Source organism: Pituophis catenifer, unplaced genomic scaffold (assembly GCF_029215685.1).
Source record: "Pituophis catenifer annectens isolate HBS135680 unplaced genomic scaffold, rPitCat1.0.hap2 SCAF_3, whole genome shotgun sequence".
NCBI lineage: Eukaryota > Metazoa > Chordata > Lepidosauria > Squamata > Colubridae > Pituophis > Pituophis catenifer.
The window spans coordinates 143,863,339-145,016,771 of NW_027256883.1; the positions used below are offsets into that span (position 1 = coordinate 143,863,339).

Consider the following 1,153,433-nt stretch of genomic DNA (forward strand, 5'->3'; position numbering starts at 1 on the left):
ATGTCAATGCCACAATATCCATATCTGAGGAACTCCTACAAAGACAAGAGGGTCAAACTATTTTCCAAAGCAAAACGAGAAACCAAAAGGCAAGATGAGAAAACTAAAAGGCAAGATGAGAAACAATGGATGGAAACTAACCAAGGAGAGAAGCAATCAAGAACTAAGGAGAAATTTTCTAACAGTGAGAGCAATCAAACAATGGAACAACTTGTCTTCAGAAGTTGTGGGTGCTCCATCAATGGAGGATTTCAAAAAGAGACTGGACAATCATTTGTCTAAAATGGTATAAGGTCTCCTGCTCAGGCACGGGGTTGGGCTAGAAGACCTCCAAGGTCCCTTCTATTATTCAATGTTCTATGTTCTATGTCAATTTCTTGCATTGGTTTCAGTATGTACCTTGTGCTTCATCTTGCTTCCTTCAGCTTTTTCTAAATAATACATGCTAGCTGTCAACTTTGAAATGGATCAGGCCTGTCACAGCCAGGCCAGGCCTGATCCATTTCTCCGTTTCTTAGCTTAATACACTTTGGGGGGAGGAGGGAACTCGGAATGTCAGACCAGACATCAACAACTTACTATCTTGTGGAAACCAAGGTCATCCCAACAGGTGCTGTCCAGAGACTGGAATAGGTTACCAAGGATATGCCAGAACACCTAAATGGACAATGTGACCTGTGACCAGGAGGGAGGGAGCTGCCTAATTTTTAATTATACTGAAAACGCAAGAAATAGCCAGAGCTGGTTTTTTATTTCAACTGTGCTGAAATGATGTACTCAATAAAGCAGTTCTTTGAGAAAGCTAAGGGACTCAGAGTTGCTGGATTGGTTGGGTTCATTACTCGGAACCTTGACACTAGTTTTTTCTAACAAAATGTATACATGTTTTTTGTTAAAGGAACAGAGTCACGGTCCAAAAAGACAACACACTTATAGTGACTTGTGTTTCAACGGACTAATATAACTACAGTCCATCACATGAGACGCTTGAGAATACAAAATAAAAAGGGTTAGTTGTTCAATAAGACACAGCTGTCTTTATAACACTTAAAGGGTTATTTCGGCAAGAAGTGTGGGAAGGTGTAAACCACACTTTCCTGCAAGCCTTCCTGAGCTCGGTGGAGGAATAGGAGGGAATAGAGACAATATAAACACGGGGGCCGCTCAAGGCATCTTCTGGCAGAAGCCTAGCATTTAATATGCTGGTGAAGTTTATCCTGAACTGTAACATCATTATAACACAATTATGATACTTTTTTACATGACTTTGATGTAAAGGGCAAACACCTGCATTACTTAAAAAAACATGAAAAAAAATCACAGAGAAGTTCTTTCTTGATAGATGAATAAGCATACTGTAGAGAAAAATCCATCATAAATCAGGTATCTCAGAATACACAAACACACAATTCCTGCTTTTGCTTTTTTTTCTTTCATAACCAATAACACAGTGATACAGGAAGGACACAGAAGCTCATGTCAAAAGGATATGTAATGCACCAGGAAAATTGCATGAACCAAGGGAAATAACACATACATTTGTAGTACTTTTACCCCCATAAGCAGCTGATAATGGATCCAAATTGCCCACTTTACAGTGAAAATGTGGCCTTAAAAACAGGACAGTTAACAAGAATATATTGTTGCTGGGAAATCAAATTCCTCCTAAACTAATGTGAGGATTACAGCTAATCTGAGAAGGGAGTTTGAGAAAGGTGATGCCCTCATTCAAGAAGAAAAAATGAAATATTAAACAGGCCCAGTATTTACTTCTGGATGTTCCCAACTCCACATTAGCACAGGGCCCAATAAATTCTTTCTTTCCTGAAATATTGCTGAAGGAAGCAATATGATTCTCCCATATTCACCTATTTGAAAAAGTGTGAGAAAAATAGCACAGCTACTGTACATTCAGAGAAGCATACTTTCTATTTTACGCATTGTTTTCAAATGGTGAAATCTGCTTTTATCCTGCTTCCCATTCATTTTGGGAAAATAATATATTCCACTGGTTTCTTTCAAAGGGAAGGATAATTTTGATGAAATTCTCCCTGTTGGATGTAGCATATTTGAATGAAGAAATGACCAAACAGTATGTGGGGATGTCTTGTTTTGCAATGTGCAAAAAGTATAATCAGTGACCTGCAGATTCCTTGCCGTCCTCTGTTTTAATTGAATCGGAAGGAAAAATGCCCTAAAATAATTCCTCTTGCTATGGTTTTTTTTTAAGATTGGAAAATTAGGCAACCAAGGAGGCTCAAAACAATGGAGAGGTCTGTAACTGTAGAACTTTCTTCTATTTCCAAGAGTGAAGCCATGAGAGAGAGAGAGAAATACAACTTTAAAAACCCCTTTACAGTAGCTTTTCTCACAGGGAAAAATGCTTTCAGAACTTGCAAGATTTTAGCCTAGAAATTGGGCAAGATTTATGAACCCCAAAAATGTCTTCATTTCCATCTATGGACATATTTCAGATTTATGTTGTCTTGAAGAAACATAGAATAAATAGAAGATGCCTAGTCTAGGCTGCTGACCTCTGGTGGACCCTATTGGCACATCTGGTCCTTCTACTTGTTATGTCCCCTTCTCCTTACACACAGAGGTTTTTAAAAATTAGCATGCAAATTCACATATACCAAGGTTCTATCTGGAATTCAGCTGGCTAAGAGCAGAGTTTGGATGCAGTAGAAGGCTTTGGTGCTGTCCTATGACTGATAGCTAGCATGATTCAAAGGATCATCAAAGTTTTTTTTTTCTATTCCCATCTCCCCCTTACCCAGTTATTAAGAGTAAGAAACATGATTTGTTTAGGATTGGTGAATGGTACAAATCTTCACACTGAGTGCTCAGGAGAAGATATCTAATTTAGCTGTATACTTTTAAAACATTTGTGTCTGTAACCTTTAACCAGATGAAATGGTATGTCATAGGGCATTTTTTTTTCTATCATGATACCTCAAATCAGTGGTGCAACAATTTTTTTTACTACCGTTTCTGTGGGCGTGGCTTGGTTGGCATGGTGTGGCTTGGTGGGTGTGGCTTGGTGGGCATGGCAGGGGAAGGATACTGCAAAATCTCCATTCCCACCCCACTCCAGGAGAAGGATACTGCAAAATCCCAATTCCCTCCCCACTCTGGGGCCAGCCAGAGGTGGTATTTGCCGGTTCTCTGAACTACTCAAAATTTCCGCTACTGGTTCTCCAGAACCTGTCAGAACCTGCTGGATTTCACCCCTGCCACAAATGGGCTAACTTAAAGATCCAAAATCTGGGGCCACAACTCTCATAGAATTTAAATTTGGACAATTTTATAAAATTATATAAAATTATAAAACATTTTACGATTTTAAAAAATGATATAAAAATTATCATAAATCATAAAACATAGCCCGAAATATCATCACACATTTCCTGTGGTGGACTCATGAGGTATGACTATGCTATACAGTTCAGCATGGGCTACTTTCAAGGCAGAGGAGGACAATGCCTTTTTGGATTATAGATGACTCTCTTGAAAAATTAGCACCCGTAGCCTCTACAAAATACGATAAGAGATTCAATGTATTATATAGTACTTGGAGGTCAAATGAATAATCAACACAGCCCATCCCTCAATTTAAGGCAAGCTTTGCCATCTGAAAAATTCAGATGCACATGCGACTCAGGAGTGTAGATCTATTGCCGAGTTGTCACATCTCAGTGGATACATATCTCCCTGTATCTTAAATCCAAGGGTTCATTAGTCAGGATTCTGTGACTGTATGTCTTGGTCAGTAGTGGGTTTCAAATTTGTTTACTATTGGTTCTGTGGGCGTGGCTTGGTGAGCATGGTGTGGCTTGGTGGGTGTGGCTTGGTGAGCATGGCAGGGGAAGGATACTGTAAAATCTCCATTCCCACCCCACTCCAGGAGAAGGTTATTGCAAAAACCCCATTTCCTCCTAATCATCTGGAACTTGGGAAGCAGAGAATAGATGGGGGTGGGACCAGTCAGAATTTTTACTACCAGTTCTAACCGAACTACTCAAAATTTCCGCTACCAGTTCTCCAGAACTGGTCAGAACCTGCTGTAACCCACCTCTGGTCTTGATCTTTGAGACTTAACTAAGACATTAAATACCTATAACACCATGTGTTCAACTGCTTGTAAAAAATCTGCATGCATTTAGCCATTTCCATATTCACTTGGAATAACTCCTAATATGCCCTGGGTCAAACTTCCTGAAGGAGATGTGAAACTCAGAATTCAATATTTATATGCTAAGATATAGTGCCCTTTAATCACCAGGAGACATGCCTTAATAAAAATGCAACTGCCAGTGTGTCCTGAAATAATAATAATAATAAAAAATTATTTCAGCTTCAAGACTGTTATTATAAGCTGCCTCTGTATATAGCATTTGGTGAATGGTGGAGATTCAATTTTTTTTTTAACAAAGATTCCTCGGATTATTAAGGTAGATGTTTATAGACTATCTACCGCCTGAATCAAATTAAAGCAATATTCAGCGCAATAAACCTGGGTCAGCAGGGGCTAATATTGGCCATGCAAGGATACTGAAAGAGTAAAATATGACAAATTGGTCTGTTCTGAGCAGTCCTTATTCCGCTTTCCCATTTTTCTCATTGCCTGCAGCAAAGTGTCACTTCCCCCTTCCCCCCCGCCATACAAATGATTAAGACAGATAACAGGACTCCACAACACTGGCTGTCTGACAACTTGTCCCATTGACACATGCTGCTGAACAACAGACAAGCTGTCTTTATTGACATCTGCTCTCGTTTCGGCACATGAATTACCCTCTTGGGTTGCCCCAATTGCTGCTGTTATAAGAGCCGACACCATCTCTTCCTTCACTTATTCCTTATTTTATTTAGTGCAATCTGCAAGACGAAAACCGTTCAGCAACAATAATGGATAAGCCAGTACAAGTGCTTTTATTTAATGACATCCATATTGAATTCTATCCCCTGGATGTATTTCATTGTTCACAAGTTGGACATTATAATACAGAAGCCAATCGATGGAGGTATTTATTTTTGTAGCAGAATTTTCCCAAGTTGCAGAGAATGGCTTGTAATGCTCACAATCTTTGCATTTATTCCTTTTTTTTTCTTTTCTTTTTGCTAAAAAAGTAAACACCTCCTTCCTGAAGAAACCCCAAGCACTAAACAGATACAAACTGAATTTCTACAGGGTTCAGATTGTGTTATCAGTTTTTTAAGTATTCTTCTTCTTCTTCTTCTTTTTTTTTTTTTTTTTTTTTTTTGCATTTCTTCCTCAGAACATCCTCTGTAGATACAGGTTGTCCTTGACTTACAACAATTTGTTTAGTGACCATTCAAAGTTACAACGGCACTGAAAAAAGTGACTTATGACCATTTTTCACAGTTACAATCTTTCTGTTATCCCCATAATAATATGATCAAAATTCAGATGCTTGGCAAGTAATTCATATTTATAACAGTTGCAGTATTCCATGGTCATGTGATGCAATTTTGATCCCAAGTAATTTTTTTTGTAAATTTTAATCCCATCCACTGGAGGTAAAGGTGTTTTGTTTGTGAATAGTCTGGCCCAGTCTTTCTTAATGGGCACCAATCAGTGGTGGGTTTCAAACATTTTTACTACCAGTTCTGTGGGCATGGTTTGATGGGCGTGGCATGGCTTGGTGGGCATGGCTTGGTGGGTGTGGCAGGGGAAAGATACTGTAAAATCTCCATTTCCACCCCACTCCAGGGGAAAGATACTGTAAAATCTCCATTCTCTTCCCAGCTGGGACTCAGGAGGCAGAGAATAGATGTGGGCTGGGCCAGTCAGAATTTTTACTACTGGTTCTCCGAACTACTCAACATTTCTACTACCGGTTCTCCAGAACTGGTCAGAACCTGCTGAAATCCACTTCTGGCACAAATATCTATCTCTAAGCAGTGGTGAAATCTAAAATTTGTTACTACCAGTTCTGTGGGCGTGGCTTAGTGAGGGATGTGGGATGGAACGGAAATGATCTCAAAAAGCTAATCCTTGAGGTAGAAAATGCAAAGACTTTTGCTACTGTGACAAAGCTGCAATAATTAAACAACTACCAGTTGGCTACAATTAATGGTATTCTCAATCTACTATTTGAAAAGTTCTACCACATCCTCTCTGTTGCTAAGATAGCTATGTGCTCAAAAAGAGTTGACACTTTCTCTAGCAATGGACTACCTGTTTCCTCAGAATAGCTGATCGTAACTGTTGTTCTTAAATTTTATTTCATCTTTGGACTTTATAGAGACAAGAGGAAAACTATCTTTCAGCATTATTCTTGGTTTTTATTTATTTTTTAATGTAAGTTGTTCCTCATTATTGAATTTCCTGTTTTCATGGTCACCAAAATGCTTTCTAAACATCCATAAAATATAATTTAAAAAATGTAATAACCTTTGTCACTGCCTCTTCAGCTTGCCTTCAGCCAGTGCGCTACTCATGAAGGCAGAATTTGAAATTGAATTTCCTAATCACAAAGAAAGTGGCCACTTAAAAGAAATATTGCCTTTGCATTTTATACTGCAGTAATTTAACTGATCCCCCTTCATCTATCAAGTTAACAAAATGGTGCAATTAAAATATTTTACCTGTGTTATTGTTGAGTCAACAACCAGAGGAAATGAAAGATCAAGTACATTAACCTGGGTATTTATGCAGCAAAAATAAATAAGAACATGTTTGAACTAGGAGAGTTTTCAAAAGCTATAACGTGATGTTCTTTGGTAGTTAATAAATGAAAAGGTGGAAAGCTGCATTCAGATGCAAGTCTACTTAGGCAAAACCCGTCTAATTTAAATCTACCATTTTACTTTCGGGCAAGGTAAATAGCATTGCAGCCTGAGGCAGACTAAACCTTCAGCAGAGTCATAGGATTTAATGTGGGATTTATTTTTCAGAGGAAATAGAGTCCATAATATTAACAGGCCACAGTTTTTAGTCCTGGTGGGGAAGGGAAAGAGAAAAACTCAGAAGCAACATGCAGTGTTGCATGACTGACAGTTTGTCACCCAAAGCTAGATTCCAGGACAATATGCATTAATTTGGTTAGAATATGAAGCTTTTCAGGTTATTTCCATCCCATGCTCAGATTTTCCTTCTGGGATTCTTCATCTCTCATTATTTTCTCTTCTGTGTTTTCACTGGATTTCCCTTAAAAGTCCTGTATACAAATAAATAAGGCAATTAGATTTTTAAGGATCTAAGGATCTCTGCAAACTCTACGCCTGGCTTTAATGAGATGGGGACTCATCTATGCAACGGCTGGGCAAATTTGTTACAGCAAAGATGGACAACAGCTCTTTTTCCAAAATAACACCTTGTTCACCTCATTCAAGTATTTCTTCTTAAATTAAGGTAGTTCTGTACTAAAATATTAAGACAATTACAAAAATAGAGAGTATCCACAGAGAAGGTATATATTGCCAAATATTCTTCATGTCCTTATTCTTTTCCCCCCTGGCAGTTCACTGACTGAGGCCAAGTGGCCTCAAGCAATGATTGACCTGCCAATCAAAGCAGTGGATCTTAGCTCATAATGATAGTCTTGCTAGGCTTCAATTTTTAATTTTGAAGGCAACAAGAACAAATTTCCCTTATGGCATTCATAAACTTTCATGAACCAACCATAGTTGAAAAATCAGACCCTCAAAATAAATGCATAGCATAGCATAGCATAGCATAGCATAGCATAGCATAGCATAGCATAGCATAGCATAGCATAGCATAGCACAGCACAGCATAGCATAGCATAGCACAGCAATTATGCTGTTTGAGGGGTTTAATCTGTTTTTCTCAAGACCACAAAATCTTCTCACAATGCTTACATCACCCAAGAGTGTGAATCAAGAAAATCCAGGAGCGTGGGGCTATTTAATGTAACTATCATCTTCTCAACTTTAATTATAAATGACAACTGGCCTTGTAATATGGCTTGTTCTGACAAAGGTGTGACTTATAAAATAAACTGATCCAACCTGGTTGGCAATATTATCCAGAAAGATGGAGGAGAAGGGATCCAAGAAGGTTGTGGTGTTTTTTTTTTTCATACAGCTGCTGTCTTAACACCTGGGGACAAAGTCTTATTTGATGGAGGAGGTTAACAAGCAAAAGAAAAAGGAGATCAAATATTGCAAAGACCAGAAGAACAACAAAGTTGATTTAAAGATGGATCGTTGCTTTTTAGGGACAGATGGAACTGCCAAAACAATTCTACCTGGTTATAGGCAGCACAGTAGTTTTTAAGAGGAGAAGAAGAGGTTATATAAAGTGTAGTGGGAATTTATATTTATATGGACAAGGTGAATGCTTCCATCTATATTACAAGAAGGGAAGGTCAGACATACTGTGTTTTTTTTTAAGAAAAATCCATCAGCACAAATCAAGCTTACTACACATACACCGAAAAATATTTTATGAGACTTTCTGCATCCAGACCTGCTAAAATTCTTCAATATTGGCTCAACATAGTTTTGATAACTTCAATCTTAACTATTATATACTGTATCTAACACATCACTGCCATATGTTAGGATATGGTGTAAGCCTAACAAGTTGCCAGGCAATATATGTGTTCTATAACTTTAAATGTATTCTGTAACTTTAAGATGTAATGCTGAGTAATTGTACTGCTGAGTCATTGTAATGACTAATGACTGCTGACTAACTGCTGACTGCAATTATCATAATTGTACTGTTGAGTCATTGCACTGCTGACTTCACTTATCTTAAGTGAATAAGATATCCTTAGATATTCTTAGATATTCCTTATCTAAGAAGGAAGCCGAGCTATAGTCATTGTTGGACCTGCTCTCATCATTGCTTGACTTGCTGCTTGACTTGTTGGTTAGAACTGTTACTGTCGTGTGTGAAGACGTGGATGGATCTGCTACCATCGTGATTTGTTACCAGCGTTGAATTGCTGTTTATTACCTACTGCTGTTTGTCTGGTAAGAAGATATCTGTAACTCCAGACTGATTTGAATGGCTAAAGACTTGGATTGATTAAAAGACTATGCAATTGTTTTTCACTACAAAGTAAAAGCTTTGTTAAACCAGTTTGTATGTATTGTATTCATTGCTCTCAGTACCGTTTCTCTGTGGACTTACTCTGCTGGTTGGTAACACAACAATATCCTTAACACCATATAACACTTTTTTAAAAAGAGTTCTACTAGCGATCAATTTCTTAGCTCAAAATGATACTCTTGTTAGGCTTCAATTTTTAATTTTGAGGGCAACAGGAATAAATTATCCTTGCAGCATTTGTAAACTTTTACAAATCAACCATTGTAGAAAAATCTGACTCTTAAAATAAACATGTAGCATTGTTATTGTAACATAGATTTTAGAGGAGAGCTACATAAAATTTAACATTTACTTACAATAAATGCTAACATTTTATATAAACTTTAATCAGTTTTATTAAAAATTAAAATTGCAACAATAAAAAATATTGTTCTGAAATATCTTTCATATTGCCCAATGTTAAAATATTTCATTCTGTATTTGTAAATTGAATCTAAGTGTTCTTCTCCTTTAATTGTAATCTTTAGCTCTTTCTAGTTTCCTCTAGCAACTTTCAAATCCCCATTCTATCATGTTTTTTTTTAAAAAAGAATTTAAAACAACAGCCTTTTCCCATGGAAATGATTCTTATATTTAATTCAAAACTTATTTTCATTTATCAGCTCCACTTTTAGCAGAGGCATTTTCAGTTCATCATTTCTTCACTGAAAGTCAAGAATAATATTTAAAAATATTGAGCAAATTTCTCTCTTGCTATTTAACCCTGACAAATGAGTTATATTTGTCCAAGGATTTAGATATTGATTTTTGTAGATTTCTTTTCTACCCCATCAAGCGATCCAAAATATAGAAATTCAAATATAGAAATTCCTACTCTATTTCTGATCCAAGTCTCTCTGTATTCAAAGCCAACCAGCAAAGTCATATTGTGTTATTGTTTGTATGATGTGGTTGAGTCAAGTAAAGAACCAACAGGTCTACTTTTCCTCATTGATCTTAGCTCTGTCCTTTTTTATCGACACCTGCTTCATAATACTAAGTACAACTTTCATACCTGGGTGATCACCTAAAAATATAACTATTGAATTGTTGCTACAAATGTAGAATGCCAACTGACTAAATGTTCTATTAGTACACAATTTCTGATAGGATAATCCTGGGCACAATAAGTCAAGAGGAAATTAAACTGAGTATGATAGAATCTATTGTCAGATAAGTATGAAGAGAAATTCAGCCTTATTGTTAACATTTTAACAGCTTATAATTAACAAAGCCTAGGCTACATTAGGAGCTACACTGAATCCTAGAACTTCTTATTAAGACTATAGTTAACATTTATGTAATATTTATGTATAATCTGAAAAGCAAACATCTCATTTTGGGGCCTGAGACTCTAAAGTTAACTTTGAACCTTAGATTTCAAATGTAAATTTGAAATGTTGTGAAAGGAATGCACTTTCTAGACAATTTAAGAAAACATGATATTGGGCATAAGCTTTGCTACCAGTTACAATACACACATACACACACACACACACACACACACACACACACACACACACCCCACATACATACACTTTTGTCACAAAATACTCTTTGATATTTAAATGTTTTAAAATGTGAAATTCAACTTGCTTCAAATTTGAAAGGCCATATTCAGGTTTTCATTTGCTTTATCAGGAATGATACCTCCATGTGTTCATAAGAACAGGAAAAAAAAGCAAAGGATTTGGAGGGTTTTTTTTTTGTTTTGTTTTGTTTTTTTGTAAGGATGAACATCTATTAAATATTTATCATTTCAACTAAATCACGCCCTTAGGGTTTTCTAAGGGATATTTGCTTGCTTGAAAACCCAATAATTTATATTATTCATCCAGCTTTGTGCCCCTCATGCTGAAGTTGGAATTCTGGAAGTCACAATCCCCAAGACATCTGGAGACCATCAGGTTGAGGAGGGCTGGCATAATCAGATTTTTAAAAGGAAATATGAATTGGTTGAGGTAAAAGATAGGATTGCTTAATTACCCACAATCACAACTATTCACTTGCCATGGTTTGCAGGGGAAAAAAAAACACATGGAGCTTTCAGCTTTTCTGAAAAGGGGTGAATTCATCAGGGCCCACTCACTTTTCATGAACTGAGAAATTATGTCAGTTGCTGTCAGGTTCAAGTGGTTTTCTCTATAAATCTCCTCTTTACTAGCAAAAAGGAATCATTGTTCCCTAACACTGCACAAGCTTTTGTTAGGGTTTCTGTGTATAAAATTTAATGAGAACAGGCTTAGAACACATGAAGAGTCTCCTATGTGTCAGTTAGAAAATCTGTGTGTTTGAAAACCTTTCCCTATAATTATCTGCATTTCCAGTTATATACTTGAGGGGAAGGAGAAGTGCAAAGGAGGTGAGGTGCCCTTGCTCAAAACAAAAGCTTCCTGTCATGCTAGAATGGAAATTAACTAAATGCAAGATTAATATGGAGCTAAAGGGAAGGTGAGGACAGTCCCAAAGTTATTTGCAAAGGAGAATGCAGGTATTTTAGACTGGTTATTTCTTTTTATTCATGAATAAAGGAATATCTGACTAAATATTAGTTATTCCTTCTTTATTTTGTTATAATTATGCTGAGAATATTTTTTATTGTTAAGCTAGACATACCTTCTCTGTGCCGCAACACTTTGAACAACCACTGAATGGCAGCAAAGAGTTCATTTTCTAGGTACTGTGCCATCTAGTGGTCACTCAGATGTCTACAGCTTAGATATACCGTTAGTATGCTAAGGATGACATTCCAATGTACATATGGCCACCTCTTCTCAAATATTCTTCGATCAACACTTTTTTTTTCTGACAGCCTCTAAGTGGTTAAAATGCTCTTTAGGATCCTGAAATTGCTTTCTGGCAAAGGTAGGCTATAAATATTTAAAGCATTTTTAAAACACTTATAGTGTAAGCCCAAGTACATATGCAGAAATAAACCTGGAAAGTTTTAGAAATCAAAATGAATGCATAGTATAGGTCATTTATCATGCTGAGCCATGATTTGTAACTATGATTTGTTCAATAAGCTACCATTCCCTGAGTTCATATACTGAGCTAAGTCTTTTCTCATGATTCACAAACCATAATGTTCTGATTAACACAAAAATCTAAGTCAAAAAGTATTTATTTATTGACCCTAGAAGGGGCAACTTCAATGTTCTTCTACAAACAAAAATCTTAAATACAAAAGAATAAGCATTGAAATATATTGGATTAATCAATGGCTATTTCCTGTATCTGTACCCTAAATCACATTATTATGTTAAATCCATATAACAGTGAACATAAAAAGCTGGGAAAGAAATATAATCATTCTACCTTATGTTCCAGGATATTATTATATATATTTCAAGGCAACCTTCTTGGGTCACAGCCAAGGAACAGCTTGAAGAGGTAATTTTGAGTGCAAAGAAGCATCATTATTCAGCAGTACTCAGAACCATTAGCAGCTGAGTTAGGTGCCTCCATCTTTTAGAATTGTTGCAAGTATGTACTAGGTGACAGCAGTATGCAAAAATATATTGCTGTAGGTGATGAGTGGATAACTTGGACTGTTGTAAATCTCCACTGCAAATCAAATTCATGTTGGATTTAGAGACTTTTGTAACCCTATTTCTTTGTATATTCTATTTGTTCTTCCATCTGAGATAACCTGGCAGTTTTTTGTTTTCTTTTGTTTACATGCTATTAGTTGAGAAATTAATCCAATAGCCAACTCCTTTGGCAACAATTGATGACAGAATTATCCTTCTAAATTTCTAGTGCTGGACCATCTAATTTGACAATGACATTTTTCATTTCAGCACTAAGTGGAGATAACATGAATGGAACCTATGCCTATTTGTGTGCAAAATATTTTACCTGATTCGGGAGACCCTGCGCTCAGTCTCTCAAGTCCTAGTCATGTCATACATGGGCTATTGCAACACTTAATGAGTATCCAGCTATAATTGGTGCAGAATGTAATCAAGTGGACAGTTCTAGGGACTCCTAAACTGGCCCATGTTACACCACTGTTCCGTGAGCTGCATTGGTTGCCAGTTTGACTCTGGGTCCAATTCAAAATGTTGGCTCAAAGCTTTTAAGGCATGGATCCAGGTTATTTGAGGTACCATTTCATCCTGTTGTGGTTGGCTGACAGAATGGGCATGCTGCGGATTCCATTGGTCAAGGGATTCAAGGTGATGGGTACAGCAGAAGAGCCTTTTCTACTGTGGTTCTGCCCTCTGAAATGAGATCCACATCCACCTTTTTGGCCTTGCAAAAGGACCTGAAGAACTGGGTCTGCCAAGTGGCCTGGGGGCATGTGATTCTGGAGGTGATTAATGGATTAAGATTAAGACTCCTCCTCCTCATATGCATATTGTGCCCTTCTTCCCCATCTTTGTTAATTTTAACAAAATTTAATGTTATTGTGTGTAGTGACATATGTTTTAATGCCAATACTGGTATTTTATCAACTGTAAGCCATCTAGTTTAATAAATAAAGTGAATGTTCTACTGTTGAACTGATAACCTAATATAGTTTATGCTATCCAAACCAGAATTCACACCTTACATTCTACTGGAGTTATCTTAGAAGAGCATTTGACTTGTTTCTCCAGTAAATGAGGAAGGATCAAATATGTACTGACCAAGTGAGACCTTCTCATATGGTGGAAACCGCTGCAGGAAAAGTTTTCCTAGGCATTTCTATGCAACTGGGAGCCTTGGTTTCGGAGATGTAGATCTCTCTCTCTGTGTTTTATTTATTTTAACAACAAGTATGCATCATCTTTCCTATATGAATGGTATAGCACATTACTGTAATAAACAAACAAACAAACACATATAGGTCCAGTGGTTGGCTATAGATTGTGTGTAAAGAAAACTGGGAGGGCACAGTAGCCAGAGAACTGGTTAGTGGGAAGTCATGGTAGCCTGCAGTCCAGAGTAAATGCCATGCCAGCAGTTGTTAGAGCACATCAGTCTGGATAGGTGTTTCTAAAACAGCTTAGAGGCAAGACAAAAAGAGCTTAACCAACATTTGTGGATATGCCCTTATATAGGAATAGCAATTTGGAATAAATAAGTGCATTGCACTTGAAGGATTAAGAATTAAGAACCAAGAAGCACCCTGCTAACATAACTGGTTCATAAAGTTCAAGGCTTAGCAATGAATTACTACACAAAGAAAGAAAATGTGACCGTGCTTTGTATTTTACATTAAAAAGAAATGTTTGGCACCAGCATTGTAATTTTTCCATCCCATTTCTAACAAGACTAATTACATTTAAGTCTGAGTGTTAGGTTGTTGATGGTAACTATCAGTACACCATTAATTGTCAGGCTGAACTGACACAGACCATCAGTCAGCCTAAATAAAAAGTTGCTTTTTTTTTAGAAACATCTGTATCTCCCAAGCAACTTGTCTCTCAACAGCCAGTTAACTAAGTAACTGTATTAATACACAACAATTAAAAGATAAAGTAAGTAATAATTGCTATGTTGACTTTGAACAGATTAGAATGCAGAAATCAGTACTCATTGGTCGATTGTGCAGAAACCAATGCTATTTCCCTACCTTGCCTGACTGCACTTGAGTTACAAAAGTGCTTTCATCAAAAGTGAAGTAATTTCTTGATAGGACAAGGTGTAAAATGTTTACCATGTACGCTGACAAGCTGTATAATGAGGTCCCTTTCCTTCCTGGTACATTCTTTTATTGACCATAATTCTTTGCTTCTGTCAATGTAATAAAGCCCTAAAATCTGCTGCAAATACATCTAGAAAATAGTTTCCAGGAATAAGGCATGGGGCATGCTAATGGCACAACCTTTCAATTCTAGAGGGGGAAAAATGGGGATGGGGATGTTATTCCTCCTTACTAAGATGATTGTGGCAGGGGAACTAAATGGAAAAGTAAAGTAAATTGGCAGGATTACAAAATGAGAACAAACTCGGAGAAGGTTTGAAAATTGGAGATGGCATTGAAGAAAAGAGCAAAGAGAAAGAATACAACTAATACAAGAGTAACTAATTTTTTAGTTATTAAACCTTCAGCCTACATCTTACAGCCTATTAAGAAATTTGCTGTGCTAGAGAAAATGTAAATTAGCATGTCACTACTTTTCTTAGGGAGTGTTATACCTGTACAAGGACACTGTATATGACAATAATTTCAGAATAACAATGATATTGTGATTGTATTATTAGAAAGGCTGGAAGTCTTTTTTGTCAGAAGTCTAGAAAAAGCATCGAAAAGAATAGAAAATGTGGTGCCTGAAGCCCAAATCATCATTCCTCTTTAAATATTCAAATGCCGGCTTATGCATACAAAGATAAGGTTTAGACGTTATTTCTATTGAATTTTTCATCTTGCTCCATTGAAATCAGATGTTTCCCCAGTTCTGGGAAGAGGCAAAATGCTCATCAGCATGTCCATGTGAGTGGTTATTCAAATGAAGCTCAAATCAATAGATAGATAATAGGTATGTAGAACATGTATAAACAGGAACACTGCAAAATCGGTATGCGTCACTTTGTTCAATGTCCCATCCCATGCAAGTTCCTTCAAAGGGGCAAGGAAATCCTCATTAGAACTTCTTTAAAAATCTACTTGAACTATAAATCATCACTGCCGACCATGTCCTGTTGACAAAATGTTGGAATATTGCAATATAATCTAAAGTGGACCATTATATCAATTTCTTCTCAGGGTGTGTGTCAATTCTCTTGACGTCTATGGAGATTCTCAATCAGCCAGCTCATTGTTTTTCCCAAAGGTGTTTTTTCCAAAAGGCAACAGGACTTTCTTCTTCTTGTTGTTGTTTTTGAAAGCATTTCACTTCTCCACCCCAGAAGCTTCTTCAATTCTAAATGACAGATGAGAAATGTAATTAGAACTGTAGAAGCTTCTGGGAGGAGAAGGAAAATGTTTTCGAAGGGGGAAAAAAAACCAAGAAGGTCCACTTGCCTTTTGGAAAAATCACCTTTGGGACAATTCTCTTGAGAGTTTACATCATATTAATTTTATATTAACTTTTATTTCCAGTCCACATCCAAGCTATCCTCATACACCTGGCGGTAGGAGGAAGGGGGCATTTGAATTTCTAAAGTTCTCCAACATGCCGGTCTTGTGTGATGATTGCAGGTTGAAATCATCCAATGGCACCCAGAGAACATTCCTGTAACTAAGTATTATTGGTCCATTGTGGATTGAGAATGAACTGTCAAATTTTTTTGCCCTAAGTGCTTCCCAAAAAGCTTATATCTTGAACACGTTAGAAACTGAGTTAAGAGGTTCGTGGGTGTCTTTGCAATTAAGAATGATATAAACATGAACAAAAAACTCTTGAACATGTTGCCAAGAATTATTTTCACATTAAAAGCAGTCTCCCTTTTTGAAATGAAGTGAAATGAAGTGCCTATATTTGTTGTCACTAAAGTCTACCCTATTTCATGCTCTCAATAAACTAAACTAGTTTTCACATGTGCTGCTCATAGTCATGAGAACCAGAGAACCAGTGAAAATACTAATCACCTTGTCAGAACACTTCTGAGTTAACTGAAGAAGTGGACAAATTATATATTTCATGGATGCATAATCCACAAAAAGTTTGTAATTATTTTTACAGAGATTCCAGAACCACTTAAAGAATCTCTATGAGGCCAAAACGTAGTTTGAAGAGAAACCAGAATATGGTAAAAGGAGGCTTTGGACTACCAAATTTCTCCCTTTGTGCCTCATTTTAACATCAAAATTGTTTCGATAAGGATTAAAATTTAGAGAAGAATTTAGATTAGACTATTAGAACTTTTTGGAATATTGCTTTCTTTGGGTTTCTTTGGAGAGCAAGCATGCGACCCTTTTGAAATCTTGGCAACTTTTATTATATTCATATATTAAACAAGGATCTACTTTTCCAGCTTTTAATATTGATAGACATTGTTTGGTTCTTGATAGGCTAACAGTAAAATATTTGGTCCAAAATCACATGACAACTTAAGGTAGTGGAATAACTCAAATCTGAAGATTGGGAAGGAAGGGAAGATGTTTTCTAGGTTCTCATAAAATCGTGGTCCAGGTTTTAGAGTATATAAGAGTAGATCAAAATTTATATGATCTCATAAAATTGTGGTCCAGGTTTTAGAGTATATAAAACATAGTTCTTATGACTTAGGACAATACAATTATTTCATATCTATTGGACCATCTCAAAGAACATTTAAAAAGGTTTGGACAACAGATGTGTGTGTGTGTGTGTGTGTGTGTGTGTGTGTGTGTGACAAAATAAGAATTTTGACTTTTCTTTAATTCATATAATTTGAATTTACCAAGTTATGGATAAAATATTTTTGTTTCAGATAATAGTATATATACATATATTTTTGAAAATAAGTATATTTATTTATTTATTTATTTATTTATTTGTTTAAATTTCTATACCGCCCTTCTCCAATATAGGACTCAGGGCGGTGAACAGCCAAAGTAAAAACAAGACATACATACAAAACATACAAAATCTAAAAAACTGATTAAAATAATTAAATATCTTGGCCATAATTAAAACTGTTCCAATTTAAAATCAATTTAAAATTTGACTCAAGCCAGCCCAGCTAGTTGAAATAAATGGGTTTTCAGGGCCCGACGAAAAAAGTATAGTAGTTTAACCGTAATGTGATGTTGAACTAGATTCTTAAAATATGTAGCAGTGGTATCTTTATTATGGCCCAAGATCATAATACAATAACATAAAACAACACAAGTATAATAGCATTTAATCCATTGTGTGGCTCTGTTAACAAATTGGGATATGATGTAATCTTATAGCTAAGGCATAAAAGTTAGCAATTAAAAAGGTAATTTCAGGATACTTATCATATAAAAAATACTTTTAGAGAACATAAGGAATTTTTGTTCTATGAAGAGCTTTGATCTGGGATTTGGCAAATAAGATAATCTTATGTAACTGAAAGAAACTTATCCTCCTGATACCAAATAAAGGATTCAGGATATGAATCTGTTATTTATGTGCTAAAAAAAAAAGCATGTTGTTTAAGAATGGGCTAGAGTTAACAATAAGGTTAATTAATTCTTGATTGATATTATATGATATTTCTTTCTTTTTCATGTTTGTTATTTCAATCACCACTAAGTAAGTCCAGTAACTTTATTGTTTATTAGCCAGTAGGCCATATCAAAATACAGAATATAAAACACAGAACATTAATCAGATCATATATAAAAATGGAAAAAAAATTAAACAAAAAGACCAGAATAAATAATTCAAATGATATTTCTGTATCACCTCTACAATTTACCTAGTCAGATCCACACATGCAGATCTCAGCTAAGCTTTTATTGAAGTAATGTGATTTTTGAATTCTGACCAAACCTGAAATATATTGTTTTAATATAAGGATCCCAATAAGTCTAAAGTGTGGTCCAACATACTGATCTCTCTCTCTTTCTAACACAATTAATATTCATGTGCATTATGTCTTTTATCTCTGGAGCTCTGGAAATATAAGCATGTTTGTTATAAAGGATTTGGTTAAATCTTCTATGTTTAAATCTTGTGTCCAATTACTTGACTCTTGTTCAGATAAACAATGCCCTGTGATGTTTAGGCATTTCTGTATTTAAATGTTTGGCAATTTGAAAAGTAAGTCTGTAGTGCTTCCTCCATTTCAGTGTGTCAAATTTACTGAGAATGGCTGTATCTTTCTGTATCCAAGATTCTTTGTATAGCAATCATTTTAGCTTGTTTTCCATTTGTACACGAGAGAGAAAGACAGAGAGACAGAGAGAGAGGGAAACAGAGAGACAGACCCCAGATCCTAATGTAATTTGACAGTTCTACAAATCCAAAAGGTATTTAATTGAGGTTTTGTCTGTTCTAGCAGACACAATTTTGGGAGTCTGTCAGTTTCCATAGTATTAATTTTGCACCATAGTTATATACCCTGATTTTAGACAAAAAACAAATTGTAGAAATTCCCAATTCAGCTCTAACTGTGGCAGCTACAATCCTTTTATCCACATGTCATCAAGTATGCAGATTTTTTTCATTGCTAATTTGTGTGTCTGATTGTGTGTGTTGGTACTGTAGTTTTTATGTCTGTCTGTATCTATCTATTATCTATCTATCTATCATCTATCTATCATCTATCATCTATCATCTATCATCTATCTATCTGTCTATCTATCTATCTATCTATCTATCTATCTATCTATCTATCTATCATCTATCTATCTATTTATCTGTCATGGCCACGTTCAGAGGAGGAGTTGGAACTGGGATCATCTGATGGGGATGTTACATCTCACTTGGAATGTTTGGAGAGCCAGGAGTTGAGGACAATGCTGTCCCAGGCCTTGGGGGAAGTGGTCAACTGGACATAAACCTGCCTGCTTTCACAAACATAGGGGAGGATCAGCTGCAGACAAGCGGTAGTGCTGAGAGGCACCAGATCCCCTCTGATGAGAAACAGCTTCCTCTCCCACTCAATCCAAGGCATAGAGAGTACAGCAGAGGCAAGCTCAAAGAAAGGCTGAAAGGCTCTCAGGAGAAGGTCACCTCGCCCCTTCTCACAAGGAACAGCTGGTGTGGGTTGACTTAAGGAGAACCCAGGTTAGTTTGTCTTTGTTACAAACAATTGTTTGCCTTAGCTTTCCCCCCACTTTGGAAAAAATCAGCCTTGACTCTTTTTTCTTCCCATGCCTTGCCTTTGCCTTGTGGGCATGCCTTCAGCCTTGTGGACTTCTGACCTGGTGGAATTGCCTTGCCCTTTGGATCTTGATTCTGGACATTGCCCCCTGAGCTTGAACCTTCTCTTTGGACTTCTTTTATGAATTGGTTTTGTTTGTTGACCAGCTTTTCTTTGTGGGAATGAAAGTGGCTGCCTTCAGGAAAGTGTGGGGTGGAGCCTTACCAGCTGTTGTAGGACCATTTGTTGTGGCAGCAACAGGGCAATAAAGGACTCTATTGATGCCTGCCTCTGTCTAGGTAACCTGGGTCATAACAGTATCTGTCTGTCTGTCTGTCTGTCTGTTCGTCCGTCCATCATCTATCTATCTATCTATCTATCTATCTATCTATCTATCTATCTATCTATCTATCTATCTATCTATCATCTATCTATCTGTATCTAATAACTGAAGGAATATGTTTTAATGATCCACAACTATATCTTGCAATCAGTTTAAGTTATGACTTTGTATTCACTGCCCTAGAGAATGAAATATTTTAATTTAGAATGGAAATTTGGTTCATTTCACTAAACTATTTGTTTAAAACTATTTCATATAACTAATTTCTTAACAATTTTTTCAGAGATCCTTCTACATTTTTCCTTCTAATTGTTATTACTCCATACACACACACACACACACAAAAACACACACTGTTAAATCCATAAAGTTTTCTTAGAGATTTGAGAATCAATGTGATTGTCAATGCGATTCTACTTATAGTATTAGTCTAGGACTAGAGGCATGGCTCAGATCTATATCAGCATGGATGTTTATTGGGTAATGGTAATTCTTCTTCTTCTTCTTCTTCTTCTTCTTCTTCTTCTTCTTCTTCTTCTTCTTCTTCTTCTTCTTCTTCTTCATCGTCTCTTTTGTGCAAAGTGCACAGGACAGCAAACTTCTTCCAATGAATCCTATCTGCAGCAGCATATTCAGCAATTTCCTATTTGATATCCACTATCCGTAAGACATCTTTTAACATCTGATGCCAAGTTTTATGTAGTCTACCCAGCCTCTGCTTTCTTTCTGGTGGTTCCCATTGTACAACATTTTTCAGGTATTGATGTTCTGACAAGTGAAAATATGGACAGCTAGGTGAATTCAACGTTCTGTCACAATGGCCTGCAACTTCCTATATCCACTCCACCACAAAATTTCCTTATTAGTTACACAATTGTGCCAAGTGACACCCAAAATTCTTTGTAGGCAACATTGATAGAACACATTAACACAGCTTTTGTGCTGTGTATTCTGTTATTGCTCATGTTTTACCGCCATAGATTGCTATTGGTACAATTGTCTTATAAAACCTATGTATTGTTAAAGCTGACCAAATAGGACATAAGCACTGGAATACTGCTGAAGCTTTACCAATTCTATATTTGACATCTGCATCTATGCTGCCATCTTGTGATAGGGTGCTCCAAGGTATGTAAAGTGTTGAACACATTCTATCAGTTGTTGGCCAGTTGTGATTAATGTTTTAGGAGGGTGACTCCCAATTAACATGACTTTGATCTTTTCCACACTAATACGTAGTCCTGCATTTCTAGCCTTAGTATCTGAGTTCTTAGTCATGGCCTTGAATGAAACATAGGTTTCTGATAACAATGCAACATTCATATTGGTAATTCACTACTTCCTAAACCTAACCATGGAGTAAGAAAAGCTATATATTACCTTGTGCTTATAAAAAAAAGTAAGATAGAAAGCACTCATATATTATTGGGCTTAATATTATTGAGATCAAATTTAATGAAGAAATATTGTACACATTGTCTTGGTTTTCTAGAAAAGAGTGGGAAACAAATCTAATACATAAATCCCAAATATGCTCCTTTTAAATATATACTGGTCTGTATGGTGTTTCTAAAAATATATTCATGAACTTCTAGCCCAGAATTATGGAAGGCCATCGGCTCCAATTACTGATATCCTCTACACCATGGCAACCTCCACTCTTGTAGATCACAATATTTTGAAGTAAAATACATTTGAAGTTTATTTTTTTTATCCCTGTGTTAGATTTCATGGAGCTTAATGTCTGTACAAGTTGGAGTCCATCTCTTTATGTACAGAATGTTTCACTGAGTTTATGGTTTCAAAAACAGAATAGTAATTGCCTATACTTAACGTTGGTTTGTTTTTGCTCTTTTATTATCACACTACAACACTAATCTTCAGTTACAACTCTTGTGACACAAAGGAAGCATCCATGTTCTTATGTCTAATAAATTGTGTGAAATGGATTATTTTCTGCCTCTGCGCAACGTTGACCTTTTCAACATTCTTTGTTTCAACTAGTTGGCCAGTCCCGTCTTTGGCAACAGGTTAGCTTTTCTCTTTTCTTTCTGTTTCTTCTTTGCTAATGGAAAGAAGAGGAGTGGAATGGTCAGCTATTCAAAGCACTGAATATTAAAAAGGTCAGGCACGCGCAGCACAGCAATGTGGAAATGAGACAATGTGATTCTAGGTAGTTCATTTTGGTGACAAAGATTGTAGCAAGACGAGAAAATGTCACAACACGAATCCATTTCCAGAAGGAATGGGAGTATGGTGGAAAAGGAATCGATGCATGCTAATGTCATCAAGTGGTAATATCACATTTTGAAATGAATCTCACAAATGTTGACCCCATCATGATCCGAAGGCATTTTACTTTTCTGGATAACGAATTTTAACAAGTTAAACCATGTCCTTTTGAGGAGGCAAGTAAATGTCAGAAAACCACATCGCCAGAGAGAGATACAGACACAGACACAGACAGACACACGCACACAGGCAGATAGAAGCATAGAAAGCTGATATCAAAAAAACCCAACAAAACCCTAGTGATCCATCAAGTTAGGCCTTTAAGTTTATTTTTTTTCTTTTTAATTAATTATTATTTCTAATTACTTTTATGTTTTATTTATTTTTTTATTTTTGTCAGATGAGGGACGTGTTCATCCCAAGCATGTTTAAACTCACTTACTTACAGTGGGATGATTGGCCCGCTACCTCCACTGGAAGTTGATTCCAAGCTTCCACTACTGTTTCTGTGAAATAATACTTTTGAACTTCCCTCATGTCAGTTTGAGGTTATATCCTTCTGTTCTTGAGTTTTACTTACTCTTGGAAATACTGCCTTCAAGAACCTTTTTCACACCCTATATTTAAAGACCAAATTTCTAATATGTCTATTGCCACCTTATGCTTGCTTCAGGGGTGGGTTCTACTAACCTTTACTACTGGTTCACATCGTGCCCGCACATGCTCTTCTGCACATGTGCAGATCACCTATGATGACATCCGGGTCAGTGGGCGGAGCCTCCTGCCAGTTTTACTACCGGTTCTTGCAGACCGGTCCAAACCGGGGGCAATCTACCACTAGCTTGCTTGTACTTCATGACTATGTGGTGACAGTCTGCCATGAATTCTGGGGAAGGCAGATGGAGGAAAAACAAAAGGAACTGCTGCATCTTCCCGAGATACAGCTTCAAGGTGAATCAGCTGGGAGAAGAAAGCAGCTGTATTACCAACCTATGCTTGAAGTAACTATTCTGAAAACATCTTGCTTGAATCTGATTGGTCATGAGGAGGGTCAGCGATGGGAGGCAGTTAAGGGAGAGAAAAGTTGAATTTAGGGAACTCAGAACTTAGTTCTGGCTATACTTGATCACAATACACTTGACTTCTAATAAAACTATTTCTTTCTCAATGAATGGAGCCAAGGATTGCTTTTACTTAGAGGGTCGTTTTTACTTAGAGGTTTTACTTAGAGGCATGACATAATACTTGCTTACTGGAGATGGTTAGAATTAGAAGGTGATGCGGGAATAGTTAGTGTAGGGCAGACCTTATCTTCTGCAGTCAGCTCCACTCAGTGCATAGAAAACCCACAAAAAGAACTAACAAAACCATCTTCTCAGATAGTTGAGGACAGAAGGTTCTGGAATATGGCATTTTGGAGGAGTGGGACAGACCAGAGACTAGATTCCTGGTTGGATTGTTCTATCATTAGACTCTTCAGTTACTTTCAAAACAAAGCAGCTTAGTGGATAATTTTGATTCAAATATGCATTTTTATATAAAGTTAGTTATATAAATGTTTTTACCATTTATCTTCAGATTTTGAGCCTTCTGTTTAACCAACACATGATTACAAAACTAGCTTATCACCTCTGTCCTAAATAAAGGAAAGAAAATTGAGAAGAAATAGCAGGCAAGCACACACACAACCACAAACTCAAAATTAGTTTTTTTCCCAAAAAATTCTGAAACGCAAGATGGAAAGAGAACTAAAATTGCCCTATTTCATTTTACTCATTCTGCTATGGTAGGACACAATGCCTATTTCCATGGTAGGATATAATGCCTATAATGCTTTGCTGGCTGAAGAATTCTGGGAGTTAACGTCCACAAGTCTTAAAGTTACCAACTTTGGAGACCCATGGCCTAATCTAACAGCTAATTAAATTTAGTCAAAATGAAAGTTGTTTCTATGCATTGTATTTTTCTTACAGAGGCATCCACATTTCAGAGGGTTCTATGGTTTTGGTCTTGTCCTGTCTTTTCTGAAGAGACTTTTTTTGTGAGACAGCCTTGATTTCCCTTGACAAAGCATTTTGTACCAGGGAGGCCAAGTTATCTTACTGAGAAATGCCCACTGAGTTGTTCTGCAAGTGGTTTCCATCCATATGCTACCCATGCACAAAATTTCTTCTAGTATGGGATTTATAAGAGGAAACCTTAAAAATGAAGCACTGTGAAGCAATATGGAAGTGCGATATTAAAGGGTGGATGTTGTTCTGTGAAGCAGCTGAACGAAATATGCTCTGTGTGAACCTTTACAGAGGAAAAGCACTACCTAAAGCATCACTTCGGAGTATTATCTTGCAAATTTTGCATTGCATAATCCCTAGCCTGACATACCGTGCTAATTGCTAATCTCAGCTATTGTTATTATTTTATTAAATCACAGGCTTACATGAAGCTAAGTTTCCCTTCCTTTCCATTTATTTTTATGTATACAAGAATCTTTCTGTACTGTGTTGTAAATACTGTAAAATCCATTTAACTCTAGCATAACCCATCCATGTTGTTTTGCTTTGGTTCTAACTTTTCTAATAAACACCACCAAATTAATGAAGCTTTTGAACCAACAGCATAAAACTAAAGAATCCTTTCTTAATTTGAAATTATCTCCGGAATAAGCTGTTCCTATTTTTAATATAATATTCAGTAGAGGTATTGCCTCAGGTTAGTCTTGCTTGGGGACATTTTTCATCATGACTGCAAAGTCATACTCTCTTTATTGTGGTTATGATGTGGCCTGGTTTAGATTAAATTTCATTTAAATTTCATTAAATTTATATACTCACCCATCTCCCTTTTACCTGATTCTAGGTGGCTTACAATTAAATGCACAAAATACACAATATAACAAGCAAATAAAAATAAATTTCATAGTAACATAAATTGCAGAATACATGCAGGTATTTTCCAAATTTTAATGAAAATTTATTTTTAAGGATCAATTCTGCAGCTAATTAATTGGAATGTAACACTCAGTATAAGTATATAACTAAGCCATGCCTGTATCACTGACTTTGATCATTCTATTCTTTAATTTTGTGGATTAAAAACAGGAAAGGAATTTTGCATTTGTTGTAATCTAAAGCTTTTTATAATACACCTAGTCCAAAATACATTTTCCCTAAAGTGCTTTTTGTTAACCACAACATTCTAACATCAGCCATAATTGGAGATACCGTTGACTTATATTGTGCAAAAAGTTTTTTGTCACACTTCCTCTTAATAATTTTAATAGCACTTTTTTTATAATATCCCACTGAGTAAAAATGCAACACTTTTTTTTTTTTGCTATACTCAAAACCTTGCATTTTTTATTTAATAACTTGGAATAAAAACATCATCATTGATTAAAAGCATACATTAAAAATAACCCAGTTTAATGATCATTTCCTCTAAGAAACTGCAGATACTGTAGTAATGGTATGGTGTGTGCAGTAGTATAATTAAAAAGAAGCAAAATCTTCTATTTTAAGATTAAGAAAGACAGATCTAAAATATTTTGCCTTTTCCCTTCTGCTTCTTAATTTTCTGGCAAATGCCATGCCAGCAATGTTTAGCATCTTAAGATATCACCCAGCCATTCCTGTGCCATTCCTGCCTTTTTACCGATATATCACCACAGTAATAACTGGATGATACGATGATGCTATAAATCACTAGTATGGAAATAGCCACTGTAACATTTTTGCATATGTGTGTGTGTGAAAGAGAGACAGAGACAGATAGGTGCACTTCACCTTAATGCTTCACTTCATCTGCTTCATGACCCATTGAGGTGACATTAATTTGCTTTAATCAAGTGACCTCACTTTGAAAGAAATGGCTTCTTCCCACTTTCTTCATGTGTAGCAAAGCTCTTTTCTCCAAATCAAGCAAAGCAATTTTCCTACTCAGTGTCTTAGAAGTCTGGTTGCCCATTCACTTTGACATTTTGCCAGGGGTGTGAAAACTGGCAGAATGGTTAAAAAGAGAAAGAGACAGAGACACAGAGAGAGAAGTATAGGAAACAAAATATACTGAAAGCAACCAGTAGAAGACAGGTTTAAATGACCGTTGGAGATCATCATTCTGAGAAGAATGAAGAAAAAGAGAACAACATGTGTAAAAAATAGATAAAACAAACCCACAAAACAAGAAATGATTGCCTTCACACTGGCTACAAAGCAGGGCCTGAAAAGCATATTAGAATTGCATATACAGTCCACCTTCTCTTAAGCTGTCAGGACAGAGGGATACAGATGTTACATTATGTCATGTCGCCACCTACAAGTTTGTACATGATTTGCACTCCTCTCGTTGGGAGAGGGCAAGACATTTCTCTATTTTTACACAGTGTATATTCTCAACGATGCCACGGACCATAAGTTCAATTCAGGGGTGGGTTCTACTTACCTTTACTACTGGTTCGCAGCGGGTTTGCAACGGGGCCGTTCTACATGCACAGAAGCATTTTGATGACGTCGGGGTCAGTGGGCGGAGCCTCCCGCCGGTTTTACGAACCGGGGGCAACCCACCACTGGTTCAATTCCTAGCAAACAACTTGAACCCCATAGAAAGATATATTTGTGTACCTCTGATAGGATAAGTCATGTGGTGCTTCCTGGTTGTCACTATATTGGAATCATTGGTCCACCTCAGACATTACCTCTTTCGTTTCTTGTAGTTTTGGACATCTATGTATTCAGTTCTAAGGTGTAGTAGGCTCGATGATTTTATGCTACGTTGGATTTATGTTTATGTTCAAAGCAAACGTTGAATCACTCCCATGTAGAAAAAAATCAAATGAACCCAGGAGTGACAGACAGTCAGACTCCACTTATCTCATTTATGTGAATAGGAAATGTCTGCTAGGTTTAATAAAATGATTTTATCCAGACAGCACAATCAGAGTGAGCCTCCAAGAAGTAGGGAAGAACTACTGATTATTGAAATCCTAGGGTGTTTGAAGATAAAACATGCAGAAAACAGATATGTGTAAGCTGAGGCTCTTCTCCGCTGAAATTGGGGACTGATGCCCTTGTCAAAAGCAATTCAATATTAAAAGCACAATTCCATTATACCATTGAATGAAAGCTGCATCCCTCTAAATGAATTAAAGCAGACTCTTCCTGTGGTTGTTGTTCAGTTGCAACCTAATGAAATTGCACTGTCAGACAATGACAGATTCAACATTTCTTGGAGATCATGTTAAGCTTTTCCTATGTTCTTTCCTGGGCAATTACAGCTCACAATCATTCTTAATAGAGGCCAATATCCCGTGTCATTATTTGCATGAGCAATGTCTATTATAGTTATTGAAGTTGTAACTAAACATAAATGCCAGATAAAACCCATTGGCACAAAATATAGCTTGGTTAAATGTCCAGAAACATTTTTTTTTAAAAAAAAAGATTAAAAAGTACCCCAAACAAACAAACAAAAAAACCCTAATAACAATAATAAACAAAAATCATTCTGAATGCAAAATCTCTTTGAGTAATTCTACAATTGAAACCTCATTTGCCTAACATGCAGTTTAGAGTTACAGTAATCCTTGCAACTGCAGGAAATGAGACAGAGAATGGTTCCTAAAAAGCATCTTAAGATTTGAAAGCCATGGATATCTAAAAAAGTAACATATAACAGCACCAGTCATGTGACAATCAACCTTAGCTAACAGAACTATAGAAAGTGAAAATGTTTTATTTATTCTTCAAGCAAAGGAAGAAGGCTAAACTGAAAAATAAGAGTGGGTAATTTTAAGGAGTTGGGAATATTGAATGTTTCAGAACCAATGTAGTCCAAAGTTAAACCCATGTATCTTATCATCTGCTTCTATTTAAACAAGGGTCTTCTGAGAGTTAATTTTAACTTTCAGAGATGCACAGTTGGAAACCCCATTCCCTCCTGATCAGCTGGGACACGGGAGGCAGAGAATAGATGGGGGTGGGGCCAGTCAGAATTTTTACTACCAATTCTCTGAACAACTCAAAATTTCTGCTACAGGTTCTCCAGAACTGGTCAGAACCTGCTGAAACCCACTTCTGAAGAACACCATTAGTGTGTCAAAACAAACGAACAAACATGTTCTCTGTCTTGTGAAAGAACAAGATAGAGAACATGGTTGTTATTTCTGCTTTATATTTGGCATTTCTCTAGTTGAAGTGGGAATTCAGTCCCTCCCACACTTTTTTTTTTTTTGAAAGGACACTACTATGGTTTTATTCTGAATTCTGCAGGGATCTGCATTTAATTTAATTAGGATGTTGTGGAATGCAATCCACCTGTTCTGAAAGGAAAATTCTTGTGGTTTAAGCTGTGCCAGGCAATTTAGAGGAGCTATTTCATGTGTGATTAGAGATGGAAAGTTAGAAACGTTATGGCAAATGGGAATGTGAAGAGAAAATTGCAGTTTTTCTACACTCAATCCCTACTTCCCCTCACATAGTGCCGGAGCTGAACCGATGACGTTAGGAGCAATGAAGAACTTCCTTGCCAATACAGAGGAGTGAATGTCAATACATTCTTGCTTTATCCCCTTACTGTGGCAATTTAGGTCACTTAGCACTCGTCTATCATGCTAAACTTTTATATCCAGAATCAGCTGTGAAATGACCCACCGGTGGAAGCAAGAGACACTTTGCCAGTAAATTACACACTTACTCCAAGCCTGAGAATCAGGGAGTCAGAAGTTTAAAAGAAGGCCTTATAGTATTAAAAGGAACTCAGTCATCTGACACCAGGAGACAACCTCTGACTTTTTGCTATTTAACTGCAATGACATACATCTTTCACCACTATTAGACTCAATCCCAATGGCGAATTCCACTGATATTACATAGCAGTTTACCTACTCAATATGAAATCCATAGAGAGAAGACTGTATGTTCTGGTCCCAATATTGAATATATTCTCCCTTACTCAGGGGTGGGCTTCAGAACCTTTAGCAACAGGTTTGCTGCCCCGTTGCTGGGTGGGCGTGGCCTAGCTGGTGAGCATTGCCTAGTTGGCCGCCTGCACCACAGCGGAGGTGGGTGCATTTTTCATCCTCCCCAGGATCCGGAGGCACCTTTGGGACAGCTAAGTCAACTAGAATGCTGAAATCTATTCTGTCACAACAGTCCTTCGGGAAACATATTTTTTTTATTATTATTATTACTAAATTTTATTAGTAATAGGATTTAAATATTATTTTGGTTTGGCCAGTTTGGTATCTTTTTACCAAGCTGACTCACTTTGTTTCTTTCACACCACAGGCTGCCCGACTCTTATTGATCACGTCTTCTAGCACTGAGAGATGGTTATTCATGTTGTTTCAGGTTGTGGTGTTCAATTTGTATTATATTTTGAAAAAGATTTATATCAGTTACTTGAGATTCAGATTCATTTATTCCTCTCCAATCATCCTGGGACAGAGAAAACTAATGCAACTCTAGAGCAATACTTGAGATGCTATGTTAATTACCAGCAGAACAATTGGCCTGTTCAGCTACACCTGGTGTACAGCTACACCTCTAGCTGTATTTGGGTATACCCATTCTGGGCTTGTTTCTACTGGCATGTCCTCTTTCCAAACTATGTACTGATCTCACCCCTGCTGCTTGCCTTCTGTAATTGCTTCTTTCTGTTCTCTTGAGTTTCTACTGTCCTACAAACGCTGCAGGCAGCACAATTCCTCCTCAAGTAACAGCTGCATCTTGCCAAAACTGCTTTAAGCATGCTGCATATTTCTGTCAGCAAGCAGGACCTCCTATTGCTATGGGTTTCACCTCTTAGTTTCCACTAAGGTTTTATCCTCTTTGAAATATATTGGTCCTTTCCCCAAAAGCAGTTATTCTTGCAGCTGCTTGTCATAAGGAAGATCCACAAATACTTTAACATTCTCTGTTGGTCTATCAATGCCTGTTCCTATATGAGGTGGACCAGTGGTGAAATCCATTTTTTTTTGCTACCGGTTCTGTGGGCGTGGCTTGGTGGGCATGGTGTAGCTTGGTGGGCATGGTTTGATGGGCATGGCAGGGGAAGGATACTGCAAAATCTCCACTCCCACCCAACTCCAAGGGAAGGATACTGCAAAATCCCCATTTCCTCCCCACTCCTGGGGGAAGGATATTGCAAAATCTCCATTCCCTCCCCACTCTGGGGCCAGCTAGAGGTGGTATTTGCTGGTTCTCTGAACTGCTCAAAATTTCTGCTACTGGGTCTCCAGATGTCAGAACCTGCTGGATTTCACCCCTGAGGTGGATTATATTTTAGATTGGAAAGGTTATTCTGACTGTTCCTGGGAAGTTGTTGCTTAAATTCAAGCATTCTAAATTTCCATCAGTTTTCATCTACAGCTTCCTCTTAAACCTAAACTTTCAAATCTGCTGGATGGACACACAGACTCATATGACTTGGGACAAGGGCTATTCTTGCTTCTTCTCCTCTTCTACACCAGTCTGCATCCTCTCATTTAAACATTGTGGGCAGGAGGCAACTGATACATTGTTCCTGCTCCAGCTTCTGGACAATGCAGTCATGATTTGGATGACCTACCTTAAGAGACTTTTTTTTTTAATTAAATTTACAGGTTGCCCATTTCACTGCTGCAGTGACTCTGGTTGGTAATTTTGGTAAGAAATCACCAATTTTCAGGACCGTATTTTTTTCACGTTTTTGAACAGTTCAATGAGTTGTGAATGAATAAATTGCATTTTTGCTTGGCGGTGTGTGAAATAATACCTCAAAATAAACTTGTCAAAACTTTGGAAGGCTCACTGTACCTTTTAAAATAGAATTACTTGACACCTTCCACTCCTATTGAAAAGATTCACAAATTTTGGACCAGCTCCCATGAGCAGCATTATTGTTACTCTGGCCTTGGATAAGAGAGAGAAAGAGAGAGAGAGAGAGAGAGAGAGAGAGAGAGAGAAAGGTGATACATATAACTAATCTTCCCCACCCCTGCCTCAGAAAATAATTATCCAGAGCTGCACAACTCAAAAGCTTAAAACCAAATCACAAATCAAAGGATAGAAGCTCCTTTATTTTCCCTTTGGACTTATAATATACCCAAGAAATATGAGACTTTGATTACAAAGTTCTGTTTTATTCCCAGTAATACATTTGGGCTAAGGAATTTGATATCTGTAAGAAAGGATACTAATTGCTTGATGAGTGTGGTATTTTTAAAAAATCTGCATTTATATCATGAAGACAGTAATAGAATAATTCAAATCATTTTGCCAATTGCAACATTCATAGTCTAAGTATCCTATTATTAATGGATCTTAAGTAAAATATCTAATCAACATCTATCTATCTATCTATCTATCTATCTATCTATCTATCTATCTATCTATCTATAAAGATTTAAATCTTTAATTGGTTTACTCAGCTGTGAGATAGAAATGTATATTGACTTTGGCTGGAGTACACCTGGCTATCCCTTGAAAGGATAGGGATATTTAATGCAGTCTTTCAGTCTTGATTTTTTTTAAAAAAAAAATAGTATGCTAGAGCATTATGTATCAGCCTGATGATATATGAAGGCTTATCTATTTTAAGAGGAAAGCAAGCTGTTCCTCTCCAAACAACAGAGCTGTGCCATGCTTGGTATTTACTTCCAAAAAAAGAGCTTTAGAGCATGCAAGGACACTGATATAGCCCATTACATTGCTGCTTCTTTCCTTAAAATTAGCAACAGCTGCAGAAGGATTTCACATAAAAAAAAATCTGGGTGAAAGAGTTGCCAATTGGTCAGATCCCTGCATGATCCAATGCTTTTCTCCTTCTTCTCTTCTCTAAGAAAAATTGATTTGTCGAGAGTAGCAAGCATGTATACTAACTTCAATAGTGGCATATCTGTTTAATCAGTGATGTCATTGAAGTAAACAAACTCCACCTGATGCATACTGTCTCCCTTTTCTTTGATAGGATTAGGTTTACATCTATCATGTGTGGTGTTGTGACTTTGTGACTTCAGCATCCTGTGGGGTGGAAATATGCACGTCAAATCCATTTAGGGTCATGATCACACAGGTTTGTTTACTTTGATGATGTCATTGATTAAGCCAGGGGTCTGCAACCTTAAACACTCAAAGAGCCATTTGGACTTGTTTCCCACAGAAAAGAAAACACTGGGAGCCACAAAACTCTTCCCGTACCTGACTATTTCTTGAACGGCCACAAAACTAGCATATGTAGTTGAACTAAATGTTCTGTTTTCTTCTGAAACTTTTCTTTTCTTGGATTTATCCATGGTTGGCCTACCGGGAGTTGAAACCCTCAATAAATCGTGTGCCAGCGGATGTCGCACATTGGTGGTTGTGACGCATATTTTGAGTGACAGGGAGCTGCAGCAGAGAGGTGAAAGAGCCGCATGCGGCTCCAGAGCTGCAGGTTGCTGACCCCTGAATTAAGCAAACAGATCCGCCACTGTTGAAAGTAGTATACACAATTACTACTCTCAACACATAGAGTTTCTTAGAGACAAAAGGAAGGAAAGTAGTACTGGATGATGCAAACTCTAGGAAAAGGTGTAGCAATTTTTAGGGCTATATCAATGTTCTTGCATGAGCTGAAGCTCATTTTTGGAATCAAATACCAAGCATGGCACAGCTCTATTGTTTGGCGAGGAATAGCTTGGCTTCCTCATAAAATAAATAAACCTTCATATGTCATTAGGCTAATGCATAATGCTCCATCATACTATTTAAAAAGCCCAACAATCAAGAGTGAAAGACAAGCTTTTTTAGGAAAAGCTCTGAGAGTTCAACCAAACATAATATGCATTTTTGTCTGGTAAACAAAATGTAATTTTAAATCTTTAAACTTTGTGTGCATGTGTGTGTGTTGTTAAAATTACTATACACTGTTACCGCTGTTGAGTCCAATATATAAAAGATTAGCCATATTCAATGGAAATGCGAACATGTCTATGTAAAAAAATGCAGCAAGGGCAATCAAAATGTCTTCAAAGTTAGAGAATGTCAATTCAATTACACAAAGACTAGAAGAAATAAAGGAATCTTACTCACCAATATTTTGAACCATAGAAATATGAAGAAACTGAATGAAATTAATATTGACCATACAAATTTCTACAAATAATAAATAAATGAAGGGGACGGGAAGCAAAACAGAGATAGAAATATGCAATTTATATGGAAGAAACTTGAAGAAAAAAAGAAACAACGAAGAAGAAGAAGAAAATATAGAGAAAGCAGAGATGAAAGATAAACAGGATGGAAGAACACAGAAGAGAAAAAGATCATCAGTAAAGTGTATTAGTAATAGATAATTTATTTGTAGCTATAAATGCGAGCCAGACTCATTGTCTTATGTAATAATTATTTACCTGGACATTGGTAGTAGAAACTATTTTTTTAAAAAAGAGAAATGTTTCATTTATTCAAACTCTTTCTCATTGATAATCCAAATATTCAGCCTTTCACTTCTTTCAGAAAATTCCACTTTGCTTCAATCATGAGCAACCAACTGCTCAGGAGCCACATGAAGTTATTTCAGGTCTAGTTTGTGGATCCTGAGGATTATACCACCAAAATTTGGTGATATTACTGATTTTTGACAATGAACACTTTTCTAGAAAAGAAATCAAGGGAATGGCTACATTACCTCTCCAGCTGATTTAACACTTCTAATTTGAATGTGAACATATCAACGCACACATAATAACTCTCAAACAACTGTAGCAGTATCAATATCACTCCATTACATCTAGGGAAACCATAACATCTCTAAAAATGCCCTCTGACGAAAAGGCACCATTGATGACTGAGAAACTAATAAATTCCCAATAGTTAAGTATTTATAATTTGGGGAGAGAGGACCACTGGTTTGAAAGAGCGGTCAAAGAGACCATCTATGTTACACTTGAACATTCTTCTCTCAACAGAGGGGGAGGGACATGACATCATCTATCTCCAGTCTACAACACAGTCCTTTCAACAGTTCCAAGAAGGATCCACACCCATTTGCACTACTGTGATGGCCCTGATGACAGAGATAAACCTCTAGGTGGCCTCAATCACTCACTAAAAGAATGCAAATGTGCAGCTATCTTCAAGGAGTATAAATCCTTCTACTTCCCACCATCGAGTCAGAGCTGGAGAAGCTTCTTGGCTGAGAAGCGAAACAACTTAAAAGAAAAACCAGAAAGTCCAGTTGCCTCTTGAAAAAGCACCTTTGGGACAACCATGCCCTGGATGACTGAGAATCTCCATAGATATTTATAATATAGCAATCATACTTTGTACAATTTACACAATAACTTACATTGATTGTTTGATTAGTTATGTGCCATCAAGTCAGTGTTGACTCTTACGACCACATAAATAGATTTTCTCTGAAATGATTTGTCCCTAACTTGGTCCTTTAGGGATTCTGACAGGGTACCCATTGCTTTTATAATTTGAGTCTACCTACTTTGTGGCTGGTTGCTTTTGTCTTCTTTTGCCTTCCATTTTTCCCCCTCCAGCATTAAGGACTTCTCAGCTAAGCTATGTTTTTGCAAAAATGTGTCCAAAATTAATTAATTTGAGCTTGGTCATTTGTGTCTCACAGTAATAATTCTGAGTAGATGTCTTCAATGATTCAATTGTTGGTTTACTTGGCTGGCCATGGTATTTTCAGGGGTTTTCTCCAACACCAAAGTTCAAAGTGTCAATACTTTTCCTATTTGCTTCGAAGTCCAACCTTCACTTCCATAGAGTTCCACAGGGAATACTATAAACTTGTCCTATTTATATCTTTGTAGTTATAGAGGCATCACAGCATCTGAATATCTTTTCCAAATCTGTTCCATAGATATCTACAAGTTAGAGGTATATACTTCTTAACTACTTGTTTCTTTACTGTTGATGGCTGGCCCTAAAAGGCAGACCTTATTTAGATATCTTCATTATCAATTCTAAGGCTGGTTGTTACACCTGTTGTCATTAGTTTGTCTTCTTTATATTTAATTTTAGTTCCATTTTTCCCCACTGTGCTCCTTGACATTTATTATTAGAGCTTGCAGATCCTTTGCATTTTCAGCTATTAGGAAGGGTGGCATAATCAACTCATACAGAGATGATGCTTGCCTTCAGACATTCTGCTAGTAAAAGTCATTTTACTTTTATCTAAATTCCTCTATCTTTTTCTCTTCTTCAATTAAAATTCCCTCCATAGTTAGCTTTAGGAGAAATTCAGAGGCAATTTAGCGATATGTGGATGTCATTAAATTCTCACTTTACATTTGCTTCAGATAGTGCATTAAGGGTCACTGCACGAAAATGTATTGCTGGGAGATTTCACCCTATTGACCAAGATCTTTTTCTATTGATGAAATGGATTAGTTTAAATCTGGAAAGTTGATCTCCCATGATCATTAATATGCTAAGTGTGTTCAGTCTACTGGGACATCTAGCCCATTTTCATAAGAAGATTTATATTTGTCTCCATAGATCACTAATTCTTAGTTTCATTTTGGTTCGACCACAAGAATATTCTCTTTGGTTCTCAGTGTGCAGGTTTTTTTTTTCTTTCCTTCTTACCGTTTTGATTGTTTCTTTTGAACATATGTGTGTAAATGTTTGAGATCTTCGTAACAGCTTTGAAATCAAGTGTGCATAGCTCATAGCAGTGGTGGGTTCCTCCCGGTTCGGCCAGGTTTGGCCGAGCCGGTAGCGGTGACAATATGATGTCACTGAACCGGTTCTCTTTGTTCGGAAGTTGGGTCTTCCCACCCACCCCCCACCCCCCGTGTTATTCTTACCTTTTATTTGGCCCAGCCCCCAATCTATTTGCTGCCTCCCAAGTCCCAGCTGATCGGCTAGAAGGAAAAAAAAACTGTTTAAACTCTTGCCGCGGGGCTTCAAAGGGCCACCCTACAGCTGATCAGTGTTAAAAGGCAGTGTGGTGGTAGACCAGAGCGCTCGAAAAAAAATGGGTAGACCGGTGCCTCCAAAAATAAATGAGTAGACCAGTGCCTCTAAAAACAAATGAGTAGACCGGTGCCTGCAAAAACAAATGGGTAGACCGGAACACTCTAAGAACAAATGGGTAGACCGGTATAACTCTGCAAGCAGTTAAAAGCCTGGTAGACCAGTACCTCTGCTAAATCCTAAAGAATTGTCACAAGACCATCAAACCACGCCCATAAAATAAGCCACACCCACAGAATCAGTAGTAAAAAAATTTAGAACCCACCCCTGGCTCATAGCATTGTTCTCTGTGAGAGACTGAGGTAGAAACAAAGAGAAATTCAGCTAAATATGGAAAGTTAGTTCGTTTCCGATGATAAAGTTTTGCTAACTCTTTTAAATTTTGAAAGGCTTGAAGCCAAAGCATTTGTTTTCAGTTTGGAACAAAATTGTTTCAACTTTCCTCAAAGTTACAGTATTGTTCCAAACATACCAAAAATGTGTTAAGCTTGAAACAGCTGCTCTAAAATCATATTAGTGTATATTGAATTCCAAACATAACATTACAATCATTTCAAGCTTAAAATCAAGTTTTGAACATTTAAAGTTTCAAACCAAGATCTATGCCTAAAGCACCTTTGCTCACTCCAGCTATTTAACCAGTTGTGACCTTATCTAGCACAAGAGTCCATGCTGTAATAACTCATGTCATCAATTAGCCTATTGCAGTACACTTTACATGGGGCTTCTTTTAAATATTGCTTGAAGCTGTAGTTTGTTTATTCATTAGTTTGTTCACTGCATCTGTACCTTACTATAATCAGTTTACTCCTAATGAGCAACATAATATTTTTTTAAAAAAAAACAGGTAGTAACATGCAGGGGTCTATGAATTAACTCATGCCATCCTTTGGAACATATTTGTCAGCCTTGTGAGGTTGTCTAGACAAGAAACATATCCCAAAGTGCTAGCTTTATGGGAAGGACTAAACCTAGGATGGCATCGATTGGAGTGGGCACTCGCTTAACAACCAGTATTCTCAGTTAACAATGCCAACTGGGACTGCCAAGATGCCCATTGCTAAGTGATGCAGTCACATGATGGTCTTACTTTATAACTGCATTACTTAGTGACCAAAATTCAGGTCTCAGTTATGATAGTAAACCAAGGACTACTTATACCTCATTTTCAATTATGACGAGAAAATTACAAACCGTTTGGCTTTTGTCCATTTAAATATTTCTTTATTTCTAAGCGAGGTGTGACTCTAAACACAATTCTAATCAAATTTAAGCTCAAAAGGTGCATCTGAAAATGTAATTTTTCACACAATTTTCATTATAAAGCCTCTGGGACATTTCAAAGATACCCATTTTTTTAAAAAAAACTGTAATGTCATCTCGGATGTTTGGATTAGCTCTGTTTAAATTTACAAGGAATAAATTATCAGGTAGCCCTCATTTCAGTAAGCTTGGAATTATTTTTTTAAAAAAACTACAAGTATAGTATTAAGAGGCAATTTTATTCAACTATGTATCTATTGTCGGAGATGTAATTCCAGAATAATTGACTTGCTCTCCATGTACATACCTGTACACTTACAGGCAATTGCTACGAAAACATCCAGAAACTTCAGCTATTTTTTTTCAGCAGTAAAAAATTGAAAACCTGTTTCCTTATCGGAAATATTTATACATAAAATATCCTTATAGAAATCATAGTTGTCAATTTTTAAAATACAAGATTTTTTTCTGTTACAAAAAAAAGAAAGAAAGAAAGAAAGAAAGAAAGAAAGAAAGAAAGAAAGAAAGAAAGAAAGAAAGAAATCATAGGTGTCAATTTATCCCTATTTATAAAACCCAAGCAGAGTTTTTCCTATTTCTATAAATGGATTCAAAACAACCAATACATCAGGGGTGGGTTCTAAAAATTTTTACTGCTGGTTCTGTGGGAGTGGCTTATTTTGTGGGCGTGACTTGATGATCATGTGACAATTATTTAGGATTTAGCAGAGGTACTAGTCTACCAGGCTTTTAACTGCTTGCAGAGCTGTACCGATCTATCCATTTATTTTTGCAGGCGCTGATCTTGTCATGTATTTTTGCAGGCACTGGTCTACTGATGTATTTTTGCAGGCACTGATCTACTCATGTATTTTTTGCAGGCACTGATCTACTCATGTATTTTTGCAGGCACCGGTCTACTCATTTGTTTTCTTTTAACACTGATCAGCTGTAGGGCAGCCCTTTGAAGCCCCATGGCAAGAGTTTAAACAGTTTTTTTCTCTCTAGCCATCAGCTGGAACTCAGGAGGCAGCCATAGATTGGGGATGGGGCCAAATAAAAGATAAGAATAACAGGGGGGTTGGTGGGGGGTTGGGGGGCGAATGGGGCCGGGGGGCAGAACAGGTTTGGTGATGTCATATCGTCACCGCTACCTGCTCGGCGGAACTGGGCCGAACCGGGAGGAACCCACCACTGCAATACATGATTGAGCATGTGGCATGCATTTACATGATAGATCAGAGTTTCTTTCTTGCCAAGAGTCATCTACAATTTCTCTCTCGGTCGCTCTCTCTCTCTCTTAACATGCTTTCTGCTTATTTGTCATATAGTAATCCATAATCAGCCTGCCAAACTTTTTTTTACAAGTAATCTATAAAGGTCTACTAAAACTATCTATTTAAATAGCAATAGCTACTTAGTTACTTAGATTTATATATTGCTTCACAATACTTTACAGCCCTTTCGACGTGGTTTACAGAGTCAGCATATTGGCCCCAACAATCTGAGTCCTCATTTTACCTACCAATGGAATGCTTGGAAGGCTATGTCAACCTTGAGCCAGTCAGAATCGAACTGCCGGCAGAGTTAGTCTGCAATTCAGCATTCTAACCACTGCGCCACCATGGCTCTTATCAATGAAAGAATGCATAACCCATGATGCACTGAAGCAGAATTTGAAAAATGCATATGCAAAAATATCCAGAAGCAGTAATGAATGTCTGATTTAAATTTCAAAAGGAAAATGGATTTTCCATGGCAATCTACTTCTTACGTCTACCAAAGAATCTGAATATTAACTTAACCCCTTTAAAGAGTAACTATAGCAGTTATTATTAGTTCTGTCTTTATTTCCAACACAGATATATTGAACCACTAAAAAGATGAAATCCTTTATTAATGATAAGAAAATTTGTTCCCTGAAGTGTATCCCAAAGACAGTCTAAAGTTATTAAGAATGGGTCATTACTATCCAATGTATCAGATGAGCCAAGAAAGTGGATATTATTATTTTTAATTGAATTTCCCATAAAGGTCATCTGTCCCTTATAAAAGGGAGGAAAACCATTCTTTCATAGACTCTTGATGACTGAATCAGCATAAAAGCATCTGTAATAATAATAAGAAATAAAAATATTTCAGATTGCTTATAGATGTTCTCCATGGCTGAGTCAATGGTAGCTCAATAGAATATAGAACAGAACAGAACAGAACAGAACAGAACAGAACAGAACAGAACAGAATAGAATAGAACAGAATTGAATTCTTTATTGGCCAAGTGTGAATGGACACACAAGGAATTGATCTTTCATGCATATGCTCTCAGAGTACATAAAAGGGGTGGGGAGAGAGAGGAAAAATACTTTCATCAAGAATCATAAGATACAACACTAAGTGATAGTCATAGGTTACTAATAAGCAATAATAAAGGACAATGGTGCATCTTGCTTCTGGGTTTCACAGGGTATCTTGTGACTTCTAGATTTTGGCAGCAAGTGTTATACCAGGATGCCTATTTTTTTTTCCAGCCACTTCACAACTGCCTCTCATTTTCTTGGAGGGATGGCTAAATGAAGCTTGGATACAGTCCTTCTATTCACTGGCTTTATGAGTTTGTGCACCTCGGTTGAGTAACTGAACTTAGAATTACCCCAGTACAGTTTGAGGTTAAAGCTACCCTTTGACCCAGATGTAGTCTATGTACCTGGGCTATATGAATGCTTCACAGGAAGAGCAATGATTCATTTTGCATGTGGGCATTGAAAATAGTTAAGAATGGTAACTTCTAGCAGTAGCCTTATTTAAAGCTGAAGCTATGTTTGTTTAAAAAAAACTCTAGAAGGTGACACAAGTACAAAAGTACAAGTACAAAATGCAGCAATAGGTGTGCTACCTAATGCTAAGGTAGAGACATGACTTCATACCGATGCAGAAAAATTCACCTTGGAAATAATATTAAAAGTAGTAAATGGTTTAATTAGCCAACTGTGGCTTCCTTATTATGAATCTGTTCAGAAATTAAGATTTGCAAGAGAGCCATTAAAATATTTCTTGCAGTAGCATTTATTTATTTTTTTTGTAGACATCGTACCTAGGCATGGTACGATGCAATAAAAATCTAGCATGGTAACCATCAGTTTTATTACAAAACCATTATAATTATTTCTTTCCTTTTACTGCACAGGTATTCCTCAAGTTACAACCATGTATTTAGTGACCATTTGAAGTTACAATGGCCCTGAAGAAAGTGACTTGCAACTGGTCCTCACACAGCATCCCCATTGTCACATGATCACAAGTCGGGTGCTTGACAATTGACATGTATTTACAATGGCCGAAGCACCCTGGAGTCATGTGATCACTATCTGTGATCTTCCCAGTCAGCTTCCAACTGGCAAAGTCCATGGGGGAAGCCAGATTTGCTTAATGACTATATCAGTGATGGTGAATTGTTTTGGCGAAAAGGGAGCGCGTGCGCATCTGGGCTGCAACCCAGAAGAAGAGCTGCCCAGGTCGCATGCGAGCACCCAAAAATGAATTTCTGGTTTCAGCTACTGAACTTGCGGTTTCAGCCAGCTATTCTTCCTGGTTTCTGGCACGCATGTGCACACGACAATCAGCTGGCTGATGCACATGCTCACACAGGAAAACAGAAAACCAGCTTTTCTAGTTTCTGGCACTGCTGCATGCAAAAAGGCTAGCTGATTGTCGGGCGCACATGCGTGCCAGAAACCCAGAAGAGGAATGGGTGATGCCATGAGTGCCAGGCGACATGGCTCCACATGCCACTTTGGGCACGTGTGCCATAGGTTCGTCATCACGGGACTATATGGTTCAATTACAGTGATTCATTTCAAAATGGTAGCAAATAAAGTAAAAAAATAATCAGATGCAACTTAATTAACCTTCTTGCTTAGCAACAGACATTTTAATTCTAATTATGACTGTATGTCGAGGATACCTGTATTATGTATGTACAAGTTGCAATGTATTATATATATATAAAAAAAAAGGATGAGTCAAAATGATTAGAAAGAAAAAGAGAAACAACTAAGTCACAATACCAAAGGAGTACTAGGAGAGATTGGGACATCTTTTTTTTTTTTTAATTTGATTTATATTCCACCCTTCTCTGGAGACTCAGGGCAGCTTACAATGCGTTAAGCAATAGCCTTCATACTTTTGTATATTTATACAAAGTCAGCTTATTGCCCCCACAAACTGGGTCCTCAATTTACCTACCTTAGAAAGGATGGAAGGCTGAGTCAACCTTGAGCCTGGTGAGGTTCGAACTTACAGTAATTGCAGACAGCTGGTGTTAATCACAATGCTATCAGTCTGCTGAGCCACCAGGCATACTTTTTGAGAAAGTATGCAGGACTTCTCTCTAAAGAAAAGACCATGACTTCAACAAAAGTTTTGAGAAAATACCAGAAAGGACCAAGATTTTCCCTAATTGGATGTGCAGGCTAATTCGCAAATACAGGTAGCTTTTACAACCATTGTAATACAACTTTACAATTTACAACCATTCTTCAATGACCCTTTTGAAGTTACAACGGCACTGAAAAGTGACTTATGATCATTTTTCACACTTACGACCATTGCAGCATCCCCATGATCACATGAACAAAATTTGGATACTTGGAAACTGGTTCACATTTATGACGGTTGAAGTGTCTCAGGGTCATGTAATCACTTTTTGCGACCTTCTGATCAGCAAAGTCAATGTGGCAACCAGATTCACTTAAAACCGTGTCACTAACTGAACAATCGCAGGGATTCACTTAAGAACTGCGACAAGAAAAGTCGTAACACGGACCAAACTCACTTAACTCAATGTCTCACTTAGCAATAGAAATGTTGGGCTCAATTGTGGTCCTAAGTCAAGGACGACCTGTACAACGATTCGAAAGACAGATTTGCTGGATCCACTGATAACTCTGTGGATCAGTCTGGATGAACTGAGTCTGTGTTATGTGCAAAATTCATCAAGGATGTACATAGACCACATTGGCCTGAGAAGACTAAAAGGAAATAAAACAACTGTTAGAGATGATTCCACCAAGAAACTTGGGTGCCTTGATTGACAATAGTTTCTCTTGCCTATCAGTCATTGCATTTACATCCTTTCCCTGTTGTTATTTGGAGACTACAATAATAATTAGATGCATGATGCTTTTACCAAATGGAACCTCCAAGAACAGCATTCTTATGTCTAGCATTCTACCAATTATCTAATACTTGAATGTGACAATCACTGTTCATCTCCTGAACTATTTCAATTAGCATGGGAAATCATCCCTCTTTACATAATTCAATCATATACAGTCAACACTTCTGAATCCAAATTTGGGATTTTAGACCTTGCGGTGTTCTTGCTAGAAGACGATCTCTTTTATTTTTGCAATTTTTAAATGCTAACTGTCCTCTCTTTTCTATTGCCTTCCTTTACAAATAAAAATTGATTTTGCATGTGAAGGTGTAAAAATAAAAATAATAATAGTAAATAAATAAAACAAAGCACTTAAATGATTTGCATGCCAGAGCAACGCTGACTTCTACAACCTTTTTATTTTGATGAGATTCCCCTGTTTTTTTGCACACACACAAAAATGCTCAACTTAACAAATCAGATGCTTTCACATGCAGGACCCAGCCATTGATTTTTAAAAGGAGTATTCCTGCTGAAATGAGAAGAGATAATTATTTTGAAAAGTGACTGAGATTCATGAACTTGCAGGCGCAGTGTGTAATAGAACTGATATTTTCAAGGAGTAGAAGTGAGTCTCCAGGTCAGTCTATATTTATCTTCACATTAAAGTGCAGAAGATTTCAATTTTTGTTTTATTTAAACAATGTCCTACACAGTCAAGAGAGCCCGGGGATTGATGTTGACCTAGGAGCCACTGAGTTTCACTGCAAATCTCACTTCCATGTTTAAATCTAGTTGTAACTCACCTTGCTGTTCTTATCTCTGTCTTTCTTCTACCACCCCCAAATATTTATATCCAAAATCAGTAATATACATATTTATTTACAGCATGCTGTGCAGAATTAAAAGTGTAGATGTTATACTATATAAACATACTTAAAATATAATATGAAGCATAGTAAATAGGACCTCCTGTGTGTTCTATCAGCCTATGAGCTACCTACCTATCTATTTACTATGCTTCATGTTATATTTTAAGTATGTTTATATAGTATATCATCTAAAACACATTTCATTCATTCAGTGACTGTTCAAAATTATGATGACACTGAATAAAGGGGCTTATGTTCCTTGCCCAAAATTATGACTCCTGCAGTGCCTCCACAGACATACAAACAATTTTTTTGGCAAACTGTCTGAAGTTACAATCCATCACAGGGACACTGCAGTGCCCCCCTTCATCTTTCCTCCATCCTGCCCTACTATATTCCTGCAGGTCTTGGGCTTACCTCCCACCCCACTGGGTCCCACACCCTTCCTCCCCATCAACCATAATGGCTTGGTCACTTACCTTTCCAATAAATTTCCTTTAGGTAACAGCTACTCTGCAGTGCAGCCATTCTACACAGTGGAAGCCACATGGTGCCTTAGGAAAGCTGTGCGACTGAGTGGCCACTTTGCAAAGGAGATCTATCAAAAAGGTTAATGACTGAGACATCAGAGTAGGTGGGGAGGAGGAGGTCAGACCCAGCAGGGTGGGAAGCAGGCTCAAGACAAGGACAAGACAAGAGCTGTGATGGTACAGTGGTTAGAATGCAGTACTGCAGGCTACTTTTCCTGACTGCCGGCTGCCAGCAGTTTGTCAGTTCGATTTTCACTGGCTCAAGTTTGACTCATTCTTCCATCCTTCCAAGGTCAGTAAAATGAGGACCCAGATTGTTGGGAACAATATGCTGACTCTGTAAACCACTTAGAGACGGCTGTAAAGCACTGTGAAGTGGTATATAAGTCTAAGTGCTATTGCTAGTGGGGCAGGAAGCAGAGCACGGGATAACTCAGGGAGTGGTGGAAGCCCTGGGAGATTCAGGAGGCCACATATAAGCTGTTGAAATGATGCAGTGTAGACCTCGGCCTGCTCTAGACCATCATCCCCAAGGCATTTTGTGCTCTGCTTAATGACTGCAATTGGGAGACCTGAGTTTGGTCTCATTAAGCAACGTGAACACATTTCAACCTGAAATTGAAATCCACATTCTGCATGCTATGACTAAAGGTTTTTTTTTTTTAATATTAAGGAGTTAAAGATTATGCAGGATACTGATCTGGAAGGTTGAATCGCCTTCCTTCTTCTTCTTTTTTTTTTTTATTGAAAAAGTTTTCAAAAACAAATTTTTCCCCCTTTTTTTTCCCCTCTCCCTCCCCCTCCCTAACCCCCCCTCCCCGCCCATCCCCCCCTGTGACTTCTTCGTAACAAAAAGAAAAAAAAAACCCTAATTCATAACAGATTACTTACTCCCTCCTCTAAATATTGACCTTTACTTACTAAAAATATTATTAATATTATAACATCCCCCTTTATCCATACATTTCAAGAAAGGAAAAAAAAAAGGAAAAAAAAAAGACATTATACTATAACATTATAGAATAACTTCTAATTTAGCATAATAGTATTCTAACTCCCAATTTGGCAATAATCTGCCCTTTTTCTCCTATCTATATATTATTACAACAATTCAAGACCACCTTCCACTTTAAAACTATACGATAAGTCCTACTTTAACATTTAATCTTCTATATATATTACTATAACATTTCAAAGCGGCCTTCCCCATAAAATCTAGTTTAACATTTGTTCCACTCTATCCATTTCCACCACTCCCCTAAATATATCACTTAGAAATCCCTTTTCTTAGACTAATCAATCTACTAACCAGCTTATTCACCCACTATCATGCAAAATTATCATACACAACAATTCTCAATATCTTTGATATCTTTGATTCACTGCCCACACTACTTAAAAATATATGTCTATATATTCCATTATATCTAAATAAAAAAAAGAAAAGACAATGACTTTAAATTTATAGTCCATATAATATCTTCTTTGAGGTCTTTCCACTAGATTGGTAGAACCAACATCCATAATAGGGTAACATAGCTTGCTGGTGCAACAGTTTATTCAGGATCTTCAATCATATCTGCCCCCATCAGTAGTAAATATCTTCTTATATGTATAAAAGTAAAAACAACCACCCGAGTGACATTATAATTATATTCCATATAGTAATAATTGTGGGTTTCATTAGGATTATTGATTCCCATCATCGTAGTGGGTAACAACCCGATCTTCTGCATGCCCCAGCATAATTCTCTTGCCTTGTGATTCAAGATAATTATAATATGTTTATCAACACAAAAAGAAATTCCAAAGTGGATAATTCAAATCCATCAGTTTAAGGCTCTTTTCACATCCCCAGATTACGGCCATGCAGAGATCTGCCACAATCCTCAGGATGATATTAACCAATACGTCACCTCTTCTATATTTACACATAATCATTCATATTTTAAAGTCACTGGCTTCACTGTTGCTTGATTTAGAAATTTCTATTTTTATGCCACCTATTTCTTTTTTTCTTTTCTTTTTGTGGGTTTGGTTTCCATCCTGGTTTCCTTTCAACAAATTGTGTATCATCTGGTCGGTTTTCCTTCTGCTTTGTAAATTGGTCTTGTTGGTTTTGTTTTTGTGTCTCATGTTTCTTTTTTATCCCTTGTATATCCCCTAATTGGTTTCCATGCTTGTCCTTGCCTTGATAAGTCATCACATTAAGGTTAGATGCCACTTCTCTCAAATTTGTAGATAGTCCAGCTGGGATGTCCGATAAATCCAAAGGCAATTTATCTGGTACAGTCTCTATAATTCGATATTTTACCTTTATTTCCAGCTCCTTCTGCTTATCCTGTATTATACCTGAAGATGTTAAATTCATTTTCAACCTATTTTGATAAAATTCTTCCGCTCTTTCAACAGTATTTAGCTGGTACGTTTCTCCTTGATATCTAAATATAATACCAACTGGAGCGTCCCACCTAAATGGGATATTTCTCTTTTTTAACTCATTCACCAGAAAACCAAATTTCTTCCTTTCCATTAATATCTTAGGTGGGAGTTCCTTGTAAATCCAAATCTTTCTTCCATACAATTGCAAATTAGAATTAAAGGAATTTTGCACGATATTATTCCTAATTTCTTTATCTGTAAAATAAATCACCACATCTCTAGGCAATTGCCTTTGCTTGGCACTCCAAGAGTTTATTCGATAAACTCTGTCAATCCTACAAAACACTTCCTCAGGTTGAACCTTTAGAATCCCAGCTAGAATTTCAGAAGATATTTTCCTTAAATCATCTCTGTTATTTTCCTGCAAACCCCTCAATCTTATCGCATATTCTGTGAAATTATATTGTACCATTAGAATCTCCTTTTCAATCCTCTGTTGCAAATTTTCTACATTACCAGACTTTTGATCAGCATCCATTTTAGGTTTTTCTTCTGAGCTATTATCCTGGGTGTTTGTCAGATCATTTTCAATTTTTTGAGTTCTATTATCCAATTTATCTTGAATTTCTTCCATTTTAGACTCTAATAAATTAGTATTTGTGCCCAACTGTATCATAAATTTAGCCACTTTTAAGAATTTTTTCTCCAAAAAATCAAACTTAGATTTCACCAATTCTTTAATTTCCTGCTTAAATTTTTCAAGTTGCTGATTCACAATCTCCTCCCTTCTTTCAATCTCCTCTAAGAGAAATTCTATTATATTAAAATCAGGTTGCTGAGACTGAAGAGTTAAAACTTGTTCCTTTAAATTGTTGGTGGGGGAATCCCCCCCCCTACTTGTTTATCTGACTTTGTAAGTCTCAGTGCCATGCTTCCGCCCAGGCAGGCTTTGTTAAAGAAAAAAAAACAAGAAAAAAGACTTCTTTCCAATCAACAACAATATCAAGTCTCCAGGGGAAAAAGAGAGAAAAAGACACAGGAGCGAAATTTTGTCTACAAATGTAGCCAGTGGTATTTATTCCGCTACATTGTAATAATAGAAAATGGAAGGACTTTCCCTTTCAGCCTCTCCTCCAGCCACGGCAGACGCCATTTTAAAAGGCTTTTTTTCCTCTTTCTTTTCCTCCCTTCTCTTAAGTAATTTTTAAAAGATAAGTAAAATACTTGCAGTTCAGTATTACAGGTCCAGCTCACATTTTCTTTGAGTAATCTGTTAAATTTGCAGGCTTGCTTTTGACGTCTGGCTCTGCATTAGCAGAGGTCTCCCAAAGCCCGGAGCAGCGGCTGGGGATATGGGGCATCTCATCCGCTCCGTCCCAAAAGTAAAAAAAAAAACTTTTGGGACTCCGCAGAGAGTTCTACCCACCCCTGCCGGCTCTATCTCCGTTTCCTCATGGAAACGGAGTTTTTTCGAGCCGCCATTCCGTTATGAAGGCGGCTCTGACAGGCAGTGGAAGCTGACGATCCCAAAGGAACATCTGGCAGCGACGAACAGCAAACCGGAAGCCCCGAATCGCCTTCCTTCTTGAAACTAATATCAATCCCTCTAGAAAACTTTTAGGGATAAAATTACTTTGTTTCCTTGTGGTTGGTGAAAAGTAAAGAAATTCTTCATGTATGCAGAGAAACTCAGAGCTCACCAAAGGGTGCAAAAGAAGTTCCAGAACCTACTTGGATCATAGAAAAGTTCCTTATCTACATTCAGGATAAATGAAGTCAAAAGTTGGTGGAAAATGGTGAAGATAAAATAATCAAAGTAATGTTTAGGTGTTGCTTGTGGGTAGCAAATAATTCCTGTTTAAACTTTATTTTCCTTTGGTAAAATTATTATAAATAGTAATTTTATTTAGGACAATTAATGCACAATTCCATGTACCATATTAAAGTCAGGATATTGACATTATTAACAATGAAGGAAATCTGCAGAACCCAATCTGGCTCAGTTATTGGGACCAGAGGTTTTGTCTTCCAAGCTTTCAGACTTGTGCTGGAGCCCATCATCATGGAACTTCTCTCTAGCAAAGTGTGTGTTGTTCTATGTGTAGTATTCATAGTGCCTGTTATATCTGGCTTTTTAGATGTTGATTGGGGTGTGTTGATGGCTGGCTTTTAAGTCTGGGCTGTTGTTTGCTTGTGCTGCCCAACCCTTGCCTTCTAACTACTTGATAGGCTGGTGGTAAATCAGCATTCCCGTTGATTGATGAGGGGCCTGTTTCCCAGGCTTCAATCACTTCCCTGGCTGTTTTTGTGTCGACTCGTCCAACAATCTTAGTAGTTGCAAAATTGAATGGGTGTCTTTGTTCATTGCAGTGTGAGGCTACAAAGATTTCGGGTCTCCTTGTCTGACTGCTCACTTGTGTTCTTCCAATCTGGTGGTTAGCTTTCTCCCTGTCTGTCTTACATATTGCATATTGCATTTTTTTCAGGGGATTTGATAAATTGCATTGGAAGTATCTCCTACCTCCAAGTGATCTCCCCAAAGCATCTAACAATTTTTTTCTCTCTCTTCACATATTAGAGGTTTTTTTTCAATGATATTTTTTAATTCCACTTTCTCAAATCCCTTCATCTTTATTTAGATGTGATTCTTAGAAATATATTATTTAGTTTAGACTTTGCTTCTTTTATAATTACATTTAAGTCTATTTTTTCTTTAAAAAACCCTGAATAAAATGGTTTGCTCTTTAACCTCACTCTCCCCAAATTCATCAAAGTCTTACAATTTAAGATTACAATATATTCCCAATTGCTGTTTTTTTTTAAAAAAAAAAATAATGTGTTAATTCAAAATGTTAATTTGAAAGCTGATTCTTAAAACTAGGCACATTTAAATTGCATTTATTTCAGTGGAACAAATAAGCCTCTATTTGACTTTCCCCAAATGAAAGTCAAGTTTGCTTAATTATGAACCTTGCTACTTTTCTAATATAGAAGTAATTTTGTCTCAGTTGATTCCTTAGTGAAGGTAGAAATTGAATTTGGGAGGGGCTGCTCAGAGAAATGAGTCTCCTATTACATCCTTTGGTTTAAGGCAGGAAGACAATTTTCACAACAATTTCCTTATGCATCACCAATCTGCTTTTAAATTCTAGAGGTTTTCCAGCCAAGTTTGGGGAGTGACATAGACTGTACAGTAGAAACAATTTGTAGAAAGTACTCCTTCCTCTCTTTCCATCACAGTAAAAGTGTTGAATGTATAACATAATACCAAGGAAAACACTGGTAAGATTGCCAGGTCTTTGATGTTTGGGATTTTATTTTGGATATTGAATATTTTATTCTGTTGTTTTACCAGACCAAAGAGTTTTCCAGTGATTAGAGAAGAACGATAAATAAGACAACCTTTCACAATGAATATTATACACTCCAATCTGTCCAAAAATTCTTTCAGGTTCTTAATTCCCATTTGACCAGAGCTATCTTGTCATTGTATGGATGCTTCACAATGTATTAAGTGTAAATTGTCATGCTCCCAAGTGAGATAAAAGAGGAAGAACGGGGATTTCTTTTCACATTCTGCATTGCCAGCATAGATACTCTCTGCCATTTCCATTTGTTTGATATTTTCCTCTTGGTTGCTACAGCCAGATGAAGAAAGCCTCTTGAAGAAAGATTGCAAAGAAATGCCCAAGGTTAGCCTCTCTTCACCATAAGAGAACAAACCCATCAGGACAAGATTCAGCAGTCTATCTGCATTTAAAAGATAAAGGCCACTCTTTCGAAGACAGCAAAGTCCACATTTTGGACAGAGAGGACCACTGGTTTGAAAGAAGGGTCAAAGAGGCCATCTATGTCAAAATTGAACATCCCTCTCTCAACAGAGGGGGACGGATGTGACATCATCATCTATCTCCAGCAGTGGTGAAATGTAAAATTTGTTACTACTGGTTCTGTGGGCGTGGCTTGGTGGGGGGGGGGTTAATATGACTGAGTGGCCAACTTTTTTTTTTTTACTTTTAAAACCATTTTTTCTTGTAAAAAATATGCTTTTAAAGCCTCTGACGATCCCAGCTGATTTGCCTGATCGGCAGAGGCTTTTTTTCCTTTTAAAAACATTTGTTCTACAACCTCTTCGGCCGAAGAGGTTGTAGAAAAAATGCTTTTAAAAGCCTCTGATGATCCCAGCTGAGCCGCGCGATCATCAGAGGCTTTTTAAAAAACTTTTAAAAGCATTTTTTCGGCCAAAGAGGTTGTAGAAAAAATGCTTTTAAAAATAAAAAAAAAGCCTCTGATGATTATGCGGCTCAGCTGGGCAATGGGGGTGGGGCAGAGATTTTTGCTACTGGTTCTCCAAACCACCCGCTTCCATCACATCCATCGCTACAGATCGGATGATCCGGTCTGAACCGGGAGCATTTCACCCCTGATCTCCAGTCTATAACACAGTCCTTTCAGCAGTTCCATGAAAACTTCACACCCATTTGCACTACTCAGCGACCCTGATGACACAGATGAACCTCTAGGTGGCTTCAATGACTTGCTAAAAGAATGCAAGTAACCAGCTGTCTGCAAGGAGTATAAATCCTTCCATTTCGCACCATCCAGTCAGAGCTGAAGAAGCTTCCTGGATAAGAAGTGAAATGTCTTCAAAGCAAAACAAGAAAGTCCAGTTGCATCTTGAAAAAGCATCTTTGGGACCTCTTCAATGTTTTCTATTAATCTGTCAGGCTGGGTTATGCTGAACTCCCCATCTGATATTTTTTTGGAGGATGAATTATGTAACAGAAGTGCAATGGATCCTTCCTTCCTTCCTTCCTTCCTTCCTTCCTTCCTTCCTTCCTTCCTTCCTTCCTTCCTTCATTCCTTCCTTCCTTCCTTCCTTCCTACCTACTACTGAATATAGGAAGACCTTAGAACAGTATTTCTCAGTCTTGGCAGTTTTAAGGTATATGGACTTCAACTCCCAGATTGGCCATGCTGGTTGTGGAATACTGGGAGTTGAAGTTCTCATATTTTAAAGCTGCTAAGGTTGAGAAACAGTGCCTTACAATATTAGCATATAGGACTATACTATCAAAAATCTTCAGAAGTCCTGGGAAAATAAAAGATGCCCATCACCCTGAATTTTACGAATCTCTTGTGTGAAGTGAACATAATGTTCATTTTCATAAATTAATGGAAAGGAGAGGGAAGAAGTGTGATTAAAATGGAACTCTCTAGTGGAGCAGAGAGTTCATTTCTAATATACATATTAAATTATTCCTGGGGAGGGAGAATACTGAATATTAGAAACATGCTTGAACTGTTTTATAACTACTTTGCTTCTGAAAACAAATCTGTTTCATATTATTGTGAGTGGATGAATTATTTTGTACACTTCAAAATACCTGCATTATTTGCTCTCACCCACTTTTACAAATACTAAATTAATGTTCATTTATTTCTCCACTTGTATAGTCTCCACCACATTATGACTTTATCAAATGCTCTTTTTTAATAGAGAATGCTATTTCCATCCAATTTTGAATGTCATGTTACAGATAAATGAAACCAAACACACACACTCACACACACCCGTATTGTATGTGAAATCTCTAATATCATGGCTCTAGTGTAATGCCTTAGACAATCAAGCTAAATATGTCAAGGGACTTTTTAATATGCTGCATTGATGAAACAAGGGTATTAGATTTATTCAACCATGAAGAAGACTTTGATTATTGCTCAGCTGTATACTGGTATGGTGACCATGAAAGGAAAAAAAAAAAAACCCTGAAAATGAAATGTGATTAGTTTCTGATGGGTTTAAATTCTTTTTCTACACTTGGCATGAAGTGAATTCATATTACCAGCTTCTACTGAGATTTTTCCACCCAAACCACCAATCTCATTTGCAACTCAGCACATTGGTTTGATATCATCTTTATCAATACCTGATTGCAAACTTATGGAATGGCGCAGTGATTCTTATCTTATTATTTGCTTATTTAATCAGGAGAGCCATTGTGTTCCCCCAACGTCCAATAAATAGCCGTAACATGTATAACTTCGCAAACATGCTTTGTTTACACTCACTCTCTTTAGTAGATGTACTTCATACTACAAAATCAGAACACTGATGCATTGATAAGCTTTTAAAAATATTATTTTGCAGTTAAGGTTTAAGAAAAGATTATTTTTAAAAGCTTAGGAAAGGGTTGTATTGAGTGATTGTGTACATGTAGATATGTGTAAGTGCATGTGCATGTAGATATGGGTGCACCCATTGGGGAATCTCAATACATTTGACCAAGAAATGATTTTAGAAAACTGTCAAGAACAGAAAAATAGATGTTTATCATCAGTGATGTTATTAGTAAAATCTCTCAAACTATCAGAATGTTACATGTTACCTTGATTCCTTGAAATTTGATTGTAGAATGCAAACAATGAGAGTTGATGGAATTCCTACAAAATATGAAATAACTGCAAAAGTGTTTTAATTGCTATCACAATCATATTTTAGTATCCTACGGTATAACAAGCATACACTGATTAATCATTAAATTGAGATATTGGAATAAACCAGTACATATTATAATAGGAAAGAGTTCAGCCTCTTCCCAAACTCATCTGCACAATTTCCCAATCCAGTATGGCCACAAAAAATTACAGAACTTTTGTTTTCTGATTTGGGGGAACCACATATGAAGATTATGTGCCAAGTTTAAAATATGGTTAAATTTAAATAATGTTAGCTGAACCAGTGCAGTTTAAAATTGGCATATACTTAAAAAAGCATAATATTATAGGACTGGAATATTCCAAATCCCTCCTTATGTTGATTGAAAGGACAGGTGTGAAAAGATGTCAAACCTTCTGGGAATTATTGAATAGATAATATAAATTGATATTAAACCTTGATGTTCTCCAAATTATATTCTTCTTCATAATTGTATGCAGCCCCCTTTATACTTCAAATTCAGATACAGACAGAAGGAGAGAAGGTGCCCTGAATATGATGGTCTCATTTCAAGCAGCAGTTGTCACTTTGAAGGTGACTTATACTACAAATTTCATCCTTTCCTAGTACATGTTTAGTACATATTTTGCAAATAAAATGGCTATTTTTATTTCTGTGGTCTGGTTATCATTTGGGGGTTTAACTACATTTACCAGTAGGATTTAACATGACAATGTATTTTGTATTTCAGTAGCCTCAAAAAGTTTGAATCCTACTCTTACAGAGAAGTTGACTTATTATTCAGAATTTAAAGCAAAATCAAGTAAAAGAACAGATTTCTACTTTGGGTAAAACATTCAGTCTTTTTTATCCTTTTGTGGCATAACAGCCCACACCATATAAATGATTCATGACATAGTTGGCAGATCACCAACTTTTAATGAACCCACCCATGTATTGCCCAGGACTGAAAGAACTAAGATACATACAGATATTTTTCACATTGCTGAAGAACCTTCCAAGAAAACTAGGATTAAAGAATAAAAAAAGAAACCCTGCTGAATTCTAACCAATCAGCCTGAAGGGCATTAATGCATGACTTTCGTGTCTTAAATTGAAGAGAACATGAACTATATCAATTTTTCTAGGTAGACCACATCAGAAATAAAATATTTTCATTCTGTTAAGTTAATAGCCATAAAACTTACAGTAAAATAATTTGGCTATCTTATTCATGCAGAAATTGGACATGCTTTGAATGTCTATTGGTTTTTGTAAATGAACAAAAAGTTAGTTACATTTATTTACAACTGTGTGAGACAATAGTATAGGTAAGCGTTGTTAACCCTCCTGCCACATAAATCCCACAGCAGCTGTCCCTGGAGGTGTTAAACTGAAGTCTGAAAAGTAAGTAGGAGTGAAATGCATAAGATCTTCATATAGAGAAGAGTTTATTAAAAGGAAGAAGAGAAAGACAGTGAAAACCAGCTGATCAGGTAGTAGCACATAACAAATTATAGAAAGAAGTAAGAAGTGTTAAACTATTCAACACCACCAACAATGCAACTACCCTTCAAAAAGACCTTGACTATGTGTCAGATTGGTGTAACAAGTGGCAACTTCAAATCTCAACCAACAAATGCTCTATCTTGCACATTGGCAAAAAAAATCAAAGCATAAAATACAAATTAGATGGACATGACCTTGTAGATGACCCTCACTTTGTCAAGGACCTTGGAGTACTCATTTCTAAAAAACTAAGTGCCAGAGCTCACTGTAACAACATTGCCAAAAAGGCATTAAGAGTTGTTAACCTAATCTTGCATAGCTTCTTCTTTGTTAAAATTGTTCTACTAACTAGAGTATACAAAACATTTGCTAGAACCCGCACTGCATATTGGACATAAATACAATCAAGAGAATCCAGAGATATTTTACGAGAAGAGTCCTCCATTCCTCTACCCGCAATAAAATACCTTATGCCACCAGACTCCAAATTTTGGGCTTAGACAACTTAGAACTACGCCAACTTCAGTCTGACCTAAGCATAGTACATAAAATTATCTGCCACAATGTCCTACCTGTCAATGACTACTTCAGCTTCAACCACAACAATACACGAGCAAATAATAGATACAAACTCAAGGTAAACCGTTCCAAACTCGATTGCAGAAAATAGGACTTCAGTAACAGAGTGGTAAATGCCTAGAATGCACCTGACTCTGTAGTTTCTTCCCCAAACCCCCAAAACTTTAACCTTAAACTGTCTACTATTGAACTCACTCCATCCCTAAGAGGTCTGTAAGGGGCGTGCATAAGCACACCAGCGTGCCTACCATCCCTGTTCTAATATTCTTTTTTACTTACTCTTTTCATGTATTCAAATTATGTTTATACTTTTACCTGTTATCTTATATATGCTTGACAAAATAAATAAATAAATAAAATAAATAAATAAGTGAGAAGTGAGAGGGGAGAAGGAGGAGGAGGAGAAGGAGGAGGAACAAACATGTAAACTACAATATATTTAGACAGCATTTTTTCTTGAAGATTTACTGATTCCAGAGGGGAAACTGCTAAAGAATTGTAAGATGATCGGAAGATTACTAGTGTCAGATGTAACTCAAGAACAACGTAGCATAATCCAACCAAAGCACTGTTCTTTATTTGCTTATAGCATTTAGACAGAATCTTGCTAAATTAAATGTATATTACTCTGATCTAACAGATATGCTCTGGGAGTTTATTGAGAGTGTCCATCCTAAATCTCTTCCTCTCCATTCAATCCAGCTCTGGACTGTGCTCTCTCTGGCTTTGGAGTCTCCTTGGAATGTTCTTCTTCCTTTCTGGGAAACTGCTGCATTAATGTAGTCCACCACATCATCTCCCCATTCATAGACCCATTCATCTCAGATGGGTCAGAATGAATCATACCTACATGACCAGAGGGGAAAGTGTCAGAGGAAAGATAATAAGCATACCATTATCCATGGGAGGTTGCTAGGTCAGTGTACTTAAAGTCCTTTTTTAAAAAATATATATTTTTTATTTTAAATACAAATAATACAAACATAATACATATAAATATAAATACAAAAAAAGAAAAAAGAAAAAGAAAAAACAAAAAGAAAAAAATATAAATATTACAGTGCACACACACACCCAGTGATCATTTTTATTACTTATATTTCTTCTTCTATATCAATTAAAAGATACACGATATATTCCAATTGTGCCCTTATCCCCTCCAAAACAACATATATTCTTGAGTAGGTTTATTCCCTTTGCCTTCCACCAACACTGTTTTGATAAAATCCCACCATATTTCATTATAATGGTTTACTTTAATTATCCCTTTTTAAAATTTAACTTATGTTGTTAATTTATCATTTGTTGCCATACTCCATATTTCATTATACCATTCATTTCTTTGATTATCCTAATTTCGTCCCCAATATTTAACCATCACTAATCTAGCTGCCATTATCAAATTTAAAATCAATGCCTTTTTTGTTTCATTTATAGCCCATTTTTTCACCAGCAACAGTAATGCAATCCTCGGTGACGTATTTAAATTTATATTCAAAAGTGTTCTAATTTCCCTAAACACCATGTCCCATCTTTTTTGTGCGCTATCACAATCCCACCACATATGTTTATCTGTTCCAACTCTTTCTCATACTTCCAACAAATACTGGTATATTTAACATTTATTTGATTTAATTTACATATCACTTTATATTCATTTTCCTTAACTCTAACTGACATATTGTTATATACTCTTCTATTCCAATTATTTTTCCAATCATTATAATTTATTTCTCCTAAATCTGATTGCCAAATCAATTTTTGTCTGCTCTTCTAATTCCGTTAATATTCTATATATTTTCCTAATTCTTTCTTTACCTATATATCTTCATTCACCTTACATTCTTTTATAATCATTTCAAATTTTGTTAGCTGTCTATCTTTCTCCTCAAATCTTTCTTCCACTTATATCCATTTCTCTAATTGTATTAAATTCAACCAATTTCATTTAATATCTGATAAAATTCTTTAGTTGTGTTATATTCTTTATCTTCCAGTCTTCCCATTTATATAACTGATTTTCTTTTAATTTACTAATCCATTCTTTCAATTCAATCTTAGGGAATTTCTCCATTTCCACTACCAGTGTTAAAGGAGAAATCCCTGGCATTAACTGGTATCTCCATTTATTCCATAAATTTACTGAGAATGTCTATCCTAAATCTCTTCCTCTCCAGTCAATCCAGCTCTGGATTATGCTCTCTCTGGCTTTAACGTCTCCTTGGAATGTTCTCCCTCCTTCCTCGGAAACTGCTGAATTAATGTAGTCCACCACATCATCTCCCCATTCATCTCCCCATTCCATCACAGATAGGTGAGACTGAACCATACCTAAATGACCAGAGGGTCATCACCAGAGGGAAAAGAATCAGGAGAAAGATAATAAACATACCACTACCCATGGGAGATTGCTAGCTCAGTATACTTAAAGTCCTTGATTAACTCTAAGTATATTCAACCGTGGTTCCCCGAAAATAAGATCCTGTCTTATATTTTTTGAACCCTGAAATAAGCACTTGGCCTTATTTTCAGGACGGTCCTACTATTTTGGGGCACGTGGAGCAAGACGGGGATCCTCTTGCCATTTTACCTGATTTCCAGTTCTGTCTCCCTAACCCTAACCAGAGGAAATGGCTGGGACCAGCTGCACATGCATTTAAATATTTTCAGGGAGGGCTTATTTTGGGGAGAGGAGTTATTTTCAGGGGAGGGCTTATTTTCAGGGGAAGGCTTATTTTCAGGGGAGATCTTATTTTTGGGGAAACACGGTTGTATTGCTACAACATGGTGAGTTTAAACTAAATGCCACTTAGATGATTAGCCTTGAACATCAGAAAAAGAAACCAATTTTCAGTTGGTTTCAATTGCAATTTTTACAAATAAAAAGAAAACAAAAAGGTCAGAAACCAATGTGGCATTCCAGAGTTCATTTGGTTGATCTTGACAATGTGTAAAGTCACATAATACATTGTTTTAACTGGAACAGTTTAATACCTAACTCTTCCTATTTAAGAAATTGCACCTACTTATAAATATGATATAATTTAAATAATTATTTTAATGACAAATATAGTCTGAAATTCATAATTGATTGGAATTCCAGATTATTATTATTTTTCTTCCTTGCATGTTTTTCTGCAAAGGTACAGTATGTGAGAACAAAAGAGAAGCTAAAGCATTATGGCATTCTTTGCACACAAAAAAAACCATCTGAAACGGGAGTCTGGAGAAAAGCAGAATGCAGAATATCTCTTTTTTGATCAAACAGAAAACAAACTCTGAGAGATAGTCAGGAATGGTGCTTTTTCATAAAGATAAGCAGCTCTAAAGGGCAGAAGACAACTGCAAAGGTCAAATGTTCTTAAAAATATGTGATGCATTTTCACTAGTTCAAGGAAGAAAAATGAATGGAGTTTGGGCCTATATATGGATCGGAAGAATGGATGGAGACATGATCTCTCTCTCTCTCTCTCTCTCTCCCTCCCTCCCTCCCTCCCTCCCTCCCTCCCTCCCTCTCTCTCTCTCTCTCTCCCTCTCCCTCTCCCTCTCCCTCTCCCTCTCTCTTTCTCTCTTTCTTTCATACACATGCGCAAAGACACATGCACACACACAAAGAACATCCAACACTTCTGAAAAGCACAAACAAGATGTTGCCAAATTGCTTCTATTTGTATTTGCTTCTTGTGCTCAAGACAAATGATAATGGCTGTTTAAAAGGCCTCCAAGAAATTTCTAGGGAAGACAAACGCTCTCAGATTTTTGACCAGCGCAAAGTAGTGAATGTACTGTTAAGCAGGACCCATGGATCTTGTCATTGAGGAAATGTTTTCAGAATCTAGCATTTGTCACTGAATGCTAACAATAGAAAAAGCAAGGTCAGCCATTAGAATTCACCCTGTGTGAAAGAATGGGTGCTGCTGCAAAACATGAGGAAAACCTCTGGCTCTCCAACCTGCAATCAAGATATCTTTGCTTTGGCTTTGCTGTCTTCCCTTTTTAACAATGCCAAATAAGATTGTAGAATTATTTCCTTAATGCCATTAGAAACTGCATTTACATGGAATTGATCATGGTTTTTCTTCTGTCTGGTTTCTTGCTTCTGATGGCCATCAAATATGTGCTTTTAAAAAATATTCTAATATTCTCTTTTTAGACTAAGGACAAAAAAAATCTAAACATGAAAAAATCTTGCTGGAGAAGAGTTCCAAAGGCACTAATCCAGTTAAAAAATAGGAAGTACTGTTAAATGTGAGACTTATATCTCATCTCTTCTTAAGAAGGTCAACCCAGCGCTTACCAACTTTCCTTTGAGGAATTATAAGTTTGTTCACATATTTGGATATCACCCAGGTTGGGGAAGACAATTATAAATAATACATTTTTCCACCAATGTTTTCCTCACAACAAACATATTAGTTGGGTAGACTATGGAGATAGCAACAGGACCAAAGTAACCCAGTGAAAGTTCATGGCTGACTGCCTGGGTTTGCCTAAAAGAGCCTTGATAGTACAGGGGTTTAGTGCACCCTGTTATTAACACAGCTGCCTGCAATTTCTGCTGGTTCGAATCTCTCCAAGGCTCAAGGTTGACTCAGCCTTCCATCCTTTCTAAGGTAGGTGAAATGAGGACCCAGTTTGTGGGGGCAATAAGCTGACTTTGTATAAAATATACAAAAGAATGAAGGCTATTGCTTAAAGCATTGTAAGCCGCCCTGAGTCTCCGGAGAAGGGCGGCATATAAATTAAAAAAATAATAATAATATTTAACTTGGTTAACCAAGCCATGGTTTATTAAACCCAATTAAAATCAATGTTTCTATAAAACATAGAATATATTAACTATATGAAGCGGATTCGCACAACACTATAGATTAAAATGGCTTTTGTCTATACCTGCTTTGGAAATCTATTTACTTCAGCTCATGTCCAAATTACTTCAGCTCTTGTCCAACTACAACATATGCCTATTTCTTACTGTAGAATGATTATTTCAGGCCTGTGTGAGCCTAAATTCCAGCAACTCTAATGAAGAGACCCCTTAAAAATAATTTCTGAAAACGATTGTTAGATGCAAAGATACAGTCATCAGGATGTCATTTTCCTTACGAAATGATAAAGACTCCTTTGAATCAAATTTGACTCTTGAAGATTCTATGGAAACATGCATGTAGTTTTCACAGGAACAATATATAGTAGTGGCCAAAATTGTGGAAACTTTTTGGGAAAAGTATATTTTCTAAAACTAGCTAAAAACACCACTTTTTTTTTTTTTAGGAGTAGTAAAACTGTAAATCAACGGAAAGATAATTTAATCAAAAATGTAATGCAATAACTTTTATGAAGTATTTGCTATTAGAATAGCAGTTACAGTATAAAGAAGAAAAGTGAAACATGTAGAAAAAATAAGATATACAAAAATTATCACCATAGAAAAAAATGAAATATACAAAAATTATCACGTCACTTAATACTTAGTTGGGTAACCTTTAGCATGAATTACGGTCTTACAACATCTTCCCATGGAATGAAACAAGTCTTTTAGTTCTGTAGCTGTTATAATGTGAAACCAAGATTGAATGATTGCTTCTATTAACTGGGTTTTATTGCTGGGTCACTTCTGACTAACAAGTTTCTTTAGTCGACTCCATAAATTTTCTTTTTTTTTTTTATTGAAAAAGTTTTTCAAATACAAATTTTTCCCCCTTTCCCCCCCTAACCCCCCCTCGCCCTCCCCTCCCCCTGTGACTTCTTCAGAGTACAACCCAAATTCATAACAGATTATATAATACTTTACCATCCCCTTGCTCCATCCCCCATATGCTGACTCTTTCTTTCTAATAATATTATTATATCCCCCTTATACTATACATTTTGAAATAACATTCTACTATAACATTATATAATAACTCCTAATTTAGCATAGTAATATTATTATATCCCCCAATTTAACAATTTTTACTCATGATCTACTCTTTTACTCCTCCCCCATACATGTATCTCTTAAATCATCTTTTTTGTATATTAATATGACATTTCAAAGCAACCTTCCACTATAAAACTATATAATAAATCCTAATTTAACATTTATTCAACTCATAGTCTGCCCATTTCCTCCACCCCCATAGATATATCTCTTAACTCAAATCTTTTACATATATTCATATCTAAACATAATAGATATATTAATATAACATAATATCCCTTTTCTTCAGCTAAACCATCAATAAGCTAACCTATCTCCACCCACATTCCTACAGAACTACCATACATAATAGTTTTTGATCTCTTTATTCTTCTGCGCACACCACTAAGAAGTATTCCCTTATATAAATAAAATCATCATATGACTTTAAACTTGTAATCCATATAATATCTTCTGTAGTGTCTTTCAGCTGGATTGTTAACTCCATCACCCATATTAGGGTAACATCACATCCTAATTCCAACAGTATGTTCGGTATCTTCAATTACCATCTGCCCCCATCAACAATAGATGTCTTGATATATAAAAAACAACCACCCGAGTGACTTTATATTTGTATTCCATATAGTGTCTATAGTAGTGTCTTTCATCTAAATTATTAATTCCAACCACCATAATAGGGTAACAACCAGATCTTCTGCGTGCCCCAATCCCATAACTCTCTTGCCTTGTAACTCAACATAAACGTAATACATTTATCAAAGAATCCAAAATAGATAATTCCAATCCATTCAGTTTAAGGCCCTTTTCACATCCCAAAAGTACAGCACTGCAGAGGTCTGTCACTGTCCTCAGGATAATATAAATCAATACTTTGCCTCAGCTATCTTTTCATATATTCAATCATCTCTTAGATAACTGGCATTGCACTGTTGTTTAGTTTAAAAAAAATTTGTTTTTGTAAGACCTGCTTCTTCTTTTCTTGACTTTTTGTGGGTTAGATCTCCATCCTGATTTCTTTTCTATAAATTGTATATCAACTATTTGGTTTTCATGCTGATCTATAACTTGATCTTGTTGGTTTTGCTTTTGTGGCTTAAGTCTCCATTCTGGCTTCTTTTCTTTAAGTTGTATATCAACTGATTGATTTCTATGCTGGTCTGTAACTTGATAGATCATCACATTAGAATCCAAAGCCGCCTCTCTTGTATTTATAAATAGTCCAGCTGTAACCTCTGAAGGAGAATCCAGAAGCTGCTCATCTACAAAGTCCTCTGTAACCTGTTGTTTTTCCATTACTTCCATCTCTTTCTGCTTATCCTGAATTTCTATCTCTTGTTGATTTTGCTTTTCTTTATTCCACTCATATATTATACATGAAGAAGTTGAACCCATTTTAAGAACCTTATAGTAAAATTCTTCCGCTTTTTCAACAGAGTTTAGTTGATATCTTTCTCCTTGATATCTCAATATTATGCCAACTGGGACATCCCACCTGAATGAGATGTTTTGTTTGTTTATCTCAGTCACCAAAAATCCGAATTTCTTTCTATCTTTTAATATCTTGGGCGGCAACTCATTATATATCCAGATCTTTCTTCCATACAATTGTAGAGTAGAATTAAAAGATTTTTGCACAATATCATTTCTTATTTCTTTATCTGTAAAATAAATCACCACATCTCTAGACAATTGCCTTTGCTTTGCAATCCAAGAATTTACTCTCTAGGCCTTGTCGATCTTACAAGATACCTCCTCTGGATGAATCTTTAAAATCCCAGCCAAAACTTCAGCAGATATTTTTCTTAAATCATCTCTATTGTTTTCCTGTAACCCTCTCATTCTAACCGCAAATTCTGTGAGCCTGTATTGCATCATTGTAACTTCTCTTTCAATCCCTTGTTTTATATTTTCGGTATTATAAGTCTCGTGATCAGCTTCCTTTTTAGACTTTACTTCAGAGCTATTGTCTTGAATATTTATCAATTCATTTTTTGTATTTTGTTGTTCAAATTATAAATCTTATCATCAACTTCCTCCATTTTAGACTCTAATAACTTGATATTTGTATCCATCTTTATAACTATTTCTGAAAAAGCATTAGTCATTGTTACAATCTTTCTTTGTAGGTTATCATACTTTAATTGTATGAATTCTTTAATTTCCTGCTTGAATTTTTCAAAATACTGGTTCACAATCTCATCATGTCTTGCCATTTCCTTCAAAACAAATTCTTTTAAATTAAAACCATCCTTCTGAGTCTGTAAACTCGAAACTTGCTCACATATTTGTAAATGGGGGAAACCCCCCCCCCCGCTGCTTGTTTGTCTGGCTTTGTTAATTTTAACGCCATCCTGCCACACAGACAAACTCTTTTTGAAGAAAGAGGACTTCTCTCCAACAAGATCAATATCAGATCTTCAAGAAAAAAAAAGAAACTTAGAATAGAATTTTTTTCTTTTCTCTATTCTAGCCAGCACTGTTTGCTCCGCTACTTTGTAACTTGTTATGGAAGGACTTTCACTTTTGGCTACTTCTCAAGCCTCAGCGGTCGCCATTTTAAGCTTTTTTTTCCTCCGCTTAGAAACGCTTATAAAATCATTAAAAATACTTGCAATTTAGGGTCCCAAGTCCAGATCTCATCCTCTTTAATTAAGCAATCTGTTGTTTTCATTGAAAGGCTTGATCTCGTCGCCTGGCTCTGCAAGAGGCAGAGGTCTCCCGAAGCCCAGAGCAGCGGTGAGGGAAATAGGGAGCCTCATCCTGCTTCGTCCCCAAGAGTAAAGGAAAACTCTGGGGACTTCGCAGAGGGTTCTACCTACCCTCGCCTGCTCTATCTCACATTTCCTTATGGAAATGGAGTTTTTCGAGCCGCCTTTCAGATGTAAAGGCGTCTCTTTAGGAGCGACGGGGCTGGCGGTCTCAAAGGACTGTCTGCTGGCGACGGAAATCAGACTGGAAGCCGGGTCAATAGATTTTCAATTGGGCTAAGGTCTGGGCTATTCCCAGGCCATTCCAGCAATGGAATATGATTATCTTGAAACTCCAAAAAAAAGTGGTGTTATTAGCCATCAAACCTCAAAAATACACTTTTTCCAAAAGGTTTCCACAATTTTGGCCACTACTGTACAAGTAGGCTTGTATATTTTGGAATCATACTTTTGGCTCTTCAGATTAGTGCCTCTGCTGCAGAGTTTTCCCAAAGGTCTCCAGTCAAACTCAGTCTGACCCTACTTAGTTTTGAGGGAAATTGGCTAAGTTTGACCAAGTGATGCCCTCATCTGTGGCCAAATGGCTTCAGTCTTAAAGCAGCTGCAGGACTTTGGGGTTTTTCTGTGACCAGTTCAAGTTGTTCATTTGTAGAGCTTATGACTCAGTTTTATGGAAAAATAACTGCTTCTCATCAGGTAGGAAAATGGTTTTTATCATCTTAGATTCTGGTGTGTGTGAGTCACCCCCTTGAGAGTTGAGGTTGGTGAATACTTGAGCAGAAACAGAAGCATTTAAGTAGTGCCATGAGAGTAAAATTTCCTTCCTCCGCTTTGTTGTCTATAGATGATTAGAGAAGGCATCATAATTTCATGAAGTTTTGAATACTTGAAAATTATATTCACTGGCAACATTATTTCTCCCTCGGTCTATTCAAAAGAAGATGCTTAGCTTCTTTAGTTATTGCATTTTGCTTTGACTTGGGAATGACTCCTACTGCTAACTCAGTGGAGAAACAATATGAATCTTCTAAAGTAAGAACTTAAACCATGGGGATGGATAACATTTTTATGGCTGAAAACTATGTTTCAATTTTTTAAAACACAGTTTGGCCTCTGAAGGCTCCAGAGGACATAACCAGTAATATGATTACATCACCAGAATGGGACGAGCTAAAATTGTGGGACTGTTTTCATTGTGGTTGAGGTCTATGAAAGCTTATTTTTTTTGTACAAAAGGGGGTGGGGGGAGGATTCTTGCCTGCCAAAACTGGTGCATTTGCTCCTGAATTGGCATAATCTGAAAATAGGGAAATACTGAGGGGGATGAAAATTGTTAGTGGCTTATCCACCTCTGATTTAATGAAGAACTACCGAAACATATTTTTAAGCACATGAAAATGCAACCAACTCATTTTTTTAATTCAGGGGTGTCAAACTTGATTTCAATGAGGACTGCATCAAGGTTGTGTTTGACCTCTGGGGGCCAGGATGGCCATGGCCAGCTTGACATCACTCGTGTCAGGGGCACCTGTGATGGCCAAGAGCTAAGGCAGGACTTCCCTCAGATCCTTCCTCACTCTCATTATAATCTCCTTCCTTCCTTCCTTCCTTCCTTCCTTCCTTCCTTCCTTCCTTCCTTCCTTCTTTCCTTTTCTTCTTTTTCCTTCCCTCTTCAATCTCCTTCTTCCTTTCCCTCTTTCCTTATTTTTCCTCCCTTGCTCTCTTCCCATCTTTTTCTTTGTCATTCCTCTTTCCCTTTCTCCTTTTCTGTCCCTTCTTGCATGCTCAAATACAAAAGGGGGGGGGCTTCCAGCTGACATTGCGGCAATATAAGACACAAAGAACAGGTCTCTGCAGTCTGTGCTGAGTTCTCCCTGTTTGTGGACTCCAAGAGGAGCCAAGATGGCTTGTAGGGGTGGCGAAGCTAAGGAGGGATGCCCTGAGAGGTTGCAGGAGAGATCACAACTCTCCTGCAGAACCCCAGGCTTTTTTCCGTCTATGAAACTGCGAGGACAAGAGGCAGCCTAAAGATGGCTGCCATGAAGCTGGGACAGCCAAGAAGTATCTAAGAACTCTAATGGAGTGGAGTTGGTGAACAGTGTCTGGAACTGGGTGAGAAGAATCCTTTTTATTTAAAACTCAACCTCAAAAGAATATCCAGGAAAGAAAGGCTCACTGCTATTGTTAAAAGCAGCGATTTAACATTTTGAGAAGAATTTAAAAATTTAAGGAAAAAGAATCAAAGGGAGAAAAGCAAAAACCTTTAAAAATACAGAAAATTGGATCTTTAAATTGGACAGGCGTGTTTTGGATAGGCATTTTAAAATGCTGGAACTATTTACTTAAAAAACTAATATCATCTTTATTTTTTGGATTGTTACCATTAAAATTGGATAAAACTGGTTAATATTGAAATTTGACATAAGACTGCCACCTGCTGACAAAAGGAAGGCATAACACATTCCCAAAATCTTGAAAATATTTGGCTGTTGGAGATTTAAACATGAGAATAAGAAAGACACTATTATTAAAGTGACCCCTGAAGGCTACAACACAAGACTGAATTTATTGAGGGACCTATGAAGGTTCTGGAAAAATTCTTGGGACTATCAAGAGGAACAGGTCAATCTGCTTTGGGATATAAAGATTCATGAATATTAAACTTTTTGAGAAGTGACATTAGGTTTGAATATATGGTTTTTGGATTATTGGACAAAAGAGGGACAAAATAAAACTAAACGAGATGATCCATCAGCAAGAAAAGAGTGGAATTTGGGAAGAAACGGTGTCATTAATTCAAAACATTAAAGATACTTTGACAAGAAGCTACAAGGAGATTATGAATAAAATGCAGAGCATAGATGGAAAGCTGGAAAACATGATACAAAGGACAAAGAGTGATCAAGACACCCAGGAAGAGGAGGAGCCAATTGAAAGAGTAGATGAAAATCCAGAACAGAAAAACCAACAAATAAAATGAGATGACAAAAAAGTGATAACTACAAAAACAACAATGACTGATGAAATAAGATGAGGGCAGAGTATTTTAAGGGAATTAAAAAAAGAACTGGAGTTGAAGGAAGATTTTTTTTGGAAGGGGCAAGAGTTTGAAAATTAGACAATGGAATAGGGCAGAAAAGGGAGAAATGTTTAAAATGATTGGTCAAGATAGAGACAAAAATCCTAGAGAGGAATATGGGAGGCAAGTTAAGAAAAGAACAATTAAAGCTTTCAAGAGGGCAAGAGATGATGGATAGAAAGGGAATATTTTTAAATATAATAGTGGCATAATTAGAAATTAGAATAGGGACGCAAACTAGAGAGAGGGGGATTATTATTACTTATTTATTTATTTATTTATTTATTTATTTATTTATTTATTTATTTTGTATACCACCCTTCTCCCGAAGGACCCGGGGCGGTGAACAGCCAGCAGATAAAATACAGAAAATACAAAAATTAAAACAATATTAAAAACCAATTAAATTAATTTGGCCCACAGTTAAAACACTATAAATGGAATATGTACATTTTTAATATAATAAGGTGAAGTAATAACAAGATGGGCATAAAATGATTGGCATAAAAATAACATATTGAAATATTGAATAATTAAATGATGGAAGATTATAATTTAACATAAATATGTGTACTATTACCAGAATTATATAAGCTTGTAAAACATAGTAAATATGATAAATATTATTTTATTTGTACTAAAATGTAAGACACTCAGGTGCCACACTGTTCACACATTGATATGTTTGTAAAAGAATAAAAAATAAATTTAAAACTTGAAAAAATGTAAAAGGGGAAACATTTCTCCCTTTTTTCCCCTTTTTAGTTTGTTTTGCCCTCCCGAGCTCCATTTTCACTGACAGAGGAATGTTGGACTGGTCCTTTGCTGTTTCCAAGGCAGTCCCATGGACCAGATCTAAAAACCCCATGGGCCAGATCCATCCCGTGGCCTTGAGTTTGACACCCCTGTTCTAGTTTGTTTAACTGAATAAAAAAACCAGTAGAAGATGGTGCTTACAGTAGCCAAAATGTCTTAATTCATATACTACCCATATCATGTAGCTCTATGATAGTTCTTGCACATGGACTGGCATCTCGATTGTGAAGCACTTTGGTCACTATATAAATCCATGATGGACTTACAATCTCACTCTTTTTTCGGTCATTAAATAAATCACTGCAGTCATGAAGTGAGTGATCTGTCCCCGTACCCACACACACACAAACACAGCCAGCCGAGGGTTAAGGAAACACTTTGGAACGCACCCAGTTTCTTATCTCCCACTTGGCAGCAATAGACACACCGTCTGCCAAGTGCCTTTATTTTCACAGTAAAACAGAAAGATAAATACTCAAGAGTCCAAATGTCCGACAACAAGAAATCTTTCTCTCAGCAATTCCAGACGAGGCTTTAGTGACTATTCAAGGTTTGCTTTGTTCGTCACAAGGATCCCTGACCACCACCCTCTATTATATAGTCTCTGGGGTGTGGTCCAGTGACTCAGTTCTAATCCCTAGCACGCCTCCTAAACTGCTGCAATTGTTTATCACGCCTTCGGAGGCGTGCATCCAGGAATGATGTTTCTTCGTCACTCTGATCCGAGCCACCTGTCTCCCTACTGATCTCCTCTCCCTCGGCCGGCACCTGAGACAATGCCAGAGGCCTGGAGAGGGAGGCCTGGCTGACTCCTCTTCCTCATGCTCGGAGCTTTCTTCCTCCGATGGGACAGGCTCAGAGGGCGGGGCCACAACAGTGAGATGTTACATGGCCACAACTTGCAAATTCCCTTCTGTGTTGTTCATTAATTCTGTTTGTTGGGAGCCAGTTGGTGAAGCATGGAACCGGTTGCAATAGTCATAAATGGATGCCAGTTGCAAAGCCTCCAAATGGAAATCACATGGCTGTGACAGTCATAAATGCAAGAACTGATTGCAAGTTTGTTTTTTTTAACACTGTTGTAACTTTGAATGATCACTAAATGATGCAATTAAGTGAGTGCTACGGTGTTTCCCCAAAAACAAGATCCTGTCATATATTTTTTTGAACTCCGAAATAAGCATTTGACCTTAATTATTTTGGGGTGCATGGAGCAAGACAGGGCTTCTCTTGCCATCTTACCTGATTTCCAGCTCTGTCTCCCTAACCAGAGGAAATGGCAGGGACCGGCTGCACATGTGTTTTAATATTTTTGGGGAGGGCTTATTTTTAGGGGGGGCTTATTGTAGTGCATGCGCTCAAAAGCCTGATTGGGCTTATTATCCAGGGAGGTCTTATTTTCGGGAAAACAGGATATATGTAGATAGAAAATGCATGATAGATAGAACAATCATTTACACGATCATTACAATTATCTAGACAGTAGAGAGCAGGAAATAGTTAATTTTGTTTTTCTTTGCTACCTTCTAGTGATCATGTGGATCCTTGCAGCTCAAGACATATTTATCCAAATGTTAATCATATCCCTTTAATCCTCTTTGGTGACAATAAAATGAATACACTGTGGCAGTTTTTAGAAAAATCTTTTAGAAACTCCAAACTTTACAAAATGGAGCACATGAGTGAGATTGAGGTTGTGCACATCAATATTTCAGGGATATGAATCCAAAATCACCTCAAAGAAAAAGATTTCATTATTGACACCTAAAAGTCTTAAGGTATGGTTGGAAGTAGCAAGATTCATTGGAGGCTTAATAGTTTAAGTAGCACATTGGCCATTATAGCAAGGATTTTTTTTTCTTATGGCTTGACACTAACATGCAAAGTTTAGCTGTATAGGTTATACTATGAATGCAAATCATGTCATATCATGCTGACTGCACTCTGAATCTTGAGTGTGATAGATGAGAGGGACATCTTGAGAAGTCTTGTATTTTAATAGCATTTAGGCTGAAGATGATAAATACAGTCTACAGCTAAGAACTTTAGTATTCACGATTTATTACAAAAGCAGGAAAGAGAGCAGGAGAAGGAGCTAAAAATATCATTACAAATATCTTGCAGGAAGATTATTCAACATGCATTATATGTATATGCAGCATAAGTTTCACCAGGGGATCATATGAATACAGACCTCCGCATTACATTTATGCTTCTAAAATGAGGACAGAAGAACTGAAACACGGGTGCTTATTTTTGTTCCAGGGCTGAATGCATATCTTAAAACCTGAGTTATTCTGCTCACACTGTGCTGATGATGGGCAAGACAACGTATAGCCTCGTGTCAGGGCACAACCAGTTTCAAATAATAGAACTGTGACACAGAAGGCAAGTGTTTCAGTTTTTTTCCCCCTTGGCAGCCTGTCAGCGCAATGCAAAGCTGAAAAGTCTGAGGTAATGAATGCTTTTCTGAATTATAAATGCTTTTTGGAATTGGCTTTCCAACTGACTACCAGCTATCTTCATGGAGCTATACGAGATAGCTGGAGGATATGAAATATTGCAAGTTTGGCAGAAATTTATTTCAAATGATTCCTGCTGAAATGAAGGTAGGCAGTCTTTGTGGCACTTCTGAATGCTGGATGATTTCGAAAATAAGATGCCCCAGAGTGCCTTTCTACCTACAAGGTGAACTTTGAGTTTTGCAAATCAGTTGCTCTTAGTCCTCCCACATGTACCAACTTCTGATGTAGTAACTAAAGAGAGCAATGTATATTTGCTCAGAGTCCTTCATGCCAAAAGCTACTGTATTGTATCACCTAATCTTTTATTGTGTGCTCAGCAACCATCTATTGCACTTACAGAGTCACAGAAATCTACCACAAAAGATGTGTGTGAGAGAAAAATGGGGGGGGGGGTGAGAGAGAAAGTGCAGATGTCCTCTTTGGATCACCCCTGAATTTCTAAAAGAATTTTGACATTACTACACAATATTGTCCATGTCTTCTCTGAAGTGATACTCTCCAGGTTCAAGATACATGTGGATAAGATTGAAATTAAGTGTAGGAATCCTATTTGTTCTGGCAATTTTCTGTCATCTAAGCATTTGAGTTTCTAAAACCTCAAGAGAGGCAAAACCTAGGATATTAAAATTATTTTCCCCTATTACTCTCATACATACATACATGCATACATACATACATACATTACATACATACATACTGTACATACTTTCCCTTAAATCTCTGGGACCAGAATTGGTCTACGATAGAATACCATTACCCAGAATGGCATATATGCTAATTTGAGAATGAGGGAATGGAAATTAGGAGCAAGTGATCCCATGCTCTCATCCAACATGACAGCTGACTAAGTTCTCATTTTTCCATATTGGACTTCTTTATATTGTAAATTACTGGCCTTGAATGCCGATGAATGAAGCATGAGATACATACTGACGAATTACTATCTCTGAGATAGGAGATACATTCTCTCTCTGGTGTTGAAGGAACCCTAAATAAAAGCATAATATCTAGAGCAGTCTCTGTGCATTAAAGGATGGCCTTCTTAAAAATTAAGTCTTCAGTATACTAAAAAAAAAAAACACTACTTGTTTAAAAGAGCAATGTATTTAGAGTAGTGTGGAAGAAGCTGAAGCAACAAAATGCACGACAGGCAATTCTTGAAAAATAACTGCCCATACTGGAATTACTTTTTTGTCTTTTAAAACCACAGAATCTAAAAAGATGTCAAAGGTCATTTAAGTGTGATTCCTGAGGCATAAATGACATCTAAACTGAGGTGAAGCATGACAAAAATATGCTTCCTTATGTCTATGTCTGCGGCATTTTTAAAAAAACAGTTATGTGTATGCTTATACTGCACTTTATCCAAACTACATAGTTTTTGACTTGTAATACAATATGAGGGCAAGCATTATGGCATGGATATTTCTTCTTCGGTACAGATTTTAATCCAAACTGAAAAAGGTATCCAGTCATCTTTTGTTTGCAAGTGACCCTGTTCAGCTACCTCATAAGAACCATCAAATTAATCAAGGAGAAGCAATCCCAAAAATGATTTCACCCTTCTCCTGCCCACTTCTTCAAGCATAGCCATCAAGCATAAATGTGAGTCTGAATGCCAATAAAGCATGGCTGGTTAATATTAATGTAATCAATGAAAAACCTACTTTGAGTTGAGATAGGCATAAGTAGCATGGATTGGGTGATACAGTAAATGTTGCTTACCTTTCTGAAATACTACCTGGATATAACTAGGATATGTGCATTGGAGCCTTGATTCCCATTTCTTCATTTCACAGCTTGAAATACTGCCCCAAATTGGCTATTGTGGTCCCCTGCCATTCCAGAATCTACTTTGCAATTGATATGGTTTCTGTACAATACCCCATTTCAAGAGAAATGACATAAAACTTGAAGTCCAGGATGAAGACCCTTCAAGGATTCACTGCGACCAATTTGTATTGGTTTGACAAATTATTTTGTTTTGACAAATAAAATTCCCTTTGTCACTGCCAACTCAAATGTCCTATTTTTTTTTAACAGAGGATATCTTTTGAACTATTGTAATGGATATACTTTAGTTTGTTCTGCCTATATAATAACAATACTGGTTTGTTTAGGCATGATTGTTGAAGACAAGTGCTTTTCTGAAGAAGCTGTCTGTCATGTCTTCTAATGATGCTACCAGAGCCAAGGGCATGAATTGGCTTGACATAGTGGACTGAGCCACTGAAAGGATGGCTTCTAAATATGCTTAAACACCAGCACAGTACCTCCCATTTACCATGACCATGATTGGGACCAGCAATTTTAGTAAAATCAGAATTTAAGTAAAATCATGACTATGCTTATGAGCTTATTTCAGCTTTCCTATGTTTTATAGCAATAGCATTTAGACTTATATACTGCTTCACAGTGCTTTACAGTCTTCTCTAAGCAGTTTACAGAGTCAGCATATTGTCCCCAACAATCTGGGTCCTCATTTTATAGCCCTGCAAAGGCTATAAAAATGAGGGCTGGTAATAGAATGTACTTTTTCATCACTGTCATAACCACAAACAGTTGCTAAAAGTAGCAGTCATTAAATGAGGCCTACTTTCTTTGGTGTTCTGAGAATAATTGTTATGACCTAGGCCCAAATAGTTATTACCAAACACAATCAGTCCTAAACAAACATATTTTATTAGAACAGATGAGAATTACTTCATTCTCAGCTTAGTCTAAATTAAGCCCAAAACAAATTCTTCATAAACAGTCCTTCAGCCTTAACACCAACCTTTGTCTTCTTTGGCACCCTGCCAAAAGCTTTTCTTGGCAAAAGTTCAGAAGCAAGATACACTGACAAGAAACAAATGTAGCAATGTTGCTTTCCTACAAGGATCCCAAGAGCTGTTGCTGCTCTTTTAAGCCTTTTGGGAAGGGCCAATCATCTCCTGGCCTTACTCCCGAGTCATCCTTTTTGTTTTAGCTACTCTTGCCTTCTGGCAGCTCTTCACATGCATGCACTAGGAACAGGCTCCTCCTGTTCCTCTGCCTCTCTGCTATCCGCCTCTGGAGGCTCCGGAGTCTGCGCATGGCTCCCAGATGGCCCTGGCCCCATCTCTGCCTCTGACGCAGAGCCCTCATTTGGGCCTTCCCCTAACTCCATGACTGGCCCATTGTCCTCCCCAGCCTCCTCACTGTGGGACTCCACTGCCAGCTCTGCAGGCTGCTGGTGGACCACAACAATAATATGGTAGAAAATTGGTAGCTTGGTAACTACAACATAAAATATAGCAAGTACAAACAAGAGAGGTCACAAATACATCTTAAAACTACAGTTCAGCAGTATCTACAAGAAACAAGTATTAAACCCTAACTTTCTTGTTTTAATAACTACTTATAGAATTAATTTAAGATGTCCTTGCCTTTTTCTGTTTATGCAGGTAGTTACTACTTTTTTGTAGACTTCCCATAATATTCAGAAATCCAGCAAAATAGGGATTGGAAGCAATTTCTGGTCTCCAAGAACACAAAACCAATTGGCTTGGCCCTTTTTGAGAACTAAGAATCAAGTTGTCTTGCAGAACTTCTCATTGGATCTATTCCTTTATTGTCAGTGAATTTTACATAAGTGATCCTGTGTTTACACACTTTATGGACACACTGAAATTCAAGAAATAGGACTGATATGATTTTAGAGTCAAGAAGAGCTGAACATTCTGTATTTCTGCTATTACACAGAAGTTAACAACACAGGAGGTCTTGCTGAAAAAAAAATTAGCAGTTATCATTCCATATTTGTTAGAATTCCTTCGTGTCTTCGTGAATAAGAGTCCTGCTCTGCCATTTTAATTTTTATGTACCCTTATTATTCCTGCTTTATGAATCATATGCTTCAGGAATGAAGCTCTTCCAAGAAACTAATAAAATTAAAATGATGGCAGGAGTCACAACTTGCCAAAATAGATACCAGATGGATTCGCCACTTGTATTTAAGAGCAGTGGGCCAGCATCATTTTTCTGACAATAATACCAAAAACTGTATTTTTACTACTCCTTCTGAGTCGGTCTTTCAGACATTTCCAGGTATTTAATATTTGCCAATTGGAACATCGGGGAGAGAGATGATGACTCTATCTATTGGATCAGACTTTGCCTATCTGACAGCCTGAAAATTTATCCTGATGCACAATTGTATTTTGATTGTTGTGCCACGGAATGGAATGGAATGGAAAAGAAAAGAAAAGAAAAGAAAAGAAAAGAAAAGAAAAGAAAAGAAAAGAAAAGAAAAGAAAAGAAAAGAAAAGAAAAGAAAAGAAAATATTTGGCCAAGTGTGATTAGATACACAAGGAATTTGTCTATGCTACAGAAGCTTTAGGTGGTACATACCAGTGATGAAATTCAGCCAGTTCTATCTGGATCACGTGATCTGATAGGGCTGTCAGCAGGAGGCTCCGCCCACCCACCTGGACGTCATCACATCCCGTTTTTGACCCTCTGAGCATGCACAGAGCCTCTGCGGATGCGTGGACGAGGTGCACTCGCTCACATTTGCAAACCGGTAATGAAAGTAAGTGAATACCACCCCTGGTACATTCAAGAGAGTAATAATAATCATAATAATGATACCAATAAAAGGGGGTAATAGAAAGAGAGGCTGCCGTCAGTGGGGCCATCTGATGATGCCATCAATATATTATAAGACTATGGTGGCCCTGAGTCCTTCGGGAGTAGGGCGGTATATAAATCAACTAAAACTAAAACTAAACTAAACTGAGTGCTGTCCATAGTTTTTATATGAATATGGTATCATAAAACAGATTCAAAACTGGAACCACAATATTTTAATGTTGGACCTATTCATAGATTGGCATTCAAAACAATCTAAAGGAAAATCTCATACTGTCTTGTTTATGAGATGCTATCTTTGAACAATGTTTGATTTCCGCAAAGAAAAAGCAAGGCAAGAGATGAAATGAAATGTGTTCAGCTCTATGTTCAATTGCAGTGCTGATACCAAAGAAACAAAGTCGGAAAGGAAAAAAAAACATGAACTGCAAGGGCTGAAAAGTTGTAGTCAGCTACAAGGGAGAGAGCTTGGTATAAAAGTATAGCTGTCCCATTTAGAATACTGCTTCAAAACAAAATGGAAGATGGGAATTTGGTAGGCAGCTGAAGCTTATTTCTAATCTGAGAAAGTCCTTCTAAGTCAGACAAGATGAGAAGAAATACAAATTTAAAAAAAATATATATTTTTGGTATTTCTAGGATAGAGAAGGGCAAGTGACGTGAGGTTGAAAGTTTGTGTTGATACATTAATAGTCATGCACAATTCATTGATCTGCTATGTGTACACTAAGTTTTGAAACTGATTCTCACTCATTAGGGACCCTTTGGTTTGATTGTTAACTTTTAGGAGTTATTTGATTCACATGCTGCTTTCAACACAAGGCTTCCACCCATTTTTTAAAACTTGTTAGAACAAGCTACGTGTTTTGTTTTGTTTTTTAATTTTGATTTATATGCCGCCCTTCTCCGAAGACTCAGGGCGGCTTACAATGTGCTCAGCAATAGCCTTCATCCTTTTTTGTATATTTATACAAAGTCAGCTTATTGCCCCCACAACTGGGTCCTCAATTTACCTACCTTAGAAAGGATGGAAGGCTGAGTCAACCTTGAGCCTTGGTGAGATTCGAACCCTGCAGTAATTGCAGGCAGCTGGTCTTAATAACCAGCTTAATAACAGGGTGCCTTAAACCCCTGTACTACCAAGGCTCTTTTAAAAAGTTATGTATATATAATATAAATATAACTCTTATATTTAATTCTAACTGTTGACTATGACACATGGAAGATTGCTTTTTAAATTATACAACCATTTAAAAACAAACATCAAGTTATTTTCAACACTGAAAAAATATCTTCACAGTGACTGCCAAAATGGCAAATATACACTTTTTTGAACATCTGTTCTTAGGAAGACATTACATATCACATATTATATAGGCATAAAACAGATACATCACCTCCCAATATTCTTGTGTTATAGACATTTAAAAGGGCAGAAGAACTAACATCGACATACATACATAATATCATCTATCTGACAGTACTAAACTTCCATGTCATCAATACCACCGAGGCGGGCCCTTTTATATTTTACCAGTTAAAACAAAGAATATTTTTTTAAAAATGATTTATATGCCGCTCTTCTCCGGAGACAGGGAGGCTTACAATACATTAGCAATAGCCATCATATTTTTGTATATTTATACAAAGTCAGCTTATTGCCCCCATAAACTGGGTCCTCATTTTACCTACCTTAGAAAGGATGGAAGGCTGCATCAACCTGGAGCCTGGTGAGATTTGAACTTGCAGTAATTGCAGGCAGCAGATCTAAATGGATGTTAATTAGTCTGCTGAGCCACCAGAGCTCCTTAGCTCTGGTGGCTCAGCAGATATTACCTTCTCTAAATGTAGAAAATGGGCAGAACAGATCCCCCCCTCATTCTCATCATACTGAGAACAGGCTACCTTAGGAGATCACCAGAAGAGATGACATTTTGCTCTACTGTGAAATATTTGATGGCATGTTTTGTTCCTCAACTGTTACCACATTCTGCCGAATGATAGGAATGATCATGAATCAGGGGATGGAGCAAATGTTGCTTCTGTGTTATTCAGTCCAAAACAGGGTTTTAAAATGACTTGCCAGCACTGATTTTTATAGAAGAGATAAATGAAGAGGTGATTTGCATTTTGGAGGGCCTGTGGCAACACACGGCAATAGCAAATGGGCAGTCAGCATTTTTATATTGCCAACTTAAAATTTCAGTACAGTGAAAATGAGAAGCAGATAAAATAAAGGGAGTAGGCAGGAGGGTGGGGGAGAGAGAGTGTAACTACAGCAACAACACTCTTCCTAGATGGTTTATGTCCTTAATTATTATTCCTAGATAGGGTAATACTATCTGATTGGAAAGGAAACAGCTTGTTTTCTGAGGAATAGATCTTTTTTTTTTTTTTGCACCACACGGTTTGCAAAGAAAGCAGTCTTGTGACAGATTTGAAATTTCTGAGACAGCTTTTAGACCTTTATCTAACAGAAGTATCAAATACGATACTATTTGTCCTTTGAGCTGGAAAATAAGAAATAATCAATGGAAATAATAACAAAACAGATCCGGATAATCACCTTTGGATCAAAAAGGTACATCATTTGTGAGAGCTGATGTATTTTTCTCTTAACAACCTGATCTCAATGGCACAGCAAGAGAAAACTTTTTCTAATGTCACTATGGAAATGCAACTGAAAGTATGTTTGGGGAACCTCTCAAATGCTTGGTCTCAAATATGCCTTAATGTTAAAGCACTATGAAATTCATATAGGACTACATATAGGTAATTGGAGTCATACAGTACCTCAAAGATGAAATATTATGTGAACAACCTACTGTACCTGGGGAAATGATTTTAATATTGATATTTTTCAATCCTCAATGGCAAATCCAACACAAGAGTGGACAGAAACCTGAAAAGGTATGGAAGTAAAAGAAATTTAAAATTATGTTTCACAGCTCTGTTACATTTTCCATTCTGTTTGCATTCAATCTTTACAAAATTCACAATATACTCTTCAAAATGGAAGCCATTGAATGGAAGCCAGGTGTAACAGATCCATGCTAAGAAATTCAGTCATGTCTTGGTCAGAAAATGAATTTCTCCAGGGTGTATCATTTAGCTATATGCTACAGCTCTCTACATCCAAATGTCACTTCTAGCTTGGATCATAAATGGGATTAGATTCTTGCTGGAATACCACAGAGGCAAGATCTGACAAATATCAGGTAGGAGTGCTTCTGAATATAAGCATTCATAGAAAGTCTGCCTCATTAAAGTACTATAAATATTAGCTAGTGAGAGAATAATTTCTTTCAATTTATGATTAGGTCAATTTTTTAGATGTATATGAAATGGCTTTGCTCTGACTTGAGGCATCATTTCTATCTAGAGGTGCTACAATAATTCAATTCAATATAAAACCTTGACCTGAAATATAGGGTTGCTATCCCTCAACACTTCAAGTCAAAGCATAAAAATGTGCAAACTCAATTCAACCACATTGGTCTTTAGAAAAGGACCTCAATGCCACGCAAGAGCTGCAGGTGTGAACATCAGCCACAACACTGCCCCCATGACATCAGCAGGATGGATTGCCTTCATTTCTCCTCCTGAATCCCATCAATCTGCCCCATCATGAGGCTTCTGGTTTGGTGACCTGAAAGTGCCACCTAAGAGATGTCTCCCCTGAGGTGTGACTTAGAAGTCTTACCTATAAACTCTGTGCTATGAGATGTGACATAGAAGTCTTACCTATGAATTGGGTGCTTTGAGATGAAAAAGGTTAAAAATCTCTGTCCTATAAAACAGAGAAAGGAAGCCAATTTCATTTTTTTAAGTCCTTAATTCCTCACACCAATTTTCTCATTTTAAAAACAGAATTTAAGCCCGGTTTATTGTTTAAAAGGACATAAATTCAGCAATTTGTCAGGGTTCCAAGTAACACCGCCAATGGCTAGAAGTCCCTCAAAGTTCCATTTTATTAGAGATACCATATTGGCACATCTGGGAAAACCCGAATCTGAAAGCTTCCAGGTTTTCCACACCCAAAAGAAAGTGCAAGTCCCTGCCCAGCACCCACATGTCCATCACATGGTCCAATCGATGCACCATCCCAACTGGAAATGCCTCCCAGTCACACCACTCCAGGTGCAGAGCAGAATGTCCTTGACTCTCAAAGAATATTGTTATGGCTAGATATCTCTCCAAATCCATACAATCCCCCCTCCCAGTTTCCCACAGCACTAAATGTGGCAAGCCTGAAGATCCAAAGTAAAAGATGGTTTCCAGGACTGACACAATTATTATTTCAAGTAATATTTGAAATAAATCAAGAATATGGAAGCAAAAGAATATAGAAAGTGGACATAAGGAAGGAACAAGATCTTATGGGGTTGAGGATATTCAATTACATTATAGTCTCATTTTGATTATGTTTGAATCCAAATTTTATCTATATTGTTAATATATACGACTTGATTTATGTGTATGTATTTGTGGGAGCACAATATATTCTAAATGAAATGTTGGCAAGTTCATATCTTATTGCTGATGTTCTGAATAAAATGTTCTGGAAACTTATTTTATCCCAAAGAGAAAAGATGAATCTTTGTAGAAAGCCTATGTACCTAATAATAGTGTATGATCATATTTCACCATGTAGCATCATGATGTTTCTGCATGGGCATGGCAAGGTTGACAAAATTCCTGCCAGTGGGTCTGACCTGGTCTACCAATTGTCCTGCTATCCTTTGATGGAAACTTCTCCCAATTCCAAAGCCTTAGGTCTAATATTACTTGTATGCATCCTTTTCCTCCACTTCCTATGCACACCTTTTCCAACTCCAACAGCAATTTGATGCTTTGCTTCACACCTCCTACCCATACACATGTAGCACCGCTTTGGATTGCTTTTCTCCCTGTTCTCATTACTCTTGTTGTGACTTAATTCAAGCTGGCTGTCTGCATACTCCATAAGCAAGCTGTCATTAGACATATCAAATGATTTTGCCCTTCTAATCTTATATTGCTTATTCTGATTGTATGGTCTTCTCCAAACACATCTAGCAGTTATGATATATAACCTTATCAGGCACAAAATGAAATTGGACAGTTCAAATACATCTTACATAGGGCACTGGTTCCAGAGCCAAGACAGCAGAAGGCGACTTTCAGTTCTGCTAAGCACAGCATCAATAGACCTCAGATTTCATCTGATTCAATTTTCCTCTGATTATGCATGCCTCCTGTTACCCTTTCTACTACACATTTACTACATTCTTCCAAATGGTTCGAGGCGCTTCATGTGATTTTGCATCGTTTATCTTTTGTGTTATTCCCAGTTCAAGGAAGAGAATGACTGGCAAGACGTCTATTGAGTTTAGTAGTAGTACATAGTTGTAGGACAAGAGTTTACAACCTGAAACTGCCAGAGCTTTTATGTAAAGGAAGCATTTAAATAAATCATGTGATTAAGGGACTAGGCTAGAAGCCAGGAGATTATGAGTTCTAATTCCACTTTAGGCATGAAAGCCAGCTAGGGAACTTTAGGGCAGTCACTCTCTGTCTCTCTTAGCCCAGCCGACCTGGTTGTTGTTGTTGTTGTTTGGAGAAAAATAGGAGGAGTATTTGTGTGTATTCGCCACCTTGAGTTATTTATAAAAATAGAAAGGGTGGGAAAATGGAATAAATAAATAGACAAATAAATAAATAGCTCTAGGAAGGCTGCACATGTTTTGAAAATGATTTAGAAGATGTACTTCAGACCTCTGCAATTGCGACACTGCTTTGTTCATCATTAAAGCAGCCCAAATTTTGCAGTCTTCTTAAAACAAATAATGATAGAGAGACAGAGGGAGAGGGAGACAGACAGAGACAGAGAGAAAGACAGACAGACAGACAGACAGACTATTGCCTTAAGCATCCTCTTCTTAAAGTTTATGTGACTCTTTAAAGCAATAAACTTTTTGGGAGGAGATTTTTGCAGAAGCCTGTAGAATTCAGATTACTTTTATGAAAGCAGAGATGTAGTTGTAGTTTTACCTGTAGGAGGTCTGAAGTACTTTTTTTTTTAACAATTTTCAAAGAATGTACAGGTTTAACCTTCAGTTAGAATTATATCCCTGTGATATCGGCAATAACTTGATGCAATCTGCCAAATTTTACAGGGTGGATAAATACAATATAGCATACAAAACATTTGGAAGGATATTTCCTTAGGTTTCAGCAGATTTTTTTATTCAGTTAAGAAAGAGTTAAAATAAATGATTTTATCCTTACTAGTCAACAAGTCTAGTAGCATGAATGATGACCTGTGACTCTATTTCTTATGTGTGGCTTTATGCGTATTTATGTATATTTTTACACAGATCATAGCAACTGTCAAAAGTTTTTTTACTAAGGAAAAATAAGGTTAGAATAAAAATGAAAATATGAATAAATATGTAACCAATACAACAGTGGTCTTTCTTTCAAGCAGTGGTCTTTTTTTTAAATCAGGAAAACAATGGAGAAGTTTAGTACTAATAAAAAAGACAACTTTCTTTTCTTATGATACACATTTTCCCATTTTATTAGGTCTGAGATTGAAAATGGGCGATTGTTAAGGAATACTGACTTAGTGCACTGGTGTATAAGATGAGATAAAGGTGAAATACTAGGCATACACACACAAAGAATGTGTGAAAAATCGAAGTGATAAGTTTTTTTGAAGATGGTTGCTTTTAGAGTGATTGAGGTACTGAATCATGTCTGTTGGGAAAGATGAGCAAAATGGGGAAAGCAATCAATTAAAAGCGAAATCGGAATCCATGTGCCCAGGAAGAACTATTTGAATACACATACACACATGAGAAATATCATGTCAACGTGTTGTGACTTTTCATTAATCCTAAGTGGTCTATAAATACAATTTAGTGCTCAAGCAATCTCTAAGTGGGCTCATCTTTAATAGAGAATGAGAAAGATCTGGCAGGTTCTTATTTGTTTTCCCAATGAAAAATGTTCTGTAAAATAGGCACAACATCTTCCACGTGACAAAGATGCCTTTGACCAAATGTCAGCAGTATAAAAATCTTTTCTCACTTTCACTGCAATCTCATGAAATCTCAGTCATCTTTTCTGGGTCCGTGTACATTTTTCATTTCCCCTTCAAGGACAGAAGCTGGATTGCATTCTGGCAACCCCTTATAGATTTACTACTAATACCAGGACTGAAAAGATTATGTTTTATGAATCTCTTTATAGATACGAGATGAGAGATGGATGAAGTTCGTAACATTAGGGAGGGCTAAATTTGTTTTATTTATTTATTTCACTTATTTATTAAATTTGTATGCTGCTCATCTCTCCTATAAGGTGACTGTTTTAAAATTTTGGGTTTTTTTCAATTTGGGAAAAGGAAAGACAACACATCACATAAACAAAATAAAAAGGAGAGCACAATAAACTCTTGTAACCAGTCAGATATTTAACATACTTTTTGGAGTATAAGACACACTTTCTCCCCCCTAAAAGTGGGTGAAAATTGTGGTGCGTCTTATACACTGAATGTTGCCAAAGCCCCACCTACCCACCGTCTCCCACTCTTTCACTGCTTTTGGCCTCCACGTGACGCGGTTTCAGCCTCCACACACACCATTTTAGACCCATTCAAGGCTGTGGAGATTGCCACAGCACATTGTCGCCATCGCCGCCTCCACATATAATGTTTTCTGCCTCCGCGCGTTGCATTTTTGGCCTCCGCACACCCTGTTTTTGGCCTCTGAACATCACATTTTGGGTTGGTTCCAGGCAGCGGGGATAGGTGGTGGTGGCAGTGGCAGCAATCCCCACTGCCTGGAACTGGCCAAAAATGCAACGCTCGTAGGCCAAAAACATGACGCATGGAGGCCAAAAATGCAATGTGTGGAGGTGGCGATTGGCGGCAATGTGCTATGGCAATCCTGGCAGTCTGGAATGGGTTTAAAATGGAGTGTGCGGAGACCAAAAATGCTATGCACGGAGGCCAAAAACACAATGCACAGAGGCCGAAAACATGATGCTTGGAGGCGGTGATGGGCTGTGGCAAACCCTGCAGCCTGGAGCAGCTAATTGGCGGTATTCTGGGAGGCCGATCCAACCGCCAATCAGTTGTTAGTGCTATCAGGCTGCGATGATGTGTTGAAGCTAACCAGGCTGTTTGCTGTTTGCTGCAAGGACACTAGCCAGATGAATACCGATGGATGCTGGTAGGAAGAATTTTTTTTTCTTGTTTTCTAATGTGCATCTTATACTCTGAAAAATATGGTAATTAAGCATGAAAAGATTTTGTTAAATAAGTTTTTAAAGAGAAGTATAGTCCATACTGTCTGTTTATAACACTCTTTCTATTTCATAAATTACAACTGTTCAAATTGTTTATTTTTCCTTTGTGTACATGGGAGACACAATACCTGCCCCCCCACTAACTAAAGGTGTCTGACTCTAGGGTGCAGAAACTCATCTCCGTTTCTTAGCTGAGAGAGTCAGTATTGTCTGAAGACATTTTTCGTGGTCATGTGGCCAGCATGACTGTATGACAACAATGCATGGAACACTGTTACCTTCCCACCTATGTAGTACCTATTTATCTACTCTGCTCACCTTTGCATGGTTTTAAACTGGTAGGTGGGTAGGAGCTGGGGAGGAATGGGAGCTCACCTGTTTGTGTGGTGCTCAGTTCTCGAACCCTGACTGTCAGTTTTCCAGTTGACAAGTTCAGCATCTTTAGCTGCTGAGCCATCATGTCCCCCCACTAACTACACAGTTCTAAAAAACTATGCTTCCAAAAGAGAAAGAGAGAGAGAGAAAGAGAAAGAGAAAGAGAGGGGGAGGGAGGGAGAGAGAGAGATAAAAAGACAACAACATCAATATAACATAAAATTCAATATATGAACTCCACAGTTCTAAAATCTGGGATTCTAGCAAAAGTCAGATATGCAGTCCTCAAAATGAACTTGGAACAAATTGTGACATTTGTTCATGGACACAAACCAAAGCTGTCCATTATTTTTGTTCCTTCTCTAATATTCACTCTGTAATGTCTGTTTTCCACAAATCTGGTTTTGACATAAAAGTGTCACCATAGGGTACTTGAAATCTCATACATCAACAAAACTGGAAGCTGCATGCTGATATATTCTAAGTGACGATTTCTAGCTTTCTGGCAAGGCACAGTCATCACCTACCAAGGTTCAGAGTAGAGAGGAGCCAGTCTAAGCCCTTTTAAATACTGCATAACCTTTTACATTTTCTACTCTGTGGGATGCTCAGACTGCAAATCCGCAGCCACTTGAGCTGGAATAATCCCAGCAATATTCCATTGACCTCTAAGAAACCTTTTTTTTTTTTTTTTTTTTGTGAAGAGAGTAACTCCTGATAGGAGATGCAGCCTGCAATCTAAACCCCATTTAGACTATCTGTTAATGAGCATTCAATCCCATTGAAGCCAATGGGGCTTAGCCAGTTGAAACGTAATTGTCCCAGCTTCAGTTGTTTGCACAATGCATTCTTGATCTGCACTTCTGAAATTCAGCAATTTCAGTTCTGTGAAGTAGGTAGGATTTGTTCTGAAAGTATACGGGCTTGAAGAAAGAAGTCAAACATGCATTTCATAGTAAGAATGGGATTTGCTCTAAGCTCTGATATAATAAGGGATTCCGTCTAAAAACAACCATGTTCATTTTCCATTATTTCAAATGAGACCACCTGGAAACAGTACCTATGTACAGTATTGTTGCAAGGAAGACAATGTATCCACCAGTAGCATTGAAATAATCGTCTCGACAGCTGTTCAGTCGACAAATAACAAGATATGGCATTCTGAGACAATATTACAATTTCTCAAAGCCACCCACAAACTTCTTAGCCCTGTAATCACAATAATGCACCCATCTATGGGCCTTAACGTAAATAAACACAATGAGATTGTTTGCTTCACAGGCTTAAGGAAGATTTTTTATTATTATTATTTTCTTAATGCGATTCCCAAGACTGCATGGACTTTCATGAAGGAGGCCCACATCTCTTGGGATACAATACCGGAAGCACATGCTATTTTACCAGTCTCCTCAAATCGCTCCTGAAATATCTCAAAACAGAAGGGAATTCTGCCAGGCTTCTCTCTTTCATTTTCCTGAGGTGCTTATATTGAAGAGCATTTTCTGTCTGTGGCAGCACCCACAGACCAGATGAGTTATGACAAAGTTCTGCTCATTGGATCTAACATTTCATGCAAAAGTATAGAGGTGAGTGGGTGTGAATAGTTTGTTTCCAGTCTGTTTAGTTCTTCTGCTACTTGTCTTGCTTGGTTGGCTTTTTTTTTTTTTATCTTAAGTCTCCTGAGGTCTAAACTGCTGTCTCTTCTTTTTTTTTTTTTCCTGCCTCCCAGCTCTGTATTTATCCAGCTTCTGCTTAAGATACTATTTTGTATTCTCTTTCTTTTCTCCTGCCAGTCTTCTTGCAATCTCTCCTTCCAGCTTCAGTTCTTCTAAATCTGCTTTAATTCCCCTCCTCTTTTCACTACTTTAAACTCCCTTTTACATTGTTGCTCCAATATCTCTTCTCTTTCTACTCCTTGCCTTGCCCCATCCTCTCCCAATTCCAGGAAGAGAGATAATGCTCCCCTAGGGGAGTAATCAATGTCTCAGAACTCCTCACTTTGCTTTGGAAAGTCAACTTTTGTTACCAAGACTCACATTCCCTTTTCCACAAAATGACACAGTTGTTCCAAAGAACAATTTGAGAATGGAATGGAATGGAAAGGAAAGGAATAGAATAGAATAGAATAGAATAGAATAGAATAGAATAGAATAGAATAGAATAGAATAGAATAGAATAGAATAGAATAATCAATATATTATATCTACTGTATTTTTTGGAGTATAAGACGCACCTTAGTTTTTGGGGAGGAAAATAAAAAAAACCCTGATTGGCAGGTGGATCGGCCTCCCAGAATACCCCCAATCAGCTGTTGCCAGAGGTGAATTTTAGCGACAGGTTCCTTGCTTGTGAGCTTTGTGCCTTGCTTTTTTAAACTTTTTTTTCTGCTCTGAAACTTCTGAAACTCCGTTTCAGAAAAAAACTTTTTTTTCTGCCTCTGAAAGCCTCCGAAACAGCTTTAGAAAAAAAAGCTTCTGAAGCTCTGTTTGGGGGCTTCTTTTCTGAAGCTCTGTTTGGAGGCTTTTTTCTGAAGCTTCTTTCCTGAGGCTTTTTTCAACCTCTGAAACCTCCGTTTGAGAAGCTGGGTGGGGCTACATTTGGAGTATAAGATGCACCCAGATTTTCAACCTCTTTTTTGGAAAAAAGGTGCATCTTATATGCCAAAAAATATGGTATCTTATTTCTCATTCCCTAGAAATACACCAAGCCTTTGGGCATACCTGGGCATTTGAAGGCCCCCAGGCCACACCTAGTCCTTTGGCTGTCCCTGTCTGGCCCATGTGAAATTAGGAACAGGAAATTAGGAATAAGAAATTAGAGATCAGTATTCTAGGAGTACCCTTATAAAGCCTTATTAAGGCCATACCTGGAATACTGCATCCAGTTTTGGTCACCACACTATAAAAAAGATGTTGAGACTCTAGAAAGAGTGCAGAGAAGAACAACAAAGATGATTATGGGCCTGGAGGCTAAAACATCTGTAGAACAGTTGCAAGAACTGGGCATGGCTAGTCTAGTGAAGAGAAGCACCAGAAGTGACATGATAGCAGTTTTCCAATATTTGAGGGGCTGTCACAAAAAGGAAGGGGACAATCTATTTTCCAAAGCACCCAAAGGTCAGACAAGGAACAATGGATGGAAACTGATCCAGGAGAGATTCAACCTAGAAATAAGGAGAAATTTTCTGACAGTGAGAACAATCAAATAATATAACAGCTTGCCCTTCAGAAGTTGTGGGAGCATCACTGAAGGCTTTCAAGAAGAGACTGGACAGCCATTTGCCAGAAATGATATAGAGTCTCCTACTGTTATTCTGTATTCTGTAAATATAAATAAGTGCACACCATACACACAGTACAACTACATTGCTTTTATTTTGAAGGTGACTTTTTCCCATTTGCATATGTGTGTGCATGCCTTCACAGTAATGTGTTGGTCATATTGGTTCAGCCCTCCCCAACAGTCCCAGTTTCTCATGTGGTCCATTGGGAAAATTAGTTTCCCACCCCCGCCTTTGGGTTTACTTCTACATAGCAATTTTCATTTTCCCTACTATCCTTTCAGTTTTCTTTTCCATTGATTTCTGCTAAGCAAATCTGTTTTGTACTTTAGGCACTGCACTGACTAATTATCTTGAACTCTCCACTGTATAATTTTTCTTAACCAACCTTTCATTATACCTGTCATGCCAGTGAACATTAAACAATTAACATACAATAAAGATACACACACACACACACACACATACACTTACTTAAGATTCCTTTAACAATCAAATTGTCTGTTGTCAAAAACAGTTGGGCAGGCAAGTAAATTGAAATGCAGGTAGACCAAATGAAAATACTCCCACACAGAAGTTACTGGTATGGTAACTGTATAAACAGTTGTGTTATTCTGTTATTCACTATTGTGTTTTGGATAATTGCAGGTTATACACGGATTCTTAAATTTTATTGCCATTTCAGGTATAACACTGCAATTCACAATAAAAAAGGTGCTTCAGGTAGAATGATCCATTTGTGTTAGAAATGTCATGCTTTCAATCTGGCAAGTAGTATGTGAATTTTCTATATTGGAATCCAAGACAGATAATGTGAATTCATAACTGTCTGTACCCCTAACCGAGCTAGAAAATCAATTTTCCAGTACAAATCCTAAAGTGTGTAAATCAAGAAGAGCTATCATAACATTTTCCTTATAGAATTCTATGCTGGGTCCAAATTTGGCTGCCATAAATGTACAATTAAAAGATGCTGTTTATGAGATATTGAATCCAGCAGGCACAGCAAGTATAATCTTGAATTTACAATATGCCTTATAAACATGTATATCTCAACTACTATGGACACTGTTACTGTGGACTCAACTTGAACACTGCTGAAAAACCTTCATTTAGTAGAATAAGTTGCTAAAATCAACATTTATCATTGTTGCTAAAAACATTTAAGTCCCTAAGGACCACAATGTGCAAAGGTTAAATCAACCAGTTAATATCACAATACATGTTTAAAAATGAGTGAGAAACATTCATTATTTTGAATTTGGAAAAAAAGAGAGGATAGGACAAGATTTTGAAGTTGGACAAAAGAGGGAACCAGAAAGAACTAATGATTACCATTAAGGGAGAAGTACACTTAAATTCACTTTGCTAATGTAGAATAGAGAAAAATACTTTAAAACTGGATGAATTGAAGAATATTTGTGAACAATGGACTCAAATGTTACTTTCAAGTAACTGTATCATAATAGCAATAGCACTTAGACTTATATACCACTTTATAGTGTTTTACAGTCCACTATAAGTGGTTTACAGAGTCAGCATATTGACCCCAACAATCTGGGTCTTCATTTTACTGACCTCGGAAGGATGGAAGGCTGAGTCAACCTTAGGCCATTCAGAATTGAACTCCTGGAGTGAGCAGTGAGTTGGCCTGCAGTACTGCATTCTAACCACTGTGCCACCATGGCTCTTCTAATTGATAGACTGTGTAAACAATCCTATGGAAGAGGTATAAATTCTACCAGGCACGAATAAAATTGATTTGAACATGAATTAAAAAATGAAAGGGTCTAAGAATGATCTAGAAAAAGATGGTATATTGGATATAATGTGAAATCAGCTGATATCTTAATTTTTTTAAAAAAAAGAACCATACAAATAAAGTAAAAATAATGAGTTGGATAACTTGGATAACTTTTCTATTCTGGATGTACAAAAGAGACTCATTAAAGTTTTGAAGAATTTTGTGAAACAAGACAAAAAGAAAAAGAAAAGAAATCAAGTTTGAGGACATTATTTAAAGGAATTAAAGACCAAGATTGTTAAAATAAAAGGAAAGAATATAAAGTTGGTTTATTCAATCAATGATAATATAGAAATGTTGTTATTTCTGCTTGCTATCTCTGAATGGAATTTTGCTGACCAGAAATGAATGATGAGGCTTTAAAGTTTTGTTTATAAATAAAATATTACATATGGCAAGAAGAATACATTTTAAGAAAAGGTGGTATGCTGTTAAAATTGTTTACATTTATTGTGATAAAGAGAAAAGTTCCATATATAGAAAAATAGAAATATATTTGTATATGTGTGTGTATTTTCTTTACTATATTTCTCATTCCTATTTTTATTTTTTTTCTATTATTCATTCTTTTCAGCACTTTCTATATCTTCTTTTTACTCTTATTTTTTATTTATATTAGCTTTTTCTTTTTAATTTAATAACATTTAATAAAATTATTTTAAAAAAATAAATAAAAGGATGATAATACAAAATTTCCGGAAGGAACTAGGATGAATACAGGTATGAAAACTACACAGAAGCAAATAAGACATGAGACTTGCTTATTTTCAAAGCATTTACTTATTCTTATTAAAGAAAACTACTTGCCCATTTTGAGAACCAGTTTGGTGCAATAATTAAGGCTAGTTCCATCTTGGCATAGTCACTTTTTGTCAGCCCTTGGCAGGAGGCAATGGCAAACCACTTCTGGAAGGAAAAAATCCTTGACAAGAAAATTGGAGGGATTTGGCCAGGTAGCCTCCAAAAATCAGAGATGATTGAACGAAAGAAAGAAAAAAAAATACAAATTTTAACCTGATAGTCTAAAAATGTATGCAGTTGGTTCTAAAGAAAATACTTGTTCAAAGGTTGATTATTTGTATGATAAAATTAGATTCTGCTTGGATTTTGTAAATAAAGGTTTCCAGGCAGATTAGAAAGGAAACTATAGAAAACCTTTAATGGGCATGTTCCCCAAAGAGAGTATTTGAATCAATGATTAATGGCAAGTATCCAGTGTAATTGTAACAATAATTCTATTTAATTGAGCCTTTTTTAGGTTATCAACTGATCTTCAGGGTATTTTCCTCCTGAATCTCAGTTTTCTCAAGTTCATGGGAGTTGACTTTCAAAAGATGTGCATGAAAGTAAATGATACTAGACAATCTGTGCCCCATTGAGTCATCATTTCAGCAATATTTCTTTATCAAAACATGATCATGGGTGGGAAAAAAAAGCAGTGAGAATGGGAGTGACATCTGGCTTCTTGCGTATCCCATTGAGTATCATTGTGGGAAGTTGGCAGGGAGTCTCAGAAATCCTTCCTTCCTTCCTTCCTTCCTTCCTTCCTTCCTTCCTTCCTTCCTTCCTTCCTTCCTTCCTTCCTTCCCTTCACAATTTATCATTTTGCCCAATCAAAAGTTATATAGAATCAAACAGATACAGACAGTTTTCGGTGTATATGGATTTCAACCACAACTGCAGAACCTATTGCTTCTCATGGTGCTGAACTGGTGTTGCCAATATCATAAAATGATCGGGATTGTAATTCATCAAAATTGACATGCCAAAGATTCTCTTTCCCTGTTTAAAGTTTGTACAGAAGTTGTTCCAAGAGCTAACAGTCCATGCTTTTTTATTCAGTAAAATGATATTAACAGAATCAGGACTGGAATCTATTTAGTAACCCACACTAAAAAGGGATGCATGTGCCAGTTCCATTTTTCCTTCGAACCAAAGTTCATGTTAGTGCTATTTCAATATCAGTTTGTGAATCCAAAAGCTATTTGCGTGAAAATTCAAACACACTTCTGAGTGGTGTATCTCCAATAAGCAACCCTTTTGAAAATGGCTTTCTTCTCCTGCCCTTTCTTCTCTTTTCGCAAGATAACTAGCTGAAGTTTTCCAATGTAAGCAGCAAAAGATCAAGCATCAGAAAGCTGTAAAATATATTTAATCAGAACCAAGTCTTCTGGGGTTACTGCCCTGCCCGAAGACCCTCAGTGGTTGAGCCACCAATGTCTATAAAGCCTTAATAGCTGCATTTTAACTTCACTTGCCATTGAAAACAGCATGGGAAAGCTACTAAGGCTAGCACCAATGGCAACGTTACTTTGACAGGCCAAAGCACTAGAGGACTACAACTAAAACAGTTGCTTCATTGTTCAGTCACAGACAAAGGGATAGAAGCATAGGAGGTGAAAAAAAATAGATACAGTGAAAGCGATGTTTGTATCTTTGGCAAGTCAGCAATGACAGAACCGCCAATGACTCTTCTCTCCAAGTTGTACCAGAACAGCGAGCCAGCATGACTGTCCCCAAGGAGCCATGACTAATGACGCTGAAAAGAAAAGATCACTCTCTCTCATTCAGTACTTTTAACCTGTTTCAGAGATACTAGTCAGACGGTAAAAGAGATGCTTTTATTTTCTGAAGAAAGGAAGAGGAAAAAAAGAGAACTGTGAGTATTATGTTCCACTGGTGTAGAAATAAATACAGATAATGGCATTTGCATGGAAATCACATTTTGTGGCCTAGAGCAGGCAAGATTTATGGTATCTACACGACTTCATTCTGGAAGATTTTTCATCTCTGGGTTTAAAGAAATCTGTCCTGGAATTTTGGCTAGATATTTCTTTATTGGTTTGTTTGTTATTATTTCTCACCTTTATTATTTTTACAAACAACTCAAGGCAGCTATCATAGCTCCTTCAGAGGTGGATTTCAGCAGGTTCTGACCAGTTCTGGAGAACCGGTAGCAGAAATTTTGAGTAGTTCAGAGAACCAGTAAATATCATCTCTGACTGGTCCCGCCCCCATCTATTCTCTGCCTCCTGAGTCCCAGCTGATCAGGAGGAAATGGGGATTTTGCAGTAACCTTCCCCTGCCATGCCCACCAAGCCACACCCACCAAGCCATGCCATGCCACACCCACCAAGCCACACCCACAGAACTGGTAGTAAAAAAATTTGAAACCCACCACTGAGCTCCTTCCTTATTTTCCCCACAACAGCCAGCCTATGAGGTGGATAGGCAGAGAGACTGGTCCAAAGTCACCCAGTTGGCTTTCTTGCCTAAGGCAGGACTAGTACTCAGTCACCTGATTTCTAGCTTGGTGTCTTAATCACTAGAACAAACTTTGTCTGGCTCAAGAAATCAGGAATCAAAGTTGTACAAATGAGAACAAATTTATTTCCTCCTATCTTTCTACAAGATTCTGAATTACTAATGGTGAAGGCAAATTGGTGCTAGATAAGAATCAATGGAATTCAAGGAGGGCTGGATTTAGATCTCTTGTGGGTGTGAAGGAACGCTAAACTGATGACATGCTTTACCCCTTCCTCAGGCTCAGCTTGGTCATCTCCTACATTGACTCTTATTTGAATAATAGATGAACACTTATTATCCAAATACAGATTAGCTTTGATGCAATTGTTTCCCAATCCATGATTGGAAAAAAAATCTATGAATATACTATTTCCATAGATATATCCCTAGCATTTTCAGAGAGTGCTGTAAAGGACTATGGAGAGGTATATAAGGCTAAGTGCTATTGCTATTATCTCCTATGTAGTTGTGATAGGTAATTCAAATGTCATTACCTATGAACACAGTCTAGGCCCGTGATGGCAAACCTATGGCACATGTGCCAGAGATGGCACGCAGCGCCCTCTCTGTGGGCAAGTGACCTGTCACCCCAGTTCAGCTCTGCTGCGCATGTGCATGTACCTCCCGCTGGCCAGCTGGTCTTTGAGTTTCTGCTGCGCACGCAGTGGGGTGGGGTGGGGTGCATGCAGGGGGCCCACACACACATGCACAGGAAGGTGGGGCACGTGTGGTAGGGCCGCGCATGCATGCATGGGGAGGCGGGATGCATGTGGGAGGGCCACACATGCATGTGCAGAGGAGGGGCACGTGTGGGGGGTATGCACATGCGCTGGGGTGGGGCGGGTGCAGGTGGGCACTCATGCAGGCATGAGGAGGTGGGGCGCATGCATGGGGCCACATGCACATTGCATTTGGGGGGTTCAGGCGCACACATGCATGTACACATGCACGTGCTTTGGGCACTCGGTCGGGAAAAGGTTAGCCATCACTGGCCTAGGCTGTCTGGATCAGCCTTCTTATTAACTTTACTTTTATCCAGTGGTTGGTTGATTTATTGCATTTCTATTCCACTGCAATCACAAAAATTCTCTGCAGGTTAGATAAAATATAAAAGGAGAATTTAAAACATCAATGGCAACATCCATGGGACTATCTAAAGCTATACCAAAACATCATAAATATCATTTATAAAAGCAACACCAAGCCAAAAGCAACAAAAAAAGGCAATACAACTGAAGTTAAAGATGGCATCATAAAATCAGGAGAAGGTTCTCTTGAACAACTTTGTCTTCAACAGTTATTCAGCTATCAACAATAACAAAAAAAAAAAATGTTAGCCTGATTTCTAGCAGGAGGCTGTTCCCAGCATTGGCACTGCAAGAAATGGAGCAGTACCTTGTCATTTCATCCAAGTCCCCTGAAAATGTGAGATTTGTACCAATTTTTTCCTTTTTGTCTGATCAGTTAGGTGGGAATGGCTGCAATAAGAGCCAGAGGTTCCGGAGTCCAAGAGAGTCAAGAGCTTTCTAGGTCAAATCCAGCATCTTAATTTGTACCTGGAAACCAACTACCAAGCAGGCCAGAGTCTTAAAATCAACTGTGCTTCCAACACTGGGAGCCAGTAAGTCTGTAGGCTATTGTATTTTGGATCAAATGTAGTTTCTGAGTAGTCTTTAAGGACAACTCCCCTTGTACCATGTTACAATAGTCTATTTGGATAACTATCAGTGCATGAGTTGCTCCAGCCAGATTCTTCTGCCCAGTAACATTTGAGTTGAAACTGAGCAGAGAACTCTGTGTGTCTACCCATTTCATCTGCTGTGCCAGCAGGAATTATGAGTCTAAAACAGGAGTGTCAAACTCATATTGTCACGGTGGCATCACATGACGTATCAGGATTTTCCCCCCCTTCGCTAAACCTGGCATGGGCGTGGCCAGTGCATGACCCATCCAGTCCATGGACCGGGAGTTTGACAGCCCTGGTCTAGAAGGACTCCCAAGTTTCAAAACTGTTTTCCTGATATTTACTTATTATTCCACCTTTGTTATTTTTATAATAACTTAAAAAACTCATTCCTCCTCCTATTTCCTTCTGTGTGGTGGGTTAAACTGAGAGAGAGTTATGGGCCAAAGTTCTCCAGCTGTCTTTCATGCCTAAGGTAGGACTAGAACTTTTATGCCTAAAATGAGACTAGAACTAAAAATAATGCATGGTGTTTGTCCATCAAGGAACAACTCTGATGGTGAGTTGTTGGCTCTCTTGTATATCAACATCAATTCCAACTTACCAAAGTTCAACTTCAATCTGTTCTCTCCCATCCAGACCATGACAGTCTCTGGCCCAGTGTTTCCCAACCTTGGCTATTTTAAGATGCATGGACTTCAATTACCAGAATTCCCCAACCAGTATGCCTGGTTGAGGAATTCTGGGAGATGAAGTCCATACATCTTCAAAGGGTCAAGTTTGGGAAACACTGCTCTAGCCACTAGAAATAATGTTGACAAACAGCCCATGGTAGCATTGTACAATTGGGAAGCATCAGAATATTGATATTATCAAATTGTTGAGTGTCTTTTCCCAGCAGTATAATATAGATGTTAAAGAGGGAAAGAGAACCACTCCCTTAATGTCAAGGCCATTATGGACCATAGTTCAGATTTTAACAAAGCTGCTCTAGCTGAATCAGTGACATGTCAGGCTGAGGTGATACCAAGTCAGGAATCACTTGAGGCTGATCAAACACAAAACCATCAGAACAGCTGGAGCAACAGCTGGAGATGATGATGATGCATGGGTCTCCAAGCCCTTAGACTAAGAGAGCAGAGCAAAGATGTTCAGTAAGGCTTCTTGCCAAGCAAGGAAGAATCATGATTACAAGAGGTAACCCTGAAAAGTGTTACTCTTTTAAAACCAGCTATCTAATGAACTAAAGGGCCACCATCAGTGAGCTGTTGGACAGTATTACTTGGTCTGTTGTGCGGATGTTTGGGTGGTTTAGGGGCGGGGAATTGTGGTGGGTGGGAGTGTGTTTGGGGATTATGTGTGTTGGACCTGGTCTTTGGGTGTTAAGTGAATTTCATTGTATGTGTATACTGCCTATACATATACAATGACAATAAAGTTTATTTAATTTCCTGCTGCAGTGTGTTATTCTTGTGACTCTTTTTTTTTTATTGAAAAAGTTTTCAAATACAAATTTTTCCCCCTTTTTCCCCCCCCCTCCCCCCCCCTCCCTAACCCCCCCTCCCCACCCTTCCCCCCCTGTGACTTCTTCGTAACAAAAAAAAAAACCCTAATTCATAACAGATTACTTACTCCCTCCTCAAAATACTGACCTTTACTTACTAAAAGTATTATAAATCCCCCTTTATCCATACATCTCAAAAAAGAAGAAGAGAAAAAAACAAAACAAAAAACAAACACATTATACTATAACTATTATAAAATAACTTCTAATTTAGCATAATAGTGTTTTATATCTATACATTATTGCAACAATTCAAAACCACCTTCCACTTTAAAACTATACGATAAGTCCTACTTTAATAACATTTCAAAGCGGGCTCCCCATAAAATCTAATTTAACATTTATTCCACTCTATCCATTTCCTCCACTCCCCTAAATGTATCACTTAAAAATCCCTTTTCTTAAACTAATCAATCTGTAGCTAGCTTATTCACCCACTGTCTTACAAATTTACCATACACAACAATTCTTGATATCTTTAATTCACTGCCCACACTACTTAAAAATATATATATATATATATTCCATTATATCTAGATAAAAAAAGAAAAGACAATAACTTTAAATTTATAGTCCATATAATATCTTCTTGAAGTCTTTCCACTGGATTGTTAGAACCAACATCCATAATAGGGTAACATAGCTTGCTGATGCAACAGTTTATTCAAGGTCTCCAATCATATCTGCCCCCATCAGTAGTAAACATCTTCTTATATATATAAAAGTAAAAACAACCACCCGAGTGACATTATAATTATATTCCATATAATAATAATTGTGGGTTTCATCAGGATTATTAATTTCCATCATCGTATTGGGTAACAACCCGATCTTCTGCATGTCCCAATGTGATTCTCTTGCCTTATAATTCAAAATAATTATAATATATTTATCAACACAAAAAGAAGTTTCAAAGTAGATAATTCAAAACCATCAATTTGAGGCTCTTTCCATGTCCCAAAATTACGGCAATGCAGAGATCTGCCACTATCCTCAGGATGATATTGACCAATGTGTCGCCTCCTCTATGTTTTCACATAATCATTCATATTTTAAAATCACTGGCTTCACTGTTGCTTGGGTTAGAAATTTCTATTTTTGCACAACCTATTTCTTTTTTGTTTTCTTTTTGTGGGTTTGACTTCCATCCTAATTTTTTGTGTCTCGCGTTTCTTTTTTATCCCTTGTATATCCTCTAATTGGTTTCCATGCTTGTCCTTGCCTTGATAAGTCATCACATTAAAATCAGATGGCACTTCTCTCGAATTTGTAGATAATCCAGCTGGGGTATCCGATAAATCCAAAGGCAATTTATCTGGTACAGTCTCTGTCTTTAGTTCCAGCTCCTTCTGCTTATCCTGTATTATATCTGAAGACGTTAAATTCATTTTCAACCTATTTTGATAAAATTCTTCCGCTCTTTCAACAGTATTTAACTGGTATCTTTCTCCTTGATATCTCAATATAATACCAACTGGGACGTCCCACCGGAATTGAATATTTCTCCTTTTTAACTCAGACACCAGAAAGCCAAATTTCTTCCTTTCCATTAATATCTTAGGTGGGAGCTCCTTGTAAATCCAAATCTTTCTTCCATACAATTGCAAATTAGAATTGAAGGAATTTTGCACAATTTTATTCCTAATTTCTTTATCTGAAAAATAGATTACCACATCTCTAGGCAATTGCCTTTGCTTGGCAGTCCAGGAGTTTATTCGATAAGCTCTGTCAATCCTACAAAACACTTCCTCAGGTTGAATCTTTAAAATCCCAGCTAGAAATTCAGAAGATATTTTCCTTAAGTCATCTCTGTTATTTTCCTGCAAACCTCTAAGTCTTATTGCATATTCTGTAAAATTATATTGTATCTTTAGAACCTCTTTTTCAATCCTCTGTTGCAGAGTTTCTACATTACCAGACTTTTGATCAGCATCCATTTTAAATTTTTCTTCTGAACTATAATCCTGAATATTTAACAAATCATTTTCAATTTTTTGAATTCTATTGTCCAATTTGTCTTGAATTTCATCCATTTTTGACTCTAGTAAATTAGCATTTGTTTCCAACCGAATCATGAATTCTGACATTTTTAAAATTTTTTGCTGCAAAAAGTCAAACTTGGATTTCACCAATTCCTTAGTTTCCTGCTTAAATTTTTCAAGTTGCTGATTCACAATCTCATCCCTTCTTTCAATCTCCTCTAAGAGAAATTCTATTATATTAAAATCAGGTTTCTGGGACTGAAGAGTTAAAACTTGTTCCTTTAAATTCTTAGTGGGGGAATCCCCCCCACCTATTTTTTTGTCTGACTTCACAAGCCTCAGTGCCATGTTTCCGCCTAAGCAGGCTTTGTTAGAAGAAAAAAAAAAAAACAAGACAAAAGACTTCCAGCCAGCAACAATCAGGCCTCCAGGGGAAAAAGAGAAAAACAAAAACAGGAGCGGAGTTTTGTCTACAAATGTAGCCAGTGGTATTTATTCCGCTACATTGTAATAATAAAAAACGGAAGAACTTTCCCTCTCAAACTCTTCTCCAGCCGCGGCAGACGCCATTTTAAAAAAAACCTTTTTTCCTCTTTCTCTTCCTCTATTCTCTTAAGTAATTTTTAAAAGATAAGTAAAATACTTGCGCTTCAGTATTACAGGTCCAGCTCACATTTTCTTTGAGTAATCTGTCAAATTCGCAGGCTTGCTTTTGACGCCTAGCTCTGCATAAGCAGAGGTCTCCCAAAGCCCGGAGCAGCGGCTGGGGATATGGGGCATCTCATCCGCTCCATCCCAAAAGTAAAAGAAAAACTTTTGGGACTCTGCAGAGAGTTCTACCCACCCCTGCCGGCTCTATCTCCGTTTCCTCATGGGAACGGAGTTTTTTCGAGCCGCCGTTCCGTTGTGAAGGCGGCTCTGACAGGCTATGGAAGCTGACGATCCCAAAGGAACGTCTGGCGGCGGCCAGCAGCAAACAGGAAGTCTTGTGACTCTTGATTATAAAACTCTGGCCTTGGACTGGTTGACTCTGAATTTTGGATTGGATTTTCACTATTTTTCTGTGTGGTCCCACAGATTAAACCACTCAGGCAAGCTTTCTTTTCCAGAGACTCTTTACATTTCATTTCTTTCCTTGACTCCTATTGTCTGTTCAGACTTGAGTAACTTGCTATTATCACCTAGCAACTGAATGTGTGTAAATTTGAAATCTGAAACAGGATAAGGACCACGAGGCCAACCTCTCTTCCCTCACCACAATTTGTAACTACCCTCTGATAGAGTGAAACTATTGTAAAATAATGCTCCTACCCCCGTCCCCAATTTCTGCAGATAGTGCAATAAGATACTGTGGTTGATGCTATGAAAAACTGCAGAGAGGTTCAGTAGGACCAGAATGGTGCATTATTGCCATGCAGTTCTTGACTTGGATCATTCAAGACAATGGCCAATATCATTTTCATCCCAAACCCAGGCCTGAACTTAGATTGAAAAGGCTCCCAATAATCCACTTCAGTGGTGGGTTGCTCCTGGTTTGCCCCGGTTCCGGCGAACTCATAGTGGCAGCAGGAGGCTTTGCCCACCTGCCCAGATATCATCAAAAATGCTTTGCGCATGCGCAGAAGCTTCTGTGCATGTGCAGAAGTGCCGCACACTCCCGATAGTGAACCGGTAGTGTCAGGATTTGAAACCCACTACTGATTCATTTCCTTTAAAGTGCTGCAAAGTTGATCTGAGAACATTAGCTCTATAAGAGGCTCTACAAAGGGAAGGTCGAAGACCGGCCAATAGTTATCCAGGAATGGCATCTTTCAACACTGTCAGTAATTCCCACTTCCTACGTCAATGTCACTAATGAGGCATTGACAATTTCCTGGATTCAAATGGAAAAAGGTGGGGGGAAAGAATGCATTTCACCACTTTTGGAGCAGTTTTACAAACGGATAGGCATGCAGTCACTTGAATTCAGCGAGAGAAGGAGTAATGTCTTCTATCTGAGCTACTATCTGTGCTATTTGAACCAGAGGGAGCTCATTTACCATCTGCTACAATTTCAGATAGAGATAAGATAGCCTTCCTTTTTAACATGCTAGAGTCCTGGGGAGTTATTGTATTTCTAAATGCTTGCTGTCAAAGACCAGTTCATAAAGTAGCATTGCTAGGGAGAGGCACAGAAAGCAATCATAACCTCAGTTGCTAGATGGAAAGAAGGAACAGAAAAAGAAACTAGTACTGCCTCTTCCTGAAACGATCTGACAAGAAATGCAGACTCTCATGAATGAATAATCCCAACCATTATAAAGTAACAGCAATGGGAACCTGAACATACCAGGGGAAAAGCTTTGTGATGTCCTTGATCATTACTTCCTATTTTCTTATTGAATGGAGGAATAATTTAAACCTGGGAGTCTGCTTCACTTGTCTTCTGAAGTGACACTGCTTGCTGTATTTCACACATTCGAGAAGAGGTGAAAAACTTCTTCATCTGATGCTCCCCTAGCCTCTGCATATTGATGTCTTGCGTACCCGAGAGGAATGTCACAACAGGGTACATATTCAGAGTTCCTGGGTAATATAAAATATCTGCCAACTGGGAAGAGATGGTGGAAAGTGAACATCTCTAGTTCCTGGTCTCAAAATAAAGGTAAAGGTAAATGTTCCCCTTGCACATATGTGCTAGTTGTTCCCGACTCTAGGGGGTGGAGCTCATCTCCGTTTCAAAGCCGAAGAGCCGGCACTGTCCGAGGACATCTCCATGGTCATGTGGCCGGCATGACTAAACACCAAAGGTGCATGGAACGCTGTTACCTTCCCACCAAAGGTGGTCCCTATTTTTTTACTTGCATTTTTTATGTGCTTTCAAACTGCTAAGTTAGCATAAGATGGGACAAGTAATGGTAGCTCACCTCGTTATGCAGCACTAGGGGTTTGAACCGCTGAACTGCGGACTTTTCAATCGGCAAGGTCAGCGCCTTAGCTACTGAGCCACCGTGTCCCCCAAAATAGCCTCAAAATAGCCTTTCCTAAAATATATCTGGTCCCCCTGTCCTTTCTCTTCTTTGCTTACTATCCAATCCACTGATAAGTGCTCTTGCCTGGTTACAATAAAAAAAATAAAACCCAAATCAGAGCCAGGGATGCTGGAAATAAACCAACAATTAAATGGCTTTTTGAAAAGTGTATGTTTTAAAGCTTTGGGGAAAGTTAACAAAAGAGGGATGCTCCTTAACTAAAGCAAGCACTTCGTTCCAAAGAATTAGAGCAGGACCTGTGCATAAGCCTCTATTATCTCAATAAGAGGCAGGTAGAGTAGAAAAAGAGGCTTTGTCTCAAATAGCTTATATCACAGCCGCATAAGGCTTTCAGGGTAATAACAAGCTCTTTGCATTTTACCCATATGGCATGTGTGGCTACAAAATGCCTTGCCAGTATGAAAGGTCATTCCTAGTTCCTTTGGCTTGCAAAGAAGAATCAGGTTTACGATGCAAAAATAAAATTGGCGCTGTGATTTTATTAATTTTATTCTACTGTGTTGGAAAATGATGGAAGTTAATGCTTCCCCCCCCTCTTTTCTTCTTCTTCCTCCCCCCCCACACCAGTGGAGGGTTGCCCCCGGTTCAGAACGGTTCTATAGAACTGCTATTAAAACTGGCGGGAGCTCCGCCCACTGACCCCAAAGTCATCAGGAAGCTTCTGAGCATGCACACAGCACCGTTGCAAACTGGTAGTAAATGTAAGTAGAACCCACCCCTGCCCCACAGCCCATTTTTCTATCTTTATTTTCACTGGTATTTTATATTTTGGTAATTTTATTAACATTGTGATTAAAAAATCAGATCTAAATAGTGCCACCCCTCCTCTACTCACACACATTCTTTCAAAATCCTCCATTTTCTTTTGGTTTTGGCTGGCTTCCATAGGCCAGTCCAAATCCATGATGTGTTTTTTATATGGAAATAGAAAAGAACACGATGAAATCTAATCTTTTTGAATTGCAATCACAAGGAACAACTGTTTCCAAGAAATGTACAAGAAAGGTCATTTTTCCGACCCAAGACATGGCTGTGGAACCATTCAACATCAATTACATGTTATTTGGGACTTTATAGCCCTAATTCACTAAACATTTGGCCAGCGTATAGAAGTCATGGGCAGGTGGTCCCAGTTTGCCCAGTGGCTTTTTACTTCCCACTGCGTTGAAAGGAAGAATAAGCACAGTGCTTTTTGAGTAAGCCAAATAATCAGCCCACATGAGAAGAACACGTTTGGCAGAAATATCATACTAAATGAACTCCTTTGTGGTGACAAGGCATTCATTTAAATCATCCACTTCTTCTAGTTCAACGCACAGTGGTGAGCATTTTCATGCAACTATTAAAACCCATCTGTTGAATCTGCAAGCCGACAGTCATACAAGACTTCAGGGAAAGACCGAGGTGAGAGCCTCATTAGAAAGAGTTGTATGGGGGTGGGGAAAGGGGGACTGGAAAATACAACTCACTCACTCAATCATCTGGGTAGCCACAGGATGTCTTCACGAATGGGATGAAGTCATTAGAAAGAGCTGAATTGTGCAGCCTATTTTGCTCAGGGTGGGAATTGGTGCAAACGATTTCTACTTCTGTGCTCAACCCTTCCAAGATCTCCAGAACTGGATCATATTTATGCAACAAATAAATTTTGGCAACCTGATTTGGAATTATTTGGATGGACTGAGGAAGCTTAATAGAAAAAAAGGAAAATGTTTCTTCTAGAACAGTTGTTCCCAATGTGGGGGCCACGCCCCACAGGGGGCAATTTTTAATGGGGGCAATTTGAACCTTGTTTAAACCAAGTTAATGGCTTTTTAGGCTTCCTCCACGTGAGTAGAGTTCACTTTTTGAGTACAGTAAGAATTATATGTCGTGGGGGGGGGGGCATCAGGATTTTAGAGGTGTTTAGATGGGGCATGGCCAAAAAAAGGTTGGGAACCACTGTTCTAGAAGTCTTCTGCTCCATTCCTATCCTTTTTGGGGTTGAGAGGAGGAAAAACATACCACTGAAATTGACTGTTTTCCCACCAATTGTTAGTTGTGTAGTCTCAGGGTACTGAGCACCTCAATGTGACATACAATGGGACATTGTATGGAGAGAAGAAGGCTGCTTGCCCAGCCTAATTCTATAAAGAGCCAGCCAATGGTTTCCTTGATAAACTTGGATTCAAATCATCCATAATCATCTCCTTGGATGACCAGATTATAGATGGAAGGAATCATTGTTATTTCAATCCATTAAGGATTTGTAGAATTGGGAATGAACAACAGAACATTGAAAATAAAAGATACCTCCAAGAAGAATTTTGTAAAAGTCCTTGGCAGTGTTTAGTTGATATATCTGTAAAATTATATCTTGCAACCTATATCTCTGATAAATCTATGTGAACACTAAAATTTGACCATGATTTGATGGTACATAATATCTTCTATATATAATCTATATATCTCCTATATCATATGATATATCTCTATATCTTCACACATATATATTCACACTATTAGATACAAAAAGCCAATTTGGTGTAGTGGTTAAGGTATCAGGCTAGAAACCAGAGACCATGAGTTCTAATCCTGTTTTAGGAACAAAGCCAGCTGGGTAAGCTTGGGCCAGTCACTTTCTCTCAGCCTTAGAAAAGAGGCAATGGCAAACCATTTCCAAAACCAAGAAAACTTAAGGGATTTGTCCAGACAGTCACTAGGAGTCAATACTGGTTTGAAGGTGTGTATGTGTGTATATGTGAATGATAGAGCTTTAATACTAAGGGCTAAATAATTTAGGGCCTTTAAAAAATTAATTTCTGACTATTTTCATTTGTTGGGATAAAGGTCTCTCATTATCAAATACAGATAGTCCTTGACTTAAAACAAACTTTGTTTAATGACCGTTTGAAGTTACAATGGCAGTGAAAAGAGTGACTTATGGCTTATGACTGTTTTTCACACTTATGACCATTGCAGCATCCCCATGGTCATGTGAACAAAATTCAGACTTTGGGTAACTGATGCATATTTATGACAGTTGCAGTATCCTGGGGGCAAGCAATCACTTTTTCTGACCTTCTAACAAACAAAGTCAATGGGGAAGCCAAATTCACTTAACAACCATGTTACTTACTTAACAATGGCAGTAATTCACTTAACAACAGTGGCAAAAAAAGGTCATCAAATGGGTCAAATCTCACTTAACACTTGTCTCGGTTAGCAACGTAAATTTTGGGCTCAATTGTGGTCGTAAGTCGAGGACTACTTGTACTAAAAGCAATCATGCTAGCAGGAATTAAAATCCATTAAATTCAATAGAAATTCCATGTAGTGCCATGTAGGAACTGTTCACATTTTTGCGGAATGGAAACAGTTGAAATTCTTCTCAGGGTGATGAGAAATTATGCCAATAGGCCCTGTCTAAAATGTAAAAACAATACAACGATGTTATTATACTCTAATACCTTGTTGTAGGTCTCCAAATCTGTTCGGAACTTAAGGTAAAGTAAATTGACTCCTTGCATATTTTGGGACACTGCTCCAGCCACTTTCCCTGAATTTATGTAAATTTAGAAATTAATTAATGCAGTGCAACATTTTAACACAATGTAGATGCATGCAGTCAGTGTTAAAATTCTCAGCCCCTAATAGTATTTTTTTTTTTTTTTTTGCGAGGTGGATTCTAATAGTTCTAGGCATAAAGAAGTTAATACAAGTTATGTGAAGGCACACTCATCTAACAGCGTATTCCCTAATGAGCTGTCAGTTCTCTCAAACTAAACAATTAAAAGGAAATATATGCTACATCATCTTCTTTGGAAGACTCCTTGCATTCTTATGTGTGAAAAGCAATCAGGCTTTAATCCATTAAAAAAGAACCTTTAAGCTAGATTTGTTCTCCCCAACTAGCAGGCATTAACATTAATTAATTAATTTTAATTGTTTTACAATAATTCAACAGTACGTATGCTAAAAATTGTCACCAAAAAAAAAAAAAAATACATTCCTGAACTCTATTAAAACTATAAATATATATACCAGCCTAGAAACAGCAGAGAACTGGAGGCTGTAATCTATGACTACTTATTTGGGAAATGAATGAATACTGAATTTATTAGGACAGATGTAGGATTAAAATGCTCATAAAAGAATTCTTGATGATTTGGGGAACAGGCATTGATCATGCATAATGAGAAAGGCACAACATGTGGCCTAGGGATCTATGGGTACAGCCCTCAGAATTCTTCAAAAGTTGTCACCGTTGTATTTTTTAATGTGACAGAGGAAATAAATGATTAAACACACGACTGGAGAGCGGCAGTATTAAACATTTAATAAAGTGTAAATGAAATTAAAGCAAATATTGTTTAAGCACATTCCACTAACTAACATGAGATGCATCCCTTGGCGCAAAAAGAATTATGCATCTTGATTTAGCTGCTGAAACTATTGGTGAATCTTGTCATTTTCTGCTCAACAGTGCAGGAACTGGTCTTAGTCCTGAAATATTTCCCATTTCACCACTTCTTGTAGCCTTCGCAGACAAGATGCAGGGCTCCTCAAGGAGTCCCACTTAAAAAACTGCCTGAGTGAAGATTCTTCAGTGTCACAGTATAAGTGCTAGAGGGTACCAAGTGGATTTCTAAACAATGCAAGTCTAATGTAGGATAAAAAAAACCAGGAGATTTTATTTCAAGACCCGTTTACTATGAAAAGCTGCTTAGTAGTTTTGGGCCAGTGACTTCTCAGCCCAACTCATGATACAGGGTTGTTGTTGTGGGGAAAGGATTATGATTATAAGCCACCCAAGGTCATCCTGAGGCATGATGGACAGCAGAGGTGGGTTTCAGCAGGTTCTGACTAGTTCTGGAGAACTGGTAGCAGAAATGTTGAGTAGTTCAGAGAACCGGTAATAAAAATTCTGACTGGCCCCACTCCCATCTATTCTCTGCCTTCCAAGTCCCAGCTGATTGGGAGGAAATGGGGATTTTGCAGTAACCTTCTCCTGAATTGGGGAGGGAATGGAGATTTTACAGTATCCTTCCACTGCCATGCCCACCAAGCCATGCCACGCCCACCAACCCACACCCAAGAAATTTTTTGAAACCCACCACTGATGGACGGCCAATAAATTAGACAGACAGACAGACAGACAGACAGACAGACAGACAGACAGATACTGTAGATAGATAACATTTACTGCCTGGAGTTATTTGTAAATATAATAAAGTTGGGATATCAATCAGTAAATAAGTTTATATTACCAAGATTAAACACCTGACTTTGTTGGGCTTCTATAAGAAGAGGAGCTACCCTGCTTTTTGCTGTGTTGTATTTGGAGATGTGTGAAAGTGTGCTGTAAGTAACATGCTTTGTTTGATAAGTATGTAGGCATGATTAAAGAGTCCTGTGGATGCATTGCACCAATAAAGTACAGCTCACATGCACTTTGGTATGGAATACATTTATCATCCCTAAAATTCCCAGTAAAAAACTCAACAAAGCCTATCTCTGGAATTTCTTTATTCACCAACTCTGAGACACCCAAAGATTACACCCAAAGTGTAAACAAAATTGTTCAATCAATAAAAATACCCTAAATTGCTTGGAAACTGAATTAGATATCCAGAGCTGGGGGTGTAAACTTAAGAGTTTAATCAGTGGCCCAGTGGATGATTCGATTGATGTCTTAAGCAGAGGTGGGTTTCAGCAGGTTCTGACCAGTTCTGGAGAACCGGTAGCGGAAATTTTGAGTAGTTGGGAGAACTGGTAAATACTACCTTTGACTGGCCCTGCCCCCATCTATTCTCTGCCCCCGGATCCCAGCTGATTGGGAGGAAATGGGGATTTTGCAGTAACCTTTCTCTGGAGTGGGGCGGGAATGGAGATTTTACAGTCACACTCACTAAGCCATGCCCACCAAGCCACGCCCACCAAGCCATGCCACGCCCACCAAGCCACGCCCAAGGAACCAGGCAGTAAAAAAATTTGAATCCCACCACTGGTCCTAAGGTGACTGAACCAGGTGCAATTCAGAAAGCTCACAGAATGGCATGAGGGTAATCGTTGTACCCTAGTCACTGGTCTTTGACACTATCTGGTGACAAGTGACCAACGTTTTAATGCAGACATTATATGATAAGCAATTTCCCTGCTTTCAGCTTAAGGCTTCTAAAGATAGATTCATGATCTTTCCATTCTTTTAACTAAACTGTTCCAGAAACAAGGATATTAATGCCACTTGACACCTTAAATAACTATGCAATAAACTACAGAATTTTAGTACTGCTCAAGTCTTTCTACATACTTCATTGAAAGCCAAGGAAGCTGCATGCATTAGTGGAATTCTAATGGCTTTTAGGATAACATAGAAGGCGATTAAATGTGTTTTGTTGGTTAAATGTTTTTATAGACTAGACTTTAGTTCATTAGACTGCATACATTCTTCTGCTCGTGAATGGCCTAAAGTAAGCATCTGCCTAGCCTTCCAGCTGACCCAATGAAGTCAGAAAGGAACACCCCCCACAGAGACTGTCATGACCTTCCTGGAATAATGAGAGGGTAGAATCCTATCAGCTGATACACAGTCGCTGCTCTTCAATTATAATATTTAATTTCTTTCACACAATTAGCTTCATCAATTTCTCAAACACAATTAGAGTCACATGAAAGCAAGCATGCAAGCTCTGCTTCCCCCTCTGGGCCTAACAGCAGACTTTTGAGGAAAATGGCTATGGGAGAAAGCCTATTCTATTCTTGCTAGTGTTTTGCATAATTGTAATCTCTTGATTATTATGAGTTATTGATTGCACCAGGGATCATTTAGGCCTTGCTCTGTTTTGTTGGGGGGGGGGAATGATTTGGTTCCCTGAGGCCCCCCACTTCTATACTTAGCCTCAAATTCAAAAAAAAAAAACACCCTACCATTAGTAAATAAATCTCTTTCTCTCTCCAACACATTCAGTGACACTCTACACCACCAGACAGCTTCTTTCAGCCTTTTCACTGAGACTGAGTTACAACTCCAGAATTGTTATAGATTGGCTACCATGCTTTGTCTATCCAATCACTCTGGCCAACCAGGATAAAATCCTCTCTAAGGTGGCTGATAATTGGGTGAATTGCAACAGGGCCCTTGCAAATTCATTTTCCCCTCCCTTATCGCAAAGGTGTGATTAGATTAGAAAAATCCAGTTAGCATTAAAATGTTAGATACGGATCTACAAGAAGGACTGCACAGTTTTTGTATTCAAAGTTAAGATTTTCCTAAAGTTTTGCTTCTCTATTTTTGGTAATGGTGTGACTCTTTCATGTCTCAAAGGTGCTGATTCAAGAGGCAATTGGACTTTCTGGTTTCTTTCTGTGAAGATGTTTCACTTCTCATCAAGAAGCTTGGATGAGAAGTGAAACGTCTTCACAGAAGAAAAACCAGAAATCCAGTTGCCTCTTGAAAAAGCACCTTTGGGACAACCATGACCTGGATGACTGAGAATCTCCATAGACATGTGACTCTTTCAACATCTATTTCACAAATGCTAATGTTTAAAGGATCATTGGATTGGAAGGTATATTGGACATCATCTAATTCACCCTCCTTGAGTCCTGCCCAATGCAGGAGTCCTTACACCATCCCAGATGAATGGCTCTACTTTCCCCCACCCCTGAAAACATCCACTGATGAAGCATCTAGAAGGCAGGTTGTTTTTAATGGTATATGGGAATGACCCTGAGAGACAGGAAGAAGAGCTGCAGCCTAGAGAAGTATTTCAGATGAGGTTTCCCTCCCTATTTTTCTGAAAAGTAAAGGTAAAGGAAGAGAAAAATGCTTTCAGACTTGCAAGATTCTGTTACTGTAATCTTAGAGTAAAGGTAGGATTAATACTCATGGTTTGTATGTCTTATCTGGACTGCGCTGAAGGGTACACTGCTTAATATCTCTTACCATCAAGATTTTTTTTCTTATTTCAACTTTGGGAGGGGACTCAAAGCCCAGCATTTTCTTCAGGGGCTCCCTTCTACAGAATTGCCTATCTTTGTATAAAAGATTTGGCACCCTTACACCTCACACCTAGGAAATAATTTAAAATTAGGTGTCAGCCCTGGGGAGGGGAGCATCTTTTTCTTTGGATCTTCAGGGCTGCCACACTTAGCGGATAGGCATGCTGTGGGAACTGGGAGGGGGGTTGGATGGCAACTGAGTGAGATGTATAGCCATAACAACATTCTTTCACTGGAAGTCAAGGATGTTCAATCTGCACCTGTAAAGACGTGACTGGGAAGCTACTCTGGTTAGGATGGTGGCCTGATTGGACCATGTGATGGACATGTGGGTGCAGGGGAAGGGACTTGGATTTCCTTTGGGGTGGGGAAAACCCAGGAGACATCAGATTTGGGTTTTTCCGGATGTACCAATATGACATCTCTAATAAAATGGAACTTTGAGGAAATACCTGCCTTGGAGTCTTAGTTGGTTGGGGATGTTACTCGGAATCCTGACATTAGGCTCTTTTCAATGAGGATGCATGTGCTTGAGGTGTGCCTGAGGTGAATGGTGACACAATGAAAATGTAATGCTATTAAAGGATATTCGAGATAAATCATTAGAATGTGATCTATTATAGTATTATTGGATAGATTCAGTTTTAGTATTAATGAATCCAGCATTGGAAGAGCTGAAGGACCAGGTTAGGGATAGCTTTTCATTGGAGAAAATTTGTGTTATTGCTAAGAGTTGACAATGACCTAATGGCATGTAATCATCATCATCATCATCATTTATTTATACTGATTGTTATTATATTGCTTTATTGTATACTGCTTGGATTTGCATTGATTGAAGCAGCATGAAAGCCTTGATATGAATACAGGTAGTCCTTGACTTACAATCACAACTGAGCCCAAAATTTCCATTGCTAAGCAAGACAATGGTTGTGAATTTGCCCAATTTTACAATGTTTCCTGTCAAGTTGTTCAGTGAATCACTGCAGTTTTTAAGTTAGTAACATGCTCGTTAGGTGAATTTGGCTTCCTTGTTGACTCTGCTTGTCAGAAGGTCACAAAAGGTGATCACTTAACTCCAGGATACTACAATTATCATAAACACACATCAGTTGCCAAACATCTAAATTTTGATCAGATGACCATGGGGATGGTGTAATGGTGTGAAAAACAGTCCTAAGTCACTTTTTTTCAGTGCTGTTGTAACTTTGAATGGTCACTAAATGAATGGTTCTCAATCAATGACTACCTGTAACTAGCCAAGTACATAAATAAATGTTGGAAATATTTTTTTTCTGACACTGTCAAGTCCTATGTCTGAGAACAGATTATATGTATTATTTCTTGTAAGATTTATAATGCATCCTTATAAGTCAATGCAATGTGAGGTGGATTGGGTTGAGAGAAAGGGCAACTGGCCCAAAGTCACCAAACTGGTTTTCACGCTTAAGGGAGGACTAGAACTGCTAGTCCCCTAAGTTTCCAGTCCAGTAGTTTAGCCACTACATCAAACAGGTTCTTTTGTACATCGTCATCTATCACTTTTGTACTTCTTAATATATCTCCTTCTGAATTAGTACGGCATGGCTAAGATGCTGTCTCCTGACCAAGAAAGATACCTTCTCAATGAACATTTCCAAACAGAGGTACTAGCTCACATCTAGTTCACATCTGGGCAATAATTCTTGCATGAATGTCTTTTTGGGATTACAATTCTGAGCCCCTCCAAACTTGTTTATGAAGCAATCCTTGTTTTCAAGAGTGAAGTGGAATTGCTGTACTGCTTTGCTTCTACTTGTGAGGCCTCTTCAGCAATTGCAATAACCGAAAGAAGCTTCCAAGCTTGTAAAAAGCCTCTTCCAGCAACTGCAACTGTTCAAGGCTTTGTGAAAATGCAAATTGTCTCGTTGGGCCAGATCATGTTGTCTCTGCCTCAGTGCAGAGAAATTACATTGCCTTTGTAGAATGTAACTCTAAATCAGGAGCAGTCCAAATCACCAAGCAGAGAGTTAATGTAATCTATTTTTGACGATTTTTAGAGCAAGGGAGAATTTTATCCAATTTCTTCTTTTTATAAACATTTTTTTAAAAAACTGAGTAAAATTATCTTTAAAATTGATAGAAGAGGCTTTTTTTTTTCATTTTAATGACATGAGAGAAAGTTGATAGATGTGTCCATCCCATGAATTTCTAATGGCTTATTAAAAAAAACAAACTCTATTTTCTGATAAAATGCTTCATTTTTGTGTGTGTGTGAATTGGTATCAGTTGTTAGTTACAATTTTTTTTAAGTAAAGATGAAACCTCTGTAATACACACTGAGAGATTTGCTATAATTCTTCTTGCTTTATAAATTATGTGCTATTTAGATCTTTCAAATTATGACAGTAGTAGTTTTCTGAGAATAGTTCATTGTTGAGAGAGAAAGCACATTATTATAGCAGAACAATCAGTTTGATCACATGTATAATCCTTTGACTATTTTGTACCTTATAGATTTTGTTTATATATTTCTCAGCAATTTGTGACATTAGAAGCAGGATAAGCAGGACATGAGCTGAGACAAACTGGAAACTCACTTAATCGTAAATGCACTAATCAATTACCATGTCCTGTAAATATTTTTTTAAAGTTAGGAAAGACAATTTCAATTCTCACTTCTATTCTGCAAAACTGTCATCACCTGAACAGTAATTCCTTGAAATCTCCAAGAAAAAGTGTTTCAGAGAGGACATAATGCCACCTAAATACCATCTTGCACTCAAATACTATATACATTTGGACCTGCTTTTATTAGCTTATAGCTGAAGCAGTGAAGATAAATATAATTTATTTCATCATTTCCTTAACTATTGAATTTGATAAATCACAACTAGGATTTTTTTAAAAAAATTACAAGATCATGTAAAATGCCTATAAATTAAAATGATTGGTCCAAGTCTTGTGAAATGACATATGTCTGGTTTGGTTATGACATCTCAGACCATCTGAAATGATCATGCTTAATCATCGTAAAGAGATTTGAAATGACTGAATGAAGCCACCTCAAACATTTTTTCATTCATCTGCAAACTGCATCATTATTTGTGGCAACTACCACCTTTTAATTTATTACCCATGGAAGATGCCAGGAAACCATAGCATCCTGGATGCTTGACTCAATGCCTAGTTGTTGCATTATTAAGATTTCCTATAGCTTTGTGCTCCCTTATTATTCAGCTCTATGAAAGAGGTTCACCTACCTCATCTCTCCCTTCAAATGCAACCCAAAGGACTTCAAGTAATACTCCAACGAACTGGATTTCTATACAGTTGGCAATTTAATTCCAGAGCTTCCCTTCATACAATCAATCCTTCCCTAGCTCGTTTGTAACAGCTCATTGTAGACATATCTTACATATGCATTTTTTAAAATAGTACTGACAGTAGGTAATTTACATTTTATAAAACATTTGCCTTTTTTAGATACTAGAAGCTTGCCATCAGTGCTACGTCTCTTTTTTTAGGTCCAGAGATAATAAATGTAGGTCACAAAAGTTTAGATCTACCATAGGTGTAAAGTATATTGTTAAAGGACCAAATGACAAATTATACAGCAAGAAACCTCTAAGGGCTTATCAAAGATTTACAGGGAAGGACAATATCATAATGTCTGCCATTTTTGTAGCATGTTTTCTGCTTTCAGCAATTTGTGGCAAATATGATTTTCATTTAGGTTGCAGCTAAAATATTTACAAAACCTTCACAGGCATGCTCCCCCCACCCCCAAAATTCACCAAATCACAATTCTGTAATAACCTTTTTTAAAGACTAATCAAAATCCACATTTGGTCTACAAAGTATTTAGTCTATTTTCTTCATTTTCAGACTAACTTTAAGCTTTAATGTTAAAGCCCTGAGCTAGATTGGGATGGTTTTTTTTTTTTAACTATGGAGGAAGCTGTTTTAATATTTTAAATGTTGCGTAAACATCTAGCTTATGTAATGAAAAGATATATTTTATATACTTCAAAGAAAAGTCATTTCCTGGCGCGTAGCTGGAACAGCCTTTCAAACTTCATTTTAATAGCTGCACAAAAATTATGCTGGTGGGAGATGTCAGCCAACTGCTTAACAATACAGGCATATTTTCATAAATTTGGCAAGAAGTAAGTAAAAACAATGTGCAAGCTGTTGGGTACATTTTTAAACAGATACTCACATGCATACTCAGGCACAATAATAGCAATAGCAATAGTATTTAGGCTTATATACTGTCCCATAGTGCTTTACAGCACTCTCTTGGAGGTTTACAATGTAAGCATTATTTGTATATTTCCCCCAGCAATCTGGGTCCTCATTTTACTGACCTTGGAAGGATGGAAGGCTGAGTCAACCTTGAGCTCTGTCAGGATAGAACTCCAGGCTATGGGCAGAGTTTGCCTGAAATACTATACTTTAACCGCTGTGTCACTAGGGCTCCTAATCCTATCCTATTTGGATAATCCTATCCAAATCATTATCCGCTGAGAAAGTCTGACTCAACCATTGACTTGAGAACTTAGCGTCACTTTTTTGCTCACTTGTCAACCAAAATGTACCCAAAATGTTGCAGGCCAGTGTCAGCTCTGTTACTTGTGAATGATTGTCCCAAATTCAGTAAAAATTATTTCTGATTAGTTGTGTTGTTCGTCTGCTCCTCTGCTCTTTTAGATCTGTACTTGAAAAGAAAAAATATGCATTATTTATGCATAATAGATAATGTGCACTTCCCAGAGTTCTTCCTTAAGAGACATGGGTGGTCTAGAAACATGAAATATGTATAAACAAACGATGATGATCAAGATGATGAAGCAGGAGCAGAAGAAGAAGAAGAAGGAGAAGGAGAAGGAGAAGAAGAAGAAGAAGAAGAAGAAGAAGAAGAAGAAGAAGGAGAAGGAGAAGGAGAAGGAGAAGGAGAAGGAGAAGGAGAAGGAGAAGGAGAAGGAGAAGGAGAAGGAGAAGGAGAAGGAGAAGGAGAAGGAGAAGGAGAAATAATTATAAGACTGCACATGACACATTATGAAAACTATTTCTGCCAACCTCTACAGTGTTTTACTGGTTGGTCTGTGGGCTGCATACTGAATTAATCTCATATTTTTCCATTGTTAATCCTAAAGCTAGGTTATAACTAGCTTTTGATCATTAATATGCTGTATTCATATCTATTTCTAGATATTGCAGATGACACCTGGAATACTAAACTGTGTCTAATAAGGTCGAATTGTCCTGCCGCTGATGCCTATGGGACAAAAGCTGCTCACTCTTCCAAAGCTTCCAAAAGTCTAAAAAATCAAGTCTTGGCAGATTTAAAACTCAAGTGCCAGAATTAAGTAGGGAGCCATAAGAGATATCATGCTAATGCCACAAAAGAGACAGCATCGTGAAGGCTGTAGTCATTTGTAATTTAATATTAGCAGTGATAGGAGTCAATTACATGAGAGGGTTTTTTTTTCCTCCCCTGGAACACGGTATCTTTTATGCTTGTCCACCTTCAGCTTTAGAATCTCAGACTAATGAAGGCAGATGGATAGGAGATGAATTTTGCCTTAAACAAAGTATTCTTCACTGTCAATAGTGGAGATGTCTGGCTAAAAATCTGAATAAAGCAGATTTTTTATGACATGAATTTAAGTGGCAAGCAACATATAGAGCCAATTTTGTTCTGTCTAGAACACTCAAAGCACAAACATTCTGTACTAGCAGAACTACATATGATGATTAAGGACAGCGTTAGCCAATTTTCCACTTTGCTGGGAGTTGCTAAACAATACATTCTGGTGTAGAAGGAACAGAATTTCTCTCTCTCTCTCTCTCTCTCTCTCTCTCTCTCTCTCTCTCTCTCTCTCTCTCTCTCTCTTTGTGTGTGTGTGTGTGTGTGTGTTCCATTAATATAGTACAAATATAGAATGACTCCCCACACCATCATTAATATAGTACAAATATAGAATGACTCCCTCTTTTTAATCATTATCAAGGGCACCAAGTATAAAATACCTTATTCTGTTTAAATGACTGGTCATTAAAAAGTTCATCTAGAGTTTAAGTGACTGGTCATTAGAAAGGTCCACATCTTTGAAAGGATTCATAGTTTCATGGGGGCAGTAGATATAATTCCTGTTAGGCAGACTTACTTACTAATTGGCTGATAACGGGATTTTCTACAAAATATTTATCTTTGCTCCATTAAGATCCCACCATGACTGCTGTGCCCTATTAAGGCAACCACTTTGACAATGAAACTGAATGGCATCCAAACACATTCTTGTAAATAGATCTTATGCTGGTGGTTCTGCTTTGTTTTGTCAACTCCCTATTTTTAGAATTAAATATCTTTTAAAAATGAAAATCATATGAGGGAAGATAAATCTATGGGGTCCTAAAGATTTTTCCATGGCTACCCTGGTACTGTTCTACAGTATTTGTCTGACCTTGTCTAAGTAAAAGACCAAGGATTGTGGTAATTTCATGGAATGTCAACCTAGCAACAGATATTGGTTTGGTATAAATGTTTTGAAAACTTAACTCAAAGGTTTCTCCACAAACCTCTGCAGGCTTCAATCTAATACATTTAGTATTCAGCTTAGAGAAGTTTGTGTTAATCAGATATTTGTATTAATCTAGAAGGAGAATGAAAAAGAGGCATACAGTATTGGTCCTAGACTTCTAATTCAGAAGGGTATATGTTAAAGAAAACACCACACACACACACACACACACACACACACACAAAAGATTGAATCAATGGGTTTCTCCACTTTCCTCACACTAAAAGGGTGGGAAAAACTCCAGTAATGGTATTGAAAGGGCTTGAGAAGCTGATATCACCTAGAGGTAGCCTGCAGTTGTGCTTTCCTGCTATTTCAAAAATTCAAAGAAGTTTTCCAACTTTTACTGGCCTGAAACTAGGGCAGTATTTCTAGGGCATTTATTCAATCAAGTTAATATCTGCACACCCATTGGTTGCTAAACAATCTGCTTTCTGGTGCTTGTTGCTGCCCTCCTTGACCATTTTTGGGGCAACTGCATCCAAAAAGAGAAATATGCCGACCTAAATGCCAGAATCCATTTCACAAGTCTACAGGTATTGCATGTATCCCTATGGTCTCCACAGTTGACTGGTACCAATGAAACACTTGACTTTTTCCCAAGTGGACCGTGAGAGTGACAAGAACAATAAAATAGTGGGGTGTTTTGTTGTTTTGGTTTTTTTTCTCCTTCTACAGTGGACAATTTCAAGGTGCAACTATGAGGAGTCAATAGAGGGGGCTCATAGAGAATGTCTATCTAGAGAAACTATATGTCCTTAATCCACAGGGGGAAAAAAGTCACTGGTGGCAGTATTAAAGAGTGTCAATCCTCCAAGGTAAATCAGACACGAAACACAACCAGATGAGCTAATTCTACTTTATTGTAAGGCTTCCCACCATTATTTTTAACCCGTTTGATCCATTATAGTGGGTCCTCCCTAAATTTCTTCATCTGACCCTTAAACCCCTGGGGGCTCTTGCTTCTCTTGTCTGATAGTTTTCTAGGCAATATTTATCTCCTTGACCCCCAAGATCATTCTCACATACCATTGCAAAAAAGCAGACAATCTATCAATCAAGGATGGTGCTAAACTATGTTCAAACAAAGCATCTCCCAGAATCCCTTGGGAGTTGGGTGGCATAGAAATGCGACAAAATAAATAAAATAAATAAATCTAGAGCACATTATTGTCAAAAATGGGGGGGAAAGGTTGCAATGCTGACAGCAATTTCTTAAACTGACTTCCTTTCTTGCTAACTTCAGCATGGGAATCCAGCAATTTAAGGCTATTGTGCAAAAGAATCCAAGGTTAGAAATGTCAGTGGACATTATAGTCAGTAAAGAAAAAAAGAGACTAAAAGCTATGAAAATGACTCGTATTAACATCTGAAAAGGGTCATGGTATGTAGTTATTTCTATGCCAATATGAGAAGTCCCCAAGTTACAATGGGAATATTGCAATATTCTGTTGCAAATAGAAACACAGATATAGTTGCTATAACAAAAACTTGCCGGAATGGCTAGAATCAATAAGAAATGGCAATTCCTGGTTACAGGTTTTATTGAAAGGACAAGGGGGAAATGCTGCTCTTTATATAAAATCTAATATAACAATATCAGAAGATATCATTTCCCCAGATTCACTATGAGTGAGTAACAGCTAAGCCCAAATGTAATTCAAATTTAGGTATAAGCTATTGCCCACCTAATCAAAATACTCAGAATGACCTTGAGATTGTAAAATACTCAGAATGTTCTTGGGATTGTAAAAATAAAACAAAACTAGGATTAATGGAAAGGATACGTTTCAATTATGGGGTACCTCGATGTCCTTAGATAGACTGGGGATATTCAAATCAAATGCCTAGATACGGAAAAAAACCCCTACATTTTAGGATGGTTTGTCTTGGAACAAACTACAAGAGAGGCAATCCTAGATTTCACGCCAACCGGGAATCCTGCTTTGGTATTAGTTGGAAATCCTGAATCAACAGGACACTGTAAATATGAAGACATCATATTTCTTACATGGTATTAGCATAAATGTGAATGGCAAATCGCCAGCAGAGTGTGAAAGGGTCACATATGACAACAAAAATAAACAAAATTCATTTAAGAAATGAAAGGACCAAAGAAAGAGAAAATGAAAGAGAAAGTCAAGAGAGACAAATCTCTTCCTAATGTTTAGAGGTTATTAAAAATGACAATAATTGAGTTCAAGTTGAATATATTCCACTATGGAAGAAAGACTCATTCAAATCCAGGATGAGACTAGCGTGGTTTTGTAGTCCTATCCCTGAAACTGTAATAGTTAAGAGAGCTTCCTACAGGAGATTGAAAAAGAAGCAGAAACTTCATTGTTAGGTTTGAGATGCTTCCAAAGTATGTATCCATTGCATGGGATAAGCACATATCAAAACTAAAGTGTGCTTTGGACTGACCCAGAAGATTAGTCTTCAGTGTGTAGTGTCATTCTCATCATGAGCTTATGTGGCTGACAAAAAGAAAAATCCTTTGAAAACTCAAAGGACAGATACTCAAGAAGGTCTGGATGGAGGACCACAACAAAAGAAAGAAGAGAAAGAAAGAAGGAAGGAAGGAAGGAAAGAGAAAGGAAGGAAGGAAAGAAGGAAGGAAGGAAGGAAGGAAGGAAGGAAGGAAGGAAGGAAGAAAGAAAGAAAGAAAGAAAGAAAGAAAGAAAGAAAGAAAGAAAGAAAGAAAGAAAGAAAGAAAGCCAGCCTTTGGCTCTTTAAAGCTTCCATTTCTACTTTGACTGTTTGGGTGATTCATTCCACTATAATTTTGTAACTGTTTATATGTCCTGCTGTTTAGACCAGATCTCATTCTAATTTGAAATCTATTTGAAGCAGAGAGATGAGAAAACAACACTTACAACTTCTCTACAATGGCACATAAGCCAGCATTTTAATTAAGGTTCTTCCTGGAGAGACAATTACGTTCAGATCTAGCTTCCTGATCAGAAATTCTCTAAATTCTTCTCTTTTCTAAATAATTATAATACTTCTTCTTACCAATAGTTTCTTCTTTCCATTGTACAGTAAATGTCATGGCCACATGTTATTTAGGTTTCTGGGTGTTTTTTTAAGAAATCCAACACGATGCAGGCAATGCGTATAATAATCTTCACAGCCAGGAAGGCAAACTAGTTGATTGGAACAGCCATAATATTAGGAGTGCCTTGGAGAATTCATGAGCTTTAGAGAGCATGATGAGATTAAACAAACATAGCCAAAGAATACAAGTTAAGAGGTCAATTTAAATTCAGATCATTGTGTCCAGTATTCTATGCATTTATAGGGATTTTTCCTTTACATTGCCTGCTCTATATCCCAAAAATTCAAATAACCTTCTAAGTGAACAGACTCCACTTAATATACAATAACTAGGTGTTTTCATAAAGCTATAGGTTCCCAAAATACTCTAGACAGTTACATTATACTGTATATATTATACTGGCATTTTATGATGATGATTGATTCACAGTCAGCCAGATGTTTAGGTTGAATTTAGCATTTTATCCACCCATTGACTCCTTCCCAAGGACCCAGGATAATCAGATGCTGTTTGATGGTGTTAAAGATATTGTCACAGGGTGCAAGCTGTTCCAAGTAAAGCTGCCTTTTGCAATTGACCGAAGGTGATTTTATGAGTGTCAATAGTTTTCAAGCGGTGCTCCAGATGTTGCAGAATTGCACCCCAGGGACCTATTAGTACCATCGTTGCTTTCTTTTGCCACAATTGTTTTACTTCTATTTGCAGATCTTTGCATTTTATGATTTTATCCAGTACTTTTTCTTCTATTCTGCCTTCTCCAGGTACTGCCATGTTCACTATCTAATCCATACTTTATTGTCTTTCTTATCCACAATTGTTAAGTCTGGGGTATTATGTGGTAGGTGCTTGTCTGTTTGAATTTTGACATCCCAAAGCATTTCAGCTTCTTCATTTTCTATTACTTGTCTATTTTGTGCTCCCACCAGTTCTTGCTTGCGGGAATCTGGTATTTCTTACAAGTATTCCAATGCTCTAGTATTGCTATTTTTGTCATGCCATAGTTTGTAATCAGTTTATATGATCTTCTTGCAGCAGCTAACCACTATTTCTATAGCTGCTTTGCAGAGGTGGCATTTGCTGACTGTTGCTGTCTTCTAAAGTTGGTTTTGTATGCATTTGTTCTTAAGGCTTAATCTTGTGAAGCCAGAAAATTAGTAGTAGTAATTTGACTATGGAGAGACAGTCCAATCCATTTTTCCAAGCTATGTCCAGGGTTCTCAGTGGTAGCCTTGAGGATATTTTGCCTTGATTATTTGTTTCTTCTGAAGCATAATTTAAGAACTGCAGGAGAAGGCCTGGCAGAACCTGGGGATGGAGTTAAAAGAGGGATCAGCCTACAATCCCTACATAGCCACAAGCGAACTAACTCCATATATATAATACCACGATAGCAGCAAATTGACCAATGATATTCTTTCAAAGACAGTCTTGAAGTGGGATAGCGAAGAGATAGAGCTATCGCCTGAAATGTCGCAAGCAAGTACAGGTTTCAGCACAATGGAATACAAAAAAATTATTGTTGCTGTTCTTCTTGTTTTTGACGTTATAAAGAAATTAACTGATGTTTTGTCTCTGGCATAAATTGCACATCTGATTTTATTTCTGAGGTTCATGGGATGGGGCAAGAACTTCATGGAAGAATAGTCCTGATATATCCTCCTAAGGATCCATCTTAGCCCACATTTTATTTCTCTCAGATAACTACCTGCCCAGTTTCAAAAGACAGAGAAGCCTCATCTCTACCAGTTGTTAGCTTGCAGCAGATATTTGGAACCAATGTTATAGATAACACGGACTCTACGAATTTATCTAATCCTCTTTTAAAGCTATCCTCATTATTGATTACCATCACACCTTCTCTTCAAACAGTGATATGCTGGTTAATCTATAACAACCAACTGTGCCAACTCCACAGTTGCTACCACTACCTGATTGGCTTGCACGACAGCAGGGTTCAGCTTTGCTCTCAACCAGCTCAAAAAAATTCAAGAAAATGTTAACAATCTCTTGCAAGCTGGTATGAGCCCGCTTCAACCACACCACTGATTTCAACTCTCCATTTCTTAAAAAAACAAAAAATAAAGCAGCTTTTTTGCTTCACTTCAGACCATTACTGGAACATCCTGTAGCTCTTGCAGTATTCAGAAGAGGGTTCTGTGTGCGCATGCCACATACAGGAATCTACTTCCAGCATTTCGGGTGAGAAACTTGGTATGCTTATGCAGGCCCAAGAAATATTGTAAAGCCCTCAGGAAACCGCTGCTTTAGATTCCTATGACTCAAGCAGGCTAACTGCAACAGGCTAGAAACTGAGAGACTGTGAGTTCTAGTCTCAGCCAATTGAAGGACCTTGGCCTAGTCACTTGCCTTCAGTTCCCAGGAAGCAAGCAAGGCAACTTCTGAAAATCTTGCCAAGAAAACGGCAGGGATTGGTCCAGGCAGTAGAACCTTGACTTGAAAGCACAAAACGTAGTAAAAGCACCTGCACCAAGCAAAATCTCAACAATATCACACAGGACAAACATGCATTAGCAAATCAGGCCAGTTGTGCGGAAACATGCCTTGTACATTTTACATTTCTTTTTAATATCTTTTTATGTTAAAAATAAGGTGACCAGATTTTAACATTGGTAAAGAGGGACATTGTGGGCGTGGCTTATTTTGTGGGCGTGGCTAGCTGGTCATGTGACTGGGTGGGCGTGGCTAGCTGGTCATGTGACCGGGTGGCCATGGCTATGTGTATAGGGTAAGGTGAACAGATTTTAACATTGGTAAGAGGGACACCATTGTGGACGTGGCTTATTGTGTGGGCATGGCTTGGAGGCCATGTGACTGGGTGGGCGTGGCTAGCTGGTCATGTGACCGGGTGGCCATGGCTATGTGTATAGGGACTACTCAGAGGGCTGGAAAGTCATTTCTGACAGGTCCTCACACTTTTGACTGGTCCTAACACTTATGACCATGCTCACATTTATGCCCGTGCAGCATTCTTAACAACCATGTCACTCATTTCACAACTGCTTCTCTTCACCATGATGACAAGATAGGGCAAAAATGTAAAATGTGAGGACAGTCGTAAGTTCGAGGACTGGTCAAAAGTGCGAGGACCAGTCAAAAATAACTTTTACAGCCCTCTGAGTAGTCCATATGCACAAAAGGATTAACCAGAGGGCTGAAAAAAGTCATTTCTGACAGGTCCTCGCACTTTTGACTGGTCCTCACACTTATGACCATCCTCACATTTATGCCCATGCAGCATTCTTAACAACCATGTCACTCATTTCACAACTGCTTCTCTTCACCATGGTGATAAGATAGGGAAAAAAACGTAAAATGTGAGGACAGTCGTAAGTTCGAGGACTGGTCAAAAGTGCGAGGACCAGTCAAAAATAACTTTTTCAGCCCTCTGAGTAGTCCATATGCACAAAAGGACTAACCAGAGGGCTGAAAAAAGTCATTTCTGACAGGTCCTCGCACTTTTGACTGGTCCTCACACTTATGACCATCCTCACATTTATGCCCGTGCAGCATTCTTAACAACCATGTCACTCATTTCACAACTGCTTCTCTTCAACATGGTGACAAGATAGGGCAAAAATGTAAAATGTGAGGACAGTCGTAAGTTCGAGGACTGGTCAAAAGTGTGAGGACCAGTCAAAAATAACTTTTTCAGCCCTCTGAGTAGTCCATATGCACAAAAGGACTAACCAGAGAGCTGAAAAAAGTCATTTCTGACAGGTCCTCGCACTTTTGACTGGTCCTCACACTTATGACCATCCTCACATTTATGCCCATGCAGCATTCTTAACAACCATGTCACTCATTTCACAACTGCTTCTCTTCACCATGATGACAAGATAGGGCAAAAATGTAAAATGTGAGGACAGTCATAAGTTCGAGGACTGGTCAAAAGTGTGAGGACCAGTCAAAAATAACTTTTTCAGCCCTCTGAGTAGTCCATATGCATTAAAGGATTACAGCAATAGAGAGGGATGAAGGAATGGAAATTAGAGTAGGAGTGAGGGTAAGAGAGGGAGGAAGAGAGGAGGAGAAGGAGAAAGAAAGAGGAAGTAGGGAGGAGAAAAAGAGGGTGGGGGGAAGAGAAAGTAAGAAGGAAAGAAAAGAGAGAGGTGGTAGGTTTGAGGAGAAAGATTGCTGTACAATAAAAAAGATGAAAGGGAAGAAAGCCAACCCCAAGCAAATATAAAGATATTAAGATAAAGAATGAATTGTTAAACTTTAAAGAATAAAAGAGAACAAATATGAATAAATAGCAATAATTAGAAACACACATACAAACATACAATGTATTTTCTTTGAACAGAATATTTGGCTGGTTCACAAATTTAAACAGCGTTTAGTCATTTCAATTAAATTTACAATTTCTATATTTCCTTTTTGCCATATTTATTCCTCATCTATTTTTTAAAAAAACCAATATTACCCTTCATCCTCATCTCTAATCTTAATCAAATTCAATTTTTCCCTTCTATTCTATATTATACCCCTTCCCATTGTCATCTATTTTTATATCCATCCTCACAGTTGTTTAATACAAATTCAACATTTTAATATAAATCAATTAGTTATAAAGCTATCTTTTTTGTATATTAATCAATATGAACATGAATATTCCAATTATTTCCATGCAATCCAATTTCTTACAAATCAATTAATTATATTTACCAATAATAATAAACCAAATAATTTCTCCCATATATTCCTCCGAACCACAACTTAACCATTTCTGCTTTCAACACAATATACAATTAATAGTATCTCAATTATTACAATTCCCTAGTTAAATACAGCTTTTTTTCCTTTGTGTTTTAAAATCTTGAACTCTCCTCCTAAATTTCCCATTGTTTACAGTTTTTCACCTACCTTTTTTGGGGAGGAAAAATAAAAATAAAAATAAATCTCTCTCTGCCTCATTTTGTCACGCTGCACCAAAGACCCTGGTTTCGTTTTCGTTTTCGTTTCTGAAGCTTAGCTAGGGGAAAAAAAAACTGCTTTACACTGATTGCCTGTAGGGCGGCCCTTTGAAGCCCCGGGCAAGAGTTTAAACAGTTTTTTTTTCTTCTAGCCATCAGCTGGGGCTCAAGAAAAATCGGGACTTTTTTGAAACGCCGCGGGACGCGGGACAAATTGCTTAAAAGCGGGACTGTCCCGCCAAAAGCGGGACGTCTGGTCACCTTAGTTAAAAAGCAATCGTGATCATTAACACTGCACCAAATGAGAGTGCTTGGATATGTGAAAACTAGTGTGCGGGTTATGACTAGGTGGAAAGAATACATTATTGCTGCTTTTGTTGCAGAAGTATTTGAGTCTGAAGTATCCCTTTGCTGATTTAATTTTAGGGGGTTTGAGTGGGAGATAACTGTGTGTACACTTGCTGGATTTATATTGTTTTGCTCTGCCCAAGCCAGCTTTGCTCTTTCTCAATGCTGTGTTTCAGTATTTATCTACTTTATTTATTTATTTATTTATTTATTTATTCCACTGAACATTGAGCAACAGCATTACAAAAGACAGGGGCTTGTGTATTTTATATACAATTGATTTATTCTTTCTTAGACTTGGGGATAAGCCAAGTTATAAATGGACATACATGCAGATCATGACTGGGTTTGCATGCAGTTTTACACCATTGCTATGCTGCCATTAAGCTAGAATAAATATTGTTATATTTCAAAAAATCTATGTGAACATAATAAATAATGGATATTTTTTGTTATAAATTCAAGCTTGGATGACTGAGGTGGAATGTAGTCTGGATTCCCAGGAGGAAGGGGCTGCATTCCAGAGAGTAAAGAGGCAGTGAAGTATGGAAAGTTTGGTCAAGAAGAAGAGAGTTAAAATGGCTCCTCCCTAGCTATTCCCAAAGTATAACTATAGTGGTGAAAATAGTTGCTTTATATTGGCAACATTTCTGTATATAGGTGAAGAACAATAAGGGAAACGGCTCAGAAGGAACTCCATGTGTCTTTCTTAGTTCTTGGGGCCTGACAGTCATCACACCATCTTTCCTACTTCCTAGAATTTGTATGTAATAGCCATGAGACTTGGGAGTTGTGATCCTTCCCCTTCCCTTCTTTAAATCCTACTTTTCCTCCAGGAACTTGAAGTAATATCAAGAATATTCCCTTCTCTTAGTTCTTCCTCATCATAAGAACCCTGTGATATTAAGTTAACCTGAAAGAATGACTAAACCAGGGGTGAAATCTAAAAATTTTCGCTACCGGTTCTGTGGGAGTGGCTTAATTAGTGGGCTTGGTGGTCAGGTGACTGGGTGGGCGTGGCTTGTTGGTCAGGTAGGCGTGGCCAAGTCGTCATCACTTCTTTGCCCTTTTTTAACCTACAAAACACAACACAACACAACTGGCTCACCCACAATGTAAAAGCAGCTGCGCTAGACCCAAAATGGCCCCTGCAACAAGCAGGAACCTCACACAGTCACAAAAAGTCCAAAAAACCAACTTTCACACTTTACATACACACACACAACACAACACAACACAACTGGCTCACCCACAATGTAAAAGCAGCTGTGCTAGACCCAAAATGGCCCCTGCAACAAGCAGGAACCTCGCACAGTCACAAAAAGTCCAAAAAACCAACTTTCACACTTTACATACACACACACAACACAACACAACACAACACAACACAACTGGCTCACCCACAATGTAAAAGCAGCTGTGCTAGACCCAAAATGGCCCCTGCAACAAGCAGGAACCTCACACAGCCACAAAAAGTCCAAAAAACCAATTTTCACACTTTACACACACACACACACACACACACACACACACACACACACCACAACACAACAGGCTCACCCACACTGTAAAAGCAGCTATGCTAGACCCAAAATGGCCCCTGCAACAAGCAGGAACCTCACACAGGCACAAAAAAACAACTTTCACACTTTACACACACAAAATTCCACATACAGCTTTGTGAGATTTTATGTGTTTGTGTAGTTAGAGTGAAACACTACAGAAACACACAAAATCTCAGAAAGCTGCACAAATATTATTTTATTTTATTTTTATTTTTATATAAAAGCAGCTAATTTTAAAACTTCATAAACTTTAAATGGCTAGGTCTAAAAAAAGAACAACTAAAAAAACCCCAATTAACTATTTTTTAAAGCTCCCAAAGGGGGGAAGGGGGAAAGGCAGGCAGGCAGATAGAGCTGCTCACCGATGGGCATGATTGCAGGCAGGGAGATTAAGTTGCTTGCTGATACAATGGATTGCAGGGATTACAGCAAGCGAAGCAAGGCAGGCGTTGCAACCAGCAGCTCAGGATTCGGTCCAAAGAATGAAGGTAAGCAAGCTGGAGGCTCGGGGAGGGGGGGGGATTTTTGCTACCGGTTCTCCGAGCTGCCCGCCGCCATCGCTATCTACTCGCCTGAGCTGGTCTGAACCGGGAGCATTTCACCCCTGGACTAAACCCAAGTTTCCATAGCTGAAGGTAGTTGTTCAGTTCAGAAGATTTACTGCTCAAGTCTAAACACAAGAATCTAGTCAACTAATGCTCAGCACTAAATTGGCACTAAATAAGAGTTAACGGAACTCAAGGGGGTTTGGACTTAGGTCATTTGTGGGAACATAACAATTCTAGACTGAGTCCTCTTTTGACTCTGCCTCTAGGCTCTGCCTCTTTTTCTCCCACATACTAGCTCTGTTCAAGTTAGGGAAAGATTATTAGTGAAGCAAATGAATGGATCATATTAATTTACTCAGGACCAATTCAATAACTGAATGCGTTTTTGAAATTACTCGTTGCCTAGCATTAATGCTATGTTTAAAATATAAAACAAACATAAAAGAAGGCAGTATAATACAAAAAGTACCAGGTGTTGCCTCCCCAGGGAACAATTTCTTAACATGTGCTTTTTGTGAATGGGGCCTAATATGATGAAAGATTTACTTACAATTTTCTAAATATTATATTAAACATTTCTCTGGCACTTTTTAAAAATATGCTGCACTGCAGCAGTATGTCCATTTTGCTTTCTACCTAAGCATCCTAACAGAAATGAAATTTTATAAGCCATTATAGAATTCTGCACTTCTAAGCGTGAGTTTATTCATTTTTTATTTTCTGATAGCCACGCTTAATTTTCAGAGTACTGAAAGCCAAATTTCAGTGCATGGTCTCATCAGCCTACTAAAGAAGTTATAGCATAATCATTTTTATAGACTACTATTCCCTGTCTTCCTTTGCATGTATTTGAAATGGTCACTCATCGTGCTCAAATCGCGAGGGGAAACAGTTCCAGCTGACTGTTGGAAAGGGGAAAAAAGTGCATTCTTTCAGATTGAAAAGAAGAAAAAAAGGTACTTCAGAGTGCCAGAGTCACTCTGTAGGACCTCTTCTTGCCAACTCCTTCAAGCAGGTATGTCTTTTTTAAGGAGTATCCCAAACCACTGCTTATTCTTGTAATCTAACTGCTTCCATGTAATAAAGAGACTTTATTTTTATATTTTGGCTTTATTGCTTTGGATAAAGTTTAAGATGAAATAAATAGACTTTGATTATGAAATTTCGCATGACTATAGAGTTGAAAACCATTCTGAACTAGAGCGTCAAGGAAGGAGCATCCAATCAAAGTCAGTATGGTAGCTTTGATCATGTGCTTGCAGCAGCCATTTTTATTCTATTCCATTCCTTTTCCCCTTATGGACATCCCTACTCTTGAATATGATAAGAGGGGTATATAATGGAAATAAATAATGGGTAAAAATTGTTTGATACTGAGCAAGAAGTAAGACAAAAATGTGTCCCCCCCTTCATTGTGTAATGATTTTTTTGGCTAAACATATCAAAGAATGCTTGTGATAATATAACAGAAATGTTGTTGGAGACATGAATGTCTATGTATCTTTGCAGGTAGAAAATGCCTGATAATTCAGCAGGAGTTTAAACGTATGATACAAGGAGAATTCAGGACAGTTTATGTAAAATCACTGCCAACCAGTTAATTAGTATACCAAAAACGTAGGTATTCGTTTTGGAGAGAAAATGTTAAAATATCCAAATGCTGATGGGAATGTAGTGGGAGGCATGTATGAATCAGTGGCGGGTTTCAAATTTTTTTACTACTGGTTCTGTGGGTGTGGCTTGGTGGGCGTGGCATGGCTTGGTAGACATGGCTTGGCTTGGTGGGCGTGGCAGGGGAAGGATACTGTAAAATCTCCATTTCCACCCCACTCCAGGGAAAGGATACTGTAAAATCTCCATTCTGTCCCCAATCCAGGGGAAGGTTACTGCAAAATCCCCATTTTCTCCCGATCAGCTGGGACTTGGGAGGCAGAGAATAGATGTGGGCAGGGCCAGTCAGTATTTTTACTACCGGTTCTCCAAACTACTCAAAATTTCAGCTACCAGTTCTCCAGAACTGGTCATAATCTGCTGAAACCCACCTCTGGTATGAATAATATGTTGAAAGATGTGATAATTTATCTCTTTTGGTTTTTTTTTTTTTTCAACTCATTGTTGACTCTCTGAACTAGTCCTTGCAGTTTTCTTGGCAAGATTTTAGAAGTAGTTTGCCATTGCCTTATTCATAGGGCTGAGAAACAGTGACTGGCCCAAGGTCATCCAGCTGGCTTTGTGCTGTCCTGGTTTCTAGCCTGATGACTTAACCGCTACATTAAACTGCTTCTGGATGATGAACTTGTATGAGTGTTTTCCTCAAATTTATGGTATGAAAACAAGAGGCATGCAAGCTGAAACATTGAAGTTGAATGCACTGGCGATGATTTATTTGAGCAGCATCTGATAGAATGAGTGGGGAAAGGATAAAGATAAATATATATCCATGAGCAATGGGTATGAAAGGAGTTTGTTGAAGTAATTTGGTCAAATAAAATTAATCATAAAAATATTCGAAGGAAAAGTGAACAGTGTGGCAGGAAAGGGAAAAACTAGGAAAGACATAGTTGGATAGCAAAATAGCAATAGCACTCAGATTCATATACTGCTTTACAGTGCTTTACAGGCCCATCTAAGAGGTTTACAGAGAGAGCATATTGCCCTCAACACTCTGGGTTCTCATTTTTCCAACCTCGGAAGGATGGAAGGCTGAGTCAACCTTGAGCTGGTAAGAATAAAACTGCTGGCAGTCAGCAGAATTAGCCTGCAATATTGCATTCTAACCACCACACCACTATGGCCAGGGGTGGGTTCTACTTACCTTTACTACCGGTTCGCAGTGGGCCCGCACATGCACACTTGCTTTGTGCGCACACGCGCTCTTCTGCACATGCGCAGAAGTGTTTTTGTGACATCAGGGTCGGTGGGTGGAGCCTCCCGCTGGTTTTACTACCGGATCTATAGAACCGGTGCGAACTGGGGGCAACCCACCACTGACTATGGCTCTCTGTTCCATGGATGGAACTGAGAAGAGCCTCAAAAAGAAAGAAGTGAATATTTTGAAAGCAAAAGGCAATATAGGGATGGTGGAAGAAAAGTGTGAAATGTTTGGTATCCATGTTTGGTATTGGTGTAAGCTAGATTTAGTTATATTTCGTCTTTCTCATCTTTTGGCTTCAGTTTATTAGCTTCACTTTATATACTTTGCATAATGTTGCTTAACCAGAAAGGGAGCAGCATGATGGGTGTGCATGCACGCCTGTATTCAGATCTCTACAAGGAGGATAGGCACATGGTTAACCATGCTGGAAATGGCTGTATAATGTTAAATGGGGCTCTTGTGGCTAGCAGAGAATTTCCTTTCATGATAAGAACTTTCTAAAATTCACACATATCTTTACAAATTATATGTTTGGCTCTGTTTTGTTTAATGAACATGGAGAAATAAAAAAAATACTGAAAGCAAAACTGTGAAATCATTCTCTTCTGCATCTGATGTTTAAACTGTAAGTACTAATTCACATGTGCAAGTGATTGATTCTGCAAGCATCCCATATGTACATCCTTACCCAAAACATTGTTATTGACAACAGCAGCACTCGTTAGATTTATAACAGAATTTCTACTTTCATTGGAACATATGATGATAAATAATATACTTCATATCCGTAGCTTAAGCAGATTTATTTTCCCTTATGCATCTTTACATTTGTCTTCATTCCAGATAAGCTGAATATATTTCACTGAACTCAAATGTCATCTCATAAGTTAACTTACAGAAGAAAATACACAATATCAAAAGCAAAGTGTAATGTTTTCTACCTGTATTACTGTTCATCCTGATTTTATGGTCAAATTTTCTTTTTCCTTTGTACCGTTACTCTGAAACTAAGACCTACCATATTTTTGTGTGCACCTAATATAAGCCCTATCCTCAAAATAAGCCCTATTTAAGAGCCTGCACAGCCGCCTGGCCACCCATTCCATCTGGTTGCTTGTGGTGCCATGGTCACAAGGGGAGGCAGGGTGGTGGTGCAGCTGCCCTATACACCCTGCACCAGGTTACCTCAGGGCTCTGCAGCCAGGCCATCCATGTCCCAACATCTGCCTCACGACAGCCACACTACCAGCCATGTGCAGTAGGAACCTATGTGACTGCCAGCCCACTTCTGCTTGCCGCAACAAAGCAGGAGGCTTAGTGGTGTTGTGGTGATGCAAAGCAGGTGTCGGAGCATGGATAGCCTGACTATGGCCCTGAGGTAAGCAGTTGCAGGATGCATGGGACAGCTGCACCCCGCCTCATCTTGTGGCTACAGCACCGGCACATCGCTTGGCCTCCTGCTATGTTGTGGCCACGAGCAAGCAGAAGAAGTGGGCTGGGAATCCCCTTGGGGCCTGCTGGATGCTGCTGTTGGAGCCACCACTGTAAGACGAGGCAGGTGTCAGGGCATCAGTGGCCTAGCTGCAGGAGCCCTGAGGTAAGCTAGTGTGGGGGGTGTGGGGCAGCACTGCCACACTGCAAAGTCTCCTTCCCTTCAGTGAGCAAGCAGAAGAATCCTCTCGTACAAAAAACAAACAAAAAACAAACATAATTTAGCTAAAGTTAGTTTCTATGTACTATTCCCTATACTTTTCTGTAGAGAGTAAGGAAGATGACTTTGACAAGAGTTACACAGACTCTGCTGCCCTCTTCCCCCCGCCCATCCTTAGTAAACATTCTGCAAGATACAGGTAGTCCTTATCTTAACTACTGTTTAATGATACTTCAAAGATATAATGGCCTTGGAAAAAGTGCCTTACAACCCATCGTCAATGTTACAACTGTCGCGCCACTCACACTGGGCACTTGTTAACCAGCTCACATTTACAAGGGTGCAGTGTCTTGTAATCATATGATTATGATTTACAACCCTCCCAACCAGCTTCCAACAAGCAAAAACAATCAGGGCAGGTAGATTCATTTAATGACCATGAGATTCACTTAACAAGTGGTGGTTCACCTAATGACCTTTACTAAAAAGGCCATAAAATCATGTCCAGTCACGTGATGACTAGTTTAAGGATTGCATCACTTCTTGAGCAAAATTCCTGTCCCAGTTGTGATCATAAGTAGAGGACATATATTGATTTAGTTTCTTCATTTATGTATAGAATTATCATTCTTTTCTGTCAAACATAATATACATATACCAGAAGTGAAATCCAGCAGCTTCTGACAGGTTCTGGAGAACCGGTAGCGGAAATTTTGAGCAGTTCGGAGAACCGGCAAACTCCACCTCTGGCTGGCCCCAGAGTGGGGTGGGAATGGAGATTTTGCCGTATCCTTCCCCTGCCACACTCATCAAGTCACACCATGCCCACCAAGCCACGTCCACAGAACCGGTATTTTAAAAAATGGATTTCACAACTAACATATACTGTGCATATTATATATATATATAATATACATAAGATATATGAAAAGGAGATAACAGATTTTTTTTTCTTTACAAAAGAAGAGATTGTGGGAAACTAATAAAAATGACATATTTTGGGAAATTAATACTGCAACATTGGATGAGTCCATTCTACCTTATCTGCAGAGAAGAATATAAGAGACAAGTAGTTTACAAAAGAGCAGGATTAGTCCATCACTCAACTAAACAGGAATAAATATTCTGAAATATTCTTAGATAACTATGGGGATACAGTCACAGCAGAAACAAGCCTGGAGAACATCTTTCCATTCCTCATTTTCCCTTTTTCTGATACCTTGCAGTTAAGGTAATATGAGCAGAGAAGTGTCAAAAGAAGAATAAAAAGAAGGCAAAGGAGGGAATGATGGCTGGCAGCACCAAAAGCCATCTGGGAAATTTGCCAGATGTTTTTACAATATGAAGCAAAAGAACATTGAGAGGATTTTCAGGGCTCTGAGGACTATTGTTTCCTCAGGCATTTGGGTCAGGTGGTAGATGAGCTCTGTTATTATTGATGGCGAGTGAGGTCGTTGTTTATCCTTGGGCACCGGGGAATTATATGTGATGGATTTGTGTGTTTCAATCTTGTAAGATGCCCAGAGTCACCAGTGGGAGATGGGCAGCTAAATAAATAAATAAATACAAGTTGTGATTAGATGTTGTTAAGAAGCAACAAGAAGCAAAGTTCAATAATCATGACCTGGTGAGCACAGCTAGGGAAATTCAAGGGAAATATAAGAATTCAAATTCCTTGCTACAGAGGTTGACACTGTTGTAGCGGGAATGTATTATTAAATTATTGCATATGTTAAATATAAGTATGAACTCATGAGTGCTTTCGATCATCCATAAATTTATGTTCAAGCCTGGTCAAAATTATGAATTCCAAGTAATGCTGCCTTCTATAAATTGCTTAGACTTATGTACTGTATACAGTGAGGAATATATAAGGAGTAACGCTAGAAGCGACAACTACCTTAGGCACTGCTGCTTTCAAGGTTTAATCCTGGATTATTGTAGACCAGGGATAGATAATCCATGAACCATGCATGGCTGCATGCAGTCCTCATCAGTCCATATGGCACCTCAGCAGCCTACATGCCTGAAATTCAGCAACAGAATGAATTTCAGCAACCCAAGTTTGCTTCTTAGAGAAGAAGTGGGTAAAAGGCCTTCAGGTCCAAACCTCTTCCTTGAATTTTTCCTTTCCCCCAATGGGGTGAGAACAATATGCAAAATGTCTGATGCATCCTTTTGGGTGATGTCAAAGCATAACATGATATATTCCCATAGCTTTTCAGAAGATAGGGAGTCTGAATTGTAATTCCCCTCTTCCACCAATATTATATACCTGGCTCTTAGACTTAGGACAGAACCAGGTTAAATTTAAAAATAAGATTCTCTAGATTTGTCCCAAAGGTGGTTTTTCAAGAGGCAACTGGACTTTCAGGTTTTTCTTTGTTTTCTTTGTTTCGCTTCTCATCCAATAAGTTTTTTCAGCCCTGAAGAAGCTTCTTGGATAAAAAAAGAAACATTTTCAAATAAAAAACAGAAAGTCCAATTGCCTCTTGAAAAACCACCTTTGGGACAACCATGACCGGGATGACTGAGCATCTCCATAGACATTCTCTAGATTTGTTAAAAGAAACTGTAAGAGTGACATCATCAGTCATAATATCCAGTTTTTCTTTTTTCCCCCGAAGCATTTTCCTGTGGCTTTTTCCCCATGGTTTTTCAGTATGTAGCTTGTATTTAGATGACTGAGATTAACAAATTGTTCTAATTAAACATCTATTTCTTCTTTAGCTGCCTTTTATTAAGTGAAAATATTTACATCCCTCTGGCATTTCCCCCCCTTAATTCATAATTTAGGGTTAAACAATGTCACAGCCTTGAATGTTTCGTTTTATCTTCTTTTTTTCCCCCAGGAAAAGAAAGTATCCCTAGTAAATATAATCTAACCATTCTTGCTGCAATATTTCTTATTTATTTAATAGATTTATGTACCAATCCAGTGGTAATAAATCAAGGAGGCTCACAAAGAGGCTAAAATGCATAATCAGAAAGATATAAAGAGAAATAAGAAATATCAATAAAATACAGCAAAATAATAACTACTTGAAACATTATTCATCTGAATAGGCTACATGCAATATTGACTGTGTTGTATAAAGGGACTTTTTTCCCTAGTTTCCAACTTCTTTTCCCTTTAACACATAGCCTTTAAAAGGGAGAAGAGAAGACTAAGAGCCTCTGTAGAAGGTCAAAAAAGTCAGGATGTTGATGTATTTCTCCCAAAAATAAGACTGGGTCTTATTTTCATTTGGGCCCCCAAATAAGCACTAGGTTTATTTTTGGGGTGGGTCTTATTTTTTTTCCCATGTACAGGAGGCCCACATCTTCTGCTTGTTCGTGGCAGGCTGGGGGCTATGCACTGTGCCAGTGCCGCTGCTGTGAGGTGGGAGAATGGAGCTGCCCCATGTGCCTCACACCGGCTTATCTCAGGGCCTCCATAGCCAGGCCAACCATGCCCCGACACCCGCCTCAAAGCGGCAGCACTGGCAGCCATGTGCAGCAGGAGCCCATGTGGCTGCTGGCCCACTTCTTCTGCTTGCTCATGACTGCAATGGAGCAGGAGGCACAGCATCATGAGCAATCAGATGGAATGGGCAGGCGGGCAGCTGCACAGGCTAAGTAAAGCTTATTTTGGGGGTAGGGCCTATATTAGGCGCACACCTAAAAACATGGTAGGACTTATTTTTGAGAAAACAGGGTACTTATATGTAATATATACCTAAGATAGTTCTGTTTAAGTTTATATTAATACAATGGCATAAATGGTTTATAGTAGTTAAGAAATTGACTTGTTATAATTAATGGTAGTCATAAAGTAGCAACAATACTGACAAAGAGTTGGCCTGCTTTAATTCATCCTAGAGATAATCTGTTAAAATAAAGTCATTTATTCCTAATCATTTTAGAAGCATGCTAGTTAACACCTAATAATTGCCACATTCTACTCCACTAAAGTTGGCATGCTGTTAGTCTTTCAGGGCAGTTTGAGAACAGCTATTCTCAAACTACTGCGGGCATCTCCATAAACAACAGATTGAAAAGGTGAATCACATTATATGCGATTAAACTGTGCACAAATAACAACTAAATTGTTTTGCTAAATTAGTCTGACATTATTTGTCTCCAGAGATTTCTAGAAAACTTTGTAGGAAAATATAAGTATGTGGGGGTGAATCATTTTGTGGAATAAAATGAATAGTTCATTTTTTGAGTCAGCTGTTGAATAGTCTATTCAAATGTAATTGAGATGCTAATCTACAAATTTAAATATCATATAGAAACAGTAACTAAATCATTAGTTTAGGAGAAAGATCATTTATTTTGTTGTAACCTTCATAATGAAAATTATTTTCTTATTTAAGGAAATCAAAGTCCTGTGACTATTTCTGTACTGTAAAAAAAGAAGAAGTAATGAGCAGTAAGCTCAGCAATTACATACATTAGTAAACATCATTTGCTAAACAACAAGCTTCCACTGACAGAGAAATATATGTTGAAGAATGAAACTTTAGGGTGATTTCATACTTCATGAATCTCATTCTTCACTCAGATGCTTGGAGACCTAAAGGTAACACTCAGCTGGTGTTTGCTTAGCTACACACTTAACTGGAGAGTTTATGGAACAATTTTCCAATTCAACAACATTTTGAAAAAATTAGTCTTCATTTGTTCTAAAAATAGAAACAGGAAGTGGTATTCTGCAATGTTTAAAACATAGAAGCATTTTCTTTAAGGAGTTTACAATCTGAAGGCACTTGGGAAAGCATAGTCCAACAATTTTGGTCAAATAGAGCTGGCCACCTACCTAGTAAGTATGAATGTTTCCAGCAGAGATATTATCTAAACAAGCTCCTTCCCCCTCAAAAAGTTCTAACAATAACTCATCATATATTATGGTATTTCTGACTGGGGATGATGGATGTAATCAGACATATCTGGAGGTGCCAAGCCAGTGAAAGTTGAGATATTCTGAAAACTGCAAAGGTTTTACAGAAGTTCTTGGCTGATGTTTCCTTAGACTCAATGGATGCATTTTGAGGCTGACCTGCTGAGAAGTATTTCTCCTCCTCCCTAAAAATCCAAAAAATCCAAGTAGTAGAAGCACCATATTTTGCTACAAGGCAGAATACACACATTGGGTTTCACCAGTCACTGCCATGAATGACGATTCCCCCCTCATCCAGCCAGAAAGCCAGAGGCTTCCCTTCTCCAATCAGTGATAAGATTAGGTGATCTTTATGGTAGTCACTGATGTTTTGCTTTTATAACAAAATAACCTTGATTGTTTCTAAGTTGTCCACTGCAATTGCAAACAGGCTTCCCACATCTCTGCACTTCCTTGTTCAACCAAATGGAGTCTCACCATTACATATTACCAATGTTATTGAGAAGTCCTAGGTGTTGCCCTTGCTGGAAGGAACTATGCATATCACATCATCTCCATTCCTGGACATAGGAATGAGATGGTTGAATACCCTAGTTTTCAAGGAAGGAGTCCACTCAGGAGAGAAGGCAGTTTTTGCTTATCGTGTCCTGGTCACCTGGATTGTCCCTACATTTCTTTTTATAGGAGCCCCAGACCAGAAGAAAGGCTATCCCTGTTTATACTATCTTTTACAAGAGGCAATAGAACTATTTAACAACCTAATGTCAGAAATCAAAGTCAAACAGCTAGATAGTGCCCCATGAAACAAGAAAACATATATCTGCTGTATCATAAAAGCCTTTCAGATATTTTAAAAAAAGTGTTGTCATATTACCCTTCAAACTAAAGAGAAAAAGAAAAGATGACTAACAATAGTAAAGTAGATAAATTCTGTTATAGCAGCAATGAGTATGATGTTTGAAGACCTGAAGGACCAATTTTGCCATGGAGGAAATCCATCTATGTGGTCATTAAAAGTCAACACCAATTTGATAGCACATAATTGATAACAATCAATAATTCAACTTGAATTTCTGATGTGAAGGATTTTACAGGATATTAATCCAGCTGAATTTCGGTGGGACACCTTCATAGGTTACAATGCAATAGGTTTATGAAATGTTCCAGTTGCACCCTTTTTAAGACAAGGAGAAGAACAGCACCAAAGTCTCCAGATTGCCCCAGAAAAGAATTTAAGATATTTCAACATTGAGTTGATGGCACATAATTAGTATATATCTCTAACCTGATCAGGCAGGGAAGGGATTTGCAGTCAAACATATCTGGCTTATCCTTATAGTGACATGTTCCTGAATCCTTAAAATCATTGGCTCAGTTAGGAATTTTACCCAGGGATCCAGAAAAGGAACTATCTTCTCACATTTTTCTTTCGTTTTAGGATAATCATAACACATATAACTTGTAATAAGCAAAATCAACATCAGAAGATTCTTGATTTGGCTGTGTTTCACCAGCTTATAAATCTATACTATCTATGTTATGTTCAACACTGTAGGCTTGTTTGAAAGTTCTTTGGAAGTAATATAGGAACACCTTCCCTTCTTATAAGAAAAGTAGTCAGGTAAATTCTAGCCTCTTCATGTACATTATTATTTTATATGTAACTGAAATCTCTTATTAAAGAACTGTCCTTCTTTAATAGTCATTTGGTAATTTCCACTATAAACTCTTCATTCAGATTTTAATCCAATAGATATTTGAATTAAAGAGAAGATTTTCTTTATAAATATGCTACCTAGTGCAACGTTGCCATCAGGGCAGTGAAGTGAACCTGATGTGACAAAATGATTTGGTGTATGCATGGGGACACACTGTGTACCTCTCAGAGACTCCTTAATGATTGGTGGTTGCACGAGTCCAGAGAAAAGAAACATTTGGAAGTGTGCAAAATGTACCTTGTTTAAATAGCCTATAGATCTGATTTTCAGTAACACTGACTTTGTGGATACTCCCATTAAGCATATCAGCATTGGTTAAATTGAGAGCATGTGTTCCCTTTTTTTTCAGCACATCGTTTGGATAATATAATATCTTCTTTCCTGTAAAAATCTCCATGAAATTTTGTGCATTTTTCCAGGCATATGGTGTTTGCATAAAGATCTGTCTGTATTTCAAATGCATATTTTCTTAATATATAGATTTATTGGACATGTTTTTGTTTTGTTTTGTTTTTTTAAAAAAAACAGACAACTATAGTGTTGTTAAATTTGAAGATGTGTGAAAACTGAATGATAATTGCATGCCGGTTTGCTTATTAATCCTGGAAGTGCTAATTGGGTCAGTTTATATTAAAATGCAAACCAAACAAATTACTTATCCCTCCTTAATTCTAAACTAGAATTACTAATGTTTTTCAAGCCTGAAGGGAAAAGCAAAACAAAACATACCGTGAAGTCAGTTTTGAAGCCAATTGGATTATTGTACAGGTGACAACATTCTCAGCTATGCCTTTGGGCAGTAGAAGGAATTAGAATAGGTTTCTCAATGTGGGTGACCCAGCAGACACCTTTCGAATTCTGAGAACGTATTACGGGCTTTGTCAAAAAAGAAAGCTGCCGTGATGGGACATGGCATGACATAAAGCATTTATCAGAAGTCCTACAAGGATGGTTCGGCATCCTTTATCATTTCCCACAGATTTCTTTGTCAGATGGTGACAATTCCAAACAAAGCATAATTTGTATTTTCTACAAAATATCTCTGGAACTGATCTGGGGCCCCAAGACATTCTTTTAAAAGAAGGATTATGCTTCGGGCTGGTGGTTAAGCAGTTCCCCATTACCAAAAGCCATGTCTTTGTAGAGATAGTCCATAACTTACAACCATTTGTTGAGTGATCGTTCAAAGTTACAATGGCACTGAAAAAAGTGACTTACGGCTGTTTTTCACACAACCATTGCATCATCCCCATGGCCACATGATCAAAATTTGGATGCTTGGCAACTGTTCATATTTATGATGGTTGCAGTGTCCCAGGCTCATGTGATCTCCTTTTGTCACCTTCTGACAAGCAAAGGCCATGGGGAAATCCAAATTCACTTAACAATCCAGGGGTGCTATTCAGCAGGTTCTGACAGATTCTGGAAAACTGGTAGTGGTAATTTTGAGGATTTCGGAGTAACGGCAAATACCACCTCTTGCTGGCCCCAGAATGGGGTGGGAATGGAGATTTTGCAGTATCTTTTCCATGGAGATTTTGCAATATCCTTCCACCCGGACTAGGGAGGGAATGTTGATTTTGCAGTATCCTTCCCATGGAGTAGGGTGGAAATGGAGATCTTGCAGTATCCTTCCCCTGCCACGCCCACTAAGCCACGCCCACAGAACCGATACTAAAAAAATTTGAATTCCACCACTTTAACAACCATGTTACTAACTTAACAACTGCAGTTAATCACTTAACAACTATGGCAAGAAAGGACATCAAATGGGGCAAACTCCCTTAATAACAGAAATTTTGAGCTCAATTTGGATTGTAGGTCAAGAACTACCTATATGTCTTATTCGGTGCCAGCTCAGACATTATGGGCTTAAATAGTATTACTTGGTACAGCTGCATTCTTATAGGGCTGATTAAACACCCAAAGGCAGTTTACACTTTCCTTGATCTGGTACATATTTATTTCTTGCATTTATTGGTCTCCATCCCCATCCTCTTGTGCACAATGTATGTGACATACTATGGTCTCCTTGCCCTTGTGTCATCAACACATGACTCACTCTATTTCAGACCAGCAGATTAATTTACAATGATTTTTGAACTCTTCATCTGATGATTTACAGAGCTTCTCTTTATGGGGAATTATCCCTCCCTCCCCGGCCAATAAACAATTCCAAGGTTCAACAATTTGGGACCTCCTTTTACCATAGCAACAGCAGTAAATTTGCCACTGGAGAAGTATACGTTAGAAGGTCATAGGCCTGCCTTGCTTGGCAATTTAGAAATGAAGGGCCTTTGAGTGGCGATTTATTATTTGAGTGGAAAGGAAAGGAAAAGAAAGAGAGGAAGAAAGCCAAGCCAAGTTTAAGGAAAACCTAAAGGTACAGATGGTAAGCTTGCTGAGAATTATGAATTAATCATTCAGTTCCACAAATTACAGAGGCCTACCTGACAATTTGCTGGTCACTACAAGATGACTCACTTTGTGAGAATAAAGCTGCTTCGTGGAAGCATGGCACATTCACAATAACCCATTAAAACCTTTGATGGTTCCCCACTATTAGCTGTTTTCAATGCTTTTTAACTTACTCACTTTATACACTGCATTAGGTGGGCACAGGTCATAAGCACACGTGGGTGTGAGAGAAAGAGAGACACACATACACACACGCAGAGAGAAAACAACACATTCTTCTCTCTCTTCTGACCATAAATCATACCTGTACTGGACTAGGATCTGTAAGTACTGTAATTTACATTAATATTATACTGCTTCCCAATAGCAAGGTTCAGTATATACAATACGAACCTGGAGTCTTGAGCTGAATTTTGCAGTTTATTGACTGTTAATGAGTTTTGGAGTTATTTGTGAGAGTATTTCCCTTCAACAGAAGCCTCTCTATTCAACTTCAGGGATCTGGTTGTCTAAAATCTATAACATTCGGTTAAATTTAAGGCCTAGTTTCTTAATAATGCAATTAATTTTGGTTTCATTGTATTTTCTGAAAAGCAACAGACACTTCCCAAACTTGTCTTTCTTTCTTTCTCTTTCTTTTTCTTTCTTTCTTTCTTTCTTTCTTTCTTTCTTTCTTTCTTTCTTTCTTTCTTTCTTTCTTTCTTTCATAAAGAAATATATTCAGCTGGTTGATTTGACTTTTCTGTGTAGTTTGTGGAAGGATTTTTCAGTCTTTCCTAGTCTTGGCAACTTTAGATTGTGTGGACTTCAATTCCCAGAATTCTTGCTGACAGGGGAATTCTGGGAGTTAAAGTTGACACATCTTAAAGTTGCCAAGGTTGAGAAATACTATTCTAGATCACTTGGTAAATTATGTTATTATTTTATATCCTTTTCTTACCAATAAATATCAACTTGATCCTGGATTAATCACATATTTAGGTTAAAAGTTCTTAGCTTTGCCTCTGTGGAGGCATCGTTAGTTTTACCAACAAAAACCAACAGAGGTTGTGTTCCATAGGCAATCTAGATGTAGCTGCAATGATGAAAAATAATGAAATGTGCCTCATAGCATCACAGCACAAGTCTCAGGCTTTTGTATTTCGGTCCAAAAGTTGGATTTATGTACTGAAGTCATATGATATGCTTTGCAATGTTCTGACACATGTTTAATCACTTGCCCTCCTTCTTGTCCTTGCTATGAATTTCTATGATGTCTAGCTTCTCATGCAGATGTGAAAGGAAAAGTAGGATGAAAGTGAATTCCCTTACACATCAAATTAGAGTAAATGTAGGCATTTTGCTGCCATCAGATTTCATAACACCACAAGTGTTAGCAACAGTCTTTTGATTTCCTCTTTCCATGATCAGAAAGATGCCAAAAAAAAAAAAAATCTGGCAAAAAGTATGAGCAACTGAAATTTTGCACAAACAGCTGCATATAAATTTAAGTTTAAAATAACTTCAAGTTTGCTTCAAGTCAACACTTAGGGCTTCATGAGCTTGTCCATCTAGTTTTATTCATACAAGATACAGAAGCATTTTGCCTTTATTTGGGATATCTTTTTTTCCTCCTCTGTCTAGATCAGGGATGTCAAACTTGCGTTGTCACATCATCATGTGATGTATCATAATTTTTCCCCCTTCGCTAAACCGGGAGTGGATGTAGCCAGCACATGATGCAACCAGCCCATGGGCACCCCTGTTCCATATTGTAATCATGTTATTTTCTGGGTTGAAGCCCACTTAAACATTAACCTTGTGTCTGTTCTGATGAGCTTCCAAACCAAGAGAAGATCAACTAGCTGCTGTTATTATTGGACAGTGTCTAAATAAATAACATAAAAAACTATAGAAATTAAGTTGTAACTCCTCCCTCCTTCATTTCCTTCTTCAGTGACAGGCAAAATAGGATGGAAGAACGCTCATTGATATGTCTTGATATGCCCACCAAGCCACACCCACAGAACCAGTAGTAAAAAAAATTGGATTTCACCACTGCATTGCAGTATCACATGTGGGATTAATGTGCAATCTTAGGAATTTCATAGACTTGCAGGTCCTGCTTGAGAATCAAGTGAACTTTGTGGGCAGGAAGACCTTTGCACAAACTGAACTTGTGTACTATTTGTACACAACAAAGGATGTGGTGGGTCACTAACTAAGACGCTGAGCTTGTCAATTGAAAGGTTGCCAGTTTAGTGGTTTGAATCTCTAGTGCCGCATAACGGGTGAGCTCCTGTTACTTGTCCCAGCTTCTGCCACCTAGCAGTTCAAAAGCACATAAGCACCTAGCAGTTCGAAAGCACATAAAAAATGCAAGTAGAAAAAATAGGGACCACCTTTGGTGGGAAGGTAACAGCATTCCGTGTGCCTTTGACATTTAGTCATGCCAGCCACATGACCATGGAGACGTCTTCTCACAGTGCTGGCTCTTCGGCTTTGAAACGGAGATGAGCACTGCCCCCTAGAGTTGGGAATGACTAGCACATATATGTGAGGGAAACCTTTACCTTTACTTACCATCTGTATCCCATTCCTGGGCATCCCAAATTCTCATTCTGTACTCATCTCCCATGTGACTATTGTAATGTGTTCCACAAGAAGCTGTCCTTGAAGATCATTCATAAGCTGTAGCTGATCCAGAATACAGTGGTACGAGCAGCAAAGCAGAGCAGCACATATGCCCATGTGACCTCTCTGCTTCATAAGCTTCACTGGTTGTCAAGCTTCCAGTACAATTCAAGGTCCTGCTTATTATCCATGAAACTTTTCATGGCATAGGGCTTGGTTATGCAAGGGATTTGGACTCCTATGGCATCTACATGTCCTATACAGTTGGGTAGAGTTGGCATACTTTTGTTGATTACATTGTCATTGAGTACATAGTGACAATTTATGGGACCTGGAAATAGGGTTTCTCAGTCACAGCACCTCATTTCTTGATCTCTCCTGACACTCAAAACAGCTTAATCTAACTTTGCTTATGAGTCTTGAAGTTCTTTCCCTTCCCGAGGCCCCGTGTGTTTGTATTATTCTTTCAGGATGTCTTATATTTTTTTGCTGATTATAGTTCTCCCCCTATTCCCCTTCCCAAGTCTTGTTATGCTACCTTATCATGGCAGAACAAGATGTTCCTCTGAGAAATGAGCAAGAAGGCCAGGAGTATACGGCAAGGGGATATATTTCCAGCAGAGTCACCAAGACACAAAGCTGTCCATTTTAAAAAAGCAGACACCTATATCAGACAGCAGCAATACAGAAAGATGCTGGAGGCAGATGATCACTTTACTGAGAACAGCAAAACTGTCATTTCATATTGTGTGGGAAAAGGCAGTGGTACACCACCCCACTATTTCCCATGAAAACTACATGGCTGGAAAATATAAAGTAAACAATGATACGGAGGTGGATGACTGACCCTCAGATTGGATGGCACTCAGCTTGAGCTGAAGAATTGCTGGGGATATTTTGGAGTACTAATGGTGTTTATAATGAGAATGGATTTAAGCCCTTGGGACATCTGGTTGGTGCTGTCATCCAGGAAAAGAAAATCCAAATCTGCTAGGATAGAAATGCAGTGGAAACATGGAATATAATTAGCATGAACATGGGAAAGCACAACAAAATTTTAAAAAAATGAATTGACTTCATGTTGACATTTTAGGCAACAGCAGATTAAAATGGATTGGAACTGGACACTTTTAATTAAGACATTCATACTGTTTACTACTCATGATATGAAAACACAAAAAGAATGACATTGCTTTTGTAGTTATAAAAATATAGCAAAGACAATAGTTGGAATACAGCTCAACCATTGATCAAATAACATCATTTAGATTTCACAGATAACTCTTTATTATGATGGTTATCCACATTTATGCTACAACCACTAATGCAGGAAAAGGGGAGGTTGACAACTTCAAGAGTCAAGAGTATGAAAGCAAGATGTACAGCTTGTGAAACTGGAATGGCAGGTTGGAACAGTAAGTAGGATATTCTCAGTCATCCAGATCATGGTTACCTAAAAGATGCTTTTTCAAGAAGCAAGTAGACCTTCTGGTTTTTCTCTGAAGATGTTTCACTTCTCATCCAAGAAGCTTCTTCAGTCAGCCATGTGCAGATCTGTACATTGGGGAAACAAAACAACCACTTCATAAGCTCATGGCACAATATAGAAGAACAAACCCATCAGGAAAAGATTCAGCAGTCCACCTGCATTTAAAAGATAAAGACAGCAAAGTCCACATATTGGATAGAGTGGACCACTGGTTTGAAAGAGGAATAAAAGAGGCCATCTATGCAAAATTGAACAGCCCTCTCTCACAGAGGGGGAGGGATAAGACATCATCTATCTCTAGTCTACAACACAGTCTTTTCAACAGTTCCAAGAAGGCTCCATACCCATTTGCACTACTCAGGTGCCCCTGACAATACAGATGAACTTCTAGGTGGACTCAATGACTCTCTAAAACAGAGCTGTCAAACTCCCAACCTGTGGGCCTGATGCATCATGTGCTGGCCATGCCTACGCATGATTTAGCGAAGGGGGGGAAAGTCCTGATACGTCATGTGATGCCACCATGATGTGAGTTTGACACCCCTGCCCTAAAAGAATGCAATTGACCAGCTGTTTGCAAGGAGCATAAATCCTTCCACTCCCCACCATCCAGTCAGAGCTGAAGAAGCTTCTTGGATGAGAAGCGAAATGCCTTCAACATCTCTGGAGCTTAGTTCTTTGCTTGAAAAAGCTCAGAGAGCAGTAATGATTCCATACTCACTAATGATTTGGGGAAAGAGTGGGACTTCAGTAGGATAAGATCCATTTGAATCTCGGGGAGAACATCATTCCAGAGAACAGGTATTGCTATCAAGAAAGTGCTTTGAAGTGCTGGATTTCATCGATAGGAACTACAGTAACTATGTCAAATATTTGCTCAGAATGATAATTTACTGCATTCTGGGTAACTGAGAAAGGCAAAGAATAACAAAAGGAAGTATGAAGGTGTATATGTGTATATTTATGTACTGTATGTATGTATGTGTATCAATTGATTCTAGAACGAACTTCAGTTGTGTTGGGTATACAAGCTGTGGAATGTACTTAAGAAAATAGAAATCCTGGAACATCTTACTGTACTCTACTCATGAGTAACTTGTACATAGGACAAGAAGCCACTTTCTGGATGGAACATGGAGAAACAGATTGGCTCCAGGTTAGCAAAGTAGTGAGGCAAAGCTGTGCACTTTGGTTATTATTTATCCTTATTTATTCAACCTACAGACTGAATATATATATATTGAGAGAGTAGACACTGGAAGTAGATGAGTATGGTTTTAATACTGGAAATACTAATAGCCTGCATTATGTTGATGAGATCACTCTGATAGCTGAAAATACAGATGATCTGCAAGCTCTAATAATGACAGTCATGGAATGCAAGGGGAAAAAATAAACTATGATTAAATATAAGAAAGATCAAACTAATGACAGTTTTCTGTCTTTCTATTCCTTAGAGAGGGGCAAATGGCAAAACATATGTCTTTATGTCAACGTATAAACATGGTGACTTACATTCTTGCATTGTTTTTCAGGACACAAATATGTTAGAGTGGCATTTGTGCTATATTGTCAACTGCATCCATATTTTTCCAACATCATTGCTTGCTGCAGATTCTTAAGCTTCTCTTGATTGTTCTTGATTCTAATCCAGATCACTGGCACACAGGTTTTAACTTCCTTGCTTCTCCTGGCAAACTCCTAGCAGTTTGCAACCATTACTTCCCTGTTGCACAATTAACACAGCACAACCTGCAGTTCATTCAGGACTGCCTGATTCTTGTACTACTGCAGAGATTGATTTTATACTTTACATTGAATCAATATGCCTAACTGAATTATGAGAAGGGATTGGTGAGAATTTAATTCATTTTTTTTTAATTGAGTGGTTAACAGAATCTACACATTTCTTTACAAGTGAGACCAAAATCACTTTTTCATAGAGCAAAAAAAATCTATGAATTGGAGAGATTTGCTCCTTCCAGCACTGGAAATTTACAAACTGGAATTGATTCTGTCTGTATTCAGACATATTTCTGTCAATGAATTAGTGCTCCCACTTTTTTTTTCCTTGCATTTTTTCACTTTTGCCAACTATATGGCAGACAAGCACTCTGGCCAGAAATCAACATGCCTTCAGAGCTTGGTTCATACAAAGAGACAGTTTACTCTATTTTTTTCTGTTTTTAATTTGTAATGTATATTATAATGGATAGTTGTTAATCTTTCCAAATTGCAGATACTTTGTTGTTTCCTACCACAGTGAATCTCCACTGGGGTTGAGGGTTGGAAGTGTAGTATGGTGTGGAAAATGCTACTTTTTGCCAAACAGATTAAGTTTCCTTAGTGTTCTTTTCTTTTCTGCATTACATCTAATAGGTTTTGAATTATAGCTCCAATAGTTTTTACTTGATGATTTGAACATGAAAAGCTTTAATTTCTGTAGCAGGAAGGGAAAAAAAATCAACCAATTGTTCATAGATGAGAAAACAAATGTAACATGGCATTAAAAGAAATACAACCACATGACAGTAGTTGTCATGCCTGAAATCAAAGGGTGTGCTTTGATTGTTCCTTCAGCAGGTGTGTTGCGGGTTTCCTGACAACAAAAAGTCATGAACTGTATCAAATCTGCCAAGTAATCTAGGAAACTATGCTTTGGATAAACAGATTTCTCTCATACTGTTTTCAATGGTATTGCTTTCGCTGAACAGTCACAACATGTTCTAACAATTCTTCTAAGCTTTAGTAATGAATATCCACATATGTTTTGAAAGAATACAGGGCTATCTGCCAATAGGGGTGCTTCAAATATCCTCTCTTCTCAAGTCATTCCAGAGCTACTGTTTGTTTCTGAATTAGACATACATTTCCAACTCTGCATTGGTCTGTTTTGTAATTGCATGCAGTGTGTGTACTGTGCATACTGCTAGTCTTCATTTAATGATTGCCTCAGACCATGCCACTCGCAGTTATGATGATGAAGAAAGAATAACACAGCGACCAATGTCCACATTTATGACCTATCCAGCATTTTTTTCCTCAGACACATAAATTAGGGTTGCCAGGTGTCCACTATTTGAGCGGACAGTCCGCTTTTTTCACATAATGTTCACTATTTTTTTTCACAAAATAGTGGACATTTTTTTTAATTCAAAAGCTTTATGATGAAATGATATGTAATCTAAAGCTGAAAATTCTTGCATGTGAACTTCACATTATCATGTGTAAGCTGCGTGATTCTTTGCAAAAATAAAATACCTAGAAAAGTGGTATAATTTCACCAATTCAGTATATGAGACACTAAGTTGTTTCAATCTAATTGATCGCAATAATCCTCCAACTTTAGAAGAAATGACGAACATCTGGTTATTATCACCATGGTGAGAAGAACTTCCACCCAACACTCCCTTCAATGAAATTTCTGCCTTAGAAGAAGTTTATGTTCATCTGCAGGGTGATTCATCCCTTGATAAGTGGACGTACTTTTTCAAGAAAGAGCCAGCTCCGAGTTTACTGAAACTGTTCCAGTATTGTGCATCAATTCCAGTATCAAATGAACGAATTTTCAGTGTCATGGGAAATTTGTGGACTGACTAATGTAACCGACTGCTTGTATCAGTTCGAAGTGAACTTTGTATATTTTTTAATATTTCTCAATGTTGTACTGAAATTAAAGAATTATTCCTTAAACACAAAGAATTGATCAAAGCTGCTCAGTCAAATAAAAAATACACACGACAGCAAAGTAAAATGTAATTTAATATTTTACATATTATTATAATATATTTGATGTTTTGAATTTTAAGTAAAGTTTTGAAGTGATTATTTTAATACGTGTTAAAATGTTTGTAAGAAAATATATAATTTAATTGTAATTTTCTTTTTTTACTACTTAACCCCCTCCCCCCCACTTGTCCGCTATTTTTTGGAACCAGACCTGGCAACCCTAGCCACATTTCCACCTTTAGTTCAGTTAATATACATTCTTTTTTGCCTGACATGACTCTTTGTTTCTTTTTATCCTCCTTGCAAAGTGGAGAGATTGCTTAAACAAGCGTTATCTTCCTTTTTTTCCTCTGCAGTGCAGAAAATGCTAATTGTAAGTTAACAAGCTCAATTTTATGATCTTAATTAGTTGATTAGAACTCTCAAAACAGGAGCTGGTGAATGGATCAGTTCCTTAGAACTCATATCTGAGTCAGAGAGAGGACTAGGATCACCCACAAACTTTGGTCCCTACAGAGCCTCCCCACAAAAAGATCATAAAATGCCAGTCTCCAAATACAAACATTGATTCTTTTCTTGCTAATTATCCCAGCACTAGGATAAGCATTCCAGGTAGCTGGGAGTGGGAGGGGGGAGAACTATAATTTCCCCCTTTGACCAAGATTCCTCATGAGTTGACTTCAAAAAACTTTCCTTGTCATTTGGCTTATTTTACTGTTTGACTCATATCCCTCTTCTGCTGTAAAGAAAGGAAAGCTGAAGTAAAATCGTAAAAACTGTTGCAGTCAAATAATTTTCACAAAGCAACTTTGCTTAACAACAAATTTGTCAGTCCCCATTACAGTTGCTAAATGGGGACTACCAGTAAAGTTTGGCATTGTTTCAGGTAGTGCATGCGTGTTTCATATTTTTTCACTTACCTCTCTAAAAATTGCATTCCTTGATACTGTCTTCAATTTGTTTCAACCTTCCTTCTTCTAGATTACTGATTACAATGGTAAATTAGAGAGATTCCACTATCAAATCTGCAAGATAAATCAGTACGTAATCAAATATGCAGGCTTTTACAATTTTTCCAAATATGTAGGATGGGTAATATACAGCTCTTGGCTGCACCATATTTCTATGCAAATAAGAGTTAATTAACTGTGAATTTCTGAAAAACTGTGTCATTGAACTATAAATCAATAATGTTGTTATAAATTACAAAGATAGTACATTGAACCTCTCTCTTTACCCTGCCTAACATCATCTATATTGACATTTTCTGTCAATAAATAATAATGTCACATCTAATAGGTCATGCAGTTGATTTAATTCTGGCTTGGTGTAAAACTATGTTGTTCTACCAAATATAACAGAGAAGGAAAGATGTATATTAATTATAGATATGTACTTTTGTGTTGATAAAATAATTAGTCATCACAAGTTTTGAAATGGTGCTTACAATAGGAAGTAGAAGCATAGCTCCAGGCTTGTTTCAAAATGTTGGGTTCAAATACACATAACATGAAAATGTAGCTTTTTCATAGAGTCCATATATTTTATATTTTATTTTACAATAAAATATATGTTCCTTTATCATTTATCACAGTCATTCTCTTTCTAGCTAACCGTCTTCACAGGTTTGTTGTATGGAAAATAGGAAGAGAGAGGAGTGCTGGTTATGTTCTCTGCCTTGAGTTATTTATAAAAATGACAGACAGACTGACAGACAGACAGATACAGATAGACAGATAGATAGAATATTTTAAGTGAAAATACACTCATATTTTCCAGAGTTTTATAAAAAAAAAAGTCAATCAAAGTTCTGGGTAACTTTTTAGCTGTTGCCTTTCCCAAAACATTGTTCATCAGTGACCATTAGTCCTACATTAAAGAGAATCCTCTGTTTCATGAGGATAAGGTATCATGAGGCTAACATGTCAGGCCATTCCTTAAGTTCATAGTTGACCAAGGATTTGAAAAGTATGAGCTGCTTCCTTCAACAAGCCAACCTGTGGGATCTCATGGCTTGTTCATCAGACCCTAATCTTTTATCTTTGTGAAATATACACAGTATTTTCAGATATTTCCATCCTTTCTTTGGATGCAAAGCTATGAAAGAAACATCAGCACATGCCTTTTTGAAAGAATAATGAAGAGCTGTTCAGAATTTACCAAAGCATTTATCATTTTCTGAAGTGTAGAGACTCTTGGGGAAAGCCACAATATTAGTGTGCCTGAGTGCTGTCACGGGCAAGCTCCAGAAAAATACCTATTATACAATAATGAGATCTGCACTTACTTTTACCAGCTGCAGGATAATAAGATATCTCTTTTATCTTTCAATAAATGTCATTTCCTACTTAACAAGTCATGGTGGAATGGCAAAAAATGAGGCTTCATTTGGGGGAAATTAAGATCCGACAATAACTTTACCATGGAAACTTTTAGAAAATATCAATTGCTGGTTTACAGTATACATTAGGCCATATTTTTTTTTTGGATTCTGTAGTTACTTTACACTCAACAAGGAGCCTTATTCCAAATGAAAGATTTTTTTGCGTGTCTTTTTCATGTTCCAGAGAAAAAAGATGCAAAAAATGAAAGTAATGTGGGGGGAAAAAGGCCTGAGCTAAAATCAGAACTGTGCCTTTATTACACCACTTTCCATGTTCTTTGCTAAATTTGATTAAGCATAGTCAAGAAGAAAGGAAAATGAGCATTGGGAGATTGAAAAATGACTTTCATGAAAGGGGATCTTGGTGAAACAGAAATGAGCAGTTATTTAGGAAAACAATGTCTGACAATGAAAACAAGGAATGTCAGGTAAAGAGATACAGTAACTGAACTGAACAACAGAATTTGTGAAACAGAATTCAAAAAGGCTGTTCTCAAAGCTGAAAACTTTATTGATAGAGACTGCAAAGTTAAGGGGGAAGAATTATCTACAATTAACTACAGTTACAATAGTTGATTTGTAACTGCTCCACTTTTGAAGGGTCCTGAGTATCGACATCCTGTTTTGTTTCTATTTTTGACATCCTAAGACTCTCTTTGTCTTTTTGATGTCTTGGGTGTTCTTTTATATCCAGAAAGACAAATGCAAATTTACAACTTTTATTAAAATAAAAACTAAGAGCTCCACTCAGGCATTCACACACATATGAATGCCAAGCAGAATTCTTTCTAACCATTCTAAAGATGTAAAAAAGATGTGGAGACTCTAGAAAGAGTGCAGAGAAGAGCAACAAAGATGATTAGGGGACTGGAGGCTAAAACACATGAAGAATGGTTGCAGGAACTGGGTATGTCTAGTTTAATGAAGAGAAGGACTAGGGGAGACATGATAGCAGTGTTCCAATATATCAGGGGCTGCCACAAAGAAGAGGGAGTCAACCTATTCTCCAAAGCACCTGAGGGCAGGACAAGAAGCAAAGATTGGAAAATAATCAAGGAGAGAAGCAACTTAGAACTAAGGAGAAATTTCCTGACAATTAGAACAATTAATCAGTGGAACAACTTGCCTCCAAAAGTTGTGAATGCTCCAACACTGGAAGTTTTTAAGATGATGTTGGATCAGGGGTGGGTTCTACTTACCTTTACTACTGGTTCACATCGCGCCCCCCACATGTGCTCTTCTGCGCATGTGCAGATCAACTTTGATGACGTCCGGGTCAGTGGGCAGAGCTTCCCACCGGTTTTACTATCGGTTCTTATGAACCAGTCCGAACCAGGGGCAACCCACCACTGTGTTGCATAACCATTTGTCTAAAGTGGTGTAGAGTTTCCTGCCTAAGCAGGGAGTTGGACTAGAAACCTCCAAGGCAGGGGTGAAATCCACCAGGTTCTGACAGGTTCTGGAGAGCCAGTAGCAGAAATTTCTAGTAGTTCAGAGAACCAGCAAATACCACCTCTGGCTGGCCCCAGAGTGGGGTGGGAATGGAGATTTTGCAATATCCTTCCCCCAGGAGTGGGGTAGGAATGGAGATTTTGCAGTATCCTTCTCCTGCCACGCCCAACAAGCCATGCTCACCAAGCCACACCACACCATGCCTACCAAGCCACGCCCACAGAACCGGTAGTAAAAAAAATTGGATTTCACCACTGCTCCAAGGTCCCTTCCAACTCTGTTATTCTATTCTATTTTATTATTGTTCATTTCTGATATTTCTCTTTCCAATGTGAGTAGAGACTTTTCTTTGAGAATTGTATAGAATGTGGGGATTGGATATTTTGCCTCTGAGCTTAGAATTCTCTCTGTGTGTCTCTGATTTAGAAGACAGAAGCCAAAAATGTGGCTGGAACATTCAAACATCATAGGATTATAACCTTAATATCTGATGTAGTTTAAGAATAATTTATTTAAATATTCAGAAATTCATTTGGTATTGTTTACAGAATACATAAATATATAGCTTAGATTTGCATCCATTTTTATACAGAATATTGTTTTACGGTTTATTTAATGTGCCTTTTCATAACCCAGAGTCTTTAGGTCTTAAAGAATTTTTAAAATTCTCACCCTGCTGTCAGTTATACTTTTAATTTACATTTACTTTAATGCATTCTAAAGTTGACATTTTCTTTTGCTGTATTTATAAAATACATATTCATATTTTATGAGTTTAGCTTATATTTATGAAAAACTCAAAGGATTCCGACTAGTAGACATCCTAAAATGCAAGAAATAAGTATGATTTTTTTCAGAAACATAAAAGAATGTCTAAAATAATACTAAATATAAAAACAAAAAAGCCATAATGATTGCATTTTACATCATTAAAATTTGTAGCATTCCAATAAAAGCTGCCATCAGTGTCATACGCATTGTTTTAAACAATTTTGTGCTAGTCGTATCATTTGAAAGCAATTTCACTAACCATCTCATTTATTTAATCTGTATCAGCTACATTCAAAAAGCAGAGAATGCTTATTAATTTAATGGTCATTGACCTACAGCAATCAAAATATTTATTCCACTATTAAAAGTAACTTCTTGTTTAATAGGATTGAATTACTGCCCCTTCGGTCAATTGTCTGAAAAAAAAAAAAAGAGGATCCAAGGTCAAATTTTAAAAACTGAGAAAAAGTTTCTGTCTTAAAAATCAACAATGCAAACATTCTGCTTTATGTGGACAACATGGCATTGATTGAGGTAGTAATGGGAGGACTTCTATGCAGGTTTAGCTCATACTGTGCATTCAACTATCTAAACATCAATAAATCCACACCCAAGATTGTTTTTTTTTTTGTTGTTGTTTTTTTTGGTGGGAAGAGGCAGACCAGGTGTAACTGGAGCATGGATAGGGAACAAACAGATCAGGTTAAGTTATATCTATGTTTAGGAACTGTTTTTACAGAAACAAGTTCTAGGGTCCCACATGTTAAGAGTTGTTCTTTAAAGGCTACAGCCTGTGCCAAGGCCATAAGGATGGCTCCTTTAAGAGCTGCCAAGAAGAATCACAACCAAACCAAGTAACTTTTTCCTGCTTTGTAGCTGCATATTCTATACTTCTAATTCTGTGGCTATCGAGTCTTACTTAGACTCTTTTTTAAATAGCATTTTCACCCTTATGGCTCTTCATATAGGCAGCTAGATATTCAGACTGGATTTGGCATTTTTATCCACCTATCGAATCCTTCCCAAGGACTTGGGATAGGCAGATGTGGATCAGGGGTGGGTTCTAAAATTTTTTACTACTGGTTCTGTGAGTATGGCTTGGTGTGGGGGTAATGTGACTGGGTGGGCATGGCCAACTTTTTTTTTTTTTTACTTTTAAAAGCATTAGTAAAAAAAAATAGTAAAAAAAATGCTTTTAGAAGCCTCTGATGATCAGGCAACTCAGCTGGGATTGCCAGAGGCTTTTAAAGGCATTTTTTTCCCTACAGCCTCTTCAGCCAAAGGGGTTGTAGAAACAATGCTTTTAAAAGTAAAAAAAAAAAAAAAAAAGCCTCTGATGAGGTGGGCGGGGTAAGCGAGTGGCGACCGGGCCGGGGACTGGTTTGGGGGCGTGGCCAGCCAATGTTATTACCAGTTCTCCGAACTACTAGAAATTTTTACTACCGGTTCTTGTGAACCGGTGCGAACTGGGAGCAACCTACCACTGATATGGATGCTTGATGGTGTTTGAGGTATTACTGCAGGATGTAAGCTGCTGTGAGTAATGCTGCATTTTGCAATTGACTGATGGTGAATTTGTTTATGCCAATGGTGTTCCAGTGGTGTGCCTGTTGGTTTGAGATTGCACCAATAGGCACTCATTACTATAACTACTACCTTTGCTTTCTTTTGATATAGTCATTCTGTTTCTATTTGCAGGTTTTTGTATTAAAATTAATTATTATGCTTTTATTATTGTACTTTTCCCCAAGATAGAGATCACTTTCATATTTCATTTCATAAAAATATAAAATATAAGGCTTGGGATACATTTTGGAAATCCTCCAATTTACGTATTGCTTAGTGAAGGAATCTAGTACTACAGCATACCTAATAGATAGTTATCCAAGCTTAGTCCAGGAAAGGAAAATTCACTACGTCTCAAGATACTCTGCTTCATTACTTTTGAATGATTATATAATTTCACAATACATTTTAATTATTAATTTTAATAATATAATTCAAAAATGGTTTTGAAAAATTATTATAAATTCTTTATGTTAGGATTATTATTCCCAATGTCCAACCAAGGTCTATTTTCTCATAGTTTAAAACCTGTGTTTCCTGTTCTGCCTTCTGTACCAACTCTTCTTCTTCTTCTTTTTTTTTTTTTTTTTGGTTTGATTTATATGCCGCCCTTCCCTGGAGACTCAGGGTGGCTTACATTGCGTTAAGCAATAGCCTTCATACTTTTATATATTTATACAAAGTCAGCTTATTGCCCCCACAGTCTGGGTCCTCATTTCACCTACCTTTGAAAGGATGGAAGGCTGAGTCAACCTTGAGCCTGGTGAGATTTGACTTGCAGTAATTGCAGGCAGCTGATGTTAATAACAGTGCTTTAGTCTGCTGTGCTACCAGAACTCTGAACAATTCTGTCCTTCTTATGTATAACATTCTTCAATTATTTGAATATAGCTGCCATGTTTTCTTGGAATTGTGTCTACTTTAGGCTAAATATACTCAATGCTACCATTATTACTACTATTTTTTTCTTTCACAGCTTATTTCTTGGCTGTATCCATGATTGCTAAGCTCTAGACATAATGACTTTTGATCTTGATATTATAATTGACACAGCCCTGGATTGCATTGCGTTGCATTGCATTGTGTTGCATTCCTTTTGTTTTGCTTTCCTTTTCACAGCTACATCAAACTGTTGGTTGAGTTCTCATTTAACTTTGGATTCACCAAGACAGGTATTATTTTTTTTTTATATTCCTAGAATGGTACCCTTCAAAACATACTCATATCTCCCAGCCATAAAAGCACTGCCCTCCTAAAAAATATACTAAACAGATGAATTACAGATAGAGGAGAATCAATAGACAATCATTTGATCTGAGTGAAAAAAATCATATTTTAATAATTGTCTTTTCTTGGAATAATGTCGGCCTTATTTTTCAATTGTACTATATTTCTTTATTTAACACTAAAGAAAAAGATTTCATATGTTTGAAGCTGTAAAGGTAAACACTAGATACTGAAATCAAATGTGTCTAATCCTAAATATCCATGCCTACTCAGGAGTATGTGCTCTTTTGTTCAGGAAGAGCCACTATCATGCATGTAAGCAGAAGATTAAGGTCCAAGTTGTCATTTTTTCCAAAAGCTTTCCTAATTAAACTAACTGAAAGAAAATGTGAATTTGAAAATTTGAAAAATGCACGTGTTACATCATTGACCATAAATCAAAGAATATCAATAGTTGGTGAAGTCTGAATAAAATAAACCTTGTATTAAAGACAAGATTTATAATTATTTTGCAATGTCAGTTTAAGAAGATTTGCTTAGAAGTCAGCTTCATTCTGTTCAATGGGGCATTCACCAAGATAAAATGTGCATGAAACTGTAACCTTGATTCCATGAGACAAACAGCCTTAATCCACCGTTGCAATTCTTTAGCCATGCTTCAAGAAACGATACTCCATATTAGAGTTAAAATGGCAAGCTCCAATTGCTTTGGTACAGCTAAAATGTTCTCCTCATTTACTACTCTTGCTCTAAAGAGATTGGATTTTAAAATTAATTTCCATGAAATGGGCAGCGGGAGGGAGGGAGTAGCTGCTAAAGACAACTTTTGTGATAGGTGTAACTCTTTATCAGTGTAAGTGCCTATGGTTGTAAGATCGTTATGCAGTAACTCAGCATTGATAGTAAGGCTTGCAATATGTTTACAGAATTATATTCGGTGTGACTATTCAATTGATCAAATCCAGCCTTCACAAAAGTAAAAGATATATTTTTATGTTATAAAACAATAAAACAACAATTCACTTCCCAGATCTTCTTTTTTGGTTGTTACTTCTGTACAATTTTTTTTTCATTTCCATCAATGAGAGACATGACTTTTTCTGATTGCTGTGGCCCATGTGATTTACTCTGAAGTATTTTCTGATCTTTACATGACAGCCAAGCAGTTGGCAAAATTTAAAATAAAGCATCTACAAAAGCTGAACATGAAGGGAAGAACAATGCTTGGGTTATGGATGAAATTAAATTTCCATTTCTGTGACAAATATCTGGACATATGGACTCTCGTAAACTTTAAGCAGCAGCTTCAGCTGTATCTCTGGGTGCAGCTGAAAAGCCTGACAAATGAAAAATAGCACTGCATCTCACAATTGCAAGGTCACCAGTAATTGATAGTTTGAATACATTTACATATATTATTTCCCAGCTTCTGAGTGAGAAGGAAAAGAAGGTGATCGTATGTAGAGTAAAGAGGTAAAACAACAAAAATGGATGAGGTGATGATATGCTCAACTTATTGTAGCAAGATGTAGTATGTAAGAATGATTCCCTGATGCCCAGGATAGAATAGAATATAGAATAGAATAGAATAGAATAGAATAGAATAGAATAGAATAGAATAGAATAGAATTCTTTATTGGCCAAGTGTGATTGACACACAAGGAAGTTGTCTTCGGTGCATAAGCTCTCATTGTACATAAAAGCTGTAAGTGATAAATCATGATCATAGTCATCATAAAAATACATTCATCATAAATAGTAAGATACAACACTTAGTGATAGAATCAACATTAATCGTATTAGGAAACTAAATAAAACAATACAAAATGTAAAGATATAAGTAACAAAGTTATAGTCATAAGTAGAAAAGGAGATAGGTAATAGGAAAGATGAGAAGAATAATTAGGACCAGGGGTGAAATGCTCCCGGTTCGGACCAGCTCGGGCAAGTAGGTAGCGATGGCAGCGGGCAGTTCGGAGAACCGGTAGCAAAAATCCCTGCCCCCCGCCCCCCCATGCCCATCTGAGCCGCGATCATCAGAGCCTTTTTTTTCTTTTAAATGGCTCTGACAAGCCAAGCTTTGATGATCCCAGCTGAGTTGCCTGCTAACCGGTAGCAAAAATCCCACCGTCACCCCCAGCTTCCAGCTTGCTGTAATCCCTGCAATCCATTGCATCAGCAAGCAACTGAAACTCCCTGCCTGCAATCAAGCTCATCGGTGAGCAGCTCTATCTGCCTGCCTGCCTTCCTTGTACCTTCTATTGCAGGGGTCTCCAACCTTGGCAACTTTAAGACTTGTGGACTTCAACTCACAGAATTCCTGGCTGAGGAATTCTGGGAGTTGAAGTCCACAAGTCTTAAAGTTGCTAAGGTTGGAGACCCCTGTTCTATTGGGTAAGTTTTTTCCCCCTTTGGGAGCTTTAAAAAAAATAGTTAATTGGGGTTTTTTTTAGTTGTTCTTTTTTTAGACCTAGCCATTTAAAGTTTAGAAAGTTTTAAATTTAGCTGCTTTTATATAAAAATAAATTAAAATAAAATAATATTTGTGCAGCTTTCTGAGATTTAGTGTGTTTCTGTAGTGTTTCACTCTAACTACACAAACTTCACAAAGCTGTATGTGGAATTTTGTGTGTGTAAAGTGTGAAAGTTGGTTTTTTTGGGCTTTTTGTGGCTGTGTGAGGTTCCTGCTTGTTACAGGGGCCATTTTGGGTCTAGCACAGCTGCTTTTACATTGTGGGTGAGCCAGTTGTGTTGTGTTGTGTTTTGTAGGTTAAAAAAGGGCAAAGAAGTGACATTGACTTGGCCACGCCCACCTGACCAACAATCCATGCCCATCCAGTCACCTTACCACCAAGCTCCGCCCACTAATTAACCCACGCCCACAGAACCGGTAACAAAAAATTTTAGATTTCACCCCTGATTAGGACCCAGATTGTTGGCGGCAATATGCTGATTCTGTAAATCGCTTAGAGAGGGCTGTAAAAGCACTGTGAAGCGGTATATAAGTCTAAGTGCTATTGCTATCAATAGTCTTACTCAGAGGTCTTCAAACTTGGCAGCTTTAAGACTTGTGGACTTCAACTCCCAGAATTCTTAAAGCTGCCAAGTTTGAGGACCCCTGGTCTTACTAAATAGTTTGACAGTGAAAGGAAAAGATACCGAGCTTGTATCTTCTTCACTTTGCAAATAATTTCCCCCTTTTTTGGCATTTTTCCCAAGCGCGCGGTGTAGCCATTCAGCCAATTTCTAAGAGACTAGCTATAAACTTTCTTACAGTTTAGTTTCAAGTTGTGCAATATAATTCCCAGTGTCAACAGCCTCTCTAATCAAACCATTTGCATCAAAGCCAAGGGATGTTGAATAAGGCAGAGCTGGGTAACTATGGGCCCTGTATGACGTGTGGATTTCAACTCGAAGCATTCCTGAGGCGGCATGCAGGTTCAGGAATTCTGGAAGTTAGTCCACAGGTCGTAAAGGAGCCATAGCTGCCCACTCTTGGAATAAGGCAACCAAAATATTTTTACGCTCTTTCTTTGTCCTTTCAGAGTAAGCAATTAGTATTTCTTCCATACTTATTTACAATGATAAGGAACCTGACAGAGCTCTGTTTCAACCATATAATGGGTAAATGCTCACCATCAGGATAGGTATAGCAGTGAATGGGAAGGGGGAGGGAAAAAATATAGCTTTATGTATTAATACACTCCAACTTGGTCCATACTTTCCAAAAGACAAAGTAAAACCCAATGTGCAATTTTCCTTTCAGGCTCTGCGGTTCTCTGAATTTTGCAAGGCAGTTCTCCGATTGAGTAATGAGTGCACACATTAGGGGAAATTGTCTACAAAAATGTATGCACTGGGAAAATTGTTTTCACAAAAAACGTGCATCAGGATTAATAGATGCCAAAATAGGTTAATGGTCTGCTGCTGAATGCCCAATCAGTAAATGGCACAGCAACAGCCAGCTTAGTCTGGGCCTTAGAAATGTAGGTTAGAAATGTCTCTGGGTGAGACAAGTAAATCGCTCCTCCCTAGCACCTGCCTACATTTGTAAGAATTTATCAGCTTCAGAAAAAGTCTTCTTTTTTTACTCCATGGTATGACTGTAAGAGATGATCTTTCCACTGGTAAGCAAACTGTTTTACTCATGTCCCAGTCTTGCTGCTAACCAGATAGATTGTTCATTTATTTTATTTTTAATTGTATCTTCCATTTGCCCTTTTTAATTTTCCCCTTTGATGTTGTTCATTTATTAAATAAATGTGTAGAAAAAAACATATATTTGGACATGTTACTCAAAGCTTCACAAACAGATGAAAAAAGAAATACATATGTTCTTCAGAAAAAAGAAAAAAACAAACATTGAGAGCCAGATTGATCTAGTCTAGTGGTTAACGCACCAGGCTAGAAACTTGGAGGTAGTAAATTCTAGTTCCACCTTAAGCATGAAAGCCTAAGGGTTGATTTTGTGGGGAAAACAGCAAGAAGGAATATTAGATATGTTCACTGCCTTCTGTTCTTTATAAAATAATGGCAGTCTCAGTAGTTCCGTGCAAGACGCAATCAAAACACAGCAAACACAGTTCAGCTCTTTGCAAAATGCTGGTTTATTCACGTCGGCTTCCAGACACATGCTGTGTTTCGCAAAAATGAACGAAATCAGCACTATGGATCCCTGATGGTGAGCGTTTAAATAGCCCACCCATTCATTACCTCCATTTCCTCCTTAATACCACACCCTTGTTATTAGTACCACACCCTCCCTCATCAGCATATCGGGCATCAGTGTGCTCTGGAGCGTTCTTCCGCAGCAACGTTCATGAACCGCTCTACACCTGTCGCACACGACACCTCCACCCCACACCCCGCACACGACCGCCTGCACCCAGTGCCACCATCACCCATGTGTATGTATATCTTATGTATGTTCCTTGCTGCTGTCATCGCGCAGTAGCGTTGTCGAGCGTGCTGCAAGGCTCGACTGGCAGGGTTAAAAAAAAAATCTTTAGGAACCCCTTACTAGATAATTTATCCATCCCAACTAAAATTGCTTGATTGCTTCTGAGAGATAGCCCAAATGCATATACAGGTCTTTAGACCAGAAAGCCGGCTAGGTAGGTACAGGGAGCCAATTTTAGGATCAGGGAAAGCCAAATCTTTAATTTCTGTACACAAGCAGAAGAGGACACCTCTAGATTTCACAGCTAAGGAGCGCACCAGAAATCAGGATCAGTTATTTTTATACAATTTACTCCAAGAAACAAAAGAAAATTGCTGATTGGTTACAAAGTTATACAATAGTTACACATGGGCACAAAGCAAAGCCACCCCCATTATACTCTATTAATTAGTTAATCGTTAATCATATTTATTACCATAAAAATTGACTACCCTACCCTTTTTGTTTTTACTATGCTAGTGATAAACTTTCCTCATCTCTGGATCCTTGTCTGGATGCCATTGCTAACCATTGCTTAAGATAAATTTCACATCACCTTCCTTGATTCCAGTAACAGGTGTGCTTGCAATTAGCTGAGTGTCAAAGCTGCAACCTGTTAATTAATCTATATAGACGATATTTGTGATCAAGCCTATGGAGTGTTTGTGGTCGACCCCCTCTAAATCTCGCTGGCAGGTGTTAAATAAATCCTATTATGGCAAGCAAAGGCACAACTAATAATTTTGGCTAAAGTTAATCCATAGCTTACAAAAGTCTCTAATTACTTATTAATAAGTTAATAAAAATTAGGCAAATTTCCACTTTTTCTATAAATGAACAGTGATGTTTGCTTACAAACTGTTGCTATGGCCCCAGGAATAAAACTGAGGAAAGTTCATTCAAAGATGACTCTACAACCATGCCCCAAGAGCAATCTAAAGTTGCTCTTGAGGCATATACATGTCATATTCAAAGTGCCCACAAAGAGCATTAAAAAGTGTAAAAATTTGATTGTACTTACTTTAAAGAGATGAGGCTGCAACTCCATCCTTTTCCTCACCTGGAGAACTGCCAATGACTTTCCAATGAGATACCCAAATCATAGAAATGGACAGGTTTGGGACATTATGGTCATTTAAGGGAAGTTTCAAGAGCTTTAAGGATAAAAATGAGAATACCTGACATCTGAGAGGCAGACTGCTCTTCAGCCCAACTTATAACACTCTGAAGCAGCCCAAAATATGACTGAATCTCAACAGCAAATTCAGAGCTTTTGGGAGAGAAGGTGAAAGAAGTGCAATTTGCTTTCCATAAATCTACATCTTATTTATGCTTTTAAAAAAAAGAAGAAAAAAAGAAAGAAAATGAACTGCTGAAATTTAGATGCAATATTTTAGGGTGCTTTACTACTACCTTTACTACCTTTTCGCAACAGGATCATCCACTTGCTTCACTTGCACGTGTGCCATGCTTCTGCGCATATGCAAATCGTCTATGATGACATCTGGATGGGTGGGTGGAGCCTCCCGCCAATTTTACTACCAGTTCGCAAGATCCGAACCGAACTGGGGGCAACCCACCACTGGTGCTGGAGGCATGTAAACAGAGGTGGTATTCAGCTGGTTCGTACCAGCTCAAGCGAACCAGTAGCGGAGATCGCGGATCGCGCACCCACCTGCTCCGGCTCTAAGCCGTCCTATTTAGGCACATTTTCAAGGACGGCGCATGCACGGAAGACACATGAGTGAGCAAAGCATATGCACAAAAGGCCGGGTGCATGCACGGAAGGTGCACATGGGGGGGGCGAACCTTTGGTAAGAATATTGGAAACCCACCGCTACATGTAAATGGGTGTTCATCCCTGATTTCAATGATCAGTTGTTTGAAAGCTGTTGGATACAAGAATCTCCACTTAGACAGTTTTTAGTTTAGCAGAAAGGATCTGGAGATTAACTCTGGACACTGATGGATGTCAGCCTGTCTTTTTCAGGCAAACAAAATATTTAAATTTCAGCTTCTCCAATAATTTCTCAGTTCTTTTAAAATAAAATTTTAAAAAAGTCAGCCAAGCTGAATTTCTAATAAAGTATATCAGCAAAAGGCAATTTTGCTGTCACTCCAATTATGGGGTCTCAATGTTGCTTCATGGTGCTAGATAAGGGAGGGAATAAAAAATCATACTAAATCTTATTTAAATTAGGATTAAGCCAAAATGGAGAAGAACATACAGGTAGTCCTTACTTACAACAGTTCATTTAGTGATTGGTCAAAGTTACAACAGCACTGAAAAGTTATTAATGACCATTTTTCATGCTTACGACCTTTGTAGCATCCCCATAATCAAATGCTGTTAAGGAATTCACAGAGCAACTCTTGAGTAGCAAGGGTGTGCACATGAAAGCGATTGAGAGTAGTTACGAAATAATACAGCCAATACAGAGATACACTGAATTGTGTTTACTTTCAGGAAATAGTAATAAGGCACAGTCCAATAAATAGTCCAGGTCATACACAGATAAAGCAGTAGACAGTTAAACAATAGTCCAGGGATAATCCAATACAAAGTCTTCTTACCAGTCGTTGTAGTCATACATATTAACAGTTGCAAACAGTAGCAAACACAGCAAAAAGCAGTAAATAGCACACAGCAAACAGCAAAGAGGATCAAAGAGCAGTAAAGAGAAACAAATCATGTTTCTAGCTCCCTCTTAAGGACATTGGCTACAGAGCTAACCAATCAGGACACAGTATGATGCAATACAGCAATACAGCAGTCTTAAAGCTATATTGATGGTTTATATATTACCAACCCAACAAGATAGGTAATAATCATTTCCTAACATATGCTTAAAATTCAGATGCTTAGCAACTGGTTCACTTAACAAATGTGGCAAGAAAAGTCATACAATGGACAAAATTTCACTTAATAAATATTTCATTTAACAACAGAAATTTGGGGCTCAGTTGTGTTTCTTGGTTAAGGACTACCTGCATAAACCAGGTTTACCTTACCATTCATGACAGTATTTCCATTAATTCAGATACTGCAGTGTATTATTTGTTCCCACTCTGCCTCTTTCTATGGGAAAAGCACCCAGGCTCCTGACTAGATGTGAAGCAGAATTAAAAACAAAGACAGTCTTAATATGAGCAAAGGCTCATGTTTCTGAGCCCATCTTAAACAACTATTTTAATGCTAAAAGCCTTAGTCAGACTGCCTTCACTAATATCAACCTGCCCTTCAGTTCAGTCGAATTCTTCTCCTTGCAAACAAGCTGTGGAGAATAATGTTGATCTAAGGTTAGATCTATTTGAGTAGTGTCTTTTGATGATGGCTAGAATCTAGATCTTTTCATGTGGCAGCACTTGGGGGAGGGGGGGCAGAAACTTAACATTTCTCTTAATGATTTATCTTTTTTTTTAGAATAGAATTCTTTGTTTATTGAAAAAGTTTTACAAATACAAATTTTTCCCCCTCCCCCCTTTCCCCCCTAGCCCTCCCTTACCCTCCCCTCCCCCCATGGCTTCCCCAGGGTGAAATCCAAATCCAAACCATATTATATAATACTTTACCGCCCATCTAGTTTACCCCCTGTGTGGTAAACATTTCTTCCTGACATTCTAGTATACTATCCCCTATACTTCCTAGTTTAGTATTTATTCTGCACATAATCTATCCATGTCCTCCACCCCCTTACATAAATCTCTTGTGTCCGGTCTTTTATATATGCTGATAACTTCACCATTTCTGCAAAATTGGCCACCTTCAGAGTTCATTCTTCAATAATAAACATAAGATCCCTTTTCCAGTATTGAACAATCAGTAACCTAGCCTATCACCATATACCATATCAATTTTGTTTCTCCCACTTTCCCGCAGGTCCGCCATATATAATAATTTATAAAATCTAAACAATCACATCAAGTCCTTCTTCCAACAGTGTATTTAGTGTCTTTAGTTGTCATTTGCCCCCATCATTGAAGAGTACTTTTATATATAACCCCCCCCCGCAAAGTGACTTTATATTTATATTCCATATGATATCTTCTGTAAAGTCTTTCATCTAGATTATTAGTTCCATCGAGCATGTTAGGGTAACAACCAGATCACCTGCAAATGCCCTTGTTCCGTAGTCCTCTTGCCTCATGATTATTCCCTTCAACGTACACATAATCCATCTTTCTTAAAATCTATAATAGAAAGTTCCAATTCACTCAATTATAGGCCTTCTCCACATCCTAGAACACCAGCACTGCAGGGATCTGTTTATTCTTCTCAAGATAGTCCTATAAATCTATAATTTGCCTCACATTGTCTTTCATATATCTACCTTCTATAAATCCTGCTTAAACATAAATCAAATCTTGGATAACTGGCATTGTTCTGTTGGCTAATAACTTTACAAAAAATTTTAATCCATATTCAAAAGAAATATTGGTCTAAAATTTTCTAGTTTTATAGAACCTGCTTCTTTTCTTGCCTTGTGCTGGTTTAAACCTCTGCTGTTGTTGTTTTTCTGGAATTTGTTTGCATGCTGTTCGAGTTATATGCTGATCTTTAACTTTGTAGGACATCAGATCAAGATCCAAAGCCACTTCTCTTGTATTTTTAGGTGGTCCACCTATAACCTTTAAAGGATGATCCGAGAACGGGTCATCCAAAAAGCCCCCTGTAGTTCCTTGTATTTCCATTGGCTCCATCTCCATCAGCTTCCACTGGGCTTCCATCTCTTGTTCAATTTGCTTTTCTTTATCTCCCTCCTGTATTCCTGACGCTGAAAATATACATGGAGATGTTGGGCCAATTTGAAAAACATTGCGATAAAATTCTTCCGCTTTCTCAGCAGTATTTAATCGGTATCTTTCTCCTTGATACGTCAATCTTATGCCAACTGGAATATCCCATCTGTATGGAATTTGTTGTTTCTTTAGTTCAGTCACAAAAATCCAAAATCTTTTCTGTCTTTTAGCATCTTAGGCGGCAGCTCTTTATAAATCCCAATCTGCTTTCCCTCCACTTGTAGGTAGAAACAAAAGACTTTTGCAAGATGTCACTTCTTATTCTTTTATCTGTAAAGTATATCACTACATCTTTGTCTTGCTACCCAAGAATTCATTCTGTAAATCTTGTCAATTTTGGACAAAACCTCTTCAGGGCTAACCTTTAACATCACAGCCAAAGCATCAGCACAAATCCTTCTCAAATCTCTGTTGTTTTCCTTTATCCCCCTCAGTCTTACAGCAAATTCCATAAATTTGAATTGCATCATTGTCACTTCATTTTCAATCTTTTGCATTTTATTATCCACATTATAGATCTTATAATCAGCTTCCTTCATTTTAGACTCTACTTCTAAATTGATTTCTTCCATTTTTTTATCAATCTGGACAATTACTTCTGAGAAGCCAGTCAGGACTGTCAAAAAAATCTCACTTCATCTTATCATACCTTTCTTGAACCACCTCCTTAATTTCCTGTTGAAATTTCTCAAACTTCTGGTCCATAAGCACATCTTGTCTCATCAGAGCCACAATAATAAATTCCTTCAAGTCTTTAAAATCAATCTCCTGACTCTGGTTCTGAGTCTGCAAGCTTAAAAACTACTCTTGTAACTTGTGAACAGGGGAACCCCCCCATACAGCTTTGTTATCTGGCTTTGAAGCCATTCTGCCACTCAGACAAACTCTTTTTAAAAAGGAAGTCTTCTCTCCCTTCTCACCAGCACAAAATCCTCTCAGAATTAATCAAGTCTCTAAGGGAGATAGAACATAAAAACAGTTTGGAAAAAAAAAAACTTTTTCCTTCTCTTCTAACCAGCGCTGTTATTTTAGATACTTTGTAGCATACTGAGACAATCAGGCAAGTCCACTTTCACTTTCAGCTTTTTTTTCTTTTCAAAGCCGGACGCCATTTTAAACTTTCACTCTTTCCTCACTCTTTCTTCATTCTTAAATTCAATCACAGGGCTATTATATATACTTGCAGTTTCAAATTCCAGATCCAGATTTCACCGTGTTTATTTTAGTAAATCCTTTGACTTTCGCTGGTTACGTTGGTCACGTTGTCTGGCTCTGCTACATGCAGAGTTCCACCGGAGCCCGGAGCCATGGCAAGCTGGATAGGGAACCTCATCCTGTTTCCTCCCCAGAAACAAAAAATAATAATCTGGGGACTTCACAGGGAGCTCTACCTGCTCTTGCCGGCTCTTCTCACATTTCCTTAAAGAAACAGAGTTTTTTGAGCTGCCTCTCAGCTGTGGAGGCAGCTCTTTACGGGCGGCGGGGCTGGCGGTCTTAAAAGACCATCTGGCGATGACGGGGGCACCAACAGGAAGCCCTCAATGATTTATCTTGATGAATGGAGAAGGGCTGGTCCACTATTCAGCTCCATGTTTTTAGTTTTTACTTAAACTGTTTTACCTTGCTATCCTGATGTCTATTGCCAGGGGGACTTTTTGTCAGGTTCGCCTGATCCGCCAGTTGTGGCTCTTTCTTGATCGGGATGCCCTGTGCACAGTCACTCATGCCCTCGTCACCTCTCGCCTGGACTACTGCAATGCTCTCTACATGGGGTTCCCCTTGAAGGGCACCTGGAGGCTGCAACTGGTCCAGAATGTGGCTGCTCGGGTAGTCACGGGAGCTACCTGGCGCTCCCATATAACACCTCTCCTGGGTGAGCTGCACTGGCTCCCAGTGGTCTTCTGGGTGTGCTTCAAGGTGTTGGTTATCACCTTTAAAGCGCTCCATGGAATAGGACCTAGTTATCTTCGAGACCGCCTGCTGCTACCGACGGCCTCCCATCGATCTGTGCACTCCCATAGAGAGGGCCTCCTTGGGGTGCCATCAGCCAAACAATGTAGGCTGGTGACTCCCAGGACTCTCTGTGGGGGCACCTACCCTTTGGAATCAGCTGCCCCCAGAGATAAGGAGAATCCAAGACCTCGGTGCCTTCTGCCATGCCCTTAAAACTTTCTTTTTCCAGCAAGCCGGGCTGGCCTAACACTTTTTAAATGTTTTAATTGGTTTGTTACTGTTTTTAATTATGGGGCCAAATTTATATATATCTTTTAATGGTATTTTAATATTTGTACTCTATGTTTTTATGTGACTGTACACCGCCCTGAGTCCTTAGGGAGAAGGGTGGTATACAAATTCAAAAATAAATAAAATAAATAAATAAATAAATTTTGAGTCACTGGTCCTCTTTATTCATTTGTTTTAACAGTTTTTAGCTGTGTTTTAGTTATATACTAAAAGTAGTTGGCAATTATATATCTAAAGAAAATACTAAAATGCTTAAACACTAAAACTGTTGCATATACCAAAGCTGTGACAACCCCCTTTTCTGGTGAAGAAAATGGAGAAATAGAATAAATAACTCAAGAACTTGTGTTATAATAAAAGTGGATAATTAAACAAAATATGACCTAATTTCCACATCACTAGGTTTTTAAAATGCACAACACTGTGTATTGTACTTGTAAAAAGTTTGTATAAATAATATATTCTTAATTTCTGCAGTCATTTCTGGAACTTTGACCTTCCCAGCTACAACAAACAATCTAGAAACTTTAATTCCTGAAGGAAAAAAAATTGTATCAGCCATTTGCAAGAACAATTTCCCATCAATATTAAAGAGGTTTTTTATTTTCTTGAATAAGATGTGCTTGATCCAAAGCTAGTGACTCTGAGAAATAAGATATGAACATTAACACCTAGAGATAGGGATATATCTGCAATATCTATGGATATTTTACTGCAAGGACTTTTAAACCTGAACTCATTATGATAGCCATGCATATGAAATAATTTTTCTGAGTAAACTAAAGAATTTACTTAGATCAGAGGCCTAATTAGACAAATGACACCTTGATTTACCAGACCTCAGTACAATGGCCTATGCATGGATAGACAAGATTTTAGGAGCAACTGATGACATTCACATGGTGATATCATCAAATGATCTAAATTACAATGAATTACATTGGTGTTCAATGGACATTCATAAGTAACAAACACCAATTTTCCACACTTAGTCCATTAAAATGAGGTTTTATTCTATTCAGTTGTCATGCTAAGTGTGATAGCTGAGTCTGCTGTGTAACCAATTAATCCTTTTAAGACCTTGGCAACTTCATATTACCAGCAATGAAACTTCAAGCTTTACAAGTATGGATAAATTGTTGCTTCACTTGGAATATATTAGTTCCTAGATATATTCCTATCTAGCTTTATTTGATTAAGTGCTATTGAGTTGGTGTTGATTCTTAGCAACCACATAGATATTCCTCAGGACTAGCTCTATTTAGACACTGCATTTAAAAAGTGGAAAATATAGATGTAAGACCACCAACATGCAGAGATTAATGCTTTAGGCACAGATGTGGTGGTATTGAGACAAGATGCTAGTCTAAGCTAAAAGAGGATTAGGTAGATTATAGTTGTCTTAGTATGTTTCCCTGGTTGCTTTGATGATTCTAAGCTATAATATGGTTTATTTGTTTGCAGTTGTGAATAGCAACTTTATTTTGTGAACACTGATTTGGGGTTTAACCTGCTCTGTAAAACCAGTTTGAATATACCCTTGTGGTAGGATTTTTTTAACCTATCTCCATTCCCCACTGCACTGTTTTGTGCACTAGGACACAAAACAGATTGAGTTATATGGAAAACCGGAACTCAAAAGCTTATTTACATTTAGAGCAGCCTTCTAAAATGGTCACTGAAGGTAACAAGAACTCTCAAAAGTGCTTTTTGTCATAATACATTTGAAGCATTGCTTTCCTCAAAGCAATGATACTCATAATGTCTGGTCCCTTCTACCTGAATAGGTGGATTTAATGTGGGAAAAATCAGATGATTTGTTGAAGTCAAGCACTTCTTTTTAAAAAAGAAAAAGAAACACTTTTCCTCCTCTCAGTTCATGTACAGGTAGTCCTTGATTTATGACCACAACTGAGCCCAAAATTTCTGTTACTAACCATGGCAGTTAAGTGAGCTTTGCTGCATTTTATGACCTTTCTTGCCACAATTGTGAAGTGAATCTGGCTTCCTCATTACATTGACTTTGCTTATCAGAATTTCGCAAAAGGCAACCACATGACCCCAGCTGCCAAATATCTTGTCATGGAGTTGCACAGCTACTGTTCAGATGAAGTCAGAGACATTAACATAAACTTGCAAATCTTTTATATAAATATATTTAACATTTAAATTTGCAGCAGTCTTTGTCATCGTCCAGAAAAGGAAGGACACAAGATAGTCAGGAACACAAGAATATCATGAGGTAAATCTAAACAGTATATAAAACACACAAAAAGAGGAGGGGGGAAAGAGAAATTCCCCCTTTATACTTACAGCAACGAATCATAGCATAGTTTGCATCATGCATGGGTCAGCATTTTCTAACTAATCAACTACAACTATGTGCTCTGGCCTATTGTACACTTTTACTGTTCCAGCTACTAAATTCAATATCCTAACATATATGAATTTTGATCACAGAGATGCTGCAACAGTCATAATTGTGAAAAATGGTCATGGGTCACTTTTTTCAGTGCCATTGTAACTTTGAATGGTTGTAAATCAAGGACTAAATGAATGGTTGTAAATCAAGGAGTACTTATTTCTAGTTTGCTGTGGATTTAAAGGTACAGAAGTCAGTCCTCCTTTCCCTGTATTTGTGCCAGGGACAGACAATATATGCCAGGGACAGACAATATGCCAGGGACAGACAATATATGCCAGGGACAGACAATATATGCCAGGGACAGACAATATGGTACAAATCGGCCTAGCCTAAATGGTTTTTAATGGGATTTTAAAATTTTATAGATTTGGGGTTTTAAATTGGGAGGCCGATTGATTTAATCTCTTTTAATTATCTTAACTTTTGTATTGTATGTATTTTAATTTTGGCTGTTCACCGCCCTGAGTCCCTTCTGGGAGAAGGGCGGTATACAAATTAAATTAAAATAAATAAATAAAATATTGAAAGATAAGTGATCCTTCCAGCATTTCTCTTGCAGGATTTTTTTTTTATCACAGCTGTATGTAGTTGTATGTATATTGAATGATCATTAATCATAGGCAGTTGAATTCACAATGAAATATTGCAGGGATGTATTTCTTTTTAGGATTCCAAGCAGAAAGTCAGTCACATTCCTTTCAGAAAATTATATTATTCATCACCCTGCATACACACAAACATATATTCACACTACTCAATATTTGCCCAATATTATGTGGCTATTAAGCAGGTTCCCTCTGCTCTGTGTAGGTTGGGGAAAGTAATGATCTTTATTTTCATTTCTGTAAAGTTTCAATATTAATAATTCTCTCTTGTGTGGATTATTTAGCTCTTTTAGAGGGGAAAAAATCTGTGACTTGTATATAAGGTATTGCTACTCCTACTTGGTTTCTGATTGCTGTGATAATGAGCCCATGTAAATGATCACATCATCATATAATGTGCCACATTTTTATTTCTTGCATTAATGTAAATTTCTTAGAGACCCAGGCAGATAGCAAATAGAAAATGTTAATGGCAGGTGGGTGGTTAAAATTAGGCTCATGCAAATCAGCCCTGATTGAATTCGAATTGGAAATTTGATATTTGAAGAGGGCAAGATTCAATTGGGAAGAAAAGAACAAGGGGATGACCAGCAGCCAGCTGGATGGACTCTGTTACAGCAATGCTGGCACATAATCAAAATCAATAATTCAATTTGAGTTTGCGATGTGAAATTCAATTTCTCGAGAGGGTGTTATGCCCAGCCCGATTTCAAAAGAACACCTTCATAGGTTTCACTGCAATATGTTTTTGAAATTTTACAGCTGCACCCTTTTTAAGACTGGGATAAGGAAAGGATTGTACAGAAATGTCCAGATTGCCCAATAAAGAATTTAAGAAAAAAGTGCCATATGCCAATGTAAAAGTTGCCACCAGCTCCTGCAAATGTGTACAAGACCTATATGTCTATGGAGATTCTCAGTCATCCAGGTCATGTTTGTCCCAAAGGTGCTTTTTCAAGAGGCAACTGGACTTTTTGGTTTTTCTTTGAAGATGTTTCACTCCTCATCCAAGAAGTATAATGCAGTGAGCCATGTGCAGATCTGTATATTGGGGAAAGAAAACAACCACTTCCTAAATGCATGGCTCAGCATAGGAGAACAAACCCATCAGAAGTCCATCTGCATTTAAAAGACAAAGGCCACTCTTTTCAAGACAGCAAAGTCCACATATTGGACAGAGAGGACTGCTGGTTTGACAAAGAGGCCATCTATGTCAAAACTGAACAGCCGTCTCTCAACAGATGGGGAGGAATACAACATCATCTATCTCCAGTCTATAACACAGTCCTTCAACAGTTCCAAGAAGGCTCCACACCCATTTGTACCACTCAGGTGACCATGAGGTCACAGATAAACCTCCAGGTGGCCTTAATGACTTGCTAAAATAATGCAAATGATCAGCTGTCTGCAAGGAGTATAAATCTTTCTATTCCCCACCATCCAGTCAGAGCTGAAGAAGCTTCTTGGATGAGAAGCGAAATGTCTTCAAAGAAAAACCAGATAGTCCAGTTGCCTCTTGAAAAAGCACCCGTGGTACAAAACCTATAAGAGTTGGAGAGTCCTCTTGTTGAATTCCCATTTCTTCTGAAGCTAGATTAGTGTTTGCGTATTCCTATAATTCACATATTTACTCAAGTGAGTGCTTCTCTTTTGCTAAAGTCCTTATCAAGTTCTGAAGCTTTGCTATCTCCAATATTCAATTCCCAGACAGAGGAAGAAAACATACAGAGTGATCCACAAAACACTGAACATTAAAGACAACCTTAAGAACAAAATCATAAAAAAAACCAAAACAGAAAATAATGTCCTTTTCAAAAACTATGGTTTGAACACTGCTTGTCTTTTAAATACCATTTTAAGTATCATGCTTGCTTTTCGATGATTTTAAAATAGGAAATCAGGAAAAAATATTCTAATTAATAAAGAAAGGAATAAAGTAAGTCTGAGTTTGTAGGCTAGAAAGCATGGGCTAGAAAAAGATTTTGTAAAGGAGAAGTAATTGATTGGGAACTCTTCAGAAATGATAGAAACGCCATTAATCTCTCATCTCTATTTCTACAATAAGGTCTTTCCGAATTGTTGGTCAAGCTATGGATTGGCCCAGCCAACTGCTGATTCATTTTCTTTTCTCCTGGTGCGAAGTAGCCAATTACCACACAAGGCAGGAAATTGCAAACCCTGTTTATTCTGTAAAGCAAGCAAGAAGGATGCTCTTGGGACTTAAATCACAGACCTAGAGCCCCTAATACACAAATTAGCATAGCTTTTATACACTTTTGGAAAACAAAGGGGCATGATTATTAGCAAGCAATAGGCAAGAAGCAATAAAGTATTCATACCTTGGTAGAGGATGGTTCTTCTAGAAGGTAGATTCATTGCTAAAATATTACCGCCCTAGCTCTTCTGTCTCTAACTGATAAAGCTGGTAATTAAGTATGCAAAACTTTCTAGCCAATTTATTTACAACAAGAAAGGGGAGTTACTAAATCAGTTTACTGGTACTGGGCTAGTATAAGTTCCTTGGTAATGACTATCAGAGGCAGAGTGTGGAGCCCAAAAAAGGGAAACGAAGACAAAAGAAAAAAAGCAGAGTTAACAAAAATGGAGTTTCTGTGGCTCAGGACAGCCATGCCACTCCTACAATTTCCCCCTCCCCCCATTTGACACTCTGGACCACAATAAACTGGAGGTGCTGAAGTGTCACTTTAATATAAACACAGGCAATTATTGGGATCATGTAGGGGAGTGAATTAAAGACCATATGCCTAGCATTTATTTTCTTAGGCAAGAGCCCCTTAAATATTGATCTACATGAATATTTGCATTGCAAGCAGCAACATATCATTATCTGTACAACAATTAAAAGCAAAAGGAAAATAAACAAGGATTTTAACCATCCAAAAATAGGCAGCTATGAAGTAAGAGAATCCCAAAAAAGAGTCATCAGCTGTTCTGTCCCCGTCTCACACACGCACACAAACAGATAGCCAGGGGTTAAATAAAACTGGCAGACAACAAATTCTTTCGATAAGAGGCTTGGCAGCAACCCAGTAGCTGCTTGCCAAGAACTTTACTCAGAGGGAGGGGGTGTTCCTCCGACAGATAAACCCAAACAAGATACACACAGTTCAAGAATTGTCAAGTCCAGTCCGTATTAAATCCAAGGCAGATAATGTTGTTTCAAAGATACAATGTGACTCGCTAGTAGTTTGTTTTGTCCATCACAGAGTCTGAATGGCCACCTCACCCCCTTTTATTCCCTGTGGGGTGTGGTCCAGTGACTCAGCCTAATCTCTGGCATGCCTCCTCTTCTGCTGCGCGCGCCTGTCTCTCGGACGCTGGCGTGGATCCAGCCAAGACTTATCTCCGTCACTGTCCGACTGCGAGGAGATACCTGGCTCCTGGCCAATCTCTTCTCCTTCAGGAGACACCTGAGGCATTGCCAGAGAGGAGGATCCTGGAGAGGGAGGCCTGGCCAACTCCTCTCCTTCATGTTCGGAGCCTTCTTCCTCCGATAACACAGGCTCAGGTAACGGAGCCACAACATCAGCATGTGCTGCATTATGAAAGGTGGCAGAGTTTTGGAGGAGAACGTGGACATCAGTAACAACTTTGCTTTGTTGATCAACTTAGGTACAAAAGCTGGTTTACTAGTAGCCCTATAAAACCTGGTTGGAGACTATGAACAATTGTTACTGTAAGGAGTTATATCAGAATAACTGAGTTAGAAGGGATCTTGGAAGTCTTCTAACCCACCCCCCTGCTCAAGTAGGAAACCCTATACCATTCCAGACAAGTGGCTGTCCAGTCTCTTCTTAAAAGCCTCCAGTGATGGAGCATCCACAACTTCTGAAGGCAAGCCGTTCCACTGTTTAATTGTTCTCACAATTGCTTCTTTCCTTGATTTGTTTCCATCCATTGTTTCTTGTCTTGCCTTCTGGTGCTTTGGAAAATAGATTGACCCCCTCTTCTTTGTGGCAGCCCCTCAAATATTGGAACACTGCTATCAGTCCTAGTCCTTTTCACTAGACTAGACATACCCAATTTCTCAGAGATTATTTGCTTATTCTAAATGGATAGAAACCCTGTATTCTGAATTTTTTTCTAATTGGCCTTCTTTATTTTTATCTTTAGAATATTAAAGGGAATCGGAATTTGTTGAAATGCTGGTAGAATTTTAGTTTCTCTTTAACCCACCCCCAATTTCCCCCGATTCAAACATACCTAATTCAAGCACACTTTTCCTAGTGCCTTTTTTCCAAGAACCAAGTTTTTGGAGCTGCAATAGGAAGAAGCAGGGAATATGTCACTTTAATTTTTCTTTATTTGTTACCTTGAATTATTGATTGATGCTTCACCAGCCTTATGCAGAGACTGAAAAAAAAAGTTAAAGTAACAAGGAATAACTAAGAACTAAGAATATTGAAATAAAGACTTAAAAGCTGGAGGAGTGATATCGTAAGAAAGTACAAGAAAAAACAGACCAATAACTTAGAAGTGGTCACATAGAATTACATCAGAAGAGCAATAGCATCCAACTGCCTGAGGCCAAATGTATCCAAAATAGGATATTCTAAATGTTGCCTCCAATGTCCAGAATCATTATAGGAAAAAAAAAATTGTACCCTTCACACTATTGCCACAGGAGACCTCTAAGATCTTCTGCAGAGATTTTATTGAGTAGGTGACAATTAATCTTTAGCAACACAGAAAAGTTCTAAAACAGCGGTGTCAAACTTGCATTGTCATGGCGTCATCACGTCACGTATTGGGACTTCCCCTTCACTAAACCGGGGCAGCACGTGACAGCACGTGACACATCTGGCCCACGGGTTGCGAGTTTGACACCCCTGTTCTAAAAAATAATAAGCATCAATATTGTTCTAAGATTTCTGATCTCACAAGAAGTCCTCTACTTGTTGGAGAGAGGTCCACTCATGATCTTTCACCCTTCCATTAATCAGCTAAGGCCTTGAGCTGGTCCTTCAAAACATTCTTTCAGAAATCCATCACCTTAGATCAGCAGTCCCAACCTTTCCACCTCGTGGACCAGCAACAACAGCAGGGGTGAAGGGGATGGTTTTGCAGGGGTGCCTGCAAGTTGCACAAATGGAGCTTTGCACGCTCACACGCTCACACGCTAACCTGCCACTTGCACGACCTGGTTTCCAATGGGCCATGGACCAGGACTGGGTCACAGACCAGAGGTTGGAGACCCCTGCTTTAGATAATCAGCAATCAACTGAAATACACACACACACACACACACACTTAACTAAATGCACTGACTCAAAATCAAAATCTAAAGAGGTTGGCTGTTCAGAAAATATCTCCCAGAAGATACTTACTCTGTCTCTCTGCCTGCCAATCTGCTTTAAGTGTAGTCAGTGGAAGGATGACACAAAGTCACCCAAAAACATTCCAGCATAATGGGTTTGGCTTCTGACAGTCCTGACTCTTCCAAGTATAAGTTATTCAGTGTCTATCTCTAGGACATGCCACTTATAAAAAAAGAACATTAGTCCAATAGGAACTAGCTTGTGGATGCAAAACTGCTCATTATTTTTGCCTGCATTTGGATTTTCTGCTTAAGCAGCAAGAAAAAAAAACTGTTTTAACCAGAAAACATGTTACCGTAGTGCTTTACCATTATGATTAATCTTTCCCTAGCCAATTTTTATTAATGACATTTGGTTCCTTAGTACAAGTAATACACAACCTACAGTATATTTAGTTAAAATGCGGGAAACTTGCTAAAGTAAAATGCAATTTTCCTTCTGCTGTCAGTTCTTGGTGCGCTAAGGAAAGACCATTGTCAATCAACAGTGTGCCACATACATTATTCTCAAAGGTAAATATATTTCATAAGACTGTCTGCCAAAGACATTTAGAACAAATGGTCTTGGTAGAAACGGGGTATGTGTGCATGTGGGCATGTACATTTTATCTGTAATAGCTTTCTGAAATAATGAAAAGTCTGATGACAAACTATATCATCGTCATGTTGATTTATCTCATAATAAATGGTATGACAATCCAAAAATACTGTAGAATACACATTGCAAGTTTTAGAGCTGTGGTTTGGGGTTTTTTTGGGGGGGGGTTGTGCCAATCCAAAACTAAGCTAAAATGGTGGTTTAGTTTAAATTAAAATATTTAACACATTTTTCCTATCAAGGGAACAGAATGGCTTTCCAGTAAGGCAGTTTATAGGAGTTGATAGCTGAAGTTACACATTCAAAATGCCAAATGAATCTTCCTTCATCTGGGCTATTGTGAATCTGCAAGAGAAAAACATTGTTTCCAGACTACTGTGATATATTTCAGAGCAATATAACAGGAGGAAACAGAGATTCAGTTCCTGGAATTTTTGCAGGAATTAATCTGGGGTAGGGATACACAAACTTATGATGTTCCCCAATGGACGTGGAAAACCAATATAAAACTAAAACAAAAGTTTAGGAAGCTAAGAAATGGAAGTCTGTTTGTTTCTAACTTTCCTTCATCCCAAAGACACGTAAAGTAAAAATCAAGTGCAGATCATTGAGAAAATTTGAGATTCTCCTAGCACTGTATCTTAAAATATAAGATATTATTTTATTTATTTATTTTTATTTTATTTTATTTTATTTTTATACCGCCCTTCTCCAACAGGACTCAGGGCAGTAAACAGCCGAGATAAAACATAACATATAAAATTTAAAAAACAGTTTAAAAGACATTAAATAATTTCGGCCCACAGTTTAAAACAACCCAGTTAAAACCAATTTCAAATTAAAACCGAAAGGATGGGATCAAACCAGCCCGGCTAGATGAAATAAATGAGTTGAAATAAATTTTAGATCTATCAATGGGCCGAGAAACATATACCACCACATTATCTCTGTATATGAATCATTGAATGCAAGGTTCCATGTCTGAAAAATGCCCATGCTATATATCCAGGAAGATTTATTTTCAAGTGGTGATAAGGATATTGAACAGAACACCTGTTTTTTGAAATGTATCAACACCTTAAGTTACCGCAAAGCTTTCAATTTACTACTGTGAAAAATAGTACCTCCTAGCAGAGGTGTCTTTGGGAGCCATCACTTTTGTCAAAATGACAAAAGCAACATCACACCATTGTGACACAAGCTCTAACCCTTTCATGCATGCACACAACATTGTGAAGCATGTACAAAAGAGACAATCTTTGTGTGGCACCAGAGCAAGACTGCCTTGCCATTTATGGCTCTACTGAAAATACCCCTGCCTACTAGGCCTACATTATCAAGTGACATAGATTCATTTTAATTACGTCATTAAGGCCCAGTCCTTTGATTTGCTTCACCAAAGTGACAAGGCCATATACAATTCCCCTTTAAAATGTGATTGGTCTCAAAATACTTCATGCTGTTGTTGTAGAAGAAACCTTCTTCAACTTTCTCTACCAGACTGACCTATGTGTTTCCAGAAGAGTAGATTGCAATGTTTGCCAAATCTAGAAGACCTTCCATATGTTTCCAGAGTACTCCACAAACTGTAGATATCCATAGTACAGTAATTGACAGACACACGCACACACATACACAGGCATACCTTGATCAGCATTGCAAAAGAAGAATCCTCTCAATAATCTACAATAATCCTTGAGTAAAATATTTTAGAGTAAAAGGAGCTCTCCTCATATTCTTCTGATCCAAAGGTTCCTAAATATTTTGAAATTATACTTTTCTTTAGTGTAATCTAGTGTAATGAACATACCTTCCCTAAAAATCCAAACTCCTATACAGAATCCATTGAACAAGAAAAACAAAGGTTTTTAAGAAGAGACTGGATAGTCACCTATCTGAAATAGTATAGGGCCGTGATGGCAAACCTATGGCACATGTGCCACAGGTGGCATGCATAGCCATATCGGTGGGCACATGAGCTCAGCTCCAGTGCACATGTGCGCACCGGCCATCTTATTTTTGGGCCTTCTGGGTCCACTGGAAGTAGGGAAACAGGCTGTTTCCTGCCTCCAGAGGGCCTCGGGGTGGGGGGTGGGGAAGGTCGATTTTTCTCTCTCCCCAGCCTACAGAGCCTTTCTAGGAGTCTGGAGAGGGCAAAAACGGCCTTGCCCACCCCCCCGGAGGCCATCCAGAGGCCAGAACGGCCTATTTGCCAACTTCCGGTGGGACCCGAAGGCCCGTTTTTTGCCCTCCGCAGCCTCCAGAGCCTTTCTAGGAGTTTGGGGAGGGCGAAAATGGCCCCCTCCGGAGGTCCACCAGAAAACACCCTTTCCTGGCACGTGATGGCAAAAAGGTTAGCCATCACTGGTATAGGGTCTCCTGCTTGAGCAGGGGGTTGGACTAGAAGACCTCCAAGGTCCCTTCCAACTCTATACTGATTGGTTAAATTAAGAACAGAAAACAGCCTATAAATTAAATAAATTCATTTTTGTTTTTTAATAAGTATTCAGTATTTATTTTTTCAGTCTACGCCAGCTATTACAAGTTGATTGCTTGATCTCATTAAGTAATCAACTTGTTAATAGCTGAAAACTAGATTCACTTTTTAGAAATCAGTCCACATGGACTAGAATCTGCAAGACTGTAAAACATACCACTGAATTGTAGATAATGACAAGGAAAAAATGCTAGATTTTCCAGAAGTGGTTTAAAAAATATTATGATAGTGTAGTGTCTTAATCAGAGCTTAATCATCTTATTAATTAAGAGCAATAGTATAATACATATTGGGCCCTTGAATTATTATTATTATTATTATTATTTTGCTTTAATTTATATGCCGCCCTTCTCCAGAGACTCAGGGAGGCTTACAATGCGTTAAGCAATAGCCTTCATACTTTTGTATATTTATACAAAGTCAGCTTATTGCCCCCACAATCTGGGTCCTCATTTTACCTACCTTTGAAAGGATGGAAGGCTGAGTCAACCTTGAGCCTGGTGGGATTTGAACTTGCAGTAATTGCAAGCAGCGGATGTTAATAACAGTACATTAGTCCACTGTGCTACCAAGGCTCTAATTATTGTATTATTATTATTCAAATATCCACTACACTGGGCAAATTTTGTTCTGGTTTTCAGGCAAAGCATTTGGCAGAGGTTAAAAAGTTCAATTGCAGCTTTAAAGCACGCTTGAACTTTAGGCATGAATAATCATTGATATGCTCTTCAGCTAAGTTTCAGTTCCTCTCACCTTTCCACACCCATCATTCTAATTATCTCCAACCTATTCTGGAATAAAAGCTCTTGGATTTTTTTTTCAATGGGCAACTTCATTTTCATCATAATATTCCAAATAATTTTGTAATTTATCCTGTACATAGTTTGTTGCTGCTGGTGTTTCTGTTGCAGAATAAAACAGAGACCAGCAGAACATTCACACTAAATATTACACATTTTACTTTTCCTGCATCAGCTTAGGGCTACACGAAAAACTCACAATAGCTATCAACAGGAGCATGTTGATAGAATTTACAATTGGAATCTGCTGTGTTTTGCAGAAATCAAACCTGTTACCATCTGTCATTCTCCATTCAAAACTACAGTAAAGTGTATGTATTTGGGGGTGGTCCAATAAAAAGTTGTTTACGAAGAAATACAATTCTGGCTTTTAAGTCGATTGTAAGCCACAATAAATCCAGATTTCCCATTTTTAACAAAATAGAATGAAAAGTATATTTGTTTTTTTTATCCTGCCTTTATTATTTTATAAATAACTCAAGGTGACAAACACACATAATAATACTTCTCTCTCCTATTTCCCCCACAACAACAACCCTGTGAGGTGGGTTGGACTGATAGAGAGTGACTGACCCAAAGGTTACCCAGCACATTAAAAGTCTTATGTCCATTTGATACCTGATAACTTTCCCATGGGCAAAATACTGCATCATAGGACAATAGTTGAAATGTTACCTTGGGGTTGCTTATTTAATTATTTGTTCCATTAAATTTATTATATTTTATTTCATTCAATTTATAATAGTCACCTGCCCTAAGTATAATACTGATATAATATTATATATATATATTCGTAGACTTTCACTGGTACAGGTATGCAAGTCTTGGTATATTCTCCCGTGAAAGATTGAGAGCACTTAGGCAAAATTTTGGCAGAATCTCATCTGCCATCATCAGGCTTATGCAAGGGGTCTTCTGCAGCAACTGCAGAATATAATATATAAATGTTATTTTGTCAAAGCACCTGGTCTACCCCAATATGAGAGGGAGCATACTGGTTCCCTTTCGCCTTTCAGCTCCAATCCAGGAGTCCTCAAGCAGTTGCATTCACGACGAACCATTTTATACCAAATTTATATTTGCTGATTTTTATTTCTTTATCAGCAAATATATATATATATATATAATCATAATACTATAAAAAAGTTGTCTCAAGTTGCCTTGCAGCAAGATGGCGGCAAACTAGCAAACAAACAAGCAAATAAATACTAATTTACAGAATTCCAGGACTCCTAAGAAAGTGAAATTTGGTGATATTTTTTTTTTGCCACTTAAGCATTGTTGCCTCTAGCTGCAGTCCCATAATCCTAATTTTCAATGCTCCCTGACAGCTTCCACAAATTGATAAGGAACCCAGAAGAGACTGAAAGAGATGCTTTAAACGTGTAGCAATGCAGCTTTGCAACTATTTGTCACTCCTTCAAATAGTAGCATCTAATTCCCGGGACATGTTAGTTTCCATTCAAAGACACAGAGAGATTTAAACAAGCCTTGGAAAGCTTAGCTAGAGGCAACCGTATTTCTTCTTCCAGATGTTGTATAATTGCATTCCTTATCACTCCCAATCATTGATCCTGCTGGCTGATTGGAACCCTACTATTGAATATGTACATGAAGCAGAGAAATAAACCCTTACATATTTTTCAATTTGATCAGAATCTTTCTGTAAGTGTAGATATGCACTTTGAAAAGATGGCTCCCAAATTTGTTGAGTGATTAGATCAAGATTCAACATTATTGAGCAATTTTCAACATTAGCCCTGATGTTGAATCATTCTTCATGTGTCTCTATTAGATGTGTTTTTAAATTAAATTATAATGACTTTGGTAGCACTATTAATAACTCAGCAAGTCGTGGGAGAATATGCTTTTATCTTCTTCAAAAATGTGCCCCTACATAGCAGTAGCTTCTTCTTCCTCCTCCTCCTCCTCCTCCTGCTTCTTCTGATTTATTGAAAGGAAGGAACTGTCCAAGTTTCTCATCTTTTAATTATGAAAGATAAATATTAGGCATTTGGGACCCAGAAATAGAATATACAGTGGTTTATATTCACGTTTCAGTAGAATAGCTAAAATGAATTATTTCAAAATGGCATCTTTAGCCTTAAATACTAATTGAGTTCTTTCCCTATCTCTAGAGATTATTTTGTTTAAACAGTGTAATTCCTTGCCTTAATAAATTCAGCTGCTAAGAATTGGTCTCTCTTAAATTATTCAGTCTCTCTTCACTTTTGAGTCACTGGCGAAAGATTAAAGTGATTGATTAAACAAGGGCAGTGGCACACAGCATATCTGCCTTGTGTCAGCTCTGAGTGGGACTTATGAGTTAGTTAAGTATATCTTGTAAAAGGAGAGTATGCCAGGCTTAGCATAATAAGTATATTTGCTTCACTTCAATTAAAGGAAGACTTATTTTTTCTTTTGTTTTCGAGTGCCAGTGGCACATAATCTCAATATAGGCACTGAGCATTTGTAACATTTGCCATAAAATGCATCTTCTCTTGGAAAGTTATAAACTGGATAAAGCAATTTCTTCTTTTTTATTATTATCACAAAGTCTGTCATTGGAAAAGCTTGGCAGAAGAGCTATAAACTTAGAGTGGCATGGAAGAAGAGCTTTGGAACATGCTTGCTTGTACAAACAAGCATGTTTTCTTCCATGGGTTTAATCATTTGAATCATTAAAGCAGCATATTTTGATGGCAAGTCTTAAAGCTACAGTTTTATTCCTAATTGTACTTAATAAATTTACACTGTATGTAGTGTGTCATAGTTGACTTGGGTCTGTGGGCCATTTATATTATTAGATTGATATGGTTTAAATGATTCATGTGCATAGAAGCCAGCCATGCATGGATTTGCCAGATGGTATGAGAAATAAATAATCAGCCCATAAAAGGGAGATTGTGCATACTTCCTGCTAAATATATATAACAGAGCCAGTTTGGTCTAGTGGTTAAGGCATCAGGCTAGGAAGCAGAAGACTATGAGTTCAAGTCTCACCTTAGCCATGAAAGCCAGCCTGGTGACTTTGGGCCAGTGATTCTCTCTCAACCCAACCCACATCACAGGGTTGTTCTTGTGGGGAAAATAGGAGGAGAGAAGTGTATTGGATATATTCACCACCTTGAGTTATCTGTAAACATATTAAGGGCGGAATACATAAAAATAAATTAATGCAAAACCTGTTGAGTCCTAAGAATTTTGAGATTTTAAAATCTGTTCCTATATATATATATATATATATATTTATTTCACATTTTAGAAAGCAGTTTTTTTAAAGAAAGAAAGGAAAGGAAAGGAAAGGAAAGGAAAGGAAAGGAAAGGAAAGGAAAGGAAAGGAAAGGAAAGGAAAGGAAAGGAAAGGAAAGGAAAGGAAGGAAGGAAAGAAAGAAAGAAAGAAAGAAAGAAAGAAAGAAAGAAAGAAAGAGAAAGAAAGAAAGAAAGAAATGCACAAATGTAAGCAAACAAAATGGGAGTAAAATGAATGGACACAAACTATGGGGCTTATTGATCTCCATTCAAATGATTGTCATTATTATCCATAGCCATGGAGAATGTTGGAAACTTGTCCAGATATGCAGGAGGGTGTTCACAGAAAATCAGGTTTTAAAAAAAGTGAGGATGACTGCCTGTACACCTTCATCTAATAACTCTCAGGATTGATGAGAACAGTTTGTTTGTTTGTTTGTTTGTTTGTTTGTTTGTTTGTTTGTTTGTTTTTACTCAATCTCCCCAAAAGAGAGAAACATTCTACCCATAATTTTAATCAACAAGGGGATGACTGTTTCCCTTCCAGATCAGAATTCTGGACTGAAAGTTATTCAAGACAAGCCTGACGTCAATTATGTTTTTGAAATTATCTCTTAATAAACCTCTCTCTCTTTTCCCTCCCTCCAACCTGACATACTTTTTTTAATGAGAATAAGCCAGGGTTATTTCAGATTTTCAGCCTCCGTGCTTTTCAAGGTGAAAAGTGAGCTTTCAGATAGTGTGAAAAGAATCTTTGAAAAGGTTTCTTTTTTCATACATTTTTACACTTAGGTATGCTGCTATAATCTGCAGGCTCCTCTGTCTTCTTCATTAACTATCATGCATCCAGCATTCACCCAGGGTGAAATCTACTTACCTTCCCAACCAGTTCGGAAGTGCACGGGCTGCATGCATACGTCACGTGTGTGCATGGAACCCTCTGCACATGCACAGAGGGTAAAAAACAGGTTACTTCTTGGTTAAAACCAGGAAGTAACGACGACTAGGCGGGTGGGTGGAGCTTTGCGCTGCCGCCACTACCAGTTCGTCAAACCACACGCTGCCACCGCTACCGGTTTGCCCGAACCAGTAGCATTTCACCCCTGATCTCAGCTGTGTTGGCAGAAGGGGTCTGCTACTGACTCCAATCAAGGAATTTTGGAGTCCAGAAGAAAAACTTTTTCTACCACAGGTTCTACTCTCTGAAAGGCCTTGAAGATATGACTATGCCAACTAGCCTGAGGTACCTAATAAAGGTATGGAATGTTAGAGGTGGCTAATGGGCCACTTCTCTCTAAGCACACTTTGTTCCCTCTCTTTCCATTCTGCTTAGTTTTATTTTAATTGAATTTTTAAATTTAAGATATTTATTGTTTTAGTATTTTACTCTGTATTTTATTCGTTCTCTGTAAGCCACCAAGAGTCCCTTTTTGTGAGATGGCCAGCATATAAATTTGATAAAAAAACAAAGGAAGAGTGGGCAGTTTGTGTACCTTCTTCTTCTCTTTTCCAGAATCATAAGTGGTTAGGCAAGGAGAGATGGGACAATAGAAAAAAACAGTGATGTATACTGTAAGGTGACATGTCAGAGCTTTCAGAAAGCTTATTTCTCAATGACCTCTCAATTTTACCTAGTCACTTTCCTCCAATTCTCAAAAATAAAATTTCTTACTCAATTCCCAAAAGATCAGAAGGATCACCATCTCTGCCTGATTTCAACATTGGCTCTGTTACTACAGGTACTGTTAGTATCCCTGATATTAGTAAATGGGACCTTACGAGTTCATTGGAATGAAGTGAAGGAGCCGCATGCTTGAAACTGGGTTTAGAGATCACCAAAGGCTTTCCTGGGTTTTAGTGATGATAGTGTTGAAAATAAAAAGTTAATTTATTAAGAACAGTTCCCCATTTGGATTGGGGTTGAATTTCCATTGCTCATCTGCTGCATGTCACAGTGCATGCTACAGTATGAACCAAAATATAGAACAAATATAGAGTTGGAAGGGACCTTGGAGGTCTTCTAGTCCAACCTCCTGCTTAGGCAGGAAACCCTACACCACTTCAGACAAATGGTTTTCCAATCTCTTCTTTAAATCTGTCAGTGTTGGAGCATTTACAACTTCTGGAGATAAGTTGTTCCACTGATTAATTGTTCTAACTGTCAGAATTTCTCCTTAGTTCTAAGTTGCTTCTTTCCTTAATTAGTTTCCACCCATTTCTTCTTGTTCTGCCCTCAGGTGCTTTGGAGAATAGCTTGATTCCCTCTTCTTTGTGGCAGCCCCTGAGATATTGAACACTGCTATCATGTTTCTCCTAGCCCTTCTTTTCATTAAACTAAACATACCCAGTTCCTGCAACCATTCTTCATATGTTTTAGCGTCCAGTCCCCTAATCATCTTTGTTGCTCTTTGCTCTCTTTCAATTGCAATTGCAATTGCAATTGCAATTTTTCAATTTCAAAAATGCAATTGGTTAGTGGTAAAGGACAGGTTTTGCATCCAAAAAGTCCTTTGTTCAATCCTTGCTAAGTCTTTGTAGAATTGGAAGAGGTTCGGGAGATTGTGTCAGTCAATGTCATCAAATTTAGGGAAGAAAGACCAATTGTAAATGCCAGTTTTTTCCATTCTTATCAAAGCTGCATGGCAGTATAGATATATACCTGAATTCTGAATCCAAACTGCACAAAATTGGAACAGGAAAATTATACTGGCCTAAACATGTTTCCATCTCTATTCCCAAACCACATATCTGTACTAAAGCTGAAACAAGTGTTGAATTTGTTCCTGGGATTTAATTCCAGACAAGGGGTATATAAATGGCTGAATAAATAATGATGGTAGCTATGGCTTTTTTTTTTTTTTTTTTTGTAGGGACACGGTGGCTCAGTGGCTAAAATGCTGAGCTTGTCGATCGAAAGATTGACAGTTCAGCGGTTCGAATCCCTAGTGCCACGTAACAGGGTGAGCTTCCGTTACTTGTCCCAGCTTCTGCCAACCTACCAGTTTGAAAGCATGTAAAAAATGCAAGTAGAAAAATAGGGACCACCTTTGGTGGAAGGTAACAGCATTCCATGCACCTTTGGTGTTTAGTCATGCCGGCCACATGACGACGGAGACATCTTCGGACAGTGCTGGCTCTTCAGCTTTGAAACGGAGATGAGCACCACCCCTAGAGTTGGGAACAACTAGCACATATGTGCAAGGGGAACCTTTATCTTTACCTTAGCCATGGCTTTTGGGACAACCTATAGGATTAGTGTAATGAATAAATAAATTCATTTAGTTCAGTCAATTTATATGGCTTGCCCACCTAACAACAGGACTCCTGGGTAGCTAACATAAAATTAAAACATCCAATGAAATCAAACAACAGCAAAATGATGATGATGATGAGGAAGAGGAGGAGGAGGATTCGGATGACGACAACAATGACAATGACACCTGAGACAACTACCAACACTATAAATAAATATCTAACTTGTGGGCCTAATGAACTTCCCAACTCCCATGTACAGGCAAACATCCACATTTTTAAAGGTTTATCAAAAGCCAGAAGAGTTAGAGTAAGGAGGATATTTCAGGCTATGGTGTTCCAGAAGGTAGGCGCTACCACAGAAAAGTGATGTTTCCTAAATATTACCAGATGCCATTCCCTGATGGATGGGACCGGTTCTCCAGAACCTGTCAGAACCTGCTGGATTTCACCCCGATTAAGCAATAATATAGAATCGCATTTTCATGCATAGAGTGTTTTCTTGTATCTTTGTTGTAATGACAATAACTAATAAAAATAACGCATAAGGAAAAACCAATGACAGTGATATACTCTGTTCTAAAGAAAGGTAATTGACCTCATTGTTAGACACATGGAAGCAAAACTCCTCAGCAAATGCAATTTAGCAGCCCAGAGAGTTTAAGACAAAGCACAGCCAAGCAACTCTTTCCTAGGAGTATTTGTTTTAACTTCACTAAAAATGTTCCCTAAAGACACCATTGGGGGCCTCCTATCAGAGTGATTTATTAAATAGTCAAGCCTTTGAAAGCCAACCTTCCAAGTGCTCAGGGATACAAGTCCCTGTAACAAATTTAACCATCAAAATATTTAAAATGTAGTCCTTTTTAAAACTCCAGGAAGCTGTCATATTTTCCTAGTATAGAGGAACAAGACTTTTTCTTAAACACAGTGTGTATTTTTATATTTCGCAGTCCTGACTATTAATAACACAGTTTATGTAGGAGTTCAGTATGATTATACATAGACGTTCAGTGGCAGCAGAGTTCCACCTGATCTGTGGGATTTTCTACACAGTGAAATGAAGGCTGGACTTTTCCTGGTTTTAAAAAAAATTGCAAAACATTCCATTTATTGAAATAACTAGCTTGAACTTTCACCCCATATGCAAAAGGCGTCCAGTTTTGCACAAAGGTGTGCTAAGGCAGCAATTTCCATAACATGTACAACTCTCATCAAGCAATGTATCGAGGTAAATTATATATATCTTGAATTCAACGAGCAAACAGAAACCAATAAATAGTAATCATGTGGCATAATTTCTGAGATATCAAACAAATATAGACAATATTTTTGAATTTGGAATAAAATGAACTGAGAAGGTTTTGCCAGTTACTAATCCTGGTCTTCGATGTGACAGAAAACAAAACTCTTTTCAAATAATAACTACTTGTGGTCCTACCTCCTTATTATTCAATGGTGCTGTTATATTTGTGGCAAAGTGATACTTCCAGCTCTCTCTTATCTTTCTTTTTATTTTGGCAGTGGGGGGGGTATCCATTTTACTTTTCTAAACTACACATTAAATCAAATTTTAAAATATACATCCCTTAAAACTGCAATCCTAGGCAGACTATGATCCCAGTGGAATTTATTTCCAGCTAGACATGCTGAAGATTTCTCTGGAAGCTAACAAAAATAAGCTAATTAAAGAAGGGGGATCACAAGGCATCTAAAGAATTCATTGGGAGGGGTTTTTTTTTATTTATTTTGGTAAATATTATTACCTTAGTGAGAACCAGAGCTAAGAGGTAAGATTTGAGTGAAGTTTGTATAGTTTGGGTTATGGTGAGATGCCCATTGGGATTAGTTTATTTTAGTGACTTAAAACTTGTTCAACAGTAGAGTCATAACCTCTTGTCTTGGAAATCTCTATTCAATGTGATTTTGTAGGCAATAACTGTGGCTCAGAACAAAGGTCAGTTGCCTTATGCCTCTCCTATTTGCAGAAGAAGAAGAGTTCCTTTTTGGAAAAATTGTATTCTAACTCTGTTAGGATTGAGTGATTTTCTTTTTGTGCACTGACGATCTCAACTCTTAAATAATATCTCAAATGCTGCTTGGGGATTATGGTAGTTTTGGCATGCATTTGTTTGCAGATTACTAACATAGTCTAGAGTTGGGTTAAAAACTATGGAATAAAAAGGATTCATCAAGGAATGGTACAGAAGTGTTTGCTATCCATCCTGGCTGTGAGTGATCAGTTTCAAATTTTGTTTCGTTTGTTTATTTTAACCTATGCAAAAAGCAAAACAGATCAACCTGATAGATGATAAATAGGAGCACCATGCTGGAGATCAAACAAAATCTTCTCAAATTACAGATTATATCCTACACTTACATGTCTTACCCGTCCTCAAATCTGTTTTGCTAAAATATATTCTTTGTTAACTTCAGAAAATTTCTGCTAGATTTTCATGAAAGCAAGAGTTTAAGTAGAAAGTTCTAAACTCTAATCCATTTCCAAACTTAAATTGCTTGTTTGAAGGATAAGAAAAGTGGAACAATGGGGGGAAAATGTGTATGAGAAAGTGGAGTGGAAAAAAAATTCCTAATTTAAGTCTGCCAGGGGGGTGGTATCTAATTTCCACTTTGAATAGAATATTGCTCCAGTAATTATCCTACTATTTAAGAACAAGAATAATTAGTGTAGTAACCTCACAATCTAATAGTACTCCCAGCCTACTGAAGGCATGAACCCTACAATTAGAGTTGGAAAAGAATATGAAACTTTTTTACACTAAAGATTTCAAGATATTACTATATAAGCAGCATATTAATTGGGTTTGGAAAAATGGGGAACTAATTTTGCAAAAAAAAAAAAATTCTTTCCCCATGAATGTACTCCTTTGCTATCAATGTTTATAAGGGAAACATTGCTAATTATTCAGTATAGAATAATTGCTGACCCTCATATCTGATCAGGAAGAAAGTTAATATTTCACCCTTCACCCAATTACCAGATTTCATCTTTTAAGAAGTGCCTGGATGCAAATATTATAAAGTGGATCAAAGCAAGTGCATCCTTCTTTAACAATAGACCAAGTAACACTTTTAGTTTGATTCCTTGGAGGTTGGCTCACCCCACTCATTCTGGAAGAATGGACTTGCTGCAGATCCCATCAATCAAGAATTTCAATTAGCAGAGTCCAGGAGAAGGGGCTTTTCTGCTGTGGCTCCTACCCTCTGGACTATCATTGCCCCTTGAGATAAGATCCACCCCCACCCTCTTGGTCTTTGAAAAGAGGCTCAAAACTTGATTCTGCCAATCAGCCTGGGGCCCCAATGAGGGCATTCCATGTTGCAGGTGGTTAGTGGACTGGGAAGATCCCATCTCATCCTGTTGTATTCTGGTTTGTAACCTATTTAATTGTTTTTCAATTTAATATTTAAAACTGTAATATTTTGTATTTGCTTTTATGATGTTGTAAACCACCCAGAGTCACTTAACAATGAGATGGGTGGCATATGCATTTAATGACTAAATAAACACTAGCAAAGTAGTGCATTCTAAATCTGTGCAGAGTATCTAATTTGACAATGAGTGCTGCTGGAAGAGAGCTGTTTTGCTTTCCAAAATGAAGAAACCAAACAATCTGCATCAATGGGTTTGATGATCTTAGGCTTTCTCCTCATGCTTCATTTGCCATTCATCCACCTCCTTTCAGTATGTGCTAGTCAAGGCCCTGGCCAGCACATCCCAGAGAAGATGAACTGGTGTCAAGACTTTACCAGCTGTTTCCCTATTTTGATATTCCTGGTCTCCAGAGTCTTTAACCATCCTGGGGCCACTTCAACACATATCAGACATCTTCCAAGATGGGGAACTTTGTGAACAGTAGTGAGGACAATCCTAAAGCTTTCTATCCCGCACTCACTTGGGCAATGCTGCAAGCTCTGAATTTTCTCCTCCAATCCAATTTGGTTTATCAAGGGGAATCATATAGCAACTGCCAGTCCTGTGGCTTCTTAGGAGGCTTTTGAGAGGTTTTGTAGCCCTGTATGGACTGGATGACCAAAGCTTCCTGAGGAGTTTAAAGAAGCACCATGAGCACCTCTTCCAAAGCCTTCTCAGTATTAATCAAGGGAAATTTGGGCTAACCAGTTTCAGATGGATGTGATAGTGCTGCTCAACAAGATTAGCATATGAGAGGGCTTATAGTGTATCTATGGCGCAGTGGTTAGAGTGCAGTACTGCAGGCTACTTCTGCTGACTGCTAGCTGCCTGCAATTTGGCAATCCAAATCTCACCAGGCTCAAGGTCAACTCAGTCATCTATCTTTCTGAGGTGGGCAAATTGAGGACCCAAAATTGTTGGGGGCAATATTTTGACTCTGAAAACCACTTAGAGAGTGTTGTAAAACATTGTAAAGTGGTATATAAGTCTAAGCTATCTGTAGGGATGCATTCAGGTTTATTAAATGAATCCATTTGAGAAGGTGCTTAATTTGAAGCTTCATTAAAATGCAGCATTTCTACACATTTTCATACAACCTTACTTTATCAATTTACAAACTGTGGGGTCCTTGGTGCTCTGTGAGATGGGCTGTTTTTCCTGAAGGTGTTTCATTACCCAAACTAGGTAACATCATTAATGTTAGTCCTATACTAGCACTGAAGATGTTACATAGTTTGGGTAATGAAAGGTCTTCAAGAAAACAACCAAACTCAGAGAGCACTAAGGACCCTTCATTTCAACCCTGAGCTACAAATATTCTCCTTTATTGGTAATTTACAAACTGCATCCCTATTATTTCACGTCATCCCCACTTTTTTTTTTTCAAAAGCTATTAGATCTTTCTCAGCTGTCATTGTAAATTCAATTGGTGCACGCTTAACACTAGAAAGACTTCTCAAATCCCATAACTTCATCATAGCACTTATGTTATTTGCCGAATTACTTCTGAAGTAAGAAGTTATTAATTGAGTCTGAATCTTTTTTGCTGCTATTTAAATCCATTTGTCCTTCATTTGCCACTCACTCTTCGATAGAAAAATATGGTATCACTCTGCAGGAAATCAAACTAACATGCGTAGCAAAAATAGATAGGCAGCCTCACCAAATCATATCTATTGATTCCATTATTTTATTGTCCGTGTAAACATGAGAGAAAATGCTATGAACAAGACACTCGATTACAGATAACTCCTCAAAAGTGGTAAATTATAGGATTTAGCTCATAAATGGCTGCCAAGCAACTAAAAAAAGTTAAGTCGTAACATTTTCAGTCAATTGCAACAATCCAACATACTAATAAAGCAGCTATACCTAGCCCCATGTAGAAGATCAAGTAAGACTGTGTATCACCTTGACATAAAGTCTGAAACTAGAGAAGAAACGGAGGGAATTTTTAAAATTCATTTGAAGCAAAATCTGTAACCCTACTTGTTGTCATTTTGTTCATGGTATAGAAAAGAAGGATCTTCTGAGGCTGCCAGGTCAAAACAACCAGAACCACTTGTGAACAGTCTCAAGCAGAAGCTTTATTATTAGTCACCTATGTTACAAGAAGGAATGTGGTGGCTCAGTGGCTAAGACGCTGACCTTGTTGATCGAAAGGTCAGCAGTTCAGTGGTTCAAATCCCTAGTGCCATGTAACAGGTGAGCTCCCGTTACTTGTCCCAACTTCTGCCAACCTAGCACGTAAAAATGCAAGTAGAAAAATAGGGACCACCTTTGATGGAAATTAACAGCATTCTGTGCATCTTTGGCATTTAGTCATGCCGGCCACATGACCACGGAGACGTCTTCGGACAGTGCTGGCTCTTCGACTTTGAAACGGAGATGAGCACCGCAGCCTAGAGTCAGGAACGACTAGCACGTATGTGCGAAGGGAATCTTTACCTATGTTAAAAGAATCTCACCAGACTGGCTGCATTCCCTTGGTGATGATCCAGTAAGACTTCAAAGATTCTGGGGGAGGTCAGACCTGTGCCATTTTCTCAGTGCAAAAAAATCTGAACTTGCCTCCCTCTTAATATCTCTGTCCAGTCTAGATGGAGATTCCACCACAGATAAACACACTTGATCAGTACTCTTCTAAATATAAGGAGAACAACTTAGAGCCGTGATGGCGAACCTATGGCATGGGTGCCACAGGTGGCATGTGGAGCCATATTGGTGGGCACGCGAGCTCAGCTTCAGCACGCCTGTTGATTTTTCGGGCCTTCTGGGCCCACCAGAAGTCAGGAAACACGTTGTTTCCAACCCTTGGAGGGCCTCTAGGAAGGGTGGGGAAGGCTGTTGTTGCCCTCCCCAGGCTCCTAGAAAGGCTCTGGAGCCTGAGGAGAGCGAAAAATGGACCTATTGGGCCTACCGTGTGCCAAAAGCAGGGGGAGAATGAGGGGGGCAGGGCGCATAGAATTATGGATGTGGGCACATGGGTGTGTGTCCCCTCTGCTCCCCCTCCCCCCCCACTTTTGGCACGCGATGGCAAAAAGGTTAGCCATCCCTGACTTAGAGTTATAACTAAGTGTTCTTTGCAATTTCACATGGCGGAAGTCTAAATATTTGTTGTTGTTTATGCATATTAAAGTCTCACTAACATAAAGGGCTCACATCTTAATCTTTGTCTCACACTAGTTCTTCATTTGTCATTAGAACTAGGTTTTCTGAAGCAAAATAAACACCTTACATAAGGTTTAATTAGTTATATCTTTATGGATTGTATAGATAGTCATCTTTTTTTTTCATTAAAAAAAATTGTAAGGGAGAACAGTGTAGACAAGACAGAATTGATTTAAGTGACACTGATCTTCTAGTTTTTTTCCCCTGAAAATCAGTACTGAACTTCATCTGCATTTGATTAACTGTCACTGTGGGCCTTCTATTGGACAGTTATTATTTGTTCTGATAAATTCTACAGTTCAACAAATGCACTAATATTAATCAAAGCACTTTTACGTGTCGTGAATTCTAGGAGTCTACCTATCTTGTTCTACTATAACAGAATAACAGGATATCTTCTGCTACTTTAAAGCCTTGCCAATGTATAGGAAGCTGCAACCTTATACTGCATACCTATGAATAACTCAATGGCACTCAATGGAATTCAATGTATGCATTCATGATATGACTATAGCCACTGCTATTTTACACAATAAAAAAATCAACGTTGGGCTTGTCAGTTAGAATATTCGTTGACATAATGGCAGAAATATTTTTGCATTTAGGATTGTTTTGCTTGGGATTTCCAAACTTTGTTCAGATTTCTAAACAGGATATCAGTGCATCTTCCCTCATCTTCTCTTCCTGATTTAATAAATGCCCATTTGAGCTGCATAACCTCTAAAGTGAATAAAAAGTGCATATGAGAACAATATTGTGGCACATACACTACTTCCAAATTAATTTCAGAAAATCAAACTTAATTGAGGAGGCAAGCAGATTTTATCATGGGGTATTGCATAGAACTACCACAGAGCTGGACATCTGTTTATAGCTATTTATAACGATATGAGTTATATTTCTTTAATTCTTGCCATTTAAAATTGTTGCCATTTGAAATATTATTTAAAATAGAGAGGTTTTAAAGCCCAGTATTCTCCTACTTTATCCTACAATAAAAGCACCCGAACAAAGCCCATATGCATTGTTGCTAGTAAATCGCATAACCTGCATATTGATAACTCTGACTAGTGTATTTACACAGTTCCAGCTGATGATACTATTGGGATACTTTTCCAATCATATGAAAGATGTGTGAATGTGATATTGTTTATTTAATATATAGAGATTTCTGGAACTTTGTGTTAATTTGAGCTCTTCTGGGTAACATTCTTCTCAAGTTCAACACATCACACTCTAATTTATCCCTGAATGAGAGACGGAAAAAAACAGTGTTTTTGATTCTGTTCCCTTCCACTCTCTTTCCTGTCTTGTAACAGTGAATATTAATCATAGGAATCAAGGATTCTTTTTTTTTTATTGAAAAAGTTTTTCAAATACAAATTTTTCCCCCTTTTTTCTTCCCCCCTCCTCCCTAACCCCCCTCACCACCCCTCCCCCTGTGACTTCTTCAAAATAAAATCCAAATTCATAACAGATTATATAATACTTTAGCATCCCCTTACTCCATCCCCCAAATACTGACCCTTTCTTTCTAATAATATTATTATATCCCCCTTTTACTATACATTTCAAAATAACATTCTACTATAACATTGTGTAATAACTTCTAATTTAGCATAGTAATATTATTATAACACCCAATTTAGCAATAATCTGCCCTTTTTCTCCTCCCCCATACATATATCTCTTAAATCAAACCTTTTATGTATATTAATATAACATTTCAAAACAACCTTCCACTTTAAAACTATATAATAAATCCTAATTTAATATTTAATCTTTTGTGTATATTAATATAACATTTCAAAGCAGCCTTCCACTATAAAACTGTATAATAGATCCTAATTTAACATTTATTCAACTCATAGTCTATCCATTTCCTTCACTCCCATAAATAAACAAACAATAAACTAGCCTGTCTCCACCCACTTTCCTACAAAATAACAATTCTTAATATCTTTATTCTTCTGCCCATCCTGCTAAAAAAAATATTCCCTTATATAGATAAAATCAATGACTTTAAACTTGTAATCCATATAATGTCTTCTATAATGTCTTTCAACTGGATTATTAATTCCATCACCCATATTAGGGTAACATCACATCCTAATTCCAACAGAATGTTCGGAATCCTCAGTTATCATCTGCCCCCATCAGTAATAAATATCTTCATGTATGTATATAAAAAAAAGAAAACAACCACCCGAGTGACATTATAATTGTATTCCATATAGTATCTGTAGTAGTGGCTTTCTTCAAGATTATTAATTCCAACCATCATAATGGGGTAACAACCAGATCTTCTGTGTGCCCCAACGTAGCTCTCTTGCCATATAACTCAACATAAACGTAATACATTTATCAAAGAATCCAAAATAGATAATTCCAATCCAAGTTTGAGGCCCTCTTTACATCCCAAAAATACGGCATTGCAGAGGTCTGTCACTCTCCTCAGGATAATATTAACCAATACTTCGCCTCAACTGTCTTTTCATATATTCAATCATCCTTTAGATAACTGGCTTTGCTGTTGCCTAGTTTAAAAATTTTTGTTTTTGTGAGACCTATTTCTTTTTTTCTTGACTTTTTGTGGGTTTGATCTCCTTCCTGATTTCCTTTCTATGAGTTGTATATCAACTGTTCGATTTTCGTTCTGATCTATAACTTGATCTTGTTGGTTTTGCTTTTGTAGCTTAGATTGCCATTCAGGTTTCTTTTCTATAAATTGTATATCAACTGATTGATTTCCATGCTTGTCTGTGACTTGATGAGTCATCACATTAGAATCCAACGCCGCTTCTCTCGTATTTATAAGTAGTCCAACTGAGACATCTAAAGGATCCAAAAGCGATTCATCTACAAAGACCTCTGTAGCTCGATGTTTTTCCATTATTTCCAACTCCTTCTGCTTATCCTGTGTTATGCATGAAGATGTTGAACTCATTTTCAAAATCTTATAATAAAATTCTTCCGCTTTTTCAACAGTATTTAATTGGTATCTTTCTCCTTGATATCTCAATATTATACCCACTGGAACATCCCACCTAAATAAAATATTTTGTTTTTTTAACTCAGTCACCAAAAATGCAAATTTCTTTCTATCTTTTAACATCTTAGACAGCAATTCTTTATATATCCAGATTTTTCTCCCATACAGTTGTGGAGTAGAATTAAAGGATTTTTGCACAATATCATTTCTTATTTCTTTGTCTGTAAAATAAATCACCACATCTCTAGGCAGTTGCCTTTGCTTTGCAATCCAAGAATTTACTCTGTAGACTCTATCAATCCTGCAAAATACTTCCTCAGGATGAACCTTTAAAATCCCAGGCAGAATTTCAGCAGATATTTTCCTTAAATTATCTCTATTATTTTCCTGTAATCCTCTCATTCTGATCGCAAATTCTGTGAACTTGTGTTGCATCATTAAAACTTCTTTTTCAATCCGTTGTTTTATATTTTCTACATTGCAAGTCTTATGATCAGCTTCCATTTTAAATTTTTCTTCTGAGCTATTGTCTTGAGTATTTATCAAATCATTTTCAATTCTTTGTATTTTATTATCCAAATTATAAGTCTTGTCATCAACTTCCTCCATTTTAGACTCTAATAACTTAATATTATTATCCATCTTTATAAATAATTCTGTAAAGGCATCAGCCACTGTTATAATCTTTTGTTTCAAATTGTCATACTTTAATTGTATCAATTCTTTAATTTCCTGCTTGAATTTTTCAAGATTCTGGTTCACAATCTCATCCCTTCTTACCATCTCCTCCAAGAGAAATTCAATTAAGTTAAAATCATTTTTCTGAGTCTGTAAGTTTAAAACTTGTTCATGTAGTTTATAAATGGGGGAATCCCCCCCCCGCTGCTTGTTTGTCTGGCTTTGTTAATTTAAACGCCATCCTTCCACACAGAAAAACTCTTTTTTAAGAAAAGAAAGCTTCTTTCCAAACAAGATCAGTATCAGATCTCCAGGAAAAAAGAAACATAAGAGTAGAACTTTTTCTTCTCAATTGTAACCAGCAGTATTTATTCCGCTACTTTGTAGCTTGTTAAACTATTGAAACGGAAGGACTTTCTCTTTCAACTTTCCCTTCTCAAGCCTGAGCAGTCGCCATTTTAAATTTCTTTTTTCCTTTCTTCAATATCATTTATAAAGTCAATGAGAATACTTGCAATTTAGGGTCCCAGGTCCAGATCTCATCCTCTTTCAATAAACGATCTGTTAATTTTCTTTAAAAGGCTTGTTCTCATCGCCTGGCTCTGCAAAAAGGCAGAGGTCTCCCGAAGCCTGGAGCGGCGGCGAGGGAAATAGGGAGCCTCATCTGCTTTGTCCCCCGAGAGTAAAAAAAAAAAACTCTGGGGGCTTCGCAGAGAGCTCTACCTGCCCTCACCTGCTCTGTCTCACATTTCCTTATGGAAATGGAGTTTTTCAAGCCGCCTTTCAGCTGTAAAGGCGGCTCTTTACAGGCGACAGGGCTGGCGGTCCTGAGGGACCGTCTGGCAGCAACAGAGAGCAAACCGGAATCAAGGATTCTTGAAAGAGTCAAATGTCTTTCTATAGAGGGCTGATAATGGTACACTATTTGGAAAGTACATTTATGCAGAATTCATCAAGTCATTCTAAGTAAATCTTTTGTGTAGCTTCTTTCAGGAAACAACAATCTGCTTTTGTCCTACTTTCTCTCCATCCTCTCAACTCCACAACACCATTTTTATGGTACCTTTAATACTGAATGTTAATATAATGCCACTATTACCTTTCACATGTCTTTGTGATAGTACTGTCACTTTGAGTAAATTCGTACAAAGCACATACATAGTTGTTAATATTAATTATCTTGATTGACATTTAGAAATGTAAAATTGTGCCCCTCCTGCTTATTAATCTATAGTATTATGTGCTTCATCGTTGTTATGGTATGTGGAAATGACCTTGGGTGAAGAGATGCTGCTTAAGGATTGGTCAGATAAGAGGAACCATAGCCTATGGCTGCATAGTTGTCAGAGTAAGAGACTCTGAATAGACTCTCCCTAAGTTATCAGACTGTAAAAGTGACAGCAGGAGAATTGTACTTCCAATTTGCAAGATTCTGCTAATGTAGCTTTACAATAAGATAGGATTAGCCTTGGACCATGAACAAGCTAGACAGGAGGAAAATTGACTTCTTCAGGCTGTGATGTTGGAGAAGGCTCTTGCGTATTCCTTGGATAGCAAAAGCGACAAACAAGCAAGTACTGGAACATATAAAGCCAGACATATCACTGAAAAGCAAAATCACAAAATTCCACTTTATATCCTATCATGTGATCAGACTCATTGGAAAAGACTGTTACACTTGGAATGGTAAGTGGTAAAAGGACACAAGGCTGATCAAAAAATAGATAACCTTAAAGCTAATATAAGCCAGACCATAAAACAACTGAAACAAGCCATACAAGATCAGAAAAAGTGGAGAGAGCTGGCCCATAGAATATAGATGAGAATTGGACATGGTGGAACAGATGGTTCACTATCAGAATTAGCTTATCTGAGTCTGTTTCCTGTCTAGTCTACTTGGCAAGGCTAATGTCAATCTTGCAAATCAGAAACTACAATTCTCCTGCCACCACATTTACAGTCTGATAACTTAGGGAGGGTTATCACAACATAATGATTTCTAACAGCTGTTAGTTCTCATAAATTTAGGGTGCCTTAGCTATGATGGAATGTAGTGAGGAGATAGAACCCTGGGACAAAGGGACACATTCCAGAGGAGTAACTCAACTCAGATATTTTGTTTAAGTTTAAGTTTAAGTTTATTAGATTTCTATACCGCCCTTCTCCCGAAGGACTCAGGGCGGTGTACAGCCATATTAAAACGCATAGATTTATAAAATTTAAAACCAATTAAAAACAAATATAAAAATTTGGCCCGTGAATTAAAACACACATACACCCATTTTAAAAATTCATACTAGGCCAGTCTGGCTTGCTGGAACAGAAGGGTCTTAAGGGTGCGGCGAAAAGTACACAGGTCGGAGCTAAGACGAAGCTCTAGGGGCAGCTCATTCCAGAGGGCTGGTGCTCTCACAGAGAAGGCTGTCTCCCTGGGTGTCACCAGTTGGCATTGTTTGGCTGACAGCACCCTGAGGAGTCCCTCTCTGTGGGAGCGTATTGGCCGGTGGGAGGTTGTTGATGGCAGAAGGTGGTCTCATATATACCCCAGTCCTAAGCTATGGAGCGCTTTAAAGGTGGTAACCAACACCTTGAATTGCACCCGGAAGACCACCGGGAGCCAGTGCAGTTCGTGCAGGAGAGGTGTTACGTGGGTGCGCCGAGTCGCACCCATAACCACCCGCGCGGCCGCACTCTGGACCAGTTGGAGCCTCCGAGTGCTCTTCAAGGGGAGCCCCATGTATGAGAGAAAGAGGGTGAAGTCAGTCCCTCCCTAATAGTTCACAGAGTATATGCAGATAGTAGAGTTTGCAGCCTGGCAAGATTTTGTCTATAGGTGTGAAACAATAAAGAAAGCAGTTTGGAAGAATTAGCATGTGTTATTCCTGGTTTGGGGCCTAACGTTAGCTGAGTATTTGCTATACATAGGAACAAGTTCCAAAGTTGTTTTTAAATCACATCTCTGTGCTTTATTAAATAATCCTTGTGACATCACCCTTGTAAAACATTAATTCTTTGTTAAGAATTCCTGGTTTCTTTCACACTCTGAGGAAGGAAACTATTATTCTATCAAATAGAATAATGTTTTCCAAAGCATTGAAACAAAAGAGCACAACAGCCCATCTAAACTGCAACCAAGTAGGCCATAAATGAACCCAGTTTTAATTGCAAAGCTCTAAGACTGAAATGAAACCAGTTTAGCCTTACTAAATCTAATAAACAAAATTCTGTCTTTAACAGTTTCTGCAGACCCTAGCTTTTTGTCAGAAATTACCAAATAATCAAATCAATTAAATAATGAAACCCAATTATTTTAAAAGACAAAAATAGTCAGAGTTCAATATGTGTTTAGAGCAGGATGGGAGAGATAGTCCATGTCAAGATTTATAGTAATATTCTATAGACTGTTCTTGAAACTATTCAGGATGAAACTGCAAAAACACTGCATGCTTTTAAAATGCTTTTCCCCATTTTTCTCTTTTATGCCATTTTACAATCTCACAAATACAGGTCTAGGTCAGAGGTGAACAATTTGTAGTCAAGAGCCACAAGCATCTCTTTACTGAACATTCCAGAATTACTATAAAACCAAAATGGGGATGTTCTCTTTTAAAATATAACCTTTACCCCAGTTCCCTTTCAAGTCCCAGGTCCCTATCGCTTTGGGTCATTGGCCTTTCCACTGTTACCTTCTCTTTATCAAAATGCAGACCATGATCCCTCAGAAGTTATACATTGATGGCTTTTGTTCTGATAATTTTAGTGAACACCTTTTCTTTTACAAGCTTATCTGCAGAAAAATACATTCTTAAGATGCTAATTGGTGCCCTGTATGATAGAAAGATGGGATATAAAACTGAACAATAGGAATAAATTATCATTCCTGCAACAAATTTATTTGGTAATGCAGAGTTTGGGCTGCCTTGTACAACCACTACTAAAAGTTATTGAATACACAGTCAATCAATTAAAGAATCAAGTACATCTAAAGAATAATCTACTATGATCTGTGGTAACCTGCTCTAATTCAAACTGTGCCTGACTTAAAATGTGATGCCACAGGGTTGTTTTAGAAGGATGACAAAAAATTATATATATTCAGAGGTAGGCACCAATATATAGACATTTCCGGATTATGGTAAAATGGAGTAAGAAAAATCTGATAAGTGAAAATTCTTCCTTTATCCAACATAAACAGAATCAGTCTGAAGAAATTTTGGCTTTCCAGGATCTGCAATGACACAACTTTTAATAAATGTTATCATTTTATTCATAAACAGGGTAGAACACTATATCCAGCAAAAATTCTCCAACAACTTAAGCATGTATAAATTCAAGCATTCTGATTTTGTTGTTGTTGTAGTTGTTGTTGTTGTTGTTGTTTTGATGAAGACAGCTCTGTGAGACTGGAGGTGGTTATTGGACTAAAGAAATGATCTCACCTCTACTCCATTGTATGTCCCCCATTATCTTAGCTGTTTCTTTAATTTTAAATTAATGTTGTATTTCATCTTTTATTGTTTTAATCTGTTATAATGTTGTTTTATTGGATTGTAAGCCACCCAGAGTCACATGACAGTGAGATGGGAGGCATATAAATTTAATAAATAAATATATATCTCCTAATCCAAGGTTTTTTCATTGTCTACAAGCATTGAATCACATAGAGAAAGCATATAACTGATGAACAAGTCAGATATCTCTTCTCCCATTTCCTATTTCAGTGTGTAAATGTAACCTAACCTTTCATCTTACTAGATCATTTCTATGGTATAAATTTCACAGATGACTGGAAAAGCGAGAGAAAATGAAACAAGTATTGCTATGGTGGCACAGTGGTTAGAATGCAGTATTTCAGACTAGCTCTGCCCACTGCCAGGAGTTCAATCCTGACCAGCTCAAGGTTGACTCAGTCTTCTATCCTTCTGAGGTTATTAAATGAGAACCTAGATTGTTGGGGGCAACAGGTTGACTCTTTAAACTACTTAGAGAGGGATGTAAAGTGCTATTGCTGTTAAACATTTTGCAATTAAAAGGAGATACCAGTTTTACCATCAGATAGAACTGGAGAAGATACTCTAGATGCCTGATTTAAGGACAAGTCTTCTGCTGTCTGAAGTCAATGATATTAGTATAAAACCAAAAAGAGTTGGCAGGATTAGTGGGCCTAAGATCCAGATATATAAGATATTTCTTTCCATCCGTTAACAAGATGCTTCTGCACCGGCTTTCAATTTAAGAGTTTTGTGAAAATCAATTGACTGAATCCAAAGAGGTGCTAAGCACCTCTGGTTTCTATCAGCTGAGGAAAGGAAGTTGCAGGTGCTCATCATTATCTCTAAGAAACTGGCCCGGTGACTGGAATGTAGAATGTGACATTACTATTATCTCAAGCACCAAATGCTCCGAACAATTAGCTTCATTTAAGCAGGCAGTCCATTCGCCCAGCGATGTGTCACATTTACACTCGTAACTCCTGTTAGCAGTAATAGGAGTTAACAGCATAAATTCCCCATGAAAGAAGAGATGAATGGACTCTGAGGAGTGAAACATTATGAAATCCTTTGCAATTTTAGCCTGCTCTGAAACCTTCTGATTCAGTGGAAATGCTCTCTTGCTTTGCTAGCAGACATCTAGTCTTTTATAAAGCCTGTGAGCCAGTGCATCTCTGAAAAATAAATTTTGCAATTATCATGTTAAATGGTGGCTTATTATTGATTCATAAGTCCAATTCATAATACAGACCAGGCTTCAGAAATCTTTCGGCTATCATATGTGTTTTGAAGTACAGATAGACATCTTATGATTTGTAATCTTACAAATTCTGCTACATCTACTTTAAAAAAAAATGTAAAAAGTTGCATGAGTGTTCATCACCATCTCCTATGTACTATTTACAAATATTAACCTGGTCCATTCAGTTTGGAGCCAGCTAACCTGCAATTTTGAGCTTATAAACAGAGTTGGTCAAGGTATAGTGGAAAATGCAGCCTGAATTCAAAGGGTTCATACTGAAACCCAAGGTTTAAAAGATAAAGAAAGATTCATGGACAATTTTTTAAAAAATCAACTTTCGAAGAAAGCATAGATATGGCAAGGTTCAAAATTAAGTGGAACCAGCATACAAAGTTAAGTTAGAATTGAAACACAGCACTGAAATGAGGCCTTAAAATATAGGGTGATCTCAGTCTCTGTCTAACCACCCTTGGCAACAATAATTTCAGTTTTGCAGTTTAGGCTGTTACTATGTAGACTGTTTTACACCAAGTGTTTCTCTGTACAACCATGTCAGAGTTGTACTTCATGTCCCTGTTCTCTATCTTTGTCCATGTATCTGTTCTTCATCTTTCACAAAGAGAGAATGACGTTCTTATGGACTGGATGGTTAGCAGTCAGTTTCAAAGTCTGAATCACAAGAATGAGGATCATCCCACTGTTGTTTGAAGGACCTGAGATTCTGTGAACGTCTTGACTCAGTCCCCTTCCTCAGCTGAAGATGGCTCTGTATTCACAAGCAATGTGGAACATTATGTCCGTTGCAGCATTCTTAACAACTGTGTCACTCATTTCACAACTGCAGTGCTTCATGTGACTGGGTGGTTGTGGCCAGGTGGTCATGTGACTGGGTGGGCATGGCCAACTCAACATTGCTTCTTTGCCCTAATGACAGTTTGCTGCAACAGTTGTAAGTGTGAAAAACGGTCATAAGTCACTTTTTTTAGTGCCATTGTAACTGAATGGTCACTAAATGAACTGTTGTAAGTCAAGGATTACCAGAACAAAAATACAAAAAGTTTCTTTGCTTGCAAAAAACTGCCCTAAATACCAATCATTAGATTAGAAATACCTGCAAGCTACAGTTATAAATCAGGCAGGGTGCCAGAGCACCTTGAGGAATTAAAATAGTTAAAATGCAATGATAACTATCAGCAGCCAATTCTTGCTCATAAAGTGAAACCCTATAGCAGAGAGGTCTCTCCAGAATGAAGCAAAGGAGCAAACACAGTAGCTGTTGCTTGTTAAACCAATTACCAGAGCAAATAGACACAGGAACTAGCCAGATTTCTGAAGCTGCTTCTTCACAGGAACAGAGGTTAACATTTTTCCTTCCAAACAAAGCTGAATAGGGAAAATTATCCCATCAATAAACACAGGATTAAACATCACGAAGCACAGAATTAAACTTCACCAAAAACCAGTTTTAGACCAAAAGTCAGAAAGGGCATGTAAACTCCCATTTGAATGTCAATCTTTCTAGCTAGCCAAGAAGCCTTGCTGAATGTCACTCATCTTAGTTCCTTGTCATTAAAAGCTTCTGCTTCATTATTCAATTATTTCTTCAAAGTGCTGATCATTGCATCCTGGCTGGAAGAACTCCAACAGGGGAGTATTTCCTCCCAACAGCAGTATAAAAAGCTTAAAACAACCCTTCCCCTTTAAGAAAGTCAAACAAACAAACAAAAAAAATCTCCAGAGATGTACTGCCAAGAATGTAATAAGGGTTAATAGAGAGGCAGTTTCTGTAAGCAGGGCAATAAAGATTAGGCTAGAAACACCAGAATGTTGTAATTCCTTACAGGATTAATCCTGTAAGGTGGAAAAAAACAAAAGGAGATTTCTTCTAACAACCGGTTCTCCAAACTGCTTAGAAAGTTAACAACCGGTTCTAGAGAACCGGTGCAAACTGGTAGAATCCCACCCCTGCTTTTGGTCTTCCAAAAGAGCCTGAAGATCTGGTTCTACCAACTGGTCTGGGTCCCCAATAGGAAGGTGTCATTTTGGAGATGGTTAAAGGACTAAAATAAGACACATACACCCTTTTCCCCTCTCTGTGCATTTTGCTCCCTTCCTTACCACCTTCATTTTTAGATCAATGTTAAATATTTATTATTTTAATGTCTTAATGTTTCATCTTGTTGCCTTTATTGCTTGTCAGCCACCTAGTGTTGCCTGTAGGTGGCATATATGTTTAATAAGTAAAATAATAATAAAATAATGTATTTATAATAACATGGAATTTTCTAAATATTTTCCCCATGTGTGCTCTTTACAATACATATTTTAGTCATATTTTAAGATCATATATATTGAAGATATTCAGATTTCTTTTTGCATCTGCATTCTGTGTTTTTATTTATATATTTAGCAACTTCAGGGGTGTCAAACTCACATCGTCACGTGATGTATCAGGACTTTTCCCCCCTTTGCTAAACTGGGGGTGGGCGTGGCCAGCATGTGACATCCAGCCTGCAGGCTGTGACTTTGACACCCCTGTTCTAATGGATTCTTCTTCAGAGGACATGTAGCCAGTGGTGGAATTCAATATTTTTTTTACTACTGGTTCTGTGGGCATGGCTTGATGGGCATGGCAGGGGAAGGATACTGCAAAATCTCCATTCCAACCCCACTGGGGCCAGCCAGAGGTGGTATTTGCTGGTTTTCCGAGCTACTCAAAATTTCCCCTACCGGTTCTCCAGAACCTGCTGAATAGCACCCTTGCATGTAGCCAACATTTTAACTCCTTTCAATTTACATGGATTACACCTTTTACCAAAAATATGGAATTCCGACGCAGCATAATATATCGTGTAATACGTTAGACTTAAAATTCATGTGACCCAATTGGGTGACTATGTATAAGTTATTTTCTTCAGACCACCTAATCAAGGTCTACTGTTGCAGGGAAAAAAAAACTGGAGAAGGACTGCTTTGTATTATGCCTTTAAACATTGGTGAAAAATTGGGTTAAAAATCTAATAAATCAACTATATAATGTATATATTGTATATTTAAAAATATGACATTCAAAGAAATAGAAATGCCAGATTATATCTAATGCATCCTGGAGAGAATATTTAAACATATTTTCACTAAATAATGTGAACTTTCCACTAATATATGCCTTTGTATGATTTTTTTTAAAATGGAGAAGTAGTATAAACATTGAAGTATAACTTCATTTCAAGGTATGTATTTGTTCAAAAAGTCTTAAATAGGTAAGTTTAGAAAAATGTTGAACTCAACCAATATTTGCTTGTTGTTAGAGATGTCTTTTAGCACATGAATTTCAAAACCAGTTCAATTTTCCAAGACTAAAAACAAGGAAGTATTGTCCATGCACTTTCAGGCCAATCACATGTGGAAGTGTTCTTGAACCTTTCTAGTTGAAAAAGCAGGGCTGTATCCAAAAGGAGGACTGTCTCTGTCTTCTTTGTTTCCAACCTTACAATTAATTACAGGCAGTTCTCGATTTACAATCATTCATTTAGTGATGATTTGACGTTATAACCGCACTGGGAAAAAAAGTGACTTATGACCATTTTTCATACTTACAACCATTTCAGCATCCTCTCGGTGATGTGATCAAAATTTGGACACTTGGCAGCTAGCATGTGTGACAGTTACAGTGCCCCAGGGTCATTTTTTTTAATTTTTAAAAAGTTTTTTTATTAATAATACAAAATTAAAAAAAAACATTGGACATACATATGATGTCACTGGTTCCAAACATCTTCCGTCACTTTACAATAATATTAGTACTCATATAAATATATAGTTCTTAAGCTTTGTTCACTATTTAAGCATAATATATGATATTAATACTTTTTCCCTTATTTCTGTATATTTATTTATCTCTTAAACATACATTTATCTATAACATCTATATTTTTGTTCTAACACTATAAGAGGGTATCTTGGCAACCCTCTTGTTATCTATCCAATCATAAAATTGTTTCCAATTTTGTAGTACTTAGTTTCACTTTTATCCTTGAGTTCCAAAGTGAGTCTGTCCATTTCTGCACAGTTAAAGATTTTCAGTAATATTTCCTCTTCAGTTGGAATATCTTTCTCTTTCCATTTTTGAGTGAAGGCTATTCGTGCCACTGTGAGTATATGCAGTAATAAATAATTTGTATCTTTCTTATATTTTCTTTCTATAATTCCCAATAAGAAAAATTCCTGTTTGACCTCTATATCCGTTAGCAAAATTTCTTCCAACCGGTTCTTTAGTAAATTCCAAAAATTTTGTGCCTTTGGGCATTCCCACCACATGTGAGCCCCAGGGTCATTTGGTCACATTTTGAGACCTTCTGACAAGCAAAGTCAATGGGGAAGTCAAAGTCATTTAACAACCATGTGACTAACTTAACCGCTGAAGTAATTCCCTTAACAACCATGGCAATAAAAGTCATAAAATGGGGCAAAACTCAGTAACAACTGTCTTGCTTAGCAACAGAAATTTTGAGTTCAATTGTGGTTGTAACTGGAGGACTAACTATAACTGGGTCCATCCACCTTACTGCTGGTTATCCTACTCTTCTCTTTCTTTTTACTTTTCCCAACATTAGAGCTTCTGTACAGAGTGTGTAACTTGCTTTAAAGTTAAGTAACATTTACTTTATTTTAAACAACTGTTCAGAGAAAACTAAACTCTTGGTTTATATTATTAGATTGACTTATTATATTCTGTAAAATTGACTCGATAATTTATGTTAAGAAATGTGATAGAATCAGGAAGCAGGAATTTAAATTTAAATTGCCTGAAGACTACATATACACCTTATACATCCAATTTTCTCAATAATTAGTGAGCATTTCCTTATGCTACTTTACACTAATTGTTCCACAAGCCTATTCCAGGATATACCAAGGACTATAATCAGTGAGTTTCCTTTCTCCCTTAATTAATGATCTTGTACAGCTATATGTACTCTGGTCCTTTGTTTCAAAGTAAAGTTCCACATTGATGGAAGTGAACAAATGTTAACTGAAATACAACAGACTTAGGTAGTTATGTTCAAACAGATCAAATTAGGGAGATTTTAGGGAAATATTTTAATTTACCAAAGAAAACACTACCGAACAGAACAAGTTTTGAATCTCTGGTTACATCCTAAGAATGCTACAAATTTTGAGGATTGTCATTTCCTGAAATAGAAACCACATATTTTTCCATTTTGAATAAAACAATAGATTGCAAAATTGGTTTTGATGGATGAGCAAAAAAACAAAAAACCAGCACTATAACACAAAAGCAACAACCTCGTATCAAATCATTGTACCAAATGTTGCACATTAAGCCAATTTCAAATAATAGTATGGATAAAATATTGCAAAACATAAAATTAAATAATAGCTTATGTTATGTTATGTGCTACTGGCACCAATTTCCTGCGTGGTATTTTATTGTTTTGCAGATGGAGTTTTGAGCATTCATAAAGCATGTGGCAGAGGAATGTTATCCCAAAAAGATGTCCTTTTGTGCAATTAGTTAAATTGGATGCAAGGAACATCAGACTAGACATATAATGAGAATATAGGAAACTTCTCATCCTTAGCAACAACAATCTGCTGATTGTTATGGTGGTGGTTGTTTTTTTGTTTCAAGTCTAGTATCAACTATGGAAGTGTAGCAGATCCAGAGAGCATTAGGTTAAGAAAAGCTAGTTTAGAAAATTGACTTGCAGAATTTGCCATTCATATCAACCAAACAACAGTTCAAATCTTCACATGGAGATGTTTTCCCTGGTGGCTTGCAAATATGAATATTTTTTTTCATTGATAACAACTCCAGTTCAGATGTCTTTCTAAAGTAAAGGATTTCTTGAAAGTTTAGTCTAAAGAACTTGTTGATTTTCTTCCATTTCACATATAAGCAAAATGCAGACAAAAACCCAATGCATGAATGTTTCACTAATATATGGCTGCTTGGCAGTTATGTAATAAAGATTCTTAGATGGAAAAAAAATGGCAACCTGACTAATTACTGAGAGACTTACACTGCACATGTTAGGGGTCCAGAAAAATATAGATGGAAGAAACAAAATGGTGGCAATCCACCTCTTCTAAGTATTAATGATTCATGAGGGTGAAGGTTTGTTCTCCAAGCTTGTGGGTTGGTTTCTGAACATTTCGTTACCAGGCTAGGTCACACCCACACCTGAAGCCCATATAAATGGAAGAACACTGCCATCCCCTAAACTCAGCTGAAAATGTTACTTACCCTGGTAACGAAATGTTCGGAAACCAACCCACAAGCTTGGAGAACAAACCTTTACCCTCATCTTACACCCGAGCTATAGAAATTTGTCACTATTACAAAGTAATTCAGCAAAAGTGTAGAGGGTTGCATTTTTTTCTTTGTTCATTTCTCCCCTCAGTTTGCCTCATGTGCTTTCTATGGTCATAACTACAAAGTCTAAACAGGTAGGTTTGCTCTTTTGCCTAAAGTGCAATCCCATTGAAATAAGTGGAACATGTTGAATAAGATTAAATGCCTCATTAGACTGAGGTTAAATACAAAGAGCTGGATTGAGAGGAAAGTTGAATCCAGCAGGATTTGTTAACTGTAATGACTTCTACTACCAGCATTTGAGTCCACCCAGAACCTATAATTTTAGCCCATTTTAGCAGCAACAAAAGCAAAATGAAAATGTAGAAAATTAGAATAATCGTGTTTTGATAAGAAACAAGTTATACAATTTAGTGGTGTTCAGTTCTGCAGTGTGTACATGATTGAACATTGTAAGACAGCTGATAAAAGATTCATATGACAATGCCTTATTAAAATAAACAAGTTATTCTTTTCACAATAATTTGTTTAGTGGAGTTTCACAGAGCTCCGAACTAGACAAAACAAAACATCTTTGTGAGCTAATTACTTCTAAAATTCTATTAACATAACAATCCAGTACAGCTGTTTACATGGTATTCCTAGTTAGGGCTTTAGTTGCCATGACAACAGAACAATTTTTAAATGAAGCAACTAATGTGGGATTGTTCGTTGAAAACAAAGACACATGATGTAGCTCCCCCCCCGTTTTTTTTTTAAAAAAACAAGAATAATAGTGTATAAAAATTATTTTACACTTGGCTAAAGTTGCTCAAAGGGTCTTACTCCTCTTAAGACCTGCTGTACAGAGAATAATTGCTTTGGATTAATCAAAAGACTGGCTGCCAAAATCCATCATAAAACTGTGATATTACAACAGGTTTGCTGGAATTGTATGCCAGGATTGTACAGATCCGAAAGTAAATGTTTACATTTAACAGGCCAAGCTCTCAGAGGAATTTGTGGAATAACATTGACTGGGATTTTCCCAGTGGATAAAACCAGTTTACTACCCCATTGCATGTTTGTGTACCTAACTCATTCAGTCAACTGAAATTCAACCCTGGGAAGATACTGTTCTGTAAAATAGGTTCATCTGAATTTAGAGATAGCCTGGGTTAAATGGATTGAACTCCCCTTTGAAAATCAGGAAAGTTATTTCCTTCAACAACAACAATCAAAATCATCTTCAGAGAAAATGCACACACAAAAAAATAGTCATCCATTTAGAATATAGCTGTAAGGGGCTTAGATTCTCTAATTTGCTATCAGGCACAGAATGGTTTAATTACATGAATGATTGATAGTTGTAGTTAAACAGAACATTAGGCTAATGACGTATAAAACTATAGCACAGTTGTTAACTTATGTTGAAGCTGATTTCTTACAGAGATGATGTCACCTTTTATGGAGTTTGAAGTGATTCAGAAGTCTCACTATGTCTCTGTTCTCTATCCTTAATCTTTTCATGACAGACACATGTCAAGCACTGTCTGAAGTGTCTGCTTATTGATGCCAACTACAGCAATAACTTATCTTTGTATATGATTCTTAAACCAACAAAAATAGAAATTGAAATAAATGGAGCCAGCCACACACATTAGGATCAATAACAAAGGATCTTTTGAGAAGATTCCCTTGTTGTTGTTTTTTACAAAAAAAACTACTGTGGTTACCCATTTTGAATGTATTATTTTCAGTTGAATGACTAATTCAAAAAACTATTGTAAGTAATATAGTCCTGCCCAGTGGTGGAATTCAACTTTTTTTACTACCAGTTCTGTGGGTATGGCTTGGTGGGCATGGCAGGGGAAGGATATTGCAAAATCTCCATTCCCAGCCCACTCTGGGGGCAGCCAGAGGTGGTATTTGCTGGTTCTCTGAACTTCTCAAAATTTCCACTACTGGTTCTCCAAAACCTGTCAGAACCTGCTGAATAGCATCCCTGGTCCTGCCTGCCTACATAGATAAAACAATTTGAGACCATTGTAAAAGGATAGAATAGAATAGAATAGAATAGAATAGAATAGAATAGAATAGAATAGAATAGAATAGAATAGAATAGCCAAGTGTGATTGAACACACAAGGAATTTGTCTTTGGTTATATGCTCTCAGTGTATATAAGGAGAATAAAATACATCCATCAAGAATAAAAAGATACAACACTTAGTTATAGTCAGGGTTACTAATAAACTTCTGCCAAGATGAGACACACAAACTACCTCTTTGTCCCCAGTTATACCCAATTGATAGAAGGTGGGTTTATTGTTTTATTTGCTTTTTCTTTTATTAGTTCCTTAATTGTTTCAACAATAAGGCAGCAGCTAAATTGTAGTCACTGCCATTATGCCTCCTTTTGCGGTGAAACATAGTCATGCCCAAAAGGGATGAGGTGGCTTAGCGGTTAAGACTCTGGGTTTGTTGACCAGAAGGTCGGCAGTTCAAGACCCAAGTATCACGTGATAGTGTGAGCTCCCATTCTTGCTCCATCTCCTGCCAACCTAGCAGTTCGAAAGCATGCAAATGCAAGTAGATCAATAGGTGTCACTTCAGGGGGAAAATAACAGTATATTGTGGGCCTTGGCAGATAGTCATGCTGGCCATAAAGCAATAGCCCTTAGACTTATATTATGCTTCATAGTGCTTGACAGCCCTCTCTAAGTGGCTTACAGAGTCAGCATCTGGGTCCTCATTTTACCGACCTCGGAAGGATAGAAGGACGAGTCAACACTGAGCTGCTCAGAATCAAATGCCTGGAGTAAGCAGTGAGTTAGCCTGCAGTACTGCAATACTGCATTCTAATCACTGTGCCACCACGAAAGTGTCCTCAGACAACATCAGTTCCCTCAGCTGAGAAATGGAGATGAGCACCCCTCCTCAAAGTCAGATATGATAGATCAGGGAGACCATTACCTCATTTTTTCCCGTCATGACCAATTATGACATTTGCCAGCAGAAAGCATTTTCTTCTTTTTCCAAGAACAAAAACATTCTAGAACCATAAACCTGTTTTCTATTTGCACCAAATATCTTGACTGATAATCCTAATTGTTTTATTTGTTTTTCCTTCATTTTGCTAATGTGTTATTACCATTTTTTTTTAAAATGTGTATTTTACCAAACTATATAGTTTATATGAAGGGACACAGTGGCTCAATGGCTAAGACTCTGAGCTTGTCGATTGAAAGAATGGCACTTCAGCAGTTCAAATCCCTACTGCCGAGTAATGGGGTGAGCTCCCGTTACTTGCCCCAGCTTCTGCCAACCTAGCAGTTCGAAAGCACGTAAAAAATGCAAGTAGAAAAATAGGGGCCACCTTTGGTGGGAAGGTAACAGCCTTCCATTCACCTTTGGTGTTTAGTCATGCCAGTCACATGACCATTGAGATGTCTTCGGACAGCGCTGGCTCTTCGGCTTTCAAATGGAGATGAGCACCACCCCCTAGAGTCAGGAACAACTAGCACATATGTGTGAGGTGAACCTTTACCTTTACCTATAGTTTATATAGTTTGAAAAATGTTATTTTTTTTTCTTGCACAGAAGAGTAAAACAGCTCAAGACACGTGTTGATTGCCAGATTACTGGATATGAAATTTAGCAACCGTAGAAGGCATCAGATTAGAGAAGGCTATTTTATCATTTTTGGCTGATTGTGGAGAGAGAGAAAAAGATCAGTCATTGTTTCTGAGTCTAGTAGTGCAAAGTGCTATTTCTTTGAGACATTGTAGAAGAACCACAGAAGAAAGAGCCAAACAGAAGGCAGGAGTAAAACAAACACTACATATGCCCTCGAGCAAACATTCCCAGTTTGTTCTTCAAAGGAGTTGGCAAGAGGTTTTAAAATTCTGAGTTTTTTTTTTGTCCCAATACATCTGGAGAACACCAGACTGAGTACAGCTGTCCCAGAGAAAGCCTGTTCATGTTTGGCAGGCAAAAAACAGGAAAGCAAAGAAGGGAGGGAGTATAATAAACCCTCTTGGAGAGATTCAATTGCTTTTCTTCCTTTCGTTTTTTTCACCAATGATAGCTTCATTGCAACATTGTTTCCTTGCAAAGCTTAAGGAGCAAAGAGGCCAAGTAGCAGTGGGTGAATGGGACTAAATTGCTCAAATGTATTTAAGCTGAGAAGCCATTATTTGGATGGAAGCTTTCAGTCTTAATTGTTTTCTATAGAAAATGTTCCAGAAAGTACATAAACAAGGAGAAGGCTGTGGCCAAGAAAACAATAAGGTCAGGTCAAAACCATGTATGAATTTCAGCTTCGGCTGCAGTTATGGTAGAAGCTACCACAGACAGAATCATTCTAGAAGGTTGAAGATTTATGTGTGTAACCAATGAAAGTTCTGCCTTATAGATTTCTTTCTTGGGCTAATAATGTCCTTCTAGAGTGTGCTGCCCCTCCTAAAAATATTTTTGCCTCACTTTCCAGTTTCAAATACTCTACTTGCATTTTCCTTGAGACTTCCTATAAAAATGCCTCATGGTCTTTGCTGTTCTTGTTGAATTTCTTTCATTTGAGCTCTGTCTCAAAATGTCAGATATTTTGGGACATTTTTCCAAGTCTTTGGTTGATTCTATATAACTTTAATCCCAAACAAATGAATGATATTCCTTTTGGTCATAAAACCTGGACTACCAATTGGACCACCGCATTAATCATTTTTAGCAATCAATTTACCGTTTGGGTCATCAAATTAAAATATAGATGCATTTGATTCCGCCTGTTTTTGCAATTTTCAAACAAATCAGGAATCAGCCATTCTACACTACAATTCCCAGAATTCTTCACTGCTGGGCAGGCTTCCTAAATCTGATGGGTGTTGTCATTCAGAAACATCTGTGCAGGCCAGAGATTCCCCACTCTTATGATAAATTGCTACATTGGAAGAGAAGTAATTTTGATCATGTTTTAAAATGTAAGTCAAAAATTCAACATTTCCACACAAATAATTGATTTCCTTTAGACAGTTCAGTTCATTACCACTGCAATTTTAAACACACCACCACTAGAAGCCATTTGTTAGGGTTATTTTTTTCTTTTTGACATCTACTTTTTAAAGCCTCCCGCATTACAGAAAGCAAAGTACTCCTTGAATGAGTAATTTTGAAGGCCAAGCCTATGATCAGGAATATTTTACAGCTATGGCTGCTGCACTCAGTGAGAATACTGGGACACAACCCAAAAACTCCTCATAAATTCAGACACTCCACGCTTCAGTTCACCAAACTTCACTCCCAGCGACATTTGTTCTCTCTCGACAATATGCAGTCTCATCAGCTAAAATTGAAAATCCTACTGATGCATTTGCTGCCTCCACAATATAATTTTCTCAGCATTTGACCACAGATTTCAGCCAATTTATTCCGAGCTTGAAATGACATGTAAGATGTCCCAACTTACCACAGATTTCAATTCTCTTCTTTAAGCTTTCTCTCCATTTACAGGACAATAGACAAAGACTCCTGCATATCTCTTAGGCTGTGAGGTGTTAGGAATTTCTTCTGATCAACCAATTAAGGTACAGCTCTGCATTGAGGTGTTAGCAGAATGTTTCATTAAGCAGTAATACTGATTTCTTTGCACACATGCGTTAGTGGTATGTTGCAATATTATTCCTGCTTTCTTGTAACAAAGCTCTGTTGAATTCAAAGTTCATTTTCTTGTGTAAAGACTTTAGACACAGGAGAAAATAAACTTCCCTTTTTACCAATTCCTTTTACCTCAGTGATAGATCTCTAAAGCTGAAAGGGGAAATTTTCAAGTATTTTCAAACAAATGTATTTTAAGCGTTACTGCTTTGATTATAATTTTTTCTTCACCCCGTATTTCAAAGCGTTGATAGCTATTGAATCTTTTAAATGTCAAAACCCAAATGCCATTGCAAGACAGTCATCCGCATTGTCTACAGAACAATCCTAAAAAGAAAACTTAATTGCAGTCTTATTCCATTGATTTCCGTCTTATTATGATTTACTAAATTCCATTATTATCAGCTGGCAAAGGTGGATTTGCATGCTTTTCTCTTCCAGTAAGCTGTAATTATTTTAATTTGGTAAAATATTTTTGCATTGCTTGATTCTTAGCCATTTGGCTAGGTTATTCATTCCCTTCTTCCCACACTCTTCCCCTTCATTACTGTATACCTTATGGATTGTCGGCTCCAGAGTTCATAGAAAGGCAGTGACAATGCTCCCGACCTGGCTGTATTTCCATCTGAATAAGCCCAAAGGCCTGGCAGTTGCCTGCCTCACAGACCCCAGATCTGTCTCTTGAAACAGCTGCTTCTCTTGCTTAATAGCCATAATTCAAACATGAGAAATGAAATGCTTATTCTTAGGACTGCTAAGATTGAGATTGTTTAAAAGGTAGTTTCAGCAAATCACAAGACCATGTAACTTATCAAATTGCAATCAGGGCAACAGTTGAAGGAACTATAAGAAAAAGAACTTCATTGAAGAAGCAGACCAGCGGTGAAATCTGGCTGGATCTATCCGGCTTGCGTGAACTGGTAGGGCCAGCAGTGGGAGGCTCCGCTTACCCGCCAGGACATCATTACATTCCATTTTTGACCCTCTGCACATGCGCAGAAGACTCTGTGCATGAATATTAGTGTAACAAATATCCACTGGATTCTTAGTTTGCTTATTCTGCCCTTCCTTGGTCATTGTAATGAATATGTGTTGTAACTCTTCTAATACATATATATTAAAAAAATTATCCAAGTTAAACTTCTAAATCTTTTTAATTTTTTCTTTCCCTTCTTTCTTCTTTTTTTAAAGTACCTATTTAAAAAAGTTGCGGTGGACGTGCCCCAAGGTTGGAATATTGGAATAAAATTAGAATATATTTAGAAGGATAACCAGACAACATATAGAGATGAAGCCTGAAATATTTTTGTTAGGAATACTTCCAGGGATATATGACAAAAAAGTACAATATTTAATTATACATATTACAACAGCAGCAAGAATAATATATGCATAAAATTGGAAAAATAATAATAATACACCAACAGAAGAAATTTGATTAGAAAAGTTTTGGAGTGCGCAGAGATGGACAAGCTCACAAAAGAAATACAAGAAAAGGAGGAAACAGAATACTATATGGTATGGGAGGAATGGTATGAATGGTTAGAGGAGAGGTATAAAGGGGAAGGAAAGAGTAAATGAGGAAGATATAGGAGCGGAAAAGTAATAACAAACAAGTGGAAATGGAACGGACATAGAATGTATTATTGAAATTGAGGACATTGTTATCTTTATGTATATAAATCAATATTAGAATCATGTATAAATGGTAAATTGAAGTAAGGGGGGAAAATGGATATGTAAGAAATGTTTACTGATGTGAAAATGTTGAAAAGAAGGAAATTGTAAAAAAAAATTGTTTTATAAAAACTGTTTAATAAAAATTTTTTTTTTTTAAAAAAAAAGTTCGCTACGGTTTAGCACAGGGCTGGATGCCTTTAAGGGACATGCAAGCAAGATTATCTGCCTTCTCTTTGCATCCTACCTAAAGTCTCAAAAATATTATCAAGGGGTTTCCCCCCCCCTCTGAATCCACTCCACAAAATAATTCATTTCAATAGGACTCGTACTGGACCTGAGCTCAGTGGATTGTGTACTTAATCTTCTTTTCTCTGAGTCAAACATACCCACTTCCTTCAGCCCCACTTATGTGTTTTGCATTGTAAACCCTTGCTAAATCTTTTATCAACTATGTTATTGTGCACAGAATCTTCTTCACTGAATCTTCTCCATAATCCTAAAATCCTTCTCAGCAATATAACTGCCTTGTCATTTAGGCTTTTTCTTTCTTTGTGTTTGTGTAGTTGGATTTCCTGAATGATGTATATAAACACCTTCCAAGTGTATAGAAGTCTGCAAAGTTCCTCATCTTCTGTCATTTTGAAACTGACAGCCTGGAGATAGCCGGCGTTTATATGATGTTAGCCCTTGAAATGACAGCATTCTTTTAATACATAACTTCAGTTGCTTTTTGTAATTGTGTGGTACGTGTATCATTCTAACATATGGGTGCACAACTTTAAGGGGGTAAATATGCCTTTGACCATCAAATGGCATGCTAAGGAACAGGGAAATATGATCCAAAGGTGATCAAAGCCCAGACAAACCAGTGGATAGAGTCGAGACAAAAACCTAAACTTGATTTAATTCCACGGAAATATCAATTTAGGTGTAGTTAATACAAAACAGTTAACTGTGATTAATTGTTCCTTGGTTTTTAAAAATAATTTATCTTCCACATTAGTTATCTATACTCAGTGGCATCCAGCTCAGGAGTTACACTTGGGAGTTTGTTGGCCCCAAATTGTGCCTTGTTCTTATTATTTTGCATGCTAGGAGTGTTGCACAAATGCTCATGACATCTTTGAACAAACGGATCCTATCAGTAATTCCTTAGGCTATCTGACTTTCCTGTAATTAAAGTTCATTGATTTATGTATTCTTTACTGTAAGCTAATCAAAGGTGTTACCTTCCTACAGTCTATGAAACTTGGAGAGTCTAAATGCATACAAATACGTTCGCAGCTAGAAAGTACCATCCCTGGTCACATAATAAGGATACCTTTAAATTGTCCAAATGCATAACCATGGTAGAAAAATCAGGTCTAATCAAAAGTGATGCCATCTCACAGTAGAATAACAGTTTAAATCAGGGGTGTCCAACCTTGGTAATTTTAAGACTTGTGAACAGCATGGCTAGCTGAGGAATTCTGGAAGGTGAGGTCCACAAGTCTTAAATTCGCCAAGGATGGATACTCCGGGTTTAGTGGTGGGATATATTTTACTACTAGAAGTTATTTTTAGTTGACATTACATTTTAAATATTTTCCTGTGATTTAATTTGTTTTGCATTTAATCAGACTCAGGTAGTGAGTTACTCTAAGAGATGAAACATTCCACTTGATGGATGAAAGGCTTTCAACACACCTGAAGTTTATCTGAAAAGTTTATATCAGAGGCAAAAGACTGAATCTTGCTATAGAGATCAAAGATGAGTAAGGTAAATTAATGGATCCACGTACAAATTGCTGCAGAATGTATTTAACCTATGTTGATAATTATCACTTAATTTTACATTCTTCTGGTGCTTTGCTCATATTTTTGCTTGTATATTAGAGAAAAATTCATTTTCAAGAAATTTAAGTGATTTTTATGAATCTCGGGTTTCAAGTCTGCTTTCAAGCTTTCTAATAGCATATTGTAAAGAAACATTAAGAAGTCCTTTGTTTACAAACTGAAATCCTCATCTTGGTTTTCTTTTTTAATTTCTGATATTAACTGGAATGTGTGGGAATGCCTATCCAGGCCTACAGGATCATATGAGACTTAGTCTTTTAGCAAAATATAATTGTTTTCTTATATAATCTGATCAGTGTGTGAAGTAGAAGGCTTTCCATCTGCCTTCACTTTGCAAATTTCCACCTTCAAATCTTGAGTCCAATCTCACAAACTCTCTTTGAACATCAAAAACTCCAGCACTAGCTACAGACACGATCATAATCACGAACATTGTCTTTATTGTAAACCACTTGGAATATCAGGATGCTGTAACATGGGAAAGAAAAAGGAATTGCTAACTTCAAACTGCTTTTTATTAGGGATAGGCAAAGCTGTGAAGGGATGCTTCAGTTCAACAAAGCTTTGATTGATTCAGCCCATCAAAGTAGATTCACAAACCTAAAAGAGGGCATTGAACATTTTTGTGTTCCATTAAATAGCATTAAAAAAACCAAATGATACATAAGTTAAATATTTTAAGCAAACAAGATTAAAATTTCAGTATAAGAAGCAGTGGTGAAATCCAATTTTTTTCCCCCCCGGTTTTGTGGGCGTGGCTTGGTGGGCATGGTGTGGCTTGGTGGGCATGGCAGGGGAAGGATACTGCAAAATCCCCATTCCCTCCCCACTCCTGGGGGAAAGATACTGCAAAATCCCCATTCCCTCCCCACTCCTGGGGGAAGAATATTGCAAAATCTCCATTCCCACTTCACTCTGGGGCCAGCAAGAGGTGGTATTTGCCAGTTCTCCGAACTGCTCAAAATTTCTGCTACCGGTTCTCCAGAACATGTCAGAACCTGCTGGATTTTACCCCTGATAAGAAACCCTCCGGATGGAAAATAAAGCTCTTTGAATTCTGGTCAATTTGTATATGTACCATTTTTTTGGGGGGGAGGGGGGTGTTAGACAAAATTAAATCTGCAGGCAAAAATACTTAATATCCCTATCCTAAAACATTGATCAGATTATTACTAGAGGACAGATTTTTCAATCTGTCAATCTAACTCCACTCTTTCAGCCCTTGTCCCGTATTAAGAAGTTGGGGGTAGGGGAGTGAAACATTTGGTTAATTTTCAGACATGCTGATTTGCCCCTTAATGATCCCAATTCAGTTTAAATTGCTTATAGAGATCTTATATCACCTCATGGAACAGCAAAAGCAATACAAAATAGACTGATTTGACTTGAGATTTGGGAGTGTACTAAAACCGTAAACCCATAGCAATTAATTATAACTCAACCCTATATTATCCTGTAGGGAGAAATGATAATTTCTTATCAAGTGTTTATCTCTGAACCATGAACCAAAATTATATTACAAGAAACATCAGAATATATCGGTTTTATGTCTTATAAAATTATTTCCTTAGCATTAGAGGGATGGATGATAGAGAGATGGAGGGATAAATAGATATTCTAAAAGCATCAGTGTTTATATTTTCTTATTTGCTTTTCTCATTTCTGGGCCATGTATCGCTGCTGGTTTCAGGAGTTAAAAACTTCCTATTCTTCCCACCCCACCCCAAAAAACCACATGTTTGATCATTTTTTTTAAAAAAAGGAAATAAAATGGATTGCCTTTGTTCTTTGATTTAATCAGATATAGAATACTCAAATTATCAGATACAAAAGTGAATGAATCATATCAAGAGCTTATTATAGTAGCTAAAGCATAGTCTCTTTACAATTCATTTTGTTTACATTAGAATAAAACATAAACTTCAAAATTAAAGATAACATTTTTCCAAAGAATCAATTACATAGGAATAAAAGCTGAGTTTTTGAATATACTGATGAACTAAATTATCCTTACAGGATAATGTTGAATGCTATCAGTATTCACTTTTCACTTTGCCTGGAGTATCTTGAAAACTCAACAACTATTCAATCAATACTCTTCTTGAAATATCTTCCTCTTTCAACTTCAACATATAGAAAACTAGAGCCAGAGCCCATATCTGTAGGCTGTGATTTAGCTATGAACAAACTCACATTTTAACTTTCCTACCCTGTCAATTTTCTTTTAAAATTACCATGTAATTTAAATACAATATAATGACCTCTGTTTTGGAAAATAGCTACAGAAAGAACCTGTGACTTGTTTTAACTTTCCTTCTCTGTCAATTTTGGATGACACAATATTATTATGGTTTACTCTGTATAGTATGTGTTTAGAAAAAAAATCCTAGGTGCATTTATTGCAAACTACTAGTTGTCAAGGGTTAAGTTATCCAAACAACTATATAAAAAGTCCTGTATGATTATATAATATACAAATAACCCCTATCCCAGGAGAGAAACAACTTTCAAAAGTAACAAATGATAGAGACCTTACTTACTTGACAAGAGTCTGGCATCACAATTTTTTAACATTCATGCATATACTTGGTTTTTCAGAATGTCTCACCTACATATCAGTTCAAAACAAACCAACAAACATAGTTAATATGTGGCAGGAGATCATGATGCAAATTATCAATTGTTGAAAAACAATTTCGCTGAATATTTTTAATCGATATTACATCAATTTTAATTAAAGAAAATGCAGCTGAACTTTGTCATGTCTCTTCTCATTTCTTTTGGGGAATCTCATCCCAGTATGTCATTCAAAGGTATTCAAAGGCAAAGTGGATCCCCATTTTTGTCTTTTTTAATTGTTTGCTAAATAGAGATTGTTTCATGTTGTGTTGAATTTTTTTCAGGAATAAGGAAGTTTTATCTCAGCAGTTGCATTGTGAAATTGTTGTTTATACTGTTTGCTTAATAACTGATAATGTGGCTGCATTGTATTGATGTTTATGGCCTTTTCAATTCACCCAATATTGTCACTCTCTTTTCTTTTCCCACCGTTAGCTTTTGGGAAATTCCCAGAGACCTCTTTTAATTCCAAAATCAATTTGAACTGTCAGTTACAAATTGCCTTGAACCAAATAAGTCATTATAGATATTAATAAAATATTCACTGAATCGATCCATGTTTACATGTGACTTTCAATTCTTATTCTCTTTAGAATCCATCCTAACACACAAAGTCCAGGGGCTGCTTTCATACAACATTTATGTTTCTTTTTCTTTTGTATTCCAAAGCTATTAATGCTATTTCAAAATACAGCAAATACTGTATGTTGGCAAATGGTTAATCTTGAATTCATAAATATTATAGCAGCGATAGATAGATAGATAGATAGATAGATAGATAGATAGATAGATAGATAGATAGTAATTTCTTCCTGGAACTATGCAAAATTCCCAACAGAAGCTCTTGGAACAGGAATCTATACCAACAGGCCTGCAAAAATTAAAAAGGGGTAAAAGTTAATTTCTGCTTTGGATTTTCCAGTAAACCAGCTTGCTGAAGGGAAATCAACAATGTACAATATACACAGCATCTCACCTGAACTTGTTTAATCAATTGTTCCCCAGTTAGGATCTAGCCAATCATCTTTTTTTGGTTGGTAGAGATGGGCTGGAACCACTCAGTTGTTACATAGTCTCTGCAATAAAGTCTACATGCCTTGCGGCTGTTTATGTGAATATCCTGTCTTTCTTTTGGGAGTTTAAGGTGAATTACATAAAGGTATATTCTACAATTGTCTACATTTGCATCCCTTTGTTTTAAGGGAAACTACTTGTTTCCTTGAAAAAGTGTTCTCCTCGGTTAGAAAGAAGAGAAATAAGACCTTAGTCTTGTTCACGAATTCATCCAAAGCCTCCATCAATTTAGCAAAACATGTAATATGTTCTGTTAGGCTTTTTATTATCTGTGGTGCAATTCATTCTGGGAACATCTACATTGCATTACCACATCCTTTTGTCTCTATATGTGTATGTTTCTGTGTGGGTGTGTTTTTACTCTTTCCTATCCTTTAGATTTGACTAATTGAATATGGTCTGGAGTATGTGTGGGTATCTGCATGTACTGTATTATTACTTTCACACCTACACTAGTTGCATTAAATACATTAATTGTATTATTTCCCTCCAGTTTAGTAGCACATCAACCCATATGCATATGGATCAGATGAAAAAACATAACAAAATCAGAAAAGACAAACAAAATTACTTTGAAGCCCCTTTTTAATTAAACAACTTTTTCTGCCTATCAAAAGACTTGGAAAGAGCCAGTAGTTAAGGATCTGGGCTAAAACTATGGAGAGCTGGGTGTAAGTTCTTCTCATCCCTAAAAGTTCATTGGAAATTTATTTAAGTTATTTGGGCTATTCTGAGGATAGGTTAGAGGAAAAAGTACTACAGGTAGTACTCGACTTTGAACAGTTCATTTAGTGACCATTCAAAGTTACAACAACATTGAAAAAGTGACTTATGACCATTTTTCACACTTACGACCATTGTAGTGTTCTTAAGCTTATCAAAAATTCGGACACTTGGCAACTGGTTCATATTTATGATGTTTGCAGTGTCCTGGGGTCATGTGATCACCTTTTGTAGCCTTCTGACAAACAAAATCAATGGGGAAGCTAGATTCACTTAACAACTGTGCCACTAACTTAACAACTGCAGTGATTCACAACTTGGCCAAGAAAGGTTGTAAAATGGGACAAAATTCACTTAACAAATGTCTCACTTAACAACAGAAATGTTGGGCTCAATTGTAGTCATCACTTGAGGACTAACTGTATGCAAGAAAAATAGGCTATGCAGCTAACAAATTTGAAAAACAGAATCCAAGTCGCAGAACATGTGCTTCAAATCTTGTTCAGTGGGGGTAAGTGATATAGCAAAAACAGTTTTCTTCATTTGCATCTGCTTAGTGCTATTTTGGAGAGCTACTATATCATACATCACATACACACACACGCACATACACAAACACAAACAGACATTAACCTACTGTATGTAGCTCAACAGCCTGCTGCGATCAGTTTGCAAAACCCTTTGCTGATAAAATTGATGGTGTTTAAGCTGACTTGGACATGACTTGTTGCAATATTTTCAGGATCAGACTCAATAATGATAATAAGAGTTAGAGGTTTAAATATATTTCTCTTTAATTATAACAGGCATTCTATATTCACTGAATATTAACAGATAGAAGCAAGGAAAATGGTGAAGGTGGCTCCTTATATATACAAGGGGTGGAGCCAAGAATGGGAGTGGTGAATTATGAATACATTAGGAACCAAAGAATAAGTTAACCCCCGATGTCCCATATATACATTATTTACACATTAGGGAATAAGGCATTTACATCTCACAAATCCCCCTCTAAATGCCGGTTCGCTATACAACACCAATTACATTCAGATTCAGGACAATATAAGACATATAATTTTGATGTTAAATATTTGTGCTGTTTAGAAGGTAAAGGCTTCGTCAATATGTCAGCTAATTGTTCAGAGGTATCACAATGCACTGCTTTGATAAATCCATCTTGAGACAATTGTCTCACATGCTTAAATTTTATATCTATATGCCTGGACCTTTGTCCAATGGCATCGGATCTGGATATTTCAATGGCTGCTTTATTATCTTCATGCATAACAAAAGGCAAAGCAGGTTTTTTCCAAACATCTGAAATCAAATCATTAAACCATACAAGGTTATTTGCAGCTTTGGACAAACAAACATATTCCGCTTCTGTGGTCGAAGTGGCTACCAGTTCTTGTTTACCAGTGTACCAGTAAACTGGACAGTCATTTAATAGAAAAATATAACCAGAAGTGCTCTTTCTGCATGATATATCTCCAGCCCAATCCGCATCTGCGTAACATGTAAGTTTTGGTTCTTTACCATTACTAGGTTCTAATACTAAGCAAAAGTCTAATGTACTTTTCAGATATCTTAGAATTCTTTTGACTGCCTCCCAATGATACATTGTTGGTTTGCTAACATATCTTGACAATAAGTTGAGTGGTAATGCAATATCTGGCCTGGTCCAATTAGATATATAAAGAAGTGAACCTATGACTGATCTATAAAATGTATTATCCTTGAATTCAGGGGAAGATTCATCAGTGTTTCTAAGGAAATCAGTTTGCATAGGAGTGTCACAGGGTTTGGCATTGTTTAAATTGCATTTGTTCAGAAGTTCAATGATTTTATCTTTCTGAGTAAGTTTGAATCCCCTTCTAGTTTTGTTAATTTGTACACCAAGGTATTTGTTTACTTTACCTAGAGATTTCAACGAGAAATGTTCGTTTAGCTTATTTACAAAGGTTTCTCTTCTCTCCTTGTGTTTTCCTATATATAAAATATCATCTACATAAATTAATACAAATTCAATATTATCATCACTCTTTTTTACAAAGAAACAGTTATCAGCAGTGGTAGCGTTGAAATCCATGGTCTTAAGTACTTTTACCAAGCAATCGTACCATCTTTTGCCAGATTGCTTTAATCCGTATAGACTCTTGTTCAATAGCCAAATTTCATTCTTATTAGTGTATTGACTGTGTGGTGCTCTTACATATATTTCCTTATCTAGTTTTGCGTGTAAATACGCAGTCTGTATGTCATATTGAAATACATCAAGATTGAGTGCAGATGCCACTACTAGAGCTGTTTTAACACTCTCTGTTCTCACTGTGGGGGAGTATGTGTCAGTGTAGTCCTCCGGATATTTTTGTGCATAACCTTGTGCAACCAATCTAGCTTTGTATAGAGTATTGCCTCCTTCTAGATTCTTAATTTTATAAATCCACCTGGTACCTATAATCGTTTTATCTTTAGGTGCAATCGCAGGTGTAAACACATTCAATCCTTGCAAACTTTCCATCTCTTTTTTCATAGCTAGTTCCCATTTTTCCTTTTCTTTACGAGGGAGTTTTAATACTTCCTCATATGTATTAGGTGTCATTTGTTCACCATCCATATGCATTATGTAATCTCTGTATTTATTTGGTACTTGATTTCTATTGTTTCTAATAGCTCTTTCGGGTTTGCTATGGTTATCATGCAAATATCTTGCTTCCTTTTTTGTTAATGTGTCTGTCTTTATTTTGTGCTGACTATTTGTCCAAGTTTTGGTTTTGTTTTTATTTTTGTTGATATTTTGATTTTCTATTGTCCCTTCCTCACAAGATTTTGTATCTTTGCATTTATTTGGAAATATTTCATTAAGATGTAATTTAGACCAATTGGCCTGTTCATGGAACACAGCTGTTCTGGAGACTATAAATTTGTTATTATTATCAATGAATCTGTACCCTTTGGTGCCAGTTTCATATCCCATAAATCTTAATCTTCTGGATACGTTTTCTCCCTTTCTTCTCAACTGCTTAGGTATGTGTACGTCTGCAGTGACTCCAAATATGTGCATGTGTGCTAATTTGGGTTTCCTATTATACATCACCTCATATGGTGTTTTATTCACAATACTGGACCAGGTTCTATTTTGAGTGTAATTTGAATAATGTAAGGCCTCTGACCAAAATTGTTTGCCTAAACCAGCATCCTCTAATGTGCACCTAATCATGGTTTGTAGTGTGGAATTCTTTCTCTCTGCAATCCCGTTTTGGAACGCAGAAAATGGACTAGACGTGAAATGTAGCATTCCTCTATCCTTTAACCATTGGGAGAATTCTTTAGACATGAATTCACATCCCCTATCTGTCATAATTTGTTTTATTCTGATATTATGTTGTGTTTCTATGCGTTTGTAGAATTCCTTAAATTTCTGAAAGGTTTCATCCTTGTGTTTTAATGTGTAAACAAAACCATAGCGACTGTAATCGTCTACTATTGTTAGGAAGTAACGTTTTCTATAAGTGATTGATGGAGTTAATGGACCAACTAGGTCCATATGTACTAAGTCAAAAATTTTGTTAGTTGATCTGTTGGATTTTTTTGGTCTGGGACTAGTTTTTAGTTTAGTGGATTTACATACTGAGCATTCCAAATAATTTTCACAATTTTTTATTTTGACACCTTCTGCGTGTTCAGTCATTTTTTGTACTACAGGAAAACTTGCATGTCCTAACTTCCTATGCAAGATGTGAGCACACTCATCATGAATTGGTTTACCTATTCTTGGTTTCTTCTCATTGTGTGTATTTGCGTGATCATGAGATATTTTACATTCATCATTGTCACTGTTACTAACATTTTCATCATCTGCCTCAATACAATCTTCCATATTTGAATCAATGTTATGTGACCATCTTTCTTTTGTTATTAGATAGGGTAGGCCTCCTTTAATCATCACAGTGCCTACATTTGTTTTGTCCTTCTCTAAAGTTGCTTTCCCCTTTGAGAAAACTATGTTGATGTCAGAATCTCTGCTTAGTTTTATGGCACTTAGTATGTTATGAGGTATTTCTGGAATTAACAATACCCCCTCTATTTTTCCTAGGCCAGGCAAGGTCACATTTCCTCTGCCTAATACTTGAACCTTTTCTTGATTAGCTACCTTTATTACAAATTTATCTTCTGTAAATGAAGACAATATATTTTTGCTATTAGTGGTGTGGTTGGTTGCCCCAGAATCAATAAGCCAATTATTGTTCTCATTTTGTTGTGTTTTAGTGCTGTCTTGTTTATTTAGTCCATTCAGTGAACCAGATTTTCTCTCTTTTGAATTTTCTCTACCCCCTCTACTATCTCTGTAATTTGGTGGGCTTCTATATTTATGTCTATCTGTGGAAGACTGTCTATAATTGTATTTGCTCCTATACTCTGACCTATGTCTCTCCTTTGAGATTTTGGGACAGTCTCTTCTATTGTGTTCCCTGGACCCACAATTATGGCATTTAAAAGCTTCATTGTATTTTTCCTGGAAAGCTACCTTCCTAAAAGATTTGTGTTCTGTGTGATTGCTGGAACGATTTTTTCTTGAATTGTCTTCTGCTATCAATTTGTTAGATAGACTTTCTATGGATAAATATCCTAGATTGATGGTGTCTAAGTGTGACATAAAACTATCCCATGATGAATCAAGTGAATTGATAATAACACTTTTCATTGTTTGATCTGAAATCACTTCCCCCCTCAAATGCAGCTCAGCTCTTATTTTGTTTAGAGATATCAAATGCTCACTTATGGAAACCCCTGGTTTTACTCTGGAAGAAAAGAAATCCTTAGACATTCTTGTAGTGGTAGCTACACTATCGCTGTGAAACAGATTAAACATGCATTGAATTATTTCTGAAACAGTTAGGTTTGGTTTGATGCTATGATACATTGCAGGAGACACGCTAGATATTATTAAGAAAAATGCTCTATGATGTAAACAATCTATTTTTAAAGTCCAAGGTCTTCTTGGAGGACTAGTGATAAAGAATAGTAAATTTTCTTTCATAAAGACAACCTGGAGCTGTTGATACCATTCTTGCAAATTAATGCCATCAACTCTAAGTTTTGGGAAGTCACTGGGTAAGTTTCCCACATTATTTTGTCCATTACTTACAGCCTGAGGTAGTCCGTGGTCTCGCAAGTGCAGGAAATTGCAAAACGGCATGGGGATGCTCGCAACGAGTCTGCGCGGTTCTCTGGCCAGTTCAAGTCTTTCCGGACCGTCTACGTAGTTTCGCACATGCGCGTTGCTCATTTCTTCTTTGGCGTCGTCGTGGAAGGTTCTCTCCATTGCAGCTCGCTCGCTCCGCTCCTCTTCAGACGAGTCGGTTTCTGGCTCGGTTTTAGGAGTTTTGATGGCGGCGACTGCTTTTTTCTTTCTTTTGTGTGCGTTGGTACTTGATCCGGTCTGCGGTGTAGGGCGGAATCGACATGGCTCTCTGGGCTCGGGCGTCGTCGCTCTCGAAGTCAGGATGGGAGCGTGCAGGTCTTGAGGTATCGGCTTGTTCTCTAGCTTCTTCGTTGTCGCTTTGGAAATTTTTAATTTTGGCCCAAATGCAGCAAAAAGCGTCTTCATTGCTGACTTTACTTGGGATTTCGTTAAGTCGTCTTCGCTTTCTGATTCTGGTTCTTCTGAAGAGTTTGAATCTTCCTTTTCGCTTTCGTTGTCTGATAACGTTTTTCGCGCCAGAAATTTTGAACTGAGCATTTTGATTGGCTCTGCTTCGCTCACTTTGGAGGCTTGCTGGAACCAAGATGGCTGCCATTCAAAATTTCGCGCGGGATCACATCTTTTCTTTTTCATAACGACTTTCTCTGTAGTCATATCACTCACAGTTTTTTGGTCTTTGGGTTTCTCTTTAGCAATGTTTTTCTCTCTCGCTGCTCCGCTGTTTTTCAGCATTTCTTGGAGATTCGCGATGAGGCTTTCATCATTCTTCTGGCTTTTTAATAGTTTTAATATCTCTGACCTGAGTTCGTTATTTTCTATTTCGATTTCCTCCTGGTCATTATTTTCATTTATTAGTTCTTCTTCTTCAGTGGTGTATTCTTCGGATTCTCTCGAAATCGCGTTTGTGGATTCGTTGATTATTTCTTGTTCAGTTTCTATTTCTTTGCTGTAGGCCCTGGTGTTGGGCCTATCTTTCTTAGACATCTTTAAGTATTTATTGAGTCAATTAACCATCCTCTGCTACCAGCTTGTTGCAATATTTTCAGGATCAGACTCAATAATGATAATAAGAGTTAGAGGTTTAAATATATTTCTCTTTAATTATAACAGGCATTCTATATTCACTGAATATTCACAGATAGAAGCAAGGAAAATGGTGAAGGTGGCTCCTTATATATACAAGGGGTGGAGCCAAGAATGGGAGTGGTGAATTATGAATACATTAGGAACCAAAGAATAAGTTAACCCCCGATGTCCCATATATACATTATTTACACATTAGGGAATAAGGCATTTACATCTCACATGACTGTTGTGACATTCTTGTGCAAAGATCTGAATGTGCAACTTCTCCAGCAAGATTGGATCAGTTTCAACTACTTCCTGCAAAGGAAACATAAGAAGTGCTTTTCATACCATGCCAGCCAACCTCACAGATTATGTGTGTGTTTTTATGTGTGCATGTTTGTATATGTGTCACACTGTGAGTACAGAACACCATTTCATATTCAACATATTTAGGCTGTTTGTATTTATAGCATATTATGACATTGACTGATCAATGTGAAAATTCTCCCTTTCGATTGTATGAATTAAACTCACTTGATTAATTTCATTGAAAATCCCAGCTATTGCCTTTTAAAGTCCAACATGGCTTAGATTCTGGCTATTTGAAGAAGCTCTTTTCATATGATGCACATCTAATCATCTGAAAAAAGTTTCTCTACAAAGCTCATCATTCAGGATCATGTCTTGTCTGTTTTTGCCCCAGTTATTCAGAATTCAGTCACCAGGAAACTGAAAGGTCTAATCCTTTTATTACTATTTTTATTATCGGTTCATTCCACAGTCAGCCAAATGTACTGACTGGATTTTATATTTTTATCCACCCATCAAGTCCTCGTCAAGGACTGTGATAGGCAAACGTGGATGTTTAGTGGTGATATTATTTGCTATTATTATTGCCATAGAAAAATAACTTTTAGGTAGGATTCAACAACTGATTGGCTTATTTAGTTTTTATTTATTATTTTAACAGATTTTAACTTTGCTTTTACCAGAAACTGCCAAGAAACTTCAGTATTTGACTAAAAGCAACAAGAATAAATCAGTAAACAAATGTAGCTTTCGGGAACTTGATCTTTTGTAAGTGAAAAGGATTACTATCCTTTTTCTAGATTAAATATATGCAGACGGTTTGATTTTATGTACAAAGAAGGAGTAGAATAGAACAAGGAACAGATGGGCTTTTTGTATTTGAAATGTGGAAAGGTAATCGTATATAAACTTAGAAATAAACAAACATAACATTTTGTTTTCATTAAATGTAGAGGAATAAATGTTTACATTTTCCCAGTAAAACTTCTCATTTGTTGTCTTATAATAAGGTGTTTGGTGTACAAGTTGATGACCAGGATAGGTGCAAATGCTTACTCTGTCTGTGTTATAGCTTGGCCAAATAATGAGTAGTGCAAGATAGATTGGTCTTAAATGATGATAATGATGTTATCCATTCAGTGGTGTTCAACTCTTGGTGATTCTATGGGCCAGGTCTCTACACATCTTCCAATCTTGAACTACTTCTTACTTACTTTATTGTCATTGCACATGGTACAACAAAATTAAATGCCGTATTCAGTGTACATTATAACTATAAAAATAAAAACACAAACATACATCCTTTACATTTGATGTAACTGAAATTGAAAACCCAATATTGCACTATACTGTAGAATTCAATATGGTTATTGCCCTGGATAGAAGCTATTTTTCAGCCTATTTGTCCTTGTTTTTATTAATCTTTAGTACCATCTCACAGATGGTAATAGTTCAAAAAAAGGTTGCCCGGGATGAGATGGATCTTGAAGAATGTTTTGAACTTTCTTAAGACAGTGGGAGCTATAAAGCTCTTCCAAGGAGGGGAGAGGGCAACCAATGATCTTCTGGGCAATGATGTTGACCTTCTGAAGTGCTGTCCTATCTGCCACTGTGCAATTGGCAAACCATACACAGATCCAGTAAGTTAAAATGCTCTCTATGGTGCAGCGATAGAAGGCCACCAGCAGTTTTTCATTCAGTTGTTGTTTCCTGAGAAGTCTCAGGTAGTATAATCTCTGCTGGGCCCTTTTGACTAGTGCTGCAATCTGAGTGCCCCAGGTCAGGTCTTCTTTTATTATAACACCTAGAAATTTAAAACTGGCCACTTGCTCCACTCGGTCTCCATTGATAAGCAAGGGCTGGATGACTGATCTATTCCTTCTATAGTCCACTATAAACTCCTTGGTCTTATTTATGTTATTGTCTCCACACCACGAAAACAACCAGTCTACCTCATCTCGATAGGCAGACTCATCCCCCCTTGAGATCAGTCCCACCACTGTTGTATCATCTGCAAATTTAGTAATAGTATTACTAGCGTGAGTGGAAATGCAGTCATGCACATAACGATTATAGAGTAAGGGACTCAACACACAATCCTGTGATGTACCAGTGTTAAAAATAAGGGCTGAAGAGATATGATTACCTAATCTGACCCTCTGAGAGTGGCCAGACAGGAAATCCATAATCCAAAGGCAGATTGAATAAGAAAGCTCAAGATCCATAAGTTTAGACATTACTCTATGTGGAATTATTGTGTTAAATGCAGAATTAAAATCTACAAAAAGAATCCTCACATAGCCCCCGCCCCTCTGTTCCAAATGAGTCAGAGCAGTGTGAAGAGTGATAGCCATAGCATCCTCTGTAGATCTATTTCTTCTGTATGCAAACTGGTGTTTATCAAATGTATGCAGAAGACCAGAAATGATGTGCTGGCAGATCAATTTCTTAAATCACTTCATGATGATAGGAGTGAGGGCCATTGGTCTGAAATCGTTGAGGTTGTTGATAGGAAACTTCTTTGGCAGTGGAACAATGGTGGAAGCCTTCAAACAAGATGGAATAGTGGACTGGGATAAAAACTGATTGAAGATTCTGGTAAAGACTCCAGCCAACTGCACAGTCTTTAAGCATTTGACCAGAGATAATGTCAGGACCGGCAGTCTTTCTAGGGTCCACAGTTCTCAGAATGCTCTTCACCTTCTTTGAGTTGTTCTATGTTCTGGCAGGTGTCAGCTTTGATGGTGTCCAGCCACTGGGTTTTTTTGTGGCCTGGTTTCCTTTTACTGCTAACTCTTCCATGCTTAAAGTCTGTAGAGATTCTCAGTCATCCAGGTCATGGTTGTCCCAAGGGTCAGGAGGCAACTGGACTTTCTTGTTTTTCTTTTTGAAGACATTTTGTTTCTCATCCAAGAAGCCTTTTCAGCTCTGACAGGATAGTGGGGAATGGACATTTGCATCCTTTTAGATAGTCATTGAAACACTTGGAGATTTATCTGTGTCCTCAGGTTCACCTGAGCAGTGCTCCTGGTTCCTGTAGTCTGCCATTTTTCTCTGGAAATCCATTCCTACTCCCACACCATTCAAAGGGTGTTTGTCCATTCCCCACTATCCTGTCAGACCCGAAGAAGCTTCTTGGATGAGAAGCAAAACATCTTCAAAAAGCAAAACAAGAAAATCCAGTTGCCTCCTGAAAAAGCATCTTTAGGTCTTCCAAGCATACTTGCATTCTCCAGTGAATTTCACCACATGATATGATAAAATAAATGAGACACAGTTTTGTGATTTTGTTATGCACTCCAGTACTTGCTTGTTAGTAATATTTTGCTCTTCGTAGAAAGAGACTATTGTTCCCACAATGGGTAGATTCCGCCCTTTGAGGTGCAGTGATACTACTGCATTGAACTTCAAAGGATTGGAAGAAAGCTATTGTGGTTTCCAATAATGTGGTAGCACAAAGAAGGCTGCGCAAAACTATTTATCTCACTGTTTCTGAGAAATAACGAAATCTTTAGCTAACATGCCATGTGGGGGTAACACTGATTCCAAACTTCCTCAGTTCTGAGGAGTCACAGCATGGGGTAATGGCTGTTCCCAAAATATCTGTGACTGAAATGTCAGCATTATATTCAGCCATTACCAAACATTTAACTTACAGGATATTTATTTTATTTTGAGGAAGGGAATCGCTTACTTCTCTGGTGTGAAAAATTGAACAGTACAAAACCTGAAGGACAGTGCTGCCTGAAAAATCTTATTTTGGCAACACGTATTTGTTTAAAAGGTACTGTTAGGGAACATATACCTAGGAAATATATAAAATAAATTGAAAGCATTAAATATCCAGCAAAGTAGAGTTTTAAAAGCTGTGATGTGTGCTAGCCTGCTATTCCCATCACCAAAAAAATCAAAGGAGAAAAAAGTATTTCACAGAACCCTTTGAAAAACAGATGCAGTCATTTTGAAAATCTTTTCTTAAATGCAGCATTTCTTAAACTGCAGTGTAAATAAATAAGAGAGGGGTTTTTTTTTCAGAAGAAAACTCAACGAGGAGTATTAGTGCAAGTCATATCTTCCTTTCTCATATTTACATTCAGAATTTTAATGCCACTTGACTCTGAACTCATTCCAGTAAAGCGGAAAATTAATATTTTAATATGTCTACCTCTCCAGCAACTAGAAAGAAGCAAAGTGGAAAAAAGTCAAGATGAAAATATTTTGCTATTTAATACATATATATTAAATATGAATATGGATAGCTCCCTACCATCTGAAGTCTGCCTGAGGATTCCTGTTTCTTATATAGTTAAATCATGGCAGGAGACACAGCAGCAATTATTTTCCAAGTATCCACCAAAGGGAGGAACAACTCATGATTTGATTTCCTTGCAAATATTTTTACTGTGTCAGTCTGAAGGCTTCTAATGTGCCTGAAAAGTCCTTGCCCAAAGAAAGAAAATGCTGATGAGATGGCACTGGTTTTCTTGAACTGAGGAGAAGGTTTGCTAGTCACAAACAATAAATCCAGCCTGGAAACTTAGCCAAATGCTTGTCTGGCTGAGGCTGAAATCAGGGCACATTGTAGATCCATGTGTCCTTAGCATTGTTTCTATTTCTCCCCAAAATAAAAGTATGAATAATGCAAGCAGTTTTACTGCTGTCAGAATAGGAAAGTGGCTTGATTGTAATATATGGGTTTTTTTTTTTTTTTTTTTACAGACATGTTGCCAGTATTAAGGAATATCCCTAGCCTTCAGAAAGGCTAATTATAAAGCCAAGAACTGCAATTGTGGTATCCTTTTATTTTTCAATTTAGTTTGAATTGACAGGGGTTTCAAGAACTGTGAAGAGACAATGACAACGTTGGCTAATGTTAGGGATGTGGTTGCCAGGAATTGTGTGAACTTTGCCCCCTACCTCTAGCTCTGCCAACATACCTCAGAGTTAATTTGAAGCAACCTTGCTATTTCAGCAGTGAACATCTCTTTAAAAATAAAGTAGGAAAAAATTAGTCCCATTAATTCAGCAGGAAGTGTTTGAAGTGCTAATGGAAATCCAAACTGCCATGTGTGAGCCTAACCTATGATCCTTCTAACTGGGAAAAAAAAAGTAGATATGAGCTCCATAGCTCGCTGCATCAGACAGTGTTTATGATTCTTGGAAGAAAATAAAATCTGTCTTTCTTAAAATATAGGCATTAACCGTTTCTTCCTACTTTGTCCAGCAATGCTAATTATCCTTCACAAACTGTCAACTTATTTCAATATCCTCAACAAGTCTTGCTTCCAAAATGATATTCACTGAAAACATTCAACTGATACTAAGAAATAATTTTAAGTTAACCCACGGAGTTTTCCCTGTCATTCTTGAGGGATTAAAAAGAATTCCACATTGAATCTCCTGGGTTAAACTTGCAAATGTTGCTGCCAGTAGATATAAGGCATAGAAGAACTGCACGAGAGTAAATTAAGATTTCATTTAGTACTTAAGTTGAGTAAAGGATGGGGAGCAAAGGGATCTATCTTATTATTTATATTGAATTACTTAAATTTTAAACAGCAAATTGTGCTTATAACAGAGTTGGACACTTTGAGGACTGGCGGCTTCAAGCAACATGGAAAAGACCTCCCCTCTTTTTCAGCGCTTTCATGGACAGGAAGAAAAATAAAAATGCTGCAAGAGAAAATCATGGCTGTGATTGAGGTGAGGTGAGGAAACAGAGAATGCAAATTCTAAGTGCTGGCAATTTTTTTGCATATTTTAAATGGTAGCCAAAAAAATAAGGCTATGATAACTGTCAACCAAATAGAAACATTAGTATGATCAGTGTTGCTCATCTTACTATATTTCGATAGCATCATGTTCTGCTGGCTGAATGTTTTTTTGTTTTTTTTTAAATTTTGATTTATATGCCGCCCTTCTCTGGAGACTCAGGGCAGCTTACAAGGCATTAAGTAATAGCCTTCATACTTTTGTATATTTTATACAAAGTCAGTTTATTGCCCCCACAAACCGGGTCCTCATTTTACCTACCTTAGAAAGGATGGAAGGCTGAGTCAACCTTGAACCTGGTGAGAATTGAACTTGCAGTAATTGCAGGCAGCTGGAAGCTAAATACTACCTTTAAGAGTAGCATTAGTCTGCTGCGCTACTCAGGCTCATGAACGTTCTCATGCTATGCTATGCTATGCTATGCTATGCTATGCTATGCTATGCTATGCTATGCTATGCTATGCTATGCTATGCTATGCCATGCCATGCCATCTCATCCCATGCCATTCTATTCCATGCCATCCTATCCCATCCCATCCTTTCTCCCTCTTTTCTTCTATCTTCAGAAAGTATTTGCCAAGAATCAGACTGAAATATATTCACTACTAGTGATATTTCTACCCCATATGCCTTTAAACTGATGATGTTTCCTTAGATGAGTCAATTTTTTGGTCCATTGATGCTGGAATTATCATTCTTTCTTTATTGTCTTTCTGCTGTCAGGCAAATGCTTCTTTATTTAGTTAGATTAGTTAGACAAAAAAAAGGGGGGAAATAACCGAGAACACTATCTATGTCAGGTTCTTAAGATAAGCAATGACCAGTCATGTCGTTGTTTATCTAAAACAAAATTGCTAAGGAAGAGAGGGAAACAAAATGTTATTTTTTTAAAGTGATGTTGCCGACATGAGTAATTATTAGTTGTACACATGATATAAACCCGTGAGCATGTGATCAAGATGGTGCCGCCTCCCTGAGCCCCGATGCCGATGGGGGTGATTTTGGGCCGTTCGGAGGTCTTTGGGGGCTGGGCAGATGGTCCTCACCCCCGACCCGGCTGTCTGAGCTTCCCGCTGGCCAGCTGAGAGCTTTTCCGCTCTCCATAGTGTCATGGCTGGGACGGGGCCGGCATTTTTCTATGCCAGTGTTTTTTTTCTATGCCGCGAGGATGAGGCGGCGAGATTGGAGACAACAGCGACGGCTGGATTGTGGCGGCCTGCTGTCTCTTTTGCTGTGAGTGATGGCTGGGTTGCTGACAGTACTGCAGCGATGGCAGCGGCCACATCAGTGGCGAGGTGGTCCTTGTCGAAGCACTGGGAGTCTCCGGACACTTTTGAAGCCTCCATGATGAGACTACAGCACTTAGGCCAGCGGCAGCAGTGGAGGTGGTGAAAGAGTGCTGCACTGGCCATTGGGCAACATTTTGAAAGCCAGTAGCAGCCTTGGCAGCCCTTGATAGATGCTGCAGGGATGTCTTTTTATAATTCACCTTCACAGAACCCCCTGGACTGTCACGGGATACTTAATTTTACTTGAAGGGGCGGTTCTCATAACGACCTGTGATCCATATAAAGACCAGTTGAAGTTGGGGATAAAAAAAAACAAATGACCTTGAGGGCTTGAAAGGGCGAGTGGACAATTGTGGAATGGTAATTCCGGCTGCCTCATGTTACACCCCCCACCCCTGGTCTGGTCTCAGAAGATACATCGATCACTGACCATCTAACTGATTATCCCACAGCAAATAACATCTTCCTTGTATTCCATTGCTAATCCATCTCATCTTCTCATAACATCACCAACAGCAGGATTCTATAGACCGGCCCTATCAACTCTTTCAGTCGGACGGAGAGTTAACAGCCAGGATGCGGATATTGCAGGAGTCGGTACATTGGTCTATTCACCACCAGAAGGTTTGGCACATCAGATTCCATGGCCAGTTATACTCTAGCCAGCCACCATGTGAGGGTGGCCTTGGACATTATTTTCTTGGTGTTTGTAAATAACATAAGACTCCTCCTACTGTTATGAGAGGACAATAGAGCTTACTCTACCAACATCTAGATCTACATCTTCCTCCTCTCCAGGACTTTCAGAACTTATGTCATCTTCTTGGCCATTCTAACATCACCCTTGGCCACTGGATGTACTCAGCGGCTGAGCTTCTTGCTCTGCAAGACTCCCCCCTCTCGCAGACCTGGCCCTCCACACTATTGAAGGCCTACCTTGATGACGGACTTTGGAATCCCGAGAGGTGGCATGTTGCAAAGAGAGGGTTGAGGGTCTTTTTATCTAATTTCTTATCCAAAATTTTAAAGATTTCTAAAAGGGGAGTAGGTGGGAGAGGGGTGGGTCATGTGGATTTAGGGGGCAATCCACAGAGGGAGGGATTAGAGGATGACTTTTTAAAGAGGAAGCCAGATCCGGCGCAGAGTTATATCATAGGAGGTGCAGAGCTGGGAATGGAGGGGCTTAATACTTGTATGGAAGGGGGTTGTTCCATCAAGGTCATGTTGGGAGGGGCAGATATGGTGGGAGCAGGGGTCACATCATGTTAGGGGGGTACGCACCTGCTGTCTTCAAGCAGTGGCACGCTCCGACTCCCAAGGCTCTTCTCATTCCACAGGTTGCTCAGAATCTCAGAGCCCGAGCCTTAGGCTGATGTTTTGCAACGTCAGGTCCGCGGTTAACAAAGCCCCCTCATTTGTGAACTAATTCAGGAGGGGAAAGCGGACCTGGCGGGTATTACAGAAACCTGGTTGGGCCATGAAGGGGGGGTCCCCCTCATAGAGATGTGCCCACCAGGTTTCCATGCATTCCATCAGCCAAAGGCACAGGGTAGGGATGGAGGGGTGGCGGTTATTATAAAGGAGGGTCTTGATCCTAGGGAAGCCACTGTTCCTCAGACAACTGATGTGAATCCCTCCTCGTGAAGTGGGGTCATGGGTTACAGATGGGCCTGCTGATTATGAACCTGGCTCCCTGCCACATGGCAGCAGCCCTGCCTCAGCTCCTCAACGTAATAGCTGGGGTGGCGGTTGAGACTCCTAGGCTTCTGGTCATGGGAGATTTCAACCTGCCATCCATCGGTGAAATGTCTGAGGTAGCTCAGGAGTTCATGGCTTCCATGACGGCCATGGACCTGACCCAGTTAGTTCATGGCCCTACTCACACGGGGGGACCACTCTGGACTTGGTCTTTGTATCTGACCAGTGGTTGAATGGTCTAGATATAGGGAATATAGTCATTGAACCTTTGTCATGGTCACACCATTCTCTCCTTAGGCTTGACTTTCTGTCCGCTACACCCCACTGCAGGGAGGCGGAACCGATTAAGTGGTTCTGCCCCAGGCGCCTGATGGATCCTGATAGATTCCAGATGGAGCTTGGGCCATTTCCTGAGACTCTAGCTCACAACTCGATTGAAGACCTGGTGGCAGCCTGGGATAGGATGGCCACTGGTGCTTTGGATCGGGTTGTGCCTTTGCAGTCTCTGACCCGGCGTCGAAGTCACCCGGCTCCTTGGTTTTCCGAGGATCTGAGGGAAATGAAGTGCCGGAAAAGACGCCTGGAGAGTAGTTGGAGAGCCAGTCGTTCCGAATCTGACCGAACACTGGTGAGGTCCCATATTAAGACCTACTTAGTGGTGATAGCAGTGGCAAAATATAACTATTTTTCCGCTCTTATTGCATCAGCAGAAAATCGCCCAGCCTCCTTGTTTAGGGTGACCCACTCCCTCTTCCACCTGGTAGCATGGGAAGACCCCTTGCAAGGTTGAGCTGAGGATTTTGCACAATATCTGCATGATAAAATTGCTCAAATTTGGGAAGGCTTGGACTCTGACTGGGCGGGTTTGGACGGAGTGATGGAGGCAGGTCCTGAGGATGTTATTTGGGATGGGTTTGACCCTGTGACCCCTGAAGATATGGACAGGTTACTGGGGAAGTTGAACATGACCACATGTTTATTGGACCCGTGTCCCTCCTGGTTGGTACTGGGTTCCCGAGAGGTTACATGAGGCTGGCTCCAGAGGATTATAAATGCTTCTCTGAGTGAGGGTTTCTTGCCTTCCGCCTTGAAAGAGGCGGTGGTGAGGCCCCTCCTCAAGAAGCCCTCTCTGGACCTGGCTGTTTTAGCAAACTACCATCCTGTCTCCAACCTTTGCTTTGTGGCAAAGGTTGTTGAGAGTGTGGTGGCACAGCAGCTCCCACAGTACTTGGATGAAACTGTCTACCTAGATCCGTTCCAGTCCGGCTTCAGGCCTGGTTACAGCACTGAAATGGCATTGGTCGCATTAGTTGATGATCTCTGGAGAGCTCGGGATAGATGCTGACCCTCTATCCTGGTCCTATTAGATCTCTCAGCGGCTTTTGACACCATCGACCATGGTATCTTGCTGCACCGTCTGGAGGGGCTGGGAGTGGGAGGCACTGTTCTACAGTGGTTCTCCTCCTATCTCTCTGACCAGTCGCAGTCTGTGCTGGCAGGAGGGCAGAGGTCGACTTCAAGACACTTTATTTGTGGGGTGCCGCAAGGGTTGGTTCTTTCACCTCTTCTGTTCAACATTTATGTGAAGCCGCTGGGTGAACTCATCCGTGGTTTTGGGGTGCAGTGCCATCTTTACGCTGATGATACTCAGCTGTATATCTCCACCCCAGACCATCCCAATGATGCCCTGCAGTGATATCCCGGTGCCTCGAGGCTGTGAGGATCTGGATGGGGAGAAACAGGCTCCGACTCAACCATTCCAAGACCGAGTGGCTGTGGCTGCCGGCATCCTGATAGAGCCAGCTGATACCATCGTTGACTATTGGGGGTGAGTCATTGGCCCCCACGGAGAGGGCTCGCAACTTAGGTGTCCTCCTGGACATACATCTGTCTTTAGAAGAGCATATGATGGCCATGGCCAGGGGAGCTTTCTATCAGGTTCTCCTGATTCACCAGTTGCGTCCCTTTCTGGATCGGGACTCCTTATGCACAGTCACTCATGCCCTTGTCACTTCCCGACTGGACTACTATAATGCTCTTTATATGGGGCTCCCCTTGAGGTGCACTTGGAGGCTCCAACTGGTCCAGAATGAGGCCGCACAGGTGATTATGGGAGCGACATGGCGGTCACATGTAACACCTCTCCTACGTGAGCTGCACTGACTCCCAGTGGTCTTCCAAGTGCGCTTCAAGGTGTTGGTTCTTACCTTTAAAGTGCTCCATGGCTTAGGACCTGGGTACCTACGAGACCACCTTCTGCAACCGATAACCTCCCACCAACCAGTACGCTCCCACAGAGTGGGCCTCCTCAGGGTGCCGTCATTAAAACAATGTTGACTGGTGGTTCCCAGGGGGAGAGCCTTCTCTGTGGGGGAACCTACCGTTTGGAACAGGATACCTCCAGGGATATGAATGATCCCATATCTCCGTACTTTCCGTCGATCACTTAAGACCTTTCTGTTTCATCAAGCAGGGCTGACATAAATTTTCAAATTGTCTAACTTCTATGCTGAGGATCTTAACTGATGAGCCAAATTGGTTTAATTATTTTAAATTGTTTTTATTTCAATTTTTTATATGTATGTTATTTTGATTGTTCACCGCCCTGAGTGATATATACTGGTTTAACTCATCATGTTTGGTTGCATAAATATTTTCACAGAAAGGTATTTTTGTTTGGGAACATTAAAACATCCTGTATATGAATAAAAAGGTAAAGGTAAAGGTTCCCCTCGCACATATGTGCTAGTCGTTCCCGACTCTAGGGGGCGGTGCTCATCTCCATTTCAAAGCCAAAGAGCCAGCGCTGTCTGAAGATGTCTCCTTGGTCATGTGGCTGGCATGACTAAATGCCAAAGGCGCACGGACTGCTGTTATCTTCCCACCAAAGGTGGTCCCTATTTTTCTACTTGCACTTTTTACATGCTTTCAAACTGCTAAATTGGCAGAAGCTGGCACAAGTAACGGGAGTTCACCTCGTTACGCGGCACTAGGGATTTGAACCGCTGAACTGCCGACCTTTTAATTGACAAGCTCAGCGGCTTAGCCACTGAGTCACTGTGTCCCCTTGTATATGAATAGTTAGTGTTAAGTAGGAAAGGTGCCCCAAAATATACACTGCTCAAAAAAATAAAGGGAACACAAGCAGAAAACATCCGAGATCTGAATGAATGAAATAGTCTTATTAAATACTTTGTTCGTTACATACAGTAGTTTTGTGTTCCCTTTAGTTGTTTGAGCAGTGTATAAACTACTGTATGTAAAGAACAAAGTATTTAATACGACTATTTCATTCATTCAGATCTTGGATGTTCTCTGCTTGTGTTCCCTTTATTTTTTTGAGCAGTATATTACTTTGGCATATAGTGAGTCTTTATTTCAGGCAATTATGACCAACATGAAAAATACCAAAATATCATACATATGATCATTCGTCAATGTGACTTAATTTATCTTCATGAAAAGTCAATTATTCCTGTGCAATAGACATATCTGGATATTAGAAATCCAGAAATCACCAGCTAGAGGAGAGGAGAAGGTAAAGAAGGGGTCTAGTTTGGAGTCACTCTGTGCAAAGAAGCAGCAGAGGGCAGACTCAATGCTTTTATCTGCCTGTTCCCAAGAGAATGCAGTTAGTTAGTCAGTGAGATTCTTGTTAATAGGTGATTAACAATAAAGAAACTATTCTGGCCTACTCATGGAGTTATTCTGGTTTCTTGCACCTGATACCAGAGCTCTCCAGAAGAAGAGCACTGATACTACTTTAAACATACGTAAACATATGTACATTGTTCAGTATAAATGTCTACTGGAGAAAAGTTGCATTGACTTTCATATTGATTAAGACTCTGACAATGCAGTTTGATTTGCGTGGAAGTCAACAAAGAAGCCATAAACAAGTTGGATTTTTTTTGTTGTTCTGATTGTCTCAAGCACTATGCAAATACTGTACCTGCAGGAAGCCAATCATTTGAATTTATATTAATAAGATACAAGCTTTATCAAGAATATTCATTTGCGAACACTTCAGATTGTAATCCCTGAAGGGGGTTTATGTCCAAAACTTAATAAAGGTTAAACCTATGGAATGTTCATTAATAGTTGTTAATAAATCTAATTGGATTATATTTCATATATAATCTAGTTGAGTAATGGTGGTGATAATTATGGTGGTAAATCATTTAAAAATATTTGCATCTCTTCAAATCTAAACTTTTCTTATTGTTAGGAATGCATGTGCCTTAATGTCACAGCAGTTCTCTATTATAACTTTAATACGGGTTCAAGAGCAACTAAAAAATATTTCAACGAAGCCTATTTTGATCAAATGTTAGCAAAATATCAGGTTTTCAATTAGAAGAAAAATGTCTGAAGGATTTACCTCATTCAGTTTGCAAGTCAAATGTAAATGTCCTGTCCTCATTCATTTGTGGGTTGCTAAAATAGTCAAGTGACATCATGATGCTCTGTCAAAAGTTAGACTACATAAATATATAATTGGAAGGGAAATTATTTTATATAATTCAGAGGACCTGCCATATGGAATATTCCTAATTTATTTATAATAATAACCTTATAATGAAGATCATGACAATATATTACTATTAGAACTGATTATGTATGGATATCAAAGAAAATTCAGAAATCCAACTGAGTGAAAATTATATTTTCTGAATAAGTAAACTCTTACAAAAAGTGGGTGCTTAAAAAAAAAAAAAAGCTTTCCCTTTTTACCTCTTATGTTTCAAGACAGAAATGAACTTTATGAACTTTCCTCCAAATGGAACAGAATACACATTGTAGGATGTTGCTATTATTATTATTATTATTATTATTATTATTATTATTATTATTATTATTATTATTATATACACAAAAATGATAGTATTCACAGCAAACAAGATAACCATACTGGATTTTGTATCCCAAATCACTAGTCAAACAGTTCCCAAGTGTTTAGGACTGTGTTATGTATTGGCGGATTATGAGAGCAGATCCCAGTAAGGTGGCTTTCTTCAGCTGACCAATGGTGATCTTGTCAGCGCCAATTGTTTTTAAGTGCTTGCCTAGGTCTTTAGGCACAGCACCCAGTGTGCTGAGTACCACTGGGACCACCTGCACTGGTTTATGCCAGAGTCTCTGCAGTTCAATTCTCAAGTCCTGATATTTGGTGACTTTTTCAAGTTGTTTCTTGTCGATTCTGCTGTCACCAGGTATGGCAATGTTGATGATCCACATTTTTTTCTTCTCCACAGTCATGATATCCAGGGTATTGTGTTCCAAAACTTTTATTATTATTATTATTATTATTATTATTATTATTATTATTATTATTATTATTTAATCTTTAGTGAGATTCACAGCCTTTGAGGCTGGTTAATAGCTCAGCAGCTCGAGTCCTAACCAAGGACCTAGGAACTGTTAAGGTATCGTCGGAGGATGTAAGCTGTTCCAAGTAAGGTGGTTTATTATTATTATTATTATTATTATTATTATTATTATTATTATTATTATTATCATCATCATCATCATCATCATCATCATCATCATCATCTTTTCAGTATTTTAGGTACTGTTTTGCCAAATGGCTTGTAAAATAACCATCAAAAATGCCTAAAAACCTCATCAAATATAGTTTTTTTAAAAAATGACAATCCCATGGTTCAAATGCTAATCTTTAAACATGAACTTTTAAACACAGACATTATTTTTTTTTATTTTATTATGTTTGATTTTTGTTTGTTTTTCTTTTACCAGAGTCATATCCCATCTTTCTTTCAGGAGCACAAAAAAGAGTTGTGATCAGTTTTAACCCTACAGTAGCAACCAAGTCAACCTGAACAAAAATTGGGAAAGGATATGATAACTGAGGTACCAACAGAAATTTCATTCTGAGTGTTCAGAATAAGCTTCTCCAAGCAGCTGAATATTTTAAGAATTTCTCCTGGCTCTGAAAGAAACAGTTTTCTTCTGAATCCAATCTGGGTCAGTCACTGGGACCAGACCCAGATTAGATATTGATATTATCCTGGGACATGTATATTTACCTTCATTCACGAATTTTCTTCTGCTCAGTTTCTCAACTTTATCTAATACAAAAAACAGTGAGTTGAACATTTCGGTTCAGCACTAATTTGGTAAATCTGTCTCTCACTGATTGATCTCTACTCTCATTAGTATTATTTGATGTTACTTCCTGAAAATCTGTTTGCTCACTTAGGTGCTTGCCAGAATTGGAAGCAGCAACCAATGGGACCCGTATTTATCACATCATAAATTGCATAAACTTTATTAATTCTATAAATCAAGTAAGACAAAATTAATCAAGGAGAATTCTCCAGTGCATCTAATGTGACTTTTACTAGCCAGTGATATAGAACCTAGTGGCCTATATGTTCGAGAAAGGTGGGAAATTAAATAAACATGGTGATTTCTTTGAAATATTATATGGATAGTTCTTTTTAAAGCTCCCTCTATATAACAAACACAGGGAAATAAAATAATAAATGAATAAATAGAAATCAATGGACAATATTCTTGCTATATAAAAGAGTAGACATTAATACATAGTAAGCTTTTTCAATGTAGAATTTAATTTTTCATGGTTTGGTTTTTCACATCTCTATATTAATATTTCATCGTGGATTCTATATGATTCCAAATTGTTTATAAACTGTATACATATTTAACATAGAACAACAATTATTGTTTTGTTCTACTACATGAACTGTATAAATGTGCTTCCAAAGCTAAGTGTCTTTCAACAATATTATAGAGTCATTGGAAGGGAAGGGAAGGGAAGGGAAGGGAAGGGAAGGGAAGGGAATAGAAACCACCCAGAGTCTCTTAGGTGAGAAGGGTGATGTAGACATTTAAATAGATACTGTAGATAGATAGATAGATAGATAGATAGATAGATAGATAGATAGATAGATAGATAGATGATAGATAGATAGATAGATAGATAGATAGATAGATAGATAGATAGACGGATGATGGATGGACGGATGATGGATGGACGGATGGATGGATGGACGGATGAACAAATGAACAAACAAACAAACAAATAAATAAATAAATAAATAAATAAATCCAGCTAAGGATATAAGTCATTTATGAAGATATTGAAGAGTACTAGGCCTAAGACGGAACCTTGTGGTACTCTGCTACTTACTTCCCTCCATGTAGCTGTAGTACCATCAAAGACTACTCATTGAGTACAGTTTGTCATCCATTTACTAATCCATGCTGTCTATCCTACATTTTTCTAAGTGCTATTGCTATTGTCCACCTCCTGACTTCCATTCTCCTTATGTATTTGGCAAGCAAATGAAACAACTCAACTTGCAAATTTATTTTCATGACATGCTGAAATGCCATATTGGACAACCTTACTTTCCATCCACCCTTTTTGGCAACTGCTAAAGTTCCCAGAGATTGTACCATCAAAATGTGGTAGTAAACCTCCAATTGGCAAGATATCAAGATAGAATTTCAGATCAAAAATGGATAAATTTCTGGCCGACAATTGAAATGTCCTCATTCAGCCATTTATAAATGCAGAGGTTCAACCACACAATTGGGCTCGTTTGTAGGTGCTCTCTGCTGCTCGGTTCCAGACATTTATGTCCCAGAATTACAACCCAGAATTATGGCAAAGTACACCATTAGGCAATGAGAGACTCTCAGGTTCAACATAAGACGTTATTAGCATGTCATTTACAGACAATATATCTTCATATGCCAAGACATCTAATTATTGTAGTATCCTGTCTTTAGGTCAATTTTGACCAAATCATTGCCTTCCATTGACATGGCTAATGAATAGCCAAAGACTTTTTTAGAAATCAATTTTAGAGACAAATATGCAAATATTAATGATTCGTAATATGAAACCCATTTCAAAAAGTTATATTTTGGATATATAAATTATAAGACATTTTGTGTGTTTTAAATGGTCTCTAGAATCCTTCTGGCTACTCTTTGTAAAAATATACTGGCCAAAGAGGATTGCTAGCCTAAGCTCAAACAATTTATATTCTCATTATGAATGCTGTGCTGAATTCAGACAACAGCTCACCTGAATTCCAACCATAGCAAAATATAAATTGCTTGTTCATGAATCTAAATTGCAGACAAAATCATAGCATTACAAGCCATTCTTTTCTTAAAATTGAATGATGATGCTAGATATCTGCTATTTGAAGTATTAAAATCACTCAGATGTAAAATTGCAGGCACGGTGTCAAGTACCCTATGTTATTTCTATTCTTTATTCAGATGAAAAATATGAAATTTTTTAGACATCTATGGAGTGACATCAATGATTCTTCAGCAGTGACATACAAGTAGCATTTTCTTTAAGGGTATAACATAAATATCTTGGCCGGGACCACAGACACTCTTGCTAATTAGGGTTCTTCTGATACTGAACCTGCTTATTTACATTTAGTAGATGCTGCACCATATGTATTTAAAAATTCCTCTGCAGTATGGGTTTTGTACAAATGCTGCTAGCATATACTTTCCGAAGTGGAGTTCAGTTGAGGAAAGATATAATTTTACTTGTAAGTGAGATACATTTATAGCCAACAGCTTTTATTCATGTGTTTATGTATTTAGAACCCAGACTTCTAGAAGAGATTATAGTGAGAACCAAGAAATAAAAGATATTCCTGAATAGATAGGCATCAAATATATTTCAGGCTATCTTTGTATTATGCTTTCTTAATGTCCAAGTTTCAAAATACTACCACCATTTTCATAATAGTATCAACTGCAGCAAAAAGGAAATTAGAATAAAATAAATTTTTTTTTCAGTAGATTCTAAGACAGCCGGTAGTACTCAATAGTAAGTGATGCTGGAATTTTTCAGAATAGCTAGGGTGTTGCACTGTCATTATAAGTATGTAACGGTGTAAATTTTGGGAAACGAATGTGTAACCTATCTGTTTCTGTAGTTAATGAGAGCTGTATCTCAATGAGACAATGTCTTATTGGTTTACTAAGATTTATAGAGAGGAATAACGTCACTCAAGCAATCTGGATTGGTACTCATTAATCCACCAGGAGTTTCAAAGTTGAGATATTTCATTTTGAGCAAATTGCAATGCAGATTGAAAAGTGGACTTGGCAATACATCCAGTACCCGAATCAATAAACTGCCTCTTCAGGGGAAGAAACAAACACACTTGTAACATGTTTTGAAAATATGGAATATCAATGTTAAGGACACTTTCTAGGGTTTGGAACATTCTAAAGAATGTCAAAGAGAATTTTGGCAACCTTAGCTTCAAGCTGCTGCTACTGAATGCAAGGTCAGTGTGTGATAAGATTTGCCTTTTCTACGATTTAATTATTGAATCATGGACGAGGAACTCTTATCAGACTGGATGTAGGAAGAGCCTTTATTACAAATATTTTTGATGATAAGATCAGTGACATATATTTATATCTCCACTTTTATTTCATATATATGATGGGCCAACAGCCCTGTTTCAGGTCACCCAGTCCCCTCCTAGGTCAGGAGAGACCAGTACACTCTCTGTGTGGTCATTGTGAGGATTATTCTCCACATATGTTGGATAAATCCACTTGGAATCATTCCGAGTAAGTTTCTGGTGATCCAAATTCCCATGGAATTGGCTGAGGCATGGTCTTGCTCAACAATCTGGGCAGTGTTGACCCTGTTGGCCTTGAGGAAATGGACACTGCTGAATGAAGTTATCTTTTACCATATAATTAAGTATCAGTATCCTGATTGTATGTATGTATGTATGTATGTATGTATGTATGTATGTATGTATATATATGTGATTGGGCTGCATAGTTCTTTCTATGTTTTGGTCTGGGTAAGGGGGGAATAGACTATATTTTAGTGAAACAGAGTGACTGTGGATTTTATTCCCTGGATCTGACAGGGTACACTTCCCCAAACAGGATTGATACACAATCTGGAGGGGAGGGAGGGGAGATTCATGGCTTCAGATAGAGCAGCCTTGGGCAAGTATTCATTTGCACACATACATCTGGTACACCTATTGTGTGCTGGTTCCTAGATTAGGAGGCTTTGCTTACAACCATTCATAGTTTGATCACTTCACAATACATTTAACGTGAATTTGCCTTAAAAAGCATTCAGAAGCTGCGGCTCCTCCAGAATGTGGTGTTATGGGAAATTTGAGGTATAAAACAATACACCTATGTAACATCACTGTTATGTGAGAGACATTGGTTTCCAAGTGTGATTCAAGGTTATGTTATCTTTAAAGCCCTACATGGCAAGGACCAGGACATTTAGGGACCACATCTCCCTATTAGCGTCTATCCATCCTCACCCAGACATGGAAAGATGGGGAGGCTCAAGTCCAGTGGTGGGATTCAAATAATTTAACAACCGGTTCTCTGCCCTAATGATTTCTTCCAACAAGAAGTTCACCAAACTGCTCAGAAAGTTAACAACCGGTTCTCCCAAAGTGGTGCGAACTGGCTGAATCCCACCACTGCTCAAATCCCTTCAGTGAAACAAAGTCATCTTATCTCTAGGAGGCATGTCTTCTCTGTGATAGACTTATCTTGTGGAACAGCCCTTTCCCTGAGGTTCAGATGGCTCCAAACTTTCAGATAGCCTAAAGAACTTTGTTCTTTCCTAAAATTTTAGAACTTGGTTTCTGTGGTTTCTCCTGCACTGATTGAAGCATTGAGAATTTTTACCCGTATATTTAATTGTTCTTTTTATTGTTATAATTTTTATTATCCTTTATTAGTCACTCAAAGTTATTTGATTAGGAGAAGTGGAGATATAAATTTCCAGAATGGTGTTTTATGGATTTGCTGATTAAAAAGGATGGGGGGGGTAATAACTTTCTTTGTAACTGTTACAAAGAAGGTTCTTTATATATCTTTTCTTTTCTTCTTTTTCTAGTTGTACTGTCCTTCACCCTTTTTCTTATCTTTTCTCTTCCCCCCCTTACTTTTACTTTGTATTACTTCATGTCGCCTTTCTACTTCTGTGAGAATCTTTTTTTAAAAAAATGCAAAAAAACAAAAAACAAAACCCAAATACCTGCAATCTTATATGTGACCATAAATAAACTTCATTGAATTGAATGAGAGCAAGTGGAAATAAAATTGCCTATTAAAAGGAATGCTTCAGAAAGAATTTAAAACAATAATTATCTGATTGCAAACTTCTTTGCGAACAATAATTAATCAGGACATCTTAGAATTCTCCTTTCCAGAGTCTTGGAAAGAAAAAAAAGAAACCAATTCTGAATCAGTACTACCTTTCAATAGCCCAGAAGATAAGAATAATAATTTGCCAGTATTTATTTCTGTTTTATTAGTGAGGCCTGGGAATAATCAAATCATTGTGAACATCTCCAAGGATTCTTTTCAGTGCTTCGATTAATATATTCTATCTTTTTCAAGCCCTTCCCAAACATAGGGAAGGGTTCAAACTTTTGTCTCTAATGCTCTAAATGTCTTGTAACCCAGATGCATATTCTTAGATTATTATTTCACTGGCTGCACACTAGTTTGATACAAGGTGGATCTGGCATACATGTGATCTCAAAACATGTTCTAAGCTTAAACAAATGGAACCCTAATTTAATCCTGTGACTCATCCCTTTAAATATGACCCAGCACATTGTATTTATCTGTGACTCACCTTTTTAATTCTAGTTCTGGACATGATTATCTTTCTATGAAGAATCTCAGTTAAACAAAAAGCAAGTATTTTCAGAACTGGAGAGGAATCCAATCCAAGAATTGCAGATATACTGTATGAAAAAAAAGCTAAATATACCATTTCAGGCAAAAGTAATTCCTAAAAAAATATATTGTAAGTCTGCCAGCATTAGATAATCAACAATTGGTTTTTAACCCAGTATTAGAAATATTAGGCTTCTTCTCATTTCTAAGGTGATGTGGTGGCTCAGCAGTTAAGATACTGGTCTTGTTGGCTGAGTGTCATGCAACAGGTGAGCTCTTATCCTTGCCCCTGTTCCTGCCAAACTAGCAGTTCGAAAGCATGCATATATGAGTAGATAAATAGGTACCACTTTGGTGGGAAGGTAACAGCACTCCATGTTGGCCACGACCACAGAAATGTCTTTGGACAGCACTGATTCAGTGGCCTTGAAATGAAGCTGACCACTGCCCCCTATTGTCAATAATGACTAGCAGAGAAAAATTTACACAGAAACTTCTCATTAGTGGCAAATATATGTAGCTCAGGTGTAGGATGGGGATGAAGGTTCCTTCTCTGAGTTTGTGAGTTGGTTTCCAAACATTTCATTACCAGGCTAGGTAACACCTTCAGCAGAGTTTAGAGATATCAGTATCTGTGTTCTTCTGTTTATAAGGGCTTCATGTGTGGGTGTGTCAAGTGAGGGTCTTGTGATGGGTCAGTTGTGAGTCATCAGTGAAAAGAAATAGCCAGTGAAGTCACAACCCTTGCTGGAGATATTTCAAAAGGTAAAATGGAGGACAAAAACTTATGTTTTCTCATGTGTTCTTCTTGAGTGAAGAAAAATTATGATAGGAATAATTTCTCAAGTTTGCTTATAACTGCTCTTAACAACTTTCCTGTAAGTTAAGATAAATACCAATCAATGGCTATCAGTAAGTGGAAGTAACAATTGAAAGGCAAAGAGTTGTTTCATAAAACACATTCAGGGCCAAGAAAGGAAAGGGAGAATTTAGGAAACATATAATTTAAAGTTTTAAATTCCCACCACTGGTTGGCCCCGCCCCTCTCCCTCCCCTCCCAGTCACTCCTCGCCTGGCCTGAGAAAGTAAGGACAATGGCGGGGATGGAGAAGCAGCCAAGGCAGAGACAGCGAGATAAGAAAGAGTGGGAGAGAGAGAGGGAGATGGGGGGAGGGAGGGAGGGAGAGAGAGAGGGAGAGAGAGAGAGATGTCAAGAGGTTTTTTTTATTCCCGATGTTTTTTAACTCTGTCCTCTGTTCTCTGTCGTAATGACTGGCTGGGTAGGTGTGGCTAGGGGGGGGTCATGTGACTGGTAGAAGTGAGTGATGTCGAGTTGGCCACACCTACCCAGGTTTTGTGGCTCCCAGTGTTTCCTTTTCTGTGGGAAATGGGTGTTTAAGTGTTTTAGGTTGCAGACCCCTGGTCTAGGTTCTGTTTTCTACTTTTAATGTAGTTTTATATAGAGATGGCATTTATTTGCATTCTGGAGAAAGTATGAGAATCTTGAATATGTCAATGACATCTCCAATCTGTACAATTTAACACTTGTTGTCAGGCAACGATGCATCAATTTTAGAAAATTAAGAATATTGACTACAAAGCTAATATATTTTTATTTGCACACCTTTCAGCAGATTCTTATGAAATTTCCTTAGGTAAATAAGTACAGAACAGCTACATAAATAAGCTGGTACTTATTTATAATTAAACCCCGGAGAATGGGATATGAAAAAGCTACAAATGTGTTAAAGTAGAGGATGATCAATATTGATACATTGTCAGATCATAGTAAAATGCTCATACCTTGAATTTGCATCCCTGGGTGGAAAGATACTTGGAATATACTTTTACAGTGAAATATTGTAGAATAGTCATTGCTCAGCAGTTCTAGTAAATAAGCATTAAAATGCCTTATTAGGAAGATATTGCCCTTGTAAGAGAATTTAATTGAATCTCTAGTTCATGGGGCTCATGGGACCAAAATCTTAAAATTATATGGCAAGATGCAAAATTCTATCCAGCAGTAAGTTGGGTTCAGTGTTGAGGGAAGAAAAGAGTATAATTAATAGCATAATAACTTTTATAATTTAAAGCTTATGTTACCTGATTTATTTCAATTTTATATTGTTTATATTGTGTTCTGTATATATGCAGGTGAGCACTGGTCAGTGATTGCAGTAAAATCAATTAAACTAAATTGATTCAGTTGAATGGATAGTTTGATATACCTATAGAATGAAGAAATGATATACCTGTAGGACAATGAAGAAACAATCATATAAAGGATGAAAGTAGTATTGGTTCATTGAACAATGAAAAAGTATTCCTTGGAGTTCTGGTTACTAAACAAAGAAAGGGAAGAAATTTATTTTTTACAGGTTTTAATATTAATTTATCCAATTACATTAAAAAAGAATGTTTTGTTTTGTTTTTAAAAAGGATCAGGAAAAAAAGTAGGGAAACATAAATTAAAAGATAAATTAAACATAAATGAAAAATAAATTCATATAATTAGGAAACAAATAAATGAATAAATAATACATTTATCATCTTAAAGTGATACCAAAAAGATAAACAGTCAGATGCAGTATTTCGCATCATTAAAAGTCTGTTAGTTGAAATACTTAAAATCCTGGCTAAAATCCCAGCTTAAAATCCTCCAAAATCCCAACAAAGCACTTTGTAAGGTCTTTTGAAACTCTGGCTAAAATCCTAACCAACACTTTAAAAGTTTTCTTTTTGGCAACGTTTCGACAAGCCCCCTAACTTATCATCATCGGGCCCCTACTTTCAGTTTAGAAGCTGTGGGTATGCTGCGAGATCGGAGTTGTCACTTTTCTATGTTCGATGCTGCTGACATATGCTGGTTGGCCTGCAACCCTGTGTCCTGATTGGAGGGCAGCAGTTTTTTCTCCTGCTTCATTATCCTAGCTGCAGCCTGACAACCCAGCTTTCTCTGGTTCCCTATTACTAATTGTCAATTGCAAAGAAGGAAGGATTCTGGTAGGCATCACAACATTGCCGATTGCCTGTTGAGATCTCAGCCTATCTTCTAGCTTGGTTCTCTCTCTTTCCCTATTGCTAGCTATCATCTGCAAAGGACTCTGGCAGGCATTACAACACTACTGGTTGCCTGTTGGAATCTCTGCCTATCTTCTGATGTTAAAACTCGAGTTTCCCTCAATGCAGGTTTCCAAATACTTGATAACCTAACCATCTCGTCTATTCATATTCTGCAGCCTCTTTTCAATTTCGATGGCCTCCCTAATTATTCTTATTAAGATGTTCCTCTTTCACCACTGTTCTAGTATTGTTGAAGTCGATATTATATCCCGTGGCCTTCATGTGTTGTACCAAGGAAGAGTTCGCTCTTCTTTTTTCAGTGCGTTTTTGTGTTCTTCTAAATGCACACCTATTCATCTATTCGTCTGTCCAATGTAAGATGACTGACAGGAGGCACATGGCACTTTGTATACCCCTTGATTTTCCAGCTCAATTTTATCCTTGGGGTTTCTTAACATCATTGATATTTTTCTATCTGTGCGGAACACTGTTTTTATTTTGTGTTTCTGTAATATCTTACTAATTTTATCGGTGGTCCCTTCTATATAGGGCAGGATGGCTTTTCCCATATTCTGTTCTTCTTCTTGGGTTTCTCTCTGTCCTAATGTCCCTTGCAGGATTATACTTCTAATTTTACTTCATGGAACCCATTTGCCATTAATACCTCTGTGAGAGTCTGAAGCTCTGTTTGTACATGGCCTCATCTGCTAGACGTTTAGTTCTAGTAATTAAAGTTTTTGCCACTGAAGTTATTTGCGAAGGATGATGGTGTGATTGTGTGTTTAGGTATCGATTTGTGTGTGTGTTCTTTTGGTAGACACTATGTCCTAGGGTGCCATCAGTTTCCTTATATATTAATACATTTAAGAATGGGAGTTGATTTTCAATCTCCATTTCCATAGTGAACTGTATCTTCAGGTGCATATTATTTAAGTGTACTAGAAAATTGTCTAGCTTGTCTTTTCCATATATATATTTGTTTTATATATATATAAAACAAATAAGAACAAAATAATTATTCATTCAAGTATTCTCCAGAATAATTCTGCATTACTCAGCTAATGTCATTTCTCAGCTAATGTCATTTTCCAAACCTTTAAACACTATTAACCCAAGAAATATGTCCTTTAAATTGCATTAAGTACAGTAAATCTTACAGCTGACAACAAAAAAAGGGATTGTACATTTTGTATTGTATGTCTTGAGAAAAATAAATATTAATCCTATACCATATTAGAATGATTAAAACTGTTGAGTAATTGTTTTCAATTTCTTCAAAAACCTTTAATGAAACTGAACAACTATATGGACATTGCTATGAGATGTGGCAGTATGCATTGATTTAATAATATTACTGTCCATAACATCGCATAACACAATTTTGCAGTCAATCATTGAGGATTTCTTGGAATAGTGTTAAATAATTTAAAGGTGAGTCATCAACATATCAAGATTCTTTTTTTCATACTTCTTTAAGTTTTCCAAAATAACCGATTATATTTGATATTTGATATATTAATTATCATATTCCTTTGATGTTTAATTATGTAGATTGTATAAATTTTTAATCTTTGTTTATTTTAGTGTTTGATAAGATCTCATGAGTTTATGATTTGGAATAGTAGATATTCATTTCATAATATTCAGAATAGTTTTGCCCTAACAGAGTAAGAATTAATGCTAACATTTTGTATTCTTTGGTATGTTGAATAGTAACTCTTACAGTTGAAAAACATAAAAGTAGTATTTCAAGTCTGATATACCTAATTCTCTATACTTTATGATAAAATTAAAGTATGGAAAATTAGTTATATCAGACCTGAAATATTACTTTTGTAGTTTCCCCAATCTAGAAGGAAGGAAGGAAGGAAGGAAGGAAGGAAGGAAGGAAGGAAGGAAGGAAGGAAGGAAGGAAGGAAGGAAGGAAGGTTGGTTTATTGTTGTTGTTTCTCGCCATATGCTAAAATAAAAAATACCTAAAATGATTGCAAATGTTCAAGCAGGATCAACGTTTTAGAAATAACAGACATTTTAATTTCAGCTTTTCTGCCAAGAAATTAAAAAGTTTCCTTTATAACTTTAAGTTCTGTTTAAACTATTCATTTAAGAAGGTCATAACTGATGTATCTTTAATTAGCACCAATCTGTTATAATAATTACTTAAATAACTAAATCAACCTGGCTAATATGAAATCCAGCTGATGCTTGAAGATATATTTTGCAACTTTTTAATTCATTGTGTTAGTTTAATAAATGTAGATCAAAAATTACCTCTACTTCTTCTAGTGTATAAAATGTATTCAGCTGAAGTTCTAAGGGGGTGATATGTCTATTCTTTGTTTATTATATTTCTACTGTTTTCATTCAGGAGCAGGGGATCCCAACCCCTGGTCCGTGAACATCTACTGGTCTTCAACCCATTGGGAAACCGTCCACACAAGTGGTGGATGAGCGTGCAAAGCTCCATTTGTGCATGCACAGGATTAGGTTGCATGCACAAAACCATTCACTCCTCAAACCATCCACTCCTCTCTCCCGCCTCTGCTGCCAACTGCCACAACCACCCACCCCTACTGCTGCTGTTACTCTGCAGAGCCAGAAAAATTAAGAGACTGCTGATCTAGAGCTCAATGAAGGATAAGGAATATTCCTTCCTCCTAATTTTCTTCATAGCAACAAGACTGGGCTGAATGGAGGTCCCAAGTCCCCTTAAGTTTCCTAGGTCTTCCCAGCCCAAGTTAAACACTTCAACCATTTCGTTGCACTGGCTATATTAGCATTTTGAATGAAAATATATACAAATATGTGGCAGAAAAGGGAAATTACTATTTAGATGAATGAGTAGTAATTACATTACTTCTAATTTGAATTAAATATATGTAAATATATGTAAACCAAAGCCCAAAGCCCCACTTAGTAAGGGTGCACACCTACTGCTATCTTGCTTGTCTCTACATCACATACAGGTTTTCACTGAAAAATATAGACATATTATTTACCCCTCCTTGAACTTGAAACAGCCTCCATTTACTATTTCCAGAGACTGAAGTTTAGGGACATAACCTGAGAGTTTGGAGTGTAGTTTGTAGACATCCCAAAGATAGATATTTCCACTTCAGGTAATACTAGAAGCCTTCAAGAGCAACATACAGGTGAGGTGGGCAGGGCAGAGGCATGGTTATTAAGCAGTCATCTTGGTTTGGCACAGAGACACAATATTTTAAGGGGCTATAATGTGGTAGATACATTTACAAAATGATTACAGTTGGAGACTTGCCTATCTGCAAAAAGGCTTCTTGGTAGCTTCATCAGACATCAGAATTTCCCAACAATGCCTTCAACTATCAGAATGAGACTTTCTAGGTTCTGCAGGCAAGTAAATATGATGCAAGAGATTAATAAACACTGAAGTAGGAACCTAGGCACCCTGTGTCTGTGGATACTTTATTGTTTATTCCTGGTTTGATTTGTGAGAAGCCAAAAAGAAAAGAGGTTTAATTTGTACTCCACCTTAGTTGCTGCTTTTTAAGTGTGACTCCAGCATGACACTGACAGATCAAGTGTAAACCACTGCTTGAAAAGAGAAATTATGCACCTCTGGTTGATGTAATAAACCATTCTATGCAATATAATGCTGCCTTCTGTTTGATCAAGTACGTATGAGATTAACCAGAAAGACCATCTCCCTTATAACTTCAACTGTCTATAATCTAGGAGAGATCATTGAACACATCCAACATAAAGCTGCAATGTCACTGATAAGTAGACAACTTACTCTGACAGAAGGTTTAAAAGATTGTGTTAAGTCAATTAATATTCAGATTTCCCCCAACAACCTCCTTCTGAACTTCAGGTAATTAGAACATAGAATCATAGGGATGGAAGGGACCTCAGAGGTCCAACCTCTGCTCAAGGCAGGAGACCTTATACCATCCCTATCAAATAGCTGTCCAGTTTATTTTTGAAAACCTCCAGTGATGGAACATCCACAACTCCAGGAGGCAAGCTACTCCATTGATTAACTGTTCCCAATTTCGGAATTTTTTTCTTTACTTCTAGGTTGGATCCAGGGGTGAAATCTACTTACTTTCCTTACCAGTTTGGAAGTGCATGTGTCACGTGTGCACGTAACATGTACACGCAGACTCTCTGCGCATGCACAAAAACTTCTGCGCATGCGCAGAGGGTAAAAAACACATTACTTCCTGGTTAAAACCAGGAAGTAATGACACCTGGGTGGGTGGGTGGAGCCTTGCACCGCCATCGCTATCGGTTCTCCGAACCACTTGCCACAATCAGTACTGGATCGCCTGATCCGATCCAAACTGGGAGCATTTCACCCCTGGTTGGATCTCTCTTTAACAAGTTTCCACCCATTATTCTTTTCCTTCTCTCTTGTGTTTTGGAAAAGTCAATCTCCCCAGCAGACAGCCCCTCAGTTATCAAGCCCCTCATAATCCTTGTCTTTGATAGGCTAGACATATCTGTCTCCCTCAACCATTCATCATAGATTTAGCCTTCAGATCCTTTATTATCTGTGTTGCTCTATGTTTATTTAAACATTTTTAAGTACATAAATTTTTAAATAAACATTTAGAGTTTTTCTTTAAACTTTACATTTTTTCTATGTAAATATTCATCATCATGTTCTTTTCCAAAATAAACGTGCTTGCCAGTTTACAGAAGAATATGGCTAACAGAATTCCATGCTTTGATCAGTATTTTCTCCATATTTCTTAATAAGGATTTACATATTTTATTTCTTCTTAGACACACAGGACTTCTGCATGCAGTTGGCCTTAGAAGCTCAGAATAGGAAAGGTTGACCTGTCTTTTTCAGTCTGTGAAGAAATACTATATTTGTATTTATTTACACATTGCGATATTTGTGTCTGCCAATGACCTTTGGGTGGGGTTACAATATAACTGCACAGGCCAGTGGCCCTGTTTTACTACTCTGCATTGGGCATGACAACCACAATGTGGTTACCTTGGTTACAGTTGCTATGGAAGGGAAGTTTCAAGTGATGCTTTAAAATGACTCTGAGATGGTAAAATATGATTTGTAATGGACAAAAGAGCAACAAATTTGCAATGGTAGTTAGCCTTTAAGGAATATGATTAGTCAAAATTTCTGTTCAGAATGGATACTGCCAGGGAAGAAATGGATAACTAAAGACTACTTAAAGGGGAACTGATAACTGCGTCAAAATGAAGAACCAGCGAGTGGACCAGCTCTTCACAATTTCTCTCTGGACAAGGAGAGTACTTGAGATCACCCATAAGTGCTCTATATAGTTGCTCCTCATAAGCAGACTGCAAGACAGCAGTCACTGATGGGTTTAAAACTCTGGGAGACAAGGAAATAATTTTTGCTCGAATCACAGCACCTTCAAAAGGTTTGCATACTTTCTTTTCTAGTCATTTTTAGAAAGAAATCCATGCAACACAGTCACTTTAAATAAGTTTAAAATGCTATCTGTTCAGATATCAAATAAAGAAGAAGGCTGAGGGGAAATATTATTGTGCCATGCACATTTCTCAATAAGGTTATCACAATGTGTAATGTTATACAAAAGAAGTAGGGACTCAAGTTGATAGAAGCTATCTAATATTTTAGAATGTAAATCAGAAACATTTATCAACAGAGGAGTTTTATACTACTCTTAGAAAAGTCATAGAGAAATATTATATTCTGACATCTTTATTCTATAAATTGTGAGTAATTGAACAAATGGCAGGACAAGAGGCAAGGGAAAGGAACCCAAAAAAGGTGAAAAAGGAAACATATTTTTAAAGAAACATTTATGTGCTTCTTTTGTTAATCTCTCTGATATACTTTATATATTAACAGAACCCTTCGCCAATTCAGAATAAACTTATCTGATGTACTGCTTGATAGTTTGTGAGGATGGATGTGTGTTAACATGAGGGCATGTATACATGCATATGTATATATTCTTGTGTTTGTGCACAGATGTGCATGTGTATGTTTGATGACATGGATAAATATTGCCCCTAGAACATTGATCTGTCTAAGTATTTTCCTTAGCAAATTTTTACAGATTAATTGATTTATATTAATGCGTACTAGATTCTGTCCTGTTTTTCAACATTTCACCAAATTGTAGCATAACCATGAAGCAAAATAATGTTCCACATTATTCTGTGGGATACTTGGCTTCAACACAGCTGTGTCTGCTGTTTATTTGAAACAGAGAAGCCTTTAGAGGTGGGATAAGGAGAACTAAATAATGAAGGCAGCACCTCACTATTACAATCCAAGCTCCCTCTTTTCTACATATGCCTTGACAATGAATCAAAGGGCTAGGCATCCATTATGATGGTAGTGTTGCTCCTATCATTTGTCTCCTCTGCAGACAACTCTGTTTGAAAAACCAGGAACATCAAAGCTACTGGGTGGCTATAGTTAATTCTGAAGAATGGTCCATACTCCATCACAAAATAAGCTAAAAAAACCTCTCATGGGTTTCAAGTAAAATAATATAACTTACCAAAATGGATTCTATCATAGCACAGGCAAAATCTGTTACCATTTTCATCAGTTCCAAGGCTGTGTGTAAAATAATGTCTTTTTTAAGTTAGTAGCATAAATACACAAATATTGGCATAAGATGCATAAAAAGAAACCACGAGCAACACTGCATATGAAAATAAATGTGAATGTACGTGTTAATTTTTTTTTCATGGAGCAGTGTGAAAATTCACAGAATGAAAACTGAATATATGTGACGCCATCAAGATCCAAAAAACTTCTCTAACAAACCTTTTTTTCTTTAAATTTTAAAACATGCAGATTATGGCTAAATTTATAAGATAAATTTGGTACAGAGACATTTTGTTGTTCCACCACCATCAATATTTGCTCTTTCACTGGAGGCAGTGAAAATAGGAGTTGTGAGAAATATTCATTCAAGAGAATAGAAGATGACTATGTCATTGCCCCTTTTGCTCACCCCACTCATAACTCATTCATTGACTGTCTAATAGTAGAAATAGCTTTAATTTATTTGATTCACTGATTATTCTTTTTCTTGTCTTCTCATCTCCCAATCTTACTTTTTCCATCACCATTCTTCTCTACTGGCAACTTCAGGGATGGATTAGATGGCAGGGTCCACCAGATTTTAGTTGCTGAACACCCTGGGTGACCTGGTAAACTTGAGTCTACAGCTACTAAAAGACCCAATGCATCAATAAAAGGTACTCTATGGTACACAGATCAGACCACACTTGAATACTGTTCTGGTTGCTGCAATAAAAGAAGGATACTGAAGAGCTAGAAACAGTGCAGAGAAGACCATCAAAGAAGGTGAGGAGCCTGAAGGCTACATCCAAAGAAAACTTGTTAAAGGAAGTGGGTATGGTTAGCCTAAAGAAAAGAAGACTAAAGGAAGACACTAATGCAGTTTTCCAATACTTGAAGGATTGTCACTGGGAAAAGGGTGTGGATTTATTCTCTATAATCCTTCAAGGTAAGACAAAATCAATTGGTGAAAGATACAGAGGGAGATCCAAACTCAAAATATGGAGAAATTTCCTGACCATGAAGCTATTAGGCAATAAAACAGCCTATCCCATGGAGTCACAGATGAAAAAGTATGTGAAAGAAGAAGACAGGACATATTGGTATGATCAGTTGCATAGGGCTTTCTCTCTGGACCAGATGAATAATGATAACTAGAAAGGGGGAAATACAATAGTTCCAATAGGTTGTCTTCTGCCTTCCCAAATTTCTTTTTTTAATGTATTATGATGTTTTAAGAAATAAATTACAGTACTTTCCAAAATAAATATGTTACCTAAGATTAAATTCCTTAATTACTGTGCTCTAACCTTTGCTGTTTCTTTCCTGGGCACCTTTGTTTATATTATTATGTGTACTAAAGGAACCAAAAACTTAATGTAACAATCAGGTAGCACACCCAATAAAACAGATAAAATAGCATATTTTAGTACCTAGTAGTTTTCTTTCTGTTCATTTACTTGGTAATAAATTTTCTTTCATATTATTTTCAGCGAGGTAATTAAAATATTCACAGATTGCTCACAGTTTTATCTTTGACAGCTTTTCTAATAAATTCCTTCTGACCATTGCTGGAAACAGGATGATATTGTTTACTGTTTGATTTTTTGAGTTGGTGGTTCATTGTACTAATATTGGATTCCCCAATCAAGGAACTACCAACCCAGATAAACAATTAAACAGTAAAAACCCTAACCCTAATCAAGGTCTCAGCTCCTTCTCCTGGGCGACTCGCAGGTAGCAAGAAAACACAACGGGACACATGCAGGGTCTTCAGTGAAGTTGGTTTAATGCTTAGCAGGAGCTCCGGAACAACGCTGAGCGCTATAGTAGTTTAAAGTTGGCGCTACGAACAGCGGCTACTTAGCGCCCTTTATACATTTGCTCCACCCCTCCCTAATTTACTGGCTGGAGAGCATTCAGCTGTGACAGGCAATCACGCATGCCCCTCTTCCGGGCGCTTCGTTCCTGGGAGTGCCCTGGTCACTGCCCCTCCTCTGCCGTTCCCTAGCCCACCGCCCCGGCCGCAAAACCCTGGTGCCACCACCACCACTTGTGAGTTTCTGTGTTCAGCATCTGGAAGCAGTCCTGCGTCCTCCTTTGCTTAGTTTGCTGGGCACAGTCTTGCAGTATCAGGTACGTGTGCCCATTCTCTTTCTCCTCCTCCCCATCCCATTATTGTTGGGCGGAGGCTTGGGCTCGACACAAGGAATCATCAAGACCATTCCCACCAATACTGACAGAACAAGCTACTTCTATATAAACAGGGAAAAAATCCCACACTCTTCTAGCACTGATGATGTGGCGCAGTGGTTAGGGTGCAGTACTGCAGCTACTTCAGCTGACTGCTAGTTCAGCAGATCAGCGGATCAAATCTCACCGGCTCAAGGTTGACTCAGCCTTCCATTCTTCCAAGGTGGGTAAAATGAGGATCCAGATTGTTGGGGGCAATATGCTATTTAGTATACTGTCTTTGGTGTAAGCCACCCCGAGTCCTTGTAGAATGGGCAGCATAAAAATATGAATAATAAATAAATACTTAGTTGTATAATAAAATGTCTGCAAGAAAACACCAAGCTCAGAGAGCACCAAGGATCTCACAGTCCAACTCTGAGCTACAAATATTCTCTTCTATTGGTACAGGATAATATGTTACGATAGGTTGGCATTGATTTTGGATTCCTTCCAGCTACATATGGTTATTAGAGCAACAATATAGTTGCTGCCCTTTTGACAATCTATTGATGATGTAAACTAGAAAGAAGTTGGCATGGTGCCTAACATTCCATCAATGACACCACCATTGTGGCTAATGATAAAATTGGCAATTTATAGCATCAGTCTCTGCCTGACCACAACTTTAGAGAAGGCACTGCAAGCCTTAGGCAATGTCCTTTAGCCCAGTGAAACATTATGTGAAAATGAAGACAAAGTTAAAGGTTCCCCTCACACATATGTGCTAGTTGTTCCTGACTCTACGAGGCGGTGCTCATCTCCATTTCAAAGCCGAAGAGCCAGCACTGTCCGAAGACATTTCCGTGGTCATGTGGCTGGCATGACTAAATGCCAAGGCGCATGGAATGCTGTTATCTTCCCACCAAAGGTGGACCCTATTTTTCTACTTGCATTTTTTACGTGCTTTCAAACTGCTAGGTTGGCAGAAGCTGGGACAAGTAATGGGAGCTCACCCCATTAAGCAGCACTATGGATTCAAACCACTGAACTGCCGACCTTACAATTGACAAGCTCAGTGTCTTAGCTGCTGAGACACCACGTCTCTTTTAAGACAAAGTTAACCAGATGCAAATTATATATATATATATATATATATATAATTTGAAACTATGGTGAAGATTAGCCCTTATTCAGACTTACCGGTGTTACAGAAATGAGATAGCCATTGTAAAATATGAACCAGTTTTTCAAATTTGACAGAGTGAACATTATTATGCAGACATGCTCACCTGCACATTTGAGAATCACACTCTTTGCGTTGTCATCTGTGTTTAATATGAGAGATCATAAAGTTCTTCCAGATCAATTGAAACATGGCTAGTTCAATGTTTACCTAGTTTTTGGCTGATTTACTTAACTGATCTCAATTTGTATCTTATGCATTGAAGTATTTGGCTGAAGTTAATGTAGTTCCCTGGAGCTTTGTTCTTAGCTCTGTGTTTTGCTATTTATACAACCTCAATGGCTCTTGTTTTTCTAACAGTTTGTGCTCAATATTCATTGTTTTCCTGATAAAACTCAGCCTTGTCTCTCCCTGTTCCTCCCTTCTCTCTCTCTGTTTTAAAATTTTGTTTATCCAGTCTGACAAGAGCTTGAACATAAAATGTCCCAACATTTATTTTTAACAGAATGCCTCACAGAAGGAATTCTTATTAACTAGAGCACCTGGCTAGGTATGGGAGCTTTGCTTATTTTTCTAAAATACAGATTGATGGTGATCACACAGCTTTTGCAGATGTTGCGAAATGTTAATCCTGCTTATGTCTTTTGTCCAATTGGTGTCAGCTGTGGTCCGAAAAACTGCATTACTGTTTAATAAATGTTCCATAATGTTTTTGAATGAAAAGATTTATGGTTTGTTTACTTCTTACCTGTGAATTTACTTCCTCGCCTGTAAATTATGTTTTATCTTCCAACTGTCTTGGCAGAATTGTGCATGTGCTGCAAGCTGGAAAATATTCTGTGCTGAATATTAGAGTTTTTGTAATCATCATTTTAGCACAACCTAGGTATATTCCATTCACTGTAGATGTATACAGTATTAGACCACCCACGACCCATTGGGTTATTGTTTCAGTTGTGTCATCCTACCTAAACAAATCAAGAGAATGACTATAGGTGAGCAAAAAGAAGAACAACAACAACTCTGGGAGCAGGAAAAATTTCTGATTTTCTGCCAGTGTCCCCTTGACTTTGCTTGTGGGAAGCTTGCAGGGAAGAAGTTAATGGGGAAGCTATTAGGGAAGGTCCAAATTGTTGGGATAAATCTCCCTCATCTGTGCACCCTTTTCCAGTTCCTCTGTGCTCAGGCTGACAATTTGTGCATCCTATGCACCTTCCCCAACCCACACAAAACCCTTGTGCACCTTCCCTATCCTGTGCTGCATCCTCCTTCACCTTCACTACAGCTCTCAGGCACCTCCTTTCACACTTGCACTGCTCCTTATCCTCCCTGACTCTTCCTGCATCTTTCACATCACTTCCTTCCCCAAGTACCACTTACCTGCCTGCTGACCTTAAATTTGCAACTTCTTGCCAGCTTCCCCACTGACTTTGCTTATGGGAAGCTGACAGGGAGATTCAGCAATCATAATCAAGTTTAGACACAATCAAGTTTAGACTTCCTACTGGCTTTCCCACTGACTTAAAGAAAGTTGTCATGGAGCACTAGAAATGACAATGATATACTGTAGTTGAAGTGACTTCAAATTTGCTAAATTTCAGTCCACAGGAGTAATGGATTTTGGATGCATTCTGTAAATTACCCTATTTCAGGATAACCTTGTTCAAAAGTTTTGCCCTATGATATTTATTTATTTGTAAAATTTATTGGCCACCCATCTTACCGCAGGGTAATTCTGGGTAGTTTACAGTCTTAAAAAGATAAAGATAAAAGATCTTTATAGAAGATAAAAACTATACAAAAGTTAAAAGACATAAAATACTATGAAGAACCAAATACTGCAGCCTAATTAAAAGATGGGAGGGCGGGAGCAGATTCGGGGGAGGTAGATTCTGTAGTTAATCTATCAACCACCTCCATTATGACCCCCATTGGACACCCAAGATAAGTGGCAGAGTCAAATCTTTAGGCTTTTATGGAAGGTCAGGAGGGTTGGAGCTGACCTCATTGGGGGGGTGGGGTGTAGAATGATTGAAAGGGCAGGGGAAACAGCAGAGAAAGGTCTTCTCCTAGACCCCCAATATATCATTTCCCCAACTGAAGGTCCATGGGACATTTCGCAACATCTGCAAAAGCTGTGTGATCACCATCAATCTGTATTTTAGAAAAATAAGCAAAGCTCCCATACCTAGCCAGGTGCTCTAGTTAATAATGCGCTCCATGGCATAGGGCCTAGCTATCTTCGAGACCGCCTGCTGCTACCAACGACCTCCCATCGACCCGTGCGCTCCCACAGAGAGGGCCTCCTCGGGGTGCCATCAGCCAGACAATGTAGGCTGGTGACCCCCAGGGGGAGAGCCTTCTCTGTGGGGGCACCTACCCTCTGGAATCAGCTCCCCCCAGAGATAAGGAGAATCCAAGACCTCAGTGCCTTCCGTCGCGCCCTTAAAACCCATTTATTTAAACAAGCCGGGCTGGCTTAAGATGAAATTTTTAACTGTTTTTTAAATGTTTTAAACGTTTTTAATTGGTAAATGAGTTTTAATTGGGCCAAATTTATATATCTTTTAATTGTTTTTAATATTTGTTCTGCATGTTTTTTAATCTGGCTGTACACCGCCCTGAGTCCTCAGGGAGAAGGGCGGTATAGAAATCCAATATAAAATGAATAAAACAATATAAAATAAAATAAACAGATAAAAAGACACAGGAGTTTCAGTAGTACATAAAGTAAGTAAAATACTCATAAGAAGATATTTATGAACTGTATATAAGTAAAGAGAACAAGCTGGAAATCAACTACCCTAAAACTAAAATAATGGCATTTGCAAATTGACCCTCAAAGTGTTCCTGGACTATTAACAATCATGCCATTGAACAAATACAATGTTTTCATTACCTGGGAGTAATCTTTCAGGCTAATGGAAATAAAAGGGCCCTTGCTAACTATGCTTCGCAAAGTACCCTTAAGAGGGAAGCAGCTATTTTAAGATTTCATTGTTCCACAGGAGATCAATGTATCCACAGCTCTTGGAGGCCAAGCCCTTAACCCAATTACTGTATGGCACACAGCTTGCCGTCCCCCCCCATCCTGAACCATTGGAACTTGCTCAATCTAAAATTTTAAGAGTAATTTTTAAAGTTCTTAACTGTGTTTCCAGTGCTACTCTATGCATGGAGGCTGGAATGGTAACAATGGAGAGTAGAACATGGCATTACTGGACTGGTTGAAGCTGACACTCTTCCTTATAGGCTTAGCTCCACTGACATTAGAAGATGGATTTCAAAGTGGAAACAAGCAATTTACAACAAGCTCTCTTTCCTAGGATTTTCCCCCCCCCACTTACTTACTATCTTTGAGCTTTGAGCAAGCAAGGGTCACATGTAAGCAATGTCTGTTTGACATTGATTGTCAAACAGTTGCTAGTAATACCACTCAGTTTCCCAACATAGACAGAAGGAGATACACTCTGACACCAGCTATGTATCTTACACTGCTTAACATCCCAAATCAGAAAGGACTTTTACCATAGCCCAAAGCAATGCTCACCCTTTAGCATTTTTACTGAAATGCTGATCGTGTATCCATTGTCCTTGCAACTCAGGACAGTAGAGAACCAATTTGATCTAGTGGTTAAGGAGTCAGGCTAAAAAGCCAGAGACTGGAAGCTCAAATCCCACCTAAGTCATGAAAGTCACTTAGGTGACCTAGAGCTAAATACTCTCTCTCTCTGCCCAACCACCTCACAGGGTTGTTGTTGTTGTGGGGAAAATAGGAGGAAGGTGTGTTGGATATATTGGCCACCTTTAGCTGTTTATAAAAATAATAAAAGTGAGATATAAATTAAAGAAAAAAATAAAAACCATCTTCCATGTTCTTCTGTATTGCCAGTTTTATACAGACTCTCAAAATGCTCTAATTAACCCACTTCTTCTTTTTTAAAAAAATTTTATTGAAAATTATTTAAAAAATACAGAGAAAAAAGTATAACAATATGGATAGAATTGCAGAGAGTAATATAATACATATAGAGTTTTAAAGGATCAATTTTCGCCTAGAGAAAGTACAAAGCTCCATTAAGCCAGCTCATCAAAAGAAAGAAAAGTTTATCCAGGAGAAAGAATTCTCAACTGTCATTCAATGCTCCTATAAATATTTACCCACATTCACATTAAGGTTAATATTTTCATTCTTCTTAAGATTTCTTTTTTTGCAGCCAAGCATACCATCTGTCCCAGCTCCTATATAACCCCGATTCTTGTCTATCTCGCAAAAGTCCAGTAAGCTTGTCTGCTTCTGCACAGTCCATGATCTTTGCAATTAACATAGCCTCCGTGGGATATTTTTGGATTTCCATTCTTGCGCGAACGAGATCCTGGCTGCAATGATGATGTAGAGAGCGAGATACCAATTAGATTTGTTTAAGTTCTCTGGTTTCATGCCTAGTAAAAACGTTTCCGGGTTCAAATCTATTCTACATCCTATGATTTCTAAAATCAATTTTTGAATTCTAGCCCAATATTCTTTTGCTCGGGGACAGGTCCACCAACTATGAAAGTAAGTTCCCATAGCGGCATTGCATTTCCAACAAACCGGAGAGGTTCCCGGGAACATCTTTGATAATCTAGCTGGGGGCAGGTGCCATCTATACAGCATTTTGTATATATTTTCCTTATAGGAAACCGACATTGTTAATTTTAAGGTTTTTCCCCCAAATTTCTTCCCATTTTTCAAGTTCAATCGAGTATCCCAAATTTCTCCCCCAGGCAATCATTGAGTCCTTGATGACCTCCTCTCCAATCCAATCCATTAAGAGGAATTGATACAGTTTGGATAATACCTTCTCATTAACACACTTCTGACTAGCAGAAGGGGATACAATCATCAGCCACAAGGTTGCCAGGTTTGGCAAGGCAGTGTGCAAAATCAGGAGAGAAGACTTAAGAGTAATTGAACTTGTCTGAGAATGGATAACTAGAAATGGCTCAGGATTCACCATTGACTTTGGGGTGTAGATGGCAGTTCAGCTATTGTACTAAATTATATTTAGTACAATAAACCAATTGCCTCCCACCAGCCAGTTCACTCCCACAGAGAGGGCCTCCTCAGGGTGCCGTCGGCCAGACAATGTCGGCTGGCGACCCCCAAGGGGAGAGCCTTCTCTGTAGTGGCACCTACCCTCTGGAACAATCTACCCCCAGAGATACGAGTGATCCCAGACCTCCGGACTTTTCGTCAGGCCCTTAAAACCTACTTCTTTCAGTTAGCCGGGCTGTCCTGATTTTATGGTGGGTTTTTAAAATTTGAAATTGGTTTTACATTGAAATGTTTTAAATTATGGGCCAAACTTATTTAATTATTTTAAATATATTTTAACTTTTGTGTACAAGTGTTTTACTTTGGCTGTTCACCGCCCTGAGTCTGAAAGGAGAAGGGGGTATAGAAATCTGATTAAATAAATAAATAAATAAATAAATAAATAAATAAATAAATAAATATTTATCTCAGGTTTGACAGGGATCTGTAATAGAGGTTTATCATTCTTAAATTCCTTTTGGATGCTTTTCTTTTTTTACTTACAAATACACATTTAAATATACATTTGCGTGTCTGTGTCTGTGTATATGTATTTGTATAGTATTTGCATTTTATGCTGCTATTTCAAGTTTATATTATCCAGATTTCCAAGATCACCACAGATGGGGACTGCAGCCAAGAAATTAAAAGACACTTGCTCCTGGGGAGGAAAGCTGTGGCAAATCTAGACAGCATACTAAAAACCAGAGACATCACCCTGCCAACAAAAGTGCATATAGTCAAAGCTATGGTTTTCCCAGTTGCAATGTATGGCTGTGAAAGTTGGACCATAAGAAAGGCTGAGCGCCAAAGAATTGAGGCCTTGAACTATGATGCTGAAGAAGACTCCCACGAGTCCCTTGGACTGCAAGGCGATCAAGCCGGTCAGTCCTAGAGATCAACCCTGACTGCTTTTTAGAAGGCCAGATCCTGAAGATGAAACTCAAATACTTTGGCCACCTAATGAGATGGAAGGACTCATTGGAGAAGAACCTAATGCTGGGAAAGATTGAAGGCAAAAGAAGAATGGGACGTCAGAGAATGAGGTGGGTGGATGGAGTCACTGAAGCAGTAGACATAAGATTAAATGGACTCCAGAAGATGGTAGAGGACAAGAAGGCCTGAAGGAATGTTCTCCATGGGGTTGTGATAGGTCAGACATGACTTTGCAACTAATAACATTATCTTGTTTTCTTGTAATCTTTATCTATATCATCATGCGCGAGCTGCACTGGCTACCGGTGGTCCTCCGGATCTGCTTCAAGGTGCTGGTATTGACCTATAAAGCCCTATATGGCTTAGGTCCGGGGTATTTGAGGACCATCTCCTGCCTGCTTCCCACCATCCTGTCCTCTCCCATAGGGTTGCTCTCCTCAGGGTACCATCGACCATGCAATGCCGTCTGGCGATGCCCAGGGGTAGGGCGTTCTCTGTGGGTGCCCCTACCCTCTGGAGCGAACTACCCACTGAGCTCCGGACAGCCCCAGGCCTGAAGACTTGGTTATTCCAATAAATGGGCTGATTCTGATCCTTGGGTTTTTATCATTTATTATTTTAATCTGGTTTTAGTGGGGTTTTATTATTGTATGTTTTTAATCTGTGTTCGCCACCCTGAATCCTTCAGGAGAAGGGCGGCATATAAATTCTGTAAAATAATATCTCCCCCCCCTCTCTCTCTCTAACTCTCTCTCTCATTTATCTTCTTGTCTATCCTAAGCATACTTTGATGCTCAGGATAGACAAGGATAGACTTTTAGCTGATTATTTTGTTGTCTGTATATACTTTTCTTAACTATGGTATCTAGGCATTGCAATTTAGTTTTGGATATTTGAATACTAGTTCCCTTGTGTTGGTTAATGGTCACAATAAAGTAAGTAAAATACTTACATTTATTTTATTTTTATCTTTTACATTACTGATTACTGAAATAGGTTTTTTTATTTTACTAAATCAAATTATTGGCCCATCTAATTACATCTATGTCTATCATATTTGGCACTAGAATTTCAGAACTTCAACAAAGGCAAGGGTCTTTCCAAATTGAGCTGTGAACTCATGCATTCCATATGTTATTTGTATACATGCTTGTTCTTGCAAATGGGCAGTTTAATATCTTAGCCAATTTATAATCAAAATTTAAGGTCATTTTCTCAATAACATAATTAATATGAACATGAAAAGAGTTTTTTAATTGGCAAAGCAATTCTTGACCTGGTTTATTGCCACATATATGCAATTAAAGCTTGACATCCAGAAACAGGGCTCTCCAATTATGAACAAAACTTAGGGGAAAACAAAACCATCCAAATCACTCTGCTTGCTCAGAAATTTCCATCTGCTATAGGAATAGCCTCACGCCTCTATACTCAGGACAGCTGGGCAGTGGTGAAGATAGAAACTGCCAAATGTTTATTCAGTATATTGAATGGCTGAATGAATAATCAAAGACTTGATGCCATATGCATAGGGAGTTATTGTTTGGCCACTTTAATTATTATATATATAATTATATATGTGTGTGTGTATGTGTATATATATATGTGCAAGTTTTGGTGTATTCGGGTCTTTTCCCGTGTAAAATTGAGAGTATCTTGGCGACGTTTTGACGAGGTCTCACTCGTCATCTTCAGGCCGAAGACACCAGCCTGTAGATGACGAGTGAGACCTCATCGAAACATCACCAAGATATTCTCAATCTTACACGGGAAAAGACCCGAATGATCTTTGTAAATGGACAATATGGTTTATAATTGCTAATATTGGAACAAAACTGGCTGCAACTATCTCAGTGACTGTTAAGATAAGTTGTGGATAGGCAGCACCAAGAAGTAACATGGAGCTCAAGATTTTTATAGGAACAGAGACCCTGTCTGGGGAAGATGGGCAGTTAAGAAGTGTAAAAAGTAAGAAGTGTGTGAAATAAAAAATAACACACAAAAAAAGCATGGGTAAGAAAGCGGCAATAGAAGAAAGATAACTGGCTAGCTCCTAAGGCGGGGTCCCTAACTCTTGGGACGTGGTCCACTACTAGGCTTTGAGCCATTTGGAACCGGGTTGCAGAAGTGGGGGGCAAGCACGTGCACATGCATGCGTATCCCCACTTGCAGAAGCAGCAGAAAAGTTCATGCATGCACATCATTTGTGCAAGTGGTGTGCGTACGTGCCTGCTGCTCATACAAATGGAGCTGCATGTGTGTGCACACTTACCCGCTGCTCACACGGAACCATCCCCTCCCCCCCGATCCACAAAGCTGGAAAGGTTGGGATATCTGTTCTAAGGTGATGCCCAGAAGACATGGCAATCTAAGGTCCAGTTTGAAGAAACAAAAAAGTGAAGAAATAGACAACAAAATGGACAATACAAAAATATATATCCAGTTCAGTTTAATATATTTTTAGAATGTTTAGTTTTTAGAATGACATCCCCCAGTTGCTTTCCCTATTGTTCAATAACATCTCTACTTTTTCCATGATTTAGGTATACTGTCGCTTAACTTTCCTTTCCTTTCCTTCTTTCTTTATGGTGGCATGTGTGGCTAAAATAGAGGGCAGTTGGAATTCATTACAATCTGGGTTTAATAAAATTAAGGGTGTGTGCCTGCAATTTGCATACACTAGTCATTGTGATCCAAGAAAATAAAAATAGGCTGTTTTGATTTGCATGAATGGCAGTAAACTAGGCTAGTCAATTGAAGGTTGAAAAGCTGAGACTTGGGGTGGGGGTGGGAGGAGAAAGTAGAAAAATCATAAAACTTATTTTTATCATTTAAAAAGAAAACGAATCTGCTAACAAAAGCAATTCGCTTTAAATGAAGTGAAGTCGCATATGATTAACATTCACAGCTTTAACAATAGCAGCAGTGTTACTTTGTTGTACTTGAGGATACAGCATAATTTAAGAAAACACTTTCTCTTCTATAACGCCTTCTCTTCTATAGAATGAAGAATCAAGCTCCATAGGACTACATGTACCAGTAAAGAGATAAACATATGTGTGTGTACATGTTTATATGTATATATGAATATATGTATACATATGTATATACTCTATGTGTATATATAAAATCCATCAGCAATCAATTACAAAAGGCAGCTTTACTTGGAAGAGTTTGCATCATGTGATGATATCTGTAACATGATCAAACATCCACCTCTGTCTATCCAAGGTCCTTCGGAAGGACATGATACGTTGGCAAAAATACGAAATCCAGTCTGAACATCTGGATTGTGCAACAATTGCCCTCTATCTTTCTAATCTGTCTATCATATCTATCTGTCATCTCTCCCTCCTTCCCTCCCCCCCCTCTCTCTCTCCATTCATACATTCATATATACATTCATACCAGTGGTGAAATCCAAATTTTTTTACTATCGGTTCTGTGGCTTGGTGGGCGTGGCAGGGGAAGGGTACTGCAAAATCCCCATTCCCTCCCCACTCCAGGGGAAAGATATTGCAAAATCTCCATTCCTACCCCATTCTGGGGCCAGCCAGAGGTGGTATTTGCCAGTTCTCCGAACTATTCAAAATTTCCACTACCAGTTCTCCAAACTGCTCAAAATTTCCACTACCGGTTCTCCAGAACCTGTCAGAACCTGCTGGATTTCACCCCTGATTCATACATACATACATACATACATACATACATACATACATACATATATACATACATACACACACACACACACACACACACACACACATATAAAATCACCTTTCACTGGTACTTGGTGGAATGCTTCCCTAACGCAATGATAAATACTATTTTACCATAATGTCCACATTTTATATTTGATAAAGAAATACTACTGGTTGTCAAAATTTTCAACTGAGGTACATTGCATGAATCCTGAATCTGGTATTTTGAGAACCAAAATAAACTTTTTTCTTGATAGGAAAAGGGACAGACAGAAAGTTCTTCTCAACCAATCAAAGGTTACATGGTAAGTCATGTAGTTTGTTTGGAACTCATCCTTTTTAGTACCTGCCGTACCTCCCAGAACCAATGAACAGTGAGTACCAAGGTCTAATAGAAACACCTCCATCCACATGTCTGCTGGCTGTTTCACAAAGCTCCAGGAGGCTGATTTATATGTTTCCATGTACTTTTTGCAAAATCCATGCTTGTTCTTCTATGGGTTGAGTTTTTGTTTTCTTTGATTACTATTTCCCACATTAGTCTGGTGGAAATTAAGCTGAGTATCTTCTAATTTCCAAAATCTTTCCTGAATCCCTTTTGTAAGCTTGATGCCATATTATCTATTTTTCAAATCTCAAACACTGATTTCAATATGACAGATGCATAATTTTGTAAGGATATCCCAATTTCACATTTGATTTTTTTAAAAAAAAAATCTAGCAAGTGGTTACTGTCAGCACCTGATATTTTGTTATATGTGGTTTCTCAAGATATCTTTGAATATCTTCTCTTGTTATCTGTAATTTGCTTAGTTATTCCAATTCCCTCCCTAAAAATGTCAGTAATGTCTTAGATATCTGTCCTTCAAGTTCTGCAATAAAGAGAGAGGGGAAAAAAGATCATTCACTCATTTGTATTCTCTGCAATATTCATATATTGCTGTCAGGAGTGGGTATGAACATAACCACTCTATGTGAGTTTATCTGCAGTCTTCTGTTATTACAAGGAAGTGTCTCTGATTTCTTTTACCATCCCAAATTCATGTACATCAGTTTAATTATGTGACCGATAGCATACCTGCAGATGTAATTTATGTTTGCTGACAGATATTGCTATCCATAGGGATTCCTGAAGGAATCGAGATATCCAGTGTTTTTAAATATGTTAGATTTCATATTCTCTTCGATATAATCAACACCAACTCCTTCATACATTTTGTAGCAAAAAAGGAATGTATCCCACTAATTCTACAAATTTCTGATTTACCAATAAATCTGTATTTTTGTTTAGCCCTCCTATCTGGCTCATGCCTTGGTTAACATGCCATTCAACCCATTTACAATGCAAGCAATTCTTTCACTAATTGTCCTAAGAACTCTCTCTCAGTTTAAATCTTAAGGTAGTCACTTTTTCATTGGAATCAGATTTATCTTTGAAATCCCATTTTATTAGACATTGCTGGACTAAAAGGTAAGTTGCCCACTATATTTATATACTATAAAAGCAAAAACCACTCACACATTAATCACGAAATCTCCAGAACTGTAAAGCCTACAAATTTGAAATTTGCCACCTATGTTCCTCTTGGCTTCTAGGTACTCACTAAGAAAGGATTTTTCAAAATGACCATCAGAGCATTAGTACTTCCTATATTATTATTAACAGGCTCTGATGCTAAGGAGTTCTACTCCCCTGCCCCACCTCAAAAGACATCTGTTCCAAATGCAAAACAGAAGCAGAGGAGTTTCACTTTCAGTTTTACTTTCACAGCAGCAAGGAGCTTTACTATAGAATAGTTGAGCTAAGACATGCCAGCCTCCTTCCTGTCTCCTCCTTGTTCACACAGCAAATACTGTTTGAGTTTCTAAACACCTCTCAAGTCTCTCACACACTGACAGGATGCTAGCCAGATGAATACCATGGATGCTGCGGGCTGGGACATTCTACTCCCTCTCCCCCTCTGTTCCAACTGCCAGTTGCATTATATTAACATACTCTGATGCTACGGAGTTACACATTCTACATTAAGTTTCAGGCTGAAAGTGTCAATTTATCAAGCCTGAGCACATAGTTTCGTAGCGAAACACGGGCGTCCAGCTAGTTCTAGTATATATGATAACCCAATGTTATTCTTAACAAGAAAAGGAATTATAACTCTTCCCACATCCCTGAACTTAACAAGTGTAAGTGATTGAGAGCTTATATGGTAACATGCTGTACAGGTAGTCTTCAACTTACAACCATTCATTTAATGACTGTTTGAAGTTACATTGGCACTGAAAAAAGTGACTGATGGTTGATTTTCACACTTATGACTGTTTGCAACATTCTGATGGTCACATGATCAAAATTCGAGGACTTGGCAACTGGCATGTATTTATGATAGTTGCATTGTTCTGGATCATGTAATGATGATTTGTAACCTTCCCAGCCATCTTCCAACAAGCAATGTCAATAGAGGAAGCCAGCTTCGCTTAATGACTGCATAATTCACTCAAAATGACTGTGGAGGTTCTCAGACATCCAGGTCATGGTTGTCCCAAAGGTGCTTTTTCAAGAGGCAACTGGACTTTCTGGTTTTTCTTTCAAAATGTTTCGCTTCTCATCCAAGAAGCTTCTTCAGCTCCCCACCATCCAGTCAGAGCTGAAGAAGCTTCTTGAATGAGAAGCAAAATGTCTTCAAAGAAAAACCAGAAAATCCAGTTGCTTCTTGAAAAAGCATTTTTGGGGCAATTCGCTTAAAAATTTGCAGTGATTTGCTTAAGAACTCTGGCAAAAAAAAAAGTTCATAAAATAGGGCAAAACTCACTTAACAACTGCCTTATTCAGCAATGGCAATTTTGGGCTCAGTTGCAGTCATAAGTCAAGGACTACCTGTCATCATTGTTTCTGCTTATATCAGATCTTTGTTGATACACAATTAAAAGCAACAATAATCACAGGTATGAAAACAGGAACAATGATAACATGATATGCAAGTGTAGAAACAACGAAGCATGCATTGTGGTTCCTAAGGCATACTTCAGTAATATATACAAAGTGAACAAATATTTTATCATCATGTCAGAATTGTAGATCATTTTCATTTTGTTTACAGGAATAGATTTGCAACACAGGAAGTGAATAAGATTTCTCATGTTAATTATTATTCTTGACCATCTATCTTCTACAGCGGAACTATTATTCTATAGCCCCAAAGGAAATGTTGTTCTAAATTGTGAAAATTTACAAATCCACCATACAGTTAATCCGAGTGGTTGTGTAGTCTACCGTGAGGAACAAACCAAGGTTTATTAATAATTGCAAGTTAATGCAACATAAAATCAATCTGATTGCCAGATTGTTTAAAGCTCTAACAGTGGCACATTAAGGAAGGAGAGGTTTAAACCCAAGAATGAATTCACTTATTTTCTATTTATTCTTTCTTTTTTTGCCTTTAGCAGATAAATGACATTTAAATTAAAATGATAGTGTGAAGTGCATAGTGATTTTGAATGTAACGATTAAAACCAAAATTGTACCTGACAACTAACAATGGGTAAAAGTGATGGATTTTAGTTTGCATATATTTGACACCAAGGGAAAAAAAAAAAAGAGAGAGAGAGAGAGAGAAAGAGAGATTTGTTGATTACTGCAGCATGAAAAGGTGACATTTCAGCTTGGGGGGGGGGGAAGCAAGTCTATTAACTGCAGCTTCCTGTTTTTAATTTAAAATAACTTAGATTTACCAGATACAATAAATTGATTGACTTTTCTGTCAAAGGCCTGAAAGGCAACCAGTGGTGGTTGTTTTCCTGAAGCCCAGTTTTCTAGAATTCATTTTGGGTGAATAGTATATGTTAAGCCATGAACCACTTTTGCCAGCTTAAACAAAGCCAATTCAGTTTGCCTGTCCAATCTTTTGGGAATTTCACAACCTTCTTCTCAAATTAGCTACATAATAATAAGAGAAAGGAACCTCTTTAAATGGTATCTGTAAATCAATATTTTCGCTAGAAAACAATGAGGCAGTTGACTTATTAGCCTTAAGACAAGTTGTCTTATTTACTTAGGAGTGGATTCTACTATCTAAGAATCAAGTGGTATTTTCCATGTATAGAATATTTTTACCCTCCACACTTATTACTCAAGAGAGGAAGGAATGAAAATTGTGTTGAAACATAGATCTGAACAATTGTTTTCACTTTTGCTGATTCACCAAGGCTTTTCTAACTTTTACAGAAACATGAGTTTGATACCGTTTCACTGTTTTATTTCAGTCTCTGTCATCTTGCAAATTTTGGCTTATCATCACAAAGGACACAATGATCTAGGCACAAAACAATACCGAATGATATTATTAGGCTTCATCACAGAATCAGCCAGATGTTCAGAATGGATTTGGCATTTTTATCCACATATTAAGTCTTACCCAAGACCTGAGATAGGGATATATTTTTAATTGGATGGTGTTAAAGGTATTGTTGCAGGAAGTAAGTTGTTCCAAGTAAAACTATCCCTTTGCAATTGACTGATGATGATCTTGTCAATGCCCATGGAGTTCAAATGGTGCTCCAGATGTTTTGAGTGCCTATTACTATTGGTACTATATACTTTCTTTTGCCACAGTCATTCTACTTCTGTTTGTAAGACATTGGATTTTGTAATTTCCTCCAGTAATTTCCTCTCTTCTATTATGTTGCCTTTAGGTAATGCCATGTCCACTATCCAGACTTTTTAGTCTTTCTTATCAACAATTGTTAAGTGTGGGGTGTTATGTGGCAGGGGCTTGTGTGTTTGAATTCTAAGCACTTTAGCTTCTTCATAGTTTATTACTTTGTCTATTCTGTAGTTGCATCAGTTCTTGCTTGCAGGCAAGTGGCATTTCCTGCAGGTATTCCAATGTACTACTATCACGACTTTGTCATGCCATTGTTTGTAGCCAGTCTGGGCAATCTTCTTGCAGCAGCTTACTAGATGGCCCACTGTTTCTTCAGCTCCTTTGCATAGATGGAGTTTGCTCTATTATTATTTCTATTATTGTACTCTATTCATTCCATTGTTTATTGAGTTTTTTGGTTCAGTTATAGCCTTCCACAGGACCCTATAACATAAAAGATTTCCTTGAAATGGTTTCCAGGATGGACACATTGTAAGACCATGTAGTGTCAAGTCTGTACGAAAGCAGATCCTTTTGGCTTGTAGACACTAACTTTTCATCAGAAGCAACATCACATTTTAAGTGGGGTAAATGAAGGGGAAGGGTGATGTGCATGCTACAATAATTTACTTGGAAGCCAAAATGCCAGTATGTCATAACCCCACCCACAAGTGAGTTGCGATTGATTCTCCTTAAAAACTGTATTAAAAGAACTAACTAAATATTAAGCTTTCCTTTCCTTTTTGTTTTTGCTGTTAGTAAAAGCTATCCTTCTGAAGATAACCTAAAGGACCCTTATTCTTTTTAGTACTGTTTTGCTGAAGGAAATGAATTCACACATTACTCGACAGAATGTCCCATTTGGTAAAGCACTTGCTGGGAAAAGGTTATTTGTAATGACCAAATTCGTCACTGTTTGGAATCTCATAAAGGTCACAAGAAAAGGCATGGGAGTGTTGCACTTACTTTAAATAAAATTCTGTATTTTAGAAATAAGTGTGCTTTACTTTCATTTCATAGAAATATCAAAGCTGTTTGCAGTATAATTTACTTTTTGAGCTCCTGACATTTACTCAGCTGACTGTCTTTGGAGAACAATCTCTTGATTTAGCAAAGAAGCTCAAAAGGTACAAAACCTATCAGATGCAAATTGCAAGCCAAGAGACTCAAAAGTCTACCAATCCCATATATAAAAGGTTGATTTTGTTAAAAAATAATTCTGGTTCATCTACTTTGTCCAATACCTACTGTACTTTTCGGAGTATAAGACACACTTTTTCCCCCCTAAAAGAGAGTGGAAATGTTGGTGCATTTTATACACTCAATACAGCCATTTGTGGCTTCCTGAAACCCTGCCCCGCGCGTCCCGTTTTTGTCAAATTACAGGCTCATTTTTCTCAAAGAAAGTTTGGGAGGCCTGCAGAGTGCTCTTGGGGGCTTGGAAGGGCAAAAACGTGACATGTGGAGGATTTGGGAGGCCAAAAATGGGCCCGTTTTTGGTGAAAACGGGTCCATTTTTATTTTATTTTATTATTTTTTATTTTAATTTGATTTATATGCCACCCTTCTCCGGAGACTCAGGGCGGCTTACAATGCATTAAGCAATTTTTCACAAAAACAGGATGCGCAGAGAGTTTGGAAGGCCTGCAGATTGCTCCTAGAGGCTGGGAAAGACAAAAGCGACATGTGGGGGGTTTGGGAGGCCAAAAATGGGCCTCTTTTTGGTTAAAAGGGGCCCGTTTTTCACAAAAACAGGATGCACAGAGTTTGGGAGCCTTGCAGAGTGCTCCTGGGGGCTGATGACATGTGAGGGGTTTGGGAGGCCAAAAATGGGCCTCTTTTTATTTATTTATTTTATTTATTTATTGTTTCGATTTATATGCCGCCCTTCTCCGGAGACTCAATGCTTACAATGCATTAAGCAATAGCCTTCATAGTTTTGTATATACCTGCTTAGTAGGGCTTTCGGCCCCCCCAAGAGGTGTTCTTTTTATACAAAGTCAGCTTATTGCCCCCACAATCCGGGTCCTCATTTTACCTACCTCAGAAGGATGGAAGGCTGAGTCAACCTTGAGCCTGGTGAGATTTGAACTTGCAGTAATTGCAGGCAGCTGGAAGCTAAGTGCTACTTAACACCACTTTAGTCGGCTGCACCAGACTGTTTGGTTAAAACAGGCCCATTTTTCACAAAAACAGGATGCACAGAGAGTTTGGGAAGCCTTCAGAGTGCTCCTGGGGGCTGGGGAGGGCAAAAACTGGATGCACGGAGGCCAAAAACTATTTTTTCTTGTTTTCCTCTTCGAAATCTTGGTGCGTCTTATACTACTTATAGTCCGAAAAATACGGTAAATAAAATGTATCCAGAAATGTATGGGATTTCATTTAAAAAGATAATCACACACAGGAAATTAAATGGTTTTGCTGAATGGAATCTATTGAGAATCTATTCTCTCTTCTTCATCTTTATTGTCAAGTATTCTGGATTTTTTTTTTATCACTTAGATTTAATTAGTCATCCACTCCTGCTGCTACCATCATAACCAAGGAAAATCTGTTTAGGAAAAAAAAATAGCAACAATCAATCAACAATAATATAACAAACGCAAGCTGGAAGAATGACTATTTTTCTTATTCTATTTTACTAATCTATAGAGTGAGCATTAATTGGGCACCTTGGCAAAAAGCCAACATTCCCAATCAAGCAATAGAGGAGACCATTTGACACTTATCTACCAGTGAACATTTTGATTGGGCCATAAGGCAAAGTGCCAATTTTCTACCTATCTTCCCAATTAGTGAAATACAGGAGTCTTGAACTTCTCTGTTTTGCATATCAGCCTGGCAGAGGAACACCATTAAGATGATCTATTTTTACAGAAGATGTTTGTTTGTTTATTTTCTCCATAATGGTGGGATTTTAAAATCTTTATTCCTTTTCTTTTCAGTTCCAATTTATCTCACTATAGAAACAAACATTTTTTTAAAAAAATAAAAGATGAAAACAGCATCGCCATTAAAAGTGTTAATTTTCCATAGTAGCAGAACAACATATTTTATTAGAAAGTTAGTCATAAAAATAACTTAACTTGTTTATTTGTTCCTTACCCTCTCTTGTTCTACATTTGTTTACATTCTTTATTCATACTGTCCAAGTTCACATTTATAATTTGATATATTTATTACTTCAGCTTATAGGCTGCTCCTTTCCAATACTCTGAGTTGCTTACATTAATTACATTAGAAAATCCTAAGCACAAGAAGGCTCTGATATGTTGCAATTCAGGCAGAAAAGTTTTCTACCTTCTCAAAATGCCTCTCTGAAGACCCAAAGCTCGTTGAAAACCTAATTTATTTATTTGTTCAACTTGTATGCCGCCTTTCTCCGAAGACTCAAGGTGGTTTACAATGCATTTAAAAACCATATATAAAACATTAGAAGTTAAACCATTAAAAACAATTAAAACCCAGTCACACCATTCATGGCTGGATCTTGCCAAATCGCAACAGCGAGATCAACAGCCCCAGGCCTGCCAGAAGAATCTTAGCCTCACTAATGTTGAGTAGTGCCTAATCTGAGGGGTCCTTGATGCTTTCTGAGCACTGATGATGTTACCCAGTTTGGCTAATGAAACATCTCCAAGAAAACAACCACGTTCAGAGGACCAAGGTCCAGTCAGGTCAACACAGAGCTACAAATATTCTCCTTTGTCAGTGACTAATCTATTTTTGGATTGGCTGTTCCAGAGGCAGGAAAAAGGGGTCATCAAACAGAAAGATAAAGCATTGAATCCATTCTTTCCCTCAGACCTTCAGATCTTCAGCAAATCCTCTTTACTGGATATTACCAGACAAGCAAATTCAACTCTGAGAAGAAGATATTTCATAGATATTTGGTCTCTAAGCCATGCAAGACATTAATAAAAATGAGCAGCACCTTAATGGCATGTACAAACTGACTAGCAGATAGAGTATATCTATAGCCTGGTGTTGGCTTGCTGAATGTTCTCCTACATCTCCTATGTAGTAATACCTCATGGTGGTCAATGTATCTAAAAATAGAGATATATACTAGAGTTACAGGATAAAAATAGAAAAAGGTCAATCAAGGGAGAGAGGGTGGGTGGATGTAAGTCAGTGGTGAAATCCTCTGCGGATTGCCACCAGTTCGCTGCCCGCACATGCGGACTGTGCGCCAAATGCACAATGCATGCCAAATGTGTGGTGCATGCCATATGTGTGGTGTGCGCCAAATGCACACTGCGCGCACACACACACACAGTGCGTGCCAAAAGCACATTGTGTGCGCCTGCAGAGTGCATGCCAAATGCATGCTGCGCACACACACATACACAGTGCATGCTAAACACGTGCTTTTCATGGAAAAAGAAGGCTTAACAAGGTAAGCAGAACAGTGAGGGGGAAACAGCTGTGCAGTGTGATTTAGATTCTCTAGAAAGTAGGATTTCCTGCTTTCTAGTGAATATAAATCGCGCAGCACAGCTGATTGTCAAAAATACCAGTTCAGACGAACCGGTAGCTTTTTTTTTACTACCGGTTCACCCGAACTGGTAGCTTTTATCACTACAAGTTTGCCCAAACCAGTGTGAACCGGTAGCATTTCACCCCTGATGTAAGTGGTATAAACCCTATACCCGGAACATGGTATAATATAAAATCTGCATCTCTCTGTTTTAATAGAATAAGGGAAGCTAACCTGTATATACTATTTTGACAAATTCTATGGAATAGTTAAAATATATTTTAATTTAAAAATTGCCTACTAGAAAAAGAGTAGAAATGCCTTCTGTTAAATTACCAGACAAAATGTGTATATTTGTACTTCCTGAATGTGAAAATAATCCATAATGCATTATACATTGTACATTGTACATATGGTGACTAAATTTGCTTGGAAAAAATAAAGGACAAATCCAAAAGAAGGACATATCTGAAAGAGATTCCTACAGTTGAAAAAAATAATGGTATTATATTTATAATTTTGTTTCATAAAGGAAAATTATAGAAATATAGAAAAAAATATTTACAAAAATCTGCTCGTGATATGGAGAAAAAAATGTAGGATAAAAGGAATGCTTCGCTGTGATATGGTTCAGATCACCAAAATTTTCCTTGACCCTGTGATTTCTGTGCATGATATTGGGGGCTGCATGCCTTTCTCCTTTCTTTTGCTTATGATACCAAAGCTTCTTGAAATTTCAGTTATTGTGCAGGGGTGGGTTGTACTTACCTTTACTACTGGTTCGCAATGGGACCGCATGCGCAGAAACTTCCTGATAACGTCCAGGTCAGTGGGTGGAGCCTCCCGCCAGTTTTACTATCGGTTCTTGTGAACCGGTCCAAACCGGGGGCAACCCACCACTGTTATTGTGGCTCCCAGCTCCCCTCTCCTTGGTTCTATTGTTTCCTCTAACTTGCTTGCAATTATCTTTTCTGCATCTGCTCCACCCCTTTTATCAATTTTACACATCTTTACAGAATTAGAGATAGAAAATTGAATTTCCTTGTTCCACAACTAGGTGAAGAGATGCTGTTACAAACTGTTGTTGAACAATTTTTAATGAACTGCTTTGCTTACTGTCTTACGTAGCAGTTTTATGCATATTAATTTAGAAGTAAATCTTTGTGAGCTAAGGGGGATTACACCTGTATAAGTGTGCATAGAATTTCAACCTTTACTGATACCTATTTTGACACTCTCTCAGATTATACAGTTAAAAATAACATTTGCTTCTTTCTAGAGCAAATTAATCTATGCACAGTTTGAAACCGTTTAAAGATGAAAGCAATGCAATCTTTATTGTGTGGATAAAAAAAATTCATTGTAAGAACTAGAGATGTAGAAACTGAGAATACTGCTTAGTTGCAGCTTAGAATTATTTTTTATCAGAAAGATAGAGTGGTCAAAGATGCAACAAAATGTATCTGATACGTAGTAACCATCATGAGACTCTAATAATTTATTTTCTCTCATGACTTCTATCATTTGTTCTAAATTCTCATTTTCTAGCCTGAAATGTGTTTTATTCATAGCCAGTAAGTCAAACCATTTTAACTATAATCATACTATTACCTGTATAGTTCTTATAGGCCGCTAAGTGACAGAATAGAATTGATTTATTACTAACGCCACACACACTGGAAGATATTTACCTGTGAGTCACTTAGGAGAAATGGGCCATTTAGAAATGTGATTAATAAATAAATAAATAAATAACCTGATATGCAACATGTAAAAAAGGGAAAAATGTGATGAAATTGATAAAGAGTAAAAATATGTGACAGTTGAATCCAATAACTTGGTCAAAAATATAAAATTTTACCTCACTTATCAAGTTATACTTATCAAAGTAAAATAAAGATTAAATTAAAATTCATCTTGTCTGTCTATTATCTATCTATCTATCTATCTATCTATCTATCTATCTATCTATCTATCTATCTATCTCTAGCTATCTAGCTATGTATCAGCCTGCAATCTGTCTGTCTGTTTAAAACCACTAGCAAAAAAGCAAAACTTCTGTTGTCTGCTGTTTTCCAAGTCAAGAAAAAGAGAAAAATTAGAAAAATGGAAATTTCAAAGAAATTTAGATCATTGTATTGGGTGCAAATTACCCCAAGTGTTATTTTATTGTCCTGCTGTCAATAAAAACAATCTCAGTTTAATGTAAAAGAAAAGGAATAAAAAGAAAATAATCCCATGGTGTTTCTGCTTCTAATAGTAACCTCTATCTCCAAAAAAATTATTGAAGACATGTTCCTGCCTTGGAAAAAGGTTTTCTGAAATAATTACCACATCCTATGGATAGGATAAAGAATTTCATTAGGCCATTTTCACACTTTTGTTTGTTTGTTTAAAACAGAGACTTATTTATTTCTCAAATGGATATGCCATCCCATCTCTCAAGAAGTGACTCTGGCCAGCATACAATATAAAACAACAAATATATAAATCGATCACAATAAAAATATAAAGCAACCAATCTTAAAAGTTAAAATGCTATGGTTTAAAATATACAAACCACCAGGCCGGGAGAGAATAAATATATTAACCACAATAGTGGGGTCATCTTAGAATGTTACCAATTTCTTTGGGGATTCTGAAGTCTGATATATACCTGGCCTTTGGGGAGTTCTAGAATTTTAGTCTACTGAAAAATTCTTCTGTGGTAGCAGTTTGATCAGATCTATAAATTAATAGGAAAGAATGACTGTTTCCTGATGGCATCTTCCACAGTCACAAATGGTCAGAGATAACCATTTTATACATTAGAAGCTATTATTTCCCATCCCTGCTTCTCTGGGAATAAGATTCCCAGAGTAAAAGAATAAAAATCAGTTTTGGTTGCCATGATGTAAAAAAGATGTTGAGACTCTAGAAAGAAGAGATGAGCAACAAAGATGATTAGGGGACTGGAGGCTAAAACATATGAAGAACGGTAGCAGGAACTGGGTATGTCTAGTTTAATGAAAAGAAGGACTAAGGGAGACATGATAGCAGTGTTCCAATATCTCAGGGGCTGCCACAAAGAAGAGAGAGTCAAGCACCTGAGGGTAGAACAAGAAGCAATGGGTGGAAACTAATAAAGGAGAGAAGTAACTTAGAACTAAGGAGAAATTTCCTGACAGTTAGAACAATTAATAAATGAAACAACTTGCCTGCAGAAGTTGTGAATGTTTCAACACTGGAAATTTTTAAGATGTTGGATAACTATTTGTCTGAAGCGGTGTAGGATTTCTTGCCTGGGCAGGGGATTGGACTAGAAGACCTCCAAGGTCCTTTCCAACTCGGTTATTCTATTCTAAGAATTAAATTAATCCCAGAAAGAATGTTTAGACTTATCAGTCCTAGTTTTCTAACAGAATGCAAAAACACCAACAAGAATCAAAGTGAACCTATGATGATCCCCCATAGACGTATTGTTCTACAGTAATTTTTCTTAGTTTTAGCAGCTTCCAGGTTTATGGTCTTCAAGTACTAAGAATCTCAAAAATAGTCATATTAGCCAATAAATTTTAACTGATATCAACATGTCTGGAAACTGCCATGTTGGAAACTTTGATCTAGAAAACACAGATCAAACAAGTGGCAACATTAAGCTATCCTTGAGTGCATCTAATTAAGTGAAATGTACAGCATAGTACAGTATTGCCTAATGCTTTGTAAACATGTGTTAGAGAAAGTTTCTTTTTATTTCTTCTTTGCATGCTTAAGTGCTAACATTAATGTAAAGTAAATCTGTTTAGTAAATTCACACTAATGAGATATCACTATGCAACTGAAAACTCTAAATTCAGCTTCCCACTTCATGGTGACTGAGATTACATTTCAAGCTGAGGAATGAACTGCTCTTTATAGCCTGCTTGGGATGACCTATTCACTCATCAGATAAAGAGTAGTTTCAGATTTGCTGGATTTTCATCATTCACTATAAATATGGGCTGGAAGGAGAGGCCAACCAAAGATGATAAGTATGAAATAATTTAAAACCAAATGTTATATTGTATGGACCGTGGTATATATGTAGTAGAAGAGTTGGATTCAGTTGTATCCTAAATTGAACTGAACTGATTCAGAAGATAAATAGGCTGAAGGAAGGCATCCCAGAAGGAGAAAGAAACCCCACCATTTGGATAAATCCTCATTTTCAAGGCAAGACTGATGATAATCTAACCAAGGAAACTTTGCCTGTGTGCTTTTACAAGTAAACAGGACAACTCATATCCACTCTCCTAAAAACCATTAGAGATTCAAAACTGGGGGAAAAAACCACAGAGAATTCTCTGGCAATTTTGTTTAAAATAATTCAATATTTTCTGTTTAATATGGGAAACTCCAAACTGGATAGAAAAAAGACAAAGGCATAAAGGTGTGACATTATGAGCTTCAATTCACTATATACATTGTATTATAAGATATATCCTGGTACTCACCTATTAACTTAATTCCCATAATTCATAGCTGGTATGGCTGAAGGAATTCTGGAAGAAGCAATCTTAAAATATGTAAAGGAGACTACATTAGGGAATGTTGCCTTACAGGATGAATTAGAAGAACCTCAAATAGAGTAGAATGCCATGTAATAAATTACAGAGAGAGTGTATTAGTTTTAAAGAAAACACTGTGGGAAACCTAAAGCTGCTTTGAAGACCTGTTAACCTTTATTTTAAGTTTAGGGAAAGTAATTAAGTGCCACATGGATGATGTTTTGTTGGGTTTTTTTCCTTTAAGGTTTTGCCCTAATTTAAATTTATAAAATGCAGACACTCTTCCAAATATTTTAACACAATTCACTTGGATGGTAAGCAATGTACTTTCTTTATACTTCTTCTTTCTTGATAATTAATACAAGTTTCACGCTAAATGATGTACAGCATTAGCAGCAGGTCAGTGGTGAAACAGGTGTGCCTGTCTGTTGCTAAGAAACAATAATGTTGAATATTTTCACTCCTAGTCGAAACAGCTACATTTTTATTTTAAAAAAAATGTGAAATTGCATTATTCTAAATGTCCCACTGAGGAAACCATTTGTCATTCAACTTGACTTTGTTGGAGAGGTGAACTCCGAATAAAATATTCTTGTTGAAAACCAGATATAATTTTTCATAATTTTAATGACTGACAAAGAAATGACATTTGATTCTATTAGTGTGACAATGAAATTGATTCATCAAAATATTCTGTGCATTGATTGCTTAGCTATTGTCAAAACTAATACATGGATGGAATTAAAATATTAAATTTACACCTGGCAAAAGGGATTTTAAAAAAGCTACCTCAAATTTCAGTGGGGATCAGATTTCATCAAAATAGGTTCTGCTCCATAGTTTTACAAGTATAGTTTTTGCTATGTTTCTTTGTTCTGGGATACCATTATGAGAAATATATATTGTTTATTTATTTATTAAATTTATATGCCTCTCACCGATAAGAAAAGTCTGGTTGCCTTGAACAGAAAGTTTGTGATGTTTTTTTTAGCAATATTCTCACATCAACAAAGCTGTGGTGGAAATTGATGGGTTTAGCATACAGAACAACACAGGATTATGAATCTACACTAAATGAGAGAAGTGGAGTCAGCTAAGTTCTGGTATTGCTCTGGTCCAATAAATGCACATATAGATTCAATATGTCTATTAAAGATACAAAAAGAACACAGAAATTTGAACAGAAGATGAATTATGGAAAAAGAAGATATTTACATTTTGGTGATCTTCATCAGATGAACGATGAAAATATTTTAACAATTATTGTTTTGGAAATTTATAATTATATACTTTTGAGAGTGCTGTGAGTGAAATGGATGCATATATTTTAATGGTTCTCTTCTTTAAAATCAGGAAACTAAGCACATGGATAGAACTTTGCTTTATTAATGCAGAGGGTAAAATGAATTAGATTCATATTGATCGGCACATGTGTCAGTGTGATATTAGAAGGAAGGTGGGGGCTTATAGCTGGCAATGAGTCATAATAGAAGTGGTCAAATTGATACATGGGATTTTAGAGAAATCTAGAAGTGATCATCTGATCTCTGCAGAAACATGCTATGCTGGGAAAAACACTTATAAATACTTCTCAATATGACACGATAGCTGAAGTATAGAAGCTGGGGACAAAATACCATGATGGCTTCTTGCTTTTTTTACACGTGTTTTCTTTCTACTCCTCCAGCCACTTCTCAAATCTCCACCTCTGCCATTGCTCAGGATGTAGTTGGTATGGAATTCATTTTATCATACTTCTTATATTACAGGGCACACAAGGTCTTAATTAACTTTCTATGGTGAACAAAAGGGGGCTCAAGGAATGAACCTTTACAATAAAACCATACTTTGCTTGTTGCAGTCCTATATTTCGCATTCTTAGAGCCAATAACCAAGAAGTGATCCTCAGAGATAAACGCAATACTGTTTTATGAAAAGTGCTTCATACAGCAAGAATACAGAATTCTGTTCTATTTCCCCCAGCATAGCTTTTCCATTTCCAGAAAATGTTTTTAACATTTAGTGAGTACTCAGTGAGAATGATCCTCAATCAACTGAAGGGATATTCCTTGGCATTTTACGATGTTTTTGTATCATGCTACATTTATTGACATTCCTATCTAGGTTATCTTTGCTATTAAAGGCATAGAAATCAGGCTTTTTGATCATCATCACCACCTGTGGGTGTATATTTCTTGAGGCTGCAGACATTTCCAGATGTTGCTCCTTGGATATAAAAGAAATGTGCACATTTTTCTCATATTTAAAAGCATGCTTATCAATAGACAAATCCAAAAAGCACAAGTCATCCACAATTAAATGAGCACTTGGCTTAGCCTGTGATGACCTTTGTGGAATGAACTTATGTAGCATCATCTTGGTCTGAAAGTAATGACAACTGCAGAGTTTTATGCCATGTTCTTATTGTAAGTGAGAATACAATTGACTCACATATCTGAACTGCAGAAATCCAAATATCTAGTCAATCAGCGGTCCCTGACCTTTTGGGCTCCACGGGCCAGTGATAGCTGTGGTGGGAGGGGGAGGGGATGGTTTCAAGTGCACAACCTAATCTCATATACTCACTTGTCGCTTGCGTGACCCAATTCTCAATGGTCCATGGACCGGTACCTGGGGGGGGGGGTTGAGGTCCCCTGAAGTAGAAGATAGAAAAGAATAGTAGAAAATTCTATGTCTTTGTTGTCATCTTGGTATCATGCGCGATTCTGCAATTTGTTCATCATAACATATAGGCAAGGGTTTTTTTCTTACTTTTAGCTTTAGTGAAACCATCAAACCTTTAGCCTAACCATCAAACTTTGGCCACAGTCATAGTTTATAGAGTAAACTACCACAGTCTGATTTATAGCATACAACAGGAACTACACTGTGAGGCTGAACGTCAAGCATTTCTCACCAAATCAGAGCTTGGGCTACTATTGGTGAGCAGATATGCACATTACTATCCAATACTTGTTATATTACAATTCCTTTCCCATGCATATATTTTTTTTCCAGTTATACAGTGAAACATTAGCTGGGAATCAAAACCCGAGCAAATCAAAAAATGGTATTTCTGCTCTGAGTGATAGTTTTATATATGCAGGCAGGCAAATATTTTTAGCTATTAGATTATATTCCTGTCAATTTCCACACAATATTAGTCTTTTTAAATTCAATCTTCAGCATTGTCTGCCACTAAATTATTCTGGAATGGGAATACCCCTATTTCCTTCCTATTTTTGTACAAAATTACAACCACCCCAAAGTTACCATGAGCTAGAAGTTCAGAGGAATGAGACTGAGAATCGTACTAACTTTAGGTTTTACTTCCAACAATGGCCAAATGGCTAATACTTTCTAATACCAGACAAATAAGACAAACAATTCAATTCCAAACAATAGGAATTTTAACATAGATTTTACAATGTATAGCAAATCTTTATTGCAAGCATTCAGAAAAATAATAATGCTGTTTCTATAAATTGTAAACAACATGATCTATCTGCATTAGACAGATCTTTAAAAAATCACAGTCACTCATAAGGAGATAATGGTCCCCAGATTCAGCCCCCCTCCCTCCCTCCCTCCCTCTTCCTCTCTGTGTTTGTGTGTGCTGTATCACTTCTATTTGGCTAAGCAAGTGCTCAGACTTCCACTTTTTCAGAAAATCTAGGCAACTGCCATAAATGCCCTAAGCATTTTGTCTTTATTAACACACCAAGCTAGAAAAGCAAATACACCATTCTATATGTAAATACAGTTCTGTACATTGATGAATTTTTACAATAATGAAGGAAAGATTGCAGAATCCAATTCTTGCTCATTGGGAAAATCTATCTTCTAACAAGGTAAAAATATTCAACTAGGGTAGGGAACATAGTGGACTCTCTCCTTATAAATTATTGGTGTTTGTTATCTTTGTGGTTATTTTTTTCCCCCCAGCTGAAACTAATCCTGCCAGTTGACTTTTTGAAATGCCACAGATGGTAGTGATTGAAGACATGGGAGCTAAAGGTGGAGAAAGTGTTTCTAACTGCACTTTATCAACTAATGAGAGATTGTTACCTAGGCGTACGTTCGTGAATGCAAGCTATGTGCTATTCTGCAGCATAAAGGGTGCGCCAATTTGCTGCACTCCTTGGTGAGTGGCTGCATTTTGTAATCATGGCCATTGTGAGCCAGTTCAGTAATAAATCTCCAGCAAAACGATTCCAACTCTTCTTTTAAGAAAAAAGGAGGGTCAATGCCGGTTGCAGACTGTTTGATAGGGAGTCAACAGGTACATCCACAACTTTGTCAAAATGAAAGAACATTTTATTCTGACTACATTTTGGACAACATCCAGCATAAATTTCAACACTGCATATATAGTGTATGAGTGGCTATAATAAATTATCCCCACTCTGCCACTTGATCTGTGTGGATATAATGCCCCCACAAAGAGAACTGGGAGCAGATTGATTTCAGGCTTATACTTCCTTTCTTATCCATCTTCTTCACCCTCCCCACATTTAAATGGAACTTTTGTTTGGCTTTCCTCAATTTAAAAACAAATACATATTTGTAAGCCTGAAATCTACACATATCAGTACTACTCTTTGTATTAGCAGATTCCACTACTATCAAGAGATATTTCTCTGCCAGCACAAAAACCAGTTTGGTAAATTCTGTCTACAAATATACAGAATTTGTACTTTCAGAGGAAACCATCAAAAAGCATGGATACATGTATAATCAGTGGTGGGATTCAAGTTTTTTTACTACCGGTTCTGTGGGCGTGGCTTGGTGGGCGTGGCATGGCTTGGTGGGTGTGGCTTGGTGGGCGTGGCAGGGAAAGGATACTGTAAAAATCCATTCCCGCCCCACTCCAGGGGAAGGTTACTGCAAAATCCCCATATCCTCCCAATCAGCTGGGACTCAGGAGGCAGAGAATCGGGGCCAGTCAGAGGTGGTATTTACCGGTTCTCCGAACTACTCAAAATTTCTGCTTACAGTTCTCCAGAACTGGTCAGAACGTGTTGAATACCACCTCTGATGTATATTGATTTCAAGGTGCATATAGACTATCAATAAACCACAGCTGTCTTGTTATAGTATCATTTTTTGGCTTTTTGGCTAGATCAAGTGTAATATCTGTTTTTTGTTTTTATCATTTTAATCACAATCAAGTGACTTTGAGTTACGAACTTTGCCTGATCATCATGATCTCTGACAGTAATTGAAAAGAGTTGGGTTGGGAGTGACACATGGATTCCCCATTCCAATCTAAAAAAGAATTAGAGTTATGGTGACTGGCAAAATAAAAGTTGTACATTTGAAAAACAATGTTAATTAGAGCTGTTTTAAATTTACTTATTAGGGTTTTACGGATCCTGTTCAAATCAACAGAGGGTCTGATTTTAATTTATATATCTGTACTGACATGTCAGATTAGATGAGTTTCGACTTCCAAATCAAGTCAGCAAGCATTTAAATATGTACTAAAACCACCTGAAATATCCAAATCATCTGAAATATCAAAAGTTTGAATTGAAGATTAGTGCTTCTATTTGGAAAGTCAATTTGTGTGAAGAAAGTAATCTCCATATTACTCTTGACATACTCTATATCACCCTTGCCATGCACATCACCCATAGCTATGTTGACCCCAGTAAACTTCAAAGCAAAGAACTGCTTAAGTATTTCAATCAAGTTTGACATCTTGGCTGAAACTGATACGGAACTGGCAAATATCAATAACTCAGTCAAAACCATTAGAAATTCCCTCAGAATATGGAAATCCTTTACTCAAACCTATCAGCGAAGCTCAACACCAGGGCACACAAAGAGGATAAAATTGACCAAAGATGGCCGTCCATTCAGGTAAACATTCCTTCAGGATATCTTTTAATAAACAAAAGAATCCTTCCTCTGTGTGATTATTAAGCAGGAAGACAATTGATGTGGAAAATAAGTGGAAAATCCCACACAAGCTCAGCAGGGTAATCTGACCACCAAGTGCCCCCTTTTGGATATCCAGCTAATTGCAGTTTCCAATAATTCCTGATGAGCGAGCTCTGTCCCTGGGAAGAACAAAAGAAAGGTATAAAGTTAAACACTTGAGAAATGTAACTTCATTGCAACTTTCAATTGCTATACTTTATAGAATAGAATAGAATTCCTTATTGACCAAGTGTGATTGGACACACAAGGAATTTGTCTTTGGTGCATAAGCTCTCAGTGTACATAAAGAAAAATAAAACACATTCATCAAGAATCATAACACTTAGTGATAATCATAGGTTACCAATAAGCAATTAAATCATACTAGAAAACAAATAAAACAATATAAATTGTAAAGATACAAGCAACATGGTTATAGTAATAAGTGGGAAGAGATAGGTAATAGGAAGGATGAGAAGAGTAATAGTAATACAGTCTTAGTAAATAATTTGACAGTATTGTGGGAATTAGTTGTTTTGCAGAGTGGTGGCATTCTGGGAAAAAACTGTCCTTGTGTCTAGTTGTTCTGATGTGCAGTGCCCTATAGCGTAGTTTTGAGGGTAGAAGTTGAAACAATTTATGTCCAGGATGTGAGGGGTCTGTAGATATTTTCACAGCCCTCTTTTTGACTCGTGCAGTATACAGTATATATATTATAGCATCAAATAAATTTTTGCCTCTGCTCCAAGCAACCTGCCCTGTGTGTTCTATGGAGGACCCAGAATTTTCTTCTCACAACTTCTATTAAAGTTTCATTTAAAACTAAGTGGTTTCTTTTTCCTCCGGTGGGACCAGTCTATCAGGGCAACCTGGTCTACCCAAGTATGGGATGGAGCATACTGCTTCTGTTGGGCCTTTTAGCCCCAACCCAGGGGCCCTCGCTACAAACTATTTTTGTGTTAAACTTATGTTTTACCAACAAAGAAACAAAGAAATTCATTTAAAGCAGATTTCCAAATCTAAACATCACTTTAATCCTTTATTTATTACTGGAGTCCTAAAGTTTCCCTGCAATAGAAGTTAGAGTCTTAACTGTGTAGGCACCCTTTATAAATCTGAAATATAGTTATCTACTGTATGTTGCTTTAAATAGATACAACAAAAATGCAATATATTTTTAAAATCTTGTAAAACAGGCATACAAATCATTGACCCAATTATTTAAATGGACATTGGAAAGCTTCACCAAAAGATTGCAAAACATTATTCTTGTTAGAATCTGACCATTCATATTTGTTGACTGATCATTTTCCCTATGCTTTTAAGAAAATACTACATATTTATAATATTTAATCCTGCAAATGCTTGTGTCTTGTACTAAATGAAAGTGAATTCTTTCTAATAATAAATTTAAGCATTCATGCAAGCAGTTTAGAGCCAGCAGTTTAATCATAATTATTGTGGACATGCTATGCACCCATAAATTTAGTTAAGTAGATATATTTGCTTCTATGAATTAGAGACATATTGTATCCCCAAAAGTATATGGCACATGAATTCATTATAACAAATACTGAGCTCAAATCATATTAGCAAATATATGTAGCTTAAAAACATGTGACTGCTTTACCTAAGTATCAGCTTTACCCAAAATTCATCTGCAACTCTATGAAATATTTAGAGAAAATTACAAAATATGAAATCCAACTATAACTACAAGCTATTATTAAGATATTAATCATTTGCAGAGTTAGTTGACTGGTCAGTTGGAAGAGGTGGTCTGAACTGATGAATAGACATTTTAATTAGTTGAGCTGTCACAAAGTGCAGAGTTGTTTATTTGGGAAGGGGTTGTTTTGAGTTTAATGTATTATTTAGCAAGAGGAAACATCAAAGGCAGATTTTCTTCCTAACAAAGAATGACCAAAGCACAATGCATGAAAGCTGGCAACATTTGGGCAATGAATCACAGCAATACATTCAGAAGATAAGTTTAAATCTTCCCGTATTGATTTAAAAAGCATACCCAGGGGTATGCTTTCAGATCATATCAGAACAAGGGATCCCTGGTGCTCTATGAATTTGGTTGTTTTCTTGCAGAGATTCCATTAACCCAACTAGGTAATAATCATCAGTGCCAGTGATCAATCACTAGCACTGTTGATGTTATCTAGTTTTGGTAATGAAATATCTGCAAGAAAACAACCAAGCTCAGAGACCACCAAGGACCCCTCATTTCAACCCTGAGCTACAAATATTCTTGTTTATTGGTATCATGTCAGAATAACTAGATATGTTGACATCCTATAGGTAGCACACCTAGCCAGTTGGTTGTTATCAGGATCGTACCAAGAACCTCAGGCTTTTAGTAACCCTTGCAGGAAGTAAATATATATTTACATAATCCTATATATTTCAGAAAAAGACAGTGTTGAATCCGGGCAAGAAAACGACATGAATAAACACATGCAAAAATCAAGAGTCCTGCTTCAGTGAATATTTATTTTTACAGCTATTTTACTTGTAAACAGGCCTTATCCAAATAAGTCAGATATACTTCAGAAGTTTCTTACCCATGTCAGAAAGCTAGAGGTTTATTTATTTATTTTTTGCATTGGGGAGTGGGATCAATGTCAAAAATAGTCCACCTACAAAGATACGTTTGGTGACATCCTTCCTTCATTGCCCCAGAGAAATAGACATGCAGATGTATTGTTTGGACATGAATATTTTCAGTTCATAAAATTTAATTACTTGTTTTAATTGTATAAAGCAGTTGCACGCAATCGACCTTAAATATCAGCATCATAATGATCAGCCTTGTAGCTCTGCCAAAATTATCCTATGCTAACTCAGGAGATAAACGACCAGCTCTAGAGCTCTTAAAATATTAGTTAGATAGTTACAAGTTGTAAAGTTTATCACTGAATGATTTGTTTTGATAGACAATGGACCTCAGCATATATTATTTCCAGCAGGATTTACAGGGATCTCGCAGCTCACAGTCCTAGAATGTCTGCAGAATCTGCCTGGGATGTTATCCTCTTAAGAAGTCACTTTTTTTTTTTTTTTTGCAGATATGTCAGATTATTTTTATCTGCAGTCGGCACTGATATTATTCTCTGACAGCAATGCTTAATGAACAAGGGCATTATAATTCTCCTCTTGAATGGAGAAGTTTGTCCTTATTCAAGCTAAGATCTCTCCTCTTTATGCTGGACCTCTTTGCTGAAAAGTGCCAAGGTCTCATTGATTGATACAAACCGCTACTTCATTCCAGTTGAACGATGGCTAGGCACTGTTTAATTCAATACTCAAAACAAGGCCTTTTTCTGCTGGTCATCCTTCTTCTATTCTTCTCAAATATGTAGACTTTCTCGATCCCCAAGTGTCTGCCTGTGTTTCTTAAGCCTCTGCTTCACCTTGGCTGGTTACAGATTCATCTGTTTTTACATGCTCATTTTTCCTTTGTTGTTTCTTAGGTCCTTTGTTTTCAGTGTCTCTGTTATGCATGATGGATACAACCAATCACAATGAGAGAATTAAGAAGATAAAAACTTCAAACCATTCTGTGAATCCAGCACTGTCCCGGGGTCATGGACCACCATTTGTAACCTTCCCAGACAGCTTCTGACAAGCAAAGTCAACGGGGGAAGCCAGATTTCCTTAACAACCACATGATTCACTTCACAACTGCAGTGATTTGCTTAACAACTGTGACAAAAAAGGGGCAAGTTTCACTTCACAATTGCCTTGCTTAGTAATGGAAATTCTGGGCTCAAGGCAGGAGTAAAATTCAGCCAGTTCTATCCGGCTCAGGCAAACTGGTAGCGGCGGCTGCAGGAGGCTCCACCCACCCACGCATATGTCATGATGTCGCTTTTTTGTGATGATTTTAAGCCTCTGTGCATGCGCAGAAGGTGTGGCGCACACACATTTGCGAACGGGTATGGAAGGTAAGTGAATTTCACCCCTGGCTCAAGGATGGTAAATCGAGGATTATCAAATTTACATAATTAAGGGGGTTTTTTTTAAGTTTGAACAAAATTTATTCTGAAAAAGGGGGAAATGTTATTGATACAGCTATCGAATGTATATCCGATGTGAATATAATTATTCTTTGCTGTAAGATTTATCAGAATTTTTTGTTGTTGTATGAATGTTTCACTGATCCTATTTTCATTTTCTAATGTTTCACAATAATGAACCCAGCAGTCAATAAGAAGAAATGAATATGTTACTTATTTATTACATTAATATTAGGAAAATGAACAATAAACATTAATTACCATGTAAGATTGTTGAGTGGCTTTTCTAATTTCTTCAACAGGTTTCCAGCAGAAATACCGAATTATAGTTAGCTAGTCATTATATATCATCTCAAGATAATAAAAGTATCTATGCATACACCTAAAGTGATCTTTTAGCTTTTAGCTTTTGCGCTTTTTCCTCTTGTCCTCTTTATATCCTCTTTTCCTCCTCCTTTTTTGATTTTTTTTTTTTGAATTTTTTAAATGCAGCATGGAAAATCATTTTTATAAGAGTCATCCAAACACCTCAAGTGAAAGTAATTTATTTATTTACAAAATTTATATATTTCTAAAGTTAGAAAGTAATAGGACCACTTTAACTTTCCTCTATAGTTTAACTAGTTTAAATGCAGAAATGCCTTTATAAATGGTTTGTTTGTGACTAAAACCTAAATAATTCATATTCTGAACAGTTAATATTGTCACATGGTTGAATTGGTAATAACTTGCAAAATATGTCAAAGCAGCTGAGATACAATTAAGTAAGAAGATTATCTCAGTAGAGAAAAATATAACTTCAAAAATGTGTTCAATGAGTCGAAAAATGTTTATTATTATTAAAGCATTAAAAAAAGAACTGTATAGTTTCCAAGCCAAAATCTTTTACAGAATAAAGAAACATAATAGATAGCTTTTAATTGAGGGATTCATAGTATCAGTGTTCATGGGAGAATATGTAGCAAATTAATATAATTTATAGACTTGTCAGAATATTAGATCTTTTCCCTTTTTTCTTCGTTGTCTCTTCTAATTATGTTTCAGTTATTTGTTATGGATAGAAAACAACTCATACTTTTATGGCCTAAGTCAAACATTTTTATTGATTTTCTTCTTTCCACCAACTCAGCCATATTTGCATTTCTGTTCTTAAAAGAAATAAAAAATAAATCTAATAACAATAGTCATGATGTCAAAACAGTTCATCTCCTTCTTCATTGCAGAACAAGCAGCCAAACACAAGAATAAATGTGGTATTTTAATGAATATTTTAATGAATAATAACTAACTTGATTTCCATTGATTTCAGTGGTTTACATTAAGTACGATCAACCATTGTAGGAGAAAGTGTACTGCAAAAACAATGAAAAATATACAGATAATGGGAAACTGGCATGGGAAAGAACATAATGCATTGATAATTATTACTTTAAGAAACAAAACAATCATCCTAAACACTGAAAAATCATGAATACTTTTCTTTAGCACAAAGAATAATACAAAATGTGGATTAATTGATTAATTAGATATGAATTTTTTAAAAAGTGCATGGCTATCATAGATATGAATGAAGGAGATCCAATATTGAGGAATGGGTAGGAAGAATAAATTCAGGAAAGTTTAATTTATAATTTAATTAATTGGGTTTTGTGGATGTATGTAAAAGTAAGAATTCATAGGATGGTTATGGTCCCATGTGCCATTCCAATGTATGGTGATAGGGCTTTTAGGAAAACATTCTGAATGAACGTTACTGTTAAGTAACATGAATGATGAGAGTAAGTTGAGAGAGTATAAAAAAGTTTAAGGAATATTGGCTTAGAAAACAGAATATTTGGTTTAAGTGTACATGTACTTGTTTGCAACACAATTGATTTGCTTTATTGTGAAATAAATTATTGAACGTTAGAAGTTTGATGAGAGATTTTAACAGAATAACAGAGCTGCAAGGGATCTTGGAGTTCTTCTAGTCCAACTCCCTGCTTAAGCAAAAGAGCTTATGCCATTTCAGAAACATGATTGTCCAATCCCTTCTTACAAACCTCCAATGATGGAGCACCCACAACTACTGAAGGCAAGTCATTCCACTGGTTTATGGTTCTCACCATCAAGAAATTTTTCCTTAGTTCTAGGTTGCTTCTCTCCTTGATCAGTTTCCATCCGTTGCTTCTTGTTCTGCCTTCAGGTGCTCTGGAGAATAGGTTAACCCACTCTTCTTTGTGACCCTTAGATATTGGAACACAGCTATCATGTCATCCCTATTTCTTCTTTTCATTAAACTAGACATACCCAATTCCTGCAACCATTCGTCATATGTTTTAGCTCCTAATATAACTTTGTTGCTCTTCTCTGTACTCTTTCTAGAGTCTCAATATATTTTTTTATATCATGGCGATCAATTTTAAGTATAGAACATGTGATGTCTTAGTAGTGTATAGAGTTGTGCAGTTGGTTCAACATATCTGTAAGGGCTGTAACTGTGCCTTACAATTAGAAGAATGTTATTAGTGTTCCCTTATGCATATGAAAAGGTAGAAGAGTAAATGCAAAAACTGCTAATTTGCTACTAAAGTAATCAGCTCAACACTTTACTCAACGGTCATTAAAAAGTATATGAATGTGAGACAGAGTTTATTGGATGTTTGCTGACTTAGAGAATGTACACGATAAAATTAAAAAATCTTGAATTATGGAATGGTGCACAATTTATGAAGGAGTAAAATATGCATGAAAACAATGTTCAGCAAATGATAGAACAGTAAACAATTAAAACAGAATATATGAACTATCTAAATAAATGCTTGTGGTGATGCTAGATATGTATTGATTGAAGAGGGGAACATATATATATATATATATATATATATATATATATATATATATATATATATATGTGTGTGTGTGTGTGTGTGTGTGTGTGTGTGTGTGTGTGTGTGTGTGTGTGTTTTCTGAGGTTTTCGCGGGTGTTTGTATGTAGGTCTTTGGTTATTCGGGTTTGTACAACACCTCAAAGCCACAGGACATGATATTGACTTTAAAAAGACCAGAACTATCACCAAAACCGAACACTTTAACAACAGAATAATCAGAGAAGCCATCGAGATAGAAAAACGTCCACACAGCATGAATAAACGAGATGATACCTCCCGCCTACCAGCCATTTGGAAACTCGCCCTTATTGACAAACGAGTCCCTAACACAAAGAATGACACCAGACCCACACTCGCGAGAGCCACTCAGGATGTAACCACCACACATCCACGCAGAAAGCAGACTCAAACCCACACGGATGATGAGGCACGACCACGGACCAGAAGCCAGACCACAGCTGCATCATTAGTCACTTTAAACCCCTCCAATCCATACATGAAGCAGACTGACACCCACCATGAAGAGGTGGCACCGCCACGAACACGAAGCCAAACAACAGCAACACAGCTCACCAGCTCAAATCCCCCTGCTACTCAGACTAACCCGAGCACAACCCAGCCCCCACCTAAACAGAACACACACCCAGCCAATCAGAGCACAGCCAATCCCCCAACTAATCAGAACACACCTCCACCCAATCAGAACACAGCCAAGCTCCCACGCAATCAGTTCACACCCCCACTGGAAGTTAAAAGGAAGAAACAGCTGCGATCACACACATTGCTCCTAGAAGCACGAAGCCGGAAACACCAGCCTGAAGATGACAAATGAGACTTCATCGAAACGTTGCCAAGACACTTCCAATTTTACGCGGGAGAAAACCCGAATGACCAAAGACCTACATATATATATATATATATATATATATATATATATATATATATATGTGTGTGTGTGTGTGTGTGTGTGTGTGTGTGTGTGTGTGTGTGTGTGTAGAATTTGCAGCAAATTCAGGCTGCAGGATGCAACCAGTATTTGAAAATTAAGATATCAAAGGCCAAGTGATTGTGTTTTGCAGGGAATAAATAATTTTGAGTTATATGTACAAAAGAAAAGAAAAAGAAGAAAATCAAGTAGACAAATTTAAATACTTTACAAAAAAAGGGTGGGGAAGTTTTAAGTCATGCTATTTTTGTAGGAAGCAGTAGATAGATTTGCTGCATAGCATGAAACAGCCATTTTTCAATAGAAGCAAAAAATTGTTGTTTTTAACAACACGCTTCTGCTTACTTCATTATATGAAACTTAGAGTTTCTTGGGTCAAGAGAAACATAAATGAAAAGTTCATGTAGTGGAAATGGAATAATTAAGAATAGTGTGTAATAAAACAAGAAGTGATAGGGTCAGTTGTGAATGGGTGCTTAATGAATGTAGATTAAATACAAAGGTGAATAACCGGTACAAGGGAAGTGTTTTAAAACAGTTTGGTTATATAAAAATAACTAAGGATTGATTTATGTGTGTTGATATAAACTAGGTTAACTACATTTCCTTCCTCATACCTTTAGTATCTTTGGTTTAATATTTTTGCTTACTTTTGCAGTAAGCATCGGTTGGTTTTTCTGGAAAGCAGTATCATGAATGCTAAGTTTGTATGTCTCTAAAGACTACTAAAACTCTTGTGTTTGAAATCTTTAACTGGGCGAGAGAGCACATCACAGGGCAACAATTTTTGAACCAAGGTTCCTCAAATGGGCTAATTTACTGGAATGCATCCAAAATTTGGGACCCATGGCTCCCATCGATTGAAACCTGGCAAATTGGTGGTCGCTTCAATGCTGCTGTGTTGCCATACTCTCATCAAAAGTTCAGTAGATTGGTCCCACCCAGGGGTGGGTTCTACTTACCTTTACTACCGGTTCGCAACGAGAACATGCACATTGTAAATGCACATTCGCAGATTGTCAATTATGACATCTGGGTGGGTGGGCGGAACCTCCCACAACTTTTACTACCTGTTTGCAAGAACTGGACAGAACCAGGAGCAACCCACCACTGGTCCCACCCTAGCTCTCCAGAGGCTCGGGTAGATCAGACCCATCATGAATTAGTTGAGGGCGGTCATCTGCAGTGAAGCTGGCAGGAAATCAGAAGTTCCTTCTGCTTCCACTGCTTTTTTCCCTTGGTCATTCTATTTCTCTGTTTAGGCAAGAAAATATATCTGAAACAGTAACCCAACAAATCACAGATTGTGTAGTCCTTCCTAATCACCAAAGCAAGTCTATAAATCTGTGTGATCTGATGTCTAGCAAATATCCAGATGAGAACTGTAGAGCTTTGTCTGGCCTAATAAAGGCTTTGATTTGATAGATCACACAATTTAATAGTAAAATCACAGGGAGAGGAAAAAAATGATTCCCACTGATTTCAATAAAGCTTAAATGAATGAAGTTAATAAGATAAAAATGATTCATATTTCATACAAGCTGACAAAAATAACATTGCGGTATACGTGATTCAAGTAGGCATTTTCTGGCACAGCATAATTTAATTAAGCACCATATTCTTAAAACAGACTCTGTTATCTGACTTTAGGGGGTATAAAACTGAGAAAGTCTTTTTTAATATAATTGGTATAGTGTTTTACTCTTATTGTATTCATATTGTTGCATTATTTTATTCTTTTTAATGTTGTAAGCTGCCCAGAGTCGCCTTGTGGCCACTATGGATGGCAAATACATACAAACATACATACATACATGAACACATGAAAGCCACAGGACATAATATAGATTTCAACAAGGATAGAACAGTGGTAAAAGAGGAACATCTTAATAAGAGATTAATTAGGGAGGCTATCGAAATAGAAAAGAGGCCACACAATATGAATAGACGAGATGACGCCTCTAGGTTATCAAGTATTTGGAAACCTGCACTGAGGGAAACTCAAATTTTAACATCAGAGGATAGGCAAAGATCCCAACAGGCAACCAGTGGTGGTGTAATGCATACAAGAACCCTTTTCTCTTTGCAGTTGATAGCTAGCAATAGGGAGAGAGAGAGAACCAAGCCAGAAGATATGCTAAGATCTCAACAGGCAACCAGTGGTGCTGTGATGCCTACTAGAATTCTTACCTCTTTGCAGTTGACAGTTGGTAATAGGGAGCCAGAGAAAACTGGACCGTTAACACACATTCAGGCTGCAGCTAGTATAATGAAGCATGACCCACAGCTTCTAAACTGATAATAAAGGCCTGAAGATGACAAGGTAGAGAGCTTGTCGAAACGTTGCCTAACCTTTAAAGTGTTGGTTAGGATTTCAGCCAGAGTTTTTGAAAGACCTTAAAAGGGTTTTTGTTTGGAAATTTAGATGATTCTGAGCTGGGATCTTAGCCAGGATTTTAAACATTTTAACTAACAAACTTATAATGACACGGGAAAACACCCGAGATTTTAACTTTTTACAAACATATATACATACATACATACATACTGTACATATACATACATACATGCATGCATACATACCTCCTATAAACTTTTTTAAAAATTAGCAAATGTTTCACTTAAATCTATCCCCTGACCAGAAGGTTTATTTTAGCTCATAAATGATCAACAAGCTTGACCGGATGGGTTAATTGAAATAAGTAATGCCAAAATAGACTTGTTTTTAGAATAGATAATTAAAAAATGGTTCCTTATTTAATTTCTAATATCCATTAAAACAATAGATTTTATAGTTCAAGGAGATTCATAATATGTGTCATGTGTATGATTCCTAGCAGCACATCAGAGAATAAATTCTATACTGTTTAAATTCTTCTTTTACCCAAAGAAGTATTATATTTTATGCTATATTAAATAAGGCAAAATATTTCAAATAACCGGCTATTACCCTGTATCATCTTTATTGATTACTTACAGTATCTATCTCTTTAGTCCATGTTTTTCTTGAACAAAAATCACCTCTTTTTTATTTGTTTATAATATAAAATATAAAAAGTACAAAAATGAATAGTAGGGGAAAAATAGAGGAGAGAAAGAGGAAGGGAAGAGTGCAGAAAAGAAGGGAAAAAGAAAGAAAAGTATGGACTTCCGATTCCCTTTGGTGCAGTAAAATAAGACAGGAACATCAAACGTCAACTTTTTATTTTTACCTAGTATTATAACCTAGTCATTTTTATATCAACAAATCTATCTAATTGATAAAACCCAAAATCAAAGTTTCATTTTTTTTCCACCTCAAGCACAAAGTCCAGAAGTGGTGTCCAAGTAGAAACAAAAGTACTTATGGGTTTGTTTTTTTAAAAATAAATATCAAAGCAGTCAATTTAGCCATCTCTGCTAATTCCATCAACTTTTGCAGCCAGATCTAAAATCACTTCTTGATTCAATAAATACAGAACAATTCTAAGAGTGACTGGAAAGACATAGCATTTTTCTAGCTAGTATTATTTCTGTAGGAATAAAAAAAAACATTTCTGGACTTCTAGAAAACATCTGCAGAAAAGCATCATTTAGGACATATAAGGTGTGCAAATGAAGTGTTGTATTTATGTTGCTGATTTACATGAGCAATGTTTTAATCCCATTTACTGATTTTTACAAAAGTTCATACATACAATGAAATGAAAATAATTACAGAGAACAAAAATAGGAAATTGCATTGAGTTCAGCCATAGTCTGAATCATGAAATAAAGCAGGTTAATTTGTAAAATACACTCACTTACCAGGGGAGAGGGAAAATATTTGAACCTAATCTTTTGGGTTTCCACATAACCCCAGACTCACTTTTTTTCCCCAAAGTTCTAAAACATTATTTATTTTATATGTTATTTTATGTTATTTATTAAATTTATATGCTGCCCACCTGACTATCAAATGACTGGGCAGCTTGCAAACAAGTTAAAACAACACTATAAAATATTTAAACATTGGAAGAATAGATGCAGTAAATATTAACATTCAAATTAATAAAATATGCTCAAAGAGTGGTAACACAACAGCCACTTCTTCCTTTCAAAAAAAGAAAAAGAAAAAAAAAGCTTTGGCTAGTGTGAGGAATGCAAAGGAGAAAAATGTGACACTTGCATCTACCCACCAAATCAGATTGAAATTTGTAATAAAGAAATTGAGGGTTGAAATAGTTACTTATTTTTACCATTTCTACACTGTCACTCAATCTCTTGAGAAGCTGGAAATTTTGTGCCAATTATCTGATAGATAACTCGGTCTTGCAATTTATTTCATTTTTGGAGAAAACTCTCTTATTTCCATTTCGATAGCTGACAAACACATTCTCACCCATGTTACAGAAGAAGCACCATCATATCTTAAATACATTGCTACCTTTGTACAACCCTCATAATTTATTTATCTAACAAACTTGGAATTGGTGTTCCCTGCCATAGGAGCCGCTACTGATGTAAATGCCTTCACATTCTGTCCCCCCACCCCCCAAAGAATGAAGTTATAGGCACTTAAAAACAAATTTTATTTTTTTTTCATTCTAATTTTTATAATTCATAATCTTTAAAAACAAATGTTAAAAGATCATAGCTCAAAGACCTCTCATGAAATTTCTACAAAGTATGGTATAGTACAGTGATGGCTAACCTTTTTGCCATTGCACACCAAAAGTGGGGGGAGTGTGGGCGGTCACGTGCATCTGTGCCCACACCCATAATTCAATGTGCCCTGACCCCCCCATGCATGCATGCATGACATCCCCCTGTGCTCCCCCCATTTTTGGCATGCAATGCCATGGTAGGCAAGGTAGCCTGTTTTTCACTCTCCCCAAGCCCCAGAGACTTTCTTGGAGCCTGGGGAGGGCAAAATGGCCCACGGAGATGCTCCGGAGGCTGGAAACAGCCTGTTTCCCAACTTCCAATGGGCCCGGAAGGCTCAAAAATCAGCTGGCTGGTGCGTGCATGCGCGCTGGAGCTTAGCTAGGACAATGCTTGTGTGCCCACCAATATGGCTCCATGTGCCACCCGTGGTACGTGTGCCATAGGTTCGCCATCACGGGTATAGTACATATTCTCCTACAGCATTAGCATTTCTGCAATTTTCATCCCTATCTGCTTATAATACAGAATAACAGAGTTAGAAGGGACCTTGGAGTTCTTCTAGTTCAACCCCTGCTCAGGCAAGAACCCTATATAATTTCAGACAGATGGTTGTCCAATCTCTTCTTAAAAACTTCCAGAGTTGGCAAATTCAAAAACTTCTGGAAAATCCCCTCCTTTAATGTTTCATACAAATATGCTAAATTAGGAAGCAGCTGGATTCTGCTTTTCTTAATCTTGCTTTGGATTTAGACATTAAATTACTTTGCAGTGGTCTGGGAGCTTACTCTCTGAACTGTTGCCTCTTTTCCTCGGTTACTGAATGAATTTGGGGGGAAAAAACGGTTGGATTTAAGGAGTAGCAGACAGGAATTACAGATACGTTTCAATTTACAATCATAATTGAGCCTGGCAATTAAGGTCATAAGTCATGATGGTTTTATTTTTTTTTAAAAAAATATTTTTTATTGAGTTTTTAAATTTTAAAAGCAAAGTAGAGAAAAATACAACAAAAAACAAAAATACATTAAAAACACGTAACAAACATAATATTACATCATATATTATTTTACAGCTTACTGTATCGACATATATATATATGTCTTTTTCTTTTTCGTAGGCTTTTATGTGCATATTCTTTCTAGCCAGGTTTTACCTACGTAAACTAAGTTGTTTTGCAGCTCTGGTTGTGTGAAATCTCATTCACAAGCTTCAGGGCTTTTTTTCTGTTGACAAACTGCAACTCTGTGTTGCTCTCTGGGAGACTCAGATAGCTATTTCTGCCTTATAAGGCTTCGTCGGTGAGCCACACCCACTTCTCAGATATTCCCCCTGTAAAGGTATAATGTGTCTTTTTCTTTTTCGTAGGCTTTTATGTGCATATTCTTTCTAGCCAGGTTTTACCTACGTAAACTAAGTTGTTTTGCAGCTCTGGTTGTGTGAAATCTCATTCACAAGCTTCAGGGCTTTTTTTCTGTTGACAAACTGCAACTCTGTGTTGCTCTCTGGGAGACTCAGATAGCTATTTCTGCCTTATAAGGCTTCGTCGGTGAGCCACACCCACTTCTCAGATATTTCCCCCTGTAAAGGTATAATGTGTCTTTTTCTTTTTCGTAGGCTTTTATGTGCATATTCTTTCTAGCCAGGTTTTACCTACGTAAACTAAGTTGTTTTGCAGCTCTGGTTGTGTGAAATCTCATTCACAAGCTTCAGGGCTTTTTTTCTGTTGACAAACTGCAACTCTGTGTTGCTCTCTGGGAGACTCAGATAGCTATTTCTGCCTTATAAGGCTTCGTCGGTGAGCCACACCCACTTCTCAGATATTCCCCCTGTAAAGGTATAATGTGTCTTTTTCTTTTTCGTAGGCTTTTATGTGCATATTCTTTCTAGCCAGGTTTTACCTACGTAAACTAAGTTGTTTTGCAGCTCTGGTTGTGTGAAATCTCATTCACAAGCTTCAGGGCTTTTTTTCTGTTGACAAACTGCAACTCTGTGTTGCTCTCTGGGAGACTCAGATAGCTATTTCTGCCTTATAAGGCTTCGTCGGTGAGCCACACCCACTTCTCAGATATTCCCCCTGTAAAGGTATAATGTGTCTTTTTCTTTTTCGTAGGCTTTTATGTGCATATTCTTTCTAGCCAGGTTTTACCTACGTAAACTAAGTTGTTTTGCAGCTCTGGTTGTGTGAAATCTCATTCACAAGCTTCAGGGCTTTTTTTCTGTTGACAAACTGCAACTCTGTGTTGCTCTCTGGGAGACTCAGATAGCTATTTCTGCCTTATAAGGCTTCGTCGGTGAGCCACACCCACTTCTCAGATATTCCCCCTGTAAAGGTATTCTTTTTCGTACGAAAAAGAAAAAGACACATTATACCTTTACAGGGGGAATATCTGAGAAACCTGGCTAGAAAGAATATGCATATATATATATATATATATATATATATATATATATATATATATATATATACTCTATTCTTATTCAATCATTCATCTACGTACTTATATTTACATTAATATCTATTTACAAAACCATCTTTATCCGGTTGACACAATTCAGCAATTTACACTTCCGACTTTTAACCCGGTTAAATTAACATTCCGAATTATTATTTTGATTTCTTTTTTCTAACCAATCATATAATTTATTCCACGATCTATAATATTCCGTCTCTTCCCTCTCCTTAATTTCCAGCGTCATCTTATCCATTTCTGCACATTGTAGAATTTTTCGAATTACTGTTTCATGATGGTTTTAAATCAGGTGATCTCATGACCGATCTGATTTTTTTTTTTTCATTTTGCAGTGGTCATTCAATGAACCCCTTATTTGCTGCGGGATGGTTTATGCTAGAAACCAGGAGAGAATGTTGGTTTCTAGTAGACATTTTGCAAATTGCTAATCACGTGACCACAGGATGCTGCAAATGACCCTTAAATGAGAGCCGGTGTCCAAGTGCAGTCATGTGACCACGTGGGAGGGCAGCAGTTGGAACTTCAAAACTTCATACATAGCTTTTTTGGGGGGGTCATAATTTTGAATAATCACTAAGCAACTAGTTGTATGTTGAGGACTATCTGTAGAAAATAATCTTCCATGTTCCAAGGTACATTTTTGCCTTAGAATCTGAGTGTTCACTCTCTTTGGTGTCTTTGAATAGACCAGGCAGACGTTCTCTGTTGCCATGAACAAAATCTCTGAAAAGAAACCGGGTGGATTTTATTCATCCTTGGAAAAGAACAGCCCCATGGTAATTGGTTGGGGAAAACATGTTAATGGAGTAACAACTACTTGTTAAACTCTGCTGGCTTAGTATTTAGCTTCAACAGAAGAGTTAAACACAAGTGCTTAAAAATTCTTCACTTGAAACAATATATCTCTAAAAAATTTTCCTTTTGTTTACTCAGAAACAACGTTACTAAGCTGGAACTTGCCTTTAACATGGAAAATATGAATATAGAAAACATAATAGTTCTTAAGGCATCACCAGGCTAGAAATTGAGAGGCCATGAATTCTAGTTCCACCATGGCACAAAGGCAGTTGGGTGGCCATTGGCCTGTCACTTTCTCTCAGCCCTAGGAAGGAGGCAATGGCAAACCACTTTTGAAAAACCTTGCCAAAGAAAACTGTAGGAACATGTCCAGGAGAATTGAACACAATTGAATAGAAGAAAAAATGTAGAAAATAGAATGATGGATTCATTTATACAGATTGCTATTGTAAAGTTTATATAATATTTAAGTTCTATTAAGTACAATTTTAGATACTCCATTTGTTATGTCAGTAATACATAAATCAGATTTAGTTTCCATTAAATTAATGTTATTTTGCCTATATTTATACTCGCAAAAACATAATCATAGCAGAACTAATTTGAACTTTTTTCCCTCTAAAACAATCACTTTCAATTTGGTTTATTCATCTCATAAATATAAAACTCGGAATATATATACAAGGCATCATGACAAAGATTACCTTTAAATGACAATCTTAGTTTAATAATTGGAAGAACAAAACCAATAAAAAGAACATGTTATTGCTTCAAACACCCCATAAATTTAATATATTGAAAATTAAAGTTGGAGCTTAATGAAGAAAGCAATTTTGTTTCGAACAACCAGCTTGAGCAAAAGGGAAGCCTTGGGAATTTCAGCATTCCATCATGCAGCCATAACAGTTCTAAAACAAAAATAAATGCATCTTCCTTGCCAGATTTGAACCGGAATAGCTTTAATGTTGGGTTGTATTGATCTATATTCAATCTGCCTTGGGCAATGGAAGCAGGATTTTTATGCTGTGGACATGAATGGCTCCCTTGCCTGGAAAAGCCCTTCATTTTTCTTAATGAGAAAGACCAACCTGCATTAATATTATTTTGCACACATTAAATATTTCTCACTTGGAATGAATGGAAAACTGATTGCACAAATGCTACAAATGTGGGGTCCTTAGTGCTGTCTGAGTAGGTCATTTCCTTACAGAGAATTCAATATGCATTTACTATATCCATTATTATACATTATTATACAACTAGGTAACATCATCAGTGTTACTGATGGTTCCACCATGAGCTACAAATATTCCCTTTTATTGGACCTGGAAATGTCCTTATTCATATTATTTATTTGTTTCCATTTATATACCGCCCTTCTCCACTAGGACTCAGGGCGGTGAACAGCCGAAATAAAAACAGAACATACAAAATTTAAAAACAGTTTAAAATGATTAAATATTTTTTGGCCGTAATTTAAAACAACCCAATTTAAAATCAATTAAAATTTAACACAAAACTGTGGGATCAAGCCAGCCCGGCTAGTTGAAATAAATAAGTTTTCAGGGCCCGACGAAAAATCCGGAGGTCTGTTATTGTACGTATCTCTGGGGGGAGGTTGTTCCAGAGGGTGGGCGCCGCCACAGAGAAGGCTCTCCCCCTGGGGGTCGCCAGCCGACACTGTCTGGCGGACGGCACCCTGTGGAGGCCCACTCTGTGTGAGCGTACTGGCCGGTGGGAGGCTATTGGTGGCAGAAGGCGGTCTCGTAAATACCCTGGCCCTAAGCCATATATCTGGCTAATATATTGTTTAGAAGAAAATGCTGAAATGTGCTACATAATGTAAACTGATTCTATGCCCAATCATCCTATCACCCAATCAGAGAACTCTACCAACTCAGACAAACAAGTTAACAGTAAGCAAGACAATCATAGAACCACCAATACCTCATCCACTAACACTGACAGGGCAAGCTACTGGTATACAAAATGATAGCAAAACCCCACTCTCTGCTAGCACTGATGATGTTCCCTAGTTTGGTAATGAAATGTCTGCAAGAAAACAACCGAGTGAGCACCTAGGGCCCTGCAAAATGTAAACTTTTTCCCTATCCTTTGGGTACCTTTAAGTGTGAATCAGTTCCCCAGAGAATGCATTTGATTGTGCAGTATTCTCTGATTTTTACCATTAAAATGATGAAAAATCATATAAAAGCATAATAGATAGAGCCGGGTAAGAAATTCTCTGACTGACTCTCAATTGGTTGTTATCTTTCAGTCTAACTTCTTTGAAATGAAGATAAAATGGAAAGGGATGGGATATTATGGAGTCTTGAGTTTCAGATGGATAACAAAGTGAAAAATAAATAGGAACTTGAGTCAAATTTCTCTCACACTTTGTTCAGCATTGGCTTCCTCATTACAAGTTTTGAGTTTTATGTCACATAATCCTTGTTGCTGATTATTGTTAACACAAACTCTTGTACCAGTTTAGAAAACAGTGAGCAGTATTCATATAATGAGGACTATAACTACATTTTGGGGAAAATGATGAATCACAGTTCAGGTTTTATTTTGTTTTGTTTTTAAGGGAGAAAGCAAACATATAACTGATAAAACTATGACAGATGGAATATCTAGATTTAAGTTCTACACTGATCCTATTTCACCTGAGGGATGAAGTATTTTGAAAGCAAAGCCAACTAGACTTCTTCATGCTATTCTCACAAAGCACACACAGTCACACTTACACTCTCATATATATGAGAGCTAGTGTGCCGTGGTGATTAAGGTGCTGGACTAGGAGCACAAACCCAAGTTCCTAAAATACAGAAGACAGCTGGATGACTTTGGACCAGTCACTAGACTGGAAAGCCAAAAAGTCTCTATTTAGGAACCCTGGTGGCACAGTGGTTAGAATGCAATATTGCAGGTAAACTCTGCCCACAGTCTGGAGTTGAATCTTGAAGGCTTAAGGTTGACTCAGCCTTCTATCTTTTCGAGGTCAGTAAAATGAGGATCCAGATTGTTAGGGGCAATAGGCTGACAGTGTAAACTGCCCAGAAAATGCTGTAAAGCACTGTGGGGCAGTATATAAGTCTAAGTGCTATTGCTATTTACCAATCCAACATGGTAGAGTATGGTTCATAACCTTCAATGAAGCGGCCTTCATCCTACAGTGGATTGATTTGGGCTGGTAATAATATTGCAAATTGCTAAATATTTCAGTTTTCTGACCAAAGATGGTAACAATGCTTAAGGGACTTTCAAATTGCTTTGCAGATGAATTTTACTTACTGTTCTCGGGCAACTCAATGATGAAATTAATGCAGAATCTACTGTTCTCCTTGGACTTTCAATCTACTTTCCATACTCTGAATTAGGAAACAGCCAGGCCCATTTATATATGTCAAGAGGTATATTAATCAGAAACTCAGCAGCCATCTCTCTGCAGAAAAAGGCCAATCTGAAATCAAAAATGGTACACAAGCTATTTCTGTTCTGATAGCTAGGACTTTGGATATGTTTGAAGGAGTGAGGGAGTTTATTCCTCCCCTATTCTGTGTTTAAGGTAATATGTAGGGCCGTGATGGCGAACATATGGAACGTGTGCCAGAAGTGGCATATAGAGCTCTCTCTCTGGGCATGCTGCTCTTCTGGTTTCTGGCATGGTAGCCAGCTGGTTTTCGCGGGTGCTGGCCCTCTGGAAAACAGCCTGAAAACAGCCTGAAAAATCGCCAAAAAACAGGTCATTTTCCAGGTCATTTTTGAGTCATTTTTAGGCCATTTTGGGGGCCCAAAACGCTCCAAAAACAGTCATGTGTGCACTGGCCAGTTGGTCTTCGGGTTTCCGGCACTCCAGTGAGCATGCATGCACACATGTTCCGGTTTGGGCACTCTGTACCAAAAAGGTTCGCCATCACTGATGTAGGGTATGTTTCCCAGGATCATATCTGACAGAGGTGGGTTTCACATATTTTTACCACCGGTTCGCCGCATGAGTGCACGCTTGCTTTGCGCACACATGTACCTTCCACACATGCGCCCGGCCTTTCATGCATGTGCTTTGCTCATGCGTGTGCCTTCCGTGTATGCGCCCGGCCTTCCATGCATGCACTTTGTTAGTGCGCGTGCCTTTCGTGCATGCGCCTGGCCTCATAAACATGGCTAAATAGGACAGCATAACACCCTGATCTCCGCTACCAATTTGCCCGAACCAGTCCGAACCGGCTGAATACCACCAGTGATATCTTACCACATTCATTAGACATATATCAGGCTGAAAGATGGTCATGTTCAATATATGAAATTTGTTGACTGGTTCTATCCATTAATATCTTGGAGACTGTATGCATCCACATTTAGAAAAATTAATCAGCAGAATGGCTTGCCTTCAGAAGTTGTGGGTGTTCTATCACTATAGGCTTTTAAGAAGAGATTGGACAAGCATTTTGTCCAGGGGTGAAATGTAAAATTTGTTACTACTGGTTCTGTGGGTGTGGCTTGGTGGTTGTGGGGTAATGTGACCAGGTGGGCATGGCCAACTTTTTTTTTAATTTTTTTTTTTAATAAAAAAGTTTTTATTTTCTGATCAAACAAGTATACAATATAAACAATCATTCATACTATCATCAGAAAAAAAGAAAAAAAAATCAATTTGGTAAACTCAATCTTCAACCCCTCCTCACCACCCCCCACCCCCGACTTCCCAGAACAAAAACAGGGCATAGATTTCACCAAACATTCGCTAAAATAAACTAGCTAACTGCAAGATTTAATAACTCCCAAGACCCCTTAACTCCCCTTTTACAATTTCATCAGCCTCCCTTTATATAAACACAAAGTAACATGTAATCCAATAACTCTAAGAATTTTAAAACCATTAACAAATCTTAAACATTCAAACCTAAAAACATTTTTCCCCCTCCTACTTTTCTCAAAGTTCAGATATTTTGAAATCTCATAACAAAAAATAAACCTTAGATATTCACTAATTAAATTTCTACATTTTTATAATTAACCATTAGTACATTAACTAGAAAACCAAAAAAGATTAATCAACCATTAATACATCATATTTAAAAATCAATATTCAACTTTATACTTTTTCCCCCTCAGTAGTTATAACACCTAAAACATAATCAATTTAAACCATGAATAGAACAACTGCAAAGCCAAAAAAAAAAAAAATTAATCTTCCATTCTTGGTTTCTTATTTTAAAATCTCATAACAAAAAATAAACCTTAGATATTCACTAATTAAATTTCTACATTTTTTAAGTTTCTAAATTTCCCCCCTTCATTATTCCTCCCTCCAATTTTTAAAATTTAAAAGATAATCAACAACATAATTAACCATTAATACATAAACTAAAAAACCAAAAAGGATTAATCAACCATTAGTACATCATATTTAAAAATCAATATTTAACTTTATACTTTTTCCCCCCTCAGTAGTTATAATACCTACAACATAATCATTTTTAACCATGAGTAGAACAACTACAAAGCCAAAAGAAAAGATTAATCTTCCATTCTTGCTTTCTTTTTATATTTTTTCCAATCTTTCTGCATCCCTCCTACTTCTATTTTGAGGAGGTTTTTCATTTTAATTTGTGGTTGATATAACTGCAAAAATTGTCCCCTTTTTAAAAAAGTTTCCTCTGATTTAGAGCCCCCAAATCGCCTCTTCATGCTTATATAAATCAGTTCATTCCTTCGTCTGTAAAACCAAAGTTTGTCAAGAGTTTGTGAAGAAAAGTTCAATTGTTTCTTTTCTATTAAATGTATAGATGCCACTGACAAGTCTCCTTCATCTTCTGAAACTTCGAAAGTCTGGTCATTTACTACTTTTTTCCAAACCAAGTCATAATTTTGAAGGATTCTATCAATTTTTCCGAAAAGAGCAGAGAGTAAGCTCAAAAATTCTTGAGAAAATTCTTCCACCCTCTCTGCTGCAATATCTCCTGAGTTGTCATCATGCTCCGTAGTTGTTTTTGTCTCCTCAGTCATTTCTGTTGTTATCCCTTTAAGAATTGCTATTTGGTTACTTATAGCTGCAGTATGATTATTCATGGCTTCTTTTATAAATTCTGTAAGTTCTGCATCAAAATCCTTACAACTCTGTAAATCAGACAACTGTTTCGTTTCTGACACCTCCAAATAGCATCCAGAACTTTCAAGATCTCCTTTCTTAGAAGCCATTTTATTTTAAAGAAATTTTCTTTCTTCCCACAACCATAAAATCATAAAGTCAGAGCCATCCTTTTGAGCAGCATTCAGCAATTTCTTTATAAACAATCTTTTCCCAAACAGCTCTTCAAAATCTATTCCAGCAACTTAAAGCCAGTCTCTGAGCACGAGTCTATTAGCAAAAACTTTTTCTAACTTTCCCTTTTAAAATCGCAACAAAGAAACGCCATCTTAACTTCCAGCTCAGAAAATCCAATTAGAAACATTGTATCCCCGGAGTTAAGTGTTATACTTGCAAAAAGCTTGTCCTCCTGCTTCTGTTCCGCCTGCTTTTTTGAAATCATTTAATCTTCTGTTTGACAGCAGAAATTGGACGCAACACCTAGCTCTGTAAAAAAAAACAGAGTCCCCCCGGATCCGGAGCTTCAGTGGGCTGAACGGGGAGCTCTCACCCTCCTAACCCCTGGAATTAATCCAGGGGTTTTCAGGGAGCTCTACCCTCACCCACCTGCTCTCCTCCCCTTCTTTTCCCGAAGGGGAGATTTTCAAGCCGTTTGACAGCTGATTAACGCTGTCAGAACGGCTCAACGGAATCACGGGGGCGGCGGTCTAAAAAGACCGTCAATGGTGCTGCGGAGCCAACCCGGAAGTCCGGGTTTTTTTTTAATTTTTTAAAAGCATTTTTTCTATAACCTCTTCAGCCGAAGACGTTGTAGAAAATAATGCTTTTAAAAGCCTCTGATGATCAGGCAACTCAGCTGGGATTGTCAGAGGCTTTTAAAAGCATTTTTTTCTACAATCTTCTCGCCTGAAGAGGTTGTAGAAAAAAATGCTTTTAAAAGCCTCTGATGATCCCAGCTGAACTGCGTGATCATCAGAGGCTTTTTTGGTCACTTTTAAAAGCATTTTTTTGGCCGAAGAGGTTGTAGAAAAAATGCTTTTAAAAGTTAAAGAAAAAAAGCCTCTGATGATCACGCTGCTCAGCTAGGCATGGGGGGAGGGGCGCAGGGATTTTTGCTACCGGTTCTCTGAACCACCCACCGCCATCGCTACTGGATCGGGCGATCCAGTCCAAACCGGGAGCATTTCACCTCTAATTTTGTCTGAAATGGCATAAGGAAATGAAATGAAATGGCTTCTGCTTAAACAGACGGTTGTATTAGAAGACCTCCAAAGTCCCTTCCAACTCTGTTATTCTGTTATTTACATTTATAACCTAATTGTTCTTTGATTTTGCTCCTGGTTCAAAACAGTTATTCGTTATGCACATTTCCCCCCCTGCATCTTGCGATGTAGCAAACTTTTTCCACCTTGCCTTGCTTTTGCTGTCCCTAATTAGGTGCGTCCCATTTCGACTTTCATAACTTTAAGCATAGATACATCTGCACAGATCCTTTCTTGTATTCCCTCGGCTTTTGATTCTTTTTCTTTTCTTCCTGTTTCTTTCCATCGCCTACAATCTTCAGAAGTGTAACCAATTTCTGAGAAATATAATCATTAAAAATACTGCAAAAAAAGAAAAATGGAACTGCTCTACCCTCTGCCTCTGCCCCTACAGTCTGTGCTCCAGGATTTTTCAGTGTTCCCAGTTAGCATGGCTAGTGCTATGAGTCATAATCCCAATGGAAGACATTTGAAGGCATTTGGTTAGCATGCTATAGAAAAATAACACTTTTATGACCACAATGAGAATTCCAGTTTAATACAACATTTCATTTTAGACATCACATAAAGCTAACTATATGCTGGTAGCGCTATCAAAGACTGTGATCAGCCAAGTAAAACACGAAGCTAACTACTAGGAAAAAAGAAGTGAATGAATTTTGCTACCGGGTCAGTTACTAACTTGTCTCTTTTAACTACAAAACAGACGCTTTTGCTCTTGTTTTATCATCTTTAAGAACATCATTTTAGCTGTGCTGCTGCTGGGTTTATGTATGTTTTCACCCAATCATACCAAGCTGTAACAATACAGGTAGTCCTCAACATACAACAGTTCATTTAGTGACCATTCAAAGTTACAACGGCAGTGAAAAAAGTGACTTATCACCATTTTTCACACATATGACTATTGCAGCATCCCCATGGTCACGTGATTTACATTCGGATGCTTGACAACTGACTCACATTTATTTTTATTTTTTTAACAGTTTAGTTATATATTTTTCCTTATCATACATAAATGCTTTATGAAAAGTGTAGAGCTTGTGCCGGAAACCAGGAGAGCAGGTAATATCCAGTTTCTGGCATGCGCATGAGAACGGGCCACCTGGTTTTATGGTTTCTGGCACACATGCGCGAGTGAAGACCAGCTGCCTGGCCTTTTGGGGGTCCTCGCGCCTCCCTGCCCACCCCCTTGCCTGGCCCCCTTGTCCCCATCAGGGTAGCGGGACATCCCCACTAACAACCTGGTTCTACAGCCCTGGACAGGGAGAGAAAGTTGGGCGGGGAATGCCACCTAACTCTGCTGGAAAGCTGGAGCCCCTTCCCAGCCTTGGAGGTAAGGGGCGTTGATGTTCCTGGGTCTCAGGTTGGGAGGCCAGCAGGTAGGAGAGCTTTACCCCAACTCTGACTGGGATGAAGTGCACCCTCCCCAGCCCACCACCGTGAACAAGCCAGCATAGTCCCCCGTTCCCGGCCAGCATCTTTCCCCTCGGTGGCATCTCCATGCATGAGGAGCTGTATTCTCCTTCAGCCTCCCCGACAGCAGCTCTTCTTCCTTTTCCTCCTGGCTGCTCCAGCATCTTGGCCAGAAGCAGCAGCCCGAGAACTGCCACCATCCCTTCGCCCCTCATGGCGGCAGGAGCGGCAGGCAATGCCACCAGCTGCCCAGCCAAAAAATGCTGCCACATTGCCCCATGTGCCCGAGCTGGCCAGGTGCTGCAGACCACGGACACGCATTGGTGCAGCGGGCTGGAGGGCTGAGGACATGCAAGAAGCCCACTCGGGCATGGAGGGAGGTAAGCCCTGGCTTGCCCAGCCTGGCTGGCAGCTCTACTCTCCTTGCTCTTCTGGGGTTCGGCGCACTGGCCATCTGGTTTTCATGCATGCAGGAGCATTGGAATAGTGCTCCTGCCACCCGGTGCATATGCGCATGCTGGGAAGATGATCTTCCAGTTTCTGGTGCGCATACATGCACTGCCCAGCTGTTCTTCACATGTGCATGTGTACCAGACACCAGAAGACCAGGTGGATGGTGCGCATGTGCACATCAGAAACCAGAAGATCATCTTCCCGGTGCATTCATGCACACCGGGTGGCTGCTCTTTTGGTTTCTGGTGCTTCCATGCACGTGAAGACCAGCTGGTTGGCACACCAGAACCCAGAAAATCAACAGGTGATGGCTCGTGTGTCTGGAGAGATGGCTCTGCATGCCACTTGAGGCACACGTGTCATAGGTTTGCCATCACGGGTGTAGATTGTGCAGAAATGGATAGGTTGACATTAAAAATAAAATATAAAGAAAATACAGAATATTTTCAAACATTGGACATTTTATCAATGGTTGGTCAATAGAAGTAGAAATTACAAATTGGAAAAATATTACTATGTATGTCTTATGTTTAATATATTATTATATTATATGCTATTATGTAAGCAAATTGACCCAGACAATACACTGTTCATAAAGCACTTATGTGTGATAAGGAAACTGACTCACATTTATGATGGTTGTAGTATCCCGGACTCATATGATCCCCTTTTGCAACCTTCTGACAAGCAAAGTCAATGGGGAAACCAGATTCACTTAACAACTGTGTTACTAATTTAACAACTGCATTGATTCACTTAATCAATGTGGTGAGAAAAGTCATAAAATGGAGCAAACTCACTTAACAAATTTCTAAGTTAACGTAAATTATGGGCTTAGTTGTGGTTGTAAGTTGAGGACTACCTGTACTTGATTCAGGAGTCAATTTATGGACAAAACAAAAGCTTGCTATATGATTCCAGTCTGTTTGTTTGTTTGTTTTTGTATACATATGTGTGTGTAGGTTTCAATGTAAGGAGAAATACAATCGCTGCAAAAATTGGCTATTTCATAACTAAAAAGCAAGTGCTCTTGACTTAAGACATCCAAACTAAAGAAATTTATTTCACTTAAGTTTGGTTATTTCAGAAGTTGTTTATGTTTGACAGAAAGCTATAAGTGGATCGATTGTGTTTTCCTACATTGATTATCCTGGAATCATTTACAAAGAAAATGATAATATCTCTTGAAAAATATATATATACAATCATCTATTGTATAAATAAATACTTTAACTTAGAAAATTGTGATCGGAAGAGACATGCCTTTCCTACCGTAATAATATAAATCAGAATATCATTTCAGTAATCGGGTTTTTTCTCTCTTCACGGTTACACCTTCATATACAAAAACTAATATAGTAAATTGGTGTATTTGTGTGTGTGTGTGTGTTTGTGTGTGGTTTTTTTTTCCTGCACTCCTTAACCGTACTTACAATTATTAGGAAGTGACTGCTATTTTACATAATGTAAATAATTGTCCTTGTTATGCGTACAATTTAGAGACCATTCACACTGACATAATCTGATACAAACATAGAAGCAACCAATGATGGACTAGTTCCAATATGCATGGTATCTTAGACACAGATAGTTGATGGTGGACATAAGTTGTACATAATGATGAAAAATCTAGGACTTCGATAAAGCAGGATTGTCCAGGGAAGTATACTGGTAGTCCTTGATCTATAACCATTTATTTGGTGACCATTTGAAGTTACAAAAACCACTCAAAAAAGTGACTTCTGGCTGTTTTTCACACTTATAACAGTTGCAGCATCTTCATAGTCACGTGATCAAAATTCAGAGGCTTGGCAAATGGCTCATATTTATGACAGTTGCAGTGTCCCGGGGTCATGTGATCACCTTTTGCGACCTTCTGACAAGCAAAGTTAATGGGGAAGCCAGATTCACTTAACAACCATGTTACTATGAGCCGCAGTGGCGCAGTGGTTAGAGTGCAGTACTGCAGGCTATTTCTGCTGGCTGCCTGCAATTTAGCAGTTCAAATCTCATCAGGCTCAAGGTTGACTCAGCCTTCCATCTTTCCAAGATGGGTAAAATGAGGACCCAAATTGTAAACCACTTAGAGAGAGTTGTAAAGAACTGTAAAGGAGTATATAAGTCTAAGTGTTATTGCTATTGCTACTAACTTAACATCTGCAGTGATTTGGTTGTGGCAAAAAAGGTTGTAAAATGGGTCAAAATTCACCTCACAACTGTCTTGCTTAGCAATGGAAATTTAGAGCTCAATTCTGATTGTATGTTGAGGACTATCTGTATCAACATCCGGTTAAATATAAGCATAGTATTCAGATGTCCCAGCTGACCATGGGGCTCTTAACACCTTAGGTGTTCATGAGAATGTGTGAAGGGGATTAAATACCATACCAACCTTCTACTTATTTTCAGAAACTCTACAACTCTGAAACTGGAATGATTTATCAGAAAACATGGTGAGGATTGAGAACACTTTCTCCAATGAAAAACCATGATAGGACTATTTGTCCCTCAATTGTTCAGCAAGAATAATCCATCTATTTACAGTATCTTTACAAGCCCCTCACCCCTGATTTTTAAAGACATCTGGCTCAGAGATCGGTTTCAGCAGGTTCTGACAAGTTCTGGAGAACAGGTAACAGACATTTTGAGTAGTTCGGAGAACCAGTAGTAAAAATTCTGACTGGCCCTGCCCCCATCTATTCTCTGCCTCCCGAGGCCCAGCTGATCGGGAGGAAATGGGGATTTTGCAGTAACCTTCCCCTGGATTGGGGAGGAAATGGAGATTTTACAGTATCCTTTCCCTGCCATGCCCACCAAGCCATGCCATGCCTACCAAGCCATGCCACACCCACAAAGCCATGCCCACAGAACCGGTAGTAAAAAAAATTGAAACCTATCACTGATCTGGCTCTTAAAAGCCAAACAAAATAGGCATAAACAGCATCTTTTGAATAAAACATCCGTTCTATTGGCGCACAAAGTCCATTTTTTATATAAATTGTATTTTCATTTAAATGAGCAGATAGAATTTTACATAGTCCTTTGTCCTCCCAGATCCTGGTTTTGTTATTTTTGGGGGTTTTGTTTAACTGCTTGAATTAGATAGAGGTGAAGAGAAAGGTACTTTTGCTAAAGGAAAAAGAGGGGTTAATGCACTGGAAAAATGCTGGTGTAATGTAGATTGGAAAATGTGTGTTTCCCAAGTGAGCTCTTCGATAAGCTGGCTGCATGCACAGTGAGTGGTGGCAAAAGGCTTTTATGACTCTATCTCTAACTCAGCAATCTCAACGTGCACTTAAATATTAGTTTACAAGCTGCAGGTATTAAGTAAATGCCAGAGGGAAAACAAACAGAGGCAGCATTAAACATGTGGAGCACAAGGCAGAAGATGAAACGTCTTCTGACAAACCAGGAGACAAATACTCTGTTTAAAAATCTTTTAAGTTTCCCCAAGATTAGAAGGGACTGGAGGAATCCTCACATTCCACATCAATGTGATTAATTAGGATCTGCTAAAATGACATTTTAGCCTATAATTCCAAAATAGAATAAAAATCATGTAAGATATGACAGCACTCCTGATACGAACTTTTATCTTCCGTTAGGGAAGAGAATAAACAATTTACAATGATATTTCTTGCTTTCTTGAGCTAGGGTTTTTCTATAGAACAAAGGTTTGTCTCTAAATTTGTGAGGAAAAGCATTTAGTTTTATTTCAGAATAACTGCTAATTAGTCAAAAAGGCTTCTAAAATCAGTAGGTTTTATTTATAATGAATAAGTCAAGTGATAGATATAAACTGCAACCGGAAAAAGCAGTGAGGTATATGGAAATGCTATCAGTTTTAATATGTGTGTTCCCTCAGCATAAAGAGCTTGCAGAAAGGAAAACGCAGCCCTGAACTGTGGATGGTGGCAGAGCAAACTCTGGTTGGTTCAGGTTCAGGGTAACTTGAAAAGAAAATTTTAAGAAGGAAAGAAGTTATAAGCTTGCGCTATAGAAAAAAAGTAAGTGTGGTTGGAGAAAAGAAACTATCAGTGACTGATGCAGATTGGATGCCGCAAGGTTTAGCTAGTACATATTTACTCATATTCTTGATTACAATAAATCAGGGTGTCAAATTTGCGGCCAGCGGGCCAGATGCCTCACAAGCTGGTCATGGCTACCCCCAGTTTAGCAAAGGGGGAAAAACCATGATACATCATGTGACAACAATGTGATGTCACGAGTTTGACACCCCTGCAGTAGATTAGATTAGATTAGATTAGATTAGATTAGATTAGATTAGATTAGATTAGATTAGATTAGATTAGATAAATAGATAGAGAGGTGATAAGCTCAATTTCATTGAGGGCCACATCAGGGTTAGGTTTGATCTTGTGGGGGGAGGGTGGGCATGGCTAGCTTGCTGTCACTCATGTTGGGAGCGCCCGAGCACACTGCCAGAGAAAACGAGCTCCTAAGCTCTATTTTCAACTGTAACGGCCTCCTGCATACCTCTGCCAATGAAAACAGAGCTCGGGACCACTGCCTGTAGCCTTCCCAAGCTCCATTTTCACTGACATAGGCCCTACAGGCTGGTTCCAGGGTGGTCCCATGGGCTACATCTAAGCACGCCGCGGGACGAATCTGGATATGTATGTGTATGTATATATATATATGTTTTCTCAGGTTTTCGCGGGTGTTTGTATGTAGGTCTTTGGTTATTCGGGTCTTCTCCCACGTAAAATTGGAAGTGTCTTGGCGACGTTTCGACGAAGTCTCATTCGTCATCTTCAGGCTGGTGTTCTCGGCTTCGTGCTTCCAGGAGCAATGTGAGATCGCAGCTGTCTCTTCCTTTTAACTGCTAGTGGGGGTGTGAGCTGATTGGGTGGGAACTTGGCCAGGGACCTTTACCCTTGGCCAGGGTAAAGAAAATCTGGAAGTTCTCAGATTTGGGTTTTCCCAGATATGCCAATATGACATCACTAATAAATGGAACTTTGAGGAACATCTAGCCTCGGAGTCTTCTTTCGTTGGGGGTGTTATTTGGAACCCTGACAAATAGACAGACAGACAGACAGACAGATAGATAGATTGATCTGCACTGGCAAGTTGGAGATTTTTTGTATGATTAAATTAGGTGAGGAATTAATTTAATGGTCTCCATAAGATTAAGTAATTTTTTAACAAAGCAAGGTTTTAGAATTTTTAGAATGAAACAGGATGTCTGTGAAGTCCCAACTCAGGAGTGTGTGACCTGGGCAGAGAACTTTCTAAAACACTATTGATGTGCCAGAAGAATAGAAGCAGAACATATATTGGCAAAGGCATGTTTGCTTGGAAGACAATTCAGCTGTTGACAGATTTCTGGCATCATTCCACAAATCAATTCTTAGAGACTTGATATATTGCAAAAATGGAATATATAATTCTCAACATGAAGATTTGCCTAAAATGCCCTATCTCCTAACTTTACTTACCTACTGTTGGAACTATTATATAATTGTGTAAATGTAAATTATAATAAATCCCATAGTCCCTATCTTTGATGATTTGCCTAGATACTATGAATGCTATAAAACATTTAAAATTTGTAATTTTAATACATAGGAAGTATCTTTCTAGACACAAAGTGGAATAATTATATTAGGTAATATAATTATTAGGTAATTATATTAGGTAAAAAGGTGGACATATAGATACAGTAGTTTGAGTGAGATACAAAATTGTGTAAAAATTTACGCCATTGAAATTCATTAAAAAATTTCCCAATCCATTCAAATTTTATCATCAGAATTTCTTATATGGATTTCTGTAGAGGAGAAAAGTTCAAGCATTTATTTTTGATCAGCAAAGATTTTTGTTAGTTTTAACGTCAGGTCTCTCTCTTCAACTGCTACTTTATGTTCACTATATACAGAATATAATTTTGAATTATGACCAATATTTCCATATTCGTAGTTTTTCTTGATAAAGATCAAGGCAAATTCAAAATATTGCCACTTCTTAGATTCCATTACCACTGTTATGGTAAAATGAACACACATTACTAATAAGATCTAAGACTATTGGGCACTTGAAGTTCTATCAAGCTGCAACAAAAACATATCTACAGCACTCACTCAAAAATATTGTTTTACATCTGATCCTTTTGGACTTACTCTATAGTAATAACAAAATAACAGAGTTCGAAGGAATCTTGGAGGTCTTTTAGTCCAACCTCCTGCTCAGGCAGGAAGCCCTATACCATTTCAGACAAATGGTTGTCCAATCTCTTCTTATATTTTTAAATAAATCCAATATGTTTTTATTCAAGTAAACCATTTTGATTTTAAATATTCTCATATTCTCAGATAGGTATTATTGGAATGCACCTTAAGGACATTGTGATTAAATAAGATTCATCTCATCACAGACTAGGTCATCTGTTAAAACTGTTTTTGAGTTGGTATTTTATTATATCTCCTCAGGTTCAGTTGACAAGTTTTGAACAAAACGTGTCAGGTTTTCTGGTACCTTGCCTTTCATCATGAATATTTATACTTTTCTCACTTTCCTCCCCTAAGTCTCTGTTCTTCACATATTTATACATCAGTTTTGAGAAAAATCATCCATGTTCTTTCTAAAGAAGCATTACAGAGTTTCAACAACAACAATAAAAAACAAACAAACAAGTACAATACCTTGACATAATTTTGATGTTGGTAAGGTACATTGCCCACCTGGATTACCAGAGGTGGATGTCCATGAAACCAATGCAAAATAATATAATAATAAACAAAGAAAGAAACTAAATAAATAAATTCTAAATAGAAATGTTTAGAAATTTTTGTAATAGAAATAATTTGGGCCTCAGTTTTGACTCGGTTTTTAGATGAAAAGGGTAGTATTTATTCCATTATCCCCCGATAATAAACAAAAGCCATTGGTTGGAGACATTCTTAAACTTGAGTTCTACCTCTAATGTACACACACACACACACACACACACACACACACACACACACACACACACACACACAGGCAAACACATACAAAAGCTATTAAACACACAGCCGATAGTTGTGAAATGGACACCAGTTATTAAACACCAGTCAATTTTTCAAAGTTGTTTACTAAAATCCACATGATTTGTACACAGATGGTTTTTATCTAGGTATACAGATTTTTATAAAGCAATATAAGACACCCCCCCCCAAAAAAATAGCATTTTGATGGTATGATGTATCTGGCAAACACAAACCGTACAGAGCCCCCAATTAAAAAAATGACAAGCTTTTGAAACCCTTAATCCCACAGATGTAATGTGACAGTCCCAAAGAGTATAGCATAAATGATACGTTGCCATCATCTGTTGCTATTTAAGGTTAGTCTAAGTTTGCTTTTGTTCTTTAAAGATTAGAAAGCAAAGAATGTTCATTAGTTGACTAGCATGGAAAGTGTGGAAATTAAAACTAAAACCATTCGGGAACTTAAATATGTATTCTTGAATTCTACTGCCTTTCCTATTTTCTTACTCAGTACAATCTATATTTGGTAGTGACCTAAATGAACCTCCAATTATTCCCCCCTCCCAAAAAAAATTGTCTATTTAAAGAAAGAATGAGCAAAAAAGATTAGTTTTTGATCTAGGTGTGGACAACAGTTACTCTCTTTTAAATGATCCTTAATTTAGACTCAAGTGTTTAATTTCAACTTTCTGAGAACAGAAGCTCTGCATTCTCGGCAGGTATTCGAGATGTTCAGCCTGATTAATTGAGCAGGCTGGATTTCTTGCAGTTTGAGCCCACTTGAAAGGGGAAGTGAGAAATGAATTGTACCGAATGCTTTTGCTCTATTTTTATTAATCGAATAGATTAGAGAGATCATGCAAACAATATTCTAATTTATAAGAGTCAATCTCCTATCTTGTCAAACGAGAATTGTTATTATTGAACCTAAATTGCTGAAGTGTGATAGACCCAAGGCCACCTTTGGCACAGCAGAATGGCACTTGGAAGGGTTGCATCTTAACCACATGTTAATCGGTTCTCAGCAGGCTGATAAGTTATTGATTATTTCAGCCTGTGTAATACATATGAAGGCAAGTCAGCTTAGTTAACTGAATAGAAGGGCTTCCTTCTTGCTACCTGAATGAAAAGCACATGTTTATTATTCCGTTAGGGATGTGGTGGATCAGTGGCTAAGACGCTGAGCTTATTGATCGAAAGGTCAGCAGTTCAGCAGTTCGAATCCCTAGTGCTGCGTAATGGGTGAGCTCCATTACTTGTCCCAGCTTCTGCCAACCTAGCAGTTCCAAAGGATGTAAAAAATACAAGTAGAAAAATAGGGACTGCCTTTGGTGGGATGATAACAGTGTTCCGTGTGCCTTTGGCATTTAGTCATGCCGGCCACATAACCACGGAGACATCTTTGGACAGTGCTGGCTCTTTGGCTTTGAAACAGAGATGAGCACCGCCCCCTAGTGTCAGGAACGATTAGCACATATGAGCAAGGGGAACCTTTATCTTATCATTCTGTTTATTATGGACCAGGTTATGCACAAAGAGCTTTGTCTTTGGATGGATGGATCATATATATTTATAAAGATGAAACTCAGCACCATTACATCCTACCCTAGGAGGAAGAAAAAGAATCCATTTCCTATTGTATCTACCAGGTTTACTCTAAAGAGTCATTGGAGTGCTAGATTGAAGGAAAAAAACCTTTCAAAACACTTATTTTTATACTCTCACTAATGTGTTTGTTGAATCATCTTCTATTTTATATGTTGCTCATCTTTAGCTAGACAGGAGTGAAATGGAAGAGGAGACAAAAAATATACCTGATCACTAAGGCCAAGTGAAAACGTATTCATAATACAGCTTTCTAATATACCAAGAATGCTTTATTTTGTATTGTGAGCAGAATTTATACATACTTATCAAAAAAAATTGAAGCGTTTCTTTTGTCTGACTTCCTCTTCAAAGAATTCTATGGGGAAAAACAGACCCATGAAACTAGCATTTTTTATATACAGAATTCAGAGCTCAAGTAATAAGAAGTGTAATGAACTCTTTCATGCATTATATGGAATTTGTCCATGTAGAGAAAAGCAAGGCAGTGTTTAGTCCTCAAAGTCTAAATTGAGGTCTTTTCAATTAATTCTCCTTGTTGATGACCAATATTAGACAAGCATTCTTTTTTCTGCCATGAACAGCAGAGCAAAAAGGGATGCGTTTTGGCACATTGTTTCATTTGTTTTCTGAGAAGGACCTCATGTTGAAACAGTTGACACGATCTGGATGAACGGAAAATTGAAACACCTAGAAGAATCTATTTCTCAATAGCTTCCTTCCAAGCTAGGGGGTATTTCTATCAGGCTAATTTCAATACACAGAAATTCTCCTTGAAATATTGGGCAATACTTATATGGACTGTTTATAAGCATTGATCTTGTCAGTTGTGCTTTTGTTCAGTAGCTCTGCCCATTTTCATTCAGACTAGTAAATTGCCAAGAATAAAACAGTTTCAACTGAAATGAAAGCATATTCTGAGGATTTATGCAGTTTTCCAAGGCATTTTCTGTAACAAGCTGTTTGGAGTTCATGTTTCCCTAACGTATAAATTGTTGTGCACTGATTTCCTTTAGGTACATACTTTGTGCACACTGTTTTGAATTACAGACTGCATCGTGAAGTCTGGAAAAATATGGATTTGTGGAAATGTGGATTGAGTAAACACACATTGAAATGCAAACATCCTCCTTTGTCTCTAGATATCATGCAGCTTTGGAGCCCAGTTTTAAAAAGATAGTACTTTTATGTATTCAGTAAGAAATGCATAAGAACAAAATGGTACCCTCATTTTCTCCTATTCAAAAATAAACCCACAATATCCAACTGCTATTGTGTGTAATATTGGCACAAGGCCAGCAGATGCTACATTTTGTACCAGACAAAATAAATATAACCTTTCCTTTCTACAGGGGCAAAGTCATTGTACAATTTGTAATAATTTTAGTTATCATTAAAACCAGCATTAAAATTCCAGAGAAAAGCACATGGAAAATACAGGTAGTCCTCGACATACAACAGTTCATTTAGTGACTGCTCAAAATAACAACAGCATATGGAAATTTCTCCATGAATCATCACAATAGAGAATACAGGCAGTCCTCAACATACAACAGTTCAATTAGTGTGTCAGGCCTGGAAGCCATCTTTTGCATTGGATGTTCAGGAAAATGGGAGGGGGGATTGTATGGAGCAAGGGTGATATATAGTCATAATAACATTCCTTTCTCAGAGAGTCAAGGACAGCTTGCCCTGCACCTGGAGGGGTGTGGCTGGGAGGCATCTCCAGTTGGGACGGTGCTTTAATTGGACCATGTGATTAATTTGTGGGTGCTGGGTAGGAACTTGGACTTTCCTTTGGGTGGGGAAAACCTGGAAATTTTCAGATTTGGGTTTTCCCAGATATGCCAATATGACATCTCTAATAAAATGGAACTTTGAGGAACTTCAAGCCTCAGAGTCTTCTTTCGTTGTGGTTGGTTACTTGGAACCCTGACATTGTGACTGTTCAAAGTTGCAACGGCATTGAAAAAAGTGACCTATGACCGTTTTTCACTCTTATGACCGTTGCAGCATCCCCATGGTCACGTGATCAAAATTCAGATGTTTGGCAACTGGTTCATATTTATGACAGTTGCAGTTTCCTGGAGTCATGTGATTCCCCCTTTGGGACCTTCTGACAAGCAAAGTCAATGAGGAAGCCTGCTTCACTTAACAACCACGTGGTTGCTATCTTAACAGTCACAGTGATTCACTTAACAACTGTGGCAAGAAAGGTTGTAAAATGAGGCAAGTTTCAATTAACAAATGTCTCACTTAACAGAAATTTTGGGCTCAATTGTGGTCGTAAGTCGGGGACGACTTGTAAAGCAAAAGGAAGTTGAAGCTGAAAAATTCAATCAAAATCTCCACTACTTTTCCAGACCCAAATCTATTCCTAAAATGAGTATCCCAAACACATGCTAACCTCTCTGAGTGTGAGATCGTGAGCAGGAATTTCAAGGGGTGTGATATCCCTCTATTTAGATCCCTATTCATGCAATTACAAAGGCTCAAATAATAAGAGCATAGATCTTCTCCCAAAGTGTAGGCATATTTATGCAAACATAATCATGATTGTTTTCAAAATGCTCAGATCAAACATAGGAATAGGAGCCAATATATATATATAGGCTTCTATATAAAAGAGCATATATATAGGATTTAAAATTTTGAATATCAGTGCTGCCAAATGCTTACAGGGTCCTTCCAGTTGTAACCTTCCTATGCCATTCTAAAGTCCCTTATTACTTCAGGCTTTTGGGATGTGCAAGTTAAACCTCTTGGGAGAAAAAGCTAAGAAAGTCACATAGCACAAAAGAGTCTTTGCTCTCAATAGAATCACATATATGTTCAAAGGAACAGCTTCTGTCAAGCTCTTTATCATAGCAGTAATATACAGGGGTGGGTTCTAAATTTTTTTACTACCGGTTCTGTGGGCGTGGCTTATTTTGTGGGCATGGCTTATTTTGTGGGCATGGCTTGATGGTCATGTGACAATTATTTAGGATTTAGCAGAGGTACTGGTCTACCAGGCTGTACTGATCTACCCATTTATTTTTGCAGGCACTGGTCTACTCATGTATTTTTGCAGGCATTGATCTACTCATTTATTTTTGCAGGCACCAGTCTACTCATTTGTTTTCTTTTAACACTGATCAGCTGTAGGGCGGTCCTTTGAAGCCCTGCGGCAAGAGTTTAAACAGTTTTTTTTCCCTCTAGCCATCAGCTGGGACTCAGGAGGCAGCAATAGATTGGGGGTGGGGCCAAATAAAAGGTAAGAATAATGCGGGGGTGGGGGGGGCGCGGGGCAGGGGGGGCAGAACCGGTTCGGTGACATCATATCATCAGCGCTACTGGCTCAGCGGAACCAGGCAGAATCGGGAGGAACCCACCACTGGTAATATACCTATAGCAGTTATACAACTGCTGTACCTTTTCCTTCATTCCAGCACCATGACCAAACAGTAAGAAGGCCTGTTCCTCAAATTAGCATGCTTTTTAAGAATAGATAACTTTTTCTCAAGAAAAAATTATTGATCTACAGAATCTTGAAAAGGCTTGACCTTTAGCTATAAGTGAAGACCAGTGATGGCTAACCTTTTTGCCATCGCGTGCCAAAAGCGTGGGGAGCGTGGAGGAGTTGCGCATGCATGTGCCCACACCCATAATTCAATGACCTTGTCCCCCACCCACCCTGCGCATGCATGCGCAACCCCCCCACACACACACACCTGCTTTTGGCACACGACAACAAAAAGGTTACCAGTGGGCCCAGTAGGCCTGTTTTTCACCCTCCCCAGGCTCCAGAGGCTTTCTTGGAGCCCGGGGAGGGTGAAAATGGCCTTTCTCCCTTCCAGAGGCCCTCTGGAGGCCCCTCCGCTGGGTCCGGAAGGCCCGAAAATCAGCTGGCCGGTGCACACATGTGCGCTGCAGCTGAGCTACGGCAACACTCACGTGTCCACAGATATGGCTCCGCGTGCCACCTGTGGCACGCGTACCATAGGTTCGCCATCATGGCCCTAGACCTTTCTAACAAAGACTCAATTTAATAGAAGAAAGTTTGATTGCCTAAAAATGCCACTAACTTGATTCCACTGTATCCAGTTTTGTTCCCAAAGTAAGAGCATTCCATACATGTTTTGGCACTTCAGACTATTATTTCGTTTTCTATGAAGTGGGAGGTAATCTTGTTTATATCTGGTTAATATCAACTTTATGAACTGACCTATCCGGTGGTTCTATCCGGTTCGGACGAACCAGTAGTGGTGACTTTGGGAGGCTCCACCCACCCGTCTGGACATAATGTAGTAGCAATGCGCATGCATGGAATGCCATGCGCATGAATAGAGGAGGTGCATGTGAGCGAAGCGCGCTCACATTTGCGAAGGTAAGTGAATCCCACTCTGGACCTATCTTAACTGGGGCAAACCCACAACCTTCATTAGAAACCAAAAGAATTTTAGAAGTCTATGGTATGATTGTCAGGGATGGAGAAATTACATTCACCCTTGACACTTGTAGCAATTTGTGGGATATTCCACGTTCTACTTAATATTCAGGTTTTAAAAAAAAATCTCCTGTAAAAGAAGTTTCTGTTTTTCTACCTCATTTTCAGGTTACTTCAGAATGTTAGATATATTTGAGGTTATTTTGTTGTTCCAAGTCAGCAGAGTAGGAGGGGTGCTTTTACACTTCACTGTATAATTCAGAACCTTCCTGAGTGCCCTCGCTTTCTACTTTGAAGAAGCCTCATGGGAGAATTTTTCTTATAAATGATTTCCTTGGGATTTAATTGAAGTGAGGGTAGCTAGAGAGGTTCCAGGCCATTAGAGAATAGGATTATATAATGAAAGAAAGGACACTCAGCTGCTCACAGTTGCTTTAGTCATCACAAATCTTAGATAAATACAAGGTACCAATAGCCATTGATAAAATGTTAGTGCTTTTTTTTTTGTTTTATTGAAAAAAATAAATAAAAACAAAGGGAATATATTTTCAATCATTTTGAAGACTAAGAAAGCAAAGCAAAAGAAAATTCAACAAATAAAGTTGATTAACCTGGCAGCACAGAGAATAGCAAAGCAAAGACCTTATTCCCACCTTGTCTCCAATGGTAAAGTTAGTTGTAAATACCCCCTTTTATTTGTTCATCCTGATTTAGACAGGTAGTCCTCAACTTACAACAGTTCATTTAGTGACCATTCAAAGTTACAAGGGGATTGAAAAAAGTGACTTATGACCATTTTTCACTCTTATAACGGTTATAGCATCCCCATAGTCACATGATCAAAATTCAAATGCTTGGCAATTGGTTTATGATGGTGGCACTGTGCCAGGGTCATGTGATCCCATTTTGCGACCTTCTGACAAGCAAATTTAATGGGAAAGCCAGATTCATTTACTAACAGTTACTAACTTAATGACTGCAATAATTCACTTAACAAAGGTCTCACTTGGCAACATAAATTTTGGGTTCAATTGTGGTTATAAGTCAAGGACTACCTGTAATTCTATCTTGAGGCAAAAGTCCTAAACACTACTGTCTGTATATACTGCATAGCCCAAATGCAAATTATTTTTATGTTGTTTTCAGCACCGGTTTAAATAGACACATGTGGAGGAGGAAGCTGGGACATTTTTCTGTATTTTTTTTAAAAAAATACTGTTATTTTTAGCTTTGTTTTTCATTAGTCCTAAATAGAAAAAATAATACATCTACACCGGTTTCATAACATTGTATGTACCTCTTCATTTATTCCAAAGCCATGGCCAAAAAATAAAAAGGCTTATTTCTCAAAATGAAAACATTTACCTAATAGAAGGAACCTTAGATCTTTTAAGAATGGGATTTTAGGAATCCCTCCTAAAATCTGAAAAAGGATATTCTAAAGAAAAAAATCAGAAAACTCAAGGTGAAGGCCTTAAATGAGATGATGAGGATAGTTGGAATAATTTACTATTCTGTAGGTTAGCATGAAGCTGGGCTCTAGTGTTAAGTGGAATAGGGCAGCAGTTCAAAGAGGGTGCAAGTGAAAGGACATAGAACAGGGGTGTCAAACTGGCAACCCACAGGCTGGATGCATTGTGTGCAGGCCATGCCCACCCCAGTTCCTCGAAGAAGAAAAACGTCATGATATGTCACGTGATAGCAACATGACACCGCAAGTTTGTCACCCGTGACATAGAAAAAGGGTAAAATGTTTGAGAGAAATGTTATGCATCAAATATTGACTGGCTACAACTCTTAATTAACCTGCTGCCTTCAAATGAGATAGAAAGCAGTGACCCATCACCAGAATTGTATTAGGCTTGAGTTGCCAAGCTGGCGAACATCTGTACTTCAGATGGGGAAGGGCTCCATCATATCCATCACTACAATTTTTCAGGCCCTCTCTGCATTGTTGTTGTTAGTTGCAAAGTCATGTCCGACCCATCACGACCCCATGGACAACTTTCATCCAGGCCTTCCTGTCCTCTACCATCCCCCAGAGATCATTTAAGCTCACCCAGACTGCTTCAGTTACTCCATCCAGCCACTGCCATCCCTTTCTTCTTTTGCCCTCGATCGTTCCCAGCATTAGGCTCTTCTATAGTGAGTCCTTCCTTCTCATTAAGTGGCCAGTTTCATCTTCAGGATCTGGCCTTCTAAAGAGCAGTCAGGGTGATCTCCTCTAGGACTGACTGGTTTGATTGCCTTGCAGTCCAAGGGACTCATGGGAGTCTTCTCCAGCACCATAGTTCAAAGGCTTCAATTCAATCCTCTCTGCCTAGTGCCACTTTTATTGTTTCATTTTTTTGCTAACCTCTTCTCTTGCAATTCTAGCCTTAAAGAGATGAGAAATCTGCATCAAGATAGCTTGTGTTTCTCCATGAAAACTCTGCCATCGGAAACCCCATAGATAGCATCCTGCCTTGTGTAGACAGACTCTCACTTGAAAAAAAGAAATGAATTTTGTAGCTTGACCTTCATGGTAGACTAACATGGCCCTCTGATTGCTGCACCTTATTCTATACTTCCGTAATGGCGAACCTATAGCACACGTGCCACAGGTGGTAAGCATAGCCATATCAGTGGGCACATGCATGCGCCAGCCAGCTGATTTTCGGGTCTTCTGGGCCCACCAGAAGTAGTGAAACAGGCTGTTTCCTGCCTCCGGAGGGCCTGGGGAGGTGGGGAAGGCCCGTTTCTCTCTTTCACCTGGCTCCAGGACCTCTCTAGGACTCTAGGGAGGGTGAAAGTGGCCTTCTCCACCCCTTGGAGGTCCTCCAGAGGCTGAAAACAGCCCATTTGACAACTTCCGGTGGGACCAGAAGGCCCGTTTTTTGCGGTCCCCAGCCTCCAGGGCCTCTCTAGGAGTCTGGGGAGGGTGAAAACGGTCTTCCCCACCCTCCCAGAGGTCCTCTGGAGGCCGAAAATGGCTCATTTGACAACTTCCGGTCCCACCAGAAGCTGGCATTTGGGGGGTGGGGAATGCTGTTTTCGCCCTCCCCAGACTCCTAGAGAGGCCCTGGAGCCAGGTGAGAAAGAAAAACGGGCCTACCGGGCCATTGCGTGCCAGGAGTTGGGGGAGGGGGGGTCACATCCATGCATGCATGGGTGGGGGTGGGGAAAATAGAATTATGGGTGTGGGCACATGCGTACACAACCCCCCATTCCCCCTCTTGGCACACAATGGCAAAAAGTTAGCCATCACTTCTATACTTGTTCTTCATATAAACCTGATGATTGGGAAGGAGAGTGAAGAAGAGAGTTCACTGACAAGGCTAACAATAGGATAAAAACAGCACTATATACAATACATAGAAAGACCCAACAGAAGCTTATGAAATTTACTGTATGTTGACACAGTGAGTTAAGTGAATATAAGAGTGTAATGCTTGCTAGCCAGGTGAGAGAAGAAGTGACCCTGAGGAGTAACCTGTACATGTTTTAGAGGAATTTATATCTTGGGTCAACTGCTTTACCAAAGCAATGACTGTTCTCCGCTGGAGTTTCAGACAGACTAATGACAGGGTAAAATCTTTTCTTTGTATTTTGAGGAGTAGTAGAGTTCAAAAAGAAAAAGAAAAAGAAATTTCCTACAAATTAGGTGCGATGAAGTTTTACTAATGTACTCTAACACCGTTTCTTTTTAAATGGATTATAGCAATCAGTTGGGATAATGAGTGTATATTAAATAATGGTTCGCAATATGCATTTTGGTCCTCCTTTGTTCAGGATAGTGCTCTGAAGCTGATTATTTTGCCTGCCTCAATTGGCAGAAGAAAGAAATGGAGGTCACTTCAAATTGCCAAAGTGCAAAAGGTAAGCACTGCTTTAGATCTGCTCGTTGGGAAAAAAAACAAAAAACTATTCTTGAAAGTATCTCTCTCTTTAAACTCTCAGCAAAGAGTTTCTGAAGCATCAGTGTGACACATCAGATGGGTCAAAACATAAACAAGTACCACATGTAAAGGTAAATCACATTGCAGAAGAAAAATTAAATATCGGGCAAGTTTCTAACATATGCCTCAGGCCATCTCACTACTTTTATAATACATCTCTGTTACATTATATTTCAATAATTAAAGTGAGCTGGGTTAAATTTGCCCTGCAGGAAAAGAGCATAAAGTTAATCTGTTTGATAGTGTGATATTCTGTAAATCTGTAGACACATAGACACAGCACTTTTTCAAGGTTGATTTCAGACGGTTTGAGTTTCTTAGCCTTATAGAGAAAAATCTATATTCTGATTGATTCTTTGGCAAGCAAAATTACTTGTAATAATCTTTGAGGATGCTTTTTGAACCTTTATTTTTATTTATCTATGGAATCATTCATAGCCCTGTCATTTAATCTTAACAAGGGCTTCCAAGGTGTCTAAAAAACTAATGTGTTACAACGTAAGAACATTATTTCAGTTCTTCAAATCCCTCTTCTGTTTGACTCATTGTGCTTCTTATACAAATGTACTGACATAGCAGTAACTTCCTTTCCTTCATTACCTTCCTGTTAGGATTTTTCTTTTTTATTTCAAGAGGTAGAGATTATGATTCCTTAATTAAATAGCAGCTCATTCAGTGGTGGGTTTCAAAAATGTTTACTACCGGTTCTGTGGCTTGGTGGGCATGGCATGGTGGATGTGGCAGGCGAAGAACACTGTAAAATCTCCATTCCCACTCCACTCCAGGGGAAGGATACTGTAAAATCTCCATTTCCTCCTGATCAGCTGGGACTTGGGGGCGGGGCCAGTCAGAATTTTTACTACCGGTTCTCCGAACTACTCAAAATTTCCACTACCGGTTCTTCAGAATTGGTCAGAACCTGTTGAAACCCACCTCTGAGCTCATTGGTGGGGGGTGGGGGGGAACCTGCACTTTTCCTCACAGAATTTTTATTTTAGTGCTTTCATGAGACATCAGAAAATGTACAGTTCTCATTTAAGTTTTTGAGCTCAATGCAGATCTTTACATGTACACTTCAGCAATGATCTCTGTCATCTCTACATTATTTTAACACCTCCCCAGTCCTATAGCTGATACTATGGATGTCTACAGAAGATCATAGCACTAGTAAAAACCATTTTTAAAGGAACTGATAACCAGATATGTCAATGCTACATACTAGGGACTGAATACCAGGGACTATTTGGGAGCAATTCTCTTGGTTGCTTCCACGTTTATGGATATACTCATTCACTGAACCTGTAATAGGGTCAATCATGGCACCCAATTCATTTTGTATTGAAAGCCCTGGGAGCTTAAACCCACTTCACCCTTCTCCTTCTTAGATTTCACAAGATTCCCAAGCTCAGCATGAAGTGGTTCCTGAGGTAAAAGGTGAAACAAAAGGAAGGGTACCAAGTCAGATTTACCTCTTGAGGGTCCATACTATCTGGAACTGATAACCAGACATGTCAATGCTATATACTAGGGTAATACTGAAGACAAAAGGTAAGTATTGCTTACCTTTTGTCTTCAGTATTAGAGGGGAAAGTCTAAGTAACACCATAAAATTGTATCTAAAAGTGTTGTGGAAAAATATTGAATCAGCTTATGCACTTAAGCAAATTAACTTTACTTATTTCTCCATTTTCATCATCAAGATTGAGTCCTTTGTCCACTCTAACTGAATGCCATAAACAAAAACAAGGCCTATGCTACACCTGACTAGCAGCAGGTTAGTTTAGGGATATGCAGCATGGCTTTGAAAATTGAGAGATGGCGGAACCCATGGGATTAGTGGATCCCACAACAGAGTGCCATCCATACGACTCAGGATGAGGCCTTTTTTCCCCCATGTCACTCTCCCTTTGGAACATCCTCCCCTGAGATCAGACTGGTCCCAACCTTGTAGATCTGTCCCAAGGCATTAAAAACTTGACATCAAGCTTGTGGCTCTTTGGGTGAGCCTGCTTTAGCTGATTTCTTTCAGAACTACTCACAATCATTAATACCTTTGTTATTTAATATCTAATGTCTAACACATTTCTAAAATGGAACACACTTAGACATACATAGCTATTTGAGATTCTTACGTTTAGATGTATACAAAAAGAAGTGTGTCTCTAAAAGCTAATTCATTGTGTATTAAATCAAGGGTAATTATGCAAATGTCTTAAAAAGATATATAAATAAAGATATGTATATTTATTTAGTCCTTCTAATTCTCTCCTTGAAAGCAAAGTGAAATTTTCTATTTATCTAAGATACAAATAAGTCAATAATTCAGCACTTATTCAGTACAATAAAGCATCATTTGAAACTTTGATATATACCCGTGATGGCGAATCTATGGCATGTGTGCCAGAGGTGGCACACAGTGCCCTCTCTGATGGCACGCGAGCCGTCACCCCAGTTCAGCTCTACTGTGCATGTGCATGTGCCTCCCACCGGCCAGCTGATCTTTGGGTGTCTGCTGCGCATGCATGGGGTGTGTGGGACATGCAGGGATTGCACACGCATGCATGGGGGGTGGGGGGCAGGCACGCACGCACATACAGGGGGTGGGGTGCATGCATGTGGGCCATGTGCGTATTGCATTTTGGGGGTTCGGGCACGCACGCTTTGGGTACTCGGTCTGGAAAAGGTTAGCCATCACTGATATATACCATTTAAGTATTGCTACTTTTATTTTCATAATATTTTAATTAACATTTTAGAATGTATGTGATCTGGATTCGTTTACATAGTTTTCTACACCTTCTCTCTCCAAAAAGTAACGGTAACGTGATGCTATCTCAACCATCACCATCAGTTGTAGAGTTATCATCCCAAAGAATCATAGGTGGAGCTAGGGAGAGTTATGCTACTATGACTATATATGTGGCCTGTGTATTTGTGTGTGTGTAAACCCATTGTGTCCTGTAGAAGATTTAATGTACAGGTAGTCCTCGGTTTACAATAGTTCATTTAGTGACCGTTCAAAGTTACAACAGCACTGAAAAATGTGACGTAGGACCATTTTTTTACACTTATGACTATTGCAGCATCCCCATGGTCATGTGATTTACATTTAGATGCATGACAAGTGGTTCATAATTATGACGGTTGCATTGTCCTGGGGTCCTGTGATAATCTTTTGGGACCTTTGGACAAGCAAAATCAGTGGGGAAGCCAGATTCACTTAACAACCATGTTACTGGTTTAACAACTGCAGTGATTTACTTGGCAAGAAAAGTTGTAAATTGGGGCAAAACTCACTTAATACATTTCTCACTTAGTAACATTAATTCTGGGCTCAGTTGTGGTCATAAGCCAAGGACTACTTGTGGTGGTTTTGAGGTTTTATGGATGGTTGCTGCATGTTCAAACAACACTTTTACTGGGTCAGCTGGCAATCAGGGTGGCATGTATGCAAAAGCAACTTGAAAAGGCTCTTGTAATAGCATCAAGCTTTCCAAAATGCCCCTTCAAATGCTTTGTAAATATTTTGCGCAACAACACCTATAAGAGGAGTTAATCACTTTGTAAATAAATTACAAATATCATGTATATATAATGTACATGTCTATGATATGCATCAGGACTACAACTCCCAGAACTCCAAACCTACGGAAAGTAAGGAATCCCGTTACAAAATCCATCACCTTCTTCTGCACAAGGGAGAACCTTCAACAAGTTTTCAAGGATTGACCTTGAAACCCCGTCAAATTAGGTTAATCTTTTTTTCCAAAAGTGTGATAATAAGAACGGCTAGGTAGCTCTGAGGCATCTGAATATCTAAAAAAAGATTAAGTCAAAATTATGTGCTACATTAGGAGCCCAATGTGGCAAGAGACAATTTATATAAGAAACCCAAATCTGTCAATGCATCACTATAAGAGTGCACACCAGTGATAGATGATTTCAGGGAGGGTGGGGAGTGTATCCAGACATTTAGTTTTCAAGCATCTGTGCTGTTAAACCACAACAAAAAGAGGATTATCCTAGCATTGTCAGTTCTGATAAGTTTTGATTACTCGTTGGGAAGAGTAGGAGGAATTCCATCCCAATAAGACATCAGCAGAGTCAGAGCTGACAAACTGAACCATCTGTTTGTTCAAAAGTCCTTGCCATGTAGCAGCAGGTATGCAGGCTGTGCAGTGCTTATGTATAAGAATCTCTGGCTAAGGGACACATACTATTACTTTGTTAGAATAGTTGCGAAATTGCGGCAAGCGTGGGAGAAAAACTCCCTGTGACTGCATGAATAAAAGAAAGACATTTTTGAACAAAACAACTCTAAATTACCCAGTTTGATGGTCAGATCAATAACACATAGAATATTGCACCATGTTGTTGTACTAATACAGCCTTGTATCTTTTTAACTCATTATTTCCCAAACTTGGGGATTTTAAGACGTGAGGGCTTCAATTCCCAGAATTCTCCAGCCAGCCAGGTGGCTGGGGAATTCTGGGAGTTGAAGTCCACACGTCCTAAAGTTCCCAAGCTTGAGAACCACTTTAATTGAATATCAGATTTCTGTTGCTGATGTACCATCTTATCAACTGGCCCAGATACATTACTGTATGTGGCCATGTCCCTGTTCTTTAAGATTCTTAATGAAAATAAATAGTGTTCATATCCTCCAGTTCAGAATGCAGGCTAACACATATTTTATGACACACACAACTGTATATATGTACTTCTTTGACAGTAAATACTTGTCAGCACAATGGGATTGGAGCAGATATTCATGTGATTGCAGTAAAACAATTGCAATCATTTACTTTTTGTAAAGCTGAAAATGTAAAATAATTGTTCTCAGGCCACTATAAGAGTATTAATGTATAAGAAGAAAACCCAACATACTACATCTAAAATATTTCCATCCACTTTACCAAGGGTAGGTGAAGCAGAAAGAGATGCATGACAGAATCTCAGTATTAGAGTTTGAGTCTATCTTTAATTATTTTTCTCTTAATTTCAAAGGGAAGGAAAATAGATGCAAACTCTGATCACAACTATTCCAGAAAGTAAGAGTGCTTTGGATGTATGAGATCCAGGAGTGGGCTTCAAAAATTTTAGCAAGGGGATCTCTGCCCGGTTGTTGGGTGGGCATGGCCTAGTCGGCTTCCTGCACCATGGTGGCAGGAGGGCAGGGTGTTTTTGCTTTCCCCGGGCTCTGGAAGCTTTTCTCGAGCCTCCGGGAGGGCAAAAACAGCCTAGTTGCTGGCCTTCCCGAACTTCTGGTAGGCCTGTTTTTCACCCTCCCCAAGCCTCTGCATGCACCCTGGACTTACCTGCATCCAAAATGGGCCATGTGGGGACTCCTGGGAGGGGTGGGGTGGGAGGGACGGAGTGGGGTGAGAGGAGCCATCCAGGAGTGGAATTTGGGAGTTCTCTGAGCTGCACAGAATCTTAGCTAGAGGTTCTCTTGAACCCCTGTGAATCCCCAGCAGACCACCCTGATGAGATCCAAGGCTACCTCTAACTATGGATGGGGGAAAAATAAAGATTTTTGTGGCATCAGTTTTGTCCAAGTGTACTTAATAGCATTGGAAAGGAAGACTTCCTGTCTTGTCTCTCTGGCCTGAAATTGATGGTAGAGAAAAGAGAAAATTGCAATAAATCAAAGCTGTAACATTAGGGAACTGTAAAGTTTAAGGAGCTTTATCCAGTAAGTTTATAAAACAAAGAATAATACTATTAGTCACTCAAATTAGGCCAGGTCAGGAAATGAAATCCAGAAGATTGACTAAAGCTATACTTTAATGTAGGCTACAGGAACAGAACCTTGGGAAACCTTGTTTTCTCCTCCCTTCCCAGTGAATTTGGATGGAGCCAATCTAAGCTTGTTCTAATGATTTGTCAGGCTTAAAGCATGCTTTTGTTTTTGTAGCTGTTTCTGCATAGTTTCTCCAAGGTCATTTCCATGGCTCCCTTACATATGGGAAATTATGTTTGCTTGCATGTGGTAGTCTTTTGTTTTTGTTTTTAAAGTTTCCTGTAAAACTCTAATCTATTTACTGAGTAAATAGATTAGAAAAAGCTGTTGGGAAAACGCCACCTATGTTAAGAAAAGCTGAGAATGAAAATGAATTTCTTAAAACATTAAACTATCTTCAAAAATGCATTAAACTCAAAATAACTGGAATATTATACTGTACTACTAACACAACAAAACAGGCCATTCATTTTTCTCTAGGCCATACACAGCTATCCAAATTACCATTGGCATAAAACTATTGCCCACAGGGGCATTTTCAGGAGTGCTACGGCCCTTCCAGTAAGTGCCCAAATTGTTATTTAGATATTTCTTTTAATTTGGTACATTTATATAACTCCCATCTCACATGTGTGACTTTGGGCAGGGAAGAAAGTTTTAAAAAGACAGTACAATAATTAAACAACAAAGCAACAAAAAGCATTACAAACAGTTGAAGCTGTTTAACTATGTTGGCAAACTGGCATTGGAAGGCGTCTTTTCCCCAAATCAGAAGCATCCACTTATACAACAAAAGAGTGGATAAGATCTGGAGGACAGGAGATAGAAATTAGAGGATAACATTTATGATTTCCAATGGTTACAAAGTTCAGGAGTTGGTAATCTAGGAGTACATGTAGGAAATTGTCTCTCTTCTTGACAGAAAAAGATAGGAGCATTGGCAAGAGATAATGTGTTTCCCCTGCCTTCGCCTCTCCTCTCCTCTCCTCTCCTCTCCTCTCCTCTCCTCCTTTCCCCTCTCCTCTCCTCTTCCTTCCCTCTCCCTCCCCTTCTCTAGATAATGTTATCATCAATAAGGTATTTCTGGCAGGTTAGCTCTCTATTAGGTGTTTCATGACTCCTAAACAATTTAACTATTAGGAATCATGTCCCTTTCCTCTCATTTTTGGAGGAAAGGGACATGACCACCCTGTTTTCATCTTACCAAAAATGGGGTTCCATTCTAGTTGGATTCTAATACTCAACAGTTTTCTTCAACTCAAATAGGCATACACATCTCTCAGCCCATACCCTACCCTACCCTACCAATCAAGGGAGGAAAGAAGAGCTCTATCAGTTATTAAGTGGAAAGAAAAGGGTAGCACAGAAGCACCATACTGTTCTCTTTTATGGAGTTCCCATCAGTAGCCCTGGAGCTCCAGGAAAAAAAAAATTACAAAAGTGTCTTTTGATCAGTTAAGGTCAATGGATTTTTGAAGTTAATAAACTAAGCTTGTTAAGCTAAAAAGAAGCTCTCTAACACTATGGGGACCCAGAAGTGCAGCACAAAGTTTAGAATGACATAGCACAGGGATATGGAGAAAGCATTAGCTTCTTTCCTGCGAGCCCAAAATTGATCAGATCTTCACTACATTACTACCCTGGAGCTTTAGTCCACCAATACACAGACACACAACACAGATACAGAATAATAGAGTTGGAAGGGATCTTGGAGGTCTTCTAGTTCAAAAAGCAGCTGTTCAATCTCTTCTTAAAAGCTTCCAGTGATGAAGCACCCACAACCTCTGAAGGCAAGCCATTCCACTGGTTGATTGTTCTCACTGTTAGGAAATTTCTCCTTAGTTTTGGGTTGCTTCTCTCCTTGTGTCCATGCATTTTACTCCCTAATTACTCCTAATTGTGTATGTGCTTTTTAGAGGATGCAATTATTATTATTTTTATTTTATTTTCTTACACTTGTCTGGCAGATAAGATTGAAAAACATCCATCTGAAATGTGAGGTCCAGCTTGATTCTTTTATTCCACAACCTCCTTTTGTACATTTATGGTCCATAGGTGGATTAGAGTACTTGAGTATACTCTCAAATGTTTATATTGCAAAAGCTGTTTTGTTTTGGATAGCTTTGAGGCAGTCTGTGTAGTACATTAATCAATATCTTTGTCTTCTATTCTTATAACAACACCAATAAAGTGATAAAACTGATAGTTCTTCCTTGAGGTTGTATTACTTAGACAATGAGCCTCCTAAAATTTTGAAACTTAGAAGAGCAATACAAAATATATAGCATTCAAAGAAAAGGGATTGACAGGTATTTTTTAAATTTCTGTTGACGTCACTTGAATTTTCACTAAGGAAAACAAAATACTTGCAAGTGCACATTGCTTAATCAGGAGTGAAATATATATTTTACAGTCTAACACTGTGTTTCAAAGTCTTATTGCATGAATGCTGTCATAATAATTAGTCATTTTATTTTCCTGGCACTTCCATCAGGATTTTTATAATGGTTCTTGATGCTATGTTGGCCTTAGAAAATAGTGGAAGCAAATTGAAATTTAAAGAGTTTTTTTTAAAAAAATCCTCAACACTTCATTTATTATTATTATTATTATTATTATTATTATTATTATTATTATTATTATTTGAATTGAATCTAAATAAGTTCCATTAACTTAAGTTGTTGAGCCCTGAGTAAATTGCTTGTGAGTACTAAAATAAAGAAGTGAAGCCCACAGACTTCTCAGCTGGTATATATAATTGCTATCAGCACACAATGCATTATTTAAAAACTAGACTTCCAACCCAATCTTATAATATGGAAAGTTGTTCAATTATAACATTTCGCCTACTCTCACTTTTTAGTTTTCCAGGTGGATAGACAGGATGGTAGACACATACCATTTTATTAATTATATTTTCAATAAATCCAGAGTTATCAAGGCAATTTAAAAATACTGAACAGAAACTAAATATAATAACAATAAATAAGCTTAGAGGGGGAAAAAAGTCAGTTCAAAATATCTACAAGCCATCACCCCAGTGTATCACAAGAACATAATAATTGTCAGAATGAAAACATAGAGTCTAAAATACCGCTATTTTAGAAGAAGGAAAGTATCATCAAAATAACAGCATGGGGAGCAGTAAGCAGAAAGTCACAACTGAGGAGATACCATTTTTTGTATCCAACTGTTGAATTAATTTTGGATCAGTGTCTCCTGCACCTTAGGAAATAATGGTATTAACCATCTACTTCCTGCATTTGGTTTCCAGATATGTGTTTTCTTTTCTTTTCTTTTCTTTTCTTTTCTTTTCTTTTCTTTTCTTTTCTTTTCTTTTCTTTTTTCTTTCTTTCTTCCTTCCTTTCTTTTTTGCTACACACTCCATCATTATATGGTTGTCTAGAGAAGCTCTCTAAAAAAGTCTGTAAAGCTAGAAAATAATAACTCATGACCAACAACAAAGTGAATGAAATTAATTATGGTGATGATGAGCACAACCAGAAGGAGAAAAGAATTGGAAAACCAAGTAGGGATAGATTACCATGGGAAAAATCCGTAAGTGTAATCAATAAGAGTCAACATCAAGTTTTAAACATTTATTTTTATAGTTTTTAAAATAATAATAAACAAGGGAAAAACCAAAAGCAAAAACTGCATGCATTGTCAAAGATAAGGAAAATACACATAGTGTTTTTCATATTAAAAAAATGGAAAAGTGCAAGAAAAAAAGAAAAAAGTATATCATTTTAGCTCTAAATAGCTACAGTGCTATATGTAGTGATGTAATGCAATTATTATTCAAGTACATATATATTTCTAATGCATTTCTGTAACTGATATATTTATGCAATGTTTGTACATTTTATACAAACAATTAATATTGTCCATATAATCCAGATACAAAAACTATTATTGTCTATATAATATAGATGGACAGATATACAAAAACTATTTGTATATTTGTCCATATAAAGTCTACATCTATAGGCAATCCACTCCTAGGTGGCAAGTGCAATCAGGTTTTCAATTCATTCAGTGAAAGAGGCCATGCATTTATCTTTCCAAAGCTGCAGTATCAGTCTTTTGGCCATAGTAAAAGGACGGAGAATTTATTTATGTTGTCTGGTTGTCAAATACTGGTACTAGGTTCAAAGAAATATTGTTGTCTGAAAATTTTAGCTTTTGCCACACAGTTATATTTATATAATCCAATACTTTTTCCCAAAACTTGATAAATATAAGACATTGTAAAAACACTTTTTCTAAAGAACTATTATCTTTATTGTATCTCCCGCAAAGTGCTGTTTTTGACAGTCCTTTTCTATATAAACATTACAAAATAAATCCTATTAATTTTGTTGTGTAAATCGTAATTTGAGGCCCATTTACACTTTTGCTGTGAAAGCTAGGACAAATTGATATGGAGATGTTAAGAAATGAATAAAATAAAGAATTAGAGATATCTATAATTGCCTAGACAAAGAGAGCTGAAATCAACATAACATTATACAATCAATATATTATCTCAGTTATACAAAGCTAATGAAACGTAATGAAACCCAACAGTCTCAACCACAAGTCCATAGGTGGCTTCCTATTGAAAGATTCTTCTTCCCATCAAATACTCATATCCCTTTTCTCTCTTGTACTCATTCTACTGTTATTCTGATAGGGAAAGAAATTCTCTTTTTCTTTCCTTCTTTGGTATTGTTCTACTAGCAAGACAGTGCATTAGAAATTGAAACAAAGGAGCGCCCAAAGCTATATTTTCTAAGCATTTCTGTCATCTGAGCCTTCATTGAATCTCAGTATTTTTTTTTTCTGCCTGGTGCCCTTTCAACTGTGTTGTGATTACAACTGCAAAATAAGTCAGTGTGGGAATTTCTATCTTGATATATTTGGAGGACACAAAGTTGAAGAAGGTTGACTGTTAAGAGGTGAGAGAAAGAGCTCCCTCCTTCAGCGTTAACAGCCATGACTTCAGAGCTAGGTTTAGCAGAAAGAAAGGTGATGCATTGGAATGTTAAAGTAAGAACCAGAGAACATATATTTGAGGTGGGAAATGTGGACTCATGAGGTTTGAGAAAGTTCAGGTGATACCATTGTAATTTAGGGAAAGTGTTGTGGCTCCGATCCCTGAGCCCATCTTATCGGAGGAAGAAGGCTCCGAACATGAAGGAGAGGAGCCGGCCAGGCCTCCCTCTCCAGGCCCCTCCTCTCTGGCTATGCCTCAGGTGTCTGCCGAGGGAGAGGAGATTGACCAGGAGCCAGGTGTCTCCGATGACAGCAATGGTGATACGTCGTTCCTGGATCCATGCCAACGAAGGTGAGATAAACGTTTGCAGCAGATGAGGAGGCATGCCAGGGATTAAGCTGAGTCACTGGACCACACCCCACAGGTTATATAAGAGAGTGTGGTGGCCATTGAGACTCTGTGACGGACAAAGCTAACTTCTGGCTAGTCACTTTGTACAACTCCTGAATCTGCTGAAGGCTTCTGTTTGAACTGGACTGTTTTGGAAACTGTGTGTATTTGTTTGTGATTACCCGGTGGAGGAAAACTCCCTTTCTTGAAGTAAAGCACTTGGCAGACGGTTATCGTATTGCTGCCAAGTTCCTGATAACGAACCCTGTGTGTGCCAAGTAATTCTTTAACCCCCGGCTGGCTGTTTGTGTGTGTGTGGGGACGGGGACAGAACAGAAAGCATGCAGACATGGCTTTTGGAATTCTTTCAAAACAGTTAATAATAGCTCTGTTTTGGGGCATATGGCTAGGAAGAAGACATGGAGGACCAGTAGAAAAGAATAATTGTAGCTATACTTGTATATTTGTACAAATATTTGTAAAAGAATATTTGAATTGTGTGGTCATTGGGGCTCTCTGATCATGGTTATTCTCTTGCAGATGCTTCATTACCAACTAACTAGTGTATTAATGCACTAATGATGTTACCTACTTGATCAATGAAACATCTGGAAGAAAACAACCAAGTTCAGAGAGCACCAAGAATCCTGCAAAGGAGGAGTTGTAAACTTTCCATTCCATGTTCATATTACCATCCTAAAAGAATTTTTTTTCAGGATACGGGTTTTTTTTCTCTATGGCTCTCAGCCAGATCTGGCCCATTTTCAACTCAAACATTTTTTTTCTGGTTTCTACCCCCACACCAAATTTGGTTTTATTCTTTGCATGTTTTGGAAAGGTATCCTGCTAAGAAGCAGAGTCTGGATTCCCTGTACATAATTTCTTCCCAATATCACATTAACTGGGAACGAATGAAAAAGTCTGATTATTTTAATACTTTCCTATTTCAACATGGTGAATATAATTCTATTTTTGTAATTGGAACATTGCCATTCCTCACACAAAATTTGCAGTGATTATTTTCAAATGCTTGAAATAATAATAATAAGCTAGAATTTGGTAACTTGGCTCAAAAAAACAAGAAAACTAATGACAATGCACCCTGCTCTGCCCCCAAAAAGTGATATTGATCAATTGTACTTGCCAAGATCTCAGGGGAGCAGAGGACTCTCACAGGTGAAACAAACTGTAGAAGAGGAAAAACACAGCTTAAAAGACTACATAAAGAAAGCAAAAGGGTCTCTGCTGAAGAAGTTGAACCAGAGGTGGTATTCAGAAGGTTCTGACCACTTCTGGAGAACCGGTAGCGGAAATTTTGAGTAGTTCAGAGAACCAGTAAATACCACCTCTGACTGGCCCTACCCTCATCTATTCTCTGCCTCCTGAGTCCCAGCTGATCAGGAGGAAACGGAGATTTTGCAGTAACCTTCCCCTGGAATGGGGAGGGAATGGAGATTTTACAGTATCCTTCCCCTGCCACGTCCACCAAGCCATGCCATGCCACGCCCACCAAGCCACGCCCACAGAACTGATAGTAAAAAATGTTGAATCCCACCACTGAGTTGAACAAGGGAAAACTCTTGAAAACAATGAGCTTGAAAGCAGAATATCGAAACGAAACAACTGAGCATCAAGTTTCTAACTGGAAAAAGAAGCTTATGCACTGTCAATACTTGAAGGAAAGGCAACCACAAAGCTAACGTGGAACTGGTTCACATCAGGGGAGCTGAAGAAAGAAACTCAAGGCTTCATTTTGGCTGCTCAAGAACAAGCCTTGCAGATTAATTCCATGAAAACAAAAATCCAACATGTCAGTAACAGCAACAAATGTCCCTTATGTAATGAAAAAGATGAAATAGTGGAAACCTTATCAGTGGCTGCAGCAACATGTCACAGACTGATAATTTACAGTATCATGATCAAGTTGCTCAAATCCTACGTTGGAAGCTTCGCCAGAAGTTTTGGTTCGAAAGCAGCAAAAATCACTGGAAACATCAAGTTGACAAAGTTCTTGAAAATGAACTAATCAAAATCCCGAGGAACTTTCAGATTCAAACAGAAAGACACCTGACCCACAACACGGCTGACATCATTATTGTGGAAAAGAAAAAAAAAATCTGCTTCATTGATATTGTAATACCATGTGATGCACAGATTGAAGAGAAATGGCTAGAAAAAATAATGAAATATCATGATATACAAATTGAAGTTGAGCAATTATGGAGGAAGAAATCAATGGTTGCATCAATAGTAATAGGAGACCTTGAAGCAATACCCAAAGGGTTGTGAAGATATATGGAAATTTTCAACTTATTAACCTGAATATTCTGACTGCAAAAACGCACTCTACTTGGAACTGCCTATATATTCAGATGGTATCTTTAACAGCTCTTAGCTCCTTGGTAAGGATTTGAACTGTTAAGTTTTTACCAGTCCTAGACTGTGAATCGAATCGAAGATTTAAATACTAATACTAATAACAATAACAATAATAATAATACATCCAGTGTTTCTGATGTAGCCTTTTCTATTTGGGTAATACATGCACACATCAGGAATCCCTATTTCATCAATTACAATTTGGAATTAGACCTGATAATTGGAATGTACTCAGTCTGATGTGTTATCCTGGATAAAACATTATGAATTCAGTGACCCACTGAAATCAGTAGGATTTTGAAATAAAAATGCATAGGGTTTGTGGATTAACTGAATAATATCAAGTTTAGGGGGAAAAAATAGGCTATATTTACTTGAAATGATAAAACCCTTTCTAAATTTTAATGGTAATACTAAATTCTAATATAGCTTCCAGGGCTGAAAACTAGAACAAAATTTAATGAAACTTTGAATAAAACCCTTCATATGATTTGCATCACACATTTCTATTTTTAATACGATACGACTGCTACATTTTGTCATTTGAATCAGAATCTTGGAGCATTTGGGGAGAAAATTATCAGCTGTATTTGCACTTTCATGATAGTAAGACAAAAAAAGAATACTTTAATCAAGAACCTTGATAAAGAAAGGGGGGGGGCATCAAAGACCTTTCTGTTTTTATAATTGCATAATAATTCTCCATTTCCCCTATCAGTCTTATGTTCCTCATAGTGGGTATTCTAAGAATGGAAATTTTTTAAACAGACCACTTAGTGGCTTCAATAAATGGATGGATAAATAACATCAATCTGTGGCCCAGGAACAAAGTGCTACTACATGAATCTGGAAGTTCAAGTCTTGCCCTTTGATTATGTCAACTTGATAGGGAGCAATTTGTCCACAATGGGCGATAATAGTATTGAAAGTGGTATGTCAGCAGTAAAATGCACACTCCTCACTGGAGAAGATATACAATAGAACTGATATTGTAAAGTACACGTTCTCAGTAATGAAAAATCATTATCAAGTCAGACAACTATGAAGAATGGCCGAGTCACTTCAGCTCATATATTGAAATATGTGGCATCCTTTTTAAGGAAGCAGCACCCTTCCCCTTTTCTGTTTAGCTTTCATAACGGTGGGTTACTTAGTTTTTATTGACATTTTCTGGAGTCTTTTACTATCAATAATTTGTCTTTCTTAAGTTGCTTGACATTTAGAATGGCAGCAAGCAAACTATGAGGATGAGGGGATCATGAAATGAGCCTCTAAAGTCAGTTCAAAGTCCATGGCAATTTCCCCAAAATGATTTCATCCAAATATGTCTGACTTCCAACATTTACAACCAGCATGTCATTAATTCCAACAGTTACAATCCAACAGATTTTATAGGAAACAGAATAACAGAGTTGGAAGGAACCTTGGAGGTCTTCTAGTCCAACCCCCTGCCCAAGCAGAAAACTCTATACCAGTGCTGGCTAACCTTTTTCTTGTCGTGTACCAAAAGCACACATAATGCAATGTGGCCCCCCTGTACATGTGTTCATGACCCCCCACTTCCCCTCTCCCCATGCATGCGCCCATGACCCCCCCGCCTCATATTTTTGGCCTAGCAGGCTTCCCTGCAGCCTCCTGGGCCCAAAAATGGGCTGTGGAGGGCATGCCCTCCCTGCGCTCCACTCCCGCCCCACCCCTGCACATGCACACACAACCCCCCACATGCGCATGACTCCCCCTGCGCATGCCCACATCTCCTGCATGCATCCCATCCCCCATGCATCCCAAAAATCAGCTGGCTAACGGGAGGCGCACACGCTCATGCATGGTGGAGCTGAGCTGGGCAACAGCTCGTGTGCCCGCAGAGAGGGCTCTGCGGCATGTGTGCCATAGATTCGCCATCATGGCTTTATACCATTTCAGACAAATGGTTGTCCAATCTCTTCTTAAAAACCTCCAGTTTTGGAGAACCCACAACTTTTGGAGGCAAGTCATTCAACTGATTAATTGTTCTGATTGTCAGGAACTTTCTCCTTAGTTCTAGAAACTATAACTTATTTCTTAGAAACAAATTTGAGGAGGCTAAACATAATGTTTTCTGGCATCCTCCCCAAAATTTGGCAGCAAATTCTGAGGGATCGTCAAAAGAAAAGGAGATATGCTTTTTGATGAACAAACCAGAGGTCATGCTTCCTTCTTATGAAAATTGTCCATAATCTTCAAGTTGCTATCAGATTTTTATTTTTTTAAAAATGAACAATTATTTATTAGGTTTAGTAGGATCCACTTTAAAATCAAAGAGTATAACTTACATTACCATATTGCCACAGTCTTTAATTATTCCCATTTGATTTTTTAAAATACATTCATACATTTAAAATGAGTATCATTTATTAAATTTCTGCCTAATTTAACTATTACATTAATTCCCATCTCGTGAACAATCAATTACTTGAGTTGAACAAATAATTACATATAGATTTAATATTTCCAGATGTGCTCTTAATACATTCAGATGGGAAAACATACCTAGTATTCCTTTACCTGAGAATATACAGTGTTCTCATCATACTGTTTTTGTTTTAATTTCTCTTTGCTTGTGATTCATTCAGCCATGAGCTTGTCACTTCCCAGGATAAATGGGAATTTACACTGGATGAAAGTTCTGGAGGAGACATCAAGCAGAAAATTATTGTTGGCTTGACCCATCTGACAATCTGAAAGGAAGCAAGCTGGATTGAGACTTTAATAGGCAATCATAAGAAATGCTTCTTAGCCACTTACAAATTGGAAGGACCGGAAGTCCAGATACAAGATACCCACAAGCTAAGAATGTGTTGTGTTTCACATGAAGCTATACTTCATTAAAATATTTTGATTTGTAGGTCATATCTACTTTCTGTGCCAGCCATGTCTTTGCTTATAGCAATCAATTGGACAAATGTCAGCAAAATCAATCACTGACAAGCCTAAACCATTTTTTGTAGCGTCTGCTGCTAACTTTCCAAATAAATTAAAAAATGCATATAGGGAGCCATAAGGCAGTTTGTCCTCTGTTGTTCCATGCACAAGTAACCTTTTCTCTGCTTTTATTAATGATGTCATAAAATCCATCTTCACATATTGATAAAATTTATTTTATACCATAACCATATAGATTTTTGGGAGTAGCTATAGAAAAGAATGGAAAGTATTAAAAAATGAATAGCCATTTCAAATTAAAAAGGCCAAATGGGTGGATGTCCTTACTGTTACACTGATATTCTACAAGTTTAACAATGGATTAAGCAAGATATCTTAACAACTTCCTCCTTCTTGCATTTATTTCAGTCTGTAAACTAAATTAATATGTGAGGTAAAACATTCATAAAAAGTTCATACTTTGGACACAGATTTTAGTATAGGTGGAATATAATACATTACAAAGTCACCCGTCTCCTTCTCCTTTTTCCAAATATTTTTGATATAATAAAATATGTGAGGAGGTCTTCAATGAAATCTTATTCAGTAAAAATCCATAATTTTGGTTTTGATCAGTTGAAGGTTGATTGCGTTGGCAAATAAACATTTGGAGCTAATCCAGCTACCAGGTGAAAAGGGATGTTAGAACAGCACTTCTTGTACCATCTGCCTGACACAACTTATGTTTCTGTACCAAATATGGCTAAGCAGCATCTCTCAAATTATGATCCAAGCTCCTTGGCTAGCATCCAAAGCCTCTGTGAGCAAAGGCTTACATGAAATAATGGAATTGAAAAATAGAACCTTAAGACTTCTTCATTAAAAATGTAGCCAACTTCATTTATTAAACAATGAATATTTTATATACATTTTTTAAAAAGAAAAGATAATCAAAGCTGTACTGTGTGTCAACCATCTTGATCAAATTCATCAGAACATTCCCTCCATTTTTTTTTCTTTTTGAAATGGCAAGTATAATAGTTACATCAAGGGACTTGAATCAATTTGCTAGATAAATGACTGTGCTGACTAAGGATGTTAAAGAATGACTGTTTTCACATTCCTGAATTAATATATGAATCACTGGATGCTTGTCCCATGAAATGCCAAAGATTTATGACATGGATGGACAATTTGCATCCCAGGAACCACAAACAGCTCTTGGCCAGAAAATGTGCAGCACACAGAGACATAACCCTGGTTATTTTTCTTCCTGGTCAGTTGGGCATTATAATTGAGTGTCCAACAGTAAATGGATGATTAGTTTAATCCTCCCATTGATGGAAGGAAACCATTCAGCCTGACCTCTGCTAGCCAACTGATGAACTGTTCAGCTTGTCTGATCTACAGATCACCGGTTTTCCATTGCTGGGGGCAAAGAGAAACCAATAATCTTCAGTGACTCACTTCCTGTATAGATGACAAAGGATATGTAATACCTATATTTGTACCTGAGATTGGGTGATCTGAATAATAATCGCAATCATAAACTGATTTTATCCAATTCTTTTTCCTGGAGACAGCAAAACAGAAGAGAAATAATTGGAGAAAAGCACAAAATACAAACGTCTGCCAATAGAACAACTGTGGCAAAAGAAAGCAAAGATACTACCAATAGTAAGACGGACCTACAAAAATAGTTGTAGCACCACTTTAACACTTTTTCAGCATTGACAATATCACCATCAATCGATTGCAAAAGGCAGATTTTGGAACAGCTGACCTCTTGCGATGATACCTTTAACACTATCAAACCACAACATCTGCTTATCCCAGTCCTTGGGTGGATAAAAATGCCAAATCCAGTCTATTCAATCCTGACTCACCCTGGTGATGATGTTACTGGTTAGGGTAATAACAGAGTTGGAAGGGACCTTGGAGGTCATCTAATGCAAAAAAACAAGCAAGCTCAGAGAGCACCAAGGACTCCTAATTTCAACCCTGAGCTACAAATATTCTCCTGTATTGGAACCAGTCTAAATAACTGGTGAACTATGCAACCCACTATAAGAATAAGGATAATAAAGTATGTCCATTTTAGAATAATAATCCACTTTAGGAAGAGATTCATCAATAATCCATGTTAGCCTATGTTATATTGCTTCTGTAACTATATGACATAAAGGTATAAGGAATGGACTATGAGAGATACAGTCCAGTAACACCTGTCATGGCATAGGTTTTAGTTGGGGGGATCTTGAGGTTTCAATATGCACTCACTTTATCATATGTTGTAGTCTAAGAATTGCTCTCATCCAGGGGCCTCCAACCTTGGCAACTTTAAGACTTGTGAACTTCAACTCCCAGAATTCCTCAGCCAGCAAAGCTGGGAGTTGAAGTCCACAAGTCTTAAAGTTGCCAAGGTTAGAGACCCCTGCTCTAGTCCAACAAAAAACCACTTTTATATTTCTAACCAAATTTTGAGGAGTCTTTTATGTGATTCAGGGCTACTCTAGAATATCATCAAGTCTCATTTTATGTCTACCATTCCATTTGCAAAAAGAGATCGGGGGGAAGGAGAGGCAAGTAGTTATTCAAGACTTTTCATGGCAAGAAGAAATTAATGGGAATTTATTTGTTTCATTGGAATGAATTATAAATCCAGTTAGTTTTTAAATTCAAGCTTCCTATGAAAAGCTGAACTTTGCATTTTCAATCACAATCTGCAATGTTAGATATCCCTTTCTTTAAGGAATGAATAAGATGTTTGAATCCCCTTTGGAAATTTGCTATTTTAGATAGTGGGAAGTGGGAGGTAACTTTATTTTATTAAACCCAACTCATTCTATGAAGTAAGATAATTTCAAAGATTCCTTTCAGCTCTCTGTACATTAACTTTCACTCTTTTTGGTGACTAGCCTTTAGGAAACCAGCTAAGTTTGACATCTGGAGAATAAATACAGCCTTGCTAGGTCCTGGAGACTTTCATATAATCTTCATTATGATATTTTTGGCATTGCACACCACATAAATATTCATGCTTTTGAAAAGACTTCCTATTTCTATAGATTTCTTTGTCGTATGCAGGTGCAATTATAGATTCATGAATACAGCTAATCACTTCTAATACTTAACAGGAATGCAGCCATTGCAGTAAAACCCATCCTGATTTTTTTTTTTTTTTTTTTTTGATGATGTTGCAGGCTTCGTGAATGACTTCAAGAATGAGGATGCTGTCAAAAGGACTGTGGAAGAATATCTTGTTAAAGCAGATAGTTGAGCTCATTTCATGAAAGGACTCATTGGTCACATTCTAAAGTGGTGCTATTCTTCTACATGGCCCAGGCTACGTTTATATATGCACCTATTTTACCATTCATAGCGCTCATCCCAAAATAGAGGATTCTGGCCTTCTATTCAAACAGGAATATATTGGCTAAGGAGAAAGAGATAACCTTCTTCGGTGAGTGCCATCGTATTTTCATTTCTGAAACAAAGCTACATTCTGATGTGTATCCTTACTTAGGCATCGGAGGAGAAAGACATGTTTTGTCACAACCATCAGCTGCAAAACCACTTCTTTCAAGAACACACACACTTTTTTATAAACTCCCCACCTCCTGCTCAGTGTTTTAATTGATTTTGATTTCTTTTTAAGCGAATCGTCCTGTTTGCAAAATCATCAGTTAATTCTTGATGGGGAGAAGCCCAGAGTTTGGTATAAGATGGGTGGCTTTATACATATTTTAAATAAATAAGCAGAACTGAGGAAGGGAGGGAGGGGGAAGGAAAACTTGTTATTTGGCTCTTCTTAGGCCTGAAAGATTATCAGCAGACTGCCTTCACCTGAAATCTGGAAATTACATTATTCTTAGCTTGCATGAATGATTCCTAACAGGAAAAGAAGAAAGCAACTGAATTTAAGAGTAACAATAGTTGAAAACTGACAAGAAAATATTTAAAATAATCTTTAAAAAATTAGCTTTTAAGTCTTTTTTTAACTGAGAGATGTTCATTTATATATGCTATGAAGAATGAGGAGTTAGACTTTAAATTTAAGCGACAATATATGATATAAAACAATTTATACAGGTAGTCCTTGGCTTATGACTACATTTGAGCCCAGGATTTCTGTTGCTAAGTGAGACATTTGTTAAGTGAGTTTTGCTCCAATTTACAACTTATCTTGCCACAGTTGTTAAGTGAAGCACTGCAGTTGTTAAGTGAATTTGGCTTCCAGTTGTTAAATGAATCTGGCTTCCCCATTGTTTTTGGTTGTCAGAAGATTGCAATAGGTGATCATATGACCCTGACACATTGCAGCATTCATAAATATGAGTCAGCTGCCAGGTGTCTGAATTTCGATCACATGACCCTGGGGATACTGCGATGGTCATAAGTGTGAAAATGGTCATAAGTCACTTTTTGTAGTGCGTTGTAACTTCGAATGGTCAAGAAATGAACTGTTGTAAATTGAAGATTATCTGTATTGTATATTCTCTGTATTGTATATTATCTGTATTGTATGTTGTATATTCATGTTAAGTTCAAAGTACCGTGTTTCCCCGAAAATAAGTCCCTTTCTTATATTTTTTTTGAACCCTGAAATAAGCACTTGGCCTTATTTTCGGGGAGGTCTTATTATTTTGGGGCGTGTGAAGCAAGCAGGGGCTCCTCTTGCCGCCTTACCTGATTTCTAGCTCTGCATTTAAATATTTTTTGGGGGAGGCTTATTTTAGTGCATGCGCTCAAAAGCCTGATTGGGCTTATTATTCAGGGGATGTCTTATTTTGGGGAAAACAGGGTATCAGGGAGGTTATTTTGTTTTGGAAATAAGCTATTGCTTTTATTCAGCTTGTTTGGCCATAATATCCTCAGATGAGCTTTGATTAAATGGGTTTGGGGGGAACTGTTTGCAGTTCTTACTGTCTAGAAACTCCTAAAAATAATATAATTCATCATCTTGGTCATTAGCCTATGGATTCCTTGAAGATACATTTGATCACTGCTAGAAGAATTTATATAGGGTTTTATGGCTAGTGCCTATTACAATACTAACAATAGCTACCTCAGGCTCTACAACATTTTTGTCAATTGTTGTCGAGGAAGCTGAACCATTGCAATGATGGGTGTTGATGTGCAATCACATCTCGGTCCAGTTAAAGCAATTCTTATAGTTAACATAATCCTGGATTGGCAGCATAGTCTTTTATACATATGGTTGAACCTCCTTTGAAATGTCAGTTTGCAATTGATGGGATGTTTCTGAATCCAGCATTGCTCCTAAATGCCTGCTGTGGCCAGAAGTAGTTTTGCCAGCCTTAGCCAGTACATCAGTCACTCTTGGTCACAGTCTTAATCACAACTCATTGATATATTTGCAGTGAACACAGTAGGCACTGCCTTTTATTTTGCAACCTCAAGCATACTTTTATTAAAACAGGACTAGTAAAATGCAAGGGATTTTATTTATGATTGTAAGTCACTTCTGGAATAACATGAGGTGGGACAGATGTAGTTTAAATACATTAATAAGGATAAAAGTAAAGATATGACACCCTTCCAGAGATCGCTCACTGAAGTGTTGGCCATTTCCAGGAACAAAACAAAACAAAACAAAACAAAACAAAACAAAACAAAACAATCAGGAATTGCATGCCTACCTTTCATATTTTTATGCATTTGTATTCAGAACTTAGAGATCACCCATTTATAATATAAAATACTCCTAATACTTCAGTGGTTTACTACAGGGAAGTGTTGATAGGATAGGAGCTTTGAACTTTATTTTACATTCAGAATCTTCATTGTTTAACTTAATACTCTGGTTTCTCTTCAGATCGTATAAATCTTTCGCCTTTAACTTAATGGCTATTTTATTCATGAAATAAAAAAGGGTCTTAAACCATTAAATTCTTTTCAGCATAACTAACACACAGTTACTATGCTTGTCCATTCTGTAATGATGGCCAGATACTGGTGTTTCTTCTTGTCAATATTCATAAATGAAAGAAGATTCATTTTTTATTTCATGATGCCATCAGGATTTTGCAGCTTTTTTCTAACTGCATGTTATAGTCCTTTGTAACGTCTGTAATAGGGCTCTTGAGTAGTAACTGGCCTTTCCTTTTTTACACAATGTCCAGAATTTAAATCTCTCTCTCTTTAGCAATAGGGGTTTGGGGTTTTTTTGTTTGTTTGTTTTGGAAAGATAAATGTTCTCCTTATCACCAAAAAGAAAGCCATAATTAACATGCTGAATTTCTATTAAGCAGAAAGACAGATTGCCTTTACTTGGTGTGATTTTTCTGCCTTAAAATAAACTAATTTTGGTCATTATTTTAGTTGAAATCAAGTTGTATATTAATCTGTTCTATCAATGATTCCATTCCATAGTCAGAGAGGCACAATCAAATAAAACATTTGAAGTTCTTCATAGCAATTATTATGACATTTATTTAAAAGTAATCAAAGCAAATTATTTTAACATATATGTCATCTTTTACAATTAACTCTTGCATTTATTTACTGAGAATGTTAATTATTCTACCTCTGAATTACAAAATAATATCTTTCTGGTTACAGAATGTCTGTCTCCTGTTAATTAGCCGAAGCCATTAATGTACATTTCCCAGTAAATTTTCAACATCTAGATTGTCCAGTTTACTCTTGCTTGGATTTTTCATTTTGCTTTATTTTTTTAAGGAAATATCATTTGATCCTAAATTTACATTTCATAAAAGTTAGATAGCAGCAGGAGTCTTGCATAGATCTTATATAGCAATCACCCTCTTATCTTAAATATTCATATGAGTTAGTACAATCCTTATACTGCCTAAGCAACTAAAAAGCTGTTTGTTTCACTGTACATTACATTACATATTACATTACATTACATTACATTACATTGTCTTTCAACCATTTGGCTTCATGGAACATTTTCTACAATTTATAGTTATCTAGTTACCTGTTTTTTTAAAAAAGGTAGAAAGATAACTTCCTGTAGCCCATTTGTTATTCAGCTGTGTTAAAACCACACTGATAATCCAAGTGTATGAGACTCTATGTGGGGTGCATTCAAGTTCTGTCACCAAAATTTTCAAATGAGTGTGTTGCTAGCAGTATAAGAAGACCCTTGTGGGCCATATGCATAGCTTGTTTTTAGCTGTAGGATCATAACATATTATGTCATTTTAAATACATTGGCCAAAAATAACACAATTTAAAGCAATTTGCTTCCAGCATGACTCTTTAGTATCTAATTATAATCATCAAATGTCATTTAATTAAAACACTTATCCTAAGTGGGCCTTTGCTGCATCACATTAGTTGGCTCATTTGAATTACCATATATTGTTTCCGTATATGATATGATTCATAATAAGAATAAATATATTTGCTATTGGTTGGTCACATGTAAGAAGGTAAGCATGCTACAGTTAAAGAATAACCTCCATATGAACATTCCTGAGCAACATAATCACTGAATATGCCTTGCTGACACTGAGCACCTTAAGAAATAGTTGTTCTAAACTGTTGTTAAACCCAGACATTAATGAAAGCAATATTCAATGGTGACCAGATGTTGGCTGAGATATTTTTACTCTTATTGGTCAGGAAGGATATTAACTTTCTTTCTGGAAGCTTCCATAAGTAAATGGGGAAGGTGAGAGGACTTTAAGGAAGGGAGGGGATAAGGCAGGCAGGCAGGTTTAGTGAGGAAAACATTAATATTTCTGTGCTTATATGCATACTTGTTCTCCTCACAATCTTATAAAAACATTTATACTTCCTTCTCCCAATAAATGTCTAATTTCTTCAATTCAGAAACAAGATTTTTAATCTATGTTTGAAGGTAGAAACTGGGCTAGAGCAATGGATGAATTTCAAAGTCTCTTTCTATAGAGATTTGCCACAACAGCCATAGAACGTAAACTTATCTGCAACTTAATAATGTTTTTGAATTACGTTTATAAATAGCAATGGTTTGAATATGAAGAATTTTAATATAAATTATGACGTATCACTGTTATAAGCCTTCATTGATTAAAAGGTAAACTGGATGAAGACATGAAATCCAATAAAGAAGCTGAAATATTACATCCGTTTCTGGACTAGTAACGGATATATACATATACATATACATATACATATACATATACATATACATATACATATACATATACATATACATATACATATACATATACATATACATACACATACACATACACATACAAATATACATACACATACATACATACATACATACATACATATATACATACATACTGGACATAAACTGTTTCAACTCCTATCCTCAAAATGACGCTATAGAGCACTGCACACCAGAAAAACTAGACACAAGAACAGTTTTTTCCTGAACGCCATCACTCTGCTAAACAAATAATTTCCTCAACACTGTCAAACTAGTTACTAAGTCTGCATTACTATTAATCTTCTCATCGTTCCTATCACCCATCTCCTCCCACTTATGACTGTATGACTGTATGACTGTAACCTTGTTGCTGGTATCCTTAAGATTTATATTGACTGTTTCCTAATGTGATTTGATTGCTTATTTGTTCCCTATGACTATCATTAAATGTTGGAAGTGTTGTACCTTATGATTCTTGATGAATGCATCTTTTCTTTTATGTACAATCACACTTGGCCAATAAAGAATTCTATTCTATCTATTCTATTTCTATAATTGTATACAGGCTGTGCAATCCTGCAGTGCAGGCTACATTAGCAGAGGAATCAAGATCATGTGAAGTATTAGTCCCACTTTATAATGCCTTGGTAAGACCAACTTAGAACATTGTATTCAGTTTTGGTCACCACAATACAAAAAGATGTTGAGATTCTAGAAAGATGGCAAAACATGATTAGGGGACTGGCAGCTAAAACATATGAAGAATGGTTGCAGGGATTGGGTATGTCTAGTTTAACGTCCAAAGATGGACATGGCACAAGAAGAAGAAGAAGTTTAACGAAAAGAAGGAAAGGGCTGGCATGATAGCAATATTCCAATATCTGAGGAGCTGCCATAAAGAAGAGGGAGTCAACCTATTCTCCAAAGCACCTGAAGGCAGAAAAAGAAGCAATGGATGGAATCTAATTAAGGAGAGGACCAACATAGAAATAAGGAGAAATTTACTGATAGTTAGAACAACTGATCAGGCTTGCCTTCAGAAGTTGTGGATGCTCCATCAATGAAGTTTTTTAAGAAGAGATTGGACAACAATTTGTCTGAAATTGTTATAGGGTCTCCTGCTTGAAGAGGGGATTGGATTAGAAGATCTCCAAAGTCCTTTCCAACTCTGTTATTCTGTCCCATTCCCACGATCTCCAATTTGATCTGCAGTTTGTTTAAATATAGGCATCTTTTTCATGTTTACATGTTGCCAATCACAAAATGTAATGAAGTGCCACTTACAATATGTATGTGTGTTTAGTTTGCTGACAAGTTCAGGAAATGCAAGATTGATCAATTGTTATAAAAACTGGCATGCAACAAATATCTCACTCATCCTTATGGACTCTCAGTTGGTTGCTTATAAAAGTGTTGGCAAATAATATTGTCTTCACATGATGTACATTTGAGAAGGGAAGCAGCAGGCCAAAGTTTTTCTGGGAGAATTCAAAGTTAGTTTAATTTCATGAGAGTTTGATTTCTTTGTTTTACAACAGTATCTTGTTCAGATCATACAGCTATTAAAAATAGAAACGCACAAAGCAAAGTTAGCTGATGCCTTAAAAACTGCAATTGTTAGGTTTAAAATGATTAAACTAGCTTATTGGACAAATGTGCTGTCAAATTTTGACATGGTGTTGTACCAATTAATTCAAAACATTTCCCCTGTCAATCCTGAGCCAAACAAATATATTGCACACCACTGTATTTTGGCAATTTGAACAAGATCATCAAATTTGCTCAGAGTATGATTTATTAGCAGAATATAAGAGATACAAAAATCATGAAGTTTGGAATCTAATACTTTATTACTTCCTATTTCTGAAAAAAAAAATGTCACTTCTTAAAGCTATCTATATTTAGTCCTTCTTATTACCATAGGCAGCATGGGATCAGTACATGCCAAATTGCCTCTAGCTAAGAAATATCTTTCAGGGATACATAATTTTTTAAACAGGGGATATGGGAAGATGTCTACAACCCATTCCATCTATAATTAATAAAGCTGTACTTGTAGCATGATCCCGTTATAAGAAGGTTTTTTAAAATAAAATAAAAAAAAAAAACAAACTTCTCTCTCTAACATATTATCAGGCTGTATGTATGTACTTTGAGTTTGTCTTATTTTTTTCCCCATGTATGAGGGAATTTTCCGAGGATCTATTCAGGTCGTTATCTGGCATACTATAAAATATAACGCCAGATAGGACTTGTGATATAACCCTGGGCCTGTTAATCCAAGCCATATAAAGTCAGCTCTAGTTTTTGACCACTTGCTTTGACCTTCTGGGACTGCCTCATGTGTAACTATGAACTCCACATGAGAGGGGAAAAAAATAACAGGAAAATAATGTAAAGCAAGAAAAAGCATGCTTTACCCCTTTTTTAAAAACAAAACAAAACGTTGATTCCTTTTTACAGGATTATACTGCATCAGGTCACTGCTTTTGTATTTAATATATGTAACACACTCTTCATTATCAATGTTTTAATTACTGCACTATATATTTTATCTCATGTCTGTTTCATAGGATGTACTGTATATATTTAATGTGCCCAGGGTTCTAAATGGATTTATACAATGGATTCTACTACTTTTTAAGCAATTTTATACAGAGTATATTACAAGACATAGAATTTTATTTGTTGGTGGTTTTCCATTTTTATGGCTCACCACTTGCCAAGTGACTCTGAATGGCTAACCAACATTTAAAAATATCAGGTAAAAAGAAAAATAATAATATAAACCATATTGTTCTGGAGTGCACAACCACTTATTTTCTATATTGGCCTCCAAAACATTTCTATAAGTTTATATACAAGTGCTTTATGATTTGACAGAATACAGGTAAATTGAAAAACAGCCTAATTTATGACTCTAATCACACTTCAGTTAGCCCAGTTCCACTATAGTGAATATATCTACTTAACCTCCATCCTTTTGCAAATTGGAGTGACTCTACTGATGTATTCTAGAAAATGGATATTCTATACATATAATACTCAGAACTCCTCTTTTGGATCATTATTAATTACGTCTTTTGCCAAGTTTGTGATGGTGACCTCTCTTCAATTTGTTTCACACTGTTTTAATGCAAAAATAAAACACTGGTTAAAGATATTTCATTTAGTGCTTCTTATCAGGGGTATTTCTACCTTAATCTTTCCTTTTATCTCTCACTGGTTTTTCCACTCAAATAATCTTCTTTCACCTGTCTTCTGCATAGAAAAGACTTATCAACTGCCCACATAGAGAGTTTGATAGAATATTCAGTATTTATTAAAATCAACCTACTTTTGCAAGGTTTGGCTTCTTTGAAGAAACTAGCAGACCAGCATTAGCTACCACTTGATATTATATTATTATCTCTTTTATTCATTAAACATGAAACTCAGTCAACCGAACATTTAAAAATGTATAACATATATCATTGGCTGGTGCTGATGGTTGATAGGTGTTGCTGCCAGCATCTAGGTATCAACCAAGTATCTTCTTAAAATGTAAGATGTTCTGAGTAGTGCAGTTTTCTGCAGTTCTGCTGGTATTATTGCAGGAAGTTGCAATTTCTTGATGTATTTTCTAAAATTCTTGGACATGGCACCAAGTGCCCTGATGACAATGGGTATCACAGTTACATGTTTCATCCATAATTGCATAGTTTTGATGGCCAGGTCGTGATATTTCATGATTTTTTCCAGTTCTTTTTCTTCAACTTTGGCGTTTCCTGGTACAGCAATATCAATAAATTGTATACTTCGATTTTCAACAACTGTCATATCTGGCGTGCTGTGTTCCAAAGGACGATCTGTCTGTATTCAAAAGTCCCAGAAGATCTTCACCTTCTCATTTTCAACAACTTTTTCCACTTTATGTTTCCATGACTTTTCGGATACAGGTAAGTCATATTTTTTACATAATGACCAGTGCATTATGTAAAAAATATGACTTACCCAGTGGTGGGATTCAGCCAATTCGCACCACTTCGGGAGAACCGGTTGTTAACTTTCTGAGCAGTTTGGTGAATTGGTTGTTGGAAGAAATCATTAGGGCAGAGAACCGGTTGTTAAATTATTTGAATCCCACCACTGGACTTACCTGTATCCGAAAAGTCATCGGAACATAAAGTGGAAAAAATTGTTATATTATGATGAGGGTGAGGATGATGTTTGCCACCCATTTCACTACAAGGTATAACATGTATGTATGTATATATGCACAAGTGGATTGCTGCTTTCCTGTCTAATAGACTGCAGAAAGGCAAAATAGGGATCTTACTGTCTAATCCTGCATCAATTAAAAGTGGTGTTCTGCAAGGCAGCATCTTAGGTCCCTCCCTTTTCTTGCTCTATATCAACGACTTATGTGATCAACTTAAAAGCAATTGCGTCCTTTTTGACGATGATGTAAAATTATTCAATACTGCAGATAATTCTGTTGTTTTGCAAAGTGATCTCGACTATGTGTCTGAATGGTCGCCTACTTGGCAACTTCAAATTTCGATCAATAAATGCTCAGTCTTACATATTGGTAAACATAATCAGAATGTCAAGTACAAGCTAGGTGGCATTGAACTAGCTGATGACCCTCACTTTGTCAAGGACCTAGGTGTACTTATCTCTGACGATCTATGCTCTAAAGTTCACTGTAAATAGCATTGCTAAAAAAGCATTAAGAGTTGTAAATTTAATTTTGTGCAGGATTTTTTCTGGAAACATTGTATTGCTAATTAGAGTTTATAAAACATACACTCGACCAATCTTAGAGTATTGTTCAACTGTTTGGAATCCCCACCATATATCTGACATCGGTACAATCGAGCGGGTTCAGAAGTATTTCACGAAAAAAGTTTTGCACTCTTCTGTACACAGTAGAATTCCTTACGCTACTAGGCTCAAAATTCTCAGTTTGAATAACTTAGAACTGCATCGCTTGCGGTCAGACCTAGGTATTACATACAAAAGTATACGTAGTAATGTTTTACCTGTAAATGACCTTTTTTTGTTTTAATCGCAATAATATGCACGCTAAAAACCGCTTTAAACTCAATGTAAATCGTTCTAAACTTGACTGTAAAAAATATGATTTCTGTAATAGAGTTGTCAAAGTCTGGAATTCTCTACCTGATTCAGTTGTTTCAGCTACAAATTTTCACAATTTCAGTCACAAATTGACTTCTGTGGACCTTACATCATACTTAAGTGGTCAGTGTTCTTAGTGCATAAGTGCACTAACGTGCCTATGGTCCCTGTCATTGTATTTTTATTCTTTTATTCTTTCTCTCATTTTTGTTTGACAAATTCTAATAAATAAATAAATATGTATGTATGTATGTATGACAAAAATGCAGAGTAACATATTTCAGGATAAAGCAATTAGGTTAAAGATATAGCTGTTCTTTCTACCTTCAAAAAATCTTTTCACCAGAGTCAAACTTCCAACATTGTTGCAATATTTTCAGGATCAGACTCAATAAATGAATTAAGATTTAGATATTCAAATAAAGCACTGTTTATTTACAGAAGGCATTCTATATTCACTGAATAATCACAAATAGAAGCACAGAGAGAATGCATACAGTTCCTTATATATACATAGGGTGGAGCTAGATATGGGAGTGGTTAAATATGAATATATTAAGTAGTGAAGAATAAGTTAACCCCTGATACCCTGGTCATGTACTATTTACATAATGAAGAATAAGGCATTTACTTGTGACAAATCCCCCTCTAAATGCCGATTCGATATACAACAACAATTACATTCAGATTCAGAACAATATAAAACTTGTAACTTAGAAGTCAAGTATTTGTGCTGTTTAGAAGGCAAAGGCTTTGTCAATATGTCGGCTATTTGCTCTGATGTTTTGCAATGAACTGCTTTAATAAATCCATCCTGAGATAACTGTCTCACATGTTTGAATTTTATATCTATATGTCTGGACCTTTGTCCAATAGCATCAGATCTAGATATTTCAATAGCAGCCTTGTTATCTTCGTGCATGATAAATGGTAATGAAGGTTTCTTCCAAGTGGTTGACAATAAGTCATTAAACCATACGAGATTATTTGAGGCTTTAGACAGACAAACATATTCTGCCTCAGTCGTTGAGGTGGCTACTAAATCTTGTTTACCAGTGTACCAGTAAACTGGACAATCGTTAAGGAAAAATATATAGCCAGATGTATTTTTTCTACATGTGGTATCGCCAGCCCAATCCGCATCGGCATAACACGTGAGGATGGGCTCTTTGACATTATTAGGTTCCAATAATAAACAGAAGTCTAAACTATTCTTTAAATATCTTAATATTCTCTTGACAGCTTCCCAATGATATAATAATGGTTTGCTGACGTGCCTAGACAACAAGTTGAGAGGCAAAGCAATATCAGGTCTAGTCCAATTGGAAATATATAGAAGGGAACCGATGACTGATCTGTAAAGTGTATTATCTTTAAATTCGGGGGATGACTCATCTGTGTTCCTTAAAAAATCAGTTTGCATGGGAGTGTCACAGGGCTTAGCATTATTTAAGTTACATTTGTTCAGAAGTTCTATAATCTTATCTCTTTGAGAAAGTTTGAACCCCCTTTTTGTTTTACTGATTTGAACTCCAAGATACTTATTTACCTTCCCTAATGATTTCAAAGAAAAATGTTCATTTAGTTTTGTTACAAATGTCTCTCTCCTCTCTTTATGTTTACCTATATACAAAATATCATCCACATAAATTAACACAAATTCTAAAGAATCACCCTCTTTTTTGACAAAGAAACAGTTATCAGCAGTAGTAGCATTGAAATTCATAGTTTTGAGTACTTTGACTAAACATTCATACCATCGTTTGCCAGATTGTTTCAATCCGTATAAATTTTTGTTTAGCAACCACGTTTCATTTTTGTTTGTGTATTGACTATGAGGTGCTCTTACATATATCTCTTTATCTAATTTTGCATGTAAATATGCAGTCTGTATGTCGTATTGGAATACATCAAGGTTAAGTGCTGATGCTATAACCAGAGCTGTTTTAACACTCTCTGTTCTTACTGTGGGAGAGTATGTGTCTGTGTAATCCTCGGGATATTTTTGAGCATAACCTTGTGCAACTAGTCTAGCTTTGTATAAGGTGTTGCCTCCCTCTAAGTTTTTGATTTTATATATCCACCTGGTGCCAATAATAGTTTTATCTTTAGGTGCAGGTGTAGGTGTGAATACATTTAATTCTCGTAAACTATCCATCTCCTTAGTCATGGCTGATTCCCACTTTTTCTTTTCTTCAGGGGGAAGTTTTAATACTTCCTCGTATGTGTTTGGTGTTGATGTTTCTCCATCCATATACATTACATAATCTTTGTATTTGTTTGGCACCTGATTTCTGTTACTTCTGATCGTTCTTTCTGGTTTACTATCATTGTCATATAAATACCTTGCTTCCTTTTTTGTTAATGAATCTGTCTTTATTTTGTGTTGACTGTTTGTCCATGTTTTGATTTTGTTTTTATGTGAGTTGTGATTGTATTCTTCTCTAGTCATTTTATCTTGATGTTTAGTGTCTGAATTAGTGTTTGGGAATATTTCATTAAGATGTATTTTAGACCAGTTGGCCTGTTCATGGAATACTGCCGTTCTAGAAACTATAAATTTGTTATTATTATCGATAAATCTGTACCCTTTTGTGCCTGTTTCGTATCCCATGAACCTAAGTCTTCTGGATACGCCTCAATTGCTTAGGTATGTGTACGTCTGCAGTGACTCCAAATATGTGCATGTGTGCTATTTTGGGTTTCCTACTATACATTACTTCATATGGTGTCTTGTTTACAATGCTGGACCAAGTTCTATTTTGTGTATAATTGGAATATTGTAAAACTTCTGACCAGAATTGTTTACCTAAGCCAGCATCTTCTAGTGTGCATCTAATCATGGTTTGTAATGTTGAATTCTTTCTCTCTACCACTCCATTTTGGAATGCAGAGAAAGGGCTAGATGTGTAATGTAACATCCCTTTGTCTTTTAGCCATTGGGAGAATTCCTTTGACATGAATTCACATCCTCTATCTGTCATAATTTGTTTTATTCTAATATTATGTTGCGTTTCTACATGTTTGTAAAATTCTTTAAATTTCTGAAAAGTTTCATCTTTGTGCTTTAATGTATAGACAAACCCATAACGACTATAGTTATCCACAATGGTTAGAAAATAACGTTTTCTATATGTGATTGATGGTGTTAATGGACCAACTAGATCCATGTGTACCAAGTCAAAAATTTGGTTAGTTGATCTTGTTGATTTTCTGGGTTTGGGACTAGTTTTGAGTTTTGTGGATTTACATACTGAGCATTCCAAATAGTTTTTACAATTTTTTATTTTAACACCTTCAGCATGTTCAGTCATCTTTTGTACTACAGGAAAACTGGCATGTCCTAATTTCCTATGTAAGACATGAGCACACTCATCATGAATTGGTTTACCAATTTTAGGTTTTTTGTCATTGGATGTGTCTTTGTGATTATGAATTATCTCATGTTCCTCATTATCACTATTACTATTGTCTCCATTATCTATGTCATTGTTATCTTCCATGTTGGAATCAATGTTGTGTAACCATCTCTCTTTTGTCATTAAATAAGGTAGACCTCCTTTGATAACCACAGTACCTATGTTTATTCTGTTTTTCTCTAATGTTGCTCTTCCTTTTGAGAACACAATATTTATGTCAGAATCTCTGCTTAGTTTTATTGCACTAAGTATGTTATGAGGTATTTCAGGTATTAAGAATACCCCCTCTATTTTTCCTAGACCAGGTAAGATTATATTCCCTCTACCTATGACTTGGACCTTTTCTTGATTAGCTACTTTAATTACAAATTTATCTTCTACAAATGAAGATAATATATTTTTATTATTTGTAGTGTGATTAGTTGCCCCAGAATCGATAAGCCAATCGTTGTCCTCTGGCTGTTGTATGTTAGTGTTGTTATGTTTGTTTAACCCATTCAGTGAACCAGATCTTCTATCCTTTGAATTATCCCTGCCCCCTCTATGTTCTCTATAGTTGGGTGGACTTCTATATCTATGTCTATCAATGGATGACTGTCTGTTGTGGTATCTATTTCTATGGTCTGATTTTTGTCTTTCCCTAAGGAATTTAGGACAATCTCTCCTATTATGTTCCTTGGATCCACAGTTGTGGCATCCAATTGGTTCATGATATCTTTCTTGAAATGCTACCTTCTTATATTGTTTATGTTCCATGTGGTTATTACAACGACTCCTCCTTGAATTATCTTCAGCTATTAGCTTATTAGATAGATTTTCTATGGATAAATATCCTAAATTGATTGTGTCTAAATGTGATATATAGTTATCCCATGATGGGTCTAGTGAGTTAATGATAACACTCTTCATTGTTTGATCTGAAATTATCTCCCCCCTTAAATGCAGTTCTGCTCTGATTTTGTTTAAAGATATTAAATGTTCACTTATGGTAACCCCTGGCTTTATCCTAGCTGAGAAGAAATCTTTAGACATTCTTGTTGTAGTGGCTACACTTTCACTGTGAAACAATTTAAACATGCATTGAATAATTTCTGAGACAGTCAGATTTTGCTTAATACTGTGGTACATGGCAGGAGATATACTGGAAATTAATAAGAAAAATGCTCTATGGTGTAGGCAGTCCAATTTTAGAGTCCAAGGTCTTTTTGGGGGGTTAGTAATAAAAAATAATAAGTTTTTTTTTAGAAAGACAACCTGGAGCTGCTGACACCACTCTTGCAAATTAATACCATCTATTCTCAGTTTTGGGAAGTCATTGGGTAAATTCCCAATATTGTTGGATCCATTACTTACAACTGGGGGTAGTCCGTGATCTTGTAAATGTTGATAGTTGCAGAATGGCGTGGGTATGCTTGCAACGAGTCTGAATGGCTCTCTCCGTTCCTCATGTCCTCCGAAGCTGTCTGCGTAGTCTTGCACATGCGCGTTGTTCATTTCGCTCCTGAAGTTGTCGTGAGAGGTTCTCGCTGCTGCAGCTCCCCCGCATTGCTCTTCCTCCGAGGAATCGGTCTCCGGCTCGATCTTGGGAGTCCTGGTGGTAGCAGGCGCTCGCTTTCTTTTGTTGAGAACGCTGGTCCCTGGGATCGTCTGTGGTGTGGGGTGGTATCTGCAGGGCTCTCTGGGTTCAGGCGTCGGTGCTCTCGTCGTTTGGAGAGAAGCGGGTAGATTCTGAGATGTTTGCTTGCTTGCTTGTCTTTTCTTTATTTTTTGACTGCTGTCTTTCGTTGATTCTTTTGTGATTTTCAATTTTGGTCCAAATGCTGCAAAAAGCGTTTTCATTGCTGATTTTACTCGCATTTCTGTTGAAGCTTCTTCGATTTCTGTGTCTGATTCTTCTGAGGTGTAAATTTTCTCCCTTTCATTTCTTGCATCGAGTAAGGCTTTTCGCGCCAGATATTTTGAATCCTGCTTTCTGATTGGCTCTGCTTCGCTCATCTTAGGGGTCTGTTGAAACCAAGATGGCTGCCATTCGAAATTTTGCGCGGGACTGTTAGTTTTCTTTTTCGCTGTATTTTTATCTGCAGGCAGATCGCTCACCGTTTTTGAATCTTTAGGTTCATCTGTAACGATGTGTTTCTCTCTCGCTGCTCCGTTGTTTTTTAATATGTCTTGGAGGTTCACGATGAGATTTTCATCGTTCTTTTGGCTTTTTAAGAGTTTTAGTATCTCTGACCTGAGTTCGTTGTTTTCTATTTCGTTTTCTTCTTGGTCATCAGTTTCATCCATTATTTCTTCGTTGTCTGTAGTGCAGTCTTCAGATTCTCTCGATATTGCAGTCGTGGATTCATCGATCATTTCTTGATCTGCTTCCATTTCTTTACTGTATGCCCTGGTGTTGGGCCTTTCTCTTTTGTTTCTGGAGTTTTCTCTCTCAGACATATTTAAAGTTTTATTGAGTCAATTCAACCATCCTCTGCTACCAGATTGTTGCGATATTTTCAGGATCAGACTCAATAAATGAATTAAGAGTTAGATATTCAAATACAGCACTGTTTATTTACAGAAGGCATTCTATATTCACTGAATAATCACAAATAGAAGCACAGAGAGAATGCATACAGTTCCTTATATATACATAGGGTGGAGCTAGATATGGGAGTGGTTAAATATGAATATATTAAGTAGTGAAGAATAAGTTAACCCCTGATACCCTGGTCATGTACTATTTACATAATGAAGAATAAGGCATTTACTTGTGACAAACATAATCATGATACAACTTATATAGCTTTCTCCCTCCTTAAGTTCCTAAAAACTGTTCTGAAGATATGAGAATCTTCCAAAAGATATGATTCAGAGCATGTAGAAGGGGATGAAAATGAGAATCAGAGGAGTCTGAACAGAGTGTAAATGTGGCAAAGTTTTTTTTTTTAATTTATGCCTTTATTTCCATTACTTAAACACCATCCTGTAGTAAAGAAAAATTAAAATATTCAAGCATAGCAAGTTAAAAGAAACAATTACAGGAGCAATACAATCAAACATAAAGCAGTTGATTTGCAAGGCTATATCTGCAGGCTGACCTGTATGCCGTTATGGAAAAACAGCTTTCAATTGAAACTGTTCCCTGAATGCCATTTGGCATAGGTAATTGAACAAGAACTCAAAGAAAGTTCTCAGTATAGGAACATATGGAAGGAACTAACCCTTTGGGCCTTCTGGCTTTTAGCCATGAAAAGAATGATAAATTATATTACACGTGCCTTATATAAAAAAGAACTATGAACCAAAGCAACACAGCTTCTTAATACTGTTCCACTTGTTTGTGAGATTATATAAGCACTTATATGTTTATATTTCACTTTGTTCCTGAAGAAATGTTCATATCTAAATTGGCTTCAATCCATGACTCTGGATCCAAAGATAGGAAATAACAATTTGAACTAAATTTTCATTCCCATGGTTTTGGGGGTGATGAGTTTTGACCTGCACTTCCATGTCTTATATTAATTAACCTTCTACAAAGGAAAGAAAAGTTTTTGTCATTTGCATAAAAATCACAACAAGGAAAAATATGAGGGCTAAGGCATTGATTCCCAAGCCAGATGAGCCATTGATTGTCAAGCCAGATAGGATAGTTAGGTAAACACTGAACATGGTCTGATGTCAAGGCCACAAAGCACCAGAACCAAATGACAACTGAAATGGAACATTTAGCCCAGTTGAGGAACCAACTTGCCCAGAGAGATGGTGCCAACTACCGCCTAGTGAGGGAAGGCCAAGCTAGCTGTTATTACTACAGTTACCTATTCCTTCTGACACTATATACATACTTCCCTGTCAGACAAATACAATGGGAAACTAAGCAAACATGCTGTCTCTGTTACTCAAGATGAACAACTTGAGACCCAATTACTTCCCCATCAACTGAACCTACATAGAATGTATAATTATCCTAAGAGAATCTATAAAATTAGTAAATTCCCTTCCCCCACCTTCTGATGCAAAGGTAGTCTGGATTTGACAACTGCATGAGTTTTATGGCAGTTGAGAGCTAACTTTGAAAATCTAGTCAAGCAAATGACTGCCAATGCAAAATCCATCACCTATGACAAGGTAAGTATTCAGTACAGGTCTATGCCGCTGAGTTTCAGCTGTTAGCTCAGGATGTGGGATGTAATGAGAGAAGCTTAATTGACCAGTTCAAAGAAGGACTTTCTGATGAAATTAGAGATGAGATTATTCATCAAGTCACTCCAGGAAGTATTCATTAATCAGGTCTCCTTGGGCATTAGTGAAAGACTTGGGAAACTTAAGAGAGCCTGGATAAGAAGGGTAAATGCTAGTACCTGCTTTTATGTTCTCCTCCATCTGTGCATTTAAATTCGGAACCCATGCATCTGGGATTTTGCTATCTGATCAAGAAAACTCATGTCATCACAACAAGGCCCATGTCTATTTGTGGATAACCTGGAAATTTAATACGTGACTACCCCCTTATCTAAAACATCAATAAAATTCCATATTTGTGGAGAATTTGAGGGAATTTTGCAAAGATATGTCCTACATCTAGTTTCTTAAGAAATAAGAAGGTCCTAAAGCCAAGGTTTCAGAGGCTGTGATGACCAGGAATTAAATGGAGCTGAGAAACATGTATCTATATTTCATCATTTAATCAGTCCTTTATTGTATAGATATGAAAACATGTTTTCAGATCTTAGTAGATTCTGGTATCATGGGCTATTTTACTATATTAAAACAAATATACTTTACTTACTCAGGCTATCTGGCTATATCTAGATAGATAGATAGATAGATAGATAGATAGATAGATAGATAGATAGATAGATAGCAGGACGTTAGTACCCACCCCTCTCATATAAAAATGAAATATTCTAGGAAATATTAAAAAGGCAGAATATTTCCCCTAAAGGAGAAATAGAAATCTTAAGACAGAAACTCAGCCCCAGCTCCCTGCCCCCAGCAGATACTTTGGTTATTTACAAAACAAAAGGCTGGGCAAGTTTATCTACAACACAAAACACCTTCACCCTCAGGACATAATAGGATTAGCCTTCTACCCATCTCACCACATGGCACCTGGGAAGATTACATCACCCAGCAAGATTCAACCAAGCATGGGAGTCTGACAACCAATCAGGATACATTTCTTGCTACAGGAACAGGAAGCAAGTTCAAAGCCCAACAGAGGGTATAAATCTCTCTCCCTCTCTCACCCATGTGCTCCTTTTGCCCAGGACCTCAAATGTGGTCCTGTCCACCATTAAACCATCTTTCCAAGCAGTGTCCATATTTCCAGGGTCTTTCTTCCCACTTGGAACTGAACCCAGATGGACATTTCTTCCAACACTATCATCTTCTTTATAACCATCTCTTAGAACCAATCAAGGCAAATTACGATCATGGCAAATTATGAGGCATTGCCGCATTTATTCAGGCTCCACATTTTATTTAACAAGAATCCACATGTTAATTTACACCAGCATTATATCTTCCTTGACTTCCCAGAGTGCAAAAATCACAACCTTCAGAATCTCAAGCCTCACCACTCATCACTTCTCAGCAAGTAGACTTCCTAATTTATCTACCAAATTTATCGGCTAGTGTGTTTGTAATAGGATAAACTTGCCCCCCTTATCCAGTTCCTATAATCCTCACTATCCAATGTCAGATGCAGAAATAATTTGCCTAAAGGTTTTATTTTTATGAAAAAGTTTAGACACCCCTCTTTACCAATGCTTCTATCTTTTTTGTCACAAGGAAGAATGACTCTGTATAGTCTATAATCACTGAGAGGGAGGATTTTGAAATGGCGGAAGTACTGATGAAGTAGAACAAAGAAATGTCTTGAATGAGGAGAAAAAAGGAATTGATTAGATTAAAAGCCGGGAATAGGAAAACAGAGAGAGAAGGATGACATGTGTTGGTTGATTCTGTTCTCAGGTCAAAGTTAACAGTTACATAAATACACAGCAATCTTTCAAAGCACCAGTCCCGCACCAAAGGTTTGGGAACATTCTATGGGAAACAAGACACTAAACTCTATCCCATCACATCCTATCCTAACCTATCTTTCTCTCTTCTCCTCCTCTCCTCTTCCCTCCTCACCCTGCTCCGTCCCTCCTCTCCTCTCCTCTCCTCTCCTCTCCTCTCCCCTCTCCTTTTTTTATTTGATTTTTATAGTTGTCCATCTCAACAAGTGACTCTGAACAGTGTACATCATAAAAGGTGACTATTTATTATTAATCACCTCGTGTTTTCTTTACACACTCAAAATAACATTACCAATCTTATCTGTGCATGATTAGATGTGCTTCCTTCTTTTTTAAGTAGGATTCTTAGAACCTATATTTAGTTTCTGGCTGTCTTGTTTTTATTATTGCTTTCATAACAAACCGTTAAAATATCTACAAAAATGCACAACTTCTATAGAGAGTCACAGGGCACATTGTCCAATCTCTCCTGTGGTTATGGTGAAAAATTGTTGACAGTGTCAGCAATTCAGCTGTGGTAATGCAAATGAAAGAAACGTTGACATGCCAATCCATTTTAATAAATGTGCATTAAAATGCTGAGGAGAAATAGAGCAGCTAAGATGATTCTGTATGATGTCGCTTCAATAGAAGTCCTTCCTATGACTTCCCCTCCTCCCCCAGTTAACATGGATTTCATCTGGACTTGGAGGGCAGCTTCGATATTTATATTTTTGGTAAACAAAAGGCCACATGCCTTTGGCCTTGCCTGCCCCTTTATTCACAGGCAATCTGTTTCTTAATGTTCTGCCTACTTCATCTGTTAAAGCTTGGTTAAATGCTGACACTGTGAAAGCCAGTAATGAACTCAGTTTGTGAGAGATCATATTGTTTATCTTATTGACAAAATGTATAGTCTTATTAATAGGTTTCGTATGAGCAAATAACAAAGACATCTTGCAGAAGGTCTTCCTCGAAATTTTACATCCAGCAGCCAAAGAAAATAGTAGTTATATTCATTGGAGTGACAGGCTCATGAATCTTTGCTAAAATATATAAAGAAACATAAAGTAGGAAAGTGGAAACATGTTCAATCAATTTCAAATTAATATATATATATTGAAAGATATCACTGGCATACACCTTCCCAGGGAAAGTAAACTGACAATAGCAAAAGCTGGTAAAATATTGATCCTTCTCATTTGTGCAATATGCTAGTTTCTTCCCTGGACTATACTGCATATTCTATTGAAATCTTTAGAGGAAAAATGAATTAACTTGTGTTTCTTCCTCATCCTACCTCCATGATCAATAATGAGCAGGCCTTCCTGACTCTGCTTTACATTCTTTGATTTAGTTACCGAATAATGCAGTCTGTGTGGTCCTGGACACCTCTCAATTTCCTTTAATTTCTTCCTTTCCCCCCAAACCAATGCTTTTCACTTAGGATAGATTGCTCAAAGGTTCCCGATCGCCTGACTTTATATGCAAGGAATATATGTGATCTAATTGACTTCTGCAAGACTGAAATTTTCCAAATCGTGTTGGGCCAAATAAAAACATTTTACTGACATGTGAGATTTCTCCTTCTCTTATTTACTGACTATCTCCTCTTTAACTGATCTTAACTAGAGACACATCTGCTTAACTTAATCAAGGTGAGATTCATAATGCAAAATTGAAAATCTCTAATTTCTCAAATTAAAATTCTCACTCCAGTAAAGTGAACATATTGACAAAAATAGACTATCATTCAATAATTAAGTGGTATGCTCAGAAGGCAAAAAGACAGATCTAAATGCCCAGCTAAAGCTACATAAGAAGATAATCAATATCTTCTTGTGTATCAGACTATATCTCACCATAAACAATTTATCCAGTGGTGGCTTTCAATTTTTTTTACTACCGGTTCTGTCGGCATGGCTTGGTGGGTGTGGCATGGCTTGGTGGGCGTGGCTTGGTGGGTGTGGCAGGGGAAGGATACTGTAAAATCTCCATTCCCTCCCCACTCCAGGGGAAGGTTACTGCAAAATTCCCATTTCCTCCCGATTTCCTGCTGAAACCCACCTCTGAGTTTATCTTTCCCAGACCTTAAAATAGAGGAAGCCCTGCACTTCTTTTCAGACCAGCAGTATCTATAGGACAGAGTCAAACAAGCTAATTTGAAAAGCAGCATCCTTCCTGCCATTGTGATACAAGTGCCGCCCCTTCTTTACATGTGTCATGACATCACACTTAGTCCTAAAGGGGTATAACTTGCATTACAATACTTCTTTTGTCGTTTTGAGAGCTGATGAGAGCTAAACAGCAGGACCCTGCAGGTATTTTGATTACAGACATTCTCCAATATAAACAGAAACGTATTAACACCTCTGTGACAAAGACATCAATACAGAAGAGAAAATTGTACAACATATACAACTATCTTTTATTCGTTTTCCAATACTGTTACATCATTCAATAATGTCATCTCTAATCCCAGAAGTTTATATTCTCGTTAATTTTTCATCTTCTATCAAACACGCCTTTCTGTATTTATAAAACAATTTAGACCAGCCTGTACAGTATATAAAAATAAAACATACAATATTCAGTAAAACAGTGGGGGAGTATTTCAACCATCAAAGACACATTGTAATTTAAAGCAGACATTTTTGATCAAAGAAATATCACAGAAAAGCTGTGAAACGATGAAATCATATTATTTTGAAATAGATAGATAATAGACAGACAGACACACAGACAGACAGACAAGGTTTTATTATTTTATTTCGTTTTGTAAAGAATGCTAACATTTGTACTGGAAATTCACTAAGGAGGTACAGCAGTTTATCTGGAGACCAGAAGCCCCTGAAATATAGACAAGTATTTTTTGAATTTCCTGGAGCTGATTGAAGGAAATTACTTGAAGAAGTAATAGCCAGTTACCAATTTAGGGAATAGGTTTCTACTTGTTCCTTAGATTCAATTTCAGCATAATTTCAGCTTGTACAGTTTGATGTTAAATGCTACATCCCTGCATATCCTTAAATGCATCATACCACTGATAAGACAAGAAATTAGAGTCCTGGGCCCATTGATATCCAAATCTTGGTAAGTACAACTGACTACAGGAGTTAAAAGAGCATAAGTATAAATCCTGTACATTTTTTAAAAAAACAATCTCTCAAGTGATAGAGTAGTTTTTCATTATTTGTGCCAGGATCTTTTTCACCAGCAAATATCACCAGTCTCTGAATAATATCAGTTATTTTCACTTACTAAGCTAAATAATGAAATATATTTAGTTTAGTAAAGACATCTGTGTTATTCTAATTTGTTCATCAGTACATAGTTAAGGTAGATCACAGGTGTCAAACTTGGAGCATCACCTTGCTGTCACTTGATGTTTTGTGACGTTTTCCTCATTCGCAGAGTTGGGGTGGGCGTGGACTGTGCGTGACACATCCGCCCCGTGGGCCACCAGTTTGACACCCCTGATGTAGGTTGTCCAAAGCCCCTTATATCCTATATGCCGATCTTTATGCATTTCAGTTAAACCACCTGTTTAACTGTGAACCAATGGTTAGTGACTTGATGCATATTTTATTTTTACCCACATTAGAATCTAGACAAGGACTGCATAAATTCAATAGACTTTCTATTTAACATACTTTCCAACCTGTGCAATTCACTGAGCCATATATAGCCTACTGTTGGGGATTATTGTACTTCTGTCTAACCAATAAAATCGGGTTAAAGAAATTATAAAAATTAGAACCTGAGAAAGTAGAACAGAGAAACAAAGATTATGAAAACAAAATTTGGCCAAAAATCACCCATTCTTTGTTAAAGAAGCAACCATGTTTCTTTAACATGCTTCCATGAACAAGATGGCAATAAATATTCTGTAAATGGATTACAGGATGTCTTTTCCTATACTCTCTCCTGCACACATTAATAGATAGATAGATAGATAGATAGATAGATAGATAGATAGATAGATAGATAGATAGATAGAGTGGACTTTCTATAAATGATATTTAGTGAGTAGAAATACAACAGAAAATTGAATGTAGCACATTCTACTGCAATTAACATAAATTCTATAAAATATTATCTTTGATATTTTGATGTAATTTGAATCATTTTCATGATGCAAGTGTTGCAAATTACATAATTTCCATTATATAGTTTGGATAATGACATCATCATCTAATAATAATTTGCTCTCCATTTCAATGAGAATTTGTCAGTAACAGGCAGCCTCTTATTACAATTAGCCTGGTAAAATGAGGTTCCATTTTATTTTCAAGACAAAATTATTAACATGCAATATAAATGTTTATAATGTAAATTTTCTTCATGATTATAATTTAAAACAATTGCCTACTTTTATCACAATGTCTATCTGTCTATCTATCTGTCTATTTATCTATCATCTATATCTGCCTCATTATTTGTGGAGATTTTCTGCCTCTGTAATATAAGACACATAATTCAATGGGTATTTTACCAGACATTCATTGGAGTAATTATGAGGGATTCCTAAACTAATCCAGAGATCCAGTTGAAATGCTCCTCCACCAAGATCTTGAAAGAGCTGTGTGAAGTTGAGAAGCCAGCCAATGAAACATTGTGCAAGTAGATCAACTTTCTCTTGACAGCCAAGTTAGTCATCTCAAAGAAGGTCAAGAAGGTCAAGGAAGCCCCACACAACTTTGAGACCATGCTGATCCAGCAAAATCTGATGCAACTGAGTGAGAAGGAGGAGAAAATATATTTCAGATGATCTAATCATAATTGTTTAAGAATATAGTTTCAGCATAAGGCTTTTCATCATTTTGGGCATGTATAAACTAACCTCCGAAAACACTGAAAAACAAAATAAGCAATAATTCAACCCATTTTTATAGATAAATTACAATCTGATCTCTATTAATCACAAATACATGAAACTGTAGATAATGAGACTCCAGATGACAATGGGCACCTGTACCTACTTATAAGAACACATCTTTTTAAAAAAGAAATATCCAATATTAACATTTATTGTTACAAATCTCAGCTCTTCAGCTTTATCCCATAGTTATACTGCAAACCCAAGAAATGTATTCTTTTCATTTATTTATTTTTTAACTTGAACTAGCAAAATAACACATGCAATCAGAAGCAAACATCAGATAAACAAACCATTAAACAGCAAATGGGCATGAATTATGGAGTGGAAGTTCACATCACTAGTATGGTAACATCCTTGGACTCTTCCACACTTGTAGTTGGTCAAGGTAAATACATTTCCTCAACCATTTGTGCTTGGATTTTATTTCCAGCCAGTAAATGAGAATGCAGATCACTGCTGCTATAGCAATTTGAAGTGAAAACAAAATGCCAGGCTGAAGTACCGATGCTAAATTCAGTGCTTTACTGCTCACTGGTCCAGCAAACATACCAACCCAGAACCTCGCTAGGAAAAAAAGTAACTAGAATGAAGGCAGGGGAGCATACATGAAATGAAAGAAAATTGGTTTCTTGGAGTCTTTTTCCATCCTAATAACTTGGTATTGGGTTGCTACCAGATGTCTATCTTATACTTTCTTCTTTTGGAAAATTGGACATTTAATGTAAGAAACACTAATGTGATATTAATTGTTTCCACCATCCTTATCCTAGATCGCGCATTAAAAATTGCATCCATCATCAGTCTGTCACTGAAGTGCTGTTGAAATGCATTCAGAGTCATGTTTGTGAGATGGGCAGCTATATAAATGTGAGGAATAAGTAAACAAACAAACAGTAATAAAGGAAAATATTTGTAGCTTGGGATTGAAATGAGGGGTCTTTGGTGTTTTCTGAGCTTGCTTGTTTTCTCGCAGACATTTCATTACCCTAACTCAGGGGTGGGCAATTGTGGCTCTTTTACAACCTGTGGACTTCAACTCCCAGAAGCTGTCTCAGGAATTCTGTGGAGTTGAAGTCCACAGGTTGTAAAAGAGCCACAATTGCCCACCCCTGCCCTAACTAGATAACATCCTTAGTGCTAGTGAAGAACACTGATGTTGTCACCTAGTGAGGGTAATGACACATCTGCAAGAAAACAAGCAAGCTCAGAGAGCACCAAGGACCACTCACAAACAAACATTTTTATTTTGTCTTCCTTTCCCAGCAAATCAAATACTATGCAGAAGTATTAAGACTAAATGAGCCCAGCATTCTAGTACTTATGCTAGTTGATCATGATCATAATAATGGTGTGTTTTGATTTGATTTTCAGTAAACAATACTAATACTTTGTTGTGCAGTTCTCTGGAAGCCTATATATGCTGTATGATAATATCTGGAGATAATATCACCAATAGATTTACAAAGAGTTTTTCAGAATTATAGAGGTGTAGGTAATGGTTACAAAAGTATCCCACTAAAATAAATGCCAGGTGCTTGATTCCCATAGTGACCATTGTGGCCACTATAATTTGAAGCCCAGTGAACACACCTTTAAAGCTATTGGCAAAGGGCTCCTAAGAGAACCATCATATTGAACAATCATTATACATAAGCACACATTGGCTCATTGTGGCATTATAAACCATTTTCCCAGCAGCAATCCCCAATTAATGGGAATTGGTGGATAATTACTATGGTGGATAATTGCCATTTACACATGCTTAGTCTGTTTAGACAGGTACAAGGGGGACTATTCAAGAGGTGTTAAAACAGGTTTACTAGATAGTGAAATCTCTGTTTATAAAGTACACCTTTTGCAAGCAATGCAGATGGGGTAATTATTACATCATGAACTTGCACATTATTTTTAAAACGATATTTGTTAATTTCAGCCTTATTATCAGAGTGAGTTGTCCCTCATTTTCCAGGAGAACCAAACAGATGCTACTGAAAAAAGACCAAAACATCAGTTCTCCAAAACATTTCTGTTTAAATGTTGATGTACTATTTTAAGAAAATGGTATAGAATCTAACTTCTCCAATGTAGTTATTTTAGTTATTTAGGATAAAGACTTTTCAAGAAGAGCTTAAATTCTGGTGAAATAATAAAATGTTGGAAATGAAAAATGTGGGCTTGTCAACCTCAGAAGAGGTGTCTTCCAGGGTGACTCATTATCACTTTAATTATTTGTTATTGCTTTGATCCCACTTTCAGTGATTTTGAGGGCAACAAATCTTGGCTACCAAACAGCAGAAAAACCCCTCACATGAATTCAGATGGATGCTCTGAAGCTTTATGGAAAATTAGAAATCAAAATCCAGTCACTGACAAATACTGTTAGAATTTTTAACATGGATATAGCAGTGGAGTTTGGCCTACAGAAATGTTTTACAATAACAATGAATAGGGATAGAATCACAAATAATAGTGGAATTGAAATGCCAAGTGATCAAGTCATCAGGAATCATCTGGATGAAGGCTACAAGTATCTGGATATTGTACAGTTTGATAACATCAAGTGTGGACTGGTTCAAAAATTGATTAATAAAGAAATTCCAAAGAATGAGAAAATAAACTAATAGCAATAGCTATTAGTTAGAACCTAATTAGAATTATTAGAACCTATATACTGCTTCATAGTGCTCTACAGCACTCTCTAAGCAGTTTACAGACTCAGCATATTGCCCCCAACAATCTGAGTCCTAACTAAAGACAAGATTGAATGGTGGAAAAACCATGAAAGCCATCAATACCTTGGTTACACCTGTGATGCAAAGAAATGTTAGGATTATTAAATGGATACAAGCTGAATTGGACAGTTTTGACTAAAAAAGAAGAAAACTTTATAATACCAGTCCATAATGGGGAAATGTTCAAATATAATATATTTTTGTCTTGTTTGTGGTTATTGTTCTTTCAGTAATCCTACAAGGGTGCACTCTAATTGCCCAACCGTGGCAGGATGTAAGTAAGTAAGTAAGTAAGTAAGTAAGTAAGTAAGTAAGTAAGTAAGTAAGTAAGTAAGTAAGTAAGTAAAGCTGCTTTTACTTGGAACAGTAATTGACCAGTGGTGATTTTGTCAATACCAATGGTGTTCAAGTGACGTTCAATTGTTTGTGGGTTGCAACAAAGAGGCCTATCACTACTGGTTTGCTTTCTTTTGCCACAATTGTTCTATTTGCAGGTCTTTGTATTTTGTTTTCATTTCTAGTTCTTTCTCTTCTCCTCTCTTCTGCTGTCTGCAGGTACTGTCACATCCTCTATTCAGACTTTTTTGTCTTTCTTATCAACAATTGTTAAGTCTGGGGTGTTATGTGGCAGGTGCTTGTCTGTTTGAATTTTAAAGTCCCAGGACACATTGGCTTCTCCATTTTCTTGCAAATATGCCTATGCACCATGGTTTGCTAGTTCATCATGCTGTTGTTTGCATGTGATCAATCAGTCATCTTCTTGCAGCAGCTAACCAGATGGTCTACTGATTCTTCAGCTTCTTTGCAGAGATGGTGTTTGCTGTCTGTTGCTCTCTTCCCAATTCTGGTTTTGTTCTTAAGATTTGGTCTTGTGCAACCAGAATGCGCCCCTCTGCCTCTTTCATCAACTTTCCTGTTCTTATCCATTGTCAAGTCTTGTCTGGTTGCCTGCTATCTTTTTTATGTAATGGCCATGTAATATTTGGCCACTGTCTCTTTTTTATTCTTCATTTAGCCAGAGGGCAAGCATGATGAGGTGAGGGTAAGAAAGTGGTTTGCCATTGCTTTCTTCTGACACGCTATTTAACTTCCCAGTCTCACCAATGGATCTGGGATTTCCTGGGAGTTCCCCACCCATGATCTTCCCATGCCTCTTGTTTTGTTTTGTTTGAGACCAACCAAGAGCAGCTAGATGCTGCCATCTGCTGTGATGTGTGCTTATTTACTGATTTCTCATAGTTATCATTAAAGACCATTAAAGAAGTATTTTAAAGCACGTTTTGGTAGTTTTGAATGGCATTAAGTACAAGGTTTTATAAATTGGATTTCCGCCCAGGTTTTAAAATATCATAGTCAGTTGTGGAGATTAACAACACGTTTTATTCAGTCTCTTTTCTCTGTATTTAGCTTTTCAGAGCAAAAAAAAGTGTACCGTTCAAGAAGAAAGAGGAGGTAGTGGAAAATATGGACAAACTCCAGAGTTTGCAGAAGTATTATTCAAAGAGGAGTAATAGCAGTAGTAGCACCAGCAGCAATGGGAAGAGACAAGGCTGAATGCTGTTATAAAACAAATGTCTTCTACAGTTTTGGGGGAAGGGGTCACACAATAGAAAGACAAGCACACCTCTGCATGAGGAGTCTTTTAAATCTTAATTATTAGACATGCAACATTCATAGTGAATTCAAAATTCACGGGAGAAAATCTCAGAAGTTGGTCAACTAGGACTGAGCATGATCATTGGTGGATCTATGCAGATATTTTAAGGGAGGGTTTTTTTTTTGTTAAGGTTTTGATTGAATCCTTCCCAAATTAAAGTGACAGAATGAAATGATATCCTGCTTGTCTTCGTTGAACCTAATTTCTGCTTATATAGAAGCCATTATTAGTGAAGCCAATATTGATAGTCCTCAACTTTATAACTGTAATTGAGACCAGAATAACAATTGTAAGTCATTGCAGTTGAAAGTTGAGGCATCATGTGACTGAAAGTGATTTTTTAAAACTTTTTTTTGCTGTCGTTTGGGGAATCCATTTTCCCCAATGGATGTTTTTTTTTTGCCAGAAACTGAAAGTAAATACCAGGGGGAAAAAGGTCACAAATTGTGGTCTTGTGGCTGCAGGGCACTGCAAAGTTCCATAAAGGTGAAGTGCTTGCCAAGCACATATGATCATGTGATTGTAAGGGAATGATCTGTCGAATTTCGAAAATGTGTCACAAATTATTCTGGAAAAGTCGGTCATGACTTTGAACAGTCATTAAGCGACTGGTCTTAAGTTGGGGACTACCTGCATCATCCTGCCTTTTCTCTTTGTTGAGATGGAGCAACCTATCTCCACAAGGTAAATCACTTAATTAAGTATTTTATAGATTATTTGAATACTTAAAGTAGTTATATATTGCTGACCACTGAAGATTGTTGTTAGCCTTGCAAGGCAGTCCAGACAAGAAACACAACCAGGAATACAGCTCATCTTTATTGTAAGGTTACAATAACAGAACTTTGCAAGATTGAAAGTACTCTCCCTTCACTTTTGCACTCTCCAAAACTAGACAGAGTCCCCTCTGAGATGCCTTTGGTCCCTGCTCCTCCTTCAGGCTCAGAGCATTGTCTAAGCTGTGGTTCTTCCTTCTATCCCATCTACTATTACAAGGAGACAGTAAACCGATGTGATCTCAAGAGTGGGTCCAATTGTATGGGCTAGATATGGTCCATACCATCTCTAGTCCATACAATTGGATGATTGTACGTCATGGAACTCCTTCATATGTTACATATAATGGAAGATATCCCAATTATATTTTTAAGATATAAAATCCAGGATCCTCCATCCTGACAAGTTTACTACCAAGTGTATGTGTTTAGTATGTGCCTGTCTATCTGTCTGCACCTGCCTGTCTAACTATCTACTACTATCTATATGAACAATCACATTGTAAAGAAAAAAATAGTCTAGTTCCAATTTGCAAAAAGTTTACATTTGGAATCAACTAAGTACTAAACAGATGCTGTGGTTATACATTATGTACCTTTGACATTCTTGTCATGTTCTTGTTTTACAGCTTGCATTTTAGCAGTTTTCTGTAGTTTTCATTTTGAATGTTATAGGAGTTTATTGATTTATATTATTGCATCTCATATCAGATGTATTTATATGGAAAGTAAATTAATTTTTGTTGTAAAGAAAGGAAAGACTGAATTATGACAGCTGTTAATTTGGGCTGTCTGTTGTCTTGAACCTGGAGAAACTGGTTTTATTTTTTCTTTAGAAATAAAGAAGGTATATAATCAAACTTGATGTCAGAAAGGTAGCATCCCATACCTCACGGGTGCCAAACTCGCCGTGTCACGTTGACATCACCTGAAGTTTTACAACATTTTTCCCATTCAGGGAGCTGGGATGGACTTGGCTTGCATGTGACACATCCGGCCCATGGGGCGCAAAGTTTAACACCCCTGTCATACTACTACTACTTCTCCGCTGCTTCCTGACTCTAAATTTGAGGGAAATACAAAGCAAAGAAAATTGTTATTAGTGACATGAAAAGTTGCTAGTAATGTGGAAGGATATCTGAGATATGGAATAATAATTGGTTCTTCTTTGCAGCCATGAATGATACTCATAGACAATAAGGAAAATGATCTTGTTGGAGGTACACAAGAGGCAAGGGGGAAAAGTAACAGCAACAACAATTTATGTGTTGCCTAATTCCCAGCGACTTTTAAGTGCACAACAGACAGAAAATATATGGAAAAGGTTCAGACATAGGAGTATGTCTGAACCTTTTCATAGAAGTATAAGAAGGGAGAAGAAGTACAGTACAATCGGATTTGCAATACTATAATATTATAATCATTTTCAATGAAATTAGTTTAACCTTCGTGGTTGGGCCTATTTATCTATCTAATTATGGAATAATGATATCTAGGAGAAAAATGCATATGAAAAGCCAGTTGAACAGTGTATCATATTTATATGGTGATTAGAAAACTTCATGGATAGTTTTTACATCTCTACTGTCACATTTGTCTGTATGTCAGCACATCAAGATGCATTTATCCTAGTGCTGACATAAGAAGGAGAACACAGGCTTCTGTAACCGGACGGTTGCCTTTCACCTACTTATTTCCTCTGGAGATAATGTCCCCTAGAAGATGGATGGGAAGGGGGAAATTCTTTGAATTGGAGCAGTAGATTAAGGGTGAATGATTGGGAAGATGGCCAATAAATGCAGAGGAGTGGGGGAAGGAAGAGGAGGGATTTTGGGTCAGCATGTCAGTGCTGGCTGCAACGAGTCGGTGTAAAAAGTGCTGTGCTTAATAAAATGGAAGTTTGTTTTATAAAAGACTTTGTTTGCAATGCAATTTATTTGAAGACAGCCTGAAAACCTGACACTGTAATTGTTTAAACTGTTGAGCAATTAAATTTCCAAGGGCTAAAAAATCTTAGGGGAAGGGGGGAGGAATTTAGGCTTAAGGAATGAAGATAATATGCTGTAGTTTTCTATGACCCACTAAATGGACGATAAACATACTTTGTCTTCTGCAAGTTACATTATTCTAATATGTATTTTTGCTTTTATACATGGTTGGTACCATTCTTCCTAAATGAGAAACTGACAACTTAATTATGTTTGATTGATATGGTTATTTAGGGTGAGCTTCTACAAAATGAACACTATTGTATAAATATTTTTCTCAAGATTTCATCAGTTCTTAAGAAGAGAATACAAAGGAAGTGCAATGCAAAGAAAAAACTGAGCTGCATCTACTGTATGGTTTCTTCCATACATTTCAATGGACTTTTGTGAGAATATGAATGGATGAATCTCCATCTTGTAATGTAAAACATAGGTATTTTCTAAAACATGAGAAAATCTAAAATACAGAAGGAGATGCTGGTGGGCATGAAAATTTCACCATCTGTCTGGTTGCTGATGGAAATCTTTATCTTCAATAATCTGAAATGGGACCAACAGCACATATAACAAAAGTATAACGACATTCAAAATAAGAACATTATTAAGGTATGTCAACAGAGATTCTCAGTCTCCCAGGTCATGATTGTTCCAAAGATGCTTTTTCAAGAGGTAAAAAAGAGAGTCCAGTTACCTCTTGAAAAAGCACCTTTGGGACTATCAAGGTATGTTTTAAAATTATACTTTATTTTTTTTAAAGCACACTGAAAACAAAATGTTTGAAATCCTCTTCCAGATCTTGATGCTAAATGTGAAAACAAGTTGAGAGTAGAATTTGATTGTGCATCCACATACCATGTGTGGGAATAAAACATCTACACAGCAATGTTGTTCCAATACATACGATAAAGATACTTCTGCTTTATGGAAGACTTAGGTAGAACTTCACAGATGAGGTAAACCACTGATGTTTCATACAGTATTTCCCATTTCTTTATTGTTTTTTATTAACATCTTGTGAGGTCTTATTTCTGTTCAGACCTTTAAGGAAATGTAGGTATGCTGGGAAAAATCCAGAAGCAGGTACAAATCTTCATTAAGTCATCTCAGAATACAAATTGTTGACTCAGGACATCATGATTCAAAAGAATTAAATTCAGATTGCTTTTTATCTGATATGGATAGAGAGATACAACTTATTTAATAGATAGATTTATGTAGCTACCTGATTTATCTAGCCCCATAGGACGTATGTGACTCTCAGTGGCTAACAAGAAACACAAGAACATAACAATTATTAAAAGGCATTACAACCTATGCACACGGAGCAAACATAACAATATAATTCCGGCAACAAAATGAACCCACTCAATATCCAGGCCCACTGCTCAAGGGAAGAGCCATATCTTTAGTGCCTTGTAAAAGAATAGAATAGAATTCTTTATTGGCCAAGTGTGATTGGACACACAAGGAATTTGTCTTTGGTGCATATGCTCTCAGTGTACATAAAGAAAAAATAAAATATATTCATCAAGAATCATAAGATACAACACTTAGTGATAGTCATAGGATACTAATAAGCAATCAAATCATACTAGGAAACAATAAAAACAATATAAACTGTAAAGATGCAAGCAACATGAATGTAGCCATAAGTGAGAAGAGATAAGTACTAGTAAGGATAAGAAGATGAATAGTAATACAGTCTTAGTAGTTAATTTGACAGTTTTGTGAGAATTAATTGTTTAGCAGATTGATGGCATTCAGGGAAAAACTGTCCTTGTGTCTTGTTGTACTGGTGTGCAGAGCCTTATAGCATTGTTTTGAGGGTAGAAGTTGAAAATTATGTCCAGGATGTGAGGGGTCTGTAGATATTTTCACAGTCCTCTTTTTGAGTCATGCAGTATACAGGTCCTCAATGGAAGGCAGGTTGGTAGCAATTGTTTTTTCTGCAATTCTAACTATCCATTGAAGTCTGTGTCTGTCTTGTTTGGTTGCAGAACCAAACCAGACAGTTATAGAGGTGCAGATGACAGACTCAGTAATTCCTCTGTAGAATTGAATCAGCAGCTCTTTGGGAAGTTTGAGCTTTCTGAGTTGGCGCAGAAAGAACATTCTTTGTTGTACTTTTTTGATGATGTTTTTGATGTTAGGTGTCCATTTTAAGTCTTGAGATATGATAGAACCTAGAAACTTGAGGGACTCTATTGTTGATACTGTATTGTTTAGTATTGTAAAAGGTGGTAGTGTAGGAGGATTTCTCCTAAAACCTACCACCATTTCTACAGTTTTGAGTGTATTTAGCCTCAAGATTGTTCTGTTTTTTTTTTTTTTAATTTGATTTATATGCCGCCCTTCTCCGAAGACTCAGGGCGGCTTACAATGTGCTCAGCAATAGCCTTCATCCTTTTGTATATTTATACAAAGTCAGCTTATTGCCCCCACAACTGGGTCCTCAATTTACCTACCTTAGAAAGGATGGAAGGCTGAGTCAACCTTGAGCCTTGGCGAGATTCGAACCCTGCAGTAATTGCAGGCAGCTGGTTTTAATAACCAGCTTAATAACAGGGTGCCTTAAACCCCTGTACTACCAAGGCTCAGATTGTTCTGGTTGCACCACAAGGCTAGTTGTTCAACCTCCCATTTGTATGCAGATTCATCGTTGTCTCAAATGAGACCAATTACTGGTTAGTGATTGATTTTGAGATCAATCACAGGTCTCAAAAAGCTAGGAAAGGTGGAACTATCTGAATTGTATGTATGTGTGTGTGCGCGCTTGCATCAGTACTTCTGCACACTATATTGGACACAAGGCTGCACATAATTCTGTCCTCAATATTAATGCGTGTTGAATATTGAAGGTTTTGCAAGATTTTGGGGCAGCTTGAGCACAAATTGTAAAACAAATTCAGCAGAATCATACTAAACTTTTCCTGATATCAAGAACATGGTTCATCCTCCCTAGTTATTTTAATATATCATGGAAAAAAATCTGGAGACTCGTCGCATTTGGAGGAGACAGGAGAGGTTCTAATGAAAAGGTGGAAATGTTTGAAATGTTTTTGAGTTTGTGTTTTTGCTTTAAGGGAGTTGTTTTGCTTTTTTTTTTTTCCTGTCCAATTTACACAATTCAAGCGGTCCCTCGACAAACCAAGCAGTTTTCCAGAAAAGAAAAATATGGCATGGTTTGACCTTAACATGTAACTAAATACTGTTCGCTGACATTATGCCACAACTATTATGCCTCCTATGTATTCTTTTGCCTTTAATCCCAGTGAGTAATAAGGGAACAGAATGCTAACCAAACAATGCATTCTAAGTAGCACATATAATTTACACCAGCTTCTTTGTTTTTGTTTGGTTAGGATGCTTCAGAATAATTTAGGCAATAGAAATGTAATCAGTATTGACTACAGTTTAAAAGGGAAAGGCAACTTGTGTGTCTGAGCAGCGATAAATAAGTATTAGTTAAACTAACTGCTTAAATTTTAAGTTGTTTTCAAATGAAGGCTTTTTATCACAGCAATCGTATAGAAAGCAAAATTGGATTCTTGTTCACTTTCTAACGTTAACACTACCTTAATTCCTCCCAAAGCCAAACAAAAAAGAGATTAATATGCAATTGAAATCAGAGATGTTCATTTTGGGATTAACGGGAAAACAGTTGCAAAAATTCTCATGGAATTTTGTTTGAATATACGATGACATTGAGACATTTATGTGCAGAATGATACAAAGATTTGACACAACCCACAATGGAAGAACGGACAGTGAAGTTGATGAGTTGATGGAGATGGCAAAAATGTAAATTTATACCTGTATTTACTGTAAAAGATGCTGTCGGAAGTCTTTCTTTTACCTGCACTTTTGGCTTTGTTTTCCTTTTCATTGTTTTCTTTCCCTTTCCCTTTAATTATTTGTGTTTGTGTTAGTTTACCTCTTTGAAAATCTAATAAAACTTATTTAAAAACAAAACAAAAAGAAATAGGGATAGCAATATCAGTTGAACATATAAGAAAATAAACAAATTGTGAATTTTCACTAAACACATTTTTTCTATTAATATTCATTTATAGCTTAGCAAGCAGATGAGACAAAAAAATCATATAAAAGCAAGACTGAGATGAGAATTGACATTTCTGATAAGTACTTGTTATTGTAACCCTCTTCCCCCAACCCCAAAATCTTCTATTGAACATTTTGTAACTTTTAGAAAGTCAATTGTTTTCAAATATAAAGGTAGTTGTAGCGCCGTAAATGTTGTATTGAACAATATTGATATGCTGCATTAAAAATCCTATTAATAGGATGAATTTTGATGTTCTAAACACCCCCTGGGTTTGACTTGAAGCAAGCATAGGAAGGACTGAAATCTTGTCCAATATAGAGAAGACTTTTTCAGGAAATAGAAGAAACATTTCTATTCTGGAATGCACCAGTTTTAGTTGTAGCCATGCCCCAAAGTAAAAGGGAGTAGTAGAAAAAGAAAGGAGATAGATTTGAGAATCTAAGTATGGAATGGAAGCTGTTTTACATTCCTAGATCAGGAAGCTAGTTTCTGTGGGTAATACAACCTCAGATCTACTCCCTTGCCCAGAGCAGATACCAATCACTCTCTATTTATCACAATGTCATTCTTTAATAATCCCCAGCCTTCTGAGAAGTTAATCTCTCTCTATCTTTTCCTGCCATGTATCAGAAGTTGCCTCTTTTCACTTACGTAGACTCAAATAATACTGTCCAGTCTTCCCTTTGCATTTAATTTGATTATAGGCAAACATCTCCACTCCAATTGGCTGCAGTAGACCAGGAGAAGGATATCCTCTGCTCTCAGATCCTTAGTCAATTGTCTTTGCTTATAGTACCATTCCTTTTTTCTTTCTTTTCTTACAAATTCTCCCAGGAAATAATGAAAGGCTGGCCTTTAAAAAAAGAAAAAAAACAAATTCAGGTATGGAACACTAAACTTATTTCCTCTCTTTTTTAAAGTCAGGCAAATTTGATGCCTGAGTTCCGCCATTTTCCTGTCCTGGCCCAAATTCCAAATTTAAAACCATCCTCTCAGTGGTGAAATCCAAATTTTTTTACTACTGGTTCTGTGGGCGTGACTTGGTGGGCTGGTGTGGTTTGGTGGGTGTGGCTTGGTGGGCATGGCAGGGGAAGGATACTGTGAAATCTCCATTCCCACCCCACTCTGGGGCCAGCCAGAGGTGGTATTTGCCAGTTCTCTGAACTGCTTAAAATTCCTGCTACTGGTTCTCCAGAACCTGTCAGAACCTGCTGGATTTCACCCCTGCATGCTCTTTAGTTTTCCTAGCTCCAGCTTGCATTTCACTGTCATTTTCAGCTATCAGAGCAGCTCATTAGCATAGCAGAGTCCTTGATATATCTTCCTCCAATTTGAAAGCTATGCTTGTTTTCCAGTCAAGCTGCCCTATATTTTCATGTATATAGGTAATATAAATAAGGGGAGAGTATACCATTTTCTACCACACCTTCACCAACCTGGATTCAACCCATTTTGCCATGCTCTATTTTTACTGTAGCTTCCTGACTTGTGTATAGATTTTGTATTAGAACGATGATCTATTCTGGGACATAAACATATCCCACAACTTTGACAAAATCATTTTTCTAATTAGTGAAACACATATTGGGAATATTTTGGGGTTATTTTTTTTACCTTCTCAATTAGCCAGCATGCAATATCTCTTATTCCTTGGCCTATGCTAAAGCCACATTGAACCATTGATATCTGCTTTTCCATGAAGCGTTTTAATCTTCAATGAATGATCCTAAGCTTATTTGCTAGCATGAGATATTTAATTATTATATACTCTATTAAATATCCTTTCTTTGGTACCGGTGTGTAGATTGACCTTTTCTGGTCTGTTGGTCACTGTATCATTCTCCAGTTTTGCTGAGATAACTTGGCTAGGATGTTTACTGATTCATTTTCTGTTGCTTGCCATATTTCTGCAGACATTTCATTCATTTTGTAGAATTGCATTCAGGACTTCAAAAGAATTCCTGATGTTCTCCTTGAAAATGGTAGGTATACTCTAGGTCATATCATGGGAACTGATTGGCTTTCTTTTTCTGCTTCAGCTTAACTTGGAATTTACATATGAATAGTTAATGGTCTGTTGGCCACAACTTGCCTCTTATAATGAGTTTGTCCAAATCCTTCCACCAATAATGCCATCTATTTTATTTCTGTCTATTCCATCTAGTGATAGTCATGTAGATGGGTGTCATTTCAACTGTTTGAAGGCCACGTTAGCAATAAAGAAATCCTGGCAGGAACTGTTAAGTCATTCACTTGTTTGAATTTGATTTCCTTGTCATAGACCTCAACTCTCTGTTCAGTATGGTTATAGAATGCAATTTCATTAAATTTCAGTCCCCATGAACAAAAAAGACTTGCATGCAAATACATTTTTTTTTCATCTGAAATGATCCAACATGCCAAAACAAAAACTGTTCTCTGATGAGCAAGTCTGAAATTCATTATCAGTTGCAAAACATACTATTGTTCAAAAAACTGGATACAAAAATCAGATGTTTGGAGAAATTGCACGTAAAAATCTGTGTTTAGGAAAAGAGTGCATTAAAATGTTATACAGTACAGTATTGTTACTGGATAGAAAAAGTGCATATTAGGTATTAGAAATAGAAATATAAAAATGCATATATATTATATGTGTATATTAATATATTAAGTTTATGTTTATTGAGATATATATATATATATATATATATATATATATATATATATATATATATTACATTATAATTAGTACATTCATGTTACAGTAACTAATACATTAGTACAATATAGAAATACATTAATATATTAAATATGGAAATGTATGTATATTAATTCAATACAAGAATTGAAGGACTTGCATTTTTAGAAAAGAATTTATAGCAAAATTGGATTACTACTTTAATGCAAGAATTTGAGGCTGGCACTATTTTATGTGTTTCAGACAAGCAGCAAAGTCTGTTTTGTCCCATAAAGCTTTGACATGCAGAAGATTGATCTAATTTTAAGGTCATTCCTTTTTATCTTAATACAATGCACTGAGTTTTTACCAGAGTTGAGCTTTATCATTGTTTAATGAGATTTACATATTACTCAAATGAAGGAAGAATTGAGAAATGCATTTCATAATTAAATAATAAATGTGTCATACAGTCTTTCAGTATAATTTTTTGAATCCGCTCAAAAAAGAAATACTATTCGGTTCAATGAAATGTAGGAACATACAGTATATAGGATTACAACCATAAAATATGCATTTTTATAGTGTGATGTCATCAACATTAAAAGATACTTTCAACATACAATATTTTAGTTGATGAACTCTCAGTTCATTGACATTAAAGAACACCACTCTAGTTTCTCCAAAATAATAAAATAGAAAGATTGAAAGGTCTTGAAATGTATCGAATTGAAATATATTATCTAATTCTAATGAATTCACATACAAATTTCATATTTAAATAATTGTCTGTCTAGCACTGCTTTGAATAACTGTTTTTCCTTTTAAAATAAGGCTTGTGCTTCTCATGATGGACGTCATTTTTGGTTTCTCTGAAAAGGCTGGGGTACCTTAAGGATTGTGTACATTAAAACTGCTATATATTATATTGTTTATCTGCATATGGCAGAGCCATCTGGAAGGAAAGGACCATCTTTCTAAGATAAGTCAAGAAACTTACTCCAAATATTTTCTCCATCTGATTGTGATATGGACATTTTTCTACAAGTGTTGTAATGTAACATTGCACTAATGATTTACTCCATGAGATATTTCTCACAAAAAACTATACACAATGCTCCCTATACTGAGTCTAGCCAGAAATTAACAGTTGATGTTTATGCATATTATATTGTCTCAGTAAGAAGCTGAAACATAAAAGACAGTAATTGGCAGCTTCACCTCTTAAATATTGGTTGTGGAATGCTGTTATTCTATGTGCTATATAAAAAAAGGCATTGGTGCTAATTGAAACAATGCCTAGAAATTAGCCTCTGTTTACCTGGAAACTAAATTATGGACTTAGGGAAACTTCTCATTGCAGCTTGTCTTCCAGCTGTTTCTTCAACTACCTTTATTAAATTTCAAGAGTATGAAGGGTGGGCAACAGGACCCTGCTGATGTTCAGAATGGACTACTATTCTTTGCCCTTTGCATCCATGCAGAGAAGGCCCATTTTGTGGACTTTGTGTGCCACAGACTATCAATGTGCCCTGGACTGCCAATTCCTGCCTTTTCCTTTTAGGGACAGTTCCTACCTTGCGGTTTCCTTTGCTTGCAACATGGATTCTTTTGACCCTCCTTGCCATATTATCTCTCTTTACTCTGAGACAGACCCTTTCTTTTGTTCCTCCCTGTTGTTGTACTATTGTAGCTCTGATGCTAAAGTAATCAAATCAATAGGGAAGAGGTTCCTCTTTCATTTCTATGTTCATCTGTAAGTGGACCCACAAATACTTTGTAGGAAGGAAGAACTGATAGCAATGTTCCTATGGTACAACTCAAAATGTGTAAACAAAGTGAAGGGGAGGGGAGGGAAAGGAAAGGAAAGGAAGAAAGGAAAGGAAAGAGGGAAGGGAAGGGAAGGGAAGGGAAGGGAAGGGAAGGGAAGGAAAGGAAAGGAAAGGAAAGGAAAGGAAAGGAAAGGAAAGGAAAGGAAAGGAAAGGAAAGGAAAGGAAAGGAAAGGAAAGGAAAGGAAATTAAGCTTGGCTGTTCTATTGGCAGAAGATAGGAAAGCAAGAGGAGTTTGATTCACCAAGCTTAGTTTAGTTTAGTTCACCTGGATGTGAACTAAAAGCATGTCCCCTAGAAACTACAAGGATTGAATGGAGCCTGAGCTTTTCTGGTTGAAGGTAGTTCATTGACTTAATGGCTATTATTGTATCAACCATAATATCTGTTGTGGCCCGCTGGCAGTCAGACCGTGAGGAGGTTGGAGAGGATGTTGGGGGCTGAGGAAAGTTTGGACAAGGGTTCTACGTTGGAGGCAGAGAGGCAGAGGAACAGATGGAGCCCATTCCCAGTATACGCATGTGCAGAGCTGCCAGAAGACAAGAACAATTAAGAAAGCAGGGTAGACTTGGGAGTAAGGCCACACCTTGGAGATGATTGGCTCCTCCCATAGGACATAAAAGAGGAGCAAACAGGATGTGGGCTTTTGCAGGAAGCAATTAGTTCATCTCGTTTCAAGATTGGAAAGTTCTGTTTGTGACTCTAATAGACTTGGTGCCAAGTTTGGCCTTGCTCTGCATTTAGAAATTGGTTCTCTGACAGCGTTCCAAGTGAGATAAGGTGGGGATTGATCAACGTTTGTCTGAAAGACTGTTTGCCAAAGCCTTGTTGACTGTGAATGAACAGAATTCACAGTCGTGTTAATAAAAGAGGTTTTACCGGGATTAAGACTTTGCTTCATGCTTTCTAAGGAAGCCTAGGTCAGAACAATATCATAGAAAGCAACTCTGATCATCCGAGAACATAAGTAAGCAAGAATGAAATGGCTGCCCAAGGCAATGACCAGTCATCGAGAAGAAGGGACAGACCAAACCTAACAATTTTTTGACGCTGGAGTTTCTACTAGAATAGAATAAAGTGCTGAGACCACCCACTGCACAGAGCCTAAGATGATATTAGGAAAGAGCATGTTTTGAATCAAAGCTGGAAGACCTAGGTATAGCATACATTTGCAGTGGGCTGAGAATGGAAAGACAATAGCTATGTCTGCACTTCAGAACGGGTGAGTGGTCCTTGCTGACAGTGGACCAAGTAGATAGGGTGCCTTTGATCTCCCATGGAGATATTTCTTTGAAATATAAAGCACATATTACCATTTGCAATTGCAAATGGTAATATGTGCTTTATATTTCAAAGAAATACCATGGCTCTTTTATTGTAGCAAGCAAGGTCTACATATTTGACTTCAGCTACCTGAGATAGAGAGGTTAGTCTGAGACTTTACATGTCCCCTAGGAATTTTAGAAAGAAGTAAAGTAAGTTAATAAAATAAATAGCTACTTAAGTTCTGAGTTACTAATTCCTTCTAACCAGGGGTGGGATTCAGCCAGTTTGCACAACTTCGGGAGAACCGATTGTTAACTTTCTGAGCAGTTTGGTGAACTGGTTGTTGGGAAAAATTATTAGGGCAGAGAACCGGTTGTTAAATTATTTGAATCCCACCACTGCTTCTAACATATTCCAGAATTGTGCAGAACAATGTGATCTCTACTGAATGTTCTTGATTATCGTGGCTCTTATGTCCACTTTTCTTAACGTGAATATTTTTGCAGAGTATCTCAGAAATACACACACATGCGCGCGCACACACACAAACACAAATGTAGTATAATTTTATATTGCCTTACATATAGTGTAATATGTACTTTCCCTGATAAGCACATTTGCTATGTGTACTTTATTACACACATTCTGCAGTTTTGCAAACTGCACCACAAATTTCTTAAAAGTGTAAACCTGCCATTCATATCCAACATTGAGATAAATGGGCTTGTGTGCAAATGGAACATTTTTTTTTGCAAGACATTAAATCATGAAAGTCTTCTCCATCCTATTTGGACGCAGGGAGTAGTTGAGAGCCGCAGTAATATTATGTTGTTCTGTGTAAACATCTGTGGGCCAGATGTTCACCAAAACTAACAAAACAACAAGCATAAATGCCTATTTCCTTTGTCATACTCCTAACTTACGTTATATATGGAAAGGCATGTCTATCACTTAGAGAAAAAGTGTGTATGTGAAGATCACATTTAGATACATATATTTTTGGAATATCTGCAGCATATTAATGTTAAAAAATAAGTAGATTATACAGGACGTTTTGTTGTTAAAAAGCCAGGAATGTCCTTGGCACACTATATTTTTTAAAAACCAAAAATGCTAAGAATTATTTTGTATTCTCAAAGAAATCTTAAACTAATTTTCAGGTTGATAATTTTGTAAGTAGGAAAAATTCTGCCCCAGAGAGAATCAGATCTAAAAGCTTGGCTTCTAGCATGGTTTATGAGTACTTCCAGAAAAATTCTAGTCTCGTTCTGTTTTATTTATTAGAGTTGTCCTGTTTACAAAGAATCTAGAATCTCGTTATTTTAGTGCATCAGAAATCTCAATAGATCTCAATAGAAGTGTGCAATCTTTTTATGCCTAGAGCAGCAATTGGCATTTGTTGGTATGGCTGAGACAACTTTCAAAAATGTGATTGGCACTGGAACAAAAAATAAATAAAAAATGGGAGAAACTGGAACAAAGACTAAAGCTGAATTTAATGAAATGGAAAATAAATCAGTTCAACTAAATGAAGCCATTATGATTATTTGCACATAAATAGTATTTCTTACCTTCTGACCCATAAAAAAAAAAAATACTTTGCAACACGTTCTAGAGGGACATTTTGGATTGCCTTCAAGGTTTCAAGGAGCTTTTTATTTCCCAGCTCTCATCTCAAATCGAAGAGTGGGTTCCCTATGTTATTTACAACTAGCCATTGTTTCTAAGCCACACAAATGTCTATCCGAAGGCTGGGGAAGGGCAGGGTATGAAAGTCATTAATGCAAGTGTTTGTTTTGTAACTTTAAATGATGAAACTTATAGAAACCTATTTTGCCAACAATCACAAACAAACAGTAAGTGCATTTGAGACCTAATAGAATTTAAGGTGTATAATTTTAAGATGCAAGAGCTGTGTTGGTGCAGTGGTTAGAAGGCTACTTCTGCTGCCTGCTGGCTGCCTGCAATTTGGCAGTTCAAATCTCACCAGGCTCAAGGTTGACTCAGCCTTCCACCCTTCTGAGGTCAGTAAAATGAGGACCCAGATTGTTGGGGGCAATATGCTGACTCTGTAAACAACTTAGAGGGAGCTGTAAAAGCACTGTGAAGCGGTATATAAGTAAGTGTTATTGCTATAATTCCCCAAATTTCTCTAGTTGAAGATACATCAAGTTGTACTAGGATGCTTTTGAGCACTCTAACAGCCGTTCAAGACTTAAGAAAGAGAGTCTCTTTATCATGAGCCAACACAGTGGTGGGGTTCAAATAATTTAACAACCGGTTCTCTGCCCTAATGATTTCTTCCAACAACCAGTTCACCAAACTGCTTATAAAGTTAACAACCGTTCTCCCAAAGTGGTGCGAACTGGCTGAATCCCACCACTGAGCCAACATCATCTCTAATCAAAATTTGAGATATATTTACATTCTGTACTTCTGGTTAATATTCAGAAAGAATATACAGTGTGTTTGAAAGAAACCCACTTTTGAGAGTCCTCAATGCATAAATTGTTGACTCAAAGTGAATTTTGCAGGTTTGAGCAAAAACCAAAACCAAAACAAAACAACCTAGGACTATGGCCAATGTTAGAATAGAAACACTAGCATTATTTATAAATTGTAATGTTCAATGAGAATCATATAGTCACCTGTTAAAATGTCAGACCTCCCCAGATCTTATGCAAAATTAAAGTTTATGAAAGAGGATTAATTCTCTGAGCAAGGACCAATTTTCAGATTCACAGAGGAATTTATTTTCAAACCATATTGACTTTTTTTGGGGGGAGGGGGAAGTCCTGTGATAATGAAATGCACTTATGATATCATTGGGCATTCTACCTCATGTACCAGGTTCACAATTTACAGTTCAGCATTGTATTAGAAACTACAAGAACAGCAGGAATCCACAATCAAATGTTGGGTAAATTACTTGCTTTCAGTGATATTTCAGTATAGTTAGTTTTCCTTGGACTATATTCAAATATACTTGTAAAGTTTCTGCCACTTCTATAATTCTAGAATGCAGATGTTCAAAACAAGCATATTCAAAGGTATTTCCAGAAAACAAAGAAAGAACCACTACTGTCCTTAGAAAGAGGGAAAAAAAGGGGGGGGAAGATGATTACCTTCTTCAAATCCATTATTTTTATTTTATTGATTGATTTAACAAATTTATACAATAGCCATCTCACTATCTAAGTGACTCTGGGTGGTTTACAGATTGGAAGGTGGAAAATGTGGGTGTATTTACGTGTGCGTATATGAGAGAGAGTGTGTTCTCCATATTGCATTTTATACATAAAATGGAGAATTGGTTAGAATTTGCTGTTTATTGAGAAAAACCATTCTCCTTTTAGGCCAGTATATTTGATAGTGAGAGTTAGTAACTCTACAGGTTCCAGATATATTTTTTTTGCAGGTCTACACACAAAACCTACATGCATGTACTCAATCTTTAAATGCCAAACAATCACAGAATTCAGATCCCTACTCAGTCCATGGCTAAGAATTTCACCTTAATGTGCTTTAAAGAGTTGTTATGGGGATAACATCTCTATACAGAAAAATGGACCATAGAACCAATGCTCTAAATATAAATTTTTGAACTGCAAATGTTCTTGGAGATCCCTACCAGTTAGGAAAGTTAACATTTTCAAATAAACAAAATAGTTCACCTTGCCATTTTTTCCCCATTATATAAACTTCACAATTCTTCCCTCTCTTAATTCTCCAATAATCTTAAAAACAATTCATTGTAAATGCTTGTTTAGAGGTGCTTCAGACTCTGATATCACTGAAACCTCAACTGGAAATTTTAAATTTAAATGATGAGATTCTGTAAGCAATTAAGGGCAACCTTCTTTAAAACCTAAAACCTCAAAAAAGTTCAAGTTCAACTCAGCCCACTTTTCATCAAAAGGTTCTTAATCTGGAGTTCAAGGATTATTTTTTTAAAACTAAAAGATCTACAGTCTGATCATCGTTGAAAACTTTGGACTTATCTCTGCAACAGAAAGTACAATTAAGAAATGTAATAAACTATTTAAATTGCCTCTTTTTAATCCTGCATCAAATAACTTAGGAAGCTCACCATTAGTTATGATGATCAATGAACTAACTATCATGGATTCTTCATAGCTGCAGTGGAAGTATAAATAGCTCGTCTCTTCATGATTTACAATCAAATGTAGTTTAATTTGTTTTTTTAATTCAAAATGTTAAATTTGTCAAGCATATTTGAATAACTATTATATTGGAGAAAATGCAATTTGCTTCTGTTTACTAGTCAAGCTAAAATATTCAAATAAATTATTTATTGGCAAAGAGTTCACTTCCGATTTACATTCAGTGAATTTAGTATGTAAATCAGTCATGATTCCATCCATACATCCAAGAGGAGGATGGTTATTTTCTCATGAAAGGGAAAAAAACCTCTGGGTTGCCTTTTTCATGGCAAGAAGTCCCTTGCTCAGGGGTGAAATGTTCCCAGATCGGACTGGATCGCCCAATCTGGTAGCGATCTTGGCCGGTGGTTTGGCAATCAGGTAGCGATGGCAGAGCAAGGTTCCACCCACCTGTCATTACTTCCTGGTTTTAACCAGGAAGTAATGTGTTTTTTACCTTCTGTGCATGTGCAGAAGGTATTGCACATGTGCAGAAGGTCTGTGTGCGCTTCTGAACCACTGAAGAAGGTAAGTAGATTTCACCCCTGCCTTTGCTAATACTAAAAAACAAGTCTTCTTCAGACTTTCTTCTTCAAAAGAGGAAGTCGCCCAGAGTCCCCAGGGAGTTGGGCGGCATAGAAATACGACAAATAAATAAATAAATAAATAAATAAATAAATAAATAAATAAATAAATAAAGTCTGGAGGGAATGATAGGAAGTGGTGTTGATGTGCACTCCAATATCACCGTATCTTTCACTCGGTAGAGCAAAATGGCTCTATCATGAAAGGGAAACATATGACTTCCATATGGATTAAAAAAAGAGGTTGTGACTATTTCTGTTCCTGGGCATTATTGTGTGATGACCAGAACACCTTTCAAAAGATTGCCCCAAGTTTGCCAAATCTCATTAAGTTTTGGAATTTTAGTCTGAGTTTTCACTAACCTCACAATCAAGACAAAAATTATGAGTGGCGCAAAGAGCCATGGAAAGAGATATGCTCAGCATCACAAACAAGATAAAAAGACCTGCACATGAATTAGAGAACAAATGAAAGAATACGGTATCGTCAAGACACGTAAAATAATTGAAATGGAAATGGGTTGGTCACATAGTAAGAAGAACTGATGGCAGAGGGACTAAGGCAGTCATAGAATGGATCCCACTTGATAAAAATCATCCACGGAAGAGACCTAAAACAAGATGGATTGATGAGCAAGTATTGCAGGCCCAATTGGCAAAGGAAAGCAGCAGACCATATTGGTTGGAAACAAGCAGAAGAGGCCTTCGTCCTGTAGTGGATAGACAATGGGTAAAATGATGATAATGGTGATGATGATGATGATGATGATGATGATAATGGAGTCTGAGTTTTTGTAATTTCTTTTTAAAGTCAACTGGGGGTTATAGAAAGTCAACTGGGGGCTATCAAAGCCATAGATTGTATTAGGTTTCCGGTGTCTGTTTTAAGTAAAAAGTCAGGACACTTAATGATCTGTGTAGGGAAGTATTTTGTAATGTAACTTTTTATTAAACAGTACCAGACAGGCACATCAGTGGTGGGTTGCTACTGGCTTGCCCCGGTTCGTTTGAACCAGTAGCAATGGCGGCAGGAGACTCTGCCCACCCGCCCGGACATCATCAAATATGATCTGCGCATGTGCAGAAGTTTCTGTGCATGCGCAAAAGTGATGCACAGTTGAGCGAACTAATAGCAAAGGTAAGTGAAACCCATCCCTGAGGCACATACAAATATATATTAGTAGAAAACTCTCTACAATATTATTCATGCTCTTCAAAAATGCAGTGCAGATTATTTGAATTTGATGGGAACAATGAAAGTGGCAGAAAAGAAAACTAACCATTCTTACCAGAAGTAATGCTTTGGGGCTAAGTTTATATGCCATAAAATCTTGGCAGAAGAAATCGCCTATTTTTGCAATATAAAGAAAATGTTCAGTTGACCCAAACATTCCTAGGGAGCCTTTCAGGTTATTCCTGTGGCAGATACACTCTCCTTTTCTCATAACTTGTTAATGAAGTTGTGGCTTCAAATGATTGTGCTACAGGAAATGCAGAACTGATCACCGGTTAACTAAATCCTTCTGTGGGGCAGAATGGATGTGACAATTTTTATACCTGCTATTATCCATTTCATGGCTCTTGCACATTGCAAAGGCTGTTCACATGTTGCTTGGACTAGACTACAACCAATGTTCTCAGTGATTTAGATACAGTATAAGAATCTCCAGCAACAATATGGCTAATTGTGACGGTGCAGGGCAGGATGTCACTATCAACTGGTATTATCACCCCAAGCCTTCCAGCTGACTTGGATCAAAAATGTGAATGTAAAGACTAGCAGAATCATCATTCAGCATCTCTCTAATTTAAAAGAAAGTCTAATTTTAAAAGATCATTTTTGCTCCAGAGGAAGAATTTTCCCATTGTGAAAACAACTTACTTTTGCAACCCTGCTTTTCATTCTACACATTTATAATACTCCATATGTATGTATGTATGTATGTATGTATGTATGTATGCATGTATGTATATGTATATCTATATGTAGAAGAAGCGATAGACATCACGATCTCCAGAACGTTTAAAAGTTTAAAAAAAATTTATTTTAAAACTTTTAAAATTTTTTAAACTTTTAAACGTTCCAGAGATCATGATATCTATCGCTTCTTCTACAACTATACCTGGAACTCGCATCTTTAGGACAATTCTTAATATCTATATGTATATGTATGTTTTTGTAGATTTTCACAGGTAGAGGTATGGGACTCTTCTGTTGACTAGGGCTAGTTTCCAGATGTCTGGTAGGCGGGAGGTATCATGGCATTTATTCATGTTATGGGGGTGTTTCTCTATTTTGATGGCTTCCATGATTATTCTCTTGTTGAAGTGTTCAGTTTTGGAGATTAATTTGGCCCTGGTCAACAGAAGAGTCTCAGCCACGAAGATTAACACCAGACCCAAAATAACACATGACACCACCACCAATCATCCTCACCAGATTCAAACCCAAACTCATCCCATAGATGAAATACAACCGCCATCCAGAAGCCAGACCACAGCGGCATCACCAGCTGCTGCACCCCACTCCGATCCCCACACAAAGCAAACTGACATACGTCATGAACACATGGCAAGACCTCAAACTTGAAGCCAAACCAAAGCCCGGGATGTGGCATCACAGCCATCTGCTCAGGACATTACATCAAAAAACTCAGGATATCACAACACTAGAACTCAGGATGTTAACACACAGCCCATTATCCAGGTCGTTAAAACACAAAAGACTAATGGGCACACATCAAGGACCTCACCCACACAGGATGTTACGAAGCAGCTGACTAATCTGCAAACATCAACTCATCAAGATATAAAAACACAGGCAACCAACCCGCTCACAGCAACAAAGCCAACACCCCACACCTCCCCACCAGTATTTATAGAGAGACGGCAGCTCCGATCACGCTTTCCTCGCACAAGCATGAAGCCGAAGACACCAGCCTGAAGATGACGAGTGGGACCTCGTCGAAATGTCGCCAAGATACTCTAGATTTTACACGGGAAAAGACCCGAATACACCAAAACTTGCATGTATATGTATATGTGTGTGTGTGTGTGTATACACATTATATACAGTAATATATTATATGCTGTTATGGAATGTTCATTGTTATTTGTTCTCTGTCTCATGCTATATTATGCCCACACTTATATAAAAGCACATTGATGGATACTAAATGCCCCCTCTTCTTTTTTTTGAAATTCAGAGATTGTAACCTTAAATGATTGGACTGTGGCCACTTATTATTATTATTTTTTTAATTGCATTTCCTTGGACAAGGCAGCTTTTAGCTAAAATTCTTTGTCACTTTTTTCAAAGAGGGTCCTGCACAATGTACTAAAATTTATTCCTAAACCTTGGATTATTAAAGAGCTACAGATTTAGCAGAGTCCAGTTCTCAGGGCTGAATCCTCTGTCCTTGACATATTTGTATTTTCAGGGTTGTTTTTTTCCCTCTCCTTCTGATACATATGCAAGCATTTTTCACAAAAGTTCTGGCTGCCTTTACTAAAAATTACAGTTTTGAACCATAAAATGCAACAGATTTTTCTATTTGCAGATACAAATAATGGACATTTTATGAAGCCTTATAACACTTGGTTCTTGCATTTGTGCTGACACCAGGAAATATTTCCTTTTCATAAAAATACATTTTACAGATTTTTGTCTACATGGCTAGAAACAGACTTCTTTGTTATACTTTTGTTTGATTTAATCATAAATTTTGATAATGATTACTCAGAGCTCGATATACTTATATGTCAAACAAGAAATGTATTTGGCAGTCTTTCTTGTAACTGAAGCTAGATTTTTTGTGTGTTTCATCAGGGGTGAAATTCACTTACTTTCCCTACCAGTTCACAAATGTGCACACATGCACAGAGGCTTAAAACATCGCAAAAAAGTGAGGTCATGACATCCATGTGGGTGGGCGGAGCCTCCCGCAGCTGCCGCTACTGGTTTGCCCGAGCCAGATAGAACCGGCTGAATTTCAGCCCTGGAATATACCCAAGAATTCAACCAAAAGTAGAATTGAGCTGAATATGATCTGCTTTTGGCTGCCAAGAATAAACTATTTCACCTAACATTTGGTCTTCTCCATTTATGAGCAGCAATTGTTAGATTTCAAATTCAGAGCTCCACAAATCAGAGGATCCAAAGAACCAATTTCAGAAAGATACAAGGAGGAGCAAGAAGCAGAATTGATATCAGTACTTAGAATCAAACACAAGTGGTATTTCTAATGCTCATATTTATTATTTTTCCTTAAAATGGAAATTATTCTTAAATAACCTGATACTAATTCCCAAATTAATATGTTGAGTACCAGAATTGCAGAAGCAAACTCCTTGATTTTGCTTTGGTTGTGATTGCTATTTGAAATATGAAACTGCATATCACAAAGTAGCGTGTTTTCTAATTAATTCCAATAAATATTTTTCTGTTTTATTTCTTGCTCTAATCTACCAGGAGTCTAGGTATGTAAAGTATGGTGGAAAGGGAAGGAAGGAAGGAAGGAAGAAAGGAAGGGAGGAAGGGAAAGGAAAGGGAAAAAGGGGAAAAAAGAAAAAGAAAAGAAAAGAAAAGAAAAAAGAAAAGAAAAGAAAAGAAAAGAAAAGAAAAGAAAAGATAAGATAAGATAAGATAAGATAAGATAAGATAAGATAAGATAAGATAAGATAAGATAAGATAAGATGATGGTAGTGGTTTTTGCAATCAGACCTACAAGCAAATTATAGCCTCATAACCATGATGATGACACCATAAACCCATTCATTTCAGTATCTAAAATTATCTACTTCCATGACTGCTGATGAAAATGTTCATCAGTTTGCTATTAAAGAAAGTATGTTTTCTAACAATACCAATAAGCAAATGCATAGCAGTGCTGAATTTTGATCTTTTAAAAATACTCCCTACTCTGGGTTTAAATTTAATATTTTTCTCAAAGCAGGTGAAAATGTTACAATTATTTCATCCACTAAGAATAATGGTCACTTTTACCCAATGTCAACTGACACTAAAGATGTCTAAGGATTTGTGTTTGTTCAGTGTGCACAAAATCTGACTACTTAGTTTTGCAGCTCTTCTGATATTTTATTTTCCTCAAAGTTTTTGCTGCTGTATAATTTTTTTAAAAAAATGTTTTATCTGGCAAAATTCAGGCTCTTGGGCTTCCAATAGATTTTACTGTAGCAAGGTGGATTAACAGCAGCTATTGTGTTGAAAATGCATTAATTTAACTTTTGCAGGCCATGTGACATTTATAATCATTGGGCAGAAAGTTTTTGTCATTTTAGTCATGATGGCAAAAAAAAGCAATCTTATATTGTCATCCGCTTGCTTTCAAAAAAATAAATGAACAACTGGAATCCTTTTAAAATATATATATATATATATAAAGTCTTCCCCACTCAAATTTTCAGGTACAGTTTTTCTTTTACAGTATGTTCGCTTAGATTAATATTTTGTCTTCTTAGTCTGCATGACTGAGTCCATTCTAATTGTTTTCAAACTGTCTTCATTTGTGTCTCATAAAAATAGGAAGATGTAGGCTGATAACAAGTTGACAATATTATCGCCATATTTGGCATTGATATTAGTACACTTCTGTTGTGTGACAAGTATTTTCCTTAGCATACCATATGGTAAAGAAAATGTTTTCATTCACCCACACATGATGAATGTTTTCTTGCAAGACGCATACAGCTTTTAGAAGTCAAAAGCTGAGCATTTCCCAACCTAGCAAGCATCAAAGTCCTCTTTTAAACTTTATGTAGGTAAGATCTAGCATTCCCATTCCTTCTGCCATGACAAGAGTAGCTGAAAAGACAGATGGGCAGCTGTGTTTTACTGGCAGAATTCCTAGAACCTTATTCCTGCTGTTTCAGTTTATTAACATCTTTCTAAGGTTGCTTTCATAATGCTACCAGTAATACATTTACAAGTCTCTCATCAATACTCTATTTTTGAAGCCATCTCTCAGGTCATTCCACTCCATCACTGTGAAGGCCAGTAACTCAATAACGATAATGCTAATGGCATAAAGAAATTCTTTATCACTATTGCATGTCATTATTATGGCATTATCATTACCTGGATTTGTTGTGCTGCCTCTCCCTGGGATTATATGTATCTGTCTAAATTCAGACATGGAGCAGCTTCTGACTTTGATTGGCTTGGAATATTTTTGGGGGAATTATTCTGGATTCCATTACACAATGAATACTTTCCAAACACTACATGAAAATTGATGCCTCAGAGCTGTTCACTGTCAAAAGCAAGTACTTTTTGGACATGGCCAGAAATCACTTTTGTCTTTTGATCACTCCTGTTGCCAAAGCACTTGAAGCATGGTCTAGTGGTTAAAGCATCAGGGTAGAAACCAGGAGACTGGGAGTTCTAGTCCTGCCTTAGGCATGAAAAACCAGCTGGGTAACTTTGGGCTAGTCACTCTCTCTCAACCCAATCCACCTCAAAGGTTTATTGTTCAGCAACTGTTTCATACTTATGCCCATTGTGGTGTCCTGGAGTCATGCAATCCCCTTTTGTGACCTTCCGACAAGCAATGTTAATGGGGAAGCCAGATTCACTTAACAACCGTGTTATTAATTTAACAACCACAGTGATTCACTTAACAATGGTGGCAAGAAAAGTCGTAAAAATGGGGCAAAACGCACTTAACAAATTTCTCACTTAGTAACACAAATTTTGGTCTCAATTCTGGTTGTAAGTCAAGGACTACCTGTATTTACCCTGCACATGATAGCTGGATGGTGGTGTGTTGTGAAATTGTCACCAAAACACCCCTGAAATCAATGTATGGGGCTTGCCCGTCTTCTTATTGTACAGATGCACTATCCCAAATAGTGAAATCCTTGGTGTTCTCTGAGCTTGGTTGTTTTCTTGCAGACATTTCATTACCACATTGATGATGTTACCCAGTTTGGTAACTCAAAAAATGTTTTGAATTTGCCTAATAATAAACCTTCCTGGCTTATGTCAATGATAGAGACTCCAGGATGCACTCCGCAGATACACATATTGTTGTAATGGGTGTTTCCTGGCATGAAAGAGGAGATAAAAGTAGAGCCTAGATAGGGAAGTCAAATACAACGACATGATTTAACCATATTCATATTAATAACGAAGCTATCCTCTGACTTCATATGAGCCTCAAAACTAGCAAGGATAGAAGCTCTTTGGGGTTATTTTAAACTCACTTGAAATCTCTCTGGTTAAAATTAATCCAAAGAACTCTGATTCGTTGTTTGGGAACTCACCATGTTAGCAAGGACTGCCGTATGGTACATCAGAAAATCTGATACAAGGTATGGTTTTGCAGTTGCTCATAAAATATCTTGGTAGCGGGAGAAGGATTTATATATCAATGGGTTGATGCTCAAAATGCCTGATCATCTCCATGTTGGGGATGTATGAATGGCAATATCACAGGTTAGGAAAAGAATAGTTTCTGGTTTTGCAAATGTCTCAGAGTGTGGTGGTACTCTCCCCCCCTCATACTTATTTATCCCTTTCTTCCCTCTCTTCATTTTACAATATGTCATATTCCTATCTTTCCTCCATTATTATATAAAGACAGTTCATCTATAACTAGTTTTTAACTTAGTTCTCTCTCTATCATACACACAGAGAGAATAACAGAGTAACAGAAATGGAAGGGATCTTGGAGGTCTTATAGTGACTAATCTAGTCCAACCCCCTGCTCAGGCAGGAAACATTATACCATTTCAGACAAATGGCTGCCCAATCTCCTTAAAAAAAACTTCCAGTGTTGGAGCATTCACAACTTCTGGAGGCAAATTGTTCCACTGTTTAATTGTTCTGTCAGGAAATTTCTTCTTTGTTCTACAGTAGGTTGCTTCTCTCCTTGATTAGTTTCCATCCATTGCTTCTTGTCCTGCCTTCAGATGCTTTGGAGAATAGATTGACTCCCTCTTCTTTGTGACAATCCCTTAGACATTGAATACTGCTATCATGTCACCACTGGACAAATCTTTTATTATGAGAAGCCTTCTCTTCTTTGCACTACACAGTATATATGTGGGTGACTTTTGTGCCCAGTAGTGCTCCTCTTCCAGTCCCAACTGGACCAGAGTGTGAATGTGTTTTTAGCACAGACATTACCATCAAAGTGATCAAGAATGGGGACAGGTGAGATGACGCTGAACCAGACTGTGCTAATGGAAGGTTGGTACTTTGGAAATTCTTCAGAAGTGGTCTGAGTTAGAGGCCGCTATGCTCAAAGGACAAATAATGTAAACCCAAAGATATGATTTTTCCACAAACTTCATTTCATTCTGGTAAAAAGAAAACAAAAGGTTAAAACACTATTGCTATTATCAAGTAAAGAAATCTAGAAGGAGAAAGAATAAATGCCATGGTAAAGAATGAACAAGCTGAGAAAATAGTATAGTTTCTCTGGAACAATATTTTCTCCAAATCTCCTTCAACCAAGGCAGTATCATTTTATGATAAAGTCCCAGATTAAATTTCTGGTATTCTCAGGCAAGACTCCAAAATGCAGATCCTGTCACTCAGTGTAAACATTATTGAGGCAGGACTGAAATTCTGGCTTATTGTAATGTACAATTGTATAACTAAACAATATTTTTCTTTGTTCCTGTGTCCATGTGTTTGTATGAAATTATTGGCTTTTTAAAAAACATTTGTTGCTGCATTCACTTTACAGTAGAATACAGCTTTAGTTTTACTTGTTAAAAACAATAAGCTGAAAAAGGACCAGCTTGCATTTTCGAGAGCTACATGAAAAGCTTGCCAGTGTTTTCTCTTGTTTTTGTCAGTGATTTGAAAAGGTCCACTATAAATGGTGCATATAGCCAATATCTGATTATGGTAAAGAGGGAAGGCATAAACTACCATTAGAGCAAATAAAATTAGCAAATGGTTTTAGGAAATGTCTTGGTCCTTCTATTTAATAACGATTCAGTTTTTGAAAAGGAAGATGTCTACTATTCTCTGCAGTAATTATTTTTTGAAGGATTCTTGAGATGTCAACTTGTTTAATGCCAAGGGTTGGTGGGGAAAAGGAAGCAACTGCCTTATGAGATTTCTCTTCTTCCCCTTGTGGAAATCACGAGGATTGGTGTCAGTATGCATACGCATACACAGGCACAAACACACACACACACACACACACACACACACACACACATACACACAAAGATTCTTAGTAACCCTTAGTTTCTGAAAAATGAGATGCAGATGAAAGAATGTTGTCTGCAGAATGTCATTGACATTGACTGCCATTTACTCTTGAACTCCTCATTTCATTGATCTAAAAACCATCTCAGAGTGAGGGTGGAGGGTGGGGTATTTTGAACCTGAAGAAAAATGAAATAAAATAGTTCATCTTTTATTGTTGCTCAAGTTCAACTAAGTCAGCCTTCCTCAATTTGCTGGTTTTCAGAATGGTTGGATCTCAGCTTTCCATATTATCTAGCCATAATGTGTCTATAACTATAAACAAGGATCAAAATCATACAAGCCATGGTATTTCCTGTGTTGCTCTATGGAAGTGAAAGTTGGATTTTATAGAAGAAGGATAGCAAAAGTATTGATACTTTTGAACTTAGATGTTGAAAATGATTCCTAAGAATAGTGAGAACTCTGGGTTGATTTTTTTTCAATGATCCATCAGTTTGTTTTCTTGACTCTCCACTAAGAATATAGTGGAGAGTCAAGAAAACAAACTGATGGATCATTGAAAAAAAATCAACCCAGAGTTCTCACTTGAGGGACAAATGACCAGGCTCAAATAATCCTACTTTGGACACATTATGTAAAGACCCAGATTGCTGAATATGCTCTAATGCTGAGAAAACTAAAAGGAAAGAGAAGAATAGGATGATCAGCAGCAAGGTAGATGAACTCAGTTACAGAGTCAATGAGCGCACCATTAGGAGACATTAAAGAACAGGTTAGGGATAGCCTTGGAGGAAATCTACCAATGTGGTTGTTAGCAGTTGAAAACAACTTGATAGCTATTAATCAATCAATATTACCTACTCAATATCAATGGTCATGGTAGCTAAGGATTTATAGCAACTGGTTATATCGTTGAGCTCCAGGTTGAGAAAATCTGAAATAAAGTTTGAGTAATAAAGGTATACTATTAAGAAGGATACATTTCTCTGTGCTTGTGTGCATGTATGAGTGTATGAGTGTATATGTACATGTTATATACATATGCATACATGCAGTGGTACCTTGGTACACATCATTAAACTTTTCCCATAAAAAACAAACAAACTTTTCCCATAAAGAATAATGTAGTGAGTCACAAGGCAGCCAACACTGACAAATTCTAACTTGTGTGTTGAATACCAAACACAAGATGAGTACTGGGACAAAATTTTCACATCAAAATGCGTTGTCAAATCTGATGAGTTTCGAAACAGTTGAGTACCAAGATACCATTGAATGTATATATGTATAAACATATGTATGTACATGCATGCATGCATACATACATACACTATAATTATAATTCAACGCTATACATTTTTCCCTGGAATATAGTCACTAAAATATTGCAATAAACTTTGTTTCCAGGTGTTTAATAATCAAGGCTAAATAAGAGAGAAAAGAAAGGCTGGGCAAAGGTATTAATTTTGTTCTTCATTTTTATATTTGTTTTCTGTACAAGTAAAGTCCATGCTTTATTTTATTCATTGTATACTAATTATCATCCAGTACCACTTCTCTGAAACCTCAACAAAAAGGCTGCTTGAAATTAATGGCTGAAATTCAGCATTGAAGCCATGTGACATGAGCTCTGTATTCTATATTCAGTTGGCACTTGCCCAAAATAACATATGGATTTAGTTTACCATATATATTCCATATGAGTTAGCATATTTAATTATGGTTCTCCTGATATGAATTATTGATTGTCCATAATATCACCTGAAATTGCTTACAGAATTCATTATTACCTACAGAGCTTTGGCATCCACTGTGCAAGCTTAAAGGCTATAACCAAGCAAGGAATATAAGAAATATATTAGGAAATGCTGCTGCTCATTTTAAAAATGCACACATTGTTTAGAGAGCACTCTTGTGATAACCTGAGGCACTGCAAGGCTGATGAAGAATCTAGAGGTAAGTACTTTAGAAACCGAAGTGTAAAAAAATAAACTTCTAGGCATTTAAGCCAAAAGGAATTTATTTATTTTTTTAAAAAAAATACTGAATGTTTAATAAGGTTATAGGCCTTTTGTTGTGGGGGTTCGACCTCTTTAAATAGTTCATACTGAAATGGAGCACCAGGAAAATCTGACATTCCATATAAACACAAAAAGATTCTAACTATAATTCTACAAAATGTCCGTGTAAATCATCACTGATTGCAGTAAAATGTTATTCTATTCTACATCATCATATCCTCCCTGCCAGTAGATTCAGCTGTTAAAATTATTTTAGATACTTCACTACCTAATATTAAATATTTCATACTAAAGTCTTAAAGTATTTAGGCTTTTTATTATCTTAGACTACCTTTTGATTTATTGCAATTAAAAGCTTGATTCCCATCTGTTCCCTGGTCTTCAGTATGGCAACAGTATGTACCAGCAAGAAGTTTGCAGGATATTTTATTTCTCTTTCATAAACTTTCAGAGAGCTTTCGACAGTAGGAAAGTCATATCGGAAAGGAGATAAAAAATACGTTGGTTTTCCTTAGTAGCTTTCTGTGTAAATGCACTGATAAATTGCATTTTTGTCCTTAGAATCTTGTGACAGAAACCAGACGTCCAAAATATGGCCAATGCTCTGTGTAGCTTTGGATGGATTTCTTCATATTTACTGAAGCTGAGTGAAGGTCTCCCGTATTTCCATCTAGCTGTAAGGGGCAAAAATCCGAGGCTCAAACTCCATTTTGCAAAATCATTTTTAAAACTTTTTTTCTGTATCTTTTTTTTTTTAACCATGGCTGTGGAAGCAATCTCTGACTAAGCAAAAAATAAATAGACACAATGGTTTAATTCTTTCTTAATTTATACCATTCTTTAATTCCATAGTTGGATAAAAATGTGGTTTATTTATATAGAGGTAGTCCTTGTCTTATGACTAGTCACTGACCGTCTCAAGTTATGACAGTCCCCCTAAAAGGGACTTATGACCCGGATTTGAAGTTCTTCCCCTGGTCACATGATTGTATTTTGGGTGTTCGGCAACCAGCGTGCATTTAAAGCCATTTGCAATGCTCCCACAGTCACATTATTGCAATTTATGACGTTTTCCATAGTGAACAATGGGTTTGCCTATTGACTATGGCGTTCGGTTTACGGCTGCTGCAAAAAAGTAACAAAATTGGATGTGGTCATAAGTGGTCACTTAACACCTATAACAACTAGTAAGTACTTGGATATGGTACTATCAAGAAACACCTGAGCTGTAATCTGAAAATGCCATGAAAGTAAACAGAAATTAAAAATTTTCAAGAAAACTACATGAACATTTCAACTAAGAGTTGAAATGAATGTGAAGGAAAGTTGACTTTGCATCCTTCTTACATATAGAAAAGCAGCTCAAGGATGCAATTCGGTATTGGAAAACTGCAGAAAGGTATAACATTAAAGAAGTTGGTTCTTCCTCTTCTTATACATAGCCTACTCCAGACTGCATTGGATTTAAACAAATTAAGGAAAAATACTATAATACAGGAAGAATATACTAACCTTTATTTTGTTTATTTTCAAACTTGGCCCTTGAATTTTATTTTTTAGCAACAAAGACAAGCTTTACAAGACTGTAGATGATTTTTTTAAAAAACTGAAAGACATAAATTAGAATACTTATCTCTGATAGGTTCTAGTATTCTTGAGATATTCCAGAAATGCAAATGTTGCAGTCTGTCTAGCTCTCATATGCCTTAATCCACCATGTGTTGAAAGGTAAGGGAGTTACACCTGTTTAGTAGAAAATGCCATCTTCTTTGGTAGGGGTTCATACATTTAACAATAAAATCCTTAATGAGACAGTGATCATAAGTCCATCTTACCCTATAGAAGAGAGCCTTATGTACATCTAGCTGCCAAATAAAGCTGGGGAATCTTATATTATCTATTTCTTGCATTATCAATAAAATTGAGTAGGCTTCATTAGTTGAAGTGTTGACGCTCATGTTTTTCCATGAGTTGGAAGAATAAGAATGAACATTTTTCAAATATGGCCATGCCAGTCTGGGTGCATCTCAATTTTGCATAACTTAACAAGAAGCTATAGTGGTACTTTGGTACTCAACAGCTTTGAAACTCATCAAAATTGGTACTCAACACATTTTGACATGGAAATTTTATCCCAGTACTCATTGTTTGTTTGGTACTCAATGCACAAGCTAGAGCTTGTCAGTGTTGGCTGTCTTGTGACTATATTATTTCTTAGGGGAAATATTTGTTTGGTACTCATTGTTTTTGGTACTCATCACACCTCCCAGAACCAATTAACAAGGAGTATTGAGGTACCACTGTAATTTCTTACTGCCATGTAAGAGTGGAGGGTTTATTCCAGGGGTGAAATCCAGCAGGTTCTGACAGGTTCTGGAGAATCGTTAGTGGAAATTTTGAGTAGTTCGAAGAACCAGCAAATACCACCTTTGGCTGGCCCCAGAGTGGGGTGGGAATAGAAATTTTGCAATATCCTTCCCCCAGGAGTGGGGAGGGAATGGGGATTTTGCAGTATCCTTCCCCTGGAGTGGGGAGGGAATGGGGATTTTGCAGTATCCTTCCCCTGGAGTGGGGATGGAATGGAGATTTTGCAGTATTCTTCCCCTGCCATGCCCACCAAGCCACACCACGCCCACCAAGCCACACATTTTTTTACTGGTAGTAAAAAAATTTGGATTTCACCACTAGTTTATTTCCATCATAGACCAGCATGAGGTTCCACATGTAAAACAAAGGAGCTTCTTACAAAGGTCTTCCTTGCAAAATCAGGAACTATTTCTAAAACTGATCATACCTCATTCTGACATGCATCCCGTTATATCTTTCCCCAAACACAAGGGACAGAAAAAAATTATCCAGGACTTGCATTGCCAATATGTTCTTCCCTTTGTGCTAGTAGGTGCTTGGGTGAGTTTAGGTGTACACCATGTGTATATAAAAATGCAAGTTTAAAAGACAGCCCCACTCTCTCCTGATCCCTTGGGAAGAGCCTTGGTGGCGCAGCAGACTAAAGTGCTATTAAATAGCACCAGCTGCCTGCAATTACTGCAAGTTCAAATCTCACCAGGCTCAAGGTTGACTCAGCCTTCCATCCTTCGAAGTAGGTAAAATGAGGACCCGGTTTGTGGGGGCAATAAACTGACTTTGTATAAAAAAAAGAACACCGCTTGGGGGTGGGGGGCCGAAAGCCCTACTAAGCAGGTATATACAAAAGTATGAAGGCTATTGCTTAACACATTGTAAGCCGCCCTGAGTCTCCGGAGAAGGGCGGCATATAAATCGAACCAATGAATAAATAAATAAATAAATCCCCTGTTGTTCCTTCACGGGAAGGCATGAAAGCAGAACAAAACAGGAGTCGTGGCCCCATTGGAGTCAGCTAAGTTTTAAAGTGGTCATGTACATGTGTGTGTGTGCGTGTGTGTGGTGTGTGTGTGTGTGTGTGTGTGTTAACAGAGGAAGTTTTGTTTTTGAATGAATAAAAAGAAACAAAAAGGAGAGAGTAACTGTAGTTCTTTTTTTATTTTTTTAAAAAATCACAGATTGTACAGGCATGCCCTTCCTTTGCAGGGTGGTGTCTGAATCTGGCTACAATCAATGCCTTTAAATTGGCTGTTTCTTATTACCTTGGAAGTTCATTCTCTTTTGCTTCCCTTACTATATACTATTTAATATATATATCTCCACAGACATAAAGCCACTCTGTCTCTCTGTGTGTATATATACAGACACACAACACATATACACAGATGAGTAGTAATGTAAAGAAGTGTATGCATCTTTGTGTCTCTCTCTGTCTTTCTCTCTGTCTCTGACTCTCTCTCTCACACACACACAGACCCACAGACACATTCTTCCCCCCCTCCCATTCGCCGTCTCTCCCCCCCCCCCCCGGTTTTCCTCTGCTCCAGCACCACCAGCACCAGCCACCAGGACAAGTTGCTACGGAAACGGCTGCATGGCAACCGGCTCTGAGCCTGGGGTCCGTCTGCTGCTACTGCTGCTGCTGCTGCTACTGCCGCCGCCGCCGCCGCCGCCGCTTCTCTGGCTGGCTCATTCTCCCGCGCGCTTCCTTCCTCGCTAGATGGTGTGCGAGACACCCGAGACTAGACACGCTCCGGACGCGGCCAGCGAGAAGCTGAGCGAGCGAGAGAAAGCCGAGAGGCGGCAGCGGGAGCAAGAGAGCCGGAGAGGCGACGAGAAGACGCGCGGGCTTGTGCCAGGACAGAGGAAGGCGGCTGCTTTCTGCCTTCGCGCCCGCCCGCCTGCCTGTTTCGGCCGGGGGTCGACGCGGAACTAGAGCCGCGAGCCGGAGCGCAGCCTTCGAGAGGGCATGGACGTGATGCTCCTGGTCCAGGGCGCTTGTTGCTCCAACCAGTGGCTGGCCGCGGTGCTGCTCAGCCTCTGCTGCTTGTTGCCCTCCTGTCTCCCCGCCGGCCAAAGTGTAGACTTCCCCGGGACGGCTGTGGAGAACCTGGTGGTCCGGAAAGGGGACACGGCGGTGCTGAGGTAGGACTCGACTCAGCCTTCCCAATCCGAGGGTTAGGGAAGCTTGGCCGGGTTGTGTGTTTGGCGCCCTCCCTCCCTCTGCTTGCCGCCCCCCCCCTCCACCTCCCCGTGTCGGTGTTGGCGTTGCGTTGAAGCTCCACATGCACTGGCGCAGCTCATTCTACAACACTCCCCACCGCCGGGGAAGCGGAGACTCTTTCTCTGCCTCCCAAATCTGCGACGCTCAAATGGGCCAAGCCGTTTGGAGCTTTTGGCCGGCGACAGTTAAGAGGAGAGGAAGGGGCTTCCTTCTACTTTCAAACTAGACCGTCGAAAGGGGGGGTGGACAGTAGCTCTCCCTGCCGCCCCATCCGTGAAGCCTCCTTCCTGCCTTGTTCTCCATTCGCGCCCCCCACCCTCGCTTATCCCGAGGGGTGGAAAAGCGTTTCTCTGCCCCCCCCCCAAGTCTTCTCTTTTGATGTCGCCCTCCTCTTTCGGTGGTACTTTCAACTCAACTTTGGAAGCATCTCCTTGTTGTGCTCGGTGGACTCCCCTTGCTCTCCCCCCACCCTCCTCCGAGCAGACAGAGAGGGAGAGATGCTACGCAGTCAGCTCTTTCCCTGGAATGAGTTTGCAGCTTCTTCCTAAGGCATGTTTCTCACACCAGTAAGGGCTCTTGGGGGAAGAGCAGTTTACCCCCCCCTTTTTTTTTTCACCCCCCCTCCATTTGTAGCATGGCAAGCAAAGCGGCTGCAGTGCAGTGCCAGCCTTTTGTGCAACCTTTCTTCTCTGGGGAGGGAAATGCTAGGCTGGTACCCAGAGTTCTGATCTGTGTGATGCTAAAGACCACCCCGTCCTCCAGAACTGTCTTCCTCCCCCACTCCTCTCGGCTGAATGTCCCAACCGGATCTTTGCTGCATTAACACACAGCTAGTGCAGCAGGATCATGCATTCAGGCATGACGGTTTGGGAAGTGTATATTTGGAGAGATTTGATTTTGGGATGGATCCGTAATAAGGGTTAACCGGTGCAGAACACACTGGATTAGCTACTGCTGTTTTTCTGGGAGCAGCTGTATGTGCTACATAATTGTGTAACTGGGCTGTTCCAACAAGCCCTGAACTGAGCTGCAGAATAGAGGAAACCCTGTTTTAGATCTTTCCCTGGGAAGATGATTTAAGAACTTGGATTGCCAAGTTGGATTTGTCTTAACAAATGCAGAATCCCTGCAATTAACACTTGTCTTAACAAATGCAGAATCCCTACTCAATTATTGGATGTTTTGAAACTATAGAAAATAATAGATACTTGTTGCGGCAGAATCTGAAGGGTTCATTTTTATTTTATTTTTTTAAAGCAGCCGATGATTGGAAAGGTTCTGATTTCCTTCTTAGAATGCTAAGTTTGTTGATGGAAGTTGGAATAGAAATGACTGATGTTCAAATTACTTTCTGTGGGAGACCGCCTGATGCTTGTATGTAACAGGATCTGCAGTGCAACCTTCCTGTGCCTGTGTAGAGTATTGCTCAGCAGTAACAGTTCCTTGAGTGTACAGAGAAGCATGCATGTGGCTTAACATCCCTGGCGTATAGCCAAACACTTTTTACAGAGAGAGAGAAAAAAAATCAGGCTAGACTTATTATGTGAATTTGTTTTTTGTTTAAATGCCTTTGGAAGTCTGCCTCTATTGAAAAATTTATTTCTTTTGAAGGAGCCTTTGAATTCTACATGGTAACAGAACATTATTTACCAATGGAAGATCTATTTCCTATATAATTCTTTAAAAAAAAAACCTGTTTTGAGTTCGTGAAATCTTCGGGCTAATACCCAACCAGCTACCCACCCACCCAATCCTTTCAGTTTAAGTTTTAGTTGACATATTTTGCATGTTTCTAAACTAGTCCTCCATATGGGAAAAACAGGTTTTCTTATTATTTATGATATTAATAATATCGAGTGGAAAGAAATGCTGTTTGTATCTTAAACATTCAGAGGTTGCCCTCTGCAGTAGTTTGAGCAGAAACAGCATGTTTTAAAGATGTTGCTTGCATTGGGTGAAGCAGGTACATAAGTAACTTGATCAGACACATCACTTTCGACATAGATTGCCAATCCTTTCTTACTCCCCATCCCCAACAAAAGGTAGATGAACATAGAAGGTATTTTTTCATTGTTTCAAATTCTGAAATTCTCAGCCCATCCCTGTTTATTTCCAGACTGTTCTCATCTGGCTGAGGCTGAGAACACATTCAGTGTCTATGCACTGCTGGCTGACACATTTTTCATCTGTGGTAATATGCTATAGTTACACTCCATGGTTTTGGAATACATTGGAATGTACTACTGTTCTTGGGTTCCTCTGCTACAGACAGAAAGTAAATGCAATCTTCATCTTTTTATTTACAGTACCTCCAATGTAAAGACAGCCACGGATCAGAGTTGATGAGCTGAGTTTTCTATTGAGGTTAGAACTCCAAAAAGTGCTAAGTGAAAAGCCTTAAAAAAAATCCACTTCCATCCTCAAGAAATTTACATTTAAACTAAACCACCCATCATGCCTTTGGATTGCTAGATTATGCTTCTACCACTAAAACATATGTATTCCTTTAGGCCTGGTTATGAAGTTAAATACATTATATAAATGTAGTTGGCATTTTAGGGTCAAGCAATCATTTTCATCTCATACTTTGGAGAGCATGAGTAACAGCTTTTGAAAAAAAAGATACCAGTGAGAATAGGATCCACTACACAATTTTCATTAAAAAAAAACAACAAACCACCCCAAGCAGCTGACTATAAATAGAAAAGGCAATATTTTTTTTTTTTTAAATTTGATTTATATGCCGCCCTTCTCTGAAGACTCAGGGCGGCTTACAATGCGTTAAGCAATAGCCTTCATACTTTTTGTATATTTTTACAAAGTCAGCTTATTGCCCCCACAATCCGGGTCCTCATTTTACCTACCTTAGAAAGGATGGAAGGCTGAGTCAACCTTGAGCCTGGTGAGATTCGAACTTAGAGTAATTGCAGACAGCTGGATATTAATAACAGGCTATTAGTCTGTTGAGCTATCCAGGCTCCCTATTAATATTAATATTAATTTAATATTAATATTAAAGCTATTAGAAAGATTAAATGTTTCTTAAGAAATTGAATGTGTTGGACACTTATATTTTCTTTTGCATTTCTTGTGAAAACAGCGTTGGTTTATGTGAGATCAATGTTTGTGACAAAACTGGTTAAATTAACTATCAGATACAGACTTACCAATGGTTTCCTGTAATTATGACAGATTGGGATAGTTTAAATTAAAAAAAAAACCCTTCAAACCTTCAAATTTACATTAATAACAACCTAAACAATCACTTGCAAATATGAAAAGGGAAGAAGGAATGGATACTACAAGTGTTTCTTTAGATTCGTTAATTTATTCAGACTTATAGAACGTATTTTATTTCAGTTGTTCCATACTGGAACATTATTTTTCATATTAAATATATTTGGTTTGCAAAAAGAAAAATAAGCATGAGGGTATATGATGTCAATATTGAGATTCTATGTATTAAAGATAACTTAACTTAATATATAGCATGCATTTATATAGAGTTTGTTTGTTCTCTATTCAGGGTCAAATTGTAGTAAATGGAAAGAGATGTTATGCACACTCAACCAATTGGGATACCTTTAATTACAAAGCTGCATGTTTGCTGGTGGCAAGTGCTTAGGATCTTTTTGAAAATGCTGACTCTCTGAGTCATTCTTCTGCTGTTTTGAGTCAGCAGTTTGGTTGTTTAAATAAAAAGATAGTTATGTTAAAGAGATATATTATACTGGTGTTTTTAATTGTTTTATTACCCAATAGCAGAACTCTTACAGAATTTTTAGGAATGTCGTATTGACATTTTCATAAATGTCTTTGTACAATGGTGACAACAGAATTATGAGATACGTATACAAGCGAAGAAGCTAGCCAGACAAACTTTGCAGATATGCACAGGCAGTCATTTGTTTTCTAGAAAGTAGTGTTTAAAATAGGTAACTATTAGTGGAATTTTGTGCCAAGCTTGAATTCACTATATTACCTTGACTGTATGATTTCTCAAATGCCCCAGGAAGAGTAAAATTTGGTGACATGGCATTTTATGTTAGGAGTGTAGATTGGAGTCTTATTTTAGAGGGTTAAGCTGCTTCCTAGCTTCTCATTAAGGTCACAACCCAGTGAATAGGAAGGCCTACTGAACAGAGTGCAATGTGTTTCTGAGTAAACATGTCAAGAATCACATAGATTTGTTTTCGTAGGGCTGAATAGCAATCCAACGCTTAGTAGAACTGAATAGAATTGAAATAAGTTCTAATTTACAAAGAAAGGAGTTGAGGAACCATAGATTTTCAGCACAGTTTACCATTTTTAGGCAGCACTCCTCATTTTGATGAAGTTTAGCTATAGGCCTCCATGCTGAGGATTTGAAAAATTATAATAGCAACAAATCCAGAGGCACCAGGGGGAGAAAGGTTATAATTCTATAAGTGAGGCAACATGTGGTCTAGAAAATTTGTTCATAAACCTTCTTATTGGATGAGGGTTTCACTGGAGACCTGAATTGAATAACATTCAAGAAAGTAAGAAGAGCCGTGGTAGCGCAGTGGTTAGAATGTAGTACTGCAGGTTAACTCACTGCTCACTTCAGGAGTTCAATTCTGACCGGCTCTAGGTTGACTCAGCCTTCCATCCTTCTGAGGTCGGTAAAATGAGGACCCAGATTGTTGGGGGCAATATGCTGACTCTGTAAAAGCCACTTAGAGGACTGTAAACCACTGTGAAGACGTATATAAGTCTATGTCAGTGTTCCAAGTAAGTGCTATTGCTATTTTGTTACAGGCTGCTGAAATGTCAAAATCCTTTTTTTTAAAACAAAAATAAAAACTGGTATAATAGTAAAAATGTAATCAGGCATGTGATGCACACATTACTACTTATATACTCTGGGTCATCCTAATTAAATTTATAGTGGGTATGTGTGTTCAACATTTTGATCCAGCTTTTCTTTTCAAAGAAGCAATTAAAAGAGAGTCAGTTGGGTGTAGTGGTTAAGGTGCTGGCCTGAAAACCAGAAGCCTGTGAGTTCTAGTCCCACTTTAGCCATATAACCATTTGGATACTTTGGGCCAGACAATATTTCTCAGCTCAACCCACCTCACAGAGTTGTTGTTTTTGGAAAATGAGGAGGAGGAGTAATCTGCATGTTTGCCATCTTGAATTACTTATAAAGTAATAAAGCCAGGATAAAAATCAATTAAATGGATAAAAGTAGATTGTAATGTGTTTGTTAATATGTAATAATAAAGGTCTACATAAAAGAAGTAGGTCACAAGTTCCACTACTGTTTTTTATTAAACAGTAACTTGGAGGACAGTCACAGCATAAGGAGAAGAAGAGTTCTATGTTCCTGATGTTTCCATCACAATAACATACAAGAAAGAGTGGAGTAGTTTGAAGGGTGGAGCTTGTTCTGTCCTAGGTTTTCCCTGTGGATTGTAAATCAAACTCTCCCACTGCCAACATCAAGGTGGCATATGCACAGACAAACAAGGATATGAATGCTAGGCTCTTTCTAGTTTCCTGATCTTCATTTTGTATAATTATCATTGAATGTGACTCAATAGCTAGACTCAACCTTGAACCTAGGAAGTTGACAAAACAAGTTCAGTTTACAATTTTCCTTTGTGAATTTGATTAAATGAAGTGAAGAACAAAAACAAAATCTGAAAATTACTGTCTCCAAGAAAACCTCATTATAAAAAGTAAGAAAACGATTTATTCCTATATCAGCAGTGTTTCCATGTATATGTCTTTCTTTACTCCTAAACCAGTCAATAGCTGCAATTTGTTGCTATAAAGAAATAAACTTGTTTCTCCCTACATCACTTTCTTCTAGCCACCAGTTTACTCTATAATGGGATTAGAATCCACCAAATGGAACTCAATAATGGGATACATTACTGAACACAAGAAAATGCATTGCGCTTTGAGGATCTTCAATATATAGACTTATTCACTCTCTTCCATCATTATTGCAAATATTTTTCTTGTACGCCTAAATCCACAGACAAAAAAATTTCATCGAGCAGCAATGTAACTTTGTTCCCAAATCATTTAATTGCAATATCAATAAGTTAAAGTAAACTATCTTTGGAGTCCTTTCTAAAAGAAATCTTTACGTTACATCTTTTCTGATACTCCTCCTGCAAGTTATAGTTTCAATTAAATATTGTCCAATTTTCTGAGAATTTTAGAAATGGAAGTTTAACCCATTTGGAGGCAATTGGCTTAGGGACATTGTTCTAATTTTCTATTTTGTGTTAAATTACTTTTTGAAATACTTTTCCAAACTATTGACTTTTCCTTACTGTCACTAATTAAAAGTCTAGAACAAGTCTAGGAACATAATGGGGGCTGATTTTTAAATCTTACTTTCATTTAAAGGAAGATATTTCACATTTCCATTGCCATAAGAGTTGTAAGCTTCTGATGCAGACATATATTGCATATATCCTTAAAAATGAAATTTGCAAAAAATGTTCAAATGAACCCATAAAATCATGTATATATGAGTATGATTTAATATTTGGAAGTGTCCCCAATTTAACATAATAGGTTATTTAAGATAACTTAATAAGGTTTTCTTCTGAGCAAGGCTCGGAAATAATGTTGACTAAACATTAATCATGGCTGTACCATATAGAGATTTTGCACATCGGATTTTTACTTCAGAGACACTGTATGTCACAGTATTTTTTTTCAAACAGATAAATTACAAACCTGACCATAGCTTTTCAACCAATGGTTTTCAAGTTGACTTTCTTCAAGAAAATGAATGTAGAATGAATTATTTAAATACAATGACACTGTTCATAATGTATGTCTTAAAATGAATTCACAATCTTTGCTAATTGATATTGTTTAATGAATTGTAGTCAGTTATCATTCAAGGATTAAGCAAAGCCTAATGGACTCTATTTTAAAACTAGGAGAAAGTAAACTTCCGTTTTCTGAGTCTATGTTATTCTGGATATCACATTTGAAATAATGCTAAAAACCTGTAGTATATGTTTCCTTAGAATATTGTGCAGGGTTTATTCTTCTTTTTTCTAATGCCAATTTCCTTTGGTTAAAGATTAACCATAAATTAAGTATAACTATACTTCCTAGCTTTGCCTGCTTCTCATTGCATATTTTTGTATATACTATATATGTATAAAAATATTTTAGATTACTTGGTATCTATTTTCATTAGCATGATTTTGTACTTTATATATAGCTATCAAATATAGTTTGAAAATTCTGAAACCCATTTTATTTTGGGGGGAGATTTCTTTCTAACAATTTAAATTGTAAGTGGTACTGTAGATAGAAATAAGGGGTTAATATTTCATCCTAAATATATTATAAAGAGAATCGTACATGAATATACAAATATTTGGCACTCAACATCAAGACTTCTTTTGTATGACATACTACCTGAAGGTGACATGGTGGCTCTGGTTAAGATGCTGGGATTGCAGCTAGAAAGCCAGCATACCAGGTTCGAGACCTGAGTACCACAGGATGAGATAAGCTCCTGTCCTCGCTCTAGCTCCTGCCAACCTACCAGTTTGAAAGCATGCAAATGTGAGTAGAATAATAGGTAGGAAGATAGCAAAGCTCTGTGACATTATATTGGACACATGACTGCAGGAATGTCTTCGAATAGCCCTGGCTCATTGGCCTTGAAATGGAGATTACCATCACCCCAATGGTGGGTTTCAAATTTTTTTACTACCAGTTCTGTGGGTGTGGCTTGGTGGGCGTGGCATGGCTTGGTGGGCATGGCTTGGTGGGCGTGGCAAAGGAAGACTACTGTAAAATCCCCATTCCCACCCCACTTCAGGGGAAGGATACTCTAAAATGTCCATTCCCTCCGGAATCCAGGGGAAGGTTACTGCAGAATCCCCATTTCCTCCTGATCAGCTGGGACTTGGGAGGCAGAGAATAGATGGGGGCGGGGCCAGTCAGAATTTTTATTACCGGTTCTCTGAACTACTCAAAATTTCCGCTACCGGTTCTCCAGAACTGGTCAGAACCTGCTGAAACCCATCTCTGCCTCACACCCTATAGTCAGGAATGAGTAGTGGAGTAAAATCCACAGGAACTCCTTTACTACTTAAAGAGGCTGCAATGGAAGTTACTCAATTTGATTCATGTATGTGGAATTATGGAAGTATTTGCTCCTTACTTATCTTTTACTAATTTACTGTGAAACATATATATCTATATATATCTATATATATATATATTTGCCATATGTAGGAATTTAAAGTTAAGAAGCTATTTAGGGAAGTTATCTTCCTGTCAAATATTTGCTAAATTAACAAATACACACCTGGAAGTTGAACCTGAGGTTCTCTAATATACACTTCTGTTCATTGAACAAAACTCCCAGGTTTTTAACATTATAATAAGTTTCCTAACTATAAAATTATTAAATGAAGAAACGTGTTCTTTGGGATTACTGTAAAGTATTTAAAATAAATAAAAACAAATTAAATCATTTATAGCTAGAAGATCCTACTGAACTGTAAGCAATGCTGCCTTTAGAGAAGAGATATAGCTCAATCAGAGTGGCTAGTGTATGTATTGTAAATGCACAAAATCCCTCTTTCAATGCATTTATACCTCTTGAGAGGGTTGAGGAAGAGTTTGCAGTCCTGCAGACCTGCCACTCATTAATGCTGACAGTATTAAGCTAGGAAGATTAGTGGTCTTGTTCTCTTGAAACTTACTGAAGAAATACTTTCCAAAGATACTAGTGATAGACTATACCAGCGGTGGGTTCTAATTACCTTTACTACCGGTTCGCAACAGGAGCATGTGCGTTAATAAAACACTTTTTATTAATGCAGTATAAATCAAACTCTAGGCCATCCTGCTTTTGAGAAAGAAATAGTAATATAATTGTAGCTTAGCTACATTACTGGGGCATTTGGGAATTTAACCAAGGATTATCATGAAAAGGGGGTATTTTTGAAATTTTCAAAATAAACATTTCTCTCTCTCTCTCTCTCCTTACTCTCTAGTCCAGGGGTTAGCAACCTGTGGCTCTGGAGCCACATGTGGCTCTTTCAGCCCTCTGTTGTGGCTCCCTGTCATTCAAAATATGCGTCACAACTGAGTATGTGTGATACTCACCGGCATGCGATTTATTGAGCTTTTCAGCCCCTGGTAGGCCAACCATGGATAAATCCAAGAAAAGAAAATGTTCAGAAGAAAACAGAACATTTAATTCAACTACATATGCTAGTTTTGTGGCCGCTCAAGAAATAGTCAGGCACGGGAAGGGTTTTGTGGCTCCTGGTGTTTTCTTTTCTGTGGGAAACGGGTCCAAATGGCTCTTTGAGTGTTTAAGGTTGCAGACCCCTGCTCTAGTCTTTCTATGTTCCATTGAAAGAAAAGAGTAGGTTTGAGAAATAGCACGTCATTTGACTATTTCACTTTGGTTGTGAAAAATATCATACTTTTCTGTCACAATGTGTGTTAATGTTTGTGTCAAGGAAACTACATCAAGTCCTAGTTGACAGGAGACAAATACATACTGGATCTAGATGGAGGTAGCCCTTATGAATAAGGGCTGATAGGGTATTTAAGATTTTTTAAATGTTTTGCATGAAGCCTTCCCCCCCCCTTATACCCCTGTTTTTTGTGGGTCTAGTACATCATAAGCTAGTCTCCTTGCCAATACATTTAACCATCAGATTCTGAATTCTATGCCTTTCTTTCTCTGATAACAAAAATTTCTAGATGGATAGATGGAAGTGTGTGCGTGTGTGTGTGTTTTGCACAAACATAAGCACATAGATACAGAGACAACTTGCTCCTTTTAAAGAAAAACTGGAGAAGCTTTTTGATTTGTTACCATAGAACAGCCGTTGCACCAGCTGTTATCTAAACCATCATGCAAGCTGTTGAATGAATCTGTTTGTCACAAGTGTGATTTTCCCCCCCCTGATGTGTGAGCCTTATGAAAAACAAGTTCTGGGTGTCCATTAGCAAAATTCTAATTCACTTGTTGATAAATATGAAATGCTACATACATTGGTTTTACCTCCTCTTCATTTGTAACTGTTAATCAATGAGTCTACAAGCTGGACAGATCCGCTGCTGAGTTTTCACCTGAAATCTCAGTCAAAAAGAAAAGACTGGACAGCCACCTGTCTGAAATGGTATAGGATCTCCTGCCTGAGCAGGGGGTTGGACTAGAAGACCTCCAAAGTCCCTTCCCGCTTTATTCTGATTCTCAAAAGTATTTGTGATGATAAATATTTTATATAAAAGCAATGGACAACCAACAATATGTATTTATTTAAAAAAAAACACAATATTTTTAATTTTCGCGCAATTATCATTTAGACTTATTGCAATACTGAAAACAATATAGCTTTTATACCAGTTCTGCAATTAAGGCTATTATGCTTCAATTTGTTTTATTAAAGGAACCAACCTGTTAGAAATTGAACTGCTTGTTTGGATTGATTGCCATTGTTTGACCCCCTCCCCCATTGACTGGGATTGCAAACTACCTGCTTCTTCCAACTTTATTTATTCTGTCTTCTTTTTCCATAATATTTGGCAGGTACAGACTATGTTTTCCCCAGCTTTGTATCCAAAGCCATTGATACATTACATTTCAAGGAGAAACCACTGTTACTTTTTTCCCTGGCAATAAGAACCTCAAGTGATCCACAATTAATAGTATTCACTTGAAATCAATATATCTTTAAGTATGGCTGTTCTCCAGATCTAATAAAAAAACTTAATTTGTTCATTTTTAAGAGGTTTTGTTCAGGTAAGTTACAGTAATATGGAACATTGAATAATCCATACTCTGATCTCCCCTCTCCTCCCCAAAAATGTTTACTTCTGATTAATATTTTGTGTTCGATTTATCACAAAAGAAACTATAGGTAGTCTTCAGTTTATGACCACAACTGAGCCCAAAATTTCTGCTGCTAAGCGAGACATTTGTTAAATGAATTTTGCCCAGGGGTGAAATCTACTTACCTTCCTTACCGGTTCGGAAGCGCGTGTGCACGTCACGTGCACGCGCACACCTTCTGCGCATGCGCAAAACCTGCACATGCACAGAAGGTAAAAAAACATTACTTCCTGGTTAAAACCAGGAAGTAATGACAACGGGGCGGCAATCGCTACTGGATCGCCGAACCACAGGGAAAAATCACTACCGGATCGGGCGATTGGGTCCGATCTGGGAGCATTTCACCCTTAGTTTTGCCCCATTTTACCACCTTTCTTGCCACCATTGTTAAGTGACTCACCACAATTGTCAAATTAGTAACATGGTTGTTAAGTAAATCTGGCTTCCTCATTGACTTTGCTTATCAGAAGGTCTCAAAAGATGATCACATGACCTAGAACATTGCAATCATCATAAATATGAGTCAATCAAGCATCTGGATTTTGATCATGTGACCATGCGGACGCTCCAATGGCCGTAGGTATGAAAAACAGTCATACGTTACTATTTTCAATGCCATTGTAACTTTAAATAGTCACTAAATGAACTGTTGTAAGTCGAGGACTACCTGTATGTCCTTCAACAGGATGGTTTGGAGAAAACATAACTATGTTCTGTAGCGTAAGACTGGAAAAATATTTGTCAAATCGTTAATTCAAATCATTGTTTTAAAAATACAGGTTATTTCAGATTCACAATCCATATTATATATTACAAACTATTTGTGATGCTTTATAGGTAATTATAATCACATCATACATAAATACTATATTTAATTTCAGTTAACCAGCTTTATTCTTTCTGTCAATGATCTAAGATTTTTTTTATTTTTTACTTCCTTGGGTCATTAATTTTCTAAAATAATCTCTCTCTGCTGGGGATTATTGCTTTAATACAATATTTACAATCTCAATACCAATAATTATAGTGAAATGAAGTCCTTTACCTACAATAAATTTAACCTCTTTAAGAAGTATCAATTGAGCTACATATTGAGCTATTCTACACTTTCTGCCAACACAAGTGATTGAGTTACTTAAACATTGCAAAATATTTGGTTTCCTACTGCTTAGTATGTAATTATGATTTTACTGTTTTGAATAATGAAGAATGAAATAATATTAGGGAAATGAAAATCTAATAACGAAATGTTTGCTTTTTTGACTGAATGTGCCTGTTCATTTAAAGTACCCTTTCTCAACCTTTATTCTTTCAATATATCGGTACCCAATTCTCACAATTTCCCAACCTCTGTGACCAGTATTCATGCTCTCTAGGAATTTAAAAAAAACAAAACAAAATATTCATTATGTGAAAGGTAACAGTTTGGAGAAGCTAACAACATGTGATGGAATCTTAGTTTTGATATTTGGTTATAACTGAATGCCAGTCCTTTCTTATAACTTTGTACAGATGATTATTACTGATAATACTGATTTACAAGTAAGCCCCTTTATTTTAATACATGCTGATGTTGGTTGCTTAGTTACCGAAAGAGCACTATTCCATCATTCTTAAATAAATTTATTTATATTAAAGTAATTGACAGAATAAAAATTATGCATACAGTACATACAACAGCTATGAAAAAAACTTTTATTTTTTTGTGTTCTACTATTAGAATTACCTCTTTCAAAAGCTCACATTGCTTTCCTTTTACATTTATAGAATTATTGACTATATTCTAGAGATGTCAGAAAAGGTTCCCTAGAAATTCAGGAATTTTGGTAATTATTGTTTCAGAGACATAGTGGACATCTGAGGACTTTAAATTCTTCTCTGGCTTAAATAAAAATTAACCAAAGATGGGAGTCTCTTGTATAGGTTACTAAACTACTTTTGAAGAAACCGAGAATGGCAACAAAATACAAGGAATTGCTGGGACAACAGATCCCCTAAGACGCATGTTTTTTATCCTCCCAGCCAAAGCAACATAGATTCAAAAAGCTAAGAGGGGGACTATTTTCAGAAGAGATTATTCAAGCCCTTTAGTGTTTTCTGAGTTATTCCTAGTTGTAATTTCAAGTTAACACATCACAATGATTGGACTTGAACTCAAATCTCCATTAGCTGATTCCAACACAAAACTAAGACTGGTGAAAGGGCACCAGATTTACAGAAGAAAATTTATGTTTGTGTTTCCATTGACTTTAAGATAAAGAACAGACCTTAATGTAAAGAAATATCCATTGTTTCATACAATAATGAGCTTCTTTTCAGGTTTTTTTAATTCTGGATTTCTAACAAATGATCTACAAAATAGTACAATTGATTTTGGTTCTTGTATTTTTTATTTTATTTTATTACTTCATTTTATTATTTTATTTTTTTTCAATAATAACATAGAAGTCCAAGGGAAGTAGCAGACTCAATTGCTATTGCCATGTAAATCTCTTTTAAAAATGAACATATCATATCAGAGCTGTTTATTATTTAATAAACATTTAAACAATATTCAGAAATCAATACTTATATAATGGACAACTGCTATATAAAACATGAAAGTAATGTTGATACTGAGCCACATCAGAATGCTTATTTAGAATACAGATCATAGCAATGTTACAGTTATATTAATTACATTAAGTTTAGTTTATGAAGGTTTTTTTACAACAGGATGTTTTACTGAATGTGATTAGATCTATCATATAATAACAAAACTACAAGGAGGCATGTTTTAGAATAGAATTCTTTATTGACTGGACAGACAAGGAATTTGTCTTTTGTGCATAAACTCTCAGTGTACATAAAAGATATGAGTGATAAATCATGATCATAATCATCATAAATACATTAATCAGGAATCATAAGATACAACACTTAGTGATAGACATAGGATACTAAATAAGCAATAAAAACATACTAGGAAACTAAATAAAACAATATAAATTGTAAAGATACAAGCAACAAGGTTATGGGCATAAGTAGAAAAGGAGATAGGTAATAGGAAGGATGAAAAGAATAATAGTAATACAGTCTTAGTAAATAGTTTGACCATGTTGTGGGAATTAGTTGTTTAGCAGAGTGATGTGATGGCATGTGGGGAAAAAACTGTCCTTGTGTCTAGTTGTTTTGATGTGCAATGCTCTATAACAGAGGTCTTCAAACTTGGCAGCTTTAAGACTTGTGGACTTCAACTCCCAGAATTCTCCAGCCAGCATAGCTGGAGAATTCTGGAAGTTGAAGTCCACAAGTCTTAAAGCTGCCAAGTTTGGGGACCCCTGCTCTATAATGTTGTTCTGAGGGTAGAAGTTGAAACAATATATGTCTAGAATGTGAGGGGTCTGTAGATATCTTCACAGCCCTCTTTTTGACTCATGCAGTATGCAGGTCCTCAGTGGAAGGCAGGTTGGTAGCAATTGTTTTTTCTGCAGTTTAATTATCCTTTGAAGTCTGTGTCTGTCTTGTTTGGTTGCAGAGCCAAACCAGACAATTATAGAGGTATAGATGACAAGACTCAATAATTCCTTTTAAAACTGTATCAACAGCTCCTTGGGCAGTCTGAACTTTTTGATCAGTTTTACTGATATTTGTGAGATTTACTTTAATACATCATGCTTATTTAGCCCAAGACCTAGAAATATATAGTCATGCAATATATTTAAATAGGGAATTACTTTTCTTCAGTAGACAAATTTGGATTATGCGTACACTTCTACCATCCACTTTGGAAATTGGTCTTTGTAAATCTTTTCACTCAAATGAAGTGTTATAAAATTATACTCTATAGAAATGGTCACATTTTAAAGTCCTATATGCTCCAATACATCTGAAACATGCTTTCATATTTGGAATGTATTAAAATAGCAAACAAAATGGATGACTTCATCCACTGATTAATAGAATATAATTAGATAAGATTGAACAGGAGTAAGAGAAATCTTTTGCCTCATGGAAGAAGTGTGACAAATCTTCTATCATATATATATATACATACATACATACATACATACATATCTGTGTGTGTGTGTGTGTGTGTGTGTGTGTGTGTGTGTTTATGTAAGTTTTCACGGGTATATATGTGTGTACAGTTAATATCTCGGGTTTCTTCCCGTGTAATTGTAAACATATCCTTAAAAGGATAGTAGCGACATTTTGACGAAATCGCATTCGTCATCTTCTGGCTGAAGTTCTCGGGTTGGTGCTTATGGGCAAACTGTGTGATCGTAACTGACGTTTTTCTATGAAAAGAGGCAAAGGTGTATTCTGATTGGTCGACAATGTTGTATTCTGATTGGCTGATGACGTAGCTGTATTTTGATTGGATGGAAGCGCTGTTGCTTGGTTGTGGGTTAATGGATAAATTATGCTGGAAATGGTGGCAACACAGGCATTATGATAAATCTTTGATCTATGGTTTATATTTTGTGTTAAGATTCGTCTGTCTATGAGAGCAGGTTTCCAAATAGTAGGCAGACGGGAAGTGTCATCACGTTTATTCATACAATATGGTCTTTTCTCTATTTCAATGGCCTCTCTGATTATTCTGCCATTGAGATGTTCTATTTTTGCAACTGTTTTTGTGTTATTAAAATTAATATTATGTCCTGTGGCATTTATGTGTTGTACTAATGATGATGTGTGTTCTTTCTTTTGTACTGAATTTTTATGTTTCCTGATACACACACTCATTCTTCTGTTGGTCTGTCCAATATATGTTGAGGGGCAGGAAGCACACGGCATTTCGTATATGCCTTGATCTTCTAATTCTATTTTGTCTTTAGGGTTTCTCAGAATAGACGCTATCTTTCTATCTGTGCAAAATATGGTTTTGATGTTGTGTCTATGTAGTATTTTGCTAATTTTATCCGTTGTTCCTTTTATATAGGGCAAGATGGCTTTCCCATTGTTTTGTTTGTATGTGTGTATGTATAGTGTGTGTGTGTGTGTGTGTGTGTGTATAGGTTTTCGTGGGTGTTTGTATGTAGGTCTTTGGTTATTCGGGTCTTCTCCCACGTAAAATTGGAAGTGTCTTGACACTTCCAATTTTACGTGGGAGAAGACCCGAATAACCAAAGACCTACACACACACACATATATATATATATATATATATATATATATATATATATATATATATATATATATATATATATATATTTCAACCAAACCTTGGGGGTGGGTGTGTTCCAGAATAACTCTGGAACGCCTCAAACAATTTCAACCAAACTTGGTACACAGATGACTTAATCTCTGGAAAAAAATACTGTGGGGGTAAGACACCCTAACTTGGGGTGTGTGTGTGTGTGTGCGTGCGTGCATGCATGCGTGTCTGTCTGTGTCTGTCTGTGTGTGTATGTATGTTCCAGCATAACATTGGAATGCCTCGAGCAATTTTAATAAAATTTATTAATGTGGGCGTAAGACACCCTGGTGTGTGTCTGTGTGTCTGTGTGTTCCAGCATAACTCTGGAATGGCTTGAGCAATTTCAACATGACTTACTCTCTGGAAAAAAGTAATGTGGGAGTAAGACACCCCTAACATCCCTCGAGGTGTTTGTGTGTCTGTATGTGTGTCTGTGTGTTCCACCATAACTCTGGAACACCTCCAGCAATTTTAACCATATTAGGCAGTTGTATTAACCTCTGAAAAGTTCTCCCTTTATCAGCTGAGCCAGGGGAGAGATTAAGTGTTTTTCTGTCAAAGCTCCTGGTCTATGCCAATATGGGAGGGAGCATGCTGCTTCCCTTTCGTCTTTCAGCTCCAATCCAGGAGCCCTCAGGCAGTCGCTTTCACGACAAACTATTTTGTATCAAATTTATATTTGCTGATAAAGAAATAAGGGGAGCAAATATAAATTTGATACAAAATAGTTTGTCATGAAGTACTTAAGAAATAAGAATGTATATGTACACAATAAGCCGAAGGATAAATTGAATTTAAGAAAAAATTCTGATAACGAAAAGCTGTGAAAATGTAACTGTGATTTTAAAAGTGAAAAATGTTGAATAAAAAAATATTTTTTAAAAAACAAATAATATAATAAATAATACAAAATACGTCTCCATAAATTGTTGTTAATTATGCTTTTAATGAAAGATTTCATTAAATTTTAATGTTTATTAATAGTTTTGTACTCTTGCCACCTTTTGACTTAACTCCATAAAATAGAACCAATTACTTTTTCTTTTATTTGTATTTTTATGTGCTAATAAAATCTTTCTTCTTCTTCAATAATGTGGCATTATCAGTCAACATAGTATTTACGTGTCACAACTTATGCTGCAATTTTATAACACAAGTTTTTGGACCCCATCATAAGTAAGAATTAAAACCAAAAGTGAAATCTCCAGGATGAAAAAAGCAAATAACTGGAGAATTGGTTGCTTGAGAATATAGCTACTGTATTCAAGATTAAGAGGTGGAAGGTAGCGAACCATTCATTTATTAAATAGTTAACTTCTGTCTTTGAAGACAGTGAATTATTATTATAAGCATAAGAGCTAATAAGAACTAATTCCACCTAGCACTGCAAGATGAAGGTTGAACCTATTAGCTTTGTCTCTTTTTGCCAAGGTACAATGTCTGACCTCGAAACATGTGTTTCTAAGTATATCCTCCAGGTGAGAATTTCTTTTAGAATTATTTCCAAATTGCTTTTTATATATTTTTTCCTATTTTGATAACCTCATGGTTTTGCTTACTGTGGGTGACTAAAAAAAGCATCTTATTCAAAGACAATAATTTAATTATTTTGCAGATTAAAAAAAGAAAGAAAGGAAAAAGTAATGGGCCTGAAAAAGGGAAATGGTGATTGAAGAGGTAGTGGGAAGAACAGTGCTAATATTTTTATTTTTAGCTTCAAGTTGCCTATCTAATCAGTCTTCATGAGTTTCATGATGAATTATGAATTACTTATAGGAATTAAATTCATGTACATTTAATAAATATATGTAAAACAAATAAACATTTAGCAAAGGAAAGATAAAGGAACAAAACTGAGATTTAGTGAGAGAATATGTTAGGGCTAGTTCCAATAAAAGAAAGAAAGAAAGAAAGAAAGAAAGAAAGAAAGAAAGAAAGAAAGAAAGAAAGAAAGAAAGAAAGAAAGCATTCATTCATTCGTTCAATTTATTTGCTCCCTTATCTCTCTAGGGAGCTAGTCTAGGTAGCTTTCAATAGTAAAATGTAAAATTATAAAGAAATGTAAATATAACAATAGTAAAAACAATAAAAACAATGAAAGTTCAGCAATATGAATTAAAAGATGATGGGGAGGGAGCAGGCTATTCAATGGGGAGATAGGGTTTGCTGTTAGTCTAATACCACATCCAATATGGTATTCCTCCATTGAGTCCCCAGGCTAAGGCTTCTGTGCATGAAAAGCCCCATACAGAGAAAAGGTAGCTGCAATCCGAAAGAGATTTTGGATTTTGGTCGTTCTCCTTATGGCCTTTTGTACCATGTCATCTCCAGTTCCAGTGTTCACTTTGGAATGTTAATAAATGGAAAGGGCAAATGAACACTCCAAATCACTTCATCCAACTTTGTACGGACTTGTCATCAGAGACAATGGCCAATTTAGACAATATCTGAATACAATGTAATGTTCAATGTAATGAATATACTAATAATCATTTTACTGAAAAATATTAAATATGTTAATATTTAATGTGCAAATGACTTGATCTCTTGCTCTAATGGTCTGCTCTTATAGTAACTGTGGAACATTTAGACTGATAAACCAAAGTTAAGATCTTGCGAATAAAGCAAACAATAGAAGGCATTCTTATTAGTTTGTGAATTTTCTGCATTTAATTTTCATTTTATAGGAAAATATATAACTATGCTCCATATGAGTCCAATTAGGCTTGATCCTTGAAGTTTGCCTGCCATGGGGCTCCTTGTGAAAATATACAGAGCTGCTGTGATTTTGGGAGATGAATGGGAGAAAAAAAACCCTGTAGAACATTGCTTTAATTTTCATGCAAAAGTTAATTATTTCCAAAAAATTACCGCGTCTTTATAACAATTAGTATTTGGGTTTTTTTTTTCTTTTCCCATTTTTCTCAAATTAATGATGTAAAAAATTCATCTTGTTTTATTTGTTTTTGGATTTTTTTTAAAAAATGGAAACTTAAGCAACATTTTTAATTATAAACACATTTACCAGAACTTATCGAGCGAAGTCGTTTTTTAAATACTTTAAAGGAAACATACTAATGGCACATACTAATAAGTTTTCAGTAACAATGTAAATAATTAATATTTTGGATAAATTATATTTTATACTAAAGATAAAAAGTGACCTTTCCATTCAGTGGCTCTAAAAGTAGGGGTGATTATTCTTAAGGGAGTAACTTGGACATATCCTGGCGGATAATGAAGCAATTTGCAATTGCAGGTTTTTTGAGTTGAAAATCTAGATTGGGAATGCAGCTGCCAAGAAACTGGATTAAAAATAGGGTTTGTTTCTTTTTGTGGGAGTAATGACATTATCTGTGACTAAGAAAAGAGTAATTGGGTCAACCGGTTTAGTTGCTAGTTCAGTATTATAGGTTAAGGGTTCCTCTCTGCATTTTTAGTTCATTGTTAATTACCACTATGGCCAACTTTGTTAAGTTGTAGAACAATGCACTTCTGGTTCTGAAAATGATCTGTCTATTAGTCCTTTTATGTGAATATAGATGTGAAAAAATGTGAGATATTAACAACATTTAGTCTTTATGTAGTTATTACAGCATATGAAGAAACTGCAAATACCTATCCAATCATAAGATGTCTTATTAAATACGTAATATATAATTAAAATTACAAATGATGGATGGCATTAATTGTTGTTTGGTTTCGCAAGCAGCATTTGTAATATGGTGATCATATTCGTACGTGCTGGTAGATGATGTTGGAAATCACTCATACTAATAAAGGCTCTTCAATAAGACAGTTAAAAAAGAATACAAATATCCCTGGTTGACAGCATGACGCACTGTGATGCATTCCTTACGTGTATAACAACATAATATTGTCTTTTCGATCCCACCCACAGTTCATTAAAAACAATGATGAATGCAAAATGGAACTTATCAAATACATGCTCTCAATTCAGTGCATTAGAATTTTCTGCTGTGTATTGGGTTCTTGGATAGACACATTAATGTGCACAATATTTTCTCAGGATAAAAATGTTTAAAAACTCAATTTCCCTAATTCATCTGCTGACCCCATCAAATATATGTATCAGTATGCATGCGTGTTTGTGTGTATATATGCAAAAAAAAAAAAAAGTCCAGCTGGGTAACCTTGGGCCAATCATTCTCTCTCAACCCAACTCAACATACAATGTTGTTGTTGTGGGGAGAATAGGAAGAAGAAAAAGTAATGGTTATGTTTGCTGCCTTGAGATGCATATGGGAAAAAAAGTGGGATAAAATAAATTTTAAAAATGTGTGAGTAAACAGATGATACTGCTTTAGATGTCAATCCAAATGTAATAATTGAACAACTGATTTGTTTTTCACAAATAATCAGCATAGTGAGACGAGCTTTATGAGGTAGTTGAGCCAATTTTGAGTGGATCCTTCTGTCAGAAAAAGATGTTGTGATAAAACATAGAGTTGAAGTTAGCTAAAGAGTAATAGTGTCATTGTACCAGAGGAATAAATAGAGCCTATGGATGCTGCAATCTCTGTTCCCTCAACCTAACAAACTTTGGGATACCATCCCTCTGCCTTTGTTCCTTTAGTGCAGGAACCAGACCAAATTAGGAGACTGAGAAGAGAATAAGTTAGAGACAATGTGAGATGTGCAGTTGTCTAGCCCTGGCAATGTTACAGAGTTGGTTATGAGATATCAGAATGGAGTGATCTCAATCGGGATGAGTGATTGTAGAAGAGGAAGGATAAATTGGATTGTATTTTATTTTCAGAAGCTACTGATTGCACAGAACAGAACAGGGCTTTTGTAATATTTAACAGATATACTTTTTCCAAGTATATGGAGTTTTATGACACAGTACATAGATTTTACTAGTTTTGTTTTGTTTAAATGTTGTATTATGCCCCAGCAAAAAGCCAAAAAAAAATATATATATTCTGAGAGTAAATTAAGTTTCTTATATTCTGGAGGGAGGGAGGGAGGGAGGGAGGGAGGATGAGAAAGAGAGAGAGAGAGAGAGAGAGAGAGAGAGAGAGAGAGAGAGAGAGAGAGAGATTTATGAAGCCTGCAAAAAAGACCCATAGTTTTGCTGTTTCAGGGCAATGTTCATATACATGTAGACATATACTCCTGGTAGAATCAACTGGAATGTAGAGGACTGTTTCAGTGCAAATAACTAATTCATAATGTATTACTCTGTTGACACTATCTCTTCAGATCCTGAGACACCTAATACATGATTGTGGTGAGGAGAAAAAAAATAAACAAAAGATGTTTTAAACTGAACATTCACTAAACAATGTTCACATTTCTGATTCTGACATACCTGTAGGAATGACTATATGTTTTCTACCAGAAGATAAAAGAACTGCTTGGATCTGCAGTTTGCATACATTTCAAAGCTCTTCTTGACTCCAGTGAAGGGTGTCCATAATAGTGATGAAATTCAAATTTTTTTACTACCGGTTCTGTGTGTATGGCTTGGTGGGCGTGGCTTGGTGGGTGTGGCAGGGGAAGGATACTGCAAAATCTCCATTTCTACCCCATTTCAGGGGAAGGATACTGCAAAATCTCCATTCCTACCCCACTCCAGGGGAAGGATAATACAAAATCTCCATTCCCTCCCCACTCCTGGGGGAAGAATATTGCAAAATCTCCATTCCCACCCCACTCTGGGACCAGCCAGAGGTGGTACTGTATTTGCTGGTTCTCTGAACTACTCAAAATTTCCGCTACTGGTTCTCCAGAACCTGCCCAGATTTCACCCCTGGTCCATAATGATTTGGACATGTGTGCATATGTGAGAGTTTGCACACACACAAATGCACACATTCCCAACAAAGTAGTGTTTATCATATATTAATTGATTCAGAAGATCTACTACCTGGGAAAATTGCTGTTAGACTGGACATTTTTGGATAACTGAATGAAATATGTCCTTGCAAATTCTTTAAGTAGTGTATAATGACTGCAGAGGGCATAACAGATTAGGTGGCAGCACATGCAAGCACCGCTAAGTAAAATGTAGGCATTCTGAATACCCACTCTTAAGCTTTATAGCTTATGTGAATGAATTTAACCTATTTGTATTTCTTCTGCTTCTTCTTTTATATTATCACAGAGTTCCCACTGTGTTAATAAGTTTTTGTATTGAAGGAACTTGCTGCGAAATACAGAAAAGAATGAACAAAAAGGGCAATAAAGGAAAGGAGAAAGGAAATGGGATTCCTGAAGTATGTAATGCCATCAGTAAGATCTCAGTTGCAACCTTTGAGTGTTTTGAGAAGCATATCACTGTTTTCTTTGGGGAAGGGAGGGAGAGGTTAGATTAAATTTATATTGATTTTGCATGCCTCTTGGAATCCGGATATGCTGTATAACAGTTATACAGGATTTCTGTTTAACAGCTGACTGTAAATTTTACACATAGTTGAAAACATCTTTAGCAATTTGTCAGTTGGATATCTGTTTATTGTCTGGACATTTGGTCTAATTCACACATTATTTGACTATTATCAAATTCAGTACAGAAATTTGTTTTTCTATAATGTTATCTATAACATTAAGGAATTTATCATACATAGGAATGATAACTGAAATGTGTGGTTCACAAAGTAGGATATATCCATACTGCTAGTTTGTCCTGTCTCAAGTACAGGCTATCAAGTGTTTCTGATACCAATAGTGTAGTAAAAACATGTGGCTTTTATGTAGAAGTAGCTTCATTTGAAACCAAACAATATATTTTTTATATTACTATTTTTTTTTCTTCAGCTACCTCCTCCCTCCCTCCCTCTCTTTCTCTAATAAATTTATGGGTATTCAGCTGAAATACTTCAAGTGTCAGAGAGAATAGGAAAAGATTACAGCAGTGAAGCTTGTTATTAAAACAGCAGAAATCTAGGTACCTGTAATGTGTTTGTGACAGTCTGTTAAAATTAAAGTTTGAATAATTATCCCAACAAAAATTCCTTATATTGTACAGGCATTTCAAATTCTTCCTCACAGATTATTATTGTTATAAATAAATGTTTTACAATTCCAGTGAGTTAATGGGAAGAAATAAATGTTGTAAAAATAAATATTATTTAAGATTGAAGTATATATTTAGGGGGATTCCCATTTTCATACCAGTGTTTTATCCAGATTGATAAATATGTACATTTGATGTGGAAATTTTCAAAGTTAAATTTTAAAACCCATTTTAGAAACCTTCCAAAAGGCTAGCATAGGTGAGACTAACCTCACCTCAGGAAGGATGATGTTCTGGGAGGCAGGAGCCATAGCAGCGAAGACATATCCTTTAGGCCCATCAGATGGAACTCTTTAACAAATGGAACCCACAACTTTAAGGGGTGGATAGATGTGATCAGGAAGAGGAAATCCCTCAAATAGTCAGGTCCCATGCCATACAGGGGCAAATTAAATTGAATTTAATTAAATAATTTTTTTAAAAAAAATCATTAAATATTTGAAGAACTATGAATCTCTTGTGCACGGATAATAGCAAAACCCCCTCTATGTTATCACAAATGCATAGTAGAGTGAAATTACTGATAATTATTATTTAATATACTTAATACTGGAGGTCGTGTTGGCCTAGCAGTTAAGACACTGGGCTTGTCAATTGAAAGGTTCGGAATTTGAGGCCCAAGTAGTGCATGACGGGGTGAGCTTCTGTTCTTGCCCCAGCTCCTGCCAACCTAGGAGTCCGAAAGAATGCAAATGTGAGTAGATAAATAGGTACCACTTTGGTGGGAAGATAATGGCATTCTGTGCTTGTCAGCATATAGTCATGCTGGTCACATGCTCACAGAAATGTCTTTGCACAATGCTGGCTCCCTCAGCTAGGAAACGGAGATGGACCCGACTAGGCAGGGGAAACTTTTACCTTTTTTCCAATATATTTAATATATATATACTTTTTTTAAATATACATTTTTCAATATACATTTTGAAATGTATGCAATATACATTTTTCAATATACATTAATACAAACTTAATACTGTATTTAAAAAACAAACTTCTTTTTTCACTTTGTCTGAATCATTATTATGAAGAAATCTTTGCTTCCATTTATTAAACACAACAAAGAAATAATTTAAAAAGAATAGCAATTCAATGCAATTTAAATATTTGCTCTACATTTCCCATTTCCCAGCATGAAAAGCAACAGATAGGCATCATATGAAATGGGCTAGGTTGGTGTCTGAGTGAATGAGAGCGGGAAGAAAAAGATGCTATAAAACACATTTGGAGCCACTCTTTTAAGGCTATGGCTGAAAGAATGACTGCATTGAAGAAAAATTGTGACAAAAATTGTACTTGTCAGATGGTTTCCTTGCTTCAGAGCTCTTTCCAAGATAAAACCCCAGTCAGATTCAAAAACTGAATGCCCTCAAGTTGTCTGATCTGGTCTTTCACTGCTGAAGAATGTTCGAAGCATAACTCAACAATCTTTCAGAATGACTTGGTTTGAGAAAAGGGCAAATTCCTTTCTGGTTGATAAAAAGCTGGATATGGTTTTTTATTTTTTTGCTGAAGGGAAAAAATTTTTTTGATTCCCTTTTCTTTCATTCAGATGCCAAGGTTTTATTGGGCCCATTTTGTATTAAGAAGATATTTGCCTAACTACGAATTGAGTGAGTGCAGAAAGCTGTTGTTGTTATGGCTTATAGCTCAATTCTTTTTTTTAAAAAAAATATCTTTATTAAAGTCTTTATTAAAAGACTTGATAGTACAGGGGTTTAGTGCACCCTGTTATTAACACAGCTGCCTGCAATTTCTGCTGGTTCTCCAAGGCTCAAGGTTGACTCAGCCTTCCATCCTTTCTAAGGTAGGTGAAATGAGGACCCAGTTGTGGGGGCAATAAGCTGACTTTGTATAAAAAATATACAAAAGAATGAAGGCTATTGCTTAACGCATTGTAAGCCGCCCTGAGTCTCCGGAGAAGGGCGGCATATAAATCAAATTAAAAAAAAAATGTTTTTAGAGGAGTATGCTTTTATAATTACGTCTCTATGCAAACTGCTTATCCAGAATATTGAGCCACAAACACTATCTCTTTAGATAAATCAATCCATGTGATTGATTCTTTATTGATTCCAATTCTTTATTGGTGTTTACAGCAGATGGTTGTTGTTTTGGTGGCAGTAATTTTTTTTACTTAGATTAATTAGACAGTCAGTTTGGTCTAGTAGTTAAGGCAGCAGGATAGTAACCAGGAAACTGAATTATCGTCCTGGTTTAGGCATAAAAAACTGGCTGGACAGCTTTGGGTCAGTCACTCTCCTCAGTCCAGTCCACCTCACCAGGTTGTTGTTGTGGGAAAAATAGGGACAGGAAGTAGTACTTAGGTATGTTTGCGCTCTTGAGTTATTTATAAAAATAATAAATGTATGCAGAACAAAAAAAAGAAAGAAATCTAATATCCTCTTTTATCAGCGTATATTAAATAGATCTACTTTCAGTATACTTCACATTGTCAATGTCTTACTATTATTTAATTTCTGCCTATCTTTTTAAGAAAATCATTATTACTGCTCAGTTATAATATTGGACGAATGCTTCTTGATAAAAATGGTAACTTTAAAGAGCCCATATAAACAAAAATCTGTGAAACAACTCTTGTCAGTCTGATTTTTATTATCCTTGTTTAGATTGGACATACAGCAGATTTAGGGTATAAGAAACACAACCAAATACTTGCAAATATTGTTGGTAATTTATAAAGACACAAAATCTGAAATTGACCTTCTTAGATTTTTCACATATTGAAATTTTTTATTAGGTTCTCCTAAAATTCAGAAAAGACCTGGTTTGATGTTGCCATGAGCACAAAAGAGCAGCTTGCATGAGATATATATATATATATATTAGGTGGACCAATCAGAACACAGCCAAGCTCCCACCCAATCAGTTCACACCCCCACTGGCAGTTAAAAGGAAGAAACAGCTGCGATCACACACATTGTTCCTAGAAGCACGAAGCCGAGAACACCAGCCTGAAGATGACGAATGAGACTTCGTCGAAACGTTGCCAAGACACCTCCAATTTTACGCGGGAGAAAACCCGAATAACCAAAAGACCTACATACAAACACCCGTGAAAACCTCAGAAAACAAACATATATATATATATATATATGACCTAAGTTTACACTCATTCTGGATTTTAACTGTGAAATACTTTTGGAGGTGAAGTTCTTAGCCACTGGACTATTTTATCACACGCAATAAAGATTTTTTTTTTTAATTTTAAAGGTGGTAGCTATGCTTGTGTGTATATATGAATTTTGGGACACACGTGAATCTTATTTGTTTTAGTGTTTGTCTGTCTATCTGTCATATATATACACATATAACATGCATGTCCAGGAAGACCTGATAGGAGGAAGGAAAATAATTGGACATTGTTTTCCTGGAACAGAAAGGTGGGAGGGCAAAGGTAATTTTTCAAAGGAAGGATGTGGTAGCCTATACGTCAGACTGAATAATTTGCAAAGTACTGCCACAGTGTCTCAGCCCAGACATGTTTTCTTGAAGTTTAGCCTTAGCGTGCCATGAGCACAAAAGAGCAGTTTGAATGATAAATGTGTATATGACCTAAGTTTATAAGGGCTTTTGAATTGCCACACTGATGTAATTTTTTTCTTTTTCAAAATGAACCAATCAGTGCTATTTCTGTGCCTTGTTGATTTTCAACAGACTTTTAAGCATTAATTAGTTCTTATACTCTCCTAAAGTATTTCACAGTTAAAATCCAGAATGAGTGTGTATGTTAGCATGGAAAGGGAAAGCTTTCTTGTAATTTCATCTTTACGAGCAATCACAAGTGTAATTATGAAATGCAGAATATCTACACTACTCCAGCAGTGAACAATGAGACTGATAGATGTACTGTCAAGTTCAATTCCTTATTGGCAGGTGAAAATATTTGTTTTGAGCAAAAAAATAAAGCAGGCTACCCTGCTTAGATTTCTTTTAAATAGTTTGATGTACCCATGCTTTTCTAATGCATAATTCAGTACAAAATGTGCAATTCTAAGCCACATTTGTACAACTGCAGTGGGAGTTTTGTGTAGTTCCGCATTGGCAGTCAAATAGGAAATATCTCTAATACTTGTATCTCTGCCTAGTGATATCCTTTGGATTAGAATTATCCTAGGCCTCCCAAAAGGAAGAAAGGATAAACTAAATCAAATGTGAATAAAATGCTCCATATGCAGTATTTTTTTCTACTCTGAAATAATGCTATCACATTAAATACTTGTGGGGTTTTTTTTTACATCCACTCTGTATAGACTTCAAAATGTTTAGATGTTTAAATCTAAGAAAATAAAGTGTTCACGCACAAATACAAATACTGGTGACTTGAAACTGCATATAAATAAAAAGTTCATTATGTAGTTCACTTGCATTTTCTATTTTAGAAACTGCTGTGGTTTACAAGTTCTATTATGTCCAGTCAGAAAGGTCAATAACCAGATATTTTAAGAAATCTAGGGCAAATCTAGGAAAGATTCAGGATTAAGAAGGGATAGGCTAGGACTTTCCATATGGAAGATATTAAAATAATATTCATATTATTCCATGTTAGAATAATATCTAAAAGACAGTAGATTTGAAACTGCCATTAAAAAAGCCCAATATATTAATGATTGTGATTATAGTCATCAGCCAAATCTAAGCACAATACCCTCATAAATATTACAGAAGTAAAAAAGAAAATGGATTAAAATGCGGCATTTCACTGAGTAAAAGAAAATGACTTATAAAACTAGAATGAGTGATACCATTTGTAATGTTGATGCATATTGAAAAAGGAAGAATTTTTATTATGTTGTTGCATAATCACTTCACTTTTTTGACACCTCTGCCCCATGCAGCCATTGACTGATTTTGCTATCTTTTGTTCCTTGTTGTTACTATTACATTGTTTTATTGTTTTCTGTATTTTTTTTACTTCTGAACTTCCCAGTCACAGGGAGCTGAGCAATGTATCAGTTAATAATAATAATAGTAATAATAGTAATAGTAGTAGTAGTAGTAACAACAACAACACATGGCAATGGCTAAGAGCAGGAAAGTTTTAAAAAAGAGACTGAGGGATTAATTCTGGCTGCATAAGACCAAGCCTTAAGGACTAATATATACAAAGCCAAAATTGAGAAGACAGCAACAAGACAGTAAGTGCTGCTTATGCAAAGAAGCTGAAGAAACAGTGGTAAGCGCTGCAAAAATATTGCACAAACTGACTACAAGCAGCGGCATGACATAGTAGCAACAATGGTGCATTGTAAGAAATATCATTTGCCTGTAAGCAGGAACTGGTGGGACCATAAAATAGAAAAAGTCAAAAGAAAATGAAGGAGTTAAGTTGCTCTGGGACTTTAGAATCCAGACAGACAGGCAGCTGCCACATAACACCCCGGACTTAACAGTTGTCAATAAGAAAGACAAAAAAGTCTGGATAGTGGATGTGGCAGTGCCTGGAGACAGCAGAATAGAAGAGAAAGAACTGGAGAAGATAACAAAATATAAAGACCTACAAATAGAAATAGAATGATTATGACAAAGGCAAGCAAGGGTAGTACCAATAGTAATAGGTGCCTTGGCTGTAGTCCCAAAACAACTGGAGCACCACTTGAACACCATAAGTATTGACAAATTTGCCATCAGTCAATTGCAGAAGGCGGCTTTACTTGGAACTGCTTCCATCCTGTGAAGATATCTATAACACCGCCAAACATCCAGATTTGCCTATCCCAGGTCCTTGGTAAGGACACAATATGTAGACAAAAATGCAAAAACCAGTCTGAACATCTGGCTGACTGTGCAATGAATAATAATAATAATAAAATCAGGTAGTTTAAGAAAAAGAAATGGGCATTGGAAGAATATCTGAAGAACAGTGAAGAAGATACATTGAAGCTAGTATATTAGGAAGTTGACTAGAGACCAGACTGGCTTACAAGAAAGACCAAATGAAAAACAGAAAAGAGACATGGGAAGACAAAGTCTTACATGGCCAGTACATTAAACAAAATAGCAGGCAAAGCAAATGATAACAAGCCCTGGCAATAGCTAAGAAAAGGAAAGTTGAAGGAAGACACAGAGGGCTGTATAATTCTGGCTGTATAAGGCCAGGCCTAAAGAACAAATGCATACAAAGCCAGAATTGAGAAAACAGCAACAGAAAACAAGTGCCACTCCTCAAAGAAGCTGATGAAACACAAAATCACCTGGTTATCTGCTGCAAGCACAGACTGACTACAAACAACGGCATGACAAAGTAGCAAAAATGGTGCATTGGAAGATCTGCAAGAAATACCATTTGCCTGCAAACAAGAATAAAATACAGAAAGTCATATAAAATGAACTAAAGTGCTCTGTGACTTTAAAATTCAAACAGACAGGCACCTGGCACATAACACCACAGATTTAACAATTTTTGACAAGAAAGACAAAAAAAGTCTACATAGTAGATGTGGCAATACTTGGGGAGAGCAAAATGAAAGAGAAAGAACTAAAGAAGGTAACAGAAAACAGAGACCTGCAAATAGAAATAGAGCAACTAAGGCAAAAGGAAGCAAAGGTTGTCCCAATAGTCATAAGCTCTTTGGGTGCAATCTTCAAGCAACTGGAGGACCCACTTGAATACCATCGGCATTGACAAAATCACAATCAATCAATTGCAAAAGGCAACTGTACTCAGAAGAGCTTACATCCTGCGACAATGCCTTTAACACCATCAAACATCTACATCTGTCTAACTCAGGTCTTTGGAAAGGATTTGATAGGTTGATAAAAATGCCAAATCTAGTCTAAACATCTGACTGACTGCAATAAACCAATAATAGAAAATTACCATCAGTCAATTACAAAAGGGAGCTTTCCTTGGAACATTTAACACCCTGTAACTACCATCAAAGAACATCTGCCCATCCCAGATCCTTGGGAATCAATCAATAAATGAATAAAAATACTAGGTCTAGTCTAAACATCTGGTGCAACCAATCATAGTAATTAACTTTTAAATTGTTACTCTATATTGTTATATAGTAGGCTGCTAAGAGAATTAAAATGCTGATTTCCTAATTGCTGAAATATTAATATTGTTGAAGTATAAAGCTATACAGTATAGATATAGCAGAATATGAGTGTGCCCATAAAATAGTTATGCCAGTGTCTTTCAAGTTTGGAAAGTTGTGCTCTACAGTTGTTACATGAATTTTGAGTGTAGTATAATAGCAGCTGTGCCAAATTTTGTAATATTCCTAGATATTGTTAGGTTGACTCAATTAAATCTAAACTACTATCATGCATACTGTATACTTTTATCTCTATTAACTATTAATAATTGTATACAAAAGCATTTTAAAAAATATAATGCTAGATCCAGTAGAATATTTTTGTTTGTGTTTCATATGTATGAGTAAAACTGACCCTTCCTTTGCATTTTCCTTCTTGCTTGTTAGGTTGGCAGGTATGGCAGTAACCAATTTGCTTTGTGATTTGTACTAGGCATTTTCTCAGAATAGAGAAAATGCCTAATGTTTTTTGGGGAGAGGGTGTTTGTGGCTATGACAACTACTTTCAAAATTGTTACTGGATGTTTCCTGTTATATGAAACTGCTAAAAGGCTTTTGCAGTCATCTAATGCAACAAAACATGTTTTTTTTAATGGTAAGAGTAAACTGATATATGAAGCTACTTCTAAATAACTATGTAAGGGAGGAATAAATCTTTATCTGAAAATTACTGGCGCAAATACACAAAATTAGAGCTGTAATGTGTGGTAATATTATTTATAATAGAATTTTGGTAGAAGAAATAAGAGTAGCAAGGAGATTGACACATTGAGAACTACATGAAAGGAACAAGAATGTGATAAAAGTGTATGAGTTGGGTGGCTATATAAATTTGTTTAATAAATACAATGGGAAAGGTCTTTGGGGATTCCAGAATTCTACATGGTACTAATTGGATTTTTGTTTAATTTATTTTGAGACATAATGGACTAGTTTTACGCTGTAGCTAAATTACACAAGAGATTGTAGTATATATACCAAAAATAATTCAATAACAATTTAATTTGATACATTGGGTTAAGTGATGTAGGGCTTGATCTAATTTCAGGCAAGTTCAATCCTCTGTTAAGAGATACCTGAGTTCTGAATGTCTCTAATATAAACCAATTATGCACATGATTTGGTTAAGATCAATATTGAGGATATGTAGTTGGAAATGCAAGAAGAAATTATCCTCCAGATCTGATTAGTACATTCCAAAAGTGGAGGTAAGATGGGCTGTCTTCACTAGGAAAAAGTATTTAAATTTCCATATATATATATATACAGTGGGGCAAAAAAGTATTTAGTCAGCCACCAATTGTGCAAGTTCTCCCACTTAAAAAGATGAGAGAGGCCTGTAATTGTCATCATAGGTAGACCTCAACTATGAGAGATAAAATGAGAAAACAAATCCAGACAATCACATTGTCTGATTTGGAAAGAATTTATTTGCAAATTATGATGGAAAATAAGTATTGGTCAATATCAAAAGTTCATCTCAATACTTTGTTATATATCCTTTGTTGGCAATGACAGAGGTCAAATGTTTTCTGTAAGTCTTCACAAGGTTGGCACACACTGTTGCTGGTATGTTGGCCCATTCCTCCATGCAGATTTCCTCTAGAGTAGTGATGTTTTGGGGCTGTCGCTGGGCAACATAGACTTTCAACTCCCTCCAAAGGAGGGAGATCTGGAGACTGGCTAGGCCACTCCAAGACCTTGAAATGCTTCTTACGAAGCCACTCCTTCGTTGCCCAGGCAGTGTGTTTGGGATCATTGTCATGCTGAAAGACCCAGCCACGTTTCATCTTTAATGCCCTTGCTGATGGAAGGAGGTTTGCACTCAAAATCTCACGATACATGGCCCCATTCATTCTTTCCTGTACACCGATCAGTCGTCCTGGTCCCTTTGCAGAGAAACAACCCCAAAGCATGATGTTGCCACCTCCATGCTTCACAGTAGGTATGGTGTTCTTTGGATGCAACTCAGTATTCTCGCTCCTCCAAACATGACGAGTTGTGTTTCTACCAAACAGTTCTACTTTGGTTTCATCTGACCATATAACATTCTCCTAATTCTCTTCTGGATTATCCAAATGCTCTCTAACAAACTTCAGACGGGCCCAGACATGTACTGGCTTAAGCAGGGGGACACATCTGGCACTGCAGGATCTGAGTCCCTGGCGGCGTAGTATGTTACTGATGGTAGCCTTTGTTACATTGGTCCCAGCTCTCTGCAAGTCATTCACTAGGTCCCCCCATGTGGTTCTGGGATTTTTGCTCACTGTTCTTGTGATCATTTTGAACCCACGGGGTGAGATCTTGCGTGGAGCCCCAGATCGAGGGAGATTATCAGTGGTCTTGTATGTCTTCCATTTTCTAATTATTGCTCCCACAGTTGATTTCTTCACACCAAGCTGCTTGCCTATTGCAGATTCAGTCTTCCCAGCCTGGTGCAGGTCTACAATTTTGTTTCTGGCGTCCTTCGACATCTCTTTGTCTTTACCATAGTGGAGTTTGGAGTGTGACTGTTTGAGGTTGTGGACAGGTTTTATACTGATAACAAGTTCAAACAGGTGCCATTAATACAAGTAATGAGTGGAGGACAGAGGAGCCTCTTAAAGAAGAAGTTACAGGTCTGTGAGAGCCAGAAATCTTGCTTGTTTGTAGGTGACCAAATACTTATTTTCCACCATAATCTGCAAATAAATTCTTTCCAAATCAGACAATGTGATTGTCTGGATTTGTTTTCTCATTTTGTCTCTCATAGTTGAGGTCTACCTATGATGACAATTACAGGCCTCTCTCATCTTTTTAAGTGGGAGAACTTGCACAATTGGTGGCTGACTAAATACTTTTTTGCCCCACTGTGTGTGTATGTATGTATGTATGTATGTATGTATGTATGTATGTATGTGTATATGTGTGTGTGTGTGTGTGTGTGTGTGTACAGTTAATATTTCGGGTTTCTTCCCGTGTAATTGTGAACATATCCCTAAAAGGGTAGAAGCGACGTTTCGACAGAATCTCATCTGCCATCATCAGGCTTATGTGAGGGGTCTTTTGCAGTAACTGCCGTTACTATTTCAAATCTGGTGCTGGTAGTCTGGGATGGCTCCACCTTTTCATTCTGATTGGTTGGGAGTCCCAGTTTGTGTTTATTGGCTTGGCTTCGGGTGTATGGTCTGTTTTTCTCCACCAGGTGGCAGGGCTTCATCTTTGTGGCTGGTTTGAACAAGTCCCAGCCAAATCATATTCAAACCAGCCACAAAGATGAAGCCCTGCCACCTGGTGGAGAAAAACCGACCATATGTTGGGTTAGACCAGGTGTCTCGATAGAAAAACATCCCCTGATAATAAACCCAATTGGGCTTTTGAGCACAAGGCAATAAGGCCAAGCGCTTATTTCAGGGTTCAAAAAAAATATAAGACAGGGTCTTATTTTTGGGAAAACACGGTGCATGTATGTATATGATGTATGTATGTATGTATGTATGTATGCATATGATAATACCAATTTGAATCTCAGCCTAATGTATCATAAGGATACATTAGATATAGATATACAGTAGATAGATGTATAGATACTGTATATATAGGGTAAGCAGCTTCTAACTAAGAGCCTTTTCTGACAATGTAAGAAGATAAACTATAGCAAGCAATTATGGTAGCAAGTCCTTTCTATCATGGACACAACATGTCCTTCCAGTGGAAAAGATGGTTCAATAATAATCCAGCATAAATATATTAAAATGGGCAGATTGTTTTTAATGTACATTCAGAAGCATTCTCCATGGCCAGTTCCACTGCACAGCAGAGTGGCTGTCATGAAAGAGCAGCATATTGCTAGTTATTCCATGTGTTATTGCATTTTAGTAGTGGTAAATGATATTTTGTTGTATTATCTACTGGCTTCCTTTGTCTTGAATGGGCAGATGCTATTTGATGCTATGCCTTGGCATTAAAACCTTCTGAGCTTGCCTTCGTTATGCAAATATATGGTTTTTCATGGACATTATCATGGGCTAAACTTCAGCAAATGCAAAAGATAGAGTATGCTTATGGGAATCTTTTTCAATTCCATTTTATCAAGATAACAATTTTGAATAATTCCAGCAATTGAATTCCAGGGACTGGTATAAATGACAGACATTGACATTTCATCAAGATATTAAAAACAAAAATACCACAGCTGTGTTGAAGAAAATACTTTGGAAGTGTCCATAAATATTCACATCCGTACATAAGTGGAAAGTGAAGCTCAACCTCTGCAAGACCAAATCAGTTTTATATTATCATTTAGGAATGCTGAATAAATGCATGAATGGCTATATGTAGACCCTTCCTCAAGCTTCAGGATCTGAAGGTCATGCCATTTTTCATTATGAACCAGTTTTCCTCTTCTAAGATGAGTCATGGTGCCATTATTAGAATTTGCATGCTCCATGACAGTGATTATAAAAGGATATTGGAATTTGAATATCATTTTACTTATTTTTAAGAAAGTAAGCATACAACTAATAAGATAAGGATTGTGTAATCATGGCAATGTTTTCTAAAAGTGCTGACTTTTTTCAGATCAGTCTGTCAAATAAGATTTAACACCTATGCCCACTGCTGCTCAAGTATCTTGCATAGTTGTCATCATTATTCAAATTTAATATAACTATCAGAACCATTTGAATGTATATGCTTATTACAGCAATACTTAAGTGTGAAAGTGCTTAAAGGTATTTTAGAATAGTATTTTAGTCATCCCAGAAAAAGCAGTTGAATATAATACTAGGAACATAGTCATTTCCCTTATTCCCTTTACATTACTGAGCCCTATATTCACTGTCTGTATTTTTTTTTCTTAACTTTAACTAGAAATATACTTTAGTTGTATCTGGGACCTTAGTTGTGCAAAGCATGGACTTAAAATTAGTTCATTATTATTTATTTTTGTAGTTTCTGTTAGTGACCTAAGCACTATGTAAGCTCTTGTAGAGAACAATCGCTTATTTGGGTTATCTGAAATGTATTACTTGATAAGATTAAAAGGAACTTCTCATATCATTCCTGGTTAAATATTCTTTATAGTTTGCCCTGTTTATTGTAGACTTCTTAATTTGCTTTGATTAGTAGCTGGATTTAGCCTAGATTAAAAATCGCTTTAACAGTCTAGATCAGGGGTGTCAAACTTGTGGCCCACAGGCTGGATTTGTCACGCTGTGGCCACACCCACTCTCAGTTTAGCGAAGGGGGAAAAAGTTGTGATACATCATGTGACGACAACATGTCGCGAATATGACATCCCTGGTCTAGATTAAAACAACTAGTACTGTATTGGTAAACCTTTGAAGTTCTGTAGATTAAATGTAGTAATTATTACCAGATATATATGGCTCAGTGGCTAAGACTTGTCGATCAAAAGGTCAAAAGGTCAGCAGTTCAGCGGTTTGAATCCCTAGTGCCACGTAACAAGGTGAGCTCCCGTTACTTGTCCCAGCTTCTGCCAACATAGCAGTTTGAAAGCACATAAAAAATGCAAGTAAAAAAATAGGGACCACGTTTGGTGGAAAGGTAACAGCATTCCATGTGCCTTTGGTGTTGAGTCATGCTGGCCACATGACCATGGAGACGTCTTCGGACAGCGCTGGCTCTTCAGCTTTGAAACGGAGATGAGCACTGCCCCCCAGAGTCAGGAACGACTAGCACGTATGTTCAAGGGAAACCTTTACCTTTACCTTTATATGCATTCTAGGCCTTGATAACTAGGAATACTTCAAATTTCAGGGCTACGTTATCCTGATCAGTTTTATTCTTGCCAAATCAGGAATAGATTTTTCATAGTAAGATTTTTTTAACTATTAATTGCAATTAAACATTTTGGACATAAATAATAATTTGTGCCTTTATAATGGCACAATAGATTTGTGCTAACTATAGTTTTGACAATGGTCCCATGAAAAACTAGTATAAGATTATTGCAAAAAGAGCATTTGGATTTATATATTTTTTAAAAAATGTAACAAATATAACATCAGATACCCTTTTCTGATTCTGATAGATTTTTTTTTAATTTGGTTAATTTTAAAGAGCAGGGATTCATGACTTATGATGTGTTTGACCCAGGGGTGAAATGCTCCCGGTTCGGACCGGATCGCCCTATCCGGTAGCGATGGAGGTGGGTGGTTCAAAGAACCGGTAGCAAAAATCCCCCCCCCATGCCCAGCTGAGCCGCACAATCATCAGAGGCTTTTTTTTTTAACTTTTAAAAGCATTTTTCTACAACCTCTTTGGCTGAAAAAATGCTTTTAAAAGTAAAAAAAAAAGCCTCTGATGATCACGCGGCTCAGCTGGGATGGTTAAAGGCATGTAAAAGAAGAAAAGGATTTTTTTGACGATCCAAGCTGAGTTTTTTAAAAAGCCTCTGCCAATCAGGCAACTCAGCTGTGATCGTCAGAGCCTTTTGAAAGCAGTTTTTTACAACCTCTTCGCTGAAGAGGTTGTAGAAAAAATGCTTTTAAAAGTAAAAAAAAAAAATTGGCCCCGCCCACCCAGTCACATTACCCCCCACACCAAGCCACGCCCACAGAACTGGTAGTAACTAATTTCAGATTTCACCACTGGTTTGACCTCTCCCTCGGGCTCAGCCTGGTCATCTCCTACAACTGAATGCTATGACTTTAAATATTTCAGTTTTATTTGTGAACAGAGGGTGGGGAAATAGCAGTCCAGGAGCAGTAGTATTTCTAGCCCTGCATGGAAAGAAAGGCTGCCAACTTTCTTTGTTATATCAGAAATGTATATGCTGCCAGTACCCCCGTGATTCATAATAGTTTACCTCAGCCTCCATGCAGAAGCATCCAAGTTTGAAGGTTATACTCTAGAGAAGGAGAAACCTTTTGTACAGAACATTCCTAGAAAGTAAGCAGGCACAGTCCACAGTCTGGAACATGAGTGAGATTGATGTGGGAAGCCCACCACTCAATTCAGGAGACAAGACCACAAAGAGTTGGAGAACACAGGTTTATTTGCGCAAAAGTTCAGAGCATTAGCATGGCAAATTCTGAACAAAGGGCTATTCCCTTCGGGCTACTTTTATACCTTCAACATCTCTAAGTACAAGTGAGACATCGCCCTTTGATACACTTATCTAGCTGAGACAAAGTTTTTAATAAAGTACATAAAAAGGAGAAGTTTATAGGCTTCGCCCCCTACGCCTCCCATATAGGGTTTTATCTTACACCATCTGTTTCCTTACACATCCCTTCCTTTACCATATCTTGCATAACACCAGGGTATAGTACCAGTCACATATAATTAGCCAGTTTACTGTAATTTTCCTAAGCATTACAACATAACAAAAGGTCATGATTACACAGGATAGACAAGTATTGGGGTTTACATTAATATTAGGGTTATCCCTGATTTCAGTACCTTCATCAAGATCATTCCACCAACTAGACTAAAAGCCAGTCCTCCCTCTCCCTTCCCTCTAACTAAAAAACAAGTGAATCAAATCTAATTTCCAATTTAGTAGGGTTTATTTAGGTCTTCCACAGAATGAAAGTAGCAAATTTTATGGTGGCTAAGTTTAAAATGCAAAAAATGAAACATTACTAAGAACTAATTGATGATATTCATAGGACAATTCTGTGGAGTAGTTTTAAATGATCAGATGAAGCATCTTCTAAGAGAATCAGTCTTACTGTTTGACATAAGACTCGATCATAGGAAAGTCAACTGTGCTGTGAGTTTTGTAAATTTTATTATAGGACTGCTTGTATATGTCAAAATGAACTTTAGATTAGAGAAGTCCCCTAGTAAATAAGAAATGGAGAGCCTGGATTCATCACAAAACATGATTTCACCATATTTCTCCATAAAAAGGGGAATTTCTTTGAGGTTTCTCTTTTGTTCCCAAAATATTTGTTTTGCCTTTCATTGCAAAACTTAGTGTCAAGATACTGAGGGGAAAGCGGCAACTATAAAAAAAAAATAGTGGACTACATCTGGAGAAAAATCTTATACTTTGCAGAAGTCACAACAAAAAGAAAAACTTGCAAATTTTTACAGAAAATGTGTCTTCTAAGACAGGGGCCTCCAACCTTGGCAACTTTTAAGACTTGTGGACTTCAGCTCCCAAACTCCCTTTGCAAAGCTGGTTGAGGATTTCTGGGAGTTGAAGTCCACAAGTCCACAAGTCTTAAAGTTGCCAAGGTTGGAGACCCCTGTTCTAAGACACTTCAGCTCAGTGTTTTGTTTTGTTTTTCCTGAAATTGAATATCAGTTAGTAAATAATCAGTGTAATGTATCACATGGATATTATTATCCATAAGAACTTTAATTGCCTGTCATCTTTTCATTGTTACGCATTGTCTGCATATGGTCGATGAGGACATTCTAAAATCTTACCGTTTCAAGGCAGTAACTTTGAATATGCAGCTTTACATCTGGAGAGGAGAATTAAATACTTATGATTTCTTGTATGTCATTCTCATTTTTTATAGGCGATTGAAAACTAAGGTTGAAAATAAAGCATATTTTGAATTGGCCAAAAATAAAATACAATTATTAGTGTATAATTGTATAATTAAAATAAAAAAAATAAGTCATTAAAGCAACAAAAACATCCATCACCCCCTAATTCTAAAGCCCCAATCCAACACGAAGAACTACTTAAACAATGTTTAAATTGAAAGGATATCAGAATGAAAATACATTGATCACTCATGGCAAAGAGTTCCAAAGTTTGAGATCTGTCACAGAAAACATGTTCTTTTATATTACCCTTTTATATATTTCCAATAGTGTTGGGACCAAGTGGAACATCTCTGCTAAAGATTATACTTTATTGAATTGTAAATATACTATAAATCCATTTCGGGGGGTTTGATTGTTAGATAAGAAATACAAATATAAGATGTGTATTTTTTTTTTTAAATGTAAGAAGCACGAGCTCTTGAGTCTGGAGAAGCTACTTTCTTTTCCTTTTTTTCTTAACCATGTTGAGATGTACATGGTACATGCACACTATTTATTTACTGACTTTTTACTTTCATAATAATTACATGTTTGCTAATAAACTGTAGATTGGTTTTAGATAGTTAGACAACTCTCCCAGACTCTTTAATTTATTGGAATAATTCATTAGTGAACAATTTTCACCCAAGACAGTCACAGGTAAATCCCATAGTGAAACTGCTAATTAAAGCAGCAATACGTAGGAAGCCTGCTAATGAAATGCTAGCAATCTAATGCAATCTTTAATTTTAAGTGCCATTATTTATCTTCACAAAGCTATCAGTAAATTCTGAAAACTTTGCAATAAAGGTATCTATGAAGGTTAAATTTACTATATAGTATACAATAATTCTATTACTGCTATTGAAAAAATCTATCTGACACTAAAAATACAAAATTAACAAAATCTGATGGTTTAGATTGGATCATATGCAAAACATAGGCCATCATGCAATGGCAATTTTATAATGCCCCCACAATGTGTACAAATATGGTTTTAATACATCTTACTTCAGTGGTGGTTTGCCCCCCGGTTTGGACCAGTTTGCAAGAACCGGTAGTAAAACTGGCGGGAGGCTCCGTCCACTGACCCCAACGTCATCAGGAAGCCTATGCTCGTGCGCAGAAGCTTCTGCACATGTGCAAAAGCGCACATGCATGCATGAACAAAGAGAAGTGCATACACGCGGCCCTGTTGCAAACCGGTACTAAAGGTAAGTAGAACCCACCTTGGCTTATTTATTAATTAGAAGTACCCACCATCATAATACTGCCACAACCCTCTGTTCCTGGCAAACTCACACAAATAATGTTAGCACCATCAACATAATTACAAAGGAATTTGCAGGTGAAGAGTGACTCATGAGAAAGTCATGGGATGTCACAAAGTCATGTGAAACTTTTTCACTGTAGATACCCACATATATGCTTGAAGAAATATATCATTTTAGCAACCTGAACAGCAGCCCAAAATATTATTTTGAGACATAGAAAACAGCACTAGTAGAAATGGTCAAAAACTAAAACACCATGAAGAAGCAGGAAAAAAAAATTACATGCAACTTATATATGGCTGACAGATTCATATTCATATTTACACTAATTCTATATATGTGGCCACAACTCATTCTATGCAAGAGCAGTGTGACAATTGCAATCCTGGTATTATGCTGTAGAATTATGATAGCTTCTGCTTTGAATTCCTTCCTCTGCCTAGTTTATTCAGATGGAGGAGCATTGCAGAGGAAAATAATTCCTAAAGTGATTCTAATTGTATTAATAATCATTTGTAACTAACAAGCCAGTGACAAAATTCTAGTTTAATTGGTCTTTAAAACAAACCAATAGATTTGGTCTGTTTTATATCATCTTTGCAGATCACTTTGCAGATGCAAAAGAGGAAGCCAATATAGCAATAGCACTTAGACTTATATATTATTCCATAGTACTTTATAGTATTGCCTGAGCAGTTTACCTTTTACCTTCAGAAGGATGGAAGGTTGAGTCAGCCCTGAGCCAGTCAGGATCAAACTCCTAGCAGTGGGCAGAATTAGCCTGCACTACTGCAGTCTAACCACTGAGTCACCATGCAGTGTCCTATGTTCATAAGTGTCCTATGTTTTAAGAACAGGAAAAGCTAAATGATCCCAATGCTCAAATTCATTATTAAAGGTTATAAATCCATGCACGTTTTTACACTGGAAAAGTGCATTTTAATGTTTTTAGAATATTACAAATAGTTTTAAACCTTTTGTATCTGGCACCATATTGGAGGTACCCAAATGCAATTAACTGGGATTTTAATGGGCCATATTTATTGTAGGCTTGTTTGCGACACCTTCCAAATATTTATTTCTAAAGCCTTTCTTATTTAAAAACTATTGGCAAGGATACAGTATCATTAAGAGAAAATGTGATTACTGCAATGCACACTGAAAATGATATAATGTCATTTTTTTGATATAAAGTGTGGTTGATTTTTTAATTCAATGATATTCATTGGAAATAAAGTTTGCCATTTTCTCTAACTTTCTATATTCAGTTGTGTCAGCTATAAAATTTGTCTGAAGAATTCAGGGTCGCTAAATAATTTTGGATGGGGCACAAAGAAATTATTTAATGTTGGTTACAAGAAGGATGATGATTTGTATGCTTTGGCTTTTTCTTTTAAAGAATCTGTTTCTCAGAGCAATCACAGAATGATTTTAGTATTTGACACATAATAGAAAATATACACATCCACCAACTCCTGAGTTCTTAAACTCAGCCTGGATGGTTATTATAAGACAGCCATCAATAGCTAGATTTCTTTTCCATGACATTATTCAACCTATTGAATAAACTATTCAATAGTTTAAACTATTAAACTATTAATAGGTTAACTTAATAGGTTAAACTATTTGTTTATTGCACTGTCTGTCAAGCAACCAGCAGTCTCTGAATTCAACAGGATCCTTTCTTAACATCTAGAAGCCATTGCATAGATGTTTTGGCTAGGATTTATTATGTCAACATTCTTTTTGTGGCATGCCATATTTAATTGATTCAAAGGATCACTTTGCAAGCACGAGAACTATGGAGAGACAGTAATGAACAGCAAATTAGCAGTAAATTAGCAATAAAAATAGATAATTACCCAAGGATGATTCAAGTACGGTATGTCTATTAACTATTTCTATTTAAGTATGTGTTAGTCAGTTGCTCAAAACTTACCCAGGCACTACCTAAATTCTATTATTGTCAATCCTAACCTAAATACTTGGTAGTCAATTTGATTCTGATAGTGGAAATATCCCAGGTCAATCAATTTACAGATTGGAGACAAAATAACAAGGTGCACCTTTATTTACTAAGAAAGAATAATTATTATCAGGCACCTCTTGATGAAGGAAAAGGGGCATTTGGATAAGGCAGGAGCAGAATATGTATGATTTTGTATGCATAATATTGAATATTCATATAATTAATTATGTATAAGCAAGCAAGGTCCTGCACAGATTGCTCTTCTAGAAAATTCATAGCACCTATATTCTGTGCAGACATTATCTCATTGTCTGTAGATAAAGACCAGTTCTGACCAGTTTAGGGATAAGTGGCCATGCCAAATTATTAGGTTAATATAATTTACTTCAGGAAATTTTGTCAAGGCTGTTCAGTTCCTGCTACTTGGTGCATAATCTACTTGCTTCATAGTATTGCCTTTATTCACTAAGCTCTCTTCATTGTCTATTTAGTCTCTGCTGGGCATCCAGAGGAAAAGCATGGAAAGGGGGCAAGAGAGATCATACACATCTTAATGTCATTGTGTAGATGATATAAATTTTATGCTTATGTAATCCATACCTTACACGACTGACACAACATCCTGAATTTGTTACATTTGAGCAGTGATGTCATGATGCATGTTGTATCACCAGGGTTTCGACCAGATGCCTATGTCTGCCAGCAGTAACTGATTGGAAAGGATTTTCCAAGTTGTGCTGTAAATCATTTGAAGACATCACATTTCTCACTTCATGTACTTCAGCTTGGCCTCCCTGTTTCTGTTCTCCGGAATTGTATTTACAGCTTTTTCTGCAGCACCTATAATCATGATCTGTCTACCTCTGATTCTAAGCCTTATGTTGCTGCCCATATTTACAGACTGTACTTACAGGTATTCCCTCAGCTAGCTAATCTTTTTGTAGTTTTCTGTTTCCTGACCTGTTTCTTCAAGCTTGTATACTGTTCCATCCTCTTTTCCAAGGCCCCTTGTACTAAGCATTCCAAAAAATGCCATATTGTTTTATTGAGACTTCTCCCAATATGTGTGTGTGTTTAGATGGGTGGGGGTGCAGTTGGAAAAGGTAGCCTTCTCCCAGAAGATTTGACTGCCTGCTCCTGTTTTTATGTGTTTCACTGAGACCCTGTCAAGCCTGTTAACCCTGTTTCAAAAGGATACCGAGTGGGAAATATTGCATACTGCTGATAAAATAATGAAAAAGGGAGATATAGACTGCGCCAACCAGGAAACTTTGAGAGACGAGGCAAGGAAAAGTGCCAGCAGCACAAAACCAGAATGCAGCCAGCAGATCAAACAAATGGAAGCATTTTAGTATGAGGAAGGTAGCTTTTCCCCTGTCACAGGGGAAAGAATGAGACTGAAAGAACAGTTCTTAGAGGCAACGTAGTAAGGCAAGTCATCAAGGAGCATTAACAGTCTGAGTTACTCATGTCCTGGTATAGCCTCCCTGCTCATTGTAGGCTGCCAAGGAATACCGGGTGAGAGAATGAACACACAAGGGAGCTTCTGTGAAAAGGTGCCATAGAAAGAGACGCTAATTAGAGACTTGCAGAAACAAAGAACCGGTATGATACATTGGGTGCAGAAAATTTGTTCTTAAGCTGTAAGTGGACAGTAAAGCTTCCTGTTGTGAAGTAGAATGAAATCTGTTGACAAAAGTTTCTTCTTCTTCTTTTGCTTTATTTATTTAGTTTACTATATATAATTTTTTTTAAAAAAAAATCATTGTTTTGGACATGAGCAGTGAAAGGAGGAATTCCTACTGACATTTTCATGGATGAGATGCAGGATTCTTGCACTTACCCAGCAGCTAAGGGATGTAAGGATGCTCTCACTTGGCCTTTTTCAGACAAATGTTCAAAAGATTAAAGAATGATAAAGAGAACTGTGACAAAAGAGAGAGGGAGAACCCTCCATAATAGATACCATGGTTGTTTGTACCAAGCAAACAAATCACTTTCTCACTCTTCCCACAGTCATTGAGTAAAACTTTTTTCTTTTTTTTTACCCAACGTCAGCTACTTAAATTGGAGCCTTTGAGCAACTTTTCTTAAAAGATCAGACACAGGAAAGGAACTTTGTAAGGAAAGAAAACATTAAGCAATTTGAAAACAGTTTCTTCAATTAGATAGGCCTGAATTTGGATTGGATGATTCAATTAAGAAAATAGAAATTTCTTAAGAAATGATAAAGAGGAAAAAAGAGAACAAAGGTAAGGAGAGGATAAAACATGTTTTCAAATGGATAATGTTAATAATTTCATTTTTATTTCAATTCAAATGTCTTTGCCTTTTTTTATTTCCTAATGGTAACATGTAACAATATATGGGAATGATCTTGAGAGAAAGGTTGAAGGGTAGACTAGACAATGATCAAAGAAATGATAATAGAGTGCAGAAGAAATGAGGGAGTGGCAAATGTCTCAGAAAGGACCCTCCCTATTTTCTAGGAGTGTAAAGGTATGTGGGGGTGAGGAAGAGATGTACTTTCAGACTTAAAGCTTTTGTTAATGTAACCTTAAAAATAATACACTAGTACCTCTAGGCTTGCTTCTTGTCTGGAATATTTTGCAAGGCTGCTATAATATCCTGTCTTGGTCATCATTTTTGGAAATGATACAGTCCTGAGAAATAAGTAACACAGGACTGTTATTTACTTCTCATGACTGTATCATTTCCAAAAACACTTGTTATTACTTTCCCATCTATTAAAGCTTTCGTACTATGTTTTGCTTTCTCATTTGGATCATCCCAATATCTTTACACCTCTTTTTCCAAAATTTGTCTTTCTCTAGAAAGATGTATTTTTACTTTCTCTTTCAAGACAAGACAAGACAGCAAATAGAAACCACTGTAAATCCCAATCACAATATAACTGGTGTGGTCAAAATGTGATGTATTTTACAAAACCAATTCATGTTAAGACAATAAAATCACATTGATTGGACAACAGCAACTGTATCACTTTTTCTCTCTCCAAATCGTTGAAGCATTATTATAAAATTGGGCTACTAATATTACGCTCGAGAAATAAAGGCTGAATGTAACTGATATAAATGGGGATCAGATTCCGGCTACTGTGGGCATGGCTTATTTTGTGGGTGTGGCTTGATGGTCATGTGACAATTATTTAGGATTTAGCAGAGGTACTTGTCTACCAGGCTTTTAACTGCTTGCAGAGCTGTACCGATCTACTATTTATTTTTTTAGGCACTGGTCTACCCATTTATTTTTGCAGGCACTGATCTACTCATGTATTTTTGCAGGCACTGGTCTACCCATGTATTTTTGCAGGCACCGGTCTACTCATGTATTTTTGCAGGCACCGGTCTACTCATTTGTTTTCTTTTAACACTGATCAGCTGTAGGGCGGCCCTTTGAAGCCTCCTGGCAAGAATTTAAACAGTTTTTTTTCCCTCTAGCCATCAGCTGGGACTCAGGATCAGCAATAGATTGGGGGTGGGGCCAAATAAAAGGTAAAATAACGCGGGGGGAGGGTGGACGGGCAGGGGGGCAGAACTGGTTCGGTGATGTCATATCATCACCGCTACCAGCTCGGCAGAACCGGGCCAAACCGGAAGGAACCCACCACTGGTGTTGTGGTAAAAAATGTGCCCAAAGAACTTACCTAGAGAGAAGAGAGGATCCAAAAGATTGTTTACTGAATATGGTGAGTCATTGGACCTTAAGCTTGGGGCAATTAGTATGACTAATATGCATACATGCATATGCATACATGCATATTAGTATGATTAATATGAGTATATATAAGTTGCATACAGTATACATGTATTGAGCAAAGAACAATCATTAGGCAATGACATAGGTCAAATGAAATGAGATAACAAGTTCTCACTGAGCTCCTGAATCTTGGGTGCAAAGACATATAACAAAAAAGGTGCTTTAATATGCATTGTTGTACCTCATTAGGAAGTATAAGTTTATAGAGATCATTTCATCAGATTTTTTGGAATCTGGTCCAGGAGTCTAGCACATGAACTTTACTCACAGAGCAATGAAAAAGGTTCAGACCTCTTTCTCACTCCCAGTTATATGATTACAAGAGTAGTTAGGCCTTACTATTTAACTAAACTATTATTTACCCCTTAACTATTGCTCTTCAACCAATGCTAAATCTAAATAGCCTATATGCTAAGTAGCCTATGTGCTCATTTTTATTTAAACAAACTATGGTCCCTGGTTGAGCATTTGATGTCGTAGATCAGGGGTGTCAAACTCAAGGCCCAGGGGCTGGATCTGGCTCTCAGGGTGCTTAGATCTGGCCCACGGGGCTGCCCTGGAAACAGCAAAGTACCGGCCTACCGTGCCTCTGCCAGTGAAAATGGAGCTCATGAGGGCCACAGGAGGACCTCCCGAGCTCTGTTTTCGCTGGCAGAGGGTTGCAGGAGGCTGTCGTAGCTGAAAATGGAGCTTGCAAGCCCGTTTTCACTGGCAGAGTGTTCGGGCCACCACAGGTGTTCCAGACACGAGGTTATGAAGGATGACCAGGACAAAAAAGGCTGTATGAGTGCTAACCACGGCAGGAAAGTATTAGGCTTGGATACTGCTAAAGCGTGATGGAGAAGTGGCTTATTTATGCATGATATGATCATAAATCTGCAAGAAGGATTTACAGTTTTGCATTTCCTTCCTTGGAGAGTGAAGAAGTAGTCAAGGCTGTCAAGACTCATATGGCCTATATTTTCAATTTCCTTTTACATGGAAAACATGCATGGAATCAGTAAAGGCTTTAAAAGCAAACTCTAATTCAGCGGAAGCATAAACTTTCAAGGGAACCTATTTCATCCATTGGGGAAAAAATACTCTCAGACATGAAAAGAAGCATGTATTTCCAGCTGTTTTGGGTTGTGGAAAATAATTTCAAATGTTTAGAAAAATGAGAAAAAAAGGATTCTCATAAAATGGTTTGGTAGTGTTTTAAAAGCATGGCATTCACACATTCAATAGTACCAGGGGTGGGTTCTACTTACCTTTACTACTGGTTCGCAACAGGAGTGCATGCGCACATGCACAGAAGCTTCTGCGCATGCGCAGATCACCAAATATGACATCAGGGTGGGAGCCTTCCACCACTTTTACTACCAGTTCTCAAGAATCGGACAGAACCAGGAGCAACCCACCACTGAATAGTACCCTTTACCTGTAAGGTAGATGAGGTAGACGGAGTATGGTTGTACAGCTTTAACGGATTTGGGACTTGGATACTTTAATTTCTATAGGAATTATAGACTATTTTCAGATCCCACAACAACTCAAAACCTGTCTTTTTCTTTGGGGTAAATTGTTAGGTTTCTGAACATGCAGGGGTAATTCAGCTTAATTATCATCCACATCAGGCAGTAACTATTCCTTTACCTTAAGTTGGTGGTGATGAAGAAAAACAAAAACCATCTTTTTTTTTTCATGATGCACTATTGTAGTATCTAAGTTTATATGTCAGCTATATGAAACACACTAGATGCCATGGAGAAATTACATTTCCCATTGTACTTGGAATACTACTATTGACCTGTTTTACAAATTTCCTTAATTAATTAATTAAATGTGGAGGGTGCCCACCAACTCCAAGCAACTTAGGTGGTTTATATTTTAAAAAGTAAGAACAATAAAATAGATGAGACCAGGCATGTTTGGCAGGAAAAACATGTACAACATACATAAAATTAAGTGATAGAAACTCAATAGTCCATGTTATCAAAGGCTTGAGAAAATAGCCAAGTTTTCAAGGACATTCAGAATATCATCATGATTGGGCACATACAGCTCTTTAGAAGCTACTGATTCATAAGGCAGCCATCACAACAGAGAACGTATGTTTCCTTCCCAGGTCTCAGTAGATGAAAATGTTTAATCAAAGGAGCCTGAAGCTCATCCACTCTGTTTGATTTTTCTGGGTGGGCAGAGATAGATGGCAATTGAAACAACCAAATTCTATGAAGATAACAAATGTGAGAAATTTATTTCTATATTAAAGTTCACATGGGCCAACCTGTGGAGTCTTAATTAGTTATAGGGCTTCAAGCTGCTTGCTTTTGCCACTTTTAATAGCTGGATATTTATATTAAAGAAGTCAAGAATTGCATTGCAAAAATTGGAGAAAGCAGTTGAATAGAAACCTGGAGGAATTAATTAATTAATTAATTAATTAATTAATTAATTAATTCATTCATTCATTCATTCATTCATTCTCAGATTCTAATTTATTCTGGGTGACTCAAAGCATAAAAACAAAATAATGAGTACCCTATTAAAATAGAACATAAAATAGTAAACAATATGACAATCTGATCAGCAAGCACAACATACACCCAACAAGGGGATCCAAAGTGATGGATCAAATCCCAAATTAAGATGTGGATCATCACATCTTAATTTGGGATTTGGATCCAACCTGTAACTGTACTTCAGTGGTGAAGCATGCATATTTCCTGCAATAATCCTGAAATTCAATGCCTAATTATTCAACTACCTGAGAACGGATAGCTAGAGGACTTAGCATTTGCCATAGTATATATTTTAAACTTCTAAACCCAGATTTCAAATAATTTAATTGAAGATTCTTTTGAAATTGTGTGCACAATATCTGTTTTCATACCTTCAAATTTCAATATGACTATGTTGGTTTCACTGCCAAATGACAGCTACTTTTTTTTAGCCGATCTTTGTCAAATTGTTTTGGTTTTTTTTTTCTGGTCTGCTACTGAATTAAATAAAATCTAGGTACTTTGGCTTTGGTTTTCTTTGGCTTTTGCAATGTGTGGATTAACTTCCTTCTAATGCAGTGTGATGTTGGGTGGTATTAAAATGTTTTGTACATCTAAAACATGCAAAACACAGGACAGTTATTAGAAACTTGCTGAAACAACAGCCAAACAAAAAGCTGCATGTTTTCCTCTTGTGTACAAGCTGTCAATCCTGAAACTGGTCTCACCGAGGCCATTTTTTAAGGCTTCAGTGTTGCCACACTGGAGCTAAGCGATAGGGAGCAGAAAATAGAGATAGCTGGACTTTTGTAGCCAAAGCAAAATAGTTTCTCCTGTGAATCAAGGACATTCCAACAGGAGAGAGGAGGAGGAGAGAAGTAACAAGCCCAAAGGTTAGCACCTAGATTGAACAATGTGACTTATTGTTTGGGAGAAAGGGACTTTTTAACTTTCACTTTTTAATTAGGTGAAAGCCACAGGAACTCTCAGAGTTAGTTTTCACCAGTCTATGCCAATATAATATCTCCAAATAAAACTGTTCTTTGAGGAATCTACCTGCCTTGGTATTCTGTTTGCTATGGGTGTATTACTTGGAACGCTGACATTGTCACTGGGTGTTGTACCCTGTGATTCTTGATGAGTGTATCTTGTCTTTTTATGTACACTGAGAGCATATGCACAAAAAACAAATTCCTTGTGTGTCCAATCACACTTGGCCAATAAAGAATTCTATTCTATTCTATTCTATTCTATTCTATTCTATTCTATTCTATTCTATTCTATTCTATTCTATTCTATTCTATTCTATTCTATTCTATTCTATTAAACCAACTCCGAGGCAGGTAGAGGCAGGCCATTTTTTAGGCTTCAGTGTTGCCAATTGCATTACTTCTTGTTGAGTCAGAGAAAGCTGACTAGGGGTAGCTCTTTCACAATATGTTGTTCAGAAGCTTCTGTCATTAGAAGATTATAATCTCTTTTCTTTTTTAGTCCACTCAACTCCTGCTTCCGGTTCTGCAAAATACTATATGCTCAGTGTATTGCTCAGTGCCTATTAATAAAATACATTTTTATGTATTGGAATGTTTGAAATGTATTAAATCAATTGTAATGATGCTGTTTCCTCTTTTTTTAAAGCCAAAGAATTGTTGAGAGTTGGGCCACATATAAGTTTAATAATTATTATAAAAAGAAAACAAAAAAAATATTTTCTTTTATCCAAGAAACCTATACCCATCTTTAAAAGTTTAATCCCTTTTCCCATCTGAACACTTTGAGGAATTTAGAACTATTTTGATATAATATTATGGTGAGCCAAGCTATCACTGCTTAGTCTGCTCTTTTTAGCAATAATAGTATTCATGCACCAGCACCTGCTTCAGCATTGATGGTAGCAGCTGTTTGGGATTGGCAAAAAGGAATGAAACCTTGATAGTTTCTTAGTGTTTGCTATTGTATATTTGCTTCAAACAGCTGCTGCAACTTGGAAAGAAAACTGCAAATTCTATAGGCCTTTCTAGTGATTGGTTTTCCATTGTCATAGGGATTGGTTCATATATTACACTGTTGACTTCAAGAATATATTTGTAGGTAAATACCCATTGCCTTCTATATAGCCCTGCATTACTATATTAGGTTCAGAATCCAAGGGGATATAATTGTTCATGGTAAAAAGGTAAAAGGTAAAGGTTTCCCTTGCACATATGTGCTAGTCATTCCCAACTCTAGGGGGCGGTGCTCATCTCCATTTCAAAGCCGTTCAGCGCTGTCTGAAGACGTCTCCGTGGTCATGTGGCCAACATGACTAAATGCCAAAGGCACAGAGAAGGCTGTTGCCTTCCCACCAAAGGTGGTCCCTGTTTTTCTACTTGCATATTTTACGTGCTTTCAAACTGCTAGGTTGGCAGAAGCTGGGACAAGTAACGGGAGCTCATCCTGTAACACGGCACTAGGGATTCGAACCACTGAACTGCCAACCTTTCGATCAACAAGCTCAGTGTCTTAGCCACTGATCCACCGCATCCCTTAATTGCTCATGGTACGTATGTGAAAATATTTTCCATTGCTCCTAGTATAAGGAATCTTACTTTAATATGTATCAAGATTTGGCACCATTTGTGAGAAATCACTCCTCCATATGATATCTATCAACTCTTGTAATAATTGCAATTTGCACAATAGCATCTACTTGGAAAAGTCCACTAAATTGTTCATATCTCAGTAGTTGAATATATAGCCTAATAGTGATATGTAGCCTATATAGAGATAATTAAAAGTTAACAAGTGGAGTAGCATGGTGGCCTAGAAATGAAGATGCTTGCCTCCCATTCAGAAGGTTGAGAGTTCAATGCTAGGCAGCAACAGATATTTTATACTTTTCAAAGTATAGAATAACATACTGGCAATTACCAATATGATCTAAATTCGAATTATTATGAATTTAAGTCGGTGTTATTTACCTATATAATAAGTATTAATTGATTTCAATATTCTATGTTTAAAATATCATCATCCTTACCATACTGATGTAACTATCACAATAATTCTTACATTCACTAACTGCATGAAACATGTTAGGCACATACACAGATTCAGAAATAAAATATGTTTTTCTTCAAACTTGAAATTATTAACAAGAGCAAAATTAAAGAAAAACTGCCTTCATTGCAATTTAGTTGTGATATCAATTGTTACTTTACAACAAGGTGAGTAATTGTCCACTGTATACAGTGGAAAATCATGTAGTAGTGAACATTAATCCCCGCATAAGATGAATTATGCTCACAAATCCCTTAGCAACTGCAGTTCGGAAATCATTATGCCTTGCATTTTACCCAATAAGCTCTGTTTAACAGATTGAAAGAGCAATTAAAGTCCACTTCAAACAATTTTAAATGCTGGGGTTTTTTTTTCCTTCTGAAACATTTCAATCATCTATTTCTAATTTAGGGATGGCATGGAATGTCACTTTGTGTGTATATTTTAATGAGCCAAACCTATTTACTCATCCCCAGTTAATAAATATATTGGACAGTGATTTCTTTCCTTGGACTGAACATTTCTCTAAATTTGTGCTTTAAAAACTGCTTACAAAATACAGTTGTGAGATGTTGGATACAAAAATGCACATATTTGGAAGGGCTGATTATAAAAATGCCTAGGTGTGCATAAAAAAATCTTGTGCAATATATATTGAGGGAAATAAATGAATAAATTCATTTATTTATTTTTTGCTTTCTTCCACTTGTAAACATATTTTCATTTTAAAACCAATAGGTTCAGATTGTACAATTAGTGGATCTGCTGCTCTGAAATGACACCAAAACTTGATATAATCTATATATAAAATTCCATGGAACCATTTACAGTATTTTGCTGTGAATACACATTTACAATGAGGAATTTAAAAAGCTATACATTATTTGCAACTGGTTTTAATATTCAAGGGGATTTATTATGTAGACTGGAATGTATGACATTTTCTAGATGAACCATTTCCATCCATAAATTAACTGATTTCTTTCTTTTCTTGCAAACCAATTATTTTTAGAAAAATTGTCTTAGGAAGTGACTATTTTATACTATATTTTCATCCTACTTTGCATTTGGGAGAAGACTGTGATTCTAAAAATCTCTCTGGGAATGTTAGTCATGAAAGTGGAATAGGAATCTGGAGAATATATGTGGAGAACATTTCAAATAATATTATTTCAAATAATAATATAGGTTCAGAACATTGCAACCCTCCTTAAACATGTGATGTGTATGTAATTGAAATAATTATTGTCATTAGAAATAATATGGGATACAGTCTTCTATACAAGCCTGCCGGATGGAGGTAATATGAAAATGATATATGATGAATTTTTCAAAAGTGGATCTGAAAAAAATTGTTGTAGTAGAATATGAGATTTTAGTAATCAGATGAATGGCTTAGAATGAAAAATAAACCCATCACAGATATTTCAAGAACACATAGCATATTCACTGAAACAGAATCCATGGATGGATGGATGGATGATTCATGGAAGAAAGAAAACTTGAACAGACTGACCTGAACTTATGAGATGCTAACATCCAGTGGTTTAACAGTGATCCACATATTTATTGTCTGCCACACGCAAATCGGGTTAAAATGAATGTTTGCTTTGTTTAATGACTGTGGTATGTCTTTCTTGGAACAATGTGAAGAGAAATTAAATAAATTGCTAAACATGTTGTTCTCTCCCTTCCTGGAATACTTTTTGAGAGGACCTTTCATAGGCCAGAAAATACAATAAGGTATTCATAGGTATGCAATTACATCTTTAATGTAAAATAATAGCAAAACTGAAAGTTTTTCAATTTGTGATGTGACCACATTAAAAGTAGCATATCTAGTTGTGGACTTCCTAACTCAATAAAGTATATCAAGGATGCATTGCACATTGCTCTATTTTTAGATGTTGCCTTTAGTTCTTTCTCTCTCTCCCTCCCCATCCCTCCCCCCCCTCTCTTCCTCCCTCCATCCCTCCCTCCAGTGGGTTTCAAAAATTTTTACTACCGGTTCTGTGGGTGTGGCTTGGTGGGGGTGGCATGGCTTGGTGGGAGTGGCAGAGGAAAGATACTGTAAAATCTCCATTCCCACCCCACTCCAGGGGAAGGTTAATGCAAAATCCTCATTTGGGAGGCAGAGAATAGATGGGGGCAGGGCCAATCAGAATTTTTACTACCCGTTCTCCAACCTACTCAAAATTTCCGCTACTGGTTCTCCAGAACTGGTCAGAACCTGCTAAAACCCACCTTTGCCTCTCTCCCTCTCTCCTCCTCCCTCCCCCCTCTCTCCCACATACACAAAGGGACTCATTCTAACTCACTTTCAAATAAACATTTTCATATTTAAATTTGAAATATTCAGATATTTTGCATTAAAATTCTTCCTGTCCTAGGATACTGATTGTATTGGTTATGGCAAACTGAATATCTATTAAACCTGCTGCAGATCAGTAAAATGCCTTTTCTGTCTTGTTAAATGGACAAAGGGTTGAATTGGTTGGTTCCTCCCAATTTTCCCAGGCTGTTCTTACCTTCCACACTGTAATTATTGGAGAGTCAAATTTTCTACTACTACTACTTTTAACAGTGTTGAGAGAAAATCAATAAAAATATAGGAATAAATATATATTTTACTCTGTCTCTCTGTGCATATATATTCTGTGTGTGGAGGATATATGTATCATTTCTACTGAATAATCTATACTTAGGAACATTCAGAGTTATAACACTGGATAGGATATGCTCTAAAAATTCAGCGTTTTTCTTAGACTTCTCAAGACCAATTGGCCACTATAACAGCAAAGTTATTTCATGCCAACTTCCAGTTTGTCAAAGGTTTATAATCTTTCGTGCACACAGTTCTGTTTTAGAAATACTATGTTTACAGTATATGTCCTGAAATTATTCATCATTAAGGGTTCTTCATTGTTTGAACATAACATAAAATCTTCAAAGGAATACCTACTTCCTGTTACATTTGTTCCTTACTTGTAGAGAATCGAAATAATAGGTAGAAGCTATAGCGGTTTTGGGCACACATGTCATACTATACAAGGTTAAATAACTCTTAACTGACAGATTTTATGGGATGGCAAGATTGTAGTAATTTGCTACTGCGGTATTCTGTAATTTTAAGCAATTGTCTTGGAACCTTTAAGGCTTCCTTGTCCAATTCTAGAATTGTTTGTAGCAATCCATAATCTTTGTGGTCAGCCAGTGGTATTTTGCAAATTCAATGGTGAAGCAGAAACAGCAATGTGTCACTTTGTCAGTTCTGTTCAGCACTGAAAACTGTGCCTGTTTTCTGCCAGCCATTCTAGTTCTCCATCCTCCTCCTAATCCAAAAAGAATAGAATAGAATAGAATAGAATAGAATAGAATAGAATAGAATAGAATAGAATAGAATAGAATAGAATAGAATAAGAAAAGAGCCTTGGTAGTACAGTGATCTAAGGCATTAAGACCAGCTGCCTGCAATTACTGCAGGTTCGAATCTCGCCAAGGCTCAAGGTTGACTCAGCCTTCCATCCTTTCTAAGGTAGGTAAATTGAGGACCCAGTTGTGGGGCCAATAAGCTGACTTTGTATAAATATACAAAAGAATGAAGGCTATTGCTTAGCGCATTGTAAGCCGCCCTGAGTCTCCGGAGAAAGGCAGCATATAAATCAAATAAAAAAAAATAGAATAACAGAGTTGGAAGGGACCTTGGAGGTCTTCTAGTCCAACCCCCTGCTCATGCAGAAAACCCTATACCATTTCAGAGAAATGGTTGTCCAATCTCTTCTTACAAACTTCCAGTGTTGGAGAATTCACAACGCCTGGAGGCAAGTTGTTCCACTGGTTAATTGTTCTAACACTCAGAAAATTTCTCCTTAGTTCTACGTTGCTTCTCTCCTTGATTAGTTTCCATCCTGCCCTCAGGTCCTTTGGAGAATAGCTTGACTGCCTCTTTTTTGTGGCAACCCCTGAGATACTGTATCGTAACACTGTTATCATGTCACCCCGAGTCCTTCTTTTTATTAAACTAGACATACCCAATTCCAGCAATTGTTCTTTATATGTTTTAACCTCCAGTCCCCTAATCATCTTTGTTGCTCTTCTCTGCCCTGTTTCTAGATAGGATGCAGTTGTTTGCCATAATCAGCATCAGAGTTCTGGAATTGTTCTCCAAGAGTGTTCTGGGCACACTTCTAATTTTCTTTTCTAACTAGAGTTAGTACCCTAATTTCTGTCACAAATGCATGTCATTCATATTTTACAATTAAAATGTATATCTATAATCAGAGAAGAGCCCAGTCAGCCTTTTTTATGTGTTAGCATTGCACATTTTCTTTTCTTTTCTTTTCTTTTCTTTTCTTTTCTTTTCTTTTCTTTTCTTTTCTTTTCTTTTCTTTTCTTTTCTTTTCTTTTCTTTCTTTCTTTTCTTTTCTTTCTTTCTTTCCTTTTTTTTAAAAAATGTGATAAATTGCTTTTTCTTCTCTAGTCAGCATTTATCAGTTACAAATTCACAATATCTTTCTAGGTTCAGAGGCTTGTTCCCCATGACAGGTGTCGGGATTGTGGGTGATTTAAATTAATATTAGAGGACAATACACGAATGGCAGGGGGAAAAAATCTGCATAATCTTTTCAGCTTTGGCCTCTAATGCCTGTAAAATATGAATTGCTCCTAGGCAAATCGTTAAAGGATTTAGGGCAGTCATATGTGAAGAGCACAACAAGATACAGTTGACAGGCTCTCAGAAGGCAGATCCAAATATTTTAGATACCATCTGGACACATAAGTAGTTTCATACTAGAATTGCACTGGGGAATTCAGTAGAGATTTCGGTGCGTTTATTGGAAAATTTTATTATGAAGGATACCATGCATAGGCAGAACTTGTTTATTATTTTCAGCCAGCAGCAGAAGTATGTTTACCAGCAGTATTTCTAAATATGTGTTTATAGGAGCTATCCACTGAGCACGACTGCTGTGCAACTCATTTATTTCAATAAAGCTCATGCAGCGTTCCTGTGCAAAACCCACTGTAATGAATCAGTTCTGGGGATCTTGGTTGGATTGCACTTGTACAAAATAGCTTGTGTGTCAGCGGAACAACTACCTATGGCTATTGGTATTGTGAACAAATAAGAGAACATGTGTGCTTCCTGGAAAGCATCTCGTAGGAGTCATTCTAAAAGCAGGAAGAAACAACGTTAAGAAATAACATTCCTGTGACAAAAAGGGCAATGTGACTGTTCCTGTCCCGAGTTCTAGCCATGACATCTTTCAGGATTTCATTTTCTTCAGTTTTCCACTCCATTCGCCACATGTGTTAGTGTTTGTTTGCTTGTGAAGCTTGGTCAGTTAGATATAGTAGTGGCCAAAATTGTGGAAACCTTTTGGGAAAAGTGTATTTTTGAGGTTTGATGGCTAATAACACTATTATTATTATTATTATTATTATTATTATTATTATTATTATTATTATTATTGTTTCAAGATAATCATATTCCACTGCTGGAATGGCCTGGGAATAGCCCAGACCTTAACCCAATTGAAAATCTATGGCGCCGACTAAAGAAACTTTTTAGTCAGAAGCGACCCAGCAATAAAACCCAGTTAATAGAAGCAATCATTCAATCTTGGTTTCACATTATAATAGCTGCAGAACTAAAAGACTTGGTTCGCTCCATGGGAAGACGTTGTAAAGCCATAATTCATGCTAAAGGTTACCCAACTAAGTATTAACTGACATGATAATTTTTGTATATCTTGTTTTTTCTACGTGTTTCATTTTTCTTCTTTATACTGTAACTGCTATTCTAATAGCAAATCCTTCATAAATGTTATTGCATTACATTCTTGATTAAATTATATTTCCATTGATATATAATTTTATGGTACTACTCCCCCAAAAAGTGGTGGTATTAGAAAATACACTTTTTCCAAAAGGTATCCACAATTTTGGCCACTACTGTAGTTTCCTAAGGCTTTTGCTATCGAGTCCAATCACTTTCTGGGTGCTGGCATCTAAGCTAGGGAAGTCTACTGCATGCTAGATAATTAGCTCTACCTTTGAACAACTCATATTAAAAATTATTTCCTAGCACTCAGTTGTTTTGGACTTCATAAATGTCATATGTCAACACAGGTTTTCTATTTGTACACAAGATGATGACCATAAAAATCAACACCATCACAAATCGGTCTCAACAGATAAAGTTTCCATTTGTTCTTTACTGTTGTCTTTTGCATGAAGTAATTGCATTTCGTTCAGAAAACCTGCAGATGTCTGCACACAATTTCTAGAAATGTAGTGTGGTTCTTTACGTAATAACTAGCAGTCAGCACGGGTTCATTAAAAACAGGTCATGCCAAACCAATCCTATTACATTCTTCAACATAGTGACTAAATTAGTAGACCACCGAAATACTGTGGACATAATATACTTAGACTTCAGCAAGGCATTCGACAAAGTAGACCACAACCTATTTCTTAGTAAATTAGAAAAAATGGGATAGATAGCATCACCATCAGATGGATTCACAACTGGTTGACAAACCGTACTCAACAAGTAGTCCTTAATGAGTCTAAGTCTACAAGAAGGGAAGTAAGCAGTGGGGTACCACAAGGTTCCATCTTAGGCCCAGTACTCTTCAATATTTTCATAAACAACTTAGATGAGGGAATAGAAGGGAAATGTACCAAATTTGCAGATGATACTAAACTGGAAGGAATAGCCAACACCCTAGAAGATAGGCTCAAGATCCAGATGGATCTTGACAGACTTGAACACTGGGCCCTATCTAACAAAATGAAATTCAATGCAGAGAAAAGTAAAGTCCTACACTTAGAAAAGAAAAACCAAAAGTACACATATAGACTGGGTGAAACTAGGCTTAATAGCAGTAACTGTGAGAGCCCTCTCACAATCTTAGAGGGAGTCTTGGAGTCTTAGTGAACAACCAACTAAATATAAGCTAGCAGTGTGCAATGGCAGCCAAAAAAAAAAGCTAATGCAATTCTAAATTGCATTAACAGAGGGATACAATCAGGATCAAGTGAGGTACCAATACCACTCTATAAAGCCTTAGTAAGACCACGCCTAGAGTACTGCATCCAGTTTTGGTCACCACACTATAAAAAAGATGTTGAGACTCTAGAAAAAGTGCAGACCAGGATGATTAGTGCACTGGAGACTAAAACATATGAAGAACAGTTACAGGAACTGGGCATGGCTAGTCTAGTGAAAAGAAGGACCAGGGGAGACATGATAGCAGTGTTCCAATATTTGAGGGGCTGCCACAGAGAGGAAGGGGTCAAGCTATTTTCCAAAGCACCTATAAGACAGACAAGGAATAATGGATGGAAACTGAACAAGGAGAGATTTAACCTGGAAATAAGGAGAAATTTTCTGACAGTGAGATCAACCAATGGAACAGCTTGCCTTTGGAAGTTGTGGGAGCTTCGTCACTTGAGACTTTCAAGAAGAGATTGGACTGCCATTTGTCAGAAATGATATATGGTCTCCTGCTTTGACTAGATAACCTACAAGGTCCCTTCCAACTATGTTAATCTGTATCTAATCTGTATCTGTATAGACCACTGTTGCAGACCGTCAAGCTGAGAATACCTTGATATAAATAAACATTCACTTTTATATGATATAAACATTCACTTTTATATGATATAGGATGTGCTTTAAGAATTTCTCACTTAAAACAACTTTTTCAAAACAAGGTACAGTTCATTTTGAACATATTGAGAAGATCAAGTAAGCTAAATTAAAAGAGGAAAACGATTATAACTACAAGGACAACCATAAGAATCTCCTTGTCTTGGGGCTCAAAAAGCTTAGGAGACTTTATTTTTCTAAATTGGCAACATGTGGGCCAGGTGGCTAAATGTTATTGTATAAGTGTTTTGCAATGAAATTCTAGGTTAAATTGATGATGGTAATTTAGGATTCTGGTAACCAGCTAAGTCCAGAACTTTTGGAAAATTATATTAAATTGCTGAAACTTAATCCAACAACTCAGTAAATGAGGTTTTTTTTAGAAATTGATTAGAAAATAAATAAAATAATATCAAACATTACAATTCAGAATTCCAAGAAGAATCTGCTTCTTTCAGAAAGCTGAGATAAAGGAGTCTAGGAAAGAGTCAGTGTTGGTAGAAGAGATTAACTAAAAATTGGCTCCAGCAAATGAAGACATTTCTAAAAAAAAAAATTATTGAACCAACTGAAATATAAGAACAATCCATCACTTCTAGCAAAAGGAGGCTTGAGGATAGTTTGTTTCACATTGAAGTAACATTATTAAAAGACTTTAATTTTCCATTTTTTTGGAAACCAAGTCTGCTTTTATTCTGGCTGTGCATCACAAAATTCTGTAGATCATGCAATTTCTACCTTTCCAATATAATTTCTATCTTCCAAATAAAAGACGATAAGTGCATTATCCTGAAGACAATTATGAGATTGCTTTTAAACAGCAAGTAATTATGAGAGAGGGAAAATGAAAATAAGATCAAACCTATCTCACTTGCTAGGGAGCTGAACTCTACTAGTTTCCTCCTGAATAGACTAATGCCGTGATGGTGAACCTATGGCATGTGTGCCCGAAGTGGCATATGGAGCCATGTCACCTGGCACGCATGGCGTTGCCCGTTCCTCTTCTGGGTTTCTGGCACTCATGTGCACATGCTGATCAGCTGGCCTTTGTGCAGTGGCGGAAACCGGAAGACTCAGTGGCTGGCGCGCACATGTGTGCCGCAAACCAGAAGTACCTTATCTGCTCCCTGGGCAGCTCCTCTTCCTGGTCTCAGCCCTGACAAGTGTGCGTGAAGTACTCCCTTTTCTGCACTTGGTGCCGTGCGCACACACTCCCTTTTCAGCACTTGGTGCCAAAAAGATTCACCATCACTGGATTACTGTAATGCACTGTACAATTAAGCTGCCATTGAAGAATATCTGGAAACATCATCCGATGTAAAATGCAGCATCATGGACAATTATGTATGCTTCAGGATCTGCTCCCACTACACTCTGCTATTCAAGCTACATTGGTTACCATCTTGTTTCTGGATCCAATTCAAGTCACTGATAATGACACTTAAAGCTCTTCATGGCATGGGATTAGGCTACTTGGTTGACTGCTTTGCCCCTATTACATCCATGTGTCACGTGGTCTCGCAGGAGGGGTATATTGCAGATCCCATTCAGCCAAAGAGAGATATGGCTCAGGGAGGGTCTTTTCTGCTGTGATACCTGCTCTTTGAAACATCATTGTCTCCAAGGTGAAATTGGCCTGAACTCTGTTGGCCTTTTGAAATGTCTTCAACAGTTGATTTTGCCATTGGGCGTGGGGAACCATGGAAGCATGGAATCAATTACCATACTTTTCGGAGTAGAAGACACATTTTTCCCTCCTAAAAGAGGGTGGAAATATTGGTGCGTCTGATACACTGAATACAGCCATTTTTGGCCTCCCAAAACCCCGTACCACGTGTCCCGTTTTTGCCAAAAACAGGTCTGATTTTTGCAAAAACAGGGCCTGCAGAGGGGTTGGGAGGCCTGCAGAGTGCTCTTGGGAGCTGGAGAGGGCAAAAATGCGATGCGTGGGGTGTTTGGGAGGCCAAAAATGGCAGGCCCCGTTTTTGCAAAAAAGGGGCCATTTTCGGCCTTCCAAACCTCCCACGCATCACATTTTTGCCCTCCCCAGTCCCCAGGAGCACTCTACAGGCTTCCCCAATCCTCTGGAGGGACTCCCAGAGGTTTTGGGACGCCTGCAGAGTGCTCCTGGGGACCGGGGAGGGCAAAATCTTTTTTTCTTGTTTACCTCTTCGAAATCTTGGTGCATCTTATTCCCCGGTGCGTCTTATAGTCTGAAAAATATGGTAAATAGTTGGCATAAATTGATTGCACTTTGTCACTGACTTTTTGTTATCATTATTTTTTAAATGACCATTTTAATGATAAATTATATTGATTTTGTTTTAATTATGTACACTGCAAGAGTCACATGAAAGTGAGATGGGTGACTGTGTCAGTTCAATCAGCCAATCAATTTACAGGATTGTGTATAACAGCTCATCTTGTTCCTTTTGGTAGACAGGCAGCCATATCAAGTTATTTAATAAATAAATAATAAAATAAGATTCAACTTATATACTTCTGAAGGACATTTCCTGGTTCCCAAAACCATTTTCCCAAGCAAACACTTTATCTGACAAAGGACAATGAATACAGAAAGAAGTGCTTTTTACCATAATGCCTACATTGTTACGAAAGGTTCAGTCTGTTCTAGAGACTCGTTTTCTGGAAGGAAGACATGTGTTTAATTGCTTGCTCTAGTTCACTTCTAGATATAAGAGGTCTCTATGTTACATGGATAGTTTATAATAGAAGGAATATAATGCTTTAGATGGTTTTTCTAATGTCTGCCTGGTTAGTTCTCCTCTTTTTATGAGCTACTAGCCTCTTTAATATTTGTTTGCTGTAAATTTTCAATTATTACCTTAATGAGGTGGGAGGAAGAAACAGGAAAATAAAAGCAACCTTTCATTTTATTGTCAGTTTCTGGTTCCTATTTATACAGATTTATGAGACTTGAATGCTATTAATTAAAATATTTTATGCATTGCTTGGCAAAGCAGTAGCATATTGGGAATTTTTAGGAATCAGGTAATGCAGTATGGCAGAAGTTACAAATATGTTGTTTATTTAAAGAGTTAAGGGTATTTGTCACATACATACATTACTTATCCTGTAAGGAGTAGATTTTTATTAACCAAATGCACCTAAGTCTTATTATCTCTGACTTTATTACCTGTATTGTGTTGCTATTGTTTAAGAAAGAAAACACGTTTATTGACAAACTATTGTAATAGTTTGTGACATATGTGTGTGCGATTTTTATCATCACATTTAAAGGAAAAGTTTATTTCATGATGAATAATATCTACTGTAGCAAACTTTACTATGGTTTAGAGATAATGGTCTCATGCTTCCTATTAGATCTACTGTTTATTCTTCTAAAGCATTTGATGATACATGCAAATCAGATCTATCTAATGGTTTGAAACTTTGTACACATTTTTAAAAGGAGTGATAATTCTAGGACTGAGAATTAAGGTATTTATAATCCTTTTTATTCATGCATGTCATTCTTTGAAGTTATTTCTTAAATCCTTGCCACACCCTAATGGACTATAACTTGGCAACCATGCAATATTACTTGGGAGCCATCAGAGAATGAACTGCATGGATTTTTCAGTCTCTTCAAATAGACTGAATTCTTATGTCTTCCTTTTGCAAGAGTTTGATTTGGTAATAGAAGTAATCTCCAGTGCAAAAGGATAACAATAAAAGGCTTGGAGACTGATTAAGCACTTTAGCTCTGCTTCACCCATTAATCAAACTCGGCAGCTATTTATTGCTCTGAATTGTACAATGCAGTGGAGATCATTCTCTAAGCATAATAAATGTAATATAATAAGTGGTATCATGATGAAGGTTCTGATGTTGTAATAACAGATTGTTTAACTAATATCCCTAGTCGGAGTACACCCCAAATATATGTTATAGACTTCCAAATACAAATAAAATATTCCAAGTGAGTTCAAGATTTTAAATTTGCATCAAAAGAAGAAGAAATGAAATGTGCCAAAGTTTAAAATAATTTCTGGTGATAACTCAACATAATGACTAATTAAAATTACTGTAACTGTTATATCTCGCTTGGGACACTATCAAAATGAGATGCTGTACAGAGCACAGAAACAACTGAATGATATTCTGATTCATTTATAAACTACAAGGAAAAAGGAAAAAGGAGGATGCGAGAAAGGGAATGGTTAGAACAATAGCACAAAGGATTCATAATTACCCTCTGTTTAGTTTTCAGTTCAATCCAATCTATGACACCTATGAAATATGTTTCATTTACTTCAAGAAGTATAGGGCTGGGTGCTTTAATTACAAAAAATTACAGCAATATTGTGACAATGTTTGATGACTTTCTCAGTAAATACCTATATATTATATTATTTTACATAAACACAGTCATATAAAGCTGAAGTTCTATGCATGCTCACCATTGGACAAATGAGCTTCATTAAATATCATGAAGCAACAATTGAGTAGATACTCTACTAAAACTATTCAGAAGTTTGCATTCTATTCATATGCCATTATGGGGCAATATGTAGTTGATTATTTTATTAAATTTGAAGATAATTAAATGAAGTAATTGTGAAGTTTTTGCATGGATAAAATTTTGTGTTCGTTTTGTCAGTTTTAGTAACCTGCTTCTAAATCAGTGTAAAAGTACAGGGGCTTTTGGAAATAAAGTTATACATTTCAAATGCTCCAGTATTGCCATTATAAAGCAATTGTTATACATTCTTATACATAAATCTTCTTTCTATCATAACAGTGGGAAATACACACACACACACTTACAAACACAAGCACACAAGGACTTGCATAAAATACTGTACACATATGCACACACTAACACACACAAACATACAGAGACAAATAAATATACATTACTTTATTTATTTCCAAGGAAAATTTCTTCTGCTTCAGGGGCCTAAAGTAATTTGGTCTTTGACCTTAAGTTAGGAAAACATTAATTATCTTGGCTGTACCTGTTAAACAGAAACTGATATGAATAGCCAGATAGAGAAAAAAATATAATTATATGCTTTTGCTTTTATATTATATATTTTATGTTATAAGCTAATTTCACATTTCCCCCCTAAAGCATAAAATACACAATAAATAAAAAAATAAGCTACCTAAGATTGCAGGTAAAGGTAATGTATACGCTTTTGAAAATAATGATGTTGATAGCAAATGAGAATAATATTAATATTTAAGAAGTCTATAATTAAATCCAATAAATAAATTGTTCAATTTGTTTTTTGTAAACTGTTCATGACAGATATTGATAAACTTACTAGAGAATCATTTTAATGTCTAGATTGTCTTTATTTCTTTTCCTTTATTTCTGTTGCAGATAGAGTTAAATACTTCATTGTCAATGATCATGGGGAGTTGATATTTTGGGCAGCTTTCTTCTATGGCTTTGAATTAGTCCCTGAGAAGGCACATATCTCTGTGGAAGTCTGCAATGATTAAGACAAATATATTGTTTATATCTGTGATAACTATTTCATTCTTTCTGACTACTCAGATCTGAAGGTATTTCCATCATATTTCTGGATGGGTATTTACCAGTGGTGGGTTGCCCCTGGTTTGCACCGGTTCGATAAAACAGGTAGTAAAACCGGTGGGAGGCTTCGCCCACCGACCCTGACATCATCAAAATGCTTCTGCGCATGCGCAGAAGCTTCTGCGCTTGTGCAGAAGAGCGTGCACGCGCGCAGACCCATTCCAAACCTGTAGTAAAGGTAAGTAGAACCCACCCCTGGTATTTACTCTTTACTTGCTCACAGCATATCTGTTTGAAACTGAAGGGTGCTTGCGAGTAGAATAACCCAATTCTGTCTTTCATCTCCATGTATTTCAAATAATATGTAGTAACGAAAATAAATAATAGAGTTTTCTCCTGACAGATAAATATGTAGAGCCTATATAGACTTTTTGGAGAACTATCCAGACATGATATCTAGAGATCTGATTTGGTTGAACATCACTGTATGGCTGTTTTTTTGTTCTCCTTACATTCTCTATTCATAAATAATCAATATCAGTCAATACCAACATCAATAGTCAATATTAATGTTAATGGAAACATTTTAATTACAGGTTATTACAAATTGATAATTGCTTGGGTTTTTCTTTTTTAATATGATGTTATTAAACTTCAAAAGCACAAATAAAAAGTAAACAAAGTAATCAACACTTTGATTTTAGAAAGTTATAATAAAGAGCCAGATAAATTTAAAATTAATTTGTGAAATTAATTATAAAGAATTCTTCCTGTGGGAAAGTTGACTTGTTTTGATTTCCCCGCCCCCCTACAATATAAAAGAAATAAGCCAATTTAAAAATTGAACACTAGAGGGAACTAAAGATTTTAATTAAATGCAAAAACTACATAATCCTTATTAATAGCTACAGAATGACACAAAATATTATCATATGGAAACTACTGGAGGATATTTTTGAAAAATGCCATCAGAAGTTAATATCAACAATGTCAAAAGTGATTTTTGGATATGAATAGACTGGATACGAAAGTTTATGGAGGTTCTTAGTCATCCAGGTCATGAAGACCAGTTAGTTAGAATTGAAGAAGCTTATTGGATGAGAAGTGAAACATGTTTAAGAAAAATCCAGAAAATCCACCTGCTTTTTTTAAAACTGGATCTTTTAAAGATGTTTTGGAAAAAACAGCAACAGCAGAACAAGTTTTTCTGACAAGACAGAGATTGAAATAGTAATGAAAGTGAACACACAAATGACAAGCTACAAGAATGACATGGAATAAGATGTTTCATTGGGTATACAAAAATAAATAAATAAATAAAAATTGCTTGATGCTTAAAAGTCAAAATGGAATTATAAATATAAATCAAGAGAATGACCTGGTAATTCGTTTATATTGGTTTTCAAAAGTTTTTGCTAAAACTTTGATGAATCTTGTGAGAAGGGGTAAAAAAAGAAATTAAATAAAGTTCTATAACATTACTTGAATGGACTAAAGATGAAGATTGCTAGAAGGAACAAAAAGGAACAATTGTAATGTGGGTTTATTTCACCAGATTAAAATAGATACGTTGTTATAGATATGTTATTTAATGAACTTTTGCTGACAATATGAAATGATTGTTTTTCTTATAAATAAGAGATGGCATATGGGATGAAGATATCATTGCTTGTAAATTAAGAGGTGAAAAGTTACCAAAATTGTTTATACTTGTGATGAAGGTGGGAAGTCCTTTCCTTCCTTCCTTCCTTCCTTCCTTCCTTCCTTCCTTCCTTCCTTCCTTCCTTCCTTCCTTCCCTTCCCTTCCCTTCCCTTCCCTTCCCTTCCCTTCCCTTCCCTTCCTCCTTTCCTCTCTCCCTCTCTCCCTCATTTTTTTCTTTTCTTTTGCACTGTGCTCTTTCTTTCTACTGTTTTTCTTTTAAGAAAAATAATTTAATTTTAAATATTTTTAAATTATTTTTAAAAAAAGAACTGAATTTGTAAGAAATCTTGTTAAATATTCTGTACATGGGTAGTATTCAGTATTTAAATGCACTTAATTGTTTCATATTGCTTCATCCTAAATTATATTTTATGAATTATTGCATTTAAAGATTGCTACGGTTAAATGTCAGACAAAATAAATTAATGCTGTCTACCCCAAAACCCTTTAATAGCATTTCTTGAAATTTTATATTGTTCAAACAGAAACTAAAACTTTTTTTCCTGCACAAATAATAGTGCAGTTGGTTTTTTTTGTTCTTTCCAGTTGTTAACAGAGAACTATGTTTAAAGCTAATCATATTAATAACAACCATAGATAACTGGGAACATAAAGAGCAGTCTTCCTTATGATTCTTCTTTTCTCACTGACAGTGTTAGAAACTGAATTACAGTGTTGGGTAAAAAATAATATGTAATTTGTCTTAAGGCCTGTGGCTAGGGTTACTAATTTTAGAGGTACTGTGACTTTATAAGTGTAATATTTAGAAAATAAAGCCCAAAACAAAAAGTAGTTCTTCAGAATGTCATCTGTAAAGATCATACCTTTTCTAAAATCTATTACGTACATCTGCCTATCAAAGAAAGTGAGTTTGGAACTATTTTATTTCATAGTGGCCCGAAAGCACAGTTGTGAGATGGAAAAATTATTAATGTTTAAAATCCTCTGTATCAATGTATATATTTGAATCTAGTATGTTTTACCTTTTTTACACCTCTCTAAGTATGATATAATGTTCCTTCATATTGTTTACATTTCCATCATACCTTTGAAAGGCCTTTATACATTCTGGATATTTTCTGTCATCAAGTATGACTATTATATCATTTATAAAAGTTATCTTAAAGTTCATAATATGTTGTAAATTTCAACCTTTTTGACAACATATTTTACCTCACTTTATCATGCACTCTTTAACCTGTCCTTCCTCTATTTCAAATTTCAACCAAGGTTTACACATTTTAGCAATGACACGTTCATCATTGCTACACAATTGTATTTCAGATTCTCAAATTCTGATAGTAACTTTAAGTGGGAAATACCATACGTCTTTCTGGTAACTTTAAGTGGGAAAACTATTGACAACTTTATCCTTCTATTAATTTTTCTTTTGTTTAATTGGATATTCCTCTTGATTATTTTCCAAGAATGCCTGGTATAATAACCATTTGTATTTGCATACTGTTTCTCTTCTATAATATTCTTCTTGTGTGGAAATCCATAGAGATTTCCCTCACCCAGAACCAATTTTATAGTTCACCACCATGCTATCACCTCCCACAGAGCTGTTTACAGGGACATCTAACTTGCCATAGGTCCTCACCTGAAAGCATTGGCACTCTGTTTCATAAATACGTTATATAATCATAGTTCTTAAACCCTCAAGGCCCATGGTCAGATCTTAATACTTTTCAGTGTAGAATTATATCAGATTTATATGATGAAATATATAATATATTGTGTCATATAATATATATGTGGGTATATGCATACTTTTGTATTTATCTATTTTGTCATGTTTGTGGAATGTATATTGGAGGTGGTGACCCTTTGAGAGCTGTATGCAATGAAATTTCATTTTAATGTATGCCGATTAGTGTACATTCAAAGTGACAATAAAGTTCTAAGGATCTTTGAAATGTCTTTTGTTTAAAAACATCAAGGCAAGTTTACTGACATCAATAAAATGCTCTGGTAGAAGTGAAAAAAAAACATTTTCAATAATTACAGTGAAAGTATTTTGCTATTATCAAAAGATTTTATGATTCCCAGTTTTTATTTAGAATCCCAATATATTGTTATTAATGTGCTAATGTTTAATTTAAAAATTATATGCTGTATCTTTAATCACCATATGTCAGTGATTAGTGAACATGTAACCAAGTGAACCAAAGGGACTATCCTTCTTTCTTGTTCACATTTAGTATTATGTATAGCACAGAATTTAACTCTCTTTGCCTTTATCAATGTATTTATTTACTCATTATAGCCAATACAATGGTTTTTATGTGATTATTTTGTCTTTTCGTCTACTGAAAGTTGGGGTGGAAGAGTGGAGGTTGCATGGGGTCTTAGATGAAGACTGGTCAGAAATTTATGGCAACCTTATCAAACAGCACTATACAAAGATTGCCCAACCTATTTCAATGGCAATTTCTAGACCTTCAGAAATAATCAACCTGATTACTGAAGATAATCAATTCTGATTTACTTGGTCATAAAAATGGAATTCCACTTTTGCATGGGGGAAAAAAATAGATGTTGAAGCTGTGTCATTGGATCAAATATCAAACCAGATTCATGAATCTAATAGGATTACTTTTTCCAGAACACTTTGTACTTTTTATAGTTTTTCGCCTGTAGTATTCAGACAGAACAAATTAATAGGAAGTCAGTTTAATCACCTTCTTAAATTCTAATGCTAAATGCCATAAGCTTTAACCGTGCTCTCTCTTGGGCTAATAAAATGTTAGTGTAAATGTCTGAGCTCAGCTAAGCTCAGTTCTCAGTATCCCAAATATGACTTCAAGGCTGAACTTATCTTTAAGTTCTGCATGATTTTAAATTCAAGAGAAAATTTTGGTGTCTTCCTGTTATCTTCCATGCTACTTTTTTGCTGTGAACATGCAATATGGACAATATTTCAAATTTTATTTCAAAAAATTCATCAAGATACTCAGTAGAAATTTGGTGAGATTAGTTTGTGCTAAAAGGTTAGTTAATACAAATAGTTCTTGGCTTACAACAGTTCATTTTGTGATTATTCAAAGTTACAACTGCATTGAAAAAAAGTGACATGATCATTTCTTACACTTTACCATTGTAGCATTGTAGCACCCTCATGGCCATGTGATCAAAATTTGGATGCTTCGCAATTGTTTCATTTTTATGACAGTCATGACAGTTATGTTCACATTTTGCAACCTTCTGACAAGCAAAGTCAATGGAGAAGCCAGATTCACTTAACAACCGTGTTGTTAACAACTGCAATGATCCACTTAACAACAGTTGCAAGAAAGATTGTAAAATAGGGCAAAATTCACTTAACAACTTTTTGTTTAACAACAGAAATTTTGGGCTCAGTTATGGTTGTAAGTCATACATTTTTTTAAAAAAAAAAGATGAAGTAACTAGATCTTTTGATATTTTTTCAGAATTGCTTATGGATGAATCTTTTTTTAAAATTGGATCTCAAAATCTCAATGTGATTCAAGTCAAAGCCAATTGTCTTGGAAATAGATTACTAATGCAAATTGAATCTGTTCAAGTCTTAAATTTCCACCCAATTAATTAATTGATTAAATCAGAACTAAATCACATATGCCTCAAGAATATAAATTTTGTTTGTAGCTATTCATCAGAACTGAAATTTTCAAAAATACTTAAGTAACTATAGGTTGGTGAAATTCATGAAGTTTCAGAAAGATCAGTTTTAAAGTCCAGTACTTTTAATGTGTCCATAATGTTTTTGTTTTCCACCAAGATGGCATTTACAAGAAAGTTAAATTGTTCTTGTGGATGAAGAGTGCCAAATTTAAAGCAATTCATGCTGGAGGTTTAAAAATTGCTGGGTTTTTGTTTTTTTTTGTAACATCTTTGTTCCGAGATAGAATATGATGATATTTACAATGCAAAATAGCTCCTAACATGAGCCAGATAAATTGTGTGAGTTTTGTGAAAAGAAAAGGGCAATAGGTAAAAAATGACAATGCCTCTTCCTGAATTCAAATCAGCTCCTTGTCAAAGGTTTAGAATGAGTTGAAGTATTAAAGGTTAATTATCTAGTCTTTTCCATCATACTGTGTAGTTGTTAAGCTAGTCATCTAGCTAAACTTGCTCTTACAATAGCATTATGTAATTCTTAAAGATGAGAGATAGAGAGATAGTAATGAAGTGGAAACAATGCTAAAATAGAGAACCTATCTCCTGAAGTTTCTACACCTCAAACTTGAATGAACTGACCACTGATATTCTAATCCAAAGATTAGTGGGTTTAATAATAGGCTTTGACTATAAGAGTCACTTTAATTGAAGACAAGCCTCATTAAAGTGGGTCACCCTCCCCATTAGGATGCTTATATAAACAGAACAAATAATTTTGTTATGCCCACTTGCAACTTGTTGAAGTTCCAAAACAGTAAAGCAAACTAGACTTTGGAATATGATGAAAATATCTTCAACTTTCTATGAGTATCCCAAATTACTAGGATCTACTCAAAACCTTGTCTATGGAATACTCTGTCCCCTACACTACCTTCAAAATATGGAGAACCTCAACCCTCTTGACATTTTGTAGAGAAACTGAAACAAGTGTTGTTTCAATGTTCAATGTTTCTAATTTAATCTATAATTTAGTTCATTGGATAACTAAAACATTTAGTTGGTTATTGGCAAAATTGATTTTAACTCTAGGTATTGGGCTTAATCCATTTGTTTTTGGCCTTGTACTTTTAACTGAAGAACAACACACAGCCCTAATGTAATTTGTGATACTTTGTGCTGGGGTGTCATCACATTGTCATCACGTGACTTATCAAGACTTTTTCCCCTTCTCCAAAATGGAGGTGGGCGTGGCGGGACCATGACATATCCAGCCTGCGGGCCACGAGTTTAACACCCCTGTGCTACTGTATTTATAGCTTGGTGCTAGATTACCGGCCCGTCAAACTGGTGGCCTGTGGGCTGGATATGTCATATGCAGGCCACACCCACCCCGGCTCCTCAAAGACAAAAAACGTCACAATACATCATGATCTGGCCTATGACGTGATTAAGTTTGACACCCATATGCTAGAAGAATAAGCTTCTACAAGCAGAAGGTTAATAAACACAAGTATTTTGGACAGTTTATAACATTACAGGTATAGATTCATATCAAACCCTTCATGTTTGTTATTTTTCTAAGCTAAGCAACAATATACAGAATTTGTATGCTGCAGAGCTGGAACATGTAAGGCAATGTAAAAGGCTTATGCTTGAGTCAGTTATGATTTCCTGCTACACCTAGGTTCCTTAAAATTTATGTAATAATTTTCTACTGTTTGAAAAATGATATAGCATATGTATTTGCATAAAACTGAAGCTTTACTATTTAAGAAAAAAAAAACTTTTGTCCAAACAATCATAGAATGTTGGCATAACTAACATCAAATTAAAAGACCTTGGAATTTTACTTTTTCCTGTTAGAATACACCTTAAAACCATCTGTACAAATTCCCTCCAATCCACTTTCACAAAGTAGCAGTATTCATCAATATGATTTGTTATTTAGCTTCTTGTTATTGGTAATGTACTTTGCTTCTGATTATATTTCAGCTCCAAATTATTACTGGCAGATATTACTATTTCTTGGCATCTCAGTTTATTATGTTTTGCACTCAGAACACAGCAATTCATTTTCTCTGTTCAAGTCACTGTGTCACTTGTGTAAGATTCATGATTTATTACTGTACTTGCCTACTTTCAATTTAAGTGTCCGGCTTCTTACCCAGATTTTTTCTTTTCTTTTTTCTTTTTGTTCCTGCTGCTGTTCTTGTTTGCTTTTTTTTTGCCAAAGTCTTTCACGAAATATATCACCATGATCGGTGTGATTATATTACGTAATTTTAACTGTTTATGTGTTTTCTTTCTTCAGCTTTTACATAGCTACATCCTTGCATAGTAAATGAAAATTATTCCTTTGCCCTCCTATGTTAATTTAGACCACAAAAAAACCCCTATATTCTACGTATGTTATTCATATGTAGGTTGCTACAAACATAATTTTTTAGTATTGAAGAATTCAATTCAAACAAGTTTTTAAATATATACTGAGGGCATTGAGAATCCACTGTCTTTATTCAAATATCATTATTCATGCAATAGAAGTATAGGAATATTAAATCTCATTTGAAAATTGATTAATACATGTAATAACCTCTTCTGCCAAATTGAACAATTCTAGGATATTGCACAAACGTATGTTTAAATGAAATATTAGTCTCATTGTGCTTTCAATAATATGAATAGTTTCCATTGCTTTTCACTGCTTTTCATTCTGCAAGAATCCATGGCTTTGTGCTACAAACAACATCTGTATAGTTAGAAATTCAGTATAACCTACTTGAGTGGTTTGCAAAAAAAAAAAAGCTGTTCTTGATATTCGTGTCAAAAATGATAGATTTGGACACAAACCAATATTAAATGCTCCAACTCCCCTAGTTGAAAGAAAACTCTGAGCAGAAAGGAGACTGCCTAAGCAGCAGAGGAACAAAAGATTAGCTGATAATTGGCAAAATGGTTTTGGAAAACTGTAAGAGAAGGAAGAAACTTGAAAGAGTTAGGATTGATTACAAGAAGACATTTGAATCCCTGCCACATGGTTGGATAATCAAGTGCCTAGAAAGAACAGGTATAAGATATATCAAAAGCTCAGTGCAAAGATCAATATCACAATGGAAGATACATTTGCTAGTCTATGGTGATAGACTGGAAGAGGTTAATATCAAGACAGGAATCTTTCAAGGAGTCATACTATCACCACTATTTATCATTGCATTGATTCTTCTGTTAACTATACTGAACAAGTCAATCAATGGCTAACAAACATTAAAAAAAGCCATCAGGCTACTTCACCTCCTTTATATGGATGATCTGAATCTATATGGAAAAAGACCATCTGAAATGGAATCTCTGTTCAATGCTGTCTGAATATTCAGCTGAGATATTATGATGGAGTTTGGACTGAACAAATGTGCTGTCCTTACCATCAAAAGAAGAAAACCAGTGAAAACTGAAGGAGTCAAGATGCCTTTGAAATAACTGGATAAAAAGGTCTCAACAAATACCTCAACAAATCCTTCAGGCTGACAACATCAAGCGCATTGAAGAAGATTAACAGTGAATACACTATTAATAGTGAAGGAGATCTTCGTGACAGTGAAGAAGATCTTGAAATCCAAACCAGAGGCAGAAATACTGATACCTGAACAATTCCAGTCATTATACAAACAGCTGGAATAGTGTGCTGTACTCAAGAAGTCCAGTACACTAGAAATTCTGGCTAGGAAGATCAGAAAAAATAATGCAATGAATCATATCCTTCAACCATGCAGCAACATTGACAGACTTTATTTACCAAGGAACATAGGTGGATATGAAATATTGTAAGTGCATCATACATTGGAGGAAGAAAAGCGGTATTGGAAAAATATCTGAAGGACAGTGAACAAAATGCATTGAAATTAGAATACCTTGAAGGCTTATTGAGCCAAAGAGACCAACCTGGCCTATGAGAATCACCAGTGAAGTATAAGAATGAGACATGACAAGATAAAATAGTACCTGGTTGTACATTAAAAAAAAACTAGCAGCCAAAGAAGTAATAACAAGACCCGGCAATGGGAAAGAACAGGAAAATTAGAGAAAGAAACAGAGTGGCTAATTCTGGTTGTAGAAAACCAAATCTTAGGAACAAAAGCAAGCAAAGTCAGGAATGAGGAAAACTATGAAGAAGCTGAAGGAACTGTGCATCACTTGGTTAGCTTCTGACAGAGGATCACACAGGGTGATTATAACAATGGCATGAAAAAGCAACAATGGTGCAAGGGAAGCTCTGCAAGAAATGCCATTTGCCTGCACACAAAAACTGATGGGATCACAAAGTAGTCATAACAACAAAGAAACTAAATGCTCTGGGACTTTAGAATTTAAATAGACAAGCACCCGCTAAGCACACCACTGTCACAAGAATTGTTTATATGGGAAACAAAGAAGTTTGGATAGTGGATGTTGCAAAACCTGGAAATAGAGAGAGGAACACAAAATATAAAGATCTGCAAGTAGAAGAAAAACTAGAAATAGAATGACTGTGGCAAAAGAAAGCAAAGATAGTACCAATAGTAATAAAGGCCTTAGGTGTCATACCAAAATAACTGGTTTGTACCTTAAACTAAATCTGCAATGACAAAATCCCCATCAATCAATTGCAAAGGACATATTTATTAGGAACAGCTTACATTCTGTAATGATACCTTTAATATTATTAAACAACAACATCTGCCTATCCTAGGTCCTTGGAGAGGACTCAATGGGTGGATAAAAATGCCAAATCCAGTCTAAACACCTGTGTGACTAACCACAATTTATTATATTTATGTGCCCAGAATGACGCTTCCCCAACTGACTTCGCTTGTTGGAAGCCAGCTATGAAGGTCTAAAGATGCTGCAACCATAGTACATATGAGCTATTTGCCAAGCATCCAAATTGTGATCATGTGATTGTAGAGGAGATGAGATGGTTGTTATTTCAAGAACAGGTTGTAAATCACTTTCCCAAGTCTGTCATAACTTCATAATGTTGTTACTGTAAATCAACAGTTGTAAGTCAAGGACTATCTGTACTCATTAGCTGATGAGATAGTATTGATTTCTTTTAGTAGATATAATTTAATTGAGTTATATTTAGCATACCTTGTACATAAAAATAGACTGCAAGTGTTATGCCTGCAATCAGAAATAAAAAAAGAACTTTCAAGTAAAATGGAAGTTATATAGCATTTCACATTTTGCTAAAGGTCATATAGAATTAGCTGATTGGATAATGTGCTTCCTATTGTTATGCAGTATTCTGCTGCTAAATAATTATTCCAAGTAACCTACACTGATGAATTATTTCAGGAGTAGATTTAATATATTGTAATGGCCATAAAATATCAATTTGTTATTAAGATGTGTTGATTTTCCTGATTATTGTGAGTTGCACATAATTTACTGCATTTGGAAAATAATGCCAGATGCTATTTTTACTTTAAAGTTTCTATAAAGTGAAGATTCTTCATTCAGGCCTTTGGTGATAGAGACCACAAACTTTATCATGCTTGCCATAGCTTATTTTTTTTTTAAGTTATATTAATTTTATTGTAATTTATTTTTAGTTGTCGTGAAGCCCCCAGAGTTGTTGACAGTTAGGTAGCATACAGATTTATTAATTTATTATTATTTAGTTTATTTGACATATATTCATTGTTCTTTATTATTTAAATTGATGGCTACCTACAGTATATAACAAGGTATTATGTGATGATGATGGTGACGAAATCCTCCACAAATCCTGCATTTCTCATTTTTTTTAGCAATGGATTTTTGCATGCTATGTAACATGTTGAGCTGCAAGGCAGTGGTGAAATTAAAATATATTTACTACCGGTTCTGTGGGCATGGCTTGGTGGGCATGGCAGGGGAAGGATACTACAGAATCTCCATTCCCACCGCACTCCAGGGAAAGGATACTACAAAATCCCCATTCCCTCCCCACTCTGGGGGGAAGGATATTGCAAAATCTCCATTCCCACCCCACTCTGGGGCCAGCCAGAGGTGGTATTTGCCGGTTCTCCAAACTACTCAAAATTTCCGCTACCAGTTCCCTGAACTGCTCAAAATTTCCACTAGCAGTTCTCCAGAACCTGTCAGAACCTGCTGGATTTCACCCCTGCTGCAAGGGTTCTCAAGCATTTTCAATTTTGGGTGAGTATTTAGCATCTTCCCATCTGATGGTTGGAGTCTTTAAATCTTCCATGAACGTTCTTCACCATGTATTCGAGGGTGTCCTCTTGATTGTTTGGCTTCAGAAGAAGTCCATCTCACTGCCATCTTGGCGATTCAACTGTTATCCATACGAAAAATATGACCTGCAAGTTGGAGCCTTCTGTGCGCAACACTGTTATGTAATTTGCAGGAGAAACTCTTTTGAAACACTTCTTCAGTATTAATATGGTCAAAATAGCGAATCTTTGGGAATTGGCGAAGGCATCTTTGTTGGAAGACATTGAGTCTCTTGTTAATGCTTGCTGATGCCTTCCAGATCTTACAGGCATAAATGGCTGTCAGTATCACTATAGAGAGGCAAGCAGATAGAATTTAGATTTCAGTGATCTAACCAAATTTTATTCATCCTTTGGAAAACAGCTGTTGCTTTTCCAATGGGCCACTTGACCTCCATCTCTGCATCTCCATTTCAGGTAATTACACTACCCAAGTAGGTAAACCTTTGTACTTCTTCAAATTCCTGTGGTCAGAGTGTGATTCCCCATATCTGTGCGATGGAGCTTGCATAAATGATTTTTTGGCATTTATCCTGAGGCCAATTATGGTTGTTTTTTCATTTAAAGCAGTTGTCACTTGTACTTTCGCCTTGTCTTCCTCAAGTAAGGCAATATCATCTGCAAAAATAGTCTTATAAAAACTCTTTTTCTTTCCTGCAAAAACTTTCCAATTCTGAGAAAAGACAAGGCCACTTTAAGATATTGGGAAAGGCTATTATCTGATCATTTACATATATCTTCAAACCATCATTTTTTTCCTTTATAGCTAAAGTACTGCACACCTTTATTAGCCATATATTGATAACCAATTGATATTTTAAGCTCAGAATAAATTATGAACTATCAAAATGGGCCAGAGAAAATGTCATCCATTCATATTTACAACAATTAATATTATATCTAGAAAAATCTTGCAAGCCATCAATTGGTTTAATTAATTTTTGCTTTGGAAGAATACCAATATAATATCTGCATGTGGACTTATTCTTTTTTCTCCTTACCTACATTTATCATTAGAGGATTTTCTATTTCTTTAACTGTGCAACACAAATACGACAATAAAAGTTAGTGAGTTGTTAATTGTACCAAATATCCCCCTTAATCAAAAGTCCTTAAAGAAAATCTCATAAATCTTCATCTTTCTTTTCAGAAAAGAATAAGGATTACAATCCATTTAAATATTTATGATGAAATGGACATTTTGAAATAATAAAAAAATAGGTAAGGCCTAAAGATTTTGTTAGAGATCTTCCCTGAATCCAAAGAGATAATTATAAGGATCTACCATATTTACTTCTGCTAATATTTTTAATAATGTCAGATATTTATCTGTGATGAATAAATCTTGCTTGATCATAATGTACCAAACTTAGTAGAACATTTTGGAAACAACAAAAATCCCTGGTAATATTTTAATATCAATATTAAAATTTTATTCAACAATATTAAAATTGTTTCACTAATGAAACAAATATTATTTATCCCAATTATAGTGTTCAAAGTGTCAATAAGTGAGGTTGGTAGACTACTTTATGCAAAAATGGTTTTAGAAAAAGTGGGGTGCCATACCTGATTTATTTATTTCAGTCTATAGGAGAACTGCCTATTTTATAATTCCTTCCATTTTTCTTCTGTATGGCTCAAAAACTTTGTTAACTAACTAAACATGGAACATTAAGCTAACAGAAAAAAAATCTAACTTCATCAAATTCTTTTATTTTTTGTAAAGCGTTGATAAATTTGTTGAAATTTTAAATTTATGGTTTTAAAAATTACATATGTTGGTAGAGGAGAATTTTTGTTGCTCAGGTTGAATTGCTTTCTGAGTTTGGTTGTTAAAATAAAGATCAGAGAGCACCAAGGACCCCTAAGTGCATATTCCTTATTATTAGCCTGAATCATTGAAATAATAGTTTTATAAGAATGATAAAAATTCAGAATATTGTGAAAAACCTGACAGACAAAATCTTTTAATAAACAATAAATTGTAAAGCGTATTCTAAAATTATTCTGCTGTGTAATAAATCAGTAACTTAGTGGCACACTATTTGATCCTAGCAAAATTCAGTCATCCCTAATTTCAGAATATTGTTCATAAAGTTAACAGGGAGAAAATCATATGTATCAATAATCTAAAATAATAGCTTATTATTTGTAACAATTATAATGCAATACTTATATCTGGTGTTCAGACAAAAATGAAGAAGGGGACTTTACTCAAAACAAATGAATTGGAATGGATGCCCTATCTGCCAGTCCAAGAAACTCAAGCATCTCAATAATAAATGATAGAAAAAGATTTGTCTATTAAGAAGGTATTTAAAAGCCCTAAGCTTTAATTGAGTTAACAAATGTTATAGGCAACTGTCTTAATTTCATGATTCCTGTCTGTCAAAGATAAGGCTGTGTTTTGTTTCATTAACTAAATGCAAACATTTGTTTTAATATCATGCAAATTTGTGAATTGATTCAAATTAAAAAATAACTAGCAACATTTATTTTCCTTATAATAAGGTAATCAACTATATTGGCATGCATTTTGTAGCGCTCCCTTGCATTTTAAGAAACCAGGGGGGGGGAGGAGACTTCATTGCATTAGATCCTTTCTCTCTGAAGTGCATGGAACAGGGCAAGTAGGATTTTATTATGACCTGCAACTCACAACAAGATTTGGGGTTCATGGTATTCCCATTTTATCTATTTACATATGTATATCATAGAGAAGTAGCAATTTAGTTCCTTTTACACAAGTATTCATGCCTGTCTGTGAGAAGGTAATGTAAAAGGGACTACATATATTTAAAAAAAAAACAGTATTGTGTCCTCATTTTCCCAAGCAATTTTGGCCATGTTGGATGCTCTTAAGAGCTCTAAGAAATTTGGTTTCAACTACTGTATTTCTCCCAAAACACAATCCACCTCAATAATAAGCCCAACACTATTTTTTTTTGGGGGGGGGGGCGCTAATATTACCTCTACCCTGAAAATAAGCCTAGGGAATGGGCATGGCCAGCATGAGTGGTGGTGCGGGCATGGGGGGGGGACTATCTTGCTGCAACTGCAGCCCGCTTGGGGCAGTGCAAATAATGCTTTTGCCCTTCTCTTTCTGGGCACAGCACTTCTGCTTATTGGGCCACTTCTCCGCGGCCAGCTGCTTTGCTTTTTCCCTCTTTTTGGGAGGCTCGCAGGAGGCGTTTTCCTCCCATTTTGGCGAATGGGAGGAAAATCGGGGAATTTGCCTGCCTGTCATCCATTCCTCAAGCTCAGCACAGAGACTGAGGATGGCAGGCAGGAAAATCCCCCTTCCATTTTCCTCCCGTTCATCAAAAAGCCTCCATTCCAAACGCTGAAGATTTGGAATGAAGCTGACGGTGCATCCATGGCGCATCCAGCTCACCAAGTCTGGCCTACTGCACCTCAAAAAAAGTAAGATTGCCTTGAAAATAAGCCCAAGTGCTTATTTTCAAGTCTTAAAGAAAATAAGACTCAGTCTTATTTTCTGAGAAACATTGTAGTAGAAGCCCTACCTCACATTTCAGAGGTATCTCAGACTGAAAAGGATCTGCATCTCAAGCTTATGAAGATTCTATTTCATCTTATTCAGGCCTGGGTTTGGTTTAAGACATCGTGTTTCTGTTTAGAATTTGCCCATCCCTAACAAAATCTAATGTCCATCTCTAATAAACAAGCATTGAAATTTATATCACAACAGGCTATTGATATGTTTTATCAGTGAAAAATGTATCGGCCCTTGAACAAACATCTCTAGGGAAAACAGATAGTCAGAATTTGAGGTATATTAATGAGGAAATGTTTGTGTCTTCAGCATTTTTGAGATCCAAAGAATCAATGTATAAAGGTAGCCCCATTTTCTTTAACTAATGAGATCCAGGAGGAATACTAAGCTTCTGAATGGGTTTTACTGGACAATGCCACTGCAAAAATACGTAGACAAAAGCAAAGTCTTACATTTAAGCAACAAAAATCCAAAAGTACATATACAGATTAGGTGAAACCTGGCTTGATATTAGTAACTGTGAGAGGAATCTTGGTGTCAATCAATTAAATATGAACCAGCAGTGTGAACAGCCAAAAAAGCCAATGTAATCCTAAATTGCATTAACAGAGGGATTTTATCAAGATCACATGAGGTACTAGTACCGCTCTATGAAGCCTTAGTAAGGCTTATAATACTGCACCCAGTTTTGGTCACCACACCACACTATAAAAAAGATGTTGAGACTCTAGAAAGAGTACAAAAACCATCAAGAACGATGATTTAGCCTGGAGGCTAAATGATAAACATATGAAGAATGGTTACAAGAACTGGGCATGGCTAGTCTAATGAAGAGAAGGACCAGGAGTGACATGATAGCAGTGTTCCAATATGTGACGGTTGTCACAGAGAAAAGGGGGACAACCTATTTTTCAAAGCACCTGAAGGACAGACAAGGAACAATGGGTGGAGATAAAGAGAAATTTTCTGACAGTGAGAACAATCAACTAGTAGAACAGCTTGCCTTCAGAAGTTGCGAGTGCTTCATCACTGGAAGCTTTCAAGAAGAGACTGGAAAGCCACTTGCCAGAAATGGTGCAGGGTCTCCTGCTTCAGCAGAGAGTTGGACTGAATGACCTACAAAGTTCCTTCCAACTCTGTTTTTCTAAGAATTCTAAGAAAATTTGAAGTGTATTTCGCATATTGGTTCAAAACAACAATACTACATAAACTGATATAAAAAATGAAATGAATAGGTTTTCTTCTATCTGATGTTCTAACATACTATGTTGAGGCAATGGTAAGTAATTGTAAAAGTAATATTTTTTCAAAAAACTTTTCATAAAAGGCATATCTAAGACATATGTTCGCTTACAGTATACAAATAGGTATGAATAATTATCTGATAGCTTAGAAGTTATACAAGGCCCACAGGTAACATAATAATAACCAAGAACTGAAATGATGAATATTTTTGCTCCCCCTTTAAGGATTATAAATCTAAAAAGAAGAACTATTATTTCTAAAAGGAGAATAACAATGTAAAGAATATCTTGTTTATTACAGACACATTTACATCAGAGGATACCATTTCATAGGCCAGCAAGATGAGTATAAAATAATGAAAACAAAATAACAAGTAATTTTGTGGAATACATGCTGTGAGATGAGCAGCATACCCATTTGATAAATTAAATAAAATAAATAAATACCGAACCTTTTATGAATATTTTGCAGAACGTTGAAAGAACTAAAATGATAGTTTTTAGATTGAATGATTGTTGAATAATGAGACAATGGAATTATAGTTGTATGTAAGAAAGCAGAGGAATAACAATTTTGGTTATAATTGCTATAATGACAGTTAGAAATCACTTCTTTAATTCTCTATTCCTTTTTTTTTTCTTTTTCACATTTATCATTTCCCTTTTATTTACTTACGTACTTACTTTATATTATTTCATCTTTATCTTTTATTGTCTTGTGAAATAGTAGACCCCTACCATAAGGAATTTATTTTGAAAAATTTAAATATTGTATCTCGCATTCCTAATAAAAATGAATTGAGTGTTGCATTGATTCATATGAATTGTGCTATTTCTATCCCAAATCAGAATACGGTACATCTTGATTTATCCAAATTCTGTGTTAATCTCCACAAAGAATTGCTCTGTATGAAGCATGCTTTAGGGACTATTAGAAAAATAGAGTTGTATTCTCTAATCAAGGTTTAAAGTGGAAAGATTTTACTTTCTGCCAAAAACTAGAAATGAGATTGTACTCTACAATTATTTAAAGTAATATATACAACTTTGTAAACTATGTTAATGAAAAATAATTTGCAGGTGCATAAATCTTCCATTAATATTCTTTTCTCAAATGCCACTTAAGTAGATATAAATTCAGAAAGGAGTCAAAACAGTCTCCATTCTCAGTCTCAGTTATGTTCTGAATTTGAAATAGTTCAAGATTTAACCAAAAATTCTGCTTTTGTTGTTGCTGTTGCTGTTTTTTTTTTAAATGAACGCAAGAAGGATTTGTGGTCATCAAAATGATGTTCAGCTCTAACCTTCAGTTGCACTGGGTATTCTATTTTAGCAATATTTGAAAAGATATATATATATATATATATATATATATATATATATATATATATATATATATATATACGGTCAGGTCCATAAATATTGGGACATCGACACAATTCTAACATCTTTGGCTCTATACACCACCACAATGGAGTTGGAATGAAACAAACACAATGTGCGTTAACTGCAGACTGTCAGCTTTAATTTGAGGGTTTGTACATCCAACTCAGGTGAACGGTGTAGGACTTACAGCAGTTTGTATATGTGCCTCCCACTTTTTAAGGGACCAAAAGTAATGGGACAATTGGCTTCTCAGCTGTTCCATGGCCAGGTGTGTGATATTCCCTCATTACCCCAATTACAATGTGCAGATAAAAGGCCCAGAGTTCATTTCAAGTGTGCTATTTGCATTTGGAATCTGTTGCTGTCAACTCTCAAGATGAGATCCAAAGAGCTGTCACTATCAGTGAAGCAAGCCATCATTAGGCTGAAGAAACAAAACAAACCCATCAGAGAGATAGCAAGAACATTAGGCGTGGCCAAAACAACTGTTTGAAACATTCTCAAAAAGAAGGAATGCACCGGTGAGCTCAGCAACACCAAAAGACCTAGGAGACCACGGAAAACAAGCGTGGTGGATGACCGAAGAATTCTTTCCCTGGTGAAGAAAACACCCTTCACAACAGTTGGCCAGATCAAGAACACTCTCCAGGAGGTAGGTGTATGTGTGTCAAAGTCAACAATCAAGAGAAGACTTCACCAGAGTGAATAGAGAGGGTTCACCACAAGATGTAAACCATTGGTGAGCCTCAAAAACAGGAAGGCCAGATTAGAGTTTGCCAAACAACATCTAACAAAGCCTTCACAGTTCTGGAACAAGATCCTATGGACAGATGAGACCAAGATCAACTTGTACCAGAGTGATGGGAAGAGAAGAGTATGGATAAGGAAAGGAATTGCTCATGATCCTAAGCATACCACCTCATCAGTGAAGCATGGTGGTGGTAGTGTCATGGTGTGGGCATGTATGGCTGCCAATGGAACTGGTTCTCTTGTATTTATTGATGATGTGACTGCTGACAAAAGCAGCAGGATGAATTCTGAAGTGTTTCGGGCAATATTATCTGCTCACATTCAGCCAAATGCTGCAGAACTCATTGGATGGTGCTTCATAGTGCAGATGGACAATGACCCAAAGCATACTGCAAAAGCAACCAAAGAGTTTTTGAAGGGACAGAAGTGGAATGTTATGCAATGGCCAAGTCAATCACCTGACCTGAATCCCATTGAGCATGCATTTCACTTGCTGAAGACAAAACTGAAGGGAAAATGCCCCAAGAACAAGCAGGAACTGAAGACAGTTGCAGTAGAGGCCTGGCAGAGCATCACCAGGGATGAAACCCAGCATCTGGTGATGTCTATGTGTTCCAGACTTCAGGCTGTGATTGACTGCAAAGGATTTGCAACCAAGTATTAAGAAGGGAAAGTTTGATTTATGATTATTATTCTGTCCCATTACTTTTGGTCCCTTAACAAGTGGAAGGCACATATGTAAACTGCTGTAAGTCCTACACCGTTCACCTGAATTGGATGTACATACCCTCAAATTAAAGCTGACAGTCTGCAGTTAACGCACATTGTGTTTGTTTCATTCCAACTCCATTGTGGTGGTGTATAGAGCCAAAGATGTTAGAATTGTGTCGATGTCCCAATATTTATGGACCTGACTGTATATACTTATATTCTGTATCAATTCAATGATTATCCAGCTTTCAATATAAGCATTTGTAACGTTACTCTACATCTGTTAACTGCAGTGCAGAATACATCAGCTAATCCAGGTGCATCCTTTTACCTCCCTCAAAATGTTATATTCAAATTTATTGTTGATGGGAAATGATGCTTTGAAAGCTTCTCAGGGGAATTTGTCTAAATGGCTCAGAAATATGAATGGATTCCAAGAAGATGGTTTAATTTTAGACTTCTTGGCACCCACCAGCACATTGCCTAACACATTGATAGATTACTAGAGTAGATATTAAATCCATATACAAAAGCAATCAAATTATCTTGAAATAGCCAGATTATCTATATCATTCTTAGATTCATATTACAATAAATTAGTTTTTGGAACTATTTGCAAGAGTAGAATGTATGATTGGAAACTACAGATATTTACAATCTAGTCAAGGTATCAAAAAATTAACATGGGCTTTATAGTTTTCTCCACCTAGATTCCATCAAAATATTTTCTGAGACCCTGTTTTTTGCATTGGACTAGAATGCCACATAATATACATAATATACATAAGATATTAATACTGTGACTGTTAAGCCAATTGCTATTCTGAGAGATTTTTCTTCATCTGTACAATCTGAATTTGTGTTCTGAAAGACTGTTGAAAGAATGCCTTTTTTCTGTTCTCATATTCAGTTCTCTGCATTTCTGATATTTTAGGATAACAAACAAAAGTTCAAATGTTTAAGCTTGGTCAACAATTGTGTAGAGTCAGCATTGATTCTCTGCCTCATGATGGATGTAATTGGCTTTTTAAAAAAATCAGAAAATTATGAAAATGCAGAAAGGCTCAATAAAATTGGCCAATTCAGAATTTAAGTTCTTTTAACATATCTTGACAGAACATTTTGTTATTAGATATTAATATTAGATATTAGATATTAGATATCAGAAGAGAAACTGTATCACTACAAGTAAAGAAGCTGAGAAATTAACCTGAAATTTTATTTGTTTATTGATTGATTGATTGATTGATTGATTGATTTGATTTGATTTTAATGGCTGTCCATCTCATCTAAGTAATTCTGAGTGGTTCAGAACAGGTTTAAAACAACAATCCAATAAAAAAAAACAGTTAAAGTGATATATAGCACAAACATATAGAAGTATCAGTAATCAGCCATGATCAAAGGTGGAATCCACCCTTACTTCAGCTCAGTGTAGTCATTGTAAAAGGTCCCTACCATTACTGGACACCCAGACACAGAGCCATAGTTTGAAGACTGAAAGGTTGGGGTCAATTTACATAGATAATATTCCACAAGATGGCTGCCATACAGGAAAAGGGGCACTACCAGATTGCACTTTTTTAGCCAGGACCCATAACATGTATCCCTGCCAGCACTGAGGTGATGGGGAGATGCAAATAGGGAGGGGGCAATGGTGAAATTCAGCCAGCTTTATCAGGATCGTGTGATCTGATAGCGCCAGTGGTGGGAGGCTCTTCCCACCCACCTGGACGTCATCACGTCCCATTTTTGACCCTCTGTATATGCAGAGGTAGCAAAGGTAAGTGAATACCACCCCTGGAGAGGGGCTCCTCAAATAATCCAGGCCCATGCCTTATGAACGTTTGTAGTTCATTATCAGCACCTTGAAATGAACCTGGAACTTTCTAGCAACCAGTGCAGTTTATGGAGGAGGGTTGCAACGTGTTGATCGAGGACTGCACATAACTGCCTATGACACCGTATTTGGTAACAGTGCAGGTTCTGAATGTTTTTCTAGGGCAGCCACATCATAGTAGAGCATTCAAGAGCTGAGTAGGGCATGCGTGACTGTGACCAGATCCTCACACTGCAAGAAGAGGGACAATTAGCACACAACACAAAGTTGCACAAAGGCCCTCCTAGCTAGGGCTGCCACCTACCCTTCAAGCAGGAGTCTGTTTGAGGCAATGCCAACTCATCCACGACCAAAGAAGATAAGTCCCTAAACCTGCAGCCTCCAAAACAGAAGCCACTCACTCTTGTTAATATTGAGCCACAGTCTGTTGTTCCCCAGCCAGGTCCTTATAGCCTCCAGATATTGGGATAGGATCTCAGCAGCATTGCTTACTTTGCCAGAGGCAGGGACATAAAACTTGTTAGCAATATTGATGCAGCAAGATTGATGACACATCAGTCCATGGTGACAAATGGCCTTACCTAGTGGCTTTATGCATTTGTTATACAAGAGCAGAGAGAGTATTGAATTCTCTGGAACTAGAGTTCCAGGAGTGACTGAAGGTGGGATCTCCTAAGGAATAAGCTTTGAGAGGTTTTTTTTTTTAAAAAAATTTCTATCTTACAAAAATAAGGAGCATTCTTGGAATTGTTATTGTGTTTCTTCTTAATCTTGCCGATCTCAAATGGACGGCAACATGTGATGTAAATTCCTGATGATGTTAGTGGTACCATTACAGATCAAAAATGTAATGTAAAGACTAATTTTGTGATAAAAAGTTGCATCTCAAAATTTTCAAGTAATCATATTCAGATTGTGTGGAGGCTTTGCTCTCTGAATTGGCCAGGTACCAATTTTAAAAGCTAGTATTGCATTTGTTTTGCAGAGTTCTTATCATGATGACCATGTCATATTTTTTATTGCAAATGATTTCATACTTGGTCAAGTCATTGCCCATCACCTAATGAGTAGTTTCATAAGGCTTCAATTTTTCATACATCAAAGAACTCTGACATAACTGAAGCAGTTCATCTGCTTCAGAGTAATTTCAACTATAATGCTTGATAAGATGTGAAATATACCATGTCAATGGTTATTAGCCCAATATATATATATATATTATATATATATATATATATATTATCTTTGCTGACAAAGAAATAAAGGGAGACTAGTATAGATCTATTTCAAGCTATTTAGCTCTCATCAGCCAGCCATACCCTTACTCGGATTTGAACTGGGCTGCCTGCATATTAGGCAGTTGTATTAACCTCTTAGCCACAAGTTCTCCTCCCTTTATCAGCTTGAGTAGACCAGGTGCTTCGACAGAAAAACACTTAATCTCTCCCCTGGCCCAAGCTGATGGCTAGCTGATGACAACTAAATAGCTTGAAATAGATCTATACTAGTCCCCCTTTATTTCTTTATCAACAAATATAAATTTGGTATAAAATGGTTTGTTGTGAATGCGACTGGATTGGAGCTGAAAGGCGAAAGGGAAGCAGTATGTTTCCTCCCATATTGGGGTAGATCAGGTGCTTCGACAAAAAAAAAACACTTTATACACTCATACACACACACATATACATATGTATGTATGTATATGTATATATTTATTGTAGGAATATATATAAATGTTATAATATATATATATATATTGCAACATTTGGTAGTGTTTTTGTTGCTTTGAATTTTGCATATGTGAGCCATTGTGTCACAGACAGATTTTTATCTGATTTACAATCTCTATTTAAATATATTATTATTATTATTATTATTATTATTATTATTATTATTATTATTATTATTATTATGTTACCTGAATATTCTTTCTAACTGTCCTTCCTCCCCTCCATCAATTATTAGGAGGTATGAAAACATGTCCAACTGGAAAATGGTAACCAGATTGGAGATACATTGTATTTTTTTCTCATTCTGTTTAAGTTTGGGGAAGTATTTTATACTTCAAAAATTAATATTTCCACGATTTGTATAATCACCATAACATTAACTTATGGCAAACAAACAAATGCCTCTAATATATATAGTAATTACTATATATAAGAGCAAAACAAATACTAATCATTTTACATTGGGATACGTTACAAAAGACAATATGATCCTTATTTACACTGGCATAATGAAAAATACAAAATTTTAAAGGACAAACAGTTTTAAAAAGTTTATAGGGCAAATTAAATTAAGGTTTCCTTATTTGAAAATAGGAGAAGTTGGGGTAAGAAGAAAAGGCATTCTGACCCAATTTGTTCTATTTTAGTTTATTTATTTTAGGAAGGCTGAATTTACAACATTAGACTCCATACCTGCAGTGGATATTATTTCAATTTCTTAGCTTCTAGGATTGCCTCAGGTACTTGTAGGCTTACTTCCATAACTGTATTTTAGGAAGCCAGGGTTTAAAATTACTATACCAAAAGGGAATATACACTAATGAAAATACTAGTTGTTCAGCAAGCAATTTAATTTATCATAATCATAAATAAACTCCACTAATTCACAACTCATCAAAAAACAACAACTAAACATAATTAAAATATAATGACCTGACCTGGTGTACACATGTAGTATTCATTTAATATGTTCTCATGTTCAGATAAGACTTGGCCATGAGCATAACTTAAGTTCTGGAACAATTGGCTTTATCATTGCAAACTGCCATGTAATTTGCTAGAATTGCTATAAAATATATTATCTGTGTAATTGTAATACATTTTTGGTACTCAAAGCTAAATAAATAAGATTCATCAACAAATCTGTAAATTGACCAAAGTCCTTTTTGAAGTTGGGTATCCTTCAAATCTGATAAATAAATAGACAAAAAAATAAAATAAAATAAAATAAACAAAACTTAAGATTTGAATATCTGGCTCTTTTTTTTCTCTATGGACATTCCATAGTTGTAGACACTGATGGTCTTAATTGGCCAAACTGGATTTACAGGATTTATTAGAATTGTTGTCATCTGTTATTGTTGACACATTCATGCCATATTCTGGAACAATGTGGAATATTTAATACGCAGAATGCAGTTATCCATTTTTTTTCTGAAGCTAAAATGATAAGTGGCAATTCTTAAGCAAATTTACACAAGAGGTTTTAATCCTTTTATCCTATCTGCAACTCTTTATATCAGTAACAATATCAGGAAGGAAAATCTCCAAGTATCTGTAGTTGCGACTCTCTCCCTGCCCCCGAATGTTCCTCTTTCTATGTCAGGATCACAAACTGAGAAGCAAAAGGATGGACTGTATTTAACCTACCATGACCTTGACAAGAAATGTGTCTCTCCCAATGTTTCTAATTAAAAATAAAAAAATGTAGCTGGAAGCTACGTATTTGAACATCACATATAGTGTATTCCACAGTGTTCTGGTAGATGCTGTTACATTCTCAGTTTTGAAACATGAAAATCAAGCATGAATAATAGCAGTATATATAGTATTGCTAAAAAAACATGCCCAAAGAAATTAAACTACTCATTCATTTTCATGCTCACTACCAAGTAACTCATGCTTCCACTAGAAAAGGCTTGGCATTTGTTAATAATGTAATTTGATTTTTACACTTCAAACTCTTGTATTTGTTGTGAAATCTATCTTGCTGATGACATTTCCCCTCAAATAAGTATAATACATGGAAAAGGCCTGGAAGATTTTTAAATATATATATATATAGAGGAGAGCAAACCAGCAGAACAATATTATATACTGTAGATGGTAGGATTTAGAAATTAATTGTGATGATGATATTGCATTGATTTAAACACTTGAAGATAGTCAGTGTATGTAAATCGGGAAATAGTAAAAAAAAATGGAAAAATAATATGTTCAGGATACCATCCCATACAAGTTAGAGTGCATAGATTCTGTGATCATATAATATAACTGCCATCTATACCTGTTGTTGTTGTTGTTGTTGTTGTTGTTGTTGTTGTTGTTGTTATTATTATTATTATTATTATTATTATTATTATTATTAATTTTATTAATTTTATTTCTATACCACCCTTCTCCCGAAGGACTCAGGGCGGTGTACAGCCTGATTAAAAAGCACAAAGACAGACAAAATTTAAATATAATTAAAATTATTAAATAATAGGCTCAATTATAAAACCCCAAATTTAAAATCCCTTATTTAAAAACCAATTAAAATCTTTACATTGATAGCCCAGCCTGGTGGAACAACAAGGTTTTGAGGGCACAGCGAAATACATGGAGATCAGAGATTTGGCCGAGTGACAATTAAAATAAATATACATGTATTGTTTAACAGCCCAACATAGTTGCAAGAAAAATAAAATTACAAATCACCAAAGTACATACTTTATACTTAATTTTTCTTCAGACCAAATTTATTACAAGAAAGACTAGAAGCAGTGGATACCAAAAAGAATGAAAAAGACATGATTGGAAGTGTCCTTTATATCTGGGATCAAATCAAATCTAGAAACTAACCATTGTCCCATGCTACTCTATATTAGTTTATAAAGTTGTTCAGTTGCATCTTTCTGACTGAGCCCATAATATAAGTCTTAACTAGAACTTAATCATTATCTGATTGCATTATTATGCATTAATCCTATTTATAATCTTTCTCTCTCATTTGAATTTAGTACATCTTAACTTCTCCAGCATTTCATTAAAATTATCATCTGTGGATGGCCTGATTTAGGAATCTTAGATGTTATCGGGCATCGGGCAACTTGATTTTTAATCTCAGCCTGTAGTAATAAATGTAGATCAGCAAATGTTCTGTGCTATATTGCCTTTATGGGGCTTTTATATCTAACTTGCACAGCTGGACAAGTAAGGCCTATCATAAATAGTCAATCTAGAATAAATTAAACCAGATTATCCATGTCCTCTATATATGCAGTTTACATGTTACTGTACATATACTCTTAAAAAAGAACAGCAGCAATGTTGATTCTTTTCTTCTGAGATTCGTCAGACTTATTAAGATACTTATTTTGAACTGGGATTTTATTTACATGGTTTAGAATAAACATTTGCCAAAGAAGAATTTTCTGGGCATAATGTTTATGCATAGTCACTTTATGCAACACATGCTTCTGTTAGTGGGATCATATTTAGAAGAATCATAAGGGGTTGTTCTTGAGTCCATTTTGTCCAGTAAGAACAGTTATATTTCTATTGTGGCAGTAGAACCATTCTGAGAAAGGAAAGGAAAGGAAAGGAAAGGAAAGGAAAGGAAAGGAAAGGAAGGAAGGAAGGAAGGAAGGAAGGAAGGAAGGAAGGAAGGAAGGAAGGAAGGACAATAGTGTTTAATAACTTAAGCTTTGATTTAATTCTCATAAAGAAATATCTCTTAAAAAAAGCAGAAGTTTTTTTTAAAAAAATAATGAAGTTTCTGTTTCTGTTACTTAGCCTTTTAAAGACATCTATTGAATTTTGGGCTAAAGTTGGTAACTACAATTCTATTGGAAAGTATTCCACTCTTTGGATTGCCTGAATTTTTTCATTCTTTTCAACTAAATTTATCAGAATATTGGATAGGTCACCTGATATATGAAGGGAATCTGAGTTGAACTAATAACAGCAAATTTTGGGTGCTTTTTCATGTATTTGATTTTTAAAAAGTCATCCAACATGTGATGTAGTAGTATGAAAAAGTAATTGCCACCCTCAGATTTAGAAACTGCTTGCAAGAGTTTTATCTCCAATAACTGCAATTAACCATTTCGTGTAATCAGCCTCTCACATCATTGCACAGAATTCTTGGCTCATTTCCCCATGGCAAATTGCTTCAACTCAGTAACATTTTCCAGGATTTCCAGCACAAACTGGTTGCTGCTGCAAAATGTTCATAAGATTTAGGTCTGCACTTTGATTTGGGCATTTCATGCTGCACCGGTTGGAAGAGTTGGGGATGGGGGGCACCGTGTTACGATGGTTCTCCTCCTTTCTCTCCAACCGGTCGCAGTTCGTGTTGGCAGGGGGGCAGAGGTCGACGTCGAGGCCTCTTATATGTGAAGTGCCTCAGGGGTCGGTCCTCTCGCCCCTCCTGTTCAACATTTATGTGAAGCCGCTGGGCAAGATCATCCGTGGCTTTGGGGTGAGATACCATCAGTACGCTGATGATACTCAGCTGTACATCTCCACCCCAGGCCACCCCAACGATGCCCTTGAAGTGATGTCCCAGTGCCTGGAGGCTGTACGGATCTGGATGGGGAGGAACAGGCTCAAGCTCAACCCTTCCAAGAGTGAGTGGCTGTGGTTCCCGGCATCCCGATATAGTCAGTTGACTCCATCACTGACTATTGGAGGCGAGTCTTTGGCCCCCACAGAGAGGGCTCGCAATCTGGGAGTCCTCCTGGATATGCAGCTGTCCTTGGAGGAACATCTGACGGCTGTAACCAGGGGGACCTTTTGTCAGGTTCGCCTGATCCGCCAGTTGCGGCCCTTTCTTGATTGGGATTCCCTGTGCACAGTCACTCATGCCCTCGTCACCTCTCACCTTGACTACTGCAATGCTCTCTACATGGGGCTCCCCTTGAAGAGCACCCGGAGGCTCCAACTGGTCCAGAACGCAGCAGCGCGGGTAGTGACGGGAGCAGCGTGGCGCTCCCATGTAACACCGCTCCTGCGTGAACTGCACTGGCTCCCGGTGGTCTTCCGAGTGCGCTTCAAGGTGTTGGTTATCACCTTTAAAGCGCTCCATGGCATAGGGCCTAGCTATCTTCGAGACCGCCTGCTGCCACCGACGACCTCCCATCGACCCGTGTGCTCCCACAGAGAGGGCCTCCTCGGGGTGCCATCAGCCAAACAATGCAGGCAGGTGACCCCCAGGGGGAGGGCCTTCTCTGTGGGGGCACCCACCCTCTGGAATCAGTTGCCCCCAGAGATAAGGAGAATCCATGACCTCAGTGCCTTCAGCCGTGCCCTTAAAACCTTCTTTTTCCAACAAGCCGGGCTGGCCTAATTCTTTTTAAGTGTTTTTAATTGTTTTGTTTATCGTTTTAATTAATGGGGCCAAATTTATATATATATATATATTTAACTGTATTTTAATATTTGTATTTGATGTTTTTATTTGGCTGTTCACCGCCCTGGGTCCTCAGGGAGAAGGGCGGTATACAAATTCAAAATAAAATAAAAAATAAATTTCCCCTCCAAAATTAATTGGTTTTTCTTCATCCATTCTCTTCCAAGCTGGCTGGTATGTTTGGGATCGTTGCCTTTCTACACAACAAACTTGCAGGTTAACTTCGGCTGGTGGACAGATGGTCTGACACTCATTTGAGGAATTCCGAAATAATGAAGCAAAATGTATGCTTCATTTAAAGATGACTGGATTCTGAAACAGCAAAGAATGTCCAAACCATGACATGACATACTTGCCTGTTTGTATGACATTCTTATCATGCATGGTTTACTTTTTTCCAAAGAAGATACCTATTACCCTTTTTTTCTCATCTATTCATAGAACCTTAGTCCTAAGATATGGAGGGTTATGAGGTTCTGGAAAACTTGAGATGAGCATCAACATTCATATTGAGTAAACTTTACTTTACTTTACTTTTATTATATTTATATACCGCCCTTCTCCCGAAGGACTCAGGGCGGTGCGCAGCCATGGTAAAAACAGTATACAAGACAAAAAATTTAAAAACTTATTAAAATAATTCAATCATTGGCCAAATTTAAAACACTCAGCTAAAATCGTTATTTAAAACCCCTATCAAACCCAATTAAAATCCTTTATCCCATCAGACTGGCTTGCTGGAATAATAGAGTTTTCAGAGCACGATGGAAGGCGTGGAGGTCGGGGATCCTTCGTATGTCTGGGGGCAATTCATTCCATAGGGCTGGGGCCCCCACAGAGAAGGCTCTCCCCCTGGGGGTCGCCAGCCTACATTGTTTGGCCAACGGCACCCTGAGGAGGCCCTTTCTGTGGGAGCGTACTGGTCGGTGGGAGGAGGCAATCGATGGCAGAATGCGGTCCTGTAGATAACCAGGTCCTAAGCCATGGAGCGCTTTAAAGGTGGTAACCAACACCTTGAAGCGCACCCAGAAGACCACCAGGAGCCAGTGCAGCTCGCGCAAGAGGGGTGTTACATGGGAACGACGAGTTGCCCCCATTATTACTAGTGTGGCTGCATTCTGGACCAGCTGGAGCCTCCGGGTGATCCCCAAGGGGAGCCCCATGTAGAGAGCATAACAATAATCCAGACAGGAAGTGACGAGGGTGTGAGTGACTGTGTGCACAGCATCCCGATCCAGAAATGGACGCAACTGGGAGATCAGGCGAACCTGATAAAAAGCCCCCCTGGCCACGGCCATCATATGATCATCCAAAGACAGCCATGAGTCCAGGAGGACGCCCAAGTTGCGAGCCCTCTCTGAGGGGGGTAAGATTTCACCCCCAATAGCCAGCGATGGTGTTAGCTGACTATATCGGGCCGTCGGAAGCCACAGCCAACCAGTCTTGGAGGGTTTGAGTCTGAGCCTGTTCCTCCCCATCCAGGTCCGCACGGCCTCCAGGCAGCAGGACATCATGTCAAGGGCATCATTGGGGTGGCCTCGGGTTGAAATGTACAACTGTGTGTCATCGGCATACAGTTGACACTTCACCCCAAAGCCACGGATGATCTCACCCAGCGGCTTCACATAAATGTTAAACAGGAGGGGCTAGAGGACTGATCCATGTGGCACCCCACAAGTGAGGAACCTCGAGGTCGACCTCTGCCCCCCAGTCAACACAGACTGTGTACGGTCAGAGAGGAAGGAGGAGAACCACTGTAGCACAGTGCCCCCCACTTCCAACCCCTCTAGCTGACGCAGCATGATACCATGATCAATCAAAAGCTGCTGAGAGATCTAGGAGGACCAGAACAGAGGAGCAACCCCTGTCCCAAGCCCTCCAGAGATCATCAACCAATGCGATCAATGCTGTTTCCATGCTGTAACCCGTCCTGAAGCCCGACTGGCACGGATCTAGATAGACAGCTTCATCCAGGAATTGAGGAAGTTGTCTCACCACCACACTCTCAACAACCTTCGCCGCAAAGTGGAGGTTGGAGACAGGACAATAATTAGCTAACACAGCCAGGTCCAGGGAAGGCTTCTTGAGGAGGGGCCTCACCACCGCCTCTTTCAGGGTGGATGGGAAGACACCCTCACTCAGCGAAGCATTGGTGATCTCCTAAAATCAGCCTCGTGTAACCTCTCGGGAGGCCAGCACCAACCAGGAGGGACACGGGTGCAGTAAACATGTGGTAGCGTTAAGCCTCCCCAAAATCCTGTCCACGTCCTCAGGAGTCACATGGTCAAACTCCTCCCAGATAACACTCTCAAGACTCACCTCTGTCATCCTGTCCGAGGCTATCCAATCAGAGTCCAGGCCGCCCCGAATCTGAGCGATTTTATCATGCAGGTATTGTCCAAAATCCTCAGCTCTACCCTGCAAGGGATCCTCCCTCGCTCCCACCTGTAGTAGAGAGCAGGTCACCCTGAACAGGGTGGCTGGGCAGTTCTCTGCAGATACAATAAGAGTGGAAAAATAGTTAGATTTTGCCACTTTTATTGCCACTAGGTAGGTCTTGATATAAGACCTCACCAGTGTTCAGTCGGATTCGGTGCGGCTGGACCTCCAATCGCTCTCTAGGCGTCTTTTCCGGCACTTCATCTCTCTCAGCTCCTCAGAGAACCAAGGAGCCAATTGAGAACGGCACCGAGTCAGAGGCCGCAAAGGCACGACACGGTCCAAGGCTCCAGCGGCCGCCCTGTCCCAGGCGGCTGCCAGTTCCTCAGCTGAACTGTGAGTCATGAGTCAGAGCCTCTGGGAATGGCCCAGAGTAAAAATTTGTACCTTGCTATTTATCCCTTGATATCTATTTTTATTCTGTTTTGCTGATGTTGAGATGATGAACCTTGCATAGGCAATTAAGAAAGGACTGAGGTCCCTGGATGTCCTTCTGGATTCCCATGTCAAAACTATTTGATTCAATCTTTATTTAAAGGTAATTTCATTATTAAGTCTTCATTTTACTTGATCTAATCTTTTCTGGCTAGAATTCTGGGGCTATTCAGTAGCAGTTTTTCTGAGAATTTGTCAACAGAAAAACTGGTGCTGACAGTTTTTTTGGATGTGCAACACAGACCCAACTTACCTTTCTTTCTTCTTGGGAAAAAATAATTTGCTAAAGATCTAATTTTTTGTGTTGTTCTATAGTGCAAGATTCCTTGGTTTAAATTGGAATATCTCATATTGTTTTACTTTAGTCAAGAAACAAATGAAGCAAGCATCAAACTTTGGAGTTATTGTTCACTCAGATTCTTGAGTGTTCTTTATGATGGTCAGATAAATTCCAAAGACAAAGATAGGCAAATATTCAGAAGCGAAACAATTGTGTCCTTTGGAGAGAATTGCATATTTATAAATTCAAACAGAAGCATGTTCAGGAATGATATTATTAGAATAGTGTGACCAAAATAAATATTTATATGTCCTGAATTGAAACTAAAATATGACAATAGAAAGCAACAATATGAAAGTTCTTTCTGAGTCAAAGCATTTCTTACTCTGTTTTAATAAGTTTCCATCATGTAGCAAATTTGGTACTGAAGTTTAATCCTCTATGTATGTATAGTAGTTATTATTAATATATTCATTTGTGGGAAAATGTCAGTGTGAATCTAATGGATTTCTTTTGTTATGCTTTTAGGAGTATTTGATGCTTGTATTGCCTTGAATATGGCTCATTCTGTATATGAATAGGTGGTGCCTGTACAATTCAGAGCTTGCCATTTTAATTTACTGAATATACTTCATGAATGATTAATATGAATTGAAGGTATGTGTCCTTTATCATGGATTTCCCATCCCACATTCAATAAATTTATTGCAGATATATGAAAAAATGATTAGTTTAACTAATTTCAAATAGTAAATAAAAACAATTATATTGGTAGACAAAGACTTATATCAGAGAATATAAGCAACAAGTTATATGCAGGTAGCCAGTTGAAAAGACCAAGATAAAAATCATTAATAGGTGTTGCGATTAGAAGATGAACTTATTAGATGAATATCACACATATGTCAATTACATGTAGGACTGTGTATTATGCCTAAGGTTGTTCTGGGTAGAGGGAGTTTAGTGAAATTACATTATTTCTTTTGACAGCCAGTTGAAGGACATGCTCATATTCTTGGATATGTTCTATTGCTCTTCTATTGATATGGCTTATACAATCAGGTTTGAAGACTTTGTCTTACATTTTTAGATGACTGCTATTTGCTTTTCGTTTTGTACCGGATCTTTGGGTTTGCTGAGTAGGCAATTTTTGGTTTGTGTGCTCCAGTTTGTGTGCTCCAGTTATTCCAAATGGCTGAAATTTATTTGGACCTTGTTTGAAGTTCATTCAGTCCCTTTGGCACCCTTTAATTTATGTGAATTGTTCCTCTTTGTTCCTATTCAGTTTTGTTACTCTGCTATCTTTGCCCTTCTTTCTGTCTTTTCGTTTTTCTTATTTTTAATATTTTAAGCAATTTGCAAACAGCTCAAATCCACTGGGAATCAGGCAGATGATGATAATGATGATAATGATGGTGATGATTTTTTTTTTCCTGTTGGAGGGTAGGATTATTTTTGTTGCAATATTTATGTTGTTGTCAGGATAATGTGCCTTTTTCATGAAATTGAATGGGCATCTGTTGTGACACATCAGTGGTGGGTTCCTCCCGGTTCGGCCCAGTTCGCGAGATCCGGTAGCGGTGATGATATGACATCACCGAACCGGTTCTCTGTCTTCGGGAGCTGGGCCCTCCCGCCCGCCCCGGCGTTATGCTGACCTTATATGTAAATTTTTTTGCCCAGCTGAGAGGTGCGGCAGAGCGGATTGCCTCACCTCAGCTGGGCAGATTAGCAATGCACTTGTGCGAAGCGCAAATTTGGTGTCCTGCGAGTGAACAGAGCATGTGCGCGGCCATTGCACGCAAAGCGTGCACGAAGAGGCGATCGCGTGCAAAGTGCGCACATGAAGAGAACTGGTAGGAAAGGTAAGTAGAACCCACCCCTGTGACACATAGTTTATTTTTGCTTTCTGCAATTCAAGTATGTTTTTTGCAGTAATTTATGGCTTTACAAAGCTATGATCTTTGCAGAGTTCTTTTATGGGCTGTTGGGTTGTTTCAGTAGATGAGGTGAGGGTGTGCACTGTTTTTCTGCTGATGAGTATGACTAGCAAGGGAAGTCATGTTATTTTTTTTTCTTTTTGTAAGTTTGATTCCATCAAACAAGTGATTAGGTTGTATGAATTTTATAATTCTTTCATCTGCAATAATGAGAAAGGGTGACATTTAGAGTCATATTTTGGACTGAATTAATGGGAATGCTATTGTTTTTAGTTATTTCACTACTATTATAAGTTCTAAGATGGGAACTCCTGTAGAGTCCCTCTAATCTCAAACTAAATAGTGAAGCATAGGCCTGCAATTCCAAAAACTTTCGTATTTTGTGTGCTCAGTTAGGTTGCATGTGCTATGTAGTAGCAGGCTACTTGGCTGGTTTTGGTCGATCAATATGAAGAGAGCAGTGAAATTAAACAATATTATTATTTCATTTTCTTCTATTGTTACCTTTTTTTGATGCATTTAAGTTGTGTACTGATGTTAACACAATGGTCTATTAAGAGTTGAATTTCTTTGGCCAGATCTTTGTATAGGTTAAATGTAGGGATTCATTACAGAAATATAATAGGTTAGAGTAGGATGTTGGATTTATATACTTTAAAATATCTGGTGAGATCTGGGAAAGTTCCTAGGTTCATAATAATAGGTTCATTCCTATTATTATTTGTTGTTTTTCTTTTGTGATTTGTTCTTTTTGAGTTGAGGTGTTGAGAATTGATTTGGCCCTCAAGTTTTAGTCTAGGATTATTGCTTATTGGTTTGTAGGTTCCATTGTGATTTAATAGATATTGTTCTTTGGGTAATTATTCTACTCTGTCTTTAAGAGAGTATAGTTTATCTTGGTGTTCCCTGGAAGTGTCAGGCACAAAGAAGCAGACCCACCTGTGTAGAGTACAAATTATTTACTTTATTGCTTCCTGCCTATATCACAGGAATCTTCTTAGACTTGCAACCGCCCTCCTCCCCTCGGTAAAGATTAAATTAAGCTGAACAACATTCAAAGGGGTTAAAAATAAAATAGAATAACAGAGTTGGAAGGGACCTTGGAGTCTAGGTCCAACCCCCTGCCCAGGGAGAAAACACTACACCACTTCAGACAAATGGTTATCCAACATCTTCTTAAAAATTTCCAGTGTTGGAGCATTCACAACTTCTGCAGGTAAGTTGTTCCACTTATGCCGCCAGTAGCCTCCCACCAACCAGTACGCTCCCACAGAGAGGGGCTCCTCAGGGTTCCGTCGACCAAACAATGTCGGCTGGTGGCCCCCAGGGGGAGAGCCTTCTCTATGGGGGCACTGACCCTCTGGAACAAATTGCCCCTGGAGATACGGCGGATCCTGGATCTGCGCACTTTCCGCCATGCCTTAAAGATGTTTTTGTTTCATCAAGCTGGGCTGACTTGACCATATTTTTAAATTGTTTTAATTTTAAATTGCTAAATTATGGGTTTTTAATATGGGGGTGTTTTAACTGTGGGCCAAATTAATTTAATTGGTTTTTAATATTGTTTTAATTTTTGTATTTTCTGTATTTTATCTGCTGGCTGTTCACCTCCCCGAGTCCTTCGGGAGAAGGGCAGTATACAAAATAATAATAATAATAATAATAATAATAATAATAATAATAATAATAATAACAACAACAACAACAACAACAACAACAACAACAACAACAACAACAACAACAACAACTATCAGGAAATTTTCCTTAGTTCTAAGTTGTTTTTCTCCTTGATTAGTTTCCCCCCATTGCTTCTTGTTCTACCCTCAGGTGCTTTGAAGAATAGTTTAATTCCCTCTTCTTTGTGGCAACCCCTGAGATATTGGAACACTGCTATCATGTCTCCTCTAGTCCTTCTCTTCATTAAACTAGACATACCCAGTTTCTGCAACCGTTCTTCATATGTTTTAGCTTCCAGATCTTGCCCTCTTGTATTTATGTTGTGACTCTGGACTAATTCCCTGTTTGAACTGGCATAGTTGCTTTCCAACAGGAAGGAGTATAATGGTTTTGTCGTTTTCCAGTGCTTCAGATTTTGATTCTAAAAAGGTATATTGAAATTGTGGTGGCTCAAATACAATATCTTCCTGCAGTTTATTAAATCAGATTCCTATATTTCCCAGAATGCGAAAAATTGCAGAGAACTGAAAAAGGTGATGATCAGAAGTGGTAGCAATGGTAGCCACCACTATCCTGCCGGGGATCAGTAAAAAGACTAAGGGAATATTGGCAGATGGCAACAGCTGGAGACTATATTTCTGTGGAGAAAAATCTTGAACTACTCTCAAGAAAGTCCATTGCATATATTTAAATTTTCCATTTTGGATGTGCAAGTTTGTTAAAAATTATGTGTTAATATAATAGCATAACATATTTGTGCTATCTGTTAAATCCAAGATACTATTTAAGTTTAATTTTAAAAAAACATTTTTTGCAGATAGTCATCCTGATTTCAATAGAGCATAAATGAAAAAACTAATCATTTAGAACATCTTTAGACAACTATTTTTCTTTATAGCGGTAGTTTAATATCAATACTAGCATCTAAAAAAAAGAGTTAAAAGCTAGCAATAAGAGCAAATAATTTAGCAAAGTGGTTCAGAAACATGAGAGTTATTTATACGGTTACTGAGGTAAATAAAAATATATACAATTATATTGAGATACATAGTGCAGTTATTTACTTTCCAGCTTTATATAATTCCTTTTCTTTTTGTCTCAGATAGGTAAAATTACTTATTCAAAGCATTACTAGCAACAGCTCCCCATCGCCCGGTGCATTCTCACAGGAAGGGTCTACTCAGGGTGCCGTCGGCTAGACAATGTCGGTTTGTGACCCCCCAGAAGTAGAGCTTTCTCTGTGGGGGCTCCCACCCTTTGGAATCAACTCCCCCTGGGGCTCCGGTTGGCCCCTGACCTTCGCATCTTCCGCCGTGAATTAAAAACATGGCTGTTCAAATTGCCCAGCCTGGACTGATGGAGTTTGGATTATTTTAATATGTTTAATATGTGTTTAATATGTATTTTAACATGTTTTACCTGGTTTGATTTTAATTGTTGTGAGCCGTGCTGAGTCCTATGGAGATAGGGCGGCATACAAATCAAATAAATAATAATAATAATAATAATAATAATAATAATAATAATAATAATAATAATTACAAAAACTTTCAGACACTTCTGTTTTATTGTTAATGTTGACAGATGAGCTGTCCAGTACATTCATGAACGATGGGATTACGCTCAAATAATTTGCCTCCCTCTGAGTACATCTATTTTGTGAAATAATTCTCATGTGCAAAATGAGCATGTTCACGGGGCCACTGTATATGCATGGTTGCCACTTCCCTAGTTAAATGTCTATGGAGATTCTCAGTCATCCAGGTCATGGTTCTCCCAAAGATGCTGTTTTCTAGAGGCAACTGGACTTTCTTGTTTTTCTTCAAAGACGTTTCACTTCTCATCCAGGAAGCTTCTTCAGCACTGACTGGATGGTGGGTAATGGAAGGATTTAAAGTCCTAGTTGCACATTGTTTATGTGTGTAAAATATATTTTATAAATGAAATTGTGTACATGATGACAGTGGACCCTGAATTAACATATTTTAATGTTAATGCAGTAGAAGTTCTAGACCAGCTTGATCTGGAAGAGCAGAAATTTTCAACACTTATGTACGAAAGGATGGTCTCAGTTATATAATCTTTGTCTCTTCCCTTATATACTTGTTGAGCAGTGTAGTTAATGGCTGTTTCTCATGGTGCATTACACACAATTTGTGGGGCATGAAAATCACAGGAATTTTTTATGTGAAGTAAGGCAATGTTCAATTTAAAGCAAAACCTTCTTAATTGCTGCCCCACTTTTGTGGAACAGCATTCCTGCTGATATCTGCATGGTTCCTTCCCTGCTGTCTTTTAGGAAGACCATTAACATGTAGCTATTCCAGCAAGCCTTGAGGGTTGAGATGTTGTGAGACTGTTCCTTCCAGAAGTGGGATATTTTTAGCAAACAATGAATATTCTCAATGTTGTATTTGTTATTATGTTTGCTGTTCATATGGTTTGATTTTTAATTCTGTATTTTAATCTGTTTTACATATTGTACGCTGAGGGGTCCTTGGTACTCTCTGAGCTTGGTTGTTTTCTTGTAGACTTTTCATTACCCAAACTAGATAACATCATCAGTGCTACCAGGGAGTTTGTTCTCAATTTATATTCTACTGGCTTGTTCTATCAATGATTGTGAGGTATATGCCATTACAGGTCATTCAAATTTGGAGTTGCCTAAAGGCCAATAAACAAACAAACAAATAAATAAGAGGAGGGAGGGAGGGAGGGAGAGAGGAAGAAAGAAATGAATTAAAGGCAAAATAAATACTTTAAAAATAATAAATAAATAAATAAAAACATGCACAGACACCCATTTTAATTTGGTTGCAGTGGTTGAGAGCAGTGTGTTCATGTTTTCATCAGTATTTTTAGACATAGATCAAACTTGGATACACAATTCTCAACCAGACAAGGATTGTATACATGTATTTGCGATATAGATGTGTTGATGATCATTGCTTACTTTTTTTATCAATGTACATGAACTGCATGTATGAAGACAAAGGACCTTTTTAATACCATCATATCACTTTTCAGTACTTTTTAAAAATCTGTGCAAGTGTGATATAAATCTTTACAGCCTTCTGAATAACTGATTTATTGTAATAGCGTTGTAATTTAGCAATGGGATTAAATTGAACAATATTACATTACACTACACACTCATAATTAACTTTAATATGAAAATTGCTGTTTGAATGAAGTATTCAGCATTCATGTTGAGAATGGCCCCAAAACTTATTTTTAAAGTTAGGATTACAGTATAGAATAAAAACTTCTTTTCAGTTTTTTTTTTAGATCTGGTGAAATAATTTTGACTCTGAGAAACATGTCTTTATATTTGCACAATACTGGAAAAATGAAGAAATACCGCGAGATGAAGAGATAATCAGAAAGATACTAAATTGTGCAGAAATGGATAGACTTACATTGAAAATTAAACAGAAAGAAGGATATTATCAAACATGGAACTTATTTTACCAGTGGTTGGAAAAAAGGGGTGGAGTTTAAGAATATAATCTGTATTGTTAAATGAATTAAAAATCCAGACAACACGATGTTTATTAAGCACTAACAAATGTAAACAATAGAAAATGTCTTTAAATTTTGCAGTTAATTCAGAATAGAGGAGCAATTGTAACACACTAAATTGTGAAAAGCAAACCCATTGATGTCATTGATAGCATGCCAGAGATGGTATTCAGCCTGTTTGGATCTGTTCGAGAAAACTGGTAGCGGAAATCAGCGCCCCCCCCCAGCATTCCGCCCTGGCTCTATGCCATCCTATTTAGGCATGTTTTTGAGGCTGAGCGCATGCGTGGAAGGCCCATACACAAGCAAAGTGCATGCTCAGAAGGCGGGGCGCATGCACAGAAGGCAGGTGTGTGTGTGAACCGGGCGCTCGCACGCAAAGCAACCATACACACATGCAGTGAACCAGTAGTAACAAAATGTGAAACACACTGCTGCAGCATGCATTTTGTTCTAGTCCTCCCTGGTTTCCATTGCCCCTCTGGCTCTTTGCAACCACCTTCAAGGATAAGATTCCAATGTGGTCTGCTTCCATTGCAATATAAAATAAAGGGACTTGTTGCTCTTCGGAAAATCTTTTGTACAGTTATATTATCGATACTACTTTAACATGGAAGTGTCCCTTTAGTGCAGTTGAACTTTAACTCAAAGCAGCCTTTACCTTTTTAATATTTTGCCATTCTCCATTCATTCTATATTGAAGTCCTATGTTTTATAATTAACATAACTGTTGGCGTGATTAGTTCTTCTATCAAATTAGGTCTTTATATTTTGACAGGATCCTGTAAACTGCATAAAACCAACATCTATATATCCAAAAATACCTTTGTCCATTCCAGTTGGTTCTGATCCTAGATTTGTTTAACTAACTTCCTTCACTTTTCAAAATCTCTTTTTATAGGGAATGATACCTCAAAGGAATGAGGGAAAATTGGATTTGTATTCCGAAGGAAACTCGTGTAATCTGCAAGTCTCATTAATGAGCAGATTGCAGCATCTTGAAATTGTACTGAATCTCACAATCTCACAAAGTCTAAACTTACTATGGTTTACTCTCCTTGTTGCAATAAATACTAACTGCATATATCCATTAGAAAATATTAGAAATTGGAACACAAATAGCCTTGGAGCCACATCACATTATGACATGGCATTCTTCCCAGAAAACACTATATGGGTCCATGAAGCAATGTTACCTTGTCCTTCAGAAGACTGGTATATCACTTTGTAGACCAGAATGTGGCTTCCTTTAAGCATAGGACAAGAGATGGAAAGTGCTGGAGAGGAAAAGTAGAAAACAGTCATTGGGTCATATACTGATTATTGTGTTAATTTTTTTAAAAAGTCTTTAATTCTCAGTTCTTTAAATCTGAAATGGAGGGAACAAATTTAGGTCCCAAATCTTGAAAGAGAGATGAATTAAAGTCCAAATCTAGGATCTCTTACACACATATATAAAAAGTGCTACAAACTTAAGGTTATATTCAGTTGCATCTCATTAAATGCCAGGCCTAAATATATTAAATTCATTCATTAATTAAATTTAAATTATTAAATTGAGTTATTTATTATGAAGTATATATGTCAAGGACATTAACTCATTTCTTATTATTAATGCTAAAATTCTTGTATATTGCTTGTTAACATCGACTGCATTAGTCAATGGGCCAAAGTTTGCATGTGTTTTTTCAGCATTCTTCTAATAAATATATTAACTCATGATATTTTCCAAATACATTTTGTAGCCAGTTTGGCTAAGGCACCAAATAGAAAGCAAGAAGCTGTGAGTTCAAATCTTACCTTAGCCATGAAAGCCAGCTGGGTCACACCTTCTAGACCCAACCCCACTTCACAGTGTTCTTGTTGTGGGGAAAATAGGAGTAGGTTTGCCACCTTGAGTTATTTGTAAAAATAATAAAGGCAGTTTGTAAACAAACAAATAAACATTAATTCTTGGATGCATTTTGGTATATTAAATGCATTTTGTTTGACATAGCAAAATGTATATAATACCTTCATTTGAAATTTCCATTACAAAATTTTTAATCTTGATGGATGCCTCACTTCTCTAAATGTGGGGGTTATGAATAAAACAAATTTATATAAAAAATCATGAAATATTCAATTCTACTTCTATTTTAGGTATGAACGCTAGTTGAATGACTTTCTTGCATCTTTAAACTGGGAAATAGTCACCTTCAATCTTGTTTACTGCAATGTGCTCTACATGTGGTTGCCCTTAAAAAGTATCCAGATGCTTTGGTTTGTTTGGTTTGCAATTGGTTCAAAATGCGGTGAACCACATAGTCTTGTGCAAGTCTAGATTTGCACACGTATAACCTTTCTTGCAGGAGCAGCAATGGCTGCTAACTTGTTTCTGGGTCCAGTTTAAGATCGTCATCTTTAATTCTCTACATGGCCTTGGGCCAGGTTATTTGAAGGATTGTCTTTTCCCAGTCATATCTACCCAACCACAAGAATGGAAAGGCAGGGTATGTTATGGTTCCCCTATCTTAAGGAATCTATCTGGTGGAGGGCCTTCCGCATGATGCCTCCCTCCCTGTGGAACATTATCCCTGTGTAAATAAGATTGGCCTTCACTTTAACACTCTTTCAAATGGTCCTGAAAACATGGTTTTTCCAATGGGCCTGGGATCTCAGGATGATGTAGAACCCTTCAAGTGGTTGATTCGATTATTGTTGCCAAGGGATGGGTTTTATTGGGGTTTGTATTAGGATTTTATTTGTGTAAATTACCTGGAGCCACCATGAATGAGTTGGGCTGTCATATAAGGTTTCTAAATAAACAAATGCAATATAATATTGAAAAGCATCTATCTGCCAACGTGTACTAGATATACTTGACAGATTGCAGTTCCTGCCCTTAAAGTGAAAATGCCTACATTTTGCAGGAGATTGTTTCTGAATGATAACTATAATTAGAATGCAGAAATTTAAAATACCATATTTTTCGGAGTATAAGATGCACTTCTCCCCTCAAAAAAGTGGGTGGAAATGTCTGTGCGTCTTATACAGTGAATGTTATTGAAGCCCCGCCCACCCACCAGCCCCCAACCTTTGGCCATTTTTGGCATTCATGCATCACGTTTTTGGCCTCCGCATGTTCTGTTTTTAGCCTCCATGCATTGCATTTTTGGGCAGTTCCAGATAGTGGGAAGTGGCAGTGGCCGCCTGGAACAAGCCAAAAACAATGCGCAGAGGCCAAAAATGGGGCATGTGGAAGTAAAAAATGCAATGCATGAAGGCCAAAAACACGATGCACAAAGGCGACAATTGGCAGACATGTGCTGTGGCGATCCCGGCAGCCTGGAATGGGTCTAAAATAGAGCATCCGGAGTCCAAAAACGTGATGCGCGGAGGCCAAAAATGTGACACACGGAGGCCAAAAATGCAAAGTGCGGAGGCGGCAATGGGCTGTGGCGATCCCCGCAGCCTGGAACAGCTGATTGGTATTCCGGGAGGCTGATTCAACTGCCAATCAGCTGCTTGTGCTGAATCAGGCTGCAATAACATGCTGTAGCTGACAAGGCTGTTTGCTGTTTGCTGCAAGGACGCTAGCCAGGTGAATACCAATGGATGCTGGTAGGCAGAGGGAGAATTTTTTTTCTTGTTTTCCTCCCCAAAAAACAATGTGCGTGTTATACCCCTGATTGTTTTATACTCCAAAAAATATGGTACTTGATTAAATATTTTCAGTTCTAGATTCATAGACAACTCTTTCTTTTTAAGAAGTGTTTATTTTTAAAAATTTTATCAAAATGTAAAAGCATTTCATAGTATTTTTAATAGAATGACATATAAGATTTTGACACTGACATTCTTTGTTTCTCAAATTATTTTTTAATATGTAAAATAGTTTTAATATTTATCACATTTGTGCTTTTAATAAGCTTATTATTCATGAAGCTCCAGTATGATATCAGTACTGTGCTTTGTTAGTGTGATTATAAATTATTTTTAGATTTCTATTTTATTAGAGTTAATATACTTTTTTGCAGATCAACAAGGTCAACTTATTGGTTATAAAAGAGCAAAAATTTATAACCTTGTGTGTTCTTATGGGAAATGTATAATGTTTTACAGAACAGTTAATGGTTTGTATTAATAACAAAATAATTCATTAATATAATTAAACTATAATTCTTTATTATCTCTACTCCAATTGATGTAAATAGCACTGTTTCTGGAAACAGTACTATAGATATGTATGCCTGCATAAGTAAAAGCAAGTCCACTGGATTCAGTATATAGCTTATTCCTGCTGAGGCATTTATAGGATTTTCATTGCCTACCTGAATTATATGTGCTGTGTAACATTACTTTATGCACGCATAGTTTTTGATACTGTACTGGATATAAGTAAATTGCAACATATAATTTTCAGAAAGTGTGTTCATCTGAATTACCCATCTTAAATTTACTATGGAATCTTAAGTATAGAGTACAGTTTTTTAAAAATTCAAATCTCCAGAAATGGAAAAATGGATCCTTATACACTAAATATCTTGGTTGCCATGTTTGAAATTAGAATTCCTAAGGCGCCAATGGGAAGTTTTCAGAGCCTTCTGTATTTGTCATAATTAACAGAAATATAACAGTGTCGATTTTAGAATTTGAACATGATATAACATTGCTGATCATTGATTGAATAAATATTATTGATTGAGTGAATTTAATTATGAAAATAATTTCTGAAATTTTATGTTATTTATAAGCAGTTTACATTAGAGATCTGGTATTACCAATAATGAAGTTTAATATATTATTTTACTAATTAATTAACCCCCTGGCCCAGTACTGAGGGAAAAAAAACACATCTCTGATGCCTTACAAAAGGCCAATAAGATCAGGGCCATAGGGTCATGTAAAGGTATGATGTTCTACAGAACAGATACAGTAAGAGAGAAGGCACTTCTCCTGAGTCACATCAGATGGTACTGCCCATATTCTGGGAAGGATCTCAGAATATGGCCACCCTGTTGGATCTTTTAGGGTTAGTAGAAATACAGAGATGGGTAGTCCTCCATATAATGTGCCCCTGTGCTGTGAAAAGCTTTGTAAGTGACAACAAATTGTACCTGGAACCCTATTGGGATTTGATGAAGCTTATGAAGTAAGGGTATTACATTTGCCTCCCAATGTGTACCCATAAGTCCTAGCCTCACTGCATTGTGGATCTTGTGCAGCTTCTAAGCCAGTCCAAACATTTTAGAAATAGGTACAATTAGACCCAAGGTAGATTTAACAGGATCTGAAGGCTTAGGAGGATTATGAAATTGCATACTAGTAAAAATCTAGAGGAGTATTATTAGAATTAAATCTCCAGATCCTAAAACCCACAGCCAATCAGTCTTGTTAGGATTTAGGCTAAGCCTCTTCCTTTTCACCTAGGTCCACACAGCCACCAGGCACTGAGAATGACAATCTTGACAATATCACCTGTTGTAGTAGAGATGTGTAACTGACTATCATCAGCAAATTACAGAATTGTCAGAATTATCCAATCATTTGACATTGGATAAGATGATTTAACTAATACATATGTCTCATGGAATGTCTTAATGAGCCATGGTGGCGCAGTGGTTAGAATGCAGGCTACTTCTGTTGACTGCCAGCTGTCTGCAATTTGGCAGTTTGAATCTCACTAGGCTTAAGGTTGACTCAGCCTTCCATCCTTCCGAGGTCAGTAAAATGAGGACCCCAATTATTGGGGACAATATGCTGACTCTGTAAACCTCATAGAGAGGGCTGTAAAGCACTGTGAAGCAGTATATAAGCCTAAATGCTATTGTTATTGCTATTAATATTAGTATTTATTTTAGGTAGGTAAACTTGTAAAAGGAAGCCCTATGTTTAGGTATATCTTTTAAACCTTCTGTAATATTTCATAACTTGTATTTGATATGAATCACTACTTTATATTTGTAAATATTATTTGGACATTTAAAAACTCCATTATTTAGATTTAATTATCCGCCCCCCGACACACACACTTTTCCTTGGCTCAATCATTGCATAGTTGCCTGGTTGAAATACAGTATATGAGTCTGTTAAGGCAATGCGCTGTAAATAAATCTCCCAAATTCTCTTTTTTGCAACAAGCCATACAATCCAACAACAAAAGGATTTTGGATAAGTGGACAGTGTCATTTTCTTATTCATATTGCCTGGATCACTGCCTGCCAAAATTGAACCAGATGCTTGAATACATCGCTGCTTTGAACTATGATAAGGAACAACATTTGCAGGGCTGAAAATGTGCGAAAAATCCTCCTGGACGAAATGCTTTTGACATAAACACACACTTTACTCTCCAGTGGTCATAGATAACCTAGCATAGTTTGAAAAAGATTGGCTTTGTTCTGGTTCCTGACCACTCTTTGCCTTTTAGGTCACTATCACATTTGTCAGTTTCCCATTTATCTTTTCCTAGGTGAATTCACTGCTTCATTTAACATTTGTCTTTAAACTGTCTTGAGTTTGCTACCATTAGCAGAAGTTACAGTTTATTTATTTATCATCTGCTAGATTTGATAAACTAGATTTATTGGTATTTATTGGTCTGCTTGGTATTTTCTAGTCTTGACCCATCAGAAATAATAATTTATAATAATTTTTGCTGTAGTGGTTAAAGTGACAGCTTTGAAGTGAGTTCTGGTCCTGGCCTAGACATAAGAACTTGCAGGATGACCTTGGACAATCACTCTGTCTCACAGGGTTGTTGTGGAAAAAATAGGAGAGAAAAGAGTATTGGATATGTTTGCCACCTTGAGTTATATAATACATTGGATTCCCTCTGACTTTCAGAGACTCTAGAAAGTTAAATGGCTTAGAAATATATTTTTTCGATATTTGAAAGCTGTCATTCGTAATAATTTTTCCTGCAATTAAATTGTATGGAACTTCTGAGTCAACCCAGAAAACAGTATTCACATTAAATATATAAATTGTTTAAAATATCTTCAGAAAATTGTAATCTGCATGTATATCAAAAATATTGACTGAGACAGACTTGCATAAGAGATTTCACAAGGAGAAATGATATCAAATGAACTAGGAAATGAGATGTGATGTAATTAGCAGGAAAACATGTGAGGATTAGAAAATCAAGAAAAAAAAAATCCCAGGAAGGTTAATTAGTTATATGCACAACAGCTACTCCTTGTTTGTCTATAAAGTGAGTGGACATATGATGTCTAACAAACAGAATGTATGGGAGTCTAAAGAAATATATGTAAACACTTATCTTGTTCATATTGGCTGAACAACATTTTTCAACTCAGTACCTAAAATAAACAGGATGAAAAGTGTATTCAAACAGGAAAGATCAGGGGAAAAGGATTGTTTTCATCTGCTGTGCATATAATTTAAGGATTCATTGTTAATCTCTATTTTTGTCACAAAGCAAAACTTAGAAATCTGTCTTGGCTCCCAATATGAGGGAGTAAGAGGCTGAAGAGTGCAGGATTAATTTTAAGAAAAATGACAAAGAGATAAAATATCAAAAAGGAAAGGATAGATTACCAATAGAAGAGAATATTGGTAGCTCAGGTTTGAACTGTACTTGGTGGCATGGATGATGTATCTGGTTTGGTAATAAAACATCTGCAGGAAAACCACCAAGGTCAGAGATCATCAAGAACCCCAAAGATAAATTAGCATGACACTCCTGTAGTTTGTACTGTACACACAAACCCTCTTATATTTTTTTAACCCCAAAATAAGCGCTTAGCCTTATTTTCAGGGAAGTCTTATTATTTTGGGGCACATGGAGCAAGAGACGGTCCTCTTGCTGTCTTACCTGATTTCCAGCTCTGTTTCCCTAACCCTAACCAGAGGAAATGGTGGGGACCAGCTGCACGTGTGTTTAAATATTTTCAGGGGAGGGCTTATTTTCAGGGGAGGGCTTATTTTCGGGAGAGGGTTTGTTTTCGGGGAGGGTTTATTTTCAGGGAAACACGGTATAAGAATTGGCAAAGAATATATCAATTTGGATACAGATATTATATTTGAAAATCAGCTATTTAAAACAAGTTATTAAAAGTATATTGGAATGCATTTTTGTATTAATGGTCCGTCAACATTTTAAAATTTAAATTTAAATTTTAAATTTTTTAATTTGTGATTTTATAAATTGGGTGTTTTAATCTGTGTTTCGGCCGAAATATTTAATAATTTTAAGGGATTTTTAATATTTGTATTGTCTGTATTTTATCTTGGCTGTTCACCGCCCTGAGTCCTTCGGGAGTAGGGCGGTATAGAAATTTGATTAATAAATAAATAAATAAATAAATAAACATATGTTCAATGATACAGGTTGTTACTCATTAGTCATGTAAACAAACGTTGTCTAAACAAATTGAACTCTGCCTTCTGTCCTTTTCAAACTGACAGATTAGTAAGGCAATAGAATGCACTCAATTAAACATTTTTGCATTTTTTATTTAGTTCCTTCACTTTTGGCTGTGGTTTTAGGAGACTCTGAGATATTTTTTCTGGCTTATACAATATCCTGTTATATAAATTTATATGTAACATTTTATGCCTAAATGTTTTGTAATGCTACATGTCCTTAAGGGTTTGCTGAATTTTTGTCAGAGAAGGTACATAACATAAATAAATGCCACCTTAGCAGGATTCTAGGCAGAATATTTTAAAAAATGGAAGGTTATATGTGTATGTATGTATGTTCGCACGCACACACAGAGAGAGAGAGACATTTATTCTCCATTCCACTCTAACCCCATTCAGTGAATTGGATGGAGGCCACTCATATGCCCCACTGATTCATTTACTTTGACCATCTGGATTGTTCCTGTGTAATTTCTCTAGGTGTTTCAGAAACCAATTTTTATTTGGTCGCTGCTCTTCTTCTTGCCAGAGACACACCAGGCAAAACTGAACATCTGATTGTTTCCAACGACAAATATGGCAGGGCTTGTCCTTTAAAACTTGTCCTCTGCCTTATTTAACAATCCCAAATACTTTCATCTCAGGATCTGCACCACTAAACTTTAAATTTATACCGGCCCTTACAGACTTATTTGAACTGAAGATGTTCCTTATTGGTATTTGGATATTAATGAGAAAATGGAAACATTTATGTAAATCAGTGCATTTTGTTTTTCAAAAAATGTAATTTTTTTTTATTTTTTAATACCTTTAGGACATGTCGGAATAAATCTTTTTTTTCTTTTCAGTGCTGAAAAGTCAATGCTACCTTTCTCTTGCTTTTCTTTATTATAATTTTCGGTATACAAATACTATTCTTAAGACCTGGAATTTTGTTAGCATGCTTTTGCACATCATACAATAGGGCTAGATATTCAGCTGTTTAGTAATTGATCCATTTCTTTGTGAAGTACTTTTTCTTATTGCTTTTTCTTTGCTTTCTATACCAAATTTGTATAACAAAGTAGGCTTCAATTTGAAAAAAAAATAGTTTGCATATTATAATTTGATACATTATACCCTTTCTGTTTTTTAAACTAGATTTTAATGTTTAAGTTTCCACCAGAATAGTCTGTTTGCTGTCCTTTTACCAATGGTATATTCTCATTTCCAAAGCTTTTTTTTGCATATCTAATAAAAGAAACCCTTTTTTTAAAAAAAATAAAAGCTTACGGCAGAAGACATCCCATTGAAGCAGTGGTGGGATCCTTCCGGTTTAAGAACCGATTCAGTGATCGCACGCTTTGTGCACCCCTGCACAAGACTCGTGCTGCGCGTGTGTGCACAGTTTGATGAAAAAACACCTTCCGCATTAGTGTTAGGGAATTAAAACAGCTGAGGCACGGCAATCTGCTTTGCCACGCTAATCAGCTGCAAAGATAAAGGTAAGTAAAGTGCAGGGGTCGGCAGGCGGGCCCAGCTGATCATTGAAGCTACTGGTTCACCCGAACCAGTCCGAATTGGAATCCCACCCCTGCATTAAAGTCAGTTGGAGACACTCCTGAGTGGACATGCTTAAAATTAGACAGAGAATTTGTTCATGATTTTAATGGATATCATACCCCTTTTTAAGCTCCCTCATTTCCTCCCTAGGCATAATTTCTTTCATACATTTAATTTTAAAATTGCAATGTAGTAGAACTGTAATTTATAAAAATGTTGAGAACCCAACCTATTCAATATCACTTTAATAAATACTTTTCCTTGTTATCTTTCTTCTATAAAATCAAAATAAGCTTTGCTTTTCTGACTGCAAGTGATACATAAGTTATCTTCTCTTTGGTCTGCCTTTGAATTTGCCAAGCAATTTCCTTTCCTTGCTGAAAATCTCTAAACATTTTCCAAAGCAATCCATTGAGACTGTGCATGGCACTGAAAGGCATGCTTTGTAAAGCATCTTATCACGAGCAAACGCCTCCTTTCTCAAAGCATTAAAATAGTTAAGCCATATGGCTAGCTTGGGATTTGCTTCAAGAGCTTTTTCAGCTTTTACATGCATACCCGCACTAACAAAACTTTTGTTGCTGAAGTGAATCTAGAGATGTGATTCCAAGGAAAGCCCTTGAAGCTGGAATGCCAAATTTCCTAAGGATACAGTTCCTTCAGTGCTTCAGGTATTATTATTTTTTTTTATCACAGTCATGAAACTTAACATCAATCACTATGTCTTCAACTTGGAGGAGATCAATGTTGGAGACTTTCCCAGTATCAAATAGGAATCTCCAATCCTCATTACTTCTCCATGAGCCAACCATTTTCAAATCTTCTTCCATATTACATTCTTTTTGTTATCTTGTGAGCTGCCCAGAGTTGCTTGGAATTGGGTAGTGCCTTGATCATATAAATCAAATAAAAATGAAATTAAATTAAATTTCCTCTGATATTATTCGCTACGGGGCTATTCATGAATGCAAAACCAGAAGAATATAATCTCATTCACTCAACTCAAGTAGAAAATATATGGATCCTAGTTATATTAAATTTTCTGATCGTATTTTTCACACAGTTGTTATGCAGCTTTCCTTTTTATTGTGTGGAGGTTACAAAAAGAGTTTATGTCCTTGTAATCCATCCAAGACAGGTGTAGAATTCGCAAGAGCTTTTTAGAATTAGAATAACAAAGCTTATTTTTACATGAGACCATGAAACTTTTAACTGTCATTTTGGCTAAGGTGGTAAATTAATCATTTAAGTTAATTGTAATAAAATAGATAAAATATATGGCAATTAGATTTGAACAAGGTAACCATATCTGACCTTTAAAAATCCAGACAGCCACTAGGTAGAAGACTTGGAATAGTCTGTCTATTTCAGCCTCTAGTGGTTGCCCAAATTTTTGTAGTTCAGATATGATAGATTTAAAATTGAGTAAATTGTTTTTGTGATATCTGCTAAGTAGAATTACATGAACATTGAGAATATCTTTTAAACACAAACAGAATATGGAAAGAACTAAAAGGAATATGTGATTGCTATGCCTTTAAAATGATCTTTGAAGAGATTGACTAAATCAGCCTCTGTATTTTGTTGAGATTATCAAATTTTGATTCACTCTTTATTGAGGAGACCAGAAAACAAAAAGCAAGAGAAACGAAGTTCCTCGGGAGAAGGGCGGTATAGAAATTTAATAAACTTAAAGTCAAGATTTTCTTTTCATTGATTTTTTTAAGACTTACAAACTGCCTCCCTTCAGAGGCTGATTTGCAGTTATTTTTGTAATTATTGAAGCAGTGTATTTTTCTACTAATTTTGTTTAGTACTTTAATTTGCAAATTAAAAATTGCATACTTTGAAAAGTGAAAACAAGTTATAAAATGCTAATGTTGGAATCTTTCTGAACTTCTCTGTTGGATTTTATATCTGACAAAGCTATCTTTGAAGATAATACATCCTATTGAAATTTCCTACATTCACTGTCTTAAACTATCGGTTATTGCAATGCCCACAGTTTTATTATTTTCTATAGTCTCCTTCCATCTTTCTTTAAGAAATAAAATTCTCTTAAATTAGTTCTTTTAATTACCAATCCATTACTTTGTTAATATTGTCAGAAGGTGAAAATAACATATTGATTAAGTTTTCAGCAACTGTTAATTGCAAAACGTTACATACCTCTTTATCAAGCTGTTATGCTTCATGCAAGTCTGGTATAAACAGGTTGGAAAGATTAATGTATCATTAATGTGTTAATAAATTACCTAATGGGGAGCACAAAGTTAGTTGTCTCCTACATCTCATTTCATAGTGCCATATCCATCACCTTAATATTTCAAAGGAAAGCCATTGTAGCAATGTAGTAACTGAAGACTGAAATGCAGAAAAGGATGAAGGGGTTTGGAAGCAACTATATTTGGGGGCGGGGGGGGGGGGGGAAGAAACAGCCATAAACTATAAAGGATAAAAAATAATAGTTCTGTAATACTCTAGTAGTTTGGAAAGAAAGGAATTTATTTTGATCCTCAATCCTTTCATTCTTCTTTCATTCATTGATACCCTAGGAAATAGTCCTGTTTTTCCTGTCCTTAAACAGACCACATTGATCTAAATGTGGATCAATGTGATTCATTTAAGGACTGAGAAAAAACAGAGGATTTTCTTGGATTAGACTGAAAATGACCACTGGCAGGGAGGGGGTAAATAATATACTCATTATGGAAAAGTCAAAAATTCTGTAATTTTCAAAATACATAATTCATATTATCTGAGTAATGATGTCATGTTTGCCACGTGTTGTACTAGTTATCTTGATTACTGATGGAATATTTTTTTATGAATAGTGGGTCACAATTATAATTTTGTTATTCTTTGTAGCAATCTCATACGTGAATATGTATTTTTCTAAAACTGTTCTGAAATATTTGATCCTTCATTTTTTTAGTGAGTAGCTCCCAATCTTAAGGAGTCCAGTAATAGTTAATTCCTTCAATTCCTTTTTCACATAAAGAGTAATTCATTTATAGCAGTAACTGAACTGGTTTATTCTATTTTTTTGTTTCATTTTTCTCTTATGGTTTTTTGGCATGACACAAGAGCTCCTTGCTTTGACTTGTTTGCAATGCTTTGGCTTGCAATATAAGTTAACTAAATACTGAATGGTCTAAATAGAGTTCAGAAAATGGTCATTCTCAAAGAGGAAACCTGAACAGTGAGATGTACTGTCATTGATAAAGCTTCACTTTATTAGCTTGAATCAATTGAGAATCCTTAGGAACTTCCCACTAAAAACAAGTGTTATAGTTGACTATGCCTTCATATACATTCCCCAGTAATGCATGTGAATGGGGGCTAGTTTGTATAAAATTTCATATCTAACCAAGTTCAGGCAACTCTCCATGGTCTCCTTTCTGCATCAAAAATGATCTATTTGCTGCTGTATTAGATTTTAAGTTTAATATAGAATATCACTGAGTTTCTCATTTCTTTATAAAAATCAACATTATTGCTATTGGGGACAGGTGATTCAATATAATTATCAACTCCTACTAAATCTTGGATTTTGGGAATGTTATAAATGTCTCTCTTGACTTGTTTTTTTATCAGGTCACCTCATCACTTCTTCAGATTATAATAATGTAATGTTGTGGTTTCAAAGAGATCACAAGGGGTTTTTTTGTATATGATTGCAAGCTTCTTGTCACAACAACAATTGCAACAATTTCATTGTCTTCTTCAGCTTCTATAATTGCTGTATATGTGGTCAAGGTGAATTTACCACGTATGGGTTTAGGACTTCTTCCATTAATGGTCTGTTTTTTTCTACCCACCATTTCTATTATACATTATTTTTTTCTACCTTTTCTTCTCTGTTATACACATTACTGCTCCACAAGCAAGAGTTGCAAGTTTGAACTCTATGCCTTTTTGTATTTGAAATTATTGACTATTATTTAGAAAACAGAGTCTATATATCCCTCAATCTTTAGCTTTCCTTCCTATGTTAGAGGGAAGCTTTTTATCCAATTGAGGTACTCATCTCAATTGGACCAACCACTCCAGATATAAAACAACCAATTGTGTCAGTGTATGATTCAATATTAATGATGCTTCAGTATTGGTAGCTTTCTCATATGCCAGAGTTCATCATTTAAATAGCTAATCCCATGCTCCTAGCCTTTCTGAGGTAACTAAAGAAATATAGGACATTCCTTTTTTCCAACTCTTCTGATTCTTTTCTTACAATTTCAAACAAAACAAAACTTAAACTATACATAATTCAAGAAGAAATTTTTATTTTTACTTGTTTAAGCATACCCTCTCACAGTGAATACGTCAACAAATAAGCTTTTCACTAATCTATCCATGTTCCCACTGAAGGTCAAATAACTAGATTTCCCACTAAAGGTACAAAACTGGATTAAAAGGTAACAATTTCAAACTAATTTACTAAGCAATTTGTTCTTCCTTCGGAAAGAAAAACCTTTTGAAATTTGTCAGAAGATAAAATTCTTTTGGCACACATTTTTCACATAATGGCAAACTTTTTTAATCTAAGAATATTATGTTATCCAAACAACAGATCAGCATTTCCAAACATGATACTTATTGTTCTGCCAGTCCTTGACTGGAACAATCAGCAGTGAGATATTGCACTTGGTTAAGATTGTTTGGTCTTTAGCAGAAAGTTGAACCTGCTTGAAGATTATCCATTTGAAGGTTAAAGCTTGTTTATAATTTTCCTCAGAGAAGTGACCAAACAGATTCACAGAAATTAGAGCATTTATTCCAAGCAAACAATACCATTTCTGGCCTTGCTATTTCACAATACTAAAGAAAGATTATGGGTTGCATCCAATCCCATTTTCATATAATTTTTTTTAATCAAACATTTTGACTGTGTTTTGTAAGCCAGAAATTAGTTTTCAACTCTTGATTTCAAGAGTGCTTATATTCACACAGCAGAACAAGCCAACATAATTTTCTTCAGTTCAAAATATATCCACAATTATGCTAGAATTCACTGCTTCCTTTTCAAATGATTAAGTTCTCTGTGGTTATTCACTGGGTATCTAGCCATGATGATTTCTGACTTCAAAATTCTCATAACATACTTTTACTTTTCTTCTAATCAGGCCTGCTCACAAAGAACTTATGTTGGTGGCATCATACCCACAAAAGCTAGTATTTGCCTTTGGTTTATGAGTGAAATGGAACAATTCCAAAAACGTAATATATCGGTATCGTGCATAGGACTTGACTTATAATGATAGCATAATAGTAATTGCTGATAGGTAAGTCATGTCATTTGTGCACATATATCATCATTTACTCACTTCCTATGACAATGGGATTCTGGGTTTGAGTTCTTCTTCCACAAAATAAATAAATAAGTGTCCAACAACTGAGTAGAGGTGATTGTGTTGCCCACTTCACTCTTTTCATGCCACTGTACTATCAGTGACTTGGATGTTGTGTCTTGGATTGCATGCTGTAACTGTGGCTGTGTTACTTTCATACATCTTTAATATGTACACTTGTATATTGGCTCATTGTTCCTAGATTGCTGTTGGACCTGACTGTATGTTATTTAGTATTCATTAGATGTTATCATCAACTTCATAAGATAGAAAAGTGAGAAAAAGATGAGCAATAGTTTACTGACCCTGTTTCTACAGCTTTCTTGGATTTTAATAATCAGGCTGTGATTTTATGACATCCAGGCTCAGCAAGAAACTTGGTTACAAATAAGTGTGTTAGACCTACCTTCGATAATGAGCACCTGTTATATTTTTCATTATGGTTCTCTATGGTTCCATTTTCATCTTAGTCGAGAAATGTTCTTCCCATCTTTTAGTCCAATCTCTACACTTTTCATAAAAGGATCCTTTTATCATGTTGAGATCAAAAAGGTAAGTGGCTTTTTACCTTGATCATAAAAGTCATTTCTCCTCATCCCAAAGCTTGTATGCTATTTTTCACTTTTTAAAAGGAAGGTATCAACTTTTTATCCTTATTTTTCCATATGTGACTGTAGCAGCACATCTGAGCCTATAGGATGAAAGGTAGCGATCCCAATATTTCTTTCCAAAGTCCTCTGGATTTACAAACCCAAGTACCTACTTGACTTGGTGTGGCATCTCGGTAGCTCTTGCTTCCACCTCCACTCTCTATGAGCATCTCTTCTGAACTTCTCCTCTTTGATGCAGTACATAAAAGATATAGACAGTGGTGGGATTCTATCAGTTTGGACCGGTTTGGGCGAACCGTTAGCTCCGACTATCAGCCGTGAGCGAATCGATTTGCTCCAATTTTGAATTGGGACCGCATGCCTGGCCCTGCATTATACTCACATATATTTCCATTTCCAAATCCCAGCTGATAGGCGTGGCAGAGTGGATTGCCATGGATCAGCTGTTTTCCTTGCCAGCAGCAATGTGGAAGGTGAGTTTTCTCCAAACTGCACACGCACGCGCACTTAGCAAACCGGTTGTTAAACTGGTAGGATCCCACTCTTGGATATAGCCCCCCCCAAAACATGCATTCTTTTTCGAGAAAATGAAAACTAAAGATAGAAAATGGAATAAGTTTTATAACACCACCACCTGGACTTGTAACATTAAAGTGTGTGACTGAGGGAATACACCCCTTCTTCCCCTACTATTGGGGATTAATAAAATCAAGCTTTAAAAAAAAGAGAGAGAATATAAAAATCCCTTTTAGCTTTACGTAGCAACAGGCAAAACAAATGTGGAAAAGGAGATTAAAAGTCAGGTCAAATCACAGGTGGCGATTAAAAGGATCTCCCGTGGAAAAAGTATAAAGGAAAATCTAAGGCTCTGGGCAAACCACAACATGCTGCTGTTGTGATCCTAATTTATAGGCAACTCTGCTATAAAGAAGTTCCATTGCTTGTGTAATACAAGCAATTACCGTGATAATCTAGATGGGATAAATCTTGAATAGCAATACAAAGAAAAGAGAGAAACAGAAATTAAAGATATAGAAATAGACTAAAAATATTCCTGAGAAAGAAACTCATGTCCTGGGTCAAATGATTTTTTTTTTCTTGCCTACTTGGATTTTTCTAGTTTCTTATAGACTGAAACTTTTCATCCAAGGCTGAGGATCAATCTTTGTAAGTTCTTTTTAGTGAAATTAAGCAGAAAGGAAGGAATATATCAAAGGAGTTAAAGGAGTTGAAAAAGATCTGCATTGTCTCTGAGAGATGCAAAAATCCAGGGTGGAAAGAGTAGTTAGGTACAGTAGGTAAAGTCAAAAGTCAATAAATGATAAAGAGATGCTAGAACCAGAGAGTTATTCTATGTACTCCATGAGTCTCAAGCCAAGAAAAAAAAAACGTATTTGCAAGAGAAACCAAGCTAAAGTAATGATCCTGTTGAAAGTATGTATAGACAAGATATCTGGTTTATGTGGGACAGGCTGATATGAACCATCTCTCTCTTTATAAAGTTCCCAGCAGGTGGACTTTCTCAAGCTCAATTTAGGCTCATTGTGGCTATGACTCTTATCCTACAATCTAGTGCTCTTCTGTTTTTAGTCTTGTATCCTTCCAAATAGTAACAGCAGTGTTGCTTGGGGCTCGGGGAATGGAGAGGCACACTCCAAAAAGGTCCAGGCTTAGCTTCATCTCTACTGTCTGACCAGAACCATGGTTGATAACAGACAACCCAAGCTCATTATTCTTCCTTGACATGCATAGCTCCATTAAGGAAGAATCCAAACCATGCAAAATAAAACCACTGATGTCTTAGTTTTGAGTAGAGAGTGAATGCTCACCTTCTTTTTGAATCTGAAGACGTTGAAGAAAATTTTGACCACTAAGTCACTTTCCCCTCCCTCTCATTCGATTCAAAATCATTTGACTTTATTATTTATTTATTTATTATATTTAAACCCCGTATTTCTCAAGAAAGCTCAAGGCAGTATACACGGATCAGGAATATGTCCTTTAATTATACACTTATGAGCTGAGAGAGAGAAAAGAGAGTGACCAGCTCAGAGAGTTGCATGGTTGTGCAAAGATCCAAAGTTAAAATCAGTACAGGTAGTCCTCAACCTATGTCCACAATTGAGCCCAAAATTTATGTTGCTAAGCAAGGCAATTGTTAAGTGAGTTTTGTTCCATTGTACAATATATATTGCAACAGTTGTTAAATGAAACACTGCAGTTAGGTGAATCATATGGTCATTAAATGAATCATGCTTCTCCCATTGACTATGCTTATCATAAGCTGGCAAAAGGCGACATCCGGACCACACAACTGTCATAACTACATGCTAGTTACCAAGTGCCCAAATTTTGATCACGTGACTGTAGGGATGCTGCAACAATATTTGTTTTCAGTGCCATTCATAATGTTGAACAGTCACTAAACAAATGGTTGTAAATGAAGGACTTCCTGTAAATGACGGAGGTGGCCAGGGGGGCTTTTTATCAGGTTCGCCTGATTCGCCAGTTGCGTCCCTTTCTGAATCGGGACTCCTTACGCACGGTCACTCAGCCACTTGTCACTTCCTGCCTGGACTACTGTAATGCTCTCTACATGGGGCTCCCCTTGAGGAGCACCCAGAGGCTCCAACTGGTGCAGAATGCGGCCGCGCGGGGGATTATGGGAACGATGGGGCGCTCCCATGTGACACCCCTCCTGCATGAGCTGCATTGGCACCCGGTGGTCTTCCGGGTGCACTTCAAGGTGTTGGTCACCACCTTTAAAGCGCTCCATGGCTTAGGGCCTGGGTACTTACGGGACCACACTTGCCACTGATAGCCGCCCACCGGCCTGTATGCTCCCACAGAGAGGGCCTCCTCAGGGTGCCGTCGGCCAGACAATGTCAGCTGGCGACCCCCAGGGGGAGGGCCTTCTCTGTGGCAGCACTGCCCTCTGGAACAACCTGCCCCTGGAGATACGTAAGATACCAGATCTCTGTACTTTTCGCCATGCCCTTAAAACTTTTTTATTTCATTAAATTGGGCTGGCATAACCCCCCCCCCTTAGATATTTTTATATATTTTTATATATATTTAATTGTAAAATTAATTTTAGTTGAGGTGTTTTAAATTTAATTGGGCCAAAATTTGTCTAATTCTTTTTTAAAAAATTAAATTTTGTTTGCAATGTTTTTTATTTTGGGCTGTTCACCTCCCTGAGTCCAGTAGGAGAAGGGTGGTATAAAAATTTAATGAAATAAATAATAAAATAAATAAATAAATAAATGCCCAATAAGAAAAGATATAGATATAGTTTTTCCAAACTCAGTATAAGGTAGATAAATTCCGAGGCTTGCATTCTAAGGGCCTAAGCAATATATACCTTGTTTCCCCCAAAATAAGACATACCCTGATAATAAGCCCAATCGGGCTTTTGAACGCATGGCAATAAGACCAAGCGCTTATTTCATGGTTCAAAAAATATAAGACAGGGTCTTATTTTTGAGGAAACATGGTAGGCAAAAGGAGCATTATATTTAAAAATAGCACTTCTTAATCTGTTTTAACTCTGTTATTACATTGCAATGCCTCATTTCACCAGGAGGCCAGTTCTGAACTTGCCTGTTTCATTCATATTATAAACTAACACCCATGTTGATGAGATTCTCTTTCTTATGGATGGGACCAAGATAGATGCAACATATTTTAATTAGAATTGGCTTTTTGAAGCAATCTAGATAAATGTTTTCTGTTTAATCTTTTAATTCTAGACAAGGCAATTACCTTTTTGTCTCATTAGACTTTGGGAGCATAAATTGATTACTATGTGCTGCTCTTTTGTTAATGGTTGGCTCACCATTTAAATGTAGTTTTTTTCTTAATTTCTTAATTTATTTTATGAAACACTGTCAAAAATATTTTATTGTTTTTACTTCTAGTGCAACATACCTTATAAATGCTTTAAAATGCTTGTTACTTTAACTAACAAACATTTAAACTGGAGAAGTCAATGTATATGTGTGAACTATATATAGGACTGAAAATATGCATTATGAAATCAAATTATGAAATTATACTAGGTTCAAAAGTTTTACCCAAATGAATGTAAAATTGCTACATACAGTTGTTTAGAGGATTCACCTTAAGACTTATGCCTGTATTTTTATCTGGGAGACTTAACAAACCTTTTTTTCTAATCCAAAATCTCATCTGATTAAATGAATATTTACATTGCCTCATTTATTTCTTGATCAAGTATTATGTTTGGTGGGTGGCATCCAGAGTTCCTTTGAGCATAATTTGCTTATATCGAATGCTTTTCCTGGAGGACTACAAAGAAAAGATTTGTAACTATTTCTCTGTCTTCTTCCTTCCTGTTCTTCCAGGAATTGTTGAAGGCAATTGTTGGCAAAAAGAGCATATTTTCTTCCTTCATTGAGAATGCATCTACTGTACATTTCAGTCCAATAGAATGTTCCTTCATCTTATTATTATAGTGTTGTATTATTCATATAGGTTTTCACATTCACTTTAAATTATTATTCTAAAAACCATCTTGATTTCCTTTAAGCAAAACTATTCAGCATTAGTGCTATATTTACTATGTAGCATCTCTACTTGGGAAAAAAAAATCTCAGTTTCTGTTATTAACATAAGCTTGTGTATTACGATTAAAATGGATCTATTAGAGCAGAAATTGTTCTTAAAATAAAGTTACTCTACTTTGTAAATAGAACTCAAGAGGTAGTTTGAGAAACAACGAACCGAAGAAAATAATAACAACAACCACAATAGCAAAAAGGTGTGTTACTTGGAAAAGCACATTCTATATTTTACGGTGCTATATTATGGTGTCTTAAGCTGTTTTAGATCATTGAGAAGGATCAATTGGTCAAAATAACTAAATGCAGCCAGAATTGCTTGCTAGACTTTGTGTAAACAATGATAGCAATAATATGGAGAGTTTATGTGCTACAATAATTTGTATACTGTCTTTTCTATTAAGTGTTAAAGTTGAGTAAGTGTTAAGTTAAAGTTTCTTGATAATGTTTTTGAAATGTTTCATAAATACAACACCAAGCATTTATAATAATGAGTGTAATATGAAATTTACTTTAGTAGACCCAAATATAAAAGAAACCATGTAATTCAAAGGACGATATACTTGCATGGCAGATATTATATATCTCAACATTAGCAGGACTGTGTTTCACTGTGTTTTTTTAACCAAAATTTTGTGTAGCAATAATACAGCATATACAGATAGAGAAAGACAGAGGTTATACCAGGGTGAAATCCAGCAGGTTCTGACAAGTTCTGGAGAACCGGTAGCGGAAATTTTGAGCAGTTTGGAGAATCGGTGGTGGAAATTTTGAGTAGTTTGGAGAACCGGCAAATACCACCTCTGGCTGGCCCCAGAGTGGGGTGGGAATGGAGATTTTGCAGAATCCTTCCCCTGCAGTGGGGTGGGAATGGAGATTTTGCAGTATCCTTCCCCTGCCATGCCCACTAAGCCACACCCAGCAAGCCATGCCCACCAAGCCACACAACACCCAGCAAGCCACGCCCACAGAACCAGTAGTAAAAAAAAATTGGATTTCACCACTGGGTTATATATTCATTTGAAATGAAACAAATTAAGCCAAATCTTGAGCCTGGATAACTCAACAGACTAAAAGCCTGTTATTAACATTCAGCTGTCTGCAATTATTGCATGTTCGAATCTCCCCAGGCTCAAGGTTGACTCAGCTTTCCATCCTTTCTAAGGTAGGTAAATTGAGGACCCAGTTGTGGGGGCAATAAGCTGACTTTATATAAAATATACAAAAGTATGAAGGCTATTGCTTAACACATTGTAAGTCGCCCTGAGTCTCCATATATATACATACAATATATATATATAGTTCACCATGGAGATAGAATCAGAAAACCAGTTACCTTTCCTCGATGTATTAATTTATAAAAAATCTGATGGCACCTTAGGACATGCCATCTATCAAAAGAAGACACATACGAACCGCTATCTCAATGCCAAATCACACCACCATCCAGCACAAATAAACTCTGTTGCCAAAACATTAACCACAAGAACTAAACGTCTGGCTGATGAAGCACATTTACAAACAGAATTATATACACTAACTAATGTACTGACATCAAATGGGTTCTGTAGAAATAAAGTCATCAATATGATCAAACATACAACACCAAGACAGAATAAAAAACAACAAGAGGAACAAAACAATGGGAAAGCCATCTTGCCCTATATAAGGGGAACAACAGATAAAATTAGCAAAGTACTACATAAACACAACATCAAAACCATATTTTGCACAGATAGAAAGATATCGTCCATTCTGAGAAACCCCAAAGACAAAATAGAATTAGAAGATCAAGGCATATACGAAATCCCGTGTGCTTCCTGCCCATCAACATACATTGGACAGACCAACAGAAGAATGAGTGTGCGCATCGAGGAACACAAAAACTCAATACAAAAGCAAGAACACACATCATCATTAGTTCAACACATAAATACAACAGGACACAATATTAATTTTAATAAAACAAAAACAGTTGCAAAAATAGAACATCTCAATGGCAGGATAATCAGAGAAGCAATTGAAATAGAAAAAAGACCATATTGCATGAATAAACGGGATGACACTTCATGTCTGCCTACTATTTGGAAACCTGCTCTCATAGATAGACGAATCTTAGCACCATATATAAAACATAGACCAAACATTAATCAAAAAAATCCCAACCAAATCATATTCAAACCAGCCACAAAGATGAAGCCCTGCCACCTAGTGGAGAAAAACCGACTATACACCTGAAGCCAAGCCAATAAACACATACTGGGACTCCCAACCAATCAGAATGAAAAGGTGGAGCCATCCCAGAATACCAGCACCAGATTTGAAATACCAACTGCAGTTAGTGCAAAAGACTACTGACATAAGCCTGATGATGGCAGATGGGATTCTGTCGAAACGTCGCTTCTACCCTTTTAGGGATATAGCCACAATTACACGGGAAGAAACCCGAAATATTAACTATACACACATACATACCCGTGAAAACTTACATAAACATATATATATATTACACTTGAGAGAGGGAAGGTGCCCTAAAACTGTACCTGGAGGCAATTCCAAGCACGGGACCTGAAGGAAGCAAAAACAAATTGATCTGAAGGAAAATCTCCAAGTATCTGACACTGAGGAAGTAAATAATATATTTTTATTCAGCACTGAACTGCTATGGTGAGAAAACATTTAGTATTGCAGTGGTAGGGAATCAAGGTCAAAAGTAAAATCCCTCTCACAGTAATCTTAATGATGTGGAAGAAGTCAGTGCTGGGCTGGGGTTTTGGTAAGAAAGATGCTCAGCCATTCCCCAGGATATTTTTCTCACTGCAAAGAAACAGAATCGTGTCTTTCCTCCAAGGTTTAAGAGCTTATGACTGAGAGGCAATAAGAAGCTCAAGTATTTGTAAGTTAGCCACTTTCAAGCATGGAGGTGATCATAATGGTCACAAACACAATCTTTTCTGTGTGTTTCCTTTCCTTTCTAGAAATAATTTCCTATACTTCTTGACTATGCTGGTTTCATCCTAACTTGAGCCTATCACCTTCATTTCTTCATCATCAGCTGTGAATTCATTAAGCATGTTGCTGACTCTATCCTTCTCATCTCTTCCAATCTTCTTAAAATATATTTACCATATAAATAAAACAGAGAATAGGCATTCTTCTTTAAAGAAGTTTCTGTTGTATCCTGTTTCTTCAAACATTATTTAGCTATAATGGAGTTTCATAGTAGATTCTATGGAGTTAAAAAAAAAAAGTCTCCCCTACAAGGTGACTCTGGGCAGCTTAGAAGAGTTTACATCTTGTGACAAACCCTTTTATATTATTAAACAACATCCTATCCAAGGTCCTTGGGAAGGACTCAATAAATGGGAAAAATGCCAAATCCAGTCTAAACATCTGACTGACTATGCAATCAACCATAAAAGAGACAATACTAATAGTTTATGAAAGTTGTATGACATCTGATCTTCAACAACTCTGGGTGTCTCACAATAATCAAAACAAAGAAATTACAGTAAAACCAATAAAAAGGAGGATAAAGAAAAAGGATGGCAAGAATGACACGTCGAATTAAATGAAATAAGGGGGTCTCACTTTCTCTCCCCAAAGGGCAGAGTAAAGAGGTCTCTGTTGAATAATATAGAGAGGGGACATCTAGATCTTGGGGTGAACCCTATTTCAGAGAGCAAGTGATATTACAGACAAGGCACATTTCTTGGGTTCCAATAGCTGACAATGTTTAACTGAAAGAATCTGGGTTATGCTAACTGCACAAGGTTGAATCAACCAGGTAAAAACAGAAGTTCCTCAGCTCTTTGCCATATCGGCTTTTATAGGTAATAAACAGATCTTGAATTATACCTGGAAGCAAATTAATAACCAGTTAATGTAAATTTATGTTGAAATATATTTTAAAAATGTAGAATTTGACTGTGTTTTAGGAACGTCAGTGATATTTAGTGTTGGAAATTATTAAGAGAAGAAATTGGAAAAGCACTATTACCTATATTTCTTGATTTTTATTAAATTAAGAATAGAGAAAGTGACAAACAGTATCAACCAGTAATTGCTTACATTTCGTACTCAAGATGTTATCTACTTCCTGCTACGTAAATAGATAACTACATCTGACAAAGATAATCTTGCCAGACACTAGTATTTTTAATTTGTTGTTGTTGTTGTGTTCAAAAGAATTCAATATCAAAATACTATTCAGCAAACAGCAGGTGGCTGATAAAGCATTTAGTAGAATCCTTTGTGTTTTATTCCTCACTCTTGGATTTTATAGCTTTTATCCTGGAAAAAAAAGTATGCATTGTATTCTATGCATTTTGCTTTGCTTTTCTATTTATCTGTACATCTGAAGCAGATGGTTTGAATATTTTAATTGAAACATATAAATAATGGAACAGAAATCTGTTATCCTCATCCCCTTAAGGCATCAGGTGCTTTACAGCTTCTCCTGTGGAATGTGATATTCCATGGAGAGTGATGAAGTGATGAAAAGAGGAAAAACATGTCAAGCAAATTGATATATAGCTTCTGTCCATTTGTTTCTCCCTCTTTCACACCTGCATATATGTAGGTATGTGCATATCAGTGTAGAGGTACACATATCTGTATATGTAAATATGTTTATATATACACACATATAAATCAACACGCTCAAACTAAAATTGCATATTTGTATCCGCAGATGGACATAAACTTTTGAAGTGGCATCTGCCTAAGGCACCATTGTCATATTTATTTCAAAGACAAGATAATCAGCTAGTTTGTTCATTGCTCATTACCCCAAATCTTTCCTTCCTGGCAATGGTTTGGATAATAGTTTTTAATTTGGTTCAGGAATGAGAATTTAGAACAAAGTGATCCATAATGAGTGTAAATTGAGTTCCACTTGGTTCAAAGCATGTTACTCCCAAATATCATTAAGTCACCCTTATTTTATTTACTCCCTGGTAAGATTCAGTTCTAGAACAATCATCTCTGTGGATTTGTTCTTTTATCTCTCCATGGAGATAAGATTGGTCTCCACTTTATGCTCTTTTGAAAGGCCCTGAAGGCATAGTCTTGCAGCAGGCCTGGGGACCTCAGAGTGATACAAAGTCCATCAAGTAATTTCATGGTGGTTGCTAAGAGGTGATGGTTTAATGGACTTTGTATGTGAGGTTTTACTTCTGTAAGCTGCCCAGACTTACCTGGATGAACTGCGCAGCCATATATATTTTATTAATAAGTGAATAATTACAATAAAATTTTCATTAGTTTAAATAAGTGTTAGTTTACTGAACTCTAGATTAGAATTTGGTATTTATAGGCAATATTAGTATAATATGTTTCAATTAGTCCCAGATGCTGGAGTAGTTTTACTTATTTCTGAATGTTGAAATAATAATGTTGACATCTAAACATAGCATAACATAATTTAAATACTGAGATATTTATATTATTTCTATTGTTTTCTATTGTTCTATAGTTTTAATAATGGTTTTAACTGTTTATGAGCTACCCTGTTATATATTGCAATGTGAGCTATATAAAATTTATTAATAAATAAATAAACATAATATATCAAAGCAAAGTAACATTCTGGCATTATTGGGCCAGTATGACAGTAACGCAAAAACCAAGCTTAGCTTAAATAGGTATTGTTGGGAACCAGCTTCAGGGATTCACTTTTGGGAGCCTCTATCTATCATCTACTGTCCTTTTGTTGTCCCTACTAAAAATTTCTGAGCATATAATCAGAAAGAGAATAGCAAATTTTCTTCTACTTGATTTGCTAAGAGGAAGAGGAGAACTAGGGAATAGGCTGTAAGGTCAGTATCTATTCTGGTAGAAGAACTGGTGGAAAGATCATTTGCATAGTACACATTATTTAAAAATAAATTTACTTATATGCAATTCTTTTCTAACAATTTATCCAGGTTATTATGTACGTCTGTTTCTCTAGTTCTCTGATAATATACATATTACATTCCAGACATGTGTTTCTTTGATCTGTAGCAAGACATATGTTTACTCAGTGTTTTAAAAAAATATTTATTCATTATTCTTTCTGTTGCAAATTGATAGATCAAAATGACATTTTTGAAATACTTTTCCTTTGATCGTTTTTTTTTTTTTTTTCAAACGTTAAAGCTGTAGCTACAGGTCGTATTTAGAATTTGAGTGTTTTGAAATCAAAGAGACCTAAAAAAAATCTATATATTTATTATTTGGCTTTTTACAATTACTGCTTTTTAAAGTAGGAAGCTTAAAAAGACATTTTTATCTGTACTTTTTGGCATATGAAAGATTTTGCTATTTTATATGGAAATGATCTCCTAATTTCTATATTGGAATACAATCAAGAAGCTTAAAGAAATGTTTCCTTGTAAAACAACTACCGACCTTAATATTTATTTGTCACTTATAATTATAATCAATATTAAGTAATTGAATGATAGCATATCACCTACCATTGCTATCAAAACTCATTTTAAATTATTAAGTAAGGAATGTCTCATTACAAAAGTGAGACAAAATACTAAAAAATAAATATTAAAATACTAAAAATATCACATTTCTCTTGTCAGGTTCTTGTGGAATGGGTTACCTAATTTTAACACTGAAAGAGTCACTAATAATTACATACAAATCAAATATACACATATATTTGTACTAAATGATATATAGTCAATGACGGCAGGGGTTTGGGCAGTAAATCTCTGGTCCTAAATGTATATTAATTAGCAATATACAACAACACACTAATGATTTTCTTAATGAGTGTATAGTCTGTAATGTTCCAATTCATAATAAATTCTAAATTATATAAAGGCATCAGAAAAAGAGACATATTTTTAAAAGAAACTGGTACTTGAGCCCTAGGTGCATTGCTGATGAAATTAGCAGAACTGCATGATTCAGATTTATGCTAAATGATCTCTGTAACAATAGCAATAGTGCTTAGACCTATATACCACCCCATAGTGCTTTACAGCACTCTCTGGCAGGTTTATTGCATATTTTCCCCAGCAATCTGGGTCCTCATTTTACTGGTCCTGGAAGGATGGAAGGCTGAGTCTACCTTGATTCTCGTCAGGATCAAACTCCAGTCTGTGGGCAGAGTGAGCCTGCAATACTGCATTCTAACCACTGTACCACCAGGGCTCCTCTGTAAGTTGAATGTAAAAGTTTTTCCCCTTTCCTTCTACCAAAGAGCCATAAAAAGTTTAGAACAACATAAAAAATCGTTTCGTCATTTTCATTACTTTACCCTTAGCACTTAACTATTTTCTAATCTGCCACAGTAAAAATTCACCTATTATGTCACTGCAAACTTACTATAGTTTGTCCCCTCAGAATCAAGTAAGGGCATTACTTACACTCATGTGGCAAACTACTTCGGTTAATAAAGTGTTGCCTATTAAACTGATTCTTCTTCAGATCCTCTCCTCCCTTTCTGGTTAAGTCAACATGATCCCTTCATTTTCACTGGAACGCTTCAGTGCATCCTGGAAAAGGTGATTTTTCAGCAGTCAAAAGCTGCTTAAATCTTAAATTAAACCATCAATCTTCTTCATCTCCATCTCCACATCTCCCACAATTTCCTACTAGCTCATCAGCCCATTTCAATGTTCTCTCTTCCAGCATGAGAAATACTGCAGGGAAAATACCTTATCTATTTTACGCTGGTTTATCGCCTCCCAAATACAGCTTATGAGTTTGAAAGATCTCTTGAAAGGATGGTAGACAGGGTTTGCCACCTCTATTCTGTCACAGTTATGTGTTGCTTTCAGTCTCTCCTGTATAAATAATCTGTAAAAGCACATATTTGTTTGCTAGGCTAATGACTCTTAATTGATTTTAGTATTAGTCATGTTTACTTTTAATATTTTAATATTAGTTGGAGATCCAGTTGTGGTTAAGACATCAGAGGAGACTCTTTGAGTTCTAGGGTGCAAAGCCAGCTGGGAGACCTTGGGCTAGTCAGTTTCTCTCAAAAGCAGGCGATGGCAAACCACTTGCTAAGAAAATTGCATACTTGTCCAGGCAGTCTTCAAGAATCACAATTGAATGGAACTTAAAAAGAAACAGTCTAGTTAAATACTAATGATCCACTATGAATGGTTGTTCGGGTAGAAAAGAGGCTTCAATCTAATAATCCATAGAATTACTTATCTGGTCTAATCTAGTATCAATTGGATGTAGCTTCCCATGGGAAAACAAATCCTTTAGGACATTGCTTTCACTAACCTGGTTCTCTGTTTTCCCATATATTGGTTAGCATTTTTTGTAGCAGACCACTGAAATTCCAGTGAGGTTCTTGACCCTGAGCTGTGATATATCCTGGATTTGCTATAATCTGGGCATTTTTTTCTAAGGGTGAGGTAATTTCCATTTGATTTTTTTTTTTGGATAAAGCCTAGTACAAAATGTTCTCCAACCAATCTGTCACTTCAAATCTTACTTCTGTCTTCTCTATAGTCACTTTCTGAATGTTTCTGTGTCCTCTGGTGATATGAGACAGTCTTTTAAGCCACCTCATGAATCAAGTCTTAGATGCAAAATATTTATTAACTATTCATTCTTATCTGTGCTAAGAATGAAATATTTTAAAATATTCTCAGTCTGTTGCCCTGTGGAATAAAATATCTGCAGTGATTCTTTTATTTAGCCAGTTCTACAGTAGTAGAATCTCTGCTATTAATCAGGCCATATATTAGGGTTTGGCAAGGAAAACATTTCTTTGCTAAATCTTAATACTTGCGTGCTTTAAACTAGAATTCTTTTTATATCCAGGAAACTACAGAACTGCAGCTTGCCTAGACTTGAGACACAATCTCTGAGATACTAAATTAGCTGAGATTTTTTCACTGAATAAAATAGCTTATTTTGGACCGTGTTGGGCTTCATGGTTTACTTACCATGATCTAGACCAGGGATGGGGAACGATGGCCCTTTTATAACTTGTGGACTTCAACCCCCAGAATTCATGCATGGCTTGCTCAGAAATTCTGGGAGTTGAAGTCCACAAGTCATAAAAAGGTCATCGTTCACCATCCCTAGTCTAGACAACAGATTTTCTGATGTTTTGCTGGCAGCTGAGGCTAGCATGATCAAAGGCAGTTCAGCTATGCAGTTCATAGATAATTAAGCTGAAACTGAGCAGGGTTGGACTCCTATCTTTATAGCCATGTGTCCTGAACACTGATTGGTCTTTAGGTCTCTGATGCATAGGGCTGATCTTTGATTGGTTCTTTATGCCTGTTCCTGATTGTAGTTTTGGTGGTCTTGGTTCTGATTGGTCATTTCTTTAAAAACATTGGTCATTTTTGAAGTACTGATTCCTGGTGAGTTCTTTATTTATGCCAGCCATGACTGCCAGTGAAATCTATGGAAATCTGTTGTCTAGACCACATATCATTAAACTTTGAAGCCCAACACTGCTTAGCAGATACCAGCTGTGGAAGTCTGTACAAGTAATTTTGTTTATTAACAATCACAATGTAACATTGTCTATGATACTTAATGAAAGTAAAAGTGGGATTTGAAGAAACCAGATACAAATAGTACTGATGCTTAACTTTGTTGTTAAGATCACCATGGAGAAGACTGCTGAGAATACTGTGGAGAGAAAAGAAAACAAACTAATAGATTATTGAACAAATTAACTCAAGAGTTTTCATTTGAGTACAAATGACCAGTTTCAGACTGTCCATATTCATTGTGTAAGAATCTAGCTTTCTCAAGAAGGCTCTGATTCTGGGAAAAGTGGATTGAAAAGGAAGAAGCAGAAGCAGAAGCAGAAGAAGCAGAAGAAGCAGAAGAAGAAGAAGAAGAAGAAGAAGAAGAAGAAGAAGAAGAAGAAGAAGAAGAAGAAGAAGAAGAAGAAGAAGAAGAAGAAGAAGAAGAAGACCAGCAGCAAGGTGGATGAACTCAATTGCAGTGACAAAGGGAAGACCTTCAGCATCAGGTTAAAGGCAGATCATCACAGAGAAAATATACTTATGTAGTCCTTAGGAGCTGACACTGACTTGATAATATATAATTAATCAATCAATTAGTCTGCTTTTCCTAATAGAAGCCTCTGAACTCAAATATGTCCTGTGTCACCCTTATCTTCTTTTCACCAATCATATCATATTTCATGAAGGCCTCCATTCCACCAATATTCTAGTACAAACTTTCTCAGTTAGTGTTCCATGTAATCCTAGAATATCCTGAAAAGTCTTAAGGGTTTTCATGAGAGATTGTGATTGAAAAATATTTTGTTTGGACATTTAACATACCATGAGCTATGGATATAATAACTTTTATGAAGGTGATCTCTGAGACCTGAACATTATTTCAGGGATTCCTCCAGGGCACAAACATTGCTAGCCTAGCTAACCTGAAGCTCCAGAATGTATATAATCTGTGAAGCTCCTTTGACTTGGGCTTTTCAAAATCCAACTCATAGTTTATAAGCAACTCTTACAGGATTATTGTTGCATATCTCTGTTGCTCTATGTATGTGTGTGTGTATGTTCTTCAGCTGGATCACTGTTAACATGTAGTAACTTCATAACTCAGATGAGGTCCTTAAGCCTACCATGGGAAAAGGGGAAAAAAATAGAGGGAGTCATTATGGGAAAAAAAATCAATTTTCTTAGGTCTGGGGGAAAACAGTTAAACTTTAATTAAAAAACAGATTGTCAGAGGCCTTAACTAATTAATTAATGTAGCCAGATCACTTTTTCCTTTCTTCATAGCAGAAAGAGAATTGGCATTTCCAGAGAAAAATAAAAATTGTATTTTTAAATCTACACTAAGTCCCTATAAGATAAAACCTTGTTAAGTTTCATCTTTTTCTCATGTGAAGAAAAAATGTGTAGAATGTATTTTTTTCAATCATGTAATGTATTTTTTCCTTTTTATCGTACAGATAGTCTTGATTTAAAAAAAAAAAGTTTGCTTTCTACGGTGGAACCAGAGGAAGCAAAAATAAATCAACTGCACGCATGATTTTGAGTATTAGCAGAGAAGAGAAAGGGGAAAACAATACTTTTAATTCATGCTATTATAAATAGATCATTGCTCCCTAAATCAAAGTGTTCAAGAAGCTGATTGCCCTACCCCACTTCAGCTGTTAATAAAGTATTTAAAATTGATGTGGTGTCATTAAACCTGATACCAAATTGTGATACCAAGTGATTCAGACACTTGCTGAAAAGAAAGACAGATACTTCTTTGGCCCAGCAAATAAATTCACAATTATAGCTTCAGCTGACATCAGTGAAGCAAACAGGGAGATGAAGGTGGAATAAAATGCAACTCAGATCTGATTGAACATTATCAAGTTACTCTGTCATAGCAAATGGAAGCAAAGAAACAATTTTTCTTCTCCATCAGTGTATTCTCTCAGTCTCAAATGAGGCAGAGAGGAAGGAATCCCAAAAGCCAGTTTTTTAAAAAAGTATTTATTTTGCTTGACATATTTTGGAACACATTTCTTTTTCAAGGCCGCTTCTGAAGCATCCAACATTCTAGAAATGCCCTTCAGAAAAGAATACTTTGTGAAACCCATTAGACCAAATAAATACTTTTTTATTGGAACTTTCATTTCTCTCTTTCTCTTACATACACTCATTTTAATGCTTGTTACCTTTCTTCCTAATTCCAATTGGTAATGTAAGGTGAGAAGAAATCACTCTTTCTCAGCACACCTCACAGGGTTATTGCTGTGGGAAAGTAAGATGAGGAAGGAATATGAGTATGTTTGTCACCTTGAGTTGTATATGACAAAAAAAACTTGGGTAATAATCTTTTTTAAAAGACTTTTTGATGTTATCTACTCTAAAGAGAAAATACAGGGATCACAGATGAGAACACAATGTCACCATATTGTTTGTTATCTTATTACAATCATAGATGAATTATTTCTTTCCAAAATAAATACATCAAAATGGAAATTTGAGATAGACCCCTTCAGTTCTGCCTACTATTGTAATCAGGAGAATATATGTTGCCTGAATCGCTCCATAAAAGAGGTAGCACAGCATCCTTTGAAACACAGTTTTGATTTCCCCCCCACCATATGGACAGAAATGTTATTCTTTAGGAATGCCGTCCAAAACAGCAGATGGAAGGGCATTACATTAGGTCAATGTAAACGTTCTTCTGATATTTTTGGATGAGGTATTAAACAAATAGTGAGGAGGTTTGAGGGTTTTTTTTTCCTGGTCTCACTGGGATAAAATGAGGTAGAAATAAAAAGAAGAGTTAAATTGTTGCAGATACACAGTTAGTGAAAAAAGGAATGGTAGTACTGTTGACCGAAGGAAAATTTTGTTTTGTTTTGTTTTGAGAAAAAAATCTGTGGTTAAGTGTAAGAGTGTTGTTGTAGAAATGAGGAGCTGAAGCACATTCCTGGGTCAAACAGATCCATTTATTTGTGCAAAGGTTCAGTGCTATGTTTGGTTATTGCAACCTGAACAGAGACTGATTATTATTCTATGACTTAAATATGTTTTCAAGACAACGAGTTCTATGAGCCTTTCCGGCTTCCATATATGGTTACATTAAAAATACATTTCACTTACATTACACTTTACTAATTATCAAACCATTACCTACTATTTAATACAATTATTTAGGCTACACATTTTCACTATTCCATCATTTACTCATGATTAAACTATTACAACTTTTACTAACCCATCACTTTATGTTTTACAACTGTCCTTTAAGTGCTGTAATGTTTAAATGCTGAAATTATGACTATACTTTAAACAATAAGTAACCTTTTGTATCCCATATATATCCGTCCAGATGTTCACATTTGATTCTATTAAGAATGTATAGAATCAGTGGGTTTGACACAGGGCCATAGGTCAAGTAATTATGGGGACATCCATGAACTAATTACTTAGTTTCATTCACCAGAACTCCACTCTTAACTTTCCTGCTGGATGAGACTCATCAGAAGATATATTTTACTACTAATGGAGTCCAGCTGCCTTTAGCCAGCACGTATCCTTAAGTGAATAGATGAGTTCATTCAAAGGTTACTCAGAGTTCATAGGATTTGATCTGACTTTATATACCTGACTTGGAATGATTATTTATTTTATTCACCTTTTAATTTCTTTTATTTATCTCATTTCCACCTCATTATGATTTTAACATGTATTGCTTCATGGGATGGTAATAGTAGGTATAGGTAGTCCTCGTTTTATGACCATGATTGAGCCCTAAATGTCCCCCTTTCCTTGTTTTACAACCTTTCTTCAAACCGTTGTTAAGTGAATCACATCATCAGTTGCCAAGCATCCAAATTTTGATCATGTGACCATAGGGATATACTGCAGTGGTTGTAAGTGTGAAAAACTGTTATAAGTCACTTTTCTCAGTGCTATTGTACCTTTGGATGGTTACTAAATGAATAGCTTTAAGTCAATGACTGCCTGTAATACATTCACTTCTTTCAAAATAGTGCTACAGAGTTGGATGACAAAACTGGAGAGGGAGAATTTATTAAAGAAAGTGAACAAAAAAAAATCTCTTGCCACAAGAAGGGATGTGAATTCAGGGAAAGTGTTTTTGAGATACCCTGAGTTGAATGAGAAATGTTACATCTTCTCTCTCTTTTTTTAATCAACTAAATTGATTAAATTGCGCTCCCACAGAGAGGGCCTCCTCGGGGTGCCATCAGCCAAACAATGCAGGCTGGTGACCCCCAGGGGGAGGGCCTTCTCTGTGGGGGCACCTACCCTCTGGAATCAGTTGCCCCCTGAGATAAGGAGAATCCATGACCTCAGTGTCTTCCGCCGTGCCCTTAAAACTTTCTTTTTTCAACAAGCCGGGCTGGCTTAATTTCTTTTTAAGGGTTTTTTAATTGTTCTGTTTTGCTTATCGTTTTAATTAATGGGGCCAAATCTATATATATTTTTAAATGTGTTTTAATATTTGTATCTGATGTTTTTATCTGGCTGTTCACCGCCCTGAGTCCTCAGGGAGAAGGGCGGTATACAAATTCAAAAATAAATAAATAAATAAATAAATAAATAAATAAATAGGAAAAGCAAAGAAAAAGAATACAACAATTAAAGAAGAAAAAAAGGAAACAAAAATATGTGTAGTTACAGACATATCTATATTGATAAAGTGAAGCCATTATTGATTACAGTAATCCATGGTGATCTTTATTAATGAATTCAGCAAACAGCTAAATAGCTGAAGCTATATACTTATTGTATATAAGTATATATTGTATATATTAGCTTATAGTATATAAGCTATATACTTATTGTATATTGTATATATTGTGTATAGCTGAACAATAAGTCCTTTGATTCATCTTCTCTGTCCAAAAGTTAACACCCATATAAATAAGTTTCAAGTTAATATATATAATTGATTCTTACCAAAATGGAAAATATATTCAAATAAATAATAGTTTCACTGCTTCTGCAACAACATAAACACAATATGGTAATTTCTGATGTATTGGTTTTTTTAGAAAATGATGTGATCTAAAAATAAATTCAGGTTGAATGGTTTAAACAAGCAATTTAAATAATTATGATGCCATAGGTATGTCAGTATGAGACAGGAAATACTAAGCAATTTCTCAAATTTTTGCCAATTTTTGTTTGCACTATTATGTTCTATTAGTCAAGTCTCATCTCATTTCTACCTATGAATAAAGCAGTTTTAAACAACCAGTAAGGCAACACTACTTCTTCACACCTTCAAAATGTGTGAAATCGGTATTGCTATTTCTTGGAGGTAAGAACAAATGATTCTTGTACATACGATCAAGATCTATTTGATAGTTGCTAACTTAAGTTCCATTCATTTCAATGGATCTACTATAAGCAGGATTAAGTTTTACTTTATATTTTGCATAAAAAGCATGACTAATTTAAAAAAAATAAATAAAAGGACACCTATTTAAGTGAACAGAAAGCTTGGGACAAGTGTACAGATTTTAGTCATATTTCCTATTTTGTGGTTTTCAAAAATAAGTATGGGATCAAGATTAAAAGAGAACGAGCAGATGGCATCGCCTAGTGAAAAGTTTTCACAGAAGATGATATCATTCTCTATTTGCCTGCTAGGAATTGGAAATGTTAAATTTAACACATCTCTCACTTTTCATGACTTCTCATATTTGTGACACATTTTAATAGAAAATCTTCAGTCACTTATATCTATCATATACAGTTTTATCTCTTTTCAGGAACATGGTCTCAGTTTAGAGTTCCATAGTAAGAAATACTATATTTTGTGGGGGTCTTTTTACTAATACTTTCAACTAAATGTGACAGGAAAGAGAGGAAGCCTGACTGACTACCTTATAATTTATTATAACTGCATTCGGAAATGCAGAGATAATTCATTGCAATTGACCACTTGTCTGTCTATGGAAGCCCCTTGGAGAGTGGCAGGTTCCATGTCACAAATGTCTAATTATGATCAATGTATACCAGAAGATAGCATAGCATGATGAAGATAGCAAAGCAAGAAAATAAAGGTACTGTAGTCCTCACTTAATATTCATTCAAAATTACAATGGATTCAAAAGAAGTTACTTGTGGACCCATCCTTGAAGTTACAACTGCTTCACCCGCTCCCACGGTCACGCGTTTGGTATTTCAGATGGCTGGCAACCAACTTGCATTTACAATAGGTTATAGTGTCCCATGGTCATATGACCTCGATTTGTGATGGTTTTTGCCATTTTCTGGAAGCAAACAGTAAAAAACAGCCATTGGATATATTGTATTCACTTAACAACTACATGGTTCATTTAATGGCCGTAAGATTCACTCAATGATGGTGGTAAGTCACATTATGACCATCATAAAGCAGTTATAAAATCAAATCAGGTTTCAAGCATTTTCAAATCTTACTTAAATATTTTACTAATCTGCGAGTTAGGGAGGGAGGGAGGGAGGGAGGAAGGACAGGAAAGGAAAGGGGAAGGGAAAGGGAAGGAAAGGAAAGGAAAGGAAAGGAAAGGAAAGGAAAGGAAAGGAAAGGAAAGGAAAGGAAAGGAAAGAAGGAAAGGAAAGGAAAGGAAGGAAAGGAAGGAAATGAGAATTTATTTTATTATTAGGTAAAGATGGAAATTACTCAATTAGGAATGTTTTAGACTGGTAACAAAAGATATATAGAAGTCTGTTTACAGAACGTGTATATGCACATGCTTCTGTGTGTAGCTTTGTCAACCACAAGGTTGTTTTTTTTTCTAAATAACTCTTGCAATTCACTAATTTAACATTGATTTAAGTATCTGACATCTGTTGTTTTTGTTTTTCACAAGATACATGTTTAAGAAAAAAAATCAAAAACATTTTATGGGTAGACTAAGGCAGAATTGTAGAACTTAAACACTGCATATACACATTCAAATATTTTTAGGGTGCAATGTGATGTGTGCCACAAAATTACAGAAAGGCATTAACTACTTGCAAGCAGATGGTAAGGATTTTCCTTGGGTTTGTTTAAATTAATATCAGTGCCAGGCTATTCAGCAATGCAACCAGGGAAGCAAGTAACCATAACATATACTATAATGTTAAACAGCTTTTGAATGTGCTTTTGGATATTTGGGCAAAGCTAAATGAAGACTGAAGTTATAATTTGAGATACTTTGCTTTGTTACTTAAATATAAAGACAGTGTATAGCTCTTTGTTTTCCCACACTGATCAGTCCTAGTAGCATCACTTGGTGTTTATGTGATGCTATTTATCAAAAGTCAGGGAAGTATAGAACTTTTGCATAACACCTTGTTCTGGTAGTATCTTTTCCATGGGAGTCCATGCATATGCATCAAAGCTTTGGATGTCTAAATTATTCATTGTATTTCAAAAATATTAAATAATAGAAAAAAGACTGTTCAAAATCATGGGGACCACCAATATTAGCAACTAGTAGTAATCAAAATAACTGTTTGCTAGGACAGAATCCAATTTTAGGATTACTCATTAGAGTACTTGTGAATTTATTTATTTTTATTTATTAATTTTTTAGGCCACCCATCTCACTGATACAATTACTCTGGGTGTCATGCCCCCAGATATAATTTGTCTATATACTGTTGTTGTTCTCTGGCCCCATCTAGTGGCCAGGGCCAAATACCAATCTGTATTGTTTAGAAGCTGACCCGGCCCTTTGGGTGTCATCTACCCATAAACCCTCCCTACCAAAACAAGTGTATCCTGGGAAACTAGACTCCATTTTTTTTTATTTATTTTTTTAGCATTTAAAAACAAGTACCAGGAAGAATCCAGCCTAATCTGTGGCAGATGTTCATTTGAGGACAAAAATCCATATCCCATACCCACAGCATTGCTGGTGTGATTTAGATTTATCTGTATTTGTTAATTATTATGCTCACCAGCAGCTGAACACTGTCTATTTTGTATTTGGTTTCTTATTGAATGTATTTCTATTTTTCCCAGTTTCACCCATCCTGTTCCTTTAATAAAGCATCAAGATCTACTCACATGGTCTGTTTTATTGGCGGATATGTGGGTTTAGCTGTATGTCAAGTGCATACAGAGTAACGTGTAGTGAGGACAGAACACTGGGCATTCTTCTAAAAATTCCCTTCTAGAGACAGTGCCAAAATCATATCTGATCTTATTATTTCATTAGTGCTGCTAATTAGCGAATTCAGTAATATTGAGGATGATGTAGATGCCTTTAAAGAATAATCCAAATCAGATTTCTCATCTGTTAACTGAACTCTGCCTATCATGAGGCAGAGTAAAGCACCAATGAGATCATGTGTGAATAATTCAAAATATTATCCATACCAATGGATCAATCAGTGGTGAAATTCAAATTTTTTTACTACCAGTTCTGTGGGCATGGCTTGGTGGGCATGGTGTTGCTTGGTGGGCATGGCAGGGAAAGGATACTGCAAAATCTCCGTTCCCACCCCACTCCAGGGGAAGGATAATGTAAAATTTCCATTCCCACCCTACTCCAGGGGAAGGATACTGTAAAATCTCCATTCCCACTCCACTCTGGGACCAGCCAGAGGCGGTATTTGCTGGTTCTCTGAACTAGTCAAAATTTCTGCTACCTGTTCTCCAGAACCTGTCAGAACCTGCTGGATTTCACCCCTGGGATCAATGCCTAGCTTTAAGATACTTTGTGAATAGTGAATGCTAGCTAGTCAAATTCCAACTATATTGCTGAGCTCACTGGCCATTCTAGTGTATTGCAGCTGCATACAAAAGGTTGGTTGTGCTGACATGTATTCCCACTTAATAAATAAGGCTTCAGTTATAATGAAGACCAAATAATTATAATATTGACAGCATTTCAAGGGGAGAGCTGTTCCAAAGCATAGGGGCTGTAATGGAGAAAGCATGCTTCTTCGCTGCTACTAAATAGCAACGTTTAAGGGAAGGGAACTGAAATGTACCACTCTATTTTACCTGGTGGAATAGATAGATACTCTCAGAATGAAGTTGTCTTACAAATAACCTGGGCCTGTGCCATGCAGGATATTAAAGGTGATTACTTTGATTAGTACCCAGAGAGAAACTGAGAACCAGTGAAACTCACACAGCAATAGTGTAACATGGCAAACTGGGGGATACCCAGTACAGTATGTGCATTGTGAAATAATTCTGGAACATTTGTAATGGTTGTAAGTCCTGAGTGGTTCCTGGACGAGGCACAAATGACCAGATTTACGCATGTCGAATTCAAGCTAGCTACTTTATTGTATTCTGCCCATAATACAGAAATCTTCTCAAACTGCTTGCCTTTCCTTGGGAATACATAGATAAGGTTCCATGGAGATCAGTTCTAGATCTCTCGGGGAAGTGACATGACAACTCGGGATTAATGTCCTGTCCAACCAGGAAATAATCAAGATGTGTATGTGTGGGGTGCAAGCCCTCCTGGACCCAGAAGGGGCACAGTTGATGTATAAGACATATTATGATATAAGAATTAAATACTGACTTTTCCATTTCAACTTCCAGCTGGACAGTCTCAGTGTGAGAATAGATAAATAGAATGGCCCATGAATATCATGACCGAAGGGAAACAGAGGGCAAATGCATAGGCTAGAAGAGAAATATATCTGTGTTTCTGTGTTAATTTTAGATGTCTATGAGCACAGAGCCATTGAATCAAGAGCTTGATTCTGCATGACAACAGATATACAATGGTGTAGTAAATTACATAACGGATTGCCATTGCTTATGGTTAGTCTTGCAAAGAACAGGGTAGAGTGCACTGGGGAGTCTTTGTCCATATGACAAAGAGGACATAATGTCAAATTCTGAGAAACCTCAGAGTTCAAAAATTCCTCCACAGGAATACTCAATGACTGTATAAGCCTCCAAGAGTTAGTCAGTTTGTAGATGTGGAAACATGGATTTCCTCATAACAAGGATGCTTGATAAACAGCTGCATTTCAAATTATTTACAGTAATGGTAGCATGTTTTGTTAAAAAATTGAAAGATTGTATACCTGCCAGATTCTTGCATAACTCTTTGTAGTCTTCTGTTTTCTCAGTATGAGAATTATATTACAACCTTTCCAGGACAGTGACTCTTGTGCCTCTCCAAGATTTTCTCCTCCTCCTTCACTTAAATTTTTGGGTGAAAGTGACATGAAAAGCAATTACTATTTGAACTCCTTGTTCTGAAATGAGAATCTTAGTATCTCTAATGGATTAAACTGTACAAATTTAAAAAACAACTTTTTTATTTTTGCCTTTTAGTCCATTTGAGATACTGAGATTTTTCTTCACATTGACCTCAACTAGGCATTTTGTTTCGTTGACAATAATGCAGAAATGGTTTGTAGTTGTCCTTTGGGAGGATTTTTTTTTTAAATCAAATCTAAACTATACATTAGGGATCTGGTGTTTATGTCCTGGTGGTTATTTAGCCAAGTATTACTGAAGCCAGACTCTGTTCAGTTTTTTAAAAAATAATCAGATACTACCTGCATATTCTCTGAAAGGATGTCTTCATGAAAACCAGAGATGAGAAGTTGCTTTGTCTGAGGTTCCTGAAAGGCAAGAGTTTCAACTGTGAAAAGTAAATCTAGTTAGTTTGAGAAGTTGAAAACATTGTAGTATTATAAGGAATGAACATTATATTATGTAAGGATAAATGTCTACATTAAGGATTATTTGCCAATACCTAATAGTAGTATTAGCATTCTAAAATACATAATCTGAATGCTTTACAACAGGAGTGTGAGATTTAAAAAAAACAAACCTCATAGAAAATAAGGCAGGGACCATGAACAAGTAAAAAGCAGATTTATTATATATATATATATATATATATATATATATATATATATATATATATATATATATATATATCAGGGGTGAAATCTACTTACCTTCCTTACGGGTTTGGAAGCGTGCGCACACCTTCTGCCCATGCGCAAAATCTGCGCATGTGCAGAAGGTAAAAAAACATTACTTCCGGGTTAAAACCAGGAAGTAATGACACCTGGACAGCGATCGCTAGCTGATCGGCAAACCACAGCAAAAAATCGCTACCGGATCAGATGATCCGGTCTGATCCGGGAGCATTTCACACCTGATACATAGGTATATCTATCATAAGCTTTTGCGACAGGGTTCTCCCATGAAAGAGAAAGAAAGTCTTACAGCTCCGAATACATGGTTTAAATACATTTCGAACAGTCAGCAAAACAATTAAAACTACCCCTCTTATCATTGTTACATAACATTTTGACATATTCAGCAACATCTTCCCGATTTAGAAATCCCCAATGGAAATACCCTTCCCATATGTCCTTAACAAAACAATTAATAGGAACATGGTATCTTGCTTCCTTCTATTAATTTAGCTTTGGTCAGTCTGACCCAACTCAGAATGTACAAACTTAATTTTAGGGCTGTGCTTCCTCAGAAAAGGCGTCATACATACTTCTCCTTTCTAAGTGCCTTACGTAGCTAAATAGCTTAGGGTTAGCTAAGGTCACGAGAAGCGTAAATATGAAATCACTTAGGCTATATTCTTTACAGGAATAATTCCATTTCTCTCAAGGGGTGTCAAAGTCGATTTCATTGAGGGCTGCATCAGGATTGTGTTTGACCTCAGGTTGGGTGGGGTGGGTGTGGACAGGGTGGGCATGGCAACTTGACATCACTCATGTTGGGAATGCTGTGGTGGCCTGAGCATTGGCTGCTTACAACTCTCTGCCAGCAAAAACGGAGCCCGGGAGAACCACGTGCAGCCCTCCCAAGCTCCGTTTTCACTGGCAAAGGCATCGCGAGCTGATCCTTGATATGAAGCAGTGAAGTTTGAATATGAGCATCATTAAACAAATTAGTAGAAGAAAAGAATGGGGAAATCATATACACAGTCTCCTTGATCTCCTCATAAAAATTAAATAAAGCATAAAGTAATTTTTAGCCAATTGATCATGATTAATACAAACATTTCCTCTTCTAACTTCCTACTGTTTGAGTTCCTCTGTGGTGCACTCGGGACAAATGATCAATTTTGTTAGGAAAATCAAGTTTCCTGGCAGTGGTCCCTTTTTCTAAATGTATGTTGTTTCAGGTTTGATGCTGAAAGTTCATAGAATATTCCAGATTACAAATCTATGACTTGAGAAATTTTTGTTTTATGCTGTTCTGCACGCCTTCTGTGTAAAAATCTGTGCTGTATCCAGGAAATATGATCAACTGTTTTCAACCATTTCAATTAAGTTGAAGACATCATTTCAGGATAGCATTTAGAACTGGAAAACCATGGAGATATCACAGTCCAGGTGAATCTTGTGTGATACCTTTGAAGATATTGTCTTCAGTATAAATGCTGCTACTAGTGGTTCCACTCACATCTGGATAATCAATTCCAGCTGAAAGTATGTATTTTCTTAAGATTTATGGTTTGGGTTACTACAAAATTCTATTAGCCACAATGTTGTAAACATGGATGTACTGAACAATAAATCCCTGAATTTTAAAATGGAATCCAGTACAGGTAGTCCTCAACTTATGACCACAATTGAGCCCAACGTTTCTGCTGTTAAGTGAGACATTTGTTTAATGACTTTTTCCCATTTTATGACCTTTATAGCTACAGTTGTTAAGTGAATCACTGCAGTTGATAACTTAGTAACCCAGTTGTTAAGTGAATCTGGCTTCCCCATCAACATTGTTTATCTGAAGGTCGCATAAAGTGATCATATGACCTTGGGACACAGCAATGGTCATAAATATGAACCAGTTGCCAAGCATCTGAATTTTGATCATATGATCATGGGGGAATGCAGCAAAGATTGTAACTTTGAACAGTCATTAAATGAGCTGTTATAAGTCAAGGGCTATCTGTATACAGTTATTCTTCATCTAATAAAGGCAGTGGAAACTAGTCTGAGAAAACTAATATTAAACACTTTCTTTCCCCCATTTAAAGACCATTTCCCCCATGGTCTTTCTTTGGCCATTTAGAAACAAAATCATTGTTACCACAAATAATTTTGTTCTAACTCAGCAGCTGCAAAGCTATTTCTAGATGATCATAAAGGAGTCCCAAAGGATAAAAAAAATACGGTAGTTTCTATTTCCATTTAAAGCACCACATAGACACCCCACTTCCATTTAAAATAAAGAAAACTTTTGGCACAAATAGAAGTTTGGATGTTTATTGCTCTTCCTATACTATATAAACACAGCTAACTAAATATATTGCCATTTGTTTCCAGAGATATTGCCAAATGCTTGAAAAAAGTAGGACATGTGAGCTCAATTGTATAACAATATAGACTCTGATTTTAAGAACTGAGGTAAGTTACAACTTATAAAAATATTGATTTTGAAAAAGTTAAAGAATGAAGGGGAAGGTCATTTTCCCCTATTTTCCCTGAAAGACTAGGTATGTAGTTTAGAGATATTTTTTTAATCTGTCTTTGTCATGGAGAAATCAAGAAGTCTTTCTAGTCCAAAATGCCTTTTATGCTGTAGATTGATACAACTATGGTTGTATCATGGCAAATAGAGGCTTTCCTCAGATACCTGTCTATGAGATTGCTATAAGTAAATACTTTTTCTGGTAGCAGCTTTTCATTGTGTCATTTCATTTTCATTTCTTTTTCTAAACTTGCTGTCTCTCAGAAATCATAAGGTGCAGTGTCCTGGAGAGTCCAGTATGTTAGACAACTCGTAGGTTATGACAGTGGCCCCCAATCTTTTGGGCACCAGGGACCGGCTCTGTGGAGAGAGGTTTTCCCAGAGGGGGCGTGGTTTCATGTGTTGCCTGCATCCCATGGATGGAGCTTCACTTGTTTGTATGGTCCGGTTTCTGGTATGCCGCAGCCCAGTACTGATCGATGGACTGGGGGGTTGGGGACCCCTGGGTTATGACATATGTCCCCCATAAAAGATCCCAGGCTCAAAACACATATTGTATCCTTTGCTACAGACTTTCAACCAGTATGATTTGGGTTTTTAATAAACATGAAAAATGAGAGGAAATAAGAATGAACTAACTAGAGCTTAAGTTTCCAAAATGCACAAATTTGAACAAAAGTGCAAACCGAGTACCTTCTGCAACTTTTTAAATTCAGAGAATATTTTCATAAGTTTGTCAGCCCCCAAAAGATAAATAAAATATCTTTTTACTTTTGAATGAAAAGTACTGCAGAGTTCCTTGAGTCATAGGGCCCTGGATGTGTAGTGTAAGAACATTTCACTCATGCTTTGCAGATGACTGAATGTCATACTGAAGAGATGCAGAACTCATTCATTGTTCTTACAGTGCCTGAAGCACAATATTGTTATAACTATTTATCATCTATCTATCTATCCATCTATCTATCATCTATCTATCTATCTATCATCTTACATTCATTCCCTTCTCAGAAGAAAGCACTACACACCATGATTTTATAATTGTTAATTCTTCTTAAGGAGAAAATTAAAATATATAAAATCCATGCTTTTTTCTCCTTATAAACATCCCTGTTTACCAAACAAATTCCTACGCTATAGTTTTATATGCCCACTAGAAATACATTTATTTAAAATCTTTGGAACTTAATGTCCATAAAAATGCTTAGGATCGGGGGAACTTTGAGAAAAGATTGATACTGCAAGGTTTAGAGGGTAATTGTTTTGCATCAAAAATGTAATAAGTTTGTACTTTTTGGCAGTTGGCTCAACCAAGGTTTATCTATTACAGAAATCTTTTTTTTTTTTGAATGCTGGAAAGTTAATTTGTGGCTTTAGTTGGGTTAGTTTAAAAGATAAATAATCAACAAGGAGCATTATCTACTTTAAGCAATAACTTGTTATATACAATAGAAGTTTTAAAACATATTTATTAAATATGTTGTGTCTTGCAAATATTTTTAAACGAAGTGAGAAATTTGGGGAAATGGTGAGGGAAAAAAGGCATATTATTAAGCAGTCCGGATCTTCCTCAAGACTGCCCTTAAGAATTTTTGTTTTGTTTCGTTTCTCAATTTTATCTCCTGCCATAAAAAGGAATTAAAGAAATATATATACAAATTGGAAACAAGCCAATAAGCCAAATATTTTCCTTAGCCATGCACTTTTACCTGTGGGAGGTTTTGTAATTTTGCTACATTTTACCTATCTGTGACTACTCTATTATTGTTATGCTGTTATTTTTAGAATGTTATTTCAAGAAAATGCCATAAAACAAAGTGAAAATACATATATCATATTTCCATGAAGAATGGGGTGGTATGAAATCATAAAGAGATAAAGAGTAAGGATGTGAGATTCATGCCTCAAATAATATAGAGATACTGTGCTTTAAATTGGTTTCATTTGCTACAAAGTGAAGTGGATGGATAGGACCTATAATAAAGCTGAACAAAAGCTAGAATTATATTCAAAATATGATTCATTCAGATACATTTCTTTCTGAATATGTATCAGGCATATGTTCTTTCTTTAGACTCATCCTCCCAATTCACATGAAGGGCACACTGGAATCCTTAAAGTGACTAAAAAAGGAACTCTGCTAACCAAGTATCCTTTCAAAGGAGTTTACCACAATTTGAGCAAGTTGATTTTTCCCTCAATTCCCAGAGCTCTTTAGGTCCAAAAGAGATTGCTGTCTGCTGGTATCCTTGTGAGGAACAACTGTATGAGTACTTGTGAGTGATCTCAAGTCCTCTCTTTGTCTGGAGAGGAATTTAAAAAAGCTGGTCTACTTGCTGTCTCTTCATTCCATCATGATCATAGCTCATTTTCATTCATCTTCAGTCTACTACTTCTTCCCTGGAAGTGAGAAGAAAATTGATTTTAGTGTGATACGTTATTGTGAATCATAGCTACAAGCTGTCACAAGCCTACAAAAGTAACTTGCAGCTTGTATGTTTTGTCAACCTCTGCAGAATTCCTAATGTATCTAGGAGACTGCCATTTTTTTAGGATAGGTGACATCCTCTGTAACCATGGTTTCCTGTATCTGCATTTGGATCTATATATTTAAATACAGTCTTTCCAGTTGGCAGGCCATCTTTGTTTGCAAAAGTAAATTGATAAATGTATGCCTAAAATGTGAGGCAGTTGTCTAAAAGGCAGATCTGTATCTTAAACAAAAACAATTTGTTTGAACTCAGAAAATTTAATCTAGATATATTTGAGTATGATACAGGATACAATTTGTTTTGAAAAGGAAGCAAAGTTAAAGAGTAAAATGTTCTGTTTCCTGCTGTTGCCCTTTATCTGTAACTGAAATTCTTCCTAATTTTAATTACAGATCTTTTATCAAAATATGTCAGTCAGTGTTAAAAGAGGAAAAACAAGGATAAAGTGAAAATGTAGGTCATATAAATGATTTTTTTCTTATTTTTTTCTTTTGATTACGTTATATTGTTTCAGTAAAGTGATGCATATATGATATGATTAGAGATAATTAACATTTTATTATTAAAATTCAAAAAGAAAGTAAAAAGATGGCTAATTTGCAATATTTTATATTTACCATGCTGCATTATGTGTTATATGTATAAGAACCATTCCTACTTAAATTTAATGAAACTTTTATTATAATTATACTGTTAGTTTTGCAATTGCTGGGTATACTCCAAGTTTAGTTCCCAGATAGATATTTTCATGACTGTGCCTTTCTTCCAGTGTTGAGCAAAGTTTATTATCACTGCTGCAAGCTTGTATTTCATTAAATTGTTGGGGTTTTTTTCTGAATTTGCATCTAGTATGAAAAGTTGTGGTTTAATTTCAGATTTCAGTTCCATGACTTTCCGCGTTATTCTGTGTACGTTTTATATACTTTTAAGGTACCCCACTGCATTCTTCTGTCCATGTAGATGTAGTGTCACCGAGGACTATACATTGCAGTTGGTGAGCCAGTTGTGAATCCATCTGGTGGTGATAGTATCTATCCTACATTTTTCTATTGTACCAAGAAGTAGGTTATGGTCTACTTTGTCAAATGCCTTGCTGAAGTCCAACTATAATATGTCCACAGTATTTTAGTATTTCACTGGTTTACTAATTTAGTTTCTTTGTCAAAGAATGAGGTTTTTCTGACATGATCTGTTTTTGACAAAACCATTTTGACTTTCAGCAATAACTTTGCTTATTTCTAGGTGTTTGCAGATCTGTTGCTTGATTAGATTTTCCAGATATTCCCAGGTATTGATGTCAGGCTGATTGATCTATAGTGTCCTGGATCCATTTTTTCCCTTTTGAAAATGTGAACCACCATATCAACTCTTTTCTACTCTCTGGTAGTTCCTCAGTGCTCCAGGATCTTTGAAAGATATAGTTCAGTAATTCCAAGATCATGTTTGCCATTAGAATTCTGGGATGTAATCCATCTGGTCCTGGTGATTTGAACATATATAGAGTATATAGTAGATGTTGTCTTTTCTGGCCTATTTTTACTAATCTGTCTTTTACAGTACTGCTTTTAATAGGTTTGGCTGTTTTTTCTCCTTTTGTATGAAGACCTATGCAAAGAATGAATTAAGCAGTTCACTTTCTCCCTGCTGCTCCATCACCTTCTTGCCATCTTCTCCCATTAGTGGGCCAATTGTTTCCTTTACTTTTTTCTTTCTTTTTACAGGTTGAAAGAAAATTTTAAATTATTTTGTACATTTGTTGCAAGTCCTTTACAACCACTCAAAAGCAATTCAAGGTTACAACAGGTGCCCCCAAAGCTACTTATGACCCAGTTCCGAAGTTCTGATTCCTTGCCCCCCAATCATGTGACTGCATTTTGGTACTCTGTAAACAGTCTGCATTTATGGCAGTTTGCAATATTCTGCAGTCCCATTACCATGATTTTTGATATTTTTCCAGAAACTGGCTTTTACTTCTTGTTTCTGAAGTAATGACTGCTTCAAAAATTGTAAAAATAGATCTGATCACAATGGTGGCTCACTTTGATCATCACAATTTATGACCGTAATTGCCAGACTCAATTATGGTTGCAAATTGAAAACTACCTGTATATCATAACAGTGTTAATTTGATAGATTTAGTCCATAATTCTTCCCATTGTTGAATTGTAACTGTTTCTTTAAGGTTTTGATCCATTTTGTCATACAGTATTTTGTTCCAGAAATATAATGATTAAAGAGCCCCAAAATATATATAAGAAATCATAATTAAGAAATCATGTGACTCACTTCTTAGTGAAAGATGATGCACAATAATAATAACGGTGATACCTTTAACACCATCAAACATCCACATCTGTCTATTCCAGATCCTTGGGAAGGACTTGATAGGTGAATCAAAATACCAAATCCAGTCGAAACATCTAGTCAACTGTGTGACAAAGCATAATAACAATGTGCTGCTTATTCTGTGATACTAATATTTAAGTATGGATCCAGTCAGTGTTGACTGTCTTACTTCTACACTGCTACAGCACAAGAAAGCACAAAAGAAAGGAAATAGGAAAAATCAACATGTTTTGTCGTATGCCATTTTTCTTCAATACATGATACATTTGTTTTCATTAAACCATATCTAATACTTCCTTTTCAAATGCTGATTTCTCCAACATATGCTTTTACGTTTTTATTCATGCCACAAATTCCATGTTAATGTACAGAATTTTCATTTAAAAAGCAGTTGGTAATGGATTTCTTCTACCTACCTTGCTGCATCTTGAGTTTTACCATTTTATATCCTGGCCTTTTCATTTTCTTCTTCCTTAAGCTATATATCCAGGAGAGATAGGAATTCTATAGTTCATCTCCATTTTATATACTTACTAGTTTCATCAAAGTTGTGCATACTGATATGCGTTATCACAGATTGAACATATCTGTACCCTTACATTAAAAATACACATTTATATAATAGTTTATTGGTTATGTATGCTGTTATATTAAAATGGAAATCATGGAATTTTCTGCTTCTGTCACAACTGAGAAGGGAGATGGCTGAACGCACACATTGCAGAGCTCAAGCAAGCAAATTGGAGAAGAAAAAGCAGTTTTAACCACAAGGGATAAGATACAAGAATATTGCTGATGATAGGCAAGCAATTATTTTCTAGTACAGGTAAAAAAGAATGTAATCCCATCAGATTATATGAAACAAGCAGAATTTGCCATGTGCTTGTAAAGGCTCAGCTAAGCTTGTTACAGACAAAGATAGAACAAACTCTTAAGTGAATATGGCTGAAGCAATAACAGCTGCAAAATGTGCTGAACAGATCATGGTAGATAAGAGCTGCCTGTCTTGGGTCCTATTACAATCCACGCTAAAAAAAACAACAACAACAACCCTATTTAAGTGATATTTTAATGAGTCTATCAAAACTGTTGTCTACAAATGGACTGTCCAAAAATACAATTAATTCCAATAGCACATTAGCCGCAGCAATAATATTAGGCTGTTCACACTTTTTATTAAAATAGGCATTAAGCATTTAAATAAATAAATTAGCATTGTACATTCCCTAATGGTGGAAAAGTAGTTTAATTTATTTATTTTTAATAAAACAATATAGTTTCTCTGCTAGCTGACAGAGGTCAGGCAGAACACACATTCCTTCATGCAGACTGCATAGATTACCAGTTCCTATGCACTGGAATGAGACAGTTCTCTTGGTCATGGGTATTTGTGTATGTGTGTCTGTGTGAATTTAAGTCATTTTTGACTCTTGACAACTGTCCAGACAAGTCCCTGCAGTTTTCCTGGGAAAGAGTTGAAAATGGCTGCCATTGCTTCCTTCCAGGCCTGAGAGAGAAATGGCTGTCCCAAGGTCCTCCAGAGAACAGGTCTAGAACTCACAGTTTCCTTCTTTGTTATCCTGGTTCCTTCATCTTCTAGGGCAGGGGTGTCAAACTCACATCGTCACGGTGGTATCATGTGACGTATAGGGACTTTTTTTCCCTTCGCTAAACCAGGCATGGGCGTAGCCAGTGCGTGATGCATCTGGCTCATGGGCCGGGAGTTATTACCTGTTCTAAGGTAATAACAAAATACTTCATCTTAACACTTGGAGTAGAAACTCCAGAGAACCCATGGAGGAAGCAGAAAAATAAAGAATACTATTTTCACACAGTCTCTGATTAAAATTTTGAATTTCCAAAAAGCACAGAGATCCGGGAAATTAGAAATACAGGAAGAGAAGTTTCACATACTGCTTCAATAGAAATAGATGAAAATCTAAATCAGAACCTATGATGTATTCTTGATTCACTTTCATGTCTTATTTAGCTTTAACAGTCTTATTTCTCTCTGCAAATTATGAAAAAGCATGTAATTCAGCTTTTAGATACTTCAGAAAGTATATGAAGATATCATAAACATGCTTTAGAATGTACGGTAATTAATTTAATTAATATAAACTTCTAACAAGTCTTATTTGTCAAAGACCTTGGTTATGAGGTGGATTGATTGGGGCAAAATTAGCTATTTGTAGCAGAATAGTGCCAATGTACAGTCCGCTTGGAGTACTGTATGTTTTTATATATGCTTGTGCAAGTGTCAGATTGGACAACTTTGAAATTAATTATCTTCATCTTTTAATGTTTACTTTTTAATATCCAAAGTTAAGAACATTTATACTTTAATTTTTCTTCTTTTTAATTGATATTTAATTTTGTTTATCTCTAATGAAATGTCCCAAAGGTGCTTTTTTCAAGAGGCAACTGGATTTTCTCGTTTTTCTTTGAGGATGTTTCGCTTTTCATCCAAGAAGTTTATTCAGCTCTGAGTAACTGAACAAAGGTGAAGAAGCTTTTTGGATGAGAATGAAACATCTTCAAAGAAAAACAGAAAGTCCAGTTCCCTCTTCAAAAAGCACTTTTGGGACAACCATGACCTGGATGACTGAGAATCTCCATAGATACTCTAATGAGATGGTTTTCATTATCTCAGTGAAGAGAGGAAGAACTAACTCATACTTGTCTTTATCTACATGCCACAAGATGCCATTATTGAAATTACTTTGCTTTGTGTATACTTTTAATTTGCCAGAAGGACAATAAAAGTCATGACAGCTACAATATTACAGGGTAGAGGCATCCTCTGAAAGAACTGTCATACTTCTAGTCCAAATCAGGAGGATATGCTAGGCTTTGAAGATCCAGAGGACTTCTGTATCAAGATATTTGAGACCTTGAGCTGCCCTTGACAAAATCTAAGCTATTAAATCAATGGAAAGTAAACTTGAAGATAAAAACATTGCTGTGATGAGAATATAGTTTATGACTATTCATTCCACAGTATGCAGTGAAATGGAATGAAGTTAATAGCATGCCACTCATAACAATACAAAAAAAATAATAATAATTTGTAATTGAACAAAGCTCCCATGTTCTTATTTTAATCATTTTTACAAATTACCAAACCTAATGAAGTGCAAAACTACCAGTGGTTTTGTTTCTTTTATTCAAGATTCTGATTACTCATGTCCACATGTTTGCTGTTTTGTGTTTTGTATATAAACCAGAGAAAACCACTGTCTCTCAGCCCTAGGGAGAGGCATTTGCAAACCACTTCTGAAAAAAAAAATGCCAAGAAAATAGTAGGCATACCCAAGCAGTCCCCGAGAATCAGACATGATTGAACAAAAGAACAAAATATGTAGGTCTAATATTACTTGTCTCCTCAAGTACCTTGATAATCATGCTTGAGCACACAAGTACTTGGGACTACGCATTTTGCTTTGGAATTGAATTTCATATTTCAACTACTTACTTGCTTATGAATCCCATTAATAAACAGAAAGAACTGAGATGGCAAAGTAGCAAAATTGATTGTCTACATGACTTGATTTCTTAATATTGGGAAGAATGCGCTAACCAAACATAGAGACTTTTTGGGAATCTTAGGGGATATTATTGTCAGTATTAAAGATTGCAAATAATTTTAGCAGATGGTGTCTTTCTTATTTCTTAAATTTTATTTTCTTGTAGAAAAAATATACAATACTTCATTTGCCTGATTTCGATTTACTTGAAGAGTAGATTTTGGCAGGAAATCCAGAATGCAATCTATCTCCTATTGAAGTCTATGATAAAGCTGACATTGATTTTTAAAAAGAGCTGGATTGCATCCATTCACTCCAAAGTGAACAGCCTGTAAATTTCATTTAGTAAACCTTAGTCATGTTGTCTGCCCTACTTAGCATCAAAACAAAGCCATCCTTTTGTGAGTAACTGGGTTTGAAACCAATTAGGAAATGGCTGTGAATGTTAACTATTTCCCTCTTCACATATAAGAACCAATTTGTTTTCATGAAGTGAAATAAAGAGCTAACAATCTAGTGCTGCAATTAAAGAGGGGAGAGAGAGAATCAGTATATATGTGAGTTTATCTGTAACTTAAAATGAGATAGTCAGGTGAACTACAGTGAATAACTGTAATGATAATCTCTAATAGATGTACTGATATTTAAGTAAGAATAGAAGAGGAAGGCATGAACAAATGTAATACAGTGCCTACTATGGGATTCAGATTACTAAAAACCTCAACACTGTTGCAAGTGCTGATTTATAAGTAAATAAACACGTTTATAAGGATCAAACTTTAAATTTCAAAAAGATAACTAATATAAATAATTTTAAATTCTTCTTTGACATCCAAAGAAGAGATTAATCAAACTGTCTGTTTTATTAATTTTAAATAATAGTAGTAATTTTATTGAAATCAATAATTTTGATTTAAAATAATTTGTAAACATTTTTAAAGACACTCATGCCTTGACATGTCATTGCATGTTTATATGAATTCCTCCCATTGCTCCCAATTTTAATGTATAGTTTCCAATGTAGAAGTTCTGTATGCCTTTTTCTAATTATGCATTTCTCTGTTTGTTTTCTTCTGATAATATGCATTTTTATGCACATACATTGGAAGATGGGTACCAAATGTCTATATGATAAGAAATTGATTCAAAATAATTGATCCGCATACAAAATGTGACAACATCGGAGAAAACATACAGTGTTTATGGATTTTCCTCTGCATTTCTTGCATTATATGTGCATTGGAATGTTCTATGAAATGAGTTAAAATACTTTATTGCATCAGTGCTAAGAGCTTTCTGAAATAACTGGAAGAATTTTTCACTGTTTGTTCCAAAGATGTCACTGGAGACTGTCACTTGCTTGGTTTTTTAAAATTATTATTATTAATAATATTTTAATAATATTATTATATTAATGGTGCATTTTAAGTCTATTACCTAAATGCCATGCTATTTTGCCAGCCTTTCCATTAAATGTGCAAGACGGAATCTTCATGAAACATACACCCAAACTAGGTTCTTTATGTTCTAAAGATGATCTGATAAAGAGGTAGAGACATCCACAGAAAATTAAGGCTTTGTCAAGTTGAAGATAGATAGATGATAGATAGATAGATAGATAGATAGATAGATAGATAGATAGATAGATAGATAGATATTGATATCACTTAGAAGTACTTACTGTTTCACAGTGCTTTACAGTCTTCTCTAAGCAGTTTACAGAATCGGCATATTGCCCCAACAATCTGGATCCTCATTTTATCAACCTTGGAAGGATGGAAAGTGAGTCAACCAGATAGATAGATAGATAGGTAGATAGATAGATAGATAGATAGATAGATAGATAGATAGATAGATAGATAGGATAAGATAAGATAGATACAGTACATAGATATAGTAGATAGATATAGTAGATAGATAGATACAGTAGATAGATAGAGATGATAGAGATAGATAGATGATAGATAGATAGATAGATAGATAGATAGATAGATAGATAGGGATATCACTTAGACATATACTACTTCACAGTGCTTTTACAGTCCTCTCTAAGTGGTTTACAGAGTCAGCATAATGCCCCAACAATCTGGGTCCTCATTTTATCGACCTTAGAAGGATGGAAAGCTGAGTCAACCAGAGAGAGAGAGAGGTGTACACACACATATACAGACATAAATACACATACATACATTACACAAATATATACAATATGATGATGTAATGCAAGTTCTGCTCTTCACATATTCAAATGGTGTGCTGAACTGAAAATTCAGGGCAAATAGAGTTTCTGTTGTGAAAGTACATTGCATGTTTCATTATTTTCCTTCCCTTGCTCTGCTCTGTGGATACACTCGAGCATAGGCATAGACACCCTTAGGGAAGAACAAGGATGGGAGGAGGGAAAAGTGATTAAAACATACCTCATGATGTTGTATTTTTGTGCATGATATTTCAACATGACTATAAAAAGGCAGAGCTTACATCACGGTATCAGAATGCACCTTTTGGCATCACTGTGTTACAAAAGATAAAACACAAAACATTGCTTTAAGCCAGCCTTTCTGACTTAATCCTTCCTCAGGTTTGAATTTCAATTCCTGTAACTTCTCACCGTGCTGAATAAGAATGACAAAGTTGATCCAATGCATTTAAAGGGCATCGGGTTCCAGAAGACTGCTTTAAAAAGTGATTTCTAATGGATTTAGAGATTGCTTCATCGGTGACAAATGCATTTCAGTTGGGCTTTTATGCTCTTATAGAAATCTAGTGAACCTCAATAACAACAAAAAAGTTGGTGAGCTATACTTCACACTGATCCTCTTAGTGACCTGCCACTGAGGAAGGATATAGTTGGTAGATGCAAACAAAATAGATGAGAACTTCAAGAGATCATGTGTTTATCCCACTCTTCCGAAATAGACTTTTTTAAAAAAAATCTTTCTACTGCTGGAAAAAAGTTTGTTATAGTTTCACAACAATTTAAGGAAAGAAAGATAAAGGAAAAACATTCTATTCTACCTAAAATGCCTCAACTTCCTGAAGACAACTACGAGGCCAAAAGGGCATGATCTGTCCATGTCAAAGGTCTAATATTAACACCTTCCAATTCCAGGTTATCCTGCTACTGCTCCAAGACAAAAACAGATTTAATGGGTGATTTCCTCTATGAACTGAGCTGTTATTAAATTAGACCAGGTCCATGGTTGTCCCAGTGTCCATGAATTCCTGAACCACCTCTGGGCCCAAAGAAGGCAGATTGAAACCTCCCCGAACCATAAGCCTGGAGAATTCCACCACCAATTTGGTCGTAAAGTCAAGGAGGATGGGCAAAGTAACCATGCAACTATTAAACTCAATTCTATTTCAATTAAATAAGCTATTCTCACATTCAACTGTGTCTGAAGCAGTGCTCCCCAAAGCCCTAAGAGAGTCCCGAATGACAACAGCCACTCCTTCACCCTTGCTCTGGAGTCATGTCTAATGCCATACTGAAATTCAGGAAAGTGCATTTCCTAATTGAGACCTATCGGGGTCATGGCGGATGACCAACCAGATATCAATGATACAGGTCAGCTAGTGAAAAGCATAATATCCAGGATGTTAGAGGTACTCAAAGGAAACAGTTGAATTCCCTGTGGACTAATATGGAAATGCATTAATGAATCCACACTATTTACCTGCTTGGTTATTGTAAATCTATTTATGAAATATGAAATAAACATAGATAATTCTAGGTCTTTAAAAAAGAGCGTTCCCTTGAATAGTAAGCTGTTATTTGCTTCATACTTTTGACCTTCATGTGTAATTCTTCTTTAATTAGAATTAAAAACATTTTCTGGTATATTTGGGGAATATTTGACAAATATTTTTTTAGCAGTTTATCTTCCTTCTTCATTTGTTTGCTCAGTTAAGTGGCACATTTTTGCTTAAATTACAGGCAACATGTTCTTCATTCTTAATAGGCAATTTTATTAAGATGACATAATTGTTTATGGGCTAAACTGCAGATTTACCTTTGAAAGATCTTCTGCAATGATTCACGCCACTTCCATAGCTTATTTGGGATGAATGATGACAGTATGTTCTGTGAGGATTAATCCTAAATGGAGTTCTTTTCTTTATGCACAAATCTTTTGAAAAAAATGCACATTTTTTTCATGAATTATGTAAATATCTCTACCTTCTCGTAAGCCCATTTCTTTAAAATCACCTTGAGGAATCTAGTCTCCTTTTGTAAGTAACTTAATCAAGTATCCTGAGCATCAGTCCTAGTAATAGTAGTTGTAGAGTCCCTGTTCCTTTTTTTCCTTGATGCCTTTCATGGAGATATATTTCTGAATGGATTTCCCATGAATCACTTCTCTTATAACATAATTAGGCTGGTTTTCATAAACAAATGACTGGTTTCTCTGCAATCCTCAAGTTTATCTCTAAAAGAATTGGTATATATGAATTTGGCATAGTAGGCTTACACAATGGTTTCAGAAAATTTCTCATCACTTTCTAACACTGTTTTGCAAAAGAGCAGAGGAAGGAAGCATGATGAGCAATTAGTCTTGTGACCTGAACTAACCCCACCTCCCTTTATCTCTTCTTCACACTGTAATGGTATTTACAAAAAGGAGCAATTTAAATTTGTTGAGGTTAACTCATTCTGTCTTATGTAGCTGCACACATAATTCTTTAAAATTTTCTTATGTACCTGTGTGATTAACCTAATTGTTGGTCACAGCCAACTGGTATCTTCTTGTACTAAAATACCAATATTATTTTAGAGTACTTTTCACTGTAGCTCTAGTCCTCTGGAAATAGTTTCCATCAGGATTACTCCTAGAATCCGATTAATTAAAATTTTGAAAGGCACCAAAGCTATTTCAACTTTATAGTCATTTTTGAAGCTGGTGTAAATATTAATTAATTATTCAGAATGATACAGATATAGATCCTAATTATTGCTTTACCTGCTATGAACCATTTAGTTTGCTAAGGTTCTATATTTTATTTGTGATGTTACACTCAGGTGAAATTCAACAGGTAGTGGAAATTTTGAGTAGTTTGGAGAACCGGCAAATACACCTCTGGCTGGTCCCAGAGTATGGAAGGAATGGGGATTTTGCAGTATTCTTTCCCTGGAATGGGGTGAGAATGGAAATTTTGCAGTATCCTTCCCCTGGAATGGTATGGAAATCGAGATTTTGCAGTATCCTTCCCCTGCCATGCCCACCAAGCCACGCCCACCAAGCCATACCACACCCACCAAGCCATGCCCACAGAACTGGTAGTAAAAAAATTGAATTTCACCACTGGTTACACTGGATTATAGCAAGGTATAGTACTAAATTTAGGATGTTGCATTTTACTATTTTATATCCTGTCTACTTATAGGCCCATGAAAAATTAAACTATTACTACTACTATTACTACTACTACTACTACAACTGCTACCAGTTTCACACATATTGTGCCAGAGTAGCATAGAAAGAACATGCTCAGCCATTAATGTTGACTATTCAGTAAGGAGCAAATAAGACATTCTTTATTCATGAAAAGTATTAAGGCAGACTGGAGTTGCTGAGGAGCTACTATTAATACTGGGGGGGGATACAGATTCTCTTTGAACATTGAAGAATGGCTTTATATCAGACAAAAAAAATATTCAATGTATTGAAATGAAAAAATAGTTATCCCAGAAGTGGGCACATATGGCCCTTAGCAAGTAGCCCTCTGAAACCAACTCATGGCTATCTGATTGCCAAATTGAAAAAGGAGAGGATGGAAAAGAGAAATAAAGAGAAAGTATCTCTGCCAATTTTAGGCTTTGATCACAACTACTATTGGTCTTGGATACACCATGAAGAACTCTGCAGACTAATTTAAGGTCATGTGGCGCACAGCCAAATGGTTCCCTACTTCGGAGTTTCAGACAGGAAATAAGTTACAAATTTATAAATATGTAGGGTATAAGGAAATGAAGTGGAAGATATTAAGAGCACATTAAATATGTAAAATCTGTTAAAAATAGAAATACATGTGTTGGTACAAAAGAGAAGAGCGCAGACATACCAGAGAAGTTATTTTCCTAAAGCGTGAAATCATGAAAAGAGGGTACAGTGAGTCCTGTGCATTTTGGTTTGGAAATGAGCACAAGACAAAAGCAAAATGATGGGAAACAGAACATGTTCAAGCATGAATAATTAAAGAAGCATTCCAAATGCCATATTTAGGGTGTGAATTTACAACTTTTTTCATACCCAGCAAAACCAATTAAAAGTTACAATCACATGTTTTATACTTTTTGTAGTGATGGGGGAAAAAAATCTAGAATACTTCCAAAGTACAATTCAATTTCAGTTCGTGCATTGTGTTCATTAATTCATTTATGAAGCTTGGGCAGTTAATTCACTTTATCCTTTTCAGACTTATAATTTTAAATTTTTAATTACATTTCACTTTGCATACCACATTCATTAACTTATTCATTTAAGAATCATTTGTAATTTATTGGCTTTGTCCTTTATATAGTTACCAAAGGAAAAGTTAGTCTAATTTGTCTTCTTGGAGTTAATAGTCAGAAGCATCGTAGAGATGGAAAAATATGTTTTAAATTGATTGTGCTTTCTTTTTCTTTCGCCTTAATATTTTGTTAACTTCCTGAGATTTTATATTAACTGCATAGATACATTTTTCTACACAATGGATTGTTGATAAATTCAATTTACTTGATTTTTAGATTAATACCATTCTTTCAGAATTTCTGAGCCTAGAACTCATGTGTTCTACAATGCACATTCTTCAGAATCTTGTAATGTAATTCAAAAGTATTATCTATGTTTGTGTGTTTGTGTGTGTAGATAGATAGATAGATAGATAGGCAGGCAGGCAGGCAGGCAGACAGACAGACAGACAGACAGACAGACAGACAGACAGACAGACAGATGAAAGATAGAGAGCTATAGATATAAATACACACATATGTATACATTAACATCTCTCACATACACACAATTGATTATGGGCCCTCAAGTTGTTTTTAATTCCTAGTGACTACATAGATTTTCTCCATGTCCATCAGTCCCTAACCTGGTCTTTCAGATTTTCCAACATGACTCCCATTCCTGAGTGCACTGCAATCAAGCCAGATTCTTAGCTGTTTAGAAGTATGTAAAGTACCATGCTCTATACACATGTATGTACAGTACAATACTTTACATGCTATACCATGCTGGTTGATGGACTAATAGTAGATCCTGCCTTCCCCTCTGCACATCTTACTTCCTCCCTTCCCATCTTTTAATTACAATTTTGTATTCTTCTTGTTGTGGTTTTATCTTCTTTAATGGTGTAAGATGTCCAGAGTCACTTTGCAGCAAGATGAATGGCAAATTAATTAATTAAATAAATTTCCATTATATCATCAATTACAACTCACTTTATTGAACAGTTTTGTCACAAGAAACTAGTTTTCAGATTGAAGTATATAATTTCAATATCTTTTATTACTTAATGTTTCTGGATTTTGGCTATATTCTATTCCCTTAAGGATTTCCAAAGGATTTTTTTCTCTGGCTTCCAGCCTAGTTTTATTAGACATTATTACTGATATATATTATATTATATAAAAGAATTCTACCACAAAATAGAAACTGTCAATGTTTAAAACAATTACTATTCACATTAAAATTACACAAAACTTTAACATATGGTACATCCGGTTAAGTGTCAGTAAAAAAACTAAAAGCTTTGCTAATTTTCACATAACCAAAATTCTTAACACAAAATAACATGGAAGATATATAAAAGTCTGTATAGCTTGAAATGACCTTGATTTAACAGATAAATCTAAGTGAAGCCATTAGGTGGTCCAGAATGTGTGAAAAGTTGCACAAGACTCTGAATTTATATATTTATAACTATCAACTGAATTTATATATTTATAACACATATATGTGTGTGTGTGTGTGTGTGTGTGTGTGTGTGTGTGTGTGTGTATGTATATGTATGTATAGTTGATTGGTAGTTAAATTTAGAAAGGTGCCCAATTCCAAGACACTGGGTGGCATAGACTATTAAAAGTAATAGAATTGAAAAACTAGAGAAATTATTAAATAAAGATGAGACATGCCTATGGTTATTTTTTTTTAAAGCTTCAAACCATTTCTGATATGTAAAAAAAAAATCCTAATTGATTCTTCACAATGGAAACAATGAGAATTACAGGTAGTCCTCAGTTATGACCATAATTGAGACCAGAACTTCTGTTGCTAAGTGATAGGTCATTAAGTGAGTTACGCCCAATTTTATGATGCTTTTTGCTGTGATGGTTGAGTGAATATCCATGGTTATTAAGTGAATCAAGCAGTTTTTAAGTGACTCCAGGGTGCTGCAATAGTGCCACGGATCTGCCTCCGGACCCCTCTCTGGGAGTTCAGTGGCAGAGGGTGAGTTTGAGTCAACAGAGGAAACATGGAGCCAAGTGTTGGTCAGAATCCATGGTCACAGAATGCTAGCCTGAAGGAGCAGCCTCAGTTGGGTTGATTAGACAAGCAACAGACTGAGACTGAACAAGGTGAGCCACAGCTGCAGCAAATTGGCCAGGATATTCCAGGCAAGGACTGGGAGCAGCTGCCCATTAACAATGAGGAAGAGATGGAGTCCACACCTCCTCCTGATTCAAGGACATGTAGAGCAGAGAGGAGGCATGCACAATGCCAGTCAGCTAGACTACTTGCGAAGAGGCAACCTCACCTTTCGTGAAGGGCTGCACTGGTATTGCCTACTTAATCTTGCCATGAGGATTGAGCATTGCTGGAGCAGCATGCCCAGTTCAGTGCCTTGTGTGCTCATGCCATGTATCCTGACGCATTTGAATCATGGACTGCCTTCCTGGACTTTGTGTATGCCCGTTGGACTCAGTTATCCATTGACCCTTACTGTGCTGAACTTGGAACCCAGACCTGTGCAACGGATGTGCTTTCCGAGGACCTGTTTGGGAGGGGTTGAATAAACACCTATGGAAATCTTCCCATACATGCATGTGGGGGGGGGAGCGGGGCAGCACAAGTCATCATAAACACATGCCTGTTGCCAAGCACCTGAATTTTGTTCATATGTCTGAAGGGACAGTTCAAAGGTTGCAAGTGCAATGAATGACCACAAGTCACTTTTTCAGCACCGTCCTAACAAATGAGTGGTTGTAAGTCAAGGATTATGTGTAGTTTCCATTATGTACACCAGCTGAATTGAGGATTTTGTATCATTATTGTTCTCGTTGGAAGATACCAGGTATTTTGAACCTGCTCCCTGAATCACATCTATTGATTTGGCAAAAGAAAGTATGGATTTGGCACTATTTGTATAAGGAAATCTTTCACAGTAATTTACATACATACAAAAAAACCCTAGCAATTTTTTTGAGAAATTCACACACAAGTTTTCTGACAACATTTTCTCTTTCCTGTTATGGGAAGAGAACTCAATGAGAGCTAAGACAGAGCCCGTTTAAGTTTTTTTCTAATAGTTTTCTTGGGCTTAAATCATATTTCCTAGCCACTGCATTATTTTTCCAAAGACATCTCTATTAGTTTTTACATTGTCACATAAATTGTTAAGTCATTCCCCACCCTCACCTCCAATATAAGAAGGATTTTAAAAAGTGAATAAAAAAATGGAAGATTCTATTTTTTTAAAAAAAATGTCTCTGCATATATATTTCTAAATTTTTCAGGTACAGGTAGTCTTCGACTTACAACAGTTCATTTAGTGACTGTTCAAATTTAGAACATCACTAAAAGAAGTGACTCATGACCATTTTTCACACTTAATGACCCTTGTTGCATTCCCATGGTCAAGTGATCAAAATTCAGACAGTTGGCAATTGACTCATATTAATGATGGTTGCAGTGTCCTGGGATCATGTAATCAGCTTTTGCGACCTTCTGACTAGCAAAGTCAATGGGGAAGCCAGATTCACTTAACAGCCATGTTACTAACTTAATAACTGCTATGATTCACCTACAAGATCTTTCTACTTCTGCCCAAATGTTTAACATATACATTGTCTAGCACAGAATGTATTGCATCTATTTATTTTGAATTGATACAGCCCTTCCTAATGAGCTAATATTTCTGAAAATTTCTTGCATACAAAAGAAAGGAAAAAAGATGGGGGAAATCTTCAAATGTCAAAAATATCCAACATTGAGCATAAAAATATACCTCGGCTGGGTACTGAAAGATTTTTTAAAAATGATAGGTTCTCCTCTCCTTACATAACAGGTCTACAGATAAATTGTAAGCTTTCCCATCCTTATTTGACAATAATACTACCATGTTTCTCCAAAAAGAAGGCCAGGTCTTATTTTCTTTTGACCCCTGAAAAAATGGCTAGGCAGGTTTTGGAGGGTTCTAATTATTGACACCTCGTGGCAGTGGCACCGACTCCTGCCCAGCAGGAGCCCGCTGCTGGCCCACTTCTTCTGTGGCCATTTGCCACCACTTGCACGCATCGCCCCGGCCTCGGTTTCACCTTCAAATGCCTGCTGGAAGGTATCTGCAGCTGATAATAGAGATAATAGAAGGCTGCAGATACCTTCTGGCAGGCATCTAAAAGCAAAACAGAGGCCAGGGTGATGCATGCGAGTGACGGCAAGTGGCCACAGAAGAAGATGAGGCAGGTGTCGGGGTGTGCGAGGCCTGGTAAATAGGACAGTTCCACCCCCACCCCCATCCTCACCCTAGTTTATTTTTTACATGTGTGCCTCGCCCCCCCCTACACCCTGGGGTACGGTCTTAATTAGGGCTATTTTGTGGGTGGGGCTTAATTTGATCGTATGCGAACAAAAACGTGATAGGGCTTCTTTTCAAGGTGGGTCGTCTTTTTGGAGAAACACAGTATGTTAAATAAAGAAATATTCCAGATGGAAAAATCTATCATAATATATATGTAGAAAAAAAAGAGGGGAAAAAAGTCAACAGGTTAGCCCAAACATTACACTAATCTTCAAATCCTTCTGTTAACTATCTGTTATTGTATTTAACATGTAGAAAGTCCATAAATGGCTTCCAGTCTCTTATAAAGCTGTCTAGTCCATTGTCTCTAATCAAAGCAGTTAGTTTCGCCATCTCTGCTAATTCAGTCAATTTTAAGATCCATTCTTCAACAGTCGATATTTTTTTCCCTTTCCAATGCTTAGCAAGCACAAACCTTGCAGCAGTCACCATGTAAAGAAATAGCGTACCAAATTGTTTTTTGATTGGTTTGTCCATAATACCTAAAGGAGAAACTTCAGGTTTCATTAATATTTGTATCTTAAATACTTTCAGCATTATCATTATTATGTTTATATATGTATGTATGATTTACCACATATTTCTGAAAATTTCAACCAAGTAATTGTTTTCCAATGATGCACATTAATATTTTTGAATCAAAAGTTGGATCTGGACCCAAACTCAAATCAAGTTTGGGGTTAAAAAAAAATCTAGATTGAAACTTGTGATTGATATATTTCCTTAATATAATACAGTATATTCTTCAGATACACAGTAAAGCAACAATATAAATGCAATGCCCCCTTTTTAAAAAGTTATTCTTATTTGGGTTTTTAAAAATCTTTTGTTTAATAAGATGTTAGGTTTAATGCCACGTAATAGAAATAGAAAAGATTCAAATGTTAATAGCCCAGGAACAGGATATAACACCATTACTTATATCCAAATGATCAGCACTAACTGAAAATTAAGATTAGAAATTATATCCTGGAAGGAAAAAGAAAGACTATCACAAATAATGATTTCTTCTGTAACTGATGACACTTCATTTCTAAAGTAATTTGGAAGTCTGATTCTTATAATTTGAGACATTTTGGTCTTGCATGAAACCTGCAAATGAAAGATCTATTTGTATATACCAACAGTGGAATAATAAAACATGTGTGAAGGCCATTTTCAAAAGAGCAAGTTAAATGTTTAACACATCATAATCAATCATACCTTGATTGAAGTAAGGCTTATTATGCTATTTGGTTCCACCATTCTGCAAGTGCATCCCTTCTTTTTTAACTTTTTTTTTTCTATTCTTTTACTTATTGTCTCTTTCTAAAAAGAAAATTGACCCACTGGGATAAAAATAAGAATGTCAAGTATCCCATTGTTTCTTCAACATTGTTTTCTAAGTTTATTTCTTGCTGGGAAGAGACGGGGCATTGGTCCTACCTGATATGCCCCTTCTCATTGAGTGGAGACAGCAGCCAGACGTGGGACATACCAAAGTTCATTGTCCCAGCTCATGGGAGGGAACAGTCTGGGCAGAAGACTCTCCCTGGACCTCAACACCCTGTAACACTCTCCTCCCAAAGTCAGCCTCCGCGGAGGCAAATTTATCTAGCTTATAGTGTCTAACAAAGGGGGAAGGAGACGTCCAAGTAGCTGCCCTGCAGATCTCAAGCAATGAAGCCCTAGAGGCCCAAGCAGCTGAAGTTGCAGCACTTCTGGTAGAATGAGCTGTCACATTGGTAGGAGGAGGCAAAGACCGGAGTTCGTATGCCATAGTAATCGTCACCCGGATCCAGAGACCCACCGTCGAAGAAGTCACTCTGTGCCCTAAGGAAGCAGGGAGAAAGGAAATGAACAATGATTCTGTCCGATGAATATTAGCTGTCCTCTGGATGTAGAGCTGAAGAGCCCATCGGACGTCCAACATGTGCAATTGGCTCTCCAATGGATTGGAAGGACAGGTTCTGACAGGTTCTGCCAGATAGAAATCTGGCAGAACCAGTTCCTGCAAACGATGAAAGGGAGAGTTAATCTTAGTCACAAATGTAGGGTCCAATCTGAGGACCACATGGTCCGCATGGAATACACACAAATCATCCCTGATAGACAATGCGGCGATTTCCGAGATCCGCTGCACAGAAGTTATAGCGACCAGGAAAGCCACTTTCCCAGATAAAAGATGCAGACTTGCAGAAAACAGCGGTTCGTACGGAGACCCCGTAAGAGAGTCCAACACCAGAGAAAGGTCCCAAGTGGGGTGCTGATGTAGAACTGGAGGACAGAGATTTGTTGCTCCTCAGAGAAATCTACAAATCAACGTTGTTGTGACAAAGAATGAGTGGAATTGTATGTCAGGACTGATGAAATAGCAGCCACCTGTCTCCATAGAGTGTTGGGAGAAAGCCCTTTGTCCAAACCAGCCTGAAGAAACATCAGGACCTGCACCACAGAAGCTCGAAGAGAGGAGAACCCTTGGGTTTCACACCAAGACGAAAAGGTCTGCCAAGTGGCCAAATAAATCCATTCTGTTGATGACCGCCGGGACGCCTGGATAGTACGAATTACTGAGGATGGGATGGGATCCCGCTGCAGAGCGTCCCGCTCAACTGCCAGGCGATCATTTGTAGCCACTGAGACTCCGGATGTACAATCGCCCCTTGGCTGAGGCAATCTGGGGTACACGGAATCCTCCAAGGAGGAGACACTGATAAATTCATGAGGTCCGCAAACCATGATCTCCTCGGCCAATGTGGGCCACCAGAATGATCTCCGCCTGTTCTAGTAGGAGTTTTCAAAGTACCCTCGGGACGAGGGAAATTGGCGGAAAGGTGTACAGCAGGCCTTGTGGCCAGAGGGAGCGCAAGGCATCCATAGCTTCTGCCTGTTGAGAGTGGAAATGGGAGAAGAAGCAAGCCAGTTTGGTATTCTGCTGGGAAGCAAAACCTGTGGTATTCTACCTGTGGTATTCCAAAGCAGTCCGCTATCATCTGGAATAGTAGAGGATGGAAACTCCACTCTCCGTGATCTATCTTTTGGCGGCTCAGCTAGTCCGCCATCACGTTCGCTTCTCCTGATATATGGTCCGCCTTCAACGAGGTAAAATGCTGTTCTGCCCAAATTCCGAGTCGCTTTGCTTCCTGCATCAGAGACCTGGACCTGGTGCCGCCTTGGCAATTCACGTGGGCCTTGGCGGAGGTGTTGATGGTGAGAACCAACACATGTGCGCCGTACACTAGCTGACAGAAGGCACGAAGTGCTAGGAAAATCGCCTGCAGCTCCAGCCAATTGATACTGCGGGCAGCTTCCGTGGTGGACCAAGTGCCCTGTGCTACTTGCGCCCCGCAGTGAGCTCCCCAACCGAGCTTGCTGGCATTGGTTGTCATTGTTACACATTGAGGCTCCAGGAACAGGCAGCCTTTGGAAATCTCAGGAGATCGCCACCAGCGAAGGGACGCGAGTACCTCTCTTGGAACTGAAATTCTGGCTGAAGAAGATCCCCTGCCTGCCTTCTGCAAAGGTAAGAGAAACCATTGGAGGTCTCTAAGATGTAACCTGGCCCAGGGAAGAATAGAGATGGCCGAGACCATCTTGCCCAGCAGTTTCGAAAGCAGTAAGGGGGAAGCCTTTCTATCTTTCATGACCTGAGCTACCAGGGCTCTCAACCCAGCTTGTCGATCCGGGGAGAGGAAAACCTTACCTTCCACTAAATCAATTATAGCCCCCATTGGAGAATCCTAGTAGAGGGCTTCAGGTGGCTTTTCTCTATGTTAATAGAGAAGCCATGCGAGGCTAGTGTCTGAATCGTGAGACGGAGATCAGTAATGGCCTGCTGATGGGAACATGACATAATGAGGATGTCATCCAGGTAACACTGGAGATGAATGGCTCGAAGCCCGAGGTAAGCAGCTAGAGCCGCCAAAATTTTGGTGAATCTACAGGGAGCCAAGGAAAGCCCGAAGGGTAAGGCTCTGTATTGGTAGTGAACCCCAGCACAACAAAAACAAAGGAACTTCCTATGAGAAATGTGAATGGGGATATGGAGATAAGCCTCCGTAAGATCTATTGAACAGAGGAGATCGCCCCTCCGTACGCCGTCCAGAATTGATTGCAAAGATTGCATTTTGAACCTTCTATAGATTACAAATTGGTTCAATCATTTAAGGTCCAGAATAGGTCTCCACCCACCCGATGACTTAGGGACTAAGAAGACCTGAGAATAGAACCCCTGTCCCGTTTGATCACTAGGCACTCATTGAATAGCCTTAATGGTTAACAAGTTGCTAATAGCTGACTCCATAAGGGCTCACTGTTCGACTACCCAGGACAGAGGGCAGCAAATAAAAGACAAAGGGGGGGGGGGTGGAAACAAATTCAATGCCCAGTCCTGATCTAATGGAAGCCCGGACCCAGCAATCTGAAGTAGTACTCTCCCAAGCCTTGGTGAAGAGGCCCAATCTTCCGCCAATGGGAGGTTCCCTGGTACTACTAGCGACAACGATGGATGGAACGACCCCCTCCCCCTCGAAAGGGTCACTGGGGACCGAAATTCCTCCCCCTGGGTGGTCTCTCCTGAAAATTCCTGTGTCTAGAGTTCAAAGCCCCCAGGTAGAAATTACCCGCGTTGCAGGAGGGACCCAACCCCCCCTCCGAAGATTGAAAATGAGGGTGGGGGATATAAGGGGAGAAGCGAGGTTCCCCTCTACGGAAAACTGCAGGCAGGATCTTCCGTTTATCTTTGGTTTCCACGAGTAACTTGTCTAAGTGATCACCAAACAGTTTCGTGCCCGAAAAGGGTACCGACGCTAGACGCCATTTATGTCTAGCGTTGGCCTGCCACTGGCAGAGCCACACTAAACGGCGGGCCGCAATGGAAGAGGCCAGGGACTTAGCTGCAGATCGAGTAGCATGTAACATAGTATCCGCAGAAAACTGCATGGCCACCACAATCTTGTTCAGGTCCTGCTTTAACCTAGAGTCTTCAGAAGAAAGTTTATCTTGTAACTGCTAAAGCCACAGGAGCGTTGTCCGATTAAAGAAAGATGTGGTGGTCGCCAATTTGATGGCCCATGCCACTCCAAGGTGGGCCCTCTGAAGGACCTGTCCAGATCTGCGCTCCTCAGGCCGAAGACCTTCCTCTGGATCTCCTGGAATGGATGAAGTTGAGAGTAAAGCCGTCACAGGAGCGTCGACAGAGGGTATGTGTAGTAAAGACTCCAGATCAGACGACACAATGAAGTTCCTTTTGTCCGTGGAAGATGGCAATGGAACTGAAGTGGAAGCAGACTACTGCTTCTGGATGACCTCCAAGAAAAGTGGAGAGGTAGGAATGGCCGTCACTGCCTTAGGTTGCTTGGCAAACAATGGATTTAAAGAGCCCGCAGCTGGTGGAGGCTCTGGAGGAGAAGTCGGTCCTAGTTGGGCTGCATTCACTGCCTTAAAGAGAAATGACTTAAAGAGAGCCTGGGGAAACAGACCCGTGAAGGCAGGTTGGTTAGGAGGTAACCCCTCATCCTCGACAACTCCGGTTCCTGGAGTTCCATGTCAGCCTCCCTAGAGTGACCACTGACACTGGAAATGGACGGAGAATCCGAACCAGCCAGAGAGATAGCATCATCCATCTCGAATCTGCCTGGAGAATCTGTAGGTTCCGAAGGAACCGAATGAGTGGAGGATGGCCAGTTTGTAGGGTAGAAATGAGAAGAAAGTGATTGATGTTCCACTACGGCAATCATGCGTTGAATGTCCTCTGGTTGCCAATTGACCGGAGGTTGACCTGGGGCTGGGCCGGCCTCCGCAGAGGCTCGGACCGGAACAGAAGAAGTAGGTGGATGAACCACCGAGAGCACGGGAGTGCTAGACTCCACAGTAGTACGCATCTCCCCTGAGGGGGGAGACCCCCAAACTTCAGCTAAATTCACTGACATTTGATAGTCCTGCAAGGATATTTGGTCTGGGATCATAGACTGATGTCATACAGGGTCATCAGGAGGCATCCTGACAATTCTGGAGTATAGTGGACCCTTGCCACTGTGCTTTTTATGCACTTCATTTGAAGGCTTTTCCTGGCCTTTAGGCGCTTTAGAAGTTAACGAGGAACGTTTGGAAGCAGTGGAGTTAGACATAAGTCGAGCCCCTTCGCTTTGCGCCTGGGCCTGGTCCTCCCGTATGGAGGTCTCTGACTGCTCTCTGACTGTGGCCTTCCTGCCATACCTAGACTTGGCTTGAGCTTTGGGCATGATTTGGGAAACAACACCTGAACCAGGTAGGCCAAAAAAAAAAACAGGGAAAACAAATCCCAGTTAACTCTGTGAGGTTAATATGAAGAGGGAAGCCCAAGGAGCCAGAGAAATCAGCTTTAGGAACAGGCAGCAGTGTGTATGAAACCTCCCTCCAGGAATGGCAGGGATGATAAGGCCAACTACTGATTATCCTAGTCCTCAATCAGTGCCAGAGGGCTGTTAATGTGTGCAGGCACAGCCTTAAAGGCTGGAGGCCCGGTGTGATCCCCAGACGCCACAGCGCCCATTCAAAATGGCGACGGGGCAACTGATAGGGAGTGCGCGAGGCTCCACTCCAAGGTAATTATCTTGGCGCCAAACAGCTGAGAGATCGGCCAGATATAGGGCGGCTTGAGATGGACGAGGGAGGCCGATAATGAGGTCTCCGAGGCTGAAGCTGTTGGGCCAGAGGCAAAAAAAACCCGATCTCCAGAGGGGAGCCGACAAGTGGCTAGTGACAGGGAGCGCGAAGCTCCGCTCCAATGCCAGCGATCAGCGCCCAACAGCTGCTACAAATAGGGGATCAAAGCGCTTAAAAGGTGCTGCAGAAGCCGCCCTCAGGAAAAAGACTGAAGGACTGAATCCTTTAAACCGCCAGCAAGCGGCTAGCTCTGGGAAGCTCGAAGCTTCACTCAATGTGAGGAGATTGAATTGACAAAAATGGCCGCTCCTCCATAGCAGTTAGGAGTGCAAGGCTCCACAAACGGCCCGAAATTAAGGTAAATAACCTTTAATGGCCAACTGAACACTCAGGTCCCCCCCCAAGGGAGCGAAAAGCTCCACCACAACCGTGACCGACTAACCAGTCTTTGTGATGATCCCAGGGGCTGAGATATGAAGTAGAAAACTCAGAAGCCCCCACGGAGCTTTTGAGAGCCGAAATTTTCCAAATCCAAGTCCAGATAGCAAGAGAATAGTCAGTAGGGAATCCAATAGTCAAAAACCGAATAAAGGTAGGTAGAAACAAACAACTCTAACGCTGTAAGCTGATAGAGCACACTTTCCACACAACTGTCCAGTCTGACGATTGAGCAAAAAGCTGGGAGCCCTGGCAACAGGGTCGGTATTTAAGAAAGATTTGACAGGCTCAGTCCCTCATCTGACCAATGAGCACAACCCACATCTGGCTGCTGTCTCCACTTTCAATGGAGAACTTGACTTTTCATATTTTCTTTCAGAAAACTAACAATACTTGCTGAGAAGAAGATACACATTTTTTTTTCTACTGAGAAAATTGTATAAATAGTACTAGTTTTCTGCTAGGAATCATGGTAACGGAAATCCAAGTTCCATCTCCACTATGGAAATAAACTCATTTTCATAATCCTTGTAACATCCTTTGCTCGAATTAAAACAATTTGTTATATGTTTTTATCTGGACTCTTATTTAAATTGTAAATAATATGATAAATGATATTCCTGCAAGAATAGCAGATATTGTTTTTATACAACTCCACAGGTCTATATGTTGAACTACCTGATGAACTACCTCATAATTGTGGAGTTTTTACTGAGAGATAATGGAAATATTATCATGAGCCTGACAACTTTTATCTTAGATCATTGCGGTATAAAAAATAGAATGTGTCAACAAGTTTTTTTTTCCTCTATAAAGCATAATTGCCAAGTCTCAAGAAGGAAGTCTGGAAAAGTCCCAAATCTCTCCCCATATTCTAACACAAAATGTCAGTGGCACTGAACAACCATTTTTCCCCATTAATGACCCCTTTTCCTTTTTGTTTCTCATAAAGATGAGCATACCATTAGCAAAATGTCAGCAATTAGCGTAACATTAAAATTTGAAATTAACAACCCCTATTGCAATCAAATAGCTTCCTGCCCCCTTTACAGATCTATTCTGGCTATTGCAAAATATTCAGCAATTTTTCTTAATTTCCAAGAGATAAGTGACACATCCTGACAGCTTTACAAGCTTGGCTGTTTTCAGCTGTAGTTTATTCAGAATTTATCTTTGATGTTTCATAGTGTGAGAGATTAGAGCTATGGGGAAAAAAAACTTTGAGGGATCTGATAACAAAAGCAAGTCATGCCATCTCATTTCATATTCCTAGCAATTAAGAACATAACTGACAAACTAAATAGTCTGAGTAAAAACTAAGAGTAAAAGTGCTGTCCAGAGCAAATTACTTGATTTGGGTGACACCTATATTGAAATAACTCAATTTTTCTTTATCCTTTCTCCATTCCTATGCAAGTTCATTTAGTTATGTCATTTATTGACTACTATACTTTTTGAAAAGGCAATGTAGTGCTTTCGGTATATTTTGGATTTCAGATTATTTGGATGTTAGTTTTCTTTGGCTGAAGCCAACATGGCAGAATGGGAGAATTTTATTGGAATTTTGTTTGCTAGAAACATCTGAAAAGCATTAAAATCCTTCTCACTGGTTTATACAGAAGATACATTTATACTACTAAAAAAAACCTGGAGAATAGCTATCCATTTTGCACTCTGCAAATAAATTTTGTATTGGCATCCACGAATGGGTGCTCAAATACGGCAGTGAATGCAATGCTGTTTAGATTATGACTTAATTCACAGAGGATATTTAGTTTTTGAACTTCATCTCTATAATATGAGATATATTCATTGCAAAAGTTTCATATATTTTTAATTCAGAAATGTTTGCCCACTGTAAGTAGGACATGTCAAAACATTTATATGAATGTATCCTTCTAAGGTTAAATTGAAGGGGTTTTGTGGGGTTCTTGATGCTCTTTGAGCTTGGTTCTTTTTTGTTTTGCAGACATTTCATTACTCAACCAGGTAATATCATCAGTGTACAAGAGAGGCTTGCTGTCTGTTTATATACAACTGGCTTGCTCTGTCAGTGTTAGTGAGTGTGTTCTTGGTGGTTTCTTAATTAGACTGTTGTTTACTGTTAACTTGCTAGTCTGAATTGGTAGTTCATTGGTCGGGTTATTGTTTATTGCTTGATTGTTGGTCTAGGATTAATCTTTACTTTAGGACCTTACAGCAATTCTGGGCTGAAAATATTTTCTTCTGTTGTTATGAAGGGTTTTTCTTTCACCTTTCTGATTCAGCAGAAATATGGTTGTTCTTCTGTTGGCCTTAAGAGGCTCCAGTTCAATTTTGACACATGATTCTCTCTACCCTGAGTGAGTGGTTTTTGCTTCTCTAGCTTCATTTCTTGTAGTGTCACCTTTACCTATTTATTTACTTTTTCCTCTGAATCTGAAGTTGTCAGGTTCTGCTACTACTACTCCTTTCCTTTCTTCAGTAGTTGAGCTAACACAAACTCCCCCTACCCACTCAGGTCTCTCTACCTTTCTATCCTCTTGGGATGATGCAGTTTCAGCCTCACTATGTTTAGTTTTACCAGTGTCTCTCTCCTTCTTCCCAAACAGATCATCCTCCCCTTCAGAATCAGACTGCTAGCCAGAAATTGCAAGTAAAATGTAACAAGATTGATTTGTGCAATTACAAGGAGTGATCTAATAAATGTGGCATCCAGCTTCTTAGACAGTCACGTGTCAGCTTTGGAAGCCATATTAGCACCAGATGCTTCCCCGCTGCCAACTTCTTGCGCTTGGGAAAGTGGGAGGGGGTTTTAGAGGAGCGATTATAGTTAGACATAATAGCATTCTTCCCTTCGGTCAAGGTCATGGTGTTTATGCATCTAGAGGAGGAGTGGTTGCAGGGATGGCTGTAGTTGGGACGGATGGTGATTGGGCCATGTGACAGACTGGTGGCTGCAGGGGCTGGATTTAGGGGTTTGATTTACTGAGGGAAAGCCGGAACTCTCAAATTCGGATTTTCCCAAATGTGCCAGTTTACCTTCTCTAATAAATGGAACTTTGAGAAATGTCTGCCTTGGAGATTTTACTTGGAGTTGGGGATTTTTCTGGAACGCTGACATCACGTGTAACAGGGAGAAATCAAGAAATAAAAACATTATCTCCAACAGCAACAGGGGAGGGTGTCCTGATAATGACAGCCAGAAGAGCACTTATAGAAGGCTTTGACTTGATGCTAAATTTGATCTTAAGAAATTACTGCCTATCTTGAAATTCCAGAGAAAAATAGGAGGCCACTAGAATAAAGCAGATCTGGAAAGCATTTGGCAGCTAGTTCTTGAAAGGAAACTAAGATATTAAAAATGAACTGAGATATAAATACTCAAAATAGACTGTCTTCTTGGTAGTTTACATAGCAATCCTGAGGACTGAAAAATATCCTGAAGACAAGGATATTACTGTGAAATGTGGCTCTATTCAAACAACTATCAGTCTTTTACAACGGTCCGTAGGACCAACACAGGAACACAGAATGACTTGCTGGTCAGAAATATCCCTGCCATCAACATGGCCCGACATTGGGCTAGAACTATATACAGTAAATCTATGTCTTTATTAAAGTTTTACTCTTTTAAAATTTAAATTAATAATTTCCCCATTTCTAGTTCTTACATTTCTGACACAAGATGAGATGAGATGAGATAATTTCTAAATAAAAATTTGTATACAACCTGTCATAAAATTCCAGATGATTTATAGCAGTAAAATAAACAAAAATTTAACCAAAATACCCTGTCTGAAGCTATCCCATTTCTTGGTCTGTTTATGAATTCAGCTTATATAGAACTTCATTAGGATAGTGTCAAACCAGCTAATTAAAATATATGACATAAAATTTGCCCCAACAATGTAAAAAATAATAAATAAATTTAAAAAGCAGCCCAACTGCTACAATCAGAAAATGGCAAAAATCCCATCACAAATTGTGATCACATCATCACAGGATGTGACAAGCCGATTGTCAAGCATCCAATACTTGGTCATGTGAGTGTGGTTGGTGGGGAACAACATTTTACAACAGTCAGAAGTTCTTTTCAGATGTAAAGCATATTTTATGATGCTGTGATAATTTTAAATAGCCATTAAGTCACTGGTTGTTAAGTGAGTACTACCTTTACTTAACTTAATTCCTCGAGTATGTCTATCAGCACCCAAAAAGAGATGAATTAACTTTGACATAATGTCTGGAAAAACCTGACAAATTGATCCAAAATATAGGGCTATGATACATTCCATCTTATCTGCTAGGATTCACAGGGTGGGCTAATTTAACTAACTAGTTGGCCATTTTGTTCTAGTGCTGGAGCGAAGCCTTAACAACCTGACCAACTGTTGTCGGCATTATAAGGTATGATGGAATATACTGAAGAGGTGGATTGCCAGGAGGAAGGGGCACATTCCAGAGGAGTAAGAAGCAGCTCTGCCCAGATAGTATGTGTGAGAGAAAGAGGGTGAAGACAGTCCCTCCCTAATAGTTCTCAGAGTATACTGTAGATGCAGACACTTCAGCCTGGCAAGATTCTGTCTATAGGTATAAAACAATTCAGAATTTAGCTTATAAGATTTGTCACGTGTCATTCTTGGTTTTGGGCCTGGCATTAGGAAATATATAGCCATAGTTTAATCCTTAGTTTCTAGGGTGTTTTTTTCCTACAGTAAACAAATCTAGATATTAAGATTCACACTTAGACTGTAAATCTAGTAGCTGTAAATCTTCTCTCAACAGCTATTCAACTCCAATTCAGGAATTGGTGTATTCAGTACAAGTCTTTCAAACATGACTTGGATGAATTAGTATCATGGTTTCAGAGAAAATACAGCCATAAATGTGGAGTAGATTTGTCCAGAAATCAAAGCCTTTATGTAAATCTGTATAATCTGCTTTAAATAGTTGCAGACAGATTTATTTGCATATTCCTGAGTTCCAAATTATTTCAATAGTGCAGCACAACCCTTTATATTGATACTTTGAGAAAAGTGTTATCTGTTTAATTTACTTGGGCTGCTTCCTTTATCCTGCTGTAGAAAAATTAAAATTACTGGTTCAAGCATTTTTCTTCTGTTTTTATTTATATTTATATATAATTTTTCCTTTTTGGTTTATTTTGTTTTGTTTTCACTTGAAGACTTCATTTATATCGTGGCTGCATGTTTATACTGGCATCTTGTTTCAACCATAGGAAAGAATAACATAATTTTGCATGTTTTAAGTAAATAAAGAACATTGCATGGCTTCCGTTCAACCTAAAAATTAAGCAATAAATTTAACGGCAAACATACATTTCCTGCTCTAGTTCAGCATGCCTTTTTGAAGGCAAAGACCTATTGTGATTGCAATAATCCTATGAAAATGCATACCCTGGAGTAGTTTATGGACATTAAAGCAATGAAAATATGCATACAAAATAAAATCATGAAGAAAAGAAAGGAGTGGTTAGGCTCATCAGTATAGGCATAAGAGTAATAACTTCATCACATTGCAACACTTGAGTCTACTTTTTGATATTTCATCAACAAATATCAAAAACAACCATGCTTGTGGCATTGTTTTTCCTGATTTCCTGTCTTAAATTTTTCTGATTCATTTTCTGGCCTCAATTTACTATACCATGTAGAAGAAATAAACTAGAAGAGTTATCTGAATGCCCAATTCTCTTTTCTATATTATCTGGTTTCATAAAAAGCAAACTGTTATTGGAACGAGATCTCATTAAGAAAAATAATGGTTTTCCCTCCTCATACATGGCTTGGATACTTCCTAGTGTGCCATTTACAAAGAAGCAGGATTTCCTTTTATTTTCACAACAATTTCTGCCTTCTCCTTTGCAAATTACCCAGTGAACTTCCTTAATAGCATAATTTGGGGATTGGCAATTAGCTCCATAGGTCCCCTGGTCTTCTTTATTGTGGTCTCCAAAGGGTACCCAGAGTTTACACCCTGACTAAAACATTATTTTTTGGCAACATGTCTGAAAAAAAAAATCACTAGTGTACTTTTTGGTGAAATAAAAAACATTCTAAAGTAGCTTTTAAAAAACAAAGAAACCAACAAAGAAATATTGATAATCACCACCCCCTCAAAGAAAGGGATATTGAAAAAAAAATGCAAAACCATATACAATTGGTACATGGCCTCATCCACTTCCATCTTTTCCCCAGTGAGGCTCTGTCCCTTCTAAAAAGTATCCTACTTTGGATACATTATGCAAAAACCTAGTACTCTAGAAAATGCTAGAGTAGCGTAGAGTAGAGTAGAGTAGAGTAGAATAGAATAGAATAGAATAGAATAGAATAGAATAGAATAGAATAGAATAGAATAGAATAGAATAGAATAGAATAGAATAGAATAGAATAGAATAGAATTCTTTATTGGCCAAGTGTGCCTGGACACACAAGCGACATGGCGCTCCCATATAACACCTCTCCTGCGCGAGCTGCACTGGCTCCCGGTGGTCTTCCGGGTGTGCTTCAAGGTGTTGATTCTCACCTTTAAAGCACTCTATGGCATAGGGCCAGGGTATTTAAGAGACCGCCTTCTGTTACTGATAACCTCCCACCAGCCAATACGCTCTCACAGAAAGGGCTTCCTCAAGGTGCTGTCGGTCAAGCAATGTCGGCTGGCGGCCCCCGGGGGAGAGCCTTCTCTGTAGGAGCACCTGCCCTCTGGAACGAGCTACCTCCTGGAATATGGCTGATTCCGGATCTCCGCACTTTCCGTAAGGCCCTGAAGACATTTTTATTTCAGCAAGCCGGCCTGGCCTGAATATATTTTATGGATTAGTTTTTAATTGTATAGCTTGAGGTTTTAAATTGGGAGGCCGGTTAATTTAATTTATTTTTAGTTATCTTAACTTTTATATTGTATGTTATTTTAATTTTCGGCTGTTCACCGCCCTGAGTCCCTTCGGGGAGAAGGGCGGGATATAAATTCAATAAATAAATAAATAAAATTTGTCTTTGGTGTATATGGTCTCAGTGTACATAAGGAGAATAAAATACATTCATCTAGAATAAAAAGATACAACACTTAGTAATAGTCAAGGTTACTAATAAGCTATCAAATCGTACTAGGAAACAAATAAAAACAATATAAATTAAAAGATACAAGCAACATAGTTATAGTAATAAGTGGGAAGAGATAGATAAGAGATAATAAGAGATAAATAATACTGGGAGAGGGTGAATGAAAGAGAAGAGAACGACCACCAACAGCAAGGTGGACTCAGTTTTAGTGATGATGGGTGCATCGTTAGAGGACCAGGTAGTACAGATCGTCAAGAAGAAAATCTATGTAGTTATTAAGAGTTGACACCAACTTGATGGGACAAGTTGATTGATTGATTAATCAATCAATCGTTTTTACTTAGTCTTGCATTTATATCATATATTATTGATTTTTTAATTTCCAAAAGATTTATATCATCACTAACCATATAAAATTTACACTGCCTTTTGTATTTCAACAGAAACTCTAAAACATAATTTACAAGTTTAAGCTGTAGTCTTACATCAATGTATCTAAAAGAGAGAAATGAACTAGGTATTTGACACTGTTGTCTCCTAATGCTTTTTTCTCTTTTAATTGGTCCCAAATATTTTACAAAGATCAAAATCAATGCAAAGGAAAAAATATTTTAAAACTGCCTTTCAATGTAAGCCATTATTCATTTTTAATGTACACTACTTCAAATACTAAAATCTCTTTTCTGATTTATAAATACAAAACAATTTTGCAAGACTAAAACAAACTATTAAAAAGAAAGAGTAATCTACTGACAAAGGAATGTAAACATTAAAAAGTGTTATTTTTTCAGAGTTGCATGAAATATGCTAGAATTAGCATTGCAAAATGTTACATGCCAAAATAAAAATTCAAAATGACAAGGTCGGTTATGCGTTATTCAGAGCTAGTTGAACAAGGCTTATGATGTTGGTCTCTCAAAAGCTGGGAATCCTTTTGATGTACTCTCTGTCCCATTCGCTGGCAGGTTCATTTCCTCATCTATTTGGCCTGGTCTCTGAGCTGGTGTAAGAATCAGTTTGCCTTTTGGTCTTAGGTAATTTTCATTTCTATTATCTGAAGGCTGGATTAGGAGTTTTTCCTGTGTATAGGGCTTCCATATATGGTCATCATGAATTTTTCCTAGGTAATCTCAGTTTTTTGTCAGAATTCAGACCTGAGCATGGTAGAGAATGGCACTGATAATAGTTTTGTTGACCTTAATCAGAATGTTGATGTGCGGGAGTGTACACTGATTCTGACAGATATGTCAGCATCCTTTAAGATAATTGATAATGATATCCTAGAGGTACTATTTTCCTTGGTGGGTATTTCCAGTTGGTTATCACAAAGGAGGAAAGATTGGCACATCAGCTGCACATATATTGTGTACCATAAGGTTTGGATCTCATTTCCTTGCTGTTTAACATTGTTCTTCCTCAGGGGATACTATCAACATCTTGACATAGGTTCTAGATGGCATAAAACTGGCTGAAGCTAAACGAGATGGAATTGCTATTTGTGTTTGGCACAACTCTAGTGTTGTCTTTCAGTAGGATGGCACATCTGGAATTGAGGATCTTTATGAATTAATTGTTACTACTATATTGGTGGTTGAGGCCATAGCCAGAAGAATCTTTGCCCTGCTCTGGCTAGTGTATCAGTTGTGGCCTTACTTGAAGTAGAGAGATCTTACATTAATAGCTTATGCTTGATTATGTCATTATGGAACAATCCAATTAATGGTTGACGCTCACAACCATGGGCACATTATATTGGGCTTCAGGTCCTGCATTGGCTTCTTATGGGCTTCCAATGTGTAGTACAAACTGCTGGTAATTGACCTTTAGGAGCATCATCTCCATCTAAGAGAAGCTATTCCCCAAGATAGGTCCAGTCATTAAAAAATGGTTTCTACAGTCTTCAGTCTCCCTGACTTTATGACCACTGAAGACCATGGATAATTTCCACAGCATACTCCTTGTAGAATACTATCTTGTGGAATAGCATTTCTGTAGAAATTATGCCTGCTTTTTCATTGCTAGGTCTCCAGAATCTGCTGAAAGCTGAAATATTATGGAGGGGTTTACATTAATGATTGTTTGATACATATATTGGTCTACGAATCTTTGATGTTTATTTTTATTATGACTGTGGCTGTTTTAACTGTACTTTTATTGTGTACATGAAAGTTCCTAGAGTCCAGTTAATTGTAGCTGGCATACATCTGATCAAATCACTCCATTCATCAATATGTTTGATTAAAAAAAATTGTTGTTCTAAGCAAGCAGAGATAGGAAGAATGAAAAATATTTTCATTTAATATGCCACAAGATGTGCTGTAAACATATTTAGCTAGGTTTTTATGTTATTAGGGATGAATTAACTTAATAAGTAATAATATTTTGTTAATTATTTAATTTAAATGTCTGGTGTGCTTTTCTCCTGCAAAAATAATAAATAACGCCCCTGAATTGTTCAAGATACAAGTCCTATAAAATAAATGAAAATATTATAAAGCTGTGAACAGTTCCTGAAACACTGCTATAGCAAGCTAAAAGCTGTAAAAAAAGAGATATATAAAAACAATCAGTAAAAACAAAGTAAGCAAAATATAGTCAAATGCTTGTTTTAAAAAAATCCCTTTAACTGTCAGAGTATCAGAAGTAAGGATAAATTACTGGGGCAAGGTGCTACCATCAAAAAATACTTCTGCCCTATTGCTAACTGTGCTTCAAAAGACAACAGTCCTATAAAATAAATGAAAATATTATAAAGCTGTGAACAGTTCCTGAAACACTGCTATAGCAAGCTAAAAGCTGTAAAAAAAGAGATATATAAAAACAATCAGTAAAAACAAATTAAGCAAAATATAGTCAAATGCTTGTTTTAAAAAGATCCCTTTAACTGTCAGAGTATCAGAAGTAAGGATAAATTACTGGGGCAAGGTGCTACCATCAAAAAATACTTCTGCCCTATTGCTAACTGTCCTTCAAAAGACAACAGTGCACATAAAGAAGATATAACAGCTGACTTAATAGATGAGCCTTAATTAACGAGGCTTAGGTGAGGTTTCACAGATGGAATAGAATTAAAAAATGCCATTTGTAAATGTGTTAAGTTGCCCATAGGAGGTTAGAAAAGAATCCTAAAATAGTACTTAGAGAAGCACTATTTTAAAATAGAAAAATGTGCTTCTCAAGCACATACAGGTAAAAGCTGGAGAAAAATATTAAAGCTTGAAATTATAATATATAAAACATTAGGCCATAAAAATGGTCTAGTGTTAATCATTACCATTAATATGTATACAAAACATGCTGACTTAATTTGAGCCTTGGATAACCTTATCAATGTTATACTGCTGTTTTACCACTGTTCTAAGTAAGGCAATGCAAAAATTTCTCCATCCTCTTTTTAAATACTTTTGCACAAGCAATCGTAGCGTTCAACCCCACTTAAAACAACAATAAAACTTTTGTTTGTAACATTACTTCTGTTCTTGTGGAGCATTACATTTGTTCCTTGAAACCCTTATCACCAATGGTGATCTCCAGGAACCTGTCTGGAATTTCTTTTTGGAGACTTCAGCATCAAAGATTGTTCATGTACCATACTTAAGACAGTCACTGCACCATTCTACATTGGAATAAAGAAAATTCCTTAAAATCAGTTTACTGGATTGTGAACAGACTCCAGATGAATCATTATCTGCACAGTACTCTGCATTATCTACCCTGAGGAACAAATATCTCTGTTTTGTTCCTGAATGTGGCGGAACATACTACTGTTTTACTGCCTATTGAGTGATTCATTTTTGCATAACTGTTGAACATTAAAATACAATGGCATTGCTTCACTTCAGGGATGCTCATCAGAAGTTCTCAATTATGTTTTCTTTAAAATTCCAGCTAGCTAAAAAGTGAAGCGAAAGAGGTGACAAAGGCAACTTTACCCCAATATAGCAGACATTTTTGACAGTGGTGCCTCTTAAGTGTTCCAATTTCAAATTACTCTAACTGAAAATTATTATAAGTGTTGAGGGTATGTCATATAATAGATACATCTCCATGTCAGTGGGTTGCAGGCAACAATGTATGTTGTCTTCCAGGGCAATCTCTATATTACAGATCTTTGCCTGCATAAAATAGTTTGAGAATGCTTAGAATAAAACTTGTCTTTGGTTGTGTTTTTGACATACTGGTCAAAATGCACCAGTATCCTTAACTCAGGAAGTTGTACTTTTGGCATTGGTATAATTCAGACTGGTTACCTAGTCTACAAATTTTCTTTTGTTATTCATTCTGTGAAAATCTCAACTGCTCAGAATTATAATGGGGGGGGAGAGATAAATAGGTATGGGTCCAATTAGTGATAATCATGTAATATAGATTTTTTACTCAGAATGTAAGAGGATTAAATGGTAAAGAGCACAAATTAATGAATGAAGTTAATGAAAGAAAAGTAGATGTGTATACCTGGGAAACTAAAAGAAGATACAATAAATCTGAAGTAAGGAGTCTAATCTTGGAGATCATAGCTGATAGATATATACAGGACAATGAAAATGTAATTAATCATAAATTTAAACTAAAGTGGAATCGCCAGAGGAAGATATGAGTCTAGTATGAAAAATATTTGATTGCTTGAGCTCCCAACAGATCTCCCAACAGAATGAATGGAAAATGAAAATAAAGAAAGGAGATGTGACACTTGTTTGTAGGAAAAAAAATATGATATGAAGTCCTCAGAGGTTTTCGAGCCATAAAAAAATAGAATGAAACAGAATACTTGATGGGATAATAAAGTGAAAGAGACTATATATCTAACAATACATATACAGCGGCACCCTCAATCTTTTTGTTTACTAAAGCTGTTCATAGCTTTTCCAGAGGGTCGTTGGTTAAAATAACATAACACATCATACTATTATTGCTTTTGGGACATTGTTTTAATTTGAAACTGATGGGGTTCAATATTTGGCATTTATTATTATATTGTGGATATTTTTATTTTTGTAAAGTATCAAGAATTCTAAGATTGTCCTAAGTTAAACATCTAATAAATAAATTACTAAATAAAGATTTGCTTTTCACATGGGTGGCATATAATTTTAAATAAATGGATGGATGGAAGGATGGAGGGATGGGGATAGATAGATAGATAGATAGATAGATAGATAGATAGATAGATAGATAGATCTGGTCTGTTACAAAAAGAAATGGAGTGGCCAGTTTCATAGTGACATGTTTTCTGATACGTATAAAGGAACAAAGTGTATTCATTTTTTTAAAAAAAAGGCATTCATCACATTTGGGTTAATTTCTCTGGATGTTTATTGACAAAATAGAAGACTTTTTATTTTGGGTGATATGAAACTTCTTACTTTAGTCATATATTAGCATAGCAATAGCTTGGTGAGAGCATACATTGCTAGTATGAAAATCTTCAAAGAATGAAGACTAGGAGAGTAGAAGCAGACCGTAACACTGGATTTTTCCTGAACTATTTTTACATATTAGAAAAGTCACTTTTGATAGTTAAGACATTCCCTGTGAAAGTCCAGGATATGGGAAACAACATCACAGAAAATAAAGAAGTTTTGTTACAACCTCATAATCAAACTATTATCCATTCAAGTCTTTTCTTCAAAGAGCCACTGTGGCGCAGTGGTTAGAATGTAGTACTGCAGGCTACTTCTCCTGATCACCGGCTGCCAGGAGTTTGACAGTTCTGGCCTCACTGGCTCAAGGTTAACTCAGCCTTCCATCCTTCCAAGGTCGGTAAAATGAGGACCCAGCTTGTTGGGGGCAATAGGCTGACTCTGTAAACTGTTTAGAGAGGGCTATAAAGCACTATGAAGTGATATATAAGTCTAAGAGCTATTGCTATTTCTGGAAAAGTGTTTTTCTTACCCTGAAAATGGCTAATTTCATATACAATAAGTGGTTAGTACAAAGCATTCAAAAGGGTGCTTCTTTGGGAATCTTTTGAAGGAAAGAATTTCTATCTGCCCACACATATGGAGATAGATGGAGAAGGTTTTTGGAACACCTGTGCCAAGCATTCAGTAGCTGGCAAAGTGCAGTTTGAAAGCATTTCTTCCAAATATTTTGCAGAGCTCTTCTGATTAATGTCAGATCCTTTTAATAATTATGGAATGTCCTGTTAATTACATGAACAAACAAACCACTGGTTCTGTGAGCGTGGCTTGGTGGCCGTGGTATGGCTTGGTAGGTGTGGCTTGGTGAGTGTGGCAGGGGACGGATACTGCAAAATCTCCATTCCCACCTCACACCAGGGGAAGGATACTGCAAAATCTCCATTCCCACACTCCAGGGGAAGGATATTTCAAAATCTCCATTCCCACCCCACTCTGGGGCCAGCCAGAGGTGGTATTTGCCAGTTCTCTGAACTACTAAAAATTTCTGCTACCGGTTCTCCAAACTGCTCAAAATTTCCGCTACCGGTTTTCCAGAACCTGTCAGAACCTGCTGGATTTCACTCCTGGAACAAACTCATATGGTTGAGCAAGAAAGCCTGAAGTTTTTCTGTTTATTAACCAAGTACATATGTATTATTCTTATTTAACTTTTCCAATCAATAGAGACCAAAATAATTTATTGAAAGTATTGCTTCACAGTAAATTGCAAAAACACTTACACAATAGTTCAATTGGAAAAACAGTGCAAACATGGTACATTCTGGTAGTACTTGTAAAGTACTGGCTGCTATGGAAACAGAGTGGTCTAGTTAAACATACCTTTAATTCTGAGAAAAATACATTGGATTTTCCTATTGTCATCAAGTAAAAGCACATGGTTTTCAGCAAATCAGCGTAGAAAAGAATTGCCAAATGGTAAGAAATATTTGGTTGCCATATAATTTAAATACTTTTAAAAGAAAAAAATGGCTAAATAAGAATTATATATAATAAATTTACAAAACTGGAAGGGCTGTCAGACTACTTACAATAAAGGTTTGAAATTTGAAATTGAAGTCCAGATGAAATTGCAAACATGATGCAGAAATAAAAAGTATATGAATCTTTTTAAAAATAAAAATTAACAAGTATCAAATGCGAGACCCCATTTTCCTGTGTTACTCCAAATGAAGACTTGAGCAGACGTCTCTGGCATTACAAGTGAGGGAACGTATGCAACTGTTATTTGGGGATGATTGTATAGGTGTTTGTTTTATGTGCCAGCAAATTTTAACATTTCTTGTTTGAATGTGCCTTCCCTTCCATCACCTCTCAGCGGGAAGTCAGATAAACCAATCAGCACACAGGGTGTGCACCTCTGCATAACACACAGTTAGGATTTGGAAGATGTTTTCATTAGCTCATTTGCAACCGTCTGCAACCCCCACTTACCCATCAACCCATTTGCAAAAGAGGTATGTAAGAGCCATGGTGGCACAGTGGCTAGAATGCAGTATTGCAGGCTAATTCTGCTGACTGCCAGCAGTTTGATTCTCATTGGCTCAAGATTGACTCACCCTTTTATCCTTCCAAGATCGGTAAAGTGAGGACCCAGATTGTTGGGAGCAATATGCTGAATCTGTAACTGCTTAGAGGAGGCTATGAAGCACTATGAAGTAATATGTAAGACTGTTGCTATTCTATGTAGTGATGGCTACAGGCAGTTGTGCGCAACTCTAAATCAGCCATGACCAGATTGGCAATGTGCAACTCTTTTATACCCACTTTAGTTCTAATCAAGTTTGAATTCAGAAATAATTGCCATTTACTACTCTAGGCTGAATACCTAAGAGCACTGTTGGTTGCCAGTTCATTTGCAAAATGGATGCAGCCTCCAAGCACATAGTTAATGCTGTTTCTATGTCTTTTGCATCATGATTGCCTTGTTTTCTATTTGATGCAGTTGTGATTTATTTTATTTATTTTTGAGCCTGGAAAATTTCCATTTGCAACATTCTGCAGAGCTTCAGAAGTAACCAGCTTGTACAAAATGATTATCATGGCATGGTCTCTGTAGTCATTGAAGAGTACGTCTGACTCATTCCTACTTCCAGTTCTTGATCTCCCATTTTAAGGGCAGGATTGTCGCAAGAAGGAGCAAACTTTTAGAATTCTTATGCAAAAAGGTATGCTGCATGTTAAGCAGAAGAGATGTTTTAATTGGGGGGGGCAGGGTCAATTGAGGGAAAGATGAAAGGATTTATTTTTTTCTTATTGGAAAGAAAGAACATTTTGTAGGTATCTGTTGATTTTCAGTGGCTACTATAGATTCACAGGATAGAAAAGCTTGAATTATTCTGTTAATTAAAATGCTGAATGTAGGCCATTCAATTCCTCTTTCATTTAAATTATAAAATTAGAAGACAAGGATGATGGACAGGACATCTGGAATTGCCTTGGACTACAAAGATAGTCAAGACTCTAGAACAGTGGCTCTAGAGCTGTGATGGCAAACCTATGGCACAGGTGCCAGAGGTGGCACACACAGCCCTCTCTGTGGGCACGCGTGCCATCACGAGCTTCTCTTCTGAGTTCTGTCGCATGCATGCATGCATGCATGCCGGACTACTGGTCTTTGCACACATGCACGCAATAGAACCTGGAAGAGCAGCTGGCCACCGCACGCATGCACACAACAGAACCTGGAAGATAGCAGCTGGGCGGTGTATATGCACGCAACAGAACTGAGAAGAGCAGCTGGCCATGCATGCTCCAGTTTTGGCATTCAGTGCCAAAAAGTTTAGCCATCACTGCTCTAGAGTGGCTGGCTGGAGAATTCTGGAATGGAAGTCCACACGTTTCAAAGTTGCAAAATTTATGAAGATTTCTCCAGAATGCCTTTTATAAACTTTGCCTGATTACATGGGGGTTCTTGGGAAGATAGAAAGGTGGAGCTATTTCAGAATACAATTGCTCGGTTACATGTGACCAAGCAGTTTCAAATATATAGGAATATTTGTGTATCCTCTGCTTTGGATGTCAATGCATTTCCAGACCTAAACCATTTCCTTAAATTTCCTAATTGCCATGGAATTAAAGTATAGGAAGGAATCCTGCACCTAATAAGACTGATACAATAAACTCTTTCAGACCTTCCTCTCTGCCAAGACTCATCAGAGTGGGAAGCAAAATAAATCTCTCTCTTTTTTTGCCTGTAGGGGTGGTCTAATTATTATCAAAATCTCTCTGATGGTTAATGCAATTAGCCAGTTGCAATGCATTGTTCAATGAATATTAAAATCCTGGGTATTTACACCTGGTTTTACCAGATTAAGGCAAAGTTGTTTTAAGCTTTTGAACTGTCTATTTATTACTGTTGTTTTCTATTGTGTTCTTGATGGCATTAGTTTGTGTTAATTTGCACTGATTTTTATATAATGTTCATATTTGAGAAGCAGAAAAAGTAATATACCTTTTGGTCTTTCCATTTCTACTGTATAATATTGTAGTTTGTGCTTATATATTGATTTGCAATCATGAAAGTACTTAGTCTCTGTATGAATAAATATTTTTATAATTTATATAATAAAATATGTTTCCTTTATGCTTCATAACATTTGTTAATACATATGTTTAGAAAGTTGAAAGTTTTGTTAGTTTTGCATCCACAATGTATAAGTAGTCCTCAACTAAAGACCATAATTGAACCCAGAATTACAAATATAACTCATACTAGTCAAGTCATCATGTGGCTTTGCAATATTTTTCAGGTGGTTTTTATACAAGTATTGCAGTTATTAAGTTAACAACTTGTCTGCAATGGGAGGTTTTTTGCTGGAAACTGGATGTAAACTACAGTTTCAGGGAAAAAAAAATGCCATAGTTATGACTTAAAAACTATAATTTCAGGAAAACCTTTGGAAGGAAACCAAAACAAATCAATACCACTGTGTAAAAATTTCACTGGATTTTTAAAAATTCTGTGATGCAACAATGTATTCATGCTGTAAAAGAAGTAAAACTTTCAAGCTACCAGAACAGTGAAATAAAAATCAGAACATCAGATAAAGTTAAAGTTCAGCACTTGTAGTACTCAAATGCGTAGGCCAATATTTAATTGAGAAATATAACATAATGAGAACAAATGCTAAGATCTGAGTTAGTATCCTTATAAACTGGAGGTTTGCAGCCTCAGCTCTTTCAGCTATTTTATTTGGAGTGATTATTGGCACACCTACTGATTTTTGTCTAGCTTTTTCACTAAAAAAGAAAAAAGAGAGAGCAAGAACCTCTGTATCTTGTTCATGGCTCAGTGGTAATAAACATTCCTGACATGCTGAGCCCACTAATATTTCCAGAGCTCTTATATTACTTTTTTGCCCCTTCTTTCCATGATGAGCTAGAGTATTCATCAAAACCTGCTGTGCAAAGATTGATATTCATTGAGATGCCCAAGATCACCTGGAGGGGAGTTTATGAAATAATAATAAAAATTACTGGAGGGAAATATAGCCTCTTTATGTCATGTACTTTTCCTCTTCACCTTGGTTTTCTACTTCCACAATAAATGCACAAATAGAAAGTCTTCACCGCAGCTTGCAAAAATAAAGGAAATTATAGCATGGAAAAGTCAAAGGTAATTTCTACGTATTTTAATAGCCTGTGAAGGACTAAAAGAAAAGAGATTGATGGTTAGAATGATGGTTGCTATTATGAAACCTACAAAATAAGGGTAAGGAGGACACATCATTATCTATTGTCTGATCCAAACAGTCCACTTCCATGGTCAAAGGACAACCTGTCTTCATTCTCGGGCAGAAATTAGTTGGACATACAGTTAATGGGTTGGTTTCCTCCACAAGATCTCATATATGAATCTAGCTTATGGCACTGAGATCATGTGGCATACTTTATTCTGTTTTCCATTGCAAGGAAATACCAAAGAATTTAGGAAAAATGGAATACAGAGGAGAAAATGAAGATGCTGGCTCACTTGTCTTTAAGGATATAGCTGATTCTTGAAAATAAATATCAACAATACTCTGTTGATATACATATTTGTGGTTCATTTTTAATATACCACTTTATTTCCAGAATTACATGATTATGGACATGTCCCAATTAGTATCTAGTCCCATGAATTTATAAATTCATAAATTCATAAAGATTTGGCATTTGGATGTCATTGGTCATTTCAAACGGAGGAACCCCATGGGAGCGAATTGTCACAAACAATCTCTGGAGTAGCAGAAAATCAGCGAAAGAAACTGCTTCTTTTAAGTACCTTTTTCTTAGTTTACCATGCCCTTAGTTTACAGATACTCCTCAATTTACGACTTGTCATTTAGCAACCATTCAAAGCTATGACAGACCGCCCCAAAAGCTACTTACCACCTAGTTTTGAAATTCCAACATTGCCTCTGTCGTATGACTCCATTGTGGGTACTTAGCAACTGGCTTGCATTTACGACTGCAATTTACGATGGTTTTGCCAGAAACCAGCATTTACTTCAAATCTCCAGCAAAACCATAACGAACAACCTAATGACTGTTCACTTAACGACCACTGTGAAAAAGGTTGTAAAAACAGGTCCAGTCATGTGGAGATCTGCTTACAACCAGTATGACTTAACAGCTGCAGTTGCCAAGTGTAATTGCAATTGTATCTCGAGGGCTACATCTATTAGTAGCTGAATAATGATGGCATAGAAATGAAACATAGAATGAGGTACTTCTGAAGTTCTATTTCAATATATTGTTTGTTCTCAGTGTGCAGCATGTCCTTCATCAGGATGTTAGTAGGGGAGAAATCATAACACGTCACGCTGAGTAATCTGTGTTACTCTTTATAGACCAAATCATATGAGCGTGTCTCCAGTATTGGGACAGATAATAAGGATGTAATATGAGCAACTGTTTTTTCCTGATTTTTTTTAAAATATTTTTAGCTTGTAGCTTTTAAATATATGGAGATAAGTGGTCTCTACTTCTTGTTTCCTTAATCTTTGATCATTCTGATTTGATTACCAACCGTTGTCTAGGTTGTGAGTGGTTCCATGGTGTAGGGAAATGATCAATACCTACTTTTGGATGGAGTGTGCTACTTACCCATTTATGCCTAAAGGCAATATTATAAAATCTCTTCTGAAAGCATTGCTCCCTTGTTCCAACAGATCTCTAAAATTATAAATGAGTCTCCAACATTACATTTCTAGGGAATACAGTTAAGAAATTTAGACAAATCTAAATACCTTTATTTTTATCCTGATTTTATTATTTTTATAAATAATAGGGAGATTGCTAATGGCTTTTTAAAGCACCAGGGAAACAACTGGCATTCTTGGATGTTACCTAATTCTGATAATGGTTTGAATATGCTAGTAGAGACTGAAATTAAGAATAGACAAGATGAAGGTGCTTTGGATCAATAGGAAACTCTTGTTCTGGATGGAAATGCCCTAAATCTGGAAGGGGGTATATGTACTCTTAGAATACTCCTTGATCCTGGATTCACAAGTGACACATGTGGCAAGAGGAACTTTTGCACAATTGTATCTAGTAGACTAGTTGCAGTCCTGACCAAGACAAGTGCATTTGTTGTCAGTAATTTATTTTGTGTTACATATTGTCATGACTGTTATTGTGCACTCTGAAAATGTCTGGAAATTGCAGTTGGTGGCAATTGGATTACTAGAAAATTACTAACACAGACATATGCAGAAAGATTTGCACTGGTTGCTAATTGCTTTCCCAGCAGTATTTATAATACTGGCACTAACTTTTAAATTCCTAAGCAGCTTGTGGTTTGACTGAAACCATCTTTTGCATTATAAACCTATACAGTTGTTAAAATCTAGAGGAAAGAGAGGAAGTTTTTGTTTTCACAGGGAATTTTTTATGTTCTAAAAAGTTCCCTACCTGCACTGCTCTCAGATTATGGAAAGCAAGAGTGATTTTCTTCTCACATGTTTTAAATTATTAGTTTTAGTGTTTGCAAGATTTTACATTTTTAGTGTTTTTCTACTCAAATTGTACTTTTTAAGTTTTGTTAGACACCTTAAGTCACTTGCCAGACTAGAAAACTGGCTTTGGAATTTAGTAAATAAAATTAAATAAAATAATTCCTTCTTTTTTTCTTCACAGTTACAGCTGATTTTGTTCTTAGTGGGAATAATATCCAAATAGTTATGTAGCTACATGCCTGTTACTTCTTAATTTCTAAGCAGAAACTGTCAAATATAAAATATGAGTTCCTGGCTGCTATGTATTGATCTTTACATTTCCAAAATAGAGACATTGTTAGCAGTGTTTCCTTTGGAGAAGAATGCAGCTGAATTTTATATTGACTGCTAATTGACTGCAACAATTGTTTCAATATTATAGGTACTGTCAGAACTTCATTTCAATAACACTTTTCAATTTTTTTCCCTATTTTCTCCTTCAGTGCATTATGGTATAATTATGTACTTTGGATAATTGCTGTTTGCTTACTGTCAAAATGCAGAAAGTATGTGAATTTTCTCTAACTGTTTCTTTGTTAATATCATAAATGAGTATGGATAACATCAACTCCTATAATTTATTGAGAACATAACATAATTAAAGCAGAAGGAAGACAGACACACAGAAAAGAGTCAGAATTGGGTTGAACACTAAGTGATGGGAAGCCTCCAAGGTTATTTTAGTGCATAATTGATCTCATTTTACTGGAATGTTTGAATGGAGAGCAGATTGAATTCATCTTCATATGGTGATGGCTTGTTATCCTACAATAGGAAATAATTTCTGGGGAGAACGTCAGTTATAAGATTTCATTAATAGCACTTTATTTATTTATTTTTTGTTTAGTTTTTTTTTCTTACATAAAATGGAGAAAAGGAATTTTCTTTGTAAAAAAAAAACAATTGTCAAGTATTACAAATTGTAGATAATAGAACATGTACTCGCTAATCTCAAAAGTCAATGCTATTTATTCCAGTATAGATGAAGAAAGCCTAGTTTCAAATTTAAAATTGGGGTCAATTGCATATAAGAAGCGCTACTCTTCTCTTATGCACAATATTAGAATCTGCAGATAATAAGAATTGAAAGAGAAATTTGGATCATTCATATTGGTCTCATGTTCCTCTGGTAGGTTGTATTTTTATTTGTGTAAGAGAGGCTAATAAATCTGCAATGTATACCTGCAGAATCCTTGTCCTATTTTTCTAAAAGTAAAAGTCATCTTCATGAGATTCTATAGGGATGCTGCCTCTCAAAATAAAAAATGAAACTCTGGTAAAGGATGCAGAAATTCTGAACAGCGCCCAGGTAGATAAAATGCAAATGAATAGATATAATATTTATTTTCAGGTTGTGTTTAGCAACCAAGGTTTTTTAAATGTTGTGTGAAAATACCAAAGAAATTGAATTTTGTAGCATCTAAGGAGTATTACAACTATTCTTTTGTTTGCTTGTTGTTTTTTTTTAAACTTCAGTCTTTACAACATACTCATTGTACAAGACACTCAGACTCAGGAATTATAGATCGTAAAAAGCCTAGATAAATGTCCGCATAAAAGAATAATAGGAAGTAAGTTCAGTATGTTTTTCAGTATAGTTGCAGATTTTGCACTCTAGTTTTCAGAGGTTTATTGCTTCTCACCTTTTTTTCCCTTGTATTTTAAGCTGTGTATAATTTTTCATAAATGAGAAGACTATTTATAATGTAGCAATAGTAAAATATAACTTCAGAAAGAATATGAAAATGCATTTGTCGTCTCTTAAATCTGTGCACATGTTCGCATGTTAGATATAATAGGATGCAGAAATAATGTTGTTAAGATTCCTTAGATTAAGTTGAACCTAAAAACAAAATATTAAGGAATTTATCGCTGGGATTGATTATGAATGATCACGCAACATACTTGGAGTCAATTCTGAAAACTGACTTGCAGAGTGAGTAGGAATGGAGCCTTTCCATTATTTACTACTGGGAAAAGTATTTTTAAAACAAAAAATATATACAGGTACTCTTCGACTTACAACAGTTCATTTAGTGACCGTTAGAAATTACAATGGCACTGAAAAAAGTGACTTATGAACATTTTTCACACTTACAATCATTGCAGCATCCCCAACGTCTCATGATTTACATTCGGCTACTTGGCAACTGACTCATATTTATGACGGTTGCAGTGTCCCAGGGTCATATGTTCTCCTTTGATAAGCAACATCAATGGGGGAGCCAGATTCACTTAACAACCATGTTACTAATTTAACAATTGCAGTGGTTCACTTAACAAATGTGACAAGGAAAGTCGTAAAATGGGACAAAATTCATTTAACAAATTTCTTACTTAGCAACATAAATTCTGGGCTCAATTGTGGTCGTAAGTCAAGGACTACATGTAGTTGCTTTTTTATCAGATGAATAATATAAAATATGCAAATATAAAGTCACAACATTATTATATAGAAGAAGAATGCAAATTTAGGGGCCTTTGAGCTACTTGCTTTTAAACACTTTTTTTTTTTTAAGTCCTCATAACCTTTTTGGGTTTTACTAGAAAAATTATATGGCTTTTATGCACTGAAACATGTCAGATGTTACTGATATCAGTGCAGTAGTTTTCAAATTACAGTAATAGTAAGCATGATGTTTTTGTTTTGACTCATACTATAATAAAAGTTGCTGTGAGAATTGATTCTTTAGTGAGGAATATGTGATAAATTTCAGACAGATAAAAGTAATTGGATTTTTTGTATAAATAGAAGGTCTTCATAAGGAATAATGATGCACCTTCTTGAATTCAGTGAAGCTGATGAGCAGGGGCAAGAAATACATGAATATAAAAGATTTACCCACTTATTTTTTTTTCTATAAAAGACAATGTCCTTAGACCAGTCAGGTACTGTAGATTAGAGACCTACAAGTTTCTTTCTTCTGTGGATGAGAAATGGGAAACAGTGGGAGAAGTGAGATTCTATCATTCAACAAATGATCAGAGTCTTATCACAAAGATCAGACTGATTCGAAAGTACACTTCTCAGACCTTGAAAACTGTATTCTCATTCTCTGCTTCCCTTTCGTGTCAACACATTTCACAAAAACCATGCTGCATAGAGACAGTTGTTGGAGTGTAACAGATTTCCTGAAGTGGAACTTCAGAGAAGATTTTGAATCAGGGAGAAAAAAATAACTCTTACCGGTAATTTTTTTTTTCAGATGAATTAAAAACTATGGACTTATCCCTAACCTTTTGGGTTTCAAGATTCACATTAAACTGGTACATAACCATAAAACTTGCTAGCTAAATTATCAGTCAGTTATGTGAATAGACTCTTGTAATTTAGTAGCCAGTTAAAAAAAGTAGAAATCATGTGAGTACTGCTATTCTATGTAGGATGTGAGAGGGGAACTGAGATTTCACTAAAATGACTTAAAAAGCAGAAGAGCATGGGTTTCTATTATGTCATTTTTATGTATCAATCTGGTGCTATTCCTTGTCAAATAAATATCTCAGATTTCAACTTAGGTTTTCTTACACTGTACAGCACATTGGGTAACAACCACTCTCCAGTGGTGGGTTGCTATCGGTTCGCCCTGGATCGGGTGAACCAGTAGCGGTGGTAGTGGGAGGCTTTGCCCACCCGCCCAGATGCTTTGCGCATGCACAGAAGTGTGCATGCGCCGAACCGGTAGCAATGGATTTTGAAACCCTCTCCTGCCGCTCTCCAGTAATTTCAGTCAGATCTCATTGAACAGCAATTGTTTTTTTTTTCCCCTCGGTAAAAAAAAATGTATGCTATTGGGTTGCCAATAACTCTATATCTTTCTCATCAGACTTAGGACTGGTATTCAAGTAGAATTCAAGTATATAATACATCACAGTCATATTTAAAATACAGACAAGAATTTAAACAATAACACTGGATTACTTTTCCTGAAAGAATTTAACTATTAAATTTCTTACAATCTTATTGAGGAAATTGAGAACACTTGATTCCAACTGAAGTTTCCTGACACACATTTGCTATTCCTCACTTTCATTGTAGAGTAGTAATTTTGCACCAGTATTTTGCTTTTGAAGCAAACTGCTGTCTATTTTATAATAACCAAACCTCCAACTAAAAAAAAAAAATAGAAAGAGTAAAATCTGCAGGAAATAAATAGAATTAAAAAGGCATAATCATATTGAACCAAAGAATTGAAAAATAAGAATCAATTATTTCAAGTTTATAAGAAAATTAATAGTGAAATTATTTCAAGAAAAGTCAATAATGCTAAGGGTCAAGAAAGATGGAACAGTAATTCTACAATTTTGAGTTTCTATCTGCTGACTTTATTCATACATTTTGAAACCTGAAATAATTTATTCTTGTTTTTCAGTTCTTTGGTCAACTATGGTTGTGGGTTTTAATTTTATTTATTTATTTCCTGCAGATTTTACTTTTTTTTAATCTTTAGTTGCAAAGTTACTGCCCTAGAAAGAATGAAAATGGAGGAATAGCAAATGCAGGGCAGGAAACTAGCATTAAAGCTTTAAGACAAAACCTGAAAAAAAGCTTCAGTATAAATATTACAGCACAAATATAGAAAATATAGTCCCAACTCTCTCTATGCTCAATAGTTTTACTGTAAATATATTAAATGTCAAATAAAGCAGACATTTTTTTAAAAAAAAACACAAATTAAATTACACTAAGCTGGTATCAGTGAACCCCAAAGGCTTGTGTAAATAGCTAGGTCTTAATTGGATGCTGAAATGATCCTAACATGAACATCAGCTGAATCTCCAAAAGAAAAGCCTTTCAGTAGTCAGAGTCCCACATCATAGAAAGTTGCATCTCTGGGTAATTACAGCTGCCAGTGATATGATGCCAGGTAAATATTGGAAGAAACTTTCTCTGCATTGTTCTGTATAACAATGCTAGCATTGTGAAGGTTAATCAGAAAACTTGTGAACATCCCAATATATGTTATTGTTAGCAACAGTCATTTTGGCCATTTGGCCATTAGCCAAAGATTTGTGGTGGCCTCTGTTATCTCTGCCTGGAAAGACAATAAGGAGCAGTTCAACTCAAAATGGCCAAAGAATTCTTCTTCAAAGGTTATTGGTCCATGAATGTTTGGACTCAGCTTCTGATTCTCTTCCTGGCCATACAACAAACCAGATATGAGAGGAATTAGGCTCACAAATAGCAAGACTCTGAAGAAAGACTCTGAAGATTTCCTCAGGACCCACAGTTTCTAACTCTTCTCAGATAACATTGTATCTTTGTACCTCTTTCGTTTTTGCCTAGTTGTCTTTTAAATCCTAGCAATTGAAGGTGATATTTTCTGCATGATGATAAGGGGTCTGTAGGCTAAACCATACAAGGAACAGTTGAGAGAACTAGGTATGTCTAGTGTAACAAAGAGAAGGACTAATGGTGTCATGAATGCTTGAGTGGCTGTCACAGAGAAGGGAGGGTGTCAATCTATTTTCCAAACCACTTGACACAGGATAAGAAATAACATTACTAAAGAGCTATCGAACATTAATAAAGAGCTATATAACCTAGCATTAAGGAGAAATTTCTTGACAGTAAGAACAATTAATCAGTAGAATGGCTTAACTCCAGAAGTTGTGGGTGCTTCTTCATTGGACATTTTTAATGGATAACCATTCATCTGAAATAATAAGGTGACCATTCATCTGAAATAATAAGGTGTCCTACTAAAGCAATAGATTGGACTAGAAGACCTCCATGATCCCTTCCAACCCTGTTATTCTATGTAGAATAACAGGGTTGGAAGGGATATTATATATCCCTTATATATATTATATATAGAATGTATTATTCTATATAGAATAATATATTCTATATTATAAAATCATATTGGAGTATGTAAAGTTGAATTAATTCTTTGCTTTTTCCCAATTGCAATATAATATAATATCTTGGCAAAAGAGTAATCCAAATAAGCCATTTTTAAATAAGCTTTAATTTTATAATAGTGTTTATTCGTTAAATGCTAGAATGTCAGCTACAAGCGTCATTATTAAATTACGCATTTATATTATCATTTTTAAATTTAATAGAAATACAATTGCATATTTATATTCTTAATTTCCAGATTAAGGTATAATTAAGGTATAATTTGCAGTATCTACAATAAAAACCTTTGGTAAAAATGAAAATGTCTATACTGCTTTGAGTATTTTTGCATTATGCCCAATTTGCCCTTAAAGAGAATATTTAGATTCAGATCATTATTTTCTTTTATTTTCTATATAATTGGGCACAATCAGTACATGCGACAGAATGTTTTCTCTCTCTTTCTCTCTCTCTCATACAGATAGATAAGAGAGAGTGAGAGAGACAGAGAGAGAGAAAGAGAATTGTTATTCACAAAGAACATGAAAGTGAACACAAACTAAGAAAAAGAAAAAGCAGAAAAGAGAGAAAAGACAAAGAAAAAAAGACAAAGGTGCAGAAAGAAGGAAAAGAAATAAAAAGCTTTCAATTATCTTTGCAGCAAATATAAGTGGAATTACAAAATTATCACTTTCTCTTTGGTTACAAAAAAAGCTTACTGTTTTCTACAGTCCAGGTTTTTTTTCCCAATCATCAAAACTACAAAGCATAAGTGCATTTCTCCATTGTACTCTTAGGAATAGGGTGAGGTCAACAGTAGACAGTCTAAAGTTAAAGTTTGGGGGGTTTGGGGAATTTTTCTCTAAGTTTTTCTCTAAGTTTGGGGTTTTTTCTCTAAGCAAAGCGACATAATTTACTTTCTGCATAGTTTACTGCAGTCACCTTCATCTGATCCCTGCATAACCAGAATTTGACTCTTTCTGCATATCAAAAAAGTTTTACAACCTTTTTGCTCATTTCTTCAAAATTTGTTGTCCTTGCCTTTCATATTTCAGAGCAAAAGCCATCAGTTCATTTCCTGATAGCATTGACAGAATAATTAGCCAAATAGTTTAATTAATTATGGTTTTGAACATGTGTTTGCCAAACCCCAAATTTTCTGCTTCTATAGATCTGCTTCTTAATTTTTAAATTAAGGTGGATTTTTTATGATTTTACATGTGACCCTAATATTCAAAGCCAAGAAAAGCCTTTAAAAACCTTACTAGATGTGTACAGATCCTTTAAATTGCAAGTTTACATTTTTTTAAAAAAAAATTAAGGCCACTTTCATATATGTATATGTAGGCATTAGAAATACAAAGTATGCCTTACATTATCATTTGTGCTGTTCTTCCGTTTCAACTACCTCCTGTATTTCACAAAGTTTGTGAATATATGTTGCACATGCCGAATCAGTAAGGCACTAAAATAGGACTGAACTCAAACCATTATTCTATTTAACTCATATTAAGATATTTAAATTTAGCAGATGGAACAGTATAATGAGTCAGAACACATAGTTTATAGCTGATTGATTGGAGAGTGCTGGCTCCTGTGTGAGGTAATCTGTGCTGTGATTGGTTGATATGGGTGTGGAGGGGGGGGGTCCCTTTTTTCCTACCTTTTTCTTCTGTGTGCCCTGTGTGCTCTATGATTTATCTTATAATGCTCCTATTTGTCTGACTATCTTGTTTGCTGTAAACGTAGATGTAAAATATATTTATTTATATAAAACTACAAGTTTGTGTCAGCGTCTCTGACTTCATTTGGACAGCTCCTGCGCAATTCCCTGACAATTCATAGCTTTTTGTACCAAAATAAAGTTCACTCATTTTACCTATGAATACTTGTTCTTTAAATTACATTTATCTGAGAAATAAGAATCTTGGAACTAGAAAGGTATATGCACAATTGGAGAAAAATAGCCTGCCAGTATTAGTTTCCCAAATTATGAAATAGTTTCAAATGCTGGCTGGGCATCTCTGATAGTGATTTTGTTGATTGATCAATTGATTATGTGCGATCAAGTCATTTTTGACTCCTAAAGACCACACTGACATAGTTGCCACTGCAACTGAGTCCATTTACCATCCCACTGGGCATCCTCCTCTTCTCTTTCCTTCCTCCTTTCCTAGGATTAAAGAGCATAAGGTGTCGAAAATAGAATAATGGTCATTTGTGCCTCAAGAGAGTGCTCTGAATTGATTTGTTCAATAATCTATCAGTTTGTTTTCTTGGTTATCCACATTATGACATTAAATTGTCTTCCTGCTTTTTTAAAGTCTAATTTTCACTTCAGTATAGTGTTACACTGAATAACATGGTTTATGCAGGATTCTGATATTTGTAGATATAGACGCATCACAGCATTTGAATATCTTTTTCAGGGCCTTAATGGCTGCTCTACCAAATGCTAGTTTGCAAAGTATTTCTTGATTACTTGTTTCTTAATGTAGATCAGGGGTGTCAAATTCGAGTCTTTATGGCATCATCACGTGACGTATCATGACTTTTTTCCCCTTTGTTAAACTGGGCGTGGGCATGGCCAGTGTGTGACACATCCGGCCTGTGGGCCGCGACTTTGACAACCATGATGTAGATGGCTGGTCCCAAAAGGTAGAAGCTAATCACCACTTCAATATATTTATTGTTCATTGTAAGGCTGATTGTCATTATTCTTCTTTATATTTAATTTTAGTCCCATTTTTTCCACTGTGCTCTTTGACTTTTACTGCTAGGGTTTGCCAAATTCTTTGTATTTTCAGCTGTTAGAGTAGTATCCTCAACATATGGTAGCATAGGTTATTGATGCTTCTTTCTCCAGTTTTAAAAGCACACTCATCAGCTTCACTTTGGAATTTGGTAATTTTCAATTATTGTGATGCCGCATTTTAGAAAAATATTTCCAGATCCAATATGAAAGTAAAAACTGGCTTTTGAAATAGATCTATGATAATTTTATGCCTCTCTGTTCTGATCAGATTCAGCTTGTTTTCTTTAAAACAGTTCCAGCTGAAACTATTAAAGCCAAACTTGAACTAAGTTATTACATATTTTCTTTTAATTTTTTTTCTCTAGAAGTTATCCTCAGGAATCAGTTACATCATTTCTTATATGTTTTATTATTTTAGTTTTGGAGTTATGTTATGTAAAAAAATTGAGGCATATAGATTTCCCATAGGATCCAAAGTATTAGAATAATACATTGATATTATAATCATAGGAATATTCTTTGTTTCATACCAGCAACTTCCACAGTATGTCTGGGGTTGTCCTGAACCTGTTTTAATTACTCTTTGACATAATCTTCTGAAATGTAGAAATGTTGGAAATGACCCACTTTGCCAGTCTCTGTCATTATCTTTACCACAGAATCCAGAGATGGAAGTTTGGGACCATGCACAGTTAGAAATGTTTTAATTCTCATTAACTTACCTTTCCTGACAGGCTGTGGCATCAAGATTAAGTTAAATCAATTATGTTAAATAATGCAATAAATATAAAATATTTTGCTTATATCAAAATTCTAAGTGTATTAACTAGTATTAGGTGGATGGTACTCCAATTAATACTTAATAGGTTGAAAAGTGTTCTGTTGCTGCTGTTGGTAAATATGAATCCTAACCCTTTAAAGTCTGAAATGAGTTAAGGGCTAACTATCTGCAGGATTTTTTCCCAGTATGAATATGCAGTTGAACCATTGTTATGTGCAACTGACATCCTACTCAATATCTGGCATCTTTTAAAAAGTGGGGGAAGTGCATCGTTCAGAAGATTTGTGGTGGCCTCTGTTATCTCTGCTTTTAAAAGCTTCTCTTTTATCAGGCTTTTTATTGTTTTTTTAATATCTTTTAATTTTGTTCTTGTATGTAACATTGTATTTAGTGTACTCTCCTTGAATTGAAAAAAGGAAGGAATAAATACAAATAAATGGTCGTTGGTTAAAGACTGGATGCCTTTAAAGAAAGGCATATAAATCAAATTAAAAAAAAAAAGAAAGGAGATGTTTATCTTTTGTGTGGGAAAATGTATTTTTCCCTTTTATTCCAATAATTTACATTCGGGATTGTGATAAATGAGACTAAATGGACAGAATCTCTTGATTCTGTATCATTCCTAGCCCACCTGGTCATAAAGACTGAAGCAATGCGCTTTGGAAGTAAGAATGAACAATGCTTTCTATTGTTCGTAACTTTAATTCCATTCTACTACATTTTTGCATTCATCTGAAATTCAAATAAAATCCTTTTGAAAGAATTATCAATGTTCATTTTAAAGACTTTTAAGGTGTGTATTATTTTTCTCTCTTTCTTTGATGAAGCTGCTTTGCAACACAGATTGCCATGAATAAGGTACTTTTCTTGTAATCTTTTGCTTCAACAATTTTTCCAGGTTTCTCCACATATTTCTTCATGTAGCCATTTCTAACCGATAACTGAAATATTATCTAATACTACCTAATATCATGGTAACACGAAAAATTCATATAATACTCTTATAATATTATTGGTCTCTCATGAGATTCTTCCAATTCCCTATGATCTTGCTGACCTGGACCAAGTTATCATGGGGAAGAAGGAACTGGAACCCCCACCCCACCCCCAAAAAGTTGTCAACCTTGCTGTGAATAATGACCTAATCCAATTTTCTCAGACTGAAAGCAAACTGTCCACCAGTATGAGTATCTCTCCAAAAGTCATAAGACTCTGCATTAATTATGCTCTAATTATGCACTAATTCTGCACAAAGAGTTCTGCATTGTTATAACTCCGTATTAGGATTGTGCATATTATACATAAGAGCTGCTTCACAATATGCATTATCTAGGAAGCAGGAAGGGGTCTTCTATATAGGAAGATAAAGTAAAATGTATTTTATGTCTAGCTTATCTCTTACTTACTATAGGTCACAAATTCAAAAAGGATCCATCTAATTTTTAAAAAATTAACAATACACTCTAATCAAATCTGACATAATGTATTTTTATTTTATTGATTTTCCCCCAATGCAACAATATCTAATCTGACAAATGTCAGATGTTTGTCAGTTCAAATATTAGTGGTTGATATTTTTTCCCATCACATTTTCCCATTGTTTTTATTCTTTTTTTTATTCAGAATCATTTGAGAAGTATGCTTGGCAATTTTGTCTAGGTGCACTGACATTTGTGCTACAAATAATTAAGGAATGAAGGAAGATCATTGGATACATGAAGAGAAGAATAGATGCATAGATATACCATGTTAAGATTTGATTCACGGCAATTCTATAGCATGATATTTCCTTACTAAAACTTAATTTGGCACCTGATTGTCCAATCTTATACTGCAAATGCCAGCTAGGTCACCTTAAAGTCAGGTTCTACAGGTTGTAAATACATGGAATTTAATATTTTCTTTTCAATTTACTGGCAATACCAATGTGGTTTGCCATTGATCATAATGTCTGTTTTGTTTTTCAGCTCCTCAATTTAGCCTATAGGCTATTACTTCGTTATGGTCTCTCATTCAAGTACTGATTATGTCCAATTTTGATTAGCTTTTTTGAGATTAGCCAAAATCAGCTAAGTGCTGTTCATGTTGTGATGATAAATATGTATTTAGAAGTAAATAGCACTGAGTTAAATGGGGCATATTCCCAGATGTCTGTGTGTGTAATTACAGCCATAGATCCTCATCTAGTTTCAACTAGATCCCATTGGAACAAATAAAAGTTAGTAGTGTCCAGCTAACTAGATTTCGTATGGAATTTAAGACATTATTACATTCTCTCCCATTCTGATTAAGAAGTAAATCCCACCAAATGCATTCGGGTGACTAAGCATTAGATGATAAACTCAGTAGCATTGGTTTTAGTACTGAAACAATCATTATTTTGTGAGTGATTTTCCACAACGTTGTTATTGTTCTACATATTTATTTTATGTATTCTGAGTGCAGCTATGACATTTTATTTCAAAATTCTTCCCTACTGAGTCATAATGAAATTTCTCAAGTTCTTTTGCATACTTTCTTTATACATATAAAAATTCAAATGCTGTTTCCCTTATGACTAATAAATCAGGCTAAATTAGTGCTGTGTCAAGATATCCTGACAGAGTATCAATTTTTTAACTTAATCCTAAAATGTGCTTTGTTCCAAGATCTGGAATAAAGATGTTTATTAGGTATACTATTTATACATCAATGATATTCTTTTAAGTTTTTCAGCTGTTAATATTATCTATGAGTGTCAAGCTAATTAATCTCAATTATACAAAATCCTCAAAGATTAATAACTTGTTTGTGGCTCATGCTATTTACTGTGAAGTTAAAGTATTCAAAACATTATTTATAAAGATAAAGGATGCATTTTCTGAAGCAAAGACAATATAATCATGTTGCATAGCACCTCTACTCTTATAGTTATACAGAGTTTCAGCAAATACATTGTTGAAAATTTCTGTGAATAAGACTCCTGTAGTCCTCACTTAACAATCCTAATTGGGACCAGAATTCCATTGCTAAATAAAGTGATTATTAAGTGAAACATCATGTGACGGCAAGTTGATTATACTACTTCTAGTAGTCTCAGTTGACGTCATTGGGGAGGATCACACTGTTGTTCTCCTGCCCTCCAGAAACCACTGTCTTGTTTCCCAGACCTTTGATAGACAAGGCTCAACTACCACACTTGCCTCTGTTTAAAACTGTCACCACCTACTTATCTCTCTGATATTAGCCATGGTGGTACAGGGGTTAGAGTCAAGGGTGGGTTCTACTTACCTTTACTACCAGTTCACAATGGGGCTGCACACACCGTCTTCTGTGCATGCGCAGAAGCATTCTGATGATGTTGGGGTCAGTGGGCGGAGCCCACTACAGGTTCTATAGAACCGGTGCGAACCGGGGGCAACCCACCACTGGTTAAAGTGCAGAATTGCAGGCTAACTCTGCCCGCTGCCAGGAATTGACTCAGCCTTCCATTAGGTTGGTAAAATGAGGACTCAGATTGTTTGAGGCAATATGCTGACTCTGTAAACTGCTTAGAGAGGGCTGTAAAGAACTATGTAGCGGTATATAATTTAAGTGTTATTGCTATCTCCCCATCTCTGACCTTTTGACTGCCTTGCATTCTGCCACCACCTTTTTCAGCTGCACCCCACTGCTTTAGCTGACCTTTACCATCTTCTTCCTCCCACTGTTGATGAGGCACACCAGTGGTGGGTTTCAAAATTTTTTACTACCAGTTCTGTGGGCATGACTTGTTTGGTGGGCATGGCTTGGTAGTCATGTGACTGGGTGGGAGTGGCTTGATGGTCATGTGACTGGGTGCATATGGCTGGTTGGTCATGTGATTGGGTGGGCGTGCTGGGTGTTTTCAGGTATGTTTTTCATGGGAAGCTGACTCTCTTGTTATTCCATATAATAATTAACCAAAACAGCTCTGTGTGATTTCAGAGGTATGTGTATACCTTCAGTTGCTAATAGTTAGTAAATATCGAACACAAACTTGATTTTGTAACTCACCAATACACTCTAAAATCTATAGTCAATCTTGGTACAGGTTCAGAAATGACTATTCCAGTACAGTTGAGAAAAAGTCTCAAAACCAGCATAACACAAGCATTATTTCATTTTGTAAAGCTGCTTTCACGATAAACACGGAGTGTTGCATAATTCTTCCCCAGAAAACACTTTTACAAAACACTAAAGATAGGGCACATCCATACAATCTGAATTTCCACCCACCAATCCCCCACAATCCCCAGCTGGAAACTTTGTCGTCATTTCTTCTGACCTTGAATTCACCAGGGACATCCATGAACCAATCAGTAAGTGACCAATAGCAGAAGAGAAAATCAGTAGCAAATATTCCTTCACCCCCAGAAACCATAATGAATTAATATACACACTATTCTATGTGTAATTATCTGGTGATTTGCCTAAAATTCTAAGAGGCTGCTATGATAAAAAGCTATTGCAAGAACAAGCCAGTTGTTTGCTTTGTTTTTTTGTTTTAAAAGCAATGAAAGGTTTCCCAACTGCCTTGCTAACATTACTCTGTTGCATTCAAAAGCTCTTGTGAATTAGGAAATCATAGCATGTTGATAGTTTTATAATTAGGCATTTTTGTCAAATGCGACCATGGTTGTTGCCTATTGCTGTGGTAGCAATCGTGAAAGAGTGGAAGAAAGAAGGAGATGAGTTCTATCTATGAAGGGAGAAATTATATGAACTGCATCTTTATGGGGTGTATGCCAACCGCAGAAAATGGCAAGAGTTTCAGCTGCCTGCCCAGAAAGTCTGCAGAAACTCAAGGGGAATTGAGTTTTGTTATAGTTTCCCATAAAACAGAATAGAATTTGACAACTCTCAAAGCAGACAATACAGTGAAATTACTCAGATCTTGACAATATTTTAAAGCCATGAAAAAAAATATGTGGATAATGCCATCTCCAGCATTTCTAGAGCTTTTCCAGCTTAAAGCATAGAAAATTAGTGTATGATGTTCTCATCTAGCATTGAACTTGACACATTATTGATTATTTTTCTTTATGCAGGATTTTTCATCTCACAAAAAAACATTTCAAGCATATAACATAAGTACATATGTGTGTACATGCACACAGTCCCATACATCCAAATTAACAATGGGTAATTCAAGGATTTCTTTACCTGACAGATCTGCTAAGTAACCCGGTTTTTAGCATTTTACCTTATGCATTCTTTTAGGTCTATATGCGCTGTCTCCAACAAATTCTTGGCATCCCCTGGCAGGACAAAGTTCCAAACAGCGCAGTCTTGGAACGTGCTGGAATTTCTAGCATGTATACACTTTTGAAACAGCGATGTCTACACTGGCTGGGGCATGTCGTGAGAATGGCTGATGGTCAGATTCCGAAAGATCTCCTGTATGGAGAATTAGTGCAGGGAAAGCACCTCAGAGGGAGACCGCAGTTGCAATATAAGGATATCTGCAAGAGGGACCTAAAGGCCCTGGGAATGGACATTAACAACTGGGAAACCTTGACCTCCGATCGTTCAGCTTGGAGGCTAAAGATGTAGCATGGCCTTCTCCAATTCAAAGAGACACTTGTTTGGCAGGCTGAGGCAAAGAGGCAGTCCCAGAACCAGCAAAATCTGGGGGCTGGGCAGGGGACAGAATGTATCTGTCCTCAGTGTGGAAGGGATTGCCACTCTCAAATTGGCCTTTTTAGTCACACTAGATGCTGTTTTAGGATCTCTTTCCAGAGCACGATACCATAGTCTCTTGAGACTGAAGGATGCCAATGTAATCTTTTAGGGTCATAACTATACCTGATATGCAGTAGTTCATAGAAGGCATTTGAAGGCGTCCTGGAACTCCCGGGGAGTTTTCCTGCATGGCTTTTGTCATGGTAAGCATCAGCAATGGTGGAGGGGCGTCCCAGAACTCCCAAGGAGGTTTCCTGTGCAGCTTTTGCCGTGGCAGGCATCAGCGGTGGTGGAGGGGCATCCCGGAACTCCTGAGTTCCCTGAGTTTTCCTGCATGGATATATAATATACGAGAAGTCTTGGGCAAAGTTCTTCCAAAGTTCAGCCATGTCTTCTCCTCCTTCTCGGCCTTGTATTACAGAGCAAACATGCACAGTTGCATACACCTCATGGCGCAGACACCTCATGGTGTGCATGTTTGCTCACACATGTTAAGGCCGAGAAGGAGGAGAAGACTTGGCCGAACTTTGGAAGAACTTTGCCCAAGACTTCTTGTACTGTATATTCAGGGACTAGCCTACACCTTTCCCTACGATGAGTTTGGTGGCGATCTAAGGAAATGCCTTCCAGCTCTTCAAGATCGACTTTAAGAGTATGTGTGTTTTAATTCGCGCGCCAAATTTTATATATTTGATTTTAATTGGTTTTAAATTTTGTAAATCTATGTGTTTTAATATGGCTGTACACCGCCCTGAGTCCTTCGGGAGAAGGGCAGTATAGAAATCTAATAAACTTCAAACTTTAAGAGTGCCGAGAAGCCGAGAGCAAAAGTAGTGGTGGCGAGGGCGACGGGGCGTGTGACAGCTGGGTGACAGCCAGGGCTCCACCACCACCTATTTTCCTCAGAGGTGCGGTGTCTGCCTCCCTTCACACTCCTTGCGAGGGACACACATACTCACGTCCCTGTCCTGCTGCCACTACTTTATCTCTCGGCTTCTTGTTGCTCTTAAAGTCAATCGGCAGCACCTCTTTTCCTCAGAGGTGCGGTGTCTGCCTCCCTTCACATATGGTGCATATGTGCAGCAGCCCTTGGAAATCTGCCAGCCCTCCCGCAGCACCGCCGTTGCTGCCACCCCTCTCAGCCCCAGTGCAGTGGCTCCATCTTCCCAAAGGGTCACCCATCCATCCACTGGCCAGGCCGGGCCAAGCTGGAAGCGGCACATCTCCCATCACGGGCTGGATGTATGACCCGACCTCAGAAGGCAAAGGCATGGGGGACCACCAGGAAGGCTGCATGGAAGGCAGGCAAGCATGGCAGGGCCATGTGGAAGGGAGTAGATTGCTAGTTCCCTTTCCCATAGCCGAGTGGCCCCAACATGTTTGCCTGCCTTCCATGCGGCCTTCCTGGTGGTCCTGTGGCCAGACCTGCTTGCCTGCCTTCCTCCCCTACCACCGCCTCCTTGTTCGGGCTGCTTACCTTCCCCGGTGACTGGTCCAGAGTCCGGAAGGCAAGCTGACTGGAGTTTTTGGTGACCCCCAGCCACTGCTGGAAAGTGGCTGGCAAAGAAGCCTACGAAAAAGCTTCTTTGCCAGCTGCTTTCTCCGCAGGCTGCCGAAAAGCTGCTGCCATTGTCGCCATGTTCTTTGTGCATGAGCATCCCATTGGACTTGCAAGGCAATGGGATGCACATGTGCAAAGAATATGGCGGCGATGAAGATGGTGGCCAGGACGAGCGAGCGGCGACCGGGGGACCAGTTTGGGGGCATGGCCAGCTGGCCATCACTACCGGTTTGGCGACCTTGGCCAAATTTCCACCAACGGTTTGTGCGAACCAGTGCGAACCAGTAGCAACCACCACTGAGGCACATTCAGTGGAGACAGGTAGCAGGATGTAGGCAGCAGAGTGCAGGGCACCCCAGAGGTGAAAGATGGTGGGGAGAATGGCAGGTGGGGGAGTTGACGGCCATTCCAAAATCATAAATATGGTCAGGATGCTAAACACTCACATTTTTATCACACAACACTGCAACAGCTAAAACGTCAAGGACTGTAACTACCATTCATTCAGAGCCTCTGTAACTTAGAACTGTTGCTGAATGAATGGCATTAAGTGAAGACTGTTTATATGGATGCCCTGAGGCTCCAGACCTCAGCAGAGCATCTGATTTAATAAATTAATGTTAATAGCCTGATGGGAACAAATTGTATATCACATTTCTAAAGGTTTTTAATATTTAAGAATGTGGGCATAAGGCCAGCTTTCCCTGCTCTTAGCTAAAGATGTTGCAAATTAGGAACATGGGTGAAGAGAGCTTTTTTTAATGGAAACTGATAGGAAATTGCAAGAGGCACAAACTGTTGAGTTGATTCTTTCCTGATGTGAGATTAAATGTCTGCTGCCTTCACTGTACTTGGGGATGTGTAAATAAATGCAACATAATCCTCTGGTGATTTCTTTCTATAGGAACTAAAAACTGGGCAACTGTGACAGTTTGAAATGTAGATGTGATGAATAGTACTAACTTTCTGTATAAATTACATAGTATTGGTAAGCAATATTATAAAACATTCTATTGTTCTGACCTTAAAGAACTGACTTATTTTCTTCCACTTTCCATTCTATATAGTTTTTAAGATTGAGTGCAGTTTTATCTATGTGTATGTCTGTGTGTTGGTGTTTCCAAAAATGTAATAAGCGTTGGGAGACAATTGTTTGAAAAGCAGAATAAAGCTAAAGCATGTAGAGGAATAATAAATAAAATAGCATTAAAAAATTAATGTAGTCTTATTCCAAGACACTGTGAGGGGAAATATGAATAAAATGGCTCAAAAATTAGGGAAGTCATCTTTATCACTTAAAGTAACCACAGCATTTAAGATATATTTTATTAAAATATTATATTAAATTTGTATAATGACTTCAAAGTCTTAATGACTTTGAAATATGGTGATCTTTCCTCAAAAAGACCTGATATTCTGAAAGTGGCAATGTGATTTAAATTATAAAACTGAATGGTTTAAATGTTTGTTTTCCTGCATTTGTACAATGTTAAATGTGTTTTATTTTTTAAGTTCTTGTTATACTGTTTTTATACTATTTATGGTTGTACTTCTAGCAAATTTAAAACAGTAATAGAATACATAATAAATAAACGTACAGCAAAGTAGGAAATGATTGTAGTAGTGTCAGGCATTATAAATAGAAGGTATCACTCAACCGTAATATAGAATAATAGGTGATAGTCTCATCACATTGTTGATATTCTCTTGACATGGTTGACTAAGTCAGCTGCTCCCTTGGAATAACATGATCACAAGTGTCCCTGTCACCTGGAGAAAAATCATGTTAAAGGACTTCCCATAAAAGTGACTGCAGCACTATAATCCCATGCCCTCCCCCTTAAAAATATATGTCCAAGGGTGACCATGGAAGGAGTCAATAAAATAAAATGTCATGCTTAACTGAGCAATCAAAACCTGTCCTTTTGAATGTGTCACTTACATCATATACTCCTAAGAACTCACAGGACTTTGATGTCCCTAATGGCATCCACTATTTTGATACTCTTGACCCCACTGCACAGATGCCACTCTGGATATGTACTAGATATATTCAATCTGTAATGTTTAACTTTACTGCGCCGGTATTTATTTTTAAAAAAAAATAAGCTAAAGAAAAATTCACTCTAAGGACAGGGGATCAACAGTGTCAAAATGTACTAAGAACAAAAGTTCTAAATGCCCCAGTGACATTTTTTCACTCAAGATTCTATTTTTCATAAATTATTTTATTATATCTCTGTAACATCACAGTGAAAGTAGAAGAGGTTATGTATTTTTGCCTAATATAGAAAACCATTGGGACAAAAGAAATTGTTTAAATTCTGGACTCTGCTTCTGCCTTTTAGTTTTCTCCTAATCATAGAACAATCCGTTGAGCCAAAGATCTGTTAGCTGAAATGATTACATTAATAATTTAAATAAGAGTTATCATATCCTTTCCCCCTATTTGTCAGTGGGTTGATCAGATGCCGAAAACTTACTTGAAATGCTTAGAGTCCCATAATGAGATAAACAATGGACTAAATCCTAGCCTACCTTAATTCTGATTCATTATGCTCTCTGCTAGCCAATTTTGCCACATGGTATTTAGTGATAATGACTATCCTGTTGAAAATCTATATTAATCCTTTCATGGTTTTTTCCCCGAAGGCCTTCTTCATCAGGAGCATTAACTAAATTAAGATATTATGCAAATGCTCATCCTACTGTGGCAATATTGTTACATCATAAATTGTGAAATCTGGCAAATAATCAATTTTTCTTCCACTGGGATTTTTGCATAGAGATATCAACATATATACATATATTAATTTTTCAGTGCTTGAACTTGTGCTTTGGTTACTGGCTTTCTCTTTATCAGATTTTCTGCCTCAGACTTGCTTAAATGAAAGTCTTATTTGATGTGCTGTTATCAAGAGTTATGGCATCATATTATCAGCCATGAATCCACTGATACATTAACCAGTTTAATCTATAGAATCTACCAAGTTTATTGGTTCAGGTTACAAATCCTGTTGAATATTTTATTACATAAACAAGATAATTGTTTCACTGCCAGCACTTCTGAAATGTAGAAAATGGGAAAAATAAAATACAAATGTGATTTGTACAAAAATAATACATTTTGCAAATCTCCATATAATAACAAATGCAGTAGTTATTGCTTAGTGGCATTATACAATCATATATGTTTTGTTTTTTTCTCTACATTTTAGTTCAAAAACACAAGGCATTTTATTTAAATGTTGTTTTTTCTTCTTTCAGATGATTGTTAGTTAATTAGTAAAAAGCTAGTAAATGGTTTTAGTTAGTTAGTAAGTTAGTGGGTAGGGAGATGAGTAATCTAGCCAGTAATGTTGTTGTTGTTGTTGTTGTTGTTGTTGTTGTTGTTGTTGTTGTTGTTAGTTACAAAGTCATGTCCAACCCATTGCGACCCCATGGACAACGTTCCTCCAGGCCTTCCTGTCCTCTACCATTCTCTGGAGTCCATTTAAGCTCACGCCTACTGCTTCAGTGACTCCATCCATCCACCTCATTCTCTGTTGTCACCTTCTTTTTTGCCCTCAATCTTTCCCAGCATTAGGCTTTCCTCCAGTGAGTCCTTCCTTCTTATTAAGTGGCCAAAGTATTCCAGTTTCATCTTCAGGATTTGGCCTTCTAAAGAGCAGTCAGTGTTGATCTCCTCTAGGACTGACCGGCTTAATCACCTTGTAGTCCAAGGGATTTGCAGGAGTCTTCTCCAGCACCATAGTTCAAAGGCCTCAATTCTTTGGTGCTCAGCCTTTCTTATGGTCCAACTTTCACAGCCATACATTGCAACTGGGAAAACCATAGCTTGACTATACGCACTTTTGTTGGCAGGGTGATGTCTCTACTTTTTAGTATGCTATCTAGATTTGCCATAGCTTTCTTCCCCAGGAGCAAGCGTTTTTTAATATCTTGATTGCAGTCCCCATCTGCGGTGATCTTGGAGCTCAGGAAAATAAAATCTGTAACCACCTCCATCTCTTCCCCATCTATTTGCCAGGAATTGAGAGTAATAGTGCTGTTCAAATAATTTTCTGGATCTGTATAGAATCCCTGGAATTTATTTTCAAGTCAATAGGCAAAAGAAAACACAATAGTGCTTACTATGAAATCTTGGCTGCAGAAATAATTGAAATTGTCAGGCACAAAAGACCAGGGTCACATGTGAACTTCCAATTACACTGATTTATTGCTCATGCCTATGCACAGGACCTAGTCAACTAACGGTTAGCACTATTTTGATGGTAAATAAGGGTTCATGCAATTCAAGAGGGATTGGATTTAGTCTATTTGTGGCAATGTAGAGACTCTAGGCTGTTTCCTCTTTTGACTCCGCACCCAGGTTCTGCCACTCCTTCTCCTACAGAAATTCAGAAAAAGATTCAAAATGGGCAGTACTAGTGGCAAAAGACACTGGATGCTTTTAGCTTTTTGTGAAAAAAGAAAACTAAAATGGGGAATGAATGAATGGCACAAAACTGTAGACTGGAAAGGTATCGTGCTTTTGATCATGTTTTTCTATGGCCTGATTATAAATTCAGAATGAAAATGGCATTTAACTTCCACTGCAGAACCATTTAACGATAATATTTTCTATACTGCATTTAGATACTGCATTCACTTGTAGATTTCTAATTCAAATATTTTGCATTCCAAGTTAAGATTACTATGGTGGATGTCCACTAAAAATTAAATTGGTATGTGCTTTGCTTCATTTCTTTCAGCAACAGAAATTTATATTTAGATTACACATAGTCTTCATTCAAAATATTTCATTTTTTTGAAAACTGTTCATGCTGGGCATTAAATTACTATTTGCTAATTAATATTTATGGTTATAGATTAAAACTGATTGAAATTTCAGTCTTTATTGCAGTAAATTCTTTAGATCATAGATCCATAGTTTCTTTTGAATATGAGACAAAATATTAATGAAAATATTTTAGGTTCTAAGTGTAGTTGGAACATTTGGCTATCTCATATGGATTCTACTAAATGAAAAACACAATTATTTGATTTAGTTTGATTATTGTTTCATTATTTTAAATACAAGTATTGATATATGACATTAAATAGATTTTATATACTATCTTGGTATTATCAACCTGAATTTGAAAGACTTCTGAAAACTCAAGTGGCATTCTATTTTATTTAATAAAATATTACTATAGCTTAATGTCTCTGAGCCTTTGGTATTATGTATTATCAAGTTAGTGTTGATTCTTACTAGCCACACAGATAGATTTTCTACGTGATGACCTGCCTCTTATCTGATTCTTCCAGTCTTCCAACATTGCACCAATTCCTTTTGTAACTGAATCCATGCACCTTATTACTGCTTTTCTTCTTGTCTTTCTTTCCATCTTTCCCTATCATAGCCTTCTCCAGAGTACCAGCTCTTTCCATAATGTATCCAAAGTATATTATTTGAGCCTAGTCATGTACACCTCAAGTGAGAACTTTGAGTTGATTTGTTCAATGATCCATTTATTTGTTTTCTTGACTGTTCACTACATTCTCAGAAGTTTTCTTCTATTTGAAATTTCAAAAGCATGAATACTCTTTCTATTCTGCTTCTTCAAAGTCCAACGTTTACTTCCATGGTGTATCCACGGCTTGCATTCTTGTGATTCTTATGGGTATAAACACATCACATTAGCTGAATAGCATTTCCACAACGTTTTTGGCTACTCTGTTAAATCCTACCATAGTCTATGGCATATTTCCTGGTGGTTTTTTTTTTCTTTATTGTTGATGGCTGATCCTAAAAGACAGAAGATATTTACCACTTCAATATCAATTCTAAAACTACATTTTATCACTAATTTGGTCTTTTTCATATTTAATCTTAGTCTCATTTTCATTTAAAATAATCCACAAGAAGTACATACTAGCAAAGGTCATCTGCTGATGATTAGAATCTGCATCTGATCCTGAGATAAAATATACACATGATACAGCAGTTATGAAAAAATATCTCTAGTAACATACTACCAATACACATTATGTATTTTTTTATCATTATCATTATCTGTATTTTTATCCTCATGTATTTGGCTCAGCCTCTACTTCCCACATCTTACCACAGTTAAACTAAAACTCTCATATATTCTCTGTTTACTTTTCCCTTTTATTCTTCTGCTATTTTTTTCTTTGCTGAATTTTAGATGGTAAGCATCTAAGACTGGGAATTATCACTTTGGACTCTATACATATATAATTCATATTACATATGATGGTATTATAAAAACAACACAGAGATATAATCGCCCCCTTTCAGGAAGCTTTCTTAAGAAGTTTCCCGTCTGGAAATTTACATATATAAGAACATCTTATATATAAGAAAGATTGAATAGTAAATAAAATATTCCAAAGCTCACGCAATAACTCTTGCATATAAATAAATAAATATGTTCAAAACTTCTGTGAATTGTAATCTATTTATCTTTCTTGTTTTCATGTATAAGGTGTAAGTACTGCATTGCACCACTGCTTTGATTAATATTTTTTTTGGGTAGGTGCACATTTTTGGCAAAGCTCTTAAAACTGATTTCAGGGATTGCTTATGGAGTCTTTTAAGCTTCTGTTTATAAATAGTTGAAAATATTACAATCAATACAAGAATGTAAAATCTGTTTGTGTCTATGTATGAGAGTATTGTTAGCCCTGGATATACGAAAGCAGTCATAATGTATTGCACAGCTGCATAGTTTTATCAATCCAAGGTTATGATAAATTGAATTATGCTATAAGCCCTGAACAAAAACATGTGGATTTTCAAAAGAAAAATAAACTTTCAATTTGGACTGCAAATACATGCATACTTTGCCGGGGACGAAGTCTTATTGAATTCTGCAAAGCTTAGTCTTAATCCAAAAAGGTTTGTGACCAAGGGTTAGGATGAAGGTTGCTTGCTTCCATCAGGTAGAATCTAATATTGCAATGAAAAAAATTAGTTCCTCCATATTTTGCTTTATTGTGTCTTTTACTACTCTTCCCCCTCCACACTTCTAGACCATTGAAACTGTTGCACATCAAGGAGAGAGTTATTTCAGTTTTCTTCCTGTCATAATTAAAATTTGTGAGCACAGCACAAAACATTGTGGGCTGTCCCCTGATACCACTAGATGAGAGCGTTAGGGCTCGCTGCCTTAGAAGAGTGAGGAAAATTTTCAGGGACGACTCTCACCCTGGCCACCACTTCTTTACCCTCCTACTATCGGGAAGGAGATATAGAAGTATAGCCAGCTGCACAAACAGGCTGAAGAACAGTTTTTATCTGTGGGCTGTCAGACTCCTGATTGCAAAATATGGAGTCTATCGTACTTGCAGGGCTGGCGCAACATGTAACATGTTCACACTGGTGCAATAGGACTGGGTGTTTTGTTAATACGATTTATTGGGTTAGGGATTTTCTCTCTTCACTGTGAGTTGTGTTGGGGGGGGTGCAGTGAAGGAGCTCAACCAATCACATTGTACATATGTTGTACACTGACAATAAAGATTTGAAATTAAAAAATAGGAAAAACAAACCAAGAACTATAGGCAACGGTTGGGAAACAGATCAGAAAAAACAGATCTCTTTCATACTACTCAGTTAAAGAAGATAAATGAAGACAGTAGCCTTGTTCCCTGGTCAGAGTGTAAGTATGATACATGTTTCTTAGAACATATTTGATTTTGCTGAAGAGAGGAATAGCTAGGTCGCCATAAGGTGGTAGAGAAACAATTCTTTTAAAACCAAAATACAACTCTGTTCTCAGCTTTAGTTAGAAAATAAGAAACAAAATGAAATGTTATTATTATTCTCATGTCAAGACAAGAGGATAATGAAAAAACTAAATGCGCAGTATGCCTTTTAGTCCTGAAAATTATGTTCTGTTTGATTAGTCCTGCATAGATTACCTGCTGCAACACCAGTTTATGTGCAGTATTTATAAAGGAAGTATGTTCGTTTTCATTGCTAGCATTTTTTAACTAGAAAATGGATCGAATCAACACTGATCTGTGGCATTGCTGGCTAAGTGTAATTGGGCATAATAAAATGTTTTGGCGTAATTGCATGTATAACTGAACTAATTTCTGAAATTGTATCAGAACAGAAATTTTGAATCCCATTTAAACTGTTTGGTTTCATAGATATAGCCAGCAAAAAAGGCTTTTTCAGCAAATTTTTATTGTGGGTTTTAGTTCTTTCTCCAATATAGTATTATATGTTACTATGTAATGGTATGTGAAAATGACCTTGAGGGACCAGGGAAAGAGATACTGTCTAGAAATAATCAGATAAGAAAGAGAGAAGCTCCCAGTGGCTTAACAGCAGTGCTGAAATTCAATTTTTTTTACTACCGGATCTGTGGGCATGGTTTGGTGGGCATGGCAGGGGATATTGCAAAATCTCCATTCCCACCCCCCTCTGGGACCAGCCAGAGGTGGTATTTGCTGGTTCTCCAAACTACTCAAAATTTCCGCTACCAGTTCTCTGAATTACTCAAAATTTCTGCTACCGGTTCTCCAGAACCTGCTGGATTTCACCCCTACTTAACAGTCAGAGGAAGACACTTAGGAAGGATCCACCCTAATTGATTGGGCAGTTGAAAGTGGTGGTAGGAGATTTTTACCTTCAGACTTGCAAGATTCTGTTAAGGTAACTTTGTAGTAAAGTAGAATTACCTCATCTAGGCATGTTTTCTATCTGGTTTACCTGGGAGGCCTGACATACTATTTATATTTCTTGTTCTACACAAGTATTTAAAAAATTCAGCTAGAACATTGCTGATAGATTATAGACCAATGCAAGAGTAACTTCAGAGTCCAGTGCTGATATTTATAAGCTTCTAACCATCGAAAACTTAATCCCAAGGCACTTTTCAAAGAATTATTTTACTAGCAAATTGAAATAATAATCTAACACACTATTTCTTTAGCTGCTGTTTTAAAGGAAAACGAGAAGACTGTCACTTTCTCATATTACAGAAACCATTTTTTAAATAGAGCTTACTGAGCACATTACAATTAGCTGAATCCCCAGAATATGCTTAACTTTAATCAATGTTTACATCCTACACTGGATAGAATCATATAAAATGGTAAGCTAAGACTAAGCCATACTATGGTTAGGTACAAAATTTGAATACAACCTGGCTATTGATTTATATATGCACTCTATATAAATTGCTTAAGTTACATATGGGTTGGAATTATATTTATTAGGGACTTGAAAAGTATCTTTTATAGACTCTTCAATCGCAGAAAATATTAAAATTGGATAAAATTCCAGAATTCTGGAGAATTCATATTGTTCTGTTTGCAAAATGGTATACAAATAATTGGCATAAACTGAATTGTTATTTTTAGCAGATCTCGAACACCACTGCAAAATTTCACCATTATACATCATATAGCCAGTTGGCTGTAAGTGGCTAAGACACCAGGCTGGAAGCTAGGAGACTGTGAGTTTTAGTCCTGCCTTAGGCATGAAACCAAATGGGTGATTTTGGGCCAATTGCTCAGTCCAACCTACTTCGTAGAGTTGCTGTTGTGAGGAAGACAGGAGGAAGGAGTATTAGATATGCTCATCATCGTGAGTTATTTATAAAAAATAATAAAGGAGGAATAAAAATAAATAAATAAATAAATTTCCTTCTCTACAATGTCTTTATACCAGGTATGTTAAATATGTTTCTTCATAACATTGTTCTGGGAAAATGAAGAGAAATTACAGCATGAAAAAAAACCTACCACAAATTTTCCACATCTCCGTGTTTTAAAATAATATAAAACAGGTACAAAAGTTTGGGTTACATTTTAAATGAATATAGCATCGTTGGAGTTTTTTAGCTGGATCCTATGAAATCCTGATTTAAAATTTCTGTTTCCACTTTTAACCATTTTAATCAAGCCTACAGAAATAAATTGGTTTTGAGTAAGATATTCAGAAAATAATATCATTGAAACTTCCACAAGAACAGTGTGTAATTTTCCTGTACTTGTCTTATTACTAGATTGCTGAAGAGTAGATGTAAATTTGTAATCATTGTTATAGCAGTTTTCAGCCTCTGCAATTTCTCCTGCTTCAGTTAAAGGCTAGGAGAAGTTACTATGAGGCAACTCCTCTTACAGACTTTCCTTCCTTCCTTCCTTCCTTCCTTCCTTCCTTCCTTCCTTCCTTCCTTCCTTCCTTCCTTCCTTGCCTCCCTCCCTCCCTTCTTCCCTCCCTTCCTCCCTCGCTCCCTCCACTTCTCAACCAACAACAATGAGCAATGAGCAGCAAGTAAAAATAGCATCAACAACTGCCTGGGGAAACACACATAAATACACTCAAAACAAGCTGAAGACCCACTGTCAAATTCTTAACACATTGTAGAACATAGAATAATAGAGTTGGAAGGGATCTTGGAGGTCTTCTAGTCCAACCCCCTGGTCAGGCAAGAGACCCTATACCCATGATGGCGAACCTATGGCACGTGTGCCGCAGGTGGCACGCAGAGCCATATCGGTGGGCATGTGAGGTCCCACCGGAAGTTGGCAAATGGGCTGTTTCCAGCCTCCGGAGGGCCTCTGGGGGGGTAGCGAAGGCCGTTTTCACCCTCTCTAGGAGTCTGGGAGAGCATAAAACGGGCCTACCGGGCCTCCCCCCAGTCCATCGCATGCCAAAAGCAGGAGGAGCGGGGGGTTATGCGTGAATGCGCAGGGGGCGGGGCGCATAGAATTATGGGTGTGGGCACACACACACACAACCCCCCACACTCCCTCTGCTTTTGGCACACGATGGCAAAAATGTTAGCCATCACTGCCCTATACCATTCAGGACATACAGCTTTCCAGTCTCTTCTTAAAAACCTTCAGTGATGGAACAACCACAACTTCTGAAGGCAAGCAGATTAATTGTTCTTATTGTTAGGAAAGTTCTCCTTATTGAAGGGTATCATTTCAGTCTTGGGGTGAGGGGGATATGCCATTAAGAGCTGTGGTGGTGCAGTGATTAGAATGTAGTGCAGACTAATTCTGCCGTCTGCCAGGAGTTTGATCCAGACCAGCTCAAGGTAGACTCAGCCTTCCATCTTTCCGAGGTCAGTAAAATGAGGACCCAGATTGTTGGGGGTATATGCTGACTCTGTAAACCACGCAGAGAGGGCTGTAAAGCACTATGAAGCGATGTATAAGTCTAAGTGCTAGTACTATTGCTCTTGCTATTGTTATTCCATAAGGCAGGTGCAGTGACAGAGAAGGCATGCTTCCCAGGCCCCATCAGGTGACATGGTTCAAATGAAGTCTTCATTTCTGGAACTCCTAGCCAACATTTCAATTTATCATTAATTTAAGACCCAGAAGATATAGGACACTGAAGATAAGAGCTCTCGAGATTTAGTTTGAATATATATAATATATAATATATATTACACTATAATATATGTTATACAGTATACATACATTATATAGCATATATAACATAATATATTTAAATCAATATTTAACTTTGTTCGTTGTCTAGTAATATTTTCACAAATATTCACATTCCTCTTTATGCATAAAATATATCTTTTTAAAGATGGTTTCTAAACTCTAACACACACACACACACTTACCATCCCTATGTGTCTCCCCCACCCCTACCATTTATTTAAAGCAGTTATCTGCTTTCTTTCTCTTGGAAAAGCAAGCCTTATTTGTATTTTTAAGACCTGCCAAATGACATTCATTACTACGCCTTTGAGATACAAGCCAATGCACCTAAATGTGATGGAAGGTAGTGGAGATTTTTTTTTCCTTATAGAAAATCAGTATGTCAGAATCAATAGCTGTGATTATCTTGCAGTAACTATGTTTAATGTTCATGGGCTATGTTCTTTAGACTGGATTACTGAGGCAACCAAGTGAGTGTCTGCTGCGAGAAGATAAAGAGCACCAGTTGAGTGGAGGTGACGGTTTGCTAAGTAATCTACTTCCTTGACTGCATTCTGTAAAAAGCTAAATTCCTTTAGTAAAATTTCTTTTTACAATGAATGAATCAAATGGAAATACAGCATGAAAAATGAGAATAGGCTCCTGAGGTGTTTTTTTTTTTTAAAGCTTCTCCTATTAACAGTGGAGGCACATGAAATTATAAGGCTAGAAACTAACAATCAAAGCTATTATTAAAATCTCTGATGCAACTTTTGCCTTTAATGCATCATTTATATCTTAAACCTTGTGTCACGCTCTCATGAAGCCAGAGAGTTTATTATGTCCTATTGTTTTATTGTGATGATGACAACAGTTCAGAAAATTGCCCATTGCATGAAGCTTCTCGGGCTAGCTGTGCTAGGTTGGGTGTTTGGTACAGATACATTTTTAGCACATGCTACAACAAGCTAAAAGTTGCAGGAAATGTTACTTTGACTAGGCCAGTTAAATGGAGACCACTATTTATTATTTCATTGATCATCTAGCTCTGCCTCAAAACAAAGAAAGGACTGTCTATATGTCATTTTTCTATAGACCTTGGTTATAGGGAGCCACTAATTGCAATCTTCATCTTGGCTTATCTAGGAATCAAAACCTTCAGTGTAAAATGGATGCAATTTCCATTTGTGCTCCAAAATGGATGTTTAAAATAGCCTTTTCTGTGCTACCAACCTGTAAAAACCTTGGTAAATTTTTGCATATTATGATAGATTTGCAAATTAGGCTTTGTGTTCCCACAGTTTATCTTGGTCTTTCAGCTTTTTCTGGGGTGAAAGAAGAAGTTATTCAGGCATATATTCAATCAAATTCAGCTTTACCAATTAGATAATAGAGATGCGTATTATTAATTTATTCCAGATTCATGTATGCAAGAAATAATGCTTCCTTAAAGTTCCATCTTCTACACAGGTGCCTACTCCAATCATTCCTTCAGATGGGTTTTTTATTCCCCAACCATATTTGAGTATCAGAACCAGATATACAAATGATGAGTTTTATTACAACAACAGCAGGGGTGAAATCCAGCAGGTTCTGACAGGTTCTGGAGAACCAGTGGAAATTTTGAGCAGTTTGGAGAACCAGTAGCGGAAATTTTGAATAATTTGGAGAACCAGCAAATACCACCTCTGGCTGGCCCCAGAGTGGGGTGGGAATGGAGACTTTGCAATATCCTTCCCCCAGGAGTGGGGAGGGAATGGGGATTTTGCAGTATCCTTCCCCTGGAATAGGGTGGGAATGGAGATTTGGCAGTATCCTTCCCCTGCCACGCCCAAGCCACACAATGGCTTCTTCTTCTTGCAGCACAAAGTAATTTAGTCTCCGCTTAACTAAAAGAGCTACCAAACTTTTATCCAATAATTTTTCATGAATGATTTTTTACTTCTTTTTATGTCTCTGTTCTAATAATTGGGGAGAAGGAACTTCAAGTCTTCTCAAGTGTCTTCGCATCTTTTGCTTTTCCCCAGAATTTCTATGCAGCAGCAGCATCTTTTCATCACTTTTTTATTCAAAACCCAAATTTTCCAGAAAGTTTTAGAAACAAAACATCTTGATAGCATATTGAACTTTATAACCAATATGATTGGGAAGTTACTATTTGTTCCAGAGTGAGTGTGGTTAATTATATTATTAGTTTCATCCTATTATGCATCTCTTTAATTACTATATTATGTTTTCTTATATTACCAGATCTCACCCAAAAAAATCTGGACAACCTCTAAATAGTAGTAAAAGGTTTTAGTATTGTCTGTCTCTTTCTTGACATCCAGTGGTTTCTATAGCCTAAGTAACCTTACTGGAAGAAGAAAGCACACATAATTCCTTTGACTTGTTAATCAAATATAAAAGAATGGAAGATAAAAAATTGGTTTTGCTTTCACCAACATTATTTTCTAATCTGCACTTCTGCCCAACTTCTTTAACGTGAATCCATAGAAAAGAAGCTAAAATAAAAACAAGCCCAGGCTTGAAATGTATGTATTATTATGTTTGCAGTTTAGAACTAGGATAGTCATCTCTTATTTTTGACAACCTTTTCGGTTTCAGGGGCTACATGACTCATAGAACATATCCCTGTACATGCTATATATTACATGTATTGAATGAGGTTGAAGGTAGATTTCTGAATTTTTTTAAGGACAGGAAATAATTGAAGTAATAATATACATTTTTTTCATTATAGAAAAGAATAATGGTCACATGATCAAAATTTTGTAGCTTGGCAACTGGTGTGTACTTACAACTTGACAAGAGATTGTCAAATTGTGATACTGTACTTACAACTTGACAAGATTGCCATTTGTGATACTGCCAGATAAGTAAAATACTGCTTTTGATAAGTAAAATCACTGGGGGAAGTCAAATTTGAGCAACAACCACGTGAGTTGCATAACAACCATGGCCCAAAAAAAAAAAAAAAAGGCAATAAAATTGAGTGCAACTCACTTAATGGCCACATGGCTTTGCAATGCAAATTCCAGTCCCAATTGTGTCATAAGTCAAAGAATACTTGTATTTTGATGTTCTGCCAATGGCATATCCCAAGATTTCATTTCATGTCTGGCTAATTATTGCCACTTGTAATGTTCTTTTCAAGAAAGCAATATTTCATTATTTTTCAATATGTTCATGTTTTATATATAAAGTGCAACCTCTCCGACAGAATGTCCTTCTCTGTCCTTTCCATAAACTTTATATTTGGGGATGGCTGAATCTCACATTATGACCTTCATATTTTGGCAGGACTCTTTTTCAGAGTCTGCTTGCCTCTCTTTCTTCTCCTAAGTCGTATTACCACCACTTTAGCACATGTTTGCTTTAAACTACTTTAACTCACTTTGTTCCTACCGCTTACACTTCCTCCTGTAATATTTACATTCTTGTAAATTGGATTCTGCCAGTTATCCCATTGACTTATCTCCTTGGATCAATTTAAAAGCTGGTCTGGCACATTTTTAATGTTTGTATCGAGTGGAACTTACCTGTATTGAACAGGTTCAGCTTGTCCTAGTGCCTAACAAATCTAAACCTTTCCCCAGTACAACAATCTCATCTATGCATTAAGGCTACTATGGTCTGTATGCCCAGTTGGCCCTGCACATGGCATAGGTAGAATTTTGATACCTTGGAAGGACTGGACTTCAATCTGATACTTAACGTACAGAGCTTTTTCATGCGTTCATAAATTCACTTAACTTATGCTGCCACACATCTGACTTTTGCTACCTTGTTTAAAAATACTTTAAGAATTCCATGAAACTTCATAATCTCTTATAAAAATGGGCCAAATGAAGTTTTGATCAATTCCTGCTGAAAACATAGTTTAGCTTATCCTTGTTTGCCAGCTAAATGTATCAGCAAGGCCAAATACAAATAATTGAATGCTAAACAGGAAAAGCAAAGCACAAACAAATACAGCTAATGTATAAAGCAGAAGACAGTGGCCTTGCTTTTTTTTAGAACATTTACTTTCTCTGCTAACTGGGGAAAGAAAGCCTTGCAGCTGCCAGCAGGAACTCTTACTTCCCATTGTTTTCTCCCCTGAGACATTAAGGCAGCTTGAACAGCACTGGACTACACCTGGGTTCCAATTATAGAAGGAAAATGCTGATAGCCCTTGAGTGTCGTGTGTAGGTGTGTGTTGGAGGAAGATTTGTGTCATGTAGGAGCACACAGAAGAAAAATTGGCAGTGGAGGCAGTGGAGCAGCAGGCTTGAACTTCTTACAGCAGACAAGATGTAAAGGGAAGTTAACAGCAGCCTCACTATGTCACTAGAGATGCTGACAGCCTACAGTCAGCCAACAGCTGATGAAGCACCTTCTGTCCCTACCCGCACCCCAGCAACATTGAGAAACTGCAAAACCAGTGCTTCAGAAGAAGTTTGGAATGCTGGCAACAACAAAAACTAACTAGCTAGTTTGAAAGTAGTTAAAGAGTTGCTGAAGATGTTGTTATGGATTCAGGCAAAAAAGGAACAGAGAATTGTCCTCTCTGCCATGGTGGCGCAGTGGTTAGAATGCAGTACTGCAGGGTATTTCTGCTGACTGCCGGCTGCTTGCAATTTGCCACCAGGCTGAAGGTTTACTCAGCCTTCCATCTTTCCGAGGTTTGGTAAAATGAGGACCCAGATTGTTAGGGGCATTATGCTGACTCTGTAAACTGCTTAGAAATGGCACTGTGTAAAGCACTGTGAAGAGGTATATAAATCTAAGTACTATTGCTATAAGACCATTTACCAGTGTGGTGAAAAAATAGGTTCAGACATAAACAGTATAAATATAGTACAATATAGCATCAGTTTAATGACTATTGCATAGATTCAGGGATAAGTGTTAACCCATAACCACAGATCTGCAGTTATAGTGACCGCAACAGTTTTCCAAAATGTTCGGAACACCCCTATTTTTAGAAATGGACCATTCTGGTTGCGAATAGCTTTTATTTTCCCACCAATAAGAGTGTATGCATCAGGTATTTGGTGTTTTCTGTAGTGGCATTTGAATTTGAGTTTCAGTCATTTTGACCACAGATCTTTGTTAATGTATTTTTTTTATAATGTCGCGGCCACGTTTTCCTCCAAATAGAGTGCGATTTGGTGATCCAAACTTCGAAGAAACTGTTCTAAAATGGTATGGAGAAGCAGAGAGTGATCTGGGTGAAGTCAAATCGGATTGTGACAAAAATTTTGTAATTTTTGATGAGGAACCCACCGCCACCACCATTTCTAACATCAGTGATGATGAAGCTCCCAATGAAATTGATGACCAGGTACAATCTACGTTGTGCAATAATTCAAATTCAAATTCAAATTCAAATGGTCTTCTGCAACTTTGGAAGTAATAGAACCAGAACCGCTAGTCACAATATTGTTGTGCAATTACCTGGACTACGGCCAACAGCTAAAAATCTCAGAAATTCACCTACTCCCCTAGAAATTTGGAAATTATTATTTTCTAAAGAAAGTATTAGCGCCATTATTCAGTGGACCAATGTAAAAATTAGAGAAGAAAGATTGAAGTTCAAGGATGGAGAAACAAAAAGTGACCTGTGCGATGTGGATTTGATAGAGATCAATACATTTTTTGGTTTACTGCTTTATAGATCAATTTTTAGATCCAACCATGAAAACATTGAATGTCTTTTTGCTACTGAGGTCATTATGACCTCATGTCTGTAATAGCGTAGCTGAAATAGAACGTTTGTGGTTAAGTGTTAAGTTGATTATGTGCCATCAAGTCATTATTGATTTTAGCAACCGCATGGATATTCTCCATGATCTGTCCTAACCTTGCCTTTCAGGCCTTCCAATAGTGCATTTCTTATACCATTGTAATTGAGCTAATCCACCTTGACAGTGGTCACCTTTTCATTTTTATATATTAAAAATGTTCTTCCAATTGAAATCAATTGATCATGTAGACATTTATTCAACTGTGTTGCCTTGTCAGGTGCAAATAATCAGATTCACATGTGAAGAGTTCTATTAGATGCTTTATTGCTCATGCATATTTCACAGGAATCTTCCTAAATGGATGATTTGCACCTGGGCCAGACTAGATACGGTTCAACAGCACCCAAGGGGAATTGGACTTTGCCTCCTTGTGGCTACATAAAGATTCCAGACTAATTCCCTGCTTGACATCCCCTTTGGCTCAGCCAGTATCTCTCTGATATACCACTCTGAATGTAGCCTTGTGAAATGTTTGATCTGAAAGCTATATTTATTTATTTTATTTATTTTATTAAATTTTTATACTTCATACTACCGAGGAACACCTCAGGTTTTTTTTCCATTTGTGACCTGTTGGGTCATCATTTCAGAGATATTTCCTTACCTAAACAGAGATACAGAATAACCATGGCATACAAAAAATCAGTGGGAGAAGTAGCTTCCAACTTCCTGTCAGCTTCTCCATTAAGTTTCCTTGTGGGAAGCTGGCAGAGAACATCAGACATCTTCTTTCCTTCCCTCCCCAACCCTTTCCTCTTTTTTTCCTTGCTTCTCTCCATTCTTCCTTCTTTTCCTCCCTTTTTTCTTCCTTCCCTCCTTCCCTCCCTCCCTCAATAAACAATAAATTAATGAATAGCAATAGCACTTAAACTTATATACCGCTTCATAGTGCTTTACAGCCCTCTCTAAGTGGTTTACAGAGTCAGCATATTGCCCCCAATAATCTGGGTCCTCATTTTACTGACCTTGGAAGGATGGAAGTCTGAGTCAACCTTGAGCCTGGTGAGATTCGATCTGCCAAACTGCTGGCAGCCAGTGATCAGCAGAAGTAGACTGCAGTACTGCACTTTAACTACTGCACCACCGCAGCTCTGAATATGTATTAATAAAGGGAAAAAATGAGAACATAATTCCATTATTATGGTCACCTAGTTGAAATTCTCATGAATGTACCTCTAAAGTTTAAGTAACTAAGATTCATATCATATGAGTTTGTCACAAAATCCATCTGGAAAGCTATTTTTGCTGGGTAGGCTTTTGACACAGTTGAATTTTTTTCCCCACAATGTAAGCATAGTAGTATAGAAACCTGTCTATATAATCATTCACTATTAGGACCAGAGGTGGGTTTCAACAGGTTCTGACCAATTCTGGAGAACCGGTAGCAGAAATTTTGAGTAGTTCAGAGAACCGGTAGTAAAAATTCTGACTGGCCCTGCCCCCATCTGCTCTCTGTCTCCCGAGCCCCAGCTGATCGGGAGGAAATGGGGATTTTGCAGTAACCTTCCCCTGGTTTGGGGAGGGAATGGAGATTTTACAGTATCCTTCCCCTGGATTGGGGAGGGAATGGAAATTTTGCAGTATCCTTCCCCTGGATTGGGGAAGGAATGGAGATTTTACAGTATCATTCCCCTGCCACGCCCACCAACCACACCCACAAGCCATGCCACACCCATCAAGCCACACCCACAGAACTGTTAGTAAAAAATTTTGAAACCCAGCAGTGATTAGGAACCATAATTAATGGAATTCAGAATTTAAAAACATAACAGTATAGAGTAAATTAAATCAAGCTATCTCCCCAGTAAAGGAGATACACAGATGTAAATATCTTAAAATGTATTGAATCTTCTTTTATTACTTGTAAAACAAACCAAAAAACTGGATTATTCCACCATTTTAATGACCATCATTTGTATTAAATAGTTTTGAAGTGAAGCCATAAGAATTGATCAAATGAATAAAGAGATGTTGTTGTTTTTTAAAAAAAAAAACAATATTTCATTTTCAATTTGTACATTTCCTACTGCAAGTTTATAGTTTGAGCCAATGGCACCCTGGTAGGATCTTCTTTTTTTTCCCCCAGTTTCAGGGACTTCTGTGCCAGGTACTTTATAATTTGATCACATTTCATGGCATTAGATATAACATCAACATTGCATGCATTAATATTGTGTCAGTGCTGAGCAAGCCCATATGTGCAATCCTATAATAGCAATAGTTCAAAAGCTATTATTCATGAAGGTTGCTATGTAACAGGCAGGTTTGGTGTCTGATTAGTATTTTTGTTACTAAGCTGTATCTACAGTGTCTGCAGCAGGTTGGTTATTTACGTATATGCCTGCCATCTCTAATATGAAAAGCTTTGTAATGCTTCAGTAATAAAATGCTTTCATAACTATATCTTCGGTAATCACTGCAGTTCCTAAGCTGCTATTTCGCACTCATTAGCTGAAACTGCCATTCACCTATAATTTATGAGAAGCATACAATTATGTGTTATCACTATTTCAAGTGATTATTACACTGTATGTTTTTGAGATAATGGCATGCAACACTCCATGATGAATTATACCTCTGTGGGTTGCTTGCTTCTGTCATTAGCTCTGTTATTTTCTTAAAACCATCATGGGGAGAATTATGTTGCAGGGTTAGTACCTTTCTGAAGTAAGAGTCTAAGGTCAGTGTTGATCAAACAGAAGACAGGATGTGGCATTTAATATGTATATCCACACATAAATTTCAATAGCCGTCTGCTTGTTGCAGGCTTACACAGTTTATCTAGTTTAAGGTCTGTGCAGAACAATTGTTTCGTGGGTAAGATAGATAGATACAGATACACACATACACGTATTATATGTAGCCCTCTATGAATTATAATTATACCAGGGGTGGAATTGCATTTATATTAAAATGATGCTCTTTATGCATCATTAAAATCCCTATGTTCAGAAAATAGATATTGAACTTGGTAAAAGGAAAAGAGTAAAACCATCAATGTTTTTTTAAATGAGGGTCTTCTAGACAGGAACGATGAAGAAGCAAAAGGTTTTTCATTTGGATAGGGGTACAAAATAAGGTTCAATGTTTTGTTGCAGGGAATATAAAAACACAAGAGTCCTTAAACTTCATTTCATGCAGCCATCAGACTAATTTAAAAGTGTCTCCAAAAGCAATCTATTTTAAACCTCTGGCAGGAGTACTCTGCTCCTTTTACGGGAGAAAGTGAATAAATGCCTCATTCACAGCCATTTTTGGCTTTGGCACCATTCCCTGCTTTCTTTAGTCCCCACAGATAGCCGCTAAAGGGCTATGATGCTCACTTTAAAAAGGTTGCCCAAGCCTCCTTTACACATTTCATAGAGGAGAAATTTGAGGGTTTCACAAGGCAATTGAAAAACTCAAGTATTTATTAATATATTTACATATTTATAATTTAACACACTCTCCAGAGGATTCTGGCTAGTGTACCACTACAAAAACAAAAAAACAAAAAAGAAGAAGAAAGAAAAAATAAACAATGCAAATAAACAATACAAATCTTTAGTACTATTGTAATAGTTGCCCTCCCTCAAAGAACTCTAGCCAATAGCCGGAAGAGTTAAGGAGGAACAATTGAAGTTTGTATCTATTTTTCACATTGCTGCATGCTAATGGAAGCATTTTATGGGTCACATGAAAGCTCAGAGTTTTATGGGGCAGAATGTATTATTTGTCATAATATTGCATCATCTCCACTTTCTATTAATTTAGACATAAAATGAACTGAAGCATGTAGTCTATGCTGGCTATAAGAGGAGTTATTTAAATTATTTTAAAGATATGGTAAAAAATAAATGGTTCTGAATTAATAAGTGTGGGATTTGTTTAGGCCACTAAATAGTCTGATTTAATTTAATATCTCTTTAATTTAATTTCCCCATTCGGAATAATCATAGTATAAACATTTCATTATGTCTTGGGTCTAACTCTTATAAATTTCCATTCCTAATTCCTAATTTTAAAAAACCCTTAATGAATTGTTCACCAAATTAGTTCAGTTGATTTTATGGGCACTGATGGTTTTAAAAAGAGGAGGAGGAGGAGGAGGAGGAGGAGGAGGAGGAGGAGGAGGAGGAGGAGGAGGAGGAGGAGGAGGAGGAGGAGGAGGAGGAGGAGGAGGAGAAGAAGAAGAAGAAGAAGAAGAAGAAGAAGAAGAAGAAGAAGAAGAAGAAGAAGAAGAAGAAGAAGAAGAAGAAGAAGAAGAAGAAGAAGAAGAAGAAGAAGAAGAAGAAGAAGATCATCATTGCCTGTATAGGAACCTCTAAGCAGGCAATTATGACTTTCAACTTTGTGGAAAATAAATAAACCTTTAGGCATTGTAGATCAGTCATTTGAAGCAATATTTGCCCAATTTTTTGGTATTTCTTTTGCTTTGCATAGCTCCATGCCATCCTGCTGTTTTTCCATAATTGAAGATTTTAGACAAGGTTTTAAACAAGGTTCTGGGTAATGAAGAAAATTCTGAGCTTGAAAAATGAAAGCATGGTGGAAGTCAATGTAGTTGCCACAAGCCTTACAAATACTTAACTGATATTCATTTTAATTAAGAATGTTAATTTATTTTAATTAAGTCTTTGCTAATCTCACCAGGCTCAAGGTTGACTCATTCCATCCTTTCAAAGGTAGGTAAAATGAGAACCCAGATTGTGGGGGCAATAAACTGACTTTGTATAAATATACAAAAGTATGAAGGCTATTGCTTAACGCATTGTAAGCCGCCCTGAGTCTCCGAAGAAGGGCGGCATATAAATTAAAGCAAAAAAATAAAATAAAAAAAAATAAAAAAAATAAAAAAATAATAATCAAGTACTACTGGGTAGGTTGGATCAATGATACTGCAAAATAAGTTAGGACTGACATTTAGGAAAAATCCAGGCTTTTTTGTAATGGTCAACATGGAGGAAATAATTCCACATTAATTTGATAGTTATTTCCATCTAGGGTTGATTTTAGGACATGGTGATTTGAATGCTTGTCAAAAACTATATTTTGATTTTTTTAAAAAAAACAAAATCAATGGAATAATTTTGGTATCTCTAATGTTTCAGCTTTGCTATCATCATGGACAAATGGTGCAGCATGCTAAACTTTCATAAAAGGAAATGAATCTTTTCATATTTTTCAAGAAAGTACTATGACTATTACCGTCGGAAGCATACTTTTGGACATATAGAACAGAAACTCTTTACTGGATTGTCCAGCAAATGACTTCTTTTAGTGATTGTTATGAATAATAAACTTAATAAACTATAAAATGAACACTCAATCTAAGCACATTAAGTTCCTCTGATTGCATAGTTGCATGAAAAAGCAATAGCATGATAGGGCAGATTAACACAATTAGAATAGAATAGAATAGAATAGAATAGAATAGAATAGAATAGAATAGAATAGAATAGAATAGAATAGAATAGAATTCTTTCTTGGCCAAGTGTGATTGGACACACAAGGAATTTGTCTTGGTGCATACGCACTTAGTGTACATAAAAGAAAAGATATATTCATCAAGAATCATAAGGTACAACACTTAATGATAGTCATAGGGAACAAATAAGCAATCAAATCATATTAGGAAACAGTCAATATAAATCGTAAGGATACCAGCAACAATGTTACAGTCATACAGTCATAAGTGGGAGGAGATGGGTGATAGGAATGCAGACTTAGTGAATAGTTTGACAGTGTTAAGGGAATTATTTGTTTAGCAGAGTGATGGCATTTGGGGAAAAAACTGTTCTTGTGTCTATTGTTCTGGTGTGCAGTGTTCTATAGCATTGTTTGGAGGGTAGGAGTTGAAACAGTTTATGTCCAGGATGCGAGGGGTCTGTAAATATTTTCACAGCCCGGTTTTTGACTCGTGCTGTATACAGGTCCTCAATGGAAGGCAGGTTAGTAGCAATTGTTTTTTCTGCAGTTCTAATTATCCGTTGAAATCTGTGTCTGTCTTGTTGGGTTGCAGAACCAAACCAGACAGTTATAGAGGTGCAGATGATTATATGCAAAGATGAACAGCAGAAGGGAAGGTCAAAGTATGACTAATGGCTGAATGACAAAATAGATGGAAACCAGCAGAGGAAAGTCAAACATTTTAGGTTATAAAATAGAAGATTAAGAGCAATGTAAACTGGAATAAGTGTGGAGGAAAACATGTGTGTATGTGTATGATTTTTGCCATCTACTTCACTTTTCCGTACTGAAAAATCTTTCTGAAATCAAGGAGCTACAGAACAACTTTTAGTAAAAGATTGAAATAAGTTCTTAGTCCTCTTTATTTGGAAAAATTGTGTTGATTAGTGATTATGTTTCTCTACGTATTGTGCTGGAACTGAAAATTTTACCATATGGACAACTATATTCAAGCTGTGATTCAATAAACCTCTGCAATTGTTGTACTGTATACTGTTAGCTTCTGAGGTGATTATGCCTACCAGGTGCAATGATCCAGAGGGGCAATAAATTCCTTATATTTTCCCTCCTAGCTTCCCTTTCTGCCATGGATGCATCATTGCTATATATAGTTATATCCCTAGCTTGAGCCACGCTGTGGCCCTACAACTATTGTTTCTTTAGTAATTGAATCAGAAGTTCCACTTCAATTTTTGTTCCACTAAACAAAGATCCTGAATAGAAATCTAGTCTTGAATGAGTGGAAGACTCAAATCTTCTTGACTTAAATCAGGCGTTGGATACTGAATTATGCAAGGGAGAGTGAAAATAAAAGGTAAATTACATTAAACAGCACTTTTCACGATTCTTCTGAAAAATAACTAGATTTCTAATCCACATGTTACTCTCTCTCTCTCTCTCTCTCTCTCTCTCTCTCTCTGTGTGTGTGTGTGTGTGTGTGTGTGTACTTGAGATAATGACATTAGCCCTTTTAATATGAACCGGATTTCTGTTGTAAAGAATAGTCTTGCTATCACAGCAGGAATCTTTCCATCTAAAGAGATTATAGGCCTGGTCCTGAATATTTCAGCTGAATGAAAACACTCCAGCTATGTCAATGGAAAGCTTGTTTCTAAATAAGGATTAAATCCCTAAGTAGGGTTGCCAACTTTCTCTTTGTGCCAAGCTTCAGTATTGTTAAGAAATAGAGCAGGTAAATCTTGTTTTGGCATTAAGAGATTGCACTAAATAAATAAATGTGTATGTAATTTGTTTAAAAAAGAGCGAACTCAGTTTTTAAAATGTTATCAGCCTTTCTATTTCTATTCACTATAACTCGTGAAGTTGGCAGATTATTTGAGAAACATGCAGGCTGGGAGTATCCATGTACCCCTTGAAAATTATCCCCTCAAGAATGGGCGGAACCAACATTTTAGCCTTTTCCGCATTAATAAGAGATTTAAGGAACAAAATAGGAATCTAAAGCTTTGTAGGTTCATAAGGCATCCACATTTGAAAATTTCTCCCAAATGGATTTTGGCCCACATTTCTCCCATATGGGCTGACAGTATTGTGATATGTTCAACACATCAGAGTGAGTACCAGGGTGTGAAAAATTACCCTAGAAAATATGTACAAAAAGAGTTTGCAGGTCTGTCTATCTGAATATTTATAGTTGCTAATTGTTAACAGTATTAATTAATGCAAGTTCCTTAGCTAATTCCCCACTGTGCTTTGGGAGTCACTGGTTTTTTGTCGGCATTTAATTGATGTTCATCAAGGGGCAATAGTGTTGCTTTTTGCCTTACAGTGCTTCAGCTATCTACCATCAGCAGTCACTTTGGAAGCCTTTAAATCAGAGATAAGCAAATTTGGACCGCATACGGTCTCCATCTTGCCCCAAAGCAGATCCACAAAGGTTTAAGACAGTTATTTCACAGTTTAACAACTCCCCACCCCACCCATCCCTGCCAATATTTCTCTGTTGGAAGCTTTCCTTCCTTCCTTCCTTCCTTCCTTCCTTCCTTCCTTCCTTCCTTCCTTCCTTCCTTCCTTCTTTGTAACTGCCTACCTCAATCAATGATTCTGGGTGATTTACAATCCCTGACCGCTTAAGCGATAAACAAACATGAGCTGAAAATCTTGGCCTTGTCAATCTCATCTCTTGAACTACACTTGTTTGTTAAAGGAAGAAAATGCTTTATTTGTATAGCTCTATTAAATGGTAACCAGCAATGCTTTGCATCCCAACTCAGAAGTAACCACTCAAATCTGTGAGACTTGCCTTGAATAAATATGGCTAGCTTTGGGCTGTTGGAATAGCAGCGTGAACTGTGCAGTTTTGCAAACATAATCAATATTTAGATACTGTGAGAAGACAGGTGTTTCCCCAAATTAAATTTACCCAGGTTTTCCATAATTGGTATTCACTGTTATTGTTCTAGCTACACCTCAGTTAAGATTTTCAGTTTATTTGTCATGCATGTTCAGCTTTAATGGTTGCTGTCCTCAATGCAAAGTATTCTGTTGAGTTCAAAATTCAATTTCATGGTTAATTCAATTCAAGCGGCTTCCATTCTTCTCTCTATTAGAAACTTGCTGGGTTGGGAGACGTGACACTATGTATTATAGGAGTGCTATCTTTCTGTGCTGCCAAGGAAAGGGATGAATATACTTTCCATTCAGTAATATATATTTCCCAAAAAGCATTAAACAGAATGAAATATGACTATTATTCCCTCCCCTGCCCTTCAAATGTACATTCTGATTGCATTCCATAATTTGTAACAAATAAATTATTCCATGGAATAGAGTGTATGATTAAAGGGGGATGGTAAAAGATGAATATAAGGAATGAGTGTCTAGATTTAGAATGAAAAAGGCAAAAAAATTCTAATTCTCAAGATGGAAAGATTCTGTATTTGGGTTTCTATCTTAGGGGAGTTTGTTCTGGCCATTCCAGATTCTAAGATGTTTTGGCTTTAAATTCCCAACAACACAAATTATTTCAGGACCGTCTCTCTTCTAATATCAATTCACTGATATACAGAAGACATATATGGTATAATTACAGGGTTTTTTTCTTCTTCTTCAGGCTTCAACCCTTCAAGAATTAACTGTCTCCTAAACCAAACTACAACTCTTATTCTGAGTTTGAGAGAACCCATTTTAGGCAACGCCTATTGTATTATTATTATTTAATCTTTATTTAATCTTCAATTCAATTCACAGTCTGGAAGTGGTAAAAACGTAATAGTTCAAGTTCTAACCAAGCACCTAGGAGCTGTTAAGGTAACATCTGAGTATATAGGCAGTTCCGAATAAGGTGTTTTTTTGCAAAGTCAGAATATTCAGATTTAATAACTTCAAAATTTCCATGAATCTAGTCAACCCTTTGGGTATTGCTCCAAGGACTCCTATTACTATTGCTACAACTATTGATTTCTTCCTCCACAATCACTCAACTTCAATTTGCAGATCACCATATTTCATTATTTTTGTAGCTGTTTCTCTTCAATTCGTGCATTACCTAGTATTGCAATATCAATGAACCAGATTTTTTCTTTTCTATAATAGTGATGTCAGGCATGTTGTGGGCCAGATATCTGTCTGTTTGGATTCGAAAGTTCCAGAAGATCTTGACCTGTTCATTTTCAAGAATTTTGTCAACTTGGTGTTTCTAATAATTTTTGCTGTATTAGAACTTCTGCCAAAACTTCCAATGTATAATTTTGGCAACTCAATCATGATGTTGTAGATTATTAATTAATCTGTGAAATTTGGCTGCATAAAATGATACACTGTTTCATCTTTCTCATTGCATAAGTGACATTTGCTGCTGTTACTGTCATTTTTGAATTTTTGCTTTCATAGAATTAGCCTGAAAGGCTTGTTCTTGAGCAGCCAAAATGAGGCCTTCAGTTTCTTTCTTCAGCACCCCTGATATCAACCATGTTAGCTTTGTATCTGCCTTTCCTTCAAGGTAGTGACTGTCCATACGCTTCTTTTTATAAATTTTACCTTAAAAATAAAAGAAATGACTCCCATTTCTTTGATATACCAGTTTCCCTCACATCCTTCACTGACTTTATCAAGATTAATTGGCTTGTTCTATAACTGTGGCAGTATTTTATAAACTGGCAGTTCAAGTATGACATCCAACCCTTTTAATTCAAAAAGAATCAAGTCTTTGGAGATGCAGATTGGAGCCTTCACCCTCTTGTCTCTTCTGACACTTCCAGACATTCTTGCAATGAACTCTTTTTTTTTTTTCTTGCTTGCTTGTTTTAGCACAGTGAAGAAAGTCAGAGGTTCCAATATCTTTTATTCCTGGACCACAAATCAAATCTGGACCATAGGAGAGATGTCATATGCAACAAAACAAGCATATGCATGCGATGTTTGACCTTGGGGGGCTGAGGTGGGCATGCCTACCATGGTAGGCATGGCCAGCTCAATGTCACTTATATCGGGGGCACCTGTGGTGGCCCAAGCGCTCTGCCAGAGAAAATGGGCTCCGGAGCTCTGATTTTGGCTGCAACAGCCTCCTGCAACCCTCTGCCAGTGAAAATGGAGCTTGGGAGGGCTGCCTCTGGCCCTTGTGAGCTTCATTTTCAGCTGCAATGGCCTCCTGCAACTCTCTGCCAGTGAAAATGGAGCTTGGGAGGGCTGCCTCTGGCCCTCGTGAGCTCCATTTTCAGCTGCAATGGCCTCCTGCAACCCTCTGCCAGCAAAAACAGAACGTGGGAGGGCCATATACTCCTTTTTCACTGGCAGAGGCACCGCAGTCCAGTCTTTCTGGGCGTTTCCAGGGCGTTACCGCAGGCCAGATCTAAGCACCCCGTGTGCTGGATCCAGCCCCTGGGCCTTGAGTTTGCACCCCTGCTATAGATATACATCAGCAATAAAATATATAATAAAATGTTTGATATTGATTATGAAATCAAAATATTGAAAGCCTACAGAAAAGAGGTTTTCATCCCAAGGACTTTGCATACCTAATTTTACTTGCAAGGGCCATAGTTAAAAAGCATGAGGGACCAGTCCTTCTTTGGGAAGAGTTTGAATTAATAAAGGAGAATGTTTGTAGCTCAGGATTCAAATGAGGGGGGGGGGTGGTAATCTTTAAACTTGAAATTTTCTTGCAGACTGTGAGATGTAAATGCCTTATTCCCTAATGTGTAAATAATGTATATATGGGACATCGGGGGTTAACTTATTCTTTGGTTCCTAATGTATTCGTAATTCACCACTCCCATTCTTGGCTCCACCCCTTGTATATATAAGGAGCCACCTTCACCATTTTCCTTGCTTCTATCTGTGAATATTCAGTGAATATAGAATGCCTGTTATAATTAAAGAGAAATATATTTAAACCTCTAACTCTTATTATCATTATTGAGTCTGATCCTGAAAATATTGCATCAAGCTGGTAGCAGAGGATGGTTAATTGACTCAATAAATACTTAAAGATGTCTAAGAAAGATAGGCCCAACACCAGGGCCTACAGCAAAGAAATAGAAACTGAACAAGAAATAATCAACGAATCCACAAACGCGATTTCGAGAGAATCCGAAGAATACACCTCTGAAGAAGAAGAACTAATAAATGAAAATAATGACCAGGAGGAAATCGAAATAGAAAATAACGAACTCAGGTCAGAGATATTAAAACTATTAAAAAGCCAGAAGAATGATGAAAGCCTCATCGCGAATCTCCAAGAAATGCTGAAAAACAGCGGAGCAGCGAGAGAGAAAAACATTGCTAAAGAGAAACCCAAAGACCAAAAAACTGTGAGTGATATGACTACAGAGAAAGTCGTTATGAAAAAGAAAAGATGTGATCCCGCGCGAAATTTTGAATGGCAGCCATCTTGGTTCCAACAAGCCTCCAAAGTGAGCGAAGCAGAGCCAATCAAAATGCTCAGTTCAAAATTTCTGGCGCGAAAAACGTTATCAGACAACGAAAGCGAAAAGGAAGATTCAAACTCTTCAGAAGAACCAGAATCAGAAAGCGAAGACGACTTAACGAAATCCCAAGTAAAGTCAGCAATGAAGACGCTTTTTGCTGCATTTGGGCCAAAATTAAAAATTTCCAAAGCGACAACGAAGAAGCTAGAGAACAAGCCGATACCTCAAGACCTGCACGCTCCCATCCTGACTTCGAGAGCGACGACGCCCGAGCCCAGAGAGCCATGTCGATTCCGCCCTACACCGCAGACCGGATCAAGTACCAACGCACACAAAAGAAAGAAAAGAGCAGTCGCCGCCATCAAAACTCCTAAAACCGAGCCAGAAACCGACTCGTCTGAAGAGGAGCGGAGCGAGCGAGCTGCAATGGAGAGAACCTTCCACGACGACGCCAAAGAAGAAATGAGCAACGCGCATGTGCGAAACTACGTAGACGGTCCGGAAAGACTTGAACTGGCCAGAGAACCGCGCAGACTCGTTGCGAGCATCCCCTTGCCGTTTTGCAATTTCCTGCACTTGCGAGACCACGGACTACCTCAGGTTGTAAGTAATGGACAAAATAATGTGGGAAACTTACCCAGTGACTTCCCAAAACTTAGAGTTGATGGCATTAATTTGCAAGAATGGTATCAACAGCTCCAGATTGTCTTTATGAAAGAAAATTTACTATTCTTTATCACTAGTCCTCCAAGAAGACCTTGGACTTTAAAAATAGATTGTTTACATCATAGAGCATTTTTCTTAATAATATCTAGCGTGTCTCCTGCAATGTATCATAGCATCAAACCAAACCTAACTGTTTCAGAAATAATTCAATGCATGTTTAATCTGTTTCACAGCGATAGTGTAGCTACCACTACAAGAATGTCTAAGGATTTCTTTTCTTCCAGAGTAAAACCAGGGGTTTCCATAAGTGAGCATTTGATATCTCTAAACAAAATAAGAGCTGAGCTGCATTTGAGGGGGGAAGTGATTTCAGATCAAACAATGAAAAGTGTTATTATCAATTCACTTGATTCATCATGGGATAGTTTTATGTCACACTTAGACACCATCAATCTAGGATATTTATCCATAGAAAGTCTATCTAACAAATTGATAGCAGAAGACAATTCAAGAAAAAATCGTTCCAGCAATCACACAGAACACAAATCTTTTAGGAAGGTAGCTTTCCAGGAAAAATACAATGAAGCTTTTAAATGCCATAATTGTGGGTCCAGGGAACACAATAGAAGAGACTGTCCCAAAATCTCAAAGGAGAGACATAGGTCAGAGTATAGGAGCAAATACAATTATAGACAGTCTTCCACAGATAGACATAATTATAGAAGCCCACCAAATTACAGAGATAGTAGAGGGGGTAGAGAAAATTCAAAAGAGAGAAAATCTGGTTCACTGAATGGACTAAATAAACAAGACAGCACTAAAACACAACAAAATGAGAACAATAATTGGCTTATTGATTCTGGGGCAACCAACCACACCACTAATAACAAAAATATATTGTCTTCATTTACAGAAGATAAATTTGTAATAAAGGTAGCTAATCAAGAAAAGGTTCAAGTATTAGGCAGAGGAAATGTGACCTTGCCTGGCCTAGGAAAAATAGAGGGGGTATTGTTAATTCCAGAAATACCTCATAACATACTAAGTGCCATAAAACTAAGCAGAGATTCTGACATCAATATAGTTTTCTCAAAGGGGAAAGCAACTTTAGAGAAGGACAAAACAAATGTAGGCACTGTGATGATTAAAGGAGGCCTACCCTATCTAATAACAAAAGAAAGATGGTTACATAACATTGATTCAAACATGGAAGATTGTATTGAGGCAGGTGATGAAAATGTTAGTAACAGTGACAATGATGAATGTAAAATATCTCATGATCACGCAAATACACACAATGAGAAGAAACCAAGAATAGGTAAACCAATTCATGATGAGTGTGCTCACATCTTGCATAGGAAGTTAGGACATGCAAGTTTTCCCGTAGTACAAAAAATGACTGAACACGCAGAAGGTGTCAAAATAAAAAATTGTGAAAATTATTTGGAATGCTCAGTATGTAAATCCACTAAACTAAAAACTAGTCCCAGACCAAAAAAATCCAACAGATCAACTAACAAAATTTTTGACTTAGTACATATGGACCTAGTTGGTCCATTAACTCCATCAATCACTTATAGAAAACGTTACTTCCTAACAATAGTAGACGATTACAGTCGCTATGGTTTTGTTTACACATTAAAACACAAGGATGAAACCTTTCAGAAATTTAAGGAATTCTACAAACGCATAGAAACACAACATAATATCAGAATAAAACAAATTATGACAGATAGGGGATGTGAATTCATGTCTAAAGAATTCTCCCAATGGTTAAAGGATAGAGGAATGCTACATTTCACGTCTAGTCCATTTTCTGCGTTCCAAAACGGGATTGCAGAGAGAAAGAATTCCACACTACAAACCATGATTAGGTGCACATTAGAGGATGCTGGTTTAGGCAAACAATTTTGGTCAGAGGCCTTACATTATTCAAATTACACTCAAAATAGAACCTGGTCCAGTATTGTGAATAAAACACCATATGAGGTGATGTATAATAGGAAACCCAAATTAGCACACATGCACATATTTGGAGTCACTGCAGACGTACACATACCTAAGCAGTTGAGAAGAAAGGGAGAAAACGTATCCAGAAGATTAAGATTTATGGGATATGAAACTGGCACCAAAGGGTACAGATTCATTGATAATAATAACAAATTTATAGTCTCCAGAACAGCTGTGTTCCATGAACAGGCCAATTGGTCTAAATTACATCTTAATGAAATATTTCCAAATAAATGCAAAGATACAAAATCTTGTGAGGAAGGGACAATAGAAAATCAAAATATCAACAAAAATAAAAACAAAAACAAAACTTGGACAAATAGTCAGCACAAAATAAAGACAGACACATTAACAAAAAAGGAAGCAAGATATTTGCATGATAACCATAGCAAACCCGAAAGAGCTATTAGAAACAATAGAAATCAAGTACCAAATAAATACAGAGATTACATAATGCATATGGATGGTGAACAAATGACACCTAATACATATGAGGAAGTATTAAAACTCCCTCGTGAAGAAAAGGAAAAATGGGAACTAGCTATGAAAAAAGAGATGGAAAGTTTGCAAGGATTAAATGTGTTTACACCTGCGATTGCACCTAAAGATAAAACGATTATAGGTACCAGGTGGATTTATAAAATTAAGAATCTAGAAGGAGGCAATACTCTATACAAAGCTAGATTGGTTGCACAAGGTTATGCACAAAAATATCCGGAGGACTACACTGACACATACTCCCCCACAGTGAGAACAGAGAGTGTTAAAACAGCTCTAGTAGTGGCATCTGCACTCAATCTTGATGTATTTCAATATGACATTCAGACTGCGTATTTACACGCAAAACTAGATAAGGAAATATATGTAAGAGCACCACACAGTCAATACACTAATAAGAATGAAATTTGGCTATTGAACAAGAGTCTATACGGATTAAAGCAATCTGGCAAAAGATGGTACGATTGCTTGGTAAAAGTACTTAAGACCATGGATTTCAACGCTACCACTGCTGATAACTGTTTCTTTGTAAAAAAGAGTGATGATCATATTGAATTTGTATTAATTTATGTAGATGATATTTTATATATAGGAAAACACAAGGAGAGAAGAGAAACCTTTGTAAATAAGCTAAACAAACATTTCTCGTTGAAATCTCTAGGTAAAGTAAACAAATACCTTGGTGTACAAATTAACAAAACTAGAAGGGGATTCAAACTTACTCAGAAAGATAAAATCATTGAACTTCTGAACAAATGCAATTTAAACAATGCCAAACCCTGTGACACTCCTATGCAAACTGATTTCCTTAGAAACACTGATGAATCTTCCCCTGAATTCAAGGATAATACATTTTATAGATCAGTCATAGGTTCACTTCTTTATATATCTAATTGGACCAGGCCAGATATTGCATTACCACTCAACTTATTGTCAAGATATGTTAGCAAACCAACAATGTATCATTGGGAAGCAGTCAAAAGAATTCTAAGATATCTGAAAAGTACATTAGACTTTTGCTTAGTATTAGAACCTAGTAATGGTAAAGAACCAAAACTTACATGTTACGCAGATGCGGATTGGGCTGGAGATATATCATGCAGAAAGAGCACTTCTGGTTATATTTTTCTATTAAATGACTGTCCAGTTTACTGGTACACTGGTAAACAAGAACTGGTAGCCACTTCGACCACAGAAGCGGAATATGTTTGTTTGTCCAAAGCTGCAAATAACCTTGTATGGTTTAATGATTTGATTTCAGATGTTTGGAAAAAACCTGCTTTGCCTTTTGTTATGCATGAAGATAATAAAGCAGCCATTGAAATATCCAGATCCGATGCCATTGGACAAAGGTCCAGGCATATAGATATAAAATTTAAGCATGTGAGACAATTGTCTCAAGATGGATTTATCAAAGCGGTGCATTGTGATACCTCTGAACAATTAGCTGACATATTGACGAAGCCTTTACCTTCTAAACAGCACAAATATTTAACATCAAAATTATATGTCTTATATTGTCCTGAATCTGAATGTAATTGGTGTTGTATAGCGAACCGGCATTTAGAGGGGGATTTGTGAGATGTAAATGCCTTATTCCCTAATGTGTAAATAATGTATATATGGGACATCGGGGGTTAACTTATTCTTTGGTTCCTAATGTATTCGTAATTCACCACTCCCATTCTTGGCTCCACCCCTTGTATATATAAGGAGCCACCTTCACCATTTTCCTTGCTTCTATCTGTGAATATTCAGTGAATATAGAATGCCTGTTATAATTAAAGAGAAATATATTTAAACCTCTAACTCTTATTATCATTATTGAGTCTGATCCTGAAAATATTGCATCACAGACATTTTATTACCCCAACTAGGTAACCATTATCAGGGCTGTTTGCAAGAAAACAACCAAGCTCAGGGAGCACTAAGGGCCCCTCAGAATTTAAATTGACTGGGAAGATGAAAAACCATATGAAGTATTGGATTGCTTGAGACATTTCTTGAGTGTGGGACAATTTCCTAGTATGGGAAAAGAAAAAACAAAAAAAAATCATGTGCTGATTTGAGGGAAATATTATTAGGGCAATTTTATACAGATTTTATACGGCCGCGCGGGGGATTATGGGGGCGACGAGGCGCTCCCATGTGACACCTCTCCTGCGCGAGCTGCACTGGCTCCCAGTGGTCTTCCGGGTGCGCTTCAAGGTGTTGGTGACCACCTTTAAAGCGCTCCATGGCTTAGGGCCGGGGTATTTACGAGACCACCTTCTGCCACCAATAGCCTCCCACCGGCCAGTACGCTCGCACAGAGTGGGCCTCCTCAGGGTGCCGTCCGCCAGACAATGTCGGCTGGCGACCCCCAGGGGGAGAGCCTTCTCTGTGACGGCGCCCACCCTCTGGAACAACCTTCCCCCAGAGTTACGTATAATAACAGACCTCCGGATTTTTCGTCGGGCCCTGAAAACCTATTTATTTCAACAAGCTGGGCTGGCCTGAGTTAAATTTTAAATTGATTTTAAATTGGGTTATCTTAATTTCGGCCAAAATATTTAATTATTTTAATACTGTTCTTAAATTTTGTATGCTTTGCTTTTATCTTGGCTGTGCACCGCCCTGAGTCCTATTGGAGAAGGGCGGTATAGAAATTTAATTAATAAAATAAAATAAATAAATAATAATAGATAGTCCTGAACTTACAATCATTCATTTAGTGTCCGGTCGAATTTACAAGGGCACTGATAAAAATGACTTATGACAGTTTGTCATACTTAAGACTGTTGAAGCATCCCCATGGTTATGTGATCAAAATTTGGATCAAAACACATGCAACTGGCATGTATTCGTGATGGTTGCAGTGTCCCGGGGTCGTATAATCACCTTTTGCAAACTTCTGGAAAGCAAAGTCAATGGACAAGCCAGATTCACTTAATAACGGTGTTACTAACTTAATACTTACAGTGGGTCATTTAACAACTGTGGCAAGAAGGGTCGTAAAATGGAGTAAAACTTACTTAACATCTGTCTTGCTTAGTAACAGAAATTTTGGTCATTCACTGAAGTCTACCTGTACTTTTGTGTCTCTTTCCTCCATCTCTACCACCCAGTCACCCAAATTTCTCTTATTATCTAGCAATCCACCTAAAATTTATTACATGCATAGTGCCAATTCTTTCTATCCATCTATGAAACATTTCAATTAATCAGGCATCTATTCAATTCATGTACCAGCATTCATGTGCCTACATTCATTCCTGGTACTTTCCTATTGCTAACTTTTATTATAATATTTGCAGTTGGAGAGATACAGAGAGAGAGAGAGAGAGAGAGAGAGAGAGAGAGAGAGAGAGAGAGAGAGAGAGAGAGAGATCAAGTTATCTCCTCTAAAATTCAACATGCCAAGTACACCAATTGCATTATAAATAATGAATACATACAATAGTAATAAGGAAAGCAATGAAATGCTCATTACAATATCAAAGATTGAGTCATACGCTCAGGTAGAACGTATTTTAAATCACGATCGTGATATTTCTGAAACCATTAGAAATCTTAATGAGGCTGGTAAAAAAAATAAAATAAAAATTAAATTAGAGATGGTAACATTATTTGTAATTCTTCCAAAGCATGATTCTTCATTCATTTGCTTCAGCATTTTATAGTCAGGTCCAGCAATTAAATTCCAAACATTATGCACAGAGATAGTGGTTTGTGTTGTTCTCGTTTTCTTTCATTCAGATTAAACTCCTGAACGTTCCTTTTTATTTGCTTTAGAAAGTCCAATATGATTTTTTTTAATTGAAAAAGTTTTACAATTACATTTTCTCCCCAATTTTCCCCCCAACCCTCCCTGACCTCCCTAACCCTCCCTAACCCCCCCTAACCCTCCCCTCCACCCAGACTTCCACAAAATATAATCCAAATCAAAATCCCCTTTTTATAAAACTTGAACCCCTCCACCCCCTGTATATTTTTCACATCTTCACAAAATTCTATTATTCTATCCCTATATAATACTTTCAGTTAAAAGCTATCTGATATTTCCTAGTTTGATATTTATTCTGCACATAATCTATCCACTTTTTCCACTCCCATACATAAGTCTCTTGTGAGCGATCTTTTAAATATGCTGAAATCTTCGCCATCTCTGCAAAACTGGCCATCTTCAAAGTCCATTCTTCAATAGTAGGCATAGCTTCATTTTTCCAATATTGACCTATCAGTAATCTCGCTGCTGTTATCATATACAATATCAACTTTGTTTCACCCAATGTAAAACCCTTAACTATACCCAATAAAAACAATTGTGGAGAAAACTGAATTTTTTTCTTCAAAACATTCTGCATAACCCACCAAATTTTTATCCAAAAAGCCTTCACTATCTTACAAGTCCACCACACATGATAATATGTGGCATCTAGGCAATCACACCTCCAGCATTTTGGTTGAACATTAGGGTACATGCACGACAATTTCTTAGGATCTAAATGCCATCTATAAAACATTTTATAAACATTTTCCCTCAAATGATTTTTAAAAAATAAATAAATACACACAATGGTACGTATTCTGATTCATCATTTGTCCTATGATGCATACGTCTGAAAAGTTTGACTTTTGATTATTCGATTCTGAAAAACTTCATGGAAGGTTCTCATTTCCATTAAATACATAACAACACCGAGAGACTTCAATTTTATAAACATATTGATAATCCTGGATCTTTACATTTATTATGAGTGCATCATATAGTAATACTTTCCATTGACAGCATTTAACTATTATTTTGTTGATTTTTCCAGAATATATGAGATCACAAAAGAATTTGGGTGAGTGTGGGTTTGGGATAAAGTTTTAAAAACTGAAGCCAATAGCAATTGCCTGGTAGTTATTAACAATTAGGATTTGCAATTTAGTGACTTACTTCTGGAGTTATGCATTCTTTTTTCCTAGTTTGCTTTAAAAAAAAAAAAACACCAAGTTGACTACAGTGCAACCCCTTAGCCAAAACCCGTGATATTGAGTGTTTTGGATATGATCAACATTTTCAAAATTCTGTTATTTTTTGTCCTCTAGGCATAATCTACTGCTCTGTGGTGGTCTCAAAGCTTCTGTTGCTTTTTATTCCTTTAATTTTATATTTCAGTGTCACATGGCAGAAAATCGGGGGGAGGGGGGATTGGTACCATCTGGATTGGCTGGGATCACCAGGAAAAATGTTTGACTGTACAATACAGAAATGCTTGCAGGTTTTTCTATTTTCACTGAAGCTGCCACAAATGGTTTAAAAGCAAGGTAGTTACTTATATTGCAAAGAGCTTCTGGTATCTGGTATGAACATCTGGATTGCTGTTGTTGTTTTCACTAGATGCCAATGGAAGTATGAGCATACTAAATGCTTTAGGAATTGAAAGTTTTTCAATACTGTTTCATATTATTTGAGCAACTTAAAATGAATCTTGTTTAGAAATACAGAATTATTGATTAAATATTGCTACCAATATAGAAATATTAGAAAGATTTGCTATCATAGTCTGATCTATAAAGATATATATTGGAAGAAGTTATAGGAATATTAAGACTGCAGTCTTTAATTAGTTTAATCAATAGGTGAAGGATCATATATACCTTTTTTGTCATTGGGTCCTATGACATCCTAAATTATATTCTTATTTTTTTTTCTAATAGGTTATTTTCAATATAATATAATCCCATGTGTGATTCTAGAAAGGCAAGTGGTATATTTGACTTCAGCAGTTCAGAGTATCTGTTAAATTTATCTTAAAAGGTTATGTTCCATGTATAATTTATGTAGAATGGATAAGGAATAAGAGTTTGGTCTACCAAAAACTTTGAGAGATCTAGTAGCATTAGGAAATTAAGAGTTAACTAATCTAGATGGTAAAGAATCAGAAAAGGTCAGCCTAAAATTATAGTAGAAAAGTAGAATTTATGTTCACAGGGTAAGAAACTGAGAAACAGCAAGAATGATTTTGTCACAGATTAACTAATATGAAATGCTAATTGTGGAAACACAGGAAACAGCTTTCTACCAACTCATCTGATTGATCATTTAATATAGTTAGGGATGTTGAGGAGTCAGTATTTGCAAATATAATACAATATAATGTAAATGGCACTTCGTGAACTCTATACTATATAGATATGATATAGATGTAATAATTTTTATTACAGATTTTAAACAGAAGATAAAAACTATCAAGAAGTATACTGTATATAAAGTAAAAAAATAGAAAAAGAGAAAAAAAAGAGCAAAACTGCAAAAAGGAAAAAAATAGAAAGCAAGAAATAGAAATTGTCTCCAATTTTACGGCAAATATAATTACAAATGCAAGCTTACCACTTACTCTTACAAATTTATTCTATAAATTTTATCAATCTTTGCTTCAGGATCTCCTCTTCACAATCTAAGAAAGGAATGTCAAACTTGGTTTCATTGAGGGCCGCATCAGGGTTGTGTTTGACCTTGGGGGCCAGAGTGGCATGGTCAGCTTGACGTCACTTGCCAGGCTCCTGAACTCTGTTTTCAGCCGTGACAGCCTCCTGCAACCCTCTGTCAGTGAAAACGGTGCTCAGGGGAGCTGTGCAGGGCCACTTTGAGCTCCATTTTTGCTAGCAGAGGCACTGCAGGCTGGTCCTGCTGTTTCCAGGGCAGCCCCGCAGGCGACATCTGAGCAACCCATGGGCCAAATCTGTCCCGCAGGCCTTGAGTTGGACACCCCTGATCTAAGAAGTTTGGTAATGCTTTAATAATCCTTTCTATAATATATTCCTTTGAGCTTTCCAGAATTTCTTTAAATTTTCTCAAGCAGAATTCTTTCTCACTTAATTAAAATTGAGCTAAGTTATCAAAATTGTTTCTAGCTTTCCATCCATACTATCTAAAATTTCCACTTTAAAATCAATCTTTTACCTCTCCAGACATAAGTTTTATAGAACTTTCCACTTTTCTAGCTTCTTTTTCCACTTTTTGACTCATCTTTACAAATTTTCATCCATTCATTTGTCAAAAGCTGTCAAGTTATTGTCCTAAAATTCTAACTTACCACATATTTTCTGAAGCAAATCTTGCAGGTTGCTCTAACAGTCCTCTCCTCCCTTCCATTTTGTGTCTTTTCTTATTGTTATTCTATTTTAATATTATAATCCAAAGGTAAAAGTAATTCAGGAAGAGGCACAACACGCACACACATTTTTTGCTTTTCTCTTTTATTTTTCTATGCCTTTAACACTTTTGTCTCTGATGACACATTCTGTAGTTTCAAGCATCACATTCCACATCTCCATAGCAACAAAGTATGAAAACCTGCCTCATATTACCTTATCTTTTGTTTTGTAAAATCCTCCAATTACTTGTACATTTTAGATGTAAACAGAAAGCATTACTATAAAGATCCGATCTGTTTTTCTAATTTAATTCAAGTTTATGCAAAAGCATATGCATAAAAAATAAAAATAGTAAAAATAAAAAAAAACCCTGTTTCTTTTGTCTATTTTAAACTTTCTTAAATCATCTGTTGGTTTAGCTTTTGGCCTAATCTTCTTGAGTCTTTAAATCTTAGAGTATCTTTTTTAGTTTTGTAGGGCAGAAAAAAAGTTCACCATTTCTTTGCACCATGATAAAAATGAAGTTTTATCATGGTGCAAAGGAAATCTTTCTTTATCTATAGACTAATAAAATCCAAAAATGGCTAAGAAATTAGGATGAGTGGATTTGTGTTTGCAAGTGAAGATATGACTTCCTAATAGCTCATCTCGGAATCTGTTTGCAAAAACTTCTGAGAAACCACTGTGCAGAGTATTGTCCACAAATGATTCTTGATCTGGAGAGATTTTGCCAGCCAACATTCACCCTCCAGCTAGTGTACTTGCCCACAATCCTTCTTTGCTCCTTTGAGACACTTAATCTTTAACTGCTACAAGAAGTCAGAACTTGATTCCTTGACTAACAGTAACTTTTTTCAGCTTCATAGCATTTCAGACTGAAGATATTTCCTCCCCTATCAAGTAAATGAGTTTAGGATCTTTTGTTTGCGACTCTGAGACTCAACGATGCAGAATTATGAGCAGCAAAAAGCTTTTACATCCCAGATGTATTTGAAACATTTGAAGACTATGTGATTTGTGTGAAAGGAAAGGAAATAAATGCATATGTATAAGTATTGCCAAAGGGCATTGAATACTGCGGATTTCTATGAGGCATTGGGATTTGAACAGTTCTCCTAACCACTGCAAAGCTGTCTTACACTTGCCACCAAACAAGCTCTTTGTATTTGTTACAACAGCAAAGTAGAAGTAACATGACACTTGTCAGTTTCCATTCATAACCTCACACACCACAGTGTATCTTGTCAAGTTTCTTCTCAGGCTATTGGGCAAAGCTCCATAATCAGGAGCAGGGAGAAAATTACACTGGAACGTCTGCATTTGACCTTTCCCTTGCTTTCCTTCTGTTGTAATAGCATCTACTTTGTAGGTGGCAGACTAATTTCTCAGGCCTGCCATTAAGAATAATAATAATGTGGTTTGTACAGCCCTTACATTTAATAATCCATATGCAAAATCTCAAAAGTACTAGAGGTGACATATGAAAAATTCATGAATGGTAATTATGCTAATTACACATAAAAATTCAGGTAGCAAGTAAGCATTTGATCCATTTATTTCCAGCAGTTTGCCAATTAAGAAGCACATGCTAAAAGCTATGTCTCTTGAAAAATCTATGATTCAGCAGGTACCCCAGGGAGAGCTCTTACTTTCTCCTTAAACATTTGCACATCTTTAATTCATAGTTGTCTGTTCATGAAGTAGTGCAACAGTTTGCTTTACTCTGTATGTCTCTCTCCCCCTCTCCCTCTCCCTCTCCCTCTCTCTCCCTCTCTCCCTCTCTCCCTCTCCCTCCTCCCCCTCTCTTTTAGTTAATAAAACCAATGCCCCTGAGAAAATTGTAAATAAAAATTATACATTGTTGCTATTTCTTTTTTGTGCTTCAGCCAGTACATATACATTTACAGATAAGTGTGCAATGTGCACATCCAATTTAATGGGAATCTTAAAGAGCAGACACTGTTTTCTTCAGGCACATGTGAACAAAGACCAAAGCACTTCTTCCAATTATTTTTGAAGTGTGCACAGTCCTATGAACCACCTATTAGTGCAAACTCCTGAATTTCAAAGAAAGGTTTATTATTTTTTTCCTGTTTATTATAAACTTCTTATAAACTTCTTATTCTATGCTGGTTACAATTTAAAATCAGTTTATCACTGTTTTACGCCTTTCTGTGTCTGAATAGTTAAACATGTGAGGAGGAATTGTTGATTTTATGGCTTTTTCCTTCCAATTCCCAAGATTTTCCACTTTGAGAAGGCATATTCCCACTCCTTTTCTTCTTTTTAGGAAGAACCTTCAAATTCATCTCTTGCTCAGCTATTTTCGCATGCATCTCTTATGTATTTCTAATGGCCAATTCTTATTGCCAATTATCTTGACCATTATCACAATTCAATCCCAAAGCCAGCATATGTAATAGTTTCATTGTTTTTTATTTAGGGGAAAGTAATTCATAATCTCTCATATTTGCAAGGTGTATTTCTTTTTATTTTATCAATTTTTAAGCCAAGATAGAGCTCCAAAAGCATCTGTGGATAGTTCTTGATTTGCAACTATTCATTTAGTGATCATTCTCTTCTCACACTTAGAAGCATTGAAGTCATGCAATCAGAATTCGGGTTCTTGGCAATTTTTGGCAATTATGCCAAAATAATTGCAATTATGATGGTTGCAATGGGTCCTGGGATGATATCATCTCCGTTGATGACCTTCCCAGCCAGTTTCCAACAAGCAAACTCAATGGGGGAAGCCAAATTTGCTTAATGACCACTTAATGATTCACTTAACAATCATAATGATTGACTTAACAGCCATGGCCAAAAAGCTTGTAAAATCAGTTGTGACTTACTTAGCAATTTCCATTGCTTAGCAATGGAAATTCTGGCCCCAATTCCCAGTTGTGCTGAACTGTATTGAGCTAAATGGCTGTATGGCGCAAAAAGAGCAGCAGTAGCAATAGCACTTAGTCTTATATACCACTTCATAGTGGTGTACAGGCCTCTCTAAGTGGTTTACAGAGTCAGCATATTGCCCCAACATTCTGACTCCTCATTTTACTGATCTCAGAAGGATGGAAAGCTGAGTCAACCTTGAGCTGGTGAGAATCAAACTGCCAAACTGCTGCAACCAGCAGTCAGCAAAAGTAGCCTGCAGTACTACATTCTAACCACTACTCCACCACGGCTCATAAGCCATGTTATTAAATAAAACTTGTTCAAAGTGTTCAGCAATAGCAAATATTATTTTTTAAAAAAAAAAAATACCAAGAGGAAAATGAAGAACTTTTAAAGCACGTACATTAGTATATCTCTTGCAGTGAGGAGGATCTCAGACCAAAGAAATCTCTCTGACAATTTCCTATTGGGCTCCAGCATTGAACAATGTTATTGAATCTCCAAAGCTGATCTTAAAAAGGAACGTGCTTGTCATCCATATTTATTCTTTTGTTCTTTTCGTTTGCACTGCAAAGATCTAAATCAGAAGTACTGTGTACTATAAAAAGGTAAAGATAAAGGTTCCCCTCGCACATATGTGCTAGTCGTTCCCAACTCTAGGGGGTGGTGCTCATCTCCATTTCTAAGCCGAAGAGCCAGCTCTGTCCAAAGACGTCTCCGTGGTCATGTGGCTGGCATGACTAAACACCAAAGGCACATGGAACACTGTTACCTTCCCACCAAATGTGGTCTCTATTTTTCTACTTGAATTTTTTACATGCTTTTGAACTGCTAGGTTGGCAGAAGCTGGGACAAGTAACAGGAGCTCACCCCGTTACGCGGCACTAGGGATTCGAACCGCTGAACTGCTGACCTTTCGATCGACAAGCTCACCGTCTTAGCCACTGAGCCACTGCATCCCTCTACTGTGTACTATAGCAGTACACAAAATTAGTAAACAAGTTAGAAAGTAAGCATTGGATAGTTTGGGTCAATTTAGTGAAAGTAATTGATGATACAATATGCTAACAGTGTTTCAAAATCAGCATTATATCTGTGCATGTAAAACTGAGTAAAACATTTTTAATATTTTTGGAAGAAGGATGATACTAAGGTCATTTGAAAATGTCCTCACCCATTCTAACCATATGGTGTGTGTTAATCTCTGAATGAAATATCACAGAGAGTCTAATTTTCCTGGAAGCAGCACACACAAAAAGTCAAATCCTTTTTCCTCATTAACTGTGATTCATTGGCATATGCTTTATTATGAAGCTGAGCTGATAAGAAATATGTAGTCATATTTCCATTTTAATATCTAAAATTCTGTCATTCTTGAAAGTAGTTGTTGCAGGAAAGATGCCACAGCATTTCTTTTCTTGAGGGAGGAAGGAGGAAAATATGTTGGAGCTGTATTTGGTTAAACCAATAAATTTAAAAATAGCAGTTTTGAGGAAGTCAGCAGGTCACTCTGATGCACAGCAAAGAGCTGTAAAATCAACTAGAACTGAAATTAGGTTTCCAAGGTGTAGCATATGTTGTGATGAAGGTGCCAGGGAAGATAAAGTAGGCTACACTCTTTCAACCTGTTCAGAGTGTGTTCCAATCATTTGGAACTAGAATGAACAGTTTCAGATTATGCAGCCAAAATCAGAACAAATTAAAACAGGGCTGCTCTTACAGTTGCATCCATTAATCCCTGTGCACAGTCTGACCTGTGTTCTCTCTCTCTCTCTCCCTCTCCCTCTCTCTCTCTCTCTCTCTCTCTCTCTCTCTGTGTGTGTGTGTGTGTGTGTGTGTGTGTGTGTGTGTGTGTTTGGTCTTCAGAAACCCAAGTCAAAATGCCAGAAAGGAGATTTATTATACACAAGATCAAGTACTAATTCTGAAAAAGCAGACAAAGAAAGAAGATAGAAATTGATTGCAAATATTTAAATGTCTATGTAATTGTACTTCAGGCTTTTCGTTCGTAACTGCTCCATTTCACATAATATCTCAGTCTCCCTCTTGTGGCTTGACTTTTCACCAAATCTAAAAGGAAAAAGATTGGGTAGAGAATGCCACATACACTACATACATATTTGAAAGTGTTAATATACATAAAAATTGCTTTACTGAGCTAACCCACTAAGATAACAAGGTTATATTGTTAACTATATCTATTTATATACACGCAAAGTGCTATCTAAACATTAGAAGAACTGAAAATAAACATAGCCAATTAAGTTCTAACCTGAAATTTATTATATGTTTTGATCTAAATGGAGTAGACATGGAGAATCTGAAGACATAATCAGTTTGGGAGCAGAACCAATGAGAGGAGGAAGGCTGAAGCCAGAAATTGGCAGTACTCATTCATTTTCTTTAATTCTGCCAAGTTCTCATCCAGCAGGCTGCCAGGGAAAGGACAGATACTTCTAGCCAGGAAGTCTGATTTGTCTGATTTGATGGAGACTCAGAAAGAACTATAAGGCATCTAACCAATGGAGCTCTTCTTAATTTTATTTATTTATTTTCACCTTTTGTTGTTTTTTTTAAATAATTCAAAACTGTAAACACACACATTACTTCTTTCTCCTCCTATTTTCCCCACAACATTGACCCTGTGAGGTGAGGTGAGTTGAGAGAGAGTGATTAGCCGAAAGACACATAGCTGGTTTTCATGCCGAAAGTGGAACTACAACTCACTGGTTGCTAGGCGACAGCTTTAACCACTAGCCCAAGTGTCATCATAACATTTTTGAATGTATTTAAAATGTGGTTGAATACATGAACAATACATACACAAAACTCGTATGATTCTGGTTAATGCCTTATCAGCAGCTCTTAAACTCCTTGGGTAGCATAGTTTCTGTAGCTAATATTATTTACATGAAACTATTGACAATATGTAAAACTTCATAAATTCTTCACAAAGGGTAGTCTAAACTGGCTAATCAGTGCACATTTCTGAGTGCAAAAACCACATGATCAACCTTAAAGCTTAAATTTGGGTACTTCACAATTTTGTCAACTTAAAAAAAAATCAAATGACGTATTCTTTTTAATATTTTCTCCTTTTGTTGTCAAACAATCTGTTCTGAATGGAAATTTTGGCACTTCTTGAAGTATTAGAGATAATTATGTCACAATATCTATAAATGTTTGGCAACTATGCATATTATTAATCAAATGAGTTTATTGTTAAATCAGGCTAGATTGAACTTCCAAATGGGGTAAAATGAACATTGTATCTCCAAACAGTGGAGACAAAACTCAGACAGAGTCTAGTGACCAGGCTGCAAGCCTGGGACAGTGAAACCTCTCCAGATAAGAAAAGCCAGGATATTGCCTACATGTATTCTGGGGGCAACTCAGGGGTGAAATGCTCCCAGTTCAGACTGGACCATGCGGTGAGCGGTTTGGAGAACCGGTAGCAAAAATCCCTGCCCCTCCCCATATCCAGCTGAGCCGCACAATCATCAGAGGCTTTTTTTTTTATTTTTAAAAACATTTTTTGTACAACCTCTTCTGCCGAAAAATGCTTTTAAAAGTAAAAAAAAAAGCCTCTGATGATCACGCAGCTCAGCTGGGATCATCAGAGGCGTTTAAAAGCATTTTTTCTACAACCGCTTCGGCCGAAGAAGTTGTAGAAAGAATGGTTTTAAAAGTAAAAAAAAAAAAAGTTGGCCATGCCCACCCAGTTACATTACCCCACCACCACCAAGCCACGCCCACAGAACCCGTAGTAACAAATTTTACATTTCACCACTGGAGCAACTGCTTATGAGACCTACAGAGCTCTGCAGTGACTCATGAATAAGAGCACCAGAAGCCATAGAAGAAATATTATGCTCACAACCTTAGCAGAGTTTATTCAAAGGCACTGAGTTTGCCCAAATATCTACTTTCTAAGGCACATTTGGAATATAAAAATTTAAAAGCTACAGAAATCTTCTAAGTAGCATGGCAACCATATTACCTGGTGAGTGATCCTTCAACCAGGACTAAAGATTAAAACCAAAAGCATATAAAGAAATATAAGGACTTAAAATTAATTAACTGGAAAATGCTTTTTAAGAATCTGAATTTAAATGTTTAAAATATTTAAAGGGATAGTTCCATTTGGAATTATTACTTTAAAGTAATTTTGAAATAATTAAATAAATAATATGAACATTTGTGTGAAACAGGATTGTTTAGTTTTGCCGAAGAAAATAATTGGTTAGTTTTGTCAAAGAATTAAGGGTACAGAGAAAGGATAGGGAGAAGCCTCTCTTTAATTTTTACTTCTCCTTTCTGGATTATAAATCAAATAAAAGAAGTAGCTGCTACTAGGAAAGCAGTGAAATTTGCAGCAGGGAAGACAGGATCTTTGACAGGACAAATGACAAAAAAAGGAATTGCACCAGAGATATTTCAAGAATGTTCAAGGACTTTAGGAAAAATATGACCGAATCAGGCTTTGTTGGAAGGAAGGATGAAGAGTGGGTGGATGGGTGGGAAATGAACATACGGAAGAAAAAAGGAATAAATAATTTGAAGAATCTATACTGCAGATGAGTGAGAAGATAAAACAAACACAAAATAAAATGGATAATTTATCTGTTGAGAAATACAGATTACGTTTTGAAGAGAGAATGGAAGAAAGATTTGAAAAGATGAATAAAAAAGCTTAAAGAATCTGCAACACAAACAAGTGAGGCAGAAAACATTAAACCAAGTGATGAAAAATGATTTAGACAAAGTGACATTACTGGATTTAAAAGAGAAAGAATTTTGTTTGAGATTGAATAGTTGCAGAAAAACTTGGCAAGGATAGATAGATAAATAGAAGATAGATAAACAGAAGGAGAGAGTTATTAAAGTCTCAAAAAGGATTTAGAATGGGAGAGCAAAGACATGGATTCAGAAATAGACAAGGTGTGCAAGAAATGAAAACTTACAAAATGTAGCAAGAAATGTTTGTTCACCTGGTTAGTACAAAGGCAAGATAACAGGCCCTTCTACAATATGTTAACACCAACATTCTTCCTTCTGGTCCTGCATAACTTGAAGGCATTGTGCTTTCCTTTCAGGTTTGTTGTTATTGTAAGCTGAGGCTTACCCACTGTTTCCAGTTGTATGCTTCTCTTCTCTTCTCATTCCCACACCTAACCCTCCTAACTTTCTTTGCACTGTTTACCCTTTCTTTCTCTAGTTTGTATTGGCTTTTACTATTGTAATGAAAAAAATCAATGAAATTCATAAAAAAGAGAAGAAAGTAGGTCATTGTAAATATGCTCGGGTGCTTTGATAGAACTGCAATATTTATTCCTTTAAGGAAGAATATTACATACATACATACAAATACATACATACATACATACATACATATTGTGTATGTGTGTGTTGGCATGTATGTGCAGTTTCTTCCTTAAAGGAATAAAATATTGTAGTCCACATGTAATATAGACACTTGTATATAGATACTAGCATTTAACTTGACATTGTAAAGTCAGCCTTTTAATCAGCCTGTTGCAAACTACCTCTTGATACAGTAGGGAGTTAACTAGCTTTTTTTTTTCTGATAAACAAGGAATGTCTGGTTGTTCTAAACGGTCGAGATGTCAGATTTTAGAATGGCTAGGTTCTTTGCTGTATCCTCAAATTTAGCTTTCACAAAATTAATGCTGTTGTCCAAGCCAAGTTTCTTCTGAATTTAAAGGGGAGCTTCTCCACTGTCCAATTCCCAGGGTCACTAGGCTAATTATAAATCCTACTTCAATTTGTTGAAGAAATCATCAGATCTGATGGAAGAGTACTGTTCACATTGAGTAAAGAAAGCAGTACATTGTGTTTTTACCATGTTTGTAAAGTGAGGAGTAGGATATTTAATGGCATGGATCTGTGGTTGCCATAGCTCTTCCAACAATGACATGATCTTGCACTGGAATTGCTACCAAGGCAAGCAATTATAGTAGATTCTATCTCACTTGTTAGAATAGCTGGTTAACTGTCTGGGTTAACTGGTCCATTTGCATTATCACTTCAGTTCTCCAGTTTGGTACTGGAGAAAAGCATTGGGAATTTGGTTGAATAGCAGGACTGTGAAAGGGTTTGTAGCCATAATTTAATCCTTCATCTCTATCAGAAAGCTCTATTCCTATACTGGTTGGTATAAGAATTAGCAAATCTAGCTGTCAAGCTTCACATTATAATTAATTGTAAATATTGGTTTTTCAAATATTAAACCTCTCCAGATAGTAAATTCTGTAACTGTATTTGGCAGAAAATTTTATCTCTTTATCTTATACAATAATGAAACTATATATCCAGAATATTAGCCCATTGCATTTTCCCAGCCTAGTGTCTATGCCTGGTGTAAATTCTAGGCCTTTTCCTCCCACTTTCTTGAGTAGCAGATACCTTACCCATTCTCTTGATGGCTTTGCCAGACATCTGATCTACAGTCACATAAAGGTTTTCACTAGCTTAGATACGACTAGTTCCTCATTAACTTCATTCCATACAATTTTATACTTTCTCCATCCTTCCTTATCTTCCTTTCCCTAGGGGCCCTTAGAGAAGTAAGGATGACAGGTGTGTCTATTGCTGGCTCTGTAATCCATCAACATTCTTTTAGACAGAAATCAATTATGCTATTTTGCAGTAAAAGGTGAATACAGAAAAACAACTCACTAGCATTGAGGAAAAATGAGAAGATAGAACTGGAACGATCAAATGGTAAGTCCTGACGTCTGATGTGTTTGGCTTCATTTCTAAAAGAGTTACATGCTTATCTTCATCATTAATTTAAATAGGGATATTTTAATAAATTAATTAGGAAAATAATTTTGAAATGAACTGTTTTGTTACCTTTTTTGTTTATCTCAAAACATAAAAATCATCATTTGATATACATTTCTGACAATAGATTTTTTTAAAGCCATCACAACAGAACTTCACACTTGTTTTTTCAACCAGATTCTTTCCACTTCTTCATTTGAGGTAAATTGATCGCTACAACACATTCTTTCAATTTGGGCTAAAGTAAAAGTCCACATGATCAAGCCTGAACTGTATGATGGGTAGGGGGTAAGATAGGAGATTCAGCATCTCATTTTTCTCTTGAATGGCTCATGAGGAATGATGCCTAGCCTTGCTATATTTTAGCAAAATGCCCTTCTTGCCTTAAGAACTCTTCTCATTTGTTGTTTCAAAGTTTGTAGTGTTGCAGTGTAGCACTCCGACTTGATATTTATGCCAAGTTCAAAGAAATCATGTGAATAACTCAATCTATACTGCAAAAACCTAAATCCATGAGTTTTTGTGCCAAAGACTGAGTGTTGATTTCTTTTTCCACAGATCAAACTTTGTAATGATGTCCCATGGAGGAACACTCCATTTCTAGACCATGATATTTAATCAGCTGTCACATGTATCACATGTTGAAGAAATTACTCCCCTTCATTTACTGTATGTGGTGTGATAACACTTGCTGCAAATTTAGGCTTTCATCTCTGCAGTCAGTGTGTTAGGAACCCATCTTGCACGAAACTTCACGGTCTGAAGAACATCAATTATGTGTCCCATACATTATTGTAAAATGCCAAGCTTGACAGTAATTTCCTTTCATTAATAATTTCATCAACCTTTCTTGTGTGAAGTGGGTTGGTTGCTGTCAATCTTCATATACATTTGATTGGAAGTTGCCCAGAATTTGACATAAGATGGGAGACTATATAAATGTTTTAAATAAATAAATAAATAAATAACATCCACTAGCAGTTTGCATTTTGGGGCCCATAAATGCACAGTATTCATGTCATCACAATCATCATCATGTTGAATTTCAATTCGGAGAGATTCCTTCAGCAGTATAACATTCAAACCTGGCACAGTGCAAGTTCACTGATGAGAAGACACTGCAGATATTCATTTCACACACACACACACACACACACACACACACACACACACACACACACTCACACACTCACACACACAGCATACAACCTTTTCTCACAGCAACTTCCCACCAACTCAAGCAGATGGTGACAAACACTTCAGAGTTAGGGTACATCAATATTGCCATTTGTTGGTGATTTACAACACTGGGTGCATTACTTCTCATTCAAATCTCATAAACTTCAAAATACTATAGTTTAAATAATAATGAAAATGAATACTACTCCTTTCCACTGCTTTGATATAGTAGTCTTTTCCTAAGCAGAAAATCATCTCTAACAAGTTTTTCAAGAGTCATGAAAAATCAGCATTAATGTCATTTCTGTCTAATAAGTGTGGCACTAAGTTTAATTAATTTTTCTGTACAATCATTCTTTATTCATAAGGAATAATTGGTGTTTCATAGAGATTTTTATTAATAAATTGCATTAAGTATAATCTTATGATGACCAGCAAGTAGCTGAACAGTAGAAAATAACTGAAGGGGGAAAAAAGATGAAGTCCCTAATAAATTCTCAGCATTAATGAATGTATCATATAATTTTTTACTTAAATGTAATAAAATAATTGTATAAGTAACGATCTTTCTCCTTTTTTAATTAATTACAACTAATATTCAAATGCAATACTTCAGATGATTCATTCCCAAGATGAGGATAAACTACATTTCAGTGAGGAATAATGTGCTTTCTACACATATCCATAGGCATATAGATTCGTATCAGAAGACAAAAAAGATCATACTTTGAAATTGCCTTGTTAGCAGACCAGGGAGCTGAAGATAATGGTCCAAGATTGTTTTCCATAATAACATCCTTCATTGTGATCAGGGGTGGGTTCTATTTACCTTTACTACCGGTTCGCAATGGGATCACGCGTGTGTGCGAGCGAAGCGAGATTGCTTCTCATGACGTCAGGGTCAGTGGGCAGAGTCTCCCGCCAGTTTTACTACCAGTTCTATAGAACCAGTCCGAAACTGGGGCAACCCACCACTGATTGTGATCAAATATGTTGACGTTAACAGAATTATGTTAATTCCTTCAACAGGGCACCAGTATACATGCTGTATTTATCCCTTGTATAAGCCTTAATACCTTTTGGAATATTTTGTAAAACATCATATAATAATGATAGCATAAAAATAACTTTAAGAACAAATACAGGGATGTTATTGCTATGTAAAGAACAGTGGGGTCTTTGGTGCTCTGTGAGCTTGGTTGTTTTCTTGATTTTATTAGCCATTTAGGTAACATTATCAGTGCTGATGATGTTGCCCACTTGGGTAATAAAAGCATGAGAATATTCAAGTCTTTCCTTCATCCATGATAACGTTTTCCTTATTGAAATGGGTTATGGATGAAACAGTCATCTTAAATGTTCTTCATGGATATGGCTTGATGCTGCTTATGAACTTTCTCAAAGTTTTGAGATACTGCAAAATCAGGAAACACATTTGTATAAAAAGTGTTTGGTTACATTCAGACTAGATGAGGTGTCCTTAATGTAGAATACAGAGATGACCTTGAAGAAGGAATCCAATAGCAGCTTAGCTCTGGAAGGAAGGTATGAGGGAAAGAAACGAAAGATTGCCCTGCTTTGATTTTTTTTTTGTAGAAAGAGGGTAGAGGTCTGTGTCAGGTTTTCAACATTCTGTTACTATACATTTTAATATAAAGTAGAATTCCAGTAGTTCTTATGCTACCTGTTTCCTGACCTCCCTAGGAAGTCTGATTCTTTAAAAAAAAAACCTCATGTGGACCTAATTTTGATATGAAATAAAGATTGATATCCAATTTCCTACATCAGTGTAAAACATTGTACTTTACTTCTGGATTGCACATCTCTTTGAATTATGTCTAGATTACAACCTTCATGATGATCTGGCAGACATATTTTAACACATCTTTGCCTGTTGCTTTAAGCAGCTAGAAACCCTTCTGTTGTTGTGAGTAGTACCACACAGGAATTCAGAATATGATACACTGTAAAAGAGGACTTGTTTTCTTTTCTGGCATATTGTACTCATATCAATGCACCCACATGGCTCCTTCATGCATAACTTATGACAATACATGCAAAGTCACACGAACTGGATTTAGTTCTGTTCTGTCCAACTCCCAATTCACTATTCAAATTAGGCTAAACCTCCAAGTTTCAAATCTTAACATAAGGGTAATACAATATATAAAAATGTTAACCACTAATTTTACCATAACTTTATTAATTAGTTTTAATTAACTTTATTAACTCGCTACATTTATTTATTAATATATGACTTTATCTTGACAAGAGTCCTCCTCTACTGAGAAGCTGTTCATTTCAAAGATGTGCAGTCTGCCAAATAAACAGCAATATTTGTATATTTGTCAGTTATTCTAACTAATGGGTCTGATGGGGCAGACACTGCAAAAATAAAACGGCTTGCTATAACACCGATGCATCTCTTTTACAACTGTATTACATCTCATCCATTTCAGCATTAAGCCCTTGATGTCCAAAGAGTTGAGTTTTTTATATGAGGAGCAGATAGAAAACACTGTAATGTTGAAAATGGCATATGATTATTTTATAGTCTTTAAAAGGCTGTGAACAAAAAGCTTTCAGAACTGTCCATTACACTATAGAGACAGCTGTAAAAATGCATGGCTAACTCAATTTGAATGTAGTTTTCATAAGACTTATACATTCAAGAGGATAGGTTATTTCATTATGACCATAGGCATTAAGGTCTTAAAAGGTTGATTAATGTATTTTTATAGGAATGGAAAGGAGGGAAGAAATCTCAGGGTTTGTATGTATAGTAAGTATTAAGACATAAATCTAAAATATCATTCAGGTTTCATTTGTAAGTTAATACAAGTAGTACTTGTTTACCGCCTGCCTCGTTTAACAACTGTTTGAAATTACAGTGGTGTAAACACAATAGCTTTGCAAACCAACATCATATTTACAACTGTTCCAGCATCCCATAGTCACATGATTGCTATTTGGTTGCTTTGCTACTGGAATATATTTATGACTATCACAGTGTCCCATGGTCACACAATCACAATTTGGGGGCTTCACAACAGACTTGCAACTGTCAGACTTAATAGTGAAGACAGAGTAAAATTGTTAATTGTCTTTAGACAATAACTTTCTTAGTGCCACAGCACTTAGAGAAGGAGTTACCAGTCCCAATTGTGGTTCCTAAGCAACGAATTGTTGTACTTCAATTTGCTGATATGTGATGAATGAATTCAGCTGCTTTGCAAACAGCTTGCATTTTCAATGGTTACTTGCAGTGTCTTGTAGTCATGTGATTGCAATTTGTACCTTCCCAGCCAACTTCTTACAAGAAAAGTCAATTAAGGAAGCCAAATTCACTTAATGGATGATATGATTCACTTAACAACCACAGTGATTTACATATAAAATTGATCATAAAATGGGTTATGGTCATATGATTATCTACATTACAACCAGACTGAATTACAATGGAAATTCCAGTCCCATAGTTACTTGTAAGCAACAAAAATAAAAGAAAACATAATGAGAAAACAACAAAGAGTCATATAATATCCATTCAATATCAATATGAAACTAATTTAGTTCTTAAGGTTGTCATTAAACAGAGGCCATAGAAGAACATTGCCTCATCTTCTCATTTTTAGATTACAATATTTTTCGGAGTATAAAATGCACTCCCCCCCAAAAAAGGCTGAAAATGAAAAGGCGTTTTATACTCCGAATGTAGCTTTTTCGATGCTTTTTTTCAGCCCTAACAAGGCTCTAGCAAGTGAAGCGATCTTTCACACTTCACCTGCTTTTCTCATTGCTGCTCCCTCCGACGATCAGCTGTGCTTTAGAAACTGTTTTTCAGCCCTAACAAGGCGCTAGTGAGTGAAGTGATCTTCCATGCTTCGCCTGCTTTTCTATTTGCTTTTCTCTCTGACAATCAGAGTGCACGCACGCATGCTCAAAACCAGCGAACTAATGTGCTGAAGCTGACCAGACTAAGGACGCTAGCCAGTTGAATACCTGGTAGGCAGAATTTTTTTCCCTATTGTCCTCCCCAAAACTACCGTGTGTCTTATACTCCGGTGCATTTTATACTCTGAAAAATACAGTACAAACCCTTTAAACATAGACAACAGACTTATATTCTGAATCTATTCCATAGAACCAGGAAGTGTTATAAATTTCTTACAATTTATGTGAAAATCTTTGCTGAATCTCTGACTGACTAGTGATAAAGGTCTTCATAAAATGACAAATTCCATATTTTAGGTATATAATTTTACATTATGGTTACATATTCAACTATTATAATTATTTACTAAATTGTGTTACTATATTGTATGATTTGAAAACATAGCAAAGGCAGCACAAGTTTGAATCACATCTTTTATCTCAAAAAATATTTGATGTCTACTCTTTTTTAAAAAAAAATAGGGATTCAATAGACATGCAATAATATTTTCTGATAAATTAATTTCATTCTTAAGTGATAAAATGTATGTTTTACATTTTGTAAAAGTGGGAACCATTGATTTTTACAAGATTGGATTGGTTTTCAAGATTCTTCTGAATACTATAATGTAATTATATTAGTATATAACTAATATTAACCTTCATTCTGATTTAAAATTTAGTTGTTGCTTTCACTTCAAGCACTACAGTTAGTTCTGAGGCAATTAAACATCTGGCCTATGCTGTTTTGTCAGTAACATGTTTCAACTATATATTATTATTCAGTAGATGTTATAGTAACCCATACTCAAAACACAATATTTTTTAAAAAAAAAAAAAACCATTATTAAATAATTTAAGATATTTAGCCTTTCTTTGGTCTGGATATTTCAGTAGACCAACTTTTCAACTATCTTCAAATTTAAAATATTCTACGTAAATTTCTTGTGTAATTCTGAACCAAAATATAACTTGTAACCTATTAATAACTAAATATGAGAGGTTTTGGCCTACCATAGACATTTTCTTATAAATTTATTTATTTATCTGAAAGGCATTCCTTCTTAAAATCTAGTCTCAATGTGATATTGATTTTTATTGCATAAAATTTACTCCAGAAATTTAATGGACATTTTAGCCATTGCGCTATACATACTGAAATCACAGCTATAAAGTTAGACATAATCAATTCAACATATTGTGATACAGCTCATGAAAAACATAAACCTAAGTATTTTATAGTGTTTGTACAAAATGTAAATCCATACTTCTTGCAGTAGTGTATAGATGCTAAAGGCAATAAATTAGACTTTCCAATTGATAGTATAACCAACTACAAACCATGTTGCAGCTTTGTAATTTTGTACCAGAACTCAAGGCAGCATATATAATATCCTTATCCTATATTTATCCAAAACAACAATTTTGATGATGTAAATTGGGCACAAACTGTGAGTCATACCTTGAGCTGGGCTGAAGGTGAACTAGAATACCATAACCAGTATTACCATGTTGGCTCTCAAAAAATCTCATAAAATCTCAGTGAGCTTTGGTAATGGCAGTACATAATGATCAGACACAGTCATAATTCCATTAGTATACTCCTGTTAGCATTTTTCCCCAAAGAATTGGGAGAACATTGGCACATTTATGTGGACCGGCACCAGGATATTGTTATTTTTATGTTTCAACCGGTTGTGTTTTATAGTTTTGAAAATGATTTTATATATCTTTTAATTCTAGAGTTGGCTGAAAGATGGGCAGCTATATAAATAATAATAAATAAATAAAACGAACAAACAAACAAATATATTTAAATGTATTAAAAAATGACATTAAAAAAGTAACATTAAAATACCAACTATGAATATCTTCGTGTAAGGAAAAATCTTGGACCAAGAAAACACAGTCGAAAGAAAATCTGTACTCTTGTTACTACTATCAGCTTTGTTGCTGCTGCTGCTGCTGCTGGTATAATGTACTATAGTTAGGTATTATATAATACTGTATGTACAGTATATAGCAGTGATGGCTAACCTTTACTGGACTGAGTGCTAAAGTGCGTGTGCATGCCCAAACCCCCAAAATGCAATGCCTGCACGCCACTCCACATGCTCCTCTCCCATGCATGTGTGTGTGCCCCTGCATGGTCAAGGGCCTCCAGCGCATGTACTTGCAGCTCCCACACATGCACCCCACCCCCACGAATGCTCATGTGCATCCTCACACGTGTCCTGCCCACCACACATGCGTGTGCACCCCCCGCATGCACACTGTGCATACAGGCACAGACCCCCACACGTGCCCTACCCCCATGCATGCATGTGTGCCCCCCCGCATGCCTCATGCCCCACGCCCATGCACAGAAGAGACCTGTAGACCAGCTGGCTGGCGGAAGGCACGCGCACATGAACAGCAGAGGAGAACTGGGGCAACAGCTTGCATGCCAACAGAGAGGGCACTGTGTGCCACCTCTGGCACACATGCCAAAGGATCGCCATCATGGTATATAGTGTATATTGCTGTTATTATAACTCAACCTATGGATCTTCTGTTTCTTGAATGTTTTGCTTCTCATTAAAAATAATGGAAGACTCCAAAAGAGCTTTTGTTTGTTTGGGTTATTTTTATTGATATTTACCATATTAAACATTTAAATTGATTTGTTCATAGAATATTTATTTATTGAATCACATCAGAATAACATCATTAACATAAATAAAAATGTTGGCTTCCGGTCTGGCTTCCGTCGCCGCCAGACGGTCCTTTGAAATCACCAGCCCCGTCACCCGTAAAGAGCCGCCTTTACAGCTGAAAGGCGGCTCGAAAAACTCCGTTTCCGTAAGGAAACGTGAGACAGAGCCGGCGAGGGCAGGTAGAGCCCTCTGCGAAATCCCCAGAGTTCTTTTTTACCTCTGGGGAGGAAGCAGGATGAGGCTCCCCATTTTCCTCGCCGCTGCTCCGAGCTTCGGGAGAACTCTGCACTTTGCAGAGCCAGGCGATGGGACCAGACCAACTAACGAAAACTAACAGACTTTCTGAATAAGCAGGATGAAATCCGGACCTGGGACCCTAAATTGCAAGTACTTCTAACAACCCTAAGACTGATTTTAAAAGCAAAGAAGAGTGGAAGGGGGAAAAAAAGAAAGTTTAAAATGGCGACTGGCTGAGGCTTGAGAAGAGCTGAAAGCGAAAGTCCTTCCGTTTGACTAGTTTAATATGTTACAAAGTAACTGAGATAACAGTGCTGGCTAGAAGTGAAGAGAAAAATTCCTATTTCATGCTTCTTCCTTCTTAGAGACTTGATATTGATATTGTTTGGAGAGAAGTTTTCTTCTTTAAAGGGGAAAAAAAGAAAAAAAAATCTGCTTGTGTGGCAGAATGGCGTTAAAACTCACAAAGCTAGACAACCAAGCTGTGGGAGGGGGCTCCCCCATTTATAAACCACATGAACAAGCTTTGAGTTTGCAGATGCAGAGGAATGGCTTTAAAGATCTAACGCAATTTGTATTGGAGGAGATGGCAAGATATGATGAGATTGTGAACCAGAACCTTGAAAAATTTAGACAGGAAATTAAAGAGTTGGTTCAACAAAAGTATGATAAATTCAAGCAACATATGATAAGTTTCTTAGACGCAATGATAAAGATGGATGAAAAGTTTAATTCAGAAATAGAGTCTAATATGAAGGAAGTTGATTATAAGATTCATAATTTGGATAATAAAATACAAAGAATTGAAAATGATTTAACAATGATTCAAGAAAATAGCTCAGAAGTAGAGTCAAAAATAAAGGAAGCTGACTACAAGACTTACAATGCAGATAATATAAAACAAAGGATTGAAAATGAAGTCATAATGATGCAATTCAGATTTATGGAATTTGCGGTCAGAATTAGGGGAAACAGGAAGATAAAAGAGAAGATTTGAGAAAGATGTCTGCTGAAGTTCTGAAGAGGTATCCTGTAAGATTGATAAGGCCTACAGAGCAAATTCTTGGGTGGCAAAGCAAAGGCAGTTGCCTAGAGATGTGGTGATTTACTTTACCGATAAAGGAATAAGAAATGATATTGTGCAAAAGTCTTTTAACTCCACTCTTGAAATGTATGGAAGGAAGATTTGGATATTTAAAGAGCTGCCGCCCAAGATGTTAAAAGATAGAAAGGATTTTGGTTTTTTGGTGACTGAGCTAAAGAAACAAAACATCCCATTTAGGTAGGATGCTCCAGTTGGAATAATATTGAGATATCAAGGAGAAAGATATCAACTAAATACTGTTGAAAAAGTGGAAGAATTTTATTATAAGGTTCTTAAAATGGATTCAACATCTCCATGTATAATACACGAGGGGAATAAAGAAAAGCAAAATCAACAAGAGATTAAAACCCAGGCTAAGCAGATGGAGGCGGAGGTAACGGAAAAACAACAAGTTATAGAGGCTTTTGTGGACGAGCCGCTTATGGATTCTCCTTCAGAAGTTATAGTTGGATTACCTATAAATACAAGAGAGGCGGCTTTGGATTCTAATGTGATGACTTATCAAGTTACAGACCAGCATGGAAATCAATCAGTTGATATACAACTCCTAGAAAGGCAACCAGGATGGAGATCTAAGCCACAAAAAGTTAAGAAAAGAAGAAGCAGGTCCTACAAAAATAAAAATTTTTAGACTAAACAACAGTGTAATGCCAGTTACTTAAGAGACGATTAAAAACATGAAAATGTTACTTAGCTGAGGCAAAGTATTGGTTTATACTATTTTGAGGAGAGTGACAGATCTCTGCAGTGCTGTGTTTTTGGGATGTGGAAGATGGCCTTTAACTGAGTGGATTGGAACTTTCTATTTTGGACTCTTTGACAAATGAATTATGTTTATGCTGAGCTATAAGGCAAGAGAACTATGGGACTGGGGCATGCAGAAGATCTGGTTGTTACCCTAATACGGTGGTTGGAATTAATAATCTAGATGAAAGACATTACAGAAGACACTATATGAAATATAAATATTTCAGGTGGTTTTTTATATACGAAAACATTTATTATTGATGGGGGCAGATGGTAATTGAAGATACTGAACATACTGTTGGAACTAAAATTTGATGTTACCCTAACATGGGTGATGGAATTAACAATCCAGCTGAAAGACATTACAGAAGATACCATATGGATTACAAGCTTAAAGTTATTTGAGGATTTTATCTATATATGGAAATATTTTTTAGTGGTGTGGGCAGAAGAACAGAGATATTGAAAATATTATGTATGGTAGACCTGCAGGAAAGTAGGTGGAGATAGGCTAGCTTACTGATTGTTTAGTTTAGGAAAAGAGATGTTATGTTATATTAATATATGTAAAAGATTTGAATTAAGAGATATATGTATGGGGGAGGAGGAAATGGATAGATTATGAGTTGAAATTGCCAAATTAGGATTTATTATATAATTTTACAGCTGAATGTTGCTTTGAAATGTATAGTATAAGGGGGATATAATAATATTGTTAGAAAGAAAGGGTCAGCATATGGGGGGTGGAGTAAAAAGAATGGTAAAGTATTATATAATCTGTTATTAATTTGGGTTTTATTCTGGAGAAGCCACAGGGGAAGGGGAGGGGGAGGGGGGTTAGGGAGGAGGGGGAAAAAAGGGGGGAAAAATCTGTATTTGAAAAACTTTTTCAATCAAAAAAAAACATAAATAAAAATGTTGTATAACAATATTATCATAGAATATTTTTTAAGAAAACTTTATAGATTTTTAAAAAGTAAAGAATAATAGTGAAAAGAATGACATTGTTTTAAATGTTTGCAAATATTTGCAACGTCTGACAAATCATTATCAGGGTTTTGCCTCCCCCTCTCCAGATATGCTTAGACTTTTAAGAAAAAATGCTCCAACCTAAAAAGGAATTTAGTAAATAATTGCTTACCCCTTTCCTTTGATGTCTCCTCACAGTTTTCTTAACATTTCTTCATCGCTCATCAGTATTGATGTATATGTGTGTTTGTGCACATATGTTGCTCTATATGATTTTGTATATTTTGCTATATGCTACTTTTACATTATTTTGTTATCATGTGAAATTAAAACTATTATGTACTCTGTTAAATATAATTTCTTTGATTTTGATATGTAACAAACTCTTCCAGTCTGTTAGCTACTACCTTTCCCAGTTTTGCTGGCATAATTTCTCAATTTTGCTGGCAAACTTAAATTCTCCCTACTTTGCTAGCAATATTACTGTAGATAGATACTTCATCAATTCCTATAACCATCTGGCTTAGTAATGACTAGGGTGGTTATCTAGCTTTCTCTTTTGATGCTAGAGGTCCTTTTAATGAGGGAATACGTTTTAAGGTATCTTGGGTGTTCACTGTTTACTGTATAGAATTTCAGTGCTCTTTTTTCATCTTTGTTCAGGAGTCTCTTTCCATTTTGTTCCATCTTTGTTCGATCTTTGAACCAGTTAGTCTCTATTCATTGTGTCCTTTGGCATGCTAATTCAAAGTTAGGACCTCTTTCTGAGTTCAGAGAGATTTTGGAATATTTTCCTTGTTTTTCTATGTCTCTTTCCATGTTTGATGTTTTACAGATGTCATTGTAATAATACTTCTTGTCTCTGCCAACTGCCTTCTGAAAATCTTTATTAAGTTCCTTTGTGATATTCTTGTCTTTCTTGCCCTTGGCTTTTGTTCTTGTCTTCAGATTTTTATTATATTTTTGCTATCCAGTTGGCTTTTTTCTTTTTACTGGTGTTTGGCAGTCTCTTTTTACACTTACTGTAACAATTTCTTTGATTTCATTCTAGAACTTTTCTGGCTTCCTATCACTTAAGTTTAAGAGTCCGAAGTCATTTCCTGTGTTCCCCTTGAAAATGGTGGGAATGTGGTCAAAACCATATTGTGGAAACTCTTATACATGAACAGTTTGTGGTCTGTTCCACAGTTATTCCTTGGCAACATCTTTATTGTTGTAACAGAGCACTTCCACATCCTGTTACCAATGATATAGCAGCTTGATTTTAGTTTCTGCCTGGTGTTCTTCATGTATATAGGAGTTGCTTTGATTTAGAAAATGCTACAGATAGTATGATAATTATGACAGTGTTGAAAAGAAAACTGGCCTATTTAGGATCTTCACACCATCCCTCAGGGACATGGTTGCTATTACTATTGGCATGCATTGTTCTATGCCCGACCTATGTTTTTCTCTCCTCTCTTGCAGAGCAGAGAGATTGCAGAGTAAGGGATTGCAAAAGAGTAAGATGTTTGCTCTTCCACATATCAAAAACAATGCAATTGCACAGGCAGTTGAAAAGAGTCAAGAAACAAGAAATTGCCTACAATTTCCTGTTGCCTGCTTGCTTTTTTTTTTCTCTCACACTTCTCCCACAGATCAAAGAGATTGGAGAAGAAAGATTTTCAGGGGAATAAGCTGTTTGCATAGTGTGCCCATGTTCCAGAGCTGCCAGCACAGTTGCATTTCTTTTGATGTGTACAAGACAATAAACAGGCACTCAGACATTCCAAAGGATGAGAAAAGGCAAACAAAAGCCAAAAGTGTGAAACTGAGTAGTATTATATCTTTCCAGCTGAAAAGTACAATCATAGTCATATGATTTCTCACTTAGTGACCACTTCACTTCGGAATAGAGTTGCCGGTCCCAATTAGGATCATTAAGTGAGGATCTATAAAAGCAATAAGAAATCTGGCAGAAATGTATACACCCTTTCCCTATGTCATTTCTGTTTCCTAGACCATACAGTCCAACTACATTTTCCTCCTTAGTGTTTCCAACTTTGGCGTTCCTGTCTCTAATCACCAACAACACATCTTGTGTGCATGTTCTGCTGATTTTAGATTGAATTTGACTATTAACTTGTCAAACTCTTCTTTTTTTGCATCAGTGGTTGGAGCATGAGCTTGGCTAATATAATAATAATTAGGGTAGTTTGTGAAATCTAATGGATATTATTTGGTCATTAACTGCACTGTACCTAAATAATGTCTTCATTATATCCTTCACAATTTTGAAAGCAATGCTATTTCTTCTTTGGTTTTGGTGTCCTTAATAGTAAACCATATGATCTTCTGTCTATGTTGAGCTTTTTCCATACTACTGCTCCCTATTTCCCATGTTCCCACTGAATTTCCTTTTCCTGCATGGCAACATTGGGAACTAGACATCCCAAAGGGTTTTAATCTAGTCATATCATATACACCTGGGGTGTCAAATTTGCAGCCCACAGGCTAGTCATGTGCTGACCACGCCCACCTCCAGTTTAGCAAAGGGGGGAAAAGTTCTGATATGTCACATGATGACAACGTGACGCCATGAGTTTGATACCCCTGATACACACCATTAATACTCTGAAAGATTGTCAGCTGTTCCTCAGAAGTATATTGTGGACTATTCAGCCTTCAGATTCTATCACTCGGAGCTACATCATCACTCATTTTATCTTATCTGCTCATCTAATTAATTTGGTACAATACAGGAGTAGTTTACCATTGCCATCTCCCTCAAAGTATCAAATGATGCATTTGCCATTGTCACTGAAATGATTGTTCACAATCCTCCCTTATTGTTGCTGCTCAATATAGTCACTGCTGGACAGTTTCATGTTCTGCAAGGAATATATCCTCTTGGCATAGAATCCCAGGGTACTTTACCTGTCCCTTCCAGGAACCCCCTTTCATGAGACACCATAGCAGGACTTAAGCAGGGACACTAATGACACACTCCTTTGTAATATTTGCTGAAGCCAGAATGGCTGGTACTAGAGAGAGCCTTTCAAGATAGAAGCAGGTAATTCAATTTATTGGGAATTAAACATAAGGGTCTTCCTTCTGAGTAGATCCAGAATAGGTATTTTACATTAAGCCATTTTATATATTTCTACAACATGCTAGAAATGTCAGGTGCAAACAACCAGATCCATGGATGTAGGGTCGAAGCTACCTATTTATTGTATTCTGCCAGTAATACAGGAATATCCCCAGACTGCTTGCTTTCTCTTGGGTACAGATAGATAATGTTTTGTGGACTTTAGGGAAGGTTAGTCCAAAATCTCCTGTGGCTGAATAATGATTCCAGGCTAATCCTTTGCTTGAGTTCTCTTCCCTGTCTGGCTGGGTGTTTCCCAACAAGAAATTATTTTTAATTTCTGTGAGAAACCTCCTTAATTTTAAATATATGAATAGGTTTCTCAAAAGACAACGAAGTGCCTCATAACTTTTGAATAACAGTCATGCTTTAATCATATATGCATAATACTATGCAGTTACTTTAAAATTTTAGAAATCTGGCTGTATATCTTTAAATAAATATGAAGATCCGGTCATTCTTAATACAAATCTATGAGAACTCCTTGTGCTTTTGTTTCAGCATGAGAATGAAAGTGGCTGTAAATTAGATTCTGTGAGATATCTTGTTCCTTATTTTTGAACTGATTAGTTTCGTACTGTTGGCAGTGACTTACCCTGTTGAAATCAGCTTGGGATTTTGTAGCAATTTTCAGCATGGTGTTTCAACCCCTGAGGGACTGTAGATATTCTGTCAAACCTTTTCCAATGGATGTGTATTTCATTTGTGAGATGTACTGTGCTCATTTAAAAGAACCACTCTTCAATCTGTGATGGAACATTTTCAAAAGCTTAGAGAGGCAGAAGTCTGACACACTGAAGTATTTTTCCTTCCTACAATGTATTGACTCCATTACTATGAATAGAATGTCTGTATTGTATTGAATTTTGTATTGCAGTATTCTAATTATTCAAATGGTATTTTAGATGAAATAAGTAATATACAAAATTGTTATCATTTGCTATAGAAATTACTAAAATCACTACCATTGAAGTACTGGTAAATCTATCTTGCCAATTTTAAAGTGTTTTTTTTTTTAAGAATATGCTCTTAGCACATATTAATATAACAAATGTGAGTAATAAATAGTGGATCAGATAAGCAGAAAACTGCTTATTATAATATTTTGGTTCTGAGAATAGGAATCAAATATAAGAAAATATATTTGGAAAATGTGACAAGTTCTTTTGAAGTCTTTGTTCATGGCTGATTAGTTGCTTGTATTTCTTTGGGGTCCTTTTCAGAAGAACAAAATAATAGTCAATTCAGATCTTAATATTCATCAAATGACTTGCACAAGCCTAATACATAAAATCACTCTAATTTATGGTCAAAATTTCAAATAACTGCATTCCTCTGTCACTAAAAAACAAGGATGCACTATGAAATGTAGATTTTTTTTTAATTTATTTCAAAATCCTTGGGATATTTATTCTAAGAAGGAACTCACAAAATTCTCAAAAATATTCATAAATCAGATATTAGTAGCAAATCTTAATGTAACCATTCTTTATGACACCCAGCTGTACATCTCCACCCCAGGCCACCCCAACGATGCCCTTGAAGTGATGTCCCAGTGCCTGGAGGCCGTGTGGGCCTGGATGGGGAGAAACAGGCTCCGACTCAACCCCTCCAAGACTGAGTGGCTGTGGCTTCCGGTATCCCGATATAGCCAGCTGACGCCATCGCTGGCTATTGGGGGCGAATCACTCGCCCCCACGGAGAGGGCTCATAACTTGGGCGTCCTCCTGGATGCACGGCTGTCTTTAGAAGATCATTTGATGGCCGTGGCCAGGGGGGCTTTTTATCAGGTTCGCCTGATACGCCAGTTATGCCCCTTTCTAGACTCCCTACGCACAGTCACTCAGGCACTCGTCACTTCCTGCCTGGACTACTGCAATGCTCTCTACATGGGACTCCCCCTGGGGTGCACCCGGAGGCTCCAGCTGGCCCAGAACGTGGCTGCGCAGGGGATTATGGGGGTGACGAAGCGCTCCCATGTGACACCTCTCCTGCACGAGCTGCACTGGCTCCCGGTGGTCTTCCGGGTGCGCTTCAAGGTGTTGGTGACTACCTTTAAAGCGCTCCATGGCTTAGGGCCGGGGTATCTACGAGACTGCCTTCTGCCACCAATAGCCTCCCACCGGCCAGTACGCTCGCACAGAGTGGGCCTCCTCAGGGTGCTGTCCGCCAGACAATGTCGGCTGGCAACCCCCAGTGGGAGAGCCTTCTCTGTGATGGCGCCCACCCTCTGGAACAACCTCCCCCCAGAGATACGTACAATAACAGACCTCCGGATTTTTCGTCGGGCCCTGAAAACCTATTTATTTCAACTAGCTGGGCTGGCTTGAGTTAAATTTTAAATTGATTTTAAATTGAGTTGTTTTAATTTACGGCCAAAATATTTAATTATTTTAAACTGCTTTTAAATTTTGTATGTTCTGTTTTTTACTTTGGCTGTTCACCGCCCTGAGTCCTATTGGAGAAGGGCAGTATAGAAATGGAAACAAATAAAATAAAATAAATAATAAATAAATAAATACTAGAAACATATCATTTCATAACTATGTAAGTCATGGGTAACATTAAAAAAAACTTCTTTTCTAGGAAATTAAGATCATTCTATTAATTGCATCCTTTTTTTTTTAAATATACAGATGTTACTTGGAAGATGGAGCTTCAAAAGGTGCCTGGCTGAATCGATCAAGTATTATTTTTGCAGGAGGAGACAAGTGGTCAGTAGATCCTCGAGTTTCAATTGCAACAGCAAATAAAAGGGAATACAGTCTCCAGATACAGAATGTGGATGTGTCAGATGATGGTCTATATACTTGTTCAGTGCAGACCCAGCACACGCCCAGAACCATGCAGGTGTACTTAACTGTAAAAGGTATAAGTGATTCCATTTTCTAAATTTTAATTAACTTTTATAGACAGAATAGATTTGGCATCTGATTGTAAGAGATAATTAACTCATTTATAGTTTTTTTTTTTTGATGCCATGAATTTAAAATACAGTTGGCATAATTGTAGTCACTTACAAACACATATCAAAATGTGTGGGAGTATGAATGTTTTGTGAAAAAGAGATGGGAGGATTGATTGTGTGCTTGCAGAAAGATGTGTGCTATTTGTTAAAATTAAGAGATGTCATGTATTCTAACTTTAAAAGTTAGAATTTTAATCAGAACTCCCATTAAGAAAAAGATTTTGTTTGTTGTTCCCTGTATGAAATATGCATCAGTGTTAAAATGTTTCCTTTTACATAATCCTGTTAGTTTGCCACAGCTAGATACCATTATGAAACAAGCACCAGAAAAAGAATTGAAGATAAGTATCCCCTTCTAGTCTAATACTTTTTTTAAACTGAACTGTATTGAGCCAAGCTTATTGCAGACCTTATTCAACATTTTAGTTACACGTTAAAATAATTTATATCCATAATGATTTCCAAATTATGAATTTGGATTAAACGAGTCCTATTCTTTCTTGCTGTTCAATTCAGCATCCAGTCTAAAACAACCCTGATGTTTCATCTTTTTCTTATGCACCTACTTTAACTTGCAGTGTTGAGATGTCCTCCTTTGTCTACCTTATGAACCTCTTATTTCATCAAAAGAATGCAAAAGTAGAGTGAATTTCTCAGTTCAGTCTAGCATCTCCTTATTTTAGTGGTGGTACAAAGTAAAAATATAAATTATTTTCAGTCTGTTGTCTCTCCCTTACAGCCAACATTGCCATCCCATTTTTCTCCATTAGAGATATATGTAGCAAATTAGATTATTTGCTGAAGTTTTCTGTTGACTACTGCGATATTTCCTAGTTTCATACAGAAACATTACTTAAGTAAGAAAAGCGTATTTTTTCTCCACGGTTTCCATGCATTAGATTTGCTACACTACACTTTTGATTAACCAATACTTCAAATATCTAATAGATCTAATGTTTTCCACCATAATTGATATATGACTCTGGCTTCATAGTTAACCAAAGCACAGAATCTTTGTCAGGATGTTTGTAGTAAACATATACATCATGTGTCTGAAGATAAAGAAAAAGGATGGCCTATATATTCAGAGGAACTTGTGTATTGGCTATGTTTCACATGTAGCAGTAATATGCTTACCAATACAGTGGATTAAGTATTTATTCATGAACTGCAACACAGACTATCATATAAACTGTTCCTGAAGTGGTTTGTTGGTCCCTCTTTTCCCTAGCCAGTTTCCAGCCATCAATGAATTAGTCAGCAGCTAGCATTATTTTTTTTTAAAAAATAACCCCCGAAATGAGAGTGCTATAGAGTAGCTGAAGTGAAAGCCATTCCAAGTTAAGAGAAGAGTTGATATTTTGTTAAAGTTTTCTACCTTAGCCAAATTTGGGCAATGTCACTTCATTCAGGCAGCATGCTAAGTATAACCAAATTTAGTCAAATTTACTATATGAACCAGATCATATTTTCTCTTGATCTATGCTTAGCTTAGTTGGATCCTGTTTTGGTCTGGTGAAGCTGTTCTTCCAGGCACATTAACTTATCTCTGTTTTATAATGTCTCTTCTCAAATAGTGACTCCTGGTAGCATCACCTCTGCATAAGTCTGCTTTTTCCACTCCCAAAATGAAATTCCCTCAGTATCTTAATAAACTATTAAAAAGAAATTCATACATCCCACACTAAGAATATATTGGAGGCAGGGGTGAAATCCAGCAGGTTCTGACAGGTTCTGGAGAACCGGTAACAGAAATTTTGAGTAGTTTGGAGAACTGGTAGCGGGAATTTTGAGTAGTTTGGAGAACCGCCAAATACCACCTCTGGCTGGCCCCAGAGTGGGTGGGAATAGAGATTTTGCAATATCCTTTCCCCCAGGAATGGGGAGGGAATGGGGATTTTGCAGTATCCTTCCCTTGGAATGGGGTTGGAATGGAGATTTTGCAGTATCCTTCCCCTGCCCTGCCCAGCAAGCCACAACATGCCCACCAAGCCATGCCCACAGAACCAATAGTAAAAAAAAAAAATGGATTTCACCACTGATTGGAGGATGAAAAAAAAAAGTTATTCTGAAATTTATTTTAGCTAAGACACCCCCTAAATGCATGCACTTTGATTCGCAGAATTCTTCAGCCTTAATGGGAATACTGAGAATTCTGGGAAATGAAGTCTGTATGTCTGAAAGGTACAAAATTGGTTGAATGATGCCCCGAACCTTAAAAAAAAGATGCTTTGGATCCAGCAATGTTCAAAGTATTAAAAATGTCTAGCATGTGATTCCATCAATTGTGAGCCAAAAAGCAAGAATAGTATCCCATGCTTTTATTGATGGCAATAGACAAAAGAAAATTGTGTCAAAATAGTGTACCTTTGTTGGAAAAAAAACATTTTCTGAAAAATGGATATGGCATTCTGCAAATACTGCAGATAAGATTCAGAGGAAATGAATATGTTTTTCTTTCAGAAACTAGAAAATAACAACAATTACGGTCTTGTAGGGAAAATGGCAAGTTGATGTCAGCAGCTCAGAAAAGCATTTATTTTGGTAATCAAAGTTCTTCCTGTATCTTTTTAGGGAAACAAATAAGCATTCAAGTCATTTCCTGCAAGTATTAATAAAGTTCAAGAGGGATAGATATTATTATTGCAACCAGGGTCGAAGAAAAGAACATAAATACCACTGAAAACAGTGTTTCCAGGAAATTTGCAAAACAAAAGCATGCTGTCAAAACACACTGTTTTTCAGAAAACTCTTTCATCCTTGTCCTGGCAACACAAGTTCAGGTGCACATTTGAACTTGATAATTTGTGTGGTGGGTCACCAGGTACAATGAAACTGAATAGTTAGAAAGACCCAAAACATTTATCACACTTATTGTTAAATTGGGCAAATGAAGGCTCATACAACTGTTCTTTATTGTAGCCTTGTAACATCCAGGAAACTCTGCCTGACAGCTATTCCTTTATATAGGGAGCTGTCAGGCAACTCAACCAATCAGGTTTGAGTATTTTTCCCGCTCTTTCAGAGGACCAGAGTGAAGCCTTCACTGTTAGTATCTAACACCTTTGATCTCATGAGTTGCAGTGCCAAACTGGCTTGGCCATCTGATTGCTGCCTATCTTTTTCCTAAAATGTCCTTTTATGCTGTCACTTCAGATTTCTGTATTTAAGCCCCAATAAAGTACAAACAAAGAAAATCAGATTAGAAATACCTTACGTGTGTGTGTGTGTGTGTGTGTGTGTGTGTGTGTGTGTTTTACAAAAGATAAAAAGATGAATGAATGAATGAATGAATGAATGAATGAATGAATGAATAAAGATTACTTTGTTTATTTAGTGGCATTTATCCTGTAATAAAATCTGGGGGCATACAAGGATAACTATCAGTAATACATTTGACGCTGTATCCTAAGTCGGATCATTGGTTTATTTCATTTGATATCGTCCACTTTACTCACTATGACTTTCCAGATTTTCAACAAAAGGTTTTTATACTAAGATTTTTTTTTGTACTTCAGATGACAGGGCTAATCCTTCTTAGCTTGCTACTGTTGCATGCACTAGTACTGTATATGGTAGTCATTTTGTAAAAGGACAGTGTTTATCATTACTGAATATACAACTGTTTATTGGCATGTTTGTTTGATAAATACTGACAAAAATCCTTGGAGCTCTTGCTTAAGGTCCTTAGGTTAAGGATTTAGATAGTGACTGAAATCATTGCTTTATTAATATTGCTATATGATGGAAATATGGAACAAAGAATAATTCTAATAAATGCCAGGTCTTTTGTTTTAGCAGCAGCGTAGTTATTGTTTGACTGCTGTCATTCATATGAACCAAGATTTAAATATAACCAATGATTTTTTTAAAAAAAAAGTATACTGGGAGAATTTATCCTAGTATATAATATATGCAGTTCTAAAAGCATTTTTTCAAGGTGTTCAGTTGTGTTTTTTAATACTTCCCCCCCCCCACAATTTACTGTATTTCTGGAAATATTTTCCCATAATATTTTGCATATGCTTAAGCCAGGGGTGGGTTCTACTTACCTTTACTACCGGTTCACAATGGGGCCGCAGAAGCTTCCTGATGACATCGGGGTCGGTGAGCGGACCCTCCCGCCAGTTTTACTACCGGTTCTATAGAACTGCGGGCAACCCACCACTGGCTTAAGTTTATAACCATCACAGCTTTACAAATTCCACAATATACAAGGAGCCTTGAATACTTTTCTCTAAGATTGGTATTTTTCTGGTTAAATGGTGAATTACATTAGTTCTTTTCTTCATGTTCCCTAAAGGTAATTAGACTTCTTTTATTTACTGAAATGGCAAATACTCAAGTCATGATGATTTTTCAGAAGCAAATATGTAACCAAACCTTTTCATTCTGTCCTAAATCGATGTACCTTATTCCATGTATTCGTACAAGTAAAACTTTAATATATGGATTTACAGTCTGTTGCCCCAAGATCTCATATACCGTAACTCTCAGAATAGGGCTGCCTTTGAATAGCCTCTGGAAGCATAAAATACCATGGCACAAGCTATTATGGGCACCTTTTACTTGGCACATATGATGGCTGGGTTCTGCAAGCTATGTTGTCTTCCAGTACGCTTCTGAGCTCATTCTAAAGTGCTGCTAGTGATATCCAAAACCCTTCATAGCCTGGGACCAATGTATTCATGGGGCAGTCTCCCCAGTTTCATCTACCCATGAGATCCAGCAGAAAAGACATGTGCCAAGTCCCATCTATTAGGGAACAGCTTTTTCTGCTATGGTGCCCACTTTCTAGAACCTCATTCCTTCAGAGGGTAAACTTGTCCTGACCCTACAGGCTTTCTGTAGGACCTTAAAAACCTGACTTTGTTGCTGAGTCTTGGACCCAGGTGTTGTGGTCTGCCAGCAGCCTGCGGAGCTAGCAGCAGAGTTGGACAGTGAGGAGGCTGGGGAGGACCATGGTCCTGGAGTCTAGGGAAGGCTCGGATGAGGTCTCTGCATCGGACCTCAGTGAGGCAGAAAAACAGGGGGAGCCTCTTCCCAGTGCGCACATGCGCAGCACTGCCAGAAGGCAAGAACAGTTAAAACAAAAGGGACAATTTGGGAGTAGGGCTGGGAGATGACTTAAAAGAGGAACAAAGGCATGTGGGCCTTTACAGGAAGCAACATTTGTTCATTCAGTTCAGCTTAAAGCCTGAAGCTCTGTTTGATTCTGGACTCCATGTGGCTTTGCCAATTAGATCTTTGGCAGTGTGTCAAGGTAGATAAAGGTGGGTGATTATCCCGAAGGACTTCTCCCAAAGAACTCTTTACAACTAATTGGGACTCATCTGTGAATGAACAGAATTAACAGCTGTTGCAATAAAAGAGGTTTTTGGGGCTACTCGTGTGTTTTAATGACTCAGGAAGCCTAGGTCAGAACACCAGTTTATGTGGTTGAGCCTGTATCTCAAATTATCTTGTGTTAGTTGATTTTATCTTATTTGCCTTATATTTGTTATTTATTGTTTTTTTAGCTATCTAGAGTTATATGTTTGAGACGTGTGGCTCTATTAATGGAATGAAAAAATAAATAGTGGTTGAATTCTAATTTGTAATGTAATAGACAGGGAAAAAATATGAAATACGTGGGGAGAAATCATAAAAACTCAGATGGATCTCTGCCATATTCATCTTATTTACATTTAAATTACATTGAAGCAAACTTAGGTTTTGCTTTAGTTTTTATTATGTTGTAGGCTCTAGGCTCTAGTCAAGGGGCAAGAGTATCTCTCAGAACAAAAAAAAAGCTGTGCATTCCATTTTTACTGAGTCACTCATGTTTCAATTTTTATATTGGAGATATTAGGGATAAAAAGAAGAACAAGACACTGCAAACCTATGGGTCAAATTAAGACAATAATATTGTCTGCTCTGGAGAATAAATGATAATATCTCTTGTGCAAACTGGGAATGAATTTCTTTATTTTGCATAGAGATATAAATGTAGCCTGGATAAATAACAGAACTTAATCCACACATTCTTCACAAAATAGTAATGAATCTATTTTCAAACATATATCTTTGCCTTAAAGGTTTTATCTAAACCAGGCCAAACCTATTGTTTGTTAAAGAGGGGGTTTCAAATTTTTCAGGCCTTCCTTCCCTCCCTCCCTCCCACCTTCCTTCCCCCCTTCCTCCATCCATATTCATCCATCCATTCATTCATAAATGACAAAGATAAATAGATATTAACTTTGTGTTCTGGGTGTATATTATGGTATATTACAGAATGTGACTTACTTTGGAAACATTATTCTGATGCCTGACATTGCTGGCTAGTCTGTGGTCAAATACCATAGATATGAATGTTAATCAAAAGAAGTGCTTGATAATTTATGTAATAAAACCTAAAGAGAATAATTCTTGTCCTGATTTATGTGGACTTGCCAACAAAACCTGAGCCTCAAATTAGGCTTTCACTCATATTTATATTGTCTTAAACTGAATCATGTTTATTTTAAAACTAAAAGAAAAAAGAAAATCAGTAAGACACAGTAGAAAGATATGAAACAGTTATATTTCTGACAACTCAATTTTGAGATGATAAAACTGCTTGTTAAAAGAACTGGGATCTTTTGTTTTGTTTTCTTTTTTTGACATTAACGTTTTACATTTCTCTAACTATTGTCTACATTTGAGTTACTGTGGCTGCTAGAGGAAATAATATGATAAACTGTGACCCAATCCACATTTGTATTTTCTTCTGGAGTAATTCAAGCATAGTGCAATCCAATATATATCTACTCAGTGAGTTCAATAGAGCTTGCTCCAAGGTAAGTAGATATAGAACCACAGCCTGAATGTGAAATATTTACAGCAAGTTATATAATTGGAAGAAAGCACCAAAGAAATACTGATGAGAGGAAAAGAAGATTCAAAAGGAAAGAAAAAAAAAACCACCACTGCATTGACAGTGTGAAGATGATTGGCATGGCAGTGGGGCAAAACATGAAATAAGAAAAAAAAATGAGAAAAAAAATGGACAGATTCTTTTAACATTTGAAATTCTTTCTGCCTTACAAGGTGAGCTTTGTTGACCTAAGAACATGTTACTCTAACATGACATGAGGGAAATGTCACTTATTCACTCGCCAGAATGGGGAAAAAATGTCCAAATATATTGCCTCTCTTTCAAAATTAAGCCTTGCATGCAGGCACACATTAACTGAGAAATTCAGAATGAAATATTTCTTTATAATTGTGATATCTATTCATTTTTAACTCCAATACTAGCACTACTCTCTAGCATTCCTTCCATTTTATCTATTATTCAGTACATTGTGTTAACAATGAGCCCAAGCCTCTGGATTGAATTTCTGTGTGCTGCATACATTAAACATATCTCAGGAACACTGGCTATGCTTATCTTGGGATCCAACAATAAAAATGAAATATCAATCATAATTAGCCCATTCCGGCTTGTTTAAAAATGTAAGGATAAATATCAATATAGGATACAAATAAAAAATGATTTCCTAATGATCAATTGGATTCTGCCTTTGCTTCTGCACTCGGGCTCTTTCTGAAACTAAAATAGTAATAGCACTTAGACTTATATACTGCTTCAAAGTGTTTACAGCCCTCTCTAAGTAATTTACAGAGTCAGCATATTGCCCCCAACAATCTGGGTCCTAATTTTGCCAATCTCAGAAGGATGGAAAGCTGAGTCAACCTTAAGCCAATGAGAATCGAACTGCTGGTAGTCGGCAGAATTAGCCTTCAATACTGCATTCTAACCACTGAGCCACCACAGCTCTTGTCATTGGACTAGTTTACAAATATTATTAAATGCATGCATGCCATGTAATAGCTCCTTACCTCCTTCACTATTGTAGTTTTTAAAAATGTGAGGCTTTCTGGAATGAAGAACACCACAAGGTGGAAAAAGTAAATCGCAATATTTAGTCTTGATCAAAAACTAAATCAACATGCATCAAAGGAGAAGAGCAATCATGTTTGTTGTCTTTTCATACAGCATTCTCAACTGAAACAGAATATACAGATATGCAATCTTGTTGGATGCAATGTTGCATGCACCAGCTTTCTTTGCCTATTATCCAATTGACTACTAGGGACAATAGGCAGAGAGTTAGCAGAGTGGCTTTTTATCTTTACCCTATTTCTCTTCTTTCTCTAAAACATTTCCTTTGTTATCTCTGTGTAAGAGGTCTGCTAGTAGTTAAGCAAAAATTCTCATCCTTTTCTTCCTTAGTTCTGTCTTTTATCTCTTCTGACTCTACCCTGTATAGGTACTTGCCTGACTTGTGTTGTCTCTATGATGGAGAATAGCATAAAAAGTAAAGGTAAAGGTTCTGCTCACATATATGTGCTAGTTGTTCCTGTCTCCAGGGGGCGGTGCTCATCTCCGTTTCTAAGCCGAAGAGCCAGCGCTGTCCGAAGACGTCTCCGTGGTCATGTGGCCGGCATGACTAAACACCAAAGACTCACGGAACGCAATTACCTTCCCACCAAAGGTGGTCCCTATTTTTCTACTTGCATTTTTTACATGCTTTTGAACTGCTAGGTTGGCAGAATCTGGTACAAGTAACAGGAGCTCACCCCATTATGCGGCACTAGGGATTCGAACTGCTGAACTGCTGACCTTTCAGTCGACAAGCTCAGCGTCTTAGCCACTGAGCTTTTAGTTGTAGACAGACTAATCTGACTCTGTCTTTCTTCCTAAATACAACTTGTCTATTTTTATTTCACACAAACATCAGGCTAAAGAATATTTTATTATAAATAGTTATACTGTTAACTGCAATATTTTTTCTCCACACATTCTTTTATACAAGTAGTCCTAGACTAACAGCAGTTTACTTAGTGATTGTTCAAAGTCACAACGCCACTGAAAAAAGTGACTTATGACACTTATGACCATTGCAACAGCCCCATGGTCATGTGATCAAAATTTGGATATTTGGCAACTGGTTCATTTTTATGATGGTTGCAATGTGCCAGAATTATGTGATCACCTTTTGGGGCCTTCTGACAGTAAACTCAACGAGAAAGTCAGATTCATTTAACAACCATGTTACTAATTTCATCACTGAACTGATTCATTTAACAACTATGACAAGAAAGGTCATAACATGGGGCAAAATTCACTTAACAAATGTTTTACTTAGCAACAAAAAATTTGGGGTCATAAGTCAAGGACTACTTGAACTGTAATGTATCGGCTAGTAAACATATGTAATATTCAGTAGTCTCAAAGGTGCTTTTTCAAGAGGCAACTGGACATCCAACTAACAAGGAAAAAAGGAAAAAAATGTGTACAAAAATGAAAAAAAAAAATACCCAACTATCAAATAAATTTAACATTAAACATAAAGAATCCATCTAGATGGATGCTGAAAATAAAATTTAAAAAAAACCCTGATAAATTTTCCTCCCCTTACATAACAGGTCTACAAATAGTTATCAGCTTTCCCATCCTTATTTAACAGGAATACTATATTAAATAAACAGATGTTTCAGATGAGGGTATCTCTATCTGATAATCAATCAAATATCTAATCATAATATATATGTAGAAAAAAGAGGAAAAAAAGTTAACAGGTTAGCCAAAACATTACACTACTCTTTAAATCCGTCTGTTCACCATCTGTTATTGTATTGTTATTGTATTGTATGTACAAAGTCCACAAATGGCTTCCAGTCTCTTATAAAACTGTCTAGTCCATTATCTCTAATCAAAGCAGTTAGTTTCACCATCTCTGCTAATTCATTCAATTTTAAAATCCATTTCAACAGTTGGCATCTCTTTTCCTTTCCAGTGCTTAGCGAGTACAATCCTCTTAGCAGTCACCATATAAAGAAATAGCATCCCAAATTGTTTTGGATTGGTTTGTCAACAGTACCTAAAAGAAAAGCTTCAGGTTTCGTTAATATTTGAATCTTGAATATTTTCAGCATTGGCATTAATTAATCCAGTGTGTATTCACATACTTGCAAGACCACCACATATGATAAAAGGTACCTGGATTTTGATTACATTTTCAACACTTATTAGAAGTTCCTCTATATATTTTCAGTAGTCTAAAATGTTTATGTCCAATATTAACACTTTGTGGATGCTTCACAGCATTCCCAGTTAGCAGCCTATAGTGTCATCGCATTTAGTTTAATAGTAGACAGGTTCTGATCAGATTAGCACTCATCAAAAGGTTTCTTGCATCTCCACAAAATAATAACAACTGCTTTTGTTATTTTGAAAGCTTTTTAAATATAGCCTTAACTTTGCTATAAACATTCTTGAATCTTTGAAATTTCAGAAGTCAGCCAGATTTTCAAGTGAATTAGGATCTCCTTTGCAATACTGAAAATCACATAGGATTAGATTATTATCCTGATATCTTTGGGTATAGATTTCAAGATAAAACCAATATACTATATGTTTGTGCAGTTTTGTAAATTAAGACCAGTTCTGAATACCCAGATATCTTCACAGTATCTGGAAAATATGGCAGACTAAACAGGAAGAATAGCAATGAACTCTCCAACATAAATGCAAATAATATAGTTATGCACAGGAAGCTTACTCCTTTGCTGAAAACCAAAAGCTCTCTGCTTACATTGGACTTATTTTGATTCTGTCCAAGGATGTAGCTCCCTTCTTCTGTTGTATATCTGCATTCATTTATCTGTACATGTAAACACAATTTATGGATTCAGTGTGTCATTGCAATTGATGCTTTTGAATTAAATATGTTCAATATTTCCAGTGTAACGGGTGCTGCCCTTTTCTACTAATAAACCTCCCTAATGCCTCCATAAATATTAATGTATTGATTTAGTCTCTACAATGTTTGTGAGGACTAATTTATTTCCTAAATCTGGCCAACAGGGACTTGTATTGGGGACTAACAAGATAAATCTTATACAAATTTATTTAAAGTGGGACAAAATAAATATGCAGAAGACATCTATAATCATACCAGCAACCACTTCCCACTTAAAACTGACAAAGCATTGCTCTTTTAAATTGCTGCTGCTTGAGATGTCAGTTTGTTATAAAATTAACTTCATGATGCCAGCAACTGTTATCAACTTGTCTTTTCTCTGTGAACAAAACAAGATAGATTGAACAAATTTGTGTTGGATTGCAAAGTAGCTTGGTAAGATTTAGGGAAAAAAATATAGACAGCAATCATTCTGTAAATACATATTTACACCCTTTTATTATTGTCACATGATGCTGTCATGGCTGTGACTATAAATCATTCTTCTTCTTATACACTTTCCAGTATATAAAGTGAATATTTGACAGTCCTATGTCACTTAAGTATACAAAAACCTAGTATGCATTTTTGTTCATCTGCTTAGTCCATAAACCTACCCAGAGCACAAGTGATTAAAGAACTGAGTGTCAAACAGTCATGGGTAACACCTGAGGAAGTTTCTAAATATTTTTTTTGCAAAAAATATTGCTATTGCTATCATGTCATCCCTCGTCCTTCTTTTCTCTAGAGTAGCCAAACCCAAACCTGCAACCATTCTTCATGTTTTTGTCTCCTAGTTGCTCTTCTCTGCACTTTTTCTAATGTCTCAACATCTTTTTTGTAATATTGTGGTCTAAGGTTTTATAAAATAGTACTAATACTTCACATGGTTTTGATTCTATGTCTGTTTTTATACAACCAAGGATTGCAGTAGCTTTTTTTGGTTGCTGCCTCACACTGCTAGCTTATTTATAGGAATGGTGAGCATTTCAGAATATTTCCAAATACTGGCATAAATTATATGGTTCATCCTGGAATGTCTGACAGTCAAATGATATGTTACAATATGTTTTTTAAAGTATACATAAATTTATCTTAACATTCAAATAATGTGTATGAAATTGGTGTGAAATAAAAGTTTCACAGTAATCCACTGCATAACCTAAAAACAATCAAGTTATAAACTATTACAGAAAAGGAACAGCCAACTAATTAACCTAGAATTCAATGGTTTTTTTTTTTTTAAGGAGATCCAGAATGAATTGAAATGCAGGCAATGTTCTTTCAAGATGCCACAACTAATCCAGCTGATGTTGAACAGATTGGTCACCTTCTTTGTATGGCAGAAATCATTCTGAGACCTTGTATGCCTTTTGGAAGTTTTTTTTCAGCTGGGAGGCATGAATCAGGATTCCATATTTTGATAATAATAATAATAATAATAATAATAATAATAATAATAATAATAACAGAACAATTAAAACTCAGACCACACATTTTCTGAATAGCTTTATTCCAAGCTATAATTGCACTCAACAATGAACTAAAGGGCCACCATCAGTGTGTTGGACAGTATTACTTGGTCTGTTGTGTGGATGTTTGGATGGTTTAGGGCTGGGGAATTGTGGTGGGTGGAAGTATGTTTGGGAATTGTTATGTGTGTTGGACTTGGTCTTTGGGTGTTAAGTGAATTTCATTGTATGGGTATACTGTGTATAACCAGTGGTGGGTTGCCCCCAGTTCGCACTGGTTCTATAGAACTGGTAGTAAAACTGGCGGGAGGCTCCACCCACTGACCCCGACGTCATCAAAATGCTTCTGCACATGCGCAGCCCCGTTGCGAACCAGTAGTAAAGGTAAGTGGAACCCACCCCTGGTATACACGTACAATGACAAAGTTATTATTATTATATTTTGATACCAAGCTAATGGTGTCTTGCAGAGGAAATATCTCCAGTGAAACGTTACCATCAGTTAAAACTGTTTTGTCAACTTTCTTTAATGTGCTATGTGATAAAATAGCTTTGGAAATAAAATTCCATATTTTCACTTCAAAGACGTGAAGATTGGTGAGAAATAAAAGGTCTCAAGCTCAGGCTCTGAAGAAAAGATGGACAACCAGAAACATCAAAGGAAATATATTTGTCCACAGTCAATTAATCTTGTGATGGATGAAATCCTATATCAACAGGCTTTTCAATACATTAAAATAGATTTTTTTTTCAATATTTTGCATTGCTTCCATTGTATTTATCCGGTCATTATGACCCAAACAGATTTTGCACAAATTTGAGACAGCATGAATAATTTTGGGTTTCTAAAATCGAAATGAGACTGTTTTCTTCAGTGTTCTGTGAAAGAGCTTGTGATCTCTGCAGCGATAAAATAACTTTGGTCTTTGGGTAGGTAGAATAACAATTTTACAGTAATGAGGTTGTTGATGAGGGGTTAGGAAGGTGCAGACCATTGAAAGGGGGGAAGGGAAAAAAGAAAGGGAATGTATTTCTTTTTGCACATAAAATGATTACCGGCGAAGAGTCCTAAAATACATCTGTTGTAGTCTGACATTCTACCCACTCCTTCACTTCTTAAAGGCAAATGATATATTTATACTTATTGGTTAAACATTTCTTTTTGGCAGTTGGTAATTATGTGCCTCCCTCTATCTTTCTGCTTGCAACCTTGCAAGTTAAACAAATCTAATTATAAAAATGCAGAACATTACATGTATCAATAAAGGCAATTAAAATGCTAGGAATATAATTAAGAAGAAAATTATAATTTTGAGAAGGAAAATGAATATGCTCAAGGGCATTTACATTTGGAAACAAGAGCAAAAATAATTGCAACAGACCAGGAATGCTGTAAACAATATTTATTTACAAAAGAAGATGGAAAATAGATTTGCAATTTCAGAGCTAAAATCAGTATCATATCAGTATCATGAAGGGCTCCTTGACTTTTCGTTCAATAGATTCCTAGCTATAAGAATATCTTGGGCCTTGACTTTGGCTCATCTCCTGACTGCTCAGTACAGGTAGGCCACAATTTATGACCATTGTAGAGCCCAAAATTTCCATTTCTGAGCCAGACAGTTGTAGAATGAGTTGTCCTCCATTTCATGGCTTTTTTTTTTTTTTTTTGCCACGGCTGTTAAGCGAATAGCTGCAGTTGTTACCTGAATCATACAGTACTTAAGTGAATCTGAATTACCCCATTTCCTTTGCTTGTTGAATGCCAGCTGGAAAGGTTACAAATGGTGACCACATGATCCTGGGACCCTGCACCTGTCATAAATGCATGCCAGTGTTACATATCCAAATTTTGATAGCAATAGCACATAGACTTATATACCACTTCACAATGCTTTACAGGCCTTTCTAAGCAGTTTACAAATGTCAGCATATTGCCCCCAACAATCTGGGTCCTCATTTTAGTGACCTCAAAAGGTTGGAAGGCTGAATCAACCTTGAGCAGGTCAGGATCAAACTGCTGGCAGTGAGCAGTGAGTTAGCCTGCAATATTGCATTCTGCCACAGCTGCCACCACAGCTATGATGTGATGGGAATGCTGCAACAGTTGTATGTGTGAAAACCATTTATAACTCACTTTTTTTCAGTGCCGTAATAACTTTGAACAGTCACTAAATAAATGGTTGTAAGTCAAGGACTACATTTTATTTTATTCTTTCAGATCATGTTCTCATGGTCATTTTGCATCAAACTCAAGGTGGAAATGACTACGCTCAAATTATATTACTTTGGGTATATTATGTGTAAATCTAGCTCACAGGGGAGGCTCTAATGCTGGGAAAGCTAGAAAGAAACAGGAGAAGAGGACAACCAACAGCAAAGTTGATGAAGTCAGTTATAAAGGATACATCACTGGAAGATGTGAAAGACTGGATTAGGGACAAATGGTTATGGAGAAAATCTATGTAAAATCTATGTAATTGCTAAGAGTTCACAATGATATAATTCAAATCAATCATGTGATCTTTTCTCTGAACTTTATCAAATTTTTCATTTCCTTTTTTTAAGAACGGAGCCAAGTGCTGCCTAACTAACAAGCTCCTCCATTTCTGTACTCTGTAGCAAGTATTCATATTCAGTTGACCATCAATCAGTTGGATTCAGCCATGTGTCCAAGCCTGTAATCTAAACCATGTATCTTTTAAGGACTGCTTTCCTCCAAGATATTATGAGACACTTTATCAGAAACTTTACTGAGATGAAGGTACATTATTTCCAGGGCATGCCTTGATCTACCAAACTACCATTATAAAATATATACAGATATACATATTCTACTCATACATACCCATATATATTAAGTTCTTTGCCAGCCCATACTGGTTCTTAATAATGATAACATTCTCTTCTAAATAGCTCACATGTATGCTGTTCAGGCACCTTGTCCTGTATAAACACTATCCACCTCAACTGGTAGAAATGTCATCCGCTTGCAATATTCATTCTACTATGACATAACTGTCCATATTGTGGCTACAAAAGTGCATGATTCCCTAATACACTCACTCCAGCATCAGTGCAATACAATGTGATATTATAACTTCAATACGATTACAGAATATAGCTTGATATTTTAAAATGGTGTGTAGAGAAAGTACTTTAAAAATGTTGCGTATATCCAGTTGCCTCTTTTAAACACTTTTCTAACTATAGCATTTGTTATAACTATAACATTTCTTATAACTATAGCATTGAACCCAAGAAATGTAGTTAACAAATACCAGAATATTAGCTGACTGGATTATACTATGTAAAAAAGATTGTTCCTCTTTTTTCTTTTTTTCGCATTCACAGCAAATATGTTTCTTTTGTAGCTTGTTTGTAAAATCCAAAGTAGAGTCATAATGATCAAATCGTCTGTTGCCTTTATGCTTGAGTTTAACCTGTCAGAGTTGACAGCTTGCTGATAGAATACATACTTTGCATGCAGGAAGTCTAGAGCCTGGTTCCTGATATCTACAATTAAGTAATCTTCTTCTTCTACCTGATGAGAAATTTGTGCCCTAAGCTTTGAGGAGCTTTTGCCAACAAATGTACATGATATTAGGCCAGCCAATACAATGATACAACACAGTAGCAAACATGATCATTTCCATGTCTTTTCAGATGGTGGGTTCTACTGTGTATGTTTGAGATCAATTCCTATGCATGAAACCAAATGAGATATACTTTTCGCAAGCTTGTAATCAAGTTCAGTTGGGACCAGGTATAAATGACAGCACTAATTATATCAACTAAATGTCTGGAGACCTTTTTCTTCAATGGAAAGCAAGGAGAAACGAAAGCCATGTCAGCGTGTCCCTTTTTGGATTCATCCAAGTCCACCATCTGAATGTTATTGTGTCTTGTTTTCTTCTTCTTCTTTTTTCTTACAACCAAAAATAATACAACACTTGGTTCATTAATCCAAATCATTTGCAACAACTGCACTCAGTAAAACTGAATACTGGAATAAAAACAGCAAACTTCATCAGTTTCTTATTCAACCAAATCCTATACTCCGTACTACATGGCTAATTTTACCACAGAGGGGGCACGGGAAGAACAAATGAGCAGCTTTCTAGACTATATCCCCCAACACACACCTAAGGAAGAAACTAAACATGATCTGGAAATGCAGCTAGGCAAGTGAGATCATTTTCAGAGCAGCAGAAACTGATGTTCTGCCCCATTGAACAGAATTGTGTTTGATTCAGTTCGCTGTAAAACAAACAAAAAAAACCTGTTTACCTTAGCAATAAACAAATCATTGCTTTATAATGCAATAAAGAGTTTTGCAATTTAAGTCAGACAAAATCCTATTTTGTACTGCATATTTTTGCTAGTTTCTAACTACTCTTATACAAGCATCACTAATCTTATTTAGCCCTGTTCACAAGATTTGTGGCTCAAATCCAATTATATTTTATAGTATGGCAGACTTGTCTGTACTACAAAGTAGGCAAAACTCTGTCATTCTGTCTATATTTCCTCCTTTCCATGTGGACATAACATTATGACTCTGCTTATATTTATGGCCAGTGCTCTTTACCTAAAGATTGATGGAGAAATCAATGTAACTATTATAATCTGCTGTTTCATTTTAAACCTATGATCATGAACATTGATATTGTAATTATCGGCAACTCTAAGATTTGTCTTAAAGGAACTGCAAATGTTAAAATACAGGACCTCAAACTATCATTGCATGTTGGCAATGCCTAATAATATTTACTTTTGACTGCTATTAACTTTCTTTTTTCTTCAATGAGAGAATTGTATTGAGCTCTACTCCTCCTTTCCTCAGACAAACTATTTGAGTAGTGCCTATCAATATCACTCACTTCCAGAAAAAACTATGCAAGGTTAGATTTAATACTTGGAATGACAGACATGTAGGGAATCTCAAGGTAATGGTTTAAATCAGGGGTGTCAGACTGGATTTCTTTGAGGGCCGAATCAGCATTGTAGTTCTCCGTGGGCTGGCGGGAAGGGCAGGAAGTGAGGGGAGAGATGAGACGGAGCTCCTGCAGCACCTGGCCGGTGCCCTCTGCCCCTCTTTTGGCCTGAACGGTCTCCTGCAACACTTTGCTGACCAAAATGGGGTGTGGAAACCTCACATGACCCTCCACGCCTCATTTTCATCCTCCCCAGCCTCCAGCAGCACTCTGCCAGCCAAAAATGGCCGTGTGGGGGCCTCGTGGGGCCTTTGCGTGGCCCATTTTTGGTCAGCAGAATACTGCAGGAGGCCATGGAGTCACCGTGGGCCGGTCCTTTGATATTTCCAGGCCAGCCCCGCAGGCCAGATTTAAGCACCCTGCAGGCCAGTTGCAGCCTGTGGCCTTGAGTTTGACACCCCTGGTTTAAATTGAGAAAGAATGCAATGGTGATCCATTTGTGTTTTGTTGTCAATAAATCCACATAGCCATATCTATGAAGTAACCAGGAGCTGGACTTGTTTCAAAGAGGGCTTTAGCTTTTTTTAACCATGGTAAATAAATACTTAGCCTATACTAGAGTTCTTAATTCATCAGCTGATAATTTTTATATCGGCTGATGAATTATATTCATATTATATATTTTTTTAAAAAATAGATTTTTTTTTCTTGAAAAAATTGCTTCTGAAGTACTTGGAAAATTCTGTAAGCCTGTAAGTATGAAGCATTTCTATAAGATGTTATAAAATTCACAGAATAGGTGGAGATGTATTAGTAAAGGGTCTACTATCTTTGGGTTTTACTTTAAGTCATTTGATGTTCCATAAATAGATCTAAAGCAAAACTTATCAGCAGTTGCACAGGTGATTGGAAAGCTTGAAATGTGTAAATCAGTTTATTTAAATTCAACCTCTGAAGCACAAAGCACTTTTTCCTTTTAACAATTTAATGATGAAGAAGCATTTTTATGTATTGTAGTTCAACACCTCCAGATGGAACAAAGTCTTTATTTGACATTTTAGCATTAGGGAAACTTTTAAAGAGGATGGAATTGCTAAATTGCAGAAGCATATAATTATTTTAAATTAGTGCCTTCTCAAATAATCTTTTCAGTGATATTATTTGTTAATGTTAAAACTGTTTTTTCACAAACGCATATTAGTAGGTTATTTTACAGTTATTTTTAAATAACATATTAAGACTAGTAGTTGGTCAGTTGTGCACTGGTTTAAGAGTTCCAGGAACACTTTGATACTATTTCACAGTAATTAATCTGATACCTATTACATGTCAAACATGACACACTGATGGAATAGTTCAGGAACACTTTGTACAATACCATTGCTGACGTTTAGTGAATACTGACTTGATCAATGTCTAGAAACTGCATTTAGAGCTTGCATTTAGAGACATCAAAGGATGTCATGGTAAATCTGACAAGAACATCTGTGTTTAATTCTCCAGTAACATCTGTTGTTACTTGTGAAGCATACTATGATCAAAAGAGTTAGCATTATCTCATATACATCTCACCAACACCATTGTTTCATACATATCTGTTGGCCATATAGAGATTTCTGCAGTACAATTTCTATAAGGATCTGTCACCAATTTTGCAAATTGAAATTTAAACACTGAAAGGCCCTAGTTTGCTGAGAACTAAGCTTTAAGACATGTAAGACAGAAACAATTATTGTGGAATTATCTTTGATAGGAGAGTTAAGCAAGTAAATATTTTAAAGCACACAGAAATGCAAAATTAAAAAAAAAATTTGTAGAGGAAATCCAATAATCAAAAGGAATGATTTATATAACACTTTCAGCAAGAAATAAATTGCTTACTTTTTTCTTTTAATTTATTTTTTTATTTTATTATGAAATGTATTTGTCACCCATCCAATGACTCTGGGACTGAAGTCTTATGGCCCTTGGTAGGATAGGCATAGTTTCATAGAAATAAGTGGCGCTTCCCTGCCATTTGGATTTGGATGATGATGAAATGCAGATGTATATATTCATTTCTAAAAGTTGATTAATTGAAGTATGAAAATTATGTTTATGCAATATCAGTGTTTTGACAACAGCTGAAAAGGATAGAATTATGGTAGAGATTTTATGTTGATTAAGGGAAACCTAAAATGCATAGAATTGAAAACCTTTTCCACTCCCAGAATGACTGCAAAAGCTGCTGCACTTATTTTTATTTCCACTAGAATCAACAAAAGTAGAGTTCTGAAGAGGAAAAGATGTTGGAAAGAGTATTTGACTAGAAATGTTGGACAATTTCATTTGATCCACACTTATAAGCAGCTTAATTCACTCTTTCTAGGGTATTATGCCCACAAGAACAAAATTCCCTCATTCTCTTCTAGGAATATTTTGATTTTGAGAGACAGTTCAATCTTTGCAGGATCCAATCTGAATTGGTCACCAGGACCAGAGGTTTATTCTTCCAAGCTTTTGGAATGTGTCACATTCTGAAGAGAGAGAAGTTCTCTGAAGCTGGGCTGGCATCTTTGCTCTCTTATGGACTCTAGCAAGGTAACATTTTGGAAATATTTCTTTATCCTAAAGAATTTTACCAATAGCAATAGCACTTAGACTTATATACCATTTCACAGTGCTTTACAGCTATCTCTAAGTGATTTACAGAGTCAGCATATTGCCCCCAACAATCTGGGCCCTCATTTTACTCACCTTGGAAGAATGGAAGGCTGAGTCAACCTTGAGCCACTCAGAATTGAACTCCTGAAGTGAACAGTAAGTTAGTCTGCAGTACTGCATTTTAACCACTATGCCACCAAAATCTCAGTTCTACAGTGAAGCAGAGACATGCCCAGGAACATGTGACTGAAATTGGATAACTGTGCAGAATGGGAAAAATCAGAAAGGGAAACTGCATATGCAAGATACGGTGACATGAGAAGCTAGATGGAAGTTGATCTTCTGAAATAAGTCTTTTTCTGTTTTCATGATGCTCTCAGATTGACATTACCAAGGATATATGAGTAGTTACAAATAAATTTGATATAAAGATGATCCCAAAGTTTTTGCAGCTATTATATGGGAGAGCTGAGCAACAGCTTTTAAGGACAATGGATTGTCATCTGGTGATATGAGAGGACACTACAGATTGGGTTGAGGACTTTATGGATGGATGGCAAATTGTTTCCAGTCCAATTGTTTATTTTATACACAACAATAAAACATTTCACACCATTTTGTTTTCATGCTGTGGTAAGTCTGGTCTCAGAGTACTGGGGAACAGCATTCTGGTCTCGAATTATGGTGGCTCAGGCGTTTCTGTTGGCGCAGTTTTATATTGGAATTGGAATTTTTCTATTGGAATTAGAAATCCTTTGATGGTGATGTTTAACTACAAAGATACAGAACTCAATCATTGTAAAATGAATGAAGTAGAGCAGCAATTGACACTATCCACAAGGCTCTCTTGTCCTGCAAACACAAGGCATGCAATGAAGCAAAAGGTAGCCTTTCTTAACCTTAGGTCTTTCACTTGCGGCATTGGCTGAAAGCTAGAGGAAATTGGAGGAGGCTATTTTTATGTAATCAGGTGGAACAGGAGCATTGTGAATAAAATGTTACCCTTAATACTATAACTAAACTACAAGTGAATGGGAAAATGTTTGCCATTGCTCTGCTTCCTTTATGACAGTCGATTTTTTTCCCCATATAGCTGCAATGTAGCATTGTATATTAGGCATATTTTAGTAACATGTTCTGCATCATCTTAATTTTAGTGTTCTGAATGCTTTATTGCTTGGGTAGTCCCATTATGCAGCATGGGTTGACATTCCTATGTTTCTATTGATTTATATTTGGGATAAGATGTCTCTGTGGTTGATTGTCCCCATTTACATTGTGAAAGTTACATCTGCAAGCCAGAGCAATAAAATCTTTTAAATTTTATTTTTGCAGCATTTCACTGACAAAGAGAGACGCTGCTAGCTTTCATAGCTGTCACCTAACTTTCTTTTGTCTTCGGAATGCTTTCCAACAGCGCCTTCTGCTTGATTCATTTCATTTTTGAAAACAGAATTAAAGATACATCATAGAAGTGTCAATCCAGGCAGGAACAATTGCCATAAAAAAAAAAGCTGCAGCATAGTGAACAGTACTCTAAAAGAAAGTTGGATATTACATAATCTAACTGGGGAAACAATATAAAGGAAGAAAGATCCTTTTACCTTGATTTATTTAACAAACCAGATTGCGGTAATTAGTTGTGCAAATTTGGATTTCATATGTGAAATTGCTTTATGAGTTTTTATTGTTTATACGGTCTTCAAAGTCACATTTGTAATTTGTATTTCTTAACACAGAAATTTATATTTGCTTTTTAACCAAAGTATTTATGCTGCAAATAACATGCATCAATTTCGGGTGTAGAATTACAATAAAAATAAACTTCAGCATATTTGCTAAATTCTTGAAATATTCTTTAAATAGCCAAATAACTTCCTCAGGTTAGCAAGAAAAGCCATGCACTTAAATGTTGATATCTTTTAGGTCAAAGAAGTGAGATACAATCAGTGAAGGTAAATCTAGCTCTAATCAAATTACGATTATCAGCTATTGAGGTTCTATCAATTCATTATAACATGCAATATCTTCTCTAAGGGTCAGGGACAAATCCCATTGATGTCAAAGAGCTTTGTATCAAGCTTTGAATGCTGCATGTTGTTACTGCTCTCTATGTGCCAGATCAATTTAATCCCACCTTTGCATATAAATCTCTACTCTGGTTTTTGAGACTGGTGTTTCAAATGAAGGCTTTTCAAGCAGCAGGTTTAAAGGAGCAAAAGCTTTCTTTTTTACTCTGTAAAACGCTTTTCATTTCTGTTAGTAAATTCAATTCCATAACTGTAGATTTTGGTCTGTGAGCAGAAATGATTCTTCAAACTAACTGTTTTGTATCTCCTTAAAAAGTTGCCTATTTTGCAACTTGAGCATCCCAGTAACATAACATTGTGACCGAAATTGTTATTAATTGTGGCTTTAATTGAATGAGACAGAAAGCTATCTTCCAGCCAAGAAAGTTAACATTTGCAAACAGTATTTTTAAACAAAACAGGTTATATACTATATAGAGGCCACAATAACAAAAACTGTCATTCTTCTTTATACCCTGTTTTGAAATTCCTACTTTTGAGTAATATATAAGGTATGATGCTTTTTTTGTTTCTAAAGTGAGCCCCAGAAACACAATCTTATAAATCAGTGTCAAGATTCAAATAGCATTTGCAGCAAATTGAAAGAAACTGAGTTGGTCAAAATGCAATTTGGAATTGAAAATACACAAAAAAAAGTCTTAAGAGGTTTAGAGGAACAGATGTAATTACCAAAAGATTAACAGCTGGAAGACTGCACAAGGGAACCACAGGAAACAAGATTTCCAGCATTCTCTGTTTGTCTTTGGCACAAGACTTTTCATGCCAAGGCAGCTGAGAGCTCTACCCAAACTCTGCCATACGTATTTGCTCTTAGGGAAGGACGATCAGTGTTTGAGAATTAATTTACAGTTGAATTTGCACCCAGCACACTCCTAGTCTGTTTCTCTAGTCGGGTCAGAGTAAATGGCCACACAATTCAGCTTGTGAAAATAGAGGTTTGCGGTTGATCCTGTGTTGCCGGTAAAACTAAGTAGTTTTCTATAAAATCTAAATATAACAGATTATCAGGAGTTCTTGTTTCTTCTTTGTTAAAATATTATTATTATTATTTATTTATTTGATTTGTATGCTGCCCTATCTCCATAGGACTCAGGGCGGCTCACAACAATTAAAATCAAACCAGATAAAACATGCTAAAATACATATTAAAATACACATATTATAAAATACACATATTAAACATATTAAAATAATCCAAACCCCATTAGTCCAGGCTGGGCAATTTGAACAGCCATGTTCAATAAGCAGTGTTGTGTGTGTTTATTTTTCTAGTTAAATCCAAAATCTGATTATCTTTTGTTCTTCGATGATAGCTCAGTATTACTTCAAATTGAATTCAGCAATTTAATTCTCCTTCCAATATTGAATCTTAATTTATTTATTTTTTTGTAGTTTATGTTGTGATTGAACTTGTTTGTTATAAAAGCATGGAACAGTTTGAGTTTCTCAAATATTTTGCCCTTATTGTTTAAGAAATAAGTATAAGTTTACTTTGATGGCAGATCTATAAATGTTCCAAAGTAGTTTATTTATTTATTTATTTATTTATTTATTTATTTATTTGTTTGTTTGTTTGTTTGTTTGTTTATTTATTTATTTATTTATTTATTTATTTATTTATTTATTTATTTATTTTGTCCTTTTTCCTGTTTTGATTCGCATGGGACTCTAACAGGTTCACCTCTGTGGCTAAATTTTCTGTGACATTTTATAGATTATTATTATGCTTGGATTCTAGTACTATTTTTTGCTTTAAATAGCATAAGCTCCAGCATACTAGCATTATTGTCCTTTTCTTTCAACATTATTTGATGTTCTTTTGTAACAGTTCAAAGACTATTTTAAGCTCAATTTTACAGCCACATTGTATAACATAATATAGATTTACATAATTTGCATCCAATTTGGGTTTGTGATAAGCTTCTTGAAATATTCCTTTTTTTCATTATGGTTTATCAAACATGTCAGCTTCCTTACACATCTATTGACACCCCGTTTGCTAAGTGAACTTTTCCTTAATAAGATTTATTAAGACTTAACAACACATCTTTGTGGAGATAATGTCAGACAGGAAAGACAGGTCCACATAAAAAGATCCAATTAAGCTGAGTTATTGCTAAACTGCCTGTGCACAGGAAACTTCTCCAATAACAATTAGCATCTGCTTAGAGTTAGATAAAGCTCCTTATATAGTCACAAGCACTTAGTCTGCTTGTGACTATATAAGGATTCTAGGCTGATCTCTCTTTTAACTTTATCCCCAGGTTCTGCCCTTCTTTTCTTGTCAATATACAGGTAGTCCTTGACTTCCCACAGTTTTCTTAGTGACAATTCAAAGTTACAATGGCTTATGTACATGTTACTTACAGTGACTTACAGTGACTTATGACTAATTTTCACACCTAACCATTATAGCATCCCCAGGGTCACATGATCAAAATTCAGATACTTGGCAATTGATTCATATCTATTACAGTTCCAGTGTCCTGGGGTCATATGATCACCTTCTGCGACCTTCTGACAAGCAAAGTCAACTGGGAAGCTAAATTCACTTAATAGCTGTGTTACTAATTTAACAACTGCCCTGATTCACTTAACAATTGGGACAAGAAAGGCTGTAAGATGTAAGGCTCACTTAACAAATGTGTTGCTTAGCAGCATAAATTTTGGGTTCCATTGTAAGGACTACCTGTATTGGGTTGATGTGCCACAATTCAGCAAAAATCTGTTTCCTTATTCCAATTCTGATCAAGTCTAATTTCAAGTAAGCATCTACTAAATTTTTCGGAGTATAAGATGCACCAGAGTATAAGACTCAGCTTAGTTTTTGGGGAGGAAAATAGGGGTAAAAAGTCTGCCTACCAGGTATTCATCTGGCTAGCGTCCTTAGTCTGGTTAGCTTCAGCACATTAGTTTGCTGGTTTTGAGCGCACGTGTGCTTTTTATTCCCTGCTTGGGGATAAAAAACAGCTTCTAAAGCACAGCTAATAGGGAGCAGCAATGAGAAAAGCAGGCAAAGCATGGAGATCGCTTCACTCTCCAGCACCTCGTTAGGGCTGAAAAAAAGCTTCTAAAACACACCTGAGAGTCGGGAGGAGCAGGCAAAGTACACGGAAGATCACTAGCGCCTTGTTAGGACTGGAAAAAAACTTCTAAAACACAGCTGAAAGTTGGAGGGAGCAGGCAAAGCCCGCGGAAGATTGCTTCACTCTCTAGTGCCGCGTTAGGGCTGAAAAAAAGCTTCTAAAGCATAGCTGAGAGTCGGAGGGAGCAGGCAAAGCGCGCAGAAGATTGCTTCACTCGCTAGCACCTCGTTAGGGCTGAAAAAAAGCTTCGAAAAAGCTACATTCAGAGTACAAGACGCACCCAAATTTTCAGCTTCTTTTGTGGGGGGGGAAGTGTGTCTTATACTCTGAAAAATACGGTATTTACTAATAGAATGTTATTTCTTTGTGCAATCCATGCAAAGACTTGAGTTTTCTTTTAGGCTACTTGATCTCATTATCTCTCTTGTTCTTTCACATGGATCTTAGCACTGTAAACTCGGATTCCCCTTTAATATGACCTTTTCTACTGCAGTGATGACAGACTATGTTTCTAACTATTATCCACTTTAGAAAATTCCCTTCAATTGAAGCATTCAAATCATGCTGATATACCTCCAGATTGGAAATTACATTCTCAAAGGAAATTTCACAAGGGGGTATGATTGGCTCTGTTATATATTTATAGTTTTCTATAGTTAACAGATATTTACAATTAAATCATCAGAAAGGTTTATACGTGCAGTCCTTGATTTATGACCAGCTGCTTGCTTAACAACCGTTCAAAGTTATGACAGAGCTACTTAAGACCCATTTTTAAAATTCGTTCCTTGTGGTCATGTGATCACATTTTGGTGCTTGGTAGTTAGGTCCCCTTTATGGCTGTTTGCAGCATCCCACAGTCACATGGCCAAGATTTGTAAATTTTTGTGCTCAATTACAGAATTTATTTCTGATTTCCAGCAAAAGTGTCCACTGAGAAAAATGGATTCATTGAACAATCATAGTGTTTACTTAACGAATGTCATTAAAAATAATCATAACTTTAAATGTGATCTCACATGATTCCTTGATTTACAACCACAAGGACTTACAACTATAATTCCAGGCTCAACTACGATCATAGGTGAATGACTACGGGTAGTTCGTTTTAGGTAGTTTGAATAAATAATCTGCCACATAATCCCATTAAACATTCATTCCTTGATAATTCCAGATTGATAAATTTTTGCACATTAAAGAATTATTTACTACAATTTTTTTTTAAAATAATAATTTTGGAAAATAAAATAATAAAGTACATTAGAATAGCTAAAATAAATTAAACAATCCTTACATTTAAAAAAAGAGATTGAAACAAAAAAGAGAAGAAAATAAAAACAGACAAAACAAATCTACCATACAACACTGCATTATGATTAGAATCAAAATATTATTGTAACGTATCATTAAATGTCTGTCAAAGAAGATTATGTTGCTTCATCCTTTCTGTTGAGGCAAGCAGGCTGTGTAAGAAGACAGACAATCTAATCAGAATTAGCCTATCCAGTGGATTAATTAGGGAGAAACTCCTGCTAATCCCACATTGCTTTAAGATTAAGAAGTTCTCTGTGTTGTGTTTTTCTCCTGTAGCACCAAATTTTGGAATTAGATAAACCACTACAATAACTGTCTTCTGGAAAATAGAAAAGACAAATTATTCAATAGAGCTTTTGGTCTTCTCAATATTATGCAAGCTTAAAGCGCTTATTCGTATTAGGCTGCTGCTGTGGGATTTCTTTAATTATAGTGGGAAATATTTTTTATCATATTTTGTTTCTTTCCCATCCTCAAGCATGAAATTTTCCACTCTCAATATCATCACCATTTTTTAAAAAAAAATATACTAGCTTTACTGGCATGATATAATTTAATTTATTTAATTTAACAATTAATTTTAATAATGTAACTTATTTAAGTGCTGCCTGACTCCAAACAATTCCAGACAGCTAATAATGTAACAAGAAAAATAAAACACAATCACAATTCATCAAAAGAAAAAAATAAGAAACAGACAAAGAAAACAATGGCAAATCCAGCCAACTTCTAGAGGGTAGGTGTCAGAAGTTGCAACCGATTTTGCAGACTGTTCGTATTTTTGGCTATCAGGTATAGGTATAGGTAAAGGTAAAGGTTCCGCTCGCACATATGTGCTAGTCATTCCCGTTATGTGCTAGTATTCCCTTATCAAGTATAAGTAGTCCTTAACTTATGACCATTCTCTTAGCAACTGTTACAATGGAAGCCCCCACACTAAGGTACTTATGATCCAGTTCCAAAGTTCCAACAGCTTCCCCCCCCACACACACATACACAGTCACATGACTGTATTTCAGGAGCTCGACAACCGGCTCACATTTATGGCTATTTGCAGCATTCCGTGGTCGCATGACCATAATTTATGTTTTTGCCAAAAAACTGGCATTAAGTTCCAGGTTTTGGCAAACAATGGGTTCATTTAACTAATATACAGATAACCCTAATATCTGTAATATTATCAGCATAGACAAGATTTTTGATACTTTTCTCTTCAGTTTTAAATCCATGCTCATCTACTTCCGATTCAGCTTTCCTTATATATTCAGCCCAAAGGCTGAATAAATAAGATGGAGTATGCAGCCTTGTCTCATTCCTTTGCCAACCTAGAGCCTGTTTATTTCTGCATGTTCTGTCTAGAATGGAAATATTTAGGCTTTAATATTTGCATTACGGCTCTTAGTTTTCAATAAAACCTATCTATTAGAATTGGCTTCCTTCTTTTCCTGGAAGGAAAACTAAAGTAATTTATTGGTACAATTTTCTCAGAATCACACTTTTGTAGATTTGGTGTCTACACTGAAAATAAATGAAATAATTGCTTTTGCCCTGATCACTATAGATTCTTCAAAACCTATGCATGTGAAGCATTAATAGGTAGAAAATATTATTTTAACTTCAGGAAAGAATGTTTGTGACAGAAAGTAAACAAATGGTGAAGTCATTGGAAATCAATTTATACATTCACTCTTCTAGGGTTTTTGTTTGTTTTCTTATCAATCTCAGAAGCAAACCTTTATGCCACTTCCTGCAACACAAACGAAAACAACTACCATATATTTCGGAGTATAAGATGCACCTTTTTAGCCCCCAAAAGAGGGTGAAAATCTTATACTCCAAATGTAGTCCTGCCCAGTTTCTCAAATGGAGGTTTAGAGGCTGAAAAAAGCATCAGAAAAGAAGCCCCCAAACAGAGCTTCAGAGGCTTTTTTTCTGAAGCTCTGTTTTGGAGGCTTTCAGAGGCAGGAAAAAAAGTTTTTTCTGAAACAGAGTTTCAGAAGTTTCAGAGACAGAACAAAAGCAAAAAAAAGCAAGGCACAGAACTGTTACTAAGTAAGGCAAGGAACCTGTTGCTAAAATTCACCTCTGGGAACAGCTGATCGGGGGTATTCCGGGAGGCCGATCCACCTGCCAATCAGCTTTTTTCTTATTTTCCTCCCAAGAAAGGAACACACTAAGGTGTGTCTTATACTCCGGTGCGTCTTATACTCCGAAAAATATGGTAAACTTCTGAAAAAAGTATGTATGCATGTATGGCAACACAGTTTTATATTAGTTGGATCAGGATAATAATCATAAAGTCATTTTAGTTATTGAAAGTAGTCTTAATTTGCAGTTTGCATCTTAATTGTTGCATTATCTTGTATCGGCTCTTGGAGAAAGTTCAGCCAACCAGCCCTTTTCTTGTCTGCTGGCAGCATGATATTCTTTTCTGCCGCTTTGTGGTTTGCTGTGTGAATCATAGGTCAGTCAGCAATCAATAACTAGATTATAATTATGGTGTTAAAATAGCAAATCCTTTTGTCGTGTATGCTTGCCCTTGAAATATCTGAAAACAGTTTGGTGATATATGAAAATGGTATTTGGCACACCAAGTTCATTAAGGTTGATGAGCTAATGTAATAGTGTTGAATTATTATTTACTGAAAGCTCCTTGACAAATGCTAACATTTGTTACCTTTGGGGGGGAAGGGGAAACAACAACTCCTTGTTGTAATGCTGCTGTCTTCTATATTAGGGCTTCCCTCTTTTGTTGTAGGATAATTACTCTGTGCATTTATCCTGGCTCTGCCAGACACTAATTGGCTATTTATTCACCTTTTATTTTGTGGAACTGCCGTACATCCCAGCCATTGCTGCGCCAATAATAATAATAATGCCACTTTCAAAAAAATCACACATTATGTGCAAAAAGACAGACCTCTAGATTTCTGTCAATGTAATTTGGTAAATAATTAATCATCGCATTAAGTAACATTGTTCTAATTGCATTTCCCTGAAGGCCTTCTCTTCCGTCTTGCAGAATTCTGATAAGATGTTCCCTGCATGAATATGTATGTTCCAACAAGATGCAATCTTCTTTAGGTTGCAAAAGAGAAAAGGGGGGGGGGAATATGCTACTACTTCCCATTGGTGTGCTTTTTTTTTTCTTCCCGTCTAAGTTTCAATTTTTGACTGTGTGTAGCAGCATCAGCAATTGCCTCCCTTGAGTTAATGTCTTGCAATTGCATCTATTTCTAAGGTTTTATAGCTTGTCCATAAAACTTTGCTGGAGGCCCTTTTTCCAACATACAAGAGATAGTCGTCTTTCACGGTGGCAACTTAACTTCCAGGAGAAATAATAGGAGCTGCATTCCACTTAAGCTGTTCAAGGGACCTAATTTGCCTGCAGCTACCAACAGATATATAAATGAAATATCATGTTTATTGCCTCTCTATCTACCTAGACTTGAGAATTTCAGGCATTATTATGCGATAATGGCCAGTAGCTGGTATGTACAGAGAGGCATACAGAAATGCTTCAGAAACTTTTTTTAAAAAAATTCTGATCTTTTTCTTTCAGCTCTATGAAAATTCGTCAACAGATTAGGAAAATGCTCACCAAAGAACTCAGAAATGTTACCAACTGCACTGAACCTCTAAAGAGTACCAAAGGTGCTTTTTCAAAAGACAACTGGAGATGATGTTTAACTTCTCATCCAAGAAGCTTCTTCAATTCTGACTGAATGGTAGATAAGGAAAGGATTTATATTCCTTGCAGTCATCTGTTCACACTCTGGACAGTGAAGACCGCTGTTTGAAAGATGGGTCAATGAGGCCATCTACATTAAAATTGAACAACCCTCTCTCAACAGAGGGGGGAGGGATATGACACTACTGTTCTCCTGTGTTTACAACATAGTCCTTTTCAGCAGTTCCAAGAAGGTCCCACATCCATTTGCACTATTCAGGTGGCCCTAAGGCCGTAGATAAATCTTCAAATTTTTCTCAGTGACTCTCAGAGAGAGTACCAATAACCAGATTACTGCAAGGAATATAAATCCTTCCATCCTCCACCATTCAGTCAGAACTGAAGAAGCTTCTTGAATAAGAAGCGAAACATCTTCAAGGAAAAACAAAGAAAGTTCAGTTGCCTTTTGAAAAAGCACCTTTGGGACAACTATGACCTTGATGACTGAGAATCTCCATAGGCATTTATCTAAAGAGTGATATGTCTCTTCTCCTGATAGATATTCTGCTTAAGCCTGTCCTTTTCTTAAAATGTCTTCGAATTTTTCATAGAATAAAATTAGTTGGCAAACAAATGGCAACAACTAATAGCAAACCCATTTTGTCATATGAATGAAATATTTTGGCATAATCATTCATTGATATTTAAACTGAAAAAAAAGTGGCTATACAAAGTTGACACAAATGTACCCCTTTTTTTAAAATTAGGGCATTTTTAGGCAGAAAACTAACAAGACATTTTGGTCTGTTTTTGAAAGGTAAAAATTTTAGGGATATATTTGATTTACTGACAACTAAAATGGAATCTATTCCCCTGCTACTTTTTCCTATTTGATGCAGTCTTTGTTATAATGCTATATCATGCAGAGGCGGTTTGTTCAAAAGTCTTCAGACTGACAGCCAGTGTGATGGTTGTTGCTGTCTGTCAAAAGAGGCCGTGTTAAGGTACCTATTACAAATTTCTTTTTTAAATGAAAGCATTTGATCCATCTCAATGGACTTCCCATGCAAGTCTAGCAGCAACAAAGAGAAACTGCTGGTGTCCATTGTTTGCTGCTAAAAACATTATTCATCTGAGAAAAGTGCATACGAAGCAGCTTATGCTTGAAACTTTCATAAACACATACAAAATTGGCTGTGTCTGAATGAAATATGTTAACCATTTTGTACTTAATATTTGGTTAAGTATGTAAAAATGTATATATTAAACACGCATGAATCGAAAACCATAGATTAAAGATAATCATACACGTTACATACAAACAGTGGTAGGTTGCTATTGGTTCACCCCGGATCGGGTGAACTGGTAGCGGTGGTGGCAAAAGGCTCCGCCCACCTACCTGGATGCTTCTGTGCATGCGCAGAAGCTTCTGCGCATGTGCAGAAGCATTGTGAACATGCGTGAGCATGCACATGGGCGAACCAGTAGCGGCAGTGGCGGAAGGGTCCGCCCACCTGCCTGGATGCTTCTGCGCATGTGCAGAAGTGTTGTGAGCATGCGTGAGCGCATCCACGAGCAAACCAGTAGCAATGGCTTTTGAAACCCACTACTGCATACAAAGGCATATAAATTCTTTTTATGAAATGCAAGAGGGAGTTTGCAAGAAAGCAGAAAATAGTAGGTTTATTTGTCATTTCATCCTGATCAATTTTCCCCTCATCCCCACAGAAATCCAATATGAACTACCCTTTTCTTTAGAAAACTATGATCCATTATATAGGTGGGATTTTCATGGGATTTATCCATATAATAGTTAGAAATCAGTCGTGTTTCTATGAGGCCATTTTATCTATTGCAGGACATTTGATTACAACATATAAAAGGACTATTTCTGTTCTGTTTACTCAGTAAGGGCCACCCACTATTTGGTAGAGTCAAGGGATCATAAAAATAAAACTTGCATCTCTTTAAATGAATAATCTATGGTTCATGAATCACAACAGTTTTGTTCCCATGTCATTATCAAAAAACAATATCCCTTTATATACATTTGCTGCTCCTATGTAGACTACCACTTCTCTTTCTTTTCCTTTCTTCTTTTCTTTTTCTCTCTGTTTGATTAACTATCACACATGTATTACTTCTATCACAACAAAACAGAGGTTATTTGAATTTCCCACCTTTCTTTTCAATTTTCTCCTCTTTCTGAAAATCTGTCCTCTGAAAGACACCTAGTAAACAGCATCAGAAAGCCTATCTGGAATATTTTCATTTCAGAACAAATAAAAGAGGAAATTAAATTACTGGGATGATGTGTTGAGACTGTTTAGAGATTGTTTAGTAGACAGCCTCATCCATCCCACACTGTTTGTATGAGTATTCAATCTTTAAACATACAAAGAATGACTCGGATAAACAGAATGAATGTTGAATTGCATAGTTTTCTTACTTTTATTTGCAGTGCATAAGATGTTAATGTCCATTGATACTTAAGCCAGCTGGGAGCCAGACACCTGTGTGTGTGTGCTTGCGGGTGCTTAAATGTTTTTAGGATCGGTTATTTATTTGATTTCTTTATATGAAAGATCCCTTTTTCTCTTCAGTGACTGATGAGTCACTGCATCCATTATGTTTTGCTTTTAATAAAGCAGCTAGCTATTTTTTAAAGATTTCTACCTTTTTTGGTTCCATTTAAAATATTTTTTTAAAACAAACAGACAAAGAAACACAAGTACTGTATTTACAAATTTCAAAATGTATATAATGCATGAAAAGTTTATCAAGTAACATTAAAGGAAAGTATACACAATTCAACTGGAGGAAACATCTCACTTTTATCTTTACATATCAATTCGATCACATTAATACTGTATAAACATAATTTCATGATAGTTTAACACTTCAGCACTTTAAAAACTGTTATATTCAACTGTTATCCAAATCAGATGTAAAATTAGCTAAAAGATGTATAATATTTTTTTAAAAAAAATAACATAGCTGAAGAGTTTAGAACCCTTATTTTAAAGGAACCCAAACCTCAGATACAAGCCATGTACAGAATTTTACTCTTAACAATTAAATAAAACTTATATTTATAAGACTTGTTTTTCATAATGAAGTTCTTTTGAACATTGGTGCATACTTCTATAATTTAAGCTACCATTCATTGTTGGTTCTAAACATTAGGAAAAGATGGAGTTGATCATGCCTCCATGCCTAACTTTTTATGGTCCCTCTAAATCAGTGGTGTCAAACTCAATTTCATTGAGGGCCGCATCAGGGCTTTGGTTGACCTCAGGAGGCTGGGCAGGTGTGGCTGACTGGGTGGGTGTGGCCAGCTTGATGCCACTCACTGGGTGTGGCTGACTGGGTGGGCATGGCCAGCTTGACACCATTCCCCAAACTGCTGGCATGTTTCCTGTTTGCATTGGGTAGACCAGGCTGAAGCCACGCTGACCCAATGTTTCCTCTTTGCATTGGGTAGACCAGGCTGAAGCCACGCTGGCCCAATATTTTCTCTTCGCATTGGGTAGACCGGGCCAAAGTCATGCGGGGCAGCCCCTTACATTTTCCAGAACGGTCCCACGGGCTGGATCCAACCACTTTGCAGGCCACATCTGGCCTGTGGGCCTTGTGTTTGACACCCCTGCACTAAATGCATTTCCATGCTATTCTAGGCTTTTCCTAGTGTAGCATCCATGCTATAAGAACAAAAGAATATTTCAAAAAGTGGACACTTAATAACAGTAAGGTAATTCTTTAATATATCTGTCTGCAGAACCCCACTCATAGATTTTCTTGTATTTCTTCAAGTTTTTAATTTCAGTTTTGAGTCATGGCCAACAATATATACAACATCATTTCTCTCTTAAATATATTTGGTACAAATCCACAGATTGCTCTGTACATGAAATATTTCTTTGGCATTAAATCTCCATTTATCTTTGTAGACAAATGACAAGCTGTGAATCTAAACTGACTTCCATTTGTGTTCACAACATATTTAAAAGCTTGGAGAAACTTTTACCTTTTTCTTTAGATTTCCTCAATCACTATTGGAGAAATACTAGGATGCCTGGGAGACTGCTTCCATATAGCTCCCAATTTCCTATAATGAGAGGAAAAAATAATTCAGTTTTTCCACCTAAAGTGATTCCAACAGACATTGCAATAAATGTGTGATAAACGTATGTTTGTGAGCTATTAAAAAAGCCATGAGTTTATCTGATAAGTTTTCATTAAATGTTTTAAGCTACATGTTTTTCCTCAAGGTATAATAGTGTTGAATGAGAATAAATGCAGTGTCAACAGTAAAGAGTTCAACACTCTCATAACATGAGATTCTGAAGCTTCTGAGATGTCTTTTTGAATACTTTTTGCCCCTTGTACTGATCTTGTGTCATTTTTTTTCTTATGAATATCTCAGGAACCAATTGTTATGTAAAGGAGTAGAGGCAATCTGTGGCTGCATGTATATATGGCTTCTGGAGCTTTTTGTGCCTCCTCCTGAATTATGGATTCCTACAGTTCTGAAATAGAAAAATGCATTAAGTATTGTAGTGCAAATGTAAAATAGGCTTAGCCTCAACTCAGGCAAGGGGGGAGGAGGAAGAGGAGGAGGAAGAGGAGGAGGAGGAAATCTGTTGGTATCAACAGTGTGGTCTAGTGCAGTGGTCCCCAACCCCCGGTCCGCGGACCGGTGCCGGGCCGTGGAGTACCTGGCACCGGGCCGCGCAGCGGCCGGGGGACATGAACGCTGCAGCGCAAAGGCTCCTGGGCCGTGCGCAATGGGCCGTGCGCAAAAGCTCCTGGGCCGTGCCCCCACCCCTGCGCGCGCTCAGCGGGCCGCGGCGATAAAAAGGTTGGGGACCACTGGTCTAGTGTGTTCTCTTGAAGTTTTCCTACTCTGATTTAAAGTTCAATTCCCTGCTTCACTTGCTTAAGAGCCAAACCAGGGATTTTTAAAAACTTTTTTCAGTATGACGCTTCTTCATTTGTAGCAAGACTCAAAATTATTGAGGTTTACTACACGTGTTTGTGTTAACTACATTAATTATCCTGAGGAGGATATTTATGAAAAAGTTGCAACGAGAGCAGCCCTTTCTATTTTTAAAAAAAGAGGATAATATCCCATCAGTTTAGAAATATTACATTCAATTAATTTCTTAAGTATACCAGATGGCAACTTAAAGTATGGAAGCCTGTAGAACTATCTGAGAGAAAAATATTGCTGTTATTGTCGTTGTTGTTGCTACTGAGAGGGACAGCATAAAACTTACATCCTGCCTGAAGAGAGGGCAAGGAATTTTTTCTGCAGACCTTACTGTGTTTTTTAGAGCAGGTCAGGGAAAACTCTGTATTCACAACGTACACTAACCAACACTCATAGTCTGTCCACATTTGCTTTTGTTCAAAGGTCAGTACTAGTACTAAAGCTTAAGGATTCAATCCTATACATGCCGATAGGTTTTATTGAATGAAATGTGGGGGGGAAGTGGTACTGCTTGGCATGAGTAATGCAAAGAAAAACAGCCAGTCAAAACCTATTCTCTTGATAAACTCAAGGTTGGTATATAGTTCCATGTATATATAAATATGGAAATGGTATGATAATAAGCTCTATACTAGAATTGAAGATTTCCATGATATGATTGCATGCTTTCAGCTGCCAAATTGTATTCATATCCATAGTGTTACAATAATATAAAGAGAGGGAGGGAAACCTTTCGGCTTTTAATTTCTAACGTATGCCCCATATCCTTGGGATTTGTTTGTTTTCGGCATTTTTGTAAGTTTCTGTTATTAGGCACCTAACAGTCAGAGAGAAATGTTTCAGTCTAGGAATATGGAATAATTTATGAATGCTATCACAAATTACCCTTAAGAAAATCAACATGCAGAACAGCAATCTATTAAAATGCATATATGGGTGAGGGAAGATTATTTTAATATATTTAATGACTATGAATCTATGTCTGATATGATTTTCAGAAATGCTAATGCAAGCCTTTAAGTACAGCCTTGAGAAATTGTTGTTGTTATAAAGCAATTTTGATGTGTATTTTATGACAAAAATCAAGTTTTGAAAGACGGCTGATTATACATGCCATACATTTCCTCCATATAATTTGTAATCTGCAATAGAACGAGGCTGTTTGGATACTATAAAAATCAATGGAATTTTAGCAGCCTCTTATGTTGCAAACCAAAGCTGTAGTTTTCATTTTTGGGTCAAAATCACATTTAAATTTGAAAATGGAACTTACTAAGTATATTACACCAGGTTGACTAGCTTTAGTATCAACTCAGTAAAAAAAAGTATTTTGTGACAGACATGAGGGAAAAATTGTCAGTCTGAGATAATGACTAAAGGCACCAGGTTACAAACCAGGAGACTGTGAATTCTAGCTTAGCGTGTCTTACCTACAGAGCCAGCTGGGTAACCTTGAGTCAGTCAATCACAGCCCTAGGAAGAAGGCAGAAATTCCTTCCAAAAATATTACCAGGAAAACTGCCATCAAATGTCAAGACTGATTTAAAGACAAGAAAAAATAGGGAGGGAACAAAGATCCTCCTTCATATTCAGGAAGTACGGACATCTGTTATATGGTTTACAGCAGTAGTGGGTTGCAAAACCTGTCGCTACCAGTTCACTTGTGCGTGCGATGCTTCTGCGCATGCACAGAAGCGTCCGGTATGGGTGGGGAGCCTCCCGCTGCTGCTGCTACCAGTTCAGCGATCCAGGTAGAATCGGTAGCATCCCATCACTGGTTTACAGGTAGTCCTTGACTTATGACCATAATAGAATCTGCCTGTTACAGTCGTAAGCTGTGATGATTGTAAGCAGGTTTCCCATGTTACCAACCCAAGATACCACAGTCTGTCCATCACAGGGGACTAATGTTAATGTTCCCCAAATCCAGCTGCCAAAACTATTGTCCAAAGGCAAAAACCCAATCTAATGTGTGACATACAACCTATGGATAGAATAAGTGGTCCATAAATAAGTTGGACCATGTCCATGGCTGCTGTGGTGGCCACGAACCTCTGCACTATCTCAGTCTCAGTCTCAGATAAGTGTTGTGACCCAGGCCCAAGTAGGTATTATCAAACGCAATCAGTTCAAAACAAACAGACTTTATTAGAACAGCTGAGAATTAACTCATTCTCAGCATAATCCAAACTAATTTAAAACAAACTCTTCATAACACAATTCTTCAGCCTTATCACCAACCTTGGTCTAAGTAGGCAACCTGCCAAAGGCTTTTCTTGGCAAAAGTTCAGAAGCAGAAGATGCTGACAAGAAATAAATGCAGCAAGACAAGAAACAAATCTATCAACGTTGTTTTCTGACAAAGACCCCAAAAACTGTTGCTGGTCTTTTAAGCTTTATGGGAGGGGCCAATCATCTCTTGGCCTTACTCCCAAGTCGTCCTTTTTGCTTTAGCTGCTCTTGCCTTCATACATGCACTAGGAACAGGCTCCTCCTATTCCTCTGTCTCTCTGCTGTCAGCCTCTGGAGGCACATCACTCCCAGACGGCCCTGGCCCCATCTCTGCCTCCGGCGCAGATCCCTCATCCGGGCCTCCAGGACTGGCCCATGTTCTTCCTCAGCCTCCTCACTGTCCAACTCTGCTGCCAGTCCCCCAGGCTGCTGGCGGACCACAACAAGAAGGCAGATTGAAGTCCCCCAGAACCATAAACCTGAGGAGCTCCACTGCCACAAAATCCAGAAATGTGGGCTGGGATGCTGCTACATTTCAGGGTGGAAGATAAATGAGCAATAGTAACGAAAATTTAAAATATCATTGGCCAAATTATCCCTGAAAACACTTTCCCTGTATTGAGATATGGATGAATTATATGTGTAATTTTTTTTCTTGACGGTGAAATGTCAAACTATTAACTAAGCTAAGAATCCGTACAATGCTTCCAAATTCAATATCAGAGCAAAATGATTACCTAACAGTTGAAACTGTAATTAGAATTTTTTTTGAATATTCATCACTGGGGGTAAATATTGACTAAGCAGCCATTTTGAACATTTATAATCCTTGTAATACTTAATAAAGAACTTCAGATTTGATTTATTCCTTATTAGCCAATCCCTTAATAATAATCATCATCATTGTGTTTTATGAAGTAATTTAAAAGTGTCTAATTAAAAAAAAGACCTAAAATCTCAGATCAACTTTTCTTGAATTTTACAGAGGAGAAAAACTTACTTTATATGTGCTGCTAAAATAGAGTGATTCACAGTGAGCTTTTGGCTAAAAGACTAGAATGCATTTAATGTTAGAGGAAACATAAAGCATTGTTGGAATGCTTGTGTCCAACACCTTTTTCTAACAAATTTTGTTTCATATATGTTATATTTGGTTTGGCCACCTTGTATTTACCCAATCAAAGAAGCAAACGATCTCTTTAATTTTGCTACCATTTGGACCATATAAAATGTACCCTTCTTCTTTATTTACATGCTTTAAAAAATACTGATGAAGTTTACTCAATTTTGCTGATAAATACTTCCCCCCCCTCCAACAACAGACAAACCTAGAAATAGATCCTTTGATTTCATTTCTCTTCTCTTCCTTTTTCTATTTCCTTGGAATCATCTCTTGTTTTAATTTTAAAAATGTTTAAAACATAAAATAGACTTAAAACTTCTTAGAGCTTTTTCCTTGTGGTACTTTTATGCAAGAGGCGCAGGATAAGCGTAAAGCACAAAAAGAATAAAAGGAAGACGTAGTAAATATGCTTTCTAGCAGTGGTGGGTTGCTCCCGGTTCGGGCCAGTTCAGGCGAGCCGGTAGTGGTGATGATGTGACATCACCAAACCGGTTCTCTTTGACTGGGAGCTGGGTCCTCCTGCCCGCCCCCGAGTTAAACTTACTGTACCTTTATTTCTCGTTTTTAGCCCAGCTGATAGGCACAGCAGAGTGGATTGCCGCACCTCAGCTGGGCAGAAACCTAATGTGCTTGCACAGAGCGCAAGCACGTGCATGAAGAGAACCGGTGGTAACACCGGTTGGAACCCACCACTGCTTTCTAGCGTTTCCTCCCCAAAGGTCCTTCAAGAAAATATATATAAATGTGAGTAAAGCAGTTGGAGGGAATTTTAAAAGAAACTAGACAGGAGGTTTTTGGAGAGCAAGCTACAAGGGAGACGAAGAAAGAACTGCAGGGCCGGCGCAATATGTAACATGTCCACAGTGGTGCAATAGAACCGGGTGTTTTGTTAATATGATTTATTGGGTTAGGGATTTTCTGTCTTCACTGTGAGTTATATTGTGTTGGGGGGGGTGCACTAAAGGAGCTCAACGAATCTCATTGTACATAGGTTGTGCACTGACAAAGATTTGAAATTGAATTGAAATAAACAGCACTTTCCTCTGGCATTCTCTGAGGCAAACTTCAAAGTAAAATTTGGTTATTTTCTACCAATCAAAGGATGCAGCAATATTTGTCATTATGGCAGATATTTTGTGATATCTTTCTGTGTATGCATACTCAAATGCCCATCATACTCATCTGTCTTGGAGTATGAAAAGAGCAGAAAAGAAGTAAAGACTAAATTGAAGGCATACCATAGCAAAATGAAAAGGAAATGTACATAACACTTGGTTTATACCAATGGATATACTATACGTCTCTCTGCATTACTCCATCCTGATAAATCATCCTTGCTTCCACACACTGTTTTGTACATTGCCTCATATTGTTTAAACTTTGAACCATTCTCTCATTGAAGATCAGTTCCATTCTAGCATATATCCTTGGTCTTTTCCAAGTTCCTGATCCATTTATTCTGCCTTCATATGTTGATTTTTCAAATGGATACTCATCCATTTATTTGTTTTGTGGTTTGATCCCCTCTTTTATCTGATTAAACCCCTCAATGTACTGTACTTAATTCATACTGAGTGTGGTCTTGTATTCAGTTTACATCAATCAACATCTATTTATTCTTGACCCTTACTCTTCTTATTTTACTACAAGTGCCTCTTTGCTGCTTCATTCAACATTGATATTTCTCCTGAGATTGCATTTGGATATCACAGTAGATGAAACATGTGTTTGAGGGTTTTTTTGGCAAACACTTATTCTTTGTAACATATTACATACTATCTATGTACTTCCTGGCCACCAGCATTTGCACAATTTCTCTATTTTCTTCAGTAAACTTTCCACTAAGGTTAACAGCAGAAATAACATCCTACAAAAACTATGCGGAACAACTTGGGGAGCTTCAGCCCCAACTCTCCGATGTGCAGCCCTCAGGCTTTGCTACTCTGCAGCGGAATACTGTGCACCTGTATGGATAAACAGCTCACATACAGGACTTATTGATGTTCAACTTAACCATACGATGAGGCTAATTACTGGGTACATAAAATCTACATCTAGTTACTGGTTACCAGTTCTTAGTCACATACTCCCCCCGCACTTACGACGACAAGAAGCTCTCATTCGGGAGTATAGTAAGATCCTGTTAAATTCCTCTCTACCCATACATGGATACATTCCTGATCTCTTAAGATGCCGATTAAAGTCAAGAAATCCACCAATCTTGACAGCGCGTAAGTTGATGGCCGATCATCAGAACACCACACAAAAGTGGATGTCTCCGAGCATATCAGTCCTAGTAGTATACCTCCAGGATTTAGCCTACCCCGACACATATGGGTGACATATAATAGAATTAGAACAACTCATGAAGTGTGTGCTGACTCCCTGTATAAATGGGAAAAGACACCTTCAGCACAATGTGATTGTGGGGCCCCTCGACAGACTATCCAGCATATAGTGAGGGAATGCCCTAACAGAAGGTATCCAGGAGATTCTAGGGACTTCCTCTGCATAACAACGGCAGCTACTGACTGGATCTCCAAACTCGACATTAAACTTGGAAATGTTATTTCTGTTTTCCTTTTAGGTTTTCTTACTGCTTTTTTATTGTTTTAATTGTTTTTAACCTGTAAAAATGAAGTGTTTTAATACTGTGTGTGACCAACCATATGCTAAAGAAATAAAATCCACTAAGGTACACAAATTCATCTACTAGTTTTCATCATTTGGGCATAATTCATAATTATTCATTCTATCTTTTGTGACGCATTTGTCTTGGACTTTGATACATTAATTTTCAGGGTTATATTCTTGCTCCATCATTCAGTCTATCTAACTTTCCTGTTTCTCAGGAACAAAGTAAATGTTAATATCCACTGATTGTTCTAACTGTCAGGAAATTTGCCCTTAGTTCTAGGTTGGTTCTCTCCTTGATTAGTTTCCATCCATTGCTTCTTGTTCTGCCTATGAGTCACTATCACCATGAGTCACCATCACCGGAAATGACTTAGGTGGCACATAAACTGAATAAATAAATATACCATCACAAGCACACCTCACATATTTGGCCATATATTTAATAATCAAATGGACATTATATATCCTTGATTTATGCATTGTTCTGGGCTCTGATTATTTGCTAAGCATTTCATTTAGTCTCACATATGCTTTACTCCTATTGTATGATACTCTTATCACATTCAGCAGCCAATAATCAATTTCACTAAGATAACATTCCATAATTCAAGCTTATTCAATTTATCATACATTTTTTTCTTAATCAGTAAAGGTACGTTAAACTTCCTTTTCATATTCATATTCATTCTTTTACTATTGTAGGTATGAATAGACTTAAGTTTAAACCACATATTCAAAACAAGTAAGCCTCTCTCTAGCTAGATACTCTCCAGTCATTATTCTCACTCTTATTCTTACATCTCTGAGTGATCCCATCGCTTTTCCTATCCTCTTTCATCCTGTGGTGATTATCCATTCATGTCAGCCAATAGAGTAGTTTTTTTCTCTCTTGGAATGCTTTCACTCAGGAATATAACATAAGTTCTTCAAATTCTTCAAATTCAATGTATGTTTTTTCCCATTATCACCATTATGTAATATACACTATCTTCAAATTATGTTCTACTATTATATACATATCCACAGTAACATAGATGAATAAAAGTTTCTGGCATACATTTTTTCTATTTCATTCGCAACCAAACCAATAACATCATTTCTCTGCCTGTATGCATCACCTCCACTGTATAATATTGGAGCATCTTCGTTCATATCTTTATGAGTTCATGCTCTTTATCATTTATTTGCCTTACATTCTAGAACACACACTTCCTTATGCCATGGTTGTTATCACATGAGCTCATAGATATTGATCTCTGTCACCTCTTGTGGCTTTGGTCAATTAAGGCTTTCACATATATTTTAACATGGTAAATTTTGCCAGCTTTAGTCATATTCCTACCACCAGCCACATTCCTTGCTAACCAAAAAGAACAGTACTTTTTTTTCTGGTTGGGCATACTTTGTCAAACATTCCACAAGCCTTACACATTTTTTACTCAAGCACACTTACACAGTTTCATGCAAGGTAGCATCTCCAATCTACCTTGCAAATTAACCTACTGTTACCTACATCTTACCAGGAGATAATAAAAAAGACCCAGAAGACATTAGTACTGCTGAGATGGAAATAGAGCCTCTATATATATCTTACTCATTAATGGCTTGTTAATGGGATAATTTTGATCAACGGCATTCATCTAGCATTAGGAAGTTTTTAAAGTTGTGTGAACTATGGCTGTTCAAATAGTCAACTCATATAGGCACCTGTTTTAATCCTCCTGCCCTATTCACTGTTTCTCTTTTGCTCTTAAAAATAGCACAATATTTATAAACTGTATGGGGTTTTATTGACTGGGGGCAGGGATATTTTTGTATGTGTGATAGAGCGGAAGGGACAAACCCAGTCATGTCATACTGTAGCTGTTCTGGCTCTTCCATGGTTGCTGTTTTCGGTCCTTGGAAAAATAAAATTACTTGCCTTCTCTAAGCTAACAACCACATATGTGCTAATAGTTCGTCATAAAAATGCCATGCTCTAGAAACTGCATTGGCTTCCAGTCATTTTCCAAATGTCATTCAATGTGCCTGTTTCTACCTACAGTATACGGCTAAAGATCTTTATAGTTAAAATACAACCTTTCTCCAATAGTTTCTGCTTGTCTTGCCTGGAGTTCCTGTTATGTGTCCCCATCTACCAGAAGATACCATGTGAGAAGGCCTTCTATGTAGCAGCCATCCTCTCTAGAACAGCTTGCTTCTGAAACACATACAGACCCTAACCTCATGGCCCCCTGGAAGCTAATGAAAATATGGCTGCTTTGTAAGGTCGTTATAATTGGACATAATGTGAGGTCATGTCTTCATGTTATATTGGTTTTAACAGTGTTCTATAAGGTGCTAGGTTCCAGCTGATTTATAATATTATACTCATATTTTTCAAATAATCAATCAATCAATGGTGGGTAATATTCCCTCCAGATTCTTTTGGACCACATCTCTTGCAATTGGCCATGTAAGCTGATTTGAGCTAAAGTCCCCCCGCCAAAACACCAACTTTAATAGAATTCAAACAGAACTGTGAATACTATGCACTAGATGTGCACTGCTTTTAGCTGAAATGAACCTCCATTGTGATCTTTTGATTTGGCTTCATTTGTTTTATTTCGTGCTCATCTCTTGGGTATAATTTTTTTCCCACTTGCTTTGAGTCATCCTGACCCATTCTAACAATAGCAATACTGAGTGTAGAATCGGTTTGACCTCGAAAAGCAAGAGTTTTATGTCAAATGTGCGCTTTCCAACAAAAGGAAAATATGCTCTTAAGAGCATGACTCGTTAAGAGCATTAAAATGAGGGGAAAGGAGATTAGCTCCCTTCTGGCAGGAAAATCAACTAACCAAAAAGGTGGAATCTTGCCTAATTTAGGACTTTTTTCCTTCTCCGGTTCCAGTTGGCAGCTTTAACATGCACCTAGCCAACCTTCACAACTGCAGCCTCTCCAGTTGATGCTAGCCAGAAGATCATATGAAAAACATTCAGAAAAAGGGATTTAATTTTTTTTCCCTTTGCTGATTTCACAACCAGGCTGATTTTTTGATGTGTAATTATCTCTCTCTTTTTTTCCACCCAAAGAGAAGCTCCAATATTATTACAATTTTAGCCCTAAGAATACTGTCCCACACATAGGAAACTGGTCCCTAAATTTGTCTCCAGTGGGCAGGGATTCCTTTCCTAATCAAATTACGGAATCTAATATGAAATTTAGTGCTGTTTGTTCACTACTCAAATATTTATTGGCTCTAGGAATAACAGCTGCAGTGGTGGGTTGCCCCCGGTTCGCATCGGTTCTATAGAACTGGTAGTAAGACTGGTGGGAGGCTCCACCCATTGACCCCGACATAATCAAAACGCTTCTGCGTATGCGCAGAAGAGCACATGCACAAGTGAAGTGAGTGCGTGCACGCAGCCCGCTGCAAACCGGTAGTAAAAGTAAGTAGAACCCACCCCTGAACAGCTGATGAAGTATTATTTGACTCTATGTGTGTTATATGTATGCATTGTCCCCTTTTTGGAGAAAAACAAAAGGTGTCAAATGTAGGTGTAGCAGAAAGGCTGATCTTCAAGTTAAGCCAAACACTGAATTTCTGAACATTTCTGTTTCAAATATCACCTCTGGGAAACTGCTAGGTGTTCTATGAGGAGCATTCCCTATCCTAAGACCATCCAATGCAAATTTTGTTCAACACACTCAGTCTGGATGACCATTGCCTTCAGTAAATCATTATTATTCAGTGTGCAGATCACACAATGCCATATTTTGCCTAGACTGCATTTACTTAACTTCTACAATTGACTAGCTTTGTACAGTACCTGTCCAGTAGAAGCAACCAGAACAACTTTGAGAATGGGTCGAATTGGTTTCTTTAATGTCAATCACCAGTTTGCCAGACCATCTGCTTTCCTTTGGGAAATGGCAACTGTAAACTTTAGGGTTTGACTTCAGATGTTTCCTTCTTTGAGTGTACTCTAAGCTGAAATCTCTTTTAACATTCCCTATCAAGGTCTCTTCTCCTTCAGCTGGTGATTCCACTACAATACCTAGTCTATTATTTATTAACCGTACTGGCTACATTGGCACCACATACATATTCCCCAAAGAATAGCTATGGGCATCCATGCTCATTTGACTTATTTCAATATCTATAAAATGGGACTAATGCAGACCTATATATCACCATTGATAGATTATTAATGCAATGTGTAAGAAGATTATTTAAGAGTATTCTAAATAACATATTTGCATAAACACAAACCTCCTCACAGTTATTGTAGGGAAAATACATTGTTCATTAAAAAAAATTAAAAAAGTGGGAATCAATGATTCAAAACACCAGCAGAATAGGATGAGTGGATTAGAATGCTTACTATATGGTTGATGTATCAGCCTGATAATTAATGGGGATGTAATCAAATTTGCTGAAGCTTTTAATCTGTTTGTTGTAACAGTCCAAATATTGCTGCCTCTGAGAACATAGATGACATATAGCAACAGAACCAAAATGCATTAATTTTACTGCAGGTATCTTTACATTTCTATTAGAGATCCTTAACTATGAAACTGAAATATTTTTTCTTGGATTTTGGAAATAGTGAAGCCCCATGATGTAATTGTTACTTCCTGTAATGTGCACATTTTTAAACACTTAAAAATGGAACAGCAAGTTTAGGACTCAATCTCTAGCAATTCCATGAAGCTTTATTTTAAAAAAAAGGATCAACCAAGATTTCTATCAGAATCTAGACAAGGATAAGAGAGTCCTCTGGTTATTGCTCGAAATTAAAAAGAAATGTTAATAGCAATAGAAAGATAAGCTAACTGTTTGCTCCCACTAAGAATATAAAAGCAACTGCAGTTTAGAAACAGGATGTTCCTTGAATGTGATATTCCCTCTGTCACATAATCCAAACCTAGGCAGCAACAGAAGCTGCAGGTTCAAGGGGTTTTGTTTGTAGAATATACCTGGTTAAATTCCTGGTATCTCCAAAGACCTTTTGAAAAAATGGTAGACAACTCCTCACATTAATAAATAAAAATAAGCTTCATGGGCCAAAGTATAAACTAGCTTCCTGTGTGCTTCATAGAAATGAGGAGGCCTCCGTTTTCAAGCATCCGGGCCCCTGGCTGCTTTGCAACCAATGATGTTGGTAGACTTCAAGACCTGGAAAACAGGACTGTAGAATGAGATACTTTGCACCCAAATTTCACAGCAATATCAATTATTTTTAAAAACCCACAGCCTTCCAAATTATCCGTGAAATTGAAGTGCAAATGAATATTTTTCACTCACAGCTACAGTTTCCATTGCAACATTTAGAGATATTCCCAGTTGAGAATGAAAAGGTTTAAAGTTCCATTAGGTACAAATGAAACATTTTAGAAATATTTACCACATATACAACCATTTCTATTTACACAGGGCTACAGAATATTTTCATTAACTTGCTTGTTTGGGTTCATTCTGTTTTCCCAGAATGTTCTGACACTAGAGTCCTGTCTACAACAGTACCTCAGAGCAAAAGTGGTAATGTGGAAAGACTTAGTCCTCTACACTTTGGCCAATGCAAGGGACATTTCAATATTTTCCTTAGATCATGAATGTGATGGAAATCTGGGGAGAACAAAAACTGTTCTTCAGCCTCTTTTCTGTCTACTGTATTCCATGCACATACCCAGTCTCCATTCTCTCAATTGGGTTGGAGTTTCAACATCAGAGAGGGGAAGAAGGATTAAGAATATTTTCATAGGGACATGGATAAGAAACAGTTATGATATTTCCTGCTCTTTGGTATCATCCTAATTATAGATATCTCTTTAACCTTCCAACTTGCAAATCCTGCCATAAAAAGGAATCGGACCTTTCAATAGTTTGAAGTGTTATACAATGGCAATGCTTCTTTTTTTGCAACAGATAATAAGGCATATTGAACAGTAACTTTACATTTATGTTCAAAGAAGTGATGGTGTTGTTATTCTTTTTTTTTTCCTTCATGCCACAATAAGCAATACATAAGGGATCTGATAGGTACCTTGTACAGCAAATCATTTTAATGTGAAGTTGGTTTTAAAGCAAAACCAGGACTTCCTGGGATTTAGAAAAGAATGGAAGCCAAAGAAATTTTAAAAGAAAATACCTTCCTATGCTCCAGTGTGAAAATCGGAAGCATATTTGTGCTGGTTAAGGAAAACTCATATCTAATGATCTGAAGTTATTAAAAAATAGTATGTGAACAATATTCTTCTGTTTTCCCCAATACACTCTTTTATACATACTACCTCCACTATAAATTAACAATCGCCCCTAAAATTCCTATGGTAATCTTTACCGTATTCTCAGAATATGCATCAGGAATAAGGCTGAAAAGGGGCAACTAAGGGTAATCATCAGTAATAAATCAATACTACCTCAGAAGTTTACATGACTTCCTATCCCAGGGAAAACAGTCATGTCTCCAAAAGCCAAATAATAGCAATAGCACATAGACTTATATACCGCTTCACAGTACTTTACAGCTGTCTCTAAGCGGTTTACAGAGTGCCCTTAACAATCTGGGTCCTCAAATTACCAATCTCGGAAGGATGGATGGCTGAGTCAACCTTGAGCCAGTGAGAATCGAACTGTCGAATTGCTGGCAGCCAAACTGCTGGCAGCTGGCAGTCAGCAGATGTAGCCTGCAGTACTGCATTCTAACCACTGCACCACCATGTCTTCTTGTTTGAGACGAATCTAATCTTGGGATGTCCCAAGGCTAGACATGGTGACAGAAAGTGCACACTTTCCGATTTCTACTAGATGACACTCTTTAATCAATTACCTGATCCCTCAGTATCCCAGCCCATGCCATGTAGGGCTTACAGATGACAACACTGGAATCCAGCCTAACTGTGAAACAGAAGTGTAAAATGCGCGTAATGAGGCACTCACTGCCATATTCTGAAGTGCAGAAAGCTTTTGTACATTCTGCAGACCCAGATAAAATTCAGGCAGAATGCATTGCAGTGTTCCAATCACTCATGACCAAAGCAGGAATGACTGTATGCAATGCCTTTTGATCCAGGAAGGAACACAAATGGCACACAACTAAATCTGTGCAAAGCCAAACTTTATAAATTCCACTGCATATTTTTTTCCAATTCAATCACGGCATTGCTTATGCTTAATTTGGGCTATTATTATTGCTGTTGTAATATTATATTGTTGCTGTTGTTATATGGTATGTTTTGGAGACAGACCAAAAGCCATGCATTTATATTATTACTTTAAATGTGACTAAAATAGCTTTCTAAATTTATGAAATAAGTTTTGGTAACAAGTTTGGTACTATAACATTTAATTAGATGTTTGGTTGGGGGGGGGGCTTGTTTTGTTTTGTTTTTTATATCAAATTAAGTTTTGAGATTTTTTTTTAATGTCTGATTGAAGACTGATTTTCTAAAGAGCTAAAAACATAAAATCTGCCCAAAGAACTAAACATATTTTAAAAAAACGTATGTGTTTTTCATGAATAAGGTTTTTACTACTGGTCTTTATAACTGACTTTTTAAATAAGTGCTAATAGGAAAAAGTGCACCACAGGTAAAATAATATATGTTTATTATTTCAGAGGCAAATGACTGAAAAATAAGTATGCCTCCATTTTGTGTATTTGTTTCAATGTGTTTGCATAGCAGAGGTCAGATTTCCTTGGCCAGGGATTTAATCAGCACTGCCGGTTCCTGTGTTCCTAAATAATTTTTAACTAACTGTAATGGAAGCTGGAATCTTGAAAGGGTGGACTGGAGGTTGGATTCACAAGTATTATATCATTTGATCTATTTTAGGACTTTTTTTAAAAAAACTCTCTGAATCCAAACTTTGGGAAACAAATCAGCCAAAATGACAACCTTATTTTCCTTCTTTTCTTTTATAATCATCAAGACACAGGCAACAAATATATATTCAAAGCTCAGTATCTACAGTTCCCCCTCTTCTCGAATTCTGTTTTCTGAGTGATAAATTGGGTACAATGAAGAAAAACGGTTAGAGAGAGATGAAAGGTCTAAACGAGTGCTAGGCCTCTCTCTTTCTTAGGTGAATTCACCAAGAGAATAGTTTGAGTCACAAAAAAATAAGGGACATCCATGGCACCAAAAATTGAAGAATGATTATCTCCAGACAGTCTTTCTTCTTCTTCATTGGCAGGAAAATTGTTGCATGACAAAACAACTCTTGTTGAAAAATGAAGATCCTTTGGTTTACTGACCATCCCCTCTTCCAACCCTCAAAAATCTGCCAACGTAAATTCATCAGGCCACCCAGATGAAGTTGCCTCTCAGAAATTGATCACTGAAGGCTTACAATTACTTGAGCCTTACATGGAATCATCATATTTATGGTGAACTTTTGAGAAGCAAGAATATTCTTCTTATTTAATGTTATAGTTTCAATATTGGCCTAACTTCAATCCTGGCATAAGTTTAGTTAGCCAATATCACCAATGGGAAAATAACCTGGGGCACGCTCACCAAATAAGCCATATTATGGCCATGGCATCTTCTGCCCCTGTTACTTGAAGGAAACTGAAGTCTAAAGTGAGGAAGCTACATTGTATGGTTCCCAGATATTTTAAAAGCCTGCTTGTACAGGATTCTAGGTCATGTCAGGCATCTCCATGGACAGAACAATCTCTGCCATCAGATTTTTCTCCTCCAGCATATGGAGAATTGCAGGCCAGACAATTGGGATGCAACAGCAGAAACTGGACCAGTGAGCATCACTCTGTATTTGTTTTCACATAGTCATAAAGGAATGCATAGGTCAGTATTTCTGAAATGTAGAATATAGTACACTGACCAGCAAGCTATAATTTGATGTGAGGTAATTTTAAGAAATTATCTTAGATAAACTGGAATTCAGGAATAGTGATTCAGATTAGATTAACCTATAGAGAATAAAATAATGGATTTCATAAAAGCTGTTTATCCTGAACTACGTTTGAGGTTACCAGTATTGTTTAGCATTTCCAAGATTCCACAGTAATGTTCCCAACTCTGGATATCAGCATCTAAATATTAATGAATAGTTAATGTAAGGAAATGCTTAAATTATAACCTGTTTTGCAGAATAGTATATATATATGTTTTTTTAACTTTAATTTGCATTCAGCCAGATGGAATCTGAACTTACTTACACAACTTGGCAAAGAGGTCTGGAGCTCCTGAGCTACAATCCCATTTACATTTGCTGGCATGCCTCTGTTTATGTGTGTTTGTAATGTTCTAAAGTGATAATATATTACACATTCCAGAACAGACTGGGAAATTAAATGGCAGTTCCCAACCATCTTTGGTATTTGTTGTTGCTAGCACTATTGCCAGCTGCTTAGGGAAATCATTTTTTAAAAGGATAGGTACCTTAAAGGGATTTGTTTTTTTCTCAAATTCTTTTCTAAACAAGGACTTGGCCCTGTGCACTTGTATTGTTTATTGTTTTGGAGTTGTTGTTGTTTGTGTGTGTGTGTGTGTGTGTGTGATCATAAACCAATCTAAAGTATAAATTGCTCATCAAAGAGATTGGCAAAGTATCTGCAAAATTAAAACTGGTTTTGCATTGAGTTCTATGCGAGAATTTGTGAAAATTTCTTTTTACAAATTTGTGAAAAACTTTCAGAATTAGAGGAACATGAAAGGACTAACTTGAAGTTAAGAATATTCCTTATCAGAGTTATCAGGTTTTTATTATGCCTAAAATAAAATCCATACATAAAGGCCAAACATTTTGTCTGGTAGCTATCATGAGCCTGTCTGCCACACCTTTCTCCCCTTTGTTAACCTTTGAATAATATCTTAAGTATCATAACAATTTCAAGTTGGTCCAATTATTAATTAATAGCAGCACTTATATTTCAAAATCCTTTGGCATTGAGGTACTGCTTTGTGTTATTATATATCATAAGTTAATTGACCAAGGGAGAGAGTGTGTGTTGCTCTGAATATCTACTTGAACTAATTATCCAGGATGGATAAAGGCCATTATGAGTTACGTCCCATGTTTAGCACTAGCATATGAAATTTTCTTTCAAATATTAATGATCCATCTTTGTTTTGAAGCAATAAAGTGGATGACAGCCAGAAACCCACCCACCTTATCTTCAGTAATTAAGATGTATTTTTTTCTTTGATACATTTCATGGTAAGCTTTTAATTACCACTATTTGTTAAGGGTCAAAGCTTTTATTGGGGTCACCTATGCCATATTGTTGTGGTCCTCTTGCTACACTTATTTTCATATAGCAGTATATAGATTTTCTTCTCTGCAACTTCATTCATTTTTCTTTGCTTTAAAACTGAAACTGAAATCAGACTGCAAGGAATCCATCAGTGGTAAATAATTACATTACCACGGCAGTAAATTTCCAGTTAAAATAGCTAGGCTTGTTAAACTAGATCATCGAAATGCTGTATGTAATTCCAGTAGCAAGGGAGGACTTTGATTGTTCAGGTTAAGCCAAATCCCAGAACAGGAGTGGCGCTTAGAAGAATCTTTAATTTTTTTTCCCCCTCTGCAATAAATTGGAAGTAAGTCATGAATGAAAATTCAGTCATTTTTCTTTTTAATGCACCCACTATGTACTAACCAAGGGCTGAGCATTTTTTTCTTCAGTGTATAAGTGGTATTCAGTAAGTAATTCGGTAAGCTATCGTGTGTCAAAATGCTGTTAAGAATCTAATCAAATCAATGCCAAAACAGAGAATGAGACGAAAGAAAAGGATAGGGTCACATAGCCAACAAGTAATCAATGCATGTTGCACAATTACACTGCAAGAAATTGAATTAAGAAATGGGGCTCAAACTCCATTTGTAATCTATACATAAAGTAGCTCTTTTAAGTAAGCACAATTCTCCCGGTGTAGAAAAGATTTATCCTTGTTTGCTGGAAGAGGAAGATAATGACAATGGATTAGCTTGTAATTGTGTGTGCATTGTTATTTTTAAAAAATCTTCTGCAGTTCCAACTATAGAAGCAAACCACAGACTTCCTAGGAAAACTGAATCAAGCTATCTTACAAACATGAAGTTTAAGCCATGAAGAATACTATAATCGATATCATTTTCATCACCTGAACCCATGGAAATGAATCTTTCATAAGTCTCTATAACTTCCATTCCAAGCATCTGTTGCAGCAAACAGAATATTATTCCTTTTAGTAACATTTGTTAATCAGAAAATATGCTATCAGAATTCCTTCTGATTCTAATATAGTTAAATGTGCACAATGGTTTTTTAACAATCACTGGCCAAATGAGCAATTATTGCAATAATATGTTTCTTTTTTTTTCCCCCTTGATGTCATGGCAAGTATTTTCATACTACCACATGATTTAAACTGGCTGCAGTAATTGGGCAAGGTGGCATTTAAAAACTCAACAGTATAAAACCCATTCAAATATGCTTAGACTTGAATGAAATTTCAAATTATGGTCAGTTAATCACTTTCTGAATATAATGTTTTTGTCAGGCTTGACTCCGTTCCAAACTCAAGAAAAAAAAAAACACCCAACTCCATGTTTGTAGAGAAAGGTACTTTCTCTACAAACTTCAGTATGAACTGAATGCAGCGAAAGAAAAGCAAAGTCTGAGGCAATAGGCACAAAAATTACATATTGAAAGCATCCCCCAAATTCCTCCCCCCACAGTCCCAAGGCAAATGTCCAATCCACATCTCCCCAAGGTGTCATGTGGGGTACTTTTTTAGGCAGCTCCATCTATCTGGTATGCTGGAACGGTTGAGCTTGGCACTTATCAGTTCTCTCTGCAGCTGCTAAAAAAGACAGCGAGAATTTCTCTCCCTTTTCTGAGACGTCTCCACCAGCTCACTTCCCCCCCTCCCAAATACCATCAATACCTTCCCCCTCCCGTTACAATGGCAGCTGAAAGCAAGCAAGCAGCATGAGGCTGACAGTTTTTATCATTCTGCACCTAAAGTTCTAGATTAACCAAAGAAAGGGTTGACAAGCAAATTTGGACAATAAAATTCTACATCCATTTTCAATAACTCTGCAACCTGAAAGATACGTATTGCGTCTAACAGAGAATATGGTATAGAGGATTTATACCTAGGCAGTGTAGTGTTATTTATAGAAGTGTAGTGTTGTTAAATTGCTATTCATATTACAATTAATTCAAAACATCACATTTTTTTCTGGTGTTCTTGAGATGGTGTTTTAGGGATTTGCAAACAGACACAAAATCAAAGTCCTCATAAAACTCCTCTAGGTTTTCTAGACAAATATGTTCTCCTAGCAGAGTAAGGAAAATTATTATATTATAACTAATACATATTTTATATTATTATTAAATATTTTAGTTCTAGCCATATTGAAAATAATGGATCTTAAACACTTAATGCATTTGTTTCTGTTGGCTCTCTTTTCACAGTGGTTTATGACTGAAATGCATAACAAGGGCTCATGAATGAAAATAAATCCCAGATATTTACATGAACGTATGCCTGGCTAGTTAGTATGGCTCTGGGCACAAAACTTGATTCTGGGCATGAACATAATCAGTGAGTTTACAGCTGATGCCTCTTAATTGTTAAAGCCTAATAAGATAATTGTGTACCATATCAATATTAAAAAGGGAGGAAAGTTTAGTAAGGGAAAAAAATCTGTCTAAGCACTCAGACTTTTACTATCCACATTGAGGTGAGATTTCCAACTCCTTATGTCTTCAGTTCTTTGAGTAAAGCAACCAAACTTTTATTTTCAAGAAATTCCAATACTTAATATGGAGCACTTTCTTCCACTATCTTACATCATATGGAAGTTATTTTTCCCCATTTTATATTGTAAAAGCCCTTCATTACTTTTTCATATTAAGTTTAATTAAATTGCATTATTTAGAAGTGATTCCTGAATCTGTCATACTGATGGATATGAACAAAATTAAATTTTAGTTGTTCATGGTACCATGAACTTGGCATTATTGTGATTTACCTTTATTTATTTATTTTAAATATATATTCATTGAAATAATAATGCATTTTAGTAAAACATGTTGGTTTATTAACCTCTTTGATCATTCTCACTTTGAAGAACTAACACAACTTTCTTATTGTTGGAGTTAAGTAGACAACATTTTTCAAGGACTGCAGTGACATGATCACTATATTTTCACTCAGCCATCTATATATAGTGTTTTAAATCAAGCCAAAAAAGGGAATTATACTCATTCATCTTGAATCTCATGTAATTTAAAACTAACCATTCTCACATTACCAAATATTTAATTTCTGAGATAGGCTATCGGGCAGGGGTGAAATTCACTTACCTTCTCTACCGGTTCGCAAATGTTCGCTAACGCGCGCTGTCATCCACACCATGCGCAAAGCCTTCTGTGCATGTGCAGAGGCTTAAAATGTGGCACAACAGCAATGTCATGATGTCTGTGCAGGTGAGCGGTGCCTTCTGCAGCTACCGCTACCAGTTCACCCAAGCTGGAAAGAACCGCTGCTATGGGTTTGTTGTTTTTTTTCCCCAATTCGGAATATCCATTTCCAGGAATGTCCTTTCTTAGTGAATGAGTACAGAAGTGAAAACTGGTTTTGTTTTAAACTGGTCAAGCAAGCAAGACTTATAAACAATAGTACAAACATTGCCCATGAAAAAGACTCGTATCTGCTGTTTTTATTTTATTAAATTTATTTAGAAGGTGGTGAGGGCCAGTCTTTTGTAGTTCACAGGTTGAAATGGAACACACAGTTTTAACTAAACTTAGGCAGATAACCATGAATTAATGAATTTAAGAGAAGGAGGGTGATATGTATGCGAAGGAACTTCTAGTTCCAAAGAAGCAAGGTTCATGCAACAATACTTATGTAGCCAAGGCTTTGAAGAGTAGAAACTTGTTCAGTACAAAAAAACTCTGAAATGTCAAGAATATATTCCAATTAGTCCATTATTGATCATATTGTACAGATCTTGTACCAATTTATCTTAGATATAATCCAAAGTTCAACAGATATAAAATCCAGAATCATTTGGGGCTGGGATATATTTTTATATGTCCCACCAAGATAAGATTATTGTGAACCCTTAGCAGACGTTGGCAATCCAGTTGTGGACCATTCTGATCATAGAATTAGACGAGCATTTCCTTTCAGTTTTAAGTGAGCTATTAATTATGCATGACTTTCAAATTATTTTAAATGCAAGAATTCCACTCAACGTGTTCATTTTTTAAAATAGTTGCTTGCATGTTTTGCTGAGTATACATTTTTTAAAATTTCTTTGAAGTCATCTCAGGGGCTCTTTAGAGGCTGAAAAATAACTCACAACAAACATATTTCTTTATAATAAATAAGCAAAGATAAAACAAGCAAAGAATGTTTCATTCAAGTAGATAGTGGTGAAAGGCTTATTTTAATGTTTTTGAAAAGAACTTAAGAAAACTTGGAATTAAGGATGAAATTTCAATTGTCAGATTAAAGGATAACAAGGAATAAAGATTTAATAGATATTAGAAAAAATACTAATATATTTGGATTTGATCCAAATAAAATGAGGGTACCATTATGGGATAATGAGGACAGAAGTCAATAATACTGTATGGAGTTTTGCTATAGACAGTAGTTTACTTGATAGCTAAAACAGCATTTGACTTTGCCATCAACCTATATTTCAGACCAAATGAAGTATTCAGAACAATTTCCAACGCTATGTTTAATTATTATTAGTTTACAAAGGGACACCACATGCATTTAATATATCCAGTTTTAATATCTATCTATATATAAACAGTATTAGAAAGATTAACCCAGGGCTTTTTTCCGAAATAGATGAATGGTTATATTAAAATAAAGTTCACTGAAAAATTTTAGTCTTATTTAAAATCAATAAAAACAGTGAAGATATTGCTTTTAGGGAGTTGGTCATAACTCAGTGATGAAAGCATATTATTTAAACACAGAATATTCCAGGGATCAGTAGGCGGAGGAATGCAGGAATATGCCCGACAATCAGTAAAATTATTGCCCATCATCTTGAGTAACGTGAAGAAATTAGCTGACTTAATAAAATGTAGCTTCCATTGTTAATTTGGAAATCAAACAAGAGATCTATGATTGAATATTCTTAATTTAAAAAATATTAAACATTTACAGAGGAGGAGATGAATTACAATAGATTTCCAATGTTGTGAAAGACAGCATTTAACTCTTTCCCTCAAAGCTTTTCTCTCCTCAAATATCAACTAACATTAAACATATAAACATTGAGTTATATTTTTTGGGGTATCCATTTTTTCCCTTTTTTGTTGTTGTTAGTGTTGCATGTATGTTTTTCTGTTTTGCATTTTATTCTTGTTGATAAAACCAAATAAATATATATAAAAAAGCTTTCCCCCCCCCCCAAAAAAATCCATCCATATCTCCAGAGGGAAGATTATGCAATAAAAAAAGGCACATCTCCTGGTCCCTGTCAGCCAACATTCCTTGACTGATGGGTCATGCAGTGTGCCCAATGTGCCGGATCAAATTGAATGGATTGATGGATAGAAACTATTGGGAAAAGATGGTCACTTACTGTTAGTAGCCCAGTCCCATTTGGGCTTTAAAGGGCTTTAATATGACCATAACAGAAGGACATAAGATTGAAGGTAGGGTGTCATGGTATTTATAAGGCCACTTCATCCAGTATCTTCATCCATTGTTTTCATGTTCTGGATATCAATCAGACTTATGTGATTTCTTAGGACCATTAGCTTTTTCTGCTTGTTACTAAACCAATCCTGATGGTGGTATTAATTGGGTACTATCTAGATGTTTCATTACCAATTAGTAATATTATCGGTGCTAGAAAATAATCAAACTCAGAAAGCACCAAGGACCCCTCATTTCAACCCTTAGCTACAAATAGGAAATTATCCTTTATTGGTATTGGGACACAAGTATCTGTGAATCCAAGTGACTGAACATGTTTGAAGTGCTAAAGTGAAGGAAGAATTCTGTGTCTGCAGTGTAAATTCAGGGCTGCAATGTAAAGATATGCTTAGCAATAGAAGTCTCTTCCAGACTGAATCTTCACTATAATGAGAACAAAAATATACTTTCCAAGAAGACCTGCAGTTTTGGGGTTTCTATCATGAATGCCTTAGGATAATGGGGGCTGCTGGGAAGAGATGATAATTTTGTTTTTCCTTCCTTTGCTTAGATAGTTAGCACTTCTGATGGATGCTTTTTTGAATGTCAGAATTGTATAGCAGAATTGGGAATTAAGTGAGATAGAAAATATAAGTCATGGTTCCAATATTGTTCTTAGATTTAAACTGCTAATATAATTCACCCAGCACAATTTGCTGTGTTCTAATGATAACAAATTACATTTGGCTGGCATATTTCATCACAATGGGGCCCCGAGTGCTTTATAAACTGATTTGTAAGCTATAAATAATCACCCTCTCAAGCAATGTGGCAATGGATGGTAGACTCAGTTCAAACTGCAGAACTACTGAACAGAGCATCCCGCAGGAAGCAAAAGCTTATTAATATCATAGTATTGGAAGTAGAAATAAACAGAATTTAGCCAGAATGAGAGGATTAGTGAAATTACCCCACTTTTACATACAACCAGTGGCTGTGATTTTTATGGAAAACAATGCAGAAGCTACTCTAGCCTTCAGGTTGGAAAGCCTTCAAGATCAGTTATATACCCTCTGTTTTAGCCATATCTATGATGTACAGACAGTGCTAAGACAAATGGAAAGACTGAAACCGCATCTGAATCTCCCACGTATATGTGGTAGAAATGATATTTGAGAAGTGATGTCTGGGCATACACTATAGACAGAAAGGTAGGGAGAAGGTTGTTTGATTTGCACTTTTACAGCAAGATACAAATTCAGAGACAGGTGGCTTGATTTGTTTTTGAACTCTCTGATTAAGCTATGTACACGATGGAATAATTGTGTGCGCAACAAATACATTAATGAAAACAACACAGTAAAATGTTTGTGCAATACTGAGATTTGCTAGCACATTTAAACCAAATCCTGCACACATGTACATAAAATATGTAGATTAATATTTCATTCTTAAACATTCCCCAAATGAAACAGTAAAAGGGACAAGGTGAATTTTGGACCGAAAACAGTCCTAATCCTTGATGTGAAAAGGGCTGAAGCAGTTGAAGAGAATGGCGGAAGGGAAGGGAGAATGGCATATCAAACACCATGGTGCTTTAGAGAAGGCTGCCAGTGACACCCTCCTCTATGATGATCAGTAGTAACATTGGCTGCCTGCTGTGCAAGATGTGGCAATCTCCATTCTATCAGGTTGTTGGTAGTTATGGATGGGTGACTAGCAATATATGCACAGCTAGACCTCCATTAAATGTGTGCAAATAATGGAAATACTTGAAAGGCCAATTTCAATCTTTCGCCACCTACAAATAACCTCACTCCCTCTGCTATCAGCCCCCTCCACCCCAAATTGGGATGGCAGCAAAGAGATAACAAAGACTCTTTGCTGCAATATTATAGTTGTCCGTTTTTGGCAGCCCAGATCTGGAATCCCTACTTTATAGGAACAGTATAGCAATTACTGAGATACAGTTTAGATGTTGGAATATAAGGGCTGGGTATTTGTTGCTAAATAGTAAGGTCTTCTGCTCTCTACGGGTAGATTTAATCTAAAGCTTTTATTATTCTTTCTATGAGCCCTGCTGTGACCAAAGGACAGCTTGCTAGCATTAAACCCTTGGTTGCCCAACTCTGAGATCTAAATCAAGTTGCTGCTATTGTTATTTCCATTGCTCTTGTTCATTTCTTGAGATCATTTACAAAAGGGCAGCCTTTGCTAGCCCTCCATTGGCTTCATTATTGAATCGTTCTTTATCAGTTTTAGAAGCAAAGGGAAATTACAGTCCCACTTAGCAAAGAGCCTGGAGGAGAAATAACAATATTTTAATGTCCCCCTTGCCACTGTGCATTGATTTGAAGCTCTCTAGAAATAGCATTAATTTATTCAATGATTTCTATAGCCCCTGCAAGCACCAGCAAATATTAAGAAAGGAGTTAACTGCAAATGAGCCAAAAAAAAAAAAAAAAAGGAAAGCAGAATGAACTTTATTCATATCGAATAAACCCTTGGTTCTGCTTGAGAAACCAAAGCAGCTTGCATATATTATTCGGAAATAATTCCATCGAATTGGTTTTGATGCACCAATCCTGTGCTTTTTGTTTATTTAAGTGATAGATTAATACCTGAGACAGGGGATATAAGTGCAACAATAAGTGCTTTTTAATTAATTAATTATTTGTTTGCTTGTTTGTTTATTTGTCAACAAGTACAAGGAAACAAATAACAGTATAGACATAAACATGGACACATAAAAAAAATTGGCACAAATAAAAGGATATAAATAGGCAAAACATAGCCATAAACACATAGAATGATTACATATAAATGGGGACAGTAGGACAGGGACAGTAGGCATGCTGGTGCACTTATGCACGCCCCCCCTTAGGGACCTCTTAAGAAACATGAAAGGTTCATGGTAGACAGTTTAAGGTAAAAGGTATGGGGATTAGCGAGACTAACAACAGGATCAGGTAGAGTGTTCCAGACATTTACTACTCTATTGCAGAAGTCATATTTCCTACAATTAAGATTAGACCGAATTACATTGAGTTTGAATCTATTGATAGCCCTTGTGATATTACGGTTGAAATTAAAGTACTCATTTACAGGTAGGACTTTGGTAAATAATCTTATGAACTAAGCATAGGTCAGAACGTAGATGGCAGACGTAGACATTTCTATCTCATCTTTCCATTAGAGAGTTCACATCTTTATTACGGTCATAGATCAGCATAAGAAGGGTAAAATACAAACAGAATTTTTTATGACTGGTAATATAGTGAAATTTTTGATATGATGACTTGATATTGGATAGTTGGTATGGTGATATCCCCAAAGCCGGAGAATTCTGGGTGGTTAATGGAGTATCCAGTTGGCCCACCTGAAGTCATTCGTAGTTAGAATGGCCTCCTTGGCATACAAAAGACATCAGTAGCAGATTTTGTGTCTCCTTCCTCTTTTTCACTGAGAACATCTTATAAGGATGAAGAAGGACGGTATACAAATTAAATAAATAAATAAATAAATAAATAAATAAATAAATAAATAAATAAATAAATAAATAAATAAATCAGGCCAAAAGACTTCCAGGTTGCTCTTTCTTTACCCCAAATTCTTCACAAACCAGTTTGAGACTAACCTATCATCTTCACACAGCTTCAAATTGCTGGGTAAAAACAGTCAGTTCTCCCTCCAGCTGGCGAATAAGTTAGTATATATAGATATCACCATTTCTTCTCACCATTTGCAATCAATTCAATCTATTGTAGGGGGGAAAGCCATGCTACGTAAGGTGTGTCAAATTTTTCAACTTTCAATTTCCAAACATTAGGAGTGCTTAAAAGTTGTGACATGACTTGGGGATTGTAAAGATATTTTGATTACTTTAATATAATTTAAATGTGCTTGTAACTACATAAATATCATAACTTTTTAACATTTTGTTTGTTTCATTGCTATACTGACCTTGTCCCTTTCTTTTTGTTTGTTTTACAATTAGAAATATCTCACTGGGATGCTAGAAGGATAACATGGTAACTGGGGGCTTTTCATACATGTACAAATGTAGATAAAGAATTACTTTATAGACAGTCCTTGATTTATGTCCATGGAAAATTTGTTGTTAAACAGCGCAGACATTAAGTGAGCTTAAATCTAGAGCTGAGAGGAATCTAAGACTGCAGAGGGCATGCTGAGAGGTGTGTAAGGAGGAGGCAAAGCAAAAACAGTGTTTGTTGCCTATGTACTAATACTCTGGCATCACAAGCATATCCTGTTAAGTTGGGAGAATGAGGACACTGGAGACAGGCTTCGGACAACAGTTCTTTATTCAGCAACTATATACAATCCAGCAGCTAGCCTCTCTGACAGCTTGCCCTTATGTAGGGAGCTGCCAGAGAACTCAGCCAATCATGTCTGAGTATTCTTCCCGCTCAAACAATGGACCAGATAGAAAACTATGCAAACTTTCAATATCTAACACATCCTTAGTTCAAATTTACACAAGACACAAGCAGATGGAGCAAGAAAAGGCAAACATGGCTGCTAAGGTGCAAAGGAAGGATATGAAGCAGAATATGAAGAACAAAAAAGAAAAAAGCAAATTTGACCCAGTTGAGTCCAGTAGTGTGAATATGTTTGCATAAAAGAGGATTGTAGGCTAAGCCTTAGAAATATTTCTCACTGTGCTTTTTGTTCCTTAATTCTAAATGTGCCTAGCACTACAATATTAACATGATCCAGGTTTTCTTGTTTCTAAACTAATGGGATTAGAAGCCAAGAATATGGTTTGTAATTTAAACTGACAGATTTAGTAAATTGGATTCAGCAATCCTTTAAATGTATGAATTGGGCTAAATGTGTGAAAAATGTCCAGATTTTTAGAGGGTGTGTGTGATTTGTATCTGAATTTACTGTAGATTCCAATATTGAGAACATGACAGTTATTGTCAGTAGGCAGTAAGTATTGCCAGAAAGAAACAAAACAAAGTAGAGATAGAAAAGGAACATCATTTGCCTTATCGTACTCTAGGATGCAAGTGCTTGAGTTTATAAATAATGGCAAAACTATCTTATTCCAAGATTGTTGTTTTCAATTATAGCAGCTGTGGTGTTTTTTGGTGTAATTAATGGATTGTTCTTGTATTTACATTAGAGAAATATTTCAAGAGGCTAGGCCTAGATACCATTGTAACTTGAATGGGTATTTTCACCAATCTATATTAAATTTAATTCTTTCAAACTACAGAACTGATAAACTGTTTTCAGGATCGGATCATCATTTTAGCTGTTGTCTATCCACTGCAGGATGAAGGCCTCTTCCGCTTGTTTCCAAACAATATAGTCTTGAGCTTTGTAAATTTATGACATTAACATAATAAAATTCAACAGTATATCCTGCAGTTTTATTCCATTTTGTTGGCCCTTGTAGTATTTTAAGGAAATAATAACTAGAAGAATGACAATTTGAAAATTAAGTATATAAATATATATATTTAAATTACTTAACTTGCTCTTTTAATCAGAAGCTTTTTGTTTTTGTAATACAAATATTGTGTTTTGTCATAACTTCGTTAATATTGTCTTATAAGAAATTGATTTGTCAATGAGAAATTACAAATTTTTATTTACAAATGTGTATGGGACTCGTTTTTTTCTGTCATAGTATTTTAACATAGCACTGCCATACTTTGTGCTACTACATTGCATTACACACTAATTTTTAAAAATATCAAACACATAATTAAAGTCAGTTCATATCAGTGATCTTTTGATGCTTTCCTGCAATATTACTTAATCATTCTTTGCGCTATATTAAACCTTTTAAAAATAAAGATTTTCTGCAAATCCTTCTAATTAAACCATATTCTACCCCTGAAGTTATCACTGAATTTTTCAACCTGTTATCCATTCATTCTGTATTCTTTTTTTCCTAATTTAGATTTCATGTTCAGGATTCGTGTCCTCTTTTTTACCCTGAATATCCTCCAGCATATTGATGGTATTCATTAAAGAATCTATGATGTTACTCAGTTTTAGTCATAGGAGGGTGCTTGATGGAAGACCAGTATTTCATCAAAGCTCCAACTATTTAAATAAAGTATCATAGAATAATTATCTTGATTCCATTTTGACAGAAATAATTAAAGTAGAAAGAATTTATATTATGGGTATGGAAGTAAGGTTGGGCACACTCCAAAAATATTTGGAAGAACTGTTTCAGATCTGATTCAACAAAGAATGCATACCCAGGAAATGGTCTGCAACAATCGGTTTAGTATTTATTTGTCACTATATACTATAAATCTGTCAGTAACAGGGAAATTCACAGGACCATAAGGGGGCTTTGCTAAGGCCCAGATAACATGGGACAGATTCTGCTTGTGTCTGCATTGTTCTAAACTCCATATGAACGGTGCAGGCTTTTTGAAGTTACAAGGAGGGAGAGAGGGAGGGAGGGAGGGAGGGAGGGAGGGAGGAAGGAAGGAAGGAAGGAAGGAAGGAAGGAAGGAAGGAAGGAAGGAAGGAAGGAAGGAAGGAAGGAAGGAAGGAAGCCTGTATTAAAATTAGTTGCATCTAAATGCAGTATATAATGGGGAAAATACATAGAAAAATATATTAAGTATAATTGATTACAAAAATGTAAATTGTGAATAATTATTAAAAGTCTACATGAAACTATGCATGAAACCACATGTGTTGAGAAACATACTTCAAAAATGGTACCCAGATGTATCCTACCTACTGCTGATTATTTTACTTTTTATCCATAGTCAGACTTTGATCTTATGTTAGTAAATGAAAAAGCAAGCTTTTGAGTATTCTCCATTCTGATCTCCATGGTCTATATTAAGCACATTCCTCCCTGACTGAAATAATTGACTGAACTGAGAGCTGTAGTTTTTGCCACCAAAAAAAATCATCAGAACTTTCAGCCTGTGTTTAGTCATATTTGACTCTACAATAGAGTCCCTCTATTTAGACTCTAATCCTCCATCCTAACCTTCTAATTGCTTCATAGCTATCAGCTACCTTGGCTGTGGGACAACATTAAAGATATGTGGGAACAATCCCATGGATAGCTCAGCTCATCCATTCCTTCCAAGAAGTAATGTAAACAACATCAATAAGATATCAGCCAAACATAGATGAAATTCCCCAGACATGTCAGGGAACCGTAACTATTCATTTAACTCAACGCATGCACTATGAATCCATTTCCAATGTTTTGGATTCAAAATGTCCACTACTACCACTTATAAGTGAATTCATTATTACCCAGGCATGAAGACATTTTTTCAGTTTCCTCATGCAATATTTCACTCCTTGTTGTGCTACTTTTCAAAAGATACCATACAATCTGTCAGACCAGGTGCAAATTGGAAAATTTCAATCGTATTAAATATTTTTTTTTTAGAAAAAAATCAGTTTGAATAAGCAATACGCTGGCTTTACCGTCACACGATATTAAAAACTAACTTCATTGTGTTAAAAACGTGACACAAATCTAGCTTAAATAATTACACATTTATATAATGATTGTTAAACTGATCAATATTAAATGTAACTATATTTAAAGGTAAAATATTTAAATTATTAAATCCCCAAGGTCACGTTTGTATTACTTGATTGATTATTGGTGTAAAATGGAGAGCAAAATTGTTTTGAGTGGTTTTTTGTTTTGTTTTTTTTACTTTTGCCTTAATTGAAGCTATACAGGGCCCGTATAAGTTTTTAATATCGTGTGACGGTAAAGCCAGCGTATTGCTTATTCAAACTGATTTTTTTCTAAAAAAAAAATATTTAATACGATTGAAATTTTCCAATTTGCACCTGGTCTGACAGATTGTATGGTATCTTTTGAAAAGTAGCACAACAAGGAGTGAAATATTGCATGAGGAAACTGAAAAAATGTCTTCATGCCTGGGTAATAATGAATTCACTTGGCAGATCACAACACTGCTGTCAGTAGTATGCTTTGCAATTTAGTAAGGTAGCACTAAGGACTTTGCATTCTATGCTGTCCAAGCTTGGTATAAAAAATATATCAAAAGAGTTGTTTTCGGTGCAGAGTATGATAAAGGCATTTTTAACCCTGTTCTTTTAAGAATACACAGTGCTCAAATATGTTAGCCCAGTGATTTGCTTTAGGTTTTTGTGAGATGTGCCTATTATACCTATTAACCAAGGTGTTCTCTGAGTGTTGGCAATTAAGTCAAGATGATGGCCAAGGATGTGATTGAAGCCTGGCTTATATTATGTACGTGGATTTTCAGTTGCAACATTGTGGCCACTTATCTTGAGTATTTTCACCACATCTGGTGGACACTCCTGGTTAAAACAGACTCTGAAGTGTACAGGAGACTGAGTCCTAAGGATGAGCTGGTTGCTAATTGTCAGCTGTACTTTTTCTGCTACTGACACTTGCTGTAGAATATATTTCTGCTGCTGTTCTCACTTCAGATAGCGCTGTTGAATGTAACACTTTAACGAAGTTGTGGCAAGCTGTGCAATTACATTTTAATTTCTGCATTTTGCTCCGGTTTTTCCTTCATTGAAAGTTAGCTAGTCAAAATGAAACCCACACATCTCTATTTACATATATAACAAGATGAGGGAGTTATATTATAGAATTATTTTTTTTAAAAAAAAAAAAGTTTATCTTCTGCTTTTTCTCCTGAATTATAAAATAGTATTCACATGAAGTTTAAACATTTGTACAATCTGCCAATGGATTGTGCATTAATATAACTCTCTTCTGATGAAGCAAGGAAATCTGGAAATGATTGAAAAAATACAAGCAGTACATATGGTGGATTGGGCCAATCCAGCACCTTAATCTCTAGCCTTCTGTACACTTCCTACTTTTCAAGAAAATTATTGATAAAATTATCAACTTTTCTCCAGTTTGACACTTGCCTTTTTGTTTGATGCTTTTGAACCATTTGGACATAACTTTAATGCAAAACTTACTTTTTAAATCGAATTGCAAAGGAGAAACAAGAAACAATGTGTGTATCTCTGTTTAATTAGGTTTCATATTTGTGTAACTATGAGAATCAAATGCTATCTAAACTGCAGTGGTTTGGTCAGTACAAAAGAAGCTCTGAACTCTGGAGGAACAAGATGTAGTAATGGTTAATTATGAAACTAGTTACCGGCAAATTAATGGTATATAAATTTGCCAAGAGTAAAAATCATCTGATCCAGATGATTAGGACAGCAATTCTGTTGAAGGGAGGGACATTTTGAATTTGTTAAAGCATTGACATGCTCAATAGAGTAGTCTGGCATTAATTTATATTTCTAATATACAGTCCATGAACAAGTTCTTGAATGATTATATTTTTTAGAGGAGGAGGAGGGGGGGAGGAGAAGGGAGAAATTTGAGCCTATATTATCTGAGGATATGCCAAATCTCCAAATACTTTAAATAGCTAAGAGACAATGTTTAATAAACCTTCCCTGTTAATAAAATAATATAGGATAAATGTCAGTCCTGGTATTGATAACCTAGTACAGTATCTGTTGAAGCCTCTTCTGCAGCTTGTGGCACATAAATCTGTTTTGAGGGGCAAATAGAGTCCGGATTAACAAAGTTTTAGGAACAACAAATATGCACATCATACTTACTTCATCATCAGGGCATTCCACACCTCTTAAGAATAACTGCCTCTGCATTTAAAGCAATTTAAACTCAGTCTTCTTTTTATTCAGTATATTCAGCCAAGGCACCAAGATAGCTTTTATACTTTTTAAAATGTGGTTTCCCCCATGCAGCAGCATTTAGATAAAATAAAGGAGGGGGAGGAAAGGGAGGAGAAGGAGAAGAAGAAAGAGAGGAAGGAGAAAAAAGAAGGAAGAGGAAAACAGGACAAAAAGGAAGAAGAAGGAGGAAGATGGAAGAAGGCAGAAGAAGGAGAAGGAGAAGGAGAAGGAGAAGGAGAAGGAGAAGGAGAAGAAGTACTACTTCTCCACTATTCAGTTTCCTGCAGGGCAACATGTAGGACATGAATACATCATTTTCCTTTCATCTCTTTCCAGGAACAGATATTAGAGAGATGTTCTCTCCACCTATTGAGGTTCCAGTGGGCACAGTAGGAAAAGAATGAGGGCTGCAAAGAAATTAAGGCATAGTCCATGTTCCTGTATGCAGAAATCCCTTCTTAGAGTGCTTGAATCTGGCAACAATCCACACTCTGCTCCCTTTAAAGACTCCCAGAGGACTAAAAGTGGCTTTGCACAGCTTGGTCCTTCCAAGTGTTTACCGTGTCATTTGTTGTTACGCAGCACTTCAAATGTAAGTCGCCTTGGGAAAAATCAATCACTGAAACTGTGCCCACATGTAAACAAATTGTATTGTAGAAATAAACAGGAGATGTTGTCAAATTCTTTTCCCATCTCTGGGAAGCAAAATGGAGCAACGCCCCTCCTATTTACTGAGAAATGGTACTTAGCATAAATTTTAAAAGGCAAAAAATTAAAACGGCATGAAAAATGCTGAACGATTGCTTTCCAAGGAGGCAGCGCAAAAAGGTGATGTTCTGAGGCTAGATTCAATAAACATTCCTTGCACTCCTGTCTGTCCTGGAAGACTGCCTTGAATTGATCGGTGTGCGTTGATGTAACCTTGCAAGCACTCTTGTGAAATAAAAGCTGGTTAGAATTATTTTTTATTGATTCTGCTGCTGTATAATTTTTATAGAGCTGTTTAACCAAGGGAACTTGATACATATCATTAGAGCTGGGTGTTGTTGTTTTTTTCTCTCTCTCTCCATGTACTGGTGATCATTAGAAGACCACACCATATCCTGACCATCTAAATATTGATTCCTCCTCACTTTGGAAGTACTGTTGGTAAAAGGCAGAAAAGAGCAGGTGGTGGATCCTGAATGTTTGGAAATATATTAATATCTGGAAAATATAATATAAGAGGCAGAGAAAGTGGGGAGAGACAGAGAGATGTCAAAAAGAAAACTAGAAAAAGGAGCATGAGAGAGAAAGAAAATGAGTCGCTTCCACTTCCAGCTAAGGCCTGGCTACCACTTACTTCAGTGCTATGTGAAATGATTTAGCACATTACCCTGTGATAACAATCCCCCTGATAGAACCCCCCCCGATCTTATTGGGAAATACTTATTGTACTTTTCAGAGTATAAAACACACTCCCCCCCCCCTAAAAAAGAGTGGAAATATTGGTGTATACAACAAATACAGCCATTTTTGGCCTCCTGAAACCCCGCCCCACACATCTGTTTTCTCTGAAAACAGGCCCATTTTTCACAAAAATGAGATGCACAGAGGGTTTGGGAGGCCTGCAGAGTGCTCCTGGGGGCTGGGGAGGGCAAAAACACAATGCGTGGGGAATTTGAGAGGCCAAAAACGGGCCCATTTTTGTAGAAATGGGCCCATTTTTCATAAAAATGGGGGTGTTTTTGCCCTCCTCAGTCCCCAGGAGCACTCTGCAGGCCTCCCAAGCCCGCTGCAGGCCCCGTTTTTGAAAAAAAAAAAAAAGGCCCATTTTTGGCCTCCCAAACCCTTCACACATCACGTTTTTGTCCTCCCCAGCCCCCAGGAGCACTCTTCAGGCCTCCCAAACCCTCTGTGCATCCCTTTTTTGTAAAAGACAGACCCATTTTTTTGCAAAAAATGGGATGTACAGAGGGTTTGGGAGGCCTGCAGAGTGGTCCTGGGGGCCGGGGAGGGCAAAAACTTATTTTCTTGTTTACTTTTTTGAAATCTTATACTCCGGTGCGTTTTACAGTCTGAAAAATATGGTATATACTAGGTAAGACTGCAATGATGGTCAAGTTTCCAGGAAGAGGGAATGGGAAATCCTTGTTTCTTTTCCTCTACTTTCCTCTGCAGGAATAATATATCAAGAAGATGTATGTGACTTTTTGTAGGGGGCTATTTTAAGGTAAATACTAGTTGAAATCAGGTGTTCCTGGTTGTAATAAAGCCACCCAAAATAACCCTATAGTGAAATGAGCAGCAAATAAATTGAACAATAAATAATCAGAAATAATTATCACCCCTTCCAATGAAAAACTGATGAGAGCTCACATCTCTATCCACCTATGGAAAGCAATACATGTTTGTAGGGATGTTTGTGCACCAATGTCCTTCCTGGCTGTATGCAACCTCTGAAAGATGATAAGTAAAATTCTATCCATTACACTATGACACTGCTATAATCTACAACTCAAATCTGGGAAAGCCCAGGTTTCAACCTATGTTGGTCTATGAAATCCATTCTGTGATTTTGGACCAGTCACTATTTTTTAGCCTAAACTAACTCATTAGACTTTTATAAAGATAAGATAAGTTGGATAAAATTCATGAACATTTATTACAGGAATACTACAATAGTCAGTTTACTAGAGCAGATTCAAGTTGTTTCCTCCAACTTCAATACTGTGTAAAGTATATACAAAGTCTCGAAATATAGAAACATTCCTCACTGAAGAAGTCATTCCTTGATATGTCGTGAAACAATCAGAATTCCTGAAATACATGCAGCTCTGTAAGACTAAATGTTGTATCAGCCAAAACACAATGTAGAGTGCTAATAGAATGCCTCAGAAATAGTACTTCATGTTGAAGTTCTCAGTTTCGGTGGCTCATAAAATTTATTTTTCTGGATATTACAATTTTGGAACAAGGATGGTTGTTGTTTGGGATAATGTGATATGAAATCCAATTCATCTGAAGGCTATTGGATCAGGAAAGGTACCATATACAAATATCCTATTGTTAACTATGATGACATTGTTAAATTAATTCGCTTAAAGGAATTTCATGAATAAGGAAATATTTCAATGCTTTGTATTCTTTCATTTCAGTTTCTCCAAAGATAAGTCATATCTCAAATGATATTGTGGCGAATGAAGGAAGCAACATCACACTGGCCTGTTTAGCTACAGGGAAACCTGATCCTTCCATCTCTTGGAGACATATTTCTCCATCAGGTATGCTTTAACAATTATTCTGATTCTAACCACTTATCTTTCCTTGTTCTCACTCTGTTGCATACCAACCAAGAAAGAGTCTTAGAATCCATTTGCTCAGGAACCTAGACTAGAGTTTCTCTGAGAAATTTAGAAGGAAAAAAAATCTCAAAACCTGTTTAAAAATTGGTAATTAAATCCCACTCAATGAGACACAATGGTGAATCTTTGTGATGCAAGTGTTAGTAATTTTTTTTAAAAAAAGTCATTGATTTGAAACTATTTTTAACTTTGAGGAATTTATTTATTCATTACTTGTTTTTATAGAATAGAATAGAATTTTTTATCGGCCAAGTGTGATTGGACACACAAGGAATTTATCTTTGGTGCATATGCTCTCAGTGTACATAAAAGGAAAAAAAAGAAAAAATACATTCATCAAGAATCATAAGATACAACACTTAATGATAGTCATAGGTTACTAATAAGCAATCAAATTATACTAGGAAACAAACAGAACAATACAAATTGGAAAAATACAAGCAACATGGTTATAGCCATGAGTGGGAGGAGATAGGTAATCATAACATACAACACTTAGTAATAGTCATAATAAGCAATCAAATCATACTAGGAAACAAATAGAACAATATAAATCGTAAAAATACAAGCAACATGGTTATAGTCATAAATAGGAGGAGATAGGTAATCATAACATACAACACTTAGTGATAGTCATAGGTTACTAATAAGCAATCAAATCATACTAGGAAACAAACAGAACAATATAAATCATAAAAATACCAGCAACATGGTTATAGTCATAAGTGGGAGGAGATAGGTAATAGGAAGGATGAGAAGAAGATTAGTAATACAGTCTTAGTAAATAGTTTGACAGTGTTGTGGGAATAAGTTATTTAGCAGAGTGATGGCATTTGGGAAAAAACTGTCCTTGTGTCTAGTTGTTCTGGTGTGCAGTGCCCTATAGCATAGTTTTGAGGGTAGAAATTGAAACAATTTATGTCCAGGATGTGAGGGGTCTGTAGATATTTTCACAGTCCTCTTTTTGACTCGTGCAGTATACAGATCCTCAATGGAAGGCAGGTTGGTAGCAAAACCTTTTTCTGCAGGTTTTTTTAATATGTAAATGTGTATGTTTTTTATAAATGTTTTTTTATGTGTAAATTAAACAATTTTCTGGCCAAAGACTGAGGAAAAATTGCAATGGTTTTCAAATACAGTTCTCATACCAGCCATGATGCTGGCCCATCCTGTGGGCAACATCTCTTCTTCAAATATCTACGAATAATGGAACAATCCAACTTTCACAATTAGCAGACAAAAAGGAAGTGACATATTAGTAGCATAACATGAGATAGGCCGCCTTTAGGTGAAATAAATTACTGGCTGAGTAAGTACTTGTCCTGGGTACCAAAGTTTAGAGGACACCAAATACTGCCTCTCCTTCTGAATCATTCTAAAAATGATTCTAAAAAAGCAATTCTTTGCAGTGACTGGAGGTGGCACTATCAATCAATATAGGTTAGGGGCGTTCTTTATCCTTGAACCAGCACTGAGACAAGAACTTTGGCCAGTTGTCCAAGTTTGGCCTTTTCTTGATGGAAGCAGCATGGCAAAAAATTGTAGGCCTCTTGCCTGATTTATAGAATGATATTTTTTCCTCTGATAGGATATGAAAGTTATACATTGTAATGACATATGAATAGTTATTTTGCATTTACCTGTAACAATGGAAAGGAAGTTAAGGAGATTCAATTAAGCAACCTTGGAAAGGGTTAGAAAGTACCCATCAGTATCATTACCTCTTTACTTTGTACTGTATCTCCAACCCACTTGGATGCTGAGGCTCTTTTAATTTTTTAAATACACAGCTTTGTTAAATATATATGATATGAGGATATTGTCATTATAGTCATAAGCTCTGCTTTCTCCCACCCTTGAGTAAAAGAGAACTGTAAAATCTGGACAACTACTAGATAGCATCAAATAATGTTTTTGACGCTGTCTACTGTAATGATTGTCTGGAGTTTTGTACTTCAGATACGATGGCCTAACTTTCTATGGTGAATGCCATATACATATATGTCTATGACAATTCTCCACAACTAACTCACATGGCCAACTCATCACGGCCAACTCGTTGCACGACAACTCACTGCAAGAAAAGGGTTACACTAAGATCAAAGAAAGGGTGGAACAGAATCATTAAAGAAGGGATGAAAAAGGAGGGACAGAATGAAATATGAATGATAAAAATTAAAATAATTTTTTATTTGTTTTAAATAATTCAATTGCATTGCAGAATTGTCCTTCAGTGAGTTGTCCTATGGTAAGTTGGCTGTGGTGAGTTTGTGCCATTACAGCTACAGGTACAGCTACAGACACAGGCACAGACACTTATGCATGCACGTGCAGAGACACATATACAGAGATACACAGAGACAAAGACGAAACCATATATTACAGATCTGCAAGTCATTGGCAGAGCCTGCAGTCATCCTGTGTTCAATAAACATGCAAGGAAGATGATACCGGAAAATGGGTGCTATTTTTAATCTCATCTTGTAACTGGGAGTTAATAAGGCTTTGGAGAATGGTAGAACAGTGGTTCTCTTTTATTTCACTATTCCACAGGTTCTAACATAAAAGTGGTTAGCCTAAAGCAATGTAGCAAATAAAAGGAGATTGCCCATTTCAATATATAAAAATAAATATAAAAATGAATACAATTTTTTTTTTCCGGGATATTGTTCGCATTGTTTTTTGCTATAAGCCACCCAGAGTCCCTAGGGAGTTGGGCGGCATAAAAATGTGACAAATAAATAAATAAATAAATAAATAAATAAATAAATAAATAAATAAGCCATATTTTTCAGAGTATAAGACACTCCAGACTATAAGACATACAGTACCTATCTTTTTTTGGGAGGAAAACAAGAAAAAAAAAATCTGCCTCTGCCTCCCAGCAATTTGACTCCTTGCAGCAAACAGCCCATTTCAATTTCAGCTTCAGCAGAGCCTGATTAGCACAAGCAGCTGATTGTCGGTTGGATCAGCCTCCCAAAGATCAGCTGTTTCAGGCTGCAGGGATTGTCATAGCCTATTGCCGCCTCCACACACCCCAATTTTGGGGAGGGCAGGTGGGGGGGGGCTACGTTTGCTGAATAAGATGCACCCAAATTTTCACCCTCTTTTATGGGGGAAAAAGAGTGTCTTATATTCCGAAAAATACAGTAGCTGGCTTCTGAACAACAATGGTCTTTCAGAAAATAATATTGTGATTGCCCATTTTTCTTTAGAACAAAGAAACAGGTAGTTCTCAACCTATGACCATTCATTTAATCATCATTCGATGATGCAGCAGAACTGAAACAAGTGACTTGCTGTTCCCACACATGCAATTGTTGTAGTATCCCCAATTGTTGTCTGATCAAAATTTGGGCTCTTGACAACTTGCATGTATTTATGACAGTTGCACTGTCCTGGTGTTGTGTGATCACCATTTGTAACCTTCTCACCTGACTTCCGACAAGCAAAGTCAATGAAGGAAGCTAGATTCATCTAATGACTGCATGGTTCACTTAATAACGGCAGTGATTTGCTTTACCACTATGGCAAAAAGATTGTAAAATGGGGAAAACTCACTTAACCACTGCCTTGCTTAGGAACAGAAATTTTAGGCTCAATTGTGATCATAAGTCGGGGACTACCTGTATCTTAAATGGCTCATAACAATTTTGTCCAATTGTCATGAAAAATAACTCTGTTTTGGTTCCATATTTTCCTCTCTATTTCAGTCCTCTCCGTCCCTATCAGAATTAGACCTAGATTTAATCCTCCTGGAAAGGGTCTCATGTGATTTAAGGCAACATCTGTTGGGTCAGGATAAAGTTCTGTAAAATCCAGGTTTCTGTGTAACCCTGGCAGAAAATGAGATAACATCCCCTGTCCATTTTTTAATTCCAACAGCTGGATGATAAGATTATAGAGATAATAGACAACCAATAGCCCTCAAAAGGCTAACCTTTATTTTTTAATTATCTCAACATAATAGGTCTTTCAAAATGATCAAACTACATGTTTTAGTCCTTGCTTAAATATGGTATTTTTTTTACTGTTCACTGAACCCATTTTTTTTCAAGTTACAATAGGAGCCAGGGAAAAAAAAGTGCTAAAAAGATTCCAATGCTTTAAAGCAGAGATGGAGAACTATGGGCCCTTTATGACTTGTGGACTTCAACTCCCAGCATGGCTAGTTCAGACATTGTGGGAGTTGAAGTCCACAAGTCATTCCTCATCCCTGCTTTAAAGAATCCACACTTTATGGTTGAAGCAATTTAAAAAGTAGCATCACCTCTTTTTTCTGGTCTATGCACAAACCAAAAAAAAAAAAAAAAAATCAGTATCCTTCAATAAATAGCAGGAGTTGTTTTCAGTGAATAGCAGGAGATGCAATTTGCAATGTTTCTCCCAAAACATTGTTTTTGAATCATGCATCACTCTACTGAATAAAACTAAATCTGATTCCAACCCTCTGGCTCTTCTTCATGATCTAATCCAATATGTTTGAGACTTATTTCTTCAAAATACTCCACCAACTGAAACAGGTTTTTCCGTGTGGAGGACATTAAAAAAAATATAAGCCCTTCAAGGTGAGCAGATGGAAAATATTGGTTTTGCCTAGGATTTGTTCTCCCTTTTCTGTTTTGCCCTTGTTTGATTACCTGCCCATCTCATTTTGGGATGAATTAATAACAAAGAGCCACAAATTATTGTTGTACAGCAATAAAATAAAATAACTCAGTATAATTTACCCCAGTTCATTTGAATCTTATTTAGTTAGACAATATGTTGATATATTCTATGAATGTCATGTGGATATTAGTGGTGAAGTCACATCCTGGTAGGATTGAAAGTAATGCTAATCAGCACTTTACTTTGCAAAGAGGGGCTTGAAAGAATTACTAATAGTGACCTTTCAAAGAGCAACAATTAAACCTTTTTAAGTGACCTCCAACAGAGTAGAAAAATCAGTTACATCATAAAGGTAGTCTTTAGCTAAAGGTCAAACAAAATTGTGTTGGGAACCTTGGGCAGTCTTCAAAGTGGGAGCTTAGGACATGAGTTCACCTAATGGTGTTGTCTGTTAAAATGACATTAATGGAACCCTACTGCCATCTTGCAAATCCAGCAGAAAAGCAGGGATTTCCCCAGCAACTGGATCTTAGATGAGATCAGCACAGTCTTCAAGATTTCTTCAAACTATAAGTCAATTAAACTCCAATCAAATCCTTAACATATTTATGTTTTTTTGCAATGAGTCAACAGATAAATTTGGAGAAAATGAATGCAAGTTAAAAACTTGTAAATGCAAGGGATGCAAAACCAATAAAAATAAAGCACTTGCTCAAATATTACAGAAAAGCAAGTGATTGCTTTCCACTTTGAAATGATAACTCTAGGCACAAAATTAAAGGTTTGAAAGGAATGGGAAAGTTATTCCACAGTGTAATTGATAGAACTGCAAGAAAACAAAACATATTTGGAATCTAAATGTGAGCCTGGCCATTCATAAAATGTAATCTGGTCACCAAGTGAAGGTGTCGGTTATCCTAAGCCTCTTTTATCTGCAGTGTGTACCAGGGGTGAAATCCAGCAGGTTCTGACAGGTTATGGAGAACCGGTAGCAGAAATTTTGAGTAGTTCGGAGAACCGGCAAATACCACCTCTGGTTGGCCCCAGAGTGGGGTTGGAATGGAGATTTTGCCTGCCTTCCCCTGCCATGCCCACTAAGTACACCATGCCCACCAAGCCAAGCCCACAGAACCGGTAGTAAAAAAATTGGGATTTCACCACTGGTGTGTATAGTATAACCAGTGTCCAATGGACTGACATCATAAAGCACTTCTCACTCACTGGGGCCAAAATAAGCAATCTCATTAGGATGAGCAACAACTTCCTGTGGGTAATCCAAAGTATACAGATCAAGGTTATCTGATTAAAGGCTTTATATAATGAGTATTGTGGTTGCTAACATCCTCATTTTTGCAGTTGTACAACTGTCCAATCTTAATGGAGATTGCAGTCAGTTGGAATTCTCACAAACAATTGCCTCTTTTTTACCTGAAAACAAGGCTTTCATGGACTTCATTATTGTAAGGTATAGCTTTGGAAGCTTCTCCAAGTAGAAAAAAACTCTGCATGTTAAAACTCAATCAACAATAACAACAGCTTCAGCTCCTTAATCTGTTTATTTTTTATTAAATTTAATTCAGAAGCTCAAGATGGCATTCAGATCAGTTTTTCTTCTATTTTTTCCCCACAAGAACCCTTTGAAGTTGATTGTGCTGAGAGAAAATGATTTGCATAAAAACTATCAGATGAACTAGTCCATCATGGCAGATAATGGACTATTAGGAAGCATGTGTTTTAGGACTGTGTCTCATAAACACAAACACACATAAGCATATACATTCATATGAGCATTGGAACAATATCAATACAAACCCATACATAAAATGGAGCAAAATTATTACAATTTTCACATGGACTTAGCATCACTTCCACAGGATGCCAAGATGACCAAATCCTTCAAACTAGGACAAATCTTCTGTATTTTTAGTAGTATCAGTTTTGTCAGACACTCTGACCTGAACTTGACAGAAGCTATTCCAACCCTCCATTGTGGTCATAAATCAAGGACTACTTGTAACTCCTACAGCTAAGTGGAAAATAAAGCATCTCCAATTTTATTTATTTTTAATCAAAGGTAAAATAAATGAATTAGTTTTTATGAGGAATTTTCTTGGATGGGATTCAAGCTGTTTGCATTCATCTTGAATATAAGGTAGCTGAGGTAAAGGAATCAGAATTTTTCAATGAAATTTAATCTAAATGGCCAGTGAGGCAACAAACTAATAGGAAACAAATGTCCCAGCTTGAAAAAAAGGAAATCTTTAAGGTGCCTCAAAAAGAGACTCAAAAGCACTTCGAGAATAGTGTGGAAAATCAGAGGCCTTTTTGGAGCCTCCAATTGCTGCTGTAATCATTGCCTCCTGCATGGCTGAGGTAACATACACATTTAGCACATTCTATATCTGACTGGCATTTCTCCAAAAATTGAGTAGGGAAATAACATTCCCTACTTGGGAATTGGGACAAGCAATTTTATGCTTCTGTCTCCATATTCTGCACTAATTATGTCCAGAGGTTGTTGTTTTTTTAACAGAATAAGAGTTGGAAGGGACCTTGGAGTTCATCTAGTCCAACCCCCTGCTCAAGCAGGAGACCCTACACCATTCTGGACAAGTGCTGTCCAATCTCTTCTTAAAAACCTCCAGTGATGGAGCACTCACAGCTTCTAGTGGCAAGCCATTCCACTGGTTTACCGTTCTCACTGTCAGGAAATTTCTCCTTCGTTCCAGGTTGCTTCTCTCCTTGGTTAGTTTTCATCCCAGCAAGAAGGATGCAGTCTCACTGCTAATTCAGGCAAATAGTTTGAATACAATGGTAAACCATAGTCTGTCAGAAAGCTGAAGTCACTGAAGAAATCTAGATGCTGGATATAAACATGAGACTTTCTAATGTAATACCAAAATCAAGATTTGGTCTTGTGTGTATCAGTAGAGAATATAACTACCTCAGTGGCCTTGTGAAATAAGCAGAAATGTTCTCCCCAGATTTGAAGGGGTGACTACAGAAAGCAGGTGATATATATTCCTTGCTGCTAAACAAGATGTTGGCTAGCTACTACCCTGACAATTTCTTTCTATGAAAAAATCTTCAAATATTCTACCAGTACTTACAACTATTGAAGAAGTATATTAACAAATGGCAACACTGCTGCCTTAGCACACAAAGGAAAATATTCAATATCAAAGATTTCAACTATTTCACCATTTTGTCAGATGGTTAGACAGACAAAGCAAATATTCTTGCCTGGTGAGAAGACTCATGGATACCACGAATAGAGGACATGGAAAAGAAGGGCTAGGTATATTTGGTGGACCCAATAATCGACACCTAGCACAGCTGGAAATGCAAATGGATGACAATATAGAACTTAGTCATATTTGTCAAGCTAAACATTCAACCAAACATTAAAAGGGCAATCCACAATGCAATAACACTTTTCTTCTACTCTGTCTTTCCTACTGATGAAACAAAGATACTAGTCGATGTGCAGTTTTTCTGCTATTAGTTTTGTTAAAACTATTAAAGCTATCTCCTGCATATTATGATATATACAGGCAGAGTAGGCCTGTAAACAGACCATATTATAGTTACACATTTATATCTAAGTAGGACAATCAAGAATATTTAGTGTATCTGAGATACCACAAGCAAACATGATTTGTCTGCTTTAGGAGCACTTGCTGATGGTAAATTCCAAGTATATCAAGCACAACCTCTTCTTTTTATACTCTTGTCCTCATCCATTGATCAATGGATTGTGAGAACACTGCTCAGTTTGTTTCAGCTGCTCATCAGGAACACATTTCAAGTGAGGCTTGAGAAAATCCATACAGGAACGTAAGTTACAACCAAAGAACAACATAGCTTTGATTTGTTTTGTGCACTGTATTGTATGCAAAAGAACAGGTGCAAGCTTTTGAATCAGTTTCTCCTTGCTCGCAAAGCGTATTTGAAACTTTAACTTTTTCACCAATCATCTGAATCATAACTGGGTGATACTCTGGCAAAATATGGTCCAGAATATATTCTCTTAATATGTCCTCTTAAATATGTCTGTGGTATGGGTGACTATTGTGGAATAACTGGAAGCAGAAAAGTTTCAAAAAAATCTGAATATGCATTCAGCACTTAAAAGATTATCTCAAAAATGGTCCTGCAAAATCTCTATGAATTGCGGTGGCAAGGCAGGCCATTGCCATGGACAACAAAATACTGTTTTGTCATCTGAATATATTGGCAACACTCAGAGCAATTCATTTCAAAGTAATTTGTTGATCTATTCTCAGCCATTAAGCAAAACTATAAGCTAAATACCTTCAATTTTTATTACTCCCAGCTATCTATTGCATAGCTCTTCTAAGCTCTTCGTACGAGCTTGCAGTTTAGACAGTATGGTGATTCTGAGTCCCCAAATAATACAATAACTGTAAAATGTAAATATAAATTTGAGTACTGATTAAAATCCACAAACTGGGAACATTTTTTCTGTGTATTCCAACCATTCCAGTTTGCTGGGTCCTTTGTTTCTCATTGAATTTTATCCCCTGTAATGGGAAGACTCAATCTCTTGGGGGGGGGGGGAAGCATATCAAACAAATATTTTAATGAAATTGAAGTCCAGCAGCAGCTGCCACAGCTAACCACAATTCTGAAGTTTGGTCCACCTGTTTTAACAATATATAAGTCTAACATATTTTGTTGTTTATTGTGTTTACAATTTAGGTTTTATTCTAACTCAGATTATCTTTTCTCTACTAGAAATATATTATTTTATTTATTTTATTTTATTAAATTTCTATACCGCCCTTCTCCCGAAGGACTCAGGGCGGTGAACAGCCACAGGATAAAACACATAAATACAAAAATTTAAAATAAAATAAAAACGAATTAAATAATTTGGCTAAACAAATTTAAAATACCCCATAATTTAAAAACAAATTAAAATTTACATTTAAAAAGGGGAGAAGATTTAGGCCAGGCCAGCTTGATGAAATAAAAAAGTCTTAAGCGCGTGACAGAAGGTGCGCAGATCCGGGATCCTCCGTATCTCCGGAGGGAGCTCGTTCCAGATTGTAGGTGCCCCCACAGAGAAGGCTCTCCCCCTAGGGGCCGCCAGTCGACATTGTTTGGCCGACGGCACCCGGAGGAGCCCCTCTCTATGGGAGCATACTGGCCGGTGGGAGGCTATTGGTGGCAGCAGACAGTCCCGTAGATAACCAGGTCCTAAGCCTGTTGCTGGCTTTAGTTTAGCATCTTTAAAATCTGCTCATATAGTTGTTTTATTGTAATTGATATGGTAAAACCAGTGTCCAATTGTATTGACATGGTTTTGCCATTTATTTCTAGTATGAAGCATATTGGTCTTAGATTTATGCTATAGATTTCCAGGTGAAATATCCCTTTTCCCCTATCAAATCTTTCATCAATATAACATGCAGTTATTTTAAAATGGTGACTGGTTGCTTATCCAGAACAAATGGTTTTTAGAGAGGCTCCCTCAATATGTTCCATAAAGTGTATTTTCTGCAGGCATCTTTTTAAATCTACATTAAATTTACAAAATCATATAAATTTGGTGTGTGTGAACAAGCATGGCACAGTTCATTTTGACTTGTAACTTTTTGTGCTATTGCAAATTTATTCACATTTGCTTCCACTCCAGATTACAGCTGTATGCTACCTTTAGCAACAGCACCCATGGAGGGCAGGCTTTTCAGATTCTCTTTTTGCCTCTGTTAAAAGATTTTTTGATGTTTGTTTTCATTTCACGAAATAGCTGATCTCTCAGTGCATCATTTAATGCTTTATCAGATTTGTGATCCTTTGTTATATTCAATGTTCAATGTTCAGATAGCTTATTAAGTTCAGCTGCATATGTAATTTTCTCTTTCCAATTTCATTATTGGAAACTTAAATTTTCTGCAGTCAATAGTGGTTTTAGCACCGCCCTGGAAGTTTTTTTGGGGTCACAAATTTAATACCTAAATTGTATGTTTTGCTTTCTATAAAACTCAGTAAAACAGGCATCTTTTTTCAACATTTCATTTACCTCAGTTGTTCATGTTTCTCTGTATATAATTTCTAACGCTCTGTGACAGATCAAACAGATTTTCAGTTGCTTGCTGAAACTTTTTGAAGAACTAACCATAATAAGCCTGCAAGAACGACAATGCTTACAAGCAGTCACAGTAGTAGATTAATGTATGTACATAAAATTGGAAGTATCTTGGCGACGTTTTGACAAAGTCTCATTCGTCATCTTCAGGCTGGTGTTTTCGGCTTCGTGCTTCTAGGAGCAATGTGTGATCGCAGCTGTTTCTTCCTTTTAACTGCCAGTGGGGGTGTGAGCTGATTGGGTGGGAGCTTGGCTGTGTTCTGATTGGGTGGAGGTGTGTTCTGATTGGTTGTGGGTTGGGCTGTGCTCCGATTGGATGGGTGGTTGGCTGTGCTCTGATTGGCTGAGGGTGTGTTCTGTTTAGGTGGGGGCTTGGTTGTGCTTGGGTTAGTCTGAGTTGCAGGGGGATTTGAGCTGGTGAGCTGCGTTGCTGTTGTTTGGCTTCGCGTTCATGGTCGTGCCACATCTTCATGGTGGGGGTCAGTTTGCTTCATGTATGGATTGGAGGGGTTTAAAGTGGCTAATGATGCAGCTGTGGTCTGGCTTCTGGTTTGTGGTCGTGCCTCATCAGTGTGGGTTTGCTTTTTGCGTGGATGTGTGGTGGTGACATCCTATGTGGTTTTTGTGAGTGTGGGTCTGGTGTAATTCTTTGTGTTAGGGACTCATTTGTCAATGAGGGCGGGTTTCCAAATGGTTGGTAGGCGGGAGGTATCATCTCGTTTATTCATGCTGTGTGGGCGTTTTTCTATCTCAATGGCTTCTCTGATTATTCTGTTGTTAAAGTGTTGGCTATAGTTTTGGCTATAGTTCTGGTCTTTTTAAAATCAATATCATGTCCTGTGGCTTTAAGGTGTTGGATCAGGGAAGAAGTTGGTTCCTCTTTTCTGACTGAGTTCTTGTGTTCTTCAATGCGTGCACTTATTCTTCTATTGGTTTGTCCGATGTATGTGGTGGGGCAGGCGGTGCAGAATGCTGTCTTGATGTTGTGTTTGTGGAGGATCTTGCTGATTCTGTCTGTGGTGCCTTTTATGTATGGGAGGAGGGCTTTGCCAAGACACTCATCTCCAGAACAAAACGCTTAGCTGATGAATAACACCTAAAAACCGAATTACACACTCTCACTAACGTACTAACATCCAACAGATTCCAAAGAAATAAGATTACCAATCTAATCCAAAAAGAAACCCCCACTAAAATCCAAGACAGAGAACAAGAAAACGGCAAAGCCCTCCTCCCATACATAAAAGGCACCACAGACAGAATCAGCAAGATCCTCCACAAACACAACATCAAGACAACATTCTGCACAAACCGAAAAATGTCCACCATCCTAAGAAACCCCAAAGACAAAATTGAGTTAGAAAATCAAGGAGTATATGAAATCCCATGCACCGCCTGCCCCACCACATACATCGGACAAACCAACAGAAGAATAAGTGCACGCATTGAAGAACACAAGAATATATATATATCAGGATTAAGAACTGTTTTCAGATTAGTGAGGGATGAAATAATTTTGAGTAGAAATTATGTACATAGCCTCAGGGTTTTTTTTTTAATCTTGTTAGTTGGCAGAGATTGATAGCACTTTTTTTTAAAAGAAAAAAATCTGATAGTCTAATATGAATGAAAATAAACTATAAAGTTATTTTAACTTAGTACATAAATTAGAGCATGCAGCTTTAATGATACTTGTTTAACTTGCAGTCATTATGTAAATTCTGTATTATAAATATTCATTATCCAAAGCTATTATGTAAATCCACCAAATCTACACATTTAGTGTAATACTAGAAGGAACATGGAGCTGAAGCTTGTAATCTGGAAATCTTATATTCTTGAAATGTCATTTGAATAAATTGCAGGTATTAGTTATTTTGTTCTGACATTTAAGTACAAAGTGCAACATCAATAGCTGAAGAATGAAACTGGAATCTTTAAAAATGGGTTGTCTGAGGCATAATTATGATTCCTAATACTAGTATGAGCAGTGTTCTTATCGTTTTAGATCTACATGGGAGTATGTTAGAAATTAAAGATTGTGGTAACACAATCTAATCTTTTTGAAGTTTCCAAGAAGTAGTACATTGCACTTTCCTTTAGAATTGGTTTACTTCATCACAACATTTCACAGATTATTTTGCATGATGGTTTATAATTTAGTGATGTGGCATGTAGAACCATCCATTGTTTTGTTCTTCTTGCCAAGCTATTCTTGTATATTTTACTCTATTGTCGAAGTGAATGAATCATTTAATCTGACATGTATTCAAATATGCCCTTTTTGTCTTCATTCTGATTTCTTCATTAGTCAGAAATTTTAAAGCTGAATTTAGAATAGAATAGAATAGAATTCTTTATTGGCCAAGTGTGATTGGACACACAAGGAATTTGTCTTGGTGCATATGCTCTCAGTGTACATAAAAGAAAAGATACATTCATCAAGAATCATAAGGTACAACACTTAATGATAGTCATAGGGTACAAATAAGCAATCAGAAAACAATATCAATATAAATCGTAAGGATACAAGCAACAAAGTTACAGTCATACAGTCATAAGTGGAAGGAGATGGGTGATAGGAATGATGAGAAGATTAATAGTAATGCAGACTTGGTAACTAGTTTGACAGTGTTGAGGGAATTATTTATTTAGCAGAGTGATGGCGTTTGGGAAAAACCTGTTCTTGTGTCTAGTTGCTTTGGTGTGCAGTGCTCTATAGTGTCGTTTTGAGGGTAGGAGTTGAAACAGTTTATGTCCAGGATGCGAGTTGGTCTGTAAATATTTTCACAGCCCTCTTTTTGACTCGTGCAGTATACAGGTCCTCAGTGGAAGGCAGGTTGGTAGTAATTGTTTTTTCTGCAGTTCTAATTATCCTCTGAAATCTGTGTCTGTCTTGTTGGATTGCAGAACCCAAACCAAACAGTTATAGAGGTGCAGATGACAGACTCAATAATTCCTCTGAAGAACTGTATCAGCAGCTCCTTGGGCAGTTTGAGCTTTCTTTGTTGTGTTTTTTTGATGACGTTTTTGAGGTTAGGTGTCCATTTTAGGTCTTGAGATATGGTAGAACCTAGAAATTTGAAGGTCTCTACTGTTGATACTGTATTGTCCAGTATTGTAAGAGGTGGTAGTATGGGAGGGTTTCTCCTAAAGTCCACCACCATTTCTATGATTTTATATCATATTACTTTTATAATATGCAATTTTTACAAATTTTATTTTCTAAGCAAAGTTTTAATAAATGCATAGGACTAGTTTAAGGTTGTAATTCCTCTGCTTTGCTTTTTAGAAAATATTGCTCATTTAAAGTTTTTTTTCTTCATTCCTATGCCCTTGTAATATAAAGCAATTCAATGAATAAGTCATAATTCATCAGAATAAGCTTGTAAGAGAGAAGCATAATCTTTGATACCCTTGATAGCAGCTGTTTATTGAGGCATGGGATATTCACTGATAAATTTCAGATATCAGAAAATATTGTTGTAAAGACACACTCGATGGGAATCAAAAATACCACATGACAATGAATGGACGACAGGAAGTATGAGTATATTAGTGATAAAGTTCATTGATCTAATTGTGATTTTCTGCATGCTTTTCATTGGAGCCACTTCAGAAACTTGGGGTCTTGAAATAGCAATAGCAATAGCACTTAGACTTATATACTGCTTTACAGTGCTTTTACAGCCCTCTCTAAGCAGTTTACACAGTCAGCATATTGCCCCCAACAATCTGGGCCCTCATTTTACTCACTTTGGAAGGATGGAAGGCTAAATCAGCCTTGACCCTGTTGAGATTCGATCTACCAAATTACAGGCAGTCAGCAGTCAGCAGAAGTAGCCTCAGTACTGCATTCTAACCACTGCCCCACTGCGTCTCTTATATTTTATACTTCAAACTATGTATTCCCTTTGAAATAATGATATTATAACTAATTCAGAGATATGTTTGGCCCTTACATCTGCATAACATTCTGGTTATGCAGATGTAAGCTGTACGATATATATACAAATTCCTTAGCAATATAAGGGCAACTAAAATTAGAATTCTTTATTCTTTATTGGCCAAGTGTGATTAAACACACAAGGAATTTGTCTTTGGTGCATATGTTTTCCGTATACATAATTATTATGGGTGAAAGTAAAAGATCCTTCTCTTTCCCATTTGTCTATCCTTTCATGATCCACCCATCATGCAACTGTTGTTTTATTTCTGGAATACAACCACTATAATTTGTTCATGAAGCATAGTAAAGTTCATCCTAAACAAGCCAGGTCATCCTAAATTTCTACTGAGACTATTTTATAGTCATAGATCAACCTGGCAATTTCATACAAAATATACTATGGTGCTGAAATCTGCAATATATATATATATATATATATATATATATATATATATATATATATATATATATGTTTAAAAATTACAATTATGCTTATAACTGATGTCAAGATTGGGAACCACTCTTTCTTTATATTTTTTGTCTATTTCTTTTATGTTTATTTCATTTTCTTCCTTTCTCTTTTTTTAATCTCTTTTAGTTTGCATTAGTTCTTATTGTTAAAATTTCAGTAAAAATTACATATTAGAAAAAAGAAAAAAGACTAATCAATGTGGCATGTCCTATTGGCTGTTACAAAAAGCAATTTGGAACTCTTTGATAGATAGCTTTCTTGCAGTCTTGTAGAAAATCTATCAAGAAATCTAGATAATATGTACATGCTCAGTGTTTCTGTGAGATTGTGACACCTGGTCAAAGGATCAGCATTAAAAGGAGGGCAAATATACTGTGTGAATATATGATTAAAGAGAAAACATTTCTCTTTGAAAGGAAAAATCATGTGCTTGTTCTGATCCTTATCGCTAATTTCAAATATATGGTCAAGTGGAAGGCATAGTCAATGTGTATTACTCTTTCTAGCTATGATAATTGGAGTGTCTCACATAGAATTCTTTATCGAATAGAATTCTTTATTGGCCAAGTGTGATTGGACATGGTAGTAAACATGCAAGAAGTGTCATTTGCCTGCTTTGCTTGACTTTTAAATTACACATCCATAGTTAAGCTGTGCATTACATTGATTACAGATCAAATAGCTCCCTGGAGTGTTTTTATTTACTTGAAAATAAATACACAGGACTCCAATTTCATTGGACTTCCATGTTCAGGGAGGGAAAATTCAAACATTCCCTCTGAGCAATTTCATACTTCTACTTCATTTCACATAAACAAAATCTATGCAGGATGTGGAATGTTCCGTAACAAAACAATTTGTACATTAACATATCCTGTGAAAGATTCTGTCTTGCTTTCTATGCTATGCATGTTTTTATTGGAAGCCCATTGGTCAGTTCTTTTTTCAAGTTTTGCTTCTCATTTGTTTTAGCAAATAATAAAAAAATCTACATGCTTACTTATATAAATATCCTGAAGCAGTGGTTTAACTTTCCCTTCCTTTAATCTCCAAGTCCTTATAAACTATCAATTCTCATCAAATCTTTGACTTTGATTTAACTATGTTATTAAAATCATAATATTTCATTAAACCTATATATTATTTTCTGGTTTGTGTCATATTATAGTCTATGTATCCAGCTATTGTGGTTTGTAAACCATGTTTTATAATTGTAGTGAATCATAATCAAAGTAGTTTATTACATTGACAGCAACAGAAAAAAATGAAATATTTCCCATCTCTTGCATTGCCCTGTACTATATTATTCCTGGCAATGGTAGATTTTGACATCTTTTCCATCCATTCACTTCCTCGTATCCATTTTTATAATTTTTGTTATATGTCCTTTCTGCCTATTAAACAGAAACAGCTATCTGTAGTTTACAGGTATAACTGAAGGACATTGTTGTCAGACAGAAGCATGTGTGACATAAGATAAAAAGCAGGTAAATTAACCTTGATAGTTGAAATTGATAGGGTGGGGTGGGGTGGGATTGGATGGGATCTACATAGGCTGATTTATAAGCCATATATAATCTACAAACCATGTGGCTTATATTTTAAAGTAACAGGCAAAAATATGAACCGGAAACTGTTGATAATATTGCAATATTGATGATTGTTCAGGCTCTCAAGTGCTAGAACTGTGGGCCTAACATTGCTCTCAATGAAAACGTGAATCTCAAGGCTGATTACACAGTAGAAAGTGACAAAAGAATTTCCTATGTGAAAAAAATATTTGTGCTTGGTTACTATTTGCCTCATTTCTGTGATGAAAATTGAAATATTTATTTGACAGAAAATCACACTCATCACTAATTCAGTTGCAAGTTCAAGGATGGGCTATTGCAGAAATTAAGACTCCTCTTTCCAAGCAGATATGAAATATATCTACTGGCTGATATTGTTAATTGTGCTCGCATGGCAAAAATTGAGGTGCTTTATAATCTGGCACATGAACAAGATAAGAGATTCTTCATTTTATGTTTGTATTATATAGAAAATGGGTAAAATGAAAATAATAAGATTAACTGCTAAAAATGGAAGTAAGGATTCTAGCAACTTTCCAGATATGTTAATGAAGACAAATTAACAAAGGGAAATCTAGGAATTATAGCACAGCAAGAAGCAGCAAATACCATCAATTTATAAATCAAAGCTCAGAGATGGCCCACATTCCAGATTGGAATCCCAACCCGGTTGCCCTTCAGAAGTATACAATTCAATACAGTTCTCATCAATAACTTCATTTTTGAGGACTTCAGGAAATCAATGTCTAAATATCTAAAGAACCCCAAGGACAGGCAGATGGGGGCTTCTTGCTACTTCACAGAGCAAAAATTAAATGAAGTGGAGAAGATGTTTTACTTAGTTATATGGTTTATATTCCAGCTTTTAAGATACTAATTTTTAGCTGGATAATGAATAAAATAAATGTAATAAATAACATCATGATAATTGTCACAAGAGGAAACAAGACAGCTCACCTCAGCAAGGACAAGCAATTAACTGTCTTTTTTCATATTCTTTCCTATGTAACAGTAACATGGACAGAAAATAGCTCTTTCCAACCACAGCTTTATGAAAATTTAAAGATTTCCAATGGGTTTGATGAAGTGGTGGAATTCAATTTTTTTTTACTACCGGTTCTCTGGGCGTGGCTTGGTGGGATGGCAGGAGAAGGATACTGCAAAATCTCCATTCCAACCCCACTCCACCGGAAGGATACTGCAAAATCCCCATTCCCTCCCCACTCCTGGGGGAAAGATATTGCAAAATCTCCATTCCCACCCCACTCTGGGGCCAGCCAGAGATGGTATTTGCCAGTTCTCCAAACTACTCAAAATTTCTGCCACTGGTTCTCCAAAACCTGTCAGAACCTGCTGAATAGCACACCTGGTTTGATGACAAGTCATAGGAAGAGTGTTTAAAAGGAACTCAAAAAAATATGTTTCCCTAGGAGTAAATTGTTTAAATTAACTGATTCCTCTATTTCAATTCTAAGAAAAAACAATGTTTTGTGTTTTTCTGGGATATATTTATTTCTTTATAACATTTTATCTTTCTTATCTGAATCTCTTTGTCCTCTTTGTAATGTGTAAATAGACTTGTTACTAATAAAAAGTCTTTGTCTGATTCCTGATAAGAGGTTTCCTGAAGGCCAAGTTTACGAAATCATAAGGGAATACACAAAAGCATTTCAGATACTTTGTTCAAAGTTCAAAAATCAGGTATAAAAACGAACATGCTTTTTTTCTAGAAAGAGAAAAAGAAAGTTAATTATAAATAGCTAAAATTAAAACATAATAAATTTTCTGCATCTTGTAATGATTAAAAACACATCTGTAAAAAATAAAAAGGGACAGAATAATTTTAATCTGTCAGAGTAAATTCAACATATAATTTTTTGTAATATACCAAAAGTTTGAATATTATTATCAAACCGGACTGCATATATCTGATTGGCCATTAATTGACAGCAAACAAGACACTGGATAATCTATCCTTTGTTTCTATCTAATGGTTCTCCAGATTTTGTAGTCCAGGCCTGGTAGCAATAAGTTTGGTAATAGATTCAATATGTAATTAAGCATTAGCTTTGTTGTTTTTTCATCTTGTAGGAATATACCTCTTCCATTACCAATTCCAGTTCTGTTTAAGAGAGTGTGTGCACCATAATCTAATTTTAGCCAATACAATCCCTATTATTTCTGGACAGTGCAAAAGCTCTGAAGATATATTACTCTAATGTATCATCATAGCAGTGTCATCCTGAAGATATATTAGTGTAATACATCTTCAGAACACTCAAATGATAGACTGTCTATGAGTTGATTCAATTCAATTATTGGACAAAAGGCACTGGTAGACAACTGAATGGAGAACAAGAAAGAATGTTTACTGCAGAAGTCCTCCTACAGCATGTTCATGCAAAAATGTGATTATCCTATTGGGTTGTTCTATGTTCCGTGCAATGCAATAAAGCATTTGCATTGCAGTCAACTACTCCTAAACGGACATATCAGGTGAAACATACGTTTGCAGCCAGCAACAAAGAACACAGCTGAAATGATGGCTTTGGAAAATAACTGATAGATTATTTTGATGGAACTGCCAGTTATAGTATTGTGTCTGTTTATTTTTCTGCTTGGTCTGTGCAATTGCAGGTGTGTGCAAAGTCAGAAATGCAGCTGCAGAAATGTTATTACACCAAGGACATTCAGAAGTAAAATCCAATAAACATCTTATAAACAAAAGTAACATCCTATATCCTTTATGTGGTTTCCTGATAATTTCATTTAAAAACTGAAGAATATAAATACCACACTGAACAATTTGGAGAAGGAGCTAAATGGAAATGAAATAGATAAAAGGCCATGCCTGCATGTATATTAATAGCATTATATGAAAATAAGAAATGGACCATTCCTCACAGGATCAGGACAGGATTTGCAATTTAGGCTGTTGGCAGGAACAAACTCTTCCCAATTCTGCTACAGCTCCTGTTCCTCCACTATTTCTCTTTGTAGCCTTCTGCTTCTGGAGAACTGTAACTCTTTTATGTGCGTTAGGCAGTTTCTCCAACACAAACCACTTTCCTCTCACACCCTGCTAAGATGCCTCTCTGCTCAACTTTTATAGCCACAGATGCTAGCCTGACTAGGTTGAGTCTTAAAGGCACACAGGGCACTAGCAACCCAGGTGCTGGCCATTTTGCAGACCGCCTGCTCTCTCACAGCAAGGTTTCTATTCTACTAAACTCCCATTGAACACAGGTAGGTTTTTTCTTTGTTGGAATTAAAGAACAGGGTTAAAACTTTACTTGGGTACTTTAGACTTGTTACAGATTTTTGCACTTCAGTTTCTAGGAATTTTAGAACATGTATCCATTATGGATGTATTTGTGAGAGATAGTCATATAAATATGAAGAACTTTTGTGGATCACATTTTTCTGTTCTCCTACTTCCCCCTCACCTCTCCCATTAGGGCTACCTGATCTGGGCTACAAACGTCCAGTTAGACTCTAGAAGACATCAAAGAGACATGGAAAATCCTCTTTGTTCTCATCTAGTGATTGGATATTTTGAATAACACCCCTGACCCAGGGGTGAAATCCAGCAGGTTCTGACAGGTTATGGAGAACCGGAAGCGGTAATTTTGAGCAGTTCGGAGAACCAATAGCGGTAGTAAAAAAATTGGATTTCACCACTGCCCTGACCCAAACATTTATAAAAAGTGTTTTTTTAATATAACCATGCCCACACTGGTGACTCCACTATGTACTTCAGAGATCAAAAATAATAATCCAATACATAAATATCAATGTCCCCCACACCATTTAAAACAATGTTTTAATATATTTCTGAAATTTTACTGTTCAGATTATAGCTATTATTTTCCCCAGACAACAAAGAATTTATCTCGGGTATTTTCATAGCATTTTTCTGATGTTCTAGGGAAATCATGTAAAACAATTCAGTGATTTTATTTGATGAGCCCTGACATACCTCCCTTATGCCATCATTATTCTGCTGGCAGGCAACAGCTTGATTATGGGCACCAGCACTGCACTTATCTTCCAGGTGAGAGATGGGGGAACGAGGTGAAACATCTGTTCCCTGCAGTTAAGTTGGAATGGTTCTGGAAACTTGCCAGGAAATTTGAGTGGCAAACTGCACCACGAAGAACCGACTGTGATTTGGCTAGGAAGAGCCAAAAGCTCTCAGAATTTTTTATATGCTAGGAAAGAGAAATTAGGACATTAGGCCATTATGAATAATTACCCTGGCCTGTTGAAAGCTATTTATCTCAATCTCAGTCTGTGCCCTGGATTTTACATTTGCTTTCATGTTACAGGAGAGGTAAACGAGAATACTCATCAGTGCCCAGATAGAGACTCTTTCATCCTCTCCCCAATCATGGATTGAATATACTCTGCTGAATACAGCTTTAAAAGTATTATGGTAATTGAGAGCCAGACATGTCTTACAGAATTTCCTGGTGATATTTCATAGTACTATGAACATTTAGATGGAATAGAGGTGGTCCTCAAATCTAGGCAAGAGCTATTATTTTTCTGCCATATGGCTTGAAATGAAATAAGTCAACTGTTGACCTTCCTTTCCTAAAGCCAGGAAACCAGCTTTCTGTTACAACAGCTGGGAAAGCCATTTTTTCTCAATCCAACCTTCCTCAGAAACTAATAATGACTCTTAGAAACCCAAGGGGAAAAATGCAATCCATGGACATTAAAATTTTTCCTACCATTCTATATATGAATGTGAAATCTGTTGTTTCTTGTATCTATGTGCAATTATAAAACTGAACAAGAATGCATATCTTTGGAAAAATAGAGTGTAAATCTTTTTTGTGAATGAAAAATGTATTCTGCTAAAGAAAACTGGTGGAAAGCATGTGCATATAAGAAAATTTAATTAAAAATCATTGTTGGTAAGTTTTTTCCAGAGCTAATGCAATTCTGTTAATTATTATGTAAGTTTTCTGACTATATTAGCAACATAAATAGAATAAAATAATATTAAAATAATATTTTCCATTTCCATGCCATTTTTTAAATTTCAGTGTTAGGTTATTTTATATTATAAGTCTGAAGCTTGTAGATTGTAAATCACTGAGAAATTTTCAGGCTAAAAATTAAGCTATGTATATTTCTTGTATATTGATAAATATGAATATGTAACATATGTATTCATATAAGTATAATATATATGTATATTATATAAATATTATATATATATATATATTCTCTCTCTCTCTCTCTCTAAAAATATCCTGCATTAAAAAGTACACGATGTATGCATATCAATTGTCATGATGGGTTAAAATACACTTCACAAACCGATGTAGAAATTTGTTAATACACATTAGATTCAGAGAAACTGAGCCTGACTGAGCTTGATATTCACTTATCCTAAAGTTTTACAAATGATATGAATTTCCAGGAAAAAAAATAACCAAGTTTGCTTGAGGAAGGATTTTTTGCTTGTTTTAAACCCATTTTTTATTATTTTTATGAATAATTCAAGGTGATAAACTAATGCATCTTCCTCCTTCTATTTTCTCCACAAAAATAACCCTGTAAAACAGGTTGGATTGAAAGAGAGTGACCGGCCCAAAGTCACCCAGCCAGTTTTCATGCCTAAACCAGGATTGGAACTTGTAGTCCCCTGGTTTAACCATTAGACCAAGCTTAGTTCCTTTTTGAAATAACGACACATTAAGTAAGATGTATGAGATGTAACCCTTGGTAATGATAGCGATAGTGTTGACACCACTCTGAAAGAAGCTGCTGGAAGTTAGAATAGTCACTAGACACCCCTAGAAGGGGACCCAGAGACAGATTTTGCCTGCCAAAAGTTAAGTTGTGTTGTAAGGTAAATGTCTTCAACCAATCAAAACTGTTGATGTCATGTAGGAGGTATATAAATGCCTCTTGTGAAGGCATGCTTAGCAGCTGTAGTTCACACCAGGTGAAACAAACAGTATGAAAACTGTATATTTAATTCAGTGTAGTTGACACCAACTCATTAGTAGGAATAATACTGGTCTGCTTCACAGCTACTCAGTCTTTGGTACTTATGTATAATTGCAACATATGGGATAGTTGTATTTCTGGATAACAGAAATGGATCACACTAAATCATCTATGTCAGAGGTGAGGATCTATGGCCCCTTCGTGACCTGTGTACTTCAACTTCCAGAATTCCTGAGCCAGCCATGGGAGTTGAAGTCCACAGGTCATAAAAGGGCCATAGTTCCCCACCCCGATCTATGTGGTAAGGCCAACCAGGTCAGTTTTCAGACATGTCATTTCACATACCTCGGCTTCAAATGTTCAAATCCGTGACCAATTTGTAATTTGGTGGACTGTCACTTATATCTAGTAAGCTGCATTTGGCATTAGCTGCTTGGTAGTAACAAATTGTGAAATTAGTTTAAATAGTGTTTTACTGAGGGTACTATAATATTAGACTTTAAAAGTTAAGTCTTGCAAGAAACTGTGGAGTCCATACTTGCTTGATTTTGAGCCAATCATTAGGCCTTCATTTTCATCACAATTTTCATCCATTGCTCTAAACTCTTTGGAGGACGGATATAACAAACTCTATCCAATATTAAAAAACGATGTACACATTCTCTCAACTGGGATCCATTGTCCGGCTCTCCTTCACAATCTCCATGTATTATCCAAATCTAGGCAAATTTTCAGTGCAGATTTGGGGAGTGCATGAAAAATTGGAGTAAAGTATTATTAATCATATACACTGTTGGCAGCATGACATCACCAGTAGGCTGACAACACTGAATCAAAACCAATCTATTTAATAAATCTCAATTTCCTAAGCACTAACAGTAATAAATATGTGAAGACATATGGTTTTGGAAAAGTTTTACAGTTTACAAAAATTAAATCTGACAAGATATTTGATATGCTTCTGTCAATTAACCAAAGTAAAAGTTTTCTGCTAGTCAGAAAAATGTTCTCTATTATTCAAAATATTCTCCAATCTTTGTCAATAATATCATAATAATTTTAAGCAACATATTGTAACTGAAATATTTGCCCAATAGTTGAGAGAAGCTGTATAATATAAGCAGTATATAATACTGATGTATTATATGATTATGTCTGATTATGTCTGATCTAGTATTATTGATGTTGCCTTTGCTTTCCTGAATATGTTTACAGATTGTACCTTATGATTCTTGATGAACGTATCTTTTCTTTTATGTACACTGAGAGCATATGCACCAAGACAAATTTCAATCACTCTTGGTCAATTAAAAATTATGTTCTATTCTATTCAGAATAATAATTAGCTCTTCTAGAATTTACTCTATAATAATTAGCTCTTCAAGAATAGTTCTTCTAGAATTTACAGTAAAGCTGGTAGCAGAAAAACCTACTCTTGTTTCTAGTATCTTGTTTGATCAAGTTCTGTACAGAAGTTCTCAAGCCACAGAGACAGAAAGGGAAGTAAAAAAAGCAAAACAAAACAAAAATCAATTAAAAAAATACAGAGCAAAAATAATGCTAGATTGATCACAACAACTAAAGACAAAGTAAAAAAGCAAAGAAGAATGGCAAATTTTATGGGGGTCAATTGAATGTTTGTTTTATCACAGGTAACAGGGCATTATACAGAGAGACTTGAACAATTCTTTAAAGCAAATGAGAGAGTTATAGAAAAAAAGACACCATTTTACTGAGTGGTATGAACGTCAAATCATATAGCTCATTAACAAGTTTACAGGCCTCACAGCAGCCCTCACAATTTACATTTGCAGAACTAATTTAAAAATGCAGGAACATACGACATCAAAATGATTATTGATTGCGGTCTTTCCAGTTTCAAAAGCCCAAAGCAGCAAAGGGAAAGTACACTGTAGCAATACAGTTTAGGGAAGAACTAAATGATACATTGAGAAATTGGCTAGTTTATAGAATTATGAAAATGCAAAATAAAGAACCTCAACAGGTAGATGGAATATTTAGAAAATATTTTGAAACAACAGTTGTAATAATAGATGCCTAGATATACTATAGAACTAAAACAGAGGTAAAAACTAATGTGAATAAACTTGTAATAAATACAAAGAGTAATAAGAGAAAATGGCTTAGGCCCGGGGTACTTGCAGGAGCATCTTCTGCCATCCTCCCATTGTCCCGTACGCTCTCACAGAGTGGGCCTCCTCAGGGTGCCGTCGGCTAGACAATGTCGGCTGGCGGCCCCCAGGGGGAGAGCGTTTTCTGTGGGAGCGCCGACCCTCTGGAATGGTTTGCCCACCGGGCTTAAGACAGCCCCTGACCTCCTCTCCTTCCGCCACGAACTGAAGACGTGGCTCTTTCATCAAATGGACTGACCTATCTAGGGGCTTTTACATTGTAATAATTTTAATTAATTTTAACTGGATTTTAATTTACATTTAAATTTAAATTGTTGAATTTAATTCTTTGTAAGCTGCCCTGAGTCCTTCAGGAGAAGGGTGGCATATAAATTGCATAAATAAATAAATAAATAATAAATAAATAAATAAATAAATAAATAAATAAATAAATAAATAAATAAATAAATAAATAAATAAATAAATAAAGTATGCTACCATTGTGACAAAAGTTTAAAGCCAATATCTTAATACAAATTTGAAGGTGAAACTTGCAGAAAATACAGTGGGAGATTAAAAAAAAAAGCCTGTCACTCAGGGAAAACAAAATCATTTGCTACAGATAAGCAATGAAACCATCGCTTTAAAGGAATGTAGGACTATACATCATATAGATGAAGAATCTACTAGTAAACCAGCGGTGAAATCCCCCAGTTCTATCTGGCTCGCCGAACCAATAGCGTAGCTGGCGGGAGACTCTGCCCACCTGCTGGGATGTCATTACATCCCATTTTTTTACCATCTGTGCGTGCACAGAAGGTTCTGCGCATGCACAGAAGAGGCGCACACACGCATAGTGTGTACACACTCCCATTCCCGAACCTTAGCAAAGGTAAGTGGATTTCACCGCTGTAGTAAACCTGTAGTATCATATGTGAAATGAAAGCAGCAATGGCTTACATTAGAAAAGAATGGCAAAACCATATCAGTGAATGGATACTGGATCTGCCATATCAGTTGTATCAAAAAGCGGATTTGAGCAACTTAGATGCTACATTAAAGCCATTCAGAAGTATAAGAAATATAATAAAAAACTGTCTCAAAGATAATTTAGGAATTATGCCTGAAGTTGTAAAATATAATAATTAGCAAGGCATTTCACAGCTTACATGTTGTGAAAGCATACTGGCCAGCTCTCTAGCATGGTGGTTATTTTAAGTAGCTGCAACTGGAATTCAGCTCCATTCTAGGTGCACTGGGTTGCAGTTGTCAAAAACGATGCCAATTTACAATGGCAGTCCCAGCAGTTTCAGCTTTAGTCATTAGGCAAATCATATGTGATCATTAAGGGTGACATCATATGGTTGCCATTTGCAACTCCTTTCAGTTTCCCATTAACTTTGCTTGTTGGAAGCCAGCAGCGAAGGTCTCAAATAGCAGTCCCATGATTCCAGGACACTGTAACTATTGTAATTGCAAGCTGAGTGCCACATGCCTGAATGACAATCATGTGACCATGGGAATGCTGCAATGATTGCAACTTCAAGAACGGAGCATAAATCTCCTTATTCAGCACCACCATAACTTCAAACAGTCACTCATCAAATACTTGTTAACCAAGGTTTACTTATATTCAGAAATGGTATTGGCACATGAAAGTTAAAATAGCATCACAGAAGAATGCCAGTGCCAAGTTGCACAAAGTAGACAAAGCTTTGGGAATTCTTTCCAAAGTTGATTATATCGCATGGCATTGTGATTCTAATAGCTAATAACAACTGAACTGTCCAGATCTGTGCTAATTTTAAAGTTTAGTCAATCTACTCTAACAGTCTGAGCAATACCTGTTGTCTAGAATCTAGACATCTGTAATAATCTCATTAGAAGACAACATTTGAATAACATAGAGGTAGGAGGAGTCTATTTATCAATGAAAATAGAAGAGTCCAAGGTACTTATTTATGAAAGATTATATAATTAATAAAATATATGTTTTTAGAGTAGTTTTAGCACCAGCAAGAACCATATACCAAATGCTACAAGACTGTCATTGTTACTGAAAAAAATTATGAGGTATATCTTCTAAATCTTAAGATAGCACTATGGGTTTAAGCAGACTATGGCATTTGTGTATGATGAAACAAACATGAATTCTTTAAGTCTAGCATTGTTTGCTGTATGTCATGCCATTGATGCACAAGACTTATAGAAATGTATTGTACAGAGAAATTCAAGCAGTCATTAACCAGGAGGCACGTCACAGTCCTTTTTAGCATTAATTATTGTAACATATTTCTACCAAATTTAGCTTCTAGCTTCTGTCCTTCTTGTCAGTGGACAAAACGTTGGAAAGAAACTTTAATAGAAGCAAAGATAATGGTGGCATTGGACTTGGTGTATTCATGGTATAGCTTTTGTTTCATGAGCTATACATTTCAGGCAATATTTGTGGAAGGAGGAGTTCACTTGCAACAGCTGCTCGAATTTTGTGGGCTTTGTTCCTTAGAGGGCAGAGTTACATAAAAGAATTCAAAAGAACACACAATCATGCAAATGTGGATATAAATTCTTGTGACATGTTTTCTCTCATAGATTGGGAATCTTCCCATCACAGATTAAATATTTCAAATATATTTGAATATTGTATTGTAGAGATTGCTATTGATATGATAACATTTAGAAACGACACATTGACCAGCAGAGATGAGACAAATAAAAAGAAATTACACTTGATATAGTTAGAGTTTAAATTTAAGTTTATTTTATTTGTCAAGTATATATAAGATAACAGGTAAAAGTATAAACATAATTTGAATACATGAAAAGAGTAAGTAAAAAAGGAATATTAGGACAGGGACGGTAGACACGCTGGTGTACTTATGCACGCCCCTTACAGACCTCTTAGGATTCAAATCTAATGCCTGTCTTCTCTCAGCAGCACTAGCCCACAAAATAAATAAACAAGCAATGTTTGCTTTCCTGTCATAGTACCATTGGACACACTGAACACCTCTGGCTGTGGTAAAGCATGAGTACATAAACACAAAAGCCACCATAGTATCTAGCTTTGTAAATTTAACCAGGTCTTTTTCTTGGTGGGGGAAAGGTTAAGTATTGATATAATGTTATGTGATTGATTAACCTTTTCAATCATGCAGTTATTACCAATCACACTAGGTTGCTGTGTATTTTGTAACTTTTGCATATTTCCTAGCATTAATTCTTTTTCACATTTCAATAGAGCAAGCATCTATAATGATCTTTTTTTGATCAGTAGAAACTACACAACAATACATTGGAAGGATATTATTCTCATCAGAATATTTATTTTATTTATTTTATTTATTTTTATATGCCGCCCTTCTCCGGAGACTCAGGGCGGCTTACAATGCATTAAGCAATAGCCTTCATACTTTTGTATATTTTATACAAAGTCAGCTTATTGTCCCCACAAACCGGGTCCTCATTTTACCCACCTTAGAAAGGATGGAAGGCTGAGTCAACCCTGAGCCAGGTGAGAATTGAACTCGCAGTAATTGCAGGCAGCTAGATGTTAAATGCTGCCTTAGTAGGAATATGCAGGATTCTCAATTGTATAAATGACAGAAATGGTTCAGATGTCTTTTAATTTCTGTATCATTGAAGCTGAAATTGAAGTCTCAAATCCAAATGAAATCTGAGAATTTAATAAGTATTAATTATTCATATTTTTAAAGAAAATTTTTAAAGAATTGTTCTCTCCCCCTCCCCCAATTATATCCCTATTATGTGGGGGGGGGGTTGATTGATGGGCAGGATAACAGAGCATTAAACATTGTGTCACCTGAGCTACAGTGCTCTTGGGGAAAAGTTCTTGATAAGCTCTGTATGAAGCCACTAAAGTTTACAATTGTTTGTAATTGTCCTAATTGTCATGAGCCTAAGTTGCAAATTTACCATTGCTTTTACAGGATTTGTGATATTTCCAAAATTGTTATTTCTTCCATTGGTGATGGATTAACAAAACCCTTTTGCAAGAAACAAAGTGCCTATATGTAGAGGCAGTAATTGCATTCTGATTTTTCATTCACCAATGACTGGTTTATGCCGCTTATGTTCAAATAGAACGTTTGTGACTGAAGTTCCCTTTTATTTGGCATGTGCCTTCAAATATTTCTTGCCTCAAAGCTTAGACTGAAACCAGCTACACTGGAGAAATTTATTTTTTTTCTATTTATTGCTCACCAGATGTTTAATATACATTTTCCAACAATTATAGAATAGATGAGAAAATATATTAAACAGCTGGTGAAAATATAATCTTATTAATGAAATGCAGCTGATAACTATGTTTAAACCAAATCATGTGTTTTATGTGGCATTTTTGGGTTTTTTTTATACAAAGATACCTTTGTTTTACATTTCTAGAGATCTACCTTATCTCATCTCTCACTCTTATCCCCCTTGTAACCTATAAAATCAGAATATACTATGCCAAAATGCCCAACCAAAGGTTATTCAATAATGGTCTTGGCTAAAGAACGGATTAAATATTCCTAAACTCTGTTGAAGATATTAATTAGAGCATGCATTTATTCCAGACAAATGATACATTTAGTCCATGGGATTTATCAATTTATGCCTATCCACTAGTGCAGGTATCAAACTCAAGGCCCGTGGGCCGGCTCCAGCTCACGGGGTGCTTAGAGCTGGCTCACGGGGCCATCCTGGAAACAGCAAAGGACCAGCCTGCGGTGCTTCTGCCAGCAAAAATGGAGCTTGGAAGGGTTGCAGGAGGCCGTCGCAGCCAAAAACAGAGCTCCCAAGGGTCACCCTCAGCCCTCCCAAACTCCATTTTCACTGGCAGAGGATTGTAGGAGGCTGTTGCAGCCAAAAACGGAGCCCTTTTTTGTTGGCAGAGTGCTTGAGCGGCACTGACACGAGTGACATCGAGCTGGCCACACCCACTCCAGCCCCCCCCGAGGTCAAACACAACCCTGATGCAGCCCTCAATGAAATAGAGTTTGACACCCCTGCACTAGTGGATGTTTACTTGCACGTGTAAATGGTGAAGAGCCTTGACTTCAAACTTAAACCATGTTTCTACTTTTCTGTAAATGCTGGGCTTTTAAAGATCTTCTGATATTTGTTCTGATAAGAACTAACATGAAATCTATTAGGCATGATACAGAGTTCTCACAATTAGGTTTTTTCCACCAGAGGTTTATAACATTTTTGTTGCATCACCTGGTCATTGTTGATGTGATGTGTCACAATACTTGGCTTAACAATGATGGGATGATTCTAGAAGTCATTCTTACATCATTAATAGTGAAAATAACCTTAATCTTGCTCATCCACTGAGATGCAGAGAACAAGACTTTTGTCCTATATGCTTCTATTGCAGTTGAAGCATCGCTAACACAGGTTAAGTCCACTAGAGTATGTATATAGTCCCTGAAATTCCCACACTCTGAAGGATTATTTAGTTTCCCTGTTTACCTTAATGTCTATTTCATTTGCCGTAAGTGTGAATTAAATTGATCCAAATAAATTGTTGGTCTTTTTATTAGTCCTGTTGGTTACTTCTGTTGTGGTTGCTTTTTTATACTATTTGTTTTTAGATTAGATTTGTGTTTTAACTGAGCTTTTAACATAGTTGGATGACATTTTGTGGCCAGGGTAGGATTTCAAGTGAAAAGCCATTTATATGTAAAACTACTTCCATATGGGAGTTAGACTTCATGTACGTTTTATGGCTGAACCAAAGATACATGACCATGATGACAAACACATGTAAAACATATTTCTAAAAAGCAATATAGCACTTATTTGACGAACAACTTCTTTCTTTTTGGATCTGCAACATATTTATTAACCTTTATTAAAATGAAACATAATGAAAAGTTAATATAGAAACAAATTTATCCATTAGAAAAATGTTTATAGGATTGAAATCAGTGGTGGGTTGCTCTCGGTTTGCCCCGGTTCAGGCAAACCAGGAATGGTAGATCGTCGGAAATACTGGTTCTGACCAACCGGTAGCTTTTTTTACTACTGGTTTGCTGAACTGGTAGCTTTTATCACTACCGCTTCACTCAAACCGATGCAAACCGGTTGGATTTCACCACTGCTATAGACCCTACTTTTTCAATTAGTATTTTAGGGTGGAGCTGTTGATCTTTTTGAGCATCCTCCTAACATTTAGAAGGAAACAAACCTTATTTAACTACCATTTGACACAGAGGAGACTGTCTTTCACTTACCATATTATGGAAGTAAATATACACTACCTTTACATAGCTCTGTAATATCATGCAAATGACTATTCCCATTCTCAGAATTCTCTTATAGATACCCAACAAAATGCAATCATTTCAACAATTATTTATTCGTGAAGTATATCTCAGCTACAAAAATCCAGATGAACAGTAGATTGCAGCCAAGACTTTAACTCCTTGCTGCGATCTATAGAAAATAGGCTAAAGTAGATTTGGCTATGTTGGGTAAGCTTACATGTTGACAGTCAATTATCAATTTGGAAGAATTATACCCAAGAACAGCACACATCTTAATATGTTTCCTAGATAAAAATCCCAGATCATTCAGGCAGCAATGACATCTGCACTAAGCAAATGAAGGACCATTACATCACAACCAAGAGGTAAGAACTCTTTGTTGCCATTAAGTGCCCATTAGGCCAATTGGTTGATAGTCCTTACAGGGGAAATGACTGAAAATTCTCTTTGCATCTACAAGCACTGCTCCAGCACATATCCCATATTACATTGAAACAACTTTTCACATGGTTGGTGACATTCAGAATATTGGTGGGGAAAATCAACCACTGTCTTTACAATGCTACACCATACAGCTATTCAGATGCATGATAAGGGTATGCATGGGGCAGCAAGATTTAGAGTGATAAGAGTTTTTCCTGGTTCCAGGACAGCAAGAAAGTTACAAAAGCAGCTGTGCGGATAAATCCACATTCTGCAATGTGCTGTATTTTGACTGCTTCATGCCCAGTTAGTTCTTTGAAGTTGTAAGAACAAATTGATGGATGTCATCTTCTTTTGAACGTCTCCCGTGAAGTCTTGCAGATTCCCACACTTAGAACTGACTATTTTAGAGGATAAAGGGGATGACAGCATTTTAGAAACACAGCACATAAAACTGTTGAGTTGGATCATTATTTCCCAATATTCTCTTTGCAGCATGTAATTTTACTTGATTGCTGTAACATTTTCAAAGATGTGCCCCCACAGGAATATTTGACTAAGACATTGTGGCAGAAACAAATAGCAACTCTAATAAGAAAACGACAAGCTTAACAACTTTTCTGCATTGTATTGCATTGCATTGCTGGAGATGCTTGTTATTTAGTATTCTTTCATTTTCCTTAATTCCTTCTTCAACCCACCAGTCACAGATTTCTCTACAAGGTACATACATTTTCTATAAAGTTACTGTTTGTGATTTTTTTTAAAAAGTTGAATTGGAAAGTTGTGCTACTTATGTGGTACTGGTATACTAGCTGTTCTCTGAAGCCTGTCATTTCTGTTAATATTAGAGTGGCAACAATATTAACCTTGGCTGAAGTTGAATGTTACTCTTCCCAAGACTTCAAAGCAGGGGTGGGTTCTACTTACCTCCGCTACCGGTTTGCAATGGGACTGCGCGCACATGCGCAGATCATCCATGATGAGGTCCAGGCGGGTGAGCGGACTCTCCTGCCGCCATTACTACCGGTTCGCAAGAACCAGACCGAACTGGGAGCAACCCACCACTGCTTCAAAGCCACCAGTACTACATTCCTGGAAATTACTCAAAATATGAGAGATGAAGAAATCCTACAATGTAAAGGAAAGGATACAGGAATAAGAATGATTAAATATTAGATCTGACTGGGAATAGCATGTCTATATGTATGACAGATATTGCCCATTTAAGTTTTTAAGGTTTTATTTGGGATAGTTCCTGAATATCCTTTCAATTTTATTTCCAAAATCAGAAATACAAGTTTGCATAAATATAATGCAAACCTCAGATTTTTAGGAAAAACTCTGCTTAGAGAAAGAGTAATATGGCCTATCTTAAGAAACCTGTGTCTGGAAAGGACAGAAAGTTACATAATACATTAATATTTTTTTTAACCATTAGAATGAAAAGAAGTTCTTTGGGAACAACTACTGATGTTGATTTGCATGTGTGGGATGTAAATTTTGTCCTCTGATTCAGGTGAGAAAATAACTTGGTCAAGTTGAGATATTGATCTATAAATATCAACTATGAGAGCTGATACCCAACCAAACCAGAAGGTTCCCAGCTGGAAAAGGGTGATTTGGTGGTTTTATTTATTTTCAGGCTATCTGCTTTCTAGGTACTTTATGTGTTCATAAAGTAAAAATACATATACTATGGTTTGTTAATCTTCTAATCTTTATTGATACAACTTTTATCAATTTACAGATTGAAATGGGATTGGATTATTTTCTGCCACGGTAGTTTTCTTTGTATTGCCTGAAATTTGCTACTGATGTATTTGTTAGGGTGAAAATTCTAAAATGCAGGTTGCCTAATAATTTAAAATTATTTTATTTTCCAGTTGACAAAAATATCCATGTTTCTAATACACTAGTGTACTCATTTACAATAGTTGGTGGATCAGTTTTCCAAACAGGGCAAATATGTATGAATAAGAAGAATCAAAGATATTTAAAGTAAAATATTGCACATTGATTAGCTAAAGAGTGAAATTTTCCTTTCAGCTTGAAGGATCCCAAAATTTTACATGCCCATTCTTCTCGATTTTACTCTCTATTGCAGTAAATTCAGCACTATGACAATAACAACTCTCCAGTAAGAATCTGTTGCAAATCTATCCACCAAAGTATATTCAATTATTGGTGCAATATAATATAATATAAATAAAGTATAGCTTTTCTGTCAACTTGGTTGCTAACATAAGCTTCATTTCACATTGGTAGCAAATAATACTTTCCTAAAAAGTCATTCAATCCACCCACAGTGAAATACAACAGCAGTCAACCACATCAAAAGAACAGCTGGCTCTTTAGTTGAAGTTTACTTTTCATAATGCATTCTTTCTATCCAGAAAAGGAGGAGAGGAGAGAAAAAGAAACTATTCCACTGTAATTTGCTTTGTTCCATCAATTGGTTTCTCTCTGTTTTGTCCCTCTTTACTTTTTGCTTTTCTAAGGTGTATGTTTGTATTAAACTATCATTTCTACATTATTTCACTTGGAATGATCTAAATTACCTAGAAAAACATCCAGAAGAACAGCAAAGTTAAAATTGATAGCATTGTTACCTGCCAAATTATACAAATTTATCCTACTGGATGGAATCACACAGTTATATCAGCTGTGAGAGAACACTTTGGTCTGAGCAGATGTTTTATTATTTTATTTTACTTAGTTTGTCAAACATGTATGAGAAAACAGGTATAAGTATAAACATGGATATGAACACAGGAAATGTGTATGAATAAATGGGGACAGTAGGACAGGGACGGTAGGCATGCTGGTGTGCTTATGCACAGCCCCTTACAGACCACTTAGGAATGGGGTGAGGTCTACAGTAGACAGTTTAAGGTTAAAGTTTTGGGGGTTTGAGGATATAACAGCAGAGTCAGGTAGTACATTCCAGGCATTGACCACTCTGTTGCTGAAGTCGTATTTTCTGCAATCGAGTATGGAGCAGTTTACCTTGAGTTTGTATCTATTATTTGCCCATGTATTATTGCAGTTGAAGCTGAAGAAGTCATTGACAGGTAGGACATTGTAGCAGACAATTTTGAGTACTACGCTTAGGTCAGACCGTAGTCGACATAGTTCTAAGTTGTCCAAGCCCAAAATTTTGAGCCTGGTGGCATATTGTGAGCAGAGGAGTGGAGTACTCTTCTCGTGAAATACCTCTGGACTCGCTCAATTGTATTAATGTCTAGTATACAATGTGGATTCCAGGCAGACAAGCTGTATTTGAGGATTGGTCTGGCAAAGGTTTTGTATGCCCTAGTTAACAATTCAATGTTACTGGAGAAGAAACTTTGCAAAATTAGGTTAACAACTTTTTGGCAATGCTGTTACAGTGAGCTCTGGGGCTTAGATCATTTGAAATGAGTATTCCTAGGTCCTTGACAGAGTGAGGGTCATCTACGAGGTCGTATCCGTCCAGCTTGTATTTAGTGTTCTGATTTTCGTTGCCAATGCTTAAGACAGAGCACTTGTTGGTTGAGATTTGAAATTGCCAAGTGTTCTACAATTCTGTGTGTCTATTTTTCTCAGCTCCACCCCACTGGAATTAATGGTTGTGCTGTCAGCCATGATTCAGGTGTTTCTGAATCATGGCTGTTTACTACTTAAAATAGCTTACTAAAAAAGACTGAAGTTGGCATTTTTTTCCTAGTTTATAATTATTCTGTTTTAATTTATTTTAAGAAATTTTTTGGGGAAGAATACCCCCTCATTTATCTATGAACTCAAATTCATATCTTTATAAGATGTACCTGGAAAACATACAACTATAACAAACGTTTGCTGCAAGACAGCATGCCATAGTAGACATGATTAAAACAGAATTTTTAAAAAATAAAAAGTGTTCATGAAAAGAAAATGAGTGCACCATTTTGTAGACCTTGACTGAATAACTGTTCCTAACAAGAATAATAAAACTATAAAGTGATGAGCAAGGAGTAATGGTTTTCAAATAAATTGTGAGAGATTATGATGTGGCAAACCTTGGGGAGCTAAGCATAACAAAGAATAATAAAGGAAACATGAAATACTTCTTGGCTGTGATTATTTGGAAACCTTCAATGGGAATGGTCTTTATTAACCTTGGGATACAATAGGATAATTATGTTTCCTGATACTACATTGAGTTCTTCCATCTCTTTCAGGTCAAATTATATAGTTACTGATTCAATGACCAAATGTTTGGCTAGAGAATCTAAGAACCTTGTAGAATGTGCTTTAAAACTGGAGTTTCGGGGGAAAAAAATTGGAGTTTGGAATGGAGAGTTGTAGCAAAAGGGATAGAAAGAAAGAGGAAGAAGGAAAAATAAGTAAAGGAAATAAGAGTAGCTAGCTAAATGTGTTTGGGTGAATATGTGTATAAGCAAGAGAATGAGAATGATAGCTTAAAACTCCAATTCTGCTCTTTAACATGTGAAGCTTCTAAATTCTTCTCTGAAGATCATGTCAGATTTAAAGTTTAATGAAACACAGCTTCATAACTTCATATTGGTGTAGAAAGCTATGAATTGATTGTATATTCAAGGGTAAATCCCATTACTCTTAGAATCTGGTTTGTTCAAAATGAAATAGTAGGCATACAGCTTATGCAAGGTGGGTTGTTCAGTTTTTGGGTAGCATGTGGAGTGTCTCAAGACATTGGGTACATATACACATATGTCTCAAGACATATGTGTATATGTGTATGTCACATATTTGAATCAGAATAATATTTGTCTTTAGAAAATTATTGTTACCAAAGATACTTTTTGGAAAAGATGTCTGGGTGCAGTGGCAGTCTCAATTTTAGATAGGACTTTATTTCAAGGATTGATTTCCAAACCAGTTACATTAAGAATTAAATTGAACAAGATTCAACACGTAATTAGAACAGATAGAATCATATATTGTTGTTAGACAAATGTTCACCTATGAAACTAACTGCTTATAATATATTGGATTGTGTTGATGCCATGATTTAGAGTACATATTTGGTGTATGTGTCAAATTATTTTTTCTGGACCAAGTGGAACTTCATATTTTGTAAATGTCAATATAAACTGAGGTATATTAGTGAATGTTCATCTTACAAGCTAGAAGGCTGTTCACTCAACTAGCCGATGGGCATAGAATTATTTGTAGTATGCTAAATTTAGGTAATGCTAAACTGTTATAAAACTTATGTATTTTTTTTTCATTGGCTAGTCACTGTTATAACACTGCTGCTAAAATGAGATTATTGTGGGCCACTTGGTGTAAACCAGTTAGGAATCACAACCAGATTAATTAATTCTGCTTTATTGTGAAGTTATATTGACAGAATCTTGCAAGTCTGAAAATACAGTCCTTTCCCCTGCTTCCTTTACAGCCCAAAATTAGGGAGGGTCTCTTCTGAGCCACTTACTCTCCCCACTACCCAGTTTCCAGCTTTGCTGTTTCTTATCTGACCATTTCCTTGACAGTGTCTCTTTCCCAGACTCCCAAAGTCTTTTCTACATACCATTACACTTGTATAATGTGAGATTGTTTTCTGAGCACAAGAAAAGAAGTAAAATGTACTCATTTTTCATTTTAGAAATAGTTCTGTCAGCAGAACTTTTGTGTAGTGCGTTGTTTATATCTGAATAAGATTCATTCAGCTCCAGTTCCTTTTCCACCAGATTTCCTATTTTTGACATCTTTTTCTTCTTTCATTTCAGCCAAACCCTTTGAAAACGGACAATACTTGGACATCTATGGAATTACAAGAGACCAAGCTGGGGAGTATGAATGTAGTGCTGAAAATGATGTCTCAGTTCCAGATGTGAAAAAAGTAAAAGTCACAGTAAACTGTAAGTCATCAGTTTTTGTTTTTTTAAAATGAATCATTAAGTACATGATTTTAGAAGCAAAAAGCAGTTGTCAATAAATGATTAAATGTGATGTAAATTCTGTATAAAGATTACACTAGGTGAGAAGCATAGCAACAGGCTCTGCCCACAACTTGTATGTCTTCTGGAGAAGGTCATTGACCTTTTGTACCAGTGGAAACTCTTGGCAGTTCTTACAGTAATTTACATTTCATGAGCATGCGTTACTCCCAGCCACACATCTCAAAAAGATTTATTTTGAAAGCCTTTCTCATCCATCCGGAGAGTTCTTCAACATGCTGGTTTGCTGGGCTGCCTATTCATTTATTCCACTCTTTCTTTCTGAATTGGAAATGTTTACTAATCTCAGTCCTTGATAAGAAGAGAACAGAACTCCATAGATTTTAGCAAGATTTCCACAAAATGTGGCGATTAAACAACAGAAAGCTGAAAATGAATGAAGACTGTGAGAACTTCTCATTCCCCACTAAAAAGGTCTTACCAAAAAGATACCTTTGGGGCCAATGCTTATGTGTGCGTATTATGTATACTTATATACGTACACATACATATGTGTATGTGTGTATGTGTATGTGTATGAAAAAATTAAACTATAAAAGTGCAAGGAAAAGATTTAATCCTAATTTTTAAATCCACATTCTGAAATGTTAGACAGAAAAATTTACTTACATAAAATATTGTAATATGTTTCCCTAATAACAAATTCAAACTTTCTGGAGATTTTTTAAATTTATAATAAAGAAAATGATAATAGATAAAACCCTACTGTACTTTATTTAAACTGACTTGTATTTTCCTTGTTTCGTCCTTTTGCAAAATTCTGAAGTCCATGTCTTTGATAGTTTCAGTAATGAAATTGTTTTGAGTTGCTGCATGTTAAGATTAAGTTTGAGTGAAAAAAAAAACTCAGTTCAATTTTAAATGAGTTCAATTTTAAAAGGAGTTGGGACAGTGAGGTTTTGAGGAGATGGGGAAAATTTACAGTTATCTTAGTGGCCATTCCTTCTCACACACTTAATATCTTTCAGATTATAGTCGTATTTATGTACTCTAACACAAATAGTTCTCCATTAGGCTTAATATTAACACACCACTAATTTATTGTTTCAGGAAAAATGCAGTAGAAAAATTGTAGTTCCTATGATGGGCTGGTGTTTCTCAATCTTGGCAACTGTCAGATGTGTGGACTTCAATTCCACACATTCCCCAACTAGCAAACACTGCCCTAAGAGAAATGAAGTAATACACCCCTGTATTGCCAAAAGAAATACTGGTACTTAGGAAGACACTTTGTGTCTTGAATCATAAGGAGACTGGTAACACCTTTTCAGACTAATTATTAAATAAGACTAAAGCCACAAATGTTAACTACAGAACACTGTTAGAATAATATAGTAGAAGGATGATTTAGATTGATGAGTGATGAAATGGGGAGATGAAATGGTTATGCCAATGCAAGTTATATCTAAAACACATTGCAAATACCATATGAATTTATAATTAAAAACCCATTGTTTTTGTACAGAACTTCTGAAATCTTCTGATGTATGTCAGTTCTTCAGTCTTTACTCAATTCTGTTGGTAGAGTTTTTTGTTCCAAAATAGCTGCTTTGATATACTTTAGGAATTCTGGGAATTGAAGTCCACACATCTTAAAGTAACCAAAGTTGAGGAATACCAGTCAAACTATTCTCCAATCATAATCGCAAAACTCAGAAATCAAAATGCAAAAATGTTTTAGCATTTTGAGATAAAAAAATGGGAAATCTGCAGCTTAGGTCCTAAAATAAGGAGGCATGGTATTTTGTTTTTTGTAAATAGAACTCCCACACCCTCTACAACTTTGGAAAATCCTGAAAAACTTGACTGTATAGATATGCTTGAGAAATGTCTGTTAATTCATCTTTTGACATTGTAAATCCAGAGGTTGATGTGGGCATCTTCTTGTCATTTGTTTGCCTGTTAGGCAAACTACCCCAATTTACTTGGCTTTGACACTACCTCCAAGGCATGATCCTATATTAACATATAGGAGGTTTTTTAACAGAAAGAGGTTTTTTTCTTTAGTAGAAGTATGATTTTAAAAAAAAAATACTTGACAAATTTATGTATTCTCCCCACCAAAACAAAATAAAGCCTCATCAGTAGGACTCTTTTAAAATCTGGTGTTTCAGGGTGATGTATTGTTCACGTTCAAATGTTATTTTTTTTTAATGTGTTGGGATTTCTTCCTCTTAATGGGAAACATTCAGATATGTAATCCCCCTCTCTGTAAATTCCCAGTACTTGAATAATCTAGAATGTGCTTCAAAAAAACTATGACTGTATTCACTGAGCTCTTAGTTTTTCTGAATCTGACTTTAGATTATATAAAGCTTGGTCAGCCTTATCTGCATGTCTTGTGAGCCTGTCATACTACTAGCAATATATTGCCAATAAGGTTTCAACCAGCTATCGCCTGTAGCTAGATTAGGAGTATTGGAATTCTTCCTGGATTGCCCAGAGCTGCCTCATTATATCAGTTTCTACTTTCTGTCTACTTAGGAATAAATATATATCTGTAAATGTAAACTGTATATAGTACATATACTTTATGTACTCAGACACAACTTTAACTTCCATTAGAAAAACAGATTCTATTGAAATCCAGCATCATTACTATTTTGGCATTTTCCTTAGATCTTCTATAACAGGGGTATCAAAGTCGATTTCATTGATGGCCGCATCAAGGTTGTGTTTGACCTTGGGGGCTGGGTGGGTGTGGCAATGATAGGCATGGCCAGTTGGATGTCACTGGTGACGGGGGCACCTGTGGTCCATGCGCTCTGCTCATGAAAACGGGCTCCTGAGCTCCGTTTTCAGCTGGGATGGCCTCCAGAAACCCTCTGCTAGCAAAAACGGAACTCAGGAGGGCGGCATGCGCCCCTTGTGAGCTGCATTTTCATCTGGGATGGCGTCCTGCAACCCTCTGCCAGCAAAAATAGAGCTTTGGAGGGCTACATGTAGCCCTCGCGAGCTCAGTTTTTGGCTGGAATGGATTCCAACCCTCTGCCAGCAAAAACAGAACTTGAGAGGGTCATGCGTGGCTGTTCCGAGCTTCGATTTTGTTGGCAGAGGCACCACGAGTTGTTTCCAGGATGGCCCCATTGTCTAGATCTAAGCACCACGCAGGCCGGATCCAGCCCGGGGGGCTTGAGTTTGACAGCCCTGTTCTATAACATTAGTTACAGATTTTATGTGACATGCAATTTTTCTGATCGTCACAAGGTATGGGTTAATATAAAATATGCCCTACTTTGAACTCTCCATCAATATCTTGCTGGCCATTTGGAAATAGAATAATAGGCTATGCAGATCTTTTGCTGGATATAATACAGTGCTTTTCATTCTTGCTTGAAACATTCAAATATAGTTTACAAGATAAATGGCTTGTGGTAGATATACTGATCTCAAACTTCCTAAAGCAGTCCTAAATTCCATAATAATTTAATAGTCCAGTGAAGCAAAACAGGATCTTTTTTAATGCAGTTCATATAAACCTGACTTTCAGATCTGTCCAACACTTTGCAAGGATAAAGGTTCAAACTGTACTGTATCAATCCTTCCATCCATTTCATCTATGGTTCTTTCTTTTTCTAATATCCCACCTAGAATATCAGAGAAATCTCATAAAAGCATAGCACATTGTCAGACCAAGCTGTGTATTTGAACTACAGTATATTGTTACTTACGTATATCACAGGTCATCTGACACTCAAGAATAAAGGTTACTGCCTTTCCTGCCAGATGAAAGGAAGGTTTTTGTGTAAACTGTTGTATTATCAAGGGTAAAAAGTCCAACTAGGAGAAAGATCACGATCCCTTGGTTTTTGATGTGAACATTTTGTATCATTTACCACTCCACTGCCTTTGGACAAATTGAACAGGATTCTAGTTTCTTTTTTCCCTATATTGCTGTAAATCCGAGGTAGCTGCCCCAAAATCGATGACATTACATCAGATTTATGGTCGCATTGGAAAGTGCAATTTGTCCTAATGGCCTTGGCTCTACAATTGTAATTAAAATAGCTGTAAATGTTGATAGATGGTGGAAGGTGTATGTGGAAGCGTTGATTCACCGAGGAAATTTCAACAAACTGCAACTCTTGCAAGAAAGACTTCGTGATCTCTGTATCATGCAAATCACCATATGCTTAGCAAGAGAGTTAACTCATCAAGATATAACAACCATTGCACTCACCAGATGTGTGTTTAACAAAAACAGCTGCAGGCTGGAAGCTGCTTAGAGTCAGAGAAATGATTTATGGGTGTGTCTGCATTTTAATTTTCAATGAATATATATGTTAATGTTTGAAAACAAATTCCCATAATGTCCTAATCTACTGTGTTGCTTTCATTGCATCTAATTCTGAAGTTATTTTGCTAAGCAGTGTGTGAGGGAAATAGCATATTTAGCCTCTTTTTTACTGCCTATTTACCAATGCAGTACATACTTTCTATAAATAAGGAAAGATAGATTTACTCATGCAGATTTTGGAAAGAGAAGATAATTTGTACATTTTTAAAAAAATGTTGTTCCTTGCAAAATAAGGATGTAGAAAGTTTCTTGAATTGCAATTTGAGCAGGGAAGTGGGGTATTAAGCACTTGAAAACCTTCAGAATTTTTCTTTTTCATGCCAACGAGAGGTCCACCCAGACTGGACATACAGCCTAATAATTCTTGGTTACTATCAAACAATGGTGCTGTCAGGGTGCAGTGAGACCTGGAAGTGATGAAAGAAATAGAGTGATAAGAGGGAAAAAAATCCAACACCCTACTTTGTTGAAAGCACCAAATTCAAGCAAGCTCTCACAGAATAATGTGTCAAATGTGAGAAATAAAAACAAATTTTTCAAACCCTGTGGAGTGAGCCTCGTTTCTGCTGCTCAAGCTGTTTTCTGTGGAGATGGCACCAATAAATGAAGCCCATATGAAGCTAAAAGGTATAAAGGATGCACACATTTAACAGGAACAAAATTTCATGATCCAAGAAACAACACTATAGAGCTATGGCTACTTGAGCAAACCTTTTGCATTTATATATTTTTTTATTCAAACAATGTTTTTAAATTGCTTTCAACAGTAAATGATTTACTATATGAACTTTATTCAGTAGAAACACTTTTAGACATTAAATATGACAAAAACACTATGGATCCTTTCCATCCATAGGTATTTTCTTCATCCTCATTCCTTCCCACATTTTAATTTTTAATGAGCCAAAACTTGTAACACTTAGTTTAAAAAAAAAGAGGGCTATTGTGGACAAGCAGTAGCAATAATGATCACTATATGAAAAAGAGCATCTGCAGGTAGCAAAAGCAACTGAGAAATAATGAGCATTGTTGATGACACTGATGATGGAGTACATTTTTTACCTACAACATGTCATTCCACAATATCTACAGAGAGGAATAGTGGCTCTCTGCGCAAAGTGCATGCACATACATATGAAGAAAATCAGATGCAGTATCTGCAGTAGCCATATGCACCTAAATAAAAGCTGTTGTTTTAATGATTTGAAAAGGGAGGGAGGTGTTGTGGATCTAGATCAGGGGTATCAAACTTGCATCATCACGGCAGCGTCATGTGACATATCAAGTCTTTTTTCCTCTTTGCTAAACTGGGCATGGGCATGGCCAGCATGTAATGCTTCCGGCTGGCAGGCCACACGTTTGACAGCCCTGGTCTAGAGAAAGACCTGAATTTTTCAGTACATTTATACATGCCTGTCATTCACAGTTCCTGGGGTTTACTTGTCATTATTGTAAACCCCCTGAATGATATATGCTTTGAAGCAGTCCCATGAAGCAGTGACCTCAGTGGAATGCAGTTCATTTCTCTTCTGACCAAAACATTTTACTGTTTATTGTACTGTAGAAATTCTGTCTGCACAGAATTTTGCTAAAAATCAATTCTGAGCAACTATGCAGCATAAACAAAAGACCCATTCTTTAAATATTGGATATTCATTTTTATGTTGTAAACAGTTGCTCATACATTCCTTCCAAATGTATGCAAGGAAAAAAATTATCCCCCTTAATGATTTTTCATATGTGAAGATTTGTATTTCTTTTGCTTCTGAGACATTGCAGTAAAATTTCTGTTTATTCTTTCTGCTTTTATTCTATTTTGATTGTGCCAATTATGCTTTTTTTTTTAATTAAATATGTCATCATGTCTTTATTTTAAAAAGATAACTTTATAAATATGATAGGTGTTAGTAGATATATGGTGGGAGGTAGATGAACAGGAATATACATGCATGTGTTCTGTACAGAATGTGCAATTAGTAGTAGAGGGAATGTTTAATTGCTAGCGAGAATACCATTCCAGCAGAATTAAAATAAATAATCTGTGTTTTATTTTGTCAGCAAGGTTTTATTTGCATTTTTAATTGTAAGGCAGATGCTGATTTATAGTTTACCTGGGTTAATGTAGTAAAATGTGAATATGCCATCTGAAATATTGGCTGGAATTTACACACACACAGCAGTTTTGCTACTAAGTCATTTGAGATGTCAATATGTAATTTCAAAAAATAAGTATTAATGAAGTTATTAAATTCTTAGATTTCTAGAAATTGAAGCTGGAATCCTGGAATGTTTTAAGATAAGACTTTTCAGTTTCTAATCTAGACACAATTGGAATTGAGAAGTATGATTCTCAGAAATCCTTTGTTAGATCCTCTATCCTAAGTGCATATTTTGGGTGACTAGTGTGGGTAGTCTTGGGAGTGGGTAAGGAACAATTTGTTAAAGAAAATTTTTAGAAAAGACAACTCAGTCCTGAAAAATAGGATAGCATGAGAATGAAACTCAAGATAATCTTACCTTGATTTTCTTTGGTATAAGATAGGGCACAGAGAAAGTCTTTCAAGTTTCTGTTATGCTATCCTACAACAATAAACTGATGCCTGGAATCCCTAGAATGGCTGTTTCTTGACCCTGCCTATCTTGAAGAGCTGACAACAAATTTCATTGTTTAGTTTAGCATACATTTATGAAGGTAGTGGAGAGACTATTTATGGCTACAATTAGTTCCATACTGCATAGCTTACATACAAATCAAAGATTTGAATATAAAAGATAGCACTTAGAAGGAGCAGCGGGGAATTGTCTTAGAATATAATAGAATATCAGAGTTGGAAGGAACCTTAGAGGTCTTTTAGTCCAACCCCTGCTGAAGCAAGAGACCCTATACCATTTCAGACAGGTGGCTGTGTCCAGTTTCTTCTTAAAAGCCTCCAGAGATGGAGAACCCACAACTTCTGAAGGTTCCACTTGTTGATTGTTCTCACTGTCAGGAAATTTCTCCTTAGTTCTAGGTTGCTTCTCTCCTTGATTAGCTTCCATCCGTTGTTTCTTATCTTAGAATTTGGGTTTCTTCCTTGCTAGAAAATGTGCAATTATATTTCTTTGGTTGACTTAAAATTAAGAAAAATTTATCCAACACAAAGCAGAATAAAATCAACATAGGCAGCCGCAAAACAGAATCATAAATAAGAACTTCTCACATGCTGTTATACTAGAGTACTAGAGCATTACAGTTTGGCAAGAAACGCAGTCAGGAAAGGGGCATGGATTTTCACAACCAATGCACTATATCAGTCTGCATCCTCTGCCAGTTTGGAAGTTTTCAGTAAACTCTTCTATCTCATATAGTTCTATTCTGTCCATATGCAGGTCTCCAAAAATACATGGATTTTGCATGCAACTTTTCTACAGATATTCACTTTGGGGCATGATTTTTTAAATTAAGAGCTGCATAAAAATGTGCAAGTATCTGGAAGGAGAATGATATGTACAGAAACTAAATTAAATTTGTTTGCTGGGAAAAAAAAGTTAGATTTGTGGTCATTTTCATGATGACTATGACCAATCTCCAAACACCCATGTACTTGAAAGTGATGTGTAACACCTCATGTATTTCAGAACTCTTGTCCTTTAAGATTTTCCCTTCCATCACCATTTCAGCTTTCTTATATCTTTCTTTCTGTGCAAGGCAATGCTGTTTTTAAAAAGGCATTGGCCTTCTATTCTCCATATGAGCTATTCTTGAAAGAAGATATTCTGGACTCAGGCAATGTATATTCATTCATTCACTCATTCGTTCATTCATTTATTATATTGTTATTACATCTTTATTGCATTTTTATTACTTTATAAGTAACTCAAGATGGCGAACATATATAGTATTCTATCCTCCTCCTCCTTTCCCCACAACAACCCTGTGATGTGGGTTGTGCTAAGAGAGATAGGGTGACTGAAGTCATTCAGCCAGCTTTCACCCTTAAGGTGACACTAGAACTCACAGTCTCCTGGTTTCTTGCTTGGTTCCTTAATCACTACACCAAACTGGCTTCTATATCCCATTTTATCTGACTATGAAGAAGGAGATATATTGGTCATAGGAAACATCTTCTTTTGATCAGTGTACAGTTTTATACATGCGGGTATGTGATAAAATATGTTTGAACACATATGTTTTTTTTTTCTCTTAATATTGAGAATTGAGTTTTGAAAAGTTGGCAAAACTTCTTTTTATTTGCTTTACAATTTTGAAGTTTTCCCGCTGTGGATTGCAGAGACAATTTGGGGAGAAAAAAAAATACTGCATCAAAATTCACCCTGTAGTGACTTGATCATCACCTTAGAATCAAGGAAAGAATACTTTTAGTAGAAAGACCTGCTCAAGTTGATTTCTTTTCTTAGATACTTTAGCTTTTTACAGAACAGCTCAACTTATTAGCATTTCTTAGAAGTCTGTGTTACAGTTGCTATGGCAGTTTGCATAATATTAGTTATAATGCTCATTTTAGTTTAGCTCATATACTCATACTTGTTTCTTGAATTTAATTATATCGCAAAACCTTAAACCTACTGATGAAGAAATTAGTGGACTATGATGTTTGTTGTGGTTTTGAGTGTTAAAATGGATAATTTTTGCTTTAATCTTTTCAGATTTGTGTTGTTTAAGAACACCAGTCAATGGTTTTCTCAGAATAAATTGCACTTCAGCCTTGTTTTAAAAGAGGCAGTGGTTAAGCAGAGCCCCAAAATGCTGACTTCTTTTTCATGGCTTTGTCCAGTGGTGGGATTCAGCCAGTTCGCACCACTTTGGGAGGACCGGTTGTTAACTTTCTGAGCAGTTTGGCAAACTGGTTTTTGGAAGAAATCATTAGGGCAGAGAACCGGTTGTTAAATTACTTGAATCCCACCACTGGCTTTGTCTACTAAACAAATAGCATAATAAATAGAATTACAGAGTTGGAAGGGACCTTGGAGGTCTTCTAGTCCAATCTCCTGCTGAAGCAGGAGACCTTATACCATTTCAGACAGGTGGCCTTCCAGTTTCTTCTTAAAAGCCTCCACTGAGGAGCACCTTCTTGAACTTCTGAAGGCAAGCTGTTTGAAAACACTGCTTAATTGTTTTCATTGTTAAGAAATTTCTCCTTAGTTCTAAGTTGCTTCTGTCCTTAATTAGTTTCCATCCACTGTTTCATGTCTGTCTTCCGGTGCTTTAGAAAATAAGCTGATCCCCCTCTTCTTTGTGACAGTCCCTCAAATATTAGAACACTGCTATCATGTCACCCCAGTCCTTCTTTTCCATAGACTAGACATACCCAATTCCTGTAGCTATTTTTCATATGTTTTAGCCTCCAGCCCTCTAATCAACTTTGTTGTTCTTTTCTGCACTCAGAAACAGAAAGTTGTGCAGAAGTACAACTATTAATATTGGATACACTAATTGTAGACTTTCTTGTAGATGGTTAAAAATAGGATGTACACAGATCATCACTGCTATTTGGGAAGCATTCATATCCTGGGATTTATTTACAGTTGGTCTGACCAGAATCAATTTAGATTAGGGTATGACTAAATACCTCATTTCTGCCATTTCTGTCTGATTCCCAAACATTTCCAGTTGTATAACTTACAATAGTTTCCTTCCACACTAGATAGTAATTTAAAGTTTTGTTATTCTTGCATATTTCTGAAATCAGAGATCAGCCAATGTTGTAGGTTCTATAAACTAATGCAAGTCCCCATTATTTCTCTCTTACTTTCACTGAATGAAACAAATTGCATACTATTTTTGTGGCCCAGTGCAAAAATGCAAAAAAAAACCCAAAACCTGTAAGATTGCCCATGATACTACTGAAATAGCCATTTAATGAAAATGTGTGGTATGTGATCTATGTGTGCTGTGTAATTTGGGGAGAAATGTGTATAATTTTTACTGCCAATACCCATGATAGAGAAGCTCAAATAAAAGCAAATTCTTCTCTTCATTATGGCCTGGATTTAGGTTATTTACTCGAGAATTCTATATTGTATATTTAAACACAATAGCAAGCTAACCACCCTGTTTTTCTGTCAATAAAGTTAGCCTACAAAGATGTTAACTGATTAGTACCTGAAAAGAAACCTGGCAATTTCACCCAGAAGTTGCATGCATATGTTAAAACAAGTTGGGCTAGAGTATTGTGTTCTGTAGCAACCTATAAGTGGGAGGTTGTGGAACTTCTTGCCAGTTTATACTAACTAAACTGGCACAAAGAAAGATGATCTGATCTTGAACTGATCTGATAGCTGCCATATAGTTTGCCATGATTAAGTATCATCTTATATCAACTGAGATGTTGCTTCAGAAGTAGTGGGAAACTATGATTTCAAACTATTCAAAGAAGTTAAAGTAAGCCCTGCAGTCATGTTTCCTCTAACTATTTTAGAGAATTTGCCAAATTTTCAATTTTATATTTTGATCTAGATCCTTGAAAAAAGATCTCATGTTTTGGCCAATATTCTCTATCTTGCTTTTTGGTTATTTTAATGTGTGTGTGTGTGTGTGTGTGTGTGAGGGAGGGAGGGATAGGAAGAGAGAGAGAGAGAGAGAGAGAGATACACACACACACACATATAATATAATACACACACACACACATACATATATGTATAATATTGCCATGAAGATTATAACATGTAGTTTTATAAGACCGATTAGGTTCTGCTTATGACCCATTGCATAGAAGACTTGTTAAACTGTATTAATGTTAATAAATAGTGTGATCTGGTTTAAATAATTTAACATGGTAAGATTGGTTTCAGTTACACAAGCATTGTGTTTAAGGAAGAAACTAAAATAATATTATTTTAAAAGCCCATATTCTTATTTATTTTTATATCCAGACTTTGGCCAGTATATAACAAAAATGAGCCATCATCCACTTCCAGAAAATTCATGGGTTGATCCCTTGCATGAGTTAAGCAACACAAGGCTACAGTTTGGTTCCTGCTTGGAGCTACAAAGCAACTAATGGCACAACTCTAGCGTTGTCAAAGAGGATATATGGCTTTATGTTCAAATGGCAAGTTGTACAAGTCAATCAAGATGCCAGCAAATGTATAAAGTTTTTCTTGCTCTAGGGGAAAAGTAGACATATTTTTCAGCATGAGTTCCAGGCAGTCGCACTGAATAATTATTGAAATTTTGAAAATATGTTCAAAGGAATTATTTTAATTGCCTTCATCCATTGTTAGGTTTCAAACAGAAAACATCAATGAATTTCTGACCCATGTAATAAAAAAAATACTTCCCTAATGGTTATGAAATACAGATTGGAGTAATAATTAACCTTAGGCTTTTCTGCTCTCTCTGTTATTTCTTTGATAGACTAATTCTCACAACTTACGGCAGAGTTTATTTCCTTTTTCTAGATAATGTGTCAAGAATTGCAGGTAGTGTCCCAGACAAGCAATCCTTTCCTACTAGCTTGTAATAGGCATTTGAAATGTCCTAAAAATAACTAGGCAATAATTGCCTGTTTTCTTCCAAGAGTGATCAGTGTAGCATTGATCATATGTGTGTGCGAGAGAATGTGAATGTATGTGTGTTTTGAAGCAAGAGTTTTGGTAAACAATATAACTTTCCCCCTCCCTTCTTTCCTGAATCCTTAAATAGTAACACAATGTGCCATTTGGAAATTAAATTGATCTTCCTATTGCATAGCAACATTTCTAATGCAGAATGATAGGGATAAGCAAAAATTACTGTATATTTACAGTGCCTTTTTTGGCTGTATAACCTATAACGTATGTACACAATGGACTTGGTTCTTGATTTAATTCAAGCATTCCAATTCATTTCTAATTGAGCAGAAGCTAGATCTATTAACTACCATTTAAAACTATATGGAGAGCATAACTTTTTCCATTTGAAATATTTGTTTACTATTAAAGAAAGGCAAAATCAACATGAATAACAAACACATAATTATCTTGGGCTGTACTTATGCTTTAACCATGTTCTTTTAGATTTGTTCTTTGCTGTGTGTGCAAGGGTGTATGTATGTACTGTAATTCCCACATATTGTTTTATTTGATAGGAACTAACTCTGTATAAGGCATTGCCACTGAGTGGGAAACTGTCCTAGGAATCAATGAAGTTTCTTTCTTGTAGTTATGAAGAGAGAGAGAGAGAGGGAGGGAGGGAGGGAGGGAGGGAGGGAGGGAGGGAGGGAGGGAGGGAGAGAGAGAGAGAGAGGGAGGGAGGGAGGGAGGGAGGGAGAACTATATTCTTGTCCTTTGGGTTTTTTCCGATCACAGTATTAATATTGCATGAGAGAGAGAATGGGATTACACTTGTCCCCACTGTACTAATTAAGTATAAGAATAAAGTTTGCAGCAAGGAACTCTTTGCCCTTTGCAAAAGTGGCTAGGTATTTACAGCCTAAAAAGAGCCAAGTTGGTGTTATAGCTAAGGCATCAGGCTAGAAACCTAACCTAGAAGAGACCATGAATTCCAGTCCCCTTTAGGCAAAAGCCAGATGAGTGACCTTGGGCCAGAGCCTCTCTCTCAGCTCTAGGAAGCAGGCACTAGCAAATCACTCTTAAAATCTTGCCAAGAAAACTGCAGGAACAAGTCTAGCAGTGACCAGGAATCAAAAATTGACTCAACGTCACACAAAACCCCCCCAAAACCCTGTACATCTTATTCACATATTCCTTCCTTAAACAATAATATTGTGGAACTAGTGAAGTTGTCTTAACTTACCATTCATGTATTGGAAGATAGGAACTGAAAAAAATAAATAAATTGACCTTTAGGAGCCAGGTTGGCACAGTGGTTAGAATGCAGTAGTGCAGACTAACTCTGCTCACAGCTAGGAGTTCGATTCTGACCGGATCAAGATTGACTCAGCCTTCCATCCTTCTGAGGTCAGTAAAATGAGGACCTAGATTGTTAGGAGAAATGTAAACTGCTTAGAGAGGACTGTAAAGCACTATGAAGTGATATATAAGTCTAAGTGCTGTCAGCTTTGGAAGCCATATTAGGCTGGAAGTTTCCATGCTGTCACCTTCTCATGTGTGGGAAAGTAGGAGGGGGGATTTAGTAGAGGGGTTGTTTGTAGACATAATAGCATTCTTCCAAGGTCAGGGCAATTCTACATCTGGAGAAGGAGTGGTTGGAGTGATGTCTCGAGATGGGACGGCGGTTGATTGGAGCATGTGATCGACTGAGGAGTGGGGATGCTTTTGAGGGTTTTGATTTACTGAGAGAAAACCCGAACCTCTCAGATTCGGGTTTTCCCAGATATGCCAGTTCACCTATTCTAGTAAATGGAACTTTGAAAAATGATTGCTTCAGAGTTTTACTTGGAGTTGGGGGTTTTCTGGAATGCTGACAATTGCTATTACTCTTATTGTAATCTGATCCATTACCGCTCTAATACATGGATGTCCCTTGTTCCATAAACTGAGAAATAGGGAATAAAATGTATAATTGTGCAGCATATATGATAGCATTATGAAACAATATGTTTTGGGAAATGTAGACATTGATTTAAGGATTCTTCATTTGAGATAGGTGATGATCTTGTGCTATAATTGAACACTGAAATTATCAAATCCATATGTCCCTAATCCAAATGCTGCATAGCTGAATGGATGTCACATTCTACTGCTTTGTTTTTAAATGAAAAATAAGAGGGAAAGAAATCAAATTATGGACATGTACAGTAATACCATTAAAGAGTTTTTTGTTTTAGCAAATTGAGTAAGATACCTCTAGAAAAAGAACCTTAGGCAATGTAAACACAAATACAGTGTCCATGTTATATGCTGCAATGGTTCTAAACTATTCTGCATCTGGTTTACTCTGCCAAGTTCTGAGTGCCATATTTTAAAATAAAGAATAGTTGGGATATTTAATAGCACTGAATCCTGTTCCAAGGAAGAGTGGTTGAAAAAGTTGGTGATATTTAACCGAGATTAGAGAAGATTAATGGGAATGGTATTACTATCTTCACCTAACTGAAAAACTGTCATAAGGAAGATGGAAACACAATTATTCTTTGCTGCTTCAGAGGATAGGACTAGAATCAGTGGATGGAAATCTCAGAAAAGTAGATTTCAGTCTAAGATTAGGAAACACTCCATAATGATAACAGCTGTTAAGAGTGAAGCAGGCTTCCTTAAGAGATAATAAGACTTTCTTCAGTGGGGATATTTTAAGCAAAGGCTGCATAGCTGAATGGATGCTGTAGCAACATTATTTCTTCCTGGACTAACTAGGGGGTTGAGTGAATATTCCCCAAGGTTCCGTTCAATTCTAATATTCTAAAATCATGGACCTTTTAGCGAAAACAATCTTCTGTTCCATCCTAAAATACAGATTGGAAGATTCACATGGAAAATGTCCACCACTGTTTAGAGAAAACAAATCCATACCTACCTACATCAGACAGAAATATATTAAAATATTTAGCTTAAAAGTGAAAACAATTTTTATCCCAATGGTGCTTTTTCAGGAGGCAACTGACTTTCTTGTTCCCCGCTATCCTGTCAGAGCTGAAGAAGCTTCTTGGATGAGAAGCAAAACATCTTCAAAAGAAAAAAACAAGAAAATCCAGTTGCCTCCTGAAAAAGCACCTTTGGGACAACCACGACCTGATTGTCCCAAAGGTGCTGTACAAACTAAAACAGTTTTCTTTTATATGGTAACTTTTTTTTACAGATCTTGTGTGGAAAGAGCATCCAAAACCGCTCATGACTTTAGCATGTATTTTCAGTACTTTTAGATTGCTTTTCGTTGGCAGATATTACTTTAATATAAATTCAGTGTCTGTTCTACAATTCGATAGGCAGAAACTTGTTTTATACTTTGCTACTTCTTCTCTACTGCATAGAGAAAGGAACTTAACTGAAAAGGGAAATATTGTTTAGACTTCAAGCAAAGGGGAGCTACTGTGGTTTTATTTAACGTTATCTATTTTATTTATTTATTTATACTTCATATTTGTAAACCACTCATTTCCCTCACAAGGGGCTCTCTGGGCTGTGTACAATATAATATAATTGATAAAATAAATTGTATAAAAATTAACATTAAAATTAGAATTACGTTAGGATTTAAAATAATAAAATTGTAGAATAATGACATTATAAACTTCTAAAGGATAAAAATCCCAAGATGGACACTTAATGTCCATCTTAATGTTGGTTATTACAGGTGAGAGGGATTCTCAGGGGCTAGCCAGCTCCACAGTTGTGTTGTCCTCTGTGCTCCCACACAAGGTTGCAGAGCCAAATTCTGGCTTCTTTGCAGAAGGCCAAGAGAGGCCTTTCTTCACCTGTGAGGACAGAATGTTCCATAATGCAGGGGCAGCACCCAAGAAGGCTCTCTTCCTAGACTCTGCCAATTGAAATTCCTTGACTGACGCTGGTGCAGCATACCTTCCCTGCCTGAATAAGTGAGACGGGCTGAGGTGAATATAGGTGATAAGCAACACTTTGAATTGGACCTAGAAACAAACTGGTACCCAGTGCAGTTCACAGAACAAGAGTGTTATATGTGCCCTTCTTTGGCCATCCAGTATGGCTCACTCAGCCACATTCACTACCAACTGAAAGCTTCCAGATACTTTTCAAGGATAGCCCCATGCAGAGTGTGTTTCAATAGCAATCAAGAGATAACCTGAGCATAACACAAGCAAAGAGCCTCCCTCTCCAGGAAAGGGTACAATTGGTACACAACACAGAGTTGGAGCCTCTCCAGGCCACGTTTGCCAACTGCTCTTTGAGCAGGAACCTGAGTTCAAGAAGAACTTCAAGTTACACACCAGGTTTGTCTACAGTAGTGCAACCCTATCCAAGATGATAAACTCCTGCATACAGAAGGATTCACCCATAGCCACTCACTTCACCCAGAATGGAGATACATAATCGGGTGTCATCAGCATATTGGTGATACCTGGTTCCATGAAGATGGATGATCTCACCTACTGGTTTCATATAGCTATTAAAAAGGAGCAGAGAAAGAGCCCTGAGCTGGATTTCTTTCTCCCTATTAATACCAATTAAGGGCAATCTCAGAGGAAGGAGGTGAACCAGCGCAAAACTGCCACACAATCCCAACTCCTCAAGTCAGCTCAAAAGGATACCATGGTTAATGGTCTCGGAAGCTGCTGAGAGGTCTAGGAGAGCAAGAATGGATGTATGACCTCCATTCCACTCCTACCAAAGTTTTTAGTTAGATTTTCTCTAAGTAGGGCTCTTTTTCCCTAGAACCATTTCCAATTGCTGCATCTAAATTTTCTATCAGATTCCAAAATTCTTATCTCCACATTTTCCTTGAAAAATAAAAGTGTGAATATAATCATTTAAAAAATAAGTTTTATTTATCAGATATCAAACTAATACACTTCATGGTTTTGACTACCTACAGTATACTTTAGTTATAAAATTTATAAGATTGGTTCTGGTCTTTCTATGACTTATCTCCACTTCCTGAAACAAATATGTATATAAGTTATAATGTGCTGTCAGTAAACAATAGTTTCTCAGTCTAAAAGTGTTAGTAAGTCTGATTTACTAACAAGAAAACTGACATGCTGTGACAGCTGCTGTCTTCATAGCCCCAGACAATCTGTTCTACACCAACATTGACTTAATCCTCCCATTTATTATATGGTCATAATGAGCAATGTCCTCAGAAATATCATTTGATTGGATATATTTGGTTGCTCTACTATGTGTACATTTTTGAAAAATCAAAACAAACTGATACATTTATTTCTAGCTAGACTACTTATTTAATTGTGTCACTAGGGGATTAATTTTAAATATCCAGAAATATTGCTCAGAAACATTGCACATTTTAGAGTCATCAATTGCTATGGAGAAAGCACTCCAATTAAGCAATCTTGCAACCTTTTATGAGTCAGTTCATAAATACAATAGGTTAATTCCAATGCAATATTCCCTTGATGCCACACAATCTGGGTGTTAAATTGTAATTGATTCACCTATACCACTAGCTCAAAATATGATAGTGGTAGGATCTTCTAGTGGGTATGAACTTAATTATGGAACTCAGCCCTGGAGGAATTCCAGAAGGTCCTCATATTGTCTGGTTTCAAATATCAATTTACGACAAAATTGTTCAGCTGGCCATTTGGAAAATAACAACTGAGGAGAGTTTTGAATGAATTTTATTTACATTTTTGTACAATTTTACACCCATAGTGGGTATATATGGAACAGGATTATATTAAAAAATGATACTAATTATACCTGGGTTTTTTCAGCTTTTACTGGGTTTCTTCCTACTTGAGTAATTCAATTCTGTGTGTGTTCTACTGAGACTATTTCTCTGGGCTTTAATGTCTGGAGAAATCATGTTCAAAATGCTATCTTTGCTGGCCTTGATGAAATACTAAGCCAGTGAAAATTGATATCACTTGGGCTTTCCCTGTGTTTTTCATCAGTTCACAGTGGACAAAGATATTCTGAAAAATTGTGAAAATTATCTTCAGTTTCTAAAGCTTATCATAAACCTGCCCAAATCCAAATCTATCTTCAAGACTTGTTCAGTGGTAAGATGCATGACTTTACTTGCAACTCTGTTTAAGTGCTATTGTGTGCTATTGATTATGTATCAACAAATTATGTGTGTTATTGAGATTCTTATTGTTGCTGTCAGCTCCCTACACCATTCCTGCTTCCATGTATTGAGAGGTGCCTGAAATTAATTGTGGCCTTCACTGACAAAAAAAAAAAACCCTGGAAAAATACTACCATAGGTAGAATGAGCCAAAGCCATAAGAGTTGATGTATTACCATCAGATTTCGCTTAATATTTCTCTCTATAGCCTAGTGATCAGCTGACAACAAGATTAATTGTGTTCAATTTTGATGAGATAAAAATTTCCCCCAATGCTAATTATAATTCTTGATTTATTGTTAGAAGAACCAGAATGTTGCATTGTCAATAACACTTCACTTTTATCTATCTTATATCTTTCATAGAAAATCTTCAGTTCTTTTCTTCCCGTCTCTTCCTGTTAAGATCAAAACTAGTCTATGATTTTCAAATTACGTGTGAAATCATTTTCCCTGCTTGTCTTAGAATCACTTGATAAACTCTGTTTCTCCCATCTAAACAGTATCATGAAGTCTTTATAAATATAATTAAACTTTCTATTCCTGTTACATATGGTGCTTGGGTTCTTAATTAAGCACAGTATGTTTCCCTTGGCTGATTTCATTTATATATTTCAGTTCCAATGCTGAAATAATGTTTGTTGCAGGTTTCAAAAGAACATTATTTTGTGTCATGTGTCAATATACTTATTATTGCTATCTTCAACTATTTTGCAGAGTATTCTTGCAGAAAAGTATGGCAATAAATTATTCTAGTTTCCTCATCTGTTTACAGTAATAATCAGTTTGAAATTGAAAATATATTTCAGTTATTTGAAATGCAAGTTATTTATCTCATTCCTGTTATCTAGTCTATAGAGACCTTTAAAAAAGTTTACAATGCATTCAAATGCATATTTTGAGGAACAAATCCTGTTTCATCTGGCATATCCCTGGCCAAGCACACATAAGGATAAAGAGAGGTGTTTGCAAGCCTTAATGATAAGGCTTATTTGAAAAATAAGTGGCTAAGGGAAAGTGAATGCATACATACATGTATTAGAGAAAAAACTCCCTCTGAATTTAGCAAGCTTGCCTTAAAAGAGTTTCAATACAAATAGTGGACACAAGAGTTGTCAAATGAAGTCCAAGGATCCAAACATTGTAGAAGGTTCATCAGTCCAGGTCCAGAGTCAGAGTCACGAGGTATCAAATCGGAAGTCAAGGTACACAGAGTCTGGATAGTTTTTTGCTAATGGAGAAGCTTCAGTTTGCTGCTGCTCTTAGATAGAAGCAGTCCCAGTGTTGCACATTTTCTTGTGCACTTTTGCCCTATTCTCCAGACAATGAGGCCTTGCACTGAAAGGGATTAGCAGCTCACACTTCTCATCTTCAGAGATCAGCAGAAGTGTCTCTGATGGTTACTGAGTAGCCCATCTCCTCTGCATGGAACAACTCCTCCTTCATCCAGCCCCATCCAATGTGGAACTGGCTGCTCATTGTGAGTCTCCTCATCTGAATCTAACCCCCCCATGACGTTACCATTCTCCCATCCACCTGCATCCTATAAATGCCCATTCTCCCATCCACCGGCATTATCATTCGCCCATCCACCTGCATCCTATCCACCTGCATCCATAGAAAGATCACTTTCTATGACCATGACATCAAGGATGACTAGAGTTTTTGAATTTTACTAGTATCATATAAAGTAGTTCTTGCTTAATGGTTGATTAAGCAATTAGAACTGGCAACTCCATTGATAAGCATGACAATCATTGAGGGAAACATTACATGATTGCAACAGACTTACAACCTCTCTTTCACTGCAGTCATTAAGTGGTCATTAAATGAGACACTATATGACCACAACTTGCAATTTTATTACTGGCTTTTCCATTCACACACATACACTTGCAAGCGGACATAATTTTGGATACTCTTTCAGAACACTACATAGAGAAAAATTATGGAAATCAATGATGGATAAGGTTATCTGCCAAGATGGCAATGTTCTGTTGCATTTTTGTGGTTTTATATTGTAAACTATTCAGAGTCATTTTGGAGTCGGGTGGTACCTAAATTGAATAAATATGTATGTACTTTACTTAATCATAGACAGCCAATCTTAAGTAACATCTGTTGTTGGACAAGTGAAATAAGATTCTCATGTTCCTATCATGCTTCTGATCTGACCAGAATTTTCTGCTTCGATTCTGTATAAGATATAAGGATTCTGCTTATGTTTATTTATATATGTTTTATCTTCGTGGATTATACTTTTAAAGAAGTAATTTATACCGGAATAAGCTTCAGGCAGTTCAGAATCCTCCCTTTTGTATTAGAAATTCTTATTTTTAAGGAAGTATTAATTTCATCATGTTGATATGGGCTACCAGATCTTAATTGCAAAAATCTAATTGTGATATGAGAAAAAGATTGGGGTTGTATCTTCTTATACTGCCTAGTGGTTGTCTGAATTTTAGTCATCATAAACAAGCAAACATTTATCTTAATAACAACCTCAATTGTATAAAACAGTTCTGAATCACAAATAAATAAAAGTGTGGTTCAAATCAGCCAAATGAAAGGTAAACCTTTTTGTGACTTTACAAGTAATATCATGAAATGTTTGTTTAATCAGATACTTTAGTTAATCATAAAGGTGAAACTGAAAGTTAGCATTGCTGGATGCTAGCATAAAAGTTAATAAATTTACCTCATAATCATTATGCACATGCTAGTTATAATAATTTACTGCCCATATCAAATCTTTATCAGCATTGTAATTAAATATAAAAATGCACATTAGAATTATAATGAGTAATTAGGGTAACATAACTAATATGCAAAAAGTCCCAAAGCTCATTAAAATGTTAAAAGATGAAACCTGTTGTAGTCAGATTTTTTTTTGCCTTTTTCTTTGGTATCTGTCTGAATGTCAATATATCTTCTGTATTGCTTCATTAACTGGATCTTTTAACAACATAAAAAAAAAACAATCCTAGATTAAACTAAAAGTTTTCATTATTTTGTCACATTTTGAGTTGGAACATGATAGCCACAATTTATGTTCAAGGGAAGACATTTAGCCCTTTGGTAAAATATGTTTGGTAAAACATATTTTACCAATTGGTAAAAAATGTTCTGGAAAATGGAATGAGATTGCTTAGCCATGGAAAATGTTCTGGAAAATGGAATGAGATTACTTAGCCATGCTAAGTAATTGTCAGAAAATGCATTGGGTGATAAAATCATGCACATTGACTCAAACCAAAGCCCTCGTTTGTTGTGGTAATAGGCATCCAGAGAAAACCTCAAAAGCCAAGAACATGAAAAGATCCTCAAGCTCATTACAAAGTTGAAAGATCAAACTTGGAGTGCATAGGAAGTGTTTTAGCTACTGTTTTTATCTCTCAGGAAAGTTTTCGAGGCCAGCCCATGCCTTGCTTGTGGTAATTCTACAACTGCTGAATAAGTATCAAGACTTCGCAGGACATCATTTGTATTGATCACAGACTGGTGAACTAATTATGAGACTCATGAAGATGCCACCGAGCGCCTTGAGTTCTCTCAGTAAGCAAAACTGAGTTGTGCAAGCAAAATGATGCCACATGCAAGGAATAACTCCAGGTGCTAATAATATATCCTGCTCTGTGAATGAATCCTGTCAGGCGGTCATATTATCATTTCAAGAAATGCTAGAGAAGGGAAAATGTTTCTCTGGAAAAAATCCTTGCTGGATTTTTTAAAGGTTAAACAAAGCTGGAGAAGGAACCTCAGTCACCTCATGCATTTAGGGGAAGAAAAAAAAACACCACCAAATCAATCCTACAGTGTAATCTCCCAGCTGCTTTACAGATGCCTAAGTTTTAATGTGGTTGTTTTACGGGACAGCAAATGATAACCAGACTTTGTTTGCAGCTACTGCTATGGATTGTTTATAGCAAGAGCTCCAGATTTTGTCCCAGATAAATTGAGGCCCAATTCCTTTATTAATAGCACAATCATGCTGAACTGATCGTATTCACACACACATACACACCACACAAATTCCTTTCCAAAAACTTCAAAAGCACTATGTAAAGTATTATGAATAGCCACTAAAAGCAACTAGTTAAATTAGTTGTATGAGAGAGTTTAGTAGAGGTATCTCAAATGCATCATGTGTTAGACCACATTATTTTTTTTTCTGTTTACTAGAACTATTTTTTGTATTGTATTTCTTCTATAATTTCCTCTAGCTATCCTTTTGTTTAGTTGTTTTTTTGGGGGGGTTCATTTCCTGTTTAAACTTTCCATCTCTCTATCTCTGTCTCTCACACACGCAGACACGTGTGTATGTATAGAAGTATACAATAGATACATATATGTACGGTATGTATATATTTGTGTATGTGTGTGTGTATATGCACACATTAAAACACATGCACAAATATGCTTCCAAAGAAGTCATGCACGCAAAAAAATGAATAACTGCCTTAATGATTTGAGAAGAGATGGTTCCAGTGGTTGCCCCCGGTTCATAACGGTTCACAAGAACTGGTAGTAAAACTGGCGGGAGGCTCCGCCCACCGCCTCAGATATCGTCAACAGTGATCTGCGCATGCGCAGAAGGTGCACACACAAGCCCATTGCGGACCGGTAGTAAAGGTAAGTAGAACCCATCCCTGGTTGGTTTATGTGTACTTTCTTTTAATGGATTCGCATAGTCTTATTAATATTGCCCACATAAAAATGTTGTATTTGACATGAGTTATCACTGAGTATTGTCATTGTTTAGCTGTTTTAAAATAATAAAAAGTGAACTTTAAAGGAGTGTGATTGGCTGATTTGAAAAAAAAAGATAGGAATTATGTAGTATTACTTAGTGTATTTGTTTCAGAAAAATATTAATATCAATTAGAACATTTCTAATGGCCTCACAGGAAATTTGCCAAGAACATTAGAAGGATTATAATTGCTCCTTGGATTTAGTAGAATTTAAATCATTAACTACCAGCATATTTAAAGGTCTGATTCCTCCTTTTCCAGTGCAGTTATATTTTAACCATAACAGTATAAACGCTATGCTTTAGGAAGAGATCCAAACAATTTTAACTGTATATATAAAACACTGTGTATAACTATGGTGGAAAGGGAAAGATCCATTGAAATCAACAAAGGTATCTTTGGTGGTTAGCAGAAGAGTAAAAAAAAATGATTGGTGAAGGGGGATTATTTATTAAATGTATATGCCATTCATCTCACACTGCAAAATGACTCTTTGCTAGTTGCTTATTTTCATTAACCCACTATGATTTTAGGAATTCCCCTAATGAATATCCTATAAGGAACACTTATCATATAAGGTCAGAAGTTTGTAAAGGATAGAAAGACAAAGAACCTGGAGTCAAAAACAGGAGGCACATTTATTGCTTCAACCAAGATCCCTATGTAAGAAGTAATAACCAAAAAAAAATAATAATCAGGATGGAAGTTTTGGAAGAACTGCCTAAAATTTCAAATTAAAAAATCCCTTTAAAGTATTTCAGTTTATCTATGCTTTCATCTGAGTTATGTCATAGGGGAAAAATGTAAGAACTTCAGCAAGGAAAGGTAATCTGTTTCTACACATGAATAGACCACCTGAGGTCTTTCAGATTGTTTGAACTACAATCCCCATAAAGTTCACTTGACATAACTACAGTAACTGAAGTCCTAAATGTCTGAAGAGGTCAACTGCCTTCACCTGGCCTATGCCATTTACTTGCTGTTACATGCTTCCAGAATGTCATTTCATATTTGGGAATAATTCTCTGTGGCAAAGCCTGCCTTATAGAATTGCATCTCTTTGGAGTTCCAGATGGCCCCAATCCTATTAATCTTTCTTGAGATATTAAAGATCTGGCCGCTTCCCAGGGTATTTAGGCTATGTAGTTAGAAGAGCTAATGTGGTTATGCCTTTTTTTTTTAATGAATTGATTATGTTGTGAACTTGGGTGTTTGAAGCAGTTATTTACAGATGTGCAACATAGAATAACAGAGTTGGAAGTGACATTGGAGGTCATCTAGTTGAACTCCCAACCTGAGCAGGAGAGTCTATATCATTTCAGAGAAGTGGCTATCTAGTCTCTTCTTGAAAACCTCCAGTGATAAAGCACCTACATCTTCTGAAGGCAAGCTGTTCCATGGGTTGACTGTTCCCACTGTTAGGAAATTCCTTCTTAATTCTAGGTTACTTTTCTCCTTGATGCTCCATCATCTTTGTGACATCCCCTCAAATATTGGAACACTGCTGTCATATATCCCCTAGTTCTTCTTTTCACTAGATAAAACATATCTAATTCCTGCAACCATTCTTTATATGTCTTAGTCTCCAGCCCCTTAATCATCTTTATTGCGCTTTTCTGCACACTTTCCAGAGTCTCAACATTCTTTTTATATTGTGACCAAAACTGCAGTATTCCAAGTGTAGCTTATACTAAGGCTTTGTAAACTTTCATTTTGTACAAAAAAAGAACATATATACATTTCATATTATATACTGTATATTTCATAGTATATAAGACTTTGTATACTTTCATTCAAAATTATTCCAGATTGCCTACCATATTATAGAAATTCATGATTGCCTAGTACATTACCAATAATCTACTAAAATATTTAGCTATACTCCTAACATCATATACAATGGTGTGTGGTGCCTGAGTCTTTGATGATTTTCCATTAAAGTAAATAGTCAATATGAGTTTATCTCATCCTGCAAATATTTTTACATTATAGAATTCTAGTAATTTTCACCTCATTTTCAAAATAGGTCTGTTATTTATGATCTACATGAACTTTTCTCTTCAAATCACTAACAAAATCCATAGCTTGAAGATTTATTATTTTAAACCAGATTTTTCAACTGTCATGAAGATGTGGGGGAAACTAAAGTATACTCTAGAAGTTTCCAATAGTGGCAGAAATTAAAATTATATCCAGGATGCAAAAGAATAGCCTTACTATAAATTCCAAGTATAATCTATTAAACAGAACTAGTGGTATTTTTAAATCCATTACTGATTATTGTAAACAGGTTCTGTTTAATTGATTGTCAAATTCTTAGGTTTCAGATGCAATATGGAGGGATATGGCCACTATATACTGCATGTTCTTTTATAAAAGTAGTCATTTTTAATTTTGCAATGCATTTGAATTGATATTATTTCCTGTTCAAGTATTATTTCTGACATATTGTGTAGTGGAACTATGAGTTGGAGCTGATTTGCTAAAAGTAACAATGAACCAATTGTTAAAAAAAAGACATGCACATACATAGACGTATACAACTAGCTGTTTGTCTTTTTAAATTAGGCCATGTCCATTTAATGGAAATGTTATCTTAGTTTTCTAACTGAGGATAGGTGCATGAAGCTGCATAAAATTGAGTGGGTATTTAGGGTTGCCAGGTGTCCACTATTTGAGCGGACAGTCCACTTTTTTCACATTATGTTCACTATTTTTTTCACAAAATAGTGGATTTTTTTTATTCAAAAGCTTTATGATGAAATGGTACGTAATCTAAAGCTGTACAGTCTAAGAGAATAAGGATAGGAGAATCACGTTTTGTCTTTTTTTTTCATAAGTTAGAATGAGACAAAGATCGAATGCTCATTGAAATAATCACATTTTACACAACAGCGCAAAAAATGCATTAAAGCAGTTATCTTTTGATATCGAAAATGTAGTGCTGAAAGTTTTTGCCGAATTTTTGAATTCTGCGAAGAAACGAGAAGAGTTGAAATCATTTTTTGAGTTTTGCAAATCAGAATTCCATGAAGTTTTGTGCCATGTTCCAACACGTTGGTTAAGTTTGTTTAAAGCGGTCGAAAGACTGCTTTTAAACTGGATACCTCTAAAATCATATTTTATTTCTCTTGGATCTGATGAGTGCCATAAGGTTATCTGGAACCTTATTTCGGATCAGGAAAATGAACTCGCAAAGGACGATGAACCAACAATTTCAGAATTGTATTTATATTTCACGCACTTCTTCATGTCAATAATGCAAGACACCCTACTGAAGCTGGAAAGCAAGAAAATTCTTGCATGTGATCTTCACATTATCATGTGTAAGCTGCGTGATTCTTTGCAAAAAAAAATACTATGAGCAGTTTTTTGGAATGAAAGTTTTATTTGCCTTACATAAAAAACATTTGCCTGAGAATGCTGTGCAAAAGTTCAAGAAAGAAGCCATCAATGTGTATCAAAGAGCCATTGCGTACCTAGAAAAGTGGTATAATTTCACCGATTCAGTATATGAGACGCTAAGTTGTTTCAATCTAATTGATCGCAATAATCCTCCAACTTTAGAAGAAATGACTAATATCTGGTTATTATCACCATGGCGAGAAGAACTTCCACCCAACACTCTCTTCGATGAAATTTCTGCCTTAGAAGAAGTTTATGTTCATCTGCAGGGCGATTCATCCCTTGATAAGTGGACGTACTTTTTCAAGAAAGAGCCAGCTCCGAGTTTATTGAAACTGTTCCAGTATTGTGCATCAATTCCGGTATCAAATGCAAACGTTGAACGAATTTTCAGCGTCATGGGAAATTTGTGGACTGACAAACGTAACCGACTGCTTGTATCAGTTCGAAGTGAACTTTGTATATTTTTTAATATTTCTCAACGTTGTATTGAAATTAAAGAATTATTCCTTAAACACAAAGAATTGATCAAAGCTGCGCAGTCAAATAAAAAATACACACAACAGCAAAGTAAAATGTAATTTAATATTTTACATATTATTATAATATATTTGATGTTTTGAATTTTAAGTAAAGTTTTGAAGTGATTATTTTAATACATGTTAAAATGTTTGCAAGAAAATATATAATTTAATTGTAATTTTTTTTTTTACTACTTAAACCCCCCCCCCCCCACTTGTCTGCTATTTTTTGGAAGCAGACCTGGCAACCCTATGTTATTTGAATGCCACATTTATTATAAATCTTTCTTCAAACATTTGGTAAAGTATACCTGGGTGATTTTTATGAAAATAACATAATGCAATTGGCCCAATATCTCTACTATATAAGTTTTATAATTAATAAACTCATTTGTGTGGCCAGGAGGTGATTCCTGGGATTTTGGAGCTGCTTTATGTTTTTTTTTATATGGAAAATCTTTTTGAAGAAGGGAGTAATGGCCTCCCCTACAGAGAAGTGATTCCTAGTCCAACTATTTAGACAAGTCAATGTTCAAACTTCTCTTACTATGGATTCTATGAAGAATCCTAGAAGAAATGGGTTTTCTGGCAATCTTGTAGTCAGGATTTAGGCCTGGGCAGGGAATGGAAATGGATTTGATTACCCTGGAAGATCATCTTCCTTGGATTCAGATATGTACCATTGTCCATAGTATCTGTGATGATCCAGGGCATGACACAAAGGCAACACAGCCAAAGAACCAGTATGAGTCCTTTTCTTATCACCAACTGTGCCCCAATGTCCCTTTCAACTCTCCGGAGAGAGCTCTTCCACCAACCTGTAATAGTCCTTGGCTGACAATACTTCAGTCCCAAATGTTGTAAACAGAAAACTTCCAACTATAAATCCAATAATGCAAGCTAAGGTAATTAGTCCGGCAGGGCAGCAAGATAAGAAGTTCCAGAAGTGAAGTAGCACGGCAGTAAATCAAACCAGTTGGGAGGATGCCAGGAACTCAGATAAAGAGTGAACATGATGAACTCAGCATTTGTTCCCAACAACTGCCCCTCCCATTTGCCTCTCCTTTAAACTCCATCAGCAGGTGTGCTTTGTGAAGGGAATTGGGGCCCGTTCCTCCCTCATAAGCCACACAACCCACGTTGCTCTCTTCTCCATTCTTCCCTGTGCTGCCTAGGATGAGGAGGGGGTGGGCCTTGGTCTTCATCTGAACCCCTTCTCCCTTTTTCTACCTCTCCCTTGCTCTTTCCAGCCTAACTTTGCCCTTCCTCAATTTCTTCCACAGCCAACGGAGCCACTCTTCATTCTCTGTCAACAGTTCGTCTTCCCCTTCGTATTCAGACTCCCACAGGGGCATGACAGTATCCTTCTGTAATATCTGCAAGTGTTGGTGGTTGAAGATACTAAGCTATAGAAATTTCTAAATAGGGACTTCTAGTTGGCATGCATGGGAACAGAGTGGTTGTATCTCTAACTGTTCTCCTCTCATCCACATTATTCACCACCTGCATAAAGTTGCTGAGGCAGATCATACATTGGTTTCAGATGAAGAATCTTTGCATTATCATCATGCCTGCCCAGGCCAGAGATACCATGTAATCATAGCCCAGAACCTGGAGCAATAATGGCCCAGATGTATCAAAAATAATTCTAGATTAAATCTCTGTAAGGTGGACTTGCTGTTTGTTGATGAACCACATGATATGATCCTAATTTCACCTTAGACTTTTAATGGGTTACAATACCCCTAAAAGAATGGATATCCAATTTGGAAATCCTCCTAGACTCTTGATTCCTACTAGAGCAACAAGTGCATCTTCCTCTTGTGCATAAAAAGTGGGCCTGTTTGGACTGAGACACTGGTAACACTGATTCCAGCCCTTGTCACCTCATGTATGGATTTCTGTAATTTGCCATACATTGGATTCCCTTTGCAGATGCCTTGTAACCTCTGATTGCAGAGGCTTCCTAGGTGGGAGTAGAAAATTCAGCAATGTTACACCTATGCTGCAGTCACTACATTGCTTACAAATTTGCTTCTGGACCCAATGCAACATGATAATTATCATTAAAAACTGCATGGCTTGACATCTAAGAAATGTCAATCCTATCTTTCCCACTCAGATTCAGCCTATCTATGATATCTCTGAAGTGAGAGATGAGATGGGAGTGTCAAGGTTCCAAATGATGAATCCAATCAAGCTAGCAAGTGGAGACAATCAGACCTCCTTAATTATATCTTTATTGTGTTCATCATTTCGGCATGCATGAAGCAAAACCAACTCTAACTAATTCCCACAGTTTTCGCCTAATTAAAGAATGAATTCTTTCCTCCCCTCCTTCAACCAGGTCACATTGTCCAATTAGGTGTTCTAGTGTCACTATGGCAACTCCTTCAGGCCCTTGCCAAACTTCTGTTAAGATGACCTTAGTTCCCACAGGATGATTTCTTGTTGTTGTCTAGGCTGGCATTCCAAACCTCTCCCCACCCCCCACCCCCCGCATAGCTCCTGGCAAGCTGAGAAACTAAAAGATGGCTGTGACAGCAGGGCACATTTTGAAGTTTGACAGGGAGCCTGAAAACAGGCTTTGCTGACATATCCATTTTTCTGAAGTGTTTTGCATCCTAAAATTAGGATTGCCTCAACTTCCTTCTCTTAAAAAAAAAAGTGTTAAAATCTATGATTCTGAAGGACTTCTTGAACTGATGATGCCAGATTGGATATGCCAGCTTTGATGCAGAACTATTTTTATGGGATTGTTTCATTGTGATTGTAAACTGCATTGGGATCCTTTGTAAAAGTGGGAAAAGCTGGGTTTGCAAAGGATAGCAAAGCTGTAGGATGTAAGTGGGTATACAAAATGCCCAAACTGAATGCACCTGTGCATGAATGAATGAATACATTGTCTATAAATATGGTGAATTGTACTATTAAAATTTATAAATTCTTACCCTAATTCATTGTGCACTTTATGGTCTCTACATCAATTATCATTTGTAGTTTTCTCTCACTTGCAATGTTTCTGCAAATAACTTTACAAATCCATCCAAAGTTTTAAACATAAAACTCTGGCACACTTTTTTCTATGTCTACCGCAATGTCTTTCTTTCTAACATAGAATAAGGGCTCAATGCCTGGTTTTCTTTAGCATTTTTCTGATTCAAATGTATTAATGAAAGTTGCCCCAATGATTTTTTTTTTAAATATAAACTTAATATTTTTTTCATACTGTTCAACATTTAAAATCATGTATTCTTTCCTATACACATTGCGCAAGAAAAAATTTTTAAAAGGGTTTTGACATTAACAGACTGTATTCAGAGCTGTGGTAAAATCTATTTTGGTAGAGTTTATTAATATATTCCTCTAGAAATAATTTAAGGGGTGAAGGTGTTGCTATATCTTTAATTAAAACAATGTTGAATATTAGCAAATAAGGCATAGACAAGCAATCTAGGATTATGCTGGCCCTGCAGGAAATGATACCACTTCAGTGGCCTTGCATCTTTATTATACTTAGATTTAGCAACAAGAAAACATATTAGCAGAAATATGTTTCACAGTTGCACAACATTGACGGACCCAATAAAATACTTTTGTTTTGTTCAATAGTTTTCTGAGTTCTAATGCTTTCATTTTTCACAACACCATAACCATAGGGGAAAATAAATTTAAATTTTGGACCTTCCTTTTGTAATAAACTCAGTGAACAACCTTAGGTCTAATGTTCCCTCTTCTGCACTATTGTGTTGTGATTGTAATATGTGAAACAAATTAGCAAACGTGCTTTAGATTCTAAGAAACCCAACATAAATAAATCAGGTTGCATTACTGTATTATTTTCAAAAAGTTTTCATTGTTATTATTACATGTACATGCTTCTAACAAGTGTTTAATGTCTCAAAAACATATTTGTGCTTCCTTGCAGTTGCCCCAACAATTCAGGAAATAAAATCCAGTGGAGTCACTCTTGGAGGCACTGGATTCATAAGATGTGAAAGTGCCGGCGTTCCTTCCCCAGCTTTTGAATGGTACAAAGGAGAAAGAAAGTAAGTTTGGATACTTTTCTCATGGCGGTCTGCATTTTAATGGGGGGGGGGAATTATATGACTTTTCTTGATGTGTGTGTTGTCAGAGAAAGCGGCCAATCCAAGCTGTGATTCAGTTCTATGATGTAAATATAGTGAAAGAGTTTTCAGTAGAGGTACCCAGAGGTGGGTTTCAGTAGGTTCTGACCAGTTCTGGAGAACCGGTAGCGGGATTTTTGAGTAGTTCAGAGAACCAGTGGTAAAAATTCGGACTGGCCCCGCCCCCATCTATTCTCTGCCTCCCAAGTCCCAGCTGATCGGGAGGAAATGGGAATTTTGCAGTAATGTTCCCCTGGAGTGGGGTGGGAATGGAGATTTTACAGTATCCTTCCCATGACCCGCCCAACAAGTCACACCCAGCAAGCTACACCCACAGAACCAGTAGTAAAACATTTTGAAACCCACCACTGGAGGTATCAAAACCCAGAAAAATAGATAATCCACAGAAAACATTTCCTTATGAAACCTTTCCTAATACAAGCATGACCATCAGTGGTGGTATTCAGCCCATTCTATCTGGTTCGGGCAAACCGGCAGTGGTGGCTGTGGGAGGCTCCGCCCACCCGCCCGGACGTCATCACATACCATTTTTGATGTTCTGCGCATGCGTGGAAGGCCCTGCACATGCGCAAAGTTGACGCGGGCAAGCGATCACATTTGCGAACCGGTAGCAAATGTAAGTGAGTACCACCCCTGATGACCATAATATAATTTTATAACTAATAATGATAAGAAGGGGACTTTCAAGCTTTCTAAATGCCAAGAGATCATATTCCAAATGTATTTCAAGGAAGAGTCAAATTCCCAAGTGTAGGAACTAGATGGGGAAAAGTTCTACCAAGCAAGGGAGACTATTTAATACAAGGAAAATTGAATTGACTTTGTATACTCAGACAAATGTATACCAGGAGGATGAATTGTATATTATATTATATTATATTATATTATATTATATTATATTATATTATATTATATTATATTATATTATATTATATTATATTATATCATATCATATCATATCATATCATATCATATCATATCATATCATTATATTATATTATATTATATTATATTATATTATATTATATTATATTATATTATATTATATTATATTATATTATATTATATTTATTATATTATTGTATCATAAATAACTGGGTATTCTTATACATACAGCCTGGGAGGTCAGTACCAGTTTGAACTTCTAACCAACCAATGTTGGTTAGAAGGGATTGGGAAAAAGAAGAAGAAATAAGGGTGTATCAAGAGATATACAGACCATATGTGGACAAAGGGCAAAGTCAGGAAAGGACATTCATAGGGCTTTTTTAACTTTATTATGAGAAATGAGTTGGGAAATTCTTTATTTAACATGAAAATAGATGTCTTCTGTTTTTATTGGACACATTTCAAAATTGATTGTAGATTCATAGCGATCCAAAAGCTGTGGTACAGAATGATCAGAATAAAGTAGTATATGTATATATAATTCTGAACAGCAGGCAGCAGGTACAATTAGCACTTTTTATTTCTTCACACTTAAATCAAATATTCTGACAAGTAGAACATTAAGAAGAAACATTCAACAAACCTCAATCTACTGATCGTCTAGTAGTTAAGGATAAAAATCAGGAGACCATGAGTTTTTGCCCTGCCTTAGACATGAAAGCTGCCTGGATGATTTTGGGCCCATCACTGTCTCAGCTCACCTCATCTCACAGGCTCATTGTTGTAGGGAAAATAGGAGGAGAAAGTATTAGATATGTTCACCACCTTTAGTTATTTATAAAAATATCAAAGATGGTATATAAATACATAAACTAAATCGATTTCTACATTCACCATAGATAGCTATGAAGCACTGGATGGATTGACCTGAATTATTTATATCAGCCTTTCCAATATTGGTGCTTTTCAGAATGATTGGAATTACAACTCCTAGGATCCAGTCAAAAACTGGAAGGCACTTGGCCTAAGAAAGTTTGCCCTATCAAAATTACAGTTAAATAATTGTAGTTATTTCTATTTGTTCTTCTTAACTGACCCCTGAAATCTACAACAAAAGGGACGTTTTCCTTAGTATCTTTCTAATCTATTCATTGTCTACATGAATTTTACACTTTAGAAATAAAAACACGATGCAGCTCATATTCTTTTTTCAGAGGATATTTGTATTTGGTAAACAGGAACTAATAATTAAAACTTTGTGAAAGAAATATTTAAATTTTAGGTTGCAATGTATAGCTTACCTGCGTGTAAATAAGCTCTATTACACATAGCATGATCACACAGGAATGTACTGGAAAAAATTAAAGGAGAAATATCCAACTTTGCACCAACAATTCATGATCAGGATTTTGAAAAGGATTACAATATCTATTTCTTACATGTAATATTCTGCTTTGGAAATATATGGTAAAACTAAATATGTTTTATATGCAGAACTGTGTGGTGATTAAATAAAAATAGAACATTAATGTAATGTGCAATATTAAATCATCAATATGCAGCTATACATTAATGATAGATATACATTTTCCTGAAAGCAAAAAAAAGTACTTCTCTCCTAGATTTATGATGTGCTGCCTCCATATATCAAAATTAAATGGTAACTTATTTATATAAGTATGAATTCTGCTTTCAGAATGAAATATAAGCAATTCTTGCAGTAATCAAGCATAGCTAAGTATTCTCACATTTAACTATATATTTCAAAAATCTGAATCTGGTTACACATGCCCAGTTGATAAAAGGGTTGAAGAAGTAAATAATCAACCTTGGTACCATGGGCTCAGTGTGTTTGTGGTATTATTTATGCCAGAAAATCATAATTGTTATAAGATCAGCCTCTACCATTGAAGAAAAGATGTGCAGAACCTTGCTAAGTTTAACTTAAAAAAAAAAAGAACAGGAAAAAAAATCAAATTTCCCAGCCCTGTTTGGAGAGACTAGGAGGCATTTCCTAAGTGAGTTCAGTGGTGGGTTCCTCCCGGTTCGGTCCGGTTCGGCCGAGCCGGTAGCGGTGACAATATGACGTCACCGAACCGGTTCTCCCCCCCGGCCTCCCACTCCCCCACCCACCCACGTTATTCTTACCTTTTATTTGGTCCCACCCCCAATCTATTGCTGCCTCCTGAGTCCCAGCTGATGACTAGAGGGGAAAAAACTGTTTAAACTCTTGCCATGGGGCTTCAAAGGGCCGTCCTACAGCTGATCAGTGTTAAAAGCAAACAAATGAGTCGGGTCGTAAGTGCGAGACCTGGTCGTAAGCGCGAGGACCTTCCAGAAATGACTCTGACCAGCTAGTCACATGACCTCCAAGCCACACCCACAGAATAAGCCACGCCCACAGAACCGGTAGTAAAAAAATTTAGAACCCATCCCTGAGTGTGTTCACATAAAAGTGCATTAGTAAAAGTATGTGATTTAAGTGATTAAAACCTACTTTTTCTTTCCACCAACAGTAAGGTCCAATGAATAAAATCCATTCTGAAAGAATACAATAGCTGGCAAATGAGTAATTTTTACCCAATTTAACTCTTACCCTATTATTCTAACAATTTCTCAACTTCTGTAACACATTTTCAGAAGGAAAGGACATGCTTGCAAAATTGACTCTTTACTCTTCCCTCCTGTGGGATCTGTCACTGGATCAAAAATCAGAAGAAGAAAAAGTATTTCCATCCATGGGAGCCAAGTTCTGCACTTAACTCAAATTGCAAGATGAAAGTAAAGAGAGAAAACCATGAGCATTCTATGGTAGAAAATAAACCATTTTTTATTTAGAGAGACTCTTCAGCTTTCCAAAGGGGGAAAAAATGCCCACACAAGTACATAAGCATAATTTATATTGCACTATGTTACACTGACAGTCATCATTTAGTTTCAACCTAAATTTGCTGTTACATTTTGGGGGTGTTTTCTGTGCCTCATTCAAACAATTGTTTGATAGTTTATTCATCAAGAACATTGAGGGAAATTAAAGAGAATTTGAGAGAGGGAATACAGACACTAAAGAAAATCTGATGCTTTATGCCTCCCCACTGATATGATAGCTTTTCTAGTCCTCAATATTTTAAATAAAGTAACTGAATTGTAGTTTTTCTTCATAGTTGATTAAAGAGGTAAAAAGTGACCATTGTATGGGTAATCTATACTCTGGGTTCTTCAACAAACAATTTTGCAATGATGACATTTTATACAAGAGAAAATTTCAATTTGGGCCCACATTTAGTAAATATCGATAAAATTAGCTATAATCGCAATATTTATAATTTATTATTATGCAGAACAATTTGTGTATACAAAACTAAGAGTTTTAATGATGCTTCCATAACCTAATCCATGTGTTATATCTGTTCTATAATTAAAATGTCCCTGTGTGCTATCTTGGATTTATAAGTGAGTTTTGTTTACTATTCATTTTTCATATGCTATACATTTAGTGTAAAAATCAGAGCATTTTGTAGAATAAAAGAACAGTTAATATGTGCAAAAGGTGATTACGATATGCAATGAAAAACAAGCAAGTTGCTGCATCATTTGTTATCTATGAGAAGTATATTTAGGCAATTCTACCTATTTGCTACCTATTTGCAAATTCTACCTATTTGCTACCAATCTGAGGACCCAGATTGGGGGCAATATGCTGACTCTGTAAACCGCTTAGAGAGGGATATAAAAGCACTATGAAGCTGTATATAAGTGCTATTGCTATCTTTAGAAATTCAGTGTTGTTTTGGAGTCAAAATGAAAAGTAGTTTTAATATGTACATGACTCAAACAGAAGAAGCAAGCAAAGGATATGAGAGGGTCTACAAGGATAGGTCTCTTTCAAAGAGGCAAGGAGTTCAAATGATGTCACATACATCATGGTGAGATTGGACAAATGATGTACTGTATTTCTCTTATTTCATCTCATAATACAACTAATAATATTGTAAGCTACATAATTTGTATCATTTGCTTCACAAAGATGACATGATCACTGGGGCTTCCACCAAATGCTTTTATTTAAAACAGCAATGAATAAAAAGGGTGTAAATCAATAAAAGGAGACTATATGATCACTACTGACATCCTGTTGCTCTGAATATCAAAATCAAGAAATCGATTTATCCTGACTCTTCTTTGGAAAGGAAGCCAAAATGTTGTTTCCTTTAAACACATTTTGCTAGTAGCTTGGATCTAGGTTCTCTAAATATTGCCAAACCCTAAGTACAGCATTGAAACACGCCTGCTAAAGTTGCTGGGAATTGTTAGTAAATAACATTTGGACAACTCCAAGTTTCTCATGAATGAACTAAACCAAATAACAGATATTTCCAATGGTTGGAGTAGAGGATAGAGATATGCATGACTGCACCCATTTTATAACACCAATGCAATTATTAAATTTGCGGATGACACAACAGTGGTGGGGCTCATTAATAAGAACAATGAGTCTGCTTACAGGAAGGAAGTACAAGGGCTGACATTGTGGTGTAATGAAAATAATCTCACACTTAACACCACAAAAACTAAAGAACTTATAATTGACTTCAGGAGGAAGAGATATGTACATCTACCATTGTACATAAATGGTGAGGAGGTGGAGAGGGTGGGTAGTTTTAAATTTCTGGGCACTTATATTTCGGAGGACCTCTGATGGACTATGAATGCTAACATGCTTGTGAAGAAGGCACAGAAGAGGCTGTACTTCCTGAGAATGCTCAGGAAGATAAATCTATCTCGGCATCTACTTCTGTCCTACTATCGCAGCACCATTGAGAGTGTCCTGACATAACAGCATTCTTGCATGGACAAAAAAGCTCTACAGAGAATCATTAAAACTGCCAGAATATTATCGGACTCCAGCTACCAGCCCTGGACAACATCTTCGAATCTCGCTGTTTGAGGAAGTTGCATAACATTCTCAGAGACTCTTTCCATCCTGCTTACAATTTTTTTGAACAGTTGCCTTCTGGCAGAAGATACAGAACAATTAAAACTCGGACCACACGTTTTCTGAATAATTTTTATCCCAGAGCTATAATTGCACTCAACAATGAACTAAAGGGCCACCATCAGTGAGCTGTTGGACAATATTACTTGGTCTGTTGTGTGGATGTTTGGGTGGTTTAGGGGTGGGGAATTGTGGTGGGTGGGAGTGTGTTTGGAGATTATGTGTGTTGGACCTGGTCTTTAGGTGTTAAGTAAATTTCATTGTATGTGTATACTATGTATAAACATACAATGACAATAAAGTTTATTATTATTATTATTATTATTAATATTAATATTATTATAGAGACTGATTCCCGAAGCAAACATACAAGACTAAAGTGAAGTTCAAGATCTGTGTTTGTCAAAGATTCCTTTTTATACTTCTTATAAAAGTTTTGATCATGCAGAGAGATCCCAGTATAGCTCTTCAGCTGACTATACAGGATAGATATAATGTACTTCATATAAATAGGGCTTAATTTCCAAGCCATCAATGTATTATTTGGATAAATCAACTAAAAATAATTTTCATTTCCTTCCTCAAAAAATAAATTCAGTAAACAAAGTGCATTGTTATTACACTGCCTTGCTTTGAACCCATATTAAATATTTTTGCCTTTCCAGCTACTTTGGTAGTGTCCAACACAAGGAGTGAATAGAGTTTCTGGAAAGTGCTTATAACTCCCAGACCAGTGTTTCTCAACCTTGGCAAAATTGAGGTTCATGGAGTTCAATCTGCTGGCTGGGGAATTCTAAGTAGAGATTCTGGAAAGTGCTTATAACTCCTAGACCAGAATTTCTCAATCTTGGCAACATTAAATGGAGTTCAATCTGCTGACTGGTGAATTCTGAAAGTTGAGGTCCATATATCTTAAAGTTGCTAAGTTTGAGAAACTCTGTCCTAGACTTATGGCCTGCTTTTAAAGTCATTTGCTAATCTTTACCTTACTGTGCCCTGATTCTCCTGAACTGTGAGTAATTAGTTCTTGCTGTTTATCCCTAGCATTCAGTTACAGCTTGCCCTGCTCCTTCACAACTGAAAATGAAAAAGAGCTTCATTCTAAAATGAATCGTAGTTTTATTTCACTATTTGTCCCCATTTGTATCATTTCATGTATACATTTATTGGGTATCTTGTCCATTTTTTCCTGAATCAAGAAACCAAGTCTCAATTTAGACTTCTTTAAATTTAAGAGACTTGTGCTGAAGGAAGGAAATGTGTTCTGTGGTCTAATGCAGGGGTATCAAACTCGATTTCATCAGTTTGGGTTTGACTTCGGGGTGTGTGGCCAGGGGGGCACCACTCATGTCAGGGATGCCTGTGGTGGCCCAAGCACTCTGTGGGGGAAAACAGAGATCAAGAAGGCTGCTCCATTTTCACTGGCAGAGGCACTGCGGGACAATCCCTCACTGTTTCCACAGGTCAGATCTAAGCACCCCATAGGCCAGATCCGGCCAGTGAGCCTTGAGTTTGACATCCCTGGTCTAATATGTATGCACTGTTGTTTGCATAGATTATAGTCCTTTACAGACCGTTAGAAAACTATGGCACTAGCATTTTTTTGTAAATGTGGCATCAATAGTTTTCATAGTTTATGTTTATTCCCATTTTTTGCTATCCTACTTTGGTGTAAGGTAATGTATTCCACTCACATATAGATAAGTCAAAAATGCAGATATATTTGCATGTTAATTCTAACAGAGTACTTTCCCTTTTCTCCCCCATTCTAGATTGATCAATGGGCAACAAGGAATTACTATAAACAGCTATAGTTCAAGATCATTTTTAAATTTCAACAATGTGACAGAAGAGCATTTTGGCAACTATACATGTGTCGCCGCCAACAAATTAGGCACAACAAATGCCAGCCTGCTTCTTAACCGTAAGTCCAGAAAAAATATGAGAAATGTTCGTGTGGTAGGTTTCTTTTTTCTTCTTATCTCCCCTGAAGGGGAAAAAAATTGTAATAGTTTGTCTAGTTCAGGTTCTCTTTAGAAATTTTGTGATTTATACAGATTTTTCTGAGCATTTTCACACTTCTTTAATTAGATGTGCCCTGGGTTGAAAGTACATCTTTAGTCTGCTCAATTTCTACCTGAGTCTTAAGGTCAGCAGTGTCGCAGTGTGATGACATCAGACCTCAGGATTAAATCAAATCTCTGGCAGGTTCATACATTGCCTGATGAGATCTTTTTCAAGAAGTAGTCCAGTAATGGGCCATTAGATGAATATTAGGCATGCATTCTTTGGAATTCCTAAATGTTCTTTCATATACAGTCCATGTCAGGGCATAATAATAGTACATACATCAAGATATTCACGATGACCTTCAGCTTTTGCACCTGTTGTCCTGAGAAAAGGAGGGCTTTGACGGCACCAATGTGGATTGACCACAAAATAAGTTGTTAACACTTCGCAGCATAGTTTCGTAAGTGAGGGTGAGTGCTTGTGTACACTAAAATAGTGGTGGACCTACCATAATGATGGTCAAAGGTTTTAACAATAAAAAGTGTGACATTAATTTTGAAGTGTGAACTCTGATACTGTAGCTGCTGCCCCTTGCCATGTTATATACCTTAAGTGTAACTCTTTTGGAATTCAGTTAGTTGACAATAAGCAATTGACTGGCACATTTCACTGAGTGTTACAATAAATAGAACCCGATGAAAATAATATTGCCTACCACTTTTAAATTAGACTTTGATGTCTTAATTAAAATGTGCATGAATAAAATAAAGCTGGTGATACATTAGGAAGATACAACAAATAATTGAGTGGTTGGAATAGAGTAATTAGAAAAGCTGCCAATACTAACTAAGAATACAGAGCCCCTGTTGGCCAACTATCTTTATTCCCCTGCAGTGTTACTATTGGTATATGAAGACAAAGTGATTTTATCATGATTCTGTCACAAAGCTTGCTGCAGCCCTGAAGCAACTGTTTCTGTTAGTGTAGAAGACAGCACATTTCAGCTTTGGCAAAATTCCTACTATCTCAGAATCCAGCTAATTAACTGCTTCTGTTTGTGCTTCTTTAAAAGAATTTGAATACCTACGAAAGAACAACAGAGATTGCATCTTCTTTCACAAATTCTGTTCTAAGGATGTAAGATTATACAGTCTCTGTGGTACTTCTAATGTTAAACAACTCACAGGATGAACCTTGTTAACGGCAAAAGATTGAGTGTTAACTCATATATTTAAAATATCTTTCTGACATTCACAGTGTAATTATGCCTGGCTTGTAAATTGAATGCTGGGACAAAGTGCTCTGAAATAATAATACAATATAATAGAAAAATCAGTAATGAAAAATTGGTGGGAACATACGAGTTGAAAAAGTCATGAAAAATGAGCAGGTTAAAATATTGTGGAATTTCCAAATACAACCTGTTAAAGCCTTGAGGCATAACACAACAGATTTAACTGTGGTTAAAAAAAGAAAGAAAGAAAGAAAGTATGGATAATGGATGCAACAATACCAGGGGATAGTAGAAAACAAAGAATTGTGGAGGGGGGGATCACAACGTGTCAAGATCTGAAAATCAAAATTGAAAGTTTATGGCATAAACTAACCATGGTGGCACTAGTGGTTATCAGCACACTGGGTGCCATACCAAAAATTTACAAAATCTGTGCATTGACATTTCATCTGTCAATTATAAAAGTTCCCACTGCTTAGAACCATACATATTCCTGATACATTGTGACAACCTAGGTTTTTAGGAAGAACTCAAGGCATATGAAGGCCAATATTGGCTAAATAACTGGCAGTTGTGGATTTCACATTGTTGTGTGTGAATAATAATAATTCATAGTATGAGCCAACCTTTGATTTTAAAATATCTTCTTTGGATATATTTTGATATGACCTTCAAGCTACATCAGCAATAGAAAGACATTATTGGGACAAAGTAGTTATTAAGATACATTTACATTTATTAAATATATTTATTAAAACCAATAAAACGTCTACTGAAAATAGGTGTACAGTTCTGTTTGTTTATATCAGAATATATAAAGAGTTATGTTTGGATATGATATACCCATATGACCTATAAGAAACACATACATTTTCAGACCAGATTGAGACTTAACTCAAGGTCACTATTGCTTGTGATAATTATTTGTGACTTTACTTGATTTCTTTGAAACTGGGAATTCTGCTGAGTAGGAAAAAAAAATAGCGCTGTTACACACAGAATTCTATCCCATAGCAGGACAAAGGTAAGAGCTTTGGCTCAGCATTTTTAATCTCCGACCAAACATAAAAGTTTTACTGATAACACAGTATATTATTCGACTGTATGTAAATAAAGTCTGTATTAATTTGATTTTTTTAAAAAAAAAAAAAACACCTCTGTAATTACAAGTTTTTCCATTTTCTGAAAAGAGTGTTCCGATCAAGAATATATAAAATTAATGTTAACAAATCAACAACTTAACGAACAATGGAGTAACTAGAGATAGTTTTTAGTATCAGATATTTCTTCCGACAACAAACTAAAAAAGAAATGACAATTTTATTTGCTATTTCAGAGAATTCACAATACTACAGAGTAGAATTTACCACTATGATGTCAAAACACTAACTGAATCTCTGTCAGGTATGCTTCCTTCAAATTCCAGGAAAGAATGACCCAAACTCCATTTTTATAGAGATTAGTACTTTTACTGAAAATGAAGTGATCGCTACCCAGGTAAAGCTGGGACTAAGCAAAACGCGCAAAATTGCACCTAGAAAGCATCTCCCCCCCCCGTCCATCGTCCATCATCCAATCCACAGGTCTCCCAAAGGTCAGGTGGAATCACATCTGGCAGTGTCATCCATCAGGAATGTAATGACTGTTGGTCTGACTGCTCCTTTGGAGAATCACTTTCGTTTCTTAGAAAACTCCTCCTGCTTCCTTCCCTCCCTTCGCCCCCCTAACTGTTTCCCACCCGTTTCTTATGGCAGCTGAAGCAGTAAAAGCGGAAGCAGTAAAAGAGGGGCTTTTACGGCCCCTCTGCAGAAAAGACATTAGTCCTAGAATAGAAAAGAAGAAGGAAAAAAGGGAAAACAAAATATATACAGGAATTAGGGTTTTTCTGGGTATTTGGTGTAGAATTGCTGTACTTTCTTTGGGGCCCGCACATCCCGTTTATTCACCCATTCAGTTTGAGACAAAAGGAAGTGTTTCCAGGCCACCAAATATTGCACTTTACCATGGTGTTTCCTAGAGTCTAAAATTTCCTTAACTTCAAAATGTTGCTCCCCCTCTATGAGTATGGGGACTGGAGGGGAGCTTTGGGTCGGTCTTAGAGGAGACTAGTGTTCAGGCTTCAACAAGCTAACATGAAATACGGGGTGTATTCGTCTCAACATTTTTGGCAACTCTAATTCAACTGTTACTGGATTAATCAATCTAATCACACGAAAAGGACCCACATACTTGGGACCAAGTTTTTTAGACTTTTGGGAAATTTGTAAGTACTTAGTGGAGAGGTAGACCTTATCACCCACTTTATACACGTGTGCTGGGGACCTTTTCTTATCGGCCTGGGCCTTATGGGCTCAGTGCGCCTCACCTAACGCTTTTCGAGTTACTTCCCAAGTGCTCCTCAATTGTTCAATCCAGTCAATCAAGGATGGGTTCTGGGGATCATCTTGAGGTAGTTCGGGAATCGGTATGAAATCTTGGCCCGATGCTACCTTAAACGGAATGAAACCGGTGCTACTGTGTATGGAATTATTATATGCCACTTCTGCAAATGGCAGTAAATCCACCCAATTGTCTTGTTGGTAATTTACGTAACATCTCAGGTATTGTTCTAAAATCCCATTGGTCCTTTCACAAGCCCTATTTGTTTGGGGGTGGTGACTGGAACTTAGTCCCTGGGCGGAGCCTATCAACTTCAAAAATTCCTTCCAGAAGTTGGAAGTAAACTGTACATCCCTGTCCGAAATTATTCTCTTTGGAGCTCCATGTAATCGGTAAATCTGACGAATAAACAGTTTGGCAAGGGTTTTTGCTGAAGGGATCTTTGAACAAGGGATGAAATGCACTTGTTTTGAAAACAAATCCGTCACCACCCAAATGACAGTACACCCTTCACTCTCTGGTAGGTCCACAATAAAATCCATGGATATTTCTTTCCACGGAGCATTCACTCTAGCCACACTTTGAAGTAATCCAGGTGGCTTCCCTGGAGGTCTTTTAGCTGAGGCACACACTGGACAGCTAGCCACATATGCCTCTATGTCCTTTTTGAGCGCAGGCCACCAAAACTTTCTCTTAACAAGGTGTAGAGTTTTAACAAATGCAAAGTGTCCCGCTGTCTTAGTGTCATGGGCATACTGTAATACTGTTGGTCTTAAACTGGCAGGAACATACAATTTTGCCCCAATCCACGCTAGTCCATCACGGAGTGTACATTCATTCGAGTGGTTGTGAAACCACTCGTCAGTTTTCAGGGCTTCTCGTAATTTGAGAACCAAATCTTCCGAGAGCTCTGGCTCAACCTTTGCCTGTGCTCTAGTAGTAACTGGTGCTGCCAATTGCGTCGAAGGGATAATAGGCTGAACCACCTCCTTCTTGATGCTGTTGTACTGAGGCAATCTGGACAGTGCGTCTGCCATGAAGTTCTTTCCACCAGGAAGGTACGTAGGGTAAAATTGAAACGATTGAAATGTTGGGCCCAACGAACTTGTTTTGGGGACAGTTTATGTGGTGTTTTTAACACCTCCAAGTTTTTGTGATCAGTCCAAACCTCGAAAGGGTGTTTCGCTCCTTCTAAAAAATGTCTCCATGTTAACAGTGCCCATCTCACTGCAAAAGCCTCCTTCTCCCATATGGCCCATCTCCTTTCTGTTTTTGATAGTTTACGGGACGTGTAGGCACAAGGCTGCAGCTCCCCTTTTGCATTTTTTTGCAAGAGTATTGCTCCTACAGCTATGTCGCTCGCGTCAGCCTGTACTACAAACGGCTGTTCCATGTCGGGGTGCTTGAGTACTGGTTCAGCCGCAAACAGCCGTTTCAACTTTTCAAATGCGGCTTGACAGTCCATAGTCCATTCAAGTAGTTTCGATGGTCTTGGTTTTACTTCACCTTTTGTTTTCAGAAGATTTGTAATTGGCAGCGCGATTTTGGCAAACAAGGGGATGAACTGTCTATAAAAGTTAGCAAACCCCAGGAAACTCTGTAGTTGTTTGCGAGTGCGTGGTGCAGCCCATTCCAATACTGCTCGAACCTTCTCAGGGTCCATCTCTATTCCCTCATGCGATATGCGATATCCAAGATAGTCGATTTTGTCTTTTTTTTTTATTTTATTTTAAATTTATATACCGCCCTTCTCCCTGAGTACAGCCAGAATTAAAAAACATAAAATACAAATATTAAAAAACAATTAAAATATATATAAATTTGGCCCAAAATTAAAATACAAACCAATTAAAACATTTAAAATTTCTTCTTAAGCCAGCCCGGCTTGCTGGAAAAAGTGGGTTTTAAGGGCACGGCGGAAGGCATTGAGGTCATGGATTCTTCTTATCTCCGGGGGCAACTGATTCCAGAGGGTAGGTGCCCCCACAGAGAAGGCCCTCCCCCTGGGGGTCACCAGCCTACATTGATTGGCTGATGGCACCCTGAGGAGGCCCTCTTTGTGGGAGCACACGGGACGATGGGAGGTCGTCGGTAGCAGCAGGCGGTCTCGAAGATAGCTAGGCCCGATGCCATGGAGCGCTTTAAAGGTGATAACCAGCACCTTGAAGCGCACCCGGAAGACCATTGGGAGCCAGTGCAGCTCGCACAGGAGCAGTGTTACATGGGAGTGCCATGCTGCTCCCATCACTACCCGCGCTGCTGCATTCTGGACCAGTTGGAGCCTCCAGGTGCTCTTCAAGGGGAGCCCCAAGTAGAGAGCATTGCAGTAGTCAAGGCGAGAGGTGACGAGGGCATGAGTGACTGTGCACAGGGAATCCCGATCAAGAAAGGGCCGCAACTGGCGAATCAGGCGAACCTGACCAAAGGTCCCCCTGGTTACAGCTGTCAGATGTTCCTCCAAGGACAGCTGCATATCCAGGAGGACTCCCAGATTGCGAGCCCTTTCTGTGGGGGCCAAAGACTCACCCCCAATAGTCAGTGATGGAGTCAACTGACTATATCAGGATGCCGGGAGCCACAGCCACTCAGTCTTGGAAGGGTTGAGCTTGAGCCTGTTCCTCCCCATCCAGATCCGCACAGCCTCCAGGCACTGGGACATCACTTCAAGGGCATCATTGGGGTGGCCTGGGGTGGAGATGTACAGCTGGGTGTCATCAGAGTACTGGTGGTATCTCACCCTGAAGCCACGGATGATCTCGCCCAGCGGCTTTACATAAATGTTGAACAGAAGGGGCGAGAGGACCGATCCCTGCGGCACTCCACAGATGAGAGGCCTCGAGGTCGACCTCTGCCCCCCTGCCAACACAAACTGCGACCGGTCGGAGAGAAAGGAGGAGAACCACCGCAACACGGTGCCTCCCACCCCCAACTCTTCCAGCCGGTGCAGCATGATACCATGGTCGATGGTATCAAAAGCCGCTGAGAGATCTAACAGGACCAGAGCAGAGGAGCAACCCCTGTCCCGAGGCCTCCAGAGATCATCAACCAACGCGACCAATGCCGTTTCCGTGCTGTGCCCAGACCTGAAACCTGACTGGAACGGATCTAGATAAGATGTTTCCTCCAGGAATTGTGGGAACTGTCACGCAACCACACTCTCCACAACCTTCGCCATGAAGCAAAGGTTGGAGACAGGACGGTAGTTGGCCAATATTGCCTTGGTGGAACTCACATTTAGAAAGTTTGGCATATAGTTCAGCAGCCCTGAGTTTTTTCAAGATAGTTCGCACCAGTTTCACATGGTCGGCCATGTTGTCAGAGTAGATGAGAATGTCATCCAAGTAGACCAGCACCCCCTTATACAGGTGCTCATGCAATACTTCGTTGATCAATTGCATGAATACAGCAGGGGCTCCCTGTAAGCCGAAAGGAAGCACTCTGAACTGGAAACATCCCAGTGGGCAATTAAATGCTGTTTTCCATTCATCCCCCTCTTTAATTCTCACTCGGTAGTATGCCTCTCTTAAATCAAGTTTGGTGAAAAATTTTCCCTTCCCTAAGTGGGCTAACATGTCTTTCATGAGGGGGAGGGGGTAAACATTTTCCACACAAATAGCGTTAATATTTCTATAATCGACCACCAAACAGAAGGAGCCATCTTTCTTTTTGCGGAACATCACTGGTGCCGCCACCTTGGGCTTGGCTCGTTCGATGAAACCCCGTTCTAGATTTTTGTCAATAAAATTCTGCAATTCCCCTAATTCTCGAGGGGTCATGGGGTAGATTTTCGGTTTGGGAAGCTTCACCCCGGGGAGTATCTCAATGGTGCAGTCGGTAGCCCGGTGGGGAGGCAGCGTGTCTGAGGCCTTTTCGCTAAAAACTTCACGGAGATCCCAATATTCCTTTGGAATTTTCTCCTGTCCCTCAATATAGTCTATTGCTACTTCCGCTCTTTCCAGGTTTGTACCATCCTTCAGGAATGAGCTTTCTTTCTCTAGATTTGGTTTTGCAGTGCAGATGCGCAGGACCCCTGTTTTCCAATTTACCCGTGGGTTCCATTTACGAAGCCAGGGCAGTCCAAGTATGAGGGGTCTCTCCATGCCAGGGGCCACAATAAATCTGAGATTCTCTACATGATCTCCCAACTGCAATTCAAGGGGTTTGGTCATAAAACTGGCGGGGGCCCCTCCTGCAGTCGATCCATCTAATTGACAGAACGCAATGGGTCTTTTTAGCGTTTTTAGTCTCAGTCCCATTTCCTCCACCACCTTGGGGCTAATTATGCACCTGGTGCACCCCGAGTCTAACAGAGCTAACATTTGGGCATGGGTCCCTGTGGATGGCACCCTTACTTCTAGGGGATGAGCAGAGGGTCTTCCGTGTGACTCACTCGATCGTCGGTGTCGGAATCGGAGTCCGTCTCGCTGTCATCGTCATTGGTCGGAGTTCCCAACTTACCCTGGTTTCGGGGAGTGAACTCAATGCCTTCTCCTTTCAGGGCGGTGCTGCGGGTCTTGGCGGGTATTTTGTCGCCTTTCTTGGGCCCGCTTTTGGCACTGGTTTGGAGAAGCATTCGGCCGCCCGGTGCCCTTCCTTCCCACATTTGAAACAGGTGAAGGGCTTTGATTTGGGTTTGAATTCTGCTCTCCCCCCAGCCGGTTTTGGTGCTCCCTTACGGTGGAAGGAAGATGACTGTTCTCCTGCACGTCCACCTCGGAGTCGGCTTCTGTTCAATTCGATCTCCACATCCTCAGCTACTATGTACCAACTCTGCAAGTCTTCGGGGACCCCCATACTTCTGCAGTCTTGGTATATCTCTTCATTCAGCCCATCCTTGAAACTTTCCAACAGAGCCATTTCTGACCACCCTGTCATATAGGGTGCCAGTTCACGAAACTCTTGGATATACTCTGCTACAGGCCTCCGGCCCTGCTGGATGCCCTTCATCCTGAGTCTCGCCTTTCGTTCAGCTAAGTGGTCTTCAAACTGCCTCCTAAGGCCCCCCCATGAACTGGTTGTAATTTCTCAGTAAGGAGGAGTTATTAATGTGGAGGACCACCATCCATTCAGCTGCTAATCCCTCTAAGGAGTTCGTGACACTTCTCACTCGGGCGGCATCTGATACGTAGTCTTCCTGCCAGTCCTGCATGTGGTTCCACACTTGGGTCAGGAAAAATCCCAAGGTCTTTGGATTTCCATTATATTTCCCAGGTAGGGGGGGAATTTTTGACTTTTTACGTCTGCGGGGGGGGCCCTGCAAGGCTGGGGGTCCCTGGCCGGCTGCATCCCTCCCTTCAGCTGCAGAAGCCTGGGATGTTCCCACCTCAGCTTCTTCCTCTTCCCCCACAAGCTTTCTCTTCTGGCTCCCCCCGGGGCCTTCTTCTTCCTTCTCCACAGGGAACCCAAAAGACTCACGGCTCTCCCGGCTTTTCTTGCTCTCTTCCACATCACGGAGAAGTTGCAAGGCTTGTGCCAGCATGAGGCTTTCCCTTTGCTCCTGCAGCCAGATGGCCTCTTTCTTACGAGGTCTGGAGCTCGTTACTCCCCGGGGAGTCCCCCCCCAGTCCGGCAATCTTCCTACTCCTTTCAACCATCTGGCTTCTTCAGAAACCAGCCGGAGTTTTTCCAACCATTCTGCATTCTCTCTCTCCGCTTGGAGGATGGCTGCCGTGGAAACCGCTGCCCCCATCTCTTTATCACTTTCTCGGTCTGACATAATTTGGAATTTCAGTCCCCTCGTTTTTGTCCGGGATGACTGGGGTGAGTCCCAGCTTAATGTCAGGTATGCTTCCTTCAAATTCCAGGAAAGAATGACCCAAACTTCATTTTTATAGAGATTAGTACTTTTACTGAAAATGAAGCGATCGCTACCCAGGTAAAGCTGGGACTAAGCAAAACGAGCGAAATTGCATCTAGAAAGCATCTCCCCCCCCCCTCTGTCCATCATCCATCATCCAATCCACAGGTCTCCCAAAGGTCAGGTGGAATCACGTCTGGCAGCGTCATCCATCAGGAATGTAATGATGGTTGGTCTGACTGCTCCTTTGGAGAAACACTTTCGTTTCTTAGAAAACTCCTCCTGCTTCCTTCCCTCCCTTCACCCCCCTGTTTCCCACCCGTTTCTTATGGCAGCTGAAGCTGTAAAAGCAGAGACTGACAATCTCAGTATTTTTGATGAAGCTTAACAGCTCTTAATGCCAGGAGCAGTGACGGCTAACCTTTTTGGCACCAAGTGCCAAAATTGGAGTGCGCGCACCAGAGCACTGGAACCCGGAAGAGACCAGCTGGTTGGTGCACATGCACACTGGCCAGCTGCTCTGTTCTGGGTTCCAGCACGTACATGCACACTGGACAGCTGGTCTGGCTGATGTGCATGTATGTGCCAGAACCCAGAAGAGAGCAGCTGGCCAGTGCGCATGCCCACAGAGAGGGCTCTGCATGACACCTCTGGCACACATGCCATAGGTTCGCCATCACAGGCCTAGAGGATAGATATCCAACAACTACAGGAATTAAACTTTACACATGTCTATTCAGAGTAATAATAGAGGTTTTTTTGGTATTAATTGCTAAAAACCACAGAAATGTGATTTCCTTTACAAAGAAGACGATCTCAGTGATAGGTGTTGGTTCTTACCTTTAAAGAGCTCCATGGCTTAGGACCTGAGTACATACGAGACCACCTGCTGCAACCAATAACCTCCCACCAACCAATACGCTCTCACAGAGTAGGCCTACTCATAGTACCATCATTAAAACAATGTCATCTAGTAGTTCCAAGGGAGAGAGCCTTCTCTGTGGGGGCACCTACTCTTTGGAACAAAATACCTCCTGGAATACGAATAATCCCAGATCTTCGCACTTTCCGACGTGCCCTGAAGACCTTTCTGTTTCAACAAGCAGGGCTAGCATAAACATCTAAATTCTATGCCAAGGTCTTAGCAGATACACTAAGTTGACTCAATTTATTATTTACTGTTTATAAAAAAAAAATATTATATGTATATGAAATCTTATTCTGTTCACCGCCCTGAGTCCTTCGGGAGAAGGGCAGTATAGAAATTCAAATAATAATAATAATAATAATAATAATAATAATAATAATAATAATAATAATAATAACAACAACAACAACAACAACAACAACAACAATAATAATAATAATAATAATAATAATAATAATAATAATAATAATAATAATAATAATAGAAGAGATATGATGAAGTGCTTTTCCAGAATCTTTCCTGTGAGTGTGAAGTCTGCTCAGAACATGGATGGACAATTTGTGGCAAAGTAAACAAGCCACCAGTAGCCAAAATAAATTCCAAATGCTACAGATATCTCATAGTGTCATGATTAAAGTAACTAGATGCAATGTTCTAATTAATTGTGACTAATCCATCATCTCGTCTATTCCAAAAATATCCTTTTTGAAATACATTGTCTGTACTTCAAGCACATGCTGCAAGCTCTATAGGGTTTCAGAGATAACCATTTTAAGCTTATGGGCGTGTACTGTGGATAGTCCCATCCTGCCATCTAGGGGTTTATTTGAAATATTTCCAGTGTTTACATGCAGCTTTCTCTCAGGAATATGGAAAATTTGTCTATACTATAAATAAAGGCACACATATTGTGATTCATTAAACCCATTCTCCCAAGGATGCAAGCACTTCTATGCTACCTATTCAAGATAAAAAGCACAGGTTTTTTTTTAATCTTTTAAGTGAGACAAAGAATGAAGGAGCTAAGTCTCATTTAAATATGCAAACTCTGCTTTTGAACTAGCACAATGACAAAACCAAATGAAAAGTGCCTCCTTAAAAATAAAATAGAAAAATAAGGCTAACCTTAACTTCCATTATCAACGCTCCAATTTTAATCATTGTCAAATGCAAAGAAGTGGCATGGTTTTTCAGTTAAATATTTGTATGAAAAACTACCACATCTACATTCAAACTGCTAAAAGCGCAAATACAATATCCTTGTATGTCAGGATGCTGTATGCATAGTCAGACAAACAAAATCCTTGAAAGGATATTTGTTATGGGCTAGGTGTCTGTATATAGGTTTTTACATTATCTCTGTATTAGAGTCATGAGATTGCAATCTAGGATTGTTTGGCCCTTTGTTCAAAAGGAGCCTCTGTTTTAGATGAAAGCTCTCCAGTTTATTCAGTGTAACATTCATGATTTCCACTGTTCTCCCTCTCAAACTTTTTTCAGATGCCTCTACATACCATTCTGAAATGCCTACAGAAAGCACAGAAGATTAAAAGGGTTCCCGAGTCCACAGAACAGTAGTTAGAACTGCAAAGTCTAGGAAAGCTTACTGCCTCTAGATTAAAACATAATTAGAATTCCCTCTAAAAATAATAATCTGTTTTTGCATTGATCTATTGAATCCATTGTGTAATGTCACATGTTTTAGCAGGTGACAGCACCTGGCTGACCATGTCTGAGTTTGTCAACTAAACTGCAATGAGCCTGGTTAGTATTAGGAAGGGAGAATCCCAGGAATCTTACTCTTAGCTGGGAAGTTAAAAAGCATTCCCAAAGAAGGTAGCAGCAACTAATACTGCCTTTTGCAGTATTTTTTTTTTTTTTGGTTTAATTTTCATTTTGTTCACAGTTCTATCTGAAAAATATAATAATTTGGCAGTGGTATGTCATATATTTTAGATATTTGGCCTACATTGACGAAGTTAAGAATTACTGTCTTAGCCAAACAAAAGCAATTGTACATGATATTTTAAAGAGAATTCAGCTACTATATTCCAAAGTGTTTATCACTGCAGAATGCTAAAATGTCATTAAGCAGCTGTCACAGACTCATTTTAATGTTGGATTATGTGATCTGTTTGTATACCTATCATATGTTTTCAGCTCTTTGGAGATGAAAGGTGCAATAGAAATGTTGAAATATGGTAATAATGCTGGTGAAATGTAAATACCATGTTGTCTTGAACATCTGTTTTAGCGAAAGAGGAAAGAATTTTTTTTTTACATCATGAAGAAAATGCTTTTCATTTTCCAACTAATATAAGGTTCAGCAACAAACAATTTTTTAATCAAATTTAGGGAGAATATACATTTGCTGTAATTTGTCATCTGAAAGAATGGAAATAAGGAAAGATGAATATTTTATAAATGGAGGCAGCATAGACAGTGTGCCTGTGTTTGGAAAGGGGCAAGATGCTGAAACTAGCATCTAAAAAGAAAGGACTCACATTTTAGAAGCTTAAGTCTCCTTTTAGTTGAAGTTTTGTTTGTACAAACAGGATCCTAGTAAGGGACTTAGATAGTATGACCCAGGGGTCCTACCCAACCTGTTGATCACCCCACTGGTCACATACTGAAGCATATCATCAAAGAGTCCAGAAAATTCTCCACACAATGGTGTGAGCAGAATCTTGATAAATCTCTGTGAGGTATTATCAGTAACCTGATAGACTTCCAACATGCATTTTTCCCATTTACTGGCTGTGCTATATTTGCTTCTGTTGGTTAAAGTCATTCAGAATCAGTTCAAATTGTTGTGACCAAGGCTCAACACAATTCAGTCCTGAACAAACTTATTTTATTAAAACAGCTGAGAATTAATTCATTCTCAGTTTAGTCCAAAACAAATTCTTCATAACCAGTCCATTGGCCTTATCACCAATCTTTGATGTCTTTGGCAACCTGTCAAAGGCTTTTCTTGGCAAAAACCCCACAAAGTTCAAGAGACACTGACAAGAAGCATAGAATCAACGTTGCTTTTCTGCAAAGAACCCAACGGCTCATTACTGCCTTATGGGAGTGGCCAGTCATCTTCTGGCCTTACTCCCAAGTCATCCTTTTTGCTTCAGCTGCTCTTGCCTTCTGGCAGCTCTTCACTTGCGTGTACTAGGAACAGGCTCCTCCTGTTTCTCTGCCTCTCTGCTGTCTGCCTCTGGAAGCTCCGGAGTCCGTGCATCGCTATCAGATGGCCCTGGCCCCATCTCTGCCTCTGACGCAGAGCCCTCGTCTGGGCCTTCCCCTGACTCCAGGACTTGCCCATTGTCCTTCCCAGCCTCCTCACTGTCCGACTCCACTGCCAGGTCCGCAGGCTGCTGGAGGACCACAACACATTTGCTGTTTATATTGTCATCAAGATGCCTGCAGTAAGCTTGAAATATCAAATATTAAATGTCCATATTAGGTAGTTCCTTCAGTAGTGGGTTGCTACTGGTTCGCCCTGGATCAGGTGAACCAGTAGTGGCAGTGGCAGGAGGCATGAGGCTTCTGCATGTGCAGAAGCATTGCAAGTGCATGCATGCCCACGAGCAAACCAGTAGCGACAGCTTTTGAAACCTGCCCCTGAGTTCCTTCTTCCCTTAAACCAATGCTCCTTCAAAGTGGTAACTATCAGCTATATAAATGGAAATTCTAGTTTGCCACAGTTGGCATATTATGGTTGGTCACACAGACAGCCAGATGTTTAGACTGGATTTGGCATTTTTGTCCATCTATCGATTCCTTTCCAAGAACCTGGGATAGGCAGATATTATCTGGTGGGATTCAAGGTATCATTGTAGGATGTAAACTGCTCCAAGTAAAGCTGCTTTTTGCAATTGATGATAGGGTTTTTCTGTCAGTGCTGATGGTATTCAAATGGTGTTTCAGATATTTTGGAATAGTGTTCAAGTCTCCTATTATTATTGGTACTATCTTTGCTTTCTTTTGCCATAGTCATTCTATTTGCAGGTCTTTGGTTGTGATTTTTCTCCAGTTGTTTCTCTTCTATCCTACTGTCTCCAAGCACTTCTCACTATTCAGACTTTTTTATCTTTCTTAACAGCAGTTGTTAAGATTGGGATGTCCTTTGTCAGCTGCTTGCTTGTTTGAATTCTAAAATCCTACAGCACTTTAGGGTGTCTTAAGACTGTTTTGCTTTGCAATCAGAACAAATACTATGTACTATATTTATTCAAAGTGCAAGCTTAGATTTGATGTAATCTACTCCCAGATAAATATATGTACTGTATATAGGATTGTAGCCTAAATTCTTCTTTTTTTTTGAAAAAACCCTCAATGTTCTATAGACAGATGGAGTTTAATTATCAAAACAATATCTATACCTAATAGCAATGTATGTGTTTTGTTGTTCTTTCATTTTCTTTAATTACTATTATTAATTTCAGTGCAACACAGTCTAGAATTCCAGTGCTATGTTTAGGAATGTGATACTTGAAATGCTTTTGTCAAAGAAATACATTGATAATGTAGTTCAGTGTGTCTATGTCTCATTAATCTTTCTGACCATTTGCATAGCCCATGACACCAGTGATCTATTTAATGTTGCAGGGATTCACTTAGATGGAAAATGATTCCTTTGGTTGAATGGTTCCCTTGGACTGAAAAAAACAACTACAGACTAAAAACTTAATATATCATATATTATTTATCTGTGTGCAGATGATGATCAATGCAAACACGTAAAAAGTCAGAATGAGCTATTTCTACTCTGTAGTGTGTAAATATTCTTCATGTGCTTTAGATGAGAGTGTTAATGACTTAAAAACTAAATATTTCAGTTCAGCTCTAGTATGACTTTTTTTGGAAAGCAGGAGCACTGGGAAGTCATTTTTTTCTATATTAGAATCTCACACTGGATACCTGGTTTGGATGCACAAATAATTCTAGATTTTGCAGCAGTATTTTGGTTTTTATTAGGGCTGTGCAATGGTTTTTACTGTATGAGGCAACTTCTCTTTAATTTGTGTCACCTCTAATTCAAAGTTCTTTATGGAGCTACACCTCTGTTGTGTAATTCAGAAATAGGAGAAGTACTATGCTCAGCCCCAAATGTGTTCTTTTGCTTTTTAAATTACCTTTAGGCCTTTGGCTCAAATATCTTAACTATGAGAGGAAGAGGAAGAGAAGCTATTAAGATTTTTTTCATGTTTACAATTATAAATTATATAGATATGTTTCTTTTTTCTCTCATTTGACCTTGGAAATAGTATTTTTCACTACACCCAGTTCTATTTTGTTCTATTTAACAAAAGAGCTATAAGTATGTTAGTATATTAAGCAGTATATTAACCTGAAATATCAAAGATAGAAAAGGCAGAACACAATCAAACTACAGTAGACTAACAATAGCTTTTGAGACTCACAGATTTAATCTCAATTATTTCAAGAAGATGACTTAGTAAAAAGAACATGTAATTTTAAAACCTCTGGGATGTTTTGTTTCCCAGTTTAAATTTCTTGCAAATGTTGTATCTTTCCTTAAAAAAAACAAACTTGCTTAGTCATTGTAGGGACAATACCTATCCATGCTAGATAATAGAAAAACAGACATTTTCCTGATTCATATTTCATTTGGGAATGAATAGGAATGGGGTATTCTCTTCTGATCATGCAATTTAAGTTTAGCTAAATCAAGAATCTAGCCACAAAGAAGATTGAGTGATTCTCATCTACATTTTAATCTGCTCCAGATGCATGTAAATAACAAGTTCTTAATTTGATAAGGATATAATGGCTTCATAGATATTGTTTACATATGATATCTCTGATGTATCAAATAGTGTCTTTCCTATTGCTGCATATCTCTCTCTCTCTCTCTCTCTCTCTCTCTCTCTCTCTCTCTCTCTCTCTCTCTCTCTCTCTCTCCCACCCCAATAAATTTCTTATTTGTAAAGTGAACTGGGGGAAAAAACATTCACTCTGCTTCATACATAGAATGGAGATATTCTGAGAATTTTATAAACATCTATAGCAGAGTTTGCTAGCTTGTTTGTTTTTTTAAAACTCCATGATCTCACTGAGTACTGTAAGCCTTTTTGCCATCTCTATGAAAGAAAGGCTGTCTCTGGGGAAATTTGGTTTAAATCACTTCTGTGTCAACCAATAGCCTACTCTTTCCGAGCTCTGCTCATTTCACAGATGCTAACCATAAATACAGATCATGATGATATTGGACTACTATTTTATTATGTACTATCAGATTCAGACTGTTGAAGACTGTGGATTTTTGTTCATTTTTGTCCTTGATTTGCTTTGTTGTAATTTTGAACAGGAAATTAAATCACAGTTCCAAATTATAATTATAATAATGTTTTCCATTAGACTTTAGAATATGTTGCAGCATAAAAATCAACCACAAATACATAAAACAGACCACTTGAAATAGTATTTATATAGCATTTTTGTTTGAATAAGAAAGCATTAAGGTCTCTTATAATTTACACTTCAGTAGTTCTGCAGAATCCTGAAATGAAACCCAATATATTGTCCTGTTGGAAGAAATTTCCCTGGTTCATTCCCAGATGGGAAGCAGTCACCGATGCTGAGAAGAAATAGACATGGAAGCAGTTGCCAGAAAAGGGATCCTTTAATTCAGGAAGGCAAGAAAAGTAGTGCCATAGCTCAAGCATTCCTGGCTTGCAAGCAAGGTGGCCTGATAAGTGTATGGATTTTTATAGTGATCTTCCCTTTGAAGCAGAGGTGGTATTCAGCAAGTTTTGACCAGTTCTGGAGAACCAGTAGTGGAAATTTTGAGTAGTTTGGAGAACTGGTAAATACCACTCTGACTGGCACCGCCCCCATCTATTCTCTGCCTCCCGAGTCCCAGCTGATCGGGAGGAAATGGAGATTTGCAGTAACCTTCCCCTGTCATGCCCATCAAGCCATGCCCACCAAGCCATGCCATGCCCACCAAGCCACACCCACAGAACCGGTAGTAAAAAAATTTGAATCCCACCACTGCTTTGAAGTTGATGTGATTTCATGAGATTTTGTATGTGCTTAAATTAAGGTGATTGTCCTATCTTCCTGCCTTAATAGATTAATCCTGTTCCTGGGGCTTTGTCCTCAAAATGTGATGTGTCACATGATGTATCATGATGTATCATGATGTACCGTGACTTTTTTGCCTTTGCGGAGCTGGGGTGGGCGTGGCCTGGATGTGACACATCCTGTCTGTGGGCTTCCAGTTTGACACCCCTGTCCTATGGCATTTCAGGCCACAGAGTCACAATCAGTGGTGGGATTCAAGTAATTTAACAACCGGTTCTCTTCCCTAATGATTTCTTCCAACAACCACTTTGCCAAACTGCTCCGAAAGTTAACAACCGGTTCTCCCAAAGTGATGCGAACTGGCTGAATCCCACCACTGGTCACAATCATAAAAAAAAGACACTAATCTTTAAGATTAACCAAGAACTATAATTATTATTATTACCAGTATTGGATAATTAAGTGACAAATGTTTTGATTAAGGCTGAACTCGAGATGTTATTTTCATGCATATATTTTGCCTCATGAAAGGTACATTATTTTTAGTAATTTATTTGGAAAGGGGCAAACAAGGAGCACATTTTCTAGTTCATAAACTTGGACTGTATTTCACAGTTACATCTAAAAAGGTGACATAACTACCAGTAGCAAGAAAGGTCAGTTATAAAAGAAGTAACAACAAAAACAAACCTTCAACTAATTAGGAAAGAGTCAACTGGAGGGGTTTTCTAGATTAATTATACACCTGATTTCAGCCAGCAGGAAATCAAAATAAAATGATAAAGTTAAGATCAGTACATTCTATTCAGGACAAAACAGGAACTTTGTCAGCAGTTTTCAAGAACTGCTGAAGGAAGATATGTTTAATGCTGATAAAAATGACCATCTTTCAGTTTATCTGTAAATCATGCACTACCCCAACTATTATATTTTAAAATCTAAAATGGTTTTATTTTAACATAATTTAAACTGCAGCATTTGGATTGTTATCTTGCCTGAACAATCAAAACTGTTGATGCAAATACCTCTACTTTGTTCTTGCTGAGTCATTCTGAACTATTTTGCACAATTCTGCTTTAGGACTTTCTAAATCAGACTATATTGGTAGTAAAAACTTCCAAACAGTAATTTACAGTGCAATCCAGTACATAGTTACAAATAAATACTTCAAACAAATCCAATAGAACTTATTGTACTGAAGTGGGTAACAGAATTGGAGCCTTTGGGCATGTAAAATAATTCTGCCTTTTTGCTCCTAATTGTTCTATAGCAGGAGAAAGGCTAGTAAAAATGAAGTTTTTATTGAAGGTCATATTAAAGTTTTCCTATCCCTTTTTCATGTCTACATTTTGGGGGTGAGGTTTTTCTGCTGTTCATTACAAGAATCTATATCTTGCTCCATAGCATTTTATTGTAATACAATGTCATTCTAAAAGATGTTATATGGTAAAAAAAATATTCCCATATTGCCAGGAGCACATGGAACATGTTTGTTTCAAAAAGTAAAAAAGAAAAGAAAACTTCAAAAATCCCAACCAATTTGTGTTTTCTTCAAAAAAACAAAAACAAACTATAAACCACATATAACCTTGAACAAACTAGCAAATTTAAATTCAGATAATTATTTCAAAATCTTGTATATCAGTAGATTAGACTGACAAAACATAGTGATCAATATTATTGGCAAGTAAAGAGTGAAGACCTCTAGTCAGCCATGTTAGGAGAAATGGAATGGAATGGAATTCTCTATTGGGTAAGTGTGATTGGACACACAAGGAATTTGTCTCCTCTTTCCTGCTGTCCTTCCATCATGGAAGAACAACATAATTAGCACTACTGCTCCACAGCTTCATTCTCTGCTGCTACTCTCAAGGTACCTATTGCCTGGATAGCAGCAGCACTACTAACAATGTGTATTAGAAAGGAATGTCACCAAAAAAATTTGAACTACAGATATTTAGAGGTCATATTCGTTTATTTTTTTTTTTAAAAAAAACTCTTCTCGGGACCCTGTGTGGTTTTTTTTTAAAAAAAAAAATACATTTCAAACATGGACATGTTTGAAATGTAATTGATCTGTTAAGATGTCAAAAAAAAATGTAAGTGCAAATACTTTTAAAAATTATTGTCTTGGATTCTGTCCTAACTAATAATTTTATTTCCTGAACTTTACTGTGAGCATTCTTAAAGTTGAGAATTGTGCTTTTGATGTTGAGCTAAAAATGCTTTGAGATAAAGAAGAAAAGCACTAGCATTATATCAGTGACTCAGCTAAACCTAAATCTGTCTGACAGATTCCCAACAGCTGCTACCAAACACTAAGTGCATAGCACAGCAGAACTGAAAAAAGTTAAAAATGAAACTGCCACATTTCCTCCCGTTTGTTTTTTTTATTTCTGTCAGCACTGTGCTTCGAGCCACAGTGAGAAATGGCCAGAGCCAAACTTAATCCAAATAACATTCCAAAAATGAGAATCCTTGGCAATCTTCTATTTGTTCAACCTTTGAAAACTGTAATTTTTTTTACTGTATTTGTTGACTATTTATCATTATGATGCATGGCTGGCATGCAAGATTTATCACTGACATAAAGAATGGCCTAGTTGCATATGCTATACATTTTCCTATGATTAAAAAAAAATAGGAACAGTGCATATACTTATCACACAAGTTACTAGCTTCCTGAGGGTAGGTGAATTCAGTATGTGTGAACTAGCAGAGCCTTTGGCGTTTTCTGACTTCAGCCAAGCCATTGTGGAAAAGGCAGGGAGGCAGGAAATAAAATAGTTCTTTCTTATGGACTTGTTTAACAACATCTTAGAATGGGCTAAAGGTCATGATTCCTGGGATAAATCATTCCTCATGAAATCTACTTATAGAATGGAACAATTGTAAAACAGAATTTGTAGTTTAATGTATAGTATGTAGAATGTGTAGCTTAATATCCAGAATCATTGACAAGCCAACATAGGAAAGAATGGATGGCTTGTCAATTCTCACCGGTTCCAGGTTAACTCAGCCTTCCATCCTTCCGAGGTCGGTAAAATGAGGATTCAGATTGTTTGGGGCAATATGCTGAGTTTGTAAACCGCTTAGAGAGGGCTATAAAGCACTGTGAAGCGGTATATAAGTCTAAGTGCTATTGTTATTGTGTACCATCTTCGGGGGGAGGGGCATGCATATATTTTAAAATCAAACCACTTTCTAATTTGGAATTTCAGACTGTGACATTATACTGAGATCCAGGTTACTTTTCAAATCTTTTGCTTTGTGTATTTAAGATACATGTGAGTTGAAATTGCTACTGAAACCATTAAACAGCAACCATGTATAGAGGTATAGTCTACTGCAGTCTCACAAGTACAAAACCTTTAATTTTATCTTCATGCAATGAGCTTCTGGATTCTTTCAATTATTTGCTTGTGACGATGTACATTGTTTTTAAATGGAGTTAATGCTTTTCAGCATGATGCAAAAATAAGGCAGAGATGTTTATTCAAATATACCATTTGACCTTGAGGAATATAAGACATGAATCCGTTTCAGACACTAAGTACCCAAAGTATCCAGAGTATTGGCTAGCGTTTCTCTTTAGACGGCAACATTTCCAACAGTAACTTTTATGCCCCAGCTAAAGTGTAGTTAACATTCACCATCTCAATAGGACAAGCCTATAAACATATAATTATATTTATAAGATTCCTTTCACTTTGTCACTGTTTATACATTTCTAGGGATAAAACTAGCCCTTTCATGTGGTTCATACGCAGATACTGAATGGGTGGATACTCACTGAATCATTTTACAGCTATTTTTAGTCCCCATACCACCCAGGAACTGTTTGCTTTCTCTGAAACACAAAGAGAAGCAGGGCTCAGGTGCTTTTTTACAATTTGCAAAGCCAGAAGAGCAATTTTTTAATCTCTTGGGACTTTTTTATGGACTTTTCAAAACAAATCTATTTTAAAATTCTATGCTTTCATCTACAACTTTCCATTTTGGTGTCCTTTCTTTTTTTTTTTTTTTTTTTACTTAACATGTATATTTTTTAAAGATCAATTCCTCAGGAAAGCTTTCAAAATGCAAATTTTGCTGATATCTTTTTTAACATAAATTTATCCGATCTACAGACACTGTTTGATAGTGGGTGTTGGTTTTTTTTGAGCCACGGCAGTTTCCATTGTTGTGAGTGTTGCAAGTCTGTTCCCACAGAACTGTGCACTGGAATTCTTTTGCATCTGTATCTATGAGCACCTTGTAGGAAGTACATGGATATCTCACAATTCAAAGACAAGATTCCTATCTACAATATTGATAACAATTCTGTATTCCTTCCCTGGAAGGTTTTCAGCCTCAGATAATGGTGGAGCGGGGGGGAGGGGATGTGTTAGGGATACGTGTGTTTCTGTGTATGTTCTCTCAGTTGTAGATAAGGAACAATATTGGCTTAAATGATGAAGCTGGTGCTTTATCTTCATGCTTGAAAAGGGAATTTTCCATCCATTTCACATGAGAATGAAGATGCTTTGTTTTGTTTTAAATGAACTCTGCATTTCAGCAGCCTTGCTGTGTTCACTGGAAGCCAGTAAGATTTCTCATTATCTCAGGGGGGCCGTTTTGTTTAGCTTTCTGATCCAGAGGAAGCCTTAACAAGTGGCTTGAGGAGTTTTGATTAAGAGTAAGTGGTATAAGGCAGGCAAATTACAAGAGCTCAGAAAAATTGTGCAAGGGTTGGGAACCTAATGAACAACTTGCTGAGAAGCAATGTAACAGCCACCCTTACCTTGAGATCCAGTGACAGTGGTAATTCAGAAAAACCTCTTTCCTTAATGAGGAACGGGCAAACAGTGTTATTCACCTTGGGAAACAGGTGAACATTCTCAAAATGAATATTATTCCCAGATTAATTTATATTCTTAGAGGAAATCCAGTTAGGATAGCTAACAAATATTTTCAGGAAATAACTTATTTCTTTAGAAAATTGCTATGGGGTTCTTCGATTCTGAGAATATCTTTACCGAAAATGCAATTACCAATTAATTAGAGAGGATTCGGTTTTCTGAATCTGGAGCTAAAACCCATGCTTACCTATTGTCAGGTATTAAATACAGGTAATTCTCGACTGACAACCATTCGTTTAGTGAAGTTACAATAGCACTGGAAAAAAGTGACCATTTTTCACATTTACAACTGTTGCAGGATCCCCATGGTCATGTGATCAAAATTCAGAAGCTTGGAAGCTGACATGTATTTATGAAGGTGTCCTGGGATCATGTGATCACTTTTTGCAACCTTCTGATAAGCAAAGTCTATGGAAAATCTGATTCACTTACTAATTTAACAACCGCAGTGATTTACTTAACAACTGTGGAAAGAAAGGTCATTCAATGGAGCAAAACTCCCTTAACTATCTTGGTTAGCAACAAAACTTTTGGGCTCAATTGTGGTCATGAGTCAAGGACTACCTCTACTGAAAGCCAAGAATTGATATTAACTTTCTGATTTGATCATCTTTGAAATATACATGCACAGCACGTTTGGTTAGATGGACAGTATTAGGACCTAAATCTATTAAAACTCAAGTGTCTCTGGAAACAATTACTTCAGTTAAAAAGCTATAAAATATAATTTTTGTTACCTTTTCCATTACATCTCAGAAATTTCAGCAGCCCTAGTCAAATATTGCTGTATACGGGTTTGGTGCAACTGATCCTGATTTGAATATGGGACTCACAATGGAATATTCCCAAGTGAGCCACAATAACATACAAAAATTATTCTGGGTTTACATTCTCTAATTCTTTTCTTTCTCTTCCAACACAGTCTTTATTTGTTTCTTTATTCAAGCTGACAAACTGTGTTAAAGTTCATTGTGGTTTGTTTGAAAGAAGTCTATTTGAAACAGAAGCAGAAATGTGAAAACACCTAATCAAGAGGAGCATTTGTGGCTTCTTTGTGTCATCTTAAATTAGGGTTGGGTGTGATATTTGAAGTTGGCCATTGTAACATGTTGCAATTTGTATTGACATTTGGGAGGAATTTCCTCATGAAGGGCTTTTCTTCTCAAAATGCAAACTACAACAGAAAGCAAGCTGATTTGTTTGAATGGTTTCCATGATATCATGATAGAAGTCCAGATAATATTCAGACAGCATTAAAGAATGCCTTCATAATTGTGTTTTGTCAAGCTCTGGAAACCAAGAATGACACGTGGAGTTACTTAATAGTAGTTTCCTTTATTGTTCTTCACCTGTAGACAGAATCTTGACATATTGAAGAAACTGTTTGCATAACTATAGATATACTCTGAGAAAAGCTAGGATCCATTTTAACCATCTTCCAACCAAAGTTCTTAGTGGAAAGACAGTTTCTAAGCTTTCCTGCCTCCTGAGAATCCAAACTACATTCCACCACAGATTTTCTGTTTGTGGAATACTCTTCTGACTCACCTGTCACAATCTTTTGGGTAACTCAACAAGGATACTTTTATTTTTCTGTTTTTTAAATATGTATTTGTTTGCCTGTAACACAGAGTTGCCCTTCTTATTACTAACTCTTATAACTTTTAATTCATGACATCATTTTAAGTCTGGTTTTTATATCTGCTAATTTTAGTTTTTATTGTGGCCATCCTTTGATTTTTTATTTTGTAAGCAGTCCTGGTTTTATTACTTTTCTTATTTGAAAACTAGAGAATAAAAAAATGAGGTGGAGGAGGGGAGAATGCATTTTTTTTCTTAAGGGATTTTGGAAATGAAAGTAGCAAAATTTATTTTTTGTTTGGTATGATATAAGGAAATATTTGTACACACTAGTGTGTTACTAAAAGAAGACAGTAGAAATATAATCAAATGGAAAATATGTACATTAATGTTACATACATACATACACACACACACACACACACACATATGTAATGCGCAAGCGCATTAGGTTTCTGGCCAGCAGAGGTGCGGCAATCCACTCTGCCGCACCTATCAGCTGGGCTAAAAAACAAGAAATAAAGGTAGGAATAACGCCGGGGCAGGCAGGAGGGCCCAGCCCCCAGTCAAAGAGAATATATAGTTTTCTATATATAAAGAGAATATATAGAGAATATATATAAAGAGAATATAAAGAGAATATATAGTTTTCTATATAGATTCAAGTTTTTATATACATATAAAAACTTGAATCTTTTTTAATTTCAAGAAATCTGCTCTTATTTCTATGAATTAAAGCCCAGAATTAAATTGATGACCCCTCCCAAACAACTAAAAAGAAGAAAGAAACCTCTTCTAGGCTTCAATTTTTAACTAAATTCACAACAATGCAAAAATGTTTTATAAGAGGTTGGTTCCAAGAGGATCAAATGCTCTGTCTCTCATACTTGATGTAATATTGTACTGTAATATCATGCTAATGAATTTGTTTTTCTCAGAATTTGATCTGGGTTATGAATGTTATCATGAAGCTCATTTCACTATGCATTTTACACAAATTTGTAACAACTCATTTGAGGGACATCATTGACTGTGGATTTCAATTCATCATGGGTCAGTAACACAATAATTACACAGTCATCACCAAAGATCTAATGTTGAAATTGCCATAGTGGCAGCAACATAAGCATAGCTTGAAAAAAAAAAAAAGGTAGACTGCCTTTTTGTAACAACTTATTCACAAAATAGTTATATTTTCAGATGTCATTAGTATATAGAAAAAAGATGTTATGAGAAATAACATTAATATGAAAAACAGATTCACACATGGTTTTTATCACATTTTAAGTCGCAATTCCAACTCTGGACTTAATTCTGTCCTTACATTTAGGAAAAAAATATTTTTAAAGTAATGTATGGAATGGTAGCAACCTCTGAAATCAGATATAGGATCACATATTCCATAGTATCCCCAAATTCAATGAGTTACATGGCTCCAAAGTGGGACAACTCACCATGGCCAATTTGCTGCAGTCAACTCACCATGGGACAAGAGTTACACTAATATCAAAGAAATAGTGGAATAGAATCATTAAAGAAAGGATGCCAAAAGACAGAAAAAATGAAATGTGAATGACAAATTTTTTTAAAAAATAGTTTATTGAATTGATGAATTGTCCTGTAACAAGTAGTCGAGTTGGCCATGGCGAGTTGTCCCATAGCAAGTTGGCTGTGGTGAGTTGGCTGTGGCAAGTTGACCATGGCAAGTTGGCCAAGGTGAGTTGGCTGATGTAAAATATATATGAACAGAACAAAAATATATGTGATGAGAGGGAGGCAATTAATTTTAGGGAGAGAACGATTCAGTTTAGAATGCCCAAGCCAACTTGGGTTTTCCATCACACCGCATAGAGTAAATTAGGTGTAAAAGAACTTGACCCTCAGTAGATTATTACATCAGTTCTGTATAATAATAATTCTATTACACCATTGGTTTTCTGTATTACATTGGCTGTTCTCTGATACCATTTTTATCTTTTCCAAGACCATTACTGTTGACTCTTGTATCAAGCAAACCTGATATCTAACCATAATAACCAGGCTGATGCCTGACTCAAGAGTAGGATTGCTGACTGGCCAATTGGCTGCCAGATTTGCAACCCTCATTTATATTGCACCTGCCACTACTACTGCATTCCTCCCATGATCAGCATCCTTGGTTTGCAGTTAAGTTGAGCAGAAGTTACTTTCTGCCCAGGTAGCAGTGATATATTTGAACGGGAGCTGAATGGGGCCACTGTGTGCTACATGGTTAGTTTACATGACATTAATATTGACAATTGCAGATAAGTGCAAAGCTTACAGTCACAGGAAGTGTCACAACTCTGATAGCACTAGGCTCAACAGGGTCAAGTTTTGCCTTTGCTGAGCTCCTCGCTCCTCAACAGTAGCCCAAACCCACCAGCCACATGAGGTCAAACTTGTTAACTAAGAATACTGGCTCTTTCACTAACACTAAAAGCAGAATCATCTTGGTATCTATAAAGATGAAACCTCATCATAATTAAGAGAAAAGAAGGAAGATAGGAGATGGATTTTATTTCCATATAGTGGATGCTATTTAGCCATGGATTTTATGCGGAATAAATCCTCCTTCAGTTAGTGGCTGTTGATCAGTAATAGTATCTAATCTATTAGATATTTACTCATACCAATATATAATATTGTATGTGAACACATGTGTATACACATATATACACAAACATGAAAACATTCTTGGTCAGATTGCAACATATATATTTCTGAATGTACAGCACCCTACACTGCAAGTCTCAGAGCACATGGGATACAAATGGAGCGCTTTTCCACAACCCCTTAAAACCAAAGGAATCTTTTACTAGGACATTGCTCCACCTGTGGAAAAGCAGTCACGTTATTCCAGGAAAAGACGCTGTTGCTTTAAAAACCACAGGTAGAAATTGTTTTCATGCCTCTGTATTTATTTATTTAATGAATCTATATAGATGCCTCTCTCACAAATGTGACTCTGGATAGAGTCTAAAGCTTCTTTTGGCCTTTGGAAGGACTGCATAACCACAATATATATATATATATATATATATATATATATATATATATATATATATATATATATATATATATATTTTATTGAAAAGTTTTAAAATGTTTTACAAACAAATTTTCCCCCCCTCCTCCCCCCACCCATTCCATTCTCTCTCCCCCCCCCCACTTCCCAGAGCAAAATACAGGGTATTGCATTTAACAAACATAATCTAACATAAACAAACTAACTATTAGCTCTTAACTCCCCCTTACTCTTTAACTCCCCCATAGGTACCAAAATATCAAAGTAAAAAGAAAAATCATCTAAATATTTCATTCATCCTTCAAATATGCAGAGATTTTAGCCATCTCCGCCAAATTAGCTACTTTTAATGTCCATTCTTCAATAGTAGGTAGTTCTTCCTTCTTCCAACATAACCACAATATTGATGTAAAGTTATAAAACTAAAATCATTACTGGAAGTAAGTAGAAGGCAACATTTTGTAGCATTATTCTGAATAATGCAGATTCAGGCTGATGTGTTTTCATTGGGGAAAGGAGGGATAACAATCCTGGCATTGACAGAAAATGAGAAACCCATAACTGAATATCATCTATTTGGAAGGAAATGTGCTTTAATTTCCTTGGTAAGGTTCAATCTGCAACTTTGCAGTTGCTAGGGATGGGTAAGGATGATATGACATCTGTGCTACCTCATCTGTTAGACTTGCTGGCTTCTGCTATCCAATTTGAACTCCTGGCTTCCTGCACACTAACTAGCAAAACAGGTGCCTTTGTTGTTCTGTGTGTCAGAACCATACATTTTGAACTCCCTTCCTTTTGATGGCAACAGACAGGCAAATTAACCATGACAGTTCCAAGGTTGGCTTAGCTGACAGGCTGAGAGCAGGTTCCTATGGACAGTAGATTCAGTAGGAGCTGTACTTCATGCTATCTGTGAGAGCATCATTGCCCTTTCTGTTACAAGGGCAATGCTATTGTCATATTATTCAATGAAGCCCTCCTAGTAGCCATATGAGAGAAATATTGAATGAGTTATATTACCAATGCACCAATGCATCTTTCAACAAAGGGATACCTTAAATCATGGCAACTGGGCCAAAGTTTATTAAAACTGAGATGTTTTGTTAACTCATCCAAGTAACATCTTCAGTCAAAATGAAAACTTTTGGGTTAGGCAGAGAGTGTATTAACTCTTGTCATATCGACTGCAAGGGTTTCTTCCCAAAATGAAATGCAATATGTAAATAAAGACTCAAACATCCAGGCCAAAAGTAATAAAACACACCCCAATCAACATCTAAAAGGCCACTTACAACAGGCACTATAAATACCACACAGAGAACAGCACACACTGCTAGAGAGAAGTTGCCTGAAGATGGGCTCCAGTCTGAAAGCTCGGAGGACATAACCTCTGGTCCCGGTGATGGACCTAGATTGGATCCTGCAACATTATCCTGTGACACGTATATTTGCCCTCATTCGCAAAAGTAATAAACTTTAATAAACTTTGGTCCAGTTTCCATGGTTTAACCTTTTAAAATACTTTTGGCTGAATGATTGAGTTTGTATTTACCTATTCAGCATAGGGACGATCCATGTGTCTTTTACATGCTGTCTTCTACAATTACAAACAATGCTTGATTGATTATATGCTTTCCTCTGTGTCCACAGGGAGGAGTCAAAAAAAAAAAAAGGCAAGTTGGAGGCTATGACAGTAGGGTAAAATCCACCTCTTTTATATGCACATTGGCTTTGCACACAGGTACAAAGTGACAGCATTTCAATCACACTGCTGGGATTGTCATGTTGACTGATTTGACTTTACCCCCGACAGATGCCAGTGGCTTTCTCTGAGTTATTTTCTTACACAACCATCAACACAGATTTGAAGAATGACCTCCGAGAATAAAATTGTTTAATTATTAGAGTAGTGCTAATCAGATGGATATTTTAAATCAAAATCACAAACAATTTTTTCCCTGTGTCTTACATTATTCATATTCTTTCTATTTATACATATTAATGCAAGAATAAGCTACCAGGAGCAAGGATACTTTTTCATTCTAATTTCTTTCTCTGCCAAAAAGCTATAAAAATAACACCTTAAAGGGCTGTTTCCTCTGACTAATCTGAAATTTGTAGTAAAGTTTTCAATGCAGATGCCGTTTCTGCTTGGGAATGAGGTTGTTAATACAAAAATGTCATAATATGTTTTAAGTAAGAATGTTGTTAGAAACTGTAGCATTTGAAAACAAACACTGTGTCATCATTTTATTAAAGATAAAGGCAAAACTTTACTGTCACTGAGTAAATATAACACAGAGAGAACACAATCTAATCCTAACATAAACTTAAACTATAACTATTTTCCAATTCAAAATTACTGTAGAATCACCTGAAATGTAATGGTAAAAAAAATCTTGAAGCAAATTCTGTTCCTGATAACTATGTTTTATATACAATGCATACACAACTGTATCGCATCACCCGTGAAGTTTTTGACTTGTCCAGGGATGTCAAACTTGCACCGTCATAGCATCGTCACGTGACGTATCGTGACTTTTTTTCCCCTTCGCAAAACTGGGCGTGGGCATGGCCAGCGCATGATGCATCTGTCCTGCAGGCCATGAGTTTGACAGCCCTACTCTAGTCTGTAACCTTGTATTTCCTAGAGTTCTCAAATTACTACAGTAACCAGGCCTGACCCTGCTTAGCTTCAGAGCTCAGATATGTTCAGGCTTTACATAACAGTAAAATGGATTAACTGAAAGTATATCAGGGTAGAGATTGTGAGAATAGTAGAGTGACATACTCAGGATTTCATGTTCCAATAGGTTCTGCTTTGAAATGAGTGCAGTCAGATTAATCAAAGCTTTGTTATTTTAGGAAGAATATATGAAACAACTTCCCCCCCCCCACTTGGAAGTAGCAACAAACGGTCTCTTTGCAACCTCCAATCTAGTTTTTTGAAGGTCAACACACCTGATTATGCTTGCAGTTGATAGCCGTGTGATTTTTTTTTGTCTCTCAACTCCTAAAGTATGTTTATTAAGACTTCGATAGGCATAATTTATCAATGCTTCAAATAAATAAACCATAGTCTCAAAAACTGAAAATAAAAAAATAGCCAAAAATTCCAGTTCCAACTTTTCTGATGATATCACCATCACCAACTTTTTTGTTCAGAGTGGCCATTAAAAAAAAAAAATTGCACCCCCAGTAGTGAAAAGGTTTCATGGTCTGATTTCTACAAACTAATATTTATCACAGAAATATGCCACAGTAACTTCATGATTTAATAAAAATTAGGCTATATTTTTTCAGTGTCTTTCTTATTGATTTTATTGACATAAGCAATATCCATTATTGATTTTGAAAGCCTTCATTGTTGCAGTAGTAGAATATTAAAGCATTATATTTTACATCAAAAACATGCTTTCTGGGTATTGCTAAAGAAAAAAATCATTTACTTACTCAGCTTTTTATTTATTAAAAAAATATGATATAACTATAAAGCATTCTCTTTCATTATCTCCCTTGTGGATTTTTACAAATGACAAAATTTGTCCTGCCAACTAGACTATTTCAAATAATATATGTGCGCTTTTAATGAAAATGCTACTTCAGTCATTTATACTATAAGTAAATGGCACTGTAAAATATGACACATAGAAACTTTAATTTCTGCTTCTTGGTGATTATTTATTTTTCCTCTTTAATTTTTGCCTGCTAGTTCATTTATTAAGTGATTTTATATTTGGAAGTGTTATATCATTGGATCCCTGTTGCCCTTTTGTTCTATTTCCAGCAGAAAGGAGAAGTATCATTTAAGAAATCTATCAATTAATAGCAGGAATAAAGAATTTCATTTCACTTTTGCAGAACGTCTTTGCTTAATTCATTTTATTAATAAAAACGTTGTTTTCATTAATTTTTAATTCAAATTCCTAAAATTCATACTTTTAACTTTTGCTCAATATTTGGATTATTCTCATGATCGCAAATAAAATTTGCATCTAATGTAGAACTTGGCTTTCTTTTTGTTTTCTTCTGAAGTATTTCTTTCATTACTCTTGGAGTGAAGACACAACTCCAATTCTTTAGACTAATGAAATGTCTCCATACAAAACAAACATTCTTAGTTCTGTTTAATTTAGTCTGTCATAGAACTGGGTTACAAGTTCCATACAGCTCTACTAGTTGGCATTCAGACTTTATAATATCATTTTATCTGGTGAGTGAAGAAAGGCAGAGGTGGATTTCAGCAGGTTCTGACCAGTTCTGGAGTAGTTTGGAGAACCGGTAGTAAAAATTCTGACTGGCCCCATCTATTTTCTGCCTCCCAAGTCCCAGCTGATCGGGAGGGAATGGAGATTTTACAGGATCCTTCTCCTGGAGTGAGGTGGGAATAGAGATTTTACAGGATCCTTCCCCTGCCATGCCCACCAAGCCACGCCCACCAATCATGCCACACCCACCACCAAGCCACACCCACAGAACCAGTAGTAAAAAAATTTGAAACCCACCATTGAAGAAAGGGTCATGTTTGCATGTTTATCAACACTTACATAAACCTTGTTATAAATTATTTAGTAAAGGTAAATGTTTGAAAAGAAACCTCTGGTATCTAGTGCTGAATGGTCATAAGAATGAGACTTTTTTTTTTTTTGTAAAATATATATTTTTGTCCTTCCACATGATTTTCTCATTTTTCTACATGATTTTTCTAAATAGTCACCACAATTATACACATCACTCTTTTTTGTCCAACAGATCAATATATGTACTGGGATTTTTCTACTTGTCGACAGAGCTTTGTACAAACCATATAGATTTTGAGGGAAAAGGTTTTTAAAATTATTGGTCTCCACAGCAGTCTTACTTATCCACTTTGCTATTTATCCATGTGATGTAAATGGAAGTAGTTGCTTTAAGAAGTTGCTTCAGGTGGCATATTCCAGAGGCTCTACCAATGGCATAGTTCTGTACTACTGCTCCAATTTTCTTTTTTGTTGGGGAAAATAGAAGGGAGATTATCAGTCAGATAGAAAGAAGACAACGTGTTCCTATGATCTTGCAATTTACTAATCTAAGCAAAATAGGTTTTGTGATTCTGAGACTGTAATCCACATGTGGATTGATAACATAAAGCAGCATCAAACATTCAGATTAACCTAGGATCATAGCACTTAAACTAACTTCTACAGCTGTGTGGATGCAAAATACCATAAAAAGGCAACACTAAAGTCTGGATGGAAGGAACATAAAGGGAGGCAAGCACTAAGCAACTGAATGTTGCTTAACCCTTGCCCCTCAAAATTGTCTCCATATTGATTTTTCACTTGTACAAATGGTGGCAATAAGATTCAGTGGAAGCAACTTTGACTATGTGCACTGCTTAGAGTCGTTATTGATTGGAGTAGTGTACAAGCCTGGTAAAACAAATTAGATAATCAATAACTCTGCAAACATAAATGTATTATTCTTTTCTTTGTCATATCTGCCTTCAGAATTATTTTCCCTGGGCTTACTACCCTAGTATTGGAATAATAGAATCAAAATGATCTCCTATAATTCATATTTAAAAATAAATGTTGTTTCTCCTATTGTTGAACTTTCCATTTATTTGAATGGATGGGATAATTTAAATGTGAACCTCTCCGTTCAGAGGAACGGTTATTGTGCAGTACAAATTTCTGGAACAGGATGTATGTTTAATCAAAATAAAGTCTGGAAGGAGTTGGGCTGAATATATATTTTTTTCTTTTTTAAACATCCAATCCACCTCCAATATTACCTAGTGCTTTTACATTTTACTCTTCAGAATGCAGTATGATTTATACCTCCTTGGCTTCAGAGTTCTTTGATCCTGTCCTCAATTTATATTTAGTGAGGTGATAAATCAGTCTTGATTTCTTCCCAAAATTAAATCTATTAACACTTAAGAAAAGGACTCAACTGTTGTGAAAGAAATCCTCTGCATTAATTAAATAAAGTGGTTTTGAAGTATGGTTTGATCGCATTGAAAAAGATGAGGTCAGATTGATTATAGAACAGAGACGCATATCAACCAAGTGGTCATTCTATACATGGAATATGTTTCTTTCTCTTCTTTTGACAATGTCCCCTTTACCTGCTGAAGTCCTGAATGTTTCTAGAATTGTACATTTTGAGGTGCACATGACCACTGCTGGATTGAACCATCAACCCATTGTTGATGATTACATTACTCATTGACCATGACATGCAATACTACTTCATGCAGGCAAGAGTCTTTTGATATCTAACCGCCTTATCCCTGACACCCAGAAACAAGCTAACAGAAATGTCCAAATACTTGACGTGATAGATAGACAGACAGGCTGACTGACTGACAGATTGTTTAACTGAAAATAAGAAATCCTATCTAAAGAGATGATTAACAATTACAGAATACAGAAAAACAGAGAGAGATCAACCCCCAAGTTTCAATCCTCTCTCTCTCTCTCTCTCTCTCTCTCTCTCTCTCTCTCTCTCTCTCTCTCTCTCTCTCTCTCTCTCTCTTTGTGGTAATGAACTTTTCACAGCTCTTTTCATAGAGAAAAAAATGTGGCATGTCCCTATACTGCATTTATATAATGGGTGTGTGTGTCTGAACTGCAGCTCTTTGCTTTCTCCCTTGCCATTTTGAGCTCCCGGACACAATAACCATCATTGTAACTTGTAATTTTATTAATAATATGCCTCCCTCCCAATAAACCTAAGGAAAACCTTCAAGAAATGATAGCTGAAAGGCCCTGAAGATTGTGAAAAAATTCTGTACTAATGTTTTTCTATCAAATAAAGCATTAGGGTTCTTAAAATCACCTAGGAAGCTTGTGTTTATTCACTAATTATTTATTCATTTTAGATATATTTACACATTCATACCAATGGTGGATTCATACTAAATTAACAATATATTGTATTATACTAATATAAAAAGCTTGGAAAAATTATTTATGCTTGCTTTACACCAATATGTTTTTTAAAATATTATATCTTTGTTTATGATTAAGTTGTCCAGTTGAAAAAAATGGTGAAGAACATGCAGTCTTGTAATATGTTTACTGACTAGGTGTTTATTAATTCTAAGCATCTTCAAATACTTTTTTTAAGACTATATATGTTTATACTATAGTAGTATTAGGGGGTAAAACCGATTAACTTTGTGAACTGCATAGAATTTAAAAGGCTATTGTCCTTGGTAACCCTTCATAAAAATGCTTGATTTGAATTTTTTTTCTCTTCCGACTTGGGAGACAGTGAAATTGGCATGGGAAGAATGTATTGTGGGATGCTTCAGAAAGTTTTATCAGTGGTGCTACTTTTTCTGATTTTAGTTTTCCTGTTTTTGTTTTAATGTTTCTACATATTGTTTCTATCCTTGGGTAATGAGCCACCCAGAGTTTGGTTTAAGATGGGTGGCCATATACTTGTTTTAGGTAAATAAATACAAGCAAGAAAGGACAGACTGTAAGGCAAGTAGCAATTATTCCTGACACTAGCAAGATCCTTAGCTTTTATGTTGCATCCCTGTGTCTAAAGGAAGCTTTGATATGTAAGTCAGCTGTCCTCTGATTCTGCTAATTTATTCAAAGATAAAAATAAGAAAGTCACTCAGGCTGTCATATGTTTAGGAAATTAAAAAGCATCACTGTTAACAATAGCACCAAAGGGTATTTGGTATCCATGCCTTTGGTAAGATATTGCCTATGTGTTGTAAGTTCTTTCTTCCAAACAAGTCCTTTTCCAAAATAACAGCCTTTATTTCCTTATCAAACCATTATTCAGTTAGCCCATACTCCTTAAAATGTGGTGCAATTCCTTGGAGTCTGATGTAACCTGTATAAGATTTGTGTTGATCTGCCATTGGGATCCTGTGTTTTGTTGCTAGGAATTCAGTAATCATTGTATTTATTTTCTAACTTAATAAAGAAGCCAGTTTCTGACATCTCCAATTGCTTTGTCTCAATCCTGTGAGATTTTTCCACTACAAAACTAAATCAAGAATTTAGGATGATGGGTTTTAGTCTGGCAATGTATGAGAAGATGTATGATTTAGTTGATTGGCAGGTACCTTGATTAATTTTTCTTTTCTTAGATTTTTGCTTATCTTTGGTAACCTTGACATCTGTCTACTGTTTAATTATTTTGAGATTATTCTACCATAAACTATATACTTGTGAGCCTTTCAGTAGATTCATTTTGAATCGATTTCCAGATAGATAATAAATATATCTACTCAATAAATGCTTGCTTCTTAACTATTTTATAATATACAGTTTCTTCTAGTAGAAACCCATTAACAGATCCCAATGTTATTAATAAAATGTAGTAATAAACCTTGCATTAAGATTTGCATTAAATGATCTCTGCCTGTTCATAGAAGTATTAAGTTCAGCAAGTTAGCACACAAAGTCAGCACTCCCAGTTACAGACCATTTCCTTGAAAGAGAGGAACCTTGTATAGTTATTAGCCTACCATTAAGAAAATTATGCAGGGTGATCCTTTTCACATTCTTCTCTAAAAGTGGTCTGGAGAATGCTACTTCTTTCTTCTTGCCAAAAAACTGAATACGTGCAGCAATTTAAAGACAACTATGTATATAAGTATGGGAGATTGTGTAATTTGTACTCTGACACACATCATTTCTTTTTACCTCGCTCTGTTTCTTTCTGTTCTTGAGATGCAATGTTCTTCATAGTCATAAATTTTCAGCAAATTTCTATTAACAAGAGGAAGGGATATGTGGAAGTATACTATTAAATGTTGTTTATTACTTCATTGTTATTATTATAAGTGATTTATATGGCCACTCAATTCATAAAAATCAACTCTGGAGGGTTAATGAAGAATTTTAAAGAAAACTCTCTCTCTGTCTCTGTCTCTGTCTCTGTCTCTCTCTCTCTCTCTCTCTCTCTCTCTCTTTCTCTCTCTCTCTCTCTGTATATATATATATATATATATATATATATGTATATGTATATGTATATGTATATGTATATATATGTGTGTGTGTGTGTGTGTGTATGTATGTATATGTATATATATATATATATATATATATATGCACCACAACATCCATTGCTTGCTGGAAAATTCTGGGGCTTTATGTCAACACATCTTAAAGTGTCAAATAGCCAGATTACCCATTATATAGGAGCCTCAAAATGCTTGTTTATTTTTAGAAAATAAGCCAGGAACAAGCTTATATGCTATGTAAATAACTCCCAGAGACATGGCTAAATTATTGTTATATACTAAGATATACTAAAATTAGTTCTGTTGAATAAGTTTGCAATCTGTGTATAAAATATGAGCTAATAATAACACTGGATATTACTATTTATTCTGTAGTAAACGTATTATTTTAATTGTGCTTGAAGTTGATATTATTCAGAGTCAAATTCTCAGAATGAAATGTTAGCATATGCAGATGGAATTTGTCTGAATCGAAGACCTAGTATCAAGCAAAATAGATATTTAGGAAGATTAGGCGCTAAAGGAAGATATGAAATTAGGGGGGAAATGTCTCCTCCTTCTTCCACTTTTAAAATCCTAAAGCCAATATTCTGCAGGATTCAATATGGGTCAGTAGCCAGGACCAGAGGTTTAGTCTTCCGAGCATTCGGACTTGTGCTGGAGCCCATTTTCAAGGAACTTCTCTCTCACCACATTCTGGTGAGGGAGAAGTTCCCTGAGAATGGGCTCTAGAAGAACTCAGAATGTTCAGAAAACTAAAGCTATGGTCCTGGTGATCGACCCAGATTGGATCCTGCAACATTAACCTAGGGCAGTGATGGCTAACCTTTTTGCCATCACGTGCCAGGAGCGGGGGGCGCATGTGCCCACACCAATAATTCTATGCGCCCACCAGAAGTTGGCAGATGCGCCATTTCCAGCCTTCGGAGGGCCTCCAGGGGGGGAGAGGCTGTTTTCACCCTCCCCAGACTCCTAGAAAGGCTCTGGAGGCTAGGGACAGCAAAAAACAGGCCTTCCGGTCCCACCGGAAGTTGGCAAATGGCCATTTTTGACCTCCAGAGGGCCTCCATGAGGGTCGGGAAGGCCATTTTCGACCTCCAGAGGGCCTCCGTGAGACTCCTTTCGACCTCCCCAGACTCCTAGAAAGGCTCTGGAGACTGGAGACAGTAAAAAACAGGCCTTCCCCACCACCCCCAAGGCCCTCCGGAGGCAGGAAACAGCCTGTTTACCTACTTCTGAGCTGAGCTCACGTGCCCACTGATATGGCTACGTGTGCCACCTTTGGCACGTGCCATAGGTTCACCATCACAGACCTAGGGCATGTATGTATTTGCCTTCATTCGTGAGCCAATATTCTTTTCTTCAGTGAGTGCTATTTTATCATTTGTTAGATCATCTATAAAAATCTGACTTCAGTCTATCACCTATATTGTTAATTTTGGTTTGATTTGCAGGACTATTTCCTTTTTTGAAAGATACAAGAATTTTACTCCTACTTTCACATCAGCATTTTATATATAAGTATAAATACCTAAAGACTAAAGGGTAGGTTAACTCCCAAAGAAATTGTAATATGAGCTAAGTAAGAATGAAAATTAAATACCTCTTAACTGCTTTTTTTCCCCCTATAATAGAGTGATGCTTGAATGCTGATCTGAGAAATGCTACGGTATTTCACCATAAGAGCAACTGTGAGTTGTCTGAGCAAATGGGGGAAATTAATACCGTAGCTTCAGTCATTGGAATATGATTGACAGTATATGATATGAAATAATAGTCTTTCAAAGGGCATGTATTTTAGATCCTCAAAGGAATTGCAAAGTTACTGCATTTCAGGTCAAGATCTTCAAGTAGCACAATTATCAAGAAGTGCCAAAAATGTTTCCAAGGTTTTTAAAAAAGTGCTAATTTAAATAAGAAATTGGTTGCCATTTTTATTTTCTGAGGATCTTGTATAATGGATTTTATTTTAAAAAGTGCTCTAAGTGTAATGATGGCCAATTTTAGCAGGCATCTCTCTCATTTCAAAAACAGCCACATTTCAAAGAAATACTCATTTGAATTTGGTTTTTTTTTTAAGTTGTATATTGAATTGTTTTGAATTTGAGTATGCTACATCAGTCAGTAAGTGGAAAAAAAATATGTTGTGACATGAAAAACAGTTCAGCACTCCTAATTTGAAAGTTAGTTCTGCTAAATTAGTTGGATTTCATTCCAAACAAATTATTTAAGGACAATTAGTTTTCTGTTTGTTAAAAAAAAAATAAGTACTGCTGGATGGTGCTTTCTTCATATTTGATTTTTTTGGGGGTCTTGATTAGTATTTTTAAAAGACTATAAAATATCTCTTTATTGAGAAACATCAAATCATTTGATTTGCTCAACCTCTGTGGTACTACATACAGTTTGTGTTACTTCAAGCAAAATGCTGTCGTTTTTATTATTCGGAATATGTTTTCCTGGATCAAAATTGTAAAATGAGTTTTATCTGTGAAGCAGAGGCATTTTTAACCTGTGTTTGATTAAATACAAAGTCGGTATTTACAGTAAAGGACAACAGTAAGATCCACTTTATAAACTGCACTTAGTAATCCACTTAACCAGGTTACCCCACCAAACCAACTCAGCATAGTTGGATTTGGCTAGTACTTGGATAGTAGCTCATCAGAGCTGTAGGATTTCTTGCTAAGAAGACTACAAAGACATATCCCTAAAGTTATTAGGAATCAAGTTTGACTCAAGAGGCTATTTCCCTTTTTAAAAAAAATACCCAATCCAACCACCTTTGCAAAATTCAGGCAGGTTTTCATGCACATTCTTTTGGAGACCCTAAGTTGGCCCTTACACGTTGCAATGCCAAGACTGTTGACTCTTTCATTTGATATTTGTCTACCATATGTAATTCATATACAAGCTGTTTTCTTTTTCCCCCTTTTATAGAAATTATTGACCCTACCACTACTAGTCGTGTCTCAAGCTCAGGTCAGTATCCCAGTACATCCCCACCCCCCAAAAAAAGTATGCTTTGGCACCCTTTTTTTCCCCTTTTTGAGGAATGACAATATATATGCTGTCATATCAATCTACATCCCCTTGACGCTGAACAGTATTATTTCTGATACTGCTGAGCTGTTCCTTTTCTGCTTGTGTAGTCACAGTTTGTGTTGCTCTTTGGGCAAATGCTAGTCTGCCTTCATAGATTTTTTTTTTTTTTACTATTAAAGTGCTTTTCTCTTTCTGTGTGTCCTAAAGATCACCTAGCAGATGCATAGTGTTGGCACCATTGTGAAGCGTCTTTGCTTTTCTACTCCCTTTGTGATATTATCTGTGTTAAATTGATTATTGGCTGTTCTGCTGTAAGCAAGATATTTTTATGGGCTTTTGCTTTGTTTCTTTCCTTTCAGCTCTTTTTTGTGAATATTATGTGCAACATTTATTGCTAAATGTTGAATGTATTCATCAACTTAATACTATATTAATGACAGGAGGGATATTTGGCAGAGAAACAGTTTTCACTGTAGAAACCTAAAGTGGGGAAAACATGACAATTCAAGAAATTGGGACTGATTTACAAAGCAAAACCTGAAAAACACACAAAATGTCTGTACTTTGGTTTTGACTTGATAGGAAGCTAGAATAATCCCTTGATATATACATCCTGTTACTCCTTTTCATTACAGCCATCCATAATTTCAGTGGAATAACAAGAGTTTAGGTTCAGGAAAAATAAATTATTAAATTAGGGAAAACAGGTAATATGGGAGGCACCATAGTGTAGCAATTAAGGTACTGGACTAGGAAGAGAAAAGCTTTCTAATCGGTGTGAAAGTTACTGAGTATCAGGACCAGGCACTTGGTCTTAGTATAAGCTATATACTAAGAGTGAGTTAGGGTTGGGCACAGTGGTTAGAATGCAGTACTGCAGGCTACTTCTGCTGACTGCCATTTGGCAATTCAATTCTCACCAGGCTCAAGGTTGACTCAGCCTTCCATCTTTCCGAGGTGGGTAAAATGAGGACCCAGCTTGTTGGAGGCAATAGGCTGACTCTGTAAACCGCTCGGAGAGGGCTGTAAAGCACTATAAAGTGGTATATAAGTCTAAGTGCTATTTGTTGTTTGTTTGTTTGTTTGTATTAAAAAAAATGTTTTTAAAAAAGTCTAAGTGCTATTGCTGTATTATGTGCTCCTTATTGTGAAAATAAAATTAGGTGAGACACACAAACACACTCCTTATTTTAAGCCCCCTCAGGGAGAGAACAGAATATAAATGTAATAAATGTGCATGCATCATTTTATTAACTATTTGAGGAATGTCATGTTTCCTCATCTGGGCAAATTTATAATTGTGAAATCAGGTCACACATAATATATTTCATTTTAGACTGTAATACTAGTAATGGCCACAAGTCTGCTGCAGGCTGAGTGTCTATAACTATCCTCGGAGCTGATGCAAGAATTATTAATGCAAGAATTTTGTCTTGCAGATTTGGAATATGATATTTAGTCTATTGATATTGTCTCTTTTTAGTAATGTATCTTTTGAGCTGTGAAGACAGAGGTTCCTGCTGTTGTTGTTCTTGTTCTTCTTCTTCTTGTTCTTGTTCTCTCTTTTATTCATTAAACATGAAACTTAGTCAACTGAACATTTAAAAATGTGCCACAAATACAATTGACTGATACTAATGGTTGATACGGGTTGCTGTCAGCATCCTAGTATCTTCTTAAAATATACGATGTTCCAAGTAGCACACTTTTTTGCAGTTCCGCTGGTGTTATTGGAGGAAGCTGCAATTTCTTGATGTGTTTTGTAAAATTCTTGGACATGGTACCAAGTGCCCTGATGACAATAGGTATCACTGTTACATGTTTCATCCATAACCGTGTAGTTTTAATGGCCAGGTCGCGATATTTCATGATTTTTTCCAGTTTTTTTTCTTCAACTCTGGCGTCACCTGGTACAGCGATATCAATAAATTGTACGCTTCGGCCCTCGACAACTGTGATATCTCGCATGTTGTGTTCCAAATGACTATATGTCTGTATTTGAAAGTCCCACAAGATCTTCACCATCTCAGTTTCAACAACTTTTTCCACTTTATGTTCCCATGACTTTTTGGATACAGGTAGGGTGTATTTTTTACATAATGACCAGTGGATTAATTTAGCAACTCGATCATGTCTATTATTATTATTATTATTATTATTATTATTATTATTATTATTATTAATTGGTTAATCTTTAGTGAGATTCACAGCCTTTGAGGCTGGTTAATAGCTCAGCAGCTCGAGTCCTAACCAAGGACCTAGGAACTGTTAAGGTATCGTCGGAGGATGTAAGCTGTTCCGAGTAAGGTGGTTTTTTGTAGAGTCAAAATGTTCAAGTCCGGCAAATTTAGAATTTCTAAATAGCGGTGTAGCCCTTTGGGTATTGCTCCGAGGGCTCCAATTACAATCGGGACAACACACGATTTCTTTTTCTACAGTCGCTCAACTTCAATTTGTAAGTCCCGGTACTTTGTGATTTTTTCTTGCTGCTTATCTTCAATTCGTGCATCACCAGGTATTGCAATGTCAATGAACCATACTTTTTTCTTTTCAACTATTGTTATGTCAGGTGTGTTGTGGACCAAGTGCCTGTCAGTCTGAATCCTAAAGTCCCACAAGATCTTGAGTTTCTCATTCTCTAAAACTTTCTCAACCTGATGTTCCCAGTGGTTTTTCCTGTACTCAAATCCAAACTTCTGGCACAATTTCCAGTGAATGATTTTAGCAACACGGTCATGGCGTTGTAGGTAGTCAGTTTGTGAAATTTTGCTGCACCCACTGATCAGGTGGTCGACTGTCTCATCTTTCTCATTGCAGAGGCGGCATTTGCTGTTGGTGGTAACATGTTGAATTTTTGCCTTCATACAGTTTGTGGCTAGGGCTTGTTCTTGAGCTGCCAAAATAAAGCTTATTATTATTATTATTATTATTATTATTATTATTAATAATATTAATATTAATATTAATATTAATATTAATATTAATATTAATATTAATATTATTAATAATATTAATATTAATATTAATATTAATATTAATATTAATATTAATATTAATATTAATATTAATATTAATATTAATATTAATATTAATATTAATATTAATATTTGATGCAGCTATGTAGCGACCAAATCTTGACATGTAGGGAACACACTACAGGTAGTCCTCGAGTTGCAACTACAAGTGAGCCCAAAATTTCTGTTGCTAAGTGAAACATTTGTTAAATGAAATTTGCCTCATTTTACAGTCTTTCTTGCCACCATTTTTAAACAAATCACTGCAGTTGTTAAGTTAGTAACATGGTTGTTAAGTGAATCTAGCTTCCCCACTGACTTTGCTTGTCAGAAGGTCACAAAGGGGATCACATGACCCTGGGACATTGCAATGGTCATAAATGTGACTCAGTTGTCCAGCATCTGAATGTAAATCACATGACCATGGAGATGCTGCAATGGACATAAGTGTGAAAAATGGTCATCACTCACTTTTTCAAGTGCTGTTGTAACTTCGAACAAATCACTAAATGAACTATTGTAAGTCGAGGATTACCTCTACATTAGTGGCTAGGATTTGTCTTCTTTTTTTCTTTCTTTTTTTTTAAGATTTCTATCCTGCCTTTTTTTTCATACACAAATCAAGGTGGAGAACATACATATTACTCTTTCTTTCTTCTATTTTCCCCACAACAACCCTGTGAAGTAAGTTGGATTCAGAAAAAGTGACCAAACCAAAGTCACCCTGCTGGTTTCTCACACTGAGGTGGGTCTCAAACTCATAGTCTGCTGGCTTCTAGGCCAGCACCTTCATCGCTACACCAAAATGATATGGGCTCCTTTTTTTCCATAGTACCATGAATGAAGCAAAAAGGGAAGAACTCACCAAAAGAAATTTCACTAAGGGGAAAATCAGTGCTAGCAGTAGGATATATAGCAGTATATTAATTTCTAGGGTACTATCCTGATCTCTCCATGGGAAATAAAAGATGCAAATATGATTTAAAATATTTCATTATTATTTATTTATTAGATTTATATTACACCCATTATTTTGTACAACTGAAGGTAACATGAATAATGCTCATTCCTCCTGTTTTCTTCACATAACCCTGAAGTGAGTTGGTAAGTGACCCAAAGTTACCTAGATGATGTCCATACCTAAAGGAGAACTAGAATTCCCAAATTTCCAGCTTTTTGCTCTAATATCTGAACTGCTACAGTGAAGCAATTGTAATCTGTTGTATTAGAATGTAGGAGATGGCCTAAGTTATGAACTTGCATGGGTCCTAGAAAATAATATTTGAATCTTCTTTGCATAGAAATAGTTGATGTAGCACTTGCTAGGATGTACACTACAACTTGTAGTGACTTTCAATCGTATGGTTCATTCGCTTTTTTAAAAAAAATAGGAGTGTAATTATTAATCCAGATTTGGCAAAGAACAATGCAGTTTGGATGTTTAACTATCCTGTCATGGGGAATAAGTAATGAATGATGAGGAAGAACAGATTTGAAAATTATATAATATGGGGAGGTTTTTATTTTGATTTATTTGTTCTTTTTCTTAGAATTCTGATCCCGATTTTCATTTTCTGTTGCTAACATTGATAGTGATCATTTCTTCTTGATACTAGTTTATCACACTTTCTCTAACAGCCTCTTGGCAGTAAACATCTCTTGTTTAAAGCCCAACTCTTAAATCTCAGTCAACATCAGAAATACTTAAAGGCAAATTTCTTTAAGTATCCTGAAAAAACAAACATAAGTTCTTGACAATTTGACAGGCAGGTGTTTCTGATGAACACTGCTGCAGCTGATGACAATTCAGAAATACTGGTGCATTAGGACATACACTTAAACCAACTTCACCTAATGAGGTTTTATCGTGTATTTTAAGTGTTTAGTGAAATTGACTCATGGGCAAGAACTTGAGGAATGAAATGAGAAATGTGGCAAAATATGAATGCTTCCTCTTCAGTTAAGATGGGTTTTGTCAAATAAAATTATAGGGAAATTGATTGGTGGGCGTGGCTTGGTGGGCATGGCAGGGGAGGATACTGCAAAATCTCCATTCCCACCCCACTCCAGGGGAAGGATACTGTAAAATCTCCATTCCCACCCCACTCTGGGGCCAGCCAGAAGTGGCATTTGCCGGTTCTCTGAACTACTCAAAATTTCCGTACTGGTTCTCCAGAACCTGTCAAAACCTGCTGGATTTCACCCCTGTTGTATGAGAGATTGATCACAAGATATTTGGAGAAGAGATCGTAACTGATAAAAATATTGGAGAAGCTGGTTTAGTGGTGGAACCTTTGCTTTGCGTGGAAAAAAAATCTCGACTTTGGTCAAGCCTGGACCTCACTCTATTCTTCCTTGGCCCAATGAATGTTCAAGTAAAATGAAGGCATTTTTCTAAAAGAGAATTTATGAACTAGATCAGGACCACCACTTAAGATTATTGCTTCAATTGCCAGCTTCTTGAAGAATCAGCGTTATTCTTCTCGGTTTTTCTGCCATCAGCTGTTTTTCATGCTGTGTTAAACCTTTTAAACGCCGCTGCCTTGAACTTTTTGCAATAACATGTGGCCATCTCACAGGATCCTCAAAGAGCACCAATCAACTTAGCTTCTTCTCTAATCCACGATAAATAGAGGTATTGGGAATTAACTTTCAAAAATGTTAACTGCTTAAAGATATTTCTAGTATCAGTAGCTCAGCTTCTCTCAATATATTAGCAATTTTGTGGAGGTTGGAGGCTTAATGGGATACTTTCATTTCATGTTTCATTTAAAGCTGAACTACTTACCATAATACAAAACTTGCAGGCAGGAATAGCTACATATTACTGCCTATGTACATGAAATTATAATATATTCTACTACCCTTTATTAAAATTCTGCCTGTTTATAAAAGGAACATCTGCTGAACAAATAACTTAAAGCCTATTTGTGGTTTAGTTGATAATAGTTACATATTAAAATTCCAATGAGAAATATAGTCATCTCACAAGACCCTCAAATAGCACCGATGCATAATAATATTATGTTATTGAAAAATACTAAATTTATTTTATTCCGACTTGTCAAGCAAGACAACTTGTGAAATTCTAAGCAACTGTTCAAAGCGAAATTGTTACATGCATATTATGTACATAACAAGCTTCTTCCAAGCAATTAATGGACATGTTAAAGAACTGCAACCTATTCTAATCCACTTAATACCTCTGCTCAGTTTGATTAGTAAGTGTTGATGATCAATCCCTGAATATGCTTTTCAAGACGATGGTGCTTTGTTGTAGCTATAAGATCTGGGCAGGGAAAACCCAGATGGACGGGACACTAATTGGAAGTAACAACAATTTTCAGTATTTCTTTGCTGCCACCAACTGGTCATTCATGAACGCATAACGCATGTTGTAAAAAATATGTTGTAGAAATTTTAAAATGATCCCTGGAGGTTTCACTAATGTAGGAGAAAATTCACCTTGCTAAATTATATACGTCATACATTGTCTTGGACTTTATCTGTGATATACAGCTGTGGCTGCCTTATAAACGCAACTGCCAAATCCCGAAAAAGAATAAATTGGCCAAGCTTCATTACATTGGCAAAATAATTATTTCTGTCTAGCTGTATTCAAATCATTAGCATTTAGCACAACTACATTTATATTTATGGCATTTCAGCCCAATGTGAAATGATTTATGAAAAAAAGAAAACCTATGTTTCAGATAAAGAATTGTAGCTATTTCAGAATGTTTGTATGTATAGTACTTCTTATTTTAACAGATAAAAGATAGGAATCCATTTTCTACCAAGGGTTATGAAAAAAAAAAATTGATTCAGTTTTGAACTGGTCTGTTTCTCTGTTCCTTCTTGAAGATGTTTATGATTGGACACAACAACTTTGTGTTCTGTCATTCAGTCCCTTATGGGTTTTTATGGAAGTAAGGACTTGTTACCCCAAAGGAAGTTACTATTGAAACATAAAATTCTTGGATGTGCAAGTTCCTATCCTTTATATTTTATGAGTGTTTCTGTTGGCTGAAACTACTGACTGACTTCTGTAAGAGCTCAGAAGCTAAGCTAAGCTGTTTAATAATTGGATGGGGGCATACCAGGGAATACCAAGCATACAAGTTAAAGTGAATATTTTGAAAACAACTTAGAAGAAAATGGCAAATTACTACAAGACAGAACTCACCAACCATTAAGCTAATCTTGAACAAGACTTTCCTTTACTCTCTAGATTTAAAAGAATATCAGTATGGAAAAATATATTAGTAGTTACAATTCAAAAGAGATCATCCTTTTCTTTTAGCAAACTATATGAAGTGTGTGTTACTTCAATTTGGAGAATATGTGGATGTCAAAATCTTTGGTTAATCCCAAAGTGATTGATATGTAGAGTTCCAAATTTTAGTTTGTTTATAATCAGGCATATGACAAACCAATTAAAAGGTTTGTAAGCCCAAACTAAGTTGGTTAAAATGACAAGTAGACTGAAAGAATACTGTCAAGTTATCTATTTGATCTTGATTAAAACTATGGATAAGTCAAAGCAATTTGTTTTTATTCATAAATCAAAACTGATTCAAGTTTTAAAAAACAAATTTGTGATAGGAAGAAACTTGTCTTTTGACCATGTCAAATATAGAATAGAATAGAATAGAATAGAATAGAATAGAATAGAATAGAATAGAATAGAATAGAATAGAATAGAATAGAATAGAATAGAATAGAATAGAATAGAATAGAATTCTTTATTGGCCAAATGTGATTGGACACACAAGGAATTTGTCTGTGGTGTATATGCTCTCGGTGTACATAAAAGAAAGCATACATTCATTAAGAATCATAAGGTACCACACTTAATGATAGTCACAGGGAACAAATAACCAATCAAATCATATTAGGAAACAGTCAATATAAATCTCAAGGATACTAGCAACAAGGTTACAATCATACAGTCATAAGTGGGAGGAGATAAGTGATAGGAATGATGAGAAGATTAATAGTAATGCAGACTTAGTAACTAGTTTGACAGTGTTGAGGGAACTATCTGTTTAGCAGAGTGATAATGTTCGGGAAAAAAACTGTTCTTGTGTCTACTTGTTCTGGTGTGCAGTGCTCTACAGCATCGTTTATATATAACATTGTGTTATATATGTTATATATATAACATCAGTGTTATATATAACACTGATACAAAATACAAATACATGCAAAGAAAACAAGAGGACTTGTTTGTAGTAAGTCAGTTGCCCAATCTCATCTAAATATTTTGTCCTCTTCAAAGTGGCCTTTGAAATAAAGAGTGTGGTCTTACTGGTGATATGCATGGATCATTCCCTGCAAATGACTGTTTCTCTAAAATGCCCTAAAAATTTCCACTTTTTAAATAACAATCTAAGTTACAAAGTTGTGGATTTATAATAGGAGAACTGTTCACCAACTGTATATTATCTCCAATATATACTATGTAAATCATGGCATTGCTTTCTGACCACTTTATGAAGGGCTTATGAAAAAGAATTTAAATAAGTTATCTGTATATTTGGAGTATGGTTTTTCTTCTGAATCAATTCTGAAAAGAATCTATGAGATACAATTCAATGTAAAGTCTCCTATGAAGCACATTTAGTGTGAGTACCATTGAGAGTTGATGTCTTGCTGACCTAAACCTTTATAAAGGCTTAAACCTTTAAGGAAGCCTAACAGGGTTGAGACCATTTTAATTTCAGTTGTGGGATTGTTCCAAAGGGCAGGTGCTTACACAAGAAAAGTAATTATAAGGCTAGTAGTTGTATTAATAACTAAACTGCAATGACCTTCATGCATAAACACATATAACAGCAAGAAATATAGACGTTAAATCAATTTAACCTCTTTATAGCTGTAGTTATAGCTGCCATTAGAGGAGCTCTATTACACCTTGCTATCACTGCATATCTTACCCACTTACTGCATTATCTTGTGATCTAGGCTGACCAACAAAAAGAATATTATTTCACTCCAGAATTCTTAGGAATTCTAGGACTGCAGAGGATAACTAAAGTGGATTCTAGGAGATTTACCACACTTTATAGGTGAGTGCATAATTCATTAGAACTCTAAACTTCCACAAATACAGAGATGTTCCAAAACTGATACTTTCTACCTTCTCCAAATATGCGGAATGCATTGACTGAAAATAAATGACAATGAGTCCAGTAGATTACCGGGGCCATAAATATGTCTTTCAAATGCTGAAAAACTAATGTTTTGTCAATAATCATGGTACAGAAAACCTATTTCTATAGTCCTACTCAGACCAGCTGTCTGCAAGGAATATAAATCCTTCCATTCCCCACTATCATGTCAGAGTTGAAGAAGCTTCTTGGATGAGAAGCGAAATGTCTTCAGAGAAAAAACAAGATAGTCCAGTTGCCTCCTGAAAAATCACCTTTGGGACAACCATGACCTGGATGACTGAGAATCTCTACAGACTTTTAGCTATACAATTTGGGATGAACACCCTTTGAATGGTGTGGGAGTAGGAATGGATTTCCAGAGGAAAAATTGCAGACTCCAGGATCCTGGAGCACTACTCAGGTGACCCTGAGGACACAGATAAACCTCCAAGTGCTACAGCCACCCGCTAAAAGGATGCAAATGACCAGCTGTCTGCAAGGAATATAAATCCTTCCATTCCCCACTAACCTGTCAGAGCTGAAGAAGCTTCTTGGATGAGAAGCGAAACGTATTCAAAGAAAAAACAAGAAAGTCCAATTGCCTCCTGAAAAAGCCCCTTTGGGACATTAAGGGCATGACAAATTAAAAATACACCAAAACAATAACATTAAATCTGGGAGTCTCCTTTTAGTCCCCTTCTAAACAATAACAAGGAGGAAGCCTGCTTCAAAAAACCAATTTGTTTTGCAGTTATACTGTGGGGAATTAGTTTCTTTTGAAGCAATTTATTCATCATGTAATATAGATAGTAATGTTAGTGTGGAAATACAGGTTTCAAAATAAGCACTATAAATAAAAAAAAAGATGCGATCAAATAAAATAGATGTTTTGGCTGAGTCAGTATAATGTCTAACACTTTCAAAAGGTGTGTTTAGGCCATGAAAAATCATAATCATATAATTCATTTTCCTTGAATAAATGTATCTACTAGGAGAAGAAAATTTTCTATCAAATACAGAACTTGAAGCAGGTGAGATTGAATTCACTGATTCCCGTTTTTTGTATGTATAAGTGAGAAATAATTGTCCTCATGAACCCTTATAATTTTGATGAGCTTCATGATTCTATGAAATTAAAAAAGTTATTCAAAGGCCCTTCTATATTATCTATAGTCAGATTCTTGAAAGCCACTTTCCAAAAAGAAATTAAAATATAGTCTTAAGGAAGAACCTTGGTAGTACAGTGGTTTAATGCACCCTGTTATTAACACAGCTGCCTGCAATTTCTGCAGGTTCGAATCTTACCAGGCTCAAGGTTGACTCAGCCTTCCATCCTTTCTAAGGTAGGTTAAATGAGGACCCAGTTTGTGGGGGCAATAAGCTGACTTTGTATAAATATACAAAAGTATGAAGGCTATTGCTTAACGCATTGTAAGCCGCCCTGAGTCTCCGGAGAAGGGCGGCATATAAATCAAATTAAAAAAAAAAAAGTAAGTTATAATTTTAACTGATTAGTTTTATAATACTTTTACTTTGGTTTTTTCTAAAGATATTTTGGGCTAAATGCATGCTCTAAAAATGATGGAGATGTACTTTGGCTCCCATATTTCTTGATTATCCATTCCATCTTTTTTCAGGTTTACTCATTAATGTGCAAAGAAACAGTCACATAAGGGATTCTTAAAGCTGGAACAATTTATTTATCATTTCATACAAAAAAAGTTAGCCTACTTTAGAGAAGTACTATGCTGGGGTGTGATTTGTCATACTTCTTCCAAAATATTTTCACAGTGTACACAGCCCTAGGCTCTTGTTTATTTTTTGCCTGCAAAAAAGTTTTTCTCTGCACCAATGAGTTTTGTGCACCAATTAATTACATTTACTTATATTGGCTATGTAGCGCTTTTTTCTGCACCAAATTGATTACGATTACAGTTATCAACCACTTTGTAGCAAAGATATTGTGCCAATTGATTATGTCTACCATGGGCAAAAAAATTTGGGACATTAAATTTTAACAGTTGTGTCCAAAAATGGAATAGGAACCTAGCTTAATTGCAAAAGAAAAAAATGATCTACTAATTTTTAAGTCTCTTAGTATATACTTACTTAACTTTTTGTCATGAACGTGCTGGTTGAGGAATCAAGTTTGGGAAATTCATGAGCATTGCTGTTGAGTATATTTTCCTGTTTAATGTGATAGAAAAAAGTACATGTGAACTGCATTCACTACCACACCTATGAAGTTCCACCACCATCATCCCCAATTCACATTAATTGCTTAATGTGCCTTTGTAATAAACCATTCAAAGCAAGCTGAAGTGACTGAATGGTGACAGGGATAAGAATTAATCAGGAACCTGTGGTCCAGTAAACCAAATTGTTTATATTTGGTTTACTGGGTCCTTCCTGCAACCATTGAAGGAAGCGGTCGTAAGGCCCCTCCTCAAGAAGCCTTCCCTGGATCCAGCAGAATTAAAGAACTTTCATCCAGTCTCCAACCTACCCTTTGTGGGAAAGGTTGTAGAGAAAATGGTGGCATTTCAGCTCCTGCGGTCATTGGATGAAACAGATTATCTGGACCCTTTTCAGTCTGGCTTCAGCCTGGCTACAGCACGGAAACTGCTTTGGTCACACTGATGGATGATCTCTGGCAAGCCCAAGATGGGGGTCATTCCTCCATCTTGGTGCTACTTGACTTCTCAGTGGCCTTCGATACCATTGACCATGGTATCCTTCTGGGATGACTAAGGGAGTGGGAGGCACCGTGTTATGGTGGTTCTCCTCCTATCTTTCTGGTTGGTCACAGTCGGTTGATAGGAGGACAGAGGTCAACCCCTAGGCCCCTCGTTTGCGGGGTGCCTCAGGGCTTGATTCTCTCTCCCCTCCTATTTAACATCTACATGAAGCCGCTGGGTGAGATCATCCGACAATACGGGGTGAGATATCAGCAATACGCTGATGATACCCAGCTATATATCTCTACTCCGCGTCAATTCAGTGATGCAGTGGATGTGATGTGCTGGTGCCTGGAGGCTGTGAGGATCTGGATGGGAGTCAACAGGCTCAGACTTAACCCAGACAAGACCAAGTGGCTGTGGGTATTACCTCCTAAAGACTATGTAGATTGTCCATCCTTGGTTCTGGGGGGGGGAGAAATTGTCCCCCTCAGAATGGGCTCACAATTTGGGTGTCCTCCTAAACTCACAGCTAAGATTAGAGCAACATCTGACATCTGTGGCTAGGGGGGCCTTTGCACAGGTTTGCCTGGTGCACCAATTGCTACCCTGCTTGGATCGGGAGGCTCTCCTCACAGTCACTCATGCCCTTGTCGTTTAGATTATTTCAATGCATTCTACATGGGGCTACCCTTGAAAAGTGCTATTGTGGATGCACCTAGATACACCCACATTACACCAATTCTCCGTAAGCTGCACTGGCTCCCTATTGGTCTCCGGGCACAATTCAACGTGTTGGTTATTACCTTTAAAGCCCTTCAGGGCCAGGTTATCTTCGAGACCGCCTTCTACCACATAGCTCCCAGCGACCGGTAAGATCCCACAAAGTTGACCTCCTCCAGGTCCCATCAGCTAAACAATGCCAGGTGGTGGGCCCGTGGGGGAGGGCCTTCTCTGTGGCTGCTCCAGCTCTCTGGAGCCAGTTACCTCCTGAGGTCCAGACCACCCCCACCCTATTGGCCTTCCGAAAAGCGGTGAAAACCTGGTTTTTCCGGCAGGCCTGGGGCCGTTGCTCTCGCTGTTGCGATCTTGTGAGATCCGGCCATGAATGGTGTGAACGGGTTTTAATGTTTTAATTTTTAAATGTTTTTATAATGGTTTTTTAAATGCATTGTAAGCCGCCCTGAGTCTTCAGAGAAAGACGGCATATAAATTGAACTAATAAATAAATAAATAAATATATTCACTTAGTTTCCTGAGGTGGGAATCCATGAAAGTCTTTAGTAGCCTTCCACTACATCAATGGCAGAATCAATATCCTGGTAAATCTGTAGTCAGTTTGACATGAGATCAATATTCTCAAGTCAGAACTGAAAAGGAAAGAAATGAAAGTACCAATAGCAGAAATACTGAGGAGAAACATCCATTAAGAAAAGGCCCTCTGTAGGGACCTGGTTTCACTTGTGGACTAACCATTCAGGTTCTTTGATTTCCAGCTTAAGGCATTTGGAAAGGACATCTATTTTATATTTGGTTCTATTGTATTTACAACATCTGAAAGCTTGTAAATCATATTAGAAGTATATTTAGAGTCTAGTTTTGGGTGTTTATAAACAGTAACAAATGTTATTCTAATGTATCAGGTTGGACTTGTCCTCAGCTGTCATTTTTGTTTGTGCAAAGGGAAAATGCTATGTGTATGTATGTATGTATGTGTGTTTGTGTATGAAAAATTGAATACATGAGTTGTGGCAGTTCCATAATGTTTATACTAAGAAGGCAATGTATGATGGCTTCAAATGTTCAGTTGTATTAATTCAATTTCTCAGTATGAGTAAGCAGTTTTTAGAAAGAGTTAAGCATTACTGGAAGACCTCATTTTCCCCATATGATGGTGCCTTTCAAAATAAGAATTTCCACTAAGGACAACATAAGTATATCAGGTTCTGACCAGTTCTGGAGAACTGGTAGTGGAAATTTTGAGTAGTTCGAAGAACTGGTAGTAAAAATTCTGATTGCCCCCCCCCCCCCATCTATTCTCTGCCTCCCAAGTCCCAGCTGTTCAGGAGGAAATGTAGATTTTGCCTTCCCCTGGAGTGGGGTGGGAATGGAAATTTTACAGTATCCTTCCCCTGCCATGCCCACCAAGCCACGCCCACCAAGACATGCCACACCCACCAAGCCACACCCACAGAACTGGTAGTAAAAAAATTTGAAACCCACCACTGAAGTGTATATTTTGGAAATTGCATATATTGGATGGTACAAACCACCTTAGTGACACCTTGAGACACCTTGTCTTAGCTTGTATAATTCCCATCCTGAGGAAATTCTCCTGGCATAATTGTTGTTATTAACCTGAAGAACTGCTATGTCTTATTTACAAATGCTTTTATTAAAAAAATATCTGCAGCATTAAATAATGAATTTTAAATTTTTATTACTGATACTTTATAGGAAAGGTTACAAAATGTTTATTTATCATTTGTCATACAAACAATTTGTTTATTTAAAATGTTATCTCATGGTAACATGACCATAGATGATTAAATCAAAAGCAATATAATTGACCAGTAATTGTTCACATGATTAACTAACTAGGATTAACTATGATGCTTTCCATTTATAAAATAAAAACAACTGGGGGGAAAAGAACAAAACAGAAAAATAAGATAAAATAGCAAGCAATAGAATCAGGAAAAAAGGATAGCAGGCTATCAGGAAGATATGCTATACAGGTAGTCCTTGACTTACAATGACAATTGAAACCAAATTTTTGTCAGAGTTCGTTGCAAAAAACAAATCCAGAAGCACACGCAGATAAACTGATGCAGCAGGACTCATTAACTTCTTTATATGCATTTCTTTATAAATATGCATAATAATACATGAAGTACATTTACAATACCAACAGCAGATTCACAGTTTCATTTCAGATCAGATCAGCAGACAAATTCACACGCACTGGTTAGTTTCAGTTTCAATTTTCTGCACAGAATCAGAAGCTGCAGACTAAGACACACCCTGGCTCCAGTCTCTCTCAGGTCCCAATTGGCTGATTTAGTTGCTATACCTATTCATTGGCTGACGTTGTTACCATGTCTTTCCAGCCATGAATATTCTAACAATTTTCCATTGCTAACTGAGACATTTAAGTGAGCTTTGACCCATTTATGACCTTTCTTGCCACAGCTGTTAAGTGAATCATTGCAATTAAGTTAGTAATATGGTTGTTAAGTGAATCTAGTTTCCCCATTGACTTGGCTTGTCAGAAGTTCACAAAAGGTGATCCTATAACCCCAAGACACTGCAGCAGTCATAAATACATGCCAGTTGCAAAGCATCTGAATTTTGATCACATGACCATGAAGATGCTGCAATCATCATAAGTGTGAAAAATGATGATGTCACTTTTATCAGTGCCATTGTAACTTTGAACTGTATCTATATGAATGATTGTTAGACAAGGACTGCCTGTACCTGAAAATACTGTTTTTAGTTTCCAAAAAAGGTTGCTTTATTATTTCTTTAGTTTATGTGTACTCACAATGCTTTACAAATATTTGGAAGAATATTCAGCACATTACTCTCCTTTATAGGTTTCTATGCAATTTTCCATTTTTCTTGGTGTTTTCACATTATTTCATGCTATTAAAACAGTTACATTAAGATAGTTTGATCAACATGTATAACTTAGATCTTTTTAAAAATAAATTCAGCAGACATTATTTTCCAATGTGCATGCTTGTTGGTATTCATAAATGCCGGTTAAAAGAAAATGAGAAAACTGCTCAACAGAAACAGTTGTCACATGTTGTAAATAAGCAATCTGAAAAACAATAGGTAAACATCATATTTTTTTTCTAGAGCCATCTCTTCTGTTCCTCTAATTAGAAGTGGGCATATAGTTTTCAGCTACAATGCAATATTGTGTTATTGTGAATCCCTTAACTATAAACTGCTGTCCAAATGATCTAATGATCTAGTTTTATACTCATGTTTCATACATTTTATTACTTCAGCGACATGTAACAGTTTGTTTCTTTCCATCAGATTTTACAGAATTTTTGGTCTGTGATACCTTTGGCATTATAATAAAGCAAATTTTATTATAAATTTATGTGGTAGTATTATGGGAACGGAAGGGGGAAAACGTATAAGGATTCCTGATGGTTTTGATGTAAAAATATTTAGAAATATTTCTAATTGATAGATCTGTTGTGAAACAGTGGCTTTAGGCAACTTGAACTTTCTGAATACCAAATTTAAATGATTGAGATTTAAAGGTCACAATTTTTTTAAAAAATTACATGTAATCTTTAGTTAGTGACTGCCTCATACAGAGACCATTCATGGTTATGACACTGATGGAAAAGTAACTTTGTGATGAAGGCTTTCATTTTTGGCCTTTGCAATTTTATAAGGGAAAGGAAAGACAAGTAAAATCATAAATACAGTCACAGTTTCACTTACAATCACTTTGCTTAATCACTGATTTGCCGTTCCAAATTGTGGATGCTAAATGAGGACTACCTGTATTTAGGAAGAACAAGAAATCTTTCATTTTGAATGAATGAGCTCTGCACACATCTAGTGCTCTGTTTAAGTTGCCATAGTTGATATTTAAAATTGCACAACCTTAAGATTTTCCTTTCTGGATATATGAAGTCCATATATATAAGCATTAGTAATATAGAAACATAATGTAGACTTCTTTTAACATGGATTTTTAACAGATGTTAAAATGAGATGAGGTAGAATCTTTAGTTAGTCACATTTTATATATCCAAAGAATTGGGGCAGACCGTTTAGTTCTTGTTTTAATGAATGAAAAAAATTAAGCATTGATACTGTAGGGTTAATACACTGGCATATTGTATATACACAATGGTTTTTGTTATCGGTTGATCATGTTGAGACCTTATCTTAGCTTTTAACCAAGAAAATAAGAGAAGGCTCTCAGCAATTGCAAATCTAGTACATATAAAAGTTGCCTGGAACTGGGAAAGAGATATGCTAACTGAAAATTATTTTGCATGGGTTACGTTTACATCTTTTTCTCTCTCTTTTTTCCCCAGTATTTTTTGCTTGCCAGTTTAGTTTTATGGGAAGATGAATAACATAAGAATGCCACAGTCTTGCATTCATTACTTTCATTCTCAAATAATAGTATGTTTTTTCTGTTCCATCAAAAGAATAAATAGGAAGAATTTTGTCATGCCCATGTACATTGTTAAAGCAAGATCTTTATAGAGTCATCAGCCTTAAATAGTTGGAGAATGTTTAATACATGAAATTGTTTGGGTGGGAAAGGGTATTGTACAGAAATCTGAACTTTGTCAGATTTGATAGGATGAAAAAGGAAAAAAATGGGAACATAAACAGAACAATTGTAAATATGAACACTGAGTAGTTAAGCACCTGGGGTGGTCTGGAAGAACCATCTGTTTACTGGAAGGGGACTGTGCACTTCTGAGAGAAAATGTAATCATTACTTAAGGAACACAGCATCTGGGATTTAAGAATTAATGGAATGGTTGGTAAGGTCTGCTGACCTCTCCTCATGGAATTCCCACGCTCAATTTGAAATGTGCTTGTTCTGTATGACACTGTGGCAAAGAATTCTTGTCAACAAAATAGTAACACATGTAATGTGTGGCTTCCCTTTTAGTCAGCTTGGAGCTCTGCTTTCTGAAGGGATATTGCTTCTCTTCTATTGTCACCCAGGTTTTGCAATCATTCTTCTCTAAGTAACCCTCAATGGTGGCAGTATCAATTCTCTCACATGCATTTTTCTTTTTGAATCGAGCAACCATTTAATAGACCTTACTGGATTCTTCCTTTTCCATTCTTTCTTTTATTCTAAAAACTGAAATTCCCAGTAAATCCATGATCACATTTTCCCACTTGCCTACTACATATCTTCATTATAAAAGCCTAGTAGAATAAATGGAAAATAAAACTGGCAGAGGTTTTTTTAAAAGGACGAGACTGTGGAATGGAGCTATGCATTTTACAGACATCTGTAGAGGACTATAAAATGATTTTAAAAGTCCACCATGATGTGATGCAACTAATTGTGTCTCTTTTGTGGCACATTTCCCACACGAGTATGGAAGCGACAAGCTTCATCATTTTGATGAAAACTTCATTTATTGTAGACACCTAAGGTACTTGTCACAATAAATAATTTGAAACCTTTCCATCCAGATCCACGAAGCTCCCTCATCCAAACAACTGGACCCATTGTGAAAAGTACAACAGGACAAAAACAGGTTATGTTCAGTTGAAAAGCAACTATTTGAGTGCTTTATACTGGGATCTTTGTTGCCACCGTGCCCCATTTCTACCCATGAAAACTTAAAAGTAAGAAGAATATTGTGTGTGGTAAAAAAAAAAAAATGCAGCCTAGCTCCAGCTTTCAATGCCCAGAGTTTCCATAGAACAAGTATGTGCCCAATTTCTCCAGGCTTGTCTGCTTCTACCTTCAATAAAACAATAAAGATCATTATGCATCCTTGGAAGTCAACTTTAGATGCGCATGCAAGCCTCTCCTTCCCCAAGCACGTGGTTTGTCTTACAGAAGAAAATCCGAAAGGGTTTTCTAAGTGTGTTTGGCTAAAAAGCTTAAAAAGCTCCTTGCACTGAGGAATTCATCCATTCTTATCAGAGCTAGTCTTTTTTATTCCCTTCCTTTTGTTAAAGTATGTACTGTATAACTAGGTATATTAATTAAAATTAGTTTGAAAAGGCCTCAGGTCAGAATGGTGATTCACTACCTAAAGCTAAGAGGAGTATTTCCCCATTATTTCCATCGTGTCATTTTTTTCTTACAGCATTATGACATATAAATCTTTCAGCATATACTTTTCTAAGAATACCACATTTTGATAATGTCACAACCATTTTGGCAAATACAAGGGAACAGAGTACAATAGGAAGAGAAAATGGTCTGAATGGACTTTGATGATCAGATAACTAGTTTTTAGAATTTACCATATTGATATGTATAAAGGACAGTGTGATCATTTACTGCACTACAGCAAGAGCAGTTTGAATTTATTTTGCATTGTTCGCTAAAGTTACGAGTCCAGTATAAACTACCTTAAAGAATTACAATATTAGATATAGTAAAAGATCCATTTTAGATAGCACTTTTTTAACAAAACAAGACTTTAAAATGAACTGAGAGTGACATCATTCTTCAAAGCTTTATCAAGCAATAGTTCTGTCTTTCTGGATATAGATCTAAATTAAATATTATGGCATCTATAAGAGTCCACTAAAATTATTTTACATGTGTCTTATTCACTACTATAAGGTTCTCAAGAACTTAGATATTCATAAGTGTACAATTATAATGTTGAACATCCTAGAGTCCCATATCATAAATATTTGATTTGGATCTATTGTCATTCTTTGAATATAGCTCCTTCCAGCCAGGAAAGGCAAGATCCAAATAACTGAAATTATACATTTGTCCACATGAATCAGGCAAAGAAAGGGATGACGACTAATCTCTCTTTCTCTCTCTCTCTCTGTCACTCTCTTCTCTCCCTCCCTCCCTCCCTCCCTCTCTTCAGTTCAATCATGTCTGATTCTTAGAGACTGCCCATACAAGAACCTGCAGTTTTCTTAGTAAAATTTCCCATAAGTGGCTTGCCATTGCATCTTTATTATGTATACATAATACATACATAGATACACACACCCACACACACAGAGAGACACCAGTGGTAATATTCAGCTGGGTCTATCTGGTTCTGGTGAACCGGTAGCAGCAGCAGGAGAAGGCTCCAAGATGTCATCATGTCCTGTTTTTGACACGGAAGGTCCATGCGTGGAGGTGTCACGTGAGATCAAAGCGAGCACTCACATTTGTGAACCAGTAGCTATGAGTGAACACACACACACACATATATGTATTAATCACCCACTCCTTCTCTAAGCACAATGTGTCTTCAAGAACCATATGGTGAACATATCCCCCCCCCCAATAATCCAAGAGGGACTATTTATTTATTTTATCCCATAAAAATCAAGGGAATCATTAAGACAGCTTCTTTATTTAAAAAGAGTCTTGCAAAAGTTAAAATCCATTATAAAACATAAAAAGTTAACGTCAAAACACCTCATCAAAACTAAATTAGTTTTGAGTTTGCTACCTTTTTTTTTTTTTTTTACAGAATTAACACTACAGAAAGGTTCAAAAGCATTTCTGGTCATTATTTTTATATCAGACCTAATAATAAGGCTTTACTTCAGATTCAAAGGCAAAAAATACATTTAGGATTATTTGGAGATGCTTTTCTGCAACTCCTTGAAGCAGCTGAACATTTTCTCAAGATGCACCCTGAATCATATTTTTGCCTTTGAATCCAAGGTGCTGCATGGCTGTATATAATAATAAACTTGGCTTTTCAGTAGCAGGTCAAGTAAGTGGAACCGGGACAAAATATAAATGTGATTAATTTCAATTTAATGCATTTAATTATTTTCCCAGCTTGTCCGATAAAAGTAACAATTCGGCTGTGACATCTGAAAAGCTTGTGATCACCATCCCAGAGCTTGAAAATGGTGTATTCACTCCTGCTGTGAGGTACAATGGGATGATCAGAATCCTTGAATTAAAAATGTAATTGACCATTACACTCCTAAAGAGATTCAATTGATTAAGACCCATCAAGTCTGTGTCAACTCTATGATTTTATTCCATTGCTCTCCTGGTTCTTTGTCAATGTCTTTATAGTGATTCCTGATGTTCTTCTTGAAAATGGAGGATAAATGATAAAGACCACACTGTTGAAACTAGTTGGCCGTGTTCTTTCACTTTAGCTTGACCTGGAATTGCATATGAGCAATTGTCATGGACACCCACAGTCAGCCCTTAGCCAGATCTTTGTTGTTATAAGTGAGATTTTTCATATTCTTGTACCAATAATATACAGTCCTTTTTATGGGCTACATTTTTATGGGCTGCATAGTGATATGCGTGTATGTGGTACTGGTTTTGGTTATTTGAAGATTGTGTTACCAAGAAAGCAACAACTGGATTGGTAGAAATCAGTAACTTGTTCTTCTGCTTAATTTCCGCTCCCTGGACATGCATTCTGGCGGCATTGTCCTCCTTATTATTTCCAATCATAAAGAAATTATGGTAGTTAAGAATATCTAAGGAAGAGTCTGTCCCATTATAACCTCGTTTAATTGATGAATACAGCAGAAAGTCTCTTGAGATTTTTTTTTTAATAAATCGTGGGTTGCTTTGAACAACATAAAATTAGTTTCTTGCAATCTTAAAATGAGATTACTGCAAAAAACAAAAAGTTACATTTATATTGTATACCTTAGAAAATGATTAATAAGCATTTTTTGAAACCCTCTTGCTGATGAAGAAGCATCTACTGTGCATCAGAACACTAACTTATATGGCTTGGAATTATCCTGTTACCATCGCATATTGAGCTAATGTCGGTAGAAGTCATATAACTTAAGTCTTAGAAAGGCATGCATTCTTCCTGCTTGTTTTTCCATATCAAAGTGTGAAGAATTCATGGATTTTTCAGGCAGGGAGGAATTACCACAAAGGGATGTTGTGGCTCAGTGGCTAAGATGCTGAGCTTGTCGATTGAAATGTCGGCAGTTCAGCGGTTCGAATCTCTAGTGCCGCATAACAGGGTGAGCTACCGTTACTTGTCCCAAGTTCTGCCAACCCAGCAGTTCAAAAGCATGTAAAAAATGCAAGTAGAAAAATAGGGACCACTTTTGGTGGGAAGGTAACAGTGTTCCGTGTGCCTTTGGTGTTTAGTCATGCTGGCCACATGACCACAGAGACATGTTGGTGACCACCTTTAAAGCGCTCCATGGCTTAGGGCCGGGGTACTTACGAGACTGCCTACTGCCACCAATAGCCTCCCACCGGCCAGTACGCTCGCACAGAGTGGGCCTCCTCAGGGTGCCGTCCGCCAGACAATGTCGGCTGGCGACCCCCAGGGGGAGAGCCTTCTCTGTGACGGCGCCCACCCTCTGGAATAACCTTCCCCCAGAGTTACGTATAATAACAGACCTCCGGATTTTTCGTCGGGCCCTGAAAACTTATTTATTTCAACTAGCTGGGCTGGCTTGAGCTAAATTTTAAATTGATTTTAAATTGGGTTGTTTTAATTTACGGCCAGAATATCTAATTATTTTAATACTGTTTTTTAAATTTTGTATGCTTTGTTTTTACTTAGGCTGTGCACCGCCCTGAGTCCTATTTGGAGAAGGGCGGTATAGAAATTTAAACAAATAAATAAATAAATAAATAAATAAATAAATAAATCTTCAGACAGCGCTGGCTCTTTGGCTTTGAAACAGAGATGAGCCCCGCCCCCTAGAGTTGGGAACGACTAGCACATATGTGTGAGGGGAACCTTTACCTTTACCTTAATTGATATCAATGAATTGTCTGTCAACATTTCAGTCAGTTTCCCCCCAAAAGTGGAGGAAGGGAGAAGAATTTGGAATTGATTTATTACAATAATTTGCTGTCCCTCCCATTTTTCTTTTTAAAATTAGTAATAGTAGTGTGTTTGAAGGTATATTATTTCTTTAATTTTGTGGTATGTAGAGTGCATGCTTTTCTTTTGCTAAATACAGTAGTTCAGCAAAATAAGTAATTAAAAAACAGAAAGAGTTCGTTCTAAAGATGCCATTGAAACTGTGGAACACAATGTTTGGCTGCCCTTCTTGGAACATTTGGAAAATCTTTAAAAAAAAAATAAAAAAGCTTTTGACTTAATCAATTATGTGCATCTATTTGTCCAGGCTTTTAATAATACATAAATAAATATATTTACATTAGGACAACTTGAATAGAACTCACATTTATTTCATAGTATTGTCATTGTTATAAATTGACCTTTTCTAAATTAAGTGTTATGTGAATTGCAAACTCAATGCTGTATAGTAGGAGTAAAAACTTGCTATTTTAAAAATGTGCATACTTAGTGCTATGGAAGCTAATTTCTGCAATGGCTCTAAATTGTAATCTGAGATGTGTTTTCGACTCATGCTGCCACTGAAACTTCTCCTGTTCCTATAAATGTCATACACAAGATGCACATAAAAAACAGGCAGAGTTTCACTCTTGTAGCTTCCATCTTGACTCTTTTACCACACCCTGAAGACACTACTGTGTGTTTATAAGAAGCAAGCATCATTTTCCTCTACACTGGCTTGTTTTAAATTGGCTGTTCCACTGTAACTCCTTCAGGATGTAAGGCTGATTGAAAATATGTATATTGTACAAGACACCTATCTGCTACTTAAAGGAGCTTTATATACTTTCCTGCTTCCCAAGTGTAGCAGGGCAATCACTCTTCATTTCCATGAAAGGAAATGAACTGAAGAGGCAAGGTCTTGGAGAAAAGGATGCCAGTGCCCAGCAGATGGCAAAATCAATGACAAAAACTAATTGCATATTGACAAACAAAGGAAATTCTCTGAAAGCTGAAGTTGGCTTTTTTGTCATGAAGTATATGAATGATTCGAATTTGTCTAACTAGAACCTGTAAATATAACAGAGCAGCAGAGTTAACTGAAAATGGTAAAAACCACTGTCAAATGCCACTTCCAAATAAAAGAGGACACTGATTTTCTTCACTTAACAGGAGAGTTGAACTGAACATGACATTAAGTGTATTTTTGCATTGAAGATTCATGAGTTTAAGTATTCCGCTTTCATTAGCTGAGAAAGGATGAAATAATTAGTGGGATCAATGCAAGTAATGGATGGAACATAACAACTTTTTACTTGAAAAAGATAAGCAATGAATGCTCAGAAACAAAATGGCGCTGTTCGCCATGAGCAGAGACATCGTTTTTTCTCCTGAATATGAATTTCTGTCCCTCCAAAAACAAATTTTTGAGGTCCCAGTAGGGTGAGCAAAGTGAGCACCCAAGTTACTGGTTGCACAAAGTTGATTTTGTCTTTCCTGCTGTTTCATTGTACTCTAATGTTTTAAATTTTTGAAACTGAAATTGGTTTTAAAATCAAAATAGTTTAAGGTGCAATCCTGAGTAGATTTGTTAGGGAGCAAGCCTCATTGTGGACAGTGAAACCTTTTTCTTAATAAATATACCAAAGTTTACACTAGTAGTTTCAGTGGAAGTAATAGTAGTGGTGGTTTATTAATTGATTAGTCTTACAATCATATCAAGGGAGGTATCACAAAATTCTATATTTGTCATCAACTGATATTGTAGAAGCAGAAAAAGTGTAGCAAAATTTAATCATTCAAATTATTATTATTGAAAAAATAGCAGTTTATTACCCCAAGCTGGTCGTGAGCTTTAGTAGCAATTCCCATTTTAAAAAATTGGAAGGCACTGTAACATATTCCAAAGTTTAGACTTTCCTTTTATTTGTTGTTATTGTCACAGAATACGATGCTGACTTAATGACACTGCTGTCAAGATGAATCTGGAAGCGCACCACATTCCAATTTAGATAATCTTAGGTAGTTGATCTCTTTCTAGTGACGTGTTTCTTGTAATTACTGACATTATGAACTATCTTGAGGATATTCGGACTTTTTAAAAATACTGCAGTGGAAAATTGCGATTGCACATTCTGCTGCAAAATAATCTTGTATAAAAGCCTTTGAAACAAACCTGGGGAAATTGGAAGGGTTTTTTTGAGGTAATGTATTCTTTTACGAGTTTTTAGAAATGATAATGTTACATTCTAAAATACTGTTATTCCAAAAACCACCCAGGAGAAAATATTATAGCCACAAGGGATTAGAAAGAGATCTACTTCTTGTTTCATTCCTCTTATTTTGTCTCCCTGTTAAAATTGACAGACAGTTTTTCACAGTTCTCTAAAAGCAAATGGAGATGCAAATTTAGAAAGATAGGTTTGTCCCTGCTGTTTTTTCTATCCAAAGTTTTGGATTGTCTGTTCTTAGATAGTTACCCATGAATGGACAGGCCAACTGAGCCAAATCTCTAATTGCCAGAATCAGAGCATGCAGCAGATGTGTTTATACCAGTAAAACTTTTAATATAACCATGATTAATACATTTGTCCATCCATATTTGTCTTCTGTCGTAACAAAGCTTAACTGTAATTATTGTGAAATTAGTTCCCTTTCCAATCATCAAAACTGATAGAATATGCATCCCATCATGTCCCAATTCATATTCTTATCCCATATTCCTTCCAGTACGATTAGACACTTGATAGTATATAGAATCAATCACACTTTTCTGTAGGAGATATAAGAACAATTGTAGTCATTTTTGAGCTAGTAGGAGGAAGTCTGGGAAAGCCCAGAACTAATATTACCTCCCATCAACCCAGAAATATTAAAGTCTGATCTTTTCAAAAAGCTGGGAAGATCTAGGAAAATGCCTCATGTAGCACTAAGTCTGCAGGATAGGATATAACATTCAACCAGAAATTTTGCATTAGATTTATTTTTTGTTTCTGCATAAATTAAAAAGATTGGAATCTCTGCACTAGGATGTTAGCAGATAGATAATAACATAAAAATTAAGATGAGACTATTCTGATAGTGGTACCATGATCTTGAAATCTTAACCCTTTGTTCAAGGATTTGTTTTTTAAAAAATGAAATGTTAAATATACATTGAAATAAATGTTTCTCCTTGTTCTACAGTATTGCATTAATAGTCCAGATACAAACCTAAACAGTGACTAGTTACACATATGGAACTTAGCCAATGTTTATTTAACGATAAAAACCACACAAAGCTATAAATCATGATTTACAAATCACAATGGCTGGATCCAAAGAGCACAATAAATGAAGATTAAATCATATGTTGGTTTAGTAAGATGTGTTCATTGGAAAAAGACTAATGTATTTTTGAGGAAGTTAAAAATGAAGAATTCAACCAATAGCTTGGCAAAACAAAGCCAACATATTCTGTAAACAAAATATAATTGGGAGAGAGTCAGCCAATATCTAGAATTGAGCATTTACACTTTAATAATAATTGGAGATAGGGGCTGTTCCTTCAGGGAAGTGTTGACCTCTGGCAAGTGCCTGGATAAGACCCTGCAGCTTTTTTAGACAAGGGTTTTTGAAAGTGGTTTACCATTGCTTACTTCCTGAGGTTAAGAGAAAGGGACTGGCCTAATCCAGATGAATTTTTGCGTAAGGCAGGATTAGTACTCTGGATCTCCTGATTTCCAGCCTGGCATCTTAAGTACTGTATTGAGCTGGGTCTGTTAGTAATCATATCTCTTTTCCCCATTTTCATCTTTCTGTTCTTGCAACTTCTTAATTTCTGAGAGGTTATCTGTGCCATTTCCCACCAGAAACACCATTGGTTGTGGAAGACAGTGAGGTAGCATTAAATTGCTGCAGAGTATAGCACAGCTGGAGGCAAAAACAGAATGTGAAATGTCTCAGCTCCATGTGGGAAGACAGGACGTATATTTGCTAGCCCCTAAGTGCCATCAGGGAGACAATTAGTAGTATGTCATGGAAAGCGAGTCCCGTCCTTTGAGTGCTTTTTGTTACGAGTTAAAAAAGAAGGGAAGCTATAAATACGCATATGTCTAGAAGCTCACCAATGAAACTGGGACATTCAGTTCAGTGGTCTCAAGAAATCTGCAACCATTTATAGGAAGAGGGGGAACACTTCAGAGCAGAAAGTTTGTCTTATTGTAGGAAAAAAGCAGTGCAGTTTTCATCAGGAATATAATAGCAATAGCACTTAAACTTATATACTGCTTCATAGTGGTTTTACAGCCCTATGCAGTTTACAGAGTCATCATATTGCCCCCAACAAACAAGTGCTTAAATAAATGAAGAAAGAACTAAATCTGGACGATTTTTTTTTCCAAAATATTATATTTATGTTATAATTAAACTGTCCTTCCCTTTTTCTTCCTGCTACCAAGATATAAGTCAGTTTCTGGCAAAAAAAAATAAAATTACAGGCCTTCCTGGCACTCTATGCTACCCATTCTATGTCCTGGGAGAAAGGCCAAATAAAATTAAGAAAAATCATCTCTTGTTAAGAGCACTAAATGGCATTATTAACATTACTTTACAATGCTTCTTTTGGGGAAGAGAGTCAGATATTATAATTCATACTAAGAATTCTGTCTATCCTTGAGAAGTAACTGGAGATGCATTATGTTCCAGCTAGAATAATTAGCTACTGGTAGGTATTAGGTCTATATTTGCTAATACAAATATTACCCTGCTCCTATTTAATTTATACTGTGTTTTCCATTTTTTCATGGGCCCAGTTAAGAACACTGCTTATTATTTGCTCCCAGAGGCCCTTCTCTATCTTCTGCTTCCAAGACTGTTGTAATTAAGATGGTCTTTCAATTTCCTATATTTGCAATCGTGGTGACTTTCCTACATGCCAGATACCCATTGGGCTGTTCACTGCCAGGGTCAGCAGCATTACACAAAGCAGAGAAAGTAAGCCAAAATAAGATATGAGGTAAGAAAAAGAAAAGGAAATATAACTAAATCTAATTGACACCAACACCTTTCACTATTCTTTATTATCCCTGCTTTCACCACAGCCAAATCCCAATTCATACATTGACCTTTTTCCCTTTTTGAGATCTTACCAACTCTATTCAAGCATGATTTTCTAAATTCTCACTTCAACCCATTCATTCTACTTTCATATATTTGTTTTGCAATTTGATTCTCATTCATTCTGTTCACATGACCAAACTAACTCTACCTCCGTCCCCTTCTTCCTCCTCTCCCTCTCTCTCTCCAGGTCATTTTGAATACTTAGCAGAAAAAGAGTCTTCAGAGTTAAGCTATTACAGAATGTAGTTGTTCTGCTTTGGATACTGCAAAGCATCCTCCCAGAAGATAACAAAGAAAACCAGTCATGGAGTGGATGTGTAGTATCCTGGCAATACTGCAGACTTCTTCTTTTACCACACATTCTTGTTAAGTACCCCATGTGGAGTCCTTAGTGCTCTTTGAGCTTGGTCGCTTGCTTGCAGAATTTTATTACCCAACTAAGTAACAATATCAGTGGATATGATACTGTTACCTAGTACAGTATTGAAACAATGGCGCTCAGAGAGCCCCAAGGTTGTACTTAACTCTGAGCTACATATATTTTCTTCTGTTGGTAAATACCCCATTGCTGTTAGTTTTATGGGTTTTTTTAATGATATGCTGGAATCTTATTTAGATGACAAAGTGATATAGCAAAGCACATTCATATGCATAGCTATTGTCATCTTGTTTGACAAACATCCATTCCTCAAATCAGGCCACATGCTACTTAATATCGTTCTACTTGTATTTTGCACATTTTCCCCCTCCACTTTTCCGCCTTTAATAAACATTCTACAAAAGTATAAACTTTCTTCTATTTGCTTAATTTTTCACTGTTTATATATAACTTGCAATGATTCACTGAATTTCTCCCCATCAGGTACATTATCTTTGACACATTTATTTTCATATGTATGTTAGACCACAAAATGTATCCAAAATTCACTGTAAATCATTTGGGTTCTCAGTAAGACATTTTATGCATATAAAAGTACACGTACATTCATATTCCAAAGTAACAAACTTCTAAATTTATTTGTTAGAATGCATTATTATCATTCAGTTTATTATTTATTATCAATTTATTCATAAATACATAAACCACTTGTACAGTATATCTTTGCCTTATTCCCTGATCATTATTGACCCATTCAGTAAGCCTTCCATTTCTTCTCACAGATGCTTTACTTCTACCATATACCACTCATAATGCAATAATCTACAAACCTTTGTCCAAAAATTTCCCATTTCAGTTTATGTTTTCTCCAAATTAGTAACCTACTGAAGAACAAAAATTTGATCTACAGATACCCTGCCCTGCATAAAATCATATTGCGATTTCCAGATCTAGTACCTTTTCAGTCATAATTCTGCCAATCACCCTCCAAAGTACACTTAGTCAACAAATCACTGAGATATTGAGATACTTTTAAACTGCTATTGAGCAGCTAAATTAATTCAAAAGTGTTTTCTTCATTGAAAGCAAGTTAATTGATCTATATAGATGCAACTTTTCTGTATTTACAGTACATCCAATAGGCACAATTCTATTAGGTTATCCTCTAAGGCAGGGATGCCCAACCCCTGGTCCATGGCCCGATATCCTTTTGGAACTGGGCTGGACAAGTGGTGGGCCAGCCCACAAGCACACACAGCTCCACTTGTGTGAGCAATGAGCAAAGGCACGAGCTTGTGAGGAACCATCCCCTCTCCCCCTCCGCCACCATCGCCGCCACTGCCACCAGTCCACAAAGCCAGAAATATTGGGGACCGCTGCTCTAAGGGATCTAGATTTCTATTTAAAAAGTCCAGATCTCTATGGCCATCCCTAACCTTACAGTTCAGGTAAATTCAGGTAGAACAGGTTGAGAGAGACCAGTTTCATCAATAGGAAACATCAAATAATGTCAGAATGATGCAATCCCTCATTTTCTACATTTTTTAAATGTGACATTGTAATGTAACATGTATATATAAATGATGTGGTTATGATCTGCTTAAGGGCTGATGCTGGACTCTATACCCTGGAGTTTTTGACATATGGCTGGCTCACCCCATCTCATTTCTAACAGAGAACTGGAAGAAAATTAATTACATTTCTTCTCTTTTATGGTATAAAATGGTAGGCATACAATGCAGAAGTCACCATGGATGGTGCAACTTCTCTTGATATATCAATGTTTACTTTCCAAAGAGTGCAGTTCATTATCATTGTCTCCCATCTTTGCCTTATATGACTGAGGTGAACTTTAAAGCAGCAATTCCTCAGTTTTATCCAAACTATATTAAAACGGGCTCTATGTACAGTACAAATATAGTCCTCTGATATTCAAGAAATACTGCATGCGTGGGAATGCTAGAAACAAAGCAGCAAGAAACAGCAGTCTACAATATTTCTAATAAGACCTGCTCCCCACATCAAGTGCCTGAGGACATTTTGTTCCACACAGAAATAAAATATCCACTAATAAAAAATGACCAGGCTAAACTAATTATTAGGGTGCAATTAAATAGCAGATGATGGCCTTAACTTAACACTCTTCTGTAGCTCATAACCAGTGGAATAGTCCATTTACAAATCTCCAACTTTGCTTCTATGCGACAATGAAATTATCTTAATGGATGTTGAAATAGCAGAATAGATGAATGTCTTTCCCTTGAGTCATTTTCTGATAAAGACACATTGCTCAGCTGCAAGATAACAAACTATATGTTCAAAGTGACAAATCATTTAATTAAAATTTACAAGCGGTTAAATACTGTTTGACCCTAATGGAGGCAGTTATCATGAATCAATTTTAGAGCGGGGGGGGGGGACAAGGGTGCTCGGAGAAATTGATCACTAACAGCTCTAGTACCTGGATGTACTGCGCATATCTCTACAGCCGTTTCTTAAAAATAGCCCTCTCAGAAGGCTTTGGTGTTGAGAAATGTTTTCAATCAGGTTGAAAAATAGTAACACTTTTGTACTTGGGCAGTATCTGAACTCACACTAGTCTCATGAATATTTAATAGCACATAAAGGGTTCAGGAGGAGAAAAAAATCTCTTGTGTATCTTAAGAGCAAATAATTCAGAATTTGATGACTTAGGCTCTTTTACTGCATATATAGGTCAATGGAAATTTCTGTCATTTTTCATGAAATGTCTGAGTACTTTTATTGTTGAGGAATGAGTATGGTCAATACCTTTGCTAACTATTAGAGTGAATGCAGCAGATCTTGATAATGTACTTTATTACGTATGTCACCAAGCAAGTAATGTTTAGTTGATACATATAAATATCAATTTTCATCTGCCAGGAAGTTATAGGTGTGATCTGTGTGACTTCTCCAATATCCTTGTCTTTGGATTATATTATTATACAAAGAGCTTTGTTTCCTTGATGTAAAAGAAAAAATGATACTGCTTTTAACTTGAATTCACACATCACTGAACTCCACTGAAATTTATTATATATGATTTCCAAGTGTTTAATGAGAATTCCCCTTTTTAAAAACCTAAATATCATTTCTATTTTCAGACAAAGAAATAGATAAGACATTAACCACTATTAAAAGAGCATTCTAGTTATTTAACAGTCTGTGGCTCTCACTTGTTATTAATATATGCTAGGGAAAAAAATATTCTCATGAGATAAAGCTTAATTCACAATACAAAAACTGTGATATATAATAACAATGATACCTTAGAAATAATATTTATGATAAAATGGACCTCTATCGATGAAGGATATATATTCACATGTGACACATTTGTAGAGATCTTTTGGATTTGAAGATCATAATTTTGAACATTGACATAATATATGTCAACAATTTCTTAAAGCAGGCAGACCTACATCTTTCTTTACAGCTGCAATATGAAGCTGTAATGGTTTATATTATTTCAATACTTTCTCAATAATTATTTTTAAAAGTTTACAATTTAAATGGTCATGTGGTCCATGGTCATGTGATCAAAATTCAGTTGCTTGGCAACTGGTTCATATTTATGATGGTTACAGTGTTCCAGGATCATGTGATCCCCTTTTGCAACCTTCTGACAAGCAAAGTCAATGGGAAAGCCAGACTCGCCAAACAGCTGTGTTACAAACTTAACAACTGCAATGATTCACTTAACAACTGTGGCAAGAAAGGTTGTAAAATGGGATAAAACTCATTTAACAAATGTCTCACTTAGCAAAATAAAATTTGGACTCAATTGGAGTCATAAGTTGAGAACTACCTGTATCTTGAGGTTGCCACAAACCCCAGTTATTCATCTGGGTCAGGGGTCACCAACCTTTCGGACCTCAGGGACCACTAAGTTCATAATTTTAAATTCTGTGGACACTAACATGATCTGTCTAAGGCTGGGTGGGTGTGGCCAACTCCTCGCCTCCCCACCTGGGCTCCTTAGGGCCTCAACAGGAAGTAGTTGTTGGAGCTAAAGAAAGAGTTGGCAAAACAGCTGGCTCAGTTCAAATTGGATCTGACCGAGAAGGAGGCTCAGCAGAAGCACCTCACACAGGACTACGAGTGTAGGCTTTCCAAGCAGAGGAAAGACTTGCAGGAGTGCAAGGCCAGGTACCGGTGCCTGGAGACTCAGCGGGCTGAGATGGTCAGCCAGTTCCAGGCCATGAGGCAGTCCCACTGGAACGAGGCCCTCTGGCTCTTTGCCACCAGCAGTGCTTTCCTCCAGCCTTCACCCAAAGCCCCGCACCAGGAGACTGAAGCAGACCCCAAGTTAGAATTTCTGCCCCCCTCTATATACTCTTCTACGCATGCCCAAGATGGTGACTTCCCTGTGATCCCTGTGATCTTGGGGGGGGTGATTATGGCTCCACGGGGCCTTTGGAGGGCTGAATTTCGATCGTTGCAGCCCTGGCCCAGCTGGAGGAGTGTCGGGGCTCTCTTTTGAGGGGTCTCCGGCTTCTCAGGATGTCCTCGAGGCTCGTGGAGGTTCGCGGAGATCGTAGGACGGCGAGAGCGGCCCGAAGGAGGAGGGGTGGCGGCTGACTCTCTATTGCGAAGGCGGCAGAGCCAGGATGACGGCGTCAGCGCCGCGGTGGTGGCGGCGGTGCGGAACCCTCGTCGGGATCCTTGCCAGCCCAATCCACCCTGGACATGTACTAGGGGCAGACGGGGGGCGAGGTGAGGACGGGGAGGCTGGCGGCGTGGAAATGGCGGTTGCCGGGACAAGGAAGGAGCCACCGCAGTTTGATGTATGGGAGTGTCGGAGATGTTAGCAGCTGCTCGCTTGCTGTGTTGGACCTCCTGGGTGATCGTGGGGCGTTGTTTGGCCCCTTGGTCATCCCAGAGACCTCCATGAGGATTTATGGAGGCTGGGCGAGGCAAGCAGCATGGTCATAAGGAAGATCTGGGAAGGACTGGGGAGAGCTGGACCATGACTGAGGGGTTTCCCCCCCTGTGGCGTTTGTTGCCTCTGCTCTCCTTTTTCACCTCCCATTCCCCTGAATGTGGTGATACCATGCTGCGCATGCTTGCTGGACAATCATCTCCTGGTCTAGGTGTCATTCTTGACCTCCCTGAGTTATGACTGTTATGATCTCCGCCGTCTTGAGCCTGTTTTTGGACTATGTGGACTGACCTGATCCCATTCTTTCCCTCTATTGAATGGAGGTTTACATCTGGGGACTCAAGTCTTGGTGGAGTGGGTCTACAGCTGCTGGCTTTTTGGACGATCGTGGTTGACCAGCTGCAGTGAGAGGGAGGCTGGGTCACCTTTTACCGGATCAAAACAGCATTTTACTCCCGCCATTGCCGTGAGAGGGCAATGAGGTCCCACGTGTTCCATTGGAATTCTATTGAAGTCCGGCATTTCACTCCTTATGACTGTGATAACATCACAGCTGTAACTAGGGGGACCTTTTGTCAGGTTCACCTGATTTGCCAATTGCAGCCCTTTCTTGATCGGGATTCCCTGTGCACAGTCACTCATGCCCTCGTCACCTCTCGCCTTGACTACTGCAACGCTCTCTACATGGGGCTCCCCTTGAAGAGCACCCGGAGGCTCCAACTGGTCCAGAATGCAGCAGTGCGGGTAGTGATGGGAGCAGCATGGCGCTCCCATGTAACACCACTCCTGCGCGAGCTGCACTGGCTCCCAGTGGTCTTCCGGGTGCGCTTCAAGTTGTTGGTTATCACCTTTAAAGCGCTCCATGGCATCGGGCCTAGCTATCTTCGAGACCACCTGCTGCTACCAACGACCTCCCATTGTCCCGTGCGCTCCCACAGAGAGGGCCTCCTCAGGGTGCCATCAGCCAATCAATGTAGGCTGGTGACTCCCAGGGGGAGGGCCTTCTCTGTGGGGGCACCTACCCTCTGGAATCAGTTGCCCCCAGAGATAAGGAGAATCCAAGACCTTAGTGCCTTCCGCCGTGCCCTTAAAACCCATTTTTTCCAGCAAGCCGGGCTCGCTTAAGAAGAAATTTTAAATGTTTTAATTGGTTTGTATTTTTAATTTTGGGCCAAATTTATATATATTTTAATTGTTTTTAATATTTGTATTTCATGTTTTTTAATTCTGGCTGTATACCACCCTGAGTCCTCAGGGAGAAGGGCGATATATAAATTTAAAAATAAATAAATAAATAAATAAATAAATAAATAAATAAATAAATAAATAAATAAATAGTCCCCTGGCTATTGGCCATGGGTTATTACCTCCCCTTGATGTCCAGATGTACTCGGTGAATGAACTTTGTGCTCTGCGAGATTCCCCCCTCTTGCAGGTTTGGCCCTCTTCGTTATTGAGGGCCTATCTTGATGACGGGCTTTGGAGTCCCGAGAGATGGCATGCGGCAAAGAAGAGTTTGAGGGGTTTTTTAAGTGGGTTTTTTAGTGGGTTTTTAACAAAAATTTTAAGGGGTTCGGGGGGGATCAGGGTGGGTTCTGGGGGAAATCCACCGGGTTCAAGACCAGCCTCAGCGAAGGGCTGTGACATTAGGGACGTAGAACCAGAGGTTGGGGAGGGGGTTGGAGTTCGATGCAAAGAGGGCTGTTCCATCAGTATAGTGAGTGGGAGGGGCAGATATGGCGGAAGCTGGGGACCACATCATGTTCGGGGAATGCGCACTCGCTATTTTAGAGCGATTGCGCACTCCAGTCCCCAATGCTTTTCTCGTTCCCCAGGCTGTTCAGATTCTCAGGGCCAGAGCCTTCGGCTGATGTTATGCAATGCCAGGTCCGTTGTTAATAAAGCCCCCCTCATTCACGATCTTATTCAGGAGGGGGAAGCGGACCTAGCGGGCATTACGGAGACCTGGTTGGGCCAGGAGGGGGGAGTTCCCCTCATGGATATATGCCCACCAGGCTTCCATGCATTTCATCAGCCGAGGGCTCAGGGTAGGGGCGGGGGATGGTGGTTATTATAAAGGAAGGTCTGGATCCAAGGGAGACCACTGTTCCACAGATAGCCGGATGTGAGTCCCTCTTTGTGAAGTGGGGTCGTGGAGTACAGATGGGCTTGTTGGTCACGTACCTGGCTCCCTGCCACGTGGCAACGGCCCTGCCCGAGCTGCTTAATGTTATAGCCGAGGTGGCGGTTGATACCCCCAGACTTGCTGTCATGGGGGATTTCAACCTGCCATCTATCGGTGAAATGTCTGAGGTGGCTCGAGAGTTCATGGCTTCCATGACGGCCATGGACCTTACTCAGTTAATTCATAATTCAATTCACATAGGTGGACATACTCTGGACTTAGTTTTTGTCTCTGGTCAGTGGTTGAGTGGTCTTGATACAGGGGATATAGCCATCGAACCCTTGTCATGGTCTGAACACTCACTCCTTTGACTGGACTTTCTAACCGCTGCACCCCGCCGCAGGGAGGCAGGACCGACCAGGTGGTTCCACCCCAGGCGCCTGACGGACCCTGATAGGTTCCAGATGGAGCTTGGGCCATTTCCTGAGTCTCTGACTCATGACTCGGCTGAAGACCTGGTGGCCGCCTGGGATAGTGCGGTTGCCGGGGCCTTGGACCGTGTCGTGCCTTTGCGGCCTCTGACCCGGCACCAAACTCACCTAGCTCCTTGGTTCTCCGAGGAGCTGAGGGAGATGAAGCACCGGAAAAGATGCCTGGAGAGTAGTTGGAGGACCAGCCGCTCCGAATCCGACCGAACAAGGGTGAGGTCTCATACCTAGTGGCGATAAAAGCGGCGAAATCTAGCTATTTTGCCGCTCTTATCGCATCATCAGATAATCGCCCAGCTGCCCTGTTTAGGGTGACCCGCTCCCTCCTCCATCTGGAAGTGTGGGATGACCCCTTGCAGGGCCGAGCCGAGGATTTTGTGCAGTATCTGTATGACAAAATCGCTCAGATTCGGGAAGGGCTGGCCTCTGACTGGGTATGTCCGGACGGGATGACTGAGGCAGGTCTTGAGAGCGTTATCTGGGAGGAGTTCGATCCTGTGGCTCCTGAGGACATGGACAGGATCCTGGGACGGCTGAACGTGACCACATGTTTACTGGACCCGTGTCCCTCCTGGTTGGTACTGGTTTCCCGGGAGGTTACATGAGGCTGGCTCCAGAGGATTGTTAATGCTTCTCTGAGTGAGGGGGTCCTGCCGGCCGCTTTGAAAGAAGCGGTGGTGAGGCCACTCCTCAAGAAGCCCTCTCTGGATCCGGCTATTTTGGCTAACTATTGTCCAGTCTCCAACCTTCGTTTTTTTGCGAAGGTTGTTGAGAGTGTGGTGGCACAGCAGCTTCCCTGGTACCTGGATGAAGCTGTCTATCTAGACCCGCTCCAGTCCGGCTTCCGGCCTGGGCACAGCACGGAAACGGCATTGGTCGCGTTGGTGATGATCTCTGGAGGGCTCGGGATAGGGGTTGCTCCTCTATCCTGGTCCTGTTAGACCTCTCAGCGGCTTTTGATACCATCGACCATGGTATCATGTTGCACCGGTTGGAGGGGCTGGGGGTGGGGGGCACCGTTCTGCGGTGGTTCTCCTCCTACCTCTCTGACCGGTCGCAATCTGTGTTGACAGGGGGGCAGTGGTCGACCCCGAGGCGCCTTGTTTGTGGGGTGCCACAAGGGTCGGTCCTCTCGCCCCTCCTGTTCAACATTTATGTAAAGCCGCTGGGTGAGATCATCTGTGGCTTCGGGGTGGAGTTCCATCAATACGCTGATGACACCCAGCTGTACATCTCCACTCCAGGCCACCCCAACAATGCCCTTGAAGTGATGTCCCAGTGCCTGGAGGCCGTGCGGGCCTGGATGGGGAGAAACAGGCTCCGACTCAACCCCTCCAAGACCAAGTGGCTGTGGCTTCCGGCGTCCCGATATAGCCAGCTGACGCCATCACTGGCTATTGGGGGCGAATCACTCGCCCCCACAGAGAGGGCTCGTAACTTGGGCGTCCTCCTGGATGCACAGCTGTCTCTAGAAGATCATATGACGGCCATGGCCAGGGGGGCTTTTTATCAGGTTCGCCTGATACGCCAGTTGCGCCCCTTTCTAGATCGGGACTCCCTACTCACGGTCACTCAGGCACTCATCACCTCCCGCCTGGACTACTGCAATGCTCTCTACATGGGGCTCCCCCTGGGGTGCACCCGGAGGCTCCAGCTGGTCCAGAATGCAGCCGCGCGGGGGATTATGGGAGCGACTGGGCGCTCCCATGTGACAACCCTCCTGCGCGAGCTGCACTGGCTCCCGGTGGTCTTCCGGGTGCGCTTCAAGGTGTTGGTGACCACCTTTAAAGCGCTCCATGGCTTAGGGCCGGGGTATTTACGAGACTGCCTTCTGCCACCAATAGCCTCCCACCAGCCAGTATGCTCGCACAGAGTGGGCCTCCTCAGGGTGCCGTCCGCCAGACAGTGTCGGCTGGCAACCCCCAGGGGGAGAGCCTTCTCTGTGGTGACGCCCACCCTCTGGAACAATCTCCCCCAGAGATACATACAATAACAGACCTCCGGATTTTTCGTCGGGCCCTGAAAACTTATTTATTTCAACTAGCTGGGCTGGCTTGATCCCACAGTTTTGAGTTAAATTTTAATTGATTTTAAATTGGGTTGTTTTAAATTACGGCCAAAAAAAATATTTAATCATTTTAAACTGCTTTTAAATTTTGTATGTTCTGTTTTTATTTCGGCTGTTCACCGTCCTGAGTCCTATTGGAGAAGGGTGGTATATAAATGGAAAAATAAATAAATAAAAAATAACTCTGACCTGCACAAAAAGACCCAGAAGGGGGAGACTCTCTGCAGCAACACAAACGTTCATTGCATGTATCCATCTCAGGAGCCGTAGTTGGAGGACCTCTGATTTAGTGCAATATTAAAAATGCAAATAATTTTTCTGCGGATCACCAAACTTTTCTCGCGGACCACCAGTGGTCCACGAACCACCAGTTGGTGACCGCTGATCTGGGTAAGTCGACAGTTGTGTAGCACCTTCAAAGGACTTTGAATCAGTTCCAGGTGTAGGTTATGTAGTTTTTGCCATCTTTTTATGCCTTTCATAAGGAACAGAGATTATAATACCTGGCACAGCTGCTAGCACATCTTATCAGTGACTTGATCACTACTTCAGATAATTGACCCTATGTCATTGTGATTTAAATAAGACACTCTGGTTGGTAAACAACCTTGTCATAACATCTTGTCAATAAATTGAGAGCTTTGACATAGACTCAAAGTCCTAAGAGTGTGTCCCACAACAATTGGATTGTTCCACAGGGCATAGATTTTGTGGGCTTTACCATAACCTCAAGTAGCCATCATATCGTCATCGCTACCGGCTCAGCGAAACAGGAGGAACCCCACTGGTAAGGAGTAGTGTTTATGTTGCAACATCACAACTAATGTTTCCTACATACCCAAGCCCAGTTCCAATTCTGCAGACATCTGTGAGAGAATAAAAAATAAAGGTATAGGTTTCTCCTTCCAGTTGTGTCCAACTCTAGAGGGTGGTGCTCATCTCCTTTTCCTAGCCAAGGGAGCCAGCATTGTCTCAAGACGCTTCCACGGTCATGTGGCCGGCATGACTATATGCCGAGGCATAGAGAACGCTGTTACTTCCCACTGAAATGATACCTACTCATCTACTGGCATTTGCATGCTTTCAGACTGCTAGATTGGCAGGATAGCTACTACTAAATCCATAGATGTAAGCTTGCTGTTTAAGGATTGTTTACTACATGATTTATTTTAAGAAAAAATAAGTCTTCTGGAAGTTATATGGGAATATGTATTTTATAAAAGGTCAAATTCATGAATACTTTGCACATAAACCAGTAATAAATGCATCGCCTTTAAAAATTAGAAGTACAGCTAATGCCTTTAAAGCTATTTACATTACAGCTCCTGAGGTCTAATTACCCACTCATGAATATGTGACAGGGATGCAAATGTGCCAAAAAATGCTATCAAATTGGAGTAATTAGTACCCTAGTTCAAATATCTGCTCACATTAAAATGCTCTTTTCTGCAACACGACATTAACAAATGAAGATATTTTTACTGAAGGAGTATAGTGCCAAAACTATATGCATAAATATCTTATAGAATGTGCTTTACATATTAGGGCTGAAATACATTTGTTCCTAGTTTAATTTATCACCTTGTAGCTATTGTTACAGCTTTTCTGCTAGGCATATTTATCAAAATAGAACAGAAGCATGTGTCTCAAATTTGTTCTATTGCTTATAAAAATGTGTGAGACTTGGATATTGATTATAGATTCCCCTTGCTGCTCCACTGTTCCTGCTGATATCTCAGGCAGCTTCTGCATAAATTCTATTCCACTCTGCTTACACCCTATGAAGACATACATATATTGCACAACAGCCTAACAGCAATTCAGTGAAGGTCAACAATCCAAATGTTGGTTAAGAAAGTGCCATTCAAGTATTTTTAAAAGGCTTGTAACAAAAGGAAGCAGATGTGTAAATGCTTCACTCTGTGAATCACTGTTGACTACTTACAAGTTTTGTTGTTGATATGCTTGTTTTCCTTGTACTATTTAGAACTTCCCACAGATACATTTGGACTTATTTTTCTCTTGTCTTCTTGTGCAGTACTTCTGGATGTTATGTCCAATTTGCCCATGAAAACCTCCTATGATTCCTACACTTCTGTGTGACTACTGACTTTGTTTATTTTTAAAATAATATTTTAATTGTTGCATTCTTCTACAGTAGTTTCAGAAATTTCAAAACTGAAACTTGTATGCTTGTAAACTCTCTTTGAAGCTGTTTTTATAACTGTCCAAACATTGCCTCCATTTGGTGTCTTTCATATAATACTAGTTTATTGTTGATGTTTGTTATATATATCCAGAATGAATGAAGTATCAAGGGACTGATTAGCAAAGTATACTTTCTTACGTCTAAATCAATCTCTTTATCATTCTCTCATTCTCTCTCATAAGTTTGGAGATCAGAAATATTTTAAGTATGCATTAAGAATTCTTTGTTTTCAAGTATACTTTTAAAAAATTAATATAGTCACCACAAGATTAACTAAAAACTTTGTATATTAACATTAAATATAACTGTCATCAAAATCCTGCAGTAATTTGGAAAAGGCTTAAAGTGTTCTTTTTTTAATCTTTTTTTTTTAATTTTCAAAAATAATTCTTCCCATATTTTGAAATGTATAACTGACATAGGGTGTATATCAAAGCTGCCCCCAGCTGGATCCCTAGGGAAAAAAGGCCCTCGATTCCATTTGGTTAAAGTGATAGGTTATTTTACTAAAGATCAGTGAAAGTAAGACTAGATCTAAGTATTCCCACACAAAGGTTACAGTTTTCCCCTTTTCCTGGCCTTCCCTTCTTGACCAGTTCGACAGACAATAGAATCCGTGTGATGTTTTAGGAACTGCTTTGATGTCAGGCACTTCTTGAAGTGGTTTCAGGACCTTGCAGTTTCCAAGTAGTATTTAAAGGTGTCCCATCTAAAGCCCATTGCAGTAGTCCAGCTGGGTGGTAATAAGGACATGAGCTACTGTAGATGTGGGATCTGTTCTCCTATTGAGGTCAATACTGTTCAAATGAATAGTGAGAGCATTTAGACTTATTTGCATAATGGGTCCAACAATGTGGGTTCTTATTTTATCAACCTCAGAAGTATGAAGACTGAGTCAACCTTGAACCCCATCAGGATCAAACTCCAGCCTTTGGGCAGAGCTTGCTTGTAATACTGCATCTTAACCACTGTGCCAGTGGTTGGACAGTCTGTAATACTTACGTAGGTAGGTAGGTAGGTAGCTGGGTGGGTGGGTGGGTGGGTGGATGATGATAGATTTTTAAGTAAAAATTAAATAAATAATATATAAATTTATAAATAAAAATTATATAAATACGAGCAGAGACAGGTTGGTCTAGTAGTTAAAGCACCCAGCTAGAAATCAGGACACTTTGAGATCTAGTCCTGCCATATGCATGAAAAACTGGCTGTATGTCTTTGGACCAGTCTTTCTCCTTCAGCCCTACTCAATTCACAGGTTGTTGTTATGCAGAAAGTAAGAGGAGGAAGGAGTACTGGGTATGGTCACCACCTTGAGTTATTTATAAAAAAATAATAAAGGTAGATAGTTAGTGGAATAATAAGAAGGGGCAAGCAAAGAACATGCTGGCTCGATAACATCAAAACTGCTAAAAAGATGAACATCTAACTGTGCTTGACAGGGAAGCTTGCAGAACATTTGCCTATAAAGTCACCAAAAGTCAGATACAACTGAATGGTTAAAACAACAACAAAAGGTGGGATAAAAAATAAACAAATCCAAGTGATAGTGAACTGTTTCTTAGCAAAGAATAATACATGATACATATATCAAGCTTTGTAGTAGTAGTTTATTGATTGATACTTAACAATAAAATAAAATAAAATACGATAGAGTACATAGTCCAATTCCAGAATGAAATAGATAGGAAAAAATAAAGTTATAAAATACATATGTAGAATACAAGGAGTCAGTAAGCAGATAAATGAATATCCCTTACAGGGTACCCCAATTTGTTCAATGTATTGTGTTCTTAAGACCTCTACCTTAGTTACCAACTTAGCAGTTGGAGGAAAGCCCAGGAGGAAATATGAGAATCTGTGGTTCAGATCCCAGTATGTTATTCTTTCCAGTAGGGATGTTGAGTATTTAGCAATAGCACCTAGACTTATACACCACTTCACAGTGCTTTATAGCCCTCTCTAAGAAACAGCATATTGCCCCCAACAATCTTGGTCCTAATTTTACCGACCTTGGAAGAATGGAAAGCTGAGTCAACCTTGAGCCAGTGAGAATCGAACTGCTGGCAGTCAGCAGAATTAGCCTGCAATATTGCATGCTAACCACTGCACCATCACGGCTCTTAAGTCTAATAGGGTCATATAATTAACAGTCGAACAAAATATGAGAAATATTTTCAATGGCTGGCATACTGTTTAGACAGGTTCTCTCATAATATGGTAAGTGGTGGAAACACTTATTTATTTATTTATTTATTTATTTATTTATTTATTTATTTATTTATTTTCATATTTGTATACCGCCCTACTCCCGAAGGACTCAGGGCGGTGAACAGCCATAATAAATACAAATACATATAGAAGTTAAAAACTATTAAGAAACAGATTAAGTAATTTAGGCTCAAAGATTAAAAACATCCAAATTTATCTAAAGAGGTTTAAAACCCAATTTAAAAGCCAGTTTAAAAGCCAATTAAAAAGGGAGAGTTAGGCCAGATCAGCTTGTTGGAATAGAAATGTTTTCAGGGCACGGCGGAATATGCGTAAGTCTTGGATGTTTCGTAACTCCGGGGGAAGCCCGTTCCAGATGGTAGGTGCCCCCACAGAAAAGGCTCTCCCCCTGGGGGCCGTCAGTCGACATTGTTTGGCCGACGGCACCCTGAGGAGTCCCTCTCTATGGGAGCGAACTGGTCGGTGAGAGGTTATTGGTGGCAGGAGGCGGTCTCGTAAGTACCCTGGTCCTGAGCCATGGAGCGCTCTAAAGATAGTAACCAAAACCTTGAAGTGCACCCGGAAGACCACTGGGAGCCAGTGCAGCTCGCGCAGGAGGGGGGTTACATGAGAGCGCCACATTGCTCCCATTACCACCCGCGCGGCCGCATTCTGGACCAGTTGGAGCCTTCGGGTGCTTCTCAAGGGGAGCCCCATGTAGAGAGCATTACAATAATCCAGGCGTGAGGTGACAAGGTGACATTATGTTTGACCATGGAGTCCAAGAACTCTCTATCAAGCTTATGAATGATGCTCCATTCCATTATTGTTCAGAGAGCCAGTATGGCTTCTCTCAGACCATCCTGCCAATGAGAAATATTTCTTTCTCAGGAAAAAGCAAGAGAAGGCAGATTTGGATAAACATAAAATCAGACGTGTTCAATTTTTCTTTTATGCCCCAAATCTCTCTTCCACCATTAAAAGTATCAATGACCATATTGCGATGATGTTTGAAGCAATGAGTTCAAGGCTGGGTTCGGCACTCACTGTTTGCCTCAAGACATTTATTACCCACTTAAATGATTCCTTTTGATCTGGCAGTCATGCTGATTTCTCCTGACCAAATTCAAATAGTTAATTAAGTGAAACTATTATGTTAATTTGGGATATCACACCGAAATAAAATTACTTTCAAAAGAATATTCATCATGACAAATCACAGTCCTACTTCCAATGAATGTCTGTCCTTGACATAGCACTACTGATATTAGTCCTAGCAACAGCCTGCCGATGTCCGTTAGTGCCAAAATTATAATTTCTCTATCAAGATGTTGATCCTCTATTACCACCATTTGGTTCCATTGCTACTATTTCAAACATTTTTATGGATAACTGTAACAGGGCTCTAACTGAATAACATCAAACTGAATAAAACTGCAAGCCAATATGCTGTAATTAGTGGTTAAGACGAGGCAAGGGAGAACTGTATTTGGATTATACACATGTACGAATGACCTTATGCTGTTGCTGTCTTTCCTATCTCATTGTAGGTTATAATTCAGCCTGAACTATTTGGAGAAAAGTAAGATAGAACCGCAGTGTATAAAATAACATATTATATATGTCAAATTTTAAAAGAACTATTTATAAAATTGGATTTTGAATGCTGGTGTACTTCAAGGATCAAGTTAGAAGCAAAGTGAAGATATAAAATTCCTGCTATTAGTAATGTTGTTTTCCAATATGGAGCCCCCTGACTCCATAAATTTTAGGATTTTTTAAATTTATATTGTTATGTAGAGTACAACGGTGTCTTCTATTTTGCAGAATGTCTACAATCTGTCATATCAGTGTTAGCATCCATTCAAGATATTTTATTTCAAGAAAGTGTAAGAAAAGTCTTGGAAAGAGCTCACTATCTTTAATACTTAAACTATGAATATGTCCATAATAGCATACTCATGGAAGACAACTCTAAGGATAATAGAAGTAGATAGTTTCAACCCCATTCTTTCCCTGAATTGTTAGTGTGCTATAATTGTTGCACTGTCCTGTTCTGTTCAAATATAATCTTAACTTTTCCAATATTGTTTTCTCTTTCTAAGCTCTGAAATTTTGATTTAAAGCTGAAACCAAGTATGTAAATAAGAGAACTACTCTTTTTGGATGCAGTCATTTAAAAAAAAAATCATAAAAATAAAATATATCTTGATAAGGCAGAGAACATCAATTTGCCAGTTACTGTAAGCACATTCTGATAAAATGAAATTATGTAAATAAAAAAATAACTAGTAATTGCTTGATTTTGAGCACTTGTAATGTAGCTAGTAAGAAATAAATATATTTAAGAGATGATTGGTTTGGTGGTAAACCAATGCTCCTTCACTCACCATAACTATCTTCTGTGATATTTTTCTATGTCCTCTATAACTAAATTGAATCCAAAATTAAGACTGTAGCAATATTTAATTCAATTCCATTATCCCTGGAACGTCTTCAGAAATATCAAGAATTGTGGAACATCATATTTTGGATTCAGATTGCAAACCAACCCTACCATGTTTAGCTGACTCAGAACATTATGGTAATTTCTTCAAGTGAATTGCCGTGACTATTGGATTACTAGAAATCCTTGAGGCAATAGTTATTATCAGCTGAACAGCTTTGAATGACTCATACATCAAGATAAATTAAAACCACACTTTTCTGATGATTTCAAATTCCCTATCAAATATGCATCTAAAAATTCGAAGATACCCAGCGAAGATACTGATTGCGGTGCAGATTTTCTTCTGCCAAGCCAGACCAACCCAATTTAATAGTTTAAGGATTCTTCATTTGTCAGTAGCCAAACATATTCAAGCTTTCTGTCTAACTGTAACAGACGATACTTGACATGTGTACATTTTTAACGATTTATTTTTCAAAGAAGTAACACCACCTGCTCTTGCTTCAGCCTCTTTTCCCAACAGACAAGTTAGCATTTGCTACATAACAGTTCCATATTGTATTTTTTTCCCAGAATAATTCAACAAGCTGAGTTAATGATTCTATTTATAAGAATAGGTTATTGCTTTATTTCATTTTTTCTTTCCTAACTGAAGAAATTGAAGCAGATGTCTGCTCCTGCATTGTTTCAAAATCCTACATAATGATATTTAGGATTGCAATTTGAGAGACAGGCATCATATGCATTTTCAAAATGGTATTGGATTAAAAATGCAAATTCCAATTTCAGAGCATTTCAAGGAACTATGCTTAGTAAAAGTTGCATATATTATATAAATTCTGCGCTGTGTGGCTATTTTACATTGTTTGGTTCTTGCTTTCTATTGGTCAGAATGTCAATATGATATGTGTTAATAAACATGTAATTAATTACTGTATTTTTCGGAGTATAAGATGCATCAGACTATAAGACGCACCTACCTTTTTTGGTGTGGAAAACAAGAAAAAGAAATCTGCCTCTGCCTCCCAGCAATTTTGCCTCGTTGCAGCAAACAGCAAACAGCCTGCTTTACTTTCATTTTCGTTTTCAGCATAGCTTGATTAATACAAGGGGGAAAAAAATCTGCTCCAGCAATTTACCTCCTTTCAACAAGCAGCAGAGGCCTGCGCAAAACAGCCGAGAGTCGGGAAGCCGATCCAATCAACTTGTGCTAATTAGGCTGTGCTGAAGCTGAAAGGAGCTGTTTCTTCTTGCTGTTTGCTGCAAGGAGGTAACTGCTGGGAGGCAGAGGCCAAAGGATGGGGGCCAGTGGGTGGGCGGGGCTACATTCGGTGTATAAGACGCACCTAAATTTTCACCCCCTTTTAGAGTGGAAAAAGGCGCGTCTTATACTCCAAAAAATGCAGTAATGAATAAAATAAACCAGTTCCTATCTCATAGAGTAAGTTATCCTTGGAACAATAAAAACCTCAAACTTTATCTTGTTTGAAACAATTATTTTTTATCACATTCACAAAAACTAGTATTATCAACTACCGGTATGCTTAGCATCCAAATTTTATCTGGAACATATTTTATTTTAACTGTCACATTATAGAAAAACATTCTTCATGGCATATTTCCTTTGCTTTTTAAATCTTACTATTTTATAATAACTTGAGACCTATTTAGTTTGGATCTAGAACAGAGTTTCTCCATCTTGGCAGCATAAAGGTGTGTATAGACTTCAGCTTTCAGAATTCTTCAGCCAGCTTGCATAACCCAATTTAGAGTAGGTTCATGTTTTATTTCCAAGCCAATCAAGAAAAATGGTAAAAGTTAAATAACTAATAATAAGACTGTGATTATTGTAAGTCAAAAAACCATTTTGGTTGCCAGAGAAAATTTTGAAGTTGAGTCAATTTGTTTTTTATTATTTACTTTTAGTCAATTTAGTAAATAACAGGTTTCTAATACAGACAACTTTTGTGATGTTATAGCTGTTCCAGAGCTCTTACCACCATAAATCACCATCTAATAGAAAAGACTTGGATTTAACTTAATCTATTTTCATTGATTTTTAAGTTGAAATTCTAATATTTATCTATATTTTTATAATGTAATATACAGTAATAAGAATTATTAATGATGTCATACTTTTTGTGGAAAATTTCAAACCATTCTTTCAAGATTAAAAAAAAGTTCAGCAATATTTCATTACAAATCTTTTTTTTACAGTAACTGTGACTCTTGAGAAATGAATGGAGAAAGAAAGTAAGAGACAATAGCAGTTGTAAGTTTTCCCAATTCAGATCCTTTGTGCATTTATTCTTGTGTTCTTCACCCAAGGTCATTGTTTCAATTATCATAGTTTGATCCTCAAGCTATAAATTATAGCTTTCTTTTTGACAAACTTTCGTCCTATCAAAAACACTAATAATTCTGTTGTGACACATTCAGACCAGATTAGGTCTTCTATCTCAAGTCAGTGCTTTCTGATTCAGTCTGTTTATACAGCTTGTTGTCCAATTTCTCTAAAGTCATAAATCCTGAACCATAACATGTAGTGATTTTATCTGTAGGACTCAGTTGGGGCTTCACAACTGTATTATCATTTCATCTTTACTCTTAAGATTCAATTGTGACAAGGTATATTTCTTATAAAAAGGTTCTGGCCTTCAATTAATTCTAAAGAGACCTCCTAGTTTGTTTTACTTTCAATTTATTACTTACATTTATTACCAAATCATTACTTAATAAATTATTACTGTAACCGTTCAATGAGAATGGTATAGTGCCTTTAATATGGTTACTTTACTGAATTATCTATGTACTGAATTATCCATGTATATTTAGACATGTTTAAGGGCCCTCTGTCTTATGAACTTTCTAAATTGCATTATAACTTCAAGTTGTATAATGTGAGTTTGTCAAATGTACAATCTACTTCTATGAACTCAGTAATATTTACTTCAAATTCAATGTATACAAAAATGCAGTACAGTGGTAATGTTTTACAATTCCTTTAATGTTTTAGAATTGTTCCTTATTTTTCACTATCAAGAATAGATATTATCAAATAGTTGTAAGATGGTGTAATGGTTAAGGCACATTCTAATTCTACTTTAGGCACAAAGCCTATTGAGTGACTATTTCCTCTCAATGCTAGGAATCAGGCAATGGCAAACCACTTCTGAAAAATCTTACCAAGAAAAATGTAGGAACTTATCGAGGCAGTGACCAGTAATCAATACTGAGTCAAAAACATCACTCCCCAAAAACTGATAGTACTGACATTTTCATCTACTACACCTTTGTCTGTCTGTCTATCAAACTTATACACCATTTATGTCATTTTAAGTGACTTATACATTTTAAATTTATTCTAGTTACAACTGTAAGAGAAGAATGAAACAAACATAACAAGGTTGGGCACAAAATGGGTATTTCACACTCAGTTCATTTTTATTTCATGCTCAGTTCAGATTAACACAGTTTTGGAGAATGATCCCAAATATTCTGCTTATTCTGAAGGACACAATTCAGAGAACCCTGATGTCCCATGTGCCACCATAGGGGCAAGCATAGGTTTTTCTGCGAGGACTTATAAGAATACGGTGTTAGTTCTTCTTTTTGTTCCATGGCCACCAAATAAAAAAAACAAGGCCACTTCTGCCTACCAACCTGCTGAAACATTGCCTGCTAATTAAAAAAGGAAAACATTTTTACATCCCCCTAGGAAATGAAAGAAGTGAATTACATCCACATTGATCACACTGAGCCTAGCAAGAAGCAAGCACACAAATCCAGCCTCAAGTCAGCAAGGAGCCATAGCAATAGTTAATTGGATTCACTTCAGTATATCCATAATGAATACATGTAACAAAGGACAAATACATTCCTTTTTGATTATGAGTTAATTCACGTGAATTTTGTACTATGAACCATGGCCTGCAAGTTCTTCAAAACCAACCTGAGCACAATTTGGCAATGCATTAAGTCTAATGGAAAACTCTGCAGCAGTGCACATATTTTTGCATTTCAGGATATTAATCTGCCAAAATCCAGTGCCACGAAAGCAAGTTCACAGTTTTACTTTAATTTTGTGAAGATAGATAGCATCTTAAAACTCAGTCAACAATATTATCAATATTTCTGACAGATGCTTTGCACAATTTTGCCTCTGTTTATTTTTAATGACTGCCAAAGGAAAAAAGTGTCACCTTAGTAGTTCATGTCTAATTTCTAATAGAAAGTATTTAAAAATAGCAGTAAAATTACTTTAAAGACACGTAGATGTATTTTTCTTATATCCAAACTAGTTCTAGGTCTCTTAAACTGTACTTTACTGGTTCTCCCTAAGCTCACCCCCTTTCCTAAAGTACTTCCCGACAATAGCAGCAGGGGTGAAGTGAAAATACTTCTTTTAATGGTTAATGCAGGGCAATTTAAAACAGAAAAAAAAATGAACCACAATTTGAAAACAAACTATTCATAACACGGGAAACGAGACAATCAGAATGTTCATATTTTCTCCAGAGCTCAGTACAAACCATATCCCTATTGATAAATGCTCATTATGATAGCAAGTTATTTTTAATCTGTAAAAAATTAGCATTGTTTTAATCCTGAGTTCATAACAAAACATCTGAAAGCTGCTTGGACTTTTTTGGTAAAGGTTTTTAAGTTTTGTTTTGTGAATAAACTACATAGGCATGTACTTCTTCTTGACAGATAATACAGTGATTGGGGAAAGGCTTCCCACAACTACAATCACGTTGCAGGGATAAACTTTCATTATAACAAGTCTTTTCCAAGTTGGTGTGCTCCATGTTCAGCTCTCTTATTTAAGGAGTGAAGTCCCATCACATCTGGACATCACTAAATGGAAATGCTATTCCATTAAGCATGTGCTGATTTTTTAAAGAAAGGTATGTTCAGTGCCCTCAGACATCTGTATGTATAGATTTAGTTTAAGAGGAAAAATATTTTTTGGCTATTTTCATCCATCCTATAAAATGTAAAATATATGCCATAGTGCTAAAAACAAATAATATATATAGATGTTCTTCTAAAAGATATGGAAGGCAATTCATCCATAATAGATGGACAGAACCATGCTGAAAAAATTAAATTATATACAGTGATAACCTACTGGCCAGGAAGTCATGAAGAATAATATTGTTGCTACTTCCAATATAATAAGTATTGCCCTCTAAAGAATAAAACAGATGCCTTTCCTATATGGGATCTTTCTTTATTAATAGGACGCTCCAATGATTGAGGATAAAAGAATTCTACGTTCTTAATGTAACAAAATAATACGTTACCAAATCCTTTCAGTTTTTGTTCTCTCTCTTAAAAGATTATCTTATTTTAAAACATAGTAATTATACATTTACAAGTCTCAGGACTTGTTCTGTATTCTGTTAACCAATATGAACACCCACATTTTCTACTTTCTTTTCGTTCTTATGTCAGAACATTGTTAGGAAAGTTAACAGTCTTCATCCAGGCAGAATGTTCCTTATCTTTACATCTATTTGATAAATAATGTAAAGTAGCATTTGTGAGCACAACATGTAATTATTGCATTTCATCACTTCCAGTTGAATTACCAGAGTTGGTTGGAAGATGGGCAGCTATATAAATGTTTTAAATAAATAACATAAAATAAAATTATGATTCAAAAGCCACATGGTTTCCTCACCAATCGTTGAATACTGCTTTTGTTAATAAAATAGACATCTCTCATTATTAGATATTTTGTCCTTACATTAATTTCTGGAAAATATCAGCTATGGCAAACTCCCACTTGGCTGAAGCTTATTATTTGTATAGCAAGCCCCATTTTCTAAAGATATTCCATTAAACAATTGTTTGCACTTGACACTTGATGAAGTTTACACTCTCATGCTTTAGCAGTTAAGAATTAGAATATAATAGATTTGTTTAATGCCAACACAATTATTTCATTCTTACTATAAAAAATAGGATTCTGGTTCAGTTATAAACCAGCTGGAAAATAAATTCCAGGCATTGAGTGTCTGACTGACTAGTCTATGCATAAATCACCTGTCCATAATAGCAGGATGAATTTTTGAGTATCATATAAATGTTTAAAAAGTATGCAACGTATGTTAAGCCATAGGCAACAATGGTATTTCATTTTTATAATTGGATAGATTAAGGTTAGTAGTTTATAAACTCTCATTACAGGCCAATGACATGGATTCAAGTAGTGTCCCATATAAAGGACTATATGAAAGTTATGGGAATTGTAAATATTTTTTATAATGTAATAAAGACTTGATGGAAAATAACTCAGATATATATTCTGTGCCTGGTGTGCTTTACATAGTTGATACTAGGTTAATGCAATATCATGAACTTCTTTAGAAAACAAAATAGTCAAAAAGAGCTGATCTTCCTGTTTATTTAATCTGGAGAGGTGGATGTAGAAAATATGAAATTTTAAGGTATACAATAAGTCCATTTGAAGTACACAGGGGACCCATTTGAGCTTAGTGGCTTTATCCAGTGGATGGCAACAAGGATTCCTTCAGTGACATGTATAAACTTTTCTGTTTTCAAATAGGTTTTCACTATTCTGTTCTTAGTCACAATTTTGTGTGCTGTTCTTAGTGTAACAATTTTGTAACTTTGCTAAATTCAGTATACATAGTGCCAACTGAGCTTTCCTGTTCATTATACTGAATTCATTATATCAGTGGATCATAAGTTCTCTCCCCAAGAGCTCCGGTTTTTAGTGTTTTCAGATTTATTCATTCTGGTTGTATAAGAATAATCCACTTTTCTAGGCAACTTTTATTCATATTGGTGCATTAAGGAAAACGCATATAACTAGAATGTTATTTGTCCTTCCTCAATCTAGCCAATCTAAGGATGCTTCAGCAGAATTCTCAACAAGTATGGCTATTGGGCATGCTTACTGGAAATTCTTGGACTAACCCTATCAGATCTGGAGAGGATTAAGTTGGGAAAGAATGAACTGATATCCGATTTGTCTTTAGGGACTTTGAAGAAAATCTCCAAAATCTTTAAAGTGATTGAATGTGGAGCTCATAAATAAAACATTTTCTTCAGGAATCACTTGAATTGTATACTACCATGTTTGATATTATGTTCTATTGAATTGTAGCCAACTCCTCAAAGAGTACTGTAGCTTTATTCTTCACAATGCTATAGCCTGTAGAGTTGCTGCAACCTTGTCTATGGCTTAAGACCAGCCAATATATTTCATTTTGGTCCTACACAAATACTGATTTTCTGCTGCCTGCAATCTGAGAGATGGCATTGGTGTCAGCGTTCCAAGTAATAACCCCATTGTAGACAGAACTCCAAGGCAAGTTGATTCCTCAAAAAACAGCTCTATTAGGAGACATCATCTTGGTGGAAAGCCAATTCTAAATATTCCCGCGCTTTCTACTACATTAAAAGAAAAGTTTCCTGTTTTTTCAAAACAATAAATCACATTGTCCAATCTGGATACTAGCTAGTTGCCTGGTTACGGTCTCTCCTCCTCTTCTGGCCAGCCAGCCATTGGAATGTCCCTGATTCATCGGAAGGCTATGTTATTTTTACTACAACCAACATCTATCTCTCCCCCTTCCAGCCTCCAGCTGTGTCAACCTGAAGCCATGTGGAAAGAAATCCTGATAGGAAATACCCTCTCCCCAAAGAGAAGGAAATGGCCCCAGCCAGGTCAGCTTCAGGCTTGACAATTGGATTTTGAGGTGGTTCATACTCACCCTGTCCCAGTATCATCTTTGGATTTCTGTGCCATGTTTTTAAAATGGCATTCTTTACAACTGTGAAATAAGTACTGTAAGATAACACACAAGTTACTTCATAAAACAACTTATAGAGCAATACACCAGAAGTTACCCTCTTTTTATATACTAAGGGAATAATTTTTTTTAATTAAATATGATTCCTAGCGATGGGAGGGAGGGAGGGAGGAAGGGAGGAAGGAAGGAAGGAAGGAAGATCCTGTCAGCCTCCCACAAGGAAGCTCAATGGCAAAACTGGCAGAAAGTCAGAAATTTCTCCCACTTCCATTGCTTTTTTGCCCAGCTACGATCTTTGATTTCCTTGCTTACATAAAGAAATACCTCTGAAATGGTAACCCAATAGGACACAGGATGTCTAATCCTGCTATAAAAATGCTAGCTAGATTCAAGCCAAACTGCTCTTCAAGTTTGGCTTGAATCTAGCCAAGATCAGTCTACTTGCTACATAACTGGACTTTTTTAATACTGATAAATATACCTTTTTAGTATATATCTGGAAGAATAAATAATTCAATTCTTATTTAACAGTATCACATACAATTCATGTATATGGTTGCCTACAAAAGTTTAGGTGATCCTTGTCACATTGTACATTTCATTGAAACAGAATATGACACAAATTCTAATGTCCCATATTTGAAGCAGAAAAGATTATCTAGACTTCCAGATCACTGTAAAGCACTTACAGTAATAGTTTTGGAATGATTTTACCAAACTTAAACTGTTGAGAGATTTCAGGATCTGCAAGGAGACCTAAGAATATTTCTGTTGGAAGAGGGGCTTTGTGCCCAGGCCTGAGGCCCCGAGGGTGTGAAAGGGCCCTGTTTCCTAGCTAGGTTGACACCTATGATGATACTTTTTTTCTTAGCTGCCATATATAATTAATTTATGTTATGCTATAATTATTTTTAATTGTTTTATGATTATTCATCACCCGGACTCACCACCCGAAATTGAAGAAATAAATTAAATAAATAAATAAATAAATAACTATAAAATGTATTTTGATTGGGCTTCTTTGGAGATATAAATCACTTTCGTATGTTCATGTATGAAACGAATTAATATCAAAATTAATTGTCACAGTACAAAGCAAGTCAGCTCATAATAAAATTCTCAAAAATGAAACCTCTTGAACTTTTATTTTCTACCAGTGTAATTGCACTATCCAGCTGTGATAGACCTTATTAACAAAGGGATAGCAATACAGCATATATCCATCTGCTATCACAGTACATAATGCATGCATATACTAATATAGCATCATATCCTTGACTTGAACGTACTTTAGCTACAGAGAGAACTTTGGTACATTTGGAAATAAAATGAATTGCTGATTTCTTTTGGTTTTGAAGATTTATGCTTTCCAGTTCAGGAAATGAACTCAACTTGCAGCCCATCACAAATTCTAAGATAAAGTAATGCTGTTAGTGTAACAGGTAACATAACAAAAATTGTACATTTCAAACAATTGAAGCTTATTTTTCTTCCCGGCGCATTACAGTTGTCTGATGTTGCAGCAATAGAAGGCATCTAAATATTTCATTTGCTTACTTGAAACTACCCTTCCTAAATAGCACAATTTCAAACTAAGGATAAATGGTAGAATTTGGTGTATTTGTATTTTTACAATTGGATGTGATTTTAAACTTCCACCGTACAGAGAAAAGTGGATTTGTGTAATTTTCTCTTAATCCTTGTGGAAGAAGTCACAACAATCTCAATTGCCAACACAGATTAACTGTTTAAATATGATTGTTTTAAAAAAAACACCTTTCATTGTGCTTGATCTTCTTGGCTTGATTTTTGATATATATGAAACGTTGGTTTGTCATAGCAATTTCTAATATAATTTTCCTTTATAATCAACAGAAATAATATTTAAAACTACCCCACTGCTCCCTTGCTTCCGCATCTTTAAGAATGCATTTGATTGCTGCGGTTTATAACTGAAAGTACTGCTTGTACAAACAAAAGTTTTTGAATTAGGGGCTAATTTTATGTTTTTGGAAATGGAAGGTAGTTGGTAAAACTTCTCCATGTGGAGTAAAAATTGTGTTTTGTTCATCTCATACTCTGTGCATAATAAGAAGCAAGTACTGTCAAGTGGGTGACAGCTGTGCCACTGATTTCCTCTTACAAGGAGAATGAGGAATTGAATTTAAGTCTGCTATTCAAAACACAATTAAATTGCCAACTCAGGGGACCGTACAACCACAAAGAAAACAGAATGTGATGCACCTTTCTGCTTTTCTCCTATTAATATTACTATATCTCATGTGTTTTGTACTCGGCTAAGCTTAAAAAAGGACTTTAATTAGCAAACATTAAAGTGTTTTTGTTTGTAATGGCGATTAATGCAGTATTACAAAATAAACATGGAGCCTAGTTGCGCTTTGTAATAAACTCAATATAAGCTCTATTGATTTTTATGAGGATTGTTCCAAGGAAAATAGTCTGTTGAGATGTAGTTCTATGCTCTGGTAACTTTAAGAGAACCATGACTAAAGGAACTTCCTATGCTAAAGTTCAACATTATGATTAATTTCAATGAAAAATAGGCTAAATATAGATGAGCTAGATAGATTAGATTAGATTAGATTAGATGATAGATAGATAGATAGATAGATAGATAGATAGATAGATAGGAGAAACTTCAACATAATTTTAATGAAAAAGGGAGAGAGAGTTCTGAATGATTTTATTATATCTTTTGACTGTGCTACATTTTTGCTTTAGTATTAATTGGTAAATTAACGAGCAATTCCTTACCACATAAAAGTATGTGAAAGCTTCAACAAATCTTAATAAGAAAAAAAATCCCATAGAGTTTGATGAGATTTATTCCTCAGTGATACTTCCTGAGTGTCCCAAAACATCACAATAATAAAGTCACACCTAAGACGGCTGCTTTTTAATCTTTTATTTTTACAAAAAAAAAACAACAACATATGTTGCTTCCTTTTAAGTCTTCCTCACTATGGATAGAGACTTTCCAGAATGATGTCGTTATTCTTCTGATCTGAGAGAGTGCAATGCTTCTTTGTTAGCATCATAGCTTTCTGTCCATATGGTTTTAGTGGCTAGTTAGTCACTAAACTTCTAATACAGAGCTTTCTTTTCAAATTGTATCATGTGGGTCATCAGCCTTTGCAGACCAGTTCAATTGTGATCAGTCCATTCTCTTTGTTAATAGTTATTCCTGCTGGCTGCCATAAGGTCTAGCTTTAAACTCAGTGTTCAAAGAAGGCATCGAACATTCACTACATGGAGAGGTCTGTATACAGTCCTCATGCAGGGGTGAATGTCAGCCGGCGAAATCTCCTCAGCTATGAAAAATTCAATTACTATTTCCTACTCAAAGTGTGCATCAGTGGCTATTGTCATTTTGAACTGCCTGTTGTGTTCCCCTTTGATATGAAAGAAGAATAAGAAGGGAAATCTTTTTTGGAAGCACTCAGGAACAAAAATACTCTCTTCTCTCTTCTCTCTTCATATAATTTATGATGACAAGTGTTACAGAAATAAAGGATTTTCCCCCAATCAAAGTTATTATTAGAAATATGGAGATCTATACAAGAAAGTTGGCCAGTAGAAATGGGTAGTCAACCCCAAAGGTCAAGAAGATAAGGGAGTCAACTATTGCTGGTAGATAGCAAACAATCACTCAGTCATTAATGGACTAAAACATTACAGTTCTAAACAGTCCTCAATAATTAGTACATTGAATATCGGTGAATTGTTGGACTTTGGAATGGATTATCAAGTTTGCAAAGCCACTTCCTGTCACCTCAAACTGCAAGATGACTGGCATATAAAGTTGACAAATAAATAAATATAAATGAATGAATAAGTACAGTAATTGGCTGCCTAACTACTGTTGATAATGGCATTTTATTTAAAATTCTCAGATGTTATAGATATAGACAGGCTTAATAACAACATTCTGGCATCATTAAAACCAGATTTGGCTTGATCATGCTTGTTCAGGAAACCAAAATTTCATAGCCTACCACCTACTAAGTTACAAATGATACCACACAATAGCCAAATGCCCAACAAATAGGGTTGGAGTCCTGAGCCTTTGATTGCATCCACAAATATCTGTTTCTATCTAAAAAAAGAAAAGAAAAAAGAAAAAATGGAATGTAATATGTTGGAAAACGTATGCTTCCCTTTAAGTTTTCTAAGCAATTTTTTTAAAAACCCCTTCATTTATTTGGAAGTTTCTGAAAGCCAGAAAAAGAACAAAAGCAAACAGTAGAAGTAGGAAGAATTTTAGAATTAGTGGAACTGTAGATAGAGATGAAGCACAATGTTTAGAATGCAGTATTTCCACCAGGAGTTTGATTCTGATGGAGCTCAAAGTTGACTTAGCCTTCCATCTGAGTTCAGTAAAATGAGGACTCAAATTGTTGGGGACAATATTCTGACATTGTAGACTGCTTTATGACTGTTCATAAAGCACTATGGAGCAGTATATAAGTCTAAGTGCTATTGCTGTGGTTAGTAGTGTATTCCATCAATGCTTTCTTACATTTTTAAAATTCCATATGCATCCACCAGTCCAAGATCCAAGTCCGGAACTGCACCTCTGTTCCTGCTCTGCTAAGCCACTTCTTGCTTGCTTGTTAGCCATACACAATGCCAACAAGCTAGTGCTTATGTACTAGCCAAAATCAATTTGGTCTTCCAGAAGAATTAGAACTTGGCAAACATTGTTTACTATAAACATCAGCATGTTCTCTCTTAGCTACTTTTTCTAGTCCCTTGTCCAATCAAACCAAATATTCAAAGGAATGCAGATGCCACACCTCACTCTTCAAATGAGGAGAGTGCATTAGTTTGTAAAGCAGCTTCAAAGGGATGTTCTAACTAGCCATGGTGGTCCACTGGTTAGACTGCAGTACTGCCGGCTACTTCTGCTGACTGCTGGCTGACTGTAATTTGGCAGTTCAAATCTTACAAGGCTCAAGGTTGACTCAGCCTTCAATCCTTCCGAGGTGGGTAAAATGAGGACCCAAATTGTTGGGGGGCAATATGCTGACTCTGTAAACCGCTTAGAAAGGGCTATAAAGCACTGTGAAGCGGTATATAAGTCTAAGTGCTGCCATGAGTCTCCGGAGAAAGGCGGCATATAAATTGAATTAATAATAAATAAGTACTATTGCTGTTGCTAACTAACTGCTAACCACTAACTACTGCAGTGAAGTCTTTAAAGCCCTTAGCATATTACGGTATTCATATAATTTTTAGAGTTTCCCTAGAGAACATTTATCTGGATAGATTCATGTAGGTGTCTTTTAATAATCTGTGATGTTTCAGAAATATTTGTCCTAGTGAATAAATTTCTCATGTACACATTTGAAATATAGATTGTCCTCTTTATGGGAAAGTCACAGATTTTAGCTGAAATGTGGAAAGTTATTCAGATCTATGGATAAAAATCTAAAGGTTGTAATCATTGGCAGAGACTGAGATGAAATTGACTTGGGCCATTTAAAAATGTTCTCTTTTAATAATTTGCTTCATTGAATTCACGTTGCTTAATTTATTTTGACAACTTTGATTTTATTTAATTTGCTTCAACAACTTCAACCTTGCTTAATTCACCTTCTTTGCCAGTATTTTATATCTGGAGCTTCTTGCAAAATTGAGGTCAGACTTTGATTTGCATCTTTATTTTACTCTTGAAGGGTGTTGTGGATATTTGGTATCAAACGTTTGTTATTCATTCTGGAAGTTGTTTACCAACAACTGTATGAAACTTAAATAGAATAGAATAGAATTCTTTATTGGCCAAGTGTGATTGGACACACAAGGAATTTGTCTTTGGTGCATATGCTCTCAGTGTACATGAAAAGATAAGATACATTTATCAAGAATCATAAGTTACAAAACTTAATGATAGTCATAGGGTACAAATAAGCAATCAGGAAACAATCAATATCAATATAAATCATAAGGATACAAGCATACTAGTAGTAGTAGTAGTAGTAGTAGTAGTAGTAGTAGTAGTAGTAGTGTATAACCTTATTGAGCCAGGAGGCTCAATCACTTTAATTGTAGCCTTATTTTATAAACCCGTAGCACTTACAAAAACCCACCAAACCCATCCTTACAAAATATGGATAAAGACAACATTTTGCTCTTGTATTTTGCTTTTAGAGTTTACTGGAATTAATTAATGTGTGTCTCTGACTTTGAAGCATGAAAGAAAATGCACAGAAATGTATACATCTCAAGCTTTAAAGTAACCAGTTGCTTTTTATGAAACAAGACATACACACAGACGTTTTGCAGCCCTGTCTATGCTCATAGTGGGCAGTTTCCTGCCTCGTTATTGATCCCATACAAGAAGAGGATCAATGCTTAATGTATTGTTCTTTATGAGTTCCTTATGAGGTGTTCCTGCTGGTATATCTCCCCTAATTATCTATAGCTTGTTTGCCTTGCCTCCATGTGAATGGAAAAATTGCCATTTAAAAGTTCCTGCACACTTCACTTTCTCTCAGGAGACCTAAGTATCTGTTGCCTTTGTTCTTATTTCAGTGGAATAACTTCCACAACTAATTTTGGGCCCAAACTGTAAGTTTTAAAAAATCCCTATGGAATAATAACAATATTGTGCTTGTTTCTTCCTCCATCCTGCATCATCTTTATACTTCTGCATTTAACACCCCCCAAAAAATGAAATGTATAAACTTTTTTTAAAAAAAGTTTCCTGATGTCATACAACTATTGCAAAGACAAAACTAGTAAGCAAAGAAATATATTTTACAAGCTCATCTTCATCCCCACCAAACTAGTATATTTTAAGCTGTTATTATTTCTCCATATGTTAGATTTTAAATTACAGGATTCTCAACATGATTTTGGTTATTTTGGTTTATATATTTTAGACAAGCCCTTAGTCTGAAACACCCTTTGCCTCATCACCACCCAGATTGCTGGAGTGATCTTAGAAATCTCTTGAATATGCTTTACTGTCAGCTTTACATCTAAGCAGGGAATCATAAATCATGACAGTCTCCCCCATTCTGATGTATTAAACTTTAACAATTACAGATCAAAAACAAACCAGGGAAGGTTGAGTTATGAGAAAAGTCAATAGTCGATATCAAATAACAATTCAGAAGACAAAGAAGTGACAAAAAAGTTGGGATCAGAGAATAAACTGAGTTGCAAGAACAACTTGAGTACAAGAAAACAATGTTGCTGAAACACAGTCTCTGTTGGAACAGGGAATCTGCCATATTTTACTGTTCCTAACAGCTCAATGCACTAACCCTAAATCATGGGATTTTTAGTAAATTTGAAGAAATATAGGTGATATTTATAGATATGTGGATCCAGCAGTTACATTTCTTACAGATAAATCCAAAACATATCAGCTGCATGGAAAGATATAAAATTCATTCAAACTTCAGAGAAAGTAGAGAATCTAGCTAAATTAAATGTGTCAATGTGATAGGCTAATATATTTAATTAACTGAGGGAGAAAAGACACAAGCTGCCTATTTGCTTGGATCCCAGATTGCTTAACAAAGATATATTTCAATAACATGTTTTATTCAGGTGTCAGTGATTGTTCAGTGCTGTTGGCTAGAAATCATTTTTTTTTTAATTCCACATGCAAAAAACCAATTTGGCCAATTGAACTAGATGGGGAAGCCATGATCTTTATTTTCTAACATACCACAGGGATCCAATTTTTGTCCTATCTTTATTTTTTACAACTCAGTGCAGTATATGTAATAGTCCCATCTCTTATTTTCCCACAACCGGGTAAGGGAATGATTGACCCAAAGTTACCCAGCTGGCTTTCATGCTTCATCATTTCTTGAAGGACATGATCTGATTCTGAGAAATGTGGCAAATGTTCAGTCATTGGTTAGTATAAGTTATTGTCAAGGTTGACTCAGCCTTCCATCCTTCCGAGGTGGGTAAAATGAGACCCAATTTGTTGGGGGCAGTATGCTGACTTCTGTAAACCGCTTAGAGAGGGCTGTAAAAGCACTATGTAGCGGTATATAAGTCTAAGTGCTATTGCTATTGCTATTGTCCAAGTAATAAAATGCTCATATCATATTCTCTACACAAGAAGACTGACAAGCAGATTACAAAATTGAGGTAGTTCTGTCTCACCCACAAAGACACACACTCTATTTCTCAAACATAATGTTACAAGAAATCATGGTACGTGGCATATTAAAATAAATATATTTCTTTATTGTGTCCCATTATAACCTGTCACAGAAAATTAAATAGGGATTATACCTTACATTCATTAAGAACCTCTCCCCCAACACTGTTATGAGCCTCTGTTCACATCTTTTAACAATAAAACCATTTTCATACAAGTTAGCTTGAGCCTAATGAAGAATCATGTTCTCAGAATGTTTTGTTCCTTTTTCAGATTACTTTCAGAGAGTTGAATAAGGGTTGATTTTTCATAACTTTTTTTTAATGAGCAACAGTTTTCAGTAACAGACCTCCCTGTTATTCTGATCAGCTACAGCCTTAGTACCATCTTAAATTGGAAAATTTGTTCTCCTTTTTCCTAATAGCAACATGTCACAAGGCGAAGCTTATAGAAATTCTGGCAAAGAAATGCTCATTTCAAATTATTACCAGGAACTCAAGTGGCAATCCTAGCAAGAAGATAGGAATGTTATTTCTGGAGGACAGATTATCCGTGCAATCAAAGCTTTATTTTATACATATCCTAAAAAGGGATTACTAAACAACTCTTGAAATCTGAGTTTAACGCTAATGGAGAAGAGTGACTAAGCAAAAGAAACAAAGTAATCCCAGATTGCCACCAAAGAAGTTTCAAACACTTTTCATCTGGGATGACATTCTTATTTCTATAAATATTTGACAGATTATTTTTTCAGGTACCTTGAATTCTGACTTTTCCTAAATAAGTTGGAATACTATGGCACTACTATGTTTAAAAAATTGTATTTGCACCATCTATATACTACAATAAAGAGAACTACATACCTCCAATACAAGCAGAAAACTTAATATTGCATTGTAATAAAGAATAAAGTTTGTGTTCTCATTTCACAAATCAGTTGGCTATAATTCAGATGGAGAAGTCAAAGTTCTATAAATAAGATGATTCAGAAATCTTTGTCAACTTCATTCTGCTAGAACATACCATGAGGGGGGGGCTGGTGTACATGTCTGAATATTTCCTAGTAGTCAAAATGTTGAGAACAGCTTTTCCTTCTTTTGTGTTAAGAGCATTACTATAGGTGCAGTTTTTTTCTGAAGAAATACAAAGTACTGGTTTGAGCTTTAAAGACCTTCATGGTCTGAGTTAAGGCTAGTTGAAAGAATATCCCTCTATATTGAGATCATCAGAGGAGGTTCATTTAAAGTTACTGAAGGCCAAAATAATCAATCTCCATTAATTTGGGGCCAAGCTTTCTCCAAAGCCATCGCAGTTGGGAGGAGGTGCTCTTTGCTGAACTGAGAAACCTAATATTGCTTTAGGTTTCTTTTAGGCTTTTGCTTTAACCATGTTTAATTATTTACTTGTGCTGAGTTAATTCATAAGTAGAAAATAAACAATTGTATCCGGTTGAAGTAAAAGTGATGCAGTGAATGAGTTTTTTACATGGAGACATTTTTATTCTAATAAAGAATATGGGTCCCAGATTTCCTGCATTAGAATAGTAATATGTATTATCCACAAAAGATGATGCAGACTTGTCTCAGTAATTATTATCAGGCATATTTATATTTCCTTTCAAGAATTCCAAGCCAAAAAAAAAAAAGAGGCTTAATTAAATGCACATAGAGTTATAATAAACCTTGCTAAGAATAGCTCTTCCATGGATAACTTTAGCTTTTCAGAAGTATACATTTTTCCCATTCATTTCTCTCTCTTTAGCTTGTGTAGCATGTGATTGCTCTTTTTGAAACCTGTTTATGAACTCATCCTAACTTGCAGATTTTTTTTTAAAAAAAAATAACCTATAGTAAATAAAATAATGAATAAGGGGTAGCGAAACAACATCAATATGTAACTACTCTGTATTCTTCTCTTTCCAGCTCCAAGTACAACTCAACTTGGGATCACTGGGGGCACAGAAGTTCTCTTGTCCTGCTGGTACCTTGTCTTGACACTATCCTCTTACACCAGCATAATGTACCTGAAGAACATCGTTCTACAATAAATGTAAAGAACCATGAAAAGCTTTTAAGGATTATTTGAAAGTGCTGATGACTGGATCCAATCTGGTAGAGTTGGTTAAAAAAAAAAAACACGTCGTGGGATATAATCAGCAGTGCTTATTTGGGAATGATCGCCTTCTGTAGAATTGCTCATTATGTAAATACTTTAATTCTACTCTCTTTTTTATTAGCTGCATTACCTTGTGAAGAAGTCCACATTGTCCTTTTTCTTTACCTTTCTCTCTCTTTTTCTTTCTGAAAGATGTGAAATTATTTTTAGAGGATATTAATTGTGAGTTCATGTTTGTAATCTACAACGTTTCAAAAGCGTTCAGTCATGGTCTGCCAAGTTGCAGACAATAGTTTACATAAAAAAAAAGAACCCAAATAATTGCAGTTTAAAAAAAAAGGTGATCTTTAAGGCTGCAATACAAGCATTCATTTCCCTCTTTAAATAAGATTCTATCTATATTGACACAGAATCTTATTTTTTTTAACAGAAAAAAAGCTAAATAACATTGGCTTTGATTCATCTCTTCAAACTAGAATACATATCTAGATTTTCTTCTAGCATGACACTCAGATTTCAAGAATGAGCTTTGTAATATGACTGCCCTGTGCAGTTATGCTTTGATTTTGATTTTCTTGTCTGTTCAGCATGGGTGTGCCTTCATAAGATACTGCTTTTTTCTTCCTCTCGGGTGGAAGATTATATAAATATATATATATATACATATATATATTTTGGTAGATGCTAAGTTCAAGGGTACTGAATCTCTTATTAAGAACAAAGGTGCTATTGGCTGTACCAGTGGGGAAAGGAACTATTCAAACACTGAGCACAGAAGCAGACAGAGTAAATAAATGGTACTGGAAGTGGGGGGGTTTCCCCCCGAATCTGTTAAAAACAGCAGATATCTCAGAGGCTTCTTAATGAATGTAGCTCCCTTTATTTGTTCATACTGTGGCATGATTTTTAAAAGACTGCAGAGAAAGTGAGCATTCTTTTATTTTACTCAGTATTCAATGTCAACATTGGCATTTCAGAATTGTTCTTCCTGTTTAATATCTAGTAATGAGATAACCTAAATCATTTGAATGGTCAGAAGATTTTAAAATATTTTTAAAACCCTACATGCTTTTAAGATATATACATTCTTGTGCACAGACATCAGGAATAGCATCTGTTCCAATCACAGGGCACAGATGCTACGTAGGAATGTGCTAATGTATCATTGGTACTCAAACATTTTTTCTAAAGTTAGTTTGCTTAAATAAGAAATGACTGTTTCCTCTCCTATGTAAACATGTGGCTGAAGAATTTCCTCAAATGTTTGCAGTAATTGTGCCATAATCTTCACTGTTTTATGTGTAGGTAGGAGAGAGGGGTCATGTAAATGCTGGATTATGCTATTATGCCATACAATGTAGGGAAGATGATAGAAAAATGCAGATGGGCATGTTATTCTCAAACATGCATTTAGAACTTTCAGAACACGAAATAGGTGCATAAAAGAGTTTTTCTCTCACTTATAATTTTTCTTAAATGCAACTTATAAGAGGGTTTATAAGTATGGGGTTTTTTTTTCCCAAATGTTATGTGCTACATATCTGGTTGCCATAGTGTTGATTCTCTACCTTTGTCTTAGCATGACATTGTATTTTCTCCCCAGAAGGAGAACAATTCTCCTTCTCTCAAAAGGAGAACAATTCAGATTAACCCTAAAAACAACTCTTGTTAAATGTCAGTCTGCACAATCTAGGAAGGAACTTGTAGATCTGTCATTCTAAACAGATAATCTTTAAATGGAAGAAAATGGGAGAAGCTGCAAATTTATAGTATTATATGTGTTTGACATGCAGTGTTGCAAATTAACAAAAGATTGTAAAAATCCAAACATGTATCTGTAGAAACAATATCCTGATGTAAAGTAAGTGGATACTTCAGCAAATGCATAGACTTCTATTTGGACTCTTGACATGCTGTTCAGTGAGAAAATTACTCTTTGCTACTTGAATGAGGGCAGTTTCCTTTTCCCTGTCTTTTGCCTGGTTCAGGATGAATGATAACAGCTTGTTTCTTTAATTGAAGTTGCTGAGACATTTATAACAAAGTGCAATAAAGTGACTCAGAATGTTAGATAAAGTGTTGTTTCTTAGGCAAAAAGATCTCAAAAGCAAAACCCAATTTATCAATATCTCAGAGGTCTACAGAAAAAGCTACCAGGTCTCGACCCTTATAAATTGTAACTGTGACTTTAAAATAAATGACTAGGGTATCCATTTTTAAGTCTATCAAAGCCAGACAAAAAATTGAAATTTACTGACTGAGTACAAATTCAGCCTTTTTTTTAATATCTTCCATCCAAATATTACTCAATATTTGGGGAACCAGCACAATCTGTTCATATGTCTGCCAGATTTAAACCATATTATACCATTCAATACTCTGCTTTTTTACTCCATAAATAAAATATTATTAGATTAAGAAGGGAATCCATTAAAACCAACAGATTTTTCTTAAAAATAGGAAGGATATCCATATTATGATTATTAAACAATTACAGCCTCCAGAGCTGGGCTATAAAAATTCAGATGCCCACTGGATGGCAGCAAACAGGTGCAGACATGCTAATCTTTGCTGCCATCTAGTCCTCATCTGGATTTCTGCCACTCAGAAATGGGGACATTTTCATATTAGGGCTAGCACCATTCAGTGAAGCAGTCTGTATTTTCTGTTCTGTTCTGCTGTTAATCAACTGTTGTTACATGGATGTTTTTCTTAAATAGAAAAGCTTGATTGAATTGGTTTAATGGAATATTCTGACATTTGTCTGTCCAGACATTCAAACTTATTAGAGTAAGGAGTGCAGTCAATGTTGCTGCGTAATAGATCTAAAAGCCTATTCATGTATCCCCTATGGAATGTTACATATAAACCATATAAACCAAGAACAGGATATGAGTTTCTCAAACGTGCTGTGTGCTCCCTGTACCTTTGAATGCCTAGAGCCATTCTCTTTAATTTCCCTTGTATTGCAGCTTTAAAGTTCTAAGAATGCATTTCACAGAACAACGGAGCAATACTGCAGAATCTTCTGTCAGTACTCTCTTAAGGAAAAAGAAACAGTTCAAAGCTATGTCACAAATAGAGAACCCAGCATTCCTTTTCACATCCGTAGAGAGCTGCTTTAATAGATTCGTTTATCCAAATTCTATAGTCAAGTTAACTGCTTTCTTATTCCTCCCCCAGCACACGGAGGCTGCTGATTCCTGCAGCAAACAGGGTGATCTTATTTTCTTATTACTGAACATGAAAATACCTGTGATAAAATAATTAGTAATGTTTTTGTTTGTATGGAAATTCCCACCACAATAGCAGTTGGAATATATTAGCTCAATGTTTAGCCCAGCCTCTGAATGTTCACTTGCAATTGTTGAGTGTTTTCTTTAAAAAAAAAAAAAAAAAAATTAAACCCCTAGTTGTAGGGGGAGAAAACGTAGTAGAAAACCACTTCCTGATTATGTAGGGGAAACAATTTTATGTATAAAACTGGGTTTGATTCTGTAAGTATTTATTATCAAACTGGGACTAGCTCAATAAATACTTTCAGGATTTGCCTTGGAAGAGGCACCTTTGCAAAATCATGTTTGGCCTACTCCTATCAAGACAGACACACACCTAATTTTGCACTGAATTGTCCCAGTAATCATTTTTTAATAGCAGGTGTCTGTGTATTGACAGGATTGCCCTCCTCACACAAGTTCCAAATTTCTCTAGTAAGCCTTTTCTATATGATCACTGTACAATTTGGGATTTAATGGGACTTGATGTGGATTGCGTTGGATGTTCAAATTACAGTAACATTTTACAGAGTTTATTAGTCCTTAAATTGTGGGGTATGTTTGTTTCTGTTTCTTACATGATAATCTATGGTCATCTAGTCAACATCATTGCTGTTTAGAATTTTAATCAACCACTATTATATTTCTCCCAGTCATGAATATGATATATATATATATATATATATATATATATATATATATATATATATATATATATATATATTCCTATACAGATTGGATTGAATTAAATCCAAGAAATGGAACTACGAACTTATTGTACAAAATGTGTCCCAAATTTTGAATTGTGACAATCTTTCAGCTAAAATAAGGCAATTAATTACAACTGTATTGTTATCAGATTAACATTCAGAGAAAATGAGTTAATTCCTGTGGTGTAAAGTAGTGGTGCTGATTGGAATTAAGGGTGTCTTAATATATGTAATATGAATTTTGATTTTTTTTAAAAAAAAAATAACTTAACTGGGAAATTGCTATGAAAATTCAGTTGAAGTCATTCTTTTTTGTTCTTCATATTGTTTTAAATTACAGTTTGTTTCAGATACAGATGTCCTGAAAGCGCCATCACTAACTGTGCAATGCTATTCATATTTACCTTGGAATAAGCCCTCCTGAATTCAGTAAGACTTATATCGAGGTAAGTGAGTATAGCATTGCTGCCTAAAGTATTGTGCTTTTTTTTCCCTGAACATTTTCAAAAATCAGTATTTAACATTACTCTGACCAAAATACCCATATACCCCACAAAACTGTGTGCACTTAAGATTGTGTATACCAAAATATGAATATACATGGATAAAATGCCTTAAAGTTTAGTATGCACTTACTTTCAGGGACTGGACCATTTTTTTCCAGTCTGAGGAAAATAGTCCATATTTCATAACTTGCAGTGGAAGGATTGTTTGTTTGTTTGTTTGTTTGTTTGGGAAAAAATGTTTTTACCCCAAAGGAGCATTTGGTAATTTCAAGTATTATTTCACCAAGTAGACTGTGTCAGAAATTTCAAAGCCATGGTAGAACTCAAACCTGATATTTCCAGTTGGGAGACAAATGTTTTGTAAAAACATGATTAACGTTGCAGTCCAAATCTTTTTGCATCTGGTGACATTTTGCCTTTGATTTGATTAAGTAGAGTGATGGATTACATCTGGAAGAAGTAGTAAAACTCTCACTTTGATCACGCTTGCTATTAGATAATGGGATGATGGTATAAACTCTGTCAGTCAAAACATGACCCATCAAAGTGAATGTACTCCAGTAACCCATATCTGACAGCTCACCACTGGATGCCAACAAATCTTATGGTTGTAATGCCAGTCCAGGACTACAGAAGCAAGAAGGCTGTCAAGTACCTTTTGGACTACGACATAGAGATGGGCTTGATTTGTTGTTCAGCCTGATGTACACCGTAGCAGGATTTATCCTGTAGCTATTAAAAGAAATACTGTGAGTATGGAAATAAGGTAAATTAATTTCAGTTACATTTGTAAAAAGTCCATCGGCGATCACTTTGTATACATCTTGAGCACAACTACTTCTCTTCATCTTCCTTAAACAAGACATCCTTCTTTTATCTTTTCTAAACGCTTCTTGCCTGTCCAATACGGAATGCCTCTGCTGCAAAACAAATGAATCCTCCTTTGCAGCATTGGGCAAAAAGCTGGGAAAGAAGAAATAGGACAGTAACATTATTAGCTTTATTAGAAACTGATGATAGAGCGATGAGGGAAGACATACAAATTATAGTTGTTGGACAAAAGCAATTGTATGAACTCTGTGTGTGTACCTTTTCCAAAACATCTGCAGAGTGTTGGTTTTTGAAGATAGAATTTGCAACACCAGGGCTGTGCTAATCTTTTGCAAGAGATATGAAGGGCCGCTTACAAAACACTATTTTTAATATTTAAAACCACTTCATTTTTTTCCCCCATGATCTCACTGTTGCTTCAAAAACTGCTTTTGGCTATCTCCACATGAGACAAACGAAGTAGCTTCTTTGACCCTTTGAAAAGACTTGCTCTTGCACTTTCCATTAACAACTCTTTCAAATAGCTGGGGTGCCTCTCCTCATTAGAATTGGATGTGCAAAGCAGGTGATGAATTTTCACCCAATGTATTTCATAAGTAAGATGTTGCCTTCCGTAATGTATCCGTCATTTAGACAATGAATGTGACCAATATGTTCTGATGCTAACAATGCAATTCTGTACTTGTCTATCAATGGGAATACTCTGCCAACTAAGTGGGAATACAGTTTTAAGTGTGAAGAACATAGTCCAATGCCCTCTATTCAGAAGCAAATCCCACTCAGTTCAATGGGCTTGCTCTCCTGTGTGCTTGGCACAGCAACTTAAACTAAAGAGTAAAATTAATATTACACATATTAGAAGCATGGATGATGAACAAATTGATTCAATTATTTCCATCTTCTATTATTATGAATGGGTTATAGGTTGGAATGAGCTTGGGAGTCAAGGAGAAGAGCTCCAGCCACGGGAGCAGTGAGATAAGAGGTAGTTTAGCCTGCAAAAGGAATGGGGGAGCCTAGTTTCTTGGGCTGTAAGATGAAAGGAGAGAAATTTACTTTCAGACTTGCAAGATTCAGAAAATGTAACCTTACAATAAAATAGAATTATTCATCTGGCCATGCTTCCTGCCTGAACTATCTTGCAAGGCTGATGACAATCTTTAACATTAACTTAAAAAAAAAAAAACCTCTCAAAATAATGAAATGGAGATTATTTTGTACTTCATAGAACCCGAAAGCCAGAACTGTGAGAGCATGGTGTACACTTTTTAATGACTCTGGCACATTGACTGGATTTTGCAACCAGAACATTCCAGTCATGTTTGTGGGATCAGTGTTTCTTAATCTGCTGCCTGCTAGATTGGACTTCAGCAGCTACTATAATTCCCAATGTAGTCATTTAGAGTTGTACTTTCATCATTTCAGGAGGATGCCATGCTATGGAAACCTTGCCGTCACTAAGATGATTTTGAATTCATAATCTCTGATCCTGGTTTTTTTTTGGGGGGGAGGCGTTGAAAAGTTCTGCTTTATTTAATACAAGCACATTAATATTGCTTAAAAATACACTGTATGGAAATACAGGAAAGTGTCACATGCAGCTGAAATATAAATAAATATACACGTCCATGTTATCGTTTACATGGTTTTTAAAATTATTTTTTGGAGCTGTGCTTAGCTGAGATAGTGATAGGACCATAAGGTCAGTAGGCTGCTTCATGTTTTAGAACATAGCCAGTCCCAGATTAAGTCCCTATTATCTCCAAATGAAAAGATCATGTAGCAGGTAGATCCTCTTCCTGAAATCTTGGAGCTTTTGACTATAAATGTAAACCATCAGGCTAAATGAAAAAAGACAACATGTAAAGGGGGGGAACAACATGTCCAACTGAAGTGATCTGTGACATTTATCTGCATTTGCCCATATGATTTAGCAACAACATTTTAACAAGTGTTGTAGGGGCACTTGCTAATATGTGTAACATGAACATACTCAAATAATTGCCATAAGATATATGTACTTTCTAGGAATGTGCCTTAAAAATGATCCTATCCTTTAAAAAAATGGGACTTTTTAATTATATTTTCTATCTAAATTAAATCTATTCAATTGACTTTTCTCTCCTGTATTCTCCATAGCAAAAGCAAAATGCATTATGGAGATTTTGGGCCCCTGATAAACTACTTAACAACTACTTGAGGGATGACCTGTGGAAAATGTGGTCAATAGCTCCTTCAGACAGATTTTCTTAGAAACCAAAATGCCTCTGAACCATTCTAAAGCTGCTTTAGTCAATGTCTGTCAAAAAAATATATATCTCCTGTTGCTTTCAATGATCTGGAAAATAAGCTTGCAAGCCAGCTATGTGGATTTTAGAATTTAAAGCAGACACATATACCAAACATAGCTGACACATTCACTGAAGATTGGCAGAAAGATATTTGCATAAGAGAATATTTCGACACAGTTAATCAAGTAGACAGATATTGAAAACCTCAGAAATTTTAAAAATAAGTCAGACAACATAGTTGCAATAGAAAATACACCAAGACATTAATTGAACAAAGATAGGGAGGCAACCTACTTCTCTGGAAACTTCTCTCTAGGCCAGTAACATAACCAATGGTAAGAAGCTTGGCAACTTTAAGATGTAAAGAACTGGAGGCTAAAACATATAAGGAATGATTGCGGGAACTGAGTATGTCTAGTTTAATGAAAAGAAGGACTGGGGTGACATGATAGCAGTGTTCCAATATCTAAGGGTTTGCCATAAAGAAGAGGGAGTCAACCTATTCTGCAAAGCACCTGAAGGCAGGAAAAAGCAATGGATGGATCAAGGAGAGATCTCTCCTTGAACTAATCAAGGAGAGAAGCAACCTAGAGCTAAGGAGAAAGTTTCTTGCAGAACAATTAATTAGTGGAATGGTTTGCCTTCAGAATGGTTTGCTCCAACACTTGAAGTTTTTAAGAAAGATTGGACAGCCATTTGTCTGAAATGGTACAGGCTTTCCTGCCCGAGCAGGGAGTTGGACTAGAAGACCTCCTAATCTTCTCTGTTATTTTGTTATTGTTGTTACCTGGAGAATGCCACATTGTTTCGCTTTGGTAGAAGATCTTCTCAAATTTTAAGGAGATTCAGTGGACATCTTTTGATTTCATAGCACATTTGATCATAAAAACCATGGCTCTTTGTCACATAAATGAAAAGATTTTTCAAAGCTGACCATAATTTGACTTCTAAAATAAATACAGAGTAGGTCTACTTCAAGCTAGGGACAATATTGATATTGCAGTTCTCAGTGTTTGTGAACAAAATAAGCTGCTTTTCTGTAATAATATTTATTTAAACAGGGAGGGTTTATGATTAACTTAATGCCATTTGATATGTTGTTGATAATGTTGCTGAGAGGCCCTCTGAAGAAGGAATGCCTAAATATGTGATTGTATTTATCCTGAACAGAACAACTAGGCAACAATTTTTAATGGTAACATTTGTATTAAGTTACAGGATCTAACAAAAGGCTGTATGACCAATTGCTTAAGTCAAGTATGGTGTGTTTTAAATCTGTGGTTTATTGATCTGAGGTTTCTGTAAGTGAGCAGCCACAGATATTGTAAACTTTATCAGTAACGAAGCTCTCTGCATTTAAAAACTTCCAATATTTTAGTTTAGATTTATACCAACTTTTTTGAATAACAATTCTTAAAATACACTAGCTGGAAATTCTTTTTAAAACTTCTTTAAAAAGTTGAATAAATGCTCATTTACCATTTTAATGAAACCATTGCAATAACTATTAATCTTTATTTGTTGAATGTATATTTAATGTGTTTCATAAATCATAGTTCATTTAAAACTTAATAATATTTTTTGAACACGCAGCTTCTTCAACTATCAGTAAGACAATGTTAGAAATTCTCAATTCATTGTCAGCAGCACATTCGTACCATACCTAAAGCTTTATTTCTGAAACTGAATTTCCACAGGCAAATTTAAACATGTTTCTGGCAATTTGTCATAAATCAGGACCATTCATTTGGCAATACTAAGCATGAGATGTGACAATAATCCTATAAACCATTCATCTGCAATGTTTCTCATGAAACGTGAGGTATTTCTTGGGTAGAAATATATATATATGTAACATAAAACATACCACCAACATATATTTAGTAGTAATGGGAATTTAGAGCGCAGTTACTGATTATAATGCTGAAAAATAACCATCTACAAAGTACTGTTATTTTTAAAATACAATTTTACATCAATCAGATGCTATAATGACATCTGGCATTTTTTCTTGATCTGTACTTATAGACTTTTTTGTTCCCCAAGAACTAAAATTGTGCACTTACTTTCTCTTCTCACTAAAATCTATACTATACATTACCTAAATTCACACTGATGTCTGTATTTTTTAAATTCAGTATGTGAAATCTGATATTCAGCATGAGCTTTCAGATTGCATCAAAAATCAAATTTATAATGCAATCATTAATACTTCCATTCTTTGCATAAATGTCTAAAATTTTGTATGATCATTCTTTTCATTATTCTGGTTATCATTCCTCCTATTATAACAACAGTGTACAAGGTATATCAGATTTTTATTTTCTTTTATTTATTTAGAAGAAAAACAAATGTCTGTAAACTGGAATATAATTCTTTGTGTGCTGTTAGAGTCAAAAATAGCTTTTTAGTTTCTTTAGCCTGAGGAAGAGAGAATCAAATCAAATCTTTATGGTCAAAGACCAGCATAAGGAAGAATTAGTCAATTAAAAAGCATAGCAAGTACATCAAAGGCTAAAATATAATAAAAATCTAAAATATATAAAATCTGATATACCTTGTATATAAAAGTCTAAAAGGAATCTAAAAGAAGGTGTAGGAGCATTAAATTGGTGTAAGGGAGCATAAAAGCAAGCATATGGCAGACTAAGTCACAATACAGAGCACTCTAGAATGATAAACTAGATGCTCATTAAAACTAGCTTATAGCCCAGGTAATCATCCGACACACTTAAGTGCTGCTGCACAGACCCTGGCAACATTATGTATTGTAGCAAGGTTAGTATCTGAGAGCAGCAAGCAGATATAAAATTGTCCTATGTACCCTGGGTATTTGTGCAATAACAGTAAGATGGGACTAGTAAAAATGTCTCTATTGTATAGGTTGGCTTGATCCCACTGTTTTGGTTAAATTTAATCGATTTTAATTGGGTTGTTTTAAATTGCGGCCAAAAATATTTAATTATTTTAAACTGTTTTTAAATTTTGTATGTTCTGTTTTATTCTGGCTGTTCACCAACCTGAGTCCTGCTGGAGAAGGGCGGTATACAAATTAAAACAAATATAAAATATAATATAAATATATAGGTACTGGAGAAGCACATGAGAATCACAGGGGCATTGTTTCTCATGGTAAGGAATCTTCCTGCATGAACCTTCAAGGACAGCTGAGGAGAGAGTTTGACATTTTCCCAGTATAAAGGTCCTCTGGTGGCTAGACACTTTGAGGTTGTTTAAGTATGCAGAGAGTAGGAAAGATCTCCTACGGAAAGTATAAATGGTGAAGGTCATTTCTGGAAGAGTACCTACTGAAGTTTCATAACCTCCCCAGAAACATGTGAGGAATCAATTGGAGACAAAAGCAATCACAGATATTTTTAAGGATATTATCATCATTATTATTATTCAGCATACGTATGCCCCTCATAAATGTTCTCATTCTTTCTCTCCTTTAAAACAAGTCAGGCATCAAGGCATACTTGCAAAATATCCACTTCTTCTTTTTCCATTGAAATAACTGACTACAGCAGCTAGAACATCAATTTAAATTCTCCCAATGACCCAAAATCAGTAGCATTGCTTGGATTGGCAAGATGACTCCAGGTTTTTCCCACATCTTTTGTCCAAATTTGGCTCACGTTTTTCCCTGTTGTAACTAACAAAGTTAGTTACCCATCCTTTCTTTCTTTAGGAAAGTATTTGGCATGCCATTTAAGGGGGCAAAAAAAATCTTTCCAGCATGCTGTAAAGCAGTACAGCAATCTTGATTTTCCCATTGTCTCCAGAACCATTTGAGAGCAGCCCTGGCTGTCTACTTCTATCACATGATGAAATTCTTCTTTAAGTTGACTTCTCTATTTGGTAAGGAAGGGCACTGAAGAGGAACAGAGTGAGCAGTCTGGAAGGCAAAGAATCTTAGGCACATGGAAGTTGAGGGGGCTTTCTGGATTCCTGGCCCCTAGCCTTCCAGACTGTAATAGCATAATTGTTCAGACATTGCTCAGTGCATGAAAGACACAATAGGAAATTAAATTGATGGTCACATCAGGCACTCAGTGCTGGGCCAGATAAAAAGAGAAACATAGAGTTGGAATCAGAATGAGCTTTTCCAGATTTCCCCAAGAATGTCAAGTATGACATCAGATCTGAAACTAATCTACTCACCTGCCATCGCATCTTGTGGGTCATTAAAATTAGTAGTCTTCATCCCATATGCTATTCAGATAGGACTTGTACATGAAGCTTGCCTAACAAACCTCATAAAAAAAACGAGCATTATTTGAGCTAAACTAGACCTGGTGTTAAATACATCTTTTGCATTTCATGTGTATACATATATATTTTTAAAATGTCAATAGCATCAACTATGCTGCCTTTCAAACCTGCTGTATGTAAGAGTGTGCAGATCATTAAAAGCCGAGGTGGCACAATGGTTAGAGTGTAGCACTGCAGGCTACTTCAGCTGACTGCTAGCTGCAGTTCAGCAGTTCAAATCTTACCAGCTCAAGGTTGACTCAGCCTTCCATCCTTCCGAGGTGGGTAAAATGAGGATCCAGATTGTTGGGGGCAATAGGCTTACTCTGTAAACCACTTAGAGTGGGCTGTAAAAGCACTATGAAGCGATATATGAGTCTAAGTGCTATTGCTATTGCAATTAAAGGAGAGATTTACTCTGATGGAGAGTTGTGTGATACATCACTTTGAATGGTCTCTGTGATGTGCAGCCTATCTTCTAACCAGAGCCATATTGCTATGTTCAATATCCATGGCTGCTGTGCACATATGGCACACACAGAGAAGCCACTATTCACAAGTCTATCAAGGCAGATTAGCTTCACTGTGACTCTTTACCAAGGTAAAATATTGCATTGCTTAAGGTGGATTTCCCATTACTGTCATATCTCTAAGATTTCTTTGGCGGGTGGGAAGGATGAGTCCTTCCCAAACTGATAATAGTTTGAGCAAAGCAATTTTCTTTAGGATCACAACAGGAAAACATTTTTTTTTCTAGCTAATACTTTTCTGAAATTATCATTTTTAAACCTGGCAAAAAAGTATCTGCTCTTTACAACTTTTTAAATGTGAATTTTAAATACAAAATACCTAGTTTATTTAATATGTAGACCCCTTGAAATGTTGTATTCTTTGCTTTGTTGCCTTAGACTCAGCATAAAGTTCATTTTATGATGGGGGAGGTCAGGAGGTAACCGAAACAAAAACACTGAATCCATAGCCTTTGGAGAATAAATATTCAATATAGTTTCATTTATATTATTATATTACTATAATATAAAGCCTGACATTCTGTAATGTAATCTTGAATCAATAATTAAATTTTAATTAATTTCCGTTGGACCAAGATCAGACCCTTCAATTAGATATGTAACAAGATTAAAGGTGATACCTTAAAGAAGCAATATCTCCTTCAAACCCACATTGAACTCATAAAAAGGAAACTTATCTTTAAAGAAACTAGGATCTTAAAATTCAAAAGGGGCAAACATTGAATAAGTTATATGTACATGTCTAAATAATGCAATCTCAGCTACAATGTATAATTTCAGACAAGTATGTTAGATCCAATAGATTCATTTTCCTCCTCCCTGCCAGAGAAAAGCTACTTTGGAGGTTTATTAACCAAAAGTCTTATGAAAATACTTTGCCTTCTTCTTTTAGATATTTTTACATTGAGATGGCCATAATTTAATATTACTATTTTCCCTCCCCGAATTTTGCAGTATACGTGATGACAATAGTACCATTTTTGCTTTCAAAAATGGCCCATATTCAAAAATGGCCCAATGTATCATATTTTGTTGATGCTCCATTTTGACTGTTATATTTCTTTTCATAATGGGACATAACGATTGTGCTCCAGGGGGTTGGACTAGATGACCTGCAAAGGTCCCTTCCAACTCTGTTAATCTGTTAAAATCTGTTAAATGTATAAGGAACTCTATTGCATGCTCCCAGAACACATATCCCTTATGGCAGTGGTTCTCAACCTGTGGGTCGGGACCCCTTTGGGGGTCGAATGACCCTTTCACAGGGGTCACCTAAGACCATCGGAAAACACATATTTTCAATGGTTTTAGGAATAATTTTATGGTTGGGGGTCACCACAACAGGAGGAACTGTATTAAAGGGTCGCGGCATTAGGAAGGTTGAGAACCACTGCCTTATGGGCTCAGCCCCCCAAAAAATCCTACTCTTTTTTCATGTTTTTAGGGTTTGGGGAGAGTTTTCATAACAAAACTAATACCGTCAGGCTTTTAGAATCTTAAAACATGCGTTTCAGATTTTAGAACTCGTGATCTCCCACCCAAAATACAACCCATGGTCACTGAACTAATGGGAGTTGCACATCCCTGATCTATCAGATACTTTGTTTTCTTTTATTTGTACTTTTTGACCAAAAGCTTGTGTGTAACTGGTATTTACCGTGAGCTTCTCAAAATCTCAAAAAGGCTTTTTCTCTTCCACACTTACGGTAACTACCAGCCTGCTTTTACCTTTTGTGAGCATTTCCTAATAAGTGCTTGAAAATGCATCTTCAGTCTAATGTGAAGCCTTTGGAAATTGCACAAAGAGCACATTACTCGTTTTCCTATAAATGAAGCTTGCAATTATTATCTTTCTTTAATCAGACAAACAACAGTGAATTGGAAGGAGAAAAAGAATGGTGGCCAATGTAATGTATTTGAAACTACAGCAGACAAAGCAGAGACAGAAGCAGGAAAGCTTTATTGTATATGAAAATCCCAAATTCTTACTAAAATCAAACAATTATTTAAAAAAAAAATATGACAGAAACTCCTAGGTACCATACAAGGATCATCTAGAGTAAAGACTTTGATTTCCCCAATGTAAAATGAAATCTTTCAGTAGATTTTTATTTATTGTTACTTTAATACGGAATCCATGAAATTTCACACTTGCCAGACTATTGAATCTGCATATACTACATACAAGGCAAGCACTATCTTTCAACCATGATGCAATGAGTTTCTCAATTGTGTGTGAATTACCAGTGAAATATAAGCCCCAGTATTTCACATGTAGCTAATTGTCTAAAATATAAATTATACTGTTATTGATTTGAGGCTGATATAAAAGGTATTAGGACAGGGGTGGGTTCTGCTTACCTCTGCTACCAGTTCGCAATGGGAACGCATGCACGGAGAAGCTTCTGCGCATGCGCTGATCATCCATGATGATGTCCGGGCGGATGGGCGGAGCCTCCTGCCGCGGTTACTACCGGTTCGCAAGAACCGGACCGAACTGGGAGCAACCCACCACTGTATTAGGACTTGCATAGTGCTTGATTTGAGATAAAAAAAATTTTGATAAATATCCCAGAATTTCAATACTGATTTCTGTATTGAGCAAAAGGATTCGATGGATGGTCAATCTGACTCCTTCCAACTCTGTAATATTGAATATTGGGTGATTTTCTGTGGCCTTCGCTGCTTTTGGATTGAATAAAAAGAATTTCCCAATATGAGAGTTTGAAATGAGGTTGAGAAAGGCAACAATGAAGCAACTTATAGAATAACCTATTGAACAAATTGTAATCCTTCCAAATTTACTAATTTTATCTACTGTTTGCCCAATTCAGCAGTGTCAGTGATTGTAAGTACTGGAGTTTAACCATTTTTTAAGAGTCATGGGTTACTCACTTATGACCAAGGAAGTCATATCTTTAGTTAGGTCCCAAATTAAAATTCTTAGAAGGCAATATAATATGAGAATAAAAGTGTCTTGTGGATATTTAAAGAAACCCCCTACAAATATAACTCATATTCAATACCTTGTTAATCAGTTAAAGAAAAAGAATCAAAACAAAAATAAACATCGTTTAAAGGAAGGTGGTAGCATTTTCTTGCAACAACACCCCTTGTATCACAGAAGACAGAGAAAGGGGGAGGTTAATTTGAAAATGTTGCAATGTAACCTTCAGCTTTAAAAATCTTTAGAAAAAAAATCAAAAGCTGACATGCCTTTGCTAATAATTATGGGTTGGCAGGAGGACTCACCAGCTCCATTGTATGAAATTGACATCTTTGCATCTTTGTTGAAGAGCAGAGGTATTTTTTTAAAATTTCCTTATGCATGTCAAATCTCAGATTAAAAATTAAGCAGAAATTAAAATTTCACACAACCTGAATTTAAAAAAAAGAAAAGAAAGTGTTCTTAAATATTTAATAGTTAAAATTGTAAGTAGTTGTTAATGAGCTCCAAGAAAATCTCAAAGTGAAACTTAAATTTGAATTTACAGACATAAGGGCTCAGGTATAGCTTTTGTTTTTGGTGCAGTGATCTCAGATAACTCTCTTTTCTACAATAGATCTGATCTTTATACTAGAAAAAAAAATCAAATAAAGGAATATTTTCTTCTAAGAGTAGACCCACGTACCAATTTCAGTATGCAACTCGGAATCAAAATTGTGTCCAATACCCACTGCTGTTACTGAGTGATTAAGCACATCTTATGAACCTTATGGCATATCAATGCTACTATTAAAAATACTGATTAAGGGCAATAGACTTGCAACTGTGGAAGCTGTGATTATTCCCTGTTTTGAATCCTTAGAAGTCAGTGGGGTCAGTGTGTGATTTATACACTGTCACTCAAATTGGACATAGTGGCACTGAAATGTGATTTATATCAGGCAGTGACAGGAAAGTTAAGAATGGTGTAAAGAGGGAAGAGAAATTGACTGCTCCTACTTGGCCACTGTGAGAAAGAGCAGGATATACTACTGACATATCTTTGGACTCATCCAACAGTACTCTTATCTTTCTAAGACTGGATGAAACTCAATACTCAAATCTGTTTTACCAAGACAAAAAGATTGAAATATTCATAGTGAATAGAGTTTGAAGAATTTGTGAATTTTCCTTGAAGAAATCTATTGCATGGGCAGCAAAGTGAATCATTTGTTAAGCGATAGCAACTATTGACCTACCTTGTGCCAACTGAGAAACAATGGGAAGAGTAGGAAGAATTAGCTTCATACATGCTTCCTGTGATGTTTCCCTGCTCAAACTATTTTTAATTGGCAATGGTAAAGATGAGCCAGAGACCATGTGCAACAAAATTGTGCGCCTTATTAATGGATGATTATAAAAATATGACATTACATGAATGTCATGCACTTAAATTTGAATGTTACAGCATAACTGTAGATCCCATGAAAATTTAATTTTGACTTTGGAGCTTCATGTTGCTGGACATCTGTCTGAATTTATATATTTTCTAAAGTATTCTAGTCATCTTAAATTATTACAACCCCCAAATTAGAATATATTATTGTACCTAACCTATATCTTATCTGATGTATAATACAAGATGCTTGATCCTGGAAAGTGTTTTTGTCTGCTTTTAGGAAACATGCATCATTATTCCCTCTTTAATTCAATTCAGTTCAAATCTCAGTGCACAACATATGTACAATGAGATTGGTTGAGCTCCCTCAGTGCACCCCGCCCCCAATACAATACAACTCACAGTGAAGACAGAAAATCCCTAACCCAATAAATCATATTAACAAAACACCCAGTCCTATTGCACCAGTGTGAACATGTTACACATTGTGCCGGCACTGCAGTCCATCATACTACATAGTTATGATGTTATTTCTCATTCAGGAGTCTGACAGCCCACGGATAAAAACTGTTCTTCAGCCTGTTTGTGCGGCTGGCTATACTTCTATATCTCCTTTAATGAACACAAATATCCAAGGTAGGACCATTTTATAACCAAACCACACAGTTTCAACTCCAGATAATACACACTGTCTTGTTTTCTCTTTCTCCTCATCTGTATAATCCTTTGTAAACATTTTTATGTACCTATGACAAAATAATACACAGTATATTGGGGGGGGGACTCATCAACCCACAGTTAATAGTGCCATAAATGTGAAATTGCTCTCCTTCACAAAACTACATAGCATGAAAACTGCACTTTGTGAATTTCCATCATTTCCAACATAAGTAATGAGATGCGCTATTGTTGCCTGTTGAGAATCATGTGGCAGTACCTGAATACAGAATAATAAATTTGTATTCCTATTATCCCTGGCCCAGATCTATGTTGAGGACTCAGGAAAAGCAAAAACAATAGCTTTCTTTCATTGTTTCTTTCCATGAGCTTTTCTCTTTCTTGCCAGTAAACTTCTTCTTTAAAAGCCACTGGTGGTTCCTGTGCACTACACCCAAGTCCGAATCAAAGCAGGACTAGCAGTAATGAAGCCAGAAGCCGAAACATTTCTTGTCCTTTATATGTGCTCCATTCTGTATGATTTGTGGGGGTTAATATAATTTGACTGGCTTTGTTAATTTTCTGGAGAGGCTTTCAGAGCTCTACCCAATGACATTCAAGAGAGCTAATAGCATTTACCGTCAGCACAAAATCATAGAGTGGCAAGAAGAATCAAGAGGCAGAGGTGAGATGGATTTGACTATGTTAAAACATACTCTGAGAAAGCTACAAAAACAGGATGGGGCAAAATAATTTTTATATTAGAATAAAGTTGGAGGTACACTGTATTCAAATATGTAAGTAAAACCTGAGATTTCTGTGAGAAGTGTTATCTAGAGAGCATCTTTCTACAGAATCAAAACAAATTGCTCTGCTAGGATCACTTACTTTCCTGCAAAGCTCAGTTATGGTTTTTTTTGTTGCAGTATTTGACAAACATGCATCAAGCTTTGGGCTGAGAATGGATCAGTTGCTGGCTTTCCTCCTCTCAACGTCTTTGTAATGAGATCCTTTGGCTTGCTTGGAAATTTGTTTCAGATTAGATACAACCCAGAGAATAGGCACTGCATTGTACTTTTTCCTCTCTTTTGTTATGCCCGCAATCAATAATTAAATGGGGTAAATATTTCCTTCCAAAATGAGCAATACAGATTTTTTTTTAAATACCACATTACAGATGTGATATAAAGCTTCCTTCCTCGTCTATTTCTTCCTTCCTCATTTTTGTGTCATTTTTATGGTTGTTTTTTCCCTGATAATTGAGAGTAGCTACTGAACTATAAGAAGAGATAGAAAAATTCTTTCATTTCTCCTCCCCCTTGCAATGTTTCAAACATCTGCTACTTTAAGTTAAAAGGTCAATTAATGATAGAATTTATAGGAAAGATTAAAATACAGTACTAATGAAGGAGAATATTTCTAGTTCAGGATTGACATGAGGAGTCCTTGGTAGTCTCTGAGCTTGCTTGTTTTCTGGCAGACATTTCATTACCAAACCTAGATAACATCATCAGTGCTAGCAGCTGCAAAAATCTGGGTGACCAAAAAAAAATGGCAACAAAAATATATGTTTAATGCTTTGCTGACATCTGATGGGTATTCAGGTTTTGCAGTCCAGCTCTGACAGCCCAATAATAGGTGAACATTTTTAGGTGAACAATAGGTGAACAGTGTTTTCAAAAAGCAGTAATTAATTATAAGTAACCACCTAGGAAATCGCATTAGTATTGCTATAGTTGACTTGAATCATGTGACTTCAGCAGTACTATGCTGAACTGCAATGACCTCTGTGGGAGTCATTTGGCCAATCTGCCCATGTTTGCATGGTAACCATTGGTGCTTGTTATTGTTAAAATACTTCTTTTTATTTTTTATATTTATCCTGTATCACTTTTAGTAAGGTTTTAACTGATATCCCGTAACCAGGGAAATCTGGGGGCTGGGCAGGGGACAGAATGTATCTGCCCTCAGTGTGGAAGGGATTGCCAGTCTCAAATTGGCCTTTTTAGTCATACCAGATGCTGTTTTAGGACCTCTTTCCAGAGCACGATACCATAGTCTCTTGAGACTGAAGGTTGCCAGTGCAATGCAACTGATACAACTAAATAAATTCACATTTTAGGATTCCGCCTTTCTATCTATCTCACAACTTGACTGAAACTACTTGGTATGTTATAGCAGTGGATTGAATAGTTTTTTGTGTGTCTTGTATCCTGTGCCACTGAGCTCTGTTAAATGGTCAGCATGGAGTTGTGTAGCTAACTCTGATCTTTGGAAGAGTAACCTTAAAGAGTACAAACTGGGATTTCTGGCATTGCTTGTCATAGCAACACCTATTTTAGGAGCTCTGTCTGCACTGTTATTGCCTTGCAATCAGAACGCGCCAACCCTTCTTGGCAATAGTGGTATTTATGCATACTTTGTGTTCTCCTACTGCTTTCTTACCCTTGTTATAGAATTATGAGATAACTCTTTTTAAAGTGTTGCCATTCTTTTTAAGCTATAAAGCTTGTCTTATTTCTCAGCCCAGCAAAGTTTGCCAAGTTTTTAATTCTCTCAATTCAGACTGCTAACTCAGAGAAACTATGTCTGCTAGTACTAACGATTGTTGCATTTTTAGACAGTTTATACTCAGTATACTGTAAGCTTTTAATCCACAGATTTTAAATTAGTATATTTTAGGTAGTTATTTGGTGAATTAAAGATATATTATTAAGGGCTTTTATTCATATTTATGTTTTTTATGTGTGTGGGTATATGAGAGAGCGAGACGGAGAAAAATAGCAAAGAACAAAGAGAACCTATGCAGTTACTTCATATTTCATCAGCTATGATGTTTAAAAGCTTTTAAAATATCTTAGGCTTCTTGTTTTTAATGTCTTCATTTAAGCCAGGTAAAATCTAACAGTTGCTAGGAAAACCTAACAATTATTGCATGACCATGCCTAAAATAAACTATCATTGTTCTGCGGGTCTATGGAGAAATAGAGTGATCTGATTCAGAAATTTCCAGAAGGGCAAACTTCTAAAGCTATGGCCAGTAAAGCATTTGTTGGCTGTTAAAAAATGTCTGTGGCTAAGTCACTTGAGTTCTTGTGAAATCTCTGGGTGAGATTTAAATTTTTTAGCAGTTTTGTAAAGATGTGGAGCAAATTTGGAGCAATTCCTTAAATAGTCATATACTCCCAAAGCTGCAAGATTTCCAAATATCTGGCTTTCTAAGACCTCTTTCCCCCAAAGGAAACTCTAGGAATTAATTTACATAGTAGCAAAGTTTGAACGTCTTATCTGGAGCTTTTATTTCCTATGAGGATAAGTAGATTTGCTCTGATTCTTTGAACTTTTCTTTCCTACTGAAATCAAGAATGGTTTCCATTAAAATGCTTTGGCATCTGTATAAGAGAAGCTATATATTTATTCTGATTTTTTAATGAGCATCATTAAGAAATGTTAATGGAGATTTAGCATTAAAAAGGAGACTTCTTAATTGTATCGACTCTATGAATCTATTCAGTGGAAGCAGTTGCTTCCGCCAGAATGGATTAATGAACTGGCTATAGGATAAAGTGCTGAGGCATAATCTGCTGGATAAAATTCACCACATTTATTTTTTTGCTTGATTTTATTGCTGTCTAAGGTGAAAGAGCTATATAAGTGGTTAAGAGTGGCTTTTTAATGTTTTGTTGCACTAACCATATTAAATGCGTTGAATAAATACATTTAGTGTTTTTTTATTGAATTAAAGTGAATAAATGTATTCGCTGGTGTGATTAACTATATCAAACAGGAATGGTGGTATATGAATTCATTTTTGCTTCCCATAGGATTCCATTAGTGTAACCACAGGGGAAAAAAGTGCTGCTGTTTCTTTCATTAGAATCGGAGTAATTTTTTTTCTCTCTATTCACTTTGTTTCAGACTCTGCATTGTGTACGAGTAATAACTTAATGCTTTACCTGAAATGCAATAATAGGGGCTTCTGATGAATTAAACCAATAGTCATTCAAACTGGAGTTTAGAAAAAATGCTCCCTTGCGATAATTACAAGGCAAGCCACTCTATACTTGTAAAAATCCACTATTAGTTTGAGCTCATGCAACTGATGGGCCTATTGAAACAAATTTAGATCTATAAAGTTTAATTGTATTTCATTATATGGCATGATCTTGTGCATTATTTTCAGCGAACAGTAAAAAGAAAAACTGACTTTGAAAGGGGGGAGATCACATATTACAATGATTCAGTTGTATTTTTCAGTCCAGTTCTGGGAATATACATTTAACAGCAGTTTTACAAATAATTAGTTTTTATTTTTCATCTTCTTTGCTTGATTTTATCCCTTTCTATAGCTCAGTGATGGGCTTCTTCTTTTTGGACTATATATTGTATGAATAAATAAATCCAAGGCTGCACTCCTTTCCTATAGCTTCACAATTGCCCATAAATTGCATTTAGCTCAAAAGGCAGAAATTTCACAGTAGCCTCATGCTGAAACAGCTTGACTGGTTACCAAACCCAATGCAAGGTATTCACCAACGGTATATAAAACTTTATATAGCTTAGGTCAATGTTTCTCAGCCTTGGGAACTTAAAGATGTCTGGATTTCGATACCCACAAATCCCTAGCCAGCATCCTGGCTGGGGAATTCTGGGAGTTGAAATCCACACATCTTCAAATTCCCAATGTGTTGAAAAACATTGGTTTAGGACAACTTACTTTTTGGTTTACTTACACAACAGACACCTACTCCCATAGTATCTGTTTTGTATTCTTAACTATTAAATGGGGCATCTCTTGTGGATTCTACCAGAAAGAGGTTTGAAAACCAGGGCCAATTTTGCTTTCACTATGGTGGGTGCCATCCTATGAAACAAATGACCACTCAAGTCAAAAGAAGCTCTTCCCTTATTACAATTCGGGAGATGACTCAAATGTTTAACCAGTTTTCTTAATGTTATTTAATTTTGATGGTAAATGTGAGTTATTTTATGGATATATTTATTTTTTCTTCATAAGCTCATCAGAGCCATTAGAGAAAGGGCAAAGAATGAATAAATCAATCAATCAGTGATAAGCACTGATAAATGGATCCCATTCTTTTGAGATGTGAAATGCACCAACATTTTAATAGAATCCTATCTGCCCCTCTAATCCTATCTGCCCTTATGGCCTTTATTGTTCTTCTAAAAGTTAAATGCTCTTCACACACCAAAAGATGGAGATAGGGAAGAAGATGCAACAGTAGTAGTTGTAGCAGGGTTATTTTTTCCACCTATTTCTGTTTTTGAAATTTCGTTACCTTGGAATCTTGGTTAAATCTTTTCTTCTTTTATACGCAACATTGGAGTGAGCCCTCTTGTATTAGAAATCATGACAAAGAGTGTGACTGTCTTTTCCTACAAATATTTCCCAATCAAAAGGCACTTGAAAATTGTTGTAACACTTCCCCCCTCCCTAGTTAGTTTTGGACAGAGGGGAAAAATTTGGGAAAACATATATTACAAATGGAAAAGAAAGCATTTGAATCTCCCTGTAAAATTTCTGAGGATGAGGCAGAACATAATAAAAACCTTTATAAGATCCTCAGGGTTTGTTTGGGGTTTTTTTGCGTACAAGACCAGTTAAACTAGAATATTTCAACTACTAACTGCTACTATAGTTCAGTGAAGAAACAGGCTTTATTTTAAGCTGATACGTTAAGAATGACGTGTTCAATTGAGAAAATACTACAATTGCAAAACCCCTGGCAGAAAGCCTCTGTCTACTACAGTGGAATGTTCTTCTGTGAAATCTCCAAATTTCTAGCTGCCAATGAATGTTTAGTGATCCAGTTGCCAAGCAGATGTACTTTTTGATACTAATTGAGGCGAATTCTTCCTGCATGCTCAGAGATTTCTCAGCATAGGTAGAAATCCAATCCACTGCAGAATATGACTGCTTGTGTATACAGTATGAAAGCACAAACTTCATCCCACTTGCATAGGATTCTTTGGGCCAAGACTAACGCATGACTCTCATTTATTACAGCAACATAAATGTCTCCAAGTTCCTGCTTCTAGTTTTTGTTTTTGTTGTTGTTAATGTATTTATTTATTTATTCCAATAGATTATGGAGGAATAAATAGTAGTAGGAATTAAATCCAGCTACCATTTATTTTTTCCCATTTAAAAAAAAATCAGAGTCACTTTTCACGCAGAGAAGACTCTTTACTTTTTTAAGCAATAATTAACCTTGCAGTCACAGCAATGTGACACTGCTGTAGTAGACACAAGGCTACTTTTTCCTTTGCAATATAATATTTGGAATGACTGCTTGTCATCCACAATGACACAAATTCCAGGAAGTATTGCAGAAAAAAGGCAGTCTCTGCAGAGACCCTCATACTCCTGTGATCCTGTAGGCAATGTTTGCTATGTTGAGCAATATAGAATTGAGGATCTCGTTGTATTTAAAATTGTGTTCCGTTTGCTGTACTAGCTCATGTTATGGAATTCCCTACAGTCTTGAAAAAGAATGATATGTTTCTTGCAGTTTCAAAAATTCATTCATCAGTTAAAACCAAAATTTTTGTCTCAGAGACTCTATCTGGATGCTAGAATGATAGCTGCCAAGAAAGACTGAGCGTTCATGATAAATTCACATTCAGCTGACTTCTTATGCTTCCTCTTCTATAGATAAAATTATACCAAAAGAAGACCTCTATGGGCTTCCAGTAATACCAGTGAGAGAAACAGTGAATAATGGACATTTCTCTCCATTTCACATTGAGCCTTACAGCTCAAATATTGGTGCCTGATATGTTTACCATTGGGACAAACAAAAATAATATTAAAAGTAATCCAAATCTTACAAGCGCTCATATTTCACTATTACAAATGTTAGAATAACCTTTATCAATACAGCACACTGAGGTACAGTGATGCCTATGATAAATAAATCTCTAAAGTTTCTCAGAACTTTGAAGGTGCAAATATAGATGCGGCATTATAATAGTAACGTGGGGTTTGCAAATAGCACAAACTGTAATAAATCTTCCCATTGATGCAGGGGACTGGTAAGAGAAAATTACACTGTCCCCTACTTCACTGGTTACAGCTTGCTATAGCTTAAAAGGAAGAGAGGAGATTGACAGGAACATTTATAAAACCATGCACGATCATGTACCCATCTTGCCTTGTGAGTGCATCATTTGCATAAGAAAGGAATCAGATAGGAGAAATTAAAATACAGAAAAATGATAAAGGTTGAACATGTGATATCTCCTTGCAGTTCTCCTAAAACAAAGCCACTCATCAGATGTTATCATTTGCAAATCTACCCATTTGTTTATGTCTTGTATTTTTTTTTTCCTTCTCTTTCTCTCTCTTTTTAAGAACAGTGCTGGCATTATAGCATTAGTTTGTTCAAAACTGTCACACATTCATTCATCATTGTCAGCAAAATAGTTTAATATATGTGGGCAATTATAATGGGAATAAATGCTGTGGAGGAGGAATAATACACGATTCACTGTCAAGGCAGACATGCTGAATTAAAAACATCTTTCTGGTCAAACGTTAACACATGTTATGACCCCTTCTTAAGCTCTACAAAAAGCAATGCAATAGGTGATAAAATTCTGAATAGAATTTCACATATGCAAATGTTGAGAATATATTACCTGTATTTTATTTAAACCTCAAATTCACTTTTGTTCTGCACTTTCTTTCTTTACGAAGGGTTGGGGTTTGAAATATTGAGTCAATTAGGATGTTATTTCAGCAATAAATATGGTTTATAAGTTACAGGACAGTCTCAGTATTTTAGAACAATACTTAACATTCAAAACTTCAATCTTTTTGGTGAGCAACAATAGTATGTAAACAGGAGAATGTTTCTCATTTAATAGTAACCATCATAATCTCCATGGCTATGTAGTCTACACATATGGAATATGTTCAGGAGTGTATCAAGTTCCTGTTCTCCCATTGTGAGGCATCAACAGCAGTTTTCCATAGCAATATATTTATACGTGTATACCTTTGGTGATAGAGTGCCAATTGTTATTGGGCACTGATTTTTAAACATGCTGAATTTACTCATAATCCTTATGCCTCCTCTGTGGCCACTGGTAAACTACTATTTTTGCAGGAACCAATAGGACCAATACTGTCATAAGAAGAAAGTTTTGTATGCTTCAAATATTTTCATTTTTAGACTAGCTGCATAACTGTAAGAGGGTAAGGGGTTGGCCAGAATTCTCTCTTGAATAAAAATGTTAAGTTTGGCTATAATTCGATTAGGGGCAGTGCAAAAGGCCAAAATCTTTACCTAGAACAACTAGTAAATTTATATGTAGTATCTTCAGTTCCGTGGCAACTGTATAGTATGCCTTGTGAAGAAAAATAGACTTAATAAGTACAAAAGAGTTTCTGTTTGGGGAGCTGCTAGTAGTGAGATGACCCTTGCTGCAGAAAATTGCTAATATCCCTTAATATTGAGGCTGAACCGTTTTAGCACTAACACTGTTACCAGTATCACACTCATTTTTCTTAAAAAGCTTCACTCTTGGGCATTAGCCCAAGGAACAAAGTATCAGAGATACTTCTTTGCTCCTCAACTCTGCTGCAGGAGTGTAAATCATGGGATTGTATCTCCTCCAAACTTGCTGCTGAAAATACTAGGTATTGTGACTTCTTGAAAGCTTAAGCATGATGTTGTTGTTGTTTTTTTTCAAACTTGGCAACTTCAATACCCCGCAATGGCTGAGGAATTCTGGGAGTTGAAGTCAACACATCTTAAATTTGCCAAGTTTGAAATACTGAGTTAGCAAAAGCATTTTGAGACTTAGCCTTCTCATCTGAGTATGCATGCAAGTGTGCGCATAGAAGATATTTTCACTAGCATTGCTCTCAATGCTCAATGGCATTGTGGATAACAATATTGCACTTCATTGAAGGACACATTGCAACTATCCAAATATTTGTAGTCTGCTACAGACAATTACTGGGAGTGCAGCTACTATACTAATATTGTAACAGCTAATGCATATAAGACCAGATCAAAGGGTTTACTTGGGTGAGCTACTATTAAAATTCTGAACTTTATGAAAGGATTCAGTATTGGAGAGTTAAACATAATCTACATTTTTGTTATCATTGTTAAATCTAGTATTTAATATTAGATTATTTGACAGGTTTTTTTAAAAAAATCAACATACTAAATGATCATAAGTTTGCAATAATAAGGTTATAAGGGAAAAAAATCATTTTCTGGGCACTGTAATAAAAGCAGCATTTGTATTCTTGTTATTAAGCAAATGGCTTTTTAATGGACACAGCTATAGCTGGTATGTAATGATCAGACCGCTATCAAATGCTTTCCACCAATCATTAATTTAAAGAGTATGTTCCTTTATTGTTAGAATAAAATATTGGATTATTGTGAAGGATTTAAAGAAATGAAATTTACTTGTACAATAAATCCACCGGACTTTTCTGTTTCATTTGGGGGGGGCACACACTGTACATTTATCAATTTAATATCAGTTTGATAGCTGGTAATATTTCCAAAAAATTCCAACTTAGATTTTTTTTCCTCCTCCTCCTCCTTGATTATTAGTGATAATCAAGGTAAATCTAAATTAATTATAAGTTTGGACGTCCTGACTTCTCTGAAAGTGCTGCTTACATTACAATTAAATCCTGTTGCAGTACCAAAGAGAAGTTTTTCCCCATCCCTGCATAAATCAGACAATGGTTTTCCTTAGATTTTTGCAAGAAATCTTAGAGTCCAAAAGAAAAAAGCTCACTCTTTCACATGCAGAGCTGTGCAAAGTTCAATTCGGCTTGCATATTTTGCGAACACTGCAGGGCAGTCTTTGAATGCCCTACCCATTTTGTATCACTTCACATTTGATTGGGAGATCTTTATGACCCCCTTAGTGTTTCCTAGATAAAATGTTAGCCTCTTGGGCTGATGTGCCCATCTTTACTCCAGCATAAATATTTCATCCACTCTCTCAGTTCTGAATATAGCTGGAATGGTTATAAAGTTGAAAATGCTAAGTGTTCTTAATGCATAGCGAGATTCCTTATTCATCTGTTTGCATTGTGGCCAAAAGTCATGCTTTTGAAAACCTGGGTGCTGTTTATATTTTGTATATTTTGTTTTTATGGTTCTTTTGGCTTTGAGATACTAAAAGTTGCATAGCGATAAGTTAGCGCAATATTTTAAACTGCTCTTTATCTGTATTTTAGATTAATGAAGAGTACCAGAAGTTTTACACATGTTTTGAGGACTGTATTTAAGTGATAGATGATTCCCACTGAAAATCAGTGCTTAGCCTCCACATTTCAATCATCGAGCAAGGGAGGAACCAAGCGCTACACAAATCAAGCTGCTGAAGTGTTTGCAGGTTGCCTTATTATGAAGGTGTAATCATTCTTTTCTTTAAAACATTTCACCCTAATCTTCAGAGATAAATAATAGGTCATAATGGCCCAGGGCCTTCAGTGTAGTGGGCGCTTTATATCACAATGCAGAGACGTATGCATTGATATTGAGTGAAAATTAAAATACTTCTTTTACTAATGTGCAAATGAGAATGGTTATTCCCATCTACTTGGAACTAAACAGCAAAGCGTAGAAAATGTTGGCCTCAAGAAAATAAAAGTAGTTATGCTACATAATAAGCAAACCTGGCACATTTTTGTTTTCTTCTCAGCTTCTATTTTCCCTTGAGATACTTGAAACTGCTGTGAAAATTAATTCTAGAAGAGCAGCTGTAAATTCCCATTGGCAAAAATGCAATCCGTTTCCAACAGTATGCTTGTAAAGTTGTTATGGTGTAAATACACCAGGTGCCTAATGCCGTAGAAACTGATTTTCTATGAAAATGTCCCATAATCTAATTAATCATTATTAATTTACCTTCCTTTTTTTCCACTCTGTCTACTTAAAGTGTTAGTAAGCCTAGATCTAATTAATTGTCTTTTAATAATCTTGTAAGAAAGGCTGATTTTATGGATCATTTCTCGTGGAATTCATGATTGTCATGATGTGGCCTTGTAACACACATGAAGCACTAAGTAACTTCTGGCAAGAGATCTCTGTGTAACTGATCAACAAGATTGCATAGGATCCTTCTGTAGAAAAACTGTATAATTGCTGAAAAATGTTGGTTTAAGGTAGTCCAGGGGTGAAATGCTTCCGGTTTGGACCGGATCGCCTGATCCGGTAGCGATGGCAGCAGGTAGTTTGGAGAACCGGTAGCAAAAATTCCTGCCCTCTCCCCCCATGCCCAGCTGAGCCACACGATCATCAGAGGCTTTTTTTTCTTCTAAAAACATTTTTTGGCGGAAGAGGTTGTTAAAAAAATGCTTTTAAAAGGCTCTGACGATCCCAGCTGAGTTGTCTGATTGTCAGAGGCTTTTTTTTTTACTTTTAAAAGCATTTTTTCTACAACTTCTTCATCCGAAAAGGTTGTTTAAAAAAATGTTTTTAAAAGGTAAAAAAAAAAGCCTCTGACGATCCCAGCTGAGTTGCCAGATTGTCAGAGGGTTTTTTTTTACTTTTAAAAGCATTTTTTCTACAACCAAAGAGGTTGTAAAAAAAATACTTTTAAAAGGCTCTGACGATCCCAGCTGAGCTACGCGATTGTCAGAGGCTTTATTTTTAACTTTTAAAAGCAATGCTTTTAAAAGTTAAAAAAAAAGATTGTGCACCACAGCTGATCACCCCTCTTGTGCATTGTTCTACTTACCGCATGCCTCCTTTTGGTGTGCACTGCGTGTGCACACCTCACATTTGGTGTGTGGTGCGCACTGCACATGCGCAGCCAGCAAACCGGTAGTAAACCAGTTCAGATTTCACCACTGACGTAGTCACTATTCCCATCTAATCACCACTGAAAATATGAGAGTGGGGGCAGTCCTAAGAACAAGGAACCTCAGTCCTACTCTGAAATCTGAACTGAGGTTTTTGAGAAACCACCACTCATACTAAAGTATGGAGCACCATTGGGTGGTCCAATGCATGAGAGAACATTCTCAGTAGCAAAGCTCTGATTATAAAAGTACCTGTTATGGGAAGTACACTTGGCAGCAATTCTGTCAGGTGTTCAATAACAAATGAATCATCTGTTCTCCTCAAGTATTTATGAGGTAATATTGTCCTGGGTGCAGAATCCTTCCTGAATTGATGGTTGTTGACTGAAGTTAAAATATACATATTTAAACAATGCAGTTAAAAAACGAACAGTGGTAGATGTGAGCATTTCGTATTGACTCGTCAGTACCAAACTTACAATAACACGGTTAAACGTGACATAAAACATTTTAACCATGTTATTGTAAGTTTGGTACTGACGAGTCAATACGAAATGCTTGCATCTACTGCTTTCATTTTTTAACTGCATTGTTATTAATTATTAAAGGGGACTAACTGTTTTAAATATACATATTTGATTTGCTTTTAGCTTTTGCATTGTTGGTTGCATACTGATTGGGTATACTCGATACATAACTGTATTTTGAATTGCTATGGACCTTTTTCAATAGGGAAGGTGAGTTGTTTCTTTTCAAAAAATACACCCAGACATGTAAACATATATAAGAAGCAAAGCTTCACACAGGCTTTAAATTAATCTAGATTTCAGAATGATGCCACTGTTACTAATATATTTAAAGACTGTAGAGTAAACTAAGCTAAAAACAATATAGCTCGCATAGGGAACTATGATTGCCTGACTACACTTTGAAGGAATATTGATTTCTACATACATTTACTGATAAATATGATCTCCAATTTTTTCTTAGGATAATAATGAGCATATAAAGGATACTAAAGTTCATCTCATCTTATCTTACTTTATTGTTTTTAATCTTTCACTGAAAAAGATTGTTGCACAACCCAGAAGTGAGAATAGTCCTCCCCAGCTGTCTATTTATCTCCATTTTAAAAGAAAAAGAAAAAAAAATGAATGCTGCATGGCTATATTTTATCTATAAAGGTATTAATCTCTACCTTTTTTTTTTAGAATCACAGCATGTGCTTTAAGCCTTATTTTTTTGTGGAGAGAAAAACGTCTGTAAAATGATGTTAATTTTTCTAACCTATTGTCATCCTGCTGGGAACCAAGAAAATATAGCTTCCCTTGATTGACATTCATATTATATACCCAGTAGACTGATTGACTTTCAATATTTATACACCACAGTTAGATCAACAGTTACAAGATGGATTGCTTCTTGTTACAAATTCAGGATGTTTAATTAAACACAGAAAACTGGATGTGTGCCCTCTCTCTATGGCCACTTCCTCTTCAAGTTTTGATTGAACCCTTCCATTTCAATATTGAAAAGTTTATGTAGGATTTTAAAAAATACACATCACAAAATCCTTTGAAATGATTTTTATGCTAATGATCTCATAGTAGCCAGTGTGATGCTGAGATGATATATATATATATTATTCCATTGCCCCCCCGCCCCAGTATTGAGACAATTTACTAAGGCACTGGTGTTTTAAATTAATTTTATTTGCCAGTAAATGTAATATATATTTAAGATAGATGATTCACCTGTTTTGCAAAAGTTACTGAATATATGTGGAAACTGCAATAGAGGTTGAAATGCTGTTTGCATTAATATTCAAGATTATGTTTTAATGATTTGCGATGGATGGATGGATGGAAGGAAGGAAGGAAGGAAGGAAGGAAGGAAGGAAGGAAGGAAGGAAGGAAGGAAGATAGATCATGGTAGTGAGCTAGATTTTCATTTCTGATCCTATACAAATTTGAGATATATTAAAATAATAATTAATTATTATAAAAAATAATTAAATAATTATTATAAAAAAAATAATAAAGCTGTACTATGTAGCTTTAAATTAAAGCATCCTTATGACAATGCAGACTGAAGGATAATAGTGACTTGCTGAACTAAATATCGCTTAACAAAAAATAAGCAATTTTCAGACAAGTAAAGAATGGTATTCCCTTACCTAATATATCAGGAACAGAGAATCAATGTTCTACTTGTGGCACAGGAGGTTTTTTTTAATTTTGTTTTGTTTGTTTTTTTTGCTTGGGGGCAGGTGTTTTTTTTTTCTTTGTTCATATTGAACAATGAATCTGAAAAATAGATAAAACTGTCTTATGATCTGTCTCTCCATAGCAATAGCCAGTACTAAATTTTGCCTATAATCATAAATTCAGGAAAAGTCAGAACTGCAAATTCCGTGGCTTTCTTACATTACAAATCTATGGAATATATGCCTAGAATAAAACAGTGAATATAATACTTGATCCTACAAACTGTTATATTCTTAAGAAGTTGCTATTTTGCTTCTTCAACACTATTATAAAGCTATCTCATTGATGAGAAAATCAAATCTATTTCCATCATGTCCAAATTTCTCTGTAATTAGTTATTTGAAAAGACTAGAATTTCAGTACTCGGTGGGATTTACTGGCTACCACACATGTTTTTTCAGGTTGCTGTGTTAAGTATTTACTTTATACTATAAATTCCATTGATATCTTGTGAGAACCATAGCTATGAAACCAGACTCCACAATATTGAGAAAAATCGTTCCAAATCTGACATCAGTGAGCCTTCAAAACTAAGGGCACTAGAAAAAAGAAATAACTTTTATTTTTCTGGAAGATTTTTTTTTTAATATTAATTGTTTCCTCTTAACCTTCTCTATCCTTCAATACATCCAGATCTTTTAGAAAAGGATATCTGGTAACTTATTGCTATTTGTCAATTAGCTCTTCCAAAAGTGTTACATAGATTATTTCTTATTTGATAAGGTTCTTTGTAGATGAGAAGGTTAGATCTTTTAGACAGTACAACCTCCATTTTGTTTATATATATTTTTCCTGGACTTTACTATTGACACCCTTTTATCTATCAAATCTTTCATGCTGTTATTACCAGAATACCTCAAGGATTGTCAGAAGACAATAATCTCTTTGAAGTTGTCATTCATTTATTTATTGGGGTGGTCTGAGTCCAGTTTTTTAAAAAATAAAGAACCATAAGAAGGAACAAAAGCTTTGAAGTTGTTTCCAACAGCAACTAAGCAGCAAACTGAATCACAGACCTGTGTGCGCTGGTCACAAGCTTCCTTGCTATAATACTGAATTCTTTTTAAATTATAGTCATTAATTTTAACTCTTTGTATATATGTGCTTGGGTGTAAGAGAGAGAGATTATATTACCATTTGATTTAATTTGTGCACATAGCTTTTTTCTGTTATGGAAATCCTTTTCCTGGGGGGGGTTGTTTGTTTGTTTGTTTGTTTGTTTTATTTGTTCTTGTAATATCTAAATGGCCATTAGGATGTGTCTGAATCATTTCTGGCTATATCACAAAAAAATCTTGCTCAATCTAGACATCTTCCTGGCAGCTTTCCCTAGTCCTAATAGGCCTGGAAAGACAAGGGCTATTTCTCGGCAGCTTAACCCCCATTTCAAAATCATTTGTTTCATTTCAGCTGTTTCAAGCAGTGAAGAAAACACTTTTCTTTCTTTCTTCCTTTCTTCCTTCCTTTCTTCCTTCCTTCCTTCCTTCCTTCTTTCCTTCCTTCCTTCCTTCCTTTCAAATAGTATTCAAATGCAAAGAGATCTTTCTGGCCTATATAGGTCATCAACCAGCCATTTTGGACAATTAATAAATTTATCATCCCTGAGGCCGAGTAAGCAAAAGATTTTATTTTGTTTTTTTAAAAATATATATTTCAGCCTGGCACATAGACAATACTGAGAGTGTTATGTAAATGACTGTCATGGCAGTGGGCACAGTACAATTTAGTGACATCTTACAGGTGATGGGGAAGAGGAACAGGAAAGGAGGTTCACTTGTAACACTGTACCATCAATAGTATGCCTTGTGTGGTCTGTGTGTTTAATGATTTCTTGTCATGTCAGTATATAAAGTGGCCTGATAAACTGCTAGTTTACATAGCTTTAAGAATAAATTAGATGGGAATACTAATGGGGAAGAGATTTCTTTGTGATTGGAAGGGTGTTATCAAGCAGCAAGTACTAAATACAAATTTCCCACTATGTGGGCAATGGAATCTGTAAAGGTTAACTTGTGATGGATTGCATCTCCTTCAAAATGCTTTTGAGTTGCCTATCCTTCTGGCTTTTTTTAAAAAAAGAGGTGCTATATGTCCATGAGCCATTCCCTGAAAATCAGTGAAAGGCAAAATGGTGAGGGGGCGAAAAATAACTCTGCATGTAATTGGAGCCTCAACAAAACTGTGATGATTCTTGGCACAAACAGGAAAGACAAGGCAGAAATTGCAAAGTGTGAATAAATGTATATGTGTACTCTTTACAGTAGAGCATAGCAGGAAGAAAAAGCAAGATTAAAACAACAAAACAACAATTAAGCCAAAGCAATTAGCAACAACAACAGCATAAATGGCATCTAAGGATGATCTGACACAGGGAGTGTCCAACCTTGGGAACTTTAAGACTTGTGGACTTCAATTCCCAGAATCTCCCTGTGTTGAAGTCGGATTTTAGGAGTGGAAGTCCAGAGGTCTTAAAGTTACCAAGGTTGGATACCCCTGATCTAACACAATCCATGCAACCACAGTCCTGTTAGGAAAAATCATCCCTATGCAATTAATATTATTCTTCAACCTACACAATTAATATTAAGGCCTCAAACTAGCTGAACAAAAACATTTACCATTCCCAGTTTCTGACGTAGATAAGTCACATATATCCCATTTAGAATTTCTAAAGTGCAAGGAAATTGCTCTAAATGATTCGTCTCCTGATAAAAATAATGATAAAAATAATGGGGAAACCATGTAATATAGAAACATTTTAGAGTAGGTATGCATAACCTGAAGCTCAGTAAACTTGGGAATTTGGGAAGGTGTTTTCTAAAAACAGCCTGAACACATCAGCTTAAACTAAAAGTTTTTCCGATTTATACTGCTTCAAGTAATGCTGTTTAAAAATACCTTTCAGAGTTGGAAGCATTTTTACACTCATCCTTCATGTTTCAGAAAACTGTTTAACAGCACATCTTTTTTAACAATTGTAACTACTGTAGATTTCCTCCCAAATTCTCTATTAATATAGCTCACTCTTACTGAATGATGCTGAAAACAATTTAAGCAATAATGGTTAGCAGAACAATTCTCATTTTAAAGTCTTATTTTATAATGAAGCAGAAAAGTTAAAATGGATATTGGACATCTGCATGTATTGAAAAAAAAAATCCAGAAAGAAGTATCACATTTACTGCCTGTACGTGTGTGTGTGTGTGTGTGTGTGTGTGTGTGTGTGTGTGTGTGTCTATATATGTGGTGGTGGGTTGCTACTGGTTCACCTGGGTTCGGGCGAACTGGTAGTAGCGGCAGCGGGAGGCTCCACCCACCCACCCGGACATCATCAAGTACACGTGTGCAGAAGCTTCTGCGCATGCGCAGAACTGGCACGTGAGCGAAGCGGTAGCAAAGATAAGTGAAACCCAACACACACACACACACATATATATACATACATATGCTGGCTTAATGTAAGGGAACAAAGCCCAGCAAATTTACATGTTTTAATGAGCTCAATAAATTTCAAGAGGAAAAGATCAGTAGTTAAGCCAGGGAGAATGTAGTATCGATGCTTTGCCATGAATAGTACCCTTCACATTACTACATTTCAAGCTCGTGCCCAAATAATGACACTTCCTGATTATTTCAAGGATGCTTACCCTTAATTATGAACTTTTGCTACATTTCTTGAGTATGTCAAGCTTAATTACTTGTATCTCTGATACATCTTTGTCAGTAAATTGAGCCAAATGGAGATGAGACTGACAGAGAAATTAATTCTTCTCTGAATAAATTGAAAAGATCTTCCAATTTGCAGAGTACACTGATATGAAACAAGAGCTTTTCTTACCAAGGGGTTGCCTACTGTGTTATACCTGCATGCTTTTGTTCACCTCATTCACCATGGTCGAACCTACCATAAAGCTGAATAAGGTCTTGGCTTCAGATGGCCAAAAATAAATGGAGCAGGGGCTATTTGCCTCAGACTCAAAAATCTTGGGTTTCCTAAGCTATCCTACTATGTATGAAATGGTGCACAACTTTATCCATTCAGCAATGCTGAAGATGCAACCATCAGTCCAATTGGCTTTTGAAAGACCAAAAGGGTGCCATTTTGTCTTTTGTTCCCAGAAGTGACTTGGGCCACTATTCCCATTTCCTCTTTACGTTCAATATCTGGAAGGTTCTTCAAGATATTTGGGGCATGGATAATTGATAACTCACATCAAAACATCATGATATTTTTAGTACCGAGTTCTTTTCATGTGACCTTGTGTGTCTCGTTTCATATGCAAATGAGCAAAATATAATGTAATCTAAGACCCTTGGATATGAAAAAGAGCATTGAAACAGTTTACCCTAATTTTCTCATTAATATTTATTCTGCTTTATAAATGTGTAAAATAGACTTGAATTACATTTCTGGCTACCCTGTTAGTCTAAACCGAACGGAGGTTTGATTTTAAGAGTATAAAATATTCAGCTACAACTCTTAACCGGCATTATCTCTGCTGTGGAGAAATTCTTTGTTTTTGCTTTCTATAATGTACTTTTTTTTAATGTACAATGATGGGCATCAAAGTAAGAACTTGGAATGTTAAAACATTTACATTGATGACCACATAAAATCTCCATTAGCCACATTGGCCAGCATGACTTCCAAGAGTTAAGCTTTCCTGTGGCTCTCATTTATTATTAACAGAAACATCAGTCCATTGCTATAAACCAAACTTTATCATCCACTGATCTTTATTGAATCCAACAGCTATAACATTTGCATATCTTCATTTTTCAAATGTGCCATTGTTCAGTTTCTGTTGCCTTTGTTACTGGCACTGATGCTCTTTGATAGAAAATGTGGTAAATGAGCTGTGCAATGGATTTAATTTACTGAGGTCTCTGAACTCTGTCTCCTCAGTCAATGAAGTGAGTTCAGGAACCAGTGGGGGAATATGAAATGTCCCTTGGGTCACACTTGGCTCCTGATAACTTCACAGGCATTTGTGTGTAGTTTGGGCCACAGTACAGAAATGGTTTGCAATTGCCTTCTTCTGGAATGTTTTTCAACATGCCATTTTGTCTGATAGCTGGGGTGGTTTGTTGTCTGAGGGCATTCCAGGGCATTTTTATCTTTAAAATCTGAATTTTTATACTAAAGATTACCCTGAGGGTTTTTTCCCTCCTAGTTCTAATTTTTGTTGTTATTTCTGTGCTTATTGGATAAAAGCTTGTGACCTTTAATTTACCAACCATATGCAAATATAATTAATAGCTCACAATACCATGCTTTAATATCTTTTGTGCTTGGCAAGAAACACTGTGAAAGGCAACATTGGGTGAAAGAAACATAAATTTAGGCATCTCCGTGTAAGGAGGAACAGCATCCTATAAAAATTAATTTCCCCCAAATATTCTGTATATCTAAGGGAGGGGTATTGTTTTTAATCCATATTCAAAGCAATCCTGTGGTTGGAAATAAAGATTAGTGAGTTCAATTGGATTTAGCCAGGAATAAACCAGCAGTAAATGGATTCTAATGGAAGGAACTAAAGAATGGGCATTTTTATATTGAATTTATTAAAGTCTAAAAAAAGTCTTTAATTCCTGGTAACAATCCATCAATACCTTTCACAATCTGAAAAAAAGAAGGTTTGGATTAGAAAAAGCAATACTGCCCTAAGATAGATGGACATGTCTTTTATATTTATCTATGGAAAAAAATTAAAATTCCATTGTTTTAGTCTCTTTTATTTTTTATGATCATCTAGATAATACCATATGATTATTGCTGTTACTTTTATTTTAAATTACCATTATTGAAAATTATTATAATCATCATTATTATAATAATGACACCATATTTGGAGATATAACACTTGAACATGACTTTATAATCAAGAATTATGACACTTGAATTCAGAGGTTGTAAAAGTGGCTTTATTTTATTTACTGGCTCTCTTCAACATCTCAATAACTTTGTGTATATTTGTCTCATAGAGTGTAGCAGTTATTTTCTTTAGTTGTATCTAACATATATTCCATTTGAAAGAAAATAAGATTTCGATCTGTTCCTAAGTAAACTGGATATATAAAGAAGGATATTACAAATCGTTCATCCTTAGACCAGATGGCTTGGATCAGATAGTCTCTGATGGGCCATCTAATCATGTTAACTCCATTATAAAAAAAATTATAACTTCTGCGTTTTATTGCCCCATCTTATTGTGAGCAGCACCTGGTAGATGTAGTTGCCCTATAGGATCCTTATTATGAGATTAGGACTCTAGAAATAGAATGATTATGTTTCAGTGATAAAGGACAACCTTGTTGGCATCTGTAGTTAACAGATTCTAATAGCAGTTGTCAAGCAAAAACAGTTATCAAGTCACAAAAGAACTACTGGTTACAAAGTGGGCAATACTGAATTAGCCAGATAAATTGTGTAGTTTGAGATAAGGCAGTTTGCTTTATAATAATATCTTTACAGGGTATCTGTGAAGAACAAAGAAAGCCAAAACTTTTAAATAACCCAACTTTTAATGTGGACTGTTTAATGGGCAACATTAATCTAAAACTGTAAGCAGAGCATGTCCTTAATAAAAAGAAATATTTTTGTTTACAAAGTTGTAATTTCTGTTAACTTTTAGCAGCCAAGAGTCATTAATCAAAGAATATTCTGTCCTGACACAAACACTAGAAATGCATCTGTTCTCCTTCTGTCTAGTCAGGAGCAAGCTCCATTTTGTTTTTAATCAGACTTTTCATACAAAAAACTCTATATAATTGCACTCATAAAGGACTGAATTATCTGAGCAGTAAAGCTGATATAAATGTCAGACCATAACTATGGTTCTGAATGTTTGCAAGCTCTGTTTAGTAATTTCCTTACCTTGGGGCATTTCCATGCTTAACTTGTAAATCATTAAATCAAGTCAACATTGTTGACTAAATAGATGTGCTTGATATTTGTGCTGACTTGTCTTTAAAGTAAGTTGAGTGGTAAACCTACAACATTTCCACTGACATACTTATGCATTGGCCTTTACACTCAGGCATTTGGCTATTTAATAATGAGATTGTGCACACACACAAAATGGAATCAGTGAGTGATGAAACGTGTAAGGTTTGGCAAGTAAGATGCAGAGAGGATTCCCTCACATTTGGGAAATTATTCTGCAGAAGTAGCCCTTGATGTGATAAGTACTTTGCAACAAAACAAGGCCCAAAGCATTGAAAGCAACAAGAAACTAATATTGTTCATCCTTATTTCAGATGTAGCCTTCGTTTCCATATGGACGGTACACTTATATGTACAATGCAAATTGAATAATATTATGAGGCATTTAGGAATCTGTGATTGCTTATCCCAGTCTTTGGGTAAAAACTGTTTTAAGCAAAGACAGTGGTAAATGTCACAAAATAATATTAATTTTGCTTCAGTGGGCATACCATTTCTTCAAGAGACCAAGTAGCAAGTTTTAGGGCTTGCTTAATGGCTTAATGTAAGATCAGCATATTATGAAATAAAGTCAGAAGAAATAGGTTTCCCATTAGATGGCAGGATATTGTTCTCAAACCTTTGGCTTTTATAAAACAGAGGATGATGATCTTATGTCTTTGTCTAGAACATCATTTCTGACTACCATTTGCTCTTCCAAAAATCCACCATTTTACGAAAAAAAATAAATTTGCAGGAGCTCTTGTACTCCTGACTTGGGAATTTCAAGAAATATTTCTTTTTGCAGCTGTCAGAGTTGATGTGCCTCAGTTATGAAAAAATGACCCAAAATGGAAATAAGGTTTTATTTTATTACATCAAGTCATAAAACAAAATTAAAGTGGACTGAATGGAAGCTGAATATTGTTTCTTTGGAGTTTGAAAGGGATAGAAGGATCAAAGTAGTGATAAATTTTACTTTATGAAATTATGGTGCATACAACTGAGGCATGGCTGAATGCCATTTTCTGTAGATCTGTATATAGTGTGTATATAAGTCGTCCTTGCACTGGGAAGAACAGGTTCAGATTTTTTTAAAAAAAAAATTGTTAATATGGATTCAGCTTTAGGATGATGTGTCTTCACTTTTTTTTTTCCCATGAGGCAGTGTACATATTTCTGCAGCAAATATTCCATTGGCAGAGCATTCCAGACACCCCACTGGGAATCTGATATATAGTAGAAGATGATCTTAACTATTGGCTACTATTCTGTACCTCATAATGTTCTAATCTATTGGCTCATGGGAATGATTTGGCAAGACTCAAAAGAGAATTTATCCATTTCCATCTAAGTGCCCCAGTGATCCAGAGGGAACATTCTCTTTCTTTGTTAATTTTCACAATAAGAAGCAGGACATAAAGTCAACATGACACCTTCTGTATCCTGTAGTGATGAAAAAAGTCTGAGTTTTCAGTAATTATATTCCTGAAATATACCACTAAATGTTTATTGGGTAGATTGTGAGAAATTTGTTGTCGGATAGAATTCAAATTGAGGAATCAAAGACATCGAGAATGCTAAGAAATATATGTAAGGATGTTTTATTTAGTCAAAAAGGGAGGGGGGAATCTATATTGCAACAAGTTAAAGTAGCACATTTAGAGCTCACACAGCATAGCAACTGTCCCAAATCCCACTTAACACATCAAACATAAGCCTGGGAATGCTTCCTTCAATATCCTGCTAAAACAAGAATGGATAACTTCTAACTAGGGACATGACCAAAAAAAGCCACCCGGGTCAGTACCCTTTCAAACTTCATTACTACGTTTATTAGTTTTCAACCAAGTTACAAATGTTAGGTTCTTCATAACTTGGCAATGCCATTTATGGCAAATCTAAACCAAATTAACCATTTGACTTTAAAATGAAGTTCTATGGCATTGCTAGATGCTGCTGCAGGTCAGAGGTAATCACAGCAATTTCCCTCATTTATATTAGCACATCCGTTATTCAGACACACCATTATGACCCCCATTAAGCAATAAGAGGAGTCATTTTTACAGTGGGAAATGGTCACATTCTTTTTGTTTGGTCCTAATCTATTCAGGTCACCATTTTTTTTTCATGATTCTACTCTACAGTTAGATCACAGTGTCAGATTCTAAGCAAGACTTGGATGTTCTCTTTTTATAGCACTTCTCTAGAATTCCCCTCTTGACATAATGAAACAATTTTATTTCTTGCATACTGAAAGAATAGATGCCTTATTTAGAAGAGGATGTAAGTTTTTCATGAATGCAAATGATTCGGGGTTCCATATATAATTTCAGAAAGAACAGTGGAAGAAATCTTAGCTGGAGCTATTTCTTCTTGGGAGTAGAGTTAAGTAGGATGTAGAAGATGTTATTACATTCAGTTAGTTTGACAGCAGGATAAGTAAGAAACTCTGCATAATTAGAAACAGAAGTCAGAAATAAGTCTCGATATTTGAATCTTGGTTAACACTTGCCAGGCTTATCTCAAGTCTAGCAACAACTATTCCCAACACTGATATTAATCTCAGCCTAGAGCATGTAGTTTTCCAGTTCATTGCAAAGCACTGTCTGTAGAAATGGCTCTAATAATTCTCCAGATGGACTGAAAAGTTGTACTAGATATTTTCATTGAAAACAGAGGCCTTGCAAAGTAAATAAATTACATTGTTATTGTCCAACAACTTAAATCTAAAAAGCTGGTTTTTTGTTTTAAAATTCATGTGCAAAATGGATCTTACAGGAACAAAGCAGCAATGTCAAATTTACCTGATTATTATTATTCTTTGACTTTCAAATACCAGACATAAACAACCTTACTTCAATCGTGAAGGTTTTATAAACATCTGATTAAATTTCCTTGGAATATTTCTTATTTGGCCAATACTACCAAATTGGGGGGAAAAAACCTCCTTCATAACTAGAAGAGCACAACACAAATACTTTGCAGTTAAGAGGAAAAATATCTTGGGTTAGGCAATAATAAAATGTTTTCATGAAGCAGATTGAACTTGAATCTCTAAAAGGCACAGGTTTCATGTATTGCTGGCAGAGTTCTTGTAATTTGGGTTTACTTCAATTTAGTGTGCAGAAAGGAGTGTGGAATTCAAAGAATATAACCAGGAGGTTATTTAATCCACTATTTCAACACATCTCCCTACAAGTTTTTGCACACAGGAAAATTTTGCTCTTAAAAATATGTAGAAATATTCTGTATATTCTGCAAATAGAAATGTGACAATGTAAAGAGATTTGCTGCTATTACCCTTGGGACTGCATCTTTGGTAGAACATATTGTCTTCTTTTTTGTTGGTCAAATAGGAAAATGCAGAAGTGAGGCTTGCTACTGCATAAATTGTCTCCCCACCTCAGCATTCAAGAGATTTATACACTTTGCAATATATCCTTAAAAGGGTATATGGTCCATTATTAGCAGTAGGTGTATTTTTAAAATATAGGTCCCAGGCCCAATCCAGTGATTCTTTGGTACCATTTGCATGGCACATGTCTGGCGCATGTGTTCTTTTCCACATCACAAAAGGGATGTGGAGATGCATCACCCAGGATTAGCATGAGCCTACTGGATCTGCTGCTTCATCATGGATGTTTCATTTGTTCAAATGGGATGCTCTGTAGCGATGATGTTATTGCACACAGAAGGCAGAAATACAGCTTGGTCCTTTTTGTAATTGAAATCCAAAGTGGGTTGGTTCTGGTTTTGGTTTGGACTATTGCACAAAACTGTGTCCAAATGCAAGGCCCTCTATTTTGTACACTTTGAACAGCCTCTGGATTGGAATAAATATCTGTGAACTACTACAACAAAATCAGTCTCGAAATATATTTGAGCATTATGAACTGCATGCCTTCAAGGTATAGAAGTGTCAGACAAAGGTTCTCGGGGCCTTTTTGACAAAACCCTGGACTGCGATAAGACCTGCACATATTTAGAAGCAAGGATGCAAGTGTGCCATTGATTTGATCAGAAGCTTAACACTCGTAAGTCCTGTGCAGAGGGCTGCGCAAATCTGATGTATCCAACTTGGAATCAATGTACAGCATTTTATGATGCATGTAGTATTTTAAGTAGCAACAGAATATGACTTTGAGGGCAGCAGCCTAGAGTAGGATATTACAGTGTTTCTCGCTTCAGTGTAATATTTTGTCTGGGTTTAGAGAAGATGGACTCTGTTGTGCATTGTTTGTGAAATGTTTCTTATCCCAGAGAGGTGTATGATGTAAAATACGTCAGTGAAAAGTGTATATTTTATGTGAGAGGAAAATACATTTTATTAAAGGTAAAGCTTTGTTAGCTGTATAAAATGGCAACTGTTGAAGTGTACAGTAACTTCTTACTAATGTATGAAAATCTGTGATATTTTTGATTTGATTGTATTTGTATTGCCCAAATAAAACATTTTGGCTGTATTGTTCCCAATTCTTTTTTATTTTCCTTTGCACACTAGTCAATATCTACACAATATTTTTCAATAGTTATTTTTCTCTTTTCCTGAAAATCAAACTGAGATCTTATAGCAACAAAAAAACAACAACAAGATTTTATCCATTGCAGATCTGTGTATCCTAGAAATAACATTCTACTCATGATCTTCAGAATAATAGTTTCAAACATTTTTCCTCACCTAACATAGGAAAAACTCATTCTTTGCAACTGAACATTTAAGTGAAAAATGTAAATTTTAACTATGTTACAAGTTTATTTCAGGTAAAGTCCAAATAACTTGTTTCTATGCAATAACTTTGTGTTATTCAGTATCATTATCCCATCCTCTTCTCAAAATAAGTGTATTTATTTTTTGCAAATGAGATAGAAACATATTTTGCCCTATGAATCAACAGAAACATATCACTTCTGAAATCATTTTTAAATTAAGCCCAGGAAAATATATCTCTAATTGATGGCAATTAGAGATATACTTTCCTGGACTTGCCCTTAGTTGTTGCAGCTATCACCAGTGACTTTATCACAAAGCATATCTGGATTCTTCTGCTTTTATTTATTGAAGATCAGGAATACTGTTGTATGATGAAGCACAACAAGATGACATCATCCCATTCCTTATTCCCAGTTGATTGAATCAGACATATAACTAATTCAAGAATAGATGCCTGAAAGAAGAAAAGTAGTGACATTTTAAAGTGACCAAGGTTGAGGAACACTTGGCTAAGACATAGCAGAAGACTATAGATTGCTATAACCCAGATGGAGCTATTTCCTCTCATTTGTCCATTGCCCATATAAAACCAAATTCCCCACAACTTGTGCTGTTTTCTCAAGTCGTCTTCACCCACTCTAGTCCCACCTGGTGACACAACTGCTAAAGGAAAAGAATGCAGCTGAAATATTTATAGGGTGAAATTTCATCATCAGCCAAATTGAGAATGGCTACTCAAATATTGAAACTCGTAAATATTTTAGGGACCTCTATACAAAATGTAGGTGAATGTTGGAGTATTTGACCTATATATTGTCCAGTAGATGGACACACACACAAAGGATTGATTCTTACCATTCATAAACTCTGAGCATAAAAGAAAACCACAATGCACTGAAGGGAAAACAATGCCTGTGCCTGCCATCAGTTCAAACTGAGAAAACTAGTAAAAGTTAAGTTTTGGGGAGAAAAAGAATTAAATCTAAGGTGCTTATTAACATAACTGTAGCTTCAAGATTGTTCAAGAGCCAGTAGGGAGATGAACATAGCATAATGACAAAGAGTATCATAAGATTAGGAGCAGCTGTATTTGAAATGCAATTCATCTGAAAAAACCACTCTCTCCTAACCTCACAAAATAATGAATGACAATTGTCTAACCATGTAATTGAAAGGCGAAGAAGGCATCAACTCACATTTCCAAATCTTTTCTGTCAAAAATGACAGACTTGCTGTCTGGATCATCTTCTCAGAGGTGACTACAGTGCAAAGCTAAAGATGGTGGGATCATAACTCATAGATTATGATCTTAGAAAGCTGGACTTCAGAATGTGGAAACTCACTGACAGCACATCTAAAGCAAAGTGAACAGTGTGAAGCACAAAAATGATGAACAACCTAACAATTGCATGCTGCTTTCTCAAAAGATTACCGAGAATGAGATTTCATGAGAAGGCATAGTAGTCCCAGGAGAACAGGAGAAATGTATGCTTAATAAGTCTAGCTAGACAAATACAGAGCAATTGAGACAAAAGTTTGAGAGGGAAAAAATACATGCCAGGAAAATTAGAGGAGTTTGAGGTTTCCAGCTCACAAATAGTTTATCTTCTGATTTTAAAAGTTAGAATGAATAACTGGTCATCAGCTTTACATTTAATTCAGTCACCGTTACTTTAATGTTTTGATTGTGTGCTACACAATTAGATTCATATCCCATTTTCCCACTCCAAGCCCAAAGCAGTGAAGTTTTCACTTATTTTAGTCTCACAGGCTGAGAAATAGGAATTAAGTTACTCAATAAGCTTCATGGTCAATAGGAATTAAGTTGCTCAATAAACTTCATGGTCAACTGGCATTTGAATCTTGATCATCCATCTAATGCTTTCAACTACTGGAGCCTTACATAAATACATTCATTCTCACAATGAATGATGATAAAAACTCAGAATGTTAGCTGTGCTATGGAAAAGTGCCTGGTGTAAAGAAACTAGTACCCAAGATTTCAAATAAGACATTTCTTTACACAATTAAACACAGCTAAATATTTCTTATGGATATCAATGGTTTAAGGTTGTTAAATCATTGTTTCAATTGGCTAAATTGTGACATGTAAGACAATAGGTGTCAACACATACTTCATGTTGACTGGCATTAACAAAGCAGAGTTGGCCATGGTTAATCTTTTAAGTGGCAAATGGATATTGCCTGGGAAATTGGGGGACAAAAATCTCAGAAGGGACCATGGCCAGGCATTCCTTAACAATGCCAATACTAGTTCAAGGATGTATCATCAGAAGCTGAACCTCACTCAAGGATGGCTTTACATTTAAGCAGGTATCTTCATTGAATATTAATATTTTTATCTCCCAAAATTAGTCTAATTTCTCCTCCAAGTAAGTTCACTTTTATCCATGGAAAAGTCTTTTCAACTGAGGTAAGAAAACAAGATTATCCTAATCAAGGTCTTTCTTTGATCATTGTCAGTCTCTCATTTCTTTCTAGTCACCGAAAATGTAAATGATTAGATGATATGAGATATTTCATTATTATAAATTGTAATTAGTTTATTGAGAGCAAGTAAATATATCTGGATTTGGGCTTCAACAGCTCAAATCATCGTTACTTTGAAAGGTTTTCATCTGATGTGGGTACAATCAGATATCTGCTTCTAGCTGCCTGCATCCAAAAACAACAATACTGAAACCAACAGTTCAACAACAACTGAAAAACCATAGTGACTCATCCCTGCCATAAATAACTGAAATTTATTAAAGCACTCACAACATTTCAAATTGAAACGAAACTATAATCCTTTATTATTTCATCAAGTGGCAGAGTCTCAGGAGACATAGATACTTCAAGATCCAAATAACAAACTTGAGTGCATTCAAAATAAATTGCATATACTGTACTGTTTTACTTTACTTTAATAATATTTTAATCAAGTCATAATCAAGTTTTTCTTTGAAGACGTTTCGCTTCTCATCCAAAAAGCTTCTTCAGGTCTGTTTCTTGGATGAGACGGGAAACGTCTTCAAAGAAAAACCAGAAAGTCCAGTTGCCTCTTGAGAAAGCACCTTTGGGACAACCATGACCTGGATGACTGAGAATCTCCATAGATTTTAATCATGGTTTGGCTCAGGGGTGAAATGCTCCCAGTTCGGACCGGATCACCTGATCCGGTAGCGATGGCGGCGGGTGGTTCAGAGAACTGGTAGCAAAAATCCCTGCCCTCCCCGTAGTGGTGGGATTCATTTTTTTTAATAACCGGTTCTGTGGGCGTGGCTTAGTTGGGGGCAAAACGTAAAATGTGAGGACAGTCGACAGTCGTGAGGACTGGTCAAAAGTGCGAGGACCAGTCAAAAATAACTCTTTCAGCCCTCTGAGTAATCCATATGCACAAAAGGACTACCCAGAGGGCTGAAAAAAAGTGATTTCTAACAGCTCTTTGCACTTTTGACCGGTCCTCACCCTTATGACTGGTCATCATTTATGCTCATTGTAGCATCCTTAACAACTGTGTCACTCATTTCACAACTGCTTCTCTTCACCATGGTGACAAGATAGGGTGAAAATCGTAAAATGTGAGGACAGTCGTAAGTTCGAGGAGTGGTCAAAAGTGCGAGGACCAGTCAAAAATAACTCTTTCAGCCCTCTGAGTAATCCATATGCACAAAAGGATACAGCAATAGAGAGGGATGAAGGAAGGAGAAGAGAGATGGAGGAAAGAAGGAGAGAGAGGGAAGGAAGAGAAGGGAGGAAGGAAGGGATGGGAAATTAGAGTAGGAGTGAGGGTAAGAGAGGGAGGAAGAGAGGAGGAGAAGGAGAAAGGAAGAGGAAATAGGGAGGAGAAGTAGTGGGGGGGGAAGAAAGTAAGAAGGAAAGAAAAGAGAGAGGTTGTAGGTTTGAGGAGAAAGATTGCTGCACAATAAAAAAGATGAAAGGGAAGAAAGCCAACCCCAAACAAATATAAAGATATTAAGATAAAGAATGAATTGTTAAACTTTAAAGAATAAAAGAGAACAAATATGAATAAATAGCAATAATTAAAAATCTGCTCCACCACTCTTTGCAAGCAAGCAGCAGAGCCCTGAGCAAAACAGCTGAGAGCAAATCAGCTGAGAGTCGGGAGGCCGACTAATTAGCCTATGCTGAAGCTCCCGGGCCAATAAAATTACAAAAAAACACCGAACCATTTGTTAAATTGCTGGCTCGCCCGCCCCTCGCCCACCACTATTTATTGGCAATAAATAGTGGTGCGGACAGGCGGGGTAAGGGGCGGGGCGAGCCAGCAATTTAACAAACGGTTCGGCCAAACCGCCTAGAACTGGCATAATCCCACCACTGCCCCCCCATGCCCAGCTGAGCCGCGCGATCATCAGAGGTTGTTTTTTTTACTTTTTAGAAGCGTTTTTTCCTGCAACCTCTTCAGCTGAAAAAATGCTTTTAAAAGTAAAAAAAAAAAAGCCTCTGACGATCCCAGCTGACTTGCCTGATAGTCAGAGGCTTCTAAAAGCATTTTTTTATGCAACCTCTTAAGGTTGTAGAAAAAATGCTTTTAAAAGTAAAAAAATAAAGTTGGCCACGCCCACCCAGTCACATTACCCACCATCGCCAAGCCACACCCACAGAACTGGTAGTAACAAATTTTACATTTCACCACTGGTTTGGCTGTTTGTCTAATCAGATATAATTTCAACAAGCTTTTCAAAGAATATCTGGAAACTGTGGTGCGAATTAAAGGATATAAAAGCAAGATAAAGTTTGGCCATCGCACACACAAATTCAATTAAGAATGAAATGCCATAAATCCACACAGCCACCCTTTTTAAAAAACAAAGAAATGAAATGCTTTTTGCCTTAGGTGAGAACAGCTTATATTTCCATTTAATTGTAACAAATCAGTGTGAGATAGTCAGCACTTTAGTTCCATGCAGTCTGAAAATCTGCAATCGAAAGATATAACCACTTCTTTGCTTTCTCTAGGAAGTAGCCTGGCTAGGTAGCTCAGTGGCTAAGACATTGAGCTTGTCGATCAGAAAGGTCGGCAGTTCAGCGGTTCAAATCCCTAGTATAGGTCTCCTGTGTGAGCAAGGGGTTGGACTAGATGACCTCCAAGGTCCCTTTCAACTCTGTTACTGTTGCTTAAAAGTAAAGATACCCTCTAGGTTGTACTCATCTGCCCTTCCAAATATTAGCCACAACAAACCCTGCTTAGCTTGTGAAATCAACCAAAGTTGGCTCGGTGCTGCCCCCTGCTGAGACAAATGATTAGTACTTTGTATTAAAAATGGCTTTTGCTTTGTTGAAAGCTAAGTGGGAGCAAGAGGCCATGCAGAGAACTCTGTGATTAATAGAAAGCCATATACTATTACTTCTCCTCATTGCCTGCAGCTGATAAGCACACAATTTTCTCAGAATATTTGCTTTGTCCAGACAAATGTAGGCTTTATCACTCAACTAATTCTTTCCTATTCATATTTGGTCCTCTCAAATATTTGGAATGAGTACAGTTCCTCATACCTCTTTAAACTTTTTTTTTAAGTTTTTGAAATAATCACCCTTTATTCCAGAATATCAAATCAGCAAAGCACATTAGAGGGGTTTATGAATGCCACAATTCCTTATAAACTACATTTGTAAGATCTTAGCCATGAGCAATATTTCTGAAATTTCAGTGTTCAGATCCTTATTAACTATAACCTCTTGCTAAATTATTTTTTAATAAGCAAGCTTCCTGTAGCTACTCTCTTTCATCCCAAAGATACATAGGTTTTTATTTTATATTTTACCTGTTGACTTCGCTAGCAGTAGCCTGCCTGCCTTCCTGCCTTCCTTCCTTCCTTCCTTCCTTCCTTCCTTCCTTCCTTCTTTCGGCATATACACCCAAAACTCTCTAAATTTTAAAGGGAAACTAATGTGTGTTTGTTTCTTGATTAGACAACTGAATTCCCTAAAACAGGGAAATGACAGAAATAGTTTGTAATACTGATGGAACTGTGAAATTTCTATCATCGCAATAGACATTAAGTGATTGTTTATAGCATTTATATATCATTACATTTTTAAAATTGCTGCAAAACTAAAGTCACTTGGGATGACTTCTGCACCTTTTCCAGGTATATTGCTTTCTCACTAATACTTTCTATGTTTTCATAGACTGACACATATTGACCATATCACAATATCACATAATGTATCCATATTGCATAATTGCACAAAAGCATTTCGGAACTGTCCTTACATTTCGGAGCATTCCTTACAATCCTTAAAATTGTTTATGGGCAGGAAAATATCTTCTGAAATTTCAACAAACAAATTTCAGTGCAGTGGTGGTTTTCAAAATTTTTACTACCGGTTCTGTTGGTGTGGCTTGGTGGGCATGGCAGGAGAAGGATACTGTAAAATCTCCATTCCCTCCCCAATCCAGGAGAAGGTTACTATAAAATCCCCAATTCCTCCCGATCAGCTGGGACTTGGGAGGCAGAGAATAGATGGGGCGAGGCCAGTCAGAATTTTTACTACCGGTTCTCCAGAACTGGTCAGAACCTGCTGAAACCCATCTCTGCTTCAATGTAAGGATGTGATCCTCTCCTCAGGAGAGCAACGGGGACAGTGTTGTGACTGTTTCTGGGTCTCTCCACTCAGTCTAGTTGAAAGTTGGAGGAATCCATATTTCCCATTTTCTTTTAGGATATTCAATCTGTTCCACCGGTTTAAAACAGACACCCCCAAAAATGTTTCTTATTTTCAAATTCCTTCGAATAGATGCATTTAAACAATAACTTGCTTAATACATGTACCTCACTGTATAATTTTTGTTAAGTAACTATTTTACAAAATGTTGGTAACCAGGCCAGGAGAAGCATAATTGTGTGATCTGCAGACTGGTTTAAGGAACTTGAATGTTCTCCATTAATTTATGGACCAGATTAAATTCTCCCACCTTTCTCATTTGGAATGGATTTATGAGTCCATGGTGCTATCTCTGACATAATGCAGAGCTTCATGTCCTAGATTGGGTGGAAAAGAAGCTATAATGCAGGGTTAGCGTGGTGGCCATTGACCCCCAACATTTTCATCGATGCCTTCTTTGGTGCCTGCCAAATTTCCTGCCCCACCTTTTCCTTTAACATTCTTTTCTTTAAAATATGGTAAATTGACTGTTCTACTTTATTTTCCATGTCATTCACAGACAATTAGTTTTCTGTGGAATTGCACAAAATAACTCAGTGTTTGCTGAGGTCCATCTACTCTTTTCCTTCCATAAAATTGAAGAATTCGTTTCTTACAAGTATTTTAATCTTCGGGCCAGTGGTAAAAAGTTTCACATTTAACATGATTTGTAGTCTATTTTTTTATGTTTTTCTTTATTTTTAAAGCAGTACACAGATCTAATTTGGCAGATTTGTCTCCATTATTTTGTTAATAAATAAAACCCCTCACATAGCATGCAGAACACTTTGCTTGCCAGCAAATATATACTGTATGTAAGTAATGCTGAACTTAAAATTGGTTTTATAAATAGACATTATATGAATAGGGCTGTAACCTGTTTTCTTGTTAATAATTATTAATTGCATGACATTTAAGATATGATCAGATACTGATCAGTTATCCCATTGTTTTTTTATCACACTGGCTGATATGCTATATGAAGAAGAATTATTAAAAGAAATAGCTTGAACACCACAGATGTTTAATGGAAATAGAAAATGAAAACAACCACTCTTCGCAGGTCAAAGGGCAGAAATGGCAGGGTATTAGTAAAACATCTGTTTCATCATTCGGGGGGGGGGAACTCTCAATTCAACAGACACCACTGCAAATGCTATACTTCTTACCTGGATGTAGGTCTTATTAATGGCTAACTTTTTACTAGACATGTGCAGGGTTTTTACTTTGATGCAATAGATCAGGGCTGTCAAACTCACATTGTCACAGCATCATCATGTGACGTTTCGCAACTTTTTCCGCCTTCACTAAACCGGGCATGGGCGTGGCCAGGGCGTGACGCATCTGGTCCATGGCCTGTGAGTTTAACAGCCCTGCAATAGATAAACCAAAAAGCCTACAGACATGTCTTTATTTATGATTAAATCCAAGCTACAAACAGACTATGAATAGTGGTCAATGATCTCAACTAGGAAGAAGCCAGATATTGGGAGAAGAGACCAAGAAAAAGCTCAGAATTTAAGGAGAAAACAGCGTTCTCTCTCTCTCTGTGTCTCTGTCTCTGTCTCTGTCTCTCTCTCTCTCTCTCTCTCTCTCTCTCATTCTCTCTCTGTCTCTCTCTCTGTCTCTGTCTCTCTCTCTCTCTCTCTCTGTCTCTCTCTCTCTCTCTCTCTCTCTCTCTCTCACACACACACACACACACACACACACAAAGCAGCTTCCATTCTTCAGAGAGGGTCCATAGGAAGGGCTTGTGGGAAGTGTAATCTCCAAGCAACTAGAAGGTTGAAGCAAGTTGGGAGAAGTGCGATCCGACCACTTCTGATACTTTTGGACTCTGTCTCTTTTTTCCCCCCAGTTTTAAAGTCATTCCACTACAACCCCCTCTCCAATTTTACCATGATGTTCTGAGGCAAGGGAAGAAAATTCTTGTATTTCTACATGCTTGGGAACTTTTTAATACTGTCTTTTTGTATTTGGGGATTGCTTTATGTTTTTTAATACTGTTATTTTGTTTCTGGCTGAACCTACTATGCTATATTAGCAATTACGCTCATTCTCTCCCTCTTATTTTCAAAAAATAAAAACACTAACTTCAGGCTGCAAACCCGAAATTGACTGATGCTGTTTGCCACCATAATACCAGCTGTGGTTCTTTGGGTCTATAGCAAATACTATTTAAATGCAATGCAGGCCATGTTAATGTGATTCCGCAACTCTAACACTGTATAAAATGTGAATGGAAGTCCATTCTCCTGTTGCTGCAACTGACATAACCATCATTAAATTGGCCTGTTCCAGTTCCATATGCCTTCCACAAATATCCTTGAATGTGTAATACTATGAATAAAAGTGCCCATTTGTATTCCTGAAAATGTCACCACAGAACAAAATACCTGCCTCACTTCCCAAGGCTCATATTATTTTTGTAGTATGATTGCATTCACAACCGTGTGTACATGTGTCTGTGTATACATGTGTCTCCTTACCGATGGAGGCCCAGAGCTGAGAAACAAGGAAATCTAAACACCTGTCATTTGCAAAGCATGTTCAGGGAAAATCCAAAATATATATATATATAAAACTGCTTCCTTTGAAATCTAATTTAAACTATTAATGTAGGTCCATAAGGCAAAGTCACATAGTGCGAGCCAAGTTATTTATGGGCATTGGGACCTCACTGATTATGGCAATAAATAACACAGTGTATATCACTGGGAAATAATGTAAAATCAGTCAATCCACAGGAGAAGTAGAAGGAATTGGAACAATTCACCTATTCTTCTAGCACAGCAATTTCAGCAGAACAGCTTTCATGCAATTGTACTCATTTGGGGAGAAGGCAATTTTGCTTTTTCTTCTATTTCTTTCTTAAAGCGCCAGGCAATTTTGACTCATCCGATATTTGTGTGTGTGCGCGTACGTGTGTACGTATGTACGTGTACATGTGTCTGTGTATACATGTGTCCAGATAGAGAGAGAGATACAGACAGACAGACAGACAGACAGACAGACAGACAGACAGAAGGGTTGGAGCATCGCTATTCCAATTGATAGTTGTATGGCTGGATTTCTCAGTTTTGCTAGTTCAAAGTAGCAGGATTCCTGCTCTTTTTGTCATTCCTTGTGAGGCCAGTAAGATTTTAGTTATCCAAGAGCTACAAGTTCAGTCTGTTAATCCATTGCAATTTATTTCAGCTTAACTTTGGCAAACAGCCATAGCTTCTTTCAGTCTGAAGCCTACTAAGGCTATTTTCATCAGGACTACAACTGGAACAAGTAACAAGTTATATTCTATGTTCCAGATTCATGTCCATAAGGGGCAAGGTAGAACATTCATTTACTTTGTCAACAAAGTCTTTAAAAAAAAAAAGATGATGCCTTGAAAGGAATAACATCACAGATTAGCAATTCTTAGAAATGGGTGTATAAACAAATGGTTATCATGATTGGAAGGGTAGCCATTTCACAACAAAGCAAGCAGAAAATTTGATCCAACAGCATAAGACAGAAACAGGTTCTAAAAGCAGACCTATTCCTGGGAATTCATAGTTGTCCCATTCAGAAACACCCTAATTCATTCCCTCTCTCCCTCCCTCCCTCTCTCTCTCTCTCTCTCTCTCTCCCTCCCTCCCTCCCTCCGTCCCTCCCTCCCTCCCTCTCTCTCTCTCTCTCTCTCTCTCTCTCTCTCTCTCTCTCTCTCTCTCTCTCACACACACACACACACACACACACACACACAACTGGGCACTTGTCATTTCATTCTCTTTCCAGGGTAATCACCCAACTTCACACTATACCCATAAATGTATATCTGGTGGTCAAAATACCCATATTTTGCCCTGTTTTTCTTCAAGGACCTTTGGTGCTCTCTGAGCTTGGTTGTTTTCTTTCAGATGTTTTATTACCCAAACTAGGTAACACCATCAGTGTTAGGATTTCAATCCTAAACAACAAATATTCTTCTTTACTGGTACCTGTTTTTCCTGTTCTAGGTTTCCTTGCCTACTGCATTCTTTATCACATTCTCAGTTTTACCATTCCTTCCTTCATCAGGTTCCCTCAATTCTATCCAGCTACCCCAGTTCTTTATTGATTTTCCCTAATTCAGTCACCAGTTCCTTCTTTTTATCAATCAGTAGCAAGATGATCAAGCTCTTCTATTGTCTTTTGGAGCACCAGAAAGTCTCTAGTACAAATAAATTGGTTTCCAGCCACCAATTTCTCTTTCTAAAAGTGGCTTTGGGAAGATGAAGGTAGATGGAAAGAGAATTAGCAGATGGCAAGAAGCCAGGGCTTTGTTTACAAACTCTCCAATACTTAATTCAATTTTAATAAAATTAAACATCACACACCTTAGAATGGATTTTGTGGTTCCAAGTCAACATTTGCTTCTGTGTCAGTCTTCCTTAGGAATCCAAGTAAAGTACATAGTCACTAAGATGTTAGACCAAGAACCAGAAGACAATTTCTTAGGTAATTTTGGAGCAATTATTCTCCATCATCCCAACATTCTTCATAGAATTTGTGCTCCAGGAAAAAAGTAGGAGGACGAATTATCTTAAAGGAGCAACTTGAAGTCCTGGAAGAAAAGATTATAATTCTAATGAATGTGCAGTAGAATACAGCAGCTTTAATTCCTTTCATCCACTTGAAATGGCAAAATGTCAACTTGCAAAAAATCCCTGGCCTCCTCTCAAGTTGCCATAGACCAGGGGGATGGGAAACTGGTGAAACTGCAGATGCACATTCCACGCTTATCTCCCTCAAGGCTGTATCCCAGGGATACCTACAGTAATCGAAGGGGAGTTGACCTCTACAGTAATAATAACCTCTAATAATAATAATAATAATTTAATTTAAGAAGGTACTTGATTAATTAGAGCCTTGGTAGTACAGGGGTTTAAGGCACCCTGTTATTAAGCTGGTTATTAAGACCAGCTGCCTGCAATTACTGCAGGGTTCGAATCTCGCCAAGGCTCAAGGTTGACTCAGCCTTCCATCCTTTCTAAGGTAGGTAAATTGAGGACCCAGTTGTGGGGGCAATAAGCTGACTTTGTATAAATATACAAAAGGATGAAGGCTATTGCTGAGCACATTGTAAGCCGCCCTGAGTCTTCGGAGAAGGGCAGCATATAAATCAAATTAAAAAAAAATAAATAAAAATAAATAAATACCTAGATTGCTGGCAGCAACCCGTATTAACCATTAGTACCAATCAGTGGTATTTGTGATGCATTTTTTAATGTTCAGTTCATGTTTAATGAATGAAGTAAATTATTATTATTATTATTATTATTATTATTATTATTATTATTATTATTATTATTATTATTATTATTATTATTATTATTATTGCACGGATGCACGGATTGAAGATAAGCAGCAAGAAAAAATCACAAAGTACCGGGACTTGCAAATTGAAGTTGAGCGACTGTGGAAAAAGAAATCGTGTGTTGTCCCGATTGTAATTGGAGCCCTTGGAGCAATACTCAAAGGGCTACCCCGCTATTTAGAAGTTCTAAATTTGCTGGACTTGAACATTTTGACTCTACAAAAAACACCTTACTCGGAACAGCTTACATCCTCCGACGATACCTTAACAGTTCCTAGGTCCTTGGTTAGGACTCGAGCTGCTGAGCTATTAACCAGCTTCAAAGGCTGTGAATCTCACTAAAGATTAACCAATAATAATAATATTTTATTTCTCCAATATTTCGGCTCTGGCCCCACCACCTTCCGCTGCGAGACCTCATTGACTTTTTCAATGACCTTAACCCTAACCCTAACCCTCACTCTCTGACTCCTATAAAGATTACTTTGGGAATAAACTCCCTTAGTCCACACTAGATTATTTGTCCAAGCTTCCAGGTTTTGGCTACTTCATCTGCTATATGTGCTTTTCTTTTTAATTGGGGATGTTAAAGACTGGATCTGGGATTTGCTCTGTGCAACTAATGTAATCAGGCATTGAAATTTAAGTACAGTACCTTCTGATGTGTTCATCTTTTTTAGGCCCTTTTCTACATGTCTTCCCTTGCTGAAAATATTCCAAGTTAAAAGAACTGTAACAGTGCAATTTTCTCCAACTCTACTATATTTATTTTTAGCATTATTAATATGGTTTTTGTGTCTAAGAATTTCAGGGGATATGAAAGGGAACAACTGGAGGAACAGGAGCATCCACACATAACAGGGAGGGCTTTATTGCATTGCCACAGCCTACATCTCCACTTTTTTAACCCTACTCTGTGGACACCCCTGCGGAGGAAGCTAACGTGTTTGCCTTGGGGAAGAGGATTGTGTTTTTGAGTGGGCAGTCAATCAAGCAGGAGAATTGAAAAGGGCATGCCAGATATTTATCAGCCTATACTTGGACTTAATTCGTTCCCCTCAAAGATAGAACAGCAAAAAAAAAAAATCATACTACTGAAAAATGCATCATCAAAATTTAATGGAACAATAGCAATATTAAAAGTTCCACACATTGCAAAATTAGATTTGATGAGTCCTACTGTCCACTCTCAAATTAAGACTCTCTGTGATGGCATTTCATGATGGAATGGTGATCACTTCTCAGGAAAACTGGCTCTCTTTTGCTTCAAAAAACTGGTGGGTTTTTTTGCTGTTTTTCTTAAGAAAAATCTTGAGTAGGGTAGTGATATGCCAAGAGATTTTGTCATAATTATCATGTTTTGTGAGCTATTGCAACTATTATTTTCTTATTCTTTCTTGCTCTTATGAATTCATCTTCATAATTTATTATATGACACCAAGTCAATGTTTCTTTCTCCAGCACACTCATTTTCTTCCAATCCAGCTTCCATTAATATATATCTTCAGCATCACAAGGACAGAGAATATAGCCTTGTCTCATTCTTTTGCTGGTCTTGACCTAGTCAGTTTCACCGTGTCCCATCCAGGCTTCCTGTCCTGTGAATTGGTTTCTTATGAGGACAATGAGATGTCCTAGGATTTCCATTTTTCTAAGCACATTCCACAGCATGACATGATCAACACAATCAAAAACCTTTGTATGTCAACGAAGCATATACCGACTTCATCTGCATAAAGAAGCCCATTCAATTAAGCAATCAATCAGCTAAAATGATAAAGGGAACAAAACTAAAACCAACAATCTATACATGCCTTCCTGTAATTATATGATCCTTTGCACAGTTGTCTGTCAGGGAACTGTGATCCCATTTCTCTTGATTCACCTCTTTTATGTTCTTTTGAGCACCTGGCAGACAGTTGCTAGGATGGAGGTAATTAGTATTCAATTATCACCAGTTGCATTTTCACCTGTTCCATTTATAAATCCCTGAAAGTCCAAACGTGCTCAATTAGCCCATCATGCTGCCACCTCTCACAAACATCCAAGTATCTATGGAATTGATCCTTAACCCATACATTTTGCTTTTATTATAGGAGGGAGGGGGGAGTCTCTTAATGAGCAGTGGTGGTATGCATTACATAGCTAAAAGCCAATCAACCCAATGCACAAATGATAAGTGCATTTTTGCTTTTATGGTTAGGTTTTAGTTTGTCTTAAAATTCCATTTCTCCACTGGGAAGGGTCAAACTATAATTAATGAGACCAGAGCAATCACTAAAAGAAGAATCACCTCTTCCAATTTATACAACTGCAAACCAAAGACTTATTTTAAATAAATAAAAAAACAAAACAAAAGGAGTGCCATAGATGAATAATAAGTCTAGTATATACTCTTCAGTTCTCTCCTGGATTAATTTCCATCCATTGCTTCTATCTACTTCAGGTGCTTTAAAAATAGGTTGACTCCCTCTTCTTTGTGGAAACCCCTTAAATATTGGAACACTGCTATCATATCACCCCTAGTCCTTCTTTTCATTAAACTAGACATACCCAGTTCCAGCGATCGTTCTTTATATGTTTTACCCTTCAGTCCCCTAATCATTCTTGTTGTTCTTCTCTGCACTCTTTCTAGAGTCTCAACATCTTTTTTTACCTTGTGGCATATACTGGAACTTTGATCACAATACAAATTTCTCCTCCTCTTTCACATATCTTACTTCAAATGTTCTGGCAGGAACTGAATTCATGAACCCTGGGACTACAGGTGACTGTAGTATATAGCGCTTTTGTTTTAGGAAGTCTCCAGGTCTTGGGACTGAATAATGTTGCAAGAAAGAATAGCATACTGTTTCTTTCTTCTTGTAGTATTACTTTGTTTTTGATAAGTCTTTAGATGGAGACACACAGATGCTGCAGTATGCCGTGCCCTAACCTGTGGAAGTCATGTCAAAGCCTCACAAAATGAGGCCATGACATACCATAATATCCAATACCTCTCTGTCTGAGAGCTTATGAGAAGTAAGGCAGACTGCATATATCATTCTAAAGACAGAGTTTGAATTTTGTTCGTGTCGAACTCAACTTTAAACTGAACTTCCCTCCTGATGATTTCATAAAGACTAGGGCTACCAGAGTTGTCTATAGTTCTCTGCTGCCATCTTGTAGCCAACCAGATTTTTGTTTCCCAGATCACGGACACATTTTCTTGGCAAGAATGGGGCAACAATTTGCTATGGGCTTCTTTCAGGGTTTTTAATTTCATTTCATTTTCTTACATCTCTGGTGTCAAAAAGGTTGGAGACCACTGATCGAAGAAATGTCATGCTCGCCTTCTGGGAGAACTCAAAATAATTTCTTCTAACTCTGTTGATTGTCAATTAAAATCAACCTGCAGGGGAATAATAGTAAAACAGAAAATTTGAAACCCAGATAATGCAGTGAACATTATACAATTGTCCAAGAACTTAGTTTATTTAGCCCTTTTGACAGATTTGGAATGTAAATCACTAAAACTTGTACAGATAAAATTTTCAAAATTCCCACCAAAGCCAAGATACACACTTTTCTCTGATTTCAAAATGCCTGAGGATAGCTTGCTCTTACATTTCACATAAAATGTGACATATCAAAGCAATCTGTGTGACAAATCTATGCAAATGTTGCAAAATTATGCAAATGATCAGCACATTAAATTTATCTTGAGGACCAGTCTCTAACTAATATGCTCTTGTATATATCATTTTAATACTCAACAATTAATAATTCCTGTTTGATGTCTGCTTAGCATTTTATGCCCCCTGCCTCTCTGATACTAGTCTGTGACAAAATTATTCATTAAATAGTATGAAGATTTGGAACATTTTAGGATTGAGAAATAAGAAACATGGAGATTCAATTCTAGGACAGATATATACATTTTCTTAAACCTTAAGCTCATCCTTCAGATCTCCACCAAAGGTTATACAAAATTGTAACCCTTTATGTAATTTGATATAATTTTAATTGCATTTCAGTTACATCAATGTTAATTTAATAATACATCATTTTCTTTTGGAGACTGGACCCTGCCACCATATGCAAAAGCCGTACAAAACTACAGCTGCCACAGCTGGACCTTTGGCTTTTTAAAATATCTTTTCCCTTATCTATCCTGTTTCCCTGAAAATAAAACGACCCCGGGTAATAAGCCCAATCGGGCTTTTGAGCACATGCACTAAAATAAGCTCTCCCCTAAAATAAGCCCCCCCCAAAATAACAACCCTCCCAAAAAAATAACAACCTCCCCCCCAAAAATATTTAAGTGCATGTGCAGCCCATCCCCCCCATTTCCTCTGGTTAGGATTAGGGAGACAAAGCTGGAAATCAGATAAGACAGCAAGAGGAGCTCCATCCTGCTCCATGCACCCCAAAATAATAAGATGTCCCCGAAAATAAGGTCAAGCACTTATTTCAGGGTTCAAAAAAATATAAGACAGGGTCTTATTTTCGGGAAAACATGGAAATGGTGATCCATATTTTTGCAGTGAAGATGTAGTAGCCCTAAACTAACTTTGTTGTCCCCGACAACTTAGCCATATCTACAAAGCCAAGTTCCATGAAACATCCTTCCATAAGTTGAGCAGGGATGATACTTGCAAGGGTAGACAACATACACAGATCTAAATGAATAAAATTCCAGCCAATATTAACAGTTAAAGCAAGGATCTATATCTTGTGATTTCATACATCATCAAAATACATCCAATACTTTTATCTGAAAAGCCATATGAGTTACAACCTTACTCTAAAGTGCTGACATACTCTCTCTGTTTTCAATGGACCATTTTTAAAGCTCTTCTAATGGATGGGAATAGCCTTGAGCTCTGAGAAGCAGCAGGAAATATTTGGAAGATGTCAAGGCTGCATATAGTCCACACTTGGAAGCCCATTAACTACAAACCTAGCTTGAACAAAAAACGCTCATAAACCTTAGTCGGTTTCCCAAAGTTTTGTTTCTCACCAAGTTTTCAAACAAATCTACTCGTACATAATTTTCTTGCCAGTATTAGCTTTTGTTTTTTACATAATGGTAGATAAGATCAATAGATCAGGTCGTTTGCTAAAGCTTCTTTTTTCTCTTTTCTACTTTTTTAAATTATCCTCTAAAAGTCATCTGTTCCCAGGTCTATTTCAGACTTCTTTATCTTTATCTTTATCTTTATCATCTTTATTTGAAGGACTCAGGGCGGTGAACAGCCAAATGATAAAATACATAAATACAAAATTTAAAAACAGAATAAAACCGAATTAAACAATTTGGCCCAGACAGATTTAAAACACCCGAATCATTTAAAAACAGGTTAAAATTTTCATATTAAAAAGAAAAAGAAAAAGGGAAAAGATTAGGCCAGGCCCGCCTGGTGGAATAAAAAGATCTTGAGAGCGCGGCGGAAGGTACGCAGATCCGGGATCCTCCGTATCTCCGGAAGGAGCTCATTCCAGATAGTAGGTGCCCCCACAGAGAAGGCTCTCCCCCTAGGGGCCGCCAGTCGACATTGTTTGGCCGAAACTTGAATAAGAATTATTGATTGGATTTTACTTCTGCAAATGAAATAGTGTACTGAACAATGGAGCCAAGCGCAAGACTTGCTTCGGTATTGTCCTCCACAAAGCAATGTCACCCAAGCTCCATCATCATATGTAAATTTCTGGTGACACTGCTGTTTACAATACTACAGAATTACAAGCAGTGTAGCAATCTACTCCGCCCTACTGTTGTGGCCTGTCAGCCGCCAGCCCCTCCAGCAGCCGAACCAGATGAGGAGCAGGCGTCAAGAGTCAGGGTCAACATCAAGGCAAACTGAGAGCTCCGAGGGGGAAGAGGGAATGGAGCTGTCAGAGAAAGAGACAAATCATGAGAAAGAAACCACACAAACTCTGATCTTACTTCAGCTTTGCTTTGCAAAGGTCACAAAAGTGAGACTTGGTTACAAAGTTACATTTTCATCACCATCATAACTGAGAGTGTTTGGTAAATAAGGCAGTCGTTAATTGAGGACTACCAGTAAGAGCTTCCTTATGGTTAGTATCCAAGGGGTTTGTGCATAACTCACAGTGTTTACCTACACACAAAAGATGAAGTGTTACGGATTTTAATTGCTGGTAATTGTCCTTTTGTCTGTGGCATTGCCTTGTGAAGTGTCTCCTAAGTTTTGTGAGAAATGTCATTTAAGTGATATCTTAATCAGTGGTTAGAGTGCAGTACTGCAGCTACTTCAGCTGACTGCTAGTTCAGCAGATCAGCGGATCAAATCTCACCGGCTCAAGGTTGACTCAGCCTTCCATCCTTCCGAGGTGGGTAAAATGAGGACCCAGATAGTTGGGGGCAATATGTTATTTAGTATACTGTCTTTGGTGTAAGCCGCCCAGAGTCCTCGGAGAGTGCATAGAAATATGACAAATAAATAAATAAATAAATAAATAAATAAATAAATAAATAAATAAATCTCTTTCCCCATGTGCATGTCAGCCTATAGTATGCATCTTTATCCTTGGGTATAAGAATCACATTACTGCATTTATTTAGCAATGGAAGCCAACGCTGATTTTCCTAGCATCATCCCTCAAGTTCTATGAGAAATTAGAAAAAAAAGGAAGCTAGATATCGCTATTCCTGCTTCAATGACACTATAATCACACCTTTATCTCAGTAAATGCAACAGCAAAATAAGCAAGGATTTTTATCTTGCCGAAAGCAAGCTTTATATGAAGAAACTAAAGGAGGAGGAGGCACAGCTCACAACAAGCCTTGCCTACACCATCTTTCACGAGCACTGAGTTGTTAAAGTAGCCTCCACATTCTGGAAACTATGATTTAGTAAGCTATGTTATATCCCCTTATTACAAGCTGAATAAGTAAGTTCTTTTATTAGTCAACATATTCTTAATTTACAGATGTTTTGAATGGGTGCCCATTGCTGTCACAAGCCCAGGAATAGCCTCTAAGTGTGTTTTTTTAAAAAATGGCTGAGAAACAAATTATCTGGTTAATTACACCATTTAATTGATATCACTGAGCAATGCGTACATTTTTAGCTAAGTGTTAGTCTTTTTTCTCCCATATGTATAATGAAAACCCCTGATGTTGGAGGAAGTGGAAGAGGAGAAATTGTTGGAGAAATCGAAAAACAAATGTTATTAGGTGGTAGCAAAAGATGTTTTTTCTTCTCTCTATTTCTGTCTCTATTTATCTATCTATCACCTATATCTATCTATCTATCTATCTATCTATCTATCTATCTATCTATCTATCTATCTATCTTTGTCTATGTATCTATTTATTTATCTATCATCTTTCTATCTATCTATCACCTATCTATATCGATCAATCGATCGATCTCTGTCTATCTGCCTGTCTTTCTGTCTATGTATCTATTTATCGATTGATCGGTCTACAATATCTATCTATCTATCTATCTATCTATCTATCTATCTATCTATCATCTCTCATTTTATTCTGGATTTTTGCAACCCGGATTCGGTAGGCCTAGTATTGGCCAGCATCTGTTACTGTTATGGTGGTTGATGAACATTTCCAAACTACAAATAGGTAGATTTGAAGCCTTGAGGCCAGAACTGTGACAGAGCATGGTTCAAAGGCTTCTGATCATTTAATAATGTATGTTTTTCTTTCTCTAAATGTCCTTCCTAAACTCTGTGATTTTGTGCTGCGTCATACAAGAAGAAAACGGTGCAATGCCCAAATCAAAAAAACAAACCATTGCAGCCTGACCTTTTATAGACTTGAAGACCCAGAATAATGGCATGAAGCTGAGGGTGGATGAAGAGAGCAGAGCTTGCTGCAGGCTGGAAGAAATGAAGCAGCAAATAAAGCCTCAGAGACCAATTGTAGAAGAAATAACCTCAGAATGAAATGAATGTAACCATTTGAAAGGCAGAGTTTCTGAGACCAGGTCATCTGATTTATATGAAATTGAAAACAGATCCAAACTTTCATCAGAAAAGACTCAGATATTTATTGGGTGCTTCAAAAAGACCAAATGGCTTTCTTTCTTTCTTTCTTTCTTTCTTTCTTTTTTTTCTTTCCTTTTGTAGTGTATTTTCAATTTAGTTCCTTTTCTTCTTTTTTTTCTTTTCTTTGTGGGGAGGAGGGATGTTTTCGAGCATCTTTACTGACCACGGCTTATGAGCCAGAAATATCAATGTCATTTAAAATGCTTATGCTTATTTTTCTATCACAAATAGCTGCAGATATTCACTTGACTGCATTTTTACGTTGGGAATTAATATTCTGGGGTTAGGGTAAAAATAGAATATGTTAACATATGTAATATGTTCCTGTGGAATGAACTGCCCCCGGAAATACGTAAGATCTCCGACCTCCGGGTGTTTCGCTGCGCGCTGAAGACCCTGTTGTTCTGCCAGGCAGGGCTATCAACATAATAATTTTAAATTGGGGTATTTTAATTTTTGGGGTTTTAAATCGGCCAAATCTATTTAATTATTTTAATTTTTAATCATTGTTGTGTCCTGTGTTTTTAAATTGGCTGTACACCGCCCTGAGTCCTTCGGGAGAAGGGCGGTATAGAAATAAAATTATTATTATTATTATTATTATTATTATTATTATTATTATTATTATTATTATTATTATTATTATTATCTGATTTCTTAAATCTTGAGAATAATAACATTCTTCATCAAAATGTCTGCAGTTCCTTTAAAGTTGAGAAGTTGTATGGCTCAGAAGTGAACAACCCGTTGTCCACTAGGTGCATGTGGTCCCCCACCACTCTTTTTGTGGTCCCAGACATGCCAGATCATGTGTTTTTTCCCACTTTCATGAAAAACAAGTATATCAGGGGTGAAATCCAGCAGGTTCTGACAGGTTCTGGAGAACCGGTAGCGGAAATTTTGAGCAGTTTGGAGAACCGGTAGTGGACATTTTGAGTAGTTCGGAGAACCGGCAAGTACCACCTCTGGCTGGCCCCAGGAGTGGGGAGGGAATGGGGATTTTGAAGTATCCTTCCCCTGCCACTCCCACCAAGCCATGCCCACCACACCCACCAAGCCATGCCCACAGAACCGGTAGTAAAAAAATTCGGATTTCACCACTGAAGTATATGCATAAACATTGTTTATGGCATGTCTTCAGGACTTCATCTTCTTTCCAGATCCTAAGCGAGACAGGCTTAAGTTATATCTAGCTGTCCTTGTGTTAAAGCAGTATGGATATTATTGATCCTTTTACATGGATTTGTATTTTCATATTTATAAAAATATGAGCCACCTAAAATCTAGTGAATAAGCAATAGACGAATTGTGGTAGTAATAATAATGAAGAAAGCCCTGTTTGGCATGAACCAAGGTAGATACAATAGATCAATAGAAGCTAGATGGAAATTGACAATTAGGATAGCAAATTAGGATAGCAAATTTTAGACTGATATGCTTTTCTGCTACCTCAAGGACAGGTAGAATCCAATAGCTCAGCAGTAGGGAAAGGTCCTATGGCTTGATCCTTTCAGTTTTTTTCAGGAGCAGAAAAGGATTGGCTATGCTGCAAATGTTGATTATGGTGGGAAAGGAGCAAAAATCAGGTATGACAATTGCTATGCTTACAATTGCATCACAGTTCTATGAGCTCTGAGCTCAGCAATTTTATACTCAAGACATTATGGACTCTCAGGACTCTCAGCTACAGAAGAAATAACATAGACTTTATAAGAAAACTGAACTCAGAATATCAGAGTTGGAAGGGACTTTAGAAGTCTTCTAATCCAACCCCTTGCTCAAGCAGAGGACCCTATGCCAGGGTGTCAAATTCAAGGCCAGCAGCCCACAGGGTACTTAGATCTGGCCCGCAGGGCCGCCCTGGAAACAGCAATGGACCGGCCTGCAGATGTGGTCCTCCCGAGTTCCATTTTCACTGGCAGAGGGTTGCAGGAGGCTGTCGCAGCCAGAAATGGAGCTCCCGAGCTCCGTTTTCACTGGCAGAGGGTTCAGGAGTCCATTGCAGCTGGCAGAGCGCTCAGGCCACTACAGGCACCTCCAACATGAGTGACATCGAGCTGGCCATGCTCACCCTCCCCTCCCCACCAAGTTCAAACACAACCCTGATGTGGCTTTCAATTAAATCGAGTTTGACACCCCTGCCTATGCCATTCTAGATGAGTGGCTGTCCAGTCTCTTCTTAAAAGCCTCCAGTGTTGGAGCATCCACAACCTCTGAAGGCAAATGCCATAAAATCACCATTTTAACCACCATGGATGTTGAGATGCTTTATACCAACATTTCCCACAAATACAGAGCAAATGCCATCAAGATCATCATTGCAAATGAGACTGTGATTCTGTACTCATCCACAATTACTTAATCGTTGACAATAACAGGTATCTGCAAATAACTGGGATAGCTATGGGAATACTCATAACCCCTCAACATCTTCATGATTGACTTGGAAATACTTTTTCTTAATTCTCATTCCCTTCAACCTGCCTGTACCTGTGGTGTACTGATGATATTTTCATGATCTGGAGCCATGGAAATGAATTATCCTGTTAAATTCCATCAGAACTTCAACAACTTCTAGCCTACCTTCAACCTCAGCCTAGACTGTAGGCTTTCACAGCTGGTGTCTGTTGGACACTAAAGGCTTCAGGATTTAGTGACTGTGGTCATGACAACAGATTTCCTCATGTTTCAATGGCAACTGTGGCTTCAGAAGCCAGATAGTCTATTCTGCCGACTACAGAGCAAAGACTGATTGGAATAGTGGAGAATGTTGCTTCTGAAGATGCTACCACACTTGCCATTGAAACATGAGAAAATCTGTTGTCCAAACTACAGTCACTAAATCCTGAAGTCCAACACTGCCCTAATACCAGAGCATTTCAACCTCCTAGGAGTAAAACACATACTTTTAGAAAAACAGGAATTTAATGTCATTATTGAGTAAGAAATTATGAGTGGTGTCGTGGCCTAGAGGTGGAGCTCTCACCTCACAATCAGGAGGCTGTGAGTTCGATCCTGGCAGATATTTCTCTCTCTGGGCACAATGAGTAAATATCAGCTGCGAACTCTGCATTGGTGACAGGAAGGGCATCCGGCCAGTAAACACTCAACTCCATTCAGTTGCCCCAACTCCACCCCAATCCAAGGGATTACGGGGTCATTAAAAGACCCCCCAAAAAAAATTGAGTGAGAAATTATGAAACTCATATACATGAAAAGTTTCAGGGAAACTCAGAAGGTATCAAGAAAGCCAATGGCTTTTTTAACGTAATTGTTAACTGATAAGGTACTTGTAATTTACCTCATATGTAATTTGCTCTGCATATCCAAAACTAACTCTTCCACTTCATCCCAAATTAAATCCTATATCAGTCTAAGCCACTTTATGAATCCGAAAAACCTGATACAGCTCATAAAATCTTATGCCTTTAATAAAATGTGTTATTTGATGGCTGGTATGAATGTGTGTTGTCATTGGAGTGGGGGTGGGGGTTATTATTTTATTATTTTTATTTCTTTTATATTGTGCTTTTATGTCCTGTAAGCTGCCTTGCGTCGCCATGTGTGAATAGGCAGCAATATAAATTTTCTAAATAAATAAATATTTGGAAAAGATGCTCTCAGACGCCTGAATATTTTGTCACCATAGACTAACACAGCTCTTTTTCTACAATGCTTGCTAGCAGTAACCCAAGAAAACCTTCCCTAGAGAAAAGAGAAATCAAATGACTATACAGTGGATGGCTAGAAAGAAGCTGTTTCCCTGATGATCAGCAAATGTTGGTAGACAGAAAACTAAAAACACGCCTAATATAGAATGCATTTGTTTATAGGGATTTCTAAATAGCCTTAGAAATCTCTCATTCTCCATAATCGCCTGCTGGATTTGAAGCCGCCCTTCTGCCTTTCACACATGTGTATCAATTTAAGAAGGAGACTCCATAGCACTTTGAAGGCTTCGTGTAACATTAGCCATGTTTTTCTTTAATGATTGGTGCTACAGAGTGAGGACATCACACAAAAAAAAGAAATGAGCAAGGGCAATTGGTGCAGGATTGCACAGTCTGTCTCCAGATGGATTCTGGTCTCTGGAGGCTCGTTACCTACTAAAATGTCTGCACAATTGTCTTCAAGGAACAAGACAAGGTGTTTTTTTTTCCTGACCTATAAAGTCTATAATGCTTTTCTTCGGGTTTTAAGCATTGTTTGGACAAAGGAATCTATTGGAGGGTTTGCCATCGGGAGCAGTGTTGATCAATGGGTAAGCTTGCATTATAGGACAAATTTTCATTTAAAATCAAACAAGCCTATCCCCTGAATAATAAGCTGTTGGTTTTTTTTTATTATTGTGGCTCCAATCCAAAGATGGAGAAGGTAAAAGGTCCATTGTTGTTCTGTGTTGCAAGAAGTTTAAAATAACCAAGAGGAATTTGAAAAGCGGTCTGTGAAATGATGCTCAGATAGAGGCTACTGCTTTGGGAAATGGTGCTATCTGACTCAGGATTACCAACTGAATGATTATAGTATGAATTACATCTTCGTTAGGGGTGGGAAGACTCAAGGAGCTGTCTATTTCTTATACTTATCCACCAACTTGCATTGCAGAGAGTCTCCCTCTCTCTCTCTCTCTCCTTCCCTCTCTCTCTCTCTCTCTCTCCCTCTCCTTCTCCCTCCCTCCCTCTCTCTCTCTCCCTCCCTCCCTCCCTTTCTTTTTTTCCCCTCTCAGGGAAGAAAGGTCAAAGTAACTCTCTCATCAACCAAAGTCCACAGATGTCCCTGTTATTATCTGACTCATTCTTCCCCGATTTTGAATAAGGAAGGCATCACTTTTAATTCACTTGTTTCTTCTAACAGACCTATGGCTTGTCTTGCTTCCAAGAAAAATAACTTGTGACCTCGCTTTTTCTGCCACACCAACTCAGCCAATGCAAGCAGGTGTTCTTCTTATTTTTAGACAAAAAAAAAATACTTTCAGGAAAATGACATCAGTGTCGCTAAAGATGGCTTAACCCTTTGTTATTGGATTGGGCTGAAATGAGGGCATCTCTTCACGAAATCATGAATTGGGAACATTTCTGAGGAAATTGTTGGTTGGGAACCTTTCTGGGAAGATGAACAAAAAATAATATTGTGCCACAGTTGGGTGGAAGTGAGGAATGGTCCAGAATCAACTAGGTTACACTTTCCTGTTTCTTTACAGACTTCATTGTATGATGCAATGAGAATTGTATCTGAACATTAATGTGGTGAAAAACAAAATATATGTATATTGTTAAATGAATCTGGCTTCCACATTGACTTACATCACAGGACGTAATCACATAACGCCAGAACACTGCAACTGTCATAAATATGAGTCAGTTGCCAAGCATCTGAAGTTTGATCATGTGACCATGGGAATGCTGCAACAGTTGTAAGTGTGAAAAATGATCATAGGTCACTTTTTTCAGTGCCATTGTAACTTTGAATGGTCATGAAACAAATGGTTATAAGTTGAGGACTTGTACAATAGCAGATATGGGGGGGAGGGGTGAAATTCTCCAGGTGCTTCAGAGAGTACACTCCTTTCCTGCCTTAAAAAGAACCCATATAAGGCATAAAATCTTGGTCATAACCACACAGTATATATGGGTAGAACTTGGGGAAATGTATTGGGGACTGGGAGAAAGAGGTTTGTAGGTAGCTGTTTGCAGGGTCCGTACTAGGCAAAAACCATCAAGGCGGTTGCTGAAGATTTACAGCTGTTAGGAACACCAACATTGAAAACGCTTCCAAAATTCACAAATATAAAATCTGATAACCGCTCCTTGTTGCTTTAGAACTTTTTCCTTCTAGGTTGTTTTCATCTGAAGACACCCACAAAGTCAGTCAAACAGCACAGTAATCTGACATGGCAAGTGACATAATAGAAATTATTATTACAGCTATGGACCTTGAGGAACTGATAATATTAAGCAAGACAAAAATACGACAGGAATATACTGAGTGAGTGAGTCGCATGACTATCAGTTTATCAAAGTTATACCCAGTAATGGCATACTCTGCCCAGCGGGCTCACTCAAGGATTAAATATAATTTCACAGAATAGTTGCCAAATGACAACAATGGGTGCTGATATTTAATTAAAATTAAATAGGGTGAAAATGTCTCAGAAAAAAGTGGGGGAAGCTCAATGGCTGAAAATCGTAAGCATAAAGCTCAAAAATCCAAAGAATAAAAGAAATGAGGGTGCTTTTTTGAAATTCTTAATAAAATTGGAAGATGAACCAAAAAATAGGGAGGCACCACATGACCAATTTCATCCTCTTGGAGCTCATCAGACATGGTTAGCCAGATATTATTCTACAGGATTCCATCTGTCTATGAGGAATATATAGAAGCTATCAAGAGGTATATGCAATCTAGTTTTCCTTAAACTTTCAGAACTGAAAGATACAGATGTTATGTTAGGTCATATCCTCCATACAGGGTTACAGAGCTTCTTTTTTAATACATATATATATATATATATATATATATATATATATATATATATATATATATATATATTATACATTTTCCTTTGTTGTATATAGCGTTTCCATTTCTGCAACAGCAGGATACTGTCTGTATCAAATCTCTTTTAAATACACATAGTTTTATATACACCATAATTATAACCATTATTCTCATAATACAAACAATACAATCTTCCCTTCTAATCGCCCTATACAATTTAATCTATAATCAAGTATAATCCAGTGATAATATTGCTTATAGTATTATAGCTTATATTTTATTCATATTATTTTATTGATCGTCCTTAATTATAAACTACTAACTTCTGCTTCTATTTTCTAACCATTTATAAAATAGGTCCCAAGTTATATAATACTCTGTTTTCTCTTTATCCTTAAATTTCACAGTTAACCTGTCCATTTTGGCACAGTCTTATATTTTCTTTATTACATTTTCATCTATAGGTACATTTTCATTTTTCCAATTTTGTGCATACCTAATTCTCGCTGTCATTATCACATGTAACATTAAATATGTAATTATTTTATTATATTTTCCAGGTAATATACCTAGCAAGAACAATTCTGGTTTTAAATCTATTTGATGTGTTGTTGTTTCTTCTAACCACCTTTTTATCTTTAACCAATATTTTTTTGCCATTGGACAGGTCCACCACATATGGTAATAGGAATCCGGTATCTGTTTACATTTCCAGCACTCTGGTGATATGTTTTGGAACATCTTTGCCATTCTTGCTGGTAGCTAATGCCATCTGTAGAACATTTTGTTGTATATGTTGTTGATATCGTTTGTAGTTTCTTTTCCAAAGTTTTTGTCAATTGTCTAATTCTATAATATATCCAAAAAAAAAATGGACACACTATCATAGTTTCTTTTACATGTTCTTCTTCCATTTTAAAATTCAATAAATAGCTATATATATTCTTTATTAATTTATCATCTGTCCCTAGAAATATCTGATCTAATTCTAGGGTTACATGGCTTCTACACATACACACACATACACATCACACACACACACCAGGAGGGTGGCAATATCTCAGTTCTTACATGTATCCTGTGTGGAATTTCCATGTACAGTTTCATCCTATAGGAGATATTGAATACAGGGATATGCCATAATATAACATCTGTATCTCTCTGCTCTGGGAGCTTAAGGGAAGGTAGACTATATATACCGTTCTGATTGGCCCCGAAAGAATATGTGATCATTGCAAAGAATATATGCTTGAAAGAAGCAAAAATCTTTCTGGAAGAATGTGCTTCTGTCCACTTTGTTATAGGAAAGGGAAAGCTAAGTGTCAAGAGAAGCAGACAAAGAAGCTGAGTGAAGTAGGAATGGGTTACTGAAGAAACGGGGTAGTAAAAGAAGAGCTTGGGTGAAGACTGGCTCATTGCTGAATGAATGCAGATGGAATAGAAAACCAAGTGACCAACATAAAAGAATTACACTGAGGTAATTTGGTAGCATTCCAAGAATAAAGTAGGATGAAATTGGAGAACAAATATAGGAAGGAAGAGTTTGTCAGTCAAGAGGAAAAGGAAGACTGAGAAAATCATGGTTGGATGGAGTTGATGAAATACCCACAAAGAGAGGTGAGGAATTTAAAGAACAAAGATCAATGTATGATGAGGTCAATCGTGGTTTGCAAGGAACAGCATGGAAGAGAGAGGAACAGAGAATTCATTGGCATAATTACTTTATTGGCTATACTTCCTTTCCATTTACTTATCTCATGCTTAATGTGTTTAGTTTACCATTTCTTTTCTGCCCTTTGCAGAACACAGCTTACCTCCAAAAGAAATTAGTCTGATCAATATTTATGGATGTAGGAAAGAAATGCCAATCAACCGAAGCACACACAATAACGTTTATATAGTGAAAGCAGGCCAGATAATCTAGTATAATTCATCCAATGACATTTACACCCTTCCAATAGAAAAGTGTTCCCTAGCTGATGAAAAATCACCCAGGAGGTGTCAATCTGGTCTCCATAGGCAGAGTTCCACAATTAGATGGAGCTAATAAGGAAGTTTTCTTCTTGTTTGTAGTTACTGCATCTCTGCCCAGTAGAGACAATGAGTCCTTCTCAATGAAGGATCTCTCTGGTCAGAGGCTAGAAGCAGGAAGTCTGATATGGATGTGGTCTCAAAGGTGAAGTGGAAGAGAATTTGAAAATATTTGTGACATAATATGGTGTCAGGTGAAAGCAATCGCAATTACTTATGAAGAGTCTCAACAGCAGTTTATTTATAGTGAATTGTGTTACAAGAATCTCACTAGATTGACTGCATTCTCCTGGGAACAACAAGATAAGGATTTAAAAATTTGGGGCAGGGGAGATCAGGTGTTTGGGTCTCTGAATTTGAAGTTACTGTTTTGCAATAACTTCAAATTCAGCCCCCTCTTAACCCCTTCCCCAGTAGCTGGAGATTCCATCGGGCCTCCATTATTAAGAGAGGGGAGGGGAAACTATTCTCAAGGGAGCACTTTAATCTGTCACATTAAGAAATACCCACACCCAACCCATCATCTAATGGCGTTTCACAGAGAAAACCCAATTGAGCAGCCCAACTTTAAAAGCCACATATTCAATCTAGGTTTAATGAGTTGAACAGTTCCCAAAATTAGCCAATTAATACATTCAGCCATAAGTCATGGGCATACCTCAGGTTTTCTTGTAGAGTAAATAAATCGGATATTCAGCTACGGCGTACACAGCGGCTACAAGATGCTTTTTCTTATGGATGGACATCATAAATTAAAGAGCTTTGCTCAGGCAAAAACATACCCCCAAAAAAACACCACAAAGCAAGCACGCACACTGCAGCATACCTAATTTTTCTCTTGAACAAAAACATATAGCAAACAATAGTTATAGAAAGGGAGTTTCAAAAGATAACACTGTGCTAGAAAATTGTTTCTTTGAACATTACAAGTGTGTATCTTTGACAAATTGTTCCTCCCTCAGCCCATTTGTCCAAACAGGGGCAAGGCTGATTATGTTACTTCCAAAGGTTTTGTTTAGCCAAACTCATTTTCTAAACAAGTTTCTGCTGAAGAGGCTGTCAGGTTTTTCTAATGCTTCTCAGTATATTGTTTTTATTGCAAAGATACAGTGTCCTTGATGTGATTTTTCCACCCCAAACGCATGATGATGATGATGGTAATAGTGATGATGATGATGATGATGATGATGATGATGATGATGATGCAGAAGGTACCAACAAAGAACTTTAATGAAAAGGAAAAAAATGTACCCAAAAGTGAGCCAGGTTCCATTCTCCACCACTTTTTGTAACCTTATATTGTTAACTATTTTCGCCTACTCCTCGAAACACTTTATTATTGGAGTCTTACTCTATTATTACAAAACATTTTCAGCTCTACTAGAGCTGTCAGGGACACGACTCTGCTCATTTCTTGAAACTAATAACATTCAATAGATTGAATCTAGATGGGCTGTTCCATGAAGAGAAGGCTCCATTGATTCACAGAACGCACTTGGAGTAAGTAAACAATCCCAACCAGCAGTATAGCAATAGCAATAGCACTTAGACTTATATACCACTTCATAGTGCTTTACAGCCTTCTCTAAGCAGTTTACAGAATCAGCATATTACCCCCAACAATCTGGGTCCTCATTTTACCGACCTTGGAAGGATGGAAGCCGCTCAGAATCGGTCTCCTGGAGTGAGCAGTGAGTTAGCCTGCAGTATTGCAGTCTGACCACTGCACCACCATGGTGTAGTGCCCTTTACAGGTAGCCCTCGACTTATGACCACAATTGGGATCAGAATTTCTCTTGTTTCTAACCTTTTTTTTAGCCATGGCTATTAAGCAAATCACTACAGTTGTTCAGTGAATCCTAGCTTCGTTAAGCAAATCCAACTTACCCCATTGACTTTGCTCATCAGAAGGTGTCTGAGAAGTTTGCAAATGGCAATCACGTGATCCCAGAATGCTGCAATTGTTGTAAATACATGCCAGTTGCCAAGCACTCAAATTTTGATCACATGGCCTCTTTTTGCAGCAGTAAGTGTGAAGAACAGTCATAACTTGCTTTTTTCAGTGACATTGTAACTTCAAATGGCTACTCAATGAATTATTAAGTGACTCAAATGACTGCAAGGCAAGGATATTACTTCTTAAGTTGCACATGAGTTAAACTGGAGCAGCTCTATTCTAAGCAAGGGAAATGTTAACAGCAATAGCAATAGCACTTAGACTTATATACCACTTCACAGTGCTTTTACAGCCCTCTCCAAGTGGTTTACAGAGTTAGCATATTGCCCCCAACAAACTGGGTCCTCTTTTTACCAACCTCGGAAGGATAAAAGGCTGAGTCAACCTTGAGCCGGTGAGACTCGAACTGCAATACTGCATTCTAACACTGCACCACCATGACTCTAACATCCTATCTGCTTTTCTACTCCAGGATTGATCTGATCTAATAATAGAAGAATTCAGGTTGACATTTTAGGTATGATTGCTCTTTTACGTGAAAGTTATGGCAGCATCTGACTGACTTCTGATGACTTTGAAAAGCTAAGCAAGATTAAATGTGGTTGGGATTTGGGTGGGAAATCACCAAGGAAATCCCAGGGTTATAGTCTAGTACTTGGAACTAATAGTAATAATCAAGACAATGTAAATAACAAGTCATTTCTGGATTACAATACTGTGTATGTATAATGTAGAGCAGTGGTTCTCAACCTGTGGGTCGGGACCCCTTTGGGGGTCGAGTGACCCTTTCACAGGGGTCGCCTAAGACCATCGGAAAACACATATTTTCAATGGTCTTAGGAATAATTTTATGGTTGGGGGTCACCACAACATGAGGAACTGTATTAAAGGGTCGCAGCATTAGGAAGGTTGAGAACCACTGATGTAGAGCATATGATAGATATTTATTTACGTATCTTATTTTAACTAATTAGCCTTATGGCTTTAAATGAAAAGTAGCAACCTGTCTGATTATTTCAAATATTGAATCACCATGTCAGGACCCAGCTAGACACACTGACTTTATCTAAATATGTGAACAGATGAATGGAAGTTGGGGATTCAGCTCAAAATGAGGAAACAGGTTTAAGCCTTGCCATCCCAAAACTGGCACTAGAGAATTTGGACCTTGAACTGGTCAAGGCCACCAGCATAAAAATTATTGCAAGGTGGATCCTCTATTTGCAAGGAAATAGTGACGATTAAAGAGGAGGTTTTGAGGTATGGACTTTAAGTAATCAGGAATATTCAGTTTTAATTGTACCTGGGATATCCCGGTATGTTTATGGTTCCTCTTCAAGGGGATTCACCCATAGAACAACTTTTCTAGCACTCTTTTCTTTGATGTCTTGGAAAGTACCTTCTACTTCAATTCATGACCTCTATATCTGCTCACCTTATTTAGGCTGCTTATTGGGAAGCTGACTTTTGGTTTGAATCAAAACATTGCTACATCTTAGCCCTCTGCCATTTAGATTGAAGATTAGGAATTGATTCATGGCTTGCTGAGCAATGTCTCGGAGAGTTATGACCCAGCCTGTTTCTGTTTTGTCAATGCTGCATTAGTCTGTGAAATATATTTTGTAGGCTACCAGACCCCAACTGTACAAATTGAAACGATCAGTAGAAGACAACAAAGTGTTTGCAGATGTGAAGCCTGAGGCAATTTCTATGTGAAATCATCTTGAAAAGACAGGTGAATGTTGGCTTCCAATATGCTGACTTCATAATTTCCAGTTCTTCTGATTTTTATTTTCACCTTTCTGTGCAAAACCCACAATAACATGCCAGTGATGACAGTCGCCAACTGCCCAATGAAAGTCATACCTTGGAATTTCAAAAGCATTACATTTTATAGTTTTCTATCCCGACGCCCCCCCCCCCAGGCCCCTCCTGTTAAGTCCTCGCAAGCTGCAACCGGCAGAAGCTGCCTTTGTTACTGCCCTGCCCTGATTGGCTATGACGGTGATAAATTTATTTATTTATTTATATATATATATATATATATATATATATATATATATATATATATATATATATATATATATATATATAAAACTATAAAATGTAATGCTTTTGAAATTCCAAGGTGTGACTTTTGCCTCAAACCTCAGTTTGGGGTCAGCCTGAAAGACTCACCGCATTTTGCAAACTGCTATCATTATTATTATTTTCTTTTTAATAAAATCTCTTTGTTTTCATCGATCCATGCTTGCTTGGTAGAAGTCATTTCCAACAAAAGCAAGCAGCAGGCAGAGGCATCTAAAAAAAAATCATTGAGAATACAGAAAGTTGTTTATACTGATCCATTTCACACATGATGCTAAATTCTAATTTTTTTTAAACTGTGGATTGTCAGAGAAGAGATAATGGATGATAAACAACAATACCTGGATTCATCTCTGGCATTAGGTTGTATAAATGTGTGTGACACATTCAAAGAGACACACTGCAAAAAGTGGATGGGCCATAATATATTGTTTTAATCTTTGAATTTCATATTAAAATATTATGTTAATTTCATTCATTAGTACTTTCCTTTTGCAAGGACTCATGGTACATTAAAAGGTACCCAAAGGTACAAGTCATAACCATGTGATTCAAGCTATGCAGTTGTTTGCACACTGCATATACAAAGGGAATAGGTCCTCAATCATAGAGTTTCAGCCACCATCTTGATTGTTTAACCCAACACCAGCATAGACGCCACCACACAGAAGCAAAGAAAGAGAAGGCTGGACCACCACTACTCACTCCTTCCTTCCTTCCTTCCTTCCTTCCTTCCTTCCTTCCTTCCTTCCTTCCTTCTTTCCTTCCTTCCTTCCTTCCTCCCTCCCTCCCTCCCTCCCTCCCTCCCCCCCTCTCTCTGTCTTTTTCTCTCTTCTCTCCTCCATGCAGGAAAAAAAGGGTATGGAAACCCAATCAAAGGAGAAAAAAGAAAGAAGCCATTCAAACCTACATGAGGAGTGTTAGTTTATTTATTTATTTATTTATTTTAATTTGATTTATATGCCGCCCTTCTCCGGAGACTCAGGGAGGCTTACAATGCGTTAAGCAATAGCCTTCATACTTTTGTATATTTATACAAAGTCAGCTTATTGCCCCCACAAACTGGGTCCTCATTTAACCTACCTTAGAAAGGATGGAAGGCTGAGTCAACCTTGAGCCTGGTAAGATTCGAACCTGCTGTAATTGCAGGCAGCTGTGTTAATAACAGGGTGTTTTAAACCACTGTACTACCAAGGCTCCTTTTCAAGTATGTTCTGTAATATTGCAGGCGCTTCCTTCTTCTTTTTTATTTCTGACTGTCAATGTCAGAATAGTCAATGCAGTGATTAGTATGGAAGAGTCTAAAAGGGAGTGTCCCCCCCCCTCCATCATCCTGGGTCACCTCTGTATTTTCCCCTATGCCTACAGATGTCTGTGTGTTCTTTTTGTTGCCAGAGACTTCCAGGACCCAGATCTGGGCTACAAGCTAGCCTCCTTTCTCTCTGCTTGTACAGATCCATGTTGTTCTTGCAACCTAGTTTTCCTCCTCATCTTCTATGCTTTTCCTCTGCAATGCTTTTCCTTAGCAATGAGAGCAGACCTGGGGACAGGGGTGGGTTCTACTTACCTTTACTACCAGTTTGCAATGGGATTGCGCGTGCACCAAGCTTCTGCACATGCGCAGATCGCCTATGATGACATCCGGGGCAGTGGGTGGAGCCTCCTGTTGGTTTTATTACCGGTTCCTGCAAACTGGTCCGAACCGGGGACAACCCACCACTGCCTGGGGAGTGAAGTGAGCAGAAAAAAACCTAGTAGTCAGGCAGTGGTTAGGATCATAGAAATAAATGCTCCCTTGTTACAAACAGAGGAGGCGCATGGCCAGTCAACTGGCTGCTCAACACCGGTACATTTTTTTTTTAATTTGATTTATATGCCGCCCTTCTCCGGGGACTCAGGGCGACTTACTATGCGTTAAGCAATAGCCTTCATACTTTTGTATATTTATACAAAGTCAGCTTATTGCCCCCACAAACTGGGTCCTCAATTTACCTACCTTAGAAAGGATGGAAGGCTGAGTCAACACGAGCAGGTTCTGCACATAACAGAATAACAGAGTTGGAAGGGAACTTGGAGGTCTTCTAATCCAATCCCCTGCTCAAGTATAAGACCCTATATCAGTGATGGCTAACCTTTTTGCCATCGCATGCCAAAAGCGAGGGGAGGATAGGAGTGTTGCGCGCATGCGTGCCCACATCCATAATTCAATGTGCCCTGCCCCCCACACATGCACACATGACACACACCCTCCCATGCGACTCCTGCTTTTGGCATGCGATGGCACGGTGGGCCCAATAGGCCTGTTTTTTGCCCTCCCTAGGCTCCAGAGGCTTTCTTGGTGCCTGGGGAGGGCAAAAACGGCCTTCCCAATCCCCCTGGAGGCCAGAAACGGCCCATTTCCCGACTTCCGGTGGGCCCGGAAGGCCCGAAAATCAGCTGGCCAGCGCACGCATGCACGCTGGAGCTGAGCTAGGGCAACGCTTGCATGCCCACATATATGGCTCCACGTGCCACCTGTGGCACTTGTGCCATAGGTTCGCATCACGGCCCTATATCATTTCAAAGAAATGGCTGTCCAATTTCTTTTTAAAAACCTTCAGTGTTGGAACGCCCACAGTATCTGGAGGCAAGTTGTTCCACACAGGTTAATTGTTCTCACTGTCACGAAATTTCTAGATTGCTCATCTCTTTGATTAGTTTCCATCCATTGCTTCTAGTGCTTTGGGGAAATAGGTTGACCCCCTCTTCTTTGTGGCAGCCCCTCAAATATTGGAAAACTGCTCCCATGTCACCCCTAGTCCTTCTTTTCATTAAACTGGACATACCCAATTCCTGCAACCGTTCTTCATATGTTTTAGCCTCCATTCCCTTAATCATCTTTGTTGCTCTTCTTTGCACTCTTTTTTCGGGACTATGCACCTTGGCTACGACAAAGCATGACTTTGTCCTGCTATACAGAGCAATGTTGTGACCTGAACCCAGCACCTCATGCATGCAAAGCCTTGTAGTACCACTGAACTACAGAGACTGGATCCCAAAGAAAGGGGCATGTGGGTGATCCTTCTCTGTGCCTGCAAAAGGCTGGAACAGGCATCCTTGCCTCCCCAAAAGAAGAAAAATCCAAACCTGTGTACAAGCAGCCAAGTTCTAGCCGCTGTTTGCTATCTTTGTTCTCACTTTCTGCCTAATGTACTTATCTCTAGCTGGCTTAGAAATAATCTCTTTTAGCTGGATGCTTGTCTCTGTCCATGAACTGTGGAGATATTTTTTTTTCCCCCACAAGCTATAGTGTTTGGGTTCTTTTTTCTTTTTCTCTTTCTTTTTTTTTCCCCCCCTAAAAAAAAACTCTCACTGGCCTTGGATCAGTAGAAGCTACGAATCTCCAAAAGTCAACCTTACAAAGGAATTGACAGTTCATTACCTGACTTTATGCCATCAATGAAACTGCAGGGAAGCTCATTCATCTTGTGCCACCATAGCAACCAGGAAGGGGGAAAGGGGGAGGGTGAAAGGAAGATAGTCTTGATGATAGCTGATAGCTTGCTTTGCATGGCCGACGCTAAATTCCTTACCTAGGAAAGCAAATGCTTCCCATTCAGGTCGGGTTGTGTTAATAAAACTCTTGAAGCTTAACATAAGCAAATATTGCCAAACCATGTTAGTTTCCACATTGGCTCGGAGGAAAAGACCCCACTTAGCCATTAGATGAGCTTTAGAGAAGCCAGTGAGATGCAGCAACCGAAATGGGCAAACCCTCCTTTCTTTCAACTTCGTGCAGGCACGGTTTCACAAAGCTGAAAGATACAACAGCAATCAGATATAGGAGAAGAAAGCCCAAGCCCAAGCACTGCCCCTTTTTTTCTTTTCTTTTCTTTTCTTTTTTTTTTCTTTTTCCTGCTTCATAAATCATCCTGTTGATGCCGATGCAGCCAATAAAGCAAGACCCGGTTAAGAAAGCATTCTTTCTTTATTTCTAATAAATAGTAAATGATCGATGCTGTGTATGGAAGAATGTACAAGAAAAACGCAGTATTTGGGAGAATGATTTACTGATACTCATTGAAAAGTGAGCTTTGGAGCACTGTAAAATGCCAGATGTTCAAATGTAGAAATGACTGAAATAATTGCAAAAGGCTTTAAAAGGAGAGGGCTGAATATTTGAGGGAAGAACGGAATAGCCGCTATTTCTCTTTATAAATCCATGCTCCCCCATCTGAAATAGCAGGGGCTCAAGAGTTGCAATTGAAGTCTCGAATTTCTAAAGACAAAGCGGAGTTTTTCCATTTCCACAAGCCAACCCTTATCTCCCCGCCGCTGTGGCATCTGTAAGACAATGAATTAGATGTGTCCCAGAATAGTAATTCTCAGTTCACTGTAAGCAAGTGTTGTGCCTGCCTCTTCTCCACTCCGCCACACCCGCACGACCAGCCCCCAAAGATTGAAAGAAGTGGAAAAGTGCTATATGGTGAATGTGTACAGCAAAACATGACTAATAGGATGTGAATTTATGGATTGCCTGCCATGAATGGGTTTTCAGCTAGCAGTCCTGGTATCTTTTGCAATACATCAGAAGCCATCAGAGCTTTAATGGTACAGGCAGCCATTTTGGACGCTTATGGGTGTCAAGCAAAAATATTGCTCTGTCCTTTTGGGGGAAAGCCTGAGCTGGACAGGCCAAGAAAGGAACATGGTCCCTTTCACACCGTCTCCAGGAAGATGATAGCACTTCAGGTATTTGAAAGGCACATAAAAGAAAGATAAGAGGACTCGAAGCCAGCAATGAACTGACAATCACTCTCTCAGGGATTCAAACTTGGGAATATATTGCAAGCTTTTCTCCTTCCTGAGGGAGAAAAATGCTACCTATTCAAAGCAAAATCCTGATAACAGTGCGGAAGCTTTATAGGTAGTCAGCGACTTACGACCTCAATTGAGCTCCAAAGCTTCCGTAGCAAAGCAAGACAGTTGTGAAGTGAATTTTGCTTCCATTTTATGGCCTTTCATGCCACAGTTGTTAAGTGAACCACTTGTAGTTATTGAATTAGTAACAGGGTTGTTAAGTGACTCTGGCTTCCACATTGACTTTGCTTGTCAGAAGGTCACAAAAAGTGATCACTTGATCCCAGGATATTGCAACCATCATAAATACGTATCAGTTGCCAACCTGTCAAATTTTGATCATGTGACAAATGGAGATGCTACAACAGTCATAAGTATGAAAAGCTTAAGTTACTTTTTTCGGTGCTGTTGTAATTTTGAATGGCCACTAAATGAATGGTTGTAAGTCGAGGACTACCAGTATTTGTCTTTGGGATTACCCTGTTTCAGTTTCTAGGGAAACCAGAAGGACCCATGCCAGTCACTTAGATGTGACTTTCCTGCCTGAGCATTTGATCACTGTAGCTTCCCATTTTTTTGAAACTCTCCCATAGACCAATAGCAATAACATTTAGATTTAATATACTTCACGGTGCTTTACAGCCCTCTCTAAGTGGTTTACAGTGTCAGCATATTGCCCTCAACAATCTGGGTCCTCATTTTATTGACATTGGAAGAATGGAAGGCTGAGTCAACCTTGAGCCAGTCAGGATCGAACTGCCAAACTGCTGGCAGCTGACAGTCAGCAGAAGTAATCTGCAGCATTGCATTCTAACCACTATGCCATGGTGGCACCAATCACATGTTGGTCTGGAATTACAGTAGGTAAAGCCTTCACTTCACTTCACTTGATTGTTGGCTGCCCTGGCCTGCACATGTAATGGATGGTCCTTTACATGGACCAGCTGTATTCCCAGGGACTGGAAGATTGACTTCTTTGCTTAAGTACTTATCTCAAAGGGGTTCTCTAGCTATCCTGCTAGGGCTATTGCTCCTACGTACTTCTCCAAATAGTTCCAGAGGCCGTCTGTGGCTTAATGCTACCATACTGGGTATAGTTATGACCATCTATTTCAGCAGGAGGAAATTAGTGGGCCTTGAGCTAATTTTGCACAGCCTTTGGCCTAATTTCAAATGCTCTTTCTGAGAGCTCAATTAAAATTCTTGTAAGTGTTACCTGTCTCTTCTCTTCTATGCTGCCAGCTGCTCAGGATAACGATAAGGTCTGCAAGTGACGGGGAAGGAAGGAAGGAAGGAATGAAAAAGTGATCTGTTTCCATTTTGGCTCTGACTCTATCTACCGTTTTCTTTAGCTGTACACATTTTGTGGTTCTCAACAGATGATCCACTAAAAGGAAAACAGAGGAAAAGGGAGCATAGGGCATTGATCTATTGTGTACATTATCTGTAATTTGGTACAGCCTTCCATAGCCTGATGCTCTTTAGAGATCACCAGTTATAGAAGTTCTAGTAGTCTATGAAAAACGATGAATTATTTCTGCAATATATTGCAATTCTCCTTAATTGCCTTATTCATGGCATGGATGGGGCAAAGTTCATTTTTGATCTCTGTGTCATCACTTTGACAATTCATGGCTCGAAGCTTCCTGCTGTGTTGAAAGGAGAAGCTCAGAGAAAAATATAGTGCAGAAGTATACATGGAGCTGGCAAATACGGAATTGAAGTCATAATCTTGGGACAATCAAATCTTCCTGATTGAGGTAGCAACACTTCTTTTAGTTCTGGACTATGGATCTATAAAGAATCAGAGCATATGGCTGACAGCTAATCCTTGATTTACGACCGCAATCGAGCCCAAAATTTCTGCTGTTAGGTGAGACATTTGTTAAGTGAGTTTTGCCCCATTTTATGCCTTTTCTTGCCTTGTTAAGTGAATCACTGCAGCTGTTAAGTAGTAAGACAGTTGTTAAGTCAATCACCATTGACTTTGCTTGTCAGAAGATCACAAAATGGGATCATTTTGGAACTTTGGGACACTGCAACTGTCATAAATATGAACCAGTTGCCAAGCATCTGAATTTTGATCACATGATCATGAGGATGCTGCAATGCTTGTAACTGTGAAAAACGATCATAAGTCACATTTTTCAGTGCTGGTATAACTTTGAACAGTCACTAAATGAACTGTTGTAAGTCGAGGACTACCTGTATTCTGAATATTTAGATTATCCCTGAATTGTGGGCTCTGCATATATCATGATTCATTGTTGAGATATAATGCTACTTGTATGGACCATTTTCAAGCAGGGAAAAATAGACTGTAGGATGTTACTAAGGAGATCATAGCAGCTTATGGCATGATAGTCCTCAACCCAGGGGTGAAATGCTCCCGGTTTGGCCTGGATCGCCTGATCCGGTAGCGATTGAGGCAGGTGGTTGGGAGAACCGGTAGCAAAAATTCCTGCCCCCCCCCCATTGCCCAACTGAGCCACGCAATCATCAGAGGCTTTTTTTATATTTTTAAAAGCATTTATTCTACAACCTCTTTGGCCGAAAAAATGCTTTTAAAAGTTTTTTAAAAAAACCTCTGATGATCCCGCAGCTCAGCTGGGATTATCAGAGGCTTTTAAAAGCAATTTTTTACAACCTCTTCAGCCGAAGAGGTTGTAGAAAAAATGGTTTTAAAAGTTTTTTTTAAAAAAAGTTGGCCACGCCCACTCAGTCATATTACCCCCACCACCATCAAGCCACACCCACAGAAACAGTAGTAACACATTTTACATTTCACCACTGCCTCAACCTCAACGGTTCACGTGATCAAAATTCAGCCGCTTGGCAACTGGCATGCATTTATGACAATGACAGTGGCCTGGAGTCACATGATCACCTTTTGCGACTTTCTGACAAGCAAAGTCAATGGAGACGCCAGATTCACTTATCAGCCAGGTTATTAATTTAACAACTGTGGCAGGAAAGGTTGTAAAACAGGACAACACTCTCTTAACAATTGTCTTGATTAGGAGCCGAAAGTTTGGGCTCAATTGTGGTCATAAGTCAAGGACTACCTGTATGAGACTTATTTATACATGGCTGAAAATGTTACCTTTTTCCTTGAGGGAAAAAGGCTGCATTTTGAGCACCTTAAAATAACGTGCTGGATCCCCACACAAAATACAAATGACAGTTTTGATTTCTTTATCCAAAACATTTCTGAGTTTCAGGCAGCATCCCAAGGCATCTTATATTGAAGAAAAATCATCCAAATCCTTGAGTGACAGTGACCTTCAATAATAAAACAGTAAAAAAAATTAATAGAATGATAAAAGACATCCAGCCCAACGAATAATAAAATCCAAATACAAGAGCACCTTAAAAAAAAAAAAAGAAAACCAAAAAGTCAAGATCAGACCAATAAAACACAAAGAGGGAAAGGCCAGATCGAGCAGGATATACATGTAGGGTTGTTTTTTAAATCTTCCAGGTCATGTTTTTGCTGTCAGCATGGGTAACAGCTTGGAAGGACTAAAAATAAAACAAAAATCCAGGTCTTAATGTTGAATATATTTGGAGTGCAACAGAAAGGATTTTTTTTCTTAGTTAGACCCAAGCCAACCTTGGTTGACCTCAAGAGAAAAAAAAAACTAAGCAAGATTAGTTAGTGCTTGAATGGAAGATCAAAACAAGATTTCAGGGCTGTAGGCTACCCTGGGAAGTCAAAATATCACCCAAGAAGACAGCAGAAACAACTTCCATATAATTACCAACAAAAAAAAAAAACCCACGTGAGTGTATTCATACTGTCCGCGGGAATCAAGCTAATACACATTATTAAAACTGATAATGGCCATTTTAAAATTGTGTCCACATTGATCAAATTGCAATTGAAATCTTTTCCAGGCCTTTTCAGATTTCATGACACGTACAGCCCATCTTCACCTTTTGTTTTTCAACTGCTACTCTGTGGGCTAGGATTTCTCGGTTCTAATTTTATGTACAAGAACAGGTTTTAGAAGAGATTTTGTAAATTAATGCATCAGTGATTCTACAGCTAGTATTTCTACCTGTTCCACCCAGCCCAGTGAATGGTGGCTAGAGAATATTTGGAGAGCCACATTCCTGACCTAAAGTTCTGCAAATATATATATATATATATCACTTTTATATTTGAAGTTACCATATACCTCACAACAGTGACATATATTATATTTCATTCCAGAAGCAGATCTGAGAAAGAGCTACATTTTATACTTCTAAATTTAAAAAAAAAGAAGGACCGGAAGTTGCTCTTTCAGTAACTTCTAATGTACAGATAGTCCTTGCCCTACAACCACAAATGAGCCCAAAATTTATGTTGCTAAGTAAAACATTCATTAATAGCAATAGGACTTAGACTTATATACCACTTCACAGTGCTTTACAGCCCTCTCTAAGCGGTTTTACAGAGTCAATACAGATATTGCCCCCAACAATCTGGGTCCTGGATAAGTGAGTTTTGCCCTATTTTAGGACTTTTTTTGTATTTGTATTTGTATTTGTATTTATTGAATTTGTATACCGCCCTACTCCCGAAGGACTCAGGGCGGTGAACAGCCATAAAAATAAAACATGGAAATACAAAATTTAAAATAGAGATAAAACAAATTAAATAAATTTGCCTCAGTTGTTAAGTGAATCACTGCAGTTGTTAAGTTGGTACCACCAGAGGTGGGTTTCAGCAGGTTCTGACCAGTTCTGTAGAACCGGTAGCGGAAATTTTGAGTAGTTTGGAGAATCGGTAAATACCACTTCTGACTGGCCCTGCCACATCTGTTCTCTGCCTCCCGAGTCCCAGCTGATTGGGAGGAAATGGGGATTTTGCAGTAACCTTCCCCTGGAGTGGAGAGGGAATGGAGATTTTATAGTATCCTTCCTCTGCCATGCCCACCATGCCACGCCCACCAAGCCATGCCACATCCACCAAGCCACACCCACAGAACTGGTAGTAAAAAAATTTGAAACCTACTACTGGGTAACACGTTTGTTAAATGAATCTGGCTTCCCTATTGATTGTGTTGTTGTTGTTGTTGTTGTTGTTGTTGTTGTTGTTGTTGTTATTATTATTATTATTATTATTATTATTATTATTATTATTATTATTATTTCTATGCTGCCCATTCTCTGAGGACTCTGGGCGGCTTGTACCAAAGACAGTATACTAAATAGCATATTGCCCTCAACAATCTGGGTCCTCATTTTACTCACCTCGGAAGGATGGAAGGCTGAGTCAACCTTGAGTCGGTGAGATTTGATCCGCTGATCTGCTGAACAAGCAGTCAGCTGAAGTAGCTGCAGTACTGCACTCTAACCACTGCGCCACCTCGGCTCGACTGTGTTAGTCAAAAGGTCACAAAAGGGGATCCATGTGAGCCCTGGGACATTGCAACCATCATAAAGATGAACCAGTTGCAAAGTATCCAATTTCGATCACGTGACCACACGGATGCTGCAATGGACGTATATGTGAAAAACGGTCATAAGTCACTTTTTTCAGTGCTGCTGAATGAACTGTTGTTCATTGGTCACTAAATGAACTGTTGTAAATTGAGGACTACCTGTAATCTGAAATATACCTTAAATATTGCACGGTTCAATCTAGATTTCTGAAAATAAACCACAGATATCACGTGAGTTTCTCAAGGCTTTTGGTTGTTTACATTTGGAGCAGAATGCAGCAACCATTTAACCTTTGGTGTGATCCAGCAAAGCAATTCCTACATCCTGACTTTCCATGTCACTTACATAATCCTCAAGAAGGTCTTTTGAACCCCTTCCATTATACTGGTCATGCTGACGATAGAAAATAGACTTGTTTAAGAAGACATCTGAACTATGTTGAACATTTCTATATATGCAGAGAGCATGTTGTGAAAAGCTTTTAATGATAGCTAATGAATCAGGCTGAGTGAGGCAATGCAAATAGTAAACAATGTTATTACAGCAATTTATAAATATCTTTGATTATTGAAAGCAGCTGCTCAGTAATGGAGTTCTAAAATATGTGTTAAAAAATAAATTGGGAAAAGTGATTTGAAGCCAACCAACTGGGTGTCAAAATGATGCTTGTTCACCTGTTTGTCAACACAATTCCAGAAGATGATTTTAGGTTGTTTTAGTTCCTTCTCAGGGCAACAGGGAAGGGCAGAAGTGATATATAATACATTTCAAACTTATCCAATGATCCTTATTCAACTGAAAGGGACTTCATTTACACTTGGTCAACTATAAGGGGCTCCAAGTCTAAACACAGAGGAAAGGTTTAGCGGTTGAAATCAAACATCCTGTAATCTAAATCAATATTCCAAGGTACAATCAAAATGAAGAAGTGCAAAAACAAACAATGAGGTATACAACAATAAGCCAACTCTCTTTATGTTCCTCTGCAGTGGTCAGACAAATCAGGTTAGCTCCTTTTTATATGCACCCAGTCATGAATTCTGTTCTGTCCACTTACTGCACGATTCTATTCTTCAAAAGAATAAGAATGTTTGCAGTTATTGTAACTCTTCCTGCCATTTTAAAGACATCTTTTTTATTCCCCACTTACATATGCTGGTAATCAAGATTTCTTTTCACTTCCATTTTTGTACGCACATTTTTTTGAGCTGGTAAATCCATTGCAAACTGAATGAATGAATAAAATGAATGATAACTTTGTTTCAGTCCTTTTAGTGTTAATGAGGTTAATTTGCATAAAATGCAGATTAAAAACATTTACAAACATCTGTAGCTTGGAAATATGTATTTTCCAAAAGTTAAAGATTGCATTCCTGGAATAATGCAAATACTTTACTAATGTATTTATTAAGACAGTCTATACTATTGGCTAAAAAAAGGGGGAAGAATTACAAATAGATTAACAAGCAGGAAAGCAAATACTCTTATATTATAGATCAGAGTGGAGAAGGAAAAGAAGAAAAAGAAAAGGGAATTATGAAGGAGTATAAATTTTGGAGTATAAATCAGGAACGTTTATAAGCATATAGACGTAGGCTCAAAATAGAACATTATAACCAGAGGCATCCATGGGGCAGTAAAAGAAAAGTGAAGATGACAATTTTGGCTGCATGATTATAGTGACTACCCTGATTTTTTGACTAACATATATTGTTATTTTTTTATTATTTATTTATTTTTCTCATCTTTGAACTGCTCATCTCTCCCAGAGAGGGATTCTGAGCAGTGTACAACTAAGTATTAATCTATAAAATGATTGTCAACTTCCAACTGAACCTGGCAGCAGCCATTTTTCTGTTCTTCAGTTGCCACACTGAGGGGGAAGGAGGTTGGAATGCCTTACTAGACACAACAGAGAGTTTTCATCTGAGAACCAAGGTCATCTCTACTGGCAACAGATAAGGTAGGGGAAGGAGTGCTGAGAACCCGTCAATTAACTCAATTGGCCAACGTGACCTGTGACACTTGGGGATGGGGTTGTTTCCTATTTTAATTATACTGAAAACCATGGGAAAGGTTTAGAGCTGTTTTTCCTTTGAAGCTGTGCCAATATGATGTACTAAATAAATAAGAGCTTTGAGGAGGATCCTAGTCTCAGAGTTCTGTTTTGCTTGGGTTCATTTGTCGAAAACGTGACAATGATATAAAAGTTAAAAAAAAATCTAGAAATAGGAAAGGATGATCAAACATTGCTAAAATTAATTAAAAGGCGAAGGAAGAGCTCTCAGGCACCAACCAGCCCCATGGCTGTATGTTCCTCTGGGTTCCCCACATAAAGCCACAGAGCCATATTTTGACTACTTTTGAGAAAGGCAGGACAATCAGGGGCCTGCCTCGCCTCTGAGGCATACATAAATACCCGTGCATCAGTGGTGGGTTGCTACCAGTTCACCCCAGATCAGGCAAACTGGTAGCGGCAGTGGCAGCGGCGGTGGAAGGCTCCGCCCACCTGCCCAGACGCTTCTGCGCATGCGCAGAAGTGTTTCGCGAGCGTGCGAGCGCCCACAAGCAAACCGGTAGCAACGGGTTTTGAAACCTGCCCCTGCCCTGCATAGTACTGTGGTCTTTGCAACATGTTTTTAGTGATATGGAAGAGACTACTTTTCAGAACTTCAGATGAAAAAATTGCCATTTTCTAAAATCACTGTTTTCTTTCTGTATGATTTGGCCTTTGAGAAAAACTGATTCTTTGCTGTTTCTCCTAAGTTTATTATAATTACTTTTTTAAATGCTTACTTTTGAATTCTAGTAAAAAAAATCCTAAAATGTTTTGTTTTTTAAAACCTAAAATCTTTCCTATTGATCCGACTATCATCTGAGTAGGCTTTCTCAGCTTTCTCATCATTCTTATTAGAATCTTCTTAATATTCTGAATAGTTCTATATGACGGACTGATTTATTTGATGCCCTTTCTTTTTAATAATCAGCCAGTACCATGGCCCCATTCATACCTATGGTTCTGGACCATCCCCGCACCAACTGTAATGTAAAAGAAACTCAATAGGAACCATAAAGAGCTGAAGTGGTGCAGTGGTTAGAATGCAGTACTGCAGGGCTACTTCAGGTGACTGCTAACTGCAGTTCGGCAGTTCAAATCTCACCAGCTCAAGGTTGACTCAGCCTTCCATCCTTCCAAGGTCGGTAAAATGAGAAGCCGGATTGCTGGGACCAATATGCTGACTCTGTAAACCGCTTAAAGAGGGCTGTAAAAGCACTATGAAGCAGTATATAAGTCTAATTGCTATTGCTAAAACTGAGTGGGATCAGATGCTTGTACGGAAGCAACATGAATCATAGGCCATGGGTTGAACTTGTAATATTGGCTTCCTTTCATGCTCTATGCAGTGTTTGCCTAGGCAGCCATGAATTAACATTAACTGTTATGAAAAATCACATTAAATATTTTGATTCCAGAGTTGCAAAATTGAATTGCTTGTTTTCATTTTTAAATTGTTACTTTAAAATTTCATTTAGGAAAAATGTCTTGTTTACAGCCAAAAACATTACTGCTGCTATAGCCAAACAAAGGCATAGCTAATCAAAGCAGTTCCCACAGATTATTTGTTTGTTGTTGCTTTTGTGGTTATTATTTGAGTTACCATGGAAAACTATGCAGTGTTTTCAAATAAAGATGGGGGAAGCTGCATAAAATCCCACACAGAAAACTACACTTATTGTTAAAGTAGATTCATATTTTATTGGCACAAATATGGAAGAAGCTATATATTTTTAAAAAATCCATCAGCAGATGATGTTTTTGAAGCACTGACAATCAGTCCTCAGGGAAAATGAACTAAAAAGGGCTAATCCTGGATTAAAAGGTATGCAGATTTCTCTCATTTTAATGATGAATAAAGCTAAACAGAAACAAACAAAAAACTTCATGTTAAATAGCACAGACTGTAAAATCTGTTTGAAGGCAGCATAATGATTTAGATCAAGTAGATAATCCACTTCTCAAGATGACTTTGTCTCTCAGAATCTGGAGATGACTATCTGCTACGACAAGTTTCAGAACTACAAGTCAAGATCCATTTCACTGCAATGAAGAATAAAAAGAGAGTTTCTGGTAATTTCATATTTGGGCTATTTGTGATGTATATGGTCCTTGCATATGACCCTTCCCCAATTCTTTTTGGCCTCTATAGCAATAGCACTTAGACTTATATACCGCTTCATAGTGCTTTACAGCCCTCTCTAAGCGGTTTACAGAGTCGGCATATTGTCGCCAACAATCTGGATCCTCATTTTACTGACCTCCAAAGGATAGAAGGCTAAGTCAACCTTGAGCCTGGTGAGATTCGAACTGCCAAATTACAGGCAGCCAGAAGTCAGCAGAAGTAGTCTGCAATACTGCATACTAACTACTGTGCCAACTCAGCTCATCATAACTCTTAGTAGCCCTAGGGCAGGAATGTCAAACTCACGGCCCACGGGCTGGATATGTCACATGCTGGCCATGCCCACACCCAGTTTAGCAAAGGGGGGGACAGTCACAATATGTCATATGAAGATACCGTGATGACAGACGCGAGTTTGACACCCCTGCCCTAGGGCAAGGAAACATAGCTCCCTGAAATGTTCTTTTAATTCTTTAACCCCAGAACTGCCTGCCTGATCAGAAAGAGCCCTTAACATCAATCAATCCGAATAGAGCTGGAAGGGACCTTGGAGGTCTTCAAGTCCAACCACCTGCTCAAGCAGGCGATCCAGAGGTGGGTTTCAGCAGGTTCTGACCAGTTCTGGAGAACCGATAGCGGAAATTTTGAGTAGTTCGGAGAACAGGTAGTAAAAATTCTGACTGGCCCCGCCTCCATCTATTCTCTGCCTCCCAAGTCCCAGCTGATCAGGAGAAAATGGGGATTTTGCAGTATCCTTCTCCTTGAGTAATGGGGATTTTGCAGTATCCTTCCCCTGGAGTGGGGTGGTAATGGGGATTTTACAGTATCCTTCCCCTGCCACGCCCACCAAGCCATGCCATGCCCACCAAGCCACACCCTCAGAACTGGTAGTAAAAAATTTTGAAACCCAACACTGAGGAGATCCTATACAATTTGAGACAAGGGGATGTCCAGTCTCTTCTTAAAAACCTCCAGTGACAGAGCACCCGCTACTTCTGAAGGCAAGCTGTTCCACTGGTTAATTGTTTTCACTGTTAGGAAGTTTCTCCTTAATTTCAGGTTGCTTCTCTCCTTGATTAGTTTCCATCCATTGTTTCTTGTCTTGCCCTCTGGTGCTTTGGAAAATAAATTGACCCACCTCTTCTTTGGGGCAGCCCCTCAAATACTGGAATACTGTTATCATGTCACCCCTAGTCCTTCTTTTCTCTAGACTAGCTATACCCATTTCCTGCAACTATTCTTCTTCATTAGTCCACCAAGGTCTTCTTCCCCATAGCACATCCCTATGGTTACCTTAGATATTCATTGTTGATTTCCCATCAGTATTTCACTTTTTTTATGGCATAAGGCAACTTCAACCTTACCATTAGTTTATGGAAGATGCCTAGTTTTGTCTATCAAGTAATGTTGGTTGGTTGGTTGGTGGTTTATCAGATTTCTATACCGCCCATCACACTGGCATGCCTCTGGACAGTTTACGGATACAACAGTAAAATGATATAAAAGCTATAAGTAAAAACAAGTTAAAAACTAAATTAAAACAAAGTTGAAAAGTCAGAGTGGTTTGAAACAGTTGATCCCTATCACTACACTTTTCCCTTTTAGTACACTTATGGTTACATTTTTTCTACTACTTTACTGCTTGGTACAATTATAACAACATGATATATGGTGGCTGAATGTATAGACACCCTATAAACTTTTTTCATTACATATCAGAAGCGGTGGGCTTTACAAGAAGGCTTTTGCTGAGGACAGGATGGTTCACAATTGGTTGCCAATAGTTATTGCAACTAGGGGATAATTTTGTTTTGTTCATTGTATTGAATGTACTTTTATTGGTCAATGACTGAAATAAAGATTGCCTCTGTCAGTCTAGACATGAGGGGGGGACGTTTTCACCTAAATAAGTAATGACAATATAAACAATGGCTTTAACATGGTTTCTGGTCTAAATTTTTTACATGATTAAAAATAAACATGCATAGCCAAAAGAGTGTATTTAAATGCATCATTGCCACATGATCGGAAGCTATACTGACCTAGATCAAAAAGGAAAGAGTCAAACATGATGCATAAACATATATACAGCAAGTAAGACTGCTTTCTCCTTTCCCCTTTCTATACCCACAGCAATAAATATGAGAGAGGTATAAAAGATTTCATCAAAATCCTCGCTGCAACAGGAGAACATGAGACAAAACAAAACTTTATCTTGGATCACAAAGTTGAAGATAATAAACGCCAATATCTTATGAACACTTCGTAGGGTTGGCTCGTCTTTGGAATTTTGCAAACTGTGGCCCTAAAATATGGCTGTGTCATTATGGATGTAACAGCACAGACAGGATATTTTAAAATGTATTGCATTAATTTTAATGTAAGCATCTCTGTTTAATAAAGATCATATTTATGCTTTAAAAGCATATTTAAATCTGAGTGTTTTCCCAAAGAATTCCTCAAATTCCTTCTGTTGCCCTTTCTTATTTTCCACTTCTTTCCGGTTACAGATTTGAACTGATGGTTTTGAAAGTGTTAGAAGCACAGCAGTCTGGGAAATAAGCAAGAATTCTATTGTCTGTCTTCAACAAAACCAGAGTAGGTTCGGCAAATCTCTGATGCCATTTAGTTAATCTGGACACTTAGTGACTAGGCTATATAATACTATATATGCTTGTGAGTCTTTTAGCTGTTCAACCATGTATGCACAATATTTAATTTCAGCACCCTCCATACCCATTTCAGGGGGAGAGGGGAAGCAGCATTCTCAACAGCATCAGAATTACAGAAGGATTGTCTGATGCTTAAAATATTCCTCCTGGATAAATCAAAAATAAAAGAGTGGCTCTTCTTTTTATGGGAAAATCAGTAAAGGCTGTAAATGGCTATAATGTTAGTGTAGTTTTAAAATGTGCCACATAAGCAAATATTTACCTATGCATCCAAAAAGATGAGTCAAGAACAAAAACTGCCTATAGTTCATTTCTAATGGTATAAGATGGGGATAAGAAATGGTATAAGAAAGGGATATACAATAGAAGAAAATTCATACAATAAAATACCATAGAAGTAAAGAAGGAATATAATTAGACAGAGATATGCTATGCCATCACAGTTATACAAGTCTTTCTCAATCTGGAGAACTTTTAAATTGTATAGACTTCAACTCCCAGAATTCCCTAGGCAGTATGCTGGCTGGGGAATTCTGGGAGTTGAAATCCACTCTTTTTAAAACTTAAAACTGTCAAGGTTGAACTGTACTATTAATATGGCATGCAGCAACAATTATTAAGGTTAAGATTAATAACAGCTTAATAATAACACATAGTCTGCTATTTTCCAGAAAGGAAATCGTAACACATCACATTGTGTGATACTGCCATTAGTTTTCACAACTTCACTTTTGTGTAAGTGTCACAGAAATAAGTCATTAGCCAATTGATTTTTCCCGTAATGTCACGCAGTGAAGGCACAACGCTGGCTATGTGTTTTGAAATCATTGGTGTAAAACCAAAGTGGACAATCACAGCATGATATATTCTAAAGTCCTAAAGTCTTTCCAGACATTATGTAAATAGTTTCTGCTGGCATACTGTCTACACAGCTTAACATGTGTAATTCACTGCAGATCTCATTATCTTTAGTTTAGATTACGTGGAATGGTTTTAGAGTGGGTTTCAGCAAACTTGTGCCGGTTCAGATTAGCTGTGCATTTCCGACAACACCATTAAATCACACTCCATTCATTCTATAGAAGGTAAGATGAAGTATGCATCTTCTTGCAATTAATAAAACAGTGACTCTTATGGACATCAGTAAGTGACAGGTACAATAAAGCAAAATCTCAACTGGTTGCAATGATTGTAACTTCGCATCGAACTGCATGAAACTGTTGATGGCTTCCTCAAATTGGAATCTTCCCAGACCTTTTGCTTTTTAAACAAAAGATCAGTTGCAATATGAACGAGATGGCACACACAGGCACACCCATTGCCACTGTCATCATTTCCAGTATATCTCTAAAACCATGGTATTGCATCCACAGGCAGGATTTGGTCATCTCAGTGATCTCATTGGAGGGGACACTTTACTTACTCCCCCTCCCTGCCAGGACCTAGCCATATTCTAGCAAGATTCAGTAAAAGTCCAAATGCAGAATGGTCAACGTGTCAACAAAAGTGATGCAAATAGCAAGTACACAGAAAGTGCCATCAATTTACTTTCTTTTACTTACTTTCTTTCAGATTGTATGAAAAGATGGGCTGAGGGTGTGGACAAAACACTCAGTTCAGTGATGGAATTAAAAAAATTTTACTACCGATTCTGTGGGCGTGGCTTGGTGGGCGTGGTGTGGCTTGGTGGGCGTGGCAGGGGAAGGACACTGCAAAATATCCATTCCACCCCACTCCAGGGGAAGGTTACTGCAAAATCCCCATTACCTCCCCACTCCAGGGGAAGGATACTGCAAAATCCCCATTCCCTCCCCACTCCTGGGGGAAGGATATTACAAAATCCCCATTCCCATCCCACTCTGGGGCCAGCCAGAGGTGGTATTTGACGGTTCTCTGAACTACTCAAAATTTGCCAGTTCTCCAGAACCTGTCAGAACCTGCTGAATAGCACCTCTGAACTCAGTTATTGTCAGCCCTATTAGGTACACCAGATCAGAAATCAACTTAGCTCAAATGAAAGTTAGAACTACTTTTATTCAGATTGGCTACAATAACAAAATCTTGAAAACCCAGCTGTGCTCTATCTCCTCCTCCTCCTCCTTATACGACAGTGAATTAAGAAGGTATTCTTGAATCACTTCCAAATGCTATTTTGTTGTCCTGGATTTAAAAAATATTTCACTCTCTTAGTCCTACAGTACATATGTCCATCAAAGTTGTTTTCCTTAGTTTCTGAAGTTATTGATTGGCAAGTGAACTCAGATTTCTAATAGTTCTCGACGGTGCTGGTTTAAGAGTACATGGCGCACATAGGCCACACTGACTGTTGGAGCTGTCTCCTGCCAATGCAGATTTGCATGTTTAGAATTATTCAGAAGGAAAGGTAGTATCGATGCCCGCTAAATTTTGGCATTCTAGACTCTGGTTCTCTGTTCTTTCAAGAGACTTTGGAAAAGACCTTTCTTTTTAGAAGCAATATTTAAGATTCTGGTAATGAAAAACTAAGAACCGAGTAGTCTTGGATAGTAAGTTCCTGCTCTGTTAATGAAGATGCTAAAAACTTGTAACAAGTTGCATCTCTTTGGAGACTTTTCAAATGAGGACGAAGTTGAGGGTGCCTGGCAATCTCAATCTAGATGCAGCTCCTATGGGTAACTCCGTTTCATTGCTAGTAACAGAGTGCAAGAAGAAGAAGGGAAAGCGAGGACAGCAATAGGATATATTTTTAAAAGTTTTTACATTTCAAAATATGCCAGGCAGATTCTAAAATTACTCTGATGAAACCTTTGCATTTTCATTCTAAACCTGTTGATGCTTAATTGTCTAAAATCATATTTCAAAACAAAGATACTGGCATTTAAAAAAAACAACAAATCCTGTTAACCCCACCCCACAATGTTTAAAGCGTTACAGATGGAATTTTTATATACAGTTGTTTGCTCATTAGATGGAATAGTGAATCCTTCACCCATTAACTGTATCGTCACTGCAAATGTGCTGCACCTGCTATTTTACATCTCAATATACTTCATATTGAATATTTATGGCTCATTCCAAATGAAATGTAGAGGCTCTCCCTCTTTCCTTCCTTCAAGCTTTAATGGCACAATGCTGACACCTCTCGGGCAACTTTAGCACTATTCATGCTGCTTCCATAATCAAATTGTCATTTATTAATTTATTTCATTTATTTTAGGACTGTTGTCACTCAACATATGCTTTATTCATTTTTGTTAATTAAATTGAAATAGATTTGCACATGAATAAAACAAAATAGAGGAAAGAGAGGGAAAAACACCCATGCTGGTTTTTTTTCTGATCATATAATGTACACCCGTAACCTAGTGTAGCCTTCTTGAACTTGATTCTCACTAGGAATTCTGGGAATTGTAGTTCTGTTAATATTATACTGGGGAGTACAACCCTAACACATGACCAAGTCTGTTTAATTTCTCCTGGGGGGGGGGGGAAACATGTATAGAAACATGTGTGAGAAAACAAAGACATCCTCTAGACAAGTTTTTATACATAAACATGGAAAAGAAAATCTGCTGCCTGATTAATTAGAGGCACCTGTTTAATAGATTAAGATGTTTTAAATCAATCTAACCAATTCAATTAAATATTATACAAATGGGATCAGGTGGATATTGGTAATGAACTCTTAAACATTGATTTTCTTCACACAAAGATTCCCTTTCTTATGATTTTTTATCTGAGTAGACAAAAGAGGGGTATTTAGGGGATTGTCTCACTTAGCAGAGAAAACTCATCAATGGCCTAGACTTGAATAGGAGTAGAGGAACTTTCTGTGGGAATATGGTGAATGTGAAAGTAGGTAAAATCAATGTGCATAAAATTATTTGAAGGCCCAGCTTCTAGCAGAGCTAAGATGGACATCTGCCTGTGGTCTATGCAGTCAACATCTCCTGGAGTGGTGAAAAGCCATGAAGATAACATGGGGATTTTCACTCAGCCTAATAGACCATATGAATTTCAGGGAATTATTTCTTTTAAGGAGTAAGGAATCTCTCTTTGCCAGACATTTTCTGAAAAATGTTTCATTTGCCTATAATATATGGCAGAACACTTGCTTGTTCTTATTTTCTTTTGACAGGCAAAGTCAATGGGAAAACTAGATTCACTTAACAATGAAGTGCTATGAATTTAACAGTGCGGTGATTTGCTTAACAACTGGGGCAAGAAAGGTCATGAAATGGGACGTAACTCACCTAACAAAGGTCTTGCTTAGCAACAAAGATTTTGGGCTTAATTGTGGTCATAAATCGAGGACTACCTGTATATGGAGCATGTAGGCCACATGCTAACTGATGGAGCTACCTTCTGCAAATGCAAAGATTTGCATGTTTAGAATTATTCAGAAGGAAGGGCAGTATCGATGCCCCCTAAGTACTTTTAGGTGCTCCCTGATGATATTAAGCCTACCTAGTTTCAAGCTGGCTATCTCCTTTAAGGCTCAAATGGATTTATCCAGGCAAGATAGTAGCCTTCCACACTATCTCCCATAAAGCCTTCTTGATCTATCTTATATCTCCTTTCAAATTAATTATATTCTGCTGCCAAATCCTAGCCCTAATGGATCTACTGGATTTTCTGGTTTGACAACATTGCTCTTTGTGAAACCCCATGTTCCAGCTTCATTTTAGCAATAGATCCCAGAAATCATTAAGTAGAAGACTGTGTTCTAAGAAGATTCTTATTTAGCCATTCTGATGTTCCCATCATCAAACTGATGGTAAAGCCTACCCATTTCTATCAGCCATTAAGTCCTTCACATGGAACTGCATGCACAATGTACATTGAAAAATATATGCTGAGAAATGTTATGAGGTTCATCAAATTTTTCCAATTATGCTACTGGGGATTTCTGCTGAGAAAGCAGTGGCCCAGCCTTATTCAATTGAATTTGCATTACAGTATATGAATGCATATACATTACATGTATGTGTAGAGTTGTTCATCATTGGGACATTTGATCCCACTTTCCTGCAACAATATTCCCTCAGGGTAGAATGATTTGCCAGATAAACTACGTGACCAGTGATCAAAAAGTGATGAGGAAAGCTACCAGACACTCCATATTTTAAAACCAGAAAGTGCAATCCCAGATTATGTAGCAAGATAAAAGCATAGTCAAATAAGACAGACATGAGATGTTTAACGCATTGTAAGCCGCCCTGAGTCTCCGGAGAAGGGCGGCATATAAATCAAATTTAAAAAAACCAGCTTGATCTAATATGATGCTGCCACAGAGAGCAGAGAGGTCTTGAAAAAATATTCCCACTAACAAATGTTTCTTTGGCTTGTATTAGGCTTATGTAGCCAACCTCTCTGAACCTAACTGCTACTTGGTTAAAGCCAAGACAGCTATATCTCTCAAGTGGCCCAAATCTTTGTATGTCTTCTCAGCAATGGCACTGTCTAGGTCTAGGATTTCTGTACTATGGCTTAGGAATGGAGAGCTGGTCATCCAGTTTTTGAATGGTTTTGGACAGCTTCTATTTTATCTTAACTTGACAACTCAGCAGGGTCAAGGCATTTATTCAGACATCTCCCTTTTGTAAGGATATGTAACCAATGCACTCCTAATTGTGATTGAAACAATGGACTTAAACCAAGGGCGAAATCCAGCCCATTCTGACAGGTTCTGGAGAACCGGTAGCGGAAATTTTGAGTAGTTCAGAGAACCAGCAAATACTATCTCTGGCTGACCCCAGAGTGGGATGGAAATGGAGATTTTGCAATTTCCTTCCCCCAGGAGTGGGGAGGGAATGGGGATTTTACAGTATCCTTCCCCTGCCACGCCCACCAAGCCACACCCACCAAGCCATGCCCACCGAACCAGTAATAAAAAAATTTGGATTTCACCACTGATTTAAACACATATTTGTAAGATATTGTGTTATACTGTAGACCAGAATTATACATGAATTGATCGATTGTGTGCATATGTTGCTTCTCCTCTAGTCCAGGGCTAGAGTCACAATTACACTGAATACTGCATGGCTGAGATACAGCTGTTTGCCCTCTTTTATCAGCCAAGAGTCTCTCACTCTCCTCCTTACTTTAAAAAGTAAATTATAATTTTAAAAAAATATGAACAGGAAAGCTTGCAAATTACTAATTACCAGTTTCAGGCTTCTGGGCGAGGGAGTTTAGTTGTCCCTGTGAGCATCTCAATGAATAGGAATAGCACCACAGTGAAGATCAGCAGCATCTGGCATATTCTGATCAATGAAATTTTCTGCAGAGAAGAAGAAATCAAGAGATTGCCCACTTCTGCTCTGGATAGCTGCTCCATGAGAAATTCACAGGAATTAAGTTTCTGGTAGTCGATTGTGGTCTGAGCAGCTTGGGAGCTGAGGGATTACTATTATGGTCAAAAGTGTTGTGTAGCCTTGACACTAGACCTGCAAAAGCCTCAAAAGTTAAACACTTTGGAATACAATTAATTTAAAACTTAAGCAAGGTCTTCTGAATCACAGGAAAGAACAAAGATGGTGAATTGCCTTCTTTTTGGAGCTAAGAAGAAAACAATACTATCTTAAATAATTTTGACTTAAAAGCAAAACACTTAACAAGATAGTGATTTAATAAAGTTTTATGTGGATAAAGGCAATAGTAATTTTTAGAAAACAGAAGCAGATAGATATAGATGATAGACAGACAGACAGACAGACAGACAGACAGATATAGTAAAAAAGAAAGAGATTTTATTTAGATATAGATGAGAGAGAAAGAGGGAGAGGGAGAGATGAGAGAGATAAATAGAGATATATAGATTTGACTTAGATGAAGATGCCTTTGAAAATAGTAAAATTAAGTAGGAAAAAGAACGTATATTCATGCATATGCTAGTAGTTTATTGTTAAGGAAAGTAGATAATTGGTGGATCTTACAAAATAAGAAGACAAGTGGAATATGAGTCAGACTGGTGACTATAATTATGGAGAATTAATTGGAACAAAAATATTAAAGACAGAGAAAAGCAAAACAGGAAAAAAGAGAAGCTTGCATTTTACTTTCACCGTATCAATTGACATACTTTCACTTTATTTCAATGGCAACCACAAGAAAATAGAAGAAGGAAGGAAAATGGGCTTCATGCCAGATTTGCTGCGGAAAATGTTTGAGGAATTTGGCAAGAGGATAACTAAAACAGTTGCCAATAGTTTGAATGCGCTTTTAAAATGGAAATGGCAGAAAGGTTTTCAGGTTAGGAAAGAAGTTAAGAAGATTGTAGAATCTGGAGAGGTTAAACAAATTAATGAAAAAGTGGAAGTTTAGGAAAGTAAGACAGAAGTTATTAATGGAGAGATGGAGAAAGATTTGGATAATTTGATCATTAAAGCCTGGAAACCTTTGTGGACTTTTCCCTTAAAATGATTTTGTGACTTATGCCTTTGATAATTAGAAAGAATAGGTTATAGGAAAAAATAAGAATTATGTTGCCATTTGAGAGCGGGAAGCGGGTAACTACTGAGAGAAAGAGCAGGAGAGAGAGAGAGAGATTTACAGAGGGGGGATAGATAGATAGATAGATAGATAGATAGATAGATAGATAGATAGATAGATAGATAGATAGATAGATAGACGGATGGAAATAGAGGTAGAGGTAGAGGTAGAGGTAGAGGTAGAGGTAGAGGTAGAGGTAGAGATTTTATTAACATCTTTTTTCTTGTTTTTATCTTATTGTTTTATCATAAAAAATAAAATAGAAAATAGAAAAACAAACAAACAAAATGAAACCAAAGCATAAATTCAACACCAGCAACAAAAAAAAATAGTGTATAAAAAAGAGAAATAATTGATCAAATAGATTTAACAAGTAGGATCCACCCTGGCTGGGTGCTGAAAAAAAAAAGAGTTCTGTAATAGTTAAGGCATCAGACCACAGACCAGGAGACCAGGAGTTCTAATCATGCCTTAGTCACAAAGCCAGCATGCTAACCTTGACTGGTTATTCTCAGCCCTAGGAAGCAGGTAATGGTAAACCACTTCAGAAAAACCTTCCTACAGAATGAATACAGAGAGAGGCTGATGTGTTTTCTGTTCTTTTCTTTTTCTATTTCCTTTGTCTTTTCCTTTCTTTTTTTCTTTTTCACATTTTGTTTAAACTTCTTTCTTTGAATGTATTTCTTATCATATGTGGGGGGAAAGCTTGTAATAAAAACTATTTTTAAAAACTTTAACTACCAGTTTCCAGCACATTTCCAGAAGTGTCCTTTTTATTATTTTTATTTTTTGAAGTTGGCAATGGAGAAGGAAACAGATGTGGTGCACTTAAAGTATAACTCGGTATATCGTCCTACTTCTGTCTTCTATGTAGATTTGGGACATATTAGTTTTCATTCAGTGTTACCAGTTTATCTTCTGAGAAATGACCACATAAAAATCTTTCATTTTCAACAGGAGATCAAGCAAAATAAACAAATTAGCTGGAAAGGCATGCTTAGAATGGATTAACTAGGCAGATAGGAGAGCATTAAATTCTTCCTTTCAACTGATATGAGGTTTGTGGCTTGCTTACTAATCTGTGCAGCTTGATTCAGCCCTGAAGAGTAGGAAGTATTTACCAATATCATTATTCAGGGCATTCAGTAAACAGATTCAACTTTGTTTAGTAAATGATTTGTTGGAATCTTATTCCAGCCATCCATTTATATGTGCCTGGAGAAAATGGGAAGTTCTTCTTTATAAATGGATGCATTAAGTCAAATTCAGCAAAAGAATAATGCATGGCGCAAAACATCTAAGATATGGTGCAGGAGATAAAGAGATTCGCTCCATTTTATTATATAGAAGTGCTATATTAGATAGTAAGCTATGCAGGCATAACTCATCTTTTTCCCCTCTTCATTCTGGTAGATGTAATGCCAGTCATATCTCTGAAGATTATTCTATGCAGTTTCCTGCGGAATTAAGGCCAGCGTTACCATTAAACAGAATGAGGCAATCATCTCAGAGGATAGATTTGAGTGATATAGAGTGGACAGAACTCTGTAGTTCTATATGTCACCTGCCTTTCATCTCCTAAAAGGATGGAGCCCTTAGATGAAATCAGAGGATGCTGTCCTACTGTCAGAAATGAAGTACAAGTCCATTTTCAGTCCATTTTTCTTTTTGTATATGGAGCAAAGTCCAGTTTCACGTCATTCACTTTACCCCGCTCCACCTCACCCATTGGGCTGGCCCTTTTGGAGGGAATGACATGCTGAATTACCTTAGACATACTGGACTTAAGCTACCTTAGAAATATTGGACAGGCCAATTCTGAGTTTGTTTATGTTTGTAATTTGTTTTGGGGTCATGGAGTTGTTTTGTTGTCATATAGCCCTTCCAGTTCTCTGACGGTAAATTTAGATCAAACTCAACTTTCTGAATATATATTACTTCCAGTTTATGATTTGAAACAGAACTGTCTTGAAATTTGAAGGATTGGTAGCAGGTGGTGACTCACTTTCACAGAGCAAACAGCCATATTTTGGTGATTGTCTTCAACAAATAAAAAATATTCCTAATGAACTACGACAGGTTATTTGGAAAGTGCTGACAAACTGGGACCAGGTGCGGTTTTTGTTATTTTTCAATATTCATCTAACCTGTCAGGATCTCATCCAGATTTTTATTATTTTATTTCATATTTGAAATAATAAATGGAATTGTTTTATCAGTATTGATGCAGGGACTGCGTGGTAGGGGGAAAATATATTCAACTGAAATGCTGCCATACAGATCTTTTGTTTAACTGACAAGAGTTGTCATGTTCTTTTGGTTCCTGATGGGCAGAGTGTAAACTGATAAACAGCCTAAAAATGAAATTGTCAATCACTATTACAAAGCCTCCGAATGTTTTTTTTCAGCTGGAAAATAGACTTAGGCCCCAGAATTCAGCCCCATGCATCTTTGTGGATATCCAGGCACAAAACTTTGGAGTATTGGCCCAAGAAAAAGAAAACACAACTTCCAAACCAAAGGGAAAACAGTTATAATTATTCTGGAAATAATACAGTATTTTTTTTTTTTTAATTTTGTTTCAGGAGAGGAACAAATGCAGAAGGGCAGGAAGCAGGAATGATCCTCATCCTAGAGAAAGCCCAACTAATCTTCTCTCCATATATTGGTAACTTCAAGGAACTATAGAGGTGCACTCTGTTTGAGGAAGCTCTTGAGATGTTGTACTTAGTGGAGAATGCAATGGTTCGACTTCAGCTGCCCATGAAGATTCTTTAATAGATGTCTATGAATCTTGTGCTGAAATCTCTACACTTCTGGTCAGTTAATTGCAGGTTCCTATTCAAGGTTTCACTCTTGGTTAATGCAGTATTTAGGATCAAGTTATATGAGAAGCCACCTTCTGCTACATGCTTTAGGGGTGGGAAGCAGTATTGGGTACACTAACCAAAGGTTGCCATGTTACCCATCCCTCTAGCCCTACCCATTCTCCTACCCCTGCCCTGTCCCACCCCTCACCTACTTCACAGAAAGGCCACTTCAAAGGGGGAAGAATGCTTTGAAGTTTCTTCCCTGAATGTTCTGTTCAATGTTTCTTCCTTCTCTCATCTAGATAAGTTTATCTTGCAGAGAACATAATGTTTACTGAAATCCCAGTTTTCTTTCACTCCTTTGGCTGGGGATGACTTCCATAGAGAAGGAGCTTCCCACTAAGGAGCAAAAGGCTGTTCAGTCATCTGAACAATAGTGGGATTCCAATTTTTTTTACTAGCGGTCCTTTGGGCGTGGCTTGGTGGGTGTGGCATGGCTTGGTGGGTGTGGTTTTGTGGGCGTGGCAGGGGAAGGATACTCTAAAATCTTCATTCCCACCCCACTCCAGGGGAAAGATACTGTAAAATTTCCATTCCCACCCCACTCTTGGGGGAAGGACACTGTAACCAATTTCGTTGTATACATGATGTACAATGACAATGAAGGCTACACTATGCTGTGTTCTAACAAAAAAAAAAATCTCCATTCCCACCCCACTCCTGGAGGAAGGTTACTGCAAAATCCCCATTCCCTCCCCACCCCACTAATCTGCTTTCCAGCTCCGTTCTCCTGTGCAGGGCAACAAAATAAGACCCAGCAGATCAGCTTGGACTCGGGAGGCAGTGAATAGATTGGGGTGGGGCCAGTCAGAGGTGGTATTTGCCGGTTCTTCTAACTACTCAAAATTTCCACTACCGGTTCTCCAGAACTGGTTAGAACCTGTTGAATACCACCTCTGCATATTGAATGCTGAGATGCCCAAGAATTTCCCTACCTACTAGTTTTACCAGCAAAATTTTATTGATGGTTTTACAATATTTTTAATTACTTGTTAACCCTCTTCTGCATTTCTGGTGAGAATGAAAACCAGTTTTTTTTTTTAATGAACAAATAAGTAGATGAGTGAATCCTAAATTAAAATGTATTGCAGTAGTCTAATTCAATATCCTCTGCAAAGGTGGATGGTCTTGTAATGGAACATTGAATAGGTCCCTTTCTCCTGACTGACTTATGGGTATTTTTTTTTCACTAACTTTTTGTGAATGGTGCTTTACAATACAACGTTATAGGGCAGCAGAGAGTTTCAAAGCCAAGACCCCAAGTCAATATTTAAAACTGCCAGCTACTCCTGAAACGAGGCCTGGACTAACAACCCATCCTTGAAGCAAGAAAGTCATGTTTAATTGTGACCACAAGTTTGAAACCAGATAGGAGAATTAGTTCGGAAATAATCTGAGGAAAAAAAGAATAGTTAGAGGAAACAGTTAAGTGCTATCAATTCTTTTATTCTTTTTCTTATTAGAAATCGCGACTTATCAATTAAAAAGAAGAAGTTCTGAGTACGGTTCTAAGCAATTGCACTTATGTGTAATTTGGGAAAAGGCAGGAAAGGAAAGTTGGTGTTATAAAATATAATATTACTGGATTTTTGCCTAGTAGGAAGCTCTATCAAGCTCCTGTTGTTTCTAATATGTAACAGCAATAATAACAGCTTGATTGAGGACCTGCCTGTATCGGCTTTTACAGGAAGATAGCTATCAGCATAGTTTTGCTACTGTGGCGTCTCCATCATGCTGAGCCGTAACGCATGGCACAGATTGTGAGCGGAAGGAAGCAAGGGTGGGAGAACTAAGGCTGAAGGAGGATAACAAATATTTTTAGGATAATGAAGACAGTATTGTCGTGTGGTATGGTGTAGTCACTCATCCCACAATGATCTCTGGCCAAACTCCTCTACAAGAACTTCAGGCTGTAGGGGATGGTGGGGTAAAAGGAATGCATATGAATACAGGTAGTCCTTGACTTACGGCCGCAATTGAGCCCAGAATTTATGTTGCTAAGTGATACATTTGTTCAGTGAGTTTTGTCCCATTTTATGATTTTTCTTGTCACATTTGCTAAGTGAAACACAGTTGTTGCAGCTGTTGAATTAGTAACATGGTTACTAATGGTTAAGTAACACTTAACATGGTTAAGTGAATCTGGCGTCCCCATTGACTTTGCTTGTCAGAAAGTCGCAAAAAAATTGGTCATGTGACCGCTGGACACTGCAACCGCCATAAATGTGAACCAGTTGTCCAGCATCTGAATATAAACCATGGGGATGCGGCAATGGTCATAAGTGTGAAAAATGGTCATAAGTCACTTTTTTTCAGTGCCATTGTAACCTCAAACACTGACTAAATGAACTGTTGTAAGACAAGGACTACCTGTACTTCAGTCCAGAGAGTCCTGTCATGTCTTCTCCATTATGAGAAAGAGTGTTGTTTGGGTATGATAAAGCTGTGATGCTGTGAAGACCCAGATTCAAATCCACCGTCAGCCACAAAAGCTCACTAGCCAACCCTTGACTCCATCAAATTTTCTTAGCTCAGTCTACCAGTCAGAATTCCCTATCTAGGCTTGAACCAATGCCAGGAAAAAGAGTTTAAGAGCTCTTATTAACAGTGTTCAAGGAAGGCTAAGATTTCAACATAGCTAAGGTGCCAAAGCTGTTGTGTGTTCGCTGAAGGAGGGAGGAAGCTGGTTCCTCCTTTGAAGGCAAAACATCACAAGTGATCCTTGACCTACAACCATTTATTTAGTGACTGAATGTCTATGGAGATTCTCAATCATCCAATTCATGGTTGTCCCAAAAGTGCTATTTTCAAAAAGCAATTGGGCTTTCTTGGGTTTTTTTTTCCTATGAAAACATTTCACTTCTCATCCAAGAAGCTTTTTCATTCTTTTGAAAATAAAGCACCTTTGGGATGCTTGTTCAAAGTTACAATGCACTGAAAAAAGTGACCCCTTTTTCACACATACAACTGTTGCACCATCCCCACCAGTGGTGGGTTTCTACCAATTCGCCCCGGTTCAGGCGAACCGGTAGTGGCGACGGGAGGCTCCACCCACCCGCCTGGACATCATTACGGATGGTCTGCGCATGCGCAGAAGCGCAGAAGCGCCACACGCAAGCAAAGCAAGTGCACACACATTTGCTCCCGATTCCGAACCGGTAGTGAAGGTAAGTGAAATGCACTAATGATCCCCATGGTCACATGATCAAAATTTGGATCTTGGCAATTAGCATCTATTTATGATAGTTGCAATGCTCAGAGTCATGTAATCACCTTTTGCAACCTTATAACAAGCCATGTCGATGGCGAAGCCAGATTCACTTAACAATTGTGTTACAGACTTAAAACTGCAATGATTCTCTTAACCAGGGCCGGATTTTCCTATAGGCTAACTAGGCTTCAGCCTAGGGCCTCAAGATCAAGAGGGGCCTACATTCAAATTGTTAGCAAAATTAAAATTACACTTTCACTATAGGTGAAAGGGCCTCATAAGTGGAATAGCCTAGGGCCTCTTTTCATCTAAATCCGGCCCTGCTCTTAACATGTGGCAAGATAGGCTGTAAAATGGAGCAAAAGTAACTTAAAAACTTGTCTTGTTTAGCCACAGAAATTTTGGATCCAATTGTGATCGTAAGTCGAGCACTACTTGTATCCATTTCTACATTATTTGGTAATGGTTGTTCCATTTACCAACGTAAGAATTACTTCTCCCACCAAATGCAAATGTGGTTGTTGCAAGGAAACGTTAGAGGAGGGAATGCTGATCTCCTGACTAAAGGCAGGATGTAAATCAAATCAAGTACTAGAAAAGAATTATAGACCTTTTCTGAGCTCAGGGAAACATCGTGGACCAGTTTAAAGATGAGCAGGCTTGCAATAAAGTAATGTTGAGTGCTTCTGTTCAGATTTCTAGAAAGCCAGGTTCTTCCATTGGGACAAGAGACAAGCCTCCTCAATCCACATCAAGGTTTTCCTTCTGATCAGTTTCCCAACAATGACAATTTATTTTATGGACATGATATGGCTGCGCAGCTATCTCAATTCAAGGGAAAAAAGGTAATTTGGAGAGTGCTGGGTCTCTTGTTGAAATCTCCTTAAAACAGAGGTGTGTTGTTTTGGAAGGATGCAAATGCAAACTCAGGAAAACACACTTCCTTCAGAAATTGCTGACAGGTTCTTCCAGAAGGACGTCCACTTAGAAAAGTGTAGAAAACAATATCAATTTTCTTCCCATGTGTGTCTATGAAGCAGCACAACTGTAATCCAACAAGTAGTTACTTCCACCTCAGGGGTGTCCAACCTTGGCAACTTTACATTGTCCCTGTAGGGTAGATAGATAACTTTTCTAGAAGCAGCAAGAGTTTCTGGATTTTCTGGCCAGCCAACTGACTTATAAATAGTGATGTAACAGAAACAGAGGTGAGGTGGAGGAGGAGTTGAAGGTCATTGCTGGAGCTGATAAATATATGTGAACATATGGGTGAGTGACTGAGAGAAAGAGATTGACACTGATTGAAATATCCTTTTTTGTAAGAGGGAAAATTAAAGAAGACATCAGTCCAAGAAACAGTGGGAAAGCTAAGAAGAGTAGCTGAAGTCAGTATGGGGCAGAGAAGAAGATAAACAGAAGCACTGATGGAAAGGAGACCGTCTCTCTACAAAGGCAGAAGGAATAAGTGAAGTTGCTGTCAAGTGCTTCAACTATTCTGGAATCTCTGAGACAGGAAAAACAAAGCATCAGAGAACTGGTAGGAAGCAAAAAAAAAGACGATGTGAAAAGCTAAGGCTGAACATCAAAGCAAAACAACAACATTACAGTGAAGGAAGGAGTCTCACTTAGGAAGCAACAGCAAATATTGGAGACAGATTGGAATAGATAAAATCACAAAGATGACCAAAATGCTGAAGCCATGTGCATTCTCATATGAACATGGCGTGAGTATAAGATTAATTAGAAATAGGAGTAGGAGGTAGCTAGACTTCATATTGTAAAATTAAAGTGCTGTCTATGTTTTTCTTAAGTAATAATGAGAACACTGGCGGCCTGTGGTCTTCTTTATGTTTAAACCATCCTAACTGAAGCTAAAACATTGCTTATCAGACAGCAGGGAAGAAAGGGATTGCCTTTGTTATCAAGGGTATTATTATTCTATCTATATATTTTATTTTGGTATTTTTATATGATGGATTGTTATAGTGCTTTTAGTCAGAGGGGATCTTTCATGAAATGTAACCACTGCCAATATACTAGAAGGGAGGCTATTTTCTTGACAAATTTGAAAAGAAATATCCAGTATTTTTGTGTTTTGAGCATTGTATACACACATTTGCCTTAGAATATTTGAATATTAAGACAAATGGGCTGAGATGGTTAGGATAAGGGGAGATTTGTGAATAATGATCAGGACAGGTTGATATTTGAGTTATTATTAAATGTGAAAGATTCCAGCTTTTTTAACTGTTTGGAAGGAGATATTCTGTCTCAATGCTGTATCCATTTCTGATTATTTTGGTTAAAAGTCAGAATCAAGGCCATATGGATTTTTTGTAACATATTTCTCCTAATGTGTGATATTTTAAATTTCTCTTTTCCCTAACGTATTTTCATTTGCAAGCAATTTTCATTAATGCTTATTTTGGTATGCAATTTTCCCTAATGTGCATATTTGTTATCGGAGCATTGGGGCAAAATTCAGAGAAGAGCAAAAATGGAAGGATAACTGTGTTCTACATCATGTATTCATTCCACAAATTTAAATAGTGATCATTCATATTAAAATGCGAGCCAACAATGTATGATGTTGAACGTATGTTTTTGTATACAGTGTTGGATGTATGTTTTTGCTTTGTTTCATTTTGCTTGTTTTACTGTTCTGTTTTTTTTTTATTCTCTGTGATAAAACAATCAATTTAAATTTAAAAAATGCAAGCCAACAATTGTCTTCCCATGCATGGATATGGTTTTCAAAAATCTACCCTATTGATACATTGAAGCTTATGTCTCATCTGTCAGATTTAGCCTACAAAATTCTGGATCCTCATTAGAGAGTAGCAAAAAGGTAAACTTTTCTGTATTCTGTGACTACCATCTACAGTACTTCTCATCCAGATTTTTACAGCCTAGATCTGGTACCCTAATCAGATAAATCATTTTTTAAAAGGTTACTCATAGATTTCCTGATCTCCTCTTATCTGTGTCTCCCACACATAATGTATCTTTGTGTGTGTGTTCTATAAGAAATGTTTTTAAATATGATAGATTGGATAACTTTAATATCAGCTTCATAAGCAGCTACAGGATCTTCCTTTATTTGCTTGTTTTATATTTTTATGAGGCCCATATATTCCAAGCACTGCTTTTAAAGTTATATTTTATAGAGAAATTAAAAAATCTAATAAGTATGAACTGCAAACATCTCCAAAGAATATGCGTGTATACCTCAAAAGAAGAGAATTCGTAGCCTTCCAGGAGTTGGTAAACCATATATTTTAGTAAAAAAAGGTAACATAATCTTGCAGATTTTACTCCATGAGCCAGGGCTGTCAGAAGACATTTCTGCATTCATGTGGCCAGCATGATGTCACAGAGCGCTGTTACATTCCCACCAAAGTGGTACCTATTTATCTGCTCACATTTGCATGCTTTCAAACTGCTAGGTTGGCAGAAGCTGGGGTGAGGACAGGAGCTCACCCCATCGCATGGCGCTCAGGTCTCGAACCTGGCCTCCTGGCTTTCCAGCCGACAAGTCCACCACTTTTTCACCACTGAGCCACTGCATCGCCCATAACTCTTAGTAGGATTTACTAATATGGCCACTAATAAGAAACTAATAAGAAATAGTTTACTGGAATTTCAGAAATGCTTTTTGTGGTTATCATTTTTAACAGACCCATTGCATTCTTGTTTCCCATATTAAGCCTTAAGTATACTATTTGCATTTATGGATCGGTATATAAATTTTGTTTTGAGAACATTACATGGCTATGAAGGGGTGTGGCCAGCCTCCAGAGAAATTATGTTAAATAATCAAATTAAAGTGGATTTTAATGGTCCAATGATCCAATTTGAAATGGATCCAATTTAAAAAGTTTAAATCCTTCAGTTTGTCATCTGTGGTTATGTTAAAGCAAACATAAATAAAAAAAAACCAAGGTTCAATATTTTAAAGGGATTTTTTTGCAGAAGGGACTAACAAGTCAAGCAGGGCAGCCATCTTATTTAAAGGTAATTTATATGTTATGGTAGAAATATTCAAAAAGATAGAGGAATATTAATTTATATTAGAGCAATGCTTGATTATAAAACTATAAATTGGTCTCTATATATGTACCAAATTAGAATTATTTGTTTGTTCAATTTATATAGCCTTTATATAGCCACCCATTCATTAATCATGGTTTATACAAAAGTACAATATTGAAAACCTTGAATAAATTGGGAAAATTGGGAGTAATTTATATATTGATGCAGGTATACCAGATGATAGATGCTTTGTTGGAAGCAATATTCTAATATGTTAGAAGTAAAAATGGGAACGTGTTCAAGTGTTGGAATTATTACATATTTTTGAGGGGCATAACTCTGAACTGAAAAAAAATTATTGTATTCATACTCCTGATTCCTAAATCAATAATTGCTCAACAATGGACTTTTTTGTATAATCTATCATTGAACAATTGACACGCTAAGATATGGTCAATTGCCTTTATGGAAAAAGTTTCTGATAGTAGTTGAATATTGACTTCTGAATCTTCTTCTGAATCACATTTTTATCAAATCTAAGTTACATTAACAGTAATAACAAGTCTTTATTTGATGAATTCAGTTACATATATCAACTATGATTGAACATTGAGGTAATCTTGCTTTACAGATTGCTAGAAGTGAAAAATAAAAAATAAATAAACTTTTTTTAAAAAACACCTTACATGGATACAAAACAAAACATAATATCAGCACTGAATGACATCTTGTTCTGTTACTGGTGGGAGTTACAACATCTCTGCCTACTGTACGATTTGCATGATGCGACACCCAAACTGGCTCAGAATCAAGATCTGTGTTGTAAATGTCAGCTTATTTGTTGGCAAATAAAGATCTGGATTTTTCTTGGCAGAACAGCATGCACAAAAGCATCATGAGTCATTTATTTTCAAAGAAGGATCCTGCAATTGAAAATATCACTTTGAAAGTGTGCTGAAGCAAAACATATCCAAACTGATTGGATGAGAATATGTTATCCATCAAAACATCACTACCACTGATCAGAAAAGATGAAACGGTAGATTTAGAGTGTAAATATATGTATTTTCTGAAGGTAGGGGTGGCTTCACCATGAAATGAAGTCTATATATGATGCCCCTATTGCATTTTGACTCAGATGCCTATGTTCTGATTTAACATTAAAGTATTTCTCATTTAAGGATCACTCATTGAAGAAGTCAACATACATGAACTATCACCAATGGCCAGATCAACCAAAAAATGGAGGGGTGGATAAGAAGATAATCCCTAAATGAAGCCTTTCTGACATTTTTTTTAACAGTCCAGAAGCAGTACTGCTTCTTGAATATTCTAATAAGACAACTGGATCATTCTTGCATGTTAACCTATTTATTCTACTTTTGGTTGTTTCAGCTGTAAGTTACACCCAAACCTGCAATTGATCTTCCACACTTTGAGAGATACATTGTGTTGTTTTGTCTTGGTTTATATCCTACTGTGCTGCATTCAAATTAACAGACATGAAAAAACAACTGAGGAAGACAAATGACGCATTTAAGTATGCCATGTTGGCAGACTTTAAAAACAATTTTTAAATATGCTCTGAATCACTTTGCTGTTGATTTTTTTTTTTTTTTTTTTGCAATGCCAGCATATTCAGCATTGATAAACAGAAGGTTTCCAGGACTTTTAAAGGCTATTGGGTCTTTAATTAAAAACTTCCTCTATATAGTTTCTCCTCAGTTCATTGCTTCCTATTAAATAAGCAGTGACATTACTCCTTTACTAGTCTAACTAGGCTTCTATAAATAGAAGCTGAGATTCATTACTAGTTTCTTTCGACTTTTTAATTTTCTTCTTTAAGATGAAAAAATGCTACTTTACCATAAAAAGTTCAGGTGGAATAATGGAATGATGCCAAATGTTAACCTTCACCCGTTAATGTATCAAACTAACTAAAAAAGCTGCAAAAAGTTATATGAGACAAAGTAGAAGATCAAAGTCGTTAGGCAGAAAAACTGACCAGTGGGAATAAAAATTAGTGAAAAAGGTTATATTACATTTTTACAAAATATATTTGCATCTTATTAATGTAACTGATATCTTTGGGACTGTGTTTTGGCGTGTTCTCTTCGTTCAATAACGAGAGATTTATATGTGAGTGCTAATCTTTTATCTTTTGCAACATTACAGATTGCAAAAAATATCTTCCAAGTCATGTCAGCTTGAGTGACATGTGAGTACTCTGCTCCAAACATCTGTTACAGAGATTGTATTAGTGAAAGTCTGTCACACTTGAAAATTGGAATAAATGTGGAAGGAGACGGAGAGAGAAAAAATGTTATGAAGTTTTTTAAATTTAAAAAAGAACTGCTATTCTCCTAGGATCACAAATAGCCTATTATATTTTTGCAGCAGATTATAAACAATGAAGCACTGCTTAATCGTTTACACAGGATTTGTGTATTTGCAAAACTCTTTGGGAGTACTGCATCAAGTATGGCTACTGTGAAAACTGAAGTGGAATAAATTAGAATTGTATACGAACTGCATTTGCTAAATCACTTCAAAGCAAGAAAAGGTAAGGTAAAAGAATCGCTGTGGATTTTACTCCCCTAGTTGTTGTCGGCTTTAGGGGGCGATGCACATTTCCACTTCAAGGCCATTGAGCCAGTGCTGTCTGAAGATATTTCTGTGGTCATGTGGCCAGCAGGACATCATGAAGACTGTTCATGATGTCCCACCAAGGTGTTACCTATTAATCTACTCGCATTTGCACTCATTTCCAAGAAAGCTGGGGTGGGGGGAATTGCAAGTTCTGAAATAAAACAGTAACTTTCTGGTACTAAGAATCGCAAGCACAACTAAAATGTATTCTGTTTAAGGTACAGTGATCATATGTGTTTATTACAAAGGAGGGGCCTTTATTTCAGAAAGCTATCCTTTAGGTTTATTTTTCAACAACTCACTTTATTTTGGTTCTTTTGAACCACCTCCAGTTGAAATCCATCAATTTTAAAGTTGGCAAGGTTGGACGCCTCTGCTCTAAATGAATAGCCTTCATTAGAACTCTGCACATGTTGAAAATAATTCAGAAGTCCTTTGGAATTTGGGCAAACACATTCAGTACTCAACTAGTCCATTCCAGGCATCTGCAGGAGCCTTAAAAAAGAATTCCATTGCTTTAGGTTAACTTAAATGTATATCCCTTAAAGCAGCAACATCCTTTTCTCAGTCTTTCACAGCCTGCAAAAACTTGTTCAGTTTTAAAAAGGAATGGAGAAGTGCTCCTCTCATGCTAGTTTGAAGTATGTCTAATGAATCATTTTCAACTAGACTTCATATATTTTGGATCTTTATAGATGTCCCCAAACCCAAGACATCTCAGTAATGATTTATTTATGCTGCCTTCCTTTAGATGACACCAAAGTGGAGTGCAAAGGTGTCGAACACAGTTTCCAATTTTGGTGGAGCTAACTATTAAACTGAGCACAGATCCAAAGAGAAATTTCCAGAGTAAACAAAGCCACTGGCTTATTTTTATCTTTCCTCTACAGATCAATTCCACACATCTCTTCCTAAAAACTTACTCCAAAGAAAGCAAGGGAACCAACTGAGAAAACTGCTCTGGATGTCCACTCAGAAACTGTAACAAGATTTGGTTCTTGGGCAGGGGTGTCAAGCTCGTGTCACATGCTGGCCACAGCCACCCCCATTTTAGTGAAGGGGGAAAAGTCATGATATGTCACATGACAACAACATGATAATGCGAGTTTGACACCCCTGTCCTAGGGGAATATGTATACAGTAAAAGAGATTCCTTACAGATCTCCCTACCAAAAAAAGCACTGTAGCAGCTTTGTTGCTTTCCACACATCTTTTGTTTTAACCAACCAATGTAAAGCCATCTTCTGAAGTAATATGTCAATGAAGATTCTCACTCATCCAGGTAAAGTTGTTTGAAGGTTGAGTCATGGCAACTGGAAATTGCCATGGCTATCTAAGCATTTTCATGAACATATTGCAATATACTTTGGGGAAGAAATCCCTGAGGATGATACGGGAGGAATTTGTACATTCCCAATGAGTCTCTGCCTAACTAATTTTCTCTGACCGGTGAAGCTGCTTGGATGAGTAGCGAAACATCTCAAACTAACAAAACAATAAGTCCATTTGCCATCACTCAACCTTCAGACATCTTCAGAAGTACTTTCTTTTCCGTAGAACCTTTGGGTAAATTCTGTTTGCACCTTGCACATGCCTCAGATGTGGTGATCAGCCAGCAGCCTTCTTTAACAGCATTAAACACTCAGAGCAGAATCAGCCAGCACTGAATTCATTTACAGCCACTTATGAGAAAAGCCAGCTGTTTCCATTTCTCTATCCCCTCCCATTAGCTTATTGGTGACATGTGTATACACAACTGTCTGTGAAAGGGAGGTGGAATAAAGGAGAGAAAAGACTGCCTGGACCAGGACAAAAAAGATTGAATGAATTACTACTGATTAAAATAAGTGTCTGAAAATAAGGTATTTCTAAAAATGCCTTTAAGTCCAGCACAACTGCAGGTGACTACCGTACATAGTTAAAATCAAGCTCGGTTTTGGCAGTGGTTCAAAAGTGGTTGTTATTGCCTTTTTTGAGGTGTTTTTCAAGTTCACATCTAGTCTACCACTTACTGTGTATACAGTACTTTGGTATTCTTCCAGTCAAGTCCTAAGGAAGCCAACCTTTCTTCCCTGGGAGCTTAGACAAGATCAGCCAATAACTGCCAGCTGAGGAGGCAAAATAATATACCCCACTTTTAAAAAACCAAATTATTTTCCATCTCACATACCAATCATTTTCTCATTCCCACAGAGAACCACACAAGACCACTTTACCCTTGTTCTTTCCCTCAGCACAGAAAACGAGGGACTGAAACAAAGTAAGAAAAAAAGGGGAAGACATACCAAAAGGGAGCAATGGAGAAAGAACAATTAACCGGAGAAGGGAAGAAAAGAGACAGAGTAGGACTACCAGATTTAGTAGTTTCCACAAACCCAGACAATATACCAAAAGCTAATTTTGCTGCCACAAAATGACCGCTTGGATTTATGAGATGGTCTGAAGCTCGGTTATTTATTTGTACAGCAGAAAGTTGGTGGGAGATAGTGGAAAGGGGTAGAAGGTACCCTGACAAAAACAGAGGATGGTGTGTTACTTTGTAACAGCAAGTTTAATTTTTGTTTTTATTTTCCTAAAAGTTGTATCACAAGATTATGTCCCCACCCACCCACCCACCCTCTCGGGTTTCAAATTCTACTTGTCTCAGTGACAAAACAAAGATCAGAGACAACCCCGTGCATTTTAGTTTTGCGAGCAGAATCACACTCAGGATCAGCAAATTTTAAATGTCCTGAGAGGTAACATGTTCTTTTCTCTCTCTCTCTTTTGTTGTCAAGGTACAGGGAGATGGTGGTGTGATATTTCGTGCATCATGTGCCAAGAGAACATGGTTAGTTTGGGATATAATAGCCCTTGACTTGAACAGCTCAGGAGCTGTTATGTCCCAGTTTGCCTTCAGCATCAAAATCCTTTCACTAGCCTTGATCTTATTCCTTAACAAAAGATCATCTCAGGAAATGTCAACCCTGATGTTTTTCTCCCCAAAAGTTTTAGATAGCGTGGAATGGGACTGCTGCCCGCAAAATATGAATTTTGTGAATGAATAAGTAAACATAAAGTATTCCTGTGAGTAATCGAACACGCACAAAGCTAGCACACTTTTGTTTCCACTCAAAACATTTTTAAGGTAAATGTCATAGCGTGCTCCTGGCATTGACCTGAGAATGAATGCATTATTCTGAATTAGATATATGAGTAAAAGGGATAAAAGATGATACGAAATAAACAAATTTAAAATAGCCTCGGCACATGCAAGATTTTATAAACAATGAAATAGAATCAGGCAAGGAAATAGGAACAGAAAAGCAGCAGCCCTATTCCTACATGAAACAGATTAATTGCATCAAACTGGTGTAAGATGCAGCGCCCTTGTTTTGAAATATTGTCTTTCCTGATATTCTCTATGGAGATTCTCAATCATCCAGGTCCTGGTTGTCCCAAAGGTGCTTTTTCAAGAGGCAACTGGATGTTCTAGTTTTTCTTTGAAGACGTTTCGCTTCTCATCCAAGATGCTTCTGATATTGTTATTGAAGTTCACTTTCACCAAGGGCTTGAAAAGACCAGAAAGCAACACAGGTTGTTGGGTTGCTTTTGAGCAATGTGGGCAGTATGTTTAGTATCAATATGTGTAAGTGTGTTGACTCCCACACATGCTTCCCCAGATGCCTCTCCAGATGTCAATTCAGAGGAGGATGAACCAGTCCCAGGCATGTCAGGAGCAGGGGTGAAATGCTACCGGTTCGGGCCGGTTCACCCGAACCAGTAGTAAAAAATGCTACTGGTTCGCCGAACTGGTAGCAATAAAATGTTTTTTAAAAAGTTCCGATGTTCAGCTGAACGACGCCCAATTGTCACAACTTCTTTTTAAAACTTTTTTTTTACTTTTTAAGCATTTTTTTACTACCGGTTCTCCTGGTATTACTCAAGCATCAACTGATGCTTGAGTAATAAGATACACCTGTTACAATATATCAAGCTTTTTTTCATAATGGGGGTCATCTGATAAATGGGATCATATTCCCACAGATTAATTTTAAATAATTTAATTATAAGAAACATTCTTTGTTGATTAAATGCATTTAAAATTATGAGCTGCACCTCCTAGAGCAGGGGTGTCAAACTCACGTTGTCACGTTGTCGTCACGTGATGTATTGTGGCTTTCCCACTTTGCTAAACCAGGAATGGATGTGGCCAGTACGTGATGCATCCTGCCTCCGGGCCACGAGTTTGACACCCCTATCCTAGAGGGATCCATTCCAAAGAGTGAATCCCATCATTCAGTGGAAGCTAAATTAGGTATCATTAATCTAAATCCTGTTGACTTTTTAAAAAAGTGATTGATTGATTGATTGATTGATTGATTGATTGGATTGATTGATTGATTGGATTTGTTTGCTGCCTATCTTGCTTCAAGAAAACTCTGGATGGCTTACAAACATAAATATAAGTATAATAGTCTGGATACACCCAAATTGTTTTTAAAATATAAACCGGACAAACACCAGTTAGCATGTACAGGTAGCCCTTGATTTACAACAGGTCATTTAGTGACCATTCTAAGTTACAACGGCACTGAAAAAAGTGACTTATGACTATTTTTCATACTTACAACCATTGCAGTATTCCCCTGGTCATGTGATCAAAATTCAGACATTTGGTAACTGAACAGTATCCTGGAGTCATCTGAACGACCTGTGCGTCGTTCTGACAAGTAATGGGGAAGACGGATTCACTTAACAACTGTGTTCCTAATTTAGGAAGGGACTCACTTAACAACTGTGGGGAGAAACATCATAAAATGGGACAAAACTCTCTTAACAACTGTCTCGCTTAGCAACAGAAATGTTGGGCTCAACTGTGGTCGTATGTTGAGGCCTACTTGTAGATGATTAAGATTTGGCCTACTTGTACATGATTTGGGAATTGTAGTTCAACAACATCAAGAAAGTAATAAGTTCCCATTCCTACTGTATGTCAAGATTTAAATAAAAGATTCAGACCTGCCTTCATATCACTGAATCACACTGAATTCCATTACTCTTGAGTGTTCCCAGAAGCATTAACATTCACTGCAATGTTAAGTAAAGTAAGAAAATCAATATTTCTTTCTGATTTATTTTCCCTGATTTTTTTTTTTTAATCTGCCTATCTCCTCCCTATGAGAAGGCTTAGGTTAGGTTGCTTTAACTAGAAGTTTGAGTCACTTGATTTCAAAGAGTTTTGAAAATTGGATGGGGGGGGAAGTTGCAGAAATTTCAAACTGACTGTACAGGTACCGAGTTGGATTTCTCTTAGTCATACTTAAAGTCAACACACTGAAATCAATGAGACTTAATTTAGTCATGACTAACACGTTTCATTGATTTAATTGGTTTATTCTAAGCATGAACAAGTCTGGATCTCATTTAGAGGAGCAATGCGCTTAGCACAATATAAAAAGGAATTAATGGAATTGAATTCTGCCTAAAATACAGTGCTTCACTCACACATGCTTTACGCTCCAACCCTAACAAATGTGTACAAAATGTTTACACTTAACAAGAAATGCTGACAAACTGCTTTAAGCCCTTTTATAAATGGAAACGTAGGGTGGGTTTTTTTTTTTTAGTTTCACTCTGAATGCAAATGTTCTACTTTATTGTAAAAGCAAATATGAATTCACAGTAAAAATGTAATTATTCCACAGAGGCACTTGGTGTTTCCATCTTTTGACCATTATATTCCGAAGATACTTTTTAAATCTCTTGCCTTCTTGCCTTGCAGGAGTCAAATCAATGGTATACGTTATCAACAGGCAAATACACAAAGTAGTCTGATATATTTTATCATACCTGTATTCCAGAAGGCAGCATTATTGGCTAACTTTGCATTTCAAACCCCAATATGACTCATGCCTAGAGATAATACATTTTATATTTTGCCAGATAGAACTGGCAATTATATTTTAAAATATTTATTTTTACACCTTTTTATAAAAGATAAGCCTCCATGGTAGCATTCCATCAACATGGCATAATAGTGACTTTGTGTGTGGTTAAAGTGCCACCTACTGTTATCACCAAGAATCTACAGGAATTACTAGTCAACCAGATCTGAAAGAGAGGATGCTATAAAAAATGCAATAGAGGCATTGTTTGTTTAATCTCAGCCCATTCTTGTACATGTATTCTGTTTTCTCACTTGATTCAATGGTGCATCAGATTCGTACAATGCAGTATTATGTTATCTGGAACTGCTTTAATTGGGTTTCAAAGCAGAGATTTGATTTGAGATAGGTTTTCAATCAAAGAAGAGAGACCTCTACCTTGAACTGAAACATTGATAGGCTGCGTGCTTTGAGAAGGTGGTTTACTTTATGAAATATGCCAACAGAAGAGTCTTCTTTGCCTGCATTACACAGAAGATTCGCAAATATCTCCAAGCGGCTCTTTTGATACACCTTGGCTGTAGAGAGCCTTTGATAATAATTGGGCATCATTTTGCACAACAGCTCAGTGGGACATTTTGATTGAAGCAAAACACCAGTGATTCAGTGATTCCCACAGCCTAATTACTAAGCCTTCACTAAAAGAACAATGTTAGTATCTTAGAAGCTCCAGGGTCATCCATTATATTAGCATGCACCTTGATGATATAAGATCTTGGGTTTTTTCAGTTAGGTGTATTAAAGCATTGTGAAGCAAGCTCACAAATAATTTTGGTGTAAACACCATTTCATGGTAGGAAATATATGCTTTTTAAAAAATGTATACATAACATACATCTTTAATTATGCATACGCCTACAGTAGCTAACTCTATTCTTTTCAAAGAAGAAAGAATGCTTTGGTGACTATCATTCATCCTTATCAACCTTAGAATACTTCTACTGAACATCATTATTGCTTTTCTCAGTACCTACTCCTTTCTGGTCATCCGAAGATCCCAAGGCACTGGTCCCTGCTTATCACAAATAATAATAATAAAAATAATTTTAAAAAGCATTGAGATTATTAAGATAACAGCTTTGAAAAACAAATTTGATTCACACTTTCTGCTTGTCCTGGCACAAGGGTGGGCCAGCTACCATTTTGAGAAGGCAGGAATAGAAGATGTCATCAGAAATGGAAGATGACATCCACAGCTGGGTTCTCGGGCTTAAATTGTGTTTTAGCCTCCCTGCTGTGGCTGGGAGGAGAATCCTGTTCACCTGCTGTGCTTCACTCTGTCATGTACAAATGCTCTGATCCTGCAGGGTGCTCTTGTGGGAGGCCTTTCTTGTCCTTAATCTCCACCTTCAACAGCTGGGCTGTCCATCACAAAAGATAGGATCCTTGTGTGCACATTTCTTCTTTCTACAAGTTAAGGAGTGAAGCCATTTCTTTGTTTCTTTCTCTTTAAATGGGTGAAATGGAAAGAGTTCTGCCAAGTTCCCTCCTTTTGGACAAACACTGGGGGGAAAAAAACTCCAACCTATGGCTGTGGCTTTAAATAAAATAGCAGAAGTACAGTAAAATCATGAAAGTTACTTTGTTCTTGCTGGTTTTTACACTAGGTGAAACTGACAAAGGTTTTGCCAAGTTTTATCCTCTAGTTCTAAATGACAGGAAGAACTGTAAAACTTGTTTTAAACTAGTTCTCAAAAGACATGACCACAGAAGCAAAAGCACTTGGCATTTGCTTTTCTCCATGAGTAGGTGAGAAAAAGAAACAGAAAAATCCACTAGTCAGGAGCTGGGTTAACCACAATCTGGGCAGAATACCTGGTTTTACTGTGGCCAAAAATAGTAGGGACTGGAATCCAGAAAAAGTTTTAAGTCTGCTTTATTTCCAGCCATTTTAGTACAAAAGACAAGTTCCTAAAGACTGTAATGTAGAAAAATCTTTTGTCCAGTCATGTCACCTGTCACGAAAAAAACCCTCCAAATTCGTTATTCCTGGCATTTACTGATATAGCAATGTCTGGTTAGGGTATGACTTGTAATAAATAATTTTTAAAATTGTCACCTTGTGCTTCCTCCTAGAAAACTGTGGATGGTAAATAACAGCTCTTCAGATAGACCCCAGTAGCAAAATATCTTCTTTTAAATTTGTATTGCAATATTTGTTTACAAAATGTATGTAAAGATGAATTCTAATACAGGTAGTCCTCAATGTACGACTACAACTGAGCCCAAAAATTCTGTTGTTAAGCAAGGCCATTGTTAAATGAGTTTCGCCCCATTTTATGTTATGGGGTGAATTTAGCTTAGTTATTAAGTGAATTTAGCTTCCCAGTTGACTTTGCTTGCAAGAAATTCACAAAAGATGATCACATGACCCTGGGACACTGCAACTGTCATAAATACGTATCAGTTGCCAAGCATCTAAATTTTGATCACATGACCAGGGAGATGCTGTAATGGTCATTAAGCATGAAAAATGATCTTACATCACTTTTTTCAGTGCTGTTGTAATTTCGGTCACTAAACAAAAGGTTGTTAAATCAAATGGTTGTAAAAAGAATCAACAACATTGCACATAAACAAACACATCAATCAGGCATTAGTTCAGGTTCAGGAAAAAAATTAAATCCTACCTTCTGTAGACAGTTAGCACCAATCCCTTTCCTAGAAGAATGAAATATTTTGGGGAATATTTTAAAAAGGCAGAATAAAATATTTTCCCTAAAAGAAAAATAAAAAAATCTTAAGGGAGACAGAAACTCAGAGCCCCAGCTCCAAGCAGATACTGAGCTGGGGCAGCTTTAGAAATGCAGATCTATTACTCCCTGCAGCAAGGCCTGAACAAAAATAGGATTAACCCACTACAATCTAGCAGCAAAGCTCACCAGCCTAAGGACATTGCATCACTCTCCAAACTTCAACCAAACGTAGCTCCGACAAACTACAGAGCCAGCTATGAGCCCTACAACAGCCAACAGAATACATGTTCTTGCACAGGAACAGAAAGCTCAAGTTCAAAGCCCAAGAGAAGGTATAAAAACCCCTCACTCTCAACTCCATGTGGTCAGCTGCACCAGAACCACCCATGTGGTTCTGCTTCATCATTAAACCATCTTTCCAATCAGCCTCCATGTCTCCAGTGTCTTTCTCCCGGCTTGGGACTGAACCAGATAGATATTTCTTCCAACACTTCTAACTACAAAAGATGAAGTTGACTGTTTTTGATCAGCTGTATCTTTGGTGATGGAAGAAAAAGGCCAAAATTGCAACGTTTATCAAACTTTTTGTTTTAACAAGGGGCTCAGATTATCCCCAATGTTAAATAAGAGGCATTCTCCAGGATGAGGCACTGTAGTTTAAAAGTAAGAGAAAAAGACATGGCAACTAGTGTACTACTTTAGAACCAGCCTATAGCTCTTTTCATATGAATATATTTCTCATTAGTGAGAAAGTAAGATTTCCCTTGAGTCAAGGTTAATGCTTCAAGACCTCATAAACCTCTTTGTGTAGATTCCTGGGCAGGAGTCTACACAACTGATTTGCCACTGTCATTATCCAGGATGCTTTTTTCTTTCTTTCCACTTCTCAGTGTAGCATACAAAAATCTCTTAGATTTTCTAGAAATTTTTATCTCTATGTTCTAATCAGGTCTAACCCGGCTTAACATTTTGGAGATCAGTCATGGCCAATTAAGAGTTGCCATCTGCTGCAACATTGCCTGAGAAGGGCTTAATTATTTTAGAAATGGATAATTTTGTCAATTTAGTTCCGTTTCTTTCCTTTTTTTTAGATCCTAAGTTTGTTTTATCCCATTTCTTTATTAATTCGTTAGCATATACACTCAACATGAAAAGTGTTCATGTAGCTTTCTCTAGTTTGCTTTTGCATTATTTTTTTCATATTTGTATTTTTCTGCAATATTATGCAGTTTTGTAACTCTTTCACATACCCGTTCCTCTCAATTTAAGCATGTCTGAATGCGCTTGTCCCTGACGTATTGTTCAGAAAAGTGAAACACAGTGTTTGGAAGAAGGATGATTGGGTTTTGGTTCAGCTGTTGATCTGAGAATTGCTCATTTGCAAAAGCAAAAATACAAAGAAAAACAAGAGCCAATTGATTTCTCTTCTTTCCCAGTAATCTGGGAAGAGTGAACCAAAACATTTTCCCCTTTCCTTGTCCAGTGCAGGAAAGACTATAAAAATTACATTTCTAAGCAAGCTTTTAACTCCAGTTCTCTCCCCCCCTCCCCGAATTTGTTTCTGCTCATCCTTCCTCCTACTGCTTCCCCATATTGTTCCATCCCTCAAGTGGTTTTGAGTCCTCATAAAGCCGTGATGGCGAACCTATGGCATGGGTGCCACAGGTGGCACGCAGAGCCACATTGGTGGGCACGCGAGTGTTGCCCTAGTTTAGCTCCAGCACGCATGCGCACACTGGCCAACTAATTTTCAGGCCTTCCAGTCCCACCGGAAGTCAGGAAACTGGATGTTTCCGGTCTCCGGAAGTCCTCCGGGGAGATGGGAAAGGCTGTTTTTGCCCTCCCCAGGCTCCTAGAAAGCCTCTGGAGCCTGGGGAGGGGGAAAAACTGGCCTACCGGGCCCACCGGGCCATCACGTGCCAAAAGCAGGGGGAAGTGTGGGGGGGTCATGTGCGAATGCGCGGGAGGGCAGGGCACATTGAATTATGGATGTGGGCACATGCACCTGTGACCTTCCATGCTCCCCCCGCTTTTGGCAAAAAGAGTAGCCATCACTGTCATAATGCAACACACATTACTTTTATTAACTGCTTCCAATCCTTGTAGATTTATGCATGTGAAATCAACTAGCACTGAACAGTCTTCTTGCACGTCTTTAGGCAGTCGTGAATATTTTTACCAATTTTCTTAAGCACCACAATTCAAATGGATCTTTGTTCAGTCCTTTTGATAAAAAAAAAAATATGTCTCACCGATACGTGCTGTTACTGAATTTGTTGGTTTGTTTATCAAATTTATACAGCTGCCCATATCACAAAATGTGATTCTGGGAAGTGCACAATACACAAAAACAATAAAATGCTAAGTGAAAAAAGAAAAACAAAAAAGATAAAAGTCAAGATTGTGGGAAATACAGCCATCCCTTAAATCACTTGTTCATCTCACTATGGTTCATCTTACCATGATACCTAAAGTTGATAGAAAAACTATCAAAAACTCTTGAGGGTTTTCCAAAAGGCAAGTAGGAATGGGGCCAATCTCACTTCAGGGGGAATCACTTCTACTGGGACATTAAAGGTGGGAGAACCATAGCCTTAATAATATGCATCTTTGTTACCGGTAAAATATCTTAGCACTCTTCTCCTTCAACAGGAGTCTTTCTCTCTTCCAGTTATCCAGGTGCATCAGGTTGCTTGAAACTATTGCTATTTCTTCCAGCAATTTTAATTCCAATGTCTAATTCTAGTCCAGCGTTTCTCATTTCTCATTATATTGTCTATACGATGTATATACATACTTTTCAACCATGTTGTTGCTGCATATTGTGCCCTGTTAATTCGTGATCAACAGAAATATTTTTAATATTTAATATCAAGGACTACCCAACAACTTACTACAGCAGTGTTTATCCCTGGGAGCTGAAGTCCACACATCTTAAAGTTCCTGAGAAACGTCAGTCTCCATAATCAAAGGCCAGTACTTTACAATGAAGCACAAAATAACTTCAACTACCCTTCAAAAAGTCCTTGACTATGTGTCAGATTGGTCTAACAAGTGGCAACTTCAAATCTCAACCAACAAATTCTCTGTCTTGCACATTGGCAAAAAAAATCAAAACATAAAATACAAATTAGTTAGACATAACCTTGTAGATGACCCTCACTCAGTCAAGGACCTAGGAGTACTCATTTCTAAAGATCTAAGTGCCAGAGCCCATTGTAACAACATTGCCAGAAAGGCATTAAGAGTTGTTAACCTAATCTTGTGTAGCTTCTTCTCTGAGAATATTGTACTAGTAACTAGAGCATACAAAACATTTGTTAGACCAATTCTTGAATATAGCTCATCTGTCTGGAACCCGCACTGCATATCGGACATAAATACAATCTAGAGTCCAGAGATATTTTACGAGAAGAGTCCTCCATTCCTCTACCCGCAATAAAATACTTTATGCCACCAGACTCCAAATTTTGAGATTTGATAACTTAGAACTACACCAACTTCAGTCTGACCTAAGCATAGTACATAAAATTATCTGCCACAATGTTCTACCTGTCAATGACTACTTCAGCTTCAACCACAACAATACACGAGCAAATAATAGATCCAAACTCAAGGTAAACCGTTTCAAACTTGATTGCAGAAAATATGACTTCAGTAACAGAGTGGTCAACGCCTGGAATGCACCTGACTCTGTAGTTTCTTCCCCAAACCCCCAAAACTTTAACCTTAAACTGTCTACTGTTGACCTCACCCCATCCCTAAGAGGTCTGTAAGGGGCACCAGCGTGCCTACCGTCCCTATCCTAATATTCCTTTTTACTTACTCTTTGCATGTATTCAGATTATTTTATACTTTTACCTGTTATCTTATTTATGCTTGACAAAATAAATAAATAAAATAAATAAATAAAATAAACTTATGCCAGTGCCATATAGTCCTCCAAAAGCTAGAGGTCGCTTTCTGAATTTGCCAGCCTTCGCCCGCCATTGTCGGTTCAGGGTCGTCTAATGGAATGCCTGATGACCTCTTCTGTTGTTGTTTTTTCTGCCTTCGTTTTTGAATCCATTCGAGGCATTTTCCCCAACGCTCCAAGGAGCGGCTAACGAGGGATTCGAGCCGGCAAAAAAAAAAAAAAAATACCGAGAGAACTCGTCACAGGGGAACAGGCGATCGTGAGGGCAACTCTTTTTGTCGCAAGACCCCCTCCTCCCCCCGCGTAATCCTGGCCAATCACCGCCGAAGCCAAGCCGCTGCCTCCTTCGGGCTCGTCCGGAGAGGCGCCCGAGCGGAAAAAGCTTTGGGCCGTTCCCGAGGCCGAGATGTCGACTAAGAATTTCCGCGTCAGCGACGGAGACTGGATCTGCCCCGACAAGAAGTAAGGGAGGCAGGACGGAGGAACCCGGCTGGGTTTTTGGCCACGGGAGGGACCCGAGCGGTCCCAGAGGCCTTGCCTGGCTGATACGAAGCGACCCCGAGGTCGCGGGAAACGGGCGGGGTTTTTTGCCCCCCCCCTTTTTTTTGTCCTCCCTTCCCTCCCCCCGCCCCGCAATGGGGGGGGGGATTTTTAGTGAGACCCGGATGTAGCTGCGTGTTAGTCGCGGTCATTGCGATTCCTCGTTAGGCCTCCATCTTCCAAACGGCCAGCGCAAGGTCAGAGAAACCACCAGCTTGACATTTCCTTCCAGGGAAGGATCCCGGTATAAGATATTATCTGGGAACAATGATAGAAGTAATAAGAGTAAGAGTAAGAATAGTAAGAGTACTATGAACAATAACTTGTGTGGGAGAAAATTGAGGTTTGTTGTTTTTTTAAATGCGCAATGGATCGCATCGACTGACTGATTGCATTTCTTCAACCTGCAAAGTGAATTATTGTATTTGAGTCATCTTTTTTTAAAAACACGTGAATACATTACATAGGAAATGAACTAGGTAGTTTAGAAATGTAAGAAGTAAAAAGCTTTTCGTAGCCCTACTACCGTTTGATTCGCATATAAAAAGTGTGTCCATTTGCGTTTGGGTTTCATTGTAAAGGGTTTTTAGGCATTGTGGTTACATGCTTCTAAAAAAATGTCGAATTTTCTGACTTAATATATGATCTTTCTGCTTTTATGTGGGAGGATTGGTAGTGGTAGATAATAACACTGGTCTACAAATTTGGGGAAACTTATCTTCCCTCCGAGATAAAATGTGTTGATTCTTACATATTTTGACTAGATGAATTAGAAAGCAGGTGATAAAGGTGCTGGTTGGCTAAAGTTTTCAAGATATTTCACAATAACGATTTATTCACAGGTGACTATATTTGCCTACAAGGAGGGAGGTGTCTAATGATCATGATGCCTCTTAGTTTCTCAACAAAGTATGCTAGAACAATGAGAATGATACCACATGGAAATGTATAAATTTATCTTCACTTTGAGACTAAAGATCATTGGTTAAATAAGAAGAAGTAGTCAATGCCTTTCACTGTCCCAATGGTGTGGAGGAAACCAAATCAATCATCTCCCCAGGGATGATCCTATTGCAGTCACAAGAGAAAAGCCAAAAAGCTCAGTTTAGATACTGAATAAAAATGGAACCTTGTCGTTTAATCTGATGTTAGAGCTTGTCAGTTTTGCATGCAAAAAGCATGAAAATGTTACATGAAAAACCAATAAATGAATGGAAAGCTTTGTTATTGGTATCAATAAAAAGATCCATTTATAATGATTGGTATGTCACCATTCTCATTGTTTGAGAATGGTGACACATTTTGCAGAAAGTTATGGAGCATAATCTCACATTCCCCTCGAATTTTTGAATTATTTTGATGCAATTTTGACCTAAAACTGTATCTTGGAAACTGGAGCCAATTAATACTCAGGACTTCATTTTCCCTTATTTCCTTTCCTTTATTACCCAATTCTGGTAAAATTAAGCTATTTTCATTTCAGAGGCTTTCTACTTGTAGACCAGTGTGATTAAAAGGAAATGGCATTATTTTGTAAGTGTGAATATAAATGTTTCTTTATAAATCATCTTAAAAAGCATGAGTTTGAATGAGTTCTGAGCTAATTTGCATAAGTTTGAACCAAAACTTGGAACTATTAATTGCATTGAAAGTTCTTAAAATAGTGTTTCTTTTATTTGCAGATGTGGTAATGTTAATTTTGCTAGAAGAACCAGCTGTAACAGATGTGGTCGAGGTGACTATATCAACTGTGTTTATTTTGATGGGACTGTTCCAAAATTAAACGTACAGGAAATTGATTGATTTACATGCCTGTTTTTTTACTTTCAGAAAAAACTACAGAAGCTAAAATGATGAAAGCTGGAGGAACTGAGATAGGGAAGACACTTGCTGAAAAGAGCCGTGGTCTCTTTAGTGCTAATGACTGGCAATGTAAAACGTACGTTGATCTGGAAACTTGAATTTATTCTTAGTTTAATCTTATTGTCCTTTATTTTTAGGGGTTTTTGCTGATACTATCCATATGTGCCTCTTTTATAATTTGTTCACCCTGTTCTTATACTTATTTACTCATAAGGATAGTTCATTGAATACAGAAGATCTTACTGCCAAATAAGTGCACTTGGGTTTACTGTGACAATCTATTGCTGTTCTGTAAGAGCACAGACTTGACTCATTTAGCAGATCCAGCAAATTGTTTGGTGCATTAAATAATCATTTGGCAAGTGGGCAGCCTTAAAAATGAAATTAATAAATAATAATGAAAATGTTTGCAGTTTCCATATAACTTTAGACAACTTGTGATATTTGTTACAAGGCAATTGAATTGGTTTTTTTATAAAAATTGAACTTTTATTTTCATTACTAATGTAGTTGTCAGTTTTAGCTAAATTGGACTTGATTTCATTATCAATTGTCTGCCAGCATTTGTTTAGTTTGATTTTATTGGTATTTTCACTGATACCTTATGGAAATTGTGCCATTGCTTTAAAATCCATATATGATGGAAGAATATCTCCATCTCTTTAACTTGCTGACTTGCAAGAACTTGCCCAAACAAACCAATGAACTGTTTGGTCAAAGTAAAGTATTTTGTTTGCTTCTCTTGTATTCTGTTCAGATTTAGGTATAATTATAACTATGGGAAAAAGTTTTGAGGTACTAAATATTTATCAAAGATATATATACACCTGTACATGTGCCAAAAAAATTACATGTATTTTACTTGGCATTTAAATGCTATTTGTTGTATCTGAAATATAGGAGAGAAACTGCTCTTTCAGTTAAAAATTATTTAAACATTCCAATTCTTCAGGTGTCAGATATTTACCTTGTTAATTGCTGTACTAGTATTATTTTCTGTTTCTAAACTAATGTATTTTTCTTCCCAAAGTTGTGGTAATGTTAATTGGGCCCGGAGGTCAGAATGCAATATGTGCAACACTCCAAAGTATGCCAAACTTGAAGAAAGAACAGGTAATAGCCTTAGTTAAACATTATCTAGAAAATACTCTATGCCAAATAGTTAAGGTGTGCAGAATGGCAGAGATCTGGCTCAGATAACTGAGTTGATTCATTTGGAATTTCATACTGATTTGTAGCAGATTTCTAAGCTGGGCTATCATATCGAATCAGTCTGATTCCGTGCACGGGAAAAAAAGCCATCAGATTGACAATAAATTAATTTAGAGAAAACCGATTTAATAAAAGATGATCAGTTCATAAATTTGATCAAGATAAATTTGCTAATAGATTTCAGAAGCATTCAAGTCAAATGATACTAGTGGCTTCATAGAATGGCCCTCTCTCTGTATTAAGAAATATTTAGCATGTGGAATGTTGAATACATCCCAAGATCTCTGGTGATGCATCCCTTTATTTTTTAAAAGAAATGGATTGAGATGAGAACCACAAACATTGCACAATGCAGCAATTCAGGCTTGAGAGGTATCAGAAAAGTTGAAACTTATTTTTAATAGTGATAGATGTTGGGGGAATGTGGAATAGCTTGCAGTTTCAAGTTCAAGAATTACCATCATGGTGTTGAATATTGTGAAAGAATGCCTATCTGCACTTTCCTTGTTCTAGATTTCAAAAAATGCTCAGGACACAGAAAGCCACAATCCCTTGTAACTGAAACCTTTGCATCAGTTGGGTGGAAAAGATTCCTCATGGAGCACAGAAATAATATTACTTACATAAAACGCAGCTTAATATTGAAATTTGCTAATTTTGATTTGAAGTAAATTTAAGGAAAGTCCTTAATGTATGCTTGTATGCTAGAACTTATTCTTGTGTCATGTGCAGTTACTGATATTTCATATAAACCCCCTGTAGAACTTTATAACTTGTGGGAATGGTTTTGAGGGATCCACAGGGACTGCAGCATTGGGGAGGAATTTTTGGCTTCCTAGTGAATATATAAAAGGATGTCCATAGCTGTGTAAATGCTTTTTAATACCATGGCAGATGGTGATTTTAAAAAAAGGGGGAGATGATTTCAATATATGAAAATGTTTCCTACAGTGGCAGATGTTGCATCTAACACAAAGTTTGATGTGAATTGTTTGTGTGTTATATGCATGCTGCTCAAGATGTGATTTACATTTATAGCCTTAACAGTACTATCTAAACAGTTGGCATTTGTGGGGCTGAAAAATGTGCATCTCAGTTGGTTCCTGGAACTGTTTCTGTCCATATAAGTGAGCTCACACAACACAATTTTGTTTCCATTTCTACAATCTATTCTTCCTCTCTGAGACTCTTAGAGAGTCTTGTAACACAACCCCACTCTGCCTTGACTTAGATTAGTTCACAAATAACTGCCAGGAAGTTCTGTTGACGATGCCATTGCTTCTGTATACTTTAATTTACCTGCACAGTAAAACTAATGAAATAATATATAGATAGCTCCAGGGTGGATTTGATTTAAATCAACTCGATTTAAATCATATTTTTTAAACAGCAACTGTTATCTCTGTCCCGTAGCAGCTGCTCCTCTGACCCGTTGTTGACTCACCAACAGTCCCAATATTGCAGAATATACAACCTCATGCTACATAACCAGGCTCCATTTCATGCTGAATAAACTAAATTATTAATGTATCTTAAATAGAAAACGAACTTTAGATAGATTTTTACTCCAAAAGCATATAATTAAAATAAATTTGATAAAAATAAAATCCAATTTAAATTTTTTAAAATCTGATTTTTTTTTAAATCATTGATTTTTATCCACCATGAATAGTTTAGTTTTAGTTTAATGCGATTTATATGCCGCCCTATCTCCAATGGACTCAGGGCGGCTCACAACAATAAAATGCACAATTGCACATTAAAACAATATAAAATTAAAAGTCCAAATTAAAACAATTTAAAATCAATTTAAAATCTATTAAGAAAACCGCCCCATCAGTCCAGGCTGTGAAACAGCCAGGTCTTCAAATCACGGCGGAACGAGCAAAGGTCAGGGGCCATCCGGAGCTCCAAAGGAAGTTGGTTCCAAAGGGTGGGTGCACAAAGAAAGCTCTACCCCTGGGGGTCGCCAGCTGACATTATCTGGCCAATGGCACCCTGAGGAGGCCCTGTCTGTGAGAACGCACCGGGCGATTGGAAATGGTTGCTGGCTGCAGGGGGTCCGACAGATATCCCTGGCCTAGGCCATGAAGGGCTTTATAGGTGATAACCAGCACCTTGAACCTCACCCAAAGGGCAACCGGTAGCCAATGCAGATCACGCAGGAGGGGTGTAACATGGGAGTGTCGGGACACTCCCATCACAACCCGCGTGGCTGCATTCTGCACCAGTTGAAGCCTTCGAGTGGTTTTCAAGGGCAGCCCTAGATAGAGAGCGTTGCATTAGTCAAGACGGGAGGTGACCAGCGCATGAGTAACGGTGTGTAGGGCAAATTGGTCCAAGTAAGGGCACAGCTAGCGCACAAGGCGGACCTGGGCAAATGCCCCCCTGGTCACAGTCGCTACATGATCTTCCAGAGACAACCGTGAATCCAGAAGGACACCCAAGTTGCGGGCCCTATCCACAGGGGGTAACACCTCACCCCCGATGGTCAATGATGGGATATCTCGATTGGAACCAGATGCCAGTACCCACAGCCACTCGGTTGTGGCGGGGTTGAGTCGGAGCCTGTTCCTCCCCATCCAGGTCCATACCGCTTCCAGGCAACGGGACATCACGTCAAGGACATCACTAGGCTGGTTCGGGGTGGATATAAAAAGCTAGGTATCATCAGCATACTGATGATACTGCACCCCGAAACCACGGATGATCTCCCCAAGTGGCTTCATATAGATGTTGAACAGGAGAGGCGAAGGACCGACCCCTGGGGCACCCCACAAGTGAGGGGCCTCATAGCCAATCTCTGCCCCCCTGCCAACACCGCTTGCGTACGGCCCGAGAGATAGGAGAACCACCGTAGAACAGTGCCTCCCACTCCCAACCCCTCGAGTCATCACAGCAAGATACCATGGTTGATGGTATCAAAAGCCGCCGAAAGATCCAAGAGGACCAGAACAGAGGAGTGTCCCCTGTCCCGAGCCCTCCAGAAATCATCCACTATTGCGACCAATGCCATCTCCGTGCTGTACTCCGGCCTGAAGCCCAATTGGTACGGATTGAGGTAGTCTGTATCCTCCAGGGCCAACGGGAGCTGCCGAGCCACCACGGTCTCAACAACCTTCGCAACAAAGCGAAGGTTGGAGACCGGACGAAAGTTATTCAATATGGTTGGATCCAAGGCAGGTTTCTTGAGGAAGGGTCTCACCACCATCTCCTTCAGGGCGGCGGGGAAGATCCCCTCCCCCAAAGATGCCATTATTACTGCCTGGATCCAATCCCATGTCACCTCTCGGGCCGCATAGGCAAGCCAGGAGGGACACGGGTCCAGTACACACATGGTGGCACTCAGCCTCCCCATAATCCTGTCCACTTCCTCAGGGGTGACAGGATCGAACTCCTCAAATCACAAGACCAGCTGTCTCCTCACCGTCTGACCCTGCCCAGTCAGAGTCCAGACCATCCCGAATCTGAGTGATTTTATCCAGCAGATGCTGACTAAACTCCTTGGCATGTCCCTGTAAAGCAGTGATTCTCAACCTGTGGGTCGGGACCCCTTTGGGGGTCGAATGACCCTTTCACAGGGGTCACCTAAGACCATCGGAAAACACATATTTTCAGTGGTTTTAGGTATAATTTTATGGTTGGGGGTCACCACAACATGAGGAACTGTATTAAAGGGTCGCAGCATTAGGAAGGTTGAGAACCACTGCTGTAAAGGATCCTCTCCTACCCTCCGATTCAGGAGGGAGCTGGACACCCTGAACAGGGCGGCTGGGCAATTATCTGCGGACACAATGAGGGCGGAAAAGTGTGCCCTCTTCGCCACTTCCATCGCCACCAGATAAGATTGTGTGAACGATCTCAACTGGGAACATCTCCAACCGCTCTCTATGGGCGGTTCCCATAGGCTCCCATACCTCTGTTTCTCTTTCAATTTGTACAGCCGTTTATGCAAGCTAATAGGCACTTACATAGAAACCTCTGGTGTTTTTATTTAATATAAAATTTAATATAAAATAACATGTCATATCCTTGAGCATTGGTTTATTTTTTGAGGTTTTTGGAAACTTCTTTTTGTAGGATATGGTGGGGGCTTCAATGAAAGAGAGAATGTTGAATATATAGAACGTGAAGAGTCAGATGGGGAATATGATGAGGTGAGTGATACATGCCTGTATGTAATGAAATGTTACTTTTAAAATATACTAATGGGAAAACTCATTCCTAAATTTATTCCTTTAGTTCTAATTCATAAATATAGCTCTGAAAATGTCAGCTATACACTGCTCAAAAAAATAAAGGGAACACAAGCAGAAGACATCCGAGATCTGAATGAATGAATGAATGAATGAAATAGCCTTATTAAATACTTTGTTCGTTACATACAGTAGTTTTGTGTTCCCTTTAGTTGTTTGAGCAGTGTATAAAATTGTGTTGAATTTAACCAAAAGGAGTAAACAGAAAAAAATGGTTAAAAGAAAAAAAAATTAAACTATTCTGGAGATATTGTGAGATAGGCAAAAAGTTACTATTAATTCCATTAATGAATAAACTGCTTATAAATAAGGAGTTCTATTAGTAAAAATAATGGATCCTTCATATAAAAGCAGACCATTTTTTCACATACAAACTCATCTCTTGCCTGCACCTATTATGCATACATATATATACACAAACATTTGTAGAAAGGGATTGAAAATTTCAGCTCAGCAAACATTAACCTTTACACTCCTATTAAGTTCATCTTAAAATATATAGCTCGGCTTGTGCCAGAGTTAGATCTATTTAACTTAACTAATAACCTGGATTGTTTTGTTTCCTTTTTGCAAAAAGAAAATGAGGCAATAGAGTCATTTGTGCATGGAAAACTGTATGCATATTCTGCAATAAGCCAATGTCTCTTAATTCTTAGGTAAGCATGCTCTAATATCTTATGCTTTGTTTTTGGTTAGTTTGGCCGCAAAAAGAAAAAATATAGAGGGAAACCTGTTGGTCCTGCATCTATTTTAAAGGAAGTTGAAGATAAGGAATCTGAAGGGGAAGAAGAGGAGGATGAGGATGGAGATCTGTCTAAGTATAAATTAGATGAGGTAAAAGAAAATCTTCAAGGTGTAACACTCCATTCATAGATAAATGTATTGGATTGGAATAAATGGAATAGTATTAACCTTAACTTTTCAGTTCTAATATGTCAGAGATCACTTACCTTATCTAGCAAGATGGGAAACTTTAGCCTTTTTATTTCTGTATGGTAAGTAACATGCAAAGTCTTTTGACTGCTGGACTTTTTAAAAAAGTCTTTAGAAAATAATGTATAATTAAATCAGTTTTCAGTTAATATCTTATAAAAGGTGTGTTTGTATATTTAGGGATGAAATGGCTATTAATGCTTGGGGAGAGTAATTAAAAATTGTTCTACAAAACAGTAGTGTATATTTAAACATCTTTTTGTTTGGTCCTCAAGGGAACTTTCAAAAATTAATGAAGCAAATATACAATCAATTGAAAAATTATTTTTAATTTGTGTTTATGTTTTATTACATATGCTGCTATGAGTCACTTGAGATGGACTGCTATTGAAAACATACATACATACACACACACACACACACACACACACACACATAGCAAAACAAAAGCAGTATGAGATATGGTAGCTTAACATTGCAAGAGAGGAAATAATTATTCTAGTATGAATTAAATATTTATTGAGTATGTATGAGTGTATGAATGAACTCATAATTCCTGCCAGTTAAATAACTCCTTAAGTCCAGTTTGATCTGGTTGAATAAAGAAAAAGAACTTATTAAAGATCGTTTCTTTTTCCCTCAAAGGAAATGATGTTAATAGATTGTATGTTAACTACATTCATTCTGCATGGAACTAGAGGTGATAGACAGACAGACATGGTTATTCTGTGGCATTTTGATGTATGTTAGTATAAACGTAGTACCTGGCCACCTCAATTTTTTAATCTAAATAAGATGTCCAACTCTTCTGTCTAAATCTAATGTTTATAGAATTCATCTGTGTTACATCATGTGAACAGTCTGCATAAACTTCCTTATTGAGAAAATAATATGGACATGCTCTGGGGATTTATTATCAGATTAGCATACCTACTTTTTTCTTAATGAGCATAAAAAGCTGCCAGCATTATTTTCCAGGATGAAGATGAGGATGATGCTGATCTCTCTAAATATGACCTTGATGGTAGTGAAGAAGAAGATTCTGCCAATAAGAAGAAGACTTCCACTGGTAGACGAAGTCCCTCCAAGTCTCGATCTTCTCCTTCACGATCTTCATCTCGCTCATCCTCCCACTCAAGCTCAAGGTCTAGGTCCAGGTAAACGGGTACAGGTCAAGGGTAACGCCAGACAAAATGTCAGTATCTAACTTTCTTTATTTACATCTCTTTTGTGATTAACTTTTACATTATTTTTTTTGCAGTTTAAGTTAGTCTAATCAATCTTACATATCCAGCTGCAGGGATAAACATTTAAGATGAGTGAATTGGAGGTGGTTATTCAAAGTTTTATGACAGTTGTGAGTTTAGAAGCCATGAATATTAAAGATTTGGTTCTTAATTTTAGTATTTTTGTAGCAGCTAAATATAGTCCTGCTGTGTCTTAGAGATTGTGTGACTTCAAAATACGTTTTTGTTAATAGGTTGGTGAGAGGCAACTATTAATCTTAAGTATTTAATGATCTGCTTATTGGCAGAAACTTATTAAAAAGTAAAATGATCCTTATTTTTAAGGGAAGGGATTGGATTTTAAAGGGAAGAAGAGCTTGTAATTTATTTAAACTTCTAAATAAACAAGGCTCTTTATATACATATTAGCCCTTTCCCTAGTGAGCCTCTTAAAGAGCCTAGTTTTGGGCAGCATTTTTTTAAAATTACACACCTCCATTTTGTATCAGTTTTATGATGAATTATTCATAAAAAGTTATATATGAAGAAACTGTCAAACACAAATATAGTTATTTTTTTAAATATTCGTAAAGCAAAACTAAGTTGGATAAAAATTAACACTCCAAGAAGGATTTTTTTGATTCCAGGATTCTGTAGTCTCCATAGTTTGGTGGTGTTTTATTTTCATTGACTTAAACATGTTTATACTATACTCATCAGCTTACAAATGTAGCCCAGGGCCTTTTATAGCATGAGATTATTGGAAGAAAATAAAATTCTCTATAGTGAATTATATTATATTAGACATAACATTCTATAAAAAGAAGACATCCTTTCATTTTTGGAAAGGACTCCAGTACAAGCATGTGGTCCTTGTTGGAAAGAAGGGAAGAGTGAAATCGCTAATTGTTTCTTTGCCTCTCCATCTACTGCTGGGGATCATCATCTCCATAACGTGGAAATTCATATGCTGTATTTGCACAACTAAGACACAACCTAAAGCTCAGAGCTCAGGCTTGTAGACTCAAATACGCTTGGTTTTTATTTGTACGTAAATAGCTTTTTCTGATTTATTAGCTCAAGTTTACATTTGAAAATCAGTAATAAATGAGCTTAACATGTAAGTGGAAAAATTTACTGGGGTAAATATTAGCAGTCAGAGGTTTAATACAATTTGTCACAGCTCAAACAACATGGGGAAATAATTTTCAATTTTATAGAAGAGAATATGGCTTGGTTTGCATGGTTAGTAAACACATTGACCGACATGTTAATTCTATATATCATGATCTAAAATTAGGGAAAATAGAAAACAGCAATAATTACTGAATATGAATAAAGGAGAGGGCAACGTTGCTAGAGGAAGATCAAGTCTTGAAAGGTTGTGTGGGCTAAGAAAAACTGCATTATTTGTAACATTGATACTTGAGAAAGAAAAATAAAACATATAATCAGTTAGAAATATTTGTTGCAAAAATAATAGAATTCCAAAGGACTTTACTCTTACTTGTTCATAGATGATTAGAAAAAATAGCTACATAAAGTTATCTTTTCATGATAACTGAAGGGAAAACAATTCAGGCTTTTGTAGATATCATCTAAATACTGTTACCAAACATCTTTTAATAACACTTGGGCAGCAATAGGGCAGGTGGATCAAGGATCCTGAAACTATTTGTAACCAAAAACTATTTGGTTACAAAATAAATTACTTTAAAAATAGTTTCTTAAAGATATTAACTAACAGTACTTCATAAGGTACAGATTTTTACTTGATTGTTGAAATGGTGAACTCGAGTCACAATTTTTTAAAGTTTTTTTAAAAGGAATTTTTAATTTACATTTTTCCAGATTTTAAAAAAAATATTTTCTAAAAATTTCAAATATTGTACAAAAACAGTATTACTATACATTATAAATATGTGAAGCCTATAATTAAAATTGTATAAAATAAATTAAAGATACCCAACACATATTAAATAACTAATGGCCTCAACTTGGGTATTTTTCATTTTTTGTGTGTGTGTTCCTGTGTATTCAGCTTAATTACTGGTTTTTCCCCCCTCTGGACTATAATATGGAAAATCACACATTATAGCTTTGTTTGATCCTTATATCGTAATATAATATACTGGGGGGGGGAAAGGTTAACATAAGAATCATACATTAAACAAAAGCATAAAAAGGAATTGTGAATCAGAAATTAATTGAAATAGTATGCAAATGTTTAAGAAAGATGTGAAGAATTATTTACTACAAACGGTTAAGTCAATCTTTGAGAGAATACATAAGTTTGAATCTTAGATCAAATGAGAAGTCTAAATCTGTGCTTTTTCTCTTGGGGATTTAAATCATATTTGCATCTAACAGTCTCCGTAAGGCACTGCAGTAAGCTGTCGAGGTGGTAGAGATAAGGAACAAAGCTAGGGGATTGATTCAGCAAGTGAACTTTTGAACTTAGCTGATTTCTATGCTTTGCAGATAACCAGAAAAGCAAGAATTCTGGCTGTATAGATGAGGATCTTGGTGTTTGACTAAAAAAGGAGATAGTGCTTAGAGGTGTTTAATTCTTTATGATCTTTGTTCAGTTTTGTAACGCAGTTTCTTAAGTCAGATCAATAAGCTTAGCTAGCTAGACATCTGGATACTACGATTTCCCAAGAAAAAGAATGTTTGGTTAGAATATAATATTCTGAAAAGTTTTTAGATGAATATGGAATTCGTGGTTCTGGGTTATATCTAGAATGGTCCCAGGTTAAGGAAATTAGGCTGAATAGTGAACAGATACCCAGGGTGATGGTCCAGTGCAGATCTGTCGATAATCGGACAAATAGAAATTTCCACAAGGTAAAGCTGCTCAAGAATGGAACAAACTGGCTTAATAGGCGGTAGATTTTCCTTTGCTAGAGATGTTTAAAAGAGTCTAGATGGCCATCTAATGCTCTGTTAGGATCCTACTTTGGTAGGGGGTTGAACTAGCTGATAATTCCCCTTTAAACCTTCATTCTGATTATATGAAAGAGCATTAAAAAATACTATCAGTACGGCTATTATTGTTTAACTCAGAGGTATCAAACTGGTGGCCCGCAGGCCGGATGCGTCACACGCAGGCCACTCCCACCCCAGCTCTGCAAAGGGGGTTGCAATACGTGATGTGACGGCAACGTGACACAGCAAGTTTGACACCCATGGTTTAACTCGTCCTAAGCAAAGGCTTTGTGCTTATTTTTTTCTTCACTGAGACTTTATGTCTGTTGACTCTTAATTAGATATGATGCCTCTTAATTAGATATGCAATATATGAGTCTAGATGTCCCTGTGAATTTTATTGGCAGCTATATACAGGTACCTCTGCTGAATTTAGCAAGCAGATTCTTCAGTTACTGGTCTTTTATTCTGCTCTTTCAGTAAGGCCAATTTTATCAGGAATGAAATGAGTCAACCTATTTGACCAATGTCATGTAAAATACAAGGCTTCACAATATGCTACTAACAGTCACTACTAGTTCCTCTATATTGATTCTGAAAAAGATACTTTATTATTTTTTCCGGGGGGTTTAATCTTTCATAAAGAATAATCAAAAGTACTATTCATCAAGCAAGAGTGTTAATCCAACTCAGCTCATGAGAGTTTCCGGATCCAGTCCATTTTTTAAAATTAATTAAAACGTTTCAGATTGAAAATGTAATTAATTTATTTAATGCTGCTAGATCTTTGTATGATTGATAAATCACAAATTTAGGCCAGAATGATGATATTAAATACATTTTCTAGAGTTCTTTTAAAATAAAATATTTTCTTAAGCAGAAAATCCAATATTTCTTTTACTGAGGGTAAATGAAATTTTACAATTATCCTGTTTTGTAAGATCTATTATGGGAATACTTAAAATTGGAAAAAATGTATCCAATCTAGGGACCCCCATTTGCATTTTCCTTATGTTAACAATTTCTTGTCCTGTAAACAGCAAGCTGTATAAAAAGTTGCTTAAAATTTTTTACTACTCATCGCTTTTTGCAGTTTGCTGCTATTTAAATTAAAATAGATAAAACCCGTCATTAAGTTCAGGAAATATGTATAATCAGAGATACACGGTTTTAAAAGTGAAAGGTATGAATACTTTGATATATCATAAATCAGCAATGTTCCAGATGTTCTACAAACATTTTTCCCAAATGATAATGGATAAATATTGAAAATAACTTATTGAACTCCAGGACTGTGCCTAGAAATTAATTACGACTAAGAAGATACTCGTTTATTTAAAAAGAAATCTCATATACTGGCATTTACTTCTAAATATGTAAAATAGGATTATGTCAGAACAGATCCCACTAAGGATAATTTCTGAGTAGATACATTTAGATTCATGCAACTTGGTTTTTCATCAAGAGTTATTGAATTGTAATTAAGTTGCTTTCAAACTTGTGGAACATAGGTAACTTTAACTTGACTATTTTCTGTTTTGAATTGTGCAATTCTTACTAATTTACAAGATTCATTTTTGTCTGTGATTTACACATCAACATCCATTAGAAATGTTCTTAAAAGTTTAAGATAAATCTTTTCAAAAGAAAGTAATTTAAATTTACAGGTAGTCCTCAACTTACAATCATTCATTTAGCATCCAGTTACAGTAGCACTGAAAAATCCTTGCATTTACGACCGTTACAGCATCCCCATGGTCACAGGATTGTGATTTGGGCACTTGGCAGCCAGCATGTATTTACCGGTATGATGGCTGCAATGTCCCAAGGTCACGTGATATCCCCATTTGCAACCTTCCCAGCCATCTTCTGGCAATCAAAGTTAATGGGGGAAGCTGGATTATTTTAACAACCAAGGTAAAAAGATAATAAAATTGGGCACAACCATGTGATGACACATGACCAAATCTTTTAGTGATGGAATTGTCATAAGTTAAGGACTACCTGTAATCTTTTATTATTATTATTTATTGGCTGGACTTCAAAAAGACAATAAACTTATCTTCTGTGATAACTTCCAAACATAGTATATGAACAATTATTTGGAAAAATATTTCAAAAAGCAATTTATAATATGACCTGGAAGATAAAAATAAGTCCTGCTCACTTAGCTTATGCTGTTGCTATTAAATCAAACAGCTATTTAATTCCTAACCAAATTTTTGTTTGCTTCTTTAAATCACTCTGTGAAAAATGTCCCAGTGAGGTGAAGGAGATAAAATAATGTTAATATCAAATACTGTTAAATTAAAAACTTAAATTCATTGGATTATTGTTTTTTTGTTCCTCCCAAAAAGAAAATATAAATCTTCATGTTGTTTCAGGTCCAGAAGCTCTTCCAGTTCAAGGTCACGGTCTCATTCCACTTCCAGAGAACGTTCTAGATCTCGTGGGTCGAAATCAAGGTGAATGAGGTAGCAAGCTCTGCTTGTCAGAGGGAGAGAGAGATGAAGAGGTCACCATCCATACTACTTTATTATAAGCATTTGCTACAAATGTCTTTCTTTTAATATAATTTTAGTAGCAAATGAAATTATATTCACTAAAGTAGCAAAATGATTATAACAAATTCTCCAAGAAGGTGTTTAAAAATTGGGACAGTGAAGGTGTTTATTTATTGTTTTAATTTATTTTTCACATTTTTAAACCACCCATCTCCCTCAGAGAGAGTCTTTACAGGAGACTGTATGAAAATTATAGGAGAGGTGGTGTGATAATTATTAGAGTTTTTAGAGGAAAGGCAGGAAATCTAACCAACTAAAATGTATGTGTAAGTTTGATTTGCCATTTAGCAGATGTTATCTGTATTGTAAACTCAACTATATACATAAATGCTGAATGTTGAATATTCAATCTTAAAATAACAAAGCTCTTTCCCTATTTCGTACCACTATAGTCTCTTTAGTGACTGAGCTAAACTTCTTGTCAAATATAGGTAAAGTTGGCTTCAGCTCATTGTTTCTATGTTGTTTTACAGGTAGTTCTTGATTTAGGACCCCATTTGGGACTGGAATCTTGGTTGTTGAGCAAAGCAGTTGTTAAGTGAGACATCACATGACTGCTTCGTTCTGCAGCCACCTTGCCAGTTGCAGTCGTTAAGTGATCTCATGGGTCATTAAGCAGACAGAGCCCCAAGTATGGGGTTCCTCGAGTGGGGGAAACTCTGGGAGACTCCACTCAAGAACTGAAAATCACTCTGACGAAATCCAAGCAAGATTATCATCCCCTGAGTGAAGAAACCTACATGGCCTATGGTGGGTCTTCTAGGACCTCCCCAGCCGCCCCAGGCACCCCATGCTCATTCTACCCTTCTTCTCTGTTCTCTGCTTGGATTTTGGCTCATTCTTGTCTTAGGGATGGCTGAAAGAGTTGCCTGCTGAAGGAGTTCAGCTTTTCTGCATATCTGGAAGGGCACTCCACTGGCAGAATGCAGGACACAGAGCTCAAATTGCCTGGATTTGAAGTCCATTTCTGCAGCTCATCAAAAGGGTTCTGCTCTCCTCCACACATATGAAGGAACTCCTCTGGGAGGGAGCAGGAATGGAGCTTATATTTTCAGGATTTGAGCTGATTCTATACCGAGCCAGAGATCAGTTCTCTCCATATACAGGAGGGCTTCAGGGAGCTCAAGCATTCAAGATTTGATCTCCATTTGTGCACCCCACCAAAGTATAGCCCCCCTCCATGAGCAAAAGAGAAATCCTCCAGCAGCATTCAAGAATGAAGCCCAAATCTTTTCAGTTCTGTTTCTGCACCTTCCAAAGAGCTTTTGACTTTGGCAGACAGCTCTTGCAGCCAGCTCCCAAAGATAAGTGGGAGTCTTTTTAGAAGGCAGCAGCAATTTGCACCCTTCCCTGCCAGATTCTACAATGAGCTTCTGGAGAAGCCGGCAGATGGTGATCACATGACCATGGCGCTTTTGGCAATCAGTCATATAAGTACGAACAGCTTGCCAAACACCCAGTTTGTGATCATGTGACTGTGGGAGTGGTGGTGCAATGTTTTTCGACAGCCAGAAGTGCTTTATAAACCATAAAGCACTCTTTCCAAGGCTATTGTAACTCCGAACCATAATTATGTTGAGGGCTACCTGTAATCTAATGGATCCATATCAACTCAGTTAACATATTATTATTATTATTATTATTATTATTATTATTATTATTATTATTATTATTTAGAAAATAAAAAGCTAACTCTAAAGCTGCAAGGCACAAAAAAATATTTAACCTGCCCTTTTCTATGCAATTTTTTCCATATTTACTACTGTTTTCCTGAAAATAAGACCTCATTGGAAAATAAGCCCTGGCATGATTTTTCAGGATGCTTGTAATATAAGCCCTATCCCAAAAATAAGCCCCAGTTAAGATTGTCAACCGGACAGACACATTTTAGTACCGTATTTTCCCTGAAAATAAGACATCACCTGAAAACAAGTCTTAATGTGTTTTGGAGCAAAAATTTATATAAGACCCTATCTTATTTTCTGGGAAATACGGTAATGAAGCCAAATATTTTGTGTCAACAATTGACAGCCAGAAAATAGACATTTCCTTTCGTCTGAACAATTATATGCTCTTGCGGATGAATGAATCAGTCTGAAATGTTACTGCTTTATATCTCTGAGCTTTATATCTGTTCAGGCTGAAATAATCATTATAAACGTGGGGCTTTTTACTTGCCTGTATTTGCAAATGCAAATCTCTTACAGGTAGTCCTCACCTTGACCTGAATGTTAGTCACTAAGTGATATCTCATTAAGCAAGTCGTCATGTGAGCAGCCCAATTTTATGATCATTTTTACTGCCATTGTTAAAACAAATTGCATGGTTGGGTGAATCGTGGCAATTGTTAAGGAAATTCGGCTTCCCCTATTGATTTTGCTTGTTGGAAGCCAGCTGGAAAAGTTAAAAGCTGCAATCCCATGACCACAAGACGCTGCAACCATCATAAATGCAGGCCTGTTGCCCAAATTACAATCATGGCCGCAGATGGTCGTAACTTCAAGGAAAGGGTCCTAAGTCATTTTTTCCAAGGCTGTCATAACTTTTAGTTGCCATTTAAATGAACGATTGTAAGTTGAGGACTACCTATATCAACATATTCTTGATGTTACAGTATATGACTGTTGCCATCAAGTCAGCCTAACACTTTCATCAGATATTCGTTTTCAAGGGTTTATTAAATATATAGCATACTACATTATTTAAATTGACCCCCTCCGTTTTCTTAAGCATATGAGTAATTTGTACCTCCATTATTTCTTTATCTTAATATTCAAGCTTGCTATTACAGTACTGAAAACAAACAATTAAACCAGCATAATATATTATGTAGTCAGTTCTGGCCAGGGTATTGATGTGGCCCTAGACAAATACTATTTAAAATGGTTGAAGCTTAGGTCCCTGTTAACGTGGCAGTAAGTATTCATACACTAATCTGTATTCTTTGAATCTGAATTTATATTTCTGCATTTGATATAGAGTATTGCATTTTTGTTTATGCTAGGATTAAGTCTGATTTATTTCTTAATAAAGATCCAGCTCCAGGTCTGTCAGGGGTTCTCCAACCCCAAGGAAAAGATCTTACTCAAGCTCTCATTCATCATCCTCCACTGAGAGAAGCAGAAAGAGAAGCCGATCTAGATCTTCTTCTGGTGATCGCAAAAAAAGGCGAACAAGATCACGGTCACCTGAAAGGTTTGGGTTTTGTAGAATAAGAATGGTTGTTCTTTAAATGCTGGCTTTGGAAGGATCAAGGAGCAGAATATTTTAAGATGTGTGTATGTTGTGTTTGTGGATGTGGAGTGATAGCCATTTTATTCTGTCTAGCTGTGGCTTTAAAAATATATATTCTTGCCACCTTTAATTACAAATCTTAAAGATAATCATACACATGCAATGCAGAAAAAAAGTGATTCTTATAGCACTCTTATGAAGTTTCATTTTTAAAAATGTGCAAACTCTTCTTAATTGAAGAGTCTTAATTATGTGAAGTACTAAGATGCAGAAATGAAGTCCTAATAAGTACATTTCAAATCCTACTGTCTCTTCCTCTTTTTTTCATTCCCTGTGATGTTCATATCGCTTAAAACTTATTTGTTTGCATGCTTTCTCCCATTTTTTATCTTTCAGAAACCGCAGGTCATCCTCTGGTTCCTCTCATTCTGGATCTCGTACAAGTTCCAAAAAGAAATAACGTACAAAATTCAAATACACACACACAAAAAAAATCCAACAGTCCATTGCATGAGACAATATAAAAAAGTTGATGTTTTATTTGGTCAGAAATGGTACATCCTGCTAATAGAAATGCATGTTTAATGGAAAACTGCAGCTAGTTTAACTCATAAAACATGTAATGAAATATTTTAAGCCATAAATTGATCCCGGATATGTTATTTTTTAAAAAAAAAATTGGGCTTAATCTTTAACAGGTAGTTTTAATTTAGTCTAGTTTGAAAGTATCGACCAAGTACCATCCTGATCTGTTGCTATGTCATCATGTAAATTTCAAAATCTAGTTTCTGAAAAAGTTTATTTTAATTTTTCTTTGTCATCCTTTCAATATTGGTAGGCAGGAATGTATCTCAGTTTCAGAGTAGCATAATTCCTTAGAGGAACAACTCTTTAATAGGTTTGTGATTTCTAACTGAAAAGAAACATAGTATAAATAATTTTCTGGATATTTTGCAAAAAAAACCAAATCTTTCTGTGTAATTTTCTGCAGCATTTTATAATGTATTATGTAAGGCATGTAACATATTTGATTCCATAGTCCTTCACTCTTTATTGACTCAGCAAATTAATAACTGCATTATGCTGCAGATAAAATATGGAAAGAAATGTATTTCTTTCAGGCAAGGCATCTATGTATCCTTGATGGTACTCCTGCCACCAGAATATATTAAACTAGTGTCACTTGGTGAAACTGCAGCAATAAGTAAAAAAACCCCTTGTGTAAAACCTGCCGTTTCAGTGATTTTCCAGAAGATAGTTTTCAGAACCAGAAATGATTTGTGCTCTGGCAGTAGTCCAGTCATATACAGATCTGTTTTGGCCAGAATACCATCTTTGAAAAACCGCAAAGAACAACTTGTTGAATTAACATCTACAAACTAGCCAAATTAGTATGATCTGGAGAAGAAGCATTGTTCTTGAAATGGTTTATACAAAAGAGTAGAAATCCTAAAACCTCACATCAGTTTCAACTAATTCATGGCTTAACATGTTTCATTTTCACTTTTGTTTTACTATCAAATGTATTTGTTAAGTACCGACCACTCTTAAACTGATTGGGGGAAATGTATTTGTCATCTTCAGTCACATCCAAGGTAAGTATGTTAAGGGAAATTAACAAATCTAAGGAATAGGCTACGCCTTCAATATCTTGCATTTTGGAAGATCTGCTTTGTAAAACAAACTGCTCAATGGCAAATGGAGCAGAACTGCCATCAGCTTCCCCTCCCCCCTTTCATGGACATCTTAAATTGATGGGGGTGGGACTGATCAATGACATAGCAATAAGGCTTTGCTGTGTGAATATTTTGGATAAATTTTGCAGAAAAATATGCCTGTAATCCTATATTGCTTCCTCTTAGTATCCTCTTTCTTGTGCTAAATTGTAGCATAGATTGCACAAGTACAAATAGTCTTGTAACTGTGCCTCTGACTTTTTGAAAGTCTAAAAAAAATGTCAAAACCAGATTTGCTAAATGCTACATGTTAACAATTTGCTATTCTTGTGCTTTTATTCACAGTATTGTACCTAACAAGTTTTAATCTCGGCATATGATAGGCTAGAATAACTAAAGGAAAATTATGGGTTTCATTTGGCTTGGATTCAAATTGTATTGGTTATATGAAGATCCAATTCTGTGGATGTGTAAATAAAGCATGCCAGTTTTAAAAATGTCATTTATTTGTAGCTTATATCCTTTCTGTTTAAACAGTGCCAGATGTTGCATAGATTGCAGTTCATTTAATTTACGTTCAGTATTATGACTTGAAACAATTTAAATTTACTTGAAGTTTTGATCCCAAGTAAACCTGGAGATAGACTAATAAAGGTATTTGTAGCATGGGAGATAAAAGCAACAGTGGGCCTGCTGATTCCTCCATACCCTCCAAACGGAGGAGAAAACAAAGCATCAAAAATGTATTCTTATAAACCCAAATGAATTTGGTTTCTTTCATTGGATACAAAGTATATAAATTAGTAGAAATGATTTTTTAAAGTTTTCTAAAATTATTTCATTGAATTTTAGAAATTTGGGACTACAATTAAAAAGGTGATTATTTAGATACCCTGTACAGGTAGTCCTCAACGTACGGCCACAATTGAGCCCAAAATGTATGTTGTCAAGTGAGAAATTTGTTAAGTGAGTTTTGTCCCATTTTATGACTTTTCTTCCCACATTTATTAAGTGAATCACTGCAGTTGTTAAATTACTAACACAGTTGTTAAGTGAATCTGGTTTCCCTATTGAGTTTGTTTGTCAGAAGGTCTTAAAATGGGATCACATGACTCTGGGACACAGCAACCATCATAAATATGAGTCAGTTGTCGAGCATCCAAATGTAAATCATGTGACCGTGGGGATGCTACAACAGACATAACGGTGAAAAATGGTCACTTTTTCCAGTGCCGTAACTTCGAACAGTAACTCAATGAAATGTTGTAAATTGAGAACTACCTGTATAAGATCCTTTCCTTCTCAGTTATGTTAGAAGAAATTTCTAGGACACATCAAAGATTAATATTTCAATAACCATATTTTGTTACAGACACCAATAAGTCAAAAGGAATTGTAAGTTTGTTTAAAACTAGTTTAAATTTTAAAATTCATAGATTAAAGAAGGATTGAAATGAAAGGTCCATATTTATTAAGGGATAATTACATAAATTATTAATTCATTGTTGTTTAAACCTGTCCTCCAATTCAGAATGTGGTACGATTTCTTACAAAATAATTAACAATATAATAAAAATTTGAGATTGAGAATTTGATACTAGGAAAGGATTTAAAGAAATACAAGCACCTCTTAGGGAAAAGCAGATATAAACTACATAAGAATATACCTTCAATATGGTCATATTGTTGCAAACTCCAGGACTATGCATGATAGATTATGAAGCATCACCCCATCAAATAGATTTATATATAATTCAAATAAATATAACTCTTATTCAGGTAAGATTATGTATGGATATCAAAATCATGAATAAACCTAATACATTAAGCAGCAAACAGCACCTATTTGCCTATCTGACCACAGTCCAGTGACTTTAGAACTAAAACTAGAAAGCTCTGATTTACACATTTCTAGTTATTTGATCAGGTATTTACTACCCAATCAGCAAAAAAATAATGCCCACAGTTTTCTTTTCAAAGACAATAGAGTCAAATATCTCCCTTGATAAAATGGGAAGCAATGAAAGCAGTAATGAAATGTATTAATCATATTAGCAGAATATAAATTTAAAAATACTTAAAAATGAATTACATTTAGGAATTACAGTAATTATTAGCAAAATAAAATCGGTTCTTCAAAGTCTAGATAAAGAGAAAAAGAATTAGCAAAGTAAAAATGTATTCAGCTTCTACTTTTAGCAACTAAATTAGCTACAAAACAAATCTAGATAATATGATATGATCTGGTCTGTAGCTTCATTTGAGAAAGTCTGATTAAACCATTGTATGACAAAGCAAAGTAATGAACAATTGTTCTGCAAGGAATTGTGGGATTTCATTGCTTTATAACGAAGAAGCATTTCATTATTTTAAAAGGATCTTGAAAAAAAAATCTCTAAAGCCTTTAAAAGGTTTCAATTTGAATGCAGAATCTTTGTAAATTTACAGATTATCACTCAATTATAATTACAGGAAAGTAATAAATTATTTTCAAATCTTTGCCGAAAATGCTTCCATCAATTCTCCATTTGCTTCTGATATAACATCCACTTGTTATTGGGGTCTTATTCTTTCTAACCTACTTTTTTTTTGGACATATTGTGGTTCAGTTGTTCTTCCAAGGAATATATCCCATTGATACACAAATTGATTACAAATTGATAATCCCATTGATTTTGCACAAAGATTGGGTTTTCCAAGGTTTCTAGATCCTTGGAGAATTTTTTTTCTCATTAAAATACTGGTTGTTTCTGTTGTATAATTTAAAAACTCATAAAATGAAACAGACATAAGAGGAATGTTTTAGAATTAGAATATTCTTTATTGGCCAAGTGTGATTGGACACAAGGAATTTGTCTCCGGTGCATAAGCTCTCTATACATACAAGCAACAAAGTGACAAATCATAAGGTACAATAATAAATCATAAAATACAACCAACAAAATGATAGACAAGATACCAATAGGAGTAGGTAATAGGACAGATGAGAAGGATAATAGTAATACCATCCTACATGGTTGTGTTTACGTCAAGTGTTGAGCAGAATGATGGCATGGGTGGAAAACTGTTTTGTTATGCAATGCTCTATAGTGGCGTCCTGAGGGGAGCAGTTGAAACAGTTTTATGTCCAGAGTATGAGGGGTTTGTAGATATTTTCCCAGCTCTCTTTCTGGCTCATGCAGTATACAGGTCAGTGGAAGGCAGACTGGTTGCAATCGGTTTTTCTCCAGTCTGTACCTGTTTGATTATTGTACCAATCAGGCAGTTATAGAAGTACAAATGACAAACTCAATTCCTCTGTAGAACAGTATCAGCAACTCCTTGGGCTGTCTGAGTTGGCACCGGAAGAACATTCTTTGTTATGGTTTTTCATGACGGTTCTAATGTTAGGTATCCATTTCAAGTCCTGAGAGATTATAGAACCCAGAAACTTGAAAGTCTCTACTGCTGACATTGTGTTGGTGATAGAATAGGAGGGCTCCTATTAAAATCTACTATGATCAGGGCCGGATTTAGATGAAAAGAGGCCCTAGGCTATTCCACTTATGAGGCCCTTTCTCCTATAGTGAAAGTATAATTTTAATTTTGCTAACAATTTGAATGTAGGGAATGTAGGCCCCTCTTGATCTTGAGGCCCTAGGCTGAAGCCTAGTTAGCCTATAGGAAAATCCGGCCCTGACTATGATGTAAAGTTTTAAACGTGTTTGGTTCTAGATTGTTCTGGCTGAATCACAGAGACAGTTCTTTAACTAGTCAACATTATACAGCAGATAATAGTTTCTCAATCATTAGCCTAAATCATTATTAATGAAATGCTGTTTTGAAGCACTAGAGAAAATGTGTCAAATTACATATAACTTTTTCTCACTAGGTGGCATTACTGCTATGTTTATTAAAAATGCCCTTTAAAAACAAAATTGCAGCCAGAAATAGATGTGTGAGAATTACAGGAGGGCAATATTTAAAACTTGCAACTCAATGTGATAGCATGAAGTCTGAGCACTGCAAAATACACATTTCCCGGTAATCGGCACTTTCAGTCACCAGAGACAACAGCCAGATGGCCTCTAGGGGAAAAGTTCAAAGAACTGTTGCTATCTGGCCTCAGCAGAAGCCTGGGTTTTGCAAAGGGGCTCTCACTGGAAAGCCAACCACCTCAATTCACAGGGACCTAAAAGGACTTAACAGGGCTCAGTTCAAACCATGGAAACTATATTACTATTCTTACACCATGGAAACTATATTACTATTCTTACAGAAGCCCGGTGCAGTGCAATACCTCATCATAACACTCCCAAACCCCAGAAACCATGTTTCATAATCCCCTCACAGATTTTAACACCCGCACACACACCTCACACCATATTCCATTACCTAAAGCTAAGGGAGTACTAGACTACTAGTCCTACCCAGTATAAATACTAATAATGCTACATTATATGGAAAGGTGGTTAAACCTGTCCCCAAGGTGCTTTTTCAAGAGGCAACTGGGCTTTCTGGTTTTCTTCTTTGAAAACGTTTCGCTTCAGAGTCCAGTTGCCTCTTGAAAAAGCACCTTGAGGACAACCCTGAACGGGATGACTTGAGAATCTCCATAGACGGTGTTAAACCTCATCGCCATCCCACGATTTCGGGCACTTAAAGGGACCATTCTGCTTCATCTTTTACACCGCTCCCTTGAGCCATGGACTGCAATCCGCCCCTTCGATTAATCCCATGGGATCATTCGCCGTTGAGGAAGAAGGGGAAAACTGGGGGCCAAGCGTCTTGCGAGCCTGTGCACCCAGGGAGGAAAAAAACCCCGCGAACCGTATCCAAAACCCAACCAGGGGATTGGAGGGAAAAGCGAAGACGGGAAAAGGAAAGACGCCTGGGCTGTAGAAAAACACCACACCCAGGGAGAGTCCTAGGCACTTTTTGAGCACTCGTGCTTGTGTTGCCGGTTGCCTTTTCTAGTTGAAACCGGAGCGGCGGGCAGACAAGAGACGCCAAAGTGGGAGCGTTTAGTTTTCTCTCCGAGCGAGCGAAGGAAAGAGAGAGACACCTGATGAATGAAAGCTCCGCCTCCGCGCTTTTAAGAGAGCGGCGGGCTATCTTCCTCGACCACTTGAAGCCCCGAGGGCGGCTCACCAAAGGCGGGAACGCCGCGATGGAAGGAGATCGACTCGCGCTCCGCTCCCTCTCGTCGCCCGGGCTTCTCCTCTCGTCCTTCGCGCGGGCAACATGACTTTCCTCGGGCTCTATGGGGGCCGGCTCAACTCCACGCCGTTCGCCATGGCCCCCCTCGACGCCGCCGGGAGCCTGGAGAAAGGCAACGGCAGCGGGACCTTCGCGGAGCAATGCGCCTCTGTCTCGGTGGCTTTCCCTTTGACCATGATGATCACGGGCATGGTGGGCAACGGTCTGGCCATGCTGCTAGCCTACCGAGCTTACCAGAAGAAGGAGAACCAGCGGAAGAGGCCGTTCTTGCTGTGCATTGGTTCTCTGGCCCTGACGGACCTCACCGGGCAGCTGCTGACCAGCCCCGTGGTCATCACAGTGTACTTGGCCAATCGGAAATGGCTGGCGGTGGACCCTTCCCAGGGCCTGTGTGCCTTTTTTGGCTTGGCCATGACCATTTTTGGCCTTTGCCCTCTCTTCATCGCAAGTGCCATGGCTGTGGAAAGGGCCCTGGCCATCCAGGCCCCCCACTGGTACACCGGCCACATGAAGACCAGGTTGACCAAGATGGTGTTACTTTGCGTGTGGCTGACTAGTTTTGCCTTTGCTCTCTTGCCCATGATGGGCATTGGGAAGTATACACTTCAGTGGCCGGGCACTTGGTGCTTCATCAGTATGAAGGATCATGAAAATGCCAGGGTGGGCAATGCTTTTTTTGCTTCTACGTTTGCTTTCTTGGGTCTCTTTTTCCTCGCTGTTACTTTGGCATGCAACATGGCAACCATAATTGCACTGGTGTGTCGCTGCTGGTCCAAGAGCTCAACATCCCGATCAAGGAAGCAGTGGGGCAGGATTACCATGGAAACCTTTATCCAGTTGCTGGGAATCATGTGTGTCCTCCTTGCTTGTTGGTCCCCACTTTTGGTAGGTTTCTTCGGTGTGTCCAGTTGCTACAAAGTGGTCTGTTGGCACAAAGCCAGGCTATAAATTGTTGTAGTAAATCTAATTTGCGGGAAGCATCCAGTTAGAGAAAACTGGCAATAGTGCCAGTAACTTATTACAACATATGTGGCAAAAAAATTTTTACAATGCTCTGATATGTCTTTATGTTTAAAAATGTGAGAGAAAAGAGATGGCATCGTAACAAAATTTTAAATTCATTATTAATTAGTGTGCTATACAATTTTGGTCAGTGTAATTTTTCTGTTTATATAACCCCTGTCCTGTCTTTAGCTTTATTAAAATTCTGTCCAAACATCTTTAGAGATGAACCATACACACATTTATGATTGTCTTTAGCTAAATATGATTATAACTGAAAGTGGTTGTAGATATACTTAATTTCATTTTAACCATCATAGCAGTCCCCATTTTGTTCTTTTCTTCCCGGTCTTATTGAGATTTGTGCTCGGTATTGTAGATCTTTGAAATGATATGAAATGCTTTACCGAAGGTGAAAATGAGGCAGTTGTATATTCTATAACTTCAATGGGTTCCTTCAACAACAACAAAAAAAATGGGAAAGTACTTGAAAACAGGTCAGACTATTGATCTCCTAACTGTGATATTCCAGTCTCGGGGAAGACCTCTAATAAGTTAAAACTATGATTTGATCTGGAATTTATTCTTTGCAAAGCATGTGCTTTGCTACCAAATCGAGTTTACTTCATCTGTATAGGAATGAACCAATTGCATTGCATTATGCTGGTGCTTTATTTATCTTTAGTTAAAGAAGATGAAGAAGATAGAGCACCAGACTTGGATATACATGTATGCTTTTAAGCCACACAAAGCTTTTACTGAATAACTGTTCTATAAGGTATGTATTCAGAGAATGAAAAGGCCCAACTGATCAGCACTGAATACCTGGTTGACTTATAACCCTTTGTGTTAAATTAACAGAAGTTAAGAGAAAAGGATGTGAACACTAGATAGCATCTCAGCCATTGGAGCTGTAGGCTAGATATAATCATGGTATGACCTACATATCAAAATTCAGCTCATGATAACTCTTATACTGGGGGATGTTGAAAGATTTAAAACACTTCTCAGATGAGTAGGGAAGGATATTGAATAGCTTTTAGTTTATAAATTATTTTGTTAACTAATAAGTTACAATCATTGAGGCCATCCATCTTAAAATCGGGCTCTAGGTAACTCACAACCAAAGAATAAAACAATATGTGCAGCTATAAAAACAGAAAACAATAGAAACAAAAATCTGGTGCTACAATCGAGCTTGTCCAATGCAATCCATAACCCTCTTCTACTCCAACCTTCTCCTATCCCGACATATGAGGGGAAAGCCAACCCTTAAGTGTTTTCTGGAAGCTTAAAAGTGGGGAGGGGGCTGTCGGATCTCAAGGGAAGGGTGTTCCATAGGCCGGGGGCTGCAATGGAAAAGCATGCTGCCTAGGAATGGCAAAATGGCAATATTTAAGGGAAGGGACATGCAGTGTGCTTATCCTATCCAATCTGGTGGGATGGGCAGATGATGATCGCACACTCTCTGTCACTAAATGATTTCATTCAATAGTTGATTTCACCCAGCAGGTGAGAAACCACATTGCAGAGGCCTAGGATTGACCTTTACCCTCACTAACACTGAGTGGAACTTGCGTCCAAGGAGAAAAGTGGAGAACTACCCCAAATAGTTCCTCCCCTTTCCCACCCCAAAACAGTTTGAAAGCATATTATGGTTGATAATATTGAGATTTAGGAGACCTAAATCCCCGCTGAGATTTAGGAGACCCAGGATGATTGAACCTGTTGTAAGCCCTCCAAAGATCATGTACAAGCACAATCATGGCCATCTGGGTACCACTCCAACCTGAACCCAAATTGAAAAGGGTTCAAATAATCTACTTCATCCAAGATCCCCTGAAGCTGAGGCCCAAACATCTTCTTCCTCAGAAAGGGCATGTTGGAGACTGTACAAGAGCAGTTAACAAGTTTGGGTCCAAGGATGGCCTCTCTAGAAGGCATCCTTTCCTTTGGCACATTAACAACTGTTCAGTCCAAGCCATATGCTTTAATATATTTTAAAAGATTGTTACCTTAATCCAGAGATTAAGATCCAGAAAAAATTATTTATGACCGGTTTCCACATTTATGACTATTGCAGCAACAGAAATTTTGGGCTCGGTTGTGAACATGCTTGCAGAGAGTCTTTTGGAATTGGCTAGCTATATTTAATATAGTAAGATTCTATGAGACAAGAATAGAAATAATTTAATCTATATGTCAAAACAATGATAAAGTTTGCAACTTTTAAAATTTCATGATAAATAAGAAAATAAATTTAAAACAGTGTTTTTAATTAAAAGGGTTAAAATAAGGATTAAGAGCCCTGGGAACACAGTGATTAGAATGCAGTATTGCAAGCCAACTCTACTCACTGCCAAGAGTTCAATTCTCACCCGCACAAAGTTGACTCAGCCTTCCATCTTTCTGAGTTCAGTAAAATGAGGAACCAGATTGTTGGGGGCAATATGCTGACTCTAAACCGCTTAGAGAGGGATGTAAAGCACTGTGAAGCAGCATATAAGTCTAAGTGCTATTGCTATAATAGATGAAATCTGAATGGTGGGCAGAAATCAGGATGGATCAAAATCAATGCTTTTTTTTATTTTTATCAAATTTATTTTAATAAAATGCTTATTAATGTAAGATACATTAATAATTTAGTTTATTCAGCATGAAATGGAGCCTGGTTATGTAGCATGAGGCTGTATATGCTGCAATATTGGGACTGTTGGTGAGTCAAAAGTTAATTTGAGTTAATTTAAATCAAGCCTTTTTACTAGTGATTTAAATTGTGATTTAAAGTGATTTGATTTAAATCAAATCCACCCTGGCAGAAATGTTGAACTTTGTTTCCAAAAGTACTCCAAATATTGCAGATACAGTAGAATCTCTGGTCACAAACGCTTCTGACCACGACTAAATTGGATTCCGACCAAAATATTCACTTTTTTTTTTTTTTTTTTGCAGCCTATTTCCCCTTCTGCGCCATTTTTTTTGTAAGCGCCAAATTTCCAAAATTAGATTCGGGTCATGACCAAATCGGGTTGCGACCAAAGTTATGGGATGAATTATGGTCATGACCAGAAGTTTTACTATATATGAAAGGCCACAGTAGGTAACCTTCAAGCAATCTTCCCAAATATTAGCTTTGGACGCTGATCAAAACTCATTACAAGCTTTGCTGAGACAAGCTGAATGTTGCCATCTCCAGGAACAGTAGAGGCAAGTTCTAACTGATTTTGCTCACAAGCACCCCACCCCAAATTTGTAACCCCTCTCCAATCTGCTTTCAACCTCCTAAGGGTCACAAACCATGACCAAAGCAAAGAACCTTGTTCTATGCAATCTATTGTGGTATTTCACCTGTTTTAGTTTTCTACTGCTGATGAGAGTTGTGCATTTTAATCTGCAGTTTTTGCTCTTAATTCCTGGGGAGCTATTTACAGGAAAGTTTATTCATTTAATAAATAAATACATGAAACAGCTTAGCTTCAATTTCCCAATTGTGTTACTTTTGATCTTGAAGGCTCACTCACAAGTAGCAGAGAAAAAGTTTTTAATGAGGCTTAGTGAGTGAATTAGTCTGCAGTCCATTGTGGCAGATTTTCACTGGTTCCCAATCCCATCACTCATAGAAATCACGGGATAATTTAATCATAGAGCTAGTTAGTTTGACTATACTTCAGTTATGGATTAGTTTGGACTAAAAATAAATGATCGTTTTTTAAATCTGAATATCTCTCTGTTTATATTATTCAGCAAACATAATCTGTATTAAACTAAACATTTTGCCTTTTCTCCAAGCCTAGCAGCCCTTTGCAAAGAAAAAACTGAATTTACACACATTATTTCAAAATAGTTTCTGCTACCAGTGACAGCAAAAAAATAATTGCTTGGGATATTTGTACAAACAAGTACAACAAAATGTCATTTGTGGCATTTTATTTCCATTTATGACTATTATAGTACCTTGTATTCATTTTGATATATGAATTAGCTTTCTAATCTTGACCAGCCTCCAAGTTGTTCAGGGAAGCAGCTCTTTTCTCCAGTACAATGATGGGAGAACAAATTCAACTGTAAACAGAGACATCTGCATAATCAAATGCTTTCATTAAAATAAATAAAAGCGATATCACAGCCTAAGCACTACCCCTATTTTTATATGACATCATCATATAAAAGGGACAGATTTTGCACTATATTGACAGAACACTGCCTTCTTCATTTGACACACACGTACCCCGGCAGACACTGCAGATTATAAAGTTGTGGTTTTCCAAGGCACCCACCTTCCCAAATTAAAATGAATATGGGTTGCAGACTTAAGAGTAGACAGGCTATTTGAACTTGCTCCATTTAATTTTTTTTCTGAAATGTGCCATTCCGAGCCAAAGTACAGCTCTTGGCACAGAAAAAAGAAAATTGCACACCTAATGATTTGCGGGAGCATTCAAACACTAATGCCTACTAACCTATCTATATGACTGATACTTCCTTTTTAGTCTAAATATTTTAATGTTAGTTATAGGTCTGAGTTCTTGTGTAACAGTAGCAATAACAATAGCAGTAATAATACTATAATCAGCAGCAGCAGTAGCGGTACTAGATTAATAGAATATTCTTTTATTGAAAATGTGTGATAGGACACACAAGGAATTTGTCTCCGGTGCATAAGGTCTAAGTGTGCATACAAAGAACAAAGTGATAATCATAATATACCAATAGAAGATAATAGGGAAGATGAGAAGGATAATAGCAATACAGTCCTACCACATGGATAAATATTCTTAGGCATGGGAATAAATATTCTTAGGCAGTGGGAATTAGGTACAGTATTTAGCAGAGTGATGTCATGGGGGGGAGTCTGTGTCTAGTTCTTTTAGCATACAATGCCCTATAGTGGTGTCCTGAGGGGAGGAGTTGAAACAATTTATTTCTAGAATGTGAGAAATCTATAGATATTTTCTCAGTTCTCTTTCTGGCTCATGCACTATACAGGTCCTCAATGGAAGGCAATTGGCTGCAGTTGTTTTTTCTGCAGTCCTAACTATTCGTTGAAGCCTGTAGCTGTGCTGTTTGGTTGCTGTGCCAAACCAGACACTTATAGAAGTAGAAATGACAGACTCAATAATTCCTCTATAGAACTGTATCAGCAGCACCTTGGGCAGTCTGAGCTTTCTGAGTTGGCGCAGGAAGAACATTCTTTGTTGGGCTTTTTTTGTGGCGTTTTTGATGTTAAGTGTCCATTTCAATTCCTGAGAGATTATAGAACCCAGAAACTTGAAGGTCTCTACTATTGATACTGTGTTGTCTAATATTGTAAGAAGTGGCAGAATAGGAGGCCTTCACCTAAAATCCACTATCATTTCTACAATTTTAAGTGTGTTCAGCTCCAGTTTGTTCTGGTTGCACCAGAGGGCCAGTTGTTCAACTTCCCATCTGTATGCAGATTCATCACCATCTCAAATGAGACTAATGACTGTTGTATGATAAGAAACCATGATTTCATTCTGAAGTTTCCCTTGTGCCATGTAAACTGATCCTATATGCCTAACAAATGCTGCACTTCCTAAAGGTTATGACAAACACTGCCAATAGATTTGAAGAATTAAGATGATTGAATTATAAATTATGCTATTTTATCTTATGACCATATGTATGACAGAAATATGTTAAATGTTTAATTCCTTGACCATAAGGTGTGGCTTGATCTATACTACATGCCCATTTTTTTTGTGGTCCCACTTTATTAATTTATACCCCATTTTTTCAATTATTTGAACAAAATAAGTTTATATCTCACTTTTCCTCCAGGAACTCAGAGCACAGTGCTATATGTATTCCTTTTCCTCCACAAGAATGATCTTGTGAGCTAGGATGAGCTGAAAGAGTAACTAGCCCAAAATCACTCATTTATTTTCCATGGCTGTGGATGGATCTTCCTTGTTCCAGTCCAACAACTTTAAGCATTACATCACATAGATTGTCTCTGGCAATCTAGCCAAGTTAAACCATTGCAGTACAAAAAAAATAATCTTGTGACCATATCTCCTTACCCTTGGTCAGGGGAGAGTTAATGATAGAGTGTACTTCAGTGCCAACTCCACCACTGTTACACATGCCTCATGATGTTGTATGCAAAGGGCTCAGCATGTAAGGAAATCTTGGCTCACTTGTAGGCATCTCTCAACCCCAAAAAGCTAAATATATTTATTTTTGTATAAATTTAATCAATTACATTCTTCATCCATTGCAGCCTCATCATGAAAACATATGTTCCTAATATGTGCTTAGAATGTATCAAAACAGTCTTTCCAATTCTAGTTTTATTAGTTGTTGAAGAGCTTAAAGCATGTTTATAGATACTAGGATATCCAGAATATGACAGTATCTAATGATCTGGAGATAGATTTTTTTTTAAATCTCTTTAAATGATCAAGGTGACTTGAGTTGATCCTGATTTAGCCTGTTATTTTTTTATCTGTTATGAACTGAGTTCAAGCTCTTGAAATGACTATCTAATGCACACATATAACACTGCAATCAAACAGGCAAATAAGCAGTTGTTTTCATTATTCTCCTTTGTATTTCACAATGTAGGTTGAATCATTGAATCACTTAATAAATAGTGGATGTGATACAAGAACACACTTAAACATTTCAAACACCAAAAGGTTTTATCTTTTGGTATGGATATTGACATTTCCTGTAGATGTTGACTTTCACTATAGAAACCAGAGCCTCAGTGAAACATAGAATAGTTTCTCAGTGAGAATTTGGCAGATTGATACAAATATCCAAATGGAAAAATACACGTCTCCTAAATTAACTTTGTTCATTTGCTGTTCTAAAAAAGCCTTACGTAATTTGGTGCTAGTCGCAACCTTACCCTCTTGGCAGCTGAAATTTGTTTGAGATAAATGTTGACAACAAAGAAAAGAGAGGAAGGGTTTTTTTGGCTGGGTGAAGGAAACCTAGGTGTCTCAAGGACAAAAAATTCCCATAACCAAATCTAGCACTTTATCTCCGCATTATCGTCAAACTCTGAGGTAAAAAAAGTAGTAAATTCAGTCATTCAGATTAATAGAAAAAGTTTCAAGCCTTATTTTTTTCAAGTAAAATAAAACTTCCAGAAAGAACAGAACAGCAATGGGAAACCTATGACCAGATGTTGGAGCTGCTGCGAGCCAGAACTCACTTTTAATGTGCAAAAAAATCCTTGCCTTGTAGCCGTGCCTCATGCTATCAAATTCCTTGCTTTCCCCAAATACCATCCAGGAACATTTGATGTTGGAACCATAATATGACAATCCTGCTTCTTTAATGTACTGGGTCAAGTCATAATCACTGTGCTAATACCTTGGTTATTTTCCCGAGATTTGTGCACCTAATTTTTGGTTGTGATTTTTTGATTCCTAGTATATTTTACATTGGTATGCACTTTATTTCCTGTCTCCTAGTCTCATCTTTTGTTAATATTTTTTCTGTGACAGAGTCCAAATTAGGGACTCCCTCACCAAAACAGATGAGGGCCCTTTTCCTCTCCCTTTCCTTCTCCCTCTCTTCTTTCCTTTAGTTTTAAATGGTGCATGAAAGTGGGAGGTACACTACACAATATACAATATACTCTTAATGAGTTTTAAACAGGGTTAGGTTTTATACAGGTACTCTTCAACTTATGACCACAATAGAGCCCAAAATTTCTGTTACGTGAGGCATTTATTAAATGAGTTTTGCCCCACTTTAGGACCTTTCTTGCCACAGTTAAGTGAATCATTGCAGTTGATAAATTAGTAACAGTTGTTAAGTGAATCTGGCTTTCTCATTGATTTTGCTTGTCAAGAAGATGGCAAAACGTGATCACATGACCTTGGGACACAGCAACGGTCATAAGTGTGAACCAGTTGCCAAGCATCTGAATTTTGAACACATGATCATGAGGCTGTTACAAAGTGCTGCTACTTCTTATGTGTGAAAAATGGTCATAGGTTACTTTTCAGTGCCATTGTAACTTTGAACACTCACTAAATGAACTGTTGTAAATCAAGGACTATCTGTTTTGTTTCATTCAGCTCATATTTATGGATTTTATATCGAATTAATTTTCCTAGTTTATTTTAAAGATGGTTTGTGCTTAATTTGATGGTTATAAAAATTTTCATAAGAGATTAATTTAATTTCCAAGTTATATATCACTTTGGAGCAGGGGTGAAATCTAAAATTTGTTACTACTGGTTCTGTGGGCATGGCTTATTTTGTGGGCGTGGTTTGGGGGTAATGTGACTGGGTGGGCATGGCCAACTTTTTTTTTTACTTTTAGAAGCATTTTTTCTACAACCTTAAGAGGTTGCAGAAAAAAATGCTTTTAGAACCTTCTGACAATCAAGCAAGTCAGCTGGGATCGCCAGAGGCTTTTGTACGCATTTTTTTTCTACAGCCTCTTCGGCCAAAGAGGTTACAGAAAAAAATGCTTTTAGAAGCCTCTGACGATCAGGCAAGTCAGCTGAGATCACCAGAGGCTTTTAAAGGCATTTTTTTTTCCTACAACCTCTTCGGCCAAAGGGGTTGCAGAAAAAAATGCTTTGAAAAGCCTCTGACAATCCCAGCTGAGCCGCGCAATCATCAGAGGCTTTTTTTTTTTTACTTTTAAAAGCATTTTTTAAATGCTACAAGAGGTTGTAGAAAAAATGCTTTTAAAAGTAAAAAAAACAGCCTCTGATGATCACGCGGCTCAGCTGGGCATGGGGGGGAGAACGCAGGGATTTTTGCTACCGGTTCTCCGAACCACCTACCATCGCTACTGGATCGGGCGATTCGGTCCGAACTGGGAGCATTTCACCCCTGCTTTGGAAGTGCTTTCAGGTAAAATCATAAATGTTTTAATGAAGAATAAATTAGCTAATAGAAGAGAATATATTTAATTCAGAGTTGAACTGGGACTCCATACTATAGATACTGCTTGAAACATAAGCACCTTATTCGGAACACAAACAAACAGTTGGGCACTAACTGTATGAATTATTTTGCAAAATCCTTGCAGGAAACTACTGGTAAAGTTTTAGGTAACTACTTATCCATTTCCTTTTGTCAAACAGACCAAGGCATATACAGTACCGTAATGGGGGGAGAGCAGTTTTTTTAAAAAAGGAAAAATGGCAGCACTCCAAGCCCAAATGCACATAAAAACATGCAATCCCCACTTACCCTGGTTACAACCTCCTTTCTCCCCCACTTCTACCACACAGCACATGTTATATCAGCCTGTATTCAGCATCATCCAGTTCCCTCAAAGTCAGTCTCCACAAGATATCCCATGATAAGAAAACATTATTGTAAAAAAAGAAAGGAAGAAACAATAGCAGAGAACTAACTCAACCCCAGCAAACTCTCCAGGGGTGCATGAGGCAACTAAAGGTAAGAATAGGATGGGGGCAAAATAGAACATATGCAAGTAATATGTTTGATTAGACTGTTGGTTTGAGCTCCAATCTTAGCAATTTGGTTGCAAACGTATCACCATTCAAGGAGATATCGTCAGTGCATTTTGAATTGTGCTCATCTGTCAGAACACAGGTCTTTAAAAAGATAGTTAAAGACCTGTGTTCTGACAGACAAGCACATTTCATCATCAAATGGTGATGAAACGTTTGCAACCAAATTGCCAAGCTCAGAGCTCAAACCAAAAGCTTGAGCTACTAATATTCAAACACATTTCAATCTATTTGATACCCAGAGCAGAGGACTGGAATTTAGGACAGTGGCCACCAGATTCTTGATTCATTGTATAAGTTAGTTATGCAAACTGTCCTCCCAAGCAATATTTTTCGGGATATTGTTTGACTGAACTGAAAGTAAATACATGAAATGTTTTCAGAAGCTGGGCAGGAGAAACTCTTTTTCTCATTTGGAATAACTGCTGGCTGTAAGCACTTCCAGGAGGAATACCTGCAATCAGTGTGAGGTGCATCTCTGTTGATGCCTGAGGGCCATCGCACTTCAGTGCATTTTGTAACGGAAAGCCTGGCTGCCTTATATCCTTACATCCTCCACTTTTTCTCAGAAGACTGATTTGGCATGGCTGGGCAACTGTTCCACACCTTTGACTGTGTTTGCATGACATGGCTGAATAAGGGAGGATCCTTTCACCAAAGCAGCCCTGAGCATGTTTTTAATGAAAACTGCTCTTGTGTTATCTTGCAGTTGACTGGCTATTGCATGACATCATGCCCCAGGTGTAACCAACTTAAGGATGTTACACAAATACAGCTAGTGCATAGGTACAATATACAGTGATGGGGAATTAATAACAGAAATGGGTTTCAAAAATTTGCTCATGCTTTAAAATAAAAAAGGTTAAAATTATGACAATGTTTTTTATTTGTAGGGAAGCGGAAAAGAAAGGCAGGAGGTCAGGTGATCTCTGCATGATGGGAATTAAATATAGCCTCTGATTTGCTTCATTGTATGATACATGTAATACAATATCATATTGTATTAATTTATTTGAATAGAATATACCAATTGGATTAACATTAGTTACAAAAATACCCATTTAGAATATTCTGTAACAAATTTCTTAATGGAAAAATCATGTAACATTAAAATCTGATAGTCTGAACTCTGGTTATAATTACTCTTATCCCTTTCATGTAGACTTAATTTAAAAGGCAGCTGTGCTTTCAGTGTTTATGAAGGAAATGGAGAATTACAGAAAGTGCTGATTGAAGGTAAAAAAAGTGAATGCCAAATAATTCAAGGAAAAATAAATACCACTTAGATTTTTATCAGAATATATTCCTTCTCTGCATGAAATAGAATCAAACTGCAAGCTTATATTTAACTGATATAATTTCATGGTATTACATGAAGAAAATGGACTGATTCTAAGGGTATAGGATAATCCTATTCAGTCTTCAGATTTTAATGAGTTAGAATGATGGATGTTAATAGAATTTAATTTTCCTGAGGATATTATACAGTTTGTCAGATATGTAGCTCATTAACAGAGCTGGAATTTGACATTAAAAGTAGATTTAATAATTTTCCAGAAATTAAAAGATATTTCATGATTCAAACTGAAAAGGCAATCCCCACCCCCCGAGAGTGATTAAATGTGAATGTATTTATTTCTTCCACAATGATTTCTTTACTGATTCAGCTGGTTTTCATAATGGTTTAAAACCTGCAAAATATTTTTGTTAGAAATATAGTTGAGAGAAAAGTAGTAATTGGAAATAATGAATTTCTTTTTAAAATCTATTATCCCTGAAGTCTTTGGATTTATGCCCAGACTGAATTTAGATGGGTTAAAATAAAAATAATTTTTATTGGCAAGATTTTTCTAACTTATGCAATATTAAAAACTGGATTTTTTGTGTGTATTTTTATATTGTATTTTAACAAGCTCGAAGTCATATATTTAATATAGGCAGCTATATAAATTGAATAATACAATTATAGTTATTCTTTCTGCCATTCTGCTGGAGAAAGTGTTAGAAAAAGCAACCAAAAATTACTGAAGGGCTGGAATAACTGTCCTATAAGGAAAGAACAGAGTCTTTGAGAGTATGTGGTTCAGAAAAGTTACCAATAAAAGGAGAATTAAGAAAGTGGATAAGGAGAATTCCATCTCCTCCTTCCCAATTTTAGATTTTGATACCTTCTAGCAAAGCAGAAAAAGATGTAACTGAAAACAGAGAAAAGGGGAAAACATTTTCCTTCTAGTCAAGCACACCTTCGGGAAACTTTATGCATTCATGTTCTATCAAGTTCTTTGTAGCAACCACAAATATTTTCTCCAAGATGATCTACCCCTAACTTGTCCTTTCAAGTCTTCCAATGGTGTAGTCATCACCTCTGTAATCAAGTCTATCTCTACAAATTTTTGGCAACCATACAGAAGAGATTTCTCTCTGCTAGATATTTTTACTTCCCTGCATTGTTTGTTGCCCTGAAATGCCTGGTGATCTCCCCCAAGCAGAGATGAAATGCTCCCGGTTCGGACCGATCACCCGATCCGGTAGCGATAGAGGCGGGTGGTTCGGAGAACTGGTAGCAAAAATCCCTGCCCCCCCCCCCCCATGCCCAGCTGCGCCGCACAAACATCAGAGGCTTTTTTTTTTACTTTTAAAAGCATTTTTTCTACAACCTGTTCGGCCCAAAAAAAAATGCTTTTAAAAGTAAAAAAAAAAAAGCCACTGATGATCGTGCAGTTCAGCTGGGATCCTCAAAGGCTTTTTAAAGAAAAAAAAACCCTTTTTTCCTTTTAAATGCCTCTGACGATCCAAGCTGAGTTGCCTGATCGTCAGAGGCATTTAAAAGAAAAAAAGTCTCTGCCGATCAGGCAACTCAGCTGGGATCTTCAGAGCCTTTTGAAAGCATTTTTATGACCTCTTCACTGAAGAGATTGTAGAAAAAATGGTTTTAAAAGTTAAAAAAAAAACTGGCCACGCCCACCCAGTCACATTACCCCACTACCAAGCCACGCCCACAGAACCAGTAGTAACAAATTTTAGATTTCATCACTGCCCCCAAGTATAATAATGCCTTACCCTACTTAATACTATATAGAATGAATTGTTACAACATATTATGATGGTTACCAGTTTTAAAAGATTGGGCAAATGTATGAAGGATAATATTATAATAGCTAGTTAGTCATAATAGCTATATATTATTTCCGGTTTCTCAGTATCTGTTTCTCGCAAAGGTAACTAAGATGTGTGCCATCACATTCTCCTGGTATAAGGTATACAAGTTATCTGGTTGCCCATCTTGAAAGCAGTATGTTAAACAAAATGGTACAGCTAAGCAGACCTCTCCCCTCAACTCGCAAAATGCCTTTCTTGTTCCACAAAAACAAGACTCAGAGTAGCTTCTTTGTGGCTTTCTTGAGATCTTCCAGATTTGATGTATCAAAGTTCACACTAAATCTTAAGAGTGATGCAGAGGTCTTGGTTCTGGATTCAGAACAGCCAGAAATGAACTTGAAGAAGAATTTGTGAAGAAAGCGTATTTTCTGTGTTTCTCCTATGACTCTTTAATTCAAACAACTAGGGCAGCTCTTCCCCACAAGACTCAGGAATATTGTTCTCCTTTAATATTACTAACTATTATACAGGTGGTCCTCAACTTACATAGTTTACTTAGTGATAATTCAAAGTTACAACGGCACTGAAAAAAATGACCTATGACCGTTTTTCACACCTACGAGCATTGCGGCATCCCCACAGTCATGTGATCAAAATTCAGCTGCTTGGCAACTGACTCATATTTATGACAGTTGTCATGTCCTGGGTTCACGTGATCCCCTTTTGTGATGTTCTTATAAGAAAAGTCAATGGAGAAATCAGATTCACTTACCAACTGCAGAGATTCACTTAACAATTGTGGGCAAGAAAGGTCATAAAAATGGGGCAAATTTACTTAACAAATGTTTCACTTAGCACCACAGAAATGTTGGTCACGATTATGGTCGTAAGTCAAGGACTACCTGTACTGTATAAAAGAATGATTTAAAGTATTGCCTTGAGTAATAATAGCATATTTCTTTTTGCTCTTTCTTTCTTTTTTTTTAGGTGACAATGTTGAAAGTGACTTTTAACCCCAACCCTATGAATCAATGCAGAGAATCCTGTAACCAAACCCAAAGTACAGAACAGCAGCCAGAATGCAATTTCTCCTTAACCCACATCCGCTTGGCTTCACTGAATCAGATCCTGGACCCCTGGGTTTACTTGCTGCTTAGGAAGATCCTCGTGCAGAAGTTTTGTCAGGTAGCCCGGGCCATTTCATGCTACCCTCAGGACAAATGGAAGGGGCAACATATCATTTTATCCAACAAAATCAGACGCACAACAGTTTGAATCAACTTTCATATCGTTACTTTCTTTTCAAACACTCAAGTGTTTTCCTTACTGTGAATCTGGGCATCCAGCACATGTCCATTTGTGTCTGTAAATAAATTGTGGGGAAATTAAGGTTAAGTTGAGTTCTTTTTTTAATTCACTAATTTAAATTTATCTAAGCAGGGGTAAACCTGATTAGATGAAGGCTACAGACTAGGTTTTTAAAAAAATGGCAGAAGGTGGCTGTGGCAAATCAGTTTCAAATGCTGCCAAGAAAATTGTGTGTCCATGAAATCACCAGCAATTAAAAGAATTCTGGTAGTCAACATTGCATTTTTGAACATTAGGAGGAAAGAACTATGAATGGAAATAGGCTATTGCAATATCAGGAGGCATCAGGGAATAATCATGTTTCCTGGGTCTGAAAAATGTGGTCAAGGACCTGTGCAATATTGCAGATGTGTCAAATTTTATATTTAGTAAAAACTTGCCAAATTTGAGATTGTTCTATTAAGGATCTGATTGGGCATGTGACTGATTCCCATCTTGCACCAAGTCAATATATGATTTTGGGGTTAGGGTTAGAAATATGTTTAACCAACCAAATTTTAATATGTTGTATAATCTATTTTATGATACCATTATATTTACATGTTGCTGAATTCCAAATAGAGATTGTTCTGATGTAGTTGTTTATGCAGTAGTACATATCTGATCGTTTTCTCAGTAATTATATTAAATTGCCCATCTATTTTATATGCCTACTGACTGTATTGGATCCCTTGGATCCAATTAAAACAGTCAAATTCATATTCTATTGAAATCAATGTAGAAGGTCCAGGCTAAAATCTCAATTATTTCAATGATGCATGTGTCCTGAAACCAATCCATATTACATATATATTAACATATATGTGTAATTTTTATTAAATATAGTTAATATAGGCTCATACTATAGTTAAAATATTTCATGTGATGTTTTAATCCAATATTAATTTTTCAAATTAAGTATAATTTTCACTGGACATCCTTCTATATAAGATAGACCATTAGCTAAAATGTGGATTAATCAGTCTTTCTGTATGTGGCATCTTCCAATTCTTTTGAACTCCATTCAGCCTCAGACAATACAATCACTGGGCAGATGGCCATGTATTGCAGTAGTTATAATCTAAAATTTAGATAAGCTAAATTAGAGAAAACTACATTGCATAATATATGCATATTGGTATAACGCATGGATTTCATAGAATTTAGTTCTTAGAGAAGTCAGCAGGCACATAGGGATGAATAACATTTACATATAATTCAAAAGAGGTAATTAAAAGCTAGAAAGGAAACAAAAAGAACAGAAAACGTCCTGGCCAGCAATCAACACACAGACAAGCAGAAATTAATAAAATGATTAACACTAGACACTGAAAACATTACCTAGCCCAGTGGTGGGATTCTAGCGGTTTGGACAGGTTCGGGCAAACCGTTAGCTCCGACTTTGAGCCGTGAGCAAACCGGTTCTCTCTTTCTTTGAAGTGGGCCTGCCCGCCCACCCCTGCGTTATACTCACCTATATTTCTGCTTCCAAAGCCCAGCTGATCGGGGTGGCAGAGTGGATTGCCGCTCCTTAGCTGTTTCCTTGCTCTCAGCAACGCGGAAGTTCAATTTTCTGCAAACTGTGCACATGCGCACAGCATACGTCTGGCGCACGGCTGCGGTCAGAAAACCAGTTATTAAACCTGTAGGATCCCACTCCTGACCTAGCCTGATAATGAAACTTCTGCATGAAAACAACCAAATTCAGGGAGCACCAAGGACTCCACAACCAAATTAGTTCCAATCAAATTATTTCAATTCCCTCAGTTGAATAAAATATTTTATAACAGATATGTAGGATCACTGAAGATAGACAAAATACTACTTAACCTTTTGTTAAGCTTTTAGCTTTGCAGCTATACATATTTTTAATGGCACCTACAAGGTCTGGTTATTCTTTTCATCCAAGCAGCAGTTTTTTTAAAAAAATATATCAGGTTTTCTGTTTATTAACTTATTCTTTTTAGCTATTTTATATTACATTCCTTAAGTATGTTTGCTCATTTAACTGTACCCAAGAACTATTAAAAAAAAGAAAATAAATAATATAACCAATTATTTAAATAACCAAATTATATTAACTGTTCTTTTCTATAATTAATTGTAAAACTAATTTATCTAAACATATATTTTTTCTTCTGTTTCTACTATATTGTAAAATTGTGACTTTATTTTTAAGAAAGTAATTTTCAAAAAATTCACAAGCCAATGGGAAACGATGTTCATGTGAAGCAGATCCTATCTTGGTGCCACAAACAGTTGTTAATACATACTTGTAAGAGGCATTTTGGAAAACCATTATATTTCTAGTTTAGTGTCATAGTTTGATTTCCCTTTCATATTAGAAAAAGTCTAGAAGTTTATTGCCAATTCTGAATTTGCTTGTTTCTCTTGCTGAAAAAAAACTGGGGAATCTTCACACAGCTGCGTGAAGAGCACTGTCAGACTTTCAGTTGCATCTCAGAGTTACCTAGACAAGTTGAAGTCTTGCAGTCTTGTGATCAGGGAAGCAAGGCCATGAAATCTTTGTCTTGGTGCCAAATTTTAATAAAAGCCCTGAAAATTGGTCATTAAGGATGAGCCTCTGCATAGGCTTGAACATCCGGTGCTGTGCACCAAGGGCTTTGGACTATCTCCATTGCTTGAAACAGGGCTCCCAGCAGCTGAAAGAAGAGTATCTAGCTTGGTATGTTGCTTTTTGGGGTTTCTGTTTAATTTACCTGCTACAGTTAAACAATAAAGCTTAAACTTCTCCTTATGTTTTGGTTGAGCATTGTTTCTGGATCCTCAAAAGAACCATTTGATTGTTATCTGCCTGACACTTCACAAAACAATACCTAGCTGATTTTGGATGATCCCTTCCTACCACTGCTGCTGTTGCCAAAAAAAAAAAAAAAAATCAGGTTTGGGCTTCATTAATACACGAATGAGATTCCACACAAAAAAACAAAACAGTATTGTAGGTTAGATTTGGAAATCTGAAAAACACCTTGCGGAAAAGAGTAGCAATGCATTTCTTTATTGCTGTCAAGAAAACCAAATTGATATGCCCATGTAATCAAGCTTGACTCAAAGGAATGTTTATCTTTTAGGCATGAATAAGGTATATTGGCCATGCCTTTCCAAAAGAAAATTCTTTATTTTCTATGACACAAATCCAAATTATGGTCATTTTTGATGATACTAATGTATGATGTGCTCCAGATGTCTTGGACTTGGATTTCACTATTTCTAGCCAAAGGTAGTGACATATGGGAATCATGGCTAAGATCCAATTCTCAGGTCAGCCTCTGGATTGGCTAGAAAAAGGATATACCATAAACTTCAACGAAATAGTTAAAGACAGATAGGCTGAAATCAAGGAACAAAAAAAGACACAGAAATAATCAAAAGGCCAACATCTGAAAAAGTTTTACTCATAACCTACGTTGCTCAACAAAGTGAAACAAGACTGTGAAAATACAACTGATTTCCAACAACAGATTAGCTTTCTCCTTCACTTGTGCTTTTAACACCTAAACAGACACTCCACTCCAGCATAGTTCTGCTTATCCACCGTTTACAACCAAAATTGTAAACACTTTCCAATTAATCCTGATTTTCAAACTACGATTTAGCTCTCCCTAAAAAAATTCCTTTCAGAGAAACACGGTACTGGGGGAGGCTTACTCTGCAGACCGAAGAACAATTCTTAATCATCCTCCCAGAGTTACACAATTCTAAATTAATGCCAGTTGAGATGTAAGTAAACACATACTATTCTTGTCAGAAGAAGGAACTAATTCAAAATAATGAGAAAGATCTGGAGCCTGTCAGGGATATTGTGCAGAATGTGGAGTTATATCTTCCTAAATCTATTCCAAGGCCAATAATCTCTTCATCTAAGCTGTTAGGTTCACTAGCAGGCAGCTTGCTCCTTTATATATTCATAAAGTGCATATGACACAAAACTCATGGAATATGACACAATTTGTGTTGGAGTGTATTTATATGGGAAAGATATTGGTGTATGTGTACATCTTTTGACACGGTTCCATAGATAAATGAGATTTGGGGAGTGAAATTGTGGTTGTACTGTAAAATTAGAAGAGAGGCTTGGGAAGAACAATTATATTTATTTGGCTAACAGTGGAGTGTTGAATGCTGAAAATTGATAGAATTGTAGCCAAAATGGGGCAACTGCCAAATAAATTGCAAACAAGTAAAAGTGTTTTTTAAAATACCGCTAAAATATTAAAGTCTGAACATGCTCAAATAAGGATGAAAGGTAGAATAATCACAAAATGAATAACAGCTGGAAGAGTAAAATGGATAGGGGAAAACATAATGGAAATTATGTTGGCATAGCTGATGGGGGTTTTTTTGCCCTTAGTCATTCTGTTTCTCTGTTTATGTCAGGAAATATCTTTGAAATGTTGATCTAACAGGTTGTGGATTGTCTGGGAATATCTAGCATTTATTAAGAGTTATTGTTATCTTCCAATGTAAGTTTTCATAGGACACGTAACTCCTTATTCCTTTCTATGTTATGTATGTGGTTGTGAAACAAGTTCCATTTCTCTTTTTGTATTCATTAAAAGGATATGTCCAGTCCCTTGTGCACAAAAATTACTCCATTTACTAGCCTCTTTTTTAAAATGTACTGTATGACATTTTAAAATATAAAGGCTGAGTTCACATTATTGGCTAAAATATGCTGTGTGGTTTATGATTTAGCATTCATAGGAATCTAGCTATTGTTTTAGCAAGTTGTAGGAATCACGTCATGTTAAGCTAAAATATGTTTCCCTTAGACAAAATATGTTATATGTATGCAGCTATTTTATTCTGTTAATCTAAATTCAGGGCTTTACAAAGGTGTGTGAACCCAACAACCAAAAAGACCATTCATACGGAAAATATACACTGTTTGTCCTTGATATTGGTCTATGTTGCTATGTACAGCAGTACTTTAGTTAATAACAGTCATGTTTATTGTATTCTTTATTATTGTTGCAAAGAGAAACAAGTATGTGGATTTTATTGCACTTCTATTTTGAACCTATTGCCAACATATAGAATTTTGAGAACTTAATTGTAAATAATAGGTTTGGGGAATTCCATTCCCCAGATACCATTTTTAAAATTGCTGCCTTTTTAAAAAGCACTATTTTTTTTTATTCCACTTGGACTTTGGTTTTTAATGTGCTTGCATGGAATGTGTTGAGTTGCTGTTTTATTTAATGGTTTACAGTGTCAGTTTGTTGCATTAGATGTATTTTAAAGTTTTATATATTTAAACTGATTTATGAAAGCAATGTGTCCTTGAAAGAAATATATTTAATAAACAGACCTGTGAATGAAAAAACTAATCATCTGTGATTAATTATATGTCGTGTGGCAATCTTCTGTCTAGAAATGCACAGATAAGTATATGAATAAGTATAGTATACAGCAAACTATAATATAGAATGGGTAAAGTCATGATACATTAATGCTTGTGAAAGCTTTAATTCTCATCTTTGAAAATTCCATTCTAAGAATTTTTCTATGAAAATGCCACCCTGGCATGAAAAAATCCTTCTCTGTTGATAGGGAGATTGGGAAAATCAAATCATTGTATATTGTATATTAAAAGACTATGAGCTTTGAAGAAATGCTGAAAGACAGCTGTTATTGGCGTATGCAACGTGAACCTTTTTTCCTGTAATGTATCTCTCAACTCTCTTAAATACACTTAAATACACTAAGGTATATTTTCTGTAATAATGGCAGATGCACAAAATTCAGTTTATTTTTGGTCACTGCATCTTATTTGAAAATTATTTTTTCTTATTTTTTTTCTTGTCATCTAGCGGCACAAAAAATTTGCTCCTCACCTGCAAATTTCCCTTTGTGTATTATATTTAGTTATTAAGAAAACAGTACAGGAGAAAAAGAGTTTTGTTATCTGCTCCAGAACCACTACAACATTCCAGTGGTCCGAAAAAGCTTTATTCTCTCTTGTTCTACTCAACCTCCTGTATGAAAGGAGTTATTATTTTAACAATATTTAATAATGCTTTTGCATACCTTGCCTTCTGCACATAACTGGCCTCTAGCCCATTCTATGCAAAGAATAGAATTCTATGTAAAGAATTCATGAAGGAATTCCAAAAACCCTATCCTGTATATCAACAGTATTCACTTAATTTGTTCCAACATCCCATCACCCACAAGAGGCTTAACCAACCGAAAGGTGCAAATTTCAGCTGAGAAGTAGCAGAACTGGTGTTACAGAGAACCTTATCCATTAATTAAGGATTTTCAGATTCAAATTGTTCCCAGATAACTTCATCAAATGGTGTCAAATTAGCTCCATTGGCATTGCATTGTCTGTAGTCTGACCTGGTTCATACCTGAGCAGTTTTGTCTACAAATACTGTACCACAAGAATTCTTTGTGGTATCCTGTCAGATGTTTTTGGCAATCCTCCTTCCCTCAGACAGGACACAGATTACCTTATAAAGGCCACTGGGCAGTATTCAACAGAGACGATAAGAGAGGATGAAAACATATGGCTGCCTATATCATCCCTGCGTGACATGAGGTTTTAGCAATAACTGGTCAGATTTAAGATGATTCTTCTTCCACTAGCCCTCTCTGGTACATCAGCCCCCTAAGCCTCTTAAACAATCAAGGAGGATCTGGAAGAGGGAAGTGACTACCGTTTGGCATCTCACAAAGTGCATTGGTGTTCTTCTATTCTAGGAAGAGACCAGGGTCTTGGCCAAGCTGCCCATTAGGTCCTTGGGAAACTCCTTCAGGACTCCCTCTGAAAACCATCAGATTTCATGACATGCAACAAAGTGCAGAGCTAAATTTTATTTCTTGCAAAATTGCATTGATGATCTGCTAAGAATTGTGTAAGATATATTTGCATATCAAACTTTCTTTTAAATCTACCAGTATTTTTATTTTATCTAACCAGAGGATGTTACTGTAACCTTTCTCAAAACAAATGATTGACTGATTTGGTTAACTGATTGCCAAACTGATAAATGCAGTGCAGTTTATAATATTATTCCCGTATATTTACCTCTGCTTAGCACATGCCACATAAAACTTAAAACATAAACATGTTTTTATCTCCACAATATTTTCCACAATGCAGAGACTTGCTCTTGGTGCCTATGACGTAATTCAGAATGTGTCTCTCCCAAACCTCAGCCAAAAAAATCACAGCAAAAGCTATTGGGAAAAGTGCTGTCCAAATGCTAACATATTATTTCAATATCACAGTTTGCAAAACACATTTTTAGGCAGAAGGAATGGTGTGTTTGCAGTCAGAAAGCTTCTGTCACTGCAACTACTCTTTGTCTTTCTCCATCCCCTTTCCAATGGTCCAAATGTACACCGCGTATATTGCAATTATGGAGGTGTTAGCAATTTATTTTATGGCCCTTTTGTAGAGTGGGGAGGTGAGAAAGTATTTATCAATTCAGAATGGTGGTAATTGGAGACAAGATGCTGGCCAAATGATATTGTTTTCCTTTCAGTAATTTGGAGGGAATATTGATTGGCTCAGCGTGTTCCCCAAGTGTTTTCAGATTTTCAAAAGCATGACTTTGTGAGAGATTAGAGAGTGAAAACTGAGTGGTATAAAAGCAAGACCGAAGGTAAAGTTCTGCCTTTTAATAATATTAAATTAAATCCAGCAAGATTTCATAACTGATAGGCATTTGAAACTATAAGAATAGAAGCCAAACAGAAAATGTTCTGGCACGTAAGATCTTATTGGAAAATTGAGCTCAAATGTCTTGCCTGAAATTTGTCACAATAGATTTTAAAAATGTTTTATACAAATAAATGAACCATGATTTTCATGTAGGTTCTGAGAATTCACTTTTGCACTTGCTGAATCAAGAATGTAACAATGTACAATTGAAAAGCAGCAATCCTTAAAATCTTATAAAGCCAAATTTGTAAAGCCTAAAATAGTAGTGATCTTATGGTCAAAACAACTATAGAGAATAATTCAGAATTTCATAACTATGTAACCAAAAATACATATTCAACTAAAACTACTGAAAACCCTTATCTTTGACCACATATTACATGTGGGAAGTGCAATGCACAAAATCTAAATACATTACAGGAAATGCTCAGTAAAGATTAAACAGTAAGTAAAATAAAAATTGTGTATAAGAGAAATAGACATTTCCTTGGTTTTATCTTTTCAATCAGTTTTTGCTTCAATATGCAAATAGACCTACACTGACATAATTTAGTTTATTTTATCCATAGAAAAGACTTATTCAGAAGTTTCAACTTATCATTTGGATCTCCGGGCCTTTCGCCGTGCCCTAAAAACTTTTCTTTTCCATCAAGCAGGGCTGGCGTGAAACACCCCCCCCCCCCTTTTTTTTTTAAGCTTTTTAAATTGTCAATGGGTTTTAGTTTGAATGTTTTAAATTTTGGGCCAAAGTCATGAAATTCTTTTTAAAATTTTAAATTTTGTATTGGTATGTGTTTTAGTTCTGGCTGTGCACCGCCCTGAGTCCACTAGGAGAAGGACAGTATACAAATTGAATAAAATAAATAAATAAATAAATCATTCAAATATTTTAACATAATTATACTGGACAATTTGAAGACATTTAATTATTATTCTTCGTACAAATGCTGTGGGATACCAGTATAGTAAGACCAAGTGAGTATATCATCCTCTACATTAGTGTTTCACAACCTTAAGAACTTTAAATTGTGCAGACTTCAACTGTATGCCTTGGGACTGGATTACCTGAAGGACCGTCTTTTTCCAAGAGTCCAGTTCAATCTAGCAGATTAGGCATGGGGCAGACCAGTGGTGGGATTCAAAATTTTTACTACCAGGTCTGTGGGCGTGGCTTGGTGGCCATGGCATGGCTTGGTGGGCGTGGCATGGCTTGGTGGGCGTGGCATGGCTTGGTGGGTGTGCCTTGGTGCGCTTGGCAGGGGAAGGATACAGTAAAATCTCCATTCCCTCCCCACTCTAGGGGAAGGTTACTGCAAAATCCTTATTTCGTCCTGATCAGCTGGGACTCAGGTGGCAGAGAATAGGTGGGGGTGGGGCCAGCCAGAGGTGGTATTTTCCGGTTCTCCAAACTACTCAAAATTTCTGCTACCAGTTCTCCAGAACTGATCAGAACTTGCTGAAACTCACCTTTGGCAGATCCTGTCAGCCAAAAAGTGTTGGCTGGTAGAAATTAGAATATGGGCCTTTTCTGCAGTAGCCCTTGCTCTGTGGAATATCCTCCCCTCAGAAATGTCAATGGCCTCTTGGCCTTTCGTAAGGCTTTAAAAACGTGACTGTGTTCCAAAGCCTGGAGTGCTGACTGTATTAAAGATCATGTTTCTTGGCTTTACTGTTAAATGGCTAAGTATCTCAGCTGCTGTATATATTTATTTGGGGTGTTTTATTATTTTTATACTTTTGGAATTGTAAGCCATCCAGAGTCATTGATTGAGATGGTCAGCTGTAGAAAAGGGAAGGAAGGAAGGAAGGAAGGATGGATAATGGCGATATACTGGGACTTGTTAAGAAGAAAGCAGAACTTCATGATGCATTTGTTTATTTCAGATTATAGAATAGGGATGTTCTTCAGCAGAACAGTTTTGATTGCAAAACTTAAATCAGTGAGTCCTGTTGTTAGTCAGTGGAAAATTGTCACTTTCTAATAAAATGCAGAAAGATTTTCTTTTGTCACCTCCTAATGTTGTCACTAGGAAAACACATTGTAGTTTTAATCAATAGTTGAATGCTACACTTTGTCCTCTCCCTCTCCACAGCAAATTCATATCAGGTAAGTTTTGCCTACCAGTTTGTTCAGTGATTATCTGACTATGTTTATAAAACCTCAGTCCATATTTTGTTCAGCAGTAATTTAAGGTGTTAGATTTAGACCAAGAAGATCTAGGTTTTAATCCCTACTCAATCACATTGCTCACTAGGTGATTATCGACTAATGTTTCAGCCTAAATTATTTTATTGGGTTGTTACTGTGGAGATACTTCCTAGTTCCTATGTAAAATACAAGTGCTGTTAAGAGAACTCATGAGTCAGCATCTGCAAACACCTAAATAAACTGTTAGGAAGACCTACAGTCAGGTCCAGAAATATTGGGACATCGACACAATTCTAACATCTTTGGCTCTATACACCACCACAATGGAGTTGGAATGAAACAAACACAATGTGCGTTAACTGCAGACTGTCAGCTTTAATTTGAGGGTATGTACATCCAACTCAGGTGAACGGTGTAGGACTTACAGCAGTTTTTTATATATGCCTCCCACTTGTTAAGGGACCAAAAGTAATGGGACAGAATAATAATCATAAATCAAACTTTCCCTTCTTAATGCTTGGTTGCAAATCCTTTGCAGTCAATCACAGCCTGAAGTCTGGAACGCATAGACATCACCAGACGCTGGGTTTCATCCCTGGTGATGCTCTGCCAGGCCTCTACTGCAACTGTCTTCAGTTCCTGCTTGTTCTTGGGGCATTTTCCCTTCAGTTTTGTCTTCAGCAAGTGAAATGCATGCTCAATGGGATTCAGGTCAGGTGATTGACTTGGCCATTGCATAACATTCCACTTCTGTCCCTTCAAAAACTCTTTGGTTGCTTTTGCAGTATGCTTTGGGTCATTGTCCATCTGCACTGTGAAGCGCCATCCAATGAGTTCTGCAGCATTTGGCTGAATGTGAGCAGATAATATTTCCCGAAACACTTCAGAATTCATCCTGCTGCTTTTGTCAGCAGTCACATCATCAATAAATACAAGAGAACCAGTTCCATTGGCAGCCATACATGCCCACGCCATGACACTACCACCACCATGCTTCACTGATGAGGTGGTATGCTTAGGATCATGAGCAATTCCTTTCCTTCTCCATACTCTTCTCTTCCCATCACTCTGGTACAAGTTGATCTTAGTCTCATCTGTCCATAGGATCTTGTTCCAGAACTGTGAAGGCTTTGTTAGATGTTGTTTGGCAAACTCTAATCTGGCCTTCCTGTTTTTGAGGCTCACCAATGGTTTACATCTTGTGGTGAACCCTCTGTATTCACTCTGGTGAAGTCTTCTCTTGATTGTTGACTTTGACACATTTACACCTACCTCCTGGAGAGTGTTCTTGATCTGGCCAACTGTTGTTAAGGGTGTTTTCTTCACCAGGGAAAGAATTCTTCGGTCATCCACCACACTTGTTTTCCATGGTCTCCCAGGTCTTTTGGTGTTGCTGAGCTCACTGGTGCATTCCTTCTTTTTGAGAATGTTTCAAACAGTTGTTTTGGCCACTCCTAATGTTCTTGCTATCTCTCTGATGGGTTTGTTTTGTTTCTTCAGCCTAATGATGGCTTGCTTCACTGATAGTGACAGCTCTTTGGATCTCATCTTGAGAGTGGACAGCAACAGATTCCAAATGCAAATAGCACACTTGAAATGAACTCTGGGCCTTTTATCTGCACATTGTAATTGGGGTAATGAGGGAATATCACACACCTGGCCATGGAACAGCTGAGAAGCCAATTGTCCCATTACTTTTGGTCCCTTAATAAGTGGGAGGCACATATACAAATTGCTGTAAGTCCTACACCATTCACCTGAGTTGGATGTACATATCCTCAAATTAAAGCTGACAGTCTGCAGTTAACACACATTGTGTTTGTTTCATTCCAACTCCATTGTGGTGGTGTATAGAGCCAAAGATGCTAGAATTGTGTTGATGTCCCAATATTTCTGGACCTGACTGTACTTGTGTTCAGGGGCAATGGTAGTTTCAAGACCTGAGTTTGGCAATTGTTCAGGTATTTGTTTTACCCTTCAGGCAGCAAGTAAATTGTGCATTATAGACAGAAAGGCTGTAGATAAATGGATTCCAAAGGTAGCTGTCCACACTCCATAAAATTGCCAGGTTTGAAAAACATTACTTTAAAGCAGGGCTGTGAAACTCCAGGCCCGCCAGATGCATCACGCGCTGGCCATGCCCACGCCTGGTTTAGTGAAGGGGGAAAAACATGACACCACCATGACGATGTGAGTTTGACACCACTGCTTTAAAGAAAGGCAGAAGGAACTAAGAGAAAGGCATGGAAGTCCTTTCCTCTTTGAAGCTACAGAAAAAAAACTAGGCAATATGGAAATAAGTGCGAAAAAAATGCAGATTTTCTCTTTGCAACAAAGTGTGCTTATCACACTTCTATTTCTACTGAAATACGGAGGAAGGCCCATTAGGGAGCAAGGGTTTTGATGGGCAGTGCTGAGCCAAAAGAGCAATCAGAATCTGAAGGCTATAACAAAGTCAAAGCCCAGTCACATAAAGCATGTGGTCAGTGACAGCCGGAAAAAGAACCTTCCTCCTTGTTCCTCCCTTCTTTCCCCTTTTTCCTTCCGCCCTTCCTTTCCTCCATCTCTGCCTAGAATTCCTGCTGCTTCCCCTTTTATTTTGCTCATGGGAGAAAGTCAATGGGGAAGACTACATGAAATCTCAAGTCCAAGCCCAGCAGGCTGGTAAGTGGCTGTTTCTGGATAAGGTAGGGAGCAAGCGGAAGGCAAGGGTGCAACCCAGGTTGAAAAGGATACAGTGGGGTGCAGGTTAGGAAGGTCCTGAAAGCCACTTGGAGGAATTCAAGAGATGCCCCATGGGGTTAGGGGGGGTAACAAAGGTCCGATGTGCAGGAGGAGCAACATAAGTCAGGAACAATGAAGCATGAATTTGAGAAATACAAGAATTTATGGTCATCTACCAAGATTTATGACAGCGTAGGGATTAGCAGTTGCACCATTCAGGTTTAACCTTTGCTGTTTTGCAATTAAAGCTTATTGTTAAAAATTCTAAAAGTAGAAAAAAAAATTTTTTAAGAATAATGAGTATTACTGATGTATTTATGAGCAGTCAGCTTGAGTGTGGAGAAAAAAGTAAATAAGACCTTCACATATAGGTATGCTGGATTTATCAATTAATTAAGCCTCAAAGAGCAGGGCATCATTCTATCATTAAAACAAATTACATAGTTTTTCTGAAACATTGTATTACAGTTGTAAATTATTTTGTTACTTGGAAACAGTTTAAGTAGAAATAAAAGGCAACTCATGCATCTGTTTGCCTACCTCCAAAACAGTATTTAAAGGATGCATTTACCTATCTCTATATTTTGGATATTGATAATAAAACTAAAAACTCACTTAACCCATACTAGTGACTGAATATTTTTAATGAGTTTACATTTCACATATGCTTCTTTGAGCATCAGAAATGCCCTGTAAATGTTGTTGTACTAAACCATAAAACAAAAAAACACTTTCAGAAGGCTAATAAACTTGGAGCCAATTTTATTACAAATCCTGATTAGCATTCAGCCCTTTAGTTTTACAAGCGTCATAACCCACAGAATCTTAGCTTAACATAATAAACAAATTTAGTTAGATTTGCAATTTCAGTGTGTCATTTGACTTGTTAATGCTATATCCAGACTGAAACATGTATTGTTCATATCGCTAACACTATGTACAGTATGTTTCTGTGGTCTCCAAGATAATGAGTCCTAAGGTAATTACAGCAGCAGATAATGTTCAAAATGTACTTGCCTTAGAGAAGTAAACTGCTCTAAATGAAAGCAATAAACTAATTTTCTCTTCTCAAATGGAGGGTGCTTTCAAATGGGGATGGAGAGGTGTCTAATGCAACTGCTTCAAATGATAATTCAATAATTTTTTGCGCATTGCTTCTATTTTACAAATCAATTTCATTTACCTAAATGAAATCCCTTGCTCTGGTGATTTGGGTTTGGTTTTTTTTTTCAATCATTACCACCAGTAATTATTATTACCGTTGCTTTGTCTTCGCATTAAAATCAGCCATTCCTAGCTCATTTCTCCTTCTGCAGCCACGCAATGGGGTGCACCATATGACCAGAGATTTTTGCAACTAATGCTACCTAAGCATTCGATATTCCAGCAATATCTTCTGTAGGTTCTGATCTACTCAGCTGCTGAGCAGAGCTAAAATGGCGCCAGAAAATCACTGCATAATGTTTTGCATGAACCCACAGCCTCAATTCTTAATCTGGCAATGCTTCCCCTTCTTTTTCATCTTTTGGGAAAGACTTGTAATGTGTTTTTTTAATTTTATTATTTGCAATGTTTTAGCATCAGGCAAAAAACAAATAGTAAAATCAACAATAAAACCATTTTTTAAGTGCCAAGAATAAATGAGAATCCATCTCTTGTACCAAGCTTCCTCATCAACCAGATTCCTGGTCCTCTTTTCTGTCTGGCATCATGACATTATGGCAGAGTCAATTAACTTATTCATGCAGCCATTTTAAGACATTCTCCTCCAGGCAAGTATAATTTTCTCTGCCCTGACAGACAATCTATTCTGCCTTGCTAATAAGGACAGGAATGGTGTCAGCTGTATAGTTTCACTGCAGGACAAGCTGGGGCACTGGTTCATCATGCATTTTCATTCCCACCAGGATTCCCACTCCTGCTTGCTAGAAAGGAAAAATTAACACTGTCTTATCATGGTGGAGAAAAGTCAGATAATAGGAGCCTATGAATGAGAGACGTACCACTCTTCCTTCACTGAAAGGTTTTGTAACTATTTTGATAGATCAACTGTATATTAGAAATGACTTCCGGGGAAGAATGGCAAACTGGAGATGTTTTCCATGGAGAAATAACAAGCCCAAGTTGCTGTGGGTATTTGGAGTCTTCAGGCCTGGAGTTCTTCCATCTAATCCTTAATGGAATTTCAGGACTGGTGCACAATTTGTTGAATTTATTTATTTATTTATTTATTTATTTACAGAATTTATGTAGCCACCCATCTCAGTCTTGCAATTCTAGATTTTTTGGGGGGTCACAGCTTTTGCTTGAGGAGCAGAAAGCAAGACTAGCAAGGACATAGGTCAGCCTTTTAAGACTACTTAGAGGTTGCAAATAGTCCAGAATGGGCAATAATGGTCATTCCTTGAAATAGTTTTGCTTTATTAGCTCTACTAATTACCAATTGGTTTCCATGGCAATTCAAGGTGCTGGTTATCACTTACAAAATCCTTCAAGGCATAGGGTCTGGTTATCTGAGGAACCCTCTAACTTCCATAGGTCCTACCTGCTTTATGTAATCCAGCAGAGTAGGCATGCCCCAGGTCCCGCTGATTAAACCTGATGGGACCCAGGATACAGACTTTCTCTCTCATAGCACTTCTCATCTGGAACAACATTGGCCCTGAGATTCATCTGGTTCTCTTCCTGAGCTTATTTAAACAAACTCTAAAAACCTGGCTCTTCCCCCAAACCTTGCACTAATGTGCATGGCAGACTCCTTGTGAGATTATTAGCTTGTTTGATTTTGTTGTTTTCTCCAGATGCGTTTTATATCTGGGCTACATTTATTAGTATTTTATATTGTTTTTATTCTGTATGCTGCCCAAAGTCATGTCTGATTTGGATGGCCTCTAAATCCAGTCCATCAATCAATCAATCAGTCAGTCAATTAAGCACCTCTTTGAATAATTTTCACTTCAAATACTTATGTGCAACCTGCCACATTCCAGACAATTTGTTCAAAGTCTTATTTAAAGCACTGAGAAAGATTAATGAAAATTACATGGTTCTACAGAAGTGGTAAATTCTTGCTGTTGACCCAGGCATATGCACAGAGTAAACTCGAGAGCTGAAATTTACTCCAAAGAGCTTACCAATATTTAACCAACTTCCCTTATCAGTGAAGAACACTTTTATCACTCCCTCATTTTTGCAATTGTTTCTTTCAGATATGTTTCCTTTCAAATGCATTCATTTGTGGCTTTCATTGATCTGCAAATAGATGGTATATCTCACAAATTTTAAGAGTGTCAATATTTTATTTATTTATTTAAGGCAATTTTCTCTTAGAAATCAATTTTGTATTTCTGAACACAAATAACTTTACTGAATGTTGTAGGCTCACTATCAGATAAGTCCGTGAGAGGCACCACTTTCAGATGACACCTCTGAATTTTAATTGTACCTTCATGTTTCCTTTTTATACCTTTGTAAGACCCTGGTTATAGAAATAAGGGACTTCTACAACTACGGTTTGCAAACCTATATGTCATAACAAATGCTTTGAATAACTTGAATAATGTGAATAATTTGTTTAAATGTATACTTCTGATGAAATTTCTTATGACAAAGGACTTTTTTTTTTTTTGCTTTAATTTATATGCCGCCCTTCTCCGGAGACTCAGGGCGGCTTACAATGCGTTAAGCAATAGCCTTCATACTCTTGTATATTTATACAAAGTCAGCTTATTGCCCCCACAATCTGGGTCCTCATTTTACCTACCTTTGAAAGGATGGAAGGCTGAGTCAACCTTGAGCCTGGTGAGATTTGAACTTGCAGTAATTGCAAGCAGCAGATGTTAATAACAGTGCTTTAGTCCACTGTACTACAGACTTTGAGAGACAAGATGAATTAGAAATGGGGAATGCAATCTAATTAGCTGTTATGGAAACAAACTTGTAAATCATGCTAAATTTATTCTATTTCTTCAAAAAGTCAATTCACAACTATCCTGGTTAAACAATAGCCTGTGAACTTTCCATCCTTAACAGTAACCTAATAGCAGAAATATTGTTTACAGCTTATCTGGTGTTGTGCATGGAGACAGTTATGTGGTAACTTAAATGCAAACGTGCATTATTCAGGAATATTGTGCTTATTTTTCAGTAATAGTTTGTTAATTGGCCACATCTCAATTGGACTGATAAATTCTATTTTAGAAATGACTAGATATTTCAACTGGGGCCATGTGCAATCATAACACAGCTTCATCATTGGCATCATGAGTAGATTAGCATCTTCTTTCTTTGTCAAAACAAAGGGGAAAGATCTCACAAACTATGAAGTATCTTCTCAGGTAGATTGCTTTTCCCTCTTGATACACTAAGACAGTTTCCTTGCTAGTCCTTCTGACTGTCTTCCTCACAGATATATAGTACCAGCACAATAAAGGTGGAATGGTGCTAGAAGATGCTAACAATCTTCTGTGCTAGAAAAGGGCTGAAATTTCTATTTATTGAATCACTTGAACGGAACCACTCCAACTATTTCAATTGTCTTCATTTCTTAAACTCAAAGTACACATTATCTTAATGACAGCTTTCTTTCTCCCAACTTTACATAAAAGGAAGAATGTGATCGAGAACCATAAAATGGGCCCTTAGGTTTGGTTTGTTTTTTAACTTTTTGGTGATGTAAATTTCTGGCATGTGGGGACAATGTATTGAGCTGGCTCAGTCTGAGCTCTTAACCCGTGCTTAACTTCATCAATAAATACAGAATTTCCACAATAAGAAGAGAAATATTTATCTTTTTATAACTTTGCTCACAAATAGATATTCAGTAACATAGAAAGACTAAAATCCTGCTAAACCCATAACTAGAAACCAAGCAAATGAGTCACAGTTACAAGCATAGCTTTTAATAGCTTAATTGATGTCACCTTAAATCTAGGAATAAAGATGTTAATCTCTTTACATCAGTACATTTATTCTTGTCATGGGAACATTTGGCTTGCCAATTGTTGTGTCAATTGATGTCTGAATTATGTTTTATTTTTCCTCTAAGTATATCTCTAAAATTCAGACACTTGTTCATCAAGTTGATTTAAAAGAACTGACTTAATAGTTTTATGTTCTGAACAACTACTCAACTTTGTAACTCATTTGAGAATAAGTACCATCAAAATGGTAAAGTATTATGTATTAGTTTAAATGACCTACTTGTTGAGAGGCCACCAAGATATCCCAAGTTGTAGATTAGACTGGAGATTTGGGGGGGGGCGGAATCCTAGAACAGCATGCTGGAGAATTCTGGGAGGTGAAATCCAGATGTCCTAAAACTGCCAAGTTTAAGAAACACTGCCATAGTTGTAGGCAGTGACAACCTACTTCCATACTTCCAAGAAAATAAGCCACTCAGAGTTTTCCTATGGTAATATGGGTAGCCAATAAATTAAATTAAAATAAATAAATAAATAAGTCTATATTCCCAAATTCACAAGGAACTGAGTTTGAGTTGAAATTTTTACGGTTTTTTTGTACACTATATACAAAAATACTTTATACAATAACTTTTATTGGAATAGTGCTCATTATTCTGAATAAAGGTATAGTACAGTGATGGCTAATCTTTTTGCCATCGCGTGCCAAAAGCGGGGGGAGTGCAGGGTAGTTGCGCGCATGCGTGCCCACACTCATAATTCTATGCGCCCTGCCCCCCCCCACACATGCACATGTGACCCCCCCCATGCTCCCACTGCTTTTGGCATGTGATGGCACGGTGGGCCCAGTAGGCCCATTTTTCGCCCTCCCCAGGCTCCAGAGGCTTTCTAGGAGTCTGGGGAGGGCAAAAACAGCTTCCCCACTCCCCCACAGGCCCTCCAGAGGCCGGAAACAACCCATTTGCTGACTTCCGGTGGGCCCAAAAGGACCGAAAATCAGCTGGCCAGCTTGAATATGCGTGCTGGAGTTGAGCCAAGGGCAATGCTCTCATGCCCACCAATATGGCTCTGCGTGCCACAGGTAGCACACGTGCCATAGGTTCGCCATCACGGGTATAGTGTTTTCAGTTTATAAATTAAATTTTGGTTTATTGGGAAGCCTTTTAGATCACACCTTTACTAGTGATATCTCATATAATTAAACTGCATGTGTAGTTTATAAAAAAAAATAAGATGAACTATCTCTAACATGATAGTTAGACATTTAAGCAGTTTTTTTCCTAAAAGGGATAACTATACTTTGGCTGGAATACAGGCATTAGAAGTCCAAAGAGGAAAGATACAGTTTGTCAAAAATCCTAACACTGAAAATGACAATTAGTCCATTGAGCTGAATTGGAACTAGGAGATGTAGTGAACGAGAGAAAGGAAAGAGCTATCGAGAACTGTTGTTTGAATGTGTTCTCCCCACATCACTCCTTTCACCCCAGCCACTTTTTAAAAAATATTATTCATTTTAGATTGAATTCAATGCACAAAATGCTGAAATAAAGATTAGGTTTTTCTCAACTCTAACACTATATGTGTTCCCCACTCGCTCACATTAGGATAATGTGCTGTAAATGCCGAATGTGAAATGGCATAATATATATTTTATTTTTCATTCACTGTATTCACCCAAAAGGAAGATGATCCAAAATTTAAGTTGATCCTCAGATCTGGAAAATAACAGATAGGGATTAAAAGAAAGTCTGCTTCCATTATTGAATTTCCAGTGATTTTGAGAGAGATCTTCCATTTTAAAGGTTTTCTGGGGGGAAATACATAAATGCGGTGTGATTCTTATGCTATTTCACCAAAAGCTTTTGAAATTCAGTCATCCTTTCCTACTCACTGAATTTCTGGTGATAGTGCAATCCCGAAGAACTTGTCTTCCAATTTTTAAACTTCCTATGTTTTCTCATCACTTCTCCCGTGTTTTCTACACACACAAATAGAAACTGTAATGCAATGTCTTAGGCACCATCTGTCAGTGAAGAGTTTCAGTGTTAGAATCAGGGGTAATTGTGTGTGTTCCTGTCAAAGATAAGTTCCCGTAACAGTTGCAGCCATATAAGCCTCTACGGAGCAGTACTCTGCTTTTTCCAAATAGAATCAAGGCAAGAATAAACATAGCTGCATATCAGACTATATATCCAAATTAATAATTAACTATAATCGAGTGGGAAAGCTGACAAGAAAAAATGTTTGCTTTACAAACAAGGAATGAAGAATTATTTCTAGTTCTTACCTGCTGTCAAGGTCATATGTACATATGACACAGCAGTTTCTTCTAAGTTCTTCTTTATTATTTTATATCCCCATGGACCTGCCTATTTTGTTAGTAATTATTTTCATATTTGTTTATAAAACAGAATATCCTTAATGTATGCAACATTCTGGATCAGGGGTCACCAACCTTTCAGACCTCAGGGACCACTAAATTCATAATTTTAAATCCCGTGGACACTAATATGATCTGCTTAATGATCGGCTGGGTGGGCGTGGCTAGGTGGTCATGTGACTGAGTGGGCATTGCCAACTCCTCGCCTCCCCGCCCGGGCTCCTTAGGGCCCCAACAGGAAGCAGTTGTTGGAGCTAAGCTAAGGTGACCAGATTTTAAGATTGGTAAAGAGGGACACCATTGTGGGTGTGGCTTATTTTGTGGGCGTGGCTAGCTGGTCATGTGACCGGGTGGCCATGGCTATGTGTATAGGGACTACTCAGAGGGCTGAAAAAAGTCATTTCTGACAGGTCCTCGCACTTTTGACTGGTCCTCACACTTATGACCATCCTCACATTTATGCCCATGCAGCATTCTTAACAACCATGTCACTCATTTCACAACTGCTTCTCTTCACCATGGTGATAAGACTGGGCAAAAAATGTAAAATGTGAGGACAGTTGTAAGTTTGAGGACTGGACAAAAGTGCAAGGACCAATCAAAAATAACTTTTTCAGCCCTCTGAGTAGTCCATATGCACAAAAGGACTAACCAGAGGGCTGAAAAAAGTCATTTCTGACAGGTCCTCACACTTTTGACTGGTCCTCACACTTATGACCATCCTCACATTTATGCCCATGCAGCATCCTTAACAACCATGTCACTCATTTCACAACTGCTTCTCTTCACCATGGTGATAAGATAGGGCAAAAAACGTAAAATGTGAGGGCAGTCGTAAGTTCGAGGACTGGTCAAAAGTGCGAGGACCAGTCAAAAATAACATTTTCAGCCCTCTGAGTAGTCCATATGCATAAAAGGATACAGCAATAGAGAGGGATGAAGGAAGGGAAGGGAAATTAGAGTAGGAGTGAGGGTAAGAGGGGGAGGAAGAGAGGAGGAGAAGGAGAAAGGAAGAGGAAGTAGGGAGGAGAAGAAGAGGGGGGGAAGAGAAAGTAAGAAGGAAAGAAAAGAGAGAGGTGGTAGGTTTGAGGAGAAAGATTGCTGTACAATAAAAAAGATGAAAGGGAAGAAAGCCAACCCCAAACAAATATAAAGATATTAAGATAAAGAATGAATGGTTAAACTTTAAAGAATAAAAGAGAACAAATATGAATAAATAGCAGTAATTAGAAACACACATACAAACATACAATTTATTTTCTTTGAACAGAGTATTTGGCCGGTTCACAAATTTAAACAGTGTTTAGTCACTTCAATTAAATTTACAATTTCTATATTTCCTTTTTGCCATATTTATTCCTCATCTATTTTTTAAAAAAACCAATATTACCCTTCATCCTCATCTCTAATCTTAATCAAATTCAATTTTTCCCTTCTATTCTATATTATACCCCTTCCCATTGTCATCTATTTTTATATCCATCCTCACATTGTTTAATTATGTAATTATGTAATACAGTTGTTTAATACAAATTCAACATTTTAATATAAATCAATTAGTTATAAAACTATCTTTTTTGTATATTAATCAATATGAACATGAATATTCCAATTATTTCCATGCAATCCAATTTCTTACAAATCAATTAATTATATTTACCAATAATAATAAACCAAATAATTTCCCCCATATATTCCTCTGAAGCACAACTTAACCATTTCTGCTTTCAACACAATATACAATTAATAGTATCTCAATTATTACAATTCCCTAGTTAAATACAGCTTTTATTTCTTTTGTGTTTTAAAATCTTGAACTCTCCTCCTAAATTTCCCATTGTTTGCAGTTTTTCACCTACCTTTTTTGGGGAGGAAAAATAAAAATAAAAATAAATCTCTCTCTGCCTCATTTTGTCACGTTGCACCAAAGATCCTGGTTTCGGTTTTGTTTCTGCAGCTTAGCTAGGGGAAAAAAAAACTGCTTCAGGAACTCTTTACACTGATTGCCTGTAGGGCGGCCCTTTGAAGCCCCAGGCAAGAGTTTAAACAGTTTTTTTTTCTTCTAGCCATCAGCTGGGGCTCAAGAGGCAGCGGGACTCAGGAGGCAGAATGAAAAATCGGGACTTTTTTGAAACGCCGCGGGACGCGGGACAAATTGCTAAAAATCGGGACTGTCCCGCCAAAAGCGGGCCGTCTGGTCACCTTAAGCTAAGCAGCCACCACAAGAAAGAGTTGGCAAAAACAGCTGGCTCAGTTCAAATTGAATCTGGCTGAGAACGGGCTCAGCAGAAGCACCTCACTGAGGCCTATGAGCATAGGCTTTCCAAGCAGAGGGAAGACCTGTGGGAGTGCAAGGCCAGGTACCGGTGCCTGGAGGCTCAGCGAGCTGAGATGGTCAGCCAGTTCCAGGCCATGATACAGTTCCCCTGGAACAAGGCTCCCCGGCTCTTCACCACCAGCGACGCTTCCCTCCAGCCTTTGACTAAAGACTCTCTGCAGCAACACAAACGTTCATTGCACGTATCCAGTCCAGGGGCCGTAGTTTGAGGACCCTTGATTTAGTGCAATATAAAAAATACAAGTAATTTTTCTGTGGACCACCAAAATTTTCTCACGGACCACCTGTGGTCCACGGACCACCAGTTGGTGACCGCTGTTCTGGATGATATGCGCAGAAGCCAGACTGAACTATAAAACATGTGATTTTGTGATTTTTCTCTTCTATTCTGCTGTATCCTGTACTGCAACATCCTTTATAAAGACTTTTTTGTCTTTCTTATCGGCAGTTGTTAAATCTGGGGCATGCATTATATGGCAGGTGTTTGTCTGTTGTGTGTTTGCCTTGTTAGCTGATATTTGCATACTGCAGGGGATATAGTAACTATTACACATCTACATAATGTAGCTTTACGGGAAACGCTTCAATGTTCAGTTTCTTCATTTGTTTTTTTTTTTTTTAAATGAATTGATCTTTGATATAAATTAGCTTAAGTCACAAGATGTAAAACCCAAGGGATACCTGGGATCTTTCTTGAAAACCTTCAAAAGTTATCAAACCATTATTTTTAATGTGACAGAAAAGAATAATTGACATCATAGCTAAGGCTGAGTATAGCCCTTGTACTAAAAAAAAGTTGTGCAACTTAATGCATTGCATATATTTGCATCTCTCATCAGTTCTTGCATCATACTAATTGGCAAAGGAATGTGTAGTTTTAAAAAAATCCATTCTATGATTTATAGTAATATTTGAATTTGCCAAATTCCTGATTTAAGGTAAGTCAGGTAGAAACTTGTCTTCTTAATTCTGTGAACCGGGACTCTTATTTTTACTTCTAAAACTAAGATTGACAATATGGGTAGTGTTAACCATATGACTAATACTGCTTTACTCTTGGTTCATTTCCCTCACATTACCAAGAATGTACTACTTAGCCCACTTTCCCAGTTATAGCAGCATAAAAACACATAGAATTAAAGATGGTTTTACACTCATCTTTTCTAAGACAAGAAGAAGGTGTAGGGAATATATCCGTATCACTGAAATGCAAGAATGAAGAGAAAAATTACTTTGGAAGGCAGGAAAGAATTCAAAAGTTAAGGGGTGGTGAGATGATATTCTTATGTAGTATCGAGCCTATTAGAGTAACTAGTGAAGATGGAATCTGTGCTTTTCATTGTCCCAGGACCAAAAACAACCCTTTATTTCTTATATAAAAGTTGACTAGAGAGGAAAAAATGAAATATTTCTTCAACTGCATGAAGACCACCGTATGGTTAAAGTATACAGGGCAAACCATTTTACACACATACTGTTTTTTTCGGAGTATAAGATGCACCTTTTTCACCCCTAAAAGAGGCTGAAAATTTGGGTGTGTCTTATACTCTGAATGTAGATTTTTCAAAGCTTTTCAGCCCTAACAAGACGATAACGAGGCACTAGCGAGCGATCTTCCCAGCTTTGCCTGCTCCCTCGACTCTCCGCTGTGCTTTAACGAGGCGCTAGCGAGTGAAGCGATCTCCATGCTTTGCTCCGACTCTCAGCTGTCCTTTAGAAGCTTTTTTTTCAGCCCTAACTAGGTGCTAGCCAAGTGAAGCAATCTCCCTCCGTGCTTTGCCTGCTTTTCTCATTGCTGCTTCCTCTCAGCTGTGCCTTAGAAGCTGTTTTTTATCCCCAAGCAGGGGATAAAAATCAGCAAACTAATCTGCTGAAGCTGACCAGATGGACGCTAGTCAGATGAATACTTGGTAGGCAGATTTTATTTTTCCTATTTTCCTCCCCATAAACTAAGGTGCGTCTTATACTCCGGTGCATCTTATACTCCAAAAAAATGCGGTAATTCTGTCTTCCAACATATTGTTTCTACTTCTCAAATCTCATAACTTACCATCCAAGAAGACCACATCTTTCTGCTTCAGTTTGATTCTGGATTTGACAATAATTTCTTAAAATGTAACCTTAATGTAAATGGATGGTACAATTTATTAAGTGTGTGTTAGCTACACATTATCCATGTTATAATTACTCTGTAGTATTATATGTATAGTATTATAAATCATAGTATTATAAATCATGGACTTTTTCGTGCAGCTGTTGAAAAAAATAGGATTGCCAACATGATCGCCAACGTCCGATGATAGATATGGCACAACAACAAGAAGAATTATTATAAATCATTGGTTTTGAAATCAGAAACTTTCCTAATGTTCATTGCTTTGCATAATTCATTATGTACTTCTTAATTATTGCCTTCATTTTTCTCATCAGCCTGATACTTCCTCAGAAAATTCAGTGTTTCAACTAATGCACATCTATGCTTTTGTTCTTATTTACTATAAGCATATAAATCAGGCCTGTCCAACCTGCAGCCTGTGGGCTGCATGTGGCCCTGAACACCTAGCAATAATAGAAATAATAATATAAAAATAAAAGAAGCTTGTTATTTATATGCATTAACTATGTTATATGTTTTATATGCAGCCCAAGACAATCCCTGTTCACTCAATGCAGTCCAGGCAAGCCAGAAGGTTGGACACCTGTGATATAAATGATATCTGCTGCTTTCAAGTTGTGAGTTATCTGAATGAGTTCTTCAAAATTATAGAAGTGTGCTAGTAAACTGCTTGAGCTGCAAAAACATATGTGAAAAAGTACAATATTTCCCCCTATAGAAAATTATCTTTGACATCTCTCGATGTCAAAGGTATGACATGTTTCAGTAGACTTCAATATATGCAAATAACATAAGCATCATTTTTAAGAACTAGGCCTGAAGATGAATATTTATCCTGCAACTACCATGAACTTCACTGCCCTTTTTTGCCTTCACTGTTGAAAAAGTTCCAGGTGCTGTGTATAGAATCTCCATAGGGTTTATGTTTTCCAGAGCTATATAGTCGAAATGAATGTGAGACAGTTGCCAGTGTTGTGAGCATGGCTCTTACCTTTGTCTCTGGTCAAGAAATTATGCAGGTGCTGTTTATAGTGTTCAAGGAACACCTGCCAAATCTATTTATCCAGAGGGGAGAGTTTCCTGAATGCCACATCTACCATAAATATGGTTGTTCACTGCCATAGTCAACTGCTTTAAAAGATCATTCACTTTGCTAGTTATTCAGAGCAATCGGGGCAATTTCAAAGTAAGTGTTAATACTGTTTAATAACATGTCCAAAGGAGTCCAGCACTGTAATGTAGGCTTTTAGATTTTTTAAGATTTTTTTTTTAAATGAAATCACCTGGAACAAATGAAGATTAACACCAAAAAATACTTTACATTATTTGAGAGACACATTGTTCCTAGCGAAAAGAGTTTTTATGCTTTGATTTTAATAATCCTGTGAAAAATAGTATGATTCTATTTTAACCCCGTTTAGTGCATGGTTTTTCAAGCTCTTTCAGGTTGAATTGATACCCCTAATCAAGAGCAAAGCAATGTGTTACCACAAGCACAAATGGCCCCTGAGAGTGAGTGGAGCTTTGAAATGTCAATTTATCAGCTGAGATTCAGAAATTGAAATCGAACATAATGTCATGTACAGTTCAAAGTTGAGTTCCAAGCACTAAAAGTTTAGTATGTGCTACCCATTATGGTCCACTAATGGTCAAGCCAAATTGGCACTAGATAAGGATCAATGGAATTCAATGGTGAGGGGGGGAGTAGCCTTGGATCTCTTGTGGCTGCACAATGATTCCAAACTGATAATACATTTAAACCCACACTTGGGCTCAGCCTGCTCAGCTCCTACACCTATCCCCATGGAGTGCTATTCTGGTGACAGCTTACTGCTTTCCTTGTTGCCTTATTGCTATGGGCGTCCCTGGACCTGCATTTAAGTGAATATTTTATTTTTTCTTATTCATAGTCTCTACTAAAATCTCTCTCTCTCTCTCTCTCTCTCTCTCTCTCTCTCTCTCTCTCTCTCTCTCTCTCTCTCTCTCTCTCTCTCATCTCTCTCATCTCATCTCTATCTCTATCTCTATCTCTATCTCTATCTCTATCTCTATCTCTCTCTCTCTCTCTATCTCTATCTCTATCTCTATCTCTATCTCTATATCCAGTGGTGGGTTGCCCCCAGTTTGCACCGGTTCTATAGAACTGGTAGTAAAACCGGCAGGAGGCTCTGCCCACTGACTCTGACATCATCAAAATTCTGCGCATGCGCAGAAGCTTCTACGCAAGTGAAGCAAGCGTGTGCGCGCAGCCCCGTTGCGAACTGGTAGTAAAGGTAAGTAGAACCCACTCCTGTATATATCTATATCTATATCTATATCTATATCTGTATCTGTATCTGTATCTGTATCTGTATCTGTATCTGTATCTGTATCTGTATCTGTATCTGTATCATCTCTCTCTCTCTCTCTCTCTCTCTCTCTCTCTCTCTCTCTCTCTCTCTCTCTCTCTCTGTGTGTGTGTGTGTGTGTGTGTGTGTGTGTAGTTCTGTTAGCCCTTTGATGAAGGCCATGTCAGGAGATAGACATCACAGTGACTACTCTAACACCATTTCCTTATTATATGATATAATAGCAGACTCTGGAAAGCTGTGAGGCTCCGAGCATCACAATTTGCTCTAGTAAAAGGTTGACATATGTCATTGTTCTGTTCCAGTGGGAAGGATATCTTTCTTTTTGTTAGAAAACCATCTTTTTTCAAGTAATAATCCATCAAAAGACACTTGCCAGTCTGAAAGGATTAGTAAAGAAACATATTTTTTTTCTTCCATTTTGACACTTTTCTTTCAGCCTGGTTATATCTTTTTTCAATATATATATATATATATATATATATATATATATATGTATGTATGTATGTATGTATGTATGTATGTATGTATATGTATATGTATATGTATATATGTATGTATATATATATATATGTATATATGTATGTATATATATATATATATATATATATGTATGTATGTATGTATATATATGTATATATATGTTTTTCTTCTAGCCAGGTTTTCCCTATGTAACCAAGGTTTTTCTGCAGCACCAGCTCAGTAGAATCACATCCACTCGATTCTGGGCTTTTTTCTTTTCTAACAGCTAGCAAGCTCTTCCTGCTAGGTGGGAGACCTAAATAGATCTATTTCTAGATGGTTGGCTTTCATCAGTAGGCCACACCCATATCTTATGTATCCTCCCTGTAAAGGTACAGTATCAATTTTCTTACTTCTTCGTAGGGTTTATGTGTGTTTTTCTTCTAGCCAGGTTTTCCCTACGTAACCAAGGTTTTTCTGCAGCACCAGCTGCATATATATATATATATATATATATATATATATATATATATATATATATATATATATATATATATATAAATAAATGCATATATACATATATATGTGTGTGTGTGTGTGTTTTCTGAGGTTTTCGCGGGTGTTTATGTATGGGGTTTGTACAAACCTCATACATAAAAGGCACCACAGACAGAATCAGCAAGATCCTCCACAAACACAACATCAAGAATAGCATTCTGCACAAACTGAAAAATATCCACCATCCTAAGAAACCCCAAAGACAAAATTGAGTTAGAAAATCAAGGAGTATATGAAATCCCTTGCACCGCCTGCCCCACCACATACATCAGACAAACCAACAGAAGAATAAGTGCACGCATTGAAGAACACAAGAACTCAGTTAGAAAAGAGGAACCAACTTCTTCCCTGGTCCAACACCTCAAAGCCACAGGACATGATATTGACTTTAAAAAGACCAGAACTATCGCCAAAACTGAACACTTTAACAACAGAATAATCAGAGAAGCCATCGAGATAGAAAAACGTCCACACAGCATGAATAAACGAGATGATACCTCCCGCCTGCCAGCCATTTGGAAACCCGCCCTTATTGACAAATGAGTCCCTAACACAAAGAATGACACCAGACCCACACTCACGAGAGCCACACAGGATGTAACCACCACACATCCACCCAGAAAGCAGACTCAAACCCACACTGATGATCAGGCACGACCACGGACCAGAAGCCAGACCACAGCTGCATCATTAGCCACTTTAAACCCCTCCAATCCATACATGAAGCAGACTGACACCCAACATGAAGAGATGGCACGGCCACGAATACGAAACCAAACAACAGCAATACAGCTCACCAGCTCAAATCCCCCTGCTACTCAGACTAACCCGAGCACAACCAAGCCCCCACCTAAACAGAACACACACCCAGCCAATCAGAGCACAGCCAACCCCCCATCCAATCAGAGCACAGCCAAACCCCCAACCAATCAGAACACACCTCCACCCAATTAGAACACAGCCAAACCCCCAACCAATCAGTTCACACCCCCACCGGCAGTTAAAAGGAAGAAACAGCTGCGATCACACACATTGCTCCTAGAAGCACGAAGCCGAGAACACCAGCCTGAAGATGACGAATGAGACTTCTTCGAAACGTTGCCAAGACACCTCCAATTTTACGCGGGAGAAAACCCGAATAACCAAAGATAGATAGATAGATAGATAGATAGATAGATAGATAGATAGATAGATACACACACACACACACACACACACACACACACACACACACTTTGATAGGGTGTTTTGCCATATTAATAAGTTATTGGCTTATTTGGATGGATGGATAATTTGGAATTGGCAACTAATTTGTGACGTTCCATTTTCTCTATAAGTCTGCTGGTTATTTTAAAGCAAAAAGTAACATCTGTGACATATCACTCAGTCTCAACATATTTTTTATATTGTAGTGACCAAAACTGGGTGCAACAGATGCTCCAGCAGATGCGAAATTTAATTGGACAATTAGCTTTTCTATCACCTCCACCGGCTGCTGCATTACAATGGTTTCAAGGATCCTTAGAAAGGCTCTTGGCTTCTATAGCTTCTAGCTCCTACCAACCTAAAAAGCCTCTTTAAAAAGCCTCTTCCCGCAAGATATCCTTTTGATTTGTTTCTGTTCTGACCACTGTGAAGAAAACTACAGAGGATGTGGTTTGTGGCAGAATATTTTCAAAATAAAAGTATCATCAAGCTATAGTCAAGGAAATAAAACATTAATTCATCAGCAAGATGAATTAGCAATTGGAGGGAAACATAGAAGGTTCTGATTGAAAATTTTTCAGCAAAATCCCTTTAAGTTGGCTGACCTTGTTTAACTTCTGCATTAAGTAAAATTTGCCAGGTTCTCATTGTAGTTTGTCTACTTCCTTCTTCCAACAATAACAATTTTCTTTTCCTTGGAATTGATAAATTCTACTTTCTACTTTCTGAATAGATAAAACATAGCTGTATCTTCATGATTAACTTATAGATTGCACTGCAGCCCAAGGCAATGAGAAGTATTTCCTCCACAAATGTGATGTGTAATGAGATAAATATGATGGTTTGCTTTGACAAGTTCTTCCTGTCCCTATCTTCCCAAAAATCTGTGAAAGAGGAGGTTGTGCAACTTTGACTGTTCTCTGTCACTTTCACATTGAATATCATTTTTCACTGGGTGGGGGGAATGGTCTGCTCCTCAACAACTCAAACTGTGTTTGCCTAATCAGTGACTATTTTCTGTGTGGACTCTTATTTCCTGTGCTCTACCACTGATACTTGTTCTTATGGGTGACTACAATGGCCATTATAAATTTCATAAATAATAATTAATCTTTGCTGCTAGCTATCCTCTTGTCCAGTCTTCTTCCACCTTTCCCAGAATCCTGTATTTCTCAAGAGAGCTGGGGCATTACACAATGTGTCTAAAATATAATAATAGATCATTTGTGCCTCAAGTGAAAACTTCAGATTGATATGTACTATAATGGATTAATTTTCTTGGCTATCCCATGGTCTTTTGGTCAATACCAATGTTTAGAAACCTCAATACTCTTCCCCCCACCTCTCTCTCTCTTTCCTTCCTTCCTTCCTTTCTTCTTCTTCAAAGTCCAACTTTTACTTCTTTGAACTTTCACACAGAAACCTATTGCTTCCATGATTTTAATCTTTGTTAAGTACAAATCTGTGGCAGCACCTGAATATCTTTGCCAAAGACATCATTACTATTCTAGCATGTGCTAGTGTGTGGTGTATTTCTTGACTTCTAGTTTCTTTACTGTTGTTAATCAGCTCTAGAGAACAGCTATTCACTGCTCCACTGTTTCATTGTTTTTAATATCAATTCTAATTGTTGTGCCTGTAGCAGTAGTTTGGTGTGTTGACTTATCTCTTCTAATCTGTTGGCCAGTGTTTTTCCCTAGATTTGTTGACATAGTTTGTTTAGGCCTTCTACTGATTCTATTTTGATAGATATTCCATCGATTCCTTTAGCCCCCTAACTTGGTAGTGGATTGAGTGGTGACCTAATATTTAAGTACAAGAGGTTTTTATAAATAGGTAACATACTTTTAAGATATCTTGGATTTTGACAACTTTCCTGAACAGATAGAACAGAATTCTATCTCTGTTCAATGACCTTTGATTGGTCAGGGAGAATCTGATAGTACTCATTCCAACTAACAAAATTTATTAAAAAGTGTAGGTAAAGTAAAAGGTAAAGGATTCCTCTGTATATTTGTATCTGATTCTAGGGAGCACTGGGAACCAGTGTTATCCGCAGACACTTCTGTGGTCATGTAGCCAGCATGACCATACACTGAGGCACACAGGACACTGTTACTTTCCCACCAAAGTGGTACCTATTTATCTACTCACTTTTGCATGCTTTCAAACTGTAAGAGCTGAGGCAAGTAATGGGAGCTTACCCTGTTATGCAGTGCTCAAGTCTCAAACCTGGGCTGTCAGCTTTCCATCTGACAATCTCAGTTTCTTTCATTGCTGAGCCATCACGCCCCGTACTAAAAAGTATATGTTTTTGTAAACTGCAGCTCATTTCATTAGATGTGTAGAGTAACTAGATTGAAGCAGGTTTTAATCAACCTATCTTTTCTTTGAAACTGATTGGGAATGGCATTTAAACTGAATATATTGACCTGCCCTGATAAGTTCTTCAACTACCAAATTGTCCTTACTGGTGGGAGCAATCACAAACCCTTGCAAGATCTCTTAGAATCCAATAGCATTTGGAATGGATAATCTGAATAGATCTATTGCACTGTCAGTTTAAGATGTTTGCGGGGGTGGAGGAGACAGAAATGCAGTAATGCGATAAATAAATGAATGTGGCTTAGTGGCAAAAATAAAATGGAGTGCAGAATTATAAGTTAACGAACAATCAGATTTAAAAAAAAAAAAACCCTAAGGATAACAATGTAAAAAAAAAGGCACTACAGATTAGCAAAATATATCTAAATTGAATCTGCTACTGCCTATCTTTCTCTAATAACAAGAAATCGACAAAAATGCATTTGAAAATAAAGGAATTTCTGAAAAATGCACATAATACATTAATATATTTATTTAAAAACATTTTCATTGGGGCAATTTAAATTTTAAAAGCCTGTATTAGAGAAAGAATTATACCAAGGATGTTTGCATGATAAAAACGATTAAGAGATCTATAATATGCAGGTGCACATTTTCCCTATGTATATTTAAAAAAAATAAAGGGGACAGAAAAAAAGAGAGAGGCAGAAAAAATTACCCTAGTAACATAGAATTGGTTCTACCCACTTTTACATCCTACCTGGAATCTCTAATTTTGTCATAGGGCTGAAATTTCCCACCACTCTAGCATATAGTTATACATATTCGCCCTTCATTTTCACAGAGTATTTACTATGGGAGACTAATGATGAAATTGAAATGACATATTGGCTAAAATACGGACTTTTAGCTGAGTGGACTCAGGTCTAGCAACAGGTTGCCCTAGCTCATATAATCACGTTCATTGTGAATAGTAGGGAGTAAAATAAACAATAGCCTAATTGTCAAGGCTGACTTGTAACACATTTCTAGTCACAACTTGACAACAGAAACTAAGGAATCAGGGAGGGGAATGCTTGGAATGTATTGGGAGCTGGGAGGGAGGTGAGGAGTTTATGTGAGCCATTTGCAGCCTGAGAAAATCCTTACACTTCAAGGCCCTGTGATGGAAAACTTCCGAAGGCACAGACTATTTTCCCAAAATAAAAAGAATGTGTTGGATTGGTGGACAATGGACGATGGGTGGGGGAAATTAACTATGCTGTTTTTCACTTAAAAACCTCAGAGCTAGCTTCATTTCTTCTGTGCCTGTATGGGATCTATTAGTAAAATAATACTTTTAGTAAAATGAGTTTCTTTTGCTGCATATGCCAACGGGACTAACCTCTTGTAAAATAGCTTCTATAGCTCTAATAGCTCTAGTAATAACAGAGAGAGAAAAATGGGAAAAGGGAAATAAAGAACCCAATTCAAAGAATCAATATATATTCTAATGAAAATTCTCTGCTGGAAAATCCTGTACGATTCTTAGCTGCAAATGTGACTTAGGGTTGCCAGGTGTCCACTATTTGAGCGGACAGTCTGCTTTTTTCACATTATGTTCACTATTTTTTTTCACAAAATAGTGGACATTTTTTTTATTCAAAAGCTTTATGATGAAATGGTACGTAATCTAAAGCTGTACAGTCTAAGAGAATAAGGATCGGAGAATCGTGTTTTGTCCTTTTTTTCATAAGTTAGAATGAGACAAAGATCAAATATCCATTGAACTTGATTCTCCGAAAAAATTAATGATGAGATTAAAATAAAAATATATTATAAAATTATGTACAGTTCACATTTTTAAAATGTATTGTAACTTGTGTCGACTGACCTAAAATGGCGTGTTAAAATGTTTGTAAGAAAATATATAATTTAATTGTAAAAAATTTTTTAATTTTTTTACTACTTAACCCCCCCCCCGCCACCGCTTGTCCGCTATTTTTTGGAAGCAGACCTGGCAACCCTATGTATAATACTTTAGAAATTAGAACATTTAGTCTGCAAATGAGGTTTATCCTAACTTCTCTTGTTAAACTGCAGCCACTGTTATCAAATATTTCTGGAGTACATGAGAATAAGGTTTCTTATCCCAAAGTTCAGCTTGCAGAAAAATTGATAAAGAAAGAGGCAGGTGGCCCGACAAAAAAGTCTGCCAACATGATCTATAAAGACCAGAGAAATTCTGAGAAAATTACCCTGCCTTAGAAAATGGAATACAAGTATAAAGGTATTGCCCAATTAGATTTTAAAATATCTATATTAATATTATGTCTGCCTACCTGTCTCAGCTACTGTTTAATACATCGCTTATAAAAAAAACATCTTGCAAATCATGAATTCTAGGTGCTCTCTTTTCTCATATGCTTAAGAATAAAAGTATCTGCTTACAAAGAGTTCTGGTACATTGCAGAGCACCATCTGTTGTGAAGCCCATGTCACGTAGCACTAATAGGACTAAATATGATGCATGAAATTGTTTGCATATTTATTTTTCATCTTTGAATAAGAGGTATTCTTCTATGACATAGTTGTGTGTCATTAACTGAGGTCCATTTTAGTATTATTTTTTGCCCATTTTGCCAATTGCTTCAGCCGAATGCAAGGCTGCATGTTCCATAATTCTCAGTTAACAAGGCAATAAAACCAGACGTTTTAATTACCCTATGAAAAGTAGTTTTCTTTATCTATGAAAAGTAATTTAAAGACAGCATGACTTTAAAAAGCACATACTTGTCAAGCAATGTATCCATGAGGTTTCATGAGTACGCAAAATAATTCAAAGAAACAGGAGAAAATTTCTGTATTTTTAAATATTTGGATAGGTTTTCTCATTCTTCTTTAACAAGGTAATCTCACAAAATTATGTCTTTTCACCACACTTATGCAGGTTGGCATTTTTCATATATGTTGTACAGTAACCTCCATGATTTCATCATCATCATCATCATCATCATCATCATCATCATCGATCACATACTGAGCTGTTGCAAGACAATAGCTCAGACTGACTACAAACAACATCACAACACAATCGCTCAGATGGTCCACTGGAACTTGTGTCACAACTACCATCTGCCTGTAGCAAAGAACTGGTGGGATCATAAGCCTGAAAAAGTGGTCGAAAATGAGCATGCAAAACTACTGTGGGACTTTCGAATACAGACTGACAAAGTTTTGGAACACAATACCCAGGATATCACAATTGTGGAGAAGAAAAAAGTGTGGATCGTCGACATTGCCATACCTGGTGACAGCAGAATTGACGAGAAACAACTTGAAAAAGTCACCAGATTTCAGGACTTGAGAATCGAACTGCAGAGACTCTGGCATAAATCAGTGCAGGTGGTCCCAGTGGTATTCGGCACACTGGGGGCTGTGCCTAAAGACCTATGCAAGCACTTAAAAACAATTGGCACTGACAAAATCACCATTGGTCAGCTGCAGAAGCCACCTTACTGGGATCTGCTCGCATAATCCGCCGATACATCACGCAGTCCTAAACGCTTGGGAAGTGATCGACTAGTGATTTGGGATATGAAAGCCAGCATGGTTATCTCGTTTGCTTTGTTATAATACCAAATTCCTAAATATTCTTGGTGGTTTACCAACAAGGTTCATTAGAAAAACTATACAAAAAAGGTAGTCCTCAATTTATGACCATTCTTTTAACAAATATATGAATATATGAAAAAAGTGATTTACAACTAGTGCTCATACTTAGGATATTTCAGCATCCCCGTGATCATGTAATCAAAAAAAATTTTTTTTTTTATAAATACTTTATTGAATTTTCCAAAATAAAAAGATAATAAACAATCTCTATCTTGATCAGAGGTACAGTGTTTATACAATTTGGTAAATCATACATTAAATACATTCCTTCCTTAGCTATACAATATTCTACACAATATGAGTCCAATTCCAATGCATAACAAGTCATATCCTACAGTCATACTTTTATTTTGTTCTTCAACCAGTTATACCAATTTCCCCAAACTTCATAATATTTAGAATTCTCCTCGTTTTTTAACTCGCTCGTCAATTTTGCCATTTCTGCGCACTCTAGAATTTTATTTATTAAGATTTCTTCTGAAGGCGTAGATTTATTTTTCCAAAGTTTCGCAAAGGCTAGTCTAGCCACAGTTGTAATCTGAATTATGAGTTGTGTATTGTTATTGTTAAGGCCATCTTCAGTCATACCCAAGAGGAAGGATTCTGGGGCTAGGACTATCTCCTGTCCCGTTATTTCAGAAAGCCAAAGTCGGATCTTTGACCAGAAATTTTTGGTCTCAGGACAGGTCCACCATAGATGATAGAAGGTGCCGACCGTTTTTCCACATTTCCAACATGTGGCTGAGAGATTTGGGAATATTTTCGCTAACCTAGCCGGGGCTAGGTACCACCTGTGTAACATTTTATAGTGGTTTTCTCTAAATGATGCCGATTTCGTTATTTTATAGTTCCTATTCCAGGCCATCTCCCAGTCATTAAATTTAAGTCTGTATCCCAAGTTTTTTTCCCAGATATTTAGCTGTTTTTTTGCTATGGTCTCTGCTCTGTCCTCATCTAGTAGGAAGTTGTAGATTTTCGATAGCATTTTCTTATCTGTTCCCCACATAATTTTATCAAAATATCCATATTTCGCTTCAATACCGAATTTATCTCTATCTTTTTGAAATCTGGAATTTATCTGCATGTAGTTCCACCAATCCACGTTAAACCCCTGGTCCCTCAAAGAATCCAAAGGTTTGAGCTTCCCTTCTTCATCAAGAATGTCCTTATATGTGCCCAATTTATAGTCTTCTCTCCTGTTTGGGGCCACTAAAGCTTCCATAATAGACAGCCAGCTGGGTACCTTGGTGTAAATCCTCTGTCTAATTTCCTCCCACGTACGAATAAGTGTCTCCCTAATTTTGTGTTTATGAAAGTAAGTTTTCCTCCTGTTCTTTGTATCCCACAGGTGAGCATGCCATCCTTCAAGGAGATCGTGTCCTTCTAGTGTCAAAATTCTTCCATCTTGTAGCTTGATCCACTCCTTAATCCAGATTATTTTTGCCGCCTTTTGATATAATTCCCAATCAGGGAGCCCAAACCCTCCCAGGTTTCTTTTCCCTTGGAGTGTTTTAAGAGAAATCCTCGATTTATTTATTTATTTATTTATTTATTTATTTATTTATTTATTTATTGCGATTTATATGCCGCCTTTCTCCCTAGGGACTCAAGGCGGCTTACAAAATGACAACTTCAATACAAATCACAATACAATACCAAATTAAAATCATATAATTTCTTACCCTCCCACAGAAAATTTCTAATATGTTTGTTCAAATCCAGAAAGAATTTTTTATCTAATGATATCGGAATGTTTTGGAATAGGAACAAAATTTTAGGTAAGATGTTCATTTTAATCGCTGCAATTTTACCAATCAGGGACAATTTGAGCTTTTTCCATCTATCAAGGTCTTGCTGTATTTTCTGCAATAGGGGGATATAGTTATCATCTTTTAATGAGGAAAATCTCGCAGTAATCCATATTCCTAAATATTTTATTTTCTTAACTACCTGGAGGCCTAATAAATCTTCCAATTCTTTCTTTTGTAGATCTGTCATGTTTTTCACTATTATTTTGGTTTTATTCTTGTTGAGTTTAAGGCCCGCCACTTCTCCATAATCCTGTATTTCCTGCATTAATTTTAATCCAGTTTCTAATGGATCTTCTATTATGAGGGCAACATTGTCAGCAAAAGCTTGGGTTTTGAATGATTCCTTCCTAATCTTCAATCCTTTAATATCTTTGTTAGCTCTAATCTTTCTAAGTAGCACCTCTAACGCCAAAATATAAAGTAGGGGAGATAGGGGACATCCCTGCCTCACTCCTTTTTGGATCTGAAATACCTGAGTTTTGCCTCCATTCGCTAATATGTTTGCCCTCTGATTTTGATAAATATTCTCTATCATCTTCCTGAAGTTAGTCCCGAATCCCATAAAATCAATTTGATTTATCATAAAGGTCCAATTCAAATTGTCGAATGCCTTTTGGGCATCGACAAACATTAAGGCCAGCTGTTTTTCAGGGTGTTGTTCATAATATTCTATGGTGTTTAGAACTATTCTCAAATTGTCTCTAATCTGCCTCCCTGGGAGAAAACCGTTTTGATCTTTATGTATCCACCGATTTAAAAATTTTTTGAGCCTCTCTGCTATTATATTCATGAACAGCTTGTAATCTGCATTCAGCAGTGAGATGGGTCTGTAATTTGATATCTGCTTCGGGTCGGCACCTTCTTTCAGTATGAGCGTCAAATACGCTTCCCTCCAAGAATCTGGGATTGTTATACCAGCAAGAGCATCATTTAGTATTTCTAATAATTTTAATTTCAGGACATCGTCGAATTTTTGATATAATTCCCCGGGGAGACCGTCTGGGCCTGGTGTTTTGTTCTTCTTTATTTTAGAGAGGGCAGTTTTTAATTCCTCTATAGTGATCTTTACATTTAACATTTCCTTTTCTTCTTCAGAAATAAGAGGTACTTTGGCTTCCAATAAATACTGTTCCACCTTGTTTAACTCAATTCCTTCATTTTTGTATAGACATTCATAAAATTTTCTTATGCTTTCTAATTTGTCTTCTTCCTTCGTCAGAAGGTTACCCTGAGGGTCTTCTAATACTAATATTTGGGTTTTTTCCTTCTCTTTTTTTAATTTATACGCCAGCCATCTCCCCGACTTGTTAGCGTTCTCAAAACAATAATGCTTGGATCTTTTAATTTTTTGTGCCATCTCCTCCTGGTCCAATAAATTCAGTCGATGTCTCATCATCGACCACTGTTGTTTAATCGCCTCATCTCCCGGGCGTTGCTGGAGTTCATCTTCAGCATATAATAGCTTTTTGGTGAGCTCTTCTCTAATCTTTCTTTTTTCCTTATTTTTGAAGGCAGTGTATGAGATGGCTACCCCTCTCACATAAGCCTTCATGGTGTCCCACACAATTTCTTTAGCTGTCTCTCGATTCCCATTTTCTATGAAGAAGCGTTTAACTTCTTCATTCAATTTAAATGTAAACTCTTTTTCATTTAGCAAGTTAGTCCTTAGACTCCATCTCTGTTGTATTTTTTTGGTATCGTGATGCCAGCTAATTTCAAGGAGCTTATGGTCTGCCCAAGCATTAGTGCACATATTAACCTTTTTAATTTCTAAACCCAGTTTTCTGGTGGCCCAGACCATATCTATTCTGGACCAAGAGTTCTGTGGCATTGAATAAAAAGTAAATTGTCTATCCTGGGGGTGTAAGGTATGCCATATATCTATTAAATTTATCTCATCCACCAAGTCAAAAAAGGTCTTTGGTAAGGGAGATCTTTTATTCCTTTTAGTTATGTCACACTTATAATCGTACTTAGGATCCACAATTCCATTAAAGTCCCCTAGCATACATATTTCATTGTGTGCCCATTTTGCCAGCTGTTCATGCAGTTTCCGGTAGAATTTCCCTTGTTTTTTATTCGGGGCGTAAACCCCTACCAATAACACCTTAGAATTGCCTCTCGTTATTTCTACTATAAGTATTCTCCCTTTTCCATCTTTATATTTACATTCTGCCTCTATTCCTTTCTTAACATAGATAGCGACCCCCCTTTTTCTTTTCTCGGCTAATGAAAAAAATACACTACCAAATTTAGTATAATTTAGATAGTTGGCTTCATCTTTTTTTATATGGACCTCTTGAGTGCAAATTATATCGGGATTTTGTTTCACCAGTTTCGACAATATTATCCTTCTTTTTTTATAATCATTTAAGCCATTCACGTTCAGCGATATGATCTTGGTATCGTTCATTCCTGTAATTGGTCTCTGGTCACTTGTTCTTATTTACCTTTTAAAGTTACTGCTCTCACTGGTCTAGATTTTTTCCCTTTTTCCTCTGTGTCTTCCTTTTTCTTCTCCTCTTCTATGTCTTCCCTTGTGATTTGTTCTTGAGATGTCTCTTCTTCCGTATTTACTATTTCGTTTTCCTCCTTACTAGTTTGTTCCTCTTCTCCTCCCCTTAATTGGTCTAAGAAATCTTGAGCATCGCTTAAACAGTCGATTTTAATTTTCCTCCCTTGCCACGAGATTAGCATTCCTCCTGGCAAAAGCCACCTAAATATTATGCTTCTCCCATTTAATTGGTTTGTCAGGAATCTGTAGTTTTTCCTCCTTTCCCTCACTCTCCTTGGAATTTGTTTCAAAATGTTTATTTCTTTCCCCCCATAGATAATTTTTTCCTCCCGGGCTATATTGTACAGAATGTCTCTAACTTTTTTTCTAGCGAAGCGAACATGGACCTCTCTAGGGAGCTTGTTTCTTCTTACGTAGTTCGTTTGAACTCTGTACACCTCGTCGATCTCTCGAATTATTTCCTGCTTGTCTTGCTGAAGGGTCTCTGCAATCAACTCAGCCATCTTGTCTCCTAAGTCCTCTTCCTTGTCTTCCAAGATGTTTTGGAATTGCAAGTAAAACGAGGCCTTATCCATTTCAAGTTGTATCAGGGCATCTTCTGTTTCTTTGTTCTGTGCCAACAGAGTTTGGTCCACTATATCCAGTTTTTTCTCGTTTTTTTTCAATCCTTTGTTCTGCTTTTTGAATTCTATTTTCATTGCTGGCAATAGCAGTTTGGATCTCATTCATTTTGGAATCAAGAGCATGAATGTCTAATTTTAATTCAGAATGACTGTTCAAAAGTTTCTCTTGCATCGCAAGCATGGTTTCTTGTATTGATAAAAGAGACGATTGTACCGTTTGCAACGTTGGGGTTACTGGGGGTTTATCTGATTTCTGGAGACCTTCTACTGATTTCTGGATGGCTGGGGAAGACATTGCTAAGGTGGGGATAGATGGCACTTTTTTATCGGTTTTTGCAAATGTTGATGTCAAACTTGCCATTTCTTTCAAAACCGATTTTTGATCTCTTATTATCTCCTCTATCTTTCTCCAAATTATCATCCAGTGGCACTTGCCACGTTTTCTCCGGGGTACTTTCTTAAATCCTTATTTAACTCCTTTATTGATACCCAATACGCTCTCAATAAATTCCAGTTAATACTTAATTCTAGATTTCTAAATTATTATAGTGCAATAATTCAACATTTCTAGCAGACAACAATCACTGATTTTATAGTTCTTATCTAATTTAAACAATAGATTGATGAATCTATAGCAGAGGACGAACAAGAAGACGCTCTAGCAGAGAGATTTATCATCGAGGAGCGTTGGAGCCCAACAGAGTGGCGAAGGTGAAGACTTACAACTCTGCAAATACTACAAAACAACATACCTACACTTATATGTACTCTCCCTCACCCTCTATTTGAGTATATGTGACCTTATTACTTGAACTTTGTTTCTTAAATCATTTTTATAACTATCATTAATTAGATTTGTTGATTGATAAGAATTTAGAATATAGATATATAAAAATTAAGTATTAAGCACTGACTCTATCAAATAACCATTAGGCATATCTGCAAATAAGAACTTAGATCTGTATTTATTGAATTAACCTATTATATTGTATCTTTACTGGTAGCACTTAGCAACTTATTTATATCAATACCTTACATTAAGACTTGAATTCAGAATCTATTAACTTATTAATTCATTGCTATTAATTTATCTAATCTAGAATAATTATCTTTACTGGTAGCATTTAGCAACTTATTTAAAATAATACTTTATACTAAGACCTGAATTTAGAATTTTTTAATTCATGTAATCAAAATTTAACTGCTTAGCAACTGACATGTATTTATGACAATTGCAGTGCCCCAGAGTCATGTTATCATCATTTGCAAATTTTCCAGGGGGCCTCCAACAAACAAATCAATGGGGGAAGCCAGATTCACTTAACAACTGCATGATTCACTTAACAACTGTTATAATTGGCTATCAGGCACATCTCACTTGTGAACCTCATTTGAGTTAAACTTCACCATCTGAAATAAATCTCAGACCAACAACTCTTGAGGCATCATGTCTGATGCTTCATCTGCCACAGGTTCTCAGTAAGCCAAAGAGCTCTCCTGGGACAACTAACACAGAAAGGCCACTAGGAGATTTTGTCATCTGGATTGTCTCACAATGTCATCAGTGAATCAGGTTTTCAATTGTTTATGTCATTAGATTGTCAGGAAAGTCCAGAAGAGGCTACTAATAGCCATCCAGATCCATGAAATACCCGGAGTAGTCAATTTAAGAGATCCCAGGAGCATTGAAGTCAGTTGAATCTGGATTAAGAAATTATACAACTCTGACAAAAAAAAATTGGTAGTAATGCCCCCACATACAGATCACATAGTAAATGCTCCAAAGCAAAATGCCAAAATATGTCTACCTACATGTGCTGGTTCTGAGATGAACTGATATAAGTCCATTGAGTTCATGCAGGCCATAAATTCTTGGGCCCAACTCTTTCTAGTATCTGTAACATGGAGATTAAAGTCCCCTAATACTTAAAGATTGAGATTCGCCATTACCAGTGGAATAACCATGTCCTAAACCCCAAGGAAGGAGGGACCCTGCTTGGCTGAAGGTGAACCAGTACATCAAACCAGGATCCCTAGCTTATCCTTATGACCTATCCTAACATAGTGGTACTCACTACCCACCACTTCAGAAACAGACATCCTGGTCATACATAAGTTCTCCCGATAGGTCAGTGTCAAATATCTGATGGCAGTGATGGAAATTTCAATGCAAAATATCCCAAAGTCACCAACTTAAAGAAGTTTGAATTATGTTACTTGTGTTCCAATTATGTGAACCTTCGCATTTCATTAATATTTAAAAATGAGATGAAACTTGTTCCATATATTATAGCGTTAAACTGGAAATATTAGAACTTCATATGTATCACCTTTGTCTTTCCCTCATGATAAAGATAAAGTAAATCCAGAGTACTACAAATCATACTTCTTATCTCAAATATCTGGAAAGGGGCTAGAAGAGATGTTCCAAAGGTGTTTTTTCAAGAGGCAATGGGCCTTTCTGATAACTTTCATTGACAAGTTGGAGCTGTGCTTTCTGCAGGATGTTTTGTGCCTGTGTCCCTTCCAGGAATGGGTTCTACTTTACTACCGGTTCGCAATGGGGCAGTGCATGCACGCTCTTCTGTGCATGTGCAGAAGCGTTCTGATGACATCAGGGTCGGTGGGCGGAGCCTCCTGCTGGTTTTATTACTGGTTCTATAGAACCAGTGCGAACCAGGGGAAACCCACCACCAGTCCCTTCACTGTTGAAGACACATGCAGGCTGTTGGGAATGAGTCTGGGCTGTCTGCATCTCAAACTGAAGTGCAAATGGTTCCTGTAATCTGCAATTTTTCTGGAAATCCGTTCATACTCCCACACCATTCAAAAGATGTTCATCCCAAAGTGCATAGCTAAATGTCTATGGAGATTCTCAATCATCCAGGTCATGGTTGTCCCAAAAATGCTTTTTCAAGGGGCAACTGGATTTTCTGGTATATAAGAGTATATACTTTCTGGTACATAAGAGATAGCAGTTTTCATTCATCAGAGCCATGCATCCTTAGAGAGAGATCCAAGCACCAGGAGTAGTAATTTTTGCAACTTTTAAAGTTTTTAACACAACTATTGCCAGGAGTGATATATTGGGCAACACCATTGACTACTCAAAATCAAACATCCAGCGGTAAAAAGCTCAATCAATGTTATTATCCTGGAACATTAAAAAAAACTTGTTCTTTTTGTTAGTTTTCCCCTTTCATTCATTTTTTCACTGATAAAATGAAGTCAAAGGAAATAAAAAAGTTCTGTACTAGCACATTGGGCAACTGTATATTAAACAGTTCCATCAAATTCAGTTTGGCCACGAGAACTTCCTACATACCAGGAAATGGCTCACAAGAGACAGAAATGTGTGGGTAATATCATTACTACTGACAGTTTTGTGCGTGCGTCCTAATTAATTGCTTAAGGACCTCAAGGAGTCTAGCAGTCTAATACATCAGTAAATTTGAGCGTAAAGAAAATAGATGAAGCTGCCAACTTTGCCATTATCTATTCCATTGGGAAAAAAAGTTAAAGAATAGATTATTGTCTTTCATGGAACACATTGCAAATCAGGCAGGACCAATCTTAGAAAATGGGGCTGCAGTTTAAAATAACAAATCAGGCCTAAAGAAATCAATTCTTCCCATCCATAATTATTAATCTAGAATTTAGATTGGAAAGCCATTATTATATCTCAAAGCTGACCTATAAGGTTTGGCCTAGCTGTTTTACTGTACTTTTAGAAATACATATTTGTCAGTAGAGATCATAACCCATAATTCTGAAAGAGATAATGACACGTTATATAAGAGAAATAATGTTTTCCCCAAATTCTTTTTCTATGTGAAAAAAATATACAGTATCTCTCTATTAAAGGAAAAGTTTGCCCATTCTAGATTCCCCCTTCCTTTTAGGGAATTTTGTCTTTAGAATTTCATTCCTTGTCTGTCCATGATCTGAAGACTTCAATTGGCCATGTTGGTTGGAGATTCTGAGAGTTATAATCTCTACACAGCACATAGGAATCAGCTTTGGAATCTATTAAAGGGCAATATTCTGTTTTTGAAAATTATTACTATCATTCCATGTACATCAATTTATCACTAGGCAATTGCAAACAATATAAATATTTCATTTTTCTGGTTTAAGAAAACATTCTTTAAAAAAAAATATTTCTTAAAATTGGTTAACTGAGACATTATAAAAATATAATATTGTAGGAACACAGTGCTAACATTTCCAGAAAGTTAACATTATAAATATATTTACACAAGACTCTGAAATTTGAATTTTGAATGCAGCTTGCAAGCAAATAAGCTTTCAGTACAGAGGGAAAGAATAAATCATACCAAACTAAAACATACAAAATAATGTTTAAATAGGCAGCGATTAAAACAAAGCTTCCTATCTTCTAGTGAATGCAGCCATTTTTTGTTTGTTTTATTAAAGAAGAGCTAATAAATCCAGGCTAAGAAATAAGGACCATTAGATGGCAGCAGAAAATACAGAAAACTATAATACCTTGCTTCCACCTAGTGGTTATCTTGATTTTGACACTCCAGATAGGGTAGTCCCAATTTACAGATAGTCCCCACTTATGAACCACACATTCAGTGAATGTATGGATTACATACATTCAGAGCCTATTTTGATCATCCTAGCTGACCTTGCCTTCCCTTTAGTAGAGCAGCAAAGAAAGATAGAAAATAACAATAGCTATAGTAATTGTACTTAGACTTATACACCATAGTACTTTACAGCACTTATTGGGCAGTTTACAATGTCAGCATATTACCCACAACAAACAATGTGAATGTGGGATCCCACATCAAACTGTAGATCACATCATGACCAGCTGTAAATTGAGGGTATATGGTCCAGAACAGTGCTGGATTGCCCCCGGTTCGGACCGGTTCTATAGAACCAGTAGTAAAACTGGCAGGAGGCTCCGCCCACTGACCCCAATGTCATCAGGAAGCTTCTGCACATGCGCAGCCCCATTGCGAACCAGTAGTAAAGGTAAGTAGAACCAACCCCTGGTCCAGTATCTGATTTTTTTTTTAATATAAACAATGCTGCGCTTCAATGGTTAGATGGCCTAGATATTGGTATTTGAACATAGATCTTTTTAACATTTATATTTTATTGTGTTTACTAATCTACATGAAATGTTAATATATATTGTTAGTCCATGTAGTATAGTCCATGTATTATTTAGTGCCATGAACTAAATAATAAACTGCTTCTGAGACAACTTTATGAGTGTCTAGTAAAATACTCTCATTGTCTGTTTTATCACCTCAGGCATCATTTCTATATCCAAAATACAATCAGTTGAATCAACTGAAGGGAGTTATAATATGTTAGTCTGAAGAGTGATGGAGCCTGATGAAGCTGGATCAAAGATTGGCATATAACGGACATTATTGAAGCAAGGGAATAAGAATGTGAATGCTTCCAGAATGCTAAATCAGAAAAGCAACACTATCTAATTCAGACCCACTTCTTGTCAGTGTCAAGATCATTCAAGTGTCAGACCTATAGCTTTCGAACTGAACTATAATTAGCCAGAACAGTAATTATTTGACTTAATTCTGAAATGCATTTAATGCATTCACTTTTTTTTGTATTATGAAGTCATGATATAAACTTAATGGATTCTGAAAAATGTCAGTAGCAATTGTAGTGGAGTTGGAGACAAGAAGCCAATTTTCCTAATTGAGTCATTTTTCCTCATTTTAACGTCTGCATGGATTCCTTCTGAGAAACCAACTAACATTCCTATCCTTTATTCTATGGTAGCATGCCCAATTATTTGAGATTTTAAATATTGTTTAAATGTCACTGATTGCCTTATTTGAGATTCGGCAGAATCCCTTCTGTCTACAGTTATTAATGGCCAAAAGTAAAAAATAAAAAGGCTTCCATAGTAACAATAATATCTGCCTTTTTTCAGTGAATGCTAGCACTAAAAGCCAGTGCAGGCATTCAAGGGTACAAATCTCTGATACGTAGAATTCATTGAAAATTAATGAAATTCTTATAGAAGATTTCCATTGACTGTTGTGTATTACATGTATATTCCATTTAGAGTAAAATCAAAGTTTGGATTTTTGCCCCTTTTTCTCTCATCTATGCAGGGCAACACACTTGAAGTCTCTCCTTTCAGCACACAGAACAATTTCCCCATCTCTTGTTAAAATAATGGATTGTTTTGTATTCAGGCAATGTGCTCTAGATCTTGCCTGAACTAGCTCTTACAAATCATATTAAAATGCATTGCACGTATTTGCTGCATGATATTTATAGCATATTATTTGTAGGTTAATGAATTCAAAGCTATCATTTGAAACAAAGTCATGCATATTTATAAAAATTAATTATTTTGCTGATGCAACTCAATACTTGCACTGGAGTTTAGCATAAGGTGACCAGATTTTAACATTGGTAAAGAGGGACACCATTGACCGGGGGGGGGGGGGGGGTCTAGTCAAAAATAACTTTTTCAGCCCTCTGAGTAGTCCATGTGCACAAAAGGACTACCCAGAGGGCTGAAAAAAATGATTTCTGACAGGTTGTCGCACTTTTGACCAGTCTTCGCACTTATGACTGGTCATCATTTATGTCCATTGTAGCATTCTTAACAACCGTGTCACTCATTTCACAACTGATTCTCTTCACCATGGTGACAAGATAGGGCGAAAACGTAAAATGTGAGGACAGTTGTAAGTTTGAGGACTGGTCAAAAGTGCGAGGACCAGTCAAAAATAACTTTTTCAGCCCTCTGAGTAGTCCATATGCATAAAAGGATACAGCAATAGAGAGGGATGAAGGAAGGGAAGGGAAATTAGAGTAGGAGTGAGGGTAAGAGAGGGAGGAAGAGAGGAGAAGGAGAAAGGAAGAGGAAGTAGGGAGGAGAAGAAGAGGAGGGAAGAGAAAGTAAGAAGGAAAGAAAAGAGAGAAGTGATAGGTTTGAGGAGAAAGATTGCTGTACAATAAAAAAGATGAAAAGGAAGAAAACCAACCCCAAACAAATATAAAGATATTAAGATAAAGAATGAATGGTTAAACTTTAAAGAATAAAAGAAAACAAATATGAATAAATAGCAATAATTAGAAACACACATAAAAACATACAATGTATTTTCTTTGAACAGAGTATTTGGCCGGTTCACAAATTTAAACAGTGTTTAGTCATTTCAATTAAATTTACAATTTCTACATTTCCTTTTTGCCATATTTATTCCTTATCTATTTTTTTAAAAAACCAATATTACCCTTCATCCTCATCTCTAATCTTAATCAAATTCAATTTTTCCATTCTATTCTATATTATACCCCTTCCCATTGTCATCTATTTTTATATCCATCCTCACATTGGTTAATTATGTAATTATGTAATACAGTTGTTTAATACAAATTCAGCATTTTAATATAAATCAATTAGTTATATAACTATCTTTTTTGTATATTAATCAATATGAACATGAATATTCCAATTATTTCCATGCAATCCAATTTCTTACAAATCAATTAATTATATTTACCAATAATAATAACCCAAATAATTTCCCCCATATATTCCTCCAAACCACAACTTAACCATTTCTGCTTTCAACACAATATACAATTAATAGTATCTCAATTATTACAATTCCCTAGTTAAATAGAGCTTTTTTCCTTTTGTGTTTTAAAATCTTGAACCTCCTCTTTTGCCCTAAATTTTCCATTGTTTGCAGTTTTGCACCTACCTTTTTTGGTGAGGAAAAAGAAAAAAATCTCTCTCTGCCTCATTTTGTCACATTGCAGCAAAGACCCTGCTTTATTTTCAGTTTCGCTTTTTCAGTATAGCTAGGGGAAAAAAACATTTGCTCCAGCAATTTACCTCTTTGCAGCTAGCTAGCAACAGAGCCTTCCACAAAACAGCTGAAAGCAAATCAGCTGAGAGTCGGGAGGCTGATCAAATCAACTTATGGTAATTAACCTATGCTGAAGCTGAAAGGGGCTGTTTTTTCTATTTTTGCAGGCATCAGTCTACTCATTTGTTTTCTTTTAACACTGATCAGCTGTAGGGCAGCCCTTTGAAGCCCTGCGGCAAGAATTTAAACAGTTTTTTTCCCTCTAGCCATCAGCTGGGACTCAGCAATAGATTGGGAGTGGGCGGGGTAAGCGAACGGGGACCAGTGATCCAACAGAGGCAGAGGATGAGGGTGAGTGAAAACCGTATATTCCCTTCCCGTTCTCCCGCCGTTCCCTAACTTGTCGTGCATTCTTTCCAAAAATCGGGACTTTTTTAAAACGCTGAGGGACGCGGGACAAATTGTTAAAAATCGGGACTGTCCCACCAAAAGCGGGACGTCTGGTCAGTTAAAGGTCTGGTGCAAATTGATGAGAGTTTACAGGGTGGTCTCAACAAAGTTGAATCTGGTTGCGAGGGGTCTGTATAGTGCAATAAATTGGAAGATTTTGTTGCAATATTTTCAGGATCAGACTCAATAAATTTAGTAAGAGTTAAAGGTTTAAATATCTCTCCTTTTATTTACATTAGGCATTCTATATTCACTGAATATTCACAGATAGAAGCAAGGAAATGGGTGCATACAGCTCCTTATATATACAATGGGTGGAGCTAGATATGGGAGTGGAATTATGAATACATTAAGAAGTGAAGAATAAATTAACCCCTGATACCCCGTTCATATACTATTTACACATTAGAGAATAAGGCATTTACATCTGACAAATCCCCCTCTAAATTATTATTATTAATTAAATTTCTATACTGCCCTTCTCCAAATAGGACTCAGGGCGGTGCACAGCCAAGATAAAAACAAAGCATACAAAATTTAAGAACAGTATTAAAATAATTAAATATTTTGGCCGAAATTAAGATAACCCAATTTAAAATCAATTTAAAATTTAACTCAGGCCAGCCCAGCTTGTTGAAATAAATAGGTTTTCAGGGCCCGACGAAAAATCCGGAGGTCTGTTATTATACGTAACTCTGGGGGAAGGTTGTTCCAGAGGGTGGGCGCCGTCACAGAGAAGGCTCTCCCCCTGGGGGTCGCCAGCCGACATTGTCTGGCGGACGGCACCCTGAGGAGGCCCACTCTGTGCGAGCGTACTGGCCGGTGGGAGGCTATTGGTGGCAGAAGGTGGTCTCGTAAATACCCCGGCCCTAAGCCATGGAGCGCTTTAAAGGTGGTCACCAACACCTTGAAGCGCACCCGGAAGACCACTGGGAGCCAGTGCAGCTCGCGCAGGAGAGGTGTCACATGGGAGCGCCTCGTCGCCCCATAATCCCCCGCGCGGCCACGTTCTGGACCAGCTGGAGCCTCCGGGTGCACCCCAGGGGGAGCCCCATGTAGAGAGCGTTGCAGTAGTCCAGGCGGGAAATGACTAGTGCCTGAGTGACTGTGCGTAGAGAGTCCCGATCTAGAAAGGGGCGCAGCTGGCGTATCAGGCGAACCTGATAAAAAGCCCCCCTGGCCACGGCCGTCAAATGATCTTCTAAAGACAGCCGTGCGTCCAGGAGGACGCCCAAGTTGCGAGCCCTCTCCGTGGGGGCGAGTGATTCGCCCCCAATAGCCAGCGATGGCGTCAGCTGGCTATATCGGGACGCTGGAAGCCACAGCCACTCGGTCTTGGAGGGGTTGAGTCGGAGCCTGTTTCTCCCCATCCAGGCCCGCACGGCCTCCAGGCACTGGGACATCACTTCAAGGGCATCGTTGGGGTGGCCTGGGGTGGAGATGTACAGCTGGGTGTCATCAGCGTACTGATGGAACTCCACCCCAAAGCCACGGATGATCTCACCCAGCGGCTTTACATAAATGTTGAACAGAAGGGGCGAGAGGACCGACCCTTGTGGCACCCCACAAGCAAGGTGCCTCGGGGTCGACCGCTGCCCCCCCGTCAACACAGATTGCGACCGGTCAGAGAGGTAGGAGGAGAACCACCGCAGAACGGTGCCCCCCACCCCCAACCCCGCCAACCGGTGCAACATGATACCATGGTCGATGGTATCAAAAGCCGCTGAGAGGTCTAACAGGACCAGGATAGAGGAGCAACCCCTATCCCGAGCCCTCCAGAGATCATCCACCAACGCGACCAATGCCGTTTCCGTGCTGTGCCCAGGCCGGAAGCCGGACTGGAGCGGGTCTAGATAGACAGCTTCATCCAGGTACCGGGGAAGCTGTTGCGCCACCACACTCTCAACAACCTTCGCAACAAAGCGAAGGTTGGAGACTGGACGATAGTTAGCCAAAACAGCCGGATCCAGAGAGGGCTTCTTGAGGAGGGGCCTCACAACCGCTTCTTTCAAAGCGGCCGGCAGGACCCCCTCACTCAAAGAAGCGTTAACAATCTTCTGGAGCCAGCCTCGTGTCACCTCCCGGGAAGCCAGTACCAACCAGGAGGGACACGGGTCCAATAAACATGTGGTCGCGTTCAGCCGTCCCAGGACCCTGTCCATGTCCTCGGGAGCCACAGGATCGAACTCCCCCCAGATAACACTCTCAAGACCTGCCTCAGTCATCCCGTCCGGACATACCCAGTCAGAGGCCAGTCCTTCCCGAATCTGAGCGATTTTGTCATACAGATACTGCACAAAGTCCTCGGCTCGGCCCTGCAAGGGGTCATCCCGCGCTTCCAGATGGAGGAGGGAGCGGGTCACCCTAAACAGGGCGGCCGGGCGATTATCTGATGACGCGATAAGAGCGGCAAAATAACTAGATTTCGCCGCTTTTATCGCCACTAGGTAGGTCTTAATATGAGACCTCACCAGTGTTCGGTCGGATTCGGAGCGACTGGTCCTCCAACTACTCTCCAGGCGTCTTTTCCGGCGCTTCATCTCCCTGAGCTCCTCGGAGAACCAAGGAGCTAGGTGAGTTCGGTGCCGGGTCAGAGGCCGCAAAGGCACGACACGGTCCAAGGCCCCGGCAGCCGCACTATCCCAGGCGGCCACCAGGTCCTCAGTCGAGTCATGAGCCAGAGTCTCAGGAAATGGCCCAAGCTCCATCTGGAATCTATCAGGGTCCATCAGGCGCCTAGGGCGGAACCACCTGGTCGGTCCCGCCTCCCTGCGGCGGGGTGCAGTGGTTAGAAAGTCCAGTCGAAGGAGCGAGTGGTCAGACCATGACAAGGGTTCGATGACTATATCCCCTGTATCAAGGCCACTCAACCACTGACCAGAGACAAAAACTAAGTCCAGAGTGTGTCCACCCGTGTGATGCCGATTCGTTATGCTACACCAATTACATTCAGATTCAGGACAGTACAAAACATATAACTTAGAAGTTAAGTATTTATGCTGCTTAGAAGGTAAAGGCTTTGTTAATATGTCAGCTAATTGTTCTGAAGTTTCACAATGCACTGCTTTAATGAATCCATCCTGAGATAATTGTCTCACATGTTTAAATTTTATATCTATGTGTCTGGACCTTTGTCCAATGGCGTCAGATCTAGATATTTCAATAGCTGCTTTATTGTCTTCATGCATAACAAAAGGCAAAGCAGGTTTTTTCCAAACATCTGAAATTAAATCATTAAACCATACAAGGTTATTTGCAGCTTTAGATAAACAAACATATTCTGCTTCTGTCGTTGAAGTGGCCACTAATTCTTGTTTACCAGTGTACCAGTAAACTGGACATCATTTAAGAGGAATATATAACCAGATGTACTTTTTCTACATGAGGTGTCTCCAGCCCAATCCGCATCTGCGTAACACGTGAGCTTTGGTTCTTTATTATCGTTAGGTTCTAACATTAAACAAAAGTCTAATGTATTTTTCAGATATCTTAATATTCTTTTAACAGCTTCCCAGTGGTACATTGTTGGCTTGCTGACATGTCTGGATAATAAATTGAGGGGTAAAGCGATATCAGGTCTTGTCCAATTAGAGATATAAAGAAGTGAACCTATGACTGATCTATAAAATGTGTTATCTTTGAATTCAGGGGATGATTCATCAGCATTTCTTAGAAAGTCAGTCTGCATAGGAGTATCACAAGGTTTGGCATCACTTAGATTGCATTTGTTTAAGAGCTCTATGATCTTATCTCTCTGAGTAAGTTTGAATCCTCTTTTAGTCTTATTAATTTGAACACCAAGATACTTATTTACTTTGCCTAAAGATTTCAATGAGAAATGTTCGTTTAGCTTAGTTACAAATGTTTCTCTTCTCTCTTTATGTTTTCCTATGTATAAAATGTCATCCACATAGATCAATACAAACTCTATGTAATCATCACCCTTTTTGACAAAAAAACAGTTATCAGCGGTGGTAGCATTGAAGTCCATAGTTTTAAGTACTTTTACTAAACAATCA

General features: G+C 37.0%; 3 protein-coding genes and 1 long non-coding RNA gene across 4 annotated transcripts; 3 read left to right on the plus strand and 1 right to left on the minus strand.

Moving 5' to 3' along the window:
• Nucleotides 1-142,543: 142,543 nt before the first annotated feature.
• Nucleotides 142,544-212,392, minus strand: LOC139313963 (uncharacterized). The gene is made up of 3 exons (XR_011600166.1): nt 212,348-212,392; nt 147,331-147,435; nt 142,544-142,746 (listed from the first exon to the last, which is right to left on the minus strand). It is a non-coding gene; the product is annotated as an uncharacterized lncRNA (long non-coding RNA).
• Nucleotides 212,393-412,936: 200,544 nt separating this feature from the next.
• On the plus strand, nt 412,937-935,065 carry NEGR1 (neuronal growth regulator 1). Its single transcript, XM_070939458.1, has 7 exons — nt 412,937-413,112; nt 687,780-688,012; nt 757,542-757,667; nt 795,005-795,136; nt 825,768-825,888; nt 833,644-833,795; nt 934,941-935,065. The coding sequence occupies exons 1-7, from the start codon at nt 412,937-412,939 to the stop codon at nt 935,063-935,065; spliced, it is 1,065 nt and encodes a 354-aa protein (XP_070795559.1).
• Nucleotides 935,066-1,061,058: 125,993 nt separating this feature from the next.
• Nucleotides 1,061,059-1,081,663, plus strand: ZRANB2 (zinc finger RANBP2-type containing 2). The gene is made up of 10 exons (XM_070941267.1): nt 1,061,059-1,061,191; nt 1,062,952-1,063,004; nt 1,063,100-1,063,208; nt 1,064,163-1,064,245; nt 1,068,425-1,068,501; nt 1,069,297-1,069,434; nt 1,070,512-1,070,690; nt 1,076,072-1,076,152; nt 1,079,285-1,079,446; nt 1,079,882-1,081,663. The coding sequence occupies exons 1-10, from the start codon at nt 1,061,136-1,061,138 to the stop codon at nt 1,079,943-1,079,945; spliced, it is 1,002 nt and encodes a 333-aa protein (XP_070797368.1). The 5' UTR covers nt 1,061,059-1,061,135; the 3' UTR covers nt 1,079,946-1,081,663.
• A 4,621-nt stretch (nt 1,081,664-1,086,284) lies between these two features.
• PTGER3 (prostaglandin E receptor 3) lies at nt 1,086,285-1,106,634 on the plus strand. Its single transcript, XM_070941268.1, has 2 exons — nt 1,086,285-1,087,245; nt 1,100,928-1,106,634. The coding sequence occupies exons 1-2, from the start codon at nt 1,086,385-1,086,387 to the stop codon at nt 1,101,213-1,101,215; spliced, it is 1,149 nt and encodes a 382-aa protein (XP_070797369.1). The 5' UTR covers nt 1,086,285-1,086,384; the 3' UTR covers nt 1,101,216-1,106,634.
• The last annotated feature ends 46,799 nt before the right edge of the window (nt 1,106,635-1,153,433 follow it).

Bases quoted from the DNA above. Each gene is read 5' to 3' on its own strand.
- PTGER3 (XM_070941268.1), top strand. From the start codon at position 1,086,385: ATGACTTTCCTCGGGCTCTATGGGGGCCGGCTCAACTCCACGCCGTTC. The intron at 1,087,246-1,100,927 runs GTAGGTTTCTTC...CTTTTTTTTTAG, and splicing joins CTTGTTGGTCCCCACTTTTG to GTGACAATGTTGAAAGTGAC.
- ZRANB2 (XM_070941267.1), top strand. From the start codon at position 1,061,136: ATGTCGACTAAGAATTTCCGCGTCAGCGACGGAGACTGGATCTGCCCC. The intron at 1,061,192-1,062,951 runs GTAAGGGAGGCA...TTTTATTTGCAG, and splicing joins TGGATCTGCCCCGACAAGAA to ATGTGGTAATGTTAATTTTG. The intron at 1,063,209-1,064,162 runs GTACGTTGATCT...TTCTTCCCAAAG, and splicing joins AATGACTGGCAATGTAAAAC to TTGTGGTAATGTTAATTGGG.
- NEGR1 (XM_070939458.1), top strand. From the start codon at position 412,937: ATGGACGTGATGCTCCTGGTCCAGGGCGCTTGTTGCTCCAACCAGTGG. The intron at 413,113-687,779 runs GTAGGACTCGAC...TTAAATATACAG, and splicing joins GGGGACACGGCGGTGCTGAG to ATGTTACTTGGAAGATGGAG. The intron at 757,668-795,004 runs GTATGCTTTAAC...CTTTCATTTCAG, and splicing joins GAGACATATTTCTCCATCAG to CCAAACCCTTTGAAAACGGA.